Below are 957,827 nucleotides of genomic sequence, written 5' to 3'. Positions count from 1 at the left end.
ATAGGAGCTTCTGATCTGCCCCCTCTCCCCTCCTCTGACTCCCCACTCCTCATAGGAGCCCCTTATCTGCCCACTCTCCCTTCCTCCTTCTCTTACTCCCTCTCCTCTCTCTTTGTTCCCCCCTCTCCTCATAGGATCCCCTGATCTGCCCCCTCCTCATAGGATTCCATGGTCTGCCCCCTCTCCTCATAGGATTCCATGGTCTGCCCCCTCTCCTCATAGATTTCCCTGATCTGCCCCTCTCCTCATAGGATTCCATGGTCTGCCCCCTCTCCTCATAGATTTCCCTGATCTGCCCCTCTCCTCATAGGATTCCATGGTCTGCCCCCTCTCCTCTCCTCGTATGATCCCATGATCTTCCCCTTCTCCTCTCCTCATAGGATCCCCTGATCTGCCCCCTCTCATCGTTGGATCCCCTGATCTGCCCCCTCTCCTCTCCTCATAGGATCCCCTGATCTGCCCCCTCTCCTCTCAGGATCTCCTGATCTTCCCCCTCTTCTTATAGGATCCCCTGATCTGTCCCCTCTCCTCGTTGGATCCCCTGATCTGCCCCCTCTCCTCTCCTCATAGGATCCCCTGATCTGCCCCCTCTCCCCTCCTCATAGGATCCCCTGATCTGCCCCCTCTCCTCTGACTCCCCAGTTCTCTCTCTACGCCCCCTCTCATCTCCTCACAGGATCTCCTGACCTGCCCCCTCTCCTCTGACTCCCCTCTCTCTGCTCCCCCTCTCCACTCCTCATAGGATCCCCTGATCTGCCCCTCCCCCGGCGCCCCTCTTCTCTCCTCTCCCCCCCTCCAGTCATGCCTGTTAGCTGCCTCCACCAGCTCAGCGTTGTGTGAAGTTTTCCTGGGACAAGAGGAGTTTCTTTTCTTGGCTGGAACAGAGAGAGGAGGAGGAGGAGGGGGCACGGAGTGTGAGGAGAGGAAAAGGCATCCCATCCACCAGGCTGGAGAGTCACACACAGGACTGGCCATGGCTCCGAACAGGTGGGGGGTCGCAGTGTGCGCTCTGCTCTGCCTCTCCTCCACAGTGCTGGCCAGTCTGGAGAGGATCTCCCGGGTCACCTATGTGCTGCAGCCGGGCCCCCCGGGGATCCCCCCTCAGGAGCAGACCAGGAGGATGAGCCCGGCTCTGCTCCACAGGCAGCCGGTCGGGGCGGACAAGGCGGCTGTCAGCGGAGCTCGGCTCTTCTCCATGACTCGGAGCTCCATCCAGGACAACCCGCACAGGACTGCCAGCCTCCAGCAGATGCAGCACAAGCTCCAGGGGTGAGAGGACGCTGTGGGGGAGGGAGGCTGGGGGGTCCGATCTATGGAGGGGCAGGTGGATGACACTTATGAATGGAGAGGAGTCATAGAGGAGCTGGGTCCAAGGAGGGGGGGTGGTGGAAGAGTGAATGGAGGAAGGGGGGGGGGGAGAGTGAATGGAGGAGGGGGGGAAGCCTTCCTCTCTGGGAGGGCAGATGTTGAGATTCTTCTATCATATCACTATGACTACTTCCCTGCCTTGCAGTACTCAGCCATATGAAGACATGGCAACTAGGTCCTGCGTAAAAAGTGCGCCATACTTAGGAAAGTTTCAGCAACACTTACATGCATGCGACATTAAAGCCGAGCTAAACTCGCTGCTACTTACCTTTCCTTCAACTGTCTGGCGTACTAGACCGTCATACCTGGCTTCTTCCAGATGCTGGGCTCTTCTGTGCAGGAGTGCGGCCATCCCAGCACACAGGCGCCATGCCGGAATGTAAACTGAGCTGCACGTGTGTTCATTCCAAAGGAGGCAAGTAGGTTTCTTTCATTGTAGAAGAAACATTGCATGTCTATTCTGCAATAAAAGGCCTACCTGGTTGCAGTTCTTGAAAGTTTAGTTCTGCTTTAATTAAGCCTATTGGTTGCTAGGTTGCAGGCAACCATTGTCCCCTAGTCTTCTCTGTTGTTAGGATGCAGGCAGCCATTGTCCCCTAGTCTTCTCTGTTGTTAGGATGCAGGCAACCATTGTCCCCTAGTCTTCTCTGTTGTTAGGATGCAGGCAGCCATTGTCCCCTAGTCTTCTCTGTTGTTAGGATGCAGGCAGCCATTGTCCCCTAGTCTTCTCTGTTGTTAGGATGCAGGCAGCCATTGTCCCCTAGTCTTCTCTGTTGTTAGGATGCAGGCAGCCATTGTCCCCTAGTCTTCTCTGTTGTAAGGATGCAGGCGGATGTTGCAGGCTAGCATAATCTGTTGCTAGGACACAGGAAGCCATTGTCGGCTAGTGTCCTCCATTGTTAGGATGTAGATAGCTATCACCACATAGTGTCCTAAGTTTCTAGGACACAAGTTGCTATTGCTGACTAGCTTCCTCTGTTGCTAGGATGAAAGCAACTGTTGCAGGCTAGAATAATCTGTTGTTAGGACACAGGAAGCTATACCCAGCTAGTGTCCTCCGTTGTTAGGATGTAGACAGCTATCACCACCTAGTGTTCTCAGTTGCTGAGACACAAGTGATAAAGTGGCTATTGCTGCCTAGCTTCCTCTGTTGTTAGGATGTAGGCGGATGTTGCAGGCTAGCATAATCTGTTGCTAGGACACAGGAAGCTATACCCGGGTAGTGTTCTCCATTATTAGGATGTAGACAGCTATCACCACCTAATGTTCTCAGTTGCTAGGACACAAATGATAAAGCGGGTATTGCTGCCTAGCTTCCTCTGTTACTAGGATGCAGGCGGCTGTTGCAGGCTCGTATAATCTGTTGCTAGGACACAGGAAGCTATACCCGGGTAATGTTCTCCATTTTTAGGATGTAGACAGCGATCACTACCTAATGTTCTCAGTTGCTAGGACACAAATAATAAAGCGGCTATTGCTGCCTAGCTTCCTCTGTTACTAGGATGCAGGCGGCTGTTGCAGGCTCGTATAATCTGTTGCTAGGACACAGGAAGCTATTGTTGGCTAGTGTCCTCCATTGTTAGAATGTAGACAGCTATCACCACCTAATGTCCTCAGTTGCTAGGACACAAGTGGCAAGTGGCTATTGCTGCCTATCTTCCTTTGTTGCTGGGATGCAGGCAGTTATTGCCACCTAACACCCTCCATGGCTAGGATGCAGGCCTCTTTTTGCTAACTTGCTGCTAGGGTACAGGCAGCTCTTGTACCCTAACCGATTGTATTTGTGCTGTATGAATGCAAACTTTAGCACAAATGTGTACAACGTCAAATACGCTCCATTTGCAGGGCTGAAGTTCATTGATCTTTATGCAGCTGTGTGCATTGGCCCATAGAAAACCACACTATATAAAATTGGTTTACTGATAAAAATGCTGCGTTTTTCATGGCCATGTGCATGAGCTCTTAAAGTGTTACTAAACCCAGGACTGTGTATTAACTATATCTGGTCTCACACAGTACACACAACATGGAAATACAATTATTTTAGTAAATATAAACTGCTAAATACTTTTTCTCATCAGCAGTTAGAGCAGTCTTGTGACTTCTATCAGTGTCCAGCAGAGCACTGGTTAAATCATGTAGGAGGAGTTTTCTTTCTGCTCTAGTAGGATGCAAAACCTCTGCAACTCTGTCTGGACAGTGCCGATTGGCCCTGTGCTGATCACATGCACTCTCCCAAGAAAAAACCTCACTAGCAATACACACTAAACTGAGCATGTGCATGTGGCTACAGTTTGTGGATATTTGAGCAAGAGGAGGGGCAGAGAAAACCGGATCAAACAGTTTTTTTTACACAATGCAGAGGATTAGGTTCCACAGTGAGTATAACAAGCATGCTTTACTGCATATACAGACTGATTTTACTGTTGTGGGTTTAGTAATACTTTAAGCTGTCCATTCACTGTGTTAGTTTCTGCCAATTTCTGCTGACTCAACTGAAATTCAAGCATTGTATGGCCTGCCAGTACTGCTCCATTCAACAAAAGTTGATTGCTCACTCAGCTTTTGCCTTAGAAGCCTGTCAAAATTGTCAGCCAAACAGCGCCTGCATCCAAAAAGAAGCAGGCACTCTTTGGGTATGCTGACAGCTGTCAAAATGCAGTCGCTGGCAGGGGGGATTTGCCCATCTGTGCTCTTAGTGCAGATTCTGTATTTTGTTAGATTTCTTTTGTTCAGCCTGCAAGCGGAAGGATAGAGATTTAGACAGCCACATACAGTACATAAACTTTGCAGAGCAGTCAGAAAACGTAGGGAACTTAGTGGAAGTCTGCATATCAGAGACACATTGCAAACTGTATGTCCTCTGAGAGTTCTCTACAACAATAAATGTATGGCTAGACAGAAAAAATAAATGTCTTCCCTCCCAGTCCTCTCTAGTCCTTTTAGCCTGGGTTCACATACGTGCGGCTCCGTATATCGCATGTGATTCGCACAGCAACCACACCGCATTCCTGTGCAAACCACATGCGTTTTGTGTGCGGTGCGATCGGAGCCATACATTTTGTATGGCTCTATTCACACCACACCTGCACCAGATACATTCAGGACCCTTTTTTGGCTCCGCAATAGAATCGGATTGCATGGGTATTCACACCCAGGGGCGGACTGACCATTTGGAAACTCGGGCACTGCCCGAGGGCCCGGGGTCAGTAGGGGGCCCCATGAGATGCCCCTGGTACCATTTTCATAGGCTTTTTTTGAGTTTGGGCAAGGACACAGGGGCCCCATGATCCCTTATTGCCTGGGGGCCCCATGAGTTGTCAGTCCGCCCCTGCACCTATGCGATCTGATTCTTCATATCGCATCACGTTATGCGAACCGCTTTCGAGGTGTTGGTAACTTAAAATACACACCTGCAGCGGTTCGCATGAACGGGGTGCAATTCTGAAAATGCTGAAAATTCTGCACCGCATCAGTGTGAATCAGGACTGAGAATAAAATGTTGTCACCTTCCAATGCAGAAGCTGCTGTACACTGTCCCAGGTTTCCATAGAAACGCAGTTGCTCTAACTTTCTTTTCAGCTAGGCACATGCTCCAAGAATGAAGACATCTCACCGCTCATGTTTCTGTGGATAGATTTCTGACTTGCCAGGAAGCATACAGTGGATTCTGCATCAGAAGGGAAGCATTTTTTAGAACTAGAGAGGCCCGCAAGAAACATGCTTTTTTTTTGTCTAATCGCTTTAGGTATAGTATTGGAAAGAAAAATGTCACCTATAGTAACCAATCACAAATCACCTTCTATGAGTCTGCTTTCTCCAAGCTCTTGAAATCTGATTTCTGATTGGATATCATGGCAGCCTACCATTGCTGACCCCCCACTGCAGCCTACCTATTAAGGGGACCTCTAGAGGCGACATCCCACTGCCCATACCCAAGGAAGAGTTTACCTATCCCAGAATGCATCCTTTCCAGGACAGAGGGGACCTCTGGTGTATATGATGTTATTACTGCGCATGTAAATTGCGCATCTGGTGAGTGCGTAATTTTACCATTATATGCTTCACTGGGATTATTATTATTACACAGCATTTATATAGCGCCAACAGTTTGCTCAGCGCTGTACATTACAGTGGGAGACAATACATGAGACAGTACAGTAACAATACAATACAATACACGAGGGGTTCGAGGGCCCTGCTCCTTGGAGCTTACAATCTAGGAGGGAGGGGAGAGTGGTACAGGAGGAAAAAGCTGTGGGGGATGGAGTGGTGGGGAGAGCGGAGGAGATCAGCAGTTAGGTGAGGGCGAGGTAGTCTTCTCTGAAGAGATGGGTTTTCAGGGTGCGCCTAAAGGTGAGGAGGGTAGGTTTACTGGGATTACTAGAGTCACCAATCCTGATTATATTTTCCTGTACTCATACTGAACATTTATTCCAGTTTTTATTGTATGTTTGGATTGGATATTATATATATCAAGTGTCCTTATTATTAAGGTTTCACCATTTTTAGCCTCAGGCGTCTATATTTATATTAATTTATACCTTTGATATTATTTTTAGTTCATATATTTTAGCGCTGCACTACATGTTTTACAATATTTTAGAAGGTTTTATGGTTTCCTTTTTAGTGCATGTGCTGCTCCATTTTTTTTAGTGCTCGCTGAGTCCCTATTTTTACATGGTTGGTTACTGTATGGTATCTTACTAAAACAATTCGCTCATTGTTGTTGGATGTGCGTTGTTTACATTTGTGATTTTTTTAAATGACCCTGTCACTTTAAGGTCAAAACAGAAGGAGGAATTACTTAGAAAGGTAGAGGTCCTATTTTTCTGTTCCCTTGACTCATGTGTTGAAAAGCTGCTATGACCTTACGGTTGGTGGAAAACTTTCACCCCCCCCCACGCCCCCATTAGGGCTATTCATACTAGAAACTACATGTAAATCACAGGAACGCTGTGCGGTTCTTGTGCGATGCACATGGAGTTCTGTGCAGAGCAATTTCAGCTCATTCATTTTGAATGGGCTGAGACTGCATAGCACCAAAAGTACTATGTGTACTCATTTTTGAAACGCATGGTAACTGGATCGCATGGTACTTTTTTACCATATGACCCGGTGTGGGCAAATGCACTGCATTTACGACCTGCATTTGGGGGGTCGTTAACTTTGCACTGACACCTGCAGTGTCACTGGAATGCAGTGCGGGAAGCTTCATGGGAACGCAGATTTCCCACACTGCATTCTAGTGTAAAAGGGCCCTTAGTGATGTACAACCTAGTGGCAAGGACCATTGCGCATAGTGGGAGCGCAGGTATTCCACATACACATGGAGTGTGCATTCATTTTATTAGCCTGGTTGCAACATTGTTGCAGTGTTTCAACACATAGGCCATTGATAGGTAGAGAACCTCTTGTTTTACAGTTAGTTTATAATTATTATTATTATTATACAGGATTTATATAGCGCCAACAGTTTGCTCAACACTTTACAATATAAAGGGAGACAGTACAGTAATGATACAGTTCAATACAAGAGGGTTAGGAGGGCCCTTGGAGCTTACAATCTAAGTTTATCTTTCTGTTTTTACAAGGACAGTTTAAGACTGGCTCAGGGGCAGACTGACAACTCATGGGGCCCCCGGGCAATAGGAGATCATGGGGCCCCTGTGTCCTTGCCCAAACTCAAAAAAGCCTATGAAAAAGGTACTAGGGGCATCTCATGGGGCCCCCTACTGACCCCGGGCCCTGGACTGGCTTCACATCTGTGAGTTACAGTAACACACTGTAGAAGGAGCTTTATACTATACTTTACTGCAGTGCGTGCTACTGCACTCTCAGTGGTGCCGTGCATTGTAGTTCCAATGGAACACAAACGCACTCCAATATGCATGTGCTACAGCTCACCACAACATGCAGATGGGGACCATCTGTGCATTGTTGTGCATTAAAAAAAAATTAAATTTCCAGTTTTTGAAACATTGTGCACCAAATGGCTGGGATGTCTTAAAGCAATTGATGCTGATACACTAAATGCCACACGTTAATATACATGTCTTAGATTGTAAGCTCCAAGGAGCAGGGCCCTCCTAACCCTCTTGTATTGAACTGTATTGTTGCTGTATTGTCTCCCGTTATACTGTAAAGCGCTGAGCAAACTGTTGGCGCTATATAAATCCTGTATAATAATAATAATAATAATAATGTGTGAAGGAGCCTTGGGGCTCATGTACACTGCAGCTGCTAAACAGAAGTTTTCCTATGTGCCCATGTACACACAGTCATTTACAGGCAGTTGAGTTTACAGTCGTTTGAATGCACTAAACTTGCGTTCAGGAGTAGATTTTACCGGCGTTTCAAACGCCAAATGCCTGTAAACACGTGCAAACGCTTGTAATCGTGGTTAACCACGTTTATATGCGTTTGCATTTAGAAGCGTTTTTTAACTGTTCCATGTCCAGATGCTGTCCAGAGCCTTTTTTCATCATCAGAAATGCATGCAAAGCATTTTCCATGTATTCAAATGGACCTAGTAGACCAGCGCATTAAGTTCCAGGTTTTGCGTGAAGGAAAAAATGGTAGAACATGCCGCATTATGCTCATGATGGGATCCATAGTGAATACAACCACAAAAGACAGGTTATCTCAACACATACTGCTCGCTCTGCTTCTACTCTCTCTATTCCTCTCAAAATGTCTGAAATAGTTAATTTGTTACTATTTTTCAGTGCATTCTGGGCATTTGGGAAGGTCTCCTGAGGTTATCTTTTAAAAACGCTTCTGAACGCAAACACGCATAAACGCAGCTAAATTGATGTTTTATAACCTACGTTTTCCAGCAGTCAGATTCCATCGTTCAGAAGAGTTTTCCAAACGCCCCTCATACATGAGCCCTTAGGCAGATTCAGCCCTACTGACTGTAAAGCACAAGACACATTAATGAAGTTTGATAAAATAATAATTATTTATTTGCTACACTTTTCCCAACTTTGAGGGAAAATTTTAAATATTTCAATTCTATAAACAACACAGAAAGTAGAAAAAAAGCAATTGATAAAATTCGACAAGCAGGTTAAAGAATTAGCAAAAACAAAATGCAGAATCTTCTATTCAAGCTCGTCTTCATGGGAGTTACAATGAAATGTGAATTTTTCAGCAAAAAAAAGTCAGTTAAATAGTTTTGCAGTATTTTAATCTTAGTCAACATAAGGCCAGAGCAAGTGGACAGAATTGCTGTACACGTGTGGATGAAACCGTCAAAATGAGTGTGTTAATTGTGACTTTTTTCTCAGTTGGCTCCTGTATATATTTCCACTAATTGCAGACTGGAGACACTGAAATGAACATAGAGATTCTAAGGGTTGATGTCTTTTTTTAAAGTCTCCATATAACCAAGAAAGTCTGCATTTCAGACATCTGGGTATCATTTCTAGCATCCTGTAATCACTGAAGCAGAATGCTTAACATGTGTATCAGTGCTGTTAAGGGATTGCATTCTGTATCCATTCCATCCGCCAATAATGTGCCTGATGTCCCAGAGATAAGCTAAGGAGTGAGAGTGTCTATTTGTACCTGAGGCAAAGAAGTCCAAATTGTTTCGCAACACTTGTTGAACCACATTATTTTCCAGATTACAGATATACCAGCAGGTGCCAGGGGATTACACTCCTCATTAACATATCTTAGATGCTTTACATATACAGTAAGCCTGTTATATTTGCTTTAGTCACCCATTATGCAAGTTCACAATCCTTTAAAATATACAAAGGGTGTTCAAATCAAACCGAGACTTTTGAGTTTATATAATAGAAGAACAAATTTAAAGGAGTGGAAACTGCATTTATTTTTTTTACATACTCCCCTGCTACATTTATACACTTATCTCAGCATTTAAATAATGCCTGGAAAGCTTCGGCATAGAAAGATTTGTCAATATGCCTGAACCATCCTAGGACAGCCTGCTTCACTTTGTCATCATTGTGTTCACTGTTTCCACAGAAAGATTTGTCTCTTGTGCAATTTCACGACAGGTTATGCGTTGATTATCCAGGATCAGGCATTTCACGTGCTGAATGTTCGCAGGAGAGACTGCTTTGGGCTGGGAACCACCATGGCCGGGATTGTCTTCTTTGAAACGTTTACACCATTTAAATGTCTTACTGCGGCTGAGCGTCTCATCACCGTGTCTTCTGGCGGATTTTACGCCATCGTTCACAAGAAACTGTTCCAAGCACTAATACTGTTGTCTGCCATTTTGAATAATGGTCTCTGGATTGGCCTGCGAAATGTATGCCGCCTATCAGTAACAGGACACCTTTGCCACTTACTACTGCATGAAGTACCGCCACGCTAGCATCTCTTTTTATACCTGTAAAATGAAAAGTCCTGGTTTGACTTGAATGTCCCTCGTACTTATTGATATTGCTTTTATTATCTTTAATCCCTTCATGCCTAAGGGTAAAACAAATCTAAATGCCTAAGCACAATTTTGCAACGTTGACATGTTAGTAAAACCATATATATCATCACAACTACTTTGTACATCCAGGTGAATTGTACCTTGTTACTACCATAACCTACCACCAAAGAACAACCCAAAATAAATTTCCAGCTCTTGACGATCACAGCAATACCATATATGTGTACAGTATGTTATTTGTTGTTTGTACCCATAGTACAGCCCAGAAACAATAGTGCGCATTTTGTGTTTATCTTTTTTTACCTAAAACACACTGACATTGACAGTAACTGACACTGATATTTTTTTTTAAATCCTATCCTTTGAGCCTGACCTTTGACCTTGACCTTTGACCCTGACCTTGACCCAAACACTAACCCTGGCACTGAACTAGATCAAACCTTGATCTAGGTTTTTTTGTTTTTTTACAAATTTATTTTTTCCCCTTAATGCTAGGAGTTAGAGAGAAACAATGTATCTCTCTCCTCCATTCATAGAGAGGGAAAAAAAACAGGGGGCCGGGCTGTACAACGACTGATCACTGTGATAGCCAATCAGAGACTTTCACAGCAATCATGTGACCTGGAATCGGAAGTCCCCGGTCCTGATCATTAGAACAGGACCCTGGGCTCTCAGTGACACTGTGGTCTTTGTGCTGGGAGCGTGCTGTGCGGCGCGCTCCCAGCACAAAGACAGCTATGCAAATATGCGGCCCCACGGAAAAAGCCCAGTTCTGTAAGGGCGCATATTTGTGTTACGTCAGCATCAAGGGGTAAAAGACAAATAAAAAATAGTCCAATTACCTGGGTAAATACTGTATGTTCCCTAATAAATATGTGGACTAATTAGATTTTGTTTAACCTTGTTTAGTTTTATCAATACAGTATATATAGGAGATGCTGAATTCTATTCATGCTTTGAAGTTTTCATTTTTGTGTCGACCCTAGAAAGTTTTGGTTACGATTATGTCAGACGGTAATGCGGTGTTTAGGAATGTCTGCTCCATGTTACCAGTATACTATACATGTCTGATAACAAAGGAGGCATTAATTGAAAGCAGAGCCATGTGGCTTTACTCAAATTCATGAAAATGAAATTCAGCTTTTGTATATTTCTCATTCATTTAAAGTGTAACTTCAGTTACACATATGTGTATTCTGCCCTGCCCTTAGCCCCTGTCCCAGTCTTATACTCACATGTCCCCAATCCAGTGAGATATAACTGGATTCAATGCTTGTCAAACTCTTTCCAGCCTGCATACTTCCCCTCCACTCTAATCCATTCATACAAAGAGCTCTGGAGCAAGAGCTTGTATTCTAGACTGACTCTTCACAGGAATGAATGAGAGGACATAGTGCATGAATGGGCCCGGCCTTGAAGGGTACCGGTGTCGAATGTTCAGTTGAAGTGACAATGGGAAACATTGCCACTTCAGCCAGTATGAATCACTGCTAGAATGCAAACCTTTTCTTTTCCCTCAGCCTCTTCAAGAATTGATAAATGACCAGTGGAAATGCGTATGCCCTCTGAAAGTCCCATCGAAAAGACAAAGCATCTGAACCCACTGCCTGCAGGATCTGCTGTAAGACCTAAGAAGCTTGGAGTTGATGGGGGAGGCAAAGAGATCCTGTTCTGAGAAAACTTTAGGCTTCTGCTCGTTGTTGTCTAGGAAATGCCTTGAGATGCTTGTGTGTTGAATGAACCCAGAAGAGAAACAGCCGACAGGTCCTGAAGATTGCTGTGTGCTAAAGACAGCATTCAGAGATTTCCTGCAATTGGGTGTAGTTTCGGGTAACCCCTTGTGTTTTGATATATGCTACTGCAGTGGTGTTGTCCTTTATGAACATCACTGGTTTGTCTTGGACTAGATATCTAAAAGCTAAGCGTTTCTGAAATGTTGCCCTTAACTTTAGCATGTTAGAGATTAACTCCTTTGCAGAGATGTGCTATCTGCCTTGGGCTTTTTCCCCCATTGCAATGAGCCTTCCAGCCACACTCACTGGCATTCGTTGTCATAAAAAGCCAGTTCACCAGAAGTGAATGCATAATTTGCAAGTTCTTCACCCTCATTCACCACCACCCTTCTTCATTGCTTAATTATATAGCTCTTCTGTTGCAGCCTCTCTGTGTTTGATTGTTCTAAACATTTCTTATGAAAAAGTTACATTCACCACTGTGCCACTTGACCAGTGATGAGACTGACACAATGTTGTCAGTGATCACCAAGCAAAGTGAGGCTGTGAAGGAAGATGTGCCTAGGGCAAGAAGTACTTGGTTCCTGATCAACAGAATCTTCTTAAGGTGAAGGGAGATTGTATTCTGAACTGTATTCAGGAGAGCTACCAAATAAACAAGGTCTTGTGAGGGTGCCAATTAGATTTTTTCCAATTGATCAACCAGCTGAACTTCCCTAGTGTTTGAAGTGTTCCTTCTGAATAATGTTTCTGCAAACCTATGACAGACCTCCAGTCTCCTGTCCTCTTCCTTACCATAAAGATGAGGGAATACTCACTCCTGATCTCATGCACCAGAACATAGCTCACTTCAAACTCAGCATTCTGACATACGGATGAAGAATTTTTCTCTTTTGTAGGGTATCTTTGTTGGCACAAACTGAATAAGGAATCCTGAGAGATTTCCAAGCATAGCCATGTGAGATTGTAGGTAGAGATCAAGGGTCTCTGATACAGTCTGCACAGGTCTGCCAAAACCTTGCCAATGTGGCACCTACCTGGCAGGCCTGAATGGGCGTATCTTTGACAGGACTTCTGAGAATCCTGACTGCTCGAAGTGCTAGCTTTAAAGGACTTTTCCAAAGAGGAATTCAGTGCTATTCCAGTGTGCAAAACTCTCTTCCTGGCCTGTAAGTGTGACTCTTCTTTCCTGTTAGAACTGAGGACTTTTCTGTCTTAGCAGATGACGGTCCTGAAGGATAAAGCCAGATATATCACCAGTCATTTTAGAGATAGCAAAATAAAGTTTGTTTCCAAATTTTGTCTGTTCAAAACATTTTTGAAGGACACTGCATCATCTAATGGCAGAGTAATATGCTTTGCTGTCCTCAGTAAGACCATGTCAACTAATAGAGGCAAAGTTAGATTCTTAGTTGTTTTGTTCTTTAAAGGGATAGATCTTGGAGAAACTATTGTTTAGGGGCAATTTCCTGTCCACCCTAACACACTCTTCCAAGATCATATACCAAATTTCATTAATTAATTAAAAGAAAATAGCATGTCTTTAAGGTTTTTAGAGGCATTGTTTTTTTCTTTTTGTTTTTTTGTTTTTCAATGTACCTCTGCAATATCTTCCCTTGACAATGTGTTAACATAGGGCTGAGCTCTTTGCCCTGAGAAACTCTCACTGCGATCATCTGATCCTGACAATTCTTGAAACTTTTTATGATCTTCTGGCTTCTGTGACTAGACAGTGGTTGCTGGATACTGCCAAGGGGGAGCAGTCAAGCTTGTAGCTTAATTGGATTTAGCAACATTTTTAAAGGACATTTAAACTACCTGGTGAACAGGGAGGCCACACGCTGATTATCTGCTTCTCTATACTTTGTTGCTTCTTGGAAACATATCTTGCAAATAGATTTGCCTCATAGTTCCCTATTAGGGCAAGACCAAGTGCCCTCCAGACAAGGAGGGGCGTGATGAAGGCAGTAATAAGAACTAGAAGATGAAAGCCTTTGTGAAGGAGATCTGTATCTGTATTTCCTCTGATGATGTGACAAATGTCTTTCTGGAGTAAGATCTAAGGGGGGCAGGCTTGTGTCTTCTAGAAGGTGTCTATCTTTGAGTAGCTATGGTAGTGCTGTTGGCTACAAATACAGAAGGCATAAAATGTTTAAATGACCAGGCTACCTAAGTATCTCATCAGTAGCAATCCTCTGAGGTCTTTAGCAGTTCTCTCCTAGCTTCTCTGTAAGGGATGATCTTGAGAGGGAGGTTTGTTACTCATAGTGCTCACTGTCAAAAAACAAAACAAAAACATTAGTAAGGTGGGAGGTTCACCCAAAAATGTGACAAGAAGCGGTGAGGTACCCTCAAATACAATGTTGCCAAGGATGAGGCTGCCTGTGGATTGAGGTGCAGGAAGACACCATTCAGTGGCACAGCAAGATCCTGCCACAGAAGGCTGCTATCTGATTTAAGCAGCTGACCGGTGCTCCACCTCCTGCACATGCTTGAAATTGCCAGGGGGGCTAATCAGAAGACTCGTATTGGGCATGAATCAGTTTTTTCCGGACATTGAAGTCAGTGGAATTCAAGTTTGTGTACTAGATTGGCCATGCCACGCAGTAAAAGGAAGACAGGAAAAAGGCCACCATAACACACAGTTTGCTTTCTAATGCTATACTGCCATGTTGGACCAAATAAAGGTAGGGATGAGGCAAAAAGGACAAAAATCTCCCCAAAAAAACTAGTGTTCTGAGGAATGCCAGCGAAACCCCTCCTTTAGATGCCATTGGGGTGACCACATCCAGGATCTCCTGATGGACTGCAGTGTTTATCACTGCTAGGTGAGGCAGCACAGATATCCTGTGGGAGTTTTGATAGGAAGACAAAGGAATGCTTTGTCCAGGTAGTGGGGGAATCTGATGGATATCTGGATCTACAGGGATAGAGAGAGAGCAGGGATGTCAGGAAAGAGGGATTAGCAAAGGATTTGTCAACTTTCCCTGGGCTCTTTGAATTGTGTTTGTTTTTATGGTTGTGGGCACTCTTTCTGTTGGTGGGACTTTGCTGGCTGTGAGAAACAACAAAAGGTGTTAATTACCCACTATAGGACTAGATTCATTGTGGGATCATTTCTTTTGACTGTGGATATTTAGTAGGAGAATAAGGAAGAAATGAAGTCATGACCCCCGATACTGAATACTGTGTACAATGAGTTATGGCCCTCTGGTTTTCCTTGTAAAGTATCACATGTCTCAGACAATGTGTGCCTAATATTGTTAGTTTTCAATTGTAACTACATTTAACCATCTGGGTGTTATGGGAGCGTAAAGCTATATTTGATAATGATGCTGTGTAAATAGAATATAGGATAGGATATAGTAAATTCAACTTTCATACGTCAAAAGAGGATTGGATTGGATATAGCTTGGATACCTGTAGTATGGGATGACGTAAGTGTAGCTTGGACACATGCAGTGTGTGGTGACGTATGTGGAGCTTTTTATGTATAGAACTAGGATTAGAGTGGATTCCACTTAGATGCATGTAGTAAGTAACGGAGTGCTGGAGTCTTGGATACCTGTAGCAAGGTGTGCTGTGCATGCATCTTGCATATATACAGCAAGGAATGGAGGAAGCACAGCTTGCAACTAGTATATGTCTTAATAGTGGAAAAAGTCGAAACAAGTAGATACCTTGTATACATATAGTGAGAACTAGAGTGGATGGTTCTTGGATACATGTACTAAGTTAGTTTAAAGTGGAACATCACTTCATCTGAGCACCAAAAACCAAAAATGCTGTTTAATTCATGTTTAATATTAAAAAAAAACTCCCTCATCCGCTCATGTCTCCATGCTGTATTTTGCTACAAAATCATGTTGCAGTACTAGCATTTCTGGCCGTGGCCATCTTGAGTAAGGGCAGATGATTCATGTATTTACTTCCTGGAATCCATTTGCCCTTTGCTCCGGCAGGCAGGCAGGAGAGTGTGCTTAGCTGAGAAAACCCCTACTCCTCTCCTGAAGACTCCTGGGAGGTATGACATCATGTGCCTAGGCACGGAAATCAAGATGGAACTTAAGAAATGTAAAAAAAAACGTTAAAACAAGTAGGAGAGAGATAAAATTTTACCCCTGTACAAATCATTAGTAACACCTCATCTAGAATATGCAGCTCAGTTTTAGGAACCAATTCACAAAAAGGTTATCAGGGAACTGGAGAAAGTGCAAAGAAGGGCAACCAAACTGATAAAAGGCATGGAGGAGCTCAGCTATGATGAAATGTTAGAGGAACTGAATTTATTCTCTCTTGAGAAGAGGATATTAAGGGGATATGATCAATGTATAAATACATTGTTGGTCCATATAGTGAACTTGGTGAGTTATTCACTTCAAGGATATCACAGAGGACAAGGGGGCACTCTTTAAGTCTGGAGGAAAAGAGATTTAATCTCCAAATACGGAAATGCTTTTTCACAGTAAGAGCTGTGAAAATGTGAAATAGACTCCTTCAAGAGCTGGTTCTGAGCAGTTCAGTAGATTTCTTTAAAAAAGGCCTGGATTATTTCCTAAATGCACATAATATAACTGGATACTAATATTTATAGGTAAAGTTGATCCAGAGAATATCCAATTACCTTTTGGGAAATCAGGAAGGATTTTTTTCCCCTGCTAAATCAAATTGGATCATGGTTTTCTGAAGTTTTGTTTGCCTTCCTCTGAATCAACTGTGGGTATAGGATTATGTATATAGGATTATATATATATTGAACTAGATCAGCGGTTCTCAACCTGTGGGTCATGACCCCTTTGGGGGTTGAACAACCCTTTCACAGGGGTCTCCTAAGACCATCGAAAAACACATATTTCCGATGGTCTTAGGAACCGAGACACCGCTCCTCTATCAGTCTCCAGGAGGGTCCGCCCACATGCAGATACGTCCACATTTCCCTGGACGTGATGTGTGCGCGGGATGACATGCCGCCCCTGTCATCTGGCCACATCCCCGGGATCACTCAACAGCTCCGCCTCCTCGCCAATGATTGGCCACCGGAACTGTAGCTCAGGAGAGGCACACAGGCGGCCAATCACCGGCGAGGAGGAGGAGCCGAGCAGCAGCGCGAAGATCAAAGAAGATCGAGCAAGGGAGCGGCCAGAGAAGGAAGACAGCTGACAGGTAAGTGTCTGTAGCGTGCAGATGGTGCTGCTGCAGCCAGGTATGCTGGCTGTAGATGGGAGAGGGAGGGAGGGAGCAAGCCCAGCCTGGAGCAGGAGTCAGCAAGGTAAGTATTATTGGTGTCAGTAGGAGGAATAGTGCCCCATCATTGGTGTCACTAATACCAATAATGGGGCACTATTCCTCCCACTGACACCAATGATGGGGCACTATTTCCTCCCCCCCCCCCACTGACACTAACGATGGGGAACTATTCCTCCCCCCACTGACACCAACAATGGGGCACTATTCCTCCCCCCACTGACACCAATGATGGGGCACTACCCCCCCCCACTGACACCAATGATGGGGCACAATTCCCCTCCACACTAGTATCAATGATGGGGCACTATTCCCCCCCCCCCACTGACACCAATGATGGCGCACTAATCCTCCCACACTGACACCGATGATGGGGCACTATTCCTCCCACTGACACCAACAATGTGGCACTATTCCTCCCCCCACTGATGCCAACGATGGGACACTATTCCTCCCACACTGACACCAATGATGGGGCACTATTCCTCCCACTGATGCCAACGATGGGACACTATTCCTCCCACTGACATCAGTGATGTGGCACTACTCCTCTCACTGACACCAGTGACGTGGCACTACTCCTCCCACTGCAAAATTACAGTTATGAAGTAGCAAAGAAAATAATTTTATGGTTGGGGGTCACCACAACATGAGGAACTGTATTAAAGGGTCGCGGCATTAGGAAGGTTGAGAACCACTGAACTAGATGGACTTATGTCTTCTTTTTTCAACCAGACTAACTATGTAAAAAATATGCTGTACTTTCCTACCTATTTACCAATATTAGCAACATAAGGATTAAAAATAGTCAGTGTTGACTGAAAGAGTTAAACCTTGTACACACAATGAGAATATTGGGCGAATGATCATCCGTTTTTTTTTTTTGTTTTTTTTTTTCGCATGCTAGTCTTATATTGATAGTGAAAAAAAGGTTACTAAAGGTTACTAAAGTCACAAAAATTCTCATAGGACAGAATAAAAATTTGGAAGTGATGGCATGTATTGTAATGTATTTGTATTGTACGTTCGGACAAAAGCTGTACTGACTAAATGCTAATTGTATGATCTGGTATTGTACAAGAAACATTTTCATGCTTGACCTTTCGAATAATTTCAGGCAAACTGTGTACTACCGATCAGATTATCGTGGTAAAGTGGTATTTTTTCTATGATTTTTAGATCATGTGTACTAGTCTATGCATGAAAATAAAAAACCTTTTGTGTGCTGCTCCCCGTTCAGGCCCCCCCCCCCTTAATACTTATGTGAGCCCCCTCTCGATCTAGCGATGTACACAAGAGCCTCGGCTGTCCAAGTACTTCCTCTTATTGGCTGAGAAAGCAGCCAATGGTCAGCTATCAATCACAGCCAGTGAGCCAATGCAGAGAGAGCAAGGGGCGGGGCAGAGCCATGGTTCCATGTGTCTTATGGACGCATAGAGCCGGACTTGGGAACGAGCACTCACAATGCCACCTTAGCAAGTGACTTGCTTTTGGGGTCAGTGGTCAAGGAGGGGAAGAAAGGACTGCAGGCAGAGGGCCAAGAAGAAGAGGACCAATGTCGCTCTGTGCAAAGTCGTTGCACAGAGCAGGTAAGTATGACATGTTTGCTTTTTTTCTTAAAAAAAATGCTGAACCTTTAATACCACTGGAAGTTCCGCTTTAATGTACTGTATATTAGATACACATAGGGGTAAGGGTGAGAACTCAGCAATCACATGACTACAGATTATTGAGTTCTCACAGCCACTCTGAGCAGACAGTGGGACTGTCAGTCATCGCGCTCTGCTCAGCCTCCCCAGCACTCACTGGAGTGCTGGGCTGTGGAAGGAGCAGCTGGCTCAGGCTCTCAGCAGACTGAGAGGCTGAGCTAGGTGACACTCCAGACTCTGGGGTGGATCCAGGGGTGGACTGACAACTCATGGGGCCCCCGGGCAATAGGGGATCATGGGGCCCCTGTGTCCTTGCCCACACTCAAACCACACCCAAAAAAGCCTATAAAAAGGTACCAGGGGCATCTCATGGGGCCCCCTATTGACCCCAGGCCCCCGGGCAGTTCCCAAGTGCTTGAATGGTCAGTCCACCCCTGGGTGGATCCCAACTTTGAAGTCGGGATCTTTCCCAGCTTGGACCAGCTGAGTGACGTCAGCCGACAGCACGCTTTAGCCCGCTGTCAGCTAAAAACGGTTCACAGGAGTGCAGAACAGACTGAACTCCTGTGATCCACTGGAGAAGTACAGCTAAAAGAGCTTTGGGTGTACTTCTCCTTTAAGCACATGTGCGTGAACCTGGACACAGACTGATGCTTCCAGGCTTGGACATCTGTCCCTATCTGCAGGAATTGCTGGTTATGAGGATACTGTGATGTTTTGGGGGATTGTTGCTCAAGTGTAGTGCTTGTAAGTGTACTGCAGCCGGGAAGTACACTTTTAGGGCTTGTGGTCCACTTTTATTGAAAAAGGAAAAGTAAAGGACCTTACATCAGGTTTCCAATGCAGTGGATTCAGTGTCACGCAGCATCAACACTACAAACATTGTTCAGGATTAGATGCTTCTTCTCACCCAAATTACTTTGAAGATTCCAAGCTCTTACAAAACCCGAAGAAAACCAAAAGCTTAGTTTTCTCCACTCTAAACAGAATTTCTGGAGCCCCTCAATCTGACTTAATACATAGTGATTCCTCTCAGCCTGTCATTAAAGCGAAATGTCACCCAAAAGGGGAAATTCCGCTTGCTTGCATCCTACTCCCTCCTCTTTGACAATTGCCACTTTTTTTTTGGGGGGGGGGTAGCAGGTAAATGTTTTTGAAAGGCACCTGCTCCCACTTCCGGTCGGATCACTTCAGCAATCCGAGCAGAAGTTCAGCCCCTCCCCTGCAGCCTTCTGGGACACATCACAGGTCCCAGAAGACTGAGGGACCATTCACAAAACACAGCACGGCTCGCACATGGGCAGTGGCAAACCGGCTGTAAAGCCGAAATGCTTCAGTGCCGCTTTCCCTTAGTTAAGATGGCGGTGGCTGGACCCGAAGCCAATTGAAGAATTGGGTTGGGTGAAGACAGCACTGGATCCCTGGACAGGTAAATGTCCTTATATTAAAAGTCAGCAACTATAGTATTTGTAGCTGCTGACTTATTTTTTGGGGGAAACTGAAACTCATCTTTAATATGTACAGGCTAAGTGGCTGCTGCTGTTCACATGCAACTATCATCCAAGCGGCAAGAATCAACTTTTCCTTACCATTGGAATCTGATGTCATCACCTGTGTGATGGAGGCTCGTAGAAGGGAGTACTACTGCTGTTAACTTTAAGGGCCCATAAATCATAAGCCTGTACAATGGTGATTAAGGGCTCACCAAAGGCAGTCCAGTGTGGTTTTATTCTGCATCAAAAACTCACAGTGTTTAACATGGATTCTAATGGCCCTAGGTCACACCAGTGCAGTGTGTTCTGGTGCAGTTGACAAAAGTAGAAAATGCTGCATTTTTGCTGTATGGAATGCTTTTGGAGCATGGCAAATCGCACTGGAACACACGTGTCCTCAATAGAGATGAAAAAAAAAAGAGTGGAAAAATCACCGGAATGCATAAAAAATGCATCAAGAATGTACTGGAACAAATAAAAAATGTGCATGCAGAAACAAATCTGGAACACAGGAATTGTGTTGTGAACCGGCCCTGAATCTCCTTGCTACTGAGATATTTACTCCTTAATGGGAGTCACCTCATGTACAGCACACTGAAATTAATGTGGAACTAATAATCTGACTGTCAACAATTAGTTTTGTCAATACCAAGAGGTTTAATTGCAAGTGTAGCCCTAGGCCAACACAGTGCTCTGTGACTCTTTGCGTGTGCTGAGGTGTGCTGTGTTAGGCAACCTACTGCAAATGAGTTGGCTGTCACTGAGCACTAAAACAGGTCCTGTATGACTTGTAAGGAATTAACTTTGTATTGTAACACACCATATACGCATCTACAGAGCTTCAATGCAGGTGAAGATGTATGCTATTAACTCATTATGGTGTGAACGGACCTTAAGAATGAATTGTTCCCAAGTGCCTGCTGCTACATAGGTCAGTGAGGGCATGTATTAAAATTCATTTAGTACAGGGGTCTCCAAACTATGGTGCTCCAGGTGTTGAGGAACTTCAAGTCCCATGAGGCCTTGCAAGATTCTGAGAGCCACAGGCAAGACTACCAGAGGCAGAGGCATGATGGGACTTGTAGTACCTCAACAGCTGCAGGGTCAAAGTTTGAAGACCCCTGATGTTATTCTATATAAGTAGTTGAATGTTCATAGCCTGGCCACAGGTTCACTTTAAAACTTCCACAGTGTTGAAATTGATAAGCTCTGTGAATTGACCTTTATATAAGAACTTTACATTTCTGATGAGATCAGCAGGTATTTTTTGTCTTAAAAGGTACACTCATCGGCCACTGTATTAGGTACACCTGTTCAATTAATTGGTAACACAAATTGCTAATCAGCCAATCACATGGCAGCAACTCGATGTATTTAGGCATGTAGACGTGGTGAAGACAACTTGCTGAAGTTCAAACCAAGCATCAGAATGGGGAAGAAAGGGGATTTAAGTGACTTTGACCGTAGCATGGTTGTTGGTGCCAGACGTGCTGCTCTGAGTATTTAAAAAACTGCTGATCTACTGGGATTTTCATGCACAACCATCTCCAGGGTTTACAGAGAATGGTCCAAAAAAAAGAAAATATCCAGTGAGTGGCAGTTGTGTGAACGAAAATGCCTTGTTGATGTCAGAGGAGAATGGGCAGACTGGTTCAAGATGACAGAAAAACAACAGTAGGGTTAGAATTTGGCGTAAACAACATGAAAGCATGGATCCATCCTGCCTTTTATCGATGGTTCAGGTTGCTGGTGTAGGGAATATTTTTATTATTTACTTATTTATGTTACTTATATAGCGCTGTCAATTTACGCAGCGCTTTACATATATATTGTACATTCACATCAGTCCCTAACCCTCAAGGGGTGTGCAATCTAAGGTCCCTAACTCACATTCATACATACACATACTAGGGCCAATTTAGATAGGATCCAATTCACCTACCAGCATGTCTTTGGAGTGTGGGAGGAAACCGGAGTACCCGGTGGAAACCCACGCAGGCACAGAGAGAACATGCAAACTCCAGGCAGTAGGTGCCATGGCTGAGATTCAAACCAACAACCCTAGTACTGCCAGGCGGAAGTACTAATTTAACCACTGTGCTGCTTTTCATGGCACTAGCAAGTATATTTAAATAATACAAGTGTTTTTCTGTAACGTTTGCTTCTATATCAATAGCAGAAACATTTAGCACATGACTTAACTCCATAAAGTGGGTGGACATGTAGCTGGATCCTGAATCAAAGAGATGATGATGTGATATATGAGTTAAATCCCATGACCTCTGACATTTTGCCCTCTTTGCAATGACTATACAAGGTGTACTTTGATGGCATTGTTGCATTAGTTGTTTGAATTTCTGCCTGTCCCTTCTGGCGGTGGAGAGTGATTACTGGCAAACATCACTTGGCAAACAGGCTACAGGTGTTATATTTATACAGCCTCAAAGTGTATTTAGTAGAAGCCCTGCCAAAGAAACTTTACACCTAAGTATTCTAGCTGCAGCTGGGCATTAAAAGAAGACTAATGTGAAGATAAGATTAAGCAGCCAACTAACAAAATATCAGTTTATGTGCGCATGCTGTGTTTTTGTGACGGGTGACAGTAACTTTCACCAAAGGTTACATTTAATACAATACAAAAGGCGACTCCCTACAAACTAATGTGAACACCAGTGTCAGAGGGCTTCATTTCATCTGTGGAGGTTACACTAAAAGAAAAACAAAAATTGCCATTATCTTTATCTTTTCTTTGTTTTGTGTTCTCTAAAGCCGCCTGCCATACATGGATTGAAATTCAGATGGTTCAGCAGGGATCTGTGCTCAGATGGTTCAGATTTCGATCCATGTATGGGCATCCTGGTTGTACAGAAGTCGATCTACTGATCAGTTTCTGTACAACCAGCCAGTTGTGTTTTTCCCATTCGATCAGTGAAGCTGGCTATAGCTGGAAGCACTGATCATTGTACTACAACGGCAGGGAAGGCACATAGCACAGCATGAATATGTGGATGGGGGAATCAGACTATTTTTTTTCATTCAACCCACTGGTTAAATAAAAAAAAACAAATGTATGGGCTGCCTATGGCAGGCCGTAGATGATGTGAATTGCTTTGCAGATGCGGTTGCAGGGAAAAAAATTGCTCAATTCCCCCTTCAACTTGGCAGTTGAGTGGGGAGTCATACCTGCCGGAGAACACATATAGTCGCTGGCAATAATTGCATGCTAGAAATCCGACATGCTGGCTGTACCCAAGTTGATCGATGGATAGACTTGAGTACAATCAGCCTGCCCATAGATGGATCAAATCTTGACCGGTCCCTGCTGAACTGGCCGAGATTCAAACCACCTATGGCCAGCTTAAGTTGCATGCCAATTCACTTTGTGCAACACATTGGGGTTGATTTAGTAAAGACAAATAGACTTTGCTTTTTGCAAATTCAGTTACACTCTGAGCCCTGGTTCACACTGATATGGTGCTGAATTTGCACGGGTTTCTATGCGGTTTCGGAACTGCATCATAATCGCACCCCACTGCGGGTGTGTATTTTAAGTTAACAACACCCCAAAATCGGTTCTCAAAACGCAGTGTGATGTGCTGAATCGGTTCGCATGAGTGTGAACACCCATGCGATCCACTTCTCGTGCGGACAAAAAAAAGGGTCATGCTCTATTTTGGTGCGGATGCGGTGCGACTTGAGCCATAAAAAATGTATGGCTCAAATTGCATCGCACAGAAATCGCACGTGATGTGCACAGGAATGCTGTGCGGTTCCTGTGTGGATCACATGCAATCAGTGTGAACTAGAGCTCAAAGGGCCTTTGATCCAAAGTTTAGTAAATGGGGGGAAACTCTGCTGACTTCCATAATCCAATCATGTGCAAGCAAAATGCTTTTTTTTTTTCCTTGCATGTGATTGGGTATTTTTTCAAAATGATGCTTCACCTCGTTTACTAAGCCCTGGAGCTAATGCCCTTGCAAAGTGCATCTGCAAACTGCACTGTCTATTTGCCTTTAGTAAATCAACCACATTGTGTCCAGCAGTAGTTATGCAGGCCATAGATGGGTCGAAAATCGGCTGATTTTTCGTCTGAAAAAAAAATCAGCCGATTTTCGGATCATTAGTGGGTTAATAGGTCAGCCGTTTTTCGGGATTTTGGCACATTTTTTTTATCGGTAAAGTTGGGAAAAAAATTGGCTGATTTTGCTGATTGGCCGATTTTCGCGGCAATGATGGGCAAATCGGGCGATCTTTTTACCGATAAAAAATCTGCGCATGAACCGTGACCTGCAAGAAGAAAAGAAGAAGAGAAAGAAGAAAAAGAAGCAGAAGAAAAGGGAGAAAAAGAAAAAGAATTCCAGTCCGCTATTATATTTGACATGAAAAAGTATTGTGGTTGCAACAATGTATCTATTTGTATCCGATAAAAAAAATCTATCTGAAATGGATACAAATAGATACAATGTTGCAACCGCTATACTTTTTAATGTCAAATATAATAGCGGAGCTCTCTGCAGGGACAGAAGTAATTAAATGCCGGCCGTAGACGGGATGAAAATCAGCCAATTTTTTTTTACCATTGGTGGTAACGTCGGCCTATTGAACGACCGATTTTCCATTTTTTTGTTAAAAAAAGGCCGGTTTTCGACCCATCTATGGCCTGCATTAGTTTGAGTGATTAGTAAAATAAGTGACTTGTTTGACTTCCAAAGGGGAAAAATTGTTTGTGGCTGTTTAGGTAGACCGTCTTTATCCACAATCTCCATATTGTTTGTAGACCCCCCCCATTCCCCTGATAAAACTAACAACACTAAAAATCTTTGTAAAATAGCACACACGGTTACATTTAGCTGCTTGTCTGTACGTTCCCCAGTCCGAACAGTCCATCCACCCCGAGTCAAAAAAACCTCAACCAGTATTTAAAAAAAAAGGTTATTAATGGCCTGCTTCTTCTTCTTTACTGTCAGTGGCAGCCCACTGATTACAGTGCACCAGATCTCACGCATGTTCTGTTCGAAGTCCTGTTAGTGTTATATCTTGTTTGTGAATAAAAACTGCCTTTTCTCCTGAGATCTCTCAAGAAAGTCTTTTTTTTTATTTAATAAATGAGATCTCCCTGGAAGGTACCATTGACATAGCCTTCTCAAGTGGCAGCTGTGAGGCCCTGACTTTGTCACCCGTGTCTAAGGCCGGCCCTACATGGGTTGATTTTTGAACGATTTTTCATTCGAAAATTGGACCTAAGAAAAATCGGACAATTTTTGCTCTGTTAGTGGGATAATGGAACCGGACGATTCTCGTGGTTCCTTCCCATTTCGTTTAAGGGGCTTGCTGAAAAATTTTTGAAAAACGACCGATTTGCGAAATCATTGGTGGCACTATCGGATTACAAAACGAACAATGTTTTCGATTTTCGGTCGAAAAATCGTTTGGAATTCGACCCATGTATGGCCTGCTTTACTATACCAGGAAGTGGAATGAAACTTAATGTGAATGACATAATATATCTTTTTGTTAACAAACGACTATATGTTTTAAAGCTGAACTCTGGTAGAAGTATACAGGTGCTTCTATACCTTTAAATAATTTATTGATGCTGCAGTGAAAAGTCCCCTTGGAAGTCAGAAACCCAGCCTTCTTTGTTCTATGAAAAGCCCTATGTTCTTCATATATCCTGTATTAGACCAGTGGCTGCTGTGCCCTCTATCCCTCCAGCCACCAGTCTTGTATGTTCCCCACTGTAGTTCTCAGTAAAGTGTGATTCACCCCTGGTCTGATCCATCCACTGTACAGGATAGTTAGATGGACAGGCCAGGAGTCTGATTCATCCCATACACAGCCACAGTCCACCCACACTGCTCCCCATTCAGACTCTACACTGTGTTCACAATTATTAGACAAATTGTATTTTTGAGGATTCATTTCATTATTGAACAACTACAGTGCTCTCGGTCAATCCAAAATGTTAATAAACCTGAATATTTAAGAAAGTAAAAATTAGGTTTTGCCTTTCTTAGGAGAATATTTATGAGTGTCCAGTTATTGGGCAACTATTAATGTGCAGAATTATTATGCAAGTAAATGAAAAACGAACACTTTCCCATCTCGCTTGTTTATTTTCATCTGTTAAAGTGAGAATAATAAACAAACTACTCAAAATTTACAAGTGAACATTTCTGAATAAAAAAAAAAATCAGTGACCAATATAGCCACCCTTCTTTTCAATAACAGTCATAAGCCTTCCATTCATGGAATCTGTCAGTTTCTTGATTTGTTGATGATCAACTTTTTGTGCATCAGCAACCACAGCCTCCCAGACACTGTTTAGAGAGATGTACTGTTTTCTTTCACCATAAATCTCCCGTTTTAGAAGGGCCTACAACTTAATAGGGTTTAGGTCAGGTGAGGAAGGGGGCCATGTCATTATATTATTCTTTTATCTTTAAGGCCTTTACTGGCCAGCTAGTAGACAGTGGGGTACTTTGATGCATGCCATGGAGCATTGTTCTGCATAAATATCATGGTCTTCTTGAAAGATGCCGACTTTTTCCTGTACCACTGCTTGAAGAAAGTGTCTTCCAAAAACTGGCAGTAGGTTTGGGAGTTGATTTTGAGTCCATCTTCAACCTGAAAAGGTCCAGCTAGCTCATCTTTATTAATATCAGCCCATACCAGACATTTCAACGTATGTGTCTTGTTTAGTGGTGGTCGGATTTCAGCCTTCCTTACCTTGGCCATGTCTCTGAGCACTGAATACCTTGTACTTCTGGGCACTCCAGGTGGGTTTCAGTTCAGGAATATGACAGCACTGGAGAATAGTGGGTTTCTGGCAGCTTCACGTTTGATTCTTCTCTAATCTTTGGCAGTTAATTTCCGTCTTTTTTTGTCAACGTGTTTCTTGCGACCCTGTTGACTATTTGCAACAAAACATTTGATGGTTCTGTGATCAAGCCCCAATATCTTAGCAATTTCAAGAGTGCAGCATCCCTCAGAAAGACTTTTTACACTTTTTGACTTTTCAGAGTCAGTTAAATCTCTTTTTTGGCCCATTTTGCCTGAGGAAAGAAGTTGCCTAATAATTATGCACACCTTCATATAGGGTGTTGATCTCCTTAGGCCACACCCTCCCTCATTACATAATTACACATAGCCTGATATGCTTAAATCCAACAAGTATTCAAATTTATACAGCTTGGAGTTGGATAATATGCATAAAAATGATGATTTGGTCAAAATACTCACTTGCCTAAGTGCACACTTGATGTTTTGATAATGCTGGTAACGTTGGCTGTGTAAAGTCTTTCAGCTTTTTTTTTAGCGTTTTTGCATTAGTGTTTAACGACGTTTAGTGGAGTTTTCCTGCATTTTCCACGTTTGTGTTTTTTTAGCTTTTTGTTTACCAAAAAAAAATTATTTTTTTAGCCAAAAAAAGTCCAAAAACACTGTTTTTTTGCGTTTTAACGCATTTTTCAGCGTTAGAGCATTTTTACAGCTAAAAAACTCCTCTAGAAACCCACTAGTCCTGGGGTTTTTTTCCAGCCAAAAAATGTCCCGGCAAAAAATTTTTTAATTATAGTCTATGTGTGCATGGACACATAGGATAACATACAGAAAGGTGCAGCGCTAAAAATCAAAAAAATGAACATATGATAATATAATGATATAACTAGTTCCAATAAATAGGATAAGACAAATAAAGGTGACTCTTGTGCTTTGGTAACTCTGGATCCGGTATAGGTGCAATAGTGGTGATAGTAATGCGCACTCACCGGACGCGCATGTTAAATGCGCCTTATATAATTATTCCAGATGTCATCAGCATCGGGAGCAGTCAGGAACTTATAAAGTCTTCCCTCTAGAGGGTAGTAGGCCATCAGACAGGATCCTTTTAAGGAATTACAGATGATCCTCGTCCTATAGGATTCCTCTTTACGGTGCCTGGTAATGCTCCCTGGATATGTAGGTATCCACTGCAGATATGAAGATTCCTCCTGGAGTGGTGTATCTAAAAATTCAGAGGGCTCCACCAGAGGGTATGGACAAGAATACTCCCATAGTGTAGTAATTGTGAACAAAAATGTAACAAAACAATGGAACAAAAAAATGGAACAAAAAACAAAAATGTATTTGAAATATTATAAGAATCGATGCATCAATGTGAAATACAAAGTGTCAGACAGCAAGTACTGACCATCCGGTATTAAAGATGGCCGCCGGAGCTCCACGTTGCTCCGGCAGCGTGACTTCACGGTGTGATATGGCTCCTCGTGATGTGTATCGTGTACAAACACGTCCTCGGGGGTAGCCAATCACTCCGTGTCATACACCGTTCCAAAAAAAGTCCAAAAACGCTGTTTTTTTGTGTTTTAAAACATTTTTCAGCATTTTTACAGCTAAAAAACTCCTCTAGAAACACAATAGTCCTGTTTTTTTTTCCAGCCAAAAAATGTCCCAGCCAAAATAATGTGGATTATAGTCTATGTGTGCATGGACACATAGGATAACATGCTGGGGGGGTTACTGGCTGTAGAAAAAAACGTCAAAAGCCAAAAACAGCCACTGTAAAAACGTCCAGTGTGCATGAGGACTAACATTTGCACACAATGTAAATCCTAGGGCATGATGGGATTTATAGTATATGGTAAGTGGTGACGAACACTAACAGGAAGTGATGTCACCACTTCAGGGATACCTCTTCCAGATGATTCTGTGTAAAGAGACTATGTCACTAATTTTTGAAGGCCCATTCACGCAAGACGTGCTGTGGGATAATCACGTTCCTTTGTGGTTTCCTGCACCGCATTCCAATCACACTACCCTTGTGATCTGCAGCGGGTGTCAATGCAAAGTTAATGACACCCCAAACGCAGGCCACAAATGCAGTGCGATCCAGTTGCAGTACGTTTCAAAAAGTAGTGTATGCACTGCAGTAATTCTGGTGCGGTGCAATTTCAGCCCATTCAGAATGAATGAGCTGAAATCAAACTGAAATTGCACTGCACAGAACTGCATGTAAATCAGATAGGACCTGCGTAGTATTCCTGTGCGATTCACAAGCAGTTCGTAGTGTGAAGGGGCCCTAAAACCGTGAGTTTTATACACAATGTGACATTTTAATCATAATCACATTAGCGGTTTTGTTTAACCCCCCTGGAGGTATTACTGAGTGTAGCTCGGGGTAAAGTTTCAGCACCACAAGCGGTAACCCTGAGCTACACTCGGGAATACCCAGCAGCGCTGCTTCGGGATCTCTTCTTCACTTACCTTGTCGTTCGCTCTCGCGATGTCCCTCCTGCAGTGTCCCTGGCAATATCCTCCGGCCTATGCCGGCATCTGTCATCTGGGTTCTGTTCCCTGCGACGTCAGGAAGTACGGGGGATGGAACCAGCGGGAAATTTAAAAATGTGAAAAAGTGACATTCACTAAATACACTAAAATCACATAGTAAAACATTACTGTATCAAACCATTTCACATACATTTTGTCCCTAGTGCTTTTTCCTGTGCCCTGCCTGCATTTTTACTGTTCTTTCTGCCTCAAAATTGAGAAAAGTCCATGGAGTCCAAAAAGCGTACCTTTAGGTCAAAATCGGTTTTAGATCAGCTAGAGAACAGCGATAGTAAATTAGAACTACTTTCAGAATTGAGTGATAATGATTCGTGGGGAAATTCGTCATCAGACACTGAAAACGATTTTGCGACTTTACTCAGTGATGTGCGAACTTGGCGCTCTATTTAAAATTTCAGTGTTTTTGGTTTGATTATATTATTAAATTAAATGTATTATTATTATATTTTTATTTTTTATGAATATTTATTAAATTATAATTTATGATTTCATGTTTCAAGTTTTATCCTACCCGGGATGTTTACTAGACTCTTGTTCGGACAGATTTCAGTGAGTTATTCCTAAAAATTACAGGCCTACAATAAAAAAACAACATATTTCCATGCAAAAAAATGCACCGCTTTGAGCACAGAAATACTGACATAATCAGACCGCTAGGGAGGTTAACTAAGTACACAGGTACTGATTTAATCATGGAGTTTTTCTTTAAGATCAGCATGTAGAACTGCTTGCAAAAGTGTTTTTTAGTGTTGGGATGGAGGTCCACTGTAAGAGCAAAAGTCTTCACGGAAGAATAACGTCTGAAAACAGAAATGCATTGCTAATGAGCTGGCCAAAATCAGTGGTTGGCCCTGTCGGCACCACTCCACCCAACATCCTTTGATTGAGAAATCAAAGGAGCTAAGCAGAAAATTGTCAGCCATACAGCACCTGTATCCATTCAGATGCAGACATTGTTTGGGTATTATGACAGCCGGCTGTCAGAATGCAGTAGCTGCAGCAGAGGATGGAAGGACCTCTTTTATTTCTTTGGTTTGGCCCAGAGGCTGAACTAAAGAAATCTATAGATGTATGACCAATTTTACACTTTAACATTTCATATGTAGTAGAGTGCTTCTTATTGTTTTACATTATCTGGCACTTCAAGCTGGGGAGAGGCTGGTTACAGTGTCCATAAATAGTACATAACAGGAAGCTGGTTGTGAAGAATGAAATGTCATGCCTTTTATTGTAATTATTATTTATTTCAGTTATCTGAGGTTCTGATAGGAACTTCATTGTGCTTAGATTTTTACCTAAATATCACCCTAAAGTAAGGACGTGTCGGAGTTTGCTCTCCTGTGTCCTATACAGCACATCCTATTAGCCAATAACTGTGTTGTGCTGTGTTCTAGAAAGCGCAAGAGGCAGGATGGGACAAGTGAAAAAAAAAATATGTTTAGACCGCGCTTCTAATTACATATGTGCATATCCTCTATACAATGTCAAAAATTCACAACATGCTTTGCCATTGGTTATAATCCCACATCCATTGTAATGGTCAGAATAAATTAATATTCTGGCCAATAAAATGCACTAATGCCAAAAATGTGAATGAGCATTAATGTGCATGCAAAAACGTGGCTTTTACCCCGTTTTTTCTACTGTTTTTCCCCTGTAGGAGAAAAGATGTCTAAAAGAATACACGCGAATGCATGCGGCCTTATAGACCATCAGGAGTGGGCTACAACTTTGATAAATACTCCTTAGATGGTATCTATTTAATAAAAGCATCCACATAGACTTAAAGTGGACACATTGGTCAAATTGTAAATTGACAGTGCGGAGTTCCCTAATTTGTGCAGAATAATAGGTATGCCCATGGAGTACATGCTTCCTAATAGCATGTGTGTACTGTATGTGTGTGTTATGAGTGGGAGTGTGTAATTTTTGTTGGGTGTTAATCAGGGGCGGACTGGCAACTCATGGGGCCCCTGGGCAATTGGGGATCATGGGGCCCCTGTGTCATTGCCCACACTCAAAACACACCCAAAAAGCCTATAAAAGGTACCAGGGGCATTTTATGGGGCTCCCTACTGACCCTGGGCCCAGTGCCCGAGTGCTCGAATGGTCAGTCCGCCCCTGGTGTTAATACATTAAAGTGATTTTTATTTTTTTTCCAACTAACTTAAAGCCTATCCCCAAGTAAAAAAAAAAAAAAACAACCCTTGCAGTGCAGAAGGGCCTCACATTTATACCTAGGGAAACAGGTAAAAACATTTTTGAGTTATCTAATCCCTGGCTTGAACAGTAGGTGGCGCTTAAATCTTCTCCCTTAGGTTCAGGTCTGTGTGCGGTTTCTTGGTGTCTTCACATACAGTGCAGGGCTGTTGTACATGATGACGTCATAGAGCCTCCAAGGGAGAAAAGGATTCAGGGACCTGGTACTGTAGCACAGAGAGAGCCTGTGAGAGCAGGGGATCAAGCACTTTTTTTGGGTGCCCTGGCTATAAACAAGCATTTAACCCCTGTACTGTGGGGGGAGCACTGTTTTCCCTGGAGTTCATGCCCGATCATGCAGGGCAAAGCATCAGGTTCACTCAAATTCTGACCCTTTCTGCTGCATATACTCACCTCCCCTTCACTCCCCTGAAGCTCCATTTGTATGGCTGGAGTGAAGAGATAGACATGGTGGTTTTAGGGATGGACAGCATGTGACTCTTTCCTCCATGAACCTGTGTCGCGTATCTTAATATCCCAGGTGCCAGGTGGTTGTTTCTCCTGCATGAAATGCCAATTGCACTGGCTAAGGTGAGGCTTGCTCTTTGGGGACTCCCGTAAAACGGTTGCTGCCTGCCTCCTAGAAGGACCAGTAGGGCGGTGGAATCAAGAGCATGGTGGGGGGTTGTGTAAAGATGGTTTGGATGGAATTTCTGCTAGTAGTACGAGGTTTAGACCAGAAAGAGTGACAGAAACATCTTGTACCCCCTTGTTCTCCAAGCAGAAGTTTTATCCGAAATGAGCTTTTATATATTATAGTGTTTGGTATTATCTACTAATGTGTAATGTTATGCTTTTACAAGGATCACTCAAGGAAGGGAATATTTAAATAATGTTGGTTGCATTTACATACAGGATTTGGTACCTTGCTTTCCATTTTGTGAACCAACTTCTTATCTGGTGGTAGTGCTCTTCTGTGGTCCAGCATGTATTGAATAGATCTGCTTCTATCTGGTGGTGTAAACAGAATATCGCAGTAGACGTATGCCAGCATGCCTGTGACATCTGCTACCAGATTTAGGCTACTTTCAGGCTGATCTGCCTCAAAACGCATAGACGGTTTTACCGCATTTATACTGCGCCTTTGCTGAGCTTTCTGAGCTTTTTTTAAAGGACATGTGACTTAACTGCACCAAAAATGCTTCTCAGAGGTGTTTTTGAGGCACTTTTCAGGATTTCTTTCTGGTGTTTTCTATTGATTTCAATGGGAAGAGGTGTTTTTTTTTTTTCTTTTTTAACTCCCCAAACATGCCCCAAAGATGCTGCAAGCAGGAGTTTTTACACCGCACCGCAAGCACAACACCTCAGTGTGAAAACATACATAGGTATACATTCACATACATAGGGAAGCATTTTTCTGGAGCTTTTCAGGTGCTTTTTTTAAATACAAAAATGCTTCAAAAACTCCTCAGTGTGAAGGTAGTCATAGATTATGTTCAGTAAATTGAGACTGCCCTGTGTCCAGGTACTTGCTGATCCTTTTAAACATGTTGGTACCCTATTCTTTGAGTCTTAATTGGTACTCTTGTTATGATCCTGGCTTGTCCTCTGAATCATGTTTGTCTGCCTTTTAATTTGATCTTTTTTTGACTATTGTTAATGTGGCCTTGGCTCAATGCAGGTAAATGCAGCTCATTACACCTAGGAGTGTGTGAGAAAAAAAAACTGCATAGCAATTCACGCAGTGAAAGTGAATGTACATTAGTACTATGTGAATGGGGCAAAACAAATGTTATTAGGGTATTTTCTGTGGTGGGTAAATATCTTTTATTGATTTAAACTGGAAAATACCAGATTTGACCACCAAATAAGACTCCTATGATATTTAGTGTTGTATAGTGGCCAAAATGCAGTTAATTCTATTTTAACTACTTTCCGACAGTCTACCACAGTTTTACTGAGGCAGAGTGGCCCCACTGAGGTGGATCGCATACATGTATGTGATCCGGTACTTTGCAAATAAGGGAGGCGCGCCCACTGCCCCATATGTCCTGTCATTAGCTAGAGCACAAGCCGATCAGTAGGCCAGCTGCGTGTTGACAAGCAACACAGAGCTCTGTACAGACAGCAGCAATGTGTCTGTTTTTTCTCCCTGCAAAGCAGGGAGTAAAACCAGGCACATTGCTTAGTAAAAGCAGCAAATATTACACACATTACACATTGTTAGGCACACAGTTAACCCTTTGATTGTCCCTATATGTAAACCCCTTTCCAGTCAGTGTCATTAGTACAGTGACAGTGTATAGTATTAGCGCTGATCACTGTATTAGTGTCACTGGTGATGACAGTGTCACTTATTTCCCACAAAGTGTTATTGTCAGATTGCCCGCCACACTATCACAGTCCTACTATAAGTTGCTGATCTCCACCATTACTATAAAAAAAAATTCTAATATATATACCAGAGTTTGTAGATGCTATAACTTTCATTCAAACAATTCATTTACCAAAGACATGTAGCAGAATACATTTTGCATTAAATTGTTTTTTTTCCGTTTATTTAATAAAAAAAAAAGTGGTGATCAAATACCACAAAAAGAAAACTCTATTTGTGTGGAAAAAAATGATATAAATGTCATTAGAGTGTAGTATTGCATGATCGCGCAATTGCCATTTAAAGTAGTGCAATAGCAAAAAATGGCCTGGTCTTGAAGGGGGTAATATCTTCTGGAGCTTAAGTGGTTAAAGGCTAAATTCATATTTCTAAAAAATAAAAATAATAAATGCACATCTTTTTGCAGGTAAAAAAAAAGTTAATTTATTTACAGTGGGGATCGAAAGTTTGGGCACCCTAGCTAAAAATTTGTATTAATGTGCATAAAGAAGCCAAGGAAAGATGGAAAAATCTCCAAAAGGCATCAAGTTACAGATTAGACATTCTTATAATATGTCAACAAAAGTTAGATTTTATTTCCATCATTTACACTTTCAAAATAACCGAAAACAAAAAAATGGCGTCTGCAAAAGTTTGGGCACCCTGCAGAATTTATAGCATGCACTGCCCCCTTTGCAAAGCTGAGACCTGCCAGTGTCATGGATTGTTCTCAATCATCGTCTGGGAAGACCAGATGATGTCAATCTCAAAGGTTTTAAATGCCCAGACTCATCTGACCTTGCCCCAACAATCAGCACCATGGGTTCTTCTAAGCAGTTGTCTAGAAAACTGAAACTCAAAATAGTTGACGCTCACAAAGCTGGAGAAGGCTATAAGAAGATAGCAAAGCGTTTTCAGATGTCAATATCCTCTGTTCGGAATGTAATTAAGAAATGGCAGTCATCAGGAACAGTGGAAGTTAAAGCAAGATCTGGAAGACCAAGAAAAATATCAGACAGAACAGCTCGCAGGATTGTGAGAAAAACAATTCAAAACCCACATTTGACTGCACGATCCCTCCAGAAAGATCTGGCAGACACTGGAGTTGTGGTACACTATTCCACTATAAAGAGATACTTGTACAAATATGGTCTTCATGGAAGAGTCATCAGAAGAAAACCTCTTCTACGTCCTCACCACAAAAATCATTGTTTGAACTTTGCAAATGAACATATAGACAAGCCTGATGCATTTTGGAAACAAGTTCTGTGGACAGATGAGGTTAAAATTGAACTTTTTGGCCGGAATGAGCAACGGTACGTTTGGAGAAGAAGGGGCACAGAATTTAATGAAAAGAACCTCTGTCCAACTGTTAAGCATGGGGTTGGATCAATCATGCTTTGGGGTTGTGTTGCAGCCAGTGGCACAGGGAACATCTCACGAGTAGAAGGAAAAATGGATTCAATAAAATTTCAGCAAATTTTGGATGTAACTTGATGCCATCTGTGAAAAAGCTGAAGTTAAAGAGAGGATGACTTCTACAAATGGATAATGATCCTAAACACACCTCGAAATCCATGGGGGATTACATCAAGAGGCGTAAACTGAAGGTTTTGCCATGGCCTTCACAATCTCCTGACCTCAACTTAATTGAAAATCTATGGATAGACCTTAAAAGAGCAGTGTGTGACAGACAGCCCAGAAATCTCAAAGAACTGGAAGACTTTTGTAAGGAAGAATGGGCAAAGATACCTCAAACAAGAATTGAAAGACTCTTGGCTGGCTACAAAAAGCATTTACAAGCTGTGATGCTTGCCAAAGGGAGCAGTACAAGATATTAACTCTGCAGGGTGCCCAAACTTTTGCAGACGCCATTTTTTTGTTTTCTGTTATTTTGAAAGTGTAAATGATGGAAATAAAATCTAACTTTTGTTGACATATTATAAGAATGTCTAATCTGTAATTTGATGCCTTTTGGAGATTTTTCCATCTTTCCTTGGCTTCTTTATGCACATTAATACAAATTTTTATCTGGGGTGCCCAAACTTTCGATCCCCACTGTACATAGGAGCCTGTAAAGCATTGCACCCATAATCAGTAGATTGCAAGTGCAATGCAAGGTTCCTGCAGACTATCAGGATATCTGTCTGCTCGTACCTCTTATGGGCAGTCAGCTACAGAATGACAGAAAGACTCAGTAGACTACTAGAGCACTCACTCTAGTGAGAACTACAAGCCATCAGCTGCAAAGGCTGTCGGTAGTCATAGTGTGTTCATTCACAGAACTCTGTGAATGAACACACAGAGGAGGTGGTGGCGATCGGGAGGAGGCTGCAGGAGCGGGAAAAAAACAGGTATCACATGTTCCCAAAGGTGAACTTAGACTTTCATCAATTAAAACATTGCCTTTTACATTTTGTTATTTTGCCCAATTCGCACAATGGACAAGCGCTTTCACTGGGCAAATCTCTATGTGAATATTTTGTAGAAAAACACCCTGCAGTGTGAATAAACCTCCAAACTTGTAAGTGCCATATAGGAAAACCAAAACCTCTAAGTGGTGCTCTTTGGAAAAGTCTGGGCATTTTGGGCAATTCTGGTGATACAGAGGATCCACATTTTTCTGTGGCATATAGCCAAATAGTTTGTTCACCCACCAGCCTGTAGTATACTAACAAGATAGAGTACAGTGGCCGGTATTTTCAAATAATTACTCTTTTTATAAATACTGACACTGATCTCTTTCCATTTTGTGGATAATATTGTTTCCAGCTGTTTATCTATTTATAAAGTAGCTCTGAGCAATTTCTGCGCTCATTTTTACCATTTCAAACAATGTGTTTTCTTCATTTTTCAGTTCATTTCAACATTGCAGCTTCCAGTTCCAAACTTTAAAATTGGGATAAAGAGTCAAAACAAAAAGCGGTTATTATGGCAATCTTTATAAATAGGCCCCTAGGTTGCTAAGCTGACATTTCCAAACTAGTCAACAATTTTAAAAAGCCATAGGACACTACATACTGTATATGTCATTGGGGTGGATTTACTGAAGACAAATAGCCTGTGCACTTTGCAAGCACTGTACAGGTGAAACTCGAAAAATTAGAATATCATGCAAAAGTTCATTTATTTCAGTAATGCAACTTAAAAGGTGAAACTAATATATGAGATAGACTCATTACATGCAAAGCAAGATATTTCAAGCTGTGATTTGTCATAATTGTGATGATTATGACTTACAGCTCATGAAAACCCCAAATCCACAATCTCAGAAAATTAGAATATTACATGCAATCAATAAAACAAGGATTGTACATAGAACAATATCGGACCTCTGAAAAGTATAAGCATGCATATGTACTCAGTACTTGGTTTGGGCCCCTTTTGCAGCAATTACTGCCTCAATGCGGCGTGGCATGGAAGCTATCAGCCTGTGGCACTGCTGAGGTGTTATGGAAGACCAGGATGCTTCAATAGCGGCCTTCAGCTCTTCTGCATTGTTCGGTCTCATGTCTCTCATCTTTCTCTTGGCAATGCCCCATAGATTCTCTATGGGGTTCAGGTGAGGTGAGTTTGCTGGCCAATCAAGCACAGTAATCCCACGGTCATTGAACCAGGTTTTGGTGCTTTTGGCAGTGTGGGCAGGTGCCAAGTCCTGCTGGAAAATGAAGTCAGCGTCCCCATAAAGCTCGTCTGCGGAAGGAAGCATGAAGTGCTCCGAAATCTCCTGGTAGACGGCTGTGTTGACCCTGGACTTAATGAAGCACAGTGGACCAACACCAGCAGATGACATAGCTCCCCAAATCAACACAGACTGTGGAAACTTCATACTGGATTTCAAGCATCTTGCAGTGTGTGCCTCTCCATTCTTCCTCCATACTCTGGGTCCTTGGTTTCCCAATGAGATGCAAAAGTTGCTCTCACCAGAAAAGAGAACTTTGGACCACTGAGCAACAGACCAGGTCTGTTTTTCTTTAGCCCAGGTAAGACGCTTCTGACTTTGTTGTTCAGGAGCGGCTTGAGAAGAGGAATACGACATTTGAAGCCCATGTCCAGGATCCGTCTGTGTGTGGTGGTTCTTGATGCACTGACTCCAGCCTCAGTCCACTCGTTGTGAAAGTCCCCAACACTTTTGAATGGCCTTTTCCTGACAATCCTCTCCAGGCTGCAGTCATCCCTGCTGCTTGTGCACCTTTTTCTTCCACACTTTTCCCTTCCACATAACTTTCTATTAATGTGCTTTGATACAGCACTTTGGGAACATCCAACTTCTTTTGCAATTACCTTTTGAGGCTTTCCCTCCTTATGGAGGGTGTCAGTGATGGTTTTCTGCACAACTGTCAGGTCAGCAGTCTTTCCCATGATTGTGATTCCTACTGAACCAGACTGAGAGACCATTTAAAGCAGTGGTTCTCAACCTGTGGGTCGCGACCCCTTTGGGGGTCGAATGACACTTTCACAGGGGTCGCCTAAGACCATCGGGAAAACACATATTTGCGATGTGTAAAGGGCAGCTACTGTGTAGAAAGCAGCTACTGTGTAGAAAGCAGCAGTATTGGAGGTAAAATGACACTTCATGAATTATAATTACTGCGTAAATAATTTTATGGTTGGGGGTCACCACAACATGAGGAACTGTATTAAAGGGTCGTGGCATTAGGAAGGTTGAGAACCACTGATTTAAAGGCTCAGGAACCCTTTGCATGTGTTATGGCTTAATTAGCTGATTAGAGTGGGACACGTTGAGCCTACAATATTGCACCTTTTCACAATATTCTAATTTTCTGAGATTGTGGATTTGGGGTTTTCATGAGCTGTAAGCCATAATCATCACAATTATGACAAATCACTGCTTGAACTATCTTGCTTTGCTTGTAATGAGTCTATCTCATATATTAGTTTCACCTTTTAAGTTGCATTACTGAAATAAATGAACTTTTGCACAATATTCTAATTTTTCGAGTTTCACCTGTATATGCCACTGGGGTGGATTTACTAAAGGCAAATAGACTGTGCACTTTGCAAGTATAGTTGCTCCAGAGCTTAGTAAATGAGGTGAAGCTGCAGTTTGCAAAGAAAACCCAATCTCTTGCAAGGAAAACTGAAAAAGCTGCATTTTTGCTTGCTCAAGATTGGATAATGGAAGCCAGCAGCGCAAGCTTGACCTTATTTACTACATACTGCAGCAATTGTACTTGCAAAGGTCACAGTCTATTTGTCTTTAGTAAATCAAACTTTTTTCTTACCTTGGTCACCTTCAGGTATTTCTTTCCTCCAGTGACCACCAACACCAGGCATTTTTTCATCTACTGACCACTGACGGTGGGCATTTCCTCCTATCAGTGACGATCAACTGTAGGCATCTATTTTTGCCATTGACTGCTGACACCAGGCATTTTTTTCTCTCACTGACCTTAGAGGTTGGGCATTTTTTCCCTCCCACTGACAAGCAATATAAGGTGCACCATGAAACTTCGGATCACTGCTGTTTATACTGTACATTACATTTGGTGCTGGCAAAGGTGGTTATTGTCCCAGCAGTTACTGGTTGCTACTGTATGTAGTTTCTGACTGTTTTGATTAAGTTTTAAGGTGATATTAAAGGCAAATAAAAAAACAAAAAAAAACACATTATATATACTTGCTGTGTGCAGTGATTTTTCACAGACCAGCCCTTATCCTCCTCTTCTCGGATCCCCTGCCAGTGCTCCTGGCCCCTCTCTCCTGCCTAGTGCCCCCAGAGAAAGCTGCTTATTGCTGTCACAGCCCTACCTTCCCTTTGTCTTCTCTCCCCAGCGCCGGCATCCCAACTGTGGGCACCCAGTTGTGACAGCTTGTAGCTTCGTAGCCTAATGCCCATTGTGCATACAAAGTTCCCAGAAGACTGCTGAGAGGGAGGGGGGAGAAGAACTCCCGATCGCCTAGGTGGTCGGAGCAGAAATGGGAATCAGGTACTGGCTACCCCCCCAAAATAGTGCCATTTGGGGAAGGGGCTCACCTTTCATCTTCTGTCCTCGGCACCGGAATCTCATCGGTGGGCACCCAGTTGTGACAGCTTGCGGCTTCATAGCCGGGTGCCCACTGCGCATGTGCAGGTCCCAGAAGCCTGTAGGGAGGGAGGGGGGGGGATTTCTGATCGCCTTTGGAGTTGGAGCAGAAGTGGGAGTGGCTCCTGTCAAAATCAGGTACCCACTCCCCCCACCAAGAAAAGATCCATGTTAGATCCAAGTGTTAGAATCAAGTGAGGAACCACAGCAATAATGTCCCTGTATTTGCATACATAGGAGAAAAGGAGAGAATATCACGCCTTCGAATTTTGGACTTTGTGGGTGCAAGGTCATTCAATACTACACAGATTTGAAGATAAAACCACTGACGTTTTATTATACACATAAGATTAAAATACAGTATGATTAAAAAAAAAACAACTTGGAGAATCAGTTCAATCTCACACATAATAGTTCCAAACAACGTGTATATGGTGTGATGAATCCCGACATGTGTCACCCATCAGGTTTCCTCAGTGGATGAAGTCTATCACGCTGTAAAGGTACTGAAGTAAAATAATCAATACCTCATAAGAGATATATTGCATTGAAATACAGCTAGTATAATACAAAGCATTGCATAAAATAAGTGAATCTAAATCAAAATATTATTTTAGAACATTCACACCTATCAAACAACTCATACATAGCATAGATATGATTGGGAGGTCACTAAATGGTATCTTACCGATATTACTCAGGTCAGAAGAGGGCTTGTCAAAGAAAGTAAAAAAAAGGTAATACAAAAATAGAGCCAGATAAATCCACTGCTCCCCTCACAAATAAAGGCAAAGGGCAATGTCTGGTGTGCTACAGGAGGGGCACACAGGCAGGAACCCATTTAAAGAAATATATCTATTATATACAAATGTGTAAAATACAAAAAACAGATATACCATAAATCACCATGGAGAATTCTACTGAACCACCCACTTCGGGAGCACATATCACCCAACCATGGGAGTAATCAAAGTGTAAATACCTGGTTATTGTCCTATAAAAGATTATTATCCTTCAAGGGAAAAAAACCCACTAACATTGAATCCCACTAAGTAGGGGAAATCACATGTACAGCATATAGTTGGAGGCCAACAGGGAAGGAGTTAGAAACCATCAATCGTTAAATAAAGTTCAAAAGAAAAACACAAACTAAATACTAGACTCATAAAAATCCCAGATAGATAACTCCAACACCTATAACAGTGCATGCCTGTTTAGTATAATCCATGGACTCACCAGAATAAACCTCCCTTTGGATGACCTGGCAGTGACTGTGCAGTATAATACTCCACCAACACTGAGTGTCCCAAAAGGCCCTGCCTTTTTATGTAGGTGAGCTCCTCCCACACTGCCCAACATAATAATGTCATGACTGGACGTGAATCCTGAAATTAGCGCCATTACGCCCATCTCTCTTCAATCCATGGGGCCAATCCGTCCCATTGGGTGCAGTGATGTCATGAAGCAGCGTGCGTCACCACGCATGCCAAATTTAGCTCTCTGTCCTGCCCAACACACCACAAACCTGGCGGGACGTTGATTTCAACAGAGGCGCTGGGCATTCCCAAATCAAACACCACTTCTGGGAACATTGCACATGTGTGGCCATACTTCACTACCCGACCTGTCAGAAAACAACCCAAATCATTAACATCCTTGGCGCAGCATCCAACATCATCTAGTCTGGACTTTGTGGTTAATGCAGAAGAGGAGGCTAATTACTGCAGCCTTAATGCTGATAGAGTCTTATCACTTGTCATTGCAGATAAAGTTAGGAGTGGTTACTGGGGGGGTGAAGCACATATTTTGAATGCTGGTCACTTAGGGTAAATACTCTAAATGCTGGGCACTGGAATATTCATGCTCACTACTAGAGAGTGGTCACAATGGTTTAATGCACATAATATAAAGATTGGAATAAATATACATATGCTGGAGATTTATCACAGAGGGGTAAATGTCCTGACACTGCTCATATGAAAACTGGCTAATGAGCCGTGTGTAGTGGTAGGGCCATCTCATTAGTGCCATAGATACTGAGATGTGAGGTGTGTGCTAAGGATAGGACATGACACGGGAATGAGCAATGTGTGAGCTAGGGGCATGTTAAAGACAGATTAGACTGGTAAATGTTGGACACGCCAAGACTGTAAAGTCATGTAACTGAGAATGATACAGACATTCATGATATAACATTGTCGTTCTGAAGAACATAATATGAATGATAGTTTAAATCACTTCAATACCGGACACTTTCAATGCTATTCCTGACCAGGCCAATTTTCAGCTTTCAGCTCTGTCGCACAATTGCGTGGTGATGCAACTCTGTACACATATTACATTTTTCATTTTTTCACACAAATAGAGCTTTCTTTGGTGGTATTTAATCACCACTGGGTTTTTTATTTTTTGCTAAATAAACAAAAAAAAGACAGATTTTTAAAACAAAAAACGCGTTTTCCTAATTTTTGTTATAAAGTTTTGCAAATAAATAATTGTCTTTCAAAAATTTAGGCCAAAATGTATTCTGAATAAAACAAGAATTGTACATAGAACAATATTGGACCTCTGAAAAGTATATGTACTCAGTACTTGGTTTGGGCCCCTTTTGCAGCAATTACTGCCTCAATGCGGCGTGGCATGGAAGCTATCAGCCTGTGGCACTGCTGAGGTGTTATGGAAGACCAGGATGCTTCAGCTCTTGTGCATTGTTTGGTCTCATGTCTCTCATCTTTCTCTTGGCAATGCCCCATAGATTCTCTATGGGGTTCAGGTCTGGCGAGTTTGCTGGCCAATCAAGCACAGTAATCGCACAGTCATTGAACCAGGCTTGGGTAGGATCTCATTTCTTGAGGCTTGAAAATGTCAGGACATTTCATTGCTATAAGCAAGCATTTTACTGAATTAAATAGATTATTTCAATAATTATTGTTGCGATTAGCTGTGATTGGCCACAGCTAATCACATGGTACAGATGGGCTATGATTAGTCCTGTCTGTACCATGTGATCACTGTGAATAATCACAGCTAACAACACAACTGTACACAACGATTGGCATGAAAGAAAGCCATTTATTGTTTCTAGTTGTCATTTGATCTGCTGTGATTGGTCACAGTGATCACATGGTACCGGCAGCAGGACAGTACAGTGATCTATCATCGGCTGTGTCCAGTGGACACAGCGGATAACAGATTGCGCCTGCAGTACAACCACGCTCAAGGTGCATTACAGGAGGACATTCTAATACATCCGCTTGGAACAATGAAAGTCCTGCCGGACCTGTTGTAATATGATGGCCGTGCAGAACTTTCGTTGTTCTGCGTGGATGTCATATGATGTACTCCTGGAACACTCCTTGCTTGCAACCACTGAACTGGTTAAACATAGAACAGTGATGGCAGAAAAGAGACCAAGTGGTCCATCGAGTCGAGTCTGTCCCAGTTTTTGAAAATTCATATTACTGTATATATATATATATATATATATATATATTTAGTATAGATGTGTAATTGTCCCAAGCATGTTTTATTCATTTTTCAAGAAGCAAAAGAGCCCTCCATGGGTTATTAGTTAGCTCATGTTGCATGATGCAGCATCTCATATAAGCATTCAAAAATACATAAAATGAAGTTATTTTTGAAAAAACATGAATTATAGCTTGTTTGATACCAGTGGAGTAACACATAGTTCACTGGTTTATTTAAACACAGTCATATTTTAGATGTAGTATTATTCTGGAATAAACAATTTCCCAATAAAAGGAATTCATATTCCTAAATGAAATAGACAAATGACATAGACAATATGATAAATGAACAGACGATTATTGCCTATTGTGCTGTTCAGCTAAATTCAGGACTAGAGCCAGAACCCATTGGTGAGAAAGTTAAAGTGAGAATTCATCAATAATGCTATATCTGATTTTTTTCTTTTATATGTACAAAGACATAAAGGGTACATTTGTAAAATTTTATGAAAATGGATTGATGATTAATTTTTGTGTGTCTCAGCAGCTACAAATAATATGGGCATCCTACCAATTTTTCAGCTTTTATATTGCTTTGAAATTGTGCAAAGAACAATCTGCAACGACGTGCAAAACTATTAAGTCACTTTTGGCACATATAAGAACCAGACCGTTATAAGCTTTTGAGAATGAAAAAAAATCAAAAGGCAGTCTTGCTGTAACCAAGTACTAAAATCAGCACAAAGGAGGCAAAACAAATTCACTTTTGGCCAGTGTGAGGTTGTGCTCCACATGGATGGAAAGAGACAAGCATACGTTAGATCCATTGATGCTCATTACTTTGGCTTCCCAGAGTTGCTGTTCAAACTGTGTTGGTGGAGCCCACTCAAAGGGCCCACTTTATTAGATTGTGTTCCCTGATTCCTGTACATATCCTGTGCTTTCTTAGGAAGTATCATTTTTGAGTCATGAAGCTAAACAAATCAATGCAGGGCTCATACGTGGTGGGATGTAGAAGAGAATGGAAGCAATGTACATGCACCCTGTTAAGTTATACTATTAATTCAGAGAACAGATAGAAGTGATGTACAGATTATTAGTTCAGTTCTTTTCTATTACTGAAGCTACCATTTTCACTTGTTCCACCCAAAAATTGTTTTTAATGATGTAAATTAAATATGAAGTACATAAATATAATGGTTATAGTTGCATTTTTGTTAAAAATCAAATGTATATTTAGAAATCAATAATACAGTCAAAATGTTTTTGCTATATACAAAAATGAGAAATTATCTGAACGGATATAGTAAGACCACTAGACCTGTTATTTTTGTGCAAGGTACACAGATTAAGTAAAGTACAAATTGTTCAGAGACAGAACCAGAAGATTTGTGATATCATCTCACTGATATCGTTGTCTGATATATAATGAACTGATAGAGAGCAAATTAAAATGTTAAAATATATTTATAGGTACCTTACAAAAATGAAATTATCACTATGGTTTGTCATACATGAATTAACAGAATCAAGTCAAAGCAGGATTTATATTGTGTTTTTCTTTTTTGGGGGGGGGGGGGGGGGGGTGTTCATACCATTAATAAAAATTATATGGAGTCACCTGACTTCCTTCACCCTTTATATTTGTGCAGCTGCAGTTTTATCTTTCGGTTCTGGTATGTACCTATAATAGCACAGCTTCAAATAGTTAACTAAACCTGGGGAGAATTTGTTTACACATAGTATAGGGATGGGCAAAAATTTGACAAGCTATCTGATGAATGTAGATATTAACAAGTGCCAAATCAGTACGTGTTGAAAAGCGTCCACAGAGGATTTTATTAAAATGACCTGTATGGGTTCACATTGCAGGCTATGTTTGTTTCATACTAAAATAAACCAGCCATAATATCTGAACACAAGTTGGCTGTCTATCTATCTATCTATCTATCTATCTATCTATCTATCTATCTATCTATCTATCCATCTATCTCTCGAAAAAAGCATGTGGCAAAAAAGGTTTAATGTTGATAAATGTAAAGTTATGCACTTGGGGACTAAAAACATGTATGCATCATACATACTAGGAGGAGAACAATTTGGAGAGTCAGGGGTCGAGAAGGATCTGGGTGTTCTGGTAGATCATATAATTAATAAAAGCATACTGTGCCAAGCTGTAGTTTCAAAAGCAAGCAAAGACACCAGAGATAAACATCATCTTGCCCTAAAATAAAAAAAATAAAATAAATAAAAACAAAATTTTAATTAAAGCTTTAGTAACTGATATGAACTTATCTGGAATATACAGTTTAGTTTGGGCACTTGTCCATAATAAGGATATTGGAGAACTGGAAAAAGTGCAGAGAAGGGCAACCAAACTGAGGAAAGTTTAGCTGAACTTATTCTCTCTTGAGAAGGTTATGTGAGTGTTTTTTTGTTCTCCTGGTATCAGATATTGGTTCCTCATGCTAGGATACAACCTGGTATTTGTTCTCACATTAGTATTACAAGGCAATGGTTGCTGCCTCATCTGGTGCCAGAGTTGGGTTGTGGCCCTGCGGGTGGCTCCTAAGGTGCATACAGTCCCCAGTTTACATATTGTTCACAATGGGCCTGTTAGTAGTTGTTTGTCCATCCCTCAGTTTGCAGCTATTCTTACACAGATCAACCAGTTGAACTAAACCCCTAACACTGGTAAAATTACAAAACCTTGAGCTTTCCAGAGAAATGTAATTCAGTTTTCTGAGATGGTCAGTTTGGGTTCGTTTTTTCACTGAACTTTCCTAACAAAAGGAACCACCACCATTTATGATGGTTCTTTTTCTTCATTAAAAAGATTGTCAATTTATAGTTCACAGGTCTCCCTACAGATTTAATTTCTCAGCAATGGTCTAGAGCTCAGATACCTGCAAGATCTTGAATAGTGCAGACCATAGGGCCAGCCTCCTAGTTCACAGACAAGCTTCTATGTGGTTTTCATGCATGCTGTTTGGCCGATAACTATACCTTCTACATTTGGTCCCCTGACTAACCCATAACTTTTGATAACGAAATATGGTATCAGGTCACGTATAATTCTATCCCATTTCTCATGCCAGCCCACTGCTTTGGTTCCTTATCACTGATAGTATTTAAAAATCCAAGATACAGTATATCCCTAATAATTTAAGGGCAGCACCACAGATTCACTCACAGGAGAAATAAATGACAACTCATACATGACCTCCCCATCCCTGTCCACATTCAGCTTCCTCTTCACTTTACAGTCTATGACTAGTTTCTCTTTCAGTGGAACATTATATGCTTATACTTTTTCTTCCCTCCACCCTTAGCTATAATCAGTTCTCATTCTGCCTCCTCTTTCACTTGGGCATGATTAGCTTCTGCTCTACCTTTCACCTTAGCCACAGTCCTTTTCCCTTCTGTCCTCTTACTATGCTTAGTCCCAGTCTGCCTATTCTCTAAAAGCTCCATGATCAAATTATGTTCAAACTTCTGTATCCCTGTCTATGATCAGATGTCATTGCCTTTTCTCTCTTACCTCCAATCATATTTTGTTTTTGCCTTATGTTTGTCTTGCTATCCTTGATAATTAAAAAAGCTCATGCTCTTCATTTACCCCTGTCCTCATCTTCCCCATTCATGATCTTCTAAATTTGCTTTGTCTTTTTATCATTCTCCCCAGTACTTAATCAGCTCACACTCTGCCTCCTCTCTTTCCAGCCCTTTGCTTACTCTACCATCTCTGCCCCCCCCCCCGCCTTGTTCCCCATTAGCTGTTGCCCCTTCCCCCCTCTTTTACTGCCATAAAACTTCCACTTTATCTCCTTCATTTTCCTTGGTCCTCAACCAGTGACTGTCCTTTAGCCTCTGACTCTTGATAGATGAATCACGCAACATCCCTCTCAAATATTGAGCTTTATGCACCTGCTTCTGTTTCTAAGTAGACACCCAGATTCAGACAAGGCAAGGGGGAAAAGAATTGAAAGTGACAGTTGAGCTGCAGTGTGAGCACAATTGTTCAGTGTGTTATATTGTTAAGAAACTAGAATTATCCTGTCTTATTAACCACTTTATTATTTGCAGCATTTAAAAAAACAGCAATCCAAATGTTGGGTTCTTTGTAGAAAAAGAAAAACTCATCAGGAGTCAGCTTTGGATAGCACAGAGTCTCCATAATTATGGGTACTTTTGGGACAGACAGTAGCTGAACCCCTAGAGAAGAATGAATCGTTGTTGCATATAATGTAATTAAATGCTAATATGTGCCATTGGAAAGGTGAAATAATTCGGAATAATGTATGCTTTTTGTTTACGTTTATGTTTTGAAGAATTCAGGTTATTGCAATTCAGAATTAAACTACCAATTCTGTTAATGTGATATATATTATACGATATATAATGTGACATCAATAAACTAGTACTGTTTTCACATATTCTAGGCCACGAGTACAAGACGCTGCAGTATTTATTGTTCTCATGCAGGCTACTTCTTGAAGTCTGATCTGTATCTCCTTAATATAGATAAGGACCAATGCTGTATTACTTAATAAAACAAGGAAAACCGTGCCAGTGCTTATTACTAAGGAATGTGTCAGTGTCTGTGTCAAAGACCATCTGTTGTTTTCCTTTTATGTGTCCAAATATGTCTTGACTTTGATCATAAGAGGGAAGCAGATTTGCTCATTTTGAACATGGTACAGGTGCAGAAGACTGGCAATTGATTTACTAAAAGTCAACAAAGCTGTTCACTTTGCTAGAGAAGTTGCACTTTGCAAGGGAATTTTCCCCAAAGCTTAGGTTATGAGATGAAGCTCTACTCACTTCCATCATCCAATCATATACAAGCAAAAATGCTGTTCTTTTTTACTTTTCTTGCATCTGATTGGGTATTTTAAAAAAAATGAAATTTCACCACTTTCACTAAGCTCCAAGGCAAATTCCCTTGTAAACTACAATCCTTTGCAAAATGAACATCCCATTTGCTGATATTAAATCAAACCTTATATCACTGGAGAAACAGTGGATTTACTTGATTAGAGAGGCGTTGCCTTTGTAAACCATACTGAAAATATCATAACTATTGTTGAGTTGTGGTGGTGGCAGCTATACATACTTATTTCCAGGCTCCTCAGGTCTTGTGCCTGCAAGCGGTGGATGCAGGGGAGAGGAGAGAGCGCTGCAACTACGGCTAGTAAAATCTGGAGCAGTGATGTCACCCACAGGCTTCAATGGCCCTCTCCCCTGAAGCCACATTGGCTGACACAGGAGCCAGATCATATGACAGGACCTGAGTGGCCTGGGTATAGGCAGGCATGGATATCTTTCTTACACAAGTTAGTTAGCATAGATGTTGGGAGAAGGAGAGGACAATTTTAAGCCTAGTTAGGCATAACCTGGAATAACTTCACAAACATCTAAATACACAAACTAAATATGATCTGCCAAAGTATTTGTGTCACTGTCCATCCAATCCTGAAATTTACACAGTTTCTCATACAACACAATCCTGATTTTTTTTTCTCATGCAGTTATGTAAGTCCTCATGCACACTGGATGTTTTTACAGCGGCTGTTTTTGGCTTTTGACATTTTTTTTCTACAGCCAGTAAACCCCCCAGCATGTTATCCTATGTGTCCATGCACACATATACTGTAATCAACGTTTTTTGGCTGGAAAACAAACCCAGAACTAGTGGGTTTCTAGAGGAGTTTTTTTAGCTGTAAAAAAGCTCTAATGCTGCAAAACGCAGTAAAACGTGGCAAACTGACGTTTTTGGACTTTTTTTTACCTTAGCTAAACGCTAATGCAAAAATGCTAAAAAACACTGAAAAACTCACGTTTTTAACGTTACTTTACACAGCTAATGTTACCAACGTTATAAAAACGCCCAGTGTGCATGGAGCCTAAGATTTACAGGTGTTGTGCAAGTGAATGGAGAAGCAGCATATTAATGGGCTCATCACTCTGCTCACTCATTCTATCAAAATATCCTTTTTTTAGTACATGAGCACTGCAATGTAACTGATTGACTCCTTATTTTGTTTATTCTTTTCTCGGTCAGAACTCACAGTGTAGTGCTGTACAGTGAATTGAAAGCCACCCCCTTCACTTCACACACACACTCTCTCTCTCTCTCTCTCTCTCTCTCTCTCTCTCTCTCTATCTCTCTCTCGTACCTGTTTGGCTGGAAGCTAATCAATCAAACCAACAGCATAATTTTAGGTTGTAGGTAGAAACTGAAACATGCATGGAAAAACCTTAAATAATGACTATTTTCTGAAACAAAAGAGACGTTTGGGAATTAAAAAGAAAACCAAACACATATACTCACCTAGGTGGATGCAGTACCGATTAGATTCAATCTGATGCTACAGCTGTCCCACGCTACCTCTAAGACTAAGAACTGAGCAATCAAGGACTGCTGTTTGCTCAGTTCTCTGTCTTCACTGCTGTGGGGAGGGGAAGGGGCAGTAGCGACTGTCTCAGACTCTTAGTACCGCTCTGAGAGACTGAGCTAACTGCCAGTCCAGGCATCTGGGTGAATCTGGACATCGGGGATCTCATTAGAGCTTGGACCAGCTCAGTAACAGCAGCCGACCGCGGGCTTTCGCAGAACTTAGTGCAGTCCTGCGACCTACAAAATAGCTTTAGCCCTTCTTCTCATTTACACCATGTATAATAAAATGGGGAAGAATTTTAACTTCTTTTAGGGCTGGAATGCTGTATCCGTGCTGAAAAGATATTTAGGCAGATTTTACATAGTTATAAATGCTCTCTGTGCCCCAAGACATTTATCTTCCTGTTCCGTCTGACACTTGGACAAGAAATTAAGTGAAATCTCTTCAGCAGAAAAGGACATAAAATACAGGCAGGGCTTCTGCAGTTTCCTTATTCTACTGGAACATTTGTTTTTTTATTGCTGTCCCCATAGGAGTATTTTTCTTCACTTTTTTCATCAAATAGACAGGAAGGGGGAAAACAGCTCCAAAATAGTTAATCGTTCTGATCTTTTGAAGTGGGTCTTTAAAGAGTGGTTTGTCAAATGGATTTCTGGCAATTCAGACCTCAGATCTTTCTAATCTTATGTCTTTAAAATGATAATTTAGTGTGACTTGGCCATTTAGAAATTTTGTAAACAATCTTGTTAGGTTCAAGCTTTCATAAAAATAATCTACATTAGAATGTTCCAGTGCTACAGAATTTGTTTAGAAATGCTTGGTTTTAATCAGTTGTCATTCGTACACTATGTTATCTTAAGCACCACTTGAGTCACATGGGACCAAAGCAAGGTTCTCCAATGTGGTCAGTATTGACCCCCCCAAATATAATAGGACTAAGGCAAGGGTGCTCAAACATTTGAAGAGCACGAGCCAGGTAGGTGATTTGGTAATCGGTCGCAGGCCACAATAAAATGGTTTCGAATTTCAAATTTTAGATTTTGAGTAGCACAATGAAGATTTTAAACAACAATCAGGATCATCATTTTCCATGGGACCAATCCCTATTGGATACCCACTGTTTAATCACAATCACAAAAATCATATTTTTTATTAACCAGATCACAATCCCAGTTTTGCGTGTGACCAGCTAGAAAAGTTCTGAACCAGTGTTGCAGCCTTCACTATATAAGGGTCTTTTTGCCAAAATAAGGACTGTGGATAATCTAAACAAAAAACAACAGACCAAAGAAGCGCATACCCCAGCAGCGCAATACATTTTTTTATTATGCAAAGATAAAATGTCACATAATGCAATCACATGCTCCTGAAATGACACCAAGCTCATCACACAACTGTGAAAATTCCACCTTCAGAACACCTGTATGGATGCCGCTAGATGTAATCCCTTCTGCTAAAGGCTCCTTTCCCCATATCTGTCTGTTAGGATGGAAAGAGAAGAGCAGGGAGCTGGTCACAATAGCGGCTTGTGTATGACAGCTGCCAGGCATATGGAGGTCCAGCAATCATTCAGTAGAACTATGTGTATCTGAAGAAGGCTGTGTGGGTTGCCATAGGTTTGAGGTCTTCGGATACATAAAATGGCTCCGCAGGCCATGGGTTAAGCATGCTTGATCTAAGGAGTTGCTAAATTGCTTAGATTAAAATAGGGTCAGTAAATGCCTGAGAGTCAACATGTGGTCGATAAATGATGGAAGGTCAATTGGGGTCAATTAATCTTTTGAGGTATCTATAGACCTCCACCCTAGTCCCTTGTCCTAAAGATGATGTGTCCAGTAGCTAGACAGTGATACCCAAGGTTTGATGGTCAGCTGCCAGCGAGAGCAGTCAGTAATCAGCTTTATGTTGTTTTTGTTACCGGGCTCATTTATCAGCTTGCTTTGCATTGCATTTCTGTGATCTTACACCCTCCCTCTTCCAGATAGGATATACAGTTGTGTTCAAAATAATAGCAGTGTGTTGAAAAAAGTGAATAAAGCTCAAAATCCTTCTAATAGCTTTTATTTCCATACACACAAATGCATTGGGAACACTACACATTCTATTCCAAATCAAAACATGAAGAAAAATATATCAAATTTGTGTTGTTCCTCTAAAGAAATTGAAGAAAAGTGAATATTAGACTGTTCAAAAAAATAGCAGTGTTTGTATTCTTTACAAACTCAAACATTCACTATATAAACTGAAAAATGTTTGAAGATTTTGCTTTCCTTTGAATCACCTAATTAATATTTAGTTGTATAAGCACTGTTTCTGAGAACTGCTGTACATCTGTGTTGCATGGAGTCAACCAACTTCTGGCACCTGTGAACAGGTATTCCAGCCCAGGATGATTGGACTACATTCCACAGGTTTTCTCTATTTCGTGTTTTGCCTCAGAAACTGCATTTTTTATGTCACCCCACAAGTTTTCTATTGGATTAAGATCCAGGGATTGGGCTGGCCACTCCATAACGTCAATCTTGTTGGTCTGGAACCAAGATGTTGCACGTTTACTGGTGTGTTTTGGGTCGTTGTCTTGTTGGAACACCCATTTCAAGGGCATTTCCCCTTCAGCATAAGGCAGCATAACCTCTTCAAGTATTCTGATGTATTCAAACTGATCCATGATCCCTGGTAAATAGGCCCAACACCGTAGTATGAGAAACATCCCCATATCATGATGCTTGCGCAACCATGCTTCACTGTCTTCACAGTGTACTGTGGCTTGAATTCAGTGTTTGGGGGTCGTCTGACCAACTGTCTCCGGCCACTAGACCCAAAAAGAACAATCTTACTTTCATCAGTCCACAAAATGTTGCGCCATTTCTCTTTAGGCCAGTCAATGTGCTCTTTGGCAAATTGAATCCTCTTCAGCACATCTTTTTTTCAACAGTGGGACTTTGCAGGGGCTTCTTGCAGATAGCTTGGCTTCACATAGGCGTTTTCTAATTGTAACAGTACTCACAGATAATTTTAGACATTCTTTGATCTTCCTGGAGCTGATTGTTGGCTGAGTCCTTGCTATTTTGGCTATTCTTCTATCCATTCGAATGGTAGTTTTTCGCTTTCTTCCACGTCTTTCAGGTTTTGGTTGCCATTTTAAAGCATTTGCGATCATTTTAGCTGAGCAGCCTATCATTTTCTGCACTTTTTTATATGTTTTTTCCTCTCCAATCAACTTTTTAATCAAGGTACGCTGTTCTGAACAATGTCTGGAACGACCCATTTTCCTCAGAATTTTAGAGAGAAATGCACTGTAACCAGCATGTACAACATTTGCTGCCTTCCTTCCTTAAATAAGGGCAATAATTGCCACCTGTTTTTCAAAGAATGAATGACCTCACTAAAAGAACTCCACACTGCTATTATTTTGAACATGCCCCTTTCAATTAGTGATTCAATTACACAGAATCAGCAGCATGCATGTCATGACTGTTGGGTCTGTTGGATTTCTATTACTCTACTACACCTGCTAGTAAATTATTTGCCATGTAGAAATATAATTTCTACCAAAAACAGTGATTGATCAGGTTAGTGATGTCTGACTGCTATTATTTTGAACACAACTGTATGTAGATGTTCATGTCCTCTATTGAGCATACTCCCCTACTTCAAACTCTCTTGGAGAGCCTGTGAGTACACCCTACTCAGATTCTTTTAGAGAGCCAGTGAGTACACTCATTGCGAGAGTAATAATGCCAAAGAACTAATTGCTATATATTTACTAAATACTCAACAATCATCATGGCAGCTGCTGCTACCAAGTGGAAGTGTTGACAATACTCACAAGTATATTATTGTTATCTATTATTACTACTATTATCATTATTTGTAGTTGATGAGGTGAAGAGCCTAAGAGCTTGGGTACCCCTGGACTAAAGCCATCACAACATCTGGCAGGAGAAAAACTGCTTAAAAATGGGCCATTTATTGCACACACATTTAGGCGCATTTAGGCACATCAAGTGTTCAAGCTTTAATGGATTCCATTGGCCAGATTAGTAATTTATTCTGGCCGTTGCATTAATGTTCAAGTGCGCCTAAACACATCTAGCATTTAGGCATGTTTAGATGCTTTTACATGCATTTGGGAACATTCAGTGTTTTTTCTGTTTTTCAGCTCCTCTCCTGAACGCACTTTTGATTATTTTTCTTTCAGCCTGTAAATGCTACTCTTCTAATGTGCCTTTAAATGCCTATGTGTGCATGGACACATTAGCAAACATAGAGGTGCTTTTATAGGCTGAAAGTAAAAATGGCAAATGATTGTAAACGCAGTGTTTTTTGAACCCAGCCTGCCTAAAGCCTTAAGAGCTTGGTTTTGATACAAACAATATTATATTTTTTAATTTTAATATTGCTAACAGTTTATTTTTTGATGTGTGAATACTTATGACTGTAATGGAAGGAGAGGTCTCAGCTGATGTTTTTTCATTCATTGGTATGTGAGTACACCATGCACAAATTTAGACTTCTTTTTCTGACCCTCTAGAAATGTTGATGTCATGGCCACAAGCTTAATATATGTGTGAATTAACAAATTAGAATATCAGGCATCTAAAGCTCTCTAGGAATGGTGTTAAATGCAAAACAGACATATCAGCATTAGTGCAATGTAATCAGATCTTTTTAAGTTCATATTCTTGAGTCTATATAATAGTTTCTATCATCATCTATTATGCAGACATGTTATTAAAACATTTTGACTTCATGTAAAGCGGTAGTAAAAAAAAAAAAGGTTTTCCCGTGCTAGATAAAGGCAAATGTGCATTGCATACTAGCACATTGGGCACAATTCACTAAAGCTTATCGCATGAGTTAAGTCAGTCACATGACCACATATCGCATGAGATAGTGAAAATGTCAATTCACTATCGCTAGTATGCGGTATTTACTGAAAATAGCAAAAACACTCCGTAAATACTGCATAAAAAGACCTTAAAGTCAATTCACAAAAGGAAATAATTAAATGCATGCAATAATTAAGTGGGGAACCCCGCTGACAGCTGCAACTTTAACGCATGGTTTTCACTACTAAAATAACGCATGACTTGATAAAATAACTCCTGCGGTATTTTAGTAGCGTTTTTTAATTAATTCAAACTTTTTTTTTAAAGTGCTGTGCGATATCCTACCGCATACTTGGATGCGGTAAGATACCGCTTAGTGAATTGTGCCCATTATGTAAAACTTACTTTAAACAAAGCCCTCCAATGGTGCGTTGTCATAGCTGCCAAGGCTTCCATCCATCTCTTGGTCCTTCTTCTGGGTTTGCGGGCCCCAGCGACATGAATGACTGGGCTGGAATGATGTCACTCCTGCGCATGTGCGGGAGTCACTTTTTGCAGCACACAGCTCTGAATGAATGGCACGGGCATGCCGTTCCTTCAGAGTGCATGCGCCGGTGCTCTACACAGGTAAATATTGACAGTACCTACAGGTAAGCCTTGTTATAGGCTTACCTGTAGATATAGGTTAAAAAACAGACTTTACTACCACTTTAAGTGATATATCGCCTCAAACTGTTTTAACCTCCCTGGCGGTATGATTATTTCAGATTTTTGGTGCTGAAAGCGGTACCATTTTTTTGCATGGAAATATGTATTTTTTTTATTGTAGGCTGTAATTTTTAGGAAAAACTCACTGAAATCTGTCCGAACAAGAGTCTAGACAACATCCCGGGTATGACAAAATTTGAAACACAAAATCATAAATTATAATTTAATAAATAATCATAAAAATAATAAAAAATTTAATTCAATAATATAATCAAACCAAAAACACTGAAATGTGAAATAGAGCGCCAAGTTCGCACATTGCTGAGCTCAGTCGCAAAATCGCTTTCAGTTTCTGATGACGAATTTCCCCCACGAATCATTATCACTCAATTCTGTAAGTGGTTCTGATTTACTATCGCTGTTCTCTAGCTGATCTAAACCCGCTTTTGACCTAAAGGGACACTTTTTGGACGCCATGGACATTTCTCAGTTTCCAGGCAGAAAGAACAGACAAAATGCAGGCAGGGCGCAGGACAAAGCACTAGGGACAATATGTATGTGAAATAGGTTGAAACAGCAATGTTTTACTGTGTAAAATGAAAAAAAAAAAAAATGACATTTTTTAAAATTTTTAAATTTCCCGCCGCCGGCGGCGGCGGCGCCCGTACGTCCCGACGTCCCAGGGACAGGACACAGAAGCCGGATGCCGGCATCGGCCGGAGGAGATGGCCGGGGACACTGCAGGGGACACATCGTGGGAGCGCAGGGTAAGGTAAGTGAAGAACACATGCCGGAGCAGTGCCGCATGGTATTCCCGAGTGTAGCTCGGGGTTACCGCTCTTGGTACTGAAATGTTACCCCGAGCTACACTCGGGAATACCGCCAAGGAGGTTAATGACAAATAGACCTTGAAGTGAATTTCCACTTGGGAAATAAAGAGAAACATAACTATATTGAACTAACAAATAAAATAATGACATTATCAGAACAAAATTTAATTTTTGTTCAATGTAGTTGTTTCTGTTTTTTTCTTTCTCTCTAGAATTGATTTTAAATTAGACTGTATAATTTTTCCAAACCCTCCAACTATCAATATTCCTGGTCGGTCCTGAAGCAGCAGTTGAAACTGCGAAACGCGTAGACCATTGAGAAAACACATACAGCTATGCATTGCAAGAACTGTGATGGTTGTATGCTATGTATAGTTTGATACTTTGTCTAGATTTTACAAATATTTTAATAAAATTAATTTTTTTTCTATCAAATGGTTATTGTTGTACAATGTGGCTACCAGCGGTATATTTAAAGTTCCACATACCCATACACTCTCTTTGCTTGAATTTTAGGATGAACTCATGTTCTAAGCACATTCTGAATATCTCACATCTCAATACCTCTAGTGTTCACATTTTAAGGGGGTTCTCTGCTATCAATATAAAAGAGTCTTCTTCCTGCCCAAGCCCCCATTAAACAGCACCCACCATCTTGCTACTGATTACATTACTTAGTGCAGCAGGTTCGAACTACTGAATTGCAGAATATATTTTTATGCTCAGAATGAGTAGAATATGTTTGGTTTGATGAATTTTATGTTATTTGTTGTTTAAACAAAACAGTAAATCTTACCTGTTAAAAAAGGACATTTTAACCTCTGACTTTAATAGCAGAGTTTACATGCAGCTGGCAAAAGAAATATGAATGACAGCACTTTGCACCAGTAATACCAGTAATAGAGATATGGTGGGATGTCTCTGTGTGCTACGTGGAGAGAGTCTTAACACATAGGGGTTGATTGTCTAAAGACAAATAGAATGTTTGCTTTTCCAAGGGAAGTTAAACTTTGCAAGGGAATTCTCCCCAGAGGTTAGTGAACAAGTTGAAGCTCTGCTGATGAAGCTCACAATTAATTGGGTATTCTTTTTAATGTCTGGAGAAACATCCCTTGCAAAATGAACAGCCTATTTGTCTTTAGTAAATCAACCCCATAGGGTATTCTTAGCTTTCCAGGAAATCCCATAGAAATGAGCCAGGTGTACAGAAGTGAGAAGGTTTCTTGTACGTAACAGAAATTGAAACTATTATCTAGTATACATGTGTACAGGAAATATAGTATACATACTATGTACATACCAATAATGTAAAATCTACTTGTTTCAGGGTTAATGTCTGTGGAGGCAAGTGCTGTCATGGTTGGAGTAAATCAACTGGATCTGAACGATGTACAAAACGTAAGTATTCAGTTCCAACTGACCCCTTATCTTCATATAGAAATCCTGTAATAACATTTTAGATGTGAAACATAATAAACAAACTCTATTGTTGTGGCTTAACCCCTCCACTGTCTGAACCAGTTTGGATTTTTTGCACATGTCTAAAAAATCTTTTTAGACGTAGAAAATAAAATGGTAGTTCCAATTTTTTTTGTCACATGATGTTAGTTCCACAGTTTAGGAAAGGCAAACTTTCAGGAAAAATACTTTTTATTAAAATATATATTTTTTTACATTTTGGATTTAGTAAGGGAGGGTTATAACCCCAGTCAGATTTTTTTTTGCCAGGTGTTTCCTATTCGGGAGATTTCCTTTACTTCATGTCACATGGCTAAAACAGGAAGTGAGAAGAAATCCCTCCAAAGAGAGAGAATCCTGGGGCATGATCATGGTCACCAGAACAAGTTTTCACCGCTATTACTGTTCTGGTGTCAGCCCAAAATTTGGGATTTTCTTTTACGTTCATTTTCAGTGATAATGGTAAACAAGACAAATACAGAGGGTGAATCTCCCTAATGGGGATACAGACAGCAATAAAAACTGAACAGATGTTCTAATAGCTTCCCATTCTATCCAAACTAAAAAAAGTTTTGCCCTTCATTACACTTTTAACAAAAACGTCTGTGTTAATATTCTAAAGCAGGGGTCTCTAAACTTTCTAAACAAAGGGCTAGTTTACTGTACATCAAACTTTCGGGGGGCCGGATTGTGGCTATTGGGAGTAGAAATTGGCCTGGCATCAGTGGGCGTAAACAATATATCTTTGGTATTACGGGGAGGAATAGTGCCCCTTCACTAGTGTAAGTGGTAGGAATAGTGTCCAATTGTGTCAGTGGGAGGAATAGTGCCCCATCATTGGTGTCAGTGTGAGGAATGGTGTCCTATTGTGTCAGTAGGGGGAAATAGTGCCCCATCAATGGTGTCAGTGGGAGGAATAGTGCCCCATCATTTGTATCAGTGGAAAGAATAGTGTCCCATTGTTGGTGTCAATGGGAGAAATAGTGCCTCATTGTTGTCAGTAGCAGTAATTATGCCCAATTGTTGGTGGGAGGAAGGGAATAGTGTCTTGTATCAGTGGGAGGAAAAGTGCCCCTAGGGCCGAATAAAGGTAAGCAAAGGGCCACATTCGGCCCCCAGGCCGCAGTTTGGAGACCACTGTTTTAAAGGCATCACAGAATATATTAAACAACGCATTAAACCTAGTTGCTCAGATGATATTTAGTGTGTATTGGTTAATTTGACACTTGCTCTAAAACTGATTTGCTTACATAAATCATTTTTGCAATGTTTTTAAGAGCATTTGTTGATGGACTTTTGTTTGTGTCACACTGGTGTTGCATTCCTTTACAAGTCTATGAGAATGTACAACCAAGTACCTCACTCACTGCTCACGAGATTGCAAATCATTTCAAAAACAAGATTGACGCAATTCATAGGGGCATTGCCACTGCACAGACATCCATCCCACTTAGCATACTTTATACTAAACCTCCCTCAACACTTTCCTCTTTTGACCTTGCTACTACCGAAGAGGTCACTAAGGTTTTCTCAGAAGCCTGTCTCACTACGTGCCCCCTGGATCCTGTCCCCTCACAACTACTACGGTAACCCTCTTCTTCCATCCTATGCTCCCTCACTCACATCTTCAATCTCTCCCTCTCTAACCTTCCCCTCCCCTCTAAAGCATGCACACTTCACTCCCATACTTAAAAAGCCCTCCCTGAACCCCACCAACCTGAACAACTTAAGACCCATCTCCCTGCTGCCATTTAGCTCTGAACTCCTAGAATGCTTAGTCTACAATCACCTGAGCTCCTACCTCACTGACAACAACCTTCTTGACCTTTTACAGTCTGGCTTTCGCTCACTACACTCCACTGAAACTGCCCTACTAAAACTCACTAATAATCTACTAACTGCTAAAACCAATGGCCACCACTCTGTACTCTTACTACTTGACCTCTCTGCGGCTTTTGATACGGTTGACCATCCCCTCCTCCTCAAAAAACTCCACTCTCTTGGTCTCAGAGACTCTGCTCTCTCCTGGTTCTTTTCCTACCTATCGCAGCGCTCCTTCAGCGTTACCTATAACGCTGCCTCCTCTTCACTCCCTCTTTCTGTAGGGGTCTCTCAAGGTTCTGTCCTTGGACCCCTTCTCTTCTCCATCTACACCTCCTCCCTTGGTCACTTGATAAACTCCCATGGCTTTAAGTACCATCTCTATGCTGATGACACACAAATCTATCTTTCTACCCCTCACCCCTTCAGTCTCCTCTCGCATTACTAACCTACTAAGCGACATATCAGCATGGATGTCACTCCATTTCCTCAAACTCAGTCTTTCCAAAACTGAGCTCTTAGTATTCCCTCCAGCCCGTGCCCCCTCCCCTGACTTCTCCATCAAGATCAATAACACAATCATCAGTCCCTCCCCTCATGCCAGGGTACTAGGTGTAATCCTAGACTCAATTGTCCTTTCACCCCCAAATCCAATCACTGTCCAAATCTTGTAGACTTCACCTCCGCAACATCTCCAAGATACGCCCGTTCCTAACCTCGGAAACCACTAAGCAACTTATTCACTCCCTTGGTATATCTCTCTTTGACTATTGCAACTCCCTCCTCATTGGCCTACTGAATCGCAGGCTATCCCCTCTTCAGTCTATCATAAATGCTGCTGCCAGACTCATCCACCTTACTAACCGTACTGTATCTGCCACTCCTCTCTGCCAATCCCTCCACTGGCTTCCCATTGCCCAACGGATAAAATTCAAAACATTAACAATAACATATAAAGCCATTTATAACTCTGACCCAAATTACATCAATGATCTTGTCTCTAAATATCACCCAAACCGTACTCTCCGCTCCTCGCAAGACCTCCTGCTCTCTAGCTCCCTTGTCTCCTCCTCCCATGCTCATCTCCAGGACTTTTCCAGAGCTTCCCCATCCTCTGGAACTCTCTACCCCAATTTACCAGACTATCGCCTACTCTGCTCACTTTTAGGTGATCTCTGAAAACCTATCTCTTCAGGGAAGCCTATCCTGCCCTCAGCTAATAATGGAATCTTCTACTTCCTACCAGTCCATCGCCCACAGTTACTACCTTTTGTACCACTAGCCCCTCCCTCGTAGATTGTAAGCTCCAAGGAGCAGGGCCCTCCTTTCCCTCGTGTATTGAACTGTATTATTGCTGTATTGTCTCCCTTTCTATTGTAAAGCGCTGAGCACACTGTTGGCGCTATATAAATCCTGTATAATAATAATAACTAGAAACAGGTCACTTGTCAATGATTTGTGAATGATCTCAGAAGCATCTCAGACACATCAGTGGGAGCTATTGGCAATCAATCACAGCCAGTGAGGAGGGAGCGGGGGTGGGGCTGAGCCAACCTCTGTGTGTCCTATAGACATACAGAGGCGGCTTGGGAGTGAGCAGCTTGCTCTGGGGGCACTCAGAAGGGGGTAGAAGCTAGAAGTGCTGGCAGGGGACCCGAGAAGAGGAGAACCAGGGCTGTTTTGTGCAAAACCGTTACACAGAGCAGGTAAGTATGATTTTTTTTTAGTTTAAAGATTTAAAAAAAGAACCTTCAAAACCACTTGAAGAAAAACTATGAAATGGTTAATCACTCTCTGAGCCTGAAACTTTTTCACTATTAGAGGCCATCAGATTATACGCCTGTTCCACAATGTAACATTTGCATTCCATTTTTATTTTAAAAAATTGCGGAAAATCTAAACTACCTGCAATTAACCTCCTGATCAATTACCTATGATACAAACAAAAAGAAATTCTAATTATCATAAACAATTAACCGAACAATCCAATAACCATAACTAATCTTTGAAAATCTAAACAACAAAGGAAAGTAAATTAGGCAGGAAATCTAAGTATAATGATTTAGGGAATCTAAGTTCACCTGATGCTCATATGCAGCAAGGGGTGCAGCCAAATCTTCAGGCAAGTCAATCAAATTTGCAGAAACACTCTTCCAATAACCACCATAATTGGCTGTCATGATGATCACATGATTTGAAACCGTGCTGTTAATTTCCTGATCATTAGTCTGACACCTGCAGCTGTCTGCAGCAGTAAAGTCACAGACCTAGCAGACTTTTCCTTTACATTTAAATGAAATTCTTTCAATTGCAAACTACAATACACTAGTACAGGTCAAAAGGGAGCAAAAGTTACCTACCTATTGAGAAATACTTTGAAGACTAAATTCACCTTTTCAAGAAAATTGCCTATGCAGTCTAAGTCTAAATAGAAAAAAAATGCTGTGCAGCTTTCTTGAAACTGTCGTTAAGAAAACTCCCATAGTTAGCATTCCCTTGTCTTGCTTTGTTGTTAGAGCACTCTATCCATTTGGCGCTGGCCACTGGCATGATAGGAGTTAGCATTCTCCCTCGGTCTACGTTGGTGCAGCTTGGGGAAAGAGAGCATGGGGGAGAGTGCTCGCTCGTGATGTCAGGGTGAACTCCCAAGTCTGGAGCCTTCTAGCTACAAGACAAGATGGGGAATGATAACTGTGGCTAGAGTTTTTTGGCTAGGCTTCCAGGGAGGTTGGGGGGGGGGGGGGGACCAGATGGCTTACACATGTGGCACTTGTATTAATCAATTTTTCCAAGTCGCAGGTTTTTTTTTTTAACCTACTGTAGCCCCTTGACTGTATAGCCATTTTTTTTTTAAAAAGTGAACCTAGTTTTTAAATTTCCATGATTTTCAGCAATATAATACAGTGAGCTGCAGATGGCACTGTTGCTTAGGTTGTCTATTGAAACCAAATCTAAAGCGCGGTTTTTACTGTACGCTGAGAAGCTGGCAATGTCTTTTACTATGAAGAAACAAATCTTGGAGTCAATTAATAATTGTTTATCATGACTTAGAATTGATTTCAGCAAGCAAGTAGAAATACACACTCAAACACCACTTGAACAAGGATTTTAAATCTCTAATAATACATTACAGACCACAGGGCATAACGGAAACTGCTCTGTGAGATAAATTCTTATCCATTTTTACTTGTTTTTTGTAACTAAGTAGGACATGAGAAAGGAACAAGCTATATTGGTGGTGCCCAATTAATGGGGATTACTAATTGAGTTTTTCATTTCTCTCAATGAAGATTTACTTTTTAATTACTTTGCACATTTCCTGTAAATATCTGAACTCAATTTATTTCACAGAAAATTTTATTGAAAATATAGATTTTTGCAGTTATGTATTCAAATAACAATGAAAACTGCGCTACAGGCAAAACCCCAAAAAATACCAATTACACCGCACTCATATGTATATGTACCTAGGGATCGGCAACACGTACATATAGTGCTTGTTGTTAAGATGGCTGCCACTGCCCCGAAATCAGAAGCTGTCTTGCACTCCAGGGATAGGATTGGATGGGATGTGATGTATCGGATGAGGAACACTGCTTCAACTAGTTTCATCTGTAATTGGACATCTTCAGGAGAGCCCCAACACCCTTGGCACATTTTAGTTGTGTCGTTGTCTGATTGAATTTTGGCTTGCCCACGGGGTATTCTGCACTCTGTGAGCCCTCACAGCACAACACATTTCGGCCTTTAACTTTTCTTTCCAGTGTATGCACTGGAAGCTGGATGATTATCTGCAAGACATTTTTTTTGTTCCACTTTATACAAAATGCATGTTTTGTCAGATATATTAAAACTGGATTGCTACTTTTAGGTTTTATAGGGAGATTTTGCCTCCAGTACTGAATTTATCTGAACAGAACATAACCAATTGCGGACTGCGCACTGTACATAAACGTTGACAGCGTAGGCCCGCTGTGCTGGATCATAAAAGTACGTGATCCAGCATTTTCAAGTAGGGGGTGTGTGCGCACGCCCCCTGCCCCAGCTGTGCTGTAATTCGTGGAGCGAATAATAGAATAGAACTCTGTGTTAGTAAACAACACAGAGCTCTCTACAGACAGTGACGATGTGCATTTTTGTTCTCCCTGCAAGGCAGGGATTAAAGATTGGCACATAGCTTAGTAAAAGCACCACACAGTAAACACAATAAACATTTTTAGGCCCACATTTAACCCTTTGATTGCCCCTATTAACCCCTTCCTAGCCATTGTCAGTTACTGTTAAATTGTCTGCCTCACTATCATAGTCCCATAGTTTGTAGATGCTATAACTTTCACACAAACCGATTAAAATGCGCTTACTGGGATTTTATGTAGCAGAATACATTTTGGCCTAAATTTATGAAGAAATTTGATTCTGTAAATTCTTTTATTGGATATATTTTATAGCAGAAAGTAAAAAATACTTCTTTTTTTGGTCTTTTTTTGATTATTTCAAAATAATAAAAATCCTAGTGGTGATCAAATACCACCAAAAGAAAGGGTCTGTAGGTGGGGGGCTTATAGGAATCCAAAAGTCCTGTTTAATAAAAAAAAGCCCCCTCCACCCCCACATGTTGACAACATGTGTCTTGGTATGATTCAGGGAGGGAGGGGCACATGCTGCCCCCCCTTCAAGGCCACCCAGTCTGTATTCTCAGGTAAGGGTCTAGTATGGATTTTGGGGAAAACCTTGGGCTTTGTTTTTCTTGTTTGTTGTGTAAGGGTCACCCTTAAATCCATGCCATGCTCAAAGGGTCTGGTATGGAATTTGGAGGGGGGGGGGAGGGCTATGCTTTTTTTTTATGGGTTCCTGCCTAAAACTCATACCAGACCTGCTTGTTAGGATGATGGCAGGTGCTGGCTCCCCAACAACCAGGAGTAGGCTGTCACATGTAGCTATGGAGAATCATTTGCCCAAACACCTATTAGTTTAGCCATTCGCAAAAGATTTTACATACTTATTACACATTATTTCCTCTGCTGGTCGACTATCCTTAGCCTGAAGTGTTAGGCTATTTTACAAGGGTTTTCAAGTCAAACTGGGACCTTTGACTTTAAATAATAAAAGAACTAATTTCAAGGAGTGGATACTGCTTTTAGTTTTCGACATACTCCCCTGCTACATTTATACACTTATCTCAGCATTTAACTAATGCCTGGAAAGCTTTGGCAAATAAAGATTTGTCAGTATGCCTGAACCATCTTAGGACAGCCTGCTTCACTTTGTCATCATTGAGTTAACCATTCCCACAGAAACATTTGTCTCTTGTGCAATTTCACGACAGGTTATGCCTCGATTATCCAGGATCAGGCATTCCACATGCTGAATGTTCACAGGAATGACTGCTGTGGGCTGGGAACCACTATGGTCGGGTTCATCACTGACAGACATATGGCCATCTTTGAAACCTTTACACGATTCAAATGGCTTACTGCGGCTTAGCGTCTCATCTCCGTACTGTTTCTTCTGTAGATATCTGCTGGTTTTACACTTTCATTGACATGACACTTCATCACCACACGCTGTTCCATGCATGCACTAACACTTGTCTGCCATCTTGATTTCTGGTCTCTGGACTGGCCCGCGACATGTGTGCCGCCTATCAGTAATAGGACACACTTGCCACTTACTACTGCGTGTAGTACCGCCACGCTAGCATCCCTTTTTATACCTTTAAAACTAAAAGTTTGACTTGAACGCCCCTTTACATTGGTGAATGTTAACTCTCATGGTTGAATGCTCTTATAACTATTATTCTCCAAGGACTGAATGTTAGGGAATGTTACATTTGCCCAGCGAAATGCAACAAAGACTCTAATAAGCTTGTATTACAAACATTACGGGAATATTTTGTTACGCTTGCATGAATGTTGAGCCATTTGCAAAGCACATTTTAAAACCACTAAGTGATATACTGAGCAAAATCTCTAAACTAGGGAATTGTATGAAATTGGACACAGTACAACAATTGTTGAATATAATCATGAAAAATAATACATACTCAAGTGCAGTCATTAGGCCTAATTCCCCAAGGTATAAGGCATGCAATATTTTCATTACCAGTTTTTGTATGATGGAAAATTGATTTTTTTCATGCACTACTAAACCACAGAGATTAGATGACTTTACTTTACTAGTGATTTATTTATTGCATACTGTAGGTAGTTTAATACATTTTTAAGGTATTGCGACAGAGAACCTGCATGTACAGTACATCCAACATGCTCCCAGAACTAAGGGGATCCCCTTCATCAGGGTCTAATATATAAATAGAATAGCAAGAGAGGATTTCAAAGGGGGAGATTTACTAAAACTGAAGCACTCAGAATTTGTTGCAGCTTTGCATAGTAGCCAATCAGCTTCTAACTTCAGCTTGTTCAATTAAAGCAATTCTAAAGGTTAATTTTTTTTTGTAGAATATCATACATATCTATACTTACCTTCTGTGTGCAGTGCTTTTGTACACATCAGCCCAGATCCTCCTCTTCTCAGGTCCCTTGCAGGCTCTCCTGGCTCCTCCTGTCTGTCAAGTAGCTTGCTATGGGGGCACCCGCTGCTCCGTGTGTCCATTCACACATGGAGCCATGGCTTGGTCCCATCCCTCTCTCTCCTCATTGGCTGACTGGCTGTGATTGATAGCAGCAGGAGCCAATGGCTCCCACTTGCTGTCTCAGCCAATGAGGAGGCAGAGACCCGTCACAGCCGAGGCATTCACATCGCTGCATGGCGATGAGGCTCAGGTAAGTATTGAGGAGGCTGGGGGCACTGCTGCACACAGAAGGCTGTTTACCTTCATGCATAGAATGCATGAAGGTAAAAAAACCTTCAGACTTTACAACCAGTTTAAGCTTTGTCAATAATACCTGGAAGCTGACTGGTTTCTTTGCAGAGCTGCACCAGATTTTGCACCATTAAATTTTAATAAATAACCCCCAAAGTGTTAGTGGAATTTCAAAATTGATGTAGGCAGCTAGCAGGCACACTCATCAGCAGCTGGTTGTTTGCATCCTTTTTAATGCTGTGAAATTCCCGTCCACTGGCATTCAGCAAAAGCAAAACAGTTGTCCTGTAATGTCCTAGGGGCCTATTAAATTTCCTGTCAAGGAGAATTTGTAGAGATCCAGTCCTGACCTAATGCTATGTGCAGTGAGGAATAACATGAACAGTCTTCGTTCAAAGTGAACTGACATTGTCTACATTGAAGAACTGCTGTAAGTTCGTGTGATCTGAAAAGTGATTTATGGTCATACAACCAGGAACTAGAGTACAGCAGGATCTCCTTGTTAGAGAGGGCAGTTTGTGTTGATTCTAATAATCCTGCTCACCCTCCTAATTTCTCCCTAATCATTAAGCCAGCATATATTTTTATTTTAGGTAGATTTTAATATTTAGTGCTGCGAAGCAGAATCATAGCAAGCCCAGTCTGCTTAATTCGATATTTTATACTGTTCTACTGTACTTATTCAGCTACAAGCCTCAGCATTCTAGAACACATAGTTCCATACCAGCTGCAGAGCGATATGTGCGTTTAATTAGGTTTAAATCTGTACACACAGTTTGCTGACCTCTGACATACTGTAGGTCTCTGGACCACAGCAGTTTATTAGTACCCATTAAACTGTGTGCTACTAAAAAAACAGCCTACCTACCTACAATGTTTGTCTGTATACATGACCTGGGGAAGTCCAGGAGGACAAGTCACTTTGGGTTTCAGGAAATTATCGTTGATGCTACTGTTTAGTTTAATAAAAAAAATAAAATAAAAAAATAAATATATATATATATATATACAGTTGTGTTCAAAATAATAGCAGTCAGACATCACTAACCTGATCAATCACTGTTTTGGTAGAAATAATATTTCTACATGGCAAATAATTTACTAGCAGGTGTAGTAAAGTAATAGAAATCCAACAGACCCAACAGTCATGATATGCATGCTGCTGATTCTGTGTAATTGAATCACTAATTGAAAGGGGCATGTTCAAAATAATAGCAGTGTGGAGTTCTATTAGTGAGGTCATTCATTCTTTGAAAAACAGGTGGCAATTATTACCCTTATTTAAGGAAGGAAGGTAGCAAATGTTGTACATGCTGGTTACAGTGCATTTCTCTCTGAAATTCTGAGGAAAATGGGTCATTCCAGACATTTTTCAGAAGAACAGCGTACCTTGATTAAAAAGTTGATTGGAGAGGGGAAAATATATAAAGAAGTGCAGAAAATATTAGGCTGCTCAGCTAAAATGATCGCAAATGCTTTAAAATGGCAACCAAAACCTGAAAGACGTGGTAGAAAGCGAAAAACTACCATTGGAATGGATAGAAGAATAGCCAAAATGGCAAGGACTCAGCCAACAATCAGCTCCAGGAAGATCAAAGAAGGTCTAAAGTTACCTGTGAGTACTGTTACAATTAGAAGACGCCTATGTGAAGCCAAGCTATCTGCAAGAAGCCCCTGCAAAGTCTCACTGTTGAAAAAAATGTGCTGAAGAGGTTACAATTTACCAAAGAGTACATTGACTGGCCTAAAGAGAAATGGCGCAACATTTTGTGGACTGATGAAAGTAAGATTGTTCTTTTTGGGTCTAGTGGCCGGAGACAGTTTGTCAGACGACCCCCAAACACGGAATTCAAGCCACAGTACACTGTGAAGATAGTGAAGCTTGGTTGCGCAAGCATCATAATATGGGGATGTTTCTCATACTACGGTGTTGGGCCTATTTATCGCATACCAGGGATCATGGATCAGTTTGAATACATCAGAATACTTGAAGAAGTCATGCTACCTTATGCTGAAGAGGAAATGCCCTTGAAATGGGTGTTCCAACAAGACAACGACCCCAAACACACCAGTAAACATGCAACACCTTGGTTCCAGACCAACAAGATTGACGTTATGGAGTGGCCAGCCCAATCCCCGGATCTTAATCCAATAGAAAACTTGTGGGGTGACATCAAAAATGCAGTTTCTGAGGCAAAACCAAGAAATAGAGAAGAACTGTGGAATGTAGTCCAATCATCCTGGGCTGGAATACCTGTTCACAGGTGCAAGAAGTTGGTTGACTCCATGCAACACAGATGTAAAGCAGTTCTCAGAAACAGTGCTTATACAACTAAATATTAATTAAGTGATTCAAAGGAAAGCAAAATCTTCAAACATTTTTCAGTTTATATAGTGAATGTTTGAGTTTGTAAAGAAGAATACAAACACTGCTATTTTTTTGAACAGTCTAATATTCACTTTTCTTCAATTTCTTTAGAGGAACAACACAAATTTGATATATTTTTCTTCATATTTTGATTTGGAATAGAATGTGTAGTGTTCCCAATGCATTTGTGTGTATGGAAATAAAAGCTATTAGAAGGATTTTGAGCTTTATTCACTTTTTTCAACACACTGCTATTATTTTGAACACAACTGTATATATCTTCAGCAAACTGTTTGCGGGCTTTCTTGTGCATCATCTTTAGAAGAGGCTTCCTTCTGGGACGACAGTCATGCAGACCAATTCGATGCAGTGTGCGGCGTATGGTCTGAACACTTGACAGGCTGACCCCCCCACCCCTTCAGCCTCTGCAGCAATGCTGGCAGCACTCATACATCTATTTCACAAAGACAACTTCTGGATATAACGCTGAGCACGTGCACTCAACACCTTTGGTTGACCATGGCGAAGCCTGTTCTGAGTGGAACCTGTCCTGTTAAACCGCTGTATGGTCTTGGCCACTGTGCTGCAGCTCAGTTTCAGGGTCTTGGCAATCTTCTTATAGCCTAGGCCATCTTTATGTAGAGCAACAATTCTTTTTTTCAGATCCTCAGAGAGTTCTTTGCCAAGAGGTACCATGTTGAACTTCCAGTGACCAGTATGTGAGAGTGATAACACCAAATATAACACACCAGCTCCCCATTCACACCTGAGACCTTGTAACACTAACGAGTCACATGACACCAGGGAGGGAAAATGGCAAATTTGGCCCAATTTGGACATTTTCACTTAGGGGTGTACTCACTTTTGTTGTTAGACATTAATGGCTGTGTGTTGAGTTATTTTGAGGAGACTGCAAATTTACACTGTTATACAAGCTGTCACATGAAAAGATATAATAAAATATTTACAAAAATGTGAGGGGTGTACTCACTTCTGTGAGATACTGTATATATATATATATATATATATATATATATATATATATATATATCAGCGGAAGGGTCATTGGTTATTATCAAGCAAATGTGTCTGTTGTGCTGTTAACTTCTGCTTTAGATTACATTTTCCTCAAACAGTTAATATAAGCTTTAATGCATTGATGTTATTTCTGCCCTTTGTGCATGCAGAGTCCTTTGTGATTTAAAATGACCACGTCACTACAGGGCCACTACTAAAGTAAACCAATCCTTTAAAAGAAAATGCTGTATAATTCCACTGGCAACTTCCAGGTGTGTTGAATTCTTGCTTCGCCAATGAAGGTTTCGGATCGTCTTCTTGAAATATAGGACATAGGAGAAGAATCTCTTTCTGACGTTTCTCCTATGTCACTTAAAGAATAACTCCAGGAAAGACCTTTTATATCTTAAATGTCTTTTTACAAAAACCTACTACCATTACGAAGAAGCAACAGCAAAAAGAACAATCCTCTCTGGAAAGGCCTAATGTTGGCTCTTTTAGTCACTGAAATAAAATATAGATAAAATCAAACAAGTAGCATTTTAGTGTGGTTCCCCCTCTTCTGAAAACCACTACAAGCAGCTCTTACACAAGGGATGTAATCGTGCACCCCTTGGTTCCTCACAAATGGGAATTTACCCTTTAGCCACTAGATGGTGCTGGGCATATAGCACGTATATGATTTGGAAAGCCAGCAGGGTAGTGCCATATAATAGGACTGCCAGGTTGCAAACCTCAACCACCTGACCGTCTGGAAGATTTATCCCCCTTCCTGAACAGGCCATTTTTGCTACACAGCACTGTGTTAATTTAACTGATAATTGTGTAGTCATGCAACTGCACATAAATTAAATTTATGTAATTTTTGTTCCACAAATAGAGCTTTCTATTGGTGGTATTTGAGTACCACTGGGTTTTTTATTTTTTGCGCTATAAACAAATAAAGGCTTACAATTTGGAAAAAAAAACAATATTTTTTACTTTCTGCTATAAAATATGTCCAATAAAAAATGTAAAATATGATTGGTTTGCGCAAAAGGTATAGTGCCTACAAACTATGGGATATATACTGGAATTTCTAATTTGTTTATACTACTAAGGGTGGCGATCAGCGACTTATAGTGGGACTGCAATATTGCGGTGGACAGTCTGACACTAGCTGATGCTTTGTGGGAACCAGTGACATTAATAGAGTGATCAGTGCTAAAAATATACACTGTCACTGTACTAATGACACTGGCTGGGAAGGGGTTAAATATCTAGGGTGATCAAAGGGTTAACTGTGTGCCTAATCAGTGTTTATATTTGTGATATATGGTGTTTTTACTAAATGATGTGCTGGATTTTATTACCTGCTTTTCAGGGAAACAAATCCGCCACTTCGCCACTGACAGGACACAGCTGTGCCTTGTTTAGAAAGGCAGAGCTGTGTTCTGTCTCCTTGCCGATCAGTGGGTGCCAGCGGTCATCCATTGGTCGGCACCTGCTGATTGGCTTCTGCATTGATATCCGCAACCACCCGCAGCTGAATCGTGCTGCTCTTGAGAGACCTGCGGGGCTGCTATTCATTCTCAATGGCACCCCACGTATCTCAGCCCTCAGCGTATCTCAGCCCAGCGGCCTGCGTTTTTAAAAAGGTGCATGCATTTTCTGGCACGTGGTATAGAGGATCATTCAAATGAATGGGCTGCCTTGCCCAAGTGAACGGCTGCAGGGCCGTACTAGTGTGAACCGAGGCTTAATGAGTGTTGCCTTGGTTGGCAGGGGGGAAGGTGAACACCTGCTTTTGATCACTAAACCCAGTTACCGGTTTTTATTCCCTGAAAAGTTAAAATTACTGTATTTTTTGCCATATAAGACGCTCCGGAATATAAGACGCACCCAATTTTAAAGGAGGAAAATCTAGAAAAAAAAGATTCTGAACCCAATACATATAGTAATTCATCCCCCATATAGTAATTCATCCCCCATAGTAATTTATCCCCCATATAGTAATTCATCCCCCATATAGTAATTCATCCCCCATAGTAATTCATCCCCCATAGTATTTCATCCCCCATATAGTAATACATCCCCCATAGTAATTCATCCCCCATATAGTAATTCATCCCCCATAGTAATTCATACCCCATATAGTAATTCATCCCCCATAGTAATTAATCCCCCATATAGTAATTCATCCCCCCTATAGTAATTCATGCCCCCTATAGTAATTCATCCCCCCTATAGTAATTCATTCCCCATATTGTGTCAATTCACTTACCTTTGCTCCGCGCGTTCCTCTCGCCGTGTTCCCGCGCCGTTCCAGTCTTCAGGGCTGATCCACGAGCAGAGGGGGTGATGACGTCAGCGCGCACCGCCGGGTGTACTAAGATGGCCGACCGCTCCAGAGATAGGCCAAAGCCGCGCCTGACGAATTCTCTCTCTATTCGTCGTATAAGACACACCAACTTTTCCCCCCCAGTTTTGGGGAAGAAAAAGTGCGTCTTATACGGCGAAAAATACGGTACTTTGAATGGGGATTATATTTGTATAAGTCTGCACCATAGCTGCTGAGTGCTGAACCTGAGCAGAGTTTATTCCTGGTGATTTTTTCAGGTGTATTATGGGCGTGTTTACCTGTGTATAGGGCTTCATGAGTTTGTTTCCCGTGCTGGGCAAGGAGAGGAGAGCAGTTCTATAGGAGGAGAGGAATTCTTTAGACGTAAAAACTCACACAAAAGCCAACAAAAATTAGCGTATCACACATTTACAGAAGTTTCTATTGAAATCTGCAAGGCCAAAAATGCCTGAATATGTATATTTTTGGTTGTAGGGAGTAGAGTCTATGGTGATTGGGTGTACACGTGAACAGGGACAGTTAGAAAGAATGGGATTCTATATAGTCAGGCATAGTAAAGAGTAGTCAGGCAAAGGGAAACAAGCAGAAAAACATTCAAGTGTTAATTGAGGCATCATCATAATCTCTTAAAAGTGTGTACAGATTGTACTAGTTTGTAAAGGCTTACATTCTTGCTGTAGAAGTTCATTTTGTATGAATAGTTGAACTTTGATAATGACAGTAAGTGACTATTCAAATAAATAGTAAATCCCTTCATTATAGTGGTTTTATTTTCCAAAAAGGAAAATCCTTGGAAGAGTTGTATTCTTTCTCAAGTGTCCCCGCGTCGGGGTCATGTTTGCACAATCACTATTATTGCCATTGCAAGAATGTACCAGATGTCTGGAAGTGGACCAGTGGAGAATTCCAGGAATATCTAAACTGAGGTGTATTTAGGAAAACAAACTTTCCTTGGAGAAAGTTTAATATCATCAGACAGTACACGCTTTTTCAGTAAGGCAGTGCAAAGTGTTATGTAAAATACAGTAGTACCATGAAAGTTCTGGTATCTCCTATCCTGACCTCATTCATGTCAACATCTGGGAACAACATCAGGACACTGGGAGTAGGCAAAATCTCTGAAGCTGTTGTCACAACAGAGGACCTTTGGTATGAATTAGATTTTTAGAAGGCAGAACATGAATAGTTCCTATCTACACTTGATTTTAGCCAAAAGGCCAAGAAGCAATGAATAGTTCTATCTATGCTACCTCTTTTGGTTATAAGCAGAAGCATAACTAGAACCCTCAGAGACCTGGTGCAAGAAACCATAAAGGGCCCCCAGTGATCCCAAGGTACCCCCCTTCCCCCACGGTGGCAGAATGCCTGGGCTCGGTCGCAAGTGTGACCTTTGCAACCCTGGTCGTTCCACCACTGGTGTCAGTAGGTGTATTTTTTTTTGTTGTTTTATAATTTTTTTTAATTATTTTACCTTTTATTTATTTTACAATTTTATTTTTTATTATTTTTTTATATTTTTTAGGAGTCCCGTTGGAGGGCTTTAGTAAAATATCAGGGGCCTAAACTGACCTCTGATGTTTCATCTTTGAGACAGATAAAGGAGATAAAGGACACAGCCCTCAATCTCCAACTCTGCAGCCTCAGCTGGACAGAATTAATGGAGAGGAATAGCTCTGTACAGAGCTTCTCATTCATGCATTCACAAACTGAAGCATAGTAAACACGGTTTACTATGCTTTAATTGTGAATGAGCAAAGTCAGTGATCAGTACCAATTGCTGACTGTATTCATTAAGATAAGGAAGGGTACAGTAAATGACACATTCACTGACCCTTTTCCTGACAGATTCCTCGCAGCAGAAGGTGGGAAAGGGGAGGGGGCCAGAGGATTTCAAAGGAGCCTGACCACAGCAGGAGGGGTGGATAGGAAGGGCAGCAGGGTGGAATGAAGAGGAACCCTCCCCTCCAACTATCATCTCTTGTCAGTAAGGTACCTTTAGCCCTCACACCATTATTTATTTATTTCAGGTACTTATATAGCGCCATCACTTTACATATATATGTTGTACATTCACATCAGTCCCTAACCCTCAAGGGGCATACAATCTAAGGTCCCTAACTTACATTCATATACTAGGGCCAATTTATACAGGATCCAATTACCCTACCAGCATGTCTTTGGAGTGTGGGAGGAAACCAGAGGAAACCCACGCAGGCACAGGGAGAACATGCAAACTCCAGGCAGGTGGTGCCATGGCTGGGATTTGAATCAATGACCCTAGTACTGCCAGGCGGAAGTGCTAACCAATTAGCCACTGTGCTGCCGTAAGGCTGTTGTTTCATGTGAGTGGTAAGTGATGTTGGTTGTGATTGTAATTTTGTCTGTAGTCTACATGCGGTGTCTAATTGTACTGTTTGGAATTTTAAAAAAGACTGAGCACTGCTCTAAAACTTCAAGATTTTATTTTATTTTAGTTATGTTGCTAAAACTGAATTATTGCCATTGATTACTACATTTTACCTATCACCGCTGTTTTTTGTCCTGCCATATAAAATAAGCTCAGTTGTGTGTACAAGTTATACTGTCCTACATTTCTTTTCAACACATATCCTGATAATGCCAAAGCTTTCTTTTTGAATATCTTTTCCAGAAAAGCACATCATGTCTCTTTTTATCAGTTTTCCCTTTCCGCCCATGTTTACAGTGCTGCACCATTAATCATTTTACTGTCTGCAAGAATAGAAAGTTTGTGATAGTCTTCAGAACAACTGGGTCATAGGTTCTGCAATGTGCGGGTGGTTGCTTGAAAATGGAATATTTCCCTTACTAAAGCCATAGATAAATCTATACAGAAAAGCCAAGCATTCTGTGCTTTCCAAAACACATGCACAAAAACACAGAATGGCCTTTATCTGAAGAAGCCCAGACAGGATTTTTCTGCAAACCCAGATTAATCTCACAAGTGCATGTTTCTCCCTCTAGTGGCTGATTTGGATGAATACTGGTCTGACATGCGCCAAAATACACTATTTTTGTTCTTCTGTTGTTGAGAGCAATGCAGATTCAGAGCAATGCAGATTTCAGATGGAATTTGTTTTTTTGTTTCTACCTGAGACACAGTTTGATGCCATATGTTCAGTTATAAAGTATGTTGGAATATTCAAAATGATCACCTTTTTTGTAATCGCAAGCTGCTTTGCACAGGTAGAAGACTCCAAGGAGTCCTGACCCTGTAACAGTATTTTATTATTTTCAATGAACATGTCATCATTATTGGTTTATTTTTCTTTTATACATGTGAATTTTTTTCTAACAATTCCTTCATCTTTCATCTATCATCTTTCTTATGTGTGTTATTTTCAAATTCTCCTTCAGCCCTGATGAATTTGGTTCTGTGGCCCACAAAACGTGTTGGCTGTCTTTTGCCATGCTTGTTTTAACCAGCTAAACACCAAAGACTTTAGATTTTTTTTCTTTGACTTATCACACTTCGATTTCTCAATATGGATAACGTCCTCTCCTTGGAGAGTCCCTGTTTTTGTGGTGAGCTAAAAAAGACTGAGTAGTTGGACTCAAGTAGTAATTTCATCCACATTTTGGTAACTTGTGAAAATCCGTGTCCAGTGCCCCTGCACTTCAATTCTTTAACATGATTGGATGAAGTCTGTCAAAAGCAAGTTTATTTGAATACATGGCAAAATGCTTTAAAGTGACCTTTTTGCTTTCTCACTGAACTAGAGCTGAAAGTAGCCAAAAAAGCAAAAAAAAAAAAGAATAAAGATCGATAGTCAACTTTATGGCAGCCGGCATGTTAAAACTTCCCTCTTTTGTTCAGTCCTTTGCTCCTCTCCCATCTGGCATTTTAAACTACCTAAGCCTAGGAGTGCCTCTCACCCTCCCTCCAATATCTGTTTACATGCCTCATATTAGCGAGTGACCCTTTGCATGATCTGTAGTGTCTGCTGCTCCTAACCTCATCCAAAACAGCCAGCCTGTGTAGTGCTGCCTGTGTGTACCTTTTCTTCATAGGCTGACGTCACAGAGCTGCTCCAGGTTCTAGAAAAATCCCAACCAGTTTGTCGAGATCCACTAGCTACATGATTGACAGCTGTCTCTGCCTATCAGCATGCGGAGATGACAGCCAAAACCAGCTGTGCATGACTCCTCTCCTGCCTGGCACTCCAGTGAACACTGGAAGTGCAGAGTGGAGAGCAGTGACTGACAGTCACTACTCTCCACTCCAAGCTGATCAAGAACTGAGTGGTCAGCAGACATATGATTGATCAATTCTTGGTCTTAGAGCCGATGTGGGGCAGCTGCAGCCTCACATTGTTGTTGCTGTAGCATAGAGGCGAGTATGCATATTTGTTTTTTTATGTACCCCAAACTTCTATTTTAAATAAACTTAAAGAACATAGATAATGTTTGTGTCTATGGATATGTACTGTATATGTGTAATTAAGAAGTTCAGCTTAGCTGCCTGTGCCCTGATGTGGATTGGAGCGTGTAGTGCTGAAAAATGCCGCATACAGCATTTGGTGAACACTTTGCAAATCTCAGATTACTAAAGTGCATCGCTCTGCTGAGCTGCATTATACATAAAGGAACATTCACCACACAATACCATTGGGCATTCCGTGTGCTTTATAGAGACTAAATTACTTCAGTTAATCAGCACCTATTACAACACAAGTATTTGGTTGTTTGTGCAGGCCATTACTAACAGCCAAGTACTTTTTTTCCATAAACACTGTTGATTCACTGGGGCACATTTTAGCAGAGGTTAATTACTGTACATCAAATAACATTACATTGTTTGCAGAAAATGTATTAAGTACATTAATTAACAGCATCTCATCTCACCAGGTTCAGCTAAATTGGAATTGTGACCCCAATTCTTAGGAAATTTCCTGCATAAAAGGTCAAAGCCTCACAATGTTTTTATTTCTCAGTCATTATGACATTGCCTTGGGATTTAGGTTACAGTCAAGGCACAGCAAGTTTGAATTCCACATTACTTCTTAGCCAGACTTTTACTTAGCAGTTTGCCAAAATGATGCATTTGTATATATTAGACACTCAAATATTTCAAGACACTCGAATACATGCTGGATTCTGTTCATATGGAAACGCTCTTATGTTAGGGAAATGTTGAACTTTAAATATATGTCTAAGGTTTACCATTTCTATATAGTATTAAAGCCAGATTGTCAGCTAGCTAAAATGCTGAAGTGCATATAGATTTACTGTTTAATCTACTAAGGCTTTGTCATTCTATTTAGCTACTTTTGTGATTTACACATTTCTGCTTCCTAGCACAGCCAGGTAGACCATTTCTAGATCACCTCCTGGCTCTTTGAGCAGAAATGATGATGCAGATTAATTGCCAAGTGAGGAGGATGAGGGAGAGATGATAATGCAGAAATCTGCACTGCTAAGCCTTTAGCTTCTTTCTTCTGGGTTTTGTCCTTTATTTTCATCTGATGATCTTGCCAGCTCCATGTTTTCTGCCCCATGGTGACAATGCTCACTTAACTTTCTCTATCTGTTAAAGAGCAGCTTTATTACTTTAGGACAGGACTACTTTAGGACAGGACTACATATACCTCTTCTTTTCTCTTCTCTATAACATGGGGGATAAGGGTTATGTTGTTCATTGCAATAGTTGCAAACAGTGTGACAGAATGCATGTCACCCAGATTGGGTGATTCCGTCAGAGAACTGCTTTCTTGCCACTGGGACACAGGACCACGGTATTATACCTGGGCATCGCACCCAAGACTAGAAGAGACTAGCTTAAATGCCAAACAGGAACTCAGGTTTTTATACAATCCAGAAATAGGGCCCATCCCCTCATAGACAATAAAACAAAAATAAAAAAATACAGGTGTACCTCGGTTTATGAATGCCTCAGGAGCCAATTAACCTGCCAGCATGTCTTTTGAGCGTGGGAAGAAACCAGAGTACCCGGAGGAAACACCTATGCTGACTAACCAGTATAAAAAAAAAATATATACTTACCTCTTTTCAGCCCACTCCAGTCCGGTCACATGATCTGGCTCCCTTGTGTCAGCCAGCGGCAGCTGCAGTGAAATGGAGGGAGCGCTGACAACAGCTGGAACAAGTTAACCTATGGTTGACGTCACTGCAACAGGCTTTTTTTTACCAGCCATTGTCAAGTGCTCTCTCTCTCTTCTCCCCTGCAACTGCCACTAGCTGATACAGGGGATCATGTGACTTGAGTGGGCTAATAATAGGTACATATATACATTTTTTTTACACAGGTTAGTCTGCAAGGTGTTAGGACAGTCAGGGGATGTAACTTGTAGTTTAAAGTGCCACATTAGAGTTTCCAGCATGCATTGTTAAATGTATAGTGCTTTAGAAAATCTACTATAGCAGCAGTAAGAAAACGCATATTTGAGCTTTTTGCTGAGTATTAATTTTTAGTATCTTCATTGCTTTGCATGTTAAGGTTCCAATATGTGCAAGGACCTCTAAATGCCTGTGCTTTATACCTGCATCAATTTTTTCTACAGATAGAGTCCCTTTTTTATTTGGTATTAAAAGCATTAATCTGGAAATTCAGAAGTTGGTTTTCTCGTATTGTGTGAATGCACAGTGTAACAAATACAGCTCAGTTGTGGAACTTTTGCTATAATAGACCAGAGAGTCTGTGCAGGGCCTAGAAGCAGGATCACCACCCATCTGCTCCTCTTGCCAAAGGCCTCCTTTTTCAAGGCAAACAACATACCTAATTATGTGTGGCTAGTTCTGCCTACCTGCCATTGATCTATATATAATGATTGAATCCCGTTTACTACATACATTGTATAATAACACAGATTCTGCCTATCTTATAACTGTTGCTGGCTACCTCATATAGGCATTTTTAAATTTCTAGTCTGACAAAATATTCTTAATGCAGTGTAGTCATTCTGCACAATAGCAAAGCATTTGAAAAATGCATGGCTAGAAAGATCCAAGGAGTTAGGCACCTGACAAATGTCTCTTGTTTGATGACTCTTGAATTCTACATAAGGCTGTCCACCATGCAAAAACTTCCAAAAGTGAAAAACTGCATATTTTGCATACTGCTGAATATAGCAAGGGTTGCGTATGTGTCTATGATTCTGTGTGGTAGTGTGAAGAAAAATCTAATTGGGGTAAACAAAAAAGAATATACCTGGATTGGTGATCATTATGCTTTCATTTATCCTCAGATAAATGGTTAAAACAATTTTTCTCCATCTACAAACAAGAATATTAGGCACTTTCCACCTCAGTAAGCAGCGTGATTCTACACATCCGGCTTGGCAATAAAAAGAGATTCATTTCCCCATAAGGAACAACAGAAAAACCATTGAAAAGATGCAGAGGCATGGATTATGTCCAATATGTCAAATAATGTTTATGACCTATCTTGCAAAGGAAGAAAAAGAAGAAAGAGATGCTGAATGTGGTTTCATGATGGGAGAAGTCTCTGTAGATTTAAACCACAGAGCACAATTATAGCTACTAGAATGTCAAAACCTTTGGCAATATAAACATTATATAAACTGTTGTCATAATATTTTTAAAGAACAGGTCACTTTGTCAGATCAGATAAAAATGTCCACTCAGATGGAGTGTAAGGAGAGCATTCTTTACTCCATGATACAATATTTAATATATAGACCAGCTAGATGATGAATACTGGGCTTCATGTGTAGTAACTGAAGAAATGGAAAGCAAAGTGCCTGTGTTTTCTATAGCAACTAGATTCTAGCATTTTCCTAAACTTAAATCAAGAACCTAAGTGATTGCTATGGAAAATACACTTTCCATTTTTTCAGCTTTTTTCCATGAGGCCTTATAAGTACTAAATCATGCACACTATCTACAAATTATAATGAAGTAATTTTGTTGGTGAGCCAGCTCAGTCTTTAGATGTATTAAGTGCATGTTGGCTACATTGCTTTGTTCCAGTAAATGCACAATTAACAAAAATAGATTTTTATTGATAAATTAATTCTCTCTGATCTTTTTATGTGAATCCTAGATGGCAAGAGTAGTAAATTAACTTAATCTTAAGTGTACAGTACAGGACAAAGGCTGAGTATTCACAGACCCTGGGTTATTGGCTCATACCTTCAGTTGATTGGGCACTGGCAAGCTTTTGGAGACACACCTCCTGGCTTGCTCCGCTGTACCCCTACACCACTCCATGAGTTTTTTAATGTCCTAAGGTGATGAACCTCTTCTCCCTTATGGAGAAATCACTCTTAGCTTAACAAGTTTAATATTTTAAAACTCAACTCTTTCACTGTCTTCTAATACTACAGTAGAAGCCATGCATCTGGATATAGTCAGCCACGGGATGCTGTATAGGTCCAGGGCCATGGTCCATCCCTATGGACCCATAAGACCCCTTCGGGGTATGTCCACTGTCACTGGCAGACCTTGGAACTAAAACTAACCACTCAAACTTTAGTCTTGGGTGGATTACCTGGTAATACATCACACCACTGGTCACACACTTTACTGCCACTTCCGTCTAGAGCAGTTATAAGGTACTCAGGCACTTCCTTCCACCTTTTCACCATGAGGACTTCAATACAGGATAGTCTACACTCAGGTGGCTGCAATGTCTTTCTGGAAGCGCTTAGCCTGTATTTCACACCCTTCGTCATGAATACCCCTTAAGGGAATATGGTATAAACCAGGTGAAAACCAGACAAACAGGTGCTATACAAGAATGACAATGCTTCCCTTGCACTGGTGCAGGATCTGATTTTGACACCGTTCTCTTCTTCCGACTCTAGTTCCATTTCAGACACGCAACAAGTGGCATACCTGACAAAGACAGATATTTCTTCCCGTATGTCAAAACTCCTTGGACAACTAGCGGCTTTAATACATCTCTGTTCAGGGCAGCAAAACGCCAAGCCCCTTCTCCAGTTCCTCCATATCTACCTGAGTTGGATCCCAGTATGCCTGGCCTAGAAGAGGCAGACATAGAAGGGAATGAGGAGGAATGAAGGCAGTTTTAGTGGAGGCTGCGGAAGATTTTTCACCCCCAGACTCCATACATCTGAAGCTGAAGCTTTACACAATATGCTTGCTAATGTGGATATGCTTACTTCTACTGTGGGCTAAAGCATTTTCACATTTGATTCTCCTCCGTCTCACCAGGCCCCTTTTGGATACAAAGTGAGCTGAAAAATTTATAAAGACATTCCCCATTCATGAACAAATATGTTTAAACAAATTGTTTATGACGATTGGGTCACTCCAGAAAAGATTTTCACTCTTTCAAAAATCATTGTGGAACTTTATCCAGTGGAACAACAGTTCAGTAGAGGTGGTCTTGTCCGGAAGGTGATCCTGCTGTATCAGTCTTAACCTCCCTAGCGGTATGATTATGTCAGTATTTCTGTGCTCAAAGCGGTACATTGTTTTCAATGGAAATATGTTGTTTTGTTATTGTAGGCCTGTAATTCTTAGGAATAACTCACTGAAATCTGTTTAAACAAGAGTCTAGTAGACATCCTGGGTGCAATAAAGTTTATAAGAATATAATAAAAAATAGCTCGTCTCATTCCCATCTCTTCTTTCTCTCTGTTTCACCTCTTTACCATATTCTAACTAACTATATTTTTCATAAGGTACAGAGTACTTACAGACACACAGGTGTAACAATACTCCTCAAATCTAATCTATAATGTTCAGGTACGGAATCCTAAGACATATATGCCTTGAGTTGACACGACTATTGTTATATACCTCACTGTCCTGTTTCTTTAGATCTCCCTACACAAGGACTATTGTACCCCGTATTTCTATAAATTACATACTGCTAACATCATTGCTATGGGTATATACTATGCCTTCCCCTTAGGACTGTATTTCAGGTTGAGCTACGATTTACTTATATGTCCTGTACCCGTCTGCGTTACGGGAGAACATGCTTAAAGACTTGCCAGACTGCGATCCGTATTTGTTTATGTCTTGTTATGCCTTTCATATCTCAATAAAAATTTCTTGGAAAAAAAAAAAAAAAATAATAATAAGTTAAATAATGTAAACAAATCAAACACACGGAACTCTGTCCAAACAATATTATATAGACATTGCATATTCTAGAAAACATCACGGGTGTGGTATATTTTGAAACACGGGATGCGACATCGCAATCAGGACAGTGGAATCCTTGCGACAGTGGAATCCTTGCGATCCATCAGTGTGCCCTGATGATCTGTGTAGCCCCAGCAGTGCCACCTGTCAGTGCCTATCAGTGCCAGCTGTCAGTGCTCATCCATGCCACCTGCCAGTGCCCATCAGTGCCACATCAATGCCACGTATCAGTGCCTACCAGTGCACATCAATGCCACATATCAGTGCCCATCTGAGCTGCCTTTCAGTGTCACCCATCAGTGCCAGTCAGTGCCACCTATCAATGCCAGTCAGTGCCACCTATCAGTGCTGCCAATCAGTGCCACCTATCAGTACCAGTCAGTGCCGCCTATCAGTGTGCATCAGTGCCGCCTATCAGTGCCTGTCAGTGCTGCCTATCAGTGCCGCCTAACAGTGCCAGTCAGTGCCACCTAACAGTACCAGTCAGTGCCACCTATCAGTGCCAGTCAGTGCTACCTATCAGGGCCACCTATCAGTGCCCATCAGTGATGCCTGTCAATGCCCATCAGTGCCACCTACCAGTGCCTCCTCATCATTGCCCATCAGTGCCACCTATCAGTGCAGCCTATCAGTGCCCATCACTGCAGCCTCATTAGCGCACATCAGTGAAGGAGAAAATCACTTATTTAAAAAATTTTATAACAAAAACTAAGAAAAAATGATAAAAATTTCATATGGGTACAGTGTTGCATGACCACGCAATTGTCATTCAAAGTGTGACAGTGCTGAAAGCTGGAAATTGGCCTGGGCAGGAAGGGGGTATAAGTGCCCTGTAGGCTAGTGGTTAAACTGTAGCTAAATGGACTAGGGCAGTGAACGACTAACACTACTCTGTAGTCCAGGACTGTGCCTTAATCGATCAATTACAGCAATTACCTTCTGCTCTTCTATTTTGAGTGGATGCCCTTAAACAACTAATTTCCAGCTATCTATACAAAATGCCTCACACATATGCCCTTTGAAGGAGGATGTCTTTTAGGGGAGGCACGTGGCAAATTTATAAAAAATCTCACAGGAGGAAAGTTTCTACCTCCACAGCAGAAGACCTCAAAACCCTCTCCAGAGGCGCCTTAACCCCTTCAAATTGCAAAACATCTAATCACTCTACTCAGTCTTCAATGTCAAAACCTAAGTTCCCTTCCCTTTGGCTCAGGACTTGGCCCACAAAGCACACCAAGTCTTCCTCAAAGCTTCCAAGTGAAGGTGCATCCTCACTGCTATGCATGGGGGATATCTGTTACAGTTTGCCCCTCTCAGATGTCCCAGACCTATGGGTTCAATCAGTAGTATTAGAGGGGTGCAAATTAGAACTCAAACTCTACCCCTCACCACTTTCTTCTCTCTAATCTACCAAATCTACCCAAGAGCAGTCAGTTTAACATAGAGTATCCCCTGCCAATTAAATCCAAAGTAAGGCTGCTAGCACGAACAATGAATAAAAGATACATCCACATAAGATCACATAAATAACATCGCTTGTGTAGCGGTATTACTGAATGGACAATCCTATTCTATAACACAAAAAAATCACACAATAAAATATCTATTAATGGCATGCCTCTATCAGCTGGGAAAAGCTTTTTTTATGAATCGATAGCCTCCTATCCATTGAAGCTGGTTTCTTTTTCAATATCTCTTTTGTAAATACTTGGCAGTAAGAGGAAAAGAAAGCTACATAGTGCTCACCATAAATTTAAAATCATTTATTAAAGACCAAATAAGTAATCTATGATGAAGTGTTTAGAGCAGAGCTAGGAGATGTAAGAAGATTCTGTGTTGTATTGCAGTGTGTCTATGTGAAGTGCTGGGAGTTTGACAACGGAGGCTCCCACAATTGCTATACTAATCTCATTTGTCTGCATGCTTTCGATTGTGTGCATAAGTTGGGTGTATAGTATTATGTGGTTGAAATATTTGTTTTTAAATAAATTATTTTTAATTTGTGGTGTGCATTTTCTTCTTACTTGCTGAGTATTTACAGAGAGAGACAGATATTGAACAGCAACCATCTAAGGAGGCTACAGATTTGTAAACTTTTCCCAGCTGAAAGGGGGACAGGTGTCCAGCTGCAATCACTGCAGATAATCTCTAGTTGTGCAAACAGTTTTGAAAAGCTGCAGTCTGGACATCCTATTGTTGCAGTGTAAGGGCTCAGTGGCTGCAGCTATCCGTTGTCAATTTCAGCTTCAGGAATCAGTAGATTCTTGCCAGTGGGATTCACAATGTGGCAAAATTGTGAACTTAAATGTCACTTCTAAATGCAAATACATGCATATAATGATTTTAAATAGTATATATTTTTTACAGATATTAATAAAGTGCCTACAAATTTACACAACTCTGTACATATTATGCATTCACATCAGTCCCTAACCTCAAAGAGCCTACAAACCAATGACCCTATCTCGCGTGCATACAGTACATACTGTACATATACTGGCTTCAATTTAGACAGTAGCCCATCAACCCATCCGGCATGTGTATGAAGTGTGCGAGGAAATCAGGGTATCCAGGGGAAGCACACACAAGTACAGTGAGATCTGGCCAATTCCTTGCTGGTCAGGCCCTGGTTGGGATTCAAACCAAGGACCCCAGTGCTGCATGGTAGAGTATAACTCACACTATTTGGCACAGCCACTCTAGTTGCTATAACATAGCAATTTAAGCCTTTTACTTGTCCAATTTTGATATTAGTGGGATCAGCAGATCTAGAACTTTTGCCACCCTTCTTGGAAGTATGTAATATATGACACAGGTAATCAAGCCATAGACATCAGATCACTTGTTAACACACTTTATGCAAATTTAGATGAGTCATGCAAATGTCATAGTTTGCGCTGCTCGCAGTTCAACACATTACTAGCCAAGAAATACAGTGTTCCAGCTAATTCATTACAGGATGGCAGTTTAAATTGCAGTACATCATACACTTAGTGAGCATCATAACAACTGGCAAATCTCATAGACACCTACGACACCTGCCCATCTATGGACAGCCTATCCTGTAGTAGAAGAATGACATGGAAAAACAGCAACAGTATACAAGTCTTCTGAGAAAAATAGCACAACCCCGGGAAGTAAATAAGACCATCAAGTGCTAAAGCCATTAGTTTTTTGGCAGCCAGAGTCATGTCAGGAGCCAAGTGGAAGTCACCGGACTTTCTTTATTATCTGTGGTGTGAGATTTATTTCAATAGGTCAAAGGGACGTTGTTGTGTCTGTTTTTTTTTTTTTAAGTCTTCTTATACCATGTGATCTATTTGGCAGAAAAGTCCGGGAGCTGATTATTTTTCCAGATGTCAGAGAAGGTCTATTGCTGTCACCAAGTGACAGAAATTACTGATACTTGTTTTTAATATGTAAAAAGGAGTCTTTAAAAACACTAACAAAAATATAGGCTTTTCAGAAATTAACCTAATCATGACTGGGGCTATTTCATACATTAGCAAATAGAGAATATGTTGCTATTATGCAAGACTGAGTGTAGACTCAGCTGCTAATGACATTTAACAGCTTTTTGTATTAACACAAATTATACTGTATTTTCTACGGACAGATTTGTCTTTCTTTTGGTAGACTGATATAAAAAATAGCATTGTAATGGATGTTTAGTTTTCATAAAAATACTGAAAAGAATTGAAAAAGTAAGCATTTTCTTAAATTTCACCTATTAACTATCCCCTTAAATTTTGTAAACAGTATTTTAATCTAATTGATACCCAACATTTTACATTTTGTGTTTATTACTACTAGTCTTGAAATAAATATGTGCATTTCAGTTTGCAAAGTATATAAACGTTTGCAAATCCTTTATCATACATGTTTTATTAACGTATTTTTATAAATACTGTTTTTTTTGTATACCTTACAGTATTTCTCACCCTGTATAACGATAATTTGTATTATATATTATTTATTTCAGGTACTTATATAGTGCTGTCAATTTACGCAGTGCTTTACATATATATATTGAACATTCACATCAGTCCTTAACCCTCAAGGGGTGTACAATCTAAGGTCCCTAGCTTACATTCATACATACACATACTAGGGACAATTTAGACAGGATCCAATTAACCTACCAGCATGTCTATGGACTGTGGGAGGAAACCCATGCAAGCACAGGGAGAACATGCAAACTCCATGCAGGAGGCGCCATGGTCGTGAATCGAACCCATGACCCATTTACTGCAAGGCAGACGTGCTAACCAGTAAGCCACTGTGCCGCCCCCAATATCAATATCAAGAGTGTTTGCCACATCCAAGTGTGGCAAGACTCAGCAGGTCTTTATCACATGTTCTGGGCCATCCCACTTGTAAATCTCTTTTGGAGAACAGTTTCCTGATATGCCACTGACCACTTGGTGAACTATGTCACCCTCATCTCGTTGTATGCTTTTTTGCCATTTTTGGATTAAATGCAGCCAAAATCACAGCGGGTGGTAGAAAATCGAGGACTGTAATATCCATTATGGTAAAAAAAAAGTGATACTCCACAAATGGATTTTTCCAAAGCCATCTTCCGTAAACATTGGACTAAAAACAACTTTTTGGATGGAAACACAGACAAAATATTTTTGATGTGTGACAATGGTTTATTAATACTTTACCATCTTTGACAAAGCAAAAGATTATAAACAGCTTTGCGTTAAGCTCTTGGTATACCCTAAGAACTCTTCAAATGAGCTCCTGACCCACCTTTAATCCTCCTTTAGTTGTTCTTATTGACTTGAGATATTGGCCCACCACTTGTGGATGTTTTTCTTGTTTTCTTTTGTGTGCACCTGTGTCCCATAATACTTTAATATATTATCCTCCATTTATAACCCTCATAGACTTGTTCCAGTATGGCTTGTGTTCTAAAAAAATTGGATATAAAACTATAGCAAATACAAATGTAAGATGTACAGTATAGGGACTAGGTTTATATGTAACAATGTTAATCATAAATCAGTTTTACTGCTGTAGGGGAGCCCTCCTGTGCAAAGTCATGTATATATACCTGATTTTGCACTTCTGCCATAGGGGGCATGCGTACGCCATCGGTGGATCACTGCTGTTGCGAACTCAGCAGAAGCTAATCTGCGAGTACCGGTAAACAGATGTCCTCCGGCACCCACCAATCATTGGGCAGGACACAGAACAGCTCTTTGCCTATGTAAACAACGCAGAGCTCTGTTCTGATGGGGGCGGGGGGTGAAGGAAAGCTGGGAATACGATCCTTCACTTCCAGTGTCGGTGCATATTTTTAGTACTGTATTAGTCTCACTTGTTTCCCCCAAGTGTCAGTTAGTGTAAAAATCTATAAAAAAAATCCAGTATAAATCCCATAGTTTATAGACGCTATAGCGTTAGCGCAAACTAATCAGTATACGCTTATTTTTTATACCAAAAATATGTAGTGAAATAAATTTTAGCCTAAATTTATGAAGAAATTAGATTTTTTAAATTTTTTTATTGGATGTGTTTTATAGCAGAAAATCAAAAATATTGTGTTTTTTTTTTTAAATTGTCAGTTTATTTGTTTATAAAGCAAAAAGTAAAACATTCAGAGGTGAGCAAATACCACAAAAGAAAGCTCTATTTGTGGGAAAAATGACATAAATTTCATTTATGTACAGTGTTGAATGACTGAGCAATTGTCAATTCAAGTAATGCAGCGCCATATCGCAAAAATTGGCCTAGTCAGGAAGAGGGGTAAATCCTCTGGAGGTCAAGTGGTTAAACTTCAGCAAGTTTGCCATTCCCAAACAGTATAACTTTGTTGAACTAAAGTGCTTTCAGAGCAGTTACGCAATGTGAATCACCCCAAATCACAAGGTAATACAAAGTACTTTTGGTAGTCTTGCAATTTTGCTTTCCAGTATAGAGATGGGCTCTAGTAAATTTACTAACCACCAGTTACAGATTAGATTGCTGCTTCTTACGGGTCTCCCGTGGCAGGTGCAAATGGATCTGTGCATCACATTTCATATACAGCATTCCTGTTTGGACAGACTGCTTGTGGTAAGTTATAACCAGACCACACACCGATGTTCCTATATGTTTTGATGGGATCTGTCTCTTTGTTAAGGGTTTCTAAGTTAGGTACATATGTTTCACATCACCCCAAATTTAGAGATACAGTATATGAACCCCAAGAAATCCACATGCTACATTGCCTGCACATATTTGCGGCCCACTGTTAAACCGGACATATTGTTGTAGTTTGTGCCATCTGCACTCAAAAAATATTTCCCAGCAGGCTCCCAGTAGTTATTTTTTGTTGGTACAATTTAATGAATTTCCTGGATCCTGCATAATTGTATGTCATAAGAAACCTCCACCTTGTTTAAGCTTACTTACATGTTCAATTCTCACCTATCTTTAACCTACCAAACTTCTACATGTGATTCTAAACATACAGTACAGTTTCATAAATCCTCCCCTTCTGATCCAATTTTGGTAAACTCTGTTGTGAACTTAGAAGTTAATTTAAACCTTTCCTAAAAAGAAATATGGTGGCACCCATTGCTGATTTCCTACTTTGTAAATGCTTGTTTTCTGGTTGTAGTTCAGTACCTTAAGTCACTAATCCAGAACAAGTATGCAGAGTCTTTAATCCATAATTCTCAAGTTGCATGCTTGTTTCAAGTCAGAGAATATTGAAACCATTAGGTGAGTAAGACAGCTAAAATTGTGGGAAAAGCATTAGCACTGACAACCATGTTTTCTCCTAAGAAAAGGTATACTTTATCCTTCACTTTAATGAAATAGTCAATTCTATATTATCTTTGGAAAAGTACATGTATTTGGTTGATCTAAAAGAATAAAGCATCAAAAACTAAAGTATCTCTTGTTAAAAGGAAATATTTACTAACTATTAATTAACATTAAGTCTACAAATGATCCTCTAAACATAAAGTAGAACGAAACTGCATCCGAGCACCACAAATTGAAAATGCTATTTAATTAATTGTAATATTCGGTGCAAACTCACCCATTCATCCATGTCTCCATGCTTTATTTTGTTGAGAAATCACTGAAAAATACCTCCCCTAGCATTTCTAGCTGTGACCATCTTGAGTAAAGGCAGGCGAATTATGCAGCATTTACTTCCAGAAATCAATCTGCCCTTAGCTCAGGTTTGAAGTTAGGAGGGTGTGCTTAGTAGAAAAAGCCCCTTCTCCCCTCCTACAGATGATAAAAAAATACTCCTGTAATGTATGACATTATTTTAGCCTAAACCAGATACTAGGAAGCAGCTAAAGAAATGTAAAAATGGTTAAAACAAGTAAATATAATATACCTTCCTATCCATTTATGAAGGTTAGCAGCGTAAGGATTAAAAATAGTTAATGCTGGTTGAGAGAGTTTACTTCTACTTTAAGTCTTACATCTAACACTTAACCCAACGCTATATCTCTATTTCTAAATCTCTAAACCTAAATATGCCTTTAAACGTAATCCTTAGCATAAAAACTGCTGACAGCATAGTGTCCACACCAACCGATAGATGTGATGATTTTCATGTAGGCATACTCCTTGGCAATTTCCTCCACTTTAAATAGCTAGATTTTCCGTCATGGAAAAAATTTAAGAAATGTGGTGTTGTACTTGGATAAAATTTTTATCTATTAGTGACAAGAAGCAATCCAAAATAAACAAATCTTAGAGGCTTGACTTCCCAACTCCACCCTGGAGCTTGAAAAACAGAAAATACAAGTTTTGAAAATAATTTTTCAGAGTAATGCCAAATTGTTACACTATAACCTAAAAAAGTCAGATGTAGAGCATGGCTGTTTGGGTCAGAAACTTAAAGATACATATCTTTTAAATGGACACAAAGTACTAGACATGAAGGATATCGGCCTGAGTGCACTATGCTACTAGTTTTATATTCCAGCATAGGACTGCTTTGATTTCCAAATCAATTATTTGAAAATTTAGAGACAACATACTGTACAGTCATGGCCTAAAATATTGCCCCCCCCCCTGCATTTTTGTTAGATAATTGCACCACTTCGCCCAGAAAATTGTTGCAATTACAAATGTTTAGGCATTCTCATGCTTGTTTTTTTTTTTTGTTTGTACTGGAGAAAAAAAAGCCAAATCTGACACATTCCACACAAAACCCCAAAAATGGACTGGACAAAATTATTGGCACCCTCAAATTAATATTTGGTAGCATACCCCTTGGAAATAATAACTGAAATCAATAACTTCCTGTAACCAACAAGGCTTTTTTTTAGCGGGAACGCAGTTCCGGCACCTCCCGTACTGAATGTATGTAATGGCAGGGGGTGCTGGAAGGTCTATTGATGCTGGCTGCTGGGGGATCTATTGTCACTGGAGGTGATCTGTTCTTGCATGGTGGTCTATTGTTGTTGGGATGGTCTATTGCTGCTGGTGGGGGATCTATTGTTGCAGGAATGGATCTACTGCTGATGGAGTTGTCTGTTGTTGCTGGCTGCTGCTGGGAGATCTGTTGTTTCTGCTGGGGTGGTATTTTGTTGCTTGGGGGGGGTCTATTGCTGCTGACTGCATGCAATCTATTTTACTGCTTTTCTTGTTATCATTATCAAATGTCATATAAATTGCATAGCACCAAAATATAATAGTTGGCTGTGTAATCTGTATAAGGAGCAGTACTGGGAGGTGGGTAGGGGTGGAACCAAAGGACTGCACTCGGAAGTGGGTAGGGAGCTGCGACAAGAAGTTATTGAGAGGGAGGGAGTTCCTGCACCTATTCTTTGAGAAAAAAGTCCCTGGTAACCATCAATGAGTTTCTTATACCTCTCTACTGTAATATTGGACCACTCATCTTCCGCCATCTTCTCCAGGTCTCTCAAATTGGAAGGGTTTCTCTTCTCAACTGCTGTTTTGAGAGTGCTCTACGGGATTGAGATCTGGACTCATTGCTGGCCACTTCAGTACTCTTCAGTGCTTTGCCTGAAATCAGTTCTGGATGCTTTTTGACTTGTGTGTTGGGTCATTATCCTGCTGTAACCCATGACCTCTGACAGGGACCCAACTTTCTGACACTGGGCCCTACATTGAACCCCAGAATTCTTTGGTAGTCTTCAGATTTCATAATGACATGCACACTGTTAAGACATCCAGTGCCTGAAGCAGCAAAGCAACCCCAAAACATCAGTGAACTTCCACCATGTTTGATTGTAAGGACTGTATTCTTTTCTTTAAAGGCCTCATTGCTTTTCTGAAAGCAGTAAAATGATGGGCTTTACCAAAAAGCTGTAATGTTGTTTCGTCTGTCCTTAGCACATTCTCCCAAAAGGATTTTTGCTTCCTCAGGCAAGTTTTGGCAAACTTCATTCTGGCTTTTTATGTTTCTGTGTCAGCAGTGGGGTCCTCCTGGGTCTCCTGCAATAGCGTCCCTTTTCATTCAGATGGCGACATATAGTGCGAACTGACACAGTTGTATCTGTGCCTGAAGGTCTACTTGAATTTGTCTGGAAGTTGATTGAGGTTCTTTATCCACCATTGGAACAATCCTTTGTTGCAATCTTTGATCAATTTTTCTTTTTCATCCACATCCATGGAGATTATATTGTGTCATAGGCATAAACTTATTTAGGAACTCTGGAGATAGACTTGAAACCTTGATATTGTCCATGCTTTTCCACAATTTTTGTTCTCAAATCCTCATATAATTCTTTGCTGCCCTTTCTTTTCTTCATGCTCCATGTGGCACACAGAGACACACAACAGAAAGGTTTAGCCAATTTTTCACCATTTTAACTGGTTCCCTGTGTGATTTCTATATTGTTAGCACCTGATAATTGATACCAGTGAGTTTAATTACAAATTATAGGAGCATCATGAATTGGAATGCAATTATTTCTTACCATTTTGAGAAGGTGCCAATAATTTTGTCCAGTACATTTTTGGGGTTTTGTAAGGAATGTGTCAGATTTGGCTTTTTGTTTCTCCACTTTTTTGTGTCAAACAAAAGAAATGAAAATGAGAATGCTTAAACATTTGCAATTGCAACAATTTTCTGGGCAAAGTGATACATTATCTGACAGAAATGCAGGGGTGCAATATTTTTGGCCATGACTGTGTGTCATAACTTACCATACTCCATACCCACTCATTCTTACTATGAATGTCTTTGAACTACTTAATTCTAAATTTCCACTCCATGTTGAAGCTGGGAGAAGCGTGGCTATAATATCAGTTTCTCTGGTGATCTCAGAGGTGGATGGGACAGTGTAAACGGGACATTATTTAAGTAAGCTTATAAGAAGAAAGGATGGGGCACCCAGGAAGGGTAAGGTGAAGAAGGAAAAGAAAAAAAAGAATATCAGAGAATTGTAACCCCCATAAAGACCAGGAGGGGAAAGATTTTAAGCGAGACCAGTATTATGGGTAAGGACCCAAGGATACTGGAAGCAAATCTTTTCCTAGTGCTATAAGTTACTGCACATCCTGAGGAAAATGAAGAGTAGATCTGTCAAAGGAGGAAGAGCAAAAACTCCTCAACCGAATCTAAACACAAGTACAATAAAGACGTATATGCCATTGCATGAGAATAGCCCAGAGGAACAAACCCAAGAAAGACACAGAGAAGTAAATTTTAGTGCAGGTCAAATGAGGCTGTCTTTTGAGGTATTGGATAGGAATCAGTTGAAAGAAACCTCAAAGCTGGAGAGTGAAAGGGGGAAAAGAAATACGGAGGAGCAAGAGGCAAGGCTACAAATGCCCACAAAATCAGAAATTTCAGATATTTTTGGAAAACTAGAGAACTCCATAAAAAGTGAAAAGGCGATTTTACACCATGAAATGGGACAAGTCCTGACATGAGTAGAGGAAACGGAAGGGAAATTGGAGAAACACGCCCAAGTAATTAATAAACTAGAAGCACAAGTGGAGAAAATGAGAATAGTACAGAGACTGTTATCCTTTAAATTAGAGGATCGGGAAAACCAAGAAAGAAGGAACAACTTAAGGATCAGAGGCTTACCAGAAATGTCTCAAGGACATTTATGAGAGGATTGTTTAAACCAATAATGGGAAGAGGAGAGACTGAGCAACTAAAAATAGATAGAGTGCATAGGATAAGGAGATCCCAAACAGTTACATCAAATACCCCATGGGATGTGTCAGGGCTCCCGGGTATGACCAGAGGTATGTGACTGACGCAGGGAAACGCAGACTTCAGATATGTTATAAACAATATAATTTATTAACACTAACAATACAAAGATAAACGCAGTGCAATACTAAAACATAACACAGTGCAAACAAACCAAACCACCCACAGATAACAGTACATACAATGCAAGCGTCGTCAGGCAGGCCGGGTCAATAACAATCGGGCAGGTAGGTACAGGGGGAGCAAGCGGAGAATGGTCGGGGTCACAAGCCAGGTTCAGCAGGTAGCGGGCAGCGTGGTACAGAGGGTCAGGCAGAGGGATGGTCAGGAACGAGCCGGGGTCAGAGCAGGAGAGGGTCAGAGTAATCAGAACAGGCAGAGTTTGACAACAAGGAAACGTACTAGCAGGAACACAGGAACAGGAACAAGAATGAAGGATTACAAGATACAGGGCCCAGGAAAAACACACACACCAAGGCAAAGACTGCAGGTCTGGCCATCACTTAAATACACCTGCCTAAGCAGTTTCAGGTGTTTGGCTGGCTGCAGGGTTGAGTCTCTGATTGCTGGGAGCACCCGCTGGCCAGCCCTGGTACTGCAGCCCACAAGGCAGGTGAGTCCCACCATTACTGGCAAGTCCATTCCTAACAGGATGTGATAGTAAGGTTCCATTATTATGAAGATATAGAAATTATTCGGAAGAAGCTACGCGGGATACCAGATATAACATATGGAGAAAGAAAGTTGCACAGTTTTGCAGACATAGCACAGGAGACACTTGCCAGAAGAAGATCTTTGAAACCATTGCTAGATCAGATGAGGTACAAAAATGTCTGTTATAATTGGGGATTCCTGGCATGCTTGATCTGGTGGAAGGACATGAAATCAGTGAAATTGAGATTCCCAGAAGACTTAAGTGACTTTTGTGAAAAATTAGAATTACAGACCTTAGATATTGGTGGGTGGTCTGCAAGAGGGAAAGAGATTGTGAGGTTAGAAAAGGAGGAATGGCAAAGAGTTCCTAAAAAGAGGTAAATGGGTGGGGGGGAGATGGCTGTGGAAGGGAGGTGAGGAGGGGATAGGAGGTGGTGGACCCAAGTATTGCACTCCCCACCTCCCTACCCCTTTCTTTTTTTTTCTTTCTCTCCTATCTCCGCTGCCTTACTCCTCCCATTCACCCTGTAATATTTCAGGGATAAAAGTCTCCTCCTCTGAGGACAGGCTAAATGGGGCTCTTAGGTATGGGGAAAAATGTTTACTAGACAGGTTAGAGAGTGGGGAAAAACGATCCGGTAGGTGAGTGTGGAAGACGGAGTACCAGGATGCTGCCGAATTTAAGACCCAAGCATGAGAGATTGTGTCCTGAATGGGTGTGCGTGTTCAGAGTCTTACCCAGAAGAAGGAATAAACTGTGACAATAGGTCACAACTGATTCAAGGACCAAAAATAGGTCTTAGGGTTTTCAAGATGAGGGGTTGGGTAAGAGGGAGGGATGGGAGGGATGGTGGGAGAAAGTTGGGAGGGGGTGGGGTGGGAGAAGGATAAATGGGGAAGGTCTTCTTGTTCCAAATGTTGTTTACTTGTACCCCTGCAAAGGATACATAGAGGAGAACAGACAAAATGGTAGGAAGGAATATGGTTAACTTTGTGATATATAATGTAAAAGGATTGAACACTCCAACAAAAAGTCACAAGGTTTTAAGGGAAATATACCAACAATCTATTGAAGTGGTGTTTCTTCAAAAAACACACATAACCCAAGATTCAAATGTTAAGCTATATTATAAATATCTTCCAACTTGGTATTATGCGGAGTCTCTAATAAGACGGGCAAAGGAAGTGGCGATAGGATTTGGAAAAAATATAAAATTCACTTTGGATGAAAGGTTGGCAGATCCAGCAGGCTGTTATTTATTTTTGAGAGGAAACCTGCAGGGAAGGGAGTGTACATTAGCAAATATCTATTGCCCTAATAGAAACCCGACGGTATGTTTGGAAGGAATATTGGTAAAACGTATAGACTTTAAAAAGGGTAGCTTGATTGTGGCAGGCGACTTTAATTTTTGCATGTATCCAAAAATGGATGCTTCATCATGCGCTCGGAGAAAAAAATGCATCAATGTCAGTTGATGGATGCTCGGAGGGTTAAGCACCCAAGGGAAAGAGACTATACCTTCTTCTCTGCGGCACATAAGATGCATTCCAGATTAACATACAGTGGGGATCCAAAGTTTGGGCACCCCAGCTAAAAATTTGTATTAATGTGCATAAAGAAGCCAAGGAAAGATGGAAAAATCTCCAAAAGGCATCAAATTACAGATTAGACATTCTTATAATATGTCAACAAAAGTTAGATTTTATTTCCATCATTTACACTTTCAAAATAACAGAAAACAAAAAAATGGCGTCTGCAAAAGTTTGGGCACCCTGCAGAATTTATAGCATGCACTGCCCCCTTTGCAAAGCTGAGACCTGCCAGTGTCATGGATTGTTCTCAATCATCGTCTGGGAAGACCAGGTGATGTCAATCTCAAAGGTTTTAAATGCCCAGACTCATCTGACCTTGCCCCAACAATCAGCACCATGGGTTCTTTTAAGCAGTTGTCTAGAAAACTGAAACTGAAAATAGTTGACGCTCACAAAGCTGGAGAAGGCTATAAGAAGATAGCAAAGCGTTTTCAGATGTCAATATCCTCTGTTCGGAATGTAATTAAGAAATGGCAGTCATCAGCAACAGTGGAAGTTAAAGCAAGATCTGGAAGTCCAAGAAAAATATCAGACAGAACAGCTGGCAGGATTGTGAGAAAAACAATTCAAAACCCACATTTGACTGCACGATCCCTCCAGAAAGATCTGGCAGACACTGGAGTTGTGGTACACTATTCCACTATAAAGAGATACTTGTACAAATATGGTCTTCATGGAAGAGTCATCAGAAGAAAACCTCTTCTACATCCTCACCACAAAAATCATCTTTTGAACTTTGCAAATGAACATATAGACAAGCCTGATGCATTTTGGAAACAAGTTCTGTGGACCGATGAGGTTAAAATTGAACTTTTTGGCCGGAATGAGCAAAGGTACATTTGGAGAAGAAGGGGCAGAGAATTTAATGAAAAGAACCTCTGAACAACTGTTAAGCATGGGGTTGGATCAATCATGCTTTGGGGTTGTGTTGTAGCCAGTGGCACAGGGAACATCTCACAAGTAGAAGGAAAAATGGATTCAATAAAATTTCAGCAAATTTTGGATGGTAACTTGAGGCCATCTGTGAAAAAGCTGAAGTTAAAGAGAGGATGGCTTCTACAAATGGATAATGATCCTAAACACACCTCGAAATCCACGGGGGATTACATCAAGAGGCGTAAACTGAAGGTTTTGCCATGGCCTTCACAATTTCCTGACCTCAACATAATTGAAAATCTATGGATAGACCTTAAAAGAGCAGTGCGTGACAGACAGCCCAGAAATCTCAAAGAACTGGAAGAATTTTGTAAGGAAGAATGGGCAAAGATACCTCAAACAAGAATTGAAAGACTCTTGGCTGGCTACAAAAAGCGTTTACAAGCTGTGATACTTGCGAAAGGGGGCAGTACAAGATATTAACTCTGCAGGGTGCCCAAACTTTTGCAGACGCCATTTTTTTGTTTTCTGTTATTTTGAAAGTGTAAAAGATGGAAATAAAATCTAACTTTTGTTGACATATTATAAGAATGTCTAATCTGTAATTTGATGCCTTTTGGAGATTTTTCCATCTTTCCTTGGCTTCTTTATGCACATTAATACAAATTTTTAGCTGGATTGCCCAAACTTTGGATCCCCACTGTAGATGTAATATCTATATCAGACCATGCTCCTGTCACAGTGAGACTATGGTTTGCAAGAGAACAGAACAAAATAAATATGTGGCGATTAAATGAGACCATTTTACAAAATCCGGAAACAGAAATAAGTGTAAAGCAGGAAGTAAAACAATATTTTAAGTTAAATGATTCCGGGAAGGTTTCTGTTGCCACTGTATGGGAAGCACATAAGGCCTATATTAGGGGTATACTGATTGCGATATGAGGCAGAGAAAAAGAAAGAACGGGGTAAAAAATTCAGGGTATTAATGGAAGAATTATATCAGCTGGAACAATTGCATAAAAAGAAAATAAATGTAGATTTGCAACAGGAGATAATATTAAAAAGAGAGGAGTTAAAGGATCTAATGGAACAAGAAACAAGGAAGATTTTTAATAGGGTCTCGAAAGAAAGATATCGGTGGGGGAATAAACCGGGGAAACATCTAATGAAAAAAATTAAGAAAAAGAAATCGAGGAACTTTATTGATAAAATTAAAAATGAAAAAGGTGAAATGGTTTATTCGACCACTGATATCGCTAACACATTATAGTTTAACATCAATAGTTTAACATCAATAGAAGAAGTCAATTTAGCACTGAAGAGTACAGCTGTAGGTAAGAGCCCCATCACTGACGAATTCACTGTGGGATATTATAAGAAGTTTAAAGAACATCTAGTCCCTAAACTGTGTATATACATGAATGCATTGGGAGAGGAGACAGAGATGAGGGAGGAGTCATTGCAGGCATATATCACAGTAATACCCAAGGAGGGGAAAGATTGGTCTCAGTGTACCAGTTACAGACCAATATCTTTGTTGAATGTCGATACAAAATTATATGCAAAGGTATTAGCAACAAGGATGAAAGAGCTGATGCCTGATTAGATACACTTAGACCAAGTGGGATTTATCCCGGGCTGAGAAGGAAGGGATAATGGACTAAGAACATTGCTTATATTGCAAAAGAGTAGAAGTGGAGAGGTACCGGGGGTTATTTTATAAGTCGATGCTGAAAAGGCCTTCGATAGAGTAGATTGGGGATTTATGATAGACACGTTGAAGACATTAGGAATTGGGTCCAGAATGATGCAGTGGATTAAAGAGTTGTATAGGAATTAATCAGTGAAGGTCAATGGATCATTATCAAAGTTTTGTAGGATGTATAATGGAACTAGACAGGGATGCCCACTTTCCCCATTGCTGTTCGTGATTTCCTTGGAACCGCTATTAGCAACTGTAAGAAATAATGTAGGCATCAAAGGAATGTGGATAGGGCGCATCGAGCATAAAGTGGCAGCATATGCAGATGATATACTGTTCTATATTACAAACCCTAGATTAACATTACCAAACTTAATGAGAAAATTGAAAGAATACAGAGAGTTATCAAACCTGAAAATTAACCCCTCGAAAAGTGAGATTTTTAAATATGAAACGTCCGAAAGGCTGAGAAACAAATCTTACAAAGAATTCCCTTTTACATGGAGGGAAAAAGAACTAAAGTATCTGGGAATAAAATTAACGTTGCCCATAAAAAAAATCTACAGTATCTCACAGAAGTGCCAGTCACCTGGAAAAGACACAGATGCAGCATACAGGCTGAATACAGGCATGCCTTTATCTTTATTATTTTTTTATATAAAAATATTTTAATGTAATATGGCTTTGCCATTGTTACATTGTCACTCTTCATATGTTTGCTCTTGTACTAAATGTAAATAATTGTGGAATAGTTCCTGGAGGAAAATCCATATTTCATTGATTTTATTCAGCCGCGCAGGCAGTGTAATGTTGTCAGTGAGTCAGCCGACTCATAGACTTGCAGTGTAAGTAAAAGCTGTAAAGAAAAGCCATTGTGTAGCACTTCAATACAAGAGGCAGAGACTGCATATATATGTAATGTGGCTACCTCAATGTACTGTATACAAATGATTACATTTTTTTATAAACCACAAATATAACTAATTAACAGGTAATTTTTTCTTTTGTGGCATTTAATTGTTTTCTGGTTGTTTTTTGCATTGTAGGGAACAGAGTTTGCTATCAGTCTGTAACCCCCTTAAGGCTTCATTCATTGGAGACTGACTATGCATGTGTCTGTTTGTCCCCTGGGGACTGTGAAAAGCGCTGGCGAGCGCAGATATTGTGGTGACATATTTTTTGTGTGATGGGTATCAGGGCAGTAAGTCATGGGTGTCTTATGGCCAAAGTAACATCTATATTTAAGAAGCAGGAGCTCCTAGACGGTTGTGTGAGTGCCTGAACTTATGGCCATGACATTGTGGTCCTAAATGTGCGATGTCAATACCCTTAACCACTTAACCATTAACCACTTCAATACCGGGCACTTATACCTCCTTCCTGGCCAGGCCAATTTTCAGCTTTCAGCGCTGTCGCACTTTGAATGAGAATTGCATGGTCATGCAACACTGCACCCGTATTTTAGTCAACTAAAATAGTGTTAATTTAGGCAATGAAAATATTTAATCAACAAAATAACACTGAACAGAGGTTTAAAACGTTATTCAGTGTATGAGGAAGTGGATTCAGGACTGTTACAGTTAACGATTATTACAAAGATCAGTATCCCACTTTGAGCAGGGATGGATGGATCAAATTGAGAGAAATGTGCAACCATTGCAGACTACTCTCCCCCTTCCATTAGGAAGTATGAGACTGTTGATTGTCTGTGAGTAGCACAGGAGGGTGTGATTGGAAGGAGTGAATCGAATCCAGGGTAAACCACGAAAATGATGTGATAGAATGTCATATATGTGTCATGTAAAAGATATGATGTGTTTGCATACAATGCTCTGATTTATATATTTCTAAACTGTATTATATTATTTTTGTGTTTTATTTGAGAAAGGATTATGTAAATGTCCTGGCTTAATTAGTGTGATGGAGAAACAATGTGATCACAGTTATCCCCAGCCCCCACTAAAACTTACCCATCTCGATCCAACAATGTGCACGATAGCCTCGGCTCTTCCAGGTCTCTCCCTGCTCATTGGCTGAGACAGCAGTGGTAGCCTTTGACTTCTGCTGCTGTCATTCACAGCCAGTGAGCCAATGGGAAGAGAGTGGGGGTGAGGCAGTGCTGAGCTGCACTCTGTGGACACAGAGCAGCAGCTTGGGAGTGAGCCTGTTTGAGTGCCTCCATTGCCAACTGCTTGCTATAAGGGAACTAGGCAGAAGGGAGCGGCCTGGAGCGCTGGCAGGGGACCTGAGAAGAGGAGGATCAGCACTGCTCTGTACAAAACCATTGCACAGAGCAGGTAAGTATAACATATTTGTTAAAAAAAAAACCCCAAATCTTTACTATCACTTTAAGAGAGATTCTCCTCTTAGAGAATTGTGCACAGAACAGGTATTCCCTTTGGAAGATTTATACTAATCTCCTGTTCCACTGACAACTATAAAATTTGGGATTTTATGCCTCGGTGACAGTGGTTTTTAGGACAAACAGGAAGGGGGAACATTTCCCCAGCAAGGAAGTCAAAAATAATAAAAACTTGGTTCTAAATCCTTCCCTACTCTATCCAAACCTAATGAAACTATTTCTGGCTGTGCATATACATAGATGTGTATACATACAGTATATACTAGAAGTATAATATGCATGTATATATAATATTATATATTTTGAAAATGTCAAATAGTTTCTTAGGAAAGCTAGGTTTGGGAAAAAGTCAGTCTATTCTTTCAGAAAACTGGCAAAGCAAGGAATTAATAGGCTGATTCTGTTTGTAGACATCTTTATAAATAAGCTTCCAAATGATTTACAAGTTGTAGTTTTAGAAAGTTGTTATGTACGGATAACAATGTGGGAAAATTGTGGAAAATCAATTTAAGAGACGTTGATAAGTGTTACTAAACTCACAACAGTAAAATCAGTCTGTATATGCAGTATAGCATGCTTGTTACACTCACTATAGAACCTAAGGGTTAATCCTCTGCATTATGTAAAAAGGCAGTTTGACCCTTTCTTCTCTGCCCCTCTTCTTGTAGAAATGACCACCTGATACACACTGAATCCTTAGTCACATGCACGTGCTCAGCTTGGTGTGTATTGCTAGAGAGGTTTTTTTTTTCTTAGGAGAGTGCATGTGATCAGCACAAGGCCAATCAGCACTGTCCAGACAGAGGGTCAAGGGTTTCACATTCTCCTAGAGCATAAAGAAAACTCCTCCTACTAGCTTTAACCAATACTCTGCTGAAGTCACAAGACTGCTCTAACTGCTGATGAGAAAAGGTATTTAGCAGTTTATATTTACTAAAATAATTGCACTTCCATGTTCTGTGTACTGTGGGAGACCAAATATAGTGAATGCAGGGTCCTGGGTTTAGTAACACTTTAAGAGAAGTTCCTTTCCTGCTTTTTTCCATAAAAAATTGGATCATGCTAGGTTTGGATTCATACCAATTACGGGTAAAATTTAGGCAAAAATTAGAGGCAACTCTATGTATGCTGTAACAACAAAATACATTTTGTTGAGTTATTTTTATCCTCATCAATATAAGGCAACATAGATGTAGACATTGCCCAAAGCAGTGTTATAAATCGGCACAGCAAAAAAAATAAAAACTATTTCCAGTAAAGGAGATGTTGAACTAAGCATATTAGACATTTCATATATAGGCTTCATTTTATTTTTAGAGCGGTTTAGCTCAAACTTTCAAATTTTTATTGAAATGTTTTTCAGTAGTAAAAAAGCAATATATTTTAGAACACACACTTTATCTAGGGGGAGTTTATAGCTTTAGCTCTCTTAAAGCCAAACTCCAACTGAAACAATTTACATTTTTGATAAAGTGGGGAAGGGTTAGAGCTGCTTTTAGGTTTTTATTGCTGTCCGTGTCCTTGGAAGATTTACCCTCACTTCATGTCGGGGCAGAATATGATGGGGAATCTCTCCACTCTAGAATCAGGCAAAAACACACTGGGGTTGATTTACCAAAACTAGAGTGTGCGAAATCTGGTGCAGCTGTTTACGGTAGCCAATAAGCTGCTAACTTCACCTCTGACCAAAAAAAAAAAAATCTGGAAGCTGATTTGGTTTCTATGCAGTACTGCACAAGATTTAGCATTTTCCAGATTTATTAAATCTACCCCATTGTTTGCACAATTAGGGAAGAATAGAATGTCTGATAATATTTATATTACTGTCAGTGCCTTCTTGGGTAACAGACGCAACCTTATTTACTTGTATGGGTGTCACAGGGACAGGAAGTGAAGGAAAATCCAACCCCGTTAGGGGTCACAGGTAGAAACAAAACGTATATTTTTACTCTTCTCCACTCTATCCAAAACGAGCTGGCTAGAGGCTTTCCCAGAACAAGAAAACATTTATTCCAGTGTAGAGTTTTTCTTCGGATGTTTTTCCTCTTAGTTCAATATGATTCTTAAAATAATTACAAAAGGAATTCAAGAAGAATATGTTTCAGTGTTCATAAGGCCAGCTCAGTAGTTGTCTAGCATAGTGGAATACTGTGATTCTGGAACAGAGTACTGCAGTAGGATACCTGCCATTAGTGGAGGGCTAATAATTGTGTTTTTAAACCAAACTTCCTTGTTGGCTTATGAGCGTGTGTCAGGATTGCAAAACCAGAATTGTTTTTGCATTCTCTTATAAAGAGTCCTGAGATGAACCTGTCAGTAACATGCACATGAAGTTTGCTGACCTGTGTACTCTCTGTCATTTTTTTTTTCTAATAAAAAAGAAGAGAAACTTAGATGCGTTAATGCTATTTGGTGTTTTATTTACTTTGCTCCATTTATGATATTAAAGCAAATACAAATTCAAAGCAGAATATTGTTTCAAGTAAGGAGCTTTTGAAATTCTTAGATATAACAAGTTAAAGAAGAGCCCAGCGTATTGGAAAAGCACAATGTTGTTTTAAAAAGCCTCTAGTTTGCAGTTTAAGCCTGGGTTCACACTAATGCGGTGCGGTATATCGCATGTGATTTGCACAGGAACTGCACCGCATTCCTGTGCAAATCACATGCGATTTGTATGGCTCTAACTGCACCCACACCAAAAAGGTGCAGGACCCTTTTTTGGGTCCGCACTAGAATTGGATTTCATGGGTATTCACACATTTGCGAGTTTTGCGGAACTCTTTTGGGGTGTTGTTAACATACACACCCGCAGCGGTTTGCATGGTGTGATTCTGATGCAGTGCGCAATTCGCACAGAAAACGCTGCAAATTCCGCACCGCAGCAGTGTGAACCAGGGCAGTTGGATGCATTTTGGACTGCACTCCAACTACATAGACAGTTCAGAATCCAGGCTATCCTATGGGCATAGTTCACACCATTACAGTGCATCACAGTGCAGAAAAGTTCAGCATGCTGCATTTTTCTGCACTGCAAACATGCAAAAACGCATACAAATGCACTGCAACTCATCGCAGTGCACATAGAAGTCCAAGGAAAGAAAGACAAAGGAAGTGACCACACATAACAAATTCAGATAGAAAATTGTGTGTCAACTGCGGAAAAAATGCGCCGTTTCTTGCAGTTTCTGGTGTGAATGGGCCCTTACTTACCTAACAAGAGTAATGCTATTATGTGATTTGTTTATATCCATCATTGCCACTACATCATGCTACCCACCTATATAGTTTGTGTTAACCAAAATGGGAAGGCTTTATTGTATGAAAACAAATCTTACCCAAACTGCTCTATTCACCACATGGAGACAAGAGACTGGAGCACTGGCTGAGGTGTCCACTCCTCGCAACAAATATCCACAATACAAGTAGCCGGCAACTCAGAAAGCTTCTTAATGAAAGTCTTTATTGGTTACATAAATACAGGATCCATAAATCAGACGCGTTTCGGCTTCACAAAGCCTTATTCATAGCATCATGCTATGAATAAGGCTTTGTGAAGACGTAATGCGTCAGCTTTTTGGATCCTGTATTTATGTGACCAATAAAGATTTCCATGAAGAAACTTTCCAAGTTGCCAGCTACTTGTATTAAGGTTTTATTGTAGTCTGCCCAACTATGACATGCTGACTCTGTGTAAACACGCATAGTTACTCCATGTGTACTTATTTGTGCTTAGCTGCACTTACCAGTTTGATTCATTGGTTCTTCATCAACTCGCGAAAGGGGTACTGTTTTATTGTGAGGATGACTTATGGTGAGTATAGTCTTTATAGGATTAGACATGCAGCTTGTTTAGATATGATATAGTTCCCAACATCTGAAAATTATTAGCATGGAGACCCTGACGGGAACAAGAAGAAAAATGTACCATGTGATATCCATTAAGTAGGAGTCTCATCATGGCATATGCCACATGGAAGAAAAATATATTTGAAATATTTTTAAAAATATTCTTCCCAAATATATTGCCATATATTTGAAATGCTACAATTTTGGCCATATTCAATATATTTCAAAATATATTTATATATATATATATATATATATATATATATATATATATATATACATACTGCATGTTGAAATAAATTTTTATTACAAAATATATGAAATTATTTTTAAAAAATACATTTCAAATGTATGTCTTTAAAAATACAAATCTACATTTTTTTTAATATATTTACAAATATATGTAAAAATATGTTAAAATTACTTTTTTATATGTTAAAAACATCTGAAGAATATATTTAAAAAATAAAACAATTAAAAAAAACAGATTTGGAATACAGTATAAAATGTACAGGTGCATCTTTTCAACTAGTGAACCCTGTAAACATGTTATATTTATTGTGGTCAAGTGAGTCAAGCACTATATACACAATGATAATAGCAGTGAGGAGCATATGCAGCTTGGCTAAACTGTGGTCAAACCTGTACCCACCCAGGTTCAGAAATGTTACATTGTGTGTTGCAGAAATTTCTCACGAGTTCATACTTTAGCACGTAGATTGGTTGTGGAGCCAGGCACTGTCAGCTTACACTATCATATGTTTAACCATTTCCATACCGGGCACTTTTACCCCCTTCCTGCCCAGGCCATTTTTCAGGTCTCAGCGCTCTCACACTTTGAATGGCAATTGCGCGGTCATACAACATTGTACCCAAACTAAAATTTTGGAAAACAAGAACTACAACCTTCAAAATGTTTTTTGTTCCAGACTATTTAACCTTTACCCGCCCGGACTATGGCCATATGGCATCCACCCGGAACGCTGAGGAATTTTGCTGGCCGCCATCTGGCCATAGGCCGGGCGGGTAAAGGTTAAATAGTCTGGAACAAAAAACATTTTGAAGGTTGTAGTTCTTGTTTTCCAAGTCCTGGTAAATAAGGCTGTATTTATACTTTTTGCCTGTCTGGGCCAATTGCCTTTAGCCCCTCCCTTTAGTTCTTGTTTAACGCAACCCCCTGTATATAATGTTGACACTTCGGCGCTCAGGAATAGGTAGTGGCACTCATAATATAAGCCAAATGTCACATTAACCTTTCTCATCCAGGACTAGAAAGAAATGGCGGTGCAGCCCTCCTCAGATCGGGGAAATCCAACACTGTACAAAAACATAAGAACAGCCTTTGCTCTGACAAAGGGATATGGTTCCTGAAACGCCTCAGTATTCAGCACCATCTTGTCTCCATTTAGAGGTGGAGAGCGGTCTACATTATGTGCTTATGCATTTACATACTTTTAGCTCACTTGGCTTGTGAGCATATTATTTATCTCTTAATTCCTGTGATAAAGTGGTTAAAGGTAATGCGTTAGGCATTTGAACCCCCTGTATATGCTCATTGTTATACCCATGATCACTGTGTGTAAATTTTTTTGTGTTTACCAACATGGTACTTTCTTCCTGCTATTTTTTTGTGATAACCCAATTTTTTTATTATTTGTGTCTGCTAGTCAGTAATTCTGTTTCCTTATGGTAGATTGTAAAACACACAAAATGTACAACATAGGCTTGGATCAGCAGTGCATTAAAATGTACAATAAGTAAAGGTAAGTAGGAAGGGAGGAAGCAGAAGTGAAAGCAATTGAAATGTTGCTTTAATAAATACCCATTTTATAAATTTACTTTCACATGGCAAAGCGCATGGTTTGGAAAATCAACTGTATATTAGTTACTATGATATATGCCCAGAAGTGGCCTTTTCTTTTTTTAAATGATTATAGAGTCTATGACCAGTCACTGATGTCAATGCTGATTCATTCTCAAAGCGCTTCAGCCCAAATCATCATGTAATTCTTTTGGGGCAATCTGTTGCATTACAACTCTGTAATATACTAATAATAATACATTATGAGTGTTGAGTTATAAACGCTAGTACAAACATAGGTGGAGTTATTATCAACCTCACATTTTGGAAGTTCTGCTTTGAAGGTTACAAAAAGGACACCTGATTTTATATGCTAAAGTATATACTTCCTTTGCTTTAGATTTTATTAGTCAAGTACAATGTTTATTTTTTTCATTGCCCAAATGCCACTAGTGATTGATTTCCATGACTAAAGCATTTAAACATATCAACTGTTAAAGGTAAAAGATGTGAATGACATAGCATATTCGCTAGCCGCAATGTATTTTTATTTTGTTTAATAAGAAGTAAAAAGCAAGATTATAGTATTTTGTGCTTTGAAGGGTTCATTATTATTTAAAAAAAGAAAAATACTTTTAATAATACCACAAGCAAATGTCTGTAATTTTTTTGTCCTTGAAGGTTGCTGGCTCTTTCTACTTTATGGCCTTCACTACAGATCTGCAAATTGTAATTGTGTTTCTAAGGCTCTTTTAATGTAATATTTTTTCCCTTTTTCTGTTGATCCTATATTCTTGTTGTATTTTTTAACAGCAAACTGCTCTCCACCTTGTCAGAATGGTGGAATGTGCTTACGCCCACATCTCTGTGTGTGCAAACCTGGTACCAAAGGTAAAGTCTGTGAAGAAAGAGCAACCCAAGGCACATCCTCTGCCGGGACAGGAGATCAAGGTGCAGGTGCTCCAGCCCCACCCATACGTCCGATTCCCCAGCAAGCTGCTCCACAGCCCATACCAAGAAAAGTACAGTTCTCTCCAGAACCTAACCAAGGTGGACAAGTTACACTGGCACTCAGACAAAAGCCGCACGTTATCTTATCACAGCCACAGTAAGTGACAAATAAGATTTCAAATCTGCATAAACCTAGAATTTACTTGATGGAAAGCACTGCTGCTAACAAGGTGAAAGATTAGATAAGTAGGCCACATTACCATATTATAGAACATGGGTTACTTTCAAGTACTCTATTATCTGTATTAAGTATAAAAATGAAGAGTATTGTTTTTTATTCACATCTAGTAATGATAAAGCCTCTAGCTAGGGTAATAGATACAAAGGCCCACCAATATAATGTTTTCCTATTTGGAATAATATTGTTATGCTGTGTGTGATGTGATGGTAACAGAACACTGCAGTCAGCGCTCTCAGCCATTGGCTGAGATCGCTGAATAGGAGCCAATCACCAGACCTTTTCCGGTCATGCCCCTTCGACAGAAGCTGGCCCAAAGGCCACCTTCTGTCAAACTGGCTGCCGTATACACAGGCCAAATGTCGTCCGGTTTCTATTGAACCAGCCGATGCCTCCCGACATTTGGCCTTTGTGTACTAGGCTTTGATTGTAGAGGCATACGACCTCTAGTTTACAATTAAATATTTGATGAATTATCTACTGAAATCACTGAGGAGATGAGTCAAGATAAGGTAGTGCAGCTTGCCTTCTGCATGAATGTATACTGATCCGATGGATGATTGGATGTCATTGGTCTTTCACTGAATGGTAATCTGCCCTCAGTATGAAACAAGATACTTTATGAATTTTCAGTACAGGCAGTCCCTGGGTCACGAACAAGATTTTTAACTCACTAAAATGTTTAAGTTTTGGATAGCATAGGGAAAGGTTAACTGGCCATGCAGTGGGATTGCTGACAGGTCTGCCGAACAGTAGGTGGCAGCATACCATGAACAGCAAGATGGTCGCCAATGTGGTTTTTGGGAGTACCATGACTTCATGCTGCCTCCGATCTTAAGTATCAGTCATATGTAAGTCGGATGTTTGTAACCCAGGGACTGCCTGTATTGGGTCTTATTTAAAAACCTCCTCGTTAGGTGCTACAATTATTTATTTTTCTTTTTTCATTGTGTAATTCCTAGACATAAACTCTCCAGGTGCGTGTGGTTCAGTTAACCTTGAACACATGATAAAGGCAAAGCAGATTTTCTTGCAAAGTCTCCTTGCTAATATTGCTGACACTGCTACATCAGCTGGCACAGTCTTGACTCTACTGCTGCATTCTTTGTAATGTCAAGTAAATTTGGAATTCAATAGGATGAAGAAGCTTTGTTCATTATGACTAGGACAAATTGGTAGAGCTAAGAATTTAATTACTGTAGTCTACAATAGTCACTATACACTATAATAAATCTATGGGTGATTCAACCACCTGTCGACATCTGCCCAGAGAACTGTATATCAATATTGGGTGGACTAAGGGTTTGTTCCTGAATGCATGCAAAAAAAAAAAAAAAACATATATATATATCTTTAGGTTTTTTTTTAATAAACTTTATTGATATCACAAGGGATGAACAACATCCTTTGTGACGGCATGGGACATGACAGGTCCTCTTTATGGAGAGATCTGGAGTCTTTTGGAACCTTGTCATCTTCTCTGGCCTCCAGTGTAGCCGTTCAGACACAGATTGGTCTGATCGGCTGCTTCCCTAATCTGTAACAACAAGGTCAACAAAGAACAAAAAGTGACTAAATCCTTGTCACTTCCAATTTCTGACATCACACAGTGGAAAGAACAATGTGCCGCTTAGGAGAGCCCAGTGAAGCCGCCTCTTCCAGCACCTGTAAAAGTAATCCAGCAGCTTTTTAGCCACTTAGATTACTTTTACCGGCTTCAGAATCACTGGCTGAATCACTGGCTGAAAACAATGATACCTCAGTCATCGCAGCAGCAATGACTGAGATATCACCCTTCCTATCAATCAGCATATGGGTATGTAGCTGGATGGGAAGCAGTTCAAAAAAGTACAGCGGCATGCATTTTTTTGCACTGAAATGTGTGGAAATGCACTGAAATGCACATAAATGTGAGAAGGATCCTTTGCACTCTGTTTTTTCAAGTGAGAAAAAATGCAATGGAATGCATTACAAATGCATTTAAAATGCATGTAAATGCACACAAAACACAGGAATTGTGCCGTAAATTAGCCCAAATACTTTATGTTTGAGAATTTGCAGCAGTATAACTCCACATTTGTCTTTGCATGTACCTGAAATATCTGTATTTCAATGTTCTGGCTTGCAAGGAAAAATTACATGGACAGAGAAACTACCACAACATTTAATTATATCAAAGTATAATGGAATGTATCTGTGGGTCAGTAAGACATCACATGATTAATGTTCATCTCCATAGCGTATGATGGCAAGCATGACTTTCATATAGAATCAGACTTTGGGCACATTTATAACCTTTAGAAAAATATAGTTTATGTTTGCTGGTATTCCCTGAAACCCTGAAACAACAGCATATAGTTTATGATTCGGCTAGTTATTATTCAACTTACTTTAGGATCCAGTACATTTTCCTCTTTTTAGCTTTTCTTCAAAACCCCCAGTGTTTGTGCCTTGATAACACAAAAGTGCTTTGGAAGGTTTCTGAACATTAGAAAACTAAGCAAATTTTATTGTTCTGCCACAAAGCTAAAATACTGACTCACACAGTACCTCCCAGGCCCTCCTGTAGTTGGGGGTGGCTTTCACTAACAGTGGTATTAAACTAACTTTTTGCAAAATTGCTGACAAGTAGGGTTTTTATGACAGAAGATAGACTATTTGTCTCTCCTGTTATAAAAAGTTTCTCCCTGCCTGTCAGCTGTCATGCACACTGAGCTGTGCATACACAGCTCAGTGTACATTTACAGCTCACGCTCTGTGCCGTGGGGATGTGAACCCTGTGTGCATGCCTGAGCTAAGGGCAGATGGATTTCAGGGAGTTATAGCTACATGAACCATCTGCCCTTACTCAAGAAGGGTGATATTTTTTCATAAAGGTAAAAAAACCTTAAAGCTTTAGAACCACTTTAAGGGAATCCCTTGGGGTCTCCCAGGTCACTAGAACTAGTGTCCCTATTGGAAGTTCTAGGGACAACCCAAAAGTTGGAACTTTCTTTTACTTTCACTTTTGACGTTAACGATAAACAGGACTAATAGAGAGGGTGAATTTCCCTAAAGGGGACAGAGGCCACAATAAAAACTGACAGGTGTACTAATCCCTCTCCACTCTATCCAAAACTGAAAAAAAAAGTTTTGCCTTTAGTTATACTTTAACCATTAGCCTACAGGACACTTATACCCCCTTCCTGCCCAGGCCAATTTCCAGCTTTCAGCACTGTCACACTTTGAGTGACAATTGCGCAGTCATGCAACACTGTACCCATATGAAATTTTTATCATTTTTTTGTGACAGATAGAGCTTTATTTTGGTGGTATTTAATCACCTCTGGGTTTTTTATTGTTTCTTAAACAAACCAAAAACCACTGAAAATTAAAAAAAAAAAAGTTTTTTCTTAGTTTTTGTCATAAAATTTTGTAAATAAGTGATTTTTCTCCTTCACTGATGTGCGCTAATGAGGCTGTAGTGATGGGCACTGATAGGCTGCACTGATGGACACTGATAGGTGGCACTGATGGGCACTGATGAGGAGGCACTGGTAGGTGGCACTGATGGGCATTGACAGGCATCACTGATAGGCACTAAAAGGCAGCACCGATATATGTACTGATAGGCGACTCTGATAGGTGGCACTGATAGGCAGCACTGACTGGCACTGATAGGCAGCACTGACTGGCACTATTACGCGGCACTGACGGGCACTGTTAGGCAGAACTGATAGGCAGCACTGACAGGCACTGATAGGCGTCACTGATGCATACTGATATGCGGCACTGACTAGCACTGATAGGTGGCACTTATTGGCATTGATGGGTGGCACTGACTGGCACTGATGGGTGACACTGAAGGGCAGCTCAGATGGGCACTGATATGTGGCATTGATGTGCACTGGTAGGCACTGATATGTGGCATTGATGTGGCACTGATGGGCACTGGCAGGTGGCATGGATGAGCACTGAAAGCTGGCACTGATGGACACTGACAGGTGGCACTGCTGATGATCAGTGCACATGTCCCCTCCGAGGAATGCCGATTACCGGCTCTGCTCTCCTCACGAGCTGTCAGCGTGACAGCTCATGAGGAAAGAAATGCCGATAACCGGCATTTCCCTGTTTACATGCGATCAGCTGTGATTGGACACAGCTGATCACATGACTGAGCCGACATCTTCGGCTCTTTCCGTGGATCGGTTATCTGCTGTGTCTGAGGGACACAGCGCACCACCAATCGCCACGCTGCGTGCTCCCGGAGCCGCGCATGCGCTGTGAGAATGGGAGGACGTCATATAACGTCCTCCCAGAATGAGAGAACTGCCTTGCGTCCATCATTGGACTATATGGCGGGCGGGAGGTGGTTAAAGTGTTATTAAACCCACAACAGTAAAATCAGTCTGTATATGCAGTAAAGCATGCTTGTTATACTCACTGTGGAACCTAAGGGGTTAATCCTCCTCTTAAGGGGTTAATTGTGTAAAAAGGCAGTTTGATCCTGTTTTCTGTGCCCCTCCTCTTGTTCAAATGTCCATGTCTTATCTCCTGATAAGACAGACTGAACCGTAGCCATTCTGCACATGCTTAGTTTTGTGTGTATTGCTAGAGAGGTTGTTTTTTTTCTTGAGAGAGTGTATATGATCAGCACAGGGCCAATCAGCACTGCCCAGACAGAGGTCAGGGGTTTTGCATCCTCCTAGAGCAGAAAGAAAACTCCTCCTACAAGCTTTAACCAGTGCTCTGCTGAAGTCACAAGACTGCTCCAACTGCTGATGAGAAAAGGTATTTAGCAGTTTATATTTACTACAATAATTGCATTTCCATGTTGTGTGTACTGTGGGGGACCAGATATAGTGAAAGTAACACTTTAAACCATGTTTGATAGTTTAAGCTGGCCATTCATGGATGGAAATGTTAACTTTTGTTCTATCTATGGCCATTCCCGTTCATGAGAAGTCGATCTACCGACCGACTTCTCATAAACTGGCTGGGCTTGTTGGAAAATTTTGCTTCAATTAGCACATGTAGCCAACCAGATGCAGCACTGATCGTTGATTCGTTGTGAGAATACAGTGACACAGATGGGAGGATTCCCGCAACCACCTTGAAACAGTTCAGTATGTATGGCCAACTTTAGTGAACATCTGCTGCTTTTTGATTTAGTTGCACAAAAAGGAGATCCACTGTCATATTTGCATATCAGCTCAAAAAATGGTTGTGCTGCTGTAAAGAAAATCAATTTTTATTTTTCAAGGAGATTGCATTATGTTTTTGGGCAGTAGATGGCATTCTTTAGTCTGTGCTTGATTATCTCAGTACGAAGTACAGACACACATAATATTCAGAGTTTGCAAAATATGTCAGTGCAAGTGAGTGACTAATATGTGGTTTGGAAAGCATTTTTTTTCTGTCAGTAGCATTAAAAATCCCTTTGTGTTTTTAACCTGAGACAACTTCATATTTAGTTAACTGAACTTATGTTTAAAATGTGAAGGAGGCATGTGCCATGAGATGACTTACAGTGCAAGCATCTCCCTACTTATACTTCTTTTATTCTGTAGATCTCTGCTTTGTACACCTCTACTGATGCTTCTTGATTATTACCCAGGGGCGGACTGACCATTAGAGCACTCGGGCACTGCCTGAGGGCCCAGGGTCAGTAGGGTCCCCATGAAATGCCCCTGGTACCTTTTATAGGCTTTTTTGGGTGTTCTTTGAGTGTGGTCAAGGACACAGGGGTCCCATGATCCCCTATTGCCCGGGGGCCCCATGAGTTACTCAGTCCTCCCCTGTTATTACCCCATCAGCTGTCACTGTACAGAGATAGTGCAAAACAGGGCATTTTTGGGAAAAATCAGCAGCAGGGAGATCATAGGCAATACTGGAGATTATTATTTTGCTCTTTTTTGGCCCCTTTCATTTCCCCTCTAAGTTTATTGTATCAGCACTAGTTTACTACAAGTTTACTTCAAATTCTAATGTATGAAATGTGAACACCACGGAAAAATGAAAGTGTTGAGAATTGCAACCACCCTGAGTTTATGTTTAATGTTTTTATGTGAAGTGAATGAAAACAAACACATTATTGAATACTATGGACAACAGCCCTGTTTCTTACATTAATGTGTATGTAAAGTTGTTGGTTGTTTTATATAAAACAAATTTCCTGGGACAGAAAATAAAGCGGAATCTCCCTGAGATGTAGACAGGGACATTTAAAAAACATTCAGGGGAATTCATCATTTCCTTCTTTATCGAATATATTACACTACATACATTATGAACATCTTACAAAGAATCATCCATGTATTTTCATTGTTATTTTCTTGACCTGAATCCCATAAGGGTTGTAAAATGTGTGCATCTTCTCCACCATATGTAGTTGAAAAGAAATATTTTCTGCTTGATAGCATGCCAGGAATTAATGTTTAGGTATAAAGTAGTTTGTGCTGTGGGAATTTCATTACATTATCTCCTCTATGTTTCTAAAGGAATGCTTCTATACATAGGGCCTCATGCACACTGGGCATTTTAAAAATGCGGTAATGTTAGCTGTATAAAGTCGTATAAAGTTGTGTTATAAAGTTGTGTTTAGCCGTGTATTTCTGTGTTAGCGTTTTTACACAAAAAAAAAATGTCCTCAGAAAATGCTCAAAAACACCCATTTGCCATGTTTTACCGCATGTTTGCGCATTTACCAGTGTTAGAGCGTTTTTACAGCTAAAAAAAATCCTCTTGAAACCCACTAGTTCTGGGTGTAGTTCTCGGCCAGAAAACACCCCTGCCAAAACACGCTTATTAAAGCTTATGTGTGCATAGACACATAGGATAACATGTTGGGGAGTTTACTGGCTGTAGAAAAAAACTCCAGAAGCCAAAAACAGCAGCTGTAAAATCGCCCAGTGTGCATGAGGCCTAAAAGAATGAACCTTTTTATGTATTGTGCCTGTGTGTGGTTGAACATTAGTAACTCCAACAAATCTTATGCAAATACTCTGCAAACCACTTTGCAATCCTATGGATATCACAGACATCTTTGCTTTTTCTTCTTTTTGGTATTGATTATAAATTCAGGTGTGGGATTATCACTTTTTGAGCATTTTCTCCCCTATGTCATTGAGCGAGCATTCATTCTTTTTCTTTGGTTTCCTCCCGGCAGAAAAACCAAGCCAGGAACATTTATTTTTCTTAACACATGTTCCCAAGCACTTTAGCCCTGTTAGACAGATAATAAAACCTAATTTAAACCTGCTCTTGACATTTCCCTAAAAGTCTTTGTGTATATACATTTGCAGATGTGTGGGGAAGACCCAAGCCAGCATTTTGGCACCTCTGTTCAATTTGGTCCATGTTCTTATTTATACTGCAATAAAGTAGTAATTAATGTATTGGCCTGATTCACTAAACAGCAAAGTCCAAGAGTATATAATTGTTTGTGTGCACAATTGCACCTGTTTAACGAAAGTTTTCATGGTTCCTATGTTGATATATAGTTCATCCATCCTTCTGTCTGGTCTCGGTTCACCAAAAGGACATTTTCCACTATTGTTTGCATGTAGTATGGGTTGTAAGAGTCTATTTTTCACCCACTGCTTAATTCAGAAAGACCAATTACCTTTTTATCATCCCAACTGAACTTTGTAAATGTGCAGCGGCTTCTTGTTCCCACATTTGTGGCTGGCTCAGGCAGGCCATAGTCGAAGCTTATGGTCTCAAGGAATGAGCTCCACCCTTTCCTGTCAAGGCACACTCTACTAGATCTGTGAGTGCTTTTTTTGGCCTTTCGGGATCAAGAAACTGCTTCCCAGGATTAAATAATTACAAAATTAGTCTGAAAAAAGACACAAGTCGTTTTAATTCAGCCAATAGAAAAAAAAATGAATACATTAGCTGAAAGCCTCTGTATACACAGAAACATATACCAGTTGATCCAGAAGAAGGCAAAAGACCTCATTTCAAAGCATGGTCCAATTTGCTCCAACAGAGAAAAAAATATCCTTCCTGATCCCCAAAGAAGATTGGATAATTCCTGGATCAGTTCTGGTGTGATTACTTATAAATATTAATAGATAGTTAAATTCTGTGCATTTATGAATGCATACAACTTTTTTTAAAATGATCAACTGAGCTGGTTTGAACCAGTTCCACCTTTTCACAACTGTTACTGTGAAGAAGCCTTTCCATATACAGAGATTAAACCTCTTTTCCTCCAGATGCAAAGAATGACCCCTTGTCCTTAATGATGATTAATAGTTCATAATTAATACATTTATTTATGTGAACACCAGCCCATTCCCAAGTGAAAAAAAAATGCAAGTATCAAGCGCAATGAGGTTCCAAGGGGATATGTAGATAACCACAGTAAGGGCAGCTCCAGCAGAAAACAACAAATAAACGACTGCTCCCAGTCCTGTGGAAGTTAATAGAGCCACTAGCCCAGGAGCAGATAAAATTAAAATTCACTTTAAAGTTAAAAAGTATGACATGAAGGAGTGCCAAGACTGATACATCACCAAGCCAGTGGACAGGAGAAACACATAATCCCAGAAGCTGTAGGATGACATATGATCCCCGACCCAACAGTAGGTTACACCGCCAAGGAGCCTGAGGACAGATGGAGAAGTGTGTGTGGATTAAGGTTGCTGGGGTCACTGAGATGGCATGTTCACCAGAAGTCACGTGTCCCATAAACGGATGTAATATTTATACACCTAGCGAATATGCGCCCAAACTTCGGCTGGTGAGTGCAAACTGGAAGTTTTTGGAGAGCACCCAGACCTTGTCAAACCAAAGGAGAGAAGCCCATCACCATGATAACATGTTTCATGGGGTTGATCTGAGGAAGGGGCAAGCCCCGAAACATGTTTTCATGGTGACCAGCTGCTCTCCTTTGGTTTGACATGGTTTGAGTGCTCTGCAAGACTTCCAGTTTTCCCTCACCAGCGGACGTTCAGGCGCTCTTCTGCCAGGTGTATGACATCACATCCGGTTCCAAGACATGTGACATCTGGTGGATTCACCAACGAAGTGGCCATGCACTTCTCCCACTGTTCTGAGGCTCCTGGGTAGTGTAACCTACTGTTGGGTCCGGGATTATGTGTCATCCTTCAGCTTCTGGGGTTATGTGTTTCATCTCCTCCGTTGGCTTGGTGATGTATCAGTCTGGGCACTCCTACATGTCATGCTTTTTAACTTTACTTTAAAGTGAATTTTGATGTTATCTTTTTCTGGGCTTGTAGCTCTACTGACTCCCACAGGACTGGGAGTGCTCTTTTATTTGTTTTATATTCCCTAGTACGCTATTCATGTCTATGGGCATCTGTATGCAGCACCTGGACTTTCCTGGGTGGTGGAAACTGTGCTCAGACTATGCACACTAAAGTATTTACACATTTTGAATAAGGAGTTAAAAGGCTTTAAGGTCTCTTTCACTGCTTTTAGGTGTTCAGGAGGCGATCCTCTTGAACTTTTTTTTTTTGGCTGCTTTGAATTGGGTGGATTTATAAAAAAATAGTTCACACAGTGAAAGTGTATGTACATTTGTTCTGTCATAGTAGGGCAAAAAGATATTGGGCACAATTCACTAAGCGGTATCTTACCACATCCGAGTATGCGGTAGGATACCGCATAGCATTTTTAAAAATAAATGTTTGAATTCACAAAAAACACTACTAAAATACTGCATGAGTTATTTTATCAAGTAATGTGGTACTTTAGTAGTGAAAACCATGCGTTAATATTTCAGCTGTCAGTGGGGTTCCCCAGATCCCACCCCCCCATGCGAATGAGTATGGGGTACATGGTACCGCTATTCATTCACAAAAAAAGTGTAGTGTAAAATAGACAGGAGACAGTCTTTGACAAGTCCTTTATTAAAAGAAGGAAAAGAATGTCCCCTGAAGTAGATGCCCTCTGCCCCCATGTGACATCATCAACCTAGCCTATAATCGCCTAAGCTCCCACCTCACCGACAACAACCTCCTTGATCCCCTACAATCTGGCTTCCGTCCCCTACACTCCACCGAAACCCCCTACTCAAACTCACCAACTACCTGCTAACTGCCAAAGCCAATGGCCACTACTCAGTGCTACTACTCCTCGACCTCTCTGTGGCTTTCTTCAGTGTTACCTATAATGCTGCCACCTCCCCCTCACTCCCCCTCTCTGTTGGGGTCCCCCAAGGTTTTTTCCTTGGGCTCCTTCTCTTCTCCATCTACACCTCCTCCCTTGGTCAACTGATACACTCCCACGGCTTCAACTACCATCTCTAAGCCGATGACGCTCAAATCTATCTCTCTACCCCTCGTCTCACCCCTCCAGTCTCCGCCCGAATCACTAGCCTTCTGAACGACATATCAGACTGGATGTCACTCCACCATCAGCCCCACCCCGCAAGCCAGAGTACCAGGCGTCATTCTAGACTCCAATCTGTCTTTCCAGCCCCAGATCCAATCGCTGACAAATTCATGCAGACTCCACCTCTGCAACATCTCCAAAATACGCACATTCCTAACTCCAGAAACTACAAAGCAACTCATTCACTCCCTTATCATATCACGACTCGACTAGTGAAACTCCCTCCTCGCCAGCCTACCCCAACACAGGCTATCCCCGCTTCAGTCTATCCTGAATTCTGCGGCCAGACTCATCCACCTTACCAACCGCACCGTGTCCGCCATCCCCCTCTGCCAATCCCTCCACTGGCTTCCGATTGCCCAACGCATAAAATTCTAAATATTAACATTGACGTACAAAGCTGTTCATAACACTGCCCGAAACTACATCACCGACCTGATATCCATCTACCACCCAAAACGCACTCTCCCCTCCTCACAAGACCTCCTACTCTCTAGTTCCCTGGTCTCCTCCTCCCATGCCCGTCTCCAGGACTTCTCCAGGGCTTCCCCCATCCTCTGGAACTGTAATGATCCATCTGGCGGTACCTCTGGCAACCCACCGCACAGGATTCCCCAGAGTGCGGAGTCTAAGTCCTGGCCTGCTTGTTCACCAGGGCCCCTGATGGTGGTGATGGACTTGGAGCAGACCAGGACCAGGTCGCGGCCTCTGAGTACACCCACCTGTGGTAGAGGGATCCGCCGGAGACATCTACAAGATGAGAGCCTGATGTGAAGAGGCAGAAGGGCCCGAGCAGGATGGATGGATGGATGGATGGATTCGTGGTCAGACAGGCTGGGTCAGTTACCGTGGGAGCAGCGCGGTACAAGGCAGCAGGCAGAGGATAGTTGGTTCACACGCAGGGTCAGTACCAGAAGATCAGATCCAATAGGGGGCATCCAAGAGAGAGGTCAGGCAAGCCAGGGGTCAGAGCAGGAGAATACAGCACAGTCAGGGGCAATCCGGGTCAGCAACGATCAAATATCAACGAATACAGAAGCAGGGAACACAGGATAGACCAAACGGCAACCAGTGTCAGCGCAGGGCGGATTTAAATACCGCGCCCCACGCTGTCATTGGTACTAGGCACGCACCCGCGGCCCCCAGTGCGCATGCGTGAGTTCGTCTCTGCCGAGGTCATCCAGGACCTAGTGCCCGCAGCCCAGCGCGAGCTGGCAAACTGCGCATGCACCGGACCGAACGCCGCAGCGGACCCTGACATTGCTCCCCCCCTTACGGGCAACCTCCGGGTGCCCAACTGATCTCTCCACCGTGGGTGGCTACAATAAAATTCCCAGATAAGCCTAGGGGCATGAACATTTTGGGCGGGTTCCCATGAGTTCTCCTCAGGGCCATAACCCTTCCATTTGATCAGGAACTGTGTCTGCCCCCCCCTTTTTCGACAGTTCAGGATTGCTTCAACTTTAAATTCTTCTTGTTCATCTGTGGTTATTGCTTCTGGAAGTCTGGACTCCTGATCCGGAAAGGGGTCTGGTGTAGCTGGCTTCAGTAGCGACACATGTAAGAGTTAGTGGATCTTAAAGGTTTCCGGAAGAGTGAGTTCATATGCCACCTTGTTGATCATTCGCTTTACCCGGAATGGACCTACAAACTTCGGCCCCAGTTTATTCGACGGGCAAGACATCTTCAAGATTCTGTGTAATTGAATCACTAATTGAAAAGGGCATGTTCAAAACTATAGCAGTGTGGAGTTCTATTAGTGAGGTCATTCATTCTTTGAAAAACAGGTGGCAATTATTGCCCTTATTTAAGGAAGGAAGGCAGCAAATGTTGTACATGCATTTCTCTCTGAGGAAATTCTGAGGAAAATGAGTCGTTCCAGACATTGTTCTGAAGAACAGCGTACCTTGATTAAAAAGTTGATTGGAGAGGGGAAACATAAAGAAGTGCAGAAAATGATAGGCTGCTCAGCTAAAATGATCGCAAATGCTTTAAAATGGCAACCAAAACCTGAAAGATGTGGAAGAAAGTGAAAAACTACCATTCGATTGGATAGAAGAATAACCAAAATGGCAAGGACTCAGCCAACAATCAGCTCTAGGAAGATCAAAGAAGGTCTAAAGTTACCTGTGAGTGCTGTTACAATTAGAAGATGCCTATGTGAAGCCAAGCTATCTGCAAGAAGCCCCCCTTCAAAGTCCCACTGTTGAAAAAAAGACATGTGCTGAAGAGGTTACAATTTGCCAAAGAGCACATTGACTGGCCTAAAAAGAAATGGCGCAACATTTTGTGGACTGATGAAAGTAAGATTGTTCTTTTTGGGTCTAGTGGCCGGAGACAGTTTGTCAGACGACCCCCAAACACTGAATTCAAGCCACAGTACACTGTGAAGACAGTGAAGCATGGTTGCACAAGCATCATGATATGGGGATGTTTCTCATACTACGGTGTTGGGCCTATTTATCGCATACCAGGGATCATGGATCAGTTTGAATACATAAGAATACTTGAAGAAGTCATGCTGCCTTATGCTGAAGAGGAAATGCCCTTGAAATGGGTGTTCCAACAAGACAACGACCCCAAACACAGCAGTAAACGTGCAACATCTTGGTTCCAGACCAACAAGATTGACGTTATGGAGTGGCCAGCCCAATCCCCGGATCTTAATCCAATAGAAAACTTGTGGGGTGACATCAAAAATGCAGTTTCTGAGGCAAAATCAAGAAATAGAGAAGAACTGTGGAATGTAGTCCAATCATCCCGGGCTGGAATACCTGTTCACAGGTGCCAGAAGTTGGTTGACTCCATGCAACACAGATGTACAGCAGTTCTCAGAAACAGTGCTTATACAACTAAATATTAACTAAGTGATTCAAAGGAAAGCAAAATCTTCAAATATTTTTCAGTTTATATAGTGAATGTTTAAATTTGTAAAGAAGAATACAAATTATTAAGAATACATTATTGAGCTGAGCAAACTGTTGGCGCTATATAAATACTGTATAATAATAATAATAATAATATATATTGATGCTGCATAATATCACAGTGCACACTGCATTTTGGTCTGAACACAACACAGAGAAAACTAATGTCTTTTATGTATCATTACACATAGTGTGAATTGGCCCTTAAAGTGGTTGTAAAGGCAAAGCATTTTTTACTTTAAAGCATTCTATGCATGAAGGTAAAAAAACCTTCTACATGCAGCTCCCCCCCTAATACTCACCTGACCCTGACCTCGATCCAGCAATGTTCAGGAGAGCAGAGACTCTCTTGGCTCTTTCCCTTCTCATTGGCTCAATCACAGCAGGAGCCATTGGCTGCTGTCAATCACAGCCAGTGTGGAGGGGCAACCTGAGCTCTGTATGTCTCATAGACACACAGAGGCGGCTCGGGATCGAGCATGCAGGTGTTCCACGATAGGAAGGGGCTTCCTATAGTTGCACACCAAAAAAAGAAGGAGCCAGGAGCACTGGCGAAGGACATAAGAAGAGGAGGTAATTGGGGGTGCTCTGTGCAAAACCATTGCACAGAGCAGGTAAGTATAATTTGTTTGTTATTTTTTAAAATTAAAAAATTAGCCTTTACATTTGGTGGTATAGGTTGCCAATTGGTGTGACCTGTTGAGGTTTGATTCAGCCCAGACTTGGAATGAGTTGGGAGAGATAAAGGCCAGATAGAAGGGTGGATTCTATAGAGAATAGAAAAGAGAATAAAAATACTCAGGGAAAGGAGATCCAAGGGATGTTTGACCCTGTACCACAGAGAAAGTGAGTATTGTATGATCGAATTAGCTATTAGTTTACACTCGGCGGCTAGGATTTTTTTTACTATAAATAATTTTTAAGGAAATATCTTTAATATCCCTGGCAGCAGGGGTGGACTGACCATTCGAGCACTCAGGCACTGCCAGAGGGCCTGGGGTCAGTAGGGGGCCCCATGAAATGCCCCTGGTATCTTTTATAGGGTTTTTGGGGTGTGCTTTGAGTGTGGGCAAGGACACAGGGGCCCCATGATCCCTTATTGCCCGGGGGCCCCATAAGGTGTCAGTCCGCCCCTGCCTGGCAGTACTGTGGAAGTTTATTTTGCTGTGCTTCTGCAGGTTGTCTTGTCTTTAGACATGCCTTTGAGCTTATTCATTCAGTTTATTGCAACACCAGCTTGTCAGATTTGGACATACACAAAATAAATTGGTTATTCAGTTGAGAGAAAAAAAATAACATCTTCTGTATAGGAGATTATTTGCAAACATCATGTCAGTGATAATCCATGGATAGTAACCGTATGCTTGTCACACTACCGAACATTATTATGCTACTCTGCATGGAGCAAATTGATATAAAAATAATGGACTGCTGATTGGACACAGAGGCAAGATTAAAATAAACAAGCATGTAAAATGTGTGCCAGGTATCCAACAATTAATATAATCACACAGGATAGCTTAACTCCTACAGTTTACAGAAACCAGAAAAGGTTGTTTAGTATTTATATCAGGAATCACACTATTTACTCTTACAATGCAATTGGACATATATGTTCATTACATATAGTTACATAGTTAGGTTGAAAAAAGGGGTAATAAATCCTTCCTGATCTCCCACGAGGCAATCGGATTCTCCCTGGATCAAGAATTTCCACGTGTTATCACTTAGAAATGTTAATACTCAGTTATGTTTTATGCATTTAGGAATGCATCCACCTCTTTTTTAAAATGATCTACTGTGCTGGCCATCCTTCCTCACAGCTGAGCTCCTCCATGTCTCTTTTCAGTTTGGTTGCCCTTTCCACTTTCTCCAGTTTCGATATTTTATGAATTGGTGCCCAAAACTGAATGGCATATTCCAGATAAGATCTTATTAATGATTTGTACAGGAGTAAAATGATACCAATCTTTCTGGAGTCTATACCTCTCAATGCAAGAAAGGATTTTGCTCACTTTGGAAATCGCAGCTTGGCATTGCATGTCATTATGAAGTCTATGATCTACCAGAACACCTACTTCCTTTCCTACCATTACCCAGCTGTTCTCCTAGAATGTATCATGCATTCATGTTTTAACCCCCACATGCATAACTTTGCATTTATTAGCGATAAACTTTACTTGCTATGTAATTGCCCAAACGCTTTTGCAAAGTCCAAGTATACTATATCCACAGTCACTCCTTTGTCTAAGTTTTTGCTTACTTCCTCACAAAAAGAAGTCAGATTTGTTTGACAATTTAGATTTTTTGTGAATACACGCTGTCGATTGCTTCAAATCTTTTATGTGGTCTTTTATTAAACTGTCAAGTATCTTGGTAGAGACTTTGATCCCTTTTTTAAAAATTGGCATCACATTGGCCTTGCGCCAATCCAGTAGTACCATGCCAGTCATTAAAGTGTCTCTAAAAATTAAAAACAATGGCTATTAAGTAAAAGAGCTCAACCCTTTAGGACATGTTGGTGTAAGCCATCTTACCCTGATGCTTTATTCACCTTTATTGTGTCTAACTGTTTCTGGACCATATCAGTTTGTAGCCATTGTAGTTCTTATGGGACTATTCCAATACTACCCCCATTATGGTCTTGAGTTCCCCTGTTTTTCCTTTGTAAACACAGAGCTGAAGAAAGTATTTCTTTTTGTAATAAAGTTGCCTTCTCTTTGTCCACAGTCGCCAAATCTAAATGATCTAGTAAAGGGCCTACATGCTTTTGGGTTTGTCCTACTCTCTTTTAAATTTTTTTGGCCTTGATTTTTTTTTTTTACATATTGTTATATTTTTGTAACTTTTAAATAATGATAGTGTTCTTTCATTTTTATATTTTTTTAAATACCTTATTCTTTATAGCTTTTCTAACTTTATATGTGAGACACATAGGTTTAATGTTTAGCCCTTTAAAAGTATTGCGCATGAGACTAGTGTGTTTACATATAGTCTATCTGAAGCAGTCCCATTTTTGTTCTTTGATGCTAACATTCCCCCTATAAGTAATAATAATTGTCCATTTACATTTGTTTTTCCATAGAGATGCACTGATGTCTGTTTTGCCTAAGAAATATTGGTGATGTAGGCTCATGAGCTCTGTGCAGTGCTGATATCGAGAGGAATTGCAGCTTTTTTTTTTTTTACATGTTCTTTGGTCATTTTTTCACAATACCGTTTTTTGGTTCTTTTTGGTTTTCGCATTTCTGCAGTTGTTTTAGCACCTATTATATTTCTGCAAAAACTGGCAGAATCATCAGTTGTTAAAAGCTGGTACTTTGCTGTGCTCCCTGCTCTTTCTCTTCCCTTTCTTTAAACCTCAATTGCAAGCTCTGTTTGTGCTTTTGTGCCACCATTAACTGTCATTTTCGCCTGAGGTTAATCTCATCATGCTTGCGTATATGACCATTCTTTGAAGTCTATTGCCATAAAATACAAAATTATGATTATATTTTCTCTTTTTCATAAGGTCACCAAATGTGTCATACTGTACAAAACCCTGTGACCTATTAAATGCTATTAGAACTGTTTTTTTTCATATACCGTATTTGTAAGATAAAAGCTGTAAATTTAAGAAATCAAGTATCAAGCAAGGTGTCACTGGAGCCCTACAAAAATCCCAGCTCTTACAGGTTAGTGGCACACAAGACACACCTCCTGTCCAATACAGTACAATGCGCAGTGCCTAAGTTCCTTGGTACTGCCATGTAAGGCTACTTTCACACTAGCCTTGTTTGCAAGCAGCAGACAGGCGTTTGGGAAGCGTTTTTACTGTTTCCCAAACGCCTGTGAAAATTCTGTACATTGCAGCACATGGTGCTGTTCACACGGGAGCGTCAGCGTCGCGGTAAAACAGACGCCTCTGGTCAAGTCAGGAGGAGTTGAAGCCTCCTATTCAAGTCTATGGTGCCACTCCGCAAACGCCCTGCCGGTGTTTGCGGTGCGGTTGCGACACAGTTGCGGGGCGTTTGCAGAGCGTTAACACCATTCAAACTTCATTATAGGCATTTGTGGGGCATTTTTAACACTTGGCAAATGCCTAGCAACCGCCGCTAAACCGCACATGTGGCGTTTGCGGAGCATTAAAAAACGCTACGCAAATGCCGGACCAACGCTTGTCAAATGCTATAGAGGCGTTTGGCAAGAGTGTGAACAAGCCCTTAGGGAACATGGAATGTAAAATTTTCTTTTCAAATAGCATCTTTCAGAATGTCAATATTTGCATAGCGGGCTCCAATAAAGGACTGCAATTTTAGGGGAGTAAGATTAAATTATAACTAAAGGCCAACCTTTTATTTTTAGCTTTGGAGAGCATGGAGAGGGATTATAACACCTGTCAGATTTTATTGCTGTCTGTGTCCCAGTTCAGCAGATTCACCCTCTCTATTTGTCCTGTTTACCATTATCGTTGAAAATGAAAGTAAAAGAAAATTGCAAATTTTGGGTTGTCCCCAGAAAAGTAATGGAGGGAAAATCTTCCAATGGGGACACTAGTTCTGGTGACCAGGGGGTCCCCAAGGGATTCCCTTAATTTTCAGAGATTTCTCCTCACTTCCTGTTTGGCTATGGGTCAGGAAGTGAAGGCAAATCTCCAAACTGGGACACAGATGGCAAAAAAATGTGACAGAGGTTATAACCCTCGCTTACTTTTAGGCAGTATAGTGCTTGCAATACACCCTTGTACTATAAAATGTTCCTCCTTGATATAGGTGTACTTTTAACCAGTGGCTTTAATGCTGCAACTTCTATTTTTATTATTAGGTCATAGGGCTGTGTGCAATAAAGTATTTATGGTGACCACGTGTAAGTGATTTCAGGTGTTTCTGTTTTTATTGAGCATTAAGCATCCCAGTGCTTCCGGTGCAGCTGAACAAAAGCCATGGTTTTCATAGATTACACTGATGAGGGGCAACAAGCCTGAAGCAACTTTTTTTTAGTATTATGCATCATTATGTAACGGCAGAGCATTACCATATATATATATATATATATATATATATATATATACACACACACACACACACACACACACACACACACACACACACACACACACACATTATTTAACCCCTTCCTGACTCTGCCTCTCAGCCCTTTAGGTGGAACCAAATGATGGGAAGACGCAGGCGTTTCAGTCACAGCGGTCACATGATCAATAGCTCCCAATCGCAAGTGTGCATTGGGAGCTTTCTGTGACAGTTCTCAGCACAGTAAACTGTTTACATATAGATGCATGTGGCTGCTCAGCGTTAAAGCCCACCTGCCGAGAGGTTACAAATATGCGTGCAGCCGATGGGAACAGACCAATTGGACTTCACATACTTTGACCATTTTAACTCTTGGTTGTCAACAAATCCTTAAACAATTATAAAAATGAAACAAATATAAGGCCAAAATTATCTTAGGCCCCTTTCACAGGGGTGGATCGGGACTGCCTGTCAGTTTTTTAGCTGGAATCCTACATTCTTGTCTTTACAGTGGCGGCTGGCTAAATACTATCGGACCCGACGGATGGATTGGGGACGGATGGGGATCCCCTTCTGGTTAGCAGATTAGAAGGCAGTCAGGTGTAGATGGACAGGTGGTCCGTTTACATCCAACCACCCATAGAGGAAGCTGCATAAGCAGAGCGGACACGGACCAGCAATCCACCTGCTCAGCGAGGTTCAGCGGACAGATTCCCCACTGAACAAGTGGACTCCTTACAGAGTCCATCCCATGTGGAAGAGGCCTAACTCTTTTATAGAGTAGGAAAAGATTAAAAGCTCTGTTTTTTTACAATTTTTTGTGCTGTGTCTTGTTGGGGAGATTCCCTTTCACTTTTTGTCCCAGAGACGCAACAGGCAGTGAGAGAAAATCTCTGCTTAGACAGTTAGCACTGCAACAGATGTCCTCGCTCCGATGGCGCCTGCAAAATGCTGGATTTCCATTTTTTTGTCATTGTTACATTGGTTACAAGCAGACAAACACCTATAAGATACTGCATTTTTTGCATACATTGGGAAATTTTTTGTACATACAAAACAAATTTCCTTTCCACATTCACCAATGATCAACCATCACCTGGATTTTCCATTTGCTCATTGGAAAATTTAGGTCACAATGGTCATGCTTATAATATGGACATCGTTATTTTCCTTGGCAATGATTACGTTAAAACATTGAAATTGCAAATTGTTGATTGTATTAATAATAATCAGGGCACTGGAATAAATTCCATTGTATAAGCTCACATTTGAAACACACTGAAAATGAGGATTTTAACGGAAAACCCTCTACTGTTGCTGTAAATTCTGCAAATGATGGGGAGAGTGGCATGGGATTTCCAGCAAATACAGTATAGTCAAAATGGATTGTGTTTGTAAATCCCTGCATGTTCACATAAGCAAATGCATTGTGACTTGACAACATATAATATACAGTAAATCCTTTAGGGGAAGTACATGTGGTTTTAAGAGAAGGTTGCCTAGGGGTTTAAAACAAATGTGAACCAGTGACTTCTACTGTGATATTATACTGCTCGGTATGTAATATCCCCAATTGTAAAATCTTTAGATCTAGTTTTTTTCTTTGTTCTTTCGGCATCATTAAACGCTGAAATGTTTTACACATTTCTCCAGTGCTGCATAACACATGTTTTGTCAGCGTGTGCTATGAACAGAAGCTTCCCTTTGTCATAAAAAAGGCCGAAAAGCATTTTCATTAGGTATTTAAAGGGACACTGTCATTAAACAAAATAAAAAAAAGCAAAAAAGCAAGTGTACCTGCAATATAAGTAAGCACTTACCTTTCTTGCTGCCTGCACCGCAAGAACATCATTCTGTTCAGTGGATTTCTTCATTTAAAATCTTCAGGGAACTTGACACTTCCGAAAGTGTCTATCTCCCGGGTCCCCCCCAGATATCTCTGGTTCCATCTGCTGACCCCCACTAATTACAAGAGGCATACATTACATTGAAGTCAGCAAGAGAAAGCAATTAGAGCTGTGGGGAGCCCACAAGATCTCACTTTCATAAGAGTCAGTTTCCCTGTGATGAAGATTTCTACTGAATGAAGCAGCATTTTGGCAATGCAGGTATGGGGAAGTTAATTCTTTACTTGCCTATTTTGCAGAAACATTTGCTGACAATTGATAGGGTTGCTGCAAAGAGAACTATCTGATGGTATATATGTAACTTCAGGGAATTAAAGTGTTACTTATCCCAGGACCCTGCATCTGGTCTCCCACAGTACACAGAACATGGAAATGCAATGATTTTAGTAAATATAAACTGCTATATACCTTTTCTGCTATATACCTTTTCATCAGCAGTTAGAGCAGTCGTGTGACTTCTATCAGTGTCCAGCAGAGCACTGGTTAAAGCTTGTAGGAGGAGTTTTCACTCTTCTCTAGAAAGATGCAGAACGCCTGACCTCTGTCTGGACAGTGCTGATTGGCCCTGTGCTGATTGGCCCTGTGCTGATCACATGTACTCTTCCAAGAAAGAGAAAACTTCTCTAACAATACACACCAAACTGAGCATGTGCAGAGTGAGTTCACACGATATGTCTTATCAGGAGATAAGAGGGGGACACTGGTTGTGTCCCTGTTGTATATTTTTCCTCACTTCCTGTCTGGTGGAGCCAGCCAGCAGGACAGGAAGTGAGGGTAATTCTCTCTAACAGAACCCCAGATAGCAGTAACATTTCAGTCCTTCCCCACTGTATCAAAAACAGCAAAATATTTTTTTTTTATCTTTACATAAACTTAATAGGTTTGAACTTCTGGTTTTGTCCAGGCTTGGACCAAGCTTAGCTTATTCGTCTGAGCTCTGGACTTTTTACACCGATGCTGAGTGAGCATACATTTTTTATTTATTTTTTCATAATCCCATACTTCTCTTTTAATTCCAAACTGATGAATTGTGAAGATTTTTAAACCATCACCCATGGACAATGTTGAGAATTGTAAATTGTAGCTGTCTTGTGGGTGCACAAAATTTTTACAACTGCCATATTTCATATCTATTTGTTTGATACAATCTTTTAAAGTTTACAATACAATGGGTGTATTTTTTTTTTACTAAAAATATAGCTATGAAAAGAAGTTGTGCAAATACCACATTACATAAAAACATGTAACTGCCATCTTTTTTATTATACATGCCTTCTTCTTTCTGAAAGTGTGTGATATTTTGGGGTTGTTGGTAAGGCCTGGAATACGTATTTTATCTTCTGTGCAAAATTAAAAAATTGCTGTAGTTTAAGAGTCAATTCTAGCCAAAACATTCCTTTTTCAAATCTGTGAGTAAGGATTAGAGCCTTAGTCAGGTTTTATTGTTGTCTGCTTTAAATTTTCTCTGATTTTGTGTCCTAGTGACATGTCAAAAAGGTTATCAGTGGAACATTAAGGGAGCATACATACAGTATCTCTAACAAGTAGTATATGTAAGTAAAAACCTAACTAAAGGTTCATTGTCTAAGCCTTATCTGCTGCTGTGTGTGTTTTATGGAAGCAATTTCACCTCACTTCCTATCTTAGTCCTATCTAGAGGGGCATAAAATGATGGAAAACAAGCACAAACCTGAAAGAGGTTCTAACACTCTATGCCAGTCCAAGAAAAAAAGCCCTGGACTGGCATATCATAAGTTAGAGACCTCAGCATCAGGTGAGGATTGGACAGAAAATAACCAGAAATAGTCTCCTTTCTTCATGCATATTTACATTCACTTGCATATTGAAATAGGGTTGCTACCTGTCCTGGATTCATCCAGATAGTACGGGATTCACCCTGACAGTCCAGGTGTTCAATAATTTTGAATCATGAATCCAGGTTTCAGTGTGCCTGAAACCCGGACACATTATTCAGACTGGACTGTGGCTCTGGGCTCTATCTGTTCTACTGGGGGTCCGGGGTAAGGAACAGGACTAGTTAATTTTTATCAGACACCAACGAAGTAATACTTGTGCAGTGATTCTGACAATTAATTTAGAGTTCAGACATCTATACCAATACCGGGGCATGCAATTGCTGGGAACCACAGTACAAGGATTACTCTTCCTGTGCCAGAAAATCATCAAATAGTCTTGGCAAAGTAATCCTTGTGCAATCTTTCTGACAAAATTAAATTCCAGGCCTCCTCCTGTATACCAGTCCACTGGGGCATGTAATTACTGGGAACCGCAGCACAAGGATTACTCCGCTGGGACTATTTGATGACTTTTGAGCACAATCGGAGTAATCTTTGTGATGCAGTTACATGCGGATTGGTATAAAAGTGGAGACCAGACTCCAGTTTAACAGTCTATACTGCAGAAGGATTACTTTGCTAGTGCCAAAAAACATTGCATAGTGCAGAAAATTACAGGAAGTAAGGTCTTGAGTCCAGGGGCTAAATAGTCCTGTTTGTTCCCCCAGCTGAGCACAAGTTTTTTTTGTAATTGCTGCAGACAAGAGGTTACTTAGCAGTGCCCTGAAATAAACAGTAAGGCTACATTCAAACCAGCGTTTAGGATCGGTGGGAATGGTAGCTGCAGTGCCTCCTGTGGCTCTCAGCGGATAGGTGTGGCCACCAGCCTGTTCACTATAATGACAGGTCAGTGGTGGCTGCACCTACCCGCTGAGAGCTGCAGGAGGAACAGCCACTACCATTCTCACCGGTCCTAATCATCGGTGTGAATGTAACCATAGCCCTGTTTTTGTTCCCTGCTGATTTGACAGGAAATACTGGAATGCCTGAACAGCCTTAGGGTTCATTTACACATGTGGTGCCCTCTGAAGAGAAATCCACATTCTGCTCTGCATTACTCTTCAGAGGGAATTTGACAAACAGTGAGGAGGTTTTATATCACCTCCTCACCAACTGTTTAAACCCCATAGCAGTGCCCCTCAACCGCATGCATTGCACATGGCTGCAGGAAGCCCCCATTCACGTGAATGGACCACATACGGCAGGCATTACTATCCACTGAACCCGACAGTTGGGACAACTTTTGTCGCACTGTGATGTAAACCATTTCAGCTGCGGCATGTGTACACCCCCCTCTGGAGCCTTTGCAGCTTAAGAGGGATGGTTGGGTAGTGGTAAAAACATAGCTCAACCTCTAATTTTTACTGTCCCCAAACCATAAGTGTAAATGGACCTGCAGAGCACTCTGAAAAGCGATCGAACGTGGATCGCTTTTTAAAGGTGTTTGACAGGTAGTACAGAAGCGTTATGTAGCCTCCTCATCAGTTGTTTTTCACCCCTAAAAACCCACACCACTGTGCTGCAGCCATGTGCATTGCACCCAGTTGCAGCACAGTTCCATTAAGTTTAATAGTTTGAGTTAAAGTGCTAAACCCAGGACCCTGCATTCACTATATCTGGTCTCCCACAATACACACAACATGGAAATGCAATTATTTTATTAAATTTAAGCTGCTAAATACCTTTTCTCATCAGCAGTATATAGCAGTATAGTGACTTCTATCAATGTCCAGCTAAGCACTGGTTAAAGCTTGTAGGAGGAGTTTTCATTCTCCTCTGACTGTCTTATGAGGCTGCATGACCCCTGACCCTCTGTCTTGACAGTGCTGATTGGCCCTGTGCTGATCACATGCACCCTTCCCAAAGACACAAAAAAGGTCTCTAGCAATACACACTAAACTGGGTATGTGCTGAGTGACTTCTAGAGCTCTGTACTATCAGTAGATGGATTGGGGACAGTACAAGGAGGGGAGCATCAGAGAAGACACGATCAAACAGTCTTTTTACACAACGCAGAGGATTAACCTGTTAGGTTTCACAGTGAGCATAACAAGCTTGCTTTACTGCATATACAGACTGATTTTACTGTTTTGGGTTTAGTAACACTTTAAGCAAGCGGTAGCTAGGGTTGCCATTTTTGTGGGATTCACCCAGACAGTCCGGGTTGGGTCGGGTTTCAGTCCACCTGAAACCCAAACAAATTATTCAGACTGGACTGTGGCTCCGCTAGTACCCAAGGGAGCCCGGCACCCCCTGCCTTCCCCCACAGCTCTAACAGCTCCCCTCCTATACTCCTCTGCTAGCTGCTGCAGGGTATGTTTCAGGATGGAGAAAGGGGCTGGTAAATATGTAATTTACTGGCCCCTTCCTTTTCCTAATGAACACGGTGAGTGATCGGTACCAATCACTGTGTTTACTATGCTTCGGTTTGTGAATGAACAGGAAAACGCTCAACACAGAGCACTTCACATTCATTCACTGTCCAGTGCAGCTGAGGCTACAGAGAAAGGAACTTATCAATGTATGTTCCTTTCTCCAACAGGGCTTTAAAAGAAATTGTAAACAATTAAATTGTAAAAAAATTATAAAATAATAAACTAATGACAATGTCCACTGCCTTGCTGACACCAACCTCTACTCTATTTACCCTGTCTTCTGTACTACTGACAATGTCTACTGCCCTGCTGACACCAACCTCTGCTCTACTAACCCTGTCTTCTGTACTACTGACAATGTCTACTGCCCTGCTGACACCAACCTCTGCTCTACTAACCCTGTCTTCTGCACTACTGACAATGTCTACTTACCTACTGACACCAACCTCTGCTCTACTAACCCCGTCTTCTGCACTACTGACAATGTCTACTGCCCTGCTGACACCAACCTCTGCTCTACTAACCCTGTCTTCTGCACTACTGACAATGTCTACTGCCCTGCTGACACCAACCTCTGCTCTACTAACCCTGTCTTCTGTACTACTGACAATGTCTACTGCCCTGCTGACACCAACCTCTGCTCTACTAACCCTGTCTTCTGCACTACTGACAATGTCTACTTCCCTACTGACACCAACCTCTGCTCTACTAACCCCGTCTTCTGCACTACTGACAATGTCTACTGCCCTACTGACACCAACCTCTGCTCTACTAACCCTGTCTTCTGTACTACTGACAATGTCTACTGCCCTGCTGACACCAACCTCTGCTCTACTAACCCTGTCTTCTGCACTACTGACAATGTCTACTGCCCTACTGACACCAACCTCTGCTCTACTAACCCTGTCTTCTGTACTACTGACAATGTCTACTGCCCTACTGACACCAACCTCTGCTCTACTAACCCTGTCTTCTGTACTACTGACAATGTCTACTGCCCTGCTGACACCAACCTCTACTCTATTTACCCTGTCTTCTGTACTACTGACAATGTCTACTGCCCTACTGACACCAACCTCTGCTCTACTAATCCTGTCTTCTGTACTACTGACAGTGTCTACTGCCCTGCTGACACCAACCTCTGCTCTACTAACCCTGTCTTCTGCACTACTGACAATGTCTACTTCCCTACTGACACCAACCTCTGCTCTACTAACCCTATCTTCTGCACTACTGACAATGTCTACTTCCCTACTGACACCAACCTCTGCTCTACTAACCCCGTCTTCTGCACTACTGACAATGTCTACTGCCCTGCTGACACCAACCTCTGCTCTACTAACCCCGTCTTCTGCACTACTGACAATGTCTACTGCCCTGCTGACACCAACCTCTGCTCTACTAACCCTGTCTTCTGCACTACTGACAATGTCTACTGCCCTGCTGACACCAACCTCTACTCTATTTACCCTGTCTTCTGTACTACTGACAATGTCTACTGCCCTACTGACACCAACCTCTGCTCTACTAATCCTGTCTTCTGTACTACTGACAGTGTCTACTGCCCTGCTGACACCAACCTCTGCTCTACTAACCCTGTCTTCTGCACTACTGACAATGTCTACTTCCCTACTGACACCAACCTCTGCTCTACTAACCCTATCTTCTGCACTACTGACAATGTCTACTGCCCTGCTGACACCAACCTCTTCTCTACTAACCCTGTCTTCTGCACTACTGACAATGTCTACTGCCCTACTGACACCAACCTCTGCTCTACTAACTCTATCTTCTGTACTACTGACAATGTCTACTGCCCTACTGACACCAACCTCTGCTCTACTAACCCTATCTTCTGTACTACTGACAATGTCTACTGCCCTACTGACACTGTCCACTGCCCTACGGACACTGTACACACATTGTCTACTGTCCTACTAACTGACACTGTCCACGGCTCTACTGACTGACGCTATCCACACCCACTGTTCACCATGGTGCACCACTTTACTAATCTCCTTGGTCCATCCAAAGGTGTCCCAGGTCTTTTACAGTCCTAGAGTGTATATGACAAAAAAAATTGCCATGTGCTGCTAAAGTGTTCGGGTTTGCCTTTAAAAAAGGTGGCAACCTTTGTTTAGAGACAGGTATATTTTAAAGTGACATTGTTACTTGAAAACAGCCCTTATTCACCCCTGTTATGATCAAACAGTTGTTTTGAACAGGCCAAACATCAATATTTCTGGGCAATATCAGAAGTTTGTCCATTATTTTCTAGGGGCCTGCATGTTATACCCACTACCAGCTTTCTTTTTATTTTAAAAGTACCTTTAAGGACTGCAGGGAAGATAGCAGGGTAGCCCACTGAATATAATGTTTGGATATACAGTTGTGTTCAAAATAATAGCAGTCAGACATCACTAACCTGATCAATCACTGTTTTTGGTAGAAATGATATTTCTACATGGCAAATAATTTACTAGCAGGTGTATTAGAGTAAAAGAAATCCAACAGACCCAACAGTCATGACATGCATGCTGCTGATTCTGTGTAATTGAATCACTAATTGAAAGGGGCATGTTCAAAATAATAGCAGTGTGGAGTTCTATTAGTGAGGTCATTCATTCTTTGAAAAGCAGGTGTCAATTATTGCCCTTATTTAAGGAAGGAAGGCAGCAAATGTTGTACATGCTGGTTACAGTGCATTTCTCTCTGAAATTCTGAGGAAAATGGGTCATTCCAGACATTGTTCAGAAGAACAGCGTACCTTGATTAAAAAGTTGATTGGAGAGGGGAAAACATATAAAGAAGTGCAGAAAATAATAGGCTGCTCAGCTAAAATGATCGCAAATGCTTTAAAATGGCAACCAAAACCTGAAAGACGTGGAAGAAAGCGAAAAACTATCATTCGAATGGATAGAATAGCCAAAATGGCAAGGACTCAGCCAACAATCAGCTCCAGGAAGATCAAAGAAGGTCTAAAGTTACCTGTGAGTATTGTTACAATTAGAAGACGCCTATGTGAAGCCAAGCTATCTGCAAGAAGCCCCTGCTATTGAAAAAAAGACATGTGCTGTATAGGTTTCAATTTGCCAAATAGCACATTGACTGGCCTAAAGAGAAATGGCGCAACATTTTGTGGACTGATGAAAGTAAGATTGTTCTTTTTGGGTCTAGTGGCCGGAGACAGTTTGTCCGATGACCCCCAAACACTGAATTCAAGCCACAATACACTGTGAAGACAGTGAAGCATGGTTGCGCAAGCATCATGATATGGGGATGTTTTTCATACTACGGTGTTGGGCCTATTTATCGCATACCAGGGATCATGGATCAGTTTGAATACATCAGAATACTTGAAGAGGTCATGCTGCCTTATGCCGAAGAGGAAATGCCCTTGAAATGGGTGTTCCAACAAGACACACCAGTAAACGTACAACATCTTGGTTCCAGACCAACAAGATTGACATTATGGAGTGGCCAGCCCAATCCCCGGATCTTAATCCAATAGAAAACTTGTGGGGTGACATCAAAAATGCAGTTTCTGAGGCAAAACCAAGAATTAGAGAAGAACTGTGGAATGTAATCCAACCATCTTGGGCTGGAATACCTGTTCACAGGTGCCAGAAGTTGGTTGACTCCATGCAACACAGATGTACAGCAGTTCTCAGAAACAGTGCTTATACAACTAAATATTAATTAAGTGATTCAAAGGAAAGCAAAATCTGCAGACATTTTTCAGTTTATATAGTGAATGTTTGAGTTTGTAAAGAAGAATACAAACACTGCTATTTTTTTGAACAGTCTAATATTCACTTTTCTTCAATTTTTTTAGAGGAACAACACAAATTTGATATATTTTTCTTCATGTTTTGATTTGGAATAGAATGTGTAGTGTTCCCAATGCATTTGTGTGTATGGAAATAAAAGCTATTAGAAGGATTTTGAGCTTTATTCACTTTTTTCAACACACTGCTATTATTTTGAACACAACTGTACATGTGTTTTTGTGCTATCAAACTTTTCTTACACGGTTGTAGTTATTGTTTCTCACCACCACCAAACATACATATATATTTGAAATGCATGATGCAACCCTTAATTCTTGTAGACCTTGTCCATAACAATAACTGGTAAAAGTATCAAATACTTACCCTCCAGCCTTCTTAGCAAATCACATTTGTTCACATATGGCTTAGCTGTAGGAGTTGAAGTAAGAAACTTGGGGCTTGCAGTAAATACTTGGAATTTAAAAGCTGTCTGCTTAAGTCAGGCTGAGCTTATTTAGTCTAGACAGGCCTTTTCCATGCCAAGAATTGCTAGGTTTGGGACGCCTGTCAGATTTGTTTGATAAAGGCAGGCAGGAATGTTTTACTTTAGAGTAAGCCATATTTCTGGATTCCTGGCACTTCTACGCATGTGAGCTGTAGATAAAATGTGTACATGGAAGATTTCAGTCATTTGAAATGGCTGGTGCTTGTTACCAAATGAAATTATACTAGGACTAGTAAAAATGCAAAGCGCATGATAACTAACTGCTTGTCAGTTAAAAAACAAGCAAAGCTTGAAATGAACTAGAGCATATGTTGTATCAGACTAGATGGTAAACCACTTGTCATATAAAAATTACAGAGATTCCAGGATTTTTACATGGATCGGTCGCCTCCAATCTTGTGTTATGGGAAGAGTCAATATAGCTTTGCATTGGATAATTACACTGATTTTCACTTAGGAAAGTCAGAGCATATGACCCTTTTGTGTGGTCTTGCACATCCAGACCTTGACCATAAATGGTCCTGTGTAGCATGGTTAATGTATTGCAATTTAGTTATTTTACATTCTTATGTCTTGTCTCTCCAATTTACAGGTCTTAGCATTCTTCACTGCACTGCACTAATAACTTACTTTGCTTGTGTGTGGGTGTTGTGTCCTTTGGCTGTACAAGCTTCTGTCTTAGCATTATGCTGGGCGTAACGGACACAAGGATGAAATGTTTGTTAAAGATCCTAAAGATACTCAAACTACATATTAGATGACTATCTTACTCCTCTCCTTATTGGCTGAGACAGCAGCAGGAGCCATTGGCTCCTGCTGCTGGCAATTAGAACCAGTGAGCCAATGAGAGGAGTGAAGGGGTGAGGCCGAGACACGGCTCCGTGTGTGAATGGACAGACGGAGCAGCAGCTGGGGAGTGCACATGCTCAAGTGCCTCGATAGCAAGCTGCTTGCTGTGGGGGCACCCGACAGGAGGGAGGGCCAGGATCGCTGGCAGAGGACCCGAGAAGAGGAAGATCCAAGCTGCTCTGTGCAAAACCACTGCATACAGCAGGTAAGTATAGACATGTTTGTTATTGGAAAAAAAAATAAGCCTTTAGAATCACTAAATCTTATGAGGTCAGTGAGCTGTACTTTTTGGATAGAGAGAACAATTGGCTCGCAAGTGACATGAAAGAGACCATTTGTGTCAAACTGGAACAACCATCATTGAACAATGGTAGGGGCCTTTGACATGATCTGTCTTCCATATGTAAAGATGTTTTATCATCTAAAGCTCTGGTGCTCAACAATCCAACCATCTGTGTGCAGCTCTCAAGCTATTGGGCACCAGTTAGGCAGAAGAGTAGCAGCTGGGTGTTGGAATGCTCTCTGTATTCCAACAGCTGGCGATGAATACAGACTGCATGGTAACATGAAGGGTTCTCCACCCACAATACAAGTAAAGTTCCAGCCTGGGAAGAGGGAGAGAGAGCAACATGGGTGTGTGTGGTCAGGCGAGTAATCACCAAGGGATGGGGGGGGGGTCACTGCCATGACCACCAGTTGGGGAAGGTGTGGTTAACTTTCACTGCTATGACTACCAATTCAGGGAAGTGGGGGGTTGAAGGTAAGAAGGGTTTAACTTTCAATGTTATGACTACCTGTGCAGGCGGAGGGCTGGGGGCTGGGATTACATTTACTGCCATGACCAATGTGGGGGGGATGGAGGAGTTAATTCAGCCATGACTACCAATGTGAGAGAGGAGGAGGTTTTTCTTTCAATGCCATTACCCCAATGTTGGGGGGTATTATTGCTCCCACTGTGACCACTGCTTGGAGTTATTATTGCGTCCACTAACACCAATGCTGGGGGTTATTATTGCTTCCAATGATACCAATATTGGGGGTCATTATTGTGTCCACTGACATCAATGTTGGGTGTTATTATTGCACTCACTTACTCCAATGTTGGGCGGGTTAATATTGTTTCCACTAGTACCAATGCTGTGGGTTGTTATTGCTTTCACTGACAACAATGTCGGGGGTTATTATTGTGTCCACTGACATCAATGTTGGGTGTTGTTATTACACTCTCTGACACCTATGCTTGAGGTTATTCACACCAATGTTAGGAGCTAATATTCCACTCATTAACGCAAGTATTGGAAGTTATTATTGCATCCATTGGCAGCATGCTGGTAGTTATTAATATGACCACTTACACCAATGTTACACCAATGTTGGGGGTTATTCTTGCATCCACCTATTATACTTCTTCAGTGTCCATTGTTATACGCTGCAAAAGTTGATGCAAATTCATGAAAATGCACTCTTATTCTGCAGCCCTCTGGAAGAGTCTCCATTAAATTTACCAACACTATGTACTATAAAGGACAAACCTAAGCAACCCATTCAATTTGTATGCAGTCAGACAGGCCCTTATAGTACATACTGATGTTAGATCTAACCGAGATTGTACAATCAGATTGTGCAGTGCATGGGCAGCTTAAGGGGTGAACTTGGAGACTCAGGCAGGCAGGTCTTGCTGCTGGAGTCCCTAATAATTATAATAAGCAAATGGGCAAATCAGTTTATCAATACGCAGTCACAAATGACGTATCAATTTTTAATGCACTGACCCTTATAAAGTGCAGAAATACTAGCACAATGGGACAGTAATAAAATCAATCAAGCACAAATGTATTAAAGCACATTGACATCAGAAAATGTGCTTGCAAGATGATATTGTGATATTTATTTATTTTTTAATGAAATCCCCTTTAATTTGCTTGTTTATTTTGAACTAGGGCGCATAGGGATAGCTGTTTGATCTGTCTGTTGGCCAGCAACATATCAATTATCCCACTGAGCTTGGCCGTACAATAGACATTTCAGCTTATGTCTGGGAAGGTGGAATAGTATTTATTTGCCTCTTTTATGGTATTTGCTATTTAGCTTATATGTCCTATCAACAGCAGAACATTGCTAAGGAATGAGGACACTTAGTTAATGTAAGCAAAAAGATAGAGCTCAGATAAATTCATCCAGGATTGTGATTTATATGGTGTCTTGGAATAGATGATAGTCATAGTGTTTCTTATTGGCTTTGAAGAGACAGTATGAATGCAATTATTATGACTGTCTAGAATCAAAATAATTATAGTAACATCAGGAAAGGACTTAAATAAATGTGTCTTCATCCAAGTCACTTGGTCTGGATCAAAGGAGGCAAAATTGTTGGCAAAGCTCCTTTGGCTGTACTTGTCCTGTGGATCACAGGGGTACAGTTCATTTTGCACTCCTGTGAGCTGTTTTCAGTCAACTGCGGGCTAAAGTCCTCTGTCAGCTGACGTCACTCAGCTGCTTCAGGCTGGGGAAAGATCGTGACCGTATGGTCGAGAGCCACGCAGGAGCGGCACCAGGCTCAGCCTCTCAACGATCTGCAAAGAGCCTGAGACCACCCCATCCACAGCCCAGTGCTCCAGTGAGTGTTGTGAGGGTGGGCAGAGCAGACAGCGCTGCCTGACAGTCACCACTCTCTGCTAAGAGTGGCAGGGAGAATTGAATGATCAGCGGTGTCTGATCGCTCAGTTCTTAGCCTTAGAGCCAGCGGGGGACAGATGCAGCATCACATCAATGCTGCATCCTCCTAGGTAAGTATAATTAAAAAAAGAAAAATCCCAGACTTCTATTTTAAAGTGCTGAGGGGGATAAATAAACATCCTCTTCACTCTGACAATAAAATATTTGTAATCCCAAACTATTTTGAAAATGTGTTATTGCTTTCATGTGAGCTGAAATAGGGGTGATTTGATTAGATTATTAAGTAAATAAATCTTCAAAAAGTTTTATTATGTTTACAATACAAAAATAAGGCATACAGTATGAGAACACCAATTACTAGGGATTCCATTTTTTCTATTTCAGACATTAGATCATACTTAAAAAAAAAAAAAATTGACAACAAAGGCAATACTTGTGTTCAAAGTAAATTACAACTCTCTCTGTAGTAACAAATCAGCAAAGACCTGTCCTTTTTCAACAGTTTTGCAGGAATTAGTAATAAATCATATATATACTGTATATATATATGTATACAGTATATTTGGCTTACAGGAGACCGTTGGAGTCTGAACCCTGTTTGTTTCCTGATAGCAGATGTACAATCATGGATCTATGTGAAAAGGAGAACGATAATCCTTAAAAGAGAAGTATTGGGTTCTTAAAAAAGCCACACAGGAGTGCAGAACGAATTGCACCACGTGACCCATAGGAGAAGTGGGGCCAAAAAAGCTTTTGTCATATTTCTCCTTCAAGCCCCAGTTCACATTAGGAATTGCACAAGAAATTGCACTGCGTTCTTGTTCGATTCACTGGCTCAAATCACCCTGCATTGTACCAAAAGTAATGCATGTACTACTTTTAGAAATGTACTGCAACTGGATCGCATAGTACATATATCATGTGATCTGGTGCAGGCAAATGCACTGCGTTTGCAACCTGTGTTTGGGGTGTCATTAACAACATTAACATCCCTGCAAATTGCAACTGCAATGCGTTTTGAACGCGGATCGGGAAACCTGCACAGATTTCCCACACTACTTTCTAGTGTGAACTGAGGTTTAAAACATTGCAGCACTAAGGTTTTTTCCCTGCTGGATAATGTTTGGCTGGTGTTAAATCCTATTTGCTGATAATCCCCAAAAATCGTGGCTCAGTAGTGCAAACTATAATGTACAGTTGCAAGAAAAAGTATGTGAACCCCTTGGGATTACGTGGAGTTTTGCATGAATTGGGCATAAAATTTGATCTGAATGTCATCTAAGTCACAACAATAGAAGAACACAGTCTGCTGAACATAATACTACACAAAAATTAGATGCTGCCATGGTTTAATTGCACATAACATGTAAACATTCACAGTGCAGGGAGGAAAAAGTATGTGAGGCCCTAGCTTAATGACTTCTCCCAGAGTTAATTGGAGCCAGGAGTGAGCCAACCTTGACTCCAATCAGTGTAATGATATTGGATGTGTTGCTGACAGCTGTCCTGCCCTTAAAAAACACACACCTGTTTTGGGTTTACTGGTTTCAAAAAGCACTGTCTGATGTGAACCATGCCTCGCAGAAAAGAGCTCTCAGAAGACCTACGATCAAGAATTGTTGACTTGCATGAAGCTGGAAAGGGTTACAAAAGTATCTCCAAAAGCCTTGATGTTCATGTGTCCACAGTAAGACAGACTGTCTACAAATGGAGAAAGTTTAGCACTGTTGCTACTCTCCCTAGGCATGGTCGTCCTGTAAAAATGACTGCAAGAGCACAGCGCAGAATGCTGCATGAGGTAAAGAAGAATCCCAGAGTGTCAGCTAAAGACCTACAGAAATCCCTGGCACATGCTAACATTTTTGTTGACACATCTACAATAAGGAAAACATTAAACAAGAATGGAGTACATGGGAGGATACCACGGAGGAAGCCATTGCTGTCCAAAAAGAATATTGCAGCACGTTTGAAGTTTGCAAAAGAGCACCTGGATGTTCCACAGCACTACTGGCAAAATATACTGTGGACAGATGAAACCAAGATTGAGTTGTTTGGGAAGAACACACAACACTATGTGTGGAGAAAAAAAGGCACAGCACACCAACATCAAAACCTCATCCCCAAGGTAAAACCTGGCGGAGGGAGCATCATGGTTTGGGGCTGCTTTGCTGCCTCAGGGCCTGGAAGGATTGTTGTCATTGATAGGAAAATGAATTCCAGAGTTTATCAAGACATTTTGCAGGAAAACGTACGACTATCTGTCCGCCAACTGAATCTCCGCAGAGGATGGGTGATGCAACAGGACAATGACCCAAAGCATACAAGTAATTCAACAAAACAATGGCTGCAACAGCACAGAATACGCCTTCTGGAGTGGCCCAGTCAGAGTCCTGACCTCAACCCGATTGAAATGCTGTGGCATGACCTTAAGAGGGCGATTCACACCAGACATCTCAAGAATATTGCTACACTGAAACAGTTTTGTGAAGAGGAGTGGTCCAAAATTACTCCAGATCGTTGTGCAGGTCTGATCTGCAACTACACGAAATGTTTGGTTGAGGTTATTGCTGCCAAAGGAGGGTCAACCAGTTATTAAGTCCAAAGGTTCACATACTTTTTCCTCCCTGCACTGTGAATGTTTACATGTTATGTGCAATGAAACCATGGCAACATCTAATGTTTGTGTAGTATTATGTTCAGCAGACTGTGTTCTTCTATTGTTGTGACTTAGATGACATTCAGAGCACATTTTATGCCCAATTCATGCAAAACTCCACATAATCCCAAGGGGTTCACATACTTTTTCTTGCAACTGTATGACTTCCTTTAGATTTTCATTATTTTTTTTTTGTAAATTAATCTTTAAAAAACCTTTCTATGTGACCATGAATATGTAGTGAATCTTTAATGAGCCCTTATTTAGAAAAAGGGTAGTAGCCTGTAGATATAATTTGATGGAATGACAGTATGCCTGAATAACATCAACAACAGTAAAGGAGATACCCACTCATTTTAATGTAAATCTAAAGATAAAACATTTTTTACTTAGTTTTTTATAAAGTGTTGAAGGGTTAGAACCCTGTTAGGTTTAATGTTGCTTGTTAGGGAGACTCACTTTACCCATTTGTCCTGGTGCGCACTGTTGTCATCAGAAAAACAGCATGGTGGAAATCCTCCAAAGGGGACACTTCTTCTGATGACAGCTGTGTAAGAGGGGATTTCTAAAACTTTGACAAGATTTTTTTTTTTTCACTTCCTGTTGTTAGAAGAGAAGTGAAGAGAAATCCCCTGAATAGTTTTTTCCCCTACTTTGTAAAAAAAAATAAAAAAAATATGTTTTCTTTAGCTCTGCAAAACATGTCAGCTAGTCTTTGCTGCATCTTCCCATGTCCTCTTTAATCATTCTGGCTATTATAAATATTCTCTAGCCCCTTCCTACCAGCAGGAGCTGGCCCCTGAAAAGTTCATAATGCCAGAGGCATTGCATAAACTTTCTGATCATGTGGACCCTGTGATTGGCTGTCACATTCACCAACTGACCTTGAGCTTGTCCTTCTGGCTCCCGATCATAAACAATGACCTGGAGGCATCTGTGGCAGCTTTGTCCTGGTGCTGGAGGTGCCACAAAACAGCAATGGTGATTGCACAAACATATGTAGTACACATACACTATATTGCCAAAAGTATTGGGACACCCCTCCAAATCATTGGATTCAGATGTTCCAATTGCCTCCATGGCCACAGGTGTATAAAATCAAGCACCTAGGCATGCAGACTGCTTCTACAAATATTTGTGAAAGAATGGGCTGCTCTCAGGAACTCAGTAAATTCAAGTGTGGAACCGTGATAGGTTGCCCCCTGTGCAATAAGTCCATCTGTGAAATTTCCTTGCTACTAAATACTGGTCAACTGTTAGCGCTATTATAACAAAGTGGAAGCAATTGGGAAAAACAGGAATTCAGCCATGAAGTGGTAGGCCATGTAAAATGACAGAGCGAGGTCAACGCATGCTGAAGCACACAGTGTGCAGAAGTTGCCAACTGTCTGCAGAGTCAATAGCTAAAGACCATGTGGCCTTCAGATTAGCACAACTGTGCTTAGAGAGCTTCATGGAACGGGTTTAATGGCTGAGCAGCTGCATCCAAGCCTTACATCATCAAGTGCAATGCAAAGCATCAGATGCAGTGGTGTAAAGCACGCCACCACTTGACTCTAGAGTAGTGGAGACATGTTCTCGGGAGTGAAAAATCACGCTTCTCTGTCTGGCAATCTGTTGGACATGTCTGGGTTTGGTGGTTGCCAGGAGAATGGTGCTTGCCTAACTGCATTGTGCCAAGTGTAAATTTTGATGGAAGGGGGATCCCAATACTTTTGGCAATATAGTGTATATTCGTATGGCTGGTGGTAAGGAGTTAAACAATTAACATGATCCTGTTACTATACAGCAGGATAGCATCTTAGTCTTTAATTTCAGTTACTTTAGCTAACCAGTTACTCTTTTCTCATTAAATGGGAACTTTGCTGCTGCCATTTCCCAGGGCCATTGCTATAACGCACATCATACTTGTATAGTTATCCCAAAATAATGACAGATTTTGTAACTTTGCCTATATTTTTGACTGAATTACATTATGTACCTTACTAGAAGGGTCTTAAAAAAATAAAAATAATGGAAGTGCAATTTTTTCCATTTCACAACTAAAAGGCTGAATGATTTTGCAGTAGAATTCCCACATCAATCAGAATAGACAGCAAATGTTGTCAAGTTCTGAGAGCAGCTCATAATTGCTTTTATGATGATTTCATGCGGTTTGATATGAATACATAAAGTATATGTGAAGCTATTCCTTGTAAAACAACCTATTCAGTTTAAAACAGAAATGAAAAGCATAACATTTTTTGCTTTTTTGTAAGTGATCACATAATCTCTGTTCTCACCTTCATAAGGGACTTAGAGAGGTGAGGGCAGAAACGGCATTGAAATGATCTTCCCAGTGAATAGCATTGCAGGAGGGGGGGGGGCATGTCAGCATAAATCTTGGGTATTCGCAAGCAGGCAGGCAGAAATATTCAATTTTAGAGCAACATATTCTTTAATTGTAAGGATATGTCACATAGTTTTGGCCCAAAAGAGACATTGATCTGGATTTATGTTTCTTGAATCTAGAGGCTGCATTTGCTTAGAGCTGCACATAGTAGGCTGCTTACACTGGCCACAAATACACATTTAATTGTGGTCTGACATTGGAAACTGGCCTGAATGATCTTTTCATCCTAAAACCTGCTCAAGTAATATGCAGTTCCCCTATAACCTACCGGTATATACAAATACATTGCCATTATAATAGGTCACACACATTTTTGCCCTGTCAGTGTAAAACAAAGGATATATTGATGTTATACAATCATGGTTAAGTTCAAATGTGGCTGCTCAGCTGTCAGACATGAGCCGATGCAATGCTTTCTCTGTGCCAGCCTTTTTCAAACAGGGTTTCATGTAACCCCAGTGTTCCTTCAGGGGCTTGCTTTGGTTTCCTTGACTAACCACTAATGAAGCCACTAATGTAAGACACCACCAGTGTGAGTGCCCTTGTCGTGCTAATATAAATGTAAGGGGCCATTCTCTGCTGATCACCAATGTAAGGGAGGCTCTTCTGCATTGAACATCAATATAGGATGCATTTCTTCACTGACCACCAATGTAAGGGGGCATTACCCTTTTCCTTGTCTGCTTTTATTTTCCTGGTCACTATTTTTATTTTAATTTCATGTTTAAGTAAAGCATTGATTTTCTGTTTATATCTTGTTATTATATCTATAGGTACTGAACATGCTCATATACAGTAGCTTGAGCTGTAGATATAATATTTTTTATCAGGGTTCCTTGAGATCTGAATGTTTTTTAAAGGGTTCTTCTGAGGTTAAAAAGGTCTTGGCTGAAGTTTTACTTCCCTTTCTTTACTTTATGGAGAATTTACAAAGTCTCAGTCTAAATAGATGACAAAAATTTCAGTTCTTAGCAAACATGTATTGACTTTCCGTGGGGTTCTGCATAGCAATAGTAGTTTGCTTGCTGATTGATCTAGTTGTTTCAATGTGTTGCTAGTAAAAACTAAAGTTCACATACCGGTTTCCTTTGCGTGGTAAAAAATGTTATATCTAACAAAAATACAGTCTTCCAGTTTTTATAAATTACGTTGTAATTTTGTCCATGAGTTCTCAACATGTATACCATTAAAATATTTACTCTTGCCTTTTATCATTTTAAAAATGTAATTTCTAGTCCAATGAAACCTGTTTGAATATGTAGCTCTACAATATTTTCTCAAAGTCTTTGAATCTTCTAGGAATAAAGTATGATAACTTTTGGTTTGTTATAGTGACAATTAATCTTTTCCCTTTCAGTTTTCTGTTATTCATGTTACCCAGAGTAGGTCTCCTGATCATAAACTCACCATCATTCAAGGCTCTAGGCATGATTAATTGGCTGGTCACCAGCTATTCTCTACAGCCCCATGCTGTTTATGCACCAGAGTCTTCCCAGTCCTTTTATTGAAATGCACCATTTTTCAGCACATTCTTTGAAAATGATAAATGTTCTTGTATATAGTGTGTGCTGGAATATTTTTGACCATTGACCAGATGAAAAAATTGTATTCATTATTTTTATGGTCAGGTAAGCACTTTGTTAATGAAAATAACTTTTGAGCATTTTGTGTTGCCTATAATTAATCATATAAATATGGAGATATTTTTCTACTTATTAGTCTTGGTTTAAACATTTATCCTTATCTACGGTTGGATTTTAATAGAATGCATTCAAATTTATACCTTGCTTTATGCTTTCGTGCTTTTGTATTGTTATTCTTTACTAAGGCCTGGTTTACAGGAGTCTACAGTGTTATGTAGTTGCATAGTTCACTAAAATACATGACCATCAAACTCAACCGTATAAAACAATACATTCTTTAGTATACTGAAGCCAAATTTCCAGCATTACTTTTTTGAAAAATATGTATTGACTAGCAGCTATTTAACAAAAAAATGAAAACAATATATATATATATATATATATATATATATATATATATATAAAACAAGATTGACGCAATCCACCTAGCCTCCATCACCCCCTATCAACGCCACCATCAATCCCACCCCACACGCCAAAGTCCTGGGTGTCACCCTGGACTCAAACCGTTCCTTCCAACCTCATGTCCAATCACTATCAAATTCATGCAGGCTCCACCTCTGCAATATCTCCAAGATACGTATGTTCCTCACCCCAGACACCACCAAACAACTCGTACACTCCCTTATTATCTCACGCCTGGACTACTGCAACTCCCTTCTCACTGGCCTACCCAAACACATGCTTTCCCCGCTCCAGACTATCCTGAACTAGACTCATCCACCTCACCAACCGCTCCACTTCTGCCAATCCCTTCACTGGCTCCCGATTGCCCAACGCATCAAATTCAAATTACTAACTCTGACATACAAAGCCATTCATAACGCTGCCCCAAACTACCTCACTGACCTGATACCCAAATACCACCCTACCCGTGCCCTTCACTCCTCACAAGACCTCCTACTCTCTAGCTCCCTGGTCTCCTCCTCCCACGCCCGACTGCAGGACTTCTCCAGGACTTCCCCCATCCTCTGGAACTCCCTACCCCAATCCATCAGGCTGTCACCTACCCTCCTCACCTTTAGGCGCACCCTGAAAACCCATCTCTTCAGGGAAGCCTACCCCACCCTCGCCTAACAGCCGTTCTCCTCCACTCATCCTACCACTCCATCCCCCACAGCCACTTCCTCCTGTACCTCTACCCCCTCCCTCCTAGATTGTAAGCTCGAAAGAGCAGGGCCCTCGAACCCCTTGTGTATTGTATTGTTACTGTATTGTCTCATGTACTGTCCCCCCACTCTAATATACAGCGCTGAGAAAACCCTTTGGTGCTATATAAACAATAATAATAATATATAATTGAGAGTCTTTGCCTATACATATGTTCTCCCAGAGAGTCACCATGATAAAATCAATGTACAAACCATGATGTGAACCTGTTATCCTACATTATGGTTATGAAAAGTTAAAACAATTAGGAAGTTTGAGGTTTGTGGGTAGAAAAAAAACATGCACACATTGTTTGTATTGTTGTTTGTATTGCTAAATAAATTAAATGTGTGTGTATATTTTTTCTAACTTTAATTTGTATGAAGTCCTAGTGATTATCCTCTTTTTGTTTGTACTTACGGGTAACCTTTCTTCTTTTTTTTCTATATTAAAATAAAAAATCATCTCATACAGTCCTCTTCCTGACTGAATGGCACTTAGTGTCATTCAACCCCACTTACTGTGAGCCCAGTGCATTAAGAACACACCCCTGGGGGCACATCATAAACCCACCCTGTACTGAAACTTTAACATTCAGTACTGCCCACTGCAGAAAAAAGAGGACATTGGGTCATTAGATTACCAGAGACCCAAGGTATGGGAGGAAGGCTTTTGGGGCAGTGGGACTCCTTAGCCTGGAATTGGGCTTTAATATAATAATATTACCTTTTTTTTTAACCACTTCAAGTCCGGACACTTTTACCCCCTTCCTGTCCAGGCCAATTTTCAGCTTTCAGTACTATCACACTTTGAATGACAATTGCGCGGTCATGCAACACTGTATCCATATTAATTTTTTAGCTTTTTTTTCAGACAGATAAAACTTTATTTTGGTTGTATTTATTCACCACTGGGATTATAATTTTTTTTGCTATATAAATGAAATGTCCAAAAATGTAAAAAAAAGTTTTTCTTATAAAATTTAGCAAATAAATAATCTTTCTTCATAAATCTTGGCTAAAATATACTCAGTTATCTTTTTAGTAAAAAAAAAAAATAACCCAATTAGTTTATAACAGGAAATTATAATTAAAAAAAAAATGTTTTATATTTTTATTTTTTTATATTATTATTTGTGTTTTTTTTTTAAACATACTGTCACCCTAGCAGTACAGTGTCACCATAGTGACACTGTACTACTTGTGGGAGATGATGAAGATTTTTTTTTACATTTTTTTTTTACACTGATTGCTTTTTCACCCATATAGGCTGTAAGGCTGTAAAAGCAATAATTTCTCCTTCTCTCTGGCTGCATTCTTGCAGCCATTGAGAAATACTGTGCGAGCTGTGATTGGTCATAGCTTGTCACATGGTACAAGGCTGTTGTGAATAGCCTTGTACCATGTGATCTCTGTGATCATGCAGGATACAGCGGGCACCGGATCGCGGTGCTGCGCGCTCCCAGGGAACGCGCACAAGCAGTGTAGCGGGGAGGACGTTTATAAAAGGCCACCCGCTCCTGCACTGCACTTATATACATGGGCCGGACAGGAAGTGGTTAATATGGTATGAACTGAATTTATTCTCTCTTGAGAAGAGGCGGGAAGAAGAAAAGAGATTTAATCTCTATATAAAGAATGGCTTCTGCACAGGTTCACACCTAAGTGTTTTGGGTTGAATTTTGCATTATGCAGAAACGCACTACAGTCCATTTAACATGATTTCCTATGGGTGAAGCTCAAATTTCCTCGTTTTTAACCAGTGTTATTTTTGGAAATGGTCAGAGACTTTTTTAAACGCAAAACAGGGTGTTTTGCTTCAATAGACTTCAATGGAGACACATTTTTTATGCATTTTGCATTTTTAATCTGCCCAGCAACAAGTTGGCCAAAAAAACCCCCTAAAAATGCAAAACACTTTAAAAACTACATCAAAAAAGCATGTGCAAAAACGCACTGCAAAAAGCGCTGCAGAAATGGATCAAATGCAAACTGCATAGGTGTGAACATAGCCTAAGAGCTATTTCATCTACACATGATTGGGTACTTGGGTAAATGGTAATGACTGGATAATGAAATCAGATATTCACACATACTTTCATTTCACACTTCCTGCACTACTCACTAATCACCACAGCCTCCATAGCTTGATAAATGAAAAACATTAATTTTATGTTAAAAAAACTTGCAGTGCATTTTGACACTTGACTTTCAATGAACAATGTACAGTCATGGCCAAAAATATTGGGGACAGTTTTGGATCTTATCATTTGATCTGTGAGTTCACCAGGCAAATTCTTCTACAGTCATGGCCAAAAAACTGGTACCCCTTCATTTCTGTCAGTCTGCCAAGAAAATTGTTGCAATTACAAATGTTTAGGCATGCTCATGTTTATTTCTTTTGTTTGACATAAAAAAGTAGGGAACCAAAAAGCGAAATCTGACACATTCCACGCAAAACCCCTAAAATGGACTGGACAAAATTATTGGCACCTTTAATCTAACCCCATTCACGCATAAAGTTAAAACAGATCTGAACGCCTAAGCACAATTTTGCAACTTTGACATGTGTTAGCAAAACCGTACATATCATCACAACTACTTTGTACACCCAGGTGGTTTATACCTTGTTTTTTTCAGGACAAATTGGGCTTTCATTTGGTGGTAAATGGTAATGGATATCTCCTAATTTTTTATTGCCAAAGGAAAACTGGCCCAAAATAGTTAAAAAAACCCTTTTTATAAATTTAGCTGTATGTTTTTTGCTACTACCATAATCTACCACGAAGAACAACCCAAAATAATTTCTCCTGCTCCTGACAATCGCAACGATACCACATAGGTGTGTTGTTGTTTGTACCTGTAGTATAGCCCTGAAACCATAGTGCGCAATTTACTTTATATATATATATATATATATATATATATATACAGTCAGGTCCATAAATATTGGGACATCGACACAATTCTAACATTTGTGTCTCTATACACCACCACAATGGATTTGAAATGAAATGAACAAAATGTGCTTTAACTGCAGACTGCCAGCTTTAATTTGAGGGTATTTACATCCAAATCAGGTGAACAGTGTAGGAATTACAACAGTTTGCATATGTGCCTCCCACTTGTTAAGGGGCCAAAAGTAATGGGACAATTGGCTTCTCAGCTGTTTCATGGCCAGGTGTGTGTTATTCCCTCATTATCCCAATTACAATGAGCAGATAAAAGGTCCAGAGTTCATTTCAAGTGTTCTATTTGCATTTGGAATCTGTTGCTGTCAACTCTCAAGATGAGATCCAAAGAGCTGTCACTCTCAGTGAAGCAACCCATCGTTAGGCTGAAAAAACAAGACAAACCCATCAGAGAGATAGCAAAAGCATTAGGCGTGGCCAAAACAACTGTTTGGAACATTCTTAAAAAGAAGGAACGCACCGGTGAGCTCAGCAAAACCAAAAGACCCGGCAGACCACGAAAAACAACTGTGGTGGATGACCGAAGAATTCTTCCCTGGTGAAGAAAACATCCTTCACAACAGTTAGCCAGATCAAGAACACTCTCCAGGAGGTAGGTGTATGTGTGTCAAAGTCAACAATCAAGAGAAGACTTCACCAGAGTGAATGCAGAGGGTTCACCACAAGATGTAAACCATTGGTGAGCCTCAAAAACAGGAAGGCCAGATTAGAGTTTGCCAAACGACATCTAAAAAAGCCTTCACAGTTCTGGAACAACATCCAATGGACAGATGAGACCAAGATCAACTTGTACCAGAGTGATGGGAAGAGAAGAGTATGGAGAAGGAAAGGAACTGCTCATGATCCTAAGCATACCACCTTATCAGTGAAGCATGGTGGTGGTAGTGTCATGGCGTGGGCATGTATGGCTGCCAATGGAACTGGTTCTCTTGTATTTATTGATGATGTGACTGCTGACTAAAGCAGCAGGATGAATTCTGAAGTGTTTCGGGCAATATTATCTGCTCATATTCAGCCAAATGCTTCAGAACTCATTGGATGCCGCTTCACAGTGCAGATGGACAATGACCCAAAGCATACTGCAAAAGCAACCAAAGAGTTTTTTAAGGGAAAGAAGTGGAATGTTATGCAATGGCCAAGTTAATCACTTGACCTGAATCCGATTGAGCATGCATTTCACTTGCTGAAGACAAAACTGAAGGGAAAATGCCCCAAGAACAAGCAGGAACTGAAGACAGTTGCAGTAGAGGCCTGGCAGAGCATCACCAGGGATGAAACCCAGCGTCTGGTGATGTCTGTGCGTTCCAGACTTCAGGCTGTAATTGACTGCAAAGGATTTGCAACCAAGTATTAAAAAGTGAAAGTTTGATTTATGATTATTATTCTGTCCCATTACTTTTGGTCCCTTAACAAGTGGGAGGCACATATGCAAACTGTTGTAATTCCTACACTGATTTGGATGTAAATACCCTCAAATTAAAGCTGACAGTCTGCAGTTAAAGCACATCTTGTTCGTTTCATTTCAAATCCATTGTGGTGGTCTATAGAGCCAAAAATGTTAGAATTGTGTCGATGTCCCAATATTTATGGACCTGACTGTATATATATATATATTGTCACTGACACTGATACTAATTTAAAAAAAAAAAAACCTGGCCAAAAAAAACTAAACTGGCCCTGACCTTTGACCCTGACCTTGACCAAAACACTAACCTTGGCAGAGACCTAGATCAAACCTTGTTCTAGGTATTTTTGTTTATTTTTATTTATTTATTTAATTTATTTTTTTTACACTCACTTGTTTTTTTTCTCTCTCTTTAAGGACAAGGAAATACAATGTATCTCTCTCCTCCATTCAGAGAGAGAAAACAAAGGGGGCAGACTTCACAGTGACTGATCACTGTGACAGCCAATCAGAGGCTATCACAGCGATCAAGTGACTTGGAGTTGGGAGTTCAGGGTCCCAATCGTTAGAACAGGACCCTGCACTTTCAGTGACACCCTGGTCCTTGTGCTGGGAGTGTGCCATGCGGCGTGCTCCCAGCAGAAAGATGGTGGGCCCACGGAAAAAAGCCCAGTTTTGTGAGGTCGCTAATTTGCGTGCGGTAAGCGTCAAGGGGTTAATATTTGGCAGCACACCCCTTGGAAAAAATAACTGAAATTAATCGCTTCCTATAACCATTAGTGAGCTTCTTACACCTCTCTACTGAAAATTTGGACCACTCCTCTTTCGCCAACTGCTCCAGCTCTCTCAGATTAGATGGGTTCCTTTTCCCAATTGCTGTTTTGAGATCTCTCCACAGGTGCTCTATGGGATTTAGATCTGGACTCATTTATGGTCAATTCAGTACTCACCAGTGCTTTGTCTTAAACCATTTCTGGGTGCTTGTTGACGTGTACTTTGGGTCATTGACGGAGACCCAGCTTTCTGACACTGGGCCCTACACTGCACCCCAGCTGACACAGTTGTACCCTGTGCCCCAAGGTCAGCTTGAATTTTTCTGGAAGTTGATCGAGGTTCTTCATCCACCATTTGAACAATCCTTTGTTGCAATCTTTGATCAACTTTTCTCTTCCATGTCCAGGGAGATTAGTTACAGTGCCATGGGCTGTAAACTTCTTGACAGTGTGGCGCACAGTGGACATAGGAACATCACGATCTCTGGAGATGGACTTGTAACCTTGAGATTGTCCATGCTTTTCCAAAATATTTGTTCTCAAATCCCCAGACAATTCTTTGCTGCTTTTTCTCTTCTCCATGCTCCATCTGGCACACAGAGACACACAACAGAAAAGTTGAGTCAATTTTTCACCATTTTAACTGGTTGCTGGTGTGATATATGTTAGCATCTGTTAATTGATACAGGTTTAATTACAAATTGCAGGAGCATCACAAATTGGAATGCAATTATTTCTTAAAATTTTGAGAAGGTGCCAATAATTGTGTCCAGTCCATTTTTGGGGTTTTGTGTGGAATGTGTCATATTTGGCTTTTTGTTTCTCCACCTTTTCTGTGTCATACCAATACAAACAAAAGAAATACACATAAGAATGCCTAAACATTTGTAATTGAAACAATTTTCTGGGCGAAGTGGTGCATTGTTTGACAGAAATGCAGGTGTGCCAATATTTTTGGCCATGACTGTAAAAGAATTTGCCTGGTAAACTCACAGATCAAATTATAAGATCCAAAACTGCCCTTTTGTTTCAATTTTATTTAGCAATTGAAAAATGAAAGAATGATGTTTAGGATGTCTCAAACTTCTCCTCCTTAACATGGCAGTGACTGTAACACCAATCATGGCTGTTAAAGCAGACATAACTTGAAAAAACCTTGCAAAAATCTTCACAGAAAATGTGCTCTCTCTCTCTCACCATCTCTCAACACACAAGAGGAAAAGGAAGGAATTCTATACTTAGTTGGTCTGTGCTTCTAGAGAACCCCAGAGATCTGCAGGGTATAATACTGGGTCTAGAAGGGCATAACATATTTAACTGCCTTCATAATTGGGTATGCTGGAAAACTTTCCATTATATATACTTCCCAAAAGGAGTTTGGATTTCACCAGAACAAAATGAATCGTGGTAATCTTTCAAAATCAAGCTAAAGCAATTTTGTTGGTGTGAAAAAATAATTTTGGGATGCTTTGGGAATATTTGGTATTTCCATATTCAAAAGGGACTCTATGGATGATTCCTGTAAATTACATAGGATGGAAGCATAAATCATGAAGACAGACACAAATTCTATGATATATGGGGTAAATCTACTAAATATTGTACATGGTTTTTGCCTGTCCACACCTCCTAAAGCAGTTTGGAGAAACCTGATTTGGAGTGATGTATCTTTTTTGCATATTCAGCAATTTGATATCTTCTGGGTCTGTATGCTAGGATTAGATGAATCTTAGAATTTCCAGTACTGCTTTCACCCTTTCCAATAATAGCAATCACAGCTTCCACAACTACCTACCTGGAGATTAAAGAGGATCTTCACCCATGAATAGCATTTCCTCCCCTCTCTCTTACACAATAGGAAATTTTTTTAAACAATAAATAAGTTTTTATAATTTTCCATTTTTCACTTCCTGAATCCTTGCCTAGATGGGGATGAGATGTACAGTGTTTCAGTGTGATGTCTTGTGCATGTATGGATATGCTGCAAGGTCTATAGGGTCTCATGTCAAGATAGTGGCATTGAAGCAGATAGGTGAAGAAGAATTTTGGCTGTCAGGAAGCCCGCGCTGGACTTCATGGACTAATAAGTATTTATTTTTTAACAGGGACAATTATTAGTGATTGGGCATTTACAGTATCTCCCAGAAATGAGTACAACCCTCACATTTTTGTAAATATTTTATTATATCTTTTCATGTGACAACACTGAAGAAATGACACTTTGCTACAGTGTAAAGTAGTGAGTGTAAGCTTGTATAACAGTGTAAATTTGCTGTCCCCTCAAAATAATTCAACACACAGCCATTAATGTCTAAACCTCTGGCAACAAAAGTGACTACACCCCTAAGTGAAAATGTCCAAATTGGGCCCAATTAGCCATTTTCCCTCCCAGGTGTCATGTGACTCATTAGTGTTACAAGATCTCAGGTGTGAATAGGGAGCAGGTGTGTTAAATTTGGTGTTATCACTCTCACTCTCTCATACTATTCACTGGAAGTTCAACATGTCTCTGAGGATCTGAAAAAAAGAATTGTTTCTCTACAGACAGATGGCCTAGGCTATAAGAAGATTGCCAAGCCCCGGAAACTGAGCTGCAGCATGGTGGCCAAGACCATACAGAAGTTTAACAGGACAGGTTCCACTCAGAACAGGCCTCGCCATGGTCGACCAAAGAATTTGAGTGCCCATGCTCAGCGTCATATCCAAAGGTTGTCTTTGGGAAATAGATGTATGAGTGCTGCCAGCATTTCTGCAGAGGTTGAAGAGGTGGGGGGTCAGCCGGTCAGTGCTCAGACCATAAGCCGCATACTGCATCAAATTGGTCTGCATGACTGTCATCCCAGAAGGAAGCCTCTTCTAAAGATGTTGCACAATAAAGTCCACAAACAGTTTGCTGAAGACAAGCAGACTAAGGACATGGATTACTGGAACCATGTCTTGTGGTCTGATGAGACCAAGATAAACTTATTTGGTTCAGATGATGTCAAGCGTGTGTGGTGGCAACCAGGTGAGGAGTACAAAGACAAGTGTGTCTTGCCTACAGTCAAGCATGGTAGTGGGAGTGTCATGGTCTGGGGCTACATGAGTGTTGTATCACTGGGGAGCTACAGTTCATTGAGGGAACCATGAATGCCAACATGTACTGTGACATACTAAAGCAGAGCATGATCCCCTCCCTTCGAAGACTGGGCCGCAGGGCAGTATTCCAACATGATAACACCTCCAAGATGACCACTGCCTTGCTAAAGAAGCTGAGGGTAAAGGTGATGGACTGGCCAAGCATGTCTCCAGACCTAAACCCTATGGAGCATCTGTGGGGCATCCTCAAATGGAAGGTGGAGGAACGCAAGGTCTCTAACATCCACCAGCTCCGTGATGTCGTCATGGAGGAGTGGAAGACTCCAGTGTCAACCTGTGAAGCTCTGGTGAACTCCATGCCCAAGAGGATTAAGGCAGTGCTGGAAAATAATGGTAACCACACAAAATATTGACACTTTGGGCACAATTTGGACATTTCCATTTAGGGGTGTACTCACTTTTGTTGCCAGCGGTTTAGACATTAATGGCTGTGTGTTGAGTTATTTTGAGGGGACTGCAAATTTACACTGTTATACACACTGTACACTCACTACTTTACATTGTTGCAAAGTGTCATTTCTTCAGTGTTGTCACATGAAAAGATATAATAAAATATTTACAAAAATGTGAGGGGTGTACTCACTTCTGTGAGATACTGTAAATGTAACTTGGTTGGGTGAAATTCCTCTTTAAGTTTGACAATCCTTGATTCTGGCAACTCTGTACCTATTCTCCATTTTGTGCAGACGTGCATTTGAAAGGAGTGTTATTGTATGTATATCCAGGTGCATGTGAGCATGTGGATATGAAAATGATTTGGAGCATTCAATATCAGGAAAAAATTTTTTTTAGTAGGTACCCAATAATTGCTGGTAAAAAGGAAATTTAACCTGTGGTATTTTTCTTATAAAAATGTTAATTTCACATAAATACTGCGTGTTCAGTCGCCATTCTTTGTAAATGAATTACATTATAATTATAGCGTGTATATACATACAGTAAATAGTTATATCCTAGGATCAGGGGCGGACTGACAACTCATGGGGCCCCCGGGCAATAGGGGATCATGGGGCCCTGTGTCCTTGCCCAAACTCAAAAAAGCCTATGAAAAAGGTACCAGGGGCATCTCATGGGGCCCCCTATGGACCCCGGGCCCTCGGGCAGTGCCCGAGTTTCCAAATGGTCAGTCCACCCCTGCCTAGGATGTAAGCTCTAATGAACAAGGCCCTCTGACTCCTGCTGTATTAAATTGTATTGAAACTGTACTGTCTGCCCTCATGTTGTAAAGCTCTGCGCAAACTGTTAGCGCTATATAAATCCTGAATTATAATAATAAAAATAATTAGCTTTTGTTTTGATGAAATTCTATTTAACTCAAACATAAAATGGCACTGTTTTCTACCTTCCTCACAATATTTTAGAACATAATATTAATGGCAGCCATAAACTAGTGGTATTTTTAGGCCCAATAACATTTGATACATGATACTAATTGTATATACAAAATATTATTCAAAAATCAATAATATAATGTGCCTGCAATTAATTATGCTAACCTGTGCAATAGAATGTTTATTGAATTAAAAAAATATTTTAAATCCTAACATTAAGAAAATAATTTACAGTACTGAAAAGTACCACACCTTCTATGTTTATTGCATGTTAAACAAATTGTAGTGCTAAGACTCCTCTTCATGTACCTAAGCCACAGTAGAAGGAATGCATCCTTTCCTCAGTCAGATCTTAAAAGCCTCTATGTGTGTAAGAATATCTATGCCTGTCACATATGTCTCTCATTATTCAGTTGAAATATGTTAGGAGGTTATGTGTGTGTGCGCAGGCGCATGTATATGTGTGTGTAAGACAGTACTGGAATGCAGGCATCATTGCAGACAAAATCATTCTTGTATGTGTTTTACTACCATCTAAATCACCATGAAACTGTAGGATTCTCTACCAGATGTGTTAATCTCTTTCATTGCTGTGAACCAGCAATAAATTACTGTAAATTAACCCTTTCTGCAAAATTCACTGCTGGGAATTGAATTACAGTTGCCTTTATACCTCTTTAACTGGATTTAAGTCATTCAGGAAATGGTGGAATCTGAAAGTAAAGGAGGCTTCCAGTGAGTGGTCCATTTTTGACTACCATATTACATCCTGAACTAAATCTCTCAGTCTAAAAGACTTGGTGGTCATCATCTAGCAAAAGAAAAGCACCAGAACATTACCCACAACTGGCTAGCATGCTACATAAAGCCCAAGGAGATTCTGGACTGGCAGCTGTGTAAGAAGTAATTTGATTTTAACATAATAATTACAAAGATCTGCTATGGAATATGGAACGTATGTAAAATAATTAACAAAACACATTACAGTACAGAATCTCAATTTATAACACATAAGTCTATTAGATTATAGGGAGTAGGCAGCACAGTGGCTAAATGGTTAGCCCTTCCACCTGGCAGCACTAGGGTCGCTGGTTCAATTCCCAACCATAGCACCACCTGCCTGGGTTTGCATGTTCTCCCTATGCCTGCGTTCCTCTGGGTACTTTCTGTGGGTTTCCTCCCACACTCCAAAGACATGCTTGTAGGTTAATTGGATCCTATCTAAATTGGCCCTAGTATGTGTATGTATGAATGTGAGTTTGGGACCTTAGATTGTACGCCCCTTGAGGGTTAGGGACTGATGTGAATGTACAATATGTATGTAAAGTGCTGTTTAAATTGATGGTGACATATACAGTGAGGAACATAAGTATTTGAACACCCTGCGATTTTGCAAGTTCTCCCACTTAGAAATCATGGAGGGGTCTGAAATTCATATTGTAGGTGCATTCCCACTCTGAGAGACAGAATTAAAAAAAAAATTCAGGAAATCAAATTGTATGATTTTTAAAGAATTTATTTGTCTTGTACTGCTGAACATAAGTATTTGAACACCTAAGAAACAGCAGGAATTCTGGCTCTCAAAGACCTGTTACTGTGCCTTTAAAAAGTTCTCCTCTGCTCCACTCATTAATATAACTTAGTAGCACCTGTCTGAGCTCTTTAAAGACACCTGTCTACCCCACAGTCAGTCAGACGCCAACTACTACCATGGGCAAGACCAAAGAGCTGTCAAAAGACACCAGAGACAAAATTGTGGACCTCCACAAGGCTGGAAAGGGCTACAGGGCAATTGCCAAGCAGCTTGGTGAAAATAGATCAACTTTTGGAGCATTTGTTAGAAAATGTAAGAGGCTAAAGACGACTGTCAGTCTCCCTCGGACTGGGGCTCCATGCAAGATCTCACCTCGTCACATCATTCGTCATTCATTTACACCCCGGTCACATCGGGTGCTACTTGTCATGCCATGCGACTTGCAATTCGTATGCCAAGTCGCACCGTATTGTCCCGTTATTAGAGCGGTCATATCGGTGCAGTTCCGACTTGGTCGGAGCCGCACCGATTTCTAAAGTAGTGCATGCACTACTTTTGTTGCAATGTGCATAGACATCTGTGTCAGAAGTCTTGCAAATTGCAACTGAAATCGGCAGGTCACCCTATTTTGAAATCGTGCGACTTCACTGTAAGTCGCACGATTTCAAGATCGGCTTTCCTGTGACCAGGAGCTTAGTGGAAGTATCACTGTCACCAGTAAATGACAGCTTCCCATCCACCAGGATCTACACCGCTTTACATCGAGGGGTAGTGTTTGTTTCTATTTTTTTAATAAAAGACTTTTACTATGATGGCTGTATACAGTATTGACTATTTTAAATTTTTTTTGTGTAAGGGTGACAGTGGTACTATGTGATCCTAACAAGTTCTCCTCCACAGGCACCCACATCCACCAGGATGCACTTATCCCCATCAATATTTTGGAACAGTGGGCATTAAAACTGACCCCTTTCTGTTGATTTTTTGTGGGGCTCCTCTCAAAATCTATACCAGACCTAAGGGTCTGGTATGGATTTTGTTTGGGACTTAATGCAATTTTCTTTTTGTTTTTTTGAGTGGGGTCCCCTACAGGATCAAAAGGGTCTTGTTTATAAAAAAATGTGTACTGTGCCACATACCGTTAAGAATCTGGTATGGATTATGAGGATTACCCCAGTGGCAAGAGGTCTGGTATTGATTTTTAGGGGGATCCCATATCATTTTCTATAAACAGAAGCAGGCTGGCCAGGAACTGTCATTTAGTGGCATTAGTTTTTTTCATATATATATCACTTTTACAGGACACATCATACAGGTGGGCAAATTTACATGCAGGTTTAAGACCTCCCCAGGCTTGCTATTTAACCCTTTCTCTGTCAGAGCGGTTTTGCATGCTTGTGTAAAAAATCATTATAGTTCTGAAGATTAGTTAAAACTCCCAAACAATATATATTTTTAAAAGCAAAGACCCTGGAGAATAAAATAGAGACAGTTTACATTTTTATGTTACACAATATTTGCACAATGGTCTATCCAAGGCAGAATTTTAGTAAAAAAATACATTAACCACTTGCCCTCCTGAGGATTTACCCCCCTTCCTGACCTGGCCATTTTTTGTGTTATGGCCAGGGGCGGACTGACCATTTGGAAACTCGGGCACTGCCCGAGGGCCTGGAGTCAGTAGGGGGCCCCATGAGATGCCCCTGGTACCTTTTTCATAGGCTTTTTTGAGTTTGGGCAAGGACACAGGGGCCCCATGATCCCCTATTGCCCGGGGGCCCCATGAGTTGTCAGTCTGCCCCTGGTTACAGCATTGCGTTACTTTAATTGTTTACCAACAATTTTGAGAAAAAACAATATTTTTTACTTTTTGCTATTAAACAAGTCCAGTAAAAAACAAATTTTGGCATAAATTTAGGCCAAAATGTATTCTGCTACGTCTTTTCTAAAAACAAAATCAGAATACGTGTAAATTAAATGGTTTACATGAAAATTTTAGCATTTACAAATGGCGGTATAGATACTGGAATTTTTTTTTTACTAGTAATGGTGGCAATCAGCGACTGCAGAGGGCATTCTGACACTGGGGGGAACTGACTTGGTGTCACTGACATCCCCAGTGATACCAATGCGGTGATCAGTGCTAAAAAAAAGCACTGACACTGTACTAATGTCACTGGGCAGAAAGGGGTTAACATGAGGAGTGATCAAAGGGTTAACTGTGTGCTGTTTTACTTGTGTCTGTGTGTCTGTGCTTCACTGTAATCACACTGCTTTGGATGGCTGTGCTGTGCACAGCCATGTAAATCAGTGTGCACGGGCTGACAGGGAGGAGAACTGTATTGTTAACATACAGCTCTCCTCCCCGGGGATGTTCAGCAATCACCAGGCGCCAGCGAGTAATCACTGGCCGGGACCCGGTGATTGACAGCTGCGGCCACGAATGGAATTGCAAAATCACGTGTATATATGTGATTTTGCACACTCGTGCCGCACTGTAGCAGTATATCTACAGAAGCGGTTAAGGTTAATTTTAGGGCATGAAAATGCAACAATTTTTTTTTTTAAATATAAAAGATATCACATATGTCAAATTTTAAATATGCGCCCCCCCAAAAAAACAGCAAAATTGTTCAGTTCCCTGTATTTTCCATAGACAACCCTACAGTTCATCAGTTTAGAGTTATGGGAATATTTGCTGTAGAATTATTGCTGTCACTCTGGCAGTTTTCCTACGTAGCGATCCCCAATGGGGAATTAACGGTTGTGTGTGCATGCACATTGAGGCGGGGCGATCTAAACATTTTTTTTGGGGGGGATGGTTTTAAATAATTAGGTGTAACATTAGTTTTATTAATTGTATTCTTTTTTTACTTTCCTAAAACTTTATGTATTTCATATAGACAAAAATCTCCTATATAATATAATAATATTAAGACAGGTTGTCTTTAATGAGAAATGAGGGGTCTTTTAGACCTCTAATGTCTCACATGCATTCCACTGAGAATAATAGAGCTCAGATCATATTCTGTTAGCTTCTTCCCTGGTTGCAAGAGCCAGGGAAAATGTCACCAGCAATGTTGCTTTCAGGTTCATACTAGCTAGTGGAGATCAGCGAACAGATGTCTCCTTCCCCTCCACTTGGTGAGAATCGTCACGTGGGTTCCGGGCCCACAGGTGGGAGAGCTGAGCCCAGAAAGCATGGCAAGGGCAAGAGGGGTTGCTCTGGAGTACAGGTACAGTCCAGGGGTCACAGAAAACAATTGGGCAGCTGTACTTTAAGAAAGTTGACAGTTGGCTTTTGGAGTGTACACACACTTCCAGTTAGAGCAGCCGGGGGATGTAAAAACCACCGACTGCCACTGTTGTAAGCTTTACTGCAGTGGCAGTTTCAGGGGTTAAAGGCATTGTGTATTTCTAATGCTGACTTTTAATACACATTAAAAAACCTTCTCCTTTCTGAATTGCTTGTCTGGCAAAGGGCTCCAGGTACCCAGAGGTATCATGAAAATTGTTTGGTTCTGACAAGCAAAATGTGATTGCCATATGCATCTTTAAACAGACTTCCTCAACTTCTATCAGATTGTGAGTGACATGTCAAAAACTTTATTCTAATGAAAGCATAGTGTTAGACAGGTTTATAGTTCTAAAGGGGCCACAATGCGATTCATGTTCTTATAGTTGGGGACTTATGGATTCACATGTTCAAAATCTTAATTTGGTATCATTGAGGTTATGCTTTTAATTAGTCAGTCGTTATGCATATGAATAAGAGACGGGAAGAGTAACATGGACTAGGAATGTTAGTAGGCTGCCAGTATCTCCTTCTGATTAGTCTGTTAACATTATTTTTGATAGACACAGCCTTTTTAGTACTATTTCATCTTTATGCATTCATTGACATGGGGATTACGTTAGTGAAGATTGCTTAGGCATCTGTTTATGCAGCTCCCACGCTAGTTTCAGCACGATAATTAGCAACCCATGAGTCTATTTTCTGTTAAGGTCTGCATATTGCACTTTTAAAGTGAAATATCTTACCAATGTCTGATAATGGTTTGCTGGTATCTTTTAAAAAAATAATTTTTTATAAGAAGACATGTTTTTTACAAAATGGTATTACAGTGCATGTACCGTCTACGTTCACTATGAAGATATTAAAAACTCTGTAGCCGCTTGAACACCTTTCTAAGACTTCGCTAATTGTTTTCTTATTTAATCTTCTATTCTGCATGTTAAAGAAAACCTGTCTTGAAATAAATATATAGTTGGCCATCATCATTTCCATCTGAAAATATAGCGTCTGGCTCCTAAATCTTAGTATGCAGACTAAGAATCCTGACTTTTGCATAAAACTCCCAGTTTTACAGTGTAGTCTGCAGTAATAATACATGGGGGCACTCGGCAGGGGACCTGAGAAGAGGAGGATCTGGGCTGCTATGTGCAAAACCACTGCACAGAGCAGATAAGTATGACATGTTTGTTATTTAAAAAAATCAGCCTTAATTATCACTAGAAATTTGTACAAACATACAAAAGGTACACTATGAGCAAAACAGCAAGATGGTAAATCATGTTTCATCAAATACAATAGTTGTAAACATATAGTTTCACATAAGCCTTTCACCAAATGATATATAAGTAGAAGACACTCAGTGTGGGTTATAGTACTCATTCTAAGAACAGTATAAAAAAGTATTAGGTCATAGTTGGGTGTAGGGAATGTGGGGGAAGGGAAAAGGGGGGGGGGGCTGCAGAGGGAAAGAGTGTGTGGAGGTGGGGAGCTAGGACGGAAAGAGAAGGGAGGGGAGGGAAAGCAAGGGTCGGGGAGGAAGAGGAGTAAAGAAGAGGACGGGGGGTGTAGGGAGAAAACGGGATACAACCACATCTAGCACCACAGTATTAAACAAATAATAGGGAAAAGAACAAAAGTCAGACCCTGTGCACCAATCTAGTTGCTCCAAATCTTGTCAAATTCCTAGGGGCAATTTTTACTGGCATATTTAACTTTGTATTAGAGGAGGGTCCCATTTATTGCTGCCTTCAAACTACACCATGACAAAAGCTGAGGATTTAAACTTAGAATTTCCCTTCTAGTGTAATAGGCCGAAAAGAATACAAACAGCTTTTCATGTTTGGAAGCCTCCATGAGCTCCGTGAGCCTCAACAGCAAGATAACTGGATCTAATGGAAGTGAAAAGTTACCCACTGCGTTGATGGTATCAACTACCTCCTTTCAATAGTATTGTAATTTAGGGCATGAGCAGAAAACCTGGAAAGGGATACCAGTATCACTGCCACACCTAAGACATACATCAGAATTGTTAGGTTAATGGTATCTAGCCTTTGCTAGGTATAGTAGATGTGATGAATGAACTTCAGTTAGAGGAACCGATCTCTAGCAAAAATTGTGTTAGAAACAAATTGTAGTTGGCATTCCTCCCAGTCATCCTCAGACAGCAGTGGAAAGTCTGAGTGCTATTCCCTATGGAGGGAGACATCCTAGGTATGGTCAGGGGAAAGAGTTGGCAGTATAATGAAGATTATGGTTTAGGTAAATTATCCTCAGTCAGTTGACCTTTGATTGAGTCAGAGGTTAGAGTAATTGGCCTCAGGAACTGGGCAATAACTGCATGATGGAGTTGTAGACAGCATGTTGTTAGGCAATTGGAAGGTACAGCTGAGCACATCAAAAGGTAATAGGGAGCTTAGAGGTATAGTGTGCCTCAGTACCTTGATCCCATGTCTGGCCCAGAGGGAAGGATCTGGTACACTCGTCAGATGAGGTAGAGCAGGGTTTCAGCATATGGGAGTATGTGAGGAGTAAGCGTCCTCAGCTTTGTGTTGAGCTCCAGCCTGGGGCCAGACCAGTATGGTCATTTTTATGGAAGCAGTGAAAGCAGGGTTCGAGTTTGGGCTCCAAAAGGATAGATTGCTGCGCTCAGCATGAGAACCCAGCAGAGCAGCTTCCAAAGTCACAGCGGCATTATCGCATGGCTCGAAGAACCACCAACTCACCCTCACCAGGACAGCTGCCCAGTAGTAGATCAAAATATTGGGTAAGGCCAGTCCGCCTCGATCCAAAGGTAGATGCAAGACAGATTTGGTGAGTCTGGGGATCGCTGCAGCCCAGAGAAAGGAGGAAATAGTTTGGTCCTTCTTAATAAAGAAAGATTTCAGAATGGGCGTAGGGGTTTCCCGAAAAAAAAAAAAGGGAATTTAGGTAAAAATATCTATTCAGCCAATGGGGCTGAGGGGAAGAGTCATCCACGCTGAGCATTTGCTGTGAAGCTGGCCAAGAAGAGGTGGTATGTTATTGTCAAAATAGCGGAAGAGATCATGTTGTACCACCAACCCCAGGTATTTGAATGTAGATACTGCCTTTAGTGGGGCAAAGGGAGTGGACAGGGAGGTCCTGAGGGGGAATACTAAAGATTTATCCCAATTAACCCAAATTCCAGAGTAGGCACGAAAGCTGTGTATAATTCCCAATGCAAATCGTAGGGAGAAGGTATGGTCTCTAAGGTATACGAGAGTATCATTGGCGTACATGGATATCCTCTCCTCCCAAGGCCCCACTGGCATTTCCTGCAGCAAATCAGCTGATCTGACTATACACACAGGAGGCTCTGCTGCTGTACTTTTTTCTTTTACAAAAAGTTTTTTATTATAGATGAAGCAGAGATAAATAAACATTCGAGTCACAGATTCAATGGTCATCAGATATAAATTGTACTGGATAAATGGAAACCGATTTAAATCATACATTGATAAAGGCATAAGTTGAAAAGAAAAATTTTACATAGGTGCTTCATAAAAACAAAGATAAGGGAAAGAGTTGGTGAGGAACTATTAGCAAACCTTTTTGGGTCCATAATAATGTGAGTTCAAAAGAAAGTTTTGCTGCATCAACATTATACAAAACAGGACAGACACAAAGGGAAACCTTTCTAAGAAGTGAGACCGGTCCCAAACCCTAGGTACCTAAAAGAAGTCTGGGGTACATAGATAGTACTGCAGATGTAGCATATAGAACAGGAAACTCAATCCGTAAAATATGATTAAGAGTAGCTTGGAAAGGAGATTAGAAAAGGACAATCAGTAGAGAGACAAGGACAACAACAACAACAAAAAAAAAACCCAAGGGGCTCCTAGGCGATTACGATAGAATCCATCCTCATATCGATAGAAGGGACTGGTCGAATCTCGAAGGTTGAGCTATATCCAGCCAGGGACGCCATACTTATAAAAATTTTGTATGGGTATCCAACAATATGGCCGTCAGTTTTTCATTGACCATTATGAAATTCATCTGGTTTTTGACAGCTTCAAAACTAAGAAGAGGAGTCTTCCAAGCTCTCGCAATTGTCAACTTCGTTGCCACAAATAAGTGTGATGCCAGCTGCCGTTCAGAACGGAGAAGGCCCTCCAATGGTTTAAATAAAAGTGCTTCATACGGATTACGTTTAATGTCTGCGTGAAGCATAGTGTGAAGGAGGGCATACACCCTAATCCATAATCTGTTTACTTTGGGGCAAGTCCACCAGATGTGGGCCATGGTGCCCAATTGTTGGCATCCCCGAAAACAAACCGGGGAATATGTAGGTATAAAAGTAGCTAGACGGGCAGGCGTATAGTACCATCGGTAAAGGATTTTATAGGCATTTTCAAGGATAAGGACATTCCTGTGCTGTACTTTTTTAAAGTATAACTATAGGGAAAACTTTATTTCCAGATTTGGATAGAGTGGTGGGGGTTTATAACCACTGCATTTTTTTGTTGCTTTCTGTGTCCTCATGAGGAGTTTCACTCTCTTCAAATGTCCTGATCACCAATACCATAAAGTGAGGGTTAATCCAAATTTGTGACAAACCACCAGAACAAGAATAAAGGGGGATATCTTCCAATGGGGACACTTGTTCCTGTGACAGTTGTCTCAGTAAGGATTTCCTTCACTTTGAAAGGAAATGCTTTCACTTTCTGTTAAGCCTACAGGACAGGAAATGGAGGGAATTTTTCCTAATGAGATATTGATGGCAAAAAAACCCACAAACTGTGGTTCTTACCTTCCCCTACTCTATCCAAGTTGAAAGCTTGTTGTGAAAGCTGTGTTGAAGCTTGTGATGCTGGAACAATGTCACAGGGTATAATCTATCAAATGTTGCTAGAACTTAATGCTGCATTTCTGATACACTTTCAGCATAAAGGGTACAAGCATTCCTAAAAGCAAAGAACGATCATGGTTAAACAGATAAGGAATAATTATTAGAAGTGATACTCTGTTTACTGCAAAACGTTTAGTTTTGTCATATTATTGTAATAAAACACCATTCATTTGTTTATCTTTGCATTACACAGGATGGTACTTCCACAGACCCGAACCATGAACCTCCAACATGGGCATACCCAGCAATTTCAGATTAAGCCAAAGTATTTCTCCAGCTCTAAGAAAATACTTCTTGGGGAACAATCCACTGAAGGGTCTCTCCCACTCAGGACTGCTGCTCTGGATCAATTGTCATCTCAGTTCAGTCATTGTGAGTATCTTAACTTTCAAATTATTTTTATATTATTTTCCTGACTAGACAGACAGTTCACAAAAATTATTGTGCAGGCTTATGTTCATTAAAGTACGAGATACTCATGATAATTGGAACAGCTAATTAATGCATTTTATAAACTAGTATGAACTATAAACATCTTTGTGATCAGAAATGTTCCTGGTAAGTGGCCATGCTTCTGATGTGGGTCACAGGAGTGCACTTAGTTTGCTGTCCTGTGACCAAGAATTGAGGAAGAAGAGGCTAAAACCGTTGTCAACTGCCATTGCTGTCGCTCTAGGCTCTGGAAGGATCACAAACATATTGTTGGGATCCACCCGATGCCTGGCTGACAGCTGGCTCAGCCTCTCAATGCAGGGTTTGGGCCCAGCTGCTCCCACCTCCTCCCCTGCCTAGCGTTCCATTGAGTGATGGAGGGGCAGACAGGAGAAGTGACTAACAGTTATGCTGCAGCAGCAGTCATGAAATCTCTCTGTTCTCGGCCTTAGTGCTGGCGGGATACTGCTGCAGCATCAGACCAGTGCTACAACATAGATGTGAGTGTGTATATTTGTTTTTTTTTAAACCCAAATGTTCTCCTTTAAAGGTTCATTGAGGGTGCTAGTCACTAAGTGCATTCTTATTTTTGTTTTACAGTACCGTATTTTATTTTAAAGCACCCTATGTTTCTTATTTTGACAACTACATTTTAGTAATTGCATCCATCGCAATGTCAGAGTGAGTCCACAAGACTATTTCAATGCGAAGAGTAGGATTTCCTAATTGCTGCAACTAATTTTTACCTAACAATTTGAGGTACAATACATTTTATTCAATTATGTATTTACTAGAAAAAAAAACAAAACACTATATTGCCAAAAGTATTGGGATGCCTGCCTTTACATGCACATGAACTTTGATGGCATCCCAGTCTTAGTCTGTAGTGTTCAATATTGAGCTGGCCCACTATTTGCAGTTATAACAGCTTCATCTCTTCTGGGAAGGCTGTCCACAAGATTTAGGAATGTGTCTATGGGAAGGTTTGACCATTCTTTTAGAAGCGCATTCGTGAGGTCAGGCACTGTTGTTGGATGAGAAGGCCTGGCTCACAGTCTCCGCTCTATTTCATCCTAAAGGTGTTCAATCGGGTTGAGGTCAGGACTCTAGCAAGGCCAGTCAAGTTCCTCCACCCCAAACTTGCTCATCCATGTCTTTATGGACCTTGTGCACTGGTGCCCAGTCATGTTGGAGCAGGAAGGGACCGTCCTCAAACAGTTTGTAGCATGAAATTGTCCAAAATGTCTTGGTATGCTGACGCCTTAAGAGTTCCCTTCATTGGAACTAATGGATCAAGCTCAACCCCTGAAAAACAACCCCACACCATAATTTCCCTCCACCGAACTTGGCACAATGCAGTCAGGCAAGTACTGTTCTACTGGCGACTGCCAAACCCAGACGCATCCATCAGATTGCCAGACAGAGAAGTGTGACTCGTCACTTCAGAGAACACATCTCCACTGCTCTACAGTTCAGAGGTACTTTACACCACAGCATCTGACACTTTGCATTGTACTTGGAGATGTAAGGCTTGGATGCAGCTGCTCACTGCAGCTGCTCACAGGTGGCAACCTATCACGGTACCACGTTTGAATTCACTGATCTCCTGAGAATGACCCATTCTTTCACAGATGTTTGTAGAAGCAGTCTGCATGCCTAGGTGCTTGATTTTATACACCCGAGGCCATGCAGGTGATTGGAACACTTGAATCCAATGATTTGGAGGGGTGTCCCAATACTTTTGGCAATATAGTGTATGTATATATATATATATATATATATATATCTCTTTACATAAAGCTAGTATAGGTATCTCTCCAGTTCTGGAAACTCACTGGAAAATAAAGGGTTGGCACTCTGGGCCAATCAAGACTTTATCGCTTTGAATAGTGCTGTCAGTCTAATACTATGAGCATAGTTAAAATAGTATTTCATCTTTGTAAAAAAAAAAGAAAAAAAGCAGACTCTGTATTTAAAAGCATATAATACATTCAGTTATTACATTAATTTAAAGTACCCTGCTTGTAATGCTTTTAGTTGCAATTGATTTATGCCCACCCTCTGTCCTATTCAGCTGCCAGTGGGACTGCATGTTCCTCGCATGCGCCTTCATATTTAGCTAGCAGAATTAGCTTGGGCTGTCAATCAATAACAGGTGGGCTGAATATGTGTCGTCTTTTCTTCCTTAAACATTCTCAAACACTTGGGTGTGTTGGCACAGAGAGGCTGCAAACAGATGTGTAGTCTTTAGGTAGGGATAAGGTATACCTGTGCTCTAATCCCAATACCTTACACACCTATATACACCATCAGGTGCTAAAGTGGTGTGATCACATGTTAACATAAAAATTATGAATGAACCCTCTGCAGACTGCTATACACCCTTTTTAGCAAACTTTGCGCAAAAACAAGGATTTTTTTTGTTCATATAAGTGATGTCAAATAAGGGGACTCTGAAATTGACAAATGTACACGGACTCACTTTTGGGCTCTCTTCTTTTGTAGCCATGGCACCCCTCCTAACCTGCCACAGAGGCAAGGCTTGCACTCTCTACCTGCTGTTTTCTTCTGGCATGGTGTCTAGTGTTGCCATATATTCTTCAAGCCAATCCCAAACACTTCAACGGTGTATGGCAACTATGTTTATTGCAGTATACACTATAGGATTGTAAAAGACCTGGAACACATTTGGGTGCCCTAAGGAGAGTAGTAATGTAGCTCACGTAGTGCACTGAGGTAAGCAGTGGGTGTGGCCAAATTGCATTAACAGTGGGACAGGCTTAAAGGAGCATGGTTAAATAAAACAAAAGCATTCTTGTACCCATCAAATATGCTTAGATTAATAAAACAAATGTCATTGTAAAAATATGCACTTAGCCTACCTTAAAAGTGGACAGTGTCAGTCAGTAGAGCAGTGGACAGTGTCAGCAGGCCAGTGGATGGTGTCAGTAGGGCAGTGGACAGTGTGTGGATAGTGTCATTAGGGTAGTGGATAGTGTCAGTACGGCAGTAGATGGTGTGTGGACAGTGTCATTAGGGCAGTGCACGATGGCAATAGTCGTTTTATTGTTATTTTTTTTAATTTTATTTTGGGGGGCTTTGGTAAAATACGCTGGAAGGTGGGGGGATTTCGAATCCCCCCCCCCCCCTTCCAAAGTCCCCCCCAGCAAAAATATCTTCTTATCCCCCCCCCCCCCCAAATACTACCTCCAAGTGTACACTCTTCCTGCCCCACTCCACCCCCTTCCTGGTCACTGTGTCCCCCTCCCCTTTAAATCTCCGTCCATAATAAAGTGTATATGAGAATGTCAGAGCTGTGGTGAAGGTGGCTTCAGTCCGCTCTGCAGTTTGTTTTACATGCTGCCAACAGAGAGAAATGCCAGCTGCCACAGATGTGCAGAAAGTGGCATGTAAAACCCTAGACACCCTGCAAGAGATGAGGGACAGGTGTGCTGGATGCCCACACCAGTGCATTCCTGTCAGGCAACCCTAGCAGTGGCTCCCCTGTCAATGCAGCACCCGGGGTACATGTCCTCTCCCTAGTTTCAGCCCTGTCCCCATGGCAGCCTGAGTTTAATTAAAGTGTGCTCTCTTGCAAGAAATGTAGCCCCATGATGATGATGAGGCCTTCCCGGAGATCTTAACCACTTCCAGTCCGGACACTTTTACCCCCTTCCTCACCAGGGCAATTTTCAGCTTTCAGCGCTATTACACTTTGAATGACAATTGCGCAGTCATGAAACATGCTATGTAAATGAAAATGTCCAAAAATTTTGAAAAAAAGTGTTTTTCTTATAAAATTTTGCAAATAAATAATATTTCATCATAAATCTTGGCCAAAATTTATTTCGTTATCTTTTTAGTAAAAAAAAAAATATTTATAATATTATAACCAAAAATTATCGTTTTTAAACATTCTTTTTTTTTTTTTACATACTGTCACCCTAGCAGTACAGTGTCACCATGGTGACACTGTACTACTTTTGGGGGGTGATGAAGATTTTTTTTTTTACACTGATCGCTTTTACACCCATATAGGATGTAAAAGCAATAATTTCTCTTTCTCTCTGTCTGCATTCTTGCAGCCATTGAGAACCACTGAGTGAGCTGTGATTGGTCATAGCTTGTCACATGGTACAAGGCTGTTGTGAATAGCCTTGTACCATGTGACCTCTGTGATCATTCACAGATTTCACACGTAGTAAGCAATGATGTCAGAAGTGATATCTTGCTTACTACTTTGCATGTGATCACTGATTGGCTAATCAGTGATCACCTGATCGGGACCTCGTACAGAGGTCTAGTCTGACGATCAGTGTTTCAGTGTGTCCGGAGGGCACAGCGGGCACCGGATCGTGGTGCTGCGCGCTCCCGGGTAGCGCGCACAAGCAGGATGCGGGGAGGTTGTTTATAAATAGCCACTCAACCCTGCAGTGCCACCGTCCGGACCTTTATATACAACGGCCGGTCGGGAAGTGGTTAAAGTGGACTGTTGAATGGAAAGGGTAACTTAAAGCACAATGGGTATGCCCTTTTTTTGTGTCTGTAAACTTACAAACAGCATATTTTGGCATAGCCCCAGAGAACACCCAGAAAACTGAAAGCAGAAATGCAGTTATGAATTATTTAATTCTCCCAGCATTGCTTTCGGCCATTGCCATTCACTTAAGACTGCACTTTGGTAAATGGATCTTTGAGATCATCACATAATATCATCTGCTTTTCTCTCAATCAAAAGTTAACAGAGGAAAGAAATCATTAACAAAACACATCATGATATCTATTTTAGACTTTCTATAACGTGATATTGCTAGTGCCATTAGTTGTGGACATCTTACAATTTATGATGTCGATGCTTGGCAGTACTATTTGGCCTGATCCACGTCTAACATTTTTTGGATATGCACAATTATTTAAGCATATTTAAATAAAAACATTTTCTTATGGGCAACACATGAAAACCTTCTGCCAAGTTGACATGAATGCCCTTCTAGACAGCTTAACAAGCAGACATAGACATTCTTATTTTTACACAGTTAATGTGTGGTGTGTTCTGCTTAATATAGTCCACGCAGGAGGCACATTTCAGTTTCAGGCTCCTATTTGCTAAGAAACACTGTATCATTGCCCAGGCTGTGGTGAGTGTTGGAGGGCAGCCAGTGGCGTGGAAGCCCACGGTCATCTCTGGATTTCATGCTGCATGGCATGATAAATTGCGGTTTACATGCAGTATTACAGAGTGTCTGCTTATGTCAGATCCAAGAGCGTTTCCTTTGGCAAAGTTATAGTCTAGATTGTACTGATTTTCCAGGTTTATGGATATAAGTGTCACTGTAGTGTAGGTAATATTTTGGTGAGTCAGTGACCACAATTCATCACACTTGTTTACAGCAAAAAATACTTCCCATTCACACTTTCCATGCCTGAATTCTTAAAGATAAAAAGAACATTTACGATGTGAACGCATTCATGATAACATTTAGAAGTTGACGTTATAGCGTTGAGTCAGAAAGTTTGAGGGAGTGTGAATTATGTCTGGATCCACCTAAATTATAAAAATAGTTTACTTTTCTAAGCTGGGAGAAAACAAACCTCAAAAGTTTGTCAAAAATGTAAAACATTTTAGTGTATGGGGCATTTGTTTAGGTTGAAAAGCAGAGTATTGTTCTTAATGCAGTTATAGTGTTTATCTCTTTTACTTTGATCTTTACTTTGAAATATTTGTTTTGATTAACATTATCCTTTGCCTGTGATGTCTTTGCAACACAGTGTATTGAGATGCCAGCGTGGGAATGTTGAATAACTCATGTTGTTCTTTCATGGCAGATTACATTCAAAGGGGTTGATATACTAAAGACAAATAGGCTGTTTGCTTTGCATGGGGCATTTTCACTTTGCCAGATAATTTTCCCATAGCTTGGTGAATGTGGTGAAAATTCACTTTGCAAAGAATACCCAAACACATGTAAGGAAAAAAAACAGTACTTTTGCTTCCATTGTAGTATATTTAGAACAATAATTATCACTACTCATCCATGCAATATATATGACAACATTCATATGATTGGATTAATGCCTGATATGTGTGCGACAGTGCGACAACTATCGACTTCTATCAATATAACGATAGAAGTGAAAATTTTTTCTCTCAGCAAGACTTTCTTACTGCCCTTAGGAGCAGTGGTGTATTTAGGTTTCGTGCTGCCCTAGGCATCACAAAAATTGCCCCCCCACGAACAGACCCTAACACTGATCAACACCCCCCTCCCCCCACAATGAGTGACATTGACCAACAACACCCAGCCACCTCCCCCCGAAAGAACCTTCCAATACCACCGCCTCCCATACATTGGCAACCCCCCACCACCCCTACAAAGAAAAGACACTCACTTTCATAGCTCCGGACATCACCGGGAACAAGAGTCAGGCTCTGAATACACCATCAAGCAGCCCGCAGCCTCTCTCAGATTCCATCTGGTCCCCATGCTGTGTGTATCCCTTCTTCCATCCCTTCTTTCGGGGGTGGTGCTGCCTCCCTGAAAAATGCCGCTGCTCCCCTGAAATATGCCGCCCTAGGCAAATGCCTTGTTCGCCTTGTGGTAAATACACCCCTGCTTAGGAGAAGCTTGTCTCCATCAAGCCTTAATGTGATTATAAACCCAAAAGCAAACATGTATTATATTTCAGTTTACCAATTCTTAGATGTGATGGCTGGATTAGTTTTCTTTTTTAGGCTTTCTTTCTTTTATTTTCAAGATAAGAACAAAGTGCCTCTAAGTGCAGTCGTAATGGACCTTTATTAGCATATGCATGAAAAGCATACTGCACTTAGAGGCACTTTTTTCTTATCTTGTCATTATCCAGACCCTACTATAGCTTCAAGAGCTTGCCCTAGTGTTTAGCTTCAATTTGTTAGTTTATCTAAATCTGCTAATACATCTAACACATTCCCTCTCTCCCAGCTTAACAATACTGCTGTTCAAAGATGCCCCCTATGCTCCTTCATCCAGAGTGGGAGCACTTTAATACAGGAGATGTGTTACTGGCTAGATCACCAGATGAAAACAGAGAATAAAGTCTACAGAAAGAAATTTAATGCAGCCACCACATCTAATGATTGGTAAGCTGTAATATATTACATTTTTGGTTTTGGGATTATTACCACTTTAACACAGGTCCTCTAGTGCATTCTATCATGATTCTATTAAAAGAGAAGTGCAGGTTTGCAAAGAAACAATTATACTCATGTAGATGGCTGCAGGATTGATCGGATGCTGCAGCTGTTCCCTCCCTGCTCTACACCAAGAACTGAGTGATCAAAGCACGCTCTCTGTTCTGCCCCTCCGACGCTCACTGGAGTGCCAGGCTTGGAAGGAGGCAGGAGCAGCTGGCTCTCAGTGGTGCTCTGAGAGGCTAGGCCAGCTGCCAGTCAGACATCTTGGCAGGTCATGGCATTATTGTCGGGATACCTTTAGAGCCTGGACTGTCTCTGTGTTTGTCCAAACTTTTTTTGGCCATACTTTTATTTTAATATTGACTGCCCAGGCCCTGAAATAAAAAGGGGGGGGGCCCCAAAAAAAATTGTGGACTGCATTTGATGCTCTCAACCTTTATATATTTCAAAAAGACTTTTAAGTGAAATTAACTTAATTCATTTTATTAGGTGTTCCTCAGTAAACATCCAATGTTTGGATAAAGGATGTCAGCAAAGTTTCACCTTCACTAAACTAAGGAAAAATTCACCTGCAAATTGAACAGCCTATTTGTGTTAGTAAGTGTTAGAGCAGTCCTTTTCAACTTGTCGATATGGAGGAACCTTTGAAATAATATTTCGGCTCTCAGGGAACCCCTTCCAAAAATGACTATATCTGCAACTCATGATACATTAGTGTGATGGTTAGTGGGAAGAATGCTCTTTACGGTTGTGGTTACTGGGTAGAATTACTCCGTTACAGATATTAAAAAGATCAATGATATCAGTGGGAACTTATTTGAGAGGCAGAAGCTATTCATTTCTCATGAAACCCCTAGCAACCTCTGGAGGAACCGTAGGGTTCCATGAAACACTGGTTTAGAAACCTTGGTTTAGAGGTTGGCCCTGTGGCAAATACTTTTTGGTACATTTTTTTTAGGTAGGATTGTGTTTACAGTACTTGAGTTTGTATCCATAGGACATTTATGCTCCAAATCACAATTGACTATTTTACAGGTTACATAAGGTTTATGATCTACAAATCAGATGGGAGTTTGTTTACACTTGCGGCTGAGGAGGAGTGCAATAAAAACAGAAAGGTGATCTGCGATTTTACCCCTTCCTAACCTAAAATGGTGACCGAGGGGGTGGTACACATATTGAGGCAAAAATTATACCACAGGTGGCTGTTGGCAGGCAGTAATGCCACCAAACACAATCCACTTAAAGCGAGTTCCAGTTGAATTAAAAAAAAAAATAAACAAAAACAGTAGCTGCTGACTTTTAAAATACAGACGCTCACCTGTCCCTTGGTCCAGCGGTATCCTGACCATGGCTGGTTTCACCCCCGGCTCCGGCAACTTCAGTGTGGGCAACCCGGCTGTGACAGCTTGCGGCATGTGTGAGTAGCGCTGTGCTTTGTGAATGGTCCCGTAGTCTTCTGAGACCTGTCATCTGTCCCAGAAGACTACAGGGAGGGAGGGGGGAGTACAACTTCTGCTTCCGATCGCCTTAGACGATCACACCAGAAGTGGGAGCGGGTACCTGTCAAATTCTGGTACCCACTCCCTCCCTGCTCCCCAAAGGTGCCAATTCTTAATGGGGAGCAAGGGACAAAGCCTTAAAGTGCAACTTCCCCTTTTGAGTGGAGCTCCACTTTAAGTGAATGCAACTTCTTCCTAATTCACACTGTTGTGGTATGGTGCTGCAGCCTATCAAGGGTTAAAATAGCATCCTGAAGGTGACATATCACCTCCTAGCTGCTTGTCAAATGCATCTGAAAAGCAATCCATCGCAGACCGTTTTCATAGGTGTAACAAAGACAATTTGCAATGTAAAGGAGCCCTGACAGTCGTCTACCCAACAAAAATATTCACATGATTGCTTCAGCCCATGTTCAAAATAAATATCTTTTTATTTGCTGATGTTAAAGAAGTGTCCTGGAGTAACAGAACTTCCTGTTAGTTGCTGCTACCATTATCCACAGACTTAGTTTGTTTCATGATGAGGATTCCTAGATTCCTTCCAGCTGCAATCTGTTGTGGTCCACGTTTCAGGTTAGATTGTTTGCTGAGGGTCAACATCCCTTCGAAGGTTAGTAAGAGAATGGGTCAGTAGGTGAACAAATATATAATACTTATGATATGACACATAGCCCTGTGACTGTACCTTGTCATCATGTCATAAATGCCCTAACTTGTTATTTTGTAAGACTTAGGAAAGACTTTGTAAACTGTGCAGCTTTGACCAAAGTTAAAGAGGAGCTCCACCCAAAAAGGGGAAGTTCTGCTTTAAGGACTGCTCCCCATTAAGGATTGGCACCTTTGGAGGTACCCTCTCCCACTTCCGGTCCGATCGCCTAGGCGACCGGAAGCGGAAGGTGTCCTCCCTCCCTCCCTGTAGTCTTTTAGGATACGTGACAGGTCCCAGAAGACTACAGGACCATTCATGAAGCGTAGTGCTACTCGTGCATGCACAGTGGGTACCCGGCTGTGAAGCCACAAGCTGTCACAGCCGGGTGCCCACACTGAAGATGCCGGCCTCCTGGAATACAGGACGGCCGGTGAAATGGACTGCGGGGAGGACACACCGCGGGACTGAGGGACAGGCAAGTGGCTGTTTTTTAAAAGTCAGCAGCTACAGTTTTTGTAGCTGCTGACTTTTATTTTTTGACAGCGTCAGTGGAACTCCGCTTTAAATAATTGCCTTTGCTATAGGGGTAGGCCACGTACAGTACCTCTCGAAGCCTGATGGAAAAATTCCTACAGATGATGTCATCCCATCCTGTCTTGTTGCTAGGATGTAGCTATCAGTTCTTACTATTATCGTAATTCTTCTACCTAATTTTAGGAGGAGCGAGAACTCAAACCCCTGCATGTGTGGCTTACTATCTCCTCCATACCAGCATGGCTGAACTCAGAGATACTGCAACAGGGGATCAAGAGTACATGCAAAGGGATTTGATTCAGCTGGGAGTGTCTCAGCAACATCCTAACAATTCAGGATGGAATGCTGCGCTCTCTGTGAGTTTTTCAGCCAGGCTTGGAGAGGTATGTAAATCTATATACAATAGACAATGGTCAACACTGCACAATTTGCTTTTGTCTACTGGCACCGCTTACCTGCATAGGCAGTTTTTTGGTATAGGTGAACTAACCCTTTAAAACACATTTACTGTATTCTGTTGCATCCACTATCCATCACACTGAGTATGCAAAGCCATAAAGACAATTTTCCCAGGCTTTTCATGTATTCCTTTTGGTGCTGTCTGAGTACAACTTATATTCCTGTGAGTAGAATCATTTTGTCATTAACCTGGTGTTTTGAAAACACAAATGCTAAACCTATGATTTGTCAGGTCGGGAATTCTCAACTTGACCAATAAAGTGTGCAGTGGTCTGAAGTATGTAAAAGAGACAGTATATAGAGTGCAGTGATCAGTATGTTATGGGGATGTACCGTGCAGTGTTGTCAGTGTAGTGTCCCTAACACCAATGCAGTGATGGTTAGTGTTGAAGTTCCATTACATTGGTGTTTAGTTGAGAAGTGCCCCCACTAAACTGGTGGTCAAGTCAGTCTAGTATCCCTTACTGTTGGCGGCAGTGATGACATGCCCCCCCCCATTGCATTGGTAGTTCACCAAAACTCATGTATCAATAAGGAGAAAGACACTTTTGAGCTTTTTAGTGCAAACATTTATCTGTACACATTCTACATCTAAGTAAACACTGCCTTATATGTCAAAGGTGTCTGAAGAAAACGCAAATATGTTAGGCAGGCCATACCTGATTAATTTTCTTTTGTTCAACCAGCAGGTTGAACAAAAGAAAAGAAAATGTATTCCCTCATCTTCACATTCAGTGTGAATGAGGGAATCCCTCCCTTGGAGCTATTGTATTTTGACAGCGGGGAGGCTTCCCCACCACCAGAATACATAGATGGATCGAAATCCTGCCAGTCCCTGGTGATCTGGCCAAATTTCAGTCCATCTATGGCCAGCATTATTCTTTTATTTTTCTTACTTCCACTATAAAAATAATTCTTTGAGTGTCATCACTTGCCATGGAAAACTAAACTATTGAATGTGAACCATCTAGGCTAATTTTTTAAGAGGAGAGAGAGAATGACTCATATAATGGAAGGTGTAAGTTCTGCCCATCACAACCAGCCAGATCCCAGTCATGATTTTTCAGTTCAAGTTTGGAAAAGAATGTAATAACTGTATGGTTTTTATAGACGCTCCAGTGCTCAGTCAGTAAAAAACATTTCCTATTTATCCAAATCTGACTAAAGCTTATGAGACTGTCCATTTTAGCATAGAATATAATGTTGTATAACTAAATTTTCTAGAATTGTTATTATACAGAATAGATCCTTATCAGAGATACCTCTTAAAGTGATATTAAAGGCATTTTTTTAAATTAACAAAACATGTTATACTAGCCTGCTCTGTGCAGTGGGCTTGCACAGAGCAGCCTGGATCCTCCTCTGCTCGGGTCCCCCGATGGCGCTCCAGGCCCCTCCCTTCTGCCTATTGCCCCCATAGCAAGTAGCTTGTAATGAGGGCACCCAAGCATGTTCACTCCTGAGCTGCTGCTCCATTCACACACTTGGCCTGCCCCCTCTCTCTCCTCACTGGCCTACTGTCTGTGAATGACAGCAGGAGGAACCAAGGAGGAGGGAGAGTCCCTGGAATGCTGAGGTCCTTGCTGGATCGAGATGGGGCTCAGGTAAGTATTAGATTAGCTGCTGCACATAGAAGGTTTTTTACTTTTATGCATAGAATGCACAAAGGTAGACAATTTTGAGCCTTTACAACCACTTTAAGGTTCCTTCAGTTGCATGCCACTGGAATGCTACTAGTAAGCGTGCCCCTGAAGACGTGCATTTGCACAAAACGCGTTGGGTGGAGCCTTATGTGCTGACGTTACGTCGCCGCGGCCGGAGCTTGGTATGCTTTTATGCATTTAACGCTTTGCTGTGTCCATGTGGATTGCTTTTAACTATTTACAATAAATACTACACTATAGTGCCATGCCTTTAGCTCCTGTGGTGAGCTGGTTTTGCATAGCCCTGGCCCTAGAGAAGTCCAGTCCCTATTTATGACTTCCTGAGACCCCCCATAAGGATCAGCATTAATGCTATTATACAAGTAGCATTCTGGTGAGTGCACAACCATATACTGCTATGTTGGATCATGAGCACTCTTGAGCATCCCAGCTGGTATTGCTGCACCTTGTAGTTGCACGAACACCAGGCATTGCTGTGGCCTGTAGTGCCACGGACTATGTATAATCACCATTATTGATAAATAAGCACACATATATCACTTGGCACTTCTGTGACCTGCAGGGCCACCGACTATCCACTATTTATAATCAGAATTTTAGAGTTTTTTATGATTTTATAATTCTATGTGATCTGAGACGTTTTTTATTTGATTTATTTGACTGGAATATTGTATGAACACTTCTATTCACATAAGCATTTATGATTGCATTTGTCACTTATGCTTTAGCGCTGCACTTACATTTGAATTAATTACTGTGGGTTTGTTACCTTGCCTTTTGTGCTAGCGGCTACCATATTATCTGCGCTCGCCTCATATCTAGTGCTAAGAAAAAAGCACTGACACTGTACTAATGGCACTGGGCAGGAAGGGGTTAACATGAGGGATGATCAAAGGGTTAACTATGTGCTGGGAGTCAAATCAATAGATCCAAACAGGAATCTACCCTCTTTCAATAATTCTACTATATATGTGACAACAAAATATTCCCCATATACTTTCTACAAAATCATAAATCCAGTGTCTCTGTGATTTAAATCCAATAATATAAAGTCCAGTGTCTCAATAACGAAAAAATATATAAAATTTAAAAATAAAAATAAAATAAAAAGAAATGAAAAAATGTCTATTTCTTGCAGTGTTGATTGTTGTGAAGAACCTCAAAGAAAAAGAAACTCACAATAGTGCATTACCATAATACTACAAAAAAAAAAAAAAAAAAAAAAAAAAAAAAAAATATATATATATATAATAAAATTTATGAATATATATATATATATATATATATATATATATATATATATATATAAAACACATGCACACACAAATGTGTATCAAACAATTGTGCAACCTTTAAGTGAAAAATTATATATTTAACACTTGTGAGAACCTTCCAAAAGAGAAAGGTAATAAAACACTTGTGCTCATAAATAATAAAATCATGAAGTGATCTACTAAGTGAGATTCCTCCCCACACGTGACACTTCTAGTGAGTAAGGCCAATATACCCTTACCACCAGTAGATGAAACTCACGCCTTATGTATATATATATAACTGGAAATCCTCCAAAGAAGCTTTATCCTCCTCTCCTCCTTCGCTTCCTGTTAGGATGATCTTGCCATGCCTTCCACATCCATAGGTTTATAAAATATAACGTACCTCCATGTATGTTTCAAGTTTTAATGAATCCACTTGTATAAGGAGTTGAAAACATAGGCATATAAATAGTATAATCAATTTTGGACAAGCCCCACTGAGTGGGGATTACCAGGCAGTTCCCACAGTTCCCATGCAGTCCACTCTCAAGTGTCCAGTGATTCCTCAACAAAGATGGCCGCTGCGACACTTCCGGTTCCTGCTCCTTGCGTATGACGTCACTTCCTCTTGACCTCTTTTGGTTTCACATTATACCTATATCATTTTCACATTATATTTATATGTGCTGGGAGTGTTTTACTAGGGAGCTGTGTCAGTGTGCTTCACTGTAAGCACACTGCTTTGGATGTGTGCACAGCCATCCAAAGCAGTGTGCCCGAGCTGACAGGGAGAAGAACTGTTAGTAAATCTCCTTGGAGATCGTCGGAAAATCACCGGGCTCTGGCGAGTAATCACCGCCGGGACCTGGTGATTGACAGCCGTGACTCTCTTGCGCCCCCTACCCAGAAATGCAAATTCACATATATATACGTGATTTTGCACACCCATGCCGCTCTGTAGCAGTATATCTGCTATAGGGTGGACGGGGAAGTGGTTAAAGGAGCTGCAGGAGTATCTGGCAAGTACTTGCTGTGTGGTACATGTGACAACAATCTCCCGTATTCTTCATATGTCTGGGCTATTGGGTAAAGTGGCAAGACGGAAGCCTTTTCTTACAAAGAAAAACATCTAAACCTGGCTAAATTTTGCAAAAACACATCTGAAAATGTGTTCTGATCTGATGAAACCAAGGTTGAACTTTTTGGCCATAATTCCATAAGATATGTTTGACTCAAAAACAACACTGCACTGAAACTGGGACCTTAGTCAAGGTAGAGGGAAAGATGAACATTTCCAAATACAAGGCAATATTTGCACAAAACCTTCAGGCTTCTGCTAGAAAGCTGAACATGAACATTTCAGCATGACAGCGACCCAAAGCATACATCCAAATCAACAAAGGAATGGCTCTACCAGAAGATGTTTTTGAAATGGCCCAGCCAGAGCCCAGACATGAATCCAATCGAAAATCTGTGGGGTGATCTAAAGAGGGCTGTGCACAGGAGATGCCCTCACAATCTGACATATATGGAGTGTTTTTTTCAAGGAAGAGAGGGCAAATATTGCCAAGTCAAGATGTTCCATGCTGATATACTCATACCCAAAAAGACTGAGTGCTGTAAAAAAATCAAAAGGTGCTTCAACAAAGTATTAGTTTAAGAGTGTGCATATTTATGCAACCACATTATTTTAGTTTTTTATGTTTACTCCTTCCTCACAAAAAAAAGAAAGATTTTAGTATGTTTTTCAATTGAGTTGTACAGTTTATAGGTCACATTAAAGGTGGAAAAAGTTCTGAAATGATTTATCTTTGTCTCATTTTTTTACATCACAGAAATCTGACATTTTAACTGGGGTATGTAGACTTTTTATATCCACTGTACACCATGGAGACATGTTGGGGTTTATTTACTAAAGCTGGAGAGTGCAAAATCAGACTCACTTCTGCATAGAAACCAATCAGCTTCCAGGTTTCATTGCCAAAGCTTCATTGAACAAGCTGAGGTTAGAAGCTGATTGGTTTCTATGCAGAAGGAAGTCTGATTTTGGACTCTCCAGCTTTAGTAAATAAACCCCGTTTTGTCTTCATATCTGAAAGTAAGTTGCCAGTTGTATTTTAATAAAAACTTTGCTCTTATTACTGCACTTAGTCTGGCGCTCTCTGTTGTTCTTTTTTTCTTTTCTTAGAGGTACTTCACTTTGTATGAGGTGCAGCTGCTGGTGTTGTGTGGAGCATGATATGGACTCATTTACATGGACTCAGTTACATGTATTTTTTTGGGATCAACAAAGAATTTATAGATTCAACTACAGCTTGTTCATTGTTTCTGCTTTTCCCTTTTTTTCACCAGTTTATAAGTGGGAAGGTTCTGTTTTGCGCCATGTTCTTGTCTTTATATAAGGTTTACCCTCATTGGGGTTCTCAGCATCCAAGTAAGTATTCAGCCTACTACTTGCTCTGCTTAGATTCCCAGGCTGCTGCAGCACAGACTGAACTTTTCCTTAGGCATTGGATTGGTTGGTGTGCCTCTTTGTAAGGCTGAAGAGGCCTGAACATCCACTCTTTGCTTGTCCTTCTATATAACTACTGCTCCTTCAGCAATCTGTCTCCTGTAGAAGGAGCCCTGAGTAAGTGAAGTGAGCCTCACACTTGATCAGGGACCCATTCACTGATGAAAAAGGCACTATCTGCATCTTTGCAATTTACAGAACATCTGTCGGTCGCAACATATGAAGAATATGATGTCACCATGTTACCACTATATAACTCAGTGTTGGGACCCTTACTTTTTAATATATTTATAAACGATATAGGGTCTGGGATTGAAAATACAATTTTAGGCTTTGCAGATGACACCAAGCTGTGCAGTGGAATAACGTCCTTACAGGATCTCTCCAATTTACAAGCCAACCTCAATGCACTGTTTAATTGGGCAACTATGTGGCAAATGAGTTTTGATGTTGATAAATATAAGGTTATGCACTTGGGGGCTAAGAATATGCATGCATCATACCTACTAGGGGGAGTACAACTTGGGGAATCAATGGTGGAGAAGGATATGGGGGTTCTGGTAGATCACAAGCTTAATAATGGCATGTAATGCCAAGCTGCAGTTTCTAAAGCGAGCAAAATCCTCTCTTGTATTAAGAGGTATAGACTCCAGAGAGAGAGATATCATATTACCCCTGTACAAATCATTAGTAAGACCTCATCTGGAATATGCAGTTCAGTTTTGGGCACCAATTCACAAAAAAAAATTGGAGAACTGGAGAAAATTCAGAGAAGGGCAACCGAGCTGATAAGAGGCATGGAGGAGCTCAGCTATGAGGAAAGATTAGAGGAACTGAATTTATTCTTTCTTGAGAAGAGGGGATTAACGGGGGATATGATCAACATGTATAAATACATCAGCGGTTCATATAGTGAACTCGGTGTGGAGTTATTCACCCTGAGGTCATCACAGAGAACAAGGGGGCACGTTTTACGTCTGGAGGAAAAGAAATTTAATCTCCAAACACGGAAAGGTTTCTTCACAGTGAGAGCTGTGAAAATGTGGAATAGACTCCCTCAAGAGTTGGTTCTGGCCAGCTCCATGGATTGCTTTAAAAAAGGCCTGAATTCTTTCTTGGATACACAGAATATAACTGGATACTAACATTTATATGTAAAGTTGATCCAGGGAATATCCGATTGCCTCTCGGTTGGGGATCAGGAAGGACATTTTTTTCCCTGCAGGAGCAAATTGGATCATACTTTGCTGGGGTTTTTTTCCTCTGAATCAACTGTGGGTATAGGATTATAACTTTTTTTTTTTAATGGTTGAACTGGATGGACTTTTTTCTTTTTTCACCCAGACTAACTATGTAACTCCACAAAGAGATTTGTAGACCCTAGCCTTGAATTAACATGTTTTTGGTTGTCATAGGCAAGGCATCTTTTCTAATACTTTCACTTGTATTCAGTTTAGCATTTTCAGAAGAGTTCACAGTTCTTGGGTACAAAATATTTTCTTGTGACAAAGTACTTTTGCGAAGTTAGAACATTTTTTTCAAATTTCCTTTGCAGTTCTTTTTGGCAGCAGTTTTGGCAAGAAATGCAGATGTTTCCCTCATCAACGTATGAACTGCTATCACACATTTTGACCTTGTCTGACTTTAAAATTATTCACGTTAAAAAACTTAGCCAGATAAAATAATTGGATGCACACTTCATATTATTATTGCAGTAATTGCAGATTACAATAACACCATTTAGATGCAGGCCAGGAACTGAGGTGTGATTATTACCATTTAATAAGCTCAAACAAATTGCTTTGCAAGTTGCTACCAGCCATTACTGTACTTAAGATTTTGATAAAATGGAACATTAGAAGTGGAAGTTTCTTCTACATGTAGCCATATTATGTGGAAATATTACCATGCCTAAAGTATATCCCGACTCCTAAATCTTACCAGAAAAGCAAGAATGATTAATAGGTTCTGTTAAGTGTGAACTCTCTAGAAGAGCAATCAAATAAAGCCATAGAAAGTGAAAAGTCTCTTTCACACTGTAAGTAATTTAAAGTGCACTTTTGCCTGGGCTATTCACATTTAAAGCAGAGCTCCAGTCAAAGATAACAAAATAAAAAGAAAGAGTCCATTAAAAATAAAATAACAAAACTAGATTTTGCTGCAATATACTTTTTCAATCCAGATAATTCTCATGCAGTACTTTTTTCTGTCACTAGTCCTCAGTCTGATGGCCAGCATTGTTCAAACCACTGCCTTTGAGTCCAGGTTACTCTGTACCTGCTCCAGTCTGTACCAGTGAACAGGTGAAAGGCAAACAGAGAAAGGTGCAGCAACACAATCTGCTTTCGCTTCCTATCGCATGTTTCTTGTCAGCACATGAAAGAATTGGCTGCATGTGCTGCTGCTTCTTATACTCCAGCCCAGCTGTACAGGGACTGCAAGAGGTTGATACAGGGTCACAGGTACTTACACTGCTTGCATTTAAAAAATACGTATAATAATGTATTATTGAATAGAGAGCTGCATTAATTTGTTTCTTATATCTGCCGAAAGTTCACCATTAAATGCTTACATATTGTGAATAAGCAATACAAACAATTTGAAACCAAACCCTAACTGACCTTTGTAGCTGCAGGATAAGCTGTGTTACACCAACTGAAATCTGACTTCAGTGTCTCTGTTGTGATCTTTGAGGATGAATTACTTTACAATGCATACAGACAGAGGTCATTGAGAGCTTCTTGAAAGATCTTTTTTTGTAAATTCTTTATCACAATTTTTACAAAACAATACAACAATACCAAGCACAGAGTTGCGCAGTAGGCACATAATGGATGGGTGAGGCATACATGGAGCTTTGGGAAACCATAACAAGTATTTATGTACATTGATAACAAGGATGCTCCTAGACCAGCATAACATTGTAGCAGGACATCCAAAGGAGGAACTCTGTCTACATGTAGGAAACGGGCAGAACCTAGAGTAAGGAAGGGAAGGGGGAGGGAAAGAAGTAGGAAAGGGAAAAAGGGGGGGGGTTGATAGAAGAGGGGGGACAGAGGAGAGGGAAGGGAGTAGGAAGAAAGATGCAGGGGAAGGGACCTCTGCGTTGCTGTGAGCTGCGGCTTGGTACCCCCAGCAGAGGAAGGTGGCCCAGGGTGGTACTGTACCATCAGAAAAATCCCATAATCCTGAGAGCACATGAACAAAGTTCAGGGAAACCACATGCATCTGGACTTTTCCTCTCTACCCCTAAGGGCTGCTGTAACGCTTTAAATTTGGTGGATTTTGGGTAATCTTGAAGAACCACAGTGCTGGGGTAGTCTCTTGCTTCCCGAGGGTTGGGTTGTAGGCCCTGGCAGCATTTACCAGATGAATGAGGTTTTTTTGTAGCGCTTATATGGTAGAGAACAAAAGTGAAGTATGTATATGGCAGGAATGTTACCTAGGTTAATTGATGGGTGATTGAGAAGTGGTCCAAAATGGTTGGAGCTTGGTGCATAATCAAAAGATGTGAAGGAGAGTACTTTCTGCCTCGTGGCATCTCCAACAGATGTTTGACATTCCAGGGAACAACTTACAGCTTATAGGGTGTCGCGCCCTGGAAAAAAATGTGAATGTCTAAAGACATATATGTGGTGTGGAATCACCAAATAAATATCTGCATAAATTTAAACACAATCACTTCTGCTGCTGCTGCAGATATTTATTTGGTAATTCCACACCACATATATATCTTTAGATATTCACATTTTTTTTCACGGGGCGCGACACCCTTTAGGCTGTAAGTTAGACCATTTACATTTATGAGGCTGTAAAAGGGAGTCTGCGAACCTCAATTTGTATTCAGTGCACACTCCTGGTGGCTCATAGGTATTTCTATATTTGTTGGCTATTCCAGGGAACAACTTACTGCATTTTGTACTCTAGTTCCTGGTATCTGTTGACAATGCAAAAATAGTATGTAAAGTATAAAATATCTTCCCTTTTGGCTGTTGAAAAAGAGGTTTGCAGGCCACGCAACCATTTCAACAGAAATGGAAAATTCTTTTAATACTTGTTAAGAAAAACGTACATGGTTTAGGGACAGGTTCATTCAGAGTCTACTTTCAAACTAAATGACTGGCTTTGAAGGTAAGCAAGAACTGTTCTTACACTTATTTGAAGAATAAAGTAATGCAGTAATAAAGTAGTGCATTAAGCACTTTATGCTAATCAAAGCATAAAGTTTTCTAAACTACAATGTTTGTCTCAGTTGGAATAAGCCATAACCCTGGTCTATGTAGTGGGATCCTGAAGGGACTGAAAAAAGTAGACTGTGGTCCATCAGAAGGGAACAGGCATCACACTGTACTGTGTTCTTGTTGCATTCTCCTATGTAGGTTTGGACATTCCATCTCTTTCCTAGCTCAGCAGTTGCAGGAGGATGAGATGTTCCTGTACACCAGTTGATCTGATCTAACTCTAGCGCTTTGCTTTTGTTTTCTACATAAACATTTTATGCTTTAAATCAGGATTCTCCAAACTATGGCCCTCTAGGTGGTGAGGAACTGCAAGTTCCATGAGACCTTGGAAGACTCTGACAGCCACAGGCAAGACTTCCAGAGGCAGAGGCATGATGGGACTTGTAGTACTTCAACAGCTGGAGGGACATAGCTTGGAGACCAATCCTTTAAGTTAAAATTGATTAGGGCACATTAAGCTCCACCCAGTACAAGCCAACTGTTATTACGTAAAAGTATGACTACTTTTGATATGCCCCCAAAAACAAGAATAACACAAAACAGGTGAACTGGGAAGCTTGCAACTGGGTATCTGTTAACTACTGCTTCTCTCAGCCCCTGAAAGTCATATCTGGTCATTTTATCTTGAAATTAAAGTGTTAAACATGCAAAGAGCTTCATGTGTGGTGTAAATGTTCTTTCTTTGCCCTGTGAGATTCACAGGGTTTAAAGCCAACTAAAGGTTACAGGATTGAATTAAGATATAGTTGTTGAATCACAGCCAATGAAAACCTCATTTCCGCCCACTTGTACATTGTAAATTCCACAAAATAGCAGTCTGGAGATTATAACTCAGTCTGATGCCCAAATATTACTTTATTGCTCTTTATCATTTGAATCAGACAGCCAATGCCATTTTCGTGTCAAACTCATCACTTTCTCTAGCAAATAACATTGAAATGTGATCATTTGAATTTTTCAGGCTCTGCTGTTTTATATAATTCCACCCAGTAAACATGTTTCCATGGATCCCAAAGGATTAGTTAAAAAAACTGCACTGTAGCTGAAATCATAGCAAATATATAAAAACTTTGTATTGCATGAGTAGAAAAGGATGAAATATTAGTAAAGTGTTCCTTTAAATTACGGTATGCGTGTGCAAGGTATTCACCTGTGTGTCCCAAATAGTCTGACCTGCAACTTAAAAGTCCCAGTCCAAACAGCTTTTTGGTCCCTGCATTCCACTACAGCATCTTTCCTGCAGAATATTTCAAAAAGTATTTAACCACCTCAGCTCCGGAAAAATGTACCCCCTTCATGACCAGGCCATTTTTTGCTATGCTGCACTGCGCTACTTTAACTGGCAGTTGCGTGGTCATGCACCACTTTACCCACTTGAACTTTATACTATTTTTCCACACAAATAGAGTTTTCTTTTGGTGGTATTTGATCACCACTGGGTTTTTAAATTTTTAATTATCTAAACTAGGGTTGTACCGATACCGAGCATTTGTACAAGTATCGGTACTCGTGCAAATGTACCAATTCTAAAAACCGATACCTTTATTTATTCGTTTCTTTCAGGTGTCAGTAGAATTTCCCAACTGACAGCTGGAATGTAAACGATAGAATATCGGCAATTATGTGTTGTTAAGGAGGGGGCTGCCCCGTCCCTAACAATCGATGACATTTCAGCTGTCAGCGAGATTTCCCTGCTGACAGCTGAAATGTAAAAAAAAAAAAGAACGCAATAGTTATCCTTGATCCTCTGTTAGCTCCTGTCCTATGTGAGACAGAGAGCACTGTAATGTCCTGCCGAGATGCAGGGAACCTGCACCTCCCCTGCTCTCTGCTCCTCTTTGTACTCTTGCCGACAAGTCCTCTATTGGTAGGATGTGGTCAGGCGGCCAGCTCAGCTTTCTGTTTTGCCGGTAAGATTACAGAGAGGAACAGAGAGCAGGGGAGGTTTGGGCTCTCTGCATCTCAGCAGGACATTACACTGCCCTCTGCCTCACATAGCACAGGAGCTGTGAGCTATCAGGATCAAGGATCGCTCAGAGTAGCTGGGGGGAGAGAGATACCACTACCCATGGCTCTCCTGGCTCTCCCCCTCCCTGCTGCTGTCACTATACTAGGGACATATGTGCGAGGAAGAGGGGAGATTTTTGTTTGGGGGGGATGTGCTAGGAGGGGGAGGTTGTGCAAGGAGGCAAGGAGGGGGGATTTAGGGGGGAGTTGTGCTAGGAGGTTGTGCAAGGAGGGGAGATTTAGGGGGGTTGTGCTAGGAGAGGAGATTTAGGAGGGTTGTGCTAGAAGGTGGGATTTAGGGGGGTTTGTGCTGGGAGGGTGTTTTGGGTGGGGGAGGGGGTTGTGCTAGGAGGGGGGATTTAGGGGGTTTGTGCTAAGAGGGGGGATTTGGGGGAAGAGGGCACTACAACCTACAGACAACTGAATTCTGCCTCAGAGAGTACATTTTAGGGCTTTTTTACACCAAGTGCAGAGCCCTCTGAGGAAGAAGCAGAGTCCTCAAAACGCGTCAGCCAGTTGGTCATCCAGGGTTCCATCGTTGTGGACTCAGATGCTATGGATTGAACACCACTGTTCATTGTGATGTGCGTGTGTTTTATATGTTCATTGTGAGTATGATACCTACTTTTTCATTCTTTTAATAAATATTTTTTACAATAATGCACTAGGCCGGTTAACCCTCATTTTGTTTTTCTTTTGATAGGTATTGGTAATCAGGATTGGCGAGTACTTTAAAAAAAGTATCAGTACTCATACTCGGTGTTATAAAAAATGGTATTGGTGCATCCCTAGTATAAACAAAGACCGAAAAATTTGAAAAAAAACCCCAAAAAACAATATTTTTTACTTTCTGCTATAAAATATATCCAATAAAAAAAATACTTTTTTTTCACAAATTTAGGTCAAAACATATTCTACTACATGCCTTTGGTAAAAAACAAAAGCCCTATACATTTATATTGATTGGTTGAAAATTATAGCGTCTACAAAAAATGGTAAATATACTGGAATTTTTATTTTTTATACTAGTAATGGCGGTGATCAGCAATTTATAGTGGTTCTGTGATAGTGTGGAGATAGTCTCTGTTTCTTGTTTCTCAAGCTCACAACAATAACAGTCACCTAGATTTTTTCAATGCCATCAGATATCTTTCACTGTGTAATATAATGAATTAAAGTGGAAACATGGATAGATAGATAGATAGATAGATAGATAGATAGATAGATAGATAGATAGATAGATAGATAGTTAGTTGTGAGTCCTGCAGATATTCACAATTAGAAACACACTATATGTGACCTACCATAATTTCTTGTCATATTCTTGTCCATGTATAATAAACAGAGTTTGTCATAAAGACCTAGCCACTTCTCTATTACTGCAATAAGAGCCTTGTTGCCTGCTGTTCTAGCTATGTTGCATTCATTGCCATCAGTATTGCCACTGGGACTGTCCTTCTTCCCACAGTACCACCAAAGCTCTTTTGGCTGTTCTTCTTGAGTCTGGAGTGGCACCTTGCTCAGCCTCTCAGCGATCTGCTGAGAGCCTGAGCCAACCACTTCCTCACCTTACACAGCTCAGTGCTCCAGTGAGTGCTGGGGAGCAGAGCAGACAGCGGTCACCACTCTCTGCTCTGAGTGGCTCTGAAAACTCAGCGGTCAGCAGTCATGTGATCACTGAGTTCTCACACTTAGAGCTGCAGCAGATGCAGCATTGGACTGATGCTGCATTCACCTAGGTAAGTATAATAGGGGGAAAAAAATAAGTTCACGCTTCTCTTTTAATTTCAGACGTCAAGAAAGTACTATGTGCATTAAAAACACATACACATACTAAAACTCCCAATTTCTTCCTTTTTTGCTCCTATAAAGCATTGTACTGGTCTCCGGCAATTGTTCTCTGGGTCACACTGGTCGACGTTAATTAAGTGCTGGGCTGCCTGTACCTTTGCACTAACATTCCAAACACTTGAATGGATTGTGACTTCTGTAGTAAAAATATGTCTCATTCAAGACTATGAAGACAGAGGCAGCTTACCTCTAAGTTTTTATGGGCTGGGCTGTACACAGCACAGGAGACCACTGGTGTCAGTGGAGGTAAGTAAGGATCTGCAAGGTGTAGGGGTGACACAGGTCAGTGTATTGGTGGGCAAATTTACAGTTCTTGAACTTGTCATTTAACTTACTGCATATTACTAAAGGAAACACTTTTCTTTGAAGCATTAGATTTTTTTTCTCTATGTGGTCAGCTTTTGGCACCCACCAATGTGAGACCTAAGAAGGGCCAATGTTTTATTTTTTTAGGTGTAGAAAATTTAGAAGAAACCGATAGCAATACCTACTGACCTATGTTTATTACCTTTTTTGTATTTTTCACAGGAAAATAATTAGTAGTTCCCATCACCTCCAACAGAATTTCCTCATATGAATTAGGTGTTAGAGACATTCAAAATAACTGGACATTGAAAATAACAAATTGCAAACATCTTCTCTAAATTTGGGTGATGGTGTGTTTGCCGTTTTCTCATTTCCTTTACAACCCTGAAAAACGGCATGACAGATATAAATAATACCGAAGCATTCCATTTTTCTTGGAAAAAAATATTCATAGCTATAAAAACAAATTCAAAATAAGTGATAGTTTAAAGCATGACTCCAAATAATAAGGCATTCACAGCAGGGCATACATCTGTCCAGAAATCTAATATTGTGGCAAATTTGCTAAATGCTCCAATAGGGTATTGCCAGATGCTGATATCATGGCCCTATGGACCTACTTCCAAAATAAAATTGAAAAGAAGAAATATTTGTTTACTTCTGAAGGAACAGTCATAGTTACCAAGCTAAAGCCTTTAAAAGGATTTATTGTGTGGAGCCTAGTTTATAAATTATAGTGCACAGATTGTTTATTGACCCAGCAGCTCTGTGCTAGTGTCCCTAGAATCTGTCAAATATCTGCGCCATTGGATTAATAGTGTAAATATTAAAGATGTTGTGTGGCTTTTTCCTAGTCCTATCTTAAAGGGGTCCTTGGAACAAGGAAGTTCAATGATCATAAGGTTGTTACACAGAGGTACTAAAATGGCATGGTGCAAAATCTGGTGCAGCTGTGCAGAGAAACCAGTCAGCTTCCAGGTTTTATTGCCAAAACTTAATTGAACAAGCTGAAGTTAGAAGCTGGTTAGCTACCATGTACAGCTGCATCAGATTCTGAGTGCTCCCTTTTTGGTAATTTTCCCCCCATAGTATAAAAGAGAACCTAAAAATATACAGTACATTCACTTGAGTTAGAATTAGTTTTTACACTTCGACAGGAACATTTTGTAGCTTTCTTGGAGTGAGTTTCCCAAAGCTGTTTGGATCTATGGCATCAAAATTCAGTACCACTAGTTAAACGAACTGCACTCCTATTATCCATAGGAGTATGAATACTTTGTTTAAAGATGACTATGCTTAAATATTGTTATCTTCTAGGAAAGCTTTAAGGACTATGGGAAAAAAAGACTAGTTCTTAGATTTCTACTAAACAAAAAAAGATAATATACTGTGTTGGCCAACTACAGAAGCAGTAAAGGCAGAATACAATTGCCAAAGGGATACCTTTTAGCGACTAAAAATACAAACTTACAATGGTACTGTCACATCCAGGGGCGGACTGACAACTCATGGGGCCCTCGGGCAATAGGGGATCATGGGGCCTCTGTGTCCTTGCCCAAACTCAAAAAAGCCTATAAAAAAGGTACCAGTGGCATCTCATGGGGCCCCCCACTGACCCTGGGCCCTCGGGCAGTGCCCGAGTTTCCAAATGATCAGTCCGCCCCTGGTCACATCCAAAAGAAGTTCTCTTGTGGATCATCCATAATTGTGTACATGATATTGTACACACAATTCCCTTCCAGAGGGATCTACATTGGAGAAATGAAACAGAAATTGCACACAACTTCCATCACTGTTTTTGATAAATGAGAACAGTTTATCCTAAAAGGAAAATCTGGGAATATAAATTTCTTGAAATGTTTAATATACTGCGAGAAGGGTTAAACCTAGGGACAAGATTCATGACACCTTATGTAAATTAATTACATTTCATGGTCATCTCTGTACAGTAGGACTCTCTGACCTTTCACATTACAATTCTATTTTACTCTCTGAAGTTTGCCAGCCTGTTGTTTATCTGTTTTCTATGTAATTTTGGATTAGATGATTGAAGTCAGCAGGGCTTCACCTCATTCATTAAGTTAAGAGAAAATTCCCTTGCAAAGTGAACATCCTATTTGCCTTTAAATCAAATCAAGATCAATAAAGTAAATCGACACCAAAGACAACAATACAACTTTGGCAGAGGTTATAACCCTTGCCTACACCATACAAATATTGAAAAATATGTTTTACCTTTAGATACACCTTGAAGTTCAACATCTTGGCTAGCTCTTTCTCAGGTTGTTCACACTGACAGACATCTCCCCATTTCAAGTCCTATCCTTTACCAATATTCTTTGTGTGTTGGACTATGTACATGTAAATTAAAACACTCCTTCTATGAAAATGGGTGGTCGGCTTTACTTACAGTCCCACCCCACCCCCTGAAATGGAATTGGCTTTTGAAAGCCATTTAAGAATTTGTATTTGGGGCGGAGGACTGCAAGTAAAGTATTTTAATGGAAGGTCCACTTTGCTTATTGCTATAATGTTTACCTTATATACTACCTTTTTGTCATAGTATACATTGCAATGTTTTAACAAACTTTTTAGTGTCTGAAGTTCATACCTTTCTCTTTTCTGAAGAATTTGCTGTTTGTTTTACAATTTCTTTCTGAAACTGTTTTGTGTGTGGATGGATTTGCTTTCATTGTAACCATCAGGGGAAACATTAGTGTTGCACTAAGAAGAGCTCCAGTGTTTGCATCCTTTTAGTTAGGGATGATCCTTAGAAAGTATCTCACCAAAATGGATGTTCTATTGCAGAGAATATCTCAAATTCAACTTGTATGTCTGTTCAGACTCTTGAGAAAAACCATCATAGAAGCAAGAAATGAGAATTCTGGGGACGTTTTTACTAGAGATTTTTGTGTTAGTGAATCAACACCCTCAGGTCACTATATTAAAAGGAAGTAACACTGATTTTATTTTAGAAAATTTGTAGCTGTTGATCATTTTGAATTAAAGGATAGGTGCACTGTAAAACGCAGTGCACATCTCCTTTTTTGCCTACCCTGACATAAACTACCCCACCCTGTATTGGGCCTTATCCCATGGCCAGAGATAGCCCTAGAGAAGTTGGTAGATAGCTGCTATCCATAAGTGGCCAGTGCACAAAAGATTTCCACATCAAAAAATAAATTAAAAAGTAAAATGAAGAGCCTGCGATGGCTGGATTGAGGTAAGTATGCATGTGGCAAGGGGGAAGTTGGGGTAGTTTAAGTCAAGGGAGAGACAAAAAGCATGAGTGCTCTTTGTGTTAATTGCACTTAAAGTAGAAGAAAAGGTTAATTCTAACTATTCTTACTTACTTTTAATTTGCTCAGGTCCAGTCATGTGATTCTGCAGCTTCAGCTCAGAGAGCGCTCGACAACTCCGGATGCCGTGACATCTCCCATAGGCTCCCATAGTTTAGCTGGCTCTCCATCCCTTCCCCTCCCCTGCAGCAACTGTTTGCTGATACAGGGGAGCTGGGGCTGTGGGATCACATGACCACACCAGAGCAGATTAAAGTAAGTATACAGGTTAAGCAGGATAGGTAGGAGAAGGGGGGAGGGAACATTTTTAAGAAAAGTTATAGTTAGGCTTTTCTTCCACTTTAATCTTTTAATTACAAAAGTTTTTTCAGTGCACTAGCATTTATGTTTATGGCTAGAGATGAGCGAATCGAAGTAGGCGAAGTGGATTTCGAGTCGAATATTGGAAAATTTTCGATTCGCGCCGAATCCGAAAAATAGCCTACTTCAGACGCGCGAATCGAAATTTTTCCTAAAATGGCGGCGGACATGTGCGGCGACGGAGCGGGGATGTCTGGGAAGGCGCGCAGACAAGGCGCGCTGACCCATAATGCATTCCTTAATGACATGTGATCGCATTAGCCAATCAGCAGCCAGCCAGCCAGCCAGCACTGTGTAATGGTCGAGCTATAAATAGCGGCCATTTTAGAATTCTTCATTTGCCTCCAGTCATTCAAGAGAGGCAGACCGCTCTGTATTAGGGACAGAGTTAGGGCCACAGAAACGTTACTTGGGGACAGAGAAACGTTACTCAGGGACACAGAATTGTTAATGAGGGCCACAGAATCGTTACTTAGGGCCAAAGAAACGCTAGTTAGGGCCACAGAATTGTTACTCAGGGACAGACAGAATTGTTACTGAGTGCCAGAGAATTGTTACTTAGGGCCACAGAAACGTTAGGGCCACAGAATTGTTACTCAGGGACAGTCACAGAATTGTTACTGAGGGCCACAGAACTGTTACTTAGGGCCACAGAAACGTTATTAGGGCCACAGAATTGTTACTCAGGGACAGACAGAATTGTTACTGAGTGCCAGAGAATTGTTACTTAGGGCCACAGAAACGTTAGTTAGGGCCACAGAATTGTTACTCAGGGACAGACACAGAATTGTTACTGAGGGCCACAGAACTGTTACTTAGGGCCACAGAAACGTTAGTTAGGGCCACAGAATTGTTACTCAGGGACAGACAGAATTGTTACTGAGGGCCACAGAACTGTTACTTAGGGCCACAGAAACGTTAGTTAGGGCCACAGAATTGTTACTCGGACAGACACAGAATTGTTACTGAGGGCCACAGAATTGTTACTGAGGGCCACAGAACCGTTACTTAGGGCCACAGAATTGTTACTGAGGGACACAGAATTGTTACTGAGGGCCACAGAACCGTTACTTAGGGCCACAGAATTGTTACTCAGGGACAGACACAGAATTGTTACTCAGGGACACAGAATTGTTACTGAGGGCCACAGAACCGTTACTTAGGGCCACAGAATTGTTACTCAGGGACACAGAATTGTTACTGAGGGCCACAGAACCGTTACTTAGGGCCACAGAATTGTTACTCAGGGACACAGAATTGTTACTTAGGGCCACAGAAACGTTACTCAGGGACACAGAATTGTTACTGAGGGCCACAGAACTGTTACTTAGGGCCACAGAAACGTTAGTTAGGGACACATAATTGTTACTCAGGGACAGACACAGAATTGTTACTGAGGGCCACAGAATTGTTACTTAGGGCCACAGAAACGTTACTCAGGGACACAGAATTGTTACTGAGGGCCACAGAACCGTTACTTAGGGCCACAGAATTGTTACTCAGGGACAGACACAGAATTGTTACTGAGGGACACAGAATTGTTACTGAGGGCCACAGAACCGTTACTTAGGGCCACAGAAACGTTAATCAGGGACACAGAATTGTTACTGAGGGCCACAGAACCGTTACTTAGGGCCACAGAATTGTTACTCAGGGACAGACACAGAATTGTTACTGAGGGACACAGAATTGTTACTGAGGGCCACAGAACCGTTACTTAGGTCCACATAAACGTTAATCAGGGACACAGAATTGTTACTGAGGGCCACAGAACCGTTACTTAGGGCCACAGAATTGTTACTCAGGGACAGACACAGAATTGTTACTGAGGGACACAGAATTGTTACTGAGGGCCACAGAACCGTTACTTAGGTCCACATAAACGTTAATCAGGGACACAGAATTGTTACTGAGGGCCACAGAACTGGTACTTAGGGCCACAGAAACGTTAGTTAGGGCCACAGAATTGTTACTCAGGGACAGACACAGAATTGTTACTGAGGGACACAGAATTGTTACTGAGGGACACAGAACTGTTACTTAGGGCCACAAAATTGTTACTCAGGGACACAGAATTGTTACTGAGGGCCACAGAACCGTTACTTAGGGCCACAGAATTGTTACTCAGGGACAGACACAGAATTGTTACTGAGGGACACAGAATTGTTACTGAGGGCCACAGAACCGTTACTTAGGGCCACAGAATTGTTACTCAGGGACAGACACAGAATTGTTACTCAGGGACACAGAATTGTTACTGAGGGCCACAGAACCGTTACTTAGGGCCACAGAAACGTTACTCAGGGACACAGAATTGTTACTGAGGGCCACAGAACCGTTACTTAGGGCCAAAGAATTGTTACTCAGGGACAGACACAGAATTGTTACTGAGGGACACAGAATTGTTACTGAGGGCCACAGAACCGTTACTTAGGGCCACAGAAAAGTTACTCAGGGACACAGAATTGTTACTGAGGGCCACAGAACCGTTACTTAGGGCCACAGAATTGTTACTCAGGGACAGATACATAATTGTTACTGAGGGACACAGAATTGTTACTGAGGGCCACAGAACCGTTACTTAGGGCCACAGAATTGTTACTCAGGGACAGACACATAATTGTTACTCAGGGACACAGAATTGTTACTGAGGGCCACAGAACCGTTACTCAGGGCCACAGAATTGTTACTCAGGGACACAGAACTGTTACTGAGGGACACAGAACCGTTACTTAGGGCCACAGAATTGTTACTCAGGGACAGACACAGAATTGTTACTCAGGGACACAGAATTGTTACTGAGGGCCACAGAACCGTTACTTAGGGCCACAGAAACGTTACTCAGGGACAGACACAGAATTCTTACTCAGGGACAGACACAGAATTGTTACTCAGGGACACAGAATTGTTACCGAGGGACACAGAATTGTTACTGAGGGACACAGAATTGTTACTCAGGGACACAGAATTGTTACTGAGGGCCACAGAACCGTTACTTAGGGCCACAGAAACGTTACTCAGGGACACAGAATTGTTACTGAGGGCCACAGAACCGTTACTTAGGGCCAAAGAATTGTTACTGAGGGACAGACACAGAATTGTTACTGAGGGACACAGAATTGTTACTGAGGGCCACAGAACCGTTACTTAGGGCCACAGAAAAGTTACTCAGGGACACAGAATTGTTACTGAGGGCCACAGAACCGTTACTTAGGGCCACAGAATTGTTACTCAGGGACAGACACATAATTGTTACTGAGGGACACAGAATTGTTACTGAGGGCCACAGAACCGTTACTTAGGGCCACAGAATTGTTACTCAGGGACAGACACATAATTGTTACTCAGGGACACAGAATTGTTACTGAGGGCCACAGAACCGTTACTTAGGGCCACAGAATTGTTACTCAGGGACACAGAACTGTTACTGAGGGACACAGAACCGTTACTTAGGGCCACAGAATTGTTACTCAGGGACAGACACAGAATTGTTACTCAGGGACACAGAATTGTTACTGAGGGCCACAGAACCGTTACTTAGGGCCACAGAAACGTTACTCAGGGACAGACACAGAATTGTTACTCAGGGACAGACACAGAATTGTTACTCAGGGACACAGAATTGTTACTGAGGGACACAGAATTGTTACTGAGGGACACAGAATTGTTACTCAGGGACACAGAATTGTTATTGAGGGACACAGAATTGTTACTGAGGGACACAGTATTGTTACTCAGGGACAGACACAGAATTGTTACTCAGGGACAGACACTGAATTGTTACTCAGGGAGAGACAGAATTGTTACTGAGGGCCACAGAAATGTTACTTAGGGCCACAGAAACGTTACTCAGGGACACAGAATTGTTACTCAGGGACAGACACAGAATTGTTACTCAGGGACAGACACAGAATTGTTACTGAGGGACACAGAATTGTTACTGAGGGCCACAGAACCGTTACTTAGGGCCACAGAAACGTTACTCAGGGACAGACACAGAATTGTTACTCAGGGACAGACACAGAATTGTTACTGAGGGACACAGAATTGTTACTGAGGGACACAGAATTGTTACTGAGGGACACAGAATTGTTACTCAGGGACACAGAATTGTTACTGAGGGCCACAGAACCGTTACTTAGGGCCACAGAATTGTTACTCAGGGACAGACACAGAATTGTTACTCAGGGACACAGAATTGTTACTGAGGGCCACAGAACCTTTACTTAGGGCCACAGAAACGTTACTCAGGGACAGACACAGAATTGTTACTCAGGGACAGACACAGAATTGTTACTCAGGGACACAGAATTGTTACTGAGGGACACAGAATTGTTACTGAGGGACACAGAATTGTTACTGAGGGACACAGAATTGTTACTCAGGGACACAAAATTGTTACTCAGGGACACAGAATTGTTACTGAGGGACACAGAATTGTTACTCAGGGACACAGAATTGTTACTCAGGGACACAGAATTGTTACTGAGGGACACAGAATTGTTACTCAGGGACAGACACAGAATTGTTACTCAGGGACAGACACTGAATTGTTACTCAGGGACAGACAGAATTGTTACTGAGGGCCACAGAAATGTTACTTAGGGCCACAGAAACGTTACTCAGGGACACAGAATTATTACTCAGGGACAGACACAGAATTGTTACTCAGGGACAGACACAGAATTGTTACTGAGGGACACAGAATTGTTACTGAGGGCCACAGAACCGTTACTTAGGGCCACAGAAACGTTACTCAGGGACAGACACAGAATTGTTACTCAGGGACAGACACAGAATTGTTACTGAGGGACACAGAATTGTTACTGAGGGACACAGAATTGTTACTCAGGGACACAGAATTGTTACTGAGGGCCACAGAACCGTTACTTAGGGCCACAGAATTGTTACTCAGGGACAGACACAGAATTGTTACTCAGGGACACAGAATTGTTACTGAGGGCCACAGAACCTTTACTTAGGGCCACAGAAACGTTACTCAGGGACAGACACAGAATTCTTACTCAGGGACAGACACAGAATTGTTACTCAGGGACACAGAATTGTTACTGAGGGACACAGAATTGTTACTGAGGGCCACAGAATTGTTACTCAGGGACACAGAATTGTTACTGAGGGACACAGAATTGTTACTGAGGGACACAGAATTGTTACTGAGGGACACAGAATTGTTACTTAGGGCCACAGAACTGTTACTTAGGGCCACAGAAACATTACTCAGGGACACAGAATTGTTACTCAGGGACACAGAATCGTTTAATTAAAGAGTATGTCAGACAACATGCAGAGGAGTGGCAGAGGAGGCAATGTTTTAGGAGCGAGCAGACGTGGCAGCAGAGGAAGGGGTCGAGGCAGCACTATTCGCAGCCAGAGGCTAGTGCTCCCGGTGTCATCCAGTACAGTGAGGAAGAGCTAACAGAGGGCGGTCAGGAACGGGGGGAGAAATCCGCCTCTTCAGCAGCCAGGCGAAGAAATAGTGGCGAGGAGAGTGGCTCGGTAGCCGGTGTAGAGACAGGTCTGTCTCCTGACCCACACGCAGCCGAGGGGGCTAGTAGTGAGGCGGAGACCCTAATTGATGATGATTAGGCTGATCGCACTTGGCAGCCTCGTCGTCATCAGGCTATTGCTTCCGCATCATCAGGAGAAGAGGGTGGCAGCTTGGCAGCGAGCAAAACAGTCGGTGGGTTGTCTCCATCGCCACACTCTGCCATGTGCCACTTTCAGATCTCCTCACACACTGCTGGTGTGTTGAATTTTTTGACATAGGGTGCTGGCAGATTACGGGCCTCCCATAGCTGCTGCCAGGCCCCTAATCTGCCATGGGCCCCTATACCGCCTCCTCATGCTGCTGCCAGGTCCACAGTCTCTCATGCCATGTGCCACTTTCAGGTCTCCTCACACACTGCTGTTGTGTTCAATTTTTTGACATAGGGTGCTGGCAGATTACGGGCCTCCCATAGCTGCTGCCAGGCCCCTAATCTGCCATGGGCCCCTATATACCGCCTCCTCATGCTGCTGCCAGGTCCAGAGTCTGTCATGGGTCCCTGTACGGCCTCCCATTGCTGCTGTCTCCATCGCCACACTCTGCCATGTGCCACTTTCAGGTCTCCTCACACACTGCTGGTGTGTTGAATTTTTTGACATAGGGTGCTGGCAGATTACGGGCCTCCCATAGCTGCTGCCAGGCCCCTAATCTGCCATGGGCCCCTATATACCGCCTCCTCATGCTGCTGCCAAGTCCAGAGTCTGTCATGGGTCCCTGTACGGCCTCCCATTGCTGCTGTCTCCATCGCCACACTCTGCCATGTGCCACTTTTAGGTCTCCTCACACACTGCTGGTGTGTTGAATTTTTTGACATAGGGTGCTGGCAGATTACGGGCCTCCTATTGCTGCTGCCAGGCCCCTAATCTGCCATAGGCCCCTATATACCGCCTCCTCATGCTGCTGCCAAGTCCAGAGTCTCTCATGGGTCCCTGTACGGCCTCCCATTGCTGCTGTCTCCATCGCCACACTCTGCCATGTGCCACTTTCAGGTCTCCTCACACACTGCTGTTGTGTTGATGTTTTTCACATAGGGTGCTGGCAGATTACGGGCCTCCCATAGCTGCTGCCAGGCCCCTAATCTGCCATGGGCCCCTATATACCGCCTCCTCATGCTGCTGCCAGGTCCACAGTCTCTCATGCCATGTGCCACTTTCAGGTCTCCTCACACTGCTGGTGTGTTCAATTTTTTGACATAGGGTGCTGGCAGATTACGGGCCTCCCATAGCTGCTGCCAGGCCCCTAATCTGCCATGGGCCCCTATATACCGCCTCCTCATGCTGCTGCCAGGTCCAGAGTCTGTCATGGGTCCCTGTACGACCTCCCATTGCTGCTGTCTCCATCGCCACACTCTGCCATGTGCCACTTTCAGGTCTCCTCACACACTGCTGTTGTGTTCAATTTTTTGACATAGGGTGCTGGCAGATTACGGGCCTCCCATAGCTGCTGCCAGGCCCCAAATCTGCCATGGGCCCCTATATACCGCCTCCTCATGCTGCTGCCAAGTCCAGAGTCTCTCATGGGTCCCTGTACGGCCTCCCATTGCTGCTGTCTCCATCGCCACACTCTGCCATGTGCCACTTTCAGGTCTCCTCACACACTGCTGGTGTGTTGAATTTTTTGACATAGGGTGCTGGCAGATTACGGGCCTCCTATAGCTGCTGCCAGGCCCCTAATCTGCCATAGGCCCCTATATACCGCCTCCTCATGCTGCTGCCAAGTCCAGAGTCTGTCATGGGTCCCTGTACGGCCTCCCATTGCTGCTGTCTCCATCGCCACACTCTGCCATGTGCCACTTTCAGGTCTCCTCACACACTGCTGGTGTGTTGAATTTTTTGACATAGGGTGCTGGCAGATTACGGGCCTCCTATTGCTGCTGCCAGGCCCCTAATCTGCCATAGGCCCCTATATACCGCCTCCTCATGCTGCTGCCAAGTCCAGAGTCTCTCATGGGTCCCTGTACGGCCTCCCATTGCTGCTGTCTCCATCGCCACACTCTGCCATGTGCCACTTTCAGGTCTCCTCACACACTGCTGTTGTGTTCAATTTTTTGACATAGGGTGCTGGCAGATTACGGGCCTCCCATAGCTGCTGCCAGGCCCCTAATCTGCCATGGGCCCCTATATACCGCCTCCTCATGCTGCTGCCAAGTCCAGAGTCTGTCATGGGTCCCTGTACGGCCTCCCATTGCTGCTGTCTCCATCGCCACACTCTGCCATGTGCCACTTTCAGGTCTCCTCACACACTGCTGTTGTGTTCAATTTTTTGACATAGGGTGCTGGCAGATTACGGGCCTCCCATAGCTGCTGCCAGGCCCCTAATCTGCCATGGGCCCCTATATACCGCCTCCTCATGCTGCTGCCAGGTCCACAGTCTGTCATGGGTCCCTGTACGGCCTCCCATTGCTGCTGTCTCCATCGCCACACTCTGCCATGTGCCACTTTCAGGTCTCCTCACACACTGCTGGTGTGTTGAATTTTTTGACATAGGGTGCTGGCAGATTACGGGCCTCCTATAGCTGCTGCCAGGCCTCTAATCTGCCATAGGCCCCTATATACCGCCTCCTCATGCTGCTGCCAAGTCCAGAGTCTGTCATGGGTCCCTGTACGGCCTCCCATTGCTGCTGTCTCCATCGCCACACTCTGCCATGTGCCACTTTCAGGTCTCCTCACACACTGCTGGTGTGTTGAATTTTTTGACATAGGGTGCTGGAAGATTACGGGCCTCCTATAGCTGCTGCCAGGCCCCTAATCTGCCATAGGCCCCTATATACCGCCTCCTCATGCTGCTGCCAAGTCCAGAGTCTCTCATGGGTCCCTGTACGGCCTCCCATTGCTGCTGTCTCCATCGCCACACTCTGCCATGTGCCACTTTCAGGTCTCCTCACACACTGCTGTTGTGTTGAATTTTTTGACATAGGGTGCTGGCAGATTACGGGCCTCCCATAGCTGCTTCCAGGCCCCTAATCTGCCATGGGCCCCTATATAACGCCTCCTCATGCTGCTCCCAGGTCCACAGTCTCTCATGCCATGTGCCACTTTCAGGTCTCCTCACACACTGCTGGTGTGTTCAATATTTTGACATAGGGTGCTGGCAGATTACGGGCCTCCCATAGCTGCTGCCAGGCCCCTAATCTGCCATGGGCCCCTATATACCGCCTCCTCATGCTGCTGCCAAGTCCAGAGTCTGTCATGGGTCCCTGTACGGCCTCCCATTGCTGCTGTCTCCATCGCCACACTCTGCCATGTGCCACTTTCAGGTCTCCTCACACACTGCTGTTGTGTTCAATTTTTTGACATAGGGTGCTGGCAGATTACGGGCCTCCCATAGCTGCTGCCAGGCCCCTAATATGCCATGGGCCCCTATATACCGCCTCCTCATGCTGCTGCCAAGTCCAGAGTCTGTCATGGGTCACTGTACGGCCTCCCATTGCTGCTGTCTCCATCGCCACACTCTGCCATGTGCCACTTTCAGGTCTCCTCACACACTGCTGGTGTGTTGAATTTTTTGACATAGGGTGCTGGCAGATTACGGGCCTCCTATAGCTGCTGCCAGGCCCCTAATCTGCCATAGGCCCCTATATACCGCCTCCTCATGTTGCTGCCAAGTCCAGAGTCTCTCATGGGTCCCTGTACGGCCTCCCATTGCTGCTGTCTCCATCGCCACACTCTGCCATGTGCCACTTTCAGGTCTCCTCACACACTGCTGGTGTGTTGAATTTTTTGACATAGGGTGCTGGCAGATTACGGGCCTCCTATAGCTGCTGCCAGGCCCCCAATCTGCCATAGGCCCCTATATACTGCCTCCTCATGCTGCTGCCAAGTCCAGAGTCTCTCATGGGTCCCTGTACGGCCTCCCATTGCTGCTGTCTCCATCGCCACACTCTGCCATGTGCCACTTTCAGGTCTCCTCACACACTGCTGTTGTGTTCAATTTTTTGACATAGGGTGCTGGCAGATTACGGGCCTCCCATAGCTGCTGCCAGGCCCCTAATCTGCCATAGGCCCCTATATACCGCCTCCTCATGCTGCTGCCAGGTCCACAGTCTGTCATGGGTCCCTGTACGGCCTCCCATTGCTGCTGTCTCCATCGCCACACTCTGCCATGTGCCACTTTTAGGTCTCCTCACACACTGCTGGTGTGTTGAATTTTTTGACATAGGGTGCTGGCAGATTACGGGCCTCCTGTTGCTGCTGCCAGGCCCCTAATCTGCCATAGGCCCCTATATACTGCCTCCTCATGCTGCTGCCAAGTCCAGAGTCTCTCATGGGTCCCTGTACGGCCTCCCATTGCTGCTGTCTCCATCACCACACTCTGCCATGTGCCACTTTCAGGTCTCCTCACACACTGCTGTTGTGTTCAATTTTTTGACATAGGGTGCTGGCAGATTACGGGCCTCCCATAGCTGCTGCCAGGCCCCTAATCTGCCATAGGCCCCTATATACCGCCTCCTCATGCTGCTGCCAAGTCCAGAGTCTGTCATGGGTCCCTGTACGGCCTCCCATTGCTGTTGTCTCCATCGCCACACTCTGCCATGTGCCACTTTCAGGTCTCCTCACACACTGCTGGTGTGTTGAATTTTTTGACATAGGGTGCTGGCAGATTACGGGCCTCCCATAGCTGCTGCCAGGCCCCTAATCTGCCATGGGCCCCTATATACCGCCTCCTCATGCTGCTGCCAAGTCCAGAGTCTGTCATGGGTCCCTGTACGGCCTCCCATTGCTGCTGTCTCCATCGCCACACTCTGCCATGTGCCACTTTCAGGTCTCCTCACACACTGCTGGTGTGTTGAATTTTTTGACATAGGGTACTGGCAGATTACGGGCCTCCCATAGCTGCTGCCAGGCCGCTAATCTGCCATGGGCCCCTATATACCGCCTCCTCATGCTGCTGCCAGGTCCACAGTCTGTCATGGGTCCCTGTACGGCCTCCCATTGCTGCTGTCTCCATCGCCACACTCTGCCATGTGCCACTTTCAGGTCTCCTCACACACTGCTGGTGTGTTGAATTTTTTGACATAGGGTGCTGGCAGATTACGGGCCTCCTATAGCTGCTGCCAGGCCCCCAATCTGCCATAGGCCCCTATATACCGCCTCCTCATGCTGCTGCCAAGTCCAGAGTCTGTCATGGGTCCCTGTACGGCCTCCCATTGCTGCTGTCTCCATCGCCACACTCTGCCATGTGCCACTTTCAGGTCTCCTCACACACTGCTGGTGTGTTGAATTTTTTGACATAGGGTGCTGGCAGATTACGGGCCTCCTATAGCTGCTGCCAGGCCCCCAATCTGCCATAGGCCCCTATATACCGCCTCCTCATGCTGCTGCCAAGTCCAGAGTCTGTCATGGGTCCCTGTACGGCCTCCCATTGCTGCTGTCTCCATCGCCACACTCTGCCATGTGCCACTTTCAGGTCTCCTCACACACTGCTGGTGTGTTGAATTTTTTGACATAGGGTGCTGGCAGATTACGGGCCTCCCATAGCTGCTGCCAGGCCCCTAATCTTCCATGGGCCCCTATATACCGCCTCCTCATGCTGCTGCCAAGTCCAGAGTCTGTCATGGGTCCCTGTACGGCCTCCCATTGCTGCTGTCTCCATCGCCACACTCTGCCATGTGCCACTTTCAGTTCTCCTCACACACTGCTGGTGTGTTGAATTTTTTGACATAGGGTGCTGGCAGATTACGGGCCTCCTATAGCTGCTGCCAGGCCCCTAATCTGCCAAAGGCCCCTATATACCGCCTCCTCATGCTGCTGCCAAGTCCAGAGTCTCTCATGGGTCCCTGTACGGCCTCCCATTGCTGCTGTCTCCATCGCCACACTCTGCCATGTGCCAATTTCAGGTCTCCTCACACACTGCTGGTGTGTTGAATTTTTTGACATAGGGTGCTGGCAGATTACGGGCCTCCCATAGCTGCTGCCAGGCCCCTAATCTGCCATGGGCCCCTATACCACCTCCTCATGCTGCTGCCAGGTCCAGGCGAACGTAGTCACACAGGGGAGGAACTTCTGAGTGTAATGAACAGAGAAATCGACAGATGGCTGTCTCCGCGCAAACTGAAAATCGGAACCATGTTGACCGACAACGGAAAGAACATGGTGTCTGCTCTGCGTCATGGAAGGTTGTGCCATGCGCCATGCATGGCTCACGTGTTCAATCTGGTTGTCAAGCGGTTCCTAAAATCCACCATCCCACTGCAAGACATCCTTAAAATGTCACGTAAACTTTGCATGCATTTCAGCCATTCCTACACCGCAAAGCACACCCTCCTTGAGCTGCAGCGGCAGAACGGAATTGCACAGCATCGCCTGATCTGCGACGTTGCAACAAGGTGGAATTCAACCCTACACATGTTAGACCGCCTTTACGAACAGCGAAAGGCCATCACCGATTTCCTGATGTTACAAGCGGATAAAGGTACTCCCCTGTGTAACTTCGATGTCAGCCATTGGCAGCTCATGCGTGACACCTGCCGCTTGCTCAGGCCCTTTGAGGAGGCCACGCTATTCGTGAGTCGGCAGTACTATGGGATGAACGACGTCATTCCCCTGTTGCACGTCCTGGAACAAATGCTGTTAATAATGGCTGGTCAGGGTGTGGTAGACGTGGCGCACAGGTCTCAACGCCACATGACCCATGTGGGGGCAGGACAGGAAGAAGAGGAGGAGGTAGAGGAGGACATTGGTGCTCAGGAATTATTGAGTGAAATGGGTGGTTTTTCCACTCAGCGGACAGGAGTGGAGGAGCAGGAGCATCTGGTAGAGGAGGAGGAAGAGGAGACAGAGGACCCAGACGCACCGTGGCAGTATGCTGTGGAGATGGAGGCAGGGAGTCCCTCGCATTCCTTGGCACAAATGGCCCATAGCATGCTCGCTCGCTTGCGTAGCGACAGCCGAATAATAACCATCAGACAGAGGGATGACTTTTGGCTGTCCACCTTGTTGGACCCTCGCTACCGTTCCAAAATGGTTGCCTTTTTCACACCTGCTGAGAGGGAGGCCAAAATAACGTACTATAAAAACCACCTATGTAGTCAGCTGGTCTCTGCCTGTCTGCGCCAACGTCCATCCTCAGACACTGTGGGCCCTGTGCGCTCGCGTTACGCTGCCATGGCAGCAGGGGAGGGGTGGGGTGGTAGGAGCAGTGGCAGCTCCACCAGCAGCAGCTGCCTCAGTCTGCAGTCGATGATGAGTAGCTTTCTTCACCAGCGCAGTGAGGAAACTAATAACCAGCCACAGCAGCAGCAGCAGCAGCATCAGGTGGACCTGGAGCAGGACCTCAAACAACAGGCTTAGGCCTATTTGGACAGCACCCTGCCAACCGAGGTAGACAATCCCCTTGACTACTGGGCAACAAAACTTGACCTTTGGCCCCAACTAGATGAATTTGCCCTTGAAAGGCTGTCATGCCCGGCCAGTAGCGTGGCATCGGAGCGCGTGTTTAGTGCGGCAGGAGGTATTGCAACTCCGCGGAGGACACAACTGTCCACCCAAAGTGTGGAGAGACTCACGTTTGTGAAAATGAATCAGGCGTGGATTAGTCTGGATTTCAAACCACCAGTTCCTGACACAACTGACTAAATCCGCCATGAATCATGCCCCTGCCATGTGCCACTTTCACGTCTCCTCACACTGCTGGTGTGTTCCATTTTTTGTCATAGGGTGCTGGCAGATTACGGGCCTCCCATAGCTGCTGCCAGGCCCCTAATCTGCCATGGGCCCCTATACCGCCTCCTCATGCTGCTGCCAAGTCCACAGTCTCTCATGGGTCCCTGTACGGCCTCCCATTGCTGCTGTCTTCATCGCCACACTCTGCCATGTGCCACTTTCAGGTCTCCTCACACTGCTGGTGTGTTGAATTTTTTGACATAGGGTGCTGGCAGATTACGGGCCTCCCATTGCTGCTGCCAGGCCCCTAATCTGCCATAGGCCCCTATATACCGCCTCCTCATGCTGCTGCCAGGTCCAGAGTGTCTCATGGGTCCCTGTACGGCCTCCCATTGCTGCTGTCTCCATCGCCACACTCTGCCATGTGCCACTTTCAGGTCTCCTCACACACTGCTGGTGTGTTGAATTTTTTGACATAGGGTGCTGGCAGATTACGGGCCTCCCATAGCTGCTGCCAGGCCCCTAATCTGCCATGGGCCCCTATATACCGCCTCCTCATGCTGCTGCCAAGTCCAGAGTCTGTCATGGGTCCCTGTACGGCCTCCCATTGCTGCTGTCTCCATCGCCACACTCTGCCATGTGCCACTTTCAGGTCTCCTCACACTGCTGGTGTGTTGAATTTTTTGACATAGGGTGCTGGCAGATTACGGGCCTCCTATAGCTGCTGCCAGGCCCCTAATCTGCCATGGGCCCCTATACCGCCTCCTCATGCTGCTGCCAGGTCCAGAGTCTCTCATGTGTCCCTGTACGGCCTCCCATTGCTGCTGTCTCCATCGCCACACTCTGCCATGTGCCACTTTCAGGTCTCCTCACACTGCTGGTGGGTTCCATTTTGTCATAGGGTGCTGACAGATTACGGGCCTCCCATTGCTGCTGCCAGGCCTGTAATCTGCCATGGGCCTCCGTACCGCCTGGTCACGCTGCTGCTGGGTCCACAGTGTGACATGGGTCCCTGTACCGCCTCCCATTGCTCCCACTCTGCCATGTGCCACTTTGAGGTCTCCTCACACTCCTGCTGGTTTCCATTTTGTCATAGGTTGCTGTATGGCCTCCCATTGCTGCTGCCTCCACCGCCACACTGTGGCTCCAAACACTGGTTTTGGCCCCGTGACTGGCCAAATGAGTGAAGTGTGCGGAGATTCTAAGATCGACGGCACTCATCTGCATGTCATACTGATTGACAGTATTATTTCTCTTCCCCAGCAGACTCCAAGGGCATTTAAATTAAAGGTACAGTGTTCTGCACTAATATTAAGTCTCTCTGAAGCCTAGAAACACCCTTTTTTAAGTTAAATTCACAGCGAATATATTCGACTCGAATCGAATATTGTCCACGAATTCGCCGAATCAGTCGAATCGAATTTTTGAATACTTCGCTCATCTCTATTTATGGCCAGCTTCACTAGTGTCATCTGAAGTGGAAACAAGATCAGGCCAATAACACTTCAGGACCAGAATTCTCCTTTACATTCTTGTGAAAAAATTCTGCTGCACTTTATTAGTATTCAGTTCTGGTGCTACAACAGTAAAAATAACACAACTTTGAAATAAGTTGGAGAATCTCTATTTGCCCTTCCCGTCATACTTCTTGATATATAACTTTCTCTGTTTTGTCTTTGGTGCGTATCATAGACAGCTATCTTGACTGTTTCATATTTATTATTTAGTGTCTTTCATTTGGAAGAATCAATCATGTAATGGTCAAGCAGGATCATAAAGGACAAAATGTATCATGTGTAATAGTTTTCTTATGCAATTATTTTCCTAACTCATACAATGACTCAACAAGATATTCCACATTAAACTGTTGTTGAGTCATTCAATATGTTATGTAAAAATTCTTATCCAGATGGGGATTTGCAGTTTTGTATTAATAATTTCCTAGGACGTCTTACAAAATGCCAAAAGAATACATTGTACTTTTTAGTGACCTTAAGGCGTATATGATATGGGTGGATTATTCTGTATGTGGGATGTAAAACTTCAATTATTAATGTAGAAAGTTATTTCTATTCCTTGCATTAGTTCACAATATGCTGAAGATATGCCTTGATTCATTGAAAACTGCATTATGTTACACCGTGTACCTTTCCTGCACTATTTTATCCAATTTTTGAAAAATAAAGAATGCAAAAAAAAAAACACGTAGAAAGTGATAAGTAGTTCTAAAGTTAAAACTTTTTTTTGCCTTAAAGGATAAATTCACCTTTTAACAAAAATTATATATGCACATTTTTTTCTACAGTTTCAAAAAATGTGCATTTACTATTTTTGTTTTGGGAGCCTGGAGTGCATTGCACCAACGAACAGCAGATCGCTGGTGCCATGCAGGACTCCTGCAGACCTGTCAGTGTATCTCTGTGCTCGTAGCCTGGGGAACCTTTCTTTGGAGCCCGGTGGCAGAACGCCAGGGCCCGGTTGCAAGAGCAACCTTTGCGACCCTAGTATTTGTCCCACTAGTGTCAGTAGGCTTTTATTTTATTTTTTAATAATTTTGTACAATTTTATATTTTATTATTTTTTCACACTTTTTTTTTTGGAGCCCCGTTGGGGAGTTTCACGAAAAAGAAAGAGAGAGAGAGAGAGAAAGAAAGAAAGAAAGAAAGAAAGAAAGAAGGAAAGAAGGGGGGACAAGACTTATATGAGGGGCAGACACAGGAGCAGAGGGTGGGAGGAGGAGGGGCAGAACCAGCTTTCTCACTCCTCTCTTGTCTGTGGTGGTGGTGTTGGGGGATTGTCAACACTGGCTCTGGGCTGTGGGAGAGATACTCTCTCAGCTCAGAGCCCCAGGGGACAGTCTATCTTGACAGATCCTCCACAACAGCATCAAGGAGGAGGGAACCCGCCAGAGCTGCTGGGGATGAGGGGGGAGTATACAGGACCAGGTCCAGGGCAGCAGGAGACGGATAGGAGGGGCAGCTTGGCGACACATAGAGAAAGCAGTTTGTGCATTTCTCTCCTGCCACCGCTGAGTGCCTGCAGAGAGGGATAGGAGAAGCGGGTATTCAGTGGCTGCAGGACTGAAATGCACAGATCGGTTCCTCTATGTGCCGCCCAGCCACCCCTCCTATTCAGGTGCCCCCGGGCCACTGAGCAAATGCCCAGTGTGCCGAATGGCCAGTCCAGGCCTGGATGCATCCTAGAATTCTATTTGCTTTCCCCACTGCCTGGCCACACTGCTTGCTCATTTTGCAATCATTTGTAATAAGTAACCCAAATCCTTTTCCTCTATATTGCTGGCCAACACTGTACCCCCAATGTAGTACTCTCTCAAGGGATTATTTTTCCCTAGGTGCATTGTTTTACATTTAGAAACATTGAACTGCAATTTCCACTTCTTTGCCCAATCTTCCAGCAATGCCAAATCATGTTCCATGTCACAGACACCTCCAGGAATATCAACCCTATTGCACACCTTTGTGTCATCAGCAAAAAGACATGCCTTACCCAACAAACCTTTACTTAAATCTCTTTTATATATTACATAGAACAAGACCTAGTACAGAGCTTTGGGGTACACCACTCATGATTGGTCTCTGTTCCAAGAGAACCCCATTTACAACCACATTCTGGTATCTATCCTTTAGCGAGCTGCATATCCACTGAACCACCCAAAGGCTAAGTCCTAGCTTGTACAACGTTTGTATGAGATCATTATGTGGAACTGTATCAAATGCCTTGCTGAAATCAAGATTTACTAGAATTTATTACCAAACCATTTAAATATTTACCTACTTTGTATTCCACTATATACCTATAACATTAGTGTTTTGTTGAATACATAATTACAATGTTATTTCCATTTTACCTGACAAATATATTCCTTCTGTGTTCTTACCCAGCGTTGCAGAGTTTATTAATGTACAAACACATACGTTTCTGTATCTAGTACAAAAAGAGGTAATAAGCTCATGTGGATATTGTTCCTCTCAGTTAATTGAATGGAGACACATGGTCCACTCTATGGACTAAGCTTTCTCACAAAATGGAAAGCTTGTTTTTTCTACAAGACTATTTTAACATCGTTGTGTAGTATGTTTAATTTTATTGCTCTGATATAATCTAAACATGACTTTAATGCAATATGTTAAACTAGACGGCACACTCAGTATTACGGTTGCCAGGAAAGCTCGTAGAAAAGTATACAGCACTTTTTCTCTAGAGACATACATTTTATATCACCGTAAATAAGCGCCATATTGTAAAAAAGCCAAATATGTCAGCAGAGATATTGAAGCTGGTTGATTTAACAACACATGGCCTAGCTAACTAGTGGTATTTGGTGCATCTGTTCAATTAATGTACATATATGTATATGTTTAATAAGGTAAGAGCAAAGACATACACATCGGAAATAGAATTATTTTTCATTTTCATTCATTTTTATTGTTTTCTAGTAAGTATACAGACAAGGAAAAATGTTTACAAAATTGGTTCAGCATCATGTGCGATGATACATACATGGTTACAATATGTCAAGCAGCAATCCGCTATACAAAATGTCACTATTGGATCATCTGAAAGGAAAGAGAGGTTTCCTCTTATCCCCTGATCCACTTCTTCATACACAGAATTTCTTATTCACCATGGAAACATAGACATAGATTAGTGAAAATAAGTCTCAATCTGGTCATCGAAAAATTTCCTTCAGAAGGAAATTATTTCCATTTTACTGTATATGCTTACTCCAAGAGCCTTCAAATGTTACTAAACCCACAACAGTAATATCAGTCTGTATATGCAGTAAAGCATGCTAGTTATTCTGATTGTGGAACTTAAGGAGTTAATCCTCCACATTGTGTAAAAAGGATGTTTGATCCTAACTTCTCTGATTCTCCCCTTCTTCCACAGTCCCCAATCCATCTGCTTATAGCACAGAGTCTTGAGAGCAAGCTCCACACGCTGAGCTTGGTGTGTATTGTTAGAGAGTTTTTATTATTTTTCTTGGGAGTGTACATATGATCAGCACAGGGCTAATCAGCACTTTCCAGATAGAGGGCCAGGAGTTATGCAGCCTCATAGGACAGTCAGAGCAGAATGAAAACTCCTCCTACAAGCTGAAGAGAAGAAAGGAAAGGAGGAAATGAAGAAGATAAGATAATATAACAAGACCGCTCCATATGTGTGCTAAAGATACCATGGAGGGTGTTAGCGTTCCCTGACAGATAAGTGATCCAAGGATCCCACGTTTTTTCAGACACTGCCAATATGTCATTCAGGATAGCAGAAAGATTTCATTGGTCATTATCAATGACTATTTAGTCTATACCATGTCGAATGAGATCATTGGAGACTTCCAAGATCTAACTACAGCTAATCGTGCAGCTATAAACACATAGGCGACTAGCCATCAGCAGGGCCATCTACAGTTGCAAGAAAAAGTATGTGAACCCCTTGGGATTACGTGGAGTTTTGCATGAATTAGGCATAAAATGTGCTCTGAGTGTCATCTAAGTCACAACAACAGAAGAACACAGTCTGCTGAACATAATACTACACAAACATTAGATGTTACCATGGTTTAATTGCACATAACATGTAAACATTCACAGTGCAGGGAGGAAAAAGTATGTGAACCTTTGGACTTAATAACTGGTTGACCCTCCTTTGGCAGCAATAACCTCAACCAAACGTTTCCTGTAGTTGCAGATCAGACCTGCACAACGATCTGGAGTAATTTTGGACCACTCCTCTTCACAAAACTGTTTCAGTGTAGCAATATTCTTGGGATGTCTGGTGTGAATCTCTCTCTTAAGGTCATGCCACAGCATTTCAATCGGGTTGAGGTCAGGACTCTGACTGGGCCACTCCAGAAGGTGTATTCTGTGCTGTTGCAGCCATTGTTTTGTTGAATTACTTGTATGCTTTGGGTCATTGTCCTGTTGCATCACCCATCCTCTGTGGAGCTTCAGTTGGCGGACAGATGGTCGTACGTTTTCCTGCAAAATGTCTTGATAATCTCTGGAATTAATTTTCCCATCAATGACAACAATCCGTCCAGGCCCTGAGGCAGCAAAGCAGCCCCAAACCATGATGCTTCCTCCGCCATGTTTTACAGTGGGGATGAGGTTTTGATGTTGGTGTGCTGTGCCTTTTTTTCTCCACACATAGTGTTGTGTGTTCTTCCCAAACAACTCAATCTTGGTTTCATCTGTCCACAGTATATTTTGCCAGTAGTGCTGTGGAACATCCAGGTGCTCTTTTGCAAACTTCAAACGTGCTGCAATATTCTTTTTGGACAGCAATGGCTTCCTCCGTGGTGTCCTCCCATGTACTCCATTCTTGTTTAATGTTTTCCTTATTGTAGATGTGTCAACAAAAATGTTAGCATGTGCCAGAGATTTCTGTAGGTCTTTAGATGACACTCTGGGATTCTTCTTTACCTCATGCAGCATTCTGCGCTGTGCTCTTGCAGTCATTTTACAGGACAACCACGCCTAGGGAGAGTAGCAACAGTGCTAAACGTTCTCCATTTGTAGACAGTCTGTCTTACCATGGACACATGAACATCAAGGTTTTTGGAGATACTTTTGTAACCCTTTCCAGCTTCATGCAAGTCAGCAATTCTTGATCGTAGGTCTTCTGAGAGCTCTTTTCTGCGAGGCATGGTTCACATCAGACAGTGCTTGTTGAAACCAGTAAACCCAAAACAGGTGTGTGTTTTTTAAGGGCAGGACAGCTGTCTGCAACACATCCAATATCATCACACTGATTGGAGTCAAGGTTGGCTCACTCCTGGCTCCAATTAGCTCTGGGAGAAGTCATTAAGCTAGGGCCTCACATACTTTTTCCTCCCTGCACTGTGAATGTTTACATGTTATGTGCAATTAAACCATGGCAACATCTAATGTTTGTGTAGTATTATGTTCAGCAGACGGTGTTCTTCTATTGTTGTGACTTAGATGACGTTCAGAGCACATTTTATGCCCAATTCATGCAAAACTCCACGTAATCCCAAGGGGTTCACATACTTTTTCTTGCAACTGTATAATAATGATTGAACCCTGGGCAAACATTTTCTTGGGTCCCCCATGCAATTTCACTCTCCACCTGCTCTGAGACATACAATAAATAGCAGCTTGACTCAAAGCAGTTTATTTAGCAGCAATTGAAATTGGTTGCTGGATGGTACAGCATATCATTACAGCTCACTGACTATTTGGTAGAAGTTACAGCACACATTGTGGCTCAGTGATTAGTTGCTCACTGTTACAGCACATGATTTCTGTTTGCTGATGGGCTGCTAGAGGTTACTGAACATCATTACTGGTCACTGATTGGTTGCTAGAGGTTACTGCACATGATTACTGCTCACTGATTGGCTGCTAGAGGTCACTGCACATCGTTATTGCTCACACATTGGTTGCTAGAGGTTACTGCACATTCTTACCACTCACTGATTGGTTGCTAGAGGTTATTGCACATCATTACTGTTTACTGATTGGTTGCTAGAGGTTACTGCACATCTTTACCACTCACTGATTGGTTGCTATAGATTACAGCAGATCACTACTGTTAGCTGATTGGTTGCTAGAGGTTACTGCACATCATTACCACTCACTGATTGCTAGAGGTTACGGCACATTAGTACTGCTCACTGATTGGTTGCTGAAGGTTACAGCACATCATCTCCTCATTGTCTGCACATCATGAACTGGGAAGGTGAGGGGACCCACTAATAGACAGAAAACTCCACTAGATTCTAGGACTCCTGGAATCAGTGGCAGTGCTGAGGGTGGGTGTGATCAGTGGCAGTGCTAGTGGGTTGATGTGATCAGTGGTAGCGGTAGGCGGATGGATCAGTGGCATTGGTGGGGGGATGGGATAAGTATCAGTGCTGGTGTGGGGATGGGATCAGTGGCAGCACTTGGGGGGATGGGATCGGTGACAGTGCTGGATGGGGATGGGATAAATGTCAGTGTTAGTGGGGGGATGGTGTCAGTGGCAGTACATGGGGGTGGGATCAGTGGCAGTGCTGGATGGGGATGGGTGGTGACATTTCTACATCGATCACCAATGTAAGAGGGGATTTACACTGACCACAAGTGTAAGGGCAGTTCTGCACTTACCACCAATGTAAAGGGAAATTTACACTGACCACTAATGTAATTTGCACTGACGAACAATGTAATGAAAAATTTACACTGATAGCCAATGTAATGGGGGATATTGCACCAACAATCAATACATTTCTAGACAGGCAACCAATGTAGGTGGGGATTTACACTGACCACCAATTTAAGGGGGGCTTATATATGGACCACCAAAGTAAAGGGGGATTCAAAACTGACCACAAATGCAAGTTAGGATTTTTTACTGACTACCAATATAAAGAGGAGTTTCTACAGTGGACACCAATGTAATGGGAATTTCCACTTTCCACTAATGTAATAGCACCATTCACAGTGACCACCAATGTGAGGAGGAATTTACACTGACCACCAATGTAAGGGGGACATTCACACTGACCACTAGTGCGAATGAAAGGATTCTACACCAAGCCCTAATGTACTGAAAAGATATATACTGACCACCAGTTTAATTGATACATTTAGCCTATGTTCATATTTGTGCGTGTGAAGAAACCATGCAAAATCACTTTCCTGACACCACAGAAATGTGCTGCCCTTTAGCAGATACACAACAGTGCCATTAATTGTTAATGGCACCCTCACTCATCTGCTGACGTGCGCGCTTCCACATGCACCAAAATTCACAGTGCTGTGGCTTGGTGTGATTTTGAAAAATGGTTGGGAACTTTATTTCAGCATTTCTAGTGCATAGAGCAGCCCATTGAAATTAATGGGCTGCCCTACACGTGATGTACATCTTTATCCACCCCATCGATATCTTATGAGAAAATTTTTCATGCATGTCCCTTCGGATACTTTTGCACGAACTGTGATGATCGGTTCTTTAAAGCTGTGTACTAACAATCAGATTATCAGACAACCCCCCCAGGAAAACTGTTTTTTTTTTTGTCCAATATTCTCATAGTGTGTACCAGGCTTAAGATATGTCTGGCCCAGGGGCGGACTGACCATTTGGAAACTCGGGCACTGCCCGAGGGCCCGGGGTCGTAAGGGGGCCCCATGAGATGCCCCTGGTACCTTTTTTATAGGCTTTTTTGAGTTTGGGCAAGGACACAGGGGCCCCATGATTCCCTATTGCCCGGGGGCCCCATGAGTTGTCAGTCCGCCCCTGGTCTGGCCTTAAACAACTTTACATATAGAAAGCCCACATTTATATTCTTAAATGCAACTTGTGTAAGTACCTTCATTGTGCAGTAGCTCTTAGAGTGGGAGGAATTGCAGTATGAAGGAGTTAGGTCTTCATGCAGTGCAAAGTTAGCACACTGAAGTGAGAAGAAAGAAGAATGTCTATGTCATGTCTATTGTCTATCTGCACAGGTACCAATTTGACTGCCATGTAGGTGTGGATGCATGTCACCGAACAGTTCAACTTACACTGTCTACATTTGGGAATACACACCTACACCTGCACAGCTGTCAAATTGGGACCAGAGGCTGTGTCTGCAGCCTGCATCCCAGTAAACATGTATGTGAATGCCTGCATGTGGAATGTGACAACACCTGTGAATCCCATATGGGTGAAGATGGCCCTACACACGGGTGTTCACATAGATACACCTGTGTGAATGAGGCCTTACTGCAGTCAAGATTGAGGACCTGGGTATGCTATTTACCAGAATTCCTGGATTTCAAGACTTGCTAAACATAATTACAAATTCTTTGTAAAACAACTCCAATCTATTTAATTGAAACTCCGCTTTTGCTGAGAAATAACCCATTTCAGGTCAATTATAAATGTTGCTTGGATTTTGGCAATTTTTTTTACCAAGACTTACCTGCTTTTGTTTGTATATATTAATGTAAGTTGTGCCAATCTGTTTTCTGAAAGAAAATGAAAAATTAGTAGGTTTTCAGTTTTGCAATGAAAGTGGAAGACCTAGTGTTCTCTGGCCACATGCAAGATTGTTTTATGTATTTCACCCAAGGTTGGGCACTAGGGCAGGGACAAGGTGCAAAGTACAATCACCCACAACAAGCCTTTAGATCAGTGTTTCTTTTTTCAGTCAAGGCACCCTTTAAAATGATGGACAGTCTTGAGGCACCCCATTCAAAAATGTAGGACACCCAGCGTTAGAGGTGATTTATTCTTCCAGAGCAAATACACTTTTGCACACTGGTACTGAGTAGTATTACAGTGTTTCTCTCAGTTTTTATCCATTACTGAGCTAATGTGGGCAGCACAGTGGCTAAATGGTTAGCACTTCCACCTGGCAGTACCCCCATGCATCACCTGCCTGGAGTTTGCATGTTCTCCTTGTGCCTGTGTGGGTTTCCTCCAGGTACTCCAGTTTCCTCCCACACTCCAAAGACATGCTGGTAGGTTAATTGGATCCTGTCTAAATTGGCCCTAGTATGTGTATGGGACCTTAGATTGTACACCCCTTGAGGGTTAGGGACTGATGTGAATGTACAATATACAGTATATGTAAAGCGCTGCATAAATTGACAGCGCTATACAAGTACCTGTAATAAATAAATAATGTGGTGCCAGCACTGATGGAGGGGGGCAGGGGAGGGTCAAACTAGGATGATGTGCAGGCAGCTGACATCCTTCTTTCAACTGATGATGTCATTGGTTGTCAGGATGCCAGCAACTAGAAGGTCATAATGATGCCCAATGAAAACAGGCGGCTTTGTGTAACTTAAAGGCAGGCTTCTTCCACCCGCTGGCTTGTATACAAGTTTTGGGCAACTTTTAGGCATTTTTCCAAGGCACCCCTGAAGAAACTTCAAGGCACCAGTGACAGCAAGCATGGGATCGTCTCCCTCCATTCGCTGTCACTATTTTCAAAAAAACTCTGCTGTTAGCCCGCCCAGCTGTGTAATTTATTCACAGAGTTCTGTGAATGGGAAACTAAAAGTACCAACAGCCTTTACAGATGTCAGCTTGTAGTTCTCAATGAACTACCATAATGCTGGTAGTTCATTGCCTCTTCTTGTCATTGTGTATCTGCTTGCCCATAGAAGATACGAGTAGACACATAGACTGATAACTCTGTTGGAGTCCTGCATGGCACCCGCGATCTGCTGATCATGAGTGCAGTGCTTTACAGGCTCCAAGTAATAAAATAATAAATGCACATTTTTTTTACCTGCATAAAGTGTGCATTTATTATTTTTTTTAATATCCTTCAAATGTGTTTCGCACGGTAAAGAATAACTGTACTTTTAAATCACATTTGCTCTTTCAATATACTTCGGCATAGTAAGCAGTTTTGCAAATATAACCTCCTACCGCTATCTTTTTCTTTCCACTTGCTTTGAGAGCTGTCAATACAGGTCCAGACCTGTAAACGTTGCTTCGTTTTCATTCAGCCTGCTATCAGCACAATATCTGCAGAAAATTACTCTGAATTATAAGTAAAACATTTGATTCTCATTTCCTGTTTGATTCATTGACCTCAATGCAAATAACGATAAATGATCTTTTACAAAATGATCCTTTAACTGAAAACTGAATGTCTCATTGTAACAATCGTATGTCTGTAGAAACACAGAGTGTTATGGGCTATCAGACCTGCCTAGTTCGGACTCAAATTATTTGAATGCTGATGCTATGTCTTATGCAGTTAGCAATCTGGACCTGCTGGTACTTTAGTTATTTCTTTTTACCCCTTATGTCTACTTTAACATGATTAGTATAAAGAACAGTGAAAGTAGAGGAGGACAGGAGGACGTTCTTTGTTACTTGCACTGAGTGTTCTGACAGAGGTCCAGTTTTCATTTCATTTGGAAATCTGTTTAAGATAGAAATGCTTGCTGTATATGGATCAGTAATTAACTGCAAACTGAAATGGTGCTGGCAATGACTGTTTGCTCCATGGGACTTCTATTAGGAAGCATAGCAACATTTCAACAAACATAAACCAGAACTCCATTAATAATATAACTCCCTGACAACTCATGGGGCCCCCGGGCAATAGGGGATCATGGGGCCCCTGTGTCCTTGCCCAAACTCAAAAAAGCCTATGGAAAAGGTACCAGGGGCATCTCATGGGGCCCCCTACTGACCCCGGGCCCTCGGGCAGTGCCCAAGTTTCCAAATGGTCAGTCCACCCCTGCTCCCTTATAATTACATGAATACACTCACTCTATTCATTTTGGAATTCTGATTAGCAGGGTGTGATATTCCCATCAGTGCCTAAGCAGCACTTTTCTAGTAGAATAGTTGAGGAGATAGGACCTTAAATTCCTCTTATACCATCACAGTACAAATTCAAAACCCACAAGATGTCATGGCTACATAACACAACTTATGTACATCTTCTTGAATGGCTCCAGACAATGTATATTTGTGCAGTTTTTACTACACAGGACATTTGGAAGCCTAGATTTAGAGCCCAACTCCACAATGAGACATCTACCCTTGTAGTGCCCCCCCCCCCCACACACACACTGCAGTGGTCAAATTCTTGTTATGTCTACTCTAGGGAATACAGGAACAGGCAGTATTACGTATCTAATCACTGCTCTGGCAGGCTTTTGCACTATGTTCATTCCGAAGCTCTGGCCTCTAAGATGACCCTCGGCATAATCATGTACAGTGCAGGGCCTTAACCTTGCATCGTATATGAAAGAGGCAGGCATGCATCCAGCCAGGGGTGTTTTAGAGAGGAGGCTTTGCAGGATCAATCGTACAGTTGGGGGGACCTTGCTGGAGTGAGGAGTATGGTATTACTCCTTATTCTTGAACTCCTAGATGTAATTATCATTTGGCCCTTGCATGGAGGGGGCCACTGCAATGGTATTTTTTGTTTTGCCTAGAGTTGGGCTTTCAGTGTGAAGTTTAGTTAAAAATGTTGTTATAGATACAGCGCCAGGGACATTACATACCTCTATTGAAGTGCCATGTTCTGCTGACTGCTACTTAGTGTAGAAACATTCCCTGCATTGACACCAGATAGTCCCCACAGCAGTGATTTACTGGCGCTGCAATTGATTGGAGGTGAAGGAACCTGCCATTCATTCACAGAACACTTTGGGAGAGATTTACTAAAACTGGAGCACTCAGAATCGACTGCAGCTGTGCATCTGGGCCAATCAGCTTCTAACTTCAGCTTCTTCAGTTAAAGTGATTGTAAAGTCTCAGATATAATTTTTTTTAATAACAAACATATTATACTTACCTGCTCTGTGCAATGGTTTTGCACAGAGCAGCCCCAATCCTCCTCTTCTCGGGTCCCCCGCCTGTGCTCCTGGCCCCTCCCCTTTGCGGAGTGCCCCCATAGCTAGCTAGAGGAAGAGGGAAAGGGGCGCCGGACTAAGTGCAGCATTAAAATGACAATTTATTGGCAAACAGACAATTGGCAACTGTTTGCCAATAAATTGTCATTTTAATGCTGCACTTAGTCCGGCACCCCTCTTTCTCATACAGAGTCCAGCTTTGCTGTAAGGGTGCTGCCGCTGATGCCGCTTTTTGCTCATATACTTCCATTGTGAATGCTAATGGTCTCCCACACGGACTTTTAATGGACTTTATGGACTTTTATTTAGTTACATATTACCCCTCCAGCGCCAAATTTGTATATTTCTTGCCCCATAGCAAGCTGCCTGCTCTGGGGCATTCGTGTGTGCTCACTTCTGAGTCACACAAAGTGCGGCTCTGACCTATCCCCCACTCTTTCCTCACTGGTTTTGATGGTGTGTCTGAGCCAATGAGGAGACAGAGAGCCGAGATCTGCTCTCCTACACATCACTGGATCAATATTAAGTAAGTATAAGGGAGGGAGGGGCTGCTTGCAAAAGGTTTTGTTATCTTAGTGCTTAGAATGCAATAAGGTAAAAAAAACCTTCTGCCTTTAGAATCACTTTAAGCGTTGACAATAAAACCTGGAAGCTGATTGGTTTCTTTGCACAATTGCACCAGATTTTGCACCCTCCAATTTTTGTAAATCCCCCCTTGGCATTCTGGGAAAGAATACTACAAGTTCTGTGAATGGGCAAGAAAGAAGTACAGGCAGCACCAATGATTTACAGTCGTAGCTGGTGATTTTATCATCAGGAGTGGGGAGTATCTATCATCAGCACAGTGAAGATTCCTACAGTAAGCTGCAGCCAGCAGGACACAATTCATTAGAGGTAAGTTATGTCCCTGGTGCTCTATTTGCAACAAAAGTTTGAACTAAACTTCAGCCTTAAAGAATATCTAAACTCAATTATTAAAATAATATGTACAATCTAGCATGCCAATATCATTTCACAGGTTCTTTTAAATCTGCAGCTTTCATCAAAATAATACCTGATATGCTTTTCATGAAGGTCCTTGTTCAAGAACTTCCTGTTATAGGGTGACAACTTTCTCCAAATTGCGCCCCAGCATTGTCACCCTAACCCATGCAACCCTGGTGGTGACTATAAGCTGCTTTTCTGACATTTTTTGAACAGGCACAATCCACTGATGTCACTATCAGGAAGTCAGTCCAGAGCAATGGCACTGCAATGAATATACAAATAAACAAATACATATAAGCAGAAAGTGGCTGAAAGAGGCTGGAGGAGCATTGAGATTTAAAAAAATTAAAAAAAATATTTTATTAAAAAAAAAAATGACACTCAATTCTTTAGCAACCTGAATGTCATTCAGTTAGAGTTTTGGTCAACTTTAAATGCTGACATGCTATTGTTTGAAATCATGTCTGGCTTCTTTCACCATAGAAGTGTATTGCAGAACCAGAAAGCATCATGTACGAGTCACTGTTGGCAAGTAAAAACTTGGATAAGGCATTGGTGAGAACTGGCTCCATTTTAACAGTAACATTCCTACATACAGTTCGAAGCATAATTTTCCAAATTAAATTCAGTGGAAACAAAATCAAGTTAAAAAAACATAAAATGGAAAGCAATGAATAAAAAAGCACAGACATCTTTTACCACTATTTATAATTATTCTGATTAACCCCATCTCTATGAAGTTCTCAAAACTTACTCCAGTTTTCCGTTCTCAGTCTGTCAGATCTGGTTAGTAATGTTGGTGATGGCTAGATGACCTCAAAAAGAAGCTCTTAAGGGGTGATTTCATGAGGCAAATAACAATGTACATGGTGCTGGAAGCTATAGTTCCAAATCCGAGAATGGCTAACAATTTGACTATAGTAAACTGACACCAGATTGGTTGATTTTCTTTGTATATCCTGGTTGCTCTTTGCACTTGCTTATTGACTAGACCTCCAACCACTGTGTACAGATTCCTATTAGACGATGAATGGATAAATCTTCTGGTATGACTATTGTGTTTTGACAGCAGGCTCTGTTGGCCATCAGTATGCCCAAACTGTGCTTGTATGAAGGCAATATTGGCTGTTGGTTTCCCACCCAGCTCCTTCAGTCGTTCTTTCGAAGAATGTTGGGCAGAGTGATGCCGACAGGACAACCCAATAATCAGATTTTGGCCTGTTCATCATGAACCCGCCCAAATTTGCTCAGAGTATGGCCAGCTTTAAAGTATAACTAAAGGCAAATTTTTTTTTAGTTTTGGATAGAGTGGAGAGAGATTAGAACATTTTTCAGCTTGTATTGCTGTCTGTATCCCCATTAGGTAGATTCACCCTCTCTATTTGTCCTGTTTACAATAATCATCGAAAGCGAAAGTAAAAGAAAATACCAAATTTAGGGTTGTCCCCAGAAAAGTAATCAATGGGAAATCTTCCAATGGGGACACTAGTTCTGGTGACCTGGGGGTCCCCAAGGACTTCCCTTAATTTGCAGAGATTTCTTCTGATCGATCTCCATCATTCCTGTTTGGCTTTGGGACAGGAGTGAAGGGAAATCTCTGCAATGGAACACAGATGACAAAATAAAATCTGACAGGGGTTATAACCCTGTCTTGCTCTATCCAAAATGAAAAAAAAAGTTTTGCCTATAGTTCTACTTTAAAATCAGCTTCATTGTTTCCTGGATAACATTACAGATTCACTTATTTAGTCAAAGTGGTTCTAAAGGCTAATGGTTTTTTACCTTCATGCATTCTATACATCAAGGTAAAAAACCTTCTGTGGGCAGCAGTCTCGCACAGCCCCCCCTATACCTACCTGAGCACCATCCGCGATCCATCTCACGATGTGCACGAGAGCCTCTGCTCTCTAGGGACCCTCTCTCCTCATTGGCTGAAACAGCAGCAGGAGCCATTGGCTGTCAATCAGTGAGCCAGTGAGGAGAGGGAAAGGGTGGGGCCACGCTGCAGCTCTGTGTGTGTATGGACATAGCAAGCTGCTTCCTCTGGGGGCAAGAGGCAGAAGGTAGGGCCCAGGAGCTCATGACATTTTTTTTTTTTAATTGTCTTTAATATCACTTTAATGTATTTCCTGTGGATTCACTTTAACCACTTCCCAACCAATGCAGCACTTCCGCTTGGCAGTACTAGGGTTGTTGGTTCGAATCCCAACCACAGCACCACCTGCCTGGAGTTTGCAAATTCTCCCTGTGCCTGCGTGGGTTTCCTCCCACACTCCAAAGACATGCTAGTAGGTGAACTGGATCCTGTCTAAATTGGCCCTAGTATATGTATGTATGAATGTGAGTTAGAGACCTTAGATTGTACGCCGCTTGAGGGTTAGGGACTGATGTGAATGTACAATATATATGTATGCGTAAATTGACGGCACTATATAAGTACCTGAAATAATAAATAAATAAAGAGTGGGAGGAACTTCCATTTCTCCCTCTCCTCTTCAACATAAGCAGCTAGTTACCGACTAGTAAAGCAGCTGATAAAACTGATTTCGAATTGATCAGATACTTTGGAGGCCAGAGGAGGGGTTTGAGGTCTAATAGACCCCAGATCTCTCCATAAAGAGGACCTGTCATGGCCCATGCTGTCGCAAGGGATGTTGTTCATCCCTTTTGAAATCAATAAAACAATTGTTCATTACTACATATCCGATTATCTTTATCAATTTCTGCATCATTGGCAAAAATTAATTACGTATATGTTGTTCAGATACCTACTGTCAGCCAATACAGGCAATCATCCTTTATACAGAAAATCATCTTTACATAGCTGTGGCACAATCAGGTCCTAAATAGTTAAAAACGGAGATAGTTTGTAAGTTAGACCTGATACTTGGACTATACAATATACATTGTGTATATATTAGGATAGATAGGACACATAGAAAGTATGTGGAGCGGCCTGTAAATTGGTAGAAAAGGCACTTGCGAGGTTTATGCTCTAACAGGCTGTGCCTCAGTACAGGATATCCACTCCGGTGGTCACCCACAAAATATTCGTCTTTGGATTCTCTAACTGTTTGGCATACAGGGGAGGAAATGAGTAAATGGCTGAAAAGAGGAGTCACTTTTTCCTTTTCTAAACATCTCATCATTTCCTCAATACATCCTACACCCTTTTGTTCCTTTGAAAACTAAAACTAATGGATGTGCTCTTTAACCTGTGAGGACACCAGACTATGACCAGACAATGATCATGTTTAAAATAGTTGGATTGTCTATTATATGGACAGCTACATTTTCAAGGGCTGTCTGTTCATTTAATCCCATTGACCGGTATTGAAGTTTCCTCCTTTATAGATCAAGGTCAAACACTCTAACCTAAAGGTCAAGATTTAGTTAAAAACAACTAACTCAGTATTCAATGTGTTGCAGTGAATGTAATGTCTTATAACAGGGATAGGCAAATAGAAGAGAAAGTAGACACAGGTCAGAACTGGAATGCAGAGGCTGCCCATCCCTGTCCTATTGTACATGAATGTTAGTTATTATCTTACATCCCAATTCTCTAAACATTATTAAACATGGATTAAGGATTTTCTGCTCTTGATGTATCACCAGAATTGGTTTTATAATATGACAATATGCTGCTGTACGTGTACAGCTGGAAGTTTAATATATTCCATTGTAATAAACACATTAATGCTTATTTGTACCATAAAATGGTTTGAAATCACATTGTAAAGGGAGAGTTAATAAAAACACAAATGTAGTTAACTAGAGAATAGAGAAAATTGTATGAATAACACATGTACATGTTTTTATTTATTTTTGTTAGTTTCTAAACATATCCAGATTGTACCTTTTCAATTTCTTGAGACAGCCATATTCACAGAGGTAAGGCTGGCCATACATGGATCAAAATTCATCCGGTTCTGCAGGGACCAGCAAAATTTTTTCAATAAACTTATTGAATTTTTAGAGTAAAAATTACAAGCTCATGGTCCACCCAAGCAGGGGCGGAGCTAAACAGTCACATGTAGGAACGAGTATAAATAGGCAATGTATAATGTTAAATCAGCATAGTTCTAACCAAAACCAGGGAGGACTAGCAGGACAGTCAAAGCAAACAACGCTATCATTGCCAGGTTGTCCTTTAAGGGGTAACAAACACCAAGTATTATCTAGAAAGAGAAAGGAAGAAAGAAGAGTAAGAAAAGTAGAGAGGGGAATGCAGGGAAGGAGAGAGAAGCAAGAGAGAGAGGAAAGAACAAGAGAAGAAGAGAGTATCATGGACTCAGGACCGGCGTGAGCTATAACTGGTTGGAGGTAAGGATGGGAAAAATAGCTTATCCAAGGTTCCCAAACTTTAGGAAACTTTGGGTGTGAGTCATTAAAGTGGAGTTCCACCCAAAAGTGAAAGCTCTGCTGATCTGACACCCCCTCCTCCGCTGCCACATTTGGTTCCTTTTAGGGGGGAACGGATACCTGGTTTTGACAAGTACCCACTCCCACTTTGCTGCGGCAAACTGGGCTGGAAGTTCGCCTCCCCCCCTTTCCCCCCCCCATAGCCCTCTGGGACATTTCACAGATCCCAGAGGACTGCGGCCCATTCACAAAGTGCAGCACGATTCATGCATGCACAGTGGGAAACCGGTTGTGAAGCCACAAGGCTTCACTGCCGATTTCTGTTAGTCAAGATGGCGGCACCAGCATCCGACAGCCGATCGAAGAATCGTCTCGGGGTGAGTACACTGCTGGATCCCTGGTCAAGTAAGTGCCCTAATATTAAAGGTCGGCAGCTACAGTATATGTAGCTGCTGACTTTTAATTTTTGGGAGGGGGCTCAGAACTCTTCTCTAAGCATACTGGACATCTGCTCAAGCCTTCTGGGTTTTTACACCCTGGAAGGCAACCAAAGGAGTCTTCCAGGCTTGAGCTATGGTATGTTTGGCAGAGATAAAAAGATAGGAAGCCAATTTCTGCTGGGGTGTGAAAATACCCGTAAAGGGCAATGTGGTATAGGGTCAGCCTGGCGTCCTTGTGTACCATTACATGAAACAACATCTGCAGCAGGCCAAAAACCCCAGAACAAAAGCTTATCAGTTGTGGGGACCAGCCAAATTTCTATCCACGTATAAGCAGGCTGGTTGTAGATATGTCGATCTTTCAATGACTTGTGTACAACCACCCTGTTGGGTTTTTCCCAAATGATCAGTGCCACCAGCTATAGTCTGCAGCACTGATCATTTTATTCTGACGGCAGGGAAGCACAGCGGGAGTGAATCCCCCATCCTTTGCAGATGTTTTGATGGGGGAATCAGATTTTTTTTTTTTGTTAAACCAGCGGGTTGAATGAAAAAAAAAATGATTAATCTATGGCCAGCCTTAGTGTTACAAACCAGAACATCTGCCATGATAGTCTGAATGAATGTATACCAAATGAGCAAACACTAAAAAATTCACATCTAGGGAAGTGGGATCATTACAAATCTACACTCTTTGCATGCTTCATCTATAAATATATTTTAGTAGTAGTGTTATAATATATTTTGTTTAGTGCTTGTGCTATATGTAGTAATGGCCTGCCCAGGTTCAATTTGCCAAGGGTTCAATGTATTTTGTTGGTACATTTTGGACATTTTTAGGGCTAATAGGCAAACTGCTGTCAAAAATGGCATAAGAAGCTGGACAGTGCCATGGGGGACATGTACCAATTAAACAAATAATACACTATACAGTGAAAATATGTACCTTAAAACTGCAGATGGTGGAATGACACATATTTGACTGTCAAAATATTTTTTCTTTTACAAGTTGCTTAGCTTACATCCAGTAGTGGAACCTTAATCTGATTAATTTCAGTTTGAAAGAAAAGGCTTTTTTTTAGGTAGCTTTAGCAGCAACACATATTTATCTTTAATCAACTAGTAATAGGCCCACTTTAACGGGCAGATAAAAATTGGCCAGTAGTTCACTGTGGTTGCCCTTGTTCTCGTTGGTGCAACACTGCTGCTGGTCAATTATATCAAACTCTCATTAAGAATTAAGAAACCCCAGATAATACAGCAGTGTAAAGTTGGCCAGCAGCAGGGCATCTTTAATGAGGGAGAATTGGGGGAAATTTGCTAGAGAAAGAGTGCAGGCAGGGAGTTTACTACAAGAATTAAGAGGCTGTGAATGATACAGTAGTGCAAAATTGGCCAGCAGAAGAATCATTTTAAATAGCAAGACTAGGACCAAACTTATTAGAGACAAAGAACACAATCTGGGGCTTTACTATAATTAAGATACTGAAGAAGATATAGCAATTGGCCAGTAGCAATACAGATTTGATCAGGAATAATAGGTCGAACTGTACAGGAAGTACAGGAATTAAGTGGTTTTAGTACAGGAATTAAGAGACCACAGATAATACTGTAATGTAAAAGTGGATAACAGCAGGAAAATTTTAATGAGCAAGGCTAGGCCCATATACAGGTGCATCTCAATAAATTAGAGTATCATCAAAAAGTTAATTTATTTCAGTAATTCAGTTCAAAAAGGGAAACTCATATATTATATAGATTCATTACAAACAGAGTGATATATTTCAAGCATTTTTTTCTGTTAATTTTGATGATTATGGCTTACAGCTAGTGAAAACCCAAAATTCAGTAACTCCGAAAATTTTAATGTTACATAAGACCAATAAAAAAAGGATTTTTTAATACAGAAATGTTGGCTTACTGAAAATTATGTCCATGGACAGTATAGTATGCACTAGATACTTGGTCGGGACTCCTTTTGTATGAATTATTGCATCAATGCAGCGTGGCATGTAGGTGATCAGCCTGTGGCACTGCTGAGTTGTTATGGAATCCCAGGTTGCTTTGGTAGTGGCCTTCAGCTCATCTGTGTTGTTGAGTGTGGTGTCTCTCATCTTCCTCTTGACAATACCTCAAACATTCTCTATGGGGTTATGGTCAGGCGAGTTTGCTGGCCAATCAAGCACAGTGATACCATGATCATTAAACCAGGTATTGGTACTTTTGGCAGTGTGCCAAGTCCTGCTGGAAAAATAAAATCAGCATCTCCATAAAGCTGGTCAGCAGAGGAAAGCATGAAGTGCTCTAGAATTTCCTGGTAGAGGGCTGCTTTGACTTTGGACTTGGTAAAACACAATGGACCAACACCAGCAGATGACATGGCTCACCAAATCATCACTGACTGTGGAAATTTCACATGGACCTCATGGAACGTGAATTCTGTGCCTCTCCACTCTCTATCCGGACTCTGGGACCTTGATTTCCAAATGAAATACAAAATTTACGTTCATCGGAAAAGAGGACTTTGGACCACTGAGCAGCAGTCCAATCCTTTTTCTCCTCTGCCCAGTTAAGACACTTCTGACATGGTCTCTGGTTCAGGAGTGGCTTGACACAAGGAATGTGACAGTTGTAGCCCATGTCCTGGATACGTCTGTGTGTGGTAGCTCTTGAAGCACTTACACCAACCGTAGTCCACTCCTTGTGAATCTCCCCAAAATTCTTGACTGGCCTTTGCTTCACAATCTTCTCAAGGCTGTGGTGATCCCTGTTGCTTGTGCACCTTTTTTCTACCACACTTTTTCCTTCCACTCAACTTTCCATTAATATGCTTGGATAGAGCACTCTGTGAACAGACAGCTTCTTTAGCAATGACCTTTTGTGACTTACCCTCCTTGTGGAGGGTGTCAATGACTGTCTTCTGGACAACTGTCAAGTCAGCAGTCCCCATGATTGTGTAACCTACTGAACCAGACTGAGAGACCATTTAAAGGCTCAGGAAACATTTACAGGTGTTTTGAGTTAATTAGCTGATCAGAGTGTGACACCATGGGATTTATTTACTAAAGCTGGTTCACTCAGAATGTGGTGTACCTGTGCATGGTAGCCAATCAGCTTCTAACCTCAGCTTGTTCAATTAAGCTTTAGCAATAAAACCTGTAAGCTGATTGGTTTCTATGCAGAAGTGCAAAAGATTCTGAGTGAACGAGCTTTAGTAAGTAAATCTCCATGAGTCTACAATATTGAACTTTTTCACAATATTCAAATTTTCCGATATACTGAATTTTTGGTTTTCACTAGCTGAAAGCCATAATCATCAAAATTAAAAGAAAGAAATGCTTGAAATATATCACTATGAGTGAAATGGATCTATATAATATATGAGTTTCACTTTTTAAATTGAATTGCTGAAATAAATTAACTTTTTGATGATATTCTAATTTATTGAGATGCACCTGTATAATAAAAGAAAAACAGCATAGGCTTAGTTTTGCTACAAGAGTTAAGATACTGTAAAGGATAATGTAATGTAACATTGCCAGCAGCAGGACAGTATTATTCAGGGTTATTAGACCAACCAGGTGTATACCTACCTTTAATTTTATGCATAAGAGGTTGTGGTGAATGTGAGTGGTATAATGTGAGGTGGTTTAGGTTCACACTAAGCTTGCACTCAGCAACAAGAACAGATGAGCAGTAACAAGTGAATGAATAAACTCTATAAAATTATCATAATCGGAACCATACTACAAGATGTATTTAGTGAAATGGCACTAGAACAGTACTGCCATGTAACAGAGGTCACAGCTGTGATATGTTACAGAAGCAGTGTTATAATACCAGATGTAGAGATGAGATGTGTTGCAAGATCTAGTAGCATTCTGAAATAATGGGACCAAGTTACCAGAGACATTCTCCCCATATTAAAAAAGTCAGCAAAGCATTGTAATTAGTGTCAGCATGTTACCAGTCATGGCAAAACATGTGTTGTGTTGCATTTTATAATCATGATGCACTATTACCACCACTCCACCATTATACACAACAATTGCTAATACAACTTCTTGAATCAAGCCTAGTATGCCATGTATTTTGTTTGCAATGCTACTTTAGAATGTGCTACTGAAGCTAAATAAAATTCTGTTGCTAGACCAATAATCTGATTTCTCTGCAAAAAAGAAAAGAAAGTAAATACATACCTCTTCTGCTGCCTACCCTGGGTGTCAGCCACCTGGATTCCTGCTGCACTCAGTGTTTTTTCATCTTACTACACAGCAAAGTAGTGATGTAGGGGACTGCAGGAGGAAACACTGAGTACAGAAGAGGACCAAGAGATCAACACTCCCATATGTTTATTTATTATTTATTGCAGGTATTTATATAGTGCCATCAATTTATGCAGCACTTTACATATATATTATACATTCAGGAAAGCAACATGCTGCTTAATCTTTAATAAAGCACAGCACAACACAATGCTACCGCTCCTATGTGAACAGCAGTGCGGTGCCATTGTAATATTCATGGCAGATGTTGAAGGGTGGTTATGATGCTTTGAAAATGCTGAATAAATGACGCATAAACACAGGGTATTGACTCACGTGTGAACTCATGTGTCACTTTAGAAGTAGCTATCAGACTGACCAGTTCACACACTCAGTGTACAGAGCCATCCCAAGGGGCTCTGTACCTTGTGATCACTATGATGACTAATCACAGTGTTCACAAATGTAGATAGTATGAGAAAAACGTGCTGTGCTATCTAAACTTCAGACCTATATATTAAAAAAACAAATGAGTTATGCCAAAAAAATGTGATAATTAAAGTGCTGACACAACTAAACATGTTTGGGTTTCATATAAAGACATCACAAATGTAATAAATATCAGGTGGTAATAAATCATGACAAAGGCCCAAAAAGTGAAAATTCTTGAATGTGCAATATTTCCACTTTTCAGTTGCGATCACAGGTAATCAAAAAAAAAGCCTCCACCAACCCCCCAAAGGGCAAATGCTCACCTCCACTAATTGACCCCCACTACAAAGGTCAAACTTGCATATTAGTCAAGCACCAGGACCCAGGAGGAACTGTGACCAAAATCCAGGAGTTGCCATCTGCCAGCCTGTGGCATATATAGCCCAGAATAATAACTTGTGGAACCACAAAGCCCAGCTGCTTTACTGCCTCAGTGTCACACATTCAGGAGAAGGGTATGTCTTTATACTCAAAGTAGAGAAAACAGACCATAGTGCTCTGCCCGGAGATTCAGCGATTGTAGATTGAACCACACGTTTGTGAGCTGAAGGAACCTGACCTTTCTTTTTTTTTTTCATTTTTCTTTTTTTTTTTCCCATGAAGAGTTTATTGATATAAGAAACAGTACAAAAAGAACAGGTTAAGGTCGAACAATATCTGCATACAGATCACTTAACAAAAAGATACAGTCTAACATGAATAAAAGATAACATGGTGTCATATAACCTTTTAATAGACACACGGTTCCATAAAAGTGTAGCTGGAGAAGACACTCCAGAACAGATAAAGATTGATATTCCGTCAGGGCCTTGCTAAAGCCAAAGAACATGCAAGGGCGTAACTCTGGGCCACTGGCGGGACTAAGTCCAGACAACAGGACAGTAGAGGAGAAGAAAGAAAAGATAGGAAAATAAATAGAGAGAAGGAAAAAAAAAAAGGACAGAGAATATGAGTTGTGGTTAAAGATAGAGGCTGTGGAAGCAAGCATTCTCCTGTCCCCTGCGAATGTGTGCCTATTGGTCTGACATGGAAGAGTGTATCTGGGGAGAAGACTCTGGGAGCCAAGGCGAGATTGGGGATATAAGGCCTGTTCACAATGCATGCCGTACTTTTTGTGGGAAGAGGTCTAGGTAGCCCGAAGTCGTCTTTAATTGGGTCGAACCGTACCAGGTGTCGGAAAAAATAGATAGGCTTTCTCTAGATATTGCTACAGTATGAGTTCCTCCATCTCTTCCATTCCTCCAATGATGGCGTTTTAGTAGATCGCCAGTGGCAAGGGATACATTGTCTTGCAGCCAGGATCATATACATGGCCTGAGAGTGATTGTTTGATTTCATGGGAATAGGCGTGTGGTGTAAAAGATATTGCGCTGGAGAGCACTCCAACGTCGAGCCCATGACTGTGGATATCGACTGGTGGACTTTTACCCAGAAGGGTTTCAACCTGGAGCACAACCACCACACATGAAGCAGGGTCTCTTCTTCCAGTCCACAATGCCAGCAGAGATTGGATACAGTGGGGAGAAATTTGTGAAGAAGAGAAGGGGTCCTATACCAACGCATGTATATCTTGTATCCACATTCCTGTGAAGCTACATTCATGGTACCTTTGTGTATGAGTGTACAGACCGGCTCCCAATCATTGGAAGTAAGAGAAGTACCTAGGTCTCATTCCCAAGCGATACCGGATTTGCTCTGATGTGCGGTTACGTTGCCAAAAAGGAAGGAATGGAGGGTAGAGATCGCGTCTCTGTGGATGTTTTTTTTGTTACAGAGCAACTCTAAAGGCGTGAGAGGCCTAGACCATGTAGTGCTCTTTCCTTGAGAAAGTAGAATATTTTGTATTTGCACATAGGTACAAAACGATAAGGCATAAGGGGCGAGGACCTGACCCTTCTTTTACTGTTTTTGGCTTTTTTCCTCCCGGACAGCATTATCTGTGAACAGCATTTTGTAACTTAGAGGAGCATTTTGTTTGCCATACATGTGAGTGCAATCTGACTTTTCAATAAAGTGGTTTTATTACAATGAGCACTATGGTCTATTTTCTCTACTTTTATTTTTATACACAAATGTAGATAGTACTACTGTTTACATAGGAGTGCTCACCCCTTCTCCTTACAACAGAGGAAGTAAGAACTAGTGAATGAATGTTCAATCATTAAATCCAGAGCACAAGCAGATTCAGGTGGGGTTTTTAATTGTGGAATTGTTTTTAACCTTTCATCCTCCCGTCTGCCCAGTACACCTCAGTTCTAACTTGTCCTTAGTGCTATGTATATCTTGTGACCTCACCTCTGTCTTCCTTATCCTGCAAATTTGAACAATAATGCCCTTATCTCCATCCTCCCACTGTATGTGAGCTTGTACATTAACCCCTTCACCTCCTCCTCACTTTGTGTAAGACCTATGATGCTACTGTTTCTAGTGAACCAATACCGAGTTCCAAGTTTAAACCACACTAATACCAGAAGGTTTCTTAATTTTCAAAACTTGTGACAACAAATGAGATCAAGTTGAAGTATCTACTTTCCAAAAATGGGGTATTTCAGGGGTGCACATACTGCCCTGCCATTTGCCATGCTATGTTTTAAAACTGAAAGTAAGGGAAATAGCTTTTATTTTTAAAATGTTAACTTGGCCTAATAATGAAAAGGTATATAGTGGGTGGTACTCATGGTTAAATATTTAACCCCCTCCACTGTTGGCAGAAAGAGGAAAGACATAAGAAATCTTCCCTCTGTTAGTGAGGGGGAATGGGGCACTTATGTAATAACAGATTAACTAACCACCATCTGGTTGTACCTATAACACTATCCATTACACTGTCTAAATGGGTCCAGATCAGAAATGATACAGAGCTGAAATATTATTTTATTGACAACAAAATATCACTTTCATAGATAGCAGTGATGGTCAGGATATGTGGGGTTTACAGCATTTCTTTTGTTTGGCTTTCCAATTCAGTAGCAATCAAAATAACAGTAGCCTATTATTTTAAGAAAGAAGGGTTCTCTGAGAGTTGGCAACTGTCAACTGGAGGTAAACATATACCTAATTCTTGTTTGCATGTCAATTGTAATGGTTCAAGATGTTGACATTTAGTCTGTGCCCTCACTTTTTTAACTTTAGATTCTTCAGTACATTAAAATCAAACAGATAATGAAAAATACTGCAAGCACATAGACTCAGATGCTGGTGTTATCTTCTTCAGTTGGAAGCATCTCCTTAGCGTACGGACAAGAGTTAGGCCTTGTTCACATGTTCGTACTTAAAGTGATATTAAAGACAATTAAAAAAAACAAAACAAACATAGTCATACTTACCTGCTTTGTGCAGTGGTTATGCACAGAACAGCCCCGATCCTCCTTTTCTCAGGTCCCCTGCCAATGCTCCTGGTCCCTCCTCCCTGCTTGGTGTCCCCAGAGCAAGTAGCTTCTGTGCATCCATTCACACACAGAGACACAGCTCAGCTCCGTCCTCTCTCCTCATTGGCTCATTGAGACAACAGCGGGAGCCAATAGCTCCCACTGCTGTCAATCACAGCCAGAGAGCTGAGGTAAGTATTGTGAGCAGCTGGGGGGCTTTTACAGGACGCGTGAAGATAAAAAACCTTAAGCCTTTACAACCACTTTAACCATTTGCTTCCCAACTCTATTCTGACACTTCTCTCCTACATGTAAAAATCATAATTTTTTTGCTAGAAAATTACTTATATATATGTTTTTAGGCAGAGGCCCTGGAAAATAAAATGGTGAGTGTTGCACTTTTTTCTGTCACAAGGTATTTGCACAGTGTTTTTTTTTCTTAATGCAAATTTTTGGGGAAAAATACACTTTAATGAATCTTGGTGTACACAAGCACAATATAATACCCATTGTTGGTAAAATATAAAAGATGATATTATACCAAGTAAATAGATAGCTAACATGTCAAGCTTTAAAACTGCGTACGCCTGTGAAATGGCGCCAAACTAGAGTACCTAAAAATCTCTATAGGCAAAGATGATATTATACCAAGTAAATAGATAGCTAACATGTCAAGCTTTAAAACTGCGTACGCCTGTGGAATGGCGCCAAACTAGAGTACCTAAAAATCTCTATAGGCAAAGCTTTAAATGCCTTTACAGGTTTATAGGTTTACCAGTTCAGAGTTACACAGGAGGTCCTGTTCTAGAATTATTGCTCTTGCTCTGACGTTCACCATGATAGCTCACGTGTAGTGCGATTGCTGTTTACGTTTGCATGTGGGACCGACGTGCATTCGCCTTTGTGTGTGTGTGTGTGGGGGGGGTGTTTGAGCTTTACTTTTTTTTTTTGTACTGTCTCCTTAAATTTCTTTGAGCACCTTTATTGCTGTCACAAGGAATGTAAACATCCTTTTTGACAACAATCAGCAGTAACAGGACCTCTTTACTGAGACATCTGGGGTCTGACCTCAGATGTCCTCTCTGCCCTTAACAGCAATGGAAAGGCACCAGAGAGTGGCAAGAGGAACATTTTTTTAAAGCAATCCAGTGGCTATTTAGCTGCTAGGATAGCTTTTGCATTAAATGGAATTGCTGGCTGAAAAGGAAAATACTGGGATGGGATGATGCCTGTAGCTGCAGGCTTCATCCTGGCATAGCCACTTCAACCAGAGGATATACAGGTATATCCTTTTGGAGGAAGTGGGTAAAGTGACTGTAAAGTAATTTTTTTTAAAATACCAAACACGATATACTTACCTTCTCTGTGCAATGGAATCCTGCTCTTTTCTGGTCCCACACCGGCACTCTTCCTCGTCTCGGTGTGCCACCAAAAGAAGCCACTTACTACAGCAGCACACCTGCGGGCTCGATCCCAAGCCACGCTGCCTTCATCCATAGACACAGTGTGGCTTGGCTCCACCCGCCGCCACAGGATTTGACTGACAGCAAGGCTGTAAAAGCAGGGAGAGCCACAGGCTGGATCGAGTGACGACTTAGGTAAGTATGGGAAGGGGTGAGGGGGCGATACTGTTACCTAAACATTTTAGGGGAATTCATTAGGGCACATATGTCAAACACAAGGCCTGTGGGCTGAATCCAAAGACATTTCATGTGGCCCTCGCACCTCTCCTGTAGCTTTGTCACAACCCCCCTCTGTCTCCATCTTGTCTCAGCAGTCAACAGCAGAGAGGAGGACAGGCCTCATCCACCAGATCCTGCACCTCTCTATGCAGCACCCCCTTGTATCTGCCTTCTTTGGTCTCAGCATTCAGCAGACTCTGGCAGCTGAATCCAGCCCTCCTTTGGTCCTTCTGCAGACCTGAAACTTTCTGCTTTCCAACTTTACCCCCTCCTTCTTCCCAGCAGCAGAAGGAGGTAAGAAGATGCGCTGTGATTTAAGGGAGCATGGGGGACTCTTGACTTCTGAGAGTGGGGGGATACTGTTGACATCTGATGTAAGAATGGTGGGGTGCTGTGGACACCTAGCCTTACAGATACAACTGGCCCTTTGAGGGCAACCAAAATGCTGACACGTCCCACAATGAAATTTAGTTTGAGACCCATGCATTAAATTAAAACATTCTTAGGCTTTAGAACCACTTTAAGCGCAAAGGGCAGTGTTTGTCTACACAAAATGCACAGGTGTATGCATGCAGGCAGGCAGTCTCATTCATGTCTATTGGGACACAGTGGCTGCATGGACACAGCGGCTGCATGGACACAGCGGCTGCATGGACACAGCCGCTGCTCCTAATTTTTCATCTGTGTGGGTGCAAGTGCATGCAGGAGCCTGTCCCTGAACGCAGACAATGTGAGTTCAGGGACACACACCTGCTTGGATGTCAGGTTTGGAGCAGCAGCTGTGTCCATGCAGCCATTGCATCCCAATAGACGTGAATGGGACTGCCTGCACACGGCCTTAGCCACGGCCTTAGAGGCCTTAGAGGCCTTAGCCAACTCTTGAGGGAGTCTATTCCACATTTTCACAGCTCTTACTGTGAAGAAACCTTTCTGTGTTTGGAGATTAAATTTCTTTTCTTCCAGACGTAAAGAGTGCCCCCTTGTCCTCTGTGATGACCTCAGGGTGAATAGGTCTACACCAAGTTCACTATATGAACCACTGATGTATTTATACATGTTGATCATATCCCCCCTTAATCACTTCTTCTTAAGAGAGAATCAATTCAGTTCTTGTAATCTTTCCTCATAGCTGAGCTCCTCTATGCCTCTTATCAGTTTCTCTGTACTTTCTCCAGTTCCCCAATGTTTTTTTTTTTTAATTGGTGCCCAAAACTGAACTGATTATGATTTGTACAGGGGTGAAATGATATCTCTCTCTCTGGATTCTACACCTTTTTTAATACAAGAGAGGATTTTGCTTGCTTTAGAAACCGCAGCTTGACATTGCATGCCATTATTAAGCTTGTGATCTATCAGAACCCCCATATCCTTCTCCACGATTGATTCCCCCAGTTGTACCCCCCTAGTATGTATGATGCATGCATATTCTTAGCCCCCAAGTGCATAACCTTACATTTATCAACATTAAACCTCATTTGCCACATAGTTGCCCAATTAAACAGTGCATTGAGGTCAGCTTGTAAATTGAAGACATCCTGTAAGGACGTTATTCCACTGCACAGCTTGGTGTCATCTGCAAAGACTGAAATGGGATTTTTAATCCCAGACCCTATATCGTTTATAAATATATTAAAAAGTAAGAGTCCCAGCACTGAACCTTGGGGTACACCACTGACCCTAGACCATTCAGAGTATGAATCATTAACCACTACTCTCTGAATACAATCTTTTAGCCAGTTTTCTATCCATTTACATACAGATTTTCCCAAGCTTGTAGATTTTACCTTACAAATTTGCCATGTGTGGGGAAATGTGGCAAACTCTTTTGCAAAATCCAAGTATACCACGTCCACCGCCACCCCTCTGTCCAAGGTTTTGCTCACCTCCGCATAAAAAGAAATCAGATTTGTTTGACAACTTCTGTCTTTCATGAATCCATGCTGTCTGTTGCTTAAAATATTTTTTTCCAGCAAGAACTCATCTTTGTGGTCTTTTATTAAACTCTCCAGTATCTTCCCAACTATAGAAGTTAAACTAACAGGTCTATAATTTTGATCCCTTTGTAAATATAGGCACCACATTGGCCTTACACCAATCCAGTGATACTATGCCAGTCAATAAAGAGTCCCTAAAAATTAGAAACAATGGCTTTGAAATGACAGAGCTCAATTCTTTAAGGACCCGTGGGTGTATGCCATCCGGTCCAGGTGCTTTATTCACCTTTATTCTGTCTAAATATTTTTGGATCATATCAATTGTGAGCCAATGTGGATCATCTGGAGCTGTGTCAATACCATGCCCATTATGGACAAGAGCTCCCCCATGCTCCTTTGTATACACAGAGCTGAAGAAGGTATTTAATAAATTTGCCGTCTCTTTGTCCCCAGTCACCCACTCTTGATTATTTTGTAAAGGGCCTACATGCTTGTACCTGACCTTTTTATTATTAATATATTTGAAGAATTTTTGAGGGTTGGTTCTGCTGTCTCTTGCAATCTGTTTTGTTTTGTGTTGTGAAATTATAGAAATCTTTAAGGGGCCACATTCTCCTTCCTGAGGCTCATATCTACTTAAAGTGTATGTTCATCTTTACAGAAAAAATGTAAAGGAAAATTAACACCGTACACCCTCCCAACCCCCCATCCCCACTGTACTTTACCTTCAGGGATACTAAGCTGTCAGTGCCCACGCAGCTTGTCCAGCGATCCGGGGATTTGAATTAAAGGGCTGGCTGCCCAGGATCATACCTACAGCAAGCCCTACTTGTTTTACTTTTACGTAATAATGTAATACTGTTAAGTGCTGTTAATTGCTATGGTATTACATGCCGTGACTTGAAAGGCAGAAGAGGAAAAGGTGTCATCACTGACATACGTTTAAAGCAGCATGTACTGTAAATTCCTACTTTCTTTCATTATTGTTAACTTCCATTTCAGTTACTAAAATAAATGCCACTCCAAGCATAAGTTTTCATTGCAAGACTGTTAAAGTTAAGCCAAAATGACAAGGAAAATAAATTAATCGATAAAAGTCTAATAAATTATTAGCCTTAGCTGTTGACTTATGCCTCTGGATAAATAGAATGAATTATGGCTATATAATTCCTAAATCCGACAATAGGCCTTGTGCCAAAAGCTAGTGTAAAAAATTGGAGCAGGGCAGCTGCGTCGCACACTAGATTTGATCACTCCTGTCTAGTGTGCCAAGAGATTTGAGACAGATGTTCTCAGACATGCCGCATGCCTAAAACATTTCCAGGGGACGGGCTGTAGAGAGGGAGAGAGAGAGAGAGAGAGAGAGAAAGAGTGACTTAATAACGGCAGAAACAGCTGGAGTATGCAGGAAGAAACAGGAGTTTATTCTCCCCTAGGTGTACCGCAGCCAACCTCTTTACATTACATCTGCCTGTCAGAGCTGGCTGTTTGAGCTGTCATGCAGCGTGCTGTACTTATTTTTTCTTACACTTTCACTCTGCCTGTGAATAAAGTGCAGCATTGTGATTACTAATCCCACTCTGGTGACTTGACTTTAATGTGGTCTTGGATTAGATCCCGGAGTTCTGTTTGCTAATCTTCCGATTGCTGTTTCGGAGACACCACTGGATATAGCGCAGAGCTCACTGACAAATTGCCGCTTTTCTGTCTGATAATTGTCACTTTAACACGTTTTTTTTTTTTTTTTTCTTGTCCATACCTTGGGAAGATACCAATGGATACCAAGCTGATCTGTCTATTTTTCCTTTTTTCTGTGCCTCTCCTGGCAGTGGGAAACCAGACAGGGCGCATCAAGGTGGTCTTCACACCCAGCATATGCAAAGTCACCTGCACCAAAGGCCGCTGTCATAACAACTGCGAGAAAGGAAACACTACTACACTTATTAGTGAAAATGGGCATGCCGCTGATACACTGACATCAAGTAACTTCAGAGTAGGTAAGTACAACAGCAGACACCACTAGCTATGTATTTATTACCCTAATTTGTAAATAATGTAATGTAAAAGTGCAGCATTGGGTTTTTTTCTAAGCTAAATACAAATACGCATAGAAAATCATAGCAGCTATTTTTAATGAGTAATTTCAATGAAGTATATATGTATATTAGTTATCCCTGTATAGTGTGCTTAAATAGTAATGATTTCAGAATGTGCAAACTAGCAATCAGCCATTTATTTGGCTGCTTTGGATTAGTACATTTTGCTAGTTATCATTGTTCTTTGCAAATTTACTGAAAAGCACATATACAAGAGTTTGAATGTGCTGGGTAAATCTTATTTCCTAGCTAAGTTCAGATTTCAAACACATTCAGAATAACTAGATCAAGTCAACCTACTTCCGTTGCTGTAAAGCAATCAAAACTATTGTTCGCTAGTTGTTAAAATTGCTTGTAAATTTGGCTGTGTGTGGTTGACATTGGACAGCACTTGGCTCAGCGAATTGTGAAGCGGTTGGAAAGAGATGAGAAGAGAGGAGAACTAAGCGGGCAGATGCTACCATTGCTGCTTATCTGGGATGGGGGAGATGGGCAGTAGAAGTCGGGACAGGTTTTTTTTTTTTAAACCACCGGAGAGTAGCCGGCTGCCTTTCCCTATAGATCAGGGTTTCTCAACTAGGGTTCCATAGAGGTTGCTAGGGGTTCCTTTAGCAATGTGCAGTTTCAGCCTCTCAGATAAGATCCCACTGACATCATTATTCTTTCTAGCTATCTCTAGGGGGAAACCTTCCCAATGACCGCAAGTGTAAGGAGAATTCTTCCCACTATCACTAATGTATCAAAAGTTGTAGATATAGTAAATTTTAGTAGGGGTTCCAAGAGAATGGAAAGTTATTTCAAGGGTTCCTCTGTGTTGAAAAGTTTTCAATCCAGGTGAAAACAGTGTTTTTTTTTAATTTTCCTTTCGCTTACATCCTAACAAAGTGTAAATGTACAGTGACCCATAGCAACCATTCTGTTGATAGCTTGCTGTATATATAATGAAGACAAAAATCCGACTGTCATAAATGAGGCTAACTACACATAGCTGATTTTTATTAGTAATATGATTGATCGGATTTTCTTTAGTGATAAGCAGGCAGCACAGCGTTACATGCAGTAGCAGTCACTGTGCCACAGAGAATTTTAACCTTATTTTAAAATCTGTGAGATTCATTAATGATCATTCCACATGTGCCCTACAAGAGCCATGGCTTTAATGTGCACACATCAGAAAAAAAACATGCACAGATCAGAGAAAAGTTGCAATGGTTTAGGCGATTGCAACTGTAACAAATATATCTTTCATGAATCTGAGATCTGCCTGTGTATTGCCAGAATGTGAACTCACATTATGTTAGTAAATAAACTTTCCTAACTTGAGGTTATGTTAAAGTAAGCATGGAGGAAATCGGTTTATTTTCACTGGCACCCTTTCTAAATGTCCTATTACATTTGCTTCATTCATTTAGCCTAATGAAGCTTTTGCCTTTCGAGCAAAATAAGTATAGTGTGCCATTCATGCAAAAGTAGCACGCACTTGAAACATTCAAATACTTAAACATTAACATTACTTTTCTAGTCGTTTCTCACTAGACTTGCTAAACACTTTTCTGGCACTGACAGGCCAGGTCTCATGTTCCATGTAGCAGAAGTTTTCTATAAAACCAGACCCTTCTAAGCTACTGTGTTTCATAAAAAAGGAGAAAAAAATCACACTGATTGCATATTATATATTTATGCATACTAAAGATATAAAATAGCAGAAAAGCTGCATTTGTTACTTTCTTCGTTTGACATTCAAGCTACTGTGATAGTTAAATCATGATTGGATCCAAACCTTTCCAGCCACCTGCTTTTTATATTTTATAAAGCCAACAAGATCACTTTGGCCCAAAGCACTCACAGTTCAGTTTTTCTTGGTCTAAATAGAATATACTAAGACTTAAGCGCTGAGACTGTTGTAGCTGAGGAACTGCTGCTCAGTGCAAACAGGGTGACTGGCGGAAGTTCAAGTGGAACCACCCCTGCAGGTCATTACAGAGGAGGCAGTGCAGGGACTTTACACTTCATAGAGTAGAGCAGGAAAACCTCTTTGAGGGTGTACATACACCAGTGTTAGTGCTTTCAGTCATGTTCAGGAAATACGGTCATTCACATACAACGCATGTGTTTGAGTTTGATGCATTTGACCTTCATTAATAAAGTGGAACGTTTACAGAATTGCTGTAGTATGAGCACCTTGAATTATATTATTGTACATTGTACAGCGCTGAGCAAACTTTTTGGCACTATATAAACACTGTATAATAATAATAATAATATTACATTATAAGATGTATATTATAGTTATAAGATTATAAATGATAAGATTATAAATACATGTTTACATTGCATTTTGATTGGCAGCAACAGAGGAAAAAGAAGCAAATGTAACAAGATTCGAACAGAACAGGATGGGGTTGATTTACTAAAACTGGAGAGTGCAAAATGTGGTGCAACTGTGCATGGTAGCCAATCAGCTACTTACTTCAGGTTGTTTAATTTAGCTTTGATAATAAAACCTGGAAGCTGATTGGTTTCTCAGCAGAGCTGCTCCAGTTTTAGTAAATCAACCACGATGTGTCACAAAAACTGCAATGTCATCCACAGCAAATACATCACCATAACTCCAAGATCTATTACAAATGTCTTCCACTGCACTCAAGATTTTTCAGAAACCTTTCCAAATGGGTTACAAATGCAGATCCCACATGCAAAGACCTAAAGCTAGTTTCTGATTGGTTGTCATAACTCACCATTGCTCTCAGACCTTTGGTCTGAAATATTTATGTACTCGTTCTGTATAATCTATTATAGTAATGGCCTTGTTTTTGTATAATTAACTTGTGTAAAGCAGGCTTTAATCACAAATTTGCAGATTACCATTCTGAGTTTGTTTGGCTTGCTTTGCATTTAATTTGGAACAGCTAGGCACAGGTGTCAAACTGGCAGCCCTCCAGCTGTTGCCAAACTACAAGTCCCATGAGGCATTGCAAGATTGACAGCTACAAGCATGACTCCCAAAGGCAGAGGCATGATGGGACTTGTAGTTTCACAACAGCTACAGGGCTGCCAGTTTGACACCCCTGAGCTAGCCCTACTAAGACCTGTTCATGCTTTTTTTTTTTTTTTTACAAATATGACTATGCAATTCACCTTATGTTTAATGTAATAAAGATGTGGCTCACTGTATGTTGTAGGCCACATGGTGCCTAACTTTTGGCTCAAGGACTGCAAACAGCCCTATAGTGTGGTCTGCGGACCCCAAAAGCCAGCAGTTAGTCTCAAGAATATGTGAATTAGACTGGCTTCTGGAGATCATTTGATTTATTTAACACTCCTGTCTATTCACTTTTTTCCTGCCATGTTTTTTGAGGGGTGGGAAGGAGTGTAGGGGTTGCAAATGTAGGAGCATTTGGTTTGGAAATGGACTGTACTAACAGTGATCTCTTGAAATGTCATATAACATGTCTCTATCATCTGATCATCTCCTGAAGCAAGTCCTCAGTAATCAATCATTCCTAAAGCATGTCTACAGTCTGTGACCATTTACTCTAGTATGTGCTCAGTCTACAAGTGTGTGCTTTAGTATGTGCTCAGTCTCCGACCATTTACTATAGCATGTGCTCAGTCTACAAGTGTGTGCTTTACTATGTGCTCAGTCTTCGACCATTTACTCCAGTATGTGCTCAGTCTACAAGTGTGTGCTTTAGTATGTGCTCAGTCTCCGACCATTTACTCTAGGATGGGCTCAGTCTACAAGTGTGTGCTTTAGTATGTGCTCAGTCTCTGACCATTTACTATAGTATGTGCTCAGTCTTCGACCATTTACTATAGTATGTGCTCAGTCTACAAGTGTGTGCTTTAGTATGTGCTCAGTCTCCGACCATTTACTATAGTATGTGCTCAGTCTACAAGTGTATGCTTTACTATGTGCTCAGTCTCCGACCATTTACTATAGTATGTGCTCAGTCTACAAGTGTGTGCTTTAGTATGTGCTCAGTCTCCGACCATTTACTATAGTATGTGCTTAGTCTACAAGTGTGTGCTTTAGTATGTGCTCAGTCTCCGACCATTTACTATAGTATGTGCTCAGTCTACAAGTGTATGCTTTAGTATGTGCTCAGTCTCTGACCATTTACTATAGTATGTGCTCAGTCTACAAGTGTGTGCTTTAGTATGTGCTCAGTCTCCGACCATTTACTATAGTATGTGCTTAGTCTACAACTAGCATTTTCACTAGCATTATATACAAAATGAATATTATGTGCAACGCTTTGCATATTGAAGCTATACACCTTTTTGCTAAGCTATACATCTACATAGCTTGTTAAAGTCTTAAATTCACTCTTTTGCCTAAAATTGATTACGTACTGGGAAACCTTGTCTACATAGTCAATTTTAGGCATAGCCATTAAAGCAATATATTTGGTGAGTTGGCCATCACTGATCTGGGCTAGTATTTCTCAACCTTTTCTCAGTCAAAGCACCCTTTAAAATTATGGACAGTCCCAAGGCACCATTTAATATTACGGACAGTCTTGAGGTACCCCATTCTAAATTGGGGTGCTTCAAGACTGTCCGTAATTTTAAAAGGGCACCCCATTCTGCAATGCAAAAACCTATTCTAATAGTTTTATATAATGCAGCAACATCCACACAAGTAGGACACCCAACATTAGAGGTGATTTATTCTTCCAAAGCAAATACACTTTTTGCACAATGGTACTGAGTAGTATTCCAGTGTTTCTCTTCTCCATCAGTTTTTATCCATCACTGAGCTAATTTGACCCCAGCACTGATGGAGGGGGGCAGTGAAGGGTCAAACTTTGATGCTGTGCAGACAGCTAACATCCTCCTTGTCAACTGATGATGTCATTGGTTGTCAGGACGCCAGTGGCTAGAAGGTCATAATGGTGCACGATGGAAACCTGTGGCTTTGTGTAACTAAAAGGCAGGCTTGTTCCACCACTGGCTTGTATACAGGTTTTGGGCAATTTTTAGACATTTTGCCAAGGCACTCCTGAAGAAACCCCAAGGCACCCCAGAGTGCATGTGCACCCCGGTTGAGAAAGGCTGCTCTAGGCCATCAGTTGGTTATCCTACAATGCAGCACAAAACAAGCACATAGTGACAGTTCGGTCTCCAGTTGTCCCAAAGCTGTTATTTTAACTTAAAATGGTTGTAAACCCTTACATACACCCAGTGAAGTGAGTATCGTCACATGATACACAGAGATGAAACAAATCATCCTACGTAAGTTTTACATGTATATTTGCAGTTTTCTCTTCTCTACATCTGTTCAAAGTTCAGAATGTATAACGCTTGTCTGAGAATTCAGAATAAAGTGGACAGAGTGCCAAAATTACACTCTGCAGAGCTCCCTGAGGAGAGTTGTGAAAGCTGATTGGAGGGAAGGAACACACACTCTTCACACAGCTCACAGGAATAGAGCTGAGGCTGTCAATCAGCTAGAGGTCCCTCCCCTGTCACCGTCTCTCCTTTGGTGTAAGGAAAACTTGTCAGAAGTGATTCATGCTGATAGAGGAATAAAGCAGCAGTTAGAAATGACACTTAGGGGTTTATTTACTAAAGCTGGAGAGTCCAAAATCAGACTCCCTTCTGCATAGAAACCAATCAGCTTCTAACCTCAGCTTGTTCAATGAAGCTTTGGCAATGAAACCTGGAAGCTGATTGGTTTCTATACAGAAGTGAGTCTGATTTTGGACTCTCCAGCTTTAGTAAATAAACCCCTTAGTGTTCTTAATTGAGACAAGTACACACTATAGACGGATATGTTTTGTCCATAATTCATGTCTGAGGTTTACATCCACTTTAAAATGTATCTAAATCCAAAACCAAAAGTGTAATATATTGTCAATTACTGATCCTTGGTGTGGTGGCCCCAAACTTCTTTTGCTCTATTTTCATTTGGTAATCCTAAAAACAAACTTCCTGTCCCTGGGTCACGCCTCCACTGTATGTACGGAGGGAGTCATGGTTGTCACCCTAGGCCGCTCTTCTGATATAGACTACAAACAAGTCTGTGTCTTGTGTAGCATGCTCCTAGGTGGGTTGCTAGGATGTAGTCTAGTTTAGTATAGCATGGTCTTCTGCTTATCAGGAGACTGATAGGTAAAACATAGCAGCTTCTCTGCATAACAGGAAGCTAAAATTGTTTAGTGAGAATATCCTTTGTGGCTCTCAATGCTGCTGCTGTGATTGGCTCCTCTGTATCTGGGCGACCTTCAAAGGTTCTGGGAGAACAGGAGTGACCCATGCACATTAGCAACATGAATATGAATGCAGTTCCAGCTAAATATAGGGAGTGGTGCCCCTGAGAATGCTGGATACTTATATTTATATTCAGTGAGCACATATGATCTGGGTTCTTCCTCTTCTTCTTCCAGTCAGGGGACCCTGCACCCTTGGCTCATGCTGCCAGGAGGCCTCGGGTTGGCAACCCAAAGGCCACAATGCTGAAACCCAGGGTGCTTCTGAGAGCTGACTGAGGGGGATGTCTACAGGTCCTGCCTGGTATCATGGAAGAAGTTGACCTGCAGTAAGGGCCTTGTGAGCACTGTTCTACATGGGTGCTGGGACTTGTGCTGTTTAACCCCCCTCGGGATCTATATACTGTAGTCAGCTGCTGGATGTAAGCCGGAGGGGTCACCAGCTGGTATCCAGAAGAGCAATTGTCCACTAAGTCTGCATATCTACAGAGGGACTTTGCTCCACTGTTGTACTGTCTGCTACACAGTTACACTTTGAGAAAGCCGTCCTCAATTGTGCATAGTTTGATTCAGAGTATCCTACTATATCACTTCCCTATCCCAGTTCCAAAAAAACAAATAAAACAACCAAAAAACTACAACCCCAAGACTGATCATTGGAGTAACAAACAGAAGTTGTGTGCACCTGGCTAAGGAAATGTGGTGTGCTTGGCTGCGGGAAGAAATCTAAGGGAAAGCCTGGGCAAGACACAAGTAGCTCCTGTGGGGGTAGCTCTTCACTTGCCATCTTCGTTGCATGGGTGTCAGTGCAATTGGTAGTCTACAGAAGATAGGTAGTGCAGCTCACCGGAAGTGACAATGAAGAGGCATTTCTGGCAAGATCAACATATATTTCCTGAAAATAGTCTTAGCTTGGAAAAAAAAACAATGCAGCCACCACACCTAAGGGCAGTATATTGAATTTAATCTTTGGTTTAGTTATCCTTTAACAATCAAAGTACAGTAGCAATTTGTCTTGAGCACTAGGAATTAGTCATCATTCATCACACACTGAAGATTGCTTCCCAAAACAGTACATTAACCTTTACCAATTTAGTTTTAGGTTTGACAGAGCTAATTTTGTAAGGATCTCACAAGACTTGTGAATGATCTTTAGTATGAAAGTTTATTCCATAAACAGTTTTCTTGACTGGAATAATTGTAAATAATTTCACATACAGGTATTGTTATTGTTTCACTGTAGAGTAAGTTCACCCAATATTTGTGTTGATTCAGAACTGCTTAGGCCATTATAAATGTAGGCCACATGACAGACTCCTGCTTCTGGATTACTACAAATTAGGACTCAGCTTCGCTGTATGTATTGCAGGCGTGTATAGCACACCTGACATTTAAGCCAGTCAAGCCTGCAGTCTCATGCTTGTGATATTGCGTTTGTAACACGTGTTCCAAGCTCCCACTTTGTCTGCAAGTTTGGATTCCCTTGTTGACGACCCTGGATTGGATATTGGCTGCTCTCTGAACTCTGCTTGCCTTTTGACTACGGATTTGACCCTGACTATTCTGAACCTTGCCTGCCTTGTATCTGACCTGTCATTGAACTTCTGTTCTTGTGTACCAACCCACTCTTCTTGTCTACCAAGTACCTGTTTGATGTGCTCAGTTCGCGCCTTCCCTGGCATGGTATCCAGGCACTATAGCATTGTGTATAAGTCCTGGGGGCAACCGAGTAGTGGTAGACTTGCTTGCCTTATGGGAAAAGGGGCTGCTATAGGTGAAGAACAAAGAGGCCAGCTATAGTGTCTGACCACCTGCGTTAGGGGTAAACATGCCATTGCAAACAAGCTGAAACTGGACCATCAGAGTCTCAGTAGATACTCACTGGCATGTAAAGAAAATGTATAAGAAGACCTGTGAAAAAGATAACAGGTGTGTATGAGGTTATCTGTGAGAATGGGATATTGAGCTACTAGCTGAATGCCAGTAGGGATCTGAACTATTTCCAGGTAAAGATTACATCCCTATGCTAATGACACTTTACATTAATATTAAATACATTTATCCCGTGCTTAAAGAGCCCCATAAAATCCTGGTAAAGACACAGAAAAATCAAATATTGTACATGCTTACTTTCAGTGTCTTTCCTTTCCATTAATTATTTTTTATTGACTTGTAGTCTGCTTTGAAAATGTGACTAGTCAATTCCCTAGCGAAGCCTCCTACCATGATATATGATGCCCTAGCACAACCTCCTACTATGACATAGCCCTCTCTTCTTCTGGGAGAGTCTAATTACTGTCTGTGCTTGCAAAGGTCCTCCACCCTTCCCGTCACCTCCCTACAGAACCTTTTTATGTAGCTGTAGGCAGAGAAGGGAAGAGGAATACTATAAACTGTCACTTGAGTGACAACCCTGAATCTGCCAGGGCTGCTGATATCACATCCAAGATGGTGGAGCCCAGCAAATGTCTCTGTGCTTTTGGATGTCTACACAATGGAGGATTTTACAGCTAGATAACATTCATAGAATACATTACATGGACATATAATCTAATGAAAATATTTTCATGGAAATGAATGGTCAGGAACAGGGTCTTTTAAATGTGGAAGTAAAACCAAATCTTGTTTTAGCTTTAGATAAAGTGAAGAAGAGTTTGATGCTTAATTGGTTGTAGTGACCCCTTTGGTGAGACAGAGCTTCCATCTTCACCCAGTTTTCCTTCCAGGTTTGCAGGCTCCAGCTGTTTCAGTGGGCGGGAGCAATGACCATGGCATGGTGCTCTAAACGGACGGTATGCCCTCTCTTAAGAGCGCATTGTGCATGTGCCTATGACATCTAGGAGATATTCCTTGATTCTACAGGTAAGCTTTATTACAAGCTTACCTGTAGGTACGAGTGAGCAAGAAGTGTTTACTACCTCTTTAAAGCCACCTTTCTGAAAGTGGGAAAAGCTAGAACTGCCATCAGCTTTTCTATTATTGGTTGTGTCTTTACCGGAGATTTGCCTTTGCTTCTTATTGTGATAATGTCATAAAAAGTGGGGAGAAGTGGGGATCTAACCTTGCCCAAAATAATTTTGGCTGTAGTCATACTTAAGGAAGGCTTATAGCCAGGATCACTTCTTTGCAAATCCCATCCTGCTTACGGACAATTTTAATGCTGAGCTGGATATTTTTCAGTTTGTATTGTGTATATACAAAGACTTTACTTAGTATCTTGTAAATATTTTATTATATACAGTATATGGATCTCTATTCGCTCCTGCTGTCTGACTAATGCATGTGCACCAATACTCAGAGGAAATTCTGAGCTGTTGTTCAGCGAGGGGCAACGCATTTTTACACAATAAGTAACCCAACACTGTTTTATACCATTTCCGAAAAAAAGTAAAGAAAAGTTTTATCTTCCTCCAATCATGTTTACATTCTTTGTCTTTAGTTCTCATTGTCTACATTGCTGTCTGATTGCTCTTTAAACTATGTTGAGGGTTTGACTAACAGTGAAGGAATTTACCTGTCATGACTTGTAACAGCTTTTTCTTTTCTGGAAGTGAACCAGATGCTTTCACCTGGAGCAATGTCATTTTTTTTTTTTTACGCTGCTACTTTCTTGGGAAGATTGCACTTTAGATTTATAAAGTCATTATTTTACATAGATAACTTAATTGCAGTCTTCTTTTATTTCATCTAGTATAAATGCTTGATTTTATATGGCTAGGAAGTCTGTGTTTTCTGCCTAAATAAAATAATTTTATTAAAGTGGACCTAATGAATGACATCTAGCTAAAGCACCGTGTATCAGAAACATTTGACCTTTTAAAGTGTAATACTTATTTTCACTTGTTTTCATCTTTTGTTGCATCTCACTACCGCTGATCTTTTTCAGCCTCTTTGCAGCCATCTCCTGTCTAACTTTTGCATGTAGAGTTGAGGGTCTGGGTATGCCAGGGACAGGAAGTATGGGAAAATCTCTCCAACAGGAGCAGTTAAACGTATGTATTTAACAAAATTGGGAAGAGTTACATTTGTTATTTGTTTTTTTTTTTCTTGCTTTGGACCTTAGACACAAGTTTGATTTCCAGGATATGTCCTGATGTGGAGGTTAGGGGAAGGAGGAGTCCACACCAGGAATCCCATTTTAAGGGTTTACGGAATAAATAGATGCATATTTACGTACTGTAGCCATCCTTTTAGGCTGCAGCATACATCCTGCAGTTAAGGATAGTTCAAGTGGAAGGCAAGTCAAACCCCTAAATCTACTACCACCTAAGCCTATTCTGTCTGTGCTGTAAAAGGAAAAATGCGTATATTTACCTATGCTGAAGGCCTTCTGGTCTGTTCATATGATTAGGTCACTGTTACCAGCTTCAGTGTAGAGGATGGACAGCCGACAACGGATGCCCCATAGTAAGCCTATGGGTCACAACATCGTCTAGACTTTGAGGCCGTTATCAGCGATCTCTCCTCTACATTGAAGCCAGCACTAGAGAGATCATGTGACCAGACTGGAGCATCTTGAGAATAGATAATTTTAGACAACGTTCCTTTTACTGGGTAGATAGAATAGACTTGGGGGTGTGTTGGGGGATAGATTTCTTTTTAGTTAGGGTTTGACTTGTCTTCCTATTTCAGCATAGCTCAGAGATGTAGAGTGAGAGGAGATATGAGAGACCCGTTACTCACACATAGGGTTTTGCAGAGTCTGACATCCCATGACAGGGGGTACAAGTAGTCCCAAAATTGCATACACACATTCCATCACTCCAGGCTACACCCCTTCCCAGGGTACTCTAAATGAATAAGACCCAACTGCATACACCTTGAGCCTGTCTGGTCTACCCACAAAGATTATACTATATGTAAGTCCAAATTCCCTGGTGCTTCCCATGCTTCTATTGGCAGGGGCAGACTGCCATTTACCCTTATAACTCCTGTGCCCAATGGGCCAGTTCTATGCCCTACCATAAAAACTCTCTATGCCCACTTTGTGGAAATGTCTTCTCAAATCCTGTCACAGAGACTGGTGCCACCAAAGACAAGACGTCAGGGGAAATCTCTACACTGCACTTCTAAAAAAGAACAAAATTCTAACCCTTCTACCCATGCGTTAGAAAGTTTTGCGTGGTCCCTGGCCTCAGTCTATAGTGGGAGCATTGATTTGTAAAGTCATCATAGCTAGCCTCATATAACATGTCCCAAGTTTCTGCATTCATGCACAGCATGTTTCCAGTCTCCAACCGAACTTATATCATGTTCACAATCTCTGACCATAACTTCCTCTTATATTTTTACAGTCTCATGACAGTCCCCTCTAGCATTACATACAATACATATGGAATATTGAACATTTTTTGAAGACCTTTGGTTGTTGGCAAACCTAGTTTTCTCTGTACTGTACAAAGTAGGACTTTACTAGTCTGATTATCTCCATAAATTATCTGTGTCAACTCAAGCATGCATATCTCTTACCATGGTATAGGAAGATGAATAAGTAAGGAATTTCCCCTTAGATCACGGCTGTAAATCTAATCTTCTCATGTTACGGGAATTTAGTTATCTTCAGATCATTCCCACCGTAAACACACACTGTGTGGCATGGTTACAAAATCTCAGTGAAAGGATGTGTGAGTCATGATGACAGCACAAGCTTTCCAAGCTTTCTCCTCCATCCCTGTCTTGAAGCAATGAACAATATTCATTCAATTGCAAGCTTTCACTGATTGGAAGAATGTTACTACATGTTCTTTACTTTGTTAAAATCTGTACAACTCTGATTCACCTTTAATGTAATTTAGGACTGCTAGTTTGAAAATACTTTCAAGATGACCTCCACAATGTGTATATCTGGTCATTAGGTAGACAGATGTGAGGTGGTCAATTACACTTAATCTATGCCTTAAACATACAATGTGTTACATTTTTGTATGCGTTGGACTGAAATACACTAATGTGTTTAAGGTGTGTTTACGTGCAGTGCGTTAAGAACCCAAAGGTCCCATTCACACTGTTGTTAAGGTGCACGTGTTAATGCGTTATGCCATGTTAACGCGTGTTGCATTAAGGCATTCATTTGAATGACCAGGATGGCACACCATGTCTGGCAGCACACCGCAATGCACAACCATCAGCAAGGTGCCACACTGGTATCACATCGCAGCAGCATATGTAACGTGCAAAGCTGTACATTGCAGTAACACGCACATTAATGCATGCCCAAAGTCAAAAAAGTAGTGTGAATAGACCCTTAAGCAGAACTCCAGACAAAAGTTATTATTACCAGGATATTAAGGGTCTACATATACCGTATGTCCTATTTACTCTTACAGTGATAAGTACCCCACATGCTGCAGCATATCTGGCAGGAAATGGTGGTTGAATAAGATATTTACTCTACTATAGGGGTTTTGAATTAAATTTCACAGAGGTCTGGTCAATAAAATTTTCATCCAGCAGAGGTCCAAGTCTCATGTTTGTGCTATGACTTGGATCCTTCATGTCAGAGCCGCACCCCCTTACATTACAGTTTCCCCTTTATATCAGTATCATCAGTTCTCCCCTTTACACCACAGTGCCCCCTTTTACATCACAGCGCCCCCTTTACAATAAAGCCCCCCTTTACATTACATTGGACCCATTTACTATATAGCCCCCCCCTTTATAATAAAGCCCCCCTTTACATTACATTGGACCGATTTACTATATAGTCCCCCTCTTTACAATAAAGCATCTCTTACAATACAGCCCCCTTTTGCATCCAAATCCCCCCTTTTACCCGCACTTAATGGGTTAAATGCTCGTTTTTGTCTAGGGGCTCGTAAAGCAAAGATATACTTACCTAATCCGCGCATCCTCTGAGCACAAGAACCGTCCCCGCCACTCCTGCCCAACGACCCCCCCCTCCCTCCCCGGGCTGTGAATGGGCTGTTCCTGACATCATCACGCCCATAGACCAGATCCAAAACGTGAGGACAGTGGGAACAGTCCATTGCTGAACATGGGCAGCACGATTTTCTGAAAGATTGGAGGGATGAGTAAGTACTGCTTTTCCACAAGCCCCTGGACAAGATGAGCACTTAACCCATGCAGTGCGGGCATAGTTCCACTGCATGGGTTATTAAAAGTTTTGACTGGAGTTCAGCTTTAAAGAAAAAAATTTGAACATTACTTAAAGAGGTATTAAACCCAAAACCAAAATGTAGTGTAGCGACTGTGTTCGTTTTTTTTCTCTCTCTGTTTTCACCTGGTGTTCTGGCCAGTAACACACCTGCTGTATTATAGTGCCCCCCACACTGGATGAAGGAAGACGGTGGCACCTTTGGACAGAAGCATTATCAGCCTGGAGTGAGGGGAGTGTTGCCTTTACTGGCAGATTTAAATAATCTAACAAATTGAAGCCAAACTCCAGCTGATATGTTATAAACACTTACAGCAAACTTTTTTTTTTCATTTTGGGATAAATGTTTTACATACATACATAAAATATGACCATTGTAAGCTCCCGTGCTAGTGTTAAATGGGCTGTATCTGTAACTGATACATTTTAATGGAGAGCTTGTTCTTTTGAAAAACAACAGACTTACTGGAGAGATCACCAGATAAAAACAAGAGAAAGTCTTAAAAAAGAAAACTAATGCAGTCATCACATCTCTGAAATGGTAAGCAACGATATAATAAATGTTTGCTTTTGGGTTTAATACCGATTTAAAGTGATACTAAAAGCTATAGTTTTTTTGTTTTGTTATTTTGTTTAACCTACTTTGTGCAACAATTACACAGAAAGGCTCCTTACCTCCTTTTCTGGCATTCTCCTGCTGGTGTTGTCCACTTCTCCTTCCACTGCGTGCACCCTTAGCAGGCTGGGTGCTAAGGAGTCACCCATGCATACAGTGTGTGTCCATAGACACACTCAGTGCCAGTAAGTCACGCCTCTGCTCCCTCCCCATAGGAGTTTGACTGACAGCAGCAGGAGCCTATGGTTTCAATGCCCTCAGTGTCTGCAGAGAATGCATTAAAGTGATATTAAACACACGCTGTTTTATTTACATTGTTCCTTCTCTTTCTGTATGTGGATAATGGCACTGTAAGTATTTTAATAAAAAAAAAAATCTAAGCACAACACTTTCTTCCTAATCGATATACAGCTGTCACATAACTCAGCTCTTTCCTAGCCTGTCTGCAGGGAATATAAGCAGAAGGAGCTTCTAGTCCTCTGCTGCTGGCTACATGTTCAAGAAAAAAAAAAAAACAGCCTTCGGGATACGGAGTAAAATGAAATAATTTTTATCAATAAACTGTTTTAAATTGTCATACAAATATACAGTATATTTGAAATAAAATCTTTATTATTTTTGGCAATAACATGGGTGGATTTCTGCCAGTCACAGGCTGTGTCATGCTCCTCCAGCCTGTGTCTGAGAAAAATAGGGAGGTGAAGCCTCCATCAATCAAGATGTAATATTCCACCCCCATTGTGTTTAGCTGGTTAGTGGACAAGGAGGAGGAGGAAGGGAGTGGGCTGTCATTTACCAGTGTGTATATGCCCAAATGTGTGACTCTATAATCACATGAGCTGCTCACGTGTGATAGGGAGGAAATGCAAAGTATAGAATCTCACTGAAAACTGAGCATGTGCATTAGCTGCCAGCACTGCTCTGAAAAATCCCCAACTGCATTGGGAACATGGACAGAAGAAGGAGATAGAGAACAGCAGGATCAACCAAGTTATTTTGCAGAATACAGAAAACGAAACTCATAGTGACTGAGTGGGTATGAACAGCATTCAGTGTGGATTCACGCATGTGTGATGCGATTTGAAACTCAGTTTTCACAGCTGACTGACACAGTTGTTGTTCAGTGGTTCAGGTCAGGTTTAGATCAGGATCAGAAGAGAAAACCGGACTGAAAACATGTTAACAAACTCATGATATGTGTGATTCAGAAGCAGTTCCCATAGAAGTCAATGAGCCTGTAATCCGCACCTGAACTGGACCGCACTGCTCAGAAATCGGACAGGACTCTTTTTCAATCTGCACTGAATCCGCACTGACAGTGCATCGGACATATGTGGACAGGCACCATAGGAAGCAATGTTATTTCATATGTCATGCGGATTGGATGTTCAAACCACATCCAATCTGCATATTTGTGATCCAGCTCTCACTGATAATTTTGTATCATGTGGGTTTAATTACATTTTAAGGTAAAAAACTTTAAACTTTAGAACAACTTTAAAGTGATACTAAAGTCTTTTTTTTAATAACACACCTGTCATACTTACCTGCTCTATGCAATGGTTTTGCACAGAGCAGCTCGGATCCTCCACTTCTCAGGTTCCCCGCTGGCATTCCTGGCCCCTCCCTTCTGCCAGGTGCGCCCACAGCAGGCAGCTTGCCATGGGGGCACCCAAGCACATGTGCTCCCGAGCTGCGGCTCTGCGTGTCTATTCTCACACAAAGCTGTGGCTCTCGCTCGCCTCCTCCCTTTCCTGATTGGCTCACTGACTGCAATTGACATTAGTGGGAGCCAATGGCTTCTGCTGCTGCCTCAACCAATTAGGAGTGAGAGTCCCCAGAGAGCTGAGGCTCTTGTGGACATCTCTGGATCGAGAGGGGGCTCAGGAAAGTGTTGGGGGGGCTGTTACACAGTAGGGTTTTTACCTTCATGCATAGAATGCATGAAGATAAAATCCTTGAGCCTTTAGAAGCACTTTAAGCTGTAGATCTACTGCTTGCTCTGATATGCAGTTTTTACTAACCTGAGCTTTTTTTTTAATCATATTCTCAGTTTCTCAGGTTTAAAAACAGGTTTACTTTAAATTAAATTTATGTCATGTACAGACCCCTTAGGACAACCTTTTACCAAGTATTACCTTAGAGTATATTGGGTTTGTATGAAATTTATGTTAGAAATGTATATTATGATTTATTGTTGTGGCCCTTAAAGAAATGTACAGTACATTGGTATGACAATGCTATAGATCTGTGTGGATTTAATAAATGATTTAGCAGCTGTTGAAATTTTCCCAAATCCTCAATATGCAGATTAGCTTCTCAGGCTCACAATAATGTAGACCAGGAGTGGGCAATCAATTTTCCCAAGGTGCCACAAGAGAAACTGGGACTGTTATGAATGACCACACTTGAATGTCTGCTTAATCTTCATTTTGGACCTAGGAAGGTCGGAAAGTATGTAAACATACAGAAAATAAACACCTGGCTCTAGGAATAATAGGTACAACTGCTCATGAAATAGGTATCTTTCAGAAGGGCAGTTGGGGGGGGGGGTTACTGCACCCCCTTCCCCCCTGGCTGCCCACCCAAACTGCCAGACAAGGCTATTCACATGCTGCACCTGCGGCATCTTAAACCATTTTTCATCTGTGTACATTGGTTTACATCCGTTTTTCATCCATTTAAATCCATTTACATCTGTTTTCATCTGTTTACATCAGTTTTTGGTCCGTTGACATTCGTTTTTCATCTGTTCCAGTTTTTTTTTTGCATAAGAAAAATAGGGTTTTCTGCATAAGAAAAATAGGGTTAACGGATGCGGACATTAACGGATGTAAAAAGATGTTCATCCGTTACTTCCACAAGTCCATAGAAATACATGGAGGTCCGTTGTAGTGAAACTCAGTGAAAGTGATGTACAAATGGGTGGAACATGTGACATGTTCCCAAAGGTGAACTTATTCTTTAAGAAACAAAAGCCAACACTAACAAAATGGAAAAACCTATAAACACCCAAAAAAATTCCATATAGATTGTGAGTAGTGATAAAGCAGTGCTGTGATCCCTCCTTCCGCTTTTACCATTCTTCTTATTTTATGAGGTCACCAAGTGTTTGGAAGACATTGCTCATGCATAAGAAACAGGGAGAATATCTGTAAAATCACTGACAATGGAGGAGTATTGATAATGTGGTGTATTCAGACCTTCTAATTGTTTAGAGGTCTCACAGTTTCCAATGAGTGTGGAGGTGGATGTGGAGGAATAGACATGGAATCAATTAAGTGGAACTTTGTCCAAAAAGTTCCGCTTCTCCTCCTCCTCCTCTCTCCTTTTCACATTTGCCACTTTTTTTTGTGGGGGGGGGGGTTGGCAGGTACCCGCTCTAACTTCTGCTTGTATCACCTAGGCGGAAGTTCACCCCCCTCTCTCTACCCGCAGCTTCGTGGGAGATGTTACAAGTCCCAGAAAGCTGTGGGACCATTCACAAGTTGCAGCGCTGCTTGCGCATGCACAGGGGCAGCCGGCTGTGAAGCCATAAGCAGTCACATCCGGCTGTCCACAGTTAATATGCCAATGCCAGGAACTGAAGATGTGTGAAGAAACCGGCCCATGACTGCGCCAGATAGTGGGACAGGTGAGTGGCTGTTTATTAAAAGTCAGCAGCTACAGTTTTTGTAGCTGCTGACTTTTAACTTTTGAAGAACCTCTTTAATTTGGAGAATTTTATGTATACATTTATTTGAAGAATTTTCTCTTTCAATAATGTATATTAAGTTTGCATAGAAGAAAATATTACATAATAGGTATATTTGGAGAATTTTAAATGTTACATAGTTCCATAGTTCTTAAGGTTGAAAACATTCAGTTCAACTTACAGTATGTGTGAATTTTATTCCATAATTCCCATAGCCCTTTATGTTCTGCTTCTTGACAAAGACAGTTTTTTGAAGCTGTCCACATTCTCACATAGTACCACTTCCTGGGGGAGGGAATTGCACATTTTTACTGCTCTAACAGTAAAGAACCCTTTCTGAAAGCCAAGGTTAAACCTCCTTTATTTTAACCTCAAATCATGGCTATGTGTCCTCTTCAGGGACCTTATAGTAAACAGATTATTACAGCCACTGAAGTCACCTTTGATATATCTGTACATTGTAATCATATCCCCACTTGTATCGATAGACACAAATTTACTACATGGTTTGTTTCCACTTAAAGGCCATCCCATTGTAGCTTCACTGATACAGGGCAGCCGCTCTGCACAGAATCATGTATATGAACGTGATTCTGTATTTCTAGGCAGGGGGCACGTGCGCCTGCGCCCTCCCACCTGACTGTGCTGTGATTTGATGTGAGGGCGATCGGCTCTGAGACTCATAGAACACAGCTCTGTCAGTGTAAACAGCAGAGATCTGTGTTCAGTGACAGGTGATCTGTTTGATTTTTTATTCCCTGCTAAGCGGAAATGAAAACAACTAGATCCTTATGCAGGCCATAGATGGGTCGAAAATCGGCCGATTTTTCGGCCGAAAATAAAATTGGCCGATTTTCGGATCGTTAGTGCGAGATTTGGTCGGCCGTTTTTCGGTATTTTGGCCGTTTTTTTTTTCGGTAAAGTTGGAAAAAAATCGGCCGATTTTGCCGATCGGCCGATTTTCGCGGCAATTAGTGGGCAAATTGGCCGATTTTTTGCCGATAAAAGAGGAAGAGGATGAAGAAGAGGATGAAGAAGAAGAGGAAGAAGAAGAGGATGAAGAAGAAGAGGATGAAGAAGAAGAGGAAGAGGAAGAAGAAGAAGAAGAAGAGGATGAGGATGAAGAAGAAGAGGATGAGGAAGAAGAAGAGGATGAGGATGAAGAAGAAGAGGATGAGGATGATGAAGAAGAAGAAGAGGATGAAGAAGAAGAAGAGGATGAGGATGAAGAAGAAGAGGATGAAGAAGAAGAAGAAGAAGAGGATGAAGAAGAAGAGGATGAGGATGAAGAAGAAGAGGATGAAGAAGAAGAAGAGGATGAGGAAGAAGAAGAAGAAGAAGAAGAAGAAGAAGAAGAGAATGAGGATGTAGAAGAAGAAGAGGATGAGGATGAAGAAGAAGAGGATGAGGATGAAGAAGAGGATGAGGATGAAGAAGAAGAAGAAGAAGAGGATGAGGCTGATGAAGAAGAAGAAGAGGATGATGAAGAAGAAGAAGAAGAAGAGGATGAAGAAGAAGAAGAAGAAGAAGTAGGATGAAAATAAGAAGAATTCCAGTCCAGCAAAAAGTGTCTCTGCAGAGAGCTCTGCTATTTCAGACAGTTCTCTGACAGTTCCTTCACATTTACAGCGGTTGAAACATTGTATCTATTTGTTTCCGAATAAAAACATCTGTATCCTAAATGGAAACAAATAGATACAATGTTTCAACCGCTGTAAATGTGAAGGAACTGTCAGAGAACTGTCAGAAATAGCGGAGCTCTCTGCAGGGACACCTTTTGCCGGCTGTAGAAGGGATGAAAATCGGCCGATTTTTTTTACCATTGATGGTAACGTCGGCCGCTTGAACGACCGAATTTTCGTTTTTTAAAAGAAAAATCTGCTGTTTTTCTCCCCATCTATGGCCTGCATAAGTCAAAGCCGCACACAGTACACACACAAACACATGTTAGGCACATATTTAACCTCTTGATTGCCCTAGATAAGGGGTGTCAAACTCAATTTCATCATGGGCCTTATCAGCATTAGGTTGCCTTCAAAGGGCCGGTTTTATCTGTAAGACTATGTATGCAGAGTTCAGGAGTACCACTATGTACAGAGTGCAGGGCTTTAGGGGTGTGCTACATGCAGATTGCAGAGTTCATGAGTATGTGTTGTGCAGAGTTCAGAAGTGTGCTGTGTACTGAGTGCAGGGCTTAGGGGTGTGCTATGCACAGAGTGCAGGGTTCAGCCCTCTTTCAAGGTCTGTCCACCCCTCTTTTCCACCTCTCCTTCTCAGCTTTGACCTCTGTAACACTGTGCCAGTTTCCAGCTACAAAAGCACTGGGTGTGAGGGCAACATGAAATGGCTTCGGACCCCGGGCCTTGTGTTTGACACATGTGCCCTAGATGCTAACCTCTTCCTGCCCAGTACAGTGACAGTACATATTATTAGCACTGATCACTGTAATAATGGCACAGGCAATGTCATTGGCAGTTAGTTAGTTCCCCCGAGCATCAGTTAGTGTCAGATTGACCGCCGCCGTAGTGTAGCAGTCCCGTTATAAGTTGCTGATCGCCACCATTACTAGCTTTTTAAAAAAATACAATTCCAGTATATACTCCATAGTTTGTAGATGCTGAAACTTTCACACAAAACAATCAATATACACTTATTGGGGTTTATTTTTACCAAAGACATGTAGCAGAACACATTTTTCCCAAAATTTATTAAGAGATTTAATTTTTTGTACATTTTTTATAGGATATGTTTTATAGCAGAAAGTAAAAAATATTGTTTTTTTTTTCAAAATTGTTAGTATTTTTTCTTTTCTTTAATAAAAAATTAAAAACCCACAGGTGATCAAATACCACCAAAAGAACGCTCTATTTGTGTGGGAAAAAAATATATAAATTTCTGTGGGTGCAGCATTGCATGATCATGCAATTGTCAGTTAAATTAGTGCAGCAAAAAAAATGGGGTACATTTTCTGGAGGGCAAGTGGTTAACACTCTGTTCATGATGGAGTGGTACAAATACATGAATGATACTATTTATTGAATTTGGTAATAGAGGAAGGGTAATCACAGTGCTACTTTATAACACACTTCTCATAGTTCTTTTATATGTTCAACTTTCTAATATACTTTGGCACAACTTTAAAGAACCTCTTTCTTAGTTATTAAAGTTATGTACGCAGAACATAACTGAATAATAGGATGCAGTGATGATGACATACAATCATCTGGAAAGGACACCTGACAGCTATCAACATAAACTCTGTCTCAGGGCCTGCACGCAAGACTATGCTGTGTGGTAACATGCTGCCATGTGTTTTCACATGTATCGCTCTGCATTTTGAAGGATCCTTTACAACTGACTTGAATGGGGAACACGCTGGGCAAAACGTAACATGATTCAAATTGCAAAACAATGCAGTGACTTGGTGAATAACGTCAGTGTAATGACCCAGGCTTTTGGAAAAGCTGCTCCCAATTTAAACAAGATCTTCCATTCAGGAAGAATGAAAATAAATATTTTCCAATTTAAACTGATACTATTGGAAGTGTTTTGCACTGATGTGTGTAGTTAGTAATCCAAGGGCATCGAAATAAAATGGTATTAAACCCAAAATAAAAAATGTAATATATTGCAGCGTATAAATCCATAGATGTGGTAACTGCATTAGGTTATTTTTATAGTTTTTTTTTCTCTCTGTTTTCACCTGGTGATCTGGCCAGACACACTTCTCCTGTATTAGAGTGCCCCCATTCTGGATAACGGAGCACAGGGAACACCTTTGGACAGCAGTCTTGTCAGTCTGGGGGCAGGGGGAGTGTTAGTATAGTATTATTATTATTATTATTATACAGTATTTATATAGCTCTAAAAGGTTTGCTCAGCGCTGTACATTATAGTGGGGGACAGAACATGAGACAATACAGTAAAAAACAAAACACGAGGGGGTCAAGGGCCCTGCTCTTTCGAGCTTACAATCTAGGAAGTATAGTAGCAGACTTTCATACACTAACAAACTTAAGCCCAGCTCCAGCTCACACTGCAGTTGCACAAGCAGTTACGGCAGCATTTTGTTCCTTTTGGGATAAAGGTTTAAATGCATAAATAAAAGCTGACCGGCTGCGTAGCTGCAGACTGGTCAGGGTGCTCATGCTGGCCTGTGTCCGCAGCCAAAAGTACCTACAATGGGCACATGAGCACCAGAACTGTACCCCAGAACATTGAAAGAAGAATGATTTGAGGAACACAGCAAGGAGTCTATTTGGCCTCAAAATTTTTCAAATCTCAAGTCAATTGAGTATCTGTGGGATGTGCTGGAAAAGCAAGTCCGATCCTTATAGGCCCCACTTAACAACTTACAGGACTTAAAGGACCCGCTACTGACAGCTTGGTGCTAGATACCACAACGTACCTTCAGAGATCTAGTGGAGTCCATGCCTCCTCAATGGGTTTTGGGCATAATGTTATGGCTGATCAGTGTGTATTTCTGTATTGTGTGAGTCATGTTCTCGAGTTCTTTCTTGCTTACTGAGATAGTGATAGGTATTCACAAGCAGCATGGAAAAATTGTTTATTTTTCATTTTACCTTCTTAACAATGCTAACCTAGGGGGCAAAAAAAGTTTCATTAATGATAAATAGAAGGCAACATGCTTCATCTACATAGTATTCACAGTGTTTGAAGCAACACAGATGTTTTGAACCAGATCAGTTGACTGCTGGTTCCTTACTATTACATGGGCAGGTGGTGCCATCAAGTACAGAAATGCTGAGATAATAGACATTTAGGCACCATTCACATTAGGTCATTTCAAATCGTGGGTGGAATCACCGAAATTCTGCCCGCGATTTGAAAATGCGTTGTGACAAACTGAAAACGGACGATCGCTTTTGGAGGTGCCATTCATTTTAATGGCACCTGAAAACGCGGGGTGTTTTTGCCACAATCGTGGCGCGTTTTTCCACGTGACAAATGTACCACAATCTCAAACGCCCATAAAAGGTTCCATTTTCACATTGTCACACCGCATTTACAAACTGTAGGCAGAATCATGGCGATTCCGCCCGTGGTTTGAAACACCCCAATGTGAATGGAGCCTAAGGCTTGAGTGTTTGGTTCCCTTTGTAAAGATTGGTAGGTAGACAATAAAAGTCTCCAGGTGGCTTAACGTTGATGTCTTGTTGTTTAATATGAAAATGTGTTTCTTAAAAGAGTCTGACAGGTTTATGGACACCACCTGCATTGCATCTATGTAGATTGGCCTAGAGGTGGCCATAAACCTTTGTGTCATATTTCTTTTTATACATGGGTCAATTACACCTTACTTCGACACCTCCATTAAGAGTAACTGACTTTAACAGGTGAGAATACACCTTGATTGGTTTTGTGCCTCTAACCAACCATCCAAAGCCAATTGCAGGATTACCTAAAGTGGTGGTAAAGGCTCAAGGTTTTTTACCTTCATGCATTCTGTGTGCAGCAGATCACTCCCTCTAGTATGTACCTGAGCCCATCGCGATCCAGTGATGTGCACAAGAGCCTTGGCTCTCTGGGAACTCTCGCTCCTCATTGGGTGAGACAGCAATTGGCCCCCACTGCTGTCAGTCACAACCAGTGAGCCAATGAAGAGAGAGAGGGGGTGGGGCTGAGCTGTTGCTCTGTGTGTGAATGGACACACAGATCAGCAGCTCGGGAGTGAACCTGCTTGGGTGCCCCCATAGCAAGCTGCTTGCTCTGATGGCACTGGGCAAGAGGGAAGGGCCAGGAGCACCTGCGGGAGACCTGAGAAGAAGAGGATCGGGGCTGCTCTGTGCAAAACCATTGTACAGAGCAAGTAAGTATGACATTATTATTATTACTATTATTATTATACATGATTTATATAATGCCAACTGTTTGTGCAGCACTTTACAACATGAGAGCTGACAGTACAGTTACAATACAATGCAATACAGGAGGAATCAGAGGGCCCTGCTTGTTAGGGCTTACAATCTAGGAGGGAGGGTCAAGTGATACTAAAGTTAATAGCTGTGGGGGATGAGCTGATGGAGAAAATAAAACTCCACTTGGTGGGTTGGGGTAGAATAGGCTTCTTTGAAGAGGAGGGTTTTCAAGGATTTTCTAAAAGAAAACAGTGTAAGAGATAGTCAGACAGATTGGGGTAAGGAGTTCCATAGGATAGGAGAGGCTCTGGAAAAGTCCTGAAGGTGAGCATGGCAGGAGTTGACGAGGGAGCAAGAGAGCAGGAGGTCTTGGGAAGAATGAAGAGGGCAATTAGGTCGGCATTTAGAGACTACATGATGTAGCTGGGGGCTGAGTTGTAGATGGCTTTGTAAGTTGTTAGTATTTGGAATTTAATTTGTTGGGTGAGCGGAAACCAGTGGAGGGATTAGCAGAGAGGGGTAGCTGACACTGTACAGTTGATAAGGTGGATGAGCCTGGCAGCAGCATTTAGGAAAGACTGAAGGGGGGGGCAGCCTATGTAAAGGTAATCCCATGAAGAGAGAGTTGCAGTAATTGAGGCAAGAGAAGACCAGGGCGAGAAGTAGCAGCTTTGTGGTGTAATTTGTTAGGAAGTGCCGCATTTTGGGAATGTTGCGGAGGTTGAAGCGGTAAGATTTGGACAGTGATTGGACATGGGGCTGAAAGGATTGTTCAGAGTTGAGGATAACACCAAGAAACGTGACATGTGGGGACGGGCAGATAGTTGTGCCATCGATCTTGGCACAGAAGGGGAAGAGACACTTGGGAAGAAAAAATTATGAACTCAGTTTTGGATAGATTGAGTTTGAGGAAGTGGTGTGACATCCAGGCTGATATGTTTGTTAGTAAATTAGTGATATGTGGGGAGACTGAAGTAGTGAGCTGAGGGGTAGAGAGATACATTTGGGTGTCGGCAGCGCAGAGATGGTATTGGAAGTCATGGGAAGCTATCAGTTGACCCAGGGATGCGGTGTAGGTCAAGAATAGGAGAAGTCCAAGAACAGAACCTTGGGGGGACCCCGACAGAGAAAGGAAGAGGAGAGGAGGCAGTAGAATTGTAAGTAATGCTAAAGGTACGGTTGGATAACTAAGAAGAGAACCAGCGAAGAGTACAGTCACAGAGACCAAAGACGTGGAGTTTTTTGAGGAGGGGATGGTCAACTGTGTCAAAAGCAGCAGAGAGGTCCAGGAGTAGCAGTATAGAATGGTGTTCATTGTCTTTAGCTGTTAACAGATCGTTTGTGAGTTTTAGGAGAGCAGTTTCTGTGGAGTGTTGAGGGTGAAATCCGTACTGAAGGGGATCACGAAGGTTATTCTCGGTGAAGTGGTCGCTCAGTCAGTTGTAGAACAGAAATTCTAGGAGTTTGGATAAAAAGGGGAGTAAGGAGATGGGGTGTAGGTTGTTAAGATTGGTGGGGTCTAGTGAGGGCTTTTTAAGTATAGGGGTGAATAGTGCATGATATGTTTGTTATTTAAAAAAAAGGACCTTTAATATCACTTAACCATAAAAATATGTGAACTACGCAAGCAAAGAACTCAATTTAAGTCACACACCTTTGTATCTCTATACACTCCTGTACCCTATCATTTTATGATATGTTATTAATTTTTGTTTTCAGGTGACTTACAATACCCCTTTTCTCTCTGTGAAAATGCTGCTTTTGCTGAGCAATAGCTGCTCCCCTCAACACAAAGTCTTCACAGAGTTTATTGGTAACCCATTACAGTTGACAATCTTGTTAGTATGAGTAGTGGTATTACTGTAATATGACTCATTATAAATGACTCATTCTCTGAATGAGCTAAGATTACGACTGGTGTGCCCCAGGGTTCTATGTTAGGGGCCAGCGTTGTTCATATAGTTTATTAATCTTATAGACGTTGAAATCAAGAGTTCCATTTCAGTGTTTACTGATCATACCAAATTATTCATGAAAATATCTTTGGCAAAGGATGTAGCACTATAACAGGAATACCTTATTGAAGAATATGTAAACCCAACATTTCATGTTCCTGATACGTGCCTGCTGTGCTATGTACTGAAAAAGTATCCTGTTCTCTTTGTATTGCTTTCTTGGTGTGAAATCCCTGGTATTCCTGCCAGTCTCTCTGCTTTTCTATTACAAAACTGTCTGCACTAAGCAGGCCGTGGTCAATTTTCTAGCTTTGATGGGATCTCAGTGTACTTTCCTCCAATGATTAGACTTGTTCTGACACCCCCCCCCCCCCTTCTGCACAGCCTTTCACTGCAAAGATCACTGTGTGTTGTTGTTTCTCCTCCCCTAGCTCTCATGTAACTGAGAACAGAGGGAATGTAATCACCTTTAAAAAAGGGGGGCAAAGGTATCTATAATGTTTTTTATACAGTATCTACACGAATGTTTTGCCTTTTATTTCTGTTTTAAAGTGAATGGGTTGTTTTACAAGGTGAGGCTTTACAATCAATTTAAAATAGGTGAATAGTCAGCTACATGGCAAATGAGAGTCAATACTGAGAAATGTAAACCTATGCACTTGGGTGCCAAAAATACGCAGGCAAATTGCACATCAGAATAGCTTCTCTGGGAGAAGCAGTGATGGAAAAGGATGTGGGGTGCTCACAGATCACAGACTTATCAATATCGTGCAATGCCAAGTTCCAGCCAGCAAAGCTAGTAAAATACTGTCATCCTTTAAAAAGGAGATACATTCAAGAGATAAACCTATAATTTTACCCATTTAAAAAACACTGGTTTGCCCTCATCTTGAGTATGCGGTTCAGTTTTGGTCACTGATCCTCTGAACAAATGCAGTTGAATTAGGAGTTCAGCAAAGGGCATCAAAATTATAAGGAGTGATGGAGGATCTTAGTTATGAGAAGCGATCAAATGGATTACAGTTATTGACTCTGCAAAAGAGGTGCTTAGGAAGGGCAATTATTACAATGTACAAGTATGTCAAAGATGACTTCAAAAGCTGTAATATAGTGTTTACTTGATGGTCCCTGACACATGCCATATTTTGAGGTTAGAAGAAAGGAGGTTTAATTTCAGATCACGAAAAGGGTCTTACAAATTCCTCCCAATGGTCTATCCATGATGTTCAGAGATTTTTCACTGACTTTTATGAAAGTCTGCTCTTATGCAGAAAAACACTGGCTGTAGAGTAAAGCTGACCACAGATGGATCAAAATTTGGCCTGTTCATCAGGAACTGGACGAATTTCGATCGTTGTGTGGCTGCTTCCGCTTGACAGATATTGATCTAATGATTTTTTTAGAACAGGGATGTTGGAAAACAGCTACAGCCAATGGACTACAGATGCTGAACAGTGTACTCTGACAGTGGAGAGTCCTGCTGTCAGAATAAAGTGGCACAGCTGAGAGGATTCCTCCATCCACCTCGCTTGTTTTTCTATGATCAGCCCGCTGGCTGATTGAGAAAAAGACAAGTCATCTATGGTCAGCCTGAAATCAATTATGTTACTTATGTGGCTAGGCATTTTGTTAAGCATGATGAAAAACAAGTTGGTAGGCAGGTGATGCTGGGAGCAGAGCTACATTTTAACTGCTGTAAAAAAAGAACATTTAACTACTTGCCAACCGCAGGTAGCCGAATGACGAGGGAGGGCGTCTCCTGCGATCTCCGGATTGCACCCGGTGTGGTGTGGTAAAAGGCTAATCACACGTGATCAGCCGTGTTCAATGACACGCTGATCACCGGGAAATGCAATTGCCGGTTCTCGGCTGCACTTTCCTCACGCTGTCAGAGCAGGGAGCGGCACCGATCATCAGGGCACTGATGATCAGTGCCCTGATGATCGGTTCCCAGCAGTGCCACCCACCAGTTCCGCCCACCTGTGCCCAGCAGTGCACCCACCTGTGCCCAGCAGTGCCACCTACCTGTGCCCAGAAGTGCCACCTACCCGTGCCCAGCAGTGCCACCCACCTGTGCCCATCAGTGCCACCCACCTGTACCCACCAGTGCCACCCACCAGTGCCCATCAATGCAGTGCTCTTAGTCAGTGCCACCAGTCAGTGCCCAGCGGTTGTGCCAGTCAGTGCCCAGCAGTTGCACCAGTCAATGCCTAGCAGTGCCGCTAGTCAGTGCCCAGCAGTGATGCCAGTCATGCCACCTATCAATGCTGTCTATCAGTACCCATCATCAGTGCCGCCTATCAGTGTCACCTATCAGTGTTGCCTATCAGTGCCGCCTATCCGTGACACCTCATCAGTGCTGGCAATCAGTGCCGCCTATCAGTGCCCTTCAGTGTTGCCTATCAGTGCCCATCAGTGCTGCCTATCAGTGCCACCTATCAGTGCCCATCAGTGCTGCCTCATCAACGCACATCAGTGAAGGAGAAAAATTACCTGTTTGAAAAATTTTGTAATAGAAACAAAGAAAAAATTTTTTTTTCAAATTTTTTGCAATTTTTTCGTTTATAGCACAAAAAGTAAAGCACCCAGCGGCAATTAAATACCACATAAAGAAAGCTCTATTTGTGAGAAAAAAATGATAAAAATTTCATATGGGTACAATCTTGCATGACCGCGCAATTGTCAATCAAAGTGTGACAGCGCTGAAAGCTGAAAATTGGCCTGGTACAGAAGGGGGTATAAGTGCCCGGTAGGCAAGTGGTTAATTGATTTCACTTTTGTAAATGCATGGTTATTTCTTAGTAGCATGTACCGTATGTCACCAGACCACAGTAGTTGAAAAGTCTGTTTAATTCTTGAGACATACATCTTATTCTTGGAAATGTAACAAAGCAAATGTAAGCAAGCCATTTTTGGTTTCTCCAGCTTGAGCACAATGTTCCCTCAATATATGGTACCCTCATCTAAATTTACTAGTTCATTATATTTCTTCTGTTGAAGTGTATAAAAACATTTATCATTAGGTCTTCTGGTTCACAGCCCAGACACATAACGAAAAGGCAGACTTCAAGTATGAGCTAAAACATACATCCAATATTTACAGCTAGTAAAGCTTTGTCATGACTGCGTATTCATTTCATTATAAATTAAGATCTAGAAACATACTTCATATTTCTAGCTATTTATGGGATTAGCATGGTCTAGAATGCTTTTTTATGTGGCTGTAACATTACCATCCTAAAAGGCACCAAGAAAATTCAGCGTCTGAGTATGACTATGGAAGGTTCTTTCCCTCGGAAGCTGGTGTTTTTGGCTGGCTCCCATGTAGACGTCCTGGTTTCTGTTGCAGATGGCTGCCATCAGATGAACTTTGTTGATTAATTTATGGCATAGAAACCAGTGCCAGGGGAAACTTTGAAAGTTAAACAATTTATATGTTGGCTTTTCCAGTAGTAAGGTACGGTGTAACGTGAGCCAAATTGAAATCCTAGAAATATGTGTTGAAAGTCCAAAGAATGAATGGTGGAAGGCAGGGATAGGTGACTCTTGTCAATCCTTCAAGTACAGTTATAAATATGGTGTTTAATGAGTTATTGTCATCTATAGCACAATGGTTTCCTTTCTTATTGAATGACACAGTTTCTGTAATTTAGTGCATTTAAATCTAAGCATATGAATGATCACAAAAAAGCCAAGATTTTTGTATGTTATGATTAACACCCCGGTCATACTGGGTGCGACTTGGCATGCAGTTTTCATGCCATGCGACTTGCAAGCCGCACCGATTTCTAATGTAGTACATGTGCTACTTTTGGTACGATTTTCATAGATATCTGTGTCAGATGTCTTACAAATTGCACCTGAAATCGGCATGTCCCTTGACTTTTAAATCGTGCGACTTCACTGTAAGTTGCATGATTTAAAAGTCAGGCTTGACATGACAGGGGTGTAAAGTAGATGTGAACCCTAAATCACCGGTCACACTGCTGAGATTTAAAATTGCGCAATTTGTGTGCAATTTCAGCGTGATTTCAGGTGTGATTTCTATTACTTTATTGCTATTGCAAATTGCTTTCTTGCAATTTGCAGTGCGATTTCCGTTACACTCTATGTATGAGAAACCGCAACAAAACTTCAGAAAAAGTAATGCAAGAACTACTTTAGAAATCGCGTTGCAGAAAATCACAAATGTTAAGACACAGGCATTCACATTCATTAGATGTGATTTCAATTCCCAAACCCCAGTGGCAATTAAATACCACCAAAAGAAAGCTTCACATGGGTACAATGTTGCATGACATTCAAAGTGCAACAGCACTAAAAGCTGAATATTGGTCTGGGCAGGAAGGGGGTAAAATTGCCCAGTGGGAAAGTGGTTAAAATCAGCAGTACTGTACCTTTGTTCTTCCTGCCAGGTACTGCACTGTAGGGGGCGGCAGAGAGCCGAGCACACAGTCACAAGACAGTTCTCTCACTTTCCTAGGTGTAATTACGGTCAGTGCCGATTTACAGTTTGGCTGGGTATCGGAGAGCTCGGTCTCATGTGAAGACCGTCGCACCCCTGGAGACCTCTGGCGGTTTAAAAAGACTGACATTGTATAAAAAAATGGCCATTTGAAAAAAAAACATACTTTTTTTTTCATCCTTTGTTGCATCTCAGCTCTGTTGATCTCCTGCAGCCTCTTTGCATCCACTTCTTGCCTACATACATGCAGTAATGGCTGCATGGCATTGTGCTGGACAGGTTTTCAGATGGTGTCAACAGATGATCATGCTTTCATAATGTGTGTTACACTAACCTCTTACAGAAGTTTGTGTGACTGTCAGACTGTGCTGGAGCACAGTTGGAAGACATGGACAGAGTGTTGTCCTCTATAACAGAAAGGACATAAAGTGATTGTAAAGGTAATTTTTTTTAAGTAATAAACATGTCATACTTACCTGCTCTTTGCAATAGTTCTGCACAGAGCAGCCCCAATTCTCCTCTTTTTGGATCCTCTGTCAGCGCACCAGGCTCTTCCCCCCCTTCTGAGTGTCCACCATAGCAAGCCGCTTGCTATGTGGGGCACTCATGCAGGCTGGATCCTGAGCTGGGCTCTGTGTCCATTGAGAAACGCAGTGTGGCTCAGCCTCGCCCCCTGCTCTTTCCTCACAGGCTGTGATTGGCAGGAGTCAATGGCTCCCACTGCTGCCTTAATGTCCAGTGAGCTGCTGCTCTTGGATACAGTGCTTTAGAGATCATTCATTTTCTCAATGAATGTAAAATGTTCTATGATTGGACAGTGGAGGAGTGTAGATCCATCTGTCTTTCCCCCTCATCCAATGAGAGAATTGTTTGCATTTATTGAGACAATGCAAAGTGCTCCTTGAGGCAAGGTTCACACTAATGCGGTGCGGTATATCGCATGTGATTCGCACAGGAACCGCACTGCATTCCTGTACAAATCACATGCAATTTGTGTGCGGTGCGATCGGAGCCATACATTTAGTATGGCTCAAATTGCACCGCACCCACACCAGAAAGGTGCAGGACCCTTTTTTATGTCCACACTAGAATTGGATCGCATGAGTATTCACACCTATGCGATCCGATTCTGCACATCACACCGCCTTTTGCAGACCGATTTCGGGGTGTTGATAACTTAACATACACATCCACATCAGTTTGCATGAACTGGGTGCGATTCTGAAGATCTAATCAGAGGTGGATTTTTTAACCAGAATTTCTGTAAGGCCCCTTTCACACAGGGCAGCAGGAAATCCATCCACTGATCCCCTGCTGATCACAGCAGAGCAGGTCCATAGGTCCGCCGGTCCATAGAATTGAATGGATCGTCCAGTCAGGTCTGCCTGAAAAACGGACAGGCAGACTTGATTGGGCATAGAAACAAATGAGTAATGCAGGACACATGGTTCGAATTCCGAACAATTTTCGTAAGAAAATCAGACCTAAGAATAATCGGACGATTTATGTCTGTTATTGGGGCAATGGCATCTGCCGATTTTTGTGGTTCCTCCCCATTTCGTTTATCGGGCATGCTGGAAAATTCGTGAAAAACGTCCGATTTTTGAAATCATTAGTGGCACCATCGGATTACAAAACGAACGTTTCGATTTTCGGACGAAAAATCATTCGGAATTCAAACCATGTATGGCCCGCATAAGGCTCTATAAAGCTGAAATGCATCAGTGGTGGATCCTTTATCTATGTAACCAATAAAGATTTACATTTAGAAGCTTTCCGAGCTTGCCGGCTACCTGTATTGTAGACTTAATTGGACCCTTTGTGTGAAAGGGGCCTAATGCAGGGGGAACTTTGTGTCCTAGAACAAAATAGTTCTCTTCAATGTACAAGAATTTATTTTCTGGTTTAGTTATTTATTCATGGTGTTAATTGAAGTACTGATCTTGAAAAAAAGGCTCCTTTTCATATATGGTCTGCTTCAATTATTTTCCTTTGCTCGTGGTTTCATCACTTACTAACAGATATGACCATGAGAGGTTCCTAGATCAGACAAGACTCGTTATCCAGTAAATGCATGTTTGTGAATGACAGTCATTGTCTATGGCAGGGGTGGGCAAACTTTTTGACTTGAGGGCCGCAATGGGTTCATATATTGGACCCGGGGGCCGGACCAAGAGTAGATGAATGATGTGTATGTGTCATCCATAGTAAGTATAGTAATATTCCCCCATAGTAAGCATAGTAATTCATCCCCCATATAGTAATTCATCCCCCATAGTAATTCATCCCCCATAGTAATTCATCCCCCATATAGTAATTCATCCCCCATAGTAATTCATCCCCCATATAGTAATTCATCCCCCATAGTAATTCATCCCCCATATAGTAATTCATCCCGCATAGTAATTCATCCCCCATATAGTAATTCATCCCCCATAGTAATTCATCCCCCATATAGTAATTCATCCCCCATAGTAATTCATCCCCCATAGTAATTCATCCCCCATATAGTAATTCATCCCCCATATAGTAATTCATCCCCCATAGTAATTCATCCCCCATAGTAATTCATCCCCCATATAGTAATTCATCCCCCATAGTAATTCATCCCCCATATAGTAATTCACCCCCCCTATAGTAATTCATCCCCCCTATAGTAATTCATTCCCCATATTAATTCATCCCCCATATTAATTCATCCCTCATATAGTATTTCATCCCCCATAGTACTATTCCCCCCCAAGTAGTAAGCCAAGTCCCCCCTGTGTCAATTTACTTACCTTTGCTCCGCGCGTTCCTCTCGCCGTGTTCCCGCGCCATTCCGGTCTTCAGGGCGGACTGTGAGAGGAGCCTAGCTCCCCTCACGTTCGTCGCGCTGCCCCGCCTACACACATCCTGACAGCCAATGTATCACGCTCCGCGGGCCGGATTAAAAGGTCCGCCGGGCCATATACGGCCCGCGGGCCGTAGTTTGCCCATTGCTGGTCTATGGTTTTCTTTTCTTTCTTTTGTTTTTCTATTTGGTTTCATCTCATTTAGAGATTGTCATAGAGTATAGCTTATTCATTTGGTCCAAGCAGGAAATGAATAGAAACTTGTACTGGTTACATTGTGTGAATTCCGTAAAAGCTTGACCCTTCAGGCACAAATATTTATACAGCATGTATTTTAGCCTTGTTTGAGTGCTGTTTTCATTTTTAGTACAGGATATACTTCATGTTATATTTAGCATGTGTTCATAGACTGAATATAACTGAATGCATCATCCACTGTACATAAAAAGTGGATTTTTTTTAAGTGTGTGTAGCGCCCAAATTGCCAATATCGTAACCTAAAGTTAAAAAGTTTGCCAGTTTATATTTGCTGCCTGTATATCAATTGTGGAAATTGCCCTTCACTTCCTGTCCCAGAGATGCAACAGAAAGTTAAAGGGGGTCTCACAGAGCGAGGGTAGCTTCCCTCTTAGACCATTGTACGTAGAACAAATATTCCCTTTGGAAGAATTCCTCTTCTTGCAACCTCTTAAATGGTTAATTTCCTCTGATTTCTGTTACAGTGGTCACATGAGCAAATAGAGGAGTGAATCTCCCCAGAGGGGACACAGACAGCAATTATAAGCTTAAAGGTGCTCTGCCTGCATTGCAAGGGTTAATGTGTTACTAAGCCCCAGACCCTGCATTCGCTATATCTGGTCTCCCACAGTACACACAACATGGAAATTCAATTATTTTAGTAAATCTAAACTGCTAAATACCATTTTTCATCAGCAGTAAATAGCAGTCTTGTGACTTCTATCAGTGTCCAGCTGAGCACTGGTTAAAGCTTGTTGGTGGAGTTTTCATTCTCCCCTTATTATCCTATGAGGCTGCATAACCCCTGACCCTCTGTCTGAACAGTGCTGATTGTTCAGTGTGCTGATCACATGCAGCTTGCCCCCAAGGCTTTGCTCTATTAGCAGATGGATTGGGGACAGTAGAAGAAAGGGAGGATCAAAGAAGACAGGATCAAACATCCTTTTTACACAATGTGAAGGACTAACCCCTTAGGTTCCACAATGAGTATAACAAGCATCCTTTACTGCATATACAGACTGATTTTACTGTTGTGGGTTTAGTAACACTTTAATAGCTCATTCTGTCTAGGGGAGAGGAGAAACAGTTTTACTTACACAGCTGCCCTGCCATGTCATTCATTCACAGTGTTCTGCGAATGTGAAAACTACAAGTACCGATAGCCTTTGCAGCTATTGGCTTGTAGTTCTCAATGAATTACCAGAGCCCTGTTGAGCTCTCTAGGTAGTTTATTGAGCCTGCCCGTATCGGAGGTAGGGGCAGACAGCAGTGGCATTACATCCATAATTTACTGATTGTGGGTGCAATGCTTCACAGGCTCCTAACAGAAAAAATACATGCTTATATTTTTACAATTTATTATTTTTTTGTAAAGGTGTTTTGTGTGTTCAAACATAACAAAACGGAAAAATGTGAGGGGAGTCTGAATACTTTATGAATGCGCTGTATGCCTCAGACAGGTGATACCTTTGTTTCTTATTTCAGCTTTGCCTCTTCCTGTGCCACTTTCACCTTGGCAGCTTCCTCAGGTTATTGGCCTGTTCACTGGAAACTTAATCAGCATCATAACACTACTGATACATTGTCCAGTGAGCAGGATGAAAACTCAGACCTGCCTATCTGAAATAAAAAATAGTGGCCTAAGTTGCCTGGCTGTGCAGTTTGTCTGTGGTTTGCAAGTACCAAGACTAGGTGACCACAACTATTTCAGAACAATTCCTTTGGAAGGTAAATCTGTTCAAATGTATGCGGTTTGTGAAGGTTTATATCTTGATTGGATAATTGATGTCAGCTTCACCCCCAAGGCAAGCCAGATCACTCGATTCTGTCAATAAAGCCAACCCACATGGAAGAAAAATAAATTTGAAATATAATTAAAAAATATTCTTCCCAAATATATTGACATATATTTGAAATACTACAATTCTGGCCGTATGCAATATATTTAAAAAAGTATATACATATATATATATATATATATGTATATACTGCATGTTGAAATGCATTTATATAGTGCAAAATATATGAAAAATATTTTTAAAAATATTTTTAGATATATATTCTTTAGATTTTTTTAACATATACAAAGTCATTTTAACATATATTGGTAAATGCATTCCAAAAATGTAGATTAAATGTATTTTTAAAGACATACAGTATATTTGAAAATGTACTTTTAAAAATATTTTTCATATATTTTGTAATAGAAATGCATTTCAACATACAATATATATATATATATATATATATATATATATATTTATTGAAATATAGTTTGAAATATATTGAATATGGCCAAAATTGTAGTATTTGAAATATATGTCTTTATATTTGGGATGAATATTTTTAAAATATATTTGTTTGACTGTTGATGGGTTAAACACTCTTGCAGCGCTATTGTGTTTCGTCAGCGGGGAGTCGTCCCTGTCGACAGAACACAATAGTTACTGCTGGCAGCTTTAGCCACCAGCATCAATCACATGCAAAATATCCAACTGGCTGGTTGTACTGAAGTTGATCGATGGATCAACTTACATACAACCAGCCTGCCGATAGATGAATCAAATAGGTGAATCAAGGATTCAATCTATCTATGACTGACTTAAACTCTGGGGAAATTTGTTGAAAAGTGAAACTTCCCTTGCAAAATACACAGTCTATTTTTCTTTAGTAAATCATCCCCAAAGCCTGCTTGAGCAAGAAGTATTCTCTCCTAAGCTCCAAAAGCCTATGTATGTCTCAGGTACAGCTTTAGTTCTCGCAACCCACTGCACCCACCACTAAGCCTCCACCACACTCACAGGAAAGCTTTCACTGCCCCACAGTGACGATTATGCTGCACTCAGAGCCAAGCCTCTGTTGTATCCCTAGTCTCCACTGCATCCACCTTCTAAACCTTCACTAAATATGTAGTTTTAACCTCCGCTGCACTGAAAGTTTTAGCCTCTACTGTAACCTCAGCTTCTGATACATTCACAATTTCAGCTTTCTCTGCACCCTTAGTCTTAACTACATCCACAGTCTGTACCTCTGCTGGATCTCCACAGTATCTTCATCACCCACAGTCCAAGCCTCGGCTATGCCCACAGTCACTACTGCAGCCAGAGCCTCTGCTGTGCCACCTTTGCACCCATGGCCTTAAGTCTCCATTGTGACGTCTCTGCACTGGCAGTCTCAGGTCTCTGCAATGCCACCTTTGCCCCAAAAGCCTTAAGCTTCTGCTGTGCCACCTCTGCATCTACAGTCTCATGCCTCCTCTGTGCTTCCTCTTCTGCACCAGCAACCTAAAACTTCCCCTACGCCACCTCTACACCCACAGTCTGAAACCTCTGTTGTGCCTCCTCTGCATCTGAAGCCTCAGGTCTCTGCTGCTCCTCCTCTGCATCTGAAGCCTCAGGTCTCCTCTTGACCTACAGCCTTCAGCTCTACTTCCCTACACTGTGCAGCATGCCTCTTTTGTGCTAGAATTGATGTGTATTTTGCTGTCAAATGCATTTTATTGCCTCATTCTTCTAGGAGGCTGCAGTTCACAGCAAAATGTTTGCTCTCTTTGCTTTTTACTAGGGGGTAATGACATTGAATTATTGTAAATATTAAATATATAGGCGAAAAAATAGAAACAATATAAATCTATCAATCCATCCAATAGCCTATAACATTGCACCTCAATTAAAGAATATATGAAGTGATTCAATACCCAAATACCCAATACCCAAATAAAAAGAAAAAAAAGTTTAGAGAAAGTGGATATGGACACTCAGAAGAAAAAAATTAAGAAATTTAAAAGGGATATTGGTGATTTTAAAAGTAATAATATATACCTGTGGCAAAATGTGGGAGAGGGTGAAGGTGGAGGCACCACACCTTTGAACTCCACGGTGGAGTTGGAAGAATTGGTCACACCCTCTATACCTACTAATGCAACAGGGAATATTAAACCCATTTTAACTACTAACAAGCATTCTAATTCTGATAAAAGTAAAGTAGAGGTTAGTAAGACCCGGAAGAAAGGGCTAGGGGCAAAAAAAAACCAAAGAAGAGACACATTTATCTACACCTAGATCTCCTAAATTAGATTATAGAGTACCAACCAATAATCGATTTGAACCGCTATATGATTACAGAGATCTACCTTATTGCCCACCAAACCCTTTTTTTGTGAATTGGAAGAGAGGGCGGTAGAGAGGATGACGATGGGGATACTGCCAATATATGGGGGTTCAGCCCCAATATTATTATCAACCCCTTTCGTCTCGACCAATGGGAGGATCTCGGATGCAGGATCAAAGACCTGCGGTTATTAGAAATGAAGGAGAGGATGTAGAACAAGGAAAAGGATCCAATTTCAACAAGAGAAGAAGGGAAACAGATTAGATGGCATATATAATTTAAGTGGAGTTTAACTCACACATAAAGAAATTAATATTTTGAATACTGGTTTGAAATGTGCTATGAAACGACCTATCAACAAATTTGATGTTTTCATTGATACACAGAAATATATTAGAAATTTGAATATGAAAAAATATTTTTTGGGACTCAATGTTAATAAACAACAAGGTGGATACCCAGGGAGATAGTTTGAATAGTGGTCTTAAAAATAAGTCTTTATTCAGTCCTAATATTTCATCTAATCAACATATAGATGTTTTCAAAAACTTAGTTTTGAAAGATTTAGCAGTTGTTCAACCTAAAAAGAATGTGAACCCAAGGCATATACAGGAAGAGATACAATTGTTAGAGAAACGTAAGGATATTATCATATGTCCATCAGATAAAGGAGGAGGGGTGGTAGTCCTAAATAAAACTTTTTATCATAATCAGTTGGCTGATATGCTATCTGATATGAATACCTATGTGAAATTGAATAAAGATCCTACTAATAGATATAGAGAGGAATTAAAAACATTAATTAATTTTGGTTATAGAACTAGGGTGTTAAATAAAAAAGAGAGGAATTATTTGATTCCTAGTGTAAGTAGGATCCCCATTATATATACTTTGCCTAAAATTCACCAGGAGCATGATAATCCACCTGGTAGACCTATAGTCAATGGTATTGGCTCAGTCTCTGCCCGACTGGGACAATACCTAGACGTATTTGTACAAACTAGTGTATGCTCTACTAAAGCATATTTACGAGATACTAAACATTTGTTAAGATTTTTAGAGGAGACATCTATTGCAGATCTTCCTAAAGTATATTTATTAACGGCTGATGTCTCCTCTTTGTATACTATTATTCAACATGAGGATGCATTATTGGCTGTTAATTGGGCCTTGAGTAGAAGAGAAGACATTCCACAAATCCAGAAGGTGTTCCTTAGGAACTCTCTGGAGTTTTGTCTATCTCACAACTACTTTTGGTACAATGGGGAGTTTTTCTCCCAAAAGAGAGGAGTAGCTATGGGTACACTCTTTGCGCCAAGTATAGCCAATCTGTTTATGGAGGAATGGGAAGACTGTTATGTCTTCAACCATGGCCATAAACAGATTTGGCTATACAAGAAATTTATAGATGATCTGTTCCTTATATGTGCAGGATCTGAAGACGACTTAGTTGTCTTTCTTGAGGGATTGAATAATAATCCTAATAACATCAAGATTGAATACCAGTATAGTTTAGAGACTATTAATTTCTTAGATCTAATGATCTTCAGGAAAGAAGACCCTTTACTAACCAAAACTTACTTTAAACCCACTGACCGTAATAGCTGTCTCCCATGGTTTAGTGGACATCACCCATTATGGCTTAAAAATATTCCAAAAGGTCAGATTATTTGATTTAGGAGGAATTGCTGCCAGGATTGTGACTTCTTAGTTCAATCGAAAACTATTATAGGTAGATTTGTTGATAAAGGGTACAATCAAGAAAGTCTCCAAGAAATGGTGAATGAGGTATATAATATACCCAGGGATCAACTTCTTGGGGTAAAACCTAAAGTAGAATTGAATGATAAACATCAATGGGGTTTCATATCTAATTTTCTTTCACAATATAGAGATGTAGAAAATATTTTTAACAGGCATTGGCATATACTAAATTGCACTGGGATTTAGTTGATTGAACACAAGATGGCAGTAGGGAGTATCTCTCTGGCTTTCCCCTGTTAATATGTCTATTATAGGCAATCAGTGGAGTATAGGCTATCATGTTTCCTTTCATCAGAGGGTATCAGTGTGTTAGTCAATGCCAACCTATGGGAGTACGAGCAGCTCTAAAGGAGTTCACATATCTCACTGCTGATCACACCCTCGGACAAAGTCTTGTGACGAAACGCATTAGGGTGTGATCGAGCAGTGATGTCATCACGTACGCCGATAACACGTGGCTGGACCATATGATCGCAACCGCGTCATCTGTTGCTGAGTACGGCTGGTGAGACGCCACTGTGTGAGCTGGGAGCAGGAGACTGTGTATTGCAGGCTGCAGACGTTTTATACTTATGAAAGGCTGTTTATTAACTTGCAAATTGTGAGTGTGATTTTAAAGGGGGAATTTGAAGAATAAACATTTAAACGGTATTATGCTATGGCGAGTGTTTTCTATTTATCCACATATAGCTTATATTTACCATGATGGAATGTAATAAGATCAACCATCTGATGAATGAATAAAATCATTATGCTGCTGAATCTTCGATATCCATTGATATTTGAAAGATATGCTGGTTAATCACCAGTATTTGGTGAGTTAGCACTTTGATGGGGTGTTGAGCACAGAGATATTCACGATTGTGAAGAAAATATCTATATTGAAGGAAGATTATTTATATGTTTGGACTTCACTTAGTGGACTTTTTTTCTGATTGTATTTTGTATTTTTTGGCACAATATTTGGTGGCAGTTTTTTATTCCTATTTTTATTTTTATTTTTTTTATTATTTTATTATTTTATTTATATGTTTCTTTAAATTTATTTATACACTGGTTATATTATTTTTGGTGTATTAGAAGGTTGAGAGCGATATTGAATTATTATTTAAGTGAAGGAAAACTAGCAGTTATCCAACTAAGATATTGTCTGGATAGGAGTCCACGTCTAGTGCACTGAATAATTCTTTTTATTCCAATCTCTAAACATTAAAGGTGTTTATCGCATTTCAGTCTTGAAACTGATGCCTATCTTCGAGCAGTACTCATTAGCTTGTCCTGTACAACATTTCAGGCCCTTTACTATTTCCTTATATAGTAGTTTATCATATGTAGCATAACATCAGATTTGAGCTGCTTAACCAAGAGCAATATTAATAGTAATCCTAAACCGTTATGAATTCCGGACGCTGACTGAATAACAATATCTGCCAAGCTGGGCAGGATTTCCATCGCTAGAGCCTGAAGGCATGCAGCCTATGGTGCCCTACAAAATCTACTAGGATTTTTTTTTTTTTAATACAACATAATTTCTTGTTTTAGTAGTCCTGTTCTAGCTTGGAATATTTTAGTATTGTATTATTAATCGTATAAGTTTGAAATGACAATTTCTTCTGATGATGTGAAAAATGAAAAAGTCACCTTTTACCTCCTCTACCTACGTATAGGTTACTGGCCTACAAAACTTAATGATCCAGACCTGCTGCTAGGAGGTGTCTCTTGTCAGGCATGCTTCTATTACTCCCGTTACTGCTTTTATATATATATATATATATATATATATATATATACACTATATTGCCAAAGGTATTGGGACACCCCTCCAAATCATTGGATTTAGGTGTTCCAATCACCTTCATGGCTACAGGTGTATAAGACGAGAACGATACTTGCCTGACTGCATTGTGCCAAGTGTAAAGTTTGGTGGAAGGGGGATTATGGTGTGAAGTTTTTTTTTCAGGGGTTGGGCTTGGCCCCTTAGTTCAAGTGAAGGGAACTCTTTTAAGGCGTCAGCATACCAAGATATTTTGGACAATTTCATGCTCCCAACTTTGTGGGAATAGTTTGGGGATGGCCCCTTTCTATTCCAACATTACTGCACACCAGTACACAAAGCAAGGTCCATACAAATATGAATGAGCGAGTTTGGGGTGGAGGAACTTGACTGGCCTGCACAGAGTCCTGACCTCAACCCGATAGAACACCTTTGGGATGAATTAAAGTGGAGACTGCAAGCCAGGCCTTCTCGTCTGACATCAGTGCCTGACCTCACAAATGCTCTTCTGGAAGAATGGTCAAACATTCCCACAGACACACTCCTAAACCTTGTGGACAGCCTTCCCAGAAGAGTTGAAGCTGTTATAGCTGCAAAGTGTGGACCAGCTCAATCTTGAACCCGATGGACTAACACTGGGATGTCATTAAAGTTCGTGTAAAGGCAGGCGTCCCAATACGTTTGGCAATATAGTGTATGTATGTATATATACAGTCAGGTCCATAAATATTAGGACAGCAACACAATTCTAACATTTTTGGCTCTATACACCACCACAATGGATTTGAAATGAAACGAACAAGATGTGCTTTAACTGCAGACTGTCAACTTTAATGTGAGAGTATTTACATCCAAATCAGGTGAACGGTGTAGGAATTACAACAGTTTGCATATGTGCCTCCCACTTGTTAAGGGACCAAAAGTAATGGGACAGAATAATAATCATAAATCAAACTTTCACTTTTTAATACTTGGTTGCAAATCCTTTGCAGTCAATTACAGCCTGAAGTCTGGAACGCATAGACATCACCAGACGTTGTGTTTCATCCCTGGTGATGCTCTGCCAGGCCTCTACTGCAACTGTCTTCAGTTCCTGCTTGTTCTTGGGGCATTTTCCCTTCAGTTTTGTCTTCAGCAAGTGAAATGCATGCTCAATCGGATTCAGGTCAGGTGATTGACTTGGCCATTGCATAACATTCCACTTCTTTCCCTTAAAAAACTCTTTGGTTGCTTTTGCAGTATGCTTTGGGTCATTGTCCATCTGCACTGTGAAGCAGCGTCCAATGAGTTCTGAAGCATTTGGCTGAATATGAGCAGATAATATTGCCTGAAACACTTCAGAATTCATCCTGCTGCTTTTGTCAGCAGTCACATCATCAATAAATACAAGAGAACCAGTTCCATTGGCAGCCATACATGCCCACGCCATGACACTACCACCACCATGCTTCACTGATGAGGTGGTATGCTTAGGATCATGAGCAGTTCCTTTCCTTCTCCATACTCTTCTCTTCCCATCACTCTGGTACAAGTTGATGTTGGTCTCATCTGTCCATAGGATGTTGTTCCAGAACTGTGAAGGCTTTTTTAGATGTCGTTTGGCAAACTCTAATCTGACCTTCCTGTTTTGAGGCTCACCAATGGTTTCCATCTTGTGGTGAACCCTCTGTATTCACTCTGGTGAAGTCTTCTCTTGATTGTTGACTTTGACACACATACACCTACCTCCTGGAGAGTGTTCTTGATCTGGCCAACTGTTGTGAAGGGTGTTTTCTTCAACAGGGAAAGAATTCTTTGGTCATCCACCACAGTTGTTTTCCGTGGTCTTTCGGGTCTTTTGGTGTTGCTGAGCTCACCGGTGAGTTCCTTCTTTTTAAGAATGTTCCAAACAGTTGTTTTGGCCATGCCTAATGTTTTTGCTATCTCTCTGATGGGTTTGTTTTGTTTTTTCAGCCTAATGATGGCTTGCTTCACTGATAGTGACAGCTCTTTGGATCTCATCTTGAGAGTTGACAGCAACAGATTCCAAATGCAAATAGCACATTTGAAATTAATTCTGGACCTTTTATCTGCTCATTGTAATTGGGATAATGAGGGAATAACACACACCTGACCATGGAACAGCTGAGAAGCCAATTGCCCCATTACTTTTGGTCCCTTAACAAGTGGGAGGCACATATGCAAACTGCTGCAATTCCTACACTGTTCACCTGATTTGGATGTAAATACCCTCAAATTAAAGCTGACAGTCTGCAGTTAAAGCACATCTTGTTTGGTTCATTTCAAATCCATTGTGGTGGCGTATAAAGCCAAAAATGTTAGAATTGTGTCTATGTCCCAATATTTATGGACCTGAGTATATATATATATATACTTTTTTATATATTTAAAATGTATTATTATAGAATTATTATAGAACATTTTTATATGTCTTTCCTTCAATTCTTGTCTCCTTTAGATTGACATTTTTGGATGCTGAATCAGAATGAGGTATAACAATTAAAGAGTATATTTAGAAATCAGTGAATGTGACATTCACAAAACATTCATTTTCCTGGTGAATGTGTTTTAATATACAGTGATTAATTTATCTGCAATAAAGGCTTGGTAAATATCACATTCACTGCTTTATAAATATGTCCTATACACAGGGATATATAATCGTTTCTTTCTTTACAGTAGAACACTCAGAAGATGCTGGGGTTGTCTTGCTAAAGGCAAGCAGACTGTGCACTTTGCAAGTGCAGTTACTCCATAGTAAATGATGTGAAGCTTCACTTTGCAAAGAATACCCAATCACATGCAAGGTAAATAAAACAAACAAGCTGCATTTTTGCTTGCACGTTATTGGATGATGGAAGTCAACAAACTTCCCTTCATTTCCAAAGCTCTGGAGCAACTGCAAAGTGCACAGTGTATTTGCCTTTAGTAAATCAACCCCTCTGTCTTCACTTAATATACACAATCTATTTGGTGATATGATTGTTGAACCCCCTTACTTCCCCGTAGCGATGAGTGATGTTCATTTAATGACATAGGTGGGTTGTAGGTAAGAACAAAACCTGCAAGTCATCAGTTTGTATTTTGAAAAAAATATGTACGCTCTCCATATTTGGCAGCATATTTCCAACCCTCTGGATCTCCAACAATTTCCTAAAGTATATTTCCACTTTTGTATTGAAATTTGGGATAATGCCTAAGTTATATGAGGTGCATGTCCCCATTCACATAGCATAACTACAAGAATATTTAAAAATTGCAGTTTACCTTTTTTTAGATGCTCTATTCTGGACTCTTCAGCAAGGAAACCGCTACTAAGTTCACTTTATGAGAGGGCTGGAAATAATACATTATTTTAAAAAATTAGGCATGCTGTGTAAATGGGAACACATAACAAAACATAGTGGGGTTTGCTCAAGTTTGACTGCAAAAGTATAAATACAGTATATGCTTTAATCACTTAAGAGTTCCAGGCTCCCTCCCAAAAAATAAAAGTCAACAGCTACAAATAATGCAGCTGCTGACTTTTAATATAAGGACACTTACCTGTTCAGGGGTCTAGTGCCATCATCACCCTGGCTAGTTCTTCGCTAGCCTCTGGGTTCCGGCACAGGCATTGCAAGTAAGGGAAATCGTAAGGGAAGCCTTGCGGCTTTACAGCTGGCTTTCTACTGTACATGCGCAAGTCACGCTGCTCTTTGTGTTTGGTCCCGTAGTCCTTGTGAAGTGTTCCAGAAGACTGCGAGGGAAAGGAAGGGGGCCAAACTCTCGGGTCTGAACCAGAAGTGGGAGCAGGTAACTATCAAAACCAGACCTCCATTCCCCCCCACTAAGTGCCAAATGTGGCAGTGGAGGGGGGCAGGGTTGCAGACAAGTGGACCTTTCCCTTTTGGGTGGAATTTCGCTTTAAGCCCTTCATGACTACGGCATTTTTTTACTATTCGGCACTGCAGTAGTTTAACTTGAAATTGCTCAGTTATGCAACACTGTACGCAAATGAAATTAATATAAATTTTCCACAAAAATAGAGTTTTCTTGTGGTGGTATTTGATCACCGCTGGGCTTTTCATTTTTATTCTATAAATGAAAAAATACCAAAAATAAAAAAAAACAATATTTTTTACTTTCTGTTTTAAAACATAGCCAAAAAAAAAGTAAAAAAATCTACTCTCTTCATAAATTTAGGCCAAAGTGTATTCTGTATATTATTGGTTTGTGGGAAAGTTGTAGTTTCTACAAACTATGGTATATATACTGGAATTTACGTAGCAATAATGCTATGCTGGTGGTGATCAGCGACTTATAGTGGGAATTTGATAATGTAAGGCAATCTGCCGCTAGCTGACGCTGGCTGGGAGGGATAATAACTGACACTGACATCAATAACGACATCAATACGGTGATCAGTGCTAATACTGTATACTGTCACTGTAATAATCACACTGGCTGGGAGGGGGTAACATCTAGGGGCAATGAAAGGGTTAACTGTATGCCAATCAAATGTGTAATGTGTGTAATATGTGCTGCTTTTACTAATAGATGTGTCTGTTTTTTCTCCCTGCTTTGCAGGGGGAAAAACAGCCGCAATGCTGCTCAATGTGCTCTGTGCTGTGATTTGCTAAGCTAATCAGCAGGTCCCAGGCATAAATCATTGGCTGGGACCTGCTGACCAACTTGTGCTGTGCCAAATGACAGCACAAATTGGGCGGTTACGCACGCTTATGCCCTATATCCAGAAATGCTGGATCACACACATGTACGTGATCCAGAACAGCGGGGCCGCCAGCCTGCCCGCAGCATATATACAGTCAGCGATCCTTATGTGAGTAAACCATTTGAATTGAATGCAAAAATGGAAATATGATTTAACCCATTTGAGTTGTTGTTAATCCTGTTGTTCTCCATAGTGATACGCATAGATAAGGTGATCACATTGGTTATAAATTATGTTACACTTAAGCAAGCCTTAGATGATGCAATTTTTTTTTCCTGCAACCACCAACTGCAGGAAAGAAAATCCAACAGGCTGGTTATACTAAAGTTGATTGATGGATCGACTTGAGTACAACCAACCTGCCCATAGATGGATTGAATCTCATCTGTTCACCGCTGAACCGGTGAAGATTCGATCTATCTATGGCCAACTTAAGCAATGTGTATGCTGAGCATTATAAAAGACCATTGGCTGAAATTCACATATATATAGCTTAACCCATGGGAGCGCTCAGTCACAGCATCCAAAAAAAACACAATCCAGGACTGGTCATCAATTATGAGAGGTTGGCTGGAGGAGTGCTGGAATTCCCTTTATTTATGAAACAGGTTTGATTAGTGCTGTCACTTCTACAGTAATTATGTGTAACTTGAAAGGGAAAGCATGCCGTATACTATTTTAAGTAGATGTCAATGGAGTCATGAGCTGTTTGTATGTACATCTTTCACTTCATCAGTGGCACACAATGGTAAACATTATTTTGCCATGTTGATTCCACATGGGGTCTCTTTTCATGATATTGCAAATGTATGTTTCCTTCACTTTCTGTATTTTTGAATTTGCCTCAACCTACCCTCTTTGCAGGTTCTCATTCATTCTTTCCCCATCTCAGACCTTTTTCCTGCTCTTCAGGTACTGTTCTTTGTCTTCATATTTTCTTCATTTTTTGGTCTGGTGTTTTTCATCCTTCTTGCTTTACCATCATTTATTAACAGTTGTAGTAGGATACCTAAACCTAAACCCAAGAACAAAAATCTAATATATTACAGTTTGTCAGCCCTTGAATGTGCTGGCTGCCTTAGTTTTCATTTTCAGGCCAAAAACCTTTTCAGCAATCAGAAAATACCTGTTGATTGTGCCAGAAATGCAGTTTCCTTGTCACTTTCTGTGAACTGGATTGAAATCGTATCTAATTTCCAAATTATTTTCTGTAAACTACAAGTTATTGTGCCAACCATGTATTGGAAATGAAGAGGAAAATGCGTTTGTACTCAATACTGGGCCATCAGCTTGGGTGTACATATACATTGGAGAAGTTCAGACACCTTAGGAAATGTGTTATTCACTGCATTACTAGGGGAAAATAAAATAGAAAAAAAGCCTTTAAAATATTACATTTTTGTTTTTTGGATTTAGATACATTTTAACAAACACTCTAAAATGTATGCATGGCCCTGTTTAGGTTTTAGAAGAATATTTTAAAGCATTCTATGTTGTTCCTTAGATGCTAGAACTCAAAAATCATTAAGATGGGAATTTCTAACCAAACCTTTCTTATGTTTTACCATAATCTACAATTTTTAACAAAATACATAAGAAGATGATGCATTTGTGGACATAGTTTTAAAAAATGTGTATCTTTACCCTGTACAACAACATATTAATATTTCAGAAGATGGAATAAATCTCTTTTGTAGTACGTGACACTGTCAGTACGCATCAGTAAGTAAAAAACATCTACGGTAATATTTCAGTGTTACAACACATCCTCTGTATTTGTGACATAGTAGAATATCTTAGCACGTTACCCTGTGTACACTTGTCATATCAAGCTATCCTGTGGGAGTCTCAGATCACCAGATCTAACTTAAACTTGAAGTTTGCGATTGCTCATCAATGTTGGGTGATTTTCAGGTGGGTAACGGTTGCTCTGTGTGTTTCCCCTCCAAACACACAGTGTGAACTGTTCCACATATATGAGGAAATAATCTTACACATTGAACCCAAGTAGAAATATGTTTACGGGGATGGACTCTAATATAAGTAATCACATCTGCAGAGACACATTGAGAATGCTAATGATATAGCCGAAACTGTGCACAAGGAGCCATCTAAAGTAAACCTGTCACAGGAACTAATTAGGCCAATGTGACTGACTTAGATGAGAAGATGCAATTGTTTGTTTGCATGGAGAATGTCAGTGACAAAAAACTGAAGAGGAGGTATGGGATATGTGTGTCTGCTAGTTATGTGAGGTTTTGTGGGTTCCCGGTCATCAGTTTTCAGGTCCTGGGTGGGTTTATATTGTGCCTAGTTTTTGGCTTCTATCTGGGAGGCCACAAATCTCCTATTGGAGGTGCAGGTTAGAGTCTTGGTAACTGAGGGCCCTTTAGAATGAATAGTGATACACCAGTTAGGGCTTGTCCATGAGAGGGTTAAAGTATATCCTTGTGGTCATAGATTATAATATCCATTGTCCTTAGATTTTTGCTGGCGCTGCTTATTTTTGCTGCTTATAATTATAGCAGCAACTGGGTATAGGCTGTGTTTAAATCATCTACAAGGCAGGGTTTACAGTGAACCTCAATGAAATGCACCATTGGCCTGGAGAAAGCCTTTTTTACACCATAGGTGGAGGTGTATTTAATCCCCAAATTCATGAAGTTGAGACAATCTTTAAAATAAAAAAAAAAACACATAAACACCTTCCAGTGATTATTCCAAATGTTGCCAATTTCATAAATGTTGCCCTGGTACCGACAGGGCATTTCATGAGTTGAAAAGAGTAGTGTGATAGCATCCCACACTTTGAATCCCCTATTTCATGAAAGAGTTCATTGTTCAGACTGATATCTTTATTGTGGGACTATGAGCCATTTTGCCACCATTAGTCAATAAGGGGCTACTGAACAGAAAGCATAAACCTGCAGAGAAAAGTAAAATATCAAGTAGATGGAGTGCCTAGTGATAAAATTGGCAAGACGCCTTGTCATGTTTTTTTCTGGATCATCATTAATTACTAACCATTGTCTCCCCATGGTGGCACAAGTCAAGGAGAATTTTCAGGATCATGAGATGGCTCCTGCAAATTTTAATTTCCTTGTGGAATACCATGTTGGGAAGTCTTAGGGGAACATGGTTCCTCTCTCTCTCCTGGACCCACAGCCTGGTAGTGACCTGTGCTCCCACCCTAATCTGAAATATTATGTGACAAACAGCCTTTTGGTCAAATCCTGGCCGGGTACCTAGCTTACAGGCCACAGGTTCGTGATTGGACTATTGAAAAGGCGCCTGGGGCCAGCAGAAGGAGTCCACACCAAAGCAATTGTTTGGGACTGCTGTCCTGTATGTTGAAGCTTTTCTGTTGCATATGATGTAGCCTGGAATGAATCGCGTTATATTGTTTGAAAGAATAAAAGAGAGTTAAGAAACCCCAGAACTTACACTGCCTGTAGATATTTGTGCTCCTGTCTTCAACATTTGCTGTGCCTCGATTGTTATGCTAAGCTTCCCGCCTCTTCCTTGCCACTAATCTAGCAATAGCAAGGCAAAGATAAGAATTACAGGCGCAGAGAATTATCTTCAGAAAAAAGTCTTCGATAGCAACTGCTATCATTCTATTCTGTGTTCAATCTAAATTTATTGAAGTTTTTAAATGAGCAAAAAACAAAAACAAAACATGTCCTCATAAAATAGGACATAAAAAAAATAAAAATAAAATACAGATATATGTAAGGGGGAGGGGAATACATACAGAAAACAAATATCATTCTATTCTGATGGGTTCTTTAATGTGCTGGCATTTTCCACAGTGTGTTAGTTTTGTTGGTGTTCAAGTGTAAAGAACACAGACAACACTGTATTATTAATATTATTATTATTATTATTAATATTATCCTAGGCTAAAGTCACACTTTGCCCTCGGCAAAAAATTAACCAGTCTCAGGAACACTATTAAGGGCAAAGCAGGGAGGTGAAATACTCACAAGCTTACAGATGTACCTCCCTTTCCAGAGGAAGGTGTCATTCTCTAACTGACTATTAGCATTTTAAAGCTTTTTCTGAAATGAAGGAGCGATGCCTCCCTGCTGAAGTCTTCGGGGAAGCAACAAATTTAAAGAAGGGTAGAGTTCTCCCTGCATTTTCTAGCAATCCTGATGCTGGTAAATTGTCACTTGCAACATGATGGCAAGTGTGACACTAACATTAGTGACATGCCCCTTGTATACTGTACAACATCTAGTACAGGCAGAAAACCTGTGTAAGCCCACTGTCTTGTTCTGTGTCATGTGTCATTTGTTTTGCTATCTAAGAATTGTTTAATATGTTTGCACATTACTGTTTTATTTTATTCATTGAAATCTTCTTTTTCCAAATTACCTCATTATTAATGAAAATTTCAAATAACAAAGTCCGAGTGATAAACATAGTTCTTTATTTTATTAGTTCCTAATTGATACACAGGCCAACACACATTTTGGTGCCTCGAAAGTTAGACCTGTTCTTGGGTATATTTGACCCGCTAATTCCAAAAATGGAAAAAAGATTACAAAATGGGACTTTAAGTATACCTCCAAAGGTATAATACAGACAAAGAATGAAAGTATAAATATTGCCACTTTATTCATATATATATTATATATACATTGAGGTTCAAGGTCCTGATTAAGCGGGGTTTTTCTTCGGAAACATGTCAACCATTTACAATTTGATATCAAGCCTATATGAATGGCTATTTTAGATAGCTAATATTCTCATATGGATTTAAATTCTTTTAATGGACAAGTTTGTTATATGTTCAATAAAGTGGCAATATTTTATACTTTCATTCTTTGTCTGTATTATACCTTTTGGAGGTATACTTAAAGTCCCATTTGTATTCTTTTTTTCTATTTAAATTCAGTAGGGATGATACCTTCTAAGGTTGGAAATATTTAACACCTTGCCCCCACACACAATATATATATATGTTCCTAATTCCAAAAATGGCATTTTCCCTATCAGCTCTATTTTTTATGATACAGCATAAATGACATATACTACTCTTCACTTTGGTCACAGATCAAAAAACAGGATATTTTAAAGTCGTGTTTTATTTAATTTCCTTGTAGCATGAAAGAAACACGTAAAAAAGTAGCCATAACCTCTACGGTGCTCGGTCTGCAAAAATGAAATGATATGAGTGGCAATATACACACAAGTCCTAAACAATCATAACTATAATAGAGTTAATAGCTTACCCTTTAGAATCCAATGTTTCAAGTGTAAAATTACAGTTGGAAGTACATTCTCACTATATCTGCTAATATAACTTGTATGCAAAAACACAAATTACAGTAGGTGACAGAAGAACAAGTTGATCAGCAAGATCTTTTCAAAACTGACAAAACAATTATATAAATTGGACCATATATAAGAAACCAGAGCTGATGTCGTCTAGCCAATGCAATGTTATAAATCAGCACCCCAAATAACTCCAAGAACACGTCTAAAAAGCAAGACTTTAACATTTTTTTTTTTCGGCTGTGTTATTATAATTGTAGGTTTATAGACAGAAATACCCACTGAATCCTGATACCCTGATACCACTCAGGGGCTTTACTGGAATTTAACTCTTTTAAATGTCCTGATTCTGCCACCATGGAGTCTCAATCTCACTGGCATGCTCCATGAAGTAAATGAAAGCTACAACAGTGAGAATGAGACCATCTCATAATAACTGTAGCAGCTTGTCGTACCCAAACACTCAGCTGTTCATAGCTTACCACCAAAGTCCCTAAGAGATAATCAAAACTGGTGATGATTCATCCTATTTTCACTTTGTAGAGAATGTAATCCATGATTTTCATAGTTCTTAATGGAAACATATTTTGTTTCAGTGATTTGCCATCTTCCTTGTATGAATGGGGGACAGTGTACAGCTCGAGACAAATGCCAGTGTCCACCTAACTTTACCGGCAAGCTCTGTCAGATATCCACACAGAATGGAAATGTACAGAAACAGTATATAAACCAGCAGAATTCACTAAAATCAACTGGATCTCATGTAATTCATTCCACCCACACGTTACCTCTCACTGTCACAGGACAACAAGGAATTAAAGGTATGTGTTCTGTTTACTCAATTACATAATTAAATTGCAAGGAACTAGGTATCATGTAATTTCATAATGCAAAATGACTCATAGGCATCAATTTACTCATGTACTCATGAGTGCAGTGTTACTTCTGGTTCCTGAAAGATGTTCAAGTATTGGGAAGTGTGCAGCTACTTCTTGTTCACTCTAGGCTAGGCTGTGCAAATATGCCACATTTTTAGTCGAGAAGACAAAATAGGCATTGCTGATGTGAGGAGGCAGCTCCATAGAATATATTTTGGTGCTCAAGTAGGACTTCTATGTCTATCAAATAGGGATATCTTACCAGGCATCTCTCAGCGCCTTTTCCAGGTGCTCATGGAAACAGACACATTTATAAGTAGATTTATAACTTTCATAATAGTAACTAAAGCACTCTAGAGTTAACCTGACATGATCTAAAAAGTACCAAAGGTAACAGCGCCAAAGTGTAACTGGTGTGTCTTCAGATAAATCTCTGTGAAGCCACCTAGTACTGTATCTTGACCTTAGAATGTTCACAGGTAATGCTTAATGGGTTGATTAAAACTGGAGAGTACAGAATCTGGTGCAGCTGTGCATGGTAGCCAATCAGCTTCTTACTTCAGCTTGTTCAAATAAGCGCTGACAAAAAACCTGGAAGCTGATTGGTTTCTATGCAGAGCTGCACCAGATTTTGCACATTCCAGTTTTAGTAAATCAAACTCTTTGTGTCTTAATTGTACAGAGCAGGACCTCTTCTGCCTTAAAAAAATTATTATTCTAAAGCCTTGTTTACACTTGCTTGAAAATATGGCATTTGACCCTTGTTTCTGAAGAAATCAGTCTCCATGAACACTGGGTGTTTTGATAATGCTGGTAATGTTAGCTGTTACGTTAAAAACTTGAGTTTTTCAGCTATTTTTAGCATTTTTGCATTAGCGTTTAGCGGCGTTTTTCCCCGTTTTTCTGCATTTGTATTTTTTTGTGGTTTTTTTGGGTCACTGTGGAGTTTACTTCTTTGCTTCAGAAATTATACCCCATGTCACTTCCTTTGTGCTTCACCGCATTTCCAAAGCCCCATAGATGTCTATCACAGCACTCCCTAACTGCACCTGCAGCTATTGCATGTATTGGAAAATATAGAAAACCAACATACATAGGGCTTTTGCCATGCTTCATAACAGTTTCAAAAAGGCATCACAATAGCATCAAAAACACATAAAAAATGCATGTTAAATGTACTTTAATTTGTATTACTAATCAACACAAGTGTAAACAAGTCCTTAGTATAACCAAAGGCAAAACCTTTTTTGGATAGAGTGGAGAAGGATTAGAACCCCAATCAGTTTTTAGTGCATGTTAGCCAATAAGCTGTTAATTTCATCTTGTTCAATAAAACTTTGACAAACAATCTGGAAGCTGATTGGTTTCTCTGCAGAGCTGTACCAGATTTTCCACTCTTCAGTTTTAGTAAATCAACCCCACTTTGTTTGTCAGTGTTCCCTCCCCTAATGTGTTTGCCACCAGGCCTTGCTGTAGGTTTGACAGCTGACATCTTGCTATATGCTGTATGTGTGTGTGTATACCGTATATTAATAGTAAGTAATTTTGAATCACATGTTACTAATAAAATAATATAATTTGCCTATACAATGAAAACATCTCTTTTTTCTCTAGTTAACTTCCCACCAAATATGGTTAACATTCATGTGAAGCACCCACCTGAGGCCTCTGTACAGTTTCATCAGGTGTCCCGGGTTGAAAGTTCTTCATCTATCCAGAAAAAAGATAGTCAGATAGGGCAGACACATGTTTCCTACCACGGTTTACAGAAGCATCAGCTGCCCCATGTCGTATACCAACATCAGCAGACAGTACCCCATGTGTATCCAGTTTCAGCTAAAACACAGCTTGGCCGCTGTTTTCAGGAAACCACTGGAACACAGGTAAGACTTTCTTCTTAGTATCTGGGATGACATTCCCAAAGATTTCACACGTATGGAACCAAATATAGATTTGTCACAGTTGTGTATAAAGAGACATTATTGAGAGTTGTGCTAAAATGTAATTTTAGATCAGTGTAGGATGTAGTCACAGAATGAAACTAACACAACTGACCTAAACGAAGTCATGTCTAAATGCAGGCGCTGTCACAGAGGTTGCACCTAAGCCCTCTGAGCACTCAATGAACCACAGAGACTCACTTAGGTGGCTTTGCAGGTGATCCAGTTTTTTACAAAGTATGTGAAAGAGGTTTCCTTGTTGCTTATTACAGTCAGTTGAATTATTTCTATTATGTTCAATTCTGCACTCTGAAATCATTAGGGACTGGTATTACTGAACAATGACAATTACATTTTCTGGATTGGAAGCCCCAACCTTTGCATATGAAACCACATTACCCACATTCAGTTATCAATATCAGAGAGTAATGTCTAACTTGCATAAAACAAAATAAAAACCTTGTTCACGTAGCTGTCTCTCTTTCCCAGCAGCTTGCCAGTGATTCAGCTGCTGGGAACAAAGTGAGATGGGCTTGGCACCTTCATGCCACTGCTTTGAGCTTACACAGGGCTAAAGTGAGAGTGCTGGGCCAATCACCAAGCAATAATGATGTCACTTGAAAAGTCAGTGCTTCACAGAAGCCCCAAAAACACAAAAAATAGGTATGCACATACAGTGTACAACACTTTCTCAGTACTCCTAAAAGGGGTGTAAATGTCCATGGGTCCATACACATATAAAGTCCAGTATAAAGAAAAACGTGGATGATGTTACATAGTTACATACTTGGTAAGGTTGCATAAAGACATAAGTCCATCCAGTTCAAGCTGTGTGGGTGTGTGTGCTCATGTGAAACATCATATCCCATATCCCTGTATATTGTGTTCACCAAGATGCCCATCCACGAGTCTTTTGATACTATCAATACTTCCTGCTGACACCATCGGTGGAGGAAGTGAGTTCCACATTCTTACCGCCCTGACATTGAAAAAACCCCTACACAGTTTAAGGTTAAACCTCTTCTCCTCCAACTTCATTAACCTCCCTAGCAATATTCCTGAGTGTAGCTCGGGGTAAAATTTCAGTACCAAAAGCGGTAACCCCGAGCTACGCTCGGGCTTATAATGCGGCGCTGCATAGGGATTCCCTGCAGAGCTTACCATGTCCTTCGCTCCCACGATGTGTCCCCTGCAGCGTCCCCGGCCATCTCCTCCGGCCGATGCCGGCATCCGGCTTCTGTGTTCCGGTCCCTGTGATGTCGGGACGTACGGGCGCCGACACCGGCGGGAAATTTGAAAATTTTAAAAAATGTCATTTTTTTCTAAACAAATTTTACATAGTAAAACATTGCTGTTTCAACCCATTTCACATACATTTTGTCCCGAGTGCTTTGTCCTGTCCCCTGTCTGCATTTTGACTGTTCTTTCTGCCTGGAAACCTAGAGAAGTCCATGGCGTCCAAAAAGCGTCCCTTTAGGTCAAAAGCGGGTTTAGATCAGCTAGAGAACAGCGATAGTAAATCAGAACCACTTGCAGAATTGAGTGATAATGATTCGTGGGGAAATTCATCATCAGACACTGAAAACGATTTTGCGACTTTGCTCAGTGATGTGCGAACTTGGCGCTATATTTCAAATTTCTTTTGGTTTGATTATATTATTGAATTAAATGTATTATTATTATATTATTATTTTTTATGATTATTTATTAAATTATAATTTATGATTTCGTGTTTCAAATTTTATCATACCCGGGATGTTTAATAGACTCTTGTTCGGATAGATTTCAGTGAGTTATTCCTAAATATTACAGCCTACAATAAAAAAGCGACATATTTCCATGCAAAATAATGGTACCGCTTTCAGCACCAAAAATCTGAAATAATCATACAGCTAGGGAGGTTAAGTAGCCCCATATCTTCTTATACTCCCTGAGACTGAATAGTTTATTTCCTATGCTTGAGTCACCATTAAGATACTTGTATATCGCGATCATATCTCCTCTCAAGCCTCTCTTCTCCAAGGAGAATAAGTTTAGTGTCTGTATTCATTCCTCATAACTAACGTCCTCCAGTCCCCTTATTAACTTTGTTGCCCTTCTCTGGACTCTCTCTAATTCCAGCACATCCTTCCTGAGGATTGGTGACCAGAACTGGACAGCATACTCCAGATATTGCCAAACTAGAGTTTTGTAAAGCGGCAGGATTATAGTTTTATCTCTTGAGTAAATACCCTTTTTTATGCATGTTAGTATTCTGCCAGCTTTGGTTGCTGCAGCTTGACATTGCATGCCGTTGCTGAGTCTGTTGTCCACAAGGACCCCCAAATCTTTTTCCATCCTGGATTCCCCCAGAGGTTCATTCCCAAACGAGTATCTAGCATTCATATTTTTAGCCACCAAGTGCATTACTTTACATTTTTTAACAATAATCCTCATTTGTCATGTAGTTGCCCACACTTTTATTTTATTGTTTCTATATCACGCTGTGAAGTTATTACTCTACTTAGCTTTGTATCGTCAGCAAACACTGAGATTGAACTATTTATACCGTCCTATATATCATTTATGAATAAATTAAACAGAATTGGTTCCAGGACAGAGCCCTGAGGTACCCCACTTACCATTCCAGACCAGTCAGAGTATACACTACTTATCACCACCCTTTGAACTAATTATACCGTCCTATATATCATTTATGAATAAATTAAACAGAATTGGTTCCAGGACAGAGCCCTGAGGTACCCCACTTACCATTCCAGACCAGTCAGAATATACACTACTTATCACCACCCTTTGTACATGCCCCTCTGATCAATTTTCAGTCCATGTACAAACCCTATGGTCCATGCCTACAGACTTCAATTTGTAAATTAAGCGTTTATGGGAGATGTAAGGGTCCACGAATCTCCTGAAGCTCCTGAAAAAAGATCTGGGATGGGTCTCCTCAAAGGTGTATGTAAAGAAGCACAAGAACAGGGCGCTGGAGTTAGTGGAATCTAAAGAGCAATTTATTAAACAAGAGACACTTAGGCTACGTTCACACTAGCCTTGTGTGCAGGCGGCAGAGAGGCGTTTGGGAAGCGTTTTTACCGCTTCCCAAATGCCTCTGCCAATTCTGCACATTACAGCACATGGTGCTGTTCTAACAGGAGCGTTTGCGTCGCGTCACGTTGCGTCGCGGCAAAACGGACGCCTCTGGTCGAGTCAGGAGGCTTTGAAGCCTCCTATTCTCGTCTATGGTGCCGCTCCGCAAACGCCCAGCCGGCGTTTGCGGTGCGGTTGCGACGCGGTTGCGGGGTGTTTGCGGAGCGGTAACACCACTCAAATGCAATATAGGCGTTTGTGGGGCGTTATTAACGCTCGGCAAACGCCTAGCAACCGCCGCTAAACCGCGCATGCGGCGTTTGCGGAGCGTTTGCCGAGCGTTAAAAACGCTCCGCAAACACCGGACCAACGCTTGCCAAACGCTATAGGGGCGTTTGGCAAGCGTTGGCAAAACAGCCTAGTGTGAACGAGCCCTTACAGTGTAAATTCTCTAAATACAGCACAGAGTGGCAACCAAATGTAGAACATAGGGCAGGTTCTCATCTGACAGGCCGATCAATCAGCTTCATGCCATTGGCACCACAGCCACTGGGAAGCAGACAAGTCGGCAGCATCTACTGCTCCAAGCAAGACAGCAAACTGTCAAGTGGAAGGGTGACATCAGGTGGTCTATGGGCCGCAATGTGCTTAAGAGGCATCACCCCTTTGTCAACCAGCTTATGGTCTACCATTGGCTGCTACTCTGTGCTGGATTTAGAGAATTTACACTGTAAATGTGCTTTGTTTAATGAAGTTTTGCTCTTTTGATTCCTCTAACTCCAGTGTCATTTTCCTCACAGGGAGATCACATTTCTAAACAGGGAATCACATGCTCCTCCTACCTGGAAGTACAAGTATTCAACTGTACTATCATTAGGTAGAGTGATCAGACTAGAGGGGGGTGGGGGGGAATTGGTTTGTGCTGCTGTGCCCCTGGGTAAAGCAACAGTTCACTTTAAGGAAATTAATAATATCTACTATGCAGTCTTTACTTTTGGAGAAATGTATGGCGCAGCAAAAGTTAGAGGATGAAAGTAGTTGCAGCAATTGGCACCAAATGTTGCCTAGTACTGGTATTCTATATAACAGGTCACAAAATATTTGGATTTTTTTTTTTCCCTTACATTTTTGTGTTTCATATTGCATTATGCAACAACAGTTTGTTAAATCACAAAAATACATGTCTTTTTGCTATAATGTAGAATGAGCCCAGTACAGCATACAGATAAATATGCACTACATAGTGCACGGGTTGATTTAAAGCATAGAGAATATTTTGCAGAGATCAGATCCTATCTTTCACCTTGCATTTCTTCAAAATCCACACATTATTTTTTAATACAGATAGTATTTATTCTCTGTCAAGTGAAAGCTGAAATCAGCTGCAAAAGGAGGGCCTGTTCTGTAGACTGTAGACTGGTATCATTGGGGAGCAGGGGAACTAGTGAAGTGGTCCTACAGGCAGGGGAAGATGAATGTCACCATTGTGATTATTAACACTAGTAGGTCAATGGGTTCACAGGAAGTAGGTTGGTATGCTTAGAAGAGTGCACCAATTTCCCCAGAGCTTAGTAAATGTGGTAAATTTGCTGATTTCCATCACCCAATTATGTGAAAGCAAAAATTATTTTATTCTCTTTTCCTTGCACTTGATTGGGTATTCTTTACAAAGTAAAGCTTCATCACACATACATTTAATAAAAAAAAGAGTACAACTGCATTGGGAAAGTGCATAGTCTATTTTCCATTAGTAAATCAACTGCAGTGCAATTGCTTGTTCTCTCAATTGTCCATGTCTTGACCAGATCCCGATTCCTTTTCTCTTTCATGGCCTTCTATAATCATTTAGTTTTGGGCTTCTGTTCCTCTCTCTTTTTACCCATTACTTGATCAGTTCTCTCGCTACCTCCTTACTCTCCTTTCTTCCTAGTCAGCTCCTACTCTATTCCTTCTCTGCCTCAGCCTTCTCCACCTCTTCCAACGTTCCATTGCCATTAATGCATACCAATGTTGTTAAACACTGTGAAGCTGTCCACACATGGCTCAGTTACATGGCTGAACAAAAAAAAAAAACAAGCTGATTCCCCCTTCCACACATTCGAGGTGGATGCAGGAATCTTCCCTGCTGTGTCGTATTCTGACAGCAGAGGAGCTAGCTGGACGACTCTGCTATCACAATACTTCAATCAGCGCTGCAGCCTATTATCTGCAAGGCTGATTAAACTGAAGGTTTCCAGCAAGCCTGTTCATTAAAAATCAATTAGTAGCGTGACTGAACAAGACTGGCCATAGATGGATGGGTATTTGGCTGGTCCCTGCTGAACTGGCCAAAGTTCGATCCATCTATGGCTAGCTTGAGTCCAGAAAATATTCCGTCTAAATTAACCACTTCAATACTGGACACTTTCACCACCTTCCTGTCCAAGCCAATTATCAGCTTTCAGCTCTGTCACACTTTGCTTGACAATTGCGCAGTCATGCAACACTGTACCCAAACTAAATTTCCAGCATTTTGTTCACACGAATATAGCTTTCTTTTTGTATAATTGAATCACCACTGGGTTTTTTACTTTTTGTTAATTAAAAAAACAAAACAAGAACGAAAAAACCCCCCCAAAAAACAAATTTTTCTTCAATTCTGTTATAGAATTTTGCAAATAAATAATCACTCTTCATAAATTTAGACCAAAATATATTCTGCTACATTTATTTGGTAAAAATAACCCAAATAAGTGTATATTTTCTAGTCCGTAGGATAGTTATAGAGTCCACAAACTATGGGATATATATCTGGAAATTGATCAATCCTGATTTTACTGATGGCCTCTCTTTTTTTGAGGCCTAAAAATGCCAGGGCAGTACAAATATCCCATAAATAACCCCTTTTTGAAATGTAGACAGTCCAAGGTATTTAGTAAGAGGCATGGCAAGTTTTTTTGAAGTTGTAATTTTTTGTCACAATCTTTTGGTAAATGAAGAAATTATAAACATTTTTTTTTCACAGTTTGTACATACTGTCACCAGTGCAGTACAGTGTTATATAACTAGTGACGGTGATCAGGTACACTGACTAGTTACAGTATGTAAAACTAAAAAAAATTAATAATTGTAACACTGTACTGCTCTGGGGAGGTGATCAGGATTTTTCACCTGAATTTCATTGTTATAAGCAATCATTTTTACTGAATGAAATTGATTCATTCAGTGTGTTTTTTTTTGATTAGCTGTGATTGGCCACATCTAATCACATGGTACAGATGGGCTGTGATTTGCCCAGTCTGTACCATGTGATCACTGTGACCAATCACAGCGAGCAACACAATAGTACGCAATGGATGGCATGAAAGTCATCCATTGTGTACAATTGTCATGTGATCTGCTGTGATTGGTCACAGAGATCACATGGTACAACCCAGTAGAGTGATCAGTCATCTGCTGGATCCGGTGGACACAGTGAATGACAGATCGTGCCGCAGCATGACATGTGAGGCCCGCACGAGGCACGTTCTGTGGAGGATGTCCTATAACATCCACCCGGAACGAGAGAGCTCCTTCCCAGGCCGGAATGTTAAGCAGTATTGAACCCAAAACTAAAAATGTTATATATTGCAACTTACAAATCATTAGATGTGGTGGCTGCATCCATTTTTTTTCTTTGGCTGTCTTTCCCTTGTTTTTACCTTCTGATCTGAGACATAGTGAGACACACCTTTGAATCAATGAACACAGGAGACACAACAGACAGAAGTAGTGTCAGTCGGGGGGCGCGAATGGGAGTGTTAAATGTATTAGCAGATTTAAAACAGTAACTAATTAAATCCAAACTCCAGCTCACACTTTATATTCAGTTAAGCAAACAGTTTTTTTTCCTTTTGGGATAAAGGTTTTACATGAATAAATAAAATCTGGTCATTTTAAACACCCCTCTCTGGTGTTTAAATGGTTTGTCTCATTCATGTAAACAGATACATTCTGCTGGAGAGCTGGAGTTTTTGAAAAACAACATACTTGCTGGCATGGTCACCAGATGAAAATATAAGAAAGAACACCTAAAGAAAGTAACTAATGCAGCCATCACATCTAAGAATTCGTAAGCTGCAGTATAATAAATGTTTGCTTTTGGGTTTATTCCTGCTTTAACCTGCTCATCAATAGGCACACATTTGCTAGTGTATTTCTTAAAACTTGACTCCACACAACCAGCTAAATACATAGTTCCCATACATATATGTGTACTGTTTTATCTGCCTCATAATTTGCTTTTCTGTCTTGTCTGCCAAACATCCCTATAAAACTATGTAGCGGGTCCTTGACTTCCACTGCAGTTAAACTAAACAGTACATATGGTTCAGGAAATGCACCCCAAATTTACACATTGGAAAATGAAGGAGCAGAAGCACACTGAGGAGTCTCCACTCTGCTCCCTTCTCCTGTCAGTGAATTTTCTGTGTTAGACTGGCATAATACTAACGTATTATGCTCTTAACTTGCAGGGGGAATATTTTTTTCAATGACCTTTACTACTGCTTTAAGCTACCAGACCTAAGGTTCTTATGGAAATAAGATGAATGTTCCCAGGGAAGGAACAGGTCTGGAAATATGCAAGCTCCTGAGTAAGCTGTAAAATGCATTGCCATGGCCTCTTTCTTTTTTCCTCTTCCCTCTGCATAGGTAACAACATGAATTTTTGGGCAAGCAGAGTAAAGGATGACAGAGACACATATTAGAGGGCATTTGGATCAAACAAAACTGGCAAGGAAGGCAAAAACTAATGAGTAGGTTATTGCAAATTAGTTGTTAAGGTGTTGTTTCCTTTTACCTTGTGGACATAGGCGCTGACCCATGGACCTTATGATAAATACAGCCCTGGGAAAGGTGCCTGTGCAATTATTTTCCCAGAGGTCTGCTGCTTTTAGATGGTCCTCTTACAATGGTAATCCATAGCATTTATATATCTAATATGCTGCAGATATTAGCTGTCAACAAGGAACAATTTTCTTGTTTTGTTAGCTTGAAAATGATGATGGAGATTCATTACTTTTTTATTTATTCTTGAGTAAAAAGAGAGTTAAATACTTAATATAGACAAATAGATGAATTCCTCGGGACCTCTTTATTAAAATTTCTGGCATAGCACTACAAATCTTCATCCAGTTTTCCTAGGAAAATGATGCTCATCTGTGGAGTCCAGTGACAAGCATTAGTTTTCATTGAAAGTCATGGATTCTGTATACACCTGCACATTTGTAAAAGTGTTCTCCAGTTTGGGAAGGAGTCAAACACAGCCAATTCTTTAGGTTTGTAGAACTAATTCATGCAAGAGACCTTCCTGGCTAAAATGTCCCAACAACTGCCAATGCATTCTATTATCTATCTTGCTTTTGTGAGTCTAGTTAGACACTTTGGGGTTGATTAACTAAAACTGGAGAGTGCAAAATCTGGTGCAGCTGTGCATGGTAGCCAATCAGCTTCTAACTTCAGCTTTTTCAAAGCTTTGACAAAAAACCTGAAGGCTAACTGGTCTCTAGGTAGAGCTGCCCCAGATTTTGCACTTTCCAGTTTTAGTTAATCGGACTCTTTGTGTCTTAATCGTACAGTGCAGGACCTCTTCTGCCTTAATAAACTCTAAAGCCTTGCTTACACTTGCTTCAAAATATGGTATTTGACCCGTGTTTCTGAAGCATTCTGAATGCCAGACTAAAGCAGTTATCAGTAAATAAAATGGTTACCTTACAGTCCTGTACACACTGTGGAGTTTGCTTCTTTGTTTCACTTTGCTTCAGATATTAAACCCCATGCGTGTTTCACCGCATTTCCAAAGCCCCCATAGATATCTATCAGAGCACTCCCTAACTGCACCTGCAGTGGTAGAGGGACCCTTTAGGGTTAGCTTCACTTTGTATTGCATGTATGGGAAAATATAGAAAATAAACACACACAGGGCTTTTGCCATGCTTCATTACACTTTCAAAAAGCATCACAAAAGCATCAAAAGCAAATACAAAATGATTGTTAAAGGTACTTTAATGTGTGTTTTCTAATCAACGCAAGTGTAAATGAGCCCTTAACATAGAGCAGTGGTCTCCAAACTGTGGCCCAGGGGATGGATGCAGCCCTTTGCTTGCTTTTATCCGGCCCTTGGGGCATTATTCCCTCCATCATCAGAAACAGTGGGGCATAGTTCCCGTCACTGACACCAACAATGGGGCACAATTCCTTCCAGTAACACAAATAATGGGGCATTATTCCTCCCACGGACACCAATGATGGGGCACTATTCCTTCCACTGATAACAATAATGGGGCATTATGCCTCCCACTGAAACCAATGATAGGGCACTATTCCTCCCACTGAAACTAATGATAGGGCACTATTCCTCCTACTGACACCAATGATGGGGCACTATACCTCCCACTGACACCAGTGATGGGGAACTATTCCTCCCACTGATGCCAGCAACGGAACACTATTCCTCCCACTAACACCAACAATGGGAAACTATTCCTCCCATTGATACCAGTGATGGGGCACTGTATCTCCCGATAATAACAATGATGAGGCATTGTTTATTCCCACTGATGCCAGGACATTTTCTTCTCCCACTGGCCATAGTCCAGCCCCCCTAAAGTCTGAAGGACAGTAAATTGGCCCTTCGTTTATAAAGTTTGGAGACCCCTGGCATAGAGTATAACTGAAGGCTGTTTTTGAGATTTATGTTTAAGATTTCGGTCTTTGTCGGGTTAATTTTCAGGTTCGACAGGTCTCCGTACTCCCTCAATGCTTTCATTAAATTTGGAAGTGATGTTCTAGGGTTTCCAACATAAAACATCAGGTCGTCCGCATAGGCCGCTACCTTATGTTCTCTATCACCTATCCTTATTCCTTTTATGTCTATGTTCTTTCTAATCATGGACAGTAAGGGCTCCAGTGATAACACGTATAGCAGTGGGGACAATGGGCATCCCTGTCTTGTACCATTTGACATCTTAAAGTACTCTGATCTTCCTCCATTTACCATTATGGTAGCGGTAGGTCCTCTGTACAACTCTCCAATCCACCCTCTCATTCTATCTCCCACTCCCAACGCTTCCAGAGTGTCCATCATAAAACCCCAACTCACTCTGTCGAATGCCTTCTCAGCATCTATCGACATCAGTATCATTGGGGTTTTCCCTTTTTGCCCTCCTGAATAAGCAACAGTGATCTCAGAGCATTATCTCTACCCTCTCTTCCCGAGACAAACCCCACCTGGTCTCCATGTACCCACTCCGGCATCAGCTCTTTCAGTCTATTTGCCAGAACCTTTGCATATATTTTAGTGTCTACATTCAGCAGCGCTATGGGACGATAACTCGCACATTGTGAGGGATCTTTATCTTCTTTCTGTATCAATACTATATTCGCCTGTAAAGACTCTCCCCTTATCTTCATCCCATTCCCCATGCGTTCATATAAATCTTCATTTTGGGAATTAAAATCTCTTTATATTTTTTATAGTATTTGGCCGTATATCCATCCGGACCTGGGCTTTTCCCTCCCGCCATGCTTTCTAATGCTGATTTTATTTCCTCTGTGGTTACTTCTGCCTCTAGAGAGTCCAGTTGTGTTTCGCTTAGTTTCGGTAGGCCTGCCTCCTCTAGGTATATCTTTCTTTTCTCTCTATTTACTGTTTCCGTTGTCCTAAACGTGTCCTGAGGTATGATATTATACAACTCATTGTAATACTCTTTAAATATTCTAGCAATATCCTTGGTTGAGTGTACAAATTCCCCCTTGGGGTTTCTTATTTTCTCAATATAATTTCTATTTTTCTTCTTTCCTAAAGTTCTCATTAAATACTTTCCCGGCCTATCTCCCCATCTGTACCTTTCACTTGTTATTTTATTAAAGACTCTTCTTTTTTCCTCCTCCATTACATTCTCTAATTCTTCTTTCTTCTTTATTAACCTCTGCATTATCTCCTTAGTTCTTTCCCTTTTATGCACCTGTTCAAGATCATATATTTCATTTAATAATCTATTTATCTTTTCTCTCCTTTCTTTTTTCTTTTTTGCCCCCATTGCAATAAGTAGGCCTCTGATGTAAGCTTTATGTGCTTCCCACACCGTTGCAACCGACACATCCTCTGTTTCATTCTCATCAAAAAACCATTCAATTTCTCTCTCAATCCTTTGACCAATCTCTTCCTCCATGAGAAGTGCCTCATTCAACCGCCATACATAACCTTCTCTCCCTTCTCTACCCCATCTTAACTTCATAGCAACTGGGGCATGATCCGACAGGGTGCTTCCTTCAATTTTCACTTCTACCACCCACTCTATCACTCGATGTTCTACTAATATGTAATCTAGTCTAGAATAAGTCTCATGAACGTGCGAAAAGAAAGTATAATCTCTCTCCTTCATAGTCCTAATTCTCCAGATGTCCACCAACTGACACTCATGCATCAATTTCTTTAACATTCTCAAGGATTTGTTTTCCTCCCTCCTCACAGAGGAAGTGGTATCTATCCGTGGGTCCATGCAGATGTTAAAGTCTCCCGCTACTATCATACACCCACTTTTAAAATCCATCAATCTCTTCAGCACTTCTCTCATAAACCTCTCTGGTCTCTTATTTGGGCTGTATATATTTGCTATTGTACACTCAATTCCCTGTAGTTTACCTCTCAAAAATAAAAACCTCCCCTCCGGATCCGTTAATCTCTCCTCCACCTCGAACCTTATATTCTTTGCGAAGCCTATAGCAACTTCTTTTGCTCTTTTAGTTGGTGAATCCGCATAGAACCATGTTGGAAAATGTCTAGTCTTCAGTCTAACCTTTGACTCTATCTCTAGATGTGTTTCCTGCAAGAATACCACTGAGGATTTTCTATGTTGAAGTTCTTTAAATAACCTGAATCTCTTTCCTGGGCAGCTTAACCCTTTTACATTATAGGTTATATATTGGATTTCTTCCATCTTACTCTTTTCCTTCCGTCTCCCTCTTCCTCCTTCCCTTCCTCTTTCTTATTGCTATAGAGTGTTTTTATCCCTCTACCCTTTTCTCTCTCCCTCTCCCTCCCCCCCTCTCCCAATACTCCCCCCATTCCCTTTCCTCTCCCCCCCCCTCCCCCTCCCACACCACCTCTCCCCCCCTCCCTCCCCCCTCTTTTTAGGCCTTTACTTTGCCTAACCATCATTTGTGGAAGTAGCATCCACCTTTGACTTAAACCTTAGGGCTTCACTCTTCCCATGGACAGCCTCCCCTCCATCCAGATCCCCCCCTTGACCCCCTCTCTACTCATCTTTCTATAAGAGGAAAAAGGAGTCAAGCTGGAGGGACAAGGGGGAAAAAAAAAAAGTATAACTGAAGGCAAAACTTTTTTTAGTTTTGGATGGAGTGGAGAGGGATTAGAACCCCTATCCGTTTTTATTGCTGCTTGTGCCCCATTAAGGATTTAATTTATCCTGTTTACCATTATCATTTAAAGTGAAAGTAATGAAACTCCCACATTTTGGGTTGCCCCAGAAAAGTAATAGAGGGGAAATCTTCCAATGGGGACACTAGTTCTGGTGACTTGGGGGTCCCCAAGGATTTCCCTTAATTTGCAGGGATTTTCTCTCACTTTTAGCTATGGCACAGGAAGTGAAGGGAAATCTCTGGAATGGGACGCAGCGACAAAAAAAAATGTGTCAGGGGTTATAACCCTCCCTTGCTCTAGCCGAAAAAGTTTTGCCTGTAGTTCTACTTTAACTGCGTTCCCACCACCCTATAGTAGAACTACCGCTACAGAGCAGCAGGGCTGCGCAAAATCATATATATATATATATATATATATATATATATATATATATACGCGATTTGCATTTCCAGGTAGGGATGTTAATCACCGTGTCCCAGCTGTAAACAACACAGGTCTTTCTCCTGCCAGCAAGGACATGCTGCTTTGTATTTCTCTGCACAGCAGAGAAATACAAAGCAGCATGTCTCCCTAGTAAAACACACACAGCACATAATGTTAAGTCCTCATGCACACTGGATGTTTTGATAACACTGTTAACTGTGTAAAGTCACGTTAAAAACATTTATTTATTTCAGGTACTTATATAGCTTCGTCAATTTACGCAGCGCTTTACATACATATATTGTACATTCACATTAGTCCCTGACCCTCAAGGGGTATACAATCTAAAGTTCCAAACTCACATTCATACATATACATAGGGCCAATTTAGACAGGAGCCAATTAACCTTCCAGCATGTCTTTGGAGTGTGGGAGGAAACCAGAGTACCCAGAGGAAACCCACGCAGTCACAGGGAGAACATGCACACTCCAGGCAGGTGGTCCCAGGGTTGGGATTCGAACCAGCAACCCTAGTACTGGCAGGCTGAAGTGCTAACCATTTAGCCACTGTGCTGCCCATGAGTTTTTCAGCTTTTTTTAGCATGTTTGTATTGGTGTTTAGCGGTTTTTGCAGTTTTGTCCACGTTATTCCACGTTTGCGGTTTTTAGTACTTTTTTTTTACCAAAAAAAACTGGGGGGGGGGGGGGGAGGTAGAAAAACATCCATAAATGCTGGATATAAAAATCTCCTCTAGAAACCCACTAATCATTGTTTTTTTTCCAGCCAAAAAACGTTGATTATAGTCTATGTGTACATGGACACATAGGATAACATGCTGGGGGGTTTACTTGTAGAAAAAACGTCAGAAGCCAAAAACAGCCGCTGTAAAAACGTCAAGTGTGCATGAGGACTAAACTGCACACAGTTAACCCTTTAATCGCCCCAGATGTTAACTCCTTCCTGCCCAATGTCATTATCACAGTGTCAGTTCTTTTTATTAGCACTGATCACTGTATTAGTGTCATTGGGATGTCAGTGGCAGTTAAGTCAGTTCTCACCCAGTGTCAGAATGCCTGCTGCAGTACCGATATAAGTCGCTGATCTCCTCCATTACTAGTATAAAAAAATTCAAAATTCCAGTATACATACCACCATTTGTAGACGCTATAACTTTCATGTAAACCAATTATTTTACAGAATACATTTTGGTCTAAATTTATGAAGAAATTTGATTCTTAAAATTTTTTTTATTTGATATATTTTATAGCAAAAAGTAAAAAATATTTTTTTTTTTTCAAAATTGTCGATCTATGTTTGTTTATAACACTATATAGTTTAAAACTGCATAGGTGATCAAATACCTCTGAAAGAAAGCTCTATTTGTGGGAAAAAATGGACATAAATTTCATTTATGTACAGCGTTGCATGACTGAGCAATTGTCAGTTAAAGTAACGTAGTGCCGTGTCACAAAAAGTGGCCTGGTCAGGAAGGGGAGTAAATCCTCTGGAGAACAAGTGGTTAAAGAGTAACTCCACTTTTGTTGAGAAAAATACATTCCCCTCTGGGTGATTGATGTACATTACAGGGATTGTTAACAAACTTTGTCCTACCTTTTGTGATTCTAAAGATATAGCTGTTTGTATCCATGTGCAGAGTGAACATGCATGGGAGTGGTTTTATAATTATCAATCAGCTGCTGTACCTGCAGGACTCTAATGAGGAAAATTAGCAAGGTCTGCATCCCTTTTGACAGAATTTTTTTTGGGTGTATCTCAACAAAAATGATATTTTTGTTGCAGGGGATGCCAAAATGTGCTTTTTTTCTTAGTGCAGACTTCTGGGAAAATCAGTGAGCAAGTCACACAAGCAGCAAATTACATTTTCAGGGGGGCATCCTGTACACCATCTGTGTACAGAGCGTCTGTAGGTTGCCATATTGCATTGCATTTCACAGAATATGACAATGCTGCAAATTGAAAAGGAAAGGTAATTTTTAATAGAATTCAATTACAGTATAATTGAGTCGCAATTGTATACTATATATATATAAATATATATATATATATATAATTGTTTCAAATTTTTTTTCCCATGAAAAAATAGTTTATTATTTTCAGTTCAAATTCTTCAGTCTACTCTCCGGTTTCTTTTAACACAACAATAGAATCAATAAACCTAGATCAGTTCAACTTTAGTAAACACTGTGGGGACAGTCAGTAATGTTGCTTTATGCACTGCATCCTGCATGGGCACTCCCCTTTGCACTTTGTGCAACGCGTGTAGTTAGAATCAGTCTATTACGATTGTTAAGATCTGTGTGAATAATATGAGCAATACATATATCCTCACCAGAAAGACACAGTTTCATTGGTACCATTGGTATCTGATCTGATATTAGGATTTGAATGCAGACCATCAGATGTTATATTTTGCCCTACCAATGGACATGCTGCTTGTTGTTGTGTAAGCTTTAGCACCTATCCCAGTATTTTTTGCCCAGCCATACCAATACAAATGTGGATTAAAGATTACAGTAAACAAGTCTAATTCATTGATTGAGAGAATAGCCATAAATAATACCATTAGTGGGGCCATTTTCTGTACTTTTTCACTTTGCAGTCATCACCTTTAATGTATGACTGAACAAAATGATTACTCAGTTTTGTAGAGAATTCTAAGGAAAACAGGATCAAAATTTTATTTATGGATATATACAGTATATACAGTATATTGCCAAAAGTATTGGGACGCCTGTCTTTACGCGCACATGAACTTTAATGGCATCACAGTGCAGGCCAGTCACGTTCCTCCACCCCAGACTCGCTCATCCATGTCTTTATGGACCTTGTTTTGTGCACTGGTGGGAGCATGAAATTGTCCAAAATGTCTTAGTACGCTGACACCTTAAGAGTTCCCTTCATCGAAACTAAGGGGCCAATCCCAACCCTTGAAAAACAACCCCACACCATAATCCCCCCTCCACCGAACTTTACACTTGGCACAACGCAGTCAGGCAAGTACCGTTCTCCTAGCAACCACCAAACCCAGACATGTTCATCGGATTGCCAGACAGAGAAGCATGATTCGTCACTCCAGAGAACACGTCTCTACTGCTACTCTCCAGTGGCGGCGTGCTTTACACCACTGCATCCGACGCTTTCCATTGCACTTGGTGATGTAAGGCTTGGATGCAGCTGCTCGGCCATGGAAACCCATTTCATGAAGCTCTCTATGCACTGATGTTGTGCTAATCTGAAGGCCACACGAAGTTTGGAGGTCTCAAACTTTTGACTCTGCAGACATTTGGCGACTTCTGTGCTCTGTGTGCTTCAGCATGCGCTGACCCCGCTATGTCATTTTACGTGGCCTACCACTTCGTGGCTAAGTTGCTGTTTTTCCCAGTTGCTTCCATTTTGTTATAGTACCACTAACAGTTGACTGTGGAATAATTAGTAACAAGGAAATTTCACAGATGGACTTGCACAGGTGGCAACCTATCACTTTACCACGCTTGAATTCACTGAGCTCCTGAGAGCAACCCAATGATTTAGAGGGGTGTTCCAATACTTTTGGCAATATAGTGTTTTTTTCCCCCCCTTTAATAGTTTTTCTCCCTGTGCTTTGTGCATCCTCTAGACTCTTTAGTATTAAATTGCTAAAAGCAAATAGCCTGTTTCCTTTACAAGGGAAGTTGCACTTTGCAAGGGAATTTTCCTCAGAGCTTCATGAATGAGGGGAAGTTTTGATTTGACTTCCAAAATCTTGTTTTGTTTAATTTTCTTGCTCCTAATTAGGTATTTTTTGCAGAGTAAAATTTCACCACATTTGCTAATCTCTGGCAAAATCCCTTGCAATATGCAATTTCTTTTGCAATATGAAAAGCCTATTAGCATTTAGTAAATCACCCTCTTTGTATGAGTTTCCTGTGAATGTGTGCATGCTTTGTGACTGCTTTAATGAAGTGACTATATTGGAACACGCACTGTGCATTGGTACGGTTGTGTTACATTCCACCTCTGGAGGGCACAAGCAACGTTTACAAAGATGATGGTGAATTGGGTATGCATTGTCACCCTAAGAATGAAAATGGAATGCCTTCAAATACACTGTATCAGAGCACCACAAACCAAAAGCGCTATTGTATTTACTTTTTAATATTCAAATGAAACACCCCATCTATCCATGTCTCAATGCTCATTCTGCTTTGAAGAACACTCGGCTTGCATTTCTGGCTTTGGCCATCTTGAGTAAGGGCAGATGATTCATGTAGCATTTACTTCCTGGTAATTCATCTGCCCTTAGCTCAGGTATACATGTAGGGGGGTGTGCTTAGCTAAGAAAGTCCCTCCTGCCCTCCTGAAGACTCCTGAGTTGTATGCCATCATTTGCCTAGTCCTGAAAACCTGGAAGTAACTTAACACATGTAAAAACAGTTTAAAACAAGTAAATATGTTTACTTTCCTATCTATTTACTAATACCAGCAGCATAAGGATTCAAAAAAGTCACTGCTGATTGAGAGAAGGAAGTTCTGCTTTAGGATCACCAGATGTGTTTTAACTAAAAGCAGGACATTTAAAAAGGATTAAACTTTTTGACTTCACAGGTAAATGTGCAGCAATATATTTTGTTGTTAAGTGTTCAGGTCTAGATGCACTTTAATATATTCATATTTGTATATTTTATAATCTTATATTGACAGCTTCTGTATGTCTCTGAATCAGTGTTAAATATATTATTATCTATATCAGGGGTGGCGAGAGCCGCGTGCGGCTCCCAGCCAAAATGAATGCGGCTCTTTGCCTCTTATCATATTTTGTATACTGTGGCTCTTTGCCAAGTTTCATGTTTCTCTTATTTTTACCTGTTCCTCTATCCAGCGGCACGCTGTCTTCCGGCTTCTGTAGTGTGGGCACTGGGCATGACAGCCGGGTGCCAAGTGCGTATGCGCAAGAAGCGGTGCTTTTTGTGAATGGTAAGGCGGTACCTGGGACACATGACAGATCCCAGAAGCCGCCGGACCAATCACAAAGCGCAAGTGCTTCTCGCTCATGCGCACTGGGCACCCGGCTGTCATGCCGAGCGCCATTACAGAAGCTGGGAAGACAGCGCGTGGCTGGATCGAGGAACAGGTAAGATCAAACAAAAACTCTGCTGAAGTAAGAGCGGGTACCTGTCAAATTCAGGTACCCGCTCCCCACCTCCCCAAAGGTCAGCAGTCATCTGTACTGTCCGCAGTCTCTGGTCATCCCTGTGCTGTCCGCAGTCTCTGGTCATCTCCTGTACTGTGTCTGCAGTCCATTAGTTCAGAATTTTTTTTTGTATACTTGTGTGTTAGAGTGTGAGAGAGAAGGGAGAGAGAGAGAGACAGGTGCCACAGCAACCTCCAGGGTAGTTGATGTGTTAACTCTGGCTAAGTTGCATTTGATGTGTGTGTTGAGGGTGGACACTTACCTTGAAATGAACACATTGTTGTTTTGTAAGGGGAAGAAAGTGTTATGGTGAATAATATGGTTTTAATTATGTGTTTTTGTGTGAGTGTTTGTCTGTTTTGGCAGGTCACTGCGTGGTGTGGCTCTCTGACTTTCACAGTTTAAAATTTTGGCTCTTTGTGTCTAACTTGTTCGCCACCCCTGATCTATATAGTACCAATAATCTTAATAATAATAATGCTGCTACTAGACTAGTACACCGTACTAACCGATCTGTGACTGCTGCCCCTCTCTGCCAATCTCTTCACTGGCTTTCACTAGCCCAAAATATAAAATTCATAATACTAACCACAACATACAAGGCCATCCACATCATCATCCCCAGCTACATCACCAACCTCATTTGCAGATATCGCCCAAACCATCCTCTTCGTTCCTCTCTGCTCCTCTCAAGACCTCCTGCTCTCCAGTTCCCTTGTTACCGCCTCCCATGCTCTCCTCCAGGACTTCTGCAGAGCCTCTCCAATCCTCTGAAACTCCCCGCCCCAGTATGTCCGGTTAGCTCCTACCCTATCTGACTTTAGAAGATTCTTGAAAACTCATTTATTCGGGGAAGCCTACCCCAGCTCCACCTAAGACCTGGTCTTGAGTCACCTCTATCAGATCATCCCCTGCAGCTATTACCTTTTTTACCTCCTCCTCCTCCCTTTAGATTGTAAGCTCCAATTCCTTCTGTATCAAACTGTGTTGTAATTGTACTTTTCCCCTTTATATTGTAAATTGCTGCATAAAATGGTGGCACTATATAAATCCTGTATAATAATAATAGCATTAATAAAAATATCTTCTACATCAATAGTAAAAAGATATGGAGTAGATTTTTGGAAATCAAAATTGTACATCACTGTTAAAAATACTGGAACTATGTAGATCATATTATTAACAATAACAATGAAAATATCTTCTGCATCATTGGTGAAGAAATCTTGTGCCATACATCCAGCTCAGTGTCTAGCAGTATAAGTGAATAAAATACTTATATTTTCTGAAAGATTATGACTTATTCTGGCATAGGAAAGGTTTGCAGATTTGTCCTCCTAACACCTGGGACTACATAAAGCATCACTTAGTTGCCAACAAAGACACTTGATACACAAGCTCCTGTGTGCTATTGCTCTGAAATGTGCTTTTCATAGAACACCCTCCCTGTCTCTTGAGCTCAGTGTTAGCGCTGTTGACATTGCTCTTGGAATGAATGACTCAGCTATTTTAACTAATCAACTTGGCTGTGATGTAAGATCTTTTATCATAAAAACCACAGTTCTTTTTATTCATGAAAGGTTGGTAACTATAAGGTTCAGGGGCTCCTCAGTGTACACAAACTATGGGGTTTGAACTTTTGAGTAGTGGAGGTCCTAAATAATGGAAATTCACTAAGGGCCAATTCACACCAGTGCGTTGATCTGTGTTTTAGCGCAGTTGTAAAACGCAGGTCAGCGAAAGGACATCTGAAAAACAAGCATTTCCAATGTGCCCTATGCAAACCATAACTCTGCTTTGACCTGTGTTGCGGTATAACGCAACATGCATTTTAGCACAATGCAACGTATGTAAGCGGATGCAAGCAGATGTAAGTGGATGTCAACACAATGCGCAGGGTATCCTGTGAAAATGTAGTACGCTTTAACATGTGCTAAAATGCCAACTCACATCAAAATGGATGTCAATGGATGTCAGCGCGCAATTTAAATGGATGAAAATGTCCATCCATTTTCCAGCCATTTTAGCGCAAGTCCTTGTGAATTGGCCCTAAAACTGTCTTAATTTTTGACTGTTTCTGCCAGAATTCAATACGTGCATTTAACTGCTAGTTTATTATGCACACCTTTCAAGTATTAGTTAGGATCCCATTTTCCTTCAAAACTAAATTTCTTATAGCATGGCTTTAGCAAGGAACTAAGAACACTCCTAAAGGATTTTTCTGTGTGTACTCTTAATGACTCTGTTCCTTTGTCTTCATATTTTTTAGCCTGGGACCCTCTTGTCCCCCCTCGTTCTAAAGGCGAGACTGTTTTGAGTTTTGGAGAATATGCAAGTCACTTTCATATATCAGAACCAATGTGAGATGATGCACATAGTGGGGTTTATTCACTAAAGCTGGAATGCAAAATCAGACTCACTTTTGCATAGAAACCAATCAGCTTTAAAGATTTTATTGCCAAAGCTTAATTAAACAAGCTGAGGGTAGAAGCTTATGGGTTTCTATGTAGAAGTGAGCCTGATTTTGCATTCTCCAGCTTTAGTAAATAAACCCCTTTGTGGCATGGTACATTATCTTGCTAGATGTAGCCATTGTACAACAGACTGTGGCCATAAAAATATACTCATTGTGAGAATTAATACCGAAGTATGTAGTGTTGTTTATAGTTTAATTATCTACATTATTTCAGAAATAAGGAGTCCCCCCCCCAGGCCCTGTTCCCGGGACACAGGACAAATAGAGCAAATGGATTTTTTTTAAACCGCTCCAGACTCTACCTAAAGTAGGGCAGGGAACAGAATTGATTGACAGAGGAGTAAGGTGGTCAACTGCATCTCTCTGTGTTAGTACCTGTTGTACATGAAACATGGTGTCAGAAGTGACTTGAATCAATGAAACATGGTGTCAGAAGTGACTTGAATCAGGACTGAGCCTCTTGTTTGGAGCACAGCAGCTTTGGGAAACACAGGTTTGTGAACTACAGCCTGAGACTGTGGATTTTCTGATATTTGATAGCTCAGAGGCTTACTGACAATATGGCTGCCATGAATTGCATACCTCCCCCAGAGGGGATGACAATGAGTGGGGATTGAAGCAGCAATTGGGAATCTTTCAGAGCTGAATTTGAAGATTATTCTCTGGCTACAGGCTTGAATGAGAAATCTGCAGTAGTGCAGACAGCAACTCTGAGAAGAATCATGGGCAGTGAATGCAGGCATGTGTATAAACCTGGGGCGGACTGACCATTTGGAAACTCGGGCACTGCCCGAGGGCCCAGGGTCAGTAGGGGGCCCCATGAGATGCCCCTGGTACCTTTTTCATAGACTTTTTTGAGTTTGGGCAAGGACACAGGGGCCCCATGATCCCCTATTGCCCGGGGGCCCCATGAGTTGTCAGTCCGCCCCTGGTATAAACACAATCTGTCCCTCAGAGCAGATCAGCAACACAATGTTACAGCCATTTTAAATGCACTGGAAGCTTATTTCAAACCTACTAAAAATGTCATTTATGAAAGGTATGTGTTTGGATGCTGCAAACAAGAAGAGGGAGAATCTTTTGATAACTTTGTTACACGCTTGAGAGAAAAGGCAGCAACTTGTGAATATGGCACACTCAGAGATGAATTGATAAGGGACACAATTGTTGTTGGTATATCCAGCGAGAGCACACGCAGGCAGCTCCTAAGGGAACATGAGTTCACTCTACACACAGCCATTGAGACATGCCATACAGCAGAGCTCACTGACAGACGTCTGAAAGTTATGGAACAGGACAGACAGCAGACCGACAGCATAAACATTGCAATGCAGCATGGCAACATAAACAAACTTCAGCAACGCCGCCTGATTAGCACAAATACTGCCAACCCTACAGCTTGCAAATACTGTGGGACTGTGCATCAAAGAATTAAAGCAGTGTCCAGCTTATGGGAATTCTTGTAAGTCTTGTGGAAGAACAAACCATTTTGCTAACGTTTGCCTGTCAAGTAAACGACAGCCATCAATAGGCAAATTACACAATGTGGAGAACACATCCGCATATGAGGAAGAGACACACACCACTGAAGTTATATACAGCAGTGAATTGATCGGCGCTGTGCAATCCAGAGGAAAGAAATGGTTTGTAACTTTACATTTAAATAATAAGCCCCAATCCTGTCAGCTCGGTTCAGGAGCAACTTGTGATGTAATGTGTTTAAGAGACAAAATGGTGTTAGCACCAGAAGCACGTCTACTGCCAAGTGACACCAAGTTAAAGTTATACTCCGGTGCGATAATGAAATCTCTAGGGCTCTTCAAGACAGAATGTGCCATACGTGGACTAACACACAAGCTGGAGTTTGAAATTATGGAAGCCTGCCAAAAGCCACTGTTGTCTGGCTCAACATGTGAGCGTCTAGGGCTGATACGTTTCTCCGTCCCTGCAGAGCTTAATGTGATGGACAATCTATTCAAGGGGCCCTTGACAAAACAACTGCTGCTAAAGGAATTTAGTGATGTGTTTACTGGGCCAGTAGAATCTATACCAGGGGAAGTTCATTTTGACCTTGATGTGAGTGTCCCTCCAGTCCAATGTGCACCACGCAATGTGCCGGTGGCATTAAAACAGGCAGTTAAGGCACAGCTTGACCAGTATGAGGCCAATGGACACTTGGCACCAGTGACTGACCCAACTGACTGGATAAGTAACATGGTGATTGTAAGGAAGCCAAATAAGCTACGAATATGCATAGATCCAAAATTCTTAAATATGGCACTGAGACGATCTCACTACATCATGCCAACTCTCAAGGATGTTTTTTACAAGCTGCCTAAGGCACGTCTGTTCACGCTTGTTGACGACCTGGATGCAGTTCTGTTGTTCAACATGATTCTTCACACCAGCAGCTTGTGTTGTCTTCATTCCTGTACATGAAACACCTGTCACCATAATGTGTTACCTTCACTATTATATAAATTATTAGTTTTCATATTCTAAAATGTCTGACAGTAAAATGACACATTTGTGGCCTAAAATATTTAACGCCTCGTTTAGATCTCGTGTAGTGGGAAACAGCACGCCTGCTTGAGATTTACACCCATTTCCACGTCACACTTAGGGCAGCCCATTCACTTTAAAGGACTACCTAAAGTGCGCTTGTCGCCAAAAACAAGCTCCTGCTGCTTTTTACATGACAAGCCTTACACGATTTTTTAAATGCATGTTATGCCTCTATTGCCATGCAATTCTGTCAGATGACAATTGCATCAAAATGATAGGAATTAGAATAATGGCATCCAAATGTGCGTTACATGTTTCGCCATGATTTGGAATGGCAGGCAGGGTTGCAGCACTTCTGCCGACTGTTCCAAATCACCAAGTGTGAACGGAGCCAAAGGCAGGACTCCAGGCAAATGGAAAACACTGATGAAATACATATATTGGAGCTGTTTTACCTGCCATAGGATTAGTATTTCTGTTCATCCAGTCCTGAGATTTTCACGCTGCCACACAGCACAGTTCTGCAACAACACAAAATACTTCACTGAGCCCCCTTTGTTCAGGTGGGGGGGAGAAGAGCAGGGGCAGAAAGGAGATTATTTAATACCTTTGGGGTGCAGACAAAGTAATCTTCTACAATACAGTTCCCAATGATTAAATTAATGTTGTGGCCTCTTCTGTATCAGTCAGTCAGGGCAGGTCGGGACTGTACTTGTTGGGGAATGTGACACTGCAGATTACTCCACCTGCACCCCAAAGGCATTAACTAATTTAATTTTTTTCCCCTGCTGAAGAAATGGGGCCCCAAGAAGTTTATTTTCATTACTTGTTTTGCCCTCTGTAAAGCAATCCACAATGGATTTCATTTTAAAGGCTGTTTGACAGGCGGTAATGACCCCTGAGTTAATACTTAAAAACCTGCATCACCATACTGCAACTGAATGTATTGTATGTGGTTGAGGGACAGCCCTATTCAGTGGAATGGGTTGCATTCAGCGGCTGAACACAACAGGGGGATAATTTTTTTCATGCCATGATGCAAAGCATCGCAGCCTCAGCATGTGCATACCCCCACTGACTTTGCAGCTTTTGCCTTGTCCACTTCCACAGCTTTTGCCTGTGCATTATCCCCTCTTAACCCTTGCACTCTGTACGTTACCCACTCCTGACCCCTATGCTCTATGTGTTACACACTCCAGACCCCCACACTGTATGTGATACAAACTCCTGACCCCTGCACTCTATGTGTTACCCACTTCTGACCCCTACACTCTATGTATTACCCACTCCTAACCCCTGCACTTTGTACATTACACACTTCTAACCCCTGAACTCTGTTACCTACCCACTCCTGCACTGTGTACATTACCCATTCCTTACCCCCGCACTCTACATTGACCACTGCACTATGTACGTTACCCATTCCTGACCTCTGCACTCTGTACATTACCCACTCCTCACCCCTGAACTCTCTTAACCCCTGCACTCTGTGCACCCCTGCACTCTTTACATTATCCACTCCTGACCCCTGAACACTCCTAACCCCTGCACGCTATACATTACATATTCCTGACACCTACATTGTGTACATTATATACACCTGATACGTGCACTCTGAATGTTACATACTCCAGATACCTGCACTTTGTATGTTACATACTTTTGACCCCTGTGCTTTGTACAGGCTTTTAACCCCTCCCATTGTTAGTGCAAATTTGCCACACCAGAATTTCTTAAAAATGAAAGTGGCTGCAGGCTGGAGGAGGGCTGGTTGGGCTCAGGCCCTGGCCTTGTAAGGTAGGCTGTACAGGACCCCATGATTTCTAATGTCAGCTCTGCTCCCCTCTGGGCTTTGACAACTTAAGGCTTCACAGCTGGGTGCCCACTTCACATGCATAAGCTACGCTGCTCATTGTGAATGGTCCCGTATTCTTCTGGGGCCTGCCATGTGCCCCCAAAGATTGTGGGGGGAAGTTAAATTTCCACTTCTGATCGCCTAGGGAGTCAGAGCGGAGGTGGGATCTGGTACTTGTCAAAGTCAGGAACCCCCCCCCCCAAAAAAAAAGAATAAGTGCCATTTCACAAACGAGCTTGGAGGAGGCCCGAGGAGGCCTTAAAGCAGAGCTTCCTCTTTTCGGTGGAGTTCTACTTTGACCCAACATTCATCAAACATTCACTGCAATCTTCTAGATGATTGTTTTAAACAACAGTAATTGATTCACCACCAGTAAATGTCTTTTGAAAGTCACATTCAATGCTTTTAAATTATAGGTTCACCTTTAGGAACATTTTACATGTTACACCACTATTTTAGGATGTAACATGCTCCTAATCACCTGCCTTCTACCACCAGAGCCCCCTCCCTGTGACTGCTTGTGGGGGTTCCTTGACACACAGACTTGTAGTTCTCAATGGACTGTGAGTGTGTTAAAGATTCTGTATAACGCCCTACAGAATAGACAGTGCACAGTCCACAAAACTGACAGTCCATACAGAGGTAAGAACACAGAACTGTAGGCAGTGTCTGCAAGAGCCTGATGTTGCACCCATGATCCACTGATCACGGGCACAATGCTCTGCAGGCTCCTGTGATAAAATCAATGAATGCACATTTTTTTCCTGCAGAAATATGTGCATTTATTATTTTTTTCCTAAAGGTGAACTTAGCCTTTAACCGTGTTCCCGCTGCTCTATAGTAGAACTACTGCTACAGGGCAACAGAGCTGCGCAAAATCACACACAGATACAGTGGGGCAAAAAAGTATTTAGTCAGCCACCAATTGTGCAGGTTCTCCCACTTAAAAAGATGAGAGAGGCCTGTAATTGGCATCATAGGTAAACCTCAACTATGAGAGACAAAATGAGAAAAAAAATCCAGACAATCACATTGGCTGATTTGGCAAGAATTTATTTGCAAATTATGGTGGAAACTAAGTATTTGGTCAATAACAAAAGTTCATCTCAATACTTTGTTATATATCCTTTGTTGGCAATGACAGAGGTCAAACGTTTCCTGTAAGTCTTCACAAGGTTGGCACACACTGTTGCTGGTATGTTGGCCCATTCCTCCATGCAGATCTCCTCTAAAACAGTGATGTTTTGGGGCTGTCGCTGGGCAACACGGATTTTCAGCTCCCTCTAAAGGTTTTCTATGGGGTTGAGATTTGGAGACTGGCTAGGCCACTCCAGGACCTTGAAATGCTTCTTACGAAGCCAATCCTTCATTGCCCGGACGGTATGTTTGGGATCATTGTCATATTGGAAGACCCAGCCACGTTTCATCTTCAATGCCCTTGCTGATGGAAGGAGGTTTGCACTCAAAATCTCACGATACATGGCCCCATTCATTCTGTCCTGTACATGGATCAGTCGTCCTGGTCCCTTTGCGGAGGAACAGCCCCAAAGCATGATGTTGCCACCCCCATGCTTCACAGTAGGTATGGTGTTCTTTGGATGCAACTCAGCATTCTCTCTCCTCCTCCTACCAAACAGTTCTATTTTTGTTTCATCTGACCATATGACATTCTCCCAATCCTCTTCTGGATCATCCAAATGCTCTCTAGCAGACTTCAGACGGGCCTGGACATTTACTGGCTTAAGAAGGGGGACACGTCTGGCACTGCAGGATCTGAGTCCCTGGCGGCGTAGTGTGTTACTGATGGTAGCCTTTGCTACGTTGGTCCCAGCTCTCTGCAGGTCATTCACTAGGTCCCCCCGTGTGGTCCTGGGATTTTTGCTCACCGTTCTTGTGATCATTTTGACCCCACGGGGTGAAATCTTGCGTGGAGCCCCAGATTGAGGGAGATTATCAGTGGTCTTGTATGTCTTCCATTTTCTAATTATTGTTCCCACAGTAGATTTGTTCACACCAAGCTGCTTGCCTATTGAAGATTCAGTCTTCCCAGCCTGGTGCAGGTCTACAATTTTGATTCTGGTGTCCTTCAACAGCTCTTTGGTCTTCACCATAGTGGAGTTTGGAGTGTGACTGTTTGAGGTTGTGGACAGGTGTCTTTTATACTGATAAAAAGTTCAAACAGGTGCCATTGATACAGGTAATGAGTGCAGGACAGAGGAGCCTCTTAAAGAAGAAGGCACAGGTCTGTGAGAGCCAGAAATCTTGCTTGTTTGTAGGTGACCAAATACTTATTTTCCACCATAATTTGTAAATAAATTCTTTCCGAATCAGCCAATGTGATTGTCTGGATTTTTTTTCTCATTTTGTCTCTCATAGTTGAGGTCTACCTATGATGCCAATTACAGGCCTCTCTCATCTTTTTAAGTGGGAGAACTTGCACAATTGGTGGCTGACTAAATACTTTTTTGCCCCACTGTATATATATATATATGTGTGTGTGATTTGCAGTTACAGGTAGCCGCCCTACCCACACCACCATTGGCGGCTAGTGATGTCAATCACTGGGTCCCGGCTGCAGATTCGCTGCCAGCACCCGGCGATTGTGTAGAACTGACAGGGGAGAGACCTGTGTGTAAATAACACAAGTCTCTGTCCTGCCAGCAAGGATATGCTGCTGTGTATTTCTATACACAGCAGAGAAATACACAGCAGCATGTCTCCCTAGTAAAACACACACAGCACATCATGTAAAACAGCACACAGCACACTGTTAACCCTTTAATCACCCCAGATGTTAACCCATTCCTGCCAATGTCATTAGTACAGTGTCAGTGCTTTTTATTAGCACTGATCACTGTATTAGTGTCATTGGGATGTCAGTGGCAGTTAGTCAGTTCCCCCAGTGTCAGAGTGCCCGCTGCAGTCCCGCAGTTCCGCTATAAGTCGCTGAATGCTGCCATTACTACCGTATTTTCCGGCGTATAAGACGACCCCCTACTTTTCCTGTTAAAATATAGGGTTTGAGCTATACTCGCCGTATAAGACTACCCCTCTTCCAACGCACACCAAATAAAAAAACATCAGATTTGATTTCAATATGGTATGCTATTTCAGTATGGTATTCCAATGATGGGACACTATTCCTCCCACTGACACCAATGATGGGACACTATTCCTCCCACTGACACCAATGATGAGGCACTATTCCTCCCACTGACACCAATGATGGGGCACTATTTCATCCACTGACACCAATGATGGGGCACTATTCCTCCCACTGATACCAATGATGGGACACTATTCCTCCCACTGACACCAATGATGGTGCCCCATCATTAGTGTCAGTGTGTGAGGAATAGTGTCCCATCATTAGTGTCAGTGGGAGGAATAGTGCTCCATCATTGGTGTCAGTGGGAGGAATAGCACCCCATCATTGGTGTCAGTGGGAGGAATAGTGCCCCATCATTGGTGTCAGTGGGGAGAATAGCGCCCCATCATTGGTGTCAGTGGGAGGAATAGTGTCCCATCATTAGTGTCAGTGGGAGGAATAGTGCCCCATCATTGGTGTCAGTGGGAGGAATAGTGTCCCATCATTACTGTCAGTGGGAGGAATAGTGCCCCATCATTGGTGTCAGTGGGGAGAATAGCGCCCCATCATTGGTGTCAGTGGGAGGAATAGTGTCCCATCATTAGTGTCAGTGGGAGGAATAGTGCCCCATCATTGGTGTCAGTGGGAGGAATTGCGCCCCATCATTGGTGTCAGTGGGAGGAATAGCGCCCCATCGTTGGTGTCAGTGGGAGGAATAGCGCCCCATCATTGGTATCAGTGGCAGGAATTGCGCCCCATCATTGGTGTCAGTGGGAGGAATTGCGCCCCATCATTGGTGTCAGTGGGAGGAATTGCGCCCCATCATTGGTGTCAGTGGGATGAATTGCGCCCCATCATTGGTGTCAGTGGGAGGAATAGTGTCCCATCATTAGTGTCAGTGGGAGGAATTGCGCCCCATCATTGGTGTCAGTGGGAGGAATAGCACCCCATCATTGGTATCAGTGGCAGGAATTGCGCCCCATCATTGGTGTCAGTGGGAGGAATTGCGCCCCATCATTGGTGTCAGTGGGAGGAATAGTGCCCCATCATTGGTATCAGTGGGGAGGAGGAATAGTGCCCCATCATTGATGTCAGTGGGAGGAATTGCGCCCCATCATTGGTGTCAGTGTGGAGGAGGAATAGTGCCCCATCGTTGGTGTCAGTGGGGGAGGAACAGTGCCTCACCGTTGGTGTCAGTGTGGAGGAGGAATAGTGCCCCATCATTGGTTTTCATTAGGGAGGAGGAATAGTGCCCCATCGTGGGTGTCAGTGGGGGAGGAAGAGTGCCTCATTGTTGGTGTCAGTGTGGAGGAGGAATAGTGCCCCATCGTTAGTGTCAGTGGGGGAGAGGAGCGGCTGCTCCTTCTTTTAGTTCGGCCGCTCGATTTTCGCGGGGCCACTCGGCTCCGCCTCCTCGCCGGTGATTGGTCGCCTGTGTGCCTTTCCAGTGCTGGTGCCCAATCACCGGTGAGGAGTCGGAGCCGAGCGACCATCGAGCGGCCGAACTGAAAGAAGGAGCAGCCGCGCTTCCTGGACCGGATCGTCGTGGGACCAGAGCCAGGTAAGGTACAGCAGCCCCTCTGCCCACCCCTGTACTTAGTGTCCGTTGGAGGAGGAGGGGGGGCGGCGCCGCCCCTCGAAAAAGTGCCGCCCTGACACTGGCTCGCCGTATACTGGCGTATAAGACGACCCCTGACTTTTCAGAAGATTTTCATGGGTTGAAAAGTTGTCTTATACGCCGGAAAATACGGTAGTATAAGAAAAATAAAAATTCCACTATATATACTACCATTTGTAGACGCCATAACTTTCACGTAAACCAATTAATTTACATGTATTGGTATTTTTTTTTTATAGCAGAGAGATGTAGCAGAATACATTTTGGCCTAAATTTATGAAGACATTTTATTTAAACCATTTTTTATTTGATATATTTTATAGCAAAAAGTAAAAAAATATTGGGGTTTTTATTTTTTTGTTTATAGCGCAAAAAATAAAAACTGCACAGGTGATCAAATACGTCACGAAGAAAGCTCTATTTGTGGGAAAAAAGGAGTTACATTTCATTTATGTACAGCGTTGCATGACTGTGCAATTGTCAGTTAAAGTAACGTAGTGCCGTATCGCAAAAAATGGCCTGGTCAGGAAGGGGGGTAATTCCTCTGGAGGACAAGTGGTTAAAGAGTAACTACACTTTTCTTGAGAAAAATACATTCCCCTCTGGGTGATGGATGTACTGGGATTTTTTTTTACAAAGACATATAGCAGAATACATTTTGGCCTAAATTTATGAAGAAATTTAGATTTTTTTAAATTTAAAAGGACATACATTTAATTTCATTTAATTCATTATGTACAGCATTGCATGACCGCGCAAATGTCAGTTGAAGTAACGCAGTACATCACAAAAATGGCCTTGTCAGGAAGGGGGTAAATCCTCTGGAGGGCAAATTTTTAAATATCTCCACATGTGTACATGTGGACACAAGCAGCCTGCTTAGGTTGTGTATCTTGCCATCTTGCACCATTTCTTTGTAGTGGATAAAGTCCTTACAGGATATCTGTAACTTACAAGAAGACATGAATGAACTGTTTGATTGAGCAGCTATGTGACGTATGAGGTTCATTGTTGATAAATGTAGCGTTATACACTTTAGAGCTAAAAACATGCATACATCTCAGTCTGAGGCACTCCAGACTGTATACTTCCTTTGAACAATGGTGTCTGGGCTCTTTATATCAGTTTCTGAATAGCTCTGTACTCCCAGATATGTCCTCTGCCATGTCCAAATTGGAGCAGGACTTGGGAATTTCCTTTTCCTAAGAGAAGTGGCTGAACATGTAACCAATCTCCGTAGAAGTACTAAATCTGTTCTGGTCCGAGAAACAGCCCTCATACTTCACACAAGGTGGTATATGACCCTGGCTAGGGTTCTTAGGTTTTATTCTTTGGTCCCCCTTATTTCGTGTACTCATGTACTGAATTGGGCTCCTTGGTACATATTTTTTGGTGCTGTAAGAAACTGCTCCCTTTTGGCTGCAAATCACCTCTAAGACAGTCCTCATAGCTTCATGTTCCATTACATAGACAGCACCCATGTGCCTACTCTTCACTCCTATCCCTGATGTCCTTCCCCCTTGTGAGAGGTTATTACATACTTTCTGTAGCGCTGCCCTGTGGGTTTTTGCATTTAATTGGCACTCCCCTAATATCCCCGGGTCCCAAGTTATGGACTCTATCCACATAATGGAACACATTCATCATACTGCCCATGACACCATTGCCATCTTTAATAATAAATGAAACTACTGGAATGTATATTAGGGTATTAATTGAATTCGGCCTTTTCTTCCACATATTCGGGACCTTCTGTTTTGATCTGGTACTACTTTTTCTGTTCATCAGATTTTTTTTTAATCATATACTGATCCTGCTTTTTTCATTGGATACATTTATTATTATACGGCTATATGCCTCACAAATTCCAATCTCTGTGGATTTTCTTTTATGTACGGTACAGCATAGCTCTGACTTGTTAGAATTGTACTTCCTTTTGTTTTCTGTAACTCAACGTATAAGCAACTGTTGACTGCCAATTTCCTACTGAAAGGATCTGTGTGTTCTGGTAGATAATAGATAATCATGCAATGCCAGGCTGCAGTTTCTAAATATATCAATAATACAATATATCTGTTCTCCCACAGTACACACAACATGGAAATGCGATGATTTTAGTAAATATAAACTGCTAAATATCTTTTCTAATCAGCAGTATAGAGCAGTCTTGGGAATTATATCAGTGTGTAGCTGAGCACTGGTTAAAGCTTGTAGGAGAGGTTTCCATTCTCCTCTGACTGTCCTATGAGGCTGCATAACCCCTGACCCTCTATCTGGACAGTGCTAATTGGCCCTGTGCTGATCACATGCACCTTCCCAAAGAAAAAAAAAACTAAAGAAATACACACTGAACTGAGCATGTGAAGAGTGACTCCTAGAGCTTCGTACTATCAGCAGATGGATTGCGGACAGTAAAAGAAGAGGAGAATCAGAGACAGGATCAAACAGCGTTTTTACACAATGCAGAGAATTAACCCCTTAGGTTTCACAGTGAGTATAACAAGCATGCCTTGCTGCATATACAGACTGATTTTACTGTTGTGGGTTTAGTAACACTTTAAGGGCATTGCATCTGGCAGATGTTTAAGATCTTTAAGATGTTTAACCTCCACTTACAGAAAGGCTTCTTCACCATAAATGAAAATGTGAAATAGACTCCCTCAGAAACTAGCTTTAGCCAGCTTGGTATATTGTTTAGAATAAAATCTGGATACATTCCAAATGCACAAAATATAACTGCCTATTAATATATAAATAATAACACCGGAGATTGTTAATTCAAAGAATATTGGATTGCTTTAGGGTATGCTGTAGGAACAGTTTGGACCATGCTTTATAAGGGTTTTTTGCCTTTCTCTGGATCAACTGTGGTATAGTGCTCTGTGTATGGGGAGTTTTAATATAGTTTGCATTTCTATTGGTTGAATTTGATGGACTTCTCACCTTTTTCAACCTCACTGACTGTGTAACTATGTGCCAGCCTTGTAATGCTTTCTGACATGTATTAAGCCATTGTAAAGCCAGGAGGGAGAGGCATTCTCAAACGTTTCTGGCACATGATGAGAATAAGGTCATTCAAAAATGACACGTAGAGCTGTTAAGCCAAGTTTTATGTTTTATAAATTAAAATAATTCTCTCATGAGGCTAACCATGCTCAACCGCCATAGGCATCAGCATTACATTTCACAGAGATCTGGCATGTTTATGATTCATTTTTAATATTACATTTTAACAAGATTAGTATCTAACTGTATGACATCAGTATCTAACTGTTTTTTAAAGTATAACTAAAGGCAAAACTTTTTTTTAGTTTTGGACAGAGTGGAGAGGGATTAGAATGATTGTCAGTTTTGTCTGTACCCCTGTTAAGGAGATTCACCCTCTCCATTCATCCTGTTAGCCATTATCATTGAAAATGAAAGTAAAAGAAAATTCCAAATTGTGGGTTGTCCCTGGAAATGTGATAGAGAGGAAATCTTCCAATGGGGACACTAGTTCCGGTGACCTGGGGTCCCCAAGGAATTCCCTTCATTTGCAGGAATTTCCTCTCACTTCCTGTTTGGCTATGGGAAGTGAAGGGAAATCTCACCAATGGGACACAGATAGCAAAAAAAAAAAATCTGACAGAGGTTATAACTCTGCCTTGTCTATCCAAAATGAAAAAAAAAGAGTTTTGCCTATAGTTCTACTTTAAAGCATTGCTGTATTCGTAATCTGGTAGGATTTGTGGTCTTCAGTAATAATTATGTTACACATAGTATATAGTGGCTTTTCTTTTCAATATGATATGTCATTTCAACCAATCAAAATAAATTGTTTTGATACCATACTATCTGTTTGCAAAGATTTCCATTCCAAGCTGTGAAAAATTTAACCACTTGCCCTCCAGTGGATTTACCCCCCCCCCCCCCCCCCTCCTGACCAGGCCATTTTTTGCGATATGGCTCTGCATTAACCACATGCCGCCTAGCCACTGTAGAAATACGGCAGCAGGGCGGCACGGCTGGGCAAAACCACGTTTTAAAACGTGTGTTTTTAAAAGAGGTAGGGGGCGCGCGCGAGCCGATCATGGCCGCGGATGTCAGTCGCCGGGTCACAGCCGGTCGTTACCGGCTATGTCCTAGCGATTAGCGGCAATCAGTGACAGAGAGCACAGCTGCAGTAGCTGTGCTTTCTGTCAGTTCCCTGACAGCTCCTGACACGCTGATCGGGACAGAAGAGTTTATCTGTCCCGATCAGCGGTGTTCCCGATCAGCGGTGTTCCCTGCAGTACACCCCCCCCCGCCCCCTAGTAAAACTCTTGTTAACTCTTTTTGTATGAGTATAGATTTATGCTTCTTCCAAGCATGTTTGAAGCTGTTTACTGATGACTGGCTCACTACCTCTGCTGGAAGTTTATTTCAAGCATCAACTACTCTTTAAGTGAAATAGTACTTTCTGGCATTAGTTTTGAACTTTCCTCCTGTTAGTTTAAGGTCATGTCCTCGTGTTCTTGATTTTCGTTTTGTGTTGAAAATACTGCCCTTCTGCGGGCAAGCAAAGCAAGTGAAGTCAAGTGAAGCATTCGGCACCAGCGCTGCCGCCGATTGCTTCCACACAGTGCCAGCCTCTCCATGCCCCTGGCATGAGGTCTTCCGGGCTCCGCTTGCCCATCTGCGGGCCCTGCTCACTGTCGGCTAGAGGGGAGGGAGAAGAGCAGACAAGTCCACTCCCCTCCCCTTCTTGTGCTGACCCGGAAGTGACTTTATGATGTAACTTCCTGGTACCAGTTGAGAAATTGTAATGCAATCCCTGGGAAAGAGCAATCCCCAGTGGAGCAGAAGGGAGACAACCAGGGTCTTTTAGACCTTGGATGCCTCAAAGAGAACCTGTTGCCAAAAATCATCACATAGGGGACTTTGTCCCCTATGTGATGGAAAAAAAAGTTTTGTTTTTTTTTAAATTGCAAAAAATTAAAGTTATACCCAAGCACATACTATCCCCTCCCAAAAAAATATTGAGGCCCCCCCACCCCCACATATACGCACGTACAAACGTAAATGCAAACGCTGGGGCGCCTATGCATGAAACCGTCGATTGCGATACACAGGTTACATATCGCCACGCATGCATGAGAGCATGCATGAGAGCAATAATTCTAGCACCCGACCTCCTCCATAATGCTAAACTGGTGATCTATAAGGAAATGTCGACCTATAGAAAATATAGGGTACTGAAGTTTGTCGCCATTTCACTAGCGGGCACAAATTTAAGGTTTGACGAGTTGGATATCTATTTACTCGCTGCAACCTCATCTTTTATATTTTACAAAAAAAAAGGTGATTTATTGCTTTTTTGTGCCCTAAAATTAACTTGCTTCTATTTTTTACTGAAATTTTGCGGTAACATCATGCGACATAAAAAATTGGAATTACAACTAATTTATTCTCTAGGGTCTCTGCTTTCAGAAAATATATCATGTTTGGGGGTTTTATGTAATCTTCAGGCCTAAAATATCTCTGCTTTCAGAAAATATATCATGTTTGGGGGTTTTACGTAATCTTCAGGCCTAAAATGTGTGCAAAAACCACAAAAACGGCTCTGGCAGCAAAAATGCAAAAAAGGCTCTGGCAGCGAAAGGGATTAAGTATAAGCTCTGACCCAACCTTTCCTGATGAGAAGCCCATTGGTGCTGATTACACTTCAAGGTCTCTCTCTTCCCTGCTTGTCTCCGGGTGCTGTGCTGGAGACAGGCAGGGGGGAGGAGATATTCAGCGCAATGTTAAAAATATTACACTTTTAAATCGCCCTAAAGCCTCTTTTGTTTTTAAAAGGCCCAGACATTCCTAAAATCATGTCCGATTTAAATACGGTTTTGGTTAATTTTTTTTTTTTTTTATCTGGACAAGTAGATTGTCATGAGGGACAAGTAGATTGGGACCCCAATGTAGTCCCTGGACAAGTAGTTTTTTCAAAAATGTCCACACCCCTGGATATACATTAAAAAAGGAGCATGTATACTTAAAAGTTGGCTCTTGCAATAAACGGGAAAAATATTGGGAATTAAATGTATGGCCTCCTAGTTGCCTAGCAGTAGACACAGAACGAACATGCAACAAGTCAGAGAAAAGTCACAGAACAATAATTAAAAAATGGAAAAAGGAAACGTTTTCGGTCATGATATCCAAGTTTGGGAAGCTCAGATGTCATCTATGACAAGCACATAAAACAGTTTAAAAATCACTACTTTGAAGTCTGATATGCATATAGAAAAGACTTCCGCTAGTTATTGGTACTAAAAGCATCTCCTGGTAACCTCAGAAGACAGTCTTTCTGGCAATTTTCTTTCACACACTACAGTAGAATAGTGCAGGAATGTCATACTTTGCAAAGTATGTGGTGTTAGTTTTGGAAGCCTCTTTTAGAAATTGTACAACACTTGATTTATCTCCTTGGCGCAGTGTTGCCCAGCTGCATAAACTCTTTTGTTTAGTTACCTCAGTCCTTCTGCTACCACAAAAATGAATTCTATGGAAAGTTCTGTGATGTACACAAGATGGAATGAGAAAAGTAATTAAAAGTTCTCCTGTGGATCTGACTACTGCTGAGATTTGTACAAAAGCTGATTAATTCCTGTTAATATCCTTCTGAGTTGCAAGTTGTGCTTGCACTGGTTTTAAACGTCTGAAGCGAGAAGAGATCCATATAAAAAAAATGAATGGAAATAGTTAACAAAAAAATGTAAAAAAGGCAGTTAGAGAACATGGTCATGTGACCTCTCAACATCAAATGACAGGCTTTCCTTCAGTCACATAAAGCAGAGAGAACTGTGTCAGATACTGCAAGCTGCATACCACGGATTGCATTATTTTTTGTTCTAACATTCTTTATTTATAGCATAGGTTTTCGTTAAGTACAGAAGCAAAGGAATGCCACCTAGACAGGAGCTGACCTAAGTACATTCAAATCGCATAATAAAGCAATTGTCACGACAAAACTAAATTGTATCAAACATTAAGTCGAGAACCTTGGCTATATGGTAAACTGTCCCAACTATACAAAATGAGATCGGCATCCTTTCTGCATGTACAGAAAAACAGAAACAGATAAAAGAGGACGAAGAAAGAAAGTAAAGAATGACAATCAGAGGTATGATGGTAGGGGAAGGGACTTCAAGCCACTGAGTGTGTCAGGGACTCATAATCACTAGAACAAGAGGGACCAGTGGACCCACCTGCTGCATTTTTCAATGAGTCCCAAACACAGACTTTGGCATGCAGGAGTACTGCAAAGAACAATGGAGAGTAGATAGTGATATAGACCCCAGTGAATAATGTGCAAAGGGCAGTAACCCTTAGGGCTCATGTACATTGCTAAACTGACGTTCAGGAGCTGTTGAGCGGTTTTTTCAGCAGCCCCTGAACTCTCCCTAAAGTGTTCCTATCTGTCCATGTACACATAGTTGTTTACAGTCATTTACAAGCAGTTGAGTTTACAGTCGTTTTCTTGAGCACACCAAAATTGTGTTCAGGGGTAGATATTACTGGCATTTCAAACGCCAAATGCTTATTTTCTGCACCTGTATCAATGCTTATTTTCATATCGGCCAATGGACGATAGGGGTGTTTTCGGCCTAAACGTTTCAGCCACCGAAATTTCGGTGCACCCCTAGTTCTTAAAGTGTTACTAAACCCACAACAGTAAAATCAGTCTGTATATGCAAAAGCCTCAAAAGGCTGTTTGATCCTGTCTTCTCTACTGTCCCCATTCCATCTACTGATAGTACAGAGCTCTAGGAGTCATTCTGCACTTGCTCTGTATAGTGTGTATGGCTAGGAAGTATTTTTCTTCTTTGGGAGGGTGCATCAGGGCCAGATAGAGGGTCGGGGTTGTGCAGCCTAATAGGACAGTCAGAGTAGAATGAAAACTCCTTCTACAAGCGTTAGCCAGTGCTCAGCTGGACACTGATAGAAGTTACAGGACTGCTATATACTGCTGATTAGAAAAGGTGTTTAGCAGTTTATATTTACTAAAATAATTGCACTTTTCCATGTTCTGTGTATTGTGGGAAACCAGATATAGTGAATGCAGGGTCTGGGGTTCAGTAACACTTGAGGAACAAATATATTGCTGCACATTTACCTGTGAAGTCAAACAGTTTAATCCTTCTTTTTAAATGTCCTGCTTTTAGTTAAAACATATCTGGTGATCCTAAAATGGAACTTCATTCTCTCAATCAGCAGTGGCTTTTGTGAATCCTTATGCTGCTAGCATTAGTAAATAGATAGTAACGTAAAACATATTTACTTGTTTTAAACTGTTTTTATGTGTGTTAAATTACTTCCAGGCATTTCCATATTGTGTGTACTGTGGGAGACCAGATATACTGAATGCAGGTCTGGGTTTAGTAACACTTTAAGGTGTCCGTTTATGACACAGAGAATAGCTGCGATTCATTGGATCGCAGCTATTCTCTGGTCATTCACAGTTTATGACACTCAGGAGAACATGTTCAGTCCTTCACTGGAGATCTGTGTTCTCCCACCAGATTCTCCAGCCCAGAGCTGGAGAATCGGAGGAACCGCAAACTAAGCAGAGATAATTTACCTCTGCTTAGTAAACTGATCTTTTACTGTAATCTCACGAGATTATAGTAAAATCAGCTGTTTTCCAGCGTTTGTAGACTGTTCTCCCTTCATTTGGAGAACTGATCTACATATGCTTCATAAACGGCATTCACAGGAGAACTGTGTTCTCCGACAATGCCAGAGAACTAAGCAGCGATCTGTTACTGCTGGTTCATAAACGGACACCTTAGCCAGGACAGTTCATGTGAAACTATCCAAGGGGACAAGCACGAAAAATGTTCTCATATGACAAAAGAATTAACGATTTTTGTTTAATCATGCTAATATTTGTTAAAAAAAACCCAAGTTGCATGCTTGGAAACAAAAGAAGACATTTTAATACAATACAATACATTACATTACTTCCAAAGTTTAATTCTGTCTTACAAGAATTTTCTTAACTTTATTAGCCTCTTCATTTTTGATATGAGACCAGCATGCAAAAAAACAAAGGACGACCATTTGTCTGATATTCTTATTGTGTGTACGAGGCTTAACACTTCTCCATTTTACAAAAATGTTTTGTTACGTCTTTGTTCCCGGTGAAGTGATTTTTTTTTTACCACCTCCAGTTCTGAAAGAAAGTAGGGGAAAGCCTCCAATGGGGACAAAGTTTGTAATAACAAGCTATATATCAACCTATGCTGATCAAAAAAAAATCTAAAAAGGGTACAGGCTCATCTATTAAGATCACCACATCCAGATTATGATAACTTTAAATGGGAAGTCAAAGAAGACTTTTAAGGTACCCAACCAAATCTTTGCTATTATAATAGATTACCTTTTTCAGTATTGCAGTAAAATATAATTTTTGGTTAGTACAGATTTTTCTCTTACAATTCCTCAATATTTGTCATTATTCCCAGCCCACACCATATATTTCTGTTCTTATTTGATCTTGCATACCACACCATATGAGCTTGTGGTTGATTTTGGACATTGAGGTCTTAGTATCTGTCCTCGGATCCCCTATGCCATCCCTGGGAATTCCTTTTTAGCATAGATAAAATATGTAATATTTAGTGAAACTATAGAGTATATATGTGTCCATGTACATCAGGCATTTGTACCAGTATTTTAAGAGCAGTGTTTTAGAGGCACCAAAAACGCACCATAGCTACAATTAGAAAGGAGCTCATGAGCACAGTTTACGTCTGCAAATGTGCATAAAAGCATGTGTATAAGCATAAATGTATGTAAATTATTATTCTGGCCAGTATATTGCATTTACGCTCAACCCCATATGCTTAAACACACATATATATACGCAATATTAGATTAATTTTTTTCTACCAAGTTCTGGCAGAAAAAAATCCGGCATATTTGAAGAAAACATTCATAGTTAGATAGATTGGGGTAGAGACTTCCAGAGGATGGGCTTGGCTTCGGAGAAGTCCTGGAGACAAGCATGGGAGGAGGAGATAAGGGAGCTAGAGAGCAGGAGGTCGTGGGAGGATCGGAGAGGATGGATTGGGTGATATTTGGAGACAAGGTTGGGAATGTAATTGGGGCCAAAGTTATAAGTGGCTTTATATGTTATTGTTAATGTTTTGAATTTTTTTCGTTGGGCAACGGGAAGCCAGTGGAGGAATTGGCAGAGAGGGATGGCAGACATGGAATGGCTGGTAAGGTGGATGAGTCTGGCAGCAGCATTCATGATAGACTGAAGAAGGGGATAGCCTGTGATTAAGTAGGCCAATGAAGAGGGAGTTATAATAGTCAAGGCGAGAGATAGCAAGGGAGTGAATAAGTTGCTTAGTGGTTTCAGAGGTTAAATACGGGCGTATCTTGGAGATGTTATGGAGGTGAAGTCTACAAGATTTGGACAGTGAAATGATTTGGGGCTGAAAGGACAAATGACAGTTCAGGTTTACATCTAGTAGTCTGGCATGAGGGAAGGGACTGACAGTTGTATTATTGATCTTGATGGAGAAGTCAAGGGAGGTGGCATGGACTGAAGGGAATATTATGAGCTCAGTTTTAGAAAGATTGAGTTTGAGGAAGTAAAGTGACATCCATGCTGATATGTCACTTGGTAGGTTAGTAATGCGAGAGAAGACTGATGGGGTGAGGTAAGGAGTAGAAAGATAGATTTGTGTGTCATCAGCATAGAGATGGTACTTGAAGCCATGGTAGTTTATCAAGTGACCAAGGGAGAAGGTGTAGATGGAGAAGAGAAGGGGTCCAAGGACAGAACCATGAGGGACCCCTACAGAAAGAGGAAGTGGAGAGGAGGAGGCAGCGTTATAGGTAACACTGAAGGAGCGCTGCGATAGGAGAAGAACCAGGAGAGAGCAGAGTCTCGGAGGTCAAGAGAGTGGAGTTTTTTGAGGAGGAGGGGATGGTCAACAGTATCAAAAGCCGCAGAGAGGTCAAGTAGTAAGAGTACGGAGTAGTGGCCATTGGTTCTAGCAGTTAGTAAATAATCAGTGAGTTTTAGTAGGGCAGTTTCAGTGGAGTAGAGTGAGCGAAAATCAGACTGTAAAGGGTCAAGAAGGTTGTTGTCAGTGAGGTAGGAGCTCAGGCAATTGTAGAGATAAATCTATACTGTGAGCAGTATTCTTTTTTATTTTATTGCAATAATAATAAAATGAGCCAATGATAGGGGTTTTTCTTTTCTCTTTACCACTGTCTAAATTTAAAAAGGAAAGCTTTAGTCTTTGTAATTGAGCTGGTGGGTGGGGGACTGTCTAGTATGTATGCCAGTATCCAGTGTTTACTTTGTCATTTGACTATGACAGTAGTGTGAGACACTTAGTCTCATGCATGATGGTGTACTAGAGATTAGTGTTATTTTTGCCCTTAGCAGCCAATCAGTTTCTAATTTTTCTGCAGTGCAGGCCAAAAATAAAATGAAGAATGTAACTGCTGTAGACACCATACTTTATTTTCTAGACTTTCCATAGGTGAACACATGCATGTCTCAGCTTTTTTCTTTAAAAGGATTATAACCGTGTAACTCTTTCATTTTTTTATTCAGAAACATTTCAATAAAGATTTATTGTTTCTGTCTAAGGTGTGATTACTTATGAGCAGCTGCCATATTTTATAAAAAATACAATTCCTCTCTTGTAAAAAGTATGGAAACTTTCTATTATATTTTGACCTGTGCAGTACTGGAATTATCAGAATTCGCCTTTGTGTTGTTGAAACTATAGGCTCTTACACCTAGGAACGGTAAATCCATTCTGTTCCTATGTAATATACAATATGTTAAGATTTATGTAACACTTTTTTCCTTTGTGACTCCAAGGCTTTACAATTTTACATTTGTTTTTCCATTAAAATAGGAAAACTGGCTTTCTTTCCTATAGGCTGAGCTGACCCACTGTATTTTAATTATCTAGAGGTGCAGAGCTAGGGGACAATTCTAAAATGTCAGAGCTGCATGACTGAATCCAAAGCAATTTTTGAATTATTTGGAAATTTTACTAGTCTGAAATAAATGAGGCCAGTTGCCTAAAGTGTATTTCCACTTTTGTAGTCAAAAGTTGGAAAAATCCTACTATACATTTGTTATACTGTATTTTCCTATTCACACAGTTTACCTAAAAAAAAAACAAATAAAAGTCTATTTCTCACCTTTTTATTTTTGTTATGCTATGTGAATGAGAACATGTAACAAATATAGAGCAGGTGTTATCCCAATTAGGCTGCAAAGGTAGAAATACATTTAATTCTGGTCAGGCCAGTCCCAAAATGATTTTTCAAAGGTACTGAAAACAGTATGACTGATTATTTAGCCTGCCAGAAGAAACATGCGCCATCTCCATTTATTATAACTCTTTCTTTGCAAAGTCTTCGTGTGGCACATGTAACTGTGGGCTTTATTTACTAAAGACTCAGAATCTCGTGCACTTTTGCATGGAAACCAATCAGCTTACAGGGTTTAATGATAAAGCTTAACTGAACAATCTGAGGTTAGAAACTGATTGGCTACCATGCACGGGTGAACAAGATTCTGAGTGAACCAGCTTTTGTAAATAAACTCCACAGTGTACAAACATCTTCAATAATTAAATATCCTATCCTTAACCTTCCTAGCGGTCTAATTATGTCCATATTTCTGTGCTCAAAGCGGTACATATTTTTGCATGGAAATATGTATTTTTTTTATTGTAGGCCTGTAATTTTTAGGAATAACTCACTGAAATCTGTCCGAACAAGAGTCTAGTAAACATCCCGGGTATGTTAAAATTTGAAACACGAAATCATAAATTATAATTTAATAAATAATCATAAAAAATAATAATATAATAAATTTATTTCAATAATATAATCAAACCAAAAACACTGAAATTTGAAATATAGCACCAAGTTCGCACATCACTGAGCAAAGTCGCAAAATCGTTTTCAGTGTCTGATGACAAATTTCCCCACGAATCATCACTCAATTCTGCAAGTGGTTCTAATTTACTATCGCTGTTCTCTAGCTGGTCTAAAACCAATTTTGACCTAAAGGGATGCTTTTTGGACGCCATGGACATTTCTTAATTTCCAGGCAGAAAGAACAGTAAAAATGCAGGCAGGGCACAGGACAAAGCACTAGGGACAAATAAATGTGAAATGGCTTGATACAGTAATGTTTTTCTATGTTATTTTAGTGTATTGAGTGAATGTCACAATATGTCATTTTCAAATTTCCCACCGTTCCGTCCCCCGTACATCCCTACGCTCTCAGGGGACGGAACCCAGATGACAGATGCCGGCATTCGCCGGAGTTCATTACAGGGTACACTGCAGGAGGGACATCGCGGGAGCACAGGACAAGGTAAGTGACCGAGGGATCCCGGAGCCCGAGTGTAGCTCGGGGTTACCGCTTATGGTACTGAAACTTTACCCCGAGCTACACTCGGAATACCGCCAGGGGGGTTAAGGTAGAAAAAAAGGTAGAAGAAAGATGATTTATTAGTCAGAGTCATGTTACCTTTGTAGTGAGAGATGGTGCTTAGGCTAACCCCATATCAAGAATACTAGTTGCCTAGCTTTGTCTGGTTTCCATACTTTATGGGGTTTATTTACTAAAGCTGGAGAGTACAAAATCAGGCTCACTTCTGCATAGAAACCAATCAGTTTCCAGGTTTTATTGCCAAAGCTTAATTGATCAAGCTGAGGTAGAAGCTGATTGGATTCTATGCAGAAGTGAGCCTGATTTTGCACTCTCCAGCTTTAGTAAAGAAACCCCAGTAAGTCACTGAACTGGAACACACATGCATGTTAGAAAGTCAAAGTGCAGTCAGAAATCTAATCTGCATGCTTGTTTCCGGGTTATTGATTATTGGATCAGCATGGCAGCCAAGCAGCTTTTCTATAAGGAGAAGAGTCAGTGGCATCCTACAAATTCCCTCAATACAGGTTACTTTTACAGGTCACACCTAAGCTGCAACGTCTGATGTCTGTATAGATTTTATTTGCTTGCTGATGTTTTTTCATTAGTCTTTTGTGGTCAGTAGTGTGTTGTTATATATAGTTATTGATCATTACTTTCCTTTTTTTTTTCCAAAGTGTGGTAAGCCGCTTCCAGGACTTTCAAAGCAGGAAGATTGCTGTGGAACAGTGGGTACTTCCTGGGGTTTCAGCAAATGCATGAAATGTCCAAAAAAAGCTAGTAAGTAGTGTCAAAGATTTTATCTGCATGTGTGCTTCTGAAACCACACTATAACTTCTTATAACAAGACATACTAATGCACCACAGGGTAGGATGACATTCAATATAGAGGGATGTAAAACAAATATGCTGTGCTAATGAACAATATACAAAGTGTTACAAAGGAAAGAAACAAACTGACAGGTAAAAGTGAGTTCTTGTGCAACATGCATAAGTAAATACGGTAATAATCCCAAATGAATGCAAGTGATATAAGCTGTGAAAGGCTTAATACTCCGAAGTTAAATAGGTATTCCAAGCACCACATGATCTCTAGTGCTTTGCCATCTCGTGCATAATAGGACTTCTATTAGAGTTAGTGGACTCTTTAAATAGAAAAAGAGTCACTCGGGGTCTGGTCCCGAATCCAGCCCTCTGATTATTATTATTATTATACAGGATTTATATAGCACCAATAGTTTGCTCAGCGCTTTACATAATGTAATGTTACAATGCAATTTGGTACAAGAGGAAATAGAGGGCCCTCTGATCATATGACTTTAACTGTCTCCCACCCATCATATAAGGTAATGACGGTGGTTGGCGGTGGTTCTCTTGTTCTGGAGTGGCCGTCATATGACGTCCTTCCATTTTAACTGTGCATGAGGGGTGCGCAGCGCAGCAGTCGGTGGTGCGCTGTGTCCCAAGGACACAGCGGATCACCGATCACTGTAAAGAGCTGATGACATTGGCTCTGTCATGTGATCCGCTGTGTCCAATCACAGCTGATCACATGTAAATAGGAAATGCCGGTTATCGGCAGTCCTCTCCTGCCGCTGACAGCTCGTGAGGAGAGGAGAGCTGATAATCGGCATTCCTCAGAGGGGACATCTACACTGATCATCAGATCATCAATGTAGCCCCATCAGTGCCACCTGTCAGTGCCCATCAATGCCACCTGTAAGTGCCCATCAATGCCACATACCAGTGCCCATCAGTGCACATCGTTGCCACATATCAGTGCCTACCAGTGCACATCAATGCCACATATCAGTGCCCATCAGAGCTGCCTTTCAGTGCCGCCTATCAGTGCCAGTCAGTGTCGCTTATCAGTGCCACCTATCAGTGCCAGTCAGTGCCACCTATCAGTGCCCGTCAGGGCCACCTATCAGTGCCCGTCAGTGCCTCCTAAAAGTTCCAATCAGTGACGCCTAACAGTTCCAATCAGTGCCGTCTATCAGTGCCAGTAAGTGCCGCCTATCAGTGCAGCCTACCAGTGCCCATCAGTGCTATATATGAGTGCTGCCTTTCAGTGCCCATCAGTGATGCCTGTCAATGCCCACAAGTGATGCCTGTCAAAGGCACCTATCAGTGCCTCCTCATCAGTGCCACCTATCAGTGTCCATCAGTGCCACCTATCTGTGCCCATCACTGCAGCCTCATTGGCGCACTTCAGTGCAGGAGAAAAATTAGTTATTTACAAAAGTTTATAGCAGAAACTAAGAAACAACTTTTTTTTCCCAAAGTTTTCAGTCAGTTTGTTTAGCAAAAAATATCTTCGCCCAGCTAACAGGAGAGCTGAGCTGTGAGGCGGTGGGGAGTATGAGCTCCATAGTTGATGAGGAAAAGGGTAAATACTGGATTCATGTGGATTAGGGGTGTCCATGGAGACATAGTGGAGGTTCAGTTCCCTAAACAGGGATTGCAAAGTTGTACAAGCACAAGTGACTTTTTTCTATGTAAAGAGTCTAAGAGTTCTATTATGCACAAGGTGGCAGAGAACTGGAGGTGGTGTGGTGCTTGGAATACTTATTTACCTTTGGAGAATAAAGCCTTTCACAGTTTATATCACTTGCATTCATTTGGGACTATTATTTACTTATGCATTTTGCTCAAGGACTCACATGTATTTGTTGATTTGTTTCTTACCATTGTAACACTTTGTATATTGTTCATAATTGTTTTACATATATTTATTACACAATTTATCAATTGTGCCAGCTGCTGCATAGGCTTTACAGTGTAATTTCTCTCTTTTTAGATACATTTGAATATAGAGGGATGGTTGAAATCCAGTTTTACTGACCATACAGGCAAGCACACCTTATGTTTTAAGATATTTCAGCAAATTTAAATTTTCCTTAAAAGGAAAATACTTATGCAACTATTAGGGCTGATAGTTTTATATTAACCGCTTCCCGTCCACCCTATAACAGATATACTGCTACAGGGCGGCACGGGTGTGCAAAATCACGTATATATTCGTGATATCGCATTTCCGGGTAGGGAACTCGCACTCGCCCTACCTGCACCGCCATTTGCGGCCATGGCTGTTAATCCCCGGGTCCCGGGCAGCGATTGTTTGCCAGCGCCCGATGATTTCCGAGGATCTCCAATGGGGAGGAGAACTGTTTTGTTTACTAACAGTTCTCCCTGTCAGCTCGGGCACACTGCCTTGGGGCTGTGCACAGCCATTCAAAGCAATGTGCTTATAGTGAATCACACTGACACAGCCCCCTAGTAAAACACTCCCAGCACACAGTTAACCCTTTGATCGCACCTCATGTTAACCCCTTCCTGCCCAGTGCCATTAGTACAGTGTCAGTGTCTTTTTTTAGCACTGATCACTGTATTGGTGTCACTCGGGATGTCAGTGACACCAAGTCAGTCCCCCCCCAGTGGCAGAATACCCGCCACAGTTCCTCTATAAGTCGCTGATCGCCGCCATTACTAGTAAGAAAAAAAAACAATTCCAGGTTCTATACCGACATTTGTAAACGCTAAAACCTTCACGTAAACCACTTAATTTACACGTAGTGGATTTTTTTTAGTGAAGACGTAGCAGAATACATTTTGGCCTAAATTTATGACAAAATTAGATTTTCTACATTTTTTGACTGGGCATGTTTAATAGCAAAAAGTCAAAAATATTGTTTTTTTCTTATGATACAAAAGGTGATAGCTGCGGTAGATGATCTGGTGGAGGTGATTCAAGTACAGTTCTTAGGTGGAGGTGGGGTAGGCTTCCCTGAAGAAGTGAGTTTTCAAAGATCGCCTAAAGGCAGACAGGGCGGGGGCTGACTGGACATACTGTGTTAGGGAGTTCCAGAGAATGGGAGTGGCTCTGGAGAAGACCTGGAGGTGAGCGTGGGAGGAGGTGATGAGGGAGCTAGAGAGGAAGATATCTTGGGAGGAGCGGAGTGGGCAATTTGGGCGATATCTGCGGATGAGGTTGGCAATGTAGCTAGGGGCAGTGTTGTGGATGGCTTTGTAAGCTGTGGTTAGTATTTTGAAATTTATACGCTGGGTTAGTGGAAGCCAGTGAAGTGATTGGCAGAGAGGGGCAGCAGTCGCTGATCGGGTGGTAAAGTGTATGAGTATAGAAGTAGCATTCATAATAGACTGAAGTGGGGATAGCCTCTGTAACGGTAGGCAAGTGAAGAGGGAATTGCAGTAATCAAGGCGGTGTAAAACCAAGGCATGGATAAGTTGTTTTGTGGTGTCATTGGTCAGAAAGGGGCAGATTTTGGAAATGTTCTGGAGGTTGAGGCGGCAGGATTTAGCCAGTGAGTGGATGTGGGGCCCAAAGGAGAGGTCAGAGTCTAGGATTACGCCTAGCACCCTGGCATGAGGGGAAGGACCAATGGTTGTGCTGTTGATCTTAATGGTAAAGTCATGAGTGGGGGATCGGGGGCAGTAAATATTACAAGCTCAGTTTTGGAAAGACTGAGTTTAAGGTAGTGGTGTGACATCCATGCTGATATGTCGCTTAGTAGATTTGTGATACGTGAGGAGATTGAGGGGGTGAGCTGGGGAGTGGAGAGATAGATCTGGGTGTCGTCAGCATAGAGGAGGTATTGTAAGCCATGGAAGGTTATCAGTTGGCCCAGGGAGGAGGAGTAGAGAGAGAAAATGAGAGGTCCAAGGATAGAGCCTTGGAGTACCCCAACAGAAAGAGGAAGAGGAGTTGTATGTGACACTGAAAGTGTTCTGAGAAAGGTAAGAGGAGAACCAGGAGAGAGCAGAGTCTTGGAGGCCGATGGAGTGGAGTTTACTGGGGAGGAGCAGGTGGTCGACTGTGTCAATGGCAGAGGAAAGGTTAAGGAGTATGAGTATGGAGTAATGGCTATTGGTTTTAGCAGTTAGTAGGTTGTTAGTGAGTTTTAGTAGGGCAGTTTCTGTGGAATGTTGTGGGCAGAAGCCAGACTGTCGGGGGATCAAAAAAGGTATTAAAAGAGGTATAGACTCCAGAGAAAGATATAATTTTACCCCTGTACAAATCATTCTCCTCATCTGGAATAATATGCAGTTCAGTTTTGGGCACCAATTCACAAAAAGAACATTGGGGAACTGGAGAAAGTGCAGAGAAGGGCAACCAAACTGATACGAGGCATGGAGGAGATCAGCTATAAGTAAAGAGTAGAGGAGCTGAATTTATTGTCTCTTTAGAAGAGGAGATTAAGGGGTGGGATATGATCAACATGTATAAGTACATCAGTGGTTCATATAGTGAACTTGGTGTAGAGCTATTCACCCTGAGATCATCACAGAGAACAAGGGGGCACTCTTATGTGTGGCGGAAAAGTGACTTAATCTCCAAATACGGAAAGGTTTCTTCACAGTAAGAGCTGTGAAAATGTTGAATAGACTCCCTCAAGAGTTGGTTCTGGCCAGTTCTGTGGATTGCTTTAAATAAAGCCTGGATTCTTTCTTAGATACACAGAATATAACTGGATACTAACATTTATAGGTATCGTTGATCCAGGGAATATCTGATTGCCTCTCGGGGAATCAGAAAGGAATTTTTTACCTGCAGGAGCAAATTGGATCATGCTTTGCTGGGTTTTTTTCCTTCCTCTGGATCAACTGTGGGTGTAGGATTATAACTTTTTTTTATGGTTGAACTAGATGGACTTTTGTCTTTTTTCAGCCAGACAAACTATGTAACTGTTGGTGATAGCTTGGTCAGCGTTTTTGGAGTGAACAGTGAGTGCACTGTCCAAACTTAATCTTTTTCTGCTGTGAACCAATATGTGAAGTTGCTGGGAGCCCACATTTTTTTTCCTCTGCATATATGCATTATGCAATCGGCAAGCGGTGTATATACATATAAATCAGAACCTTTAAACAAACAAGACTATGACATTGTTTGAGTCAGGATCAAACGCCCAAGTTTTGCCCTTTAGAATTTAGAGGTGAACAAGCTGTTTATGAGTATTTAACCTTTTTAAATGACATTTGTTTTTCTATATTTAGTTGTACTTCTCATATATCTCTCTATAAATGCTAATTACATTTAAAAGTTAAAATATTGTGCAGTCACGGATTCAATTTGCTTTGTTAGACATTCTTGTACAGTCACATACAAATTTAGTAGATTACAAGGAACCTAATGATGATGAAGAAGTGAGAGGAGGTGACTCTGACTGATGAACGCTGATTCATTTAATATTAAAGCAACCCCAAGGACCTGACTCATTCTCAAAGTTTCCAACATGGCAAAGAGAATGAATAATGTTTAGGGCAAACGGCACTAAGGTACAACATTCTCTCCTCACAATGAATCATTTTCATTATGTATGTCTGGGAGTGGGACATACTTTCATGGCTTATTCTCAAACTTATATCAAGTTTCCAGGGCAACTTGGGAGAAAATAATACAATTATGTATTCCAGCACATCATTTGTTATTTTTGCACATTCCCTGCAGGTTCCCATTTTGTAAGTTTCCAGTCAGGACACGGCAAGTGTTTAGTTCTAATCTGCCAGCAGTGCAAGTCTCCACAGGGTACATGTCTCTTGGAATCACGGGGCTTGGCATCAGAACTGCCAGAGTTGTTTCTGAAAGACTGGAACTTTACTGGAAAAAATCTATTCAGCCTAGTTAATAATGAAAAACGAAACTTACTGTACATGACTACCAGACTGTGCAAGTAATGAGATTGTGTGTTTATTGATACATAAAAGACATCAAATTGGATTTTCCTTTTCAGGAACAGTGTTGTATCTGGTTTAGGCAGATTTTCTTCAATTATGCTTTACTTGTTGACAAATGTGACTGTGCTCTTTCTAAGGCAGTAGCATGTGTCCATTGTGCCCAGGACAGAAGAGCCCAGTGCTTTTCCCCTGCCTCTGCTATGGTCAAAAACAAGAAATTCCTTGCATTATATATTTTATTGCTGGCATTACTTGATATATAAAAAGAAGAGAAGCAGCGCCATCTAAGTGTGCAGCAATAAAAACTTTATTTCCACAAAATTGTCAACTGACAATAGTAGTCAAATGAGCGCTCGTCAAACTAGTGTCAACCGCTGATGAAGGAGCATACGTGCTCTAAACGCGTATCCTGCTACTGCTGCTGTACCCTGAGGTGACGTCACTCCCACCCGCCCTGTGGATCCACGCCAACCAGGAAGTTCTGGGAACCACCAGCACAGCCAAGGACAGTGTATTGGAGACCTGCCTGCAGTGGGACTGGACCGGAGTTGCACAGCGGTTGACACCAGTTTGACAAATGCTCATTTGACTACTATTGTGAGATGCCAATTTTTTGGAAATAAATTATTTGTTTTTGTTCTGCATTTAGATCAGGGGTCTATAAACTATGGCCCTCCAGGTGTTGAGGAACTCCAAGTCCCATGAGAGCTTGCAAGACTCTAACAGCCACAGGCAAGACTCGCAGAGGCATGATAGGAGTTGTAGTACTTCAACAGCTGGAGAGCCATAGTTTGGAGACCCCTGACTTAGATTGTGCTGCTTCTCTACTTTTTATGTTTCACACAGAGTCTCTTCTAGCTCTTTTTGAATCGGCTGCCACTGAGTCAAGCATTGTTGGATTAACACTTAACCACCTTTGGACTCTAAGGACTTTACTTGTGTGGTTTATTTACTAGAAATCATGTAGTCTGGAGTTTTTTCTCTTGGTGCGCCAAATATCTCTCTTGTTATTACTTGATATGTTTGAATGGTGTAGATTCTGTTCATTCAGATATACATAGACGGAATGGTGGGAGAGTTACCAGTACATTTACTATCACAAGTGTTTCTAGGTCTCGGGCACTGTGATCTGCTCCGAGGCCCAGGTGTTTCAGGAACTGGGTGCTATAATATGGGGCTTGTAGTTTCTTCCACCCTGCTGGACTGTACAGGTTGATTGTAACGCTCTTTTTCTAACTAGAGAGCACCACAAACTGAAAATGCTATTTAATTAATTTTTTAAATTCAGAGCAAATTCACCCATCCATCCATGTCTCTGTTCTTTGTTTTATTAAGAAATCACTTTGAAAGACAACCCCTAAAATGTCTAGCCTCAGTCGCCTTGATTTATGTAGCATTTACCTCCTGGAATCCATTTGCCGTTAGCTTAAGCATGCGGGCAGGAGAGAGTGCTAAGCTGAGAAATCCCCTCCTCCAGATGAAAAAAATGCCCACGTCCAGGGATATATAACATCATTCTGGCCTAGTCCAAATACCAGGAAGCAATTGAAGAAATGTAAAAATACGCTTAAAACAAGTAAATATAATACACCTTCCTACAGTATCTATTTACTAAGGCTAGCAGCATAAGGATTAAAAATAGTTAAAGTATTTTTAAACCTTTACATATAGCCAGTGTTTGGAAAACTTGTCGCAAGTGACTCATGTTGATTGAAGAGGAAGAAAGCAGCAGACAAAAATGTAGTGCTCTGAATAGAGACAAGTAGACACTATAGAGCACAGGTGTCAAACACAAGGCCCACGGGCCAAATCCGGCCCTCCAGCCAATTTCATGTGGCCCTTGCACTTCTCCTGCAGGTACCCCCTTGTCTCCGCCCCCACTTTGTCTCAGCAGTTGGCAACAGAGAGGAGAATAGAACGCCTCTGCCAAATCCTGCACCTCCTAGTGCAGCTGAAGCACCCCCTCATCTCTGCCTCCCCTGCTCTTAGCATTCAGCAGACTATGGTAACTGACTCCACTCCTCCGGAGGTCCTCCTCCATACCCTGCGCTTTCTGCTTTCCAGCTCTGCCCCCAAAGGGGGTGCGCGGTGATGTTAGGGAGGGTGTGGGATTCCTGACAGCTTATGTAATGGGGGTGGGGTGCTCTGGACATCTAGACTTACAGATACAACCGGCCCTTTGAGGGAAACCATAATGCTGATACAGCCCGCAATGAAATGGAGTTTGACACCCCTGCTAGAGAGGGATATGCTTTGTTCATGTGCCATGTCTGAGATTTACAACCACTTTAATGTTGTTCGAGAGAGCTTCTATTTCACTGTTAATATGTAATTTAGGTGGATAATTTAAATGTTAACATTTGAAGCTTGTCATGACAGCCACTCACTTAGGTTGATCTTCAGCAGAAAATCTTTTGGTACTGCATACTAACTGACATGATGCTCAAGAGATCCTACAAACTTAGTTAATGTGTTAAACACTCTGAGATCACAAATTGGATGAGCTCTCCACTGTCATGTCCAGGTCCTTATTTCTGGAAACCAAAAACCAGCATGACGTTTACACTGGCTATAAATGTCTTATTTGAATGCCAAGTGCAGTAAAATGCTTCTAGGAACCAATGTTGTTAATATGAATGCATAGAGAATTTCATTTCTTGGAAAGGGAACATTCTAGGTGTGAAAAGGTCAGTGTCAAAAACCAAGCCTGCCCTTAAATAAAGTGACATATGGCTGAAGCAGATTGAGAGAGGCAGGATAGCACTTTCCTGGAACATTTTTTTTCCAGAACCATTTTGTACAAACCTGTCAATGGAATTGCTTACTTTTATTCCCCTTACATGCTGTATGTAGTAATTTGATTATGAATATGTTTAAAAAATAATTATTGCTCCCCAGTAAATTCTTATTGGGAACTCTAGCCAAATTACAGTTGATATGCTTACTTATGAACTACAGAAATGAAACTACCAGAATATGTGGAATTCCATTTAGTTATATTACAGATTATACCCTTCTGTTTCATTTTTTAACCAGAGGACAACAGTACTCCTCAGGGTCTGCAGTTTTTCAGATACTCGTGTCACCTCCCAAACTCCAGTCTGCTCTTTGCTCTACAAATGAGCATCTGCAGATTGATGAGGTCCTCTGTGCACCCCCCAAAAAATGAGCAAACTTGTCCCCTTTCAGTCCCTAATACATTGGGATGACAGTGCTGTCTAGTATTGCATAGTGTGATCTTTTTCATAATATGGGCAGCACAGTGACTAAATAGCAGCACTAGGGCTTTTGGTTCAAATCGCAGCCGTGGCACCACCTGCCTGGAGCTTGCATGTTCTCCCTGTACCTGTGTGGGTTTCCTCTGGGTACTCTAGTTTCCTCCCACCCTCCAAAGACATGCAGGTAGGTTAATTGGGTCCTGTCCAAATTGGCCCTGGTATGTGTATATATGAATGTAACTTAGGGACCTTAGATTGTACGCCCCTTGAGGGTTAGAGACTGGTGTGAATGTACTATATATATATATATTTAAAGCACTGCATAAATTACAATTCCCTCTGCCTTATTTTCACATCCCCGGGGATTTGGAGTAGCTAATGTAAGGCCAATGTGAGGACTTCAAGTAATTGAGCAGTTTTTAAAAATACATTCATTGCTTTTTAATAAATACATATATAGAGTGCAATTTTAATTGTTTGGAATTTCACTTTCTGTCTTCTAGAGAAATCCTATGATATCAATGTCATCAGAATTCCTTAGTGACAGCAGAAGTGAGCACTGTGATGTGTGTTCATCACACCACTTGCCTCTACTGTCACTTCTGAACCCTGTCATAGAGTGGTAGTGATAGGAAGCAGTGACTGTAGTGAAGAGGGATACATTAGTACTGCAGTGTTGGTTGCTGGATCCCATGTCTGTTAAGCTTGGGATAGGAAGAGTCCATTGAACCAATGATGTGCAGTCTGGTAGGGGCTAGGGATAACTGCCTCTTTTTTCCCAATGTTTTTTTTTTTTTTGCATCAGTGACTTTTGAAAGCATTGAAGATAAACATCAGCATTCTGAATGAGGGGGTTAGTAAACGCAGTTATATACAGTTAGGTATTTCAGGTATTTACAAAAACATATTGATGCTATAGTTATATAATAAATATCTGCTGAAAGTGCACACTCTCAGATTTAATTTGAGGTTATCTACATCAAAATTGGAGGAAGGGTTTAGGAGTTACAGCTCTTAAGAGTAGCCCGCCCCCCCCCCCCCTTTTTCAAAGGACCAAAAGTAATTGGACAATTGAATATAATCATAAATAAAATGTTCATTTGTAATATTTTGTTGAGAATCCTTTACAGGCAATGACTGCCTGGAGTCTGAAACCTATGGACTTTACCAAAGACTGGGTTTCCTCCTTTCTGATGCTTTGCCAGGCTCGAACTGCAGCTGTCTTCAGTTGTTCGCTGTTTGTGGATCTTTCTGCCTTTAGTTTTGCTTTCAGCAAGTGAAATGCATGCTCAATTGGGTTGAGATCAGGTGATTGACTCGGCAATTGCAGATTATTGCACTTCTTTTCCTTCAAAAGCTCTTGGGTTGCTTTTGCAGTGTGTTTTGGATCATTGTTCATCTGTACTGTGAAGCGATGTCCAATCAACTTTGCTGCATTTGGCTGAATCTGGGTTGACAGTATATCTGTAAACTGCAGAATTCATCTGGCTGCTTCTGTCTTCTGTCACATCATAAATAAACACCAATGACCCAGAGCCACTGGAAGCCATGCATGCCCATGCCATCACACTGCCTCCACCATGTTTTACAGATGCCGTTGTGTGCTTTGGATCATGAGCTGTTCCTTGCTTTCTCCACACTTTTTTCTTCCCATCATTCTGGTACAGATTCATCTTAGTTCATCCATCCAAATAATGCTTTTCCAGAGCTGGTCTGGCTTATTTAGATTATTTTGGCAAAGTCTAATCTGGCTTTTCTATTCTTCAGGCTTATGAATGGTTTGCACCTTGTAGTGAACCCTCTGTATTTGCTCTCGTGAAGTCTTCTCTTGATTGTAGACTTTAACAATGATACACTCACCTCCTGGAGAGTGTCCTTCACTTGTCTGGATGTTATGAATGGGTTTTTCTTTACCATAGAGAGGATCCTGTGATCATCCACCACTGTTGTCTTCTGTGGATGTCCATGCCCTTTTATATTGCTGAGTTCACCAATGCATTCTTCGTTCTTCAGAATGTACCAAACTGTTGATTTGACCACTCCTAATGTTGCTGCTATCTCTCTGATGGATTTGTTTAGTTTTTTGAAGCCTTACAATGGCCTGTTTCACTTGTATGGACAGCTGCTTTGAATGCATGATGTAGGTTCACAGCAATAGATTCCAAATGCACATACCACAAGTAAAGAAGGAGTAGCCCACACCTGGCCATGAAACAGCTTTTGATTCAATTGTCCATTTTACTTTTGGTCCCTTGAAAAAGGGGGGATGGCTACTCTTAAGAGCTGTAATTCCTAAACCCTTCCTCCAATTTGGATGTACAAACCCTCAAATTAAACCTGAGAGTGTGCACTTTCAGCCCATATCCATTATATAACTATAGCTTGAATATGTCCTGGTAAATACCTAAAAAAAATCTAAAATTGTTCCTGTGTCCAAATATATATAGACCTAATTGTATTTATCTTGTCACACATGTATTTGTATTAGGGCAGCACAACTGGTTCTTTTAATATTACGAATTACAATGCTTTCTTAAATCGGTAGCAAAGTCTTTTCACTAATGTAAAAAAAATGCCCCCCCCCCCCCCTGCAGGTTTAAGTCCTAATTTACTGAAATGCACTGCATATTAGTACATTATTGCAGACTTACCTATAGACGAGCCCTCCATTGATGCGCTGTCATGGCTCTGCCTGATCCCCGACTTCCATCTTCACCTTCGGCGTTTCATATCTTTGGCTGCTTTAATGGCCGGGCCGAGGTGACAACACTCCCGCTCATGCGCACGGGAGAGACTTTGCCACAGCATGCAGAATGGACAGTAAATGTGGTCCGAACTGTGCATGTGCAGCTCTGATTACAATACCTGCTGACATTTACGACAGAAGAAACCTCTAGGGTCTCTTCTGTTATAAAAACCTTGCCTATCAGCTTTTGGCCAGTTTCTGAATTTACTACCACTTTAACCCTTCTATGTCCTGCATTTATGCATAATGTACTCTCCTTTTATTCCTGGGTTTATTCAGAATATACTCTAGCAACTAAGATGAACGGTTTAGTTTGCCTTCATGGACAGGAGAGACTATGTCCAGACTATAAACACTGTACTGTATGTGCTTCATTGCAAAATAAGGTATATCATGCAGAACTAATATGAGAGCCCTGGGACGAATACTATAAACAGTTGAAGGCACTAAATTAATATGTTGTTTAAGATGTACTTTGCTATTTCCTTCTCCCTTCTATGGGAATATTCCAGGGTATCACATGTGTGTGGCTGTGTAGCCATACATTCCTTTCATCCATAGGTTTATTTTGAATGCCACAGGACCGGAGTTTGCAGTTAAAACCTAGTCCACTTACTCAGATCCATGTTATATGCTCAGGAAAATTCAAAGGGCAAAATTTTGTATCCTGATCTATTTCTAACATAAAACAGACTCCCTGCTCCAAGCAGCTTTTCCTCGCTGCCACTCAAACCCCAGGTGCTAAAGGCAATCTTCCACGCTCATAAACCAGAGGCAAAGAGAAGAGCCGGTGCACACCAGATGGATCACAAAAACCTTTTGTTTGTTGTATAAATCATCCATAGCAATAACATGAGTAAGCTCTGATTGGGTGAAATACGTCAACCGACGATTTATGTTGTGATAGATCCAGTCTGCAGTGGCTTTTTTTCCTTGCTTCTGATTTTTTTTATGCATATTGCAGGGATCTGTGAATTCTGTCTTGGCTACGATTTGCAGTTAGAGGGACTGTGGCATTTAAAGTCTAATTTCTCCTTTTGGAACATTTTTCATGTTACACCCATATTTAGGGTTGAACATGCAACATGTTCCAGTGCCTTCTGCCCTTTTCCCCACCCTCCTTGATGTGACAATGGGTGGGGGATCTTCTCCCCGCAGGCACTGTCACAACCTAAAAGCAGTGCAGCCGTGCAGGGCTCCACCCACATGGCAAGTGTCCTGTGAATGAATGAACTTTATTACTATCATCCACCAATGCTGATGGCTTGTAGTTCTGAATGAGCTGCCAGGGCGCTGATGAGCGTTCTCATAATTAATCACAAGTCCTGCAGCTGTCAATAGACAGCCCATATGAAGGTACGGGCTGAAAGCTGCAGGACCACATTTTAGTGCCCATCAGTGCCACATCAATGCCACATATCAGTGCCCATCTGAGCTGCCTTTCAGTGTCACCCATCAGTGCCAGTCAGTGCCACTTATCAATGACAGTCAGTGCCACCTATCAGTGCTGCCAATCAGTGCCACCTATCAGTGCCGTCTATTAGTGTGCATCAGTGCCCATCAGTGCTGCCTATCAGTGCCAGTCAGTGCCACCTATCAGTGCCGCCTCTCAGTGCCATATATCAGTGCTGCATTTCAGTGCCCATCAATGATGCCTGTCAATGCCCATCAGTGCCACCTACCAGTGCCTCCTAATCAGTGACCATCAGTGCAGCCTATCAGTGCCCATCAGTGCAGCCTCATTAGCGCACATCAGTGAAGGAGAAAAATCACTTATTTAAAAAATGTTATTTCACAAAATGTCACAAAAAAATGATAAAAATTTTATATGGGTACAGTGTTGCATGACCGCGCAATTGTCATTCAAAGTGCAACAGCGCTGAAAGCTGGAAATTGGCCTGGGCAGGAAGGGGGTATAAGTGCCCTGTGGGCAAGTGGTTAAATGAGCCCAGTGCAGGTCCTACATTCTTATGAAGTTGAACAGACATTGCTTACCAAGCTATGCTAGCCACATCACATGCAGTCATAAAGAAGCCTAAATAAAATAAAGATAAAAAAAGTGTTTTGGGGTTTATTTGATTGGCTATTACTAGTGTACAGTAAACATATATTAATGATTACTTAGTTATAGATTTACTGTTGCATGGCAGTACTCTAATGAGCAACACAGTGATCAACTAATGATAAGGTCTATTTAAAAACAACTTACTGAAGGTATACATTTTTTTTTGCAGGTCATCCAGCATATTCCCAGTATATGGAGTGTCCTCAAGGTTACAAACGCATCAATGCCACATTCTGTCAAGGTAAGTAACAGAAACGAAGTTTAGATTACATTTATAATTAAAACATTGATGTGCAGTTGTTCTATTGCTGACTTAAAAAAACACTTAATTAGCAGTGGTTAATTTATTTTGGTGAAAAGAGCTGGCCACAGAATTTAGGTAGCATACAATAAATATTCGGCTCTAACAACATCAACCTGCCTTGTAATGCTAAAAATTACCCCATCTGCAACTGTGACACTTGTTTGCATACTCACCTTTCCTAAGTCACAGTCCCTGTTCCGAACACCAACCCTCCTATGCAGAAGATACCAGTGCCATAGTCATGGTGGCTGAGTCTGTTGCTGCATTTAATAGAGGTAACATGCATCAGCTTGCATGTCTGTACACTCAGCAGACAAACATGATTGCTGTAGCACTCACAACTTACTGGAGTAATGTAGTGTATGCTGGCAATTTTGGGGCTTTTTTGTGCATTTGTGCACACTTTTTTAGGAGTGAGGTGCAGGGCAGAAGCTTCTTTGGGGTAGGATTTCACATTTTTGGCCCTGTAGACTTTTACTATAGGATCACCTAAAAAATTTGCAGAACATACATTTATTTTTCCTTTTTTTTTTAATGGCCATAGCTTTTATTGTAATGACGATACAAAAAGAACATTGTTAGCAAATCAAAATCCACATTGATTCTAATTATTAAGAATAAATGACATCCCTTTTCTCAGCTTGAATATGCAAAAGCAAACAACAGTGGTCCAAGTTAAAAATCGCCAATTCTTTATGAAGTCGCAATTCTGGTATGGAAGCTTACATGGCCTTTAATCCTTTTGCTGTCAGAGCCCTATTCCAAACACCAACCCTCCTGTGCAGAAAATACCAGTACCAAAGTCATAGTGGTTGAGTCTGTTGCTTCATTTAATAGAGGTAACATGCATGAGCATGCATGTCTGTACACTCAACAGACAAACATGATTGCCGCAGCACTCACAACTCAAGGGAATAATTGCTAACCAAACACTCTGCCATACAACTAAAAAACTTAGCCAACCATCACACTAATAATACAAGCCAGTTTCTTGTCTTTTAGCACCCTCTCACACTTGAATGTAGTGTTTGTTGGCAGTTTTTTGCACACATGTTTAAAAAATAATTTTAGGCCTGACTATTGCACAACACCCCAAAATATGATATATTTTCTGAAAGCAGACACCTTAGAGAAAAAATAGTGTTAGCTTAAATTTTGTATATCACAATATAACCACAAAGGTTTAGGAAATGCTAAATTTCTGTAAATAATACACCAAAGTTATTTGGGGACACACAAATGCAATAAATTACCCAATTTTTTGTAAAATATAAAAGATGAGGTTGCACCGAGTAAATAGATAACCAATATGTCAAACCTTCGATTTGTTTGCACCATGAGATGGTGACAAACTTCAATACCCTATATTTTCTGTAAGCGATGATTTGATAGCCCCTATAGGTCATCAGCTTAGCGATACGGAGGAGATCTGGTACTAGAAATATTGCTCTCTCTCTGGTGTGTGCTGCAATAATGTAATATGTGTTGCAGCACATATGTCTCCACTGTGCTCCACTGCATTCAGTGCAGTACAGATTGCACTGCATTAGATTCTTTCCTGGCCATGCTAGCCAGAGACAGTAACAGGGGGACCCAGAAAGAAGGGACAAAACAACAAGAAGGGGAGGAGAGCGGACATAGTTCCACTCAGCTCTCTCCCCCCAAACTGGCAGCGCCTGCCATGCTGGTACCAGACCTGCAGATGGACAAGCGGAGCCCGGGATATATGGCGGGGGGGGGGGGGGGCAGCTATTACCAGGTCGGTATGCAAGTAATCTGGCACCGGCAGAGTCATCAGACTGCTTGCATAGCCAGAAGTCAGCTTGTCAGATTTACACACAATGTATGAGTGTGTGTAAAATCCCCATTGTCAGGTCCATGCAATGTATGGACCTGGCAACAAAGGGATTCATTGCTCTAACCAAATGAAGATCTATGAGGGGCTCAGTTTGGCCAGCCACTGGCAAGTACTAGCAATTTCTTTCTACAGTGCTACTTACTCAAGTGTCTGCCACCGCAGACAGCATTTTTTTCCACTTAACAGGCTAAAGTGAGTCTTATAGGCAGCACAAAGTTCAGATATCTCATTGTGCTTTCTGAAAGAGACCAGAAGTACTAAACGGACTGATCAAAATTACAAGACTTTTATAATTTGCAACATGAATGTGTTCCAGTTCTGTAAATACAGTTCTGCTAAATAGCTGTTAGCCTGAAGTTTAAAGGGTAACTCCACTTTTGTGGGAAAAAATAGCAAAACACACACACACACACATATATATAGCGTATACAATTGCGACACAAGTCATATTGTAATTGAATGTTTTTAAAGATGTTTTTAAAGATTATCTTCCTGTAGCACTGTAACTTTCTGTAAAGTACAATGCAATATGGCAACCTCGAGGTGTTTCATACACGGATGGTGTACAGAGCATCCCCCAGAAATGTAATTTCCTGCTTGTCTGATTGACTCACTGATTTTCCCAGAAATTTTCACTAAGATACAAATCACATTTTGGGAATCCCCTGCACCAAAAATGTTTTTTTTGGGTGAGATACTCCCAAAGGGAAATTACATCTAAACGGATGCAGACAATGCCACTTTCCTCTTTAGAGCCCTGCAGGTGCAGCAGCTGAATTGGTAAATTATAAAACCATTCCCATAGAGATTCACTCTGCACATGGACACAGACAAACAAATAACTCATTCTTCAGAATAACAAAAGGTAGGAATCTGCAATAAAGTTTAAGATCCTTCCAAAGAACATAGATCACCCAGAGGGGAATCTTTTTTCTCAACAAAAGTGGAGTTACTGTTTAAGCAGTTTTAGTATACGCAGAAAGTACTGATCATTAAAATCTACCTTGAACTCTAGTGTATGTTAGAATTAGCTGGTGTGTCACCTACATGTAGTAGAAAGTCAGTCTCTGATTCTGAAGATTCAGCTATTTACTGAATATTTAAATGACTTCTGACAACTCCTGTCAGACATTTGACACATGCTGTGATTGCTGGTGATTACAGAAGAACCCTTGATGTAGCAAGCTGATGAGGGATTGCCATAATTAACAGATACATAGGCTGGCCATACACTATATAATTTTCTTACATTTTTCTGTCCAATTTCTGCCCAATTTCCTTTAGATTTACCTTCAACTATGTAGCACAAGGGCCTGCCTGATTGGATACAATTGAAAGTTTGGTTTAGGTTTGACCTCATATTATATGGTTTTTGGTAAATCTAAAGCAAAATTCTCAAGAAAATTGTATAGTGTATGGCCAGCCTTAGTAACAATATCACATAGAAGCTGCCTATAGATATTGGATGACAGTCAGGTAGGTACAATCCTACCCCTTTTGCCTAACCCCTGCCCATTTCTCATCTGTGACATCACCAACACATTAAATATTTTTTACATATGGTTTATCCCGCCTTGATTACTGCAACTCCCTCCTCACTGGTCTGTCGTTACACAGGCTATCCCCCCCTTCAGTCTATTACGAATGGTGCTGCTAGACTCATACACCTTACCAAGCGATCAGCGACTGCTGCCCCTCTCTGCCAATCCCTTCACTGGCTTCCACTAACCCAACGTATAAAATTCAAAATACTAACCACAGCTTACAAAGCCATCCACAACATTGCCCCTAGCTACATCACCAACCTCATCCACAGATACCGCCCAAATCGCCCACTCCGCTCCTCCCAAGATATCCTCCTCTCTAGCTCCCTCATCACCTCCTCGCACGCTCGCCTCCAGTTCTTCTCCAGAGCCTCTCCCATCCTCTGGAACTCCCTACCACAACTTGTCCGGTCAGCCCCCACCCTGTCTGCCTTTAGGCGATCTTTGAAAACTCACTTCTTCGGGGAAGCCTACCCCACCTCCACCTAAGAACTGTACTTGATTCACCTCCGCCAGATCATCCCCCACAGCTATCACCTTTTGTATCACCTCCCCCTTCCTTTAGATTGTAAGCTCCACGAGCAGGGCCCTCACATTCCTTCTGTACTGAAATATATTGTAATTGTACTGTTTCCCATATATTGTAAAGCGCTGTGCAAACTGTTGGCGCTATATAAATCCTGTATAATAATAATAATAATAACATATGTGTAACAATATTTAAAAAAAGAAACATTTTAAAACTTCATATGGCATGTAGGGATAACTAAACATTTTCTCAAACACCATTGGTTTAAATGTGTGGATCTATTTTGTCCTATGAATGATAATTGTTCTTAAAAACCAATCTCAGTCTGAGATGTTTAAGTGATTAATAGGTACAGCTTGATTGTTTCTTGGTAGCTAATACTGGAAACCAGCTACCTCTAATACATTCAGGAGTAACAAAGGGCCATCTGTGGCATTGGATTATTTGAGAAACTGGTAGAGCTTCTAGAGCAATATTTATCTTTTCCAAAGGAAAGATTTATTATGATTTATTGTATATTCAAGTATCTCCAACAGAAACCTGAAGAATGCAAATGTATTCTAATTTTAGTGTATTATATATCGTCATTAAATTATTGTTGCTTAGTTTACTAAGAAACAAGGTAGCCGGTTTTATAAATGCCCTTGAAGAACTCTTATTTAATGAGCTTAGTTGCAATGATTTATATGATTTTCTTGTCTTTATTATGGGAAATTGGTGCTGTATTTAAAATTCTGTGTGAACTGCACTTACTTTCCCAGGGTTATTTCTTAAAATGTATGTACAGGCAACATTTGGTTCTTCAGTTTTGAAAAGAGTAGAGAAGGGTTAGACTCTTTTTATAGATTGTATTGCTTTATGTGTCCCCACAAAGATTCACCCTCTTTATTTGCCCTGGAGACCATCGCCACCAAGACAGAAAATGGGGAGATTTACTAAAATTGGTGCACTCAGAATCCGGTGCAGGTGCACATGGTAGCCAATCAGCTTCTAAATTGAGCTTGTTCAATTAAGCTATGTAGAGCTGCATCAGACTTTGCTCTGTCCATTTTTAGTAAATAACCCGCTCTGTGAGGAAAAATCCCATATTTTGTTGTCCCTACAGCAAGAGGTGAGGGAATATTATCCAATAGGCTTACTTGTTCCTGTAGTAACTCTCTGTGTCCATGTACACATAGGCTTTTATCAGAGTTTAGCAGCAGCAGCGTTTACGGGCAGTTAAACAGTGAAAATTTTGGCCCAATAATGCAAAACCCAGCAAGTGTTTAGCACTTGGGCGTATATTTATTTCAATGGTAAGTACTCTGGCCAAAGAAATGAATAAACACCCAAGCGCTAAATGCGGCTAAACACGGTATCCTGTTTATTCACATTTTTGCTATGATTTGCGCTGGACTGACTGGATCAGTCACTGGTCGTAGGTGGGTGGTTGTGTGGGTGGGTAGGGAGATATCCCTCCATTTGAATGTTCCTCCAATGGTGGATTGGTAAACCCTCTGCCTTTCTGGTTCGACCCTAAGGTATTTTCCATGTGTAGACATGAAATAATAAGAAAGAAGGAGTGCCCGATGTCCAAAAAAATGCACGTTTAATGGTAGATTAAGAGGCATTTATTGACAGTACATGTACTTGTCATTATTCTCAATAAATGGATCTTTTTCTACCATCAAACGTGCTTTCTTTTGGACATCGGGCGCTGCTTATTTCCGATTATTCCATGTAGCCTAAAAAAGAAAACAAATGTAGCCACCACATCTAATGATTGGTAAGCTGCAATATATTGTTTTGCTTTTGGGTTTAATACCACTTTTGCCAATTCGGCTTTACGATTATTTTCTTTAAGGTGGTAGTAAATTAGTTTTTTTTCGCTTGTACCTGCAGGTAAGCCTATAATAAGGCTTACCTGTAGGTATATTAAATATCTCCTAAATGTGTACTGTTTAGGAGATATTTTCTTCTAAAGAGCACCAGAGCATGCATTCTGAAAGAACAGCATGCCCGTGCCATTCCTTCAGAGCTGTGTGCCATAAAAAGCGATGGCATTGTGGCTTGGCCATTCAAGCCTCTAGAGCCCGCATACCCAGAAGAAGGACTGGGTGAAGATGGAAGCCCTGTCAGCAGTGACAGAGCGCCACTGGAGGACTTTGTTTTTAAGGTAAGTTTCACATTATGCCATTGTCTTGCAGGTTTTCTTTCTGTAGAGTGATAATGGCATAAAGCATACATTATCCCAGAACACAAAAGATACTTGTCTTGTGAAATGTACTGAAATCTGTATTTTCCAAGAAAAAAGCTCCTTAAAAAAATCTTGCTTCAACTGTAGATCTGTATTATTGAGGCAACCCGCAATGGCTACCAGCTCCCATGAGGACTCCTTAAGGCTAGGTTCACACCCATGCAGGTTGCGCTTGAGCAGTTTCTGCATTGCATTTTGCGTTTTTACACCTTCGATTTTGATGTGTTTTTGCCTCGTTTCGTGTTTTTTTTTTCATTTTGTTTTTACTTTTTCTTGTTGCCAGGCAGATTTAAAACAAAAATGTGGCAAAAATGCAGTACATGCTTTTCTGCAGCGTTTCCATTGAAGTCTATAGAACCAAAAACGCTACTTTTTGCATTAAAAAAAAGTCCCTGACTCTTCAGAAAACGCATTGGGTGAAAACGCGAAGATGTGAACCTGTCCCATAGGAAATCAGGTTAAATGGACTGTACTGCATTTCTGCAAAACCTAGGGTTACACAGACTGGGGTTGATTTACTAAAACTGGAGAGAGCAAAATGTGGTGCAGCTCTGGATAGAAACCAATCAGCTTCCAGGTTTTATTGCCAAAGCTTAATTGAACAAGCTGAAGTTAGAAGCTGATTGGCTACCACAAACAACTGCACCAGATTTTGCACACCAGTTTTAGTAATTCAACCCCAGTCTGTGTAAAGAAGTGCTCTTGGGAGCTGGTAGCCATTGTGGTGTGCTCCAGTAATACAGAGCTACAGTTGGAGCAAGATTTTTAAGTAGCTTCTTTCTTGAAAAAGACATAATTCAGTACCTTTCACAAGACAAGTATCTTTTGTGTTCTCCAGTTTTAGTAAATCAACCCTATAGTGTCTTTCTGAAATATGCTTTCCAACAAAAATGTACTAAGCAGGGGCGGACTGACAACTCATGAGGCCCCCGGGCAATTGGGGTTCATGGGGCCCCTGTGTCCATTCCCAAACTCAAAAAAGCCTATGAAAAAGGTACCAGGGGCATCTCATGGGGCCCCCTACTGACCTCGGACCCTTGGGCAGTACCCAAGTTTCCAAATGGTCAGTCCGCCCCTGGTACTAAGTTGCATATGTATCCAATGTACTGTATATAGCTACATGTGATGCATGCTATTCTGTTTTATGAGTTTGCATCTGTGTTCTGTGTTTTAGCATGCTCTTCATTATTTACTTATGTATCCATAAGTGAAGGGTGTTGTAGCCTTTGTGGCTGAATTCTGAAAGCTAAAGAAAGAAGGTGAAAGTGTTGCCCACAGAAACCAATCAGATTACACGTTTCATTCTCCAAGCGCAAAACAGAAAAGGGAAGTTGAAACCTAACTGGGCATAAGCCCGTTAACTTTGTACAGTCTGTGAGCACTTATGACAATCTAGGTATATACAAACTCAATGGAAAATGAGCAATACCGAAAGCTCACCTATGCTAGCCTAGACGATTTTGTTCAAATTTTAGGCATTGCTCTGCTGACCTTGTAAAAAACAAATTCCTAACACAATGAAAATATGCACTCCAAGCATCTGTGAATAAGCTCACATGCTTTTTGCTGTATGCATGAGCTCACTACGCCTCATCCTCTTGTTAAACAAGGGGTCACTGACCGCAGTAGTAAATTAACAGAATCTTCTCACGGACACAGGAAGAAAAACTCAAAGGAGCCTAAAAGCCCAAAAAATACATGTTATATAGAATACTTTACATTTTTTACCTGCACTGTCTTGTGCATGTGTGAATAGCCTACAAAATACAACATGTAAATGATTGCTGTGGCATTTCCCCAACCTTTACCTTTCTGAATAAATAAAATGTTGCATTTAGTCTTCATCTACTGTATATATGCTAGTGAAAAGTGGGACTTTTGGTAATCATTTCTCAAAAGCTCAGTTAAGAAACTTTTAGCTTTTAGTTGTACATAAACAGCTCCTGGATGATTGATCTCTAACATTTTTAGCCCTCATGCACACTTGACGTTTTGATAACGCTGGTAAAGTTAGCTGTGTAAAGTCACATTAAAAATGTGAGTTTTTCAGCTTTCTTTAGCGTATTTGCATTAGCGGTTAACAGCGTTTTGCCGCAATTAGCGGTGTTTTTCCGCATTTGCGGATTTAGCACTTTTTTGGTCAAAAAAAGTCCAGACACTGGTGTGTGGCATTTTACCAAATTTTCAGCGTTAGAACATTTTTACAGCTAAAAAACTCCTCTAGAAACCCACTAGTCCTAGCCAAAAAACGTTGATTACAGTCTATGTGTGCATGGATACATAGGAGAACATGCTGGGGAGTTTACTGGCTGTAGAAAAAAACGTCAAAAGCCAAAAACAGCCGCTGTAAAAACGTCCAGTGTGCATGAGGACTTAGTGCTGAGACACACATGTGCAGTGCGCAGGGGCGGACTGACAACTCATGGGGCCCCCGGGTAATAGGGGATCATGGGGACCCTGTGTCCTTGCTCAAAAAAGCCTATGAAAAAGGTACCAGGGGCATCTCATGGGGGCCCCTACTGACCCCAGGCCTTTGGGCAGTGCCCGAGTTTTCAAATGGTCAGTCCGCCCCTGGCAGTGCGGATTGAAGCTCGGGTTTAACAGCTAATTGATACAGTAGCTGTTCAGTAATTCAGGTCAGGTTTACATCAGGTTCAGGACAGGATCAGCTCAGGATTTTATCCTGCTCACACGTCAGTGCCCGTTCACATACACGCGGATTGGACGCGGTTTGAACCACATCCAATCCGCATGACATGTGAAATAACATTGCTTCTTATGGTGCCTGTTCGCATATTGCCGGTGCGCTAGCGGTGCGGATTCAGTGCAATTTTAAAAAGAGTCATGTACAATTTCTGAGCAGTGCGGTCCAAGTCAGGTGCGGATTACAGGCTATTGACTTCTATGGGAACCGTTTCTAAACTGCATATGTGTGAACAAGTAAAACATTCCTGAGCTAATCCTGTCCTGAACCTGATTTAAACCTGCGAACAACTACTGTATCAATTAGCTGTGAAACCTGTTCAATCCGCACCGCACATGTGTGACTCAGCACTAAAAAGGTTGTCAGAGATCAGTCATCGGTGTGCACGTGTGAATCAGCTCTCAGGTTTAAAAACGGTTCCCATAGAAGTCAATAGCCTGTAATCCGCACCTGAACCGGACCGCACTGCTCAGAAATCGTACATGACTCTTTTTTTAAACCCCACTGAATCGACACTGGATCTGCACCGGCATATGTGAACAGGCACCAAAGGAAGCATTATTATGTCACGTCATGCGGATTGGATTCGGGCACTTCGTCCACTCACGTATGATACAAGTAAATTACATAGATGCCTTGCAAGAATATTATAAACATATTATTTTTTATTTGTCTACCCAAAACTAAAGCTTTAATTTTTTGGTGATGCTGAGCTCTTTTTCTGTAAACATGTTGCAGGGCTGTCTTTCAGATCCTTTTGATTTTAATACGTTCTGAATCACTAACCTTGGTTTATGTCTTTGCTCAAGTTTTTGTAATTCAGTGCCCCATTTCCTCTGTCTTTTGGATTCCTTGAAAAGTAAGCAGTTATTCATGTTCTCTCTACTGTATCTAATGAAGATTTATTTTTATCAAATGGAGATTTTTCACCTAGTGGCTTTTTTAAGAATTCTGACTCTTTAAAGGCCTTGCTTTACTGGTTATATACAGCTCTGTGTCAGAGAAATATGAGCTGTCATAGCCAAATGATTACTGTGCTTTTTTGCCATACCTACAGTATTACTCATGCACATAGTTTGGGGATTTCTTTGTGATTGAATGAAATTCCATTTGTGAGTATGTGAGCACACATGTATATATCATCTCAGATGAAAAGATGTGGAGGAAAATAGGACTCCAGGACACGTTTAGCAAGTAAAGAGACCTGCAGAGAACATTTACTTCCAAGATTTTCAGCATTAGTTGATCCTCCTGAATGCAGTCCTACTTGGACTCTTCACAAAAGCTGATTCAAATGCCTTAGAATGTTAAAGGTGGGAAGTAGACAGACACCATGAATCTGAAAAAGATTACAATAGGTAAAAAAACGAAATATGAAGAATTTAAAAATAGGTATGTTGTGTTAAAGTGGTAGTAAAGTCTCGTTCATAAAAGAAGAAAATGGGCTTCCCTTCAGGTTTAAGTCATAATGTACTAGTATGTACTGCTCACTAGTACACTATGCCAGACTTACCTACAAATGGAGCCCTCCAGCGCTGAGCTGTCACGGCTCTCTCCCTGGTCTATGGTGCTTCAATATTTTCCCAGTCTTCCTTCTGGGTTGCGTATCTTCTGACGCTTGAATGGCCGGGCTGTGGTGACGTCACTCCCGCACATGCACACAAGGAATCACATCGCTGTGGCATGCATGCAGAGCGGGCCTTAAATATGGTCTGAACTGTGCATGTGAGGCTCAGATCACATTATCCACTGACAGGTGGGGGGACTTTTATGACAGAAGAGACCTCTAGGGTCTCTTTTGTTAAAACAAACCCTTCCTATCAGCAAATTTGTACTTCTTGACTACCACTTTAAATACAGTACATGAAATGTATAAAGATAGGCACAGACCGATTTCACAAAAGTTTCTCGCTTGTGTGCTAAAAGTGGTGCAGCCTGCACCAAATTCATGTACTTGGTGCACGTTTTGCCACTTTTAGAACGTATGCAGGACACTTTTGCAAAATCTGCATATACACTCCAAAATAAAGTTAGTCTTTATTAACTCTACTTTTGTAAGATATGAACTGTCAGTATTTTATCTTGAATTTGGCACTGGTGATACACCGCAATGTAGTAGTGGAGCTGATTAGAACTAGCTGAATGTGGTGCACACGTTGCTCTCAGAACCAAAACTGTTGCAGATATTTTTTGAATGTAGCACATAAACAAGTGTGATTAATGCCAGAAAAGTGGTGCAGCAGCTTTATTTGAATTCCCCCTTTTTAGTTCTAAACTCCCTTATAATTGGTACTTAATGTCTCTCCCAAGTCTTTATTAGGGAATTTATCAGTCACAGAATAAGAATTTTGTACCTGCCTTAGGCAGGCCATAGCTTATACACTACATACCAAAGGGTTGAACAAAAAAAAAATGTACAGATTCCCCCATCAACACACTTGGTGCTGATGGGGCAATCCTTCCAGCAGAACTATAGTGTTGCTGTCTATAGCTAGAGGTGCTGATTGTTCAGGAAAACCCCAACAGGCTGATTGTACACAAGTTGATCAATAGAGCAGAGTCCCAAGAAGGGATCAGAAGTAAATAAAGCTTTCCATTTAGGGCTCATGTACACTGCAGCTGATGTTCAGGAGCTGTTCAGCGTTTTTTCAGCAGTCCCTGAACTCTCCCTAATGTTTTTCTATGTGTCCATGTACACATAGTCATTTACAGTCATTTACAGGAAGTTTAGTTTACAGTCCTCTTTTTGAACGCACCAAACTTGCGTTTAGGAGTAGATTTTACCAGCGTTTCATACGCCAAATGCTTGTAAATGCATGTAAACGCGGTTAACCGTGTTTAGAAGCGTTTTTTAACTGTTCCATGTCTGAAATAGTTAATTTTTTACTATTTTTCAGTGCATTCTGGGCATTTGGGAAGGTTTACTTTTAAAAACACTTCTAAACGCAAACGCACATAAACGCGGTATGCAAACACGGCTAAACTGACGTTTTAACCTACATTTTCCAGCAGTCAGTTTCCATCATTTAGAAGAGTTTTCCAAACGTCCTGTGTACATGAACCCTTAGTCCTGGTTCACACTGATGCGGTGCAAAATTTGCAGCGTTTTCAGTGTGAATTCCGCACTGCATCAGAATCTCACACCGTTCATGTGAACCGCTGCGGGTGTGGATGCTAAGTTAACAACACCCCGAAAGCGGTTCGCAAAACGCAGCACGATATGCAGAACTGGATTGCATAGGTGTGAATACCCATGCAATCTGATTCTAGTGCGGACCCAAAAAAGGGTCCTGCACCTTCTTGGTGCGAGTGCGGTGCGATTGGAGCCATATAAAATGTATGGCTCCAATTGCACTGCACACAAATGTGATTTGCACAGAAATGTGGTGCGGTTCCTGTGCAAATCACATGCGATATACCGCACCGCATATATGTGAACCCAGGTTAAAACTGTAAATGCCTTTTACGCTGGGTTCACGCTAGCCCACATGAATAGCACCTGTTCCCACACCCACAATCACCCTGTTCTTGCAAGACGCACGGGGCTGCCATTCATTCTGAACATTCATTCATTCCCCACACATTTCAGCCTGATCACGGGTGCAGTCAAAAAGACCTTACGGTTTCTCTGCGACCACATTTTTTAAAAAGGTGTATGCTCCTTTTTTGTGCTGGACATGCTGCACACCAACCCATTCAAATTAGTGGGCTTCTGTGCCCGAGTAAACATGGGCCGCACGGCCCACACTAGAATGAACTAGGCATAAAGGACATCTTTGACAACCAGTAATGTATCTGTCTAATACAGATTTGAATGTTGTCAATTACAAAATTATTGCATCACCTACAATAAAACCATTATGGTAATCATGAGGTGGTCCACAAGCCATCCCTTTAAAAAAACTCCACTTTTATGAAAAAAAAACTGTCAAAAATGCTATTTTTTTCTGCAACTGCTGTTTTTGTACATTGTATACATATCATCCCCAGCCAGCTATCTGGGATCTGCCTGAGATACTTACCAAACCTCTTCATAGCTAATTGGATACAGGTGATATTAATTTTCCCCTGACAATGTTGAGATTGCTCAATGATGATAATGAAGACATATCCTACCATTTAAGTGTAATTATAAAAGGGATAGTAGGGCTATCATCATTTTCTTTAGAAAATAGAAAGATAGGACTTTGCAGGTTTGCAAAAATTTGTGCAATGCATTCAGTTCACCTAGAACAGGGGTAGGCAACCTTAAAGAGGTGAAGATCTACCGGAACAACATGGGAGAAGTCAAAGATCACCGAGCAGTGTCGCCTCCTCACACCTGATCAAAACCTCTGATTGCTGTACTACCATGTCACAATTGTGTGCATTACACGGCAATCATGGGATTAAATTAGGTGGTGAGGAGGCGACATATCACATAACACACTTGGATTGCTTTTCAGAGGAGCAGCAGTACCTGCTTCACTTGTGAACGAACCCTTGGTTGCATGCAGCAGCAGCACCCTTAGGGCTCCTTCACATGTACAGTTGGGGGGTAGTAAAACCCAGTAGTTGCTGTCGTGGTTTTACAACCCCCAGTTCATACCCCCTTTAGCTGCTGAGGCAGCGGCCAAAGGTGTACACATTCCACAGCAGGAATTAACCCCCTGTTGCTTTTGGTGGTTGCTACCACTTGCCATTTGCGACCCATTCAAGTAAGTGGCGCTACTCTGCAAGCACCCTACAACTGCAAAGGGTTAAAGCAGGTGGTGAGAAAGCAACACAGCACTTCCTGCTTTAACCCCTTCTTTGCTGTACTGCACAAGGTTGCAGGGTACTTGCAGAGCGGTCTTATTCACTTGAATGGGTCATACTTGACAGGTGCTACACCCACCAACCATAAAAAGGCGTATAACTCCTGCTGCGACGGCAGCTAAAGGGGGTGCGGTTGGGGCAGGGTTAGTAAAAATAGGCCTTAACTATGGGGTTATACCACCCCCCAAACTGCAAATGCAAATGAACCCTTACTGTTATGAGCCCCCTCTAAGGCTGCTTTCACACTAATGTGCTGCGGTTTACCAGCACCACGGGTGCAGTGCAGTGCATTTGTGACTTTCCTGGGTTAGCTGCACTTTGCTATAGACCTCTGCAGGTATGGTGCACTTTCTGAAAGCAGAACAAAACTCCTGCATTCAGTGTATTGCTTCACACTGACCTGAAGATATCTTCATTCCTGCTGCTGGCACCACTTTGGAGACCACTAGCTGGGATAAGAGGTGGAGGGCAGTTGGTATAACTCCGCATGGGACAAGGACCAGCAATACAGAGGAGGCATCGACTTATAGTATGTGGCTTTTGCTCCCTACTACAGCTCCAACTTTACAAGTAGTCCCTCTGCATTGCGCTCTATTTGATGCTGTGCGATGGCGGTTCAGCAAGCCCAGGCCGTGATCTACCAGTCACCTGGCCACGATCGACTGGTTGCAGACCCTTGACCTAGAAGGTTTTTTTTCCTCAAGAAAACATTAAAGTATTGGCACAGTTAGCTCTGGTTCACACTGCATCAACTTTGAAATTGTGCGACTTCATTTGAAGTCGCACAATTTCAAAGTTGGATGGCAGTGCGACTTCGGGTGTGACTTTATAGACATCTGTGCGACTTGATGCACAGATGTCTATGCAAGTTGCACCCCAAATTGGGAAAAGTAGTGCAGTAACTAATTTTCTAATTGGTGCAACTCCGATGAAGTCAGAGTGGCACTGATTAGAACAGTTCCATTGCCGATCATTGCATGCGATTTGCATCAGTGTGAACCAGGGCATAATCCATTATGTAATTATCCTGTAGTTCCATTTTCTTCTAGGTGCACTACACATCATACAATATGTATATACAGATTAAAAAAACTAGATGTTTAATATTAATTGGGCATACACATTGGACATGATTTATCTAAAGCATCTTACCAGAAAAATAAAATTACCCAAAAGCTCTCCTTACAAACAAGAGAAAAAATACTTCTCTCTCCTGCTGCCTTCGCTGATGGACCCTGCTCTGCTGAAGAGAAGTCTTCTTCTGAGGTTGGCTAAGAAACTGGCAATAACGGGGGTTGTTTATTTTCTGGTCCTCTTCAGAGCTTAGTTGTTTCTCCTGCCAACCTCCATGCCACTACAGGAAACAGTGGCTAAATGGAGGTCGGTGGGAGAAACCACTGAAAACATGATCCCAGAACCTAACTGATTGTACAATGATTTCTCAATGCATGTGTTGCAGTTCTAAATTCAAAATAATACTGCGTGTGTGCCTTTTGTTCTGATAAGGTGCCTTGTGGAAATCATGTGTCAACCTTTTTTTCTGAAAATGAAAAAAAAATATTTGACATGGATCACAATTTCACATTATGAAATAAAATTGGCACACACAAAGCAAAGCTGCAGGTCAGAACACCCATCTGCTGTGCAGTTGAAACAGAAAATTAAATGAACATACAGGTATTTTTAAATGGAAGCTTTGGAAAATAGAGTATAGCAGACATATTTTAATTATCCCTGCACAACATGCATTATGGCTTTTTTTTTATTGTTAGTGTGTTTTTTTTACTTTTAGTGCTTTTTACAGAAACCTATATTGATATTCTTATGCACTACATTTGGTTTTGTTCATACGTGAAGTGCACATATAAATCCAAAACAGAGGTTAGGCTGATCTAAGAACTTATATTTGTTGCATTCCATTACTTAGCTATCATTTGTATGGACATTAAGCCTTGGTTCACATATATGCGACCGTGCGGGCCGCGTTTTGCGTGGGCAAGAGAGCCCAGTCATTTCAATGGATTACCGTGCCCGTGCCCATGACACGCAGGGAAGAAGTCCCTGCACTTCTTCTGAAAACGCAGCCTTGGTTCCCAGTACAGTTGCATTTTCCAATGTGGGCGGCGTGCCATTAGAATTAATGGCACCCGCCCGCGGGTCCGCACTTATCTGTGCAGGTGGTGCGGCTGCACGGATTTTCGTGTGGATCCGCAGCGGCACCACCCGCACAGATGTGGACCTAGCCTTACTGATATAGGCTGTAGCCGGTGCACACCTACTAGTGCAGATCATGAGTTCATGGTAAATAGTGTGAGAATACAATTTAGTGGTTCTTTCACAAAATGCATACTGCTATGTTTTTGCAAAAAGAATAGAAACAACAGCAATTGTCCTTTTATAAAGTAGCTCTATAATATAGACATACGTTTTATTTTCATGATAAAATTAGCACACTTACAAACATATGTTTTACAGTATAGAGTTTTTGCAGATTCATATTCCCTTAAAACATATATCCAGTGTAGCCTTTTATTCTTTGTGAGTTATTTATCATTTACATGATGTAATACTGCAGTTCATTACCGGCATACTTTGCTATTGTATGTGAGTCATTCCAGCCAGTTTCATCTTTCATGAATACACTGCTGAGTTAATCCAGGAATTTCCCCTTTTTTCAACTTGATCACTTTGACCCTGCAAGTCTGAGGCCCACAGATGTCTCCAGGAGAGTAAATTTGGCAGCCATAAATTTGGCAGCCACATTCAAATCCCTGCTTGTTCCGTCAGGACATAGACCACCTTTTTTTACTCAAGCTGTGCCAAACTGCATGGCTAAAGACATGCTTGGCTTGGTTAGTGTTTTCATTTACTGCCCATGTGAATGAGTGCTCATGTCAAGATTACTTTTCTTCATTCTATGACAGCCCAGTTTTAAAATTACAACCGTTTTGGTAAATTAATATAATAATTCATGTAATAATTTACTATTGCAGTTTGCATATCACCCAATTTCTTATCACATAAAGTGTTTAACCTTCTGCCTATACAGCTGTCTGCATGTAGATTGGACATTGGCAAAGCCCAGGATAACCCCTTAACCTTAGCACTTGCCCTGTCTCTGAAGACTCATTCAGTGAGTAGATTGGTTGGGTCATGCACTAGGAGATACCTCAGTTCTTAAGGTCACTTGCCACCTTTAATACCTGTGCCCATCGATTTTGCTGCAGAAGGGGTTAACTTTGGAATCAAGTACTGACTTAATCCGCCAAAGCTCATGGCCACTATTCAGTGCTCCTACTCCTTGACCTCTCTGCGGCCTTCGACACAGTCGACCACCCCCTCCTCCTCAAAAAACTACACTCCCTCGGCCTCAGAGATTCTGCTCTCTCCTGGCTCTCATCCTACCTGTCACAACGCTCTTTCAGCGTTACCTATAATGCTACCACCTCCCCCTCACTCCCCCTCTCTGTTGGGGTCCCTCAAGGCTCTGTCCTCGGGCCCCTTCTCTTCTCCATCTACACTCCTCCCTTGGCCAACTCATACACTCTCACGGCTTCAACTACCACCTATATGCCGACGACACACAAATCTATCTCTCAACCCCCCACCTCACCCCCTCAGTCTCTGCCCGAATCACACACCTACTGAGCGACATATCTGACTGGATGTCGCTCCACTTCCTTAAACTGAACCTCTCCAAGACCGAGTTTCTTGTCTTCCCCCCAGCCCGGACACCACCCACCATTGACTTCTCCATCATGTCCAACAACGCCACCATCAAACCCGCCCCGCAGGCCAGAGTACTTGGTGTCATTCTGGACTCCAACCTATCCTTCCAGCCCCAAGTCCAATCTTTAACAAGCTCATGCAGACTCCACCTCCGCAACATCGCCAAAATACGCACGTTCCTAACCCCAGAAACCACTAAACAGCTCATCCACTCCCTCATCATATCACGACTCGACTACTGCAACTCCCTCCTTACTGGCCTGCCTCGCCGCTGGCTATCCCCACTTCAGTCGATCCTGAATACGGCAGCCAGACTCATTCACCTTTCCAACCGCTCCATCTCCGCCACCCCCCTCTGCCAATCCCTCCACTGGCTTCCGATTGCGCAACGGATCAAATTCAAAATCATAACACTGACGTACAAAGCCGTCCACCACACTGCCCCAAACTACACCACTGACCTAATATCCAAGTACCACCCAGCACGCACACTCCGCTCCTCACAAGACCTCCTTCTCTCTAGTTCCCTGGTCTCCTCCTCCAGGACTTCTCCAGGGTGTCACCCATCCTCTGGAACTCCCTGCCCCAACCCATCAGATTATCACCTACTCTCCTCTCCTTTAGGCGCACCCTGAAAACCCATCTCTTCAGGGAAGCCTACCCCACCCCATGCTAACTTGCCGACCTCCTCCACTCTTCCTACCACTCCATCCCCCACAGCTATCTCCTCCTGTGCCACCATCCCCTCCCTCCTAGATTGTAAGCTCGAAAGAGCAGGGCCCTCGATCCCCTCATGTTTTGCATTGTATTGGTATTGTTCTGTCACATGTTCTGTCCCCCTTTGTAATGTACAGCGCTGAGCGAACTATCGGCGCTTTATAAATACTGTATAATAATAATAAATCCACTAAGTGAATTGTCAGATGCACGCTTCATTCTCTCTTTCCTGCTATGCAGCATCATTGAAGCATCTTCACACTGTTGTTCATGCTTGCTAAGAGCCTTTTAAAGGTTCAGTCTTCAATCTGTTTCTGATGCCTGCCTACAGTAATTTTGGCCTCCTCCAGCCATCTGATCCTCACCTGCTACCAGTTGGCTATTGCACAAGCACAAACATGCATGCATATTGTAACGGGGTTAGCTCGGCAGTGGGTGTGTGTGACCCCCTGGATGGGTGCACAACACAAAAAGACAGGCACAGCACAACAGTGAAGGTGAAAAAACAAAAAGGTGCAGTTTGTTTACAATATGTACAAAAAATGTCAAACCAAAAAGAAACATCAAATTAAATCCTGGCCAACTTGGCTGCTTACTGTACCAACAGCTTTCCCTAGCTACCCACTAGGTACAGCCTGATGCTATACCTAGTTGCTAGTAGTTGGAGGCTAGCCACACAGGCTTTTGTCTCCCTGCACACAGATAAGATGTTTGCTCCCCAGTCAGTTCAGGCATAGATCTGGTTCCAGGTTGGAGCAACTCCCTAAGCAAGCTGGGAAGTTTTATAATGGCCTCAATGAGCCCACTACCTTCAGCTGGGCTCATTACCTCAGTGCTGAAGGACTCAGCACTTCCCTCTAGTGGAACAAATCCCCATCGAGTCTGAACCTCGGACAAATGTATCGTCCATCCAGGATGCAACAACCAGGTGATTTCACCTGCCTACTGTCACAATATGTAAACGGTGATTGCAGTACACATGTGAGGTATCACCACAAGCTCTTGAAAGTGTCTTATATGATATATGCCTTTAGTTACCTACCATTGGAAGAGACAAGTTTGGAGGCCAGGTAGGAACAAAGGATTAGTAAACAATGGTGCCACTGGTACGTGAGGGGAACAGAGTGGCCACCTCCGACTAGAGATATCCCACAAACTCAAAGAGTGGGATAGTGTGGGGCTAAGATATGCCTTTACAGTGTTTTGGGGAAACCCACAAAATGAAATCAATTGGGAGAGGGGTGCAAGCTTGAGCCTCTATGGAAACCCAGTCTGGTTTATAATGAATGATGCTGGAATAATTGGGACACTTGGGCCGCTATGTAGTACTTCCTAATATCAGGCACCACCAATCCAACTAAGTCCTTAGTAGCCTAGAGTGTGCATTGGGTTAATCTACAACCCTCGGGATCCCAGATATAGGTAAATATCCTTGCCTTCACCGGTACATGGATAGGCAAAGTCCTGAAATAGTATAAAAGTTTGGGTAGTGCTGTCATTTTAACTGAGACAGTTCTACCCATCCAGGACAATGATGCAGTGGACCATGTTTTCACCTCCTCCAATAGTTTTTAAAATAACCTGGTGTAGCTTACAAACTGAATTTTCTAAGCATGTAAACTTTAACTTGCACGTTAGCCATGTGTGGGAAATGGTGTCAAACATTTTTGCAAAATCACAGCCACTCCTTTGCTTATGCTTACTTCCTCATTTAGGAAAATCAGATTTGTTTGACAACTTTTCAATGCGGTCTTTTATTGATCTCTCAAGTATCAGTCTGTAGTTACTCAGTAAATACTTTGATATATTTTTAAATATAGGCACCTTATTGGCCTTGCACCAATCCAGTAACATAGTGGGTTTAAGCCATCTGGTCCAGGTGCTTTATTCACCTTTATGTTGTCCATTATTGTAGATAGATAGATAGCTGGACATTGGTAGTGAATGTATACGCTTAGGAAAAAGTTATATAAAAAAGGGTAAACTGATTTTTAACAGAAATAAAAATATGGCTCAGTAAATATATGCCAGACAGGGCTTTTATCAAAATCGTCATATAAGCCCAGTCAGCATCATTCCTGATTCTGAAGTTCAGGAGTTAACTCTGCCATTCCAAGATAAGAAAAACTCTGAATGCCCACTATATATATTTCTATTATAAGCAAATTAGATCATACACGATGAAGCAATTAAGGTGTCACTGTGTTGTCTCAACCACTCATAAGCACTCTAATTTGCAGCATCCAATGGAAGTAATATGAATGGCTACCAAGTGGTTCTTTGGTGCTTTTCACACAGTTAAGAAACATTTAAGTGCAGTTTTCATTTATATAATATGAATTGCACTTTCTTTCATGGACACTTGTTTCATATTTTTTTTAGAAAGAGTTTTACATTGACCAAGGCCAATAACATTTTTTTCATCTTTATGACTTTAGTCCTTCTCTAAAATGCAACACATTGAAGCTGTCTGACATAGTACTGCCAAATGTATTGACTAGAAACTGGCAGACTATAGCTCCTCTTCATAAATTGGACTAAAATTGTAACGTACACGATGCAAATACAAATAATTATATTATAATGTATACTGCTTCTAAAGAATTGGTTCTCATGGCCACATAATATTTAGTATACATGTTTGTATTGTTTAGTCCTTAACATAAGAGCCATGCACCCCATAACCTATTAGGGTGAATTATGCATTGTCAACTGAGTGTATACTTAACATTTGTAACCTATGTTACTTATTGATCAGTAAATATGTTGTTGTTCCATTGCCTTTCTCTATAATGGTTAAGTTTGTTTAACAAGTTCAGTGATGATTGAATATACATTCAGTATCACTTCTTTTTTTTTAAATCACAGATATTAATGAATGCTACATGCAGGGTATTTGTCCAAATGGTGACTGTTTAAATACTTTGGGAAGCTATAGGTGCACCTGCAAACAAGGGTTTGTTCCAGATCCTACATATTCGTCTTGTGTTGGTAAGTAAGAACATGAATTCATCTCACTTTTTTACCTTCTAATGAGCCTTATGTACTGACTAGTAAAAAGTTGGAAGACTTAGAAAATAAAAAAAAATCCTATTTCCTTCTGCTCATTCCATTGGTGAGCATTTTAACACTGAGTACTAAAAAAAACGTGGTCATGATAAACTGCAAATGCTCTTGCATATATACCACAACAAAGTGAAACACCTTTTTCCTAATCATACATGATGGATCATCAGATTGAGTATTCAGGTACATTGGATTATGCTGCTGCCTTCAGGAGATTGGAAAATGGCAAACACAGCTGTAAGGACAGACTGGTACTCCCACTCCCAGCATGCCTTTTTTTTGGATCTTAGGAGAAAGGACATCTTCTTACTGCTGTGAGAGAAGCAAACCTTTTCCACTTTTTCTCAAGACATCTTTTAGCAAGATTCTTTCATTGTTGTATAGCTACTGGGCTTTATTGTGCAGCTTCCTGGATTGGCTGATCCTCTGCATATCCATGGAGAGAGTACTAGGACACTGTTGAGAGGCCTATAATGTGACGTCTTTGCATTAGACTCTGCATTCCTAGATACACTTGGTGTAACATCTGGGTTCGCTGAAAAGTGGTTTACATACCCAGGGCCTACCTTCATCAGCCACACCTAAAGTTACCAATCTCTAAAAAGTCCTAAGCCTGTTAAAGCTGATGTAAGTGCATTCCCTAATGCAACCAGTCTTGTGTAGTGACTAACATAACCCAGAAAAAACTCTTTGCTTCTCCAAAACTGTTTGCCCAGCAATACCATATGGAAGAGGGATTCCTTTAAAGTGGACATAACCTGTGATGGCAAAGAATAATAAAATTAATTACAGACTGCCCACTCAAAAAAACAAATAAATAAAATAAATAATGAAGCTACTACCTCAAATCTTAACCCCTTGGCGTCGACCACCTCCCGCCCCTTTAAGGGTTCTAAAAGCTGGGAGACGAAGGCAGGCTCTCAGCACAGTATGTAGTTTCAACAGGGCTGCATACATGCGGTTGCTCGATTTGTAGGCCGACACACTGAGCTGCCTCATATATGCATGCGGTCAGCTTCAAAAGTTAAACAACAAATATAAAATTAAATAATAAAGAGCTATATGTGCTATTATTATAATAAATGTAATGGGGTTCACACATTTGGTAGGTTTTACCAGGTGGATATTTAGGACTCATCTGATGCGGCTTTGGTTGTAAGATTCTTCATGTCACTCTGTAGGCTCTTGGAGCCACCTTGTTATCCTCCTGGTTTTGTGGGCTGTTAGCCTTTTGCTTGCTGTGTTCCCCACACCACAGTTAAAATGCTTTTGAATGTCCCAGTGTATCTTAGAAAGTGTTACTAAACCCAGGACCCTGCATTCACTCTATCTGCCTCTAAATGCAATAGGTCAAAAAGCTTAATAAAACTCAAGTAAAGGTCACTCACATTTAAAAGGATTACAACAGGCTCATCAGGAATCTGTGAAGCCAGGAAGGATGCTCATGGAGACACAGAGTAACACCGATCGTGCGTCAGGAGGGAGAAGAGTCCTGGGTTACTACACCCAGGACCCTGCATTCACTATATCTGCTCTCCCACAGTACACACTACATGGAAATGCAATTATTTTAGTGAATATAAACTGGTAAATACCTTTTCTCATCAGCAGTATATAGCAGTCTTGTGACTTCTATCAGTTTCCAGCTGAGCACTGGTTAAAGCTTGTAGGAGGAGTTTTCTTTCTGCACTAGGAGGATGCAGAACCCCTGACCTCTGTCTGGACACCACTTATTGGCCCTGTGCTGACTGCATGCAGTCTCCCAAGAAAAAATAAAAAACCTCTCTAGCAATACACACCAAATTGAGCATGTGCAGGGTGACTCCACATGATATGTCTTATCAGGAGATAAGGAGGACACTGGAAGAAAGGGAGGATCAGAGAAGTCAGGATCAAACAGCATTTTTACACAATGCAGAGGATTAACACCTTAGGTTCCACAGTGAGTATAACAAGCATGCTTTACTGTATATGCAGACTGATTTTACAGTTGTGGGTTTACATTAGTGTACAAATAGGAAAATAGAATTTTTGACTTACTAAAAAAAATCCTATCTTTGGAGTACATTAAAGTGTTACTAAACCCAGAACCCTGTATTCACTATATCTGGTCTCCCACAGTACACAGAACATGGAAATGCAATTATTTTAGTAAATATAAAGTGCAAGATACCTTTTCTCATCAGCAGTTAGAGCAGTCTTCTGACTTCCATCAGTGTCCAGCTGAGCACTGGTCAAAGCTTGTAGGAGGAGCTTTCATTCTACTCTCACTGCCCTTTGAGATTGCATAACCCCTGACCCTCTGTCTGGACAGCACTGATTGGCCCTGTACTGATCACATGCACCCTCCCAAGAAAAAGAAAATGATCTCTAGCAGTTCACACCAAAGTGAGCCTGTGCAGAGTATCCCCGAAGCTCTGTTCTCTGAGGAGATGAAATGGGGAACATGGAAGAAGGGGAGGATCATGGAAGACAATTTAGAGGATTAACCCCTTAAGTTCCACAGTGAATATAACAAGCATGCCTTACTGCATATACAGACTGACTTTACTGTTGTGGGTTTATTAACACTTTAGGAACACAGGACCCTCCTCTCTGTCCTTATGATCTTACTAGTGCTTCCCTCAAAACTAAGACATGCTGGGAGTGCGAGGAGGTACACTGGGCAGTCCTCATAGCTTTGTTTGCCAGTGTCCAGTCTCCTGAAGGCAGCAGAATAACTCAGTGTACCTAAATACTTCATCCTGTGCCATTTCTATGTACTCCAAGAATGGGATTTTGAGTCAAAAATCCTTTTTTTCAATCTAACAATTGTTTTAAGTGGGGAAATATATACAAATCCAGGAAGGAACTTGATAAAATGCCACAATTTAATTTTTACATTTTTTTTCTCCTAAAGCTAAGAAATGTGATCTCCTAATGTTGCAGGTGGCTCACCAACGAATGTATTTAGCCAGTAAACTTTGTGCACTTTGTGTTCTGACAGGTAGTTCCTGTCACATCTGTATCAGATTTGAGTTTCCTAGATTTCATTCACATGTCTTTGGCTGCAAAAACCTTCTTTAATAGGTGATCTACATTTACTGAAAGTACAATAATAAGTGCTATATTTTGGCAAAAGTAGTCCTAAGGTTTTGTGGAAGGAGTTTATGTGGCAAGCGACCAAGGTAAAATTATATGTTCTCAGTCAATGACAGTAATTAGCACCTTCTACTTTGGCATGTCTCCAGTTCCTGTCCCTTTTCCTGCCTTATTTCTCTATCCTCAAATATATGTAGGATATACTGTTTGTGACATGCTGTGGAAGGGTTATTCTATAATTGTACAGAGGACTAGGTTGGCTCAGATTCATATAGATAAACACTGAAACAGAAGACAGTTTTAAACCCCAATTTTCTCATAAACTTTTAAATCATATATCTTTCTTTGTTCCAGATATTTCATGCAGGAACATTTTTCAGTATACTTTTCCTTTCAACACCTGGCAGCCAAGCAGTAGAAATTATGTAGCAAAGACCAGAATGTCAGAGCTTGAGTAAATAGGCTTTCGTGTTTTTTCTTTTTTATATACATTTGTGAAACAGTTTGAAACGATTTAGAATTAAATGTTTTAATTTACATTTTGATTTCATGGAGAAGGTTTGCTTTGCTTGTCTGGAAAAACCAGCATACCCTCTTCTGAACTGATTTTCATCCCCTGAGAATGTAAAAAGGAACTTTATCTCAAATGCAAACCATTTTTTCCTAACCCTTTTGTATGCTGAAGTCATTGATGCCTAGATGGCCAGCCGATCTGCTCTGTGACAGCTGCCGGTCATCGGCAGTAGTTTCCTCACGCTATGACAGCGTGATGAAAGTGCTGCCGATAACTGGCAACTGTATTTACTCCGTGATCTGCTGTGTCATTGGACACAGCTGATCACGTGGTAAAAGGCTGCTGTTGGCCTTTTACCTCATCACGTGATCAGCTGTGTTTGTAGGACACGGCGATTACGGAGATCGCCCTGTGTGCGCCACTGGGGATGCGTGGGAGGGCGCGTTCCGGAAGGACGTCATATGACATTGTCCAAGAACTGGACAACCGTACTGTAGCCCTCATTTGGCTATAGCGCGGTTAGCAAGTGGTTAAAAACATAGATCAGATTTAGTTAGGGTTTAAATGTACTTTAAAGTTATGTAAAGACAAAATGTTTCCATTAATACTGAATAGAGTAGAATGACTAAAACTGTCTGGGATATATTTACTAAAACTGGAGAGTGCAAAATCTAGTGCAAATCTGCATAGCAACCAATAAACTTCCAGGTTGTTTTGTCAAAACTTATTTGAACAAGCTGACTATAGAAGCTCAAATGTAAGATGCAGTGCTATATGATATGATCAATAAATGAAAGTGGCTATACAGAGTAAGTGACCACTATGCAATAAAGTGTCTCGCCAAGCAATAGCGAGGATGGTAGTGACATATATAAATATATAAAGGTGACAATAGTGAATAGTCCAGCATGAATATGGTATAATGCAAGGTAAATATTAATGAACAAAGTCCAGTATATTCCATGAACAGGGGCAGACTGACAACTCATGGTGCCCCCGGGCAATAGGGGATCATGGGGCCCCTGTGTCCTTGCCCAAACTCAAAAAAGCCTATGAAAAAGGTACCAGGGGCATCTCATGGGGCACCCTACTGACCCCGGGCCCTCGGGCAGTGCCCGAGTTTCCAATTGGTCAGTCCGCCCCTGTCCATTAAATATCCGTGCAATTGACTCCGTGCTAAGGGATTGCTGTATGAATGCACTCACCAGAAGTGCATTATAAATGCGCATAAAATCATATCCAAATTCTCCGCGATGGAAGTATGGACCCAGGAAAAGAACTCCACTGGCTTATTCGCAGCATACAGGGAAGACACCAGACATCAAACACTGGCCTCTCACAGCATACAGGGATAGCTCCAATGGTCCCTCTCCACCATAGATAAACAATGTCAAAATTGATATGTTCCACCTTGAGGGAAATGGCTCGCATAAACAAGCCACAACGGGAATAAAAAATGAGGATATAGCGATTCATCCTTTTATGCTAGCTGCTTCGTTTGAATCATGCGCTCGCTTGCTACCTTTTTGCATGATATCTTGACTATAGAAGCTGCTTGGCTACCATACACAGCTGCATCAGATTCTGAGTACACCAGTTTTAGTAAATCTACCCCGCTGTGTCTTGACTAGGAGATATCTTGTTTTGGAGATATCCCTTCATTTCCTGTCTCAGAAATTCAACAGGATTCTCTCTTGGGCCCCGTTCATGTAGCATCTCCTAGATTGTAAGCTCCAAGGAGCAGGGCCTTCAAATTCCTCTTGTATTGAACTGTATTGTTGCTGTATTGTCTCCCACTATATTGTAAAGCGCTGAGCAAACTGTTGGCGCTATATAAATCCTGTATAATAATAATAATTCCTGCTACATGATTTTGACAGGATGATTCCAAGCAATTCTGCATGTCACATAGGGCAGCCCATTCATTTTAATGGGCTGCCCTATAAGTATTTTTCTAAGATTTATTATTCCATAAAATACAAATACCACGCACCAGGACATATGCAGAGCTGTTAACGCGGTTCACACGATCACATGCTTAATCATAATTATTTATGATTAAGCACTGGATCATGTGAAACGTGTTAACAGCTCTGCATATGTCCTCGTGCTATTTGTATTTTATGGAATAATAAATCTATCATTATCATTCATCATTCCTCCGGTGTGCGACCAACCCTTCTTCCTTTGCAACGTGTGTGGTGGCGAGCCAGGGGCTGCACCTGTTTTGGTTTGATGTGGATTGTCGGCCTGGATCAGTAATTTCTTTGTTTCTTGCCGTTGAAAGATAACCCAAACACGCACCACAATGTTCTGCGATTTTCACACTATTTGGAATTGCGGCAATTCTACAGTTGGGAGTGGTCTTAAAGGGGAAGTTTAAGCCCCTCTTAGAAAATTGTTCTAACCATTCCACAATCAATTCCAAATGACTAAAAATTTTGGCCATGGATATACTATTACATGCATTATTTGTCGTGTAATATTGATATTATTTATCAAGCTGATATAGTAGGTAGCCAGACAGATATTTATGTACATCAGTGGTTTATAAATAGATAAATTAAACTTAGATAATGAAATGTGGTGACATATGAAATGTGACTGTTCAAGTTTCTAGTTCTTAGCAGTGCTATGGAGTTGTCTGGAGGCATTTCTATATTCAGACTATGTGTAGGAGTAATATTCTCTGTCTACTTAAGGCATTATTTTGTGTCCCATGCATACCACTTTGCTATATATAATGAACCCTAGACGGGGTAATTTTTAGCCACCATTGCTGTTTATTTTGGCCTGTTGAGTGCTTTCTACTTGGCTCCAACAGATAAAATGTCAGAGAGGCAAGACGTTCTCTCCCAGGAGGAGTAGAGACATTTACGCTGCATACCACATTTTAAGAGATATATGCAGCCTGCTATACAGAGGATTTATGTCGTGAAAGAGCTGTGTACTTTAACTATTCAGAGCAAAGCTCATTTTCATTTGATTGATGGTTTAAGAACATAGGTAGCTTATATCACTAGCACATAAGTGCGTGTTTGAAACATCTGTTGCATTTAAATAAAGCGAGTGCCTAAATTAGTACAAGTCTGTGTTCTCTGTTTTATAGATCAGGACATTATTAATAGGTTAAAAGCATTGTATAATGTAACCAACTGTCTGATATTTAAATAGTGTTGTATTGTTTCACCTTGGCGCAGCCATTGTTTTCCAAATTACCAGAGCACCGTAATCTGAGTAATACTTTTGAACAGATTGCTAATGGTTGATCAAACACTTACAGCTATGTTTTTAACATGCAGTATATGTTCATAAATATTGCCATCTGCTTCTGTGATTGCTCTTATTGGCATTACTGTTGATAATTTTCTGCCTTTCTAGATGTAGCCTGCTAGATGCAAATTACCAAAGGAGTAAGGACCCTTAAAGGGGTTGGGAAGGAACAACATTTTTACCCAATGCATTCCCTGTGCCCTTACCCAGGGCTGTGGATAACGGGGTACCACCAGTCCTACTGTATGGGGCCCAGACCATCAGGAGGGCCCAGGCAGCTTGGGTGAATCTGAAGTGGGCAGGAAGGGTGATCAGCATCCACGTGGGGGGGGGGGGATTACTGAACCAATTACCTGTACAGCTGTTGCAGAGAGCCATACAGGGGATCGGTTCCAGTAACTGCCCCCTTCCCCACTGCACCCATCACCCTCCCTGTGCGCCATACATTTCCCCCTGCTGCCCATACCCCCCTGTGTGCCCCCACCGCAGCAGTTCTGCCAGCTTCCCTCCTCTCCCATTTACTGGCAGCTGCAAGCACACAATTGGATCCTTCAAGACAAAGAGTGGGGGAAAGGGTCCAGTATATATGCCACATTTACCAGGCCCTTCATATCCTGAATGAAGACAATGAGTGATTGGTAACGGAAGCATAGAAAACTGGTGAGTTTTTTTCTGGGGGGCCCTGTCAGGTTGGATGTATGGGGCTCCGTGGTTTCTAACGGCAACCCTGCCCTTACCCCCAAAATACTTACCTGAGTCCTGTACTGATCCAGGACTGTGCACCTCTGTGGTCTCTTCTTTCTCTCCACTCTCACAAGGTTGGCTGAGAGCATCAGACTCAGGATCGAGCCCACATGTCTGCACCCATAGCAAGCAATTGTTGTGGGGGCAGACACAGAAGAGGAGGAGCCTAGATCACCGGCGGGGGACCTAAGAAGACGTTTGGGGATGCTCAGTGCAATACCAGAGTAGGTGAGTATAACATGTTTATTATTTTAATTTTAAACAATTGCCACTTTAACTTGGAAGTGAATGTTCACTGAGGTTATGCTAGCAAAAAACCTTTTAATTCAATTTTTTAAATTCACCCGCTCATTATTGTGTTTAATAGTGAATGTAGGTTCACCTGAAGCTGGCTATACATGGTTAGCTTCATTTTCTTAAGCTAGTCAAAAAAACGATTGCTCCATCCGATTCAGGTTCCTGGAATCCTTAAAGTGGTTTTAAAGGCTAATCCCCTTTCACATGGGGCAGATCCGAACGGAGTGGGGCAGATGAGAGGTCTCATTTTCTTCAGAGCGGACACGGACACAGTCCGCTCTGCTCTGTGGGTGGCCAGGAGAAAAAGGACTCTTCTGTTCATTTATATCCGACTACACCCCGTTCCGATCCGTAAAAAAAAGTAAGAGGACAGTAATCCTTCTGTTTTTTTTAGTTGACCGGATCAGACCCTTGGGGGGGGGGGGGGGGGGGGCGTAAACTGATACAAGTCCATTTACATGTGCCTGTCAACAGAAATGCATTTTGCTCAGGTCTGCCTGAAAAACTGACAGGTGGACCTGATCGGAACGCCAGTGTGAAAGAGGCAAAAGGGTTTTTACCTTAGTGCTTTCTCTGCATTTAGGTAATAAACCTTCCATGATGACCTCCCCCCACATACTTACCTGAGCTTGATCTTGATCCAGTGCTATGACCGAGACCAGCTGCACTGCTCTCTCTCTCCTTACTTAACGTGGAGGCAGCAGCGGGTGTAAGGGGGCAGGGTCGAGCCCCTCCAGGATCAAGCCTGCAACACCTGCAAGTAGTACTACTTGCTATGGGGGCAGACACAGAAGAGGAGGAGTGGACTGTGCTGGAGGGGGACCGCAGAAGAGGAGGTTTGGGGCCCACTCTGTGCAATACCATTGCACAGAGCAGGTGAGTATAACATGTTTGTTATTTAAATTAAAACATTTGCCTTTCTTAACGCTTTAAAGCAGTATTAAAGTGATTCTAAAGGCTTTTTGTAAATAAACATATCATACTTACCTGCTCTGTGCAGTGGTTTAGCACAGAGCGGCCCCAATTCTCTGAGGCTCCCCGCCAACACACCTGGCTCCTCCATTCTTCCAAGTGCCCTAGCATAATCTCTATGGGGACACTCATACAAGCTCAATCCCGAGCTGCACTCTGTGTGCCTATTGATACACACGGCAAGGCTCAGCCCGGCACCCCGCGGTCTCCTCACAGGATGTGATTGACAGCAACAGGAGCCAATGGCTCCAACTGCTGCGTCCATGTCTAGTGAGGATAGAGAGAGAGAAAGCAGAGAGGCACAGCGCTGGATCAAGATTGAGCTCAGGTATCAGGTAAATGTTTAGGGAGGCTGTGGGGGGAGCAGAACACAGAAGGTTTTTTACTTAATGCAGAAAATGATAAAGCCTTTAAAACCAAAATAAGTCCCAAACCACAAATGTACTATATTGCACCTTACCAATCAGATCTGGCTGCATAGGTTTTTTTTTTTTAGTCTGATCTGGCAAGTAGCATTATTAATCTAGGGGCAGAATCGTGTTAGATGCACTTGAAGAGTTAAATACACTAAACAAATTGAAGTCAAACTTCTGCTAACACTTTTAAAGCAGTTACAGCAAACAGATTTTTTCTTTTGGGATAAAAATTTTACATAAAGAAAAGCTGATCCTTTTAAGCACCCCTACCAGTGGTAAATGTTTTGGTTCAACCCTCTAACTGCTACATCTGCAGGACAGTTTGTTCTGTTGAAAAACAAAAGACTTACAGCTCAGATTAATAGGTGAAAATAAAGAATGACAGTCTGAAAAGAAAACTAATTCAGACATCACATCACGAGAATTGGTAAGTTGAAATATAATAAATGTATGTTTTGGGGTTTAATACTGTCAGGAGCTGTAACCTCCAACACCACGTTATATATAGAAATCCAAGTCCACCCTTTCACATCACAGCCCAATCAATCCACAATTCAAAATAAATGGAATTAAAATGCACACCCTTTTTAAATGTCACAATGTCGGACAGCAGGGCTGCTTTGTACTAAGGCTGAGGGAGCCGTCATGACAGGATAACTGACAATGTCTTTCTTTTTATTGGGCTTATAAAAAAATATCCTCCCTGTCATGTTTATTTAGTCTTTTTCACTTCCATAAGTTGGAACTGAAATGTGTAGTTTATAATGTATTATGGCTGGCAGACCTCAGCATCACTTTGCTGTCTCATGAAGTGAGACTGGCACCTTGCCTTCGCCTGAAGTCCTGGATCCCTCTGCCAGGCTGTTTCACGCATTCTACGATCAGAAATATGTACCACAGGCAGGAAGGCTGAAATATTACCCCTTAACAAGCAACTAGTGTGATGCCAATAAACAAGTGAAGAGAACTTTGTAAAATTCGTTCTACATAGTATTACCTTTAGTACAGTGGGGGAGACTTACTAAAACTGGTGCACCCAGGATCTCGTGCAGCTGTGCATGGTAGCCAATCAGCTTCTGTCTTCAGCTTGTTGAATTAAGCTTTGCCAATAAATCCTGGAAGCTGATTGGTTTTCATGCAGAACTGCACCAAATGTTGTACTTCCCAGTTTTAGTAAATAACCCCCAGTGTTTTCTAGCATTGTTCCTTTTTATACCATCTGTCCTAGATAACATTTTTTCCTTGAACCATCCCAGCCTTTATAGTGATTTGCCAATCTCTCTTTCTTGAGATAGGGCCCTTCACACCAGAATGCAGTGTAGAAAACCCGTATTCTGTGCTCGTTTTCCACATCGCTGTTGTGATCTTCAGTAGATGTCAATCTTAAAGTGGTAGTAAACTTTTTTATTTTTACCTACAGGTACCCTTATAATAAAGCTTACCTGTAGGTAAAATGAATATCTCCTAAATGTGCACCGTTTAAGAGATATTCTAGTGAGCAGCACCCAGTGTTGTCACCAACACGTGCCGTTCCTTCAGAGCTGTGTTGTGGGAGTGACGTCATCGAGGCTTGGCCAGTCTAGTGACCGCAACCCAGAAGGAAGACCGCATACCCATGCCATTCCTTTAGAGCACTGTGCCATGTGCAGGAGTCATATCATCACAGCTCAGCCAGTCAGATGGCTGGAGCTCTTGAACCTGGAAGGAATACCGGGTAAAGATGGTTACAGCACGCTGCTGGAGGGCTTAGTTTAAAGTTAAGTCTTTCATAATGTACACCCCTTGAGGGTTATTGACTGATGTGAATGTACAAAATATATGTAAAAGCGCTGCGTAAATTGACGGCGCTATTTAAGTACCTGAAATAAATAAATAATGTGCTAGTATGCCATCTATATAGCACATTATAACATTGCCTTGCAGGGAGAGTTTTTGTTTTATTTTTCTCACGTTTACTACCACTTTAAAGTGGAGTTCCACCTTAAAAAAAAATAAGAAAAACTGTAGCTGCTGACTTTTAAAATACAGCCACCTACCTGCCCCTCGGTCCAGTAGTACCTTCACCACCACTGGTTTCACCGGCTGTCTTCTCTCCCTGGCGCCGGCATCTTCAGTATGGGCACCTGGCTGTGACAGCTTGCGGCTTCACAGCCGAGTGCCCACTGCACATGCGCGAGAAGCGCTGCGCTTTGTGAATGGCTCCTGTAGGCTTCTGGGACCTATCACGTGTCCCAGAAGACTGCGGGAAGGGAGGGGGGAGGACAACTTCTGCTTCCGATCGCTAAATTGCCCCCCCCCCCCCCCGCTCCAAAAAGGTGCCAGTCCTTAATGGGAAGCGGGGGACAAAGGCTTGAAGCAGAACTTTAGGTGGAGCTCCACTTTAAGTGTTCCTGTTCCTGTGCGATTCCTGGTATGAACTGGCCCTTACACCTGTATCATTTAAATAGAACATTTCTGTTTTGAGAATGTTCATTCAATTATCTAAAAGTTAAAGGGGAAGATTCAACAATCGGTTTCGATCAGAGTGAGCGAAAAAAAATTGAAGGACAAGGATGGAAAATTTTTGTTGAATCTAAAAAGAATAAATACATAAGTCATTTAATTTGCTTCCAGAATAGAACAATCATAGTTTTATATGCATGCACTTATCAATGTTTGAATGGTCTACATAAATCGAGACATTGACAAGGCATGGGGATTATAGGCTGAAGTCAAATTTAGCTTCTTATACTAGCTGTGCTTAAAATATATATGTTTAGTTATATCTTTTGTATATATTTTTTTTTTTTCATTAATGAGTTTAATACATACATATATGCATTATTTGATTATTTTATTTTAATATCTGCTTGGAGTTCAGGTTAAATTAATGTTTTTTTTTTCTTTTGCCACTGCTGCTTGGGAATTTTGTTCAAATACAGAATACATTAACTCAGAAATTGTTTTTCTGTTTCTGGTGACCATTTTACTGTTGGGTTGCTGGCTCAAGCTAGCCACAGCCATGACGTAACCAGAGGATGATGTAGCATTTCTAGTGCAACGATACTGTCTGTACTGTAAAGTATATGAATTGTAAAATTGAGTAGCAGATTGTAGTACTAGTTACTGCAGGTTGTTTAAGCTGGGAATTTAGTTGTACAGATAACAGTGTTAAAAAAATAGAAGTTGAACTTCCGCACCAGCACTGGCCCTAGAATAAGAGAATTGCTGGGATTAATCGTCTGCATGTGTACACCTGAGTTGAGGTTAATATTGTTATTACATAGTAGACCCCAGTAATTTATGCTGTAAATGGATAACACAAGACCTGTAATAGTTCTGGAGGCATTGGGGTTGATTTACTAAATAGGCTGTTCACTTTGAAAGAGAATTTGCATTTTGCAAAGGAAGGTTCCCTTAACTTAGCTCTTTCGACTTTCATCATATAATGATGTTCAAAGATCTACTTTGCATGTCATTCTTTACAAAGTGAATTTTCTCCACATTCAATTAGCTAAGGGAAAATTCCCTTGCAAAGTGAATAGTCTATTTGCTACCTTTAGTAAATCAACCCCATAGTCTTTGCCTGTTGTATTCAAACTTGCAGCCATGGAAATTCGCAGTTCAACAATGATCTGTATTTGTCTATGGAATCATTGTTGCAAATGAAATAGGTTCTTCATTATGTAAACAAAAATAAAAAGTCAGCAGCTACAACTACTCTAACTGCTGACTTTCAAAAAACACACACTTACCTTTTCCAGGATCCATCGCTTGGCATCTTACCTGTGGGGAGCCGTCTGTGACTCCTTGCAGCTTCACATCCAGCTGTCCACTATGCCCCTTGAATGGTCCATCAGTCTCCTGGGACCTGTGTCCCAAGAGGGGTAGGCAGCAGCAAGATGAGGGGGGTAGTCTGTTATTCCCAATGAACCATCTTGAAACATAAACACTATTTTTCTCCCACTCTACAATACACTGCCTGCCCCTGATGACTGCATAGAAAGGCTGTAATAAATTTGGTGGCCATGGATGGAAAAGCCAACTCAATCTTCTTTCTGGCTCTGAGTTCTTCCAACACTTTTCTCATGATGGAGAGACTTATCCTTAATCTTCAATTTAACTTTTTGTGATTTTTTTATTTGATTGGGTGGCCTGAACAGCAATGAAATATTGGAATATTAGTCTTTATGCAGCAACACAAAATAAGGTCCTTGGTGCCACTTTAATAAGTGAGTAAAGTGGTGTTCCACTTCTCAGGCTCATGTACCCACTATTAGGGTTGAGATACCTATATGACGGGTACAAAAATATGGTCATGGTTTGGTATAAGTAGCATGCCAGTATAAGCAGCATGCCAGTAGATAATCTGCTGTTGCTTAGTATCTGCGAGAATAATATCTAAACTGTTTCGGAAATATGGAGTGGATCTCCCCATTAATTTTCATTTATCCTCCTTCCCACAGCTGATAATCCTTTAGTGTCTGAGGAGAAGGGGCCATGTTACCGACTTGTGAGCACTACAAAGCAATGCATGCATCCTCTGTCTGTGCAACTTACTAGGCAGCTCTGCTGTTGCAGTGTGGGCAAAGCCTGGGGACCCAACTGTGAAAAGTGCCCTGTACTTGGAACTGGTAAGTCTAAGATTTGATGCTTTTGTTTTGACAATATTATCCGAGTATTAAACTGTTTTGGGACCATCTTTACTCATTAGTTCTATGTTTCTACAAAGGTAAAATTAATTTAATAAAATCAGTTTTGGGAGTATAGATTGATATGACCAGTTTATAATAGCCTTATACCCCTTTTTACCAAGAATATAATAGTAATTAAATCATGAAATCATTCAATAAGTCAAGTAGTTCTACCCACCTAAAATAAGCATACGCCATGATTTTCAGTGGAGGGAAGATGGAAAAGAAATATTGCTCCTGGTCGCATTTATTTTAAATTTTACATTAAAATATTTTTTTAGGTTAAATAAAAAGACTTTAATACATCCCAGCAAAGTCATTAACGCATGAAAGCACAAAGAGCTGTCAGGTATAGTTCTGTCTTTAAAGGACTGAAAACGTAAGATAAGCCATTAAAAATATGAAGTATCAGGTTTTACCTTGTAGGCATTGTGCAGTCAGCACCTGGCACTTATTGGGCTGATTTACTAAAATAGTTTAGAATATTAATTTGCTAAATGAATATTAATATTTAGCTTGCTGAATAAGGTGAAGTCTTGAAATCATGTGCAAAAAAGAATTGTTTTTTAATTATAAACTCTTTTTGCTCATCTCTGTCACTATTTCACTCTAACTGAAAACACAGCTTACCCAGAGAAAAGCTTTTATGCATTACTGGACCTTAACTGTTTTCTTGGTTTAGAGTGGGGGTTGGCAACCCAATGATTGCGATCGATTGGTCGACCATGGGGAGCCGACAGGTCAGTCGTGACCGCGGTTCTTCCTCCGCTGCTCTCATGTTACAGGCAGAGCGGGGGGGGGCATAGGAGACACAGTGGGGGGGGCAAAGGAGACTCTTTGGGGGGGGGCTTAGGAGACACTGTGGGAGGGGGAACACAGGAGACTCTGTGGGTGGGGGGACACAGAAGACACCGTGGGAGGGGGGCATGGGGTGGGGGCTTAGAAGACACTGTGGGAGGAGGGACACAGGAGACTCTGTGGGAATGCGGACTTAAAAGATACTGGGGGGAAGGCTTAGGAGACACTGTTGGAGGGGGGGGCAGAGTAAAGTACAGTGGGGGGGGGGATCTTGATGAGAAAAGGACAGGGAACACTGCTTTGGGGGATGGAGAGGCAGAGGACACTTTGTGGGGGGCAGAGAAACTGCTATGGGGCAGAGTAGGGGACACTACACAGTTGGGGGGGGGGTGATGTGAAGGGGGGGCAGAGGACACTGCTTTGCGGAGGGAGGGTACAGGACACTACTGGGGGGGGGGCATACAACAGTGGGGGGGGAGTGTGGTGTGAAGGGAGGCAGAGGACACTGCTTTGGGGGGGAGTACAAAACACTACTGCAGGGGTAGGGGGGCAAAGGACACAACATTGGGGATACAAGACACTACTGTAGTAGGGGCAGGGGGCAGAGGACACTGCATTGGGGGGTACAGGACACTACAGTGGGGAGTGATGTAAAGGGGACAGAGGACACTACTGTGGGGGGGTTAAGCCGCCCCCCAGGGGATCTTTGCTTTGATCCATATTTTCCAAGTAGACCTCAACCTCTGAATGGTTGCCTACCCCTGGTTTAGAGTAACCCCACACAGGAACATACATTTAACCTTATCCGCAAGACCATAGCCGACCATAGATGAATTGAAATTCGTCCGGTTCAGCAGGGACTGGACAAATTTCAATTTATCTATGGGCAGGCTAGTTGCACAGACGTCAACCTCTCGATCGACTTCTGTACAACCAACCTGTCGAAATTTTCTTTGTTCAATCAGTCCCGCTGGCTATAGCTGGCAGCCTCAATCATTGTATTCTCACTGCTGTCAGAATACAATAGCTCCATGGAAGGGATTCCCCCATCAACACAGAATGTGTTGATGGGGGAATCAGTTTTGTTTTTCTTTTAACCTGCTGGTTGAACAAAAAAAAAAAAATACATCACCTATGGCCTGCCTTAGAATTATGGGGGTATCACAAAAGACAACTTTCTTTCACAGAAAGGAAAAGGGTTTTCCATGAACCATAATGGGGGTACATGGTCATTTTACAAACAATAATTAGGTTATATAACTGTAATAACTTGCTATTTCAGAAATATTAAGATACAATGCAGTATTGTTACAGTACAGTATTGTTTCTCTTTTTGGCAGTAGTTGAATATATAATATAAAATGTAAAAGGTTACTTATCGTTTAACCATCAGTTATAATATACAGTATATTCTGTGGCAGCGTCTCACCTTCTTACATTACATAATGATAACTGTAAACTTATAAAAAGCTATATGATGCATTGAGCAAATGAAAAATCCATTACATTTTCAGAATGTATTTCAAGTGTAATAAAGGATGTGAACCTTAAAAGGATATTGAATTCTTAGAAAGACGTAATTTACATTCTGGTTAAGGAACAGTCAGATGTTTTGGTTTTCTATTCAGTAATTTAAAGTGATTGTAAAGGCAGATTTTTTTTAACAAACATTTAATACGTACCTGCTCATTGCACAGAGCAAGTAAGTAGGACATGTTTGTTATTTTAAAAGAAAAATAAATTGACTTTACAAACCCTTTAAGTGCTACTTAGGTATGGTAAATCACAGCAACAAATCAGAATGCTGTTATAGAGTACTTCACTGAAGAATGGGATTTGTTTAAATAAGACTTTAGTTATATAGTGAGTTCAAAGAAAGACATTTCGAGTTTAACACTGCTTTTTGTTTGGTAATAGGGCTTTGACCTCACCACTTTCTGGCCTAATCCCCACCAGATCTAAGCCTGTCCTATCCTTCATCTAATAAGAGCACTCTTATTGGTCACTGAAGCAATCTCATTGGAAGGGAATACTGGCTGGACATAGCTTAAATTGATATTAACCACTTGAGCTCCAGAAGATTTTACCGCCAATCCATTTTTTGCAGTTCGGCACTGTGCTACTGTAACTGGCAATTGTACGGTCATGCAATGCTGCACACAAATGAAATTTATATAATTTTTTTCACACAAATAAAGCTTTTTTTGTGGTATTTGATTACCACTGGGTTTTTTTTAGTTTTTGTGACATAAACAAAAAAAGACCCAAAATTTTGAAAACAATATATATATATTTTCTGTTTTCTCCTATAAAATATATCCAAAAATTTTTATTTAAATCCTTATAAATTTTGTACTCTGTATTTTGTAAAAAATGTATTCTGCTACAAATCTTTGATAAAAAAAAAATCCCAATACGTGTATAGTGATTGGTTTGTGTGAAAGTTATAGCATCCAAAAACTATGGTATAGAGATTGGAATTTTTATTTCTTTATATATTTACTAGTAATGGTGGTGATCAGTGACTTATAGTGCGGCAGGCAATCTAACTCTAACTGCCACTAACATCCCCAGTAACACTAATATAGTGATCAGTGATAAAAATATACACTGTCACTGTACTAATGACACTGACTAGAAAGGGGCTAACATCTAGGGTGACCAAGGGGTTAAATATGTATCTAACAATGTTTAGTGTGCTTAGTGTGCCAGAAACAGCACATCGCTGCTGTATGAAGAGAGCTGTGTTCTCTCATTTGCTGAGCCAATCAGCGGGTCCCTGCCATAAATCACAACTGAGGCTTGTAGTGCAGCCAATGACAGCACAGTCTTCTGGGTCCACGTGCGTGCACAAGCAGACCTGGAAGAAAGCCGCAACACACAGGTACGTGATTGTACCTGTACGAGCCAACCTGTTGCAGTAAATGTACTGCAGCAGGTCGGCAAGCAGTTAAACACTTTTTTGAAAGTGTTACTAAACTCAAAACAGTAAAATCAGTCTGTATATGTAGTAAAGCATGCTTGTTATAATCACTGTGGAACCTAAGGGGCTAATCCTCTACATTGTGTAAAAATGCTGTTTGAGTCTGACTTCTCTAATCCTCCCCTTCTTCCAGTGTCCCCCTCTTATCTCCTGATAAGTCATATCGTGTAGAGTCACTCTGCACATGCCCAGTTTGGTGTGTATTGCTAGAGAGGTTTTTTTTTTTTTTTCTTGAGAGAGTGCATGTTATCAGCACAGGGCCAATCAGCACTGTCCAGACAGAGGTCAGGGGTTCTGCATTCTCCTAGAGCAGAGAAAACTCCTCCTACAAGCTTTAACCAGTGCTCAGCTGGACACTGATAGAAGTCACACGATTGCTCTAACTGCTGATGAGAAAAGGTATTTAGTAGGGATGCACCAACATTTCGGTGGCTGAAACGTTTTGGCTGAAAACACCCCCTTTCGGCCGTTGGCCAATATGAAAAAAGCACCAATACAGGTGTCGTAAAAAACCCACCCCTCACCGCCGCTGCTGCCCCTCGCTGCTGCCGCTCGGTAGTTTGCAGCCTTACCTGAGAAGCCATCTACCAATCCCGGCGCAGGGCATAGAGATTAGTGAAAGAAAGATGGCCTCCACTCATCTCTATGCCCTTGGAGGTCCGGAGCAATGTCACTTCCAGTTCCGGCCATTTTCTTTTTTTTTTAAGGCACTAGATCAATGCCTTTTTTTAATCTAATGCTTTCCATTGCAGAGGAGAGATGTGGGGTCCTATTGACCCCATATTTCTCCATAAAGAGGACCTGTCACTAATTACTTCTATCACAAGGGATGCATGCATTCCTTGTGATAAGAATAAATGTAATTACAATTTTTTTTAAAGGGACAGTGCAAAAAAACCCAAAAACATTTAAAAAAAAAAAGTTTAAAGTGCCCCCCGTCCCCCCCGTGCTTGCACGTAGTGGTGAACGCATACATAGGCCATGTCCACATATGTAAACAGTGTTCAAACCACATACGTGAGGTATCGCCAGGAACGTCAGAGCAAGAGCAATAATTCTCACACTAGACCTCCTCTGTAACTTTAGACTGCTAACCTGTAGACATTTTTAGAGCATCACCCATGGAGATTTGTTAGTACCTCAGTTTCACGCCAATCCACGAGCATGCACAATTTTAAAGCGTGACATGTTGGATAACTATTTACTCACTATAGCATTCTCTTTCTTATTTTACAAAAAATTGGGGTATATATTGTGTTTTTTTACAAAAAATATATATTCATTTTTAAAAACTGCGCATTTCGGTTTCAGCTTTTGTTTTCGGCCAAGTGCATTTTGAATTTTCGTTTTCGGCACCAGAATTTTCATTTCGGTGCGCCACTAGTATTTGGCAGTTTATATTTACTAAATAATTGTATTTCCATGTTCTGTGTACTGTGGGAGGCCATATATAGTGAATGCAGGGTCATTTAGTAACACTTTCAGTTTAAATGATTAGATCTAGACTTACATTTTATCACTTATTCTTGTTCTTTAAATTGTTTCTTTGTTTTTCTCTTGTCCTTGGGGCTCCCTAAAGCCTCAGCCTGTTTGCAGGTGTCTCCTTTACCTAGCTTGGTGATAAGGAGACATCTGTGCATACACCCCGTTTTTTGGTTCTGTGTGCGTCCAGGGACACACCCAGCACCAGAAAGATCACACTTCCTACCCCCTCCTTCCGAAAATTGGAGCTGGTCGCTCTACTGCCCTCAGTGTCTCCTGTACAAGAAGGATGTTTAGATAATGGTCTGATCAATCCTGAAGCCAGTGGTGGTGACAAGGACAGAAGGTAAGTTTTTGGGGACAGAGGGTACATGTACTGGAGCATGTTATACCTTAATGCTGTGAATGCATAAAAACATAAAGCCTATAGCATTACTTTAAAAGGCAGGGCATAGCCCAGTATCTCAATAATTTTGTTCTGTGTAAACTGTATTATCATTTACCATGGTGCATTTGAAGGTGACTTAGTGGAAACAGAATTCTGGGTTATTAGCTACGGAACTGCACATTAGCTCAGGAACAAAGTAAACAGTCAGTTTATTTAGGGTCAGCTCACCCACATCTGATCTATCAGTTTCTGATTCTGGAGATTTCTCCCACCTGACAATTTCATGGGGATTGGCTTCCAACTTAGTTTTGTTATTTATTTTATATTATGGAGAATGGAGAAGGAGGTGCTGGAACATACAACAGTGTGTAGGTATTATTATGTATTATGGGTTAGAATTATGTAAGACCCACAAGAAGCCTGGGGTGGTTCTACCTACCAAGATCCACTTAAAAAGGCAGTTAGATACTAGTGACACTAGAGTGAAACATTCAATGCATTAATGTAAAAAAAAGCCACACTACTCCCCCCCCCACCACCACCACAAAGTGGCTTTAGCGGCTCTGAGTGTGCCTGTCGATGCATACAGCACCGATCAGAAGCCCACATGGGTGCCCCCTTAGCAAATGGTTTGCTTGAGGGGGCTCCCACAAGAAGGAGGAGCTTACAGCATTGGCGGGGGATTCCATGTGAGGTGGTAAGGGACTACTCTGTGCAATGTCATTTTACTCTGTGCAACTGTAAGTTTACCATTTTTTATTTTAAAGAAAAGAAAACGTCAGTGTCACTTTAAGCAACACTTTGTATTTCTATTACGTAGAACACTTCATTGAAATAACATTGATTATCTATGATATAAAAACCATGCGTACTATATTTTACTGTAATTAAGCTTTTTTACCTCATGCTTCTACAGTGCATAGAAATACATCATATTTGCTCTTCCTATTTAGTTGTATTGGAAAATCAGTGTTGAGTAGCTTGTTGTTTTTGGTCACAGTTAGTTTTCTGAATTGATCGGAAGGTCAAAGTCGGTTAGTGACTGACAAGCGTTTTAAGTGTTATGTTAATGAGTCAATTGGAAACATCAGGCTATACACACAGGGATGCAGTTACATTTCCACAAGATACGTTTTACCCATTTTAGAACTTTATGTTAAAGCTGAACTACATGCAATTGTAAAATACATAATTTAACACAGCTCTGTATTCAATAATGTAGATAGGTTCAAAAAGTGTTGGATGTGTTTGCATCACAATGTACACGGATATGAAAAATAGTAGTCTCTCTCACACACACACATGCACTCAGATTGAACTGGATGGACCAGTGTCTTTACATTTAAAGTGTTACTAAAGGTTAATTGTTTTGTGGTAAAATAACAAACAAATTATACTTACCTGCTATTTGTAGTGGTTTTCCACAGAGGAACCTGCATCCTCCTCTTCTCGGGTCCCCTGCCAGTTCTCTTGGCTCCTCCTTTCTGTTTGGTGCCCCCATAGCAAGCAACTTGCTATGGGGGCACTTGAGTAGGCGTGTTCCTGAGCTGCTGCTCCGTGTGTCCATTCACACATGGAGCCGCTGCTTGTTCCCCTTCTCTCTCCTCATTGGCTGACTAGCTGTGATTGACAGCAGTGTGAGCCAATGGCTTCCACTTGCTGTCTCAGCCAATGAGGAGGCAGAGACCCGGGACAGCCGAGGCTGTCGTACACATTGCTGGATCGCGATGGGGCTCAGGTAGGTATTGAGGAGGCTTGGGCACTGCTGCGCACAGAAGGTTTTTTTACCTTCATGCACAGAATGCCTTTAACTGCTTCACGACCGCCCTATAGCAGAAGTACTGCACAGCAGAGCAATGCAAAGCAGCTTGTCTTCCTAGTAAAACACACACAGCACACTGTTAACCCTTTGATCACCCCAGATGTTAACCCCTTCCTGCCCAGTGTCATTAGTACAGTGTCAGTGCTTTTTACTATTGCTAATCACTGTATTAGTGTCACTGGGAAAGTCAGTGCCAGTAAGTCAGTTCCCCCCCAGTGTCAGAATGCCTGCCGCAGTCCCACAATAAGTCGCTGATCGCCACCATTACTAGTAAAAAAATAAATAAAATAAAAATTCCAGTTTATATACCGCCATTTGTAAACGCTATAACTTTCACGTAAAGCAATTAATTTACACATATTGGGATTATTTTTTAGCAAAGACATGTAGCAGAATACATTTTGGGCTAAATTTATGAAGATATTTTATTTTTAAAAAATTTTTACTGGATATGATTTATAGCAAAAAGTCAAAATATTGAAGGGTTTTTTATTTCAAAATTGTTGGTCTTTTTTTGTTTGTAACGCAAACAAAAACCCCCCGTACAGGTGATCAAATACCACCATACAAAAGCTCTATTTGTGGGAAAAAAAAGTACATAAATTTCATTTACGTACAATGTTGCATGACCGCGCAATTGTCAGTTAAATTAATGCAGCGCCTTATTGCAAAAAATGGCCTTGTCAGGAAGGGGGGTAAATCCTCTGGAGGGCGAGTGGTTAAAAACCACTTTAACCTTACCACCTATGTAGCTTGTTAAAATGTATTTTTTAAATGTAAGCAGTGCAAGTACCTAACGTTTGACTTGATATCGGCTTCTTGCAACCCAATCTACAACAGTGCTCAGACTGGGAGAGGAAGACGCAGCACAAGAAGCCCATCAGTTGTGCTGCAGCACTCATCAGTGTGCTGCTTATACTTTCACTGTCACAGGCTGGAGGTGGGACGAGACCTGCACATATTCCTTTTTCTAGAAAAACTAGGTCTTCTGCACTGCCAGACAGGGCTGTACTGTTTGATAGAACTGTGGAATCCTCAAAAATGGATGCATAGAAATGCAAATCATCTGGCCGGTAAAACAGTTCCTACAAATGTATTTCACCTGTGTATTTTGATTTTTGCCTAGAGTTCAGTTTTAAGTGTATTTAAGTGTATAAGTTTTAAGTGTATAATATAACGCCTTTGTTAATAATCCTACAGACTGTACACTACAGTTGTTCCTAAAACACAGTTGTTCCTAAAGTGTTATTTAAAGTAGTGATTATTGGAATATAGCATCTGTACTGCAGATCTGGACAAATCCAAGGAGCCAATACTCCTAACTGCTCTATTGACGTCAATGGAAATACTCATTCTCTTGTTCCTTCAAAGTTATTCCTGGCTTCTAGATTGGAGTGACTAGCTTCTGCATCCCAGAACTACTGTATAATACAGGAATCCAATTGTTATAAAAGGTGTCTGCTGTTGCCCATAATAAACAAATTGGTTGCAAAAAAACCCCCCAAAAAACATAAAAATCAGTTAACGGAGCTATCAGAGCAGGGGCGGACTGACCATTTGGAAACTCGGGCACTGCCCGAGGGCCCGTGGTCAGTAGGGGGCCCCATGAGATGCCCCTGGTACCTTTTTCATAGGCTTTTTTGAGTTTGGGCAAGAACACAGGGCCCCATGATCCCCATTTTCCCGGGGGCCCCATGAGTAGTCAGTCCGCCACTGTATCGGAGGTTTGTTAAAACTGGTGCACTCAGAATCTGGTACATCCATGCATGGCAGCCAATCAGCTTCTAACTTCAACTTGTTCAATTAGGCTTTGCCAATAAAAACTGGAAGCTGATAGGTTTCTGTGCAGAGCTGTACCAGATTTTGCACTCTCCAGTTTTAGTAAATAACCCCCAGTATGACTATATACACTGGTGGATGCAGTCATTCTTTGACCAGTTTTTCCATTATGATTGATAACTGTCCAAGGATATCACAGTTACATGGGGTAATAGTTTGTTTTCTGTACTTTCTTATTTTTTTCTTAAACTATGTCATTTGATTAGCTTTAGTTTTATTTCAGCTTTAGGCTCAACTTATTTCCTCTCAAATGTGACTGTAATTAAGATTTTAAGGCCATATGGTCTGCTGTGTTTTGGTGTTAGCCCTACTAGCTGAGCATTGATAGATTATGTTGTGTTAATGGTATTCTTTAGATATGCTATGTTTGTGTGCACTTTTCAGCAGTTAAAAGTTCTCTGTACTGTTTACTTTTTTAAATGAAGTGAGATGTTTAGAACTAGTGTTGGCATGTATGTACTATCAAAGTTTGGGTTATGTTTACTGCAACTATATAATGAATTTCTTTTGAAATGAAAATGATTTTTCCTGTGTCTGGTAAAATAGAACAATCCCGCATGACATTATGTGATATTTATATTTTCATAGCATATGCTTGATGGACCATCTGAACAAATATACATCCTCCTTACGTGGGCTTGTTGTAAAATGGTTGTTGCCAGTATGGGAAATGTATTTTACTTATTGTATACAGCTTGCTTAGTGAAGATTTACTGATACAATTTAGCTGGCCTTTTTAGTTTACATTCCGGTTTTTGTCATAGGGGAAATGTTGATAAAACCCATTGGCATATGTAAAAAACAACTAGAATGGGTGTTCTAGTTGATGGCAATTGCCTGCTATCAAAATACTCCACATATCAGCCAATCACATTTCTTTACAGCTTGTGCTAAGTTAGGAATGTTGGCCACAACAAATTCAGAAGCTTTGCTATGCTGAATGGGGTAGAGATGGTGAAAGGGGTTCTCCAGGTTCAGAGACCATTGGTTTCTATGTCAAGCAATTCATGGACATCAGGGAGGAGCCTTGTACATGCCAACATGAGCTTGTGGTGATTCCATACTACAGAAAAGTTTGTAAAAACAGTTTTTAGTCCAGATTTAAAGAAATACAGTAGTTAGGCATTCCCTTGGGCAGGCTGGCCATGTGGCTTTTCACAGATACCAGTGTTCTGGAAATTCACAGCATGAGATTCCTATGCATTACATCACGTTTTCAATCCCTTCCTTATGGTAAATTTGTGCTTGAAGACAGTAAGGATGCAGTAGACATGACTCATATATATATATTCTTAACATCTAACATGAACTCAGAGGGCTCCCAGTCAAACCCCAAACAATGGCAATATACGTATTATTGTAGGGTCTTCTAGTGTTCAGAACAGTACATTACACATGTGATTATTAAGAGGCATTCTTAGTGCCTCATCAAAATCCTTGGTACACCATAGCGATTACATACTGTATGCTTTTCTCTCTTTATTAAAGCTGCTTTCAAGGAAATCTGTCCAGGTGGAATGGGTTACACAGTCCCTGTGCTTCGAGGACCAGCACCTGTTAGACCATATACTGTACAACCTCCGATCAGAACAACACTTCAAGCGGTCATTACAAAAGAAGAACCAGTAGAAGCTTTGTCTGTTTCACAGAAAAATGCTCCAGATCACAATGGAAGAGAAGGTAAGTGAGGAAATGTACAATTGTTTATTTACTCAATTTTACTGAAAATATGTAATCTTCTGAGTAGATATTTTTGTAGTGCTACACCTGCAGGGGCCACTGATTTTAACCAGTTCTTCCCCATTACGTATAGAGACTGCCCTCTCCACACAAGCAACAGTCCATTCACACTGGTTCTACTGAACAGTCTAGGAGGATGTCTTTTTAAGGTTTATTGCTTGAAGAAACTTTTAACAGGAGAGGGGTTGTACATAGGGTAGTTCAAAACACTCAGTAATAGCTAGTAGTTAGAGGACAGTCTCTTCTAGTAGTAGTAGTAGCCAATGGTGAACAGTCCAAGGCCCTACAGCTGAAGACCAAGGGGAAACATTTTGGCCATCTGGTTAATATTTAGGTATTGTGTTTTGGTATTTTAATTCAGCAAGTGTGTTTACTAACTTTACTTTATTTTATCCTTCTCACAGGTTTGGCTACAACAGATCAGGTAATGTTCTAAGAAATCTGTATAATTTATTTCCATAATCAGTATCTACAGGTTAGGAGGCTGATTTATAAAGAGTTTCGATAGCCATTCGACCAATGAAAGTGCATGTACATTTGTCCTTTATAAATAGAGGAGTGGTATGTTAATGCATTCTAAACTGTACCACTTAATTGCTACATCCATAATAATGTAACTAAAAAAAGGAGGAATCACAATCTCACAATCACGATCTCACCACACAATTATTTATGACAAATAATGTAATGGTATTATACCAATAGTGGGGATAATGAATCAGCAACTGTATTGATCATGAAATTATGTGCATATTGTTTTTAATATATATCTCAGCTTGAGTGATTAGCTGTCTTAATATGGATGTAAATAAACAGTATATTTTATGAAGTATTATTATTATTATACAGGATTTATATAGCGCCGACAGTTTGCTCAGCGCTTTACATTATGGGGGGAGACAGTACACGAGACAGTACAGTAACAATACGATTCAATACACGAGGGGTTCGAGGGCCCTGCTCCTTGGAGCTTACAATCTAGGAGGGAGGGAATAGTAGTACAGGAGGAAATAGCTGTGGGGAATGGAGTGGGAGGAAAAGTGGAGGAGTTCAGTAATTAGCTGAGGGCTGGGTAGACTTCCCTAAAGAGATAGGTTTTCAGAGTGCGCCTAAAGGTGAGCAGAGTAGGTGATAGTCTGATGGATTGGGGTAGGAAGTTCCAGAGGATGGGGGAAGCCCTGGAGAAGTCCTGGAGACGAGCATGGGAGGAAGAGACCAGGGAGCTAGAGAGTAGGGGGTCTTGTGAGGAGCGGAGAGTATGTTTTGGGTGGTATTTGGAGACAAGATCGGTGATGTAGTTTGGGGCAGTATTATGAACAGCTTTATACGTCAGTGTTTTGAATTTTATCCGTTGGACAATCGGAAGCCAGTGGAGGGATTGGCAGAGGGGGGTGGCGGATACGGAGTGGTTAGTAAGGTGGATGAGTCTGGCCGCAGCATTCAAGATAGACTGATGCGGGGATAGCCTGCGGTGAGGTAAGCCGATGAGGAGGGAGTTACAGTAGTCAAGGCGTGATATAATAAGGGAGTGAATGAGTAGCTTAGTGGTTTCCGAGGTTAGGAACGGTCGTATTTTGGAGATGTTGCGGAGGTGAAGTATTGTCAAGTTCCCTTCTTAATTGCCAGTAGCGTTCAATATTTTTTTTTTTTGGTTTCATGATATGTTAATGCATTACATTAACCGCTTCCGGACCATTCGCTGTAGATCTGTGGCAATGGAACAGCCCAGCTGCGCTGGGTCACATACATGTACGTAATCCAGCATTTCCAGGTAGGGGCATGCACCTGCCGCCCTGGCTGTGTTGTCATTTGCAACAGCATAAGCCGATCATCAGGTCCCGACCAAAGATTTATGGCCAGGACCTGCTGATCGGCTGAGTGAATGACAGAACAGAGCCCTGTGTTGGTAAACAACACAGGGCTCTCTACAAGTGCACCAATGTGGCTGTTTTTTTTTCTCTCTGATGTCAGTGTCGGTCAGTTCCCACAAAGTGTCAGTGTCAGATTGCTTGCTGTGAGGGCACCCAACAGGATGGAGGGGCCAGGAGTGTCGACGGGGGACCAGACTGTTCTGTGCAATACCACTACACAGAGCAGGTAAGTATGACATGTTTGTTATTTTAAAAAAAAGACTTTAGTCTTTAAGGCATGCCAGTGAAAGTAATGAAGTAAAACCCTAAAGTGCCAAAAAGTGGATGTGACACTTCTTTTGTAATGCAATCCACCACAACAAACTACTGTGCATTGTGGTGCACTGCATCCAGTTGAGTTGCCTTAGTGTGTTAAAGTGAATTAACCAGTAACGTAGTAATGTATGCTGGATGCATAACTGTCTTTTGTTTTAATAAGCACATTACTATAACATGTTAGTGTAAATGGGCCCTATCTGTTTGTATTGGTGTTCGTGACGCAACTATGCCAGATAATGGACTCTCTAAAGTCAGTTATTATTTAAAACATGGAGTAGATCTAGTAGAATACTAGTAGAGTATTCAACAAGACTTCACAATATTATTTTGTGCTGTACTTATTATATTTATTTGTCCTTTTTAAGTACCTTGGAACTGGAGTTAATAAGCGACCAGTGGATCAGGGGCAACCTCAGCTGTCACCTGGAATTTCAACAATAAACTTAGGTTCTCAGTATCCAGGTAAAACATAATTACAAAAACATGTGCATGAAGTGCTTTGTCTGCTTTAATGTCTGTGCTTTAGGACTGTTAGAGAATGAGAGTAGAACAGGGGTTTGTCTTTTCTGGGATTTTATGTGACAAACACACAGGTCCCCAGCTTCTGGTGAGGAATTGGCGAATTTGACAGGTACCCGCTGCCTAGGCAATCGGAAGCGGAAGTTGTCTTCGCCCCCACCCTCCCCTACGGGACAGCTGGGCGTCCACACTGAAGATACCAGCGCAAGGGAGCAAGGGCGACCGGTGAAACTGGCTGCTGTGAGTACACCGCTGGATTGTGGAACAGGTGAGTGGCTGTTTTTGAAAGTTGGTAGCTACACTTCTTGTAGCTGCTGACTTTTTTTTTTGTTTGTTTGACTGGAGTTCCATTTTAATTGAACAAATTGAAGTTAGATGTTTGGCTACCATGCACAGCTGCACCAAATTCTGTGTGCACCAGTGTTAGTAAATCTCCCCCACAGAAAGAGGATTGGTTTCATGCAGAAATTAATAAAGCAAGCCAACAGATAAATTCACATTCAAAATACATGTATGAGAACTACTGTACTTTGCCTGGAATAAATTCTGTTCATCCCCTTCTGAGATTCTCAGATCTTTGCCACACTGAATAGCTATATGTGAACATCACCGATGTTTGTGTCACCTGCCTACTTACTGGACACTGAATCAACAAAGAGATGTTGCTCATTCATTTTTTTATTCATCAGGCAAGTGCACAGGGGCATCAAAAATGGTTGCTTCATGCAACAGTTAGTGTTACTAAACCCACAACAATAAAATCAGTCTGTATATGCAGTAAAGTGTGTTTGTTATACTCCCTGTGGAACCTAAGGGATTAATCCTCTGCATTGTGTAAAAACGCTGTTTGATCCTGACTTCTCTGATCCTCCCCTTCTTCCAGTGCCCCCCTCTTATCACCTGATAAGACATATAGCATGGAGCCACTCTGCAAATGCTCAGTTTAGAGTGTATTACATTTTTTTTCTTGAGAGAGTGCATGTGATCAGCACAGGGCCAGTCAGCACTGTCCAGACAGAAGTCAGGGGTCCTGCATCCTCTTAGAGCATAGTGAAAACTCCACCAACAAGCTTATGTGCTCAGCTGGACACTGATAGAAGTCACAACACTGTTTTAACTGCTGATGAGAAAAGGTATTAAGCAGTTTATATTTACTAAAAGAATTGCACTTCCATGTTATGTGTACTGTGGGAGACCAGATATAGTGAATATAAGTAACAATTTAACCAAGACACACTCCTAGGCAAGTGACCCGCTGTTCTTCTTGTATTGTACATTACATTGTATTGTGCATTACATGCATTCTGTACTTGTAGGTGCATTCCATGTATCATTTGTTTGCCTTACCTTGTAATGATGGGCTTCGCTGAAAGGACAAGCAATTTATTTTTCCGGGTCATGCAATGTTCAATCCACTCCTTGCCATTTCCTCTATGTTACATTACAAATCTGAGAGTTCTAATGTGATGAAAACATATCTCTTCCAGCACAGTGATCTCTCTGTGAATTCTCTGCCTGTTTCTGGCTGTGTCACATCTAATTACTGCACCTACACCAGTGCTGGACTGGAAGACTTGGGGATTGTGGGATATATAGTTTCTTCACAGAAAGTGTCAGTTCTTAATAGGGATGTATCGATACCGGTATCTGTATCGGTGCTGATACCAAGTATTTTCACGAGTGCTGGTGCTTGCGAAAATGTTTCTGATACCTGAAACCAATACTTTGCGGTGTGATTTGTGTCAATACAAAATGTATAGATGCAAATTTTACCACAAAACATAGAATGCAATTTGAACAGGAATGCAATTCCTGTCCAAATCGCATGCAATTTTCCCGCTGTTCCTGTGTAAACCCAGGCTTGTAATAGTCTGAGTTCACACAGGAGCAATACGGAAAACTTTCCTGCACCAATCCCATACTGTCATAAAAGGAAAAGCTGGGGATTTAAAATCCCTGCATGCTTTCTCTCTTCTCAGTGCAGGGATGACAGTATGGGCTAAGATGGCTTTTGTTTGGTTAGCACCGCCGCCGTCTAGCCCGTACTACCTTCTCTGCAAGCAGAGGATAAAAAGCCATGGGGATTTCAAATCCTCCAACCTGTGAAGCAACTTTCTCTCCTCTCCTTGCAGGGATAACTGTACTGGCTAGATGGGTTCTGATTGGTCAGCACCGCCATGGTGCTGTCTAGCCTCACTGTTATCCCGGCACTGAGAGAAGAGAAAGCTGCTGGGATTTCAAATCCCTGGCTTTTCCCTCTGTGACAGCATGGGATCAGTACAGGGAGGTTTTCTGCACTGCTCCTGTGTGAACTCAGGATATGACAAGCCTGGGTTCACACAGGAGCAGTGGGGAAACCACCTGCCATTTGGACAGGAAAATATTTTCCTCTGCTTTTGGAAACTGTAAAGAAAACCTATCCTGAGAGAAATATGGAGGTTGCCAACGCTGACCTTTTTCTCAGAATGTTCATTTCCTAGCTGTCATGCTGATTCTTTGGCTTCAGTGCTTTTTGAGAAACTGGCATGGAACAGGTTTGCATGATAGGAATTGAGTTCTTTCTAACTGATACATGCTTTCCTTGACTTAGTGACACAGAATTGAAAAGAGACAATCAGAAAATGTACATTTTCAAATGGTGGCTGTATGTGACCAGTATTCTACAAATGAATGCAAAATTTTCTTTATTGAGAAGAAAATCTACCTTGGTTTGACGTTTTGAATACAGACGTATGATTCCCTTAAATTGTATCTTGTAGTTGTTGTTGAGAAGTCATCCCCACCTTTACCTGTAGAAATAGCCCCTGATGTCTCAAAGTCAAGTGCTAGTCAAGTTATTGCTCCAACTCAGGTTACAGGTAAGTGATAATTGTTGATCTAAATTCTTTGAATTTTCATAGAGGCAAATTAAATGAAAAAAATACTAAATATTTGCATATCTCATACTAACAGTTAGATTTCTAAATTAAAAGCACTGTTTTCCTCCTCTGTGCAATCCAGTGAAGCAGTTCCAGCATCCAAATACATTTTAATGTACTTAAGAAAGTACAACACCCTTTTGTTATTGGGTTTAATTGAAAACACATTTCTATTTTATTTCTGTTGCTTCAAAATCCAAACTTATGCAATGATTGTGGCAGATCCAATGGGTGCCACAGCTACATATCATTTAATAGGACTATATTGGATGACATTGACTTGTTCTGAGCAGTGTGAATAAATCCTTATGGAACCTATAACACCCTGTTGCTCATCATCCATGTGTTGAATTTTCATGTTTTGTTAAGTCATCTTAGTTAGACTGCCAAATGTGCTCTGTTTGGTTGTTTTATATAAATGCAGCACACTTGTTTGTGACAACTAAGCATTTCATATAAGTAAATGCCACCCATAGCAGAACAAAACATGGTAAAAATAGGTAATTGATTGGTCAGCCCCATTTCTGCCTCCAATGGAGTTGATTTACTAAAACTGGAGCTGGCAGAATTTAGAAGCCAATCAGCTTCTAGGTTTTATTGTCAAAGCTTAATTGAACAAGCTGAAGTTAAAGGATGATTGGCTACCATGCACAGCTGCACCAAATTTTGCACTCTCCAGTTTTAATAAATCAACCCCAATGTGTCACCTCACTTGAGACAATGGGGCTGCTTTACTAAAGGCAAATAGGTTATTCAGTTTGCAAAGGAAATTGTACTTTGCAAATAAATTTGCAAGAAAAAAAAGAACAGCACTTTTGCTTGCTCGTGATTGGATGATTGAAGTTAGCGGAGCTTCACCTCATTCACTAAGCTCTGGGGAAAACTCCCTTTCTACGAGCAGTTTCCCTTTCAAAGTGAATAGACTATTTGCCTTTAGTAAATCTATCCTAATATGTAAAAGCTAAATGGTGATTGTTAACACTAATGTGTTTAGTCGAAAAGTTCCATAAGCATGTAATAGAGGTGGTACAGTGCATTACACTTGAATCCATGAAAGAAAGCAATATAAAAAATAATAATTAAAATGCATACACAGCTTTAACCTTCCATTGTTTAATTTTGCAGAAGTCAATGAGTGTGTAGTGGATCCTGATATCTGCGGTGAAGGCTTTTGCGTCAACTTACCTATAGGATACATGTGTGTCTGTCATGAAGGGTATAAGCAGAATAACAATCAGACCAAATGTGTGGGTAAGACGCTTCTACAATCACTGCATCTTCAAATGAAACTGTATTCTTGATTGTAAAGTTTTTCATGAAAGGATTAGAGTAAATGTGTACCTACACTAGCCTTTCTCAACTTTTCTATCATGGAGGGACCTTTGAAAAATCTTGCAAGTCTCAGGGAACTCCCAGTAAAATTTTTATTTATAGCTTACAGCTCATTCCTGTGATCAGTAGGTTGTTTTAAATCAGTAGGAGTTTTAAATAACAGAAAAAATGCAGTGTATTTAACCGCCTCCTGCCCACCATATAGTAATATGACAGACACAAGGTGGTTCTCTCGTTCTGGGAGGACATCATATGACGTCCTCCCATTCTAACCGCACATGCGTGGCTCCCGCCCCGATCGGCGGTGCGCTGTGTCCCTCGGACACAGCGGATCACCGATCCATGGAAAGAGCAGAAGATGTCGGCTCGGTCATGTGATCAGCTGTGTCCAATCACAGCTGATCACATGTAAACAGGGAAATGCCAGTTATCTGCATTTCTCTCCCCACGAGCTGTCATGCTGACAGCTCGAGAGGAGAGCCGGTAATCAGCATTCCTCAAAGGGGACATGTACACATATCATCAGAGCACTGATGATCAGTGTGCCCTGATGATCTGTGTAGCCACAGCAGCACCGCCTGTCAGTGTCCATCAGTGCCTGCTCTCAGTGCTCATCCATGCCACCTGCCAGTGCCCACCAGTGCCACATCAGTGCCACATTTCAGTGCCCATCAGTGCCACATCAATGCCACATATCAGTGCCCATCTGAGCTGCCTTTCAGTGTCACCTATCAGTGCCACCTATCAGTGCTGCCAGTCAGTGCCACCTATCAGTGCCAGCCAGTGCCGCCTATCAGTGCCCGTCAGTGCTGCCTATCAGTGCCGACTAACAGTGCCAGTCAGTGCCACCTAACAGTGCCAGTCAGTGCCGCCTATCAGTGTCAGTCAGTGCCGCCTATCAGTGCCATATATCAGTGCTGCCTTTCAGTGCCCATCAGTGATGCCCGTCAATGCCCATCAGTGCCACCTACCAGTTCACCCATCAGTTCAGCCTCATTAGCGTACATCCGTGAAGGTGGAATGCTACAGTTCACTGAGGGAACCATGAATGCCAACATGTATTGTGACATACTGAAGCAGAGCATGATCCCCTCCCTTCGGAGACTGGGCCGCAGGGCAGTATTCCGACATGATAACGACCCCAAACATACCTCCAAGATGACCACTGCCTTGCTAAAAAAGCTGAGGGTAAAGGTGATGGTCTGGCCAAACATGTCTCCAGACCTAAACCCTATTGAGCATCTGTGGGGCATCTTCAAACGGAAGGTGGAGGAGCGCAAATTCTCTAACATCCACCAGCTCCGTGATTTCGTCATGGAGGAGTGGAAGAGGACTCCAGTGGCAACCTGTGAAGCTCGGGTGAACTCCATGCCCAAGAGGATTAAGGCTGTGCTGGAAAATAATGGTGGTCACACAAAATATTGACACTTTGGGCTCAATTAGGACATTTTCACTTAGGGGCGTACACACTTTTGTTGCCAGTGGTCTAGACATTAATGGCTGTGTTGAGTTATTTTGAGAGAACAGCAAATTTACACTGTTATACAAGCTGTACACTCACTACTTTACACTGTAGCCTCAGTGTTGTCACATGAAAAGATATAATAAAATATTTACAAAAATATGAGGGGTGTACTCACTTCTGTGTTATACTGTATATAGGGAGGGAAGCAGTTCTCAAGCTGAATATGTGGTTATAATAATTTCTAAGGGCCTGTAAGGAGCACAAATGAGGAAGCATATGTAAAGAAGATGCAATGGCAATGATCTCCAGATCTCCAAAATTTCTGTCAATATGTCCTCAGTCTTAGACTGTCTTTTTCTGGCCATCTCATATACTATGTCTATGGTTTTGACAATCTTCTGTAGCATTACTGAATACATACTATTTCTATCTAGTAACCATTATTGTAGTAGATTCTGCTTTCTGGAAATGTGTTGATTAGAAATCTCATAGGCTTAATAGTTTTTGACATCATGGCATTTCCATTGGAATACCACTAAAAGGTACACCTTTCCTTTAGCATTAAAGGAAATCTGTCATTAGATGAGCTGGGAGGCTGCGATTGCTATACTCTCATTCTGAAAATGTAAATTTTCTGACTATTATGTTGCCTCAATACTTTGAATCAATGGCCTGGAACAAGTATGGACACTTCTGATTTATCAGTAACATCCCTGATATGCGTACTTTTTCTGGGTCAGTCTCAAAAACTGAGCAATGGTAACCTCTCTATCCTTCTCGTCTTGACAGGTTCACTTTATTTTATTTCACATTATGTGCCAGGGAGCATCCAGCCAAAATAAAGGAGAAACTGCTAAAATGTGCATATAAAATTTGTTTTATGTATTTCTCTTATTTGATAAAGATCTTTTTTTTTAGATGTTGATGAGTGTTCTCAGGGTCGCGTGCTTTGCTCACAGGGGCGCTGTGAAAATACAGATGGAAGTTTTCTATGTATTTGTCAAGCAGGATACATGGCCAATGAACAGGGAACTGACTGCACTGGTATGTAACATAATGCCATAGGGATAACCAATGGTTGACAAAAGAATGATTTTATTTTGTACTAGTAGCATAAACTATGACTTCCAGAAAGAAAAATAAATGTTTATACTGTTACAAAAAGACAAAGAAGGTCATGATCTTCTGTATCTTTTATAACTGCATCACAAAACAAGTAGGATCACATTTTAGAAAAAAAAAAAATATATATATATTTATTTATTTATGTCTGTGTTCTTTCTCAGACTGATTGCTAAACTCACCACTCACCAAATAATACATTAGAGCAGGGGTGCCAAACTCAATTTCATTGCCAGCCACATCAACATTATGATTGCCCTCAAAGGGCCAGTTGTATCTGTAAGACTAGATGTCCAAAGCACCTCATTCCCCCTTATATTAGATGTCAAGAGCCTACCCACCATGAGAAGTCAAGAGTCCCTCACCCTCCCGTACTTTGTGCTGCTGCCGGATGAAAACTTGGGGCGAAGCTGGGATGCAGAAAGTGCATGGTCTGGAGAAGGACCAGAGAAGGGCTGGAATCAGCTGCCGGAGTCTCCTGAATGCTGAGACCAGGGGAGGCAGAGATGAAAGGGTGCTGCGGAGGATCTGGTGTAGGAGTTCTGTCCTCTTCTCTGTTGCTGAATACTGAGACAATGTGGGGGCAAAGACAAGGAGGTTGTCGCAGCTGCAGATGAGGTGTGATGGCCATATGAAATGGCCTTGTGGGCTGGATTCTGCCTTGTGTTTGACATTGGAGTATAACTATGGCTTACTGTTAAAAATAAATATTGTGTTGCAGCACTTAATTATACGTGACTCTTTGCCTACTGTTTTCTCTTAGTGCCCCTGCAAGGTTTCACAAATAACCATTGAGCCTGCAAGTGAAATCCACCTAATGCAACTTCCTGTGATGGTGTGGCAACGATGCTGCACTGCTCCTAAATTCAATGCAGAGTCACCACTCACATGTAGGCTGTGCCTGCTTGCATTATAGTGGAAGCAGATGTTGCTGTGGATGTGGCTATCAGCATTGTCACTGTTGATTCTTAAGCCTGTAGCTTTTCAGCCAGCACCTGGCCACACCTAGTTCTGCCCACTGCTTTTTAAATTGGCAGTAACTGTGCTTCTGAAACTCTTCCACTGTGAGCTGCAGTGTCTGGGTGGGGAAACATGAGCTACAAATTAGAGAGAAACTGGCTCAGTCAGGGAAGGTAAAGAAAGTTTTTTTGTTTTTGTTTTTTTACTTTATGAGGCCCGTGGATCACTTAGCAAACAGATTGGATACTAGTTTAAACTGTCATACAGGAGCCTTTAGTTGTTGGTGAAATCAATTTGCTAATCGCAAAATCTACAGTAGAAGAAAAGTGTGGATGACAGTCTGATACAGTGTAGAGAACATCGCTGGTTGCCATTTCGAAATAAAGCAACATTTGAATTTTTTCAGTAATCTTTGAAAATCATGTCAGTTGGAAATTGAAGTGAAAGGTCATGTAATACAATTTTTTAAAGATGTATGATTTTCTTTGGCTTTAGATGTGAATGAATGTTTGAGACCAGATGCATGTCCTGATGGCCTCTGTATTAACACTGTTGGCTCTTTCCGATGTGAATACTGTGACAGTGGCTTCCGCATGAACAGAAGAGGTCAATGTGAAGGTAAGTCGAATACCATGAAATTAGTCATTAGTTTCTGCTTGATATATTTGTTTCACTCTGCATATACATTGCTACTTTGACCTTGTCAAGTGGAACATCTATTCATTGATTTGAAATCCTTGAATTATATGAATAAATAATAAACAAATCCCTGGAGGTCTAATGCTTGGCTTGAGTCTTGTTCTCCCATACTGACACGGTATGAGCCTGATTTACTAAAGAAAATGCACATAGGCTATTGCATATTGATGTGCGCACAAAACTCTTTATACAACCAACGTGTACCTTCACAGTATTTACTGTTTGCACATGGTGCTTATGGAGATAGGCTCAATTGAGATAGTGTACATATCGCTTATTCACTAAACAGTGCTAATTCATTCATAAGAAAATACTCCAGCTTCCAAATGAACACAGGGTAAATAGGGAATGATAATTAGGGGTTTCTTTAATGTCATGGGGGCTGTCTTACATGTGCTATCTATTTTGCACTTGCATTTCAAGAGTGCTGCTTCACATACTGTATATGCGGATTGGATGCGGTTTGAACCGCATCCAATCTGCATGACATGTGAAATAACATTGCTTCCTATGGTGCCTGTTCACAAATGTCCAGTGCACTGTCAGTGCGGATTCAGTGTGGATTGAAAGAGTCATGTCCGATTTCTGAGTAGTGTGGTCTGGTTTAGGTGCGGATTACAAGCTCATCAACTTCTATGGGAACCGCTTCTGAATTGCACATGTCATGAGTTTGTGTACATGATTTCAGGCTGGTTTTCCCTCTTCAAATCCTGACCTGAACCACTGAACAACTGCTTTTCAATTTGCAGTGAAACCGGAGCTGTCAAGCCGCACCACACATATGTGAATCGGCACTGAAGGAACAATGCCAGCATGTGGTGCATACTGATATAATTAATGTTGCCGTACATGATTACATCTGCTGCAGTTTACAAATGCTTGTTTTAATGATAAGTCTTTCTTGCTTGGCATAATAAAAGGACTCCATGTATACATTATTTGGAACAGCAGCGTTGTTTAGTGCATGTTTCTTTCATACTTGACCTATCAAGGTGCTTGTCAGATTACTGTATATACACTGGCTGCTTCTTAAAGAAAAATGTTATAATTGTTTTTTTCACTTTTGTGTTCTTTTTTTATGCCTACCTTGAAATATATGAAAAACGAGAACTAAATACATTTTAGCTATTCATTGATCTATGCTAAATAAGCATATGACAGGCACTGGAGATAAATTGAAAGTTACCCTTTGAAATGTAGGCCCTCTGAATTTTGTGATGATTGTAATCTTGAACTAACTTGTTGGAAACTGATTATCCTTGCAACATTCCCTTGATCTGCTAGTTGGCAAATGTCACAGTGACTGCTCTTTTCATTTGACGTTTCAGTGCTTGTCTACTATGTGCATGCTATGTGGTCACCATGCCACATAGATCACACCTACTTAGAGCTCTTTAGCACAATCTTATATGTATTATGTTTCACTTAATGAATGATTTATCAGCAGTTTCATATTTAATATTAGTAGTAGTTAATATTTATAGCATATGTGAAGCTGAAAGCTTTTCAATTAAGAAACATTACTGTTGTATGGAATATAGCATAAAAAAATAATTTTAATAAAGGATTGTCCGCCTTCATTTAATGGGACATTTTGTATATTATGTTTTAATGTAGGTGCCCTTTCAGAATGAATAGCCAATCTGCTGAAATAACTGCTTGCATTACATTTCTACAAAATACACAACTGTGAAACAAAATATGCTATATCTTCATTTTCCCATGCTTTGAACGTATCTCTGCCAGACAGCATAGCCAGAAAAAGGACGAGGTTATATCTTCATTTACTGTCAGCATGTTAACTAAAAGCACATGTGCACTGCTGAAGAGCATGGTTGGCTCCTAGTGTGGGCCCTTGTTTTACAAGTCTGTGGACTACCATACAAAAAATTATACTTTTGGGTACTCACAATTAATGTGGAACTATGGGCAAAATAAAAAATGACATAGATTTTGTGGTCTGCCAATAACATTAACACAGACGTTTTTGTTTTTCTGAGCGCCCCCCCCCCAAAAAAAATAACGGATTTATGGGTTGGAAAAAAATATAACACTGCTGTGGGGGATTACAAGAGTCATCTTTTATTTAAATGAAGTGCTATCTACATTTTTGCTAAACAGTTTCTGTGATACAGTTCAGTAAATTTGTAAATCACCTAACTAATTTTGAATATTATAATTTAATGAGTCTGGACTAATCCATAGCTATACAAAAATGAAATCCACCCCAATTTATAACTAATTTTTAGGGCACGGTGCACACAACAATAAATAAATAATAAAGTAAAGGAAGGTATGCCTGGAAGGAGCCCATTCCCCCTAAAAGGCACAGGGACATTCCAGAAGCTCAGCTATTGCACATGCATCCTCATGGTTGCATTCATGTTCCCTCTGTCACTCTGAAGCTTGTGGATAGTTGGCAGCAAGTGATGGTCTCCCTGTTAACCAGCACCAGCACATATTACTGGAGTACATTTAGGGAATGAGTAGAAGAGGGCTACTTTTCTATACACAGTGGGGACCATGTAAAGTGATGAAAAGGAAGCCGTGATTGTGAAGGATTTAAAGTTATTTTTATTAACATACTGTCCTAGGCTGCCATTATAAGGGACACAAATGGCTTCCAATAAAGGTACTAAATATGATTATTTTTTAATGGGTTTAGGGACAATTTAAGCTGCTATTCAATTGTGCAATGAAGCTTATCTATCAGTATTTAAACTCTCTAATTGGAGTTTAAAGTCAATCTAGATAATTCCAGAACAAGACCAGTTCTGCAAAATCATGCCCATATTTCAATGAAACAAAAACACTAATTTGTTACACTCCTTTATGATAATTTAAAGATAAATGTATTATGCTGTTTAGTTACATTTTAAACAGATGACATTTACAAAATTATGTTGCATGTTGTCATGTTTTTTAATGTTTACTATACATTTTCAGTTGGAGCAGGTATTTAAGCTTTATTAGCTTTTTCAATTTGTGCCTGGTAACATTTATTTAGTTCTTTGAAACATTATAATCATCCAGCTTGCTATTTTTTTTTTTACAGATATTGATGAATGTCTTACTCCCACTACTTGTCAATATGACAGATGTGTCAATAGCCCAGGATCATATGCATGTATACCTTGTCCTGAAGGATATAGGGGATTTAATGGCAGATGCTTTGGTAAGTTTGCTTTTATGGTACGGTCATGCAAATAGAATGATCAAAACTATTAGTATGTGTCTTTACTTCATTGTTTTCCAAAAGAGAGATATAGACCACACAATGGGCTCTGTTAGCTACCAATTTGCTGTGTCTTGAAAACACTGTTGATCGTTTTGTTTAGAAAAGATTTTTTTACTGTAAACATTTACAAAATAAACGTTACATTATATGGTTTTGAAGTCTGTCAGTGATATAGAAAAGTTGAACATAAAGAAAGCAAATGTCAATGTTATATGTAGGACTAAATAGTAGTATGTATTAGTCTTCTAAATTTATGGGGAAAATGTAGTAATTTTTTGGCTCTTGCAACTAGAGGGTGGATCTTGATTTAGCATTCTCTACTTTGGTGCCCAAAGCATCCTACATTTCCATTATTTCTCTTTCCTCACAGCAGTACCACATTTTCCTGTCCTACATCTGTTACCTAAATTCTGCATCTTTTCAGTGCTATTAGGTTCTCTAATCCCTCTGTTCACAGAGTAATTTCTAACACTTCATGTAAATCTGTTGCCAGACTATGCACAATAAAGTATTTAAATACTCTGAACAAGTAATAAAAGCACTTTAAAGAAAACCCTTAATAACCTCTGTAGTTACAGGCATCATGGAGAAATGTATCTTCAAAGACAACAGAGGAACTGAATTCTTTGTTTGTTTCTTATTTCCTTCTATTGCACCAGAATAATGGCAAATTGTCACTCCTCTAATATAAAAAAACACATTGGATATTTCTAAGCTGTTAAAAGCTAAGCAAAACCTGACTTCAGAGTTTTTGTTGTAATCTTTGAGGATATTTCAAAATGAAATACATCTCATTACATGCAGCTAGAAAGATGGCTTCTTTTAAAGGAACACTATGATCAAATGATCATAGAGAACTAGAACAAATTCTAGTTCCTTGGCTTCCATGCTAATTCTTTGGCTTCATTTCTGTCTGAGTTTCAGATCCAGAGCAAGCATAGATATAAGAAATTCTGATGCTATTCTGTCACTTATTTAAAGCATACTTGTTCTGGGCCTGTGATTCAAAAGTCAGATCCTGCCAAAATTTCCAAAAGTAGGCCAGCATGGCAACCCCTGTACTTCCCTGTTGACAGAGTGTTATTAAAGATTTAAAGAATATTTAAATACTTTAATGTCTATAATTTGGGCACAAATACACTTTAGGATCCTTAATTAGAGAAAATTTAATAGCAATATCATAGCATGAAGTCAATAATTCTAAAAATAGTCTGAGTTCAGAATTTGTATAGATCTTTTATCTAATAAAATAAAAAGAAAGTGTCGCAGCATTTTGACTAAAAAAGTACTCTCGTGATTATTGGCTTAGAAATAGCATAAGGGGCATGTGAAGGGCAATTTAGTAAAGTGAAATTAACAGTTAATATCTTGCAAAGGAATTATAAGTGCACTATAAGGACAGACTTGCTCAGTGTAGCTCTCTAGGTGCATTTACAGCACAGAAGTGCAAAAGGCACAAAAATGCATTTTGCAATTATGATGCCAATTATTGTTAATGGCACCCCAAACCTGGCAAGCAAGATGCGCATTTGTATGCACAAAGAGTTTGGGAAACTTAGCAAGGCATGTGGTGTAAAACCACAAGAAGCTTCAAGCTCATAAAGGTGCATGAGCTTCTTTGTTGTGTTTATCTAACATAGGGCAGCCCATTGAAATGAATGGGCTGCCTTAACCCCTTCACACCAGCGCCTCCCAGCCCTTTAAGGGTTTCAGAAGCCGGGAGGCGGGGTGGGGTTTAGTGTCATGTGACCGCCGTGACGTCACATGATCAGGAAAGGTCCCGATCGAAAGAGGAGATCGGGACCTTTCTGTGAGTACCAGATATGTATGCTGGGAGTGCGCAGGGCGCACGCTCTCTGCACATATGTCCTTTTGTAATAGAACGCAAATGTGCGGACGCTCGACGTCTAGGCCCAGATTCCGGGAGGCCGCACATTTGCGTTCGGCTGGTGTGAAGAGGTTAAGCTTAGTACACACGGGTCAAATATTGGGCAGTATTGGCTGGTTCAACAGAAACCGGCTGACATTCGGCCTGTGTGTATGGCAGCTGTGTGTATGGCAGCTTTTTTTGGTCATGCTCGAAGGAGCATGACCAAAAAAAGTCTGCTGATTCACTTCCAATGGCTGACCAATGTATTCTGGTGGGTGGGGGGCAGTCCCCCTGTGAGAACACAATAGCACAGTGGGATAGATCGCTGCGCTAATACTGCTTGTGTTAGTACAGCGATCTGTCGGCTTTTTTTTGTTCAGCCCACTGGCCTGAAAAAAAAAAGTACCGTGTGTATGAGGTTTTATGCATGAAGTGAGACAATACATAGAAAAAGCACGTATGCGTGACTCCTGATGTTGTGCAGCATAGTCTTAATGGGGGCTAAAGGTTTCATGTACTGTGTTCTTTACTTGAACTCACTAGGTTGAAATTTTTTTATGCATCAGTTAAGTGAATAAACTTAGACATCATTATTAATTTTTCTATGATCAATGGCACAGAAAATATGTAAATTAAAAACAGATTCTATATACAGGTAGAATGAGTAAAATGGATAGTGTGCTGAACTATTTATTGTATTTGCTACATTTTTACCTTTTTATTTTATGTACAATGATTTGCATTTGCTCTAATTTTTAGACATCAATGAATGCCAAGAAGACACATCCCTGTGTGCCAATGGTGACTGCTCCAATCTGGAGGGTTCATACATGTGCACATGCCGAACAGGATATGAATCAACCTCTGACAGCAAACAGTGCATTGGTAATTAAATGTTCCAGTACAGTTTTACATTTGTCTTGTTTCTTCTGTTGGATTCAGAATTAGTCTTGGATAGAAACAGGAACTCTTGTATCCTAGAGTGCTTGAAAATATTCCCATCTGATTCTAGTTAGGAGTCTCAGACTAGTCTGATGTTGAGTCATGATTATGCTTATTTAATTTTAGAATTAGATTTACTGATTTCCTAGAGCAGTTCTGCACACCTGTGGAAGAAGTTGTAGTCCAGACTAAAACTAAGAAATAAGTAAAAATGGTAGTATGACACCACTGGTGAATACAATGACAATGTAATGTGTAGTAGTATGCACTGTAGTGTGACATTGGTATAGTCTATGCACAGCACATCTTAATGGATGCAGTGGCCAGGACTATTTATTGTAAAGCACAGCCTGCAGTCGGAACTATGTATTGTACAACATGGTTTACCGAGTAATGCAGTTAGGAGTATGCAATGTACAATGAACCTTACAGAGTGCATCCATAAAGAGTACGTCAGGGGTATCCCCAATAATGCTCATTAATTGTCAGCTGAGAATTACCCCCTTATGTTGGAGATCAGAGGTAAAGTGCTTCCTAACACCGTTGATCAATGGTGAAGTGCCTGCTTATGTTGGTAGTCAGTGTAGTGCCTCCCTACAATGGATGCTAGTGTTGAGGTTTCCTCTTACATTGGGATCATTGGCAAGTGCCTCCTTTGATTAGTGTTCAGTGTCCCCTTTCTTAGGTAGTAAGATCCCCCTTGAATTGATGGCATGTGAAAATTGTCCTTCTTTGTAGTAAGTACCTCTTATGTTGGTGGTCACTGGTAAGTGCCCTCCTTCATTGCTGTTCAGAAGTAAGTGCCTCTTTTCACTGGTGGGTAATGATTTTGTGTTCCCTATTGTTCATGGCTATTGGGAAGTGGTCAATATTGACCATCAGTTATGTTCAGTTATGAGTTCCCCTTACATTTGAAGGGTCATAGTAATGGATCATTGATATCAATGTCTACCTGAGAGAGGGGAATCCCCACAGGTCTTATGTAGCTTCCAGTTCCCCACACCTAAAGTACACACGCACCATTAAGCTGTAGTTTGCTGCATCCAGTGCTGTCAGTATATTTCGTCATTGCTAGGCACAGAGATCCATGCAGGAAATAAAGGCAACTAATCAAACATGTTAAACAAGGACTAGGCAAATATTTAAATTAGATTTAGCAAAACCCATGCTTAGAACATACTACCTTGTTTGTTAGAAATGATTACAACAAGGTTTCTTTTCACTTTTATAAAGCTGCAAAATTAATATTGTGTCATTGGCAGTCATTACATTGAAGAAAAAGATATGAGCTGCACAATATCAGTCCAGTGGTGGTGTCCCAAAGATGCAATAGTTTGGAAATAGATGTTTTAAAACAAGTACAATATACGGTAGATATACTTATGGGCACTTTTGGGACAGTTGTCAGTTGATATACTCTGTGCTTTCAACAGACAAAAGAGAAAATGATTTATGAACCATAAAATATGCAGCGGTACAATACAGTTCTTTATCTGATTAAAGTAAATAGTTGAGCCTAAATTTGTTTCCAACAAAGGCAAATCCATGTTCTTGTGTGGAACACTTTGAATTCTTTAGAAGTGCTGTACATTGGCAAATTTTGTTTGTTACAGACATAGATGAATGTCGGCTTGGTAATTTATGCTTGAATGGTAAATGTCATAACATTGAAGGCTCCTTCGTATGCTCCTGCAACTCAGGATATCAGCTAAGCCCAGCCAGTGACAAGTGTGATGGTATGTATAATACAACCCAATGTTAGTTTGCTTTAATAGCTACAATATAATTCACATGATGCAGCTGCTAGTCTTTTTTTTTCAATTATTATATTTGTACATGATCCTTGTATTTACTACATATTTCATTGTTTGCCACCCCCTCCCCCGTTTTAAAAAAATTAACAAATTGCTTTTCAAACCCTAAAGTATAGGTCATAATATTATAAAACTACTAGCATGTTGGGGAACTGCCTAATAAAGCTTCTATAGTAGAGCTTCTGACTTTTTAAAATATTTTATTCCTGATTAATATTATGTCATTTAAAAAGGGCTATTTATGTGTACAAGAAATAACCTTGCAGAATGTTGATTTTGGGAATTCCTTTCCCTGTTAGGTCAGTTTGGACCATTCCTTTTCTTTTCACATTCTCTGGATCAAATTCAGGTTTAGTGTTGATGATTTATTTATTTTTATTAGTTTTTGGATGAACTTGATGGACATGTACTTTTTTTCAATCTGACTAGCTATGCAATTATGGAGGTTTCTCCCTACTGCAGTTATCGTATTGTAAAAGGTATATATTTATATTTATTTGGTACTGAACTCAAAAAGTGAAGTTTTGCTATTCTATTGGGAAAATTCAGAAATTATATTTGTGCTTAAGCAGTACCTTAAAGGAGAAGTACAGCCAGAAGTACAGGCAGAGCAGACGGTGGTGACTGGCAGTCACTGCTCTCTGATCAGAGCATCAGGGAGAACTGAGCATTCAGCGGTGTGTGATCATTCAGTTCTCAACAGATGCAGCATCGGATTGATGCTGCATCCACCTAGGTAAGTATAATTTAAAAGAAAAAAAAAAAAGAAATTCCCAAACTTCTCTTTTAAAGTGGTTGTGAAGGCAGAAGGTTTTTTTTTACCTTACTGCATTGTACGCAGCAAGATAAAAAAAAACCTTCTTTGTGCAGCTTCCCTAGCAGCCCCCCTTAATACATATCTGAGCCCAATCTCGGTACTGTGCTGTGCACAAGAATCGAGGTTCTCTCTACTCTCGTGATCCTCATTGGCTTAGATACAGCAGCTGCTGTCAATCAGAGCCAATTATGAAGAGCGGTTCTCTGGAATGAGCACCCATGAGTGCCCCCAAAGCAAGTGGCTTACTCTGGAGGCACATGGCAAGGGGGGTGGATCCCAGATCTCTGGTGAGAGACCCCAGAAAAGAAGGATTGGAATTCCTCTTGAAAAATATTAGTGCACTTTCGGATATGCAAGGATGCCTACAGTCTCATACCTGCATTGTGCACTGTTGCCTCTGAATGGTAGTCTGAGAAGATTTGAAGTGAAATTTGAGATGTGCTAGAGGCCCTGATATGAGAATGAAAAGCCCTGCCACTACCAAGATAGCCACGTCCAAACAGAGACACACAAGACAGAACAAGGCATGGCCAGTAATGGGGAAAGGTCAGCTGAAGAGAGACAACCGGCAATGCTGGTTACTCATTTACCCTCTGCCTGTCTTTTTAGCACTGCTTCTAGAGTTCAGTTTGTTTTTAAAACAGGAGGGAAATTAAGTGTTTGTATTACTAGCATTTTATATTCTGACTAGCATTCTTTGAAAGTTATGAGCTTAGCACTCATTTTTTACCATTAACAAGTAATACTTTATGTCTGTCTAATACACAAGTGATTTTATTACATGACTAGACATACTGTACATAAAACCCTTTTTTAATGCTTCATGAAGTTTGTGATTGTTTAAACAATTGTTATACACAACAGGAATTGCTTCATAGTGGAACATAGTCCATAGAAGGTTCCATACTCTTTCTGAAAGTCAACAAACACGTCAGTCATAACTTTTTTTTTTCGTCATAGCAGGCTTACACAGCATAATTTTAAATTGTATTTTAATACATTGCACACATCAGACTTATTTAAACTTTAAACTCCATCAAACCTTTAAACTTGTATTTGACGTTTTAATGACTATTGTATAGCCCTTGGGATTTTTCAACAGACATAACTAAAAGTAACTGGATATACTGTTGTAAATAACCTTTAACATCTAATAAATCTAAACTAAAATAAAAAGAATTATATATTTTAGTTAAAGGAAACCTATTTCTAAGTGATGGATTTAGGCTGATGAAGCAAAAACAGGAACAGGAAAATGCATGAAAGTGAACTGTGGTCAGGCTATGGACCTCAAACTAATTATATGTGCATAAAGCAACTGCAAATAAAGAGACAAAACACGTACCTGTCCAGCAATCCATGACTCAGACTTTTACTCTATTGCCGAGCTGCACAGTTGGACACTCTTGGGTGTATTGGATGAGTTCCTGTCTTTGAACTGTGGTTCCACCTAGTGACCTCTATATCACTACCATTCCTAGTCATAATCAGAGGCATAGGAAATGGGACAAGTAGTAGGACTCTTCTTCTGCAGGCTGCTCCGTCTACTCCCCATATGCTCCATCCACTCATTCTCTGATGCTGGCTTTCTAAGCCCACATATTGTTCAAGTATATAATGATGGTAGCTGCACACCAAATTTGATTCTGCTTAAAGTGGTTGTGAACCCTTACCTATACCCAGTGAAGTGACTGGCCTCAGGTGATACACAGAGGTGAAACTAATTCTCCTACATAAGTTGTACCTGTTTATTTGGCGCCATTTGTACATCCTTGTAAAACTGAGAAATGAAAAGGATATTTCACAGACTCACAAAAGCAGGGGCCAGAGAGCTGCAGTTACACGCTGTAAAATAGAGCTGATTGGAGGGAGGTGAACCCCCCCCCCTCCCCCTCCTTTGCACATCACACAAGAACAAAGCTGCTGAGGCTGTCAATCAACTGGAGGTCCCCCCCCATCACCTTTTTAGCTCTTGGTGTCAGGAAAACTTTTCAGAAGTGACTCATGCTTATGGCAGAGGAACAAAGCAGCAGAGAGAAATTAAACTTAGAGGCTTGGAGGAAGGTAAGTACACACTATAGAAAAATGTGCTTTGTTCAGATTTCATGTCTGAGGTTTACAACCACTTTAACTTTATTGATCCAAACAACAGACCACATGAGATCCTCTCTCTGATGTGTTTCCCCCTAGGATTATCTGTAGAGACCAGATTTAGAACAGCAGTTTAACATGGAATTTAAGTTGCCAGAGCATTGAAGTTGCTTTTTCTGCCTGATCTAAGAACCGTGCTCTCTGCCATATCATATCTGTAACAATGCAGTATTTTAATTTCAGCTTGTTTATAATCTTGATTGATGTCACTGACTGCTGTGGAATGTGCCTCACAAGAGGGTGCAGGTCTTCTCTTTTTGTAATTTTCTTTCCTTGGCATTGTTTCTAAACCTGCAAGAGAACTCCTGAGTGATACAGGGAGGACACATTACCTCTTGGAAAGGAACGCTGCTTAGGAGGAACTCATTTGAAAAGTGCACACCAAAAGTATAGCGAGTGAGTGGTGATTGACATCTACTATCTGTCCCTGGCTCTCCCAAATGAATCTAAAATCTTACAGCCCTGTGCAGAGTTCTAAGTTGAAAGGATTTTGACTGGATTACTAAAAGCAATATTATTATAGTCGTTGGTGTTTCAGTGGTCTTGCCAAAGGTTTACTTTAAAATGGTTGGTTTAACTTTACACAGAATTCCTGAAATTGAGGATTTGATAATGTGACTATAATATATTCATGGTGATCATTTAACAGTATAAGGCCTATTAAGCACCAGGAAGTTACTATGGCTAACCATTAATATTTTATCTGTGTTTAATTTTCTCTGATTATATTACTTCAGTATTTTAGTGTTTTTTCCCTCTATTCTCTTGTATACTACATTGTAACATGGTAGGAATATAATAAGAAATAAAATTTCATGTATATCATCTCTCATTTATTTTTCATTTTCCGTCTCTTAATTTCAACAGACATTGATGAATGCCAAGTTCAAAGCCTTTGTGACAATGGACAGTGCAGGAATACCAGGGGATCATTCACTTGTATATGCAATGAAGGCTACAAGCTATTACCTTCTGGAGACCAGTGTGAAGGTAAAATTGAAATAGAATTATTACTTCCATAAACTTAATGTTTTAATGAACAAAAAGTAGATGACTAATTTTGACCTCCCTGTTAAGTAAAAATTGCTCTCCTCATCTGGCTGTGTCAATATTTTATTCCACTGTATTTTGTTTCATTGGGGTTGATTTGCTAAAGACAAATAGACAGTTTCAGGGGCGAGATGGTGGCCCTTCAACATTTCATGATTGCCTTTGGGATTGTGTTCAAGAAACTGCTCTGCCCACTATAGATGAAGATGCCATGAAGATCTCTCGAGAGCCCCTTTTCTATTGAAGAATTGTTGGTAGCTATCTCGTCAACCCCTCAGGCAAAAGTCCAGGCACTGATGGGTTCACCCATAAGATTATCTATAGGATATCCTATAAAACTTTCAAAGATGTTCTTTCCCCTTTCAAGTTACGCATGTTCAATTCCATCTCTGCTGAGACACCTTTTCTGACACAAACCTTGGAAGCTCACATTTCTTTTCTTCCTAAGCCAGATAAGACTTGAATTTCTGCCCCAGCTATCGACCCATTTCTTTGATTGGCGTGGATGTTAAAATCTATGCTAAAATGATTGCCACCTGCCTGTAGCCTTTCCTCCCAGATTTGATACATACGAACCAGGTAGGGTTTGTGCAGGGAAGGGAGGGACCGTGATAACACCATGAAAACCCTCTTGGTCATGAACCATGCTCAATCTGCAGGACTTCTTGTTTGCCTTCTATCCATTGACGCTGAAAAGGCATTTGATAGGGTAGGGTGGCCGTTTTTAGCCCAAATGCTATCTAACATAGGATTGGGCCCTAGCTTGCAGCAGAAGATTCTCATCCTCTATACCTCGCCTACTGCTAGAATTTGCATAAATGTCACCTAATCTCGAGTTTCCCTATAACCAGTGGCACCCGTAGGGTTGTCTATTATCCCCTCTTTTGTATCTCCTAGTTATGGAACACTTAGCTGTAGCACTCTGTAGCAACCCCAATATTACAGGCTTCTCTATTGGCTCGAAAGAGGTGAAATGAGCTCTTTTCGTGCCCTGACATAAGGTGCGAGAAATCAGCTATAGTTTCCCTTTCAGACTTTGTTCTGGAACTCTCAAGTACTTGGGTATCAGAATCCCTTCTAATCTTTCTCAATTATTCTCTGAAAATTATACACCTGTCAGAGGAAGGCCTCTCGTACAGCTCCAGTTCGAGAGCCACTGAAGGTGGAACAGCAACCACACGAGCATGGCGGGGTATGAGTGCCTGGTCAGTGCTGTAGTCGGTGTAGGAATAGCTGGCACTTCGCTGGCAGATGGAACAGCTGGCTGCAGACAGACATCGTAGCAAATGGGCTAGCAGCAGGATGCACAGTAGAGTAGGCTGGAAACAGGCGGGCTGACAGTAGGCAGATGTCACAGCTGGACAGGCTGGTGGCAGAGCAGGCTAGTAGCAGGCAGACATCACAGCAGAGTAGACTGGCAGTGGATGGCACAGCAGGACTGACTGGCAGCAGGCAGACATCACAGCAGACCAGACAAGTAGCACAGAGCAGGCTGGCTGCAGGCAGATGTCACGGCAGGACAGGCTGGTAGCAAAGTAGGCTGGCAAAGCTGGATGCAGGATCAGACAAGCCAGGTTGGTAACAGATGAGCAGATCAGGCATAAACGGCAGGCAAAAAAGTAGTCAGGTCACAGGCTAAGGCCAGCAATGGTGGAGGCAGATCAAACAGATACAGAAGGCAGTGGCAGAGTCCAAGGTCAATCACAGGTATCACATACAGGAACAGGAACAGGCACAGGAATACAGGGGGGAGCTGCAGATCAGACAGCACAGGGTAACAGAACTGCTGAGTTTAAATTGGCACCAACATTAGTGGCGGGCAGTCACAGGTGCACACAAACGCACACGATTATGCACAGCAGAACGGGCACACACACATCTTCGCCTGCGCAGCCATGTATGTCCAGAGGTTTCAGCTACACTATGGCAAGTACCTTCCTGACAACACTTCAATGCACCTTGAAGGACCTCCAGAACTATGACTCCTTATACTCATGGTTTGGCCTGATCAACATACACAAAATGAACATCACGCCTCCTTTCCTTTACCTATTCTAGACCCTGCCAATAGCCATTCCTCGGCCCTGCTTCAGGACTTTGCAGACTGCTTTTACGAACTGGTTCCACCACTCATCTACCAAGTAATGGGTGTGAATGGAATAGACCTTGGCACCATATATACTGGCTGTCCCCTGGACGTTTTCCGAGTGTTAGAGCCCTCTTCCTCTCTACCACTCCTGACCAATCAATTCATGCTCACATGGAAAAACCTGAGCCTGAAATTTGACATCTCCTCACTTGTTGGCCATATGACCCCTCTATTTGGAAACCCTCAATTTCCCCCAGCCCAATCTCACTCTCCTTTCTTTCTGTAGAATAAAAACACTCACAGGCGACTGGCGCAAATACTACTCCGGGGTCGTCTCCCACCTTTTCAACCTTCCCATGTCCTGGGACTAGCCTCTTTTGCCGAATGAATGGAATATAGACAACTCTGATCGTTCCTACATGCCTTCCCTAATACAGAATTGCTAACCAGAGATCCAAAACCTTTAGAATTACTGTTCTTTCAAGATCTTCCTCACCTGCGCCCCCTTTCCGCAATCTACCAGATTTTTCTCTCTAAGGTTCATCCCGGTCTCCCATCATATACATTCAGATGTGCAGCTGATATTGATGTTTAATTGTCTGATGAAGAATGGACAAAATAATTTGCTCTTACTCATCATTGGTCCCTAGCCAGCAAAGCACAGGAAATCAATTTTAAATTGCTCACTAAGTGGTACAGATGTCCCACATTATTACATAGGATTTTTCCCTCCACGCCTGACCTATGTTGGCATTGTCACACTGCCCCTGGTTCCTTGCTCCATGTTTGGTAGGAATATCCTCCTTTCCAAGCCTACTGGGATCTCATACTGCGTGTTTACACCGCAGGTACAGATTTGACAGTCCCAAATACACCACAGATTGTTCTGCTTTCTCTCTTACCTGGCTCTTTCAAACATATCAAATGTGGACTTTTATGTCATGACAGCTTAGCTAATGATCTGTTGCCCTCACTGCCTCTGATGCTTGTGCCCCCTTTGGGCCTAGATATACATGTATTGTACATGCTATATATATATGGTCATGGATTCTGTACTGGATACTGAACACCGTCATCGCCTAGTTCCAGGATGGTTATTTTCTTTTTATTATTATTTTTTTTTTTTTAATGTATGTTTATCTTGGTTATTATTGTGTCCCCCTTTTTATTATTTCTTGTCTCCCTCCCCCAGACCTAAGCTTGCACTTTATTCTCTGTGTTTTATTTTTTACTGCCTTTACTGAATGTTATCTTTCTGTATATTCTTTGTAAACTTTTAATGAACTTAGACTGAACACAAATAGACAGTTCAATTTGCAAGAGAATTTTCCCTAGAGCTTCGTGAATGAAGTGAAGCTCCTCTGACTTCCATTATCCAACCATATGCATGCAAGAATGCTCTTTTTTTTTTCTTTCTTTATGTCATTGGATGTTCTTGCAAAGTGAAATTTCACCGAGTGAAATTTGCACTGAGCCCTGGAGAGAATTCCCTTCCAAAGTGCAACTTCCTTTGCAATGTGAACACCCTTTACGTGTTTCTTTATGTGTAGGTTTCCCTTTATTACTGGCGAACCCTTGAACTACTTCGACAGCTTATAGTCAGCTTTGGAATATGGTTTAGAAACTTTGGTATTTCCATTAGGACTCTGATGCAAAGCCTGCTTTATTTAATAAAAGAAACCTGTCCTGAGAAATATGCAGGCTGCCTTTGCCAACATGCTTCTAAAATTACTAGTTGCCTAGCTGACTCTGGCTTGGATATTTTCTGAATCACTAACCCAGAACAAGCTTGCAACCAGAAATGTCAAAACTGCTGATTTGTTTACTTTTTCTGGCCTGGCGAATTAGGGGGCTTGATTTACTAACGTTAAAATGCTCAGTGCAGTAAGAAATCACTGTGAACGCTATTGTAATGCCTGTGTTGTATGTTCACCAGGGGGATGGATGATCACACACCCAGTAATGGTAACTTCCTAACTATATATATGTAAAGCAGGGCTGACCAACTGGTGGCCCATGCAGGGTTACCACTTGGCTGATATTTCACTGGTCAGACTGGTATAACTGCTATCTTTTTAAGGTTAAAGTGCATATTATAGGCCAGTATTTTTTTTTTTTAGTAGCTTGTTTCCAACCAATCAAAGCTTGCTACCAAGCAGTAGATGGTGCTGATTGGTTTTTAACTGCCGAGAAGGTTGTAGCAGTGACAGCAGCGCCCACTAGTCATGCCTCCTGCCCACTCTTGTTCCCACCCCCACCCCCTTCAGTTTGCAATTACAATATATTGCATGCTGTGTCGGTGGTGGGGCAGAGAATGTATAGGTGTGGGCAGCGACTCAAAGGGATCCTGCGACTTAGTCAGCTGCACTTTGATGCAGCTTGAACCTGCCTAACCTGAGATTGGGTGAAATTAGTAAATTGAGTACTCCACTGTTTTCACATTCTCCATGGACCACAGACTGCTACACTGTCTGTGTTATAAAGTACATTACACAGTCCTGACCCTTCTCACTCTGTGTTATATACTCCTGACCCCTGCATTCTGTGAATTATGTACATCAGACCTTCGCACTCTGTATGTAACATCACTGAGTTCTGCACTCTGTGCATTACAAACTCATGAACCCTGCACTCTTTGTGTTATATACTCCTGCACTCAGTGTGATATGCACTCCTGACCTCTGCATTCAGTGCATTATGTATTTGTGATACCTGTGCTCTGTGCATTATGTTCTCCTGACCCCTGCACTTTTTGTATAATGTATTCCTGGCCCCTGTACTCTGTATACTACATACCCCTGACCCCAGCATTTTGTGTGGTTTATTACAGTACTTCTGACCCCTGTATTTTGTGCATTACATACTCCTGACTCTTGCACTGTGTGCATTATGCAGTCCTGCTCCTGCACTCTGACCACTTACGTGCTTCTACATGTCCCCTACAAACCACACACACTTACACAACGCTCCCTGATGATTTATTTGATTTGTGCTGTGTTTTTTATATTATATTACAATTGTATACACTGAGAAAAAGAAGTAATGATTAAATTCAAATGTAATACTGATTTTGTGTGCTTAGGTCTAATAGTTATAGATTTAGGCTATATAAATGTGAACCATCATCCAGATAACAGGCTTCACACTGAAGACGTTCAACTCCAGCCAAAGTATATTGCAATGGCAACACCCTCCCACCCAAAGCCAGGCCCCAACATATTTCACCCACTGCAGAACTTAATCATAGGCATAGTCTTAATCATAGACATAGTGACAACTGAAATGGAAGGAGTTTAAGTGCCCTGTCTTCCCTTTGGGCTTCTGAGATGCATCAGAGATATTCTGATTGGTCACTTGCTGCCACGTGACCACTTTGAACAATCAGAATTGCTCTGATCCATCTTAAAATCTTCAAATAAAGACAGAAAAAAAGAGCAGGGCTTTAGATTCTCACACCACTGCACTTGCTCACGCAGTGACAGATAGTCACCCTTGGAGGTAAGTGCAGCATAGGCTGTTTTGGTGGGGAGGGTGTAGGGTGTTGGTTCACCTTTTCATATGAGTCAATTACCGCAAACACATAACATAAATTACACATTTTTTATGTTTTGCTGGAAATATACCTGTGATTAATTTAGGATGTCATTCAGATATAAAATATATTCAAAATATTCGCACTGTTTTAAAAATTTGCTTCCCCCTGAATTCATGAATAAGGTTATGTAGTCACATCCATTTTAATGTGTGTGTAAGGCAGTGTAAACCTATTTGTGCCCTAACTATAAGGGTACATGCATATGGTCCTACTGAAAGTACTGGTCATCTATGCAGGATCTTGCTAACTACTGACCTTGAATGCAGATTTTTCTATTTTAAATTGACAAATATGACCGCAGCACAAGTTTACTGATCTTTACACATTGTATGCATCTGCCCATAGAATACAATAGAATTGCATTCAGAGTCATGAAAAAATACAGTTCTGATATTTGTACTAAAGTACTGAATTTCCATTGTTTTGGAAAAACATTCCATAAAATATTTTACATTTATTTTGTTTAAAGCTAGAAAAAAATATTTTTGCACATTTGTTTTGCTGCTTATTCATTATTAGTTTTTAATTTTTTTTCTTTTTAAACCTCGTTTAGACACTCATATACCATTGGAAAAAGGTTTTTAAAAACAGAGACACTAATTCTCCAGCCTAAGCTTTGATATAGTGCCCACAAATGGATAAAAAAAAGTATCACAGAATTCCATATCCTTTTACTAGGGCAAGGGGTTCCAAACTGCTTCCAGGAAGTCTTTTCCTTAGAAAGTTCTAAATTACAAATTTTGTTTAAAAATGACTGCTTTCTTCATAAAATACATTTCTTCTTTACACTGAAGTCAGTTCCTACCATTTATATAACATTTTACTGTGTTTTGCATATATTTTAGGCTAATGATTCTTAAAAGTGCATAGTATACAGTAATGGTAATATATCCCTGTCCCTTTTTTCAAGTTTAATTGGTTTTTAATAAAACCAACTTTCTTCCTGTAGCGGCGATGCTTTATAGAGGCTTATTAATGGAAATTGTGGCAAAATACCCATAAAAAAGTTGTTTGTGTGTGAGAGACAGTGCTAGACTGGTGTATGGTCTGGTATCAATGGAAGAGTTCTGGGCTACGTTGTCCTTTAAGTGGGCTTGTAACCACTGAAGGTGTGGTATAGATGGGCACTATAAGAGTCTCTGGCTGCTGCCTTTCTGAATGTGATGGAAAAGGCATTCCACAAGGTACTCTTGAATAGGTGTAGAGGAGCGCTCGGTATAAAGGTTTGTCACACTTGAGGTCATGATTAAGAGATTTATTATTGTTGACTGTTTATAGGTGACAAGTATAGCTCAGTGGGGAAAAATGCCTCCCTCTTCACCAGGACTGTGATAGTAGGTGTGGTTGGAACAGACCTGTAACTGGGATTCAGCTAAGAGTATGGCCCATTAAGTGTTTCCAATTTGTAGAATTACATCATGTCCTAAAAAGAAAAAGTGTTAAGGCATTGCAGTGTCCTGATGAGTTGATGTAGTCAGTAAATGCTTGACAGTCTGATCAATTTAATTTCAAGGCTTTTGCAGTGCTCTGTAAATAGAAGTTTTTTCCTGCTGTCTACCTGATCTGTTCCCTAGGATCACCAATCCAGTAATTTCTCATCTTCCCCACTTGTGCTCATATATTAAGAATATAGAGGGGTTATTTTGCTCCTGTTAACCTGAAGTCACTCTGGCTACAGAAGAGGCCAACATCTGGGGTGCAGATGATGATATGGAGTAGTGATAAAAACAGACACTTAAATATTACACCCAGAAACTCAGACTTGGATTGCACCCAACGCAGGTGCTTCCTATGCCTAAGACTGGTCATGGCTCTTCAATTCCTACATGTTTCAATTTGGTTATTTTCACATTTTTATCATAGCATGACATTATAAATATAAGTTTATTTAGATGCTATGGTTCTCTGAAAAATAATTTTCTCAGATGTTGTTTAATGACCCATATACTCACGCTTTCTAAAAAGGCATTGTTTATATTTTGAGCACTTTGAAAATCTTGAAAACATATGGCAAGTTTACATTAACAAATAGATCAAAAGTAACAAAAAGCCTGAAATTCGTTCCAGCAATTAGCTTAACACTACCCAGAGTTTCTCTACAAGATGTATGATGCCTAATGAAAACAGACAGGACATGTATTATAAACATCTGCTTGTGGGGCATTGATATTGATATCCTATTTGTTTCCCATGTGCTTTCCACTTGAAATGAAAAAAAATTACAGATGAAATATGCAAAGCAAATATTTTTGTTAAACAAACTTTTTATGGCTGTATATACCGTAAATGTGTTAGGACTCGCTGTTTAGGGATAGAGGTAACTCATCTGAATGCAGATTGATGAATTGAATCTAGGGTGAGGACTGCTATCTTATCACTTTTTACAATTAGCTAAGAGAAATTCTGAGCAGAAGTTGCAGTAAAAAAAAAATCCAGCAAATTAACTGGATTTTTATTGAATATTCAACAAAATATTATCCATAAGTGGTACAACATCCGTTGGAAGTAAAATAGACTTGTTGACAAGGTGCAAATGCCAATGTAATAACAATGACAATGTGGCATATCCATAGATTACCATATTCAGAGTTTAAATCCCTACTATACCTATCTGGTAGGGTCATCACTGAACAACAGTAATATAATCATCATCACACCACTACGCAGAACAATAGTAAACCAAATAGAAAGAATGAAAGGAACAGATTCCTATTAAATCATAATAATCAGTTTTCAGTTGGTATATAAGGGCATTATAGCAAGCATGATAGGGTAGACCTTAATATATCCATGATTATAGATCATCTGTCTGACTTAAGGAATATACTTGAGTTTAAATATATCTAACCAAGATGCCCATTCCTGTCTAAATTTCCCACCAGTACGAGAAGCTAAAGAGTACTCATATGAACAATTTAAGTAGACTCTGTGTGTAACTTCCGATAGATTAGATATTGAGTTTTGTCACCATTTGCATAATATCGTGAGGCAGGCCGCTATTAAAATGTGCACAACTAGGGTGCAAAATTGTGTGGGAAAGCTTCCAAGGTCCAGGCCCGGTAATGCCACTTGGGGAGCAGGATGGGTGATAATGCCCATAGTGGTAGAACTTAGAACAAAGACAGAGATCATTATAGATTTACAATGTAATAGTACGTGTAGTAAGGTTCCGTTCTGACCACAATTACACCAGCATTCAGATGAGGCATGGAGGTTCATAGAAGCCAATCTGTACGGTGTGAGTTACCAACGATGGGTAATCTTTAAAGCATTCTCCCAATGTAAAACACAGTCGGTTGCTGTATACATAGATTTAAATGCTATACTCCACTCTGTAATTGTACATCATAAATCCTTTTCCCATCTAGACAGAGACAAGGGTTTAGTCTACTGAGAATGTAAGCGAATATAAAACCAAAGTCAAAAAAACCTCCTCCGCGTCTGTGAATCTTCAAATGATCATACATAAACTTGATCCATCTCCAAAATCAATTCTTATGTGTCCATGTGTACCTCAAAAAAACAAAATAGCTGCATATAGTGCATTACCCTCAATTATCACAAAATCAATATCAATGTGCACTTATGATCAAAAATTATAAACAATCACCCGGTGTCCACCAAATATGGCTGAATAAAAACTATTACCCTAAAGTTAACTTTAAATGGCTTTATATCTCACTCCCCATAAGGATCCTCTCACCGCCGATCCTACAGACTCATCTTTATCAGATAAAGGATACCTCTGAAAAAAACGTATCATAGTGTATCATCATTTAAACATGTAGTCAGTGCTCCCCTCTTCAACACCACTTAGTGAAATGCAAAATCACTCTCCACCACCTTCCAAACCATACACCTTACCGGACTACAGATGTCCAATAGCATAAATAGATGTAGGATGGCTCCTCTTTAATCCATGCTGATCCAATCTCCAATTCCAATAAGCATCATATCATAATTCAAAAGAAGAGAGAAAGACCATATAGTGTAGTAAAATTTATATAAATGGTCTATTTATTAAAATTGTGCTTACAAGACTCAAAACTCTCAAATCACATATCTCCTCTTTCAAAATGGCCGCCTCGCTACTTCCGATAAAGTTGGAAGTGATGAAACGCGTTGAGGGACATGAGGTCAGACGTGAGACGTAGTAGGCTCAGATACAGCAGCAACCACTGCTTTCAATCAGGGCCTGTGATAAGGAGAGGATGGCAGGGCCGAGTCCCATTTTGTGGACACACAGAGAAGGGTTTGGGACCGAGCATTTTGCTTGGCTTGGGGGGCAGTAGGCATGGGGTGGTAGAGCCCAAAGCACTGGCAGGGAACTTGAAAAGAGAGGGATCGGGGCTGCTCTTTGCAAAACCATTGCACAGAGCAGGTAAGTATAACATGTTTGTTATTTTAATAAAAATAAAAGAACAAGCTTTACAATCAGTTTATGGCATGGTTCACAACTGTGAACCTTTGTGTGCATTTTACAGCGCATAAAAACACACTTGTCACAAAAATACATTGATTCCAAGGAGTCCATTTATATCTGCGCACTCTGAAAAAAATGAGGCATGTCTAATATTGTATGTGTTTACCTGCATTTTTTAAGCCCATTTAAGTCAATGGAATGCATGAAGAAATGAAAAATGCTTGAAGAAATGTAAAATGCATGAAGAAATGTAAAATGCACCAGAAATGCACGTTAAAGAACATAAACAAAAAAACAAGGAAAAAATGCATGTCAGCAGAAGCAGCCTAATGCAGCTTCCTCTGATAGTGTCACTCTAAGCTGCTTTTTCCAGAATTTAGAGCAAAGTTGCCACTTTCATGTCGGCCAATGTCTGCTTGAACTACAGTGGGTTGAAAAGTATTGCAATGGACTTGGCCGCATCATCTTGTCACTGCTTAATCAGAAGTCTGTAGCTTGTCATTCAGCACCTGGGCATACCTAGTCCTTCCCACTGCTTTTTGAATTGACAGCACTGCCTCTGTTGATGAAACCCTCCTACTGTGATCTGGAGTGTCTAGGAGGGGGGTGCATGTGAGACACAAATGAAGGAAGATTTGGCTCAGTCACAGAAAATAAAGGACATTTTTGCTTATTTAAAGAGGCTTTAAACATTTGGACATTGGATGCTTGTTTAGACTGTCATATGGCAACCTTGAAGTATAGGTATACTTCATTAATCAGAAAATCACAAATCACCGCTTCAATATTGCTTAGCTGTTTTATCTATCCTAACCATTCACAAATGGGACTTTAGTTTTACTTTAACCATTTGCAACATTTCCTGCACTGAAGAAGTTTACAAGCTTTTCACCTGCCCCATCCATAAAGCACAATTGGCCAGTTTGGGTGGATTTACTTACTGGTATGGTTCTTGGAGGAAAGCAGATGGTGCTTGGGGAAATCCACATAGACACCCCATCATTGCAATGTAGAAATGGTAACTGCTTAGCCTTTGTGCTACTTTATGAAGCCAATTGAATTAGGAAAGTTTAAGTAACAATAAGATGCTTGTTCAAGGTTTTTATAGATAGGTTTCAAGTAACAATGGAATTGTTCTTGCATTTATTATGAATAACACAGTATTTAATACAAGGCTGTGTTGTATTTTGTGACCTGAAAAGTAAAACATAGTGTTTTAGAATTTATATTCCCAATTTAAATAATGCAAATGTACTGTATTTTGTTTATGCTAACATTGCATGCATTTATAGCTCCTGCCAATGGCTGTTCATATTTTTGAAGACAGGAATTCTGTCTGTGTCAAATTAAATCAGAAGATTGCTAGAAATATGCCCATACTAGGCATAATTTGCTAAAATTACCATTTTAATGTCTGTTCTTTTGAGATACAATGAAACAACTATGTTTTGTAAAGCTGGAGAGTAATATGATTTAACAATAATGGGCCATCTGATCATGAAATAATTGTTTTGTTTGCCAAAACTTTGATTGCAGACATAGATGAATGCCAAGAGATGGATGAAGCTTGCCGGGGAGGAGGAAGCTGCTCTAATACTATCGGTTCTTATGTATGCATTTGTCCACCAGGTTTCCTGCTTGTTGATGGAAGGAGGTGTCAAGGTAAGATTTGTTAAATTTTGAGTTTACCTTCTCAGGCAGAATTTCCCTTTTCCTAATAAATAGAAGCCTTTTCTAATGTCTTTTCTGTCCAAGCCATCCCAGTGTGCTTATCTCTCACTTACCTAGTTCATGGCAGCCTTCTATTTGCACCTTTCAAATTTTCATAAGTTGCTGACTTTCCGTGACTTCCTGTAATATCATTTGACAATCCAGGACACTTCATATCCCACCATGCACCGTCTTATGGCATCACAGAAAAGGGTGTGTTTTACCTCTCTGGACTGCACACCCTCCTTCCCCTTCTTCATTACCACACCTCCTCCACCATGGAATCATGTCAGAGTGTACTGAGCTTCAAAGAGGGCAAATTGTTGGTGCCCACTAATCTAGTGCCTCTGTGACTGAAATTGCCAATTTATTTGCTGTGTCGCGAGGTACAGTTATGGGTTATGATGGCATATACAGGAAAACGTCGTCTGATAAGCATAAGCAGGGTCAACTGGAAAAGGAAAACAACTGCTGCAAAAGTGACTGCAGAGAAGGGCAACCAAACTGATTAGAGGCGTGGAGGAGCTCAGTTATGAGGAAAGATTAGAGGAACTAAATTTATTCTCTCTTGAGAAGAGGAGATTATGGGGGGGATATGATCAACATGTATAAATACATCAGTAGTTCATATAGTGAACTTGGTGTAGAGTTATTCCCCCTAAGGTCATCAGAGAGGGCACTCTTTAAGTCTGGAGGAAAAGAGATTTAATCTCCAAATCTAGAAAGGTTTCTTCACAGTAAGAGCTGTGAAAATGTGGAATAGACTCTCTCAAGAGTTGGTTCTGGCCAGCTCAGTGGATTGCTTTAAAAAAGGTCTGGATTCTTTCCTAGATACACACAATATAACTAGATACTAACATTTATAGGTAAAGTTGATCCATACTAACATTTATAGGTAAAGTTGATCCAGGGAATATCCGATTGCCTCTCAGGGGATCAGAAAGGAATTTTTCCTCGGCAGGAAAAAATTGGATCATGCTTTACTGGGGTTTTTTTTGCCTTCCTCTGGATCAATGGTGGGTATAGGATTATATATAGTTGAAGTGGAGCTCTGTGCCCATTACTGATCCAGCCACGGGCCCATCTAGCTGGTCCGTCAAGAGTCACTCTCATCTCATCAGTCCATACAACCTTTGAAAAATCTGTTTTCAGATATTTCTCGTCCCAGTCTTGATGTTTTAACTTATGTGTCCTGTTCAGTGGTGGTCAGGTTTCAGCTTTTCATACGTTGGCCATGTCTCTGAGTACTGAACACCTTGTACTTCTGGGAACTCCATTTGGGTTGCAGTTCTGGAATATGACAGCGCTGGAGTATAATGAGTTCCTGATAGCTTCACGTTTGATTCTTTCAAATCTTTGTCAGTTAAAGTGTTACTAAACCCAGGACCCTTTATTCACTATATCTGGTCTCCCACACTACACAGAATATGGATGTGCAATTATTTTAGTAAATATGAACTGCTAAATGCCTTTTCTCATCAGCAGTTAGAGCAGTCTTGTGGCTTCTATCAGTGTCCAGCCAAGCACTGGTTAAAGCTTGTAGGAGGAGTTTTCATTTCAGAACCCCTGACCTCTGTCAACCAGTGCTGATTGGCCATGTGCTAATCAGATGCACTCTCCCAAGAACAAAAAAAAAACCTCTCTAGCAATACACACCAAACTAAGCATGTGCAGAGTGACTCCACACGATATGTCTTATCAGGAGATAAGAGGGGGACACTGGATGAAGGGGAGGGTCAGAGAAGACAGGATCAAACACCGTTTTTACACAATACAGAAGATTAACCCCTTAGCTTCTATAGTGAGTGTAACAAGCATGCTTTACTGCATATACAGACTGATTTTACTGTTGTGGGTGTAGTAACACTTTGATTTGTGTCTTTTTTTCTCAACTCGTTTCTTAAGACCCTGTTGACTATTTGCAACAAACGTTTAATGGTTCTGTGATCGCGCCCAATATCTTAGCAATTTCAATAGTGTTGCATTTCTCTGAAAGACTTCTTTTGACTTTTCAGAGTCAGTTAAATCTCTTTTTTGACCCATTTTGCCAGAGGAAAGGAAGCTGCCTAATAATTATGCACATCTTGATATAGGGCAGTGGTCGGCAAGCCGCGGCTCGCGAGCCACATGCGGCTCTTTACACACTTCAATGCGGCTCTTCTGTGTGCCGGGCGCCCACTCCCCTCCCTCCTCTCGGGCGGCCGCCCCAAAAGTCAGGACTCTGCAGCTAGCCCAGCAATGGGCAAACTACGTCCCGGCGGACCTTTTAATCCGGCCCGCGGAGCGTGGCAAACATTGGCTGTCAGGGTGTAGGCGGGGCAGCGTGACGAACTCCTCTCCTCTCACAGTCCGCCCTGAAGACCGGAATGGCGCGGGAACACGGCGAGAGGAACGCGCGGAGCAAAGGTAAGTGAATTGACACAATATGGGGAATGAATTACTATAGGGGGGATGAATTACTATAGGGGGGATGAATTACTATGGGGGATGAATTACTATGGGGGATGAATTACTATAGGGGGGATGAATTACTATAGGGGGGATGAATTACTATGGGGGATGAATTACTATATGGGGGATGAATTACTATAGGGGGGATGAATTACTATATGGGGGGTGAATTACTATGGGGGATGAATTACTATATGGGGGATTAATTACTATATGGGGGATGAAGTACTATGGGGGATGAATTACTATATGGGGGATGAATTACTATGGGGGATGAATTACTATATGGGGGATGAATTACTATGGGGGATGAATTACTATATGGGGGATGAATTACTATGGGGGATGAATTACTATATGGGGGATGAATTACTATGGGGGATGAATTACTATATGGGGGATGAATTACTATGGGGGATGAATTACTATATGGGGGATGAATTACTATGGGGGATGAATTACTATATGGGGGATGAATTACTATGGGGGATGAATTACTATATGGGGGATGAATTACTATGGGGGATGAATTACTATATGGGGGATGAATTACTATGGGGGATGAATTACTATATGGGGGATGAATTACTATATGGGGGATGAATTACTATGGGGGATGAATTACTATATGGGGGATGAATTACTATGGGGGATGAATTACTATGGGGGATGAATTACTATATGGGGGATGAATTACTATGGGGGATGAATTACTATGGGGGATGAATTACTATATGGGGGGTGAATTACTATGGGGGATGAATTACTATGGGGGATGAATTACTATATGGGGGATGAATTACTATATGGGGGATGAATTACTATGGGGGATGAATTACTATATGGGGGATGAATTACTATATGGGGGATGAATTACTATGGGGGATGAATTACTATATGGGGGATGAATTACTATGGGGGATGAATTACTATATGGGGGATGAATTACTATGGGGGATGAATTACTATATGGGGGATTAATTACTATGGGGGATGAATTACTATATGGGGGATGAATTACTATGGGGGATGAATTACTATATGGGGGATGAACTACTATGGGGGATGAATTACTATATGGGGGATGAATTACTATGGGGGATGAATTACTATATGGGGGATGAATTACTATGGGGGATGAATTACTATATGGGGGATGAATTACTATGGGGGATGAATTACTATATGGGGGATGAATTACTATGGGGGATGAATTACTATGGGGGATGAATTACTATATGGGGGATGAATTACTTTGGGGGATGAATTACTATATGGGGGATGAATTACTATGGGGGATGAATTACTATATGGGGGATGAATTACTATGGGGGATGAATTACTATGGGGGATGAATTACTATATGGGGGATGAATTACTATATGGGGGATGAATTACTATGGGGGATGAATTACTATATGGGGGATGAATTACTATATGGGGGATGAATTACTATGGGGGATGAATTACTATGGGGGATTAATTACTATATGGGGGATGAATTACTATGGGGGATGAATTACTATATGGGGGATGAATTACTATGGGGGATGAATTACTATATAGGGGATGAATTACTATATGGGGGATGAATTACTATGGGGGATGAATTACTATATGGGGGATGAATTACTATGGGGGATGAATTACTATGGGGGATGAATTACTATATGGGGGATGAATTACTATGGGGGATGAATTACTATATGGGGGATGAATTACTATGGGGGATGAATTACTATGGGGGATGAATTACTATATGGGGGATGAATTACTATAGGGGATGAATTACTATATGGGGGATGTATTTTCAGTTTTAAAAATGTGGCTCTCAAAATAAATTTCAATCGTGGTTTTGGCGAGATTTGGCTCAGTTGAAAAAAAAGGTTGCCCACCACTGATATAGGGTGTTGATCTCTGTAGGCCACACCCTCCCTCATTACACACGTACACATCACCTGATATACTTAAATCCAATAAGTATTCAAGTTTATACAGCTTAGAACTGAACAATATGCATGAAAATGATGATTTGGTCAAAATATTCACTTGCCTAATAATTGTGTACACAGTGTATGTGGTTGTATAATGTGTTGTTGGTTTTGTGTGGGAGGGGCCAGGGTGGATGCCTGATATGAAAGGGTTTTGTCTAAGAACATTGGTCAAATGCTGCATGGTCAGTACATACAGTATGGGTGACAAGGGGCATCTCTGGTATGTACCACCGTCTATTGAAAAGTTAGGGGGGAGAAAAATTGTGACCCTTACTCTTGCTGAAGGAGGGGTGTAAATGGCTATGATTTAGGAGATTGGGGCCTTTGCCTAACTATAGTAGATCGTGTTTAGGAAAAGACCATCGGATCTGGGCAAAGGCCTCCTCAGTGTTTACTGGTAAAAGGCATGTTTGTGGTTTGGGCATGTTGGGTTATTAAGTGTTTTGAGGATATTGTCCCAACTTGGTTTGGATATATAGTATCAGCCATGGGTAAAGAGGTTTGAGTCTGTTAGCTATTATTTTAGGTCTTCTCCTAAAAGATTAAAATGCTCAATAAAATTAATTTGCAGTCTGTAATAGCTTGGATTTGTGCACATTATCCCAGCCACGGCAGCTCCTGCCTGGAGTTAGCATGTTCTCCATGTGCCTGCATGGGTTTCCTCCGGGTACTCTGGTTTCCTCCCACACGCCAAAGACATGCTGGTAGGTTAATTAAATCCTGTCTAAATTGGCCCTTGTATATGAATGTGAGTTAGGGACCTTAGATTGTATGCCCCTTGAGGGTTAGGGACTGATGTGAATGTACAATATGAATGCAAAGCGCTGCGTAAATTGACGGCACTATATAAGTACCTGAAATAAAATAACATTACTGGGCATCTCTGCTGAAAAACATGGCACCATTGGCAACTACTGGTCCTTAGACACCTGTTGAGTATAATAGTAAAGGCCTAAAGTATTATTATTGACTGAGCAGATTGTTACCTTTTTCTTCCTGTTTTCATAAATTACTATCATTACAAACTGCCATGTCCTTCATATATTGGTATCTAAACACAATGAATAATAATTTGCTCCATGTAGCATTAATACCAAGATGTAAATGCTGCATTCCGTGTGCTTTCATATTATTTATATTAACGTTTCTGAGTTCAAATTGCAGAAGTTACTTTTGTCCAAGTATTTTCAAAATAATGTTGCTAACTGTATTCTGTATGCAGCCAGACTGTCCCCAACTGTATGTAGTGGAAATTTGTGCCAACCTTGAAGAAGAAAACCCTCCTGTTCTTTGAATAATGAAGAAAGTTAAGACATACTTGACACTTCTTATACAGGCTAATTGAGAATTAGATATGATGATTAGGGAGGTCATGGAAGACTTTCTGGTGTTGAATTGTGAGTCCTGCGATAATATCCAGATTTGTGAACTACACAATATACAGATTTTATTTTGACAGGGTCACAGAGGTAATTCATTATTCAGGTCATTTTGGAGACTAACTTTTGTGACATTTAGCAACTTATCTGCTAATGCTTATCTAATGCCACCATTTAGAGCACTGCATTTAAAAATCAAGGGTTCATCAAGGGTTCACAGCCTACTTGCCCAATACTTCAAATTTTCTTTGGACATTGCTGAAGTGCACAAACTCTCCTCTTCTGTCAGTAAGCTTCTAATTCTGGTAATAATCTAGTGACCTAAAAGCCTTTGCTTGTGATATAGGAATTCACAAACATCTCGGATGTAGACTCTTTGTTTCCTTTTACATACAGAAAGCCTTGTGTAAAACACAATACTAGGAAGTTGCTCACAGCCACCAATTGTGCTCAAACGTTTGCATACACTGGCAAAAATTGTGAAATATAAGCATTTATATTGAAAATATGACTGATCATGCCAACAAACTATCTTTTATTTAAGAATAGTGATCATATGAAGCCATTTATTATCACATAGTTATATGGTTCCTTTTTAAATCATAATGATAACAGAAATCACCCAAATGGCCCTGATCAAACGTTTACATACCCTGGAATGTTTGGCCTTGGTACAGACACACAAGGTGACACACACGGGTTAAAATGGCAATTAAAGAATATTTCCCACATCTGTGGCTTTCTAAATTGCAATTAGTGTCTGTGTATAAAGAGTTAATGAATTTGTTAGCTCTCACGTGGATGTACTGAGCAGGCTAGATACTGAACCATGGAAAACATAAAAGAACTGTCAAAAGACCTGTGTAACAATGCCTTGAATATGCCAGTCAATACTGTTCAATCATTAATTAAGTTGAAAATTTGGGCATCTCTTGGTACCAAGTCACAGTCAGTTAGACCAAGAAAGATTGTAGCCACAACTACCAGAAGATTGTAGCCACAACTGCCAGAAGATTGTAGCCACAACTGCCAACCGCCACCATTCGCAGCAAGGGCTGTTAATCCCCGTGTCCATGGCAGTATTTACTTGCCGGCTCCAGGTGATCGCGAGGTAGAGAACTGTATGTAAACAATACAGATCTCTCCCCTGTGTGCTCCTGCACACTGCTTTGTATGGCTCTGCATAGCAGAGCCATACAAAGAAGTGTGCTTACAGTGAAAAACACACACAGCACATAATGTGAAACAGCACACAGTTAACCCTTTGATCACCCCAGATGTTAACCCGATCCTGCTCAGTGCCATTAGTAGAGTATCAATGCTTTTTATTAGCACTGATCACTGTATTGGTGTCACTGGGGATGTCAGTGACACCAAGTCAGTTCCCCCCCAGTGTCAGAATGCCCGCCGCAGTCCCTCTATAAGTCACTGATCGACTATTACTAGTAAGAAAAAAAAATCCAGTATATATACCGCCATTTGTAAACTCTATAGCTTTCATGTAAACCAATTAATTTACACGTATTGGGATTTTTTTTTAGCAAAGACATGTAGCAGAATACATTTTGGCCTAAATTTATGACAAAATTAGATTTTGAAAAATGTTTTATTGGACATGTTTAATAGTAAAAAGTCAAAAATATTGTATTTTTTTTTGTTGGTCTTTTTTTGTTCATAGCACAAAAAATAAAAAATGCACAGGCAATCAAATACCACCGAAAGAAAGCTCTATTTATGGGAAAAAAGGACATACATTTCATTTGGGTGCAGTGTTGCATGACCGCGCAATTGTCAGTTAAAGTAATGCAAAAAATAACCTTGCCAAATGGGGGGTAAATCTCTGCAGGGCAAGTGGTTAAAGACGTATATAACCAACAACAATGTATAGAAAATTGTGCAAATTTATTAATTATCATCACACTGCTAAAAGCTCTAAAAGGAATGTCAAAATGTTGCACATTACCAAAATGGATACAACATAATCCTGCACAGCCTCTGCACATTGACATAATTGTGAAAAAAATCTCTTGAAACAATATGTTATATAAGTAAATGAGGAACCCCAAAGTCAAGGCTCTCACTGTAATATTTGATCAGTAGGTTTCAGTCCTTATAATGCAAATGTAAACTGGAGCAGATATAATAATAGATTGTAATAATAATGAACCAGCAAACACAAATGCTCCTGCGCTTGGGGATGGACTCGATGCAGGCTACAACCACATTAAGAATGTCCTGGAACATGCACAGCTTGCTGCCCTCAATAGACTGGGAAAATCCAAATATACTGTGCGCCCTCTGTTTGTTCTTTCCTCATTGTAGTAATAATACTTTAGGACTCCCCATTTACTTAGATTACATTTTTTCAAGGGTGGAGGTTCTTGAGAAAAGGGGTTCTTACATCCGAAACATTTGGTTTTCCCTCCTCCTCTCTCTTTTCACCAGGGTCTGACTCAGCTATCCTTTTGATTATTCTATTCTGGGTACTGAACTCCTGTATGTATGTCTGGACATCAGCTTATGTATGATTTAAAGGAGAAGTAGTGCCGAAGATTTTTCGTCCCTACTTCTGCTATGGATCACAGGGGTGCACTTCACTCTGCACTTCTGTCACCCATTTTCAGTTGACAGTGGGCTAAAGCCCACTGTTAGCTCATGTCACTCATCTGGTCCAGGTTGTGGATCGATCCCAACCTTATTATTGGGATCCACCCAGATGCCTGCACCAACAGATGGGTCAACCCCTCAGTGAGCTGCTGAGAATCGGAGCCAGCCGCTCCCACCCCCTCCACTGTCCTGCGCTCTAGTGAGTGCTGGGGGGGTGCACAGTGGACAGCCGGTGACTGACAGTTACTGGCTTTGTGCTCACTGAAGACTGAGAACCATGCGGTCTTTGAGCGCTAAGTTCTCAGTCTTAGAAGCAGCAAGGGTCAGATCAATGCTGCATCCACCTAGGTAAGTATACTTCTTTTCTAAGTGATGCTCATTGTACCTGTATACATGTATGCATTGTTGTTGGTTGGATTAAACAGTGCAGCAAATACCTAAGCTGTGTTATGCTTGATGTGATGTGAGATGCTTGGATATTTGTACCTATTGTATAATTGTATGTATATGTCTAGTACAACTTTATTGCTAAAGCATTTTTGTTATGTGGTATGCTTACTCTATATATTTAAACTTTTTGTAGTAACTTTTTGATACATTGTGAAGGGGTTTACACTAACAAAATCTATTACTGGTTGCTAAATGGTGTTAATAGTGTTGCTCAGGTTGTTATTGCTAACTACAAGTGTTAGAACGTCTGTCACTATTTACTTTCTGTGGCCTGATTAGGGTAAATTATTCTTACACCCTTCTGCTTACAAAATTCACATAAGGACAGGGAGTTAGGGGTAATATCCAACAATGGCACAGATAACAATACAAACACATCATTTTAGTAGGGGAAAACATAAATCCCTGCCAAGTTGTGGTCTGTGGTCCTGTTTATGATTTTCCCTTCCTTCCTATCTTGGTCACAATATTATCAAGACAGATTGCAAAGGAAAAATCTCATTGATGAAACCTCACATTGAAAAAAACTGACAGAGACTCTAGCACTTCCCCACTTTGTGCAAAACCACAATAAAATTGGATGGAGGCAGACTCTAAATTTTACTTATGAGCAAATTATTCATGTTCTACTCTACATTTAATATATTCCTATGAAATATAGTTGATGATATACTCCACCCTGTGGCGAACAGACTTAAGTGCAGAACATGCAGAGCAGCTACATGCAATACATAAAATGTCAAGAGCTCCAGAGAGAAGAGAGAAGAGCACATAACTACAATTCTGTGATGCTAAATATAGAAACTTTCTTAAATAAAAAACTGAGGTTTATAGATATGGAATTCTTTGTTCAACAATTTTATTTTAGAAATAGATGGGTCATAAGTCAACATTACAAGAGATATGATGTAAATTAATGAACAATAGTGTTCCCAATGTCAGCGTAAGATGAGAGAAAGTAAGGACACCTTAGCAGAATAGGATAAAATCAGCCTGCTCATAGTGGAGAAGTTGAAAATCTGGGAAACAATATTGCTAGGCCCCATTCACATCAAGTGTTTTGGGATCCTAGGCAGAATCGCTGTGATTCTGCCAGCAGTCTCAAATCACACTGCAATAGTGGCAAAATGCACCAATTGTTGCACGATAAATCACTCTGCAATTGCAGCAAACCACATCATACAAATTCTGTCGACCACTATAAGCTCCTGCTCCATTTTGAAGGACAAGCTTTGCAATATGCGATTTGCAGTGATCACAGAGGAGCCACACTATGTTTAGGTGCCATTGAAAATGAATTGCACCTGAACACTTGTGGTTCGTTTTGCCACTAATGCAGTGTGATTTGACATTACAAACAGCAAATCTGCCTGAGATCCCAAATCACTACATATGAATGGGGCCTAAAGGTCTTCATAAAGCAGGAAACTGTGAAGCCAAAGGTATGTTATATTCCAAGGGGAAGAAGTCTTCTCTGGATCTAAATTGTGAATGTTTACTCAAAGAAAACATGTATACAAATTCTATTGTTGAGTCTTCTGAATGCCAGAGGTTGCGGAACAGGGGCGGACTAACAACTCATGGGACCCCCGGGCAATAGGGGATCATGGGGCCCCTGTGTCCTTGCCCAAACTCAAAAAAGTCTATGAAAAAGGTACCAGGGGCATCTCATGGGGCCCCCTACTGACCCCGGGTCCTCGGGCAGTGCCCGAGTTTCCAAATGGTCAGTCCGCCCGTGTTGCGGAAGGATCTAGGGGTGGGTATGGTTTTGGAAGGTATAGTTAGTAAGAGGAAGGAAGAAGAACTAGAAGGAGGAAAGAGGGGGGTGTCCACCTGCTGGATATGTTTTGAATAGCATGTCTACCTAATACTACACATTAAGATTTTACATTAGGATGGGTAATTGTACAATTTGATCAGTTTTGATTGTATTTCTCTAATATGGTTGATGAGATATTTTTTGAGGGGGGAAGTGTGTTTCCAATGTAATCAAGCTATCTTGATGTAATCAAGATGTGGGCGGTGAGTTGGTTTACCTCAGGTGCCTATTTTGAAAGAGGTGTCTCTAAGAGATAGTGTTGTTGGCCTGAAACTGGCATGTTATCAACAAGTTCGAAATCCAAGTTTTTGCAGTGTGTCAGAAGTATCTACAGCAATTATGGTGCATGTCCAAAATACTGTATGTAGAATAGGGTACCCACTTCTTCTTTGCACATCTCCAGCAACGATTAGAAGTAGATGGATTGATAGAGTGGAGATGTACACAATCATTCATGCATATTTTATTGAATGGATCTTAAGGAAGATCACTGTCACAAAACACGTCAATCTTTAGCTCCATACTTGACTTCATGAATTTTATGAGATTGTGAGCATCTCACATATGTAAAGTCATGCAAGTTGTATTCAACAATATTGGTATATTACAGTATATTAGTATATTGATGGTGTTGATTTAATTGCTTACAAGCCACTGATCAGAGCTATTAACCTAAAATTACCCCCCGCCCCCCATCGATAATCAATTGTGCAAATATCACAGGGACTTAAAAATCAGTAGCACCTTCCTTTTACTCTACTGGTCATGTACTTTCATGTACTTACATGTACTAGAAAAAGTATGATTTGGGGGTCTTTTACAAAGTCTGAAAGCTGTAAAAGAAAAATAAAAAAGCAATGGAAAAATTGCAAAAATGATCTGGCCACCTGAGTTTAACCACTTCAATAAACGGGTACTTTTACCCCCTTCTTGCCCAGGCCAATTTTCAGGCTTCAGCGCTCTCACACTTTGAATGACAATTGCGCGGTCATGCAACACTGTACCCAAACTAAACTTTTATCATTTTTTTCACACAACTAGAGCTTTCTTTTGGAGGTATTTAATCACCACGGGGGGTTTTATTTTTTGCTAAATTAACAAAAAAAACCCTGAAACTTGTGAAAAATACCACACTTTTTTCTTTGTTTCTGTTATAAAAGTTTGCAAAGAAATAATTGCTCTTCATAAATGTATTCCAAGATGTATTCTGCTACATTTCTTTGGTGGAAATACCCCAAATCAGTATTTATTATTTAGTCTGTAGGAAAGTTATAGAGTTCACAAACTATGGGATATATCTGAAAATTGATCAGTCCTGAAGTACTGACAGCCAATCTAATTTCTTGAGTGCCAAAAATGTCAGAACAGTACAGATATCCCCCAAATGACCCCTTTTTGCAAAGTAGACATTCCAACGTATTTCACAGGAGGCATGGCGAGCTTTTTGAAGTTGTAATTTTTTTGTCATAATTTTCCGGAAAATGAAGAAATTAAAAAAATATTTTCACAATTTTATTTTACATGCTATCACCAGTGCAGTACAGTGTCAGTATATAACTGGTGTGGTGGTCATCAGGGACACTGACTGGTGACAGTACGAAAAAAAAAAACTGATAATTTTTTCTACATTTTTTTTATTACATTTTTTCTCTTTTTCTTAAGATTGTTTTTCGTATTGCGCTATGACCAAAGTAGTATAATGTTACCAATAATGATAAAGCGGGCGCTGGTAAAATTATATAGACTACTAAAAATGGTATTACAGAAGATAAATATAAATATAGGTATAGATATGAAGGTAGCAGCTAGCACTCAAGGTATTGGCAACAGTCCCAGAATAGAAATATGTTAAAGTAATAGTGCAGTGCTATAAATGCATGTTATCAATCTTAAAGGCATGTAAAGTCAAAAAAGTGCAAATAAGCGCAATAATGATGTAAAATGGTAAATGGTGCTAAAAAAAGTTCATATAATCATTCCTGAATAATGGAATGTCCTTTGTGTGAGAGTACCAAATCAGAGAGAGTGCCTATGAATGGCACGTGTGGTTTATCCGTGACGAACAGTAGTGCATGAACTCATGAAAGGTAATCCACCCTTGGGATGGGTGTACACTCACCAGAACAAAAGTATTAATGCGCATGGGTTATACACATCACACATCTGGGGGTGCAGCGGTATGCTGGCAGCTTTGGGTTATTCATCCAGCTCCAGCCATGGCGTCAGCAATAGGGCTCCACCCAGCGCGTTTCGTGTACCAACGGCCTCAGGGGCACACCCATTCGTACCATAGTAAAATTGTACTACTTTGGGGAAGTGATCAGTATTTTTTATTTTTTTTTACACAATTTGATTGCTTATGGCAAAGAATTTCTTTGCTATAACCACGCATTTAACTGAATGAAATCGATTCATTCAGGTTTTTTTTGTCGTGATTAGCTGTGATTGGCCACGGCTAATCACATGACACAGATGGGCTGTGATTGGCCCAGCCTGTGCATGTGATCGCTGTATCCATTCACAGCTAGACACAGTTGTATACAATGAATGGCACGAAAGGAAGCCTTCCATTGTATACAATTGTCATGTGACCTGATGTGATTGGTCACAGCAGGTCACATGGTACTGGCAACGGGGCCGGTACACAGATCTGTCATTGGCCGTGTCCGAGGTACACGGCTGGTGACAGATCTCGCCACAGCGCGGCCCCGCCGGGCCCTCCCGGAGGGACGAAGTGTTCGCACGGCCGTCATTTGACCATAGGCCAGGTGACAAGTGGTTAAAATTGGAGAGCAGTGCCTTAAAAGGGTTAAAGGAGAAGTAACGCCAAAGCTATTTTTGTTATAATTTTCCTTGGGATCACAGGAGTGCAGTTTGTTTTTCACTCCTGTGGCCTTTTTTAAGCTGACAGAGTGCTAAAGCCTGCTGTCGGCTAACGTCACTCAGCTGGTCCAGGCTCAGGAAAGATTGTGACTTTACATTCGGGATCCACCCAGATGCCTGGACTGCCAGCTGGCTCCTCCTCTCAGTAAACCACTGAGAACCTGAGCCAGCCACTCCCCCCACAGCTCAGCACACGAGTGAGCACTGGAGAGGGCATAAAAGAGACCTGGTGACTTGACAGTCACTTTCTCCCTGCAAACTGAAGACCGAGAATTGAGTGATCAGTGGTGTTTGATCACTCAGTTCTCGGTCTTAGAGCCAGCGGGGCACAGATGCAGCATCAGTCCAATGCTTCATCCACCTAGGTGAGTAGAAATGGTTGTTTTTTTTTTAAACCCATACTTCTCTTTTAAATCTTTGCATAATGTAAATAGGTCCACTAGGAAGTGTAATGTGGTGGGACTGCCATCCCTTCTGGTTGTAGGGCTAAAGAGAGAACCCCACTGGAATTGAATGTGATTGTCACATACAGTTGTAAGAGAGGGTTGAGGAAGCCTTTTCTACTTGATTGTAGGCAAAGAGAGATCTCAAAATATCTGTATAAGTGCGCTTTCATATTCCATGGATTTCATATTGAATGTCTTTTTCATTAGCACGAGCAGCAGATCTTTGTCTTAGGTCACCTCTGGAAGTCTGTAGACACATACATTGTTCCACTACCTTCTGTTGTCAACATATTATAAATGCCATTGTCATTGCGTATTGTGGAATGCAGTGGCATGCGTGACTGTGCAGTCATGAAGATGTGCTATTTCTTGCTTACTGGACTGTAAATACTTCTCCTGGGTTTCCACTCTGTTTGAAAGGTAGCATTTAAGCGGCAGTTATCCTTGACCTTATTAATCAGTAGGGGAAAGTTATTTTTTGCAGGTGTACAATAGGCATTGAAAGAGTGCTAAAGTAGACCTAAATTAAAATGCCAAAAAAAAGCTATGTTAACAGGTTTGCTGGCATAGATCAAAATAGAGTAATAGAAGGGCTGATATTTCTTTCCTGGAATGAAAATTCTTCTCAAGTCTTCTTTCCGTACTGCCCATGTGAAACGCAAGACTTGGTCCTCATGATCTGTCCTGCACCATTCTGCACCTTCAATAGAGATCTCATGAATAAGTGCCTAGGCCTTCTGACTTATGGCCAACACAAGAGTACTACTTACATGAGAAGTACAACAGTACAGAAATATTCTAGGAGAGGCAAGTAGCTCCTACTCTCTCTATCTATCTATCTATCTATCTATCTATCTATCTATCTATCTATCTATCTATCTATCATAGGAAGTTAGTTTATATCAAAGAAAACATTTCTTGTCCTTCTACAAGAAGTTAGGTAATAACCTAAAGCCAATTGCAGGTGCTTGCACATAACTATTTCCAACTTTGGAACCCTGGTTTAAACATTTGGTGGTGATGATCTCTTTGATTTATCTTTTCAGATATTAATGAGTGTGAAAATACAGAACTCTGTTCTCCAAATGGAGAATGTCTCAATACTGCTGGCTCATTCCACTGCATATGTGAGCAAGGATTTACTACAACTCCTGATGGAAGATCATGTGAAGGTATACTATTTAGTTTGAGGCACCATTTGGATACTTTGGACCTAAAATGAACCAATTTCTGTCAGTGCACTTTGTACATCGTTGTAACTCTTTGTCTGACTGGGTGTATCTCTACATAAATACTATGTATTGTGACAACAATCCTCTTTTGTGAAACATTAGAAAATAAAGTTCTTGTTGATCATAGTCACAATTAGATTTTTGTTCCCCTATTATGAAGGGTTTGTTGGAAGAATATGATGATTTAGTGTAGGGCTGCAGATTTTTTTTTTATCTTTTTATATTTGAGGGTACAAGGCATTAGGATTGTTGGTTCCTAATTCCACTTTGTGAAAATGAAAGCATATTAATATTAGTTTGTGTTTCCTCTCTCCCTAATTTAGTATTCACAAGTTCTAAATTTACAGAATCTGTACTTTCACTGGCAGAAAAGAGAAAATAATAAATGGAAATTAACACTTGACCATTACAAATCTGACCTGATGCCATTAATAAGTCTATGGCAGCAGTGCATTGTTTTTTTCATATGCCAGCACTGTTTATTTAAACCCTATGTAAACATAGAACATAATTCTTTAAGACAAAATTATAGAAAGTAAGTACTGACTAAATGTTTGCATTTGGCTTTCTACAGCCAGGTCTTAAACAAAAGGTTCATAATGAATTTTATTTCTGTTTAAATTATATCCAGACCACAAGTGTGTTCCATGCTAAATATAAAACAGCAATCACAAACGGCATTAACATTGGTGTCCACATATCTGAAGTCTAATTGAATTCTCACACTGCACAGTCCAAGTTTAATCCTTATGTTACCCCAAAAACCCCTACATCTTTCCCAGAAAATTGTAAAAATGAAGCAGAATCAGCTTAGTGAAGCCAGGTGTTAAAAGTAAGAAACCTCAAGTCCAAGGGAACACCCTTACTGTCAGCCCAAAGTCAATACGAGAAAGCATAAAATCCTAGACACGTTATAAAAAATGTACAAAACTGAACTTGCTTTGTAATATGTTTTTCATATAGCCTTCATACAGCAGTTTTGTGGTTTTTTATTTTTTTAATGCTGTCATGATTAGAAATTCCAATTCCCTCTAAGCATAGCTTGTCTGCTGTCTCTCTAGTCTTCTGTCGCCATATCTGACAGTTTGGTAGTCCAGCATCCAACTCAAAGCAGTTACCATATTTTTTAAGCAATACAGAGATTTACTTCATTTGAAATGTATTGTATTAAGTGTGTCAATCAGAGTTAATTATTGGGTACATTTGGCTGATAATTGTTCAGGTGAAAATTATTTGTTTACAATATGAGCGCATCTGTATTTGTAATCCATGTGCAAAAGATTTCATTGTTTTCACAGAGTCTGGATGAAGTGAAGAGCTGTCTCTAATTTTTCTAACACTTAAACCAAATTTTATACATATCTAGTTTTCTGTGCTAGACATTGTAATAAGAGCTTATGTATATAGTTTTGTTTACATTGTGGATGAGAAAACTTGTATGCCAGATTTAGGACAGCTATCTACAGGTTAACTATATAAACCTATAAAACTACTTAGAATGGGCCAAAATTAACTTATATACTATGTTCAGTTAAATTAAGTGGAAACCCATGATTAAATAAAAATGTTGACTTATTTAAATTAGCATTTCCATATTTAATTATAGGTTTTCTTTAGGCATTCACAAACACAAAAGACCTCAAATGGAAAAAAAACATGCTCGTGGGTTATTCCATTTTTACTTACCAAGTCTGTCTTTGAGTGCTTTTTACTCACCAGGTTTTCAAAATGTTGCCCTGTATTTATTAACTCTGCACACCCACTTAGGGGACTCCTGCCTAAAAAGATAGTAATTGAGTTGCCATTGAATGCATTTGAGGTGCTGGGGTGTGGGCTGAATGCCCAGTGGTTTTGGGGCCTAATCCAACCATGTAATAGATTGAATGTTCTATGTAGCTGCAGGACAGGGAATGCCCTGGCTGCAGTTGATTGGTGGTGGTGGATGGGGGTGACAGCTTCCTGCCATGTGTGGTCCTAACCCAAGTTTGGACCAATCACTTGCTCATCCTTGAGGGGCATGAGGCGTGTTCTGTTGGAACTTTCAATAGGTCTGCCTAGCTTATTTCAGTATTTAGTGGTTAATAAACAGATAATATTACTAGAATTGAATCCCCTGTAGGCCTGTCTTTATTACAAAGCACCACTATTACCCACATGTTTTGCAGTAGTGTACCACTATTAATCCTTACACTGCCATTGACATAAGGCTTATGTCAGTGACAGCACTTGCCAGAAAACAGTCTCCTTACATATGTGTTTACATATCTCCAGTCGACTGTTGGCTGTCTAGTGGAAGTGATTCGGGTGACCTAAAAGGGGGAGATGTGACCATAAATAAACATGTTAGGTGCACCATTGTACAAAAATAGCTATTGCATCATACATATTAGGTATCGCAGTGCATGTGGAGCTTTCTTATAGCATATTGCTATTATCTCCATGTTTCGCTGCCAAACTTTAAGTCTGGAAAGTTACTGAAATAGTTACTTATTGTGACAAACAGCCCCTTTTGGTCCGGGACAGAGTCATAGGCTTTGATGTTTGACATTTTATGTGGTAGACTGGAGTTAACCAATGGTTACACCATTTCCCCATCTTTTAGATAAATTTAAATATTCTCTGAGATGTGTAGGGTGGTGTGTGTGTGTATATAAGATAGACTGCATACAGGCTGTGCTGGAACAGGCCTGCAGGTCCAAGCAGGTTCTATTTGTCTTACAGCTAGCCATGAATATTTTGTTGTAAGTTGGACTGTACTGACTCAGACGCCAGCAAGGGAATCTCTTTTGTTTTTCTGTGTGATGCAACGGAGACAAGTAAACACGTGCAGGGAGCCCTTAAACGCACTTTGGCGTCTGGAGTACCTCTCTGCAAGTTCTACATTTAAAGCTGACCCCTAACACCAATAAAAACAGCTTTCACTTTTTTTCAATGAAAATCTGGCGGCTTCTCAAGCTGAATTCAGCCACACTGACCAGAGAATTCCTGCTGAATATTTATCTATTCTGGCTGGTATTTCAAGAACTGTTGTGAAGTGGTTTTGACTGTAGAATCACTAGAGATTTGCTGGAAAAGAAACGATTTGACTTAATGTTGATCTTGTTACCATCTGGTGGATACGTTTCAGCCTTTAAAAGGCTCTCACCGCAGGTCTGCTATCTGCATTAAACAATATATTTGATGCTCCTGCAGACTTCTGTCTTACATCTTAAATCCTTCTGTGCACAACAAGTAAAATAATACAGCTCTTGTGGAACAGACACATTATGTAAGCACGGTTCACTTACTGTTGGGACTACAGATGAGAAGTGCAAGTTATTAACAGCTACTGTAGGGGTAGTGCTGCCAATTTTAACACATTATTTTGTGGGGCTTTTGAAATGTTTTGAATAAATACTGGAGAGTGGGACGTGTATATCACACAGAGACGGTACAATTTAGAGTTTAAATGTGGTATATAGACATTTTTCAATATTTATGCACATTGCTGTGTAATATACAGCAATATAAAATTATAGTTTCGTGAGTTTCAGCTAACCCTCAGAGAATGTGATCATGGCTAGTTTTTAAATATATTATATACATATATATATATATATATATATGTAAAAGTGATAACCAGGCTAAATAATCTTGATCTACATTGTCCTACTCTTTTTTGCATGTTAAAAAATGTTGCTTTGCTTTCTCCTAATTCAAAGAATGTTTTTGCATGCACCAATATGTGTGAACATTTTCCAATGCAAACTTAGCTGTGTGCACACAAGCACACAAGTATGAGAAAACAATGAAATTCAAGAGACAACAGGGAGGAGAATGTTCCTGGAGAGTAATTTCCCAGCTTTGGTTGATGTAGCTAGACAAGTTGTCAGGAACCATGGTTCACAGGGGAATTCTATATTACCTACCAAATTAAGCGCTAAAAAACAATACAGAATAGAATAACACAGGTAAATTTAAATTTGATCAGTTTAAAACATTTACCAAAATATGTTTAATTTAAAAACATTTGTATGCTCCATAGCCAACCATGTTCTACGTGGAGTAAATCAAATATAATACCTCTCAAAAGATATTAAGGTACATAGTTATACTTATGAGTCGTTTCAGTTTTGCATTAAATACCCTCTTTAACACCTGAAGCTAAAAGATGATTTAGCTGCAAAGTATGCGGCTAACATGGTGATAATCTTTTGTGCAGCAGTGTTGCACATGCAAAAAATCATTTGAGGTTAGTGGAGTGAGAGAATTTTAATACATTTAAAAAAGTTAGCACGCAAAAACAAGCCAAAATAAAATGCTTGCGAGAGGAAGGACCACCTTAGTAGGGGGTAGAGGCATCTACAGAACTCAGGGATGAATCTCAGGCGATCTCCGGATGTCAGCTCAAGCAAACTTGCCTTTATTTTTTCTGTAAACAGCTTCAGCATATATAAAACATTCATTGCTTCAGGTTCACAAAGTAAAGTCTCAACAAATGTCACAGCAGTTGACACTTCAATGTCAAAATAGTGATCTCTGTCCACCTCCTGGTCTGGTAGGAGGGATAAATAATAATCCCTTCTAGGTGTTCTTGCACACCATGAATAGCCATTTCCAAGGAGGGAATCAAGCTATACCTGGGACACTCAGAGCCAGGACACAGTCCAATCCGAGTTGTTTCTAGCCCAGCTTAATTAAATGTTTTATACTAATGTCAAATAGCATATGGGAGCATTCTTGTGAAAAGGCATCCTTCTTCATCCACAAGTCCTGTTACCATATTACAATCAGCACAGTATGCAACTTAAACCAGACACCATGAGGTACCTGCAAATACAACTTTTAATTTCTTTATAGCTCTTCTTCCTGAAATGCACTCTGTAACTATGCAGACACATTAAATTGGAGCTTTGGTTTCCCCCTATATCCCATATTGCATCCTACTGACCTATGGTGTCAAACTATTCCAGTGGTCTCTCCAGTACACCCCAGATATTGACTCTGCGGTAATAAATATTTCAGAAAACAAAACATCGCACAAAACAAACCTCCATTCCAGAGGGACCATATAAATAGATCTAGCAACTGGATTTGACAAACCTACCATATTCCTTTCCTTCATTTTATATTATTTTAGCTGCTGAAAATATTTTGGTTTGTTAAAATGAGTTAAATATTTCTTTAACTAAAGAAGAAATATTGAAAGAAGTGTAGAGCTACCGTATATGTATACATAAGTTGTTTGTTGTTGACTTTTGTCGTAAATCAGTGTATAGGATGTCTTGTTATATTTGTGTTTTGTCCTTTGATCAAAAACATGTCTCATTTTCAGATGTTGATGAATGTACTAACAGCACGCTATGCAGTCAAGGGTTTTGTGAAAACACCAATGGTTCATATCGTTGCCTCTGTTACCAGGGGTATCAAGACTCACTGGATGGGCAAGGGTGTGTGGGTAAGTTGTCAGTTTCTAACCCCTGTTTTAGAACCGGAATGTAAAAGCATGCATGTCTGTAACATTTTCATGTATTAAAACCTCTGTATTGTATTTTGTAATTATGGTCCCAAATTTTGTCTAGGAATCAATTTGGGTATTTCATAGATACTGTATACATTTTCATTTAGCATTGTTATGGACAAAGAAGTAACAGTAAAATAAAATTAAAGTGGTCGTAAAGTCTCAAGGTTTTTTACCTTTATGCATTCTATGCATGAAGGTTAAAAAACATTCTGTGTGCAGCAGCCCCCCCATCTCCCCCTAATACCTACCTGAGCCCCATGGCGATCCAGCCCTCTCCAGGGACTCTCATTCCTCATTGTCTGAGACAGCAGTGAAAGCCATTGGCTCCCACTGCTGTCAATCACAGCCAGTGATCCAATGAGGAGAGAGAGGGGGCGGGGTCAAGACACAGTTCTGTGCGTGAATGGACACACAGGAGCGGGCCTGCTTGGGTACCCTCATAGCAAGCTGTTTGCTCTGGGGGCACTTGGCAGGAGGGAGGGGTCAGGAGCAGCAGTGGGGGACTCAAGAAGAGGAGGATTTGGGATGCTCTGTGCAAACCCACGGCACAGAGCAGGTAAGTATGACATGTTTGTTATTTTTTTTTAATTTGCCTTTAATATCACTTTATATTTGAGGTTACAAAGCATATTGACTCTACTACACTGGTACTGATTATACTAAAAACACAAGTTGTGAAGTAATTTAATTCACAAGCACAGTTGCTTCAGTTGTTAGTGAATCAGTTTGGAGATGAATATCATCCCATCCAACTGACCAGATAAGGCATCAGATCTTAATTTCTCTGGATAGTGGGAGACACACCAGCCAGTCATTATTGACGAAATCAAAGGTGACTAGATGGATCAAAATTCGGCAGGTTCAGCAGGGACTGGCTGTATTTCAATCCATCTATGGCCATTCCTGCTAAAGACAGGTCAGTCGATCAGCTTCTCATGAACAGGAATGTTGGAAAATTTCCACTCAGTCAGCACTTGCAGCCTGATCAGTGCATTCTGAGAGAGTCCCCGCTGTCAGATTACAATAGCACAGCGGGGAGAATTCCTCCATCCACACAATTTGTTTATTTTTTGTAATCAGCTGGCTTGCTGATCAAAAAAAAATGTTCCCCCTCCCCCACGTACACACACACACAGTCACACACCGAAAGATATGTAATGTCTGTAAATATGAGTGCGTTATCTTTCTCCAGATAAGCAAAAGATACATCTTTGTTGTATGAGTGCGAAGCAGATGTCCTAATTTTCACTTTTGTTTTGGGAGAACAATAGGTCATATTTTCTTGCCTAATTGTAATTGTATTTTGAGGCCGTCTGCTGAAGTTTGTTAAATTCTTTAGCTATCTCAGTTCTTAAATGATTGGACAACAATCTTCAGATGTGTAAAGTTGAGTGTACACACTCCGTTTTTTTTTTTTTGTTCAAATAACTGACAGATCCTTGCATCAAAACAAAGATGTGCAGCGCAGGGGTCTTTCCTGTTGAGCTATTGTATTCTGACACCAGGGACTCCCCCTTTCCCCATCAGAATATACTGATCTGCTGAACCCTGAATCTGCTTCTGTTCCTGCTGAACCCCACTACTTTCGGTGCTTGTGTACCTGGCTTAAATCTAGCCACATATACTTGACAGGGTTCAATTTCCCCATGCACGCTACACCGCATGGGTGCAGGAAACTACACTGCCAGCTATAGTATGTTTTTAGACAACCACAGCACCTGCCTGAATACTCAGTGACTGTATCTGGTTGGATGCTGTTACTATTTGGCCGAGAATTTCCTATCCGACACTTTAATTTTTGTTGAGCCCAAGTGAAGCTGATAGGGCCACCCATGGCTCTAATTACTGTTGATTCAGCTGAAATTCAGGCCTTGTATGGCCAGCTTAAAGCTGTCAGCTTAGGAGGGTACTAAATTGCACAGATACTCAATGCAGACTTTTGGTAGTGTACTGCAGAATCTTCTGCTAACTGGTATGTTTGGTTCTATTGAATATTTGTGCTTTCAGTGAAAAGGTAAGGAATAGAGTGGGAAGCAGTATGTTGCTAGCAGCTAATCAGAAAGAGAATAGTGATTGGGACAGATGGTATGGAATATGTAAAAACAGGGAATATTTAACAGACATGGTCTTGCATGTCACCGCACAGTGCTGCTGTGTATTACATAGTTAGTCTGGCTGAAAAAAGACAAAAGTCCACCCAGTTCAACCATTAAAAAAAACTTTTATATTCTGTGTATCTAGGAAAGAATCCAGGACTTTTTTAAAGCTGGCCAGAACCAACTCTTGAGGGTTTCTATTACACATTGACATGAATGAAGGTTTCTTCACCTGTTCGAAGAGAACAGGAAGAGTCTTCCTAAGATGATGGTGTTCAGAGAGTGTTCAGAGAGTGGGTTGGAGGTATGAAGACGACACAAAAAGCTGTAGATTCTAAATAGTGGTTTCTAGTCATATAAAGCGGCATGGATGTGTGAACCTTAGAAGTGGCTTAATTAATTATGAATATTTTGGCAGTTGAAAATGTATTTAGCTGTATGTCTGGCATTTCATTGTGAATAGGGATCGGGCAAAGGAAATGGCCCTACGTGCTGGAGGTTTGAGAATTTTGCTTTGACATACAGCATACTTTCCTGGATTGATACTTTTAGCACCACCAGTGCACATTAAGCATTTCTCCACAGTCAGGAAACTCTAGTATTTATTTTATTCAGCTCACCAGCTATAGGATTTAATTGTGCACATGGGGGTTTGCTTGTGCCAGCAACTTTGCTGGCACAAAGAGAGCAGTTCAGTGAAGAGCTGTCAGTAAGAAGGAATGTATCCTTATAACAATTCTCCATTTTCCAGATGTAAATGAATGTGAAATGCTGAGTGGAGTCTGTGGTGAGGCCCGATGTGAAAATGTAGAAGGCTCATTCCTCTGCCTTTGTGCTGATGATAACCAGGAATATGACCCGATGACTGGGCAATGCAGATACCGCAGCATGCCAGGTAAAGCAAATCATTACATTTCTGTTTGACTTTTTCAAAAGGGAAAAAGCCGAGTTCAAATCAGAGTAACCTATAGAAACCACTCCAAAGTAATTTGTATGGATCGGACTTCAGCAGAGTGGAATCTGGTTACTGCACTTTCCATGTCATTATTGTTTTTGCATTACTTTATTTCACAAGCCTGCATTTATTTATTGAGGCCTATTTATCATAATATCTAATTCACTATTTTGCTTTGAAAAGTATATTCCTACTTCTTTATAAAGCTGTCTTGAACAATGTTTTTACAATATTTCAAGAAAGATCAGTTCACCAGGGCAAAACCTATTATACAAATAACTTTATCCATTTATAAAAAACTTCTGATGTTTATTTTATCAAACATTTTGCAGATTATTTGCACCAACTGACAACAGAAGTAATCCATTATTTTTAATTGAGGTAGACTAGAGCACTGTCAGTGCTGATGGAGGAATCGCACCTGCAGTGCTCCCCTCCAGCAGAACATAATGATCACTGATGGCTGCTATAGCCACCGGCAGTGGTCGCATGCAAAACAATCCGACAGCCTGGTTGTACTGAAGTGAATTGATGAATCGACTTCAGTACAACCAACCGGCTCATAGATAGACCGAATCTCAATCTTTCTATGTCCAGATTTAAAGCGATTTTGTCACTCAAACAAAAATGCCAACACATGAGTCACAAGCAAAGAAGAAGATAACTCTTTAAGGTAAATCTGATAAGGAGAAATCGTCCTTCGAAATCTGTTCAGAAACAGTCTTAAAGTGTCGATTTCCTGTGCCCTCTTCTGTTTTTACATTCTTCAGACCATTCCCATGCGATTCCTATTCATTGCTGTGTGGTGCTTTTGACATGCTGCATAATGCATTGGACCATGGGAATAGTAGGGATTGCACTATTTTAGAAACACATTGCACCAAACCGCATGGTACTGCAGTACCATATGATTTGGTGCCCGCAAACACACAGCATTTGTGGATGGCATTAAAAATACATTGCCATCTGTATGCAAATCACAAGGGCAGTGTGGTCACCTGTGGTGCAGAAAACGTGTAGAAGCCTCCTTTTTCTGCACTGTGTCCTCAGTGTTTCCTCCTGCTGTCCCTGTATGTTTCTACATGACACAGTAGTGATGCAGGGGTTGGCAGAAGGAATTACTGAGAACAGCATGGACACACGTGTTCATCACTCTCAGAAGTGTTGGTTTCTGTAGAGACATTGAGGAACAATTTCTCCTCATCTGATCAGCGTTCAGCAATGTGGGCAGCATGAAAAGTCAATATTTACCTTCTTCTTTACAGGTAGCTCTTGTACTGGCTATGTTGTTTAAGCAACAGAGTCGCTTTAAATTGTAGGACATTGGCCAGTAGAGAGATTTCAAAGAAGCATGAGTAAGTTCATGCCTTATAGGAAAAGTTGAGATTTGCATATATGTTCAGCTTCCTATAGTTCTAGACCTAATTACTGTTCTGATATGGTTTGTACTGAAAATAGCCTATGCGTATGCATTTTTCAAGATATTCCTAATTGAGTCAGGTTTACTTTAAGGACTTGTTTAAAGTGGAACTATACTCACCTTCAGTCCAGCGATGAGGTTTCTTGATGGGCAGCTAGCTTCTGGCTCTTGATCACCAACCACTTTCATTGACCGGGCTGAGATGTCATCACTCCCGCTCATGGTACAATGAGCTGCAGGTTTACATACACTTTGACCTGGCCTTGCACACTAGAAGACCTAAGATGAGAGTGTTTGCAGTTTCATTTAATGTCTATGTTTAAGTTTTTATTAAATACTTACATGCAAAGCAGGCTTACTAAGTGCAATTTAAAGTTGCATGCTATTTACCACTTCTTTTTAAGTAGAAAAGTAGATAAACTGATCTTACTCAGAGCAAAGTTTGTCTGCCAAAAAATAACACAATGGGCACCTATTCAATCTTGTTAAGGTAACTCTGCTGGGAAATGAGCAGTTGTATGCTGTATAGACTAATTGGATATTGTGAAATTCTTTCTTTGCAGCTGCTGCCAGTATAGTATTTATTTCAAAATTCCTAATGATTAAACTTGGACTGGTCACATGGAAAGAAGGAATTTAGAAATTAAGTGCATAAAAACAATGGATCCATAGGAAGGTCTATTCAGTATTTAGATCAAAAGCTGCTTTACTTGAGCAAGATTTTACATTCTTTTTTTCTAATTAAACAGTAACTTAGTCATTATATCCCTTGAATAACCATGGAAAACACCAATGGTTTGTTCTAAATTGAATGAACTACGTTATTTGATAGAGAATTCAGAGGGTTGAATCACCCCAAAATGAGTCTTTGTACAGGGTACAAAGTATAGTCCCCCATGTCCTGTAACACACTTTCCACTGATAATCTTATCTCTTACATTATATTAACAGTGTTTTTGTTATTTTGAATGTAAAATGTATAAAGATTATCACACATTTTTTCATGGGCCATATTGGTTTTCACTTTTAAAAGACTCCTTTGTGGTTGGCATTACATGTGAGAGTCTATAGAGTGTCTTTTGAGGAGGATAGAAAAGCTATTTCAAGTGATGTGCAGCAGGGATTGGCCGACATTCAAACCATGTTTGGGCAGGCCAAATGTGCCCAAGTTGATCAACTTGAGTACAACCGGATTTTACATATGAATATTGCTAGTGGCTATTATAGCTGCCAGCAGTAATCACTGTGTTCTTCTAGTGGGACGGCTCACCCCGGCCAGGAGAACACAATAGCTCCATGGGAGGAATTCCCCCATCAACATTGACAACACCGGGTTCTATTTCAGCGAGTAATACAAACTGGTACAGGGTCTGCACCTGGTTAATAAAGGGATTGTGATCTTATAGTACTTTCATATATATACACTGCTCAAAAAAATTAAAGGAACAAAGGGCACCAAAGAGCTCGATTGGCATTTGCCATTGAACACCAGAATTGGCAGGTCTGCCACTGGCGCCCTGTGCTTTTCACAGATGAAAGTAGGTTCACCCTGAGCACATGTGACAGATGTGAAAGGGTCTGGAGAAGCCGTGGAGATGGTTATGCTGCCTGTAACATCATTCAACATGACTGTTTTGGTGGTGGGTCAGTGATGGTCTGGGGAGGCATATCCATGGATGGACGCACAGACCTCTACAGGCTAGATAATGTCACTCTGACTGCTATTAGGTATCAGGATGAAATCCTTGGACCCATTATCAGACCATTGAGAAAAGTTCTTTTATTGATAACACTGCCCATAACACAATTTGTGAATGGAGGAAAGAATCCTGTGATGGATCAGACTCTCCCCTATTCACAGATTGTGAATGGGCCCAGATTTACTACATTGAATGTATTCACCCTTGAGAGGAGTCAGTTAATGGGGGATTATGATTACCTTGTATGACTATATATAAGGTAAATATGAGCCCTTATGGAAAAATCAGTCCATTTTAGGTCGTTGGAATGATATAAGGGCACTTCTTACAACTAAAAAAGGTTTATCCTTTGCATACATAAGCCGCTCTTCACTTTTAGAGCTATGAAAATGTGAAAAAGCCTTTTGTTTTAGTTTCAGTCTAATAACATCAAATATAAATGGCTAACAGTAATAAATAATAAAATGTTAATGCAGGGAATTATCCTGTTGCCTGTAGGGGTCATGAAGAAATGTTTTTACCTTAATGGAGCAACTTGGGTTATGCTTTCAAAGTTTTTTTACCTTCTTCTCAATTAGCATTTTTTTAGTTTAACACATTGAGCACAATACAATAAATATTCCCTAGTACACTATTTGTTAAAATTCCTACCCCAGCACTTGCAGTTTACTACTTTCAGTGCTGCTGGCTCCTACTCTCTCAGTTTTTCTTCCCTAAACTTCCAAATTTCACAGGAAACAGTTAACAGTGGACAATGGCAAAAGAATGGAGCCACCTTGAAACAGGAAACCTGGGGCAGCAGTCATGGCACCAGTTTACGCTGGAACATAAGCAAGGATTAAAAGATAAAGAAGCTAAATACTCAATAAGTGATTAAATGGATTTAATTTTTCACATGTTTCAACTTAGTGGGGTGGTTTTTGAAAAAAAAAAAAAACTAACTATATAACTGTATTTATAATAGGAAACAAAGGCACAGATGGCAAAAAATAAAGTAAAATGAAACAACTGGCAGGAGTTTGAATAATTTCCTACTGTATTCAAGATTAGAAATAAGGCTTCAGCTCCACATTTACTTTACATTTAAACTACAGGCCAGTCATTTCTGGGTTGAGAACATGAGCTGTGTCATTAGTCATGAGCTTGTTTTGAGGGTTTTTTTTAACCCAGGGCATGCTTTCTTTGAGATGCTTTCACTCATCAGTGAGTGGAGCTCAAGCAATTTCAATAATTTCATTGCTATGACCAACTTTATAGTGTTCAGTTCTTATGCTAACAAACATGTATTATTTGCACTACTTTCTTAGGCTTCAAGAATCTCTGATAAATGCAACTCAAAGCAATTGTAAAATATAAAAAGTAAAGTTCTCTTATTAATAATAAAAAAGCCCCCTATCCAAATCTCAGTATAATGTAGTCTGGTGACTACTTTGTCCAGATTCTCCTTTTGTTATTTTATGGAATATTATGATTGTTCCATAGTTTTTCTTATTATATATAATATTCCTTCAGCAATTTAAAAAAAAATTATAAGAGATATACAGCTTATTAAACGATTTGTAGATTGTTGTGGTTTTGACATTCAAATTGTATTATTTGCAACAAAGAAAGAAACAAATGTGTTAAAGAGATGACTTAGAAAAAACAATTCCTCTATAATCTTAAAACTTGAAGCATCTGCGCTGTGTGATCCAGTATGATTTTCCACAGACAAAATGAAAATGGTAAATGAAAGTGTTTGGCAAAGTCTATCTCCACCCTCCAAGACCTGTTAATTTTATAGTCTGGTCTCCATTAGGGTGTTGATTTTGTTTTTGTTAGGGTTTACACTTGAATATCTGATACTTCTGCTTTCACTTAACTTGTGGCAATATTGTTTACATCAGCGCAGTTTGAAATATCAGAAAGCTCATGTTTTTAATTCCATAAGTCCCAACAGAAGAAAAATAGTTTTTTGGGACACTAACAAACAAAAAACATTAAGCCAGCCCCTACATAAGCCAAACTCCAATCATCATGTCTCAGTTTTTTGAGCATGCAGTACATAGGGCCAAAAATACAGAACGTTGAGACCTATGTCCCTCACGTGACTTTAATGAAAAAAGATTTTGCGATAAGTACAGTAATCTTCTTTTCTTTATCATCCATTGAGTGACACAGGAATTTAGTGATTCTTGGACATGCAAACCAGTCCAACTGAAGGGAGGGCAACAGCTATTGAGAGATCTAACAGATATGGAATTCATTACAAGAATATGAGAGAAGATCAATATTTGAACAGTCACTTGTTTCACTGGGACTGTCTTCTGTGTTTATTGTAAAAGACATGTTGCACATGTAGCTGAAAGCACTAAAAACCAGGCAAGACATCGTGCATTCACACACCCAAACAGCAGAAGAGGATTGTAGACAGCCAGAAGGGACCAAGTCAGTCTAGGTGAGCAGAAGTGGGCAGTTGCTTCCTCTAGGATGAATGGTGGGAAAAATAGCATTGAGAATGTGCATAACACTCCACCTAAGAGATGACTTCAGCTCTCAGTTCCTTAAGCCTTCATTGTTGTATGATGCTGGTGGCCCAGTGGTACCAGCTGTGAGGTAGGTCACTGTTTCAGCCTTGCCAGCCTTACTCAGTGTTTGTGTCCTCAAAGACTGGGTCACACCAGAGGCTATGCCATGGCTCTCTACCTGGAGAGCACTCTGCAGCTAACTACACTAGTACACAGAGGTCTGGAAAGCTCCATATTGCAGAGCTCAGTGCTGAAAGGTCACATTCCAGGTTAGCCTTGCCACCTTCAGATGCTTACTCACTAACTGAGTCTTCAGAGACTGGATCACAGTTTAGGCTAACCCCACCACTTTTCAGTCCAGTAGGTCTGGGTAGGCCGATCTGGATAACTGATGTGTAGAGACTTTCTCATGCAGCATTTATGAAGTCATGATTGAAGTCACCAAAGAAATAATATCGAAAGTGTACAGAGTATCTTGATTGAAGAAAATGTAAATATAAAATATATAGTTAGAGTTTTTTTTTTGTAGAGCTAAGGAAGAGACGTCCAACCTCCTAGGGCAGGGGTCTGCAACCTTTAAGACATAAAGAGCCACTTGAACCCATTTCCGAGAGGGAAAAAAAGACTGGGAGCCGCAAAACCATTGCAACATTTAAAACAAATCCGACACTGCATATATTGCAAAAAACGCTCTGGTCATGAAGGGGGTTTAAGGGCCCAGTAAGCAAAGGGTTGATCAGGGCCACAGTGTATCGTCATAATCACAATCATAGCCTTAGGTCAGTGGTGGGCAACCTTTTTTTTCGACTGAGCCAAATCTCGCCAAAACCACGATTGAAATTTATTTTGAGAGAAACATTTTTAAAACTGAAAATACATCCCCCATATAGTAATTCATCCCCCATAGTAATTCATCCCCCATAGTAATTCATCCCCCATATAGTAATTCATCCCTCATATAGTAATTCATCCCCCATAGTAATTCATCCCCCCTATAGTAATTCATCCCCCATATAGTAATTCATCCCCCATAGTAATTCATCCCCCCTATAGTAATTCATCCCCCCTATAGTAATTCATCCCCCATATAGTAATTCATCCCCGTAGTAATTCATCCCCCATAGTAATTCATCCCCCCTATAGTAATTCATCCCCCCTATAGTAATTCATCCCCCATATAGTAATTCATCCCCCCTATAGTAATTCATCCCCCCTATAGTAATTCATCCCCCATAGTAATTCATCCCCCATAGTAATTCATCCCCCCTATAGTAATTCATCCCCCATAGTTATTCATCCCCCATAGTAATTCATCCCCCATATAGTAATTCATCCCCCATATAGTAATTCATCCCCCATAGTAATTCATCCCCCATATAGTAATTCATCCCTCATATAGTAATTCATCCCCCATAGTAATTCATCCCCCCTATAGTAATTCATCCCCCATATAGTAATTCATCCCCCCTATAGTAATTCATCCCCCCTATAGTAATTCATCCCCCGTAGTAATTCATCCCCCCTATAGTAATTCATCCCCCCTATAGTAATTCATCCCCCATAGTAATTCATTCCCCATATTGTGTGAATTCACTTACCTTTGCTCCGCGCGTTCCTCTCGCTGGGTTCCCGCGCCGTTCTGGTCTTCAGGTTGGACTGTGAGAGGAGAGGAGTTCGTCACGCTGCCCCGCCTACATCCGGGCTGCCCCGCCTACATCCTGACAGCCAATGTTTGCCAGCGGGCGCCCGGCACACAGAAGATCTACATTAAAAGAGCCGCGGCTTGCCGACCCTATTGCCTGTCACCTGGTGGGCAGTGGGCTCCGGAGCCGCAGGAAAGGTGAAAAAGAGCCACATGCGGCTCCGGAGCCGCGGGTTGCCGACACCCGTCCTAGGGCATTAGTAAAAAACTAAGGCATGTCAGTCAGATTACTAATTTTCTGTGTCTCAAAGGATGATAAAGTAATAAATACAGCATTTGCTTCTTTATGCATAATATGCAGTATAATAATTAGCGTTGTGAGCACCAGCATTTAACCTAACAGGGTGCAGTTAGAACGTTTGTATTTGTGTTCAGAGCATGACCATAGTGTGTAGATCACAGAATTCAGTGTGTATTTATGTACTGTATATGTCTACTTAAAGAGTTTATGTAGACAAATACAGTAGTACATTCACCATGTTGTCACTGCAATTAAATCCCTGTTGATTGTTTATTGCTGTCTAATTGGCCCTTCAAACATGCTATAGCCTAAGTAAAGTCTCAATACTCCTTTAGAGAATACAGTATGCATAGAGTAATATACAGTGCTCAAAAAAATTAAAGGAACACTTTGAAAACACGTCAGATCTCAATGGGGAAAAATACCATGCTGGATATCTATACTGATATGGACTCCATAATGTGTTAGGAACGTAAGGATGCCCCATCGTTTGATGGAAATGAAAATGATCAACCTACAGAGGACTGAATTCAAAGACAGCCTGAAAATCAAAGTGACAAAATGATGCAGCATGCTGGTCCAGTTTGTTTAAATTTCATTGCAGCAACTTAAAATGTTACTCAGTAGTTTGTATGGCCCCCACGTGCTTGTATGCATGCTTAACAACATTGGGACATGCCCCTAATGAAAAGACTGATGGTGTCCTGGGGTATTTCCTCCCAGATCTGGACCAGGGCATCACTGAGCTCCTGGACATTCAAACCAGTGGCCTGCTGGAGGCCATTTTGTAGGGCTCTGGCAGTGCTCATCCTGTTCCTCCTTGCACAAAGGAGCAGATACTGCTGATTGGTAAAGGACCTTCTACGGCCTTTTCCAGCTCTCTTAGAGTAACCACCTGTCTCCTGGAATCTACTCCATGTTCTTGAGACTGTGCTGGCAGACACAGCAAACCATCTGGCGATGGCACATATTGATGTGCCATCCTGGAGGAGTTGGACTGCCTATGCAACCTCTGTGGGTCCAGGTATCGCCTCATGCTACCAGTAGTGACAATGACCCTAGCCAAATGAAAAACTAGTGAAAAATAGTCAGAAAAGATGAGTGGTGAAAAAATGTCAGTGGTCTGCACCTGTAAAACCATTCCTGTTTTGGGGGTCGTTTCATTGTTGCCCATCTAGTGCATCTGTTGTTAATTTCATTAGCATCAAAGCAGCTGAAACTGATTAACAACCCCCTCTGCTACTTAACATTCCAGATCAATATCCCAGGAGTTTAATTGACTTGATGCTATACTCTGATTAAAAAGTGTTCTTTTAATTTTTTTGAGCAGTGTAGTATTTTGTGTTCTGTGCCTTCAGCAACTTTAGATCTACCTGGGGAACTTGAGTTTTTCATCCAGTCATCGCTGTATTGCACCAGTTCTCCCCTCTTTTCTCTGTAATCTGGTGATCTTCAAATGCACCAGCTGTTGATGTAATACCTTGCAACACTCAGGAAATCTGTTGTGAAAAAAATTTCTATAGATTTCTTAGAGCCACCAATGCAATTGACACCTGTTTAGATAGGTGATGAATGCTGAGAGAGGGAAGGTAAACACAGCCTTCAGCAAGTACACTCCTACTGCCCATGTATGTATGTGTGATTATTCAGCAGGAATTACACAGAACTCAGATTAAGGTAAATTGACTGAACTTGTTGACTACAGATTAGTTTCTGTTTATGGTTTATTTCGCTAAGGGGAAATGCTTTGAGTGCCAAAGCTTCTGCGAATAGAGTCTTTGGTTATGGACATCTGGTCCTGCTGCACTGGTATAAAAGTAATCTGTCATTCATACAAAAGCAGATAACAGCAGGTGCAAATCTCAACTTCATCTCTGACATTAGTGACTAGCCCTGCCCTGCCTGTTCCCCTGCTGTTCTATCAATGTAATGGTATAGGAAGTCAGGAGGATGTGGAGCCAAGCAGCATGTCACAAGTTAGCCTGCAGTTTATTGTTGGTGTATTCTTACCTCCTTGTTGCAGTGCTGTTCCTGATCCATTTCACATGTGTGTTTGTCTGTGCTCACCTATGGGCGTTGTCTGCTGTTCTCTGGGTTTTATTTCCTTCCCTTCCATCACTTCCTGGCCCGCCTCCTTGTTTGCATGCCTATATAAGACATGCTCAGTCTAGGCCACTTTGCCTGAGCAACTTCCTAGTTGTCTGAGCTCCTGTGTGTTGCTATTGCCTGTATCCTGCATTGACTACTTGTGTACCGACCCCAGCTTCGTTTTCTGACTGTGCTTGTTTTCTGCCTGTCCTGACCTCGGCTAGTCTATCGTATTTCCATTTGTCTCTTCCCATTGCACTCTGCTCCTGCGAGCGGTCTCCTCATCCTCAGCTGGGCGTACCTAGGGGCCGTGACCTGGTCCCAGCTTGCTGCAAGTCCATCCCCACCATCAGGGGCTCTGGTGAAGAAGCAGGCTGGGGCTTTGACTCCACACCCTGGGGAACCCCAAGTTGAGTATCTACAAGGGCTCACTACCATAGGTTCGTGACACAGCAACTTCCTGGATGAATTGGAAACTGACATATGTAGGGCTTCTAAGTACTTTATGATATTTGAAATGTCATCTATTAACTGCCCCCCTATCCATTTTGACAGGAATGCAGTGTATGCGTGCCCCAGATTTGTTCCTACAGAACTTCAGTAGGTTATCAGACACAGTCAGCTGGATTACCATATGGCTAGCCATGGCTGTAAGGCATGACACCTTTATGTGTCCCAGGAATTCTGGAAATTCACAAATGGTTCAAACAGATATGCTGTTTCTTGCAGTAAGCAAAGAGGAAAAATCTTTCCAAGGTTCTAAACCTTTTCTATTGTTTCTAACTGAGCTAGTTAGATTTCCGAGATAACCTATCAAGGGAAAAACTGAAATAGTTTTGGGTCAGTTTTTTTTTTTTTTTACTTTTTCAAGCGTATACGTTTTTAAACTGTTTTCTATCTCTTTTTTAGTTAAATAGATATAGGATTCACAGAGCAGTGTGGGTTAGCTAAAGAGACAGTACAGCAAAAGTAGCTCCCTTTTAGGCACAATCTAGTTCACTAAATGTTCATGCTTAGATTTCCCATAAGATACGTATCACAAGGCAACGGGACAAGAAAAAGGAGCCAAGTGCTCCACTAACTGGCTGAATAAAATTCTATTAAATTTCTCACATGCAACCTGGGGGGACCTGCTTATATGCAAATTAACTCCTATTATAATCAAGATAAACATAATATGTTGTTTGTGCCTACCCTGGTGTAGATGTACATGGCCACTTAAGTATCAACTAACCTAGAACAGCTCCACCACCCTCTGCTTTTAGGATTCAGTGGACCAAAAAAACAGCTCTCCTTCAATGTTCTGCTGTATTTAACTGCTTTGCTAAGCACAGTATGAAATATTTAAAAAGAGATATATCCTACTCAGATTGTGTGCACTGCTGCATACATAACAGCCAAGCACACGTCTACAGTGCATATTAACTCTAAAGGTGAACAGCGTGGAGGGATATTTTAGGTCAGTGCATTAATGCCTGAGTGGTCGTGAATGTCTAACCTTAAAATCATTTTTTGTAAGTGATGACTATGCGTCTGTCCTCCCTCACCATTACTTCATTATAAATTGAACCTGCAGCAAAAGGAGGTAGCAGGTTTGGGGTTTTTTTTACTTCTCTTTACTCTTTAATAATGAGAAGGTCTGAAACAGAAGTGGCTGCTATTCTTTCAATTTGTATTTTAAGTTGCAGCGATCTATACATTTACAATCTTTTGTTCAGTCACAATTTATTGTAATTATACAGTAAAAAGGTATGATTTTCAGTAACCCACAACAACAGATAAAACAGCTCTAGTTATGATCAGATTTGAGAAATCCAGTTTGGTGGAAGGGATGAGCTGAAAATATTTGTCATATTTATAAAAACAGTAGTTGTGAATCTGATTAAAAATCAGATCAAATAAAAGAAAAACTAAAAACTCAGGAAATTACATAAAATTAGTTGATTTGCAGCAAGTAGGCCAGTAGCATTCCTCTGCTTCCTGCTATATAAATAAAACTAATTAAGCAGCTTTTTGTATGATGTAACCCTTCCAGATAGAACCTGCTACAACAACCTAGTGACCTCCCAGTTTTGGTAGGAAATATGTGCAATTTGGTTTATTCAAATATTTGTTTTTATGTCAATTACAAGTTAGTTTTCAAATACATTTATTCATTTTATCTTTTGGAAAGAAGTACATATCTGAAATGATATATAATTTCATATCTTCTTTGATATATTGTTTTTTTCCTGCAGATGACCATTATGATGAAGAAGAGAAGCAATGCTACTACAACCTCAATAATGTCAATTTCTGTGAGAATGTTCTTACTGTAAATGTCACTAAGCAAGAATGCTGCTGTACTCTTGGAGCTGCTTGGGGAGACACCTGTGAGATGTTCCCTTGTCCAGTCCTAGGTTCTGGTATGTATATAAATTACACATACAGTGGGGATTGAAAGTTTGGGCACCCCAGCTAAAAATTTGTATTAATGTGCATAAAGAAGCCAAGAAAAGATGGAAAAATCTCCAAAAGGCATCAAATTACAGATTAGACATTCTTATAATATGTCAACAAAAGTTAGATTTTATTTCCATCATTTACACTTTCAAAATAACAGAAAACCAAAAAATGGCGTCTGCAAAAGTTTGGGCACCCTGCAGAGTTAATATCTTGTACTGCCCCCTTTGGCAAGTATCACAGCTTGTAAATGCTTTTTGTAGCCAGCCAAGAGTCTTTCAATTCTTGTTTGAGGTATCTTTGCCCATTCTTCCTTACAAAAGTCTTCCAGTTCTTTGAGATTTCTGGGCTGTCTGTCACGCACTGCTCTTTTAAGGTCTATGCATAGATTTTCAATTATGTTGAGGTCAGGAGATTGTGAAGGCCATGGCAAAACCTTCAGTTTATGCCTCTTGATTTAATCCCCCGTGGATTTCGAGGTGTGTTTAGGATCATTATCCATTTGTAGAAGCCATCCTCTCTTTAACTTCAGCTTTTTCACAGATGGCATCAAGTTACCATCCAAAATTTGCTGAAATTTTATTGAATCCTTTTTCCCTTCTACTCGTGAGATGTTCCCTGTGCAACACAACCCCAAAGCATGATTGATCCAACCCCATGCTTAACAGTTGGACAGAGGTTCTTTTCATTAAATTCTGTGCCCCTTCTTCTCCAAACGTACCTTTGCTCATTCCGGCCAAAAAGTTCAATTTTAACCTCATCGGTCCACAGAACTTGTTTCCAAAATGCAAAATTCAAACGATGATTTTTGTGGTGAGGACGTAGAAGAGGTTTTCTTCTGATGACTCTTCCATGAAGACCATATTTGTACAAGTATCTCTTTATAGTGGAATAGTGTACCACAACTCCAGTGTCTGCCAGAACTTTCTGGAGGGATCGTGCAGTCAAACGTGAGTTTTGAATTGTTTTTCTCACAATCCTGCGAGCTGTTCTGTCTGATATTTTTCTTGGTCTTCCAGATCTTGCTTTAACTTCCACTGTTCCTGATGACTGCCATTTCTTAATTACATTCCGAACAGAGGATATTGACATCTGAAAACGCTTTGCTATCTTCTTATAGCCTTCTCCAGCTTTGTGAGCGTCAACTATTTGCAGTTTCAGTTTTCTAGACAACTGCTTAGAAGAACCCATGGTGCTGATTGTTGGGGCAAGGTCAGATGAGTCTGGGCATTTAAAACCTTTGAGATTGACATCACCTGGTCTTCCCAGACGATGATTGAGAACAATCCATGACACTGGCAGGTCTCAGCTTGGCAAAGGGGGCAGTGCATGCTATAAATTCTGCAGGGTGCCCAAACTTTCGATCCCCACTGTATAAAGTCACAAATCACCCCCATAACGTACTCTAAAATGGCTTGCATGTTCGCCCATTCATTCATTCAATAATATATGTACCTGTACTTGATAAGGGAAAACTGAGGATAAAGCATTTTATCAAGCATCAATAACATATACATAAGCATAGGCACAACCTTATTTATTTATTTATTTATATAGAACAACCTTCTTTTTTGTTTCTTTGATTTTTTTCAGATGAATATGCATTACTGTGCCCTGAAGGGAAAGGATATGTCCCATCAAAGGAGTCACTCTATGAGGGCAACGGCTTGACCTATGAAGGTTAGACTATTTGAGCCTGTTTTTCCAAAACTGGTACAGAAAAAACTTGTGCAATGCTGCAGTTCTATAGTAAATACTTAGGTCAAATCTATTAAATGCATGCATTCTATTGGTTGCTTAAAGTAGAAGCTCGATATTGGCTCCAGCTTTCTTTAATATAGTTTCTTGTTTAAGCATGGCAAATGTTGTTAAGATTTCAGTTATTGAAAGGAAAGCTCAATTGCAGCCTGGAATTGGGGTATGTGTATGCATTATTATTAAATTTACATATTTGTCTACCCACATGGAAGAAATATATATTTGAAATATTTTTTAAAAATATTCTTCCCAATTATATTGACATATATTTGAAATGCTACAATTTTGGCCATATTCAATATACTGCATGTTGAAATGTGTTTTTATTACAAAATATATGAAAAATATTTTTAAAAATACATTTTAAATATACTGCATGTCTTTAAAAATACAAATCTATTTTTTTGGAATGCATTTACAAATATATGTAAAAATATATGTTAAAATTACTTTTTTATAAGTTAAAACAAATCTGAAGAATATATTAAAAAAATATATATCTTCTTTTAATTTTTTAACATATATTTTTACATTTATTTGTAAATTAATTCCAAAAATGTAGATTTGTATTTTTAGACATACAGTATGTTTGAAATGTATTTTTAAAAATATTTTTCATATATTTTGTAATAAAAAGCACATTTCAACATGCAGTATGTATGTATATATATATATATATATATATATATATATATATATATAATTTGAAATATATTGAATATGGCCAGAATTGTAGCATTTAAAATATATGTCAATATATTTGGGAAGAATATTTTTAAAATATATTTCAAATGTATTTTGCTTCCATATGGGTAACACTGACATGTTGAACAGTTCACCATTCATGTCATTCCCTTCCCATTTTAGATTGCACTGTAATATCCCACCTACTGTCAGTAAAAAGCACTCAAATACTTACAACATACACATTTCAGAAATGGGCAGTATATTAGTATTTTTTGGAATGTGTAATAAAACTGAAAGTGAAAGAACCAATATGTGTATGTCCCAGGATTGGTGCTGTTTATGATTAGAACTAGAACCACACTATACATTATAGCATTGACAAGGCACAGTGGTTTCCACATGGATCTGCAATTATTTGCATCCAACACTTCTCCTATTAATACATAGTATTTAATGAGTGATATCTATTTCTATAATTTATTTTAAATCCAGACTGGCACTTCTGTTGAAGATGGTTTATATTATTGTATTTTTTTTTAAATTTTTGTCCATAGCTCTAGCATAAAGATATCAATCTTCACAATATATTTACCTTTTTTTTAATGTATCTGTGACTTTCAGATGCTGATGAGTGTATATTATTTGGAAAAGAAATATGCAAAAATGGCTTCTGCTTAAACACTGAGGCAAGCTATGAGTGCTATTGCAAACAAGGCACATATTATGATCCTGTGAAGCTTCAGTGTTTTGGTAAGTCAAATGTGTATCTAGTAGCTATCATTTTGTGTAAATCATGATGTTTTAGTCTTTTTCCACAATTATCCTCAATAGCTATCCCTCGAACAATGTGCTGGCTCTAGTTAGGATTTAGAGATAAATGCTACTGGGTAATTGGGACTGGGCAAAACATTTTTTTTGTTTTGCTTTAAACAGTGGCCATGAAAGAGAAACAAAGTTAGAATGGTGTCTAAGCTTTACCTAACACCAGAATGAGTAGTTTTCTTTGTGTAGTCTTTCTCAAGTCGTTCTGAGGATGCATGAATGGACTGTAGATCTTTACATTAAAGTCCTTCTAACTCAATCTTCATTAGACTGTGAGATGCTAGAATAGGAATCCTTGATGTAGTCTATACATTGACTTAGAGCTTAAACCAAATTATTTTTGCAGGAAAATATTAAGTATTCTGTTTTCAACCTTGATTTGTTTACCTGTTGGTAATCAGCTATATGGTAAATTCTACCACATTTATTGCTGTTGCAGTTAACAGGTCTTCATTTTACACATAGAAAATCCACAAGCAATGCTTCACCTATAACAGCAGTTTCCAGTTATGTATCAGTGAATATGGCTTGCTTTCTGGCTGTTCTTTGTGAGATTTTATGGAAAACATTGATTAATACCTTCACGCCTAAGGGTAAAACAAATCTTAAAGCCTAAAGCCTGTACATATCATCACAACTACTTTGTGCATCCAATTCCATTACACCTTTTTTTCAGGACAAATTGGGCTTTCATTTGGTGGTAAATGGTACTGGATATACCCTGATTTTGTTTTAATTATCAAAGGAAAACTGACCCAAAATAGTAAAAAAAAAACCTTTTTTTCATTTAATTGTATATTTCTTGCTACTACCATAACCAACCACCAAGGAACAACAAAAAAATTCTGCCAAAAAAAAAAAACCTGACCCTGACCTTGACCCAAACACTAACCCTGGCACTGACCTAGATCAAACCTTGATCTAGGTATTTTTATTTATTTTATTTTTTTATTACTAATTTTATTTATTAATTGTTGGCAAACACCCTTTTTTTTCTCTCTGAAAGGACAGAAAGATACAATGTATCTCTCCCCTCATTCAGAGAGAGACAAGAAGGAGGGGGGGGGGGGGGGTGAGCTTCACAGTGACTGATCACTGTGATAGCCAATCAGAGATTTTCACAGCAATCAGGTGACCTGGAATCGGGAGTTCCGGGTTCCAATCATTAGAACGGGACCCAGGGCTCTCACCAACATCCCGGTCTTTGTGCTGGGTTCACTCTGGTATGCAAATTAGCGGCCCCATGGAAAAAAGCCCAGTCCAGTGGGCCACTGATTTACGTACACTCGGCGCCAAGGGGTTAAAGTCTACCTACGGCAAGAGGGATTAGATTGCTTGTCAGTTTTTATTGCTGTCTGTGCCCCCATTTAGGAGATTCACCCTCTCTATTTGTCCTGTTTACCATTATCATTGAAAGTGAAATTAAAAGAAAATCCCACATTTTGGGTTGTACCCCGAAACATAATATAGGGGAAATCTTTCAATGGGGATACTAGTTCTAGTGACCTGAGGGTTCCCAAGGAATTCCCTTAATTTGCAGGGATTTCCTCTCACTTCCTGTTTGACAGATGGCAAAAAAATCCTGCCAGGGGTTATAACCCTCTCTTACTCTATCCAAAATAAAAAAAAATGTTTTGCTTATAGTTCTACTTATTCACATTATTGATTTATTGATTATTCACATTATTTTTTTTTAAAGAACATGATGACCCATGGTAAAATATTCTTGGATTTCCATAAATCAGAGTGACTTGGAAATGTGAACAGTTTTATTAATGATGGTGAATTGCTCACACCAGTGAAATTCACTTGCAGGTCCTTTTTGGAATTCCTTCCTAGGGAAGTGTGATTATCCAGTTAATTTGTGTAACCTAACAGCACACTTTCTCCATAAAATGACCTTCTTCTGTCTTCAAATGTAGACCACTTGCTAATCCATCTGCAAGTCTCAAAGAGAGTTTTGCTAGGTAAGCAGAACATGCCTTAAACCTAGCAAAGTATCAGAGAGCAAGAAGTCGTTTAAAGCCACAACAAAGGAATCCCATGGCTTATTCTCCCCTTTATAACTATATCAAATTTCAAAGCCTGATCTAATTATTTACCAAGCATTCAAATACAGCTACTTTGCACAACTATTTATTGCTACTGATTTACTGCTGACTGTGCCCCACGGAAATGAGTTGCCGAGAAATACTTCCATTTCAGATAACAGTAGCTCATAAGAATTACAAATAACATCTGTGCTGTTAATACATTTGTGATTCCTATCTACTGTAGATAACAATGAGTGTGATGACCCAAGCAGTTGCATTGATGGTCAATGTATCAACACGGATGGATCCTACAGCTGTTTCTGCACACGTCCGATGGTTCTGGATGCTACAGGAAAAAGGTGTATCAGACCACTGGATGTAATTGGTAAGTTACTAAGAGTTGTACAGAGTGACCTATAGTCATTGTTTACTAGAAAACTAGGGAACTATTCTGAAAGAACATTAGCAAATAGAGGTTCATGTTGAACAAACGGTGGCTGCCTACCTTGTGGACAAGGAAGCAAGTGGCTATTTTTCCCAGTTGTGTTTTTTTATTAATTGCCATTAGGCAAGATATATTACCAAATAAATCCAATGCTGCTCATCTAAAGATGAAAATGACACATTGAGACTGCATTCAGCAGACATGACCTTGCTGTCTATTTTTCATTCATATGTAACTCTTGTACTTTGGATTACTCCCACGCCAACAACTGCCATGATTCCAATAACCTGGTGTTTTAGGAACATAAAGGTAATTTGTTATATGAGAACCATTGAGGCTGCCATTGCTGAACTCTCAGAAAATGCTTGTTGCTGTCATATGAATCCTCTTACTGCACCATTTTAAGATGCAGAATAAAAAATAAAGAAATTAAGACTTTCGACATTTGGCTGGCTTTTTTCATCTTTATACTTGTTCTGAGTTAGTAACTCAGGAAGTGTTGAAACCATTGGTACAGTACAATAGCCAACATTTTCAGAAGAAAGTTAACAATGGGTGTGTGTATAAAGTATATATCAGTGTTCCCAATCAGACATTGCAGCCTCAATGACCTTCACGTAAGCAGAAGCTTTGTGCATTGGGGGGGTTCAGGAAGTATGTATCATAGAAAATAGCATGTAGCATGCAGTGGTCAGTAATATGTAATTTACAATACAGCATAGAAAATGCAGAAAACATGATTATATAATGTACAACTTATAACTATGTAACATCAACATTTTGAGTGCAGTGATGATGTAACATACAGTACAACAAAGAACATAGCATGCAGGAGTTAGTAGTGTGTAACGTAAACCATAGCATCTGGGATGCAGGGGACAGGAATATGTAGCATACAAAATAATGTATAGTGAAGTTGTCTTTAGTGTATAATGTACAAAATAATGTTTCAATTGCAGGGATCGGAAATATGTAATGCATTACCCCTTATATTGGCAGTCCGTGGGGTACAAAAAAATCTTTCTTACATTGCTGATCCGTAGAAGGAAGAATGCTCACTTACATTGGTATTTAGTGACTAAAACAAAACTAAATACCACAATGTGCCGCGCTTCACTTAAAAGTAAATGATATGTGTATCAAATTGCTAATGTTTCTAATGCAAATCCAAATAAATTAAATAAAATTAAATGAATCAACCAATATGTGCATCCAATTGTTACTAATTATAATGCATATCAAAATAAATGAAAAGGTGAATCAACCAATAACAATTTCCAACAGCAATGTCCATCTGATTGTAAAAAAACAGTTAAAAGAAAGGTCCGTATATGGATTTCTTCAAACATGCATAATTCACGTTTAAAGTATAATAACCCGTGCTTCTTAAAACATATTTTGTGCGAAAAACTTGCATGAACGTGCTCCACCACCGGTTGTGCTCTCACCTCAAATATATGACCAAACCGTTAAGTAAGGTCATATAACGCTTGTGTCCCTTTAAATGGACCAGAATGTGGATGGGATGGTATCCTGCTGTTTGGAGTCCTTCTCCACTCAAACGATATGCTCCCCTTTCACTGTGGTTAATATAGAGGAATGAATCAAATCATAGTGTATTATCCTTTATAAACCGTTTTATCAATAGAAGTTATGCATTCACATATACACTGTATATAAACCGCTTTGCGCACAAAATGTGTCCTCCAGATTTTTTTCCTAGGTAAAAATCCTGAAATTGCCAGCTGGTGTCAGTGTGGAACTAGCATCGTGATGTCAAAGCCCCTCCGCTGGGCTCGATGGTTCCACACTGACACCAGCAGGCAATTTCAGGATTTTCACATAGGAAAAAAATGTGGTATTTAGTTTTGTTTTGGCACACGTGTTAGGTGCAGGCGATTCACAATTAGCACTTGGTAGGATTTATCATTCACATAGCAGCTCACACTTTTTTAGCAAAAAATGCCTACTTTTATTGGGGGTCATTGGAGAAGTGCCACCTTCCATTGATGGTCAGTGGGTTAGTTACCTAAAGTAAAATGGATAGTGAGTAATTCTAAAGCTGGAACTGTACAGGCAATGCTGGGTGGGCCTGGCATGACTAGGACTATCTGAGGACTCTACAATCCTCTAATAATCCAGGCTGACCCCACCTCTTTCATTAGAAGTCAGTTGAGAAGTGCACCGTTATATTTCCTTTAGTGCTTTAGCATAACTGGCGTGAACTGTTCTATGCCATGTCTCAAGCTGCTGAGCAACATTAGTGTTGAAAGTAGGCAGGTACACAAGTTAGGGGGTAAATCACTACACCCAGGACAACCTGCATGTCTGTAGGCATTGCAAACTAGGTTTAGGCCTTACAACCACTCATATATGGGATGGGGATCCTCCACAATCCTAACTTGCTCAAAATGGATTAAAAAAGTTCAGCTTCTCAGCTTACTCTTAATTAGTTTCCTTCAAAGCTGTAATTAAAAACAAACAGTCTAAATATTCATACAGGAGATGAAAAGAGAAGCAGCAGGATCAAATAGCTGAATAAGTTCTTGTAGCATGAAAGAGTCATCATTATTGGGAACCATTTGCCTGTGATAGCTGGAATGATTTTAAGACCTACGAAACGATTTGAATAAAACATTTTTGCGATGATTGTGGAGTGTTCCTTTTAATTATCTCTATGGATAATTAAGGGTAATACAGTTGTGACCAAAATTATTCAACCCCCACTGAAATTGAGTGTTTTGGCCAGTTTGACATTGCTTTTGATCATTCAGTCATCTTGCTTACATTTACATTAAAGAGGCACTTGTAGGTCAGACAAATATAACATAACAGTTATAATGAAATAACCACAAATGTCTTTTCTGTGCTCACAGCATTATCAGTTTTATTCAACCCCCAAGTGACATTCAATCTTAGTACTTAGTACAGCATCCTTTTACAGTTATAACAGCTTTTAAACGTGAAGCATAGCTTGACACAAGTGTCTTGCAGCGATCTACGGGTATCTTCGCCCATTCTTCATGGGCAAAGGCCTCCAGTTCAGTCACATTCTTAGGCTTGCGCACTGCAACTGCTTTCTTTAAGTCCCACCAGAGGTTCTCAATCGGATTTAAGTCTGGTGACTGCGATGGCCACTCCAAAATGTTCCAGCCTTTCCTCTGCAACCATGCTCTAGTGGACTTGGAGGTATGCTTGGGATCATTGTCCTGTTGAAAGGTCCAACGTCTCCCAAGCCTCAGGTGTGTGACGGACTGCATCACGTTTCCATCCAATATCTCCTGGTACTGAAGAGAATTCATGGTACCTTGCACACGCTGAAGCTTCCCTGTACCTGCAGAAGCAAAACAGCCCCAAAGCATGATTGACCCTCCACCATGCTTCACAGTAGGCAAGGTGTTCTTTTCATCATAGGCCTTGTTCTTCCTCCTCCAAACATAGCGTTGATCCATGGGCCCAAACAGTTCTAATTTTGTTTCATCAGTCCACAGAACACTATCCCACAACTTTTGTGGTTTGTCCACATGGCTTTTGGCATACTGCAGTCGACTCTTCTTATTCTTTGGAGACAGCAAGGGGGTACGCCTGGGAGTTCTGGCACGGAGGCCTTCATTACGCAGTGTGCGTCTTATTGTCTGGGCTGAAACTTCTGTACCCACATCTGACAAATCTTTTCTCAGTTCCTCAGCAGTCACACGGGGACTTCTCTCCACTCTACGCTTCAGGTAGCGCACAGCAGTCGAAGTCAGCATCTTCTTTCTGCCACGACCAGGTAGCGTTTCAACAGTGCCCTTTGCCTTGAATTTGCGAATGATGCTTCCTAAGGTGTCTCTTGGTATGTTTAACATCTTTGCAATCTTCTTATAGCCATTGCCCTTCCTGTGAAGAGAAATCACCTCTTCTCTTGTCTTCCTGGACCATTCTCTTGCCTTCACCATGTTTGTAACCACACCAGTAAATGTCTAGAAGGAGCTGAGTATCACAGTCATTTTAAAGCTGCCTAATTGGTGCTTATTATGCTTGATTGCTGCTCGGTGACATCCACAGGTGTTTTCAATACCTGATGGAAAGCACCTGTATGAACCTCTGTTCTTCAGAGTGGTAGTCTTTAAGGGGTTGAATAATTGTGGCAATGAAGAAACCACATAAGAACCATTTACTACTGTATTACATAAACAATTGATGTCATTTTAGTTGCATTTGGGTAGTTACAACGTCCTTGTAGGATTTGATTCTGAATACAATTCCAAATGTACACTATAGTCCCTAAACCCCTTTACAGCATTGGGGGTTGAATAATTTTGGTCACAACTGTATGTATTTAGAAATGACTGGTTCAGATACATCTACTTCAAGCTGTTTTCTTTCTGAGACATTCCCTTTAAAAATCATTGATTCCTTGTAAAGGATAGCTCTGTGTTAGGAACATATCAGGCAGAGGTGGGCTGAATTTAAAGCAATAGCTTAATGCCATTTCACCCTAGCAAAGGGTTAATTCCCTATAAGCTATCCTGAGGCAGACCCTGCTTTCTTGTTCTTAGTTTGTGGCTATAGCTGGGTCTGTGTTAGGTAGCTGCGGCATGAGGAGGCTGTTAACACAACACAAATACTTGGCTGTGTGGGGATGCCATTATGATGGTAAAGTAATGAATTATTGCCCTGAAGGCAACCAACTGCTGCCTCCTCTGTGCATAATGTTTGTTTTTACTGAATATTCAGTTATCCTTTAAAATACACCTGTCATCACACAAATATGCAGACTGTCATTGCTAAGACTAAGACTTGTGGGTCGCAAACCCAAAACAATTTAGGTAAGTGAAAAAGAAAATGTTTGTCATGTTATTAGCATGACAGCTAGACTACTAGCATTTACAGAAATAGTAACATCTGTACTTCTTTCATGACAGGTTTTAAAGAAGATAAAGTAGGCTTGACATAAATTGTGTTGCCCTTTAGGCCACTCTGTGACTTTAGACCTTTAAGGTTCACAGATCAGTATAACGCATACATTGTATGCGTTATATGAAAAATTATATATATTCCTGTATAACTGTTACCTGTTCTAATGTAATGTTATTGCCCTAAAAACAGGAATAGTGAGATCTTAATACATCAAAGGATAACATGCTGTCCCACTAAATTATGTTCACCCTAGGCACTGGCCTACATATGTCAGCTTATTAAGGTATTGTCTATAAAGATGATCTACTTTTATGGTTGGTGTTTTACACTGATATGGGCCATTTTACCACAACATTCTTTTTATTCAGTGGTTCATTGCATGTTTAGGTAATGCCACACAATTTGATTTTTCACAGAACCTACAGAAGAAACAGATGTGTTCCAAGACGTATGCTGGCAGGACCTTAGTGAAGACTATGTGTGCAGCCGGCCCTTGGTTGGAAGGCAGACTACTTACACAGAATGCTGCTGTTTATATGGGGAAGCATGGGGCATGCAGTGCGCTCTTTGCCCAATGAAGGACTCAGGTGAGCTGTTAATATTAATGACTTGGATGTAGATGTAGGTGCTCTGACATAGACAGCTTTTTGAACATTTTCTCCCACTTTGCCAGAGCAAAGCCTATTAATCTCACAGAAGCTTGCAGATACCTGTACACACTTTTTTTGAAAAAACAAAAAACACTTAAGTGCCTATTCACACCTATGCATTGCTGTAACATACCTGTCTGTGTGCAATGCATTGGGGTGCCACTATGCCATTCATGCACATGATTCTGTTGTGATTTCAAACACCATAGCAATACTTTTCTTACCTATAATAATCCATTTGTTTTTAAACTATGGAGAGAGGCAGGACAGGTGTGCCGATGGTGTTTGCCTTACCTTCCCCTCTCTGTAGATTGAAGATAAACAGTTTATCAAAAGGAAAACAGGGTTATCAGTGTCCCTTTCAAGGCGTTTTGCTCAGCATGGTCTGTAGTTACTTCATAGTCATGGCGTTATGACCTGAGCTGTTTTCTGTCATCTATTGTCTATGAGTACCTTTACTGAAAAGTTGTTGCCCTTTGTGGCTATTTAAAAAGTTCCATTTGGAACAAGTATATAAAAACCTTTTTTTCTATAGAATGTGTAATTTGCAGTACAATGGTTTGATCTCAGAAAGTTGCAGTCTATTAAAGAGCACACCTATTCATGATTTACTGAGGTCTATGGTGAATAGCTCCTTTTTGAAGTGGTTTAAGTGTATGCATTGGCTTTCAAATAAGCTTTCACACCTTGAAGCCATAGGATCATACATATATATCCTGGACTTACTCCAGCACTCAATAGACATTGGTAATATTTACTGTTTCCATAATACCTAATCTTGGTTTCAGCTTGAGAGATTTATATGATAGGTTTCAGACAAGAGCGTAATGTCTGTGCAGTGAAGGATAATTTGTCTTTCTGAAACGTGGAGATAAAACCCGGAAAGTGTTTACTTAGACAAAAGTGTACAGTAGCAATGTTGAAATAGAAAACCTCAGGTTTCTCAAAATGGTCACACTCCCTCCTAACCAGTTCATTTCCCAAGAGTGTGCTGATGCAGCTCCCAGACATGAGGAAGGATGCGTGGCTGTCTGAACAAAGTTACAGCCATCTGGAAAACAGGCTATAAATTGTCTTTTTTTCAGGGTCTTGCCTCAAAATTAGTTCTGCTGTAAATTTACCTTTTCATTCCTAATGGAAGAATAGCCGTGGGGCTTTTGTTGCTTTTTCCATTCCAACTGAAAATATTATCAGTCTTTAGGAGTCTTGTTTTGCTACTAGAAGATCTATAGCAATGACGTTGACTGTAAAAAGTGGAGGAAAGGAAAAATATTGTTGTGAATCTGGTTTTAGAGTTCAGAGGATTGGTAGGCAAATGTGCCTAATATGACAATCTCAGTGTCTGCAGGCACAGCTCCTGCCTTTGTTGTACAAATTCTTCTGTGTACCCAGTGGAAATCTACACAATCACTTTGTTCACCATGAATGGTTAGAAGCAACTCTATACACATTAGAGGGTTGCCTGACCTGGGCAAAAAGGGACAAGGTGTGGGTCTCTCATCGAATACCTACAAGAATTTTATTTTTAGCAGCTAACACAGTGATTACTCTTCTCTCCTTCCAAAATCATATTCCACCAATGTTTTGGTACTTATTCTTAAATAAGTTACCCTCCAAGGTGGTTGGCAGATGGAGCTACCTCTTCCTGTGATGTGTCCTTCTTGTCACTTTACCCTTTTAGCCAGTCTATTCCATATTAGCAGAAAGGGTTCAACTGACATGACACTCTTGTTGGAAACCAAGATTCTTGGGACTCTTTTACACACGCAAAAAGGTACGGTTGCTAAATTTACATGAGCATAAAGTCATCGTGGATTTTTTTTCTGTTGAAAATGCTAGACCCAACTTTGCTTTAAATTGAACTCAAATGTTGAATTAAGTAAAATTAATGTTAAGAATTTTGCTAAATAAAGAGTATAAAAGTGATGAGATAGAAAATATTCCCCCAGGGACATTCCAGTTTAATAACACGCCAACAGCCCTCCCCCAGTCTCTGCTGAAAAGACGGATGAACCTGTCTGAGCCCTCATCCTTGCCTTTAACAAAATTCAGATGAGAAAATGTCTAAGCTTTTGCTTATATTAACAATACTGAAGAATATTTGGAGCATAATTTTCTCCAAGAAAGATTTAACTACTTAAGGACTTTGGAGCAATTTTCTTTCACTCACATTTTAACATCTCAAATTTTAGATTCAATTACTGAACACCCCCAAAAATATAATTTTAAGCAGAGGCTTTGTAAAATAAATAGATGGCAGTTGCAATTATTTATGTTACATGATATTTGTGCAAATGTTTATCAAATCAATATTGTTTTGGAAAAAATGCAGTTAGTGAATTTTTTTGTACACAAACACAAAAAAACACCTATTTTTCGGTAAAATACAAAGATAGGTTTGTGTCAACCAAAGATTTGTCAAGACCTGATATTGTGCATGCCCATGTACTGGTGAAAAACTATGGTACCCTAAACTGTCTATAGAGAACACTTTAAAAGCCATAAATTTAGAGTTGACAGTGAAGGATGACCCTAGAATAATCACTCTCGCTCCGAAGTTCGCAGCAATGTATAACGTGTGGTGCAGGCATTGGTTTTTTTGCACGCAGACACACCCAACCCATGGCTGCTTTTGTTTGGGTTTTTTGTTATTTCATTGTTTTAAATTTTTTTTCTCAATTAGGTTTATTGCTAACAAGCCCCCTATGTGATAGCATAATGGAAGTAACAGGTCCTCTTTATAGAGACATCAGGGATCTATCAGATGCATGTATAGTCTCATACAAGTTCTCAGGTAGTGCTAAAGTCACCCAGATCACTTGTTCATGAAAGCCAATTGCCAGCTGAAGAATACCAATACCAAGATCACGGCTGCTGCAACAAAAAAGCATCTCCTTTAATTGTTTTTTTACAAACCAACCATAATATATTTGTTACTCTGGAGGTGTTTTACCATTTGTTTCATTTTGATATAGGGATGTGCAAATCATATGCCTGGGACATGCAGTTCTGGGCACCGGGCAGGTGTTCTTTTTTAACATTTAGCCCTGCTGCAGGCAAGTAGCAGGGTTTGCTTTCTGCGGTATGATTTTCATGTCCATTTTCAGTGTCCTTTTTCATGTCCGTTTTCAGTGTGATTATCAAAGGTAGTTGTTCAGCAGTTCACGTGTGATTCAAATCTGTCTTCCAGTCATTTCTATGCAAAACCAACTCTGAATCATATCCTATGTAAATTGTTATCTCATAATGCCACTATGCTCTTTGCTGTGCGAGCTTGGAATGTATTGCTCCAAACTCACACATGCCCCTTTTTAAGACCAAATTAAAATCACACCGCATAGATGTGAACATCCTTCATAGAAAACATCCGTAAAGATTCGCATCAGTGTGAACCAGGACTAAGGCTCCATTCACAAGTGGGCATTTTGGTATCACAGTTGGGATCACGATCTCAAAATGCACTACAATCACAAAATGCAGGTTCAGGTGCCATTATTTTCAATGGAACCTAAAACACAGTATGGTGTTGTCGCGATTGTTGTGTGATTTATCGTGTGGCAAATCACATCGCATGAAGCTTGTTACCAAAAAGGAGCAGGAGTTTCTTTTGGGTGATAAGCTTCACGCGGTGTGATTTGCCGCACAATAAATCAATCAACGATCGCAGCGAAACCACACCACGTTTTAGGTGCCATTGAAAATAATGGCAACAGAACCTGCATTTTGCAATTGTAGTGTGTTTTGAGATTGCAAGCAGAATTGTAGAGACTCTGCCGCATTCCAAAAACGCCCAGGTGTGAATGGAGCCTCATGGAATGGACACTGGAGCTTGATTTGGCTAGTCAGCATGCGCTTGAACTGAGCACCCAAGTACTTCTGTGTGCTAGGGTAACCCAAAGAAATAAAGTTTTGTTTTTTCTTCTCATTGGAGCTGGCGCCTCATTTACTTGCTCAGCAGATGGCGCATTTAAAAAGAGCAAAGCAGAAATTCTGTCACCTTGATCTTCACAGTTTAGTCAGACCTCTGAAAACCATTAAATGAATATCTTACTTTTGTGGCTAGTGGTTAATGCCATAATTACCATCTTCTCTGTTTGCTCCTAAACTCTTAGTTTGCAGATGCCACAAAATATCCTCTATGTATACATGCCTTACCATAGTAAAATATGGAATGACTCACTTCTCGGTAAACTGTAAATCCTGGAAGAAAAAGATGCTTACATTGTGTAACACAAAAGTAGTGGTTGATTTCGCCAGATGCTTCTTATGTTTGTGTATGTAGGTTTTCTGTAACTCAAGACATGAAATATTTAGTAGCAGTGAATTGAAAACAACCAGACTTGCTTGGTTATTCTTGAATAAAGGACAGGCATTACCTCTCTAAGCCTGCATTGACACTGGTGGGTTTGGCCACAGCATAGGTGTAAGCATGGTTTATTTGTGTTTTTCATGCATTTTTAGCCATGGTCCCATTGGCTTCTATTAGGTTGCGCATTTTTGCTGAGTTTTCTAAAAGTGCTTCAAAAGTCCTGTATGCCACATCTTTGGTGCACTTTCAGAAAATTCCGCAAAAACATGTGAGCTAATAGAAGTCATTGGGATCACGGCTAAAGACTCGTGTAAAATGCACAAAAGCTGCGCATGGACCCGCACAACGGCTGCACGACCGCGCATCTGTGTGTGTAAGTGGCAGTTCACCTAATATCAGGTAATTCTCATACTGTTCAGGAAGTGTGTTTGACTCCAAGCACTTACTGAACACTAACCCTGCACTATTGGGGCAAGACAGTGACAACCAACATGAAGTTCAAGGAACAAGGAATACAAACACTTTAAAGATTTTAAAACTTGTGGCTACCCAAGATGGAAATAAAACCAGACTGATAGACTGAAGGGAAAAGCAAAACACTGAACTCCAGTGATGAGCGAGTGGGACTCGCGAGTGCCCCCATGAGAGCCAGGAGCGCCGGTGGAGGACCTGAGAAGAGGAGGATCGGGGTTGCTCTTTGCAATTCTATTGCACAGAGCAGGTATGTATAAACATGTTTGTTATTTTTTTGTTTTGTTTTTTTTTAATTTTTCCTTTACACCCACTTTAAAGCAGTAGTAAACCACATCAAAAAAAAAAAAGAGAAGTCCCCTGCACATTATGTAAAACTGACCTTAAAACAAGCTGTAGATGCTTCCATCTTTGCCCAGTCTTCCTTCCATGTTCGTGAGCTCCGGCCATGTGACTGGCATGCGCACAGGAGTCTCGGGACACGGCATAGTGCACTGAAGGAACGGTACAGGTATGACGTTCCTTCAGAGCGCATTCACCGACTCTGCATGTTTAGGAGATATTAATTTTACCTACAGGTATGCTTTATTATAAGCTTACTTGTAGCTAAAAATTAACAAAGTGGCTATACTACCGCTTTTTTTACCACAAAAAGATGCAATGCATAAACATGGCAATGTGGTCCAATAATGTAAAAATTACATAGACCTATACTTTGAAAAACAAGAGAACGGGCCAAGATTCAGTAGCCTACATACAGCTATATGACAAGGGATATTTTCTAGGGCACTTTTTGGGCACCCAACTCATATGCATAACATTATGGTAATTTTATTATAATGAGTTGATTACCCATAAAGGTTTAAAGCTGCGGAATTTCCTATCATCAGATGACTTCAGTAAGCCACTTGCAGAGATGGTAAAATATTGAAAAAGTAAATTGCAAAGTCACTTGTTTACAATTAAAACAATTAAATATGTTTTGTGTAATCAAATGTGCTGATCTTTTTAAGCAGATAGACATACATTTCACAAGTTTACATTCTCTGACTATCAAAAGGATTTTATGACATGTTCTATGTTTAGAACATTGTTTCCATGTTTGATATGGTGTCATCTTAAAATAAAGCATTGTAGTGTGATCTTGCTGCCAACAATGTCAGCTCTGATTCTCCACCCACCCTTTCATTACAAAGCCAAGTGATGGTTTGTTCTAGATAACTGGATTTTCATTAAAAGATCTTGAACTTTGTGTTCTTGCTATCTGGATTAACATTCTAACTTTGTTTCCTTTTTTTATATGCAGATGATTATGCACAGCTATGCAACCTTCGTGTGCCAAGGTTCAGACAGCCTTATGGGGAAGATGCTCTTCACTTTTCAGACCACTATATGCCACAGCCAGACCTTTTCAACTTGCAGGAGCGTAAGTTATGGAGCAGGGACATGGCCTGTGTGTTCTGATGGTTCATGTTAGGTGAACATGTTGTAAATGTTTTGATCATTACTTGCTGAACCAGAACAGGCTGGCTTACTTAATAGGACTGTTTTGGTGTGATTTGATACAGCTGCCTGTGACAGGTACAAAGTGGCACAGCTTTAAATCGCACAAGGTTGTTGTCTGTAGGCAACATATTTAGTCAATTCTGCATTGCAGCTTCTCCAGAACTGATGTCACTCTCAGGATCGAGGTATGGACTTGTGGTAGGTGGAAAGCAGGAACTGAAAAGCTGATGTAGAGAAGAAGGAAAGCTGTGGCTAAGTAGATCGAAAAGTAGAGGAAAATTAAGACTATAAAGCAGGTGTGGAGGATGAATACAATGGAAACCAATGAGTAGGCACAGGTAAGAAGGATTGAAGGATAGAAGAGACTGGTAAGCATGTGCAGAGGAAGAAAGTGAAGACCAGAGCAAAGATGCAAAAAAGGAGAGTGAGGACTTAAGAATATCACCAAGAAAAAATGTATGGGAAACAAGTGTTACAGCTGTGCTCAAAAGTTTACATACCCTGGCAGAAATTGTGAAATTTTGGCATTGATATTGAAAATATGACTGATCATGCCAAAAATGATCATGGCCATTTGGGTGATTTCTGTTATCATTATGATTTAAAAAGGAGCCAAACAACTATTTGATAATAAATGGCTTCATATGACCATCATCCTTCAATAAAAGAGAATTGGCATGGTCAGTCCTATTTTCAATATCAATGCCAAAATTTCACAATTTCTGCCAGGATATGTAAACTTTTGAGCACAACTGTATATATAATATCGCACCGGGAGAGGTGTCATCCCTAAAGTAACCTTCTGAGGAAAGAAAAGATGTAAGATATGTAACGGGGACTTTAAATATGCCTCAAACGGCGACCAAACAGTGTTGGATAGAAACAATCTTTATTACAACATTTTTGTTTTACAAAGTAAAAATCATTTTAAAAAGGAAGTCATCATAACTTACGATACCAAAGATCATAAACAAATAACTACATCAGTTGCTCCACAAGAGTAAGAGCAATGTGGCATAGGTCAATGCATTTCGTGGAACTGTATGCTTCTTCAGGACATTCGACCCAGGGTAAGAATACACTTGGCTTTCCTTCCATAAGATACAACAAACAGGGAAACAGCACTTGATAACCCCCCTGGCCCTTGGGGAGAAAAATGCCTATGGCTCCCGCTGCTGTGTCTCAGCCAATGAGGAGAGAAAGATCCAGGAAAGCCGAGGCTCCTGTGCACTGGATTGAGAGGGGGCTTAGGTGAGTATTAGAGGGGCTGTTGGGGGAGCAGCACACAGAAGATTCTTTTACCTTTATGCATAGGAATGCATGAAGGTAAAAAACCTTCAGCCTTTACAACCACTTTACAAATGAACTCAATGGAGAAGAGGCTACAGAAAAGAAAACCAAAGAGCAGTGCAAAATAAGAGACGAACTGGAAAGTGGGCACAGAGTAGAAGTGAGGACTGGGTACAAAGACGCATAGAAGAAAAGACATAGGAACATCCCGAAACATACACGGCACAGGAGCACAGGTATAGAATAATAAAGTACCTTTACTGTAAATTCTAGGACAAAGCCTAGTTATGCAAAGTGTAGGTATCTATACACACTCTGTACTATAATATAGATTCTTAGCCATACAAAGAGTAGTTTTAGTTCAGGGCTTGAAATTTCCACTCGCCTGCTCGCAAATGGCGAGTGGAAATTATGGTGGAGGCAAGTGTGTCCCCCAGGGCGGTCTTGCTGAGCAGGCTCGGAGCTCAGGCCGGATCTGTCATTGGCATTGGGAGCCCTCAATAGCTGAGCGCAGTGAAAGCAAAGCAAGGAGTGTGTGCTGTGCTCTCTGCCTCCCCCTAGAGTGCAGTACCCAGATCTGTGAGTGAACAACGAAGTACTGCAACTTTTTATGGGGGGTGCGGTGGTGGTGTGTGTGTACGTGTGTGTGTTTGTGTGTGTCTATGCATGTACAATTGTACATGTGTCTGTGTGTATGTACATGCGTGTATCTGTACATGTGTCTGTGTGTGTGTTTGTGTGTATGTACGTACATGTGTATGTATGTACATGTGTCTGTGCGTGTGTATTTCTGTGTATGTACATGTATCTGTGTGTATGCACGTGCCTGTGTGCGTATACATGTGTCTGTATGTGTGTGTGTACATGTTTCTGTGTGTGTATGTACATGTCTGTGTGTGTGTTTGTTGTTGGCGAGTAACTCTAAGGCCTGGCTAGTAGCTCAGGACTTGAAATTTTAAGCCCTGTTTTAGTTCATATGCAGCAAATTCTCAATGTGGTAGACATTCCTATCTGTATATTAATTGTGCACTCTCAGCAATATAGTGATGCTTGTCACCCAAGGGAAAATGGGCAGGGGAGCCAGGTGTTCACTTTTGTTGAGTTGTGGATGGAGCCATGAGTGTATTATGTGCAGCACAGATTTGTTGGGATAATAAATAATCCTCTGATGTCTGGAGAGATATGTTGCTAGATCTGGAAGCTCCCCCGAATGTCTTTCTGCAGTATTTTGTAATGAATTGGGCTCAAAATTCTGTGTTACATTGTCTTATTTGTGAACTATTGTTGGTCACTGTGGGCATAGATTACCTTCTGATGTTTAAAAATGGGAATGTAGGATTCTACAGTAGCCCCAGCACACTGAAGTGAGAAGTGGAGTTTAGCTGGAACATATGGAAACTTACTTCTGGCACATGAATGATATGTGTCCACAAGAATGGGCTGTCCTAGGAGGGAATGCAGTGGCTTTGACATGGATGCAATATCCCAGAACAGATAGCTGGTTTGTAGAAGTGTCTGTCATGGGGTTCAGATGCCACTTGCACTTTTTAGCTAAATTTACTGTTGACAGTAGACACCTCCAGCAACTAAACTGGAAGTTGCAGTCTGTCTTTTTACTCATACCTTGCTGATTTTAAGTTTTCAAATCATCTTTTAAAAGGTTACTACCAGGGACGGACTGACAACTCATGGGGCCCCCGGGCAATAGGGGATCATGGGGCCCCTGTGTCCTTGCCCAAACTCAAAAAAGCCTATGAAAAAGGTACCAGGGGCATCTCATGGGGCCCCCTACTGACCAGGGCCCTCGGGCAGTGCCTGAGTTTCCAAATGGTCAGTCCGCCCCTGGTTACAACTTCCCTTAAAACAACCATAGCAGGCACTGAACAGTTAAAGTGGAACCACACTGCCTCTAAGCACCACAAAGATACATTTTTAATATCACTGTGAAAAACAACATCTAGCATTTCTGGCTGTGGTCGTCTTGAGTAAGGGCAGATGATTCATGTAGCATTTACTTCCTGGAATCCACCTGCCCTTAGCTCAGACATGCATGCAGGAGGGTGTGCTTAGCTGAGAATGCCCCTCCTCTTTTGATGACTCCTGAGGTGTATGACATCATTTGCCTAGACATGGAAACCAGGAAGTAGCTTAAGAAATATAAAACAAATGTTTAAACTATGTAAATATGATATACTTTCCTATCTAGTTACTAATGCTAGCAATTTAAGGATTAGAAATAATCCGTGTTTATTTAGAAAGTGAAGTTCTGCTTTAGATGCATGACAATCCTAGTGAGGGATGGGAGACACAGACAGGCTGAAGTTGTTCTACTGTTATGTGATAAATAGCATCACTGGCATTCTTTTTGGTTTTTGGACGCCCTTGCTTATTGTTTAGGCATAGCAAAGCTAAATTGTTATGAAAGTGCACTTATTTTTTTAAATGTAAAGGGGAAGTCTGTTGGTACCATTCAATCCTCCCAAAAAGACACCCATGTGAAAGGTATTCAAAACTTGATTTTTTTTTAAAAAAACTTTGCTTTTCTGGCACTGCTGGGCACCCTGGCTTCTGATAGGCCAGTGGTGGGCAACCTTTTTTTTCAACTGAGCCAAATCTCGTTAAAACCACGATTGAAATTTATTTTGAGAGCCACATTTTTAAAACTGAAAATACATCCCCCATATAGTAATTCATCCCCCATAGTAATTCATCCCCCCTATAGTAATTCACCCCCCTATAGTAATTCATCCCCCATATAGTAATTCATCCCCCATATAGTAATTCATCCCCCCTATAGTAATTCATCCCCCATATAGTAATTCATCCCCCATAGTAATTCATCCCCCATAGTAATTCATCCCCCATAGTAATTCATCCCCCCTATAGTAATTCATCCCCCATATAGTAATTCATCCCCCCTATAGTAATTCATCCCCCCTATAGTAATTCATCCCCCATATAGTAATTCATCCCCCCTATATTAATTCATCCCTCATATAGTAGTAGTAAGTAAGTAGCAAGTAGTAAGCCAAGTCCCCCCTGTGTCAATTCACTTACCTTTGCTCCGCGCGTTCCTCTCGCCGTGTTCCCGCGCCGTTCCGGTCTTCAGGGCGGACTGTGAGAGGAGCCTAGCTCCTCTCACGTTCGTCACGCTGCCCCGCCTACACACATCCTGACAGCCAATCACTGGCTATCAGGATGTGAGTGGCAGCGAGACTGGCCAATCATTGCATTTGAGCGCGCTGCCCTGGCTGTTTTTTTTTGGATCACGCTGCAGAGTCCCTGCCGCCCGAGAGGAGGGAGGGGAGCGGGCGCCCGGCACACAAGAGCCGCATTAAAGCGTGTAAAGAGCCACATGTGGCTCGCGAGCTGCGGCTTGCCGACCACTGTGATAGGCTATTGCTGAATGCCACTTAAAAGCTGGGTGGTAAAGGATATGTAAACCCTCACCTTGTAAAACAACCCATTCAGTTTAAAATAGAAATAAAAGGCAAAACGTATGTATACATATAAAAAACACTATAGATACGTTTTCCCCCTTTTTACCGCTTACCCGCCGCCGCCGTTTAGCAGATATACTTTTACATGGCGGCTCGGGTGCGCAAAATCACTTATATATACGTGATTTTGCATCTCTAGGTAGGGGGCACACGCGAGACATGTGCACGCTCTACCTGCACTGCCATTCGCAGCCGTGGATGTCAATCACCGGGTCCTGGCCGGTGATTACCAACAATCATTGACGGGGAGGAAGACTGCTTTGTTTACAGTCTTCCTCCCTGTCAGCTCGGGCACACTGCTCGGGATGGCTGTGCACAGTAACAGGGGCGGACTGACAACTCATGGGGCCCCTGGCCAATTGGGGATCATGGGGCCCCTGTGTCCTCACCCACAGCTAAAAAAAAGCCTATGAAAAAGCCAATTAAAGGTACCGGGGGCATCTCAGGGGCCCCCTACTGACCCCAGGCCCTCGGGCAGTGCCTGAGTGCTCAAATGGTCAGTCCGCCCCTGGTGTGTAACCATTGGTGACATGTCAAATGTGTCATACTATTTATTTTTCTATTAAATATTCTCAGTCCTGAAGTGACCATACTTTGAATATTTAAACATTTGGAACTAAACCAGGTCTAAGACCCACCCCAATTATTATTATTACCAAGCCACATCCATTGAGTGTCCAGAATTCAAACATGTCCAGGCAATGATAGGGAGGTATGGCTGAAAATGTGATTCACTAGATTAAGTCAATGAGCTTTTTGCTGGACATCAGTTGGCTCGGTTCTGCACCTAATATCTCTTCTTTTAACTTTTCTTCCACCTGTTTTGCTTTTGAGTGTAATATATAGAGCTTTGATGATGTTTGATCAAGACTGTGCTATGTCTCAGTGTTTTGCCGGAAGTTTATATACTTTTGATTTGTGATTTATTTTTAAAAGGTGGCACTGACCGGTACTGTATATGATTCCCCTTAATTTCCTGTAATTATAGTTTTTGTTTTCAATTTTCAGGATAAACGGCATCAAACGCAATCATTTTATATACTGAAATACAATCATTGTTTTGATTTTTTTCTGTGTTATCTGTGCACTGTATTTGTGGTGGCCTAGTATATATTGTACTTCAATTTATTTTTTAGGCTGCATATAAATACGGTTTATACATCTACAAACTATAGCTGACTGGTAAGCTAAATGATACTATTGAAGATATACTGTCTCAATATTCCATTTTAACATGGAGCTGTACTGCCCTCTGGTGGAATGGAATGTAAAATTCATGTGTTTAATATAGAGGATTACGTTTATACAGTTTCTTGACAACAAACTAGCAGTTCTGTTCACATTTTTAATTCAGTTTTTTTGTACTTAACACCGTTGAATCTAAAGCGAGTCTTCTATATGATCTGTGCAGGTCTGGGAGGGGGGCAGTATGAAGAGCTGCAGGCAGAGGAGTGCGGCATCTTGAATGGATGTGAGAATGGTAGATGTGTACGAGTACAAGAAGGATACACATGTGATTGCTTCGATGGATACCACCTGGACATCATGAAAATGACCTGTGTTGGTAAGGAAACATGCACTCTATTATAATGACGTCTAAGCAATATCGCAGGCTCTTAACCAGCAGTAAGTGGTCCCAAGAGGTGTGACTGCTGGGTTCACAGGGTACTTCTGCTTGTCACAGTAAATCTATCATAACAGCACAAAGGTTCAGCAAATTATAAATCACACATTAAACAAACCTGAAGATGTATTTTTATGATTTAATAATGATTTGTTTGGAAAATATTTGGATAAATGAGTTTGTTCTGTCAATGCATGTCCACATGTCTGGGGGTATTTAGTAAGCTCTGTCTTTTGCTAAAGGGCACATACTTTATTAAGGTTTTATATCACTTATTCATCACCTAGGTCATTATTTGTTTAGTGATAGAAATAAAATGAGAAAACACGCTCTCTCATTCTGCTACACATCTTATGTACAGAAGTTATTACTGAAATTCCTTTTTACTATATTTATTTAAAAAAATGCAAATTTCAGCTTGTTTCAACATTTTTAAAGCATGTGTAGAGTCCTTGGGTGGCTTGTGTTCAGAAGCTGGCTGACATACAGTATACAATAAAAAATATCTTGCAGGATGGTCATTGGACCACTCATCAATTGTAATCCTCTAATACCATTTTGGGCTTTATCACTTACATTATAGTAAAGCGGTTATGAGAAGTAACCAGCAACAATAATTAGAATTGTGAGTAGATTAAAGAAAGGGATCACTTAAAGCAGGGGTGTCAAACTGGTGGCCAGCTGTTGCAAAACTACAAATCCCATCATGCCTCTGCCTTTGATAGTCATGCTTGTAACTATCAATCTTGCAATGACTCATGAGACTTGTAGTTTGGCAACAGCTGGAGGGCCACTAGTTTGACACCCGTGACTTAAAGGCTCAGTTACTGGCTGTGGTATGGGTCAGTGTGGTGCATGATTTAGCACATCAAAAGGCTCCTTTTTTTGTTTTGTCCAAACTTTACACTTACCAGCCACTTTATTAGGTTCACCTTGCTGGTGGCAAGAAAATATCCCCCACACCATTACACCACCACCAGCAGCCTGAACCATTGATCCATCCTGGATCAATGCTTTCATGTTTTTTACGCCAAATTCTGACCCTACTAAATGCCGTAGCTGAACCAGTCTGCCCACTTTCCTCTGACCTCTGACATCAACAAGGCATTTTCGTCCATACAACTGCTGCTTACTGGATATTTTCTCTTTTTCTGATCATTCTCTGTAAACCCTAGAGATGGTTGTGCATGAAAATCCCAGTAAATCAGCAGTTTTGCAATTTGAAGACCAGCCCGTCTGGTAACAACAACCATGCCACATTCAAAGTCACTTAAATCCCCTTTCTTCCCCATTCTGATGCTTGGTTTGAATGTCAGCAAGTTGTCTTCACCACGTCTACATGCCTAAATGCATTGAGTTGCTGCCATGTGATTGGCTGATTAGCAATTTGTGTTACTAAGCAATTGATCAGGTGTAGCTAATAAAGCAGCCGATGATTGTATGTGAAGTGTACAAAACACACAATTCATTCATAGTAATGTACAGCAGCGTGATGTGCTGTGGTGCTGTACATTGCAGTGTGATTCAGCATGGTGTGCTGCAATAAAATGCAACATGTCTGCATTTTATTGTTGCACTCTGCAGCTCGGCTTTAGGTTGCGTTGCAGTGGGAATGGGACAATTGTTTCCCGTATATCCTTGTGATGACAGGTTTTTTACAATGTGGTAAAACGTTTGTCATCGCAGGATGTATGAATTCAGCCTGAATATTCATCAGCTCCGTTAATATATCTGATCAAATCAAAATTGTAAATATAAACTCATATCTTTTTTATCTGCTTCCTAAGACATTTTATGAAAACTCAAAAGGCCCAACCAGCTAGTAGTACCTCTGTTATCTGTGTAGATACAGTATGCATGCTACCAACCCAATGAGGAGCAAGTGCATCATAGATTTCGAGGGGTGCTTTCTTTCCCCTCCAGATTTTTATTCTGATTACCTGTACAACTGACAGTCATTGATATTTATAGAAAAATGTTTGACTGTAGGAATGATTTTAGGACTACAATCTGACAGGTTTCAGGATCAATGTAATAGTTATATGTTATCATAAAAATGCTCTCATAAATTAAAACTAAAAGCCATTTTAAAATGCCTTCCTCTAGAAGTGAGCACAAGGATACCCCTGGGTGAACCTAATAAAGCCATGTAAGAGAGATGTAGTTTATATTAGAAATATACAGTATTTCTAAGAACATACCAGTGTTTTGCAACTACAGGTAATTGATTGTTCCCAGAAGTGGCACCCAATATAAAAAGAACACTTTATAACAGATCCTAACCCAATCCTGGCCTGACGAAAGCAAACAAAAACACAGCCATTTTAGACCCCTGTCACACGGGCGTTCCGTATGTCTGTTTTTCATCTGTCCGTTTACAGATGAAAAATGGAAACCCATGTATATCTATGGACGTAAAAGGATGATCATCTGTTTACATCCATTAAAAACAGTTTTTCTTTATGGAAGAAAACTCTATTTTTCCGCCGTTAAAAAATGGAATGAAAAATGAATGTAGACGGACAAAAACGGATGTAGACAGACAAAAACGGATGTAAATGGACAAAAGAAGGTCTTAAAACGGATGTAAATGGACAAAAATGGATGTAAATGGATGAAAAGTGGATGTAAACTGATGAAAAACTGTGAACCGATCCATTTTTCCTTGGAAAATACATGACTGAACTGAGGAAAAAAACGGAACGCCCCTGTGAAGGAGGCCTTAGTTTTATTGATGCACAAAAATGTAACTATCCTAACCCACTATATAAAATTAGATATCTGATATTTATGTGAAGGGCATATATTTGTATTTGAAAAACATGAAGTCTTCAAGTAAAGAAGGAAAAGCCTTTACGTAGCTAATAGCATAACCTGGTATTTTCTCTTTTAGATGTCAATGAGTGCAATGAGCTGAACAGCAGAATGTCACTGTGCAAGAATGCAAAGTGTATTAACACAGAGGGCTCATACAAATGTGTCTGTCTGCCTGGCTACATACCATCAGATAAACCCAACTACTGCACAGCAATAAACTCAGATAGAGACGACAGTGAACTGGAGTAGAACGGACTTTGGCTCCAATTTCTCAGCCCATATACTCTGCACTGTATGAAAGCAAGGAAGATGTGTATGTTACTTGAGATGAAGGTGGAACATAACCTCTAATGACAGTTATGTGGGAAACAACAGTAGTTCTTTTATCTGCAAGCGGAATATAATGTCGGACGTTACTCTGCATCAGATTTACAGACCAAAAGCACACATTTTCTCTAACGGAATAAACCACCCAAGTATATAGTCTGATCTTACATAAACTTATTGGAAAAAATAGCCAAAAGCAATGATGTTACTGAGCTGGTTATTATTATTTTGTACTATTGCTTTATTAACTTGCCATTTTATTAGAGGTGGGAGCATTTTATAACACTTTTTTGACGATGCAGCACATTGGATACTGTATCAGAACTATTGAGATGAGAACTTTTTTTTTTGTTATATTTTGGTGCAAATATCTTGTAGGGCAATTTCCTATGGAATTTTTCACACTGTTATGCTGTTCTTTGGAAATATTGTTCAATGACTTTAAAACCTCTTGTTTGCCCTGTGGAGCAGACATCCTTTTGTTTTTTTTTTATTCTTAACTTTTTGTACATCTTGGCTGGAAAATCATATTGATTTTATTTTTTACTCTGCCTTTTGTCTTATTACTGCACTTAAATTCTTTCAAACTTTTCTTGCCAAGTTTCAAAGCTGCTGGAGAACCATTGCATCCCTTAATGTACATTAAATTGGATACATGTTTCCCTGTCCATAAATGTAATTTGTAAATCGAATATGGAAAAAAAAAAAATCTTGTTTGAGTTTCCTAACATATTAAAGCTGTATATTAAACATCAATAATAAAATAATTATTTTTACATTTTTTCTTTTTTTAAATTGGGACATAACACAACTGTTCTACACTTTACTGATGAGTAGCATAACTGATTATCGTGTGAATTTATGAATAATGTTAAATATTTTCAACAGTGATTTTTGTGAGTAACTTTTTTGTCATGGGAGAATAACACAGATTTTTTTTTTTAAGATTGACCTATCAAATATGCACAGAGAATGAGCTGCAAATGGGATCATTATATAGGTTTTTCCGCCTGCATTTGCTTGATGGGAAATTGGCCTGTTTTCTTGGTTTTAAGATGAAATATTTAATTTTCTTCAATATTAGTCGTACCCATAAACACAAAATGATGGTTGCCCAACCTGGCCATTTTCAGTGTCATGTCTTTAAACACCAGTAGACCCCCTAAGTGGTAGATTGATTAAGCATGAAAACATTGCCTGATTGTTGAGTTGAGTAAGTGGGCCAAAGAACCAATCCAAATAGCAACATAAACACTTTTTTTTTATCCTACAATGGAAATACATTGGGATTTGCCTTCTTTACATTTTTGCTTTTTTCTTCTTCTAGATGGACAAGCAAAATCAGCGTATACTTGATCAACTTCTGTCTTTTTTAGCCTTTGTTGTTGTAGAGCACTTAGAAGTTCTGGAACAGCCAACCATATGCCTTGTTTCATTTCACAGCAAATAAAAAAATAAAACCTGTTTAGTCACTAATGAACATTATCACTCTTATTTTTCTTACTCCAATTTTTACACTTCTTACCTCCATACAGGAGGTCGACAAGTTTACGTTTGATGTAACAACATCACAAGCAGAGATGTAAAGTTGAATCCTAATTATTGCCATTTAGAAGCATGCATCTGCTGTAAAATGTAGAATAGTAGTAATATGAATAATTGATGTGTATATTCAGAGCATCATAAGGAAACTAATAGAAGAGGCCAAGATGTCAGTTCAACAAATACATGACAAATTCCTCCAGGTTAGCCAAAGATCTCTATATATTCGCTGAGGTGATGGAGTCACCGATATACAAACCGTAAGGGGTGCCAAATAATTTTCAAAACCTAGCTCAAACTTAGCACAGCTTCCCGGATCCCTCTGATGGTACATAATAATAATTATGAATATGCTGAATACACACACGGCAATGTGATATTTAAATTACAAAAGAATTCTATTCAAATTAATTAAAAGAAAAACACAGGTATAAAAGCACTTGAACAATGGATCCAAAAGCAAACAACCAAAACCTCTTCTTTCTCCATTAAGTATGTCTTTCTCCTACGTATCTTCATGTTTGGGAATTCTGGTGAAAGTATTCTTGTAGACAGGATTCTCTTTGTGTCATATTTAGTATGATTCAATCCAGTACAAATATACTTCCTCATTCAAGACAGTCCATCATTTCAATCAATGTGCAAGTGACTGGATTGATGATCCTGGACATGGGTTACCATTTCATATGTGTGTTGACGGGAAAGTAGCTAACTTCAAAACCTGCAGTTTAAGACACAAAAGAAGGAATGGTATAAGGGAATTGCTGCCAAACAATCATTATCCACTTGAAGACCAAGCCTTTTTATTTCTAGAAAATTACTAAGAACCCCCAAACATTATATATTTTTTAAAGCAGAGGCCCTAGAGAATAAGATGGTGGATGTTGCAATTTTCTATGTCACAGTATTTGCGCAGCATTTTTTAATTACACTTTTTTGAATTTTCAATGCAGAAAAAATAGGAAATTGTTTAGTAAAATGTAAAAGACAATGTTACACAGAGTAAATAGATACCAAACATGTCATGCCTTAAAATTGCGCACCTCCGCACAACAGCGATAAACAATGTAAATTTCATTATCTATAGGCAATACTTTAAAAGCCCTTACAGGTTACCACTTTAGATTTACACAAGATATCTGGTGTTAGAATTACTGACATTTGTGGTGATAATTCACAATGGAACAATTGCTGTTTCCACACATGCAAGACCAACGCGTGCGTTCGCTATTTGTGCGTAAGTACGGGGGATGGGGGTGCTTTAAAAAAATGAAAGCGACAGTAGAAAAAATGCTTTTTTTTTTTTATTTAAACACTTTTATTGTTATCAAAGGGAATATAAATATTCCCTGTGATAGAAATTGGCAGTGACAAGTACTCTTTTTGGAGAAATCTGGGGTCTATTACCCAAATCTCTCCTCTGCCCTTGAAATCATCCAATCACACCAAGATCGGTGTAATCAGATGCAATATCATTTTAAAAATGGTGCTGTTTACATCCAAGAAAACTGAAAGTGTTGAATGCTCATCACTTCCAGTTTCCTGTATCATAGAGGCGAGCAGAGCCGATCCATCCTCTGTTTGCCTCTATGATCTGCTGGCAGAGGCACCAACTGATCACTGGGGTCTTCCAGTGGGATAGGAGGGTCCGAGAGCCGTGGAAGACGGGAGGGAGGACGTCCCTTCCCGCTGCTTGTAAAAACGTTCCACTGGGATTGCTAATAAAAGAAAGCCGACCATTGGTTCTAAAAAACTAACTTGGCTCTATTGTTATAATGCAGAGGGCTAATACACACCCCTGCTTTAATCAATGACTCTAAACAATGTCAATACAAGCCCATGAGTAGAGTGATAATACAACCCCAACGCATGTATTACTCCTAGTTCTTGGGATATAATGAAGATTTCCCAAGGGCTGAGTGATTCTCAGTTTGCCCCAGACAAATTTTGTCCGTGGATATCTCATACTACATGCTTAAGGTACTGATAAAGTTCAACAGCTGCTGCATGACCCATAATATACTGTTCTTCAAATAATCCCAAGGTTGACCATAATATTACAGTGATCATACATCACAATATATTTTGGTACCACCTGTCTGTAGCCGCAGCATAATCTCACATCCTTCAGTCCATAATAATGTCAGAACTGTAAAGCTAAAGCCAGGTAAATACATGCAGTTCCATAACAGCGTACCAAATCATCCAAAAGGGCCTGCAGCCTTTTATAATGTTTGTATATGGGCCTGCCATTCAGAAGGGACACTGCAATACTCCTGTTAACAATGTGTTCAAACAGCTTAGCACAAGAATGTACTGTATATTATGGGAAGGTATGAAGGTAAATCGATTCGCTATTTCTCTGTGAGCTGGAATATAAATCTTGATGGCTAGGGTCTTCAGCCAATGCTGCAGGCATTGTTTGACTTATACCTTATATGAACTCCCTTATACCTTTTTGTTTTTGGGTCTGTTACTAAAGAATTTATGGCATGCACCTGTTACAGTTACCATATGCATGTGATTTTGTGGTAATGTGTATGTTAAAGAAGAGTTTCTAAATTGCAAATGAGTTCAAAATATATGCTTGAGCATTTAACGTGTTAATGAGATATGTGCCATGTAAGAAAATAACAAACATGGTTAAAATAACTCGTGTGGCTTAATGAATGAACCAACTGATGGCTGAATAGAAAGCATGGAGGAAGATCTGTAATGGCAATGATAGTATAGCAACCAAGGAATATTTTCAAGAATAGGGTGTCCCACGTTGGAACATACTTACTTAACCACTTTGCTACCGGGCACTTTTATCCCCTCCCTGCCCAGGCCAATTTTCAGCTTTCAGAGCTGTAGCACTTTGAATAACAACTGTGCTGCCATGCAACACTGTAACCAAACAAAATTTTTATAATTTTTTTTAGACAGATAGAGCTTTCTTTTGGTGGTATTCAATCACCTCTGGGTTTTTGTATTTTTTGCTAAACAAACTAAAAATACCTGACAATTTTGAAAAAAAAAGTTTTTTCTTAGTTTCTGTTATAAAATTTTGTGAATAAGTAATTTTTCTCCCTCACTGATGTGCACTAATGAGACTGCAGTGATGGGCACTGATAGGCTGCACTGATGAGGATGCACTGATGGGCATTGACAGGCATCACTGGTGGGCATCGACAGGCAACACAGATGGGCACTGAAACGCAGCACGCATATATGGCACTGATAGACAGCGCTGACTGGCACTAAAAGGGAGCACTGACTGGCACTGATGAACACTGATAGGTGGCACTGATGAACACTGATAGGTGGCACTGACTGGCAGCACTGATGGGCACTGATAGGTAGCACTGACTGGCACTGATAGTTGGCACTGAAAGGCAGCTCTGATGGCCACTGATATGTGGCATTGATGGGCACTGGTATGTGGCATTGATGGGCACTGACAGGTGGCAACTATGAGCACTGGCAGGTGGCACTGATGGGGCTACACTGATAATGAGGGCACTGATGATCAGTGCCCTGATGATTCGTGTACATGTCCCCTCTGGGGAATGCAGCTTACCGGCTCTCCTCTCCTCTCCTCATGCGCTGTCAGCGTGAGGAGAGGACTGCCGATAACCGACATTTCCTATTTACATGCGATCAGCTATGATTGGACACAGCTGATCACATGATAGAGCCTGTGTCATCGGCTCTTTCCACTGATCGGTGAATCGCGTACAACGGGCCCCAGGGGATGCGCATGCGCAGCTAGAGTGAGATGACATCATATGACGTCCTCCCAGAATGAGAGAACCGCCACCCTCCTGTCATTTCCTTACATGGTGGGTGGGAGGCGCTTAATAATATTCCTATTTTCAATGAAAATAATGCCTTCAAATATATCTGACAAATCCAAAAATTGTTCTCAAAATGTCTAAACATTTGCTTCCCTTGGCCTGCCCATCACCATATCTAACCCCACCTCATCTATAATCGGTAGAATACAAATTCCTACACAATGCTTCTTGCAGAAGGCAGCGTTGATCTATGCACTGTATATTCCCCTTTACAGCTAGAAATGAGCAGCTCTGCACAATCCTAGCTGTGAGAGCCTGCTGTCAATGACAGTTCTGGTTTTCCAGTTAGTGTGGTTACCCAATCATGTGGTCACTGGTTCAGCTATGCCATAGTGATCACACAATTTTGTTTATGAACAAAGCCATGCCAGTAAAAGCTGACACAATATTGTACTCTACGCTCAAATTGAAAATACTTTTGAATATAAGTTTACTTTTTAAATGTAGAACAATATATATATATTGTATCAGGCAATATATATATATTGTATCCCACTAGGATCAATAGGATCCTGGTCCTATATATTTATTTATTTGGTCTGATCGGGGAATTTAAAATATTATAAAAATTAGTTAACCAAATCAATGTTAGAATTACTGATACTGATCTAAACACCTAGGCATCAATGATTTCTGGTTCAGAAAGGGTTAAATGTTTGTACATGAGAAATGGTGTAATATCCCATCAAAGAAGGTTCAGAAGTTACATGGCAGCATTTCTGAAAAAACTGAAGCTGCTTTGAAAGCAAAGGCTAAACCTATGTCTTATTATGACTTTATTTAAAACAAAACCACAATAGCAATGTTAATGGGAATTTGTTTAAAATGTACTTTTGCATACATTTTATTTAATAGAATAATTACATTTTTAGTCAGATAAACATGAAATCCAAATATTGCATATGAATATTTCATATGTACTTCCACAAACTAAAAAGTTGACTTCCCTTGCCTTTTTACATATTTGCATGCAGGTATTTCTGTGTCCCAGTAGAGGTGTCGATACTATCCTGCTCCTCTAGCTGAGCACTGCCCAACACTGCTCCACTTCCCAAGCACTGCCCCATTCACTCCCCTTTAAAAAAGAACAAGTAATCAAAATATTATACATCCATTGATATCATGCTATATTTTAAAGATCTGCACAGTATACACAGTGTAATAAAATATATGGATGTGACAATACAAAAAAGAGCAATACTTTAGGGAAAAAAAGACCTTGCTGACAAGCTTTATAAAATGTTCCTTTCACAATACAGTACTCTAAGATACAAAACTAGATACTGGAAATTTACATTTTATCCACTTTCCATCTGCCCTATAACAGTCGTACTGCAACAGGACAGCTCTCCTGTGCAAAATCACGGGAAAAAAAAGTAATTTTGCAGTTCTGCACGGGGGAGTGCGCACACCGCAGGAGAACATATTTTGCTGTGAACTGTCACTATGCCATAGTACTGTTTTGACAGGGAAAAGTCAAGAATCGTTGCTCTGCAGAACAGAGAAAACAATCCATCACTTCCCATAGTAAAAACACCACCTAGTGTACACCAAGTACATACCTAGGCACACACTTAACCCTTTGATCACCCTAGATGTTAACCCCTTCCCAGCCAGTGTCATTTGTACAGTGTCTGTATATTTTTAGCACTGATCCCACAAAGTGTCAGTTAGTGTAAAAATGTCCACCGCAATATCGCAGTCCCGCTATAAGTCGCTGATCGCCGCCATTACTAGTATTAAAAAATGTAAAAAATTCCAGTATGTGTACCATGGTTTGTACATGCTATAACATTTGCGCAAACTAATCAATATACAATTATTGGGATTTTTTGACCAAAAATATGTAGCAGAATACACGCAATTGTCAGTTAAAGTAACTCAGCAACGTATCGCAAAAAAATTACCTGGTCAGGAAGGAGGGTAAATACTCTGAAGGGCAATTTAACCTCTTGGCGCTGGCCTTGATGCCGAGCGGCTGCACATTGTGTGCAATTAAGAAAAACATATGTGCTGAGAGCACGAACCCTGCATGCTTCCAGCACACATATCTTGTACTCACAGAAAGGTCCCGATCTCCTCTTGCGATCGGGACCTTTCCAGATCATGTGACCACAGTGACAGCGAATCATGACAATAAACTCCGCCCCACCACCCGGCTTCTGAAACCCTTAAAGGGTCGGGAGGCGCCTGCGCCAAGGGGTTAAATAACTAGGCAGCGAGTTGAAGGGAAGGACCTCCAAGGTGATATTCTCTGAATTATTGCCTGTGCCATGCGCAACTCAGGAAAGACAGGGAGAGATTAGAGAACTGAATGCATGGCTAAAGACTTGGTGTACAAGGGAAGGATTTGGGTTTCTAGAGCACTTGGCCATCTTTTCATTGGGGTACAACCTATATGCTAAAGCTGGTTTGCAAGTTAGTGCAAATATAATGCCGCACTAATAAATTAAAACAAGTGACGTGAACATAAATATTTGTGTGCATAAATTATAATGCTTGCAACAAAAAACAAATAAAAAGTCCAAGCGATGACGAGTATACAGATAGACAAAAAGTTCCGGTATTGTTGTGTTATATAGTATTAAGATGAATCTGTATCCCCATGTCTAGCAAAATCCTCTCTTGTATTAAAAGAGGTATAGATTCCAGAAAGAGAGATATCATTTTCTCCTGTACAAATCATTAGTAAGACCTCATCTGGAATATACAGTTCAGTTTTTGGCACAAATTCACAAAAATTATATCAGGGAACTGGAGAAGGTACAAAGAATGGCAACAAACTGGTAAAAGGCATGGAGGAGCTCAGCTATGAAGAAAGATTAGTGGCACTGAATTTATTCTCTTAAGAAGAGGAGATTAAGGGGGGGGGGCATGATCAGCATGTATAAATAAATAGGTGGTCCATATAGTGAAATTGGTGTAGTTATTCATCCTGAGGTCATCATAGAGGACAAGGGGATGCTCTTTACGTCTGCAGGAAAAGAGATTTATTCTCCAAATATGGAAAGGCTTTTTCCCAGTAATAGCTGTGAAAATGTAGAATAGGATCCCTCAAGAGCTGATTCTGGCCAGCTCAGTAGATTGTTTTAAAAAAAATGTCTCAATTCTTACCTAAATGCACATAATATAACTAGATACTAACATTTATAGGTAAAGTTGATCCAGGAAATATGTGATTGCCTCTTGGGGGCAAATTCAATCGTGTTTTGCTGGGGGGGGGGGGGGGGGTTTGCCTCCTCTGGATCAGCTGTGGGTATAGGATTCTGTATATGGGATTGTATATTACTTGTTCCTTTTTATTAGTTGAACTCTGTGGAGTTGTGTATTTTTTTTCAACCATATACATTTGCTGTATTGTTTTACTGAAGTAGTAGTTCTCAGCTTGATTCACTCTTGTTGTAGCGTCTTAGAGAGATTATGCTATGTCTTCACATTACCCTGAATAAACCACAAATATTTTGCTGTGAAAAGCCCAAGTCTGTATAGCTTTCATAATCCATTTTGTAATATTCCACAGTGTATGTATGTTCTTTGCCACTCTGAACCAATTTTGCATTATTGATTCTAATGTTTAGTAGACTATCAAGCAGGGTATACACATTGAGTTTTTTTTTTTTTTTGGTTCAACCAGTCGGAGGGCTGAAAAAGAAACTCACAGATTCCTGCATCAACACATATGGTGTTGATGCAGGGATGTCTCCCGCTGTGTCATAGTATTCTGACAGTGGGGACTCCCCCCCTGTCAAAATTCACTGATCACCACTGGCTGCAAGTGCTGATTTTTCATTCATTAGGCTGGCTTCATGTTGAATAAGCAGAAGTACACATGGATCCAAATTCAACTGGTTCATGCAGAACTGGCCCATTTTTGGTCCCTGCATACCCTGCTTAAGTTACAGTCGCTTTCTGTTTCAGCTCTTCAGAACTCTTGGTGGACGATCTGGCGAGGCAGCAGCGTTCAGCCAGTTTGGCACATGGATCAGGTTAATTTCTGCAAAATGCAAAAAGATCAGGTAGCTCAGAAGGTTGGTGGAGGGAGAACACACGATTCCCCTTCCTCACAATCACATGGAATGGGTGGCCCCATTTGAAGATTAGACCTGATTCACCAAGCTGTTCAAGTAAAGGTTTGAGTGTCTTGTGCATGAACAGAGTCCATCTCGAAACATCTCATAGGAGATGGATGGCTGCATTGTCAAATTCTAAGATGCCTACATGCCAAGCTCGCTGTATTATTTCCTCCTTGAAGGTGTAAGAATGTAAACGGCACAACACATCTCATGGTCTGTCAGGTAGGGGGCTTGAGGCCCAAGGGTCCTGTGGACTCTGTCGATAATAATCTCCGTATCCTGCGGACAGTCTGTATCTGTTGAAAATGGCAGTTACTGTGGATCGGAGCTCTCCCTGAGATGTTGACTCAGGGATCCCTCAGACCCGGATGTTTTGTCGTTGGAGGTAAACAATTTGCTCTGAAAGGTTTGTTTGTGAGGATTGAAGGGTCTGGACGTAGTGGGACGTAGTGCTACATTCTTATTTCATCACCAACAATTGACAGTCAAGAGCAGACACCTCCTGTTTAAGTCTCTGTACCTCACCCCTCAGAGCAGTCTCCACCCTGCTTGCAAGTGTCTTAATGTCAGCCCTAGTGGGCAGCTGCTGAAGGAGAAACCACAATGTCTGTTCTGTGGGTGAAGCTGTCATGGGCTGTATGTCAAATACAGAGGGCATTAAGATACTCACAGTGCCCTGAGGAGATAGACCTGGATCCATGTTGGGCAGATGTTGAGGTCTGGCTGTGGCTGTAGTCTCCTGGAGGAGCAGGGCCCGCTGCAGAGCCATGTAGGGCCGGACTCTGTGTGCACAGATCCCTGTTAGGTGTCAGGCAGAGCAAGCCAGGGAGACAGGTAAAGAGATGGCTTGGTGGTGTGAAAGGAGGCATTAGATGTGTGTCCTCCTGCTGTGTAGCCAGGGCTGAGGCTGCAGCTGCCACTGGAGTCATAGGTGGGTAGGCACCATCTTGGCTGGGTCTGAAGTGGAGACCGCCAGCTGAAGATAGTGCTCCATGTCAGTGGATTCGGCCTGGGGCACTCTGCTTACTGTCTAGAGGCGCCAGGGAGATAGAAAAGCCTCACAATGTGGGGTGTCTTCTGCTGATAAGCTGTGGAGAAGCCGCGGACCGGGAGCTCTGGTGAAGCACGTGTTCACGCTGCCATGCCGAAACCACACTCCCTTCCCGTGGAAATTGTTGACTTTTTCAACATATTTGAATATGCAAACACTAGATCATCATTCATTGCATACAGATAAAGGTGATATACTTGAACAAACAATACAATGTCAAAATGTAACATGGCGTATTCATTCTCATGGTCCAAATAGACAAAAATGCATATTTGCCACAGGAAAAAAGTTAGTACAGCCCTATACAACAGATTCATGATATAGAAATCTGGTAATCCAGATTAGGTTTCAATTATTAGAACCTCATTGGGGAGTATGCAGGTGGCACAGTTTCATTTAAACCTCAGATATTTAGGGTTTGATGTTGTCTTTTGCTATTGATATGTGTGGTATAGTCATGCCAAGATAAAAAGAGCTCTCTAAGCCCCTCAGAAAGAATGCTATGAGTTCATATGCACCCAGTAAACATTTAACCCCCTCCCGCTACACAATCTGAATATCAGTCCAGTAAGGAGCGGCAGACTGGTTTAGGGAATTGGTTTGGGTAACTTTTTCACTGCCACTTCTGTTTTGTGCTACAGCCTGTTTAGTGTACTATGGAAGTGATCTGAGTGTCTGAAGAGCCATCCAAATACTAAGGGAAAACACTACTGCCTGTCTATAGAGCACATGCCTTTTGGTCCCCAGGCCCAACTGGTTTCTATTTGAGCCCAGGACCTCTGGAGGAATTTACTATGAAGAGTAGGTTGGATAGGATCAGGGAGATCTGTTTCCAACCTCCTCCCTGTGAGACTGGGAATGGGTTCAGAGCTGTTCAGCTCAAAGCTGGATACAGAAGCAGTTCAGGGCCTCTCTGTCCTTGATCTGCTTCTGCTAGTGACAGGGGAGACATGAGGAGTCTAATAGACACCTGGGGGTTTATTTACTAAAGCTGGAGAGTCCAAAATCAGACTCCCTTCTGCATAGAAACCAATCAGCTTCTAACCTCAGCTTGTTCAATGAAGCTTTGGCAATGAAACCTGGAAGCTGATTGGTTTCTATGCAGAAGGGAGTCTGATTTTGGACTCTCCAGCTTTAGTAAATAAACCCCCTGATGTCTCCATGAAGAGGACCTGCCACTACTAATACTTAGGAGCAAATAGAAAAAAATAAAAGTGCAATATTAAAAATAAATAATGAAACATCCTGCACATAAATGCACATAGATTCACATAACCTCATATGCATGCATAAATCCTAATTACAGATTCCACATTCACAGAGGTGGAAGAATACTTTTAGGGTCATTATTTTAGCTTAAATCTGTATTGATGGCCTGTAATGGTTTTTAATGTGTTACCTATTTTCAGTTGTATGGATCTTTTTTATTCCAATTCGCAAGCCCATTCAAATTTTTTAACCTAAAAAGGCACCACAGTATCATCTTTTTTATTACCCAATCATGGCCTACTGTACACTAATACCATTCCCAGAAGGTCTTTGAAATACAGCCACATGAAATCGAAAATGCCTAATATCTAGAAATCCAAAAAACATGCAACTGTTTGATCATGCAAACGACCAAGGATCTTTTCTTAATGAAATATTTCCATTACATATGTTTTTATGCACACAAAAAATATATTTTTATCTTAGGCGGCCATATATGGATTAAAATTCCTCTGGTGCAGTAGGGACCAGTTGAAATGTGATCCATGTATGGGCAGACTGGTTGTACAGAAGTCGATCAACCGATCGACATCTGTACAACCAGCCTCTAGGAAAATTTCTGCACAGTCAGCACCACCGGATATAGCTGGCAGCACTGGTCAGTTTATTCTGGCAGTATGGAAGTCTCTTCGCTGTCAGAATGCAATGCGTCAGCAGGAGTGATTCCCCCATCCACATCAAGTTTATGGATGAGAGAATCAAGCAATGTATTTTTTTATTCAACCTGATGTTGAATGAAAAAAAAAAAATGATCGATGTATAGGCTGCCTTACTGAGCCCACCGTAAAGAAGAACTTCATTGAAACCAGCAACTGTTGAGACAATAAATACCTTGGTCAGGTCAGTATATCTATGCATAATGTACAGAGTGCAGGGGTCAGGAGTAAGTAATAAACAAAACAACATATGAAGTGCAGAAGTCAGGATGAGCATCACATTCACATCAGTTTCCTCCCTTACATCAGTGTCTTAGTGATATCACCTTACATCAGATTCTTCCCCTTTACATCAGAGTCCGGCAGAGGTCCCCCCATAACATGAGAGTCCAGCAGAGTCCCCCTTACATGAGAGGCTGGCAGACTCCCACCTTATATCTGAATCTGGCAGAGGTCCCACGTTACATGAGAGCCCAGCAGAATCCCCCTTACATGAGAGTCTGGCAGAGTTCCCCCTTACATCAGAGTCCAGCAAAGTGCCTTCCCTTATATCAGAATCCAGCAGAGGTCCCCCAGTCAGCGCCCAAGACAAAGGAATTTTTTATGAGCACTTTTCTCCTGTCCACAGACATTTATGGATAGGACAAAAGTGTCTGTTTTATACAAACTGTCTTTACAGATAGTTGTTAACACAGGGTTGGGATGTACTGCCACTGTGATGTTTTGTGGCCGTGGCAGGAATTATGTCTGCTGTTGCTGTCTGTTGGCACAGTGCCTGTTGAATGGGACCTATTCAAGTGAATGAAGCTGTGCTGCAAGCACCCCACAACTGCATGCTATGCACGCAGTTGCAGTGCTCTCGTGTGGGGTTCTACTGGTTAAAGCAGGTAGTGAAGAGGTGATACAAGACCTTCTTTACTGCCTGTCAAATGCTCTCTGAAGAGAGATCTGAATGTAGATCGCTCTTAAGAGACCAAATCACATGTGAACAAATCCCTAAAGCAATGCTGGGGCTGGGCGGGAAGGAGTTAAACAGTACCATGACAAACTTGTGAGTAAAAACTCCATTAGTTTATCCAATCAGCAGATTGTCAGTCATCTCCCTGTAGCACCCTCCTAGTTAGCTAGGGAGAGCTAGAATCCTAATTGTTAGAAAGGAGGGCTGAGAAGCAACCTGGGTGTAATAGTCAGGAATTCAAATTTGGGTCAGAAGCTGAGAGGCTCTGCAGGACAGCCCCTCCTGGAATTTCACTCTGCTCTAGAGCTTTGAAGGAAGGCCTAGAGGAAGTGGGTGGATCTGAGGAGATGCTGGCTTGTACTCTTGAGGGATCCTAGCCAATCCCCAGCAGAAGGCTTGGCAAGGGGCTGGGACAACCCTTAAAAATAACTGAGCCTGCTCAGCTGCAGAAGAGTTTGGGTGGAAGACAGTGAGGAAGATGTGAGGTTGGGAGGGAGCTCAAATGGAGAGAGGGGCTCACCTACAGGCAGCAGAACTGGAAAGGAAGAAAGCTCAGAGTTTCACTGGCCCCCAGAGTGAGGACCACCTGTACAGCAGGGAAGGAGTGGCCCAGCTACAAGACCTGGTAGCAGCCACCAACCCATCAGTGGTACAGGAGGGGATCTGAGTAAGAACCCTTGAGAACTGGGTGTATCGGGGAAAGAGCACTCTGATGGCAAACCAGATTTGCTACCTATTTGGGACTGTCCACTTTTAAAGTAACAGACACTAGATCCCCCGTTCAGGGATACCTCCATATCACTGGGTGAAGAAGAGGAGTTCATCTGGGTCAGGGGTGGTACATTAACCACTTGCCCTCCAGAGCATTTACTCCCTTTCCTGACCAGGTCATTTTTCGCAATTTTCCTGACAATTGCGCGGTCATGCAACACTGCACCCAAATGAAATATATGTACTTTTTTCTTCACAAATGGAGATTTCTTTCAGTGGTATTTGAACACCTGTGCGGTTTTTATTTTTTTGCGCTATAAACAAAACAATTTTGAGAAAAAAAACACATTCTTTGACATTTTGCTATTAAAAATGTCCAGGAAAAAATTTAAAAAACTCAGATTTTGTCATAAATTTAGGCCAAAATGTATTCTGCTTTATCCCTTTGCTAAAAAAAAATCCCAATACATGTAATTTAATTGGCTTATTTGAAAGGTATAGTGTCTACAAATGGCGGTATATATAGTGGAATTTATTTTTTCTAATATATTAGTTATGGCGGCGATCAGCGACTTATAGCGGGACTGCGGTGGGCATTCTGACACTGGGGCAAACTGACTAACTGTTGCTGACATCCCCAGTGACACTAATACAGTGATCAATGCTAATAAAAAGCACTGACACTATACTAATGGCACTGGGCAGGAAGGGGTTAATATCTGGGACAATCAAAGGGTTAATTGTGTGCTGTTTTACTGTGTGCTGTGTGTGTTTCACTGTGTATACACATTGCTTTATATTGCTGTGCTATGCAGAGCAATACAAAGCAGTGTGCTGGAGCTGACAGGGGAGAGATCTGTATTATTTACATACCGGTCTCTCCCCCATCAGTGATACTAGGGAATCACCGGCCGAGACCCGGTAATCGACAGCTGAAGCCACCAACGGCAGCACAGGTAGGGCGGCATGTGCACCCCCTACCTGGAAATACAAAATCATGTATATATACATGATTTTGTGCAGCCCTGCCGCCCTGTTGCAGTATTTCCGCTATAGGGTGGCTGGAAAGCGGTTAAGGAGACACTGGCTAGCTCTCCAACAAAGACTGTGCTGCAGAAATGGCTTGTAAATAGTTCCAGGAAGTTTTCCTTAGTTGATCAGTACCCTTGGGCAGAGACGTCCATAGGGTAGGTGTCACCCAGTGCAGTAACACTTGGTGACACCCCCTCAGAAATCCACGCAGAATGGATCGGATCTGTGGATTGAGCATAATGGATCGGACTCTGATCCATTATGCTCAATCCGCAGATCCGATGCATCCTGCGGGGATTGTCGGCTTGCTTTACAACTTATCTTTTTGTGGAGCGGGTCGGTGTCACCCGGTGCGGACCGCACCCCCGCACCTGCCTTGGGATGCCACTGCTTTTGGGCATCCTGTTCACCCCCAACCCTATCCCAGGTCTCTGATGACTCAGACACAGAGGCAGAGGAATCAATCTTTCAGCCATGATATAGTTGCTGGCTGCAGTGCTTCACATTTTCCGCCCAAACATCATCTCAGACACAACACTGGATGGGAATAGGAGTGTTTGGGGCAGACAGGAGGGGAGGATCGGGAGGAGGCGCTTCATATCAATCTCTCTCTCCTCTCCTGACCGTGCAGGGAAGTAAATGTAAATAATAGTAAATGTTGGAAATCGTCCTGTTTGAGCAAACCAGCCAAATAGCCACCTAGCATATCTTGTTAATGCTGTGCAATGAAAAATACCTGGTATGACATTCAAACAGAGCTCAGGATCCATATCTGTATTCTGTATGCAGTCACGCAAGATGCATCACCTTGACAGAATTTAATAAAAGCTGTATGATATTCATGATATTGCAATGATGTAAGATTGACTTTATACTCAAAACCCTAATGGAGAGTGGACTACAGTCACATTACTCTCTAAAGGGTCATATATACAGTATCTCACAGAAGAGAGTACACCCCTCACATTTTTGTAAATATTTTATTATATCATTTCATGTGACAACACTGAAGAAATGACACTTTGCTACAATGTAAAGTAGTGAGTGTACAGCTTATATAACAGTGTAAATTTGCTGTCCTCTCAAAATAACTCAACACAGCCATTAATGTCTAAACCGCTGGCAACAAAAGTGCGTACACCCCTAAGTGAAAATGTCCAAATTGGGCCCAAAGTGTCAATATTTTGTGTGGCCACCATTATTTTCCAGAACTGCCTTAACCCTCTTGGGCATGGAGTTCACCAGAGCTTCACAGGTTGCCACTGGAGTCCTCTTCCACTCCTCCATAAGGACATCACGGAGCTGGAGGATGTTAGAGACCTTGCACTCCTCCACCTTCTGTTTGAGTATGCCCCACAGATGCTCAATAGGGTTTAGGTCTGGAGACATGCTTGGCCAGTCCATCACCTTTACCCTCAGCTTCTGTAGCAAGGCAGTGGACGTCTTGGAGGTGTGTTTGGGGTCGTTATCATGTTGGAATACTGCCCAGCGGCCCAGTCTCCGAAGGGAGGGGATCATGCTCTGCTTCAGTTTGTCACAATACATGTTGGCATTCATGGTTCCCTCAATGAACTGTAGCTCCCCAGTGCCGGCAGCACTCATGCAGCCCCAGACAATGACGCTCCCATTACCATGTTTTACTGTAGGCAAGACACTCTTGTCTTTGTACTCCTCACCTGGTTGCCGCCACACACGCTTGACATCATCTGAACCAAAATAATCTATGTCACTAGTCTGCTTGTCTTCAGCAAACTGTTTGCAATGCTGGCAGCACTCATATGTCTATTTCCCAAAGACAACCTCTGGATATGATGCTGAGCATGGGCACTCAACTTCTTTAGACGACCATGGCGAGGCCTGTTCTGAGTGGAACCTGACCTGTTAAACCGCTGTTTGTTCTTGGCCACCGTGCTGCAGCTCAGTTACAGGGTCTTGGCAATCTTTTAATAGCCTAGGCCATCTTAATGTAGAGCAACAATTCTTTTTTTCAGATCCTCAGAGAGTTCTTTGCCATGAGATGCCATGTTGAACTTCCAGTGACCAGTATGAGAGAGTGAGAGCGATAACACCAAATTTAACACACCTACTCCCCATTCACACCTGAGACCTTGTAACACTACACATGACTCCGAGGAGGGAAAATGGCTAATTGGGCCCTATTTGGACATTTTCACTTAGGGGTGTACTCACTTTTGTTGCCAGCGATTTAGACATTAATGGCTGTGTGTTGAATTATTTTGAGGGGACAGCAAATTTACACTGTTATACAAGCTGTACACTCACCACTTTACATTGTAGGAAAATGTCATTTCTTCAGTGTTGTCACATAAAAAGATAGAATAAAATATTTACAAAAATGTGAGGGGTGTACTCACTTCTGTGAGATACTGTATAACGTTAAATACTGTAGGAGCTCATTTAGCATGGAGATAGGATGGTTTAAAAAAAGACCTATGTTTCAAATGATATTATGACTAAAATATGAATATTAAAGTTTTAGGGCTAGCACATTTTAGTAATTTGTTCTTGGGATTTTTATTACAGGAAAATAGGATAAACAATAAATATTGCAATTAAATATTTTTTATATATGTGTGTTTGACATACTTAAATGTATACGTAATTTTATAAATGTATATTTTTTTAATAAATGCATATACATATATAATTTATAAACAAAAACTAACTAATTAACTAACTAACTAACTAAATAAATATACACGCGCTGTAGATGTATTCAATATGAAAAAAAGACAACAAATTAATTGCAATGAGCAAAATTGGGCTACTTTGATTTGAAATAGCACATTTTGTGTGCGCTATCATTCTTAAATTACACTCCTCTTCATTTTTAAGTAAAAATGTAAAATTCAAAAGTGAGCTGGTGCCATGCCTTCTGAGTCTCATACAGATGGTGCACTTTAAAATGATGGATTACGGGTCATAGGTTTACCGTTAATGTAAATCTTTTTCTAAATCAGTTAGAATTATATTCTCATTAGAAAACCTAAACATATACTTTTTTTAGTCAAACTAGAAATCCTAAATGTTAATGGACATTTGCTGTGTAAATTCCATTTCCATGTAGCAATACCTACGCCTTATAACAAATTAAATGCATGCAGTATTACATTTTCACCACAAGATGCCATGCAATTCCAGAGGAGAAACACATACTGATACTGTTAAGAAGAAAAAAAAAGAATCCAATACAGAAATGTAATATGCACTATACATTAATTAAAGCACATTTACTAAAACTGGAGATTGTATAATCTGGTGTAGCTGTTCATAGAAACCAATCAGCTTTCAGGTTTTATTGTCAAAGCTTAATTAATATTATTATTATTATACAGGATTTATATAGCGCCAACAGTTTGCTCAGCACTTTACAATATAACGGGAGACAATACAGCAACAATACAGTTCAATACAAGAGGGATAGGTGGGCCCTGCTCCTTAGAGCTTACAATCTAGGAGGACGAATTGAACAAGCTGAAGTTAAAAACTGATTGGCTACCATACACAGCTGCACCAGATTTTGCACTCTCTAGGTTTAATACATCTCCCCCAAAGTCTAAAGGCTAATTTCTACCTGTTCTTTGTAGAAAAGAAAAATTATGGACATCTGAATATTCATTGCTTTCGTCCCCCCACCCACACCAAGCTCTGTTGAAAAGTTGGAAAAAAGTCCAGTTTCTCATTCAACCTGAGTATTTAAAAAAAAAAAATACGACACATTACAACAGATATCAAAGTAAATTATCCACAGTTTAATGGGTCCACAACATTGTGCACAATATGAAGATAAAAATGAAATAATTGGACTAGAGCACCTCTCCTAGGGTGTCCAGAGGTATCTGAAAGAGGTCATTAAGTTTCCTTCCTCCTTATCTGTCCAAATGATCAATGACAAATCATGGTGTACCCCAGAGGTTAACTCTGTCCAACAAAGTAAATACAGAACACTGATTTACAAGTTATACACCAGTTTTGAAAATTATAGGTAAGATACATCTGAGTGTATGTGTTTGGATATATTATTATTATACAGGATTTATATAGTGCCAACAGCTTGCGCAGCACTTTACAAAATGAAGGTAGACATTACAGTTACAATACAATTTGGTACAAGAGGAAACAGAGGGCCCTGCTTGTTAGAGCTTACTATTATTAAGTGTTCTTGCATAGCAAGGAACACTTATTGTTATCTCACATATATATTCTTATTAAGTGTTCTTGCATAGCAAGGAACACTTATTGTTATCTCACATATATATTCTTATTAAGTGTTCTTGCATAGCAAGGAACACTTATTGTTATCTCACATATATATTCTTATTCTTATTCTTATTATAGCCATATTTGCCACGCTAACTCCTCCCACAGTTTTTACACTACAAAGACAAGTAATATATCAAAACGTGCGCATTGATCCCGATCGGATTGCTATTACTTTGTGGAACGTTTCGCCAAATCGTTCAAGAAATATCGCGGTTTTTGCGGCGAAATTTTCCCATAGGAATGCATTGAGCAGCACAGCACAGCTAGAGTGTGCAAAGGAAAAATCAGAAAAATCAGAACATGATTTGTAAACTGCCATCACTCTGCCATTTTCAAGCCCACCTACACATATCTTATATCAAAACGTTCAGCTAACCCTGCTGTCACTAAAAATGTTCACGGCTAGGACATACTCCTGATAGTTTTCAGAATATGACCATTTGTTTGCACATCACCCCTCCCATTGACTTTCATTGAAACTCCACTCTAGACACCAGACATTTTAAGGGACGTTTTTAAACTGCGACTGTGCCTTCATTTTTAATATTGCAGAGACATACTATACATCAAAATTTAGGTCTTTTTCTTGTGATTGTCGCAATATAAACCTTTTCACGGTAGCATTTATACTTTTAAAACTACAAGCGTTTGAAAATGGCAATCGCCAGTGAACTTGGCAAGTTTAAACAGCCTGTTTAGAGCAGAATTTGTCACACACCTGTGACTGACTGAGGTAACAGGTGCAAGCAAAGGTCACTCAGGGGGCAGCTGAGTCACATTAGAGTAAGAAAGCTGCAGTGTGAAAGGAAAAATCAGAACATGATTTGTAAACTGCCATAACTGTCATTTTCAAGCCCACCTACACATATCTTATATCAAAACGTTCAGCTAACCCTGCTGTCACTAAAAATGTTCACGGATGCCAGTAGTGTACCGCGCTCCAATATATTCTACCTTATGTGATATAATGAATTCATAAGTGTACCACCGATAATCAAATAATTACATCAATTAATTATACTTAAATATATGATTTGTGTAAATATATAAAATAAATTAATTTATCAATGTGAAAAAACAAAAACTATGAATGAAAAATATAAATAAAAAATATTTGCAGTGGGAATGACAGTTCCTTCTGTATAAATGAGATGGTGTTATTATTCAGTCTGGATAAAAATTAAATTAAAATAAAAAAAAAATAAAATTAAAAATAAAATAAAATTAAAATTAAAATAAAAATAAAATTAAAATTAACATAAAATTAAAATAAAATTAAAATAAAAATAAAAATAAAATTAAAAAAAAAATAAATAAAAATAAAATAAAAATAAAATTAAAATAAAATTAAAATAAAATTAAAAATAAAATATAAAATAAAATAAAAATTAAAATTAAAATTAAAATAAAAATAAAATTAAAATAAAATAAAATAAAATAAAAATTAAAATTAAAATAAAAATAAAAATAAATAATTGATATCCCGGAGAAGACACTATGTTTCTTTTCTTTAATATTTAATTAATACTAATTTTAGCACGCAACTGAACTTGGCAAGTTTAAAAAGCCTGTTTAGAACAGACATGCTGACATTCCTCTCAGAGTGAGTTGTCATAGCAACCCAGCTGTCTCAGCACAGTGAGCCTACTCCGCCCTCTCCAGGTGCAGCAACCAAAGGTCACTCAAGAGGCAGATGACTCACGAGGCTGGACTGTGAGCTTCAAAATACAAGCTGAAATGCATTTCTCACTATCAGGCTTGCAATGTGCACTGCTTACATTTCATCAATCATTTGGTAAAGGTTGCGGCAAGAACACTTTACACAATTTCCCCAGAAATTGTAGATTGTCTAGTTCTTATTATTATAGCCAAATTTGCCACGCTAACTCCTCCCACAGTTTTTACACTACAAAGACAAGTAATATATCAAAACGTGCGGATTGTTCCCGATCGGATTGCTATTACTTTGTGGAACGTTTCGCCGAATCGTTCAAGAAATATCGCGGTTTTTGTGGCGAAATTTTCCCATAGGAATGAATGGTGCATCTAGAGTGGGAGCAGAGCACAGCTAGAGTGTGCAAAGGAAAAATCAGAAAAATCAGAACATGATGTGTAAACTGCCATCACTCTTTCATTTTCAAGCCCACCTACACATATCTTATATCAAAACGTTCAGCTAACCCTGCTGTCACTAAAAATGTTCACGGCTAGGACATACTCCTGATAGTTTTCACAATATGACCATTTGTTTGGACCTCACACCTCCCATTGACTTTCATTGAAACTCCACTCTAGACACCAGACATTTTAAGGGACGTTTTTAAACTGCGACTGTGCCTTCATTTGTTATCTTTCAGAGACACACTATACATCAAACTGTAGGTCTTTTTCTTGTGATTGTCACAATATAAACCTTTTCACGGTAGCATTTATACTTTTAAAACTACAAGCGTTTGAAGATGGCAATCGCCAGTGAATTTGGCAAGTTTAAATAGCCTGTTTAGAGCACAGCTTCTCAAACACCTGTGACTGACTGAGGTAACAGGTGCAAGCAAAGGTCACTCAGGGGGCAGCTGAGTCACATTAGAGTGAGAATGCTACAATGTGAAAGGAAAAATCAGAACATGATTTGTAAACTGCCATAACTATGTCATTATCAAGCCCACCTACACATATCTTATATCAAAACGTTCAGCTAACCCTGCTGTCACTAAAAATGTTCACGGCTAGGACATACTCCTGATAGTTTTCAGAATATGACCATTTGTTTGCACCTCACTCCTCCCATTGACTTTCATTGAAACTCCACTTTAGACACAAGAAATTTTAAGGGACGTTTTTAAACTGCGACTGTGCCTTCATTTTTAATATTGCAGAGACATACTATATATCAAAATTTAGGTCTGTTTCTTGTGATTGTCACAATATAAGCCTTTTCACGGTACCATTTATACTTTTAAAACTACAACCGTTTGAAGATGGCAATTGCCAGTGATGTCAGCAACTTGGAGCAGTTTGTTTATAACCATGACTCTGCCCTTGGTGTGGAGGGAGTTGCCATAGGAACCCAGCTGTGTGAGCAGGAAGCAGAGAGACAAAAGCTAACCTGCCCACTCCAGTTGTGTGGAGGCCAGAACACCACACAATTTCCACAGAAATTGTGAAGACGCCAGTGAAGTAAGCAATTTGAAGCAGTTTGTTTTTAACCGCTCTTCTCTGCCATATTTGAAATCTAATTCTTTTTCTTATTATAGCCATATTTGCCACGCTAACTCCTCCCACAGTTTTTACACTACAAAGACAAGTAATATATCAAAACGTGCGCATTGATCCCGATCGGATTGCTATTACTTTGTAGAACGTTTCGCCGAATCGTTCAAGAAATATCGCGGTTTTTGCGGCAAAATTTTCCCATAGGAATGCATTGAGCAGCACAGCACAGCTAGAGTGTGCAAAGGAAAAATCAGAAAAATCAGAACATGATTTGTAAACTGCCATCACTCTGCCATTTTCAAGCCCACCTACACATATCTTATATCAAAACGTTCCGCTAACCCTGCTGTCACTAAAAATGTTCACGAATACCAGTAGTGTACCGCGCTCCAATATATTCTACCTTATGTGATATAATGAATTCATAAGTGTACCACCGATAATCAAATAATTACATCAATTAATTATACTTAAATATATGATTTGTGTAAATATATAAAATAAATTAATTTATCAATGTGAAAAAACAAAAACTATGAATGAAAAATATAAATAAAAAATATTTGCAGTGGGAATGACAGTTCCTTCTGTATAAATGAGATGGTGTTATTATTCAGTCTGGATAAAAATTAAATTAAAATAAAAAAAAAATAAAATTAAAAATAAAATAAAATTAAAATTAAAATAAAAATAAAATTAAAATTAACATAAAATTAAAATAAAATTAAAATAAAAATAAAAATAAAATTAAAAAAAAAATAAATAAAAATAAAATAAAAATAAAATTAAAATAAAATTAAAATAAAATTAAAAATAAAATATAAAATAAAATAAAAATTAAAATTAAAATTAAAATAAAAATAAAATTAAAATAAAATAAAATAAAATAAAAATTAAAATTAAAATAAAAATAAAAATAAATAATTGATATCCCGGAGAAGACACTATGTTTCTTTTCTTTAATATTTAATTAATACTAATTTTAGCACGCAACTGAACTTGGCAAGTTTAAAAAGCCTGTTTAGAACAGACATGCTGACATTCCTCTCAGAGTGAGTTGTCATAGCAACCCAGCTGTCTCAGCACAGTGAGCCTACTCCGCCCTCTCCAGGTGCAGCAACCAAAGGTCACTCAAGAGGCAGATGACTCACGAGGCTGGACTGTGAGCTTCAAAATACAAGCTGAAATGCATTTCTCACTATCAGGCTTGCAATGTGCACTGCTTACATTTCATCAATCATTTGGTAAAGGTTGCGGCAAGAACACTTTACACAATTTCCCCAGAAATTGTAGATTGTCTAGTTCTTATTATTATAGCCAAATTTGCCACGCTAACTCCTCCCACAGTTTTTACACTACAAAGACAAGTAATATATCAAAACGTGCGGATTGTTCCCGATCGGATTGCTATTACTTTGTGGAACGTTTCGCCGAATCGTTCAAGAAATATCGCGGTTTTTGTGGCGAAATTTTCCCATAGGAATGAATGGTGCATCTAGAGTGGGAGCAGAGCACAGCTAGAGTGTGCAAAGGAAAAATCAGAAAAATCAGAACATGATGTGTAAACTGCCATCACTCTTTCATTTTCAAGCCCACCTACACATATCTTATATCAAAACGTTCAGCTAACCCTGCTGTCACTAAAAATGTTCACGGCTAGGACATACTCCTGATAGTTTTCACAATATGACCATTTGTTTGGACCTCACACCTCCCATTGACTTTCATTGAAACTCCACTCTAGACACCAGACATTTTAAGGGACGTTTTTAAACTGCGACTGTGCCTTCATTTGTTATCTTTCAGAGACACACTATACATCAAACTGTAGGTCTTTTTCTTGTGATTGTCACAATATAAACCTTTTCACGGTAGCATTTATACTTTTAAAACTACAAGCGTTTGAAGATGGCAATCGCCAGTGAATTTGGCAAGTTTAAATAGCCTGTTTAGAGCACAGCTTCTCAAACACCTGTGACTGACTGAGGTAACAGGTGCAAGCAAAGGTCACTCAGGGGGCAGCTGAGTCACATTAGAGTGAGAATGCTACAATGTGAAAGGAAAAATCAGAACATGATTTGTAAACTGCCATAACTATGTCATTATCAAGCCCACCTACACATATCTTATATCAAAACGTTCAGCTAACCCTGCTGTCACTAAAAATGTTCACGGCTAGGACATACTCCTGATAGTTTTCAGAATATGACCATTTGTTTGCACCTCACTCCTCCCATTGACTTTCATTGAAACTCCACTTTAGACACAAGAAATTTTAAGGGACGTTTTTAAACTGCGACTGTGCCTTCATTTTTAATATTGCAGAGACATACTATATATCAAAATTTAGGTCTGTTTCTTGTGATTGTCACAATATAAGCCTTTTCACGGTACCATTTATACTTTTAAAACTACAACCGTTTGAAGATGGCAATTGCCAGTGATGTCAGCAACTTGGAGCAGTTTGTTTATAACCATGACTCTGCCCTTGGTGTGGAGGGAGTTGCCATAGGAACCCAGCTGTGTGAGCAGGAAGCAGAGAGACAAAAGCTAACCTGCCCACTCCAGTTGTGTGGAGGCCAGAACACCACACAATTTCCACAGAAATTGTGAAGACGCCAGTGAAGTAAGCAATTTGAAGCAGTTTGTTTTTAACCGCTCTTCTCTGCCATATTTGAAATCTAATTCTTTTTCTTATTATAGCCATATTTGCCACGCTAACTCCTCCCACAGTTTTTACACTACAAAGACAAGTAATATATCAAAACGTGCGCATTGATCCCGATCGGATTGCTATTACTTTGTAGAACGTTTCGCCGAATCGTTCAAGAAATATCGCGGTTTTTGCGGCAAAATTTTCCCATAGGAATGCATTGAGCAGCACAGCACAGCTAGAGTGTGCAAAGGAAAAATCAGAAAAATCAGAACATGATTTGTAAACTGCCATCACTCTGCCATTTTCAAGCCCACCTACACATATCTTATATCAAAACGTTCCGCTAACCCTGCTGTCACTAAAAATGTTCACGAATACCAGTAGTGTACCGCGCTCCAATATATTCTACCTTATGTGATATAATGAATTCATAAGTGTACCACCGATAATCAAATAATTACATCAATTAATTATACTTAAATATATGATTTGTGTAAATATATAAAATAAATTAATTTATCAATGTGAAAAAACAAAAACTATGAATGAAAAATATAAATAAAAATAAAAAATATTTGCAGTGGGAATGACAGTTCCTTCTGTATAAATGAGATGGTGTTATTATTCAGTCTGGATAAAAATAAAATAAAATTAAAATTAAAATAAAAAAATAAAATAAAATTAAAATAAAAATAAAATTAAAAATTAAAATTAAAACAAAAATAAAATGAAAAATAAAATAAAAATTAAATTAAAATTAAAATTAAAATAAATAAAAAATATTTGCAGTGGGAATGACAGTTCCTTCTGTATAAATGAGATGGTATTATTATTCAGTCTGGATAAAAATAAAAATAAAATAAAAATTAAATTAAAATAAAATTAAAATAAAATAAAAATAAAAATTAAAAAATAAAATAAAATTAAAATTAAAAAAAAAATTAAATAAAAATAAAATTAACATAAAATTAAAATAACATAAAATAAAAATAACATAAAATAAAAATAAAATTAAAAATAAAATAAAATTAAAATAAAATAAAAATAAAATTAAAATTAACATAAAATTAAAATTAACATAAAATTAAAATAAAAATAAAATTAAAATAAAAATTAAAATAAAATTAAATTAACATAAAATTAAAATAAAAATAAAATTAAAAATAAAAATAAAATTAAAATTAAAATTAACATAAAATTAAAATTAACATAAAATTAAAATTAACATAAAATTAAAATAAAAATAAAAATAAAATTAAAAATAAAAATAAAATAATAAAAATTAAAATTAACATAAAATTAAAATAAAAATAAAAATAAAATTAAAATAAAAATAAAATTAAAAATAAAAATAAAATTAAAAATAAAATAAAATTAAAATAAAAATAAAATTAAAATTAACATAAAATTAAAATAAAAATAAAATTAAAATTAAAATAAAAATAAAATTAAAAATAAAAATAAAATTAAAAATAAAATAAAATTAAAATTAAAATAAAAATAAAATTAAAATTAACATAAAATTAAAATAAAAATAAAATTAAAATTAAAATTAAAATAAAAATAAAATTAAAAATAAAAATAAAATTAAAAATAAAATAAAATTAAAATTAAAATTAAAATTAAAATAAAAATAAAATTAAAAATAAAAATAAAATTAAAAATAAAATAAAATTAAAATTAAAATTAAAATTAAAATAAAATTAAAATTAAAATAAAAATAAAATTAAAATTAACATAAAATTAAAATAAAAATAAAATTAAAATAAAATAAAAATAAACATAAAATTAAAATAAAATAAAAATAAAAATAAAATTAAAAATAAAATAAAATAATAAAAATTAAAATTAAAATAAAATTAAAAAAAAAAAAAAATTAAAATAAAAATAAAAATAAATAATTGATATCCCGGATAAGACACTATGTTTCTTTTCTTTAATATTTAATTAATACTAATTTTAGCACGCAATTGAACTTGGCAAGTTTAAAAAGCCTGTTTAGAACACACATGCTGACATTCCTCTCAGAGTGAGTTGTCATAGCAACCCAGCTGTCTCAGCACAGTGAGCCTACTCCGCCCTCTCCAGGTGCAGCAACCAAAGGTCACTCAAGAGGCAGATGACTCACCAGGCTGGACTGTGAGCTTCAAAATACAAGCTGAAATGCATTTCTCACTATCAGGCTTGCAATGTGCACTGCTTACATTTCATCAATCATTTGGTAAAGGTTGCGGCAAGAACACTTTACACAATTTCCCCAGAAATTGTAGATTGTCTAGTTAAGTGTTCTTGCATAGCAAGGAACACTTATTGTTATCTCACAAATATATTCTTATTCTTATTTTTATTAAGTGTTCTTGCATAGCAAGGAACACTTATTGTTATCTCACATATATATTCTTATTCTTATTCTTATTCTTATTATAGCCATATTTGCCACGCTAACTCCTCCCACAGTTTTTACACTACAAAGACAAGTAATATATCAAAACGTGCGCATTGATCCCGATCGGATTGCTATTACTTTGTGGAACGTTTCGCCAAATCGTTCAAGAAATATCGCGGTTTTTGCGGCGAAATTTTCCCATAGGAATGCATTGAGCAGCACAGCACAGCTAGAGTGTGCAAAGGAAAAATCAGAAAAATCAGAACATGATTTGTAAACTGCCATCACTCTGCCATTTTCAAGCCCACCTACACATATCTTATATCAAAACGTTCAGCTAACCCTGCTGTCACTAAAAATGTTCACGGCTAGGACATACTCCTGATAGTTTTCAGAATATGACCATTTGTTTGCACATCACCCCTCCCATTGACTTTCATTGAAACTCCACTCTAGACACCAGACATTTTAAGGGACGTTTTTAAACTGCGACTGTGCCTTCATTTTTAATATTGCAGAGACATACTATACATCAAAATTTAGGTCTTTTTCTTGTGATTGTCGCAATATAAACCTTTTCACGGTAGCATTTATACTTTTAAAACTACAAGCGTTTGAAAATGGCAATCGCCAGTGAACTTGGCAAGTTTAAACAGCCTGTTTAGAGCAGAATTTGTCACACACCTGTGACTGACTGAGGTAACAGGTGCAACCAAAGGTCACTCAGGGGGCAGCTGAGTCACATTAGAGTAAGAAAGCTGCAGTGTGAAAGGAAAAATCAGAACATGATTTGTAAACTGCCATAACTATGTCATTTTCAAGCCCACCTACACATATCTTATATCAAAACGTTCAGCTAACCCTGCTGTCACTAAAAATGTCCACGGCTAGGACATACTCCTGATAGTTTTCACAATATGACCATTTGTTTGGACCTCACCCCTCCCATTGACTTTCATTGAAACTCCACTTTAGACACAAGAAATTTTAAGGGACGTTTTTAAACTGCGACTGTGCCTTCATTTTTTATCTTTCAGAGACATACTATACATCAAAATTTAGGTCTGTTTCTTGTGATTGTCACAGTATAAACCTTTTCACTGTAGCATTTATACTTTTAAAACTACAAGCGTTTGAAAATGGCAATCGCCAGTGAACTTGGCAAGTTTAAATAGCCTGTTTAGAGCAGAGCTCCTCACACACCTGTGACTGACTGAGGTAACAGGTGCAAGCAAAGGTCACTCAGGGGGCAGCTGAGTCACATTAGAGTGAGAAAGCTGCAGAGTGAAAGGAAAAATCAGAACATGATTTGTAAACTGCCATCACTATGTCATTTTCAAGCCCACCTACACATATCTTATATCAAAACGTTCAGCTAACCCTGCTGTCACTAAAAATGTTCACGAATGCCAGTAGTGTACCGCGCTCCAATATATTCTACCTTATGTGATATAATGAATTCATAAGTGTGCCACCGATAATCAAATAATTACATCAATTAATTATACTTAAATATATGATTTGTGTAAATATATAAAATAAATTAATTTATCAATGTGAAAAAACAAAAACTATGAATGAAAAATATAAATAAAAAATAAAAAATATTTGCAGTGGGAATGACAGTTCCTTCTGTATAAATGAGATGGTGTTATTATTCAGTCTGGATAAAAATAAAATAAAATTAAAATTAAAATAAAAAAATAAAATAAAATTAAAATAAAAATAAAATTAAAAATTAAAATAAAAATAAAATGAAAAATAAAATAAAAATTAAATTAAAATTAAAATAAATAAAAAATATTTGCAGTGGGAATGACAGTTCCTTCTGTATAAATGAGATGGTATTATTATTCAGTCTGGATAAAAATAAAAATAAAATAAAAATTAAATTAAAATAAAAAAAAAATAAAATTAAAATTAAAATAAAATTAAAAATAAAAATAAAAATTAAAATAAAAATAAAATTAAAATTAAAAAAAAAATTAAATAAAAATAAAATTAACATAAAATTAAAATAAAAATAAAATTAAAATAACATAAAATAAAAATAAAAATAAAATTAAAATTAAAATAAAAATAAAATAAAATTAAAATAAAATAAAAATAAAATTAAAATTAACATAAAATTAAAATAAAAATAAAAATAAAATTAACATAAAATTAAAATTAAATTAAAATAAAAATAAAATTAAAAATAAAATAAAATAAAAATTAAAATTAAAATAAAAAAAAAATAAAAATAAATAATTGATATCCCGGATAAGACACTATGTTTCTTTTCTTTAATATTTAATTAATACTAATTTTAGCACGCAATTGAACTTGGCAAGTTTAAAAAGCCTGTTTAGAACAGGCATGCTGACATTCCTCTCAGAGTGAGTTGTCATAGCAACCCAGCTGTCTCAGCACAGTGAGCCTACTCCGCCCTCTCCAGGTGCAGCAACCAAAGGTCACTCAAGAGGCAGATGACTCACGAGGCTGGACTGTGAGCTTCAAAATACAAGCTGAAATGCATTTCTCACTATCAGGCTTGCAATGTGCACTGCTTACATTTCATCAATCATTTGGTAAAGGTTGCGGCAAGAACACTTTACACAATTTCCCCAGAAATTGTAGATTGTCTAGTTCTTATTCTTATTCTTATTATAGCCATATTTGCCACGCTAACTCCTCCCACAGTTTTTACACTACAAATACAAGTAATATATCAAAACGTGCGGATTGTTCTCGATCGGATTGCTATTACTTTGTGGAACGTTTCGCCGAATCGTTCAAGAAATATCGCGGTTTTTGCGGCGAAATTTTCCCATAGGAATGCATTGAGCAGCAGAGCAGAGCTAGAGTGTGCAAAGGAAAAATCAGAAAAATCAGAACATGATTTGTAAACTGCCATCACTCTGCCATTTTCAAGCCCACCTACACATATCTTATATCAAAACGTTCAGCTAACCCTGCTGTCACTAAAAATTTTCACGGCTAGGACATACTCCTGATAGTTTTCACAATATGACCATTTGTTTGGACCTTACCCCTCCCATTGACTTTCATTGAAACTCCACTTTAGACACAAGATATTTTAAGGGACGTTTTTAAACTGCGACTGTGCCTTCATTTTTTATCTTTCAGAGACATACTATACATCAAAATTTAGGTCTGTTTCTTGTGATTGTCACAATATAAGCCTTTTCACGGTAGCATTTATACTTTTAAAACTACAAGCGTTTGAAAATGGCAATCGCCAGTGAACTTGGCAAGTTTAAACAGGCTGTTTAGAGCAGAGTTTCTCACACACCTGTGACTGACTGAGGTAACAGGTGCAAGCAAAGGTCACTCAGGGGGCAGCTGAGTCACATTAGAGTGAGAAAGCTGTAGTGTGGAAGGAAAAATCAGAACATGATTTGTAAACTGCCATAACTATGTCATTTTCAAGCCCACCTACACATATCTTATATCAAAACGTTCAGCTAACCCTGCTGTCACTAAAAATGTTCACGAATGCCAGTAGTGTACCGCGCTCCAATATATTCTACCTTATGTGATATAATGAATTCATAAGTGTACCACCGATAATCAAATAATTACATCAATTAATTATACTTAAATATATGATTTGTGTAAATATATAAAATAAATTAATTTATCAATGTGAAAAAACAAAAACTATGAATGAAAAATATAAATAAAAAATAAAAAATATTTGCAGTGGGAATGACAGTTCCTTCTGTATAAATGAGATGGTGTTATTATTCAGTCTGGATAAAAATAAAAAAAAATTAAAATTAAAATAAAAAAATAAAATAAAATAAAATTAAAATAAAAATAAAATTAAAAATTAAAATTAAAATAAAAATAAAATTAAAAATAAAATAAAAATTAAATTAAAATTAAAATTAAAATAAATAAAAAATATTTGCAGTGGGAATGACAGTTCCTTCTGTATAAATGAGATGGTATTATTATTCAGTCTGGATAAAAATAAAAATAAAATTAAAAATAAAATTAAATTAAAATAAAAATAAAATTAAAATTAACATAAAATTAAAATTAACATAAAATTAAAATAAAAATAAAATTAAAATAAAAATAAAATAAAAATAAAAATAAAATTAAAATTAACATAAAATTAAAATTAAATTAAAATAAAAGTAAAAATAAAATAAAAATAAAATAAAATAAAAATTAAAATTAAAATAAAAAAAAAATAAAAATAAAAATAAAATTAAAATAACATAAAATAAAAATAAAATAAAAATAAAATTAAAAATAAAATAAAATAAAATTAAAATTAACATAAAATTAAAATTTAATTAAAATAAAAATAAAATTAAAAATAAAATAAAATTAAAATTAAAATAAAAAAAAAATTAAAATAAAAATAAAAATAAATAATTGCTATCCCGGATAAGACACTATGTTTCTTTTCTTTAATATTTAATTAATACTAATTTTAGCACGCAATTGAACTTGGCAAGGTAAAAAGCCTGTTTAGAACAGGCATGCTGACATTCCTCTCAGAGTGAGTTGTCATAGCAACCCAGCTGTCTCAGCACAGTGAGCCTACTCCGCCCTCTCCAGGTGCAGCAACCAAAGGTCACTCAAGAGGCAGATGACTCACGAGGCTGGACTGTGAGCTTCAAAATACAAGCTGAAATGCATTTCTCACTATCAGGCTTGCAATGTGCACTGCTTACATTTCATCAATCATTTGGTAAAGGTTGCGGCAAGAACACTTTACACAATTTCCCCAGAAATTGTAGATTGTCTAGTTCTTATTCTTATTATTATAGCCAAATTTGCCACGCTAACTCCTCCCACAGTTTTTACACTACAAAGACAAGTAATATATCAAAACGTGCGGATTGTTCCCGATCGGATTGCTATTACTTTGTGGAACGTTTCGCCGAATCGTTCAAGAAATATCGCGGTTTTTGCGGCAAAATTTTCCCATAGGAATGAATGGTGCATCTAGAGTGGCAGCAGAGCACAGCTAGAGTGTGCAAAGGAAAAATCAGAACATGATTTGTAAACTGCCATCACTCTGCCATTTTCAAGCCCACCTACACATATCTTATATCAAAACGTTCAGCTAACCCTGCTGTCACTAAAAATGTTCACGGCTAGGACATACTCCTGATAGTTTTCAGAATATGACCATTTGTTTGCACATCACCCCTCCCATTGACTTTCATTGAAACTCCACTCTAGACACCAGACATTTTAAGGGACGTTTTTAAACTGCGACTGTGCCTTCATTTGTTATCTTTCAGAGACATACTATACATCAAACTGTAGGTCTTTTTCTTGTGATTGTCACAATATAAACCTTTTCACGGTAGCATTTATACTTTTAAAACTACAAGCGTTTGAAGATGGCAATCGCCAGTGAATTTGGCAAGTTTAAATAGCCTGTTTAGAGCACAGCTCCTCACACACCTGTGACTGACTGAGGTAACAGGTGCAAGCAAAGGTCACTCAGGGGGCAGCTGAGTCACATTAGAGTGAGAAAGCTGCAATGTGGAAGGAAAAATCAGAACATGATTTGTAAACTGCCATAACTATGTCATTTTCAAGCCCACCTACACATATCTTATATCAAAACGTTCAGCTAACCCTGCTGTCACTAAAAATGTTCACGGCTAGGACATACTCCTGATAGTTTTCAGAATATGACCATTTGTTTGCACCTCACTCCTCCCATTGACTTTCATTGAAACTCCACTTTAGACACAAGAAATTTTAAGGGACGTTTTTAAACTGCGACTGTGCCTTCATTTTTAATATTGCAGAGACATACTATATATCAAAATTTAGGTCTGTTTCTTGTGATTGTCACAATATAAGCCTTTTCACGGTAGCATTTATACTTTTAAAACTACAACCTTTTGAAGATGGCAATCGCCAGTGATGTCAGCAACTTGGAGCAGTTTGTTTATAACCATGACTCTGCCCTTGGTGTGGAGGGAGTTGCCATAGGAACCCAGCTGTGTGAGCAGGAAGCAGAGAGACAAAAGCTAACCTGCCCACTCCAGTTGTGTGGAGGCCAGAACACCACACAATTTCCACAGAAATTGTGAAGATGCCAGTGAAGTAAGCAATTTGAAGCAGTTTGTTTTTAACCGCTCTTCTCTGCCATATTTGAAATCTAATTCTTTTTCTTATTATAGCCATATTTGCCACGCTAACTCCTCCCACAGTTTTTACACTACAAAGACAAGTAATATATCAAAACGTGCGCATTGATCCCGATCGGATTGCTATTACTTTGTAGAACGTTTCGCCGAATCGTTCAAGAAATATCGCGGTTTTTGCGGCGAAATTTTCCCATAGGAATGCATTGAGCAGCACAGCACAGCTAGAGTGTGCAAAGGAAAAATCAGAAAAATCAGAACATGATTTGTAAACTGCCATCACTCTTTCATTTTCAAGCCCACCTACACATATCTTATATCAAAACGTTCAGCTAACCCTGCTGTCACTAAAAATGTTCACGAATACCAGTAGTGTACCGCGCTCCAATATATTCTACCTTATGTGATATAATGAATTCATAAGTGTACCACCGATAATCAAATAATTACATCAATTAATTATACTTAAATATATGATTTGTGTAAATATATAAAATAAATTAATTTATCAATGTGAAAAAACAAAAACTATGAATGAAAAATATAAATAAAAAATAAAAAATATTTGCAGTGGGAATGACAGTTCCTTCTGTATAAATGAGATGGTGTTATTATTCAGTCTGGATAAAAATAAAAATAAAATAAAATTAAAATAAAAATAAAATTAAAAATTAAAATTAAAACAAAATAAAAATTAAAAATAAAATAAAAATTAAATAAAAATTAAAATAAATAAAAAATATTTGCAGTGGGAATGACAGTTCCTTCTGTATAAATGAGATGGTATTCTTATTCAGTCTGGATAAAAATAAAAATAAAATAAAAATTTAATTAAAATAAAAAAAAAAAAAATTAAAATTAAAATAAAATTAAAAATAAAATAAAAATTAAAATAAAAATAAAATTAAATTTAAAAAAAAATTAAAATCAAAATAAAATTAACATAAAATTAAAATAAAAATAAAATTAAAATAAAAATTAAAATAAAATTAAATTAACATAAAATTAAAATAAAAATAAAATTAAAAATAAAAATAAAATTAAAAATAAAATAAAATTAAAATTAAAATAAAAATAAAATTAAAATTAACATAAAATTAAAATAAAAATAAAATTAAAATTAAAATAAAAATAAAATTAAAAATAAAAATAAAATTAAAAATAAAATAAAATTAAAATTAAAATAAAAATAAAATTAAAATTAACATAAAATTAAAATAAAAATAAAATTAAAATAAAATTAAAATAAAAATAAACATAAAATTAAAATAAAATAAAAATAAAAATAAAATTAAAAATAAAATAAAATAATAAAAATTAAAATTAAAATAAAATTAAAAAAAAAAAAAATTAAAATAAAAATAAAAATAAATAATTGATATCCCGGATAAGACACTATGTTTCTTTTCTTTAATATTTAATTAATACTAATTTTAGCACGCAATTGAACTTGGCAAGTTTAAAAAGCCTGTTTAGAACACACATGCTGACATTCCTCTCAGAGTGAGTTGTCATAGCAACCCAGCTGTCTCAGCACAGTGAGCCTACTCCGCCCTCTCCAGGTGCAGCAACCAAAGGTCACTCAAGAGGCAGATGACTCACCAGGCTGGACTGTGAGCTTCAAAATACAAGCTGAAATGCATTTCTCACTATCAGGCTTGCAATGTGCACTGCTTACATTTCATCAATCATTTGGTAAAGGTTGCGGCAAGAACACTTTACACAATTTCCCCAGAAATTGTAGATTGTCTAGTTCTTATTCTTATTCTTATTATAGCCATATTTGCCACGCTAACTCCTCCCACAGTTTTTACACTACAAAGACAAGTAATATATCAAAATGTGCGCATTGATCCCGATCGGATTGCTATTACTTTGTAGAACGTTTCGCCGAATCGTTCAAGAAATATCGCGGTTTTTGCGGCGAAATTTTCCCATAGGAATGCATTGAGCAGCACAGCACAGCTAGAGTGTGCAAAGGAAAAATCAGAAAAATCAGAACATGATTTGTAAACTGCCATCACTCTTTCATTTTCAAGCCCACCTACACATATCTTATATCAAAACGTTCAGCTAACCCTGCTGTCACTAAAAATGTTCACGGCTAGGACATACTCCTGATAGTTTTCACAATATGACCATTTGTTTGGACCTCACACCTCCCATTGACTTTCATTGAAACTCCACTCTAGACACCAGACATTTTAAGGGACGTTTTTAAACTGCGACTGTGCCTTCATTTGTTATCTTTCAGAGACACACTATACATCAAACTGTAGGTCTTTTTCTTGTGATTGTCACAATATAAACCTTTTCACGGTAGCATTTATACTTTTAAAACTACAAGCGTTTGAAGATGGCAATCGCCAGTGAATTTGGCAAGTTTAAATAGCCTGTTTAGAGCACAGCTTCTCAAACACCTGTGACTGACTGAGGTAACAGGTGCAAGCAAAGGTCACTCAGGGGGCAGCTGAGTCACATTAGAGTGAGAAAGCTGCAGTGTGAAAGGAAAAATCAGAACATGATTTGTAAACTGCCATAACTATGTCATTTTCAAGCCCACCTACACATATCTTATATCAAAACGTTCAGCTAACCCTGCTGTCACTAAAAATGTTCACGGCTAGGACATACTCCTGATAGTTTTCAGAATATGACCATTTGTTTGCACCTCACTCCTCCCATTGACTTTCATTGAAACTCCACTTTAGACACAAGAAATTTTAAGGGACGTTTTTAAACTGCGACTGTGCCTTCATTTTTAATATTGCAGAGACATACTATATATCAAAATTTAGGTCTGTTTCTTGTGATTGTCACAATATAAGCCTTTTCACGGTACCATTTATACTTTTAAAACTACAACCGTTTGAAGATGGCAATCGCCAGTGATGTCAGCAACTTGGAGCAGTTTGTTTATAACCATGACTCTGCCCTTGGTGTGGAGGGAGTTGCCATAGGAACCCAGCTGTGTGAGCAGGAAGCAGAGAGACAAAAGCTAACCTGCCCACTCCAGTTGTGTGGAGGCCAGAACACCACACAATTTCCACAGAAATTGTGAAGACACCAGTGAAGTAAGCAATTTGAAGCAGTTTGTTTTTAACCGCTCTTCTCTGCCATATTTGAAATCTAATTCTTATTCTTATTATAGCCATATTTGCCACGCTAACTCCTCCCACAGTTTTTACACTACAAAGACAAGTAATATATCAAAACGTGCGCATTGATCCCGATCGGATTGCTATTACTTTGTAGAACGTTTCGCCGAATCGTTCAAGAAATATCGCGGTTTTTGCGGCGAAATTTTCCCATAGGAATGCATTGAGCAGCACAGCACAGCTAGAGTGTGCAAAGGAAAAATCAGAAAAATCAGAACATGATTTGTAAACTGCCATCACTCTGCCATTTTCAAGCCCACCTACACATATCTTATATCAAAACGTTCCGCTAACCCTGCTGTCACTAAAAATGTTCACGAATACCAGTAGTGTACCGCGCTCCAATATATTCTACCTTATGTGATATAATGAATTCATAAGTGTACCACCGATAATCAAATAATTACATCAATTAATTATACTTAAATATATGATTTGTGTAAATATATAAAATAAATTAATTTATCAATGTGAAAAAACAAAAACTATGAATGAAAAATATAAATAAAAATAAAAAATATTTGCAGTGGGAATGACAGTTCCTTCTGTATAAATGAGATGGTGTTATTATTCAGTCTGGATAAAAATAAAATAAAATTAAAATTAAAATAAAAAAATAAAATAAAATTAAAATAAAAATAAAATTAAAAATTAAAATTAAAACAAAAATAAAATGAAAAATAAAATAAAAATTAAATTAAAATTAAAATTAAAATAAATAAAAAATATTTGCAGTGGGAATGACAGTTCCTTCTGTATAAATGAGATGGTATTATTATTCAGTCTGGATAAAAATAAAAATAAAATAAAAATTAAATTAAAATAAAATTAAAATAAAATAAAAATAAAAATTAAAAAATAAAATAAAATTAAAATTAAAAAAAAAATTAAATAAAAATAAAATTAACATAAAATTAAAATAACATAAAATAAAAATAACATAAAATAAAAATAAAATTAAAAATAAAATAAAATTAAAATAAAATAAAAATAAAATTAAAATTAACATAAAATTAAAATTAACATAAAATTAAAATAAAAAAAAAATTAAAATAAAAATAAAATTAAAATTAACATAAAATTTAAATTAAATTAAAATAAAAATAAAATTAAAAATAAAATAAAAATTAACATAAAATTAAAATAAAAATAAAATTAAAATAAAAATAAAATTAAAATTAACATAAAATTAAAATAAATTAAAATAAAAATAAAATTAAAAATAAAATAAAATAAAAATTAAAATTTAAATAAAAATAAATAAAAATAAAAATAAATAATTGATATCCCGGATAAGACACTATGTTTCTTTTCTTTAATATTTAATTAATACTAATTTTAGCACGCAATTGAACTTGGCAAGTTTAAAAAGCCTGTTTAGAACAGTCATGCTGACATTCCTCTCAGAGTGAGTTGTCATAGCAACCCAGCTGTCTCAGCACAGTGAGCCTACTCCGCCCTCTCCAGGTGCAGCAACCAAAGGTCACTCAAGAGGCAGATGACTCACGAGGCTGGACTGTGAGCTTCAAAATACAAGCTGAAATGCATTTCTCACTATCAGGCTTGCAATGTGCCCTGCTTACATTTCATCAATCATTTGGTAAAGGTTGCGGCAAGAACACTTTACACAATTTCCCCAGAAATTGTAGATTGTCTAGTTAAGTGTTCTTGCATAGCAAGGAACACTTATTGTTATCTCACAAATATATTCTTATTAAGTGTTCTTGCATAGCAAGGAACACTTATTGTTATCTCACATATATATTCTTATTCTTATTCTTATTCTTATTATAGCCATATTTGCCACGCTAACTCCTCCCACAGTTTTTACACTACAAAGACAAGTAATATATCAAAACGTGCGCATTGATCCCGATCGGATTGCTATTACTTTGTAGAACGTTTCGCCGAATCGTTCAAGAAATATCGCGGTTTTTGCGGCGAAATTTTCCCATAGGAATGCATTGAGCAGCACAGCACAGCTAGAGTGTGCAAAGGAAAAATCAGAAAAATCAGAACATGATTTGTAAACTGCCATCACTCTTTCATTTTCAAGCCCACCTACACATATCTTATATCAAAACGTTCAGCTAACCCTGCTGTCACTAAAAATGTTCACGGCTAAGCCATACTCCTGATAGTTTTCAGAATATGACCATTTGTTTGCACATCACCCCTCCCATTGACTTTCATTGAAACTCCACTCTAGACACCAGACATTTTAAGGGACGTTTTTAAACTGCGACTGTGCCTTCATTTTTAATATTGCAGAGACATACTATACATCAAAATTTAGGCCTTTTTCTTGTGATTGTCGCAATATAAACCTTTTCACGGTAGCATTTATACTTTTAAAACTACAAGCGTTTGAAAATGGCAATCGCCAGTGAACTTGGCAAGTTTAAACAGCCTGTTTAGAGCAGACCTTCTCACACACCTGTGACTGACTGAGGTAACAGGTGCAAGCAAAGGTCACTCAGGGGGCAGCTGAGTCACATTAGAGTGAGAATGCTGCAGTGTGAAAGGAAAAATCAGAACATGATTTGTAAACTGCCATAACTATGTCATTTTCAAGCCCACCTACACATATCTTATATCAAAACGTTCAGCTAACCCTGCTGTCACTAAAAATGTTCACGGATGCCAGTAGTGTACCGCGCTCCAATATATTCTACCTTATGTGATATAATGAATTCATAAGTGTACCACCGATAATCAAATAATTACATCAATTAATTATACTTAAATATATGATTTGTGTAAATATATAAAATAAATTAATTTATCAATGTGAAAAAACAAAAACTATGAATGCAAAATATAAATAAAAAATAAAAAATATTTGCAGTGGGAATGACAGTTCCTTCTGTATAAATGAGATGGTGTTATTATTCAGTCTGGATAAAAATAAAATAAAATTAAAATAAAAAAATAAAATAAAATTAAATTAAAATAAAAATAAAATTAAAAATTAAAATTAAAATAAAAATAAAATGAAAAATAAAATAAAAATTAAATTAAAATTAAAATAAATAAAAAATATTTGCAGTGGGAATGACAGTTCCTTCTGTATAAATGAGATGGTATTATTATTCAGTCTGGATAAAAATAAAAATAAAATAAAAATTAAATTAAAATAAAAAAAAAATAAAACTAAAATTAAAATAAAATTAAAAATAAAAATTAAAATTAAAATAAAAAAATTAAAATTAAAATAAAAAATTAAATAAAAGTAAAATTAAAAATAAAATTAAATTAAAATAAAATAAAAATAAAATTAAAATAAAAATAAAATTAAAAATAAAATAAAATTAAAATAAACTAAAAATAAAATTAAAATTAACATAAAATTAAAATTAAAATAAAATAAAAATAAAAATAAAATTAAAATTAACATAAAATTAAAATTAAATTAAAATAAAAATAAAATTAAAAATAAAATAAAAATTAAAATTAAAATAAAAAAAAAATTAAAATAAAAATAAATAATTGATATCCCGGATAAGACACTATGTTTCTTTTCTTTAATATTTAATTAATACTAATTTTAGCACGCAATTGAACTTGGCAAGTTTAAAAAGCCTGTTTAGAACAGGCATGCTGACATTCCTCTCAGAGTGAGTTGTCATAGCAACCCAGCTGTCTCAGCACAGTGAGCCTACTCCGCCCTCTCCAGGTGCAGCAACCAAAGGTCACTCAAGAGGCAGATGACTCATGAGGCTGGACTGTGAGCTTCAAAATACAAGCTGAAATGCATTTCTCACTATCAGGCTTGCAATGTGCACTGCTTACATTTCATCAATCATTTGGTAAAGGTTGCGGCAAGAACACTTTACACAATTTCCCCAGAAATTGTAGATTGTCTAGTTCTTATTTTTATTAAGTGTTCTTGCATAGCAAGGAACACTTATTGTTATCTCACATATATATTCTTATTCTTATTCTTATTATAGCCATATTTGCCACGCTAACTCCTCCCACAGTTTTTACACTACAAAGACAAGTAATATATCAAAACGTGCGCATTGATCCCGATCGGATTGCTATTACTTTGTGGAACGTTTCGCCAAATCGTTCAAGAAATATCGCGGTTTTTGCGGCGAAATTTTCCCATAGGAATGCATTGAGCAGCACAGCACAGCTAGAGTGTGCAAAGGAAAAATCAGAAAAATCAGAACATGATTTGTAAACTGCCATCACTCTGCCATTTTCAAGCCCACCTACACATATCTTATATCAAAACGTTCAGCTAACCCTGCTGTCACTAAAAATGTTCACGGCTAGGACATACTCCTGATAGTTTTCAGAATATGACCATTTGTTTGCACATCACCCCTCCCATTGACTTTCATTGAAACTCCACTCTAGACACCAGACATTTTAAGGGACGTTTTTAAACTGCGACTGTGCCTTCATTTTTAATATTGCAGAGACATACTATACATCAAAATTTAGGTCTTTTTCTTGTGATTGTCGCAATATAAACCTTTTCACGGTAGCATTTATACTTTTAAAACTACAAGCGTTTGAAAATGGCAATCGCCAGTGAACTTGGCAAGTTTAAACAGCCTGTTTAGAGCAGAATTTGTCACACACCTGTGACTGACTGAGGTAACAGGTGCAAGCAAAGGTCACTCAGGGGGCAGCTGAGTCACATTAGAGTAAGAAAGCTGCAGTGTGAAAGGAAAAATCAGAACATGATTTGTAAACTGCCATAACTGTCATTTTCAAGCCCACCTACACATATCTTATATCAAAACGTTCAGCTAACCCTGCTGTCACTAAAAATGTTCACGGATGCCAGTAGTGTACCGCGCTCCAATATATTCTACCTTATGTGATATAATGAATTCATAAGTGTACCACCGATAATCAAATAATTACATCAATTAATTATACTTAAATATATGATTTGTGTAAATATATAAAATAAATTAATTTATCAATGTGAAAAAACAAAAACTATGAATGAAAAATATAAATAAAAAATATTTGCAGTGGGAATGACAGTTCCTTCTGTATAAATGAGATGGTGTTATTATTCAGTCTGGATAAAAATTAAATTAAAATAAAAAAAAAATAAAATTAAAAATAAAATAAAATTAAAATTAAAATAAAAATAAAATTAAAATTAACATAAAATTAAAATAAAATTAAAATAAAAATAAAAATAAAATTAAAAAAAAAATAAATAAAAATAAAATAAAAATAAAATTAAAATAAAATTAAAATAAAATTAAAAATAAAATATAAAATAAAATAAAAATTAAAATTAAAATTAAAATAAAAATAAAATTAAAATAAAATAAAATAAAATAAAAATTAAAATTAAAATAAAAATAAAAATAAATAATTGATATCCCGGAGAAGACACTATGTTTCTTTTCTTTAATATTTAATTAATACTAATTTTAGCACGCAACTGAACTTGGCAAGTTTAAAAAGCCTGTTTAGAACAGACATGCTGACATTCCTCTCAGAGTGAGTTGTCATAGCAACCCAGCTGTCTCAGCACAGTGAGCCTACTCCGCCCTCTCCAGGTGCAGCAACCAAAGGTCACTCAAGAGGCAGATGACTCACGAGGCTGGACTGTGAGCTTCAAAATACAAGCTGAAATGCATTTCTCACTATCAGGCTTGCAATGTGCACTGCTTACATTTCATCAATCATTTGGTAAAGGTTGCGGCAAGAACACTTTACACAATTTCCCCAGAAATTGTAGATTGTCTAGTTCTTATTCTTATTATTATAGCCAAATTTGCCACGCTAACTCCTCCCACAGTTTTTACACTACAAAGACAAGTAATATATCAAAACGTGCGGATTGTTCCCGATCGGATTGCTATTACTTTGTGGAACGTTTCGCCGAATCGTTCAAGAAATATCGCGGTTTTTGTGGCGAAATTTTCCCATAGGAATGAATGGTGCATGTAGAGTGGCAGCAGTGCACAGCTAGAGTGTGCAAAGGAAAAATCAGAACATGATTTGTAAACTGCCATCACTCTGCCATTTTCAAGCCCACCTACACATATCTTATATCAAAACGTTCAGCTAACCCTGCTGTCACTAAAAATGTTCACGGCTAGGACATACTCCTGATAGTTTTCAGAATATGACCATTTGTTTGCACATCACCCCTCCCATTGACTTTCATTGAAACTCCACTCTAGACACCAGACATTTTAAGGGACGTTTTTAAACTGCGACTGTGCCTTCATTTGTTATCTTTCAGAGACATACTATACATCAAACTGTAGGTCTTTTTCTTGTGATTGTCACAATATAAACCTTTTCACGGTAGCATTTATACTTTTAAAACTACAAGCGTTTGAAGATGGCAATCGCCAGTGAACTTGGCAAGTTTAAACAGCCTGTTTAGAGCAGCTTCTCACACACCTGTGACTGACTGAGGTAACAGGTGCAAGCAAAGGTCACTCAGGGGGCAGCTGAGTCACATTAGAGTGAGAAAGCTGCAGTGTGAAAGGAAAAATCAGAACATGATTTGTAAACTGCCATAACTATGTCATTTTCAAGCCCACCTACACATATCTTATATCAAAACGTTCAGCTAACCCTGCTGTCACTAAAAATGTTCACGGCTAGGACATACTCCTGATAGTTTTCAGAATATGACCATTTGTTTGCACCTCACTCCTCCCATTGACTTTCATTGAAACTCCACTTTAGACACAAGAAATTTTAAGGGACGTTTTTAAACTGCGACTGTGCCTTCATTTTTAATATTGCAGAGACATACTATATATCAAAATTTAGGTCTGTTTCTTGTGATTGTCACAATATAAGCCTTTTCACGGTAGCATTTATACTTTTAAAACTACAACTGTTTGAAGATGGCAATCGCCAGTGATGTCAGCAACTTGGAGCAGTTTGTTTATAACCATGACTCTGCCCTTGGTGTGGAGGGAGTTGCCATAGGAACCCAGCTGTGTGAGCAGGAAGCAGAGAGACAAAAGCTAACCTGCCCACTCCAGTTGTGTGGAGGCCAGAACACCACACAATTTCTACAGAAATTGTGAAGACGCCAGTGAAGTGAGCAATTTGAAGCAGTTTGTTTTTAACCGCTCTTCTCTGCCATATTTGAAATCTAATTCTTATTCTTATTATAGCCATATTTGCCACGCTAACTCCTCCCACAGTTTTTACACTACAAAGACAAGTAATATATCAAAACGTGCGCATTGATCCCGATCGGATTGCTATTACTTTGTAGAACGTTTCGCCGAATCGTTCAAGAAATATCGCGATTTTTGCAGCGAAATTATCCCATAGGAATGCATTGAGCAGCACAGCACAGCTAGAGTGTGCAAAGGAAAAATCTGAAAAATCAGAACATGATTTGTAAACTGCCATCACTCTTTCATTTTCAAGCCCACCTACACATATCTTATATCAAAACGTTCAGCTAACCCTGCTGTCACTAAAAATGTTCACGAATGCCAGTAGTGTACCGCGCTCCAATATATTCTACCTTATGTGATATAATGAATTCATAAGTGTACCACCGATAATCAAATAATTACATCAATTAATTATACTTAAATATATGATTTGTGTAAATATATAAAATAAATTAATTTATCAATGTGAAAAAACAAAAACTATGAATGAAAAATATAAATAAAAAATAAAAAATATTTGCAGTGGGAATGACAGTTCCTTCTGTATAAATGAGATGGTGTTATTATTCAGTCTGGATAAAAATAAAAATAAAATAAAATTAAAATAAAAATAAAATTAAAAATTAAAATTAAAATAAAATTAAAAATAAAAATAAAATTAAAAATAAAATAAAATTAAAATTAAAATAAAAATAAAATTAAAATTAACATAAAATTAAAATAAAAATAAAATTAAAATAAAATTAAAATTAAATAAAAATTAAAATAAATAAAAAATATTTGCAGTGGGAATGACAGTTCCTTCTGTATAAATGAGATGGTATTATTATTCAGTCTGGATAAAAAAAAAAAATAAAATAAAAATTTAATTAAAATAAAAAAAAAATAAAATTAAAATTAAAATAAAATTAAAAATAAAATAAAAATAAAAATTAAAATAAAAATAAAATTAAAATTAAAAAAAAATTAAAATCAAAATAAAATTAACATAAAATTAAAATAAAAAAAAAATTAAAATAAAAATTAAAATAAAATTAAATTAACATAAAATTAAAATAAAAATAAAAATAAAAATAAAATTAAAAATAAAAATAAAATTAAAAATAAAATAAAATTAAAATAAAAATAAAAATAAAATTAAAATTAACATAAAATAAAATTAAAATAAAATTAACATAAAATTAAAATAAAAATAAAATGAAAATAAAATTAAAATTAAAATAAAAATAAATATAAAATTAAAATAAAAATAAATATAAAATTAAAATAAAATAAAAATAAAATTAAAAATAAAATAAAATAATAAAAATTAAAATTAAAATAAAATAATAAAAATTAAAATTAAAATAAAATTAAAATTAAAAAAAATTAAAATAAAAAAATAAAAAATAATTGATATCCCGGATAAGACACTATGTTTCTTTTCTTTAATATTTAATTAATACTAATTTTAGCACGCAATTGAACTTGGCAAGTTTAAAAAGCCTGTTTAGAACACACATGCTGACATTCCTCTCAGAGTGAGTTGTCATAGCAACCCAGCTGTCTCAGCACAGTGAGACTACTCCGCCCTCTCCAGGTGCAGCAACCAAAGGTCACTCAAGAGGCAGATGACTCACCAGGCTGGACTGTGAGCTTCAAAATACAAGCTGAAATGCATTTCTCACTATCAGGCTTGCAATGTGCACTGCTTACATTTCATCAATCATTTGGTAAAGGTTGCGGCAAGAACACTTTACACAATTTCCCCAGAAATTGTAGATTGTCTAGTTCTTATTCTTATTCTTATTATAGCCATATTTGCCACGCTAACTCCTCCCACAGTTTTTACACTACAAAGACAAGTAATATATCAAAATGTGCGCATTGATCCCGATCGGATTGCTATTACTTTGTAGAACGTTTCGCCGAATCGTTCAAGAAATATCGCGGTTTTTGCGGCGAAATTTTCCCATAGGAATGCATTGAGCAGCACAGCACAGCTAGAGTGTGCAAAGGAAAAATCAGAAAAATCAGAACATGATTTGTAAACTGCCATCACTCTTTCATTTTCAAGCCCACCTACACATATCTTATATCAAAACGTTCAGCTAACCCTGCTGTCACTAAAAATGTTCACGGCTAGGACATACTCCTGATAGTTTTCACAATATGACCATTTGTTTGGACCTCACACCTCCCATTGACTTTCATTGAAACTCCACTCTAGACACCAGACATTTTAAGGGACGTTTTTAAACTGCGACTGTGCCTTCATTTGTTATCTTTCAGAGACACACTATACATCAAACTGTAGGTCTTTTTCTTGTGATTGTCACAATATAAACCTTTTCACGGTAGCATTTATACTTTTAAAACTACAAGCGTTTGAAGATGGCAATCGCCAGTGAATTTGGCAAGTTTAAATAGCCTGTTTAGAGCACAGCTTCTCAAACACCTGTGACTGACTGAGGTAACAGGTGCAAGCAAAGGTCACTCAGGGGGCAGCTGAGTCACATTAGAGTGAGAAAGCTGCAGTGTGAAAGGAAAAATCAGAACATGATTTGTAAACTGCCATAACTATGTCATTATCAAGCCCACCTACACATATCTTATATCAAAACGTTCAGCTAACCCTGCTGTCACTAAAAATGTTCACGGCTAGGACATACTCCTGATAGTTTTCAGAATATGACCATTTGTTTGCACCTCACTCCTCCCATTGACTTTCATTGAAACTCCACTTTAGACACAAGAAATTTTAAGGGACGTTTTTAAACTGCGACTGTGCCTTCATTTTTAATATTGCAGAGACATACTATATATCAAAATTTAGGTCTGTTTCTTGTGATTGTCACAATATAAGCCTTTTCACGGTACCATTTATACTTTTAAAACTACAACCGTTTGAAGATGGCAATCGCCAGTGATGTCAGCAACTTGGAGCAGTTTGTTTATAACCATGACTCTGCCCTTGGTGTGGAGGGAGTTGCCATAGGAACCCAGCTGTGTGAGCAGGAAGCAGAGAGACAAAAGCTAACCTGCCCACTCCAGTTGTGTGGAGGCCAGAACACCACACAATTTCCACAGAAATTGTGAAGACACCAGTGAAGTAAGCAATTTGAAGCAGTTTGTTTTTAACCGCTCTTCTCTGCCATATTTGAAATCTAATTCTTATTCTTATTATAGCCATATTTGCCACGCTAACTCCTCCCACAGTTTTTACACTACAAAGACAAGTAATATATCAAAACGTGCGCATTGATCCCGATCGGATTGCTATTACTTTGTAGAACGTTTCGCCGAATCGTTCAAGAAATATCGCGGTTTTTGCGGCGAAATTTTCCCATAGGAATGCATTGAGCAGCACAGCACAGCTAGAGTGTGCAAAGGAAAAATCAGAAAAATCAGAACATGATTTGTAAACTGCCATCACTCTGCCATTTTCAAGCCCACCTACACATATCTTATATCAAAACGTTCCGCTAACCCTGCTGTCACTAAAAATGTTCACGAATACCAGTAGTGTACCGCGCTCCAATATATTCTACCTTATGTGATATAATGAATTCATAAGTGTACCACCGATAATCAAATAATTACATCAATTAATTATACTTAAATATATGATTTGTGTAAATATATAAAATAAATTAATTTATCAATGTGAAAAAACAAAAACTATGAATGAAAAATATAAATAAAAATAAAAAATATTTGCAGTGGGAATGACAGTTCCTTCTGTATAAATGAGATGGTGTTATTATTCAGTCTGGATAAAAATAAAATAAAATTAAAATTAAAATAAAAAAATAAAATAAAATTAAAATAAAAATAAAATTAAAAATTAAAATTAAAACAAAAATAAAATGAAAAATAAAATAAAAATTAAATTAAAATTAAAATTAAAATAAATAAAAAATATTTGCAGTGGGAATGACAGTTCCTTCTGTATAAATGAGATGGTATTATTATTCAGTCTGGATAAAAATAAAAATAAAATAAAAATTAAATTAAAATAAAATTAAAATAAAATAAAAATAAAAATTAAAAAATAAAATAAAATTAAAATTAAAAAAAAAATTAAATAAAAATAAAATTAACATAAAATTAAAATAACATAAAATAAAAATAACATAAAATAAAAATAAAATTAAAAATAAAATAAAATTAAAATAAAATAAAAATAAAATTAAAATTAACATAAAATTAAAATTAACATAAAATTAAAATAAAAAAAAAATTAAAATAAAAATAAAATTAAAATTAACATAAAATTTAAATTAAATTAAAATAAAAATAAAATTAAAAATAAAATAAAAATTAACATAAAATTAAAATAAAAATAAAATTAAAATAAAAATAAAATTAAAATTAACATAAAATTAAAATAAATTAAAATAAAAATAAAATTAAAAATAAAATAAAATAAAAATTAAAATTTAAATAAAAATAAATAAAAATAAAAATAAATAATTGATATCCCGGATAAGACACTATGTTTCTTTTCTTTAATATTTAATTAATACTAATTTTAGCACGCAATTGAACTTGGCAAGTTTAAAAAGCCTGTTTAGAACAGTCATGCTGACATTCCTCTCAGAGTGAGTTGTCATAGCAACCCAGCTGTCTCAGCACAGTGAGCCTACTCCGCCCTCTCCAGGTGCAGCAACCAAAGGTCACTCAAGAGGCAGATGACTCACGAGGCTGGACTGTGAGCTTCAAAATACAAGCTGAAATGCATTTCTCACTATCAGGCTTGCAATGTGCCCTGCTTACATTTCATCAATCATTTGGTAAAGGTTGCGGCAAGAACACTTTACACAATTTCCCCAGAAATTGTAGATTGTCTAGTTATTATTATTATACATAAAACACTAACTGGGTTTCAGTAGCCAAGATGGTTCCAACACCCTGCCAGACAGGTTCTAGGAAGGAGTAAAAGGAGTGATGTGCCCCTCAATTGCCAACGGCATCGACCTACTAAAGCAAAAGGTGAGCATTCCTATCCTGGTCTGAGAGCAGGAGAGTTTGCTTTTTTTCTACATCTGTAATTTTTTATTGATGTAGTGAAGCCTGCAATTCTCCATATCATAGAAGTCATACAGGGTTGTCATAAAACCCTATGAGAGCACCAAACAAATGTCCAAGTGGTTTTTAATGATAAAAAATTAACCACAAACAAAATCCAATATGTTTTCGGGAGCCAAACACACTTCCCCTTCATCAGGCCTACAAAACAAGTGTAAATACAAAGGTCATAAATATAAATGTAAAAGGTCATGAATATAAAACTGAATATACAGGGAAAAAATTATGAATACAAAAGTCAAAGGGTATATCTCTATTTGCATATAATATTTGTTTCCAGTAAAGATAATAATATCTTACATACAGACCCTGGTGCTCATAAAACTTCATTACAGCAAAGAGCAAAACAAATAGAATGATAGGCATCATCTCAATAAAAACAGGACAATATTACAGTCAACATATAAGGACATTTCTATTCTAAAGTCTACAGTTTAGGAGGTTTGACAACCTTCTATAAACACAAGAACATATAGAGCACTGGATTCAGATTTCCCATGTGTCACTGAATTTGTCATTGGGCACAATGTAATCTTTGTACCCCTGGCACAGACACACTCAAGACCACAAAAATGTTATGGTAAGTATAGTCATTATAATTGTGTACCAAACAATTACAGTGATCATACTTACCATAATATTTCTTGTGGTCTAAGGTGTGTCTGTGCCATAGTTATAAAGTGTTTCTTTGTTTGATCTTCTAGACATAGCAACTAATTGAATATCACTGGTAATTGAATTGAATCGAAATTGACTGTAATATTATCCTGTTTTTATTGAGATATTCATTTATTTATTTATTTGCTTATTAAGTATGTGATCTTTTGTGTCTATATGTCTGATATTGTTATCTTTGGGTCTGCTATCTACTTAAATCAGATTATATATGCAAATTAGTATATACCAATTGGACACCTTTCACATATTACGAATAGGTGTTTAGTGCAATTTTTTGCAGCTGCCCGAATGCCTAGCAATGCAGCCCACAATGTATAAATGGACAGTGGACAGAGCTGTTCACATTTCAAAATTGTGTAACATTTGTGTCCCTTTGTGTCACTGTGCGTCAGAAATGCTACATGTCAAGTCTGGGAGGCAGTGAAGTTTGTCAACTGTTTTAATTTAGGTGTACTGCAATGCTCCGAAAACATACCTATAGATTTTGTGGAGCATTTGATAAGCATTTATAAAATGTCAATGTGGTACAAAAAAAATGCTTGAAGAATCTAATAATCCAGGATACTAGAGGAGATCATAGATTGTAAAAAAGTAACTTTCTGTGCTCTGACTGCTAAGTATGGCTGACATAGATGTGGCTGTTCCTATCCTGGAGGTGGAAAACCACCCAGAGTTGTATCACTCCCTGGTTATCTCTCACTTCGACTACCGCAACTCCCTCCTTATTGGCTTACCTTTAGATAGGCTATGCTCCCTTCAGTCCATCATGAATACTGCTTACCATCCGTTCAGTGTCTGCTACCCCTCTCTGCCAATCCCTCCACTGGCTTCCACTCGCCCAACTAATAAAATTCAAAATACTAACAACTTCTTACAAAGCCATCCACAACTCTACCCACAGCTACATCACCAACCTGGTCTATAATATCAACCAAACTGCTCTCTTTGATCCTCTCAAGAACTCCTGCTCTCTAGTTCCTGTGTCACCTCCTCCCATGTTCACCTCCAGGACTTCTCCCATCCTATGGAACTCCCTTCTCCAATCTGTCCAGCTATCCCCTTATCTATCCACCTTTAGGCGATCCCTGAAAACCCTTATCTTTAACCAATTCAATACCGGGCACTTTTACACCTTCCTGCCCAGGCCATTTTTCAGGTTTCAGCACTCTCACACTTTGAATGACAATTGTGCGGTCATACAACATTGTACCCAAACTAATATGTTATCATTTTCTTCACACAACTAGAGCTTTCTTTTGGTGGTATTTAATCACCGCTGGGGTTTTTATTTTTTGCTAAATTAACAAAAAAAGACCAAAAAGTTTGAAAAAAAACACGTTTTTCTTTGTTTCTGTTATAAAAGTTTGCAAATAAATAATTGTTCTTCATAAATTTAGGCCAATATGTATTCTGCTACATGTCTTTGGTGAAAATAACCCAAATTAGGATGTATTTTTTAGTTTGTAGGAAAGTTATAGAGTTCACAAACTATGGTATAGATCTGAATATTGTTCAATCCTGAAGTACTGACAGCCAATCTAATTTCTTGAGGTCCAAGAATGTCAAAACAGTCCAGATATCCCCCAAATGACCCCTATTTGCAAGGTAGACAGTCCGACGTACTTCATTAAAAGGCATGGCGAGTTTTTTGAAGTTGTATTTTTTTTGTCATAATTTTTCGGAAAATGAAAAAATTAAAAAAATTAGTTTCACTATTTTTTTTTACATATTGTCACCAGTGCAGTACAGCGTCATCATATAACTGACATGGCGGTGATCAGGGACACTGGCTGGTGACAGTATGAAATATATATATATATATTTTTTTTTTTAAGATTTTTTTTCATATTTCACTATGACCAAAGTAGTACAGTGTTCCCATAGTAACATTGTACTACTTTGGGGAAGTGATCAGTATTTTTGTTTTTTTACACAATTTGCTTATAGCAAAGAATTACTTTGCTATAAGCAAGCATTTACCTGAATGACATCGATTCATTCAGGGTTTTTATTTTGTGCTTAGCTGTGATTTGGCCACAGCTAATCACATGACATGTGCATGTGATTAGCTGTGACCATTCACAGCTATACACTAGTATACAATGGATGGCATGAATGAAGCCATCCATTGTATAAAACGGTCATGTGACCTGCTGTGATTGGTCACAGCAGGTCACATGGTACCGGCAACGGGGGCCGATACTCAGATCTGTCATTGGCCGTGTCCGAGGTACACGGCCGGTGACAGATCGTGCCGCTGCGCGGCTCTGCAGGAGCGCAATCTGCGTATGTGCAGGAGGATGCCATATGGTGTCCACCCGGAACGCTGATGACATTTGCCGGCCACCATTCGACCATAGGGCGGGCGGCAAATGGTTAAAGAAGCCTATCCTGCTTCTAACAAGTAAACTGCCTTCTATTTCCTCCAGTAGCTCATCCCCCCACAGCTATTACCTTTTATTTCACTCAACCCTTACTCCTAGATTGTAAGCTCTACTGAGCAGGTCCCTCTGTTTCCTCTTGTACCAAACTGTAATGTCTACCTTCATTTTGTAAAGCGCTGCACAAACTGTTGGTGCTATATAAATTCTGTATAATAATAATAATGACCCCACTCTATCAAGCCGTTTCAACGTTTTTAAAAAGAGAGAGGCCTGGTTGGAAACATGCAAGCACATATGTTCTCAGGATTGGGAGAGCATGTCTGCAAAGGAGAGGAAAGCACAAAATGAGTACTGTAGCAAGCGTACACGCAGAGATGGATGCGGTTCAACCATTTTGCTCCAACCCTCCATTTTGTTAAGCATTCTCCATGTTGTCCAATCATCCCCCCTCCCTCTCTGTTCATTTACAGTGACATGTGGCCTGAGTGATGAGAAGCGTCACAGGAGGCCAGAGCACAGCTCCGAGCTATAAAACCCCCAAGGGAGCTGGGGCCTCCCTGTCTAAGAACCTGTGCAATCTGGCACCTCGTAAAAGGATAACCCAAGCCTTCCACTGAGTTCAAAGACATTCCAGAGGAGTAAGAAAATAGATAACACTTTTAAATCCATTTTTCCATTTTTTCTCATATCTTGGAATATGAGAGATTTACATAAAAACCAGGCATATCTTCAGATTGGCCACGAGAAGACAAACAGTTTGATATGTCACTCTCCTTGGCTGGAAAGCAGAAAATTACATCTCTTGAACCATTCAAATCTGTATTTTATATTTCATATCTAGCCGTTCCGCAGATGCGTCTGCATATTAATCTACCCGCGGGTGGAATGTTACTTGTGCCTAGGAAAAGTTATGAGCCAAAATATAAACTAAGAGGGATTTTGGTTCTAGCTTGGGTCTCTGCCCAGACAACCCCTCCCCAAATGAGGCATTGGGCCTTGGCTTTAGAGACACCCCCTGCTGGGGGACCACAAAATAGGCTGTCAGGCCTAAGAGTGGAAGTTGAAGAATTCTTCCTTTTAACATCAGAACCAACTTGGGAGACGGTGCCCTTTTGCTCTGAAACTTGATCTGCTTAACCCAGGACTTTTGGCAAGTACTCTACCTCTCTAAACTTCTTTCTGTTACCTCTTTGCTGTGTTATTGCTCTCTGTGTATTTATATATATATATTGGTTACATCTTTTTTCTGTAAATATTTTTATTGCACCCTTTTGACCTTTTAGTAATAAATCATTCTTTCTGAAAGTGTTGAACTGTTTCTATAGCTCTTTAATGCAACTTACGAATTACTGCCTCTGAAGAGCGCTACTATGTGTGTTTAACCCTCTGTATAACCTGTCTGCGGTGATAGTGGTATACAGACGATTATCCAATCATCCTAATGTTATTGCTGATATTGCTGAGTTTTCCTCTTTCTCTGTACAAAAAGGAGGTGGTGGCAGTGTGAAGGGTTATTTGCATAATTAACCTGAACCAGTAACAATCGTGCTCAGGCTGCCGGTACATCGATTTGAGGTCCAGTGAGCTGGAAAATCGTTGTTCAGGGTGCAGCTGGGCGTGGCGTTGTTACGCACGTGACATCGTGGTTTTAGATTGGCTAGTCCTTTGGTCACGAGTTTGGTGAGAAGGTCTGGGGTCTGACGCGTGATCGTCACAAGTACAGCAAATTTTCCTGTACAATCTTAGTACATAATGTACTGTACCCCTTGTATTATTTATTTAATGATGTAATGTAAAAGAATCCAACTGGCAGAATCTAGCAAAGTCCTCTTCTGATGTTGCATTCCAAAGTCTCATACACAAAGACTTATCAGTTCCTGGGTGTTGATGCTTACTATTCCAGCTGCTTTCCTGCATCCTGCATCCTGAGTGCCGTACCTCCTGCATACATCTGCCAGTACAAGTGAATGACTGTATGCACCCATGCTCGGGTAAAAGCTGATTGCTTCTATATTGGAGTTTATCCATGCATAAGCATTTGGTGGTTCTCCCTAAAAGTGAAAGTGATGTATGTGAAGAGAAAACACTGTCCATGCATGCCCAGGTAAACACCAGTGCAAAAGCAATTGGTGTTTAGGCCCCATACAAACTAGTCACCTCCCAACCTCTCTACCAGCCGCCTTTCCAATTCTGCAAGAGTCTGAATACTGATGCGGCTGGAAGGTGCTGGACAGTGCATCTAATGATTTGAATGTTTAGTGTGGTATGCTCCCAGGGGCTAATGCCCAGAATACAGACTGCTTGCCTTCTGGGCATTCATCTTCAGCCTCATACAGCACCAAATTTAAGTACTGCTAGGTGCAATAGCCAGATGCAGCAGCTATCAACCTCTCATATGGTTTGATTGCTGGTAGTGCACCTGTGTCTTCTGCCTGTAGCTAAATGTCAGAGCCCCATGCACTGGGGCTTAATGCCCAGTATGCACAGGGCCTACCAGAACATGGCCGCATACACAAATTCACTTGTATTGGTAACTTTATGCATCATGTACAAGAAAATGCCAGGAATTTTTGAGACCAAAACTATATCACTGTCATAAAGTGTAGACATTTTAAAATGAGAGAGGTATATATATATATATATATATATAGACTCTATCGCTATATAAATCTTTCAGCAAAAAACACTATACAACTACCAAGCTGTATGTTACCATTTGTTTAATTTTTTTTTTTAGTGAAACCCATAAAAAAGCAGTGGACGCCCCTCAGGAACAGACCGTGCAAGGATCTAAACACTGTCTCCAACCAGCCAAGTGGGTCTAGTGCCAAAAAAGTTAAAACACACATATTTTTAGAGGACATGCAGTTCTTGAAGGCTGTAAAGACAGTGAGACCATAAATGTATTTCCATTTATTTTTAGCATGCTATTTATTTGGCCTTCATATACATGTGACATTGAGTGTGGGATTATCTTTCAGGCCTGAGCTCTACTGACAAACTCCCCAATTGTCACATAATATTAAAAAACATTTATTTTTCTTTATGTAGAAAATCAGGAAATATTTCATAAAGCAATTAGTGAAATATCAGATACCCAATCCATCCCACTTACTATGCCATCAACTAGAGATGAGCGAATTATTCAAAAATTTGGTTCGGCTGATTCGCCGAATTCGCCGAATAAATTCGCTTCGAGCCGAATATATTCGCTGCGAATTTAACTTATAAAAAGGGTGTTTCTAGGCTTCAGAGAGCCTTTATATTAGTGCAGAACACTGTACCTTTAATTTAAATGCCCTTGGAGTCTGCTGGGGAAGAGAAATAATACTGTCAGTCAGTATGACATGCAGATGAGTGCCGTCGATCTTAGAATCACCGCACACTTCACTCATTTGGGCAGTCACGGGGCCAAAACCAGAGTGTGGAGCCACAGTGTGGCGGTGGAGGCAGCAGCAATGGGAGGCCATACAGCACCCTATGACAAAATGGAACCCAGCAGCAGTGTGAGGAGACCTGAAAGTGGCACATGGCAGAGTGTGGCGATGGAGACAGCAGCAATGGGAGGCCGTACAGGGACCCATGACACACTCTGGACCTGGCAGCAGCATGAGGAGGCGGTACAGGGGCCCATGACAGATTACGGGCCTGGCAGCAGCATGAGGAGTCGGTACGGGGGCCCATGGCAGATTACGGGCCTGGCAGCAGCATGAGGAGGCGGTACAGGGGCCCATGGCAGAGTGGCGGAGCGCAAGCAGCTAAAATTGAAGGCCATACAGAGGCCTATGTTAAAAAGTCCCCCCAGCAGCAGCGTGGGGAGACGACTATCAAGAGTCCAATGGCAGAGTGGCGGAGCAGAAGCAGCTTCAATTGAAGGCCATACACAGGCCTAGGTTTAAAAGTCCCTCACAGTTAATTCCAATAACGAACTCTACTCCTCCGTGCAATCTACTTACGAGACCCTGGGCAGGTCTGGGTCCAATTTGTGGTAGAGACTGGTTTTGTTCAGCCATGCTTGAGCGAGTAATAACAGGTCTGTGCTGCCCTTTGGTGTCTGGCTTAATGCGCACAACACTGAACGTCCCAGCGTTTGTCAACGATTTGCCGTTAAGTGATGCAAACCCGCTGAACCACGGTCATGAGGAGCCGGTACAGGGGGCCATGAATCAGTATGGACCTGGCAGCAGCGTGAGCAGACGACAGAGGCACATGGCGCAGGGTGGCGGTGTAGGCAGCATTATTCTGAAGCCATACACAGGCCTAGGTTAAAAAGCGGAAGCCGTCAGCAGCGTGAGCAGACGACAGAGACACATGGCGCAGGGTGGCGGTGGATGCAGCAGTATTCGGAAGCCAAACACAGGCCTCGGTTAAAAAGCGGAAGCCGTCAGCAGCGTGAGCAGATGACAGAGGCACATGGCGCAGGGTGGCGGTGGAGGCAGCAGCAATGGAAGGCCATACAGCACCCTATCACAAAATGGAACCCACCAACAGTGTAAGGAGACCTGAAAGTGGCACATGGCAGAGTCTGGCGATGAAGTCAGCAGCAATGGGAGGCCGTACAGGGACCCATGACACACTCTGGACCTGGCAGCAGCAAGAGGAGGCGGTACAGGGGCCCATGGCAGAGTGGCGAAGCGTAAGCAGCTTAAATTGAAGGCCATACAGAGGCCTATGTTAAAAAGTCCCCCCAGCAGCAGTGTGGGGAGACGACTATCAAGAGTCCAATGGCAGAGTGGCGGAGCAGAAGCAGCTTCAATTGAAGGCCATACACAGGCCTAGGTTAAAAAGTCCCCCCAGCAGCAGCGTGGGGAGACGACTATCAAGAGTCCAATGGCAGAGTGGCGGAGCGGAAGCAGCTTCAATTGAAGGCCATACACAGGCCTAGGTTAAAAAGTCCCCCACCCAAAAAATATTACCGCCACCCGGCGTGTAAATGGATCTAACTCTTTGAACGTACAATAGTGGTTGTGAAGCAGAAAGTCAGTTTATTGTACACAATCGGTCAATTGCAGCTTGCCGTTGGCTGGAAACTGTACGTTTGTGTCACTGGAATGCACTAATCACCCAAAAAATATTACCGCCAGCCGGCATGTAAATGGATTTAACTCTTTGAACGTACAATAGTGGTTGTGAAGCAGAAAGTCAGTTTATTTTGCACAATCGGCAAACTGCAGCACCAACTGTGCACGACAGCCACCAAAAAAAAAAGGGTGTATGTCACTTTAAATTTTCGATTCTTTGATAGCTGTGGCCCTAAGTAACGATTCTGTGTCCCTGAGTAACGATTCTGTGTCCCTGAGTAACGATTCTGTGTCCCTGAGTAACGATTCTGTGGCCCTAAAGTCTCTGTGGCCCTAACTCTGTCCCTTAATACACACAGGTCTGTCTCTCTTGAATGACCGGAGGCTAATGGAGAATTCTAAGATGGCCGCGATTTATAGCTCCACCATTACACAGTGCTGGCTGGCTGCTGATTGGCTAATGCGATCACATGTCATGAATGCATTATGGGTCAGCGCGCCTTGTCTGCGCGCCTTCCCAGAGATCCCCGCCCCATCTTCTCTGTCCATTTTCTCCGTCGCCACACATGTCGCCGCCATTTTTGGGAAAATTCGATTCGTGCATCCGAAGTTTGCTAATCTTCGGATTCGTCGCGAATAGAATTTTTCCAAATCTTCGGAACGAATTCCACTTCGTCATGTTCGATTCGCTCATCTCTACCATCAACGTCCAGCACTCCCAGGACATCTAGGGCTAATGAGCCTGCACAATGACCTGCTTCTATTGCTAAGAGAAAGAGGAAATCTGATGAGGTCCAGCCAACACAATTCTTTATCTTATTTGAGAAGATGAGGGTGCAAATGTAGGGGTCTTGGGACTAGGAATTGCCAGAAGATCAGATCCTGGATTCTTGCTCTCCCTAGAACATAATACGAGGTAGATTCCATCACATCACCTCTTGGCTCTGACTTTTGACCCCATGGGTGCAGTCCAGTGTTACAATGTGCCTTACACCTGCTCCACCCACAAAATACACCACTGCATCATAGAAAAGGCACCCTACCATGGCCACGTACATCACAGTTACAATAATTTTCCACACAGCACATTCTAAACACAGATTAACATACATTCACAGCAGACATGGCACCCACAGGGTCTGGAGCAGGTGACACAATGCATCAATTAATTTTTCCCCTGCAACTTCCTCCTGCTTAGAACCAATATACAGAGATTTATACATTTCACAGCTGTCATCACTGTAGCAAGGAACATACATTGCAGATTAATTATGCATAATTAGTGCATACTGTAAATTTCCTCCATCATTTTTCCTGTTTTTTCTTGCTGGAGGCTTGCTGAAGCCCAGAGCCTCTGAACAGCAGTAAATCTTTAGGCTGTCAGCAGTTCAGCCTCTACATTTCCAGCACATTGCCAAAAAATAGAGAGCAACTGAGCAAGTGCAGAGCAGGGTGAAACAATGTATTACTGGATTTTAACCGTCTCCTGCCCACCATATAAGGAAATGATGGGTGGGTGGCGCTTCTCTCGTTCTGGGAGGACATCATATGATGTCCTCCCACTCTAACTGTGCATGCACATCCCTAGGGGCGTGCAGCACTGAGATTAATGGTGTGCTGTGTCCTTGGGACAAAGCAGATCACCGATCAGAGTAAAGGGCCGATGATGTTGCCTCTGGCATGTGATCAGCTGTGCCCAATCACAGCTGACTGCATGTAAACAAGGAAATGCCGGTTACACTGTTCAACAGGTAAAAAGTTTTGGGCATAAAATTAGCTAATCTTACATAATTTTGGGGTGCTGAAAACGAAAATGACCCTAAAAAATGTTGATTGGCTCTAGCTTCCATGATATATTCACCCATCTAATGACGTAAGCCATTCAAAATTATGATGCAACTTCAGCTGCATATTGCGCAATTGATACTGGTGACCAATAGAAAATTGCATGTATACTGAGATGATGCAATATTAGCCTTTAATTGCATCACTTCACTGCATAAAAGCTGCAGTATCTGTAGCTGATTGTAGTTCGACAGCGTCTTTACATTTCGTTTTATGCTTATATAGGCTACTCAGTAATGCCTCGAACTTGTGTGAATAAAGCAGATAATTTCTGCTATATCTGCGGTGAAATAACTTTTATCTCACAAAAAAGGAGGATAACAGGAATGATTAAGAAAGCCTACAACTTGTATTTTGGCTGCAAGATAGGAGACCAGGACAAGAGCTGGGCACCACATATATGCTGCAATTCTTGTGGGACGGCACTGGAGCAATGGTTGAATGGAAAAAATGCATCTATGCCTTTCGCTGTGCCAATGATTTGGAGAGAGCCAACAGATCATGTTAGTAATTGTTACTTTTGTATGGTGCCTCCAATTGTAAAAGGGCTAAATAAGAAGAAAAAGTTATCTGTGCACTATCCAAATATTCCATCGGCAATACGTCCAGTTCCTCATGGAGAGGGGCTACCAATTCCTAAAGCACCAGAATCCTTCGTGGTTGAGTCAAGTGAGGAAGAACCTGAAGCGTGTAGTCACGTGCAGTTGTAAGAGATAGCCCTTTCCTCGAATACAAGAGAAAAGCCAAGAGAAGCAAAACCGACACAAACTGAAGACAAAACTAGTGAGAACCCTAAGTATTAAAATGATTCAACTTAGCTTATGGCTATAATTTTTCTTGGTAATCCTATGCAATATATTATGCCATTTAGGCTTCGTTATGTAGTCAATATCACTTGCTTTATATTTGTGGAAAGACATCTATCTATATAATTATTGTGCATTATGTAGTCATTACGCCTATAGTAGAAAACTTTCCGTTTACAGAAAAACTAGAGCCAATTGACAAATTTCATTGTTATATTTGAACTCAGAATGTGAAATTCATTAAGAAATGGATCCTTTTGTTTCCAAAACTGGCAAAAAATAAAAATTTGTTGAACAGTGAGTACTCTCCTCACGCTGACAGCACGTGAGAAGAGAAGAACCGGTAATCCGCATTCCTCAGAGGGGACATCTACACTAATCATCAGGGCACTGATGATCAGTGTCTTAATGATCAGTGTAGCCCTATCTTTGCCACCTGTCAGTGCCCATCGATGCCACCTGTAAGTGCCCATCAAGGCCACATATAAGTGCCTACCAGTGCACATCAATGCCACATATCAGTGCCCATCAGAGCTGCCTTTCAGTGCCAACTATCAGTGCCAGTCAGTGCTGCCTATCAGTGCCAGTCAATGTCACCTATCAGTGCCACCAATCAGTGCCACCTATCAGTGCCAGTCAGTGCCACCTATCAGTGTCCATCAGTGCAGCCTATCAGTACCCGTCAGTGCCACCTAACAGGTTAAATCAGTGTCGCCTAACAGTTCAAAACAGTGCCGCCTATCAGTGTCAGTCAGTGCTACCTATTAGTGCCATATATGAGTGCTGTCTTTCAGTGCCCATCAGTGATTACTGTCAATGCCCACAAGTGATGCCTGTCAATGCCCATTAGTGCCGCCTATCAGTGCAGCCTATCAGTGCCCATCACTGCAGCCTCATTAGCGCACATCAGTGAAGGAGAAAAATTTATTATTTACAAAATTTTATAACAAAAGCTAAGAAAAAAAATTTTTTTTTTCAAAATTTTCAGTCTTTTTTGCTTGTTTAGTTTGTTTAGCAAAAAAATTAAAAACCCAGTGGTGATTAAATACCACCAAAAGAAAGCACTATCTGTCTCAAAACAATGATAAACATTTTGCTTGGGTACAGTGTTGCATGACTGCACAATTGTCATTCAAAATGCGACAGCACTTAAAGCTGAAAATTGACCTGGGCAGGAAGGGAGTAAAAAGTGCTCGGTAGGCAAGGGGTTAAACAGTATAAACTCTTAATTTCAATGTTTTGCATAGCTATACCTGTAAAATAGGCCAGCCTGAAGTGATTTAGCAGGACTTAATTTGCTTATTAAAGTTCCACTTTAATATGCATGTTAGCATATTGTTAAATGTTTGATTATGCCTAATATTCCTTGTTAAACATGCAAGGCAAACTTACATTTTCCAGGATTTACTCTAAAAACAGGAGTGTTTACTGAGTTACATACAAATGTGTACATTCCAATGTTCTAATGCTCCAATGGGTTTTGTTTAGAGTGCTTATTTTTTTTTTCATTCAAGCATATTTAATATATACTGAATTATGTTATTTAACAGATTTCAGTTATATACTATATCTTAAATCTTAAACGGTCGGCAAACGCATGCGTGGTTTAGCGGGGGTTGCTAGGCGTTTGCCGAGCGTTAAAAACACCCCACAAATGCCTATAATGAAGTTTAAATGGGGTTACTGCTCCGCAAACACCCTGCAACCGCGTCGCAACCGCACCGCAAATGCCGGCTGGGCGTTTGCGGAGCGGCACCATAGACTAGAATAGGAGGCTTCAACGCCTCCTGACTCGACCAGAGGCGTCTGTTTTGCTGCGCTCCCGTTAGAACAGCACCGTGTGCTGCAATGTGCAGAATTGTCCGAGGCGTTTGGGAAGCGGTAAAAACGCTAGTGTGAACGTAGCCTAAAGGCTTTCAGCAAATTATTTTTGTTTCCTGTTGTCCTCAAGACCTACTGTATTACTCTATGAAAATTATGAAAAGACATGTAAATTGTGGTTTATTTTGGAGTTTGTAATGTGGTGCAGAGCAAATGGCCAAAATCACATTCAGTATTTACCTGTACATGATTACATGAAGTAAATATCAAGATTGGATATTTTGTCTTCATAACATTTCATTACAAACCTCATTGCTTGCTATGAAACTCATTTGCATCTGAGGAAAGTTTGAGATTACATCCTTATGCCATTAGAAGTTTCATTGACGTGCCTCGATTTCAGCTACATTACAAACTGTACATGAAACTTATTTAAAAGCTTATCAGCACAATTAAAATGCAAAATATGTGATATAGATACAGATGTACAGATGATTTGAGACCTGTGTTCTCTCAAAAATATTTGGCCCACTTTTTTCTGTGAAATAATACACTCTAATATTCATTTTAGGTTTAAAATCCACCTTGTGTCTGGCCCTTTCAAAATGCAATCTACTAAAAAATATATGTTGACTTTTTTGTCAGAAAAATATTTTTGGTTTTGTTCTGTGAAAAACTGCACTCTAATTTAAATTCTTGAACAATAGCTGCCTGGTGTATTTTTCTGAAACTGTGGCCTACTAAAACTGCTTAGATACTGTTTATAGAGTCTGTATAAAATATTGCTGCTGTCTCTGAAATAATACACTCAGTTTTCTGCTTCAGTGGTCTCTGTCACTGAAATAGTGGCCTGGTAGAAAGGTTGGCCTGGCAGAAAGGTAGTGCGCATTGTGCCTGTACAATATTTCTGCCTTTTCTCTCAGAAACAATGCACACTACATTTTATTTTGGAATAAAACCTGCCTTGTTTCTCCCTCTTAATTAATCATAACAATTTATTATTTTAATTTATAATTGCGGCCTAGTAAAACTGCTTACAGAATGAGCAGTGTGTCTGTACAATATTTGTGGCTGTTGTCTCTGAAATAATACACTTTAAGTTTTATTTCATAATAAAAGCTTTCTCCCATTTATATTGCGGCCCAGTTAGGCTACTTACATACTCATTCCAGCCACTGCATTATATTAGTGGCTATTATCTCTGAAAGATGGCCCCATTTCTGGATTAAAGGGTGTTTTTTTTCCTGGATTCTGTTTTGATATTTTATTTAACGTTCAATACTATATAGTGTAGTTCAAGCTATATTATGAAACCATTTTGTGACTGGCAAACTGGTATGAAATTGAGGACTTTAGAAGTTAAATTGCACTACAGTAAATGATTTTGGAATGCTGCAGCTTGAAAAACATCACACATGATTATATTTACAATATGCTTTACACAGGCTCCTCCAAATGGCCTGTAGTGGCACATTTCTTATTCACTTGCATACACATATTTTTTTTTAGGAAACATTTTTTAATTGTTTTCAAAATTAAGTACAGTAATAGAGTAGCACTTGCATATACATTTTACAATTTTAATGCATTTGTCACCCCATAATTTTTAAAATAATAAGGTTTTTATTTAAACTGTGTATCAAATAAAAGCCTTTTATTTCCTTAAAAATTCACAAACTATTTAGGTATGCAAATTAGGTTACATAGTTAGTCTGGCTGAAATAAGACAAAAGTCCATCCAGTTCAACCATTCAAAAAAAAAAAGTTATAAACCTCATTTCCACATAGTTGCCCCAATTAAACAGTGCATTGAGGTCGGCTTGTAAGTTAGAGACATCCTGTAAGGACGTTATTCCACTGCACAGCTTGGTGTCATCTGCAAAGACTGAAATGGGATTTTTTAGGTATAGATTTATTATGTTAAATACGTATACTGATACTGCTAAATTGGACCTGGGCATCTAGACAGCAAGAGTAACTTAACATGAAAGGGTTAATAAGTTAATAGGAAAGGTCATTTTCATTGGGCATGTTATGGTAGAAAGTTTCAATGTGGTTTTTGACAAAGAACTGCACAAGCTGGGTGGTTCACAATGAATCCTAACAAAGTATATGATGCACAATAGAAATGTTATATACAAGAGGATATACCTAAAAATAAATTATATATAAAACCATGTGTTGGTTAATCCATATGATGGGGTAGAGGGAGCTAGCTCACAAGGAATGGAAGATTAGATGTCAGACCAGACCATGGACAGTTTGTAGGAGTCCATTCAGTAGAGTATGCAATTGTATAGGCATCTCCACTAGAAACAGGAATTATTTCTACAAAAAAACAAACACAGGGGCGCGCCACGTAAATGCAGCATAAAAGACACTTTTATTGTTAAAGCCAAATGCAAACTCACATGCAACAGTGAAATAATTTTATAGTGTGCAGTAAGTAAAGTATATTTATTCTCTTTATCTTCACTCCTTTAGTTTAAAGCAGAGCTCCACCCAAAAGGGGAGGTTCCGCTTTAATGCATTGTCCCCCGATCCCTGTTAAGGTACCAGAATTTGACTAAGGTATGGGTGTCAAACTGGGCCTTGTAGCTTCGCAACAGCTGGAGGGCCACCAGATTGACACCCCTGGCTAAGGCGATTGGAAGCGGAAGTTGTTCTCCCCCTCCCTCCCCGTAGTCTTCTGGGAAGACTACGGGACCATTCATAAAGCACAGTGCTACTTGCGCATGCGCAGTGGGCACCCGACTGTGAACCCACTCTGAAGATACCGATGCCAGGGAGAAAAGACGGCTGGTGAAACCAGCCATGGTGAGGACACCGCTGGATCATGGGACAGGCAAATGGCTGTATTTTAAAAGTCAGCATCTACAGTTTTTGTAGCTGCTGACTTATTTTTTTTTTTAATCAACTGGAACTCCGCTTTAAGAATGTAACACTTTTTTAAAATTTGAAGGCAACAAATTGAAAATAACTATGTAATCAACTCTTTTCAGTTTTTTTTATTTTGTTCTGTCATTTGTAATTACTTCAGAAAACTATGTTGGAATTGTGTCAATTCTGACATTATGGATTTGTTTGGATCAGTACAATAAAATCACAATTTATTGTGGAAAAATCCATTGGTGTAAATATTTATGGAAATCACTGCAGATGGATGAACTGTCAACACTTGTTAAAAGAGACAGCATAATTGCCATTGAAAGCTCCATCTAATCTACACTTTCTATATTTAGTAGCAAAAATATAAAGTGCAAGCTTGGAAAAATGTGAATTATGTATAAAAATACCTTAAACTACTTCCCGTCCAGCGCCTGTAGATAAACAGCCGGAATGGAGCACTGCCAATGTGGGTGGACATTTCTAAAAGTCCTCTGCATCCATTGCCTGTGTGCGCTCCCCGGGAGCTCGCGGCACCACAATCCGTGCCCACTGTGTCCTCCGGAAAACAGATCGCTGTACGGGACCTCTGTGTGAGCTCCTGACTCATGTGATCACTGATTGGCCAATCAGTGATCACATGAACAGTAGTAAACAAGATGTCACTTCCTGACATCATTGTTTACTACTTGTGAAATCTGTGAATGATCACAGAGATCACATGGTACAAGCCTATTCACAATAGCCTTGTACCATGTGACAAGCTGTGACCAATCACAGCTCTCACAGTATTTCTCAATGGCTGCATTCCTGCAGCCAGAGAGAAGGAGAAATGATTGCTTTTACAGACTTTATGGGTGTAAAAGCAATCAGTGTAAAAAAAGAAAAAAAATTATCATCACCCCACAAGCAGTACGGTGTCACTATGGTGACACTATACTGCAAGGGTGACAGTATTAGAAAAAAAACATAAATAATAAAAAAATAAAAATGTAAAAAAAAATTTGAAAAATTAAATTTTTGGTTATAAACTAATTTGGGTTTTTTTTGTTTTTTACTAAAAAGATGTATGAAGAAAACATTTATGAAGGAGGATTATTTATTTGCAAAATGTTATAAGAAAAACACTTTTTTAAAAAAAATGTTGGTCTCTTTCATTTATATAGCAAAAAAATAAAAGTCCCAGTGGTGAATATATACCACCAAAATAAAGTTTTATCTGCTAAAAATGTTATATGGGTACAGTGTTGCAGGACCGCGCAATTCTCATTCAAAGTGTGATAGCACTGAAAGCTGAAAGTTGGCCTGTACTGGAAGGGGGTGAAACTGTCCGGATTTGAAGTGGTTAAGATAAACATTGAAAAAAAAAGTCAAAATGTGCTTACTGAAAATAAAAGAAACTTTCTTTTCAAAAGGGCTGTGTTTTTACAGCACATTGTCTAAATGTCGGGAGGACTTCCTGATCACGTGAGCCTGTGATTGGCTGTCACAGTGTCACAGCAATCACATGATTGGGAGCCTGTCCCGCCAGCTCCTGATCATAAACAGAGACTGGGACTACGCAGTAAGCAAGCTCCCAGCAGAGACATCTCAATCCGGCTGAATGCATATTTGTGGTGTGTGGGCCGTAAGACCCCCCCCCCTCCCCTACTGATGTACATGTGTGTTACATGGTCAGCAAGAGAATAAACAGATACAGTAAGCACATTAGATACCTGCCTTTTAGTTCTCACTCCGGCAAATATGTATCTTTATGGTGTACAGAGCAGACAGTCTGAATGGAAACAAAGCAGCTTACACTGGTCCTGGTTGATAACAGCTGCTCTTTGAGTACAGAGAAAATAAAAACTAGTAGGAGGTCATATTTGCAATTTTTTTTTTGTTGGCTCTGGATATTCAAAAGGACAATTTACTTTAAAATCAAACTTATCCTGTAAATCAATACATCCAAAAGGTATCCTGTAAGGTGTAAAAGAGATAAATGCCCAGTATTCACATACCGTATGTGCATTACGATACTTTTAACTGTCTGCCCCACTGTAAAAACTCACGTAGCTGTTTAGACCTGAATAACAATTGACCATTTTTCTATTTAAGATTGCAGATCCAAAGCCTTTGTGATCATTTCTCCTTAGATCTGTTTCACCGGATGTCAACAAACTGCTGGAAACTTTGCAATCCAGCAGGAAGTGCTTGTAATTTAAAAAGAACAGCCTGAAAAAAAGACAAAACAATCTTTATCTAAACCTTTCTGCTAGAAAAGTTGGCTTTATGTGAAACTTAAGATATCTAAAATTAGAAAAAAAATGAGCTCAGGATGCATTGTCATACGTAAGGTTAATGAAGGAGACCTCAGACAATACTAATGCCGGAAGGTCTAGTTGCGTATTTTGGCTTCAAGAGGAAATAATGACTTGACTTTACCAAACTATCTTGCAGCTTGCTAACTTTTTAAAAGGTCGGAGTTGACCTTCTTCACATGTTTTGCCCAATACTGACAGTATTTGTACATTTAGCACACTGATGCGGTGCGGAATTCGCAGCATTTTCAGTGCGAATTCTGCACCGCATCAGAATCGCACCCCATTCATGCGAACCACTGTGGGTGTTTATGTTAAATTAAAAAGCGGTCCGCAAAACGCAGTGCGTTGCGCAGAATTGGATTGCATAGGTGTGAATCCAATTCAGCTCACCTCTGCAACTCTGTCCGCCCATTGGCTTGTGTGGGGTCCGCGCCATGTGTTTCTATGACTCTGGCGACCTACCTCTGCCTTTTCCTTCCCGGCGCCGACGTCATGGGTTTCCATGATAATGGCGGCAGGTGCAGGAATTACTTTGAACGCATGCGTTAGTAAACTCGCAGGGTGCATGCAGGTGACATGCGTAGCCATGAAACGGTCTGCCGCTGTACTAATAGGACCACTGTAGATGTGTCCCCATTGCAGCTCACTTGGCAATCGGAGACACCCCTCCATATTTCTAGGCAACAGTCTTTATCTTCTGTCAGGGACGTATATGCTGCTGGTCGTTGTTTCCAAAATACAGCGCTGCTTTCAGCTGACACTTTATTACAATCCGGGGAGTACTATGGTACTATGGTTTATGCACATCTGATTATTGTTTTATGGGTTATTTATTTTCACAGTTTGTAATGTTTCTGTTTACATTGATTTGAATGCATTTTTGGAGGGAACATGACATCATGGGGCGGGGCCAGGCTCATTTCACTTCACTCTGATTGGTGGATGGTTTTCTTAAATAGTTCTCCAGTTTCTGTCACAATTTGTCACATGCCCGATGAAGGGGTCCTGCGAGAATCCGAAACGTTGCCTTGCTGTAACTATGTGATCGTTCATTAAAACTTTTGGACCCATATTGGTGATCCTCGGTGTGCTGGTGACATTTTCCCTTGTCGATTCTAGTGCGGACCCAAAAAAGGGTCCTGCACCTTTTTGGTGCGGGTGCGGTGCAAAATGTATGGCTCTAATCACATTGCACACAAATTGCATGTGATTTGCACAGGAATGCGGTGCGGTTCCTTTGCGAATCACTTGCGATATACCGCACCGCATATATGTGAACCCAGGCTCACTTATTTATATTTATTCACTTTTTCTTCACCCCTTTTTATGGTTTATCAGTTTGCCGAGTCCTTGTGGTCTCTCCCTTCTTTTCATGTTTTGCTGAAATGGTAACTACTACTGTACACAAATAGAGCAGTGCTTGCAAAAATGCATTCAATAGAGCACTCTAAAGTGGCCATTACTGATATTCAGTGTATTTTACAACATCCCTAGTAGCACAAGACTTTCTGATTTTTTTTAATACATCTCTTTTGCGGTAGTCTAAAAAGAGTCCAAAATCCAAGTCTCATAGAGTAAATAAAAACCTTTACCTTCCCCAAGCATGCCAAATCTTCCTTTGATTTGTGCCATACATACCCCCTCCAAGATGGTGCAGCCTACAGTGAGAGGGTTTTAGCAGCAGAGGCAGTGCTGTCATTCTAAAAGGCAGTGGATAGAGCTAGGTGTGGTCAGGTTGTGGATTAGCAGTGACAGTTCTGATTGTCCCTTTCAGTGTCTTATGCCAGTGCAGGTACAGCCTACACAAGGGTGAAAATTCTGCTCTGAATTCAGGAGCTGGGCAGAAGCTTTGTAAACTCTGGAAGGTGCATGAGATGAATTTCACTGGCAGGATCAATAAGCATATGAAGGGGAACCTAGGGGCATTACAATTCAAGTGGAGTTCCACCAGAAAAAAGAAAAAAAGTCAGCAGCTACAAAAACTGTAGCTGCTGACTTTTAAAATACAGCCACTTACCTGTCCCTCGGTCCAGCGGTGTCCTCACCACCGCTGGTTTCACCGGCCGACTTCTCTCCCCAACGCCGGCATCTTCAGTGTGGGCACCCGGCTGTAACAGTTTGTGGCTTCACAACCGGGTGCCCACTACGCATGCGTGAGAAGTGCTGCGCTTTTTGAATGGCCCCATAGTCTTCTGGGGCCTGTCACATGTCCCAGAAGACTACGGGGAGGGAGGGGGGAGGACAACTTCCACTTCTGATCGCATAGGTGATCTCAGAAAAAGTGGGAGCAGATACCTGTCAAATTCGTGTACCCACTCCCCAAAGGTGCCAATCCTTAATGGGGAGCAGGGGAAAAAGGCTTAAAGCAGAACTTCCCTTTTTGGGTAGAACTCCACTTTAAGTAATTCTAAATAAAACATCTGAGTACATGGAAAGCATCTGTCTCACTTACTATGGACAATACCATACAATGAAATATAAGAGCAGGGGCGGACTGACCATTCGAGCACTCGGGCTCTGTCCGAGGGCCCGGGGTCCGTAGGGGGCCCCATAAAATGCCCCTGGTACCTTTTATAGGCTTTTTTGGGTGTGTTTTGAGTGTGGGCAAGGACACAGGGGCCCCATGATCCCCAATTGCCCGGGGGTCCCATGAGTTGTCAGTCCACCCCTGTATAAGAGTCTTAAAAAACAAGCTGTACCACATTAACCTTGCTGGAACTCTGCAGCTGGATGAACATCAGATACGATTGTGCTCAGAATCTGGGTTTACAAGTACTCTTCCAAATGTCCTACACAGACAAACTGGTGCTCCATTTCCCATATCCACCTGCACTCTCTTTCAATCACATCCCTAAGCGGAACATGCAAACAACAACTTATGCCCAACAGAATTCTTCTCCAAGCCAGAAGACCACTCCTCATCAAAATTCAGGAATGGGGGACACTAACTTCTTTTCTGTTTTTCATTTTGGCTTCCATCTCCAGAGGATTTACCCCCCATCCTGACCAGGCCATTTTGCGTGATATGGACGCGATACAATTGCGCGGTCATGCAATGTTGCACCCAAATTAAATTTATGTCCCTTTTTTCCCCACAAATGGAGCTTTCTTTTGGTGGTATTTGATCGTCTGTGAGTGTATTAATTTTTGCACTATAAACAAGAAAAGACCAACAATTTTGAATAAAAAAACAATATTTTGGACTTTGTGCTATAGACATGTCCAGTAAAAAAATTTTAAAAATCAAATTTCATCATAAATTTAGGCCAAAATGTATTCTACTACATGTCTTTGCTAAAAAAAAATGACAGTGTGCTGTGTGCTGTGCTTTACTGTGTAAGCACGCTATTTTGTATTACTGTACTACACAGAGCAATACAAAGCAGCATGCTGGAGCTGACAGGGGAGAGATCTGTATTGTTTACATACAGACCTCTCCCTCGTCAGTGACACTCAGCGATTGCCGGGACCCGGCGATTGACAGTGCCAATGGCGGTGCAGGTAGGGCGCTTGTGTCCCCTACCTGGAAATACAAAATCACATATATACATGATTTTGCGCAGCCCTGCCACCCTGTAGCAGCAGTTCTGCTATAGGGTGATCAGGGAGCTGTTAAAGTGAGTTGATCAGGCTGTAGACATGTGCAATGTTTTGTTATGAATCAAAATTTGTACAAAATTTTCATTATTCGAAGATCTGTTTGTATCCGAATTTCCGAATCCCAATAGTAACGAATTTCAACGTATGTGAAATAAATGAAACAAATTGTCTGTATTCGAAAATGAATTTGAAAATGAATTAAAATTCAAAATGGAAACATATTGCAAGAAATACAGTAAGGTATAAATGTGAAATAAGATGGTGGTTCCAATAGAATAGAAAAGTATAGAATAGAATAAAACAGAATATAATAGAAAATAATAGCATAGAAAAGAATAGAATAAAACAGAATAGAAAAGAAAATAGCATATAAAGAATAGAATAGAATAAAACAGAAAAGAATAGAAAATAAAAGAATAGGATATAAAGGAATAGAATAGCGTAAAATAGAATAGAACCAAATAGAAATAATAGGTTAGAAAATAAAAGAATAGAATAGAAAATATAAGAATAGAACAGAATATAATAGAAATTAACAGAATAGAATAGAGTAGAATAAAATAGAAAGAATATAACCATCTCGCAAAATTTTAATTTCTTTTTATTTGAAAATAATGAATATATGAAATTAATCCAAACATACAAATCAAACATAACAAATATGACCAAACAAAATGATTAACTGTGTCTGTGTCTGCCTGACCTGCTATCCCCACTCTCTCCCCTCCCATCTTCGATGCTGCAGTCTTTTTATCTTCTCTTGAAATCTCCATGACAGATTGTGGAGTTTAATCACTCATGGCTTACTTCAAAGGCCCTGTCTCTAACTTAGAAACATTGCATGTAAAAGAGCATAGATGTCATACTTACTTGAAGACTCTTTTTCATTTCCATAAACAATTTTTCATTGATTTGTTTGCAAATATGACTACTCTCCTAGATTGTAAGCTCCAAGGAGCAGGGCCCTCCTATCCCTCTTGTATTGAACTGTGTTGTTGCTGTATTGTCTCCCGTTATATTGTAAAGTGCTGAGCAAACTGTTGGCTCTATATAAATCCTGTATAATAATAATAATTATAATAATAATAATAATAGAAGAGTCCGTTCCCTATCACAGCCCCCTCGCTCCTTGTGATTCATAGCCTTCTTCTTTCCTAGGACTGTTTAATTACTCTCTGTGCTGGAAGCTCCTCTGCCCCAGTCCTCCCCCTTACAAATCTTTTATGGTGCAACAGAAGAAGAGGAAATGTCACTTGAATGACAGCTCTGAGTCTGCTGGGGCTGATGATATCACATCCGGGATGTTGGCACCCAGCAGCAGTCTCAGAGCTTTTGGATATCTAAAAGGGAGTCTGTTGAAGCTAAACAACATGCCTACAATATATTAATTGCTATTATAACCTTTTTGGAAAATTGTTGAAAGTCCTGATTTGGCGACAGGATCTATTTAGGGTAAAGGCAAGACCCTGTCTTCCTATTCTGTGGAGCAATCATCTACTCATCTATCAGTCATCTAGATCTACTCATCTAAATCTCAGTAAAACCATTTTTTTTTCTTTCAAGTGAGCTATCACATGGCTGTTATGCTCCCATATAGCAGTTTGCGGGCCAGGGCTGTGATTGGGACGAAGCTGCAGCAGGTCATCAATAATATCACTGTGTGTTTTTGCCTATTTTGCTTGAGACTTGGATAGATGAAAATCAGACACTTAAACGCAGGCCAGCCAGATTTCGAAGTAATAAACTGTCAACAGGACCTTGCAGGCACAACATGCATCAGCACAGCATTCTGTAGTTCCAACAGGAGTGCACACATGGTGGGGTGACAGTGCAACTACACTATTAGAAAGCTGTGGTTATTGATTTACCCTATTACCAGAAGTGTAATAAAACAGCTGAAATTGGGAGACTCATCAGGTAATTACTACAATATTACCAGCAATTGTTAATAATTTGGCAGGCTACAATGTAGATGTATAAAGTGATCTGCAAAAGGAGTTTTAATATTTGGGTTTCCAGACAATTTAACACTGACCCATCTTAAAAGTGCACTTCTGAGTGTTGCAGGGAGCTACCGCAGACAACACTTCCCTTAAGAGGGACTGGGGCAGAGAAAAAACACAGGTATAAGATCTAGGGGAAGTGGGCGGTCATCCTCCAGAATCCAAAATCACGTGATCAATGACGAAACGCATAGGAGATGGGCTTATCGCATGACAAGGAAGGATTATACAGAAGCAAGTGATCAATACTTGGCTGTTTAAAACCTACTTGTGAGCAAGAAGCGCTGTGCTTTGTGAAAGGCCCCGTAGTCTTCTGGGACCTGTCACATTTCCCAGAAGACTGCAGGGAGGGAGGATAACTTCCGCTTCCGATCGCCTGATTGCAGCAGAGGTGGGAGTGAGTGGGTACCTGTCAAATTCGGGTACCCGTTCCTCTACCCCGCTCCCCAAAGGTGCCAATCTTTAATGGGGAGCGGGGGACAAAGCATTAAAGCAGAACTTCCCATTTTGGGTGGAACTCCACTTTAAGAGGTGGATCATATGAGCACTGGAGGACTGGTCACAACCTTCATATTTTATGTTTAAATTAAGTGCTGCACTGTTATTTGGTTATATGGCACCCATGACACTGTAATAGCATTGTGTGGTATAGGAAGGACAAAAAGGATTTTTGGAGAATTCTCTATAATCTTCAAGGTACAGGTCTGTGCACTTGTTTGCTTTAAGTCAGGTCACCAAAATCCCCCCAAGGTCACCCCCCAATCCCCCCAGGTCACCAAAATCAGGATTCAAAGGCAATCAGGTACCTTTAGTCCACTTCTAGAAACTTCTAGAATAAAAGTATACTGAAAAGAACATAAATGCAAGTCTATGAGATCATGTTCTGCTGGAGAGAATCTTAACCATTTGTATTGCGTCCTAATTTCTGCTCATTATCTAATGTCTGTGGAACTGTTAAAAACAACAATTACATACAGAGATTGATTTACTAAAGACAAATAGGCTGTGCACTTTGCAAGGGCATTTTCCCCTAGCTTAGTGACTGGGAGAAGCTGTGTGGGCTTCTGTCATCCAGTGACATGCATGCAAAAACACTGTTTTTAATTTTTTTGTTGTTTTTTTCCTTGCACGTTTCGGATGTTCTTCGCAAAGTGAATTTGTACCACATTCATTGAGCTAAAGGAAAATTCACTTGCAAAGTACAAATTCCATTGGAAAGTGAGCAGCCTATTTGCTTTTAATTAATCAGCCTCAAAATATCCATGGCATAATGCATAGCATTGGCATTGGGTCACTACTGTTATAAATTATGAGAACATCTTTTTTTAAATGTGCAAAAACATGGGCCTTGCCAGACCAGTGATCCTGAATAGTATCTGTAGAAGAGACTCCAAAATCAGGGAAAAGGACTTTGTAAGGGCTTGCCTATACTCACTTTAAGAGATCACTACCAATCTCTAACAGCAGTTACAGTAGCACCCATCTCATCCAATGTCTTTTGCAACACACTAGCAGAATAGGTAACAATTGGTCATTAGTCAGAAATTCATTAGTCAGCTACTAACTTGGCTTAAATATAAAAAAAAAAGTCACACTCCAAAACGTAGCTCTTCTTTCTGTGTTTAATAATGCAAAAAGACTGCATACAATCATATCTGTGAGAAACTTACAGAAAAAACACTAGTTGTGGACTCAACCAGAATAGGGAATTTGTGATTACTCAAGAAAAATAATTCAAACAAAGGAGAAGGTGATCAGTGGAGCACAAAAACGTCCTTATTACAGTCAAAATTAAGTGTGTGTGTTGTGTTTGTGTGTGTACTTTTAATTTTTGTCTTTGAGTATTCACAAATTCCCTATTCAGTTCCCTATACAGTTGTTTTTCTGTAAGTTTCTCAATGACTTGGTGTCTAGGGACTCCTGGAATTTTTGTTTGATCGTATATATTAGGTACCTTGAGGCTTCTTTTCGGAAGATTTGCAATAAAATAATGTCTCCACCCGAAACCAACCTTCCTTGTTGCCTGTCACCAATGCTGGCTTCCAAGGATAGGGGAAGTCAAGGAGGGAAAGAAGGGGAGGAATTTAAAAACTCTCATGGATCCAAGCACAGTATGTTCTTGTACTAGCTTGACTTGGTTCAAGTTTGGGAGCTGCCATATTGAATGCCCTATCAGGGGCAGACTGACAACTCATGGGGCCCCCGGGCAATAGGGGATCATGGGGCCTCTGTGTCCTTGCCCAAACTCTAAAAAGCCTATGAAAAAGGTACCAGGGGCATCTCATGGGGCCCCCTACTGACCCCGGGCCCTCGGGCAGTGCCCAAGTGTTCAAATGGTCAGTCCGCCCCTGCTCCCTACATTATATAAATACGTCAAGCAAAATTTTAACTGGATGCATTATTTATGGCTCAATATATGGAGAGCTTAGTGCTTTAATGGATGATTTACTTGTGTATTGAACACAGTAAACTGCTGCCAACCATCTTAGGTGTCCGTTTATGAACCAGCGGAAAATGATCGCTGCTCAGTTCTCTGGAATTCTCGGAGAACACAGTTCTCCTGTGAATGTTGTTTATGAAGCATACGTAGATCAGTTCTCCGAACGAAGGGAGAACAGACTACAAACGCTGGAAAATGGCTGCTTTTACTATAATCTTGCGAGATTACAGTAAAAAATCAGTTTACTAAGTAGAGGTAAATTATCGCTGCTTAGTTTGCGGTTCCTCCAATTCTCCAGCTCTGGGCTGGAGAATCTGGAGGGAGAACACAGATCTCCAGTGAAGGGCTGAACATGTTCTCTGCTGATCTCCTGAGTGTCATAAACTGTGAATGACCAGAGAATAGCTGCGATCCTATGAATCGCAGCTATTCTCTGTGTCATAAATGGACACCTTAATTAGTGTTTTATCTATATTGTTGTGTACAATGTAATGGATGATTTCTAAGAGACCTCAACATTTCTAGAGATGTTTCCTCTTTGTATCTGATGTAATATGGTTAACTGTAGCATTGATGTTGAGACTATTGCTCTTCCTGTAAACTACTCTCTTTTCTCAATAAAAATGTTAATTGTAAAAAAAAAAACAAAACCCCAAAAAACGTACTACCAACCATCTTAATTCGTCCTTTTTCACCACTTTGTGTCATGCTAGCAGAAAGGACAAAAAGCAGAGGAAAGTGATACAACAAGAAGGGAAGATGCAGTGCGGGAATGAAATCAGCTACATCAGTCTATGCAGCATCATGTCCTTTTTAAAGGGATATGAGTGTCCAGTACAGAAGGAGGTAGAGATATCTCCTTCCTTTTTCTGTGCCAGAACAATAAAATAACAGTCAAAAAAATCTACTTAAAGTGTATGTATGGCTTAGGTAATTTTTTTTGAGGGGGCAAACGCTTTGTTTACAAGTGGCTTTTAAAGCCTCTCCTGTTTGTGACAGGGGTGGCAGTGGGCTATAGAAAAAAAAAGAGTGGACCTTCATATGCTGAGGTGTACTGTAAAATAAAGAAATGTTATTTATATATATATACTGTACATTTTTTTTACAGTACAGCTCAGTATATGAAAGTCCATTTTTTGACAGCCCACTGCCCCCCCTTCCCTTTTTTCACCAACAAAACTTTCTTAAAAAACCATTTGCCACAAAAACACATACCTCAGCCCCAGCCTCCAACGTTTCTGGGACATAAAACTCACATGATGCACTCTTCACTCAGAGCACCACTTGTGGCTCGTAAGAATATTGGAGGTTGGGGTTGAGTCTCTTTGGGCCAACTGTTTGTTCATAAATTGTTGCCTTTTTTTACATTATCATTTTTTTATTTGTCACAGTCTGCTGACCTGCTCGCATTTGCTGATGGCTAGCCTGCTGCTGTCCTCTGCTGCACTCCTGTCCCATCAAGGTGGGAGAGACACCAGAGGGCAGGTGGAGTGCAGCTGCATCACTCCGCCACCTACTGTAAGGGACCTGCAGCCCAAACTAGAGCTAGTAGATCAGAAAATGTGTCTGGCTCCCTGCTTGCCTGCTTACTCCTGCTATGTGAGTGTATGTAATAAATTCAAAAACATTTATTATAACTACTACTTTCAGGCCATTGAGAAATAAAAGAAAGTGAATCTCTAAAATTATATTATTCATAAGCTGTCTGATAAAATGAACTAGTCAAAATATTTATGCTAGCAACATTACTTCACAGATGTTAATAGTCAAATAATTGTGAAGACTTTGTGGAATTTTATCTCTAGTCAAACCATGACATTTTTAGGAGTGGAATTCAAGGTCTTAACTGGGGTCATAGTAAATGTGCTTGTATCCAGGATCTCCTTCTAAATCCCACCACTGAGGTAAACTAGAAGGATCACCAAATACAAAATTCAAAGACAGACAAACAATAGTTTGGCAATTTTATATGATTTAAAATGGAATTAGAAAGAGCCACTGAGATTTCTTCATCAGATTTCATCAGCTAATGATAGACCTCAGATCATTGTAGCTGCAGTAGAGTAGTGTCCCTTCTTCTCCTTCTGACCCATGTACCTGAAACATCAGAGCCAAGGAGGAGGAGGTGTCACTCTTAAGGGAGCAATTGTACTGGCAGCTAGTAGGAAGAAATGCCGGCTGCCATTGAAAGATGCGATCATGGCGGGAACCCAGGTCAAGAGGGCCAGTGTTACTGTTGCTTGTGATACCGCACCCCTGTTAGACCCAACAAATGTTGTCTTGCAATTTACTAGCCCATACAAAGAGAACATAGATCTGCTTGTATAAAAAAAACACACTAATGATGAATTGTGTGTTTCAGAGTTGGCTCAGCAGTAAGCGTAGAAACAGGATTACAATGAATATGATAAATGATATATGGTTGATTTATGTATTGCAATAAAATTTAATAAAAGATATAATAAAAAAAAACAAAAACAACAAATAAAAAGAATGCAGGTTCCAAATTACTGGCATTCAAAAGAGCTAGATAGACAATATGTGGTGAGAAGTTAGATGAGAATTTGGAGATGGCAAGCCCCATGGGGATAATAAAGTTAGTTTCTCCTTTTCAAAATAAAAATATGGGCACAGAATATGCCAATAATTATTATTTTATAACCAGTTTATTAGTAATAGGCCATACCAAAGGTACCTAGGGGACAACAATGCTTATGTGTAGGCGGTGGTGCATTCATGCCACATGACAACTGGATGCATTTTAGGAAAATGTCAGAATGAACCAGGGGATGAGGTCCACTGTGCCAGGACAAGCAAGACAGCACCAAGAAGAAGGGCAGGGAATAGACATGTGCGGTTCGTTTCATTCCGAATTGCATTTCAGACTGTTTTCATTATTCAGAGATTCGGAAGTATCCGAATTACGAATTACAAAAATAACAAATTTAAACGAATCCAAAATAAACTAAATTTGGCCGAAATTCAATTAGAAAACAAAATCAAAAACAAAATCAAAAACAAATGTGAAAACAAATTTGAACAAACACGCAAAAAATTTAAAGCGGAGCTCCACCCAAAAGGGGAAGTTTCTCTTTAAGGACTGGTCCCCGGCTCCCTGTTAATTTAAAAAAAAAAATCAAATTCGGTTGAAATCTTCTCGATTTCCAATGACTTCTCGAATTTTGTTGAATCAATTTCTAATTCGGTTGAACCAATTTCGAATACGAACGACTTTTCGAATTTGGTCAAAATGGTTTCGAATTGAATTCGAATACGAATTTCCGAAGCGAATCCAACTACACAAAATGTGTTAGCTTTAGAAATGAAACAAAACAAATTTTTTTGTTTTGCACGTCTAGCAGGGAAGCCCAAAATGCTATATCTACCCTTCGTATTAAAATAAATTAAGCCTTGTTTACCAGGAAAAGTCCCAGCTGGTTCCATGATACTCCATGATGTTCTGACTCCTGTAGACTCCTTTGATTCATGGGGAATAAAGAAAATATGTGGACAGAAATATTAAGAGGCTAGAATGAATGGATACAATATTTTATTTTATAAAAAACTATAATATTGATAAATATTTTGTATGTTCGATGCTTGGAACTGTAAATGACTTGTTCAATTGTCCACAAATTGTATGTGAAAAGGGACCTCTTCAGGAAGGAAACTAAGTGGATTTATCTGCTTCAAGCCTTAACACCAGGGGACCTTAAAATTGAACTGCACATCAATTGCTTCATTAGCAAACTATAGGCACACTATTCAGGGGGATTTCAAGCTGATTAAAGTTTATATAATTTTTATTTAATTTATTTTAATTTAATCTATTTGTTTTAGTCAATTTTCCTCATTTATAATGTTTTATATATAATTGTATAATTTCATGGTTAAACTAATATATCGTTATGATCCACATGGTATATTGATGTGTAATGTTTAATGGTATTTTTAGTATGTATTCATCGGGATATATTGAGCTATTTCCTCTCATGGCTGCATTTTCTGGTAAGTAGGGAAGCTTTCCCTTATCATTGAGGAGTTTTTCCACCGGATTGATGGATAAATATCTCCTTAAGTGGTTGGACTTGGACCAACCTTCCTTGGGGTGGTGACTGACTAATACCAGCTATGGGATAGATATATAAGGTGAGCAGTGACTGGAAGTGACACCTAGGACCGGAACTGGAAGTGATGTGAAAGCAACCTTGTTTGGGATTCGGCGGTGGTGACAACACTGCTTGCAATCCATCACACTACCATACATATTATCTACAAGCATGCTTTTATCAGTTATCTTGTGAGTGGCTATCTGCATTCATTTAATAAAAGGTGTTATTTGTACTGCACCATTGGAGTTTTTACCTTTTATTCTTTCTGTATCTGGGGGAGAGGAGCAAGGAGGATTGTGGATATGCTGATATTGTCACTTTCCCTTCCCATTTGGAGTTTTTCAAAGTGATATATGCCGACCATGAGAGTGGGAGGCATGGAAACTTGGTGAGTTTATACCCAAAAGGGGAACGCCTTTTCTTGAAAATGTTATGATTTCAGTTTTGGGAAGTAAATAGAAGATTATCACGTTGGAATGAATTTATGGACTTTAATTTTATTAGTTTCTTATTAATGTTATAATAGGTCACTTTAAGATTGATTTTTGTTCACTGAATCACCTAGGGTTCATTTATTGTTTAATTGTCCACAAATGTCAATGATTATATAGGTAAATTAGAAAGCCTCATAATCTCAGAGATTACATTTTGATAAATGATCAGTGGACTATCATGAAAGGCATCTAACACCTCTTTTAGACTATAGGATATATTTCTTTCTACTTTGCTATATCTTTAGGCACAGTAAAATATATTAATATGCTCTTTTATACTTGCTAATACATGACAACCTTATTTTGGTAATTTTCTCTTGAAGTTGCAGAAAGATAATAAAATGCTTATCTTCTGAGGATCTTTACTAGCCTGTAACTTTCTTGAAAGGTGGAGAGGTCATGGCAGGGTATGTTTCTCCATCATAATGTAATATTTTTAATATTTTTATAACGTCTAAATTCAACTGTTAAAATCTGATATTAGATTTAATGTGTTAGTATACTTTCAAAAGTAGCTTTCAGTCTTTTTATTGTTTTAAATAAAGTTTGCATTAAAATAATACTTGGTGGTCTGGCCATGAAAGTCCATAGCCATGCACTTTTTAACCACTCGACAATCGTACACTTTCACCCCCTTCCTGCCTAGGCCTGTTGAACTTTGAATGACAATTGCACGCTCATGCAACACTTTACCCAAACAAAATATATATCTTTTTTTTAGACAAATAGAGCTTTCTTTTGGTGGTATTTAATCATCACTGAGGTTTTTATTTTTTATTATATAAATTATAAAGGAAAATTAAAAAAATATATTTTCAGCTTCCTCTTACAAACGAAAAAAGACCAAAAATGTTGAAGGAAAAAAAAGGTTCTTTTATAAAGATTTATAAAGGGATTTTTCTCCTTCACTGATGTGTGCTGATGAGGCTGCACTGATGGGCACTGATATTCTACACTGATGAGGTGGTGGGTGTGTGTTGGAGAGAGGGTGAAAGGTGATAGAACCTTCCTGTAAGTCTGAGCAGACCCAACGGGGTCTCACTACTAGCCAGGAGTCTAGAGAACTTTTGTTGTTTATTGGACTGTGCCTACTTACCCCCCCTGGGAGGAGATACCTTTATTCTTGGTTTCTGCAATGCTGATGAACAAACATGGGCGAGGAGCCCTTAAATTTGCCCTGGATTTTGGATTACCTCTGTGAGTTCTCCCGCAAGACCTACGTATGAGCCTGCTCCAAAGAAACAACCAAAAAGCGGATTACACTATGGAGAATGTGTTCTTCTCTCGTTTCATGGGGATTTGAGCTATGATCCATCCTGCTCACTGGTCCTCAAGGATATTTTTGGAAAGGTGGAAATTGATCACTGGGGAATCCTTTCAAGTCACCAGTCCGTGAGGAGTGCTGTTTGCTGAGAGACCCAGTGGTGGTACTAATAAGGCTCTGTGGCCATGTAGGGTCCCAGGGTGGAGGTGAGAGGCCATTACAGCCATAATTGGATCACATCCAGGGTGTGTTGGTTCACAAACATTCCTCCCTTTTTGCATGGCCAGAAGGAATGTGACACAGATCACTGGACTATTTTGCTGATTGATTTGCAGTGCTGTTCTTCACTCACACTGAAGTATTTTGATCCCTGTGTAGGGACTCACTGAATATCTGTTTATGTCCCTCATTGTGGACTAGGGGGTCACAAGTCTATCATCCCCATGTGGATTGGGGGATACCCCCTGGTTTAGACCATTCACCATATATGATCCATATTAGGACCTGTGACGTGTGTGTTTCACTGTGTGGTCACCATATCATCATCTGTGTTTATATGAGCGCTACATCAGTTTATTATTGTTTTTTATGTCTCTGGGGCCTATTGGTGTAGGATTAGATGTTAGCAGCTTTTTAGTATTGCATAATTTCTTTCTCTTTGTCATATTACATAAGAGCGCAGGATGATTCTGTGTGTTACTGATGAGGCTGCACTGATGGGCACTGTTAGGCTGCAGTGATCAGCACTGATAGGCTGCACTGATGATGTGGTTCTGATGGGCACTGATAGGCTGCATTGATGGGAACTGATAGGCTGCACTGTTGATGTGGCACTGATGGACACTGATAGGTTGCACTGATTCGAACTGATAGGCTGCACTGATGGACACTGATGAGGTGGCACTGATGAGACTGCACTGATATTCAGCAATGATGGGCATTGATAGGTGGCACTGATAGACATCACTAATGAGTACTGATAGCCAGCACTGATAACCACCACTGATGGGCACTGAAAGGAAAGGCATCACCGATGGGCACTGAAAGGTGGCACTGATGGGGCTACACTGATAATTAGGACACTAGTTATCAGTGTAGATGTCACCTGTTTAGATTGCTGATTACTGGCTCTCCTCTCCTCACACGCTGCTAGTGTGAGGTTACTGCTAATGACCGGCATTTACTGTTTACACTGTGATCAGCTATGATTGGACACAGCTGGTCACATGGTAAAGGGCTGCTCTGATTGGCCTTTTACTATGATCTGTGATCAGCTGTGTTCAAAAGACACAGCGAACACAGACCACACTTGATGCATGCCCCAGGGGGCACGCGGGGGGGCGTGGTTCTGCGAGGACATCTGTGGACACCCTGCCAGAACTATCCGACCATGCTGTGGCCGTTTTTTGGCTATAGCACAGTTGGCAAGTGGTAATATGAAGTGAAAACTGTGTTCTGAATGTGCTGCTGCACTGTCACACTGTCAAATGTATCCCTGATGGAGTCTAGAAAAAGAACACACAAGAAACGCCATTATTATTTTTTTATCATTTTATCACTGCCAAATTAGAACTGGACAATGGTGTTGACTGACACTGTGACATCTGCAACATCTCTGGCACAGCTGTGAAATGCTGTAGCTTAGAAATATGTAGAGATTTCATTGCCAAAACTGTATCCATAACAATAAGAGCATGTGATCCAAATGTCCGCATAGCATTGCATGCAATCGGAATGATTGTTTACTATATGTTTTGGAAAGGCTTTCCTTTTAGTGTTCATATGTTTGAAATGAAAATAATTGCATAGTAATGCCAATAAAATAAAAAAAATGGCTTCTTCAAATTAGTTGGGGAATTCAGCATCTTAAAAAAAGAATCAGTGTGTTAGAAAATTAGAGAATGAGACATTTGCCGCCATGCTGAAAGCTGACATGTCAGTTGCAATTATTACAATTTATTTTTTGATTAAACACGGTTAAATAATTAAATATCAGTTTTATGTGTGAAAGTCCAGTTTATCTTTACATAAAGCCAATCATGACAGGGCTTATGCAGATAGCCACATTTTTAGTCTTTATATGTTACATTGTTCAGGATTATTAATGAAGGATTTTAAATTCCCCCTATTTAGCAATATTTTAACTTGCCTGACCTTTTAGCTGGAATATTATACATTACATGAAGTCTTGCTTGCCATTTAACCACTTGACCTGCAGAAGGTATTACCCCCTTCACGAACATGGCATTTTTTGCTATTCAACTTCTGCTACTTTATTGACTTGAACTCTGGAAGGTTTTGCTTCCTTCATGACCAGGGCATTTTTTGTTATTTCAGCACTATGCTACTTTAAATGGAAATTGCGCAGTGACGCAACACTGTACCCAAATGCAATTTATTTTTTTTTCTTTTGGTGGTATTTGATCACCACTGGGTTTTTTATTTTTTATTATATAAATGAAAAAAGACAGAAAATTAGAAATAATATATTTTCCACTTTCTCTTATCCAATATTAACTGCATGCCGCCCAGCCACTGTACATATACGGTGGCAGGGCGGCACTCACAGGCAAAACCACGTTTTAAAACGTGTGTTTTGTAAACAAATAGGGGGCGCGCGCGAGGCGCGTTGCCGCCCTATTTGTCCTGTGGATCACCGCCGCAGATGTCAGTTGCCGGGTCACAGCCGCTCATTAGCGGCTATGTCCCGGCGATCAGCGGTAAACGGTGACAGACAGCACAGCTGCAGTAGCTGTGCTGTCTGTCACCTCTCTGTCAGCTCGAGGATGAGCTGATCGAGAAAGAATAGTTTCACTTTCTCGATCAGCCTTGTCCTGTCCAGTACACACCCCCGCCCCCTAGCAAAACACTTCCCTCACTCCTATAACCCTTCCCTGCTAAATAAAGTTAACCCCTTCCTCCCCATTGCCATTAGTACAGTGTCAGTTTTTTTTTTTTTGCACTGATCACTGTATTAGTGTTTTTGGGGATGTCAGTGACCCCAAGTCAGTACCCCCCAATGTCAGAATGTCCGCCGCAGTCCCGCCATAAGTCCGTGGTCACTGCCATAAGTCCCTGATCGCCGCCATAATTCGCTGATCGCCGCCATTATTAGTATAAAAAAAACCCTAAAAATCCCAGTATCTTTCCCGCCATTTGTAAACGCTATAACTTTCACGTAAACCAATTAATTTACACGTATTGTTTTTTTTTTTTTTTAGCAAAGACATGTCGCAGAATGCATTTTGGCAGAAATTTATGACTAAATTTGATTTTTGCATTTTTTTTTTACTGGACATGTTTTATAGCAAAAAGTCCAAAATATTGTTTTTTTTTCCTCAAAATTGTCAGCCTTATTTTTTTATAGCGCAAAAAATAAAAACTGCACAGGCGATCAAATACCACCGAAAGAAAGCTCCAATTTGTGGGGAAAAAAAGGATGTAAATTTCATTTATGTACCATATTGCATGACCACGCAATTGTCCGTTAAACTAGCGCAGCGCTGTATAGCAGAAAAATGGCGTAAATTGCAGTATTTATACCATAGTTTGTAGACGCTATAACTTCCACACAAAGCAATCAATATACACTTATTGGGATTTTTTTTACCAAAAACATGTAGCAGAATACATTTTGGCCTAAATTTATAACCAACTTTGAGTTTACTATATATTTTTTATAGCTGAAAATAAAAAATATTGTTTTTCTTCAAAATTTTTGGCGTTTTTTTTTGTTTATAGCGTGAAAAATAAAAAGCGCACAGGTGATCAAATTACACTGAAAGAAAGCTCTATTTGTGTGAAAAAAAGGACGTAAATTTCGTTTGGGTGCAGCATTGCATGACCGCGCAATTATCAGTTGAATTAGTGCAGCGCCAAGTAGCAAAAAGAGGCCTGGTCATTAAGGGGGGTAAATCCTCAGGAGCTCAAGTGGTTAATAATAATAATAATAATAAAAATATAATGTCTTTATGAATTTAGGCCAAATTGTATTCTGCTACATGTCTTTGGTAAAACAAATCTCAAAAAGTGTATATTAATTGGTTTTTGTGAAAGTTATAGTGTCTACAAACAATGGTGTATATATTCTGGAATTTATGCAGCTATAACACTATACTAGTAATGGCAGTGATCAGCGACTTATATTGAGACTGTGAGAGTGTGGTGGACAATCTGACATGAGCCGATGCTCCTGAGAGGTACACTAACTGACTAAATTACACTGATATCAGTAGTGACACTAATACAGTGATCAGTGCTAATACTGTACACTGTCACTCTACTAATGACATTGGCTGGGAAGGGGTTAACATCTAGGGGCAATAAAGGGGTTAACTGTGTGCCTAAAAATATGTAATGTGTGTAATATGTGCTGCTTTTACTAATAGATGCAAAGCAGGGAGAAAAAAGCAGCCACATCACTACTACACTGTGTACAGAGCCCTGTGTTGTTTGTAAATAGAGGGCTCTGTGCTGTGATTGTACACAGCTGATTAGCAGGCCCTGTCCATAAATCATTGAATGGGAACTGCTGATGAAACTAAACTGTGTCCAACTGCAAAGCGGGTCAGCAGCAGGCGCGCTCATGGTGTCCCAGACACGGAAGCAGGATGGCACTTTAATTCATGTTGCTGAGCCTGCAGCTGCCGCCTTATCATAGTAAATCTACTGTGACAGGGTGACCAGTGATTAACTGGTCATGCAACGCTGTACCCAAATTAAATTTATATACTTTTTTCAGACAAATAGAGCTTTCTTTTGGTGGTATTTGATCACCATTAGGTTTTTTTTTTGTTATGTAAATGAAAAAATACAGAATATTAAAAAAAATGCATTTTTCTTAGTTTCTGTTATAACATTTTGCAAACAAAAAATTATTCATGAATTTAGGTCAAAGTGTAGTCTGCTGCATTTCTTTGGTAAGAAAAAAATAACTCAAATTATTGTATATTATTTAGTCTGTGTGAAAATTATAGTCTACAAACTATGGTATACGTATTTGAAAATTGATCACTCCTGACAGCCTATTTCCTTTCTTGAGGCCCTAAAATGCCAGGACAGTACAAATAACCCCCTAAATGACCCATTTTTTTAAGTTGTCATTTTTTGTCAGAATTTTGTGGACAATTAAGAAATTAAATTTTTTTTCCATTGTGTCACCAGTGCAGTACATCATCATCAAATGACTGGTGTGGTGAGTTAATTTATTTTTTTTTTTACATACTGTCAGAGTAGTTTACACTGTCAATGCTTATAACAGTAATGAACACTGTTATTAGCAATAGCTAACTGTAATGAATGGTTTTCCGTTCATGACAGCTTGCTTGCTATTGACATGCTGTGATTAGCTACAATGAATCAAATGGTACAGGGTGCCAGATACCACTAGATAACTGTAGGCCAATCACAGCTGTAAAGTAAGCAAGCAGTCATGAATGGAAGCCATTCATGACTGTTTTGTTTACATTGTAATAATGTGATCTCTTTTAGTCATACCAAGTGCCATGATGCGCTGGGTCACCGGACACAGCAGTCACAGGATCATGCCATTGCGCACCCCAAGGGGCACGCTAGTACACATGTGCTAGCCTTGCTGTGCCACCCACAGTAAAAGTACTGTGGGTGGGCAGCTAGTGGTTTAAAGAAAATGATTGTATGTCTGGTGCTGCTAAATATTTTTTTCTGACATATCACATACTAAAATCAAACATAAACATTGTCAGTCTCCAATTCTGTTGGATAATGTATTACTGAATCATACATTTTCTGCAAAGTTTTCCTATTACTTATGCCTGTATGGCAGGGGTTATACTGTTTTGATTTGAATATTTCAGAAACTAGGGATATTTGTGTTGACAGTATAAGTTTGTTTGATAAAACAAAATAGTACACTCACATGAACGGTTGTTGACATTCAGCACAGACAGTGGATCCAACAGGAAAGAGGTACCATCAGGCTGTAACAAAGCAACGGCTAATCTTGCTCCCTGGCCGGCATATAAGGGAACCCGGATCTGACAGCTGTCAAAGAATGCCAATGCGCAGCATCCAGCACCACTATCATTGCCTCATAAAAACCTCTAAACACTGATAGGAGAAGGAGGGAGGTGGTGGTAATGCGTTTCAATGGAACACTCCTTCTTTGTCATAACCTGCTCCTATGGCCAGCATATGGGTTTCACATAGGATCGGATGAACCACTGGTTAATGCTGTGTGTGGCCGGTTGGATGCCAGGGATTGGTGATCTATGACAGCTGTCAGATCTGGTTTCCCTTCTATGCCGGCCAGGGAGCAGGATTAACCGATACTTCGTTACAGCCTGATGGTACCTCTATTCTGTTGGATCCACTGGCTGAGCTAAATGTTAAGAAACTTACATGTAAGTATACCAGGGGCGGACTGACAACTCATGGGGCCCCCAGGCAATAGGGGATCATGGGGCCCCTGTGTCCTTGCCCAAACTCAAAAAAGCCTATGAAAAAAAAAGGTACCAGGGGCATCTCATGGGGCCCCCTACTGACCCCTCGCCCTCGGGCAGTGCCCGAGTTTCCAAATGGTCAGTCCGCCCCTGGTGTATACTATTTTGTTTTATCGATAAACTTATACTAAATTGCTAATGAGGATAGTGAGGATTCAGGGAGTAGTGATTACTGATTCACACTCTAAATGGTCTAAGGTCATTAGTGGTGTACCCCATGGTTCAGTGTTGGGACCTGTACTTTTAACATATCAATAAATGATATAGCGTTTGAGATTAAAAGTACTATTTCTGTGTGGGTATGTGGTGAGTGCAAATCTTTGGCCAATGACAGTTCTTAGTAATGCATTACGGACATTCAGCAGAGCACTGCCAAACTTGCCTAAAATTCAGATTTAATATGAACGTCCAAACAGCTCATCCCTACTTCTGATGTTATCCAGGCTTTATTAAACTTTTACCCTGGGGCTGTGCAATCTGTAGTTACACCCCTAATCCACTATGCTGAAACTGTATTCGCAACTATAATAATATCCAATGCATTCTGAGGTGGAATGCTCTTTTTAAAAGCATATAGTCTGCAATCTGGCAACAAGATTATTTGAATTGTTGCAGGTAATGGAGGGAACCCCCCCCCCCCATAAAACACCAGATCCAAAATAGATATCCTCTATGGTCTAATCCAGTGGTCTCCAAACTGCGGCCCGGGGGCCGGATGCTTGCTTATTCTCCCCACCATCAGCACAGTGGGGCATAGTTCCTGCCACTGACACCAATAATGGGGCACTATTCCTTCCACTGGCACCAATAATGGGACATTATTCCTCCCACTGACACCAATGATGGGGCAATTATTCCTTCCACTGACACCAATGACGGGGCACTATTCCTCCTACTGACACCCATGATAAGGCACTATTCTGCCCACTGACACCAATGATGGGGCACTATTTCTCCCACTGACACCAATGATGGTGCACTATTCCTTCCACTGATATCAATATTAGGGCATTATTCCTCCTACTGAAACCAATGATAGGGAACTATTCCTCCTACTGACACCAATGATGGGGCACTATTCCTCCCACTGACATCAATGATGGGACAGTATTCCTCCTACTGATGCCAACAATGGGACACTATTCCTCCCCCTGACACCTACAATGGGAAGCTATTCCTGCCATTGATACCAGTGATGGGGCACTATATCTCCTGTTAACACCAATGATGAGGCATTGTTTACTCTCACTGATGCCAGGACATTTTCTTCTCCTACTGGCCACAGTCTGGCCCCCCTACAGTCTGAAGGACAGTAAACTAGCCCTACATTTATAATGTTTGAAGACCCCTGGTCTAATTCATTAAAATCTAGGCTGCCTTCAAACATTATCTTTAGAATCTGTTTTATTGTAATGCAGAATTAAATTGTATCTAAGCCCAAACCTTTATTTTTCATTATGGATAGACTATGAAATGGTTAAAAACTCTGACATGCTTTTTTTGACATGCTCTGTCCTGTTGGAGATATTTCCCCTCACTTCCAGTCTTGGAAATACAAGAAGTGAGAGGAAGTCTCTAGGAGGTGAAAACCTTTCTTGTCTCTCACTGGGACAAGTGTCCCTATTAGAAAATGTTCCTTTACCTCTATTTGGGTGATATTTTTGGATTCCCTCTCACTTTCTGTCTTGCTGGCAACTGTCCACATAGCAAACGAAGAGAGGGAACCACGGTGGACAATAAAAAGTTCTAACTCGTCTGGTCTCTATCCAAAAAAAGTTTTGACAAAAATGCCCTCCCGAAAGTATGACCCACATCCTGTATGTTATGGCTTGCTATTATTCCTCTTTTGTCTCTAGTCAGTTAAATCATTTACATGTCATAACTACAATACATACATGTTATTTTCCAGAAGACTGAAAGGAACAATAAATAGACCTTATATACAAATTTAATTTTCTGTATAGGGTGCGTCATTCTGAATAAACAATACCTGAACTTTGAAAAGCCCTGTTTGATCCCACTGACTAAAAGGATATGTGCATTTGTGTTTATGCATTGTTAAAAAAAATAATAATTATACCTTGTTTGCTGCATGCTTCCTGCCTGGGCTACTACTCTAAGCTGAGCTGCAATTGTCAGACCTATTTATAGTTAAATTAAGAAGGAGAAAAAAACACAACTGGAAGCAGGAACATGAACTTAAGAAAGAATAGAAGGAAATGTGCCTGCTGCTCCGTCAAGTCATCCACAATCCTTACTGCAAAGACCTTCATACAGTCTCTTTTTATAGACCTACAGGGAGGGAGCAAGTACTATCCAAAGGAAAAAAGAAGCTAAATATTAAATTTAAAAAAAACTAGCGAGGGTTTCAGAAAATACTTGTAACCTGGTGTGAAGGAGGAAGACGACAGAGCCTGGATTAAGGTCAGACGTGGTTCTTTTCATGGTTTTTTTTTATAGATAATGTTATGCATGTGTGCTTATGAACTAACACTTAGATCAGAACTATGCCTTAAAATAAGCTGATTTCACACCATGTGATTTGAAACAAATGTGTCAACCAGTTTTTGCAACCTATTTATATTGCTTTTTATTAAGCGGTGTTAATGACAGAAGAGCATGAGGTTGTCTAATGAAAGCAGAATAAAATAAAATCAGAAAGTTTCAAAGCACCTCATACACAGTATAGACAACCATCTCCTCATTCTTTTTAGGACCCTCTAGGACTTAACTCATAGGATACAGTTTTCATAACTTTTAAATATTTTGCAGACTAAATCACTTTTGAAGCATCACAAAATAGGCAATTTGGAATGTAGTTGGTTTAAAGAAAAATGGCACAAATTTGGTTTAACACACACCAAATGATGACAAAAAAATAAAAAAAAGGAGAGGTTATAGCCAGTGAAAACTGAATATCAAGACAATTAGTAGGCTGAAAAATATAGGCCACTGAAATTATAAGCAATGTTGTTGTTTTTTTTTTTTGCTAACGCTTATCTTGGCTGTGTTCCCGCCTGCCTTCTGAGCTTCCCAATTGGTCAATGAGACTACCCACTACAGTAAAAGGACCAATAGAGAGGCTCAGCGATCAAGGCCAAGCTCAGCTTTTACAGGAAAGTTAAGATCTGCATATAACTTCAAATGTTTATATACTTGCAAAGTTGGTCAGATTGAAAAAAGACACAAGTCTATCTGTTTCAACCATTGACCACAAATGCTTGTATCTATGGATTTGTTTATTACTTTGACATGTGGTTTTTGCTGCTGATATGATGCCAAAGGGTATGCTCAGTTTTAATTTAAAAAGGGTGTGACAAGCATAGCATTATATCCAGTTTGGGATTCTCTGCCTACGTAAGAGGTTCAAATTACTGTCATGACCAACCAATATCTGCATGGATGATACCAGATTATTTAAAGTTAGGCATTCATAGCAACAAAGCAAAAATTCAGTTTCAGACATAAATCTCATACCCTCTTTTTATTGTACGTATAATTTTCAATTTGTCCGTTGACCACTGTAGACTGGTCTTCAAAAACTGGGGGAGAAGGTACAGGGGCTACATGAAGGTCTACGTAGCTTAGTGTCCATTTAACATCCCTGTCTCTGCAAGCTTCCTTTCTAATAGATCACATAGTACAGTAGGAGCTCAGAAAACATTTTTAAATTTACATTCTGTAATTTTAAATGTATACAGTAGCAGGGGCGGACTGACAGCTCATGGGGCCCCCAGGCAATAGGGGATCATGGGGCCCCTGTCTCCTTGCCCAAACTCAAAAAAGCCTATGAAAAAGGTACCAGGGGCATCTCATGGGGCCCCCTACTGACCCCGAGCCCTCGGGCAGTGCCCGAGTTTCCAAATGGTCAGTCCACCCATGTACAGTAGCAGCCATATAGGGCTGGTGCTTGTAGATATGGAGAGAATCACACATGCTTAGTACAACATAAATTCTAAATACAGCTCCATGCATGGCCAAAATTGAAATCTGCATATCATGTTTAGTAGGAAATACAGTTAAGTTTAAATCGTCTGCTTCTGGGTTAAGTTCTACATTATACAGCATGTTAAATATTCTCCTGCCCTTGCTGCCTTCTTTAATAAGCTTCACCCATACATGACTGGGATTTGTTTTGGTAGTATGGATACTGGAATCAGAAAGAGCTGATTCGGCTTCCCTGTGTTGTTTCCTATCTACACTAACAAGAAGGCGGCTGAAGACCCTGAAAACCTTGTCTCATGCCTTTTCTAAAGGACATTATCTTTCCTTATTATAGGAAAGTTAAGCAATTTATAAATAATTAGTAATAATACAGGAGGAGCCTATCAGTAATTCACCCACCACTAAAGCCATGTAGTTTATCATATGCAATTTAAAGCTATTTGGTAACTATTTAAGAGAAGCAGTGGGTGCTTAAAAATGCACATGACTGGCGTAATACGTGTTTTACTTAAATCACTGAAATAACTTGTAGTTTGTCTGTAAACTCATTAAAATGTAGTTTGTCTGTAAACTCATTAAAGAGGAAAATGGCCAAGAAGAGGCAAACTGCAAAATAAAAATCTTAAAGTTTAACTCCAGGATAAGCAAATTATATCTAAATACAAGAGACGTGGTGACAATTTAGGTGTGCGTTGTATATTTCTTTCAGATCTGTGCAGTAATCCAGTGTGAAACTTTGCCTCTGTGCAGGAGCTTCCTGTAATAAAGACCAGTCACTGCTGCTCCCTCCTTATACAGGGTGAATGGTCTTGTCCTGCCACCCCCCCCCCCCCATAATTTTCTGTAGTGGGTGGGCCTGCTAATATCTGGATTTGCAAAGGTATTTGTTTTTTTGTGCCTGGGGTTCAATTTAAATTCACAAACTTATTACATGAAAGATTGTTGCCTGGCTGAGTCTGGCTTCAATACTTTCTAAATAACTGACTTGGAAAAGTATTTACCAAGCTAGACCAGAGTGAGGTCAGAATTTCTGGCCTCAGAGTGTCACCATATTTGTACCCACAAAGTGTGCCTTAATTAGCAATGTGACAAGCAAAAGTCCCTCATATACACATGAGCCTCATGACAAAGGATCAGTTTTTAAAAATTGAACTATTCCATTACATACACCTTCCTTCGCATGGAGTATCGACATAGAAGTAGCACTTTGCCTGAGTCTAGCTTTTACAAGAACAAAAGGAAAAGGCCAGAAACTTCTGAGACAATTAACACTTTGTATAGTCCTGACTTTTGAACTCTGTAAGCTGTGCTGTACTTTACAAATTTCTGACCAAAGTATAGCACAGGTTCCAGAATGCATCTGTCAGTGGAATGCACTGTGAGTGGTCAGTATATTGTCTTCTTCTATTGGCAATCAGTTTAAGGCCCCTTTCTTTGGTGGTCAGTGGCAAGTGTTCCTTAGCTTGGTGGTCATTGTTGGGTACCCCCTTTCATTAGCGGACAGTTGTGAGTGCTCTTACCTTGGCAATCAGTGGCGGCCAGTGGTGAGGGTTCCCCTATGTTAGCGGTCAGCAAAGATGGACCCCTTTTATTGGTAATCAATAGTGAGCACCATTTTACATTGTTGGGCAGTGGGAGCTCAATAAAATGGGTCCTTTTGTCCTGAACCCTCAGTTCCTGCCTCTGACTGTTAGCAATGTTGGCACTGAACTACGGTTGGGCTGTAGATGACTTTACCTGCATAGCTGGGTTGCACCAGGCCACATGATGCACTTGGAAAGAGACCCTGGACATACTTTATGTCCTAGGTGCTTAGGTCTAGCAAAGCCTATGTTTCATGTAAGAGATTACTGTTTCTGGTTGATAGATGTGTTTTGCCGCTGAAACAGGAGAGTTTTGTTAAGCTACTGGCATTTGGAGGCTGAAAGATTACCTTTAGGTACCTTCAACCCTTGAAAGCCAAACCATGTTTTTCCTCTCTCACAACTGATTGTGTATACTATAGAATTTTGTTGGTGTACTCCTGTCACACACAAACAATTTCAGCATATGAAGCTGCACTTTAATTTTTCTTCTAGGCCTTATTTTGCACATTGCAGTGTTGTAAAAATATGCTCACCGTGAGTTAATGGCACCCATTTAAACCACACCATGACTATCATCTTGAGATTCCATTGTACCTCTTTTTCATCCTCCTAAGTGGGGGGGCATGTTGTTGTCACTTCCTAACCTATCATCAACTTTCTCTACCAGCTCGCTTAGTCCTTTCTAGGCTCTTTGCCTACTGAGTGTGGGAGGGACTGAAAGAAGAAGGAGCTACGATCATGAAAAGTAAAATGTAAGATAGGACTTGAAGGAACTACATGTATCTATGAAGTCCCAAGTACTGTCATGAAGTACAAAGAGGAATTGGAAATCCCATGATTGCTGACGGTTCTGGAACAGATCAAGGAAGAGGTCATGTAGCTATCAGGGTCCTGCTACTGTACCTCCCGGACATAATGTGGGAAACATATACACAGAGGAACTGGGAAGAGATTTTTGCAAGTATGCATTAATGCACATTTCTTTCCTAGCAATTTTGAAGTAAGTGCATGGTTATTATTATTATACAGGATTTATGTAGCACCAACAGTTTGTTCAGCACTTTACAATAAAAAGGGAAATAATACAGCAACAATACAGTTCAATACATGGGGTTAGGAAGGGCCTTACAATCTACAGATGCAAGAAAAAGTATGTGGACCCCTTGGGATTACGTGGAGTTTTGCATGAATTGGGCATAAAATGTGCTCTGAACATCATCTAAGTCACAACAATAGAAGAACACAGTCTGCTGAACATAATACTACACAAACATTAGATATTGCCATTATTTAATTGCACATAACATGTAAACATTCACAGTGCAGGGAGAAAAAAGTATGTGAACCTTTGGACTTAATAACTGGTTGACCCTCCTTTGGCAGCAATAACCTCAACCAAACGTTTCCTGTAGTTGCAGATCAGACCTGCACAACGATCTGGAGTAATTTTGGACCACTTCTCTTTACAAAACTGTTTCAGTGTAGCAATATTCTTGGGATGCCTGGTGTGAATTGCTCTCTTAAGGTCATGCCACAGCATTTCAATTGGGTTGAGGTCAGGACTCTGACTGGGCCACTCCAGAAGGCATATTCTGTGCTGTTGCAGCCATTGTTTTGTTGAATTACTTGTATGCTTTGGGTCATTGTCCTGTTGCATCACCCATCCTCTGCGGAGCTTCAGTTTGTGGACAGATGGTTGTACATTTTCCTGCAAAATGTCTTGATAAACTCTGGAATTCATTTTCCCATCAATGACAACAATCCGTCCAGGCCCTGAGGCAGCAAAGCAGCCCCAAACCATGAAGCTCCCTCCGCCATGTTTTACAGTGGGGATGATGTTTTGATGTTGGTGTGCTGTGCCTTTTTTTCTTCACACATAGTGTTGTGTGTTCTTCCCAAACAACGCAATCTTGGTTTCATCTGTCCACAGTATATTTTGCCAGTAGTGCTGTGGAACATCCAGGTGCTCTTTTGCAAACTTCAAACATGCTGCAATATTCTTTTTGGACAGCAATGGCTTCCTCCGTGGTGTCCTCCCATGTACTCCATTCTTGTTTAATGTTTTCCTTATTGTAGATGTGTCAACAAAAATGTTAGCATGTGCCAGAGATTTCTGTAGGTCTTTAGCTGACACTCTGGGATTCTTCTTTACCTCATGCAGCATTCTGCGCTGTGCTCTTGCAGTCATTTTTACAGGACGACCATGCCTAGGGAGAGTAGCAACAGTGTTAAACTTTCTCCATTTGTAGACAGTCTTTCTTACCGTGGACACATGAACATCAAGGCTTTTGGAGATACTTTTGTAACCCTTTCCAGCTTCATGCAAGTCAACAATTCTTGATCGTAGGTCTTCTGAGAACTCTTTTCTGCGAGGCATGCTTCACATCAGACAGTGCTTCTTGAAACCAGTAAACCCAAAACAGGTGTGTGTTTTTTAAGGGCAGGACAGCTGTCAGCAACACATCCAATATCATCACACTGATTGGAGTCAAGGTTGGCTCACTCCTAGCTCCAATTAGCTCTGGGAGAAGTCATTAAGCTAGGGCCTCACATACTTTTTCCTCCCTGCACTGTGAATGTTTACATGTTATGTGCAATTAAACCATGGCAACATCTAATGTTTGTGTAGTATTTTGTTCAGCAGACTGTGTTCTTCTATTGTTGTGACTTAGATGACGTTCAGAGAACATTTTATGTCCAATTCATGCAAAACTCCATGTAATCCCAAGGGGTTCACATACTTTTTCTTGCAACTGTAAGAGGGAGGGGCTGGTGGTACAAAAGGTAATAAACTGTGGGGAATGGACTGGTAGGAGGAATAGAAGATTCCGTTATTAGTTGAAGGCAGGATAAGCTTCCCTCTGATAGATTGGGGTAGAGAGTTCCAGAGGATGGGGGAGGCTCTGGAGAAGTCCTGGAGACAAGCATGGGAGGAGGAGGCAAGGGAGCTAGAGAGCAAGAGGTCATGTGAGGAGTGGAGAGGATGGTTTAGGTGATATTTGGAGACAAGATTAGTGATGTAATTGGGGGAAGAGTTATAAATGGTTTTATATGTGGTTGTTAATGTTTTAAATTTTATTCGTTGGGCAATGGGAAGCCAGTGGAGTGATTGGCAGGGAGGGAGGTGAGTTCTACTTTAAGGATAAAACTTAAATAAAAAATGAACGACTGTTCATATGTCATATAATTTTTATTAACTTTGAAAGTTAAAGTTTCCTTGGTTTTTAGTGTCGGCTCTACTATAGCTACCAGTAAACATAGTAAAGTTCCCATAAGATATTTTAATCTGTTTTGATGGGCTTTTGCCCTCTAAGCTCTGTTTCAGGTGAAATCACTACAGCTGACAATGAGTGTACTGTACAATGGGGGAAGAAAACTTAATGTTGCTGGGGAAGACATATCTTTCCAAGCAAACATAGTAAGAACAGGACTAAGCTTTTATTGCTATGCAATTAAATAAAAGCAACAAGACCTTAAAATACACATTTTCCTATATATAAAGAAAGATAAACCTATTATTGAGGGTGGGAGGGTCATTTTCTACTTCCTGTCCAAAAATTCAGTTAAAGGATGTTGCAGTAGGACTGAAAGATAATTAAAAAGATAGATTCTATTCATGCATATCAAACAATATTTAAAATCTCCTGGTTTACATATGGGAAATATTACACATACTGTAGGTCTAAGAACATAAAATATGTTCATGCAAGGTTACGTTTGCTTTGTTGTGTATGTATTAGGCATGCAAAAGAACAAAAAAATTAATCCTTTGCTAAATTTTTGTTATTCATTTTGAAAAAACAAAACAAAAATAAACATAAATCAAGAATAGCAGTTAAAGTGAATGAACAAATAAACTGATGAATGCCGGATATTTTGTTGAACTCCAAAAAAACCCCCATTTTTTTATTTTCCCCTTCTGTGGAGTATCTTCCCATAAGACAGGAAGTAAACAATCTCTCCTACAGGGAGGCTGAAGGCATTTATTATTTTGAATATTATTATTTTTGGAGTTTTTATGCTGGTCTGCATCCCATTTGGGGAGATTCATTCCCTATGTTGGCGACAGTGGCTACTAAAACATGAAATGGAAAAAAAATCATTAAAGTGGTTGTAAAGGCTCATGGTTTTTTACCTTCATGCATTCTATGCATGAAAATACAAAAACCTTTTGTGTGCAGGAGCCTCCCAGCCCCCCCAATAGTTACCTGAGCCCCATCCTGATCCAATGATGTTCACAAGAGCCTCGGTTATTCTGGGGCTTTCCTTCCTTATTGCCTGTGACAGCAGCAGCAGCCATTGGCTCCTGCTATTGTCAATCACAGCCAGTGAGCCAATGAGGAGAGAGCAGGAGTGGGGCCAGGCCATGCTCCTTGTGTAAATGGACACAGAGACGCAGCTCAGGAGCAAGCCTGCTCAGGTGCCAGTGTAGCAAGCTGCTTGCTATGGGGGCACTAGACAGAAGAAAGGGGCCTGGAGTGTCGGCGGGATAAAAGAAGAGGAGGATGGGGCCTGCTATGAAAACCGTTTCACAGAGCAGGTAAATATGACGTGTTTGTTTTTTTATTAACCACTTAATATACTGCTACAGGGTGGCACCTGTGCGCAAAATCACCACGGCTGCGGTTCCGGCCTCGGTAATTACCTGGCAGCGTCCGGAGATTACGGAGCACAGTACAGCCATCCCAATCAGTGTGCTTACAATGAAGAACACCCCGCCCCTAGTAAAACACTCCCAGCACATATTTAACCCTTTGATTGCCCCTCACATTAACCCCTTCCTGCCCAGTGCCATTAGTACAGTGTCAGGGTTTTTTTTTTAACACTGATCACTGTATTGGTATCACTGGAGATGTCAATGACACCAAGTAAATTCCCCCCGTGTCAGAATGTCCACCGCAGTCCCTCTAAAAGTCGCTGATTGCCGCCATTACTAGTAGAAAAAAAGAAAAAGCCCATTATCTATACTGCAATTTGTAACTTTCATGTAAACCAATTAATTTACATATTAGGATTTTTTTTGTTTAATAGCAAAACGTCCAAAATATTGTGATTTGTGAAGCTAAGAGAGGTACTGTAAAAATCAATTTAACTTTTTAAATCATTCATCCACTGAATAATCAACAGTGCCTTTTATTTAAAGCCAAATGAAACCTTCAGTTTAAATCAGCTAAATACATATAGGTGCATCAAAACAAAAGGTGTTCAATGTCTTAGAGCCCTTTCACACTGGTGCGCATAAAACGCGATAGGTTTTTTCAAAAGCTCATATTCCAATTTTACATGCTTTTAACACGCCTTTAATGTGTTATTAAACCCACAACAATAAAATAAATCTGTAAATGCAGTATGCAGTTAAGCATTCTTGTACTGTGGAACCTAAGGGGTTAATCCTCCGCATTGTGTAAAAAGGCTGTTTGATCCTCTCTTCTGATTCTCCCCTTCTTCTACTGTCCCCAATCCATCCGCTGACAATACAGAGTTCTAGGAGTCACTCTGCACAGTCTCAGTTTTGTGTGTATTGCTAGAGAGTTTTTCCTTTCTTGGGAAGGTGCACAGGGCCAATCAGCACTGTCCAGACAGTGGGTCAGGGGTTCTGCAGCCTCAAAGGACAGTCAGAGGAGAATGAAAACTCCTCCTACAAGATTAACCAGTGCTCAGCCGGACTCTGATAGTAATCACAAGACAGCTCTAACTGCTGATGAGAAATGGTTTTTAGCAGTTTATATTTACTAAAATAATTGCATTTCCATGTTCTGTTTACTGTTGGAGACCAGATATAGTGAATACAGGGTCATCGGTTCAGTAACATATTAATTGCTTTACTGCATTCTGGTGTCTTTTAAATGATGATTTCTTGTCAGAACCCAGGGTGTCAGAGGTGTCGGGGGGCTTGCAAGGTCAGGGCAACCTTTGGGGACTGTCATCTTACAGCGGCCCTCTGGCAGAGAATTTGAAGCAGTATTAAACCCAAAAGCAAACATTTATTATATTGCAGCATATCAATTGTGGTGTGGTGGCTGCATTAGTTTAATTTTTTAGGCTTTTTATTTTTAGCCCATCTGTTGTTTTTAAGCAGAACAAGCTGTCCTGCATATGTGCAGTTAAAGGGTTGAGAAAAACTCTCTACCCCTGACAAGGGTGCTTACAAAGATCAGTTTTATTTCTTTACATAAAATCTTTATCCCAAAAGGAAAACTGTTGCTGTAACTAGTAAGTGTTATCTGGAGTCTAGCTTCAATTTATCAGTGTATCTAAATCTGCCAGTGTATCTAACAACCCCTCCCCCCAGACTGACAATGCTACTGTCCAAAGGTGTCCCCAGTGCTAATTAATCCAGAGTGGAAGCACTCTATTACAGGTGATGTGTTACTGGCCAGATCACCAGGTGAAAACAGAGGGGGAAAAAAGCCCCCAAAAACGAATGCAACCACCATATCTAATCATTGATAAACTGCAATATATATTACTTTTTTGTTTTGAGATTTAATACTGTTTTAATTGGTTTTGAAGCTTGCACTTTTAATAACTTAGGTTAGCTTATAAATTCTTAACTTTTTACATGTAATTAATAAATCAGACTTGATTCTAGTTATAATTCAGTGTAGTTTTTTCTCCTGATACAGTAACTGCATCAATTTAAAAATAATTAACAGGCACATTACATCAACAAATACTTTACGCATAACTAAACCAAATAAAATTGCAGCTTGTCAGTCCTTAGTTATGGTAATTGCATTAGTTTTCTTTTTTTAGGCTTTATTTCCTTTTTTTACAACAAGTGATCTTCCCTGTTACACATTTCCTGTCCTAGAGTCACAACGCTCACTCTCTGCACTACACCTTGGATGAGCAGTGTTGTCACCCTAGGCTGCTCTTCTGATTTAATCTACAAACATCTCCTTTTCTCCTTTTCTTCATACCATTGTTTTAGATATTTCAGTGAGCAGTAAATTACAAGGACCATGGAATGCTTGTGAGATCAACAGGTATTTCTCTGCACAAGATGTGCTTAGCCTGACAAGAGAAAATTAATGTGATTACCACATCCAAGGACTTGTAAACTGCAATACAGTACATTTATGTCCTTGATAGTACAAGGTTCAGTGGAAATGGTCTTAGAAATGCAGCCTATGACTAAAAGGAAACCCCAATGAGAAAAAAACAAGGGCGCTTCCACTGTTGACCACTTCCTGGAAATGTTTGTGAGGCTTTCTCTGACTGTAGATTGTCACATAGTGACCAAAATGTACAGTTTATTTTTATTTTTTGGCAATAAGTTTTTAATTGATTATTGATCATTATGTCCACAATAGTACTGTTTATATTACAACCCCAATGCCAAAAAAGTTGGGACGATGTGTAAAGTCTACATAAAAAAATGAGTGCAATGATTTGAAAATCATAAAGCCATATTTTATTCACAATAGAAAATCATATCACATATTTAAAGGGTAACTCCACTTATGTGGGAAAAAGAATTACAAAAAAATAATAATAATAATATAGTGAATACAATTACAACACAAGTCATATTGTAGTAGAATGTTATTAAAAATTTCCTTTTCAATCTGCAGCACTGTAATTTTTTGTAAAATGCAATGCAAAATGGCTACCTGGAGGCAATCTGTAACAGATGATGTACAGAACACCCCCCATGACCAGGCCTCTTTTTGCTACTCGGCACTGCACTAATTCAACTGATAATTGCACGGTCATGCAATGCTGTACCCAAACGAAATTTACATCCTTTTTTTCACACAAATAGAGCTTTCTTTCAGTGTAATTTGATCACCTGTGCGCTTTTTATTTTTCACGCTATAAACAAAAAAAGGCCAAAAATTTTGAAGAAAAACAATATTTTTTACTTTCAGCTATAAAAAATATATAGTAAACTCAAAGTTGGTTATAAATTTAGGCCAAAATGTATTCTGCTACATGTTTTTGGTAAAAAAAATCCCAATAAGTGTATATTGATTGCTTTGTGTGAAAGTTATAGCATCTACAAACTATGGTATAGATACTGCAATTTACGCCATTTTTTTGCTATACAGCGCTGCGCTAGTTTAACGGACAATTGCGCGGTCATGCAATACGGTACATAAATGAAATTTACATCCTTCTTTTCCCCACAAATTGGAGCTTTCTTTCTGTGGTATTTGATCGCCTGTGCGTTTTTTATTTTTTGCGCTATATAAAAAAAGGCTGACAATTTTGAGGAGAAAAAACAATATTTTGGAGTTTTTGCTATAAAACATGTCCAGTTAAAAAAAATTTAAAACTCAAATTTAGTCATAAATTTCTGCCAAAATGCATTCTGCGACATGTCGTTGCTAAAAAAAACCCTAATACGTGTAAATTAATTGGTTTACATGAAAGTTATAGCATTTACAAATGGCGGGAAAGATACTGGGATTTTTAGGTTTTTTTTATACTAATAAAGGCGGCGATCAGGGACTTATGGCGGCGATCAGGGACTTATGGCGGCTATCAGCGACTTATGGCGGGACTGCGGCGGACATTCTGACACTGGGGGGGTACTGACTTGGGGTCACTGACATCCCCAGTGACACCAATACCGTGATCAGTACAAAAAAAAAAACACTGACACTGTACTAATGGCACTGGGGAGGAAGGGGTTAAGTTTATTTTGCAGGGAAGGGTTATCTGTGTGAGGGGGAGTGTTTTACTAGGGGGCGGGGGTGTGTACTGCAGGGAACCACGCTGATCGGGAGAGAGAAACTCTTCTGTCCCGATCAGCTTGTCCTCGAGCTGTCAGGGAAGTGACAGAAAGCACAGCTACTGCAGCTGTGCTCTGTCACTGATTGCCGCCGATCGCCAGAAGATAGCCGGTAAGGACCGGCTGTGACCCGGCGACTGACATCCGCGGCTGTGATCAGCGGGACAGGTAGGGCGGCGGCGCGCCTCACGTACGCCCCCTACCTGTTTACAAAACACACGTTTTAAAACGTGGTTTTGCCTGCCCGTGCCGCCCTGCCGCCGTATTTCTACAGTAGCAGGGCGGCAAGGGGTTAAACTGAAAAATGTACAATTTTAAAAAAAGGAAGGTAAGTTTGAAATTGAGGGCAGCAACACATCTCAAAAAAGTTGGGAAAGGGCAACAAAAAGCTGGCAAAGTAATTGGTACTAACAAGGAAGAGCTGGAAGAACATTTTGCAACTAATGATGCTAATTGGCAATAGGTCAGTAACATGATTGGGTATAAACAGGGCATCTTAGAGGGTCAGAGTGTCTCAGAAGTAAAGATGGGCAGAGGTTCCCCATTCTGTAAAAAGCTGTGTTTAAAAATTGTCAAACGGCTCTTTGCTGCCTTGTCCCAACTTTTTTGAGACATGTTGCTGTCATCAATTTCAGAATCACCTTATTTTTTCCTAAAATGGTAACTTTTCTCAGTTTAAACCTTTGATATGTTTTCTATTTTCTATTGTGAATAATATATGGATTTATGAGATTTGGAAATCATTGCATTCTGTTTTTATGTAGATTTTACACAGCGTCCTGACTTTTTTGGAATCGGGGTTGCTTTATAAACTATTGTACTGTGTCTGTTGTGTATAATAAAACATTACAGCATTGTAACAAGCACTGTGATATAGTGATGCGGATAGACAATTGAGTGAAAATACAATATATTTAGTAAAATAGCATTTACAACATCACTTCAATAAGTCTCAAAAAGGTTCTGATTTGTAGGCATCTGCTGCATGGTTTCAGCAGAAATCATTTGCTCATCCTAAAAATCTGGAGGCAACATTTAGGCGGTGGCACTTATCTAATATTTAACTCAGCATAGAATTTCCTGGAATGTAAAGGCAGAGCAGCAGTCACATGTGATGGGTCATTCTGCTATGCTTGAAGTGAACATGAGTTATGCTAAATGCATGACAAAGCAACAGGTTCTCTTTCATGGTGGTTCCACAAGATTGTGCTCATCTTTACTCTTCTCCCCTGCAGTAAAGTTTGGAGCTTGTGACACTCTTGATTTCTAAGTGTCAGTAGTACTAGTGCTTGATGACAGGACAATGATACCCTTCTTAAAGAAAACATATCATTATAATTTTTATTTAACAGTTCTGTCCCCCATGGGACAAAGTACATGTAGTACTACTATGTAGAATTTCCTGAGACAAGCAACTGCAAGAGGAATGTGGTAGTGGTGGGTGGGATTCAGGCTCCGCTTTCCTCTTACCATGCCTTGTTTCAGGAAAGTCTTCACAGCCAGGACAAGCTGCAGGTATGAATTAACCGTTTCCTCCAAATCTATTGTTGGATCAGCCATGGCAGGCAAGGCATAACTAGGGTTAGAAAGCACTTAGAAATATTACACAAAATACGACATGTACTTCATCCCTAAGTAGACAGAAATGTGTTTTTTGTGTGAGGCACCTCTTTACATTCACACCAGACCTAAAACGGGAGATTTACTAAAATCGAAAAGTTCAAAATCTGGGGTAGCTCTGAATAGAAACCGATCAGCTTCCAGGTTTTATTGCCAAAGCGTATTTGACAATGCCTACCATGTACAGCTGCACTAGATTCTGAGTGCAACAGTTATAGTAAATCTCCCCCAAAGGGTCTGGTACTGGTATGCATGTTGGAGGGGAGAGGGAACTCTACCCAATGTATTCTGAGCCAGAAAAAATGCATATAATTGCACCCTGGCCCTACGGATGTCCTCTCTAAGTGCTCATCAATTCTTGCTACCAAATACTGGGACATGGGAGGGAGGTTGCAAAACAAAGACATAATAGAGAGGTATTTACTAAAACTGGAGCTCACAGAATCTGGTGCAGCTGTGCATAGTAACCAATCAGCTTCTAAGGTTAGCTTCATGCTAGTTTGCACTCTGCGGGCTTGTTGCAGGTGTGGGAATCAATCCCACAATCCGATTCCCACACCCGCAGCTGCATCGTGTTTCTCCTGTGAGACATGGGAAGGTGCCATTCAGAATGAATCTCACTCTGCAGTGCGATTGAGGCGCGATCTTGGATGCGGGAAAGGCATGGAAGCTCCATGGTCAAGAAGACCATGTGATTTCTTTGCAGATGCGTTTTTCGTCTGACAAAAAACAAAGATATACACACTGTATTGCCAAAAGTATTGGGAAACCCCTCCAAATCATTGGATTTCGGTGTTCCAATCCCCTTCATGGCCACAGGTGTATAAAATCAAGCACCTAGGCATCTACATCTACCTGCATCTACAATAATTTGTGAAAGAATGGGTCGCTCTCAAGAGTTCAGTGAATTTAAGCGTGGTACCGTGATAGGTTACCACCTGTGCAATAATCCATCCATGAAATTTCATTGGTACTAAATATTCCACGGTCAACGGTTAGTGGTACTATAACAAAATGCAACTGGGAACAACAGCAATTAAGTCACGAAGTGATAGGCCACGTAAAATGAAAGAGTGGGGTCAGTGCATGCTGGAACACACAGAGTGCAGAAGTCAAATTTTGTGTGGCCTTCAGATTAGCACAACAACAGTGCTTAGAGAGAGCTTCATGGAATGGGTTTCCATGGCCGAGCAGCTGCATCCAAACCTTACATCACCAAATGTAATGAAAACCATCGGATGCAGTGGTGTAAAGCACGCCACCACTGGACTCTAGAGCAGTGGAGACATGCTCTCTGCAGTGACCAATCACCCTTCTCTGTCTGGCAATCCGATGGATGTGTCTGGTTTTGGTGGTACTTGCCTGACTGTATTGTGCCAAGTGTAAAGTTTGGCGAGGGGGGATTATGGTATGGGGTTGTTTTTCATGGGTTGGGATTTGCCCCTTAGTTCCAGTAAAGGGAACTCTAAGGGCATCAGTGTGCTGGGACATTTTGGACAATTTCATGCTTCCAACTTTGTGGGAACAGTTTGGTGATGGCCCCTTCCTGTTCCAACATGACTGTGCACCAGTGATCAAAGCAAGGTCCATAAAAACATGGATGAGCGAGTTTGGGGTGGAGGAATTTGACTGTCCTGTAGAAAGTCCTGACCTCAACCTGATAAAACACCTTTGGGATGAATTAGAGCAGAGACTTTCTTGTCCGACATCAATGCCTGACCTCACAAATGCGCTTCTGGAAGAATGATTAAACATTCCCATATACACACTCCTAAACCTTGTGGGCAGCATTCCAAGAAGAGTTGAAGCTGTTATAGCTGCAAAAGGTGGGTCGACCCAATATTGAACCCTATGGACTAATGCAGGCCATAGATGGGGTGAAAACTGGACGTTTTTTTTTTAGAAAAACAACAAATTGGTTGTTCAATCAGCCAACGTTACCACCATTGGTAAAAAAAAAGTTGGCTGATTTTCATTCCATCTACAGCCGGCAATTAATATAATAGCGGTGTCCCTGCAGAGAGCTCCGCTATATTTGACATTTAAAAGAAGAAGAAATAGAATATGAATAATAAGAAGAAAAAGTTGCAACATTGTATCTATTTGTATCCATTTCAGATACAGATGTTTCTATTCGGATACAAATAGATACAATGTTGCAACCCTTAGACTTTTAAATGTCATATATCATAGCGGAGCTCTCTGCAGGGACACCGCTAACAGATTTGACATTTCCAAGTATTGCAGTTGCAAACATTGTATCTATTTGTATGGATACAAATAGATACATATGTTCTTCTTTTTCTTTGGTCACGGCTCATGTGCATTTTTTTAATCGGGAAAAAGATCGTCCGATTTGCCCATCATTGCCGTGAAAAATCGGCCGATGGGCAAAATCGGTCGTTTTTTTTCCCAACATGAACAATTAAAAAAATGTGTCAAAATCAAGAAAACCGGCCGACCAATTCAGCCAGTAACGATCCTAAAATTGGCCGATTATTGTTTTGGATGAATTTTCGGCCGGTTTTCTCCCCGTCTATGGCCTGCATAAGACTGGAATGCCATTAAAGTTCATGTGTGTTTAAAGGCAGGCATCCCAATACTTTTGGCAATATAGTATATATATATATATCTCTAGTGCTCAGCATAAATGAGCACTCACACCCCAAGAGATTTGTCAGAAAACCTTTTCTTTCCTTTTCAGAATCAACATTCTCTATAAAACACTATATTACAAAATACTCCAGCAAATGCAGGCCATTGATTTCAAACAAGATATGTTAATTTGGACACACAAGAAAGTATTTTTCCTAATAAATTCATTCAAGGTCATGTTGCAAAAATGAATACACCCCAATGAAAGTTTTAGAAGCAAACCTACATTTTTGACAACAAAATCCTAATTAACAAGATTTCAACTACATGCAAGTCTAATTATTCATTAAACAGGTGTTCAGCAGGCAGTTGATTATAAAAGAGCATTACTTAAAGTGTTACTAAACCCACAATGGAAAAATCAGTTTGTATATGTAGTAAAGCATGCTTGTTATACTCACTGTGGAACCTTAATCCTCTGCATGGTGTAAAAACATTGTTTGATCCTGATTTCTCTGATCCTCCCCTTCTTCCAGTGTCCCTTTCTTATCTCCTGATAAGAGATATTGGGTGGAGTCACGCTGCACATGCTCAGTTTGGTGTGTATTGCAGTGAGGTTTTTTTTTTCTGTAGAGTGCATGTGATCAGCACAGGGCCAATAAGCACTGTCCAGACAGAGGTCAGGGGTACTGCATCCTCCTGGAGCATAATGAATACTCCTACAAGTTTTAACATATGCTCGGCTGGACACTGATAGAAGTCACAGTTTATATTTACTAACATAATTGCATTTCCATGTTCTGTGAACTGTGGGAGACCAGATATAGTGAATGCAGGGTCTGCAAAGAAAACTCCGTCCCATTTCATGCTGTCAGCAATGGCAACACATGGAAGAGGAATTTCACAATAATTTCTTTACTCAAGAAAGGTGAAGGCTGCAAGAAGATCAGCAAAGGTTTATTTACCATTCAGAATGCTGTAGCAAAAGTGATACAAAAATGTAACAAAGATGGAACTGAAACCATCTCACAGAGACAATACAACATACACTGCAGGGGAATGGCATTCATGAGTGTCATCCACGAAGGAAGCCTCTCCTAAAGCCCATGCACAAAAAAAGCCTGCCTAGAATTTGCCAGGGGCCCATGCTGAAAAAGAAGAAGACTACTGGGACTCTGTAATCTGGAGTGATTAGACCAAGATAAATGTTTTTGGAACTGATGGCCTCAAAACTGTATGGCATCGCAAAATTGAGGTGTACAAAGAAAAATGCATGGTGCCTACAGTGAAACATGGTGGTGTCCTTCTGTGGGGCTGCATGAGTGCTGCTGGTGCCGGGGAACTGCATTTCATTGATGATCATGAATTTACAGATGTACTGCTCTATATTGAAAGAGAAGATGCTGCTATCACTCTGTGCCCTTCGTCGTCGTGCACTTTTCCAACATGACAATGATCCAAAACACACATCTAAGGCCACTGTAGGCATTTCTGAAGAAGAAGAGAGTGAGATGTCTCCTGATCTGTACCCAATCAAACACCTATGGGAAATTCCGAAGAGACAAGTTGAGCAACACTCCCCATCCAGCATCCAAGCTCTAAAAGAGGTTGTTTTTGAAGAATGGAATGATGGAAAATTGGTCAAAAAAGTGGAAATTCTAAATGTAAAATAATGCACCTAGGGAAGAAAAATCCCTTGAGAGAGTACAACATTGGAGTACAGTGTTGGCCAACACTTCAGAGGAAAAGGACTTGGGGGTACTTATTTTAGATGATTGCAAAGTGAGCAAACAGTGTGGCCAGGCAGTAGGGAAAGTAAATAGAATTCTAGCATGCATCACTAGAGGGGTCACCATCAGGAGGAAGGAGATCCTGATTACCTTATACAGATCTTTAGTTAGACCTCATTTAGAATACTGTGTGCAGTTCTGGAGATCTCACTTACAAAAAGACATTGATAAAATAGAACGAGTCCAAAGACAGGTAACATAAATGGTGAAAGGTCTGGGGGATGAAACATATCAAGAGCGACTTCAGGAACTTAACATGTACAGTCTGGAGGAAAGAAGGGAAAGGGGAGACATGACTGAAACCTTTAAATACATCAAGGGGGTGAATAAGGTTCAGGAGGGCAGTATTTTCAACACGAAACCAAAATCAAGAACAAGGGGACATGACCCTAAACTAACTGGAGGAAAGTTCAAAACTAATCTCAGAAAGTATTATTTTACTGAAAGAGTAGTTGATGCTTGAAATAAACTTCCAGCAGAGGTAGTGAGCCAGTCAACAGTAAATAGCTTCAAACATGCTTGGGACAAGCATAGATCTATACTCAGGAAAAAAAGCTAACAAAAAAAGGAAACAAAAAACAACACCCCCCCCCCCCAAAAAAAAAAAAAAAAACCCCCACACACAAATGTTTCGATGATTGGAAAAAGATAAATGTTGCAATATGACGCCAACTTGTTCATTCCATGCCTACAAAGACTTGGTGCTGTCCTTAAAATCACAGAGGTCATACAAATTACTAGGTGTAGTAGTTTTTGTTGCGGGGTGTAATCATTTTTGCATCAGCTAATTTGAGTAAAACTGAAGATTTTATAATCTAAGTTATATTACTAACCTTACTTTCATGTAATGAGCTAAACAAATGTTCTATAAAACTCAGTTTTGTCCAAATTTTGGAAATTGCTCTTGTGTTCATTGAGATATTGATTAAAATCTTACTTTTCAAAAGAGGTGTACTCATTTATGCTGAGCGCTGTAATACAGTATATATTATAATCATTCATAAACAGTAATTTAACTTGAGATGCTTAATTCAGTACTAATAGTGTTTTTTAAAATTATTATTATTATTGTTATACAGGATTTATATAGCGCAAATAGTTTGCGCAGCGCTTTACAATATAAGGGAAACAGTACAATTATAATACATTTCAGTACAGTAGGAATATGAGGGTCCTGCTCATGGAGCTTACAATCTAAAGGAAGGGGGTTGTTTTGTTTAGAACAATTCTGAGCATGCAATATCTAACTAAACTAAGAGATTATTTATTATGCAGTATTTTAAGATGTATTCTCCAGACATCTCATATGTTGTACTTTCTCTGGGAATTGTGCACTTGGAGCACGTAAAGCAAATAATATATCACCAATTAGGTGTAATGGAAACAAATTAGGGACTTATGTGAAACCAACAAACTGTGCTTACCCAGATACTTCCTAGTCATGCTACTGTATGTCATGTGCTATATATATGCAGAGCTATATTTAAATCACTAGGCTTTACATATTGCTGTTACAAGTTATTTATAAAGTGCACGGGACAAAAAAATGTGTAACAAAGGATGCCATTTAAAAAGCTCTGTTACATATACAGTATGAAAGTAAAAATATAAGGGTAATTAAAACAATATTCAAAGGAATATGAAAAAGAATAATATGCACAAACATCAATGTTTGAATGATGTTGTGCTCTAAAGGGATCTTATGTACAAAGTGTAGAAACCCATAAACACCCTCTAGATTTCACCTTTCATTTCATTTTAAAGCTGAACTCCTGACAGCTAAATACACAGCTAAAAATACATGCAGGTGAAACTCGAAAAATTAGAATATCATGCAAAAGTTCATTTATTTCAGTAATGCAACTTAAAAGGTGAAACTAATAAATGAGATAGACTCATTACATGCAAAGCAAGATAGTTCAAGCCGTGATTTGTCATAATTGTGATGATTATGGCTTACAGCTCATGAAAACCCCAAATCCACAATCTCAGAAAATTTGAAAATTATTGTGAAAAGGTGCAATATTCTAGGCTCAAAGTGCCCCACTCTAATCAGCTAATGACCGTGGGATTACTGTGCTTGATTGGCCTGCAAACTCGCCTGACCTGAACCCCATAGAGAATCTATGGGGCATAGCCAAGAGAAAGAGAAGAGACATGAGACCAAACAATGCAGAAGAGCTGAAGGCCGCTAGTGAAGCATCCTGGTCTTCCATAACACCTCAGCAGTGCCACAGGCTGATAGCTTCCATGCCACACCGCATTGAGGCAGTAATTGCTGCAAAAGGGGCCCAACCCAAGTACTGAGTACATATGCATGCTTATACATTTCAGAGGTCCGATATTGTTCTATATACAATCCTTGTTTTATTGATTGCATGTAATATTCTAATTTTCTGAGATTGTGGATTTGGGGTTTTCATGAGCTATAAGCCATAATCATCACAATTATGACAAATCACGGCTTGAACTATCTTGCTTTTCATGTAATGAGTCTATCTCATATATTAGTTTCACCTCTTAAGTTGCATTACTGAAATAAATGAACTTTTGCACGATATTCTAATTTTTCGAGTTTCACCTGTATATGAAATATGTCTTACCTGTACTTTACCTTGTATTTCTTTCCATCCAGTCCTGAGATTTTCACAGCTCTATTACAGAGCAATGCCCTGTCTAGCAGGGCTGAAGACCTGTTTTTTTCTTTGCTGTAGTTAAGTGGCACTTTTTTTAAAGTGTTAGGGCTTATTCACCAGTGCACTGCTGTATTGTGTGCATTACTGCAATACACTGTAACTCATAATATACAATACATTGATGTGATACAGTGCTCTTCATTGTGAATGGCACCCCAACACACTGTCACACTGTTCATTGCAGTACTTTGTGATACAAAAAATATTGCAGGTCTGAATTTAGGTCATCTTTTTGGTGCATTGTGCAGCATTAATCAGCTCATTTGTCATTACAATGCAATATTTAAATAAAGTGGCTGCCTAATGCAACAAAAATGCATAAAGAGGAGCATGTATCAACTCTGGCAGTGCATCGCAATGCATCTTAGAAAAGTTTGATAGCAGGATGCACTGGGGTGTCATTTAAAATAAATGGCACCATAAAGCGTCAATACATGTAAAGTGCTTTGTTGCATGTTGTGTTAATGCACGTTACCAAAGTGCAATGGTGTACATGGGTCCTCACTATTACAGGGTTATACCATTGCACCCCCAAGAGTGTGGTGTATCTCAAACAGGGATGTTGCATTGTTGAATAGAGTACATGACTGCCTTGGTTCCTAATTGTAAATTCAACACTAATCAGAAAAGGAAAACATTTGAACTAAGAATCATTATTATATTTGACAGAAAAGATAATGGACTCAATGTCATTCTTAGCTTTCTAAATCACTATGATCATTCTCATCTATGCGACTCTACCCTTTTTAATTCCACAGCTAAATATTTTGTTTCCCTGTTTTTTTTACTTTTCCCTAACTTTCACAGTGCTGTGTACTGTATACCAGAAGAAGTCAATGAATCTCCCAAAAGCCTGTTCTAAAAAAATAAACTTAGCGCTTCTTCAAATCATTTGCTGCATTACGATGTTCTGCATTAAGGCAAACCATTTATTGTAAAAGGTTGAATCCCAGCTGATTGAGAAAGGTCACTGATATTAGTCACTGTGTTGGCTTGGTCAGCGTCTTGAAACAGGTTTTCAATGGGAGAAGAATGCACCTCCACATAGAAAGAACTGAACATAAATCATAAAGCAGTTGCACTATGCCATGTGAATATGCGCTACTTTTTCACACATTTCACAGAGCCTGGTATCTGAACTCTAGAGGAGGAGATTTAGGAGGTGGAATCTGTACAGGAATCATTGTTTGCAGACAGCAAGGTACCATGTGGTATGTACCTTCAAATTTGAAAGTAAACCAAAGGAACGAGAAGAGGATAAACTGAAAAGCATACAAGGACGCTGGGAAGTTGTGGAACATGAAAGGAAGTTTTCCAAACAACCTTAGATTGTCAAAAAGTATTATTATTTGTATTGCTATTACAATGCTGATTTCAAAAAATTAAAGTGCATGCTGTGACTTGATATCTTTTAAATTGAAGGGTACCACAAACATGTTCCTGGGTGCTGCTTGCTGATATGATGCAGTAATGTGAAGATCTGAAAGGGCCCTTACCGGAAACAAACAAAAAAAATGCTGCAACAGTTCTGATACTCTCCTACCAAAAAACATACCCACATGTCATGGCTCTGAATGCAGTTTCACACACCGCTCATCTAACTACCTTACAGTTATACAATACTGTGAATGAAAGTATCTGCAGTTTGGATCTACAGTATATGTAGAACCTCCTGGTGATGGTTGATAACCCAATTGCTTCACCATGGGCCTCCTGCTGAGCATGGACGAAAGGATAAGTCCAGCTAACCCTCATGACCAGAACACTCGTCACTACCTTGTGACATTCAGTGTCTTCCTCGTTGTGGGTGGCTCAAGGCCCAGTAACACAACTAGTCAGGACAACCTCTTTACACATATCAAAACAACCCCCAAGGACAACTTGACTCAGGACAAGGCAAACACTTAAGACAACCTGATCCTCAGCAGCTCTATGCCTCACAGAGATTTAATAGTGCATATAGCATCCAAAGCACAGTTTGATACTCTCTCCCTATAGACCAGACCAAAAGTAGTGTACTCAATACTCTATAGTGTACTCAATACTCTAAATTGCCCTGGAACATGCACCAGTTATTCCAGATCCTGCTGTTAACATGCCCTGCAAGTCATCCTTCACACTATTTACTATGTCCACATATCCCAGCTCTCACAATGTCGGAATGTTTAGTTGAATACATATGGCTTTTTACATTAACAGTAAATAATGGCAATGTATACAAAAGTCCAAGGAATAAGACTTCTCTTTCAAGGTTTACATTCCTATAGAGGCATGACTCTGCATATATCAAGCAATTATTCCAAAAGCAATGTACAGTTCCCCCTTGGTCAAAGTCTCACAGTCTTCTCTAAGCTGTTATTCTTCTCTGTTCCTCATTTGCTGAATACCTAAAGCTGAACTCCGAGATCAGCAAATAAAAGAGTTATGTATATTCCTACCTGAAGCTTGGTATGCTTTGTGTATTTCTTACAGATCTATGCAGTAATCCAGTGTAAAACTCCACCTCTGTGCAGAAGCTTCCTGTAACAATGACCAGTCACTGCTGCTCTCTTTCCTTGTGCAAGGTGACTAGTCTTGTCTTCTCTCCCTCCTGTGGTTTTTTGCCAGAAGCCTGTAGTGGATGGACCTGATGGGTTCCTCCCACAGTTCTGTTCTCTGAACGGACTATGTACAGCACAATGATGATGTCTCTGCTGCTTTTACAAGGTTTTTCAATGGCATTTGGAGCACTCAAAATGGAATTATTTCCATTTCAGATATTGGGAAATACATTTAAAAGGGAAGTAGGACTGAAGCTTTTTTGACCCTACTTCTATGGATCACAGGAGCGCACTTCATTATGTACCCCTGTGACCCATTTTCTGCTGACAGTGGGCCAAAGTTCACTGTTGGCTGATGTCATTGAGCCAGTCCAGACTCTGGGGAAATCTCAGCTTTAAAGTTTGGATCCACCCACATGTCTAACGGGTAGCTGGCTCAGCCTTTCACTGAGCTGTTGAGAGACTGAGCCAGCCCCTTCCATCCCCTCCATAGCCTGAAGCTCCAGTGAGCGCTGGAAGAGCAGAGCAGTGAAGACAGATAACTGATGATCAGTGATGTCTGATCGCTCAGTTCTCAGTCTTAGAGGTGGTGGGGGATAGATGCAGCATCACACCAATGCTGCATCCACCCAGATAAGTATGACAGTTTGTTTTTTTATATTACTGAAGTTCTCTTTTAAATGAACGTTTTATTGCTTGGAGTTCAGCTTTATATCCAAAACAAGGGAAAAACCACTGGTTCTTCTTACAACACAATTTTGTAGCTCTCCCTTGTGCTTTCTGCTCCTATCCCACACTAACAATTCTACAACCCATTCATTTTGCCTAGCAAGCAGCAGGGACACCATCCCATACTAGCTGGAGACATGGTGCAGGAAAAACTGAAAGGAACCTAAGCCCCTCTTACATTTTAGCCATGGTCTATGATTATTGATATACCCGGTGTAAGGCAGACTGCCTAATCTCCTCTCTCCCCTTGGGGGTGGTCTGCCTTACACTTGGTAGATCAATAAACATAAAATATACCCTACAGATCCAGGTTGTGTCTTATTTCTTCCTTATTACTGTGTGACTGCAAATGCAAAAGCACACAAATCTACTTACAATCACCTTACTTCTAAACTGCTATCAAATATTTGTATAACCATTCTCATATCTGTCACAGAACCCACTGTCAATACATTACATACAGTACATTACTATACATTAATATACTGTACATTACACTTTAAATATAGTAAAGCTAGTGCACACTGAAATTAACTTTTGTTCTTGCGTTTTTTAAACATCCTACTGCATATATTTACTGCCAGAGGGAACAAGTCAAAATTCCCTTCTCAGATGAATTATTTCAATTATATTCAGATCTATGTTGTTTTCCTTTTTTTCGTAATAATCCCTAGTGACCCACATGTGATTACTTACAAGGATTCAATACACGTCAGTGATGTAAAGCATGGTCAAAATTTCCTCTTGAATCAAAATAACATTGTTTATTCATGAATAAATTTTTTTAGAGAGTAACATTTTTCTCATTCCATAGATAAACCTGATCTCAGAGATGCAAGCACACAAAGTCCTATGTTCAAGCCATATTACATCTCTTTAATTTTAGTCTCCCTCTGTTTTTTTGTGTTTCTACTAAATATAACTTGAGGTAGGATCATAGGTAGGATACCACAGTAACATTTATATTGGGTATGTAGAAACTCAGGTCACATTCTCATTAACATTTTTTCATTGCTTTTTTAACCATATTCTTGTCTGGATTGGAGCCAGGGATAGTTTTTAACTATGCACTTGTCATACCAAAGCCTCTTCTGTAAGTTACATCAAGTCTATTCCTTATGATGGTGCTCTAGCTTGAAATTAAATTTGTCAAAGTGTGCTACCTAGTACCAAGGGAATTTATTTAAAGACAACATATTATATGAAGCTACCATGCCCAAACTAAAAACACACAGTCTCAAATTGAAGTAATTTGTTGGTAAATTCTCCTGCTCTTGGATTGGTTGGCTCAATAGCTGTCACCTTAAAGCCATGTGTGGATCTCCCATGAATTTGTTGGAAGAGACCAGCCACTGTTTGTAGGAATTGACCAATCAAACATTTTTAAAAATGTCAGGTGGCAAGTGGAATGTCAGGGAGATGTTTCACATAAAGCTTGAGGCACAAAGTATTGCACAGATAAACCCTTATATTTATTGTATTTAGATCTTATATGCCTTCCTTCCCCTTATATCCCCAATCTTCTTGTAATATATTGGTATATTGAGAAACTTCCAAAGCGATAATCACTAGTTACTTTACTAGTATAAACCCTTTAGATTCTGTATTTGTTAAGTGACCGTGGTGCAGCTTTACCCTTAAATTTGTGGCTCTTTTAGTTGTGATACTGGGATGTTTTAAAGCTATAAGCATGCCAGTATTTTTCTATGCATGGATGTATCTCTATATAGAAAAACAAAGAATGCGCACCGGCCTAGTGCATTATCCTTTTGTTAAAAGAGGAAAATAGGTTATCATACTCACAAATCAATAAAAAGAACATGCTAATCATAAATATCCACACAGAGAATTGTCAGAATCTCTGTACATGCTTCTTATATGCTGGAAAGTTGCCACACGGGTCTGCAAATCCTGACGCATTTTGAGGGCTGTCCCCTCTTCATCAGAGCTCAGCATGTACAGTGGTTCTGATGGTTCTCCATGTGGATATTTATGAAGAAAATGTATTTTTTATTGCTTTGTGAGTATGATAACCTGTTTTCCTCTTAATAAACAGTGTTTTAAGATAATGCACTAGGTTGGTGCGCCCTCTCTTTGTTTTTCTATGTCTAGTGTGTTTGGACTACCCCAATCTGAAAAGGACAGTAAGGCATGCTGTACACACTAGACAGTGGAAGTGGAGTGGAGTGATCCAGGAAATTTTGTATAAGCACAAAATCTCTAATCTCTATATTTGGGTATCACAACGGAGCACAGGAGGTTGAATTTTGGTCTATGATTATATCTCTGCCCAATGTTTGTTAATCTCTTCACACTGGCGTCTCCTGGCCCTTTAAGGGGTTTTAGATGCCGGGGTTTTAAAGTCATGTGACCGCCGTGATTCGCTGTCACTGCAGACACATGATCGGAAAAAGTCCCGATCGCAAGGGGAGATCAGGACCTTTCTGAGAGACACCGACATATGTGCTGGGAGCGTGCTCCCAGCACATATGTGTTTTCAAATGGTACGCAAATATACGGCCGCTCGGCATCAAGGCCCAGCCGCCCAGAGGCCGCATATTTGCGTACGGTAGGCGTCAAGGGGTTAATAGAGCTAATCCGTATTACCATTTCATTGGTCTCTTTGTGTTTTGGTAATAATATTGTATTCATGGTTAAAAATACTCAAGAAACATATTTTTAGGTATCCTCTCTCTTAAGAACATCTATAAATTTCACAGAGTGTTTATAAAAAGAGGTGTCCTTTCTACAATTCTTGCACATTCTAAGGATCTGGCCAGCTGGGGTGTTCTGCTTCATATGTGGTTGATGAAAACTATCAAAGTGCAGTACTCTGTTAATAGCCTTCAGGTTGCAAGCTTATTCTGACAAACTTTTCCCTGAGGAAGTTACTGTAAGGCAGCTGTAAATCTCTACATGTTACATTCATAGAAGAAAATTGTGATGTCAAAACTATTGTGGTTATTTCTTTTAAATGTCTGTATGAATACTTCACATAAGTCCAGTGGACCCATTTCATAGGAAAAAAAAGTATGAATTTGTACCACCATATAATATTTTGGTAATAAGAGTACTAATTAAACTTTATGCATTTGTTTATAGAAAAATGCAGTTTTAAAGTATTCATTATAGGGATAGAGATGAAAAATCTCATTAACTAGAATTGTAGCCTTGATATAGGAATTTCAGATGTAGGTATGCTTGGCGCATGTTACATAATGGCATGTTACATAATGGCATGTTACGTAATGAAAATGCTAACAAAATGTTTGACTTGCTAAATTTGGCCAAAACATTTAAACATATGTTGGTTGAGACCAATTCAGCCTGTGGTTTTTGTGACATAGTACAAAATGTTAACACTACTGATTCTATTAATACTATTCCTGGAAAAAACACCTAGTTGTATACATGAACACTCCCTCTGTATTGCCTCCCCCTTATTCTTTATCTTAGTTGTTTCCTGGACTCTTTCCTTCTACTGTATTGAAAGAAACACCTGGTGTGGAATGACTTATCAGCAGTAAGAATGCACCAAGCACAGCTGAAATCCACATCAGAGGTACTGTCTATTACATTGCTGAAATCAATCAGAGGAAGCAGCTCAGTCCACTCTAAAAAGTGCTGCTGTCAATGCATTGTAGCCTTTCTGCAGTCCAAGATAAGCAACAGGTCTGTGACATAAGTGTTTGCGTTAACAACATTTTTAGTGGGTTTGCTTCATTGTATCTACATATCAGGGACGGACTGACCATTTGGAAACTCGGGCACTGCCCGAGGGCGCAGGGTCAGTAGGGGGCCCCATGAGATGCCCCTGGTACCTATTTCATAGGCTTTTTTGAGTTTGGGCAAGGACACAGGGGCCCCATGATCCCCTATTTTCCGGGGGCCCCATGAGTTGTCAATCCGCCCCTGCTACATACTACCCTTTTCACCCAAAAACTGTATAGAAATGTCCCTCAGCATGCTGTCCCATGTTATTAGACAACCCACATGGAAGTAAAATATATTTGAAATATATGTTAAAAATATTCTTCCCAAATATATTGCCATATATTTTAAATACTACATTTTTGGCCATATTCAATATATTTCAAAATATATTTCAATAAATTCTCTCTCTCTCTCTCTCTCTCTCTCTCTCTCTCTCTATATATATATATATATATATATATATATATTGCATGTTGAAATACATTTTTATTACAAAATATATGAAAATATTTTTAAAAATACATTTCAAATATACTGTATGTCTTTAATAATACAAATCTACATTTTTGGAATGCATTTACAAATATAATGTAAATATATGTTAAAATTACTTTTTTATATGTTAAAAAAAATCTGAGGAATGTATTTATATATACTTTGAAATATACTGTTAAAATTACTTTTTTATATGTTAAAAAAATCTGAACATATATTTTTACATATATTTGTAAATGCATTCCAAAAATGTAGATCTGTATTTTTAAAGACATACAGTATATTTGAAATGTATTTTTAAAAATATTTTTCACATATTTTGTAATAAAAATGCATTTCAACATGCAGTATAGTATATATATATATGGAAATATATTGAATATGGCCAAAGTTGTAGCATTTCAAGTATATGTCAATATATTTGGGAAGGATATTTTTAAAATATATTTCAAATATATTTTTCTTCCATATGGGAACCTTCACTTTGAAAGCCACCAGCCAACACAAAGGGGGATATTTAAAAGACAGTGGTAGATCTATACACAGGGAAGTGCATTGTGCTTTGCTGGCTTTGGAAGTCTGAAGCCCTCCAACCACAAAGAAAATCAATGGGAGTAGGAATAGGCAGAAAAAAAGCCAGGAGGATAGTTAGTTCACGTGACCTATCAAAGTCACATGACTGTCTTTCCTCCAATGCTTCGTTAAGCAGAGGCAACTCAGCAAACTGCTGCCGGCTCTACATCACTGCATTCAATGAATTGGCCATAAAACACAGGCCGCAGGGTGCCGAAAGCAAAATCTGCTCTCTGTATAAATGAGCCATCAAGTGCAGCCAGTGGCTCTCAATCCTGGCTGTCACTGACAGATCATGATGATCACTAGTATGTTCTTTCCAATGGTATTTGACTACGAGCTCAGGACAGGATATGGTGGTCCAATGCAATCTCAGCCCTACCATTTGTTTACACACTTTTGTATAATTTGTGTTTCCTGCTGGCTTATAAATTATGATCCCTTATAGTGGTGGTCAGTTGTACATATAGTTTTGCTTATTTTTATCTAAAATTAAAATAGCATAGTACTTGTCACAAGAAGTGTACCTGGAGTTGTCACTGCTGAATGCTATTTGACTGGTATACTGAAACTGACCAGGAACAATAAAGCGGGACAGGTGTTCTGACCTTATTCACTGCAGGGTACTAGACAGTCAAGGAACTAAGCATTTTCAAAGAGAATCTAGCAATAGCTGCCAATTTAAATCTCTGATGTCTTTACAGGAAATCAGAACTGCATACTGTACATACCTTCCATTGTAGGTTACTACCTTGGTCAGAGTGTTTAGCTATGAAGAAAATGTGAAGGTAAAGAAGAATTCCAATGCAACCTGGGCCAATGTAATAATGTAAAAATATTAATACCTGGAATTCTTCTTTAACATGTATTTATAGGTATTTTTTTTACTTTTGAATACAGTAGGGAAAGTTTGGAATCATTGTCTAGTTGTTATTGCTGACTGTGTCCCAACTGGGTAGATTTACGTTGTTTATTTGATCTGTTGACCAAGAAAGGATTTCCTCTGACTTTAAAGATATTTACTTTTACCTCCCCTCTTATCCCAAAATAAAACAAACAAATTTGGCTATACATGCACTCTGATAATGATGTGATGACATTAACGTATTTCAGCTAGTAACAAATTTTACTTTCTTCATTTGAAGGAATTAAGTATTCACAGCAGATGACAGTCTTCTGATCTGGCACTTTTGGATCAGTACTCTCCTAACCTAGTTTGGGACAAATTTATAGGCTGTTGTAGCCTTCTGCAGTCATCTGATCAGAGCTTGCCTGGTTCTAGAGACTGAAGGGTTTCTACCTTAATGCATTTTCTGCATTAAGGTAAAAATCCTTCTGCATGTGGTCCCCCAGAACCCCCACCTCCCTTATACTTACCTGAGCCCAATTTCGATCCAGTAATGTGCAAGCAAGCAGCAGCTCTCTTAGCTCTCTTCTTCCTCATAGGCCCGGAGACAGCAGCACACATAATGCTTAAAGTATAACTAGTATTCATTTTTTTTTTTTGTGACAAAATTACCTTCAGTAATAGTCATGAACTAAAACAATAATTTAAACAGCTAGGAAAAATGCAGAGAGTAAAAATTGTCAATTTGCATTAGTGGTCAGTGAAAACATGCTCCTATGCCTTGGTGGGTTGTATAGGAGTGTGTACTTACATTGAAAAACACTGGAAAAGTTTCCTTTTATATTGATGATCAGTAGGAGAGATTTCACCTTATGTTGCTGGTCAGTTGGAAAGAATGTATTTTATACTGGTATATACAGTATAGTCATATAAATTCAAGAAAACGCTGGCAAACTTTAGGGAACCCTGCTTAAAGTGTTTCAAAACCCCGGACCCTGCATTCACTATATCTGGTCTCCCACAGTACACAGAACATGGAAATGCAATTATTTTAGTAAATGGCTATCAGGAGTTAGAGTAGTCTTGTGTCTTCTGTGTCCAGCAGAGCACTAATTAACCACTTGCCTACCGGGCACTTATACCAGGCCAATTTTCAGCCTTCAGCGCTGTCGCACTTTGATTGACAATTGTGCGGTCATGCAAGATTGTACCCATATGAAATTTTTATCATTTTTTTCTCACAAATAGAGCTTTCTTTTGGTGGTATTTAATCGCCACTAGGCACTTTACTTTTTGCGCTATAAACAAAAAAATTGCAAAAACTGAAAAAAAAAATTCTTTGTTTCTATTATAAAATTTTTCAAACAGGTAATTTTTCTCTTTCACTGATGTGCGTTGATTAGGCAGCACTGAGAGGCACTGATAGGTGGCACTGATGGGCACTAATAGGCGGCACTGATAAGCTGCACTGATAGGTGGCACTGATTGGCGGCACTGATGATGGGTACTGATAGACAGCACTGATAGGTGGCACTGACTGGCATCACTACTGGGCACTGACTGGCACAACTGTTGGGCACTGACTGGTGGCACTGACCGGCAGCACTGCATTGATGGGCACTGGAGGATGGCACTGGTGGGCACAGGTGGGTGGTACTGCTGGGCACAGGTAGGTGGCACTTCTGGGCACAGGTAGGTGGCACTGCTGGGCACAAGTGGGTGCACTGCTGGGCACAAGTGGGCGTAACTGGTGGGTGGCACTGCTGGGCACCGATCATCAGGGCACTGATCATCAGTGCTCTGATGATTGTTGCCGATCCCTGCTCTGACAACTGCCGGTTCTCGGCAGTACTTTCCTCGCACTCTGACAGCATGAGGAAAGCACAGATGAGAACTGGCAATTGCATTTCCCGGTGATCAGCATGTCATTGGACGTGGCTGATCACGTGGTAAAAGGCCACTGTGATTGGCCTTTTACTACATCACGTGATCAGCTGTGTCCGTAGGACACAGCGATCATGGAGATCGCCAGGTGAGCGCCCCCGGGGGTGCGCAGGAGAGCGCTTTCTGGGAGGACGTCATATGGCGCCCTCCCAGAACTGGCCGGCCGCAGTGTAGCCGTAATTCGGCTATCTGTGGTTGGCAAGTAGTTAAAGCTTGTAGGAGGCGGTTTCATTCTCCCCTATGAGGCTGCAGGACCCATGACCCTCAGTCTGGACAGTGCTGATTGGCCTTGTGCTGATCACATGCACTCTCCCAAGAAAAAAAAAAATTTCTAGCAATAAACAACAACCTGAGCATGTGCAGTTTCCCCTCAAGGCTCTATTCTTTCAGGAGATTGATTGGGGACAGTTGAAGAAGGGGAGGAGCAGCAAACACAGGATCAAACATACTGTTTACACAATGCGGAGGATTAACCTCTTAGATTCCACAGTGAGTAGAACAGTATAAGCATGCCTTACTACAGACTGCTTTTACTGTTGAGGGTTTAGTAACACTTTAAGAAAGGCAGTTTAGCGACTTCTGTTAAGCAAATTCTTATGCAATGATTACTTTATGCGCTCTTTGCCTGTGCTACACTCTTATTAGTGATATTGTTCTGAAGACTACATGATCTCACCCATCAGTATTATGGACAGTAGGATAAGAGTACGTTCCTAATAGTCCTGTTTTGTTTCTCTTGTTCTCATGGGTACTTGAGAATTGTCTTATTAGTACAAGAAGTGTGGTACGGCTAGAATCACCAGGTGAAAATATAGAAAAAAAAGCCCCCCAAAAGGAAGACTAATTCTGCCACCACATCTAAGTGCTTGGAAGCTGAAATATATTACATTTTTGTATTTGGATTGAGACAGTTTAAATACAGTAAGGCCCATTCATACTGATGGTCTGCCTAAAAAACTGAGAGGCAGACCCGATCGGACCATTCATAACTTTGTATGGAGCGGCGTGTGTCAGTGGACATATTGCCGGCATCTAGTCCCATCCTGTATGCTTAACACTGGTGGATCGGATGACAGTTGGATGCAAACAAACGGACGGTTCCATCGGACCGCCCCGAAGAAAACAGCAGAGTGTGTCTGTGTTCGCAGACCCGATCGGACCATTCATAGCTTTGTATGGAGCGGCGGGTATCAGTGGACATATGTCTGGTGACACTTGACGGCATCTAATCCCATCCTGTATGCTTAACACTGGCGGATCGGATGACAGTTGGATAAAAACAGACGGACGGTTCCAACGGACCAGCCCGAAGAAAACAACAGAGTGTGTCTGTGTTAGCAGAGCAGACACGGACCTGTCATCCACAGGATTCAGCTGAGAGATCCCCCGCTGAGCAGGCAGATCCACTTGACGGCCAAGATTTATGAACAAAGATTATTTATTTGCAAAATTTTATAAGAAATACACTTTTTTCAAAACTGTTGGACATTTTCATTTATTTAGCAAAAAAATTAAAAATCACAGTGGTGAATAAATACCACAAAAATAAAACTTTATGTGTCTCAAAAAAATACAAAAAAATTCATATGCGTACAGTGTTGCATGACCGCGCAATTGTCATTCAAAGTGTGGTAGTGCTGAAAGCTGAAAATTGGCCTGGACAGGAAGGGGGTAAAAGTGTCCGGACTGGAAGTGGTTAAATGAGCTGGCAGAGAGCATGATGTCACCACCCCGACTCTCCACCATGTCCAATCAGTAAATGCTTTGCATTCATTAATAAAATGCAGAGCATTCTCTAAATTGCACCAGTGCTCTTTAAAAAGATGTTTTAACTTCTGATGATATTTTTTCTGTAAGAGTTGTTTATCATTGTTTTTCTGATTTACTATTCTCCTTATCAAATAAAAGTTGCAATAAACTTTATCTGTTATAGCTTTCAGTTGGCTGCACCGGATTGTCTAACTTCAGCATTCCATCACGTTGTCTGCTGCCAAACTAAAGGCTATTTTCATCCAAAACTGAAATTGCAGTAGTTTTTTGCTAATATTAGATCAGATGGTAACTTCTTATAAATCTCACAGATTCCAGTGGTGAGTTCCCAACTCCAGCTATGTGCCGTAGCTATTGCAAAGCCGAATTGCTAACCACCATGAATTGTCTGAGAGAAAGACAACTGTTCATTACTGATTAGAGATTATTATTATTATTATACAGGATTTATATAGCGCCAACAGTTTGCGCAGCGCTTTACAATATAAGGGAGACAGTACAATTACAATACATTTCAGTACAGAAGGAAAGTGAGTGCCCTGCTCGTGGAGCTTACAATCTAAAGGAAGGGGGATATGATACAAAAGGTGATAGCTGCGGGGGATGATCTGGTGAAGGTGATTTAACTACAGTTCTTAGGTGGAGGTAGGGTAGGCTTTCCTGAAGAGCTGAGTTTTCAAAGATCGCCTAAAGGCAGACAGGGTGGGGGCTGACCGGACATGCTGTGGCAGGGAGTTCCTGAGGATGGGAGAGGCTCTGGAGAAGTCCTGGAGGCGAGCGTGGGAGGAGGTGATGAGGGAGCTAGAGAGGAAGATATCATAGGAGGAGCGGAGTGGGTGATTTGGGTGGTATCTGTGGATGAGGTCGGTGATGTAGCTAGGGGCAGTGTTGTGGATGGCTTTGTAAGTTGTGGTTAGTATTTTGAATTTTATACGTTGGGCTATTGGAAGCCAGTGAAGGGATTGGCAGAGAGGGGCAGCAGACACTGAGCAGTTGGTAAGGTATATGAGTCTAGGAGCAGCATTCATAATAGACTGAAGGGGGGATAGCCTGTGTAACGGTAGACCAGTGAGGAGGGAGTTGCAGTAATCGAGGCGGGATATAACCAAGGCGTGGATGAGTTGTTTTGTGGTGTCATTGGTCGGGAAGGGCGGATTTTGGAAATGTTGAGGCGGCAGGATTTAGCCAGTGAGTGGAGGCCCAAAGGAGAGGTCAGAGTCTAGGATTACGCCTAGCACCCTGGCATGAGGGGAAGGACCAATGGTTGTGCTGTTGATCTTAATGGTAAAGTCGTGAGTGGAGGATCGGGGAGGAGGAAATATTACAAGCTCAGTTTTTGAAAGATTGAGTTTAATGTGACATCCATGCTGATATGTCGCTTAGTAGATTTGTAATACGTGAGGAGATTGAGGGGGTGAGCTGAGGAGTGGAGAGATAGATTTGGGTGACATCAGCATAGAGGTGGTATTGGAAGCCATGGGAGGTTATCAGTTGGCCCAGGGAGGAGGTATATAGAGAGAAAAGGAGGGGCCTAAGAACAGAACCTTGGGGTACCCCAACAGAAAGGGGAAGAGGAGCGGAGGAGGAGTTGTATGTGACACTGAAAGTGCGCTGAAAAAGGTAAGAGGAGAACAGAGTCACGGAGGCTGATGGAGTGGAGTTTAGTGAGGAGGAGCGGGTGGTCGTCTGTGTCAAAGGCAGCAGAAAGGTCAAGGAGTATGAGTATGGAGTATTGGCCGTTGGTTTTAGCAGTTAGTAGGTCATTAGTGAGTTTTAGTAGGGCAGTTTCTGTGGAATGGTGTGGACGGAAGCCAGACTGTCGGGGATCAAGAAGGTTGTTGTCGGTAAGGTAGCAGTTCATACGGTTGTGAACAAGGAGCTCGAGAAGCTTGGAGGCAAACGGGAGCAGGGAGATGGGTTTTAAGTTATTCAAACAGGTGGGGTCCAGCGAGGGTTTTTTGAGAATGGGGATAGACAAATACTCATTACTGAAAGTATTAGCTATGCAAAAGTATAAACCTCTAACATAACACAGATTAAACCCAAGCAGGTCACATAGCTGAGGATATCTGCTGACAGGAATCCTTTAATAAAGAAATACTGGACTGAAATTACTGTTATGCTGTATTACCCCTGGTTCACATATATGAGGCCGTGCGGGCCGCATTTTGCATGGGCACAAGAACCCATTCATTTGAATGGACTCCCGTGCCCGTGACACGCAGGGCAGAAGTCCCTGCACTTCTTTGGAAAACACAGCCTGCACAGGAACCTCGGATCCCAGTATGGTTGTGTTTTCCAGTGCGGGTGAACTAATGGCACCCATACAGTGCGGGTGGTGCGGATTTGCGCGCGGATTCGCAGCTGCACCACCATACAGAGCCATACAAAGCAGTGTGCTTACAGTAGAAAGCACACACACAGCATACTGTGACACAGCACACGGTTAACCCTTTGATCGCCCCAGATGTTAACTCCTTCCTGCCCAGTGCCATTAGTACAGTGTCAGTGCTTTTTATTAACACTAATCCAGTATTGGTATCACCGGGGATGTCAGTGATACCAAGTCAGTTCCTTCCAGTGTCAGAATGCCCACCGTAGTCCCGCAGGCCTGCTTAAACGTACTGGGATTTTTTTTTTTAGCAAAGAGATGTAGCAGAATACATTTTGCCCTAAATTTATGACGCAATTTTATTTTTAAATTTTCTTATTGGACACATTTAATAGCAAAAAGTCAAAAATATTGTTTTTTCTTCTCAAAATTTTCTGTATGTTTTTGTTTATAGCGCAAAAAATAAAAACACACAGGCAATCATATACCACCAAAAGAAAGCTCTATTTGTGGGAAAAACAGACAGAAATTTAATTTGGGTGCAATCTTGCATGAACGCACAATTGTCAGTTAAAATAATGCAAAAAATGGCCTGGTCAGGAAGGGGGATAAATACTCTGGAGGGCTCATTTACATAGCACTTTACATATATATTGTACATTCACATCAGTCCCTAATCCTCAGTCCCTAATCCTTAGTCCCTAATCCTCAAGTAATGTACAATCTAAGGTCCCTAATTTACAATAATTATACACATACTAGGGCAAATTTACCTACCAGCATGTCTTTGGAGTGTGGGAGGAAACCCACACAGGCACAGGGAGAACATGCAAACTGCAGGCAGATGGTGCTATGGTTGGCATTTGGACTGATGACCCTAGTACTGCAATACCATTTAACCACTGTGCTGCCAACAAATACTTTTGAATAGCAGGACTCCTTTTGGGCCCTTTGCTGATAATATCCGTCTGTACATTGGATGTATGAACTGTTATTAATCTCTTCTTATATAAAGATTGTATTGTTTCTATACTGGTCTGCATCTATATACTGTACTTATTGTTACGTTATATACTAGTTGCTTTGATTAGATTAGTAATTTCCCAGGAAGTGAATCCCCTCTGCTTACAGTGGTCCTGTCCTGAATGAAGGTACTGCCAACTTTAATATCAAACTCACTCTTTCACTTAGTGAAGGTTCTGGTTCTCTTATTCACCTACTGCACCTGTGAATGAGCCCTTAGTTCATCGGCAGCGGCACCCTAAGGGCCTGCTCACATGTAAAGTTGGGGATTGGTAAAACCCTTACCCCCTATAGCTGCTGAGGCAGCAGCCAAAGGTGTACATATGCCGCAGAAGGAATTACACCCCCTGTTGCTTTTGGTGGGTGCTACTGCCTGTCAACCATGACCCATTCAAGTAAAAGGGACATTCTTCCCAGCTACCCTGCAACTGCATACAAGGGCTTAAAGCAGGTGTGAGAAAGCAACACACCCCTGCCTTGTTTAACCCCTTGTTTTCTGTACTGCACAGGGTTGCAGGGCACTTGCAGAACAGCCTCATTCACTTGAATGGGTCATGCTTGGCTGGTGCTCCAACCGACCATCCATGACAGGGTATAGGAGGCAGTGGTGTATTTAGGTTTCCTGCTGCCCTAGGCAACACAAAAATCGGCTCCCCCCACGGAGAGACCTGACACCGACCAACACCCCCCTCCCACATGAAGAGTGACTGACATTGACCAACAACACCCCAGCCCCTCGCCCCCACCCGAGAGAACCTTCCATTACCACCGCCCCCGCATACAGTGGCAACTCCCCCCCACCCCAGCAAAAGAGAAGACACTCACCTTCACAGCTCCGTACATCCCCGGGAACAAGAGTCAGGCTCTGCATACACCATCAAGCAGCCCGCAGCCTCTCTTAGATCCCACCTGGTCCCCATGCTGTATGTGTGTCTCTTCTTCTATCCCTTCTTTAGGGGGATGGCGATGCCCCTCTGAAAAATGCCGCTGCCCCCCTGAAAGATGTCGCCCTAGGCAAATTCCTTGTTTGCCTTGTGGTAAATACGCCCCTGATAGGGACATCACTACAAAGGAGACATCAACTTATGCGGCTCTTGCTCCCTACTACAGCTTCAATTTTACAAGTAGTTCCTCTGCACTAAACTCTGTTTGATCCTCTGGGATGGCGTGTCAGCAAGCCCAGACCAAGATCTACCAGTCAACTGGTCAAGATGCACTGGTAGATCACGATCTACTGGTTGCTGACCCCCGACCTACAGGTTTAGTGCAATATTCTGTTTGGGGAGGGCCATTTCGGATGACCCTTTCCCTTTTCCCCAAACGAGGACTATACTTGCAAAGTGCAACTCCCATTAACCATTTCAGACATTTTGAGGGAAATAGAGAGAGCAGAAGCAGAGGGAGCAGTATCTGTCTTCTCTGGTTGCATTCACTATGGATCCCATCATGAGCATAATGCAGCACGTTCTTCCATTTTTTCCTTCACACAAAACCTGGAACTGACTGCGTTGGTGTACTAGGCCCATTTGAATACATGGAAAATGCTTTACATGCAATTCTGATGAAGAAAAAAGGCTCTGGACAGCATCTGGATATGTGTCTAAATGCAACTCTTGTAAACGCGGTTAACTGTGTTTACACGTGTTTACAAATGTTTGGAGTTTGAAATGCTGGTAAAATTTACTTCTGAACCCAATTTTGGTGTGTTCCAAAAAAATGACTGTAAATTCAACTGCCTGTAAATGACTGTAAATGACTATGTGTACATGGACACATAGGAAAACATTAGGGAGAGTTCAGGGGCTGCTGAAAAAATTGCTCAACAGCTCCTGAATGTCATTTTAGCAGCTGCAGTGTACGCTAATTGCCGTTTTCCCACGGTCGGGGGTCAAAAGGTTCCTATCCTGAATGTGATTCTTCTGCGTTCAGGAGAGGGAGGTTTATCCTCACCTAAATATGGCACATATGCTTTTATTCAGTTGAGTTTAGGAGCTTTGGCAAAAAAATGCAAAAAGCTCCTAAACCCGCGTTTAACAGCTGCTTTACTAGTACTATTGAATTAAGGATGATATTTCTAGTCTATATATTTCTATTTAGGCTCCTTTTGGCTCTCCATTACTCCTCCCTATTGGGAATTTAGTCCTTTTAGGCACCTCTGGGTTCTGGTCTGTCTTGCTAGTATTGCAACCCCATATCTGGCCCCCTGGATGGCTTTCCGTCCTGCTAGGGACATAGAGGAGGCCTGCTCACACAGACTGGAGGGCCCATGACTGTCTGGTGCATAATGATACTCTTTGTAACTTTGTTTTCCTATTATATTCTTTACAAGTCCTTTACTATGTTTGTATGACTTCTTGTTGTGTTTATCTAAGCATATGTATCTTTTTTAGATATACAATTAGCCCCTGAGAAAGTGACTGCTGTCGCTAAACATGTTGGGCAAACTCTCCAGCGCTAGAATGTCCCTCATCCCCCTGTAGGATCATCCTGGTGGTTACTTCTATGCTTCATCACTGGTTGTGTTCCTTCCATTACATGGTGGGCTTTGGAACATTCACTGCGGTTATATTATATAAAGTGTTTTTTAACCTTATGGTTTATATGTGACGCAATGTCACATAAAGCAACACTGATTTTATTAACACGTGTATGTAGTTTCTGTGCCCATAAAGTGCATTTGTATTATCCCTCCTTCCTTGACTTATTAACACTTTAAGCTTTCACAATAAAAGCTGGATACAGATTGGTTTCTATGTAGAGCTATAAACCATATATGTTGTGCTCCCAATATAAGCAAATACTACACAAATCATGCAGTGATAAACCAATTCCCACAACACAACTATTATATATCCATAAAAAACAAAATCAATATGTGCCACCTAGTTGGTATTCAATATGTTATAAACTTAAAAATTTAGGTGATGTGATCCAAAAATTATAGAAACGTCTCTACTGATCAATAAATTTGTGATAGTCCCAAAACAGAGTATTAATGTGATCCAAGGCGATATTTGTGACTTTCTTTGAATCCTTATTACAGTTAAGTTATGCGCTCACCTTCTTATAAGCCTAGTAGATAGCTTTATCCTTTAGAAAGTAAACCTTTATTAAGGTGCCCTAATATTGCACTTACATTAGATAAAAACATATAGCGCTTTTCAAATGAAACACTCTGTGTGTGCGCCACACAGTGTGTATACTCGCCGTTGTCCTCGGGTGAATCACAACCCCTGATGAAGCCAGTGGTGTAACGCGTAGGGGAGGAGCTACGACGTCACTCTGCACCCGAGGACAACGGCGAGTATATACACTGTGCGGTGCACATATAGTACAATGATGGGCGCAAGGCGGTTCTCTCGTTCTGGGAGGACGTCATATGACGTCCTCCCATTCTAACCGGGCATGCACGGCTCCGGGTGCTAGCAGCGTGGTGATCGGCAGTGCGCTGTGTCCCTCGGACACAGCGGATAACCAATCAACGGAAAGAGCCAAAGATGTCGGCTCGGTCATGTGATCAGCTGTGTCCAATCACAACTGATCACATGTAAACAGGGAAATGCCGGTTATCGGCATTTCTCTCCTCACGAGCTGTCACGTTGACAGCTCGTGAGGAGAGGAGAGCCGGTAAACGGCATTCCTCTGAGGGGACATGTACACAGATCATCAGAGCACTGATGATCAGTGTGCCCTGATGATCTGTGTAGCCCCAGCAGTGCCACCTGTCAGTGCTCATCCATGCCACCTGCCAGAGCCCATCAATGCCACATCAGTGCCACATTTCAGTGCCCGGTGTCACTCATCAGTGCCAGTCAGTGCCACCTATCAATGCCAGTCAATGCCACATATCAGTGCCGCCTATCAGTGCCAGTCAGTGCTGCCTATCAGTGTGCATCAGTGCCGCCTATCAGTGCCCATCAGTGCTGCCTATCAATGACGCATAACAGTGCCAGTCAGTGCCACCTAACAGTGCCAGTCAGTGCAGCCTATCAGTGCCAGTTAGTGCAGCCTATCAGTGCCATATATGAGTTCTGCCTTTCAGTGCCCATCAGTGATGCCTGTCAATGCCCATTAGTGCCACCTACCAGTGTCTCCTAAACAGTCTTATATCAATGAGTTAAGCACCCCTGTAAACCTAAGGATCTTAGTATAGGTCTGAAATCACTCCTGAATAACAAAGATCTTGTTATCAGGCCTGCGGATAAGGGAGGGGGAATAGTCGTCCTAAATAAAAAAGACTATGTAGCTGAGGCCCTAAACATCCTTGGTGACAAGGATACTTACATCATACTTCCTAAGGACCCTGTTATCGCTTTTAAACGAACCCTAAAGAATCTTATTAAACAGGGACATGAACTCCATGTAATTAATAACAAGGAGAAAGATTTTCTATGTCCTAAGGCACCTAAACTCCTGTTTTCTATTATTTGCCTAAAGTACATAAAAATGCCACACACCCCCCTGGTAGACCTATTATCAGTGGCATCAGGTCACTCTGTTCTAAAGTTGGACAGTACATTGATTATTTTTTACAGCCTCTGGTCCTTGCTACTCCAGCCTATATTAAAGACACTAAACAAGTATTAAATGAAGTTAGTACTTTAAATTGGAATCCTGAGTTGACAACTTTCCTGGTGACAGCTGATGTCGCATCGCTGTATAGTAACATCAACCATGATGATGGCATGTCAGCTGCAGACTATTACCTTAATCTGGCTAATAATGTTTCCGCCACACATAAAACCTTCATTCTGAGTCTTTTGAATTTTGCAATGAGAAGCAACTACTTCTGGTTTGGCAATAATTTCTATCTACAGACCAGGGGTGTAGCAATGGGCGCTAAATTCGCCCCGAGCCTGGCTAACTTGTTTATGGCAAGGTGGGAGGAGGACATCATCTATTCTAGAGATTGGCCTGAATTGCTATTCTATAAAAGATACATAGATGATGTCCTCCTCCTATGGCAGGGGGAAGAAACTTCTCTCATTAGCTTCTTCGGCACACTTAACAACAATAATCTTAACATCAGGTTCTCGTATGAGTATAGTATTAATTGTGTGAATTTTCTGGACATCACCATCTTTAACAAAGGAGGATATTGTAGCACCGAAGCTTACTTCAAAACATCAGATAGGAACAGTTACATCCCGATTGACAGTTGCCACCATCCGCAGTGGCTAAACAGCATCCCTAAGAGTCAATTCATGAGGATAAGGCGTAACTGTACGGAAATCGGGACCTATCATGAAAAAGTAAAAGTCCTAAGACAAAGGTTTTTGGATAAAGGCTACACAGCGGAAACCCTAGATCAGGAAATTGACAGGGTAGCCAAACTGGACAGGCAGGATATGCTCTTAGGACCACCTAACCCAAAGAAAGATCTGTTCTGTCCTTTCATCACCCCTTACTCTATTCAGCATAAGACAATACGCCACATTGTGACAAGAAATTGGGAAGTACTTAGAGCAGACCCCATTCTCTCTAAGTGCTTACCTACAAATCCGGAAATTATTTTCAAAAGGGCCCCATCGCTTCGTAACACCATTGCCCCTAATATACTGGATCCACCCACACATCCTAAGCTCTTTGGTAATCTGAGGATTTTCTTTCCCTGTAAGAAATGCCAAATATGCAAGTATGGCAATAGATCTAAGAGGAAAGTCGAATCCTTCGCTTCCACCATAACTGGGAAAGATTATGAAATAACTACGTTCATTTCTTGTAACTCACGTTATGTAGTGTATCTTCTGGAGTGCCCGTGCCAGAAGCAATACATTGGAAGGACTACGAGGAGACTTCGTGATCGCCTTCGTGATCGCCTTCGTGATCACGTCTATAATATCAAAAGGGGTTTTCGCGAACATTCTCTATCTAAGCATTACAGAGACCATCACCATAGGGATCCCTCTACCCTTAGGTTTACAGGCATTGATGTTGTACAACATCACTGGAGGGGTTCAAATAGAAGTAGGGAAGTCTCGCGTCTTGAGACTAAATGGATCTTTGAGATGAAGTCTATGACACCGTTAGGTCACAATGTAGAACTGGACCTAAACTGCTTCATCGATAACAGTTGAAGCCTATATACGGACTGACCTCACATATGACAGTTTATGGGTTGGCAGTTCACATAGTCCCTTATATTTGCACAACAGTTCTCAACATGTGGTTTTTTATGAGGGTTTTTAGTGCAATTTTGGTCATTTTACTGTATCTGGGCAGTTGTAACACATATCCTGTTTTTGGTCACTTCCTAAGGAAGTCTTCTAAATATTCGCTTCCTTTACATGCGATTATGTGTGTTGATGTATCAATTATAACATCTTGTAGATGCTCCTTTTTATGTCTTCTTCCCTTGTAATTGAGGTCTTTGTTGTTTTGATATTTTTATGTCCTTATGGATCCGCATCTATTCCAGTGGGTCCATGGGGGGTAATTCTGGTGCGTTATGTCAGTAGACGCATTATAATTATCATCTTTACGATATATGCATTTTTTTATATGAATGTCATATGTGTTTGATTTTAACTTAAGGATTATGGAATATTTTATTATTTCTGTATTTTGGTTTCACACCTCATATGATTTACTTTATTCCCATTTGACTTAGGGATACATATATGTACGTATAGTGGACCTCTGCTAGATGGGCGCCCGTGTTTCATGCACATGTGTCATATCACCATGGGATACAGGTATTAGAAGACCTGATCCCTTTTATGCCCCAATAAACCGAGAGTATATTTATGAAGTCCCTCCTGTGAGGTATATAGCTTCTAAACACCTAGGGGACTGTCACCTGACTGTTTCCCTGTATGCGGCGGATCAGTCATTCCGGCTCCAGTCCCCTCCTTTACATTTGAAAATCCACAAGAAAATGGCGGCCGCCCTGGTTCGCGCAGGCGCACTGGTGATCGGCTGGATGTTTATATCCAACCGAGAAAATGGCGACCGGACTGTTCGCGCATGCGCAGTGGGACACGCGGCGGCCATCTTTATGGTTCCCAAACTTCAGGAAAATCGTCAGCAAGGCGGCGCTAGTGCGGTTTGGCGCGATTTTTAAACATATAAAGAGGCAAACAGACGTCAGGCATGCATGGCATCACCCCTACAGTGGACGTGTATTGACACAAAACGCGTTAGGAGGAGCCTTCGCACGCCTTGACGTTACGCCACCGGGTCAGGAGGTCCGGCGGCCCACCCATGGTTTTTACTGGTCAGTGTATAGGATCTCTTTTTCAAGCTGCATATACTGGCTACAGGCTGCAGGCATGCGTTTTGTAAACTTATATGGTTTTACGTATTGGATTTAATAAATAATTTTAAAACATACTACACTATGAGTATTTTTACTCCTTACACCTGGCACTGAGTTCCCATACCTCAGCCCCAGCATTTTTAGGTTCTCTGTGTGGATCCAAGGAGCAGTGTGATCCGACCAGGCCAGCATCGTCTTACCACCGACGGACCATCTGGGTACTATAAAGCAGCGCCTACATGGGATCCCAGCTACATGTAATCTGTACATGCGCATTCTAATTGCACTTCTGGTAAGCAGGCAATTTATCTATTCCTGGGATTGGATTACACCTATACTCCCTGCGAGTCCCCCTTCACTGAACTGTTTATCATCTCCAACATTCTTATATTTGACAATCGTTTATATTTCAATTGCCATTTGGATATTGTTTGTAGCGCTGCACTTATATTGTTTTATTTTGGTTGGAAGGGCTTGTAGTTCCTTTTTGTGCATTTGCCGCTCATTGGAGTGCGCTCATTTTTCCTTATTTTACACATATATGAGTTCTGCCTTTCAGTGCCCATCAGCGATGCCTGTCAATGCCCATTAGTGCCACCTACCAGTGTCTCCTAATCAGTGCCACCTATCAGTGTCCATCAGTGCACCCTATCAGTTACCATCACTACAGCCTCATTAGCGCATATCAGTAAAGGAGAAAAATCACTTATTTACAACATTTTATAACAAAAACTAAGAAAAAAAACTTTTTTTTTCAAAATTTTCAGTGGTTCTTGGTTTGTTTAAGAAAAATAAAAAACCCAGAGGTGATTAAATACCACCAAAATAAAGTTCTATCTGTCACAAAAAAGATAAAAATGTCTTATGGGTACAGTGTTGCATGACCGCGCAATTGTCATTCAAAGTGTGACAGCGCTGAAAGCTGGAAATTGGCCTGGGCAGGAAGGGGGTATAAGTGCCCTGTAGGCTAGTGGTTAAACTAAAAGGAGGAAAGTTGAAAACTAATCTTAGAAAGTATTATTATACTGAAAGAGTAGTTGATGCTTGGAATAGACTTCCAGCAGAGGTAGAGAGTCAGTCAACAGTAAGTGCCGGTTCACATACACTATCTTGCCAAAAGTATTGGGACACCCCTCCAAATCATTGGATTTAGGTGTTTCAATCACCTCCGTGGCCACAGGTGTATAAAATCAAGCACCTAGGCATGCAGATTGCTTCTACAAACATTTGTGACAGAATGGGTCGCTCTCAGAAGCTCAGTGAATTCAAGCATGGTACCGTGATAGGTTGTCACCTGTGCAATAAATCCATCTGTGAAATTTCCTTGCTACTAAATATTCCACAGTCAACTGTTAGTGGTATTATAACAAAGCGAAAGCAACGTGGAACAACAGCAACTTGGCCACAAAGTGGTAGGCCACTTAGAATGACAAAGTGGGGTCAGCGCATGCTGAAGCGCAGAAGTCACCAAATATCTGCAGAGTCGGTAGCTAAAGACCTCCAAACTTTGTGTAGCCTTTAGATTAGCACAACAATAGGGTGTAGAAAGCTTCATGGAATGGGTTCCCATGGCTGAGCAGCTGCATCCAAGCCTTACATCACCAAGTGCAATGCAAAGCGTCGGATGCAGTGGTGTAAAGCACGCCGCCACTGGACTCTAGAGCAGTGGAGATGTGTTCTCTGGAATGTTGAATCATGCTTCTCTGTCTGAAATTCTGATGGATGTGTCTGTGTTTGGTGGTTGCCAGGAGAACGGCACTTGCCTGACTGCATTGTGCGAAGTGTAAAGTTTGTTGGAGGGGGGATTATGGTGTGGGGTTGTTTTCCAGCAGTTGGGCTTGGCCCCTTAGTTCCAGGGAAGGGAACTCTTAAGGCGTCAGCATACCAATACACTTTGGACAATTTCATGCTCCCAACTTTGTGGGAACAGTTTGGGGATGGCCCCTTCCTGTTCCAACATGACTGTGCACCAGTGCACAAAGCAAGGTCCATAAAGATATGGATGAGTGAGTTTGGGGTGGTGGAACTTTGCTGGCCTGAAGAGAATTCCGACCTCAACCCAATAGAACACATTTGGGATGAATTAGAGTGGAGACTGTAAGCCAGGCCGTCTCGTCCGACATCAGTGCCAGACCTCACAGATGCACTTCTGGATGAATGGTCAAACATTCCCATAGACACACTCCTAAACCTTGTGGACAGCTTTCCTAGAATAGTAGAAGCTGTTAAAGCTGCAAAGGGTGGGCCAACTCAATATTGAACCCTATGGACTAAGACTGGTATGCCATTAAAGTTCATGTGCGTACAAAGGCAGGCGTCCCAATACTTTTGGCAATATAGTGTACATGCGGATTGGATGCTATTTGAACCACATCCAATCCACATGACATGTGAAATAACATTGCTTTCTATGGTGCCTGTTCACATATGTCCAGTGCAGTAGCTGTGCAGATTCAGTGCGGATTGAAAACGAGTCATGTATGATTTCTGAGCAGTGTGGTCCGGTTCAGGTACGGATTATAGGCTATTGACTTCTATGGGAACTGTTTCTAAACTGCATATGTGTAAACAGGATAATCCTGACCTGAACCTATCCTGAACCTGATGTAAACCTATCCTGAACAGCTGAACAACTACTGTATCAATTAGCTGTGAAACCTGAGCTTCAATCCATAGACAAACATAGATCTATGCTCACACAAAAAAGTAAACAATCCCTACCACCCCCCACCCCAAAAAAACAAACAAAACCAAACAAAATAAAAACAAAAATATATAATTAACCTCTTCCCGCCCACCCACAATGTACTGCAGCCTTTTGAGGGCGAGCAGCAGCTCTTGCCAAAGCGATGTAATCTTGCGACGCTTCCTGTTTTGGGGTGTGAGCGCACCTGCGCCCCCTGCTGTCCCCTCGGTCTGTCCAGGGAGAGAAGACAGAACACAGCACTGAGTAAAAGCACTACATTTTACACACACACGGTAGATTAGCAAATTTAACCCTTTGATCGCCCCTATTAACCCTTTGATCACCCCGTCACCCAGCCAGTGCCATTAGTACAGTGTCAGTCAGGGGCGGACTGAACATTTGGAAACTCGGTCACTGCCCGAGGGCCTGGGGTCAGTAGGGGGCCCCATGAGATGCCCCTGGTACCTTTTTCATAGGCTTTTTTGAGTTTGGGCAAGGACACAGGGGCCCCATGATCCCCTATTGCCCGGGGGCCCCATGAGTTGTCAGTCCACCCCTGGTGTCAGTATATAGAACTTTTTACTGGTCACTGCATTCCTGCCACTAGCGACATCAGATAATGTCAGGGTCAGTAAGCGCCCCAGCCAGGGTCAGCTAGTGTTAGATTGCCCTCACACTACACACTCATGCTATAGGTCACTGATCACCCCCATTACTAGTATAGTGTTTGTACAGATCAATATATTGATCATGAACAGAACTATACTAGTGCCTCCTTTGTATAGTGTCCCCAAAAATACAGTGTTAGCAGGAACAGCCCTGTTCATTGTCTGCACTAGCGTTTAGCCCCTCCGCTGTTCTTCATAGAAGATTTGTACCAATTGATTGTGGGCCAAGGCAATTTATACGCACAACAATACATCGCCGCCCACCCAAACTCAGCTCTTGCCAGACAATTCGCATGGAAACCTATCACGGTTTCTGAATGTAAAACTTTTTTGGTCCTAACCCTCAACATGGACATTACAAAAAAGAATGAATTGCAGACATATTGGTCCACAGAGGGGATATTTACATTCCCTGTGAAAGCAATAAAAGTAATCAAAAAAAAAGAAAGAAAGGGACAGTGTAAAAATAACAATAGAAAAAAAAACCCTAAAAAAAAACCTAAAAAAAAAAAAAAGCACCCTTGCCCTCCTGCACGTGCGCACCTGCATGCACAGGCTTTTACCCCGTGTTGGTATGTAACAGCAGTTGCACCATGCATGTGAGGTATTGCCACGAACATCAGATCGAGGGCAGTAATTCCAGCACTAGACATCCTGTGTAAATATAAATTGGTGACCTGTAAAGGCTTTTAAGCATCACCTATCGATAATAAAAATGTATGTACTTTGCTGCCATTGCACCGGCATGTGCAATGTTAACCTCTTGGCGCTGGCCGCACGCAAATGTGCGGCCTCCCAGCATCTGGGCCTTGACGCCGAGCGGCCGCATGTTTGCGTGCAATTAAGAAAAACATATTTGCTGAGAGCGCGCGTGCTGCATGCTCCGTGCTCCCAGCACACATATCCGGTACTCACGGGAAGGTCCCGATCTCCTCTTTTGATCAGGACCTTTCTTGATCATGTGACCGCCGTGACAGCCATGACCCTAAAACCGCTCCCCGCCTCCTGGCTTCTGAAACCCTTAAAGGGCTGGGAGGCACCAGCGCCAAGGGGTTAAAGTATGTCATGTTTGGTATCTATTTACTCGGTGTAACATCATATTTTATATTTTATCAAATAATTGGGCAATATATTGTGTTTTTGTGCATTAAAATACTAAAAAGTGTATTTTTCCCAACACCCACCGTTTTATTCTCTAGGGCCTCTGCTTTAAAAAATATATAATGTTTGGGGGTTCAAAGTAGTTTTCTAGTAAAAAAACTGTTTTTTCATGTGAACAAAAAGTGTCAGAAAAGGCTTGGTCTTCAAGAGTGGGTTGAGCGCTTCGTCTATAATCGCCTGAGTTCCCACCTCACCGACAACAACCTCCTTGATCCCCTACAGTCTGGCTTCCGTCCCCTACACTCCACCGAAACTGCCCTACTCAAACTCACCAACGACCTGCTAACCGCCAAAGCTAATGGCCACTACTCAATCCTCCTACTCCTCGACCTCTCCGCAGATTTCGACATGGTTGACCACCCCCTCCTCCAAAAAAACTACACTCTCTTGACCTCAGAGACTCCGCTCTCTCCTGACTCTCTTCCTATCTATCACAGCGCTCCTTCAGTGTTACCTATAACGCTTCCACCTCCCTTTCACTCCCCCTCTCTGTTGGGGTCCCTCAAGGTTCTGTCCTCGGGCCCCTTCTCTTCTCCATCTACACTTCCTCCCTTGGCCAACTGATACACTCTCACGGCTTCAACTACCATCTCTATGCCGACGACAGGCAACTCTATCTCTCTACCTCTCTCCTCACCCCTTCAGTCTCCGCCTGTATCACAAGCCTACTGAACGACATAGGATTGGATGTCACTCCACTTCCTTAAACTAAATCTTTCCAAAACCGAGCTCCTAGTTTTCCCCCCAGCCTGCGCACCCCCCCCCCCCGACTTCTCAATCATGACCAACAACTCCACCATCAATTCCAACCTGCAAGCTAGAGTACTAGGTGTCATCTTAGACTCCAATCTGTCTTTCCAACCCCAGGTCCAATCGCTGACAAACTCATGTAGACTCCACCTCCGCAATATCTCCAAAATACGTCCGTTCCTAACCCTGGAAACTACTAAGCAACTCATTCACTCCCGTAATATATCACGACTTGACTACTGTAACTCCCTCCTCACCGGCTTACCTCACCGCGGCTATCCCTACTTCAAGATGAGTGAGATCTGTGACATCATTGGACGGGATCTAAATGCGCGCTTTGTGAAAAAGATAAATATGTAGATTTTTTTCAATGAAATGATGCAGGGCTGGCTTCAAGGGGGGATGGGGTAGGGGCCTGTGACTGAATGACGCTCTAGGGCTAGGCATTCAATGACCCTCCAGCTCTTGCAGAGAGCACCCATCTCCCATGGATGCATATGCTCCTTGTGTCTGCACTTCTTTCGATAGATAGATAGATTTTGGGGTTTTATTTCTGTCTGTAACCTTCATTGAGGATAATTTTCCTCACATGTGCAGGCATTACCAGGTGTTTATTAGGGAAAGTTCTCATTACCACCTATCATGTTTTGGACCACTGGAAATCTGGACCACTACAAATCAAGACCATTGGAATCTGGACCACTGCAAATCAAGACCATTGGAAATCCAGACCATTGGAAATCTGGACCACTGCAAATCAAGACCATTGGAAATCTGGACTACTGCATATCTGGACCACTGCATATCTGGACCATTGCATATCTGGACCATTGCATATCTGGACCATTGCATATCTGGACCACTGCAAATCCGGACCACTGCAAATCCGGACCACTGCAAATCCGGACCACTGCAAATCCGGACCACTGCAAATCCAGACCACTGCAAATCCAGACCACTGCAAATTCAGACCACTAGAAATCTGAAACACTGCAAATCCAGACCAATGCAAATCTGGACCACTGCAAATGCAGACCACTAGAAATCTGGACCACTGCAAATCCAGACCACTGCAAATTCAGACCATTAGAAACCTGGACCACAGCAAATCTAGACCAATGGAAATCTGTAGCTGTATTCCTGATATGTGCCTGCTGTACCATGTACTTGTATAAAAAGGTATCCTGTTCTCTTTGTATTGTTTCCTTTGTGTGAATTCCTTGGTGTTCCTGCCAGTCTCTCTGCTTTCCTATTAAAAACTGACCACACTAGGCAGGGCAACACAGCGTAGACAGTTCTCTCGCTATGCTGAGAACTCAGTGTGCTCTCCTTCAATGATCAGACTTGTGCTGACACCCACCCCCCACTGCCATTCACTGGGAAGTGCAGTGATCAGTTATAAAAAAAAAAAGGGGGAAACAGATGTTTAAAATGTTGTTTATATCTATACACAAATGTTTTACCTATCATTTCTGTTTTAAACTACATGGGTTGCTTTACAAGATTCCTGTTTACATATTCTCTAATATGTATAATCTTAATCATCTGACCATTCACTTTGTAAAGAAAGAAAATAATATCTCTTTTAATGTATGTGATATATATATATATATATATATATATATTGTATTATGTAAACCTTTTACTCATGTGGGCATATGCAGTAATTCCACACCTCCTCAAGGCTTTTGTGGTTTAATTTCTAACAGTGCCACAGATCAGACGTAGCTATCACATCTAAAAATAAAATAATCTTTGACGAAAAAAAAAAAAATCTGAAAATGTTGACCTCCTGGCAAAGTCTGCTGCTAGATTTATCAGAGGAGGGGCATGTGACTTGGTAAGACACAGCACAAGCTCAAAGGAAACAGCCGCTCGTTTCATGCATTAGCACTTGGCAAGTGAGCAAGGAGTGGAGATGTTTGTGGAATACCTCTGCACAGAGATGAACACTAAGTAAGTAACTCAGACATTTCCCAGCCATTTCACCTTCAATACTAGAATTTAGAGATCTCACCTCTATGGGGGTCATGTGCAGAAAATAACCTGCACATTTCATGTTTTCTGTTTGACATTTTAAATAGCATTGCTTTAATCTGTGATAATGAATTCCCAGTAAAGGGTGTGCGGTTATGAATTGGTTAATACAAGACAGGATGCATTTCTTTAGCGCAAAACCGCATAGTATGCGAAGCTGAACGTGTTTCTAATTTTAGGCTTGGCACCGTGTCCAACTTTTCTCGAAAAAACTTTTTTTATGTTTCTTATCTATTCTGTTGCTGGCTATGGTAAAAAAATAGGTGCTTATTGAAATCTTTTATTTGAAGGAACTGTGATTTTGTGGGCTTAGACAGGCTCACAATACCTCTAGGCTGCTTACAACACTGTGTACATTCTTAACAAGTCATATGAGTTTTTGTGAGCTAATCATGTATCCAGGGCTTGCGGCTGTCTCATGATTGTGCTTACCAAAACATTGTCATAGCTTGTATTGTGTACACTTCAGCAGCTCTCTAATTAATAACTTACACATTTTCTGCCATGTATTCATCATTTATATGTTTATATTACATACAGCTATGCTACATTACAGTATATGGATATATATATTACAATGGCATTACTCAGCCATACTTCAAGGTTGTTAGGGGAGAGCAAGGAGATTATATTGAGGATTTCTTTTCAGTAAGAAGACAGTGTTACCACAATCTGGTCATTTAAAGCAATGGTCTTGAAACTGTGGCCCTTTGCTTGCCTTTATCCAGCCCTTGGGGTACTCTTCTCTCACTGACATTAACAATAAGGCACTATTCCTTCCCCTGAAAACAACAGTGGGGCACAATTTTTCCACTGACACTAATAATGGAGCACAATTTTTCCACTGACACTAATGATGGGGCACAATTTCTTCCACTTCCACTAACACCAATCATGGGGCACAATTTCTTCCACTGACACCAATGATGTGGCATTATTCCTCCCACTTACACCGTTGATGGGCACAATCCCTCCCACTGATACAATGATGGGGCACTATTTATCCCATTGACAATAATAACATGATAGTATGTCTCTCTCTGACACCGATGATGGAGCACTATTCCTCTCACAGACACCAATGATGTGGTATTATTCCTCTGACAGACACCAATGATGGGGCAATATTCCTCCCACTGACACCAATGGTGAGGTACTATTTCTCCCACTGAAACCAACCACGGGGTACTATTCTTTCCATGGACACCAATGATGGGGCACTATTCCTTCTATGGACACCAATGATGGGGCACTATTCCTTCTATGGACACCAATGATGGGGCAATATTCCTCTCAATGACACCAATGGTGGGACACTATTCCACTTGTGAACAATATTCATGGGGCACAAATTCTCCCACTGACACCAATGATGGGGCAGTATTCTTCTCACTGACACCAATGATGAGGCAATATTCCTCTCACTGACACCAGTGATGGGACTCTATTCCTCTTATGGACAACATTGATAGGGCACTATTCCTCCCACTGACACCAGTGATGGGACACTATTCCTTTCATGGACAATATTCATGGGGCCAAATTCTCCCACTGACACCAATCTTGGGGTATTATTCCATTCATGGAAACAAATGATGGAGCACTATTCCTCCCACTGACACCAATAATAGGATACTATTCCTCCCACTGACACCAATAAGGGGGCACTATTCTTTTCATGGACACCAATGATAGGGTACTATTTTTCTCATCGATACTAATCATGGGGCACTATTCCTCTCACTGACACCAATGATGGGGTACTATCCCTCTCACTGACACTGATGAGAGAGACATATTTCTCTCACTGACACCAATGATGGACACTATTCATCTCATTGACACCAATCATGGGACACTATTCCTCTCGTGGACAAAATTGATGGGGTACTATTCCTCCCACTGACACCAATGATGGGGCACTATTCTTGTCACTGACACCAATGATGAGGCAATATTCCTCTCATTGACACCAGTGATAGGACACTATTCCTCTCATGGACAACAATAGGGCACTATTCCTCCCACTGACACCAATCATAGGGCACTCTTCCTTCCACTGACACCAATGGTAGGGCATTCTTCCTTCCACTGACACCAATGATAGGGCACTATTCCTTCCATGGACACCAATGATGGTGCACTATTCCTCTCACTGACACCAATGATGGGGCTATATTCCTCTCACTGACACCAATGATAGGCACTATTCTTCTTACTGAAACCAATAATGGGACACTATCCTCTCATGGACAACATTCATGGGGCACAAATTCTCCCACTGACACCAATGATGGGGCACTATTCTTGTCACTGACACCAATGATGAGGCAATATTCCTCTCACTGACACCAATGATGGGACACTATTCCTCTCATTGACACCAATGATGAGGCACTATTTCTCCCACTGACACCAATCTTGGGGCACTATTCCTTTCATGGAAGCAAATGATGGGGCACAACTCCTCCCACTGACACCAGTAATAGGGTACTATTCCCACTGACACCAATAAGGTGGCACTGTTCCTTTCATGAACACCAATGATAGGGTACTATTTCTCTCATCGATACCAATCATGGGGCACTATCCCTCTCACTGACACCAATGATGGGGCACAATTCTTGTCACTGACACCAATGATGAGGCAATATTCATCTCACTGACACCAGTGATGGGACACTATTCTTCTTATGGACAACATTGATAGAGCACTATTCCTCCCACTGACACCAATGATGGGGCACTATTCCTCCCACTGACACCAATGATGGGGCACTATTCCTCCCACTGACACCAATGATGGGGCACTGTTCCTTTCACGAACACCAATGATGGGGCACTATTCCTCTCACAGTCACCAATGATGGGGCACTATTCCTCCCACTGACACCAATGATGGGGCACTGTTCCTTTCACGAACACCAATAATGGGGCACTATTCCTCTTACAGTCACCAATGATGGGGCACTATTCCTCCCACTGACACCAATGATGGGGCACTATTCCTCCCACTGACACCAATGATGGGGCACTATTCCTCCCACTGACACCAATGATGGGGCACTATTCCTCCCACTGACACCAATGATGGTGCACTGTTCCTTTCATGAACACCAATTATGGATCACTATTCCTCTCACAGTGACCAATGATGGGGCACTATTCCTCTCACAGTCACCGATGGGGCACTATTCCTCCCATTGACACCAATGATGGGGTACTGTTCCTCTCACTGACACCATTGAGGGGACATTGTTACTGATGCTAGTACATTTTCTACTCCTACTAACAGTCTGGCCTCTCTAAAGTCTGAAGGATAATAAACTGGCGCTTTGTTTAGTAAGTATGGAGATCCCTGGTTTAAAGTGAAGCAAAATTTTGGTTTAAAAAATAAATTCTATTGAAGCAAATATTCTCAACTCAAAAAGTAACTTCTTTTGCTCTCAGTCTACTTCAGATACCAAAATTCCTTTGTCTTTGCTGCTGTGATCCGACTTACTGTTAGAGGGCGGCTACATTCGTTCTCTATGGTTTCACTGTGTGTAGGTGTGTAGTCACCCTCTCCTTCTTATCCCCGAAATGGACTAGAGACTATGGACTATGGGATTTGTAGTGCACATGACTACAAGAATAATGCACTGCTTGTTCCAAACAAACAGAAGTGAGGTGGACAAAGACAGGTTTGGGAGCTCACGGATGATGTTACATGCAGGCAGAAAAACACAGTAAAAGAATTTAATGAAAATATATTAAGGGGACATTATGTAGTGGATGTGTACGATTTTTTTTTTTGTGGAGAAGGATTACATTTAACATTACTTTAACTGCCTCCCGCCCGCCATATAAGGAAATGACGGGCGCAAGGCGGTTCTCTCGTTCTGGGAGGACGTCATATGACGTCCTCCCACTCTATTCACGCGTGCACGGCTCCAGGAGCGCGCAGCGAGGCAATTGGTGGTGTGCTGTGGATCACCGATCAACGGAAAGAGCCGAAGATGTCAGCTTGGTCATGTGATTAGCTGTGTCCAATCACAGCTGATCGCATGTAAATAGGGAAATGCTGGTTATCGGCATTTTTCTCCCAACAAGCTGTCACGCTGACAGCTTGAGAGGAGAGGAGAGCCGGTAATTGGCATTCCTCGGAGGGGACATGTACACTGATCATCAAGGCACTGATGATCAGTGTGTCATGATGATCAGTGTAGCCACAGCAGTGCCACCTGTCAGTATCTATCAATGCTATCAGTGCTCATCATTGCCACCTGCCAGTGCCCATCAGTGCACATCAATGCCACATATCAGTGCCTACCAATGTACATCAATGCCACATATCAGTGCCCATCTGAGCTGCCTTTCAGTGCCACATATCAGTGCCAGCCAGTGCCACCTATCAGTGCCAGTCAGTGCTGCCTAACAGTGCCAGTCAGTGCCACCTATCAGTGCCAGTCAGTGCTGCCTAACAGTGCCAGTCAGTGCCACCTATCAGTGCCAGTCAGTGCCGCCTAGCAGTGCCAGTCAGTGCCGCCTAGCAGTGCCAGTCAGTGCCGCCTAACAGTGCCAGTCAGTGCCGCCTAGCAGTGCCAGTCAGTGCCGCCTAGCAGTGCCAGTCAGTGCCGCCTAGCAGTGCCGCCTATCAGTGCCATATATGAGTGCTGCCTTTCAGTGCCCATCAGTGATGCCTGTCAATTCCCATCAGTGCCACCTACCAGTAACTCCTCATCAGTGCCCATCAGTGCCACCTATAAGTGCCCATCAGTGTAGCCTATCAGTGCCCATCAGTGCAGCCTCATTAGCGCACATCAGTGAAGGAGAAAAATCACTTATTTACAAAATTTTATAACAAAAACTAGGAAAAAACTTTTTTTCAAAATTTTCAGTAGTTTTTGGTTTGTTTAGCAAAAAATAAAAAACCCAGAGGTGATTACATACCACCAAAATAAAGGTCTATCTGTCACAAAAAAATTATAAAAATTTCATATGGGTACAGTGTTGCATGACTGCGCAATTGTCATTCAAAATTCAACAGCACTGAAAGCTGAAAACTGGCCTGGGCAGGAAGGGGATATAAGTGCCCGGTAGGTGAGTGGTTAAATTGATATTAAACTCAAAACCAAAAATGTAATATATTGCAGCTTACCAATCATAAGATGTGGTGGCTGCATTAGTTTTCTTTTTGTAGACTTTTCCCCTCTGTTTTCCCCTGGTGATCTGTCTAGTAACACACCTCCTGTGTGAAGGAGCACAGGGGGCACCTTTGGATGGCAGCATTGTCTTTCTGGGGGGAGGGGAGTGTCAGATGTACTAGCAGATTTAAATACACTAACACATTGACAATTCACAGTGCAGTTACAGCAACAGTTTTTTTCCTCTGTTGATAAAAGGTTTACATGAATAAATAAAAGCTGACCATTGTAAGCACCCCTGTCAGTGGTAAATGGTTTGTCTCAACCCTGTAACTGCTACATTTGCAAGAGAGCTTGTTTTGTTGAAAAACAACAAACTTACTGGCTGAATCACCAAGTCAGCACAAAAGAAAAAAAGCCTAAAAAAGAAAACTAATGCAGCCACCCCATATAAGAATTGGTTTTCAATAAAATTGTTTCAATAAAATAAATGTCTGCTTTTGAATTTAATACCACTTTAATATACTTATAGGTCCTAGAATTTAAAGAGAAGTATGGAAATAAAAAAAAATAATTTAAAAATTCATACTTACCTAGATGGCTGCAGAACCGATCCAAGCCGCAGCTGTGTCCCGCTGGCTCTACACCGAGAACGGAGCAATCAAACACTGTTGATCACTCATTTCTCAGCTCCACTCTGAGCACAAAGTAATGACTGTCAGTCTTCGCTCCCTGCTTTGCCCCTCCAGCACTCACTGGAGTGCTGGGCTTTAGAGGGGGGAGGAAAGGCTGGCTCAGTCTCTCACCAGTGTGCTGAGAGGCTGAGCCAGCTGTCAGTCAGGCATTTGGGTAGATCCTGACATTATTGTCAAGATCCTGCTGAACCTAGATCGGCTCTGTGGTGTCAGCTGACAGTGGCCCACTGTCACCTGAATCTGGAGCACAGAAATGCAGAACTAAGTGCAGAAGAGCTTTGGCCAAAATCCTAGTTAAATTTAGCACAGTAAATTTCCACTAAGCCTAGTGAAGCAATTGTAGCTGTGTTCTGATTACCCAATCGTGCAGCGGTATTTAAAAAAAGAAATTGCTTGCACATGATATAATTGAATAATTGAAGGCCTAGTTCACACTAGTGATTGGGGGTGGTAACACCCTGTGGTTGTGCTGTGCTTTATCCACCTCCACCCCTACCCCCTTTAGCTCTGGAGGCAGTGGCTGGGGGAGTACCAATACATCAAACCCATGATTTGCTTTATCAGGAATTATGCCCGCCAAACGTGACTCACTAAAGTGAATGGGGCCACTCTGCAAGCATCCCGCATCCACGTGCTGTCCAGCAAAAGTAACAGTTAGGCTGTTGAGATAAACCATTTAACACTGACAGGGGTGCTTACAAAGTTCAGCCTTTATTCATTTATTTATGCAAAACCTTATCCCAAAAATAAAGTAGCTGTTTCTTTTACTGCTTTAAAAGTGTTAGCTGGAGTTCACCTTTATGTATTTGTTAGCTAAGTCCATCTAAATCTGAGTACATCTAACATTACTCTCTCCCCAGATTCATAATGTTGCTGTCCAAACCTGTCTCATGCTCCAGAGTGGTGATACCCTAAGACAGGAAGTATGTTTTGGCCAGATCAGCAGGTGAAAAAAAAAAGCCTGAAAAAAAGAAAACTAATGAAGCCTCCGCATTTAACCCTTTTATCGCCAGAGCTATTCTGAGGAGTTTTTTTTTGCACACTTGTTAAAAAGAATTATTTTGGGCCTAAACATTAGTTAAACCCCACAAACATACATTTTGTTCTGTGAGCAGACTAATGGTAGCAGATCTAATTTTGTTTATGTCACAGGATATTATTGCAACAGTTTATCAAGCATACATTTTCTGTGCAAAACACAGTATAGTATAGTACACATTTTTCATCTTTTTTTTGTGTAAAATTTAAAAGATAAGGTCCCTGTCACATGGGCGGACTGATAGCGTCCGTCTCTCCGTTTTTCAGGTGGACCCGATCGGACCTTCCATTGTCCTCTATGGAGAGGTGAATGTAAACAGACTGCCTGTCCATTTACACCCGCCTGCATCCGTCCATCCATCCATTTCCCATCCGTCTAGTGCACAGGTGTCAAACACAAGGCCCACGGACCGAATCCGGCCCTTCAGGCCATTTCATGTGGTCCTTGCACAGCTCCTGCAGGTACCCCTTTGTCTCTGCACCCACCTTGTCTCAGCAGTCAGCAGCAGAGAGGAGAGTAGAACTCCTCTGCCAAATCCTGCTCCTCTCAACGCAGCTGCAGCACCCCCTCATCTCTGCCTCCCCTGGTCTTGGCATTCAGCAGACTCTGGCAACTGATTCCACTCCTCCAGAGATCCTCCTCCAGACCCTGTACTTTTTGCTTTCCAGCTCTGTCTCCACTGTGATGTTAGGGAGGGTGTGGGATTCTTGACATCTGATGTAATGGGGGTGGAGTGCTCTGGATGTCTAGTCTTACATATACAGCCGGCCCTCTGAGGGAAACCATAATGTTGATAGGGCCCGTGATGAAATGGAGTTTAACAACCCTGGTCTAGTGGATCGGATGACACTCAGTGTAAATGGACAGGCACTCATAGAGGACAGCGGGCTGTTTGCTTATGCCGAGCTGTCATCCGCTTGCTCAGGGCTGAGCAGGTGGATCTACTTGGTGGAGTCTGCCCATGTCAAAGGGGCCTAAGGATATTCCAAGTAAATAGATACTAAACCTGTCAAGTCTTAAACTTGCGTGAACTCATGAAACATAACATGTGTATCATAATTGCATTAAGGTGTCCCCAAAGTACGTGTATATGGGGGTGGGTAGGCTCAAACTTTTTTTGCGAGGGTTTTTTATGTGCTTAGGTATACCATAATTTTTTTTAACACTTAACTGTATTGCTATCATATAGGGGACCAACAGACCCTTGTGTGGCAGCATTTTTTACTGTGACAGGTTCTCTTTAATGAGCCATCAGGGGTCTGTAAGACTTCTGATGTCTCCCTAAGGCAGGCAATACATGGGTTGAATTCTGAACAAATTTTCTTTAGAAAATCGGAAATTTCTTTTTTTTTTTTTAAATCCTGTGGTGCCACCATTGATTTGAAAATTCAACCAACCAAGTCTTCAATTTCAACTCATGTTGCTGCAGGAAAGAATTTTTGTGTCTCTGAATATTATTTTCCAGGCCACAGCACATGCTCATTTCTTTTTCGATTATATTTTTCGCACGATTCTCCCATTATTGATTAGAAATTTGTTTTTCAAAAAATTTCTAACATGCCTGATCGCTCAAATTTGATGGCAGGCTGAAAATCGTCCAATACTGCGGCCCACTACTGGTGTGAAATTCAAACAAAAATTCTTAGTTACGATTTTTTAAAGAAAATTCTTTCGGAATTCGACCCATGTATGTATTACACTTCTCTGGAGTTAATGGAATATAGATCATGCTCATGAGCTTGTTCCCTGGCCACAGCAGCAGTGGAAAGTGACAGCAAAAACCAGAAGTGACAAAATCCTCATCGCAGATTCTTACAAGCAAGGGGAGTCAGTGAACAGATGATAAACATCACTAGCAGTAAAAGTCCTAAAGAATGGGAAGCTCTACTATATTACATTTTTTCCTTTTTGGGTTTTATACTGCTTTAATCATGTAATTTGCGAAATACACTACTCAAACACAGTATAGCATCAAGTCAATTAAACTCCTGGGATATTCATCTGATCAGTTAAGAAGTAGGGGTGGTGTTGTTAATCAGTTTCAGCTGCTTTGGTGTTAATGAAATTAACAACAGGTGCACTAGATGGGCAACAATGAGATTATCCTCAAAACAGGAATGGTTTTACAGGTGGAGGTCACTAACGTTTTTTTCCCTTCTCGTTTTTTCTGACTGTTGTTCACTAGTTTTTCATTTGGCTAGGGTCGGTGTCACTACAGGTAGCATGAGGCAAGACCCTACAGAGGTTGCACAGACAGTCCAACTCCTCCAGGATGGCACATCAATACTTACCATAGCCAGAAGGTTTGCTGTGTCTCAAGAGCATGGAGGTTGTTCCAGGAGACAGGCAGTTACTCTAGGAGACCTGGACAGGGCCATAGAACATCCTTAACCCATCAGGAGGATTGGTTTCTGCTCCTTTGTGCAAGGAGGACCAGGATGAGCACTGCCAGAGCCCTTCAAATTGACCTCCAGCAAACCAATGGTGTGAATGTCTCTGACCAAACAATCAGAAGCAGACTTCATGAGGGTGGCCTGAGGGCCCGACGTCTTCTAGTGGGCCCTGTGCTCACTGCCCAGCACTTTAGAGGTCGATTGGCATTTGCCATTGAACAGCAGAATTGGCTGGTCCGCCACTGGCGCCCTGTGCTTTTCACAGATGAGAGTAGGTTCACCCTGAGCACATGTGACAGACGTGAAGGGTCTTGAGAAGCCATAGAGAACTTTATGCTTCCTGTAACATTGTTCAGCATGATCGTTTTGGTGGTGTGTCAGTGATGGTCTGGGGAGGTATATCCATGGAGGGACTCACAGACCTCTACAGGCTAGACAATGGCACCCTGACTGCCATTAGGTGTTAGGATGAAATCCTTGGATCCATCGTCAGACCCTACACTGGTGCAGTGGGTTCGGAGTTCCTCCTGGTGCTGGACAATGGCCGGCCTCATGTGGCGAGAGTATGCAGGCAGTTCCTGGAGGACGAAGGAATTGATACCATTGAATGGCCCCCATGCTCGCCTGACCTAAATCCAATAGAACACCTCTGGGATATCATGTTTTGCACCTCAGACTGTCCAGGAGATCAGTGATGCCCTGGTGCAGATCTGGGAGGAAATACCCAAGGACACCATCCGTCGTCTCATTAAGAGCATGTCCCGACGTTGTCAGGCATGCATACAATCACGTGGGGGCTATACAATCTATCATTTTGAGTTGCTGTAATGAAATTTCAGCAAAATGGACTAGCCTGCTGCATAATGTTTTCTCTTTGATTTTCTGGGTGTCTTTGAATTCATTCCTCTGTAGGTTGATAATTTTCATTTCCGTCAAATGATGGGGCATCCTTACGTTCCTCACACATTACCCAGTCCATATCAATATATATATCCAGCATGATATTTTTCCTCATTGAGATCTGATGTGTTTTCAAAGTGTTCCTTTAATTTCTTTGAGCAGTGTATATATGACAATAAAATGATCATTACTATATGTAAACATTTCCAGCTAAATATACTGTACATGTCTTATACTTATATCTAAAGAGTTATGCTGTATTTTTGGAAAGTAGTGTCATACGGCATAGATTACTAACCACTTGCTGACTGCCCCATAGCAGATTTACTGTTACAGGGTGGCTACGCTGTGCAAAATCACGTATATATACAAGAGTTTGCATTTCTGGGAAGGGGCACGCGTGCTGTCCTACCCACCGTGTAATTGGCTCTTGGAAATGTCAATCACTGGATCCCGACCAGTGATTCATGGCCAGGACTCAGTGATCGGCAGAGCAGCTGACAGGGGTGAGAGCTGTGTGTAAACAACACAGCACAGATCTCTCTGCTGTCAGTGGGGATGTGCTGCTGTTTATCTCTCCGCAAAGCAGAGTGATAGAAAGAAGCACATCCCCTAGTAAAACACTACACAGTAATCACACGGCAGTACACAATTAACCCTTTGATCTCCCCAGATGTTAACCCCTTCCTGCCCAGTATCATTAGTACAGTGGCAGTGTTTTTTTTATTAGTGCTGATCACTGTATTAGTGTCACTGGAGGTGCCGTGGTAATTAGTCAGAATGCCCGCTGCAGTCCCACAGTCCTGCTGTAAGTCCCTGATCCCCGCCATTACTAGTATAAAGATAAATAAAAAATTCCAGTTTATATACCACCATTTGTAGAAGCTATAACTTTCATTTTTTTTACGAAAGACATATAGCAAAATACATTTTTGCCTAAATGTATGAAGAAATTTTATTTTTTTTATTGGACATGTTTTATAGCAAAAATGTCAAAAATATTGTTATTTTTTTCAAAATGGTCAGTCTTTTTTTGTTTATAGGACAAAAAATAAAAGCCACAGAAGTGATCAAATACCACCAAAAGAAAACCCTATTTGTCAGAAATAAACAACACAAATTTAATTTATGTACAGTCTTGCATGACTGTGCAATTGTCAGTTAAAGTAACGCAGTGCCCTATCGCAAAAAAATGACCTGGTCAGGAAGGGGGGTAAATCTTCTTGAGGGCAAGTGATTAAGACTGTCATCAACTGATTTACAGTTAGCATAAGTATACTGTATATCTGTCAAAGAACATAAGGATCCTGTATCATTCTTAAAACTTCACAAAAAAACAATCACAAAATCTGTGTAATATGAGTCATGTACAATAGGAAGGACAATAGATGTCCTCTTGGTGCTCCATAACCTGAATGGAAATCTTCAGGCTGCATCCTGGAGCTTTTGTATGCTGACTGGACAGGAAGTTCAAACTTCTTCTCTGTTGTACGTCAAACAGTTACTATACTTTAAAACAGGGGTCTCCAAACCTTCTAAACAAAGAGCCAGTTTACTGTCCTCCAGTCCTAAAGTGGGCCAGACTCTTGGGAGTAGAAAGGGTCCTGATATCCGTGGAACAAACAATGCCACATCTTTGGTGTCACTGGGAGGAATAGCGCCCCATTGTTCCAGTCATTGGGCCCCATTGTTGGTGCCATTGGGAGGAATTGTGCCCCATCATTGGTGTCATTTGGAGGAATTGTGACCTGTCATTGGGAGTTATTTTGCCCCTTTAATGGTGTTATTGGGGGAAGTATCCCCCATTGTTGGTATTGGTGTAAAAAATAGTGCCCCAAGGATCAGATAAAAGTAGGCAAAGGGCCACATCTGGCCCCAGGGCTGCAGTTTGGAAACCACTGCTCTAAAATATTGAAACTCAGCAGAATATCAATGTACAGTGTGTGGTTATATACGTTATTTATCTGTTACAATGGTGTTAATAAACATTTAAAGCTGAGTTCCAGGTATGGATTTTATAGCATAGGTGCATGGTCCAGCTCAGACCATTATGATGCGTATTCCATATATGTGGAAATGGAGAATCACTGTATAGTCTCTGCTACTACAGTGATTGCCACTGTCTTCCAAGTCCTGGGGTCTGCTGCATAGTGAACACAGCGTGTTGTCCATTTAGTATGGGCACCATTCCCAGAACTCCTTGCATTTTTTTCAATGAAACAAAGTGTTCTCTGATTGCAAAAAGTGGAGAGGTAGGGAGGACCACAATCTCCACCTAATCCAGTCAAAGAACGTCTTGCATTCTCCACACTCGTGAAAAAAAGCTTATCAAGCTAGTGTTTTGTTGCCTTCCTTAAAGTAGTTGTATACCTATACATATACCCAGTGAAATGACTGACCTCAGGTAATACACAGAAATGAAACAAATCCTCCTACATAAGTTGTACCTTTTATCTGCAGTCACCTCTTCTCTACATCTGCTCAAAAAGCAGTATTTACAAAGCATGTCGGAGCTTTCACAAAACAGGGGGCGGAGAGCTGAAATACACTCTGCAGAGCACAGTGAGGAGAGCTGAGAGCTGATTGGAGGGAAGAGACACCCCCCTATCACATAGCACACAGGAACAGAGCTGAGGCTGTAAATCTGCTTGAGGTCCCTCCCCTGTCACCATTTTTCTCTTGGTGTCAGGAAAACTTGCTAGAAGTGATTTACTGAATGCTGACAGCAGATGAATTAAACAGTTGAGAGAAATGTCACGTAGTGCTCAGAATTGAGACAAGTACACACTATAGAGGGACATGCTTTGTTCAAATTTCATGTCTGAGAACTGAGACTAATTGAAAATGTGTTCTGACTTTTTTCTGGCGTGGTCTGCGGTCCTGTGCGAGTCCTTTGCAGTTCAGTGTGGTGTGGTTTTCAGCCCATATTGGAATGGGCTGAATTTGCTGTAAATCACACCATAAGTAGTGAGTGCACTACTTTTCCTACATTCATTGCATCGGATTACATAGTACTGTGACACAATGCGATCTGGTGCAGGCATTTGGGATGTTGTTAGGATTATATTGACATCCGCAGCAGATTGCGCACTCAGTGCATTTTAAAGCAGAGTTCCACTCGACCTATCAAAAAATAAAAGTTAGCAGCTACAAAAACTGTAGCTGCTGACTTTTAAAAAACAGCCACTTACCTGTCCCATAGTCCCGTGGTGTGTCTCCTGCAGCTCGTTTCACCGGCCGTTCTGTATTCCAAGAGGCCGGCATCTTTAGTGTGGGCACACGGCTGTGACAGCTTGCGGCTTCACAGCCAGGTACCCACTGCGCATGCACGAGTAGCGCTGAGCTTCCTGAATTGTCCTTTAGTCTTCTGGGACCTGTCATGTGTTCCAAAAGACTGCAGGGAGGGAGGACACCTTCCGCTCTAGGCGGTCGGACCGGAAGTGGGAGCGGGTACCTGTCAAATTCGGGTACCCGCTTCCCCAAGGTGCCAATCCTTAACCACCTCCTGTCCGGCCCATGTATATAAATGGCTGGACGGTGGCAGTGCAGGGTCGGGTGGCCATTTATAAACGGCCTCCGCGCACCCTGCTTGTGCGCGCTCCCTGGGAGCACCTCCGGACACAGTGAAACACCAATCTTCGGACGGGACCTCTGTCCCGATCATGTGATCACCAATTGGCCAATCAGTGATCACATGCAAACTAGTAAGCAAGATGTCACTTCTGACATCATTGCTTACTACGTGTGAAATCTGTGAATGATCGCAGAGGTCACATGGTACAAGGCTATTCACAACAGCCTCGTACCATGTGACAAGCTATGACCAATCACAGCTCACACAGTAGTTCTCAATGGCTGCAAGAATGTAGCTAGAGAGGAGAAATGATTGCTTTTACAGCCTTTATGGGTGTAAAAGCAATCAGTGTAAAGAAAAAAAAAAAATCTTCATCACCCAACACAAGTAGTACAGTGTCACCATGGTGACACTGCACTGCTAGGGTGACAGTATGTAAAAATAAATAAAATAATAATAATAAATAAATAATAATATAAAAAGATGTAAAAAAAAGTTTAAAAATTATAATTTTTGGTTCTAAACTAATTTGGGTTTTTTTTTTTAATAAAAAGATAACAAAATGAATTTTGGCCAAGATTTATGATTAAATACTATTTATTTGCAAAATTTTATAAGAGAAACACTTTTTTTCAAAATTTTTGGACATTTTCATTTACATAGCAAAAAAAATAAAAATCCCAGTGGTGAATAAATACCACAAAAATAAAGCTTTATCTGTCTCAAAAAAATTCAAATGGGTACAGTGCTGCATGACCGCGCAATTGTCATTCAAAGTGTGATAGCACTGAAAGCTGAAAATTGGCCTGTACAGGAAGGGGGTAAAAGTGTCTGGACTAGAAGTGGTTACTGGGGAGCAGGGAAGCAGTCCTTAAAGCAGAACGTTCCCTTTTGGGTGGAGCTCCGCTTTAAGTTCAGACATATAATTCCATTGGAAAAAGGTGGTTTTTGTGATGCATCTGAACCCTTATCTGAAATCAAACGCAATGATTTCATACAGCTGCTGTTTAGCTAACAATATTTTGCCTGGTTTCTTGATTGACCAGTCAAAGGATATCAGGTGGGAAGATGCCAACAGAGCCACCCATGTAACGAATTTTAACTTAGAGTCAAGCCAAATTTCGCACAGTGTATGACCAGCTTAAGGCTAGGTTCACAACTATGCAGTTTGCATTTGATCCGTTTCTTCAGTGCTTTTTGCAGTGCGTTTTTAAATATGTGTTTTTGACGTGTTTTTTATGCATTTTGGGGGGGGGGGGTTTCAGCTTGTTGCTGGGTGGATTAAACGCAAAACACATAAAAAACGCACAACATGCTTTTCTGCAGCATCTCCATTGAAGTCTATAGAGCCAAAAACAGAACGTTTTGCATTTACAAAAAGTCCCCGACCCTTTCCAAAAAACATAACGGGTGAAAATGCGGAGAACCTGTCCCATAGGAAATAATGTCAAATGGACTGCTGTGCATTTCTGCAAAACAAAGTGGAAAACGTATAGATGTGAACCTAGACTAAAGGGGAACTAAACCCTCTTATATCCTTTCCAGACTTTGTCATGTTGCTGCAAATGTGATCAGTTATACCATCAGCCATTCGATGGCTTGACAGTTCAGTTGAGAGCACAAGCAACTGTTCTCATTTACAGCATGACTTGAATGTAACTGTTTTGAGAACCATTAAAGCAATGTTTTTCCTAATGCTTGTCACAAAGTTTGTCACAAATGTCACTTGAAAACGCAGTCTATGCAATCCAAAATGTCCAGCCATTTTCAGTTAAAGAGATGTTGCATGGCTAAATTTCCTTTCTAAGATAAACAAACACAGCACACATATGCAGTCGGTTAGCTGAAAGCATCATTTCTAAATGTTCCAGCACCACTGCCTGTAAATAAGATGTTTTCTGTTTAAGGAAAGGCCTTTTTTTAATAAAAGATTGTACACAAGATTGTTTCGCACATGGCATGAGCACTGTCTTATGTGTATCTGTAGCTTAAAATGTATCTAAACCCAATAACAAAATGTGATAGTATTGCAGCTGACAAGTCCCTAGATGTGATGGCTGCATTAGTTTTCCTTTTTCACACTTTTCCCTTTTTTTTAACCTGGTAATCCTCTCCTAAGATGAAACCTGTTTGATAAAACAAGGGATCATAGGCACAAAGATTAAGTCCATCTGTGCAGAACCCAATGTAAATGGTTTCAAATGTCCGTGAGTACACAGCACTATGACAAGTGGATGCAGGCTCTGTAGTATGGGAGATAAGGAAAAAAGAAAAGTGCCTCTAAGTGCAATATGTCAAAAAGCTTAATAAAACCCAAGTAAGGGTCACTCAAATTTAAAAGGATTACCACAGGCTCATCAGGAATCTGTGAAGCCAGGAGGGATGCTCATGGAGACACAGTAACACCGATCGTGTGTCAGGAGGGAGGAGAGTCCTGGGTTACTACCAGGGGCAGACTGACAACTCATGGGGCCCCCGGGCAATAGGGGATCATGGGGCCCCCGTGTCCTTGCCCAAACTCAAAAAAGTCTGTGAAACCTGTGAAAAAGATACCAGGGGCATCTCATGGAGCCCCCTACTGACCCCGGGCCCTCGGGCAGTGCCCCAGTTTCCAAATGGTCAGTCCGCCCCTGTTTACTACTATATCTGGTCTCTCACAGTACACACACAGAAATGCAATTGTTTTAGTAAATATAAACTGCTAAGTACCTTTTCTCATCAGCAGTATATAGTAGTCTTGTGACTTCTATCAGTGTGCGGCCGAGCACTGGCTAATCTTGTAGGAGGAGTTTTCATTCCTCTGACTGTCCTATGAGGCTGCATAACACCTGACCCTCTGTCTGGTCAGCGCTAATTGGCCCTGTGCCAATCACATGCACCCCCCCCCTAAAAAACTCTCTATTAATACACATCAAACTGAGCATATCTTGCCACTGCTGCTCTGTACTATGGCAGATGGATTGGGGACAGGAAAAAAAAGGGGAGGATCAGAGAAGACAAGATCAAACAGCCTTTTTACACAATGCGGAGCATTATTATTATTATTATACAGTATTTATAAAGCGCCAATAGTTCACTCAGCGCTGTACATTACAAAGGGGGACAGAACATGTGACAGAACAATACCAATACAATGCAAAACATGAGGGGATTGAGGGCCCTGCTCTTTCGAGCTTACAATCTAGGAGATTAACCCCTTAGGTTCTACAGTGAGTATAGAAAGCATGAGGGGGCGTGGTCAGCCAGGAGCTAAAATGGCTGCTTGATACGGGAGCTCCCGCCGGCCGGAGACTCTGCACAGCTTAAGCACCAGGAATGGGTGAGTGACGGACACACAAAGATGAGGGGAACGGACCGGAGCGCCTCTGGATCCCGATTCCCGCTCCCCACGGGCGCGTGGCCCTCAGTAGTCCCGCCATGTCCAGGCACTGTTCAGCTCACCACAGAGGGACAGGCCAAGTACAGCGTCCCCCTCCCTTCCTCCTCCTACAGCGTGCACTCGGAGCACAGACACGGGGATTGACACAGAGTCCATGCCACAACATGATCTCTCATCTGATAACTGTCCACTCTCCCTGAGAGATTTACAGGCTGTGGCTGCAGACATTAAAGCCACCTTCATTACAGCCCTTAGTGACTTAAGGGAAGATTCCTATATGCTTCATACCAGATTGGAAGAAGTGGAACTCTTAAGCAGATCCAATTCAGACTCCATAAGGGGGATTCAGCAATTGTCGACCTCCCACACAGCCCATATTCGATATTTCTACAGGCAAATCAAAGACCTGGATAATAAGGGTCACAGGCACAACATCAGAATGTGTGGCCTACCTGAATCTGTAGAACAACGTGACATCTCTAAAACCATTGTGGCAATCTTCAATGATCTGCTGGGCCGCCCTCCTGCTACACCTATAGAAATGGAACGCTCACACAGAGCACTTCACCCTAGAAACAGGGATTCTGACCCACCCAGAGATGTGGTTTGTTGCCTGGTCAGCTTCCCACTAAAGGAAGAAATCCTTCAAAGAGAGAAAAAACGCCTTTTATTCCAAGGGAACAAGATTCACCTGTTTCAAGATCTCACCTCAATTACCCTGCAACAAAGGCGATATCTTCGCCCCCTGCTTGACATTCTACGCTCCCATGGTATCTCGTATAGATGGTGGTTCCCATTCTGTCTTTCTGCTCAGGCTCAGGGGCGCATGGCATACCTGTGAGTCCCAGAAGACCTTTCCAGCTTCTGCGCAACCTTGGACATTCCGCTAGTGGAGCTTCCTGATTGGCACGGATCAATGCGCCTTCCACCTACCCCGACATTTACCAATGTGCCTAGTGAAATGGAAGGACAAGATCCCCTTTCTCGCCGACGTCGTTCGGCCCCCTCCACACCTTCACGAACGTCTGCTAGAGGGCCTACAGCTACCAACAGCCCTACTGCCTCTCCAGCGCACCGTAGGCCCTGCCACGAGGCCTGATGACCCTCCTGAGACCTCCTTCCCAATCTTCTCTCACCAGCAACACTCGTCTGAACAAGACTTCTATGGATCCCTCCCATCCGGCGCCCATGTCAAGTTGTGACTCTTAATATCTCCTGAGACTTCTGCATGGAACATTCTCCCTCTTCTTGTCGCTGGAGCCTTCTCTATCAACCCTACACCTCACCTGCCTTCGCGAAGATCCTCCAGAAGATCCTGAAGCGGTCCTTTGTTTCCTTTCACCGAGTTCATAGATCCTTACGCATACTGCCCCAACTGCTTTGAGGAACTGCCACTCTTGCTGCACCTTCACGGGGACCTCTTGGCCCTCTCGCCCTCCTGATATAGCCATGGTTTTGGGTCTTCTTACCTTAGCTGATTGGTTGGGGAAGGGTTTCAAAACATTTACCAGGCCCTTCCCATATTGCTCTTATCGCTACAGCTGTTGTGCGGAGCCTGGGTGGAGTACTACTGTCTAGACCCCGCACGCCTTTCCGTGGCCGGTCCTTTCGGTGACTCTCGGGGGACCTTCTGAGGGTCTTGTCCCAGTCAGGGACTGCTTTGGAAACGCTTTAGTACATAGGACTTACAGGTTTTGGCTCCTGCCCCTCTACATTCCACTATAGTGCCCCTTATTGGGAGTTAATTGCCTTTACTGATTCACGCTCACTTTAAGGGGAGGAACGGACCCTGGTATGGAAGTTTGGAGTGGGAGGGGGAAAGACCCGGGTTTGAGGTGGTCCCTCCTTTTATTTTGTTCCCCTCTGGCTTCACTGAACCCCCTGGACCTTGCCCTCCTCCCCTAACCCACCTCCTGTACTCTTTCTTTTTCCTCTTACTCCGCTTCTTGACAGGAAACGTGACTTGATTCTCCATAGGTTATTGAGTTAGGAGGAGACCTGCTGGGAGGGATCACCATGTGTTTTTGAGGGATGGTTGGGAATTGCGGAATCAGGAGGTTGTATGATATCCCATGGGTCCAACTTTAGACTCTGGTTTTAAATGTTTTCTTTACATGTATCTTCGAATACCTGCCCTATTATTCCAAAGTCATTAGGTTGCAAGTTTGCTCCCACTTGTTTTTGAAATCCTATATGGACATCTCTATAATGCTGTTACATGATTTATTAATATGTCGGACTCCGGTCCGCTCTCTTTTTGTTATTATTTGTTTCTGCAGACAGCGTGGACTCGCATACTGGCTTATCATGCAGCTACATCCTTACAACACCGCTGACTGCACCTGCAGGATATCGCACAGAATGCTTCCAACCAACAAAACGTATTTATAACCTTTTACATACCTTACTCGCATTCTTACATGACATACTGACATACTTTAGGATCCCCTGATTTTTTAACCCCCGGAGGTTTGCCTACGCCTGTGACAAATCTCTCCCCTCCACTGTGCTGGCTATGCACCGACTTGCTTCCTCTCCTTTTGCTCATTGTGTGTCCCTTTCTCGCCCACTCCTCCCACTTTGTCTGCTTTTTATGGTCCATGGCCAGGCGGACTCCAATTTTCCTTTTTTTTTGGATCCCGGTTCACCGCGTTCCCCACACAGTGGGCTTTGACAGCCTTCACTGACCTTATGCCGGCCACCCCTGTTTCTTATTATCTGTATTTAACCTGTTCTCCATTACTGGTCGAATTATCTACCTTCTTCCCCTACTCTCCTTTCCTCTTCTTTTCGTCCTATTTTTCCGCTCTCCCTAGTAGTTAGCGGGTCTACCTACTTTGCCGGTTTCCTACTCTACTTAGTTTTCTTCTCATCTCTCCTTTTCATCCCTCCCCCCCCATTTTTTTTTACTTTCTCCTCCCTACCCGAAATCCCCCCCCACCCCTTCAGACTCCCCTCACTGTTGCGATCATGCCTTCCTCAGTGTCTCCATCAGGTCATCTTTCATTAAAAGTCCTCTCTATCAATGCTAAAGGTCTGAACACTCCCCAAAAATGGTTCCTTTTACTTACTCACTTGTTTAGGCAGAGAGCGGGCATTGTTTTTATACAGGAAACGCATTTTCGTCAGGATGCCATACCCAGGCTTACTAACTCGCACTTCCCAACCGTCTTCCATGCTCCCAATGCTCAGGCTAAATCCAAGGGTGTCTCGATCTTGATTGTGAAGCATCTCCCCCTGACTATCTCTGACTCTCTCCCAAATCCAGAGGGTAGATACTTGTTTCTAAAAGGTACTTTCACCAATAGACCCATTACCTTAGCAAACCTATACGCCCCTAATGTCAAACAAGTGTCTTTCTTTCGCTCCGTTACCTCTCTCCTTTCCTCCTTTCAGATGGGTATCTTAATCCTGGGCGGTGATCTTAATGTTCCTTTATGCCCTCTTTTAGACACCTCATCAGGTAGCTCCTTCCTGCCTTATGCCTCTCTTAAACAGATCCACGCACAGTTACAAGATTTACAGTTCCATGACTCTTGGCGAGTTCTACACCCGAATGTAAAGGATTATACCTTTTTCACAGATCCTTTCCTTCAGCTCATTGGCCACATACCCAAGTCCTGGTAAGTCACTTCTTTGCCAGTTAAAGACTCGCTCTTCATTGGCAGGCCTGACGGGAGACCAGTCCTTCCCCTTTTGGGCCTACCTCCAGATCAGACATTTTCTGCTTTCCTCTACATACCGCTCTAAATGGACTCGCTCTAAAGCTGAACCACAGAGGCACCTAATATCCCTTACTTATCTGCTCCTCCTTGCTAATAGGCCCTTTGACTCACTTCCAGCATGTAAGGCGTGGAAAAGAGACCTAAATATAGATTTCTCTCCCTCAGATTGGGAACAAATATTCTCACAAATGCTCCCTAAATGTTTCCGCCCAGGAAAATAGTTTTAAACTGGTATCTCGATGGTACAATACACCCTCCAGAGTCCGCCACTTTGATCATTCCAATCCTGGTAGCTGTTGGAGATGTGGACCCCCGGCTGGTTCTCTCATGCATATTTGGTGGGACTGCCCCATTATTCAGCCCTTTTGGAGGGAAGTACACGGAATTACCTCTTCTGTATCAGCTATTGAAATTGAATATTCTCCTGCCCAAATCCTTCTTCACCATACCCCGCACTCCAAACGCATCTATGCTAATTCCCAGCTATGCACATGCTCACAGAGGCTAAACTCTGTCTACTAGTACTTTGGAGATCCACCCACATTGAAAGATTGTTTTTTGCGCATCGATAATATTGCGGAAATGGAAGATTTGATTGCCTCCTCTTTAGACAATCCTACCAAATTTTCTCACACATGGTCCTGTTGGACATATTTCCGCATGACTTCTGAATACCGGTCTACCGGTCTGGGTCTGGCTGACTGACTGTTCTTGAATACTTCCTAGGCCCTGGCATTCCTAGTGAACCCTGTCTGCTTTATGTTCACTGACAAGTGCATATAGGACCCCTGATACTGCAGTCCCGCACCACCGGGAACATCACCCATACCGATTTACACTTACACTCTCGCCTATCCCCTTTTGTGGAATTCCTCTTACACTGGCTCATATTTCCCCTGACAGTGATCAGTGAAGGTACCCTACTCACCCCTCTACCTCCCCCCGTCCCTTTTTTTTTTCTATTCTCTCTCCCCCTCCCCCCTTTCCTTTTACTCATCCCCTATCCTACTCAGAGCTCTCTTTCTTTTTTTCCTCTTCATTATCCTTGGATACATTGCACACATGCAGAAACGTTTTACTTATCTAATCCCCATTTGAGTGATTTATTTTCCCTCCATTTATTGTGCTGATACCACCAGATACTTTTGGAATACCTTGACTACATAACATGAGAGGTTGTGCACCATATGCCACCATACTCACCTTTATGCATTTATCACGCATATTATCATGGTACCCCTCATACACCTCTACCCCTGCATTGACATATGTGAGCCAACCGATACATCAAGCCAATATTCTTGCCAGTCTTGCGACGCCAATAAGCTGTCTGGGGAATTGAGACCAGTTGTGCCTTCCAATATCATTCACCATTTATAATGTTCTGGTTATGCTATAAAATATGCTATCGCATTGACTATGTCATCTACTGTATGCATTTTTGCTTCACGTGATGCTTGTATCCGTTGTATGCTCTGAGTTATTCAGTAAACATTATGGGAAAAAAAAAAAAAAGAAAGCATGCTTTACTGCATATACAGACTGATTATACTGTTATGGGTTTAGTAACAACTGAAGTTTAGTTGTTTTTTTAAATCAGCACAAAGGATGGTACTTACATTGAATGATAAGTGTCCCTTGTGCTGGTGTCTGCTCTCTTCTTTAAGTCTTTATCCCCCCCTGCACAAAGGTAATCTTCTGGGAATGTGAGGGGGTAAATTTTCCGCAATTACCTCCCACAATCCTAAGCTGTCAGGGTTCCCGAAAGCCACTCAACTGGTACGGGGATTTGAAATCTTCGCTGCTTTCTCTCTTCTTCATCCTGTGCTACCAGGATGGACCAGACAGATTCTAATTGGTCAGCACTGTCACATGGTTGAGGCTGACCACTCAAAATCTGTTTGGTCCATGCTTGCAGTGCTGGATGGAGAGGAGAGAAAGCAGCAGGAATTTTAAATCCCCCGGACCAGTGGAGTGGCTTGCTGGCACCCTGACAGCTCAGGACCGTGTGAGGTAAGTACGGCGGGCATTCGGGGTGGGGAAGGTTTCTGGTGTTTTCTGTAAAGGTGAACTAACCCTTTTAGCTTTAACTTTTCTATTGATGTTACTAAGCACAAGATACTTATCTCATCCTGTCAACATTGCTTGGATACAATTCATCTGCCTCTGATGTCAGCCACATTCCTGATGTGCAGCAGTGTTGACAAGCACCAGCTCCTTGTCCCCAGTGGAATTTATTAATGACGTTGCTGCTCCATTCCAGCACAGTAAAGAAGTCACATTTTAATGTTACATTTAGGATAAAAGTAAGATACTCTCAGAAAAAAAGTCTTTAGGTTACATATGAACTTGTTGAAATATCAGTGCACCCTGATAAGGGGAAACAAGTTCCCCTCACTGAGATAAGATCTGGGTCTACCAATATGTAATACTACTACTACTACCTCTGCTAGTGGAATACATTTATGTAGCAAAACAGCTACCAAATGACACTGTGAGCAAACATTCAAGGAAAATCCAAAGAAAAAAAAAAACCATCAATGAATAAATGTGGAGAAAAATTACAGGAGCGTTGACACTATAGTTCACATGTGTCAAACACAATGCCCGCAGGCTGAATTCGGTCCTCCAGGTCATTTTATGTGGCCCTTGCTCCTCTCCTGCAGGTACCCCCTTGTCTCTGCCTTCACCTTGTCTCAGCAGTTGGCAACAGAGAGAATAGAACTCCTCTGCCAAAGCCTGCACCTCTAAGTGCAGCTGCAGCACCCCATCATTTCTGCCTCCCCTGGTCTAAGCATTCAGCAGACTCTAGTAACTGACTCCACTCCTCCTTAAAGCAGAGTTTCAGTCATTTTTTTCTTTTTTTTTTTTAAAGTTCCTCCGTGACAGTCGCAGCTCATGCCATGCAAAATGGCATATGCTGCATATGTCATCTTTTGTCTTCCTTGCTTTTTTAAAGATACTCACTGGCCCCTCATGATCCTGTGTTCTTCCACCTTCGCTGTGGGCATCTGAAGTCTAGCCGCACTTTCTTCCGGGATACAGTGCAGCTGGCTACCCAACATGCACCTCCTGATCTTGCGCCTGTGCAGTGAAAAGAAAGCATGGCGCACTCATTGCAGAGTGGGGGATGCCCATTGACTTCTGGGATTGATGACACATACATCCCAGGAACCAACAGGCAGGAGGATGTGACGTATTCGCCACGGCGAGGTACATCGGAAGTGGAGTTCTTCAAGTAGCCTAAAGGTATGAACACTTTAGGAGAAAAAAAAATGTGCTAAACATTGAAGAAACATTGAAGCAGGAAGAAATACATGGGGCCAAACTTTAAAATCGGTTGGAACTCCGCTTTAATAATGTTGACATAGATGTACAAGGTAACAAGTAGTGATAGAGTAGAACACGGGGTTAAAGAAACATTGCAAAAACCAAGATTCCATAGAAAAGCAAATTGCAGATGGTCTGTCACAGGAAATATGGCTGTAGGCCAGCCAAGAAATGTGAAGAGACAAGCTGAGCTAAATGACAATAGGTAAAAGGGATAGAAGGAAGCAAAACCTAGAGCATGTAAGCCAAGGGGGTTATCTGATCAGGGCAGTCACTAGGCCCTTTTTTATTTATTTATTAATTTAGCAAGGCAGTCCCTATATTTTTTTTATATATAGGATAGTAGTATTATTTTGTAACAACCTAGACTCCTTAGTAGGTGGGGTGGCTTAGATCCAGGCATGAGCTATATGTTTATGGGCTGTGAAAAGAGTGTCCTGTAAGAAGATGGTGGTATACTTGCCTTATTTTAATTGTGAGAGTAGGTTTAAATGTAAAACTTGAAGTTTAGTATAGGTGGAGAAACCATGAGAAATGTAATTATGTATTTCCCCCTGTATAACCAGGCATGTCCACAATAAGTGCAGTGGAGCACATCAGGCACAAAGGGCTAATGTTAGGCTCAAACTTAGAACGTTTAACAGATGTTAAGTAAGATCTATATAGAATATACAATTGTGTAAGTTTATCAGACATTTTTGGAGAAATTAGATTAAGGACCTAAAGGACCTGTTGGATTTTGGACACATATAATACGTCTTTTAGTGTCTTGAGGCGATTATGAATGAAAGAGCCGTTGAAATAAAAAAATAAAGTGTGATTTTATTTTATCACACAATGGCTTAAAATAACAATGTAAAGCGTATCATGAACAGTTCCATGTAGATAAAACTACTGTAGAAATATCAAGCAGAAGTTTAAGAAAAAGTCACCATTATTGTCATCAATGTCTGCCCATGTGATGTTCTGTCCTTCATGCTCTCCTTGTCCTTCTCAAAACTTTGTGAAGAAGCCGGAAATAGACGGAAGTGATGATCTTGTCTTACAGCAAGCACCTGTTGCAGCTTCTTAGAAGGTTCTCAGACATGTGTGTGTGTGTGTGTGAAAGAGAGACCCTCTGTCCATTGTCTCATGGTCTTATATGAGGCAAATTTACGTCATAGCTTGGGATTCTTAAGACCTTCTATGGAAATCATTACTGCTTAGCAAAGCAGTTTCATAGAATAGAGTGGACGCTATATATGTGATGTTTGATGGACAGGTACAGATGCTGATATACATAATACTGTAAGCTGATGATGTAACCTCAGCTATTCATACGATAATATAACTTAAGAACGTATTTTTACAACATATCAATGTATAATCACTAATCTATATATGTATCAATATTAGCAACTTATACTAAATACACACAAATACTATTAAAAATTCATTATGTAATAGTAAGTCACTTCTAATACCTTTGACATTTAGTACCAGAGTCTCTTAACCAGCTATGCCTAAATATAGAATACTCAGCCTTCAGCTGGATAGCTAGTTCAGATAACTCCTGTCTTATTTTACTGTCTCAGCTTAACTTATTCATATTTTTCAGTCTCAGCTATATTTGAAGAATTGTAATACTACCATTTGTCAAAAGACCATTCACACATATTAATATTAATTATGATTAATCATAAAAACCAAATATTTTGCAAGCTTGCCATCGTTATAAGTGCCGAATTATAAATTTGATTAATTAATTTCTTTCAGGACCTCATCCCGTTCTTCCTCCATCAGGTCTCCTACATCCTCCTCCTACATTTAGGTTGTTGTGCTAAGGCAGTGTTTCTCAACTCCAGTCCTCATGGACCCCCAACAGGTCATGTTTTCAGGATTTCCCTCAGATGAAACAGCTGTGGTAATTACTAAGGCAGTGAAACTGATCAAATCACCTGTGCAAAATAATGGAAATCCTGAAAACATGACCTGTTGGGGGTCCATGAGGACTGGAGTTGAGAAACACTGTGCTAAGGGGAGGGCAAGAAGTAGTTTGTAGGTTTTTGAAATTAACTTGGTGTGGAATCACAAATTATATCCATTATGGCAATGGGAGGGAGGTGGGCTGCCATATACCAGTGGGTATTGTTATCTGATTGCATGACACAACTGAAGACAATGAAACAACATGAAATTGGGAAGGATTTAATGCCATCCCAGTCAGCACAAGATGCTTTTAGTAAACTCTTCGAACACTCCATAATCCATCGTCTAGTATCATAAGGATGCTGTTTATTGCATAATAAATCTATGGGAACAGTCAGTTTTAATTTAATGAAGTTTAGGTCACACACCTGAAAACATTGTTAAAGGAATGAAGAATTTCTCAATAGTGATATGCAACCTCTCAATCTCAGGACCACCATGCACAGGGTCCACATCTTCAAGTCCCAGTGGCTCACGCAATAAAGAAAGCAATGTAAAGAAGAATAGATCTCAAACCTGTTAATATAGTATAGGTAGGACACACAGGGCTCTAAATAACAAAGGCTGAAGCCTGACAAAACAATACCTCCCATCAACAGAGGCATTTTAACTATGGGCCATTTAAATGTATGGGATATATAGATGAATGCCAGAAAATTAAAAAGTATTTTCAGGAGTAGTATCATTTTACTAATTCTGCTCTACCCATTACTCTCAGGGGAAATATTGAATTGAATTTTGAAAATATTAAAACTATCAACTAAGGTACATTTTCAGATATGTGTAAATGTGAATCTGTAGATGTTGCATTCTGCAGGCTTAAAACCAGACTAGCCTGGTTGCATAAGAAAAGTTATGGCCTGGTTATGGCGAGTGACCATTTCTTTATTAAGATTCTTAACATCCACCTGAAGGAGGAATAAGGGTCTGTATAACTCGGGGAGGTAAGAACTAAAACCTTCAAGTATATAGCATAAAATTAAATTAGTAAAATGTTGGCACCAGGTGCTTTAGCCCTTGCAAATTGTATTTGCCATCTCTAATTCCTTCTACCTCAGAGAATCCTCAAGAAGTTGTGTTTGGTCAGATGTTATCTATGAGAATGGAATGCAATCAAGAAATTGTACAATATCATCTTCTGTCAAGGAGAGGGTCACTGATGAGGTTGTTCTCCTTGGATTGTAAGAGGGGGCTAAATAGGCCAACAGTTTATTACATTTCTCCTCTTGCTCAAAGCTCTCTACTTACATAAATTGTTTTTTTAAATCTTTGGCTTAATGTAAATGTTCAACTTCCCTTCTCTAGAGGTTCAAATGAGCAGTCTTGTCCCACAAGTAGACCAATAAACCAAAGGTTGCTGCAACACATTCTGTTCTCACAAGCATCTTTTTCTGTGTGAAGAGTTGAAATAGTTGGTGCATTTGCATATAAGCCCATTGTAATGGTGGGAGCTGGTCTTTCTTATTACCCCAGAAGATCTCAAATACTGTCACCTTCAGAACTTGTATAGGTTACATAGCTAGTCTGACTGAAAAAAGTCCATCCAGTTCAACCATAAAAGGGAAGAAAAAATGAATCCCATACCCACAGTTGATCAAGAGGAAGGCAAAAAACCCCAGCAAAGCATGATCCAAGTTGCTCCTGCAGGGGAAAAAAATCCTTCCTGAACCCCCGTGAGGCAATCGCATATTCTCTGGATCAACTTTACCTATAGCTGTTAGTATCCAGTTATATTGTGTGTATCTAGGAAATAATCCAGGCCTTTTAAAGCAAACTACTGAGCTGGTCAAAACCAAATCTTGAGGGAGTCTATTCAACATTTTCATAGCTGTTACTGTGAAGAAATATTTCCGTATTTGGAGATTAATTCTCTTTTCCTCCAGACGTAAAGAGTGCCTCCTTGTCCTCTGTGAAGACCTTAAGGTGAATAACTCTACAACAAGTTCACTATATGAACCACTGATGTATTTATACATGTTGATCATATCCACCCTTAATCTCCTCTTCTCAAGAGAGAATACATTCCAATCTTTCCTCATAGCTGAAGTCCTCCATGCTGCTTTTCAGTTTGGTTGCCCTTCTCTGCACTTTCTCCAGTTCCCCGATGTTTTTGTCAGACCAAAGGAACTTCCAACTTAACCTCCTCTATCTTTTAGGTCAAGGTTGTCTGCTTGTGCTCCTGCAACCCCAGGCAAACTTTACAAATTGTATTAATGTATTTTCTTACCTTTCATCCTGAGTGCTACTTATTCAGGGGAAACAATGGTTTGGGCTAAGCTTGATAACTAGGATTTACATGTAACACAAATATAATGTAAAACTATTATAAACTGTAACTATATCTGTTGGGGATTAATTCAATGTTCCTAATATCAAGAAAGCCTTAGATATTCAACATCTTCTGCTCCTTTAATTTTGTAGTTATCATAATAAATAACATTGGCAAATGTTTTGTTAGACTTAGAGAGTATTGAACCCAGAGGATCAGCATAGTGCCTGGATATTAGCATTTTCAGGAGAGGTTGGCAAATGCAGCCCATATAAACAGTATGGCGAAAAGTTTGTGAACACTTGACTATGATGTCTATATGAGCTTTCTGGACATTTCATTCCATAACCACAGGCTTAAATATTGAGTTTGTCACTACAGTATAATAACCTATACTCTTCGGGAAAGGCTTTCCACAAGATTTTCAAGCGTTCCTCTGTGAAGTTGTGCCCATTCGGCCAAAAGAGCATTTGTGTGGCCAGGTACTGATGTTGCAAAAGAACACCTTGATCTCAACTGGCCTTTTAATTGATCTCAAAGGTATTTTATAGGGTTGGGGTTAGGGCTCTGTGCATACCATTTGGGTTCTTCCACACCAACATGTCTTTATAGACCTGACTTTGTGCACAGGAATACAGAGATATAATGAAAAAAAATTGTTTTGTTTTGGAGTAATTTGTTAAGTCAATAATTTTGTTTTGCCATATTCATTATGTTAGAACGATTAATTTTTGGAATTAATTTCATATATTCACAATAGTTTTCTATATTTGTTGTTCTGAATCGATTCATATTTTCAGAGGTTATTTCAGAAAATTCGGATTCATTTGTTATTTGTTATGATATTTTGGTGCCTTGCTTGTGACTTCTTATATTTGTTGTTCTGAATCGATTCATATTTTCAGAAGTTATTTCAGAAAATTCGGATTCATTTGTTGTGTCATTATGATATTTCAGTGCCTTGCTTGAAACTTGCTTATGACTTCGATGCCACTCGCCTGAGACTTTGATGTGACTTGCTTGCGACTTTGATGTTTTGTGACTTTGGCCAATCATAACAATACAGATTGTGAAACATATTACTGAACTTACAAAACCCTCTAAAGCAGGACTTTTTTTAGCGGGAACGCGGGGGAGTACAGTTCCAGCACCTTCAGCACAAAATATGTAAGGGCAAGGACTGCAGGGGTGTGCTGGAAAGTGGAGGTCTTTTGTTGCTTAGGTCTATTGTTTCTTAGGGGGGTATTGTTACTTGGGGGGTCTATTGCTGCTGGGTTGGATCTATTGTTGCTGGGGGCTATTTAGTTGCGGAAGTGCGTCTATTGTTGCTGGGCTGGGTCTATTGTTACTGAAGGGGTATCTATCATTGCTGAGGTTTTTTTGTACGGGGACTTTTTTTTGCTGGAGGAACTATTGTTGCTGGTTTGGATCTGTTGTTGCTGGGGGTATTTTGTAAACCAGTCTGTATATGCAGTATAACATGCTTGTTATACTCACTGTGGAACCTAAAAGGTTAATAATCTACATTATGCAAAAAGGCTGTTTGGTCCTGTCTTCTTTGATCCTCCCCTTCTTCCACAATCCTCAATCATTCTGTTGATAGTACAGAGCTCTAGGAGTCACTCTGCACATGCTCAGTTTGGTGTGTATTGCTAGAGAGTTTTTTTGTTTTGTTTTGGGAGGGTGCATGTGATTGGCACAGGGCTAATCACCACTGTCCAGACAGAGGATCAGGGGTCATGCAGCCTCATAGGACAGTCAGAGGAGAATAATAATTTCTACAAGATTAACCAGTGCTCAGCCGGACACTGATAGAAGTCACAAGACTACTATATACTGCTGATGAGAAAAGGTATTTAGCAGTTCATATTTACTAAAATAATTGCACGTCCATGTTCTGTGTACTGTGGAAGACCAGATATGGTGACTGCAGGGTCCTGGGTTTAGTAACACTTTAATTGAATGATACACTCTACCAATATGCATTTGTCTATTTTTTCTGCTTTCTGTCATCTTTAACCATTGAGTGCCCCATTTGATTAAGCTTACCTTCTTTGGTTAATAGTTTGTGTCTCCACAATGTTCTACCATTACTTCTCCAGATTGAATTTTTATGGTTTCCATGTAGCATAAATTCTGTAATGTTTAGAATGTATAATGGCAAATGGCATCATTCACCATCACAGTTTTTATAAGGAAACCAATTACTTACCAATATGCTGTTGTTTTGGTGGAGGAAAAAAATATGTAGGAAAATACCATGCAGATAGTATCCCTGGAGGGAAATTCATTCAGAACAGAAACGCTTTTGGACAAGAGTGCTAACTAATGTATATGTCAAGCATATTTATTTATCTACAAAATCAGTGACTGCTGCACCTCTCTGCCAATCCCTTCATTGGCTTCCACTAACCCAACATATAAAATTCTAAATACTAACCACAGCTTACAATGCCATCCACAACACTGTCCCTAGCTACAGCGCCAACCTCATCAGCAGATATCGCCCAAATCACCCACTCCACTCCTCCCAAGATATCTCCCTCTCTAGCTCCCTCATCACCTCCTCCCACGCTCGCCTGCAGGACTTCTTCAGAGCCTCTCCCATCCTTTGGAACTCCCTACCACAGCATGTCCGGTCAGCCCCCACCCTGTCTGCCTTTAGGCAATCTTTGAAAACTCACTTATTCAGGGCAGCCTACCCCACCTCCACCTAAGAACTGTACTTGAAATACCTCCAGCAGATCATCCCCCACAGCTATCACCTTTTGTATCACCTCCCCCTTCCTTTAGATTGTAAGCTCCACAAGCAGGGCCCTCATATTCCTTCTGTACTGAAATGTATTGTAATTGTACTGTCTCCCTTATATTGTAAAGCGCTGTGCAAACTGTTGGCGCTATATAAATCCTGTATAATAATAATAATAATTTATTATTAGAGGAATTTTTTTTAGCCCTGACAATTTTACACAGCACTTTATATATCTTGTACATTCACATCAGGTCCCTATCCCACAGACATACGCATACTAGGCCAATTTAGAGAGGAGTCAATTAAACTACCAGTATGTCTTTGGGGTGTGGGAAGAAACCAGAGTACCTGGAGGAAACCCATGCAAGCTTAGGGAAAACATGAAAACTCCTTGCAGGTAATGTTGTGATTGGGAAGTGAACAGATGAGCAAGGCAGGAGTGCTAGCCACTAATCCACTGTGTTTTTTATTTGTGTTTGGACTCCTTTAGTCAAATAGGAATGTATTTACAGTGGATAGACAAAAAAATGGAAACACTACATGATTTGTAGATGTAAAGTGACGACATGTTTCACATTGAAAGCGGAAGTGATGTAACACTCCTTTGCTTGTGCTGTGTGATGAGACACCTTGCAACAAGGTGGGAAGCCTCACTTTTGTCATTCACTTCATGCACTGCTAGTAATGTGGAGTCATGTCAGAGCTTACTGGGCTTCAAAGCAGGCAAATCGTTGGTGCCAACTTGGCTGGTGTCTCTGTGACAGAAGTTTCCAATTTATTTGCCATGTTGAAAGGTACAGCATCAAAGGTTATGACGGCATATACAGTGTTCGGGAAAATGCCATCTGATAAGTATAAGCGCAGTAGACATGATCAACTGACTGAAAGAGACAAAAGGACATTGCGCTGGATTGTGACCTGGAATAAGAAAACAACTGCTCCAAAAGTGACTGCAGAGCTCAATCGCAGCCCCGTGAAGACTGAAAGTCAGTTGATCCTGTTGACCACGCTTATGCTTCCCAGACAACGGTTTCCCCTGAAACTGTATATGCCATTGTAACCTTTGATACGGTACGTTGCAATATGGCAAATAAATTGGCAACTTCAACTAAGCTAAGGGGGAACTAACAGTTTGCCATCTTTGAAGCTCAGTAAGCTCTGACATGACTCTGTATCATTAGCAACGCACACAGTGAATGACAAAAGTGAGGCTTCTTACCTGTTAGCTAGGTGTCTCATCACACAGACAAGCAAAAGAATATTACATCATTTCAGCTTTCAGCGTGAAACATGTTGTTACTTTCACACCTCAAATCATGTAGTGTTTCTATTTTTTTCCAGCTCCTGTATTTTTTCCTGTAATGGCATTTCAGGCATGCTTGTGACTTTACAGAGGTGTGACGATTCATAATATTTGTGTTTGGAGCTGTAAACTAGGACTCTGGTCTCTGTGGCTTCATCTGTTTAAAATGTGCAGAATAGACAGGACATTGCTTTAAGAGAAACTATCAACATGAAAATACAATATTATAGATGTAGTATATATTTTAATCAATAAAAGTATGGTATTGTTAAAATCAACACTTAATTACGCTGGAGATCACTGTGACTTTTTAATGGATTATTGCAGCAACTTCTGCTCAACATATTTCACCAAAAACTGGCTGCAATTCTTGTCACTATCAAATAAACCAAATACATATATCAATACAATACAATACAACAAATTTTCTTTGTGATTACAATCATATATTAAAATTGGCAGATATACAACATAATAATTACAAGATGAGTTCCCTTGGGGGCTTCTTACCAGAGGGCTTTGAGCAGATTCCATCATAACCAGGACAATTAGCAATTCCAGGCATACAAGGCGGTGATACTTATGGCCATAGAGGGAAGAGGAAAAATCATCAACCCCTAATAGATACCTATAAGAATTATAAAATATGTTCATGTTAAGTAGTGAAGAGAAAAAAGAGCATCCAAACCAAATCCCACATCTTCACCTAAATTACCTCTTAAGAGATAAAAGACAGCATACAGCTGATTAGTTGGTGAAGAGCCCTTAATTGGGGTGAATATATGAAAGAAATTCCCTTTAAGGATGCTGCAGCTGGTTAGTTGATAGGAGGTCCCTCGCTGATATGGATATATGGAAAACCTTCCCAAAGGGGGACACATTTCCATTAAATATCCCAAAATATTTAGGGATATACTTTCCCCATCAAAAACAAAACAAAGGAAAAAGGACAAAAATAATTACCAAATCCATATTATCTTCAACCAAAGAAATACCTAGATTTCAGAGCCTTACCGATCAAAGACCAACTAGCTCATAGATCGATTATAAAACCAACAAAAACAAGGTTCAAAGACGGTAGATAGAGCACTCCCTGGAAGGCAAAACACAAGAAGGCAAAGGGCAATTATAAAATACTCTAAGGGTAACTCTCTCCAAATACTCCACAGTCTAGTTCCTAGGGGAGGTCCAGACAATCTTGCCTGGTACATTCTCAGAGGGAAATGTAAATTACCAGCAAAATAAAAAAAAAATTATTGTGATAAACAAAAAGCATTATAGAGCATATTAATAAAGCAGAGAATTTGACATTCACCACACATTTAATGCAGCTGAATCTTCACGTTGCATGTGTTTGATTGATTCACCATCAGTGGATACTGTATTTGATGAAAGCCACATTAATACTTTATAAATATGCCCCTAGGCGTCTGGTTGATTTAATATGACTCATATGTTGGATGAATTCTTCACAGCACTTATCTTGTGTCCATTATCAGGAACCATGTTCCAAAGCAGAATGCAATCAGTATACTGAAATCCTCAAAATCTATAGAAACAAGAAGGCAACATATTAGCTATGCAATCCCTGGAAGATTTCTTCCACGCAAATCACTAGTTATCACAAGCTAAGAACTGCAAAAAGCCTTTCTTTGACATAAAACTTCATTCTCATAACTCAGACCTTACATGCCCGAAGACCACTAAAGAAGTAAATAAGGAAATCTGGAATGGCATGACCCTTAATAGTCCCAGTACAGCCTAAATGCACAGGAAATGAAAGAGAAAAAGTACATGGTTTAATTTGGAAACATGACTTGATATGTTAGGAGGTAATGTACATGCATTCTTTGAATGATGACTGTTCAAATACAAATAAATATATTATACAAATGAAAGGTACATTGTTCTAATGCTCTGGAATATAGAAAAACTATAGAAAAAGCAAATCAAATTTAAAATTGGCTTAAATGTAATTTTAAAAGGGTTGCCACCTATCTTCTTTTGATTGGGCAGTGTGAAATCTGCCAGTGGTGAGCCCCCATTCTTAGAGCCAGAGGCCGGGGAGCATGGTTTCAATGTCTGAGTCAGCCTCAATCTTCTGTGAGAAGAATTTTTCATCTTCAGTGTTAAGAGTACCCTCTCACAGCTCTCATATAGCTAAAATCCATCCAATTTGGTGGCCAAATATTGGTGTCATGATTCTCCTAGTAACTCTTACAGTGCATTCCTAAAGTATGCAAACCTGCTTCACTTTTTTCAGTATTGTTATGTTGCAGCTCGATAGTACAGTTGTTTAAATTTATTGTGACAAAGTGAAAACAGAATTTTAGTAATGTTTGCAAATTTATGAAAAAGAAAAAACTGAAATATCACATTGGCATAAGTATTCAGACCCTTTCCAACAACTCTTGAAATTTAGCTTCATTGCCTCCCATTTCTCTTGATTGTTGCTGATATGTTTCTACACCTTGATTGGAGTCCACCTGTGATAAATTAAATTGATTGGACATGATTTGGAAAGGCACATACCTTTCTAGAAAAGGCCTACTGCTGAAAATGCTGTATCAGAGCAAAAGCCATGAGGTCACAGGAAGTGCCTGCAGAGCTCAGCGGCAGGATTATTGAGATCCAGGGATATTGTGTAGAGATGGGACAAGGTTCTAGGACAACTATCACTGCAGCCGTCCACTGATCTGGGCTTTATGGCAGAGTGGCTAGATCAGGGGTGGGCAAACTTTTTGACTTGAGGGCCGCAATGGGTTCATATATTGGACCCGGGGGCCGGACCAAGAGTAGATGAATGATGTGTATGTGTCATCCATAGTAAGTATAGTAATATTCCCCCATAGTAATTAATCCCCCATATAGTAATTCATCCCCCATAGTAATTCATCCCCCATATAGTAATTCATCCACCATATAGTAATTTATCCCCCATATAGTAATTCATCCCCCATATAGTAATTCATCCCCCATAGTAATTCATCCCCCATATAGTAATTCATCCCCCATAGTAATTCATCCCCCATATAGTAATTCATCCCCCATAGTAATTCATCCCCCATATAGTAATTCATCCTACATAGTAATTCATCCCCCATATAGTAATTCATCCCCCATAGTAATTCATCCCCCATATAGTAATTCATCCCCCCTATAGTAATTCATTCCCCATATTAATTCATCCCCCATATTAATTCATCCCTCATATAGTATTTCATCCCCCACAGTACTATTCCCCCCCAAGTAGTAAGCCAAGTCCCCCCTGTGTCAATTCACTTACCTTTGCTCCGCGCGTTCCTCTCGCCATGTTCCCGCGCTGTTCCGGTCTTCAGGGCGGACTGTGAGAGGAGCCTAGCTCCCCTCACGTTCGTTACGCTGCCCCGCCTACACACATCCTGACAGCCAATGTATCACGCTCCGCGGGCCGGATTAAAAGGTCCGCCGGGCCGTATACGGCCCGCGGGCCGTAGTTTGCCCATTGCTGGGCTAGATGGAAGCCTCTCCTCAGTGCAAATCACATGAAAGCCCGCTTGGGGTTTGCAAAAAAAAACACCTGAAGGACTCTTACACTGTGAGAAACAAGATTCTCTGGTCTGATTAAACCAAAATTGAACTGTTTGGCCTCAATTCTAAATATTATGTCTGGAAGAAACCAGGCACCGCTCATCACCTGCCCAATACCATCCCAACAGTGAAGCATGGTGGTGGCAGCATCATGCTATGGTGGTGATTTTCAGCAACAGGGACTGAGAGACTGGTCATGGTTGATGGACTGCTGAATGGAGCAAAGTGCAGAGATATCCTCAATGAAAACCTGTTCCATAGTGCTCAGGACCTCAGACTAGGCGGAAGGTTCACCTTCCAACATGACAAAAAATCTGAGCACACAGCCAAGACAACACAGGAGTGGGTTAGGGACAACTCTGTGAATGTCCAAGAGTGGCCCAGCCAGAGCACTGACTTTAACCCTATTGAACATTTCTGGAGAGACCTAAAAATAGCTGTCCACTGACAATCCCATCCAACCTGACTGAGCTTGAGAGGATTTGCCAAGAAAAATGGCATAAAATCCAATCCAGGTGTGCAAAGCTTGTCGCGCCATACCCAAAGAGACTGGAGGCTGTAATTTTTGCCAAAGGTGCTTCAACAAGGTACTGAGTAAAGAGTCTGAATACTTAGGTACATGTGATATTTCAGTTTTTTCTTTTTAACACATTAACAGATATTTCTAAAATTCTGTTTTCACTTTGTCATTATGGGGTACTGAGTGTAGATTGAGGAAAAAAATGAATAAACAAAAAACTGTAGTATCAGGCTGCTACCTAACAAAATAGAAAAAAGTGAAGGGGGTCTAAATACTTTAGGAATGCACTGTATGTGACTGATGCTGTCCCTTAAGTTTATCATTATCTGTGCCAATATTTTTTGTGAATAATGTCAAGAGAGGGTTTTGGATTTGCAGGGATTCAGGGGAATGCTTCTTCGTTCATGTTCTTGACAGATCCTTGACTTCCCACCCACATCATATAACCAAGAAAATTAAATTGGGGTCCACTCTATATTCTAATTTGTGGTGGGCATAGAGGATTCAACTACTTCTAGGTCCATCCAAAGTACTACTTTATTGACCCAGAGACAGGTGTGCATATCTGAACTGTTGAGTTACTACAGGGCAGTTTGAAACATAGGAACAAATGAGAAAGAGGAACGGCAAGACAATATATGGAATCATATTTTGCTATGTTTGCGTAGTGACTGGTTACCTTTTACCACAACTCTGTTACTTCTTTAACCAGAGCATGATAATCCTCACTGTGCATTAGTAGAAGCAAATCTTGTTTCCCAGATTCTTACTGATTGCCATGGGCAAGAAATGTTCCTGTTAGCATACTTTTCATACATCAACCTCTATATAGACATGGCTGAGCCATTTGGGTCCAAAATGTAGCAAACACAGTGGAGAATCAATAGGAAGAGGCAAAAGCCATTTCATTTGTTGATAAACATTACTAATAATGTAGAACTTTAACCACTTGCCCTCCTAAGGATTTACCCCCTTTCCAGACCTGGCCATTTTTTGCGTTACGGGGCTGCGTTACAACTGACAATTGTGCAACGCTGCACCCAAATTAAATTTACATCCTTTTTTTCCCACAAATTTAGCTTTCTTTTGGTGGTATGTGATTGCCAGTGTATTTTTAACTTTTGCGCTATAAAAAAAAAAGCTGACAATTTTGAGAAAAAAAATATATTTTTGACTTTTTGCTATTACATTTGTCCAGTAAGAAAATTTTAAAAAATCAAATTTTATTATACAGTAAATTTACACCAAAATGTATTCTGCTACATGTCTTTGCTAAAAAAAATCCCAGTACCTGTAAATTAATTTGTTTACATGAAAGTTATAGTATTTACAAATGGTGGTATAGATACTGGAATTTTTTTTTTCTTTTTTTTTTACTAATAATGGCGGCAATCAGCGACTTATAGCAGGACTGTGGCGGGCATTCTGATACTGGGGGGAACTGACATCCCCAGTGACACCAATACAGTGATCAGTGCTAAAAAATGCACTGACACTGTACTAATGGCACTGGGCAGTAAGGGGGTAACATGAGGGGCGATCAAAGGTTAGTTGTGTGCTGTGTTGTGTTTTACTAGGAGGCCATGTATTGGTGCTTCAGTGTAATCACACGGCTGTGCACAGCCATCCAGAGCAGAGTTCCGAGCTGACAGGGAGGAGGACTGTTAGGAAACAAAGTAATCCTCCTCTCCGTCGGAGATGCTCGGTAATCACCGGCCGGGACTCGGTGATTGATAGCCGAGGCCGTGAATGGCGGGACGGGTAGGGAAACGCAAAATCACGTATATATACGTGATTTAGCACCCCCCTGCCGCTCTGTAGCAGTATATCTGCTTTAGGGTGGTTGGGAAGTGGTTAATTAGCACTAGATAATATTAAATTGTATCTAAACACAAGTCAAATATGCAATATATTGCAGCCTTCCATTCCTTAGATGTGATTACTGCGTATGTTTTTTCAGGATTTTTTCCTATTTCACCTGCTGATCCTGTCTGTAACCCACTTTCTGTTCTACGGTGACAATGCTCACTCATTCACAACTTTGTGGCTGTAGGCTACTCGCTCATGATTTGGACTACAGAACACTTCCCATGTCTTCATCTCCATAACATAGGGGTGGAGTTGTGTAGTTCAGGGAGGTGCACTGGGAGAGGCTGCTAAAACTGATTGAGATTGCAGTGCAGAAGAGACAGAGAGCACAAGACGTTTCCAGCTCTCTGGATTTCTGGCAGGATCAACAGGTATTTATTTTGCACATACTGAATATATATATATATATATATATTTATTTTTTTTTTTTCCTCAATGGCATAGTATTTGACAAACCAAAAGGGAGCAAAAAAGAGAAGTTCATTGTCAGGGTTTGTATACACTTTAAGTAAATTCAGCATTGCATACGGTGTTCCTTTGAAATTCAGCACAAGTGTTTCCTTTCCAAGTCTCTAAAAGTCCTCAGATTGTTATGGTCAAACCTGTACTTTAAGTGGAGCGTGCCTGAAAATAAATAGATATTTGAGAAACTTCAAGCTGGGATAATGCTTGTTAAAAATAAACTTAATCTACATAATGCTAAAAAAAACAGGAAATCACTAACTTAGGAGCACTTTTAGCTAGTAGCAAAACAAATACAGCACTGCAGTATACATACTAACAGGGGTTATTGCATACGGAAAGCCCTAGGCAACTCACCAAATCCCATCTAATGACATAAGCCAAATATTTTAAATAAAGTGCTTGTATTGTTACTGAAAAGAAGAACTGTCTTTAAGTGACCTGGAATATGAAACTGTTAATTAATGCCGTATGTTATAAATAATTTAAAGGGAAAATTGAAGTGATACTGCAGTGTTAATATTCTTAATGACTTTTGATTAATTAATTTGTTTGGGGAAATGAAAAATTGATTGTTGCCCCTTCGTTCAGATTTTATAAGCCCATTTGACACCGACTGTATGCCGGGGGAATATGCTTTGCTCTGAGAAGGGTTAGCTAAGCTGTCCATGCCCATGCCTCTTGTAGAGTGGCTCTTTCGCATCATGGCAGTTCTCGCAAGTGATTTAAGATTGTGTAACTGTTGATAGTTTTCCTTAGTTCTTTATGATCACCACCTGGTTGGTCTTGAGGCTGATTATTGTCTTTATTTCTATGTACCCACTTTATACTGCCTGTGAAGCAATACCGTCCTTCTATTTATGGTTGGATACCTCAAACTGGGCCACTCGCAGGCTTAAGGCCTTTGTATTGTTCTTTATTTTCTATATTGTATGTAAATTTTCAATATACATTATTGGAAAAGGAAAGGAAAAATGGAAACACAACACTACCTTAAAAGAGGAACTTGCATCAAATTGTTTAACTTTTTTTTTTTTTATAGTTGTGCTGAAAAAAAACATCAGTGAAATCCAGCATTCTCCATAAGTTAGAGCCTTGGCTATTGTGCAGTACTACAAATTTACAACACAATATATGTATATAACAGCACAGTCTGGGGATTCAGTACATTTTTATTTTGTCTGCTGTTTTGAGAAATTCAACTTTCAATCATGATTTACTGAATGCTCAAGTGTTAAGGGTTGAGTCAATGTGTCATGTCGCTATTGATGACTCATGGAGTTGTGGGACCAACTAGCATCTTTCGTCAAAAAAAGCAAACAGATAACTAAAGAAAAAGCCTAGAGTCTCCCCTTCTGTCTAAAAAGCAGATAGAAAAATATTAATATGCCATATTTCATATTTATTTGATTTTTTTAGTCATATCTTTCGGTTCTGTCTTAATAAATACTTTTTTTTACCAAATCTCTATATTCAAATCTCTATTTCATTCAACACAGAAACATTTCTATCAGATGTTACCCATATTGGCTTAGTTTTTTGCATTTAGAAAGTGTTGGGCAGCCCATAGATAATACAGTTTTTTTCAATCAACCAGCAAGTTGAAGAGAAAAAAAACTGATGCGATTCACACATTCCATATGGATGGGGGAATCCTTCCCCATTGGGCTGTTGTGTTCTGACAGAGGGGAGACTATCCATCACCATCAGAATACACTAATCAGCATTGTTGGCTATTAGCTGCAGCACTGATTACATATTTACATAGTTAGTCTGGCTGAAAAAAGACAAAAGTCCATCCAGTTCAACCATTAAAAAAAAAAGAGTTATACTCGTATACCCACAGTTGATCCAGAGGAAGGCAAAAAAAACCCCAGCAAAGCCTGATCCAATTTGCTCCTGAAGGGAAAAAAATTCCTTCCTGATCCCCCGAGAGGCAATCAGGTATTCCCTGGATAAACTTTACCTATAAATGTTAGTATCCAGTTATATTATGTGTATCTAGGAAAGAATCCAGGCCTTTTTTAAAGCAATCCACTCAGCTGGCCAGAACCAACTCTTGAGGGAGTCTATTCAACATTTTCACAGCTCTCACTGTGAAGAAACCTTTCCGTGTTTGGAGATTAAATACAGTCAGGTCCATAAATATTGGGACATCAACACAATTCTAACATTTTTGGCTCTGTACACCACCACAATGGATTTGAAATGAAACAAACAAGATGTGCTTTAACTGCAGACTGTCAGCTTTAATTTGAGGGTATTTACATCCAAATCAGGTGAACGGTGTAGGAATTACAACAGTTTGCATATGTGCCTCCCGCTTGTTAAGGGACCAAAAGTAATGGGACAATTGGTTTCTCAGCTTTTCCATGGCCAGGTGTGTGTTAGTCCCTCATTTTCCCAATTACAATGAGCAGATAAAAGGTCCAGAGTTCATTTCAAGTGTGCTATTTGCATTTGGAATCTGTTGCTGTCAACTCTCAAGATGAGATCCAAAGAGCTGTCACTATCAGTGAATCAAGCCATCATTAGACTGAAAAAAAACAAAACAAACCCATCAGAGAGATAGTAAAAACATTAGGCGTGGCCAAAACAACTGTTTGGAACATTCTTAAAAAGAAGGAGCACACCGGTGAGCTCAGCAACACCAAAAGACCGGGAATACCACGGAAAACTGTGGTGGATGACCAAAGAATTCTTTCCCTGGTGAAGAAAACACCCTTCAAAACAGTTGGCCAGATCAATAACACTCTCCAGGAGGTAGGTGTATGTATGTCAAAGTCAACAATCAAGAGAAGACTTCACCAGATGAATACAGAGGGTTCACCACAAGATGTAAACCATTGGTGAGCCTCACAAACAGGAAGGCCAGATTAGAGTTTGCCAAACAAAATCTAAAAAAGCCTTCACAGTTCTGGAACAACATCCTAAGGACAGATGAGACCAAGATCAACTTGTACAAGAGTGATGGGAAGAGAAGAGTATGGAGAAGGAAAGGAACTGCTCATGATCCTAAGCATACCACCTCATCAGTGAAGCATGGTGGTGGTAGTGTCATGGCGTGGGCATGTATGGCTGCCAATGGAACTGGTTCTCTTGTATTTATTGATGATGTGACTGCTGACAAAAGCAGCAGGATGAATTCTGAAGTGTTTCTGGCAATATTATCTGCTCATATTCAGCCAAATGCTTCAGAACTCATTGGACTCCGGTTCACAGTGCAGATGGACAATGACTCAAAGCATACTGCAAAAGCAACCAAAGAGTTTTTTAAGGGAAATAAGTGGAATGTTATGCAATGGCCAAGTCAATCACCCGACCTGAATCCGATTGAGCATGCATTTCACTTGCTGAAGACAAAACTGAAGGGAAAATGCCCCAAGAACAAGCAGGAACTGAAGACAGTTGCAGTAGAGGCCTGGCAGAGTATCACCAGGGATGAAACCCAGCGTCTGGTGATGTCTATGCGTTCCAGACTTCAGGCTGTAATTGACTGCAAAGGATTTGCAACCAAGTATTAAAATGTGAAAGTTTGATTCATGAATATTATTCTGTCCCATTATTTTTGGTCCCTTAACATGTGGGAGGCACATATGCAAACTGTTGTAATTCCTACATAGTTCACCTGATTTGGATGTAAATACCCTCAAATTAAAGCTGACAGTCTGCACTTAAAGCACATCTTGTTCGTTTCATTTCAAATCCATTGTGGTGGTGTATAAAGCCAAAAATGTTAGAATTGTGTTGATGTCCCAATATTTATGGACCTGACTGTATATTTTCCTCCAGACGTAAAGAGTGCCCCCTTGTCCTCTGTGATGACCTCAGGGTGAATAACTCCACACCGAGTTCACTGTATGAACGACTGATGTATTTATACATGTTGATCATATCCCCATTAATCTCCTCTTCTTGAGAGAATAAATTCAGTTCCTCTAATCTTTCCTTATAGCTGAGCTCCTCCATGACTCTTATCAGTTTGGTTGCCCTTCTCTGTATTTTCTCCAGTTACCCAATGTTCTTTTTGTGAATTGGTGCCCAAAACTGAACTGCATATTCCAGATGAGGTCTTACCAATGATTTGTACCGGGGTAATAGGATATCTCTCTCTCTGGATTCTATACCTCTTTTAATACAAGAGAGGATTTTGCTCACTTTAGAAACCACAGCTTGACATTGCATGTCATTATTAAGCTTGTGATCTACCAGAACTCCCAGATCCTTCTCCACCATTGATTCCCCCAGTTGTACCCCCCCTCTAGTATGTATGATGCATGCATATTCTTAGCCCCCAAGTGCATAACCTTACATTTATCAACATTAAACCTCATTTGCCACATAGTTGCCCAATTACACAGTGCATTGATTGAGTAGGAAAAATCTGACAGGACGTTTGCACAGAGGTTGATCAACTTCTGTACAACCACAGTGCCCAAACTTGTATCGACATTTGACCAGTCCTTGCTGAACTAAAGCTGAGCTAAATTTTGATCTATGTATGGCCAGTTTATAGTGATGGATTAAGGCTGCAATCTGTTTTTTTGAATGTTTATTGACTTTAGGTGTAAGTGTGAAGATAGACTAATCTAATTGATAGCAAGGGTTTGCTGCACTCTATGCAGCTTTGTATTCCTTCTCATACTGGCTTTGCTATGTACTGCAATACATAATAAGTAGAGATGAGCGAATTATTCAAAAATTCGATTCGGCTGATTCGCCGAATTTGCGGGAGAAATTCGATTCGATGCGAATTTATTCGCCGCGAATTTAACTTATTAAAAGGGTTTCTAGGCTTCAGAGAGCCTTTATATTAGTGCAGAACACTGTACCTTTAATTTAAATGCCCTTGGAGTCTGCTGGGGAAGAGAAATAATACTGTCAGTCAGTATGACATGCAGATGAGTGCCGTCGATCTTAGAATCACCGCACACTTCACTCATTTGGGCAGTCACGGGGCACGACGAAGAAGAAGAATGAAAAGAAGAATGAAAAGAAGAAGAAGAAGAATGAAAAGAAGAATGAAAAGAAGAAGAAGAAGAATGAAAAGAAGAAGAAGAATGAAAAGAAGAATGAAAAGAAGAAGAAGAAGAATGAAAAGAAGAATGAAAAGAAGAAGAAGAAGAATGAAAAGAAGAAGAAGAAGAATGAAAAGAAGAATGAAAAGAAGAAGAAGAAGAATGAAAAGAAGAAGAAGAAGAATGAAAAGAAGAAGAAGAAGAAGAATGAAAAGAAGAATGAAAAGAAGAAGAAGAAGAATGAAAAGAAGAAGAAGAAGAATGAGAAGAAGAATGAAAAGAAGAATGAAAAGAAGAAGAAGAAGAATGAGAAGAAGAATGAAAAGAAGAATGAAAAGAAGAAGAAGAAGAATGAAAAGAAGAAGAAGAAGAATGAAAAGAAGAAGAAGAATGAAAAGAAGAATGAAAAGAAGAAGAAGAAGAATGAAAAGAAGAAGAAGAAGAATGAAAAGAAGAATGAAAAGAAGAAGAAGAAGAATGAAAAGAAGAAGAAGAAGAATGAAAAGAAGAAGAATGAAAAGAAGAATGAAAAGAAGAAGAAGAAGAATGAAAAGAAGAAGAAGAAGAATGAAAAGAAGAATGAAAAGAAGAAGAAGAAGAAGAATGAAAAGAAGAAGAAGAATGAAAAGAAGAAGTATTCCAGTACAGCAAAAAGTGTATCTGCAGAGAGCTCCGCTATTTCTGACAGTTCTCTGACAGTTCCTTCACATTTACAGCGGTTGAAACATTGTATCTATTTATTTCCGAATAGAAGAATGAAAAGAAGAATGAAAAGAAGAAGAAGAAGAATGAAAAGAAGAATGAAAAGAAGAAGAAGAAGAATGAAAAGAAGAAGAAGAAGAATGAAAAGAAGAATGAAAAGAAGAAGAAGAATGAAAAGAAGAAGAAGAAGAATGAAAAGAAGAAGAAGAAGAATGAAAAGAAGAATGAAAAGAAGAAGAAGAAGAATGAAAAGAAGAAGAAGAATGAAAAGAAGAAGTATTCCAGTACAGCAAAAAGTGTATCTGCAGAGAGCTCCGCTATTTCTGACAGTTCTCTGACAGTTCCTTCACATTTACAGCGGTTGAAACATTGTATCTATTTATTTCCGAATAAAAACATCTGTATCCTAAATGGAAACAAATAGATACAATGTTTCAACCGCTGTAAATGAACTGTCAGAACTGTCAGAAATAGCGGAGCTCTCTGCAGTGACACTTTTGCCGGCTGATCGGGAAAAATTTGATTCGTGCACCCGAAGTTTGCTAAAATTCGGATTCGATGCGAATCGAATTTTTCCCGATATTCGAAACGAATTCCACTTCGCCTGGTTCGATTCGCTCATCTCTAATAATAAGAGCAGTAAAATTTCTACACCCATGTGAATCACGCCTAATAAAAAACAATTTACTTGGAAAAGTAAAGTACTTTCTTTAGGCAGTTTTCATATAGTGTTGCAGATTTATTAAGGTTTAAGTCAGAACTAAAGTATCTAAACAAGAAATTGCCAACAGTTACAGCTTTTTGGTAGAAGGTACTTTGAATGTCTCTTCTGACAAAAAGAACACGTTGCTTACCTGTTTATTAATTACATGTATTTAAATAGAACTTTTTTTTACCAAAGACATGGAAGAATATATCTTTAAATTTATAAAGAAATTTGATTTTTTTAATTTTATTATTGGATACGATTTATAACAGAAAGTAGAAAATATTGTTTATTTTCCCTAGATTTTCAGTCTTGTTAATTTTAGAAAATAAAAAAGCCAGTGGTGATCAATACAGCCAAAAGATAGCTCTAATTGCATGAAAAAATGATATACATTTAACCACTTCAATACTGGGCACTTTTACCCCCTTCCTGCCCAGGCCAATTTTCAGGTCTCTCACACTTTGAATGACAATTGCGTGGTCATGCAGCACTGTACCCAAACAAACTTTTTATCATTTTGTTCACACAACTAGAGCTTTCTTTTGCCGGTATTTAATAACCACTGGGGTTTTTATTTTTTGCTAAATTAACAAAAAAAAAACAGAAAATTTGGAAAAAATACTCCATGTTTTTCTTTGTTTCTGTTATAAAAGTGTGCAAATAAATAATTGTTCTTCATAAATTTAGGCCAATATGTATTCTGCTACATTTCTTTGGTGAAAATAACCCAAATCAGTATTTAATATTTAGACTGTAGGAAATTTATAGAGTTCACAAACTATGGGATATATCTAAAAATTTATCAATCCTGAATTACTGACAGCCAATCTAATTTCTTGAGGCCCAAAAATGTCAGAACAGTACAGATATCCCCCAAATGACCCCTTTTTGCAAAGTAGACAGTCCAGCATATTTCATGAGAGCCATGGCGAGTTTTTTGAAGTTGTAATTTTGCTGTCATAATTTTTTGGAGACCTCAATATTTTAGTTCTTAAAGGAAATTTCAAATCCATTCAGGAAAGAAAAACTTTTGAACTAAGAATGATAATTCTATTTGACAGAAGAGATAACGGCCTTAATTTGGACTTGGGATTCCTCAATCATTATCCAACAGTTTTATGACTATCAGCTCAAGCGTAACTCCGTCTGTGTGAGTGTAGTATTCCCCCCCTCCCCCCTCACTTTTGCTGTCACTTATCTCTAGCCTCTTTTTTTTTTTTTTTCATCCCTTCCAACATTCTGCTGAAACTTTGTGATTTGTATTTGTATAGTACTGCTTGGACCTTGAAGAAGGGGACATACCCCGAAAGCTTGTCCTCAAAATTGTATGTTAGTGCAAATAAAAAAAGTATCACGGACAGTACTCAATTGTTTCTGTTGGAAAATTAGGAAATTAAAAAAAATTTTTCACAAATTGTCTTTACATACTATCACCAGTGCAGTACAGTGTCATAATATAACTGTTGTGGTAGTGATCAGTGACACTGGTGACAGTATAAAAAAAAATTATAATTTTTTTTTCAATTTTTTTTCAATTATTTTTTTATTTTTTATTACATTTTTTTCTCTTTTTTAATATTTTTTTTTATAGTACACTATGCCCAAAGTAGTATAATGTTACCATAGTAACAATGTACTACTTTGGGGAAGTGATCAGTTGTTTTTTTTTTGTTTTTGTTTTTCTTTGCTATAAGCAAGCATTTAACTGAATGAAATCCATTCATTCAGGTTTTTTCATTGTGATTAGCTGTGATTTGCCACGGCTAATCACATGACAGAGATGGGCTGTGATTGGCCCAGCCTGTGCATGTGATCAGAGAAAAATAAAAAGAGGGCGCACCGGCCTAGTGCATTACCTTAAACAAATTATTTATTAATTGATAAAAGTAGGTATTGTACTCACAAAATGACAAAACAGTCAAAGGTACATCGTAAACAGCTTGGTCCAATCTGCACTAATTGTGCATCCAGATGGGAACTCTGGACCTCCAACAGGCTGATGCGTTTCGAGGACTTGCCTCTTCCTCAGAGCCAATTCTGGTTGTAAAAGCAGGCTGTAATGACGGGGAGTGGTCTGTTGTCATCAGAAGTCCTAAGGTGATGATCAGGATACCTCATCTGGATTTCTATTGGTAAACTGCTGCTTTAAGGGGGTTATCCCTCTCATTCTCAAGTTGTCATTTTCCCTGTATCTCCTTGATAGCGGGGGGTACAGAGCTCAAGTTACACTTTTTCCCAGTGTCTCCTTGCAAATGGGAGATGAAGAGAGCTTGACCTTAACATCCAGGTTCGTCTAAGAGTTCTGGTTCATATAAGTAACTGCTTTTGCATACGGGCAGTTGCTTGATTCAAGTTAACAAGTTGCAGAGGTTCAATTATGTTCTGCGGATGTTTGGCCTCTAAGAGCAGCAACTAAGTCACCTGTACTTCTTTTGCAAAAGAAAGGGGGGAGGTGTACTTACTTTGGACACTTTGAGAAGATAGTTGCCAAGGACTAGTGGTGAAGATATTCACTCAGTGTACTTATATTGGACACTTTGTGAAGATAGTTGCCAAGGACTAGTGGTGAAGATATTCATTCAGTGTACTTACATTGGACACTTTGAGAAGATAGTTGCCAAGGACTAGTGGTGAAGATATTCACTCAGTGTACTTACATTGGACACTTTGTGAAGATAGGTGCCAAGGACTAGTGGCAAAGATATTCACTCAGTTCTCAGGACGGGACTGTGTGCCCAGCTAAGGAGCAATAATACACTCCAGAGAGCGGAGGGTCCCCTGAGTGTACATTTTGATGTAATTGAAGCCCAACTTGGGTCTCCATCCTAAAGAAGGGAAAGAGAGACTGTAAAGTTTTTTTTCTGTGCTAAAAGTGGAAATGGATATGGGATTAAAGTGTTACTAAACCCAGGACCCTACATTCACTATATCTGGTCTACCACAGTACATAGAATATGGAAATGCAATTATTTTAGTAAATATAAACTGCTAAATGCCTTTTCTCATCAGTAGTTAGAGTAGTTTTGTGACTTCTATCAGTACCCTGCAGAGCACATGTTAAATCTTATGAGGCGTTTTCTTTATGCTCTAGGAGGATGCAGGACCCCTGCATTGTCTGGACAGTGCTGATTGGCATTGTGCAGATCACATGTACTCTCCCAAGAAAAAGAAAAACCTCTCTAAGCAGATATCCTATATATTTCTACCCCTAATTTATTTTATATTTACTGGCCACATTGGCCCTGTAAATATGTTATTTTCCCCTTCCAAGTTTGTGGAATGCTCCACCCAATTTTTGTACAAAGTCATTGTAGGTGTAGCTGCCCAGGCCAATGAGAAAATGGCCTATTTTTGGCAGGGACGGAGAGTAGCACCCTCATAGGTGGGTTGCTAGGATGCATATAGTCTAGTTTAATATAGTGTGGTCTTCTGCTTAACAGAAAAGCTACAATTGTTTAGTGAGAATATCCTGTGTGGCTCACAGTGCTGCTGCTGCTGTGATTGGCTCCTCTGTATCCAGAAGACTTCGGAAGGTTCTGGGTGAACAGGAGTGACCCATGCAGATCAGCAGCATGAATATGCATGCAGTCCCAGCCAATTACAGGGAGTGGTGCCTCTTGAGTATGCTGGATAATAGTATTTATTTTCAGTGAGCACATGTGATCTGGGTTCTTCTTCCTCTTTCTCTGAGAAGAGAGTTCCAGCCAGGAGAGGTGACTGCCTCCCTGGCTCATGCTGCCAGGAGACCTCAAGTGGGCGACCTGAGGGTCAAGATGCTAAAACCCAGGGTGCTTCTGAGACCTGACTGAGGGGGATGTCTACAGATCCTGCCTGGTATCATGGAGGAAGGAGACCTGCAGCAAGGGCCTTATGAGTACAGACTATTCTACATGAATGCTGTGCTGTTTAACCCCCTCAGGACCTATATAGTCAGCTGCTGGGTGTAAGCTAGAGGGAACACAGGCTGGTGTTCAGATGAGCAACTGTCTATTAAAGCAGAGCTCCACCCAAAAGGGGAAGTTCCGCTTTAAAGAATGGTCTCCCACTCCCCATTAAGGATTGGCACCTTTGGGGAGCGGTTACACGAAATTGACAGGTACCCACTCCCACTTCCGCTGCGATCACCTAGGTGATCGGAAGCAGAAGTTGTCCTCCTACCCTCCTTCCCCGTAGTCTTCTGGGAAACATGACAGATCCCAGAAGACTTCGGGGCAATTCAGGAGGCACAGCGCTACGCTCGCATAAGCAGCGGGCACCTGGTTGTGAAGCCGCAAGCTGTCACAGCCGGGTGCCCACAATGAAGATATCGGCGCCTTGAACACCAGACGGCTGGGCTGCGGGGAGGACACCTCTTTTGTTGCCAGCGGTTTAGACATTAATGGCTGTGTGTTGAGTTATTTTGAGGGGACAGCAAATGTACACTGTTATGCAAGCTGTATGCTCACTACTTTACATTGTAGCAAAGTGTCATTTCTTCAGTGCTGTCACATGAAAATATATAATAAAGTATTTACAAAAATGTGAGGGGTGTACTCACTGCTGTGAGATACTGTGTGTATATATATATATATATATATATATATATATATTTATATAAAACATTTGTTTTCTTTCTAGACCCTACAATTAACTTTTTAAAATAGTTTTCTATCTATCTGCTGGCCCTCAGGTGATCCCAGCGTCTGCCTCTGAGTGACTTTCGGGGGTTTTGGGGTATTCTCATCATCCCTCCCTTTCCAATCAAGGATTTATCTTTAATCTCTAGCACTTTATTAAGTAAAGAAAGATAAAAAAATATATTCACAAGCCCAATAGGCTGTTAGCATCTAGAACACACAAGGAATGAAATACAAGCATCTGCTATCCAACTTCAACTGGTAAATGGACGACTGAGCCAGCTGATACATTTCTGGGAACTGGTCCCCTTCCTCAGAGCTATGGCTGCTGACACATTCACCTCCACCTTCCTAAATAGTGATGTATGAAGCCACACCCCTCACCAGTGACACTGGAACAGGGGAGGAAGGGGAGGAAAGAGGGAGGAGTAACATGACACCAGTCATTAAGGAGGCTTCTAGGTATAGATCACAAAACCTCAGAGACCTGTTAACAAAGCACTAAAAAGATAAGCAGCAAAAAAGACTAATACACCACTAACCAAAAATATATCCAATAATAAATATGAATGTAAAGACTAAAAAGTATAGATATAATATATAAAAAGGAAACATATTGTAAAAAGCATTATGTAACCTGTGCCCTAATAGTCCAATATAATGTAACATGTTCACATGCTCACATCTTCCACCACAAATCATACCTAGAGGTTCCTGTGGGGGAATCAGGCTGGGGACAATCATTCAGAGAAAACCGCTGTTATACTCCTTAGCCACCAATATTACCATAGACACAATGTGCTTCATAATGAACAGCATGCTTCGGGATCTTGGAACGTATGCCGGCCAGTACGAGGAATGGAAATGCATTATATGAACAGCCTATCCACAGTACAATACAATTACAGGAAACTCCCATACAGATCCCAGGGGAACAGATGCCCTCTACTACTCGGCACAGGCAGCCATAGAAAAGGACACCAATATAACACTGTAGGGAACAGTGAGTAGGCAACCCAACAGCTGGCACACAAAACATACAATATATATACAGTTGTGTTCAAATTAATAGCAGTGTGTTGAAAAAAGTGAATAAAGCTCAAAATCCTTCTAATAGCTTTTATTTCCATACACACAAATGCATTGGGAACACTACACATTCTATTCCAAATCAAAACATGAAGAAAAATATATCAAATTTGTGTTGTTCCTCTAAAAAAAATTGAAGAAAAGTGAATATTAGACTGTTCAAAAAAATTGCAGTGTTTGTATTCTTCTTTACAAACTCAAACATTCACTATATAAACTGAAAAATGTTTGAAGATTTTGCTTTCCTTTGAATCACTTAATTAATATTTAGTTGTATAAGCACTGTTTCTGAAAACTGCTGTACATCTGTGTTGCATGGAGTCAACCAACTTCTGGCACCTGTGAACAGGTATTCCAGCCCAGGATGATTGGACTACATTCCACAGTTCTTCTCTATTTCTTGGTTTTGCCTCAGAAACTGCATTTTTGATGTCACCCCACAAGTTTTCTATTGGATTAAGATCCGGGGATTGGGCTGGCCACTCCATAACGTCAATCTTGTTGGTCTGGAACCAACATGTTGCACGTTTACTGGTGTATTTGGGGTCGTTGTGTTGTTGGAACACCCATTTCAAGGGCATTTCCTCTTCAGCATAAGGCAGCATGACCTCTTCAAGTATTCTGATGTATAAAACTGATCCATTATCCCTGGTATGCGATAAATAGGCCCAACACCGTAGTATGAGAAACATCCCCATATCATGATGCTCGCGCAACCATGCTTCACTGTCTTCACAGTGTACTGTGGCTTGAATTCAGAGTTTGGGGGTCATCTGACAAACTGTCTCTGGCCACTAGACCCAAAAAGAACAATCTTACTTCATCAGTCCACAAAATGTTGCGCCATTTCTCTTTAAGCCAGTCAATGTGCTCTTTGGCAAATTGTAACCTCTTCAGCACGTCTTTTTTTCAACAGTGGGACTTTGCGGGGGCTTCTTGCAGATAGCTTGGCTTCACATAGGCATCTTCTAATTGTAACAGCACTCACAGGTAACTTTAGACCTTCTTTGATCTTCCTGGAGCTGATTGTTGGCTCAGTCCTTGCCATTTTGGCTATTCTTCTATCCATTCGAATGGTAGTTTTTCTCTTTCTTCCACGTCTTTCAGGTTTTGGTTGCCATTTTAAAGCATTTGCGATCATTTTAGTTGAGCAGCCTATCATTTTCTGCACTTCTTTATATGTTTTCCCCTCTCCAATCAACTTTTTAATCAAGGTACGCTGTTCTTCTGAACAATGTCTGGAACGACCCATTTTCCTCAGAATTGCAGAGAGAAATGCACTGTAACCAGCATGTACAACATTTGCTGCCTTCCTTCCTTAAATAAGGGCAATAATTGCCACCTATTTTTCAAAGAATGAACGACCTCACTAATAGAACTCCACACTGCTATTATTTTGAACATGCCCCTTTCAATTAGTGATTCAATTACACGGAATCAGCAGCATGTATGTCATGACTGTTGGGTCTGTTGGAATTCTATTACTCTACTACACCTGCTAGTAAATTATTTGCCATGTAGAAATATAATTTCTATCAAAAACAGTGATTGATCAGTTTAGTGATGTCTGACTGCTATTATTTTGAACACAACTGTATATACGGGTTGCAGGAAATAAATTTGCTCGATTCCCCCATCAACACAGAAAGTGATGACAGAGGAACCACTCTGACGAGCCATTGTGTTCTCCCAATGGGGGAGGGGGGCGGAGGGGGGGGGAGACATCCCTGCCGGGAGAAGACAGTGATTATTGCTATCAGCTATAACCGCCTCTAGAAAAAAACACATGCAAAATCCATCAGGCTGGTTGTACCCAAGTACATTTAGCCTGCCCATACATGGTTTAAATCTTCAAACCGTCTATGGCTGGCTTAAGCCTGAACATGACACTGAACTAGATTAAACCTTGATCTCGCTATTTTATCTTTATTTTTTTCAGGTGATTGAGAACCATTCTTCCCATTTCCCAGTTGTTAGTACTAAACCTGAAGTTGTCCATGACTTATATCCGGCCCCATGGATAAAGACCCAAATCTGTGAGGCCGCGTATATGCATACGTTCAGTGGGAATTGGTTAAAATCATGTATTGTCTATAAGAACTTTTTTCTACCAAAACATTCCCATCTCCACCAGCTATTCTCTAGTGTCTCTAAAGCAGCAATTGTTAAAACAGAAGATGGACATCCTAACTAAATAAATATTATATCATATAATTAAAAAGGATTTCAGTCAGTGCCAAAAACTGCAGTGCTGAACAAAACTTAGGCTGCTATTTGTTTGATGATCTGAATCATTTAAGTGTGACATATATGCAAAAAAATAAAATGAAAAATCAGGAAGGGCAAATACTTTTTTCACACTGCACCTCTGTTTTTCTTGAAGAGAGATCAATGGCTGTTGAAGATTACATAACTTTGTGGCATGTACCACCAATCAGTGCTAGATACTATTTTAGCATACCACAGTGGTCATACGCATGTTACTGATTTCTGTCTTCCATTGCTCCTGTTACAGCTTGGGCTGTGTGTGTTTAGAAGCTGCCATAGATAGATCACACAGCACCGCAGGTTGTGGGATCATATGTGAATATCAGTGCTGGTCTCCAGAGTAGCCCCTGCTACCAGAAGCCAGAGCTGTTGCTTACAAATCCATCTGCTTGCTAGCAGTGTCAGACCGCAGGGGCAAACTGTCTGACCACACTGCTTAGATGATTGTAGCTTGACCCAGAGCAAGTATACATACAGTATAAGGAAAGTCAGAGTAAAGTCAAAAGTGTTCACCTCAGTTAGTGTTGAATTAAAAGGGTCTTCATGAGAGCCAGGCAACTAATATTTTCTGAATAAGACATCAGCAATGGTAGCCTATACTTTGCTCTTAGGATAGGTTTCCTTAAAAATTAAATAGTTAGGATTTAACTCAACAGGCTCCAGTGTCATCTGAATCAAACCTCTTTCTCAAGTTAAGTTGAATAGGAGCACATAGGTACCTCTCACTGCTGCTCCCCAAAGATCGAATAACTGAGTCTCCTATTGGAAGCCAGTAACTCCTATTGAAAGTACACTGATACTAAATCAAAAAGTATGGTTTTTATTCCTATCTAAAATATGCCGCCCTCACCTTTACCACAACCTTTTACCTTGACTTTGAGCATGACCTTTGAACCTAAACTTGATCTAAAGCCTAAACATGACACTGACCTAGGTCAAACTTTGATCTCGCTATTTTATTTTTTAATTTTTTTTCAGGTGATTGGGAACAAGTCTTCCTGGTTCCCAATTGTTATTACGAAACCTGGAGCTGTCCATGACTTATATGCTCCCGCATGGATAAAGATGTAGCACTCAGGATAGGTTTACTTTAAATTGAAATAATTAGGATTTAAATTAACAGGGTCCAGTGTCATCTAAATCAAAGCCCTTTCTCAAGTTAAGTTGAATACACAGGTTGTGTATCCAACCCCTGCTGAGCATTCCACCAATGCGAGGTCTTAGAGAGCTAAGGCCAGTACAAACATAAAGTATTCTTTTTCATCTTGCTTTGCTGATTCAGGCAAAATTCAGTTCATACCAAACCATACCAACAATTGACAATCATTTCTGTCCATGTCACCAACCAAAAGATTGTTTAAAGCCGGGCATAACAATTCTCAAATGAATAAACACATTAGATGTGCACCTGCATCTAGCATTTGTGTAAGTTTAAGTCTTTAAAAAATGTATGGAATATTTTGGGTTTAGCTGAATCGGCATTTAATCAGATTTATCTTCACACCCGTGTCTGGATGAATTAGATTATAAGCTGAATAGCAGCAACTGGCAGAGTGGAGTGCCACTTCACTGGCACCCAAAAAGTAACTAGGTAATGTTGAATCAATTAATAATTATTGTGATACACTACATCAAATCTTACTCATTCGTCAAACTCCAGTACTGAACTGAAAAACACAAAGGTTGCAATCTGATTTTATAATATTTGTGTTTTTACATTTATGGATAGCTACTGTAGTACGAGTACGAGAGCCTAACTAAATGGTTACCATGATATCCAATTTGCAGGTTTGGCACTATATGATTGTTTGGTTGCTGATAAACCTATTATAGACACCCTGAAATAGTGTGCGGCGAGCTTAATACTAAACCTGGTTCCAACTTTATGAAACAATTTTTAGTTTTCTTTAGTGTAATAATAACATAGTGTTCTATACATTGATTTAAATTAGGCACCCTTTTCTTTATAAGCAGATATTTTTCCAATCTGGTAAACAAAAATACCCAATCAAGGGGTTATGATTACATAAAGCTGACTTAATTATAGTGCAGCTCTGTTATAAAACATAAATGCTTCTTCACAGCAAGCCACCACAGTAATGACATGGTATAACATTTTTTTCAATACAAGCTTGCTGAAAATCCATTATTTATATAAGCAAAGGCATATTGAGAAATGTTGGAAGTAGTTGGAAAAAAACAAAAAACAAAACAAATATATATATATATACTGTGTATATATATATATATATATATATATATATATATATATAATATATATAAAAGAAAGGAGAACTAAATACATAAAAAAAAACCAACTAAATATCCATGTCCAAAAAAACATATACTGTATATAGTGACTTGACATTTACACAACTCTGACATATTGTGTAAACAGGCAGGTGACACAATTATTTCCATTTTCAGCAGCACTCCTTCCAAGTTTAGAACTGCAACTTCCTATGTCACATCTCTGCCTCCAGTCTCCTCTTTGGACAGTAAAGATCACAAATAAGACTAGATAAAAACACAATTTTTTTTCTATATGCAGTACTGTACATATACATATAGGTGTGTTAAGCTATTTTTTAAATTTCACTTCAAGTTAAATACTTAAATACAACATATAATGCCTTATGCAAAATAAATTGTGTAAAGCCACCTAACATTCAGCGGTAATACCTGTTTGGATTGTTTATTTCAGGGGACCCTCTTTCCTTGCTCTCTAAGGTATAAAAGCAATAGAGTCTGATTAAAGTTCTCCACTCCCCACCTTATATCACCTTCACAATCCACCTCTTCTGCTCCATTTACCATGGTTGCCACTGCAAAATATCCAGGCCTTCATGAAAGAGCATTTGACCTCCTCCAGTGATGCAGGGCTTGGGCTTGGTGGGCCAGTTGCTAGGCCCAAGCACTGTTACATAATGGAGAGAGTATTTCAATGTTCCCTCTAAATTCTGTTACTAGCCTCATGGAGTATCTTGAGGTGGCAGAAGAAGCATCAGGGAATAAAGCAGCTGAAGTTGAGCTTTAAACAGACTTTCTCTTGAATGTGTACAGTGATGGAGCTTATTTAATAAAAGAGTTTAATTCTTTACCTAAACCTTCCAAGCCTCATGAACCTGTGCAGAGTGGCTATCTGGTTTAAAAGCTAATTACAGGCAGCACAGTTGCTAAATGGTTAGCATTTCCACCTGGCAATACTAGGGTTGTTGGTTCAAATCCCAACCATGTCACCACATGCCTGCACTTTACATGTTCTCCCAGTGCCTGTGTCCGGTTTCCTCCCACACTCCAAAGACATGCTGGTAGGTTAATTGAAACCTGTCTAAATTGGCCCTAGTATGTGTATGTATGAATATGAGTTAAAGATCTTAGATTGTACGCCCCTTGAGGATTAGGGACTGAGGTGAATGTACAACATATATGTAAAGCACTGCATAAATTGACACTACTATATAAGTACCTGAAATAATAATTATGTGTAATTTGTATACCTACATTTAGATACTGTTCAGAATGTATTTATTTATTTATTTTTATTGGCAGGTTTTCCCAGCGGGATTAAAAAAAAAGTGCAAATTAGGTACAGCCCATCTGGAATATGGTTTCCTGGGGAACAATGAATTATTGATGACTCAGTCAACATGGGATCCACTACATACCGAAAGGCAGCTACACTGGATGAACTTTTGTACACGTGCATTGATATGTTTGGTATGTCTGATAAAGTTCGATCTATGACTGCTTTGATTTTACACTTCTTCTCTACATTGTTTCAATGAAGTGACAAGGCCATCTATACATTGCACAGTATGAAACTGAACCTAAGATGCAAGTGCAGTCACCTTTTTTATTTTGGACAGTTGGGAAGGGCTAAAAACTTAGGTTTTCTTTGCTGTCTGTGTCCTTCTTAGGGAGCTTTTTTTCTCATTTCCTATCCAGGAAACATGGCAGGAAGTGAGAAGAATCTCCCTAGCTTTGACAGATGTTTCCACTGACAGATATGCCCTCAATTCCTGTGAAAGTGTCAGCTGCCATCTTTTCAACTTTCACAAGGACTACAGAGATACAAGTAAGTAAAGGCAAATTTCCCCTTTCCAGCTATAAAAATTGGCAGAGACTCTAACTTTTCCCAGTCTCTCAAAAACTAAAAGGAAAACGTTTTTGCCTTAAGGCATATTGAGATTAATATAAAGTTTATCACATCATGCATTATTATTGTAAGGACGTTTAAAGGCAGAAATAAAAAGTCAAACGTGTAAAACAGGCAGTTTTTAGCTGCACTGTGCATGAGGCCTTGCAGTAGGCAACAAAAGGCTGGGGCTTTCCAAATGAGGAAAATTCTGCTGATATATTGGATGATGCTGTGTCTCATTTTTTTTCTTTGTTTTGGATAGACTTAGGAAGAGTAAATACTTATCTCAAGTTTTATTGCTGTCCTTAACCCTGTTAGGAAGATTTCACTTCACTTTCTGTCCCTGTGCCAGCAGATCAAGAAATGAAAAGAAAAAATTGTCTCCATTACAGGAAGACACAGACAGTAAAAATAACCCAAACCCTTCTCCATTTTCTTGAAAAAAATTGTTTTGCTGCAGCCTCTGTCTCAACCGAAGAGATTTCCCATCACTTTCTGTCCAGACAGGAAATGTGACTGCAGTAAAAGCCTGGAAGGTGCCTGGTGCTTAAAGCGGTAGTAAAAAAAAAAAATCCCCTACAAGTTAATGTCATAATGTGCTAATATACATTGCATACTAGCATATTATGAAGGACTTACCTTAACCACTTCCGTACAGGGCACTTTTACCCCCTTCTTGCCCAGGCCAATTTTCAGGTTTCAGCGCTTTCACACTGTGAATGACAATTGCGCGGTCATACAACACTGTACTTAAACTAAAATTTTATAATTTTTTGCACACAACTAGAACTTTCTTTTGTTGATATTTAATCACCACTGGGGTTTTTATTTTTTTGCTAAATTAACAAAAAAAGACAGAAAAAAACACGTTTTTCTTTGTTTCTGTTATAAAAGTTTGCAAATAAATAATTGTTCTTCATAAATTTAGGCCAAGATGTATTCTGCTACATTTCTTTGGTGAAAATAACCCAAATTAGTATTTATATTTAGTCTGTAGGAAAGTTATAGAGTTCACAAACTATGGGATATATCTGAAAATTGATCAATCCTGAAGTACTGACAGCCAATCTAATTTCTTGTGGTCCAAGAATGTCAGAACAGTACAGATATCCCCCAAATGACCCCTTTTTGCAAAACAGACAGTCCGACTTATTTAATAAGAGGCATGGCAAGTTTTTTGAAGTTGTAATTTTTTTGTCATAATTTTTCGGAAAATGAAGAAATTAAATAAATGATTTTCACTATTTTTTTTTTTACATACTGTCACCAGTGCAGTACAGCATCATCATATAACTGGCATGGCGGTGATCAGGGACACTGACTGGTGACAATATGAAAAAAAAAAATTGATAATTTGTTTCGCTTTTTTTTAAGATTTGTTTTTCATATTTCACTATGAACAAAATAGTATGATGTTGCCATAGTAACATTGTACTACTTTGGGGAAGTGATCAGTATTTTGTTTACACAATATGCTTATAGCAAAGAATTACTTTGCTATAAGCAAGCATTAACCTGAATGAGATCTATTCATTCAGGGGTTTTTTTTGTGATTAGCTGTGATTTGGCCACGGCTAATCACATGACAAAATTTTCAGTGGTTTTTGGTTTGTTTAAGAAAAAATAAAAACCCCAGAGGTGATTAAATACCACCAAAATAAAGCTCTATCTCTCACAAAAAAATTATACAAATTTCATATGGGTACAGTGTTGTATGACCGCGCAATTGTCATTCAAAGTGCAACAGCGCTGAAAGCTAGAAATTGGCTTGGACAGGAAGGGGGTATAAGTGCCCTGTAGGCTAGTGGTTAAAAAGGTAACAGCTAGTACGGGGAACTTCTCCCCATACTGCTGTCACAGGGAGGGGGTGGATCAGGCAGCAGCTGAAGCATTGGGAACATGTTCCACCCTAAAAATGGGAGGAACATGTAACATTTTCCCACACAGTGAAGGAAATAAGTATTTGATCAGTCTAAAAATCGAATGGTAGGTGTATTGTAACACTGAGAGACAGAATAGCAACAAAAAATTCAAAAGAAATGCATGTCTTATGTACTGATTTGCATGTTCATGAGGGAAATAAGTATTTGATCCCCTTCACAAAGCATGACTTAGTTGCAAATCCCTTGTTGGCAATCACAGAGGTCAGATGTTTCCTGTAGTTGGCCACCAGGTTTGCACACATCTCCGGAGGGATTTTGGCCCACTCCTCTTGGCAGATCCTCTCCAAGTCATTAAGGTTTGGTGGCTGACATTTGGCAACTCAAACTTTCATCTCCCTCCACAGATTTTCAATTGGATTAAGGTCTGGAGACTGGCTAGGCCACTCCAGGACCTTAATGTGCTCCTTCTTGAGCCACTCCTGTGTTGCCTTGGCCGTGTGTTTTGGGTCATTGTCATGCTGGAACACCCATCCACGACCCATTTTCAATGCCTTGGCTGCGGGAAGAAGGTTCTCACCTAAGATTTGACAGTACATTGCCCCGTCCATCATCACTTTGATGCGGTGCAGTTGTCCTGTCCCCTTAGCAGAAAGACACCCCCAAAGCAGAATGTTTCCACCATCATGTTTGACAGTTGGCATAGTGTTCTTGGGGTCATAGGCAGCATTCCTCCTCCGCCAAACACAATGAGTTGAGTTGATGCCAAAGAGCTTGATTTTGGTCTCATCTGACCACAACACTTTCAACCAGTCCTCCTCTGCATCATTCAGATGTTCAGTGGCAAACTTTAGATGGGCCTGGACATGTGCTTTCTTGAGCAGAGGGACCTTGTGGGCACTGCAGGATTTCAATCCTTGTCGGCGTAGTGTGTTGTTTTCTTGGTGACTGTGGTCCCAGCTGCCTGGAAATCATTAACAAGATCCTCATGTGTAGTTCTGGGATGAATCCTCACTGTTCTCATGATCATTGGCACTTCAGGAGGTGAGATCTTGCATGGTGCACCAGACCTAGGGAGCCTGACAGTTGTTTTGTGTTTCTTCCATTTGCGAATGGTTGCATCAACTGTTGTCACCTTCTCACCAAGCTGCTTGGCAATAGTTTGGTAGCCCAGTCTAGCCTTGTGTAGTTCTACAATTTTGTCCCTGACATCCTTGGACAGATCTTTGGTCTTTGCCATGGTGGAGAGTTTGGAATCTGATTGTTTGATTGCTCCTGTGGACAGGTGTCTTTTATACAGGTAACAAAATGAGATTAGCAGCACTCCCTTTAAGAGACTGCTTCTAATCTCAGCTTGTTACCTGTATGAAAGACACCTGGTAGCCAGAAATCCTGCAGAATGAAAGGGGATCAAATACTTATTTCCCTCATGAACATGCAAATCAGTGCATTTCTTTTGAATTGTTTGTTGTTTTCTCTCAGTGTTACAATACACCTACCATTCAATTTTTAGACTGATCATTTCTTTGTGAGTGGACAAACATTCAAAATCAGCAGGGGATCAAATACTTATTTCTTTCACTGTATATGTACAGTATATGTACAGCATATGTATACATATTAGCAATACTGTGCCAGTCCTAGAATGATATTCTACTGTGATATTCTAAAGTAAATATGAAGGAGAGGAGTGTGGAGAATATGATGGCGAGAAATATGTGTAGTAGAGGAGTGCAGAGAGTATGACAGTGAGCAGTATTTGAAAGAGAGGCATGTAGAGGGCATGACAGTGGCCAGTTTGTGCAGGAGAGGAGTTTAAGGGCATGACTGTAAGGAATAGGTGCAGAAGAGGTGGCAGAGTATGACAGCATGCAGTATGTGCATGAGGGCAGTTAGGAGGGTATGATAGTGGGCAACATGTGCAGGAGGGTTGTGCAGATAGTATGACAGTAGGCAGTAGGCACAGAAGTGGGGCATAATGGGCGTGAAAGATGGTGGACTTTAAAAGTAGTTTTTCTTGAAAACCTAAAAGATGTTTTGTGTTGATGTGTTAAAAAATGCTGAATGAAGACATTTCTATTCGGGTACATACTATTTTATTTAGCATTTTTTGGTAAGCCTATAACATTCTCAAAGCCCCTCATCCTTTATAAACCCTTTTTAGCATAAATAACACGCAGGCAGGAGTGGACTGACAACTTATGGGGCCCCCGGGCAATAGGGGATCATGGGGCCCCTGTGTCCTTGCCCAAACTCAAAAAAGCCTATGAAAAAGGTACTAGGGGCATCTCATGGGGCCCCCTACTGACCCCCGGCCCTCAGGCAGTGCCCAGGTTTCCAAATGGTCAGTCCGCCCCTACACGCAGGTATATATAAATATATATAACTTGTTGAGACAATGCCCACCAATTGCTGCTGTGGCTTCTGTAAAAAATTATAAAAAACTACCTCCTGCACTACCCTAAAGCCTATATAATAGGTGGCTGCTGCTGTGACAAGTGCTTAGTATTCAAACTAAAGCTCAAAAAGAAAAATACAGTACTACCATAATAAAGAAAATGTGTCAATTTGTACATACAATATGTGCAGAGATAATAGATGTAAATCCGTGTGAGTAAATAAACAATATACCCATCAATTGTACAAGTCACACATTACAACCATGTCATAACTGCATTAACATATTGCAAAAATGTATTACAAAAATTAATAGTGTTTAATAAAGTCCACATAAAAGTGATTTGTGCTGTATACTAGACAAATCTAAACCAGAAATAGTGCAATTTCTGTTTCAAAACAAAGTCTGTGAATTGTTCTGCACATCTGTGAACTTTGTGTACTCCCTGGGTGGCCCCAGCTTCAGCCCACATTCACCAGATATAAATGACTCTGCATCAACAAGTGAGTCAAACCATACTTAAAGTGTTCCTAAACCCATAACCCTGCATGCACTATATCTGGTCTCCTATAGTTCACAGAACATGGAAGTGCAATTATTTTAGTAAACTGCTAAATACCTTTTCTCATCAGTAGTTGCAGGACCCCTGACCTCTGTCTGCACAGTGGTGATTGGCCCTGTGCTGTTCACATGTACTCTCCCAAGAAAAAAAAAATCTCTCTAGCAAAACACACCAAACTGAGCATGTGCAGAGTGACTTCACATGATATGTCTTATTAGGAGATAAGAGGGGGACACTGGAAGAAGGGGTAGTCAGGCTCAAACAGCGTTTTTACACAATGCAGAGAATTAACCCCTTAGGTTCCACAGTGAGTATAACAAGTATGCTTTACTGCATATACAGAATGGTTTTATGGTTGTGGGTTTAGAAACACTTTAATGGATCTTTTGAGGAAGGTATTCCTGGTACTTGGTACATCTCTCCAGCAATGTCTTCCTTCTATAGGACGAAGTTCAACAAGTTCTCCTCTTCCTGGATGGGAGTCCCCTAGGTGCAGGTCGACCTTCCTTCACAGTAGAGGATGCTCTAAGGTTTACATACTTGTTAAAAATATGTAAGTATTTGAATTCCCATAGCCTAGCCACAGCTACAGTTTAACCCATATCTAATACCATAGTACATATAAATAAAGCAAAAAAGTCAGGTTGTTTCACTACTCAGCTAGTGTCACATACCTGGTGGAGATCAAGCTAGAGAGGGTGCTTCTTTCTTTATCGTACATCACGGGACACAGAGCAGACTATTCATGACTATGTGGGTTATCGGCCACCTATATGTGAATGGACACTGGCCGACCAATCAGAGAGGAGGTCTTCCCCTATGTAACCCCTTATAAAGAGGAAGTACCTCCATTTTTTAGCCAGTGTCTGTAAGGTGGATGGTCACTGAAAGTGTTGCTGTGCTCTTGGAGCATACCTGAAAGTCCAGAATGGTTCCATTAGAGAATCAGGGAAGAATCATCAAGGTTTTGCCTGTAATGCAACCTTATGGTGCTGGACCCTGCGCAGATGGAACCCTGTGCAGTTTTAAATCTGACCAAGGCGCTTCCAGCGGAGTGCTATACGGGTCCAAGGCAGTAGACCCTCAGCATGGACACTGAGTCATTGAAGGTCTGTATGACAATACCGTGATGGGTGAAGGTTGTTGCCTGACTGAAGTCAGGGATCTGCAGCGGGACTGGTAAGATATCTCCTTTTTTTTCTCTCTGTAAAGAGAAACAAACAAAGCTCTAAATTGGAGGGAAAATGAGAGGTATTGTGACTGTGAGTTTCCAATAGGGGGAGTGCTCACTGTTGTTCCCCAGATGTGCTTGCTCTTTTTGTTTTCGGCCACTAGAGGGAGTGCGGCCAGAAACGAAAGTCGGCCATATTTTTTTCACCTGGAGGCCAGGACACACGTGCCTGCTGCTTCTAAGAAATCTCCTGTGGCTGGGACACAGAGCGGACTATTCAGTAGGGGCACTTGAGTACTCCCCTGAGGGGGAAGCGTGGGCTAGTCAGTCAGGAGCCGCCATAGGTGGCTCATAAGGCAGCATTTGCATTGAGTGTTCTTTCAGCACACTCAATGCAAATGCTGCCTTATGCACACTCAATGCAAATGCTACTTGTCAAGTAACGGAGTGGAAGGCCATCAGTGCAGGGGGAATGCTTGGCCAAGGATTTGGAGAATGTTCAGCGTGCTTTGTGTTTTGCGGTTTATGCTCTTGAGGATGCATATTCAGCAAATTTCTTGCTTGGCCCTTCTATCAGTGCACATGCGCAGTGTTTTGTGGCTGAAGAGTTGGTCAGCAGAACTGCCATGCAAAACATTTTTAGCAGGTTTTCTCTTTCATGGGGAAGATTTGGACAAATATTTCCAAAAGATTTCAGGAGGTAAAAGTATTCTTCTACCCTCTAAGAGGAAATCCAAATGCCCTTCTTTCAAGGTGTCAGGGGCTTCGATTGCTGGGCCTTCATCTACCAGGCAGTCGATTCGCCAAACACAGGTCCCAGTCTCCAGGGGTAGATCTCAGAATCAGAACCCAAGGAGACCCTGGGAGCAAAATATGTCTAAGAGAAATCCAAAGTCCACCTACTTTGAAGGGGCGCCCTTACTTGTTTGGGTGGGGGGAATGATTTGAATTTTGTGGCTGCCTGGAGGGCTGTAATCCAAGACAAATGGTTCATTTTCTACAATTTCTCTGGGGTACAGACTGGAATTTTGGGAATTTTCCTATCTTTGGTTTCTAAGATCAAATGTACCAATAAATCCAGATAAAATAAATGCTTTATTTCAGGAACTCGATTGTCTATTGGCTCAAGGAGTTATCTCGGAAGTTCCAGTGGGCAAAAGGTTTCAGTGGTTTTATTCAAACCTGTTTACAGTCCCAAAACCAAATGGGGATGTGAGACCCATTGTGGACCTCAAGGGGCTAGATCAGTTCCTAAACGTCCAATCCTTTCGTATGGAATCGGTTGGGCCAATAGTGGCCTCCCTACAGGAGGGAGATTTTTTAGCGTCCATAGACATCAAGGACGCATACCTGCATGTACCAATATTCATTCCTTACCAAAGATTTCTGCGGTCTGCGATAGGGGCTCAGCATTTCCAGATCTTGGAACGGCTAGGCTGGGTGCTCAACCTCAAGAAGTCGGTCCTGGAACCAGGGCAGAGCCTGGAATATTTGGGGATGGTCTTAGACATGGTTCAGGCAAAAGTATTTCTGCCTCCAGGGAAATGTTGCACCCTGAGAACAAGGTTTGCAGTTTGAAGGCCAAGAGGTATCCTTCGATTAGCCTCTGTATGAGGTTGCTGGGGAAGATGGTGTCCTCGTTCGAGGCTATTCCCTATGCCCAATTCCAATCCAGACTTCTGCAAAGGTACATTCTCTCTGTTTGGAACAAAAAGATTCTGGCCCTGGATTGCTGCATATCTCTGTCTCCAAAGGTGCGGCAGAGCCTGAATTGGTAGTTGATAACTCACAATTTGTAGAAGGGAAGATTCTTTCAGCCAGTGGTGTGGAAGCTGGTAACCACCGATGCCAGCATTTCAGGTTACAAAGTTACATAGTCTGGCTGAAAAAAGACAAAAGTCCATCCAGGTCAGCCATTAAAAAAAAAGTTATAATCCTACATCCACAGTTGCTCCAGAGGAAAGCAAAAAAAAACAGCAAAGCATGATCCAATTTGCTCACGCAGGGGAAAAAATACCTTCCTGATTGTGACGGTCGTGGCATCAGACCCCCAGCCCTTCTCACCAACTCGTGACCGAAGAACTAGCCAATCTAAAATCACGCTGTCACATGTGTAACAATGCCACGCTCAGCTGCACAAAGATTTTCCAGCTAATGGACCACAATCTATGTACCTGCAGCCTGAGAGCGATTGTTACTGGGTCAGGTTAATTACGCAATTAACCCTTCACACTGCCACCATACATCATACATAAACTCTAAGACAGTGCTATATAAGTACTTGACATACCGTAAATAAATACTGTGGCACCACAAAACTAAGTTATGCTCAATAACAAGGTGCTGCTGTGATTCCTCATAATGAGCACCGCATGCAACATATCATCTATCCATACTGCCAGTCATATTATTTTTAAAATTACTTCATTCTTTTGTGGAACTGAAATGTCTGCATGTCTGAGAGTGCGACTAAAAAAAGAAAAGAAAAAAACACTGTATGTTTACCATTGCTAGGATATCCTCATAAATATTTGTTTTGAGCTTAGCTGGACTAGATAGTGAAAATATAATTGCTGAGGTTTTATCCCTTCAGACTGTCAGCTGCTCTGGCATTTTCGGTTGTGGGTCACGAATTTGGATTCTAAGAAGTATGAGAGTCTTTCCAAACAGAATGACTCCAAAGAAGCAGAGTCAAATTCTTATGTTACATTCTTCAATGTGTTCCAGGGCACTTTTCTCTGTTAGTTGTTCCAAATTGCCTGTTGAATGGGTGTTTTGTATCTTTACTTCTGTTAAGATACTGCTATTGTATGCTATGAACAGAAACTCATCTTGGTCCCCACAAGCATGGTGGGTTCTGTGTGCAGGTTGTGCAAAAAGAGGGGTCTACAACTTTCTAAGCTAAGGGTCAGTTCACTATCCTTTACACTTTAGGGGGCCAGAGTGTAGCCAATGGGAGTCGAATATGCCACAGTGTCAGTAGGAGTTAGCAATAGTTTGGTGGACAGTGGGAGTAAAAAACCATTCATAGCACCTGTGGTCAGTACGAGGAGGAAAAGGGCCCCCACAGATGCAAGACAAAAGACAGACACAGATGCAAGACAAAACAAAGGAGATAATATGCCAATACCTCATAGAATAATAGGATTTAAGAAATACAGCTTCCTCTTGTGATATGGTCACAGGTTGCTGTGTTTGGGGCTATTTATTGCCCTTACCGGCCAGTGCTGTTGCATCTGTTTGAGTCTGAACTGAAATCAGTGTCTATCTCTTCTGTCTTGTTTTTTCCATCTGAACTGTATTGGCTTAGGCTTATTATGTTGATCTGATCTGTATTGGTCACAACCCATCTTGTTTCTGTTTAGGCATAGGCTTCTAAATGTGTCTGTTTTGATTTACATCTTGCTGTCTCTTCCACTCATTGTCTGTTCCTGTCTGTTTGATGTGTATTGGCACTTTATCTGTTACTTTCTGTGGTTGTCCAGCTTGGGAATCACATTCCAGGAGCTATCCTGCTGCCCAAGTCCATCTGTGCCTTCAATAGCAATAACACCTTAGTGAGAACACTTCATCTATCAACTAGCAACCCAATATATTCCTGTTTGTTCCCCATAACCTTGTACTCATTCTCCTGTGTATCTGCACTCTGCTCCTGCTCTGCCATGCCTTGCTACTTTGCTCCTAAAGTTCCCAGTCCCCACTTCCCTGCTACCTTTTATGGAAATGTAACAGCTGCTTCATTTATTACCATTTGCATTCCCTTTGGATAGGTGCATATGCTCTCAAAGAAGCACATATGTAACTTGTGTAAGAAATATTCTAGCACCCCAAGGACATACAGCTAACATTATATTGTACTCACAATATATTCTATACAGAATAAGCAGCAGTTCTCTTTGCTTTACAGCCCTTTTATGTATTCTAGGTTAAAAATTTTAAATATTGAACATATCAAAAAAGCACCTCAATACCATTCCAGGTTTGTATCGGTAAGCGGGGATCTATCTATAAAACAGTATGGTGCAACACAATGTGCAACTTAGTGAGAGCAGAGCACAAAGTGCCTGTACAATGTAGAATCATCACCTAATTCTAATTAGGGCATATTTTTCTCACTGCATAGCTGAATACAGAAGTGTGTCAAATCTATGTCTCTTCACATATTTATTTTAAGAAGTGAGGTCTTATGTTTTTGTCTCTGTGGTTTTATCTTCCAATGTTGGTAATCTAAAAAATTACTCAGTTAATGGGACCAAGTTGACATAAAATTCTACAAAGCTCCTGGTAAATATATGTGTAATGCATTATTATTGCATATGATTATTATTCATGCAACTGACTTTTTCTTATTTTTTGTTTTTCAGATGAGAGGGGTTTTCTACATAACAACAATTTGTTACCACGAATTGTTTTGTTAATGCATCGTTGGTATTTGTCTTCTACTGAACTTGCTGGAAAACTTCTCTCAATATATCCTTTTGTTAAAGTGCAATGCGAAAATTGCAGGAGAACACTCCTGGTTTAGGACCAGCAAGCTTTATTACTTGCATGTATAGCACATGATTGATACTACTTCCTAATGCAGGGGGGTCTGCACTCTCTAGGGCAATAACCAAATAAAAAAATAACAAACATACAAACAGTAGTTAATGCAGCTCTGTAATCATACTTTATTACAGGAATTAGCAAGGAATGCACATGTAAACCACTGTAGAACTTTGAATAAACTGGCGGTATATACAGAGAACACATTGAATGCATCTCTCTCCCTTTTTTGAGCTTTAGTAAAGCCAGGAGAAATAAAATCTTCAACTTCAACTAGCACCAAGTCTTGTCACCTCTGAATAAATGACTCCACCTCACAAGTGTCAACCATAATCGCCACCACTGATACACTGATTTCTTGCTTGGAGACAAAGTCAAGTGGCAATCCATCCTAAACACCCAATTTGTGCTGTCACCCAATTCATATCCTGACCCATAGTTTAGGAAAAACTGCCTTAATGTTTTCTAAAACTGTTAAGAAGTGCTGCCCACTTGTGGCTTAATGATTAATAATTCATATTATGGAAAATTATAGATTCTTTCTCATTTATCGTCCAACTGAGGAACATAGGAATTTAGAGACTTGCAAATTATATTGTTGCCTACGGAAGAACTAGACACTGGCAAAGTTCAGTATAACCCCTCCTGATTCCAGCATGCCTCAAATTTTTTTGTTAGTGTTCTAGGAAGGCATCTGTTCTCCACTCTTCTGTGAAAAGTCTAACCTTTTTGCTAGCTACCCTCTTTTACTTTATTCAAGGTTCCTACTTTTTAATGCAACTATCTGGATCTCCTTTACTCAGCCTGGCTTTGTACTCCATATCAAGAACCTACTGGATTGGATGTTGTAGAACTAGCCTGGAATGTAACCTTTGGACACTGGCACTGCATTGTAGTGCCTTCCAGGTCTGTGTGTACTTCTGAAAGTTAGCTGCAGAGTGCTTTCTGAGTCCATTGCTTAAGCATGACCCTTTCGCTGAAGACTCCTTTTGTGAGTAGGCCATAGGGGCAGAGCAGTGAAAGCTACTCCATTACTGACACTGCTGGGGAATCCTAAATGTTACCGTCTTTTCTGTTTCACCACAGAAAGGATTGGTGCAAAGGAATTGAACAGAGCATCATATGCTTTCCAACTTTCCATTGCAAGAGACATGAAACTCTCCTTGGTTCATCCCGGCTGCTCACCTTCAGTGACCTGGCCACAGTGAGCCACCTGATCCTACCAACAACTGGTTCATATCAGAGGCCTTGTCTTATACCCTGAGCACATTGCCTTCTACTTGTGGTGCAACATATATGATTACAGACACAGGGAAAACAATGCTGCTGTTCTGAGTTCCTCCAGGTCACACTTCACTAACTGACTAACTCCCTCCTGAAGCACCTGACACTGATGGTCCAGAATTTTGCCCTTTGCTGGAGTCCATCCTATATTTTAGGTCTTCTTTAGCTCTGTTGGGCATGGCTGCTTCCTCCACTCTATCCAGGGAGGATTTCCCTGCAGTCATGCAGGATGTTATGGGCTAAATAGCACTATTGGTTTCTGACTATTATGGCTATAGACCACAGTCTTTCTTTCTGAAGACTAGAAAAATCCTGACGTGCTCTTTGTCTAAACCAACCAGCCTTGTACCCATTTGAGGACATCTTTGTTATAAAAGGTGGCTGCTTTGGCTTCACTTTTCTGTCAGCCCCTATACTCCCAATTTGTGACATGCCATTTTGCCTGCCCATTCTGCCACAGGCAGAAACCAAGTTGCTGGCCCCTGTGCTGGCCCTACTATGCTCTCAGGGCATCCCTGTTGTGAGATATTTAGACAACCTGTTCTGAAGGAACAGTCGGTTCAGGTTCTGATGGACAACATTGCTTAGACCATACAGACCCTGCAGAGATATGGATTGATCCAGGACCTTCAGAAGTCAGCTCTGGAATCAATTCATCACTTTGTGGTGGATGGCAGAGTCAGGCGGATTTTTCCAAGTTTTTCTAGGCGGATGTTCATGAATTCTCTGAATTCTAGTATCCCTCAATAAACTGAAAAGAAAAAAGAATAAAATAAAATCCATTTCTTTGAGTCCATTGAGGGACACAGGTCCCACCTTTTTCTGTTTATGGTTATGCTCTTGTTATTTTTTTACTACAGAATTGAGGGGTGCTGGGAGTGGGAGAGGTTATATTGGGCTGGCTCACATTTTTTTTGTTTGATGGTGGCCAATCCACATGTAGGAGGGAGTATGACCCGATAATCTCTGAATTCCTGTGTCCCTATTGGTCTCTTTTTTTTGTAAACTCTTTGTTTCCCGATTATGAATCTGTACACTTAAACCAGAAAAGGGCTTATGGCAATTATGTATGGTGAAAGCATTAGCCACTAGATAATTCTTGTAGCTAAGCAATGTGGAAAAACCATGGACAAGTGAAACAATATGTTAATTTGCCCCTTTCAAGACATTACACACTGCATGTTTCTGCAAGTCATCTCCCTGTTGGTACACTCATATCTCCAGCAATGCTCTTACAAAGTGTTCTTTTACAATGTAGCCTTTCATAGTTAAAATGGTAAAAGTTGATTGGAATGTCAGTTATATCTTAGATCATTGGATGAAATCAGACTTTACCTTGGTGTGGTTTGAAAAATCAACGTCCAGTCATTTATAAATAAAATCATAATTTCCCATATTCATTTGCAGCTACTAAGGCTTTTCATTGGTGTGGGGTACAAGTGGCAGGTTTTTTATGAAAAGCAATCAGCTATTTTGAACGGAAATTTAAACTTGATTATACAAAAACCTAGAAAAGTTGATATCCATCCTATATGATTGCCAAAGATGTACTTAATGTATACATTTAGGAGCATACTTATATGCAAAATATGTCAGAGTTCCACTAAAAATCATTATATAAACTAGAGAAACATTGGAACATGGCAGATTTGTGGCTACTTAAGAGAAACCAATTATAGCCCTATGCTGGCCTGTTTAAGTGGGATTTTATTATCATTATCTCTCAAGCTGTCAAGACTGTGGTAGTGTGGTGGAGGAACCAATACCACATTACATGTTTACACCAGTATCTCTGTTTCCAGTGGACTCATCTGCATGTTGCTCCCCTTCAGGAGTCTTATGATGGGCATGAACATGGTCTTGCATAATTTAGCTACTGCTTTTTCCTATTCAAAAGAACATATTGGAACACAGTATGATTAGACTTGTTGTTGTTTCAATACATGGTAAGTCAGTTTAGAATATTCTACCTCTAATCTATACCTCTAAAGCATCTCTTATGATGCTTCTAACATGTGAATATGTTTTATGGATAGGTTATAAATCAAGAAGCACCACTATCAAGGGTGCCTATACCCTAGAGGAGGTTGGTGACCAGGAGGGGCAGTGTATAAAGACAACCACAGACAGGTGGAAGTGATTTCTGAGCCCAGTGAATGATCTGCCAGAGATGGAGTGGGTTGGAGGTGGGTTCACATCCCCATGGTAACACCAGGAACAAGCTAATTTGGCAGTCCACAAGGAAATACAATTATGGTGAAGGATGAATAATATATATTGTATGTATATTGTACAGTATGCATAATATTATACGATTATATGTTACAGAATTCATGCCATCACAATGTAAATTTTATCACTAAAAGGGTGTGCAATAAGTGTGTCTAGCATAGCGGAGTCTCATATTCTTTACTGCATATTGCATCTGTTGAATTTGATTATGCTATGAATGTAATAGAGGTTGTTTATTTTATTGTTGCTCCCAGGTATTCACTAATAAGCACCTGGAAAGTATTGCACCTGTTGTTTTACAATCATTTAGGCTTTAAGGCTTCTATATTTTTTATATTTGTATTAACCTTATAGATTGACTTTATTTCTGGAACTTTGCAGTTTCCATTTATTATATTTTCTAGATATTTTCTTTAATCTTTTACATATCAAAATGCTACTGGTGAAAACTGTGATATATTGCGACTGAAGACATGTCACTTTATGAGGTAAGATTATTTAAAAGGAAAACTGAATATGGTTTCAGAATTGTAGAGTCAAAGAAAAGTGCACCACTGCAACTCTTCAAGCACTCCCCCCATGTGTTGGAATGAGGTGCTAGCTTGTGGTCCTTCACTCCACAAATGACTCAGTATAATAAGAGAAAAGCAACACACTGATGAAGTCTTCACAGGCAAAATTTTTTTAATCAGCTGACAAGCTCATGATCTTGCTCCCAAGACCATTCATCTGACACCCTTTGGGCTCATTCCTACATGATTAAGCCTACTGGGGAAACATGTCAGAGGGATGGTCTTGGGGGAGAGACCATGTGCTGAAGCTTGTCAAGCTTTGCCTGTGAAGACATCATCAGTGTGTGGCTTTTCTTTTGGATTACACTGAGCCATGGTTTCAGAAATGCAAAACTTTAAGGATCAGCTTCTTGAATTAGTTTTTTTTTTTTTTTTAGGCCAATAAGCTACAAATATTTCATTAGAGAAAATTTAAAAACAAGCTTTTTTTCTGATTATGTAAGGACTTTTACTTACTATAGCCATAGTAAACTTTATAAGTTGTGCTTTTCAATATGTTAGGAGGTTCTTAAAATCGATTTATGAAGAAATCCTGTGTCTTTGTCGGTATGACTTCTTTATTACTTTAGATAATTTGTAATGCACTTCCTAATACAGAAGGTGATAACAGTCACCTTTCTTAATGCAGGTTCAATCACAAGTACATATACTATATATCAGGCGCGGACTGACAACTCATGGGGCCCCCTGGCCAATAGGGGATCATGGGGCCCCTGTGTCCTTGCCCAAACTCAAAAAAAGCCTATGAAAAAGGTACCAGGGGAATGTCATGGGGCCCCCTACTGACCCCGGGCCCTCGGGCAGCGCCCGAGTTTCCAAATGGTCAGTCCGCCCTTGCTACATATACATATAACTGAAGGAAAAATGCATTTAAAAAAATCTACTGCATCAGTTTATTTGTAGGAAGTAGAATGCACTTGGCTACTTAGCTCCTTAAACCAAATTTGAACATTACATTATCATTACCAATATGATAAAGTCTTAAACTTCAAACTTGGATCCTTGCTTACAATATCACTTCCATTTTGCTGTGTCTTTTGCCAAATTAATATTCTATTTATATAAAGGCTGTTGGTCATTTCCTGGATGTCATCCATCCACTGTGTTCTTTTTTCCTTTTCTTTACTTTGTTCTCTTCCACAATCTTTCATAGTTTCCTGCAATATGGCCAAGTAATTGGCATTTTGTTTTCAAGATTCCTTTTTAGCAGATGTGGTTTTTATTAATGACTCTTTGCAGCACCTCTTCATTTATGACCATGTCTGTCCAGTTGATTTCCAAGATCCTTCTGTAGCACCACATTTCAAATCTTTTGATCTTCATTTTTTAAAGTTAAGGTGAGGGAAAACGTTCCTGTGCCATACTCGAGAACAGACCAGACTTGCATTTGTAGAAATACTTTCTTTGTGTTTAGAGGGTGCTTGCTCTTCTTGGGCTCTTTGTGCCTCCAGAAACTGTTTGTTCTTGGCAATTCGAGCTCTGACGTCATCATCACTCTTCAGGTTTTCATTAGTACATACAGTATTTCAAGATATTAGAATATGGTTATTTGCATTATTCCTTCATTTTCAAGCAGCTGTTTTACTTCTTTATGTTGGTTTCCAGCTATACATTTTGCCTTTTAAGTGTTTATTTGGATGGAGACTTTTGGATATGTTCTTGCCCATTTCAGCTATTTCATTCTTTGCATTTCAAGTAGTTCAAGCAGTTGCAACCTTTTTCACATTCTGCACTGTATAGTCTGCATATTTTCTGAATAATCTTAGATTCATACATTGGAATTCCAACACCACCACAAATACAGTACATTGAAAGGATTTGTCTGTCTAGGTATTGAACAGCTGTGGAGACAGAACACATCCTTGGTACATTATTGGAATTGCATGTTAACATTTGGTATCCATCTTCAAAAACACTTCCTGTATGTTATAGATAGTGGGGCTATGAGACCTGAGATTTTTTTCTACCAACACCCCTTTTATGTTTCTTATGTTTCTATAAGGTTGTCATGCTCGACTCAAATCAAATGATTTGAAAAAGTCATTTAGCCATATATATGTTTCCTGTTGCTTTCTGATCTGATTTGCTAGCAAGGTTTTAGGTGGTGTAATGATGCTCTTGATGGTGCTGACTTTTGCCCAAAAGTCATATTGAAATGGATCAGTTTTATTTTGTTTTCAACTTATGTGGTTATAGATAACTTTTGATGAAATCTTCATCACTTGTAGTATCAGGGATATTGTCTGATGCTTAACACATTTTATTGTTTTTTTTTTACTTCAGGATTGCTACCAAAATAGTCTGTAGTCATTTTTCAAACATTTTCTTCACCTTGGTAAAATGCCACTCTTAGCAAGTTCTTGTTTTACTTTTTTACCTACTGTGTTAACGTATTTAGTTGGTATTTCATCATTGCCTGTTGCTCTTTATTACTTTAGCTTTGTACTGCTTTCATTATGTCCTAATTTATTATCTCTTCTGACATGTATTCTCTCCATCTGCTGTGCATCTAATTCTCTGTGGCTAATACCTCTTCTTCTTCACTTTCAATTTCATCTCCATTATTAAAGGTTGGCTTTGATACTTGTCTATTTACTTTCATGTGCATTTTCCTGGTTTAATTTTTCTTTTCTAATTTTTATATTTCATTGTAGCCAACATTTATTTCTTTCTGTCTTGGTTGTCAGGAAAGATTTTACCATTTTCGTAATTTTTTAGCCACTGTTGTCCAATTGAATCCTTGGGGTTTTTAATTTCTTCTATTCACCCTTTAGTCTTGCTGTTAATGCCATGTGATCTGATCGTTTATTGATTCTTTGTATCACTGAATTTTGAGATTGTGTTGCTGTACAAATTGATCAATATTTTTCCATTGCATTTCCATATTGTATTTTATTTATTTATATACAATAATTAATGTATTGCTTCCACAGAGTCCACAGTTACTGTTCTCTTTTTAAAACCTTACCTCCAAAATAGCATAGTTTCTTTCAGGTGACCTAATTAATTCCTAATGATATATTGCCTATGTATGTGCATATGCATTGTCTATGTACTGAGCCTGCAACCATAAATACCAAAGAAAGGTTTCTTTTTGGATTTTTTGGAATTATTGTCTGTGTCCAAGTCAATATTTTTAGGCAGGCAATTTATGGTAACATGTTTGAAAATGTCTGAACTAATTGGTACTCTGTTTCTGGCTTCTTCTCTGTTCATACTGTAAGTGACATTTCAGAACACTACGTTACTTAAGCATTCTAATCAATAACAACTTGGGGTTGTGGAAAAGATATATCAGGCCTTATATACACTGCTGCTCCTAAACATGAGTTTAAGAGCTTTTGCATTTTTTTGCCAAAGCCCCTGAACTCAACTCAATAAAAGCCTATGAGTCTATGTACACATAGGCTTTTACCAGAGTTTAGGAGCAGAAGAGTTTAGGGGCAGTTAAACATTCCTCTACTGAATGCAGAATAATCGCATTCAGGAGAAGAACGTTTAGGCCAAAAAATGCTAAATGTGGCAAAAACGCATGTAAATGTAGCTAAACGCTAGCCAGGTTTAGCACTTGGGTGTTTATCCATGTTAATGGAAAATACTCTGACCAATCAAATGAATAAATGTCCAAGCGCTAAACATGGGTAAATGTGGGTAAATATGGCTAAATGCGGTACCACGTTTACACACGGTTTTGCCACATTTAGCATTTTTCAGCTGCCAGGGGAGTTTAGCGACTAGGTGAATTCATGTGTACATGAGGCCTTAATCACTTGAACTTTGGAAGGTTATGCCCCCTTCATGATCAGGCTGCTTTTTGCTATTCGGCAGTGTGCTACTTTAACTGTCAATTGCACAGTCATGCAACACTGTACCCACATGAAATTCATATAATTATCATGGGTATTTGATCACCAATGGGTTTTTATTTTTTACTATATTAATGAGAAAAGACAGAAAATTTTGAAAAAAACCCACTATTTACTACTTTCTGTTATAAAACATATCCAATAAAAAATTAAAAAATTTAATTTCTTCATAAATGTAGGCTAAAATGTATTCTGCTACATGTCTTTAGTAAAACAGAGTATATTAATTGACTTGTGTGAAAGTTATGGCATCTACAAACTATGGTATATATATTTGAAAATTCATCAGTCCTTATTCTGACCTTATTTCTTGGGGCCCTAAAATGCCAGGACAGAACAATTACCACCCAAATGATCCCTTTTTGGAAAGTAGACAGCCTGGGGTATTTAGAAAGAGGCATGGCGAGTTTTTAAAGTTGTAATTTTTCTTGTCTCAATTTTTTGGAAAATGAAGAAATTAAATACAGTGTGTTTTCTTTTTCCACATTTTTTTTACCTCTCTGTCACCAGTGCACCACAGCCTCATCATGTGACTGGTGCTGCGGTGATCAGGGATACTGAATGATGGCAGTAGGAAAAAAAATGTTAAATAATTTTTTATTCAATTTTTTACACATTTTTTAAGAACATTTTTAAAAATGTTTTAAACATTTTTTTACACCCTGTCATCAGAATAACTCAGTGTCACCATAGTGACACTGTACTACTCTGGGGAAGGTTATCAGGAATTTTTTTTACACTGTTATTGCTTATACAGTGAAGATCTCCGTATAAGCAATAGCTTTGGTTGTCATGAATGGGTTTCCTCTGTCCCTCTGAAGATGCCACACCTAGTGTAAGGGGTGGAGCCGGTGACATCTTTTCAATACAGCAAGGTGGAAGAGAACACTGAAGATATACACTCACGGCCACTTTATTAAGTACACCTTACAAGTACCAGGTTGGACCACTTTTGCCTTCATAACTGCCTTAATTCTTGGTGGCATAGATTCAACATGGTGTTAGAAACATTCCTCAAAGATTTTGATCCATATTGTCATGATAGCATCATGCAGTTGCTGCAGATTTGTCAGTTGCACATCCATGAACTGTTGATACAAGGCAGGATAGATCCATGCTTTCATGTTGTTCAAGCCAAATTCTGACTCTACCATTTGAATGTGGCAGCTGAAATCGAGACTGATCAGACCAGGCAACATTTTTCCAGTCTTTTATTGTTCAATTTTGGTGAGCCTATGAAAACTGCAGCCTCCGTTCCCTTTTCTTAGCTGAAAGGAGTGGCACAGGTGTGGTCTTCTGCTGCTGTAGCCCATCTGCTTCAAGGTTTGACATGCTGTGCATTCAGAGATGGTATTCTGCATACTTGGTTGTAACGAGTGGTTATTTGAGTTGCTGTTGCCTTTCTATCATCTCAAACCAGTCTGCCCATTCTCTTCTGACCTCTGACTTCAACAAGGCATTTTCGTCCACACAACTGCCGCTCACTGGATATTTTCTATTTTTCGGACCATTCTCTGTAAATCCTAGAGATGGTTGTGCATGAAAATCCCAGTAGATTGTCAGTTTTTGAAATACACAGAGTAGCATGTCTGGCACCAACAACCATTGTTCAAAGTCACCTAAATCCCCTTTCATCCCCATTCTGATGCTCAGTTTGAAGTTCAGCAAGGCTTCTGCACCATGCTTAGATGCCTAAATGCATTAAGTTGCTGCCATGTGATTGGCTGATTAGCAATTTGTGTTACCAAGCAATTGAACAGGTGTATCTAATAAAGAGGCCAGCCAGTGTATATTTTTCTTTTTCATAAAGGCTTGTGTAGCAGAGCTGCACATGGCAATTCTTCAAATTTTTCGGTATTGTTCTTTTTTATGTTAAAGAAGTCATGATAAGGCTGTCTGAGAAGAAATAGACTATTCTTTTAAAAGGTCCAAACTTTTATGTATTTTGGTTGGCCATAGATCACAGGACATCTACGATGTCACCAAAAAACCTCATCTAAAAACCATATATCTAGGTTTTACATAGGAAGACAGTTAGAATTGTACACTGTTAATGGCAGTAGACACAAGGGAGGGAATGTGTGTCCTATGACCATGATGACTGAGAAACCACACACCTTTATCAGTTCTAGAGAAGCCATACAAATATCTGATATACAGGATTTCAATGACTTATGATGGATAACAGGGGTAACCAATAGCCCATCCTTTTCACCACTGTTATGTGCTATGAACATAGATGTGAGTAGAGGAGGATCATTTACTCAACAGAACTTAAGCACAACACGAGGGAAACAAAGTAAAAAAATTGTAAGGTAAAAACTCAATATCACAAAGTGTTAGAGAAGGGTTGCAGTTACAGAGTAGTGTCAGCTGCTTGAAATACAGTCACTCCACAATGGACACATTTGCTATATTGTGGATTAGGCTTAATCCGCTTATATTTTGCCTTCCCTGGTTTCTCTCTCCCTCTCACCAACACACTAATGAAATAATTAAATAAAAAGTTTCTATTTTCTTTTACAAAGAGCTTTATTGAATATTAAGCAAAGATAAACAAATATTCGGAACATAGATTCAATGACCAACAATTAGAAATTGTAGTGGGTGAGGGGAAGCTAGTTCAAGGCATGCACTGGAAAAGGCATAAGCTGAAAAGTTTACATAGGTGCCCTGTAGGAAAAGATGGGGGAAGGGGTTGGGAGAGAACGATTAACAAACCTTTGTGGGTCAATGATAATATAAACTCTAAAGGGGAGTTTTGCTACATCAACATTATAGAGAACGGGAGAGGCACGGGAAGAGGCCTTCTCCAAAAAATGGTACATGTCCAAAACCTAGAGTTTACAAAGAAATCCAGATTGCATTGGTAGTATTGCAGATGTAGCGCATAAAACAGCAAGCACAATCTGAAAAATATGTTTAAGGACAGATTTGACAGGAGGTTAGGAAAAGACAAACAGTAGAGAGACACGGACAACAACAACACCAAAAAAAAAAAAAAAAAAGGGGGGGGGGGGGGGCTCCGAGGCGATCACAGCGAAATCCATCCTCATATCGACAGAAGGGACTGGTCAAATCTCGAAGGTTGAGATATATCCAGCCAGGGACGCCATATCTGCAGAAATTTTGTATGGGTATCCAACAATATGGCCGTCAGTTTTTCATTAACCATTATGAAGTTCATTCGGTTTTTGACGGCCTCAAAACTGAGGAGAGGAGTTTTCCAAGCTCTCGCAATTGTCAATTTAGTTGCCATAAATAAGTATGATGCCAGCTGCCGTTCAGAACGGAGGAGGCCCTCCAGCGGTTTAAATAGAAGCGCATCATACGGGTTACGCTTAATGTCTGCGTGAAGGATAGTGCGGAGGAGGGCATACACTCTAACCCATAATCTGCTTACTTTAGGGCAAGTCCACCAGATATGAGCCATAGTACCCAATTGTTGGCATCCCCGAAAACAGACCGGGGAATATGTAGGGATAAAACTAGCTAGACGAGCAGGCGTATAATACCATCGGTATAGAATTTTGTAGGCATTCTCAAGAATAATGACATTCCTAGAACATTTAGATAGTGCTTGGGTCATGTTCTGCCAGTCCTGTTGATCCAAGGTCCCCCCTAATTCAGACTGCCAACGCTGATGATAGGAGCGAACCAGAGGGGTTCTATAAGATATAATGAAAGAATAAATCAAGGAAATCAAACCCGGGGCATGAGGTCTATGTCTGCACTGGCTTTCAAAGGGGGACAGATGATAAGGTCCCGGATGCGTGCGTATTAGTGTATTAATAAAGTGACGAAGTTGAAGATAACCAAAATGTTCTCGGAGAGGGATGTTATAAGAAGAACGCAGAGCGTCAAAGGTAATTATTCTAGTGGGAGATAGGAGTGAGTGAACATCATAAAAACCATGCGTCTGCCACCAGGCAAACTGTCTAGGATTATCCCTACCCGGAGGGAATAATGGGTTATGCAATAGACGTAACAGCGGCAGGTGAGGAGAGATAAGGCCAGCGGAATATTTGATAGAATCCCAGAGACGTAGCGAAAGCGTCAGCGTTGGACTAAGGGTAGATGGACGTTGAGAGATAGGAAGCCATGGCAAGGAGGAGAGTGGTATCGGGTGAGAGTCCATCATATCTACAACAGCCCACAGGGGGAAGTGGTGAGATGCATGAACATGAGCTAAGGGGGCAATGTTAGCCGCCACATAGTAAGACTGGAGATTTGGAACAGATAACCCGCCCATACTCCGTCGTGCGAATAAGATATGTTTGCTAATTCTGGGTCGAGAAGAGCTCCAAATAAAGGACAGAAGTTTTCGCTGATGAATACGCAATATATGCAAAGGTACTGGAACTGGCAAAACACGAAATAGATATAGTAGTTTAGGAAGATAGGTCATGCGGATTGCGTTAATTCTGCCGAACCATGGAAGCGGGAAATGAGACCAAGAGGACAATAGCTCTGTCAACTCGTGAAAGACAGTGGGAAAGTTAGCCTGATACAGTCCATCATATGTCGGGGTAAGCTTAATTCCTAGATATGGTAAGGCCGAAAGCCATTGAAAAGGGAACGTTTGCTTCAAAGTTGTCAAGAGTGATGGTGGGAGGGTAACTGACATAGCTCTTGATTTAGCTGGGTTGACACATAAGCCTGAAAGGGTTGCAAAGGAATAGAGAACCGCGAGCAAATTGGGCAAAGTAACCCCCGGGTTCGAGATTGACAATAGTATGTCATCTGCAAACAAAGACAATTTATGTTGGGAGCCTGCCACATCAATCCCCTTAATATCAGGATGTAAACGAATGGCTTCTGCCAATGGTTCCAAGGCTAGGATAAAAAGTAAAGGGGAAAGTGGGCAGCCTTGTCTAGTGCCTCTGGCAACCAAGAACGTAGAGGACTCAAATCCATAGTATTTAAGCTTCGCTTGAGGGGATGTGTATAGCAAAGAGATCCATCGTAGGAAGGAAGGGCCAAAGCGGTGAAGGACCGTTAGGAGATACGGCCAGGATAGAGTGTCGAAGGCCTTATTGATGTCTAAGGATAAAAAGTTTCTATTTTTATTACAGACCTTATTTTAGTCCAATTTGTATCATCCCTGGGTCTCTGTGTTTCTATATGTAATGCAGGCAGCTCACGGCTGGTGGGAGAGACCAGCAGGGTGCTACACATAGCTTTCTGAAAATATCACCACACCCTGCCTCAGTACTCCTCTTAAGATCTTTCAGCCTTTATGCCAGTAGTGAGCTGGCTTTTGGGAAGAGTAATGCAAAAAACAAAATGTCTTGATGGGTGGGTATCAGTCTGGAGGAGTGGGTGTTCCTAGACAGACTGTATTTGACTGCAGACCACCCTAGGTACGGCCCACATATGATGCCAAGCCTTCACAATTAAGAGAACTGATATCCAATGAATGAAATAAGGCAGACCAAGGACAGTAAGAAATACGAAGCTCGTAGTAATCAGTGAAATCAGAAAAATGTATAGTATGCCTCCTGCGCTATTATGTCCCCTATCACTAAGCAGCTAGCACTTAGAATGCCACAACCCAGGCACACAATACAATGTAATGAAATATCTAATAGATATTGCAGCGCTACATATATGTGTATTAGTATTCTACTATTTTTAGCGCTGCACTATCTATTAGATATTTCATTACAGTGAAATCAGAGTGTAAACTTTCTGTACACAAGAGAAATTTGTACAACTGTGGAAGACTGAAGGTAAGGCTGGAGTTCAGCTTAAATCTTTTTTTTAACTCGATATGAAATTATTTCCCCTTACTGTGTTCACAAGTAAAATATATGTATATCTGTATATATATTTACCTCAGGTCACCATTACAAAGAAAAATAAGCATGAAAAACTTGACTGCATTAATTTGCATATGTTTTTGTATTTTCTAGAAATATACACATCTGTAAAATGATCTAAATGAGAAGATTAAGGGGGGGGGGGGTATGATCAACATGTATAAATACATCAGTGGTTCATATAGTGAACTCGGTGTAGAGCTATTCACCCTGAGGTCATCACAGAGGATAAAGGGACACTCCTTACATCTGGAGGAAAATAAATTTAATCTCCAAACACAGAAAGGTTTCTTCACAGTAAGAGCTGTGAAAATGTGTTCTAGACTCCCTCAAGAGTTGGTTCTGGCCAGCTCAGTGGATTGCTTTAAAAAAGGCCTGGATTCTTTCTTGGATACACAGAATATAACTGGATGCTAACATTTATAGGTAAAATTGATCCAGCGAATATCCGATTGCCTCTCCAGGGATCAGGAAGGAATTTTTTTCCCTGCAGGAGCAAATTGGACCGTGCTTTGCTGGGTTATTTTGCATTCCTCTGGATCAACTGTGGGTGTAGGATTATAACTTTTTATTTATTTTTTTTACTAATGCTTGAACTGGATGGACTTTTTTCAGCCAGACTAACAATGTAAAAATAATATACAAAATTCCGCTTTTTATTACATAAGTAACGCAGTCAACCAAGATATGTGTTTTGTGGAGACAGATAGACTTGATTGCTCTTATTTCTGTTCTAGATACTGGATTTTAGAATTTCCTGCTGAGTTTAATTTGGATCTGGGATTGATAAGGTTGATGGAAGAATTTAGAGAACTGGCAAGCCAACTAGGACATGAAGAACACATTAATCTTATAGATATCTCCAGCATGTGAGTCCATTGGTTATGATTTTTTCTTCTTCTTGTATTAGCAAAAAAATGAACTCTGTAAGAAAAAGGAGCCCTTCTGTGTTTTCAGTGGGATAATTTGTGTGATGTGTTGGTTTACACTTAGAAATAGACATTTTAAACTACTTTCTTTCATGTTGACAGTGGGAAGAAAATAGATATAATTTGTTATTATGGGCAATAGAGATTGTAATCAGGTCATAGCATGATTATGTTCTTCATTAGATGACCCACAGCTAGACTTACATGGCCAAAATGTCCATGTGTATTTGGAATTGGGACATATAGGGGCTGATTTACTAAAGACAAAAAAACCTGTTCGTTATTGGATAATTTTTTATGCATTTGGTGGCAATGCCCTTCTCTAACCCATTTCTGCTCAGAAGTTTACATTCTCATTGCTCATATTGCCACAAATACAATAGGCTTCACCCCATTGCAATATCTCCTACACCACCCCTGCACAAACAGTACTGTACATACTTACATTAGGCCTCATGCACACAGGCAGGAAAAAATGCTGCTTTTAAAAGCAATTTTCTTCTTGTCTCTGAATGTAGTTTTATATTAGCCAAAGTGTCCATGCACTATATAGAGCTTAGATTCATATTTTTGAGCAGTGTTTAGGGACAGTCAATAATGCCCCATACCTGAATTTTGAGAGAAGCCTACTTGCATAATTTACACATATAAGTGCATAAATGCACATGTATGCATGTAGTTTCTGTCTAGTGGCTAGAATAAAAGAATATTCTAGCCACTGTGCCTTATCTATATGTGCCAGGCAGAGCATAATTTACAGTGGACTTTTCTGCCACCTTTGCAATTAACAACAGAGGGAGTTATTTTATGTACTATTCATTGGATAAAAAGTTGTATAGAAAAGGTTTTTCTGAAAATTTTCCTGAAGGTGAACTTACACTTTTTAGATGAATTCCAGGATTTCAGCAACTTTGTAAAACATGCAGGCATACCATGAGCGAGTCCTATGAGGTGTCACCTCCTGGATTTAGCTCTATTATTTATATCTGACAGGTTTATGGCACTTCTGGATAATACATTCGGGACTCTGAGAGGAGTAAAGCACACACAGCAGCTGTGCCCACCCCTCCCTTCTGCTGCCCATTCGCAGAAGCCTTTGTATTTTATGAATGCGTTCACATAATACAAAGGCTTCTGTGATTAGGCAGCAGGAGGGGAGAGGTGGGTATAGCAGATGCACTGACTCTACACTTGAAGGAGCAGAGACCAGAGTGTCTAGTGTCAGAGCTCAGGAAACCATATTCCTGGAGCACTACAAAACCTGTGAAATGTAAATTAAAGAGATAAGTCCACAAGGTGGCATGCACCTCATATGATACTTGCGCTGAATTCCTGGAGTTCAGTTTAAATTTAAAAAAAACACTTCCAATACTGCAAAAGTTTTTTGGTGAACAATAACACAAGTGGCATAAGAAAAGGAATATCAAGGATATTTGTATTAAAACACCAAAAAAGTTTAGCAGGTGCACTCATATTAAAAAATGTAAATGATGAATATACTGTATAACGCGATATGCCTAGCACTTCACCAATATAAAAGTGAGAAACAGATAATATTAAATTGCACCCGCTGATATAAATATATACACCAAATAAAATTATAAAATAAAACAATAAAAAGAAACCAAACACAAAGTTATTGAACTTTCTCAAAAAGTTCTCAAATAGTCCACTTTCAGTGTGCATTCTTAAATTTCATGCACTAAATGCTCCAAATCATTTGTGATTTATATGAGGGGCATTCAAGTCAAACTGGGACTTTTAATTTTACAGGTATAAAAAGAGATGCTAGCGTGGCGGTACTACATACATTCAAACTAAAATAATAAAGTGCAGCGCTAAGAAGGATGAAAAGTCAATAGAGTGATAATCTAGTATCACAATGGTGAACTGTAGAGATACGGATTCCCGCGGTTTCCACTTTGTCAGAGTAACAGAAATGCGCACTCACCGGAAACGCATGGGTTATGCGCATGTGTGATTATGCATCACGGGCAATGGGAACATCAGAATCCAGGCAGCCAGGCGTCTCCCTCACGGTGGGTCATCACAGACTCCTGTTACAGGTCCGGGGGATCCCCTTAAGGTAAGCCAGGTGCTTCAGGAGAAAACTCCTCTCAGGATGGCAAAGTGCTTTCTCTATGGGAGTGAAAGCTCCAGACAGGAGCCCCAGAAAACAAATGCCCAAAATAGTGTAGTATGTTCAGAATCTCAGGTTTATTTATAAAAACAGCAGCAGGTCAGTATGCATATGATACATCATGAAAATATGAAATGCATAAGGTAAACGATGCAGTACTGACCCCAGTGGTGTAGAACGCCGGGCCTCCTCGTGGCTCCGGCGGGTAAATGACGTCACGCTCTGTACAGTTCCTCCTAATTAGTGATGCATAATCACACATGCGCATAACCCATGCGTTTCCGGTGAGTGCGCATTTCTGTTACTCTGACAAAGTGGAAACCGCGGGAATCCGTATCTCTACAGTTCACCATTGTGATACTAGATTATCACTCTATTGACTTTTCATCCTTCTTAGCGCTGCACTTTATTATTTTAGTTTGATTGTTTATATTTAAGGCATTATGGTTGCCTAATGTGTTCTAGCTGCTGACTTCTATTAGAGCGCTCACTACTTATTTTATATTTATTGGTACTACATACATTAGTAAATGGCAAAGGTGTCCTGTTACTGATTGGCTGCACACGTGTCGCAGGCCAATCCACAGACTGTTAATCAAGATGGCAGACAACAGTGTTAATGCCTACATAGCACAGCGTGTGGTGATGAAGTTTTTTGTGAACAAAGGTGTAAAATTTGCAGATGTCCACAGAAGAGTTCAAGCACAGTACAGTGATGAGACACTCAGCCGCAGTAGGACATTTGAATGGTGTAAACGTTTTAAAGATGGCTGTATGCATGTCAGTGTCGATCTTGGCCGTGGCAGTTCCTAGCCCACAGCAGTCATTCCTGTGAACATTCAGCACATAGAATGTCTGATCCTGGATAATCAACACATAACCTGCTGTTAAACTGCACGAGATGAATCTTTCTGTGGGAACGGTGAACACAATGATGACGAAGCAAAACAGGATGACCTAGGATGGTTCAGGCGTACTGACAAATCTTTCTATGCCGAAACTTTCCAAGCATTAGTTAAATGCTGGGATACATGTATAAATGTAGCAGGGGAGTATGTAAAAAAATAAATTCACAGTGGCTAAGTGGTTAACACTTCTGCCTAGCAGCTCTAGGGACATCAGTTCAATTCCCAAGCACGGCCCGGAGTTTGCATGTTCTCCCAGTGCCTGTGTGGGTTTCCTCTGAGTACTCTGGTTTCCTCCCACACTCCAAAGACATGCTGGTAGGTTCATTGGCTTCTATCTAAATTGGCCTCAATATGTGTATGTATGAATGTGAGTTAGGGACCTTAGATTGTACGCTCCTTGAGGGTTAGGAACTGATGTGAATGTACAATATATGTAAAGCACAGTGTAAATTGACCGTGCTATATAAGTACCTGAAATAAATAAATGCAGTTTCCCCTTCTTGAAATTTGTTCTTTTATTATATAAACTCAGAAGTCACGGTTTGACTTAAATGCCCCTCGTATAATATTAATGTGTGTCTATCCCCTTCAATCCACCTTCCTGCTCCACCCCTGTGCTAACCCTCTTGCAGGTATACTCACAAACGAAAAAATCCCTATTGCTAAGAAAGATCAAAAAGCACTAGCGGATATTAATCCAGCAGTTCCCCTTTGAGAACACTTTATTTATACTGCTTTCCTCACTCCTCCATCTCCAAAATTAAACATAAGGAAGGCAAGGAAAAACTGCATAGTGTAAAATACTTTTTAAGGTTAATTTCTGGGTTGCTTGTATTAAAAAGTTTGACAAAGTCTGCCATATAGGGTCCAATATAGCTCCATCTTGCAGTAATAATAACTTATTACTGATATTAACCACTTGCCCTCCAGAGAATTTACCCCCCTTCCAGAACAGGCCATTTTTTGCAATATGGCGCTGTGTTACTTTGACTGACAATTGTGCGGTCATGCAACGCTGCACCTAAATGAAATGTATTTCCTTTGTTCCCACAAAATTTTCTTTCAGTGGTATTTGATGGACGGTTTTTATTTTTTGCACTATAAACAAAAAAATACCAACAATTTTGAAAAAAAAACTCAATATTTTTGACTTTTTGCTATAAAAGATATCCAGTAAAAAATGTAAAAAATCTAATTTCATCATAAATTTAGGCCAAAATGTATTATGCTGCATATCTTTGCTAAAAAAATCCCAATACATTTAAATTGATTGGTTTACGTGAAAGTTAAAGCATCTGCAAATGGTGGTATTGATAATGGAATATTTTATTTTTTTATACTAGCAATGGCGGTGATCAGCAACTTATAGAAGGCACTGCGGCGGGCAATCTGACACAGGAGGGAACTGACTAACTGCCACTGACATCCCTAGTAACACTAATACAGTGATCAGTGCTAATAAAAAGCACTGACACTGTACTGATGGCACTGGGTAGGAAGGGGTTAATATCTGGGGCGATCGAAGGGTTAACTGTGTGCTGTTTTACTATATGTGCTGTGTTTTACTAGGGAAACATAATGCTTTGTATTGCTCTGCTATGCAGAGCAATACAAAGCAGCATGTTGGTGCTGACAGGGGAGAGATCTGTATGTTTACATACAGACCTCTCCCCTGTCAGTGTTCCTCAGCGATCGCCGGGTGCCGGTGGGGAATCTCCGCCTGGGACCCAGTGATTGACAGCTGTAGCCACTAATAACGGCATGGGTAGGGCAGCGTGCACGCACCCCCTACATATCAAACGCAAAAGCACGTATATATACCTGATTTTGCGTAGACCTGCCACCCTGTAGCAATAGTTCTGCTATAGAGCGGCGGGGAACGGGTTAAAAACCAAACCCCCTCTAGTGTTTATAAACAATCTTGCCCTGACCTCTAGAACATTAAAAAGAGGTTATAAATAAAAAAAATATATATATAAAACCCACACCCTCTTGTAACTTAGCTTAGTGACAAAGGTGTAGCTGTGCTGACTTCAACTATCTAATCGTGCTAGCAAAACATTTTCTTTTCTTTGTGCATGATAGAGTATTCAAAGTACTACAGCTTTACGTCATTCACTAAGCTAAGTAAAGTCAACAAGCACTACCTGTTTGGTCAATCAACCCCAGAAGGTATACTTTTGAAGATGGAAATTACACATTTTGTTGGGCTGATGAATCTTTTTGTATACGCTGGTGTAGTGTACAGCACTGTTATGGATTAGTGCACCAGAGATTTATAGGCAGTGTTCTCCACTGTTTTATAGAATGTTTTTTTAGTCCCCAGGTATGTCCAGCTTCTTTGTGCCTGGACAAAAACAGAGAGATTCAGGATGGAGAAAGGTGGGGGGATCGGTGAACTCTTGTTCGTCGATCTTTGCTGTACAGAATGAACCTGGAAGTGTTTAGCTCTGAGCACTTCTGGGTTTAAGACGTCAGATTATCAGACCAGTGTCAGATTAGCAGCATTAAATGCTGTTTTATATAAACCCATGCTATGTTAATCCTAACTCCTATAGCTGCTGTAATAGATCAAAATTTTATCTCAGATTTTATAGATGCAGTTCACAAAAAATCCTAAATCCTTTTTTCAGACGAATAACAAGGTTACAGCATTTAACTCAATTCACATAAAAAGTGCATAAATAAACAAATTCATATGTACACAGCATTCTAAATAAATGCAGTAAAACTACTAAAAAGCTTAAAAATGGCCCAAACACAGTGACACTTGCAAGTAAAAGTGCTTAGAGTCCAATATTCTTTTCAGCCCACTATTATGCTCTTCTAATTTAAATTTCCATATTTCTTATTCCAATCACCAGAGGCTCACCTCCACCTTCTCAAATCACTCACCATATTTATAAACCCACTGCTCTACAAGGTCGATGCACGATTCACCGCTAACATCTGTCACTTCTTTTTCAAGGTTTCCACCACTTCTCCTCTCTTTGTGCCACTCCACCAGACCAGCTCAGCCAACACCATATACCTCCTTTTCTTACTCTTAGATGGATGCCGGCATCGGGAAAACATGCGATAAAATCTTTATAGTGTAACACTGATTATTTTCTTTTAAAGTGTTACTAAAACCACAACAGTAAAATCAGTCTGTATATGCAGTAAAGCATGCTTGTCATACTCACTGTTGAACCTAAGGGGTTAATCCTCTGCACTGTTTAAAAATGCTGTTTGATCCTGACTTCTCTGATCCTCCCCTTCTGTCAGTGTCTCCCTCTTATCTCCTGATAAGACATATCGTGTGGAGATACTCTGCGCATGCTCAGTTTATTGTGTATTGCTAGAGAGTTTTTTTTTGGGGAGAGTGCATGTGATCAGCACAGGGCCAATCAGCACTGTCTAGACAGAGGTCAGGGTTTTGCATCCTCCTAGAGCAGAAAGAAAACTCCTCCTACAAGCTTTAACACGTGCTCTGCTGGACACTGATAGAAGTCACAAGACTGCTCTAACTGCTGATGAGTAAAGGTATTTAGCAGTTTATATTTACTAAAATAATTGCATTTCCATGTAGTGTGTACTGTGGGAGACCAGATAGAGTGAATGTAAGGTCCTGGGTTTAGTAACACTTTAAAGCATGCAAAAAACAAATATACTCACATGTGCGGTCACCAAGCACTAAGATAGAACACTCAGTCAAGATTGGTTTTGGCTCCAACACACAACTTGGTGTGAGCCTTATCCGTCACATGTAGCGGAAGAAGAAGCCTTACGTTCGGCTATGAAGCTGAAACTGATCCCATTGCGCCCCCCTTTTTTTTACCAACCTGCAACCTTTCTGATTTTAGGGAGAACACTGATAGGAAGGAAAAGATCATCACATCAGAACTGTGATTTGAATTGAATGGCCAATGTTCTGTAGCTGTTTTCAGCAACAGAATGGGCCTCAGTACACAGGAAGCACTTTTTCTAACAATTTCTTCACAACCTGCCTTTCCCCAGACTTTAAATAAGCCTAAAAAGTGAATAGAAAACAATAATTTACCCATAACATACATTATTAGAATGTAAAATATCTCAAGCTGTCTCATAAATGTCACAACTCTGATTTACTGATGTGTAAATATTAAAAAGTCTAATTGAACTTTCAGATTAACCACTTAAGGACCGCCCACCCACAGTGTATTGCAGATGGGCGGCAGCTACGTCACTCCGACTGTACTAACACAGGGGGGCGCTGCTCCAGACCACTGCATCACAATGTTAGCAAAACTGTTATGAATCAATGTGATTCATAGCAACTTTGCTTCCTTTCCTAGTGAGGTGTGTTTGGCCCACAGCTCTCACATGGTACACGGGCCAATCACAGCACCCTGTACCATGTGATCAGCTGTAGCCAATCAGAGATCACTAGTATTTTGAACTGTCATGAACTTAACCCATTCATGACAGGTCAAAGCAAGCATTGCATTCCAGGAACAATAATCTTTATTAAACAAAGTGTAAAAAAAATAAATAAAACACTCCCTTCTCACCCCCCAAGTAGTACAATGTTACTATGGTATCATTGAACTAATCGGTTATAAGTATTTATTTATTTTTTTAATAAAGAAAAATATGTTAAAAAAATTAAAATATTGAGAACGTTTTACTTTACATTTTTTTTTAACAACTTGCCGCTTGACCACCAACAATGTGTGCACAAGCGGCGACTCTAGGCAAAGCAACATACCCTTACGTCGCTTTCTATTTCCGGGTGTGAGTGCCCATACACCACACTGTAAGTAAAAGCACTGCATTTTACATACACACATTAGATTAGCACATTTAACACTTTACTCGCCTCACACAGCCAGTGCTATTTGTACAGTGTCAGCATATAGAATGTTTCACTGATCACTTTATTACTTCCACTAGCATCAAATAGAGTCAGGGTCAGTTAGCGCCCCTCCCAGCCAGGGTCAACTGGCACTCACGCTATAGGTCGCTGATCACCCCCAATACTAGTATAGTGTTTGTATGGATCAATATATTGATCATGAACAGAACTATACTAGTGGCTCCTAAGTATAGTGTCCCCAAAAAAGGTAGTGTTAGCAGGATTAGCTCCGTTCGCTGCCAGCACTAGCGTTTAGCTCCTCTGTGGTTTTTCACTGAAGATTTGTATCAATTGATTGTGAGTCAAAGCAATTTACACGGACAAAACATTTCCTCCTACTCAAATTCAGCTTTTGCCAGACAATTTGTATGGAAACCTATCACGATTTTCGAATGTAAATTTTTTTTGCTCCAAACCCTCAACATGGGCATTACAAAAAAGAATGAATTGTGCTCATATTGGCCTACAGACCTATTTCATCATATGCCCATGCCCAAAAACAAAAAAAATCCAGTGAATAGAAGAGTGGGTGATGTGTGACCTTAATGTTAGCCCTGAAATGCCAGGATAGTGGAAGCACCCCCACCCCCCAAATTACTCCTTTTAAAAAAGAAAGAAAGAAAGAAAGAAAGAAAGAGAGAAAGAAAGAGAGAAAGAAAGAGAGAAAGAAAGAAAGAAAGAAAGAAAGAGAGAAAGAAAGAGAGAGAGAAAGAAAGAAAGAAAGAAAGAAAGAAAGAAAGAAAGAAAGAAAGAAAGAAAGAAAGAAAGAAAGAAAGAAAAGAAAGAGAAATTGTATTTTATTCCTTTTTCAAAACCCTGTGACAAAAATTATATCTGCAAAATACTCACTATGCCTCTTATCAAATTCCTTGGGGTGTCCACTTTGCAAAAAGGGGTAATTGGAGGGGGTGTTTGTATTATCCTGGCATTTCAGGGCCTCCAAAACTGTGATAAGTAGTGAGGAAGTGACATGAGGAAATATGCCCTTTGAAAGGCAACTAATAATATGACCAAATGCAAATCCTTTTTCTCCAAAAATTTGGGATGTGAATTTGATATTCCTGAGTTCATTACTTGTGACACAACCCATGTGGTCTATGCTCTCCAATGCCCATGTGTGTTAATTTATGTTGGACTCACCAAATGCCCCTTGAAAGTGATAATAGCAGAACATATGAAAAACATTAGGAAAGGATAAGTTATCACATTGTGTCTGATTACTTCTCACGTTATCAGTTGTTGTTATGATAAGTGGTGATTGTAATCATTGTATGTGTCCCCCTCTTACTGCTCAGTAACATTTAGGTCATTATAGGAGTTTGCTTTGTGGGTTAACACTGCTATGTACTTACTGACTAACTAACTTGGCGAGATATTTGAATCAGTGGCTTGTGAATGTTCTGCCCACCGTTAGTAATTGACCAATGACAGCAATGAGGAGGGTGCATAAAGAGAGTCGCTGTGCCATACAGCCATCCCTATGACTAAGTCGAAAGTGAAAAAATGCATCAGGGTGAGGCTGTGCGGTGACCGAAAGTGACATTAGAGACCAGGGAGTGACGTGAGAACGCCATTTTGTGGGGTCTGGCAGTGGTGAGAGCACGATATCCACATCTAATGTCATATGGATTATGATGAGCATCTTTTTCTATTTTATTTGTAAGTGACTTTTTAAAACTATTCAATAAAGCAGAAAGTATTGGTTATCGTACCACTGGAGTATAACTCTTACTTTTACATGATCATGACATCTGGTGGAGATAAGTAAGGAATGTATGAAGTCATGGCGACACCATAATCGGAGATTTAAAAGCAATACATGCCAACCATGAGAGTGGGAGGCATGTGAGTTTGGTGAGTGCATACCCATAAGGGAAGGCTATATCACGAGTATGTGCTGTTTTGGTTTGGGGATACTGAGTAATAGGAAGATTACAGCAGTGGAAGTGACTTCTACATGTTATTATGGACTTTATGTTCACATTAATGGATTGATTTACATTATATAACTGTTTCATTTTACTTCACTTTGTCACTGTATATTGTGTTTCATTCACTAAATGGTTACAGTGCCACTTGATCATTTGTGTAATTATTATTATTATACAGGATTTATATAGCCCCCAATTGTTTGCATAGGGAGACAGTACAGTTACAATACAATTCAAGATGGAACAGAGGTCCTGCTCATGGAAGCTTACAATCTAACAGACAGGGGCGGACTGACAACTCATGGGGCCCCCCCGGGCAATAGGGGATCATGGGGCCCGTGTCCTTGCCCAAACTCAAAAAAGCCTATGAAAAAGGTACCAGGGGCATCTCATGGGGCCCCCTACTGACCCCGGGCCCTCGGGCAGTGCCCGAGTTTCCAAATGGTCAGTCCGCCCCTGCTAACAGATTAGTAATTAGATAATAAATTAGTAAATAATTTAATAAATAGCTTATAAATAGTCCAGTCATTTAATGCATTTTAAACCAAATTTAATTTCAAATAAGTGCTAATAATAGTGCCTCAGAATATCTAATGCATATTTATAAAGCAGTTAATGTGACATTCACAAAAATATTAATTGCAGGTAAATCAATTTAAAACACATGCATCAGGAAGGTACACCTGTGGTAAATGTTTGGTGAGTCACAATCAGTGCTTTATAAATATACACTGTAAACCTATATAAACTCCAGGCTGCTAAAAACATACTTCAAGTTACTGAATGGTCAGTGTCTAAGAGCGACCTTTGTCTCAATTCATGAGTTTTTCACTTCAAAGAACTTCTCTAGTGATTCTAAAATTAGAAGATATTTGCACATGATCACATTCATAAAATGGGTATAAAATCATTTTAGTGGATATTTTTTTAATGTAGAACTGAGCACAGTAAGGTGTTGAGAACAGAGCCACACTTGTAAATGGAGGCATTGCAAACAGTGAGCGCACTGTTAATTGTTTATTGATTGTTGCATTTTGTGGTGACAGCGTACATTGTCGCTTTTGTTTGCAGCCCATCTTATGACTGGATGCGAAGAGTCACACAGAGGAAAAAAACATCAAAGAAGGGAAAGGTTTGCCTTCTGTTTGACCATCTGGAGCCTGTGGAGCTGGCAGAACACCTAACATTTCTAGAATATAAAGCTTTCCGAAGAATATCTGTAAGCAAAATTTTCTGATAACCTCATCATCTTTATATATAAAGGGTCACAAATTAATCTTTCAAAATAATACCTTTTATCACAGATTAAAAGCTGTTCGTTAAACCATGCACTTATTTTAATTAACTCATTGCAAAAAGAACAACAACGTTAGGCACAGTGAAAATATTCATCAGGGCTCCATCTGCCTTTAGGAGTCCAGGCCATGTGCTGCATGTTCTATAATAATCTGAGCAGTTATGATTTTGTAATGCTATTTGATGTGGGCTGCATCATGCTGTCTTAGCTTAGAAATGTATATTCATGTATTAAAAAGCCAAAAATATCTTAGGGGTTATTTACATTAGGAAGTGCAATTATTTGTAGCACCATACGGGGTTGATTTGCTAAAACTTGGGATTGCAAAATCTGGTGCATCTCTGCATAGAAACCAACCAGCTTCCAGGTTTTTTTGCCAAAGCTAAATTGAACAAGCTGAAGTTAGAATCTGATTTGCTACCATGCACAGCTGCACCAGATTTTGCACTCTCCAGTTTTAGCAAATCAAACATAGCACCTTTTTTTTTTTTGCACCCCTCCAGTTGGTTAATTTTGCCATTTTTTTTCTCTTAAAATAATATCTACAGTATGCTTTTGAGACTCTGTACACTCAGATATACAGTATTCACTGCTATTTTTTTAAACATAGAAATAAACGCCTTTTGTACATAAATAAATATATATATATATATATATATATATATATATATATATATATATATATATATACAGTATCTCACAGAAGTGAGTACACCCCTCACATTTCTGTAAATATTTTATTATCTTTTCATGTGACAACACTGAAGAAATGACACTTTGCTACAATGTAAAGTAGTGAGTGTACAGCATCTATGACAGTGTAAATTTGTAGTCCCCTCAAAATAACTCAACACACAGCCATTAACGTCTAAACCGCTGGCAACAAAAGTGAGTATCACCTTTAAGTGAAAATGTCCAAATTGGGCCCAATTAGCCATTTTCCCTCCCCGGTGTTATGTGAATCGTTAGTGTTACAAGGTCTCAGATGTGAATGGGGAGCAGGTGTGTTAAATTTGGTGTTATTGCTTTCACTCTTTCATACTGGTCACTGGACGTTCAACATGGCACCTCATGGCAAAGAACTCTCTGAGGATCTGAAATAAAGAATTGTTGCTCTACATAAAGATGGGCTAGGCTATAAGAAGATTGCCAAGACCTTGAGACTGAGCTGCAGCATGGTGGCCAAGACCATACAGCGGTTTAACAGGACAGGTTCCACTCAGAACAGGCCTCGCCATGGTCAACCAAAGAAGTTAAGTGCACTTGTTCAGCGTCATGTCCAGAGGTTGTCTTTGGGAAATATATGTATGAGTGCTGCCAGCATTGCTGCAGAGGTTGAAGGGGTGAGATTTAAGCCTGTCAGTACTCAGACCATACGCCGCACACTGCATCAGATTGGTCTGCATGGCTGTTGTCCCAGAAGGAAGCCTCTTCTAAAGATGATGCACAAGAAAGCCCGCAAACAGTTTGCTGAAGACAAGCAGACTAAGGACATGGATTACATGAACCATATCCTGTGGTCTGATGAGAGCAAGATAAACTTATTTGGTTCAGATGGTGTCAAGTGTGTGTTGCAACAACCAGGTGAGGAGTACAAAGACAAGTGTGTCTTGCCTAGAGTCAGGCATGGTGGTGGGAGTGTCATGGTCTGGGGCTGCATGAGTGCTGCCGGCACTGGGGAGCACCATTAATGCCAACATCTACTGTGACATACTGAAGCAGAGCATGATCCCCTCCCCTCGAAGACTGGGCTGCAGGGCAGTATTCCAACATAACAACCCCGAACACACCTCCAAGATGATCACTGCCTTGCTAAAGAAGCTGAGGGTAAAGGTGATGGACTTGCCAAGCATGTCTCCAGACCTAAACCCTATTGAGCATCTGTGGGGCATCCTCAAATGAAAGGTGGAGGAGTGCAAGGTCTCTAGCATCCACCAGCTCCATGATTTCGTCATGGAGGAGTGGAAGAGGACTCCAGTGGCAACCTGTGAAGCTCTGGTGAACTCCATGCCCAAGAGGGTTAAGGCAGTGCTGAAAAATAATGGTGGCCACACAAAATATTGACACTTTGGGCCCAATTTGGACATTTTCACTTAGGGGTGTACTCACTTTTGTTGCCAGCGGTTTAGACGTTAATGGCTGTGTGTTGAGTTATTTTGAGGGGACAGCAAATTTACACTGTTATATAAGCTGTACACTCACTACTTTACATTGTAGCAAAGTGTCATTTCTTCAGTGTTTTCACATGAAAAGATATAATAAAATATTTAAAAATTGTGAGGGGTGTAATCACTTGTGTGAGATACTATTTATATATATATATAATCCATATATTTGAGAGAAGAGAGTTTTATGATTTGACGCCAACTGATGTGTGTCATAATGATTTTGTTTTATAATTAAAAAAAAAATAGGCTATTTTGTACCCAATAGCATTTACTGTCCATTTTCAGTTCAGTGGCTTTTTGAAAGCCATCTAAATGTGTAGCAGAATGTTTGGATGATTTTGGAAGTGGAATTACATAACATAGGGAATCTAGCTGTGGTAGTGTGACACTTTCCTAACAACTTTATGAGAATGACCAAAAAAGTATACACCTCACACAGGGAGTTAAACCAGTGGATACTTTCAGGGTTAATAGAAGACATAAAATAGTTATTTACACATTAGGAGGACCAAAGGAAACTTGAAATAGGTACCACAGCTGTGCCACAAAGTGGATCTGATATGTAAAAATTATTTTAAAGGAGAAGCAGCCACTTGGTCTCAGCAATAGCCATCACCTTCTCTTGGCTTTGGGTCATTATGCAAATCTATATATTGAACTGATACATATATGTATATATATTTCTTATCTTTAGTTTACAGATTATCAAAGTTACGTAATTCATGGCTCCCTAGTGGACAACCCAACTTTGGAGCGCTCCATAGCTCTATTCAATGGAATCTCGAAATGGGTACAGCTTATGGTTCTGAGCAAGCCAACTCCACAGCAAAGAGCGGAGGTTATTACCAAGTATATTAATGTTGCCGAGGTAAAAGGCCAATGTGCCTTCATTTAATAAACTGCATTTCGAAAAAAGGTTTTGTTAAGGATCATGAAACAGGAGTAAGAATTCATGCCCAAAAATCCTTCTTTATTCACACTCAGCTGATGATCACATATTAAATCAAAAAAGTCAGCACATATGTCTCTTTCTGAATCATCTCCCAGGACACCCAATGCCCCCTCCAGTCATTTACATTCCACAGGAACTCCCCCTGTGAGGAGGACATAAATCTTTTCAAGTGTTTATGCTACACACCAACCTATCCACTCGCCAGTTATCAAATTAAAGATAGCAAACGCTTCCCTAAAACAGTCCAATGACCTCAACGTCGCTTCATAAACCTCTACCGAAAGGTAACCTGCTATGCCCACATTAATTACCAGAATTCCCAGAAATTCTGCTGATAAACATTCTATCATCCCTAGACAGCATAATTGTTTCCATGTCCATAGTCCAAATGTACTTTTGCACCTTCAGCAAGTTCAAATAAAGTTCCTGGGTCTCTCTGAATAGCTCGGGTCTAATAAAACGGGTTCCACAATTGCTAGAAAGGCTTCACTGTCCTTGAAACCAACCACCTTTCTCTCATAAATCCACACATGTTGCAGGTGCTGTTTTTGTAGTTTAGAGTGGCCAGATACAAGTGGTTGAACTTTATATACTCCTGGCTTTCATGCTGGATTGGGTGCAGAATAATGTTCAACTGAAGAAGCTCTTTATGTTGTGTGAACTGACCACACAAATACCACTGCTGACTTTGCTCTGGGTGACTGACGAGTGGACAAACTCAATAAACCCTAAAGTAGGGGTGAACCAATACCACTTTGTTAGCAATAAGTACGAGTACCGCTTACAGCTGAAAGAACCGAACCTAAAAGTAATGGTTTCAGGCATCGGTGCATTTGCACGAGTACTGATACTCATGCAAATGGATAGTATTGATACCGATACCGGTATTGGTATCGGTGCAACCCTACCAGAAAGGAATGTGTACTGAGATGGGCTCTGTTGGAGGCCTAGGCAGTGTGAGTGAAAGTCTTTCTTCTGTGAGTGTCTTTACCCACCTATAATGTATTTTTCTGTTGTTGCAGTGAACTGGATTATGTTATAATGCATTTTGACGTCTAGTGGTAGTTCAGAACCTCTACAACTTCTGTATTTGGTCTCTCCCTCTATTCTCCCCTCCTGCTTTATGCTAGTCAGTTCAGTCCTAGCTAGACTTTCTCTACTTCTTCCATGTTCCCTCAAGCAGCATTAGTCGCCACAGGGATATTATAGAAAGTAATTGTGAAGAGGCCATACTGTTAACTAAAACTGGATCTATGGAGGTATGCGATTTCATAAATCGACATCTGAAATAAAAGAAGACAGATTTCTAAATCCTTAAACACTTTGATTTCTTCCTGTACTTCAGGGAGCACGTCATCTGTTTGCATAGTACTCCAAGTGAGTACATGGCTTCCATATAGACTCTAATATCTTCTTGAAAATAACACTGTTTCTGAAGACACGGATTTGATTATAATTTCCTGCATTAACCTCATGTTACTGTTGTCATTCATTAGCAAGCACAACTTTCTATTGTTTAGAAAGTTGTGTATGCATATGAGTATCCATATATAGAACGTGCATGTGGAACTACAAGAACTGTAGCTATTAAATTATCCCTACTGCTGGATTTGCTGTGCTGTGATAGACTGTGCTCTACACAAACACTTGGTTTTCTGCATGGCCTAATACCGCACACAAATACAACACCTTGTCTCAAGAATCTGTGTATACAGTACAGAAAATCAGCATCATCTCTTCCCCATGATGATGCTGATTTGCAACAGGTAAAAATTTAGACACAAATGAACAGTTAATCTTTTTTTGAAGCTTAAAAATAATATGAAAAGAGCAGGGCAGAAATATCTGAAGATTTATCTGATTTGTGGAACAGAATTGTGCAACGTATAACTATTGCTGATGAAACATGCAGTAATGTAAAGCAACTAAGCAGTGCACTTGCAAAGCTAAAAGAATTTATAAAGGCTGTAACACTGTCTGACAAAGATTCATATCTTCTATCAAGTGATAATACAGAGCAATCTATTGAAGAACTAACTTTACTGCTCCTAGCCAACAGCATTCCTGGAGGCCTAGTCATGAGCAGATGACAAGACATCACAATTGCATGGAACTAAGTTCTGCTACTTTGCTTCCTCCAAGCTCTCTAAGAGATTCACCAGATCACTAAGGTCCCACTCACAGCAATCCTCACTAATATCTTGCTTTTTGTGATCCTCACTGAGTAGTCAACTCATGGCCTGTGCTGGAGTAAAAGAAGCTAAACTGGAAGCCTATGGTATTAGGGAGGGAAGCAGCCATCAAAGATCAGGCCTCCCAAGCTCATGCACAGGCAGAAGCAGTGGATCTGGCAGAATCCAGCAAGAAATTCTTCAGAAAGAAAAAAAAAGAAGCAACAGCTTTAGCCAAGCTTAGAGCAATGGAGCAAGCTGCTGAAGAAGAAAAAGCCCATTGTCCCATCTTGATAACCTCTGATAACCCTGCAAGATGAACCTTGTAAATTTGTCCTAGGGAAAAAAAAATTAAAATGGTTATTTACCATTTTAATGGGTATTCTTTATGAATTGCATATTATGGTACTACAGTAATACCTGCAAACCTAAAAATTGAATACTTATTGTAGATTCCACAACTTCCAACTGCTGAGGAAGCAGCATTATCAGCTGAAAAAAGCACTGAGAATCTGCCACCTCTAAACGCTTGTGGACTACTACTGGAGGATTCAATATAGTGCCACTATAACTAATATCTTGTAATAGGAGTGTAAATAAAGTGTAGGGGTAAAATTGAATACATGTAATTACGTGTCTTTTAGGCCCTATTCACATTACACCATTTGGAAAACCTGGCAGAATCACCGTGATTCTGCCTGTGATTCCAAATTGCTCCAAAACTTGCAACCTGCGTTTGGGCGCCATTATTTTTAATGGCACTTCAAACGCAGTGCAATTCTGCCATGTTTATCATGCAACAGAATTGTACAGCAATTGCGACAAAATGCATGTTTAAAGATAGCTTGTTGCCCAAAAAGGAACAGGAGCTGCTTTTGGGAGACAAATGTGCATAGTGCAGCCCAGTGACGTGAATGGGCTGCCCTATGTGTGACAAAAATTGCGAGCGGGAGTGCCTTACAATGTTGTATTTTTAATGATATTGTAATAAAAATTCTTTACATTTTTTTAAATAAAAAGTAGACATGCAAGTATATATGGACGATACCTTAAAAAGCCTTGTAAAAAAAAATGTTCTCTTTTGTCTAAGCCAAAACAATGTCAACATAATTCCACAGGATGCATCAAATCTTATACACCAGGGTTCAGTGCATTTGCCAGCAGGTGAAGCTGCAGCAGTTAATCTGACAGCTTACTTTGACACATTGGACCCTTCTCTACCTCCTAAGATATTGACATCCCATGCAGTAACTCATGTGTCATTGCAGACCATCCTGAATCCAGCAAATCAATCACTCAAAACTTTCTGAGATCAATCACATGGTTTTTGAGTCCCACAACAAGAAACCACCAGATCCCAAGCCTTCACCTAGCCTGAACCCATCAGCTACTCCATTCCCTCCTCCAACACCTAAACATCAAGTATCAGCTGCAGAAATGGTCAAGGGGTACCTGTTTCACCTAAGCCTGAAAGAGCCTTGCTAAGTACATGATTCACAGAGATTTAATTAATACAGGCCTTATGAAAGCCATTGATCATTCAGCAAACTACAGATGAATGCCCAGTGAACTACAGAAGCTAAAGATCCACATAGTGCAGAACCTTAGCATCTCATCTATACAAGAATTTGATCAGCTGAACATATAGTCCCTTAGGACTGTGTTAAGAGACTTAAAAGTATTCACATCCTTGAACCATACAAGTACCTTAATCTCACATGGGAAAGATTAGAGCAAACTTTAGTCAGTCCTGAAATCATAAAGTTTGCCTTTTTCAAAAGATTACAGGACTTTCCTGTATTGTCCAACAGAGACAAGCAGATGTTCCAGGAACTAAGCCATCATCTTCTCAAACTTGAAATCTCTAAGGAAGACCAGCATTTACCAGGCTACTTCAGCTTCTTAGACACTGCATGCAGTTTTAACCCGAATGTAGTAAAATTGCCATAAAATATTCAGGAAGATTGGGCAAAAGCAGGTTCCAAGTACAAAGAGCAACATCAAGTTCTTTACACCTTTCTCCTTCTTTTCAAAGTTCCTAAAAGATTTAGCTAAGAATGATCCTTGCTTCCCAATTATTGACTTGATCTTCCAGGTGTCAATGATTGTGAAGGATGCCAGCAGTATTAAGTACTTAACAACCAGTAAATTCACTGGTCCTTTTTACTGACATGGCATATAATCTTCAGCCATGTAAGCAAAGGAGCCAGGATAGAAAAAATTGATGCCATGGGGGTTTCCCCAGTAATTCATACAAAGCACTTTCATTTCTAGAATTGAAGGGCTTGGTAAGAATTATGGGGGAACCCCAAGGCATTTTATTTGTCCTGTTAACATCTCTGTCAGACCCTCATCTAGGATAAGGGTCTGGTATAGATTAACGGAATCTCCAAGAACTATGTTTACAAACAGAACAAATATCAGTTGTGCTGCAGTAGGTTTTATACATTGCACACGTGTACCACTTCATAGTAGGCTCAAGGCAACCCACAGGCATGTTATTTAAAGGAATCTTGCATTTTATTGTTTCACCTTAAGCATTACCAAAATTGCTGTTCCTTGCCAAACAGAATACATTTTTTTCTTTTTTTTTGCTTTGGTATATGTTCCCTAGGGCAGAATCCAGCCAAGACCCCTGCCCCCCCCCCCCAGCTATTTGCTTGATAATCCATGGTCTAGTAGCCTATAAATCAGGCATTGCTGTTTTTTAACATTCAGATCCCATTGATTGGCTTCTATGGGGTATTTGTAGCATAGGCACACAGTTAAAAACCCAGAAGTCCCAAAAATGAACACAGTCACAAGCAAACAAAGCATAGTCAGACTTTAGCATGAGCAGTGATAGCTTAGGTCAACAAAGTTATGTAGTTAGTCAATAGATAAATAATAAAAAAACTATATGATAGTCCTAAGTCATATACAATATAACTTGAACTAACAGTTTGGATTTATTTGTGTTTTGAGTGTGATGCCTTCGAAAGGAAAATTTATGCTTTGGGGCTCATTTGGTAAATTATTTGAGAGTCTACACTCAAAGCTCCGTGTGAATTTCACTTCAATTATGCAATCATGTGAAAAGCAACTGCACATGATTGAGTGTTCAAAGTAAACAGGCATTTGCTTTTCACATAATTTGATAATTGAAGTACCTATTTGCACAATTTTTTAAGTGAAGATTCTCAGCTCCACTAGTAAATCAGCCTCACCATGTTATACACGGATCAGTCGTAACATTATGACCACCCACCATGACAAGGCATGGAGTACGTTAGACCTTTGAAGGTATGCAGTACCCAACATCAAGCCATCAATTGCAAATCCTTTAAGTCCTGTAAGTTTTGAGTTGGGGCCTCCATGGATTAGGCTTGCTTTTCCAGCGCATACCACAGATGGAACAAGAATAATGATGAAAACCTCAAAGTCCCAAATCATATAACTAATACTCAAAAAAGAGGAGGAGTTGCCAGTATTAGGTAATTTGACACCAAAAATTCTCAATAAAAAACCTAGCTTTGACTGTACATCCCACAAAAAATTTTGGTAAATCAGGCATAAAAATATGTGTATATCATGTCAAATGGTTATCCTGAAATAATGCAATATATTATATAAAAAAAATTAATTATAGAAAACACAGACAAAGTTAAATTATTTGGGCCAAATTACATTAAAATACATAAAGACCAACACCCTCCTGAAAAAACATGCCTGCTTATGCACTAAAATCCAAACAATGAGTTAAACCCCCAGCAGGGTATTCAAAATGAGTTAGACCCTCCAAAGAACCAAAACAGTTAATTTTGTATTATATATTCAGGATCAGTATAGTCCCCCAATTTAGGGTCAATATAACAAAAACTGCAAAATGTATGGTAGGTACTTTTGGCTGTTGACGCTGGTCAACATGGGCAACCTAAATCAATCTGAAGCTATGCAGCCCCATATACAAGAAACTGAGATGCACTGTGTGTTCTGACACCTTTCTATAAGAAACATTTTCAGCAATCTGAGCTACAATAGCTCTTCTATTGGATCTAACTACATGGGCCAGCCTTCAATCCCCAAATGCATCAATGAGCCTTGGCCATTTTTCCTTCTTTGGACCACTTTTGGTGGGTGATAGCCACTGGGAACATCACACAAGAGCTACAGTTTTGGTGGTGCTCTGACCCAGTTGTAACCATTATAGTTTGGCCCTGGCCAAAGTCACTCAAATTCTTATGCCTGACCATTTTTTTTGCTTTGAACACATCAACGTCAGGGACCGCATGGTTACTTGCTGCCTAATATATCCCAGACCCCTTTGTGGTACCATTGTAATGAGTAGTGATGGCCTTGAACATGGTCCGTTCATGTGTTTGGTGAACACATGACAGTAAGGGCGTTCGGCAGGCTGCGCTTTCACAGTACATTGTGATTGGCCAAAGCAATGCACTTGACCTGTGGTGCAATGCTTTTGCCAATCATAGCACAATTGGGTGAAGCTTGCGGTGACATTACCTCTAGCTCCCCCAATTGTTTACATCTGACTGGAAAATGTCAGATTGCGTGAGGGCTCAGCGTGTGTGGACGGGTTGGTGTGCATCAGGTTTTTTTTATTTTAGTGAGTCGGAGTCATCGTGACAATGATGGATGTATATATACGTGATTCTGCGCAGCCGTGCAGCCTTGTAGCAGTACCTTTGCTATAGGGCAGATTGCAAGTGGTTAAAAAAAAGCCCAAAAAATGGTTCCATTGTTGTAATCCATCATCAGTCACGAGAAGTACTGCTACAGGGCAGCACGGCTGCGCAAAATCACGTATATATACGTGATTTGCATTTCTGGGTGGGGGGTCCGAGCGGCGCCCTACCTGCGCCACTACTGGCGGTTGGGGATGTGAATCACTGGGTCCCAGCCAGCGATTCCTGGTGATCGTCGCCAACGCTGACAGGAGAGAGACCTGTGTGTAAGCAACACAGGTCTCTCTCCTGTCAGCATGGCCATGCTGTATTGTATCTCTGCACAGCATGTAAAACAGCACACAATTTAAAACACACACAACACACAGTTAACCCTTTGATCGCTGCAGATGTTAACCCCTTCCTGCTCAGTGTCATTAGTACAGTATCAGTGCTTTTTATTAGCACTGATCACTGCATTAGTGTCTCTGGGGATGTTAGTGGCAGTTAGTCAGTGTCAGAATGTCTGCTGCAGTCCCGCAGTTCCGCTGTCCCGCTATAAGTCGCTGATCGCCATCATTACTAGTATAAAAAAAGTAAAAATAAAAATTCCAGTATATATACACCGCCATTTGTAGACACTATAACTTTCACGTAAACCAATTAATATACAATTATTGGGATTTTTTTAGCAAGGACATGTAGCAGAATACATTTTGACCTAAATTTATGAAGAAATTTGATGTTTTAAATGTGTTTATTGGATATGTTTTATAGCAAAAAGTCAAAAATATTGTTTTTTTCTTCAAAATTGTCATTCTTTTTTTATTAAAACATGAAAAGTACAGAAGTGATCAAATACCACAAAAAAAGCTCTATTTGTGGGAAAAAATTACATAAATGTATTTATGTATAGCGTTGCATGACCGCGCAATTGTCAGTTAAAGTAACGCAGCACTGTATCGCAAAAAATGGCCTTGTCAGGAAATCCTCTGGAGGGCAAGTGGCTAATAAAGGACAAACTGTTGTTGTGTTTTTGATTACATTTTACACTTTTTTGGTGAATGAGTAGGGGTACTATGTACTCCATACGTATTCACAAGGGTGGATTGGGATCTGGGGACCCCCTTGTTAAAGGGAGCTTCCAGATTCCGATCAGTTGCCCCCTTGCAGACTGCCACAACCACAGCCCTATCAGCATGGGCACGTGGCCTGGTAAGCTGCAGGGAGGGGAGGGACGCTTGTTCGTCCCCCCCCTTTCATGGCTTGCCAGGCCAGTGCTCAAAATAAGGGACTGGTAGGAATTTAGGGGGGGCCCCATGATTTCCCCCCATTTTTGTGAGGTGGGGTTCACTTTAAAAGTCCTACCAGGCCTACAGGGCCTGGTATGGCTTTAGGGGGAACCCAACGCACTTTTGTTTCGTCTATTTTACTGTGAGGTCTGGTAGCGATTGGGGGGGGGCCCATGCTGCTTTTTGCATTTTTAAAAAAAGAAAAATGTCGGGGGTACGCAGCACAGCGATCGGTGGTGTGCTTTGTCCCTCAGATACAGCAGATCACCAATCAAGAGAAAGAGCCAAAGACGTCGGCTCTGTCATGTGATCAGCTGTGTCCAAGCACAGCTGATCGCATGTAAATAAGGAAATGTAGATTATTGGCATTTCTCTACTCATGAGCTGTCACACTGACAGCTCGTGAGGAAAGGAGAGCCGGTAATCGGCATTCCTCAGAGGCCCCATCAGTGCCACCAGTCAGTGTCCATCAGTGCCAGCTGTTAATGCTCATCAATGCTACCTGCCAGTGCCCATCAGTGCCACATATCAGTGCCTACCAGTGCACATCAATGCCACATATCAGTGCCTACCAGTGCACATCAATGCCACATATCAGTGCCCATCTGAGCTGCCTTTCAGTGCCACCTATTAGTGCCAGTGAATGCCAGATATCAGTGCTGCCAATCAGTGCCACCTATCAGTGCCAGTTAGTGCCGCCTATCAGTGCCAGTCAGTGCTGCCTATCAGTGCCCGTCAGTGCTGCCTATCAGTGCTGCCTAACAGTGCCAGTCAGTGCCACCTAATTAAATACCACCAAAAAGAAAGGTCTATCTGTCTCAAAAAAATTATAAAAATTTCATATGGGTACAGTGGTGCATGACTGCACAATTGTCATTCAAAGTGTGACAGCACTGAAAGCTGGAAATTGGCCTGGGCAGGAGGGGGGTATAAGTTCCCTGTAGTCAAGTGATTAAAGGATTTTTTTTTTTTTTTTTTTTTTTTTACTTTCATCAAAGAAAAATGACTACTCCTTTAAAAACAGTACTTTTTGACATTTTTTTTTTCACTTATTCATGTCCCTCAGGGCAGTACCTGAGTCCCCATACCCCTTTTATGGCCAACAACTTCCATATAAGCCTTCAAAATGGGCACTTTTGAATTTCACTAGTTCAAGTCCCATACTTGCACTGAGTTCGAAAATCATGGTTGAACTGTCGTTAGGTTCCAATGTTCAACCACAAACCGAATAGGGGGGTGTTCAGCCCATCACTAGTAATGAGATATCAATATTGTTCGCTTTACCTGTCAGTGGTCATATTGTTATGGCTCCAATATGGTTCAATATGAATTGTAGAGGCCCAATGTATTTATGAAGTTGCCTGCAAATCTGTTCTGTCAGATACTGAATAATTCTCATTCTGCACAATTTATTTCACTGCAGAAATTATTGGATCTTCAAAACTTTAACACTCTGATGGCAGTTGTTGGTGGACTAAGTCATAGCTCCATATCTCGTCTTAAAGATACTCATGCACATCTGACTTCTGATGTTACAAAGGTATGCAAAATGTTGACAAGAAACAGTATGTTTGTGTTTGACATTTTTTATATGTATGTGCAAACAAAGAAGACCTATTGCATATGCTATACTATATATAGTAGTAACTTTTAGTTTAGAGATGTTCATAGATGTGACTAATAGAAAATAATTGAGGAAGAGTAGCTACATATATTATTTCAGGTACTTATATAGCGCTGTCAGTTTACACATATATATTGAACAATCACATCAGTCCCTAACCCTCAAGGGGTGTACAATCTAAGGTCCCTAACTTAAATTCATACATACACATATTAGGGCCAATTTAAACAGGATCCAGTTAACCCACCACAATGTCTTTGGAGTGTGGGAGGAAACTGGAGCACCCGGAGGAAACCCACGCAAGCACAGGGAGAACATGCAAACTCCATGCAGGAGGCGCCATGGTCGGGAATCAAACTCATCACCCATTTACTGCAAGGCAGATGTGTTAACCACTAAGCCACTCTGCCACCCATATATCCTGCCTGTTTGCTGTTTTCAAAGTTAAATTCAACCAAGCAGTTACAAAAGTATCACATATTGAGCAGAGAATACATGAAAAAGTAAAGAGTAAAGTATAGGAGGAACCAAGAAAAAAAGAGAGGGGACTGAACAGTGAAAGGAGCCATCCTGTGTGCTGTCCCACTTTTCTGTAGCCAGGGGTCATTTGTGTCTAAATACTCAGGGAAAATTAACCATGTGAATAGACCCTAAGCTAACAAACAGACAAAAATGTAATAAAATATGATTTACACTTAACAACCTACTATATTAAAACAAAAAAAATTAATTAAAGTGTATGCATAGTAATATTTTTAGGTTTTAATAGAATGGAGGATAGCAGACCCTGTAGGGTATTTTTTTGCCCTTTGTGTCCTGTTACATAACTAGTAAGTTCTTAAATAGGTAAGGGGTGGGGCCACCCGGGGACATCACGCATGTGACCTCACCCCATGTGACGTTTATGATGTCACATGGTGAGGGGTTACTTGGTCCCCTTGTTAGAGGGGGCTTCCAGATTCCGATAAGCCCCCTGCCCGCAGACCCCAACAACCACCGGCCAGGTTTGTGGGGAAGAGGCCCTTGTCACTATCAACATGGGGACAAAGTGTTTTGGGGGGGAGCCCCCCTGCCCTAAAGCACCCCCCCATGTGGAGGGCATGTGGCCTGGTATGGTTCGGTGGGGGGCGCTCGCTCGCCCCCCCCCCATTCCTGACCTGCTGGGCTGCATGCTTGGATAAGGGTCTGGTATGGAATTTGGGGGGGACCCCCCACACCATTTTTTTTTTAAATTTAGCTAGGGAGTTCCCCGCAAAATCCAGACCAGAAGGGCTCTTCACTATAGCTCAGAAATTCAGCTGTCACTTAACCCCTTGCTAAAAGAAAGAAATTTGTCTTTTAGTTTATTTCCCCGAGTTAAGAGAAACAATGTTTTCTTTTAGTCTCTTAAAAGAAACTAAGTTTCCGTTAACTCTGGGGAAAGTGACAGCTAATTTTATGAGCTATATTGAAGAAAAAAAAAAAAAAGCCGGCAATTGCATTTAAAAATCAGCACCAACATACACTTCGTATTGTGAAAAAAATTCATAAAAAATTTGTAAACCAAGGCATTATTTTCAATGGATTTTCATTCGTAAACCGAAAATTACGTTAACCGATGCAATTGTAAACTGAGGTATTACTGCATATCTGAATGAATGACAAGGCACCACAATGCAGATATATCATAATCTGCACTGCAGGCACATACAGTAGATGTGAATTTGGCATTATACAGTATCTGCCTGGAGTTCAGTTTTGTGGTCTATATATGCATTAATGTTACAGCATTGTACTCTCATAAATGGTATGTTTTTTCTTATTTACACATGGAGTGTTGAGTTTTGGAAACTAAGTTGGGGATATGTTATCTTTTTTTCACTTTTGAAGGTCTGATTATGCCTAACACCAGCAAATGTATCTGGTCAAGGAGATAAGTTAAAGTTAAACACTGGCCTCTCATTTCAAAATATTTGCTGCAGCACTTAATTATAAGTACATCCACAATTGCAGTTTTATCCTAGTTCCACAGATACCCATTGAGCCTGCCAGTGAATTCCACCTAATGCAGCTTCCTTTGATGGTGTGGCAATGATGCTGCTCTGCTCCTAAATGCAGAGCAGTGTTGTCACTCTCATATAGGCTGTGCCTGTTTGCACTACAGTGTGATATAAAAAATGTAAAGTGGGTTAGCAACATTTTTACTATCTGGATTGGCAGTCCTGCTAAAATCCTCCCACTTTGAGCTGCAGTGCCTGAGAGAGTGAGTGTGTGAAACATAAATGAAGGAGGATTTGTTTTAGTAAGGAAGGATAAATTAATTTTTTTAATACTTAATAAGGCTTGTGCATCACAAAATAACTGGATGTGGTACTTGTTTAGACTGTCATACAGGAACCTTTCATTGTAGTTTAATACTACAGACTGAAAGCTAAGACTACACAAGTACTATTTGCAGTTTCACAAAGTAGTAGTTTCTGTTATTGTGGCTGGGTTAGATGCTCTACTAGATGTGGGTAGGAAGGCAACATTCCAATGATAGAATGGAGCTAGCTACACGTATCATCCATTACAATGAATCTTTATTGGCTACAAAATAGGGTACAGCAGATAACATGCTAACGCATTTCAGCAGAAGACTTACCAAGCATGTTTGCATAGATACTGAACATACAATTAAATAAACCCCATCCTCCCCAGGACTAATTGGAAGGACAGGTGATTACACTGTTCAACAAATTTTTATTTTTTGCCAGTTTTGGAAACAAAAGGATCCATTTCTTAATGAATTTCACATTCTGAGTTCAAATATAACAATGAAATTTGTCAATTGGCTCTAGTTTTTCTGTAAACGGAAAGTTTTCTACTATAGGCGTAATGACTACATAATGCACAATAATTATATAGATAGATGTCTTTCCACAAATATAAAGCAAGTGATATTGACTACATAACAAAGCCTAAATGGCATAATATATTGCATAGGATTACCAAGAAAAATTATAGCCATAAGCTAAGTTGAATCATTTTAATACTTAGGATTCTCACTAGTTTTGTCTTCAGTTTGTGTCGGTTTTGCTTCTCTTGGCTTTTCTCTTGTATTCGAGGAAAGGGCTATCTCTTACAACTGCACGTGACTACACGCTTCAGGTTCTTCCTCACTTGACTCAACCATGAAGGATTCTGGTGCTTTAGGAATTGGTAGCCCCTCTCCATGAGGAACTGGACGTATTGCCGATGGAATATTTGGATAGTGCACAGATAACTTTTTCTTCTTATTTAGCCCTTTTACAATTGGAGGCACCATACAAAAGTAACAATTACTAACATGATCTGTTGGCTCTCTCCAAATCATTGGCACAGCGAAAGGCATAGATGCCTTTTTTCCATTCAACCATTGCTCCAGTGCCGTCCCACAAGAATTGCAGCATATATGTGGTGCCCAGCTCTTGTCCTGGTCTCCTATCTTGCAGCCAAAATACAAGTTGTAGGCTTTCTTAATCATTCCTGTTATCCTCCTTTTTTGTGAGATAAAAGTTATTTCACCGCAGATATAGCAGAAATTATCTGCTTTATTCACACAAGTTCAAGGCATTACTGAGTAGCCTATATAAGCATAAAACGAAATGTAAAGACGCTGTCGAACTACAATCAGCTACAGATACTGCAGCTTTTATGCACTGAAGTGATGCAATTAAAGGCTAATATTGCATCATCTCAGTATACATGCAATTTTCTATTGGTCACCAGTATCAATTGCGCAATATGCAGCTGAAGTTGCATCATAATTTTGAATGGCTTACGTCATTAGATGGGTGAATATATCATGGAAACTAGAGCCAATCAACATTTTTTAGGGTCATTTTCGTTTTCAGCACCCCAAAATTATGTAAGATTAGCTAATTTTATGCCCAAAACTTTTTACCTGTTGAACAGTGTTATTGATAAAAGCAACTAAAACATCAATATCCAGTCACAGTCAGTAAGTGAAAAAGTCCATACAAAGGTAGGAAGGCATCATACCTCGGAGCAAGATTACTGGAAAGGGGCTAATTTGGTCTGCCAGTGTAGCCTGCATTTTTAACACAATACAAATTGAAAACTTTAATACATTAAGCCAGTTTGTTTTCTTTTTTTAGAGTGCCAGGAAGTACTGGGCACATCAGAAATATGAACATTCACTATCTTTTGCACTTTTGTGTGTTAGGACTAAGCATGAGATGACAACATGCGTGAATGTGACTATAAAAAAATGTAGCCTTTAGAATTATTATCTGATAAATGTTTTTCTTTTGGTCTGTGCAGGTGTGGAATGAAATGACAGAGCTGGTCTCGTCTAATGGAAACTATTGTAGTTATCGCAAAGCGTTTGCTGAGTGTCACGGGTTTAAAATCCCCATTCTAGGTGTTCACTTGAAAGACTTAATAGCTGTACATGTTGTTTTTCCTGACTGGGTGGATGACAATAAAGTAAACACTGTTAAAATGCAGCAGTTATATGTTACTCTCAATGAACTGGTTTCACTACAGAGTGCTTCACATCACTTAGAAACAAGTATGGATTTAATTAACCTCTTAACGGTATGTATGTATTTTATTTTACCCCAAAATTATGGCAGACTCTTGTTCTTTATGTAACATAACCAAAAGGTAGCAAAAGAAAATCTGATGTCCTTATTCCCCACAAATTATCCATATACATCCACTACTTAATGGCCCTGTAATCTATTTTTCATTAAATTGTTTCCTACTATGTTTTTCTGCCTCATTATACCATCCTCCACAAGCTACTTAACCTCTCCTTTCCCTCTCACTTCACTTTGTTTGGAACAAGCAGTGCATGTTAGTTGCTGTCATGTGCACTGCTTTATGCATACTACAAATCCCATACCAGTTTCCTGCAATAGAAGAGGCAGTATAGCCACCTCTCCAGCAGCATACCTTTTCTTTATATCAGCACTAAAACCTCTCTCAGTCGTTTTTTTTTTCTTTTTTTTTCATCTGCGGAGGTACGAAAAACCCATAAGTGAACAAAAAACATGCAAGTGCAAAAGTGCTTTTGTCCAACCCCCGAAGGGGTAGGATCTACCGTGATCCCCTGGGGCGCAAGGCTTCTGACAGGGACAAAGGTTTCCAACATGGTCCACCTAGCCAAAAGGCCTGGCAGGCCCCTTTCCTTGTGGCTAGCCAAAGCCGACCACCAAGCACTAGGTCAGGGAGCTCACCCGAAGAGAGACCCCCCAGGAGCAGGGGAGGAAGGAAAGTAATGGCCACGCATCCTTCCCCTAGACTTCAGGGCAAGCCTGAGGACCCACATCCTCCATCCTAGTAAGAAAAAAAACACACACAAAAATGAAAGAGGACAAAATAAATAATGAAATACATAAGTGACCATGCAATTGTGCACTGGCTAGGCCCTGAGGCCCATTTGATACTTCAGGGCCTGTGCCATCCACCATGAACTGTAATTCTATCCTCCAGTCCCTATAACAGTGGGTGAGTCATTGTGAGTCCTGTAGTAATGTAGCTATTGCAGGAAGGAACCAGAGCATGCAGCAGGGGACACAGGCATCTACCATTCGTGTAAATGTTGAATGCTAAATAGACTGGCCAGGGCTGTAGCTCTGGAACAAAAGGGAAAGTAGAAGACATGGGCTGCTGGAGAGTTGAGTACATTATCTTTTCTATTGCAGAAAAATGCTATTTTGATTTGTTTAGAGGCCTGACATGGTCTTTTATTTGTCCCATGAAAGGTATCAATTAGAAGAGTTCTTCAGACTAAACATAAAATTTGATTCCTTATTGAGATGTATTTTTAAAGTTATGTCCCTCTCTGAGAAGACATTTTCAATACACACAGTTCTCATTTTGTGGATCTTTAATCTTGCTTGCTGCACCTACATGTAAGAAACTGTTAAATAGTGCTCCCATATCTGGTGTTCACTATTGTTGGAACATTTCTCCAGCAGGTTGTACTGCAGAAGAAATCAGGAATTACACATCTGACTCAGCAATTCATGGGCACACCACAGTTCCCTAGCATAGGGCCAACTAGGGGTCCTGTAGTAGCCAGACAGAAACACCCTGTGCGCAATCAGCTCAGCCAAACCAGAACCCGGGCTTCTGATTCAACCAGTAATCCCTACCTGCTGGCCTTGGTCCCCCTTGTTCCCCTGGGCGCAAATCTATGTCCAAAAGTAATACAACATTGGAGGAGAATAAGGAGAGTCCACACCATGCTCTTTAACAAGATTCTTTATTAAAGAACATTACAGTCAGCTATATAGGATAATGGGGGGGACCCACCATGCCCAAGCAGAGGGTAGAACATATTCTCAGCAGTCCTCCTAAGGAGAAATACAATCAGTCTTACTCCACCAGGTGGGAAATGCCTTTACGCTTCCACAAATAGAGGACGCTCACATAGAAAGGCTCCTTACAGGTCAGCCCTAGATTAGAAGAACTGTTTTCTTCTTCCACAGGAAGAAGGCACACTCACTAACCCACCAACCTACTTATACAACCCATCAAGAACATTCCAGACTGACATCTTAAAGGATGGGCTGCCATCTTAAAGGATTTTATAAGAGCTTGTTCACTCTTGAGTCACCTTCTTAAGAGCGATCCAATGGTGAAATGAAGGAAGGATAATTTTTGCTGGGCCGCTATGCAAAGCATCGTAGTTGTGGCATGCATATACCCACATCTGCTGCCTTTGCAGCTTAAGAGGGATTGGTTGTGGGGGGGGGGGGCAATAAAATGTGGCTCAACCACGTGTTTTTAGTCCCACCCCCCCCCCCCCCCCGACTGCAAGTGTAAACGAGGTATTGCAATTACTGCCGAAAGCTATTCACATTTATAGCAGTAACATCTTGTGGTGACTCAGGAGAACTACAATGGGATCTACTATTGCACTCCCCTACAGCTGTATTAACTTTAAGGCTTCCTGCACTGTAAACAAGTTAACATTTTCAACGCTCATCATGAGTTATAAGTTGAGTATTCCCTGCATCTCCCCAACATTTCAACTTCACCAACTTTTTTTTATTGTTTTGGTTCAAGTAGGGAAAGATTAGAACCATTGTTGGGTTTTTACTGCTATGTGGAGCTCCATTGAAGATGTATTTACTGTCACAGGGACAACAATTTCACCAGACAGGAAGTTAGGGAAAATTTGCAAAAGGAATACAGATTGAAATAAAAAGCAGAAAAAGTACTAATTCGGGAGGCTTTGAACCCAAGGTTGTTCTTAAATTGAAATAAAGTCTTGAATCAAAATGAGTTTAATGACTCAAGTTAGAGTGCTCTTAAGCACAGGACAGCCTACAGCAGCATCTTTTGGTAACAATTCAGGAGAAATTGAGGAAAGAGCGTGCCCTAAGTCTAAAGGTGTTTATTAAAAACAAACACACTTTGGAGCCAGGCTGCACCGCTTCATTAAAGCTTGAAAATGGTGTGTAATGTTGCTGCTGACATCAGCATCAGGAGATACAAACCAAAGCTGTGTCTATGCTCTAAATTAGTGCATCTGGATATACAATTGACCAAACAATTGTCTTTTGTCTTTTCAGTTATCACTTGATTTATACCATACGGAAGACGATATTTATAAACTTTCACTTGTGCTTGAACCTAGGAATCCAAAATCGGTAGGTAATAGTATAGGTTTGAATTATCCAATTTTAAAGTCAGGCTGATTCTCACCAAATGTACTCTTAGATAATGTTCCTACTCAAGATGAAATAAACATTTTCAAACATCATTGCTTTTAGCACACCTCTAATATAGAACTAAGGAGGACCTTTTCTTTTAAGGGATAGGTAATTAGGAAGTGAAGCATTGCATTATAATATAAAAGTCTATTTCAAAGAAAAAATGTTTGCAAAGCCAACGCATGTCGGGGGCTTTACCTTCACCCCCTTTAACAGCACTTGACAAAATTAAGCAGTGAAACAGAGTACTTGGGCTTAAAAATCAGCTTGTAGTTGGTTATTGTTGATAAAGGTTTGCATGGCCATCCATCAGCAGCTAGAAGTAATAGATCTATACTGTATTTCTTTTGTGCCAAAAATATCCTATAGTCTTAATAAATAAGTCAAATGTTGGTAGCATGACATCTTACCAGAAATTCAGCAAGAATTATTGCTTAAAAATCTCATATTATACACTCCAAGGAGGTTTTGTTGATGAATCTGAACATTAGCCACTTGCCATCCTAAGGATTTACCCCCCTTAATTACCAGGCCTCTTTTTGCTACTCGGCGCTGCACTATTTCAACTGATAATTGCATGTTCATGCAATGCTGTACCCAAACAAAACTTTAGTCCTTTTTTTTCCACACAAATAGAGCTTTCTTTCAGTGGCATTTGATCGCCTGTGCGCTTTTTATTTTTTGCACTATAAACAAAAAAAAATGAAAATTTTGAAGAAAAATAATATTTTTTATTTTTGGCTATAAAAAATATATAGTAAACTCAAAGTTAGTCATAAATTTAGGCCAAAATGTATTCTGCTACATGTTTTTGGTAAAAAATCCCAATAAGTAATTTATTGCTTTGTGTGAAAGTTATAGCGTCTACAAACTAAGGTATAGATACTGCAATTTACGTAATCTTTTTGCTATATAGCGCTGCACTAGTTTAACTGAGAACTTGCGCGGTCATGCAATATGGTACATAAATTAAATTTACGTCCTTTTTTTCATACAAATAGAGCTTTCTTTCGGTGGTATTTGACCACCAGTGCGCTTTTATTTTTGGTGCTATGGACAAAAAAATTTTGAAAAAAAAAATGGGGGGGACGATATTTTCTCATTTTTGTCATAAAAAATATCCAAAAAACGAAAATGTTGTCATAAATTTAGGCCAAAATGTATTCTGCTAAATGTTTTTGGTTAACAAAAATCCCAATAAGTGTATATTGATTGCTTTGTGTAAAAGTTATAGCATCTACAAACTATGGTATAGATAATGGAATTTACACAGCTTTTATGTTCTGACTGTCCATCTCATTTCTTGAGATGCTAAAATACCAGGACAGTACAAATACCCCCAAATGACCCCTTTTCAGAAAGTAGACACCCTGCTGAGAGGCATATTGAGTTCATGGAAGATTTATTTTTTTTCCACAAGTTTCTGGAAAATGACAAAAACATTTTTTTTTACACAAAGTTGTCATTAAAATGATATATTTCTCACACAAGTCATGGGTATATGTGGAATTACACCCCAAAATACATTCTGCTACTTCTACCGAGTATGGGGATTCCACATGTGTGAGACTTTTTGGGAGCCTAGCCACATACAGGAGCCTGAAATCCAATGACCACAGCCTGAAGGTGTGTAACTTCCTCATTTCACTTCCTCACTACCCATCACAGTTTCGGAGGCCCTGAAATGCCAGAATAGCACCAACACCCCCCCCCCCAAATGACCCTTTTATGGAAAGTAGACACCTCAAGGAATTTAAAAAGAGGCATGGTGAGTATTTTGCAGATCTCATTTTTTTGAAATATAAAAAAAGAAAAGAAAAAAATATGTTTTTGTTTACTTTCTTCATTTTCCAAAAACTTGTGGCAACAAACGAGATCTGAAAAATACTCACCATGCTTCTTATCGAATTCCCTGGGGTGTCTACTTTCCAAAAAGTGGTAATTTGGGGGGGGGGGGGGTTGGTGCTATCCTGGCATTTCAGGGCCTCCGACACTGTGATAGGTAGTCAGGAAGTGTAATGAGAAAATAAAGCCCTTTAAAAGGCTGAAGGTGCTTATTGGATTTTGGGGTCCTGTGCTTGGCTAGACTGCCAAAACGTCTCTCACATGTGGTACCCCCATACTCGGGAGAAGTAGCAGAATGTATTTTGGGGAGTAATTCCACATATACCCATGGCATGTGTGAGCAATAAATCATTTAAGAGACAATTTTATGTAAAAAAAAAATATTTTTTTTGTCATTTTCCAAAAACTTGTGGTAAAATAATACATTCTTCTATTGACTCAACATGCCTCTCAGCAAATAGTTTGGGGTGTCTACTTTCCGAAAAGGGGTCGTTTTGGGTGGTGGTGACATTTTATGCCCAGTATTCACTCTTCTAACCACCTGAAGACCAAGCCTTTTCTTACACTGAAAAAAATCTGTATTTTTTGCTAGGAAATTACTTGGAACCCCCAAACATTATATTAATTTTTAAAGCAGACACCCTATTGAATAAAATGGTGGGTGGTGCAATTTTTTATGTCACATACTACTCGATTTTTCAAATGCAGGTTTTTTGCAAAAAATACACTCTTTTACTTTTAATGCACAAAAAGCCTTTACAAGCTACCATTTTAGATTTACAGAGGAGGTCTAGTGCTAGAATTACTGCCCTTGATCTGACGTTTGTGGCAATACCTCACATGCATGGTGCAACCGTTGTTTACATACTGGCACAGGGTCAACGCTCGTGCCCGTAGGTGTGTGAGGGGGCTTTTTTTTTTTAAGTTATTTTCATTTTTAAAATTAATTTTACACTGTCCCTTTCATGTTTTTTTCACTTTTAATGCTATCACAGGGAATGTAAATATCCCCTATAACTTCAATGGGCATTGCCATATATTCATAAATCTGGGGTCTATCAAACTCTAGATATCTCCTTTGCCCTTACATTATCTAATCTCAACCAAGATCGGTGTGATCAGATGCTTTCCCAATTTACATATTGCGCTGTTTATATCCTGCGAAACTGAAGTGATGAAATGCTCGTAGCTTCCAATTTCTTAGACTATAGAGATGATTGGCACCATTCCGGTCTCCAATTAGCTCTATGGTCAGCTGACAGAAACACCGGCTGCATTCTCAGGTTTCCCCGATGGCACGGGACTGCCCAAGAAGGCCATGGAAGGCAGTGCGGGAGGGGGAGCATCGTCTCCCGCTGCTTGTAAAAGCAATCCTGCAGCTAAATAGCCACTAGGATTGCTTTTACATGAAAGCTGATCGCTGGCTGAAAAAAATGATACCAGGATGATGCCTGCAGCTGTAGGCAGTGTCCTGGTGTAACCATTCAAAGTCCAGTGATGTACCAGTACGTTGCTGGTCCTTGTTGGGTATATATGCTATGTTCTTTTTTTTTTGTATGCAGCCTGTGGGCTGAATAAAAAAAAAGAGAAGAAATATCTGCCAGAAAAAGTGTGTGGTATGCCCACCATTACAATATACTACCCTGTATCCACCCACTTCTAATGGTGGGCACACATTAGGTCGCACGGTGCCACATGCGCCAATTCCAAGATTGTACAAATTCCCACGTATAAGTGGTACCCCATATGGATAAATGATGACACCAAGTCTCAAACTATTTTGCCACTACTCCCTATGTAGTCTGGGCATCCGGAGGGCTCCACCCCTTGTAAATCCGAAACTTATATGTATAGCCTGTTGCCCTCTCACAGGTCTTATACATCTTGACCCTATATCTGTCACGCTTTCTGGGTACAAATAGTTTTAATGCAAGGCGACCAGAAAAACGAACGCAGATATTTTGCTGGGTAGTATAGACATCTGCAAATTTTTGGTTAAGGTGATTTACAAGGGGTTGAATTTTGTGGAGCCAGTCATATTCAGGGTCACCCTGAGGATGACAGAGTGTGTTGCCATTGAAATGCATAAAACACAATATACTCTCATATCTATGCCTGGCCATGGCAGCAGAGAACACGGGCATATGATGAATCGGGTCTGTGGACCAATACAGCTGCAATTCATTTTTTTTAGTAATGCCCATGTTGAGGGTTAGGCCCCCCAAAAAATTTAATTTGATAGCCGTAATGGGTTTCCATGCGAATGGTTTGGCAAGGTTTGAATTTGGGTTGTCAGCAATAAATTGTTGTGCATATAAATTGTTTTGATCCACAATCAATGCATACAGATCTTCCGTGAAAACAGCTCCAAAAAGTCAAGGGAAGTAGTTAAATTTGCTGTTTCCATCTGAATTTTGGGTTGGGCAGTGAATGGGGGAAGGATGGGTGCTGATTCTGCAGTTTTGTGTGCAATATATCAAGTGACAGTGACCTACTGTCACTGCACTTGCTGGGGGTTAAGGGTAGGGGCTAAATGCAGGTGCTTGCAGGTGCCAGGGCTGATGCCACTAATGCTGCATTTTTTGAGACACTGTACTAATGTGAACGCTGGTATAGTGCTGATCTGATCAAAGATATTGATCCATTCAGACACTATACTAGCAATGGAGGTTTATTGTGTATGAGTGTGTTCCTAGCAATCAAGGGGTTATATGTGATTACTGGTGTACTGATGGGCAATCTGACGCTATCTGGAAGGGGCATGAAAACCATTGGAGAGTGAATCACATATATATATGTGATTTTGCACACACGTGCCGCCCTGTAGCAGTATTTCTGCTTTAGGGCGGTCAGGAAGCGGTTACAGAAGCGGTTTATGTTATGGCGCTGTGTTACTTTAACTGACAATTTCGTAGTCATGCAATGCTGCACCCAAATGAAATTTATGTCCCTTTTTCCCCACAAATTTAAGATTTCTTTCGGTGGTATTTGATTGCCTGTGTGTTTTTTATTTTTTATGCTATAAAAAAAAGGACTGACAATTTTGAGAAAAAAAACAATATTTTGGACTTTTTGCTATTAAACATATCCAGTAAAAAAATGTTAAAATCAAATTTCCTAATAAATTTAGACCAAAATGTTTTCTGTGACATGTGTTTGCTAAAAAAAAATACCAATACGTGTAAATTAATTGGTTTACGTGAAAGTTATAGCGTTTACAAATTGCGGTATAGATACTGGAATTTTTTTTATACTAATAATGGCGGCGATCAGCGACTTATGGCGACGATCAGCAACTTATGGTGGGACTGCGGCGGACATTCTGACACTGGGGGGAACTGACTTGGGGTTACTGACATCCCCAGTGACACCAATACAGTGATCAGTGCAAAATAAAAAGTACTGACACTGCACTGGGGAGGAAGGGGTTAACATTTGGGGGCAATCAAAGGGTTAACTGTGTGATGGGAGTGTTTTACTAGGGGGCAGGGGTGTGTGCTTCACTGTAAGCACACTGATCGGGATAGCTGTGCTCAGCCATCCCGACCAGTGTGCCCAAACTGACAGCCCTCCTCCCTGTCAGTGATAACCGGTTATCACCGGGCTCCAGCAGCTAATCACCAGCCGGGACCCGGTGATTGACACCCATGGCCATGATTGGTGTGTTCATGATGGCCGCCAGTGGCGGCGTGACGTCAAGACACTGTAGCCCCTTACACTGACGCATTTCGTGCGAAGCACTTAGTCATAGGGTGCAGGCTATGACTATGGCGGCCATCCTGAACACATGGTCAGTCATTTTCCTTTTTCTCCTTGATTGTATGCACCTTATCTGGAAATAAAACTCCCTGTTAAACGCAGTATCACGCTATGTGGCATCATTCTTGGGCTCTCTGTGAGTCTCGCTATTCGCAGAGCCCGTTTTAGAGGTGACCTGATACAGTGATACCAATTGAGGGACTTTGAAGGGAACAGGAACAGGAACCTGACCATACCTGGGAGTGATTGATCTGGCTGACCTGATGAGACAAAAGTGATCTCAAATGTGTGTTTTTAGTGCACATCTGGTGAGTGCGCAATTTGCTTATTTCCAGTCACACCATCTGTCACTCCTGATCTAGAGGAATTGGGCACTTTTAGCTGAGATCTGCTATGATTTTCAAGTTCATTGCTTGGACTTTCACATACTTACCACTATAAACACTCATTTGTGGTCTTTTATGTTCTTTTGCACCTTATATTTATTGCATCTATGGTGTAAGGTTGTGATAGTATTTGCATGATTTGTACTTTATATGAATTAAGATTTATATTTTGAATGTATCTGCCGTGACTCACCCAGGGGTAGAGGCGTTATCTCAGACTTATACCGCTCTTTTTCATGTACCATTTATCCATCACCACCCTCCTATAGATTGAAAAGGGAAATTGATTGTAACATAACATTCTCAGATGAAGACTGGGACTCCATGTTGGATAATATGCATAGGGGTTCTAGATCCCTTTCAGTCCGTGAAACTGCCCTTAAGTTCTTAACCCGTTGGTATTTCACTCCCTCTAGATTACATGTCATGTTTCCGGGGATGCCGCACCTCTGTTTTAGGTGTTGTAGCCTCGCCGGAACTCTTGTGCATACGTTTTGGGCCTGCCCTGGTCTTTCTTTGATCTATATAGGATATCGGAGGTGGCCTCTGCCCTGGTGGGTTCCCCGGTAGACTTGTCACTGCAAATTTGTTTATTGGGTGCACACATTTTAGGGATTCCAATGAACAGAATGAGGCTCATCCATACTATTTGCATTTCCTCTCTATGGGCCATTGCCCTTCATTGGAAGTCCCTGGTGGTCCCTCTGGCCTCCATATTGCGGAGAGTTGATATGGTCATGCTCATGAAACGTATTCAATACACTTTATTGGACAGGATGTATTTATTTAACAGTAAATGGGATGGTTGGAAGGTGCATCGACACTTAATAATAGATTAATCTCTGTTGTACCATTTTTTGTCAATGATTCTTTGTCAATTATGCGGTTGATTTGACTACAATGTTGACTACCTCTTTCATGTACTTGATCTTTAATTTTTGTGACTGTTTTTTTTTTATGATAAATTCTTTATGTGCCTTTTTCTCACTGTTCGTTCTACCTCATGTATGATGTGCAGTTTTGTGGTTCATCTTCCAATAAAAACGTTTGTAAACAAAAAAAACTCATATTAAATGTCTATGAGAAAACAACTAATACAAAAATGCCATATTTCGAAAGCGGTTTGATTGCCATTTCTTGTTAAGTGATAATGTGTATTTCTTTTCATCCTTGTGTTACTTACAGCCAACTTCCCCTACGACTCCCAATAAACCGGATGTACCCCTTGACTGGGCTTCTGCAGTGACCACAAAGCCTGACCCTACTATTATTAATAAGCATATACGGAAATTAGTTGAGGTAAGGTGACAATTCTTTCTTTTTGTAATGTTCCAAATCTTCTGGCCATGTTTGTTAATAAATACTTTTCCAGAATTTCATAGAGTTAAACTTTCCTGTTTGCTGCATAAAAATGAGGCTCTTGATTCATTCAGTCTACCAGGAAAAAATGGACATAATCATAACACAGTTAAATTAGGGAATTGGTCTCTAATGATATATTGGAATAGTGCAATGAACTTTACCATCATAGAGACAACTTTTTCTCCTGTCAGTAGAAATAATAGTTCATCAATCTGCTGAACTGTGGCAGCAATGCTAAAATAACACACTCTCTTACTGTGTCCAAATCTTAAGCTTCAGAACAACAGGGTGGTTATAACAAGAGTAGTAAATCTATAGGTCACCTGGAGAGTCCTGCCACCAATACGTATGAGCATACCCTGCTATTGCAAACATTTCAGTTTTTGGATTCAAATTCACTCCCTCCTTTCATTCAAGCTTGAATTCTCTGATCCTGCTTCTATTCCTTTCATTGGATAGAAATACTGTTTGTTCAAAAATCATATACTTGCTTTTGATTAGTGGTTAGAATACTGTTCTTTGCTCAGTATGTAAGTTTGTTAACTGAAAATTAGTGGTTGAGGATTTTATTTATTTATTATAGGTACTTATATAGTGCCATCACTTTTCCAGCACTTTACATGTATATTGTGCATTCACATCAGTCCCTAACCCTCAAGGGCGTACAACCTAAGGTCCCTAACTCACATACATACACATACTAGGGCCAATTTAGACAGGATCCAATTAACCTACCAGCATGTCTTTGGATCAGTTTTCTTATTCATATATGTTATTTCTTTTACAAATAAACATTTAATACACCCATAACACTATTAGCAGAGCATTCTAAGCTTTCTAAAGAGAACAAAACATTAGGTTTTCTGACTGGGAAGTTCTCTCTCATACCCATCTAAAGAAAAAAATAAAAATATGTTTAATATTTTGGTTATAAAATATGATTAACACATCAAGAAAATATGGTTAAAACACTGTGGGGGGGGGGGGGGGTTTACTAAAACTGTAGCATGCAAAATCTGGTGCAGCTCTGCAAAGAAACCAATTAGCTTCCAGGTTTTATTGTCAAAGCTTAACTAAACAAACTGAAGTTAGAAGCTGATCGGCTACCATACACAGCTGCACCAGATTCTGAGTGCTCAAGTTTTAGTAAATCATCCCCTATTTTTATCTTAAATGTGGAAAAACTTCCAATCACCCAATCTTACAATGTTTACTTAAATGGTAAAGTTCTACTAACATGTATGGAACAAACTCAGATCATTTTTAACCTATGACTCAATCCTGAGTTAAATGCATAATGTATGGTAATCTGACAATATCAACATTGTAAAGAATTTCCAATTCATTATTCTTCATTAGTGAGAGGGAAAAAATAAAGATTAATATGGGGGTTATGTTGTTCTGTCCTTTTCCTGTGTATATTTTTATTTTATTTTGGTGTTACTGTATTTTATTGGAAAACACAATAAAAATATCTTTAAAAAGTAGAATGATAAATAATGCAGTGGTCCTGCATTGTATAAATATACACCAAGGGACCATCCACATACTGGGAGAGTTAGACAGTGGAGGATAGCACTGTCTGATGGTGAGCAGATAATGAAAAAAAGCAATTCACATCCTGATCCCATAGACAAAATGAGCAGTTAACTCTTGCAGCGCAAATGAAGGAAAAAAGCGCCTCTAAGTGCAATATGTTGGACATTTATTCTGGAGCAATAAAAAGACACTCACAAGGTAAAAGGTATAAAAAGCTCATTGGTATAGTGAGGTAAATGTCCCAGTCCTTGCTAAGTGAGCCATGGTTGGTGCTGGAAGAGACTGTAGGTGGTAATGGCCAGCCAGCGTGTGTTGGTCTTGAAAAATGGTTGATGGAAGTCACCCTGGAGGGCAACATCGGCGACAGTGTGATGACATAGGCAGGACCAGCATGCAATGCGACACATTTCAGAGCATACGCGAAGTCACTAGAGGGCAAGCGTGCCACTTTATCAAGCATGGGATGATGCAGTAATGGGGACATTATGCATATATATATATATATATATATATATATATATATATATATACAGTTGCAAAAATGTTAGCATGTGCCAGAGATTTCTGTAGGTCTTTAGCTGACACTCTGGGATTCTTCTTTACCTCATGCAGCATTCTGCACTGTGCTCTTGCAGTCATTTTTACAGGACGACCACGCCTAGAGAGAGTAGCAACAGTGCTAAACTTTCTCCATTTGTAGACAGTCTGTCTTACCGTGGACACATGAACATCAAGGCTTTTGGAGATACTTTTGTAACCCTTTCCAGCTTCATGCAAGTCAACAATTCTTGATTGTAGGTCTTCTGAGAGCTCTTGTCTGCGAGGCATGGTTCACATCAGACAGTGCTTCTTGAAACCAGTAAACCCAAAACAGGTGTGTGTTTTTTAAGGGTAGGACAGCTGTCAGCAACACATCCAATATCATCACACTGATTGGAGTCAAGGTTGGCTCACTCCTGGCTCCAATTAGCTGTGAATGTTTACATGTTATATGCAATTAAACCATGGCAACATCTAATGTTTGTGTAGTATTATGTTCAGCAGACTGTGTTCTTCTATTGTTGTGACTTAGATGACGTTCAGAGCACATTTTATGCCCAATTCATGCAAAACTCCACGTAATCCCAAGGGGTTCACGTACTTTTTCTTGCAACTGTGTATACAGAGGGTACACCAATGAGCATTACACAAATTAGCAAATGGACAAATAAGCTTATAAATAGGGTGAAAAAAGGAGGAAATTGTAAGAAAAATAAAAAATAAACACGATAATAAATAATGAATAATAATGAGAAGAATGAGAACATAAGAAAAAAAATATAAGAAAAAATAGAAAAATAAAATAAAAATAAAAATAGAAATAACAATAAAATTAAAATTAAAAATAAATATAACAATAAAAATATATAAAAAAAATAAATGTAAATACAATGCATTAGTCATTCGGAATAAAGAATAATAAATAGTAATAATAATAATAATGATACATCACGAATGTTGTAAAATTAACAAAGTTGTAAAATTTATACTATGATATTATAAAAAAAAACCTCCATTAGAATGAAGGATAGTAAAAATTAAAAACCATATATATAATGTGAATGGCCCATATGTAAAATTACATTATAAGATTGTGATGTTTTATATTTATTTCTATTTTTATTTTATTGTTTCTATTATTTTTTTCTTATATATTTTTTATTGCACTTAGAGGCGCTTTTTCCCTTCATTTGTGTCTTTATATAGAGCCTGCTACAGCTTCAAGAGCTTGCCCCTGTGCTATGTGGACTCACTTATTTTGAACTTTACTATGAACTTTTATCATGGTCTCTGGCATTATGGTTTGGGGAATTTGTTTGCGCTGATTTCTGGGGTTTTTTTTGTTGTTGTTAACTCTTGCAGTGCAGAGGCCCAGAGTTTCGCTTTAACTTAAATATACCCCTAAACATATACTTAAAGTAGCCCCTAAAATATCATCTTTAACCTAGACATCCTTCCTAACATATCCTTAAGCTAGGCCATAAACATTCATAAGTAAACCCCTAAAGCTATTATGATGGAAAAAGACTATTGTGGTGACATAGTGCTAATGCCACTATAGGATCAACATTTCTGTAATGCCGAAAATTCAAAGGAAAAATTTAATGATCTCTTTTTAGATACTGTGTTACTGCCCCACCCGCTTGGCTGGAATTACGTGTTTTTCCAGTGTGTTGTTATCTAAAAATGTATTGTAGGGATGATTCCTAATGCCTATTTAACAATGTTTTAAAAGGAACAGAGACAAGCTCACAGGCATCAGTTTTAACAGTGCAATTGTTTACATGTTAGAAATCTAGAGAAATTCTTCAACATGTTTTAGACACCTATGTGCTTCACCTCTAGCTATGCTGTACTGCCTCTTTTATTATTTCTTTATTTCACTGCTTCTTTTTTACTTCAACATTTCTGTACATTAAGATCTTTTGTTCCTTAGCTCTGGTAAGCTGTAATTATTTTACAATTAAACATTATTGCTTTCTTTTTTTAAAATGTATACTTCCTACTTCAGGAAACTCTAAGTCATAGTATTTAAAAATGTCATATGGAACATTTTGTTTTAACAATTAAGTCAAATGTAACATTCCTGAATAAATATGACAAAACTTGATTTAGTTGTCATCAACAAATTGCTTGTTTTTTTAATATTTTATTGTATACATTATTAAGTGATTTTTTATATGTATAAATGTTTCAGACCATAGAATGTTTATAAAGCAACAGATAGGCACAATTATATGCAACAGCATTAGTGAGTGCAATATCAATAATACAAATAAATACATAAATACCACAAACATGTGCATTGATATACAATCGTGGCCAAAAATATTGCCACCCCTGCATGTCAGTTAATGTACTACTTCACTCTGAAAATTGTTGCAATTATTATTATTATTATACAGGATTTATACAGCCCCAACAGTTTGCTCAGCGCTTTACAATATAAGGGAGACAGTACAATTACAATACATTTCAGTACAGAAGGAAAGTGAGAGTCCTGCTCATGGAGCTTACAATCTAAAGGAAGGGGGAGGTGATCTAAAAGGTGATAGCTGCGGGGGATGATCTGGTAGAGGTGATTCAAGTACAGTTCTTAGGTAGAGGTGGGGTAGGCTTCCCTGAAGAAGTGAGTTTTCAAGGATCGCCTAAAGGCAGACAGGGTGGAGGCTGACCGGACATGCTGTGGTAGGGAGTTCCAGAGGATGGGAGAGGCTCTGGAGAAGTCCTGGAGGCGAGTGTGGGAGGAGGTGATGAGGGAGCTAGAAAGGAAGATATCATGGAAGGAGCAGAGTGGGCAATTTGGGCGGTATCTGTGGATGAGGTTGGCGATGTAGCTAGGGGCAGTGTTGTGGATGGCTTTGTAAGCTGTGGTTAGTATATTGAATTTTATACATTGGGTTAGTGGAAGCCAGTGGAGGGATTGGCAGAGAGGGGCATCAGTCGCTGATCGGTTGGTAAGGTGTATGAGTCTAGCAGCAGCATTCATAATAGACTGAAGTGGGGATGGCCTGTGTAGACCAGTGAGGAGGGAGTTGCAGTAATTGAGGCGGGATATAACCAAGGCGTGGATAAGTTGTTTTGTGGTGTCATTGGTCAGGAAGGGGCAGATTTTGGAAATGTTCTGGAGGTTGAGGTGGCAGGATTTAGCCAGTGAGTGGATGTGGGGCCCAAAGGAGAGGTCAGAGTCTAGGATTACACCTAGCACCCTGGCATAAGGGGAAGGACCAATGGTTGTGCTGTTGATCTTAATGGTAAAGTCGTGCGTGGGGGACCGGGGAGGAGGAAATATTACAAGCTCAGTTTTTGAAAGATTGAGTTTAAGGTAGTGATGTGACATCCATGCTGATATGTCACTTAGTAGATTTGTGATACGTGAGGAGATTGAGGGGGTGAGCTGGGGAGTGGAGAGATAGATCTGGGTGTCATCAGCATAGAGGTGGTATTGGAAGCCATGGGAGGTTATCAGTTGGCCCAGGGAGGAGATATATAGAGAGAAAAGGAGGGGCCCAAGAACAGAACCTTGGGGTACCCCAACAGAAAGAGGAAGAGGAGCGGAGGAGGAAGAGTTGTATGTGACACTGAAAGTGTGCTGAGAAAGGTAAGAGGAGAACCAGGAGAGAGCAGAGTCTTGGAGGCCGATGGAGTGGAATTTACTGAGGAGGAGCGGGTGGTCGACTGTGTCAAAGGCAGCGGTAAGGTCAAGGAGTATGAGTATGGAGTAATGGCCGTTGATTTTAGCAGTTAGTAGGTCATTAGTGAGTATTAGTAGGGCAGTTTTTGTGGAATGTTGTGGGCAGAAGCCAGACTGTCGGGGATCAAGAAGGTTGTTGTCGGTGAGGTAGCAGTTCATACGGTTGTGAACAAGGCGTTCGAGAAGCTTGGAGCTGGAAGATGGGTCTTAAGTTATTCAAACGTGGGATCCAGCGAGGGTTTTTTGAGAATGGGGGTAACCAGTGCATGTTTGAGTGGGGAGGGAAAGGTGCCCATGGAGAGTGAGAGGTTGAAGATGTGGGTTAGAGAGTTTAAGATAGGGCAGGAAGGAAGCTGCAACAGTCATGAGGGGACAGGATCCAGGGAACAGGTGGTGAAGTGGGCCTTGGAAAGGAGTTCGGTAACTTCCTTGGTGGCAACAGGGTCGAAGGAAGAGAATGTTGAGTTTGGTGTTGGGCCTGGTATGTTGGTTAGAGGAGGAAGCTTGACACTGGAGATCACATCACGAATTGTGTTGATCTTCTTCTTGAAGTGACTGGCAATCTCCTGTTCAGTAAGTAAGTTGGTGGGTGGAGGCAGTGGGGGGTGGAGTAAGGAATTAAGGGTAGAGAAGAGTTGATCAGGATTGGATGAGAGGGTCTTGATGAGAGTGTTATAGTAGGTTTGCTTAGCAGCGTGGAGGCTGGAGTTGTATTTGAGAAGAGCAGATTTGTAGAGGGTAAAGTCTTTCAGAGATTTAGTTTTACGCCATGCTCGCTCAAGAGTGCGGCTGCGTCTCTTGAGACTTCTGGTGTCATTTGTTTGCCAGGGTTGTGACAGGTGAGTAATTTGTTTGTAATTTTGTAATTGTGACAATTACAAATGTTTAGGCATTCTTATGTTTATTTCTTTTCTTTGTATTGGTATGACACAAATAGGGAGAAACAAAAAGCCAAATCTGACACATTCCACCCAAAACTCCAAAAATGGACTGGGAAAAATTATTGGTACCTTCTCAAAATTGTAAGAAATAATTGCATTCCAAATTTATGATGCTCCTGTAATTTATAATAAAACTTACCTATGTTAATTAACAGATGCTGACAATATAGAAATCACACTGACAACCAGTTAAAATGGTGATAAAATTGATTCAGCCTTTCTGTTGTGTGTCTCTGTATGCCACATAGAGCATGGAGAAAAGAAAGAGCAGCAAAGAGTTGTCTGATGATTTGAGAACAAAAATAGTGGAAAAACCTGGACAATCTCAAGGTTACAACTCCATCTCCAGAGATCTAAAAGTTCCTGTGACCACTGTGCGCAACATTGTCAAGAAGTGTAAAGCCCATGGCACTGTAGCTTATCTTACTGGATGTGGACAAAACAGAAAAATTGATCGAAGATTGCAAAAAAGGATAAAACTGGAGAGGGCTGTACATATGCTGCAGCTTGTCAAGCTGACAAGTAGCATCACCTGTCAAACTCAAGTTAATGCTTAGCCTATGATTGCAGCAAGTTGGTCCCATTAAAAAAAGTTCAGAAAAGAAAAATAGACATTCTGGAGTTGGAAGAATCTCCTCCTGAACACATCGAAGCCACAGCTGAGCCGCTCTGAAAATTGATCAGTGGTGAACCTAGCCTCAAGGCTTTCTGACCACTTTCCAACAATGTTTATTTGGCAGCAAACACCAAAAATCTGGTTTTTCCTCACAGAAGTTTCAGCATTACACAGAATACAAAGCAAAAGACAGCATTCTGGCTATTTGGACTACTTAGTCCCTTAGTCTACTTTAGTGCAGCCTCACTCTCTCATTTCAGGCAATGACCATCTCTCTCTGAGGCCAGTTTATGCCTGGGAAGAGCTCTTCCCTGTCTTCCCTGGCCAACTAGCCCTATTCCCTATTGTGGGGTTGCACTCGCCTGATTCCCATGAGTCCTGTCCCTGAACAAGCACCCTTTACTGCTAAATAAGTCAATAACTCCCTTAATAACCCCTCTGCCACGTTATACACAAAAATAAAAGTAGTTACACAGTTTTTAAAATTAATTAATTCCTCAGGGTTTAAAATCCAGTTATAGGACAACTTCAGTTTGATACAATAAACAGTTCAAATTCACATTGAGGTGTGCCTGTCTTGCTGGGATCCATCAAAATATAGCATTTTAAATCTTGTTGCTTTGTATAATTTGTAACTGTACATAGGTCAGCTATGTTTGCTCATTGTATTTAAAGGATGTGCTTGCTGCACAGTACAAATCTATCAGTCTGTTAGGTTTACTAAGACTGCTATGTTAGGGATACTAACTGCAGTGTGTTGCTCCACTTACAAAAAAGCATTAGAGGGCACATATACAAATGTGTATGAAAAAAATATAAAATGGAGCAAAAAATACAAAAGGGGGAAGTAATATCAAAATTGGCTTTCAGGTACATTTAATGATATCTAGGGACAATATATGAAAAAATTAATGATCCTGCTGGCTGGTGATAAAAAAAAGCTCTTTTTTTTGGGTGGCCAAGTATAGTTTTTATAGTTGTTAACTATTGTGTTAGGCCTTGCCAATTGCCCTAGCTCAATATGAATTTAAAATAATCTCTATAACAAAAAAAAAAAAGAACCTGGCAGACTTTTAAGGCACCACACAATATTATTCCTTAAGGTAAAGCAAACTATATTTGTATAAATGTTTTTTAAAAAACCCCAGCGATATGTTCCTAATCTTGTACAAAAAGCTAGACTCATCCTCAGGGGTATGTCACACTCCCACTCAATTCTATTGTATGTATTCCTGCTAATAGCTTGTCATATAGGCATGAATATTCCAGCTGGGGATGGGACTATCCCCAAACTCTGTGTTTCTAGGAATTAATGTCTGCTTCTGCTTGGTCAGGAGATCAGATGGAGTCTGTAATCTAAAACAGACATAGGATATTACAACAATATATTGTATATGGTGTGGGGGTTAGCTCAGGTGGGGGATCACCTTCCCTATTGTATATAGTGTGGGGGTTAGCTCAGGTGGGGGATCACCTTCCCTGGGAAAAAGGTAGTCTGGCATCATATTGGCGTCAACATGGTATTGTTTTGTCACATGTTCTGTCCCCCTTTGTAATGTACAGCGCTGAGCGAACTATTGGCGCTTTATAAATACTGTATAATAATAATATCTTTTTTTAAAAATCTGACTTGTAGCAAGTTTTATTTAAAAGGTTGCATGCATGCATCATAAATAAAAGAGAACAAAAAATAAATCCTTGCCATCCAGGCACTAACTAAACAGAAGAGGTTCCTATCTCACAGGTGAAGGGCTTCTCCCAGTCACCAACAGAACAAAACAGTGTGCAAACCTTTTCCTTTATTTTGCAAAGCAAACTCTTTTATCCACAGCTCTCTTAGGTATGGCTCCCTCAGTCTCAGGCCAAGAGCACCTTCTTGCTCCATTCCTGCTTTATTTATACCACCTGCTTGTGGTCATCAGTGGACCGCAAAATCCAGTCCGGTACTAACTCTGCCAAAGTGGCCTGGAAAACCCAGACTGGACTCCACCTTAGTCTCCTAGGTATGAAAACATGCAAGGTGACACATAGGGGTTTATTTACTAAAGCTGGTTCACTCAGAATCTCGTGCACCTGTGCATCAGCTTCTAACCTCAGATTCTTCGATTACGCTTTAGCAATAAAACCTGGAAGCTGATTGGTTTCTCTGCAGAAGTGCACAAGACTCTGAGTGAACTAGCTTTAGTAAAGAAAACCCCATAGCGTCCATCAATCACCTCGCCTTTTATAATGTCACAATGGTTTTTGAACAATACATAAAAGAACGTACAGGTTGTGGATTTATACATACATTGGTATACATATACACACCAGACATGCTGTTATAAAAGGCCACTGTCAAACAAAAGTCTCCTTGGTAAGCGCTGAGGTTATAAAGATGCTAAAAATTGTGGACACCAACAGGAAAATATTGTACCAGCCTACTAGATGTCTTTTAAACAGTGTATCATCTAAATAAAAATAGAAATAAAGAATACAAGATAGTCATATCACCTCTATATATGTACCCATCTCTAAATAGCTTAATAGATTGAGAGCCATATAGATAACAGCATCATTCATATGACTACCTACCAGGGGCGGACTGACAACTCATGGGGCCCCCGGGCAATAGGGGATCATGGGGCCCCTGTGTCCTTGCCCAAACTCAAAAAAGCCTATGAAAAAGATACCAGGGGCATCTCATGGGGCCCTCTTTTGACCCCGGGCCCTCGGGCAGTGCCTGAGTTTCCAAATGGTCAGTCCGCCCCTGCTGCCTTCACCAGAAAGTATATTCCACCGTGGCACTGTTCACATAATTCATGGAGTGCAGTAAAGCTTGCTAATGTTAAAAGATAGGCTGCCACAATCTGCTAGACGAAACATCATGCAGAAGTTAGAAAGGTCTAAACACACTATAGGGGAGATGTACTATAATCTCCTAGATTGTAAGCTCGAAAGAGCAGGGCCCTCGATCCCCTCATGTTTTGCATTGTATTGGTATTGTTCTGTCACATGTTCTGTCTCCCTTTGTAATGTACAGCGCTGAGCGAACTATTGGCGCTTTATAAATACTGTATAATAATAATAATAATAATAATAATAATAATAACTGGAGAGAGCAAAATCTGTTGTAGCTGTGCATGGTACTCAGTCAGCTTCTAACTTCAGATTGTTCAGTTAAGCTTTGACAATAAAACCTGAAAGTTGATTGGTTTCTATGCAGAGCTGCACCAGATTTTGCACATTCCAGTTTTAGTAAAAGTTAAATAGTTAAATCCATGCCTCAGAGAATTCAAGCTGTTATAAAAGCCACTAAACACCAACAAAGTACTTTCATGATTCCATAATATTTTTCTCACAATTGAGTGATTCCATATTTTTTTCATCTACTTGATCTGCAAAAACAGTTGAAATTGACTACAGTTTTCTTTGTTTTTTCTTTTTTTTTATTGTTTCTTAAAGCCAGAAGGTTAGAGTGTTAAATGAAAATAGTTTTGAGGCATGCCTGTGATTGTTTTTTTTCTACACAATTAAACAATTGAATGAACATTTTCCAAGAGTGGTGATTTCATACTTTTTTCCAGTGGTTGTATTTGTGTTTGTCTTTTTTTTTCTCTGTTGGTGGAACTGGATGGACTTGTTCCTTTTTTCAACCGGATTTACTATGTAACAAAAAAAAATTAATTAAGTTTCTAATGGTAACAGGACGTTCAGGTGACATCACTGTGCTCACTGTTAGCTCACAGGAAAGCTTGGTAATGACAAGTTAAACTGCTAGCCGTAATTTCTGTCAGTGACCAAATGGAGAAGATTTTCTCTTACTACCTATCCCCTTTATCCTCTTATAAGAACTGATTGAATGCAGGGTGTAGTTGTCACCCAGATTGGAAGGCACAGTCAGCAAAAAAACATTTTCAGCAGTTCTAGCCTTTCTTGCCTTGCTAAAAATGTGCATTTGACTGTGATCCTCACTTGGTTTTCTATCATGAAATTTAAAAAATTGACTGGAGTTGGAGTTTAAAATTCTAGTACCTTTGCGTGGAAATGCATGCTTTCTTTTGCAGTGTCGTGATTATTCTGTGGTTCCCAGGAAATTTAATTTAATTATTATTCTTTACCTGAGACATCAAAAAATAATAACAATATAAAAAATGTAAATGGTAGTGAATGAAATGCTGATAAGTGTAAGCCTAACCTCAGTTAACATTCAGTATATATGTTGAAGTCTGTTTTTAGAAACTATGACCATGATCATGATGGATATATTTCTCAAGAGGACTTTGAAAGCATTGCTGCTAACTTCCCATTTCTGGACTCCTTCTGTGTTCTAGACAAGGACCAGTAAGTTTACGTATGCACTATTCAAATGTTGTATTTATTATATATTACTGTTCAGCAAGACATAACTAATACTAAAGCACAGACTCAATACTGATCAGGAGAATTCATGACCTATTTTAATGCAAACAAAAAATCTTTAGATGATAACACCCTCAACATATATTTCACAGTAATTCTAATAGCTTAAATGTTGTGATTTACAGGACACTGAAATAGTTTACAGTAAATGAGACATCAAGGATAAAGCTGGCTAAACACAGTACATGATAACTGGACATTAGAAAACAAAAAACTACTGGATGATTTCTGTGCTTGGAAACACAAATATGCACATGTGTCCTCCTGTCCTTCCTTTATTTGGCACAAAGGGGTTCATTGAGAGAACTGCATTGGGACTTAAAGGGTTTATGCGCAGGCTATTTTGTAGCGAGCTGCACAAACTTATAATGGCATAGTAATCTGTAAATATTTTCTTCCTAAAGACTTTGTCTGAATTAAAAAAAACAGGTACCCTGCTTTTGTGTCGGAACTTTAAAATTTAAATGATTAGATATAGCTCTACTGAAAAGTGCACTAAATTTTCTGCATCAAGTTTACAAGGTGGCTACTTCGAGAGATTAAAATTAGACAAGAAATTTTTTGGCCCTTTAAAAAAAATATGAACTATGTCAGCTGGTCTTACTGGAGTTGATTTACAAACACTGAAGCATGCAAAATCTGCTGCACGTCTGCATAGACATCAAAACGTAACTGAACAAGCTGAAGTTAGAAACTGATTGGCTACCATGCATGGCTGCACCAGATTTTGCACTCTCCAGTTTTAGTAATAAACCCAGCTATTTTTTCTACTGCACTGGGTCTTTGTGTGGAGGCAACCATCTTTGTAGAAGCAGAACTTTGCTTCCTCGTGACATATGGGGGAATATTCAAAAAGTGTCAGAAGATATTCTAAAAGCACAGATGCACAGAATAGATAAAGTAGAAGCAGGGATATCTTTGCGCTGAAGGTCATCAGGTACAGCTTTCCCTCCAGCATAGAGAATGCTAAGTAGTGGCATTCCAAATCTCATTCCAAATCTATTGACACTAGCATTCACAGGCACAGTGCATTGAGGTGCCCCTAGACAGATTGAAATTCGGCCAGCTCAGCAGGGACTGACCAAATTTTGATCCATGTGTAGCCACTGCAGTTAAACAGTAGTTAATCTACCGATCAATTTCTGTTCAACCGTCCTGTCGGATAAAAGCTGTCAGAGTACAGTAGTGCTGTGGGGAGGATTCCTCCATCCATCTTGAATGTATGGATAGGAGAATCCCTTCAGGTTTCTTTTTGTTAAGCATGCTGGCTGAATGAAAAAACTGAACCATGTATAGCCAGCTTTGGATGATCAGTGCAGATATACAGTACATCTACAAGACTCATGTCACTGGAGTTCTAAGGCACATTATTATTATTATTATTATTATAATTATACAGGATTTATATAGCGCCAACAGTTTGCTCAGCGCTTTACAATATAAAGGGAGACAATACAGCAACAATACAGTTCAATACAACTGTTAGGAGGGCCCTGCTCATTGGAGCTTACAATCTAACATGAAGTGTTCTGCTATTTTTCAAGTGGAATTAAAGACATAAGGTAGATTTTTCAGAGTGCTGATTAGGCACAATTAACATTTGTATATGTTACCTATAAAATAGCAGCTGTTTATTTTTGTTTTTTTTAAGTTTACTTTTGGCCCACTTTAATTCTTGAAACATTTTAACCACTAATTTACTTAGCACTCTTTTGCAGCTCTGTCTCTTGGGTTTGATCCCCACCACAGATAAAATCCACATACAATTTCCATGGCCTTTTTTCTAACAGTAGGTTGGAAGGTTACTATATACCTCAGAAATTAGTTGCCAGTGTATTAAATAAATCTTCTCCATTCCATCAGGTGTCAGTGGGGTGGATTTACTAAAGCTGGTTCACCCAGTATCTGGTGCTTCAGTGCATGGTAGCCAATCAGTTTCTAACCACAGCTTATTCAATTAAGCTTTGGCAATCAAGCCTGGAAGCCGATTGGTTTCTATGCAGAAGTGCACCTCATTTTGCACTCTTCAGCTTTAGTAAATAAACCTCACAATGTTTTTCTCATAGCTATTCAGTCTTACACTATGGAGCTCCTTGATTAAAACTGGAGAAAATATGTTGTCTGCTGTTGTAATTGGAGAAAAAAAGAGAATTGTAGAGAAGTCATCTATACTTTTGAAATTTTCAATATCATATAATTGCCAGCCATATAGTGTGTATCAAGATCAATTGTGTATAGCAGAGTGTGTGGCCTTCCAACTATATATCTGTCCTTTTGCTATCTTTTAACAGGCAGTAGTGTTATCTGATCAGTAATTCTGTTTAGTTCTCTAAGAAAAGCCAGCATCAGCAATAGCCACAACTAGGAGGTAACACTTGCATTTTCTGTGTTCCCTGCTGTTCATGTCAGAAACTAATATTTTAGTTTGTAAGAACAATAAACCATTTCACCGCTAGGTAAAAATATTTTAAAAACATACAAATAATATGCTCAGTGATAATAATAAATAATAACCCTTTGCCCCCAGTTGGTGCATATAAATCAGAAAGTCCTTAATCAGATAACCCAAAAGTTTTTGAAAAAACAAATGTCCCTTTAAAAATCCAAAAATGTCCAAAATGTCCACAAAGTGATGATCTCCTCAATGTCTTGAAAAAACTTGATTTACCTCAAACGAAACAAAAATAAAAACCACATAGTGCATTATCCTTAATATATGTAAATCATATGAATCATCCAGTGATACTTCACCCAAGTGAAACAAAGGGTGCGAACAGCAAACATGTGCCAATACACTATATATAGTGAAAAAACCGTGTAAGTGAATCACTCTTTTTAGTGCTTAGAACACACAAAAAAATCACGTCTACTAAAGTAAGGAGTGAATACCCTTACCAATATGTAAATCACTTTTAAGCCTTAGATAATAATCCCCAAGTGGACTGTATGATAGGATGAATAGTATTCGGCCAGTATCCTCACTTCCACCTTATACTCCAATGTGGATCCATCCACACTAGTTACTCAGACCAGACTCCATCATAACCGCCATCCCGATATCGATATATATATATAAAAAAAATATAGTATAATACCGCCACACACTCGAATCACAAACTTTAATGGTGCTGCTTACAATATAAAAATCTTTCTCATCGCATGATATAAGTATGAAAACCTTAATGCCGTCCGTCCAGGAAAGTCCAGACCGCTACACACAGTCTCTATTCCACTCTCCAAGATGGCCGCCACTCAACTTCCGGTTCCTCGTTTGCGTCTGACGTCACTTCCTACTGACGCGTTTCGTCATTGGACGTAATCATAAAGGGGTTTTTTGGTTTAGAGTGATTTACTAATATTATTTTAAAAACAACTTAAAAAATTTCAAAATAAAGGTCTCAAGATGAATACCCCTGCCTGTCTATTTGGCTTATTCAAAGGAACCAAGGTAATGGTAGAATATGTGAGCTGCCACTAATGATCTCCTCAAAAAAAGGTTCATGTTGTTTTTTTGCCTTCAATACTTTCTAAGTTCCTGACCCAGAGAAAGCACATAGACCACTAATTCTGACTTTACAAGCTGCAAATGTATCCAGGGTCAGGGATCAGTGAAAGTGTTGCAACCAGAGAGCCAGCATGCTGGTCAGACAGCTTGAATTTCCATAAAGAGCTCAGCAGTAGTATATGTATTTTATTTTTTCAAAGAGCAATGTTTCTGTTAGAAGAATGACATTTGTGTCTTTTAAAGGCCTTTATTTATCAAATTTACAACCATTTCACATATAAGATCCATTAAACAGAGTAAGAAACATACATTCACTGACTCATCCATTCTTATCCCAACCTCACCCTGCCTTAAAGAATAAGTTCACCTTTTGACCAAAAATAATACATTCACATTTTCTGCAGGTAAAAAATGTGCATTTATAATTTTTGGTTGCAGGAGCCTGTAAAGCATTGCAGGCTCCTGAAGACCTGTCAGTATATCTGCTTGCCCTTATAGGATGCACGGGCAAGCAAGTATACTGACAGGAAGAATCAATGAACTACCATGGTGCTCCACAGTGCTATGGTAGTTCATTAAGAACTACAAGCCAACAGCCGCTAAGGATGTCGGGACTTATAGTTCATTCATTCACAGAACACTGTGAAAGAATGACATGGCCATGTGGGCAGAGCCCCGCATGGCTGCACTGATTTTAAATAGTAACATGTTCCCAAAGGTGAACTTATCCTTTAAACATACTGTAGTTATTTAGTCCAAACTTGCAATGAGGGTTGCTACAAAATGATAACAATTGTTACATACTGTATATACACTAGAACCCATTTATTAGCTCAAGGCAGTAAACATTTGTTCCAGATTTAAACTTTATTGGACAAGCACAGCCTAGATGAGTTTGTATTTTGGTAAGACATCATTCTCCATCTAAGTCAGCTGATCAATGGATGGTAGGTTAGAGTCCCTCCAGCAGAATAGAATCACTTTTGAGGTATAAAAACAGAGGAGACTAAACATAGTCTAAAGAGGACTTGGGGGTATATCATCATTCAGTATATTTAGTAAGAACACTACAGGAGATTTAAGAGCAGTAAATCCAAGATGAGTGGTCAGCAGATTGTCCAAATTTAACCAATATTATTCATGGACGAGTCAAAAAGAGGTGAATTAGGTCCACTTGATCGATGACACAACTTTTCCATGAGAAAGGAATCCCATTTTGTATTTTGGATAGCATGATGAAGGATGAAAACCTCTGGTTTTTGTAGCTGTCTGCTATTACTGGGAAAAAAATGGAGGACATCTCCCATGGTGCACAGCAACAACAAAAAAAAAACCTGACAGTTTTTACCTTCCCCAGATTCTACTCCAAAGTATAAAAAGCATTTTTTTTCATTTCCTGTCCCGGTGACAATGTTGAAACTTTGAGAAATTTAGGGGAAATCCACTCAATAGGGACACTAGGATAACAATAAAAACCTAATTTTCTGGAGTACTGCTTTTTATGAAATTTTGATTTATAAAGTATTTATAAAATTACTACCTATTAATTATAAAAAATACTGTGACATCAGAGAATCTGGGGGAATCTATTGTGGAAAAAGATTTGGGGGGGGGGGGGTTCTTGTAGACCACAGAGCTATCAATAGCTTACAAGTCAGCTAACAAAGCAAGCAAAATACTATCACATATTACGAAGAGTATTTTTTTCTTGGGATACAATAATACTTTTACCTTTTTACAAATCACCCGGTTTGGCTTCATCTTGAATTCAGAGGACAATGCTGGTCACTGATCAACAAAAAAGATGATCTAGAACTAGAGTTCAACAAAGTTAATATGGGGCTGGAGGATCTCCATTACAAGGAATTATTGAGTAAATTACACATATTCAACCTAGAGGAGAGATGTTAAAGAGGAGACGTGAATGCTATTGCCAAATTAAACAAAGGTGACTGTAAGGATAGTAACAAACTGTTTAATTTAAGGTCCCTAACAAGGACAAGCGGCCACAAATTGACACTGGAAAAAAGAAGGTTTAATCTGAAATTGTACAAGGGGCTGTTTACTGTTAGAACAGTAAAAGTGTGGAACTTCTTTCCCCAGGCAAAGGCATCAGAAGTTTCAAAATCTTCTAAATTTGTCAAAGGGCATAATACACAGGGGGTATGTATATTCTTAGCAGGCTCAAAGTGACACACTCACAAACACATATATTGTACTTAATGGCATCATGTAATTTTTCAACTTGATCTACTATGGAATATAACTAATTTACAGCATAGACTGTATAGGATTAAAGAGAAGCACCTGCAGGAATAAAATATACATGAGATTGTAAGGCTTTGCTCTTCTATATTATGGCCTCATCCATTTCTTAGATGAACAAGCCATGAAACAAAGAGAAAACAAAATAATAACAATATTACATCCATGTGTTTTATGTGAAATATTTTTACTTGCTATATGAACAGAAAAATTATTAATGAGTTACTAAAGCTGTAGTAAAGCTGTATTTTTTTTCTCTTTGCAGAGATGGTCTTATCAGCAAGGATGAAATGATGGCCTACTTTCTTAGGGCTAAGTCTCAGTTTCATTGCAAAATGGGTCCTGGCTTTGTTCACAATTTCCAGGAGATGACATATTTAAAGCCAACTTTCTGCGAGCACTGTGCGGGATTTGTACGTATATTATATTGGGCTGTAAATAAGCTTTACATTCAGGTCTGCCACAGCTTATTGCAATGCTCTGTATGAAGTTATTCTACATAGGAAAACCCATAAAACATTTTAAGGATTACTGCATAAGCTGTAGCAAGAATATGAGCAGTGAATAGGAAACACTATGCCACTATGTCACTGCATCTAAATGAAGAATACATTCATTTATAAATAATAGCAGAAAAGCAAACCTGTTAAAACACGAAAGTAAGATAAAAAAGGAAAAACATATGTTTGAATCCTCAAGATTTCTATTGTATGGCAGTTACCAGAACTCTTAAAGGACTTAAAGTTCATTTTTAGCAAAATCTTCCACCATACTGTAAAACAATATATGCTAGGTATATGGCCCTATAAGAGAGCAACCATGAGAGACTAAATCAATAAGAGGCACATTATATATTAGAGGAAGGAATTACATATTGTTGAAAATTGGAAATCTGTCACTAAAGCTCTCTGTAGTACAGCATTTTATGTAGTGATCCAACTTGGCCATTTCCATGCACATACAGTGTATAATTAAAAATTAACTAAATTAACCTGTACATACACTTAGTCATTGATCTGTCTGGACCACCAAAAAATAGTGCAACAAGAATAAAAAAAGAGTAATTCTTTCTGAATGAAAGAGGCTGTGCGGTACATCCACATACTGTAGCACTAACAACATCAAGACAGCAAAGATAAATTTCCTTCTGATGGACTGGAAATTGACAGAAAGACAGATGAACAATGTCCTAGTTGAGGTGAAAGGACAATACCACTTTAGGAGGGAAGGAGAATGAGGGGCTCAACATCACCTTGTCCTTATTTATGATCAGAAATGGTCCTTCACAGGATAAAGTTGCTCGCAGAGATGATGGCAACAGTTAAGGAAACCTTGTGAGCAAGGGTGAAAAGGATAAGTTTAAAAGGCAGTTTATTGTAAAGCCGGCAGGAACAATTTGAAATTCCACAGAGGCGTACTGCTAAACCCACTCACTCTACTCATAAATGAGTTTCCAAATACTGGGTCACATCAGAGGCTGGGTAAATAATGGTGTATGGGTAGTGGCTTAGTCCTTCTTTGAGAAAGAACTCTGAGACATTCCTGTTGCTGAAATAATTGATTGCTTAGGTGCAGACGAGCGAAGCCAGCACTTAGCGTGAGTGTGGAGTATGGAGTCTAATCACGCCTGGAGCTGCATGTGAAATATCTAATAAATATAGTAGTTAGTGCTGCTTGACCTACATAGCCTACTCATAAATGAGTTTTCAAAGATTGGGTCCCATCCGAGGTTGTGCCATGGGTCTAGACCTGGAAAGCATTCTGCGGCTCACTAATACATTACACAGAGGTTTGGAAAGTACCTTAACTAGACCCAGTGCCTGAAAGATACTCTTCATGCAGGTCTGGCAATCGTCCATTCTAGCATGTAACAGGTACAGCCTCCAAAGCTGTTGCTGAGGATGCGCCAATCCAGATTATTATACAAGAGACAAGCTCAAGTAGTGCAAAGAGAAATTTTGCTTGAGAGTATGATGAAAGTGGGCCAGTGCCATCTTGAGAGCCTTGGTCTGAGGCCTCTCCATCATCCTTGTTACCCTTCATCATCGCTCTGGTGACCAGTCTGTGCTGCAGGGTATCACTGGGAGGTGGAGAGTCGGGTATCAAAGTGATGAGGGGTAGTTCTAACATCAAGGGAAGTCTTCTAGGCTGATTGTAATCTGATCTTCAGTAGGATTCAGTGTCTGCCCACATGGAAAGCCTAGCCACACCCCCATGAAGAGAAATTTTGATTGAAAGATAAAGGTTCTTGAGAAAAAAATGGCTAGTAAAAGTGGTTTTCTCACTAAGGAAAAGCCGTCCATCCTCCTAGAAAGTTAGCAAAAACTGGGGCATGCTGGGAGTGGGAAGGGTTTTACCCGGTTGGTCACTGTTTTTTTTGTTTTTCAATTTCCAACTCCCTCTGTTGGTGGCAGTATAACCCAGCTGTCTCTGAATCCTATGTCCCTCAATGAAAGAGACAAATCTTGCTTCTCTCGAATAGATCAGTTTGTCTTTGCCTTCAGCAGTAAGGCATCAAAATACATAATTAGGCTGGAAAACAGAGTTAACATGAAGAGATACAAAGCATCAAGCCTGCAGTAAGAATGCAAAAAGATAAGGTTCTTGCAAGTATTTCTGTTAAATCCAATCAATATCACACAATACAGTTACTATGCCCATATTAATTAATTAAGAATAGACATTATACTGTAGTCTGTATGCAATGGAATCTGGCTGCTGTATAATTTAAAGGATAGGTTCACCTTTTGAACATATTATATGTTACACCTATATTTAGGGTGCAACATGTAACATTTTCAAACAGATATCCCTCTCTACCTTAGCCCCTCCTTCCTCTCCTCCACATCCTCTGTCACATTTGAAATCAGCATTGGTGTGTGGTGCCCTGTCTGCACAGCCATGTCATTCATTCACAGAGATCTAAGAATGAATAAACTAAATGTCCTGTCTGCCACCATGGCAGATGGACTTCTGGTTTCAATTGACTGTGAGCGTGCTATTAGTGTGCTTATAGTCCATTCATACTTCCTACAGCTCCGAAGCTGACAGTCCGGACAGAGGTATGGACACAGAGATGTAAGAAGAGCCCTCAGGAGCCCAACATTACGATCCACTGATTTGTGGGTGCAATACTCTGAAGACTCCTGTGAAAAAAAATAAATGCACATTTTTTTCTTGCAAAAATGTTTTTTTTTTTCTTCGTAAAATTGAATTTAATAAATTAATAAAGAAAATGTACAGCTGTAAAAAAATTAACAATGTGTAAGTAACAAAAATTGTGTTTTAGAAGTATGCAAACTACAAGTATTATTTATAATATATCAGAGTAGAAAAGGATTGATTAATGCTGTGTCTGTAGGGAGATATGTCTTTGATTATTATTTTTTTGGTCAGATACTTGCATTATTTAGTATTTCATGATATACCCTTAGTTTGCTAAGACCGCCAAAACATTTTATTAGTGGAAAGACGTCAGTGAAAATCCACATGCACTGGAGATGTTGATGACAGGAAGGGTGTTGGTGTATCCTGTTTAATTTCTTCTTACTTCTTTATGACCTGGTTTTCCTTCTTGTTTCTTTTGCTGCATTGACTAATTGAGCTGTCCTTCATTTCAGCTGTGGGGTATCATCAAGCAAGGATACAAGTGCAAAGGTACATTTCTATCTGTGTGCAGTGGCGTCATTAGGGTTGGTGTCACCAAGTGCAGTAAAACATGGTGTCACTCCCCCTTCACCAAGTATAGTCCCCCCTCAGTAACAGACTCCCCTCTCCACTAAGGCTGTATTCACACTTGAGCGATTTGTAGCTTTTAGGCCAAAGCTCCAAAAATGGTCAAACTTAAAAAAAACAATTGTTCTCTATGGTGCGTGTCCACACCTGATTGCGTGAACAGGCACCATAGAAAACAACTTTTTTTTTTTTATATATATGTTTGAGAGTGTTTGGAGCTTTGAGCTTCAAGCTACAAATTGCTCAAGTGTGAATGAAGTCTTAGCATAGACCTCCTCTCTTAGTACAGATCCCCTCTCCACTAAGTATAGACCCCCTCTATCAGTACAGACCCCCTCCCTCAGTACAGACACCCCTTACACTGAGTACAGACCCTCCTCCCTCAGTATAGTTCCTCCCTTCCTCAGTATAGACCCCTCTCCCTTATTTCACACACCCATTTACACTTGTGCTAATGGGGAGGTGGGGGTGGATATGTGCTGGAGGGGTGCTTTGGGGGGGGGCTTGTTGTGCTCTTGTGAGGGGGGGGTTGGATTTGAAATCCAACCCACACTTCTAGCATAGGTCCTTTCCCCTCCTAAAGTGCCCCCCAGCATATATCCTCTTAATCCCCCCCCCGCAATCACCCCTTCATCTTTTTTAAGTTGCCCCCCTTGCTGGTTAGTCTGTCCCCCACCTCTGTCCATCTAATATATATATATATATATATATATATATATACATACTATATTGCCAAAAGTACTGGGACACCCCTCCAAATCATTGGATTCAGGTGTTCCAATCACCTCCATGGCCACAGGTGTATAAAATCAAGCACCTAGGCATACAGACTGCTTCTACAAACATTTGTGAAAGAATAGGTCGCTCTCAGGAGCTCAGTGAATTCAAGCATGGTACTGTGATAGGTTGCCACCTGTGCAATAAATCCATCTGTGAAATTTCCTGGCTACTAAATATTCCAAGGTCAACTGTTGTGATAGGTCACATAAAATGACAGAGCGGGATCAGCACATGCTGAAGTGCACAGTGTGCTGCAGAGCCAATAGCTAAAGACCTATGAACTTTGTGTGGCCTTCAGATTAGAGCAACATCAGTGCATAGAGAGCTTCATGGAATGGGTTTCCATGGCCAAGCAGCTGCATCCAAGCCCTACACATCACCATGTGCAATGCAAAGCACTATATGCAGTGGAGTAGAGCACACCACCACTGGACTCTAAAGCTGTGGAGACGTGTTCTCTGGAGTGACAAATCGTGCTTCTCTGTCTGGCAATCCGATGGGTGTCTGGGTTTGGTGGTTGCCAGAAGAACTGTACTTGCCTGAGTACATTGTGGGGTTGTTTTTCAGGGGTTGGGCTTGGCCCCTTAGTTCTAGTGAAGGGAACTCCTAAGGTGTCAGCATATCGAGACATTTTGGATAATTTCATGCTCCCAACTTTGTGGGAACAGTTTGGGGATGGCCCCTTCCTGTTACAATATGGTGGCAGCTATGGGTTAGTCATCCAGCTCCATCCATCCATCAGGGTGGGTGCCAAAATGGTCCAAGATGGCCACCGCTCCTCAATGGCGTCAGCAATAGGGCTCCATCCAATGCGTTTCGTGTACCAACACATCCTCAAGTGCACACGGGCATACCGCTGCACCCCCAGATGTGTGATGTGTATAACCCATGCGCATTAATACTTTTGCTCTGGTGAGTGTACACCCGTCCCAAGGGTGGATTACCTTTCACGAGTTCATGCACTACTGTTCGTCATGGATAAACCAAACGTGCCATTCATAGGCACTCTCTGAGTTTGAACTCTCACACGAAGGACATCCCATTATTCAGGAATGAGTATATGAACTTTTTTTAGCACCATTTACCAGTTTACATAACTATTGCACTTATTTGCACTTTGTTGACTTTACATGCGTTTATGATTGTTAACATGCATTTATAGCGCTGCACTATTACTTTATCATATGATACAGAAGATGTTCAGAGACTGCAGACATACTACAGCAGATGATCAGAGACTGCAGACATAGTACAGGAGATGGTCAGAGACTACAGACATAGTGCAGGAGATAGTCAGAGACTGCAGACATAGTACAGGAGATAGTCAGAGACTGCAGACATTCTACAGATGATCAGAGACTGCAGACATAGTACAGGAGATGGTCAGAGACTACAGACATAGTACAGGAGATGGTCAGGGATTGCAGACATAGTACAGGAGATAGTCAGAGACTGCAGACATTCTACAGATGATCAGAGACTGCAGACATTCTACAGATGATCAGAGACTGCAGATATGATACAGGAGATGGTCAGAGACTGCAGACATAGTACAAGAGACGGTCAGAGACTGCAGACATAATACAAGAGACGGTCAGAGACTGCAGACATGATACAGAAGATGGTCAGAGACTGCATACATAATACAAGAGATGGTCAGAGACTGCAGGCATGATACAGAAGATGGTCAGAGACTGCAGACATACTACAGCAGATGATCAGAGACAGCAGATACATTGTACAGGAGATGGTCAGTGACTGCAGACATAGTACAGGAGATGGTAAGAGACTGCAAACATAATACAGGAGATAGTTAGACACTGCAGACATAGTACAGGAGATAGTTAGACACTGCAGACATTCTACAGATGATCAGAAACTGCAGACATGATACAGGAGACAGTCAGAGACTGTAGACATAATACAAGAGATGGTCAGAGACTGCATACATAATACAAGAGATGGTCAGAGACTGCAGACATGATACAGAAGATGGTCAGAGACTTCAGACTTATTACAGGAGATGGTCAGAGACTGCAGAATTACTACAAGAGACAGTCAGAGACTGCATTTATGCCTGAATCCAGTGAATAATTTTGCAACCCTGCAAGATCAAGTTAGAAATCCTCTTCACAATGTACATCTAAGTGACAGAAGGCAGCATCACTTCCAGTCTTGTCTTATAAAACAGACAACTGGTCAAGAGCAGTGGAAGACAGTAAATAGTTAAAGGATAAATTCACCTTTAGTAACATGTTGGCCACCTGGCCACGTCACTCATTTACAGCATTCTGTGAATGAGCGACTATAAGTCCCGACAGCCTTAGCAGCTCTCAGCTTGTAGTCCTCAATGAACTACCACGTCCCTGTAGAGTGCTGTGGTAGTTCATTGATTCTTCCTGTGTGCAGGTTGGATTAGGCAACTATAAAAAAAGAGTAGCGAGTGAGACAAGAGGGAGGGGAGGCTTTCCCTGATCGGTATTTATATTGTCTAACTTTCACATTACCTGAACACACTGATAAGATGTTTTGAAGACGCTGCAGCTGGCTAGCATAACAAGTGACCAGTGTCACATTGCTGTTGATGTTCAGTTGTTTCTCTGGAGCTATTTCAGCTAGAGCTATGTGTGCTGCAGGATTTGTAATTCTGATTGCACCTTCTTCTTGTGGCTCCTGGGCTTCAGTTACTTTGTGTATCCCCCGGTGCCCCTATTCAATACCAATCCAGCCACCAGCATCTTCCATTTACAATCAAATGTGGTGGGCTGGAGAAGGGGGGGGTTACAGTGTTTGCTGATTGGCTAAGGATGGGAGGGAAGAGGAACAACTGTCGCTGCAGCTAGTGCAGTGTATTTGTCTTGTCCCTCCCTCATGCTCAGATAAGAAGCGCTATTGGCTGCTACACTGAGCATGCAGAAACATGAGCTGGGCCCCCCTGTCAAAGTGCAGTACCCCCTTATCGGCATCTCTTGGTGTTAACCCTCTGCCTGGTGACATCCTTGTGTGGTCTACACCCCCATGGTGATGCCAGTATCTGTGTGCATTATTAAGAATAATTAGGGGGAGTCAATGAAGGCAAATGAGAATGATCGCTCTGCAAAGGAAATATCTCCAGAACTAGGTGAATGAAGTGAAGCTCTGTTGACTTCCATAATCCGATCATGTACATCCAGCCAAGTACAAATGTTGTTTTTATTTTTTTTTTTGCATGTGATTGAGTATCCTTTGCAAAGTAAAATTTCACTACATTCAGCAAGCCCTGGGGAAATTACCGTTGCAAAATAAACAGCGTATTTACCAAAATTAACACCATTGGTTTTTATTTTTTTCCTTGCATGTGATTGAGTATCCTTTGCAAAGTAATATTTTACTACATTCAGCAAGCCCTGTGGAAATTACCTTTGCAAAATAAACAGCATATTTACCAAAATTAACACCATTGGTTTTGGCACCCGACTTAAGGGTCGCAGATGCCTAATTAAAGGTGGAGGGATGCTGCTGGCTTGAGCAAAATAACCTTTTGCACAAACACTGTTGAAAAGGTAGCTGGAACTGAGTTGCATTTTATGGGAATTAATGGGAGGGAAAGACAGTTATTAGAATAAATTTGAGTAATAAACAAGTTGACATTGCCACATGGACTCACTGATGTGTACTTGTTCTCATAGTGTGCTGAAAAGGTGTGCTTTCTTCCCTTTAGTTATGCTGCAATATGCACTAAGCGCCCTGCTTTACATAATGATTTAAAGTAACTGAAAAAAAGCAGAAACAGATTATTTTCTCATGTAGGTAAAGTTGTGGTTATTTAAAAAATAATTCGACCATGGAAATTTCCTTTGTACTCTTGACACAAATACCATAAAAACTTCTGATTTGGCTTCATTTAGTTTAATAAGCTAGTACTAGTTTTTGGTTTTCTAAGTGCACCTGTATGTATTTACCAGTATAACATTGGAATTTTGCAATATGGCAACTATACCTGTACTTATAAGGTACAACATGGGAATACGCCAATATCTTCTCACTGGATAAATTAACTGAAACCTAAGCCAAAACTTATTTTAGATTTGTATGGAGCCGGGAAGGGTTAGAAACTCTGTTAGGCTTAAAGTAGAATTCTGGGCTTTTACTAATTGTGCTTAAAAGCACTCCCTCCTTCCTTCTAGCACCTATACTAACTAACCTGTGTACAACATAAAATAAATGTCCATACTTACCTATTTTCAGGCCGTCCTGATCCAGTCACATGATTGGCTGCTCCATGTCATTGCAGGGGAGAGGAGGGAGCCTCGACAACAGATGGGCCATAGTAATCCTATGGATGACATCACCTCACCGCTCAGGAATTACCAGCTGTTATCGAGCACTTTCTCCTTTCCCCTCTAGCTGGTGCTGGCTGACACAAGGGAGCAGTGATGGGACAAGGTCATCTAGCACCCAGGGCGAAGATGACACACTGCACCCCCCCTAAGATGTTTTAACACTATGTGTCAACAAAATCCCTTCCCCCCCAAAAAAAAATCAAGCACTAATCTCCACACTTGCCCCCTAAGCAAAAATTTCCTTTGCAAGCCATAATTCCCCCCCAAATAAAACCTCCTCCTCCCAGTACAAATCCCCCCTTGGCCCACTGAAATCCCTCTTCCAGAACATGAGTCTGACAGTTCCAATCCAGGAGCACTCCAGTGGCAGGAGTGTGCAGCTAGAGGGGGGAGAGAGAGCACAGCCCACACCTCCTCCCGCCTCTCTCCTTCTCCAAAGATTTGGCTTGTCACTACCCATGCTAAGCTGACAGGAGTAGTGATGCTGCTGTCACAACTCATGTCAGCTTGTAGCATCAGGAACTCCTCTTGGTCCCCCCCCCCACTCCACCTCACATAATATCAGTGCCCAGGGCCCCTTCTGCCCACCCCTTGTCCCAGCCCTGCAGGATAGACCACATGATTGGACTGGAGTGGCCTGAGAACAGGTAAGTGTTTCCTTTTTTTTTTACACAGGTTAATTAGTTTAGATGTTAGGAGAGGGGATGGAGCATTTTTAAGCATAGTTAGTAAAAGCCTGGAATTCTACTTTAATATTGTCAGTGACCAAGATTTACCCTCACTTCAGTGACTAATGGTAAATGCAATATCCATTTGTAAAACATCAACATGTTCTCTAATAACTTGTAAAAGCTTTTTTTCCCCTTTCAGATTGTGGTGCTAACTGTCATAAACAATGCAAGGACCTCCTCGTGCTAGCTTGCCGGAAACTCTCTAGAGGAACATCTATTGGAAGTAGCCATGGGTCCCTTCCAAGCAGTCCATCTCTGGCTCCAGGTATTGTATGACACATGAAATGTTCAGTTAAATAACTCACTGGTGGTAATCCTGTGGAATTAATAGTACTACAGGGAGGCATTGGAGAACAATGCCTCATCAGACACACATCAGTAAGCCCCTCCCAGGCCGATGCAGAGTTTACAAACAGGCCTCCTATCAAAACCTAATTTATGGAGGTGTTGAAACCCAGATCAGGAGAACAGCATAGAGTAACAACCTTGTTCCTCCATAGATAGTATGTGGTAAGTGAGCATTGCACCCTAGGATAGGAAATGTGTTACAGACAGAAACACCTGGTGAAAAAAAAACATGAAAAAAGAAATGCAGCCTTCACACCCATGGATTGGTAAGTTGCAATATATAAGAGTGTTGTTCTTTGGTCACGTTGGTTGGATGAGATTGCAGCAGTGCACCAGGGAGAGTTAACTGTGAACCTTTCAGCCTTATTCCTGATCTGTATCCCCCAGATGTGGGATATATACTGTATACTATATACATGTGATGCAGAGAATAGTGCAGTGAAATGAAGTGATATGATGTCACTCTCTGCAGCATTTCTCCTGTAAGTCCAAAGAGGGGTGGATCCTTCCCACTGTGGGCTTGCATTAGGATTTTCAGCTACTGCTGGAGAATCCACTTTTAAATGAACTGCCCAAACTGGTCTTGGGCTTTAAAGTCATTAGGTCAACTTAGCAGCTGGGCATCTTCAAAAGGTTAGTAGCAGTAACCTCTGTATTTTTATCAGCACAGGTTCTATTTGCTGTTTAAGAATAATAGAAGTTAAAATGTTTTACTTGAAGTTGATTTTCCAGCAACAGGCAACAACATTTCTAACATTAGCATAAGCAACATAATAAAAGTAATATATTCCTGTTTTTTGCAGCACAAGATGAAGTTTTTGACTTTCCTTCTCCTGGAAGACAAAATCACGATCTAGACGGACGGGCAATAACTCTGGTCACTGGTTCTTCAAGGAAGATTTCGGTGCGATTGCAACGTTCAACAACCAGCCAAGCAACGCAAACAGATCCTGTGTGGTCAGATTCTGGATGGAGTGATACTGGTCCTCATACATTTCCTAAAATGAAAACTAAATTCTATGGCAAGTCAGCAAAAAACAAGGGTTTTGCTAAATGGGAGAATGAAAAGCAAAACCTTCACCCCAACATGGACATTATGGAAGTACAGGCTCTGGAACAACTTCAAGATCAAAATGGAACAGAAACGAGAAATGAATTGAGCAGTACAGAGGTAATGCTAAATGTATTTATAAATGTAATTACTTGGGTCAATGCTATGTCAAGAAAAAAATATTTAGTGCATCTCTTAATTACATGAACATTTTCCCATGTGCTATCCTCTTAAAGTGATATTAAAGGCTCAGTGTTCTTTTTTTTTTTTTTTTAGATATCAAACATATACTTATATGGTTTTGCACAGAACACCTCCAATCCTCCTTTCTCGCCCCCCCCACTGGTGTTCCTGGTCCCTCCCCCCTGAGTGCCCCCATAGCAAGCTGCTTGCTATGGTGGTATTTGTGTATACTCGCTCCTAAGCAGATTCTGTGTGTCTATAAGCCCTGCCCCCGCTCACTTCTCACTGGATGTGATTGACAGCAGTTGGAGCCAATTGCTCCTGCTGCTCTGTCTCAGCCAATGAGGACAAAAAGAACCAGGAAAGCTGCTGCTTCCGTGCACATCGCTGGATCAGGAGTAGGCTCAGGTAAGTGTTGGAGGGGGAAAGCTGCACACTGCAGGTTTTTTAAGTTATAATAAAAGATAAAAAACCTTCAGCCTTTACAAGCACTTTAAACATGTTGCAAGTAAATAAAAATTACTGTTGATGTGCCAGAAAAAAAGTGTGCGCCTAACTTCCACAACACAGCTCTGAATTCATAAGCACTTGGTGTCAGCACTGTCAATTTCATTTCTAATTACAAATAACACAGGAACCACCCCCCATTCACCATGACTCTGCATTTTGCACAGGCATCACCTCCCAAGTTTTCTGGCAGAATCAACAGGTATTTTATATACAGCAAATGTCCAAAATGAAATAATGTTTCATAAATATCATAAGTATTAGGAGAGCTGAAGTCGAGAATTACGCCATACCCTAGTTTTATGGGTTCTTTACAACAAACTACTTGCATGCAGTTTCAGCCAGCTGTGAAGGAAAAACATTTTTCCCTGTAGTAAGAAATATTTTCCAATTTTCACCAGAATAATCACAACTAGATTCTCATGCTGTGAGCAATGCAAATGGTTTATATTTTTCTAAGTTGGTTAAAGTAGATGCTTCAATTAGCTGAAGTATAGAAAAATGAAACTTAGAACTGCACTTCTCATGGAGTCCAAATACTAATTTAGCTTATACTTAAAAATATCCCAACAAACACATAACCTGAAATACAAGGACAGACATACCACTTGTGCAAATCGTGTATCTGCACATAGGCCCACTGAGAGCTAGAGCCCTATTTAAACTAGATGTGGTCAGGTGGGTGCTGGATTTTCCTTTGTCAGGTAGAACTGGTCACGGATTATTTCCATCTAGCTATTAATCAATACATGGTAATTATAAGTGTGTGTGTGTGGGGGGGGGTGTCCTTGGCTGGTAGCGAAATGGGCCTGTCTTGCACAAAAGCCCACTGGTGTCCTTGTCTGCTACTGCTGATATTATAAAGTCCATTCCTCTGCAAACTTTTTTTTTTTTAGTTACGGATGGTGTGGCGAAAGTCTACTCCGGGAGGCTACTTTGGGGGTGGCAAGCCATCAATCGCAATTGACCCATCTGCTGTCCGCAGATTGGGAACTTGGCCCTTCATTGCCATTCCTTCCCCAGCTTCCGCCACTCTTCTCTTCACTGGAAAGTGAAGAGTGGGAAGAGTCACAGTACTGGATAGAGTGCGGAGGCAGGAACTGCCACAGTTAACATTTCACATTAACCAGCAGGTGATTGGTTGCCAGGTGGTCATAGCAACCAATCACCAGCTTGTTACTGTGAAAAGTTAACTCTTGCATCTCCCACCCTGCCCTCTAACTACTCTAAGTACTGTGATACTTCCTGCTCTCCACCCTCCTGTACACCTGTGTAATGTAGGAGAGTCCTATCCACACACTGGTGTGAAGGGAATAGAGAACACTGCATTGGGGGGTGGGGGTGGGAAGAGAACAGAGGACACTACAGTGGGGTTGTGTGTGAAGGGGACAGAGGATACTGCATTGGATGGTGCAAAGTGGACAGAGGAAACTGCATTGGGGGGGCAGAGCTAACTATGGGGGAGTGTAAAGGGGACAGTACAGTGGGGGGGCTGTGAAGGTGACAGGACACTGCAGTGGAGGGAGGGACAGAGGACACTACAGTGGGTGTGTGTCACGAACACTGATGGTGACCTCTAGTGGCCCACTGGCCGGAGTCCCCCAGGGCGCGGAGTCTAAGCCCAGGTCTGCTGGTTCACCAAAGCCCCTGATGGTGGGGATGGACTTGAAGCAGACTAGGACCAGGTCGCGACCCCTGAGTGACACCAACCGTGGTAAAGGCAACCGCCAATGGCGTGTAGCGGGTAGGAGCCAGATGTGAAGAGGTGTGATGTTGTCAGGCAAGCCGGGTAGGTAACAGCGAGGCAGACGGTACAGATCGGTAGACAAAGAGTAATCGGGTCACAAGCCGGGTTCGGTAACAGGAGGTCAGACAAAAGGAGCAGGCAGAGGATGGTCAGGGCGAGCCAAAGGACAGGGGAGGAGAAGACAGCGGTACCAGGTCCAGGCAGGATTCATCAGTGATAACTATTGTCAGCAAAACACAAGGAGGTTGATTTACTAAATATGGCCAGTGCAAAATCTGGTGCAGCTGTGCATGCCAGCCAATCAGCTTCTAACTTCAGCTTGCTCAATTAAGCTTTGACGAAAAAAACATATGCAGAACTAAAGGTGAAGGTAAATATTCCAGCTGGGACAACTGTTCTGGGGCCAACTCTCTTAGGGCTGACACTTGCAGCTGGAGGGTAGTAAAAAGAGGCAGATTCACTGCCCCCTATACCCACCACAGTGCCGTACGCATGATTTGCTTTATGGCTGCAGCAAAAATGTACACCCGCTTTAACATTCGTCAGGCAGTACTGGTGCTAAACAAAATCCATTCAAGTGTGTATCAAGACCGATTCCACAGTGTATCACTTTCCACAGGGATGGTAAGGACCACTGCAAATGTAAACAAGCTTTAAGAGGGAAAAGTCCCTTCATTTCAGTTTAGATTTCCTCCAACATCCTGTTGTATCACTGGAACAGAAACTTAAGGGAAAGTTTCCCAATGGTATATAAAGACAAAAAAAAAAGGATAACTGGCAAGGGTTTTAACCTTTCATTGCTCTATCCAAAGCTAAAAGAAAAAGGTTTTGGCAATACATACACTTTAAGTCTTCTGGGTCTGAAGGTGACTGAAGTATTCAATAAATATATGTATAGATAGCATGCTTCATTACTTTCCTACCACTAATGACTCCATTTTTTGCACTATTTGTAGGACAGCTGATTCTTTGATTTTCAGCAATGAGGAGCAAACCAGAAGCAGTATAACACTGAAATTCCTTAAATGATCAGGGGATGTTAGAAAATGGCATTGTACTGATGAAGAGCTATCCAGGCTACAGATCCTAGATGTCTGCCAGAATGTATTGTACGCCCTTTGCTCACTGAAGGATACTTATCTACAGCAAGGGACAAGTATGGAAGGAAGACACAATAAATTGAGTACAAATTCTTCACACTGAGAGGTCTCTGTCACTACATTCCTACAAAAGTTCTGTATATAGATATGTGATCCTATTTGTTTATTGTTATTATTACTATTTATTTAAAAATAGCAAAAGAACAGACAATTATTTAATCATCATAATTATAAATTCACACATCTGAGATACTCCTTTCGAAGCTAATTTAGAAGACAGGAGCAGCAACATTATTGGCTTTTTACAACTCCAGCTAGAACAAGGAAGAAAACACCTTCTTCAGGCTCTCTTATGCAAGGAGTGAACCTGTAAGGCACGATCGTGGACAAAGCCCTCTTTCCCCTTTAACTGCCTATACTTTTACAAGTGGACCTGCAGAACAGAACATAGTATCAACGGTATGTTATTTCCTTGGTGTCCTTGGACCGTATAAACATTTCCACTGATATTTCAATTGAACCACAAGTATAAATAGCTTGAATGAATACAAACATCTGCAGATGGAACCATCAAGGCTGCCTACATTTGTGCTCCAATTTTCCACCTTTATGATTTATCTCTTATGTCAGACATGTCCATTCCTGACACTAGAGCCAGATTACCGGACACTCTACAGGAACAAAATGTAAAGACATAAGCGGTAAAGTGAGGCACATCTTTAGTGTATGATCAAACCCAAAGCAGCTTCAAGACATGTTCAGAAATGTTCAACTACTACCATATAATAATTTAAAGAATTCTCTGAATCACTGGATGTTGATTTTTCATTCTGTTCTTTAATGATATTAAACAAAATGGTGTAAAACTCTTCCACTGCATTTCCACATTGTCTAGTACAGTAGCAAAGTTCACATTGTTGGTAAATGATCAGTACAGATCAGAAGCTCACCAAACCCTCCATACACTACAGAAAATGTGGACTGCACACAGATGACCAGTCAGATATGCGGTTTATTTTTTGCACAGAGCAAATGCAGTCTGTAACCAGCAGCCAGATTCTCAACCTTGTTTCACACAAAACATGTATTTTTTTATGAAATTATATTCCTATCCTTTATTCAGGATTAAACAAAAAGGTTTTTTTTTTCTAGTCAGGTGAATCCAAGATATACAGTATACTGTATATATCCAAGAAAAAATAAAATATTTCACATGAATATTTTTGTGTTCTACATATTGGCCAGTAGAAGATGCTCTAGGTTCATTTTCATTTTTTTCCAGGCAATTTTTTCCAGCGTTGGTGAAAAAGCTAGCTTACAGAGCTCAATAGCTCAAGCTGATTTTTTACACATAGCAGAATGAGTTAAAGAAGTGAATCTTTACCCTCTACATACTGCTGTGCTGTATGTAGAGTCTCATGAACAGAGAAAACAGGACAGAGATTCTGAATAGAAACAGCTTCTGTTGTGCTCTATAAAAAGAAAGAAAAAAACAATATATATTTAAAAAAGAGCTCTGCACCAATGCATTGGCACCTTAGATTACTTTAGCACAGTGATAATTTCATTTGTTTTATATTATTTCTTGGAAGCAATGCAACATATCTTGGGAGTCTAAACAAATTAATTGGATATATGTTTACTAGTCATATGGTATAGAGGGTTTTATTAGTAATATTATAACTAGATAATATAATAGATCACATATGATTGTGGATCAGTAAAATGACTGCGTAAGTTCATCAGATGTGCTGAATAAGCATACAGTCTCCAACAAGTGAGGAGCCAGAAATAGTGAATATCAGAAAATAGCCAAGTAATGCACTAACCAGATAGCGCATGTTAAAGCGAACAGGGAAGTGCCAAGCTATGTTTATCCTATGTACATGTACCTCCGGGTCTGGCCGTTTATGAGCAGCTGAACCTTTGTTAGTAAGTCCTTTTTTGATTGCTTATTGACCTAATAAACGATATCACACTATTTGAGGCCTTTTTCCACGGGCTCTTTATTTCTGGGGAGCCTGAATCCAGAAGGTCCTGGTGCTGTGCCTAGCAAGAACACATCTGCAAGTGACATCCCTGGATCCGTGATACAGCTTCCCCTGGAACCGATGACATCTAGTGGTCACCCTATAGATGACACCCTCCTGATCCATTAATACAGTGGCTGGATACACCTGGACAGATGACATCTAGTGGTCACCCTATAGATGACACCGCCTTGCTCCAGTGATACAGTGGCTGAGTACCAGGGACAGGTCTTAAATGTCCCATGCGCTTTAACATGCGCTATCTGGTTAGTGCATTACTTGGCTATTTTCTGATATTCACTATTTCTGGCTCCTCACTTGTTGGAGACTGTATGCTTATTCAGCACATCTGATGAACTTACGCAGTCATTTTACTGATCCACAATCATATGTGATCTATTATTGTGTAACTATTGTTTAATTAGCGCTGCACTTTTATGCTTTATTATTTACTCTGGAGGTTCACGAGGTGCCTTTTGTGCCAGCAGCTACCATATCTACATCCTACTATGCGCTCGATTTTATATATATATTTTTATATATAAGTTTATTATAACTAGATAATATGCTTATTAAAGATCTTAATGCCCCCCATGCTTACCTCATTTGCACCGAAACAGGAAAAGGCCCACTAAGGATATGACAAAAACAACTGATCTGTTGGTAGGATCAACAGGTAATAAAACTTACTGGAGGACACAGAAAACTTAAACACAGTGTTAATGCTAGTGACTGACTGCATTTTTTATTTGTTTTTTTGCCTATGGCTATGACTAGTGATGAGCCGAACAATCCCCTGTTCGATTTGCAGTCAAATGCTCAAACCTAATGAAAGTTCAACCATGATTTTCTAACTTAGTCTGTGGGACTCGAACTTGTAAATTCAAAAGTGTTCATTTTGAAGGCTTATATGCAAGTTATTGTCCATGAAACAGGTAAAACCCTGAGGGACATGAACCAGTGAGGGACAGTCATTTTTAATTGCTTTAAGAAAAAAAAAGAAAAAAGCAATTCCCGTAATTATCATGCCTGGGGGGGGGGTCCTCTTAAACTACCTGCAAAGATGCACATCTGTACGATGTATAGAACCTGCTGCAGCAGGAGTGCCATTTTTAAAAAAAAAAAAAACATTTTTATTAAAAAAACAAAAGAAAAACAATATGGGAAGGTTAGGAGGGACCCCACAGTATTTTATTTTATTTTTAACGTGTGTGGGGTTCCCCCTGAAAACCATACCAGGCCCTTTTGGCCTGGCAGGACTTTTAAGGGGAACTACATCCCCAAAAAAATGGGGGGGGGAGCATGAGGTCCCTCCTAAATTCTTACCAGACCCTTGATCCAAGCACAGGCCTGGCAGGCCAGGAAAAGGGAGGTCGAGCAAGCACCTCCCCTGCTGAACCATACCAGGCCACATGCCCCCAACATAGGGGGGGGCTTTGGAGTAGGTGGGGCTCCCCCCAAAGCACCTTGTCCCAAACTTTATGGGGACAAGGGCTTCTTCTCCACAACCCTGGGCTGTGGTTGTGGGGTTTTGTGGGGGGAGGTGACTTATCGGAATCTGAAAGTCCCTTTTACAAGGGAGTCCGCAGAACCCAGGCCACCCCCTTGCGAATGAGTATGGGGTACATAATACCCCTACCCATTCACCAAAAAAGTGTAAAATGTGAATAAAAACAACAGTTTTTGACAAGTCGATAGTCGAGTCAAACGTATGTTCGACTCGAAAATCAAAGACATCACTAGCTATGACTATAACTTTATTTTAAGCAGAAGTGCTATAAAGGTGATTTCAGAGTTAAAAGGAAATGGTACCCTTGGTTACACCTACCCCTGTGTTCTAGTGCACCTCTGCTGTTTTGGCAGAAATCATCAAGTTCGCCCATGGCCAACTCTGCACGACACAATGAAACTATAAAGGCCAAATATAATGGTACTCTCTTGTCAGACATCGTTTGGTCCTATGCATGCCAAGAATCCTGCTTATTATGAAAGCACAGGGAGAAATGCTCTTTTACCAAACAGCATGTATTCAAAAATAGTAATGTACTTTTCAATTCGCATGAAATGTAATAAATAGTAATAAATGACAAAGTTATAGAGTGCTATAAATACAAAAATGTTGATGTTAAACGCAAAAAAGAGAGAAATCCAGAAACCATAACCAGTCTTCTGGGAATATTCCCTCACATACCTCTATAAACTTTTAATAAAACCCATGCTGGTGCTGGATATAGGCTTTAAAGTATATATTAACAGCCTGTTGGCACCAGCATGCAAGCAACCAGTTTGCTGGGTACTGGTATCACCATTTATGCTATACCATTGCAATTTGGGGACTAAAATACTGTATTTACTTGTATCTAATGTTTTATAACAGTACAACTGTAACATTGGTTGTCAACTTATGAGCTAAAGAACACCTCAATTGCGGCCCCTGACATCACCAAAGGGCCACACATAAAGTTAAATATATGTAATGCTTGAGAGGACTGTCAGAAACTGCAGACCTAATACAGGAAAATGAGGGGCACAGAGTGTGGACATGATACATTTTTGGCTGGGAATATGCTGTAGAAGACCATATGAAACTGGGATCATGTTACATGAGGCCAGTAGAGATCAATGCTGTTACCCTAATCAATGTTCCCACTATACCAGAGGGCTGAGTTCCAGGGAACTATAATGTTTAGTAATATCACTGCTGATTTGCCATAGTACATGGGCAGTTTATCTATTACAGTACAAGATTAGCTGAGGTACAGTGAAAACACTATGAACTCTTCAAGAACCTTCAAGCACACCATCCTTCTGCTTAAAGTGTTACTAAACCCATAACAGTAAAATCAGTCTGTATATGCAGTAAAGCATGCTTGTTATACTCACTGTGGAACCTAAGGGGTTAATCCCCTGCATTGTGTTAAAAGGCTATTTGATCCAGACTTCTCTGATCCTCCTCTTATTGCCTGATAAGACATATTGTGTGGAGACACTCTGCACATGCTCAGTTTGGTGTGTATTGCTAGACAGGTTTTTTTTTTTCTTGGGAAAGGGAATGTGATCAGCACTGTCCAGATAGAGGTCAGGGGTTCTGTGTCTTTCTAGAGCAGAATGAAAACTCCTCCCACAAGCTTTAACATGTGCTCGGCTGGTCAGTGCTGATGAGAAAAGGTATTTAGCAGTTTATATTTACTAAAATAATTGCGTTTCCATGTTCTGTGTACTGCGGGTGACCAGACAGAGTAAATGCAGGGTCTTGGGCTTAGTAACACTTTAAATATTAGAGTAGTTAGACTGCTAGACCAAGTGATTCCTAGAACAGGCCTATGCATTGTATTTTTATATGTAATATGAGCTCACAAATGGCAAGACAGGTGACAGATGTACTTCTTACACTATTTAGTCAGATCTTTCTGAAATACACAGACCAAAATGTACAAGCCAAAAAGAATCGAGTAAATGAATAGTAAAAATGGAATTTACAATGAAAAAACGTAGCACAGTTTACAGTTCTGTGCCTTGCACTTATGCCAGTTATTTCACTTACCTTTGTTTTTAAAGGGTAATTATCTTTTTAAAGCACTGAGTAAAACAATATTCTTTGCATTGTGTTTTGGAAATGGATGAAAATCTTAAAAATTTCTCTGATTTTTAAAATGTTAAACTTATTTCACAGAATATTTTTGAAATAATGGATAATCATTACTACAGAATAAAAGTTTGCTTTGCTTTCTCTCTAACCTTGAAGCAAAGGGTTAGAGATGAAAGACATGGGGGTTGTGCGAACTTCATACAACTCTTGGTATTTCTTGTTGAATTGCACCCATATTGTTCTGATTTTCAGAACAAATTTCCACATTGTTTCCTAGAGGCAGTTATTAGAAAAAAAGTTCTGCTTGGTTTTTTTCAATATACAGTATTTCGAGGTCTGCCCCTAAAATAGTTCTTTGATGCTTTTGTCAATTTTCATAAAACCCAGCTTTGCAGAAGATCCAGGTTATAGCTGTGGATGCCTGCACCTCCTCAGATCTGCCCTTATGTTTGCTACTTTAATGCCCAGGTTAAATTATAAGTTCACCATCTGAAAGAAGTTCCACCCATATTTAGGTGGCCACCGCTTTCCCCAGTAAATCCCTCATTGTTAAAGCGGGCCGGGATCTTGCACCCACTGTCACAATTCAAAAGCTTCACCCACATGGCTGAATCCCACATGGCTGAACAGTTTCCTGTGAATGAATGAACTTCAACTATCATCATCTACCACGGCTGATGCCTTGTAGTACTGAGGGAACTGCGAGGTGGCTGATGAGCCCTCTCATAGTTCATTCACTTGCACTGCAGCTTATCTTCAGGAGTCTGACATTCCAGCCCTAATCCACTGCAATGCTTTCCAGCCTCCTTAGGGAAAAAAAATAATACATTCACAATTTTTCCTGCAAAAATATGTGCAGTTATTATTTTTTCTTTAAAGATGAGCTTATCCTTTAACTGTCACTAAATTTTGGTGTACAGTCATCCCAATGAAATGTCACGGGTATGCTATTTTTTACCATGTTATAATAATCTACACAGTCATTTAGATAGCATTGAAAGTTTGGGATTTTTTTTACACTCGTAAGAGGTTTGTTTATTTATTGCAGTCTGTGTCATCGCAGTGGATTATCACTCACCTATTTTACACAGGAACGGGGGTGTCTAACCTTTAAACAGATAAATGGTAACCACCCCAATCTATAACTAGCCTTTACAGTAAGGTGCACATGGAAGTGACTTTGCACATACAACAACAGAAAATTTCCCATTACACTTACCCGCCAGTCTACAATGAAACCATATTGACCCTAACAGTTAAACATATTAAAACAGAGCTTTTAGTTGCACACAATTACAAATATATGTTAGGACCACAGAGGAGCCTTAGTAAGGCACTGTGGCTTTCACATATATTTGCAAATGTGTGCAAATAAAACTCTGGTTTTAACATGAACTGTTAGGATTAATTTGGTTTTATTACAGGTTAGCTGGTAAGTGTGGTGGGAAGTTTGTGTATTCTATCCACAAGTATAGAAAGTTGGCTGAAGATAAAAAAGTAAGGAGCAATATTTTTGTTTATCAAACCAATCAGCAGACCTGTAAACTTAATTTAAGCAACAGGTTTGCTTTAAAGCCCAAATTCAGTGTAAATAGTTTTTTCTTCCTAAAGCATCTGTAGGAATTAAAAAAAAAATTCAAATGCTTATCCTCCCCAAGTTCTGATACTGCCCTTTGTTTCCTCTGACACTGGTCACCATTCCACGTCTGGGCTGAATGACGCCTAGCTTCATTTAACCACTTCCTTTGAGCCCAAGCTGTCAATGACTGCCTTAGGCAGGCCATAGACGGGGCGAAAACCTGCCGTTTAAAAAAAAAACAAAAAACGAAAAATCGGTCGTTCAGTCGGCCGACGTTACCACCATTGGTAAAAAAAAAAAAAAAATCGGCTGATTTGCGTTCAGTCTATGGCTGGCAAATATAATAGCGGTGTCCCTGCAGAGAGCTCCGCTATTATTATTATTATTATTATACAGTATTTATAAAGCGCCAATAGTTCACTCAGCGCTGTACATTACAAAGGGGGACAGAACATGTGACAGAACAATACCAATACAATGCAAAACATGAGGGGATCGAGTGCCCTGCTCTTTCGAGCTTACAATCTAGAAGATATTTGAGATTTAAAAGTATAGCAAAGTTGCAACATCGTATCTATTTGTATCCATTTCGGATACAGATGTTTTAAATGTCAAATATAATAGCGGAGCTCTCTGCAGGGACACTCCGCTATTATTTTTGACATTTAAAAGTATTGCGGTTGCAACATTGTATCTATTTGTATCCGAATAGAAACATCTGTATCCAAAATGGATACAAAGAGATACAGATGTTCTTCTTTTTCTTTGTCTTCATCGTCTTCTCCTTTTCTTCTTTTCCTTCTTCTTGCAGGTCATGGCTCATGCGCATTTTTTTTAATCGGTAAAAAGATCGGCCGATTTGCCCATCATTGCCGTGAAAATCGGCCCGATCGACAAGATCTGACTTTTTTTTCCAACATGACCGATTACAAATGTGTCAAAATCACAAAAAACAGCCGACAAAGTCACCCACTAACGATCTGATAATCGGCCGATTATTCTTTTGGACGAATTTTCAGCCGATTTTCGACCCATCTATGGACTGCCTTAGACAAGTATCACACAGCCTGGGCCTTACAGTAAAATGGTGCATACAATATTAGATATTTCAATGTGAGATCCATTTATTGCAACAGTGAAAACATGCCACAGAAGCCAAACACTGGATCTAGCACATCATGTAACTATATGGAAGACAGCTAAAATTAAGTTGTGCATGCTTTATATTTTTAAGTGAGGGAACACTAAACTGAATCTAGACTATTTCCTCCATTCTTGGTAACATGCACTCATGTGTCCTTCTTCCTGCCAATCTATTTAATGCCATAAGCAGAAGAAAATAAGTAGTACTTCTGGATAAGGGGCAGCACATGAGAATGTTCGGCCAATCAGCACTGGAAAGAGGAGTCCATAGCCTGGTGTAAAATACAACCCTGGTGACTAAAAACCCATAGGGAGCCATTCAACAAAGCATGGAAGAAATATACATTACAACATCCATGTTGATTTGTTAAGCTTTAATGAAAGTAATTTTAATGACTATACTTTATATAGTACCAAGAAGAAATAATTACAAAGTTGAAATTAAAGAACTATTCAATGTATTCAGTGAACTAAACCTTTAGATTTACTAACAACTATATAATGCTCTTGGATTTATTTTAAAAAATATACTTTCAACATTTTTCATAGCTAAATATCTATGGCTCTTTTGTTTCACTGCTGCCATTAAAAGCACATATTCCCCAAACAGTCTTAAGTTTTACAAATGCCTACATGTTGCCCATGAAACTGTGAAAGTGCTATGGATGTCAGCATGAGTAATCATAAACTCACTCAGATACTCGGCATTTGATGTGCAAGGTGACCTCCTTTTAGCTGTCACTTTTAAAACTTTGGACAGTTTTCTTTTTTGTTTAAAGGTCAGGATTTCAGATAATACACCTAAAACCTATGTGCATGCTAACTACCAGTTATGCATTTGTACTCATCTCTGGCAGGTATAAAAAAAATGCCATGTATCCTAAGAATCCTGTTTCAGGCAGATTGGTCGGCAGTGTCCTAGGGTTGCATCCTATTTTCTTGTATACATACTATTCCCAGCCACCACTAGAGGGCCCTGTTTAGAGACAGTGGGCATTCTCATTACTTAGGGCTCACACACACTGGGCATTTAGCCCCTGTGCCTGAGAGTTTGCTGTTTTTGAAGGCATTTTGAGTATTTTACAGATCTCATTTTTTGTCACAAGGTTTTGAAAAATGAAGAAAGAAAATAAAAAATATATTTTAGTTGTCTTTCTTTGTTTTCCAAAAACTTGTGGAAACAAATGAGATCTGCAAAATACTCGCCTTGCTTCTTAGCAAATATCTTGGAGTGTCTACTTTCCAAAAGTAGGTAATTTTGGGGGTGTTTATACTATCCTGGCATTTTAGGGCCTCCAAAACTGTGATAGGTAATCAGGAAATCAAATGCACAAGTTACATTCTTTGAAAGCCTGAAGGTGCTCTTTGGATTTTGGGCTCCTGTAAGTGGCTAAGCTCCCAAAAAGTCTCACATGTTTACAAACATTCTGATCTCTGTGCTGTGGTTTGCCCACAGCCATCAGCAGGTTTACAGCCTAAATCATTGCCTGTAGCCTGCTGACATACTACATTATAAACACTTTCTAAAACAGTTATAACTATGCAGGTAAAGATATTGTATAGGACCGTGCTTCAGACCGTTATACTTGTTCAAAAACAAAACTACCAAAGCAGCTGCCTTTCTAGAGGGTATAACCATCCAATAATAAACTGTCAATGAAAATGAACAGGGCTACCCATATATACCTCTGACCCCCTCAACCACGAGAAATGATGTGAAAAAGATATAGACTATTTTACTATTATCTCATATTAAATAACAATCCAACCTAAAGTGCAAAAAACAGTCATATGTCTCATTATGTGCTATTAATCACATATACAGTATATGCTTCAATATTAAAGTGTCCTGTGCAACCATACAACATAAAATAAAGTGCAAGTAATTATATAACTACAAATAAAATCTCATATACATACAGTATCTCCTAGAAATGAGTACACCCCTCACATTTTTGTACATATTTTATTATATCTTTTTATGTGACAACACTGAAGAAATGACACTTTTCTACAATGTAAAGTAGTGAGTGTACAGCTTGTAAAACAGTGTAAATTTTCTGTCCCCTAAAAATAACTCGACACACAGCCATTAATGTCTAAACTGCTGGCAACAAAAGTGAGTACACCCCTAAGTGAAAATATCCAAATTGGGCCCAAAGTGTCAATATTTTGTGTAACCACCATTATTTTCCAGCACTGCCTTAACCCTCTTGGGCATGGAGTTCACCAGAGCTTCACAGGTTGCCACTGGACTCCTCTTGCACTCCTCCATGAAAACATCACGGAGCTGGTGGATGTTAGAGACCTTGCACTCCTCCACCTTCCATTTGAGGATGCCCCACAGATGCTCAATAGGGTTTAGTTCTGGAGACATGCTTGGCAAGTCCATCACCTTTACCCTCAGCTTCTTTAGCAAGGCAGTGGTCATCTTGGAGGTGTGTTCGGGGTTATGTTGGAATACTGCCCCGTGGCCCAGTCTTCGAAGGGAGGGGATCATGCTCTGCTTCAGTATGTCACAGTAGATGTTGGCATTCATGGTTCCCTCAATGAACTGTAGCTCCCCAGTGTCAGCAGCACTTATGCAGCCCCAGACCATGACACTCCCACCATCATGCTTGATGGCAGGCATGACACACTTGTCTTTGTACTCCTCACCTGGTTGCAGCCACTCTTGCTTGACACCATCTGAACCAAATAAGTTTATCTTTGTCTAATCAGACCACAGGACATGGTTCCATTAATGCATGTCCTTAGTCTTCTTGTCTTCAGCAAACAGTTTGCGGGCTTTCTTGTGCATCATCTTTAGAAGAGGCTTCCTTCTGGGACGACAGTCATGCAGACCAATTTGATGCAGTGTATGGTCTGAGCACTGACAGGCTGACCCCCCACCCCTTTACCTCTGCAGCAATGCTGGCAGTACTCATATGTCTATTTCCCAAAGACAACCTCTGGATATGACGCGGAGCATGTGCACTCAACTTCTTTGGTCGACCATGGCAAGGCCTGTATGAGTGGAACCTGTCCTGTTAAACTGCTGTATGATCTTGGCCACCATGCTGCAGCTCAGTTTCAGGGTCTTGGCAATCTTCTTATAGCCTAAACCATCTTTATGTAGAGCAAAAATTCTTTTTTTCCAGATCCTCAGAGTTCTTTGCCATGAGGTGCCATGTTGAACTTCCAGTGACCAGTATGAGAGAGTGAGAGCAATAACACCAAATTTAACACACCTGCTCCCCATTCACACCTGAGACCTTGTAACACTAACGTGTCACATGACACTGGGGAGGGAAAATGGCTAATTGGGCCCAATTTGGACATTTTCACTTAGGGGTGCACTCACTTTTGTTGCCAGTGGTTTATACATTAATGCCTGTGTGTTGAGTTATTTTGAGAGGACAGCAAATGTACACTATTATACAAGCTGTACACTCACTACTTTACATTATAGCAAAGTGTCATTTCTTCAGTGTTGTCACATGAAAAGATATAATAAAATATTTACAAAACTGTGAGGGGTGTACTCACTTCTGTGAGATACTGTATATATATATATATATATATATATATATATATATATATATATATTGTACACTAACTTTTTTAAAAAGTCCAGTGCAGACATATGCATAAGGTGCAAACAACGTTTGGTGTACTACAATGTTCAGCAATGTATTATTGTGTCTGTATGTAAAACCATCCACCAATCCAAGTGCTGTTCTTCTGTGTTTATTCCACCTTTCAAGTGCTCTTCCAACACCTAATAGCTTAACTCCTTCAAGCCTAAGGGTAAAACAAATCTTAAAGCCTAACTAAAATATTACAACTCTGACATGTGTTAGTAAAACTGTACATATCATCACAACTACTTTGTACATCCAGGTGAATTATACCTTGTTTTTTTTCAGGACAAATTGGGCTTTCATTTGGTGGTAAATGGTAATGTATATCCCCTTTTTTATTTTTATTTTTTTATTATTTAAGAAAAACTGTCCCAAAATAGTAAAATAAATATTTTTTAAATTTAGCAGTGTTCTTCTTTTTACTACCATAACCTACCACCAAAGAACAGCCCAAAATAAGTTTTACAACTCTTGGCAATCACAGTGATGCCATATATGAGTAAGCTATTTGTTTGTACCTGTAGTACAGCCTAGAAAGAATATTGCACATTTTGTTTTTCGTTGTTTTTACCTAAAACACAATGACAGTGATACCAATTTACAAAAAAAACAAAAAACCTTGACCTTTAACCCTGACCTTGGCACAAACACTAACCCTGGCACTGAACTAGATCAATCCTTGATCTAGGTATTTTTCCTTTATTTTGTAATATTTATTTAGCTTTTATTTTTTTTTTTTAAGTTTTTTTTCCTCTCTGCAAGGAGAGAGAGAGAGAGAGAGAGAGAGAGAGAGAGAGACACTCAATGTATTTCTTTCCTCCATTAAGAAAGAAAAAAAAAGGGGGGGTGGGCTTCACAGTGACTGATCACTGTGATAGCCAATCAGAGGCTGTCACAGCAATCATGTGACCCAGAATCGGAAGTTCTGGTTCCCGATTGTTAGAATGGGACCCGCGGGGCTCTCAGTGACACCCTGGTCTTTGTGCTGGGAGCGCGCCGTGCGGCATGCTCCCAGCACAAAGACAGGTGCGCAAATATGCGGCCCCACGGAAAAAAGCCCAGTTCTGTGAAGCCGCATATTTTTGTTATGTCAGCGTCATGGGGTTAAATGAACTCACCAGAGCGATATGCTGGTCAGATTATAAACTAGCAAAACCGCATGTTATTATAGGAGTAATGATCTGCAGTCTGTAGTTCTATCTCCAAAGGCTTTTGAAAACAGCATCGCACTATCCCATAATATCTCATGAGGAGAGAAAGAAAAAAGGAGCTGCCATAGCATAAAACCATTCAATCTGTTTATTCAAATGAAAGCAATAAAGCCACTCACATAGATTTGTGTCTCCACTGACACAAGTACACAAGTGATAACGCATAAAATTGTAAAACTGGGTCATCCCATGCCGTAATCCGTTGACCGTGGGACAACACCGCTGTGCATGGTGACGTCACCTCCTGGCCCCACCCTACATGTTTCCTCACTTGACGTCCTCTAGGAGCGGAAGGACGTCCGTCACCTCACATGTAATATTTATAGTATATCGAATAGTGGTCAAAATGACCACTCTTAATAAAAAACATAAAACCAATTCAAAAGCAATCTTATAAACTGTGCTGAGCCTAAAACAGTTTCATATCCAAAATATACCACTTATAAGTTTTTTAATTAATCCGAAATGGTAGCTGTTTAAAAAAGCCCAATACAAACCTAAAGGGGAACTCTCCTACAACTTTAAACATTATTATGCACTCTATATATATATATATATATATATATATATATATATATATATAAATAAATAAAATCTAATAGGAAAATACATACACATTACATACAGTGCATCCAGAAAGGATTCACAGCTCTTCACTTTTGCCACATTTTATTATGTTACAGCCTTATTGCAAAATGGATTAAATTCATTTATTTCCTCAACATTCTACAAACAATACCCTAGAATGACAACGTGAAAGAAGTTCATTTTTAAATCTTTGCAATTTATTAAAAATAAAAAAAAAACACATGTACATAAGTATTCCCAGCCTTTGCCATGACACTCAAAATTCAGTTCTGGTGCATCCTGTTCCTACTGATAATCCTTGAGATGTTTCCACAACTTGATTGGAGTCCACCTGTGGTAAATTCAGGTGATTAGACATGACTAGGAAAGGCATAAACCTGTCTATATAAGGTCCCACAGTTAACAGTGCATGTCAGAGCACAAACCAAACCATGAAGTCCAAGGAATTGTCCGTACACCTCTGAGGCAGGATTGTATCAAGGCACAGATCTGGGGAAGGGTACAGAATAATATCTTCAGCATTGAAGGTCCCAATGAGCACAGTGGCCTCCATCATCTGTAAATATAAGAAGTTTAGAGCCACCAAGAATCTTCCTAGAGCGTACTGCCCGGCCAAATTGAGGGAGAAAGGCCTTAGCAAGCACCAAGAACCTGACGGTCACTCCAGAGTTTCTCTGTGGAGAGAGGAGAACCTTCCAGAAGAACAACCATCTCTGCAGCACTCCAAAAATCAGGCCTATATGGTAGAGTGGCCAGACAGAAGACACTCCTCAGTAAAAGGTAAATGGCAGCCGGCCTAAAGTTTGCCAAAAGGCACTTGAGGGACTCTCAGACCTTGAGAAACAAAACTCTCTGGTCTGATAAAACAAAGATTGAACTCTTTGATCTGAATGCCAAGTGTCATGTCTGGAAGAAACCAGGCACCGATCACCACCTAGCCAATACCATCCCTACAGTGAAGCATTGTGGCAGCTTCATGCTGTGCAGATGTTTTTCAGTGGCAGGAACTGGGAAAATAGTCAGGATTGAAGGAAAGATGAATGCAGTAATGTACAGAGACATCCTTGATGAAAACCTGTTCCAGAGTGCTCTGGACCTTAGACTGGGGTGACGGTTTATCTTTCAACAGAACAACGAGCCTAAGCACACAGTGCACATAACAAAGGAGTGGCTACGGGCCAACTCTGTGAATGTCCTGGAGTGGCCCAGCCAGAGCCCAGACTTGAACCCGACTGAACATCTCTGGAGAGATTTGAAAAGTGCTGTGCACCAATGCTCCTGATCCAACCTGATGGAGATTGAGAGGTACTGCAAAGAAGAATGGGAGAAATTGCCCAAAAATAGGTGTGCCAAGCTTGTGGCATCATACTCAAAACGACTTGAGGCTGTAATTGGTGCTAATGGTGCTTCAGCAAAGTATTGAGAAAAGGCTGTGAATACATGTGGAGTACATGTGGTTATTTTTTCATTTTTTATTTTTAATAAATTGCAAAGATTTCAAAATGAACTTCTTTCACATGTCATTATGGGGTATTGTTTTAGAATGTTGAGGAAAAAAATGAATTTAATCCATTTTGGAATAAAGCTGTAACATAACAAAAGGGGTTATGATTAAGTCGATGACGAAACGCGTCAAGGGCTGTGATGTCAAGACGCATACAGGAATCGGAAGTCGACCGGCGGCCATTTTGGAAAAGGAAAAAAGACTGTGTGTTGGTCCCTGGATGTTTCCTGGATGGTAGCTTGGCGTTATGACGGTATTGAAAAGCGGTTTTGAATTATTAACAATGTGAGCAGCTACAATAAAGTGTCTTTGTGGATATTACTTTGGCGGTATTACACTATTTGTCCTTCATATGCTTTTACTTATATGGTGCCTATGATATGGAGACATGGAGTATCCTGCCCATATAGTGCCTTGAATGCAGTGAAATCTGGGGAAGCACTACAGGAGGGTCCACATTATAAAATACTGAAAGCAGGTTTATTGAGGAATGTTGGTAAGGGTATGCATTCCTTACTATAATAGAAGTGGCACGGTGTGGATTTGTTTTGGAGCACTGTAAAGTGATTCACAATACACAGTGTTTTGCACTATTTTTGAATTTGTTTGTTCACTTGATTCACCTTTACACTAATTACCAAAAGGAAAAATTATATTCCTATTTGGATAATCACTAGAGTGTTGTCACGAATATTTTGTTGTACTAAAAAGATAATACACTATGTGATATTTCCTTTTTTTTTTGAGGTTTTATCATCGTGAGAAAGGATTGGAAGGATTGGAAGGACTTTCATTTTCATTTTTATATTTTTTTCATAATTTTTGAATAGAATCAAAGCTGTTTCATGGCCAGGTGTGGGCTACTCCTTTGTTATTTCTTCATCAATTAGGCAGGTAAAAGGTCAGGAGTTGATTCTAAGTGTGGTATTTGCATTTGGAATCTATTGCTGTGAACCTACATCATGAGTTTAAAGGAGCTGTCCAGGCAAGTGAAACAGGCCATTGTAAGGCTACAAAAATTAAACAAATCCATCAGAGAGATAGCAGCAACATTAGGAGTGGCCAGTTTGGTACATTCTGAGGAAAGAAGAACGCACTGGTGAGATCAGCAACATAAAAAGGCATGGACGTCGACGGAAGACAACAGTGGTGGATGATCGCAGGATCCTCTCTATGGTAAAGAAAAACCCATTCACAACATCCACACAAGTGAAGGACACTCTCCAGGAGGTGGGTGTATCATTGTCAAAGTCTACAGTCAAGAGAAGACTTCACGAGAGCAAATACAGAGGGTTCACCACAAGGTGCAAACCATTCATAATAGCCTGAAGAATAGAAAAGCCAGATTAGACTTTGCCAAAAAAAAATCTAAAAAGACCAGACCAGTTCTGGAAAAGCATTCTTTGGATGGATGAATCTAAGATTAATCTGTACCAGAATGGCGGGAAGAAAAAAAGTGTGCAGAAGGTTTGGAACAGCTCTTAAACCAAATCACACAACGTCATCTATAAAATATGGCGGAGGCAGTGTGATGGCATGAGCATGCATGGCTTCCAGTGGCACTGGGTCATTGGTGTTTATTGATGATATGACAGAAGACAGAAACAGCCGGATGAATTCTGCAATGTTTAGAAATATGCTGTCAGCCCAGATTTAGACAAATGCAACAGAGTTGATTGTACGGCGCTTCACAGTACAGATGGACAATGATCCAAAACACAGTGCAAAAGCAACACAGGAGCTTTTGAAGGAAAATAAGTGGAATATTCTGCAATGGCCGAGTCAGTTACCTGATCTCAATCCAATTGAGCATGCTTTTCACTTACTGAAGGCAAAACTAAAGACAGAAAGACCCACAAAGAACAACTGAAGACAGCTGCAGTTAGAGCCTGGGAAAGCATCAGAAAGGAGGAAACCCAGTCTTTGGTAATGTCCATGGGTTCCAGACTTCATGCAGTCATTGCCAGTAAAGGATTCTCAACAAAATATTAAAAATTAACATTTTATTTATGGTTATATTAATTTTTCCAATTACATGTGAGCCCCTGCAAATGGAGGGTCTGTGTATAAAAATGGTTGCAGTTCCTAAAATTTGTACTTGATATTTATGTTCAACCCCTTGAATTAAAGCTGAACTTCTGCACGGTTTTGTTTTCATTTATTCTGGTGGTATACAGAGCCAAAAGTATGAAAATTGTGTCTGTGTCCAAACATATATGGACCAAAGTGTGTGTGTGTATATATTTTTTTTTTTTGGCTTATTTCACAAGGCCAAACCTTTTTCCAAACAATCATGTGTGGCAAGGCTATTACAATTGTGCTTACCATTCACAACTTGCAGGGGCTCTTGTTCGGGTGCCCCGGGTGGCAACATACTGTATGTAGAATGGCCAGCCTCCTCCCCTGCTGCTTTACCAAAATGATCACTAGCTGTTGTCCAGTGGCTGTGGCTAGAACAATTCCAAATGCAAACATAACAAAATGAATACAAAAGTTACCAAGTTCATACATTTCACAAATCAATAAATACCTAAAAAAACATTTAAAAGTGCAACATTTCTACAAAAACAATATTTTCTGCTTCATTTGGAACATATTTACTTAAAAATGATTTGTCCATTGACTTTCAGGAGGAAGTCCTCTCTTCAGATCACTCCAACAGTGCTGCAACTGCAGAACCGTTGGGTGATAGACAAATCACTGCCGCAGGTGGTTACGAACAAACTTCTAGATGGTCCACTTGGCATAAATGCTCCTGCGACCATCATATTTGCAGCAGAGGAGGAGCTGAGGTGCCAAAAAAAAAAGCCACAAAAGAACACAAATTATATTTTTGGGGTTAAATCTCTCTCACAACCACTTGCTGACTGTTGAACTTAGTTGTACGGCGGCAGAGTGGCTTTCCTGTTCTGGATGACATACCTAGTATGTGATCCATGTGCTGAGGCAGGGGGCAGGCACAGCCACCAGGCCTGCTGCGCTGTGTTTCTTCACAGCACATACTGAGCACTGGGTCCCGGACAATGATTGGCCCCTGGCACCCGGGAATCAGCTCTGAACATCACCTAACCCAGCTGTGTGAATGTCAACAACAGAGCTATGTTCAGTGACAGGGGATATCGTTGTTTGTCTAGTCCCTGCTAAGCAGGTATCAAAAACAACTAGATCCCCAACAGAGCTGGATCTAGCCTACATGATGTGGGGGTGCATTAAAAAATGTCAGGGGGCAAAGGATGGGAGGTCAGTAGGGCAGAGGACAGGGGTGACTGTTGAGAGCCAGAGGACAGGAATCACCACTGGCAGGGCATTTAACAGAGCTTTTTTTTACAATTACAGCACTGTGCACAGCTCCTCCTCCCAAATCACATTCCTTTACACAGGGCCAGTCAGCCACGAGCTTCACAGGGTATAGCTGGCTGCTATTTTGTCTGACCTGTGAAATTCCCTTGCCAGCACAGCATTGTAGCTGCAGTAGCCAGCTGCACCCTGTGAATGTGGCTGACTGATCTCCAGTAAAAGCTGCACACAGTATACACAAACACTTGCTTGGCACAAATGTACCACCTTCATCGCCCTTAATGTTAACCCCTTCATGCCCAGTGTCATTAGTACAATGAGAGTGCATATAATTAGTGTTTAACAGTGCAATAATGCCACTGATGATGTCAGTGTCAGTTAGTCAGGTACTACAAGCATCAATTATTGTGAGATTGGCCAGCACAGGAATTTGCAGATTGCGGACATTATTATTATTATTATACAGGATTTATATAGCGCCAACAGTTTGCTCAGCGCTTTACAATATAGCGGGAGACAATACAGCAACAATACAATTCAATACAAGAGGGATTGGAGGGCCCTGCTCCTTGGAGCTTACAATCTAGGAGACTAATTTTAGTTTTGACCAAATAAAACCATATATAGTTAGCTGCTTTAACTGTTCCCCCGCCCCTCCCCCCCTCAAAAAAAGGATACATTTCTTGTTATTTTTGGAAACAAAGACATGTAGCACAATATATAAGCATACATGCTCTAATAGATGTTATGGTTTACTTTTGCATGGGATAAGTGTAAGCTCAGAAAATGTAAAATATATATATTTTTTTATTAATATTTATAACATTTTTCATTTCATCTATTCCAATTCAATATAAAAAAAAATCCAATATCACTTATTCAAATGTTTTCACTAAAGTACAACATATAAAATTACAGATACAAACCTTCCCCCACCCCCTCACCTTCCCCTTCCCTCCCGCTTCCCTCCACTCAGCATCGATCCTCTCCTTTTGAAGTCCTAGGGTTTTCAATATACTTTCAATTAAATTAACCTTCAATTAATTTAACCTTCCTATACTCCTCCCACTTTTTCCACTTCTCACGAAAACCTTCCATTTTATCTTCTTCTAAATGGTATAATTCCTCCATTCTATATATCTGATCTACTTTCATTATCCAATCCCTTATTTTCGGTGCTTCCTTTTCCATCCAGCATTTAGGAATTAAACTTTTTGCTGCGTTCATATATTGCAATAACCCAGAATGTCTATATTTTTCTACTGTTAGCTCTGTTGCATGTAACAGACATACCCCTGGGTCTTTTAATATTTCTATCCCCATTATTACCTGTATTTGTTGGGCTACTTCTTCCCAATATTCTTGGATTTTATAACACTCCCACCAAATATGACCTACCGTGCCCTGTTCCCCATAGCCCCTCCAAAATAAAGGTGATTTATCTCTATTTTGTCTGTGTACTATATTTGGTGTCATATACCAACTCGCCAAACTTTTATAATTCATCTCTACATCTTTCATGCTTATATTACCATGTGTTAACTTATATATCTTTTTTTGTTTATCTTCTTCTATCTTAACTCCTAATTCTCTTTCCCATTTCCCAATATATGCTGGTGCCGTGTTTGTTGTTTATATTTGGTGTTAATTCTATATCTTTTTGAAGTTCTGTGTTTCCCATCACCCCATGTACTAAACAAAAGTTCAAATGGATTCCACTTTTCTTTCTTCCTTAACCTCCCTAGCGGTATTCCTGAGTGTAGCTCGGGGTAAAATGTCAGTACCAAAAGCAGTAACCCCGAGCTACACTCGGGCTTACCATGCGGCGCTGCATAGGGATTCCCTGCAGAACTTACCTTGTCCTGCGTTCCCGCGATGTGTCCCCTGCAGCGTTCCGGCCATCTCCTCCGGCCAATGCCGGCATCCGGCTTCTGTGTTCCGGTCCCTGTGACGTCGGGACGTACGGGAAATTTGAAAATTTTAAAAAATGTCATTTTTTTCCAAACAAATTTTACATAGTAAAACATTGCTGTTTCAACCCATTTCACATACATTTTGTCCCTAGTGCTTTGTCCTGTGCCCTGCCTGCATTTTGTCTGTTCTTTCTGCCTGGAAACTGAGAAACATCCATGGCGTCCAAAAAGTGTCCCTTTAGGTCAAAAGCGGGTTTAGATCAGCTAGAGAACAGCGATAGTAAATCAGAACCACTTGCAGAATTGAGTGATAATGATTCGTGGGGAAATTCGTCATCAGACACTGAAAACGATTTTGCGACTTTTGCTCAGCGATGTGCGAACTTGGTGCTCTATTTCAAATTTCAGTGTTTTCGATTTGATTATATTATTGAATTAAATGTATTATTATAATATTATTTTTTATGATTATTTATTAAATTATAATTTATGATTTCGTGTTTGAAATTTTATCATACCCGGGATGTTTAATAGACTCTTGTTCGGACAGATTTCAGTGAGTTATTCCTAAAAATTACAGCCTACAATAAAAAAATTACATATTTCCATGCAAAATAATGGTACCGCTTTCAGCACCAAAAATCTGAAATAATCATACCGCTAGGGAGGTTAAAGGCTTCGGGAGTTTTTCTATAAAATGTTTCATTTGTAAATAACGCCACTCATCTACTTGAATAAACAGCTCCTTCTTTTTAATTTCCCCTAAGGAACATATTTCCTCACCCTTCATTAAATCTAATAATTGTGCATCTCCCTTTTTTATCCATCTCCCTGCAATCTTTTCATTTCCTGGCGGGAAAAAAATCTGTGTTTACGACAGGCATTAACATTGAATTAAATTCCCACCCCATCTGTTTGTACATTGTGTCCCAAATTCTCAAAACCATTCTTGTGAGTGTGCTTGTACTATCCACCATTCCACGACAGTGCGGTGGTAACCATATTATCCTACTCAAATGTGCTTTACTTAATATATTTTCAATATTTATCCAACTTTTCCCCTGTGCATTGTGTATCCAATCAAAAATTTGTGTAATTAACACTGCGTTATAATATCTTTTAAAATCGGGAACACCTAAACCCCCATTTTCTTTATCTCTAGTTAGAACTTCATAACTTATTCTAGGTTTTCTATTCTTCCATATAAACCTTATGATTTTTTTCATTGTCCTAAAATACTGTTCTGGCAACTTTATTGGAATAATCTGAAATTTATATAACATTTTTGGGACAATTACCATTTTAATTAAATTTATTCTTCCTAACCAAGATATACCACCTAGCCCAAATTGTATTTCTTCATTGATTTCATTTAATAATGGAATATAGTTTGCCTTAGATAAATTCTTTAGAGATACTGTTAACTTTATTCCCAGATATTTTAGTTCTTTTTCCTTCCATGAGCAAGAAAATTCCTTTTGTAAAGCCTCTCTCTCTCTCCTTGGTAGATTTATATTCAAGATTTCCATTTTAGTTGGATTAATTTTTAAATTGGACAGCTCCCCATACTCCTTCAGTGCCCTCATTAAATTAGGTAATGTTATCCTTGGGTTATTTACATAGAACAGCAATCATCAGCATAAGCTGCTACTTTATGCTCTGTCTCTCCCACAAAAATTCCGCTAATATCTATGTTTTTCCTTATTTTTGCCAATAGGGATTCTAGGGATAAAACAAATAACAAAGGTGACAATAGACATCCCTGCCGGGTACCATTATACATCCTAAAGTTCCCAATTAACCTTTATTGCTGCCGTTGGCTTACTATATAATTTCTCTATCCATGTTCTTATTGTCGGACCTATTTCTAAAACTTTCAGGAGTATCTACCATATAAGTCCAATCTAATCTATCAAATGCTTTCTCAGCATCTATTGACATTAACAAAACAGGAGACTTTTCTCTTTTACTTTTTTGTATAAGCAACAATGATCTTAAGCCATTGTCCCTACCCTCTCTCCCAGGGACAAACCCTACCTGGTCCATATGAATCCACTCCGGCATTAAGTCTTTTAACCTATCTGCTAGCACTTTTGCATATAATTTAGTGTCTGTATTCAACAGGGATATTGGTCTATAACTAGAACACTGCATACCATCTCTCCCTTCTTTTGGTATTATTGTTATATGGGCTTGTAGGGATTCCTCTCTCATCTCCATCTCCCCTCCCAATGCATTCATATATACACTCAATTTAGGCACCAGTTGATCTTTACATTTTTTATAGTATCTCACGGTATACCCATCCAGCCCTGGACTTTTCCCTGCCTTAGTGCTCTTTAATGCCCTCTGGATTTCTTCTTCCGATATTGGTCTCTCCAGGGAACTTAACTGTTCTTCTCTCAATTTCGGTAACCCCGCTTCTTTTAGGAATGTCTGTCTTTTTTTACTTCTCTCTTCCTCTTCTATTATGGACCGTTGAGGATTAATATTATATAATTTACTGTAAAACTCTTTAAACACTTCTGCTATATTTTTGGTAGAGTATTTTAGTTCTCCTTTATTATCCCTTATTTTTTCTATATAGTTCTTACCTTTCTTTTTTCTTTGAGCTCTCATCAAAAACTTTCCAGGTCTATCTGTCCATCTATATCTCTCAATAATCATCTTATTAAATACTCTTCTCTTTTCCTTTTCAATTAAGTTTTTTAATTCTTCTCTTTTTCCATAACCTTCTGCTTGATCTGTTTTGTTATTCTCTGTTTATACACCTGTTCTAATTCAAACAATTCTCTAAGACGTGTATTAATTCTTTCATTCCTTTCCTTTTTTTTTCACCCCAATCGCTATTAAGATTCCTCTTATATAGTCCTTATGGGCTTCCCACAGTCGCCACAGACACCTCTTTAGTCTCATTTCTTTCAAAATATTGTTCTATTTCTCTTTTAATTATCTCCTCTGTCTCATGATCTTGAAGAAGTGTCTCATTCAATCTCCACGTATTCATCTTTTTATGTACTTTCCCCCATATCAACCTCATTGTGACAGGTGCATGATCCGATACCGTTATAATTTCTATTTTTGCTTTCACCAAAGATTCAATCAGTCTATGGTCTAACAATATATAATCCAATCTTGAATACGTCTCATGTGCATGAGAATAGAATGTATAATCTCTGTCATGCAAATTTTTAATTCTCCATCTACCAACTGATACTGTTGTAATGTTTTCCTTAGTGCTTTCAAGTATTTATTCCCTTCTCTCAGCAAATGTGATGAAATATCCATCTGTGGTTCCATGCAACAATTAAAATCTCCTGCCAAAATTAATTCGCCTTTTTTAAAATCGAATAGTTTCTTGAGTATGTTCTTTAGATAAACCTCCGGTCTTTTATTAGGGCTATATATATTTGCTAGTGTACATTCTACCTCTTGTAATTTCCCCTTCAGAAATAAAAATCTCCCTTCTGGATCCTCCATTTTTTCTTCTAGACAAAACCTTATGCTTTTTGCAAACCCAATTGCTACCCCTTTAGCACATTTAGTTGGGGAGTCTGCATAATACCATATTGGATAATGCTTAGAATACAATTTCACACTTGTTTCTTGCATTAAATGGGTTTCCTGTATAAACACTATCTCAATAAATCTTTTTTGTATCTCTCTAAGTATCTTAAATCTCTTCTCTGGGTGATTCAATCCTTTAACATTATACGTCATAAAATTAACCTCCTCCATTACTAAATAATTTTTCCATTCTATCTTTCCCTAGAATTCTTCCTCCAACTTCCCTCTCCTTCCCTTATGCTGAGTATCACCTTTGTCCCTCCCTCCTCCTCCCACCCTCCCTCCCCTCCCTCCCTCATGACCGTCAACCCGGACAGGACGGGGCCGAGGCAGAGAGGTAGTGAAGCGATTGCAGATCAGAGGTTTCAACAGGGAAACATGAAAGATATTGGAGATCCGCATCCCAGACGGAAGGGCAAGGGCATAGGCCACCGGATTCAGTTTGCGGAGAATGCGGAAAGGACCGACAAAACGGGGAGCTAGTTTGGGTGTGGGCACCCAAAGATTGAGGTTGCGAGTAGACAACCACACACGATCGCCGACCTGGTATGAAGGAGCGGGCAACCGTCTGCGATCAGCCTGGAACTTCTGGCGCTGACCTGAGTCCCTCAAGGCCCTCTGGATCTGCCCCCATGAAGAACGCAGGGCAGCAAGATGGTTCTCAACAGCCGGAATGTCCTGTGGTGAGAACCTCTCAGGTAATAGCGCGGGTTGGAACCCATAGTTGGCCATGAAAGGAGACATCCCGGAGGAGGAGTTGACCGCCGAGTTCCTGGCAAACTCTGCCCAAGGCAGGAGAACGGCCCAATCGTCCTGATGGTCTGAAATATAACACCAAAGGAATTGTTCTAAGGCCTGATTGGAACGCTCCGCAGCCCCATTGGACTGTGGGTGGTAGGCTGAAGAAAAGGAGAGACTAATACCCAACTGGGAGCAGAAGGCGCGCCAGAATCTGGGCACAAACTGACTCCCGCGGTCCGAGACAATCACCTTAGGCAACCCATGCAGGCGAAAAATCTCCCTGGAAAAGACCGTGGCCAGTTCTTGCGCTGTGGGTAATTTCTTCAGTGGAATGCAATGGCACATCTTGGAAAACCGATCGACGATCATGAGGATGACCGTATGACCCCGAGACACCGGGAGGTCTACAATAAAGTCCATACCTAGATGTGACCAAGGACGCTCCCCATTGGGAATGGGTTGCAGAAGACCCAAAGGGAGATGCCGTGGAGACTTATTCTGGGCACAGATCGAACATGCCGCTACATAAGAGGCAATGTCGGCACGGAGGGTTGGCCACCAGAATAAGCGAGAGACGACCCAACACAGCTGGTTCTTCCCCGGATGCCCGGCTGTTTTGGCGTTATGGTAGGTACGCAGCAGGCGGGTGCGCAATCCCTCGGGTACGAAACATCTACCCTCCGGCTTCCCGGGAGGAGCATCAGTTTGAGCCGCCAAAATCTGCTCCCCAAGAGGAGAGGTCAGACTGGTGCGAATGGCAGCCAGGATCTGATCTGGAGGTATAAGTGAGATTGGCTGAGTCTTCCCTGGACAACTCAGAGTATTGCCGTGATAACGCATCAGCCCTGACATTCTTGGAACCAGGCAAATATGAAACCACATAGTTGAAGCGTGACAAGAACAGAGCCCATCTGGCCTGGCGGGGTGTCAATCTCTTGGCCTCCGAAAGATAAGTCAGGTTCTTGTGATCGGTAAGAATGAGGACCGGAACCGCGGAACCCTCGAGCAGGTGCCTCCACTCCTTGAGAGCCAGGATGATGACCAACAACTCCCGATCTCCAATCTGGTAGTTGCACTCTGCAGAGGAAAGCTTCCTGGAGTAGAACCCGCAGGGAAGTAGGGGTCCATCGGGCGAGCGACGCTGAGACAGGAGAGCCCCTACTCCCGTCTCGGAAGCATCAACCTCGAGGACGAAGGGCAACCCAGGATTGGGATGTGAAAGAATCGGAGCCGAAGCAAAGGCGGCTTTCAGAGCCTCAAAAGCTATGATGGCCTCGGATGGCCACTCGCGAGGGTTACTCCCCTGCCTGGCTAGGTCCGAGAGAGGCTTTGCCAATGTGGAGAAGTTCCTGATGAACTTCCGATAGTAGTTGGCAAAACCCAGAAAGCGCTGAATGGGCCGAAGACCATTGGGACGAGGCCACTGCAGAACCGCAGCAACCTTCTGAGGGTCCATGGAAAATCCCTCCGCGGAAATTATGTAGCCCAAAAAGGCAACTTGGGATCGATGGAACTCGCACTTCTCGAGTTTACAAAACAGTCCATTCTCACGCAATCGTTGCAGCACCTGCTTGACATCCTGGACATGAGACTCCATGGAGGTAGAGTAAACCAAGATGTCATCCAGGTAAACCACTACGCACCGCTGCAACAAATCACGAAGGACATCGTTTATGAATTCCTGAAAAACCGCGGGCGCATTACACAATCCGAAGGGCATCACCAGGTATTCGTAGTGCCCGGTTCTGGTGTTAAACGCGGTCTTCCACTCATCCCCCTGTCTGATCCGTACGAGGTTGTACGCTGCCCTAAGGTCGAGTTTGGTAAAGACTGTTGCTCCCTTAAGGCGGTCGAACAACTCAGAAATCAAAGGAATCGGATATGCATTTTTAATGGTAATCCGATTGAGACCCCTATAATCGATGCAGGGCCTCAATTCCCCACCTTTCTTCTTTACGAAAAAAAAACCTGCTCCTGCTGGAGAAGTAGACTTACGAATGTGCCCCCGGGAAAGCGCATCCACAACGTACTCCTCCATGGCCTTATTCTCCGCAACCGAGAGAGGGTACACCCTGCCACGCGGAGGAGTGGCCCCGGGTTGCAAGGATATGGCGCAGTCGTAAGGACGATGCGGCGGTAAGGTACCAGCGCGTACCTTATCAAACATGTCCCGGTACTCCCCATAGTCGGTGGGCAACGCAGAGTCCGAGGAGGCACACAATACCTTAACCGGCCCCCGGATGCACCCGGCCCCACACTGTGGAGACCATGAGAGAATCTCGGCTGTTTGCCAATTGAAGGTTGGATTGTGCCTCTGGAGCCAGGGATACCCCAAAACCACCGAATAGTGTGGGGAAGAAATCACCTGAAAACAGGCCACCTCCCTGTGAACAGACCCAATGGCTACCTCTATCGGCAGAGTCTCGTGGGTAACCTGCGGCGGCTGCAGGGGCCTGCCATCTATGGCTTCGAGAACCAATGGGGTAGCGCGAGCCTGCAGGGGAATGGAGTGCTGTGCAGCAAACGAGCTGTCCAAGAACAACCCACCGGCCCCAGAGTCTACCAACGCCTGGGCCGTCACCGAGCCCTCCGTCCAAGAAAGGACCACGGTGATCAGTGGCTTATCCTTGCGGAACGCCAGGGACGAGGAAACTCCACCCAAGATCTGTCCCCGACATGATCTCAGGTGCGAGAGTTTCCCGGACGGACCGGACAAGACTGCCGAAAGTGCCCACCGAGGCCACAGTACAGGCAGCGACCCTCCCGACGCCGAGCGGCCCGCTCCCCCTTGGAAAGGCGAGCAAACCCCAGCTGCATGGGTTCCCCACCAGACAAGCTATCCCCAGGAGGCGTGGGAGGAGAGGGAGGAACGGGTGGGACAGAAAACGCAGGTGCCAGTCGATTGGAAGGCCTCTGCAGGCGTTCCCTGAGTGAAGGCCTCTCCCTGAGCCTGGTGTCAATCAGGATCAGGAAAGAGATGAGCTCCTCCAACACCACAGGCAGTTCCTTAGCTGCAATCTCGTCCTTCAATATGTCAGAAAGACCATGGGAAAACGCAGCCACCAGAGCCTCATTGTTCCAACCGACCTCTGCCGCCAGGGTACGAAACTCTATTGCGTACTCGGCCACGGTCCGTGAACCCTGATGCATGGTCATGAGCAGTTTGGCCGCCGAGGCGGAACGAGCCGGTACGTCGAATACCCTACGGAAGGCATCGACAAAACCGGAAAAATCTTGAATCACCGGGTCGTTCCTCTCCCATAAGGGATTTGCCCAGGCCAAGGCCTTGTCTGAGAGTAGGGAAATTAGGAACCCCACCTTTGACCTCTCAGACAGAAAGGCGTGGGGTATTAATTCAAAATAAATACCCACCTGGTTGAGGAACCCACGACACTGACTAGGCTCACCCCCAAAGCGCTGTGGAAGAGGGGCTGAACCAGTCATACATCTGGGCGCCGCTGATGCAGCCGTCGAGGTGGTGGACGCAATAGGCGGAGAAGCTGCGGGAGAGACCACCGGAGTGACTACCAGCCTAATAGCACCAGGATCAAGGTGTGTAGTGCGTGCAAGCAGAGTTTGCAACGCCTGAGCGAATTGATCCAACAGGTGATCCTGTTGATCGAGTCTGGCGACTAGCATTGGGAGCGAAGGCATGCCTGCACCGTCAGGGTTCATGGCACTTGTGTAATGTCAGGGCAGGGGCCGAGGAACGGACAGGCAGGCCTAACAATGTAACGCACAGGCTGACTACAACCACTACCCACAGACCGAAGTCCCTCAGGGTGCGGAGTCTAAGTCCCAGGCTGCCCTTCACCAGGGCCCCTGATGGTGGGGATGGACTTGACGCAGCCAGGAACCAGGTCACGGCCCCCGAGACACCTCAGCTGCGGTAATGGCCGCCGCCAATGGCGTGTAGCTGGTGGAAGAGACAAAAGAGTAGTCAGACAAGCCGGGTCAACAACAACAGGGCAAAACAGTACAGGACAGCAGACGAGAATCACAGGTCACGAGCCGGGTTCAGCAACAGAGGGTCAGATCAAGGGAGAATACAAAGAATAGTCAAGTCACAAGCCGAATCAGATACCAGGAGAGTCACGAGAATCAGAACAGAGTAATAGCAACACAAAGACACAAGACACAAGTGCAAAGAGCATGTGCGGGCTACAGGCTTATATGTCATCAGCCACACCCCTCTGGGGGATGGACCACAGAGACCTGAAGGCATAAAAGGATTCCCATCATGCACAGCAGAATCCAAGATGGACGCCAGCACATGGAGTAACATAACCTCAGGGAAAAGGTAGGACCTTGACACCCACCTCCTTTGGCTACTTTATTTTTCAGGCTTCTCAACAATATAGTACCTTTATCCAAATTCTGGGAAGAAGATGGGGGGAGAAGAAAAAAAAAAAACATCTCTTCCTTTATTGTCCTGTTTGACACTTTAAATCCACCTCTTTGCCGGACTCAATATTTCCAATGACCTGTGCATTACTGCTTCTGTCCTCTTCTCCTTTTAGACCCCCCTAGATGATCTCCCCCTATACATTCACATTACCACTCTTTCTTTCAATTAAATGCTGCTCTCACTCACCCTCTTGCTGTCTTCCTTCTCATGCAAGCCAGCTTCCTTTTTTCTTCTGGTGTCTATGCTTCTGTGTAGTTCTTTCTCTTGCAGGGGGAGATAGACTGCTCCTTCTTAGGGGTAGAGAAGGGGAGATACCCCCCTCTTGGTCTACTTCCTCCCCGGTACTCCGCCACCAGGGACACTCATACAGGTCTTCAATGGGGAACTGGCGTCCTCCTTCACCCAGGGATGCCGGCCAGCTTCTCCCCTTCCAAGAGCTCCTCTGCAGCCGGTCACGTGTTCCCTCGCATCCTGGCTCCGGGCCGTCCGCCGCGCCAGACGAGAATTACCGCCATCTCCCAGCAGCGTCTTCCTGGAGCTCCGTCCACTCCTCTGCAACTCGTCCCGCAACCTCCGCACTCCACGGCTTCTCTCCAGACCTACCTCTCACAGGTAGGTCTAGCTGTATATCATCTCTTGATGGGGGGCTTTGGCAGATCTCCTGAAGGATAGGCGGCCGGCTTGACGGAGAGCTCTCACATCGAGATCTCCCTCACCGCCATGTTTAGGCTCCTCCCTCTTTATTTTTCCTGTAAAATATATTTTAATAGTAAAGTGGTTGGGCTTTTGAAGTTTAGATAGTCCAAACTTTAATACAGAGAGGTGAGAAAGTACCTCAACCAAAAGATCTGTGTTTAAAAAAATTATATGGGGGAACGTGGTCTGGACATGGCCGAGTGAGGATGCACCGCTCCTGAGCTCCTGCACTTTCCTGAGTTACCTGCTGCTAAACCTTGCTACAACAACCTATAATGCTCTCAGCCAAGGAGAAGTGGGTGAAGGGAACACAGGCGTCCCATGGACCCGACCCGAAGACCGAGATAAACAGTTTTTTTCCGAAAACTAGCTGTTGGGACCCTCATGTTTCTATGGCGGCACCAAGTGGCACGTCGGCAGCCTCACCTTCCGGGTCAACGTCCCGGCCATCTTCTCCAACCCCGGATGCCTTGGATGCATACGCAAACCTCCCTGGGGTTTTCTCGGTCGACTGCCCGGATCCCGGGCCCGTGCAAGCTACCCCTGCCACACCACCCGTGGGGGATGATCTGCGGGCGCTTTTTCGGGCACTCCCCACTAAAGCAGACATTGAGGTCCTCATCTCCCGGGTAGAGGACATGCATCAGAGGGCACTCGATCTTGTGCGCTTGGAGGTACACACCCTGGCTGACTGCCTTTCTACAAAAGAGCAGTCTGTGGCGGCCCTGGACCTTCGGGTGACAGCTCTGGAGACCACGCAGGTGTCTGGCGGAGCTACAGTGGTAGCTCTCTAATTTCATCTGGAGGAGCTGGAGGGCCGGAGCCGTCGCAACAACTTGCGGCTTCAGGGCCTTCCAGAGGCCACAGGTCTGGAACACGTTCAAGACACAGTTACAGCGATCTTCCACAAAATTTTGGACGTTACTCCTCTGGCTAACCTGGAGATGGACAGGGTAAACAGAACATTGGGCCCGATTAAACATGATTCAATAAAGTGTTCTTTGTGCTTCAATAAAATCTCTCTGTGCATATAAAGTATCCACGTGCTTCCAATTATTCACAGTATAATGCACAATGCCTTCAAACTTATTAAAGTGCCTGTGCTCAACAATCAGTGCCATAGTGTTCCCAAAATCCTCCACAATAAACACAGAACACTCATCAGATTTATATGACTACCTATCTCAGGTGAGTCATACAACTCTTAGTATCATGGATAACCACCATCAGCCTTCTCCTTCTTGGTCCAGCTGCACTCCTTCCTTTTAAATGCCTCACACAACATGTAGTGAGAGATGGAGGGAGACTGTGAAATCTTTAAAACCTTTTATTAAAAACCACTTCCACGATGCCCACTCACATTGTTAGGTGCATACCCTTGCACCAGGATAAAAACGCAAGTTTTATCATAAGCATAGGGATAACACAGATCTGGCTCTCTCACTGCCACCTTCTCCTGTATTAACCACTTCCAGTTTCGCTGTGTGGGATGACATTCCTTCCTGCTATGCCCCGACGTGGCGTTTCGTCTTCCTGACATTCTCAAGAGGCATCATGCTTGTTTATTGCACATGTTTAAACAAAAACCAATAGCACTGCATAAAAGAGTTTAGTAAATGCTTGCCATCTACAGTGAATCATAATGGAAGTTTCCTGTAGGCTTGGACTGCACTTCTGCAAATGGAGTTGGTAATTTGTTCACAATTGATGACATGCTGACTGCTAAGACATAAAGGCAGATTCTTATCCATCATGCATCTGGGGGCTTATGATCTGTCATAACTTCATCCTGCAGTAAGATATGTTCAAAAGGCAAAAGTGGTCACATCGAATATTGATTTAGTTTGATTTTCTGATTACTGTGCTTTCTTTAACGTTTTTTAATCACCAAAAAAAAAAAATTGTCATGGGACTTCTGAAGACATATGTACTTGACAGCATTTTCCCCACAAGTGCCTAAATATATTGCTAATCGCCAGCCCTGTTAATTAAAAAAAAAATAGCAGATGACAAGTTCTGTAAGCATAGCAACCAGCCAGATTCCATCTTGTTTACTTTTAGTTTACTTTTAGTAAAATAATAATTGTATTGCTATAGTATACCATATTTGCACTTCGCTCCTCAAACTGTTCATTGAATAGTCAGGATTCATTTTCTGTATACATTAAAGGGTATGCCCAATGTCAGAGGGTTTTTTACTACAAAAAATTTTAGAGTTCATTCACTATCACCAAGAATCCTCTCCAGCAAACTGTGTTCTAAAAGGTAAAAAGTCCGTTTTGCCATGGTCAGATTTGATGTTCATTTCAATATCCTGTCAAATAGAAATATAGGTAAATTAACATATTCTTAAATGAGAGAAATTGGCACAAAAAAACTTGTAATATGTGTTTTAAACATTGTAAAAATTATAGGTGAAACAGAAAAGGTGTTTCTAAGTGCAGTATTCCAGGTCAATTTTAATAAAAAGTGATTAAAAACACAATGTAGTAGTACAAACAGGCTCTAATGTAGTCCATCAGTAGCAGGGCTCAATCCTCTGAGCGATGGAGCCGCTGTGCCAGCCAGCAGCTGCAGGGGGAGCTTGAGGAGATGGCCGCTGCTCTATTCGGACTGCTGGAGCACAAGCTGGGTACGCACGCTGTTCACGGACCAGGAGTGACGTGAGCATGGAGTGGTGATGCGTTTTGGAGCATAAGCAGAGTTCCTTCTTCAAGACCAATTGGTGAACAGGGTGCGTTCCAGCGTGTGCTCCAGCAGTCCGAATAGAGTTGCGGCCATCTTTAACACCTCTCCTCAAGCTCCCCTTGCAGCTGCTTGTTGCCACAGCTGCTCCACTGCTCAGATGACAGAGCCCTGCTACTGACAGATTACATTAGAGCCTGTTTGTACTACCACGTGTGCCCAGACAGCTACATGGGAGTCAATATATATGTTCACGGCTCATTATAGTATAGAAGCAGTCTTAATGACAGTTGAGTTTGGCAGAGGCATCCTGGCTTCTGCTTGGTAGCCAGAATTGAGGAGTGTGTAGCATTATCCCTCCCTTGTGTGGCTAGTTAGTTTCCAGCTGTGCTGACATAGAGCTGTCAGAAAAACAGAAAATTGAATGACAGATACTTACTGTAATTTTCCTTTCCTGACAGGATCCATGTCAGCACAATTCACACCCAGCTTGGTAGGACTAGTTCCAGAATACTGAGGCTGCAGATGGGCTCAAATTTATGAGTTGGGTCCTGGAAGAATGGGGGGGGCGGCGCCATAGCTACCTTGTAACATAGGCTCTGCAAATCACTATCCATAGACTCCAACTTTGGGAAAATATTGCATGGCTCTCTCCTTTGGAGAAAAGTTCTGTAAATGAACATAAGAAAGAGCTATTGAAAGAAGGAGTGTTTAAGGTCAGAGTCCAAATCCATTGGCTTCTCCTTGTCCAAGTTCAAATCCAGAAAACTATGAATTGTGCAAGGCTTTACTAAAGAGCTGTAAAGCTTCATGTCAGCTAGCTGGGCAGGCTGATGAAGAGAAGAGCTCCCCTAACCACCTCAAGTCCAGACACCTTCACGCCCCTCCAGTCCAGGCCAACCTTCAGCATTCTCACACTATGAATGACAACTACTAAGGTATACAACACTGTATCCAAATGAAATTTTTACAATTTTTTTTCACACAAATAGAGCTTGGTATTTAATCACCACTGGGTGTTTTATTTTTTGCTAGATAAATGAAAAAAAAGTTTACATTTTTGTTATAAAATTTTGCAAATAAATATACTTTCTTCAGAAATTTAGGTCAAAATATATTGTACTACTTTTTTGGTAAAAATAACCCAAATCAAATGACCCCATTTTGCAAAGCAAACACGCCAAGGTATGTTTTAAAAGACGTGGGGAGTCTTCTGAAGATTTCATTGTTTTGCCACGTTTTTTTAAAAATGTGTAATAAAAAAGGAAAATGTGTTTTTTTATGCAAAGTTGTCAATCTGTGAGATATTCCTTTTTATTTAAATATATATAAATTTTTCAGATAAAAAAGTTATACAAACATACTCATTAAAACCTTAGCTTATTATCAAAACATTTACCGTTTCATCCCTTTCCCCTCCCCGTCCCCCCTCCACCCCCTACCTATTTACCACCCATCTTCCCCCCCATCCAATCCCTGACCCCTATTGCTCTGCATTTTCCTGTTCATTTCTGGAGATCGTAATCCCTATAAAAGAAGAACAAAATATGTTTCCATATTATTCTATGTTAATCCCCCATAACCTCTAAGGCTAGCCTTGACTGTTATCTTATTTTCATTCAAATGATAAAGTTCCTCCAATTTACATATTTGATCCACCCAGTCTTTTATTTTCAGTACCTCCTGTCTCCTCCAATACTTGGGTATCAGTCCCTTTGCTGCATTCAAATAGTACAATAAACCAGATTCTTTGTATTTTGTAACTGAAAGCTTAGTACTATAAAAAAGGCAAATCTCTGGGTCTACTAGAATATCAACCTCTGTAATTTTCTGAATCAAGCTTACTATTTTCCCCCAATACTCTTGCATTTTAGAAAACTCACACCATATGTGATACATTGTGCCTCTACCGCCACAACCACGCCAACATAAAGGTGAATTATCTCCACTCAATCTGTTTGCCACACTCGGTATGATATACCATCTTGCCAAACACTTATAATTCATTTCTACCTCCTGCATATTTATATTTCTTAATTGTGCATCTTTCTTCTTAATCCACTTCCCTGTGATACCTTCTTTACCCGGCGGGAAAAGCTCTGTGGACTTTAAGGGCATTAACAATGAATTAAATTTCCATCCCATCTGTTTCTGTAAAACATCCCAAACTCTTAAAACATTAAATGTGAACAAACTTGTACTGTCTGCTAATCCTCTGTATTGTGGGGGTAACCATATAATTCCACTTAATTTAGTATTACTTAGTATATTTTCTATTTTAACCCAGCTTTTCCCCTCTGCATATATCCAGTCAAAAATTCTCGCCATTATTACCGAGTTATATCTTTTTAAATCTGGGACTCCCAATCCTCCTTTCTCTTTATTTCTACATAAAATTTCCTGGCTTATTCTCGTTTTTTTTATTCCTCCAAATAAATCTTAACATTTTTTTAATTGATCTAAAGTATACTTCTGGTAGTTTAATTGGTATCATTTGAAATTTATATAATATTTTTGGAACAATCACCATTGTTATCAAATATATACGACCTATCCATGACGGGGTTCCCCCACCTAATTTCCTTAGTTCATCCCTGATCTCATTTAACAATGGGATATAATTCAATTTATACAAGTTCTTGGAGGATACAGTTAATTTTATTCCTATATATTTCAATTCTTTTTCTATCCAAAGGGAAATTCCTCCTGTAACCTATTTTTCTCTCTATTTGGAAGATTTATGTTTAAAATTTATGTTTTTGTTGGGTTAATTTTTATATTTGACATCTCCTCATATTCTTTCAGTGATTTCATTAAATTTGGCAATGTTATCCTTGGGTTTCCCACATAGAACAGCATGTCATCTGCATAAGCTGCCACCTTATGCTCCGTATCTCCTATTCCTATCCAAATTCCTTTTATATCTATATTATTCCTTATTGTAGCCAAAAGAGATTCCAATGATAAAACATATAGCAATGGAGACAAAGGGCATCCCTGTCTAGTTCCATTCTGCATTCTAAAATACTCTGCAGCAATTATGGTTAACGGGGAATTGTCAGAGGGTTGACTATATTATTTCCTTATCCGCTCTCTCATTCTAGGTCCCATCCCCAATACTTCCAATGTATCCAACATATATCCCCAATCTACTCTATCAAATGCCTTTTCATCATCGATAGAGAGTACCACCTACCCTCTCTCCCTGGGACAAAGCCTACTTGGTCTATGTGAATCCATTCCGACATTAGGTCTTTCAACCTTTTTGCCAGAACTTTTGCATATAGTTTGGTATCTGTGTTTAATAAGGAAATCGGTCTGTAACTTGAAAAGTGAGTATCATCTTTACCTTCCTTATGTATGAGAACTACATGGGCTTGTAGGGATTCCATCTTCATTTCCATCTCTCCTCCCAATGCATTCATATATATCCTTATTTTAGGTACTAATAATTCTTTATATTATCTCACTGTATATCCATCAGGTCCTGGACTTTTCCCAGCTATAGTGCTCTTTAATGCTAAGTGTATTTCCTCCTGCGTTATTGCTGATTCTAGGGATTTTAATTGCTCCTCACTTAATTTTATCTGTCTTTTTTCTATTTTTCCTACTTCATCTTTACTTATGGAGCTGTGGGGGATAATATTATATAGCTTATTATAATATTCTTTAAAGTGGGCAAAGTGGCAGAGAGTGGGCAAAGTGGCAGAGATGGAGGAACTGATTGCGACTGCACTTGATATGCCAACTAAATACTCACATGTTTGGGCCTGCTGGACACACTTTGTAACTACCCCTGAATTCGGATCTCTCATGGGTCGGGATACCTGATTGAGCTCAGCCCTACCTCTGGTTATGCCCCTGGTTCTTTCATAATCTGCATGGTTATGACCTCCTTTCCGGTAATTTGCATTTGCCTGCTTCGCTTTGGTGAATGTTTAGGTTCTTGACACTCTCATTTACGATTTCCAATAGCAATGTTGACACAAACTTCGCAACCCGGACCGTTCGCTTCCCTTGCTTACCCCTTTTTTTTTTTTTTTTTGCCTCTTATCCCCCATTCTCCCTCTCCCCTTACTCTCCCTCCCCCCTTTTTTTTTTTTTTTTTTTTTTCTTCTTTCTCTACTATGACTCCCATTCTTCTCCTTTTACTGTTCTTTTCTTTTCTTTCCTTCTTTCTATTCCCTTTTTTTTTTCTCTTCCTTTCTCGACAAGCTCTTAGTCTTCAATCAGGCTTAGTCTTCGTTTCATTCAGGATTACTTGGTATATGGTTAGCTTACCTCTTCTAGGATAGTCAATGGTACTCACAACATCTTCTCTTATACTGCGATGCTCACTTAGCCTCCTGATAGCGTACTGCTTTTGGTTTAGGCTCCGAAGGTTCATTTCCTCCCTGCATAGGCCAGTACGCCATTAATCAATTGGTGGCAGTAAGCTGTTATTACCTTCTATATTGTATATTTGTGAAACTTGAGTACTACAGGCCTATCTCTGCCGTAACTTGACATGCTTATGTTGTCCACAGTGTCGCACTCTACCATGTTGTTTCTTCCTGTATTTTGGTTTAAGCTGTGTCTATGACCTGATTGAGGCTGTATGTGCATTTCTGTATATTTTACTGTAATATGTTGTCACTTCTAAATAAACTTTTATGGAACAAAAAAATAATATTCTTTAAACACTTTAGCTATATCTTTAGTTGAATACATTAATTCTCCTTTGTGGTCTCTTATTTTCTCTATATAGTTCCTAGATTTTTTTTTTTCTCTAAGCCCTCAAATACTTTCCTGGCCTATCTCCCCATCTATATCTCTCACTTATTTTATTGAACACTCTTCTCTTATCTTCCTCCAGAAATGCATTTAATTCATCTCTTTTATTTATTACCCTCTGCATAATCTCTTTTGTTATTTTATGTCTAACTTACAGAGTTCACTAAGAAGCGTGTTAATTTTTTTCTCTTCTTTCCCTCTTCTTTTTTGCTTCAATCGCTATCAGGATTCCTCTAATATAGGCCTTATGAGCCTCCCACACCATTGCCACAGACACTTCCCCAGAATCATTTTCCTCAAAAAACTGCTCTATTTCTTTTTTTATTCTTTGATCCACCTCTGAATCCTGGAGAAGTGTCTCATTTAACCTCCATAATTTCCCCCGTTCTGCTCATTTCCCCATAATAATTGCATTGTGACAGGGGCATGGTCCGATATTGACATCACTTCTATTTTTACTTTGACCAGAGACTCGATAAGTCGATGGCCCAGCAATATATAATCCAGTCTTGAATACATCTCATGTGCATGAGAATAAAACGTATAGTCTCTGTCCTTCATGTGATTAATTCTCCATATATCTACAAGTTGACATTGGTGGACATTTTTTTCAAGGATTTCAGAGACCTACTACCATCTCTCTGCACAGGGGACGTCATATCCATCTGGGGATCCATGCAGAGATTGAAATCACCTGCCACAATTAAACTGCCTTTTTTGAAATCCATTAACTTCCTCAGAGTATTTTTTAGGAATACCTCCGTTTTCCTACTCGGACAATAAATATTTGCTAATGTATAGTCTATTTCCTGTAATTTTCCCTTTAGAAACAGAAATCTCCCTTCCGGATCTACCAATCTGTCTTCCAGCTTAAACCTTATATTTTTCGCAAAGCCTATTGCCACTCCCTTGGCATGTTTAACCGGGTAATCTGCATAAAACCACATTGGATAATATCTGGAATTTAATTTCACATTTGATTCTTGCACCAAATGTGTCTCCTGTAAAAAAAAAAAACTGAAGAAAATATGTCGAATTTCTTTAAAAATCCCAAATCTCTTCCCAGGGCTATTTAACCCTTTAACATTATAAGTCACAAAGTGAATCTCTTCCATTCTTCTCCTCTCCACACCTCTATCTTCCCCATCTCTTCTCTCTTCCTCCACATCTTCCCCTTTGATCTCTAGGTTTTCTCCAGACTGATGTTTCTCCCACTATTTCGCAGTCTTAAACTACCTATCCCCTCCCCATACCCCTCCTCAGTTCAAACATATAGTTCAATACATACAGTTCAGTTCCCATGCAATATATTATTCTCAGTGCTTTTGCCCCTCTCACCCTCTTATCCCTAAAACGGCTTTTCCCCCGTATGAGATCTCTGTCATATATGAAGAAAAGGGCTTCTCTGAAAAAAATTTCCCGCACTCCAAACAGGTGTTCAACTTCTCCTCCGTGTAAGATCTCTGATGTGTGTGAGGACTGGGCTTCACTGAAAAGTGTTTCCTGCACTCAGGACAGACATATGGCTTTTCACCTGTGTAAGATCTCTGATATATGTAAAGTCTAGACTTATCTGAGAAAACATTTCCAGCACTTAGAACAAGGATATAGCATCTTCCTCATGTGAGGTCTCTGATATATATGCAGGCTGGACTACTATGAAAAACATTTCCCGCACTCTGAATAAGGGTATGGCTGCTCCCTCTTGTATTATCACTGGTATATATAAAATAGGACTTACATGAAAAACACTTCCCGCACTCAAAACAGGAATACTTCTCTCCCATGTGAGATCTCTGGTTTCTATAGAGATTGAACTTATCTCAGAGACTTTCCCGCACTTTAGGACATCTCTTCCTTTACTCCAAGTGAGGGGTGAAGCGGCTCCAGGTACTCTCTTCTGGGGAACATTGCCCTCAACATTCCCCTCACACAATGAGTGGATTGCAGGGGGGGTTCACCCAGCCCGTTTCTGCGTGTCTCCAGCTGCCACGGTCCGGTGTGCAGGAGGAAGAGAGCCGGCGTCTCCCTTGCTCCAAGAAACGCTGGCAGGCTCCTCTGCCTCCCAGAGCTCCCTGGCGGCAGATCACCTGGCATCCACTGAGCTCAGGGGAACACACAGCATCAGGCCGAGAGCACAGGAAGACCCGCCACAATGGCCACCACTCCCGGAGGTCCTCGGTCCACGCTCCCTGCCAGGCAAGCCCCCCCATTCCCGACTAGTCTCTCAAGGGTTTCCCGCACATCTCTCCCCTTCTCAGCAGGACACTGGAGGTGCTTGGGAGCCCTCACATTGAGCTCCCGCTCCAAGCCATGGTGAGGCTCCTTCCTGGGTGTGGTCCTAATCCATGCTCACCATCTCTGAGCTTGTTGCTCGTCTATGAGATATTTCTATTACACAGCATAGGCATACTTAAAATCACACCTCAAAATGCATTCACTAACTCCTCCTGAGTATGACAATACCACACGTTAGACTTTTTCACAGCCTAGCCACAGAGGGGCCCCACATCCAATAAGCACAGTTTGGTGTTCTAGGGGCACAAATTACACATCTAATTTCTTGACTACTTATCGTAGTTTTGGAGGTCCTGGAGCACCAGAACAATGACCCCATTTTGGATAGCAAACACCACAATGTATGTTTTAAGAGGCATGGGGAGTCTTCTGAAGACTTTATTTTTTTGTCGCAAATTTTTCAGAAAATGTGAAGAAATTGAAAATGTATTTTTTTTTTACTCAAAAGTTGTCAATCTGAGATATTTCTGAATATAATATACAGTACAGTGCTTCCCTATAAAGAATCTAGACCAAAAGGAATGCAAAATATATAGTGCACATATATCAATCAAAAGTGAACGTGTCCCAAGAGGCAGACATGTGCTGGTATATGTATCCAAAATACGGTCTCTTCCTCCAGAGGTCACCACTCTATCAATCTCTCTTCCACACCACATATATGATGAAAAAGATAGGAAACACAAAATTGCTTTATCCTTAAAACAACTATTTTATTAAACCTTATAAATTGGCCACTCACATTTGAAAGGTGCTAAATCGCACCAGATACAATGAGCATATAAAAACGCTGTTACGTCAGATCTCTGGCATTCTCAGAGGAGACAAATTCTCCTCTGAATGCCTGTTCATGAATCAGTGTGGGGGGAGGAGCCTGAGCATGGCACTGAATGGGAGATCGATGTAAGATCTCCTGACACCAGGCTCCTCCAGCGTCCTGCCGGTGAGCTTGTAGCCTGGAAGTGGTGAGGGAGACTTGCCAGCCATAGCTCTGGTGCTGCCCAGTCTGTCTCCCACAGACCCCGGTGTGCAGGGGGGAGTGGTGGAGCGGGCTGAAACAGAGGAGTAGGAGGTGGAAAGCCCTGGAAGCCAGAGCCCGGAAGACGCTGGGTGGCCACGTGAACAGCCGCAAAGGAGCATTGGAGAGAGGAGGGAGATGCCGGCTGGTATACGGGAGGACATGCAGCTTCGGTCTTCCTCATCTCCCTCACAACCCTAAATTGAATCTCTCTCTGACACTGTTGTAGTGCCGGGACCCAAAGGGTGTCACATGCTGAGATCCCCATTTTCAAAAGTGTACTGAACTGGAAGGTTTTTTTTTTCTTCTTGCAACCCCCGTCGGTGAATATATCAGACGCCAGCGCCCCCCCCAAGAAGTGAAGAAGTAAGAGCTAAACGAGTGAGTGAGAGTGGCAGAAGGGTATGGAATGTGACACATTTTAAGTGTTAAATGAAAAATGAAGTAAATTTCGATGTTGTGAGGGTTGCACTTAGGGGTCATTATGGAGACTATTGAGGGTCCTGTATTCAAACGGATGAAGGATAAATAAAAAAAGAAAATTTGAAAATAATTTTTGTTCCTGAAGGGGGTTAATGAGGGAGACAGGAGAAAGGAAGAGAGGAGGATATAAGGGAGGAGAGGTGGTGAAGGCGAGAGAGAAGAGAAAAACATTTTGTTGGAAGTGTGGAACTTTGAATTCCTAAGATATTAGATATAAATCAAAATGAAAAACAAAGCAACAAAAAGGAGGTGGATCAAAGGCTCCCCAATCAAGTTCAATTAAAAAATATATTCCAGGGCAGGAAAAACGGACTCCCGAGAGACAAATTGGAATAAATGAAAAGTGTCTGATGGAAAATAGTACTGGAGAGAGCTCCAGATTATGCCTGGGACTATCTAATATTAGTCAAAATTTAGAAGAAGCCGATATTGAGAAAATAGGTTTGTCAGAAAATTTAGAAGAGCAAGATACACACCTGCCAACTAAATCAGAAATAGCAGGAATGTTTAAAGGTTTGTAAAAATCTTTAAAATGAGAAATGGCAAAGTTACATAAAGATCTGGGGCAGGCGCTATCTAGAGTGGAGGAGACGGAAGAAAAAAATAAACATGCCCAAGTGATTCAGTCCTTAGAAAAACAAATGGTGGAAATGAAAAAAGAACATAGAAATCTGCTATATAAATTAGATCAGGAAAATAGGGATAGAAGATGTAACTTAAGGATACGAGGCTTTCCAGAGATATCTCAAGGAGAAGATTTGAGGTAAACAATAGAGAAAATGTTAAACACAATAATGGATAGATCTGCAGCATAACCCTATAAAATTGATGGGGTGTATAGCATTAGGAGACATCATCAAGAAGGTAGAAAAGGAAACTCGAGAGATGTCATTGTTCAATTCCATCATTACCGTGACAAAGAAGAGATCTGGAAGAGGATGAAAGGAAGAGCAGCTATAAAATACGTGGAAATAGACATACAGATCTTTGCTGATCTCGCTGCAGAGACATTGCTAAGAAAGAGAACTTTGAAACCATTAGTAGAACAAATGAGGAAGCAGAATGTTCCATATAGCTGGAGGTTACCAGCATGATTAATCGGTTGGAAAAATGGGCGCTCCACAAGACTAAAGTTTCCTGAAGAATTGAGAGTGAGAGACTTGAGTTGCAATACATAGATATTCATGGGTGGGGTGTCGGGGAGGAAGAGAGGTGGAATATAGAGAGGTGGCAGGTGGCCCGGGGGAAAACTTGAGGGGGGAGGGGAGGAGAGTATGATGGGAGGGGGTGGAGGAAGAGAGGGGGTGTTGATGTTGGGTTTTTTTTTCTCTACCCCTCCCCATTCTCTCTTCCTTTCCCTCTGTTGTTCCTCCCTCTCTTCTTTTTGTTTTGATCTCCTCTTATTGGCTACCCTGGTGGGACGTTGGGGGAGTGTAACTGGGCTGAGATGTGCATGCTCAGAGCTTCACCCTAAAGTGCAATCAAGGGAGGGATTAGGACCACAAATGATTCATAGGCAAAATATTTGCCTAAAAAGGGAGGGTGGGGAGGAGGGTTGGAAGGGCGGGTGGGAGGAGGGTGTAGGTAGTTTAAGACTCTGCGAAACAGTAGGAGATACATTAGTCTGAAGAAATCCTAGAGAAGGAAGGGGAAGATATGGAGGAGAGAGGAAGAGATGGGGGAAGATGGAGGAGAGGAGAAGAAGAAGAGAAGAATGGAAGAGATTCACTTTGTGAATTATTATGTTATAGGATTAAATAGCCCTGGGAAGAAATTTAGTATTCTTAAAGAAATTCAGCACAGATTTTCTTAAGTGTTTTTTTTTTTTTTTTTTTTTACAGGAGACACATTTGGTGCGAGAAACAAATGTGAAACTAAATTACAGATATTATCCAATGTGGTTCTATACAGATTCCCCAAACGTGCCAAGGGAGTGGCAATAGGTTTTGCAAAAAATATAAGGTTTAAGTTGGAAGAGAGATTGGTAGATCTGGAAGGGAGATTTCTGTTTTTGAAGGGAAAATTACAGGAAACAGACTGCACATTAGCAAATATTTATTGTCCGAATAAGAAACCGGAGGTATTCCTAATAAATACTCTGAGGAAATTATTGGATTGCAAAGAAGGTCATTTAAATTGTGGCAGATTTTATTCTTTGCATGGATCCTCAGATAGATGTGATGTCTCCTGTGCAGAGAGATGGCAGTAGGTCTCCGAAATCCTTGAAAATTTTTTTATATTAATGCCAACTTGTAGATATATGGAGAATTAAGCACATGAAGGACAGAGACTATACGTTTTATTCTCATGCACGAGATGTACTCAAGATTGGATTATATATTGTTGGACCATCGACTTATTTAGTCTCTGGTCAAAGTAAAAATAGAAGTGATGTCAATATTGGATCATGCTCCTGTCACAATGCAATTATTATGGGGAAATTAGCAGAATGGGGGAAAATTATGGAGATTAAATGAGACACTTCTCCAGGATCAAGAGACGGACCAGAAAATTAAAAAAAGAAATAGAGCAATTTTTTGAGGAAAATGATTCTGGGGAAGTGTCTGTAGCAACGGTGTGGGAGGCTCATACGGTCTATATTAGAGGAATCTTGATAGTGACAGGAGCAAAGAAGAAGAGGGAAAGAAGAGAAAAAATAAATACGCTTCTTAGTGAACTCTGAGTTAGAGCAGATACATAAACAGAGTAACAAAAGAGATTATGCAGAGGGTAATAAATAAAAGAGAAGAATTAAATAATTTTCTGGAAGAAGATAAGAGTGTTTAATAAAATAAGTGAGAGATATAGATGGGGAGACAGGCCAGGAAAATATTTAATGAGGGCTCAGAGAAAAAAAAAAAATCTAGGAACTATATAGAGAAAATAAGAGATAATAAAGGAGAATTAGTGTATTCAACTACAGATATAGCTAAAGTGTTTAAAGAATATTATAATAAGCTATATAATATTATTCCCCGTAAAGATGAAGTAGAAAAAATAGAAAAAAGACAGACATACTTAAAAAAGGCAGGATTACCGAAATTAAGTGAGGAACAATTAAAATCCCTTGAATTAGCAATAACGCAGGAAGAACTACATTTAGCATTAAAAGGTACTACAGCTGGGAAAAGTCCAGGACCCAATGGGTACATAGTGAGATATTACAAAAAATATAAAGAACGATTAGTACCCAAACTGAGGATATATATGAATGCATTGGGAGGAGAGATGGAAATGAGGAGGGAATACCTGCAAGCTCATGTAGTGCTCATACATAAGAAAGGTAAAGATGATACTCACTGTTCAAATTATAGACCGATTTCCTTATTAAACACAGATACTAAACTATATGCAAAAGTTTTGGCAAATAGGCTGAAAGACCTAATGCCGGAATGGATACATACAGACCAAGTGGGCTTTGTCCCAGGGAGAGAGGGTAGAGATAACGGATTAAGATCTCTGTTTCTCATACAAGGATATATAGGAAAGAGAAAATCTCTGCGGTGGCCCTCTCGATTGTTGCTGAAAAGGCATTTGATAGAGTAGACTGGGGATTATATGTTGGATACATTGGAAGTATTGGGGATGGGACCCAGAATGAGAGAATGGATAAGGAAATTATATAGTCAACCCTCTGCAGCAATCATGGTTAATGGGGAATTATCAGAGTATTTTGGGATGCAAAAAGAAACAAGTCAGGGATGCCATTTGTCTCCACTGTTATATGTTTTATCACTGGAATCTCTTTTGGCTACAATAAGGAATAATACAGATATAAAAGAATTTGGATAAGAGATACAGAGCATAAGGTGGCAGCTTATGCAGATGACATGCTGTTCTATGTGGGAAACCCAAGGATAACATTGCCAAATTTAATTAAATCATTGATGGAATATGGGGAGATGTCAAATTTAAAAACGAATCCAACTAAAACAGAGATTTTAAATATAAATCTTCTAAATAGAGAGAAAAATATGTTACAGGAGGAATTTCCCTTTGTTTGAGAGAAAAAGAATTAAAATATTTAGGTATAAAATTAACTGCATCTTCCAAGAACTTATATAGATCAAATTATATCCCATTATTAAATGAGATCAAGGATGAACTAAGGAAATTAGGTGGGGGAACTCTGTCATGGATAGGTCATATAAACCTGATAAAAATGGTAATTGTTCCAAAAAGTCTATAAAAATTTCAAAATGATACCAATTAAACTAACAGAAGCATATTTTAGAATAATTAAATTTTTTTTAACATAGAATAAGTCATGAAATTGTAAGTAGAAATAAAGAGAAAGGTGGACTGGGAGTTCCAGGCTTGAAAGATATTATAATTCGGTAATATTGGCGAGAATTTTTGATTGGACACATAATGCACATGGGAAAAGTTGGGTAAAAATAGAATATACACTAAGTTATACTAGTTTTAGTAGAACTGTATGGTCACCTCCACAATACCGAGGATTAGCAGATAGCACAAGTCTGTTCACACGTAATGTTTTAAGTTTGGGATATTCTACACAAACAAATGGGGTGGGAATTTAATTCACTGTTAATGCCTTTAGGGTCCACAGAGTTTTTCCCTCCAGGTAAAGAAAGTATTACAGGGAAGAAGATAAAGAAGGAAGATGTACAATTAAGAGATATAATGGTGGGTGAGGAAGTAGGTTCACTTAAGGAATTGAAAAAAAAGAGTGAAACATTTATGAGAATGGATGAGTGGCATTATTTTCAATTGAAACATTTTATAGGGAAGCTTCCAAGGCCATTGAGAACAAGAGGACTGGAACCCTTTTGAGCACTTATTAGACACACGTGGAGATGGGAAACATGATATTTCTAAAATATATAAGATCCTCACTGGAATAATCACGGATATAAGGCCATCTTTTATAGAGAAATGGGAAAGGGATTTATAAGTAACAATAGATGCAGAAAAGCAAAGGAAAATGTATAGTTTAATTCATGAGAATATAAATATGAAGGAGGTAGAAATGCATTACAAATGTTTGGCAAGATGGTATATCACGAGTGTAGCACACAGATTAAGTGGAGACAATTCAACTTTATGTTGGCGTGGATGTGGAGGAAGAGGTACAATGTATCACATTTGGTGGGAGTGTCCTAAAACCCAAGAGTATTGCAGGAGAATAGTACGCCTAATTCAGAAAATAACGGAGGTTAATATCCCAAATGACCCAGAGATTTGCCTTTTTCATGGTACTAAGCTATCCGTTAAAAAATATAAAAAATCTGGTTTATTGTATTATCTGAATGCAGCGAAGGGATTGATACCCAAATTTTGGAGAGAACAAGAGGCACCAAAAATAAAAGATTGGGTAGACAGGGTGGATCAGATATGTAGATTGGAGGAACTTTAGCATATGAATGAAGTTAAGATGGAGAGTTTCCAAATAAGATGGAAGAAATGGGAGGAATTTAAAAAGTCAAATTTAATCCTAGAGTTTATAGGTGACTAATATACAATTAATATGGCTTTATTCTTGGATTAGGATCTCTAGAATTAGTAGAAAAATGCAGAGTAGAGGCTGTGAAGGGATGGATGGGGTGGAGGTATGTGGTATATTGGGAGGGGGGTGATGGGAGGGGGGAAAAGATATTAAGATTTATGATATTTTGATATTATGTTAGGTAAATGAGTATATTTTTGTATTAAAAAAAAACAACGTTGTTACAACAACATACACAGATCTCTTCCACTCATCTGCTGTGACAGTGAATCGGTGTGCTAATCAGCGTCGTGACATCATCTAGCCTCTCCCCTGTGCATTGCACCACAGGGTCACGTGCCTTCCACAGGTGGAAATGATTGGATGCCACAACGCTCTGAAGGTGTGTGGTTGTCTCTGTGTGGCCATTTTTGTCATAGGTACTTATATGGAGCGGCCCATGTATTTTTTCTTGTAGCCCCACTGGAATATCCTCAACTAGTTAGCTGCACTAGCAGCCAATAAGTTGTTAGTGCCATTTGGATTAACTTTGCAGGTATAATTTGCTAAACGAAAATGTAAACTCCCTCATATACCGGTCAAATTGTAAGACTGCATCACTGATGTGACCTATACGAATGCCTACAATATCCACTATTGTGCACTTACAAAATTCCAAACAATCGGAAGTATGAAATAAATAATAAACCACCGCATTAGTGGCCATATTAACCACTTCCCACCTGGCCTATAGTCAAATGACGACCGAGCAAACCTCTCGCCCCTCCGGGAGGGAATCGCGACATCATTCCTGGAATGCGCTTTGCACGTGCCCGCAGGGCCGCGCTGTGGTGAGACCTGTCACCGACTGTGTACCTCAGATACAGCCGATGACCGATCTGTGTACCAGCCCCGTTACCAGTACCATGTGACCTGCTGTGACCAATCACAGCAGGTCAGGACAGTTGTATACAATGGATGGCTTCCTTTCATGCCATCCATTGTATACAAGTGTGTCTAGCTGTGAATAGTCACAGTGATCACATGCACAGGATGGGCTAGTCACAGCCCATCTGTGTCATGTGATTAGCTGTGGCCAATAACAGCTAATCACAACAAAAAAAAGCAGAATGAATCAATTTCATTCAGTTAAACGCTTGCTTATAGCAAAGAAATTTGCTATAAGCAATCAAATTGTGTAAAAAAACCCAAAAAACTGATCACTTCCCTAAAGTAGTACAGTGTTACTATGGTAACATTATACTACTTTGGTCATAGATTAATATGAAAAAAAAAATCTTAAAAAAAGAAAAATGTAATAAAAAAAATTATAATTTTTTTTTTTGTAATCTCACCAGTCAGTGTCCCTGATCACCTCCACACCAGGTATATGATGCTGTACTGCACTGGTGACAGTATGTAAAAAAAAACAAAAAATTGTGAAAATCATTTTTTTAATTTCTTCATTTTCTGAAAAATTATGACAAAAAAATGACAACTTCAAAAAACTCGCCATGCCTCTTATGAAATACGTTGGACTGTCTACTTTGCAAAAACGGGTCATTTGGGGGATCTGTACTGTTCTGACATTTTTGGGCCTCAATAAATTAGATTGTCCATCAGTACATCAGGATTGATCAATCTTCAGATATATACCATCGTTTGTGAACTCTCTAACTTTCCTACAGACTAAATAATAAACAAAGAAATATAGCAGAATACATCTTGGCCTAAATTTATGAAGAACAATTATTTATTTGGAAACTTTTATGACAGAAATAAAGAAGCCGTTTTTTTTTTCTTCAAAATTTTCTCTTTTTTTGTTATTTAGCAAAAAATAAAAACCCCAGTGGTGAATAAATACCACCAAAAGAAAGCTCTAGTTGTGTGAACAAAATGATAACATTTTAGTTTGGGTACAGTGTTGCATGCAATTGTCATTCAAAGTGTGAGAACGCTGAAACCTAACATTGGACTGGGCAGGAAGGGGGTAAAAGTGCCCAGTATTGAAGTGGTTAAAGTAGTCCTCCCACATGATACCTACATGAGCTGGCTATTACTATCCTAAGTAAGTGATGTAAATCTATATCGGCTTGCTAATTGCTAAAAATTAAAACCCCAGTATTAAATCTCAAATATATGTATATAACAGCCTTCTGTCCTGTATGTCACTGACATACACACACACATATACAGTGGGGATCGAAAGTTTGGGCACCCCAGCTAAAAATGTGTATTAATGTGCATAAAGAAGCCAAGGAAAGATGGAAAAATCTCCAAAAGGCATCAAATTACAGATTAGACATTCTTATAATATGTCAACAAAAGTTAGATTTTATTTCCATCATTTACACTTTCAAAATAACAGAAAACAAAAAAATGGCATCTGCAAAAGTTTGGGCACCCTGCAGAGTTAATATCTTGTACTGCCCCCTTTGGCAAGTATCACAGCTTGTAAACGCTCTTTGTAGCCAGCCAAGAGTCTTTCAATTCTTGTTTGAGGTATCTTTGCCCATTCTTCCTTACAAAAGTCTTCCAGTTCTTTGAGATTTCTGGGCTGTCTGTCATTCCAGACATTGTTCAGAAGAACAGCGTACCTTGATTAAAAAGTTGATTGGAGAGGGGAAAACATATAAAGAAGTGCAGAAAATGATAGGCTGCTCAGCTAAAATGATCACAAATGTTTTAAAATGGCAATCAAAACCTGAAAGACGTGGAAGAAAGCGAAAAACTACCATTCGAATGGATAGAATAGCCAAAATGGCAAGGACTCAGCCAACAATCAGCTCCAGGAAGATCAAAGAAGGTCTAAAGTTACCTGTGAGTACTGTTACAATTAGAAAACGCCTATGTGAAGCCAAGCTATCTGCAAGAAGCCCCCGCAAAGTCCCACTGTTGAAAAAAAGACGTGCTGAAGAGGTTACAATTTGCCAAACAGCCCACTGACTAGCCTAAAGATAAATGGCGCAACATTTTGTGGACTGATGAAAGGAAGATAGTTCTTTTTGGGTCTAGTGGCCGGAGACAGTTTGTCAGACGACCCCCAAACACTGAATTCAAGCCACAGTACACTGTGAAGACAGTGAAGCATGGTTGCGCAAGCATCATGATATGGGGATGTTTCTCATACTACGTTGTTGGGCCTATTTACCAGGGATCATGGATCAGTTTGAATACATCAGAATACTTGAAGAGGTCATGCTGCCTTATGCTGAAGAGGAAATGCCCTTGAAATGGGTGTTCCAACAACACAACGACCCCAAACACCAGTAAACCTGCAACATCTTGGTTCCAGACCAACAAGATTGAAGTTATGGAGTGGCCAGCCAATCCCCGCATCTTAATCCAATAGAAAACTTGTGGGGTGATATCAAAAATGCAGTTTCTGAGGCAAAACCAAGAAATAGAGAAGAACTGTGGAATGTAGTCCAATCATCCTGGGCTGGAATACCTGTTCACAGGTGCCAGAAGTTGGTTGACTCCATGCAACACAGATGTAAAGCAGTTCTCAGAAACAGTGCTTATACAGCTAAATATTAACTAAGTGATTCAAAGGAAAGCAAAATCTTCAAACATTTTTCAGTTTATATAGTGAATGTTTGAGTTTGTAAAGAAGAATACAAACACTGCTATTTTTTTGAACAGTCTAATATTCACTTTTCTTCAATTTTGTTTTAGAGGAACAACACAAATTTGATATATTTTTCTTCATGTTTTGATTTGGAATAGAATGTGTAGTGTTCCCAATGCATTTGTGTGTATGGAAATAAAAGCTATTAGAAGGATTTTGAGCTTTATTCACTTTTTTCAACACACTGCTATTATTTTGAACTGTATATATATATATATATATATATATATATATACATATATTTTTTTTATTTACATAATTTTAAAATCATATATATATATATATATATATATATATATATATATATATATGTATATATATATATATATATGATTTTAAAATGATGTAAATTAAAAAAAAACTATATAATTATTAATTACATAATACATGTGCAAATTGCTAAACATCAGTGGGGATGCACGTGTGACATTCGGGGACCAATCAGCTAAAAACATGCGGCAAAAATTCTTTCGTTTACCTCTACATCATATGTTACCCCACACAGCAGATGTAACATCCCATAATATCATTAATAATGGCTCAAGAAACATGTAAGGTCAAAATTCAGCATTCAGGCCATTAGGAACCAGCGATCCTAATTCATAAATCCATCTAGGTGTGCTCTTGCTTAATTCCCTAATCTTATTTTTTTTATTATTATATCTTTTAAGTTCTTCAGTACAATATATAAAACAACCTAATACACACACATTTTCAGATATACATAAATTCCATTTTATTGCACCTTTCCCGAAACCCACCCATCTTCCTCCCCTCCCTCATCCATTACCCCTGTCCACACCTGTTACCTAATTTCAGTTTCCTCATTACACTTATCTGTCTATATCTGTGACCTTTCCCCTTCTCGCCCACTCTCCCTTTCCGATACTCCGCCAAAATCTCTCTAGACTATCCCCCTGAAATCCAGACCAGGTCCAGGTAACTTTTAGATGTTTTGAAATCTGCCCAAACACTCCACGTTTTCCTTAATTTTTCAATTTTATCCTCCTCCATATGATATAGCTCCTCCAACCTATAAATATTTTCAACTGTTTATCCAATCATTTATTCTTGGTGGCTCTGGGGACCGCCAAAACTTGGGGATCAGGCTCTTATCTGCAAATAGTAAATTATATAGTATCTTGTTTTGGAAGTTTAACTGAAGGTTCCGAGTTATAAAATAAACACGTCCACGGGTCTTTCTGCAAGGTAATCCCACATAATTCCTAAATGTAATGAGATTATTTCCTTCCAATAGACCTGCATTTTCAGGCATTCCCACCATATATATTCCATTGTTCCCTTTTTCCCACAACCTTTCCAACATAAAAGGTGAAACATCCCCTTGCTTCTTATGTACCACACTTGGTGTAACATACCATCTTGTCAAACATTTGTAATTCATTTCCACTGTGCTCATATTTATCCCTTCATGTGCAACTTTGAATATTTTATTCTTTTGTTGCTCATTCACTTCTGTTCCAATCTCCTTTTTCCATTTTCCCAAGAATGGGGGCTGATTGGTTCCTTCCAGATCCATAAGGATCTTATATGTCGAGGTGGCTTGTTTTGGAGCCACATTTACGCTTAACAATTTTTCAAATGGATACATAGCCTCCGGCATCCTCAATGGTTGTGGGAGCATTGCAAAAATACATTTCCTACAGTAACACCACTCATCTAATGTGAGAAATCCCTGGGGGGAAATACTCCGTACCTACCAAGGAAATCAATACTGAATTATATTTCCAGCCCTTTTGCTTATATATTATATCGCAAACACTTAAAACTTTCTTTGTCAGTGAACTAGTGTTTACATCTAATATACAAAATTTATGTGGTATCCAAACAATCTTCCCTAACTGGGCCTTACTTAAAATCCATTCCATATTTACCCAACCTTTCCCTTGTGAATTAAATGTCCAATCTACTATTTGTGATAATATCACTACTAAATTATACTTCCTAAAGTTAGGCAAACCCAATCCCTAATTCCCTTTAGCCCTACACAAAACATCATACCGAATTCTCAGTCTCTTATTTGCCCATATAAATCTGAGCATCATCTTCTTTATTATCCTAAAGAAAGGCTTTGGTAGATTTACTGGAAGCTCTGTAAATGAAGAACATGAGAAAGAGCTATTGAAAGAAGTGTTTAAAGACAGAGACCAAATCCATTGGTTTCTCTTTGTCCAAGTTCAAATCCGGAGAACTATGAATTGTGCAAGGCTTTACTGAAAGGATGGAAAGCTGCAAGTCAGCTAGCAGGGAAGGCTGATGAAGAGAAGAGCTCCCTTAAAGAAGGGAACATTGGTAGCTATCTGTTCTACTCCCAGGGGCAGGTAAGGACAAACCTGTATTCCTTGTAAATATAGTAAAAGGGGGAACGAAGGACTCTGGGGTTAAAAGTGAGAAAAAAAAGGTGGTTTTGGGATAGGAAATGAGAGGAGACAATTGTCTAACACAGGAAGAGAGAGGAGAAGCCATTCTCTGGAAGAGAATGTGAGGAGAAAGGAGGGTCTCTGGGAGAAAATAGTAAGGGAAACTGAGTGAGTCTGCAAAAGGAAGTAAGAAAATATGTGGGTTACTGGGACAGGATGTGTGGGAAAAGGAGAGCCCAGGGCCAAGTGATTGCTAAGCAATCTGGTGATGCAGAGAATTCTTTAAAAAAAAGAAAATACACAGTCATATGTTCTGCTACAGAAAGAAGGCGACAGTGGCAGTAGCCCCTAGGTGGTCGTTAGTATAGTGGTGAGTACCACACCCTGTCACGAGGGAGACTGGGGTTCAATTCCCTGACGGGGAGATGGCCTTCCCCTTTCAACACAGTTCACTGACCTCGCTCAACTTCAAGCCTTGAATGGTCTCTCAAGAGGGACCTTTTTGGTCAGAAATGCAGAATATGGTCATTCTGGAAGGAATCTTATGGCGACCCCACTCAACATCAAGTCTAAAGGCTTTCTGTCCAGGATCAAATTTTACACTTCATGGGGAACGGGGCAGAGGTGCCTTAAACCATGTGTGGGATTTTTACCCTGCGGTAATAATTTCTCCCAGACCCTCTCATCTTTACATTTCTCAACAAGCTTCCTCTCTACTCCTGCACGGTGATTGGCGCCATCCCGGTTTTGGCCCCAGAATGTTTGGTATGGCAGCGTCTAAGTTCCTGCCCCTTCGTTCATCTTGTATAGATGTAAAAGTGCTGGTAGATGGTCTAAGGAGACTTTGGTAGACTATTTGGTCCTATGGGGTTCAAAGGGACAAAGCTTAACTGACGTGTATATGCTGACATAAAAACCCACCAGAAAGGGGAAATCTGAATACATGAGTACTCAAGAAGTGATCAGACCAGGGGTTCCATGGTGTAATGGCTAGCACTCTGGACTCTGAATCCAGCGATCCGAATTCAAATCTCAGTGGGACCTATTTTAGAGACTATCCATTCATTTCTTTTGTTTTGCTTCACAAGTTGTGTGTTACTGCCACAAAAGCAGCCGAGACAAGTAGCTGCTTATACCAAGGATGCTTGTTAAGCTAGTGACCCTGGCTGCCTCGTAACATAGGCTCTGCAAATCACTATCCATAGACTATAACTTTGGGGTAATATTGCATGGCTCTCTCCTTTGGCGAAAAGCTCTGCAAAAGAAGAACATGAGAAAAAGCTATTGAAAGGAGTGTTTAAAGTCAAAGAGTTCAAATCCGTTGGCTTCTCTTTGTTCAAGTTCAAATCTGGAGAACTATGAATTGTGCAAGGCTTTACTGAAGGGATGGAAAGCTTCAAGTCAGCTAGCTGGGCAGGCTGATGAAGAAAAGAGCTCCCTTAAAGAAGCTGGGCCTTGTTAGTATAGTCGTGAGTATCCCCACCTGTCACATGGGAGAACGGGATTCGATTCCCTGATGGGGAGATGGCCTTTCCCTTTCGACACACTTCACTGGCCTCACTCACGTTCAGTCCTTGAATAGTCTTTCAAGAGGGACGTTTTTGGTCAGATTTACAGAACATGGCCATTCTAGAAATTAGTTTTATGGCGAACTCGCTCAACGCCAAGTTTACAGGGTTTCTGTCCAGGCTCAAATATTACACTTCATGGGGTAGGTATGTTTTAAACTGCGTGTCGGAATTTTACGGGGGGGGGGGGGGGTATTCATCTCTCCCAGACCCTTTCATCTAAGTTTTTCTCCTCTAGAGGCAGTGTAAAAATATACTGACAATTCGAATCATGTGCCCTCCAAATAATGCTGAAGTAACAGCAGTACTGTAGTGCTGTTCTACAGTAGGACAAAGATGGCTGAAGTAAGGTCATAATCTGAGAAATTGTGGAACAGCTGCAAACTTTTCTGCTTTTGTCAAATAGGCTGCTTATTGCATGGCTGAAAGTGGAAGAATCGAATACTGAAACAAGTGTTAAGACTGGTTGTTGCTCTGCTGCAAAGGATGCATTGTTACTCTGTTGCAAAGGCTTCCAACAGAGGGAATGTTTGCTGTTTGTAGTTGTTCCCCTTTCATCTGACCTCCGCCACAACTACCAGTGAATGTATTCTCCTGTCGGGTACTCATGAAGTAGAGTGTGGGAGATGGGTAATTGTGTCTGGTAGGAGTATGCGGTAACCCAGGTGTAGACTGGCCTGCAATGAATCCTCATCGTAAAAGGGTGGGAGAAGTGCCTGAGCACCTTATAAGGGCCCTAGCTGGAAGTAGTGTTAAAGTGTGAGACCACTGGCATTATGTAGGACCTGGTTATCCAGCTGAGAGTGAGCTCAGAGTGGATGAATTTTAGCAAAACATTTGAAAACTTTACATCATATAGTGAATACATTACAAACATAGCCAGTTTTACACAGTAATAGTCAATTATACAGGGTGATCCCGATTTATCTGTTCATGACGCTGTGTATAAGTTCCAGGCTTTCTCAGTCATGAAGGGGTCTACAGGGACTGCACTGAAGCTAACAACACAATGCGCCAAGGTGAGCATCCAATGCAGGATCCAGTGCCAAAAGCAACTATACAGGCCATTCCCACAGTGTGGGGTTTAAGTATGGCTCCCAACGGTTTTACTGAACTTGCACTGATCTTAGAGACATGGCTTCTGTAGAGAGTGAGGGATGATTGAAGAACTCTTTGGGAAAATATTAAAAGTAAATAAAGTATTGAAAATGGTTTCTTTGGCAAGGAGAAGCAGTCCATCACCTATACACTAGCAAATAACCAAGGCGTCACAGAGTAAGGTAGGGGTACAGGAAAGGCACTTAGGGAAAGTGTCCTCAAAGATTTGCCAGTGTCCAATCACCTGATGGAATTAGCCCTTTAACCCACATCCTATGAATACTCTACCTGGGTCCTGTACCGTACAATTTGGATAAAAGGTTTGTCAGAGTTGGGCTTTAAAGAAAAATCTTCCAAAAATGGACTATAGTTTTTGGCAGGCTTAGGCTAGCCAGCTTGCTCATATGAATTTGAGTTGGACCATACAACTGTAATTTCTTGCTCAACTACAGTCTGTGCACTGGTTGCACCCTATGATGAATGCCCAGTAGATTAGGAATAGAAGATTTCTGCTCGAGTTGTGCTGCTACATGGGTGAATACTGTGTGTTGTTGGGGCCTGGGAAGTAAAGGCCTATTGAGACTGCCCGGAGTGCCCATTTCTGTAGACTGCCTCACTCAGATCTATTGTGAGGGTTGTCAGGCCAGCAAGGCCTTGCAAGTTGATGACACTCCTGTTTCCCAGGTGGCAATCACAGTCCCAATCTTCTGTTTTGTAACTGTCACCTCTTTCTGGCTGCTCTTCAGGGAGCCCTGTACATCTTACCAATATAAAGGCTCTGAAGTGCAAACTGCAAGTAGAGGAGACAACTTCAGATCACAGAATCGGGGTCCTCAGTGACCAAGGCTAATGCATATGTGCCCTCCTCTGACCTGATAAGGTGAGAGGAAAACCAGCTTATGGATAAGCAGCCATTGGTTCCTGGGAGTATTAGAAAAAACTACACATTGGAGGAAAGACTGCATTGGTGAGGGGAGCTTATCTATTACATGTACCTATATAGCCCCAGCAATTTACGCTACGTTTTACATATATATTGTATAATCACAGAAGTTTCTGGCTAAAAATTTAAAAGTACAGGCAGTAAGCCCTCGAGTTGAAACCTGAAATTGCCTTACCATATTATCTCTTGCTAAGAATATATGATAGCAGTCTTCACTATACTGTAGCATAACAAGACAAAAAAAAAAAAAAAAGTAAATGAGACTATAGCCAGGCAATCTTTATTGCTCACCTTTCACACAAACAGCATACGCTCAAGCTGGCTTCCTTCACAGCTTAACATGGCTTATTTACACAGTAAACCCAGCAAAAAAGCATAATGTAGCTCTTGGAAAAGATCACACATCCACAAAGGTTTTGATTCTTATTAAATAATCTGGGCATACACCCACTTTGCTCACAGAGTAGTGCATTCGTTGGGGGGCAGAAGAGGAAAATATGGGGATAAATGTGTTGTGGAATCTTGCACACACAACAGGGAGAAAAAAAATGTTTTTAACGGTTTTCAAGTAATTTATCTGAAATTATTAGTGTTTTATGAAAGCAGCCAAGTCCTTTAAGGCAGCCACATTTGACATTTGAAGACCACAGCTATGACTTTGTTAAGCAGCACTGATCCTCTTGAGCTGGATGTGATGTGAAATTGCTAGATGAAAGATGGAAGGCTTGATTGCCCTAAATACTGCAGTAGAGCTCATGTAATAATGATTACCTTATCAGAAAAGCAAACAGCATTTTAAAGGGTAAGTGCACTTTAAAACAAAGCAAGCTTATCTCTTCTGCCCTCTTTCCCCTGACTTAATCGAATGCACACTGCCCCTCCACACATGTATACTTACATCAATATGATGGCTGCAATTTCACATTTTATTAACATCCAGAGATGCAAGTCTTCACTGTTCTCGATGCACCTGTGCTTTACATATCAAATGACTTCTACAAGACTATCTCAGGAATTGAGTCAAATGGGCACTAATGCTCAGGTGTGGTACTGCTGGATGTAAAAAACCATAGGAGCCACTGGACCAAAGTTTGCATGCTTCTCTGAAGCGGGAGGATGGGTTAGGTCAGCGTAAGTGGCCAAAAAGAAAAGATGCGCTTTGTTTTAAAAATGCACTTGTCCTTAAAAAAAGAAAAAAAAAATGTAATGCATGCAGCATATGCATTTGAAGGCAGTGTAAAACGTACACATTCATCATATAAAACATTATGTCAAAAACCACAGAAGAAAAGCATATGGAACTGCTAATCATTCACCTGTAATGCAAGCAGGAAGAAAAATGCTAAGAGCACATTTAATAAGTCAAAAGACAACGTGCAGTAACCAATGTCGATCATCTTTTTCTACTCTGTTAGGGAACTGCAATTTGGCTTGGGTTATGGGTTATTAAACCACTCTCATTGTCCTTTATGGCAGAATATGGTTGACATAGACAAAACATCTAATTTTCCTTTTTATATCCATCTTTCAACGTCATATTCATGTGTTAACAGACTGGTAACAAATGTTTTTTGTGATACTTATATGAAAAAAGACAGGATACCTTAAAAGTGGTGCAAAAGGCTCAAAATGTTTTACCTTCATGCATTCTATGCATGAAGGTAAAAAACCTGTTTGCAGCACCCCCCCCCCATTCTTAACTGAGCACCCACCAATCCAGTGATGTTCACAAAAACCTCAACTGTATGGGGACTCTCCCTCATTGGCTGAGACAGCAGTGGGAGCCCATTAGCTACCCACTGCTGTCAATCACAGCCAGTGTGCCAATGAGGAGAGAGCAAGAGAGTGGGGCCAAGGCTCTGTGCCTTATTGATGCGTAGAGCAATGGCTCGGTAGTGAGCATGCACCCAGGAGTACCTTTCTCTGGAGGCACTGCTTGAGGGAGAGGAGCCAGGAGGGGACCTGAAAAGGACCAGGGCAGCGGTGTGCAAAACCACTGCACAGAGCAGGCAAGTATGACATGTTTGTTATTTTATAAAAAAACAAAAAAAAAAGCAAACAAAAAAAAGCTTTAGCATTATTTTAAACTAAAAGGAGCTCAAAAAAAAAAATCACAGCCAAGGTTAAATATATTTTCACTTTACTTTAAAAAATAAAGAGCCCATTTACAAAGAAAACAAAAAGTGGGAAATAACTCGTAAACAGAAGTAGAGGAGTAGTCCATAGTGACCAATTAGGATGTATCCTATTCTCTGCAAAAATGAAACAAGGAAACTTGTCATTTGGGCCGACTCCACATTTGTTCCATTGTGTTCTCCCTTAATTAGCACATTCTAAATTTATAGCTATGAAAATCATTACCATTTTTATTTCAAAGAACTTGTTTTTTGAGATGTAGGGTGATAACCGGACCTTATGTATACAGTCACACTTACAGGTCTGTGCTATTAGGTTACCACCCCAACAAGATCACTCACTTGTAGAACGCTTGATAGGCTGTCCTTGCCTAAAACACTCTATTACACTCTGACAGGCTGAAATGAGGAAAGAGGTATGCATTTGTTTTGTGAAGCAGATCTTTAACGGGGGTGTAAAAAAAAAAAAAAAAAAATAATGAAAAAAAATTTGTACTGAGCCAAGCAACAGGTGACTTAATACACAAGTTACTTAAACTGCTACAAATGTATGTCGCACATCCAGGGCAACCCCCCTCATAACTAGATACATTTCTGGGTGGAGCTTTTAAATAAACTGAATATAACAACTGTTTACCCATCTCTGCAACAATTTTGGAGTGAAAAAGGTAACCTCAACAAACAGCATGTCTGAAAAAAACGTAACAGTGGGAATACAATTTTATTGTTTTGTCCACACATGCATTAAAGCTATGGGATAGCGCAAAAAACAAAAAAAATGAACAAAAACCAAAAAACTCTTTCTGATCTGGTTGTCACAACTATTACGTGAGCTCTACTTTAAGTGAAACTAGAATGATCTCAACTGGTGTAATGTCTTCCTTGTCCAAAACCAGATTGATTATATTGGTAACCTCCATGTTGAAAGTGCTGCTCAAACTGACCACCTTGGTTGTATGTTTGTGCACCACGGCCACCCCAACCCCCACTTTGCCCTCCTCTTCCACCACGACCACCTCTGCCTCCTCTTCCGCCTCCACGGCCACTTCCTCTGTCATTGTGATGGCCACCATCTTGAAATCTGTTGTCTTGTTGATAGCCTCCTCCTTGATATCCTCCACCAGTGTAGGATGAACCTTGGTAGCCTCCATATCCTCCTCCTCCCTGGTATCCACTTCCACCTTGATATCCACCACCACCACCTTGATATCCACCTCCTTGATACCCTCCTCCGCCACTCTGGTAGCCTCCAGTTTGATATCCAGAATCTCTGAAGCCTCCATCTTGGTAATGTCCACCTGAACCACTGCCACCACCATCTGTCCAGCCTCCTTGTACTTTACTTCCTCTACCTCCTCTGTTTCCTTGATCATAATTACCACGGCCTCGTCCACCACCTTGCTCATAGCCACCACGGCCACCTCCTTGTTCATAGCCTCCACGGCTACCTCCCTGTTCATAGCCCCCTCGGCCACCATAAGACTGTTCATATCCACCTCTTCCTCCACCTCTACCACCACCTTGTTGTGGGCCATCTTGTCTCTTCTGCCAAGGTGGCATTTCTGGTGGAGGAGGTTCTATCTCATTGGGTCTACCACCTCTGTCAGGAACTCTTCCCATTAACACCTGTAATGAAAACATATTGTTTGTATGAACAGGGCAATATTAAATATACTATGGCTCTCAACAAAAGAACACAACAAATATGGTATGGCTTAATGCACAAAGTTCTGTATTTGATAAAAGGCAAAATTGAGCTCAGCCTGTTGGATTAGAATCAAAAGCAAGAAACTTGGGTTGTATCTTGCACTTATGAGAACAAACCATTAACTCAGGCAGATTATACACTGTTCAAAAAAAAAAAAACTTAAGTAACACTTTGAGAACACATCAGATCTCAGTGGGGAAAAATATCATGCTGGATACCTATACTGATATGGACTGGGTAATATGTTAGGAACATAAGGATGCCCCAATATTTGATGGAAATGAAAATGATCAACCTACGGAGGACTGAATTCAAAGACCCCAAAAATCAAAGTGAAAAAAATGATGCAGCAGGCTAGTCCATTTTATTGAAATTTCATTGCAGCAACTCAAAATAGTACTCAGTAGTTTGTATGGGCCCCACGTGCTTGTATTCATGCCTGACAACATCAGGGCATGTTCCTAATGAGATGACGGATGGTGTCCTGGGGTATTTCCTCCCAGATCTGGACCAGGTCATCACTGAGCTTCTGGACAATCTGAGGAGCAACCTGGCGGTGTCGGATGGACTGAAACATGATATCCCAGAGGTGTTCTATTGGATTTAGGTCAGGGGAGTGTGGGGGCTATTCATTCAATGGAATCAATTCCTTCATCCTCCAGGAACTGACTGCATACCCTCGCCACATGAGGCGGGAATTGTCGTGCACCAGGATGAACCTAGGACCCACTGCACCAGTGTAGGGTCTGACAATGGGTACACGGATTTCACTCTGATACCTAATGGCATTTAGGGTGCCATTGTCTAGCCTGTAGAGGTATGTGCATCCCTCCATGGATATGCCTCCACAGACCATCACTGACCCACCACCAAAACGGTCACGCTAAACGACAGACAGCGTAACATTCTCCACAGTTTCTCCAGACTCTTTCACGTCTGGCACGTGCTCAGGGTGAACCTGCTCTCATCCGTAAAAAAGCACAGGGCACCAGTAGGTGGACCTGCCACTGCTGGTGTTCAATAGCAATGCCAACTGAGCTCTATGGTGCTGGGCAGTGAGCACAGGGCTCACTAGAGGATGTTGGGCCCTCAGGCCACCCTCGTGAAGTCTGTTTCTGATTGTTTGGTCAGAGACATTCATGCCAGTGGCCTGCTGGAGGTCATCCTGTAGGGCTCTGGCAGTGCTCATCCTGTTCCTCCTTGCACAAAGAAGCATATACCGGTCCTGCTGATGGGTTAAGGACCTTCTATGGCCCTGTCCAGCTCTTCTAGAGCAACGGCCTGTCTTCTGGAATCTCCTCCATGCTCATGAGACTGTGCTGGGAGACAACAGCAAACTGTCTGGCAATGGCACATATTGATGTGCCATCCTGGAGGAGTTGGACTGCCTCTGCAACCTCTGTAGGGTACAGGTATCGCCTTCATGCTACCAGTAGTGACACTGATCTTAGCCAAATGAAAAACTAGTGAAAAACCGTCAGACAAAATGAGTAGGGAAAATAATGTCAGTGGCTTGCACCTGTAAAACCATTCCTGTTTTGGGGATAGTCTCATTGTTGCCCATCTAGTGCACCTGTTTTTAATTTCATTACCACCAAAGCAGCTGAAACTGATTAACAACCCCCTCTACTACTTAACTGACCAGATAAACATCCCAGAAGTTTAATTGACTGGATGTTATACTTTGATTAAAAAGTGTTCCTTTTTTTTGAGCAGTGTATTTATCACAATTAAGAGAAAGAAACATTAGACCTGGGAAAAGTCAAGTACAGAATAACACCCACAAAAGAACAACTAATCTAAAAGTGATAATCAGCATAATTATCATTAAAAACAAAGAATACATGTTTTTTTCCCCCCAAGAAAGTTTTCTTAAAGTTTTTTATGCATAAAAGATGCAGAAAACAGTGCATATCCCATTACAGGATGTTATAGTCATAATGTAGTATAGCTTTTACAAGTATTTTATAAAGCTATGAACACTTTGTAAATAAAATGATTGTGTAGGATGCCATTACCACTTGCCCTCCTGAGGATTTACCCCTCTTCCTGACCTGGCCATTTTTTGTGTTATGGTGCTGCACAACTTTAACGGACAAATGCGCAGTCATGCACTGCTGCACCCAAATGAAATTTACGTCTTTTTTTCCTCACACAAATTGAGCTTTCTTTCGGTGCTATTTGATCATCTGTGCGTTTTTTTTTTTTCATAGCGCCAAAAAAAAAAAAGAAAAAAAAAAAAGACCAACAATTTTGAGAAAAAAAATCAATATTTTTGACTTTTTGCTATTAAACATGTCTAGTAACATTTTTCTTAAAAAAGCAATATTTTGTTATAAATTTAGGCCAAAATGTATTCCGCTGTCTTTGCTATAAAAAAAAAAACCCCAATACGTTTAAATTAATTGGTTTACGTGAAAGTTAGCATTTACAAATGGCGGTATATGTACTGGGATTTTTTTTAATGTTTTATTTTTACTAGTAATGGTGGCAATCAGCGACTTATAGCGGGACTGCAGCGGACATTTTGACACTGGGGGGAAACTTGCTGTCACTGACATCCCCAGTGACATCAATACAGTGATCAGTGCTAAAAAAACCAAAAAAACACTGACACTGTACTAATGGCACTGGGCAGGAAGGGATTAACATGAGGGACGATCAAAGGGTTAACTGTGTGCTGTTTACTTGCGTCTGTGTACGTGTGCTTCACTGTAAGCACACTGCTTTGCATGGCTGTGCTGTGCATAGCAATCCAAAGCAGTGTGCACAAGCTGACAGGGAGAACTATTTTGTTTACAAACAGTTCTCCCTGTCGGAGATGCTCGGCAATCATCAGGCGCCAGCGAGTAATTACCGGTCGGGACCCAGTGATTAACAGCCGCGGCCGAGAATGGCTGCGTGGGTAGGGCGCGTCCCCCTTCCCGGAAATGCAAAAGCACATATATATGTGATTTTGCACACCTGTGCCTCCCTGTAGCAGTATTTTTGCCATAGGGTGGTCAGAAAGCAGTTAATTAGCATCCTAGGACAACAAAGTCCCTCAAAACAGTGTGTATATTCAAACACAAGGACATTAGGGATACAAAAAGGCTGGAGAGAGGGTAGAAACTCTGTGCATTAAAAGGATAAGTTAGCCTTTCTCCAAAAAAAAAAAAAAAAAAGAAAAAGAAAAAGTACATAATTTTGCAAGTAAAAAAAAAAAAGTGCATTTATTATTTTTATTAGGAGCCTGCAGAACATTGCACCCGTGATCAGCAGATTAGGGGGCAATGCAGGGCTCTTGCAGTCTGTCAGTGTAAGCTGTTTGCTCATACCTCCTACAGGCAGGCAGTTATACAATGACAGGAAGAATCAATGAAATCCCTAGCGCATTCAGCAGTAATGACAAGAGTTAGAAATTTAAATATGTAGACAGTTTACCCATGTTTTTTAACCGCTTCCATGCTGCCCTATAGCAGAAATACTGCTCAAAATCATAAATATATTATACAGTGAGGAACAGAAGTATTTGAACACCCTTCGATTTTGCAAGTTCTCCCACTTAGAAATCATGGAGGGGTCTGAAATTCACATTGTATGTGCATTCCCACTCTGAGAGACAGAATTTAAAAAAAAAAATTCAGGAAATCACATTGTATGATTTTTAAAGAATTTATTTGTCTTGCACTGCTGAACATAAGTATTTGAACACCTAAAACACAGCAAGAATTCTGGCTCTCAAAGACCTGTTACTGTGCCTTTAAAAGTCCACCTCTACTCCACTCATTAATCTAACTTAGTAGCAGCTGTCTGACCTCTTTAAAGACAACTGTCCACCCCACAGTCAGACGCCAACTACTACCATGGGCAAGACCAAAGAGCTGTCAAAAGACACCAGAGACAAAATTGTGGACCTCCACAAGGCTGGAAAGGGCAAGGGGGCAATTGCCAAGCAGCTTGGTGAAAATAGATCAACTGTTGGAGCAATTGTTAGAAAATGGAAGAGGCTAAAGACGACTGTCATCACATGTCCAGGCCCGTCTGAAGTTTGCCAATGACCATCTGGATGATCCAGAGGAGAAAGTCATGTGGTCAAATGAGACCAAAATATAACTTTTTGGTCTAAACTTTACTCGTCGTGTTTGGAGGAAAAAAGAAGGATGAGTTGCATCCCAAGAACACCATCCCTACTGTGAAGCATGGGGGTGGTAACATCATGCTTTGGGGGTGCTTTTCTGCGAAGGGGACAGGACGACTGCACTGTATTAAGGAGAGGATGAATGGGGCCATTTATTGTGAGATTTTGAGCAACAACCTCCTTCCCCAGTCAGAGCATTGAAGATGGGTCGTGGCTGGGTCTTCCAACATGACAACGACCTGAAGCACACAGCCAGGATAACCAAGGAGTGGCTCCGTAAGAAGCATATCAAGGTTCTGGAGTGGCCTAGCCAGTCTCCAGACCTAAATCCAATAGAAAATCTTTGGAGGGAGCTGAGTTTCAGTTTCGTGTTGCTCAGCACCAGCCCCGAAACCTGACAGATCTAGAGGAGACCTGTGTGGAGGAGCGGGCCAAAATCCATGTTGCAGTGTGTGCAAACCTGGTCAAGAACTACAGGAAACGTTTGACCTCTGTAATTGCAAACAAAGGCTTCTGTACCAAATATTAACACTGATTTTCTCAGGTGTTCAAATACTTATGTTCAGCAGTGCAAGACAAATAAATTCTTTAAAAATCATACAATGTGATTTCCTGAATTTTTTTTTTAAATTCTATCTCTCAGAGTGGGAATGCATACAATGTGAATTTCAGACCCCTCCATGATTTCTAAGTGGGAGAACTTGCAAAATCACAGGGTGTTCAAATACTTCTGTTCCTCATATATATATATATATATATATATATATATATATATACACACACACACACACACACACACACACACCACACACGTGATTCATCCGATTTAGGCCAGTGATGGTCGGCTTAAGTCAGATGATCAATCCCTGTCCTATCATGGATCTTCCTGTACCTGTGTTTACAGTTACACAGGTACAGGAAATTATGACATCTTCTCTCTCTGGGCACATTCCGTTCCAGAGAGAGAAGAATCAACACAGTGAGCAAAAGCAGCACACTTTTACAGTTCGAACACTTTAGGACATAGTTAACCCCTTGATCGCCCCCTCAGTTAACTCCTTCTCTGCCCTGTCACCAGTGTCATTAGTACAGTGTACAGATTTTTTGCCAATTACTGTATTAGTGTCGCCGGCGACTTCAGATAGTGTTAGCGACAGCGCCCCTCCCAGATAGCGTCACATTGCCCGCCAGTACACCAGTAATCACATTTAACCCCTTGATTGCCAGGAACACGTTCACATACACAATAAACCTCCATTGCCAGTACAATGCCTGAACGGATCGATATCTTTGATCAGATCAGCACTATACCAGCGTTCACATTAGTATAATGTCCTCAAAAACGCAGCGTTATCAGGATCAGCCCCGACACCTGCATTTAGCCCCTACGCTTACCCCCCCCCCCTCCCTCAGCTAGTGCAGTGTCAGTAGGTCACGGTCACTTGATACATTGCTCACAAAACCGCAGTGTTCGCAGAATCAGGAATGATGTCTGTTACCACTTAGCAGTAATTTTTTTTTGTAGCGGTTCAAGCAGTCCCTACAAACCAGGTGCTCTTTTTCCCATGAGTTGCACTAGGTACCTATAAATTTAGTGGCCAAAATGTCCAACGAAAGGTACACTAGTGAAGAGGTCAACAGGATTCTGAGCATGTCAGGTGAGAGCAAAGGGGAAGACTCCCTGACACAATCAGCCTCAGAATATGAACCCGTAGACAGCAGTAATACCGAGAGATAACTCAGACGATGGAGAAGAGGTCCCTGCTAAGGTCAGGTGTACCCGACCCCATTCCCAGGTTGCTGAGATGTTCCAAACGAATGATGACTCTCATATGCAGCAGAGTGCCAGAACTAGTGCCACTCTACCTTTTGGTGAACTGGCGAGCACCAGCGGCCTAGTACATTCTGGTCTTTCATATGCCAGCACTGCAGTATCACTTGGTGAAGTGGGGTGACATAAGTGCAGTACAAGCTGGTGCTGTGGTGGGCACAAGTAGTGTCCCACAGCCACCAAGAATTTGCACACAGGCCCGTAGAGCCCCTAGTATCCTTCCGGATGTGCTTGCAAATCCCGATTGGCAGCCCACAAATTCTGCAGCACCCGTACTTTCCCCATTCACTGTTAAACCCGGAATTCAGGTGGAAACAGCAAATTTAAATACTCCCCTTGATTTTTTGGAGCGGTTTGTCAAAGAAGATCTGTATGCATTGATTGTGGATCAAAACAATTTATATGCACAACAGTTTATCGCTGCCAACTCACATTCAAACCTTACCAGACCATTCGCATGGAAACCCATTACGGTTTCCGAATGTAAAGTTTTTTTGTGCCTAACCCTCAACATGGGCATTACTAAAAAAAAAAAAAGAATTGGTCCACAGACCTGATTCATCATATGCCAGTGTTCTCTGCTGCCATGGCCAGGCATAGATATGAGAGTATGTGACGGAGGTGTAGGTGGGACAGACAAACGCGGAGAGCAGTGGGGCACACAAGGCTTTTATTGAGTGATTTGGAGGGCGCACGATGAATATAGCAAGATTTTTGCAAAACAAAAGTTAAGTCTGTACCACAGGCTGGGACATACGACAAGGAGCACACAAGGCGGCCGACTGGCAGGCAATGGGTTAAGTCCAGGTGGCACACAACAGGGCGGCAGATTGGCAGGCAATGGGTAAAGTCCAAGTGCCACACAGCAGAAGGCAGGCTCTGGCAGTCAATGGGCAAAGTCCGGGGGCACACAGCAGAAAGCAGGATCTGGCAGGCAATAAATTAGTCCGGGGGGCACACAGCAGAAGGCAGGCTCTGTCAGGCAATGAATTAGACCAGGGGACACACAGCAGGAGGCAGACTCTGGCAGGCAATGGGTTAGTCCAGGGGGCACACAACAGAAGGCAGGGTCTGGCAGGCAATCGGTTAAGTCTGGGGGCATACAGCAGAAGGCAGGTTCTGGCAGGCAATGGGTTAAGTCCAGCTTGGCTTTAGGGTCTGGCCACAGCAAAAGACCTCTCACAGCACACTGGGTTGCGAGCAGGGGAAGATTCACGCTGTCCAGGCCCTGCTCCAGTCTTTTATCAACAGAGCAGGACGCTCACAGGTTGCCAGGCAAAGGCCACCCTAGCATCGGGTTTCCATGGAAACAAGCCCCACCCCCTCACTCTGGCTGTGCACAGGGAGCACAGCTTTTGTCTTCAGTGGGTACAGAGCGAGGGAACAGCAGGGCCAGCCTGTGCCTGCCGAGACGAGGGGATGTGCGGCGACAACCAGGTGGCCTGCATGTGGGGAGGCAGACTCCCCGGTGCTCGGCCGAGGAGCGGTGTGGAGAATCACAGCAGGAGGTACCACCCTGGCATCCAGCACACCACTTTATGTGGGCTACATGCGGACGAAGGGGCGTGTAATGGGGAAAGGGGAGTGCAGAGATCCGGAGAGAGGGAGCAGTGGAGGGGTGGGACTGTGACAGAGTATAATGCGTTTTATGCATTTCAACGACAACACACACTTTTGTCCTCGGGTGATCCTGAATTTGACCAGCTCTACAAAATTAGGCCCCTTTTAAATCACCTTAACCAAAAATTTGCAGATATCTATACTCCCCAGCAAAACATCTGCGTTGATGAGTCCCTCATTAATTTTTCTGGCCGCCTTGCATTCAAACAATTTCTCCCCAGCAAGCGTGCCAGATATGGGGTCAAGATGTACAGTGACGGAAATAAGTATTTGATCCCCTGCTGATTTTGAAGGTTTCCTTCCTCACAAAAAAATGATCAGTCCAAAAATTGAATGGTAGGTATTGTAACACTGAGAGACAGAATAGCAACAAAAGATTCAAAAGAAATGCATGTCTAACAAATTATGCACCGATTTACATGTTCATGAGGGAAATAAGTATTTGATCCCCTTCACAAAACATGACTTAGTACTTGGTGGCAAATCCCTTGTTGGAAATCATAGAGGTCAGACGTTTCCTGTAGTTGGCCACCAGGTTTGCACACATCTCAGGGAGGGATTTTGGCCCACTCTTGGCAGATCCTCTCCAAGTCCTTAAGGTTTGGTAGCTGAAACTCGAACTTTCAGCTTACTCCACAGAATTTCAATCGGATTTAGGTCTGGAGACTGGCTAGGCCACTCCAGGACCTTAATGTGCTTCTTCTTGAGCCACTGCTTTGTTGCCTTGGCTGTGTGTGTTTTGGGTCATTTTCATGCTGGAACACCCAACCACGACCCATTTTCAATGCCCTGTCTGAGGGAAGAAGGTTCTCACCCAAGATTTGACAGTACATTGCCCATCGTCCCTTTGATGTGGTGCAGTTGCCCTGTCCCCTTAGCAGAAAAACACCCTGAAAGCAGAATGTTTGACAGTTGGGATGGGGTTCTTGAGGTCATAGGCAGCATTCCTCCTCCAAACACGGCAAGTTGAGTTGATGCCAAACAGCTCAATTTTGGTCTCATATGACCACAATACTTTCAACCAGTCCTCCTCTGCATCATTCAGATGTTCAGTGGCAAACTTCAAACGGGCCTTGACATGTGCTTTCTTGAGCAAAGGGACCTTGCGGTCACTGCAGGATTTCAATCCTTGTCGGCGTATTGTATTACCAATTATTTTCTTGGTGACTCTGGTCATTGACAAAATTCTCACGTGTAGTTCTGGGATGATTCCGCACTGTTCTCATAATTATTGACACAAGGTGAGATCTTGCATGGTGCACTAGGCCTAGGGAGACTGACAGTTGTTTTGTGTTTCTTCCATTTGCGAATGATTGCACCAACTGTTGTCACCTTCTCACCAAGCTGCTTGGCGATAGTTTGGTAGCCCAGTCCAGCCTTGTGTAGGTCTACAATCTTGTCCCTGACATCCTTGGACAGCTCTTTGGTCTTTGCCATGTTGGAGAGTTTGGAATCTGATTGTTTGATTGCTCCTGTGAACAGGTGTCTTTTATACAGATAACAAAATTAGATTGGCAGCACTCCCTTTAAGAGACTGCTTCTAATCTCAGCTTGTTACCTGTATGAAAAGACACCTGGTAGCCAGAAATCCTGCTGAATGATAGGGAATCAAATACTTATTTCCCTCATGAACATGCATAATTTGTTAGACATGCATTTCTTTCAAATTTTTTGTTGCTGTTCTGTCTCTCAGTGTTACATTACACCTACCATTCGATTTTTAGACTGATCATTTCTTTGTTAGTGGGCAAACATTCAGAATCAGCAAGGGATCAAATACTTATTTACTTCACTGTATAAGACCTGCCCCCCGGATGCCCAGAATACATGGGGAGCAGTGACAAGATAGTTTTGGACTTGGTGTCATCCTTTTTCCATATGGGGTACCACTTAAACATTGACAATTTTTATTCAAGCGTGCCACTATTTAGACATTTGTATAATCTTGGAATTGGCGTATGTGGCACTGTGCGACCTAATCGCGAGTGCTTCCTCCAACGGCTTGTAAATACCGTCTTAGAAACGGGATGTTTTCGTCTTGTCTTCCATTCACGCAGACATGATAGATGGTGCTGTTGAGAAGCCCCTCTGTGTCCATGACTATAACCTTAACATGGGACGGGTGGACTTCAACGACCAGATGATGAAGCCGTACTTAGTTTCCCGAAAAGCCAGACGCTGGTACAAAAAAGTGTCTGTTTATTTCAATTGCCGCTATATAATGCTTTTGTGCTTTACAAAACAACTGGACGAAGTGGATCCTTCCTAAAATTCCAGGAAGAGATCATCACGGCCCTTTTGTATCCAGAAGGTGCTGTGGTTCAAACCCTCAACCCAGATGCAGTTAGCCGGCTGCATGAAAGGCATTTTCCCGATGCCATTCCTGGTACCCCAACCCAAAGGACACCCCAAAAAAGATGTCGTGTCTGTAGCAGACACGGAATTAGGCATGACACCTGCTTTTTTTGTCCCTCCTGTCCTGGCCAACCTGGCCTCTGCTTCCATCGCTACCACACACTAGTAGAGTATTAGACAGGGTACAACAGGGCACAGTTCAGGGCACATATTTACACGGGGTCTCGAAAGAGGTTAGGTAGTCAGGAAACTGGCTATCGCATTTGGAGAGACCCTATAATCTGTTTTAAAAAGTTTAAAGTCTAAAAAAAAAAAAATTCCCCTCAAAATTTAAAATTTTAAAAACCAAAAATAGTTTTTTTCGTTGTTAGTGTTCTACTGTTACAATTTTACTTTTTTATTGTTAATCATTGCTTTTTTCTTTGCAGGAATACCATTCAGCTGCAGCACCGACCGGTTTATTCTTTTTTTTTCATTCGATCTTTTATTACATTTTTCAATACAAATATAAAACAACCTAATACACGCACATTTTATAAATACATCATTCCATTTTAAAGCTACTTTCCCAACACCCACCTATCCCACACCCCCCACCCCTATCCAGTTACCCCCTGTCCCCCCCTTTTGCCTACTTTCAATTCCTCCTTACACTTATCTGTCTAAATCTATGACCTTTCCCCTTCTCACCCACTCTCCGTGTCCGATTCTTCGTCAAAATCTCTCTAGGCCAGGGGTGGGCAACTGTGGCCCGCCAGCTGTTGGTGAACTACAAGTCCCATCATGCCTCTGCCTTTGGGAGTCATGCTTGTAACTGTCAGTTTTGCAATGCCTCATGGGACTTTTAGTTTGGCAACAGCTGGAGGGCCACAGTTGCCCACCCCTGCTCTAGGCTATCCCCCTGAAATCCAGACCATGTCCAGGTATCTTTTAGCGCTTTTAAAATCTGCCCAACCACTCGTTTTCCTAAATGTTTCCATTTTATCCTCCTCCATATGATAGAACTCCTCCAACTTATAAATATTTTCAACTCTGTTTATCCAAATCATTTATTCTTGGTGACTCTGGGGTCCGCCACAACTTGGGGTTCAGGCCCTTAGCCGTACTGAGTAAATTATATAATATCCTGTTTTGGTACGGTTTCACTGAAGGCTCAAAGTTATAAAATAAATACGTCCACTGATCTTTCTGTAACGTAATCTCACATAATTCCTGGATATAGTGGATTATTTCCTTCCAGTAGACCTGTATTTTTGGGCAATCCCACCATCTACGTGCCATTGTTCCCTTTTTCCCAGATCCTCTCCAACATAAAGGTGAAATATCCCCTTGCTGCTTATGTGCCACACTTGGTGTATCATACCATCTCGCCAAACATTTGTAATTAATTTCTACTGTGCTGATATTTATCCCTTCATGTGCAACTTTGAATACTTTATTCTTTTGTTGCTCATTCACTTCTGTTCCAAGCTCCTTCTCCTATTTTCCCAACAATGGGGGCGGATCAGTTTCTTCCAGACCATAAGGATCTTCTACATCCTCAAGGTGGCATGTTTTGGCACCACCTTCACGTTCAACAAGTTTTCAAACGGATACATATCCTTAGTGGTTGTGGGAGCATTGCAACAAAGTATCCTAATTGGCAGTACCACCACTCATCTAATGTGAGAAATAACTTTTTTTTGCCATTAAATCCTGAAAAGTGTGCAATTTCCCTTTACTCAAAATATCCTTCAAACGTGCATTTTTATCATTAATCCATTTACCGGAATCATTTTCCATCCCTGGGCGAAAATACTCCGTACAAACCAAAGGAGTCAATACGGAATTATATTTCCATCCCTTTTGCTTATATATTATATCCCAAGCAGTTAAAACTTTGTCAGTGAAATAGTATTTACGTCTAATATACAAAATGTTTGTGGTATTCAATCTTCCCTAAATGTGCCTTACTCAAAATCCCTTCCATATTTACCCAACCTTTCCCTCGTAAACTAAATGTCCAATCTACTAATCTTGATAATATCACCGCTAACTACTTCCTCAAGTTAGGCAAACCCAATCCTTCATTCCCTTTTTCCCTACACAATACCTCATACCGAATTCTCGATCTCTTATTTGCCCATATAAATCTGAGTATCATCTTCTTTATTATCCCAAAAAAGGCCTTGGTAGATTTACTGGAAGCAGATTTATACAACCTATCCAGGAAGCTTCTCCCTTAGAAAGTCTCCCCAGCTCATCTTTTATTTCATTTATTAAAAGGGATATAATATGCCCAGTATAGGCCCTTTATTGAAGGGGTCAATTTTATTCCCAGGTAACCCATTTCCTTTCCCTCCAGGTGAATGGGAATTCTTTTTGTAGACTTAGCTTCTCTGACTTTGGGATATTGATGTTTAGAATTTCTGACTTTGCAGGGTTTTTTTTTCAACTCCCCGTAGAGTTTCAATATTCTCATTAAATTAGGCAACGTTATTCTAGGATTTGCAATATAAAATAACATATCGTCTGTGTTACCTTATGATCCACTTCCCCTACCATTATTCCAGCTAGATCTACGCACTGTCTTTCCCTCACCAGCACGGGTTCCAGAGATAGAACAAACAATAATGGAGATAATGGACATGCCTAGTTCCGTTGTACATTTTGAAGAACTGGGAAAGGGATCCATTTACCTTAACCGCCACTGATGGGCCTTTATAAAGTCCCTTTATCCACTTCAACATTTTAGGCCCTATTCCTAAGACCTCTAACATATCTAACATAAAACCCCAGTCGACCCTGTCAAAAGCTTTTTCGACATCAATTGACAGTAATAATGTCAGCTGATTCTCTCTCTTTACTTCTTGTAATAGGAACAATGATCTCAAGCCATTATCGCTTCCGTCTTTTCCGGGGATGAATCCTACCTGGTCAAGGTGTATCCACTCTGGCATCAGCAGCTTCAATCTAGTCACCAATAACTTAGCATATTTAACAAGGATATGGGCCTGTAACTAGCACACTGGGCGCTATCCTTTCCTTCTTTAAGTATGACCTTTATATATACTTGTTATGCCTCTTCCCTCATTTCTAACCCTTCTCCTATTACATTCATATAGCCACACATTTTCAGGACTAAAAAAAACTCTACATTTTTTAAAGTAGCCTATCGTATATCCATCTGGGCCAGGACTTTTTCCTGCAGTTGTATTCTTCAGGGCAAGAATAATTTCCTCTGGGCTAATAGCTCTCTCTAAAGCCTCTAATTTTTGATCTGCTATCTTTTTTACATCTTCCAATTCTTTTTGGTCTCTGAGGCTCACATCATACAACTCACTATAGTAACTATGGAACCTGCTAGCAATATCAGCAGTGGCGTACACCAGTTCTCTGTTACCATCTTGAATTTTATCTATAAAATGATTTTTTTCCTTTAACCTTCTCATTAAGTAGTTTCCAGGTTTATTCAACCACTGATATATCTTTCTTTTGATACGCTGTTGAGTATCCTTCTCGACTCCTGTTCCATAAGGTCTTTTAATTCTTCTCTTTTAATAATTATCTTCTGGTATAAATCTGAACCTAAATTCTTTTTACGTGACTGCTCTAATTTATAGAGCTCTTCCGTCGCCTTCTTTATTTTTCCTCCCGTTCTTCTTCTGGGAACCTCAGCCTTGCCGCTTTTTTCGTCTTTCCATCCGATCAAGCAAACTGGAAAGCCCCAGTTGTATCAAACTTTTTTCTCTCTCATATGTTCCAACAGTGGTTTCAAGGCTCTTCTTCTAGCCAGTGTCTCTGGAGCAACGTCAGCAAAAATAAGCAACTTTGTTTCCTCATATTTTATTTCAGTAGTGTCCTGCAAATTTTTCCATATTCTTTCTCTGTCTTCATAGTGATGAAGTCAAACTAATCACATCTCTGGGTCTTTCCGACGGAACTCCTTGTGGCCGTCTAATCCTATGTACCCTCATGATTTTCAAAATTTCTGTCACTGGTCTTCCCATTATTGGATTACACGCTCTCCTTATTTTCTCACTTAGATCCTCTCTGTGTTCTTCTTCTGGTAGACACCAGATCCTTAGAGGATTTCTTCTATCCCGGTTTTCCTGATCTTCTAATTTAAATGAGAGCTTTCTCTGTCTACGCATCTCCTCCATCTGCACTTCTAATTTTTTAATTATTTGAGTGTGTACCTCCATTCTCTCCTCTACTTCTACTCTCATTAGTATCTAACCCAAATCATTGCATAATGTCCCCATCTCATTTTTCATGGACTTCTCTAATTCTGCAAACATTTCCATTTAGTTTTTTGTACGAATTTGTGACATGGCTCTCTTTGTTGTTCGGTGACACTTTGCTCCATGACACTGTCCATGCTTAGGTCTGGTTCCCTTCCCGGGATCCGATCGACAGTCTCGATTGTTCTTTATCCAATTTTCTAGTTCCTTCTTGATGTTTTTCCTGGGTTCGATTTCCCGAACATTTCTCCTGAGGAGGCATGCATTTTTTTAATTGTACTAGCATTGGAATTTGGTTGGGGGTTTTTTACTCCCCCCTCCTTTAGCTGGTTTACTTTTCATCCCTGCTCGGCTCTCGTTACTTTTCTATTATCATAAACTTCCAAGGACTGTCACATAGATGGTCACCTGAACATCCCACCGCCAGGTTATTAGAAAGCACTACTGTCATCCTTTGAGAGAAAGGTCCCTTTTTCCTTTTCTCAAATAATTTTGTCCGCCCCTATTAAATTTCTTTGGGGGCCAGAATAGGTTAAACAGTTCCACCACCCTAGGAGAACACCCCTCAGTATAGTCCTCAGTCACCCCCAAAACTCAGGTATGTATTTGATTTATGAAACAGGCATCAGATGCAACAATTTAAATGTCCTGCCGTTGCCCCCGGTAACTCATCTCACTCCGAACCGACTACTGCATGCCATTCAGACCGTTAGCTCTTCAGCTCCGGTGGTGGCTTGAACACCTGTTAGAGGACTGTTTACTCGCAATGACCTGGAGGTTCTCCAGGTCTCCTGGGATATTATTTATCGACACCTAGGAAGATCCCTCCAGCGCCCTGTTGTCTCCTCTTCATTTGCGGGCCACACAGCATTCCTGGACCTTTAAGGCTTGACACCTGTCACATGCCACATGTCACATGGGGGGAGTGTTCAATCACCTGGATACTCCCAGCCACCACCTCCTTGCTCCCAGCCAGCCGGGTACCTTGGGCTTCTCAGGACTCCACGGCTGCCGCCGACCGTCCACGGACTCCCCACCCCCATTCTGACCCCGACCTGTTTATACGGACAGCAACAGGAACTTACTCTCAGAATATACACAAGTCAGTGTGGGCAGCGCTGTCGGATGAGTTTTTTCATCCACAGTTAAAAAACAGAGCATATATGCAGAAGCATGGGGGCCTAGGATGGATGACCCCTATGCTTCGGCATATATATTTTATATTTTTTGGCACATTTCATGTGTGCCCACCAATAGAAGTGGGTGGATGCAGGGAGGTATATTCTAATGGTGGGCATACCACACACTTTTTATGGCAGAGATATTTCAATACAAAAGTTGTTTTATTGAGTTGCTGAATCTCTGAGCTATAGTGAAGAAAAAAAAAGCGGTAATTACATTTAAAAACCGGCACAATAATAAAGTAAAAAACCGGCGTGGGGTCCCCCCTCCCATCCATACCAAGCCCTTCGGGTCTGGTATGGATTTTGAGGGGAACTCCTATGCTAAAGTTTAAAAAAAAAATGGTGTTGGGGTCCCCCCTCCCCATCCATACCAGACCCTTATCCAAGCATGCAGCCTGGCAGGTCAGGAAAGGGGAGGGGGGCGAGTGGGCGCCCCCCCTGAACCATACCAGGTCACATGCCCCCAAAATGGGGGGTGCTTTGGGGCAGGGGGGCTCCCCCCTAAAGCACCTTGTCCCCATTTTGATGGGGACAAGGGCCTCCCCACAACCCTGGCCGGTGTTTGTGGGGGTCTGCGGGCAGGGGCCCCCCAGATCCCACCCCCCCATGAGAATGAGTATGGGGTACATGGTACAAAATACAAAAAGTATAGTGTGAAAAAAGACAGGACACGGTCTTTGACAAGTCCTTTATTAAAAGAAAAAATAAAAGAATAGATCCAATGTCAATCATGATGTCAGTCGCCACCGCAGTCCCGAAAAAAAGAATTAAAAAAAAAGGCTCCGCTTCAGACAATGGCCCACGGCCGTCTGCCTGCTCCTGCTTCCATATTCCGATAAGCCCTCTGCCCACAGACCCCCACAATCACCGGCCAGGGTTGTGGGGAAGTGGCCCTTGTCCCCATCAGCATGGAGACAAGGTGCCCCAAAGCACCCCCACATATTGAGGGCATGTGGCCTGGAATGGTTTGGGGGGGCGCTCGCTCCCCCCCTTTTCCTGACCTGCATGCTCGGATAAGCGTGTGGTATGGATTTTGGTGGGGACCCCCATGCCATATTTTTTTTTTACATTTTGGCATGGGAGTTCCCCTCAAAATCCATACCAGACCCAAAGGGCTTGGTATAGATGGGAGGGGGGACCCCATGCCATTTATTGATTTATTGTTTTAATTGCCGGCAATTCTTTTACATTCAGCTGTCAATGGGTAACCTCGTGACAGCTGAAACATTAACACATGGTTGTCACTACTAAAACACCGCATGACTTGATAAAATAACTCATGTGGTATTTTAGTAGTGTTTACTTTTCTCTGACCACCGGAACAAATGAATTGGTTTTCAATGCATTCCTATGGGAAACGGCGCTACAGTTTACAAATTTTTCGCTATATGAAAAGTCCCACAGAATGAATGAAATTCGTAAACCGAGGTATGCCTGTATATTTGATAATATATTTTGGCACACTTCATGTGTGCCCATTAGAAGTGGTTGGATGCAAGGCGGTAAATTCTAATGGTGGGCATACCACACACTTTCTGGCAGAGAGTTCTTTTTTTCTTTTTCATTCAGCCCACAGGCTGCATAAAAAAAAAAAAAAAAATAAAAAAGAACATAGCATATACACCCAACAAGGACCAGTGACGTACTGGTACATCACTGGACTTTGAGTGGTTATACAAGGCATCGTCCTGGTATTGTTTTTTTTTTGCCAGCGATCGGCTTTCATGGAAAAGCAATCCTAGTGATTAATTAGCTGCAGGATTGCTTTTACAAGCAGCGGGAAAAGATCTCCCCCGCTGCCTTCCACGGTCTTCTCGGGCAGTCCTGTGCCATCGGGGGAACCTGAGAATGCAGATGGTGTTTCTGCCAGCTGACCATAGAGCCGATTTTCCAAAAGCTTGTGGGAAAAAAAAAAAAAAAAAAAAAAATCTTCCATGGACTCAATATGCCTCACAGCAGATAGTGTAAAAAAACAAACAAACAAACATTCAGAGAGGAAACATCATAGTCTGTTCCTTAGGCTGAGGAAAATCTACCTGTAGTGCCCTTGATAACAATATCAAGAGTTGCCCTGAAGAGACATTGTCCCTGGAAAACTATGGGAGTCAAAACACTTCTTACACAAGAGTTTTCACAGTCCAGACCTTCAACCAACATGCCCTACACCTATATACTGACATAGGACACATAGAAAGAGAAGACTGAACTACACAGTTCAAAAAAATTAAAGAAACACTTTGAAAACACATCAGATCTCAATGGGGAAAAATATCATGATGGATATCTACTGATATGAGCTTGGTAACGTGTTAGGAATGTAAGGATGCCCCAATTTTTGATGGAAATGAAAATGATCAACCTACAGAGGACTGGATTCAAAGCCAATCAAAGTGAAAAAATGATGCAGCAGGCTAGTCCATTTTGCTGAAATTTCATTGCAACTCAAAAATGGTACTTAGTTTGTATGGCCCCCATGTGCTTGTATGCATTCCTGACAACGTTGAAGCATACTTTTAATGAGATGACAGATGGTGTCCTGGGGTATTTCCTCCCATATTTGAACAAGGGCATCACTGAGCTCCTAGACAGTCTGAGGTGCAACCTGGTGGCGTCGGATGGACAGAAACAGGATATCCCAGAGGTGTTCTATTGGATTTAGGTCAGACGAGAGTAGGGGCTATTCAATGGTATCAAATACTTCATCCTCCAGGAACTGCCTGCATACTTTCACCACATGAGTCTGGGCATTGTCGTGTACCAGGATGAACCCAGGACCCACTGCAGAAACGTACGGTCTGACAAGGAGTCCAAGGAATTTATCCCGATAATGGCAGTCAGGGTGCCATTGTCTAGCTGTGGAGGTCTGTGCGTCCCTTCATGGATATGCCTCCACAGACCATCACTGACCCACCACCAAAATGGTCTTGCTGAATGATGTTACAGGCAGCATAACGTTCTCCACAGCTCCTCCAGACCCTTTCATGTCTGTCACATGTCCTCAGGGTGAACCTTCTCTCATCTGTGAAAAGCACAGGGCGCCAATGGCGGACCTGCCAATTCTGGTGTTCAATGGCAAATGCCAATTGAGCTCTATGGTGCCGGGCAGTAAGCACAGGGTCCACTAGAGAAAGTCAGGCCACTCTCGTGAAGTCTGTTTCTGATTGTTTGGTCAGAGACATTCACACCAGTGGCCTCCTGGAAGTCATTTTGTAGGGCTCTAGCAGTGCTCATCCTGTTCCTTCTTGCACAAAGAAGCAGATACCAGTCCTGCTGATGGGTTAAGGACCCTCTACAGCCCTGTCCAGCTCTCCTAGTGTAAATGCCTGTATCCTGGAATCTCCTCCATGCTCTTGAGACTGTGCTGGGAGACACAGTAAACCTTCTGGCAATGGCACGTATTGATGTGCCATCCTGGAGGAGTTGGACTGCCTGTGCAACCTCTGTAGGATCCATGTATCGCCTCATACTACCAGTAGTGACACTGACCTTAGCCAAATGAAAAACTAGTGAAAAACAGAAAAGAGTAGTAGGGAAGAAAATGTCAGTGGCCTCCACCTGTAAAACCATTCCTGTTTTGGTAGTCATCTCATTGTTGCCCATCTAGTGCACCTGTTAATTTAATTACCAAAGCAGCTGAAACTGATTAACAACCCCTTCTGCTACTTAACTGACCAGATCAATACCCCAGGCGTTTAATTGACTTGATGCTATACTCTGATTAAAAAGTGTTCCTTTAATTTTTTTGAGTAGTGTATGTCCAGCAGACAATGTGTTCCATAAGCTAGGATCAAAACGTAGTAGTAGTTAGATCTCTGGTAGAAGCATCAGGCTCAAAGATCAGGTTCCACTATTTTCTGATAAGTCTGCTGCTAAGGCTGCAATCAGATATAGAATTTACAGGAGCTGATGAGGAGCATGCTTGAGGCATCTGCAATCAGATTCAGCAAATAACCGGGTGATTCAATCCAGAAAGTCTTGCATAATTGTATGAAAACCTCAGCTGAAAGGGTAGAGGATGCAGCCAGAGCTAATGGAGCTAAAGAGGACTGATGATGGAATAGACTGCAGGAGCAAATGGCAACATAACTCTAGGCTGCTGACATCAGCACTATCAATTAGGTATGCTGCAAGCAGCCCCAGAGCTGTCAAGAGTGTGAGCTGGGGGAACCCAGTACAGCAGGACTATCCCCTCCTGTATCTAGAATCAGAGTTGTTGCAACCATGTGGCAGTAAAGCAATGTAAGAGCTCAGGGTAAGGCCTCAGGTACTCAGAAAACCTGTACAGTTGGTAGCAGGTGACAGTTGTCTGGCCAAAGGGGACCAAAGTCACTATAGGCAGGCTGCAAGGATCAAAGATTAAAGTTCCAGATGGCTCTTTGCAATCAGCCGTAGCAGCAAGGAGAAACTTCCTCGACACTTATAGCGGGAAAGAGTGCACTTGATACTCCACCCAATGACATCCACAATCAGTCCCACATTCAAGCGCTTCAAAAATGAAGCTGGTGGGAAGTGTGCATTGGTAATAAAGATTTCCAGTGACATATGCAAATAAGGTAATCGCCTGGTGCTCGACCCGGCTACTCACTGAGTCTTTGGAGATGGGGCAATTGCGGAGGGAACGCCAATGAGGCAGAACATGTAAAGCATTTTGCAGACAAGTTTTACCAAAACAAAGCCTGGAGAGCACCCTGTGTGGATCCCAGTGGCTGAAAGTCACTTCCAGGCTATCCCAACAACTTTCAGTCTAGCTGTGTCCAGACATGGTACTCTAAAAGCCAAGCTGAGGATAACTGCACAAGATAACAATAACCTCTTTGTGCCTAAGGGTAAAAATAATCTTAACACCCAAGCACACTTTTGCAACTCTGACATGTGTTAGCAAAACCGTACATATCACAACTACTTTGTGCATCCAGGTGGATTATACCTTGCTTTTTCAGGACAAATTGGGCTTTCATTTTGTGGTAAATGGTAATGGATATCTCCTGATTTTTTTTTTTATTACCAAAAGAAAACAGTCCCAAAATAGTAAAAAAAACACACTAAAACATACATTTTTAATAATTTATCTGTTTATTTCTTGCTACTACCCTAACCTACCACCAAAGAACAACCCAAAATAATTTTTCCTGCTCCTGACAATCGCAGCGATGCCACATGTATGCATGTTAGTTGTTGTTTGTACCCGTAGTACAGCCCAGAAACAATAGTGCGCAATTGTTTTTTATCCTGCCACAATATTAAAAAAAAAAAAAAAAAAGACCCTGGCTTTGACCCAAACACTGACCCTGACAAACATTGAGCTTGGTATTTTTGTTTATTTCTTTTATTATTTATTTTACTTGCTTTTTTTCTCTCTGAAAGAACAGCGATAGACACAATGTATCTCTCTCCTCCATTTAGAGAGCGCAAACAAGGGGGGCAGGCTTCAGTGTGAATCGGGAGTTCTGGCTCCCGATCGTTAGAACGTTACCCGGGGCTCTCTGTAACACCCTGGTCTTTGTGCTGGTGTGCTCCCAGCAGAAAAACAGAGACGCAAATTAGCGGCCCCATAGAAAAAAGCCCAGTTCTGTGAGGCTGCTAATTTGTATGCAGTCAGCGTCAAGGAATTAAATAACTCAAAATCTAGCTGTGGTGTAAAGAAGAGTCTTGACTAAAGAAAAAAAAAAAAAATCAAATAAAACTGTGCTAGCAAAAAAGAGGTTTTAACACAGTAGGGTTGAAGTAAAAAAGCCATCCTTCTAGGACACTAGCAAAAACTGAGGCATGCTGGTAATTGGAGAGGCTATGCCTACAGCCTTTTGCTTGCCAGTATCCAATCCTCCTGTGGATAGCAGAATAATCCTGAAGGTTAAAAAGACTTCTGTGTTACTCAATGGAAAAAAAAGATAAAGGCTTTTAGGGGGATACCAGAAAGCTTTCGCTCAAACGAAAGAAACTGAATACTACACTATAATTTATTTAGTGTATTCCACAATGTAATGGGAGCATATTTACATTTGTGTATAGAACAAAAATGAATAAAACAGAAGCATTGCTAAAGCTGTTTTTGGTGCATTTACTTGTGCTCTTCGGTAATCATGAATCAGCCTCCTCTTAGTGCATGGCTGAGAACTTGATCCAGCCGTTCCCGCCCCCTCTCCAGTCCAGTCCTCCAGTGGGAGCATGAGGTACAGAGCACAGGTCCAGTGACGGACAGCCACTGCTCTGTTCAGAGCTGACTGAGAACGGAGTAATCAGCGGTCATGTGATTGACCAGTTCTCGGGCTTAGAGCTGGCGGAGGACAACTGCAGCATCAGACTGATGCTGCAGCATGAATATCAGTATGTATTTTTTTTTGTGAACCCAAAACTTCTCCTTTAACCACTTCCAGTCCGGACACTTTTACCCCCTTCCTGTCCAGGTAAATTTTCAGCTTTCAGCGCTGTCACACTTTGAATGACAATTGCACGGTCATGCAACACTGTACCCATATGGATTTTTTAGCATTTTTTTTTAGATAGATAAAGCTTTATTTTGGTGGTATTTATTCACCACTGGGATTTTTATTTTTTGTGCTACACATATGAAAATGTCCAAAAATTTTGAAAAAAAAGTGTTTTTCTTATAAAATTTAGCAAATAATCTTTCTTCATAAATCTTGCCCAAAATGTATTGAATTATCTTTTTAGTTAAAAAAAATAACCAAAATTAGTTCATAACCAAAAATTATAATTTTTCAAAACTTTTTTTTTAACAATTTTCTTTTCTTTTCTTATATTATTTATGTATTTTTAACACACAGTCACCCTACCAGACAGTGTCACCATAGTGACACTGTACTACTTGTCCGGGGTGATGATTTTTTTTTTTTTTTTACACGGATTGCTTTTATACCCATAAAGGCTGTAAAATCAATCATTTCTATTTCTCTCTGGCTGCATTCTTGCAGCCATTGAGAAATACTGTGTGAGCTGTGATTGGTCACAGCTTGTCACATGGTACAAGGCTGTTGTGAATAGCCTTGCACCATGTGGTCTCTGTGATCATTTACAGATTTCACTAGTAGTAAGCAATGATGTCAGAAGTGACATCGTGTTTACTACTGTTCACGTGATCACTGATTGGCCAACCAGTGATCACATGAAAGGGACCTCACAAAGAGGTCCCATACAGCGATCGTTGTTCCGCTGTGTTGTCCGAACACAGCAGGCACCAGATCGCGGTGCCGCGCACTCCCCGAGAGCGAGCACAGGCTAAAATGGTGGGCGCTGTTTATGAACGGCAATCCGCTCCTGCACTGCTCCCGTCCAGCCGTTTATATACATGGGCCGGATGGGAAGTGGTTAATTAGTGGTTGTGTGGCATGGGATGAGAACAGATTGAGATAGATGAACAATGAAGAGAGATCTATTAGGATACATTCACACTGACAATTTAGGCTGGTGTGAACAGCAGCAGCAAGAATCTTATGATTCCTGCTGCTGCTGTCAGGCGGCTAGGTGCAGCCACCAGCCCTGTTCACTATAATGTCAGGTCGTTGGCAGACACAAAGCCAGTGATTACTTGTGGTGATCGCTGCCGAATGCACTTTGTGTGTGTCCAGCAGTAATCACCACAGGTATTCGTTTGCCAGCAGCCTCAGCTATTTGCAGTTTTCTGCACAGCAGCCAGTCATTTTAGAGAATGGAGCCAGCAGGCTGCACCTAGCAGCTCACAGCAGAAGGCATTAGAAGATTCACCGCTACTCCAGTGATCTACCCACTTGCTTCTGGGTTCCATGCTTTGTGGGATGGCCTGTTGCCAGCAGGCCCAACCTAGCAGCTCACAGCAGCAGGAATCAGAAGATTCACCGCTACTCCAGTGATCTACTCACATGCTTCTGGGTTCCATGCTTTGTGGGATGGCCTGTTGCATTGTGAATACAGGAGGTTGGTTGCTCGCCACAAGTGTCATCCAGAGAATGCTTTGCATCTTCTAAAAGAATGCAAAGAATAATTTGCTTGGATGAGGTATAGAGTGTGACATCACTGTCCCACCTCTTCCAATCAGAGGACACTCTGCATTCATTCGGAAAATGCAAACCATTTTTCTGAATGGCACCTGTGCCAAACAGCCGATCACAGGAGAGAAGTCGTTCCGCATGGGATCCAGAAGCAAGTGGAGATCACTGAAATGGTGGTGCCTACTTCAAGTTGTACTGAAAGCAAACATTTATTTTTTGCAGTGTAAAATTTCTAAGATGTGATGGCTGCATTCATTTTCTTTTTTAAGCTTTCTTCTATTTTCATCTGGTGATCTAGCCAGGTCCAGATCCAGTTTGCTGTTTTTCAAAAGAACAAGCTCTCCAGGAGAATGTGTTAGTTACAGAGATGAAGCAAACCATTTAGTACTAGCATGGATGTGTACAATGATCTATGTAAAACCTTTATTCCAAAAAGAAAAAAAAATGGTTTGCTGTAACTGTTTATGAGCTGGAGTTTGGCTTCAATTTGTGTTTTTAAATTCATCTAACACTCCAGTCTCCAAGACTTGACAATACTGCTGTCCAAAGGTGCTCTTTCTTCCAGAGTGTGGGCACTCTAAAATAGGAAGTGTGTTACTGGCCAGATCACCATTTGAAAACAGAGGGAACAGCCTAAGAAAAGAAAACTGATGAAGCCACCACATATGATTGGTAAGCTGCAATATATTAAATGATTGGTTTTGGGTTTAATACCACTTTAACCACTTGCCTAGCGGGTACTTTCACCCCCTTCCTGCCCAGGCCAATTTTCAGCTTTCAGCTCTGTTGCACTTTGAATGACTATTGCGCGGTCATGCAACACTGTACCCATATGAAATTTCTATCATTTTTTTTTTCAGACAGATAGAGCTTTCTTTTGGTGGCATTTAATCACCACTGGGTTTTTTTTATTTTTTGATAAATAAACCAAAACCAGAAAATTTTGAAAAAAATATGTTTTTTTCTTAGTTACGGTTATAAAATTTTGTAAATGAGTATTTTTTCTCCTTCACTGATGTGCGCTAATGAGGCTGCAGTGATGTGCACTGATGGGCATTGACAGGCATCACTGGTGGACACTAAAAGGTAGTACTCATGTAACTGATAGGTGGCACTGACTGGCACTGATTGGCGGCACTGAAAGGCAGCTCAGATGGGCACTGATGTGGCACTGATGTGCACTAGTAGGCACTGATATGTGGCATTGATTGGCACTCACAGGTGGCATTGGTGGGCAATGAGAGGTGGCACTGATGGGACTACACCGATCATCAGTGCCCTGATGATCAGTGTAGATGTCCCCTCTGAGTAATGCTGATTACTGGCTCTCCTCTCCTCACGAGATGTCAGCATGACAGCTTGTGAGGAGAGAAATGCCGATAACCGGCATTTCCTTATTTACATGCGATCAGCTGTGATTGGACACAGCTGATCACGACAGAACAGAAGTCATCGTCTCTTTCCGCTGATCAGCTGTGTCCCAGGGACACAGCACACCACCAATCGCCCCAGGGGCGCACATGCGCAGTTAGAGCGGAAGGACATCATATGACATCCTCCCAGAACGAGAGAACCACCTTGCGCCCGTCATTTCCTTATATGGCGGACGGGAGGCGGTTAAGTGGTTTCCAGCAGCATCGGCTAGCTATTTCATATACAACATTACATTGGACATGTAACACTGGTTTGGTTACAAGCTGGACCAATGTAACCATGTACAAGATGCCATCGCCTTATTCTTTAATACTATCCAATTCTTACAGAATGATTAATGATAGTGTTTGCCATTTATTTTTTGGACTGAGCCATAAAACATTGTCAATACTAGGTGGGGAGAATTCTCTGAACTCATTTCTAGTTCACATTTTATTTTTGATACAAAAGGTGCATTTAAAGTCACTGCCCACTTAATAAACTTGCACTATTTAAAACTCTAAGACAGTGGCTACATTTCAAATGCCAGTTTGCCACTACTTGCGCTACAGGCTCAGTTAAAAAGATGGAAATAAAGAGCGAAGTTCCCTTCTTGCAATAAGCTTTACTGCTGGATTCTTCCAAGGACCTAGGGACAGGACTCACAAGATCTAAGCAGTCATTGACAAAATGTAAATACAGGTCAACTTTCCCAGTTAACAAAATATGAAAATTATGCCTGGTACCCACGATAGGAAAATCACAAAAAACATTTATTCAGAGAGATTGTCCAATAATCTATTCGCTACTACGCAGCTTTCAAGAGCTGAACATGACAGTTCATGCGAAAAAATCAGAAAGGACAAGCATGACATTTTTTCTCGTAAGATAACAGAGCAAACTGTTTTCCTGTAATCAGTATATTATTTGTACAGAGAAAAAAAAATGCGTGACCAAGACCACGCATGCTCGGAAACAAAAGAATACATTACAATAAAACACATTACATCACGTTCAAAGTTGTATTCGTTTTCGATATAAGACTAGAAAGCAAAAAAAAAAAAAAACCCCAAAAAACCCCAAAACACACACGATCATTTGTCCGATATTCTCATCATGTGTACTAGGCATTATGCTGGTTGTTATGAACAATGAAACATTTACTTAGGAATTTACAGATTAATTCTACTATAATGTACTGTATAATAATACAAATATATAAAAATAAATCTTAGAATCTTAAAAAAAGAGGACTTTTAATAAGGCTATACATTGACACATGGAAGTATAACTATGGATAGACCAGACAGTATAAAACAAAAAGATTAAAAGAGAAGTATGGTCAAAAGAGAAGTTTTGGTCATATTTCTTTTGTTGGTCTCACAGGAGGGCACCTACTTGTGCTTACATGTGATCATGAATCAGCTGATCCACTGAGATTCTTGATCAGCAGGTCAGATTTGCACTGTGTGCACAATTATTAGACAAGTTGTATTTTTGAGGATTAATTTCACTACTGAATAAGTAATAAAGTGTAAAGTAAAAGGGAGATTTTGGCTTTATTAGGAGAATATCTATGTGTGCATAATTATTGAGCAACTATTAGTGTGCAGAAATGTTATGCAACTAAATGAAAAACAAAAAATTTCCCATCTCACTAGTTTATTTTCATTTGTTAAAGTGAGAATAATAAACAAAATATACAAATAAGCATTTCTGACATTTAAAAAAAAAACAAACAAATCAGTGACCAATATAGACACCCTTCTTTTCAATATCAATCATAAGCCTTCCTTTCATGGAGTCTCTCAGTTTCTTGATCTGTTGACGATCAACTTTTTTTGCAGCAGCAACCACAGCCTCCCAGACACTGTTCAGAGAGGTGCATGGTTTTCCTTCATCGTAAATATCCCATTTAAGAAGGGCTCAAAAGTTCTCAATAGGGTTTAGGTCAAGTGAGGAAGGGGGCCCATGTCATTCTTTCATTTAAGACCTGGGGGAGGAGCCGAGACGTGGCGTGTGGCGGACATGGAAGCTAGGAGCTCCTGATGCCTCATCTGCCTGAGAAACGCCTGTGACCTTCGAATCCCTTACTACCTTGGACTGAGAGTGTGGTCGGTGGTGGCACCAACATCCCTGTCTGTTGGGAGTTGTGGTTAGAGTCTGGAGTGCAGCGGTGGATCCCGGGAGTGCACACGAGACAGCGGCGGGAACCTTCAGGAGCTGCCGCCCACTGTGGAGGAGTGGTGGAGCCAGAGGACGGGCCACAGGAGTGCGAGGAGGCAGCTTAAGCTCCAGGGTCCCCCCTGGACCTACGGAGACACGTGACAGCAGCTGGGGAATGCCAGAGTCAAGGTGGCAGAGTCCTAGGAGGTGAGAGTGCAGAGCTGGAGACATCCGAGCCTGAATTCCCACAGAGGGTGACCCTTCTACATCCTCAAACGACCCCCTGCTGATTTGAAGGTGATCATCCATACAACAGGCACCCAAACGAGGGAAATAGATAGTTGGTGACATCCTGAAATCGAACCCAGAACATAGGGTGAGTGACTGTTGTTAATGGTGAAACAATGTCTCTGTTACACACTACCTACTATTAAAACCCAGTGAAGGGGAGGGAGGACATTAATAACAAAAAGAAATAGGAGCGAGATCACCCAGTTGGAATTAAAGAGAAGATAAATCTGACATTAAAATTTCGTATTATATGTTGTGAAAATTCAAGGAGGAGAACACCTGTATAGAGATAAAGTTTTACTTTAAAAATCTCGTAGAGATTGGGAGTCGGAAGGAGAAGCTATTATTATTAATATGAAGGATAGATCGGCAAAAGGGGGAGGAATAAAAACTCCCCAATCAAGCTCAATAAGAAAATATCTACCTGCACAGGATTTGAAAAGCCCAGAGGGACATACCCTGAGAGACAACAGAATGTAAGGAAAAGTTATGAAATGAGAAACAACACCGGACACCATTCTAGATTGTCATTAGAAGTATCGAATTTGAATCAGATTAAATAAGTTAAAAATATTGAAAGTGTAATAGACCACAGAAATATTGAAGAACAAGGATCAAGGTCGCAAATACCAACAAAAATGGAGATTGCAGAGATGTTTGCAAAACTTGACTATTCCATAAAAAATTAATTGGCTGTACTAATGACGATCTGCGACAAGTTCTGTTGCGAATTGAAGAAACAGAAGGAAAATTAGAGAGACGCGCAAGTAATTATCAAACTGGAAGCACAGATGGAGTATATGCAAAGAGAGCAAAGGAGGTTAGCTTATAAATTAGAAGATCAGGAGAAAAGAGATAGAAGGAACAATTTCAGGATCAGGGGCCTGTCAGAAGTAATATCGGGAGATCTATGGAATGAAATGGGAAAAATTTTTAATCCATTACTAAAACAGACCAGTGACAGAACAATTGAAAATAGATAAGAGTGCACAGGAGTATACGGCCCCAAGGGGAGGCATCGGACACCCCAAGAGATGTGATTATGCGATTTCACCACCATGAAGATAAAGTAAATATTTGGAAGAAATTACGGGGAATCCCTGCATTAAAACATGGAGAAACGAGTCTGCAAATTTTTGCGGACATAGAGAGACACTGGCAAGAAGTTCTTTGAAACCATTGCTAGACTTAATGTGTAAAGAGAATTTCCGATACAGCTGGGGATTCCCCGCATGCCTGATCAGGTGGAAAGATAGAAGATCGATGAGATTGAGATTTCCAGAGGACTGAAATGCTTTTTGTGAAAGACTTGATTTACAGAAAATTGAAATCTCAGGATGGTCTGAAGGGATAAAAGAGAGAGTGCAGTCTTCAGGAGAGACAAGTGGTTATTAGTACCCAAGTAGAGAGTAAGCTGAAAAGTTATGAACATTGGGGTGGTCTCTCTGCATCCAATTCTCCTCTCCTTTTTTTGGATTCAACAGGTGGTAGATGGGGGAAAGGCTCAGTGAGGGGGGGGGGGGGGCGGGAAGAGAGGGGAGAGAGGTGTAAAATATTGTTATACACACACACACACACACACACACACACACACACACACACACATATATATATATATATATATATATACATATATATACACATATACATAGTGTAAGGTGTCATCTGTGTGATTGAAGGGCTGGGAACTATGTTCTAGACAGGTGTATGTGTCTTGAGATCTTATCCCCTTTGAGAGGAATCGACTGTGGGATATATCCCACTCTGGACTCCAGGGCTTAGATATGGGCCAAAGGGTTTTTAAAAATAGGTATCGGTGGGGGGAGGGGAAGGGAAAGTGGGCTGGGGGGGTTGGATGGGTGGGAGGATAAAGGTCACCCCAAAAATATTATTTTCTTTGTTTTTGTCTCAAATGTTATATACTTGCAATGAGTATAAGCAACTTTATGACATATAATGTAAAAGATTTGAACACTCCGACTAAAAGGCATAAGATTCTTCGAGAAATCCATCAATTGTCCCATTGATATAGTGTTTCTGCAAGAGACGTACTTATCACAAGAAAAAAATGTAAAATTAATTTTATAAAACACTAACCAATGTGGCATTATGCGGACTCACCAATTAAACATGCAAAAGGGGTAGCAATCGGGTTCGCAAAAGGTGTAAGATTTATTATGGAAGAAAGATTGGTTGACCCGACGGTCTTTTTTTGTTCTTGAAAGGGAAACTACAAGAGATACAATGTACATTAGCAAATATTTACTGCCCTAATAAGAATCCAATGATATACTTGGAGGGATTGTTAAGGAAACTTTTAAAGTTTAAGAAGGGGTATAGGATTGTTGCAGGAGACTTTAATTTTTGTATGGATTCTCAGATGGATACTTCATTGCGAGCGCAGAGATGGAGGTAAAAATGAAGTTGATTAAGAAAATGTTACATCAGTGTCAACTGATGGACTCATGGAGAATTAAATATCCAAGTGACTGGGATTATACCTTCTCTCCAGCACATGGGATGTACTCAAGATTGGATTTCATAATGATAGAACATAGACTCAGAGTCCTTGGTAAATTCCAAAAATGAAGTTACTATCGGATCACGCACCTTTTACAATGAGATTAAAGATGGAAGGGGATTGGAATAAAGGTAGTACGTGGAGATTAAATGAGACTCTTATACAGGATGTGGAGATGGAGATAAGAATGAATTAGATCAATATTTTACACCTAATGAGACAGATGAGGTTTCAGTCGCTACAAGTTGGGAAGTGCATAAGACATATCAGGGGAATCCTGATCTCAATAGGAGCTGAAAAAAAGAAAGAGTGGGGAAAGTAAATAAGACTATTAATTGAGGAATTATATGACTTAGAACAACTAAATAAAGAGAAAATAGAATTAGAGATACAACAGAAGATAATCCAAAAAAGAGGGGAATTAAATGAACTTTTGGAACAAGAAACAAGAAGAGTCTTTAACAAGGTAGCCAAAGCGAGATATCAGTGGGGGAATAAACCAAGAAAACATCTAATGAGAAAATTGAGGGAAAGGAAATCGAGAAACTTTATAGAGAAAATTTAAAGATGAGAGGAGAGAAATGGTTCATTCAATCACTGATATCATTAAAACGTTTCATAAATATTATAGTAATCTATATCAAATTAAATCCAAAAATCTGATTGAATTGGAGGGAGAAAGACAGGTGTATCTAAAAGAAGCCGGATTACCTATATTAGAGGAAGGGAGATTAGCAGTCTTAGATAAACCTATATCGCAAGAGGAAACTCATATAGCACTAAAGAATACAGTGGCAGGTAGGAGCCCCTAACCAGATGAATTCACGTTGAGATATTATAGGAAATTCAAAGATCAACTTGTGGGTATATGAACGCACTAGGTGAAGGAGCGGAAATGAGAGAGGAGTCACTGCATTCATATATCACAATTATACTGAAGGAGGGGAAAGATCTGTCCCACTGCACTAGTTACAGACCTATCTCATTGTTAATTATAGATACAAAATTATAGCAAAAGTCCTAGCAAATAGGATGAAAGAGCTAATGCCGGAATGGATTCATCTAGATCAAGTGTGTTTTATCCCAGGGAGGGAGGAAAGGGATAACGGAATAAGATCACTACTTCTTCAGCAAAAAAGCAAGAACGAGAACTCCCCGGCGATTGTGTTATTGATTGATGCAGAAAAAGCCTTTGATAGGGTAGACTGGGGATTTCTGATTGATACATTGGAAATATTGGGAATCGGACCTAAAATGATACATTGGATTAAAGCGTTATATAACTCCCCATCAGCAATGTTCAAAGTTAATGGGTCATTCTTAATTTAAAACGTACAAAGGAACTAGACAGGGATGTCCACACTCTCCCTTACTTTATGCTATATCATTGGAACCGCTACTAGCGACTGTGCAAAAGAACATAAAGGGTTTTTTTGATAGATGTGGAACATAAGGTAGTGGCATATATGGACAATATGTTATTCTATATAACAAATCCCAGAATAACATTACCCAATCTAATAACTTAAAAATACTATGGAGAATGATCAAATTTGAAAATTAATCCCTCGAAGTCAGAAATATTGAATATCAATGTTTCAAAGATAGATAAACAGAGATTGCAGGAAGCATTTCCCTTTGTATGGAGGGAAAAAGAATTGAGTTATCTAGGTGTTAAGTTAACCCCTTCTTTAAAGAGTATATATCAGACAAATTATATCCCATTGATAAATGAGCTGAAGAATGATCTGAGGAGAATATCCATTGGATCACTCTCTTGGATTGGTCATATAAATTTGTTAAAAATGGTGATAGTCCCTAAGGCTGTGTATAAATTTCAAATGCTCCCAATATATTTACCGAGGTCATTCTTTGAGACAATAAAAAAAGATACTTAAATATATATGGCCAAATAAAAGACCAAGAGTGAACTACGAGGTATTGTGTAAAGACAGAATGAACGGGGGGCCTGAGCATGCTGGATTTTAGGAGATATTATCGGGCAGTGATGATTTTACGAATAGCAAATTGGATTTACAACTCACGGGGAAAAAGCTGGGTTAGGATGGAAAGTGCACTGAGTGAGTCACAGCTAGATAAGATTATATAGCTTCCACAACAGTTTAGAAATTGTTCTGAAAATACTAGCACTTTAACACAAAATGTCTTTAGGATATGGGATAGTATCCAGAACTCTTCCCTCCAGGGAAAGAGAATATTGCAGGGAATTGGATAAATGACAGAAATAAATGTTTAAAAGATATCACTGAGAAGGGTGAATTGTGCACTTTTATAGATGTAAAAAAAAAAAGGAGGAAATTTTTTTTAGGTTTGAAAAGTGGCATTATTATCAATTAAGACACTTTGTTACAGCACTCCCACAGCCACTAAATACAGCGGAAGACCTGTATCCACTGGAACAATTTTTTAGTACAGACACAATGCAAAGGCACGTTACCTCTCGCATTTATAAGATTCTTACTGGTTTATCTGGATGTGCCTTACCGCCATTCTTGGAAAAGTGGGAAAAGGAATTAGGAACAAAATTAAATGAACAAGAAAAAAAGAAAATATTTAATTTGGTGCATGGGGCGGTAGATATTAACACTGTAGAAATAAATTATAAGTGCTTAGCAAGGTGGTACAAGTTACACCCACTGTGGCACATAATGAACATAAAATTCACTGTTATGTTGGAGGGTATGTGGGAAGAAAGAGCATTAAGAAAGCAGGGGACTTCTGCACCTTGGATAGGTAGGGAAGGAGAGTAAAGGGGTTTACATAAAATAAGATAACAACAAAATAGAATAGGAAGAAAGAGATTTAAAGTAAGAGGTGACCAGGGGTAGGGGGTAGTGGGGAGGAGAATGGAATTTGTAAAATTAGTTATGGAGATTGTATGTTCTTTTTATTGTGTGAAAAATTGTTGTAATTGTAACTATAATTAATAAAAACATATAGTTAAAAAGAAAACAATTCTTTCATCTTCAAGGGCTTTACTGGCTAGCCACGAGTGGAGTGTTTCAATTCATGAGATGGAGCTCTGTCTTGCATAAATATCATGGTCTTCTTGAAAGATGCAAACTTTTTCCTCTACCACTGCTTGAAGAAAGTGTCTTTTAAAAACTGGCAGTAGGTTTTGGGAGTTGATTTTGAGACCATCTTCAACCCAAGAAGGTCCAAATAGCTCATATTTAATCATACCAGCCCATACCAGTACCCCACCTCTACCTTGCTGGCGTCTAAATCGAAGTGAAGCTCTGTGCCCGGTAATGGTCCAGCCACGGGCCCACCCATCTGGTTTGTCAAGAGTCACTCTCATCTTATCAGTCAATAAAACCTTTGAAAAAAATCTGTCTTCAGATATTTCTTGGCCAAGTCTTGACATGTCAACTTATGTGTCTTGTTCAGTGGTGGTCGGGTTTCAGCCCTCCTTACCAAGGTCATGTCTCTGAGCACTGAACACCTTGTACTTCTGGGCACTACAGGTAGGTTGCAGTTCTGGAATATGACAACACTGGAGGATAATGAGTTCCTGGTAGCTTCATGCTTGATCCTTCTCAAATTTTTTTACCAGTTAAGTTTGCTTCTTTTTTTCTCAACACGTTTCTTGCGACTCTGTTGACTATTTGCAACAAAACATTTCATGGTGCTGTGATCACGCCCCCGATATCTTAGCAATTTCAGGAGTGCTGCATCTCTTTGAAAGACTATTTTACAATTTTTGAATTTTCAGTGTCAGTTAAGTCTCTTTTTTGGCCCATTTTGCCTGAGGAAAAGAAGCAGCCTAATAATTATGCACACCTTGATATAAGGTGTTGATCTCCTCAGGCCACACCCTCCCTCATTTCACACACATCACCGGATATGCTTAAATCCAATAAGCATTCAAAATTATACAGCTTGGAGTTGGACAATATGCATAAAAATAGTGATTTGGTCAAAATACTCACTTAATTGTGCACACAATGTAAAATTATAATGGGACAGGTAAATTGTGTTTTTTTTTTTTCTGCTGGATAAACCCCATACTGTATGTCAACACTGGTGTGATGTATGACCCACAATGTGCCACCTACAGTATAAAATCTAAAGTAAAACAAATCTCAGCTGCATTCAGCAAAGAAAAAAAAAAGGATCACTCCAGTTTTTAATTCCATAGTCAATCTAGAAGGTGGTACTAACATCTGGCATGTACATTTACATGCATCCTCATTCAAAACAGGAAACCATGTCACAGCAGTTACTGTCTGGTTATAATTTCATATTAAAATGTCCAAATTAGTTAGCTGCTGGGAATTTTATTACTTAATATAAAATTAATTTACACGTTAAATGATAGTCAGCAGGATGTCTTATGAAATCAAAATTAAAATTCTGTTACAGTCTCCCTATTTGTTTTATTATTTTTTTTTTTAAGGAGAGGTCACTTTCTAAAAAAAGCCACAAGTACAGAGTAGGTAGGTCAGGGTGTACTCTTACAAAGTGAGAGCCTCTCTGCTCAAGAGAAATGTTTGGAAATCCTAGCACACTTCAGTAACTGAATGACTTAATGAAATGTAATCATGTATTGCCCAGTTTCACAGATGCAGAATTTTGACTTGCCTGTAAATTCCATCACTTGCAGTATAGTACAGGACACAGGCAGAGTATTCATACACTATGAACTATAGGTGTTTACCTTCAGGTGATCGGACCCTAGCAAAGGACATGCCACCTTGCCGAACATCTAAACTGTATATGAGCAGGCGAAGGGCAGGGCCACAACTTGTATTATAGGGGCCCACAGCAAAGCTTAGGAAACACTGATGCACTAAAAATATGGGAACATGTAAATATGCCTCCTTAATGTCCACAGAACCCCAAAAGTTCTCCTGGTGAAGGGAGGTAAAAACAAACCTGGTGGATTCCATGCAGAATTTCTGAGCTTAAATAAAGACATTCAGAACTTTAAGATACAAGATGTCCCCTTTAGGAAAGCGAACAAACTGAAGTAAAATCTTTAAAAGCCATTTTGACACAGAAGCTGACGCAATGCCACTGCTCATCTGTGCGGTGACACAAAGTTTTGTGTTGAGAAACTGAGGTGGGGCGGGGAGTAAAATTTAATGAAACATCTGAGACGCAAACCTTACCAAACTCTCTCTCCAACTCTGGAAAGTGGGGATATCTTTATGCTGAGGAAGGCTTTGAGGATTTGGCAGAGTTTGAGTGCCACATATGTGAGCGGACTGGGATCCAAGCTTGGGAGGCCTTGATGTGAAGGGAATGGGGAATCAAGCACACAGCTAAAACAGGGTAAATAGCAGGGCCTGCAAGTGAGAGAGTCCAGCCAACAGTTTTTCTTTTCTCTTTTCAAATTTTGGATAGACTTTAGAAGAGTAAATACATTTTTTTTTCCCATGGGGGAGATTTCACCTCGCTTTCCATCTCTGACGGCAGAGCAAGAAATAAGGGAATCCGTTGTCACCAGGACAGGAAGATACAAACAGTAAGAAAGCGACACCTGTACCTACTTCAATGAAAGATACATGTTTTGTAGTAGATTGTGTCTTCACTGGATTTTTAGTGTTAACATGTGGTTACACCCCTTTAGCACCTGATAGATAAATCCATTTGAGCATAGGTATATCTTGTTTTTGTTTCATTGCAGGTCAGTAGCCAGACCTAAACCTAGTAGCTCTCCCCCACTTTGTATCTGTTTGCCCCATGTTAGCATTGTGTCAACAGTAGCATTTGCGCTGGCAGAGCAAAGTAGGACTGGTCAAAAGGGATTACTTTTTACTTTGGCCAGCTTAACCGCCTCCCGCCCCCCATATAAGGTAATGGCGGGCGCAAGTTCTCTCGTTCTGGGAGGACGTCATGACGTCCTCCCACTCTAACTGTGCATGCGTGGCTCCGGGAGCGCGCAGAGAGGCGATCGGTGGTGCGCTGTGTGCCTCGGACACAGCGGATCACCGATCAACGGAAAGAGCCGAAGATGTCGGCTCGGTCATGTGATCAGCTGTGTCCAATCACAGCTGACGGCATGTAAATAGGGAAATGCTGGTTATCGCCATTTCTCTCCTCACGAGCGGTCACGCTGGCAGCTCGAGAGGAGAGCCGGTAATCGGCATTCCTCAGAAGGGACATCTACACTGATCAGGGCACTGATGATCAGTGTAGCCCCAGCCGTGCCACCTGTCATTGCCTATCAATACCACCTGTCATTGCCTATCAATGCCACCTGCCAGTGCCCATCAGTGCCACATCAATGCCACCTGCCAGTGCCCATCAGTGCCACATCAATGCCACATATCAGTGCCTAACAGTGCACATCAATGCCACGTATCAGTGCCCATCTGAGCTGCCCGTCAGTGCCGCCAATCAGTGCCGTCAGTGCCGCCAAACAGTGCCATCTAACAGTGCCATATATGAGTGCTGCCTTTCAGTGCCCGTCAGTGATGCCTGTCAATGCCCATCAGTGCCACCTACTAGTGCCCATCACTGCAGCCTCATTAGTGCACATCAGTGAAGGAGAAAAATCACTTATTTACAAAATGTTATAACAAAAACTAAGAAAAAAATTTTTTTTTTCAAAATTTTCAGTTGTTTTTGGTTTGTTTAGCAAAAAATAAAAAACCCAGAGGTGATTAAATACCACCAAAAGAAAGCTATATCTGTCTCAAAAAATGATAACATTTCATAGGGGTATAGTGTTGCATGACCGCGCAATTGTCATTCAAAGTGCGACAGCGCTGAAAGCTGGCCTGGGCAGAAAGGGGGTATAAGTGCCCTGTAGGCAAGTGGTTAAACATGCATTGCAATATGTGTGAACTAAAAATCCCTATTTTTATTGCAAAGTTTGCTGGAAAGGGTATATAGCAGTCTATAGAGGGTTCTTCCTGGATATTTATTGTTAACGTGGTTACATCCTTTAGCACCTTATAGATAAATGCATGTACACGCTATTGGGATTTGAGCACAGGTATATCTTGTTTCTGTTTCAATGGAGATCCCATAATTTCCGGTCCCAAACGTTAGTAAGGGGAAATATTTTCAAAGGGGTCACAGACAACAGTAAAAACCAGGCAGTGGATCTATCCCTCCCCACTGGCCAAAACAGCATAAGGATTGGCTGGTGTTGGGCATTTAAACCCATAACTTGTTGTTTGCCAAGGTAGCTAACCTTATTTATAGCACAAGCAGTCTTCTCCCGAATCGATCCACTACTAGTCCTCAGGATTTTTGATAGATCATGCCGCGCTGCTAGAAGATGAGCAACTGATATGGTGCTTTTGCTTAATAAGGCTGCTCGCTTCGGCTGGTAAACCTTGCCCAGTTTGTCAGACTGACTCTGTCAAAATGAAAAATACAAACAATTAATGAAAGTCTGTAAGAAGTATTACACAACAACCATTCTACAATCTAGTATTACCACCTCACCAAATGTGGGTGACTGGAGTAGGGCCTACATCTGTGAGGAAAACTGGGCTTTGAGGTCCGCCATGATAGACCAAACACCTTCAAGAATTAAAAGTGCTGTACTGTCCATTACTTACCTAGAGGAAAAGAAGAATTATTGGCACCCATTGGTTTGCTAACTCTGGCAGTTCTTACACTGCAACCTTTACTCTGAATGAATTGCCAAACCGTAGATCTCATACTCTGTACACTTTGCTGCATGCTGTGGACTGCTTTGCTGTGTAGGCCATGCTGTATTTCACATACTGTCCACCTCTCAAAGTGGACCTTCACATTCTCCCCCCCTCCCCATTTATTTTAGCTCACCCCCCCACCTCCACAATAAAATCTGCAGATTTATATAGAATATACCCAAGGGGGTGCATGCGTGAAGCTGCCCAAGATGGTCGAAGACTGAGCTAGCTCCGCTCACCCCGGGCACTTTGCCTCCTCCCTCGACAGCTAACAGGTAGCAATCTCCTCCCTGACAGTTTCTTTCTGCACCACTGAGTCTTGGGGGTCGGTCCGATACCATGGTCTCCCCTGACAAGACCAAATCAAAGCAGCAAGCTGATCCTAAGCCACAATGCCAAGACGGCGCCGGTGCCTCCAGCAGACGAGACCACGCAGCATTCCCTAGATGGCTCAGAGGGATTGGATGATAGCTCCCTACAATTCCCATCTGCCCTGCAACTATCGCACCAGTACCCGAATGCAGTCCTCCTTGGCAAGATAAGGAAAATTGTTTGGGAAAAGCTAAGTGAAGTCTCTCGTAGACTATCGGCTCACTTACTAAAAGATGTCAGAGAGGTGGGGGAAAGAGCTGCCTTATTGGATCATAGAATGGATGATGCCACCGAATGTATACGTGTATTATCATGTGAATATCATATATTTCATACCAATATGTGGTAGTGTTTACAAATCAGCTTGCCTTTTTATAAATTGCTTTATTTATGTAAATAAAGATATTCATCTATTGTGCAATAAATCTTAATATGGGACTAGCCTCTCTAACACGTTTTCCTCTTCCCGGTCTTCTTACTATAAACCATGTTACCCACCTTTGGGTCCTGAACCTCTATTTTTCCACCCTCATCTAAACTGCCACTGATGACTGGTGAGAGAATGATGCACGCCCTAATGGATACACTGTGATACACTGATATTTTATTTTAAAGAAATAACACTCTGCCAGTGTGATTTATGGTTGTTTGTTGCCATTGCACCGGTGGCTTCCCCGGGGGTACTTCCTGGTTTCCAGTGCCCTGAGCCAACACTCTGTATATTAGGCATCAAGCTGTAGACCTCAATATAATTTTTTCTACTTTTTTTTTTACATTCTACTCCCAAAGAAGCGTGTAGCTAAAAAGGTCAAGAGGGACGTTGTCCACAATCAGAGAGATCCTTAGCACTATTGCCATACATTAAATAACTGTATTTTGTAATCGTAGATGAACTTACATTTGCTTGTATCAATGCATGATTGTTGTAGTCGGGGCCCCATATGGGGTGCTCGGAATGCCAAATCACATACTTTTAAATAGATTTTAAAGTGGTATTAAACCCAGAAGCAAACGTAATATATTGCAGCTTACCAATTCTTCTATGTGATGGCTGTATTCATTTTTTCTTTTAGGCTTTCTTTCTTAGTTTTCATCTGGTGATCCATCCACTAAGCCTGCTGCGTTTCATAAGCTCAAGCTCTCCAGCAGAACGTATCAGTTTACATGGATGAGACTATCCATTTACCACTTTCAGGGGTGCTTAAAATGACCAACTTTTTTATCCATGTAAAACCTTTATCCCAAAAGGAAAAATAACGGTTGGTGTGAATGGATCACAAATTGCGAGCTGGAGTTTGGCTTCAATTGTTTAGTGTATTTAAATCTGCCAACACATTTAACACTTCCCTCTCCCTGGACTGACTATGTTGCTGTCTGCTGTTCTCCCATGCTCATTCCTCCAGAAGTGTGTCTCACTAATACAGAATACAGGTGTGTTACTCACCGGGTGACAATAGAGGAAAATAAAAGCCAAATAAAGTGATGCAGCCATCACATCTAATGTTTGGTAAGCTGCAATATAATACATTTTTTGGTTTTGAGTTTAATACGACTTTAATATGTGTTTAATAAAAAAAAATTATTTCATGTCAAAATTTGTTTGTTTGTCTATGTACTTTGTTGAGAGGTTGCGCTATTAAAGTCCCATGGATACCAAGTCTTTGTTTTGCAATCTTTTGGGGATGTGGTGTCTTTATCCACGGATCATCTTACAATGCCGTTTGGCCCCAGTCAGCACCTGATGTGTAAGGTCCAGATTGTTATTTTCCACATTACCAGAAAATTCTTTGGATCTATAATATGGACTTTCAAACAACTAGGTCACATGAGATTCTTTCACATCACCCTAAACACGTTTTTTTTTTAAACACACTAAAATCTACTTTTCATATTCATATTTATTTTTTCATAGACATACACATTTTTCTTTTCTACACAGAGTCCAGGTAGTCCTTTGTAGTATTTCCAACCACTGGGGTCTTTCCTTATTTATTGTACCAACAGGCACACTTTTTGTATGGTGCTTATTGGGCAGCACAGTAGCTAAATGGTTAGCACTTCCGCCTGGCAGTACTAGGGTCGTTGGTTCGAATCCCAGCCACAGCACCTCCTGCCTGGAGTTTGCATGTTCTCCCTGTGCCTGCATGGGTTTCCTCCGGGTACTCCCGTTTCCTACCACACTCCAAAGACATGCTGGTAGGTTAAGCGGATCCTGTCTAAATTGGCCCTTGTATATGAATGTGAGTTAGGGACCTTAGCTTGTACGCCCCTTGAGGGTTAGGAACTGATGTGAATGTACAATATATATGTAAAGCGCTGCGTAAATTGACGGTGCTATATAAGTACCTGAAATAAAGAAATAAATATTGTACACTGAAGTCAGTTTCTATTCTTAGTCCAGGAAAATAAATAAATGCAGCAGTGCCCTCTGGTGGCCTGAGATTGGACACTCGTCTACATAGTTCAAGGAATAAAAATAAAAGGTTTGTTCTATTTGAGATATTGAGCATACTAAAAAAAAAAAAAGATGGCACTTTTAGTTCGGATTAGCTGCGCTATTCTATAGACTTTGATGATGTCACACTTTTTTGTGCAATTACAGAAAGCACACCAAAAATGCAGCAAGCAGGAGATTTTTGATAACGCTCACCAAACACTGCAGGACCTCATAGGAATCTATGGGAAAGCGTAGCTAAAAAGCACGAAGACTCAAGGTTAGCTACACTTTTGTAAGAGCATGTTGGGGCAGTGTGAAGCCGCCCCTAATTTCAGTGTAAACATATTCTTGGGAACACAAAAACTGAAGAAATGATCAGGGGCTTTAAAATAAGACTTTCAAAGCTTCATTCACTTTTTATGAACATAAAAAGTCAGTAACAGACCAAAGAAAAATCTTTCCATTTGATGAAACTTGATGTAAAATTTCCTATAGAGATTTCAGTTACTATTTACCCATAAAACATGTACATAATGTTTGCACTGGTTTACTGCAAAAGTCCAAACGTGTTATTACCCTACTGAAATCAGAGGCCAACACAAGTCTACAGTAAACCAAAATCTGGGTGCTAGGAATTACTTCAGCCTGCACACAATAACACAATAATAGTGGGGCTGATTTACTAAAACTGGAGTGTGCAAAATCTGGTGCAGCTGTGCATGGCAACCAATCAGCTTCTAATGCAGGCCATAGATGGGTCGAAAATCGGCCGATTTTTCGGCCGAAAATAAAATCGGCCGATTTTCGGATTGTTAGTGGGCTATTTGTTCGGCCGTTTTTCGGTATTTTGGCCGTTTTTTTCTATCGGTAAAGTTGGGAAAAAATCGGCCGATTTCCGCGGCAATAATGGGCAAATCGGCCGATTTTTTACCGATAAAAAATCTGCGCATGAGCAGTGACCTGCAAGAGGAAGACAAAAAGAAGAAAAAGAAGAGGAAGAAGAAGAGGATGAAGATGATGATGAAGAAAAAGAGGATGATGATGATGATGAAGAGGAGGAGGATGAAGAAGGATGATGATGAAGAAAAAGAAGAAGAAGAGGATGATGATGAAGAAGAAGAGGATGATGATGATGAAGAAGAAGGATGAAGAAGAGGATGATGATGAAGAAGAGGATGATGATGATAATGATGATGAAGAAAATAAGAAGAGGATGATGATGATGAAGAAAAGAAGAAGAAGAGGATGATGATGAAGAAAAGAAGAAGAAGAGGATGATGATGATGATGAAAAGAAGAAGAGGATGATGATGATGAAAAGAAGAAGAGGATGATGATGATGAAAAGAAGAAGAGGATGATGATGATGAAGAGGATGATGATGATGATGAAGAAGTAGAGGATGATGATGAAGAAGAAGAGGATGATGATGAAGAAGAAGAGGATGATGATGATGAAGAAGAAGGATGAAGAAGAGGATGATGATGAAGAAGAGGATGATGATGATAATGATGATGAAGAAAATAAGAAGAGGATGATGATGATGAAGAAAAGAAGAAGAAGAGGATGATGATGAAGAAAAGAAGAAGAGGATGATGATGATGATGAAAAGAAGAAGAGGATGATGATGATGAAAAGAAGAAGAGGATGATGATGATGAAAAGAAGAAGAGGATGATGATGATGAAGAGGATGATGATGATGATGAAGAAGTAGAGGATGATGATGAAGAAGTAGAGGATGATGATGAAGAAGAAGAGGATGATGATGATGAAGAAAAAGAGGATGATGATGAAGAAGAAAAAGAAGAGGATGATGATGAAGAAGAAAAAGAAGAGGATGATGATGAAGAAGAAAAAGAAGAGGATGATGATGAAGAAGAAAAAGAAGAGGATGATGATGATGAAGAAAAAGAAGAGGATGATGATGATGAAGAAAAAGAAGAAAAGGATGATGATGAAGAAGAAAAAGAAGAAAAGGATGATGATGAAGAAGAAAAAGAAGAAGGATGATGATGAAGAAAAAGAAGAAGAGGATGATGATGATGAAGAAGCAGAAGAAGAAGAGGATGATGATGAAGAAGCAGAAGAAGAGGATGATGATGACGAAGAAGAAGAGGATGATGATGAAGAAGAAGAAGAGGATGATGATGATGAAGAAGAAGAGGATGATGATGATGAAGAAGAAGAAGATGATGATGATGAAGAAGGAGAAGAAGAAGAAGGATGAAAAATAAGAGGAATTCCAGTCCGGCAAAAAGTGGCCATGCAGAGAGCTCCGCTATTTCTTTGACAGTTCCTTGACATTTATAGCGGTTGCAACATTGTATCTATTTGTTTCCGAATAAAAACATCTGTATCCTAAATGGATACAAATAGATACATTGTTGCAACCTCTGTAAATGTCAAAGAACTGTCAAAGAAATAGCAGAGCTCTCTGCAGGGACACTTTTTGCCGGCTGTAGACGGGATGAAAATCAGCCGATTTTTTTTACCATTGGTGGTAACGTCGGCCGCTTGAACGACCGATTTTTTGTTTTTTAAAAGAAAAATCGGCAGTTTTTCTCCCCGTCTATGGCCTGCATAACACCAGCTTGTTCAATTAAGCCATGACAAAAAAAAAAAAAAAATGGAAGCTGACTGATTTCTATGCACAGCTGCAATAGATTTAGCACTCTCCAGTTTCAATAAATCAACCCGAGTCAAATTTACTTTAACCAAAATTTAGAACATCACAACATGGTCAAAAGTAACCAAGTGAGATAGTGAACCAAGCCATAATTACAATGTGGACTGCAGTACAAACGCCAACATTCCACAACTTGAAGGAACACCATTTCACCAGAACGCGAACACAAGCTTGCATTATCTATATTAAAAACATTAGGTTTACCTTTGCTCGGTCTGACCAACCAAATGACTGTACAGTCACATCCAAACGTTTAATCAACATTTTTCTCCGGACTTCATATTCATTACTTATGGCTTGATTAATTGCTTCTATTTTCTCCTAGAAAAAGAAAAACACCTTTGTAATCAATTTCTAAATATCATAGCCCTAAAGAAAAACAAAACCTAGAATATGAAGGCAAAATTAAACAGGTGTGGACATTTAAAGGTAGCTTTTAATGTATATTAAAACACACCTATAGTGTTGAACATCTTAGGAAGCATAGCACAGGTGTTCAAGGTGCATCAAGTGACACTCCTCAAATGCCCTGTTTTTTTTTTTTTCTTTTTTAACAATGCTAAATCGAGAAATGATCACTTGGCTCCTTGCAACAACATCTTAAAGACCCAAAAAAGCAACACACAACTGAATCATTTTCTCCAGAGACCAGATCAAAGCACCTACCATATTTGCTTTTTTGTCCAGAGACAGAACTGATTTGTCTCAACAATAAAATATTGCATTGCAGAGGTCAGGGATGAAATTGGGCAAAGAGAACCGCAATGAAAGACTACCATCGACTCCAAAACTCTCATGCAGAAGCAAAGAGAAATAACTTCTGAACTGAGTAATGTAAACCTGAGATCGCACAGTCTGAAGTCCATCCTAAGGACGACAGCAGATATTTCAAGTGATGAGTCAGTTCTAGTGATTTCTGAAGGTTCAGGATTCATCTAAATTGCTGCTACATCTGGAAATACGGAGATACATTGTCTGACAGAGCCGTTGCTAATGGTTTCCTCAAAAGGAGGATGTCTATGTAACTCATAATTGGAATATGCACAATAGGGCCAACATTGGAGCCAACATCTTTGTGAACACCCAAGGTGCAGATGATAAGCTGAAGGGCAGGGCCACAAGCTAAAGTTTAGTAATCTCATCAGAAACTATAGAAGGAGTTTATGCACTGGGCACATGTTACTAAGCATCTCTGATGGCCACAGAAGCCAGAAAGTCTCCCTGATGAGGGAAGGCAATGACACATCTGGTGGATTCAATCTGAAACATATGGACCCAAGTGTAAATATTTAATGCCTTGAGGTCCAAAATGTGATAAAGGCACCTTTGGGTTTTGAAATAATGACGACTCGATCCAGAAGACCAGAGGGAGTCTGATGAAAAAATGTTAGCCAGAGTGTGGGGACACAGGTAGTTTGGAAGTGAGCAAATAATTAGGGGAAATAAAAAAAAATTGGTTTTGCAGGCCTGGGACACTCCCTTCTAAACCTAGGCATCTGAAATGTCAGCTGTCCAAGCATCCACAAAGGTCAACAGAATATGGAAAATGGAGGCACACATTCATACAGCGAAAGGCTTGCCTGAAGATTTGGCAAACTTGAAATGCCAGAATCAACTCTTCTTAATAGGCAGAGAAGGAGAGGACTTTGAAGTCTTCTACTTATGCTTCTTCTGCTGCAGAAGATGACCTTTCTTTCCACCAGTAGAATTATTGATCCTATCAAGAGCTGGTCCAAAGAGGCACTTCCTCTCGAAGGCTATGTGGATCAAATACAGTACTTTTCACAAGAGTGCTCTGTAGACCAGCACTTTAGCCAAAATGCCCTACACCTATGCAACAACAGGAAGCACGTGCAAAACATAAGACAGAACGCTTTCAGTAAACTGTCAAAATTGCAAATTTAACTCTACGGCTATTAGCTATACGTGTTCAACGAGCAAAGGATGAACAGTGGTGGTTATATTCATTTTAAAAGGATTTTAACCAGTCAGACAAGGTTTGACAAAGTCTGGAAATAGAAGGAGAGAACCTTTCTACAAGAGAGGAGCTCTGGAAGGGGCTTCAAACCACTTATCACTTGAGGCCTTAAAGGCAGGTGCATCCTCCACCGGTAAGGTAGTCAAATTGGTAAGGCAAGACATGACCCGATTCAGGGTGGGAACGAATCACTTTTGAACAAAATCCTTGCTAAACTGATAAAACTGGTCCCTGCGGAACTAGCCTAAATTTGTTCCATATGTGGAAAGCTTAAGAGTTGAAACAGTCTTTTTTATTTTGGGAGTAATAGAAATAGCCTGTGATTTCTTAGGGGTAGGTTCTTAAGTCTAGAATTTAGGCAAATCAGTGACAAAAGTTTCTTCTGCCAATGGCTTAGATGCTGCTAAGGATGCATGTAAATCAGATACAGAAGAGACAGTACATAAATGGGTCATTTGGATTATAAAGTCCTGAATGATGTCGATGAGTATCTCAGCTAAAAGAGCAAAAGATCCAGCCACACCCAACAAAGCCAAGGGCTCAGAGGATGCAAATGACATCAGATAGCAGGATCCCAGACTGCAGATGTTGGCATAATTAGAAGGCGTGCTGCATGCAGCCCCTCAAGCCACTTTAAAGTTGGAAACTTTCCCCAGCGTGGACCAGCTGAGTGACATCAGGCGACTTTAGCCCACTGTCGGCTGAGAAAGGGTCACAGGAGTGCACAAAGAACTGCACTCCTGTGATCCACAGAAGTACAGCTAAATGAGCTTTGGCTGTACTTCTCCTTTAAGAGAAAAAAAACTGGTAGGGCCTACAGTTTGCCACTGTCCAATCCTCCTGAGGGCAGCAATCTTCTTGTATGCCTCAATGGATAAGAAAGAAAAGTCCTGTAGATGGAGTGGCTGTGTCTCCTGCACAAAAAGTAGCTTTTTGGGCAGCAGACACATTCACACCTATCCTTAAGAATACCCTCATCATTTCTGACGATTAGGAAAGACCCTGGAAGACAAAATGTGCTTGCAGAAGCTTCACTTGGTGACAGTACAAATCACAGGATCCATTAAAATTCAGCATCTCCAGAAGAGCCTGAATGAGTGTTTCAAGCATATGCTACACTTGTCCCTTAGCAAGTGTAGTCACTTGTCTACAAGTATTGATGGACAAATGTTTATGGTCACAGATGAGTGGATGATGCCAGTGCCAGCTAATCCAAGAGAAATAAAACAAGGATGTACATTAGTAAAAACTCTACAATCTGCTCTAACATAGAAAAGGGACCATGGATCAGTTGAATATGACTGATTTTTTTTTTTTTGCCTTATGTATTATCAATTTAAAAGGGAAAACATATAGATAGCAGTTTTGAACCCCCAGACCCCTACTGTAATAAAGGTTAACACAGAAAGACACCTACGTGCAATCTTAAATAAAAACAAATACTATTTAGCATTTTAATAAAAGCAAAAAAACTCTTAATAAGCACGGAGAAGAATGCAGGAGTCCCAGGATTGGTCGTTTCCATACCAGAACATGGTTATTGCTGGTGTTTAAATAAAGCCTATCTTTGAGAGAAAGAAAAGTGGGGGAAAAGGCTAAACTGCCCACTTTCAGCTGTGGTGATATGACCATTTTAGTCGGGGAAGGAGAAGGCATTGAGAGAAGGGTTCCCTCTCCTTTATATTCTCTAAAAATGGCAATGGGAAGTGGACAGAGTAAACAAATCTAGCACCTAATTGCAAAAGTCTGCTATCGCAGTGATTTGCCACTATGCCAGTGATAAGAGACAGGATTATAGGAACACTAGCCTCATCTCTGTAGCTAGTCAAACGGATTAAACCAAAATACCTACACAGTGGTTAAGTGATTAGCACTTCTGCCTAGCAGCACTAGGGTTGTCGGTTCAAATCCCCACCACAGCACTATCTGCTTGGAGCTTGCATGTTCTCCCTGTGCCTGTGTGGGTTAACTCCGGGTACTCTGGTTTCCTCCACAGTCCAAAGACATGCTGATAGTTTAATTGACTCCTGTCTAAACTGGTCCTTGTATATATGAATGTGAGCTAGGGACCTTAGATTGTAAGCTCCTTGAGGGCAGTGACTGATGTGAATGTACAATATACACTATACTGCCAAAAGTATTGGGACACATGCCTTTATATGCACATGAACCTTAAAAGGCATCCCAGTCTTAGTCCGTAGGCCCACCCTTTGCAGCTATAACAGCTTCAACTGTCCACAAGGTTTAGGAGTTTGTTTATGGGAATGTTTGACCATTCTTCCAGAAGTGCATTTGTGAGGTCAACCACTGATGTTGGACAAGAAGGCCTGGCTCGCAGTCTCCACTTTAATTCATCCCAAAGGTGTTCCATGGGGTTGAGGTCAGGACTCTGTGCAGGCCAGTCAAGTTCCTCCACCCAAAACTCGCTCATCCATGTCTTTATGGACCTTGCTTTATGCACTAGTGCGCAGTTATGTTGGAACAAGCAGGGGCCATCCCCAAACTGTTGCCACAAAGTTGGGAGCATGAAATTATCCAAAATGTCTTGGTATGCTGACACCTTAAGAGTTCCCTTCACTAGAAAGAAAGGGCCAAGCCCAATCCCTGAAAGACAACCCTACACCATAATCCCACCTCCACCAAACTTTACACTTGGCACAATGCAGTCAGGCAAATACTGTTCTCCTGTCACTCCAGGGAACATGTCTCCACTGCACTAGAGTCCAGTGGCGGCGTGCTTTACATCACTGCATCCAACACTTTTCATTGTACTTGGTGATGTAAGGCTTGGAGGCAGCTGCTCAGCCATGGAAACCAATTTCATGAAGCCCTCTACGCACGGTTGTGCTAATCTGAAGGCCACATCACGTTTGGAGGTCTTTAGCTATTGACTCTGCAGACAGTTGCGGTCTTCTGCGCCCTGTGCGTTTCAGCATGCACTGACCCTACTCTGTCATTTTACACGGCCTACCACCTTGTGGCTAAGTTGCTGTTGTTCCCAGTTGCTTCCACTTTGTTATAATACCACTAACAGTTGGCCGTGGAATATTTAGGAGCAAGGAAATTTCACGGATGGAATTTCATGGATTTCGGGGCAACCTATCACTTTACCACGCTTGAATTCACTGAGCTCCTGAGAGCGACCCATTCTTACACAAATGTTTGTAGAAGCAGTGATTTGAACACCTAAATCCAATGATTTGATATGTAAAGTACTGCATAAAATTGACCATGCCATATAAGTATCTGTAATAATAAATAAGTGCACCAAGATTTTATAGTTTTAAACTAAAAAAGGGCCACATCTAAGACTTTGCTGCTAATGCAAATAATGAAAAAAACAAAAACAAAAAAACCTAATGTACAAATTAAAAATAAATATTTAAATGAAGGCAAAAGAAAAACTTATTCGTTTATTCGTGTGTTAACTACAGGTACAGTTACTAGAAATAAAGACTAAAATGGGTCAATCATTGGAAATTTTAAAAGATGTACAAATAGTTTTGCTGAATTCTAAGCAATAAAGTACACACATGCTTTTAGGTTAATGAAAAACTAGTTCAAGAAACCCAAGGCTAGAATTGTGCAAAACAAATTCACCTTGACAATGTGCTTGTGGGTAAGAACAGACATCCCTTATATAATTTAAGTCTCAACTCCCAGACATTACTGTTTATGCTTCAGATGAAGCATGAAAATATAACTGGAAAAGCACGCTTAGAGGCATTCACTTTTGATCGGAGAATGAAAGAGAATAAATCTACGCAGTAAAAATAGTTTTAAGAGCCAACAGGCTGTGCAAACTTTCCTAACCAACATTATCCAATAAAAAATTAAAAACTCAGAATGACAGAAGCAGTATGCTATTCTGGGCATATACTTGTGATAGTTGCAAAGTAGGGATCACACAAAGGGATAATGAACAATTTCATGTTAGGAAAGTCAGTAGTGTCTACTAAAGATTTATTTTAAGCATTCCACAAAATATGTATTATGTTCTAGTTTCCCTAAAGAAAGTACTGGTCCTTTCACCAAGGGTGAAATAAAAGGTAGGGAAACTTGCAGTGTGTTCTACAATAATTATGGTGAAGGGATGATCTGATAAATGTAATATGTTTTTCTGTCAATACATTTTTTTTTAATTTACAAGAGCATTATTTAAAACTTAAGATTAGCAAAATATTCTTTCTTTTAAATTCAGCACCCTGGATGGTACTTACAATGAATGAAAAGGGTCCACTGAGCTGGTGGCTGTTATGTTTGTTTAATCTTCAGTTCTCTGCCCACACAGATACACCTGTAGCTGTGATCATCTAGTACTGCGGGGGTTAATAGGAGCTTCTGGACCTGTCACAGGTGCTTGTCAAAAGTTTCAACTATGCCCACCCTTTTTGCCCCCGTTCCATTCATAGAAGCCACACCATTACTTCATGCAATGAAAAGTGTTTCATTTAAACTCCCATCTGCCATTTATGGAAGGTTGTCACTACCAAGAGATCTCACTCTACCTGCTGTATTTTTTTATTTTATACCTTCCATGAAGACAGAAAGAGTGTTGAGAACTATGGTAGGAGGATCTTGCTGCTGGAAGCATCAATGACAATAGAAGCCAGAGGCTAACACAGACCACGATGACCCACTACGGGCCATGCATCAGACACAGTCATTGTTTAGCAGCACCACTGAATTCAGCAGCTGTCACACTTGCAAGACACACCACTGTGTTGCTGGCAGTGTGTAGAGACCAGAATTGCTCTCTTACAGCCAGACACATTTCTTCTAAGTTGCTATACGCAGTAAGGCTCCCTATCCAGTACTCAACAAAATATCTTTTGCTGGAAGCACATTTAAAAGTGGAATCACAGAACAAATAGTGCAGACCCAGGAGTACCACCCAGATACTACATCATATATCCCCTTTTTTTGTTGCTGGACTACCTCTTTTCTTTCACCTTTTCCAAGCATAATCGTCTTTTCCAGTGGGCTGGTTCCTCTCCGAACAAGAAAAATAAATTTGTTTTATACCCGTGGGGATACCCAAAAACATTCTGGATGGAGAATGCTGCAATATACTTTACCTTTGTGTTGGATTATTAATTAGGATAAAGTGATCACGTACATGGGTGACCTTTACTTTCAAAAATGTCTTGGACATTACAGCTATAAACATATTACCCGGCAATTAGCAGGGGGTGGGGTAGGCTTCCCTGAAGAGGTGGGTTTTCAGGGTGCGCCTAAATGAGAGGAGAGTAGGTGATAGTCTGATTGATTGGGGTAGGGAGTTCCAGAGGATAGGCGATGTCCTGGAGAAATCCTGGAGGCGGGCATGGGAGGAGGAGACCCGGGAACTAGAGAGAAGGAGGTCTTGAGAGGAGCGGAGTGTGCGTGTTGGGTGGTACTTGAATATTAGGTCAGTGATGTAGTTTGGGGCAGTATGATGGACAGCTTTGTATGTCAGTGTTAAGATTTTGAATTTGATCCGCTGTGCAATCGGAAGGCAGTGGAGGGATTGGCAGAGGGGTGTGGCGGAAACGGAGCGGTTGGTGAGGTGAATGAGTCTGGCTGCCGTGTTCAGGATCGACTGAATTGGGGATAGCCTGTGGCGAGGCAGGCCAGTGAGGAGGGAGTTGCAGTATAATATGCATGCTTTAAAATGAAAAGGGTCCTAGGTCACATTCTGCTTGGGATCCAGGCCAGTAAAAAGCATGAAATTATCATCGATGCTCCAGAAGCAAGTAAAGTCACCTCCTCCTCCATGAGGATATATAGAAAGAAGGTAGGCTGTCTTGGCATGACCTTAAATACTTTCAGAGGCTAGGCATCAAATTCCCAGTTGAAGTTTATTCTGGTCACTTGCAGAATTCCTTGGTTTTGAATATATTCCGACTCCCCTAAAATAAGTAATCGTCTTAACATCTTTTCTGCTTATACTTTTTGCACTTTTAGGCCTCATGCACACTGGCCATTTTTACAGCTGCTGTTTTCAGCATCAGACGTTGTTATTATATTTATTAACTGCCTCTAAACTCCCCTGCATGTGATCCTATGTGTTCATGCACACATATAGTGCCTTGAAAAAATATTCATACCTCTTGATATTTTCCACATTTTGTCATGTTACAACCATAAATGTAAATGTATTTTATTGGAATTTTATGTAATAGACCAACACAACGTGGCACATAATTTTGAAGTGGAAGGAAAATGATACATGGCTTTTAAAAAATTTTTTATAAATAAATATCTGAAAAGTGTGTCATGCATTTGTATTCAGCTCCCCTGAGTCAATATTTTGTAGAACCACCTTTTGCTGCAATTACAGCTGTCAGTCTTTTTGGGGATGCCTCTACCAGCTTGCACATCTAGAGTGACATTTTTGCCCATTCTTCTTTGCAAAATAGCTCAAGCTCTGTCAGATTGGATGGAGAGCATCTGTGAACAGCAATTTTCAAGTCTTGGCACAGATTCTCAATTGGATTTAGGTCTGGACTTTGGGCCATTCTAACACATGAATATGCTTTGATCTAAACCATTGCATTGTAGCTCTGGCTGACGTCAATTGATGATGAAACGCATTGGATGGAGCTTCATGTGACATCACACTACATGGCCATCTGGTTGGAAAGTCCATACTCCGGTATTGTTTCCTCGTCAGCTATGAACTTTTTCAACTATTGTGTGTGCATTTGTTTACTTTTAATGAAGTTTTACGTTTCGGGCATACTAGACTATTAGTGCTTATTCCTTGCATGATTTACTGTTTATCAGTGAAGGTAACCCTTCTTAGGAATGCTGCTTGCCGGCTCTCCTCTCCTCACGCGCTGTCAGTGTGAGGAGAGGACTGCTGATAACCGGCATTTCCTTGTTTACATGTGATCAGCTGTGATTGAACACAGCTGATCACATGACAGAGCCGATATGATCGGCTCTTTACTCTGATCGGTGATCCACTGCAAAACCGATCGCCGTGTTGCGCGCACCATGGGGCGCGCATGCACAGTTAGAGTGGGAGGACGTCATATGATGTCCTCCCAGAACGAGAGAACTGCCGCCCGCCTGTCATTTGCTTATATGGCGGACAACGGGCGGTTAAAGTGTTGCGGTGAAAAAAAAAAAAAAGATGGAGGTTTTAGGAATACTTTATACATTATAGAATTCAGAATGCATGGAATTAGTAACATGCAAACATACAACGTACCCAATGAGTTGGCCCCAGTGTCTTGCTCAGAAGAGGCTTTCCCATATGATTAGGTGGCACTTTTGCTAAGGTTTCTTTTAACTAAGAAAAAAGTATAACGCACTATTAATACATAAAACTGCATGAAGAAAGCATATACAGTACAGTGAAGATCTGTTAAACATTTTGCAAAATAATTTTCCCACAATAGATTCAATACCTGGGATCAACATAATATCACAGCATTAATAGCACATACCTGCTTTACGTCTAAAAAATGATTGGAGACCAAAAATGAAACACTTCCACAGTTTCATACTACTGGTTCAGAAGACATTAGACACCTAGGCTAACAATTGTCGCCAACATCTAACAGTCTGTATCCTAATAAAAAAGTATGAGAAACTGGTCTAACTTCACACAAAGCCTAGATATCAATCTATGTACAAGTTAGAACAGATTGTTTTTTTTTCTCTCTAACTTTGTTTTCACTGACAAAAGGTAATATGTACAAAAACCTTCATATCACTTGTAGACTACTACTGATACCATCGGAAGCTGTACCAGGCATGTATAACAAGAAGAAAGCCTAAGGACTGGCACAGAACACCTTGGTGGCATTGTGTCTCCCATATCTCTAAAACCACTAGCATTCCCCAGAAAAACCTGGAGTTTTCAAGAAAGAGAAACAAAATGAATGAACTATTGTTTTTAAAGTGGAACTAAACTGTACTTCTGCACCAAAAACCGAAAATGCTATTAAATTCATTATTAATATTCAAAGCAAACTCACCCATCCATCCATGTCTCCAGGTTTTATTTTGTTGAGTAATTATTTTGAAAAACACTCCCATGCATTTCTAACCGCTGCCATCTTGAATAAGGGAAGATGTTTCATGTAGCATTTACATCCTGGAATCTATCTTCCCTTAGCTCAAGCATACAGACAGGAGGGTGTGCTTATCTGAGGAAAAACCCTCCTCTAGTTGAAAGAAAAAATGGCGAGGAAGGCTCATGGGATATATATCATTTTTGTCTGCGCCAAAAACCAGAAATCAACAGAAAAAAAAAATGTAAAAAAAAAGAAAAAAAAAATGATTTAAAATAAGTAAATAATATATATACACAATAGTTTATGTTGATTGAGAGCGTTTACTTCTGCTTTAATCTGTCCAGACCATTTCAACACCAAACAGCCTACCAGGCAAGGCCTCTCCTTCCTACAGAAACACTGGGTAGCCAACTAATACCATATAAAGCATGATATCTTACTTTTTTCTCTATTCCACTAAAAAACTGGAACATTGTGATATTGGCTGGGGGTTTTGACATTCCCAGAGTCATGCATATAGTCTTCAATTCCTTAAAGACGTCACTGCCTCCTCCATCTTGTTCCTTCTTTACAGGCATATTTACACTCAGCATTCGCGCGGCTTCAAGTTCTGATATCAAATACGCTGCAAAAAGATTGAGATGACACTTCAGTGGCAAAGCATTTTCCACAACACAATCTTATTTTGATGCCTATGGTTATAACACAATGAGATCTGTACATCAAACTGCCTTTTACATCTCAGTGTCTGTACTGTTCACAGTAACTTACCACTTATATATATATATTTCTTATATATTTCGAATCATTTTAAATCACTCTTCTATAATACACTTTAGTGCAGCGCAGATGCCCTGTATGTAATGTCCAGAAAGTATATTCACTTTAATTTATGCTTAGTAGAGAATTGATGTGGATTAACAATAACTAAATATACACTATATTGCCAAACGTATTGGGACACCCCTCCAAATCATTGGATTCAGGTGTTCCAATCACCTCCATGGCCACAGGTGTATAAAATAAAGCACCTAGGCATGCAGACTGCTTCTACAAACATTTGCGTCCAGCCCAGCCATGAAATTTCCTTGCTACTAAATGTTCCATGGTCAACTGTTAGTGGTATTATAACAAAGTGGAAGCAACTGGGAACAACAGCAACTCAGCCACGAAGTGGTAGGCTACGTAAAATGACAGCACGTGGTCAGCACATGCTGAAGCGCACAGTGCGTAGAAGTCGCCAACTGTCTGCAGAGTCAATAGCTAAAGACCTCCAAACTTCATGTGGCCTTCAGATTAGCACAACAGTGTGTAGAGAGCTTCATGGAAAGTGTCTCCATGGATGAGCAGCAGCATCCAATCCTTACGTCACCAAGTGCAATGCAAAGCGTCGGATGCAGTGGTGTAAAGCACGCCACCACTGGACTGTAGAGTAGTGGAGACGTGTTCGAGTGACGAACCATGTTTCTCTGTCGGGCAATCCGACAGACGTGCCTGGGTTTGGTGGTTACCAGGAGAATGGTACTTACCTGACTGCATTGTGCCAAGTGTAAGCTTTTGTGAAGGGGGGGGATTATGGTGTGGAGTTGTTTTTCCCGAGTTGGGTTTGCACCTTTAGTTCCAGTGAAAGGAACTCTTAAGGCTCAGCATCCCAAGACATTTTGGATAATTTCATGCTCTGAACTTTGTGGGAACAGTTTGGGGATGATCCCTACTTGCTCCAACATGACTGCGCACCAGTGCAAAAAGCAAGGTCAATAAAGACATGGATGAGCAAGTTTGGGGTGGAGGAACTTGACTGGTCTGCACAGAGTCCTGGCCTCAACCCAATAGAACACCTTTCAGATGAATTAGAGAGGAGACTGCGAGCCAGGACTTCTCGTCCGACATCAGTGCCTGACCTCACATATGTGTTTATGGAGGAATGGTCAAACATTCACATAGACACACTCCTAAACATTGTAAACAGCCTTCCCAGAAGATTTGAAGTTGTTCTACTTGCAAAGGGTGGGGCAACTCAACATTGAACCCTATGGACTAAAACCGGGATGCCATTAAAGTTCATGTGCGTGTAAAGGCAGGCATCTCAATAATTTTGCCAATATAGTGTATATATACACCCTGTTCCAAATTATTATGCAAATTCTATTTAAGTGTCACAAAGATAAAATATTTTGTTTTTCAGTTTAACTCATGGATAGCATTGTGTCTCAGGGCTCTTTTGATCACTGAAAACAATCTCGGACACCTGTGATAATTAGATTGGCAGGTGAGCCCAATTTAAGGAAAAACTACTAAAGGACGGTGTCCCACATTATTAAGCAGAGCACCATTTTCAAGCAATATGGGGAAGAAAAAGGATCTCTCTGCTGCCGAAAAGAGTGAAATAGTTCAATGCCTTGTACGAGGTATGAAAAGATTAGATATTTCACGAAAACTTAAGCGTGATCATCGCACTATTAAGAGATTTGTAGCTGATTCAGAGCACAGACGGGTTCGTGCAGATAAAGGCACATTGAGGAAGATTTCTGCCAGATCCATGCATCAGATCAAGAGAGCAGCTGCTAAAATACCATTACATAGCAGCAAACAGATATTTGAAGCTGCTAGTGCCTCTGGAGTCCCACGGACATCAAGGTGTAGAGTCCTCCAGAGTCTTGCAACTGTGCATAAACCTTCTATTCGGCCACCACTAACCAATGCTCACAAGCAGAAACTGCTGCATTGGGCAGAAAAATACATGAAGACTAATTTTCAAAACGTCCTGTTCACTGATGAGTGCCGTGCAACCCTGGATCGTCCAAATGGATGGAGTAATGGATGGTTGGTGATCGGCCACCCTGTTCCAACAAGGCTGCGATGTCAGCAAGGCGGTGGTGGAGTCATGTTTTGGGCCAGAATCATGGGAACAGAGCTGGTCGGCCCCTTTAGGGTCCCCGAAGGTGTAAAGATGACCTCTGCAAAGTATGTGGAGTTTATGACTGACCACCTTCTTCCCTGGTACAAAAGGAAGAACTATGCTTTCCGTAATAAAATCATCTTCATGCATGACAATGCACCATCTCATGCTGCAAAGAATACCTCTGCATCAATGGCTGCTATGGGGATAAAAGGAGAGAAAGTCATGGTGTGGCCTCCATCCTCCCCTGACCTCAATCCTATTGAGAACCTTTGGAGCATCCTCAAGCAAAAGATCTACGAGGGTGGGAGGCAGTTTACATTCAAACAGCAACTCTGGGAGGCTATTCTGACATCTTGCAAACAAATTCAAGCAGAAACTGTCCAAAAGCTCACAAGTTCAATGGATGCAAGATTTGTGAAGCTGCTATCAAAAAAGGGGTCCTATGTTAAAATGTAACGTGACCTGTTAAAATGTTTAAAAAGTTAAAATGTTGTTAAAAGTTTGATTGAAATAGCTTTTGATTTCACTAAATATGCTGCAAACACAACAAATGACAATTTTCAGTTCTTTACAACCTATAAAGTGTTTTGAAACTTACTGTGCGTAATAATTTGGAACAGTGCATTGTAAGTTTATGTTTAAAAAAAATACTGTTATCATTAGGAGGTTTCTTCAATAAAATTTGAATTGTACTCTTAATAGTTGATAACATGAGAATTATGCTGACTGTTATTTACATCAATTATGTAGGTAAATGAGAAAAATATCATTTGCATAATAATTTGGAACAGGGTGTATATTTCTTGTATATTTTCACTTTTAATCTAGCACCACAAAAAACAGAATTGAAAAAGTAATGGCAGAAAAAAAAGTGGTCCATTTTCATATTATACAGATACTATATACAGTAAATATATGTTTGTCCCAAGCATGTTAGAATCCACTTACTGTTGACTGACTCTGTAGCTCTGCTAGAAGTCTTTTCCAAGCAACAACTAATCTTTCCATAAAATAATACTTTCTAAGATTAATTCTGAACTTTCCTCCAGCTAGTTTGAGGTGATGTCTCCGTCTACATTGCAACAGATTCTAGCCACTTCCAGATTCTGTATATGGCATTATGCTTCATAGCAGTGAACAAGCAGGGGTGGTTCCTTGATGCAGTCGCATGTGCATCCCAAAGGGGCTGCAGCCACTTTCTGATTCAGGTTTAGGCATTATGCCTGAAAGTGGGGATCATTAGATTGTGAATACATACTATGGTGAGCAATTACAGATCTTCGTTTAGCCTTTATCTAGTTTACCATTCATCTATTCATTTATTATGTATTGGGACTATAAGGCGATATCATGTGGGCTGGGTTGTTGATCCATCTACATATCCCCGGAGGAGTACTTCCTCATCATCATTATTGGTATCTGTTTGATACGGTCAGGAATCGCTTAAGACATAAAATTCAGATTTGTTCCCAGTTACATTTTTTAGTGATAAGTGTATATGTTTTCATACTGCAGTCCCTAATAAGCTAAGCAATTTTAGATTTTTGAAGCCTCTCCTTATAAATGGAGGAAAGAAGGGGCTTGAGATTAGCCTTTTCTTTTTGGCGTCAAGAACATTTAAAAGGCAAGTAGAACATTAACCACATGCCGCCCAGCCACTGTAGAATTACGGTGGCAGGGTGGCAGGGCTGGGCAAAACCACGTTTTAAAACATGTGTTTTCAAAACAGGTAGGGGGCGCGCGCGAGGCGCGCCTCCGCCCTACTGTCCCGCCAATCATGGCCACGGATGTCAGTCGCCGGGTCACAGCCGATCGTTACCGGCTGTGTCTCGGCGATTAGCGGCAATCACTGACAGAGAGCAGGGCTGCAATAGCTCTGCTCTCTGTCAGTTTCCTGTCAGCTCCTGACTGGCTGATCGGGAGAGAAGAGTTTCTCTCTCCCGATCAGCGGTGTTCCCTGCAGTACACACCCCCACCCCCTAGTAAAACACTCCCCTCACACAGTTAACCCTTTCACGGAATAATAAAGTTAACCTCTTCCTCCCCAGTGCCATTAGTACAGCGTCAGTGGTTTTTTTTTTTTTGCACTGATCACTGTATTGATGTCACTGGGGATGTCAGTGACCCCAAGTGAGTTCCCCCCATGTCAGAATGTTCACCGCAGTCCCGCCATAAGTCACTGATCGCCGCCATTATTAGTATAAAAAAAAAATTAAAAATCCCAGTATCTTTCCCGCCATTTGTAAACGCTATAACTTTCACGTAAACCAATTAATTTACACATATTGGGGTTTTTTTTTTTTTTTTTTTTAGCAAGGACATGTCGCAGAATGCATTTTGGCAGAAATTTATGACTAAATTTGATTTTTACATTTTTTTTTTACTGGACATGTTTTATAGCAAAAAGTCCAAAATATTGTTTTTTTCCCTCAAAATTGTCAGCCATTTTTTTTTTATAGCGCAAAAAATAAAAAAAACGAACAGGCAATCAAATACCACCGAAAGAAAGCTTGATTTGTGGGAAAAAAAAGGATGTAAATTTCATTTATGTACCGTATTGCATGACCGCGCAATTGTCCGTTAAACTAGCACAGCACTGTATAGCACAAAAATGGCGTAAATTGCAGTATCTATATCATAGTTTGTAGACACTATAACTTTCACAAAACGCAATCAATATACACTTATTGGGATTTTTTTTTTACCAAAAACATGTAGCAGAATACATTTTGGCATAAATTTATAACGGAGTTTACTATATATTTTTTATAGCTGAAAGTAAAAAATATTGTTTTTCTTCAAAATTTTTGGTCTTTTTTTGTTTATAGCGTGAAAAATAAAAAGCGCACAGGTGATCAAATACCACTGAAAGAAAGCTCTATTTGTGTGAAAAAAAGGACGTAAATTTCATTTGGGTGCAGCATTGCATGACCGCGCAATTATCAGTTGAATTAGTGCAGTGCCGAGTAGCAAAAAGAGGCCTGGTCATTAAGGGGGGTAAATCCTCAGGAGGGCAATAGTTAAGCAAGTTAGCTCTGACGAAGAGGGCTTAAAATGCATCAGCATACTTGCATTGTGCAATAGGAAAAGCAAAGGTCTTCTACATTGGTTATCCAAGCTTTGAATGCACCAAAAGGACCGTGTCATGATTCATTTATGTCTGATTATAGTTTAGCAAGCATATCAGTCTTATTTTTATTAATAAATGGTCTCTGAGGTAATGCACTAGGCTGGTGTGCCTTTCTTGCTGTATTTTTTTTTTGTCATGTCCCCGTTCTTGATCTTGGCGTCATACGTAAAAGGCAACACAGTGGCTTAGCACTTCCATCTAGCAGCACTAGGGTAAGCCCCTTTTCAGGGCTAGGGACTGATATAGGGACAGATAAAGGGCCCCAGCAGTGAGTGTCCTGAAAGCCTTTTGGCCCCTTGGGATCTGGGCATGGAGGTGATTCACTAATCATTTACTTATGCACATTGTTGTTTTTTTGGATGCATTTTTCTTGGACATTTTTGCACTTGGACTTTATGTCACATTTATGCTATTTTTTTACTCACGTTATTTATTTCTTCATTGTGTTATTGTATTTTACGTTGCACAGTAATACATTCATTTGGTTTCACTGTGCGTTTGTATCACCATTTTCGGTTTTATACTAGTTGCACTCTATATATGTTTGCCACATTTATTTATGGTACTTATATGGTCACTTATTAGTCGTTTTATGTCACATGGCCTTTTGATGCATATTGTGTTAGGATCCTTTAGTCGCATGGTCACATTTTTTGGCCTCACTGTGCGTTGTTATTGTCATTCTTCTGTGATAAGTGGTTTGTCCACTTTTAATATTTAAGCACTTGATTTTGTATTTTTCACATTCTGCTCCACTTTCTCAATAGTTGTATTCATGTTATTTCATATATGTTATGAAGGACTCTAATTACTGTGATTTAGTTAATATTTTATTTTTCCCTAATCATTTCCGTGCGTTTTGCCCACGGTCATGGTTTATTGTCTGTTACACCTTTTGGTCCTCATTTTGGACCTTTATTATTTCACCTTTCCCTTCACTCTTATATTCCTTCCATTTACTGATTATGTTATGGTGTATTATCTATTGTCTTTTCATCTCACTATTTGTCTTGGAATGTCTGTGGCATTATTGTGATTAGCGCAACATCAATTTTCTGTTTGTTGTTTATTGCTAGTGGTATAGCCAGGTGTGTGCTGCTGTCCCAATAGTCCCATCTTTTCTAGTAGCGGCGCAAAACGTTTATTACATATTTCATATACACACACCTCAGCATAAATGAGTACACCCCAACAGATTTGTCAGAGCACCTTTACTTTCCTTTCAGAATTAACATTTTCTATGGGACTCTATACTATAAAATACTGCTACAAATGTGGGGAATTGATTGCAAACAAGATTTAAGTTGCACACACAAAAAAGTACTTTTCCTAACAAATTTATTCACGACCATGTTGCAAAAAATGAATACACCCCAATGAAAGTCTTAGGAGCAAAGCTACATTTTAGATAACAAAATCCTACTTAACAAGAATTCAACTACAGGTGAGTCCAATTATTCATTAAACAGGTGTCCAGCAGACAGTTGATTATAAAAGGGCGTTACCTAACAAAGAAAACCACTTCCCATTTCATGTGGTTAGCAATGGCACCACATGGAAGAATAATGTCACAAGGCCTAAGAAAGAAAATTTTGTTACATAAGAAAGGTGAAGGCTACAAGAAGATCAGCAAAGCTTTACTTATCAGTCAGAATACTGTAGCAAAAGTGATACAAAAATGTAACAGAAATGGAACTGCAACCATCTAACAAAGACGTCCAGACCGTCTACAGAAGTTAACACCTCAACATGAGTGTCTTCTGTTGAGAAGGGTTGAGGAAAGTCGCCATGCAAGTTCACTACAGTTAGCAAAAGAAGTAGAAAGCCAGACTGAGATGATTGTTTCCTGGACACAATATGGCGTACACTGCAGAGGAAAGGCATGCATGGGTGTCATCCATGAAGGAAGCTTCTAATAAAAAGCCCATGCACAAAAAATCCTGCCTAGAATTTGCCAGGGCCCATGCTAAAAAAAGAAGACGACTACTGAGAATCTGTACTCTGGAGTGATGAGACCAAGATAAATATTTTTGAAACGGATGGCTTCAAAACCGTATGTCATCGCAAAAGTGAGGAGTACAAGAGGGGATCCTGACTGAAAGACGCTGTGGGGGGAGCAATGGACCACCTCTTCAAGGTTGAAAACCAGGCTCTTCTTCCGGCCACCATGGGGCTAGTAGGATCAATCTGCAACTGGACCGGATCAACTTCTGTAGCTTTCACAGAATCAATGCCAGAGGGGAGAATGCATATGCCAGCCCGAAGTACCATTCCTGTGCTAATGTGTCCCAGTGCCTGGGAAGTTCCCTGCATTGGGATACCCATGGAGTGGATAAGTGACACCGGGTACTGCCTGCTCTCTCCGACTCAGCTATTCACCCCCCCCCCCCAGGGGGTACCCTCTGGCCCCAGGCCAGAAAAAAAAAAAGAGCGGGAAATTTAAACTCAATCAATTTTTGATTGTGTTTCCTGTCAGGTGGAACTAGTCATCTCAGGTGTGCAATCCTAGTAGATGATTGGAGAAAAAAAAAAAATTACTATAAAATAGAAAAAAAAAAATAAAATACTGCCCTCCTGAACCTTAGTCACGTCCTTAGTGTATTTAAAGGCTTCAACAAATATCTCTGCTTTCCCTTCTATACTCCAGACAATTTAGGATCCTTAGGTCTTTCCGGATATGTTTTATCCCTCAAACCGTTCACCATTTTTGTTGCCCGTCTTTAGACTCTATCTTATTAAAATCTTTTTGGAAGTGAATTCCTGAAAATGAACTGTCATTACTAGAACAAATATGTTATTACAAATATGTTAATATGTTCATTAGTTCAATCCATTTCTATGAAGACTGAACAGAAGTAAATGGTTTACATCAAGGTCTTCCTCAACATAGGTGTTGTACCCAGTTTTCCTCTTAGTAATCCCCGTGGCTTCTTTCCATTACCGATACACCTAAAAAAGGTTTTATTCCCTTTGTCAATTTAACCCATCTTCTGCTCTTTCTTTGCTTTGCCAGCACTGATAATGTGTTGGGTCTTCTTTTGTCTATTTTTTTTTACACTTCTCTATCAGCTACACTTAAATTTTCATGACTATGTAGATTTTTTTTTTCCTCCTTTACTATCCCTACTTACCTCTTTAGTGAGCAATACTGTTTTTTCCCTCCGTTTACTTTTACTAATTTGCCCAACATATAATCCAGTTGCCTTCAGGATGAAGGACTTTAGTCGTGCCAACTTGTTACATACTCCTGTCATTTTACTCTAACCTTAAATTTATTTTTTAGAAATGCACCCATTTCTGCAAAATTTGTCTTTTGTGAATCAAAACTTTTGTTGTGTATATGATTTTTTTAGTTCGTGTTTTAATATCAAAATAAAGACACGGGGTGATCACTAGAACCCAAATTTTCTCCCACTTCAACATCAGATAATCGATCCCCATTAGTCAGTACTAGGTATACAGTTGCAAGAAAAAGTATGTGAACCCCTTGGGATTACGTGGAGTTTTGCATGAATTGGGCATAAAATGTGCTCTGAACGTCATCTAAGTCACAACAATAGAAGAACACAGTCTGCTGAACATAATACTACACAAACATTAGATGTTGCCATGGTTTAATTGCACATAACATGTAAACATTCACAGTGCAGGGAGGAAAAAGTATGTGAACCTTTGGACGTAATAACTGGTTGACCCTCCTTTGGCAGCAATAACCTCAACCAAACGTTTCCTGTAGTTGCAGATCAGACCTGCACAACGATCTGCAGTAATTTTGGACCACTCCTCTTCACAAAACTGTTTCAGTGTAGCAATATTGTTGGGATGTCTGGTGTGAATTGCTCTCTTAAGGTCATGCCACAGCATTTCAATCGGGTTGAGGTCAGGACTCTAACTGGGCCACTCCAGAAGGCGTATTCTGTGCTGTTGCAGCCATTGTTTTGTTGAATTACTTGTATGCTTTGGGTCATTGTCCTGTTGCATCACCCATCCTCTGCGGAGCTTCAGTTGGCGGACAAATGGTTGTACGTTTTCCTGCAAAATGTCTTGATAAACTCTGGAATTCATTTTCCTATCAATGACAACAATCTGTCCAGGCCCTGAGGCAGCAAAGCAGCCCCAAACCATGATGCTCCCTCCGCCATGTTTTACAGTGGGGATGAGGTTTTGATGTTGGTGTGCTGTGCCCTTTTTTCTCCACACATAGTGTTGTGTGTTCTTCCCAAACAACTCAATCTTGGTTTCATCTGTCCACAGTATATTTTGCCAGTAGTGCTGTGGAACATCCAGGTGCTCTTTTGCAAACTTCAAACTTGCTGCAATATTCTTTTTGGACAGCAATGGCTTCCTCCGTGGTGTCCTCCCATGTACTCCATTCTTGTTTAATGTTTTCCTTATTGTAGATGTGTCAACAAAAATGTTAGCATGTGCCAGAGATTTCTGTAGGTCTTTAGCTGACACTCTGGGATTCTTCTTTACCTCATACAGCATTCTGCGCTGTGCTCTTGCAGTCATTTTTACAGGATGACCATGCCTAGGGAGAGTAGCAACAGTGCTAAACTTTCTCCATTTGTAGACAGTCTGTCTTATCGTGGACACATGAACCTCAAGGCTTTTGGAGATACTTTTGTAACCCTTTCCAGCTTCATGCAAGTCAACAATTCTTGATCGTAGGTCTTCTGAGAGCTCTTTTCTGCGAGGCATGGTTCACATCAGACAGTGCTTCTTGAAACCAGTAAACCCAAAACAGGTGTGTGTTTTTTAAGGGCAGGACAGCTGTCAGCAACACATCCAATATCATCACACTGATTGGAGTCAAGGTTGGCTCACTCCTGGCTCCAATTAGCTCTGGGAGAAGTCATTAAGCAAGGGCCTCACATACTTTTTCCTCCCTGCACTGTGAATGTTTACATGTTATGTGCAATTAAACCATGGCAACATCTAATGTTTGTGTAGTATTATGTTCAGCAGACTGTGTTCTTCTATTGTTGTGACTTAGATGACGTTCAGAGCACATTTTATGCCCAATTCATGCAAAATTCCGTGTAATCCCAAGGGGTTCACATACTTTTTCTTGCAACTGTAACTCTGAAGATGGGATAATCTTAGTCCACACCCTTTTTCTTGTACGCAAATAGCCCACCAGGGATCTCGTTTGTGTGCAAATTGCATCAGCCAGGCAATGCAGTCTCATCTTTTGGCAAATAAAACCACTATGAGTACCAGCCATAATAAGCTCTATTTGTGGGGAAAAAAGGACATAAAATTTAATTTGTGTGCAGCATTGCATGACCGTGCAATTGTCAAAGTAATGCAGCGCCCTATTGCAAAAAATGGCCTGGTCAGGCAGGGGGGCAAATCCTCTGGAAGGCAAGTGGTTAATGAATTGTATTACAGCTGTTATTTTTGGGATCAATAATGGTTTGCAGGGTTGGCATTTCATGAGGCGAAATATAAAGATGAATACCTTCACCCAAAAGGCAATAGAGCAGTGGTTCTCAACCTTTCTAGAGCCGCGACCCCTTAATACAGTTCCTCATGCTGTGGTGACCCCCAACCATAAAATAATTTTCGTTGCTACTTCATAACTGTAATTTTGCAGTAGGAGGAATAGTGCCACGTCATTGGTGTCATTGGGAGGAATAGTGCCCCATCATTGGTATCAGTGGGAGGAATAGTGCCCCGTCATTGGTGTCAGTGGGAGGAATAGTGCCCCCTTCATTGGTGTCAGTGGGAGGAATCGTGCCCCGTCATTGGTGTCAGTGGGAGGAATAGTGCCCCGTCATTGGTGTCAGTGGGAGGAATAGTGCCCCGTCATTGGTGTCAGTGGGAGGAATAGTGCTCCATCATCGGTGTCAGTGGGAGGAATAGTGCCCCATCATCGGTGTCAGTGGGAGGAATAGTGCCCCATCATCGGTGTCAGTGGGAGGAATAGTGCCCCATCATTGGTGTCAGTGGGGGGAATAGTGTCTCATCATCGGTGTCAGTGGGAGGAATAGTGTCTCATCATCGGTATCAGTGGGAGGAATAGTGTCCCATCATCGGTATCAGTGGGAGGAGGAATAGTGCCCCATCATAGGTGTCAGTGGGAGGAGGAATAGTGCCCCATCATTGGTGTCAGTGGGGGGAATAGTGCCCCATCATCGGTGTCAGTGGGAGGAATAGTGCCCCATCATCGGTGTCAGTGGGAGGAATAGTGCCCCATCATCGGTGTCAGTGGGGGGAATAGTGTCCCATCATCGGTGTCAGTGGGAGGAATAGTGTCTCATCATCGGTATCAGTGGGAGGAATAGTGTCCCATCATCGGTATCAGTGGGAGGAGGAATAGTGCCCCATCATAGGTGTCAGTGGGAGGAGGAATAGTGCCCCATCATAGGTGTCAGTGGGAGGAGGAATAGTGCCCCATCATTGGTATCAGTGGGGGGAGGAATAGTGCCCCATCATTGGTGTCAGTGGGGGGAATAGTGCCCCATCATAGGTGTCAGTGGAAGGAATAGTGCCTCATCATTGGTATCAGTGGGAGGAATAGTGCCCCATCATTGGTGTCAGTGGGAGGAATAGTGCCCCATTATTGGTGTCAGTGGGGGGAATAGTGCCCCATCATAGGTGTCAGTGGGAGGAATAGTGCCCCATCATTGGTGTCAGTGGGAGGAATAGTGCCCCATTATTGGTGTCAGTGGGAGGAATAGTGCCCCATCATTGGTATCAGTGGGAGGAATAGTGCCCCATCATTGGTATCAGTGGGAGGAATAGTGCCCCGTCATTGGTGTCAGTGGGAGGAGGAATAGTGCCCCGTCATTGGTATCAGTGGGAGGAGGAATAGTGCCCCGTCATTGGTATCAGTGGGAGGAATAGTGCCCCGTCATTGGTATCAGTGGGAGGAATAGTGCCCCATCATTGGTATCAGTGGGAGGAATAGTGCCCCATCATTGGTGTCAGTGGGGGGAGGAATAGTGCCCCATCATTGGTGTCAGTGGGGGGAGGAATAGTGCCCCATCATTGGTGTCAGTGGGGGGAATAGTGCCCCATCATAGGTGTCAGTGGAAGGAATAGTGCCTCATCATTGGTATCAGTAGGAGGAATAGTGCCCCATCATTGGTATCAGTGGGAGGAATAGTGCCCCATCATTGGTATCAGTGGGAGGAATAGTGCCCCATCATTGGTGTCAGTGGGGGGAATAGTGCCCCATCATAGGTGTCAGTGGAAGGAATAGTGCCTCATCATTGGTATCAGTAGGAGGAATAGTGCCCCATCATTGGTATCAGTGGGAGGAATAGTGCCCCATCATTGGTATCAGTGGGAGGAATAGTGCCCCATCATTGGTGTCAGTGGGAGGAATAGTGCCCCGTCATCGGTATCAGTGGGAGGAGGAATAGTGCCCCGTCATCGGTATCAGTGGGAGGAATAGTGCCCCATCATTGGTGTCAGTGGGAGGAATAGTGCCCCATCATTGGTATCAGTGGGAGGAATAGTGCCCCGTCATTGGTGTCAGTGGGAGGAATAGTGCCTCGTCATCGGTGTCAGTGGGAGGAATAGTGCCTCATCATCGGTATCAGTGTGAGGAATAGTGCCCCGTCATCGGTATCAGTGGGAGGAATAGTGCCCCGTCATCGGTGTCAGTGGGAGGAATAGTGCCCCATCATCGGTATCAGTGGGAGGAATAGTGCCCCTTCATCGGTATCAGTGGGAGGAATAGCGCCCCTTCATTGGTGTCAGTGGGAGGAGGAATAGTGCCCCATCATCGGTATCAGTGGGAGGAATAGCGCCCCATCATTGGTGTCAGTGGGAGGAGGAATAGTGCCCCATCATTGGTATCAGTGGGAGGAATAGTGCCCCATCATTGGTATCAGTGAGAGGAATAGTGCCCCATCATTGGTATCAGTGGGAGGAATAGTGCCCCATCATTGGTATCAGTGGGAGGAATAGTGCCCCATCATTGGTGTCAGTGGGAGGAGGAATAGTGCCAAATCATTGGTGTCAGTGGGGGGAGGAATAGTGCCCCATCATAGGTGTCAGTGGGGGGAGGAATAGTGCCCCATCCTTGGTGTCAGTGGGGGAGGAATAGTGCCCCGTCATCGGTATCAGTGGGAGGAATAGTGCCCCATCATTGGTGTCAGTGGGAGGAATAGTGCCCCATCCTTGGTGTCAGTGGGGGAGGAATCGTGCCCCATCCTTGGTGTCAGTGGGAGGAATAGTGCCCCATCGTTGGTGTCAGTGGGAGGAATAGTGCCCCATCATTGGTATTAGTGACACCAATGATGGGGCACTATTCCCACTGACACCAATGATACTTACCTTGCAGACCCCTGCTCCAGCCTGGGCTCGCTCGCTCCCTCCCTCTCCCATGGTACCGACACTTACCTGTCAGATGTCTTCCTTCTCCGGCCGCTCTCCTCCTCTTCACTCGCTCGATCTTCGCGGTGCCGCTCGGCTCCTCCTCTCCAAGCTCCACCTCCTTGCCGGTGATTGGCCGCCTGTGTGCCTCTCCTGAGCTACAGTGCCGGCGGCCAATCACAGGCGAGGCTTGATCTCGAGGTGTGTCCAGATGACAGGGGCGGCATGTCATCCCGCCCACACCTGGAGACGGCGGTGGCGGCGAGGAGCGGTGTCTCGGTTCCTAAGACCATCGGAAATATGTGTTTTCCGATGGTCTTAGGCGACCCCTGTGGAAGCGTCGTTCGACCCCCAAAGGGGTCGCGACCCCCAGGTTGAGAACCGCTGCAATAGAGGGAGCATGTGTACCTAGAGTAGCAATGCCGTGACCACAGGATCAGCTGCAATGATGCGGACACAGCCAATGGGGCAGTACATAGAAACAGCAGGATCAATCAAGTATTTATAAAAAATGTTCCAGTATCTGTATTGCCCCTCCTCTCCTACACTTGCCTAAATCCACACTCGATCCAGCACTGTGCCCATCTGCATCAGCTCTCCCTACTCTCCGCAGCATTGCTGAGGTAGCAAGAGCCATTGGTTCCTGCTGCTGCCAGTCAAATTCTGTGATGAGGGAGCAGGGGGTGAGGCTGAACAATGCCATCTGTGTCTATGGACACAGGCAGCTCAGATCAGGATTGAACCTGCAGGTGTGCCACTATAGAAAGTGGCTTCCTATGGTGGCAAACTGAAAAGCGGAGGAGCCATGAGCACCAGTCTGTGAACAAGGAAGAGGATAATCAGGGACACTCAGTACAATTCTATTGACAGAGCAGGAAAGTAGAGGGGTTGGACAAAAATGCAGAAACACTGCATGATTTGCAGGTGTGAAAGTGACGAGATGTTTCATGTTGAAATAAGCGATGTAACATTCTTTTACTTCCGCTGTGTGATGAGATACCTAGTTAACAGGTGGGAAGCCACCTGTGCCAATGTGTGCGCTGCTAGTATTACGGAGTCATGTCAGACCTTACTGAGCTTCAAACAGCTTCAACTGATAGGCAGCACTAATGAGGTGGCATGGACAGGCGGCACTGATGATGGGTACTGATAGTCAGCACTGATAGGCGGCACTGACTGGCAGCACTGCTGGGCACTGACTGGCAGCACTGCTGGGCACTGACTGGCAGCACTGCTGGGCTGCACTGGTGGGTGGCACTGGTGGGCACAGGTGGGCGGAGCTGGTGGGTGGCACTGCTGGGCGGAGCTGGTGGGTGGCACTGCTGGGCACCGATCATCAGGGCACTGATCATCAGTGCCTTGATGATCGGTGCCGATCCCTGCTCTGACAACTGCCGGTTCTCGGCAGTACTTTCCTCACACTTTGACAGCGAGAGGAAAGTGCAGCCGAGAACCGGCAATTGCATTCCCATGATCAGTGTGTCATTGGACACGGCTGATCATGTGGTAAAAGTCCGCTGTGATTGGCCTTTTACCAGATCACATGATCAGCTGTGTCCATAGGACACAACGATCACGGAGATTGCTGGGGGCGCGCAGGAGAGTGCGTTCTGGGAGGACGTCATATGACGCCCTCCCAGAACTGGCCGGCCGCAGTGTAGTCGTCATTCGGCTATCTGCGGTCAGCAACTGGTTAAAGGAGAAACTCACAATTGGGAACATGTTGCATGTTCCACCGTTTTAAGGGCGGACCATGTAACATGTTCCCACTGCTGCAGTCGCTCCCTAAACCGCTGCCTGTAGTGACAGGGGATCTTCTCCCCGAGTTTCGCTGTCACAATTTTACCGAGTTCTGTGAATGGGAGAACTACAAGTACCTACAGCCATTGCGACTGTCGACTTGTAGTTCTCAATGAACTACCAGGGTACTGTTGAGCGTTCTAGGTAATTTATGGTTTCTTCCTGTCATTATGTAACAGCCTGCTCATAAAAGCAGACAGCTTACACTGACAGTCTACAGGAGTCCTGCTTTGCACCTGCGATCTGCTGATTTTTGCAGGCTCCCAGTACAAAAAAAAAATATTAAAATGCAGATTTTTTACCTGTAAAAAGATGTGCATTATTAGTTTTATTTATTTTTTTTTTTTTACAAAAGGTGAACTCCTTTAAAAAAAAAAAAAAAAAGACAGACTTTACAGTCACTTTAAATAAGTTTCAAAACATTGCGAATACAAATTTTTAACCTTATTTTGCAAAACATGAAATTTACCACAACATTTGCAGAACGTCATGCTAAACATACATGCATAAACATAAGTACCCATGCATATGAGCAACTATTCCACTTACTTAGCAAAAGTAGGCAGTTCTTCTTGTCAAGAAGGCGTTTAGTGACATCTCCAGATATCAGAGAGGAATATGGGCAGTTCATCTCTGCCAAAAGACCACTCATTTCTAGTTGAAACCCTTCTGCCTCTGCAGGGCCTATAAAACAAATCATAATTTAAACATTTTATGCTTTCTGTGTATATATGGTACTGCACAACGGCGGGGACTGCTGCCAACACCTATCCCTCTCCAATTGGAATGTATAATAAAATGCAATATAAGGGTGTGGCGCGGTTCTCAAACGAGGTTAAAGCTGACATCTATCTGAAGTTGTGTAAACTTACAAAGCGCTATAAAATGAATTCCGATCCCTAGATCGTGAAAGTGTTAATGTACTACACTACAGGACACCTTCCCCCTTTTCCTGCAATAGTCAGATTAAGGTGTGAGTGGGATGAAAGGAAGGTAAATCCTAGGGAATCCTTCAGGGCACTCTACTGTGATGTGAGTGGACCAGGTGTGTGTGAGCGGAAATCAACAAAAACAGTTCACGATTTACAGCATTGTAATTGCATCTCTCTTTGAGGGGGGAGGTGTTTTATAGCACTATATACTTGCTTTAACATGTAGTACAGGTGTACCTCAGTTTACAAACGCCTCAGTTAACGTAATTTTCGGTTTACGAATGAAAATCCATTGAAAATAATGCCTCTGTTTAGGAAAAGGAAACATTGTTTATTTTAAGTCAGGGAAATAAACTAAAAGGAAACTTTTTTCTTTTAGCTGGGGAAAGTGGCAGCTTAATCTCTGAGCTATAGTGAAGAAAAAAAAAAAGCGGTAGTTGCATTTAAAAACCGGCACCATAATAAATAAAAAAACAGCATGGGGTCCCCCCTCCCATCCATACCAAGCCCTTAAGATCTGGTATGGATTTTGAAGGGAACGCCATTTTTTTTTTTACATTTTGGCATGGGGGTCCCCCCAAAATCCATACCAGACCCTTATCTGGGCATGCAGCCCGGCAGGTCAGGAAAGGGGGGGAGAATGAGTGCCCCCCTTTCCTCCTGAACCATACCAGACCACATGCCCTCAACATGGGGGGGTGCTTTGGGGGCAGGGGGGCTCCCCCCCCAAAGCACCTTGTCCCCATGTTGACACCGGCCAGGGTTGTGGGGGGTCTGCAGCCAGGGGGCTTATCAGAATCTGGAAGCCCCTTTTAACAAGGGGGCCCCCAGATCCCACCCCCCCATGTGAATGATTATGGGGTACATGGTCCCGCTACTCATTCACAAAAAACAAAAAGTGTAGTGTGAAAAAAAGACAGGACACAGTCTTTATTCCGTTATTAAAAGAAAAAACTAAAAGAATGACCCCTACAGTAGATCCAACATCAATCATGATGTCCACCGCCGACCCGAGAAAAGAATAGGAAAAAAAAAAAAAAGGCTCCACTTAAGGCGATGGCTCCTGCCGTCTGCCTGCTCCGGTGGTTTGACAGTTCTTAACCATTTGCCGCCCGGCCTATAGCCGTTTGGCGGCCTCAAAAATGCATTACCTTTCCAGGGTGTACGTCATTTGGTGTCCTCCCGCACATGCGCAGTTCGCACGGTTGCAGAGCCGCGCAGCGGCGCGATCTGTCACCGGCCGTGTACCTCGGACACGGCCGATGACAGATCTGAGTACTGACCCCTGTTGCCAGTACCATGTGACCTGCTGTGACCAATCACAGCAGGTCACATGACAGTTGTATACAATGGATGGCTTCATTCATGCCATCCATTGTATACTAGTGTCTAGCTGTGAATGGTCACAGCAGGTCACATGCACATGTCATGTGATTAGCTGTGGCCAAATCACAGCTAGGCACAAAAAAAAAAAAAAAACCTGAATGAATCGATGTCATTCAGGTAAATGCTTGCTTATAGCAAAGTAATTCTTTGCTATAAGCAAATTGTGTAAAAAAAAAAAAAAAAAAAAATACTGATCACTTCCCCAAAGTAGTACAATGTTACTAAAAAAAAAATATAATAAAATATATATATATTTTCACACTGTCACCAGTCAGTGTCCCTGTTCACCGCCATGCCAGTTATATGATGACGCTGTACTGCACTGGTGACAGTATGTAAAAAAAAAAAATAGTGAAAATAATTTTTTTAATTTTTTCATTTTCCAAAAAATTATGACAAAAAAAATACAACTTCAAAAAAACTCGCCATTCCTCTTATGAAGTACGTCGGACTGTCTACTCTGCAAAAAGGGGTCATTTGGGGGATATCTGTACTGTTCTGACATTCTTGGACCTGAAGAAGTTAGATTGGCTGTCAGTACTTCAGGATTGATCAATTTTCAGATCTATACCATAGTTTGTGAACTCTATAACTTTCCTACAAACTAAATAATACATCCTAATTTGGGTTATTTTCACCAAAGACATGTAGCAGAATACATCTCGGCCTAAATTTATGAAGAACAATTATTTAGTTGTAAACTTTTATAACAGAAACAAAGAAAGAGTTTTTTTTTTCAAAATTTTTGGTCTTTTTTTGTTAATTTAGCAAAAAATAAAAACCACGGCGGTGATTAAATACCACCAAAAGAAAGCTCTAGTTGTGTGAAGAAAATGATAAAATTTTAGTTTGGGTACAATGTTGTATGACCGCGCAATTGTCATTTAAAGTGTGAGAGCGCTGAAACCTGAAAAATGGCCTGGGCAGGAAGGTGTAAAATTGCCCGGTATTGAATTGGTTAAATAAGGGGCGGGGCCACCCAGGGACATCAAGCATGTGATCCACCCCATGTGACATCAATGATGTCACATGGGGCAGGGTCACTCAGGTGATGTCCCCAGGTGGCCCCGCCCCTTAAATATTTAGGAACTGTCAAACCACCGGAGCAGGCAGACCAGACGGTGGGAGCCATTTTTTTTTTTATTAAATTATTTTTTTGGGTTGACGGCGGCCCCAAAGCACTCCCCATGTTGAGGGCATGTGGCCTGGTATGGTTGGGGTGGGGCTCGTTCCCCCCCTTTCCTGACCTGCCGGGTAAGGGTCTAGTATGGATTTTGGGGGGGGCCCCCACGCCATTTTTTTTTTTTTAATTTTGGCATGGGGGTTCTCCTCAAAATCCATACCAGACCCGAAGGGCTTGGTATGGAAGGGAGGGGGGACCCCGCGCCGTTTAATTTTCCAATTGCTGGCAATACATTCAGCTATCAGTGGGGAACCCCGCTGACAGCTGAAACATTAACAAATGTTGTCACTACTAAAATACTGCATGAGTTGATAAAATAACTCACGCGGTATTTTAGTAGCATTTACTTTTTTCTGACCTCCGGAATGGATTAATTGGTTTTCAATGCATTCCTATGGGAAACAGAGTTTCGGTTTACGAATTTTGCACTATACGAAAAGTCAGGAAGAACGAATTAAATTCGTAAACCGAGGTATGCCCGTAGTTTCTTTTTTTGGTGGGGGAGGTGCATTATAGTGCCACTATTGGATTGGTATAGAATTGTTATTTGCACTTTTTTAGTATCTGATATCTAGTTAAGATTGGCATTGTCCAGCATCATCTCTCTTTGAGGGAGGAGGTGCACCAAACATTTTTTGTTATTTCCTTCTTCCTTTTTGTTATTTCACAGTGTGTATTTGGGGAGGGTGTACCTAACACGGTTTCTGATTGCGATACCCTTAGGATGAATAATTATCTTTTCACTAAGTTTTTTGCTGATTTCCGCTCATACACCTGGTCCACACACATCACGGTAGAGTGCCTTGTAAGATTCCCTAGGATTACCTTCCTTTCATCCCACTCACACCTTAATCTGACTATTGCAGGAAAAGGGGGAAGGTGTCCTGTAGTACATTAACACTTTCACGATCTAGGAATCCAAATTAATTTTATAGCGCTTTGTAAGTTTACACAACTTTGGATAGGTGTCAGCTTTAACCTCCTTTGAGAACAGTGCCACACCCTTATATTCCATTTTATGCTTTCTGTTATAGTAGAACAATCTTTAAGCCTACTTATGCTCAAGGACAAAAATAAAAACTTATTGCAGCTTACTAGTTCTTATATGGTGGTTGCCTTCATAATTTTTTTAGGCTTACTCCTATTCCTCCCACTTAATTTTAAAGGGGAATTCACCAGTAACACTTCCTGTTCTAGGAGGGTGTTCACTTACTATACTTGAAAAAGCAACACTGTAACCCTAGCATTGGACTACAGAACACCTTCACCTCTTGCCCGTAAACTAGGGGGCACGTGTTTTTAAGTCCACAGAGGTGGCTAAGGGCTTGTTCACACTAGGTGACTGATGTTTTCCTGTATCCATTGCCAGTCACAAGGGCACACAGAAAACCAGTGTCTTTTTTGTGCCCTGTTCACACAGCAACAGAGCCCCCGGGTGCAGAGCGGTGTGGTATGGAAAAAAATGCATACAGTATGCATTATTCTGCAACGAACTGGCACTCACCTGAAGACTCTGTGCACTGTCCATTTGAAGTACAGGTTAATAACTTACAATATTTCTGGCAGGATCAATGAGTATTTTCTGCACTTATTGAACAGATAGAATGAAAACAATATAAATGGCATTGTCTTAACAAAAGAAAATGTAGTAAAGAAGTTAAAGTGATACTAAAGTTAAAAATTAAAAAAAAAAAATGTTATACTTCGGTAAAAGCATCCCCGATTCTCCTCTTCTTGGGTCCCCTGCCACCACTCCTGGCTCCTCACCCCTGATGAGTGCTCCCATAGCAAGCAGTTTGCTATGGGGGTACTTGTGTGTGCTTGCTCTCAAGCCCTGCTCTGTGTCCATAGACACGGCCAAGCCCCCATTCCCTCTTCACTGGCTGTGATTGACTGAGATTGATTGACACATTGCTGCTCTTGTGCACATTGCTGGATTGAGATTGGACTCAGGTAAGTATGCGGGGGGGTAGCTGCACACAGAAAGTTTTTTTACTTTCATGTATAGAAATCATGACGAAGGTAAAAAACCTACAGCCTTTAGAAGTACTTTAACCAACAGGGTCTACTACGCTAGATCTGTTAATTATTTAGTATATTCTGCCTTTTTCAATGCTGTGCATAACAGCATCATTCACATGGATAATGGGCCTCACTTCTAAAACTGGACATGCTTATAGAAACCAGCCAGGTAGATTCTTATAAAAGGTTGCCACAGTAACGGTCACTTTCCAAGTACATTTATTTTCATAAGTGCTGTAGTAAATACCTGCAAAGCTTTCAAAACCAGTATTTTATACCTACTAACATGCTTATCACACATTTACAATAACAAATAAATATGCTTGTTATTTCATGACTGTAAAAAAGCAACTGTAAAAGGATACTTTGTAATGGATTTTCCTGCCAATGAATTGCTAGTATCCCAGAGGGGTTTTAATACATTTGGGTTTTTTTTACACAATGTTACAAAAGACTTTTTTGATTTTTATTTTACGGCTCTGTACTCGTCATTACTAATCTTTATGCAGCTGTGTGCAATGTTCCATAGACAACAACAGACGTGTTTAGATCAGTAAAAAAGTGGCATTTGAGCCTGGGTTCACACTTGTGTGCGGTGCGGTATATCGCATGTGATTCACACAGGAACCGCACCGTATTCCTGTGCAAATCACATGTGAACTCTGTGCAGTGCGATTTGAGACATACATTTTGTATGGCTCAAATCGCACCGCATTCACACCAAAAAAGTGGAGGACCCTTTTTTTGGCCCGCACTAGAATCAGATCGCATGGGTATTCGCACCCATGCAATCCAATTCTGTACATCACACCTCATTTTGCAGACCGATTTTGGGGTGTTAACATACACACCCGCAGCGGTTTGCATGAATGGGGTGCGATTGTAATGCGGTGTGGAATTCGCACAGAAACTGCTGCGAATTCCGCACTGCACCAGTGTAGACCCAGGCTTAGTCCCGTGTGCAAGAAGTAATGAAAACTGTCCATCACTGATTTACAATGTGGCTATTTTTCCGAAATATCAAATGTTTTGACCGTTAATTCTTATTTAAATTCAGAATATTTAAACAGCGAAGACAGCCCTGGTTATGACACTTTAAGGGCTTACTATTAGTGGCTTCTACGCTTTCTTCTAGTTTGCAGAACAATTTCAGCTCAGCAACCAGCCATGCACAGAGCTTGGTATATTCGGGAGAAAGGGCTCCTTGAGCAGCAGCTTGGATCAAGGCACCATCATCCATCAGGGATCCTTTGTACCTAAGAATAAAACAGGGTAATTGAAACTAGTAGAATTTGTAACATACCAACAAAAAGGAATATCCTCTTGTCAATACAAGTGTAGGATGCAATGAAATCTGACATTTATAACTGCATTGTAAATTCTACCACAAAGAAAACAATACTATTTAAAATTAAGAGATCACAGACCACTCATTTAAACCAAACCGTCATTGGGTGGAAGAAAAAACTCAACCATGCAAATCTTCTATTTTTAGAATAGACATATGTAACAGATGAGAACTTAGATTTTTGGGGAAATCATCAACCTCTAAGGCCCCCTTCAGCATGTAAATAAGTTAGCATAACTTATCAGTGAGATGGAGAAAGGGCTATTTTACACTACAATTGTTCTCTAAAGAACAATCCACATTTCAGTCGCTCTTCAGAGAGCATTTGACATACGGTGAGGAGGCACTGTATCACCGCTTGTTTTAACCCCTTAAACACCCACAATGTATGCAGCTGTGGGGCGTCCTCATTCACCTGAATGGCTTTTGCTTGGCAGGCAGTACTACCCAATGAACACGACAGCAGGGATAAGTGGGAGTGGTTGGGGGGGTGGGGGTGGTAAAAACACATCTCAGCTGCGCATTTTTACTATCCCACATGCACATGTGTAAATAAACCCTTAGGGGTTTGCTCAGCAGGGATCACAGAAATCATTGTATCCTGTACATGATTTAGCCAGACACACCGGCAATGTCTGCTGAGGTTCCTGTTGTACCCAGCATACAATATAACAGACATCTCGGTCAAAATGTTTAGAAGTTCCTTCAGTGATAGGCAGGGTGAAACAAATGGCTGCAGGGCCTCACTAGACTTGAATGACTGTGGCATATAGTTCAGCACCAGTGTATGATGTGAGATGCTATCTGGACACTAAGTCTCCATCGCATTACTGCCACAAGAAGCTTCCAGTGTCCACCTACCTGCTGCTGGACCTTCTACAATCACCAAGAGCTGCAAATGTGAGTAGTTCATCCTCTACACTGTGACTGCTGCCCCGTGAACTGCCGTCTATCCCTCACTGTGACTGGATTGTTACCCTGTTATCCTGGACCTAACCCTTTTTGTTACATACTGCTGTCTGTCTATCACTGTGCCTGGATTACTGCCCTGTGAGCCTTAACACCCACTGTTCTCTATTCCTGTCTGTCATTCACTGTGCCTGGATCATTGATCTGTACCTCTGGATGTGTTCCTGTTGCTGCCTTGTATCTTGCTACCTGACTCTTCACCATGCCCAGATTGCTGCTCTGTGAACTTCCACTTGTACAACTCCCTACGTGTTGAACCCCTCAATAAAGAACCCTTTGACCAGAGGCCATAAAACCACTTTTCATCTTACATGTGTTCTGTTCCATGTATACGCAGTAGAGACTGTCTGCCTCTAAGTACTGGCTCTCCCTTTGCAAAGGGGCTTTACACAGACATTCAAGTGAAATTAAACTGCCCTATAGTTTTATTTTTTTTTCTTTTAATGGGCTCCCAGGATGTTCATGCCTACATGTGCTAGTATGCAGTATATTAGCACATTATGACAGACCTACTTGCTGACAAAATGGAAGAAACATTTATGACAGAAGAGACTAATAGTGTCCCTTCTGTCATAAAAACCTTACCGGTCAGTGGTTTCACAAAAGAGCTCAATTCCGCTTGTGGGTACTTCACGGATTACACTGCCTGTAAGATGATCTGTGAAAGGGGGAGAATCTGATCAGTCACAGGATTCTCTCCCCCATTCACAGATCATGCTACAGGCAGTGTAATCAGTTAGAGAACTTTTCCCAATGGAGAAGAGGGTAGGAGTGTCCCTGTCGGAGCATCTTTAGTGCAGCTGAGCCTGGAGACCTGACACACTGTGTGTGAATGGACAGACAGGGCAGCGGCTCGAGAGCAAGTCTGCCCAGGTGCCCCATAGCAAGCTGCTTGCTGTGGGGGCATTCAGCAAACGGGAGGGGCCAGGAGCATCGGCGGGGACCCAAGAAGAGGAGGATAAGGGCTGCTCTGTGCAAAACCACTGCACAGAGCAGGTAAGTAGAACATGTTTCTTATTTTAAAAAAAAAAACTGCCTTTAATATCACTAACTTTTAACTTTAAACTGATTTGACAGCATGAGTGGTTGGATAGTTTAGCAAAAGACGCTGGGCAAGGCTGCTACCAGTCCATAAAAATGCTGTGTGATGTTTGCCCAAAACAGGACTTAGAAACCGAGTGCATTTCAAAGGTAATTTATTGTACTTGCAGGGTTCTTAAGGTGATAAAATATGGGGGAACGTACATGTATTGCCAAAATGTATACTGCCTATATTATTTTTATTTTTCTTTGACTCATACTTTAAAGTAAACCTGCTGCTTTTCCCAGCATGGGCAAAGCAGAGGTTCAATGTAACAACTTGTCTAGGGTCTTCCTGGATGGATGGTATGTTGCACCTAAGGTAACAAACAAGATTTGATACACTTAAAAAAAATGACAAAGCCCCATGTTTTATAATTTGGGCATACATGATTATCTATAGAAGCAAACACTTCAGAGAAACAACACTTTTGTTGTTAAGTATTGAGAACTGCACTAACTGCATGGTACATGTACATGCAAAAGTATATGCAGCTTTCCCCATTCCTTGAATTACTGGTGCTTTTTACTTGTATAACTGCTTTTTCTGGAAAGCTCTCTTTAAACTGTAGTGAGCCAAAAAAGAAAAAAAAGTGACAATTCAGCAATCAATGGCTCATATTGTAATTGTAAAAAAATTTAACAGTCAATGGTCTCGATTCATAAAAATGAAGTTTAAAAGTTCAAACATTTACGCATGTAAAGACAGTGACGTTAAAAAAAATAGATAAACTCCTATGGAAATTGTTGGCTTTCTTAATAGATTTACACAGGCAAAAAAAGAAATCCTCATCTAAATAGTACCTATAGGTAAAAGTGATATACTTGAACAAATGACACACATATTGACATAGTGCATTCACTCTGCTAATCTAAACAAAAATGCAGATTTGCCAAGTGTAAAAAGTACACCCCTATATTTACCACCTATTCAAATCCCTGAAGTTAAAACCACAGTAAGTGTTGTAGATTATGTGCCAATGATTAGAATTTCCTTATGAAGTCAGAATCTGTATTGTTTAAACCTCAGATGTCTAGATTCTGATGTTCTCTCCTCCATTCATGGTCATTCTGCTAAAGCAAAAACAAAAATCACCTATTTGAAATCAATCTTTCCACTGTAAAGAATATGATATACAAATAGTATACGACTACTAATTTGTCCAGGACTGGATGGCCCAGTAAATGTAGCCCAAGAGCTGACTGATGCTAAAAGTAGTTTCCAAGAGCCCAAAAATCTACGATCAGAAAGAAATAGCACTAATTTAACCTAGTACCAAGAAATAGCCTTGCTGTCCAAAACGAACAGAAACAAAATGTAATTTTTGTCTTTGCCAACACTGGCAAAGACCATGCCCTTCTAGATATGTTTGGCACAAACGGAAGACAGCATTTCAGGAGACCACCATACCAACTGTGAAGCATGCTGGTAGAAATGTTATGGTTTGGGGTTGTTCTGCTTCTTCCGAATCAAGGCACCTTGCAGTGGCACCTGAGAATTCTGCATCTTATCAAGTGTACTTGATGAGAATGGAAGGCCATCTGTCCAAAAGATAAAACTGGAAAGTGTATTTAGAACACAATAATGATCTGATGACACTAGCAAGTACACCAAAAAATTAAATAGAAGGTTAAGGCCTGGACTAGTGAGAGCCTTTTGAATCCCCTTGAAATATTGGAGGATGGTACACACAGCAAAATATAAACTGAGAGGATCCAAAACTCAACAAAGTGGTCTATGTAGCTCAGACAAACAGTCATGTGAAAAAGTATGTGAAATTGGTATTTAAACAGTAAAGCAAACACATAATTGGCCAGCAGAATTTTTAGAAGTTAGGAAAGCTTTGATATCATAGCAAACCTGAACAGATTGCCAAAAATGGGTCACACCATAAACTGACTGGGTACAGGATAACAGAATAACCTTTGACACTAGCTACCAGATGGTCATGGTCATGAAACATTCACACATTCCTCTGTAGTTACCGCGAGAGGTCTTGGATTGTCAATACTAAACTCCAGGATGAGCAAATATCTAAATACATTCATCATGTGTATGCTTACTTGAATCTTGTGTGCTATGTGTATTTCCTCCAGATCTTCGCAGCAATCCAGTGGGCAACTTTACCTCCTCTACAGGAGCTTCCTATAAAAAAACAGTTACTGCTGCTCTCCCTCCTTGTGCTTAGTTACCGGTCTGGTCTCTGCCCCCTCCTGTAGTTTTCTGCAGACAGTCTATAGTGGATGGAGCTTATGGGGCCCTTCCCATAGCTATGCTCTATGTACAACACAGTGATGATGTCACTGCTACTTTCACATGGTAATATATGGGTTTGCAAAGGCATTTGGTGCACATAAAGTGGATTTGTGGATATTGAGGAATGTATTTAAAGGAAAGTTTGTGTGCCTGGAGTTCAGCTTTACATACAGTAGACACTAAACCTGAGTAGTTGTAGCTATTTGTGTCCCTTCGAACCGTGCAAGAACTTAAGAGCAGAGAAAACCTATTCATTAAAACTCCACCAACACAGCAACATAGTCTTTAGCATGACAGTGAAAACATGACCTTTTCAAGCAAATAGGGAAACATGCACATTTTATTTGGCAAGCATAAAGACAGATGGGAAAAAGTAATAGTAGAGCGGTGCACGTGATCATGAGATATATTCACTGCTCACCTAACACAGACCAGAAAAGAATGCAAAGAAGCCTGTCAGATGAATTTGGAAAAGCTTAAAACAGTATGAATAGTTTAGGAAGAATAGCAGACTTGAGATGACTATAGCACCTTGTGAAGGATTGAAAGTTGATTTTATAGGATAAGTTCACCTTCATGAACGTGTAACATGTTCCTGCTTCTGCAGCCGCTCAGGCATCTGAGGACCTGTTGTGGCAGAAGTACAGGGAGAAGTCCCCAGCAACAGCTGTCACTTTTTGAAAGGAGCATGGTCGTGCGGGGCTTTGTCCACACTGCTGCATCATTCAGATTTCTGTAAATGAATCAACTACAAGTACCAACATCCTTTGAGGATGTCTGCTTGTAGTTCTCATTGAACTACCACGGAGCTGTTGAGTGCTGTGGTAGTTCATTGATTCTCCCTGTCATTGTGAAACTGCCTGCCCGTATAATGTACAGGCAGACATATTACACCAACATTCTGCAGGAGACCTGCATGGCACCAGCGATGCTTTGCAGACTCATTTAAAAAAAAAAAAAAAAAAAAAGGTTATAAATACACATTTTAGTACCTGCAAAAAAGTGCATTTATGATCTTTTTTGTAAAGGTGAACTTACCCTTTACTGCGGAACATTTCATTTGTATGTCATTGTACTCGATAGGCTTTCTGATGTTGACAAAGGCAAAAAATATTCTAAATGTCTATATCAGAAGCACAAGTGACAGGGTGACAATGCAAGAGAACAGTTGGCAGAAAGGAACAGAATGTTGTCCTATATGTATTTATCCCTCTAAAAAACATATCATTCACTTGTAAGCTCACTGTGAAAGTACAGCTTCCGCTGCACTCATGGACTGGCAACCAACCACAATACAGGGGTCATGTCTCCACCTCATTTATTCTCTTTGCCATTCAAAAAACCCCTACTCTGATGACAATGCATTGATTCAGTTTGGGTTTATTAAATGTCACTACATTATATTCAACTTCACAATCTCGATTTTCTGAATGGCACGGCATTACCATCACAGTCTTGGTTTATTTTAATGACACTGCATCATCATCTTCATAGTCTGGGTCATCTGAATGACACTGCATCATCTTCACAGTCTGGATATTCTGAATGACACTGAATCATCTTCACAATCTGGGTCTTCTCAATCCAAAAGAAAAAAAAAAAAGCATCCAAGAGGCGCTTGGACTTTGATATGAATTTAAACAAAGCAGTGGGAGGGCAAAAAACATTTGAAGAGCCCACTGGCTCAGATTAGGCTACTAATGGACAAGACTACCCTGCAATGGGTACTCCAGAAGGTTACCATCAAAAACATGCATACCTGGAAGGAGCGCCAGACCAAAAGATAAGAGTCCAAATACAGTTATTGATATTGTGCTAAAAGACAACCAACATGTTACGGGGGGAACTCCCCCTTCATCAGGGCTTCAGTTAAAAATCTGGACCTTGAATGGACTCAAAGTAAGGCTTTCCTGTTTGAATCTGTGCAGGGAAGCCGATTGTTGGATTAGAAGAATTCTTGGCCAGCAGCATCTGCATGAGCAATCAAGATAATATTATTTTGATTGCTCATGTTGATACTGTGGCCAGTATTCTTCTAATCAAGCAATCAGTGTGCATCTTACCTGCTTGCTCAGTGTTCTCTGGCAGCTAATGGCTCTCACTAATGCAGGCCATAGATGGGTTGAAAATCGGCTGATTTTTTGGCTGGAAAATAAAATAAAATCAACCGATTTTCGCACCATTAATGGGTTAATTGGTCAGCCATTTTTCTGGATTTTGTCAGATTTTTTTTTGATTGGTAAAGTTGGAAAAAAAAATCAGCCGATTTTGCCGATCGGCCAATTTTCGCAGCAGTGATTGTCAAATCGGACGATCTTTTTACTGATAAAAAATCTACGCATGAGCCGTGACCTGCAAGAAAAAGAAAGAAAAGGGAGAAGAGAAAGAAGGAGAAGAGAAAGAAGGAGAAGAGAAAGAAGGAGAAGAGAAAGAAGGAGAAGAGAAAGAAGGAGAAGAGAAAGAAGGAGAAGAGAAAGAAGGAGAAGAGAAAGAAGGAGAAGAGAAAGAAGGAGAAGAGAAAGAAGGAGAATTCCAGTCTGCTATTATATGAGATTAAAAAGTATTGCGGTTGCAACAATGTACCTATTTGTATCCGGAAAAAAAAAAATCTATATCCGAAATGGATACAATAGATACAATGTTGCAACCGCAATACTTTTTAATGTCAAATATAATAGCGGGCTCTCTGCAGGGACAGAAGTAATTAAATGCCGGCCGTCGACGGGAAGAAAATCGGCCCATTTTTTTTACTGTTGGTGGTAACATTGGCCTATTGAACAACCGATTTTTCGTTTTTTTGTTAAAAAACCGGCTGGTTTTCTCCACGTCTATGGCCTGCATAAGTCCAGTGAGGACAGATGGAGGAGAGAGCTGGATCGAGATCAGGCTCAGGTAAGTATGAAGGAGGGCTGGGGGCTTGCTGACAGCTTTTACAACCAGTTTAAAGGATAAGATCACTTTTTAACAAAAATAATAAATGTACATTTTTTTTCACTGAGAACTACAAGCTGACAGCCACAAAGGCTGTTGGGACTTGTAGTTTTGCCATTCATGGAATACTGTGAATGAGTGACATGGCCAGTTCCCAGAGCCTGGCACAGCCACTTTCTTTTTAAATTGTGACAGCTAGTGGGGCAGAGGATCCCCCGATAGCTATAGCAATGGGGAATCAAGGTCTTTTTGTAACATGTTACACCCTGAATAAAGGTGTAACATGTTACGAAAGGTGAACTTATCGTTTAAACCTGAACTCCATGCACAGACAATTCCATTTAAATATATTCCTCAAAAGCCACAAAGGCTATATATCAGCTTTGTGGGCACCAAATACCCTTGCAAACCCAAATATCATCACTGTATTGGGCATCATCACTGTGCTGTACATACCCTGCGCAGAAAACTATAGGAGTGGGTGGAGACAAGACCAGTTACCCTGCACAAGAAGAGAGAACATTAGTGACTGGTCTTTATTACAGGAAGCTCCTACAGAGAAGTAAAGTTTCCCACTGGAATGCTGCCCAGATCTGGAAGGAGTACACAAAGTACACCAAGATTCCAGTAAGAATACACATGACAAATGTATTTAGATCATATTTGCTCATCCCAGAGTTCAGCTTTAACCCTCCTCTTCTTTACAGTCATGGAAGCTGCCATGGTAGCCTGTGTCTGATCTGCAGTGTCATGGTGCTGGACATGTGATCAATTATGGGGGATAAAATCTATTCAATGATGTACTAATGATGGCAGAGCTGCATCCCTGTGTGTGTTCTCTGTGTTCCCAGAGTTCAGCTCAGCTAATGGTGGCTGTCTAACCACTATGAGCACACAATGAAATCCTGCCTGTCATTTCTAACATGGGTCCTCTCTCCCAGACAAGACTCCCCCGGTCACATACCCCAAGTCTTCCAGGGCCTCCAGGATGTCATTCTCCATGTCACTCTCCATGCTGTGAGCGCTGTGTGTACTGCTATGTGATCCCCGAAGAGAGGCTGTCAGGAGCGGAGGAGAAGCTTGGAGTCTGCCCGGGAGTGCTGCACAGGAGGACACCCGAGAAACCAACGTGGAGCCGCCTATGTCACCCAGCTGTCTCACCTCCCTGCACGTCTGACAGCAAAGCACGGCTGCCGGGCTGGCAAGTGCGAGGACCCCGCTTTCTCACTTTCCTGTCCTTTTCCAATCATTGTGGTGTCCTCAATGCCGCCTGCTCAACATAAACAGTCTATCTACAAACACCGAGCTATTTTTCCATTCGTACACTCTAGTAAATGTAATATTTGAGGAAAAATTATGGTATTACGTGTATTTTATATGTTTTGTTCTGTGTAAAGAAAAATAGTGAAATAGTTGGAGCAGGCAATAGCGTTATCATCCCCGAGTGACAACCATATGCTGCGCTTTGTAACACGCGGAGAGGAAGTAAGTGCATGTCACGTGGGCTCCAGGCAGGCTTCAGCCGTAGATGAAGTGGGCAGTGCAGGAGTTGGGGAACGTGTAGGAAAGGGTCACATTGGGGTTAAGTGCTTCGTTATCGGACATTATTAAGGAAAACGTTGCAGGGGTGGAGTGGTTGAAATTCGGTGTGTATGGAAGAAATGTAGTGCCCGGCTTTCTGTCTGCAGGCAACAGCTGTGCTCGTGTGCAGACAGCGTTGGGAGAGCGTACAGTGGCAGGAACCGAGGGAGCTCTTAAAGTGCAACTTCCCTCTCTCAGTCAACAATGACTATCTCTAATCCTTATGCTGCTAGTATTAGTACATAGAAAAGTATAATGTGTACTTGCTTTATACTTTTTTTTATCCATTTCTGCAGTTGCTTCCTGGTTTCCATGCTTAGGCAAATGATGTCATACATCCCAGGAGTCTTCGGGAGGAGAGGAGGTTTTTTTGCAGTTAAGTACACCCTCCTGCCTGCATGCCTGAGCTAAGGGCAGATGGATTACAGGAAGCAAATGCGATATGAATCATCTGCCCTTACTCAATTTGGCCGCGGCCAGAAATGCTACGGGGTCTTTTTCAAAGTGATTTCTCAGCAAAATAAAGCACAGAGACATAAATAGATGGGGGAGTTTACTTTGAATACTAAAAAATAATTAGTGTTTTTGTTTGTTGGTGTTCAAACACAATGTAGATCTGCTTCAACCACTTACCCCCCTTCCTGACCAGGCCAGTTTTTGCGATACGGCGCTGCATTATTTTAAGTGACAATTGCGCGGTCCTGCAATGCTACACCCACATGAAATTTGCGTCCTTTTTCCCCCCACAAATGGAGCTTTCTTTCGGTGGTATTTGATCGCCTCTACGGGTATTTTTTACACTATAAACAAAAAAAGACGGACAATTTTGAAAAAAGAAATTTTGCTATAAAACATGTCCACTAAAAAAAATAAAAAAATCGAATATCGTCATAAATTTAGGCCAAAATGTGTTCTGCTACATGTCTTTGCTAAGAAAAAAATAAATACCAATACGTGTAAATTAATTGGTTTATGTGAAAGTTATAGCCTTTACAAATGGCGGTATATATACTGGAATTTTTATTTATTTTTTTACTAGTAATGGTGGCAATCAGCGACTTATTGCAGGACTGCGGTGGGCATTCTGACACTGGGGGGGACCGACTAACTGCCACTGACATTCCTAGTGACGCTAATACAGTAATCAGTGCTAATAAAAAGCACTGACACTGTACTAATGACACTGGGAAGGAAGGGGTTAACATCTGGGGCGATCAAAGGGTTAACTGTGTGAAGTGTGCGTTTTACTGTGTAGACAAGCTGTTTTTTATTGCTCTGCTGTGCAGAGCAATACAAAGCAGCCTGTTCGTGCTGACGGGAGATGTCTGTATTGTGTATATACAGACCTCTCCCCTGTCAGCTCCACCGATGATCACCGAGTCCCAGGCGAGAATTGGTGGCCATGACCCGGTGATTGACATGCCGAGCAGCCAATTGACATGCCTAGGAGCCAATATTCAGACCTCTTCCCTGTCAGCTCCGCCGACGATCACCGAGTCCCATGCGAGAATTGGCGGCCATGATTGACATGCCGAGGAGCCAATAGCGGCGTGGGTAGGGAGTGCTCACCCCTTACCCGGAAATACAAAATCATGTATATATACGTGATTTTGTGCATCTCTACTGCCCTGTAGCAGCACTTCTGCTAAAGGGCGGTCGGGATGCGGATAATAAATATATTACATCTATTTCCCAAATGCCTACCATCTATTTTCCAAATACCATTGGAACGCATGCCATTTCCAGGATCAGCGGCGTTCCCATATTGTGTATTATGCTATACTGGAAATTTTGAGTGCCAAGAAGGCACAAAGAAATGTGAGTGCATATATATTGGGGGATTTTTGGTCTGCTTGTGTAAAAGTGTTTTTATAATAAAATACTACACCATGACTGTTTTTTTTGTGGCCTCTTCGTATACATTCCTGACCAAATCCTAAGCTGCATTCCTTGGAGTGGAGTCAAAAGGCTGGAGACAGTAGTGTTTGTGCAGAGGAGACGGCATACTTTCATTCAAAGCAATATTGACCCTCCATTATATGGGCTATATATTTCTGGTGAGTACATGGTGTGAAGGGGGTGTGAGTCACCATCACCTGTGATGGAGCACTGGATGTCCTTTATCCCCTACACATGCACAAGGAGGACTTTTTCACAAATATTCTAGATATAATGTGTTTCATTACTAGTTTATTTTAAAGGATCATATTAATTTAAGTTATTTTTCATCATATATGTATGTTTATTCATTGATGAGTGGCAATATTTGGTTTGGAGATACGTTTAACCCATTTCACTTAGTTTTGTGGTTTTCAGCAAAATTTTCACAGTGCACCTAATTATATATTTATGTTTATTTATTGATGAGTAGTAATATTTGGTTTGAAGATAAGTTTAAATCCATTTCATTCATTTCTTTGGTTTTCAGCAACATTTTCACAGTGCACGCTATAATTTTGAAGCAGTGCCCAGCAATACTTGTTAATTTACAGTGGTATTAAATTCCAAACCAAAAATGTAATATATTGCAGTTTGCCCATCATTAGATGTGGTAGCTGCATTATTTTTCTTTTCTTAGGCTTTTTCACTCTGTTTTCACCTGGTGATCTGGCCAGGAACACGCCAGTATTACAATGCCTCCACTCTGGATGAAGGCGCACCGGGGATACAGCAGCATTGTCAGTCTGGGGGGTAGGGAGGAGTGTTAGATGTACTAGCACATTTAGATACACTAACAAATTGACGCCAAACTCCAGCTCACATGGCAATTACAGAAGCAGTGACAGAAACAGTTTTTTTTCTTTTAGGATAGAGGTTTTACATAAATAAAAGCTGATCATTGTAAGCACCCCCATCAGTGTTAAAATGTTTTTGTTCACCCTCTAACTGCTACATTTGTTATTTAAAAAAAAACAGCAGACTTACTGGCAGGATCACAAGATGAAAGAAAGTCTATACAAAGGAAAAGGAGATCGCTATGCAATCACATGATCACAATGACAACAAATCTGTTAATGAATCAATCTGATTCATAACAGCTTTTCTTCTGTTCCTGGAGAGCTGTGATTGGCCCACAGCTCTCACATTTTACATTGAGCCAATCACAGAACCCTGTACCATGTGACCGGCTGGAGCCAATCACAGATCACTGTATTTTGAACTGTCATGAACTTAACCCATTTATGACAGTTCAAAGTAAACATTGCATTGCAGGAGCAATAATCTTTGCAATGCAAAGTGTGAAAAAAGAAAATCCCCTGATCACCCCTGCCCCGAGTAGTACAATGTTACTATGGTAACATTGTACTACTCTGATGAAAGTATTAAAAAAAAATAAAAATCTTTTAAAAAAAATAAAACTATTGAGAGAATTTTTTTTTAAACTGCTGCCCGTAATGTGCAAGTGAGCGACGGCAGTGGGGCAAAGCGACGTACACTTACGTCACTTTCTATTTCCGTTTGTGTGTGCGCCCCCCGCTGCCCTCTATGCCGATCCAGGAAGAGAAGAGAGAATATGGCAAAAAAATAAAAGCACTACAATTTACACACACACATTAGATTTTGATGCCAGAAATATTTAGAATAAAGGTGAATAAAGCACCTGGACCAGATGGCATACACCCACGAGTCCTTAAAGAATTGAGCTCTGTCATTTCAAAGCCATTGTTTCTAATTTTTAGGGACTCTAATGACTGGCATAGTACCACTGGATTAGCGCAATGTGGTGCCTATATTGAAAAAGGGATCAACATCTTTACCAAGTAATTATAGACCTGTTAGTTTAACTTCTATAGTTGGGAAGATACTGGAGAGTTTAATAAAAGACCGCATAGACGAGTCTTGCTGGATAAAAAATATTTTAAGCAACGGTCAGCATGGATTCATGAAAGACAGAAGTATCTTTAAGATATCAAACTTTTCCTTCAAATGTTCATCAAAATGTGATGAAAAATGAATGATGAAAATCCTGAAGAATAAATATATGATAATTACAAGAATCCTTGAATAAATGTTAAGGCCTATTGTTATCTTGCATCATCAAACTAAACCCTAAATATGAATATCATGGCCACTAATGGAGGGATAGTATACAATGTAATTCATCATCATCATCACATAGATTGGTTAGAACAGTTCCGTTGTGTATGGCCAATTCCAATCAGCCGATATTCCTTAAATAGGATACTTTTAGTGGATAACATTAATAATGACTCCAAAATAAATAAACAGATGTTAATACATCAACAATCAATCATAATCATGGGCGGTTCCAAAAGAAGAAATAATTACCCTGATAGAGATCATGTTTGTTTCCACTGGTAAATTATGGATCTATGTGGATCCTAAGTAAAGATGAGAGGTGTATATCCTAGATGCCAACAAACTGAATAAACTGTGATAGGTATATCTTGATTGTGCAATGTTGCACTAGACATACAGTATATGAAAGTAGCCTTCTAATGGCTCCAAAAATTCCTCTTCCTCTGTAGCTCCTCTCACAACCAGGGTCAGCTAGCGTTAGATTGCCTGCACACTATCACACTCACACTATGGGGTTTATTTACTAAAGCTGGAGAGTCCAAAATCAGACTTCCTTCTGCATAGAAACCAATCAGCTTCCAGGTTTCATTGCCAAAGCTTCATTGAACAAGCTGAGGTTAGAAGCTGATTGGTTTCTATGCAGAAGGGAGTCTGATTTTGGACTCTCCAGCTTTAGTAAATAAACCCCTATAGGTCACTGATCACCGCCATTACTAGTATAGTGTTTCTACGGATCAATATATTGATCACAAACAGAACTATACTAGTGCCTCCTTAGTATAGTGTTCCTAAAAATGCAGTGTTAGCAGGATCAGCCCCGTTCGCTGTCAGCAATAGCGTTTAGCCATATCACTGTTTTTAACGGAAGATTTGCATCAATTGATTGTGTGCCAAAGCAAAAATCAAATTACAGTATATGCAAAACAGTACATTGCCATCCACCCAAATTCAGCTCTTGCCAGACAATTCGCATAGAAACCTATCATGGCTTCCGATCTTTAAAACTTTTTTGGGACTAACCCTCAACATGGGCACTACAAAAAAGAATGAATTATGGTCACATTGGTCCACAGACCCAATTCATCATATGCCCATGTTCTCCGCTGTTACATTTTGTATATACCCAACAAGGATTAGCAACATACTGGTATGTCGCTGGACTTTGGTTATACTAAGATGATGCCTGCAGGTACAGGCATCATCCTGGTATTGTGTTTTTCAGCTGGTGGTCCGCTGTCATGGAAAAACAATCCTAGTGGCTGCATTGCTTTTACAAGCAGCGGGAAGGAACCCCCCCAACTTCTTCCACTGTTTTCTTGGGCTCTCAGCCTGTTTTTCTTTTGAGGTTGCCTGTGGGTTTTTCTTTGAACCCCAAACAATTCTTCTGTCAGTTATGGCTGCAATCTTTCTTGGTCTACCTGACCTTAGCTTGGTATCAAGAGATCCCCGAACTTTCCACTTCTTAATAGGTGATTTAACAGTACTGATTGGCATATTCAAGGCTTTGGACATCTTTTTATGTCCTTTTCCATCTTTATAAAGTTCCATTACCTTGTTATGCAGGACTTTTGACAGTTCTTTTCTGATCCCCGAGGCTCAGTATCTAGCCCAGTCAGTGCTTCCATGTAAGAGCTAACAAACTCATTGACTATTTATACACTGACACTAATTGCAATTTAGAAAGCCACAGATGTGGAACATTAACCTCTAATTGGCATTTTAGCCCATGTGTGTCACCTTGTGTGGCTGTACCAAGGGCAAACATTCCAGGGTATGTAAACTTTTGATCATGGCCTTTTGGGTGATTTCTGTTATCATTTAAAAAGGAGCCAAACAACTATTTGATAATAAATGGCTTGATATGATCATTATCCTTCAATAAAAGAGCATTTTTTGGCATGATCAGTCATATTTTCAATATCAATGCCAAAATTTCACAATTTCTGCCAGGGTATGTAAACTTTTGAGCACAACTGTACCTTTCATCGATGAGCCTATTTCTCTGTACTTTTGTTGCTTCTTGTTTGCCATACAGTGTTTCTATGTAACTTTGTTTGTTGTAAATGTTTGAAAATCAATAAAAAGTTAATTACAAAAAAAAGCACATCCATCCCAGTATGGTCACTTTTCTTCTTTGTATTCTGCTTAGGAGCACAGCCTGTACTCCAGTGGTCATCCCCCCTCCCTTTCACTGGGAAGATCAGTTTACTGCTTTTTCTCTGCCTGCTGATATGCCACCCAGTTCCTCACAGTGTATTTCTGTCGCTGCATTCCACACTGGACTGTATCTGTGCTCTGTTCAAGAGGTCCCCCCCCTTCATCACAAGCAGTCTTTACCCCTACCTCTCTAAGCCCCTTATGCACCTATAAACAAAGGTCATGTGATCACTTAAAAAAGAACAAGATATTAGAATGTGTGTAGATCTATATATATAGATGGCCTAGGCCCTAGGCCATCCAGGCGGAAGTGTCCAAAGGTGTTGGGGAAGGGGGGTGGAAAAGTGGAACTTCCCTTTTTGGGTTTGTTAAATTCAGAGTAAACCTGGAACTCAACTTTTTTATATATTTTGTTTCTAAGAAAATCTATTCATCAATACAGTGAAACTCAACTTTAAGGGTTTCTCTAATCCCCTACTTTTTAAACTGCTGGGCCATTGTGAATTGGTGTTTTTTTGTTTTTTTTTGTAGAGTGATGGCTAGCAATTACCCTAGATTGCTGTGCAGGTGCTGCGGTAGGGCCTCTTAAACCTAGGGCCTATTTAAATTATTAAAAATGCACTGCTCTCTTCTATTAAGCACTGCTCTCTTCTATTAAACTTTCCTTTTTTTCTTTTTTTGTTAGAACTTTATTGGAATGTCACAAGTTCCAAACATTGCTGCAGCATTGTGATTCAGTGGTTTGTGCAACACGCTGCACTGGCAAGGAGTACTGCATGCAGTGGTATGAAATGACTGCATGGCAAACATGGCAAATTGCCTTGTTTTTGTGTTGGGACTACACTGGGCAAGGCTCCATAAAACAACCCAATGCACATGGTGTTAACATACCCTGAGTGATTCTGCTGCTTTTTTTTAGACTCCTGTCTCTTTAATGTTGGCAATATGTCTCTTATGTCTGCAAAGACTAGATAAAAGGAGGGTCACCCAGATGAATCTGGTAGACCTCTCCAGTCCACTGATTATTCTGTAGGTCCCCACTGCAACACCAGCTTTGCTCATGGTCAGGCTGACTCACTATGCAAATCCTCTCAACCACCTGTGACAATGCCCATTTTAGATCTTCTCTGTAGCTCTCAGGAGGTAATGTGATACTAAACTTAAAAATGTTTTTTACCTTAATGAATTGCTTGCATCAAGGTAAAAAACATTTTTAGGTTCCCTGTGCTCCCCCTTCCTGTGGAAGGGGAAGAGAGGGGAGAAGAGATCAGTGCTGTGCATGGCTGCATCTCTTCTCCCCTCACTTCCTCTTTACACAGGAACTCAAACAGCAGCAGGAGCCATTGGTCATTTGTTCTAAAAATTATATTTTCAATCTTGTTACAGATTATACCATAATGTATGTAGAGTCATCCCTGAAGAAGGAGCTATTGTCTCCAAAACGCATTGGGTACTCAGTATAGAGTCTCTGATAATATATCCAACTTTTGTGTACTGCTTTGTAACAATACTGTATGGATAACAATATAATACATTATGTTTTATACTTTTAAGAGACTACTACAATAAAGACTATTTTGTAATTTTTTAATATTGTCTCCAAATTGCCTAAAAAATCCCATACAATAGGGGGTAATTGTGTATATTTCTACAAGAGGAATGTTGGCAAATATATTGGAGACCTCCCACATTTGTTATAATTTACTGTTTTTAGGGATATGTAAATATTTGACTGTGCATAATCTGGCCAGAGGTTATGTGCTACCAAATGCTACCAAATCAAAAATGCTATGGGGACACCCTCCTTTCTTTCTTTTTGAAGATCTTTCATTAGCAGGAGAGGTGCTTATTCTTTAAAGGGGAGATCTCATCGCAGAAAACAATCCCAACTGTATTAAGAATCCCGTAAAGGAAATCAAGAAATTCATGTCAACATAAATATTTGTCTCATCCCTGTTCACTAATTTTTGACTTTGCAACATACCAGATGTCTGTCTGGATGAGAGTCTGTTTCTCTCAAAATACAGATTGTTTGCTCCAAACTCCCCAATCTACCTTACAGGAGGTCTTACAGGACACCATCCTTTACAGCCTCAGAAACATTTCCATAATTTCTATTCCTGGGTCTGGAGGAATCTGAGCCCTCATACTCCAGATGAACTTTCTGACTAGGTGGGACATGTCTCCCATTTCTTTAGGAAGGAAGATTCCTTTTTCATCTTAGGTCTCATGAGATCACTCCCTTTTTCTCTTGTCACTAGAAAATTCTTATCACTGAAGCAAGTCTCTCTGGGTCAGGAACAGTGTTAATTTCATTGACAAATATATTTCTGTCATAGTTTTCATCAGCTGCATGTTTACAGTGACAAAACTAAAGGAAAATAAAATTCATTTTCAATGCAGGTGAGTAAAATGCGACTAAAACTAAAATAGCATTTTAGTCAAAAAACTATGGCTAAAACTAAATTGAAATTTGACGTCACAATTAACAGTGGTTTGTTTGAAACTTGTTTGTAGGAAACTTGGTTTTATTTATAAAGATGTTGCTTAATACTTGTTTTCATTATTAAAAGAGAACTGTTTTTATATTCAGGTAATATGTGCAATGGCATTAGAGCCAATAGAGTTTACAGTTTTTTGGGTTCTTTTTATTTATTGTAACGTTGCACTTCTGTTTGTCAAAAATAAATATTTTTGTTTGTTTGATATACTGAAGATTTTAGTCGACTAAAATATGACTAAAACTAAAACAATTCAGATGACTAAAATACGACTAATACTAAAATGGTATTTTAGTTAAAAGACTATAACTAAAACTAAATTGAAATTTGACGTCAAAATTAACACTGGTGAGGAGGAATCAGTGGTGCCCTCTCAGTGCAGGGGTTTCTGCATGCAGGAGAAGTTCAGTCTGCCAGTTAGCATGATGTTTCAAATGATCCTTTTGTCTCCTTGACACTGAACCTCTCACCTTCAGGGCCACTCGGTGAGGGTTTAGGGTGTTAAAGCCATTTTAATGACTTTGGCAAATCATAAAGGATGTACAACTAGCCAAGCAGCAGGAAAAAGGGTGGCTTACATCTTGCGCTGAGCAGAACATCACACTCTAGCTCTATTAGCTGTTCACATGCCAGAAGTGGAAAATTGGATGGCGGACTTCTTAAGTCATCAGCAGTTGGATGTGAGATGTGTTTTGTCAGATTTGCCACTTTTGGGAAACACTGAATGTGGATCTCAATGTGTCTTTCCAAAATCAGAGTTCACAGGTTTATTGCCTGGTCCAGGGGCTCTCTTGTAGACTTAGCCAATGCCCTTGTCACTCTGAGACTTTGATGGTACTTTCTGACTCATGAATTTATTCCCCAGATTCCATAATCCATGATTCCATATCTCCCCACAAACACCAAACGGGCAGGAATTCCAACAATTCTGATGACTGTAGACGCCAGGAAGGGCTTTGTACTGTCGTAGAGGATGCACCATGGTCTTTTGCCAGATGGGCTATATTATCTGTATCAGGGTCCCAGTCTGCATCTTGCTTCTTGATTACTAACTTTGACAGTGCGGCTATTGATACCAAGCTTTGAGAGACAGCAGCTTGAGGCAAGCTGTCATCTTCACCATGCTTCAGGCTAGCACTTGAAAGGTATTCTGGGGGCGTGGCTTGGAGCTTGAGCCGCATGGCAGCACACTGAGTGAGCTCTAGGGAGAAGTCAGCTTTTGAGCCATTTAAGCGGTACACAGCAAGACAATCATGGGCAGGATCGTTAAGCCCACTTTACACAATCGCACACACCGCTCGAATTCCGGGTCTTCAGAATGACAGATCCAGGATCTTTTCCATAATAGAGGCACACAGAGGCGCGGCCCTGCTAGGAGCAAGATTGTGCCTATACAGCATGAGGAGGTTCACAGGGAGGAGTCTCTGCCAGCATCTGAGGATATGGTGAGAGAGGACACTCGCCCCGATACTCATACTCACATATTCTGAGATGACACAGATCGCTGCAGATCAGAAGAGATCATTCACAGCTGCCATAACCGAGTTGAAGAAAGATCTCCTATCTCTCTCTCTGAGCAATTAATAACTGTGCAGAAGGCTGGTGCTTACAGGGACAGGGTGATCTATAGGCTGAAGAAACCTTCTGAAACACATGCCACACATCTGATTAATGTGAATCATCACCTAGAAGATCTAGATAACAGAGGGAGATTGCATAACATTATTAGAGGTGTTCTTGAATCTGTGCCTGCTGAACAGCTCATGTCAGCCTTACAATCCATCTTCAATAATCTTTTAGAGCGGCCTGCGGACACTGTCATTGATTTTGAGAGAGCACACAGAGCCCTTAGGCCAAGGGGGACGGATGGCTTGCCTCCCAGAGACATTATTTGCTGTATCGCCAATTGCACACTGAAAGAAGAAATCCTTAAAAAAGCCTGGCAAAATGAGCTCATTACTTTTAATGTTGATGAACTTGCCCTCTTTCAGGATCTATCCCCTATTACGCTGAAAAATAGAAGAGCATTACGCCTCCTACTGGCCATTATGCAGGAGAAGGGCATTCCTTACAGAATGACCCTGAATGGCAAACACTATCTGCTTAGACTGCCTGCTGACCTCCGGGGTTTCTGTGACGATCTCCAACTTCCACACGTGGAACTTCCTGAATGGTATTATGAATTTCTACTTCCATCAGCAGTGCCTGTCACTGCACGCACGCCTCCACAAACCTCTTCCAAAGCCCAGTTCAGGAAGACCAGGCACCAGAAGCAGGCCGGTCCAGGCTCCAGTTTGTCCTCTTCGAAGTCCAAACAGCGCAGAGATAGGATTTTGATGATACCTGACTGTGCTTAGTCAATCTTTGTCCTCTCTTTTGAAGACCTTACTGTCCTCTTCCGTAACGATGAGGCATTGAGGGTTCGCGTGACGGGGGGTCTTTCATGCGGCTAAACACCACGGTCTGGCCTTCCTGGATGCGTGTTTGTCCTAGCTTCCTGTGTTACTGCCTGATAGCCTAATTATTGGTTGTGTGTTTAATCAGCCAGGTGTAGCTATTTTATATTGCTTATGGCCTGATGGTCGGGCTGCTGTCTATAAATGGCCAGCAGGGCCCATATGGTCCAATAGTTTTTTGCCCATTGGCTTTTTGTTTGAAATTGTTGCACTTATATAAGGCTTATTTCTACTGATTGCAAATGATTATTGGATATATGCTGACCTCTATGATATAGTTCTTGCAAATACCTGAAACATGCATTTAATATTTGTGTTGTTGGCTCTGAGCTCAGACCTCCATTCATGTTTTGACATCTGTTTAATATCATCTTTGCCGTTCCTAGGGTATATCTTACAATAGGCACTATTTTTTCTTAGTGACAGACAGCTTTGCTTGTGCGATAGCCCCTCCCATTAGCCCCACAATTTGACAGAGTACCACTTTGTGTTGCACATTACAACATTTAACATTCCTGCCTACCTGTGCTGATACCTATTTAACCTTGCAATCCCTACACCATTTTTCACTTGCTTTTATTGGTTTGCTGTATCCTAGGTTAGCGATAAAGAAGATATTTCTTTCTTCCTGTACGTTTGTTTGGAGCAGGCCTGCTCCTTCATTCTTTGTGGTTTCTTCTTGTCATCTCTCTTTTCCCCATTTTTTTTTCTTTTCTTCTTCTCTCTTCTTTCACCGGCATGGCCTACTCAAATATAGGAAACAAGCCCCGGCTTATCTCTAACAATGTTAGGGGCTTAAATGTTCCAGAGAAGCGATTCCAACTGTTACGTGAACTTGACAAAGTCAAGCCTTTCATATTGTTTCTGAATTTTAAAACTGGACAGATACCAAAGTTGTCAAGTAAATACTTTACGAAAGCATACCATTCTACTAATGCCTTGGCTAAGACTAAGGGGGCCACCATATTGCTCAGTAAGGAGGCACAGATTTTGATCACAGACCAATCAATTGACCCGGAGGGTAGATACGTCTTCTTAAAAGGCTCATGGGTGGGTACGCCGATCACCTTACTTCCCCAACTCAGCCCACATCTTCTTTAGTCAGCAAATTGTTCATGAGCTTAAAGGGTTTGCGTCTGGTTGCTTAATTCTAGGGAGAGACTTTAACATTCTTCTTGACCCTGCTTTAGACATGTCTACTGGGACAACTTGAATTGCTTATAAAATCTTAAAAAGATCAAGCTACTCCTGAGATCTTTGCAGCTGATTGATGTTTGGAGATCACTTAACCCCACTGGCCGTGATTACACATGCTACTCTCCACCGCACAATCTTTATGCTAGGATTGATTATCTTTTTATCTCACAGAGAGACCTCCCTCTGCTGCTTGATGCTAAGATTGGGATCCAATCCTTGTCAGACCACGCCCCAATAACGCTTAGTTCGACTCTCCCCGGCTGGGTAGCTAAGACATTTAACTGGAGATTTAACCCTGCCTTGTTGACTGATATGGAAATTCTGACCGATGTCACCACTACTATTAAGCATTATTTTGACACCAACAAGGCGACGGACACTTTGCCTATTAACATGTGGGAGGCACACAAATGCGTTGTTCGCGGAGTGCTTATTAAGTGGAGTGCTAAGCGGAAATGGGAACAGACCAGAAGAATTGCGGAAATTTCCACAAACATTGCGAAACTTGAATCCCAGCATAAACTATCCCTTGCTAATTCTATGGCAGCTGCACTTCAGAAGGCGCGGTTGGAATTACAGGCCATTCTAGACACTAATTACAAGCGTTCCTTATTTTTCAAAAAACTAGTTTATTATGAGGGAGCAAATAAAGGTGGGCGTTTTTTGGCAAGGGCCCTGCGTGAGGCTAAGCTAAATGAAAATATCCATGGAATCAGGAACTCGAAAGGTACTCTGGAACATGATAGTAAAGTGATTGCTTCGTTGTTCCATCAATATTAAACCAAACTGTATAATTTGCTGACACCCCCAAAAATCTTAAAGGTGAAAAACTTGACTTAATTGAGGATTTTCTTAGGAAATGGAAACTGCCCTCCCTAAACTGCTCAGATGTTAAATTGCTAGAATGCCCCACTGGGGAGGTGGAATTGGTTAATGCTATCAAAAGCTTAAAACCGGGGAAAAGCATGGACCCAGATGGGTTGATGTCACAGTATTATAAGACCTTTAGTTCTCTGCTCTCTACGCCTCTACTCCAGACCTTTAACTCTCTGACTATGTCTCGGCCAATACCCCCTTCTTTCTCTCTTGAACATATTACTGTTATCCCCAAAAAAGATAAAGACCCTGCTGAATGCACGCACTACAGACCTATTTCCCTACTCAACACTGATATAAAACTGCTTGCAAAAATATTGGCTAACCGGCTTAGGCCTTATCTCTCTGATATCATTGGTCCGGAACAAGTCGGTTTCATGCTGGGTAGCGAAGCACGCGACAATATTGTCAAGGCTCTTAACCTTATTTATAGGACGTGTGTTGAGGGCCTCGAGAGCCTTCTCCTCTCTACTGATGTGGAGAAATCCTTTGATCGTATGTCTTGGGACTTCATGTTTGCTACGTGTGCTCATATCGGACTGGCACCTAACATGCTGAATTGGATCGCTGCTCCGTATCAAAACCCCACAGCTAAGATCAAGGTCAATGGCACACTCTCTGACACAACCACTATTAAGAATGGAATGAGACAGGGTTGCCCTCTGTCTCCCCTTCTGTTCATCCTCGCTCTTGAACCCTTCATTCGGTTAGTTTAGCAAAATGAGGCGATTCATGGATTTCGCATTAACAATGAGACTTACAAAAAGTGCGGCATACGCCAATGACCTGGGTTTTTTTCATATCTAAACAGCCCCACATATCCGTGCCTAACCTTTTGAGTTATTTGACTGCTACCATTTCCTCTCAAATGTAAAAATTAACTACACTGAGTCAGAGGCCTTGAATTTAACTGTCAGCTCTTCCTCCCTAGCCCTCATTAAGTGAAATTGCTCTTTCGAGTGAGTCCCTCTAGCCCTTAAATATTTAGGCATTTGGCTTACTCCAAATCTGGAAGATTTGTGCAAGCAAAACTTTGTCCCCTTATTACGCACGATTTGGAACGATCATAAATCTGGCACGTGAAAACCTCCTGGTTTGGCAGAGCAGAGATCATCAAAATGAATATTCTTCCTCGGATACTGTACTGTATAAATGCTCTCCCTATTAGGATCCCCTTTCTTAAGCAATTACAATAGGCTCAGAGAGTCTTTGTGTGTGCCAATAAAAAACCATGGATTCGATTTCAACTAATCACACGCACTAAAAGTTCCAGTGGTATGGGGTTGCCAAATTTAAAAAGTATTATTATGCTACTCACATTACCAGAATCATAGACTGGAATTGTCATTCCATACATAAACACTGGGTTTCCTTTGAAAGCTCCTACTCTTCAGCTCCTTTAATATTTTCACCATGGTTGTCAAAGGTTACCTACTCGAAGCGTCTGATGGCTCATCGCTTAATTGGTGCAACTTTAGATGTGTATCATGATCTTGCGAAGGTTGAGGGTTTTGCTAGTGCTCCAGGCCCCCTCACCCCCATTGCTGATAATTCCGAGTTTCCCCCTGGGTTGGGATGTGGAGTGATTCCAGTGCATGAGTCAGGTCTATCTCTATTGGCGACTCATTGTCTCAAGCGAGGGGGAGTTAGGTCCAAAGGAGAGCTTCAGGAGATATGTGGTCAGGTTTCTCTCCCATACTGGACTTATTTTAAAATACATAATTACTTCACTAACCATAGATGGAAGGCAGCCTTCTCCAGACCTCTTACAAATCTAGAAACGCTATGACTGAAAGGGAAACCTGTTGACAAAACCACCTCTTTGGCCTATTCTTGGCTTCAAAACAATCTTTTTGTCACCACAACAATTTTCAGCTAGGTTGGGAATCAACCTTTCAGTCAGAGTTCTCCGATAACCAATGGAAAAAAGCCTGCATTTTTGCTCACAAATGCTCCATCAGCACCAGGACTCAAGAAACCTGCTACAAATTGTTAACGCGTTGGTACGCTACGCCGGACAGGTTAAAGAGGGGTTTCCCCAGATGTCAGGCTTATGTTGGCACTGTGAGTCAGCTGAGGGCTCCTTGTTCCATGTTTGGTGGCAATGTCCACAGCTTAAGCCATTCTGGGGTGAAGTTCGAGAGTTGATCTACTCTATTACGGAGACTGCATTGCCCTTAACTCCTGAATGTTGCCTCCTCTATATTTCTGAGTGTTCGTTGAAATCGTACAAGAGATCCTTGTAAGATTCAGGAATTGGAACGGACACTGACTATGACTGATGACATAGTTCCCAGGTTTTACAAATTGTGGTCCAGTTGGTATGCTTTCACTTTTTCAGAAAGATATAAAGGGCTGATGAGCGAATAGCTCTTTTTCTCTTTTGGACGTATGGATCTTGCTGGTGAATTCTGGGCATCTCTTGCGGAGATGGATCTGTCTTTACTATGCTATTTTCTTGCTTTCTTTCCTAGCTTTTAATTTTCCTCTGTTCTTACTTTTCTTTCTATCAGACTTGATAATTGTACCTGCAAATTGTGAAACGTTTTACTATGTGAATGCTTCCTAATTTTTTGATTATACTACTGAGTTTGCTCCGAAACTAATTTGTAAACTGTGTACTACATGATATGAAAATATGCTATGCTTTCTTGTAGCTCATTCTTGTTCATATGTTCTGCTTTTCCTTTCTGAATAAAAGCCAATTGTTTAAAAAAAAGAAAGGTATTTTTTAATGATGCATTGACAGTGGTTCCAACTCTAGCATCCAACCTTCCTAGTGGTGGCAACCCTCTGTCCTGGGCTACTCAACTTAAGGCTTCTGCTTTATATGTTGCAGAGCTGTCACCTGGTTCTCTGTTTAATGCCCTTCAAATGTTACTGAGTGGCAATCTCTTTAGCTAAATTTAACTGAAAAGTCTTGCAAGGAGCTGTGTTTATGTGAACATTCACTTTACTAAGCTAATAGTTTCTACTCCTTTAGTCTAAATCTTCTCTACTGACTGCTTGTACAAATAAAATGGGAAACAGACTTAATTCTTATTATTAGAGATGAGCGAATTATTCAAAAATTCGATTCGGCTGATTCGCCGAATTTGAGGAAGAAATTCGATTCGATGCGAATTTATTCGCTACGAATTTAACTTATAAAAAGGGTTTCTAGGCTTCAGAGAGCCTTTAAATTAGTGCAGAACACTGTACCTTTAATTTAAATGCCCTTGGAGATGAGGAAGGAGAAGGAGAAGGAGAAGGATGAGAAGAAGGAGAAGGAGAAGGATGAGAAGAAGGAGAAGGAGAAGGATGAGGAGAAGGAGAAGGAGAAGGATGAGAAGAAGGAGAAGGATGAGAAGAAGGAGAAGGAGAAGGATGAGAAGAAGGAGAAGGATGAGAAGAAGGAGAAGGATGAGAAGAAGAAGAAGGATGAGAAGAAGAAGAAGGATGAGAAGAAGGAGAAGGATGAGAAGAAGGAGAAGGATGAGAAGAAGAAGGATGAGAAGAAGAAGAAGGATGAGAAGAAGAAGAAGGGTGAGAAGAAGAAGAAGGATGAGAAGAAGGAGAAGGATGAGAAGAAGAAGAAGGATGAGAAGAAGGAGAAGGATGAGAAGAAGAAGAAGGAAGAGAAGAAGAAGAAGGATGAGAAGAAGGAGAATTCCAAGCCGGCAAAAAGTGTATCTGCAGAGCTCCGCTATTTCTTAGCGGAGCTCTGCAGATACACTTAGCGGAGCTCTGCAGATACACTTTTTGCCGGCTTGGAATTCTTCTTATTTTCATCCTACTTCTTCTTCTTCTTCATCCTCATCCTCTTTTTCTTCTTCTGAGGATGAGGATGAAGAAGAAGTAGGATGAAAATAAGAAGAATTCCAAACCGGCAAAAAGTGTATCTGCAGAGCTCCGCTAAGTGTATCTGCAGAGATCCTCTATTTCTGACAGTTCTCTGACATTCACATTTACAGCGGTTGAAACATTGTATCTATTTGTTTCCATAAATGGAAACAAATAGATACAATGTTTCAACCGCTGAGCTCTGCAGATACACTTAGCGGAGCTCTGCAGATACACTTAGCGGAGCTCTGCAGATACACTTTTTGCCGGCTTGGAATTCTTCTTATTTTCATCCTACTTCTTCATCCTCAGAAGAAGAAGAAGAGGATGAGGATGAAGAGGAAGAAGAAGAAGAAGTAGGATGAAAATAAGAAGAGTTCAAAGCCGGCAAAAAGTGTATCTGCAGAGCTCCTCTATTCTGCAGATACACTTAGAGGAGCTCTGCAGATACACTTTTTGCTGGCTTGGAATTCTTCTTATTTTCATCCTACTTCTTCTTCTTCTTCTTCTTCATCCTCATCCTCAGAAGAAGAAGAAGAGGATGTGGATGAAGAAGAAGAAGAAGAAGTAGGATGAAAATAAGAAGAATTCCAAGCCGGCAAAAAGTGTATCTGCAGAGCTCCGCTAAGTGTATCTGCAGAGCTCCGCTATTTCTGACAGTTCTCTGACATTCACTCCATACAGCGGTTGAAACATTGTATCTATTTGTTTCCATAAATGGAAACAAATAGATACAATGTTTCAACCGCTGTATGGAGTGAATGTCAGAGAACTGTCAGAAATAGCCTATTTCTGACAGTTCTCTGACATTCACTCCATACAGCGGTTGAAACATTGTATCTATTTGTTTCCATAAATGGAAACAAATAGATACAATGTTTCAACCGCTGTATGGAGTGAATGTCAGAGAACTGTCAGAAATAGCGGAGCTCAGCTATTTCTGACAGTTCTCTGACATTCACTCCATACAGCGGTTGAAACATTGTATCTATTTGTTTCCATTTATGGAAACAAATAGATACAATGTTTCAACCGCTGTATGGAGTGAATGTCAGAGAACTGTCAGAAATAGCGGCGCTCCGCTATTTCTGACAGTTCTCTGACATTCACTCCATACAGCGGTTGAAACATTGTATCTATTTGTTTCCATAAATGGAAACAAAAAGATACAATGTTTCAACCGCTGTATGGAGTGAATGTCAGAGAACTGTCAGAAATAGGCTATTTCTGACAGTTCTCTGACATTCACTCCATACAGCGGTTGAAACATTGTATCTTTTTGTTTCCATTTATGGAAACAAATAGATACAATGTTTCAACCGCTGTATGGAGTGAATGTCAGAGAACTGTCAGAAATAGTGGAGCTCTGCAGATACACTTAGCGGAGCTCTGCAGATACACTTTTTGCCGGCTTGGAATTCTTCTTATTTTCATCCTACTTCTTCTTCATCCTCATCCTCTTCTTCTTCTTCTGAGGATGAAGAAGAAGTAGGATGAAAATAAGAATTCCAAGCCGGCAAAAAGTGTATCTGCAGAGCTCCTCTATTCTGCAGATACACTTAGAGGAGCTCTGCAGATACACTTTTTGCCGGCTTGGAATTCTTCTTATTTTCATCCTACTTCTTCTTCTTCTTCTTCATCCTCATCCTCAGAAGAAGAAGAAGAGGATGAGGATGAAGAAGAAGAAGAAGTAGGATGAAAATAAGAAGAATTCCAAGCCGGCAAAAAGTGTATCTGCAGAGCTCCTCTATTTCTGACAGTTCTATGTCAGAGAACTGTCAGAAATAGAGGAGCTCTGCAGATACACTTTTTACCGGCTTGGAATTCTTCTTATTTTCATCCTACTTCTTCTTCTTGTTCTTCATCCTCATCCTCTTCTTCCGAAGATGAGGATGAAGAAGAAGAAGAAGAAGAGGAAGAAGTAGGATGAAAATAAGAAGAATTCCAAACCGGCAAAAAGTGTATCTGCAGAGCTCCGCTAAGTGTATCGGCAGAGCTCCTCTATTTCTGACAGTTCTCTGACATTCACATTTACAGCGGTTGAAACATTGTATCTATTTGTTTCCATAAATGGAAACAAATAGATACAATGTTTCAACCGCTGAGCTCTGCAGATACACTTAGTGGAGCTCTGCAGATACACTTTTTGCCGGCTTGGAATTCTTCTTATTTTCATCCTACTTCTTCTTCTTCTTCTTCATCCTCATCCTCAGAAGAAGAAGAAGAATGAAAAGAAGAAGAAGAAGAATGAAAAGAAGAATGAAAAGAAGAAGAAGAATGAAAAGAAGAATGAGAAGAATGAAAAGATTCTTCTTCTTCTTCTTTTCATTCTTCTTTTCATTCTTCTTCTTCTTTTCATTCTTCTTCTTCTTCTTTTCATTCTTCTTTTCATTCTTCTCATTCTTCTTTTCATTCTTCTCATTCTTCTTTTCATTCTTCTTCTCATTCTTCTTTTCATTCTTCTTCTTCTTTTCATTCTTCTTTTCATTCTTCTCATTCTTCTTTTCATTCTTCTTTTCATTCTTCTTCTTTTCATTCTTCTTTTCATTCATTCTTCTTCTTCTTTTCATTCTTCTTCTTCTTCTTTTCATTCTTCTTCTCATTCTTCTTTTCATTCTTCTTCTCATTCTTCTTTTCATTCTTCTTTTCATTCTTCTCATTCTTCTTTTCATTCTTCTTTTCATTCTTCTTTTCATTCTTCTTCTTCTTTTCATTCTTCTTTTCATTCTTCTTCTCATTCTTCTTTTCATGAAGAAGAAAAGAAGAATGAGAAGAATGAAAAGAAGAATGAAAAGAAGAAGAAGAAGAATGAAAAGAAGAATGAGAAGAAGAATGAAAAGAAGAATGAAGAGAAGAATGAGAAGAATGAAAAGAAGAATGAGAAGAATGAAAAGAAGAATGAAAAGAAGAAGAAGAATGAAAAGAAGTAGAAGAATGAAAAGAAGAATGAAAAGAAGAAGAAGAAGAATGAAAAGAAGAAGAAGAAGAAGAATGAAAAGAAGAAGAAGAATGAAAAGAAGAATGAAAAGAAGAAGAAGAATGAAAAGAAGAAGAATGAAAAGAAGAATGAAAAGAAGAATGAGAAGAATGAAAAGATTCTTCTTCTTCTTCTTTTCATTCTTCTTCTTCTTTTCATTCTTCTTCTTCTTCTTTTCATTCTTCTTTTCATTCTTCTCATTCTTCTTTTCATTCTTCTCATTCTTCTTCTCATTCTTCTTTTAATTCTTCTTCTCATTCTTCTTCTTCTTTTCATTCTTCTTTTCATTCTTCTCATTCTTCTTTTCATTCTTCTTCTCATTCTTTTCATTCTTCTTCTCATTCTTCTTTTCATTCTTCTTCTTCTTTTCATTCTTCTTTTCATTCTTCTTCTCATTCTTCTTTTCATGAAGAAGAAAAGAAGAATGAGAAGAATGAAAAGAAGAATGAAAAGAAGAAGAATGAAAAGAAGAATGAGAAGAAGAATGAAAAGAAGAATGAGAAGAATGAAAAGAAAAAGAAGAAGAAGAAGAATGAAAAGAAGAATGAAAAGAAGAAGAAGAATGAAAAGAAGAAGAAGAAGAATGAAAAGAAGAATGAAAAGAAGAAGAATGAAAAGAAGAATGAAAAGAAGAAGAAGAATGAAAAGAAGAAGAAGCAGAATGAAAAGAAGAATGAAAAGAAGAAGAAGAATGAAAAGAAGAAGAAGAAGAATGAAAAGAAGAATGAAAAGAAGAAGAATGAAAAGAAGAATGAAAAGAAGAAGAAGAATGAAAAGAAGAAGAAGCAGAATGAAAAGAAGAATGAAAAGAAGAAGAAGAATGAAAAGAAAAAGAAGAAGAATGAAAAGAAGAATGAGAAGAATGAAAAGATTCTTCTTCTTCTTCTTCTTTTCATTCTTCTTTTCATTCTTCTTCTTCTTTTCATTCTTCTTCTTCTTCTTTTCATTCTTCTCATTCTTCTTTTCATTCTTCTCATTCTTCTTCTCATTCTTCTTCTCATTCTTCTTTTCATTCTTCTTCTCATTCTTCTTTTCATTCTTCTTCTTCTTTTCATTCTTCTTTTCATTCTTCTCATTCTTCTTTTCATTCTTCTTTTCATTCTTCTTCTCATTCTTCTTTTCATGAAGAAGAAAAGAAGAATGAGAAGAATGAAAAGAAGAATGAAAAGAAGAAGAAGAATGAGAAGAATAAAAAGAAGAATGAGAAGAATGAAAAGAAGAATGAAAAGAAGAAGTATTCCACTACAGCAAAAAGTGTATCTGCAGAGAGCTCCGCTATTTCTGACAGTTCTCTGACAGTTCCTTCACATTTACAGCGGTTGAAACATTGTATCTGTTTCCGAATAAAAACATCTGTATCCTAAATGGAAACAAATAGATACAATGTTTCAACCGCTGTACATGTGAAGGAACTGTCAGAGAACTGTCAGAAATAGCGGAGCTCTCTGCAGGGACACTTTTGCCGGCTGATCGGGAAAAATCTGATTCGCGCACCCGAAGTATGCTAATATTCGGATTCGACGCAAATCGAATTTTTCCTGAAATTCGAAACGAATTCCACTTCGCCTGGTTCGATTCGCTCATCTCTACTTATTATGTATTTAGAACCTGCATTTCCTTGACACTATCAGCTCCAGTGCTTTCAGTCTAGCTTATGAGTAGGGAAAAAGGTGGCATCAGGGGGACTGGCAGGATCACCAGATACTTCACACAAAGAAATAAATACAAAGAGAACATGATATTTTTTAACACGTGCATTTGTTGACTTTTTCAACATTTTT

At 40.5% G+C, this 957,827-nt stretch overlaps 3 protein-coding genes across 12 annotated transcripts; 2 read left to right on the top strand and 1 right to left on the bottom strand.

The window, feature by feature from the left end:
• Positions 1-828: 828 nt before the first annotated feature.
• Positions 829-497,508, top strand: LTBP1 (latent transforming growth factor beta binding protein 1). Of its 6 annotated transcripts, XM_089690179.1 has the most exons (35): positions 829-1,269; positions 57,440-57,510; positions 106,865-107,159; positions 166,809-166,987; positions 240,725-240,892; positions 287,227-287,274; positions 292,242-292,466; positions 294,138-294,406; positions 338,220-338,322; positions 352,437-352,508; positions 373,554-373,676; positions 387,494-387,661; positions 398,522-398,713; positions 399,178-399,197; positions 401,328-401,424; positions 404,241-404,339; positions 405,525-405,650; positions 408,115-408,240; positions 409,774-409,896; positions 413,033-413,152; positions 415,845-415,970; positions 417,641-417,763; positions 421,677-421,799; positions 433,503-433,628; positions 448,752-448,877; positions 454,252-454,374; positions 457,288-457,431; positions 469,387-469,554; positions 471,185-471,271; positions 472,658-472,786; positions 475,136-475,276; positions 480,655-480,825; positions 486,975-487,094; positions 493,376-493,528; positions 496,482-497,508. In XM_089690179.1, the coding sequence occupies exons 1-35, from the start codon at positions 974-976 to the stop codon at positions 496,652-496,654; spliced, it is 4,953 nt and encodes a 1,650-aa protein (XP_089546305.1). In that variant the 5' UTR covers positions 829-973; the 3' UTR covers positions 496,655-497,508. The 6 variants fall into 6 exon arrangements, with proteins under 6 accessions (XP_089546305.1, XP_089546307.1, XP_089546306.1 ...); XM_089690181.1 differs by lacking the exon at positions 454,252-454,374; XM_089690180.1 differs by lacking the exon at positions 287,227-287,274 and having other exon boundaries at positions 830-1,269.
• An 88,823-nt stretch (positions 497,509-586,331) lies between these two features.
• Positions 586,332-792,152, top strand: RASGRP3 (RAS guanyl releasing protein 3). 5 transcript variants are annotated; one of them, XM_089690175.1, is made up of 18 exons: positions 637,384-637,454; positions 656,921-657,022; positions 694,364-694,531; positions 705,328-705,438; positions 709,455-709,512; positions 720,022-720,153; positions 731,140-731,287; positions 734,228-734,401; positions 744,033-744,149; positions 748,518-748,793; positions 751,784-751,861; positions 759,100-759,213; positions 770,814-770,929; positions 777,043-777,190; positions 780,398-780,434; positions 786,485-786,610; positions 787,497-787,864; positions 791,138-792,152. In XM_089690175.1, the coding sequence occupies exons 3-18, from the start codon at positions 694,462-694,464 to the stop codon at positions 791,144-791,146; spliced, it is 2,082 nt and encodes a 693-aa protein (XP_089546301.1). In that variant the 5' UTR covers positions 637,384-637,454; positions 656,921-657,022; positions 694,364-694,461; the 3' UTR covers positions 791,147-792,152. The 5 variants fall into 5 exon arrangements, with proteins under 5 accessions (XP_089546302.1, XP_089546303.1, XP_089546300.1 ...); XM_089690176.1 differs by lacking the exons at positions 637,384-637,454; positions 656,921-657,022 and adding an exon at positions 586,332-586,460; XM_089690177.1 differs by lacking the exon at positions 656,921-657,022 and having other exon boundaries at positions 637,325-637,454; positions 734,228-734,371.
• A 55,603-nt stretch (positions 792,153-847,755) lies between these two features.
• On the bottom strand, positions 847,756-935,681 carry TSLIG3A (tRNA splicing ligase complex subunit 3A). Its single transcript, XM_089690173.1, has 8 exons — positions 935,403-935,681; positions 926,961-927,109; positions 920,880-921,014; positions 904,608-904,792; positions 903,357-903,437; positions 894,385-894,501; positions 888,218-888,385; positions 847,756-851,258 (listed from the first exon to the last, which is right to left on the bottom strand). Exons 1-8 carry the CDS (start codon positions 935,450-935,452, stop codon positions 850,494-850,496), a joined length of 1,650 nt encoding a protein of 549 aa, XP_089546299.1. The 5' UTR covers positions 935,453-935,681; the 3' UTR covers positions 847,756-850,493.
• Between the last annotated feature and the right edge of the window lie 22,146 nt (positions 935,682-957,827).

This window comes from Staurois parvus, unplaced genomic scaffold (genome assembly GCF_062004578.1).
Source record: "Staurois parvus isolate SC_StPar_1 unplaced genomic scaffold, SC_StPar_1.0 ptg000520l, whole genome shotgun sequence".
NCBI lineage: Eukaryota > Metazoa > Chordata > Amphibia > Anura > Ranidae > Staurois > Staurois parvus.
This window is presented reverse-complemented; position numbering and strand designations above follow the sequence as displayed.

Coding starts and splice junctions, on each gene's coding strand:
- RASGRP3 (XM_089690176.1), top strand. CDS start 694,462: ATGGGATCCACTACATACCGAAAGGCAGCTACACTGGATGAACTTTTG. Junction 720,154..731,139: donor CTTATAGATATCTCCAGCAT/GTGAGTCCATTG, acceptor TTTTGTTTGCAG/CCCATCTTATGACTGGATGC. Junction 731,288..734,227: donor AAGCTTTCCGAAGAATATCT/GTAAGCAAAATT, acceptor TCTTATCTTTAG/TTTACAGATTATCAAAGTTA.
- TSLIG3A (XM_089690173.1), bottom strand. CDS start 935,452: ATGGAGAGTGACATGGAGAATGACATCCTGGAGGCCCTGGAAGACTTG. Junction 888,386..894,384: donor GTTGGTCAGACCGAGCAAAG/GTAAACCTAATG, acceptor TCATTTTGACAG/AGTCAGTCTGACAAACTGGG. Junction 851,259..888,217: donor CTGCTTGTGCTATAAATAAG/GTTAGCTACCTT, acceptor TTTTCATTACAG/GTGTTAATGGGAAGAGTTCC.
- LTBP1 (XM_089690179.1), top strand. CDS start 974: ATGGCTCCGAACAGGTGGGGGGTCGCAGTGTGCGCTCTGCTCTGCCTC. Junction 1,270..57,439: donor ATGCAGCACAAGCTCCAGGG/GTGAGAGGACGC, acceptor TACTTGTTTCAG/GGTTAATGTCTGTGGAGGCA. Junction 292,467..294,137: donor AGGACAACAAGGAATTAAAG/GTATGTGTTCTG, acceptor TTTTTTCTCTAG/TTAACTTCCCACCAAATATG.